Genomic DNA, 1,153,433 nt, shown 5'->3' on the forward strand with positions numbered 1-1,153,433 from the left:
CCTTTGTTGCTGGACTACATTTTCTAAGCACTCTCCCAATGAATCTCAACCTGGTACCCGCCTTATCAACAATTAATTTTATATGATCATTCCACTTCAAATCGTTCCGCACGCATACTCCCAGATCTGGGAGACACTACACCAGCAAAAGGAATTCCAGTACCATGTGTCAACATTTAAGCCAGCATATAACCACACTTACATGAATTGTTTCTTGCTATAATTTGTGGGAGGCGCTGATGTCTCTATACGCTGAGTTTCTTGTGTATAAACTGCATTTTAGCTGTACTGCAGTGGTTATCGCACCATTGTCTGCGGGAGAGGGGAAGGGAGGGAGTGGCTTGTATTCTTCTGTGGGAATTTGAACCGTGAATCAATGAATCGAGGCACTGCCGTCTTCACACGCTGCCTGGTAGTTGCCGCCTATGCCGGTGGTCCCTTCCACCACGGCAGAGATTGCCAGCAGCAGGAAACAGCCAGACACGCGCCACAGTGACGTACGTAGCGGGATGGGGACACAGTGAGGAGCTGTGTGGTAAATGCCAGTGGACTATAACACCCTTTAACAACTAGTGCTGACAGGCGGAGAGAGCACCGGACGATCTTGCTTCTGTCCTGACATCACTAGCTCAAGGGGACAGCGGCCTGTTGCATTATTAGACGACGGGATGGTGGCTGTCGTCGCTCCATTCTTCATTCTGCTGCTGATGGTTCAAATGGCTCTGAGCACTATGGGACTTAACATCTTAGGCCATCAGTCCGCTAGAACTCAGAACTACTTAAACCTAACTAACCTATGGACATCACACACATCCATGCCCGAGGCAGGATTCGAATCTGCGACCGTAGCAGTCTGCTGATGATATAGGCATGCTTGATGGAAGCATTTAATTCTTCTTGGCCATTTTAGAAACAGTTGCCCACAATCAGGTAAATATTTAGTTCACAGCAAATCGTCATTTTTAGAAATAGTTGCCCAGAAACAGATAAAGTTTTAACTCCTAGCAAATGGTTGTGCCGTGTTGTGACAACTGGACCGTAACAAATAGTTATTTTGTTCTCTCCATCGGACATCTCTAATTATACGTAGATTACATTAAACTAAATGAAATGATGACGACATTACTTTATAGCAGAAGTTGCGTTGCACTACTTCATTTACTTGCGCTTATCAATGACGCTTCTATAATGCTAATACAGGCGCTGTACGCCACTTTCAGTACCAGAGGATATTAGTGTCTTCTATTAAATGTCACGATCATTTTCTCCATATGCCTCTGTCGCTGTCACCTGTTTCAATTAGAAAAAGGAAGAGAAACTGCAGAAGATCAATAGTATTCCGTCGCAATAAACTCATTCTGTGGGGTCCAATATCGCATTTTCGAGGAATTGCTCCAACTGTAATATTCCTTTCAACAACGTAGAAAAATATTTCAGCGTTACAAAACTCACGTCAGACTCAGAGGCCTTAAACCTAGTCACCAGTCAGAAATAATAACTGTGTGGATCACAGTTTACTATTGCTCTTTCTCCCTGGAAAATACGCAGTTGACTTATTATGCTGTATGGATACACTGCAACAGTAATTTCGTGAGGAAGCAATGAATACGAATTACAGAATTTCGTAGTACCGTGGATTCCATGTTTTTTGTTGCTGATCTAAACTGGCGCTACATCATTTCAGGCCCCAGAAACTTCAAAGTCATACTGATATCAACAGTATGCTCGAACTGCCAAATTCGTTGTGCGATCCACTTATTTTGTATTCACTGAAATAAAAGTCGCTTGACTTCCCAAAATAAGAGGTTTCATTTCGATCCTGCTTTCCTTCTGGGAGATGCGTTTTCTGGTCCATATGCTTTCTTCCCCTTCTAACCAGTGAAAGGCGGCAAAATGCGGCCTGTAATCGCTTCACAAAGAGCTACGTGGTGCTGTTAAAAAGATTTCTTTGACTTTATTGCAGGTGAAGGTATTTAGTTCTTTTTCAAAACATTTTAAGCAGCAATTTTCACAAAATTACCAAATAAGAATAGCTTGTTGTGCAGGTAGGAAAAGGTTTAGAATCAAAGTCTGCACACTCTGGACGAGTTGGATCATTTCGTCTCATAGCATTGCTATATAGTTTGCCTAAGAGGTATCACACGTTGTACTCCCGTAGTTCTGGAAATCATTAGTTGACACCGACTTTAACATCTAACAGTATGGTGCTGCTAAAAATACAAAACGTTTAATAGCCGGAGGCTGAGCTGAACCTCAAACTGAGGTGGTTTTATAAAAGGGAAATTAGGGGAGACTGTTGTCCTTGCCTTTCTCCAACGAGAATTAGAAGCTGTATACGCAAATGTTTACAATACTACGAGTTCTTCTAGAGTTACAACTGACGTTGTCCTCCGAAACTAGCGATCCCATATTAGAAACGAATTAAAATTTGTAGATGCGCAGCCGGCCGGGGTGGCCGAGCGGTTCTAGGCGCTACAGTCTGGAACCGCGCGACCGCTACGGTCGCAGGTTCGAATCCTGCTTCGGGCATGGATGTGTGTGATGTCCTTAGGTTAGTTAGGTTTAGGGGACTGATGACCTTAGAAGTTAAGTCTAATAGTGCTCAGAGCCATTTGAACCATTATGTAGAAGCGCTAGAATTCGAACCCTATAACAAGAGAGTACAAAATCACCTAAATACCTGGTTTACTAGCCTACCACTTCTGTGAAGCACTGTTACAGGTTTCAGTGTGGCATGTAGTGTGGCACAGATGACTAAAATACGACTGGCGGAACAACATGACCTGCATTACAACGTGATTCTAGATTTTATGTATAATCTCTAAAAACAATTTCGTTATTATTGCTACATATGATGTTTGGACACAAAATACATTTACACGATACTCTAAACAATTCTCAAAAGGAACTAATTCATTAAGTCTTTGTACATTGTGCGTAATTGGGAATGAATTTGACTTCCTCCTACCTTGTCAGTTGATTTTTACCTACGAAATATAACAGCACAAAGAAATTGATAGAGGTCGCTTTCTTGCGCCTTGTGGATGCGGATACTGTATCAGCGTCTTTTCTCGTGCCCTGGAATACAGAAAATGTGTTATAGATGTCTGTGTGAAGACGATGACCGAGAAAAACCTCGTCCACCACCGTCGTCGCTCTGGTCGTTGACTGACTACCACAGCGGATCAAGACGATAGCATACTCCACTGCAGAGGAGAAAACCCTTTCAGGATAAGCACAGAAATTAGAAACATCTCTCGGTTAAGTGTGAGCAAATCAACCATTCGTCGTCCTCTCCACAAGAAAGGAAGGTATGAGGAAATGTTGGGGGAACAACATAATGCTGCCAGATTAACACACAGAGAAAAAGAAATGCAAGACCGGCGCTGTAGACTTAAAAGTCGGGCTTTTGAGTCCACTAAGTCCTCAGTTGTACACTTCTGGATTCTTTAAAATTATAAATGCTTAATAATTCTCGTTGTCCTCCTAAATCAGTAACACCACTAATTAAAATTTATAGAACTGACGGAATGTGAACTCACTTTCTGCAGATTGGGAACCAACTGGCCGCCTTAACTACTAAGGCACTCTACCTTCTCTTTTCTTTTTCTTTTTTTAATTTCAGTGCCCGACTGGCTTTCGAACAGCACACTAGGCAGATGCGCTGATTACTACCCCAAGTTTTTATTCTTTTTTTTATCTTTTTCTGAAGTACTTCTCTTCAGAGATTATATTTCAAAATCGCTTTTCATAAAAATGTTTAATTTTGCTAATAGTTACTGCAATGACTTACGTTGCCGAGTTAACTCAAATCGTAATGAGTGGCGATGGTGGTTTTGAAATGTCACTTACTGTGATAAAATTGAGTTTCGCGTGTTAAAGACTGTCTCGTCTATAATGACGCGTGTACTAGTATGTGCTGATTTATATCTTGACTGATTACCTTAAATAACAACATTCTCTAGTGTTCTCTTTTGATATCCATTTTGTATAGTCAAACGACTGTTTTGCTATCTCTAACACTGGACCAAATACACTACTCAGTGTTTAAAATTATGCCAGCAAATGCCTACCGTATTCTACATGTAGGGCTTAATCTTGTTCAGACTTATCAGTATGTAGTTCTAGACTGGATAACGCCAACTGTATTTCATTTGGAGATGACAGGTTAGTAATAGGAGTTCAAACACAGAGCAGCTGCCTATAAACACATTGCTAAGTAATTCAGAACTTCATTAGCGCTAACGACAACAAAAAAGCAGTGTGTAAAAGAAGGCCCTCCACCATATGGGCCGGCCGCGGTGGTCTAGCGGTTCTAGGCGCTGAGTCCGGAGCCGCGCGACTGCTAAGGTCGCAGGTTCGAATCCTGCCTCGGGCATGGATGTGTGTGATGTCCTTAGGATAGTTAGGTTTAAGTAGTTCTAAGTTCTAGGGGACTGATGACCATAGATGTTAAGTCCCATAGTGCTCAGAGCCATTTGAACCATTTGAACCATCCACCATATGTTTTCAGACTGGTTCCGAAACAAGCAAAATAAACACCCACGCACATACACAGGCACACACACGCACACACACACACACACACACACACACACACACACACAAGTTAATCGATTATTTTAATTCCAGCAGTAAACAAGTATTCCAATAGTAGTTTTTAAAATTTTATGTTCACCGATCTCTAGAGTATTTACGCATTTCAAGGGATTCATTGCTTCAATTTAATTAGTTCTGTAAATAGTAATACTGGTCCCTTCTGTTTCTGAGGCAGCCAAAGTTTACCCATCCACCCAAAATACTGTTCAATATCTTCGTGAATGGATTAATAAGTAACACAGGGAATAACTTTATCTTCGATGTCTTCCATTTGATCCGTATTTGCATAGAGAAACAACAATATCGGAATTGTGAGTCCGCCTTAATGCAAAACACCTTGTTATTTGTTTATTTTTTTATACCCCAAACTTGTATCGGCGACATATATCACGACCATCAGTGGGTTTTTAAAATCTAAAACATGCAGAAAATAGCATAGAGGATAGTTATAAAAAACACAGCAACACATCATTACATTTTTACTGTTCGTTTTTTGAAATATACTGGGTGATCAAAAAGTCAGTATAAATTAGAAAACTGAATAAATCACGGAATAATGTAGATAGAGAGGTACAAATTGACACACATGCTTGGAATGACATGGGGTTTTATTAGAACCAACAAAATACAAAAGTTCAGAAAATGTCAGACAGATGGCGCTTCATCTGATCAGAATAGCAATAATTAGCATAACAAAGTAAAACAAAGCAAAGATGATGTTCTTTAGAGGAAATGCTCAATATGTCCACCATCATTCCTCAGCAATAGCTGTAGTCGAGGAATAATGTTGTGAACAGCACTGTAAAGCATGTCCGGAGTTATGGTGAAGCAATAGCGTCGGATGTTGCCTTTCAGCATCCCTAGAGACGTAGGTCGATCACGATACACTTGCGACTTGAGGTAACCGCAAAGCCAATAATCGCACGGACTGAGGTCTGACGACCTGGGAGGCCAAGCATGACGAAAGTGGCTGCTGATCACACGATCATCACCAAACGACGCGCGCAAGAGATCTTTCACGGGTCTAGCAATACGTTGTTTTTTTTCTAATAAAACCCCATTTCATTCTAAGCATGTGCGTCAATTTTTACCTCTCTATCTACCCTATTCCGTGGTACATTACGTTTTCAAATTTATACTGACTTTTGATCACCCGGTAATTTTCTATAGATACTTTATACTACCTTATTTATTGTATGTTATGGCATGTTTATAAGAATTATTGTCTCTGTTTGCGGCATATTTTCTGTGCTCTTTCTGTCGCCGTTTTTTCTCAGCGGACATCATGTCATCTGGAGCTGTGTGAGCGACTGTTAGCAAACAAGTACTAAAAGGTGACATACTTATGTCATCGTTATACCCTTGGGTTTGCGGTAGGGTTAAGGAATACAGTTTTGGTGTGTGCTGGGCTGCTATTTAGTTATTCGTGCGCTCACGTTCGCTGGGCGCATGTAGCTGACTCTATACACAGAAAAAGAAAACTTTCGCACTTTTTTTATGATCCAGAACATTACGCCATCTTGCTTTACGTGTGTAAAGCGACAGATGAATCGCATGCGCGAGAAGGCTACGAAAACAGTAGCGGGAGTTACGAGGACTTCTGTTCCTTATTTATGTCTCTGTGTGTCATGGGTAAATTGTTTTTTTGCATGTGTGTGCTTTCTCTTCCATGTCCTTGGTTAGTTCTCTCAGAGCGGTAAAGAGTGAGTTGTTGCAAATTGTTGTGTTATCGTTTATTACTTTTTTCCCTTCCACTAAGGCGTTTAGTATGTAGTAATTTTCTTCTATTGTTAGTTGCCGGTACAGACTGTTGCTGTTTTTCAGAATATGTAGATCGCTTTCGATATTAGTAGGGTTATGGTTTTTGTTGATTAGGTGCTCTGCGAAAGTAGAATGTGTGTTGGCACTCTTTAGCGCCCGCGTGTGATCTGTGTACCTCGTTCGGAAATTTCTGCTTGTTTGTCCTATGTACTGGGCCTGACAGGAGTTGCATGTGACCTGATACATTCCAGAGTTGCTGAATTTTCCTGATGTTATTATTTCTGGTCTTAGCCTTTTCTGAAGTGTGTTGCTTGTTCTGAATGTTACTGGGATCCCTTGCTTTTTCAAGATGTTTCCTGTTCTATGTGATATTTTGTTATTGTGTGTTAGAGTGTACCATCTGTCTCTTTTTCCTGATGTGGTGTGGTCTGCTGTGTTGTCTGTGTGTACTGCCTCTGGTTTTCAGATCCTTTGGTTGTGCTCTTCAGTGAGTGGCTGCTATTTTTATGTTTCATTTTTACCTTGTTGCAGAGCGTGTTTGTGATGTCTGTTTTGTAGTCGTTTTCAGCAGCAATTTGTTTGATTATATGTAGTTCTTATGCGTAGCTCTCTGGTTTAAGAGGAGTTCTGTTTATCCTGTGGAGCATGTTTGTGAAACTGGCATATTTATGCACTGTCATGTGGTTCGTTGAGCTGTGGATAACAGTGCTTGTAAAAAGCCATCTACATATTCGGAAACACACTAACAGTCTATACCGATAACTAAAAATGGAGGAAAATTAAGCACTCCGTCTTCAGGCCGCAAGTGGCCCATCGGGACCATCCGACAGCCGTGTCATCCTCACTGAGAATGCAAATAGGAGGGGCGTGTGGTCAGCACACCGCTCTCCCGGTCGTTACGATGGTTTTCTTTGACCGGAGCCGCTACTATTCCGTCGAGTAGCTCCTCAATTGGCACCACTAGGCTGAGTGCATCCCGAAAAATTGCAACAGCGCATGGCGGCCCGGAAGGTCACCCATCCAAGTGCCGGCCACACCCGACAGCGCTTAACTTCGGTGATCTCACGGGAACCGGTGTATCCACTGCGGCAAGGCCGTTGCCCAGATGAAAGTTACTACATACTAAACACCATAGTGGAATGGAAAAATGGAATAAACATAAAACACAACACTTTGCAACAACTGACTCTTTACCGCTCTGGGAGAACTGACCGAGGACGCAGAACGGAAAGCACATGCATGCAAAAGAAACACTTCCCATCACACACAGAAACATAAGAAAGGAACAGAAGTCATCGTAACTCTCGCTGAAGTTATCATAGCCTACTCGCACATCTCTCGCGATACACGGCAACAGCAAGGTGATGTAATGTTCTGAATCATAAACAATGTGTGAAAGTTTTGTTTCCTTCGTATCGAATCAGCTACATGCGTCCAACTAAAGTGAGTACACGAATAACTATGTAACAGCCCGGTACACACCAAAACCGTATTCCACAACACTACCGCCACCCCAAGATTATAGCATTGACATACATATGTCACCTTTTATTACTTGTTCACTAACAGTCACCTACACAATTGCAGATGACATGATGTATGCTGAGAAAAAACGGCGACAGTAAAAGAACAGAAAGGTCGCAGGTTCGAATGAAGAGAAGTTAATATGCTGCTTTTAAAGTTTCACGAGCTCTACAACGTGTCCCGTAAATGGAATACACGCACCGAATGTTCATAGAAGCAATTCTTTCTTTGCGATGTTGTTCAACCCCTGTGTCACATTGGCTAGATTGTCGATTGTGTTCTCAAAGCGTTGACTTTCACCTGAATATCTGCTCTTTGTAGTTTGGTGGTAGGTTCATAGTGATACGTCTTCACACACATCATGATTTTTGTCACTTAAGAATTGTACGCGTTCTGCCTTTCAGTCAAGTCGTGTTGATGTCCTTACCTCGTTGTGTATAGAGATGCAACCAATGTGTGCGGGACAAATATTGATACACACTCTTCTTGATATTTGCTTGTCGATAGGACCTGTCAATCGACTGTGTAGTTGTGAAACATCCCCTTAGAAAAATTAATGAATTACTGTGCTGGTAAACCTCTTACGTTATTTGATTTTCAAACAGCTGAGCAGAACTGAACGTATTCAAAAATTTCTCTCTTTACTTCTTCTTATCAACACTAAGCTGACACACAATATTTTTAGCCCAATGCAACCTGACTTTCAATAATCCCTACAAAAGAATGGCCTTGATTAACAATAACCTATACCTTTCATGAATCACTTACCTCACAAAAATCTTCGTTCACGATATACAATATTACAAATTTACTCTTTCTGATGGACACACGTCTACATCTACATCTACATACATACTCCGCAATCCACCATACGGTGCATGGCGGAGCGTACCTCGTACCACAACTAGCATCTTCTCTCCCTGTTCCACTCCCAAAGAGAACGAGGGAAAAATGACTGCCTATATGCCTCTGTATGAGCCCTAATCTCTCTTATATTATCTTTGTGGTCTTTCCGCGAAATGTAAGTTGGCGGCAGTAAAATTGTACTGCAGTCAGCCTCAAATGCTGGTTCTCTGAATTTCCTCAGTAGCGATTCACGAAAAGAACGCCTCCTTTCCTCTAGAGACTCCCACCCGAGTTCCTGAAGCAGTTCCGTAACACTCGCGTGATGATCAAACCTACCAGTAACAAATCTGGCTGCCCGCCTCTGAATTGATTCTATGTCCTCCCTCAATCCGACCTGATATTGATCCCAAACGCTCGAGCAGTACTCAAGAATAGGTCGTATTAGTGTTTTATAAGCTGTCTCCTTTATAGATGAACCACATCTTCCCAAAATTCTACCAATGAATCGAAGACGACTAGTCGCGTTCCCCACAACTGCCATTACATTCTTGTCCCACTTCATATCGCTCTGCAATGTTACGCCCAAATATTTAATCGACGTGACTGTGTCAAGCGCTACACTACTAATGGAGTATTCAAACATTACAGGATTCTTTTTCCTATTCATCTGCATTAATTTACATTTATCTATATTTAGATTTAGCTGCCATTCTGTACACCAATCACAAATCCTCTCCAAGTCATCTTGTATCCTCCTACAGTCACTCAACGACGACACCTTCCCGTACACCACAGCACATCAGCAAACAGCGGCACATTTCTATCCACCCTATCCAAAAGATCATTTACGTAGAAAACAATAGCGGTCCTACCACACTTCCCTGTGGCACTTCAGATGATACCCTCACCTCCGATGAACACTCACCATCGAGGACAACGCACTGGGTTCTATTACTTAAGAAGTCTTCGAGCCACTCACGTACTTGTGAACCAAACCCATATGCTCGTACCTTAGTTAGGAGTCTGCAGTGGGGCACCGAGTCAAACGCTTTCCGGAAGTCAAGGAATATGGCATCCGTCTGATATCCTTCATCGAGGGTTCCCAAGATATCATGTGAAAAAAGGGCGAAATGCGTTTCGCAGGAGCGATGCTTTCTAAAGCCGTGCTGATGCATGGACAGCAAGTTCTCTGTCTCAAGAAAATTCATTATATTCGAACTGAGAATATGTTCGAGAATCCTGCAACAAACCGATGTTAAGGATATTGGTCAGTAATTTTGAGAATCCGTCCTTCTACCCTTCTTATATACAGGCGTCCCCTGCGCTTTTTTCCAATCGCTCGGGACTTTACGTTGGGCTGGCGGCTCACCTCCAACTGCGCAACGCTACGCGCTGTTCATATCCGACTGCCCAGCACTACAATAGCGAATATTCCACACTGCAAACCAGCCACAGACTTCACACAGCACAGTCAGTGTTCTCATATAGAGCGCAACGTGGCGTTACCAACTTAAAAACCTAAACAGCCTACTTACAGTTGTATCCATGTGGCTACAGTCAGAGGTCGTACTCGTTCGAGCATAGAAAAAGTTCTCTTGCCCTTGAACAATGAGCTGTGGGCGTCAAAGGAAGAGGTTCTCTCTCTAAGGAGGTTTGACGCAATCACGGGCCGTGCACGCGGCCGCGCCTTGGCTGTCGGTATTCGGCAGGTGTTTTGATGTACCAGAGAGCGGGGAAAGGGGGCCAGTGGGGTGCCTGTGTTCCACTGGGGATCCACCACGAGTGTCTGAGTTCTACTTCGATGCACCACAGCAAGTGCATATTGAAACTTTCGTTTGCTAGTGCTTTGAGAAATGTGGCGTGTCCTGTCTTCCATGCTCGAGTGTGGATTAACGGTTCTTTCTGTTATCTGTTGCGGAAGCAGGAAGGTTTATATGTAAACATGGAAGGGTCCTGTATGTGGTGCTTGCTTAATGTTATCAGCTGATGGCTTGTGTTCATCAACAACCGGTTCCTATACTGACAGCAAAACGCGCTGGTAAACCGTCTGCAACGGAGCAGGTACCATTAATGTTGATTCCCGAGTGCTGAATAGGTGGCTGTCGGCTCGAGGTACTGCAAGTCATCACGTATTCTTGTAAATTTGTGGGTTTTTCTCTTGGATGAAAAGTACGTAAAACTCAAAGTTAAGTGGTAAAGTTTTGAATGAATAAGCGTTTGTCGTATTGCTTAGCTGGGTTGTTTTGTTCAGCCTGGAAGATCACTCTGTTTAATGACAACACTCAAAGCACTAATTTAAGTATTAAATTTTAAGGGAACTGACAGCTGTCGTGTTGCTCAATGTTGTTATTCTGAAATTGAAATTATTTTTGCTTTAGTTACTTAAGTACTAGCACTTACGTAAAATCCACATACTACCCTGTAATTCAAACTGGCTGGTGCCGGAGTCCACACTATGCTGTGGTTAGTAAATTGCGAGCCTTGAGCGACCACACCAGCTGGTCATGAATCATACGTTGCATCGTCTTGCAGACAGCTGGTGAGAGAAATGGGACGGTAGCTAGAAGGAAGGTATGGGTATGAAGCTGGCTTCATCCCAGCGACTGAAAACGTGACCTCTGCCTAGATGCAGTTGTAATTATGATGCAGAAAGTGCTTTCCCCTAAGAGAAGGGTGCTGCAACATCTGCATGTGAACATCGTCTGGCCCTGGGGCGAAGGATCAGGATGAAAAGAAATCATGATCTAGCCCCCTCATAGTAAAGATGGCATTGTACTACACTCACGATTCTGAGAAGAGAAGACTTTCTCCCGAGCCTCCTCTGCTCTTTTCCGATGGTGAAAGTCCGATTGATAGTGATAGGAGCTCGAAAACTCCTCAAAAATGCCGCCCAGCGTGTTGGAGATAGCAATACGGTTCACTATGACAGCGTCTGCTACTGTCAGGCCGGAGATTGGGGAATGCATCTTAGTCCCAGAGAGCCGTCGGAGGTTGGCCCACATGACGGAAGAGGGGGTGGAACTGTTAAGAGAACTAGTGAACAAAATCCAGCTAGCGTTTTGGCTGTCCTGAAGAACGTGACGACGCTGCGCACGCAAGTATTTATAATGATCGCAGTTTGCGTGGTAGGATTGAAATGCGGTAGGCAGCTGGTGTTGAGTCTAAGGTACTGAGCCATAATGAATTTATTAACGTTCCTAAAAACACTAATGAATCTATTTTTTAAAAAAGCAAAAATCCAGGAATAACATTAACAAATTGCCTCCAGAACTGAAAAGACTAAATTTCCATAACACAGCTGCTAGCAAACACCTCAAAACGGCAACAGTATAAAATTACTTCTTTTTAGTAAAGAATATTAAATGAAGTAGAAATACATTTAAATTACAAACAGCAAAACATATGATCAAATGAATATATCACAAATATCAACCATCGGCTATTGCCAGTAATTATCAAAACGCCATTGCCTTCGAAGTAACCAAAATGATTGCCAAATGTGGTTAAAATTTATGATGATAGAGGCTTTGGCAGAAGCAACGCCAGTAACGCTAATTTCTCCTTGTCTACTAACATAGGACGGCGGTTGTCGCTACCACAGTACTGGGAAACTTCATTAAAAATTTCAGTCACGTTACACAGGCGTCTTTAACTAGACCACAGTTAACAAGAGATACAATCACCCAGACTGTAACACAAAGACAACTCGTTAATTATTTAGCAAAATTTAAACAATCTGCAATCGCAGGGAAGTACGAACGTTATGCAGGGAGCTTTGACTTGAGTACTGAGTTCGAGCTCATGATACTAGCCGACACGTAACTATAGACATGACTCAGAAATAAGGTAGACAGATTAAACAATTCTGACTACAAAGTACAATTCGCTAATCAGAAAAATTACATCTGCATTCTATACCCTTCGATTGTAAAATCAGTTAGGAATGGTGACAGCTACAAGCCCACACATTTTCAGAACTGAAGTCAAGTAGTATCAGGGAAAGTCTTCATAAATAATACATACATATATATAACAACGGGCGACCAGGATAAGGACTCAAAATAGCCACCCCGCGAAACCAAGTGACGTGCACACCTATCGGATGCTCACCGTAATTTCTCGTAAAATGCAGCGCCCATTGACAAACTCTTGCTTAGAGAACGCCGGAAGAAGGATTTAACGAAGACTGCTCGTAGTCGGAATCCATCCAGCATACGCCACCGCGTCCAGTACTTGCAAAGGGCAGACCGGACTCCAACCTGGCACCACAAACTGCTTGCAACTTGAGTAGCAGAGGACACTCCGATTATTGTGCGTCCTGCCGAAGTAGCTTTTAACGAGCGATGTTCACGGTTGCGACCAACACTCGGCACCGCCAGACTCACAGTGAGCAAAGGCTCTTGCCAACGGGCCACGGCAGACACCTGGCCACAACAACACGCCGCGTCGCTTGCGCTCCTCGCCGCGCGTGTCACACTCTCCTCTTCTCCAGGTCGCCGCAGCCTTTAACTACCTTCTCCTCCGACCTGCCCCCTACCGGCGACAGTAACGCTCCATGAACTCTTGCGGCCAGGGGGATCCCAAATCCGCGGAAATTACGCGAAATTAAATACGGGCGCACGACACAAGGATGATGGTTAAAAACGTGGAGAGCATATCATCGGGCGCAAAATGCGTCGTCACACGCCTCAGTACACCAAGGGGCTGGGGCGTGGCGTTGTAAAGAGGAAGTGCGAGGAATGGAATGTTCTGAGGCGGTAAGAATAACGTTTGTAAGGTATTCTGTCTGGTTATCACAACTGGGGGAATGTTGTTCGTCCAAGTTCAGCAGGGAGGAGTAAAGCCCCCAGTCTACCTTAAGCCGCGGTTTAGGAGTGCATATTGGTGGAGTCCAAATGGGAATAGGTGTGCGTAGAGTCTGAGAGGAACGTTGGTGTTCCTGTGTTAAGGCAGACGAGAATAAGTTGATATAGAAAGTCAGCCAAGAGGGCAACTCTCGGGCAGGTACTTAAAGAACCCCAAAGGGCATTGTGCGTATTAATGTCACGATGCAGTAGAAAGGGGTGAGGTAACTGTCCAATAAGCTGGAGAAAGTCTTCCCCGGTCACATCGAATGATGGAAGGATGCAGTACGAAGGGAAAATGTCAGGTGGGGAAGGAAAAGGCGAACTGCAATAGTTTGAAGGCGAGTAGACCCGGAGATGTGTTGACTATTGTACTGTTTCTCCTGGGTAGAGTTGGGCTTTAAAAAATCTGAGCTAAATATTACGACAAATTTTATAAATAAACGACAAGTACGCCAAAGAAGAAGAGATAGAACTACAATGGACACGTTATTCCATGGACTCTTGCACTTATATGCATGAACTATCTTTCCTTTGTCTTTCACTTATCTTATCTGCTTGCATTCGGACCTAAGAGGACGTTCTTGTGTAAAGCTCATCTTGCTGTACCAGCTAATAATGTAAGTTGTACTTAAAACCCGAAAAATATAATGGTTATTTCGTCAAAAGAATTTGTGTATATGGTCAAGCAATTGGTAGTCTGACACCTCGATTGTCCTAAGTAGATTGTCCTGCCCTGAAATGAGATCCATCCTTCATGAAATCCTCCCCACTCCATCAAGAGTGTCTTTCCGCCGTCCACCTAACCTTCGTAACCTGTTAGTTCATCCCTATGAAATCCCCAAACCACCTTCCCTACCCTCTGGCTCCTATCCTTGTAACCGCCCCCGGTGTAAAACCTGTCCCCTGCACCCTCTCACCACCAGCTACTCCTGTCCTGTAACCCGGAAGGTGTACACGATCAAAGGCAGAGCCACGTGTGAAAGCACCCACGTGATTTACCAACTGACCTGCCTACACTGTGATGCATTCTATGTGGGAATGACCATCAACATACAACATACTGTCCATGTGCATGAATGGACACAGGCAGAAAGTGTTTGTTGGTAATGAGGATCACCCTGTGGCTAAACATGCGTTGGTGCACGGCCAGCACATCTTGGCACAATGTTACACCGCCCAGGTTATCTGGATACTTCCAACTAACACCAACCTATCCGAACTCCGGAGATGGGAAGTTGCTCTTCAATATATCCTCTCTTCCCGTTACCCACCAGGCCTCAATCCCCGCTAATTTCAAGTTGCCGCCACTCATACCTCACCTGTCATTCAACAACATCTTTGCCTCTGCACTTCCGCCTCGACTGACCTCTCTGCCCAAACTCTTTGTCTTTAAATATGTCTGATTGTGTCTGTATATGTGTGGATGGATATGTGTGTGTGTGCAAGTGTATACCCGTCCTTTTTCCCCCTTAAGGTAAGTCTTTCCGCTCCCAGGATTGGAGTGACTCCTTACCTACTCCCTTAAAACCCACATCCTTTCGTCTTTCGCTCTCCTTCCCTCTTTCCTGATGAGGCAACAGTTTGTTGGGAAAGCTTGAATTTTATGTGTATGTTTGTGTTTGTTTGTGTGTCTATAGACCTGCCAGCGCTTTCGTTTGGTAAGTCACATCATCTTTGTTTTTAGATGTATTTTTCCCATGGGGAATGTTTCCCTCTATTATATTAATATCATTAATTTGAACCCAACAATTACGTTTGTTATTGTCACTGTTGCATTTCGAAATCTTTCCTGTCGTCTTATTTTCTCTTTGTGTTTTTGCCAGTAGTTTCACTTTGTATTCACCTTCTCCTTTTTACCTTAATCTGCTATACAATTTTGTCCCGCCTATATACACTCAATAATACGTAACCCACTTCCAAACCATAACCAAAAAAAATTTTTTTTTTGCCGCTTTCAACACTACCGCTGCTATAAAATCCACCGTTTCTAGTTCACAATCAGTTCCTTTCACCTTTTAAACAAACATTTCGGCTATTGCTAATAACTTTCGCTTTATTTCCATTTCCGTTTTTCCCACATCACTGATAATTTTTAGCCGCTTCCCACAGGTTTTAACGTCATTATTTCTTCGTCCGACAATTGTTAGCCTCATTTTCATAATCTGCTACCACAAAACCACTCCTTTTAATACATTACACGCAGTTTTTTCTAAATTTTCCCGAATTTCTCCGTCCTTTAACGTGTTTTGGCGGCAACACAACCACCTAACCTTTGTGCACATCGTTGTCTACCAACCCAAGTCCTTTTTCACACCAGATCTCCAGTTACTTTCCAGTTCACCTTTATCTCTCCCCATATATTTTTATTTTCATTTTCATTTCAGCCTCATGTTACACTTTCCTTCTTCTAATACCATGTCACCCTCACAACACCCCCACAACGACCCCATTAAGTTGTATTTACATTCCCTCTGCAAACATGCCTTCGCCCTAGCCAGATTATGCTCCCATATTCTATTTTCTCAGGCTTGTCTAACATTTGGCATTACCCCCAAAGGCCTCACACTTAAAGTTCCCATCTCTGGCTGCAACCCTTCTTTCCATCAGTCCCTATACCAGTTCCAAACCGAACAATCCATTGCCCTCACCCACCTAATCCTTCACCTACACATCAACTTAGCCAATGAACACACCTGTCAACTCCTATCTTTAATAAAAGTCCTTAATCTTTCCTCTCCCACATCCACACCGGCTGTTCAGAGCATCCTCCTACAGGCCAACCGCAAATTGGAACAGCACGCCACCCTCCACCTCAAAAAACTATCCAATCTCCTGGTTTCCCACCTCCGGAAAGGCAACTCACTCACCCTTCACAACCTTTCCAGCAAACCTCAACCTCCTCTCATTGCACACAAACCCAGTCTCTCCCATCTACTCAATCTCCCACTTCCAGCTCCACTCTCTCCAAAACCTCAAAATTCCAATCAACACAATCTGGAACCACAGCACCCCAATTCAGTAGTTAACTGTTCCTCCAAACCTCTCTCCCAATCCGAAACCTCTATCCTATCCAAAGGCATCACCTTCAGCCCCACTCCCAGATTCAACCAAACAGCCCTTGTCAAAGATTTACTGTCCTACACTCGTATTCTCTGCTGCAAATATCACTTTGCCACGAAGAAAAATGATCCTAATCCTACTCCCAATTATCCAACTCCCCAGGACACTATCCAAATTGAACCCTGCCTGGAACAGTTCCATCCTCCGTCGCAGCGGGACCCACCTCCTCTTCCTCAAAGTCACCCTCTCCAAACCATCCAGGAATTTCTGACTTCCAGCCTTGCATCTCAATCCTTCTTAAAAAACCTTAATCCTACTCCCAACATCACCACTGCTGAAGCCCAGGCTATCCGTGATCTGAAGGCTGACCGATCCATCATCATAATTCCGGCGGACAAGGGTTCCACGACCGTGGTACTTGATCGTCGGGAGTATGTGGCTGAGGGACTGCGTCAGCTTTCAGACAAAACCACATACAAAGTTTGCCAAGGTAATCCCATTCCCGATGTCCAGGCGGAGCTTCAAGGAATCCTCAGAACCTTAGGCCCCCTGCAAAACCTTTCACCTGACTCCATCAACCTCCTGACCCCACCAACACCCCACACCCCTACCTTCTACCTTCTTCCTAAAATTCACAAACCCAATCATCCCAGCCGCCCCATTGTAGCTGGTTACCAAGCCCCCACAGAACGTATCTCTGCCTACGTAGATCAACACCTTCAACCCATTACATGCAGTCTCCCATCCTTCATCAATGACACCAACCACTTTCTCGAACGCCTGGAATCCTTACCCAGTCTGTTACCTCCGGAAACCATCCTTGTAACGATTGATGCCACTTCCTTATACACAAATATTCCGCACGTCCAGGGCCTCGCTGCGATGGAGCATTTCCTTTCATGCCGATCGCCTACCACCCTACCTAAAACCTCTTTCCTCATTACCTTATCCAGCTTCATCCTGACCCACAACTTCTTCACTTTTGAAGGCCAGACACACCAACAATTAAAGGGAACAGCCATGGGTACCAGGATGGCCACCTCGTACGCCAACCTATACATGGGTCGCCTAGAGGAAGCCTTCTTGGTTACCCAGGCCTGCCAACCCAAAGTTTGGTACAGATTTATTGTTGACAGCTTCATGATCTGGACTCACAATGAAGAAGAACTCCAGAATTTCCTCTCCAACCTTAACTCCTTTGGTTCCATCAGATTCACCTGGTCCTACTCCAAATCCCACGCCACTTTCCTTGTCGTTGACCTCCATCTGTCCAATGGCCAGCTTCACACGTCCGTCCACATAAAACCCACCAACAAGCAACAGTACCTGCATTATGACAGCTGCCACCCATTCCACATCAAACGGTCCCTTCCCTACAGGCTAGGTTTTCGTGGCAAACGAATCTGCTCCAGTCCGGAATCCCTGAACCATTACACCAACAACCTGACAACAGCTTTCGCATCCCATAACTACCCTCCCGACCTGGTACAGAAGCAAATAACCAGAGCCACTTCCTCATCCCCTCAAACCCAGAACCTCCCACAGAAGAACCACAAAAGTGCCCCACTTGTGACAGGATACTTTCCGGGACTGGACCAGACTCTGAATGTGGCTCTCCAGCAGGGATACGACTTCCTCAAATCCTGACCTGAAATGAGATCCATCCTTCATGAAATCCTCCCCACTACACCAAGAGTGTTTTTCCGCCATCCACCTAATCTTCGTAACCTGTTAGTTCATCCCTATGAAATCCCCAAACCATCTTCCCTAGCCTATGGCTCCTATCCTTGTAACCGCCCCCAGTGTAAAACCTGTCCCATGCACCCTCCCACCACCAGCTACTCCTGTCCTGTAACCCGGAAGGTGTACACGATCAAAGGGAGAGCCACGTGTGAAAGCACCCACTTGATTCACCAACTGACCTGCCTACACTGTGATGCATTCTATGTGGGAATGACCAGCAACATACAACATACTGTCCATTTGCATGAATGGACACAGCCAGACAGTGTTTGATGGTAATGAGGATCACCCTGTGGCTAAACATACCTTGATGCACGGCCAGCACATCTTGGCCCAATGTTACACCGCCCAGGTTATCTGGATACTTCCCACCAACACCAACCTATCCGAACTCCGGAGATGGGAACTTGCTCTTCAACATATCCTCTCTTCCCGTTACCCACCAGGCCTCAATCTCCGCTAATTTCAAGTTGCCGCCACTCATACCTCACCTGTCATTCAACAACATCTTTGCCTCTGCACTTCCGCCTCGACTGACATCTCTGCCCAAACTCTTTGTCTTCAAATATGTCTGCTTGTGTCTGTATATGTGTGGATGGATATGTGTGTGTGTGCAAGTGTATACCCATCCTTTTTCCCCCTTAAGGTAAGTCTTTCCGCTCCCGGGATTGGAATGACTCCTTACCCTCTCCCTTAAAACCCACATCCTTTCGTCTTTCCCTCTCCTTCCCTCTTTCCTGATGAGGCAACAGTTTGTTGCGAAAGCTTGAATTTTGTGTGTATGTTTGTGTTTGTTTGCGTGTCTATCGACCTGCCAGCGCTTTCGTTATATATATATATATATATATATATATATATATATATATATATATATATATATATATATATATATATACTCCTGGAAATTGAAATAAGAACACCGTGAATTCATTGTCCCAGGAAGGGGAAACTTTATTGACACATTCCTGGGGTCAGATACATCACATGATCACACTGACAGAACCACAGGCACATAGACACAGGCAACAGAGCATGCACAATGTCGGCACTAGTACAGTGTATATCCACCTTTCGCAGCAATGCACGCTGCTATTCTCCCATGGAGACGATCGTAGAGATGCTGGATGTAGTCCTGTGGAACGGCTTGCCATGCCATTTCCACCTGGCGCCTCAGTTGGACCAGCGTTCGTGCTGGACGTGCAGACCGCGTGAGACGACGCTTCATCCAGTCCCAAACATGCTCAATGGGGGACAGATCCGGAGATCTTGCTGGCCACGGCAAGTTCCCTTGCCGGTCTAGGAATGGTGGAACGATGGGTTCGATGACGGTTTGGATGTACCGTGCACTATTCAGTGTCCCCTCGACGATCACCAGTGGTGTACGGCCAGTGTAGATCGCTCCCCACACTATGATGCCGGGTGTTGGCCCTGTGTGCCTCGGTCGTATGCAGTCCTGATTGTGGCGCTCACCTGCACGGCGCCAAACACGCATACGACCATCATTGGCACCAAGGCAGAAGCGACTCTCATCGCTGAAGACGACACGTCTCCATTCGTCCCTCCATTCACGCCTGTCGCGACACCACTGGAGGCGGGCTGCACGATGTTGGGGCGTGAGCGGAAGACGGCCTAACGGTGTGCGGGACCGTAGCCCAGCTTCATGGAGACGGTTGCGAATGGTCCTCGCCGATACCCCAGGAGCAACAGTGTCCCTAATTTGCTGGGAAGTGGCGGTGCGGTCCCCTACGGCACTGCGTAGGATCCTACGGTCTTGGCGTGCATCCGTGCGTCGCTGCGGTCCGGTCCCAGGTCGACGGGCACGTGCACCTTCCGCCGACCACTGGCGACAACATCGATGTACTGTAGAGACCTCACGCCCCACGTGTTGAGCAATTCGGCGGTACGTCCACCCGGCCTCCCGCATGCCCACTATACGCCCTCGCTCAAAGTCCGTCAACTGCACATACGGTTCACGTCCACGCTGTCGCGGCATGCTACCAGTGTTAAAGACTGCGATGGAGCTCCGTATGCCACGGTAAACTGGCTGACACTGACGGCGGCAGTGCACAAATGCTCCACAGCTAGCGCCATTCGACGGCCCACACCGCGGTTCCTGGTGTGTCCGCTGTGCCGTGCGTGTGATCATTGCTTGTACAGCCCTCTCGCAGTGTCCGGAGCAAGTATGGTGGGTCTGACACACCGGTGTCAATGTGTTCTTTTTTCCATTTCCAGGAGTATATATATATATATATATATATATATATATATATATATATATATATATATATATATATATACAGGGTGAGTCACCTAACATTACCACTGCAAATATTTCGTAAACCACATCAAATACTGACGAATCGATTCCACAGACAGAACGTGAGGAGAGGGGCTAGTGTAATTGGTTAATACAAACCATAAAAAAATGCACGGAAGTATGTTTTTTAACACAAACCTACGTTTTTTTTAAATGGAACCACGTTAGTTTTGTTAGCACATCTGAACATATAAACAAATACGTAATCAATGCCGTTTGTTGCATTGTAAAATGTTAATTACATCCGGAGATATTGTAACCTAAAGTTGACGCTTGAGTACCACTCCTCCGCTGTTCGATTGTGTGTCTCGGAGAGCACCGAATTACGTAGGGATCCAAAGGGAACGGTGATGGACGTTAGGTACAGAAGAGACAGGAACAGCACATTACGTCCACATGCTAACACCTTTTTATTGGTCTTTTTCACTGACGCACATGTGCATTACCATGAGGGGTGAGGTAAACGTACACACGTGGTTTCCATTTTCAATTACGGAGTGGAATAGAGTGTGTCCCAATATGTCAGGCCAATAGATGTTCAATGTGGTGGCCATCATTTGATGCACAAAATTGCAATCCCTGGCGTAATGAATGTCGTACACGCCGCAGTGCATCTGGTGTAATGTCGCCGCAGGCTGCCACAATACGTTGTTTCATATCCTCTGGGGTTGTAGGCACATCACGGTACACACGTAGGTTTGTGTTAAAAAACAGACTTCCGTGTATTTTTTTATGGTTTGTATTAACCAATTGCACTAGCCCCTCTCCTCACGTTCGGTCTGTGGATTCGGTTCGTCAGTATTTGATGTGGTTTACGAAATATATCCAGCGGTAACGTTAGGTAACTCACCCTGTATATGGTATACCACACTAGTCTTGTAACCACATACAACTCCTTGTCCAAAAGCGAATATTGTTTACACATCAGGAGGACATTACCAGCACGACAGCCTTCTTGCACCTTCGTTACAATGAGAGGAATAGCAGTACGACTTTTTTAGTCTTGTATTTGTTTTTCCGGCACTGTTAGTCCTCCGTTCTATATTGGCAGGTTTACTGGTAATGAAGAGTTGGCCTCGAGTATCCGCTCATAAACGCAGCGGAGAAAAAGCATAACTGCCTTATGCACAGCTGTCCCCGCAGAGAAGTAACCACAGAACAGTAGTGTCTTATCTCAGAGTCGTTGCATTACTCTGTGTTGTGGGTTATGTGGCGTACGTTTCTTTATTGTAAACTGCAGGCTTACTTAGTATTTTGAAGCCATTTTAATAAAAATGTGTCATCGCCACTAAAAGCCGTATAAAACACGGTTACATGATTGGGCTGTAACGATCCACCTCAGATCGTGGGTCCATTACACTAACATAATCAGGAGTTATCTCTGAAAAATATCTGAATTTTTTTCTTTGGAATTCTGATTCAGCGTATACTACAGGTTATGGATTTAACATGTTAAAACTATGAATGATGAATCCAGAGAAACTTTAGGTTGATAAATTATTATTCAAGAACTCAAAAAACATTAAATGAAACAAATAATGAACGAAACAGTGAAATCGAATAAACAAAAAAAAACACAAACTGGAACAGAACTCAAAATAAACTTGAATGAACTTGAAAGAACTGAAATAACAGTTTTTGTTGCGAGTGGTTAACTTTCTCACTCGTTTAAGAACCATCGATGCACCCACATCACCAATATGAAATGGTGTGCGACAGCCCACACCAGCACTAAGTACCAGATCAAGTGCTGAACCATTAAGTCACGATTTTCCTTGACCCACTTTATGCTCTCTTCAATGTTCTCGCGCATGTATCTTGCAGCGACTTCACGATCATAAGCCTTCATTGTTCGGCGGACTGCCAGGACAGCTTCTCGCATCGCTGGGATGATGGTATTCCTGAGGTATACGTACTCATCGGGACCCACATCTCTCATTTTCACAAGACCCTGTATACACAAACAGAAAAAAAGAGATCTTCAGTGCGCGCTACATAAAAATAGGTTATTGCTAGATATCAGGTTTCTTGCATTACTCTGTGTTGTGTGGTGCACATTTTTGCAGTTGAACATTACAACCTTAATGACTGTTGTGAAGGTATTTTCATATAAACAAGTGTGATTGCGATAACAAACCACATAAATCATAATTAGATAATTATTCTATAACGAGACGCAGGTAGGACTGATAGAAGAGACAGGGAAAATCCAAAGAGGAGCGGCGTATATTATCATGAGATGGTGTAGTGGGTACGAAAGCGATTGCTGAGAAGATAAGCAAACACTCGTGGCAGGCGCAGGGGCATTGTGGAAGGGTAAACAATTAAAATTTCGACAGACCTGCTTGCAGGAAGTGTCGGACTACATATTAATTACTCCCATATATATCTCACTAAGCAACCACTACAAGAAAATTCGAGAAATTAAAGCCAATATGGAGGCTTAGCGACAGTCAATCTTTCCGCGAACCATTCACGAGTGCAACAAGGACGGAGGATCAGTCTGTGGCGACAGAAGTACCCTCCGCCACACACCATTAAGTGGCTTGCGAGGCATTATATGGATGTAGATGAGAAAAGATGCGGACATTATACGAGTAAAAAAAGGTTTGTTTTATAATCAAGATTCACTGGTCAAAGTCAAATTTTTTAAAGAAGAAGAGTGGTTACACCACTACAAGGCCCGTAAAATTTACAGCGTTACAAAGAAGTTCGTCTAGAGCACGCTGATTCCTTTCCTATAGATCATTTTTAGTTATTATGAGTGACCAGCTTAAATAATTGTTTGGAACACAATTCAAAGCACAACAGATAATAATTACTGCATTAAATAATACCATCACCGAAAATAGTAAAATAACTGATGCAGGGAAGAAATTCTCAAAATACCTTTATCTTCTCTTTCATAAACTCCTTGAAGACATTCAGAGAGATCAGGTCGTCCTCCTGCGTCGTCTCTTTGTCGTCGTGAATAATTCTGCTTTTTCCAGTCTCCTTCGCCGACACTTCCTGAAAAGTTTGGTACGTAGTTTAAGATGTTATTGAACAGGGTGTAAAATGGGACTGTCACTAGTTTAGCAACAGTAAACTGAACAACTGATAATACATAGCGGTCCCACTTCTACAGAACTTTGATACTATTACGAAACAGTAAAGAATATCATTGTTTGGAACAAAACGTAAAAAGTATTAAATAACAGTTAATGCATTAATTACTACTACGACCGAAAAAAGTCACAAAACAGATGTTGGATACAGTTTCTCATATTACCTTCATCTTCTGCTTCACGAGGTCAATGAGCGTATCGAAAAAAGAGAGTCCATTCTTCTGTAAAGTATCTAACACATCCTGAAGTATGCCGCTGCTTCTTACCCAATTAGCCGATATTTCCTGAAAAATTGCCAGTACAATACAGTAGTAAATGACCTTAACTAACAGCATAAACTGTGGCTCCGTAACTAATTCATCTACAGAATACTGAACAAAAAGTAATATCTCTACTTGCGGTACCACGTCTACAAAACGTTTATCGCTGTAACGAGACACGAAATGAAATCTTTCCTTGGAATGAAATGTAATGCACATTAAATAATAATTACTGCATTAAATATTATCGAAACGGCAAATAATTGTAACTATTGTCCGTTAGAGATTCACATAATACCTTTAACCACTCCTCGAATGTATCCAGAGCAGACGGCTCGTTCTCAAGTGTCCCGCTGTTTCCAGGAGCGGGCACAAACATTTCAGATTCTGTGCCTACCTTGGATGTCCTGGTAAGGCGCGCCTTATCTCTTACACAGTTACTAACACTGACTACGCCCACAGCAACTGCTGCAACAAACCCTATCGCCACAAACTGCCACACTTTACACATAGCCATGCTTGGTCAAGCTAATCGGTCAGCGTCTAATAGCAGTCTGTTGCTAAGAGACGGCCATATACTGTTGGATGCTTTTCATTTGTTTCACTCTTCCGCGTCACGGCAATACCCAAGAAGAGAGAGTGTCGTTTGGATAGACCAAGAGTTAGAACAATAACGCGAAAATGGAAATATTCTTTATTAGCGTACATTGCACGTGTATTAATTGCCAAGCCTAAATGCTGCGTGTTAAGTGAGGGAGTTGAGCGATAAATATTAAACCTGAGAAATAGGTAGTTATTTTCCTGAGTGTCGCATTTGTTCACTACAAAATTGGGCTTTCCCCTGCACCCCATGAGATGAAATCCACCCAATAAGCTACAAACGATGTTCTGCACTGAATCTCTGATCTCACACATATCAAAGATCAAACAGATTTGATCTTTTTTCGTTCGATTAGCCTCACTTTTGCTCCTTTTCATTAAGACTGAACAAGCAATAAATTCTCGAAACCCTTTCCTCATCAGATGAACTTGTTGTTTTTAATGATTTCGGTCATAGTGTTTGTGTGTAGCTATCAGCATTTTTGGTTTATTATTTCGATAATTTTAAACATCATATGGCGCTTTATACATATTTTTCCGTGAAGAATTTCGTCTTATACGCTTGAATTCGTGTCGCATACCACAACCTGTGGCCACATTTGTGTATAAAACAGTTTTATATTTTTGTCATTTTTCTAAGACTGAACGTCGATCAATTTCCGTAAGCTATTCGAGGTTCAAGAATTGCTGATATACTTGTTTTGTAAATAAAACCGTATTTTACTGCTGCAACTTAATTTATTTTTCCCAGACGCTTTTCGCCTTTTTCTTGCTTTAAGTGTGATCTATAACGGTACGGTTCTGTTATTTTTATATTATCAGTTCATTTCGGTTGCTGTGATCTGCATTTCCGCTCATCTGCTCTGGAAGTCGCACTACCACTTTTATTTCAGACACATTAGCACAATTTTGTATTCCAATCTTTTTCACACTGTTCATCATTTTTCTTCGTCTTTTTTGTGGTGTGTTATTATTCTTTTAACGCTAGATATTGGTATTTGCGCAAACACCGTGCTTTTAACAACGTAAATATTTTATCTCCTTTATGTGTTTCCGCCTCTTCGCAAAGAGAGAAGACTGTGTATATGGCTTTCCTTTTACATCTTTTTTCTGTTGTGTGTTTGTGTGTGTTTTGGTGGGGTGGAGGGGAGAGGGTGTTGGTGGTTGGAATTGTAGAGTGCTGGATATGAACGTAATAGCTGTTACAAAGTGGTTGAATGCCTTGGTGACAGCTGATTTGACTTTGGTGTTAATGACCGGTGGAGGGGTTTATGGACGAGTGAGTGGAAATGTGATGGGTGTTATTACTATTATATTGTGTGGAATTATTATTATTATTATGATTATGATTATTATCAATATATTAATTCTCTTTGGGCACGATATTCCATGATTTTATCTATTAGTGCAAACGATTAATAGTTTGACATGTATACTTGATCATTCAACACGGTTTTTCTTTCTGCTTTGGTATGGAACAAGCTTCCACATTTTCAGAGCATCTAAGAGAACATAACCACAAACCAACCACTAGAGGAGAAGATATGAAAATAATTAGAATCAATAATTAAAAAAACCTCCTAACCCTGTAAGAAAATTACCACATACAGAAAACCAAAGCAAAAGAAAACACCAGCTGAATGATGCCAAACAATTCATTGCTTACGCTAATAGATAAAATAGTGGAATAACGCTCCCAATGGGGATTAACACAATAATAGTAATAATACCGCCAATATAATAATAATATCACCGAACACCTTTTCACTCACTCGTCTATGGATCCCTCCTCAGGACATTGAAACTAAAAGCCCAATCGGCTGTAGCCAAGGCCTTCAATGACTCTCTAACAGCTGTTATGTTCATGTTCAACACTTTAAAACTCAAACCATCATCCCCCTCCCTCCCCCGCTCCATCTGCACAAACTCAATAAAAAAAAAACCATAAACAAACGCTTGAGTGTAGGTGCTGTGCAGGTCTTTGGTAAAAACCGGCGCCAATCGTACATGTCAAGTTGAGGTCTCTACCTGTATCTAGCAAAGGCCCCATATTCTCTGCTAAGAGGGATAACTGAGAGCCGGGAGCGACACACGAGCGATATTCTGAATATTCAACGCGAAATATGAAATATGCCGAAGTTTATCCGGGAGGGGATGTATTAAAGGCAATAAAGACAAGTTTTTTGGTTAACATTGACGAAATATATTGTGACTGCGATCGTTTCTGTGTGTAATATCAACAATGCCTGTACAGGCTGTTAGATTTTTCTGCAACAGTTGCACTTAAATACTTCGATCATATAACAGTATTTGTAGGAAATTTTTCACCTGCCAAGTTGAAAGCGGTAGCCTGCTTCGAGCTGAAAGTCTTAATCTGGCAGCGCATGAAAAACATCACACGTTAAGCAGAAAAGATAAATTATACAATCTCAAATTAACTAAATTATTTAGAACTATCCAGCAAATTGAGCAGCAAATAGTTAGTATTTCATATTTGATCAACATTGATTTGATGTTTCAAATTAGTTTCATGTCAGTCATATGTATGTCTCAAAATAAGTTCAGTAAATTAACAAGTGTTCCGGAATAATACATCAAATATCACTAACATTAAGCGAAGGCACAGTTAAAACCCGTATGCGTTCCAAAATGCAACAGCAAATGAGCAACTATAAAATCAATGTGAATTATAGTCTTTCTGAAAATCGGATGAACATTATTTCAGCTCTTATAAAATTAAAGAGCTTGAGATAGGAGCAAATTGCCAAACGTGGAATTAGGAAGCATTCGTAGAAGATAAATTACGCTTAAAAAATGTATGTAATACTCATAATTTACTAACAGTGTTCTAAACGGATAATCAGGAACTGGAAAATCCAACACGAACGACTATGTCATAAAAGAATTCTTTAAATGAAATATTGTTGACTCAAAGCTAAAAAATATATAATACACCTAGTTTAATGAACCCAAGGGCACAGCGGTTTGCACCCAGAAACAGTATGTTCAGTCTACACACTAATGTGGAACGAAGCCCAACAAGTGCCAATGGCTGCAGCTCACTAATTCCGCTCTTGTCCATGAATACTTCAGAAAAAAGTACCAGACAAAGTTCCAAGGCCGTGTTTCTGCAAACCTGAGCAACATGTTTTCCGGGTATATCAGTTAGTAGAACAGAGAATCCCACATCCGCTCTAAGTCACATTCAGCAGCGGCAACTGCTCGTAGCAACTTCATGTCACATGACTGACAGCACTTGTTCAAATGGTTCAAATGGCTCTGAGCACTATGGGACTCAACTGCTGTGGTCATTAGTCCCCTAGAACTTTGAACTACTTAAACCTAACCAACCTAAGGACATCACACACATCCATGCCCGAGGCAGGATTCGAACCTGCGACCGTAGCAGTCGCACGGTTCCGGACTGCGCGCCTAGAACCGCGAGACCACCGCGGCCGGCGACAGCACTTGTCCTTTGAAGGATATCCACCAGTTATCTGTGGTAAATGAGAGAGAGAAAGTTCATGATCGCCATTAAATCGGCAGCGATGGAGAGATTGCACGCACTCTTCATACCGAAACACCGCACGAGTAAAGGCTGAGAGAATTACTGTCGATGGGAAGTGGATTTGAACGCTGTCCCCGATAACTAAGTAGAGCAACTACTCTGATCTGCAAAACTTAAGGATGATACAAAGTAACAAAACATATTAACAATTAGAAGGAAATGAATGAAACTGCAAGAGCGTGTTGCCAGGAATCACCCAGTCGGGCTCACAAAGGGGGACTCGCATGGCGTGATGTCAGCGTGACTATAGCGCCAAATGGCGCTGTCCAGGAGCACAACGCATTTGAAAATATGTGAGCAGTGGCGCTCAATGCGGGAGGCCGCTTTCCTTCCGCAAGAAGATCTTTGCGAGTGTTGCCAGAGGTCGAGTAGAGAAATCAACCGCGAGAGGTAAGGGTTGAGAGCAAACTAAGAGACACGTATGGACGGCAGTAGCAGTTGGGTGTTTGGTGGAGACTTTGGGCCAGCATGGGGTGTGGAGACTGGCCCGTAGACGGTTGCTGCTGCCTTGTTCGGCTAGGATTGTGACTCGCTGAGGTGGTCCATGAAACTGTGAAGAAGGGGGCTTGTGTGTATCCAGCCTGGTGAGACTACTTCCGGCTGTTGGAAATGGCGACCTTTGCTGGTCTTCGGACAAATCTGAGTGTAACGAATGTTTGTTGTGATGAGTTGGGTGACAATCTGGGTGTGAATGTTTCTCATGAATCGAGCTTAATGCTTGGAACTGTTTGCGATGGCTATACGTGTCACAAGTGCAGTAGGCAGAATGATAAGTTTGCATGCGACTTTGTGATACAGATTGGTCAACTGAATTCCATGGAATAGTCTGATAAGATTCACAACTGTAAACGCTCTCTTGCTTTAATTACATACAATGAACCGTATTAGTGGAAACTGGGAGTAATTTTGTAGATTTAGGTTTCATACTTCTCTGATAACAGAGTTTATCCTTGTGTCAATTCTGATATGCCAAGCACCCTTTTAAACAATATATACCTTCGGTGCGGGCAACTACTGCTTCTTAGTAATGTCTGTTTCAGTGCATTAATCCTGACATTCTGTGATGGGTCAGCTTTTCATCCATTTTGTTGGCCAAGAAATACAAGTTGTTTATGACAGTCCAAATGCTCTCGGCCGATCAGTTGATAGAGGAAGGGAACTGGCCAATTCAATAACCGTATTTGTAATACTGCTGTGACAATGGAGAATGCGTTGGCGTCTTGGTCTTGCATCATTCTGGATTAAGGTATGGACATAACAATTCTCTTAAAGTTATTATATTTAAAGGGTTCTTTTAAAGTGCCTCGCTTAATTTGCTTGCCCGTTTGCAATTGAATTTTATTTAAAAGTGGGGCTAGAAGTATTTTCCTACGTTCAATGCGAGTGCACGAAATTCAGTTAATACCATAGTAATCTCTGAAAATTTTACTAGGCAGTTAGTGAATCTTGGTTTTACGACTTGAACCAGCTTTGTATCCTGAGAAATGATTGTTTCTAAATATACGGTCTTATTTGTGTTGGAATTCTTGATGTCATAAATATAAACAGTTATTTTCTTAAGGTCAGTATTTGTTAGCCTTAAGTTTTGGCACGAATTCAGTGAGTTGCTAGATGTTCAACATGTTGATCGCAATAATAGTTGCTAGATACGTAAAGCAAACATCCTCATCTTGCTTTAAATACCGTTACTCGGAATATTTTATTGGGATTTGTTAAAACTATGTATGATACCGATTATTTAAGAAAATCTTTACCTTCTTTAAAATAATTATTTTACCCCTTTTTGTCGAGATAATTATTTTAAATATATCTGAGATTTTTCAAGCTGAATGACATCTGAAAAAGTTTCTTTTTTTCCCACTCAATATTTCACTATCATAAATCCTCGTACATGCAAATACTAGAGGTTGCTACTTGAAAGTAAGCAAGAAAGTTGTTAAATAAATTTTTTGTTAAAATTTTTAACTGTGAATGGTGTTGCTTTCGTGCTACTCTTATTTTTCCTCTCCACACCACAGCCGATGTGCTCTCCTACACCTTCTCCTGGTAAAACCCATTCAGTACAGGAAATGACAGTGTGTGTTAATCAGCGAGCAGTTGCGTTGCTCTACGGTGGTGTTCATTACAATATGGTTCACGGACATATGGATGAAGAATCATCGCGGTAGTGGAAGAAGGAGTGGAGCCCAGGTGGTTGATATTGCTCTCAGCACTGCTTCTCGAGCAAGAGGAGCATTCCTAATGGCAGGCACAACAGCCAAGAGGAGCGGAGATGGTCGACCTCGGACAGCAGCAGACTACCGCTACATTTGTGGAACAGGTGAGAAGGATCCACGTAAAACAGAAGGTGCAAAGTCAAGATATTGAACCTCATGCTCCGCAACGGCACGGCGACTGCAAGGTGTTGGTCTCTATGCCCAAAGAGCAGATCATTGTGTACCGTTGACAACCGCTCATAGGCAGCACTATTTGCAATGGTGACTGGAGATGAGAACTGGACCAGCGAGGAGCTGGGTCACTGCACCTCTCACACGTGGGCAGACTCGGTCTGAACAGTGATTCAGGACGTACCCTCATTTCATGAGGCGTAAAAGGCATGGGAACTTTGTCGAACGTCATCGTTTTGCTGGACCAGGCGTTACGGCGTGTTCAGGCATAATACTGTGTGGTTGTATTGACTTCAAAATTTTTGAACACTGAGCGAGTATCATGATTGAGATGTTGTGATCGTTTCTCATGTGCCACTTTCCAGGAGTGCTAACTCCATCTCCGTGAATGAAAATCTATGACTACATCGAACATCTCAGGTGGAGCAGCTCTCGAAACGAGAGACTATTCGGCGAATCGAGTGGTCTGACCATTAGCCCGTCCTAAATCCAGTTTGGCACGTGTGGGACGCTTTCGGGAGACGCATTGCAGCACGTCTACGTCCTCCAATGAACGTCCAGCAGTTGTCAACTGCTCTGGAAGAGCAATAGCACCCTCTAACATAAGAACTCCTTAGCATGCGCGTGACCAGCCAGTGATCACGTTGCCGATCATGCTTTACCGTTTCTGGTAACCACTCACCCTATTAAGAACTATATCCCACCTTTTCTGATGTCCAGGGGACCATCATAAATCGCGGCGATTTCCGTGTAATTACGGTATTTCAACAAAAATGTCGTTTCTGCTCATCTTATTGCCTATTTCTCTACGTTATCTACGTATCTGCATACTGTAGTAATGCTTTCTTTCTGTGGTCCAAGTTTTATCTGACTATGTTACTTGACAGTGACTCATCACGCCAAAGTTAATTTTGCCACTACGTTTTGCACACCAATTATCGTTCGTCGCTCGTATGTACCCGAAACATGGATTGGACCTTGTGGCTACAGACCTGAAAATATCGAAACTTTCCTGAAGGAATTACTGATCATGATTTACGATGTCAGTCAAACTGCGACACTTAGAGGGAAAAGGAGATACTTGAGAGGGAGATATTTCGTGCTCTACAAAACAGGTACGCAAGTCGTTAGCATCCTTCTTACAAAACCGATAAACAACATTTAATATGAATGTGGTGGAAGTGGACCAACGTACGGTTTATATGACGCTGGGTATGTATGTGACGATTAAGTCGATTATGGACGAAGCCGACCTGGGTGGCCGAGCAGTTCTAGCTGCTACAGTCTGGAACATCGGGAACGCTACGGTCGCAGATTCGAATCCTGCCTCGCGCATGGATGTGTGTGATGTCCTTAGGTTAGTTAGGTTTAAGTAGTTCTAAGATCTAGGAGACTGATGACCTTAGAAGTTAAGTCCCATAGTGCTCAGAGACCCCCATTATGGACGCAAAAGCACTGAGAAAAATAAGATTCTTGTGCTCTTGGTTCAGAAAAAGACACTTCATATGCATAACTATGCAGGGCACGACTGATAACATTCGCAGTATAAGACGTGATCGAAATGAAGCTAAATTTTTCGAGACCTAGGTGTGATACCCCTACACCATGTATTCATTAGACAACCACATTAGTAATTATAAAAAGCACTGAAATGGTTCAATAATCTTATCTGATGACCTGGTCCCTTGTCCCCAAGAACAGTCAGCGAACTGAACTGGAGGAAAGTTACTGGCAAATATTTAGTGCAATACTGTAACCTGTCATTTGTTCAGTAACTGCTGTACCGTTATCTGTATATTGCAATTTTCCACAAATTAGTTCATTTTGAATTCAATGTCAAAGCCTAGTTTTTGAAAATAAAAGGAGATATAACTAGAACCAACAACGTGACATTTATGTCCTATACTATAAACTAAGCAGTGCCGTCTACTACACATTGTTGGTAGCCTGTGCCGGGTCGGCTGCTGCAAAGCGGATCCAAAGCTATAAGTGCAGCGTGTTTGTTGTGATGAAACGTCATATAAATACGACATACAGGAGCTGTGAAGTAGTGCGTCAACACTCGTTGTCAGGATCTCAGCGATGAACACACGTTTGCGTTGATAAATGACATCTAGGAAGTTGAATTTTAAGAATAGTATGAAGACGTATTACAACCGATTGTGATTGTGTTGGAATACTATGTACAGGAGGGAGATCGGATGACTCGTAGGGCAGCAATAAAGACACTGTTGAATCTGCATTTATACATGTTAGTGGAGGGAGTAAGAAATAAAATGTTTTCAGAATTGTATACCGTTGTTTTCCCAATTTCCACAGCAGCTGCATTACTTTCATGAATAACATCATTTCACTTGTCAGTATGTACCACTTCACCCAAATGGCAAGCATGTCGTCACGTGAGTATAATGGTTTGTATTTTTACAACATGAGCTGCTGCGGTTGATATGTTTCAAGGTAACAGTGAAGAACAGAGTATAGTTACGAGAATTTACAAAAAGAAACCATCTCTGAGCAATTTGAATGTCGATACAGAGATTGAAGCTCACGATGGACCAAAGTAGGAAGTACATGGTACTAATACTGTGACTCGTAGCCCGAGCGGAAATCTAAATTATCTCCAGGAAATTCTGATCTTTGACCATATGTGTAATTACGTTTCATGAGTGATTTTGCACATGATGCTTGGCACTTGCTTATTAACAAATTTGTTCTCAAACATATTCAAAAAACACTGAAACAGAGGGTGACAAAGCGTTGAAAGTTGCAAAACGGTCATCGCCATTAGAAGAGCTGGATGCATTTCTTGCTATTCTGAAAGTTATGGACTCCACAGAATCCAATGGAGTGGAAGTGGACCTACTTTGGTCAGAGGGAAGATTAAAAAACTTCACTACACTGTGACGTCACGTAATGGCTTCAGAAGTATCATGACGAGTCCCTCACGGGGACACTGGGAAACAACAGTGATCAAGTCTCAACAAGCCGATTAACAACAAAAATACGTCTGCTTCGATGATAACAACGAAAAGCACACAACACAGCTTCTCACTATGTACTGGTGGAGAGGCTTGACAGTCCTGCTAATTAAAAGTCGCTAGTAAAATACACGAGGGGTTGTCGCTCCATCTTTTGTAGATCTCCGACAGACCATAGTATTTAGTAATTTATCCAAAATCAACAATTGTGTTGTATGTAACGAAATAATGAGCAACCTGCTGCATAAAATGAATTTAATTTCTTCACCGGTTTCTGGCACTTGGTGGCCTCCTTAAGAAGGTTATTCCCATCGATTTATTTGCCACTGAAATGAATAAGATGCATACAGCAAATTGCAGCGGTCATGTGGTTCCTAACGTCAGTAGAAAAATAGTATAACGAAGCGAGACAACAAGTGCAGACACAAAGCCAGAACAAGAGCTAATCAACTAATAACACTATGAACCCATGACCACGGCATCTTATTACTGACACTTGCAAATAATACGATAGGTATTACATTCTACAGAAGGGGATTAAGTGGCCGAAACCGGTAACGTAATCACATTTCTTTTATGCACCTTTTTGCTTGCTATTTCGTAACATATCACGATATTCCTCGCGTTTGATTTATGCTCGATACAGATGGAGTGATCAACAAATGAAAGTTTGCTCTGATGTCACACGAATGAGACAGAGTGACAACAAACTGTCAAATTATTCATTGTCTCTATATCTGTGTCAATCACCATTAGCTCCCGTCCAATTCTGATGCCGGTTGACTCATTTCATGACTGCAAAACATAGTAAGTATAGGAAGAAATACGGGATGACTGTCAATAACAATTTTCAGTATATGTTGTATGTTTTCCATGTCTTGGTGGAGATGCAACTCGTCCTGGTGGTGAACGTAAGTATCTAGCACGACTATGCTTAATGTTTGGAAAACAAATAACTGACCATCACAGTGCCTACCTGATAAAACAAAATTAACTCCCCAAAATGGGGGAAAGACTAAGAACGAGATGTAAACTCATCGACTAGAGATGTGTAATTATTGTCCCGACCAGGTTTCTAGGGGGCTCGAAATTCGATGGTACTAGTGTTACTCCAGATATTCTCAAATTGATATTAGAAGGGCTTCCGCAAGAGTCTACTCTGCAAGTTTGGTGTTATGGCGGCGAGACTTGCGCCGATAGGCATCTGAAACTTTCCTCTTACACAGCTGGTGAACAGTATTTCATTTGAGTGTGATGGATTAGCGGTCTGCAGCCCTCATTGAACACGTATGATGCTTATTTCCTGCTTAAACATGACAATCAGATAATGAATTTTTAATACCCTAAATGTGCGGAATCATTCACAGAAATCGGTTATCTCTATTTCATTAGCACCCTTGTGTAACAACAGCGTAACAATAAACGTGTAGGGTTTCTAATACCCCAGAGCTTCTGCGCATGTGTGCAACTTTCACTTGATGTTGATTAAAATGGTATTATCTGCGTTAACTTTATAATTTTATACGGAACTGGTTTTAGCAACGGATGTTAGAAAAAGAAGCTTGGGACCGTGTTCAGAGCTGATAGTGGTGGTGATCTGGAGAGTTAAGAAATGTTATTGCAGTGGACCGTATTCCGTGAGATAACACATAGCTCTTCCGGAGAGAACTTACGATGAGCCTACATTAACTGAGATTTGTTTTGTGGTGTCTCACTATTCTCCTTCAGTACAACTATCCTGCTTTCTGGACGTGCAGTTCCCCGTCAGCCCACTCTTGCTGGAAGATGTTCCTTGGGTTTTACTGTGACAAAATCTCGCTACCTTAAATTACATACCCAGCTGTTACATCGTCATCGTGCATTATGGAAATATCTCATAGCCAGAAACATCATAGAGATATCGTTATTGCAGAGTGCTTTCCGAACTGATTTTCGGGATCGGAAACAGGTCTGTTTCATAAATTTCCATTTAAGACAAGCGGGTTACAGATTTCGCCCTGGCTTTTATTAGGACGAAACAGAAAAAACAGGCTACATATAGAAGTTCGTAATACAATCACGTCATCGTCTGGTAGAAGTAAGGCAGCAGTAATCTACATTCACTAGCCCAAAATACAAGACTGTTAGGGCAGTCGACATAATGCTCAGTATTCAGCACGCTATACACTTGTTGTAGCAGTTCGTCGAATTTGAAGGTATAAAGGAAGTAGAATGAAATTAAATATACTTGGCTGTCAGTAATCGTATTGAGAACTTCGTCATCATTCCCAGAATTCTACTATCATGCCGATTTCAGATCAGTATGTTTAGAGAACCCATCATGTCCGTATCTCAGGAATGTATTACGAGCTGTAGGACTTTATGTTATGTTCGAAATAGTGTTTTGGATGCTGTAGAGCCTCAAACTGTACTGAAGTTAAGTACCATCTTGTAACACACCTTAATGAATATTATTTTTTATTTCTTATTGTGATGCTAGGTCTTTGTAAAATAGCGCCGGCCGATTAAACTACTGTTTACATACAGTCGTGCAAATGAGACAGCATTACGAAACCATACCCGAGAGACAGTTTTCTGTTACCTCGGATTTTTGTGCTAAATTGATAGTGGCATTCAGTTACTACATTCATATGGTGAATACTAAGAAGTTTGTGAATATTATGAAGGGCATGGCTTCTGGTCGCCCATCCCTTACAGCGGTCGATTTAAAATCCATTCCATTAACACAAATTATTCCCCATGAACCACGGATCTAGCCGTTGTTGGGTGCCTCAGTGATACAGACAGCAGTATCATAGGTGCAACCACTACAGAGGGATATCTGTTGGCAGGCTGCACACGCACGTTTCTCACGAAGAGGAACAGCAGGCTTTCCAGTAGTTGAAAGGGCGACACTCTGGATGAGTGACTGATCCGTCCTTGTAACATCAATTAAAATGGAATTGCTGTGCTTGTACTGTGAACGGCTGAAAGTAAGGGGAAACTACAACCGATATTGTTACCGATGGGATGTAACTCTACTGTACGGTTAAATTAGTCCCTTCTTCCGATCTCTGGGAAGGGACCACTCAGAAGGATATCAGGACAAACAAACCAGGCGTCGTACAGCGTGGAGCGTTAGATCCCTTAATTGCCAGATATTTTTGCTTTTTTAAGTAATTTATCTTATGGTTGGTTTGATATGGTTCGCCATGAATTCCTCTCCTATGCCAAACTCTTTACTTCAAAGTAGCACTTGCAACCTACGTACTTAATTCCTGGATGTATTCCGACCACTGCATATGGATTAGAATATTTAAAAAGGGAAAAGGATAGGTTGAAGTTATAGTAGGAATTAGTGAATTTCGGTGGCAGGCGGAACAGGAATTATGATCAGGTGAACGCAGGGTTACAAATATAAAATCAAATGTATATCTCATCTAGCTCTGCAGATCATGAAAAGTATGAAAAAATATATGATGAGATAAAATAAATTATTCGGATAGTTAACGGAGATGAAAATTTAATTGTGATAGGGAGATGGAATTCGATAGTAGGAATATGACGAGAAGAAAAAAATGGTAGGTGAATATGTACTTGGGAAATGAATGAAAAGCGAAACCGCCTGCGTGAGTTTCTCACACACCGTAATTTAATCATCGCTAATATTTAGTTTAAGAATCATGATAGTCGATGGTATACTAGGAAAATACCTGGAGGCACCAGAAGGTTTCACATTGATTATATACGACACAGATTTCGGCACCACATTTTATATTGTATAACACAATCAGATGTGGATTCTGAGGAGAACTCAGTTGTTATGAACCGTAGATTAAAGCTGAAGAAATTGCAAAAATGTAGGAAATTCAGAATATGGGACATAGCAAAGTTAAAAGCACCAGAGGTTGTCCAGAATTTCAGAGGGAGCATTAGGCAACGAGTGAGTACAATTAGAGCAAGGAATACAGAAAAAGACCAATGGGTAATCTCGAGAAGTGAAATAGTGGAGGCAGCACAGAATCAAATAGGTATAAAGACAAGGCCTAGTAGAAATTAACTAATGAAAGGAGATAATATTAAATTGCGGCCATTGAAGCAGGAAAACAAATAGGAAATCACATTGACAGAAGGCGAGAGATGGAATGCAGGAACGTCTAAAGCTCAAAAGTAAGGATTTAGACGCATACATAACTAGGGGAAGGAGAGATACTGGTTACACGAAAGGTTGCCTGTTGAGAAAAGAGAAGTAGCTATATGAATATCAAGTGTTACAAACACAAAAGGGAAAGCTGAAAGGTAGAAGGATTAAATAGAGGGTCCATACAAAGAAGACGAAGGTTACAACAGAAAAGGAAGAGCACGGAGACGAGGATGAGGTGCGAGATATGTTAGTGCGAGAAGAATCTGACATGACACTGAATTATCTAAGTTGAAACAAAGCGCATGGAGTAGAAATATTTTCATCAGAACTGCTGATAGACTTGGGAGAGCCAGTCATGCCAAAACTATCGCATCTGGTGTGCAAGTTGTATGGGACAAACGAAAAACCGTCAGACATCGAGAAGAATGAAGTAACTGAAATTCCAAATGAAATTGGTGCTTCCAAATATGAAAATTAGAGAACTATCAGTTTAATAAGTAATGGCTGAAAATAATAACATGAATATCTCACAGAAGAATGGAAAAAACTGATAAAAGCCTACCTTTGGGAGGATAAATTTGGATTCCGCAGATATGTGGGAACACACGACGCAACACTGACTCTACCTCTTCTCTTAGAAGATAGGTTAAGGAAAGAGAAACTTACGTTTGTAGCATCTGCAGAGTTTCAGAATTCTTTGTACAATACTTAGTGGAATACTCTCTTGGAAATTCAGAAAGTAATATTGGTCAATTAAACGGAGCGAATGGCTGTTTACAACTTGAAAAGAAATCAGACGCCAGCTATAATAATAGAGGGGCGTAAAGGGAAGCAGTGATTGAGAAGGTAGTGACTCAGGCTTGTAGCTTATGCCTGATGTTATTCAATTTATACATTGAGCAAGCTATAAAGGAAACCAAGGGAAAATTTGAGGGAAGAATTATAGTTCAAGGAGAAGAAAAAAATCTTGAGGTTTGTAATTCTTTCAGAGACAGGTAAGGACTTGAAAGAGCAGTTGAATGGAATTGGCAGTGTCTAGAAAAGAAGAGAGAGGGTGAACATCAGCAAAAGAAGATAACGATGATGGAATAGAGATGAATTAAATGAAGTGATGCTGAAGGATTCAGCTTAAGGAACGAGACCTTTGAAGGAGTACATGAGTTTTCCTATATACGATAATGGCCTAATTAGAGAGGGTATAAATTGCAGGTTGGCAATAGAAAGGAAAGCTTACCTGACGAAGACAAACTTGTTAACATTTATAGATTTAAGTGTTAGAAAGTCTTTTACGGTTGTATAATATTTTAGCTCGTCGCTGTAGAACGCCAAGTGGCTTAGAAGTGTTTGTATTTCCAGAATGTATATGTCTGGAGTCCAGTTTTATAGGGAAGTGAGACTGCACCGTGAACAGTACCGACAAGGAGGCTGTAATAGTGTAGTGGGACATTAAGTGATATTCCTATGGGGAATTTAATTGGCTGGTGGGATGACACGGGCTCTGATCTAGGAGCGATTGAGTACTCCCTGAAAGATCGTGTGAATCAAACATGCACATCGTAGTCACCGACACCTCCAAGCATGGCTACCGACGGGGCGCTCCCACCTCGCCGGCGAGTGGCTAACTACCGCACCAAGATGCCACCCCGAGCTTACGCAGCGCCCTTGGCAGCCCTGGGTCCGCTGTTGGATTCAGCGTCGCAGACCTAGGAGAAGACGCGGCAACGACTTATATGCTTAGCAATAAATAGAGTAATCTTGAATAATACTTTATTGAGTCTAATTGCGCCACACTGGCCATCGGTCTGCATCGTAACAAATCAGTAGATCCTTCCAGCCGGGCTGTCAGCGTCCCCTCCAGAACTGTCACACTCTTGGTCGAGTTCCGAGCTTTTTACGTACTAGACAGTCGAAGAAAGGTTTTGTACATCTCGCACTTACATGCTATCAAAATTCGTCAGTTCTCATTCAGGGTCTACAATGAGAACAAACTTGGTGGATTTGTACCTGTGTCGCCGAAATCGCGCCAAAGAAAGTGCAGAGGCGGACAGTCAGTAATTTTTTTCACTCTGGATTCGCGAACGGATTAACAAAATAGACTGTCAGGTACGCCATGCCAAAGTATAGATGTACAACTAATGCACTGCGGTCTGCCGTATATGCACAAGCAATAGCGCTATTTAGAAATTGTTCATCCATCTCATAATGTTCCATACACAGGCCAAGACGCCAGGGGAATACATTCGAAAGTGGAAACTATCACTCTGACAAGTGTGTGTGTGTGTGTGTGTGTGTGTGTGTGTGTGTGTGTTTGAAAAGCAACCTAGACAAAGCTACGGGATAGTGACAAATGAGGCATGAAACTCTGAAGATATGGGTATTAAAGTACATAATGTACAAGAGGATAAAGTCAGCAACGCGATCAGACTCGAAAACTATTTAAAACAGTGAAAAGCCCATGCTTTGGCTATGTAACTATGACTCTGGAAATTACTATATATGAGATAGAACAAGATAGCTGCCAACCAGAATGAGATATTCATATTAACTTTAGGCAAAGAATGAGGACTTTCTCGGTAATATAAAATATTGGGTTCTGAATTTCACCACAAGCGTTCAAAAGTTACTTAACAATCCCATAACGATTTTTCAGCCTACAATCCAAAGTACTGGGCTGATAACCAGATGTGACATCATTCATGTAATATGTTATTACAGATCGTTGAGAAAATTAATCTCAACACTTCAGGACTGGTAACACCTTTCAATTTTGAAATATCAAGAAGGGAAAATAGTAACTGTAATGCTATATTCAGCAATTCCCAATTAGCGACCTATCAGCATCAATTATACCTCGCGGACATACGCTTTCGATTACCTACATGCGGAATGACACCAACACACATTACCAGCTAACGTCACAGGCAAAGCTATATTTCGTTACTGAGTGTAAATTGGATTGATGCTACATTATTCCTTGGACATTGTAACGTCTCGTCAACAGCGTGGAGCTCTGCCAGACAAATTTGACGTCCTTGTCTCTCCAACTATCCAGTTCAGAACCGGAAAGAGAAAAGATTCATAGTAGTAATGGCTCACTCTCTCGAAACTAGGAAGCCACAAGGCTTTGCACCCGCCAACCGTTCTTGCAAACCAACTCGCCCAAAACTTCATACTGACAACAGTGACTTAAAAAAGACGTTAAGAAAGAGTTTGTACCATTATATTCAAACTGGCCAGAACGAGGGCTCATAAAACTGTCTCGTGACCGACGACAGTTTAGGTTAAATCCAGCAAAAACTTCTTCAGGCCTAACGAAGGCTTCACGCAGAATCTATTCACTCAGGATCCTATCTATGGTCTGCGATCCATATGAGGCTTTCCTCCACTCAAATAGTATTTTCTACGACTAGTCTTGGCGTTAACAGCGTTTATCTCTAGCATTACCCGTCAGCAAAAGTCTATTTATGACGGGCTCTCCCTGATAATGCTTGTAGTGTTAACGAAAACTAAAACCCGTGGATTAAATTCTCGAATACTCTCAAAGTGTACACACGGCTGCGATTATTCTCAGTAGACAGTACAGAAATGTTACATATGTAGTGCGGCTTGTGTCGCACAGTTATCAACGACCTCGATGGGAGTGAACTCTAGGCTCCGAAGCTAGTAATGGTAGAAACGATCATTTAGACTGCTCCCGAACTTGGTCCAAATTTACTTCCAGTTACTAATCCTAGAGACATAATTTTTAAATGAACACACCGAAATTTACTTTATTGTTTACTTAATTGCGACCTAGGTTTCCGCCTTTCGTGCCGTTTTCAGGTTATTGAGTTTGTGTCATAAAGTCAGTCACTTGAAAATGGCATAAATGTTGTAATTAAATAAACAACAATACTGAGAAATGACGGTGTGTTCACTCTTGCTCATCAACATCAAAACCTGTTTAAAGAGATGTTAGCTCTGTTTAGTTGCTCTCATCATCATTTCATTATGACAAAATGGTATGGTTTTGAGGCCAGCGAAAAGAAAAGATGAACCAGAAAAATATCATCTAAACGTAATTTCACACTGAGCTGGAGTGTACTTTATTTTGAATCTTCCTAGCAGATTAACACTGTTGTCATGCCGGAGCCAGAATCTAGAACATTGATTTTCACTGAACTATCTTAATTTTTACTGCGTCCCTTTAATGGTTCTCCTTTCTCCTCCTGTACCTCACCTTACCCTCGCCATAAATGGACTTCATCAACGCTAGTTAAAACCGTGAACTTCGCCCACATACCCTGGCGGGCCCATCCCCACTTACAGACCACCGTGTCATCTTTCGTCAACGGCGTCGTTGGTTGCAGCGTGGAGGTGCGTGCAGTTAGCACAGCACTCTCCGGCCGTTGTCAGTTTTCGTGACCTGGAGCCGCTACTGCTCGATCAAGTAACTAGCACCACGGGAATAGCTGGACGCAGTCCCAGACGTCCCATCAAGGAAAAATCCGTGGCACTCCCGGGATTCGAAACAGGGTTTCCCGCATAAAAGTCAGGTGCGCTGGCCATTGAGCAACGGAATGCTCCGCTAAATTAACGCTATTTTCACCAAGCCTTTTAATGGCAAAAATTATTTCTTTAGTGTGCTGGTAGCGAACCGGACTACGGATCCAAATATCTCGCGTTCGATCCCCTTTCGTCCAGGGATTTTAACGTATCACTTACCACCTTTGGGAATGTTTTCCGATGTGAATAATGCCGTGGTACCTTGGTGTTCTGGGTCTACATTAACCGTATGTACCCATTATTACTGACTGAGTTAACCTGTACAAAGGTCTGAGAAGGCAACAGCATACAAAATAACACAAGATCATCGATAGCGAAGCAATGTTGTGTTCAAACCTACATTCGGGTTATTGCTTTATTTGTTACGTCGCTTAAAATAAAACTTGTCCCTCGAGGCACAAGATAAAACTAAAAAGTGAAGAGTTCAAGAGATTCAACACACCATCGGATTCCCACCCTGCCTCACACTTGCCGCCAGTACTGATGCTCCCGTCGACCGTGACAGAGATCGCCACCAGCAGCAAAACAGCCACTTAGAGCGCCACAGCGAGATACGTGGCAGCTTGGGGACACATTGAGGAGCTGTGTGGTGTACGCCAGTCGACCAGCAACATGAGATGGCAGCTAGTGCTAAGTGGTGGCGTGGTGGGCGGGGGGGGGGGGGGGGGGGGGACCGCACTGCATAGACGTCACTTGTGGCACCGGCTGGTGGCTGGGATGGCTCGTGGCGATAGCAGCCTGTTGTGTTGTTACTGGCGGACGGGATGGCTGCTTTCATAAGCAGAGTGGAGCCTCAGGAAAGATTTGCCACTATGGAGACGACAAAAAAGAAGGTTCAAATGGCTCTGAGCACTACGGGACTTAACATCTGAGGTCATCAGTCCCCTAGAACTTAGAACTACCTAAAACTAACTAACCAAAGGACATCCCACACATCCATGCCCGTGGCAGGATTCGAACCTGCGACCGTAGCGGTCGCGCGGTATGGAGACGACAGCAAAAAGATCCAACAAGTGTCAGTTATCAAAGAGAGTGGCCAGCTGTATTGGACAGAGTAGGAGTTCATGGAGGAAAGCAGGGGAGTCAGCCTCGTGGGGACTGGGATCTCGAACTGTGGTGACTTGTGGTCAACACAGGGCGTTGGTTCTAGTCTGGACGCAACCACCAGGATACAAGTTAGTATCAGGTGAAGAGTGGCTTTGTCTCCTTTTTTCATTTATTTATGAGGCATCAGGTGCCTGACTGGTTCGATGCAGCTCACGACAGATTCCTCTCCTGTGCCAACCTCTTCATCCCAGAGTAGGAATTGCAAACTGTGTTTCAATTGTTTGCTCGATATATTCCAATCACTGTCTTAATTTACAGCTTTTACGCCCTACAGCTTTCTCTAGCACTATGGAAGTTATTTAGTCGTCTTAACAGATGTCCTACCGTCCGGCCACTTCTTCTTGTCGGTGTTTTCCATAGATTCCTTTCCTCACCGTATCAGTCCACCTAATTTTCAACACTCCTCTGTAACACTACATCTCTACTGCTTCGATTCTCATCTGGTTGTCGCACAGTCCATGTTTCAATATCATGCAGTGCTGTGCTGTGCTCAAAACGTACATTCTCAGATATTTATTGCTAATATTAAGGCCTTTGTTTGATAGTAGTCGACCTTTTTTGGTCCAAATGTCCGCATTGAAAGTGTTAGTCTGCGTTAGATATCCTCCTAGCTCCGACCGTCGTGCGTTATTTTGCTGCCTGGGTAGCAGAATTCCTTAACCTGATCTACTTCACGATCACCAACCCTGATGTTACAGCTCTCGATGTTCTCTTTTCTGCGACATCTCATCACTTTCACTTTTTTTCGATTCACTCTCAATCCATATTTTGTAGTCATTAGACTGTTCATTCCATTCAGCATATCACGTAATTCTTCTTCACTTTCACTCAGGATAGCAATGTCTTCAGCGAATCTTATCCTTTCATCCCTGAATTCAAATTCCATTTCTGAATCTTTCTTTTACTCGTATTTGCGTCATTACTACTTCGATCTACACATTCAACAGCATGGTGAAAGACTACTACTCTGTCTTACACCTTTTTTAATCTGAGCACTTCGTTCTGTTGACTATTGTACGTATTGTATATTACCCATCTTTCCCTGCAGCTTACACCTACCTTTCAACAAACTTTTTCCAGGTCGACAAATCCTATGAACGTCTCTTGAATTTTCTTTAGCCTCGATTCCACCATCAACCACATATTCGAAACTGAATGTCGGGTGACTTTACCTTTCCTTTAAGCCAAACTGATGCGCATCCAACACATCCTCAACTCTCTTTTCCATTCTTCTGTACATTTCTTTTGTCAGCAATTTGGGCGTATGAGCTATTAAGCTGGTTGTGTTATAGTTCTCACACTTGTCAGCCTTTACAGTCTCAGGAATTATGTGGATGACATTTTTCTGAAAGTACGATGACATATCGCCATGCTCACACATTCTATACACCAACGTGAATATTCGTTTTGTTGCACTTCCCCCAATGATTTTAGAAATACTGATGAACTGTTATCTGTCCCTTCTTTACATTTTTCATCAAGTCATTTCGATTTAGCTTCCCCGCTCTTACTATTCAAATTTATTCTTCAGTGACTTCAATTTCTTTATTTATGAGTGTCTCTGAAAACTTTTTACTTCCTTCTTTCATAGATCAACTTAAGTACTTCCTCTGTTACCCATTTTTTTTTGCAGTTATCTTCTTTCTACTATCGCTTTCTTCTCAACTTCTGTGATTGCCCTATGTAGAGATTTCCATTCCCCTTTAACTGAACTGCACACTGAGCTTTTTCTAATCACAGGATCTATCGCCGTAGAGAGCTTCAAGCATAACTCTTCATTCCTTAGTGCTTCCATATGCCACTTCTTTGCGGATTGATTCTTTCTGACTAGTCTTTTAAACTACAGCCTGTTCATCTTAACTAAATTGTGATCTGATTCTACATCTACTCCTGGGTGCACCTTGCAACACAGTATTTGATTTCGGCCTTTTCAAAGAGGCCTTTTCAAGGCGTACCTATGCCTCTTCTCATTCTTGAACAGGGTGTTCTCTATTTCTAGCTGATATTTAATGCAGAACTCAAGTAGTTTTTCTCCTCTCCCGTTCCTAGTACCAAGCCCCTATTCTCCTATATCCCTTTCCTCTACTCTTTCCATTACAACAACGTTGCAGTGCCCCATGACTATTAGATTTTAATTTCCCTTCCTCGTACTACATTACTCATTCAATATTCTCATTTACTTTCTCTCTTCCTTTACCTTCAGCTTGCTATTTCGGCATATGTACATAAACTACCGTTGTCAGTGTTGGTTTGCTGTCGATTCTGATGACAACGACCCCATCACTGAACTGTTCACAGTAACTCATTCTCTGTCCTACCTTCTTATTCATAACCACACCTACACCCGTTGTAACATATTCTGCTACTGTTGGCATTAACTTATACTCATCTGACCAGAAATCTCCACCATTCTCCATTTCGCTTCACTGACACTCACTATATCTAGACTGAGCCTCACCATTTCCCTTTGCGGAATTCCTCGCTTCCCTATCACGTTTAAACTTCTGATATACCACCCCTCGAGTCGTAGAAAGTTAATCTTTCGTTGGATATTCAGTCCTGTTTTCATGGGCACCTCCTTCTTGGCAATCCCCTCCCGCAGATCTGAATGGGGCGTAGTCTGCATCTTTTGACAATGGAGAGATCATCATGGCACTTTTTCATCTACAGGCCACATGTCGTGTCTTTAGTGCAGTTGTTTATGTTACCTTCGGCATCCTCTTGCCGTTGTTCACCGCTGATTCTTTCGCCTGACGGGGCAGTTTCCCACCTGTCGACAACTCCACCCTCTTTGACAAATCCGTTGGCAGAACGAAGGTAACTTCTTCTGTCGGAAGTCTTCTGTCGCCATTGCAGATGAATTTTAGTCAAAATTTAAGCTGTGGCGGGGTTCAAACACGGGTCCGAGGACGTCTTGATTATTAATGAAAGGCGCTACCCTTTTTTTATTTATTTATTTTTTATTCCTTAATGTTCGTTGCGTTTTGTCTGGGCGGACGTCATACGACATCCGTTCAAGTTGATCGTTGATTCTTTTACTCAGTTTTCTTATTACAGAGGGCCAGCCCCTCTCTAACCGAACACGCTGAGCTACACTGCCGGCGCCCCTAGATCACAATTCTTCGGCTACAAGAGTTACAGAAGGTTGTGGCAGTTCCTTTCAGTGTAAACCTGTGTTGTGTAGATGACTGTGTTACTTGGGCCATTTTAAATTTGGTAAGAGCACACATCGTCAGAACAGTGAGACAGCTGTAGGTCCTAAATTGTTAAATTTCCAGAATTTGTCTTTTGTTGCTTGTTGTGTTTTGTAACTGTTTGATCTCTTTAACTGCTTGAATAGAATGAATTTCTCTCTCACTATTTGTGGCCTGTGGTCAGCAATGGGTATCCTTTTTGCTGCGTTTCATTTATTATTCTCTGTTCTCTTGTTAAGGTTGTGTAGTATAATAGGTTCGGCGTTTGGTGGGCAACATATTAAGTTATTGTTTCTGGAACTAAGTTTATATTGTTGTGATTTTTCTTGTTATCCTTTTCCATTTTCTCTCTTGTTGATGTTTTATCGTTTTATCCCGTATCATTGTGATGCTGAAGATACTTTAAAGGACAGAATATTATATTATATGTTTCAATGTGCTAGGCAGTGAACTGATATCTGTAAATTTAGCGCTGGATTATTCCTTATAATCTTCTTTCGGACGAGCCCGGCTTTGAGGAGTTATATTAATGGTTGTATGCCAAACTTGTTGAGGATTTTCACCACTACAACTCTCTGCCACTTTCCAGCCCCGCCGTTTGCTGCGGCACAGCACAAAACAGATCAAAAAGATAGTAGTAAAATATTTACGTTCCTCTCAACATAGCCAAGGAAATTGTGTACGCACTGAGGTCGACGGATGATATTCACAGAAAGTTTCCACGCAATCTTTCACAACCAGATAGAATGCAATCTCAAATGAAAAATCAAAAACAGTTTCAATATTATTGAAGATCTTGGGGTACTAGTAGATATGTGAACATCTTTCGTACCTAGCTACACATTTATGTGATGTATTGAAAGACGATAACACACACTTTCGAAATTCTTTTCGGTGTCTGGTACAGATATTTCGCCAAAGGCTTTGTCTTACAAAATAGAAGTAATTCTCGCAACTTTCAGGATTATAGACTTATCAGATAATCGAAACATAAGGCTCTTAATTCTTGTACGAGTGAATCAGCTTGTTCCTCCTTGTGATCAGTCGAGATTCATAGGCGTACAACACATATGCAGGACGAATGTTATAAGATCAATTTACCATGTATTAATCCTTAAATAAGTCGTCAGTGGATAACTAACGCTTGCATTGTGAGAGAACGGTTGGCCTGTTAGTGAAAAACAGCTTATAGAGAAAAGTATCCACCACTTATACCGCTAGTATTCTCGTACTGTATCACTTCGTTAATTCCGGTTTGTGGACACATTATGCAGTGCAGGCACGATGTAAAATACGAACGAAACAACTATAAATTAGTCACAGAAGTATTAACTGCTGTGAATTATGCAAGGAGAAACATATGTCACAATTCTTGTTAGAAACCTAAATCGCTTGGCGTTTGTTTATTGTTTGTTTCATCTACATTCAGTGATTCCTTCGAAAACACGGCTGCAGTCGTTATTCTACGGTCTTTGCTGAATACTGGTTGGCATTCCTGAAGTTGAGTGTTCGTTGTTCAGAGGTCGGTGGTGCTGTTTACCTTTACATTGAAGTGTACAGGTTTCTCTGTAAGAGGCTTTTGGCTAATGGATTCACTGCGAATCGCTTGAACGTCGTATTTGTTTACTATTACGACAAACTTTCGCCTTGTCCTGTGTTCCCAATGAATACAAGGGTGTGCTGCAAAGGAATTCCTCCTAACTATTTTTTGTGAGAACTCTTAAAGCTTTTTAAATAACACAAACGTTATTAAAATTCTACGTTTTTCGTCTTCCTGTCAACACATTTGCATATTTCTGCCGCTAGAGGGGTCAAATTTTAGCGCATAACATGATGGAGTGGAACGTAACTACGTCGGTGCATAAGAAACAGCGTGATGTAATTTAGAATTCGAAGATTTCATCCACGCATGGAACGTGTTCTCCTTCAGCATGAAAATGTTAGAGAACAGCTGAGCGGTGTGATACTAACAACATTCCGACGCTCTGGGTTCACTTCCATCGATCAGCTTTCATACAGTGACGCCTTTGTCCCATTCGATTTTCATCTGTTTCCAAAACTTGAAGACACCTTCGTGGACTTTACTTTGATAGTGATGAAGCACTGCAAGCAGAGGCGAGATTGCACCTCCGTCAACGAAATCAAACGAAGTCTACACCGAGTGTGTCAAGAAACTGGTCTCTTATTGTGAGGAATGTGTTAACAGCCAGGATGACTACCTTGCCAAATGAGTATGGAGACGTTAAGGAAGTAGACGCGGTACGTTAATAACGCTCTTCGTATTTAAGTAGCTTAAAGAGCTTTCACAGAAAAAAATTCGATGCATTAATTTCAGCCAATCCTACTGATCTTAATAGGAAAAAGAAAAAGTTGTACCTGTTACCAATCAACATTGCATTTTCATTTCTTCGAGCCACCTTACTAGCCGCTATAAATTTGCCGAAAAGTTGGTGCTTATCATTGCGAAGCATGATGTATAGCCGCTGCATTACATTAGCAGATTACTATGAGTTTTGGCGTAACGTCAGTACCAAGATCTCCAGAGAACAGAGAGAGAAGGGATTGTGTTTACTCTGTAAACAGACGCGAGTCCGTCTGTGATCCACTTCCTCTGTGCTATTTGTACCTCAGCCACTAGTTCTCTCTCTCCCTCTCTCTATCTCGCTCTCTCCCTCCTTCTCCCTCCACCCACATCTCGCTCTCCGAAATCACACAGAGATATACACGCACAGTGTCAGATACACATACACGATCGACCGCATACACAAGAAAACCAAATTTTGTTACAAAGAAAGACTACCTTCAGAACACATTTAAGTACACTGATCAGCCAAAACACCGAACTACTATCGATATAAACCCGTCCAGACGATAGCAGCGTCACCTGGCGAAAAATTACTCTTAGTCACCCACCCACCCACCCACCCACACACACACACATACACATGGAGCATGAAATATCTGTGAGCGTGGTGTCATTGTGTAGAATGTCAAGCTGCGCTGTCTGTCTAAGCTTGACCGAGGGAATTTTCGCATGATGTGCATTCAGGCAACGCAACGTAGCTGTCTTGCAGGTCCTCTAATTTCTACGCAGTACATTCATTTGATTATACAAAATGGATAACACAAGAGATCACTAGAGAATACTGTTCTCTAAGATAAGCAGTCCAGAAGTACATCAACACCACAATCTCGCAAGTACTACGAAACGCGTCATTAGACATGATTCAGCCGCCCCTTGCCACGGTTCGCGCCGCTCTTCCCGTCGGATGTTCCAGTCCTCCCTCGGGCATGGGTGTGTGTGTGTTGTTCTTAGCGTAAGTTAGTTTAAGTTAGACTAAGTAGTGTGTAAACCTAGAGACTGATGACACTTAACGTACTATCGAGGCTCAACTGTTTACATTTCTTCGTTTGATCCTGGTTGTCGCTTTTAGGACATTCCCACGAGCAACAATGAGTGTGTATTTAGGTCGGCTAAGATTCCAGTCGTCTTCCTGTGAAATGTAACTTAATTTATTCCTTGTTATGGAAGTTCACCAGCTCTATCTTACGCCTGGTAGGCGTTGACATTCCGGTTACCTGCCCTGGTCGTTGACGTAATTTTAGGCAGTGTATTTTCCTTGTGTTGCTGCTGTCCAGTGCGGCGTGTAGTTCGACAGCTGAGGTCTTGTTGGTCGTTGTAGGCGCCAATATTCTGTGTGTCGTGTATTGAAATCTTGTGGTCGTTCCACTGGTTGCGTGGAGTGGAAATGATTTGGTTGATTGGTCGGTCGGCTGTGTATCAGTTGGGTTGTTCCAGATTAAGAAGTCCTTGGAGAGGCAGCATGTCTCATCTGAAACTTCGTTAGTATTACAATCCAAGGCCGACCCTTGGAAACATCGGAGCGCTATTTCTTGTGTGTTATGTAGTAATTGCCCTGTTTGGATTTTAGTTATTTGGTTGATGTGTGGCTTTCATCCGAGTATCACTATCTCTTAAATTAATGTTCTTGTCTTGGCCTTAAGCCATGACATTATTATATTTTTATTTGGGGCCTTCAGCCGAATTTTACCTTAGAGGTTTTAAGGTAAGACCTTTTGCCTTTTAGATTGAAACACATTCTAGACCTTAATCCATTAAACATATTTTGTTGATACCTCCTAAATTGATGTGCTTGTCTTGCCCTTAAGGCATGAGATTGTTATTCTTTATTTTATATGAAATGTTTTAAGATACGGCCTTCTGCCCTTTAAAATTGAAACTCTTCTTTCTAGGGCTTAAGCCGTTTAATTATTTGTTCGTGAGATGTCTTTCTTAAATTAATCTTCTTCCCTGGCCCTTAACGCATAAGACTGTTATGCTTTTGAATGGAACCTACAAACCAAATTTGCATGAAATGTTTTAGGATAAGGCCTTCTGCCTTTTGATTGAAACTCCTCTTTTTGTTTAATATGCGACCTCCAGCTAAGTTAAATTTAGTAGAAATGCCAGGACTCGAACCCAATAACAAGAGAGTACAAACTCACCCAACTACAAACTTTACTATCTTGCCACGTCTATGAACAACTGTTCGATGTACCATGGGGGGGGGGGGGGGGCAACATAGATGAATAAACTATGACAGGCAGAAAAATGACCTGTATCACAACTTCAATCTAAATTTACGTTTAATGTATGAAAACGGTGCCATTATTAAAACTACATGTGTTGTTTACACGATACTCTAAACAATATCCACAAGTAACTAATTTCTTAAATATTTTTTCAAAGCATGTAAATGGAATGAATTTGACATCTGAGGCGAAAGAAACGCTCTCTACCTTGCATCATGCTTCGTGTCCTCCCGCCTCGTCAGTAGATTCGTACTTATGAAGTATCACAATTCAAGGAATTCGATGAAGATCGCGTTCTTGCGCCTTATGAAGATGAATACTGTATCACTGTCTGTTCCCTTCTCCTAGAAAACAGAAAATTTACAATGAATTTCTGAGTGAAGAGGAAAAGCCTCGTCAATCGCCTTCGTCGCCCTGAGTGTCCACAGACTACCACGGTGGACCAGGGCTATAGTATACTCCACTATAGTGTTAAGATCCTTTCAGGTCCAGTACAGAGATTAGGAACGTCCTCAATCTAAGTGTGAGGAGGTCGATCATTGGTCGTTGTCTTCACGAGAAAAGAAGGTATGGATGAATATGGACGGTTAAGGAAATGTCGAGGGAACAACATTACGAAGCCAGATTGTACATGAAGAGAAAAGCTGGTGCAAGACTGGTGTCGTAGCTTTAAAGTCGTGCTTTTGAATCCATTACATCCTCAGCTAAATATTCCTGGATAGTTTAAAATTATAAATTTTTAATAATTCCCGTTGTGACCCTAAACTAGTAACGCTTGCCACGGCATACTTCTTTCCAATTTCACGGTTACGAAGAGGAACATTAAAGTTAATGAAGCCAGACTGGGAAAACACAATGTTAGCGAGGGTGAGGTCCAGCGTTCGAGACCACTCCAGTTTCTAATTTCTTTAATGTAGATGTAGAAACACGTCTACCAACTGGGGAAAAAAGGAAAACGAAACCTATGACAATGAATAGAAACAAAGAGTATCTGCCAGTTGTAATTTTTTCATCACAAAATTATTTATTATTTAAGATGTGTTTAAGTTCCTGATTTGATTTTCTGATACTGTTACTAAAAAGTCTGTCAGTCATTTTCAAGTCTTCCAAGATGTTCCTATTTTTATGTAGTAAAACAGGAAACCTTGTATATTTAATGGAGTTTTGTTGGTCAAAAAGTGTTCAGTACTCCAACTTGAAGGATTTGTCATTTCTTAATATTAACGAAAACGTACAATAACATTAACATGATAACGTAGATGCAAAAATATAAAAGGTATTAAAATTGTCAACGGACATTCAACATACGGGGTGGACCAGAATTCTAAGGCTACACTTTCAGAAGTTGTTCAGTGATACCTCCCGAATATTTTGGTATTAGGATAACAAAGACTCCGGCAGCTGGTGACAGAGGTATTCCATTTTATTGTTTTCTTTTTGCCCCAGTTGCCTTTGTATCTGTGTGTGTCCTGTTTCCATCCGCTCACGGGTCCCGTCGTCGACGGCAGTAGTACATATTTTACTCTTCCGCTTCAAGCTTGTGTTCAGTATTGTTCGCTTTTGTCTGCGGTTTTTTTTTCTCAGCACTGTTAGTTGTACGTTAACAGTGATACACCGTTCTATACTGACAGGTTTACTGGTAATGAAGAACTGGCCGATGTGCACCTCGTGTATGGGTTCATAAACGCAGCGGAGAAAAAGTATAACTGCGTTATGCACAGCTGTTCCCGCTGTGACGATAACAACAGCAGATTAATATTTCGTCTCTGGGCTGTTACATTACTCTGTGTTGTGCGTTGGGTGGTGTCCATATTTTTTATTGCAAACTGCAGTCTCCTTTACTGCTCTGACCGCATTTCCACAGAAACAAGAGACATCGCGATTAAAAATCGTATAAAACGAAATTACACCACTACTCTGTAACGAACCGCCGGCGATCGTGCGTCTATTACACAAGCATCATCAGGAGTTATCACCGAAATATCTCTGAATTTTCATAGTTGGAACTCTGATTCAGTCAAGGCTTCAGTTTATGGATTCAACACATACAAATAATGTTCAAAAATATAAATAAATAATGCACAGACCGTTAACTTTATAAAGTATCATTATTAATGAACATGAAAAACAACGAAACAAACGAAACGTGAGAAAACATTGAACTTGAACACAGAACATAACACAAACAAGAACACAACTCAACTTTAAACTTGAAAGAACATAAAGAAACTGAAGTAACATTTTTTGTTGTGGTTGGTATTCATTCTCACTCGTTTAAGAACCATCGATGCACGCACATCACCAGTAGGAAATGATGTGCAACGGCCCACACCAGCACTAAGTACCAGATCAAGTGCTGAACCATTAAGTCACGATTTTCCTTGACCCACTTAATAGTCTCTTCAATGCTCTCGCGCATGTATCTTGCAGCGACTTCACGATCATAGGCCTTCATTGTTCGACGGACGGACAGCACAGCTTCTCGCATCGCTGGGATGATGGTATTCCTGAGGTATACGTACTCATCGGGACCCACATCTCGCATTTTCACAAGACACTGTGGACAGCAACAGAAAAAAATATCTTCAGTGTGAACCACATAGAAAAAGGTCATTCCTGCGTAAGAAGGTTTCTTGCATTATCTGTGTTGTGTGGTACATTTTTGCGTTTTAACATTACAGCCTTCATCACTGTTGTGAAGGTATTTTCAAAGAAACGAGTATGATCACGATAACAAACGACATAAGTTAGAATTACATTATTATCCTATAACGAGACGCAGGTAGGACTGATAGAAAAGACAGAGAAGATCCAAAGAAGAGCGGCGCATACCGTCACAGGATCGCCTAGTTGGCGCGAGAGCGTTGCTGAGAAGATAAGCAAACACCCGTGGCATGCGCTACAGGAGAGGCGCTGTGCATCACACCGAGGTTTCCTATTGAAATTTCGAGAGATCACACTGCACGAAGAGTAGGACTACATATTAATTTGTTTCATAATCACGATCCACTGGTCAGAGACGAAGTTCTCAAAGAAGAAGAGTGGTTAGACCATGTACAAGGCCTGTAAAATTTCCAGAGATATACTGAAACCCGTCTAAAGCAGACTGATTCCTTTTCTAAAGAACGATTATAGCTATTAAGAGAGACCAGCTAAAAAAATTGTTTCAAACACAATACGAAGCGTAACAAACAATAATTATTGCATTAAATATTACCATAACCTAAAGTATCACTATAACTGATGCAGGATAGAATTTCTCGACATACCTTTATCTTCTCTTTCATAAACTCCTTGAAGACATCCAGAAAGATGAGGTCCTCATCCTGAGTCGTCTCTTTGTGGTCCTGAATAATTCTGACTTTTCCAGACTCCTTCGCCGACACTTCCTGTACAATTTAATACCGTTGTTTAAAATGTGATTCAACAGGGTATAAGATGGGATTGCACTAGTTTATCTACCGTGAACTGGACAATTGATAATACATAGCGGTCTCACTACTACAGAAACTTGATACTACTACGCAGCACTAAAGAAAATCATTGGTTGGAATAAAACTTAAAAACTATTTAATAACAATTGATACATGAAATACTACTACAACCGCTAACAGTCACAAAACTTATGTAGGATACAGTTTATTCTATTACCTTCATCTTCTGCTTCACGAGCTCATTGAGCGTATCGAGAAATACGAGTCCATTCTTCTGGAAAGTATCTAACACATCCTGAAGTATGCCGCTGCCTCTTGCCGATATTTCCTGAAAAATGGCCAGCACAATACAGTTGTGTGTGACGCTAAATAACAGCATGAACTCTGGCTTCGTAACTAATTCACCTACAGAATACTGAACCTCACATTAGATATCTACTTACGATACCACCTCTACCAAACGTTAATACTCTAACAAGACACGAAATGAAATCATTGCTTGGAATGTAATGTAATGCTCAATAAATAAAGTTACTACATTAAATATTATCGAAACCGGAAATAACTGTAACTATTGTCCGTAAGACATTCACATAATACCTTTAACCACTCCTTAAGCTCCTCGAATGTATCCAGAGCAGAGGGCTCGTTCTCAAGTGTCCTGCTGTTTCCAGGCGCGCTCACAGACGTTTCCGACTGTGTGCCTACCTTGGATGTCCTGGAAGGGCGCGCCGTATCTCTTACACAGTTATTAACACTGACTACGCCCACAGCAACTGCTGCAACTAACCCTATCGCCACAAACTGCCATACTTTACACATCGCCATGCTTGATCAAGCTTATCGCTCAGCGTCTAATAGCAGTCTGTTGCTACGAGACGGCCAGACACGGTTGGATGCTATTCATTTGTTTCACTCTTCCGCGTTGCAACAATACCTATGAAGAGAGAGTGTCGTTTGGATAGACCAAGATATAGAACAAAATTGCGAAAAAAGAAATACTCTTTATTCACGTACATTGCATGTGTGTCGATTGCCAACCCTAAGTGCTGCGTGTTAAGTGCGAGAGTTGAGCGATAAATTTTAAACTTTATGAGCAGGTATTTAATTTCCTGAGTATCTCATTTGGTCACTACAAAATTCCTCTTTCCCCTGCACCCCATGAGATGAAATCCACCAAATCATTAACAAACGATGTGCTGCACTCCATCTCTGATATCACACATATCAAAGATCAACCAGATTTGATCTTTTTTCGTTCGATTTGCCTCACTCTTGCTCCTTTTCATTAAGACTAGAGAAGCAATAAAATCTTGATACCCTTTCCTCATCAGATGTACTATCATGCGCAAAAGTATCCGAACGACCTGAATTGTGATCCGCCGGATTTGCATGCAACCAACATAACGTAGCTGTCTAGCGGGTCCTCTTTATTGCATTGCGATACAGTCGTTCGACTATACAAATTGGATACCACGAGAGACCACTAGACAACACTGATCTTTCACGCAATCAGTGAAATGTAACATCACGCCATGATACTGCAATAACTAGAAAAGCACGTAAGTAGAGATGAGTTAGTCCCTAACGCTTGCACTGGTTAGAATGATTTTCAAAAGCGTTACCATCTCATTACAATCTGAAACAACTAACTATGGCACATAAACTATGTAGCAATCCTTAAACAAAGTAAATGTTTGCATGAACAAGATATTCTGAGACAATGTCTGGAGTAATAATGGTCTATGTCAGTTCGAAGTATTTTTCCTCCGTATAAGGTTTTCCTGCACCTGCTAAATGTCCCAGTAACGATTGGTTTTAGCAGAAACTGATCGTTAAAGGAACTAGTTAAAGAAAACGCGATAAACAGCGATAAAAGCTCTATAGAAACCACAATATTAATGGAGTATAGTCAGTAACTTGACTGTACAATTTATTCATGAAGAATTATTTGCCCACCTTTTTTAACTAAAAATTACAGGACGAAATTTTTTGTTTTGGATCTAGAAAGAACCTATCAGACGTATTCACTACTAACTACAATACACTTTTGCACCTGCCCGTTACTTGATCAAGGCAACGATCATCAATGCTGACTAGCCGTAAAGAGACGTGAAATATAAACGTTTTCACCAGTATTAGTTAACACATCTGAATTTGAAACGAAGTGACGAAATTATTTCTACTACATCAAAACCATTATCGCCCTGTTAACTAACCACGAAAGACGCCTAACATACTCTCCTTCGCAAGTAACCAAGTATGCATGTGCTGAAAATTGGAATGCTGTGATTTAAAATGTTGTGACGGGATTTTCTGCCCAGCACGTTATCGGATTGTTATCTAAGTAAAATCAGATGTTAGAAATTGAATTTATTTACCAGCAGCGAGCTGTATCAATATGAGATCAGGGTACAACTTTATTTTTCTTGCCCGGGAATCGAACCCGGTGCGTACTCTCGCTGTTTCCCTTCCATAAATAGACGTTAAGTATCAACTGCTTGCTCTCCAGTAGCGAGATGTTCGCATGTTTCACTAGAAATAATGGTACCTATCGTTATTATTAACTATCCAGGAACAGACACTAAATATGCAAATTATTTTTCGGTGGTAGGCCAGTGTGCACATGCTAGGGCGTAAAATGAAGTTATGAATATGTTTGTGCAGGACCAGGATTCAACCCAGATACGTTCCATTCCTAAAGATCCGAATTCGAATTCCAGTCTAGAACAAAAAATTGCAACGACTCAAATTCAAATTAAATAAAAACTGTATTAACGAAATAACAATTCCTAAAATAAATGAAATAAACTTGTTAGTGCTAGTTTACTGGCTACAGAGTTTGTGCCTTCGGCGGCCGCCGCCTTTGTTATGGCGCCATTTAAAAAGGCTTTGACGCTGTTGGTAGCGAAGACATATTTTGTTTAATGCGGATTCTGAAGCACTGTGCGACCTAAAATTGTGGACTTGGCGTTACCATAGGCGAATTAGGTCTTTTCGTGAATGTTGAAAATGGACGCCATGAAAGAGAATCGAACTTATACCCCGCAATTATCGAACTATGATCAACCCAATAGACCACGGAAACTCCCAGTTGGCAACGTCCTGATTGTGTTGTTGTATGCGACGATTCACCTAGAAGCTATGAAAAAATCCTGCTCTCTCGATTAACTGATTAATTACCTGCTACTTTATAATGCGGATATTATTGTAATCTCATGACTGCGTCATGTAAGGACCATTCTAGTCTTCATAGCTCCGATTTGATGCCAATATGACATTTTTTCTATGAAAACTAATATTTTAGTTCTAGAAATACAACTGCAGCATGTGAGGTTACCAGATAATTCGATGATTACTGTCATGATTGCTATTATTGTCTTCATTATGCTGCTACTACACATGTGACTGATGGAAAGGTATATGCTCTTTGTTCATTTTTGGAACCATCTGCCCAAATATGGTAATTACGTAGTTCCTTCTATGTACAGGGAATATTTTTCGATTTAATGTCGGAAATCTCCAATTATTGATTAATCACATTAAAATTAAATTTATTGCTGAAACCATTATTTGTGAGCAGAACTCGTGTTGCTTTTCTTTATGTATTTGCGCTTAGCAACGATGCTTGTAAAATGTGAAATCTGGAGGTAAAACACTATTCAAAATGCAGGGAAGTAAATGTCTGCCATTAAATGTCATGTGTATGCTTCACAGATGACTTGGTCAGACTGTTGTGAATCATATGGGCGTTACATAGCTGTTGATTAATCTCCCTCATTTTTGTGTGTCGCGTTTAATAAATTACCGAAAAGACAAATACAGTATATGCATTATAAAAGGGAAGAATAGAGTATAGTTACGAGTACAACTAAATGATACAAAACTGAGATATGCATATTCTAAAAGGTGTCGCAATGTACGAAAAAAATCATCTCTCAGCAATTTGACTGTCTGTGCAGAGACTGAAGCTCACGATGGACCAATGTAGTGAGTGTATAGTACTAATAATGTAACTCTTAGCAGGAGCGGAAAACTAAATGATCTCCAGGAAATTCTGATCTTTATCCATATGTGTAATTACGTGTCACGAGCAATTTTCTACACAATGCTTGGCACTTGCTTATTAATTAATATGTTTTCAAGCATATTCAAAAAAGCACTGAAACAGAGGACCACAAAGCGTTAAAAGTTGCAAAATGGTCATCACCATTAGAAGAGCTGGATGCATTTCTTGTTATTCTGTATGTTATGGACGCCACAGGATCCATAGGAGTGGAAGTTGACCTACTTTGGTCAGAGGAAAGAAGAAACAAATTTTACTACACTGTGACGTCACGTAATGGCATCAGGAATATCATGATGAACACACAGGAAAGCAGTGATCAAGTCTCAACAAGTTTATTAACAACAAAAATACGTCTGCTTCGACGATGAAAACGAAAGGCACACAACACAGCTTCTCACTGTGTACTGGTGGAGAGGCTTGACAGTCCTGCTAATTAAAAGTCGCCTGATTGTTTCTCATCTGTAGTAACAGCGCTAGGAGCTTCACAGGAAAATACACGAGGGGTTGGCCGCTACATCTTTCGTAAATCTCCGACACAGATTTTTATCGAAAATCAACAACTGTTTTGTATGTAACGAAATAATAAGCAACCAGCTGTATAAAAGAAATTTAATTTCTTTACCGGTTTCTGGCACTTGGTGGTGTCCTTCAGATGGTTATTCATATCTCATTATTTGCCATTATCATTAATGAGATGCATACAGCAAATTGCAGCGGTCATATGCTTCTTAATGTTTGTACAAAAAAAGTATAAAGAAACGAAACAACAAGTGCAAACATCATTCCCGAACAAGATATAATCAGCTAATAACACTATGAACCCATAACCACGGCATTTTGCTGTATGCATCTTATTACTGACACTTGCAAATAATAAGGTAAGTGTTACATTCTGAAGAAGGGCATTAAGTGCCCGAAACCGGTAAAGTAATTACATATCTTTTATGCACCTTTTTCCTTACTATTTCGTTACATACCACGATACTCCTCACGTTTGATTCATGATCGATACAGATGGAGTGATTAAAAAATGAAACTTTACTCTGACGTCACACGAATGAGACAGAGTGACAACAAACTGTCAAATTACTCATGGTCCGTATATCTGTGTCAATAAGCGTTAGCTCCAGTCCAAGTCCGATGCCGGTTCACTCATTTCATGACTGCAAAACGTAGTAAGTATGCGCAGAAATGCGGAATGACTGTCAATAACGATTTTAAGCATATGTTGAATGATTTCACATGTCTTGGTGGAGATGAAACACGTCCTGATGGTGAACTTAAGTATCTAGCACAACGGTGCTTAATGTTTGGAAGCAAAATAACTGACCATTACAGTGACTACCACTTGCAGCGAAACTAGCTCCCCAAAATGGGTGAATGACTATAAATGAGATGTAAACGCGTTGACTAGAGATTTATAATTTTTGGCCGGACGGGGTTTCTAGGGGGCTCGAAATTCGATGGTTCTAGTGTTACTCCAGATATTCTCAAATTCATATGTGAAGGGTTTCCGAAAGTATCTACTCTGAAAGTTTAGTGTTATGGGGGCGAGACTCGCGCCGATAGGCATCAGAAACCTTTCTCTCACACAGTTGTTGAATAGTATTTCATTAGAGTGTGATGATTAATAATCAGCAGCCCTCATTGAGCACGTATGGTTCTTATTTCCTGCTTAAACAGGGCAATCAGATAGTGAATTTTTAATACCTTAAATTCTCGGAATCATTCACAGAAATCGGTTATCTCTATTTCATTACCGCCCTTGTGTAAGAACTACATACCAATAAACGTGTAGGCTTTCTGATACCTCAAAGCTTTCGCTCAAGTGTGTAACTTTTACTTGATGTTGACTAAAATGATATTATCTGCTTTAACTTTATAACCTTATACAGAACTGGTTTTACGGGCGGATGCTAAAAAAAGAGAAGCATGTGAGTGTGTTCAGACCTGACTCTTATAGTGATGGAGATCTGGAGAGTTAAGAAAACGTGACTGTAGTGGGCCTTATTCCGTGAGCTAACACTTAACTCTAGCGGAGAGAACTAACGATTAGCCTACATTAACAGTGATTTGTTTTGTGGTGTCTCACTATTCTCCTTCCGTATAACTGATCTGCTTTCTGGACGTACAGTTCCCCGTCAGCCCACTCTTGCTTTAGGATGTTCCTTGGGTTTTACCAAAAAACAAACTCTTTGCCTTAGAAATATCTCACAACCAGAAACATCAATACTGCTATTTTGGTGTTTTACATGAAGCTTTCCCAATTGATTTTCGGGATCGGAAACAGGTATGTTTTATAAATTACCATTTAAGACAACCAGGTTGCAGACTTAGCCCAGGCTTTTATTAGGGTGAAACAGAAAAGACACTCTACATATAGAAGTTCGTAATATAGTTACGTCATTGGGTGGAAGAAGGAAGGCAGCAGTAATCTTTATTCACTAGCCCAAAATAGACGACTGTTTCGGCACTCAACAAAATGCCCAGTACTCAGCACAATACACACTTGTTGTAGCAGTTCGTCGAATTCGAAGGTATTAAGGAAGTTGAATAAAGTTAAATATACCTGGATATCAGTAATTGTATTGAGAACTTCGTCATCGGTCCCCGAATTCTACTACCATGTCTATTTCAGATCAGTATGGTTAGAGAACCCATCATGTCCGTATCTCAGGGCTGTGTTACGAGGTGTACGAAATAGTTTTTTGAATGTTTTAGAGCTTCAAATTGTACTTAAGTTTGGTACCATCTTGTAACACTCGATTAATGATTTTCTTTTTTTTTTTATTTCTTATTGTGTTGCTAGGTCTTTGTAAAATAGCGCCGGCCTGTCAAACTCCTGTTTACCTACAATCGTGCAAATGAGACACAATTATGAAACCATACCTGAGAGACGGTTTTCTGATACCTTGTATGTTTTGGCTAAATCGATAGTGGCATTCAGTTACTACATTCAAATCGTTATGAATACTAAGAAGTTTGTGAATATTATGAAGGACGTGGCTTCTGCTCGCCCATCTCTTACAGCGGTCGATTATCAAATCCGTTCCAATAACACGTATTATTCCACATGAACCACGGACCTTGCCATTGTTGGGTGGCTTATGCGCCTCAGTGACACAGACAGCAGTATCATAGGTGCAACCACTACGGAGCGATATCTGTTGACAGGCTAGACATGCACGTTTCTCACGAAGAGAAACAGCAGGCTTTTCAGTAGTTGCAGGGGGGCATGATTGACTAAGCCGCCCTTGTAACATCAATCAAAATGGAATTGCTGTGATTGTACTGTGAACGGCTGAAAGTAAGGTTAAAAACAAGTGAAATTATTGCAGATGGGATGTAGCTCTACTGTAGGGTTAAATTATTCCCTTCTTCTGATCTCTGGGAAGGGACCACTCAGAAGGATATGAGGGTAAACAAACCAGGCGTTGTGCCGGTCGAAGCGTGGACGTTAGATCCATTAATGGCCAGATATTTTTTTTCTTTTTAAGTCATCTGTCTTCTGGTTGGTTTGATACAGTCCGCCATGAATCCCTCGCCTATGCCAAACTCTTCATCTCAAAGTAGCAGTTGCAACCTACGTACTTAATTATTTGCTGGATGTATTCCAACCTCTGTAGATAGGTTAGAATATTTAAAAAGGGAAAAGGATAGGTTGAAGTTATAGTGGGAATTAGTGAAGTTCGGAGGCAGGATGGAACAGGACTTCTGATCAGATGAACGCTGGGTTACAAATATAAAATCAAATAGAGATAATGTCGAAGTAGGTTTAATAATGAATAAGAGCGTATGAATGCCGACTAGCTACTATGAACGGCATTGTGAACACCGCGTCGTGGACACCTACCTCAACTATTCAAATTTATATCTCATCTTGCTCTGTAGACGATGAAAATAATGAAAAAATACATGATGAGACAAAAGAAATTATTCAGATTGCTGTGGGAGATGAAAAATTAATTGTTATACGGAAATCGAATCCTATAGGAGTAACATGACGAGAAGAAAAAATGGTGGGTGAATATGTACCCGGGGAAATGGATGAAAAGCGAAAGCACCTCATTGAATTTGGCACACACTGTAAGTTTATCATCGCTAAGACTTAGTTTAAGAATCATGAAAGTTGATGGTATCGTTGGAAAAGACCTGGGGGCACCAGAAGGTTTCACATTGATTACATACGACACAGATTTCGGTACCAGTTTTTATATTGTATAACAGGATCAGATATGGACTTTGAGCAGAATTTAGTGGTTATGAACTGTAGATTAAAACGGAAGAAATTGCAAAAATGTAGGAAATTCAGAAGATGGGACATGACAGAGGTAGCCCAGAATTTCAGAGGGAGCATTAGGCAACGAGTGGTAGAATGGGAGAAAGGAGTACAGTAAAAGACCAATGGGTAATCTCGAGAGGTGAAATAGTGGAGGCAGCACAGTATCAAATAGGTAAAAGGACAAGGCCTAGTAGAAATCCTTGGATATCACTGGTGATATTCAATTTAACTAATGAAAGGAGATAATATTAAATTGCAACCATTGAAGCAGGAAAAGAAATATAAACGTCTAGGAAATCACATTGACAGAAGGTGAGAAATGGAAAGCAGGAACGTCTAGAGCTCAAAAATAAGGATTCAGACGCATATATAAGTAGGGGAAGGAGAGATACTGCTTACAGGAAAGGTATGGATGCCTGTTGAGGAAATAGAATTAGCTATATGAATATCAAATGTTACAAACACAAAAGGGAAAGCTGAAAGGTAGAAGGATCAAATAGAGGATCCATACAAAGGAGACAAAGGCTACATAATAGAAAAGGAAGAGCACGTAGATGAGGATGAGATGCGAGATATGATAGTGCGAGAAGAATCTGACAAGACAGTGAAAAACCAAAGTCGAAACAAAGCGCATGAAGTAGAAGGCTTCTCATCAGAATTGCTGATGGCCTTGGGAGAGCCAGTCATGCCAAAACTATAACGTCTTATGTGCAAGATACATGAGACAGCAGAAATACCGCCGGACATCAAGAAGAGTGTAGTAACTCAGATTCCAAAGGAAACTGGTGCTTACAGATGTGAAAATTAGAGAACTATCAGTTTAATACGTAATGGTTTAAAATAATGACATAAATATCTCACAGAAGAATGAAAAAAAAACGGATAAAAGCCTACCTTCGATAAGATAACTTTGGGTTGCGGAGAAATGTGGGAACACACGACGCCATACTGACCCTATCTCTTCTATTAGATGATAGGTAAAGGAAAGGGAAACCTGCGTTTATAGCATCTGAAGACTTATAGAAAGCTTTGGACAATATTGATTGGAATACTCTCTTGGAAATTCAGAAAGTAATAGGATTAAATTAAATGGAGCGAATGGCTATTTACAACTTGAAAAGAAATCAGACGCCAGCAGTAATAACTGAAGTGTATAAAGGGAAGCAGTGATTGAGAAGGTAGTGATGCAGGATTGTAGCTTATGCGTGATGTTATTCACTTTATACATTGAGCGACATATAAAAGAAACCAACGGAAAATTTGGACTAAGAATTATAGTTCAAGGAGAAGAAAAAAAGCCTTTAGTTTTTCAATTGTAATTCTTTCAGAGACCGGGAAGGACATGAAAGACCAGTTGAATGGAATGTGCAGCGTCTTGAAAAATAAAAGACGAACATCAGCAAAAGAAAATAAGGATAATGGAATAGAGATGAATTAAATGAAGTGATGCTGAAGGAATCAGAATAAGGAACGAGACCATTAAAGTAGTATATGTGTTTTGCTATATGGGCAGCGAAAGAAATGATGATGGCCTAAGTAGAGAGGGTACAAATTACAGGATGGCAATGGAAAGAAAAGCTTTCCTGACGAAGACAAATTTGTTAACATATGTAGATTTAAGTGCTAGAAAGTCTTTTCTGGTACTTTAATGTTTTGGCTCATCGCTGTGGAACGCTCCAAGTGGCTTCGAAGTGTTTGTATTTCCAGAATGTATATGTCTGGAGGCCAGTCTGTAGACTATGAGACTGTATCAGTGAACAGTACAGACAAGGAGGCCGGAATGGTGTAATGGGACATTAAGTGATATTACTACGGAGGAATTCATTGGCTTCGCTCCAAGATGTACACTACCTAAATTTGTTGAACTAATTATTCAGGACTGCGTGTATGTCTACTGAACACGGTACTAGGTAATCTGTTAGTCCATAGACGTCCTACGTGTGAGCTTATGTTTGAAGTGACAGCATCTTCAGAGTTTTGCTGTTGCCTTGTGTCGATAGCGAAGTATGGGGCATCACCAACTTTTTTTCAATAGGATGGACGAATTTCAGAGGTGAGACTGGTGAAGTTATTGACCACACACGAAGCTGGTGCATCTGCACTCGGAGCGTATACAGCGGCTCTTTGCGATGGTCATACTCCTGCTTCCTTCGTTCCAAACGGAAAAGCCAAAGGCATTTGACCTAAATATCCAGTGAGTACCTGGCCGTCTACGGTGGAAAGCAGAAATACCGGCAGCAGTAGGATTTGCTTCCGGCTGAAAGCCGAAGATCCTACCAGAATGTCGCTGGCCTCTAAGAAGGATTAATATCATGGGTCCCAGTTGTTTCTTTGTCTCCATAAATAATAGGATTCGCAGGATTCCTGTTTACACAAGGTACGTTAGACCGAAAACGATTAGCATCTTGGCCATACTTCTTGCGTAACACCAAATCTTTCTACATTTCCTTCTCCTACACAGCTGTACGGCTCTAGAGTAAACCACCAAGAAACGATTGTATATCCGAGCCCACACTGTGGTGAAGAACAGATGAAAGCTTAGTTTGTTAACATCGGCGTAACTTCTCTCTCGTCATAACGTAGTTTTATTCATCTGTTCGGCAGTGAATCAGTAGATGTGTTAAATCGTGAAATATCTATGCTATCCCCGGATGGCTTGCTATACAGGGGGTCAGGTTCAGCATTCACTACAATAGGGCATCCTAAGTCTGCATCCTCCTGATGGGATATCAAGGACTCTGATCTAAGAGCGACTGAGTACTCCCTGGGAGATCGTGTGTGCCAGACATGCACATCGTAGTCCCCGACATCTCCAAGCGGGGCCACCGACGGGCCGCTCCCACCTCGCCGGCGGGTGGCTGACCACCGCACCAAGATGCCACTCCTAGCTGACGCAGCGCCCTTTGCAGCCCAGGGTGCGCAGTTGGATTCAGCGTCGTAGATCTAGGAGAAAACACGGCAACGACTTATATTCTTAGCGATAAATTCAGTAATCTTGAATAATATATATGAAGACAGTAACTTGTTCTCGAATGAACAGTTACTGTTGATTACCGTGCAGCTTTTCCCTGGAATAAATGATGACTAACTGACAACCTCAGCTGCCGACAGGTGTTGTTGATATACCTCGATGTGGACAGCTGAAAATGTGTGCCCCGACCGGGACTCGAACCCGGATCTTCAGCTTACATGGCAGACGCTGTATCCATCTGAGCCACCGAAGACACAGGCATTTTCAGCTGTCCACATCGAGGTATAACAACAGCACCTGTCGGCAGCTGAGGTTGTCAGTTAGTCATCATTTATTCCAGGTAGGTTGCAACTGCTACTTTGAGATGAAGAGTTTGGCATAGGCGAGGGATTCATGGCGGACTGTATCAAACCAACCAGAAGACAGATGACTTAAAAAGAAAAAAAATATCTGGCCATTAATGGATCTAACGTCCACGCTTCGACCGGCACAACGCCTGGTTTGTTTACCCTCATATCCTTCTGAGTGGTCCCTTCCCCTACAGTAGAGCTACATCCCATCGGCAACAATTTCACTTGTTTTTAACCTTACTTTCAGCCGTTCACAGTACAATCACAGCAACTCCATTTTGATTGATGTTACAAAGGCGGCTTAGTCAATCATCCAGTGTGTCCCCCCTGCGACTACTGAAAAGCCTGCTGTTTCTCTTCGTGAGAAACGTGCATGTCTAGCCTGTCAACAGATATCGCTCCGTAGTGGTTGTACCTATGATTCTGCTGTCTGTGTCACTGAGGCGCATAAGCCACCCAACAATGGCAAGGTCCGTGGTTCATGTGGAATAATACGTGTTATTGGAACGGATTTGATAATCGACCGCTGTAAGAGATGGGCGAGCAGAAGCCACGTCCTTCATAATATTCACAAACTTCTTAGTATTCATAACGATTTGAATGTAGTAACTGAATGCCACTATCAATTTAGCCAAAACATACAAGGTATCAGAAAACCGTCTCTCAGGTATGGTTTCATAATTGTGTCTCATTTGCACGATTGTAGGTAAACAGGAGTTTGACAGGCCGGCGCTATTTTACAAAGACCTAGCAACACAATAAGAAATAAAAAAAAAGAAAATCATTAATCGAGTGTTACAAGATGGTACCAAACAAATAACAGTTAATGTCGGCTCATCGTTAGTTCTCTCCGCTAGAGTTAAGTGTTAGCTTACGTAATAAGGTCCACTACAGTTCTAAACTCTCCAGATCTCCATCACTATAAGAGTCAGGTCTGAACACACTCACATGCTTCTTTTTTTTTAATATCCGTTCCTAAAACCAGTTCTGTATAAGATTATGAAGTTAAAGCAGATAATATCATTTTAGTCAACATCAATTAAAAGTTACACACTTGCGCATAAGCCTAGAGGTATCAGAAACCCTACACGTTTATTGGTATGTAGTTCTTACACAAAGGCGGTAATGAAACAGAGATAACCGATTTCTGTGAATGATTCAGAGCATTTAAGGTATTAAAAATTCACTATCTGATTGCCCTGTTTAAGCAGGAAATAAGAACCATACGTGCTCAATGAGGGCTGCTGATTATTAATCATCACACTCTAATGAAATACTATTCAACAACTGTGTAAGAGAAAAGTTTCTGATGCCTATCGGCGCGAGTCTCGCCCCCGTAACACTAAACTTTCAGAGTAGATACTTTCGGAAACCCTTCACATATGAATTTGAGAATATCTGGAGTAACACTAGAACCATCGAATTTCGAACCCCCTAGAAACCCCGTCCGGCCAAAAATTATAAATCTCTAGTCAACGCGTTTACATCTCATTCTTAGTCATTCACCCATTTTTGGGAGCCAGTTTCACTGCAAGAGGTAGCCACTGTGATGGTCAGTTATTTTTCTTCCAAACATTAAGCACCGTTGTGCTAGATACTTACGTTCACCATCAGGACGTGTTTCATCTCCACCAAGACATGTGAAATCATTCAACATATGCTTAAAATCGTTATTGACAGTCATTCCGCATTTCTGCGCATTATTGCTACGTTTTGCAGTCATGAAATGAGTGAACCGGCATCAGACTTGGACGGGAGCTAATGGTTATTGACACAGATATATGGACCATGAGTAATTTGACAGTTTGTTGTCACTCTGTCTCATTCGTGTGACGCAGAGCCAAGTTTCATTTTTTAATCAATTCATCTCTATCGATCATGTATCAAACGTGAGGAATATCGTGGTATGTAACGAAATAGTAAGGAAAAAGGTGCATAAAGGAAATGTAATTACTTTACCGGTTTCGGGCGCTTCATGCCCTTCTTCAGAATGTAACACCTACCTTATTATTTGCAAGTGTTAGTAATAAGATGCATACAGCAAAATGCCGTTGTTATGGGTTCATAGTGTTATTAGCTGATTATATCTTGTTCGGGCATGATGTTTGCGCTTGCTGTTTCGTTTCTTTATACTATTTTTGTATAGACATTAAGAACCATATGACCGCTGCAATTTGCTGTATGCATCTTATTAATGATAAAGGCAAATAATGAGATATGAATAACCATCTGAAGGACGCCACCAAGTGCCAGAAACCGGTAAAGAAATTAAATTCCTTTTATCCAGCTGGTTGGTTATTATTTCGTTACACACAACTACAGTTGTTGATTTTGGATAAAATGTTAATACTATGGTCTGTCAGAAGTCTACAAAAGATGTAGCGGCAAACCCCTCGTGTATTTTCCTGTGAAGCTCCTAGCGCTGTTACTACAGATGAGAAACAATCAGGCAACTTCTAGTTAGCAGGTCTGTCAAGCCTCTCCACCAGTACTTAGTGAGAAGCTGTGTTGTGTGCCTTTAGTTTTCATCATCGAAGCAGACGTACTTTTGTTGTTAATAAACTTGTTGAGACTTGATCACTGTTTTCCTGCGTGATCATCATGATACTCCTGAAGCCATTACGTGACGTCACAGTGTAGTAAAATTTTTTTCTTCTTTCCTCTGAACAAAGTAGGTCTACTTCCACTCCTATGGATCCTGTGGCGTCCATAACATACAGAATAACAAGAACTGCATCCAGCTCTTCTAATGGTGATGACCATTTTGCAACTTTTAACGCTTTGTGGTCCTGTATTTCAGTGCTTTCCTGGAGATCATTTAGTTTTCCGCTCCTGCTAAGAGTTACATTATTAGTACTATACACTCACTACATTGGTCCATCGTGAGCTTCAGTCTCTGTACCGACAGTCAAATTACTGAGAGATGATTTTTGTCGTACATTGCGACACCTTTTAGAATATGCATAGCTCAGTTTTGTATCATTTAGTTGTACTCGTAACTATACTCTGTTCTTCACTGTTATAATGCATATACTGTATTTGTCTTTTCGGTAATTTACTAAACACGACACACAATAATGAGGGATATATTAATCAACAGCTATGTAACTCCCATATGATTCACAACAGTCTGATCAAGTCATCTGTAAAGCATACACATGACATTTAATGGCAGACATTAACTTCCCTACATTTTGAATAGTGTTTTACCTCCAGATTTCACATTTTACAAGCATCGTTGCTAAGCGCAAATACATAAAGAAAAGCAACACGAGTTCTGCTCACAAATAATGGTTTCAGCAATAAATTTAATTTTAATGTGATTAATCAATAATTGGAGATTTCCGACATTAAATCGAAAAATATTCCCTGTACATAGAAGGAACTACGTAATTACCATATTTGGGCAGATGGTTCCAAAAATGAACAAAGAGCATATACCTTTCCATCAGTCACATGTGTAGTAGCAGCATAATGAAGACAATAATAGCAATCATGACAGTAATCATGGAATTATCTGGTAACCTAACATGCTTCAGTTGTATTTCTAGAACTAAAATATTAGTTTTCATAGAAAAAATGTCATATTGGCATCAAATCGGAACTATGAAGACTAGAATGGTCCTTACATGACGCAGTCATGAGATTACAATAATATCCGCATTAGAAAGTAGCTGGTAATTAATCAGTTAATCGAGAGAGCAGGATTTTTTCATAGCTTCAAGGTGCATCGTCACATACAACAACACAATCAGGACGTTGCCAACTGGGAGTTTCCGTGGTCCATTGGGTTGATCGTAGTTCGATAATTGCGGGGTATAAGTTCGATTCTCACTCATGGCGTCCATTTTCAACATTCACGAAAAGATCTAATTCACGTATGGTAACGCCAAGTCCAGAATGTTAGGTGGCACAGTGCTTCAGAATCCGCATTAAACAAAATATCCCTTCGCTACCTACAGCATCAGAGCCTTTTTAAATGGCGCCATAACAAAGGCGGCAGCCGCCGAAGGCACAAACTCTGCAGCCAGTAAACTAGCTATAAAAAGTTTATTTCATTTATTTTAGGAATGGTTATTTCGTTCACAGAGTTCATATTTGATTTGAATTTGAGACGTTGCAAGTTTTTGTTCTAGACTGGAATTCGAATTCAGATCTTTAGGAATGGAACGTATCTGGGTTGCAATCTTGGTCCTGCACAAACATATTCATAACTTCATTTTACGCCCTAGCATGTGCACACTGGCCTACCACCGAAAAATAATTTGCATATTTAGGGTCTGTTCCTGGATAGTTAATAATAACGATAGGTACCGTTATTTCTAGTGAAACATGCGAGCATCTCACTACTGGTGAGCAAGCAGTTGATACTTAACGTCTATTTATGGAAGGGCAACAGCGAGAGTACGCACCGGGTTCGATTCCCGGGCAAGAAAAATAAAGTTGTACCCTGATCTCATATTGATACAGCTCGCTGCTGGTAAATAAATTCAATTTCTAACATCTGATTTTATTTAGTTAACAATCCGATAACGTGCTAGGCAGAAAATCCCGTCACAACATTTTAAATCACAGCATTCCAATTTTCAGCACATGCATACTTGGTTACTTGCGAAGGAGAGTATGTTAGGCGTCTTTCGTGGTTAGTTAACAGGGCGATAATGGTTTTGATGTAGTAGAAATAATTTCGTCACTTCGTTTCAAATTCAGATGTGTTAACTAATACTGGTGAAAACGTTTATATTTCATGTCTCTTTACGGCTAGTCAGCATTGATGATCGTTGCCTTGATCAAGTAACGGGCAGGTGCAAAAGTGTATTGTAGTTAGTAGTGAATACGTCTGATAGGTTCTTTCTAGATCCAAAACAAAAAATTTCGTCCTGTAATTTTTAGTTCAAAAATGTGGGCAAATAATTCTTCATGAATAATTGGTACAGTCAAGTTACTGATTATACTCCATTAATATTGTGGTTTCTATAGAGCTTTTATCGCTGTTTATCGCGTTTTCTTTAACTAGTTCCTTTAATGACCAGATTATGCCAAAACCAATCGTTACTGGGACATTTAGCAGGTGCGGGAAAACCTTATACAGAGGAAAAATACTTCGAACTGTCATAGTCCATTATTACTCCAGACATTGTCTCAGAATATCTTGTTCATGCAAACATTTACTTTGTTTAAGGATTGCTACACAGTTTATGTGCCATAGTTAGTTGTTTCAGATTGTAATGAGATGGTAACGCTTCTGAAAATCATTCTAACCAGTGCAAGCGTTAGGGACTAACTCATCTCTACTTACGTGCTTTTCTAGTTATTGCAGTATCATGGCGTGATGTTACATCGCACTGATTGCCTTAACGAACAGTGTCTTCTAGTGGTCTATCGTGGTATCCATTTTGTATAGTCGAACGACTGTATCGCAATGCAATAAAAAGGACCCGCTAGACAGCTACGTTATGTTGGTTGCATGCAAATCCGGCGGATCACAATTCAGGTCGTTCGGATACTTTTGCGCATGATAGTACATCTGATGAGGAAAGGGTTTCAAGATTTTATTGCTTCTCTAGTCTTAATGAAATGGAGCAACAGTGAGGCAAATCGAACGAAAAAAGATCAAATCTGGTTGATCTTTGATATGTGTGATATCAGAGATGGAGAGCAGCACATCGTTTGTTAATGATTTGGTGGATTTCATCTCATGGGGTGCAGGGGAAAGCAGAATTTTGTAGTGACCAAATGAGATATTCACGAAATTAAATACCTGCTCATAAAGTTTAAAATTTATCGCTCAGCTCTCGCACTTAACACGCAGCACTTAGGGTTGGCAATCGACACACATGCAATGTACGTGAATAAAGAGTATTTCTTTTTTCGCAATTTTGTTCTATATCTTGGTCTATCCAAACGACACTCTCTCTTCATAGGTATTGTTGCAACGCGGAATGGTGAAACAAATGAATAGCATCCAACCGTGTCTGGCCGTCTCGTAGCAACAGACTGCTATTAGACGCTGAGCGATAAGCTTGATCAAGCATGGCGATGTGTAAAGTATGGCAGTTTGTGGCGATAGGGTTAGTTGCAGCAGTTGCTGTGGGCGTAGTCAGTGTTAATAACTGTGTAAGAGATACGGCGCGCCCTTCCAGGACATCCAAGGTAGGCACAGAATCGTAAATGCCTGTGAGCGCGCCTGGAAACAGCGGGACACTTGAGATCGAGCCGTCTGGTCTGGATACATTCGAGGAGCTTCTGAAAGAGTGGTTAAAGGTATTATGTGAATGTCTAACGGACAATAGCTACAGTTATTTCCCGTTTCTATAATATTTTACGTAGTAACTGTTACTTATTGAGCATTACATTACAAGCAATGATTTCATTTCGTGTCTTGTTGAGTGATAAACGTTTGGTAGAGGTGGTATCCGAAGTAGATATCTAATGTGTTGTTCAGTATTCTGTAGATGAATTAGTTACGAAGCCACAGTTTATGCTGTTAATTAGCGTCACATACAACTGTATTGTGCTGGCCATTTTACAGGATATATCGGCAAGAGGCAGCGGCATACTTCAGGATGTGTTAGATACTTTCCAGAAGAATGGACTCGTATTTCTCGATACGCTCAATGAGCTCGTGAAGCAGAAGATGAAGGTAATACAATAAACTGTATCCTACATAAGTTTTGTGACTGTTAGTGGTTGTAGTAGTATTTCATGTATCAATTGTTATTAAATAATTTTTAAGTTTCATTCCAACCATTGATTTTCTTTAGTGCTGCGTAGTAGTATCAAGGTTCTGTAGTAGTGAGACCGCTATGTATTATCAATTGTCCAGTTCACTGTAGATAAACTAGTGCAATCCCATCTTATACCCTGTTGAATCACATCTTAAACAACGGTATTAAATTTTACAGGAAGTGTCGGCGAAGGAGTCTGGAAAAGTCAGAATTATTCAGGACGACATGGAGAAAACCCACGAGGAGGACCTCATCTTTCTGGATGTCTTCAAGGAGTTTATGAAAGAGAAGATAAAGGTATGTTGAGAAATTGCACCAGTTATAGTAATACTTTAGGTTATGGTAATATTTAATGCAATAATTATTGTTTGTTACGCTTCGTATTGTGTTTGAAACAATTATTTTAGCTGGTCTCTCGTAAAAGCTATAATCGTTCTTTAGAAAAGGAATCAGTCTGCTTTAGACGGGTTTCAGTATGACTCTGGAAATTTTACAGGCCTTGTACATGGTCTAACCACTCTTCTTCTTTGAAAACTTCGTCTCTGACCAGTGGATCGTGATTATGAAACAAACCTTTAATTATTCTTCTCATGTCTGCATCATTTATCAACTACATCCACATCATGCCACGCAAGCCACTTAATGGTGAGTGGCGGAGGGTACTTCTGCTACGACTGACTGATCCTCGGTTCGTGCTGCACTCGTGGATGGCTCCTGGAAAGAATGACTGACGCTAAGCTTCTATATTAGCTCTAGCTTCCCGAATTTTCTTGTAGTGGTCGCTTACTGAGATGGATGTGGGAGGAATTAATATGTAGTCCTAATCTTCCTGGAAAGTGATCTCTCGAAATTTCAATAGGAAACCTCTGTGTGATGCACAGCGCCTCTCCTGTAGCACCTGCCACGGGTGTTTGCTTATCTTCTCAGCAATGCTCTCGCGCCAACTACGCGATCCTGTGACGGTATGCGCCGCTCTTCTTTGGATCTTCTCTGTCATTTCTATCAATCCTACCTGCGTCTCGTTATAGGACAATAAAGTAATACTAACTTATGTCGTTTGTTATCGTGATCATACTCGTTTCTTTGAAAATACCTACACAACAGTGATGAAGGCTGTAATGTTAAAACGCAAAAATGTACCACACAACACAGATAATGCAAGAAACCTTCTTACGTAGGAATGACCTTTTTCTATGTGGTTCACACTGAAGATATTTTTTTCTTTTGGTGTCCACAGAGTCTTGTGAAAATGCGAGATGTGGGTCCCGATGAATACTTGTACCTCAGGAATACCATCATCCGAGCGATGCGAGAAGCTGTGCTGTCCATCCGTCGAACAATGAAGGCCTATGATCGTGAAGTCGCTGCAAGATACATGCGGGAGAGCATTGAAGAGACTATTAAGTGGGTCAAGGAAAATCGTGATTTAATGGTGCAGCACTTGATCTGGTACTTAGTGCTGGTGTGGGCCGTTGCACATCATTTCCTACTGGTGATGTGCGTGCATCGATGGTTCTTAAACGAGTGAGAATGAATACCATCCGCAACAAAAAATGTTACTTCAGTTTCTTTATGTTCTTTCAAGTTTAATGTTGAGTTCTGTTTCAGTTTGTGTTATGTTCTGTGTTCAAGTTCAATGTTTTTTCACGTTTCGTTTGTTTCGTTGTTTTTCATGTTCATTAATAATGATACTTTATCAACTTAACGGTCTGTGCATTATTTATTCATATTTTTGAACATTATTTGTATGTGTTAAATCCATAAACTGAAGCCTTGACTGAATCAGAGTTCCAACTATGAAAATTCAGAGATATTTCGGGCATAGCTCCTGATGATGCTTGCGTAATAGACGCACGATCGCCGGCGGTTCGTTACAGAGTAGTGGTGTAATTTCGTTTTATATGATTTTTAATCGCGATGTCTCTTGTTTCTGTGGAAATGCGGTCAGAGAAGTAAAGGAGCCTGCAGTTTGCAATAACAAAAATGAACACCACCCAACGCTCAACACAGAGTAATGTAACAACCCAGAGACGAAATATTAATCTGCTGTTGTTATCGTCACAGCGGGAACAGCTGTGCATAACACAGTTATACTTTTTCTCCGCTGCGTATCGGCCAGTTCATCATTACCAGTAAACCTGTCAGTATAGAACGGAATATCACTGTTAACGCACAACTAACAGTGTCCTGAAAAAAAAACCGCAGATAAAAGCGAACAATACTGAACACAAGCTTGAAGCGGAAGAGTAAAATATGTACTACTGCCGTCGACGACGGGACCCGTGAGCGGATGGAAACAAGACACACACAGATACAAAGGCAACTGAGGCAAAAAGAAAACAATAAAATGGAATACCTCTGTCACCAGCTGCCGGAGTCTTTGTTATCCTAATACCAAAATATTCGGGAGGTATCACTGAACAACTTCTGAAAGTGTAGCCTTAGAATTCTGGTCCACCCCGTATGTTGAATGTCCGTTGACAAATTTAATACCTTTTATATTTTTGCATCTACGTTATCATGTTAATGTTATTGTACGTTTTCGTTAATATTAAGAAATGACAAATCCTTCAAGTTGGAATACTGAACACTTTGCGACCAACAAAACTCCATTAAATATACAATGTTTCCTGTTTTACTACATAAAAATAGTAACATCTTGGAAGATTTGAAAATGACTGACAGATTTTTAGTAACTGTATCAGAAAGTCAAATCGGGAACTTTAACACATCTGAAATAATAAATATTTTTGTGATGAAAGAATTACAACTGGGAGATACGCGTTGTTTCTATTCATTGTCATAGGTGTTTCTACATCTACATTAAAGAAGTTAGATACTGGAGTGGTCTCGAACGCTGGACCTCACCCTCGCTAACATTGTGTTTTCCCAGTCTGGCTTCATTAAATTTAATGTTCCTCTTCGGAACCGTGAAATTTGAAAGAAATATGCCGTGGCAAGCGTTACTAGTTTAGGGTCACAACGGGAATTATTAAGTATTTATAATTTTAAAGTATCCAAAAATATTTAACTGAGGATGTAATGGATTCAAAAGCACGACTTTAAAGCTACGACACCAGTCTTGCACCAGCTTTTCTCTTCATGTATAATCTGGCTTCGTAATGTTGTTCCCTCGACATTTCCTTAACCGTCCATATTCGTCCATACCTTCTTTTCTCGTGGAGACAACGACGAATGATCGACCTGCTCACATTTAGATGGAGGACGTTCCTATTGTCTGTACTGGACCTGAAAGGATCTTAACACTATAGTGGAGTATACTGTAGCCCTGGTCCACCGTGGTAGTCTGTGGACACTCAGGGCGATGAAGGCGATGGACGAGGCTTTTCCTCTTCACTCAGAAATTCATTGTAAATTTTCTGTATTCTAGGAGAAGGGAACAGACAGCGATGCAGTATTCATCTTCATAAGGCGCAAGAACGCGATCTTCATCGAACTCCTTGAATTGTCATACTTCATAAGTACGAATCTACTGACGAGGCGGGAGGACACGAAGCATGATGCAAGGTGGAGAGCGTTTCTTTCGCCTCAGATGTCAAATTCATTCCATTTACATGCTTTGAAAGAATATTTAAGAAATTACTTGTGGCTATTGTTTAGAGTATCGTGTACACAACACATGTAGTTTTAATAATGGCACCGTTTTCATACATTAAACGTAAATTTCGATTGAAGTTGTGATACAGGTCATTTTTCTGCCTGTCATAGTTTATTCGTCTATGTTGTCCCCCCCCCCCTTGGTACATCGAACAATTGTTCATAGACGTGGCAAGATAGTAAAGTTGTTAGTTGGGTGAGTTTGAACTCTCTTGTTATTGGGTTCGAGTCCTGGCGTTTCTACTAAATTTAACTTGGCTGGAGGTCGCATATTAAGCAATAAGAGGAGTTTCAACCAAAGGCAGAAAGCCTTATCCTAAAACATTTCATGCAAATTTGGCTGTAGGTTCCATTCAAAAGCATAACAGTCTTATGCCTTAAGGGCAAGGGAAGAAGATTAATTTAAGAAAGGCACCTCACCAACAAATACTTAAACGGCTTAAGCCCTAGAAAGAAGAGTTTCAATTTTAAAGGGCAGAAGGCCGTATCTTAAAACATTTCATATAAAATAAAGAATAACATTCTCGTGCCTTAAGGGCAAGACAAGCACATCAATTTAGGAGGTATCAACAAAATATGTTTAATGGATTAAGGTCTAGAAAATGTTTCAATCCAAAAGGCAAAAGGTCTTACCTTAAAACCTCTCCAGTAAAATTCGGCGGAAGGCCCCAAATAAAAATATAATAATGTCATGGCTTAAGGCGATACTAGAACATTAATTTAAGAGATAGTGATACTCGGATGAAAGCCACACATCAGCCAAATAACTAAAATCCAAACAGGGCAATTACTACATAACACAGAAGAAATAGCGCTCCGACGTTTCCACGGGTCGGCCTTGGATTGTAATACTAACGAAGGTTCAGATGAGACAGGCAGCCTGTCCAAGAACTTCTTAATCTGGAACAACCCAACTGATACACAGCCGACCGACCAATCAACCAAATCATTTCCACTCCACGCAACCAGTGGAACGACCACAAGATTTCAATACACGACACACAGAATATTGGCGCCTACAACGACCAACAAGACCTCAGCTGTCGAACTACACGCCGCACTGGACAGCAGCAACACAAGGAAAATACATTGCCTAAAATTACGTCAACGACCAGGGCAGGTAACCGGAATGTCAACGGCTACCAGGCGTAAGATAACGCTGGTGAACTTCCATAACAAGGAATAAATTAAGTTACATTTCACAGGAAGACGACTGGAATCTTAGCCGACCTAAATACACACTCATTGTTGCTCGCGGGAATGTCCTAAAAGCGACAACCAGGATCAAACGAAGAAATGTAAACAGTTGAGACTCGATAGTAAGTTAAGTGAGGACTCAACTTTCACGTTCAAGATCGGTGGGCGACGAACTTCGTAGCACTCCTAAGCATCACCTCACACTCCAAACGCGCGTGCACAACGCCAGCGGCTCCAGCCCGACTCCGCGCGACGGGGGCCTGCTTGCTGCTCCACGCGAACCAGCTGACGCGACTGCTGGTCCGTCGGCGACTGCACTGCTGGTGCGTCTCCCACGCACTCACTACCGGCCACACGACGACCCGGAAATACTATCGGTCGCTCCAGAGATGGTACGACAGTGCGTTTATACATACGCACTACTGCTGCCACTCACGGGCAAGTAAGGCAGGAAGTTAGTCACGTCAGTAAATGGAATAAGAAAACGAGGCGGCACTACTATAACAGAAGACGACAAACATTTAGTGGGATGAATATGAGCCGTGCATGGCTCAGCGTCATTTAAAGTTAAAAATGTGCACAAGTAGTTGCTCAGTTAGAGTACAGAGGATTTACTCGTCATATGATGTTACATTTGAATTTTCCATGGACTTCTTGCCGCTGTTAACCGAGTTGCTTTTACCTGTTTAGTTCCACATCCTGTGCATAACCAACCATTGATATCAGGAACAACGTTTCACAGGTGTAGGAAAACCTTTTAAAGAGTTAAAATACTCCGAAATCTCATATAACTTCAGAAAGTCAGATACTGTCTCAAAACCACGCCAAAGCTCATAGTAATCCGCTAATGTAATGCAGCGGCTATACAGGTAGGACCAAGAGCACAGAATTGTACAGCTTCTGACTCTATGCTTCGCAATGATAAGCACCAACTTTTCGGCAAATTTATAGCGGCTAGTAAGGTGGCTCGAAGAAATGAAAATGCAATGTTGATTGGTAACAGGTACAACTTTTTCTTTTTCCTATTAAGATCAGTAGGATTGGCTGAAATTAATGCCTCGAATCTTTTTCTGTGAAAGCTCTTTAAGCTACTTAAATACGAAGAGCGTTATTAACGTACTGCGTCTACATCCTTAACGTCTCCATACTCATTTGGCGGGGTAGTCATCCTGGCTGTTAACACATTCCTCACAATAAGAGACCAGTTTCTTGACACACTCTGTGTAGACTTCGTTTGATTTCGTTGACGGTGGTGCAATCTCGCCTCTGCTTGCAGTGCTTCATCACTGTCAAAGCAAAGTCCACGAAGCTGTCTTCAAGTTTTGGAAACAGATGAAAATCGAATGGAGCAAAGGCGTCACTGCATGAAATCTGATCGATGGAAGTGAACCCAGAGCGTCGGAAAGTTGTTAGTATCACACCGCTCAGCTGTTCTCTAACATTTTCATGCTGAAGGAGAACACGTTCCATGCGTGGATGAACTCTTCGAATTCTAAACTCAATTACATCACGCTGTTTCTGATGCAACGACGTAGTTATGTTCCACTCCATCATGTTATACCCTCAAATTTGAGCCCTCTAGCGGCAGAAATCTGCAAATGTGTTGACAGAAAGACGAAAGACGTAGAATTTTAATAACGTTTGTGTTATTTAAAAAGTTTTAAGAGTTCTCACAAAAAATAGTTAGGAGGAATTCCTTTGCAGCACACCCTTGTATTCATTGGGAACACAGGACAAGGCGAAAGTTTGTCGTATTAGTAAACAAATACGACGTTCAAGCGATTCGCAATGAATCCATTAGCCGAAAGCCTCTTACAGAGAAACCTGTACACTTCAATGTAAAGGTAAACAGCACCACCGACCTCTGAACAACGAACACTCAACTTCAGGAATGCCAGCCAGTATTCAGCAAAGACCGTAGAATAACGACTGCTGCCGTATTTTCGAAGGAATCACTGAAAGTAGATGAAACAAACAATAAACAAACGCCAAGTGATTTAGGTTTCTAACAAGAATTCTGACATATGTTTCTCCTTGTATAATTCACAGCAGTTAATACTGCTGTGACTAATTTATAGTTGTTCCGTTCGTATTTTACATCGTGCCTGCACTGCATAATATGTCCAACAAACCGGAATTAAGGAAGTGATACAGTACGCGAATACTAGCGGTATAAGTGCTGGCTACTCTTCTCTATAAGCTATTTTTCACTAACAGGCCAACCGTTCTCTCACACTGCAAGCGTTAGTTATCCACTGACGACTTATTTAAGGATTAATACATGGTAAATTGATCTTATAACATCCGTCCTGCATATGTGTTGTACGCCTATGAATCTCGACTGATCACAAGGAGGAACAAGCTGATTCACTCGTACAAGAATTAAGAGCCTTATGTTTCGATTATCTGATAAGTTTATAATCCTGAAAGGTGCGAGAATTACTTCTACTTTGTAAGACAAAGACTTTGGCGAAATATCTGTACCAGACACCGAAAAGAATTTCGAAAGCGTGTGTTATCGTCTTTCAACACATCACATAAATGTGTAGCCAGGTAAGAAAGATGTTCACATATTACTAGTACCCCAAGATATTCAATAATATTGAAACTGTTTTTGATTTTTCATTTGAGATTGTATTCTATCTGGTTGTGAAAGATTGCGTGGAAACCTTCTATGAATATCATCCATCGACCTCAGTGCGTACACAATTTCCTTGGCTATGTTGAGAGGAACGTAAATATTTTACTACTATCTTTTTGATCTGTTTTGTGCTGTGCCGCAGCAAACGGCGGGGCTGGAAAGTGGCAGAGAGTTGTAGTGGTGAAAATCCTCAACAAGTTTGGCATACAACCATTAATATAACTCCTTAAATCCGGGCTCGTCCGAAAGGAGATTATAAGGAATAATCCAGCGCTAAATTTACAGATATCAGTTCACTGCCTAGCACATTGAAACATATAATATAATATTCTGTCCTTTAAAGTATCTGCAGCATCACAATAATAAGGGATAAAACGATAAAACATCAACAAGAGGGAAAATGTAAAAGGATAACAAGAAAAACCACAACAATATAAACTTAGTTCCAGAAACAATAACTTAATATGTTGCCCACCAAACGCCGAATCTATTATACTACACAACCTTAACAAGAGAACAGAGAATAATAAATGAAACGCAGCAAAAAGGATACCCATTGCTGACCACAGGCCACAAATAGTGAGAGAGAAATTCATTCTATTCAAGCAGTTAAAGAGATCAAACAGTCACAAAACACAATAAGCAACAAAAGACAAATTCTGGAAATTTATCAATTTAGGACCTACAGCTGTCTCACCGTTCTGACGATGTGTGCTCTTACCAAATTTAAAATGGCCCAAGTAACACAGTCATCTACACAACACAGGTTTACACTGAAAGGAACTGCCACAACCTTCTGTAACTCTTGTAGCCGAAGAATTGTGATCTAGGGGCGCCGGCAGTGTAGCTCAGCGTGTTCGGTTAGAGAGGGGCTGGCCCTCTGTAATAAGAAAACTGAGTAAAAGAATCAACGATCAACTTGTACGGATGTCGTATGACGTCCGCCCAGACAAAACGCAACGAACATTAAGGAATAAAAAATAAATAAATAAATAAAGGGTAGCGCCTTTCATTAATAATCAAGACGTCCTCGGACCCGTGTTTGAACCCCGCCACAGATTAAATTTTGACTAAAATTCATCTGCAATGGCGACAGAAGACTTCGACAGAAGAAGTTACCTTCGTTCTGCCAACGGATTTGTCAAAGAGGGTGGAGTTGTCGACAGGTGGGAAACTGCCCCGTCAGGCGAAAGAATCAGCGGTGAACAACGGCAAGAGGATGCCGAAGGTAACATAAACAACTGCACTAAAGACACGACACGTGGCCAGTAGCTGAAAAAGTGCCATGATGATCTCTCCATTGGCAAAAGATGCAGACTACGCTCCATTCAGATCTGCGGGAGGGGATTGCCAAGTAGGAGGTGCCCATGAAAACAGGACTGAATATCCAACGAAAGATTAACTTTCTACGACTCGGGGGGTGGTATATCAGAAGTTTAAACGTGATAGGGAAGCGAGGAATTCCGCAAAGGGAAATGGTGAGGCTCAGTCTAGATATAGTGAGTGTCAGTGAAGCGAAATGGAGAATGGTGGAGATTTCTGGTCAGATGAGTATAAGTTAATACCAACAGTAGCAGAATATGTTACAACGGGTGTAGGTGTGGTTATGAATAAGAAGGTAGGACAGAGAATGAGTTACTGTGAACAGTCCAGTAATGGGGTTGTTGTCTCAGAATCGACAGCAAACCAACACTGACAACGGTAGTTTATGTACATATCCCGAAGTAGCAAGCTGAAGGTAAAGGAAGAGAGAAAGTAAATGAGAATATTGAATGAGTAATGTAGTACGAGGAAGGGAAATTAAAATCTAATAGTCATGGGGCACTGGAACGTGGTTGTAATGGCAAGAGTAGAGGAAAGGGATATAGGAGAATAGGGGCTTGGTACTAGGAACGGGAGAGGAGAAAAACTACTTGAGTTCTGCATTAAATATCAGCTAGAAATAGAGAACACCCTGTTCAAGAATGAGAAGAGTCATAGTTACGCCTTGAAAAGGCCTCTTTGAAAAGGCCGAAATCAAATACTGGGTTGCAAGGAGCACCCAGGAGTAGATGTAGAATCAGATCACAATTTAGTTAAGATGAACAGGCTGTAGTTTAAAAGACTAGTCAGAAAGAATCAATCCGCAAAGAAGTGGCATATTGAAGCACTAAGGAATGAAGAGTTATGCTTGAAGCTCTCTACGGCGATAGATCCTGTGGTTAGAAAAAGCTCAGTGTGCAGTTCAGTTAAAGGGGAATGGAAATCTCTACAAAGGGCAATCACAGAAGTTGAGAAGAAAGCGATAGTAGAAAGGAGATAACTGCAAAAAAAAATGGGTAACAGAGGAAGTACTTAAGTTGATCTATGAAAGAAGGAAGTAAAAAGTTTTCAGAGATACTCATAAATAAAGAAATTAAAGTCACTGAAGAATAAATTTGAATAGTAAGAGCGGGGAAGCTAAATTGAAATGACTTGATGAAAAATGTAAGGAAAGGACGGATAACAGTTCATCAGTATTTCTAAAATCATTGGGGGAAGTGCAACAAAACGAATATTCACGCTGTTGTATAGAATGTATGAGCCTGGCGATATGTCATCCTACTTACAGGAAAATGGCATCCACATAATTCCTGAGACTGTAAAGTCTGACAAGTGTGAGAACTGTAACACAATCAGCTTAATAGCTCATACACCCAAATTGCTGACAAAAGAAATGTACAGAAGAATGGAAAAGAGAGTTGAGGATGTGTTCGATGTGCATCAGTTTGGCTTAAAGGCAAGGTAAAGTCACCCGACATTCAGTTTCGAATATGTGGTTGATGGTGGAATCAAGGCTAAAGAAAAATCAAGAGACGTTCAAGGGATTTGTCGATCTGGAAAAAGTTTGTTGAAAGGTAGGGGTAAGCTGCAGGGAAAGATGGGTAATATACAATACGTACAATAGTGAAGGAGGAACAATAAGAGTAGGAGACTTAAGAACGAAGTGCTCAGATTAACAAGGGTGTAAGACAGAGTAGTAGTCTTTCACCATGCTGTTGAATGTGTAGATCGAAGTAGTAATGACGCAAATACGAGTAAAAGAAAGATTCAGAAATGGAATTTGAATTCAGGGATGAAAGGATAAGATTCGCTGAAGACATTGCTATCCTGAGTGAAAGTGAAGAAGAATTACGTGATATGCTGAATGGAATGAACAGTCTAATGACTACAGAATATGGATTGAGAGTGAATCGAAAAAAAGTGAAAGTGATGAGATGTCGCAGAAAAGAGAACAGCGAAAGACGTAACATCAAAGTTGGTGATCGTGAAGTAGATCAGGTTAAGGAATTCTGCTACCCAGGCGCTGTGGCGCTCTAAGTGGCTGTTTTGCTGCTGGTGGCGATCTCTGTCATGGTGAACGGGAGCATCAGTACTGGCGGCAAATGTCAGGCAGGGTGGGAATCCGATGGTGTGTTGAATGTCTTGAACTCTTCTCTTTTTGGTTTTATCTTGTGCCTCGAGGGACAAGTTTTATTTTAAGCGACGTAACAAATAAATCAATAACCCGAATGTAGGTTTGAACACTACATTGGTTCGCTATCGATGATCTTGTGTTATTTTGTATGCTGTTGCCTTCTCCGACCTTTGTACAGGTTAACTCAGCCAGTAATAATGGGTACATACAGTTAATGTAGACCCAGAACACCAAGGTACCACGGCATTATTCACATCGGAAAACAATCCCAAAAGTGGTAAGTGATACGTTAAAATCCGTGGACGAAAGGGGATCGAACGCGAGATATTTGGATCCGTAGTCTGGTTCCCTACCAGCACACTAAAGAAATAATTTTTGCCATTAAAAGGCTTGGTGAAAATAGCTTTAATTTAGCGGAGCATTCCGTAGCTCAATGGTCAGCGCACCTGACTTTTATGGTCAATGTGAATTCCTATACGTTTATATTTCTTTTCCTGCTTCAATGGCCGCGATTTAATATTATCTCCTTTCATTCGTTAATTTCTACTAGGCCTTGTATTTATACCTATTTGATTCTGTGCTGCCCCCACTATTTCACTTCTCGAGATTACCCATTGGTCTTTTACTGTTTTCCTTGCTCTAATTGTACTCACTCGTTGCCTAATGCACCCTCTGAAATTCTGGACAACCTCTGGTGCTTTTAACTTTGCCATGTCCCATCTTCTGAATTTCCTACATTTTTGCAATTTCTTCAGCTTTAATCTACGGTTCATAACAACTCAATTCTCCTCAGAATCCACATATGATTGTGTTATACAATATAAAAGGTGATGCCGAAATCTGTGTCGTATATAATCAATGTGAAACCTTCTGGTGCCTCCAGGTATTTTCCTAGTATACCATCGACTATCATGATTCTTAAACTAAATATTAGCGATGATTAAATTACGGTGTGTGAGAAATTCACGCAGGCAGTTTCGCTTTTCATTCATTTCCCAAGTACATATTCACCCACCATATTTTTCTTCTCGTCATATTCCTACTATCGAATTCCGTCTCCCTATCACAATTAAATTTTCATCTCCGTTAACTATTCGAATAATTCATTTTATCTCATCATATATTTTTTCATACTCTTCATTATCTGCAGAGCTAGATGAGATATACATTTGATTTTATATTTGTAACCCTGCGTTCACCTGATCATAATTCCTGTTCCGCCTGCCACCGAACTTCACTAATTCCCACTATAACTTCAACCTATCCTTTTCCCTTTTTAAATATTCTAATCCATATGCAGTGGTCGGAATACATCCAGCAATGAAATACGTAGGTTGCAAGTGCTACTTTGAAGTAAAGAGTTTGGCATAGGAGAGGAATTCATGGCGAACAATATCAAACCAACCATAAGATAAATTACTTAAAAAAGAGAAAATATCTGGCAATTAAGGGGCTCCGGAAAGGCTCAAAATCATGAAAAGTTCAATTTTTACTTTTTTGCGTTTTCTGAATCTGCAGACTATTACCTTTTAATAGATATATAATTTATTCAATTCCGAAGACTACAACTATTTTTAAATTTTTTTTGAAATGTGTTCTGCATGGGCGTGACCCACTGTGGCTCTGTTAAACTGCTGTCAAATGGTGTTATTATTAACGTCCGTGTTCATCAGGTACATTTTAGTGATGTGAGATGAAGTATGTGTTGTGGCTAACCTGTGATGGTTCAATATATATCGCTGGTGTGATTGTCGATTGTTTCATGTTTATTTACTCTGTCGTTATCTCGAAAATATTCGTAATTAATTCTGTTTCTTGAGTCTCTGTTTTGTTGAAGTATAATAATGAGTAAAAGTAAAGTTATTAGAAATCCTCTGAAGGCTTTTAAGAAAAGGAGAAATGTTGGAAAGCCAAAGGTATGTGTTATTACCGTAAACAATAAAGACGATGAAAATCCTCAACATAGCTTGTGTCCTAAAGAAGAAGGCAGTTGGTGTAAATATAACAAAGGATTGCTAACTGGTGAAGTGTACACTCATAAGCATAGTCTGCCTCATGCAATAATGGAGGTGATAAAACCTATTTTCAGAGACTTAGCAGCACCTGAACTGTTGAAAAAGTGTATTCACGGAAAAACTCAAAACCCCAATGGAAGTGTAAATAGTGTTATATGGTCGAGAATCCCCAAGACTGTATTTGTTGGAATAGAAACACTTCACTTTGGTGTGTATGATGCTGTTGCGACTTTCAATGATGGCAACATTGTAAGGTGCAAGGTATTTAGAAATATTGGAATGAAGATAGGTTCTAACATGGTACGAGCGATGCTTGCTTTAGACAAGGAACGCCTTCGGGCTGCAGACAGGGCTGTAAAGAGTCTAGAAATACAAGCAAGAGTAAACAGGAGGAGGAACAAGAGGAAGCTGGAGGAGGAGTTTGCAGAGGATGAAAATAATCCATCCTATGGACCTGGAATGCACTAAAAAGTTAATCCAATCTTTGTCGCTCGATTCCCAAAACTTTTATTTTCTCATACTAATTACATGTTTTCTAAGGATCTTCCAAACATATTTGTTTCAAACTTTCAGTAAATGTTACACAGTACCTTCTGCATAATTTAACACAGCCTTTTTCCAAAAAACTGTATATTTTTGAATATATAAATAAAAAATTGCAAAAGAATGTTGTGAATTTTCATTACAATTGAAAAAAAATCATCTTTAATAACTGAACTAAAATTTTGTAAAATCCCTGTGTTAAGTTGTAGCCCATATTCCAATAAATAATCTGTAAAAAGTTCAACTTCCTACCTCAAATACTTTGTGAGGAAAGATGAAATTTATAAGCGTTATTTTAACATTGCAAGTATAGGGCGTTCCGGAGCCCCTTAAGGGATCTAACGCTCCACGCTGTACGACGCCTGGTTTTTGTGTCCTGATATCCTTCTGAGTGGTCCCTTCCCAGAGATCGGAAGAAGGGACTAATTTAACCGTACAGTAGAGTTACATCCCATCGGCCACAATATCGGTTGTAGTTTCCCCTTACTTTCAGCCGCTCACAGTACAAGCACAGCAATTCCATTTTAATTGATGTTACAAGGACGGATCAGTCACTCATCCAGAGTGTCGCCCCTTCAACTACTGGAAAGCCTGCTGTTCCTCTTCGTGAGAAACGTGCATGTGCAGCCTGCCAACAGATATCCCTCTGTAGTGGTTGCACCTATGATACTGCTGTCTGTATCACTGAGGCACCCAACAACGGCTAGGTCCGTGGTTCATGGGGAATAATGTGTGTTAATGGAATGGATTTTTAATCGACCGCTGTAAGGGATGGGCGACCAGAAGCCATGTCCTTCATAATATTCACAAACTTCTTAGCATTCACCATATGAATGTAGTAACTGAATGCCACTATCAATTTAGCACAAACATCCGAGGTAACAGAAAACTGTCCTCGGGTATGGTCTCGAAATGGTGTCTCATTTGCACGACTGTATGTAAACAGTAGTTTAATCGGCCGGCGCTATTTTACAAAGACCTAGCATCACAATAAGAAATAAAAAAATAATATTCATTAAGGTTGTGTTACAAGATGATACTTAACTTCAGTACAGTTTTACAATTTAAGGCTCTACAGCATCCAAAACGCTATTTCGAACATAAAATAAAGTCCAACAGCTCGTAATACATTCCTGAGATACGGACATGATGGGTTCTCTAAACATACTGATCTGATATCGGCATGATAGTAGAATTCTGGGAATGATGACGAAGTTCTCAATACGATTACTGACATCCAAGTATATTTAATTTCATTCTACTTCCTTTGTACCTTCAAATTCGACGAACTGCTACAACAAGTGTATAGCGTGCTGAATACTGAGCATTATGTCGAGTGCCCAAACAGTCTTGTATTTTGGGCTAGTGAATGTGGATTACTGCTGCCTTACTTCTACCAGACGATGACGTGATTATATTACGATCTTCTATATGTAGCCTGTTTTTTCTGTTTCGTCCTAATAAAAGCCAGGGCGAAATCTGTAACCCGCTTGTCTTAAATGGAAATTTATAAAACAGACCTGTTTCCGATCTCGAAAATCAGTTCGGAAAGTTTCATTTAAAACACCAAAATAACAGTATTGTTCCTCGGCACTCTGCAATAACGATATCTCTATGATGTTTCTGGCTATGAGATATTTCCATAATGCACGGTGACGATGTAACAGCTGGATATGAAATTTAAGGTAGCGAGATTTTGTCACAGTAAAACCCAAGGAACATCCTCCAGCAAGAGTGGGCTGACGGGGAACTGCACGTCCATAAAGCAGGATAGTTGTACTGAAGGAGAATAGTGAGACACCATAAAAAAAATCTCAGTTAATGTAGGCTCATCGTAAGTTCTCTCCGGAAGAGCTATGTGTTATCTCACGGAATAAGGTTCACTGCAATAACATTTCTTAACTCTCCAGATCACCACAACTATCAGCTCTGAACACGGTCACGAGCTTCTTTTTCTAACATCCGTTGCTAAAACCAGTTCCGTATAAAATTATAAAGTTAACGCAGATAATGTCATTTTAATCAACATCAAGTAAAAGTTGCACACATGCGCAGAAGCCCTGGGGTATTAGAAACCCTACACTTTTGTTGTTATGCTGTTCACACACAAGGGTGCTAATGAAATAGAGATAACCGATTTCTGTGAATGATTTCGCACATTTAAGGTATTAAAAATTGATTATCTGATTGTCATGTTTAAGCAGGAAATAAGCATCATACGTGTTCAATGAGGGCTGCTGACCACTAATCCATCACACTCAAATGAAATACTGTTCACCAGCTGTGTAAGAGGAAAGTTTCAGATGCCTATCGGCGCAAGTCTCGCCGCCATAACACCAAACTTGCAGAGTAGATTCTTTCGGAAGCGCTTCATATATCAATTTGAGAATATCTGGAGTAACACTAGTACCATCGAATTTCGAGCCCCCTAGAAACCTGGTCGGGACAATAACTACACATCTCTAGTCGATGAGTTTACATCTCGTTCTTAGTCTTTCCCCCATTTTGGGGAGTTAATTTTGTTTTAACAGGTAGGCACTGTGATGGTCAGTTAATTGCTTTCCAAACATTAAGCATAGTCGTGCTAGATACTTACGTTCACCACCAGGACGAGTTGCATCTCGACCAAGACATGGAAAACATACAACATATACTGAAAATTGTTATTGACAGCCATCCCGTATTTCTTCCTATACTTACCATGTTTTGCAGTCATGAAATGAGTGAACCGGCATCAGACTTGGACAGGAGCTAATGGTTATTGACACAGATATATGGACCATGAGTAATTTGACAGTTTGTTGTCACTCTGTCTCATTCGTGTGGCATCAGAGCAAACTTTCATTCGTTGATCACTCCATCTGTACCGAGCATAAATCAAACGCGAGGAATATCGTGATATGTAACGAAATAGCAAGCAGAAAGGTGCATAAAATAAATGTGATTACGTTACCGGTTTAGGCCACTTAATGCCCTTCTGTAGAATGTAATACCTATCGTATTATTTGCAAGTGTCAGTAATAAGATGCCGTGGTCATGGGTTCATAGTGTTATTAGTTGATTAGCTCTTGTTCTGGCTTTGTGTCTGCACTTGTTGTTTCGCTTCGTTATACTATTTTTGTACAGACGTTAAGAACCACATGACCGCTGCAATTCGCTGTATGCATCTTACTTATTTCAGTGGCAAATAATGCGATGGGAATAACCTTCTTAAGGAGGTCACCAAGTGCCAGAAACCGGTGAAGAAATTAAATTCATTTTATGCAGCAAGCTGCTTATTATTTCGTTACATACAACACGATTGTTGATTTTGGATAAATTACTAAATTCTATGGTCTGTCGGAGATCTGCAAAAGATGGAGCAACAACCCCTCGTGTATTTTACTGCGAAGCTCCTAGCAGTGTTACTACATATGAGAAACAATCAGGCGACTTTTAATTAGCAGGACTGTCAAGCCTCTCCACCAGTACATAGTGAGAAGCTGTGTTATGTGCTTTTCGTTTTTATCATCGAAGCAGAGGTATTTTTGTTGTTAATCGGCTTGTTGACACTTGATCACTGTTATTTCCCTGTGTCCCCGTGAGGGACACGTCAGGATACTTCGAAAGCCATTACGTGACGACACAGTGTAGTAAAGTTTTTTAATCTTTCCTCTGACCAAAGTAGGTCCACTTCCACTCCATTGGATTCTGTGGAGTCCATAACTTTCAGAATAGCAAGAAATGCATCCAGCTCTTCTAATGGCGATGACCATTTTGCAACTTTCAACGCTTTTTCGTCCTCTGTTTCAGTGCTTTTTGAATATGTTTGAGAACATATTTGTTAATAAGCAAGTGCCAAGTATCATGTACAACATCACTCATGAAACGTAATTACACATGTGGATAAAGATCAGAATTTCCTGGAGATAATTTAGATTTCCTCTCGGGGTAAGAGTCACAGTATTAGTACCACGTACTTCCTACTTTGGTCCATCGTGAGCTTCAATCTCTGTATCGACATTCAAATTGCTCAGAGATGATTTCTTTTTTTTAAATTACGACACCTTTTAGAATGCGCGTGGCTCAGTTTTGTATCATTTAGCTGTTCTCGTAACTATACTCTGTTCTTCACTGTTACCTTGAAACATATCAACCGCAGCAGCTCATGTTGTAAAAATACAAACCATTATGGCAGACTCATCTGTACAACTTATTATACTCACGTGACGACATGCTTGCCATTTGGGTGAAGTGGTACATACTGACAAGTGAAATGATGTTATACATGAAAGTAATGCAGCTGCTATGTAAATTGGGAAAACAAAGGTATACAGTTCCGAAAACATTTTATTTCTTACTCCTTCCACTAACATGTATAAATGAAGATTCAACATTATCTTTATTGTTGCCCTACGAGTCATCCGATCTCCCTCCTGTACATAGTATTCCAACACAATCACAATCGGTTGTAATACGTCTTCATGCTATTCTTAAAATTCAACTTCCTAGTTGTCATGTATCAACGTTAACGTGTCCTCATCGGTGAAACCCTGACAACGAGTGTAGATGCACTTCACAGCTCCTGTATGTCGTATTTATATGACGTTTCATCACAACAAACACGCTGCACGTATAGCTTTGGATCCGCTTTGCAGCAGCAGACCCGACACAGGCTGCCAACAATGTGTAGTAGTCGGCACTGCTTAGTTTATAGTATAGGACATAAATGTCACGTTGTTGGTTCTAGTTATGTCTCCTTTTATTTTCGAAAACTAGGCTTTGACATTTAATTCAAAATGAACTAAGTTAATAAATATTAAAAACCATAAATCCTTGCCCGCCTCCTACAACAGTTTGGGGAAAATTGCAATATACAGATAACGGTACAGCAGTTACTGAACAAATGACAGGTTACAGTATTGCACTAAATATTTGCCAGTAACTTTCCTCCAGTTCAGTTCGCTGACTGTTCTTGGGCACAAGGGACCAGGTCATCAGATAAGATTATTGAACCATTTCAGTGCTTTTTATAATCACTAATGTGGTTGTCTAATGAATACATGGTGTAGGGGTATCACACCTAGGTCTGGAAAAATTTAGCTTCATTTCGATCACGTCTTATACTGCGAATGTTATCAGTCGTGCCCTGCATAGTCATGCATGTGAAGTGTCTTTTTCTGAACCAAGAGCACAAGAATCTTATTTTTCTCAGAGCTTTTCCGTCCATAATGGGGGTCTCTGAGCACTATGGGACTTAACTTCTACAGTCATCAGTCTCCTAGATCTTAGAACTACTTAAACCTAACTAACCTAAGGACATCACACACATCCATGCGCGAGGCAGGATTCGAATCTGCGACCGTAGCGTTCCCGATGTTCCGGACTGTAGCACCTAGAACCGCTCGGTCACCCCGGCCGGCTTCGTCCATAATCGACTTAATCGTCACATACATACCCAGTGTCATATAAGCCGTACGTTGGTCCACTTCCACCACATTCATATTAAATGCTCTTTATCGGTTTTGTAAGGAAGGATGCTAACGACTTGCATACCTGTTTTGTAGAGCACGAAATATCTCCTTCTCAAGTATCTCCTTTTCCCTCTACGTGTCGCAGTTTGAATGACATCGTAAATCATGATCAGTAATTCCTTCAGGAAAGTTTCGATATTTTCAGGTCTGTAGCCACAAGGTCCAATCCATGTTTCGGGTACATACGAGCGATGAACGGTAATTGGTGTGCAAAACGTAATGACAAAATTAACTTTGGCGTGATGTGTCACTTTCAAGTAACATAGTCAGATAAAACTTGGACCTCGAAAGAAAGCACTACTACAGTATGCAGATACGTAGATAACGTAGAGAAATAGGCAATAAGATGAGCAGAAACGACATTTTTGTTGAAATACCATAATTACACGGAAATCGTCGCGATTTACGATGGTCCCCTGGACATCAGAAAAGGTGGGATATAGTTCTTAATAGGGTAAGTGATTACCAGGAACGGTAAAGCGTGATCTGCAACGTGATCACTGGCTGGTCACCCACGTGCTAAGGAGTTCTTGTGTTAGAGGGTGCTATTGCTCTTCCAGAGCAGTTGACAACTGCTGGACGTTCATTGGAGGACATAGACATGCTGCAATGCGTCTCCCGAAAGCGTCCCACACGTGCCAAACTGGATTTAGGACGGGCTAATGGTCAGACCACTTGATTCACCGAATAGTCTCTCGTTTCCAGAGCTGCTCCACCTGAGATGTGCGATGTAGTCATAGATTTTCATTCACAGAGATGGAGTTAGCACTCCTGGAAAGTGGCACATGAGAAACGATCACAACATCTCAATCATGATACTCGCTCAGTGTTCAAAAATTTGGAAGTCAATACAACCACACAGTATTATGCCTGAACACGCCGTAACGCCTGGACCAGCAAAACGATGACGTTCGACAAAGTTCCTATGCCTTTTACGCCTCATGAAATGAGGGTACGTCCTGAATCACTATTCAGACCGAGTCTGCCGACGTGTGAGAGGTGCAGCTGGCCCAGCTCCTCTCTGGTCCAGTTCTCATCTCCAGTCACCATTGCAAATAGTGCTGCCTATGTGCGGCTGACAACGGTACACAATGATCTGCTCTTTCGGCGTAGGGACCAACACCTTGCAGTCGCCGTGCCGTTGCGGAGCATGAGGTTCAATATCTTGACTTTGCACCTTCTGTTTTACGTGGATCCTTCTCACCTGTGCCACAAATGTAGCGGTAGTCTGCTGCTGTCCGAGGTCGACCATCTCCGTTCCTCTGGACAGCTGTGCCTGCCATTAGGAATGCTCCCCTTGCTCGAGAAGCAGTGCTGAGAGCAATACCAACCACCTGGGCTCCACTCCTTCTTCCACTACCGCGATGATTCTTCATCCATATGTCCGTGAACCAAATTGTAATGAACACCACCGTAGAGCAACGCAACTACTCGCTGATTAACACACACTGTCATTTCCTGTACTGAATGTGTTTAACCAGGAGAAGGTGTAGGGGAGCACATCGGCTGTGGTGTGGAGAGGGAAAATAAGAGTAGCACGAAAGCAAGACCATTCACAGTTAAAAAATTTAACAGAAAATTTGTTTAACAATTTTCTAGTTTACTTTCATGTAGCAACCTCTAGTATTTGCATGTACGAGGATTTATGATAGTGAAATATTGAGTTGGGAAAAAAAGAAACATTTTCAGATGTCATTGAGCTTGAAAAATCTCAGATATATTTAAATTAATTATCTCGACAAAAAAGGGTAAAATAATTATCTTAAAGAAGGTAAAGATTTTCTTAAATAATCTGTATCATACATAGTTTTAACAAATCCCAATAAAATATTCAGAGTAACGGTATTTAAAGCAAGATGAGGATGTTTGCTTTACGTATCTAGCAACTATTATTGCAATCAACATGTTGAACATCTAGCAACTCACTGAATTCGTGCCAGAACTTAAGGCTAACTGTTTATATTTATGACATCAAGAATTCCAACACAAATAAGACCGTAATTTTAGAAACAGTCATTTCTGAGGATACAAAGCTGGCTCAAGTCGTAAAACCAACATTCACTAACCGCCTAGTAAAATTTTCAGATTTTACTATGGTATTAACTGAATTTCGTGCACTCGCATTGAACGTAGGAAAATACTTCTAGCCCAACATTTAAATAAAATTCAGTTGCAAAGTGGCAAGCAAATTAAGCGAGGCACTTTAAAAGAACCCTTTAAATACAATAACTTTAAGAGAACTGTTATGTTCATACCTTAATCCAGAATGATCCAAGACCAAGACGCCAACCCATTCTCCATTGTCACAGCAATATTACAAATACGGTTATTGAATTGGCCAGTTCCCTTCCTCTATCAACTGATCGGCCGAGAGCATTTGGGCTGTCATAAACAACTTGTATTTCTTGGCCAACAAAATGGAGGAAAAGTTGACCAATCACAGAATCCCAGGATTAATGCACTGAAACAGACATTACTAAGAAGCAGTAATTGCCCGCACCGAAGGTATATATTGTTTAAAAGGGTGCTTGGCATATCAGAATTGACACAAGGATAAACTCTGTTATCAGAGAAGTATGAAACCTAAATCTACAAAATTACTCCCAGTTTGCACTAATTCGGTTCATTGTATGTATTTACAGCAAGCACGACAAGGCAAGAGAGCGTTTACAGTTGTGAATCTTATCAGACTATTCCATGGAATTCAGTTGACCAATCTGTACCACAAAGTCGCATGCAAACTTATCATTGAGCCTACTGCACTTGTCACACGTCTAACCATCGCAAACAGTTCCAAGCATTAAGCTCGATTCATGAGAAACATTCACACCCAGCTTGTCACCCAACTCATCGCAACAAACATTCGTTACACTCAGATTTGTCCGAAGAGCAGCAAAGGTCGCCATTTCCAATAGCCGGAAGTAGTCTCACCAGGCTGGATACACACAAGCCCACTTCTTCACAGATTCATGGCAGCAGCAGCAACCGTCTACGGGCCAGTCTCCACACCCCATGCGGGCCCAAAGAACTCCACCAAACACCCACTTGCCACTGCCGTCCATACGCGTCTCTCTGTTTGCCCCTCAATCCCTACCTATCGCGGTTGATTTCTCTACTCGACCTCTGACCTCTGGCGACACTCGCAAAGATCTTCTTGCGGAAGGAAAGCGGCCTCCCGCATTGAGCGCCACTGCTCACATACTTTCAAATGCATTGTGCTCCTGGACATCGCCATTTGGCGCTATAGTCACGCTGACATCACGCCATGCGAGTCCCCCTTTGTGAGCCTGACTGGGTGATTCCTGGCAACACGCTCTTGCAGTTTCGTTCATTTCCTTCTAATTGTTAATATCTTATGTTACTTTGTATCATCCTTAAGTTTTGCAGATCAGAGTAGTTGCTCTACTTAGTTATCGGGGACAGCGTTCAAATCCACTTCCCATCAACAGTAATTCTCTCAGCCTTTACTCGTGCGGTGTTTCGGTATGAAGAGTGCGTGTAATCTCTCCATAGCTGCCGATTTAATGGCGATCATGAACTTGCTCTCTGTCATTTACCACAGCTAACTGGTGGATAGCCTTCAAAGGACAAGTGCTGTCAGTCATGTGACATGAAGTTGCTACGAGCAGTTGCCGCTGCTGAATGTGACTTAGAGCGGATGTGGGATTCTCTGTTCTACCAACTGATATACCCGGAAAACATCTTGCTCAGGTTTGCAGAAACACGGCCTTGGAACTTTGTCTGGTACTTTTTTCTGAAGTATTCAAGGACAAGAGCGGCATTAGTGAGCTGCAGCCATTGGCACTTGTCGGGCTTCGTTCCACATTAGTGTGTAGACTGAACATACTGTTTCTGGGTGCAAACCGCTGTGCCGTTGGGTTCATTAAACTAGGTGTATTATATATTTTTTAGCTTTGAGACAACAATATTTCATTTAAAGAATTCTTTTATGACATAGTCGTTCGTGTTGGATTTTCCAGTTCCTGATTATCCTTTTAGAACACTGTTAGTAAATTATGAGTATTACATACACTCTTTAAGCGTAATTTATCTTCTACGAATTCTTCCTAATTCCACGTTTGGCAATTTGCTCCTATCTCAAGCTCTTTAATTTTATTAGAGTTGAAATAATGTTCCTCTGGTTTTCAGAAAGACTGTAATTCACATTGATTTTATAGTTGCTCATTTGCTGTTGCATTGTGGAACGCATGCGGGTTTTAACTGACGCCTTCGCTTAATGTTTATTAGTATTTGATGTATTATTCCGGAACACTTGTTAATTTACTGAAGTTATTTTGAGACATACATATGACTGACGTGAAACTAATTTGAAACATCAAATCAATGTTGATCAAATATGAAATACTAAATATTTGCTGCTCAATTTGTTGGATAGTTCTAAATAATTTAGTTAATTTGAGATCGTATAATTTATCTCTTCTGGTTAACGTGTGATGTTTTTTATGCGCTGCCAGATTAAGACTTTCAGCTCGAAGCAGGCTACCGCTTCCAACTTGGCAGGTGAAAAATTTCCTACAACTACTGTTATACCATCGAAGTATTTAAGTGCAAGTGTTGCAGAAAAATCTAACAGCCTGTACAGGCATTGTTGATATTACACACAGAAACGTTCGCAGTCACAATATATTTCGTCAATGTTAACCAAAAAACTTGTGTTTATTGCCTTTAATATGTCTCCTCCCGGATAAACTTCGGCATATTTCATATTTCGCGTTGAATATTCAGAATATCGCTCGTTGCGTCGCTCCCAGCTCTCAGTTATCCCGCTTAGCAGAGAATATGGGGCCTTTGCTAGATACGGGTAGAGACCTCAACTTGACATGTACGATTGGCGCCGGTTTTTGCCAAAGCCCTGCACAGCACCTACACTCAAGCGTTTGTGTAATTTTTTTTTTATTGAGTTTGTGCAGATGGTGCGGGGGAGGGGGAGGGATGATGGTTTGAGTTTTAAAGTGTTGAACATGAACGTAACAGCTGATAGAGAGTTATTGAAGGCCTTGGCTACAGCCGATTTGGCTTTTAGTTTCAATGTCCTGAGGAGGGATCCACAGACGAGTGAGTGAAAAGGTGTTCGGTGGTATTATTATTATATTGGCGGTATTATTATTATTATTATTATGTTAGTCCCCTTTGGGAGAGTTATTCCACTATTTTATCTATTAGCATCAGCAATGAATTGTTTGGCATCATTCAACTGGTGTTTTCTTTTGCTTTGGTTTTCTGTATGTGGTAATTTTCTTGCAGGGTTAGGGTGTTTTTTTTATTGTTGATTGTAATTATTTTCATATCTTCTCCTCTAGTGGCTGGTTTGTGGTTATGTTCTCTTAGATGTTCTGCAAATGTTGAGGCTTGTTCCATACCAAAGCAGAAAGAAAAACCGTGTTGAATGATCAAGTATACATGTCAAACTATTAATCGTTTGCACTAATAGATAAAATAATGGAATATCGTGCCCAAAGAGAATTAATATATTGATAATAATAATAATCATAATAATAATAATAATGCCACACAATATAATAGTAATAACACCCATCACCTTTCCACTCACTCATCCATAAACCCCTCCACGGGTCATTAAAACCAAAGTCAAATCAGCTGTCACCAAGGCATTCAACCACTTTGTAACAGCTACACTCCTGGAAATGGAAAAAAGAACACATTGACACCGGTGAGTCAGACCCACCATACTTGCTCCGGACACAGCGAGAGGGCTGTACAAGCAATGATCACACGCACGGCACAGCGGACACACCAGGAACCGCGGTGTTGGCCGTCGAATGGCGCTAGCTGCGCAGCATTTGTGCACCGCCGCCGTCAGTGTCAGCCAGTTTGCCGTGGCATACGGAGCTCCATCGCAGTCTTTAACACTGGTAGCATCCCGGACAGCGTGGACGTGAACCGTATGTGCAGTTGACGGACTTTGAGCGAGGGCGTATAGTGGGCATGCGGGAGGCCGGGTGGACGTACCGCCGAATTGCTCAACACGTGGGGCGTGAGGTCTCCACAGTACATCGATGTTGTCGCCAGTGGTCGGCGGAAGGTGCACGTGCCCGTCGACCTGGGACCGGACCGCAGCGACGCACGGATGCACGCCAAGACCGTAGGATCCTACGCAATGCCATAGGGGACCGCACCGCCACTTCCCAGCAAATTAGGGACACTGTTGCTCCTGGGGTATCGGCGAGGACCATTCGCAACCGTCTCCATGAAGCTGGGCTATGGTCCCGCACACCGTTAGGCCGTCTTCCGCTCACGCCCCAACATCGTGCAGCCCGCCTCCAGTGGTGTCGCGACAGGCGTGAATGGAGGGACGAATGGAGACGTGTCGTCTTCAGCGATGAGAGTCGCTTCTGCCCTGGTGCCAATGATGGTGGTATGCGTGTTTGGCGCCGTGCAGGTGAGCGCCACAATCAGGACTGCATACGACCGAGGCACACAGGGTCAACACCCGGCATCATGGTGTGCGGAGCGATCTCCTACACTGGCCGTACACTACTGGTGATCGTCGAGGGGACACTGAATAGTGCACGGTACATCCAAACCGTCATCGAACCCATCGTTCTACCATTCCTAGACCGGCAAGGGAACTTGCTGTTCCAACAGGACAATGCACGTCCGCATGTATCCCGTGCCACCCAACGTGGTCTAGAAGGTGTAAGTCAACTACCCTGGCCAGCAAGATCTCCGGATCTGTCCCCCATTGAGCATGTTTGGGACTGGATGAAGCGTCGTCTAACGCGGTCTGCACGTCCAGCACGAACGCTGGTCCAACTGAGGCGCCAGGTGGAAATGGCATGGCAAGCCGTTCCACAGGACTACATCCAGCATCTCTACGATCGTCTCCATGGGAGAATAGCAGCCTGCATTGCTGCGAAAGGTGGACATACACTGTACTAGTGCCGACATTGTGCATGCTCTGTTGCCTGTGTCTATGTGCCTGTGGTTCTGTCAGTGTGATCATGTGATGTATCTGACCCCAGGAATGTGTCAATAAAGTTTCCCCTTCCTGGGACAATGAATTCACGGTGTTCTTATTTCAATTTCCAGGAGTGTATTATGTTCATATTCAGCACTCTACAATTCAAACCACCAACACCCTCTCCCCTCCACGCCACCAAAACACACACAAACACACAACAGAAAAAAGATGTGAAAAGAAAACCATATACACAGGCTTCTCTCTTTGCGAAGAGGCGGAAACACATAAAGGAGATAAAATATTTACGTTGTTAAAAGCACGGTGTTCGAGCAAATACCAATATCTAGCGTTAAAAGAATAATAACACACCACAAAAAATAAGAAGAAACATGATGAACAGTGTGAAAAAGATTGGAATACAAAATTGTGCTAATGTGTCTGAAATAAAAGTGGTAGTGCGACTTCCAGAGCAGATGAGCGGAAATGCAGATCACAGCAACCGAAATGAACTGATAATATAAAAATAACAGAACCGTATCGTTATAGATCACACTTAAAGCAAGGAAAAGGCGAAAAGCGTCTGGGAAAAATAAATTAAGATGCAGCAATAAAATACGGTTTTATTTACAAAACAAGTATATCTGCAATTCTTGAACCTCGAATAGCTTACGGAAATTGATCGACGTTCAGTCTTAGAAAAATGACAAAAATATAAAACTGTTTTATACACAAATGTTGCCACAGGTTGTGGTATGCGACACGAATGCAAGCGTATAAAACGAAATTCTTCACGGAAAAATATGTATAAAGCGCCATATGATGTTTAAAATTATCGAAATACTAAACCAAATAATGCTGATAGCTACACACAAACACTATGACCGAAATCATTAAAAACAACAAGTTCATCTGATGAGGAAAGGGTTTCGAGAATTTATTGCTTGTTCAGTCTTAATGAAAAGGAGCAAAGGTGAGGCTAATCGAACGAAAAAAGATCAAATCTGGTTGATCTTTGATATGTGTGAGATCAGAGATTCAGTGCAGAACATCGTTTGTAGCTTATTGGATGGATTTCATCTCAGGGGGTGCAAGGGAAAGCCACATTTTGTAGTGAACAAATGCGACACTCAGGAAAGTAACTACCTATTTCTCAGGTTTAATATTTGTCTCTCAACTCCCTCACCTAACACGCACCATTTAGGCTTGGCAATTAATACACGTGCAATGTACGCGAATAAAGAATATTTCCTTTTTCGCGTTATTGTTCTAACTCTTGGTCTATCCAAACGACACTCTCTCTTCATGGGTATTGCCGTGACGCGGAAGAGTGAAACAAATGAAAAGCATCCAACAGTATATGGCCGTCTCTTAGCAACAGACTGCTATTAGACGCTGACCGATTAGCTTGACCAAGCATGGATGGCTATGTGTAAAGTGTGGCAGTTTGTGGCTATAGGGTTTGTTGCAGCAGTTGCTGTGGGCGTAGTCAGTGTTAGTAACTGTGTAAGAGATAAGGCGCGCCTTACCAGGACATCCAAGGTAGGCACAGAATCTGAAACGTTTGTGCCCGCTCCTGGAAACAGCGGGACACTTGAGAACGAGCCGTCTGCTCTGGATACATTCGAGGAGCTTTTGAAGGAGTGGTTAAAGGTATTATGTGAATCTCTAACGGATAATAGTTACAATTATTTGCCGTTTCGATAATATTTAATGTAGTAATTATTATTTAATGTACATTACATCTCATTCCAAGGAAAGATTTCATTTCGTGTCTCGTTACAGCGATAAACGTTTTGTAGAGGTGGGACCGCAAGTAGAGATATTACTTTTTGTTCAGTATTCTGTAGATGAATTAGTTACGGAGCCACAGTATATGCTGTTAGTTAAGGTAATTTACTAGTGTATTGTACTGGCAATTTTACAGGAAATATCGGCTAATTGGGCAAGAAGCAGCGGCATACTTCAGGATGTGTTAGATACTTTCCAGAAGAATGGAGTCTCTTTTCTCGATACGCTCATTGACCTCGTGAAGCAGAAGATGAAGGTAATATGAGAAACTGTATCCAACATTTGTTTTGTGACTTTTTTCGGTCGTAGTAGTAATTAATGCATTAACTGTTATTTAATACTTTTTACGTTTTGTTCCAGACAATGATATTCTTTAGTGCTTCGTAATAGTATCAAAGCTCTGTAGAAGTGGGACCGCTATGTATTATCAGTTGTTCAGTTTACTGTTGCTAAACTAGTGACAGTCCCATTTTATACCCTGTTCAATAACATCTTAAACTACGGTATCAAATTTTTCAGGAAGTGTCGGCGAAGGAGACTGGAAAAAGCAGAATTATTCACGACGACAAAGAGACAACGCAGGAGGACGACCTGATCTCTCTGAATGTCTTCAAGGAGTTTATGAAAGAGAAGATAAAGGTATTTTGAGAATTTCTGTCCTGCATCAGTTATTGTACTATTTTCGGTGATAGTATTATTCAATGCAGTAATTATTATTTGTTGTGCTTTGAATTGTGTTCCAAACAATTATTTAAGCTGGTCACTCATAATAACTATAAATGATCTATAAGAAAAGAATCAGCCTGCTCTTGACGAACTTCCTTGTAACGCTGTAAATATTACAGGCCTTGTAGTGGTGTAACCACTCTTCTTCTTTAAAAAATTTGTCTTTGACCAGTGAATCTTGATTATAAAACAAACCTTTTTTTATTCGTCTAATGTCTGCATCTTTTCTCATCTACATCCATACCACGCCTCGCAAGCCACTTAATGGTGTGTGGTGGAGGGTACTTCTGTCGCCACTGACTGATCCTCCATCCCTTTCGCACCATCCGGTTCGTGGAAAGATTGACTGTCGCTAAGCCTCCATATTGGCTTTAATTTCTCGAATTTTCTTATAGTGGTTGCTTAGTGAGATATATATGGGAGGAATTAATATGTAGTCCGACTCTTCCTGGAAAGAGGTCTGTCGAAATTTTAATAGTTAACCCTTGCACAATGCCCCTGCGCCTGCCACGAGTGTTTGCTTATCTTCTCAGCATTCGCCCTCGTACCGACTACACCATCTCGTGATGATATGCGCCGCTCCTCTTTGGATCTTCCCTGTCTCTTCTATCAGTCCTACCTGCGTCTCGTTATAGAATAATTATCTAATTATGATTTATGTGGTTATCGCAATCACACTTGATGAAAATACCTTCACAACAGTGATGAAGGCTGTAATGTTCAACTGCAAAAATGTGCACCACACAACACAGAGTAATGCAAGAAACCTGATATCTAGCAATGACCTTTTTCTATGTAGCGCGCACTGAAGATCTCTTTTTTTCTGTTTGTGTCCACAGGGTCTTGTGAAAATGAGAGATGTGGGTCCCGATGAGTACGTATACCTCAGGAATACCAGCATCCCAGCGATGCGAGAAGCTGTGCTGTCAGTCCGCCGAACAATGAAGGCTTATGATCGTGAAGTCGCTGCAAGATACATGCGCGAGAGCATTGAAGAGAGTATAAAGTGGGTCAAGGAAAATCGTGACTTAATGGTTCAGCACTTGATCTGGTACTTAGTGCTGGTGTGGGCTGTCGCACACCATTTCATATTGGTGATGTGGGTGCATCGATGGTTCTTAAACGAGTGAGAAAGGAAACCACTCGCAACAAAAACTGTTATTTCAGTTCTTTCAAGTTCGTTCAAGTTTATTTTGAGTTCTGTTCCAATTTGTGTTTCGTTTGTTTATTCGATTTCACTGTTTCGTTCATTTTTTGTTTTATTTAATGTTCTTTGAGTTCTTGAATAATAATTTATCAACCCAACGATCTCTGCATTCATCATTCATATTTTTAACATGTTAAATCCATAACCTGAAGTATACACTGAATCAGAATTCCAAAGAAAAAAATTCAGATATTTTTCAGAGATAACTCCTGATTATGTTAGTGTAATGGACCCACGATCTGAGGTGGATCGTTACAGCCTAATCATGTAACTGTGTTTTATACGGTTTTTAGTGGCGATGACACTTTTTTATTAAAATGGCTTCAAAATACTAAGTAAGCCTGCACTTTACAAAAAAGAAACGTACGCCACATAACCCACAACACAGAGTAATGCAACGACTCTGAGATAAGACACTACTGTTCTGTGGTTACTTCTCTGCGGGACAGCCGTGCATAAGGCAGTTACGCTTTTTCTCCGCTGCGTTTATGAACGGTTACTCGAGGCCAACTCTTCATTACCAGTAAACCTGTCAATATAGAACGGAGGACTAACAGTTCCGGAAAAACAAATACAAGACTAAAAAAGTCGTACTGCTATTCCTCTCATTGTAACGAAGGTGCAAGAAGGCTGTCGTGCTGGAAATGTCCTGCTGTGTAACCAATATTCGCTTTTGGACAAGGAGTTGTATGTGGTTATTAAGACTAGTGGTATACCATATATATATATTTGACAGTTGATGGTTTGTGTGCTGACACATTATCTGCGAATACCTTTTTTTTTTTTTTTTTTTTTGTCAGTCTGCTGACTGGTTTGATGCGGCCCGCCACGAATTCCTTTCCTGTGGCAACCTCTTCATCTCAGAGTAGCACTTGCAACCTACGTCCTCAATTATTTGCTTGACGTATTCCAATCTCTGTCTTCCTCTACAGTTTTTGGCCTATACAGCTCCCTCTAGTACCATGGAAGTCATTCCTTCATGTCTTAGCAGATGTCCTATCATCCTGTCCCTTCTCCTTATCAGTGTTTTCCACATATTCCTTTCCCCTCCGATTCTGCGTAGAACCTCCTCATTCCTTACCTTATCAGTCCACCTAATTTTCAACATTCGTCTATAGTACCACATCTCAAATGCTTCGATTCTCTTCTGTTACGGTTTTCCCACAGTCTATGTTTCACTACCATACAATGCTGTACTCCAGACGTACATCCTCAGAAATTTCTTCCTCAAATTAAGGCCGGCATTTGATATTAGTAGACTTCTCTTGGCCAGAAATGCCTTTTTTGCCATAGCGAGTCTGCTTTTGATGTCCTCCTTGCTCCGTCCGTCATTGGTTACTTTACTGCCTAGGTAGCAGAATTCCTTAACTTCATTGACTTCGTGACCATCAATCCTGATGTTAAGTTTCTCGTTGTTCTCATTTCTACTACTACTCATTACTTTCGTCTTTCTCCGATTTACTCTCAAACCATACTGTGTACTCATTAGACTGTTCATTCCATTCAGCAGATAATTTAATTCTTCTTCACTTTCACTCAGGATAGCAATGTCATCAGCGAATCGTATCATTGATATCCTTTCACCTTGTATTTTAATTCCACTCCTGAACCTTTCTTTTATTTCCATCATTGCTTCCTCGATGTACAGATTGAAGAGTAGGGGCGAAAGGCTACAGCCTTGTCTTACACCCTTCTTAATACGAGCACTTCGTTCTTGATCGTCCACTCTTGTTATTCCCTCTTAGTTGTTGTACATGTTGTATATGACCCGTCTCTCCCTATAGCTTACCCCTACTTTTTTCAGAATCTCGAACAGCTTGCACCATTTTATATTGTCGAACGCCTTTTCCAGGTCGACAAATCCTATGAAAGTGTCTTGATTTTTCTTTAGCCTTGCTTCCATTATTAGCCGTAACGTCAGAATTGCCTCTCTCGTCCCTTTACTTTTCCTAAAGCCAAACTGATCGTCACCTAGCGCATTCTCAATTTTCTTTTCCATTCTTCTGTATATTATTCTTGTAAGCAGCTTCGATGCATGAGCTGTTAAGTTGATTGTGCGATAATTCTCGCACTTGTCAGCTCTTGCCGTCTTCGGAATTGTGTGGATGATGCTTTTCCGAAAGTCAGATGGTATGTCGCCAGACTCATATATTCTGCACACCAACGTGAATAGTCGTTTTGTTGCCACTTCCCCCAATGATTTTAGAAATTCTGATGGAATGTTATCTATCCCTTCTGCCTTATTTGACCGTAAGTCCTCCAAAGCTCTTTTAAATTCCGATTCTAATACTGGATCCCCTATCTCTTCTAAATCGACTCCTGTTTCTTCTTCTATCACATCAGACAAATATTCACCCTCATAGAGGCTTTCAATGTATTCTTTCCACCCATCTGCTCTCCCCTCTGCATTTAACAGTGGAATTCCCGATCCACTCTTAATGTTACCACCGTTGCTTTTAATGTCACCAAAGGTTGTTTTGACTTTCCTGTATGCTGAGTCTGTCCTTCCGACAATCATATCTTTTTCGATGTCTTCACATTTTTCCTGCAGCCATTTAGCTTTCCTGCACTTCCTATTTATTTCATTCCTCAGCGACTTGTATTCTGTATTCCTGATTTTCCCGTAACGTGTTTGTACTTCCTCCTTTCATCAATCAACTGAAGTATTTCTTCTGTTACCCATGGTTTCTTCGCAGCTACCTTCTTTGTACCTATGTTTTCCTTCCCAACTTCTGTGATGGCCGTTTTAGAGACGTCCATTCCTCTTCAACTGCACTGCCTACGGTGCTATTCCTCATTGCTGTATCTATAGCGTTAGAGAACTTCAAACGTATCTCGTCATTCCTTAGTACTTCCGTATCCCACTTCTTTGCGTATTGATTCTTCCCAACTAATGTCTTGAACTTCAGCCTACTCTTCATCACTACTATATTGTGATCTGAGTTTATATCTGCTCCTGGGTACGCCTTACAATCCTTTATCTGATTTCGGAATCTCTGTCTGACCATGATGTAATCTAATTGAAATCTTCCCGTATCTCCCGGCCTTTTCCAAGTATACCTCCTCCTCTTGTGATTCTTGAACGGGGTATTCACTATTACTAGCTGAAACTTGTTTCAGAACTCAATTAGTCTTTCTCCTCTTTCATTCCTTGTCCCAAGCCCATATTCTCCTGTAACCTTTTCTTCTACTCCTTCCCCTACAACTGCATTCCAGTCGCCCATGACAATTAGATTTTCGTCCCCCATTACATACTGCATTATCCATTCAATATCCTCATACACTTTCTCTATCTGTTCATCTTCAGCTTGCGACGTCGGCATGTATACCTGAACTATCGTTGTCGGTGTTGGTCTGCTGTCGATTCTGATTAGAACAACCCGGTCACTGAACTGTTCACAGAAACACACCCTCTGCCCTACCTTCCTATTCATAACGAATCCTACACCTGTTATACCATTTTCTGCTGCTGTTGATATTACCCGATACTCATCTGACCAGAAATCCTTGTCCTCCTTCCACTGCACTTCACTGACCACTACTATATCTAGATTGAGCCTTTACATTTCCCTTTTCAGATTTTCTAGTTTCCCTACCATCTTCAAGCTTCTGACATACCACGCCCCGACTCGTAGAATGTTATCCTTTCGTTGATTATTCAATCTTTTTCTCATGGTAACCTCCCCCTTGGCAGTCCCCTCCCGGAGATCCGAATGGGGGACTATTCCGGAATCTTTTGCCAATGGAGAGATCATCATGACACTTCTTCAATTACAGGCCACATGTCCTGTGGATACACGTTACGTGTCTTTAATGCAGTGGATTCCATTGCCTTCTGCTTCCTCATGTCGTTGATAATTGCTGATTCTTCCGCCTTTAGGGGCAATTTCCCACCCCTAGGACAAGAGAGTGCCCTGAACCTCTATCCGCTCCTCCGCCCTCTTTGACAAGGCCGTTGGCAGAATGAGGCTGACTTCTTATGCCGGAAGTGTTCGGCCGCCAATGCTGATTATTTATCAAAATTTAGGCAGTGGCGGGGATCGAACACGTTTTCATTATGAATCAAAGACGCTACCCCTAGACCACGGGTACTGCTGGCAAACGATGGTGATCGTATCAACGTGTACTGCATCAAAACAGCCTGAAGATGACGCAATGAAGCGTCGAAACTGGTAGCGACAAAATAAAATAAAATCATAAGAACGGCTGTAGGTGCTTTATTTTTTGTCACCATAGTAAACGGCCGTCGTCCCAGAGATGTCCTGCTAAAAGGATGGACACACAAAAACTACACAACCGGCAGTCCTGAAAGGCCAGAAGGAATACTCCCCTGAAGACTTCTTCCAGCCAACCAACATCTGTCTTCCTCTGCCAACTGGAAAGGCTCGAAGAAGTCAAACATGGGCAAATGGTCTTCTCCTTCACCAAATCGATGAGCCTCTTCGACGTTGTCGGTACGTACCCTTTCCCGGCCCAGCTCCGTGTCACATGTGGACACCACTAACCGTGTTTCTGCCCTGGACTCTGCAGGCCGACAGAAGGAGAATACTGACGTCTCTGTAGACCTCACGGAGCAGTATCCCCCCGCCTCTGTGCCCTGTAGCAGCCAATATTCGACGGCTGGCACTCAGCAGCCTCCGATGAGGCACCCATCATCTTTTCCTCGTCATCACTCTCCTACAAAGGAACGTTCGCGGTCTTCGATCCAAACAAAGAGGATTTATGGCTTCTCTTGGTATCGCAGCATCCGCTTGTTCTCAGCCTCCTGGAAAGAAAATTGCTGCCTCATGACTGCTTTCACCTCTCGCATTTCTTCACAGTGCGTTTCACCTTCCCCCGAGGACTGTATTGCAGCTCATGGGGGAGTCATGCTGCTGCTTATACGGGAAGACCTTTATAGTGTAATGTAATAAAATAAAAAAAATTGTGATTCCATTTCTTTGCTATGAGTGTAATGTAATAAAATGAATATGAGCCATGACTTATATAAAAAAGAAACGCACATTAATGCAATGGCTCAGCATGAAAGAGAAATAACTAATGTAGGAATATTATTAACAGTGTAATATGTTGTTCAATTTAGCCCGACGTGTATGAGCACTCAGTAAACTAGCTCAGTTCTCAGGGTAGTTACGCAATCGTCGATAGTTAATTGTCCTTTTCTTATCTACCCAACACTAGAGATATTATTCCACGGTCGTGAGAAGTCGTGTGCTTATTGTACCAGAGAATATTTGCCAAGTCTTTTCGATGTACACTACTGCTATACGTAACTTAACATCGTGGTTTCGTCTCGATTCCCCAATATAAGATAACAAGAGTAGCATCTACAAATGAAATCCTACAACGGAACTGGAATCCTGTGACCAGACCTGTTCTGCCTGGGGTGTTATCTCGTTATATAAAGAAAATCTGTAAGTAAAATTCTAAATTATTAGCAGCTGCCTCCGGTCTCGTGGGATCTGAAACAAGGTTAATTTTCCTAACCGACGGCACGTCTCGTGAATGAGCTCAAAGAAAAATGTTAAGGATGTTTCTAAGATGGCTCCTAAAAGTAAAAATTCTTTGTTAAGGCCCATATCTACTTAGGACAATCCAGGTATCAGACTACCGATTGATTGACCACATACACAAATTCTTTGGACAAATTAACCATTATATTTTTCGGGTTTTAAGTACAACTTACATTATCAGCTGGTACAGCAAGATGAGCTTTACACAAGAACGTAGTCTTAGGTCCGAATGCAAGCAGATAAGATAAGTGAAAGACAAAGGAAAGATAGTTCATGCATATAAGTGTAAGAGTCCATGGAATAACACGTCCATTGTAGTTCTATCTCTTCTTCTTTGGCGTACTTGTCGTTTATTTATAAAATTTGTCGTAATATTTAGCTCAGATTATTTAAAACCCAAGTCCAAACAGGAGAAACAGTACAATAGTCAACACATCTCCGGGTCTACTCGCCTTCAAACTATTGCAGTTCGCCTTTTCCTTCCCCACCTGACATTTTTCCTTCGTACTGCATCCTTCCATCATTCGATGTGACCGGGGAAGACTTTCTCCAGCTTATTGGACAGTTACCTCACCCCTTTCTACTGCATCGTGACATTAATACGCACAATGCCCTTTGGGGTTCTCTCAGTACCTGGCCGAGAGGTGCCCTCTTGGCTGACTTTCTCTGTCAACTTATTCTCGTCTGCCTTAACACAGGAACACCAACGTTCCTTTCAGACTCTACGCACACCTATTCCCATTTGGACTCCACCAATATGCACACCTAAACCGTGGCTTACTAAGGTAGACTGGGGGCTTTACTCCTGCCTGCCGAACTTCGACGAACAACATTCCCCCAGTTGTGATAACCAGACAGAATATCTCACAAACGTTATTCTTACCGCCTCAGAACATTCCATTCCTCGCACTTCCTCTTTAACAACGCCACGCCCCAGCCCCTTGGTGTACTGAGGCGTGTGACGACGCATTTTGAGCCCGATGATATGCTCTCCTCGTTTTTAACCATCATCCTTGAGTCGTGCGCTCGCATTTAATTTCGTGTAATTCCAGCGGATTTAGAATCCCTCTGGCCGCAAGAGTGCATGGAGCGTTACTGTCGCCGGTAGGGGGCAGGTCGGAGGAGAAGGTAGTTAAAGGCTGCGGCGACCTGGAGAAGAGGAGAGTGTGACACGGGCGGCGAGGAACGCAAGCGAGGCGGCGTGTTGTTGTGGCCACGTGTCTGCCGTGGCCCGTTGGCAAGAGCCTTTGCTCACTGTGAGTCTGGCGGTGCCGAGTGTTGGTCGCAACCGTGAACATCGCTCGTCGAAAGCTACTTCGGCAGGAAACACAATATTCGGCGTGTGCTCTTCTACTCAGGCTGCAAGCAGTTTGTGTCAATTGTGGTGCCGGGTTGGAGTCTGGTCTGACCTTTGCAAGTACTGGAAGCGTTGGCGTCTGCTGGATGATATCCGTTGGTTTCCGACTACGAGCAGTCTTCGTTACATCCTTCAAAAAAATGGCTCTGAGCACTATGCGACTTAACTTCTGAGGTCATCAGTCGCCTAGAACTTAGAACTAATTAACCTAACTAACCTAAAGACATCACACACATCCATGCCCGAGGCAGGATTCGAACCTGCGACCGTAGCGGTCACGCGGTTCCAGACTGAAGCGCCTTTAACCGCACGGCCCGTTACATCCTTCTTCCGGCGCTCTCTAAGCAAGAGTTTGTCAATGGGCGCTGCATTTTACGAGAAATTACGGTGAGCATCCGATAGGTGTGCACGTCACTTGGTGTCGCGTGGTGGCTATTTTGAGTCCTTATCCTGGTCGCCCGTTGTTATATATATATGTACGTATTATTTATGAAGACTTTCCCTGATACTACTTGACTTCAGTTCTGAAAATGTGTGTGGGCCTGTAGCTGTCACCATTGCGAACTGATTTTACAATCGAAGGGTATAGAATGCAGATGTAATTTTTCTCATTAGCGAATTGTACTTTGTAGTCACAATTGTTTAATCTGTCTACCTTATTTCTGAGGCATGGCTATAGTCACCTGTCGGCTAGTATCAGGAGCTCGAGCTGTTTACTAAACTGTTTGCATCTACTACTAAAAAGAAAAGAAAAAAAAAACAACTCAGTAGTCAAGTCAAAGCTCCTTGCATAGTGTTCGTACTTCCCTGCGATTGCAGATTGTTTAAATTTTGCTAAATAATTAACGAATCGTCTTTGTGTTACAGTATGGGTGATTGTATCTCTTGTTAACTGTGGTCTAGTTAAAGACGCCTGTGTAACGTGACTGAAAGTTTTAATGAAGTTTCCCAGTACTGTGGTAGCGACAACCGCCGTCCTATGTTAGTAGACAAGGAGAAATTAGCGTTACTGGCGTTGCTTCTGCCAAAGCCTCTATCATCATAAATTTTAACCACATTTGGCAATCATTTTGGTTACTTCGAAGGCAATGGCGTTTTGATAATTACTGGCAATAGCCGATGGTTGATATTTGTGATGTATTAATTTGATCATATGTTTTGCTGTTTGTAATTTAAATGTATTTCTCTGTCATTTAATATTCTTTACTAAAAAGAAGTAATTTTATACTGTTGCCGTTTTGAGGTGTTTGCTATCAGCTGTGTTATGGAAATTTAGTCTTTTCAGTTCTGGAGGTAATTTGTTAATGTTATTCCTGGATTTTTGCTTCTTAAAAATAGATTCATTAGTGTTTTTAGGAACGTTAATAAATTCATTATGGCTCAGTACCTTAGACTCAACACCAGCTGCCTACCGCATTTCAATCCTACCATGCAAACTGCGTTCATTATAAATACTTGCGTGCGCAGCGTCGTCACGTTCTTCAGGACAGCAAAAACGCTATCTCGATTTTGTTCACTAGTTCTCTTAATAGTTCCACAGCCTCTTCCGTCATGTGGGCCAACCTCCGATGGCTCTCTGGGACTAAGATGCATTCCCAAATCTCCGGCCTGACAGTAGCAGACGATGTCATAGTGAACCGTATTGCTATCTCCAACACGTTGGGTGGCATTTTTGAGGAGATTTCGAGCTCCTATCACTATCAACCTGACTTTCTCCATCGGAAAAGAGCAGAGGAGGCTCTGGAGAAAGTCTTCTCTTCTCAGAATCGAGAGTGTTGTACAATGCCATCTTTACTATGAGGGGGCTAGATCATGATTTCATTTCATCTTGATCCTTCGCCCCAGGGCCAGACGATGTTCACATGCAGATGTTACAGCACCCTTCTCTTAGGGGAAAGCACTTTCTGCATCATAAGTACAACTGCATCTGGGCAGAGGTCACGTTTTCAGTCGCTGGGATGAAGCCAGCTTCATCCCATACCGTCCTTCTAGCTACCGTCCCATTTCTCTCACCAGCTGTGTCTGCAAGACGATGCAACGTATGATTCATGACCAGCTGGTATGGTCACTCAAGCCTTGCAATTTACTAACCCCAGCATAGTGTGGACTCCGGCACCAGCCAGTTTGAATTACAGGGTAGTATGTCGATTTTACTTAACTGCTAGTACTTAAGTAACAAAAGCAAAAATAATTTCAATTTCAGAATAACAACATTGAGCAACACGACACCTGTCAGTTCCCTTAAAATTTAATACTTAAATTAGTGCTTTGAGTTTTGTCATTAAACAGAGTGATCTTCCAGTCTGAACAAAACAACCCAGCTAAGCAATCCGACAAACGCTTATTCATTTAAAACTTTACCACTTAACTTTGAGTTTTACGTACTTTTCATCCAAGAGAAAAACCCACAAATTTACAAGAATACGTGATGACTTGCAGTACCTCGAGCCGACAGCCACCTATTCAGCACTCGCGAATCAACATTAATGGTACCTGCTCCGTTGCAGACGGTTTACCAGCGCGTTTTTCTGTCAGTATAGGAACCGGTTGTTGGCGAACACAAGCCATCAGCTGATAACATTAATCAAGAACCACATACAGGACCCGTCCATGTTTACATATAAACCTTCCTGCTTCCGCAACAGATAACAGAAAGAACCGTTAATCCACACTCGAGCATGGAAGACAGGACACGCCACATTTCTCAAAGCACGAGCAAACATAATTTTCAATATCTACTTACTGTGGTGCATCGAAGTAGAACTGAGACACTCGTGGTGGATCCCCAGTGGAACACAGGCACCCCACTGGCCCCATATCCCCGCTCTCTGGTACATCAAAACAACTGCCGAATACCGACAGCCAAGGCGCGGCCGCGTGCACGGCCCGTGATTGCGTCAAACCTCCTTAGAGAGAGAACCTCTTCCTTTGACGCCCACAGCTCATTGTTCAAGGGCAAGAGAACTTTTTCTATGCTCGAACGAGTACGACCTCTGAATGTAGCCACAGGGATACAACAGTAAGTAGGCTGTTTAGGTTTTTATATTGGTAACGCCACGTAGCGCTCTATATGAGAATCACTGATTGTGCTGAGTGAAGTCTGTGGCTGGTTTGCATTTCTGTCAAATTCACTATTCTAGTGTTGGGCAGTTGGATGTGAACAGCGCGTAGCGTTGCGCAGTTGGAGGTGAGCCGCTAGCCCAACGTAAAGTCCCGAGCGACTGGAAAAAAGCGCAGGTGACGCCTGTATATAAGAAGGGTAGAAGGACGGATTCTCAAAATTACAGACCAATATTCTTAACATCGGTTTGTTGCAGGATTCTCGAACATATTCTCAGTTCGAATATAATTAATTTCCTTGAGACAGACAAGTTGCTGTCCATGCATCAGCACGGCTTTAGAAAGTATCGCTCCTGCGAAACGCATTTCGCCCTTTTTTCATATGATATCTTGCGAACCCTCGATGAAGGGTATCAGACGGATGCCATATTCTACATCAACATCTACATTTACACTCCGCAAGCCGCCCAACGGTGTGTGGCGGAGGGCACTTTAAGTGCCACTGTCATTACCTCCCTTTTCTGTTCCAGTCGCGTATGGTTCGCGGGAAGAACGACTGTCTGAAAGCCTCCGTGCGCGCTCTAATCTCTCTAATTTTACATTCGTGATCTCATCGGGAGGTATAAGTAGGGGGAAGCAATATATTCCATACCTCATCCAGAAACGCACCCTCTCGAAACCTGGCGAGCAAGCTACACCGCGATGCAGAGCGCCTCTCTTGCAGAGTCTGCCACTTGAGTTTGCTAAACATCTCCGTAACGCTATCACGGTTACCAAATAACCCTGTGACGAAACGCGCCGCTCTTCTTTGGCTCTTCTCTATCTCCTCCGTCAACCCGATCTGGTACGGATCCCACACTGTCGAGCAATACTCAAGTATAGGTCGAACGAGTGTTTTGTAAGCCACCTCCTCTGTTGATGGACTACAGTTTCTAAGGACTCTCCCAATGAATCTCAACCTGGTACCCGCCTCACCAACAATGATCACTTCAAATCGTTCCGCACGTATACTCCCAGATATTTTACAGAAGTAACTGCTACCAGTGTTTGTTCCGCTATCATATAATACAATAAAGGATCCTTCTTTCTATGTATTCGCAATACATTACATTTGTCTATGTTAAGGGTCAGTTGCCACTCCCTGCACCAAGTGCCTATTCGCTGCAGATCTTCCTTCATTTCGCTACAATTTTCTAATGCTGCGACTTCTCTGTATACTACAGCATCATCCGCGAAAAGCCGCATGGAACTTCCGACACTATCTACTAGGTCATTTATATATATTGTGAAAAGCAATGGTCTCATAACACTCCCCTGTGGCACGCCAGAGGTTACTTTAACGTCTGTAGACGTCTCTCCATTGATAACAACATGCTGTGTTCTGTTTGCTAAAAACTCTTCAATCCAGCCACACAGCTGGTCTGATATTCCGTAGGCTCTTACTTTGTTTATCAGGCGACAGTGCGGAACTGTATCGAACGCCTTCCGGAAGTCAAGGAAAATGCCATCTACCTGGGAGCCTGTATCTAATATTTTCTGGGTCTCATGAACAAATAAAGCGAGTTGGGTCTCACACGATCGCTGTTTCCGGAATCCATGTTGATTCCTACAGAGTAGATTCTGGGTTTCCAAGAACGACATGATACTCGAGCAAAAAACATGTTCTAAAATTCTGCAACACATCGACGTCAGAGATATAGGTCTATAGTTTTGCGCATCTGCTCGACGACCCTTCTTGAAGACTGGGACTACCTGTGCTCTTTTCCAATCATTTGGAACCTTCCGTTTCTCTAGAGACTTGCGGTACACGGCTGTCAAAAGGGGGGCAAGTTCTTTCGCGTACTCTGTGTGGAAACGAATTGGTATCCCGTCAGGTCCAGTGGACTTTCCTCTGTTGAGTGATTCCAGTTGCATTTCTATTCCTTGGACACTTATTTCGATGTCCGGAAAGCGTTTGACTCGGTGCCCCACTGCAGACTCCTAAATAAGGTACGAGCATTTGGGTTTGGCTCCCAAGTATGTGAGTGGCTCGAAGACTTCTTAAGTAATAGAACCCAGTACGTTGTCCTCGATGGTGAGTGTTCATCGGAGGTGAGGGTATCATCTGAAGTGCCCCAGGGAAGTGTGGTAGGTCCGCTGTTTTCTATCTACATAAATGATCTTTTGGATAGGGTGGATAGCAATGTGCGGCTCTTTGCTGATGATGCTGTGGTGTACGGGGAGGTGTCGTCGTTGAGTGACTGTAGGAGGATACAAGATGACTTGGACAGGATTTGTGATTGGTGTAAAGAATGGCAGCTAACTCTAATTATTGATAAATGTAAATTAATGCAGATGAATAGGAAAAAGAATCCTGTAATGTTTGAATACTCAAATAGTAGTGTAGCGCTTGACACAGTCACGTCGATTAAATATTTGGGCGTAACATTGCAGAGCGATATGAAGTGGGACAAGCATGTAATGGCAGTTGTGGGGAAGGCGGATAGTATCTTCGATTCATTGGTAGAATTTTGGGAATATGTGGCTCATCTGTGAAGGAGACCGCTTATAAAACACTAATACGACCTATTCTTGAGTACTGCTCGAGCGTTTGGGATCACTATCTGGTCTGATTGAGGGAGGACATAGAAGCAATTCAGAGGCGGGCAGCCAGATTTGTTACTGGTAGGTTTGATCATCACGCGAGTGTTACGGAAATTGTTCAGGAACTCGGGTGGGAGTCTCTGGAGGAAAGGAGGCGTTCTTTTCGTGAATCGCTACTGAGGAAATTCAGAGAACCAGCATTTGAGGCTGGCTGCAGTACAATTTTACTGCCGCCAACTTACATTTCGCGGAAAGACCACAAAGATAATATAAGAGAGATTAGGGCTCATACAGAGGCATATAGGCAGTCATTTTTCCCTCGTTCTCTTTGGGAGTGGAACAGGGAGAGAAGATGCTAGTTGTGGTACGAGGTACCCTCCGCCATGCACCGTATGGTGGATTGCGGAGTATGTATGTAGATGTAGATGTAGACCTGTGTCCTTCAGAAAGAGTAAATTTGTAATATTGTATATCATGATATATATATGATGACTTTTGGACATTATTAAGGTAAATACATTGTCTGATCTCTATCAAAATCTTTCATTTGCTAACTATGCCTATCAGTAGTTTGTGCATTCAGTAGTTAGAATGTTTTATTCAGCTGGCAGTATTGGTGCTTTCTGTATTGCAGTAGTTTGAGTAACGAAGGTTTTTGTTAGGTAAGTGATTCATGAAAGGTATAGGTTATTGTTAGTCAGGGCCATTCTTTTGTAGAGATTATTGAAAGTCAGATTGCGTTGGGCTAAAAATATTGTGTGTCAGCTTAGTGTTGATCAGAATAAGTAAAGAGAGAAATGTCTGAGTACGTTCAGTTCTGCTCAGCTGTTTGAAAATCAAATAACGTAAGAGGTTTATCAGCACAGTAATTCATTAATTTTTCTAAGGGGATGTTTCACAGCTACACGGTCGATTGACAGGTCCTATCGACAAACACATATCAAGGAGAGTGTGTATCAAGATTTGTCCCACACACATTGGTTGCACCTCTATACACAACGAGGTAAGGACATCAACACGACTTGGCTGAAAGCAGAACGCGGACAATTCTTAACTGACAAAAATCATGATGTGTGTGAAGACGTATCACTATGAACCTACCACCAAACTACAAACAGCAGATATTCAGGTGAAGGTCAACGCTTTGAGAACATAATCGACAGTCTAGCCAGTGTGACACAGGTGTTGAACAACATCGCAAAGAAAGACTTGCTTCTATGAACATTCGGTGCGTGTACTCCATTTACAGGACACTTTGTAGAACTCGTGAAGCTTTAAAAGCAGTATATTAACTTCTCTTCATTTCAGGCAATAGTATCGGAATTGTGAGTCCGCCTTGATGCTAAAAATGTTATTTACTGTTATCTTATTTATCCCCCAAACTTGATTCAGGGACAAATATCACCATTATCAGTAGGTTCTTTAAATCTGAACCATGCAGAAAATAGCATAGTTATACAAAAACAAAAAAGTAGTTCAAATGGCTCTGAGCACTATGGGACTTAACATCTGAGGTCATCAGTCCCCTAGAACTTAGAACTACTTAAACCTAACTAACCTAAGGACATCACACACATCCATGCCCGAAGCAGGATTCGCACCTGCGACCGTAGCGGTTGCGCGATTCCAGACTGAAGCGCCTAGAACTGCTCGGCCACACCGGCCGGCCTGCAAAAACACCGCATCATTTTTACTGTTCGTTTTTTTAAATATACTTTTCTAATAGTACTTTATACTACCCTAGTTATTGTGTTGGCGTGTTTTTAAGAATTATTGTCACTGTTTGCGGCATATTTTCTGTGGTTGTATGGTTCAAATGGCTCTGAGCACTATGGGACTCAACTGCTGAGGTCATTAGTCCCCTAGAACTTAGAACTAGTTAAACCTAACTAACCTAAGGACATCACAAACATCCATGCCCGAGGCAGGATTCGAACCTGCGACCGTAGCGGTCTTGCGGTTCCAGACTGCAGCGCCTTTAACCGCACGGCCACTTCGGCCGGCTTCTGTGGTTGTACTGTCGCCGTTTTTTCTCAGCATACATCATGTCATTTGCAACTGTGTAGATGACTGTTAGTGAACAAATAATAAAAGGTGACATACGTATGTCAATGCGATACTCTTGGGGTGTCGGTAGTGTTGTGGAATACGGTTTTGGTGTGTACCGGGCTGTTACTTAGTTATTCGTGTACTCACGTTAGATGGACGCATGTAGCTGATTCGATACGCAGGGAAACAAAACTTTCGCACATTTGTTATGATTCAGAACATTCTACCACCTCGTTGTCCGCGTGTATCGGGAGAGATGTGCGAGTAGGCTATGTTGCGAGTAGGATATGATAACTGCAGCGAGAGTTACGACGACTTCTGTTCCTTACTTATGTTTCTGTATGTGATGGGAAGTGTTTCTTTTGCCTGTATGTGCTTTCCGTTCTGCGTCCTCGGTCAGTACTCCCAGAGCGGTAAAGAGTGAGTTGTTGCAAAGTATTGTGTTTTACGTTTATTACATTTTTCCCTTCCACTATGACGTTTAGTATGTAGCAATTTTCGTGTGGGCAATTGCCTTGCCGCAGTGGATGCACCGGTTCCCGTGAGATCACCGAAGTTAAACGTTGTCGGGTGTGGCCGGCACTTGGATGGGTGACCATGCAGGCCACCATGTGCTGTTGCTATTTTTCGGGGTGCACTCAGCCTTGTGATGCCAAATAGCAGCGGCTCGGGTCAAATATAACCATCGTAACGACCGGGAGAGCAGTGTGCTGACCACACGCCCCTCCTATCTGCACAATGAGGATGACATGGCGGTCGGATGGTCCCGATTGGCCACTTGCGGCCTGAAAACTGAGTGCTTAATTTTCCTCTATTATTAGTTGTTGCTATCGACTCTTGCTATGTTTCAGAATATGTAGATCACATTCCACAAGCACTGTTATCCATAGCTCAACCAACCACCTGACAGTGCATAAATATGCCAGTTTCACAAACATGCTCCACAGGATAAACAGAACACCTCTTAAACCAGAGAGCTACACATAAGAACTACATATAATCAAACAAATTGCTGCTGAAAACGACTACAAAACAGAAATCGTAAACAAACTCAACGATAAGGTAAAAATGAAACATAAAAGTAGCGACCACCCACTCAAGAGCACAACCAGAGGATCTGAAAGCCCAGAGGCAATACACACAGACAGCAGAGGAGACCACAACACATCAGAACACAACAGAAAGAACACACACGCAAAATAACCACTTCCCCATCACACACAGAGACAAAAATGACGAACAGAAGTCGTCGTAACTCCCGCTACAGTCTTCGTAGCCTTCTCGCAACATGCGATACATCTCTCGCTATACACGCGAACAGCAAGATTGAATAATGTTTTGGATCATAAAGATAGTGTAAAAGCTTTGTTTTTTTGCGTATAGAATCAGCTACATCCGTGCAACGAACGTGAGTACGCAAATAACTAAGTAACAGCCCAGTACACACCAAAACTGTATTCCACAGCACTACCGCAACCCGAAGTGTGTAACGTTGACATACGTAAGTCACCTTTTAGTATTTGTTTACTAAAGATCGCTCACACAGTTGCAGATGACTTGATGTGCGCTGAGAAAAAACGGCGACAGAAAGATGACAGAAAATATGTCGCAAACAGCGACAATAATTATTAAAAACATGGCATTACAGACAATAAATGAGGTAGTATAAAGTATCCTTAGAAAAGTATATTTCAAAAACGAACAGTAAAAATGTAATAATGTGTTAATGTGTTTCTATAACTATGCTATTTTCTGCATGTTTTAGATTTAAAAAACCCACTGATGATGGTGATATTTGTCGCCAAATTAAGTTTGGGAGATAAATAATTAAACAAATAATAAGTTGTTTTGCATCAAGGTGGACTCACAATTCCGATATTGTTGTTTCTCTATGCAAACACGGATCAAATTGGAGAGTTACAAGATAAAGTTATTCTCTGTATTTCTTATTAATCCATTCATGAAGATTTTGAACAGGATTTTGGCTGGATGGGTATACTTTGGCTGCCTTAGGCAGAGAAGGGACCAGTCTCACTATATACAGAGCTAATTAAAATGAAGCAACGAATCCCTTGGAATGTGTAGATACTCTAGACCTCAGTGAACATAAAAGTTTAAAAACTTCTTGTGGAATTCTTGTTTACTGTTGGAATTAAAATATTTAAATGTTCAAGTGTGTGTGAAATCTTGTGGGACTTAACTGCTAAGGTCATCAGTCCCTAAGCTTTCACACTATTTAACCTAAATTATCCTAAGGACAAACACACACACCCATGCCCGAGGGAGGACGCGAACCTCCGCCGGGACCAGCCGCACAGTCCATTACTGCAGCGCCCTGGACCGCTCGGCTAATCCCGCGCGGCGGAATTAAAATAATCGATTAATTTGCGTGCGTGCGTGCGTGCGCGTGTGTGTGTGTGTGGGGGGGGTGTTTATTTTGCTTGTTTTGAAACGAATCTGTTAATATATGGTGGAGGGACTTATTTACACACTGCTCTTTTTGCTGTCGTTAGCGCAAATGAAGCTTTAAATTACTTAGCAACGTGTTTATAGGCAGCTGCTCTATGTTTGAACTCCTATTTCTAATCTGTCATCTCCAAATGAAATACAGTTGGCGTTATCCAGTCTAGAACTACATTCTGATAAGTCTGAACAAGATTTAGCCCTATATGTAGAATACGGTAGGCATTTGCTGGCATAATTTTAAACACTGAATAGCGTATTTGGTCCAGTGTAAGAGATGGAATACAAGGGTTGTCGGTAGCATTTAGCATTTCTGTTAAAGCAAAGGTAAATCAGTTTCAGCTTCTAGTGTTATTTAGTTCTTCAACCTGTCGCTTTGATCAACATTCCAGCAAGTACTAGTTGAGATAGCGACGTTGAGATTCTTACCTGAAGAAAAAGTAATTTGGAAGGGCAGTCATAAGCTATTGAACTGACGAGTACAGATGAAAATATAAGGAAAAAAATAGTGGGGCTAAACAGTTGCCAAAAGTTGTCATTATCCCCCATTGTGCGGTAGTTAGCGTCTGTGACTCGTCATTATATTGCCTATAAGCTGAGTAAAACTATAGAATGCAGACATAAGTTTGTTCCCAGTTACGTTATTAGCTTTTCAAGACAAAGCTGTGTGATGAGCATTAAAATATATGCTTGTGACGAACGATTTGGGCAGTTGATATATCACTCCTCGTGATTCAACATCGAAATTTCGATATTGGTGTCGTGTCTGTACTGTCGCTCCACGTGAACAGAAGACATAATGAAGTCTGCCACTTCTCTAAATCATTGTTAGGCATATTAAAGTGGACCTTCTTATACATGGACATGGTATGAGTCAGCAGTGAACGCACTCCTTTACTGTCAAATTACATACGTTGTACTATCTTACCCAAAACTACACTAACGACACGAATTGCGATTGGACTGATTTTAATGCAGCCTATGTGACGTCGCTGTATTGTACGTTTCTATAATGTCTTTGCAGTACAGTCGTTTGACTATACAAAATCGATACCAAAAGAGAACACCAGAGAATATTGTGCTTTAAGATTATTCAGTACAGATATAAATCAGCACCACAATATTACAGATACTACGAAACGTGTCATTATAGACGCTCAGTCCTTCACGCGAAAAACTCAATTTTATTACAGTAAGTGACATTTCAAAAATGGTTCGAATAGCTCTGTGCACAATGGGACTTAACATCTGAGGTCATCAGGCCCTTGAATTTACAACTACTTAAACCTAACTAACCTAAGGACATCACACACATTCATACCCGAGGCAGGATTCGAATCTGCAACTGTAGCAGTCACGCGGTTTCGGACTGAAGCGCCCAGAACCACTCTTCCAGCGCGGCCGTCAAGTGGCATTTCAAAATCACTACCACCACTCACTACAATTTGAGTTAACTCGGCCACATAAGTCATTCCAGCAACCATTAGGCGAAATTAAATTTTTTTTATGAACAAGACATTTCGAAATAGTATCTGTGAAGAGAAGTACTAAGGAAAAAGAAAAAAAAAGAATAAAAAATGTTGGGTTAGTGGTCAGCACATCTGCCTCGTGTGTTCTTCGAATGCCAGTCGGGTACTAAAATTAAAAAAAAAAAAAAAAAAAAAAAGGAAAAGTAGAGTGCTTAGTAGTTAAGCCGGCCAGTTCCCAATCTGCAGATAGTTAAAATTCCGTCAGTTCTATACATTTTAATTAGTGGTAAGTGTTACTGGTTTAGGAGGACAACGAGAACTATTAAGCATTTATAATTTTAAAGTATCCAGAAGTCTATAACTGAGGACTTAGTGGACTCAAAAGCTCGACTTTAAAGTCTTTCCGATCCTAGCGCTTCTACGAATTTTGATTCGTTTTTAATAAGGGTTCGCTAGTTTAGGGGGACAAACTCAATCATAACGCTCGAAGTACTATTAGTATTGTAAACATTGTGTATACGGCTTCTAATGCTCGTTGGAGAAAGGCAAGGACAACAGTCTCCTCTAGTTTCCCTTTTATAAAACCACCTCAGTTTGCGGCTAAGCTCAGCCTACGGTTGTTAACCTTTTTGAATTTTCAGCAGCACCATACGCTTGGATGTTAAACTCGGTATCAACTAATGATTTCCACAGCTACGGGAGTACAACGTGCGATACCTCTTGGGTAAACTATGTAACAGTGCTATCGGATAGAATGATCGACCTCGTCCAGAGTGTGCAGACTTTGATTCTAAACCTTTTCCTACCTGGAAAACAAGCTACTCTCTAACAATACTACATAGCTCTTTGTGAAGGGATTACAGGCCACATTGTTTCGCCTTCGCTGGTTAGAAAGGAAAAAAGCATATGGACCAGGAAAGTCATCTCCCAGAAGGAAAGGAGGATCGAAATGAAACCTTTTATTTCGGGAGGTCAAGTCACCTTTATTTCAGTGAATAGAAAATAAAGAGGGACAAACAACGAATTTGGCAGTTCGAGCACACTGTATCAGTATGGCGTTGCAGCATTAATTTAGATCAGAAACAAAAAACTGGAATGCACAGTACTATGAAATTCTGAAATGAATATTCATTGCTTGTTCATGAAATTACTGTTGCAGTCTATTCACAGGGCGCAATAACTCAACTGCATATTTTCCGGGGAGAAAGAGCAATAGTAAACTGTTTTCCACACAGTTAGAATTTCTGGCTGGTGACTAGGTTTAAGGCCTCAGAGTCGGACGTGAGTTTTGTAACGTCGAAATATTTTTCTGCGTTGTTGAAAAGAATATTACAGAATGGTTCAAATGGCTCTGAGCACTATGGGACTTAACATCTGAGGTCATCAGTCCCCTAGAACTTAGAACTACTTAAACCTAACTAACCTAAGGACATCACATACATCCATGCCCGAGGTAGGATTCGAACCTGCGACCGTAGCTGTCGCGCGGTTCCAGACTGACGCGCCTAGAACCGCTCTGCCACACAGGCTTGCCAGAATATTATAGTTAGATCAATTCCTCGAAAATGCGATCTTGGACCCCACAGAATGAGTTTATTGCAACGGAACACTATTGATCTTTTGCAATTTTTTCTTCCTTGTTCTAATTGAAACAGGTGACGTCGACCAAGGCATATGAAGAAAATGAGTGTGACGTTTAATAGAAGACACTAACATCCTCTGATACTGAAAGTGGCGTACAGCGCCTGTATTAGCATTATACAAGTGTCATTGATAAGTGCAAGTAAATGAAGTAATGCAACGCGTCTTCCGCTATGAAGTAATGTCGCCATCATTTAATTTAGGTTAATGTAATGTACGATTATTTGGAGATGTCCGATGTTAACTTGAAAAGTATGCCCTAGTCATTGAGTAGCAAGGTGAAAAGACAGTTAAAATGCGAACTAGAATTCACAGAAGTAGCATAATAGTTACTTTTAGTAGCACATGGAACACCAGCCATTTGAAACAAAAGTAGTAAGCAGTACAAAGGTAACCTTACTGGTAAAAAGTTATATTCACTAACTGCATCCAGTATAAGGCACGATCAAAATTGTTTATTAAGTGTTTTGACTCTCATTTCCCTTTTGCTCACTGCATTGTATTATAATAGCCTGAGTTAATTTAATGTTCCTTGCCACAAACAAGTACTACATTTGAAGATGACCATCTCTGCAATGCGCTTTCACCAATAGACGTTACTTCCGTGTCAAAATTTATGCTGTAGGCACCGTGCTGAGCTGCAGACGCCGTCTGCTCCACGAAGCAGTGTCGCTTGCTATCAACAGTGAAATGCGCCGGTGGCACGTGGCAAGGCAGGAGGCACGGTAAGCCTTTTGATCTGCCTGCCGCACCTTTCCATGATCACCAGCGTCGTACCATTAGCAGCCAGGACATGGTCAGATGCTACTTCGTGGAAATAGGAAGTCGAGAAAAGACATAAGAAACAATTGATTTTGAGGGAAATCACATACAGTTATTGGGCATGTGAAATTAGACTTTTTTCCATAACAGGAGCGGAAATACTGGACATCAAAGTGATCGCACAGTTACTGTGTACGGTGGCCTTCATCGTCGCGTCCTGAAGAAAAGATCGTTCCTACGTTTCTGTTCTTTTTAGTCTCTTCATTGATGAGAAAACTTCTCGCAAGAATACATTGGTCCAAACACGCCGATGATCTATGCAGATTTGTGGAGCTCTAAAATGCATCTTGCTCTAATGAACGGTACTACCACAACAAATTCAGCGTGTTGTAGTACCTGACTGCCAGCAAAGGTGAAGTCTGCAAATCAGTAACTCCCAGCTGCAGTGAGGATGAAAAATCCTTGGGCGATCTGGTACCTTCACGTAGTTTTATAGAAGAATGTTACAATTCCATAACCTATCTGCTTCTCTAAAAGATTTAACTTTTCCATGAACGCTTTGATTTGGTCGTGGATGAAACTATTAGTATTAATCGCTCTTTGCCCTGCAATGACAAATTTAAATTATTCAGATGCACAGATACGTCAAGAAAGGGAGATATTTCCCCATGAACGTCAAAAAAGGAAAAAAGTTAACAACTTTTCCCCGACTAAGCGAACGAACTGTGCTGTGGTAGGGTTTCTACCTATGCTTCGCTTCCATATCTTTTAGGATTCCTTTGAATTGGCGGTGCTTTTCACCGTGACGCCGCACAAAATTCGCATACTAGACCACAGCTTTTATTACATCTCCTAGTTCCACTGTTTCAGCATACAGAGCCTCTTCGTCGGTGGAACAATGAACGGTAAAAATTTGTTTCCCGAATTCGTTCTTGAGTTTATGTTTTAAACGAGAAGTGAAACATTGGTGATGGCCAATTATTTGTGCCACGCCGTCTGTTGCTACACAAGCATATACCAAGGCATATTCATACTGTCCATCGGTTCACAAAGAGCTTCAAAACTATCAAGTACCGTTTCAGAACAATCGAGTGCAACCACATCGAAGAGTTCCGCAGCTCCTTGCAGCTCCACATCTAAACCTCGCACAAATACCGCAAACTGAGCACAGTCATATATATATATATATATATATATATATATATATATATATATATATATATATATATATATATGTGTGTGTGTGTGTGTGTGTGTGTGTGTGTGTGTGTGCTTTCGTCGAGGGCTAGAGAAAATGCTACATAGTTCTCGTTTTCTTCCTGAGCTGTGTTTCTAAATTTTCTGCGACGTCCAGGGTTCAATGAGACACTGTTTGCTTCGAGAGGCAATCTATTCAATAGCGTTCAGCTCCCCTGGAAACAAACATTCTGCAACTGTAACCATGTACGATTTTACGACATGTCCCACAGAAAGCCGCTTGCTACTCATCGTCATAATGTGAACGACATGGTAACTTCGTCAGACTGCTGCTTCAGTTTCTTTTCTTCGCTCTTTCTCCCTTGAGAAATGTAAACGCGTTGCATAACATGAACGATGCCGCCTATTTCTATAACTTCTGTTTTACGAAATCTTTTTGAAGTTAAGTCTCCTGGAATGTCGTTCTTAAGCTCGGCTACTAGCTGTCTGCGTGTTTCGCATTCTATCTGGAATCTGATCGTAATGTGCTATGTGAAGATGTGTGTAACGACGCTGTATGCTGGCTTTCTTAGCAGAATTAAATAATTTATGACATACAAGGCACTGCGGACGTCTATCCCTCTCAACAAATAGAAATATGTCCTAAAACTGAGGCACAGGACGTCTGCGACTGACAATAGCTGCCACTGAACATGGAATGTAGCATCAGTTGCGACTTAATGCTGCCAGGGTGCAGTGAGTTTGCTCTCTCCAACTACATCGGCTCTTTGCCGCTGCAGTGGTAGTTCCGGTACGCTCCTCCTTCCTGGGGCATAACAGCTGATCGGTACGATTGACAATACTGGAAGACAAACAATTACCATTCTCCTCTAATCCTGCAATTGTTGCTTTCCTTACAGTTCACTGTCGGATTCATCATACTCAATTGAAACTGAGCAGTCATGAAATATTAATGTCTTTCGAAGTATTTTAGTTTGTTATTGAGAAGGAAAAGTACGCTGTTTGATAAGCTAACGTTTATCTCACTAGGTCTGGGCTTGGTGCATATTTACTTAAAATACGGCAGAGAGCTGCGGGGCTCACCAATACTTGAGCTCTAGGGTGTCAATACACGGCTCTCAATGCGATTCCCATGCTCCAACGGCTCCCTGCAGTTATGGTGCCGTAACCTTACAGCACGTTGGATAGCTGGAACATCTTCGGCACAGTGTGCTTTCATATCTCTATTGAGCTTTGAGAATAAAAAAAGTCTGGTACTCTCATATTGGGTTTGGACAGTGGCAGCAGCAAGGTTTCACTCCCTGCCTGGGATAGGTGGGCAGTCACAACAAACGCAGTGCGGGTTGTAGCATTGTCATGCTGGAGCATCCAGCGATCGGCAGTCACGGTCTCTTCCATTTGATGGCTCTGTGCAGGCGTGCAAGGACTTATTTGTAAACAACAGCGCTAACAGTTCGTCTCTGAGGTACAAAATCTTCGCCAGGTTTGATTCTATGTGGAAATAGATGTGCCAGTGAATTTACTCATTTCAAATAGACAAGGGTATAACACTCAGTCACTTGTAATGCTTATTGAAAATGCGGGTTTCAATCACTATTTGGCCATCGTCAGTGCAGTAAATGTAAGTTAAAACATTAAAACCATTTATATACACACATTATCCCAACTGGACCGTTCATGTTATGGGTTGAGTTCACACTAACATGAATAGTCCAGTAAGGACTATGTGTATACATGGTGAACATTAATAAAACCAACAAACCTCTGGGACTGGAAATGGAGGAAAAATGGTCATATGAACAGATGTCCGTAAGTACATAGTTGTCGCGGTAGGTGACGCTGACGAATGAAAGATCCCATGAGCAAGTGACGCAGAAAGACCCTGTATTCATGTCAGGAACAAACTCAGATGGTGGTTGTTTACTCCCAAGCAGACTGGAACGGTCGAGAGACACAACCCGATCCACCTAGTCTGGTGTACGCTTAGTCGCCCGCCTCCCTGTACATTCCTCTGTCTGGAAGGACCATGATAACACAAACGCCCAAAAAGGGCTTGAAATGTTATGTGATGTGGTTGGTGTCTGTGAAAGTACGTGTTTTGGTATAGTCATGCCGCCTCTCGACCGTTTCCAGATGCTTGGACGTACGCAAACACCATCTCGGCTTCTTTCCGACAACAACACGAGACCATTCTGCTGCTTACAGTTCGCTGTGTCAATCACACAGGTTGCAAGTCTTAAAAGAACACATAGCACGTGGTCAGAGGAAGTTTCATTCGTCAGAGGCTTCTACCGTTGCATCGACGCATTTCGAGACACAGGTTCGTACAACCGTTTTTCCTCCATTTTCAGTCAGGAATCCGTCCCTAGAGTTTGTCGATTTTATTAATGTTTACCTTTCATATAAATGGTTTTAATGTTTTAACTTTCATTTACTGTACTGACGATGACGGCACAGTGGTCGAAATCTAGATTTGCGGTAAACTTTATTTCCGACTGAACCCTCTACTACTTGAGGCGAATTCTTTGTATTTTTTCACCTTGGCCACATTCTCATTAAACGCTACTGCGCCCAGGGCACTGCTTAGTTTTAACCCCCCCCCCTCTTCCCCCGCCCACTCCGTCACACACACACACACACACACACACACACAAATCTCCCTCCGGGAGGTGCGCATCTGGACGCTGGGGCGCTGCTTGGCGGCCAGTCTCGTTGCTTTACGGACAAAACCCTTGTAATCTCACACTATATTTAATTTGACCTTACTATCTTGCTCCGAAGTAACTAAGCAGTCATTGCTGCAGTCCATCTATTCTCACTGAATATTCCGTTCTTAGTTAACAAGTTCAGACACCCAGCTACCAAGGCCTGGAAACTTTTTAACTGTCACCTGGACGGCATTACACCTTTCGAGAATATGATAAGTAGCTAAATATCATTTAAAGCTGACTGTATGGTCAGTCAGATTATCAAATTACTAATTTTTTTGTTAAACATTTTTGAAATACAGTGATCAATTAATTGTTATATTTAGATTAAAGTTCAGTCTTGATCACGTTATGTCTGTTTTAATGAGTAACCGGTTTCGGTTTTTTCTATAAAACCATCATCAGACCTGTGAATAAATTTTAAGAAATAGTAGATACCAATCTTTAAATGAATGAAAAAGTCTAATGATGTCAAATTTTTTTTAACAAAATAAAATAGAAGTAGTTATACCCATTGGCTCCCTTGGGTTGGTAGGTGGAGCTCTCCTTGCTGCTGTGCAGTCAACTGATGGTTATGAGTGCTGAGCACGAGCTTAAATATGCAGAGGCTCCGCCTACTTCCTGTCACACTACTTCATAACTGCCAATCAGCGTTCATAATATGACGCCATCGTCAAAGTATAAAAGTAGGAAATACACTAATAACATAAAATTGATTCGTTTAAATATCTGATTAACAGATAGTAGTTGTGTCTACAACTTATTTATATTTTGGATAAAACCAGTGAATTACGATGTGTGATAGCTGTGCCCTCTATGGACAACCTTAATACTATTACAGTGCCAGTTACATCAAAGATGTAAAATCCTTGGCGTTGTGGTATATATCGATTATACCAAGTCGCCTACATCACAATTGCATCTTTGTTGGATGCTGCAGAATCGTCTTGTTTTAACTGTAGTTTTTATGGCAATGTTCTTTATAGCATTAAGTTAGCAGCCAATAGTACGTTCCACATTATGTATATCTGGATAACTGATGAGACTGCTGATGCAGCATATTTTACATACATTGCTTTTGCCTTTGCATATTTAAGCTTGTGCTCAGCACTCATAACCATCAGTTGACTGCACAGCAGCAAGGAGAGCTCCACCTACCAACCCAAGGGAGCCAATGGGTATAACTAATTTTATTTTATTTTGTTAAAAAAATTTTTGACATCATTAGACTTTTTCATTCATTTAAAGATTGGTATCTAGTATTTCTTAAAATTTATTCACAGGTCTGATGATGGTTTTATAGAAAAAACCGAAACCGGTTTCTCATTAAAACAGACATAACGTGATCAAGACAGAACTTTAATCTAAATATAACAATTAATTGATCACTGTATTCCAAAAATGTTTACCAAAATTGTGAAAAGTTTGTCTAGTCAGGCAATTGGAAATTACAAAAGGTTTAGAAATATTAGAACCAAAATTATGAAACTTGGTATGAAAATTAAATTTAATAAAACTTGCCTCATGGAACATATCATACCAAAATATGCTAAAATCAATATTCAATCCAAATCTAGTAATGTAACATATGTACAACAAAAGAGTAGTATTTTATGGATTAAATCTGAAATTAGAGAAGCTTTTAAGATAAAAGATTTTTTAAATGTCGAAATGTATAGTCTGCATTTATTGCTAAGTAATGAACTCTCACCTTTGATTTTTTCTATTTTACTAAGCAGCATTGATGAGAAAATAGACTTTTTACGGAAAGCGATTACCCAAAGACATCAGAGAAAAATTGATTTACTCATAGCTAAACAACAAAATAAGCTTTCAGAAAAGGTCACCCATATACATCAATTTCATCCAAGGACAATGAATCTTACAGATATTCAGTTCACAAAGTCCGAAATGTCACTACTTGACAAAGGCTTAAAATATAACTTAACTCCCCCACTAAATAATACCAACGTTAAACACATAATTGCTGATGTTATAGCAACAAGCAAAATATCGAAAATAAATAAACCTGAAGCATGTAAGATAGCCCTAAAAACGAAGGACTTAATTTTAAAAGAGAAAAATAAACTACATAGAAAAATTGAAGATAAAACACTTAAAAATATCAATAATAAACTGCTAGCAGAGAAAGCAATTGTGGTAAAGGCCGATAAAGATAATACCCTTGTAATTATTAAAGAAGACGATTATATATTTAAAACACTCTCATTTTTTAATGAAAATGGGATCGTTGAAGTAACTAAAGACCCCACTCCAAAGTTCCAATTAAAGATTAAGAAACTAGTCGATGAAAATAATCACCTCGTGACCCCTGAGGAAAAAAATATGATGAAAAATATGAATCCCCAAATACCTAAATTAAGATCACAGATTAAACTGCATAAAAAAGAGAAATCTATACGACCTATTGTCAACTACAGAAGTAGTCCTTCATATAAACTAAATATGAAACTTAATAAAATTTTGAAAGCATTCTATACATATGACAGCAACTTCAGTATCAAAAACAGTTATTAACTAACACAACAAATCCACAATATAGACATTCCAACTAGTGCAAATTTCGCCTCATTGGATATTAAAAATTTATATACAAATATACCAATTACTGAGACGATTAATATAATTAGGGATAACTTAATACAATACAAAAATATGACTAAAGACGAAATAATCGAACTTATAGAACTACTTGAATGCACTTTAGATTACAATTATTTCTCGTTTAATACTAAAATCTATTGTCAGAAAGATGGTTTAGCAATGGGAAATTCTTTGGCTGGGACAGTAACACACATTTTCGTAAACCACACTGAGATGCAATTCCTGAAAAATAACCCTGATATCGCAAATAAAATCATATATTACAAGCGATATGTAGACGATACATTATTACTTTATAATGGTTCAAAAGACGAAATTGAGAAACTTGCTATAAAATTAAACTCTATGCATCCGAAGTTACAATTTACAGTTGAGCATGAAAATCGAAAATCTATTAACTACCTAGATCTCACTATAACTAATAACAACGGGAAACATTTATTCACCATATACAGGAAACCTACAACCACTGATGTTATTATTAATGCTACATCATGTCATCCTGACAAGTATAAAAAAGCATTTTTTAAGTCTATGATACACCGAATACTAAAATTACCGCTAGAAGCTAATGAGATCAAAAAGGAAATGACCATCTTAAAACAAATTGCAGAAACCAACTCTTTCGACACACGACAGGTAGATATCATTTTTAATAAAGTACAACAATCACAAAGTACTCCACTAATAAGTAATCCAAAATATATGAAGATGACATATATGGGAAACATATCAGATAGAATCACTAACTTATTCAAAAATTCTGGAATAACAATAGCATTTACAACTGACTATACTTTACAACAAAAATTAAGACATACCATAAATAAAGATAATGGAAAATCTACCAGATCAGGAGTGTACAAGATCCAATGTAGAGACTGTGAGAAAATATATATCGGCCAAATAGGCCGAAATTTTGCAGTAAGGTACAAAGAACATACGTCAGGTACCTCACGAACAAAGTCTGTTTTTGGTCATCATATAACATTCAATAATCATGCTGAGGGGACAGTACAACAGAATTTACAAGTTCTTCATTATGCAAATAAAGGCTTACTTATGAATATCCTAGAAGAAATCGAGATATATGCTCATTTGAAAACCAAATCATCAATGCTGCTCAATGAACAATTAGATTTTCGCGAAAAATATCATTACGACCTTTTGGCGAAATTTTATAATAAACGCATCTACTCTTTTGTTTTTTAGAAATATAAGATTAGTTATACCCATGGCAAAAGCAATGTATGTAAAATATGCTGCATCAGCTGTCTCATCAGTTAACCAGATATACATAATGTGGAACGTACTATTGGCTGCTAACTTAATGCTATAAAGAACATTGCCATAAAAACTACAGTTAAAACAAAACGATTCTGCAGCATCCAACAAAGATGCAATTGTGATGTAGGCGACTTGGTATAATCGATATATACCACAACGCCAAGGATTTTACATCTTTGATGTAACTGGCACTGTAATAGTATTAAGGTTGTCCATAGAGGGCACAGCTATCACACATCGTAATTCACTGTTTTTATCCAAAATATAAATAAGTTGTAGACACAACTACTATCTGTTAATCAGATATTTAAACGAATCAATTTTATGTTATTAGTGTATTTCCTACTTTTATACTTTGACGATGGCGTCATATTATGAACGCTGATTGGCAGTTATGAAGTAGTGTGACAGGAAGTAGGCGGTGCCTCTGCATATTTAAGCTCGTGCTCAGCACTCATAACCATCAGTTGACTGCACAGCAGCAAGGAGAGCTCCACCTACCAACCCAAGGGAGCCAATGGGTATAACTACTTCTATTTTATTTTGTTAAAAAAAATTTGACATCATTAGACTTTTTCATTCATTTAAAGATTGGTATCTACTATTTCTTAAAATTTATTCACAGGTCTGATGATGGTTTTATAGAAAAAACCGAAACCGGTTACTCATTAAAACAGACATAACGTGATCAAGACTGAACTTTAATCTAAATATAAAAATTACTAATTATATTCTGCAACTCACTTGACGCTAACTGTATTGGTCCCCAAACGCCCCCCCTTTTTCTCTCTCTCTCATACATAAACACACACACACACACACACACACACACACACACTTGCAAAATGGTGAAACTGTTGTATAAAATCAGGCACCATCCGTATAGGGGCCTGTTTGTAAATGGCAACTTTCTAGGCCAGTTCTTCCTTTCCCAGCCTAGCCACCATTCGCGAAACACGACAGGAAGTGGGCACAAGGCTACAGATATATGCAAGTACCTAATGTGCAACACACCAACACAAGACATGACCATGTGCCGCTACTGAATGCAGTGCAGTAACTGGTGAGAGTGGAATGTGGCTGAAGGATGTGTTGGCATATGTCCTTAATTCATATTGTGTATATTTATTAATAAAACTCAACAGACCAGAGAATGTGCTAAAATGAAGAAATGATGATTACGAAGAATCCAACACTTAGTTCACAAATACCAACTAGTTCACAAGTAGCAACTTACTATCTATCACACTATAACATACAAAAATATCTTGTGCCTCCCAAAATATCTTCAGCTTTACTATTATAGGGAAACAACTAATTGAACATAAATAACAGTGCAAATGAAACAACACATTTACTGTTACCAGTCACTGTTTATTTGTGTCCACAACGCATTTCAAAGGTTTAAACCTCCATCGTCAGGTTGATTTACATTTGTTAGTATGACGTATGTGTGTGTTGTGTCACTATTTTGAATTTCTCGCTCACTGTTTGTGGGCTTCGGTCAGCAGCGGCTATTTATTTTTTTGGTGCGATTTATTTATTATGCTCTGTTCTCTTGTTAAGGTTGTGTAGTATAATGGATTCGGCATTTGGTAGACAGCATGTTTGATTATTTTGTTTGGAACTAAGTTTATATTATTGTGGTTTTTCTTGTTATCCTTTTGCATTTTCTCTCTTGTTGATGTTTTATCGTTTTATCCCGTATTATTATGATGCTGAAGATACTTTAAAGGGCAGAATATTATTATATGTTTCAATGTGCTAGGTAGTGAACTGGTATCTGTAAACTTAGCGCTGGATAATTCCTTATAATCTTCTTTCGGACGAGTCCGGATTTGTGGAGTTTTATTAAGGGTCGTATGCCAAACTTGTTGGGGATTTTCACCATCACAACTGTCAGCCACTTTCCAGTTCCGCCGTTTGCTGCGGCACAGCAGAAAACCGATCAAAGAGATAGTATTAAAATATATAGTCTCGTCTCAACATAGCCAAGGAAATTGTGTACGCACTGAGGTCGACGGATGATATTCACAGAAGGTTTCCATGCAATATTTCACAACCAGAGAGAATGAAATCTCAACTGAAAAATCAAGATCAGTTTCAATATTACTGAATAACTTGGGGTACTAGTGCCTATGTGAACGTCTTTCTTGCCTAGCTACACATTTATGTGATGTGTTGAAAGATGATGACACACACTTTCGAAATTCTTTTTGGTGTCTGGTACAGATATTTCGCCAAAGCCTTTGTCTTACAAAGCAAAAGTACTTTTCACGCCTTTCAGGATTATAGATTTATCAGATAATCGAAACTGAGGGCTCGTTATTCTTGTACGAGTGAATCAATTTGTTCTTTCTTATGAACAGTCGAGATTCATAGGCATATGGAATACTCACCGTGAAAAGGCGTACAACACATATGCAGGATGAATGTTCTAAGATCAGTTTACCCTGTACTAATCTGTAAAGAAGTCGTCAGAGGATAACTAATGCTTGTATTGTGAGAGAACGGTTGGCCTGTCAGTGAAATACAGCTTGTATAGATAAGGCAGTTATGCTCCTAGTATTCGCGTACTGTATCACTTCGTTAATTCCGGGTTGTTGCAGACATTATGCAGTGCTAGTACGATTTAAAATACGAAAGGAACACCTAAAAATCAGTTGCAAAAGTATTAACTGCTGTGAATTATACAAGCAGAAACAGATGTCAGAAGTAGAATTCTTGGTAGAAACCTAAATCGCTTTGCATTTGTTTATTGTCTGTTTCATCTACTTTCAGTGATTCCTTCAAAAATACGGCAGCAGTCGTTATTCTACAGTCGTTTCTGAATACTGGCTGGCATTCCTGAAGTTGAGTGTTCGTTGTTCAGAGGTGATGGTGCTGTTTATCTTTACATTGAAATGTACAGGTCTCACTGTAAGAGGTTTTCGGCTAATGGATTCACTGCTGATCGCTCGAACGTTGTATTTCTTTACTATCCCGACAAACTTTCGTCTTGTCCTGTGGCCCAAATGAATACGAGGGTGTGCTGCAAAGGAATTATTTTTTGTGAGAACTTTTTAAATAAAACAAACGTTATTAAAGTTCTACGTCTTTAGTCTTCTTGTCTACACGTTTGCAGATTTCTGCCGCTAGAGGACTCAAATTTTAGCCAGTAACATGATGGTGCGGAACGTAACTACGTCGGTGCATAAGAAACAGCGTGATGTAGTTGAGTTTAGAATTCGAAGAGTTCATCCACGCATCGAACCGTTTCTCCTTCTGCATGACAATTCCAGAGCACAAACGAGAGGTGCTATGATAACAACATTACGACGCCCTGGGTTCACTTCCATCGATCAGCCTTCATACAGGGACGCCTTTGCCCCATGCGATTTTTATCTGTTTCCAAAACTTGAAGACACCTTCGAGTACTTCATTTTGAGAGTGATGAAGTGGTGCAAGCAGAGGCGAGATTGTACCTCCGTCAACAAAATCAAACGAAGTCTACACTGAGTGTATGAATAAACTGGTCTCTCATTGCGAGGTATGTGTTAACAGCCAGGATGACTACGCTGCCAAATAAATATGGAGACTTTAGGAAAGTAGATGTAGTAAGTCAATAACGCTCTTTGTATTTAAGTAGCTTAAAGAGTTTTCACATAAAAAAATTCCCAGGTATTAATTTCAGCCAATCCTCATATAAGAAATCTGCGGTACGAGGATACGTTGCTCCACTGATCTTAATAGGAAAAAGAAGAATATGTATCTGCTGCCATTCAACATTGCGTTTTCATACATTAGAGCCACCTTACTAGCCGCTGTAACTCTGCCAAAAAGTTCGCGCATATCATTGCGAAGTATACAATCAGAAGCTGTACAATTCTGTGCTCTTGTTCCTACCTGTATAGCCGCTGCATTACATTAGCAGATTACTGTGAGTTTTAGCGTAACGTCAGTACCAAGATCTCTAGAGAACAGAGAGAGACGTGATTGTGTTTACTCTGTAAACAGACGCGAGTCCGTCTGTGATCCACTTTCTCTGTGCGATTTGTACCTCAGATGCTAGTCCTCTCTCTCTCTCTCTCTCTCTCTCTCTCTCTCTCTCCCTCTCCCTCTCGCTCCATCCACATCTCGCCCTCCGAAATCACATAGCGATACACACAAACACAGAGTCAGATACACAAAGGCGTTCACCCGAACAGACACACGTAAACCAAATTTCGTTGCAAAGACAGATTAACTTCAGAACACATTTAAGTACACTGATCAGCCAAAACACCGAACTACTATCGATATAATCCCATCCGGGCGATAGCAGCGTCATCTGGCGAACAATGACTGTTAGTCAGACACACACATGGGGCATGAAATACCTGTGAGCGTGGTGTCATTGTGTACAATGTCAAGGCGCGGCGCTCCATCTGAGCTTGACCGAAGGAATTCTGTGATGTTCCGCAGGCTCGGCATGATTTGCATTCAGCCCACACAACGTAGCTGTCATGCAGGTCCTCTAACCTCTACACAGTACATTCGTTTGACTATACTAAATGGATAACACAAGAGATGACTAGAGAATACTGTTCTCTAAGATAATCAGTCCAGCTGTACACCACGATCTTGGAAAAACTACGAAACGCCTCATTAGAGATGAGTCAGTCGCGCCTTGCCACGATTCGCGCGGCTCTCCCCGTCGGAGATTCGAGTCCTCTACCGGGCATCGGTGTGTGTGTGTTGTCCTTAGGGTAAGTTAGTTTAAGTTAGACTAAGTAGTGTGTAAGCCTAGGAACTGATGGCCTCAGGAGTCTGGTCCCATACAAACTTACCACTGCTTCACTGCTTCTGCTGACATAGCCCTTAACGCTCTATACTCAATTTTATTACTGTAAGTGGTATTTCTAAATCACTACCACCACTCATTAGACTGAGTTAATTAGCTCTCAGCCACATACGTAATTCCAGCAATCTTTAGGCGAAATGAATTATTTTTATGAATTTGAGGTTTTGAGACAGTATCTGACCTCCTGAAGTTATATGACGTTTCGGAGTATTTTTTCACATTAAATGGTGTTCCTACACCTGTGAAACGTTGTTCCTGATATGAATGGCTGTTTAGGCACAGGATGTTGAACTAAGCTGGTAAAAGCAACGCGGTTAACAGCGGCAAGAGCTGTATGGAAAATTCAAAATTAACATCGTATCTCGAGTAAATCCTCTGTATTCAAAAACTGAGAAATTACTGGTGCACATGTTTAACTTTAAATGGAGCAGCGAAATTTTGGTCCGGTTCGTGATTGAAACGAAGCACCTACAGCCGTTGTCATTAACGTAATCTTTCGTGGCTGACCGAGACTCGATCACAGCTAGGTTGTCATTGGTGACTGGACGTGAAGAGTCGTGAAATATTAATGTTTTCACCAGTATCAGTTAGCAAACGTCAACCTGGAAAACGTTATGCTCCTCCTAGAATCATGTGAGGATCCATTTCTCTCTGTTAACTAGTCACGCAAAACATTTACTATAATTTCAAGCTACAAAGTTTGCATGCTATTAAAACGAAGTGCATAATGTAAATTATTGTTACGCGGAATAGAACCCAGACTTTCAACAAAGTAAAATCAGATGTCAGATATCGATTCTTTACCAGTAGCGAGATACTGGAATTTCAAATGAGGACAATTTTTTTTTTGTTTTTGCCTAAATGCGAACCCGTCACCTACTGGCGTTGGTTTCTATTCACGAACTGTTTGCGAACCAGTAGTGAGATGTGCCCATGTTTGACTACAAATAACGGCAGCTATCGTTATTGTTGACAACATATAACTAGACATTAAAAATAAAAATTATTTATCACTAATAATTCGTCATGCATATGCTAGTGAATATTTTTGTTCTGGACCCACATAGGTGTCTTTTGTGGAGACTTAGAGAAGTTCGGATTATTGGCGGAGTCAATGAAATGATCGTTCTTTATCGTTCTGGGTGGATCAGATACCACGAGAGAGGAGACCCAAATTTGAATCCAAGGTTAGCACCAAAAACATCCCAAGGTCTCCAAGTTCAATGAAAATAAGAAACCTGCGACCTTAAAAGACCATTGCTCATTAAATAAAATAAAATTTCCAGTAAGGTAGATCACTGGCCACAGAGTTTCTGTTTGTCGCGACTTCCGTCTCTGCCATGGCCGGCTGCGCCCCGATTGGTAGCGAACCGATATCATGGGTATAATACGTTTTCTGAACTATGGTGCAACCTGAAATTCTTCACTTGCAATTACTACAGGTGAAGGAGGTCTGTTGGTGTGAGTTTAGAATACATGCCAAAAGTGGGAATCGAACCAATACTTCAAAACGAAGAAACCAGGACCAGTTCACCAGACCACTGTAGCCCTCGTACGCTAATATAGTAGGTTCATAATTGTGTTCTAACGCCTGGATGTGCTGATCTTACAAATTAGACACAATGAAAGAAATTCAATTCTCCATTGACTGGTTAGTTATCAGCAAGCTTCTAACACGGAAATTATGCTAGTGCCCTGTCAGCGGGATGTGAAGACTTTCTTAGCCATCATAGTCTTGACCCGTAACTATTTTGAAAATTTCACAATTTAAAGAAATTTATTAGATCGAGAAATGGTAGTACAATGTATGAAGTTAGGAAACACTTCGACTATTACTGCCATTATTGTTATTAACTTCTTCATTCTGCTGCTGCTACAAGCGTGCTCGAAGGAAGCGTTTAATGTTTGCTGATCACTTTTACAAGCAGTTTCCCATCAGAAAAAATTAATTCTTAGCAAATGGTTGTGGCACTGGTAACTGGAATACGTGTGTGTCTGAATTCCTAAGGGACCAAACTGCTGAGTGCACACTACATAAACGAACTTATATTAAGAACAACGCACACACCCGTGTCCGTTGGAGGACTAAAACCTCCGGCAGGAGGGGCCACGCAATCCGTGAAACGGCGCCTCTAACAGCGCGGCCACTCCGCGTGTCAGGCAACTGGGCCATAACAAGTAGTTATTTAGTTCTTTCCATGTAAAGGGCATATTTTACAAGTTAATATCAGTCATCTCCAATTATTCGCAAATTACAATAACGTTAAATAACAGAAGACGTTATTTCATATCAGAAATTGCGTTGCATACTACATTTACTTGCGCTTAGAAACGACGGTTGTAAAATGCTAAAACTGGCGGTATCCGATACTTTCAAAGCCACAGGGTAGCAATGACGTCTCTTAAATGTCGTTATCATTCTCTCCAGATGACTGGGTTGACGTCAACTATTAAGAGTAGAACAAGAAATAAAATTTTGCAGGATGTCAACTGTTTTCGGTCGCAATAATCTCTTTCTGTTTGGTCCAGAGTAACATTTTCGGAGAATTATTCTAACTATAATATCCATTTCAACAAGTAGAAAAACATTTCAACGTTACAAAACCCATATCCGACTCAGAGAACTTACCCCAGTCACAAATTAAAATTCTAACTCTGTGGAACACCAGTTTCTGTAAACTGATGTATCGAACACTGTTTGCGACTGCTCTTTCTCACAGGAAAATACGCACTTGACATACTGGGCTCTATAACTGTACCGCAAAGCCCATTTCGTGAGCAAGAAATTCAGAGAAATGCAAAGTTTAGTAGTTCCGTGGTTTTCAGTTCTCTCTCTCTCTCTCTCTCTCTCTCTCTCTCCCTCTCCCTTTTTTTTTGTTTTTGTTTTTTTTTGCGTGAGCTGGCTCTACATCGTTTCAGACCCCAGGTACCGTTAACGTCATGCGGACACAAACTGTGTGCTTGAACAGCCAAATTCATTGTTCGCTTCATTTGATTTTGTAATGCCGTAACAAAGGTCAAGTGACCTCCCAACTTGATAGGTTTCATTTCGTTCCTATTTCTTCTGAGAGATCAGTTATCTGGTCAGTAAGCTTATTCCCTTATAACCAACGAAATGGGCAAAATCCTACCATTAATCGCTTCACAAACCTCTATTTACTGGCGTTAAAAAGTCTTCTTTTAACGCTGTCATAGGCGAGGGAATTTCGTTTAATGTTCAAACTTGTTAAGCAGCAAGCTACACACATTTAACGAATAAGAAACGCTTATTGTCCAAAAGGAAAAGTTTTAAAAACGAAGTCTGCACAGTCTGTGCGAGGTAGATTTTTTCGTGTGATAGCACTGCATTATGTTTTCCCTAAAAAGTATCGCACTTTCTATTCCTGTAGGTGTTGAAATCATTAGCTGAAATGAAGTTTAATTTCCAAGCGAATAGTACTATTAAAAATACAGAAGAATTAACAACTATCGGCTGAATGTTCAAATGTGTGAGAACTCCTAACGGACCAACTTGCCAAGGTCATCGGCCCCTAGACTTACTACTTAAACTAACTTATGCTAAGAATAACACACACACCCATGCCCGAGGGAAAACTCGAACCTCCGGCGGGAGGTTCGAGTTTCAAGGAATTCGATAAAGATCGCTTTCTTGCGCCATATGAAAAAGGATACTGTATCACTGCCTGTCCCCGTATCCTAGAATACAGAAAATCTACAATAAATTTCTGTGTGAAGAGGAAAAGCCTCGTCCATCGCCTTCGTCCACAGACTACCACATTGGATCAGTACGATAGTATACTCTACCATGGAGTTGACGATCCTTTCAGGTCTAGCATAGAGATTAGGAACGTCGTTCAGCTAAGTGTGAGCAGGTCGATCATTCAACGTTCTCTTCACGAGAAAGGAAGGTATGGCCGAATATCGGCGGTTAAGGAAATGTCGACGGAGCAACATAACGATACCAGATTATACATCAAGAGAGAAACAGGTACAAGACCGGCGGCGTCGGTTGAGACGTGCTTTTGAATCCATTGATCCTCAGTTACATATTTCTGGATACATTAAAATTATAAATAATTAACAATTCCCGTTGTGCTCTTGAACTAGTAACGCTTGCCACGGCATATTTTTTTCGACGGCAGAAGTAAACATTTTACTCTTCCGCTTCAAGCTTGTGTTCAGCATTGCCAGATTCTGTCTACGGTTTGTTTTTCCGGCACTGTTGTACGTTAACAGTGATACACCGCTCTATATTGACATGTTTACTGCTAATGGAGAGCTGACCAATATGTACTTCGTCTATGGGTTCATAAACGCAGCGGAGGAAAAGCATAACTGCGTTATGCACAACTTTCCCCCTGTGACGATAACCACAACAGAGTAATATTTCGTCCTGGGATGTTACATTGCTCTGTGTTGTGCATTTTTGTTATTGCAAATTACAGGCTCCTTTACTGTTCTGACAGCATTTTCTCAGAAACAAGAGTGCTCGCGATTAAAAATCATATAAAACGAAATTCCATCACTACTCTGTAACGAGCCACCGGAGATCGTACGTCCATTACCTAAGCATCATCAGGAGTTATCACCGAAATATCTCTGAATTTTTATAGTTAGAACTCTGATTCAGACAAGACTTCAGGTTATGGATTTAACACATACAACTAATGTTCAAAAATATGAATAAACATTGCACAGACAGTTAAGTTGATAAATTATCATTATTAATGAACATGAAAAACAACGAAACAAACGAAACTTGAACAAAACAATGAACTTGAACACAGAACATAACACAAACTGGAACAGAACTCAACGTTAAACTTCAAAGAACATAAAGAAACTGAAGTAACACTTTTTGTTGCGGATGGTATTCAATCTCACTAGTTTAAGAACCATCGATGCATGCACATCACCAATAGGAAATGATGTGCAATGGCCCACACCAGCACTAAGTACCAAATCAAGTGCCGAACCATTAAGTCACGATTTTCCTTGACCCACTTAATAGTCTCTTCAATGCTCTCGCGCATGTATCTTGCAGCGACTTCACGATCATAGGCCTTCATTGTTCGACGGACTGACAGCACAGCTTCTCGCATCGCTGGGATGATGGTATTCCTGAGGTACAAGTACTCATCGGGACCCACATCTCGCATTTTCACAAGACCCTGTGGACAGCAACAGAAAAAAATATCTTCAGTGTGAACTACATAGAAAAAGGTCATTCCTACGTACTACATTTTCGCGTTTGAACATTACAGCCTTCATCACGCAACAAACAATAATTATTGCATTAAATATTACCATAACCTAAAATATTATAACTGATGCAGGACAGAAATTCTCAAAATACCTTTATCTTCTCTTTCATAAACTCCTTGAAGACATCCAGAAAGATGAGGTCCTCGTCCTGGGTCGTCTCCATGTCGTCCTGAATAATTCTGACTTTTCCAGACTCCTTCTCCGACACTTCCTGTAAAATTTAATACCGTTGTTTAAGATGTGATTCAACAGGGTATAAGATGGGATTGCACTAGTTTATCTACAGTGAACTGGAGAATTGATAATACATAGCGGTCTCACTACTACAGAACCTTGATACTATTACGCAGCGCTAAAGAAAATCATTGCTTGCAATAAAACTTAAAAATTATTTAATAACAATTGATACATGAAATACTACTACAACCGCTAACAGTCACAAAACTTATGTAGGATACAGTATATTGTATTACCTTCATCTTCTGCTTCACGTGCTCATTGAGCGTATCGAGAAAAACTTGTCCATTCTTCTGGAAAGTATCTAACACATCCTGAAGTATGCCGCTGCTTCTTGCCCAATTAACCGATATTTCCTGTAAAATTGCCAATACAATACAGTAAATTATGACGTTTATTAACAGCATAAACTTTGACTCCGTAACTAATTCATCCACAGACTGCTGAACAACAAGTTATATCTCTACTTGCGATCCCACCTCTACAAAATGATATCGCTGTAACGAGACACGAAATGAAATCTTTGCTTGGAATGAAATGTAATGCACATTAAAGAATAATTGTAACTATTGTCCGTTAGAGATTCACATAATACCTTTAACCACTCCTTAAGCTCCTCGAATGTATCCAGAGCAGACGGCTCGTTCTCAAGTGTCCCAGTCTCGCCAACAGGCATTTCCGATTCTGTGCCTACCTTGGATTTCCTGGTAAGGCGGGACGTATCTCCTATACAGTTACCAACACTGACTACGCCCACAGCAACTGCTGCAACAAACCCTATCGCCACAAACTGCCACACTTTACACATCGCCATGCTTGGTCAAGCTTATCGCTCAGCGTCTAATAGCAGTCTGTTGCTACGAGACGGCCATGTACTGTTGGATGTCATTCATTTGTTTCACTCTTCCGCGTCACTGCAATACCTATGAAGAGAGAGTGTCGTTTGGATGAACCAAGAGTTAGAAGAATAATTCGAAAAAAGAAATATTGTTTATTCCTGTACATTGCAAGCGTATCGGATGCCAACCCTAGGTGCTGCGTGCTAAGTGCGAGAGCTGAGCGATAAATTTTAAACTATAGAAATAGGTATTTATTTTCCTGAGTGTCAAATTTTGTTACTACAAAGCTGGGCTATCTCCTGCTCCCCATGAGATGAAATCCACGCCATCAGTAACCGACGATGTGCTGCACTCAATCTCTGCTCTCACACATATCAAAGATAAATGAGATTTGCTCCTCTTTCGTTTGATTCGCCTACACGTTTGCTCCTTTTCATTTAGATTAGAATGGCAATTAAATTTCGAGGCCCTGTCCTCATCTGCGATACAGGTGTACTTTTTTTTTTTTTTTAGTGATACGTGCCATTCTCTTTGTGTGTAGCTATTAGCATTATTTGTTTGAATATTTCGATAATTTTAATATGGTGCATTTCGTTTTTAATAATTTCCTTTTGCTCACTTGCATTCGGGTCACATACCACAACCCGTGTGTAACACTTGTGTACACAACAGCTTTATAAACACATCAAAAATGTTTCTCATCACCTCGGTTCCGAGAGTTCCAGAATCTGTACAGGAAATTGGAATAGAGATCAACATAAACATCATTTCCGCCCTTTTTATTGCTCATGAAAACCAGACATTGCGTGTTGTACCGTAACACAATGAGACCTTCAAATGTGGAGGCCCACATTCCTCTACACACTGGTACCTCTAATACCGAGTAACGCGTCCTCTTGCATTGATGCATGCTTGTATTCGTCATGGCATACTATCCACAAGTTCATCAAGGCAGTGTTGGTCAAGATTGTCCCACTACTCAATGGTGATTCGTCCATAAACAGCCCTTTTCATTCACAAGATGTGCACGGTGGGACCGCGAATTGTCGCCCATGAAGACGAATGCGTTGCCAATATACTGCCGATATGGTTACACCATCTGTCGGAGGATGGCGTTCAAGTATCGAACAGCCGTTACGGCGCCTTCCATGACCACCAACGGCGAACGTCGGCCCTTACATACTGCCACCCCAAAATAGCAGGAAACCTCCACCTTGCTGCACTCCGTGGGCAGTGTGTCTAAGGCGTTCAATCTAACCGGGTTGCCTCCTATTGTCTGGTTTGAGGCATATGCGACACTCACCGGTTAAGAGAACGTGATGCCAATATTGAGCGGTCCATTCGGCATGTTGTTTGGCCCATCTGTACCGCGCTGCATGGTGTCGTGGTTGCAAAGATGGACCTAGTCATGGACGTCGGTAGTGATATTGGGGATAATGCAGCCTATTGCGCACTGTTTGAGTCGTAATACGAAGTCTTGTGGCTCCACGAAAAGCATTATTCAAAATGGTGGCGTTGCTGTCAGGGTTCCTCCGAGCCATAATCCGTAGGTAGCTGTCATCCACTGCAGTAGTAGCCCTAGGGTGCATGAGCAAGGCGTCATCAACAGTTCCTGTCTCTCTGTATCTCCTCCATGTCCAAACAACATCGCTTTGGTTCACTCCGAGATGTTCGGGAAATTTCTTGCTGAGAGCCCTTCCTGGCACAAAGTGACAATACGGGAGCGATCGTACCGCGGTATTGACTGTATAGGCATGGCTGAACTACAGACAACACAAGCCGTGTACCTCCGTCCTGGTGGAATGACTATAACTGATCGGGTGTCGAATTCTATCCGTGTAACATGCGCTACACATGCATGGTTGTTTGCGTCTCTGGGCGGGTTCAGTGACATCTATGAACAGTCAAAGGGACTGTGTCTGTGATACAGTATCAACAGTCAACCTCTATCTTCAGGAGTTCTTGGAACCGGGGTGACGCAAAACTTTTTTTGATGTGTATTTTTGTCATTTTTCTAAGACTGAACGTCGATCAGTTACCATAAGCTATTCGAGGTTCAAGAATTCTAGAAACACTGTTTTGTAAATAAAACCGTCTTTCACTGTTGCAACTTAGTTTAGTTTTCCCAGACGCGTTTCACCTTTTTCTTGCTTTAAGGCATCTTCGGTGGGACCTATACGATTACGTTTCGTCATTTTTAGGATATCAAACAGTTAACTTCGCGGTTTTTTCTATGAATAAACTATTACCTACAGTTTTCTGTGATCTGCTTTTCCTCTCATCTGGCCTGGAAGTCGAACTACCACTTTTATTTCTGACACATAAGCAGAATTTTCTATTCAGAACTCTTTCACACTGTTCACCATGTTTCTCCTTTTTTGTATTGTGTTATTATTCTTTTACCACTAAATCTAGCTATTTGTTCCAACACTGTGCTTTCAACAGCGTATGATTCTTCCTCTTTGGTTTGATTACCTACATGTTGCCAACCTAACGAGGTATATGTTCAAAACGAAATTATTTTCACGATATATATATATATATATATATATATATATATATATATATATATATATATATATATATATGATGGTTTGAGTTGCAGAGTGTTGTATATGAACGTAAGAGCTGGTAGAGAGTGATTGAAAGCTTTGGTTGCAGCTGATTGGACTTATGGTTTCAAGGACCTGTGGAGGGATCCGTGTAGGAATGAGTGAAAAGGTGTTCGGTTCTATTAATATTATGATTATTTTGTTAATCCCCATTGGGAGAGTTATTCCACTATTTTAAATATTAGCGTAAACAATCAATTCTCTGGCATGCGAAATTAATCATTCAATAGGGTTTTCCTTTCTCCTTTGGTTTTCTGTACCTCGTAATACACTACTGGCCATTAAAAAAGCTACACCAAGAAGAAATGCAGATGATAAAAGGGTATTCATTGGACAGATATATTATACTAGAATTTACATGTGATTACATTTTCACGAAATTTGGCTGCATAGATCCTGAGAAATCAGTACCCAGAACAACCACCTCTGGCCGTAATAACGGCCTGGATACGCCTGGGCGTTGAGTCAAACAGAGCTTGGATGGCGTGTACAGGTACAGCTGACCATGCAGCTTCAACACGATACCACAGTTCATCAAGAGTAGTGACTGGCGTATTGTGACGAGCCAGTTGCTCGGCCACCATTGAACAGACGTGATCTTTTGGTGAGAGATCTGGAGCATGTGCTGGCCAGGGCAGCAGTCCAACATTTTCTGTATCCAGAAATGCCCGTACAGGGTCTGCGACATGCGGTCGTGCATTATTCTGCTGAAATGTAGGGTTTCGCAGGGATCGAATGAAGGTTAGAGCCACGGGTCGTAACACATCTGAAATGTAACGTCCACTGTTCAAAGTGCCGTCAATGCGAACAAGAGGTGACCGAGACGTGTAACCAATGGTACCCCATAGCATCACGCCGGGTCATACGCCAGTATGGCGATGACGAATACACGCTTCCAATGTGCGTTCACCGCGATGTCACCAAACACGGATGCGACCATCATGGTGCTGTAAGCAGAACCTGGATTCATACAAAAAAATGACGTTTTACGATTCGTGCACCTAGGTTCGTCGTTGAGTACACTATCGCAGGCGCTCCTGTCTGTGATGTAGCGTCAAGGGTAGCCGCAGCCATTGTCTCCGAGCTCATAGTCCATGCTGCTGCAAACATCGTCGAACTGCTCGTGCAGATGGTTGTTGTCTTGCAACCGTCCCCATGTGTTGATTCAGGAACCGAGACATGGCTGCACGATCCGTAGAGCCACGCGGATAAGCTGCCTCTCATCTCGACTGCTAGTGATATGAGACCGTTGGGATCCAGCACGGCGTTCCGTATCACTCTCCTGAACCCACCGATTCCATATTCTGCTAACAGTCATTGGATCTTGACCAACGCCGCACGGGATTAGCCGAGCGGTCTTGGGCGCTGCAGTCATAGACTGTGCGGCTGGTCCCGGCGGATGCTCGAGTCCTCCCTCGGGCATGGGTGTGTGTGTTTGTCCTTAGGATAATTTAGGTTAAGTAATGTGTAAGCTTAGGGACTGATGACCTTAGCAGTTAAGTCCCATAAGATTTCACACACATTTCTTTTTTATCTCGACCAACGCGAGCAGCAATGTCGCGATACGATAAACTGCAATCGCGATAGACTACAATCCGACATTTATCAAAGTAGGAAACGTGATGGTACGCATTTCTCCTCCTTACACGAGGCATCACAACAACGTTTCACCAGGCAACGCCGGTCAACTGCTGTTTGTGTATGAAAAATCGGTTGGAAACTTTCCTCATGTCAACACGTTGTAGGTGTCTGCCACCGGCGCCAGCCTTGTGTAAATGCTCTGAAAAGCTAATCATTTGCATATGACAGCATCTTCTTCCTGTCGGTTAAATTTCGCGTCTGTATCATGTCATCTTCGTTGTGTAGCAGTTTTAATGGCCAGTAGTGTATTCTTGCAGGGTTAGGAGGTGTTTTTTTATTATTGATTATAATTATTTTCATGTCTTCTATTCTAGTGGTTGGTTTGTGGATATGATCTCTTACGTGTTCTTCAAATGTAAAGGGTGTGTCCCATACCGAAGCAGATAGGAAAACCCTGCTGAGTGATCAAGTACACATGCCAAACTATTCACTGTTTACACTAATAGATAAAATAATGCAATAACGCTCCCAAAGAGAAGTTTTTCAATAATAATAATAATACCACACAATATAATAAAAACACCACCCAGCATCTTTTCATTCACTCATCCATTAACTTCTGCTCTGGACACTGAAACCAATATCCAAGTCAGCTGTTACCAAAGCTTTCAACCACTATTACGGCCACATTCAACACTTTGCAACTCAAAGTACGAACCCCCCGTCCCTGCACACACACACACATACACACTAGAAAAAAAAGGAGGGAAATAAGAAAGGAAAACCATATACACACTCTTCAGCTCACTCTCTCTCTCACTCTCTCTGTCCCATACACACGCACATACACACACACACACACACACACACACACACACACACACACACACACACACACACACACACAAACATAAACATGATGAAAAGAAGTTAATTTTTAATATAGACTGCATTAGATTACCAACATGTAGGTAAGCAAACCAAAGAGGCGCGAACACATAATGAAGCTACGATATTTTCGTTCTTAAAAGCACATTGTTCGAGCATATAGGTATATTTAACGGTGAAAGAATAACAACACACCACAAAAAAGAAGGAGAAACATATTGATCAGCGCGAAAAATTTCAGAATACAAATCTGTACTCTTGTGTGGAAAATACAGTTGTTAGTGCGACCTCCAGACCAGATGAGAGGAAAAGTAAATCACAGAAAAACTGTAAGCAATTAGTTATTTCTATAAAAAAACTCGAATTGAACTGTTTGATAATGTAGATCTATGGAGAGGAAAAAGAAACTTTTGGGTTTGTCGATCACATTGTAATTCTGTCAGACACAGGGAAGGACTTTGAAGAGCAATTGAATGGATGCGCAGTGTCTTGAAAAGAGGAAATGAGATGAACATCATCAAAAGCAAAACAAGGATATTGAAACAGAGTTTAATTAAATCAGGTGATGGTGAAGGAATTACATTTACAAATGTGGCTTATAAAGTTGTTGATGAGTTTTGTTATTTGGTCAGCAAAATAAATGATGATGGCCTAAGTAGAGAATATATAGAATGTCGGTTGGCAACGAAAAGATTCCATCTTCTGTAAAGATTTTCTGACGAATTTGTTATCACGGGACATAGGCTGAAGTATTAGAAAGTCCTTTCTGATAGAATAATGTTTTAGCTCATCGGTGTAAAAATCTAAGTGGCTTCGAACATAGATTCTAATGCTTGTATTTCCGGAATGATTTGACTTTAGCCCAGTCTTGTAAGAAAGTGAGACTGCACGTTGAAGGAGGCTATAGTAATTTAGTGGGACATAAAGTGATATTCCTATAGAGGAATTCATTGGCTTTGCTGACGACAAACAATATCTAAATTCGTTGATTTTGATTACTCAGTATTGTCAGTAAGTCTACTGAGAACGGTTCTAGGTAAATTCTTACGTCTGATCTTGTTATGTGACGTAGCTGCTGCTATGAATTGCTGGTGTCGCCTTGTGTCTACGGCGAAGTACGGCGCCTCATCACAGCCAACGCTTTTCAGTCGTCCAGACGAGCTTCAGAAGTGTCACTGGTGAAGTTACTGACCACACACGACGCTGTCTGCATTTGAATCGTGTGCGGCCCGCCAAATCCATCCCGGAGCATATACAACGCCTCTTTGCGATGGCCATTCTCCTGCATTATTCGTTTCAAACGGAAAAGCCAAAAGCATTTGGCCTGAAATTCAAATGAATTCAGAACCGGCTACAACGACCAGCAGAAATTTCGGGTGACGATAGGATCTGCTTCCTGCTGAAATCCGAAGATCCTACCAAAATGTTGCTGTTCGCTAAGAAGGCTTGACATCATGGCTTCCCATTTGTTTCATCGCCTCCATAAAATGCTCGGAATTCACAGTATCCCTGTTTACACAAGGCACGTTAGATCGAATACTTGCAGATTCTTGGCCGTACTTCTTTTGTAACACCAAATCTTTCTATTTGTCCTTCTTCAACGCAGCTATATGGCTCTGGAACCCAAACTGCAGTCAAGAACAGATGAAAGCTTAATTTGGTATCATCGGCGTAACTTTTCACTCGTCATAACGTAGTTATTCGTCAGAACAACTGAAATCTTCATCCATCTTATGGTATAACACGGGCTCTGATTTCAGAGAGATGAGTACTCCCTGGAACGTCGTGTGAATCAAACATACAAATCACGGTCAGCGCCATTTCCAAGCAGGGCAACCGTAGGGGTGTTCCTCCTACCTCGCTGCAAGCGGGCAGCAAACCGCTGCACCAGGATGCCACTACCTTTCACTCCGAGGTGATGCAGCATCTTTGACACCCCGGGATCCGTTGTGGAAGACACGGAAAGTACATATGTTTTTCGTAAAAATGTCGTATCCTTGAATAATGGTTTATTGGATCTAACATCACACAGGTGACAATACGGTAGCCCAGCAGATAGGGACCCCTCCAGAACTATCACAAGTTTGATTGAGCTGCTACAGAGAAGAACAAAGATATTGAAAACATTTTTATGTGCTAGACACTCGAAGAAAGATATTGTACACCTCGCGCTAACATGCTTAGAAAATTCATGAGCCCTCATTCAGGGTCTACAGTGAGTATAGCCTTTGGTCCGATTTGTACCTGTGTCGCTGACATCGTGCCAATAAAAGTGCTGAGGCCGACAGCCAGTAATTCTTTTCACGCTGGATTCGTGAACGGAATAACAAAATAGACACTCAGCTACCCATGCCGAGGTATAGATACACAAGTCATTACTGTTTAAAACCAAGAAGCGGTCTGCCATATATGGACAAGCAACAGCGCTATTTAGAGTTTGTTCAGCCACCTCCTAATTTGTCCTACACAGGCTAAGATCTCACGAGAATATTTTCGAAAGAAGAAACTCTGACAGGTGTGTGTGTGTGTGAGTGTGTGTGTGTGTGTATGCGCGCGTTTGTGTTCGTGTCTGTCTCTCTCTCACTCTCTCTCTCTCTTTCTCTCTCTCTGTGTGTGTGTGTGTGTGTGTTTGTTTGAAAAGCATCATAGAGTACTCTTGAGGATAGTGATAAATAAGCCATGAAACTCTGAAGATATTTATATTATATTCTGTAGTGCCCAGGAGGATAAAGTCAGCAACGGGATCAGATTCGAAAATTGTACACATAATAGTCACATAGCGCAATATCGCACGCTTTCATAAATTCAGTGCATCAGAAAAATTTCAGGACCTCCACAAATTAATACCGCATGTGGTAGTCATGTGAATTACTTCATGATTTGTACTGAATACTTTGAACATGAATTAGCCTTTCGCTTGTAGCATGCAGCAGTGAATGGGGCATTTAACTCACCGCGGTGCACGTAAGTACGAAATGCAGAAACTAACAGAAGAATCATTTGCGAAAATCTTAGGTTTCCGTGGAACACGTTATGCTAATAGCGCAGTGAAGAAGCGTTGCTACATGCCTCATAACAGTATGCAGACACACAGCACACGCATCCGGACGTTTCTCAGTTACTGAGGCTTAACTGGCACGCATAGAGTTTCTGTTCATTACCATTGTGCCTCAACCATGGGCCAGTAGTTGCAGATTAAATCATAAGAGTGACTATCTGGCAATTACCATCTTTGAGATAAACCAAGATGGCTGCCAACAGCATGAGACATTGAAATGAACTTTATGCAAAGACTTGTGCGCTTCTCGTTAACATAAAATCTTGAGAAGTGAATGTAACCAGAAGCGATAGTTTACAATCCCGTAATGATATTTCAGCCTACAATTAAAGGTATTGGGCTGACAAGTAGACGTAACATCATCATGTAATATGTAATTACAGATCCTTGAGAAATTTATTTTTACTCTTCAAGACAGGTAAAACGTTTCAGTTTTGACATTTCAATAAGACAATTCACATGTGATTTTATAATCGGCAGTTCCATGTTAGCAAACTATCCGCATCGATTATACTGTGCGAACATACGCTATTGATTATCTATACGCATAATGACACCAACAAACATTATCAATTAACCTCACAATCAAAGCCAAATTTCGTCACTGAATATAAATGGGATTGATTTTACCGGATTCCTTGGACATAGTAATGTCTGCGTGACAGCACTTGGAGCTCCGCCAGATGAACTTGACTTCCTTGTCCCTCCAACTTTCCAACTCAAAACGGGAGCCAGAAAAATTGCTAACTTTCTTCTAACAAGGAAGCCGCAAGGCATGGAACCCGCGAACCATTGCCGCTGGTCGAGAGCCGGAGACTCCCGGAGGGAGACACGCCATTGTAGGGATAATGGCGATAGCAAAGAGGACGACGCTCAGGACGGAACCGTGGGGCACACCATTTTCCTGAATAAAGGTGTCCGACAAGGCTGAACCCACACGCACCTTGAAAAAACAGAGAAAACGGGGCAGGCGCCCACAGAAGCCCCACGTGTAAAGAGTACGAAGGATACCAGTTCTCCAGCAGGTGTCGTAGGCCTTTTCCAAATCAAAAAACACGGCCTCAGTCTGGGATTTCTGCAGAAAACCATTCACGACATGGGTGGACAAAGTAACTAGATGGTCAACTGCAGAACCTCGCGCTCGAAATTCACACTGTGCATCCGTGAGAAAATGGCGAGATTCGAGCAACCACACCAGCTGGGCGTGAATCATACGTTCCATCACTCTGCAAACGTAGCTGGTAAGAGTGATGGGGCGGTAGCTAGAAAAACGGCTTTTTTCATTACCGGCCTTAGGTATGTGTTACGTCTGCCACAGACGGCCACTGCCAGGCAGACTACACTCAAGACACCCCTGTGTACCATACAACATACACAAGCACTTGCAGGTGCAACCAAGAGGAAAACAATTCTTCAAAACAAACAGAACTTGCTAGAGACTAATGGGAACCTTTGTCTGCAGAGGTCTCCTCACAGATACAGGGAAATTTGGAGTACTCCGCCGGCCTCCACTGGCTTTATAAGGCCAGCGCAGCAGCTGTACATCCAGTTCCTCGCCGAGCTAGGACCTGCTCTGACGGACCTCACCAACGCTTTACAAATTATTTGTTTTGTGTGTGTATAGTGATTGTTCGAGAAGTGTAGTACAGTTTCAATAAACGGCATTATACTGAGTGTTCTACAATACTGAGTATTCTTCAGTATGGGTATACTGTGGCTTCAAGCCAGCGTTCAGGAAATATGCCCTCAGCCCAGATCTGGTTGTATGTGAGGTAGAAAGTGCTTGCCCGCAAGAGAGAGGTGCTGCAACATTTGAATGCGGATAGCGTGTGGCCCTGGGGCGGAGGACCGTGATGAACTGAGAGCATGATCTAGCTCCCTCATAGTGAAGGCGACATTGTAGCACTTACAATTTGGAGAAGAGAAGTGTATCGCCCGAGCCTCCTCCACTCGTTTCCCATGGATAATGGCAGGGCGGTAGTGGGAAGAGCTCGAAACTTCCGCAAAATGGCGGCCCAAGGTGTTGGAGGATAGAAACGGGATCCTCGATGACATCGACACCTACTGTCAGGCCTGAAATGGGGGAATGGATCTTAGTTCCGGAGAGCTGTTAGAGTTTGGCCCACACAATAGAGGAAGATGTGGAACTGTTAAAAGAACTAATGAACGAAACCCAACTAGCTCTTTTATTATCCCGAAGAACTCGACGACACTTCGCACACATCTGTTTATAATGAATGCAGTTTTCCAGCGTAGGCTGGTGGGTAAAAACGCGGAGAGCACGTCCCCGTGCGCGAATTGCGTCGCGGCACGCCTCAGTCCACCAAGGGACTGAGACACGATGTGGTCAAGAGAAAGTGCGAGGAATGGAACGTTCTGCAGCAGTAAGGATAACGTTTGGGAGATGGTACATCTACTCCCCCCCATGAACCATGGACCTTGCCGTTGGTGGGGAGGCTTGCGTGCCTCAGCGATACAGATGGCCGTACCGTAGGTGCAACCAAAACGGTGGGGTATCTGTTGAGAGGCCAGACAAACATGTGGTTCCTGAAGAGGGGCAGCAGCCTTTTCAGTAGTTGCAGGGGCAACAGTCTGGATGATTGACTGATCTGGCCTTGTAACATTAACCAAAACAGCCTTGCTGTGCTGGTACTACGAACGGCTGAAAGCAAAGGGAAACTACAGCCGTAATTTTTCCCGAGGACATGCAGCTTTACTGTATGATTACATGATGATGGCGTCCTCTTGGGTAAAATATTCCGGAGGTAAAATAGTCCCCCATTCGGATCTCCGGGCGGGAACTACTCAAGAGGACGTCGTTATCAGGAGAAAGAAAACTGGCGTTCTACGGATCGGAGCGTGGAATGTCAGATCCCTTAATCGGACAGGTAGGTTAGAAAATTTAAAAAGGGAAATGGATAGGTTCAAGTTAGATATAGTGGGAATTAGTGAAGTTCGGTGGCAGGAGGAACAAGACTTTTGGTCAGGTGATTACGGGGTTATAAATACAAAATCAAATAGGGGTAATGCATGAGTAGGTTTAATAATGAATAAAAAAATAGGAGTGCGGGTTCGCTACTACAAACAGCATAGTGAACGCATTATTGTGGCCAAGATAGACACAAAGCCCATGCTTACTACAGTAGTACAAGTTTATATGCCAACTAGCTCTGCAGATGATGAAGAAATTGATGAAATGTATGACGAGATAAAAGAAATTATTCAGGTAGTGAAGGGAGACGAAAATTTAATAGTCATGGGCGACTGGAATTCGTCAGTAGGAAAAGGGAGAGAAGGAAACATAGAAGGTGAATATGGATTGGGGGGAAGAAATGAAAGAGGAAGCCGCCTTGTAGAATTTTGCACAGAGCATAACTTAATCATAGCTAACACTTGGTTCAAGAATCATAAAAGAAGGTTGTATACCTGGAAGAATCCTGGAGATACTAAAAGGTATCAGATAGATTATATAATGGTAAGACAGAGATTTAGGAACCAGGTTTTAAATTGTAAGACATTTCCAGGGGCAGATGTGGATTCTGACCACAATCTATTGGTTATGACCTGCAGATTGAAACTGAAGAAACTGCCAAAAGGTGGGAATTTAAGATGGGACCTGGATAAACTGAAAGAACCAGAGGTTGTAGAGAGTTTCAGGGAGAGCATAAGGGAACAATTGACAGGAATGGGGGAAAGAAATACAGTAGAAGAAGAATGGGTAGCTCTGAGGGATGGAATAGTGAAGGCAGCAGAGGATCAAATAGCTAATAAGACGAGGGCTAGCAGAAATCCTTGGGTAACAGAAGAAATATTGAATTTAATTGATGAAAGGAGAAAATATAAAAATGCAGTAAATGAAGCAGGCAAAAAGGAATACAAACGTCTCAAAAAGGAGATCGACAGGAAGTGCAAAATGGCTAAGCAGGGATGTCTAGAGGACAAATGTAAGGATGTAGAGGCTTGTCTCACTAGGGGTACGATAGATACTGCCTACAGGAAAATTAAAGAGGCCTTTGGAGAGGAGAGAACCACTTGTATGAATATCAAGAGCTCAGATGGCAACCCAGTTCGAAGCAAAGAAGGGAAGGCAGAAAGGTGGAAGGAGTATATAGAGGGTTTATACAAGGGCGATGTACTTGAGGACAATATTATGGATATGGAAGAGGATGTAGATGAAGATGAAATGGGAGATAAGATACTGCGTGAAGAGTTTGACAGAGCACTGAAAGACCTGAGTCGAAACAAGGCCCCGGGAGTAGACAACATTCCATTAGAACTACTGATGGCCTTGGGAGAGCCAGTCATGACAAAACTCTACCATCTGGTGAGCAAGATGTATGAGACAGGCGAAATACCCACAGACTTCAAGAAGAATATAATAATTCCAATCCCAAAGAAAGCAGGTGTTGACAGATGTGAAAATTACCGAACTATCAGTTTAATAAGTCACTGCTGCAAAATACTAACACGAATTCTTTACAGACGAATGGAAAAACTGGTAGAAGCGGACCTCGGGGAAGATCAGTTTGGATTCCGTAGAAATGTTGGAACACGTGAGGCAATACTAACCTTACGACTTATCTTAGAAGAAAGATTAAGGAAAGGCAAACCTACGTTTCTAGCATTTGTAGACTTAGAGAAAGCTTTTGACAACGTTAACTGGAATACACTCTTTCAAATTCTGAAGGTGGCAGGGGTAAAATACAGAGAGCGAAAGGCTATTTACAATTTGTACAGAAACCAGATGGCAGTTATAAGAGTCGAGGGACATGAAAGGGAAGCAGTGGTTGGGAAGGGAGTAAGACAGGGTTGTAGCCTCTCCCCGATGTTATTCAATCTGTATATTGAGCAAGCAGTAAAGGAAACAAAAGAAAAATTCGGAGTAGGTATTAAAATCCATGGAGAAGAAATAAAACCTTTGAGGTTCGCCGATGACATTGTAATTCTGTCAGAGACAGCAAAGGACTCGGAAAAGCAGTTGAACGGAATGGACAGTGTCTTGAAAGGAGGATATAAGATGAACATCAACAGAAGCAAAACGAGGATAATGGAATGTAGTCAAATTAAATCGGGTGATGCTGAGGGGATTAGATTAGGAAATGAGACACTTAAAGTAGTAAAGGAGTTTTGCTATTTAGGGAGTAAAATAACTGATGATGGTCGAAGTAGAGAGGATATAAAATGTAGACTGGCAATGGCAAGGAAATCGTTTCTGAAGAAGAGAAATTTGTTAACATCGAGTATAGATTTAAGTATCAGGAAGTCGTTTCTGAAAGTATTTGTATGGAGTGTAGCCATGTATGGAAGTGAAACATGGACGATAACCAGTTTGGACAAGAAGAGAATAGAAGCTTTCGAAATGTGGTGCTACAGAAGAATTCTGAAGATAAGGTGGGTAGATCACGTAACTAATGAGGAGGTATTGTATAGGATTGGGGAGAAGAGAAGTTTGTGGCACAACTTGACTAGAAGAAGGGATCGGTTGGTAGGACATGTTTTGAGGCATCAAGGGATCACAAATTTAGCATTGGAGGGCAGCGTAGAGGGTAAAAATCGCAGAGGGAGAACAAGAGATGAATACACTAAGCAGATTCAGAAGGATGTAGGTTGCAGTAGGTACTGGGAGATGAAGAAGCTTGCACAGGATAGAGTAGCATGGAGAGCTGCATCAAACCAGTCTCAGGACTGAAGACCACAACAACAACATTATCTACTCATCACAACTGAGGAACTCTTGTTCCACGAAGGTCACCACTGAGGAATAAAGCTGCCAGTCAGCCTTAGTAAGCTGCCATTTGGGCATGCATGGAGATGGGGTAGGAGTCAGCAGACGGAGAGCATACGGGAAATGGTCGCTCGAGTAGGCGACAGAAAGAATAGACCACTCAAGACGATGGGCAAGCTGGCAGTGCAAAAGGATAGGTCCAAATGGGAATAGGAGTATGAGGAGACAGAAAGGAAAGTGGGTGCACCAGTGTTAAGGCATAAGAGGTTGAGCTGGGTAAGAATGTCAGCCAAGAGGGCACCTCTCTGGCAGGTCCTGGGAGAACCTCAAAGGGGATGATGCACATTAAAGTCACTGAGTATCATAAATGGTGGGGGTAGCTGCTCAGTAAGCTGAAGGAAGTCGGCCCTGCTGACATCGAAGGACGGAGGTCCATAAATGGTACAGAGGGAGGACGTCAGGCGGGGAATGAAGAGGCGAACGGCAACTGCTTTAAGACAGGTAGTCTGGGAGATTGGTTGACTACGAAGGTCATCGCGTACAAGCAGCATGACGCCCCCATGAGGTCGGATGCCGACCTCAGGTGGAGGGTCTAACGAATCGGTAAGTAATGTGGAAGCTCAAAGCGGTCTTGAGGGCGAAATATCGTATCCTGAAGTCAAAGTACAAGGGGATGCCGCGATGCTAGAAGTAATCGTAAATACTCTTTTGGAGGACTGTCATGATGAGGAAGAGAAGTAGGGGTGTGTGTCTGCCGAGAGACAGCCGGTGGAGAGTCGAGGGCACAGAACCAGGAGGATCCTGCTCCATGGGGTCCACACAAGCATCAGCTTGCTTGTGGAGTCAGTCGGTGGAGTCCAATGCCGTAAAATGGTTGGTGGTGCAGACTAGTGAAACAGAGGCCGGCCGGGCTAAGCGACCACATGGCGACACCATCTAGCAGGATCTTCAAGTTGGTGAAGGGGAAGACCGTTTGCTTTAGTGGACTTCTTCGAGCTCTTCTCCTTAGAGGGAGACTTGGGAGTACTCCTTCTGCCCTCTCCTGCCTGCCAGTTGTGAGGTGGGTAGCTTCGCCCCTTGAGGCGAGAGTTTGACAGTTCGTTGCACAGTGGGACATGAGGACGTTGATGCTACCTGGACACTGGGTGACTTCACAACCTCAGAGCGAAATCTGAGGTCACATGTCCTTCATGGAGCGAGAGGTAACAAGAACTGAACTATAAGCTGTAAATAATAGATTGCAGCTATCAGTGGTCCTTTTTAAATTTTATCTAGATTTCAGCTAGAAACTATCCATTCACAATGTACTATCATTTTTGGTCAGTGCATGTAATGCCTGTTGGTCAGGCTTCATCCACAGTTCATTGAATATTATTTACAAGTTAATATAACAATTGCTGTGTACAACAGCCTTCTGAATGGAAGGTAACCTGATGGACTGTAAGTGCCAGGCGGGAGAACACAGGGTTTGCGGATAGCCAATAACATGCAAGCTAGTGGGTAAGGAATTGTTTCCTTTACCCAAATCTCTTGAACAGCTCGCTCATCTAGATACACAGGACAGTCCTGGGAGGAGATTCCATGGCTGCCATTGCAGCTGATACAGCGGGGAGAAGGAGGCAGACATTCGACCTTGTGTGCATCCCTGCCCCAGGTTACACATTTGGACGGGTGTCGCCATTTCCAAAAGCAAAGGCCCATTCTGTAAACGAGAGCAGAATTTCGCAGGGCAAGCGATGGCATAAACACCTTTCTGAATGATAAACGGATTGACCATGGTGAAGGACGTGATACCACAAGGAACCGCGGTGCAGCAGGAAGAGTCCTCAAATTAGTAGCCTCATTATGTTTTCATTTCGTCAACTTCGATGGAAAGGATTAGTGACTCATTGTGAGGAAATCCCCCGTGATTTCCAGCATCTCCGATGGAGCACTCCTTCCAACTGGGGGTCCCCTGCACAAGGGGGCGCACAAGCCTCAGGTGATTGTTCACACCTCAGGTCACACCTCCTGAACACCTGACAGTGACCAATGGGCAATCTGGGAAGGTTACAGCTCAGGCTGTCACCCCTCCCTGTGCCTGGCCTGTACCAGGCGCTACGTGCGAACCCTACCTGTCCAGGGCTGGAAATTACGTGTTACTCAGGCAACTGACCTTCAGAAGTGCACAGGGAAGAAGAAAAAAGAGGATCCTCAAACGCCGAAGCGGAGGAACAAGAGGAGAAGGGAAACAGAGAAAGGAAAAAGGAGTCAAAAAGAAAGATGAGACTGTTCGCAGGTCAGCAACAGAATACAGAACATTCCCAATAATGCCCCAGACATATTCCTCAAGGGAAAGGATAGACATGCAGCACGGAAGGGAGAAAGTGTGGCAAAGGCTGAGGCCCCATGGTAGCCACGCACGAACTCGCCAAAGATTGGCGAGCCCAGTTTTAGTAGCCTACAGTTTTAGTATCACTTAACTACTGAGGAATGAAGAATATGACACTACGGACTAAGTCAGAGAAGAGCAGTTTAATTACTTATTTTGTATTTAATTTAACATATTGCAATGCATTTCAGACATATTTCGCTCATCATCAGGCACTTATGGATACAGAAAACTATTACATAAATATAAATTATCTTTATCTAATTTAACATAAAACTCTCTTGTTCCATGCTGGAGCGGCTATTGGAGTATTTGCGGGAGAGGGTGTCAGTTGATGACCAGAAATCAGCGTCCAGTAATGCCTTCTGTTGGCGTGGAGCTCTGATTCGCTTTGACTGACACCATAACCTGTTTGGGAAATACATAGTAATGCAGCGGTAATTAAGGTGCAGTATCATGTGATACATATTTAATAAGTAAGTTGTTCAATTACTATTTAGGCTTCCAAAACTTCATTTGTTTTATTGGCACTTTGGAGGAGATGTGTTGTAACATTACACTGTTGCCTGCTTAATCTGACACTGATTCGGATGTGATTATTCCACAGAATCCTGGCTCCTGACCTCACAAGTGTGACAACAATTAACGAAGAAAGAAGCAGATTTCCCACAAAGTAATTGACGAGTGACATCGTAATTTTCCTGTCAAATAACCTTAATGCAGTCCAAAACTTAAAGTTTCGAACATGTGTACGTATTACTCACTAATTATTCAGAAAACTTCATGAAAATTACAGGTAAATGTCTATTGAACCCTAGAAAAATATTTTAAATCCAGTATTGGAATCCCGTCGACTCTGACTGAATGGCCAAACATATTTCAAAAGCCATTTCATGTATAACTGTTTCCTGAGGAAATACAAGTGAGTTGCGAAAATTTGTTTTGCTATCTGTGTAATGGAGATCTTATGGTAGCCTTTTCTTAATCATTGTCCTGTGATGGCGCTGAAACATGTCAAATATGTGTGACCCATACAGTAGCGCCTATTTCTTCAAATGACTAATGGTCAGTATATTTCGGAACAGTAGAAGCAACATTGCAGTAAGGTGATACTTAACTAACTGGTACATATAGAACCTGTGCAGTCGCTATCATTTCAATTGTATAGAAGACGGTCATTTGTAAACAAATAGCTGCAGAAGTAATGTTTTTGCCAGAAGGATGAACTCTGAGCTTGATTGCTGCTAATGAGACAGCTGTCACATAAATTAGATTGATCAGATTGACCGGTGTTTCACTTCTAATGTTAGGAGTTTTTGGTTCCATTAATTTCTTGTTCTTAAGGGTAACATGAAGCGACGTATCAGGGTTCAAATGGTTTAAATGGCTCTGAGCACTATGGGACTCAACTTCTGAGGTCATTAGTCCCCTAGAACTTAAAACTAGTTAAACCTAACTAACCTAAGGACATCACATACATCCATGCCCGAGGTAGGATTCGAACCTGCGACCGTAGCAGTCGCGCGGGTCCGGACTGAGCGCCTAGAACCGCTAGACCACTGCGGCCGGCGACGACGTATCAGGGCAGATGTTCATAGTCACATATCAGTGCATAGTGAAAGCTAGCTTGCGGTGCAGGATGATGTAGGTAGAGCTAAATGAGAGTTGTTGGTCATTAGAAGCGACAAAGGCACCACGTTATCTTTACTTAGGTAGGAAAGTTAGATTAAGCACAACCATCAATGTCATTTACAACAGGTGGACCATTATCACCACGACATTCTCTGAGCGTCTATACCAATCTAGTCATACAGTTCTTAATATCATATACTCGAGATGGTTAGAATATAATTGCTGCTTTTGCTCTGCCAAAAAAAGCGAAATTCGCCTTTTGATGGGCAATTTGCATTTTCAGTATGCCTCGAGTACTTGCAGTCGATCGTAATTAATGCTTGATAATTTCGCACACTAATCATACAGCCATCAGAATATTCAAATGAAAATTTTCATTGTGTAATAGCTGGAATATCCGAGTAATACTCGATTATGGTTTGAATATCAGTCGGGAAGCGGCGTTAATCTGACTCCCTATTCTGACGACTTACTGGATACTGTCTGCAGTGCTCTGACATCGCACTTCTGTAATAGTTTGTGGCAGCTGTCAGTCAATTCAGAACGTAAACATACACAAAGATGAAACTCCCTGGCAGATTAAAACTGTGTGACGGACCGAGACTCGAACTCGGGACCTTTACCTTTCGCGGCCAAGTGCTCTACCAAATGAGCTACCCAAGCACGACTCACGCCCCGTCCTCACAGCTTTACTTCTGCCAGTACCTCGTCTCCTACTTTCCATACTTTACAGAAGCTCTCCTGCGAACCTTGCAGAACTAGCACTCCTGAAAGAAAGCATATTGCGGAGACATGGCTTAGCCACAGCCTGGGGGATGGTTCCAGAATGAGATTTTCACTCTGCAGTGGAGTGTGCATTGATATGAAACTTCCTGGAAGATTAAAACTGTGTGCCGGACCGAGACTCGAACTCGGGACCTTTGCCTTTCGCGGGAAATTGCTCTACCAACTGAGCTACCCAAGCACGACTCACGCCCTGTCCTCACAGCTTTACTTCCTTCTTCTCAGAAGTAAAATTCATTCCCGATTACATGCTTTGATAAAAGTTTAAGAAATTAGTTCCTTGTGAGTATTGTGTAGAGTATCGTGTAAATGTATTTTGTGTGTAAACAACATATGTAGTAATAATAATGACACCGTTTTTTGAGATTAAAATTTACATTCAAGTTCTGATGCCGAGCAAGTGAATCGGGCTATCGTATTTTAGCTACCTATGTTGCCACACATATCACACAACCGAAATCTGTAACACTGCTTTATACAAGTGGTGAGACGGTCAGGTAGGTAGTCCGGTGAGTTTGCGCTGTCTTGTTGTCGGATTAGAATCGTGGCGCCTCTACAAATTTTAATTCGTCGTTAACAAGGAATTCTTAGTTTAGTAGTTCAAAATCAATTGTAATTTTCAAAATACTCGTACAGTTGTATACAATTATGTATATGGCTTCCAATGCTCATTGTAGGAAGGCCAGGACAAATATTCTCACCTGATTTCCATATCATAAATACACCTAGGTTTGAGGCTGAACTCAACCCTCGGTTGTTAATCGTTTTGTATTTTCAGCAGTACCATAGGCTTGGATGTTAAACTCGGTATCAACTAATGTAGATGGTTAGACACTGGACTCGCATTCGGGAGGACGACGGTTCAATCCCGCATCCGGCCATCCTGATTTAGGTTTTCCGTGATTTCCCTAAATCACTCCAGGCAAATGCCGGGATGGTTCCTCTGAAAGGGCACGGCCGACTTCCTTCCCCATCCTTCCCTAATCCGATGAGACCGATGACCACGCTGTCTGGTCTCCTTCCCCAAAAACCAACCAACCAACCAACTAATGTAGAACAACGTCCGGTACCTCTCAGGCAAGTTATGGAACAATGCTATCAGACGAAAAGATCTACCTCGCCCAGTGTGCAGACTTGTTTCTACACCTTTCCCACGTGGACAATAACCTATCCTTATTCGGTAAATTTCTGAACCTTGCTGCTTAAAATATTTTGAAATTGAACTAAATCCCTTCGCCTACAACAACATAAAAGAATTATTTTCAACACCTCTGCATTGCTCTTTGCGAAGTGATTACTGGCCACATTTTACCACGTTCAGCTGGTTAGAAGGGAAAAAGCTACTGACCAGAAAACTAATCTCCCAGAGGAAAGGAGGAACGTAGTAAATCCACGCATGTTGGGAGTTCATGTGACTTTTATTCAGTGATTACAAAATCAAGTGGAACGAACAATGATTTTTGCCAGTTCGAGCACACTAACTGTATCAGCATGACGTTGCAGTACTTGGGACCTGAAATGATGCAGAGCCAGTTTAAATCAGAAACATACAGAAGTGGAATCCACAGCAAAACTAATTTTTGCTATTCGTCTGCATTGCTTGCTCTCGAACTTACGGTGGCAATATACTTATAGAAACCAGTAAGTCAACTTATTATTTTTCGGTGAGAAAGAGCAGTGGTAAGCAGTGTTCGGTAGATCACTTTACTGAAACTGGTGTTACAAAGAGTGAGAATTTCTGCTTTGTGACTAGTTGCAAGTATTCTGAGTCGGATATGAGTTTTGTAACGATGAAATATTTTTCTAGATTGTTGATGTGGATATTGCAGTTAGAGTAATTCCGTGATAATGTGTTCTTGGTCCACACAGCATCAGTTTATTCTGCAATATTTTCTTCGTTGTTGTAATTGAAACGGGTATCATCGACTAAGTCGTCTGGAGAGAATGTGCGTGACACATAACAGAGGACATTGGTATCCTCTGGCATTGAAAGTGGCGTTTACCGCCAGTTTTAGCATTCTACAAAGGGTCGTTGCTAAGCACAAGTAAATGAAGTAATTGAACGCAATGTCTGTTGTGAAGGAACGTTTTCATCGGTTAATTTAGGTTTAATGTAATATACCATTAACTGGAGATTTCCGATATTAAATTGAAAAATATGTCCTAGTCATGAAAATAACTAAATGACTAACTGGTATCGTCCACTTGCCACAGAACGCCACAACCATTTGCTACGAAATAAATGTTTACCTGTTTTTGGGCAACTGCTTCTAAAAAAGACCAAGAATGATTAAATGCTTCCTTCAGTGACGCGAGTAGAAGAATGATTAAATGCTTCCTTCAGTGACGCGTGTAGCAGCAGAAAAATGAAGAAACTAACAGCAATAACGGCAGTGATAATGGAAATATTTACTAACTTCATTCTATTCAATGGTATTTCTCGATGTAATAAATTTATTTAAATAGTAAAAATTTCAAAATGGCTTCGAATCGAGGCTGTGACAGCTAAGAGCGTCTTCACATCCCGTTGATGCGACTAGCATAATTCCCGCCTCAGATGCCTGCTAATAATTAACCAGTTGTAGGAGAACTGACTTTCTTTTACCGCTCCAATTTCTAAGCTAACCGCACCACGACACAATCATGAAAGTAGCATCTCTGGGCTTCAGGGGTCTGTTGGATTGATTCTAGCTTCTTAATTGCGAAGTATGGGTTCGATTCCCACTTCCCGGGTGTATTTTAGAAACACACGAACAGATCGCCGTCACCAATACTCATGCCAAGTAAAGAACGGCAAGTTACACCCTAGTTCAGAATCCACGTTATAAGCATCATAACCCTTCGCTGGGGCAGAGTCGGTTTAGATTCAACCATAGCAGAGGCTAAAGTTGAGGCAAACAGAAACTCTGTCACCAGTGAGCTCCTTACACTAGAAACTTAATTTTATATAATGAGCTAACGGTCATTAAAGTCATAGGGCTCTTATTTTCTTTTAATCTGAGACGTTGATAAACTTGGTACTGGACTAGGATTCGAATTCGGATCTCCTCTTTCGTGGTATCTGACACCCAAAGAACGATATAGTTCGATCATTTCGTTGTTTCCGCCGCGCTGGGTAGCCAAGCGGTTTAAGGTGTCCTGTCACGGTTCGCGCGGCTCCCCCCCCCCCCTTTCGGTGGTTCGAGTCCTCCCTCGGGCATGGGTGTGTGTGTGTGTGTGTGTGTTGTCCTTAGGGTAAGTTAGTTTACCTAAGATTAAGTAGTGCGTAAGCTTAGGGACCAATGACCTCAGCAGTTTGGTCCATAAGATCTTACCACATATTTCCAATTTTCGTTGTTTCCGCCAACACTGCAAATTTCTCTGAGCCTCCTAAAAATACGCATATATGTGTCAAAAACAAATATGTTCATGGTTACATTTCCAGCCTTTGCATATGCACAACGAACTACTAGAAATAAATAATTTTCAATTTCAGTCTCTTCCCATGTTGTCAACAATAACGATAGGTGCCCTTACTTCCAGTCAAACATGCATACGTCTTACTGGTGAGCAAAAAATTCGGTGCTGGGTTCGCAGCCCAGTCAGGAAAAAAATTATATCCTTATTCCAAATTCAGATATCTCGCTGCTCGATATTTAACATCTGATTTTACTTATCTTACAGTCTGATTAAGTTCTGGGTTCTAGTCCGCGTCACAGTAATTTACATCATGCAAACTTTGTAGCTTGAAATTGTATTAAACGTTTTTCGTGGTTATTTAACCTGGAGATAAGGGTGTTGACAGTATTACAGACACGGCACAAACATTTTAAAGTTGAACTTTGCTAACAGATACTGATGAAAACTTCGATATTTCACGAGTCTCCTTGACTAGTCACCAATGACGAATGTTGCTGCAATCGAGTCAGCGTCAGGCACGAAAATCTTCGTCAGATACAATGGCTGTAGGTGCTTGGTTTAAATCTAGATCCAGAAGAAGAAAATTCGTCGTATCGTTTAAAGTTCAAAAATGTGTACAAATAATTGCTGAATCACTAGTAGACAGAAACAGCTGGTGATACAATGTCAATTTTGAGGCTTCCATAGAGTATCAAGAACGACGTTTCACAGGTGTGGGAAGACATTTTAAGGAGCAAAAATACTTCGAACTGTCATAGTTCAGGAGTCCAGATATTGTCTCACCACCTCTTTTTCAAAAAAGTGTTTAATATAGCCTAATGATTGGTGGTATTACTTATTTGACAGAGTTAACTCAAATGTTAATGAGTGGTGGTAGTATTTTTGAATGTCACTTATTGTACTACAATTGAGTTTCAAGCGTCAAGTACTGTCTGATCTATAATGACGCGTTTCCTGCTATTTGCTATTTGATGTGTTGATTTATATCTGGATTGATACCTAAAGAACCGTATTCTCTAGTAATCTCTTGTAGTACCCATTTTGTATAGCCAAATAACTGTACTGCAAAGAGATTGTAGGACCTACAACACATTGCATAAAAGTCAGGCGAAACGCAATTCATGTCTCTCGGAAACTTTTGGGTATGGCTCCACAATGTAAGTGGGACTTATATAATTTCACAGTAAAGATAATATGTGCAATGCTAACTCATACCATGATCACGTATATGAAGATCCACTTGAATATGCCTAATAATGAATTTCGGGCAGTGGCAGGATGCATTATGTCCTCTGTTTTCGCAGAGAAACAGTATGGACTAGGGCCGCTGATATTTTCAAAAATGTCGATATTTACAAAAATTTCACTGTCGGCCTATGTATATCGGAAACTGCTGTCGGTATGTCGATGTATCGGTGGAACAAATCGACGTACACGCCTATAAAACTATCGATGGCACATTGTGAAGATACCGCCCCTTTTAGAGCTGTATATTTAAATTTTGATTTATTATTATATATAATGTACATCAACAAGCTAGGAGCCTGCCTATCTCGCTAGCACGAATTGAAAGGGAATCGGTGCACGTTTACGTTTAGCTACCACCACTTTGCTTACAGTGGTAACTGAATGTAAGTAGCACAATAAAAGGTTGTTAGATTTCGTCACATACTGGATTTGTCGGGAACACTAAACGTCGACATGCCAGCGAACTAGCATTTGTACAGATAAAATGGCGCGGTGAAGTTAAATGTTCCAGTTGCTGTTGGTAGCACTGATACCTGATTACGTAAGCATGTTCCCCCAGTGCCAAAACCAATCATGTCATTCAGGTTTTTGTTCATCATTTTCAGCAACAGTTTCTCAGGAATCCCAACTTGAAGGAATAGCACAATAGTTGCGTAAAAATTTGTTTTTTAACGCATCTGCTGCGTCGTTTCTTCACATCGGAAATCTTGTTACTCCATTCACAATGACATCCCACACCGCAATCGGACTTCTTCTTTGTGCCACAATACTTTCTTGACACGGTCAAAGAGAAAAACTGGACTTGAAGAAAACTCAAAAAATAGTAAGAATCCTTCACACAGTGGAAGTAAGGTTATGTCTACTACAATTCCAAACAATGATTTCAAATATTTACCGAGAATTACGTAAATATGTACTATAAAATAAAAATACTGTGCCTCGATACAGCTTTTACGATATCGATATATTGCTGAAAATACTGTCGCTGATACAGATCGACACTTTTGGCAAAAATAAGTCGATGTATCGATAAATTACGGAAAGTACACCAGTATCGTCAGTTGGATGTTGAGTCGCGAGCAGTGATACATGAACTCTCCAAATCATTCATTACAAGCATAGACTTTAATGCTCATCATATAGTTTTTAGTTGCAAAGCGAACAACTTAGCTCGGAACAACCTGATGTCTGAATTCGATCATTTTACTCAGGTTACTCGCAATGTGATGACGAGTCACAGACGCTAAGCACCGCACCACGGACGACAATGTCAACTTTCGGTAACAATCTAGCGTACACACAATTTTCGTCTGTTACTTGTCAGCTCTATAGCTTATAATCACCCTTCAAATTTAACTTTTCTTTGGATGACAATCACGACATCACTGTCTCAACAAATTGGTGCAGGAATGTTGTTCAAAGTGACTGGTTGAAGAAGTAAGTCAACTGGAAGCTGAAACTGTTACTCGTTACCACTGGTACTACCGATTTGCCTTTACTTTAACGGAACTGCTAAATGCTATCAACAACATTAGTATTCCATCGCCTAGGCTGGATCAAATGCACTATTCAATGTTAACAATTATATCATCCAATACCTGCCATATTCCACATATTATGCTTAGAGTTATTAAGATATAGGTCTAGACTATAAAACGCCAGTTCCATTTCATTTGCAGGTGACAGATTAATAATACGAGTCAAACATACAGGAGCTTCATATAAACACATTGCTAAGTAATTTAAAAAAGCGAGCTTCATATAGACACATTGCTAAGTAATTTAAAACAAGAATTTCATTAACGTTAACGGTAGCAAAAAGAGAGTGAGTCAAAGAAGAGAGTGAGAAATTGAATCAAAAAAGTCCCTGCACCATAGGTTAACACACTGGTTTCTAAAGAAGCAAAATGAATTCCCACACACGTGTATACTCACACTCACACACACACACACACACACACACACACACACACAAGAACGCACGCACATACACATGCACGAACACACGCACGCACGCACACACGCATACTCTAATTAATTGATTATGTCGAACTATAAACAAGAATTACGCGCGGGATTAGCCGAGCGGCCTCAGGCGCTGCAGTCATGAACTGTGCCGCTCATCCCGGCGGAGGTTCGAGTCCTCCCTCGTGCATGGGTGTGTGTATTTGTCCTTAGGATAATTTAGGTTAAATGGTGAGTAAGCTTAGGGTCTGATGACCTAAGTAGTTAAGTCCCATAAGATTTCACACACATTAAACAAGAATTTCTCGATCAGTTTGTAAACATTTATGTTCACTGCTGCCTAGAGTATCTACGCAGTGCAAACAGCACGTTGCTTCATTTTAATTAGCTCTGTAATCAGTAAGACTGGTCCTTTCTCTGTCTAGCGCAGCCAAAATCCTGTTCATAATCTCCAAGAATGGATTAATAAGAATTGCAGAGCAGTTAAGATACTGCTTATAATGCTTCATCAGTTCTCCATAGTGTTCCGGCAATTGAATAAACGCACCGAACGTTCGTACTAGCATTTGGGACTCTCTTAAATGTCCCTCCTTTGGATGTTGTTCAACTCTAGCGGCAGGTTGGCTACATTGTCGATAATGTCCTCAAAGAATTGACCTTCAACTGAATATCTGCTCTTTGTCGTTTTGGTAGTGGGTTGGTAGCGGTTAGTCTTCACATACATCATGATATTTTTCAGTTAAGAATTGTACGTGTGTTGCATTTCAGTCAAGCTGCGCAGATGTCCACCCTTCTTTGTTTTCTGTGCTGCAGTCAATGTGTGCGGGGCAAAACGTTCCACACACTCTTCTTGTTACGTGAGTATCGACCGGACTCGTTAGTCGGCCGTGTAGTTCTATCTATGTGGCTAAAGTGAGAGGTCATACTTGTCCGAGCATTGAAAGAGCCCTCTGCCCGTCCTCTTAAATAATGAACTGTGGACCGTAAAGAGGTTTGACGGCCTCGCGTGCATAGCACGAGGCCGCGCCTCGGCAGTCGGTATTCAGCAGCTGTTTTGATGTACCGGGGAGCGGAGAGGGCGGACCAATGAGGTGCCCGTGTTCGACTAGCCGGCATGGTAGCTCAGCGCGTTCGGTCAGAGAGCGGGTTGGCTTCTGTAATAAAAAAACTGAGTGAAAGGACCAACAACGAATTTGAACGGATGTCAAGTGACGTCCGCAACGACAAAATAACGATCAACAACGAAAAAAAAACTGGATGTGCACCCCGAGTGTTCCAGTTGTTGTGTTTTACTTCGATCCACCACGTTAACAACACGCTGAAAATTTTGTTTGCTCGTGCTTTGAGAAGTGTGGGGGGTCCTGTCTTCCGCGCTTTGTGGGTTAACGTTTCATTCAGTTATCTGTTGTAGAAGCAGGAAGGTTTATATGCAAGCAACGAAACTTTCTGAGTGTGATGCTTGCTTAAAGTTATCAGCCGGTTTCTATGCTGACAGCAAAACGCCCTGGTAAACCACCTGCAACGGAATGGGAATATATAATTTTGTTTCCGAAGTGCTGAAAAGTTGGCTGTCGGCACAAGATAGTGTAAGTGCTCACGTACTCTTATTTCATCATTTTCAAGAGAAAAGTTGTGGGTTATTCTCTTGGATGACAAATACGTAAAGCTCAAAGTTAAGTGGTAAAGTTTTAAAAAGAACAAACATTTGTCGTATTGCTTAAATGTGTTGCTTTGCTCTAACTGAAGGATCACTCACTTTAATGAAAGAAAAAAAGCTTTATTTTAATTCTTAAATTTTAAGGTAACTGACATTTGTCGTGTTGCACAATGTGGTTGTTGACATCAGAGTGAAATTAGGTTTGGCCTTGTTGCTTACGTACTAGCACTTAAGAAAAATAGGTCTATTATCCTATGGTACAAACTGGCTAGAGCCGGAGTCTAAATAACACCATTGTGTCATAGAAGGGGACTGATGACCATAGATGTTAAGTCCCATTGTGCTCAGAGCCATTTTTTGTGTCATAGATTTAATCTACTTTTGGGGGAAATATCAAGGACTGCCAGAAGTTTAAGTTATTTACAGTCCGTGTCTAAAAATGAGTTTTGTATTTGGTCTTGGTTCAGTACTGGTCATCTGTTTTGTCATTTTAAATGGGTCATATCCCTGGTGGTTTTGGAAAACCTGCTACAGTTGAGATTTAAATTTTAGATCGTTAATTCCCAAGAACTACTCTCCGTTTTCACGTAAATACGGTGTAAAAATTTTATTTGTTTGAAGGACATTTTCTTTAAACTTTCTATGCTTTGCTGAAGTGGCTAATCCCATGCTTTGTAGTGCACAGATTTTACTCGTTTGAATAATAAATTTTAAAGGGGCTACTGTTTGGCTTTGTGCAACCATTGTAGTGCATACATATTTATCTAATCGCGTGCATTAATGGCTGTTGGTTTTGTATTTGGTTGAATATATTACATCGGTTGGCCACTCCACAAATCTGAAGCTGTAACCCATTGGCTTTAGTTCAAGATGTTATTCTACGTTGTTATTGTAAGAGGTCCATGACCCTGAAAGATCATTCTAAGTAAATTGAAAAATCTTACCTCAATGAAGTCGCCGGATAACGCATATATATCTGCTCTTATAATAAATTTTTCTGGCACAGCCCGGTGCAATTCTGGCCGATAGATTTCTCATGTATAAATGGAAACAACTGATTTTTCTTTACAATAATCGGGATGACCATGGATTGGAGAAATTAGTAAATTCTTTAATATATAGTATTAGGAACGGAAAGTTGGTTAAAACCGGAAGTGAACAGTAACGAAATCCTAGACACAGAATGGAATATATACCGCAAGGATGGGATAAACGCCAATGGTGGAGGAGTATTTATAGCAGTAAAGAATTCAATAATATCCAGTGAAGTTATTAGCGAATGCGATTGTGAAATAATCTGGGTTAAGTTAAGTATCAAAGGTGTGTCAGATATGATAGTCGGATGCTTCTATAGACCACCTGCATCAGCAACCGTAGTAGTTGAGCGCCTCAGAGAGAACCTGCAGAACGTCGTGAAGAAGTTTCGTGATCATACTATTGTAATAGGGGGAGACTTCAATCTACCAGGTATAGAATGGGATAGTCACACAATCAGAACTGGAGCCAGGGACAGAGAATCTTGTGACATTATCCTGACTGCCTTGTCCGAGAATTACTTCGAGCAGATAGTTAGAGAACCAACTCGTGAAGCTAACGTTTTAGACCTCATAGCAACAAATAGACCGGAACTTTTCGACTCCGTGAATGTAGAAGAGGGTATCAGTGATCATAAGTCAGTGGTTGCATCAATGACTACAAGTGTAATAAGAAATGCCAAGAAAGAAAGGAAAATATATTTGCTTAACAAGAGTGATAGGGCACAAATCGCAGAATATCTGAGTGACCACCATCAAACGTTCATTTCTGAGGAAGAGGATGTGGAACAAAAATGGAAAAAATTCAGAAACATCGTCCAGTACGCCTTAGATAAGTTCGTACCGACTAAGGTCCAAAGCGAGGGGAAAGATCCACCGTGGTATAACAATCATGTACGAAAGGTACTACGGAAATAAAGAAAGCTTCATCATAGGTTTAAGAGTAGTCGAATCATAGCTGATAAGGAAAAGCTGAACGAAGCGAAAAAGAGCGTAAAGAGAGCAATGAGAGAAGCATTCAACGAATTCGAACATAAAACATTGGCAAACAATCTAAACAAGAACCCTAAAAAGTTTTGGTCATATGTAAAATCGGCAAGCGGATCTAAATCCCCTATTCAGTCACTCGTTGACCACGATGGCACCGAAACAGAGGACGACCGAAGAAAGGCAGAAATACTGAATTCAGTGTTCCGAAACTGTTTCACTGCGGAAAATCGTAACACGGTCCCTGACTTCAGCCGTCGCACGGACGCCAAAATGGAAAATATTGAAATAAACGATATCGGAATTGAAAAACAACTGCTATCACTTAGTAGCGGAAAAGCATCCGGACCAGACGAGATACCCGTAAGATTCTACAGTGATTATGCTAAAGAGCTTGCCCCCTTTCTATCAGCAATTTATCGTACATCTCTGGAAGAACGTAAAGTACCTAGCGACTGGAAGAAAGCGCAGGTCGTTCCCATTTTCAAGAAGGGTCATAAATCAGATGCGAATAATTATAGGCCTATTTCGCTTACGTCAATCTGTTGTAGAATAATGGAACATGTTTTATGTTCTCGTATTATGACGTTCTTAGATAATACAAATCTCCTTCATCATAACCAACATGGATTCCGCAAACAGAGATCATGTGAAACTCAGCTCGCCCTATTTGTCCAAGAAATTCACAGTGCCGTAGACACTGGTGAGCAGATTGATGCCGTATTCCTGGACTTCAGGAAGGCATTTGATACGGTTCCGCACTTACGTTTAGTGAAAAAAATACGAGCTTACGGAATATTGGACCAGGTTTGTGATTGGATTCAGGATTTCCTAGAAGAAAGAACACAACATGTCATTCTTAACGGTTCAAAATCTGCAGATGTAGAGGTAATTTCGGGAGTACCGCAAGGAAGCGTGATAGGACCTTTATTGTTTACAATATACATAAATGACTTAGTTGACAACATCGGTAGCTCCGTGAGGCTATTTGCAGATGACACGGTTGTCTACAAGAAAGTAGCAACATCAGAAGACTCGTACGTACTCCAGGAAGACCTGCAGAGGATTAATGAATGGTGCGACAGCTGACAGCTTTCCCTAAACGTAGATAAATGTAATATAATGCGCATACATAGGGGCAGAAATCCATTCCAGTACGATTATGCCATAGGTGGTAAATCATTGGAAGCGGTAACGACCGTAAAATACTTAGGAGTTACTATCCGGAGCGATCTGAAGTGGAATGATCACATAAAACAAATAGTGGGAAAAGCAGGCGCCAGGTTGAGATTCATAGGAAGAATTCTAAGAAAATGTGACTCATCGACGAAAGAAGTAGCTTACAAAACGCTTGTTCGTCCGATTCTTGAGTATTGCTCATCAGTATGGGACCCTTACCAGGTTGGATTAATAGAAGAGATAGACATGATCCAGCGAAAAGCAGCGCGATTCGTCATGGGGACATTTAGTCAGCGCGAGAGCGTTACGGAGATGCTGAACAAGCTCCAGTGGCGGACACTTCAAGAAAGGCGTTACGCAATACGGAGAGGTTTATTATCGAAATTACGAGAGAGCACATTCCGGGAAGAGATGGGCAACATATTACTACCGCCCACATATATCTCGCGTAATGATCACAACGAAAAGATCCGAGAAATTAGAGCAAATACGGAGACTTACAAGCAGTCGTTCTTCCCACGCACAATTCGTGAATGGAACAGGGAAGGGGGGATCAGATAGTGGTACAATAAGTACCCTCCGCCACACACCGTAAGGTGGCTCGCGGAGTATAGATGTAGATGTAGATGTAGATGTAGAAGTTGAGATGAATGATTGTCAAAAGTTAATTTTTATAAAAAAGATTATTATTAAGAGGTTTTTTTAAACATTTACATGGGACTTGATATAACGATACTACATATGCCCGTGGCTGCTTTTACCTTATATTATATCGCTCAGGCTCCGCCATCGCTCCCCACGTCCGGCCCAGCCAACTCCATACACACGACTGCTAGCTACTACTTACTCCTACTGCTACACAGTTCCTACTGCGGACAACACTGCTCTCTGGCTAAGATTCTCTTATAGCTTACATATCGCAGAAAGCGCGTGAGCAAGCCATCGAAATTACATCTGCTCGAGTGCGCTAGCAACAAATTCCTTAATCATTGACCTCTTACATTATTAACTTGTTTTCTTTACTTTTCTCTTTTTTTTTTAAAAAAAAGTTGGGGCTAGTGCCTCTAAGTAGTTAAAGAAATCTTGTTCGTTTTGTTAAGAACCTTGTAATTGGCTTAATGCCGCCAATCAGTACTGTTAACTATTCTTTTTTACTTGGGTAAACATGTCATGATTTGGAATCACGATAAAATTAATCCTCTTGAACGCTCTAAGTACCAATTTATTTTCCTTAAATGATGTTCCTTTCCACTCATGGACCACTGTATCCAACCTCACCCGCTATAAAGGTTTGAAAAGGATCATTGGTTCCAAATTAATTCCATCTACCTTCACCAATCCCAACAGCCCCCCACCACCCTCCTTCCTACCACTTCTGTTGCTCCGTTGCGACTTGTGATATAACATCATTGACACACTACGGCTGCACATCAACTACTTAACAGTAGCTACTCACAACTGATTGTATGAATACACTTCCGTTGTTTACCGTTATTAGTTCAAGCAGCCACCACTGTTACTGCACTGATGTCGCTTATCCAGCAGGAATGATATCAGTCATGAAACAGTTTAGAAGGACGGCGTATGTTGTTGATGTGCTGGATCTCACAAAAGATGGTGTGTGGTGATGATAAGACAATTCTGTGGGGTGTTGTCAGTATGGGCCTACCCACTATGAACTGCCTCTTCCTCGCATTGGCAGTGCAGTTATGTTTCACATTCTAATATTCAGCGTGTCGTACCTTCAGTACTTGTAGGCGAATTTGCTTGTCCTAGGTGCCCTTGTAAATATCTTGCGGCTTCCACTCCGTGTCTCATTCGCTTCTAGCCAGGTCTTCGACTACAAAAATTATAAATCCAGCTGGAACGAGTCTGTCTTAAATATTCTTTGCTACTATTTCTGTCAGCTGGTCCACTTTCTGAAACTACCTGGCAGATTAAAACTGTGTGCCGTCCGAGACTGAAACTCGGGACTTTTGCCCTTCGTGACCAAGTGTTCTGCTTACTGAGCACCACAGCACGTCTCTTGTATTGTCCTCACACTTTTCTTTCAGCCAGTGCCCTTTCTCCTACCTTCAAACTCCACAGAAGCTCTCCTGCGAAACCGGCAAGACTAGCACTCCTGGACGAAAGGATGCAGCTGGGACGTGACTTAGCCACAGCCTGGGGATGTTTCCACAATGAAATGTTCAGTCTGAAGCGGAGTGTGCGCTGAGGCGGGTGGTGAGTCGTGTTTGGATAACTGAATCGGTAGAGCACATTTCCGCGACAGGCAAAGGTCCCGTTTTCAAATTTCGGTGTGGCTCACAGCTTAAATCGACTAGGAAGTTTGTACAGGTTGCAGAGTGAAAATTTCGTTCTGATCAACAGCCTGATCGTTGAAAATTTCGGAATGCCTCTTGTTCCACACAAATGGTATTTTCGTACTGTTTCTCGGTAGTTCTGGTACTGTTGCAACTCTTCGGTATGGCAACTTGCATCTCCCTTTGTCCTTACCACAGTACCAATGTACTTACAAGGCGTAGAGCGAATCCATTTGTTTTAAGACATTCTCAACATGGATCGTTATACTTCATCCTAGCGCTCTTTCGACTGAATGAGTCTTGGAGCGTAAACTGACGACGTTTCCCGTAGGCGATGAACTGGGCTCAACATCCAGTAGAATCCTACAGTTGATGCTGCTCGTCTTTGGGATGTTTTCCTGTGATACCTGGGCGAATTCTAGGACAAATACTAAGAAAAACGTAGAATAGGAAAATCGTTAAACCATTTACTCACCGCAAGGTGAACATATGATGAGTGAATTCCAACTAATGCATATATCATATTTGTAAAGAAAATCTGGAATTAGCGATCTGTCAAATGTTTCGTTAAGTAATACGTCTTAAGTAAGACAGAAGGTAGATTAAGGAAATATTTTATACACACGTGGTATACTGTAAATTATTTCGAACTTCATTCAAAGGTGCGTCAAGTATCTCTCTAATCTATTTTAATTCTCAGCTTTAGACAAATAGTTTCATAAGATAATTGATCAATTTTTCTTTGGAAATTTATTTTATTTTCAAGTTATGTTCAGAAAGTATGACTTTTCGGACATCACATTTGCCTTCCTAACTTCTCCTGTTTACAGAATGACCTGAGTGTAATACGTCATTCACACGAAACCATTTTGAGAACTGAATATTACACCAGTGTTACTTTCTTCCTGAAAGAGAGCTAATACTTGAAACTATATATCCTTCATTATAAAGTTTGGTCGGCCAACCACCGTCACACTCTGTGTGATTTTAATTTGTTTTGTCTGATCTCTGTCTGAGTCTCTCTTGTCCTGTGTAGTCTGCCGTCTTTTCTGTTGTTCGTTTTTTATTCTCTGTGGGTGATTTTTGTTTTTTGGTGAAAGGGACCGATGACCGTCGCAGTCTGGTCCCTTTAACCCCCACAAACCAACCAACCTATAAAGTTTGCTGTTCTCAACATATCCTAAATTTAGTACTTGATTCGAAATAAACAGTTTTTCGCATCTAACCATCTCACCAATGTGACTTTCTAGGCGAAATGTAGCTATGCCTTGGAAAGATAAACTCTTTGACATTTCACTTAGAAAGCTAGCAGCTACATTTCGTGAAGTACTTCAGTTTTCCCTCAGATCACTAATTACGTTTTCCTTAATTACAATGATTAGCATCAAGCAAATTAATATTATTTTCAAAATTTGGGTTGATTTTTCTGGTAATTATAGATTTAAACAAAAGTAGACAACAAAAGTGGCAAAACACACTACATTATCAGCCGTTGTAACCAAAAGAATATGGAACTTAAGCATGCAAACGTGCAAACATTGTGATCTAACGTTGCCGAACGTCACTTTGTGGGATGTAGTTCGACAACTGTTGCAGTGTCTTCGTAAATCCAGGGGCGTAAATGCTGGTTGAGGATGACACTGGAGTTGTAGTCCAATGATATCGCTACGTGCTGATCTGGTGATTTGATGATTGGATAGGCCAAGGCAACATGTCAACACTCTGTGGAGCATATAACCACGACAGTGCTTCTGTTGTCAAACGACATCGCAACGATGACCATAGCTCATGTAGTTCGTCCAGTGAATCTAGCACACAGACAGTTTGATTGTGGCCCCTCAACTCGCCTCCTTCAAACAAACACTCGTCCATTACTGGCACCGTGGCAGAACGAGCTCTCATCATAAAACCAACAGACCTAAATCCTGCCCTACAACGAGCTCTCTCATGACGTCTGGCTCGATACTGCAATTTAAGTAGCCAATTTGTAACAGTAAGTGGTGTCACTGTGATGCCAACTGCTGCTCGAATTGCTGCTGCAGATGCACCATAGCTGAGACGTGGTGTTTACTCGTATTAAGGAAAACGTAGAAGGGAGGTCCCACCAATGTAACTTTCTTTTCACACAACCTGTTTATTCAACAATATATTATCATAAATTTGTTTCCTTTACAAATCAACAAATTTGTGAAATGAATAAGCTTTTACAAGAGAAATCAAAACAAGAAGATTAAGACAATAATTACAAGGGCCGGGACCTGCAGTCCGTCCGTTATCGGGTGAAACAGCGGTGTTTACTACCGCACTGGACACAGTTTCTCTTATTAAATGCTTATTACATGCCCTTCTGCAACACATGAAAACATAGAAGTAATCTCGGTGACAGGAGTGTTTCAATTACTGAAATAAATCACTTAACATTTTTTATTTGGAAACAGTAAGTCGAAAACTTCGGGGTTAAGATGCGCACCTGTGCTTAAAGCTTTTATCAAATTAGGAAACAATTATGACAATCATAAGGCTTGCCTCAAAGCGAGCAACCTATTCATTTCAATCAGCAACGAGGTGCGACTGGATCCCAACCCGGCCCTTTTGACAATTTTATTCTGACTAAAGCCCTGGTGATAGTCGGCTGTTAATATGTCAAAAGTTAAATTGCTTCTCAGTTATGAAGGCAGCTCTTTAGGAACGTGTTAAAACATTACGTATGAGAATTTGTTCCAAGAGGACGCACTCGGCGGAACCACAAGATCCAGTTAAAAATACACCGATAATGGCCCGGTCTTTCTAAGACATGAATGCACAGCTTAGTACAAAAGGTAGTTCAGATTATCTCAAATACACTCATGGAAATTGAAATAAGAACACCATGAATTCAATGTCCCAGGAAGGGGAAACTTTATTGACACATTCCTGGGGTCAGATACATCACATGATCACACTGACAGAACCACAGACACATAGACACAGGCAACAGAGCATGCACAATGTCGGCACTAGTACAGTGTATATCCACCTTTCGCAGCAATGCAGGCTGCTATTCTCCCCTGGAGACGATCGTAGAGATGCTGGATGTAGTCCTGTGGAACGGCTTGCCATGCCATTTCCACCTGGCGCCTCAGTTGGACCAGCGTTCGTGCTGGACGTGCAGACCGCGTGAGACGACGCTTCATCCAGTCCCAAACATGCTCAATGGGGGACAGATCCGGAGATCTTGCTGGCCAGGGTAGTTGACTTACACCTTCTAGAGCACGTTGGGTGGCACGGGATGCATGCGGACGTGCATTGTCCTGTTGGAACAGCAAGTTCCCTTGCCGGTCTAGGAATGGTAGAACGATGGGTTCGATGACGGTTTGGATGTACCGTGCACTATTCAGTGTCCCCTCGACGATCACCAGTGGTGTACGGCCAGTGTAGGAGATCGCTCCCCACACCATGATGCCGGGTGTTGGCCCTGTGTGCCTCGGTCGTATGCAGTCCTGATTGTGGCGCTCACCTGCACGGCGCCAAACACGCATACGACCATCATTGGCACCAAGGCAGAAGCGACTCTCATCGCTGAAGACGACACGTCTCCATTCGTCCCTCCATTCACGCCTGTCGCGACACCACTGGAGGCGGGCTGCACGATGTTGGGGCGTGAGCGGAAGACGGCCTAACGGTGTGCGGGACCGTAGCCCAGCTTCATGGAGACGGTTGCGAATGGTCTTCGCCGATGCCCCAGGAGCAACAGTGTCCGTAATTTGCTGGGAAGTGGCGGTGCGGTCCCCTACGGCACTGCGTAGGATCCTACGGTCTTGGCGTGCATCCGTGCGTCGCTGCGGTCCGGTCCCAGGTCGACGGGCACGTGCACCTTCCGCCGACCACTGGCGACAACATCGATGTACTGTGGAGACCTCACGCCCCACGTGTTGAGCAATTCGGCGGTACGTCCACCCGGCCTCCCGCATGCCCACTATACGCCCTCGCTCAAAGTCCGTCAACTGCACATACGGTTCACGTCCACGCTGTCGCGGCATGCTACCAGTGTTAAAGACTGCGATGGAGTTCCGTATGCCACGGCAAACTGGCTGACACTGACGGCGGCGGTGCACAAATGCTGCGCAGCTAGCGCCATTCGACGGCCAACACCGCGGTTCCTGGTGTGTCCGCTGTGCCGTGCGTGTGATCATTGCTTGTACAGCCCTCTCGCAGTGTCCGGAGCAAGTATGGTGGGTCTGACACACCGGTGTCAATCTGTTCTTTTTTCCATTTCCAGGAGTGTACAATTACAACCAAGGAACTGAAACGCTTAACATCTAAAACTAAGCACAAGACCAATATTTGTTTAACGGTAACCTGTGCCTGTCCCGACTGCGTTTCTGACGGGCAGCTGATTCATTAAAACATTAATGATTGGGTATGAACTAGACAGGAATGGCAATATAATATCAGAACAGCTTTTCAAACGACTACTAGTATCTAGTACAATACTACGGTCCATATTTACGACCAAAAACCGACCGAGTAAAACTCTGGGGTGCGGGTACAAACCAGAAAATAATTTGGAGCTCGGGTGGACAATGACACCAATCACCACGAGGATTACAGAATGTTACTCCCCTTTATCAGCAAGCAGCTCCATGGATCCACAGTGCGTCGCGGCGTTTACTGAGTGCTGCCGGTGGCAGCCAGGTAGCAGGGGGTAGCCAGGCCACGAGCGGTCGTCCGACACGAATGTTGCCAAACAAACGACGGGCAGTCGGCCTGCTGCTTGTAGTCGACGCTTCCCCGGAGATGTCCTCGGTTATCCTTCCTCTGCGCAGGCCACTCCTTGCGTAGCTCGTGGCTTCGGCCGCTCGGACCTCGTGACCGCCTGTTGTCGCCACGCTACCGCCAATCCCCAAACTTGGTGCCTCTACTGTCGGGCCAGCGGACCCGTACACATATCGGCAAGCAAAGAGCTTCTAAGGAGACAACACACAGGTGCCAACTCTTCGTCATAGATATTGGCAACCGGGCCCCAAGAGGGATAGTCGATACTACCGTTGAGCTAGTGGCGCCACACAGAACAGTCCGCTAACATAATGGCGCCAAGGTTCAATAGCCACACGACCGTTTTCACTCTCAATTCTGTGCCCAGTCTTCTTGTTTCGGTACATTCACGTGACCACCACTGTCAGCAATGAAGTACGGTGGCTATATTCCTGCCAAGTCTTTCTGCAAATCGCAGGCCTCGTTCAAACTAAGTAAAATGTTGATAATGGCGCCTCAGTCACCTTAAAGGCATTTTTTACTTACTTCCACCTGTCATGTCCATCACAGAGGTGACTAACGCTGCCGATCGTTGCAGCGTGTATTTGCGGCAGTTATGATTTACATCCTCATAGTGGCGCTACAATGTCCACTATAATGCGACTGGCGTGAAATTTGAATAGACATCATCTTTTAGATGTAGAAACACGTCTGCCAACTTTCATTTATGTCGCACATCTTTTTATTGGTGTTGTGATATTCTTTTTCGTAGTGTGTGCAATGTTAATACGCATGACTTGCTTAACTTTATGTTATTGATTTGGTGGTAGCATAGGCCATCTCCATATGACCTACGAATGTTTGTATTTACTGATGGGCACCGAATATGAACGTCGCTTTAGGGTGGGTAGTCTGACGAAAGAGGAATAAAGAATAACCGGAACGAATGACAATTGTCAGAAACTACGAGTATTTTCCAGATGGAATTTTTTCATCAGAAAGAAATTTCTGATTGAAAACGTGTTAAAGTTCCTGATTTGACAATCGGATACTGTTGCTAAAAAGTCTGTAAGTCAGTTTCATGCCTTCCAAGATGTTGCTATTTTTATGTAGTAAACAGGAGACATTGAACATTTAATGGAGTTTTGTCGGTCGCAAAGCGTTCAGAGTTCCAAGTTGAAGGATTTGTCATTTGTAAAAATTAACGGAAACGTAACACAACATTAACTTGATAACGTAGATACGAAAATATTAAAGAAACTGTGGGTGAAGCCCGATCCACAGGGACTTACCTACATTGAGCGAAAATAATAGTTCATTGAGAAAGGCTAGCTTCTATCCGAAATCTAGATCTGCACAATGAAATGTAAAATAGGAGGACTGATTGCTGCAATCTATAATTTACAAGCCAATATTAAAGGGCATTAAACTTGTGAACGAACAACCAACATACAGGGTGAACCAGAATTCCAAGGCCACACACTTTCAGTTGCTCAGCGATACCTTCCGAATATTTTGGTATAAGACTCACAACGAATCCGGCCACTAGTAACAGAGTTATTGCATTCTTTTTTGTTTTTTTTTTCATGCATTTGGCTTTGCATCTGTGTTGTACTGAAAACTTTGCTCAACAGTGCAAATTTTGACTGGGTGGGCTGTATGTCCTGTTTCCATTCGCTCATGGTGCCCCCCGTCGATGGCAGTAGTACCCGTTTAACTCTTCCGCTTCAACTTGTGTTCAGTACAGCTCGGTTCTGTCTTTGATTTGTTTTTCCGACACTGTTATTTATAAGTTAAGAGTGATTCACCGATGTATATTGACAGGTTACCGGTAATGAAAAGTGGATCTGAGCACTATGGGACTTAACTTCTAAGCTCATCAGTCCCCTGAAACTTAGAACTACTTAAGCGGTCGCGCGCTTCCAGACGGCAGCGCCTAGAACCGCTCGGCCACCCCGGCTGGCATTCCGGTAATGAACAGTTGGCGTATGTGCACCTAGTCTATGGATTCATAAAAGGAGAGGAGAGACAGTATAACTGCACTATTCTGTAACGAGCCACAGGAGATCGTGGGTCCATTACACAAACATAATCAGGAGTTATCGCTGAAAAATGTCTGACTTTTTATTGTTGGAATACTGATTCAGTCTATATTTCTGGTTATGGATGTTACATATAAAAATAGTGTTCAACAATATGAATGAAGACTTCAGAGACCGTTCAGTTGATAAATTATCAATGTTAATGAACATCAAAAACAAAACGAAAAAACAAAACTTGAACAAACAATCAACGTGAACACAAAAACATAACACAAACTGGAACACAACTGAACATTAAACTGGAACGAACATAAAGAAACTGAAGTAACAATTTTTGTAGTGAGTGGTATTCGTTCTCACTCGTTTAAGAACCATCGATGCACCCACATCACCAATATGAAATGATGTGCCACAATCCACAACAGCCACAACAGCACTAAGTTACAGATCAAGTGGTGAACCATTAAGTCACGAGTTTCCTTGACCCACTTAATAGTCTCTTCAATGCTCTCCCGCATGCATCTCGCAGCGACTTCACGATCATAGGCCTTCATTGTTGGGCGGAGTGCCAGCACAGCTTCTCTCTTCGCTGGAATGATGGTATTCCTGAGGTATAAATACTCATCGGGACCAACATCTCTCATTTTCGCAAGACCCTGTGGACACCAACAGAAAAAAGATCTCAGTGTGCGCTACATAGAAAAAGGTCATTGCTACATATTGGATTTCTTGCATTACTCTGTGTTGTGTGGTGTACATTTTCGCTTTGAACATTACAGCCTTCATCACTGTTGTGTAGGTATTTTCAAAGAAACGAGTGTGATCACGGTAACAAACCACATAAGTTACAATTACATTATTATCCTTTAACGAGACGCAGGTACGACTGATAGAAATGACAAGAGAGGATCCAAAGGAGAGCGGCGCATACCGTGACAGCCTCGTCTAGTCGGCGCGAGAGAGTTGCTGAGAAGATAAGCAAACACCCGTGACAGGCGCTACAGGAGAGGAGTTGTACATCACACAGAGGTTTCCTATTGAAATTTCGAGAGATTACTTTGCAGGAAGTGTAAAACTACATATTAATTACACCTACATACATCTCACTAAGCGACCACTAGATGAATATTCGAGAAATTACAGATAACATAGAGGCTTAGCGACAGTCACTCTTTCCACGAGCCATCCGCGAGTGCAGCAGGAACGGAGGATCAGTCAGCCGTAGGCGCCACTCATCATTAAGTGGCTTGCGTGGCATGATGTGGAAGTAGTTGATAAATGATGCAGACATGAGAAGAATAATAAAAGGTTTGTTTCATAATCACGATCCACTGGTCAGAGACGAATTTTTCAAAGAAGGCCTGTTAAATTTCCAGAGTTATACCAAAACTTGTCTAGAGCAGATTCATTCCTTTTCCAAAGAACGATTACAGCTTTTACGAGAGACCAGCTAAAATAATTGTTTGAAACACAGTACAAAGCGCAACAAATAATAATTATTGCAGTAAATGATGCAGAACAGAAATTCTCAAAATACCTTTATCTTCTCTTTCATAAACTCCTTGAAGACATTCAGAGAGATCAGGTCGTCCTCCTGTGTCGCCTCTTTGTCGTTTTGAATAATTCTGCTTTTTACAGACTCCTTCGCCGACACTTCCTGCATATGATTGTCACTAGTTGAGCTACAGTGAACTGGACAACTGATAATGCATAGCGGTCCCACTTCTACAGCACTTTGATGCTATTACGCAGCACTAAACAAAATCATTGCCTGGAATAAAACTTAAAAAGTATTAAACAACAATTAATGCGGTTGTAGTAGTATTTACTACTACAACTGCAAACAGTTACAAAACTTATGTAGGATTCAGTTTTTCGTATTACCTTCATTTTCTGCTTCACGAGCTGATTGAGCGTATCGAGAAATGAGAGTCCATTCTTCTGAAAAGCATCTAACGCATCCTGAAGTATGCCGCTGCTTCTTGCCCAACGAGTCGATATATCCTGTATAATTACCAGTACAGTTCAGTAGTTTTGTGACGTTTGTTAACAGCGTAGGTTGTGGCTCCGTAACTAATTCATATAATAATGCTACGTCATAAAACAATTCTTTAAAGGAAATGTTGTTAACTCAAAGCTAAAAAATATATAATACACCTAGTTTATTGAACACAACGGCACAGCGGTTTGCACCCAGAAACAGTAATGCTATAATATTAGTCTGTTTTAGTGCACTACTCCACGGATCCTCTAATTGGTCACCTTTCCTTCCATGTCGTTGGGCAAGGAATTCAAATTGTTTACGGCTGTCCAAATGCTCTGGGCCGATCAGTTGTAGAGGAAGGAAACTACCCACAGCAGTAACAGTTTTTGTAATACTGCTGTGACAAAGGAGAAAGGGTTGGCACCTTGGTCTTGTTTTATTATGGACTAATTTATGTTCATAACAGCTGTCTAAAGTTTGTATATTTAAAAGATTCTTTTAAAGTGCCTCGCTTAATTTGCTTGCCACTTGGCAAGGGTGGCGCTAGCAGTATTTTCTTACTTTTTGTGCGAGAGCAGGAAATTCTTTTAATCACATAGAAATTTTTGAAAATTTTGCTGTGGAGTTATTGAATGTTGGTTTTACGATTTTAGCCAGATGTGTGTCTTGACAAAAGATTGTTTCTGAAATGAAGTTACTAACGTTGTTGTTTGTGTTGATATTACTGATGTCATAAATTTAATCGGTTATTTTCTTATGGTCAGAATCTGTTAGCCTTAAATTTTGACACGATTTAATAAATTTATAGTAGTTCAAGACGTTTATTGCCTTCATAGTTGCTATATACGTAAAGCAAAAGTCTTCATCCTATTTGAAACACCGTTACTCTGAATATTTTCTATGATTTGTTAAAGCTATGTATGATATAGATTGTTTAAGAAAAGTTTTACCTTCTTTATGGAGATCATTAGTTTTACTTTTTTTGGAGATCATTTTTTAAATGTATGTGAGATTACTCAAGCTGAATGACATCTGAAACAAAAAAAATTCTTTTCTTTCCTTCTTAAGATTTCATTATTACAAATACATGCAATCACCAAAGGTTGCTACATGAAATAAAGCACGCCAATTGTTAAATAAATTTCCTGTTACAAACTTTTAACTGTGAATTGTATTGCTTTTGTGTTACCCTTGGGTTCCCCTTCCACACAACAGCCCTTGTGCTGGGCTTTACCTTCGCTCTATAAAAACCTACACTGTACAGGAAAAGACGTTGTGTGTTAATGAGCTAGCAGTTACGGTGGTGTTGTTTATTACAACATATGTCAGGGAATTTTGGATTAGGAATCATCGCGATAATGGAAGGAGGAATAGAGCCCAGAGGCTTGGTATTGCTCTCAGCGCATGTGGTGTATTTCTAATGGCAGGCACAGCTGCCCTGAGGGGAGAAGATGGTCGACCTCGGACAATTACAGCAGCTGACTACCGCTACATTGCGCAACAGACAAAAAGGAGTCTGGGTCTAACAGCTTTGCAATGGCAACCACATTCAACAGGACTACAAGGCAATGAACCTCATGCTCCACAGTGGCACAGTGACTGTCAGGTGTTGGTCCTTTTGCCCGCCGACCAGAACATACTGTTTCTTTGACAACTGCACGTTGGCGGCACTATCAGCGGTGGTTCCAGGAGATAACAACTGGACCAACGAGGAGTTGGGTAGCGTGCACTTCTCGGACGAGAGCAGAGTCGCTCTGACTAGTGATTCAGGAATTACCTCTATTCGGTGAGTGGTAATGCGCATAGGAATTTGGTTGAACATCATCATTTTGGTGGTCTAGGTGTCATGGAGAGGGCAGGCATAATGCTGAATGGAATACTGACTTCCAAATCTTTGAACAGGGTACGCTCACCAAGTAACGTTGTCATTACATTGTACTCGTTTCTCATGTGCGACTTTTCAGAGGTAAATTCAGAACTCACTTCGTTTTTATAATTGAGAATGTATGATCCCGTCAAACGGCGCAGGTGCAGGATCTCTGGGAACGAAAAGATATTCAGCGAATCGACTGGCCTAACACGTGTGGGACGCGTGGGGTGGTAGTATTGCAACTCGTCCACGTGCACCAACCAACATCCTGCAGTTGTCAACTGCACTAGTAGAGGAATGGGACCCTTTACCACAAAAACCCCTTAGGAAGGGTGTGACCAGCACGTGATCATGTTGCAGAGCATGCTCTACTGTACGTGCAATCACACACCCTTTTAAGAGCTATGTCCAACCTTTTGTAACGTCCAGGGGACCACATAAAGGCCGCACGGGGTAGCCGCGAGGTATCAGGCACCTTGGTACGGTTTCCGCAGCTCCCCCATTCGAAGATTCGAGTCCTCCCTCGGGCATGGGTGTATGTTGTCCTTAGCGTCAGTTAATTTAAGTTAGATTAAGCAGTGTGTAAGCCTAGGGACCGAAGACCTCAGCGGTTTCGTCCCACAGGAACTTACCATTGCCACCATTATAAATCGAGGTGACTTCCGTGAAGTTATCGTCTTTCAATAAAAATGTCGCTTTTTCTGGTCTGATTGCGTATTTCTTTCCATTATCTACATAGCTTCGTACTGTAGTAGTACTTCCTGCATATGGTCCAAGTTTTATCGAACTCTGTTACTAGACAGTGACATATCACGCTTAATTTCATCGCTATATTTTGCACACCAGTGTTGTTCGATGCCCCTATGAACCAGAAATATAATTTGGGCCTTATAGTTACAGAACTGACCATATTGACAGTGTCCGGCAGGGATTAGTGATCACAATTTACGGTGTCATTCAAGCCGCACCAATTAGAGAGAAAAATGAGATATTTGAGAAGGAGTTATTTCGCGGTCAACAAAACAGATAAGCAAGTTGTTAGCATCCTTCTTATAAAACCGATTAACAACATTTAATATGAATGTGTTGGAAGTGGACCAACATACGGTTGATAATGCGCTGGATATGTATGTGACGATCAAGTCGATTAAGGACGAAAAGGACACTCATAAAGCACCGATAAAACGAAGACTGTTGTGCTCTTAGTTCATAAACAAAGCACGTCACATGCATTACTATAAAGGGGACGCCTAATCACGTTCATAGTATAAGACATAGTAGAAAAGAAGCTAGATTTTTCCAGACCTACGAGTGATATCCCCTGTACCATTTATTCATTAGACAAACACATTAGTGATTGTAAAAAGGACTGAAATGGTTCAATACTCTTATTTGGTGACCTCGTTCCCTGTTCGCAAGAACAGTCAGTGGATTGTACTACAGGCAAGTTACTTGCAAATATTTCAGTGCAATACTGTAACCTGTCATTTGTAAAGTAACTGTTGTATAGTTGGCTACATATCGTATATGGTTATGAAATATCCATTTTAGAACTGGTTGTTGGCTCAAACCGATGGAAACTAACAGGTTAGTAAGAATATTTCCTTTCCTTTTGCTTAAAATTTTATCCGCCGACGGAACAGTTCTGTCCCGCAGCAAAATTTTAATCCGTCTCTCTCCTGTAACTGTTTTAGGACATGTACAAGAGTTCATGGCTTTTAATATTTCTTAACCTTGTTCATTTTCAATTAAATGTCGAGGTCACCGGTTGTATAGTTTTCGACAAAAAAAAGATAGAATTATCAATGTGACATTTTTGTTCTATTCAGTAAGCTAAGGAGTACTGACTGATTCACATTGTTGGCAGCCTGTATTGGGTCTGCTGCTGCAAAGCAGATCCAAAACTATAAGTGCAGCGCGTTTGTATGAATAAAAATTCATATAAATACGACATACAGGCACTGTGAAGTAGTGCAACAACACTCGTTTTCAGTGTTTCACCGATGAGCAGATGTTAGCGTTGAAATGATACTGAAGTTGAATTTTAAGAAGAGTATGTAGACGTATTTCAACTGATTGTGATTGTGATGGAATACTATGCACAGGTGGGAGATCGGATCAATAGGAGGGCAGTAATGAACATACTGATGAATCTTCATGTATACGTGGTAGTGGACGGGTTAAGAAATAAAATGATTTGGGGACTGTATGTCTCTTTTTTCCAATTTCCATAGCAGCCGTATTACTTCCGTGAATAACGCTCACTTCTCTTATATGTATGTACCACTTCATCCAAAGGGCAACCATGTTGTCACAGGAGTATAAAGGGTGGTTCTGCCATACTTCAAATGTGTGTGAAATCTTATGGGACTTAACTGCAAAGGTCATGAGTCCCTAAGCTTACACACTACTTAACCTAAATTATCGTAAGGACAAACACACACACCCATGCCCGAGGGATGGCTCGAACCTCCGCCGGGACTAGCCGCGCAGTCCACGACTGTAGCGCCCTAGACCGCTCGGCTGGGTTCTGCCATAGTGGTTTGTGGCTTTACAACCTGAGCTACTGCGGTTTGCATTCTTCAAGATAACATTGAAGAACATAGTGTAGATGCGAGTACAGCTAAAAGATACAAAGTCGAGTCATGCACATGCTAAAAGGCGTCGTAATTTAGATTAAAAATCATCTCTGAACAGTTTCATTATCGGTACAGGGACTGAAGCTTCTGATGGACCAAAGTAGGAAGCAGATAGTACTAATGTTGTAACTCCTAGAAGGAGTGGACAGCTAAATGATCTTCAGGAGATTCTGATCTTTATCCATACGTGTAAATACGTTTCACGAGTGAATTTCTATATGATGTTTGACACTTGTCATTAGACATCGTGAGAGAGCAGAATGGGGCACTCCTGCTTGAGAGAGTGGAAGCTGTCATCAAGGCTAAGGGTGGGCCAACACCTTATTGAATTTCAGCTTTGCCGATGGAGAGCGCCACGAACTTGTAAGTCATTTTCGGTCAGGTGTCCGAATATTTTTGATCACATAGTGTATGTACCCGTCGTGCCAACGTCCAAGATTTCCCCTTGGTCATTCCTGCTATGGCTCTCCCCTTGCTACGTGGAGCGGTCGTCCGCAGCAGTACGGGAATCCAACATCCATATACCCAATGGCTTCCTTCTTTCTTGTTGAATCTATTGTCATGTTCCTGTATTTCTTTGGCTTCCATGAAAAAGTGGTCGAAGTAGCGCTTCTCTACAGAGAGAAGCCCCGTGTCGGCAAATTTCATTACGTAGTCGGTCTTACAAAGCGCGTGCTACACCTTGGCTGAAAGCTTCACTTGCCGCAACCAGAAATACCGTTTATATTGTTTGGATGGTCCAGTTATACCATCACAGACTTTTCCAAACTAGATGCATTACCGATACTGCGACTGGAACCCCTGTGTCCTACACCTGTATCAGACACTGTTTTATCTTCTTAGTCGGTTTTGTAATTAGTCCTTACACCGTGTTGTCGCAATAAACAGCCGATTATGTCCGTCGCGACAGGAAGGTAGAAAGGCCATACCCGACACTTATTCTTCCGACGTGCCACTTCGACGAGTATCAAGTTCCGTGACCCTAGTAAATTAGATTTCTGCCTGGCAAATATTAGTGGAATTATAGAAACTGCAGAAGAAGCAGGCCTGTGATATAAATAACCTGAGTTTTCTCTGAAGTTTCAGCCGTGAAGAAAAGAAGATTGTTATGTTCTCCTTCGAATGAGTGTCAAAACGTCACTATCTCGTAAAAGTCTCCTGTCATCAAGGTACGTCAGAAAATGGTAATTTTTCACCCTTTTTTAAAAACGCATTTTTCGTCGCTGTAAAGCGTGCTGCGTCTGAGAACTGGCCTACTTAATGCAAATTTTACAGGTGAAAAGTTGTAGAGCATCAAATTGTGTTTTCAAAAAGTCGAAGAAAGTGACAAGAACCCAGCTGGTAACTAAACGTTTTCCGTTGTTCAGTTATATGTGAATCGAATGGCTAAGGACCAACATTAATTTTTTTCTTTCAATTGACTGTTTTCATTCACACTAATGAGAAACACATGGGTTATATAAACGAAGCAGATTCCAGAAAACTGCATAACAGTTTTTTGTCATATGATCCTTTTCCAGTCAACTTACATGTAATGTCCATTAGCACTGGGATAGTAGATGATGAAACGATAAGTTACCACAAAGCTGATTAAGCTGGCTAGTTTGAGTCTCAGATATTGTTGGCGGAAACTTTGACTGTTCAAAACATCAAAGAAGAAATCGAGCCCTACCCTCTAAGCGTAAGGTACTTAAAATTACAAGGCACGACAAAGTCATTCCCATCAAGGCTGAAAGAATTTCTCACAGAACACAGTGAGGACCTTCTGAACTATTTTCAGTATTACCTGGCTCCATGTCCAGTATATATGTTTGACGACAGAGGTGCAAGGAAAACACAAGCACTACTATTTCACAAGTTGTTTCATGTCTTCAAGGACTTAACTGACTTCTAAACCGCAGAGTTCGTTACAGGTGGAGGAATCAGTTACATAGAGGCATGGAAGTCAACAAAACTATTTTCTTTCAAAATTATAAATTGTGTAAATTACATCAAGCGTTGGTGTGGCAGAAAGGTCGCGATTATGAGCGTCGTTATCCTATCTTCGAAAAATTCAAATCAAATATGTTGAAGACATCATTTAACCTCGCCTCATTGCCTCCTACACAAGCTGAATGCTCCACAGTATTCGCCTAGGACGTATTTTCATAAGCAAGCTTGGAAAAACAGCCCACTAGATCCACAGCAGTGGGGCTGGAAGCCTTCAAAATTCGCCTCTTGTCAGTTCCCTCGACTAATGAAGCAGTACCTGCGAAACTGTTGAAAACCATTTACTGCACATGCGGCACAGAATGCCATGAAGGTTTTTCCTCCAGGAAGAGCAGCACTAAATGTACTACCGTTTGCAAACTATGCAAATGCACGTTCTACTCTAATGTTCCAACTTACATCCCTGATACTGGCATTTTTGACTCTGAAACAGAGAAAGACATTCTGGAAAAAGTTAAAAGAGCTCACACCGAGGACATGAATACTGAAGAAACGGACTATTTTATGTTACTTGGACAGTCATTCTCCAGGCATGTAAAGAAGCTATACAGTAAAATTAAAAAAATACAGACTGTACCTAACGAGACATCAATCTTTTTAATCTTCTACTCTAAGGGAAGATATGAACATACATTGGTTCATTGTGTTATTTTAACACAATTTTATATAATCACGAGTAACTCGATTTATTGCACTAGAATTCAGTTTCTTTATTCCTAATGAAAGAATTACAAACTTAACGTATTTATTTTCACTAATACTCTTGTAAACAAATTTTTTGTGCTTTATGCAAGGTGCTCACACCCAAACCTCCAGATATCTAAACACTCAGCTCAGTACCAAACGTTGTATGTGGATAATCAAACAAAGTATGGATTTAGTTCGTACTATGTGCTGTCGTCCAGTAGTACATGCGTGAACCAAGATTAAAAGTAACACCAAAACTACGGAGGACTGGAAAAGCTTATTATAGAGTAACAGTTTCGCAGAGCGTGTGAGACCGTCGTACCGGAGGCCACACCTTCAAACCACACTCATGACAGCTTGTTTTAATTTTGTACGCTTGGAACTGTTATATGGAGAACATTTTGCTGACATATAAAAGGATTTTCGGACTTTCTAGCGATGTTCTTTCGGCAGTCTGATTTCACTTCGTTAGTTGAAAGTAGCAAACCTATGGAATCCATTTGTATAGATAGGTGTGGGGATCTGTCGGACATGTGCGATAGAGCGGATACCACTCGTCTTGAAGCAGGTAGTGCATTTGCAGATCCACAGAATCTTTAAAAATGGGAACAGTAGAACAAAGAACAATTGGATCACACGCGCGGAAGTGGTAATAACCCCATATAACACTTTCAAGCATAATACAGTAAAAAAAAGAAATTGTCTTTGGGGGCTGGAACCCAGGATCCTTGCTACGATAATGTACCTCTCTACCAGCTTCCAACGGAAGCTTATACATTACTTGTTCACAGTTATACTTTTCCTGTACTCCGTAGTTCTGGTGTCACTTTCAATAAACGTTTGCGTCCGTTCTGCTAGACTACAGCCCATAGTACGAACCAAATCGGAGTTTTGGTTAATACTCTGTCGATACAGAACGTGTGGTATCAATCTGAGTGTCTGACATCTGGAGGTTTGGTTGTCAGAAACAGTCCGACAAGCTTGTAAGGATGTTTCAGAGCAGGATGTGGTGACAAGTAACTGTTGAGGAAAAATTCTATACGTGGTCTTGTTTTCGAGTTAATTACCACTGAAGACAGGCAATCAGGCCGTTGCGCACACAAATTCCAGAGGCAGTTGTTATCATAGAGTAGTCTTTGGTTCGGGGTTGATCCTTCCTACCATCCCGTGCACTATTTTTGTATCGCTTTCTTATTCGCTTTTAGGAAACCAAATGAAGAACACTTTTGCAAGCAGAACACTTATGCAAGGAGTTAGTCTGCTTGGCACTGGTAAAATCGTTGGCTGTTCTCTCGAGCGATATTGTGCCAAATTATGTCCAATTAGCGCGTTAGATTGTCAAAATTCCGAGCTGGTTCGAGGTCCCTCCCCATAATCCTCCAAACATTCTAAGCTGGGGAGAGATCCGGTGAACTCGCTGGCCAAAGTAGGGTTGGGCAAGCACGATGACGAGCAGTAGGAACTTTCACCGTCTGTGGGCGGTTGTTATCTTGCTAAAATGTACGCCTACGATGGCTTGCCATGAAGGGCTATAAAACCGGACCTAGAATATCGTCGTCATACCGCGTTGCCGTAAGGGTGCCGAGGGTCAGAACCAAACGCAATGCAAACAAATCGCACATTAGACCATCGCTTCTGGTTATCGAGCAGTATGGCAGGTGACAGTATCCCACCGTTATTCAGGGCGTATCTAGACACGTCTTCGGTCTGGAATCTTATTACAGCATAAATGTCTTCAGTGATGAGTCCCACGCCACACAGTGGTCCGATACCAACCTGACTACACTGTGCCTTACGGCCTGGCAGCGAGGATTGATGGTCTGGTTCATTTCATGGCAGAACCCCTTAGGTACTCATGTGAAGCACCTATCCAGCACAGCGGTACGTCGACGACACTCTACGCCCCATTTTGTTGCCCTCGTACCAAGCCTACCTGGGCTTTCATTTCAGCAAGGAAATGCACATCCGTACACGGCGAGAGTTTCACTGCTTGTCTTCGTGTTTGCCAAACCCCACCTTATCCAGCAACGTCACTGGATAATTCCCCAATTGAGAACGTAGGAAGCTTGATGGGCATGTCCCTCCAACCCGCTCGAGATATTTACGATCTAACGTGTCAATCACAATTTGGCATGATCTCTCAGGAAGACATCCAACAACTCTGTCGATCAATGCGAAGTCGAATAACTTCTTGCAAAGGGGTCAGAGGCAGACCTACACATTATTGACTTAGTTTGTGAAGCTCTTTCTTTCAAATAAATCATAGAATTTTCAGAAACAGTAATCGTTCAATTGCTGTTACATGTACATCGTATCTAATGATTTCCGTCCATTAGGATAACTTATTCCTGGTTTGTCTTTTTTTACTTTTTTTTCTTAGATTCTTTAATTGAATAATGGCAAATTTTTGCTTACCACATACTTTTCCTGCAACTTTCCTTGCTTTTCTCCTGTGTAATTTTACATCATTCTGGCCAGTTCTCGGATGCTTCACGTTTTATAGCGACAAAACAACTCTTTTTCGAAAAGTGTGAAAAAATACCGTTTCTTACTTACTGTTTCTCTAGGAACATTTAACGAAATATCAAAGTTTGTGTAATCAAGCTATTCAAAATCTAATGCTCTACATTCTCGGCATTATTTGGAAATTATTTTACTGGTTGTGTAATTCGCGGACAGGGAAATTCTCGCTATGGAGATATGAAATGTTGTGTGGCTAGGGCCTCCCGTTGGGCAGGCCGGTCACCTGGTGCAAGTCTTTTGAGTTGACGCCACTTTGGCGACTTGCACGTCGATGGTAATGGAATGATGATGATGACAACAAAACACCCATTCCCTGAGCCGAGAAAATCTCCGACTCAACTGGGAACCATACCCAGGGCCCTAAGCATGACAGTGCGTTGCGCTGACCACCTTTTTTAGGGTTTTTTTAGTGTTTTTGTTCTAGCGGTGGGTAGAATGTGAAACGAATTATCTTCTATGTAAATCAGACTCATAACTTTAGACTGTTTTGGTTGGCAGGAGAGCCAACACCGTGTTACTAGAAGAAGGCCGAAAGGCGCGCGTTTTAGCTCACGCAGCCTGGCGTGAGATCTGGAACGGGACAAGGAAATTAGAATCTAGAAAAACGGACGTAGCTGGTGGAATACTTAACTTTAATCCATTAATGGTGAACGTCGGTCTGACGGTATATGATTCACAAGATCAATAGTAGCTGATAATGGCGCCTTGCTAGGTCGTAGCAAATGACGTAGCTGAAGGCTATGTTAAACTATCGTCTCGGCAAATGAGAGCGTATTTTGTCAGTGAACCATCGCTAGCAAAGTCGGTTGTACAACTGGGGCGAGTGCTAGGAAGTCTCTCTAGACCTGCCGTGTGGCGGCGCTCGGTCTGCAATCACTGATAGTGGCGACACGCGGGTCCGACGTATACTAATGGACCGCGGCCGATTTAAAGGCTACCACCTAGCAAGTGTGGTGTCTGGCGGTGACACCACATAGACAAGGGCCGAAATGTAGGAAAAAGTACAATCAGACGCGAATACATGACTATAAGTGTAGAATGCACAACGATTACCACTTTTTTAATGACCATCTACAACTTTTGGCTAACAGGGTAGTAAAGTAACTGAACAGAATAACTAATTGAAATGTTTATATATATTTTTATTTTGTAGTGAACTGTTTAATAACATGAGGAATAAAATAAAATGAATAAGAGTGTTGACAGGAGTGGCAATCGAACCAGATCCAACAGTTCCCCAGCTGGTCAGCTGATTACCTTGACCACTTCTTTTTTTAAATTAAATTTTTTTACACAATGGATAAAGGAATGCCGTTCCTCTTCGGTGACATAACCAGAAAAATAAACGCCTTCCCATCCACTCAGCTAGCGGGGCGACGCTATGGAGAAGAGCTTCCACGACCACTTGTTCAGGCAGTACATACAAATTCCCGAGCAAGACAATCATTTCAACAAGAATGACGGGAGCTTCATGGAAAATGTATCCTGGATTTCCATGCTGCAACAAATGACCATTTCGTGTAGCTTGGGGAGAACTATAGCAACAACGATTAGTAAGAAGCCCTCAGATGTTGGCCCTGTAGGTATCTCCGGTCACAGAATCGACTCCAGTCTGCCAGCAGCAATTGAGGGTGAATCTTTGACAATGCCACGGACTCATACTGACGAAAGATCAAGAAAAACGTTACAAAAACTTCGTTCGAAAATCATAAGACAGAAACCACCAGGCAGTACTTCAACAAGTGACCGCGAAAGCCTCAACATTTCTGTACTACAATTATCATAGGTTAGAGTGTGTAGCTGACATTAGTACAGGACAAAGGGAATGCCTAGTAGGGCAGATGGGACTCGGATCTCGGGCAGCCGCCGCTAGAGGTCTCTGCTGTGCAGCTCATCCGCGGCTGTTAATGTGATCCCTCTGTGAGACTACAGCGGTGGCGGCGGCGGCGACGGCAGCGCAGGCGGTGCTGGAATTCCGATACGGCTGGTCGGTCACTGACACAGATCGACCCACAGCGTGGAACACCGTCCCATTTGCACACTTCGGAAGTCTGTGCAGTTGCAGGGACCTCAGAAACGTATGTGCACACAGACGATGCCACACGTGCAGAAAAATATTGGTATTCAACTAGGGTTGTTCGTAAAGATTACAGAACGGGTTAAAGTGAAACTAATAAAATTTTCAAAAAATGGTTCAAATGGCTCTGAGCACTATGGGACTTAACTTCTGAGGTCACCAGTCCCCTAGAACTTAGAACTACTTAAACCTAACTAACCTAAGGACATCACATACATCCATGTCCGAGGCAGGATTCGAACCTACGACCGCAGCGGTCGCGCGGTTCCAGACTGTAGCGCCTAGAACCGCTCGGCCACTCCGGCCGGCAATAAAAATTTCCGTCTTTGCTTACATGAGGATGTGCTGAAAAATAAGCCTCCAAATTATATATGTGAAAACTCCTAAACTTTTTTAAACGAAACAAACGTCATTAATGTTCTACATCCCTGCACTGCATGCAAATATATTTATTTCTAAACATACTCACTCTGGCGACAAACACATTTCTACCAACGAGGGACCTGCTTGTTGATACTGTCACTGTAGAATGTTTTACTTTGTCGACGGAGCCACAACCTTATCTATGTTTTTCAGTCCGGAACCACGCTGCTGCTTTGTTCGCAGGTTCGAATCCTGCCTTGGGCATGGATGTGTGTGATATCCTTAGGTTAGTTAGGTTTAAGTGGTTCTAAGTCTAGGAGACTGATGACCTCAGATGTTAATTCGTTGAGTAGTTACAGCCATTTGAACCGTCATCTATGTTTTCACCTTTTCATCACTATCAAAGTGAAGTCCTGCAAGGTTATCTTTAAGTTTTGGAAAGGGATGAGAATAAGATGGGGCCAAATCGTACAATAAAGAGGATGATCGATGACAGTGAACGCAAGGCAATGGGTTGTTGCAGATGACGCAGCACAAGTGTGTGTTCTGACATTTTCATACTGAAGGAGAGTGTGTTCCACGTGTGGACGATCCCTCCAAGTTCGAAATTTGATTACAACACGCTGTTTATCACAAACCGACATAGTTACGTGACACACCAACATGCTAAAAGCTACAATTCAGAGACCTCTAGCGGCACAGCGCTGCCAATAGACTGACGGGAAAGAAACCACAACCCAAGGAGGAGCTGCGCAACATAAACGAAAGATGGTAGGCGTGTTTCTACATCTGAAAGATGATGTCTATTCAGATTGCGCGCCAGTCGCGTAAGAGTGACTCTAGTAGCGCCATTATGAGGATACAAGTCAGGTTTGCATTAAATAAACTTTGAACCGGTTGTGAGCGTTAGTTACCTTTCAGATTCTACGAGATGAAAGTACGTCAGTCAAGAATGCCTTTAAAGCACCAAAGATGCCAAGGGAAACACCTCACTGAGTTTCAACGAGGTTGTGTAATGGGTTTACGAGAAGTCGGACGTTCCTTCTGTGATTCTTCAGAAAAACGTGGCAGGAATATAGCCACTGTACATGACTGTTGGCAGCGGTAGTAAAGGGAACGTATGGTCACAGGAAGACGGGCTCCAGACAGCCACCTGGCCCAACGAGAAGGAAGACTATCGTGTTCGGCGTATGGTTCCGGAGCATCGTACTTCATCTGCAGCAGCTATGTGAGCAGTAGTTGGGATCGCAGTGACAACGAACTGTTACAACTTGGTGATTTCAAGGACGGCTGCAAGCCAGACGCCCTGAAGCGTACAATCCACTGACCCCAAACTACCGCCTTTGCGACTTCAATGGTGTCAAGTGAAAACTCACTGGAAGGCAGGGCGGAGGTCTGTTGTGTATTCTGATGTAATCTGGTTATGGCTCGTTGCCAGTGATAGCAGTGTGTTGGTTAGAAGGAAGCCAGTCGCGAGCCCGCAACCGACCTGTCTCTCTGCTAGACGCTCTGAACCTACACACCTGAAGTTATTGTTAGTGATGCTTTTGTATCTCGCCTGGATAGGTGGTGTGTTGGTCTGCGCCTGTGAACTGCTTCTGTAATATAGGCCGAGAGTGAAGGAAGCGAGTAAGAGCAGGAGAGGTGAAGCACTTCGCTACAGCATGTAACATTAACACTTTTAATAGAGTAGAAAACACAAGTAAATATCAAATGCATACATAACTTTGGCTAGGATGAGCACGTAGGTGTGAGGCCGTAGCCCTTGTCTACTCCTGTAAAGTTAGGATGACTGTTCTGTTTCTCTCTCAAAACTAACAAATACTCGTTTCTGTCCAAACTTTAACTGATCGTAACTAATACGAAGTCTCAATAGATAGCTATCCCACTCGGTGGTAGAAGCGATATTTTCAGGCCGTCCGCTCTTGATGAAATGTGCCGAAATCAAGACGGCACTCCCTGAGCTCGACGGCGTCGGGCAGAGGGCGCTGTGGTCGGCGTAGTCAGACTTCTCTCGCAGACCCAACTTACGAGAGCGTACACCTATGTTGTGGCATCGTAACTATCGACGCCACAGATGCGATTTCATCTGACAGCAGAATCTCTCTCGTTGTTATCCCATGCACTCCGCAAAACTTCATGTCAGTCTGGTGATGCTACATGTTATGCTATCATTCGTGAACAGCATTCCAAGGGTGTTTCCCAAACAAGATAACTCTTGCCCACATACCGCTGTTGTATCCCAATATGCTCTACAGTCTATCGACACGTTGCTCTACCGTCTATCGGAAAGTTGCCCTGGCCTTCTCGATCACCAAATCCTTTCCAATCGAGCATGAAGTCTCCATCGTCATCCGCGAACACAATTAACCGTCCCTGTATTGACCCATCAAGTGAGACATGCATGGAACTTCAAGCACAAAACTAACATCCGGCACATGCACAACACAATGCATGCAGGTCTGTACGCTTGCAATCAATATTCTGGCATTTACACCAGTTATTAATGTACCAGCATTTCACATTTTCAGTGGCTTATCTCGCCCTTACATTTACGTGTGGTCTTGCAATGTTAATCACTTAAATATGTTACCCAGAAAAATGTATTCCCGAAATTTCATTGCTCTATATTAAATACTTTTTGGTGATGAGATTTTTTTCCATCAGTGTATACGCAAATGAGCATATTCCTCTAATATGCTTCGGAAGTGCACTGCTGTCCAACCTATGAATGCAGTGTGCAACAAAAGTAGAAATGATATGAAGTATACTGAACGTTTGAGTATTCCAATACTAATATTGAAGCGAAGAAAGTGGTAATATTAATGGAAAACTTGTGTTTCACTTCTCTCAGTCTCTTGCACAAGTTACTCGCTGATCGCTGCACCAGTCACATGAAAACGATGTGTGACTTAAATCACCTTCTGATACTGAGCCGCACGAACAAGTTTCAGGAGTAAGGTGTGGGTGGGTTGTGTCTCTGCCGCCTACAATCTGGAGAAGACTGGGCACATTCCCTGATGAGAACGCTTCCTTCTCACTGAGTTAGATGTCCAATCTGTAAACCACATTCTTCTTGGGGCAGCATGCTGCACAGAATACTACACTGAGGTGACAAAATCATGTGATACCTCCTAATATCTTGTCGGACCGGGAATGGTATGTATTCAACAAGTTCTTGCAAGTCGCCTGCAGAAATATTGATCCATGACGCCTCTATAGCCATCTAAGTTGCAAAAGCGTTGCCGGTGCAGGATTTTGTGTACGACCTGACCTCTCGTTTATGTCCCTGGTTAATAAATTCTTTGTCCATCTTTGGAACGAATACATCACTGATTCTCCATATCAGGGATCGGGTGGTTTGTTAGTACGTTTGGTACGTTTTTGAAGGTATGTGTTATTAGATGACAATGTACAAGTCATGCAGCCGGCCGCGGTGGTCTAGCGGTTCTAGGCGCGCAGTCCGGAACCGCGCGACTGCTACGGTCGCAGGTTCGAATCCTCCCTCGGGCACGGATGTGTGTGATGTCCTTAGGTTAATTAGGTTTAAGTAGTTCTAAGTTCTAGGGGACTGATGACCACAGATGTTAAGTCCCATAGTGCTCAGAACAATTTGAACCATTTGAACCGCAAGTCATGCAATTCGCGTAAATAACGGGCCGCTGATTTGGTACGTAGTGATGGCGCCCGATAGCGACCCAGATGGGTTCCGTACGAGTTACATCAGGTGAATTTGGTTGCCGACACATCAGTGTGAGTTCACTATAATGCTCCTCAAACCACTGCAGCACCGCTCTGGCCGTGAGACACGGACAATTGTACTGCTGGAAGATGACACCGCCGCTGGGGAGGACATCAAGCATGATGACATCCACGTGGTTCGTAGCTGTGATCGTGTCCTCGATTATTACGACTGGTCCCACGCAAGCGCAGGAGACCGTCTCCCGTAAGATAATGGTGCTCCCACCAAGCTGCGTCCGTGGTGCGCTACAGGTTTCGAGCCTCAGTTGACCTCGGTGACGGTATTTGTGAAGATGACCATCGACCTAGCGTGGAAAAAATGTGATTCACTCGAAGAGCTGACACATTTCCATTGATCTACGGCGGAATCCCGATGGTCCCGTGCCCACTGAAGTCGTAATTAAGGATGTCGTTGGGTCAACATGTGGACAAGTAAGGGTGGTCTGCTGCGGAGCTCCACGTTCAACAACGTACGATGGACGGTGTGCTCGGAAACACCAGCTTTGTGTTCTTTCGGCAGAGATGTCACAGATCACCATATATCCTACTATACAGTACAGACAAGCCTCCGAACCCCACGTTCTGTGAAGAGTCGTGGGCGTCTAACCATTTAGCGCCTAGTGATAGTTTCATTGTCCTTCTACCTCTTTCCGTAGATGCTCACGACAGTAGCTCGTGAACATTGGATCAGTTTCACCGTTCTCAAGATACTTGTTCACAGGCTCTATGTAATAATCTGCTCTTTGTCCGAGACGCTTATCTCACAGGATTTCCCCATTTGCAGCCCATATCTTCGCTAGGGTGATCCCAGTCAGTGTCTGCTACGCTTACATAGTTTTTTCACCGTGCCACGTGCCTGTAACGCCACCATGAGATTGGCGGCAGCGTCGCGACAAATGGTGGTCACGAGGTCCTAGCGGCCGAAGCCACGAGCTGCGCAAGGAGGGCCAGTGCAGAGTAAATATACCGGAGTACTTCACCTTGTTGAGCATCGACTACAAGCAGCAGGCCGACATCCCGTCGGTTGGTTGGCAACATTTGTGTCGGACGACCGCTCGTGACCAGGCTGCCCTCTTCTACCTGGTTTTCATCGGCACCTCTCAGTAACCGCTGAGACCCACCGTGGATCAAAAATGGTTCAAATGGCTCTGAGCACTATGGGACTTAACATCTGACGTCATCAGTTCCCTAGAACGTAGAACCACTTAAACCTAACAAACCTAAGGACATCACACATATCCATGCCCGAGGCGGGATTCGAACCTGCGACAGTAGCGGTCGCACGGTTCCAGACTGAAGCGCCTAGAACCGCTCGGCCACACCGGCCGGCCACCGTGGATCCATGGAACTGCTTGCTGATTCAGCAACATTCTGTAATCCTCGTGGTGATTTGTTTCGTTGTCTATCTGCCCTCCTTATTATTTTCTGGTCTGTACCCGACCTTTAATGTTCTAATTAATCAGATTTTGGTCGTAAATACAGCCGGAACTATTGTACTAAGGCACAGTTTGCCGTTAAACAAAAGAGGGACCTTTTGGCTAGCTACGTTAACCGGTTCAATTCTCTGTAATTGCATTTCACAGTCATTAGTTATAATCTGATCAACCTGTTGTACTAATTATTCGTTTCCGTCATTATTGGTGTATTTTAGCTGGATCTTGTGGTTCCGTCGAGTGTGTTCTCTTGTAATGAGTGTTCAAAAGTGATGTTTTAAGACGTTCCTTCAGAGCGGTTTCATAACTGACAATCAGTTTAATTTGAAAACATTAACATCCAACTGTCACCAGCTTTTTATTCAAAATACAATTGTCAGAAGAGACAGGTTATGTGTTGTTGGAATTCCTGGGTGCCGTGGATGTCGCTGCATATTCAGATGTACGAATTCTGACTGGTCTGTCTTCACCCGACAGTGAGCGGCGGACAGCAGTGGGTTGGCGTGTCACTGGACGGAAGGCGAAAGAAGGAATGAGCCGCTCACCTAGCTCCTTAAGCCTTATCAACAGGTATAAGGTGTTAGTCAATGTTGATAATACATCTGAGCAGGCGTAGGGTGCTTCTCTTGTCAGGGCAGCGCCGTATATTCCTGCCCAGTCCAGGTAAGTGCAGAAGCCGGGTTTGGCTGTCATTGGAAGAGCCAATATTGGGCGGGTAATAGCACTATAGGCAAATAGCAGCCAGGTATGTTTGCCGGAGGATCTCGTCCGAGGCGTGGAGGCCTTGCCGGCGGCTATCGACCTCACTGTGTGCAACCTGCTACAAATAGCGATGTATGTCGGAACGCCACTACACGCCACTGCAAGCGAGTTTCAGACTAAACTATCTGCAGCATCGTACTCAGAGTCGATTGTGGTCCTCTGGTTTGGAGCAGAGACCAAGGTCTAATCCCAAGACTCAATCGATTCTGCGACGGTCTCGGCTGCGAATTTCTCGACCTCCTCTATCGGGTGTAGAACCCTCTTAGTAGGTTAGGCCTGTACCACCCGCAGGAAGTGGCTCCTAGTATATCGGAGAACGTGTGGCGCGCACTTTTAGGTTAGAGGAACCTCCAGCCCTCTCTTGGGATCGTAGATGGTCTGCCTGCGAAAATCTGGGGTACATCAGCCCCAATGTAAACAGAGGATGCTCCTCCTCCCCGATCGGATACAGAAAAAATTAATATGATAGTAAACTGCAGGAGCATCCAAGGAAAGTTCTCAGATTTAGTGCCTGTTATTGAAACTTATAATGCAGAGATAGTTTTAGGAACATAAAGATAGTTGAAACCGGAAGTGAAGAGCAACCACTAAGAAGTACTAAGTTCAGGTTGGAATATTTATCCAAGGGCAGGTTAGTCGCCATTGGTGATGGCATATGTATTCCAGTAAAAACACCGGCAGTATTTACTGAGATTACGACGGATCCCGAGCGCGAATTAATCTGGGTGAAGCTAAGCATCAAAGATCGGTCAAAAAAGTAATCGGATGATTTTATAAAAAGCTTGGTTAGGAACTGCAGTGGTAGAGAGCTTCGGAGAGAACTTGCAGAATGTTGTTAATAACCTTCCTGATCATGCCGTTGCAATAGAGGGGACATCAATTTGCCAGGTATAGATGGCGTGAGTCATGCTATCAAAACTGTCGCCAAATACAGGGATTCGTGTGACATCATTCTGATTGTCTCGTCCGAAAATTACTTTCAGCAGGTGATTAGATAACCAACTCGAGAAGGAAATGTCGTGGACCTTACGGTTGTAAACAGACCTGAACGTACGGCTTTCATTAATGTAGAGGAAGTTATCAGCGATCTTAAGGCCGTGGTAGAGAGTATGGCTATGAGTGTTACAAGGAATTTTAAGAAAGGCAGGAAAATATTTTTGCTTAGCATATGTGACAGGATACGAATTGCACAGTACCTGAGTAGTCAACAGAAAATCTTCATCGCTGAGCAAAAACAGAGTGGAGCAAGACTGGAAGAAATTCAAAGGCATCATTAAAAACACCCGAGGCAAGAATGTTCCGAGCAAGGTCTTAAGGGATGGTAAAGACCGACCGTGGTAATATCAGCGTTGACAGCATCGCAAATTCAAGAGAAGCCAATACCTAGCAGACACACAAAAGCTGAATGAAGCAAAAATGAGCGTAAGGAGGTCAATGTGAGAACAGTCTAGTGATTCTGAAAGCAAAAGTTTGTCAGCCAACCTGACTAAAAACCTTAAGAGGGTTTGGTCACATGTAAAATCGGTAAACGGGTTGAAATCATCTACTCAGCCACTGAGTGACCATACAGACGCCGAAAACGAATGTAGAATGAAGACTGTTATACTGAATTCGGTCTTCTGAAATTGTTTTACCGCAGAAAATCGTAATACGGCACCTCCTTTCGATCATCGTACAAACGACGGAATAGTAGGCTTTCAGATCGCGAAATATGAAAATACCCCTAATTGCTTAGTGGTGCAAAGGTATCAGAACCAGATGATATGCCTGTAAAATTCTACAAAGATTATCCGAAAGAATTTGCTCCCTTTGTGGCAGTTGTTTATCGTAGATAGTTACAGAAACGAAGAGGTCCTAGCGACTGGAAAAAATATTTTCAAGAAGGGACGTAGGACATGTACACTTAATTCTAGGCCTATTTCATTGATGTCAATCTACTGTAGAATTATGGAAATTGGTTTTTAGTCACGTGTTATGGCTTAAAAGGAGATCGAAAATTTCCCCTATAAAAATCAACATTGCTTCCACAAACAGAGATATTTCAAATCTAAGCTCGCTCTGTGCCTGTTTCCAGTTTTACGGCAATTACAATGTTTATAAACGTTCTAATATAAATCGTCGGAGGCTCTTTAAGATTGCTCGCAGATGATGCGGTTGTCTATGAGAAAATAGCAACGCCAGAAGGGAGTAACGATTTGCAAAATAGTCTACAGTAGGCTGATGAATGATACAGTTTCTGGCAATTGACGCTGAACGTAAATAAATGTAACATATTGTACACATACAAGAAAAGGAATCCACTATTGTACAACTACACTACTGACAAATACTGGAAAGAGTACACACCGTAAAATATCTAGGGCCGGCTGGAATTACCGAGCAGTTCTAGGTGCTACAGTCCGGAACTGCGCGACCTCTACGGTCGCAGGTTCGAATCCTGCCTCGGGCATGGATGTGTGTGATGTCCTTAGGTTGGTTAGGTTTAAGTAGTTCTAAGTTCTAGGGGACTGATGATCTCAGAAGTTAAGTCCCATAGTGCTCAGACCCAATTGAACCAAAATGTCTAGGAGTAACTGTCCAGAAAGACCTTTACTGGAATGACTGCACAAAACTATGAGTAGGGAAAGCAGACATGAGACTCCTATTTGTTGTGTCTAGGGATCCTCTATATTCTCGGTTCTCTAGACAAACAATCACAAAACTCTTATTAATGTTTATTATTACAAGTACAGATGCCTAACTTTGATCTGTGAATTCTTGTAGTCCTGTATACATGATCATCCAAGGGTGCAATTACACTGATGTGTCGCAAGCAATTTTAATCAGTCTTCTTCCGAATAGGCAAGCACAAGTAACACTTCTGGGCCCAGCGACCGCTACTGATAACAGTGTGACAACTGAACTGCAGTGACTGCTGATAGAATTGTGCTACATAGAGCTTGTTAATGACAGCGGATTCGATGCGTCGGCTAACGTTGAAGCTGCTATCGAAGCCGTATTCACCTAGGGGCCGCTGTTGTCGCGCTGTCGTCCTGGATGGAGATTCGGTCAGTCTGCTATTGGCTGACCTCTTCTCACAGCCGTCTCTTCGCTGTCGTTCCCGACTGGCATGCTGGCGCTCACTTTACGCCATTAAGAGTGTTCATGGGAAGAATCTTTAGGAGATGTAACTCAGCCACGAAGGAAGCGGCTTACAGGTTGCTTGTTCGGCCGATCAAAAAAAAAAAAAAATGGTTCAAATGGCTCTGAGCACTATGGGACTTAATATCTATGGTCATCAGTCCCCTAGAACTTAGAACTACTTAAACCTAACTAACCTAAGGACATCACACAACACCCAGTCATCACGAGGCAGAGAAAATCCCTGACCCCGCCGGGAATCGAACCCGGGAACCCGGGCGTGGGAAGCGAGAACGCTACCGCACGACCACGAGCTGCGGACGTTCGGCCGATCCTTGAGTACTGTTCATCATTCCTTCGGAAAATAGTTCAGGAAATTCCTACGTTGGCTTTCGGATCATAAGCCGATATAGCAAGTACGTTGTCTTGGATGTAAAGGCCAAACAAATCAAAGGCATCTAAATTGAAGATGTTCCCACTGTCTCTTGATTTCAACTCCGCAAAATTCACTGTCCTGGTGTGAGATTTGTATATGGCGGTCAAACTAGACCAATAACTCGAATTTCCAGTCCACTGTAAGTCGTGAGGTGTTTGCTAGATTTAAAAAGCCGTGGTGAGCGTCGGGCGATTAAGCAATGTGACTGATGCCCCTGTGTCTTCCTGAAATTTCACACGACGGCCAGTAATATGTAATGAGACAAACAGTTCGTTAGAATGTCGTTGCACAGCACTAGGGCGAGAAGGAGGCACGTTCTTCATCTTAACATTTGTCAGAAGCTGCTGTAGGTTTGGAAAACACAGCATTCACTGGATTTACAGGAGACTGCTTTTTCTGGTAGCGGGCAAAATTGGCGTTTTTGTGCTGTTGCTAACAAACTGCTTGGACATGGCCTTTTTTCCACACGTGTTACATGTTGCATTACGTGATGAGCAGTCTTGTCTGTTATGGCGAACAAAACATCTAGGGCAAGACTTCATGAATTTCACAGGTCATCAAATGGTTCAAATGACTCTAAGCACTGTGGGACTTAACTTCTGAGGACATCAGTCGCCTAGAACTTAGAACTACTTAAACCTAACTAACCTAAGTGCATCACACACATCCATGCCCGAGGCAGGATTCGAACCTGCGACCGTAGCGGTCGCGCGGTTCCAGACTGTAGCGCCTAGAACTGCTGGGCCACTCCGACCGGCAGTTCATAGGTCTGTTTACGTGTTTACGTGTCTGTCGGCGCCGCTGTGTACGCGCTCGCTGTTGCAGCTGCTTGGGGTGGTCGCACCAAGGGGCGAGTCCACCCGACAAACTGGGGACTGGTCAAACTTATCGGCCGCTATTGCACCCGAATCATATTGCTCTAAGATTTGCAACACTTGAGGAAGGGATGTATCAGAGTACTTCAGGATCTGTTCATGGATTCTACTATCGGAGACACTGAATGTTACAGCTCGAATCATGAGGATACTGTAAACGTTGCCACAACTACACTGAAATTTACACTTCCTAGTCATCCCCGCTTATTCTGTATACCACTGACGCTACGTCTGTTCTGGCTTTTTCTAAAAACCGAATACCTTATATCCGGCAGCAGCTACTTGAAATGGCTGAACACAGTACTTGGTTAATGCAGCGATTACTTCGTCATAACTGAGTTCCTCGGAAGATGAAGTTGGGAAAAGTCTTGTATTAATCTGAACACTGGGGACCCCGCAACCGAAAGAAAGCACTGCAGCTTCACAGTACCTTCAACGCGATGAACCACACAACGAGCTTAGAACTGTGTTAGTAATTCGTGCCATTCTTCTTTCGTGTAGTTAAATTGCCGGTACGTACACTACGTGATCAAAAGTATCCAGACACCCAGCTGAAAATGACTTACAGTTCGTGACGCCCTCCATCGGTGATGCTGGGATTCAATATGGTGTTGGCCCACCCTTAGCCATGACGACAGCTTCCACTTTCGCAAGCATACGTTCAACCAGGCGCTGGAAGGTTTCTTGGGGAATGGCAGGCCTTTCTTGACGGTGTGCTGCACTGAGGAGAGGTATAGATGTCGGTCGCTGAGGCCTGGCACGAAGTCGGCGTTCAAAAACATCCCAAAAGTTTTTAATAGTATTCAGGTCATGACTCTGTGCAGCCCAGTCCATTACAGGGATGTTATTGCCATGTAACCACTCCGCCACACGCCGTGCATTGTGAACAGGTGCTCGATCGTGTTGAAAGATGTAATCGCCATCCCCGAATTGCTCTTCAACATTGGGAAGCAAGAAGGTGCTTGAAACATCAATGTGGGCCTGTGCTCTGATAGTGCCACACAAAAAAACAAGTGGTGCCAGCCCCCTCCATGAAAAACACGACCACACCATAACACCAATGCCTCCTTATTTTACTGTTGGTACTACGCACGCTGGCATTCGTCATACCCACACAGTGCCATCGGATCGCCATACTGTGTACCGCGATTCGTCATTCTACACAACGTTTTTCCAACGTTCAATCGTCTAATGTTTACGCTCCTTACACCAAGCGAGGAGTCGTTTGGTATTTACCGGCGTGATGAGAGGCTTATGAGCAGCCGCTCGACCTCCCGCCTAACTGTCATAGTACTCGCAGTGGATCGTGATGCAGTTTGGAATTCCTGTGTAATGGTCTGGATAGATGTCTGCCTATTACATTTTACTACCCTCTTCAACTGTCGGCGATCTCTGTTAGTCAACAGATGAGGTTGGCCTGAACACTTTTGTGCTGCACGTGTCCCTTCACGTTTCCACTTCAGTATAACAATGAAAACAGTGGTCCTAGAGATGTTTAGGAGTGCTGAAATCTCGTATACAGACGTATGACACAAGTGACACCCAATCACCTGACCAGGTTCGAAGTCCGTGAGTTCCGCGGAGCGCCCCATTCTGCTCTCTCAAGATGTCTAATAACTACTGAGGTCGCTGATATGGCGTACCTGGCGTTCGGTGACAGCAAAATGTATCTAATATGAAAAATGTATGTTTTTGGGGTTGTCCGGATACTTTTGTTCACATTTTGTAGGTATCCTGGGCTGTGACACTTGTTGGGCGTGCTGGTCGGTCCGATGTGCGGCTGCTGTTGCTTGTGCAGCCCGAAGTTGTTGTACCGTCGTCAGCAAGGCCGCAATTTGTTGGTTCTGAGCGGTTAAAGGCGCTGCAGTCTGAAATCGCAAGACCGCTACGGTCGCAGGTTCGAATCCTGCCTCGGGCATGGATGTTTGTGATGTCCTTAGGTTAGTTAGGTTTAACTAGTTCTAAGTTCTAGAGGACTAATGACCTCAGCAGTTGAGTCCCATAGTGCTCAGAGCCATTTGAACCATTTCTTTGTTGGTTCTGAAAATGAAAATCTCGTGTTAGATCCGTTACATTGGCCGTATGTGGCTGAGGTTCGGGGCAGGGGGTGGAGGGGGAGGGGTGCCCATGTTTACAAAAATACGTTATAGCAAAAAACAAGCAAACCATCTGAAAGGAGAAATTTGATTAGTTCTGAGGCTCCCCTCCTGGATTACATGCAAGAACACAACAACAAATGTGCAATTAGAAACCCCAGCGATCTGGAATCCAAGAGAAGCAAGCAAATTCTTCTTCAGTAAATAATCCGCGTCGCCACTGTTGTTTTCTATTTATCTGCTTTTATGTAGTCTCGTTGTCTCCGTAGAGAATTACCATGGGAAGCAAGGAGAGGATTTTGTTTGTTGGCTGGTATCGTCGTTCTATAACACAAACTGCACGCAGTTAATAAGTGGGTTCTCTATTCATAAAGCAAGACCTACTTAACTTCAGTTTCTATGTGCTGTGGTACAAGCTCTCTTCTGTATAGTCCACATAACCGCAATGTTGTTGAAATAGAAGTCCGCTATGCTCACTATCATGTTGCTATGTGCTGCCTGTCTCTGTGCCAGAGGCTAAGCCTGCATCTCTGTTTTCGTGACAAGCTGAAACTCCATTGCGTACAGACTCCTACTAACTGAACTCACTGGCTAAACTGGAACGTACTGATGAAGTAACTAACTGACCATCCAATCATCGGCTGAGAGGGAGTTGGGGCGCGTTTCAAGCGAGTCCTGTCGTTGGCCTCTATCGATACCCTTGTAACCTCTGTGACGCATGGTGTGCTGGCGCCAGCATACATCAGCACAATATTTTTGTTATGGTGGATTTGAAAATGACGTGTTTCAATCTCTCTGGAAAAAGTGGGTAGATTTAGAGATGCATTACAGACTTTATATGAGATAGGGCGTATTACATGGGAAATATTCAGTACACTACTAGAAACACAATCAAAACCAGGTGAGATGTTTTTTTATGAGAAAATAAGTAGTTTTCCTAATTTCACAAGGATTAGTTGGTGATGTATGCATGTGATTGAATTGTATGAGGATCACTTTTTTTAAATACTGCTGTGATTTTTCTCTTGTGCTGTTGGGCCGTATAGTTTCCACTATATTTATATTTGCTACCTGCGACTCACCATTTATAGCCGCTCATTCCGTTTCCATAGTGATGTTATTCTGTTCTGTAACTGGTTTTCCTGTCTCTCATATCACGACGTTCCATGATGGCTTAAGTATGTTGTCAGAATTACTAATTACTGTCATTATGTGTATCTACTTCGATTTTAATAACTTTCCTTAGTAATTCTGAGTAGTTTTTTAGCGTGTCGCTACTGCAGGAAGTACTTGATCTTGCTAACAAATATAGTTCCGTTTCCCTTCCACATCCCTCTAGTCAGGCATGGTTTGTTACTTGGCTGTTTATTATCCATTCTGACTACTTCTTGTGGAAAACTATTTTCAAGTAATTGTGTGCATTGTTCAAGGAATAGATTAAATTTGATGTTAGCATTTGGTTCATCGTAAATTTCACACTAGGTCATCTCTTTTTAATTATTATTAAGACATTTTTCCCGGAGTCATTAAATTTTGTGGCTGATTAGTACTGTGCAGATCCATACTATAAGACACTGTACCATCTATCCCAGCTAACTGTGCATCATGATCAGAGAGAGTATTGTTACCAGGTTAACAGTTATTATCTTGCTTTTAGCCACACCAAATAAAACATTATCTATTATAGCCGTATTGTCTTTATCTGCCCATGCTGGAATTTTAATTACTGAGATCAAATCGTAGGATCCAAATAGGTTTTCCAGATAATTTTTCCTAAGAGTATCATTTACAAAATCTAAAGGCTAAACAGACTATTAACTGCTTACTGCTGTCTAACAGACAGCATAGTAAGGACTGCAGATTACTCATAAACAGTTCAAAACTTACGAGTGGAGATCTAAATTCGGTTGCAATTGAAAGTGAACTGTTTTTCAGGTATTAATTCACCATCACGCACTTCTGGGTGCTGATCACAGTAAAATCTACTTCTCACAGTGATTTTGAACTTGTTTCACGTGTGATTATACCTTTTCCCACGTTAGTTCTGCTTGAGTAAGCTGGTAACTTAGCAAACATCACTGAAACTCACCTTCTGGCCGACTCAAGGCCCCTTACTTCCAACCCAACATCCTCGAAAAGCCACTCTATCTGGAGAAAAATGCACAAAATTGTAATTTAATTAAATCTGTATTAATTTAGAATAGTTACGATATTTTATAATTTAATAAGCAACATGTTAATAATAATGCACATACAAGTTTATAATGCTAGAAGTCCGCACCGATATATAGCTGAACACAGAAAAGTTTGATTGGTAGCAGGCAAACTCTAAGAGAAAATCATCCATCACGAATGAATTATCCACATCTGACTGAAATCGGTGATTGTGATTTATATGTACGGACAAACAAATACAATTTCAGAAAAGTAGCATAATTTTCCAAGAGAGAGATCTTCAAATGCAGCAAGTCAGTAACGTGTTGGTCCAACTCTAGACCCTATGCAGTTTGACAGTGACTGATTGAGTTATTATATGTCCTCCTGAGGGATACAGTGACAGATTCTGTCCAATTGGCTTGTTAGATCGTCAAAATTCCGAAGTGACTGGAGGGCCCTGCACATAATCCTCCAAACGTTCTCAATTGGAAAGAAATCTGGCCTTGGATCTGAGGATATTCTCTCTGGATTCCAGCGGCTATCTGATTTGGTGAAGGCTGCCGGTCTGGATTACGAGATGAAGGCAGAGCTCACCATCTGCAGCATCGTTGACAGAACCGACTGCGGACCTTTGGTGCAGAGCCGGGTGGAGGGTCTGAATCAGAGGTTCAGACGGTTTTGCGACAGTGTTGACTGCAGATTCCTTGACTTGCGCCGTAGGGTGGTGGGGTTTCGGGTTCCGCTAAATAGGTCAGGAGTTCACTACACTCAGCTGGCGGCTACACGGGCAGAGGAGGCTGTGTGGCGTGGACTGGGCGATTTTTTAGGTTAGAAAGTCTCGGTAAAGTACGGGGTGGGCTGCAATCTCAAAGGGTGCATGGAAAATACAGGACGTGCTTGGATCAAGGAACAGTCGGAATTGTAGTTGTAAATTGTTGTAGTTGTGCTGGGAAAGTCCCTGAGCTTCAAGCGCTAATAGAAAGCACAGAAGCTGAAATTGTTGTAGGTACAGAAAGCTGGCTGAAGCCTGAAATAAGTTCTGCAGAAATTTTTACGAAGTCTCAGACGGTGTTCAGGAAAGATAGATTAGGCAGAATTGGTCGTGGAGTGTTTGTGTCTGTCAGTAGTGGTTTATCTTGTAGTGAAGTCGAAGTAGATACTCCGTGCGAATTGGTATGGGTGGAGGTTATACTTAACAGCCGGACTAAGTTAATAATTGGCTACTTCCACAGACCCCCAGACTCCGATGATATAGTTGCTGAACAGTTCAGAGAAAATTTGAGTCTCGTAACAAATAAATACCCCACTCATACGGTTATAGTTTGTGGGGACTTCGGCCTTCCCTCGATATGTTGGCAAAAATACTTGTTCAAAGCCGGTGGTAGCCAGAAAACATATTCCGAGATTTTCCTAAATGCTTTCTCCGATAATTATTTCGAGCAGTTAGTCCACGAACCCACGCGAATTGTAAATGGTTGCGAAAACACACTTGACCTCTTAGCCACAAACAATCCAGAGCTAATAGAGAGCAGCAAGCCTGATACAGGGATTAGTGATCATAAGGTCATTGTAGCTAGGCCCAATACCGTTTCTTCCAAATCCACCAGAAACAAATGCAAAATAATTTTATTTAAAAAGCGGATAAAGGGTCACTAGAAGCCTTCCTAAGAGACAATCTCCATTCCTTCCGAACTGACTATGCAAATGTAGACGAGATGTGGCTCAAATTCAAAGATATAGTAGCAACAGAAATTGAGAGATTCATACCTCATAAATTGGTAATAGATGGAACTGATCCCCCATGGTACACAAAACAGGTCCGAACGCTGTTGCACAGGCAACGGAAAAAGCATGCGAAGTTCAGAAGAACGCGAAATCCCGAAGATTACCTAAAATTTACAGACGCGCGAAATTTGGCACGGACTTCAATGCGAGATGCCTTTAATAGGTTCCACAACGAAACATTGTCTCGAAATTTGGTAGAAAATCCGAAGAAATTCTGGTCGTATGTAAAGTACACAAGCGGCAAGACGCAGTCAATACCTTCGCTGCGCAGTGCCGATGGTACTGTTACCGACGACTATGCCGCTAAAGCGGAGTTATTGAACGCAGTTTTCCGAAATTCCTTCACCAGGGAAGACGAATGGAATATTCCAGAATTTGAAACACGAACAGCTGCGAGCATGAGTTTCTTAGAAGTAGATACCTTAGGGGTTACGAAGCAACTCAAATCGCTTGATTTGTCCAGATTGTATACCGATTAGGTTCCTTTCAGATTACGCTGATACAATAGCTCCCTACTTAGCAATCATATACAACCGCTCGCTCACCGATATATCTGTACCTACAGACTGGAAAATTGCGCAGGTCGCACCAGTGTTTAAGAAAGGTCGTACGAGTAATCCATCGTACTACAGACCAATATCATTGACGTCGGTTTGCAGTAGGGTTTTGGAGCATATACTGCATTCAAACATTATGAATCACCTCGAAGGGAACGATCTATTGATACGTAATCAGCATGGTTTCAGAAAACATCGTTCTTGTGCAACGCAGCTAACTCTTTATTCGCACGAAGTAATGGCCGCTATCGACAGGGGATCTCAAGTTGATTCCGTATTTCTAGTTTTCCGGGAGGTTTTTGACACCGTTCCTAACAAGCGATTTCTAATCATGCTGCGGGCCATGGGGTATCGTCTCAGTTGTGCGACTGGATTCGTGATTTCCTATCAGGAAGGTCGAATTTCGTAGTAATAGACGGCAAATCATCGGGCAAAACTGAAATGCAATCAGGTGTTCCCCAGGGAAGCGTCCTGGGACCTCTGCTGCTTCTGATCTATATAAATGACCTGGGTGACAATCTGAGCAGTTCTCTGAGGTTGTTCGCAGATGATGCTGTAATTTACCGTCTAGTAAGGTCATCTGAAGGCCAGTATCAGTTGCAAAGCGACTTAGAAAAGATTGCTGTATGGTGTGGCAGGTGGCAGTTGACGCTAAATAACGAAAAGTGTGAGGTGATCCACATGAGTTCCAAAAGAAATCCGTTGGAATTCGATTACTCGATAAATAGTATAATTCTCAAGGCTGTCAATTTAACTAAGTACCTGGGTGTTAAAATTACGAACAACTTCAGTTGGAAAGACCACATAGATAATATTGTAGGGAAGGCGAGCCAAAGGTTGCATTTCATTGGCAGGATACTTAGAAGATGCAACAAGTCCACTAAAGAGACAGCTTACACTACACTCGGGTGGGATCCTTACCAGGTGGGATTGACGGAGGACATCGAAAGGATGCAAAAAAGGGCAGCTCGTTTTGTATTATCACGTAATAGGGGAAAGAGTGTGGCAGATAGGATACGCGAGTTGGGATGGAAGTCATTAAAGCAAAGTCGTTTTTCGTCACGGCGAGATCTATTTACGAAATTTCAGTCACCAACTTTCTCTTACAAATGCGAAAATATTTTGTTGAGCCCAACCTACATAGGTAGGAGTGATCATCAAAATAAAATAAGATAAATCAGAGCTCGAACAGAAAGGTTTAGGTGTTCGTTTTTCCCGCGCGCTGGTCAGGACTGGAATGGTAGAGAGATAGTATGATTGTGGTTCGATGAACCCTCTGCCAAGCACTTAAATGTGCTTATGTGAACTGCAGAGTAATCATGTAGATGTAGATGTAGACCTTGCTGGCCAAGCTAAGGTCTGGCAAGCACGAAGACAAGCGGAAGAAATCCTCGCCGTAAACGGGTGGGGCATTATCTTGCTGAAATCTAAGCTAAAGGCGACTTGCCATGAAGGGCAACTAAACGGGGCGTAAAATATCGTCGACGTACCGCTTTGCTGTAAGGATGCCGCGGATGATGTCCAAGCGATTCTACTATTGAAAGAAATGGTACCCAAATCCATCGCTCCTAGTTGTCAGGCCGTGTACCGGGTGACAATTCGATATCCCAGCGTTGTTTGGGACGTCCCCAGCTATGTCTTCATTGGTCGTTACGGCACAGTTCGAGGCGGGACTTATCACTGAAGACAATTCCACATCAGTCAATGAGATACCAGGCAACAGACGTGTCTGTAGGAGACCCGGACAGCGATGGGTTACCAATTTGACTGTCGCCTGCCATACGGCACAACAGCCAGAAATGTTTACCTTGGGTGCCAATTCCTTTCGTAGAAGCTGCAGTGTGACTGTGATCCGCGACAATCTTACACACAGCGATACGTTGATGGTATTCTGCACCCCGTTTTGTGCGCTTCATGGCAAGCCCCCATGGGCTTACAATTATGTAAGATAACGCCCGCCGGTACACTGAGAATTTCTACTGGCTGCCTCCATGCTTTCCATCTCTAGCGTGGCCAACACCTGAGTAGGTCGAAATATTATTGGCAGGGCTCTTCAGCCACTTGAAAGGTTACCATCATTTTCCGTTGTTATATCTCTCTTCCTCTCTTTCATTCAATCTATGTTAGAGCGTGCCGGACGTGTGTGCGCCAAGGTACCTCATTTACACGCTGCTTACCCGCATGGTTCAATGCTCGGAATGATTCATTTAAGGGGGCCGGCCCGAAGTCAGTAGTTGAATGATTTGATGTTAAAATTTCGCAACGGATAACGCGGGGGAAGGCTCAAGCAATCAGGTGGGCAAGTAACTAAATACCAAGCACTAACATGCTCTATATTCTCTACCTTTGTTAGTTTTCCTTCCCGCCATATTATCATAGCTCCAATTTAGTACTACCATTGATCTCTACACAGGATGGAGGTGTTATGATCACTGAACCCATTAAATCAAATTTATATGACACATTTATTATCTATATGCTCAGGAACTTTACAAACGTTATAATTGCAGTTAACAAAGCCACGTCGAATAAATTCTGTTTTTCTCTAACACTGAAGGTGCCCATATTAACAGGGATCCATTCAATACCCTCTCCCATTGAAGGTGCTTAAACTATCAGGCATCTGGTTTGTAATTATGCACTGGGAAAGAGGAAGGATCTATGTTGCTTCCTCCGTCTGGTTGGACAGTAGTCGAAATTCGCACCCCATGTTGCTACTTGGACTGAATAGCCAAAATTGTAACAAAGATTCTTGGCGGGAAAACGAGGGAACAAGGCCGACACAAACATCTCCCATATACACACACAAAAAAACTAATTCTGTAAATATAAGACATCGCGTGAAATTTGGCACACGCAAATTAACAGTTAACGGCACACACAAGCATCCTCACCTTAACTAATTCTCAAGATCGAACTGGTAGCTCGCTGGCAGTGCAATTCGACACTACGTGGGTGATCGATACCAACGGCAAATTTCTTTCTATTCACCCCTCTGTTCGTTCTTTTTTTTCGATTCTATACAATAATTAAACCGCACAACCTATTATTTACCAAAGTAGTTAGGACGTGCTGTGTACAAAATATATGAAATATCCTAAGAAATGACTTCACACGCTTAGAACCTTAAGTAACTCCCACATAACACACGCATCTCCTAGCAGGTTTCACACGGAATCGTCGATAAATTACTCAACAGCTGCTACGGCCACCTGTTAAGCTAACTAGGCGGGGTGAGGCCCAAGTTACTAAAAAATTGCAAAACGCTGCTGCCAAGAGTGGAACTATACGCTTTTTTGTGCTATTGCTGGTCTCGTGCGCTGAAGGCACCAACTGATTGCAGCGCTATAAATGGATAACGTGAGCCCCCATGCTCGTGTCTGGGAGAGAAACCCCAAATGAAAACTGTAATTGTACAGGCAAAATTTCTCAAAAATGAATGGCCGCAACGACACACTAACTAATTCCATCTTGAAAAAGAGTGGATTGATAACAGCATAACACATAATACCTCTTCCCACAGTAAAATGTGCGGCAAAGACGGAGATAGCCCTCGATTCCGTCCGCACAGTGCAACAGCCACCTCCAGAGTAACGCTGTCATGGTGGCTCTCAACGGCCGTTCTCTTACATGGTGGGGAGGAGAACCTGTTACCAACCACGAACTACCCCTGGCAAACAGGTTCATCATCGCTACCTTTACTCCAAGTTTATGTTGGCACTAACCGACCTACAAGGTGACCACATCTCTGCCTTGTAACTACCAGCAGACGAACTCTTGATACAAACCCCAAAGTTAATTAACCCAAGGCACGTAGAGGGATTAAGGAACGAAGTGCATTTATATAATTATGAATTAAATAAACAGGTAGTCCATTTCTTCACTAGAATTATAACATTTCTTAAATTCCAAAAAAGGACTGACGACCTCAGGAGTCTGGTCCCATAAAGACTTTTCACTGCTTCTGCTGAGACTGCCCTTAACGCCCGAAACTTAATTTTATTACTGTAAGTGGTATTTCTAAATCACTACTACCACTCATTATACTGAGTTAACTAACTCAGTCACATAAGTAATTTCAGTAGTCTTTAGGCGAAATTAATTATCTTCATGAACATGAGGTTTTGAGACAGTATCTAACCTCCAGAAGTTATATGACATTTCGGAGTGTTTTTACTCTTTAAAAGGTTTTCCTACACCTGTGAAACGTTGTTCCTGATATGAATGGATGGTTATGCACAGGATGTTGAGCTAAACAGGCACAAGCAACGCAGTTTACAGTGGCGAGAGCCCCACGGAAAATTCAAAATTAACATCGTATCACGGCTAAATCCTCTGTACTCTAAAACTGAACTACTAATTGTGCACAGTTTTAACTTTAAATGATGCGGCGAAACTTTTGTTCTGGTTCGGGACTGAAACGAAGCACCTAGAGCCGTTGTCATTAACCAAATCTTTCGCGCCTGACCGAGACCCGATCACAGCAACGTTCGTCACTGCTGACTACACATGAAGAGTCCTGAAATATTAAACTTTCCACCAGTATCAGTTAGTAAACCTAAACCTGAAAAATGTTATGCTCCTCCTGGGATCATATGAGCGTCGATATTTTTCCTGTTAAGTAGCCACGCAAAACGTTTACTACAATTTCAAGCTACAAAGTTTGCATGCGATTAAAACGAAGTGCATCATGTAAATTATTGTGACGCTGACTAGAACCCAGACTTTCAACTAAGTAAAATCAGACGTTAGATATCGATTCTTGACCAACAGCGAGGTACTGGAATTTCAAATGGGGACATTTTCTTAAATTCATTTTTATATATTTATTTTATGTTATTTTATTTTATTTTTTTGCCTGACTGTGAACGCGCTACCTACTGCCGTTGGTTTCTGTTCACGAATTGTTACAGAACCAATAGTGAAACGTGTCCATGTTTGACTACTAATAACGGCAGCTACCATTATTCTTGACAACACACGATGAGACATTAAAAAAGAAAAATATTTATCACTAATAATTCGTTATGCATGTGCTATGGTATAAAATGAAGCCGCGAATATTTTTGTGCTGAACCCACATATGTGACTTTTGTGGAGACTTAGAGAAGTCCTGATTATTGGCGAAGTCAATGAAATGATCGTTCTATATCGTTTAGTTTGGATAAGATCCCACGAAACAGGAGACCCAAATTCGAATCCCAGTCTAGCGCCAAACTTTTCAACGTCTCCAAGTTCAAAGAAAATAAGAACCTGTGACCTTAAGAACCATTGGCTCATTAAATACAATAAAGTTTCCAGTAAGGAAGATTACTGGCCAGAGAGTTTCTGTTTGTTGCGACTTCCGCCTCTGCCATGGCCGGCTCCGCCCCAATTGGTAGCGAAGCGATATCATGGTTATAAAACGGATTCTGAACTACGGTGCAACCTTAAATTCTTCACTTGCAATTACTATAGGTGAAGGAGATCTGTTGGTGTGTGTTTAAAATACATGTCAAAAGTGGGAATCGAACCAATACTTCAAAACGAAGAAACTAGGATCAATTCACCAGACTACTGTAGCCCTCGTACGCTAATATACTAGGTTCATAATTGTGTCCTAACGTCTTGATGAGCTTAGTTTACAAATCAGTCACAATGAATGAAACTCAGTTCTCCATTGACTGGTTAGTTACCAGCAAGCTTCTAATACGGAAATTATGCTAGTGCCATGTCAGCGGGATCTGAAGACGTTCTCAGCCATCATAGCATCGATTCCTAACTATTTCGAAAATTTCACAATTTCAAGAAATTTCTTAGATCGAGAAATGGCAGTACAATGTACGAAGTTAGGAAATACTTCGACTATTACTGCCCTTATTGCTATTCTTCATTCTGCTGCTGCTACAAGCGTGCTTGAAGGAAGCGTTTAATCCTTCCTGTCACTTTTACAAGCAGTTTCCCATAAGAAAAATTTAATTCGTAGCAAATGGTTGTGGCACTCTTTGGCAACTGGAATATGTGTGAGTGTGACTTCCCAAGGGATGAAACTGCTGAGTGCATCGGTCCCTAGTCTTACACACTTCATAAACGAACTTATGCTAAGAACAACGCACACACCCGTGTCCGAGGGAGGATTGAAACCTCTGGCAGGAGGGGCCACGCAATCCATGAGATGGCGCCTCTAACCGCGCGGCTACAACGCGCGTCAGGCAACTGGACCGTAACAAGTAGTTATTTAGTTCTTTCCATGTGAAGGGCATATTTTCCTAGTTAATATCAGACATCTCCAGTTATTCGTAAATTACAATAACATTAAATAAGTGAAGACGTTTCTTCATAACAGAAATTGCGATGCAGAGGGTAGTAATGACGTCTTTTAAATTTCATTATCATTCTCTCCAGGTGACTGGGTTGACGTCAACTGTTTCGAGTAGAACAAGAAATAAAATTTTGCAGGAGGTAACTGTTTTCCGTCGCAATAATCTCTTTCTGTTTGGTCCAGGATAACATTTGCGGAGAATTATTCTAATTACAATATACATTTGAACAAGTAGAAAAACATCTCAACGTTACAAAACTCATATCCGACTCAGAGAACTTACCCCCAGTCACCAATCAGAAATTGCAACTATTTGGAACATCAGTTTCTGTAAACTGATGTAGGGAACACTGTTTGCCACTGCTCTTTCTCACAGGAAAATACGCAGTTCACTTACTGGGCTCGATAAATATACTGAAACGGTAATTTCGTGAGCAAGAAATACATCAAAATGCAGTATTTAGTAGTTCAGTGGTTTTCAGTACTGTATTTTCTTGACGTGAACTGGCGCTACATCGCTTCACGCCACAGGTACTGTAACGTCATGCACACACACAGTGTACTTGGACAGCCAAATTCATTGTTCGCTACATCTGATTTTGTAATGCCGAAACAAAAGCCACGTGACCTTCGAACATGAGAGGTTTCATTTCGTTCCTAATTGTTCTGGGAGATTAGTTGTTTGCTCAGTAAGCTTATTTCCTTATAACCAGCGAAATAGGGCAAAATCCTGCCACTAATTGCTTCACAAAGCGCTATTTGGTGTTGTTAAAAAGTCTTCTTTTAACGCTGTCATAGGCGAAGGAGTTTCGTTTGATGTTAAAATTTGTTAAGCAGCAAGGTACACACATTTACCAAGTAAGAAACGCTTATTGTCCAAGTGGAAACGGCTTCGAAACGAAGTCTGCGCAGGCAGTGCGAGGTCCATTTTTTCGTGTGATAGTACTGCATTATGTTTCCCTTAAAAAGCATCTCCCTTTCTGTTCCTGTATGTGCTGAAATCATTAGCTGAAATCGAGTTTAATTTCTAAGCTAGTACTATTAAAAATGCCAAATAATTAACAACTGTCGGCTGAATGTTCAAATGTGTGTAAATTCCTAAGGGACCAAACTGCCAAGGTCATCGGTCCCTAGACTTACACACTACTTAAACTACCTTATGTTAAGAACAACACACACACCCATGCCCGAGGGAGGACTCATTAACATTAAACTGCGTGGTATTAATAACAGGGACGTAAAGGGAGACTGCCCTTGCTTTCCTCCAACGAGCGAAGCCTACACAAATTTTACAATACTAAGAATATTTTGAGCGTCAGATTTGATGTTGTCTTCCTAAACTAATATTCATTGCTTACAACGAATTAAAATGAGTAGAAACGCCAGGAGTCGAACCCAATAACAAGAGAGTACAAACTCACCCAACTACCAACTTAACTATCTTGCCGCATGTAGGAACAGCTGTTACGGATTTCGATGCACCATAGGGGGAAACAAATCTGGATAAACAATGACAACCGGAACAACATGACTTGCATCACAACTTGAATCTAAATTTACCTTTAATGTCTGTGAACGGTGCCACTATTAGTACTACACGGTACTCTAAACAATACTGACAAGTAACTAATTTCTTAAATCTTTTTTCAAAGCATGTAATCTGGAATGAATTTGAGTTCTGAGACGAAGAAAACGCTCCCCACCATCTATCACGCTTAGTGCTCTCTACCTCTTCAGTAGATTCATACTTACGAAGTATGAGAGTTCAAGGAATTCGATGAAGATCGCGTTCTTGCGCATTACGAAGATGGATACTGTATCACTATCTGTTCCTGTATCCTAGTATACAGAAAATGTTCAATAAATTTCTGTGTGAAGAGGAAAAGCCTCGTCCATCGCCTTCGTCCACAAACTACCACAGTGGATCAGTACGATAGTATATTCCATCACAAAGTTGAAGATCCTTTCAGATCTAGCATAGAGATTAAGGACGTCCTTCACCTAATTGTGAGCAGGTCGATAATTCCTCGTTGTCTTCACGAGAAAGGAAGGTATGGACGAATATCGTCGCTTAAGGAAATGTCGAGGGAACAACATAACGAAGCCAGGTTATACATGAAGAGAAAAGCTGGTGCAAGACTCGTGGCGTAGCTTTGAAATCGTGCTTTTGAATCCATTACATCCTCTGTTACATACTTCTGGATACTTTAAAATTATAAATACTTAATAATTCCCGTTGTGATCCTAAACTAATAACTCTTGCCACGGCGTATTTCTTTCCAATTTCATGGTTCCGAAGAGGAACATTAAATTTAATGAAGCTAGACCGGGAAAACACAATGTTAGCGAGAGTGAGGTCCAGCGTTCAAGACCACTCCAGTATCTAATTTCTTTAATGTAGATGTAGAAACACGTCTACCAACTGGGAAAAAAAGGAAAACGAAACCTATGACAATGAATAGAAACAACGAGTATCTCCCAGTCGTAATTTTTTCATCACAAAAATATTTATGATTTAAGATGTGTTTAAGTTCCTGATTTGACTTTCTGATACTGTTACTAAAAAGTCTGTCAGTCATTTTCATGTCTTCCAAGATATTACTATTTTTATGTAGTAAAACAGGAAACATTGTAAATTTAATGGAGTTTTGTTGGTCGCAAAGTGTTCAGTATTCCAACTTGAAGAATTTGACATTTCTGAATATTAACGAAAACGTACAATAACATTAACATGATAACGTAGATGCAAATATATAAAAGGTATTAAATTTGTCAACGGACATTCAACATACGGGGTGGACCAGAATTGTAAGGCTACACTTTCAGAAGTTGTTCGGTGATACCTCCCGAATATTTTGGTATTAGGATAACAAAGACTCCGCAGCTAGTGACAGAGGTATTCCATTTTATTGTTTTCTTTTTGCCCCAGTTGCCTTTGTATCTGTGTGTGTCTTGTTTCCATTCGCTCATGGGTCCCGTCGTCGACGGCAGTAGTACATATTTTACTCTTCCGCTTCAAGCTTGTGTTTAGTATTGTTCGTTTTTGTCTGCGGTTTTTTTATTCTCAGCACTGTTAGTTGTGCGTTAAGAGTGATACACCGTTGTATACTGACAGGTTTACTGGTAATGAAGAACTGGCCGATATGCACCTCGTGTATGGGTTCATAAACGCAGAGGAAAAAGTATAACTGCGTTATGCACAGCTGTTCCCGTTGTGACGATAACAACAGCAGATTAATATTTCGTCTCTGGGCTGTTACATTACTCTGTGTTGAGCGTTGGGTGGTGTTCATTTTTTTTATTGCAAACTGCAGGCTCTTATAGTGCTCTAACCCCATTTCCACAGAAACAAGAGACATCGCGATTAAAAATCGTACAAAACGAAATTACATCACTACTCTGTAACGAACCACTGGCGATCGTGCGTCTATTACACAAGCATCATCAGGAGTTATCCCCGAAGTATCTCTGAATTTTCATAGTTGGAACTCCGATTCAGTCAAGGCTTCAGTTTACGGATTTAACACATACAAATAATGATCAAAAATATGAATAAATAATGCACAGACAGTTAAGTTGATGAAGTATCATTATTAATGAACATGAAACACAACGAAACAAACGAAACGTGAAAAAAAACATTGAACTTGAACACAAAACATAACACAAACTGAAACATAACTCAACTTTAAACTTGAAAGAACATAAAGAAACTGAAATAACATTTTTTGTTGCGGATGGTATTCATTCTCACTCGTTTAAGAACCATCGATGCACGCACATCACCAGTAGGAAATGATGTGCAACGGCCCACACCAGCACTAAGTACCAGATCAAGTGCTGAACCATTAAGTCACGATTTTCCCTGACCCACTTAATAGTCTCTTCAATGCTCTCGCGCATGTATCTTGCAGCGACTTCACGATCATAGGCCTTCATTGTTCGACGGACGGGCAGCACAGCTTCTCGCATCGCTGGGATGATGGTATTCCTGAGGTACAAGTACTCATCGGGACCCACATCTCGCATTTTCACAAGACCCTGTGGACACCAACAGAAAAAAAGATCTTCAGTGTGCGCTACATAGATAAATGTCATTCCTACATATTAGGTTTCTTGCATTACTCTGTGTTGTGTGGTGTACATTTTTGCTATTGAACATTACAGCCTTCATCACTGTTGTGAAGGTATTTTCACAAAAACGCAAAGCAAACTTCTCAGGATAAGAAACCACGTAAATAAGAATTACATTATTCTATAACGAGACGCAGGTAGGACTGATAGAAATGACAGAGAAGATCCAAAGAAGAGCGGCGCATACAGTGACAGGATAGTCTAGTCGGTGCGAGAGCGTCGTTGAGAAGCTAAGCAAACACCCGTGGCAGGAACTACAGGAGAGGCGTTGTGCATCACAGTGGGGTCTCCCATTGAATATTCGAGAGATCACTCTGCAGGAAGATTCGGACTACTTATTAATTCCTCCCACATACATCTCACTAAGTGACCACTACTAGAAAATTCGTGAAATTAGAGCTAATATAGAGGCTTAGCGACAGTCATTCTTTCCAAGAGCCATCCGCGAGTGCAGCAGGAACGGTGGATCAGTCAGTCGTAGCTGATGTACCCTCCTCCACACACCATTAAGTGGCCTGAGTGGCATGATGTGGATGTAGTTGATACATGATGCGGACATGAGAAGAATAATAAAATGTTAGTTTCATAATCACGATCCACTGGTCAGAGACGAAGTTTTCAAAGAAGAAGAATGGTTAGACCACGTACAAGGCTTGTAAAATTTCCAGAGTTATACTGAAACCCGTCTAAAGCAGATTGATTCCTTTTCTAAAGAACGATTATAGCTATTACGAGATACCAGCTAAAATAATTGTTTGAAACACAATACGAAGCGCAACAAACAATAATTATTGCATTAAATATTACCATAACCTAAAGTATTACAATAACTGATGCAGGACAGAAATTCTCAAAATACCTTTATCTTCTCTTTCATAAACTCCTTGAAGACATCCAGAAAGATGAGGTCCTCATCGTGGGTCGTCTCCATGTCATCCTGAATAATTCTGACTTTTCCAGACTCCTTCGCCGACACTTCCTGTAAAATTTAAAACCGTACTTTAAGATGTGAATCAACAGGGTATAAGATGGGATTGCACTAGTTTTTCTACAGTGAACTGGACAATTGATAACACATAGCGGTCTCACTTCTACAGAACCTTGATACTACTACGAAGCACTAAAGAAAATCATTGCTTGGAATAAAACTTAAAAATTATTAAATAACAATTAATACATGAAATACTACTCTAACTGCTATAAGTCACTAAACTTATGTAGGATACAGTTTATTGTATTACCTTCATCTTCTGCTTCACGAGCTCATTGAGCGTATCGAGAAATACGAGTCCATTCTTCTGGAAAGTATCTAACACATCCTGAAGCATGCCGCTGCCTCTTGCCGATATTTCCTGTAAAATAGCCAGCACAATACAGTTGCATGTGACGTTAATTAACAGCATAAACTGTGGCTCCGTAACTAATTCATCTACAGAATACTGAACAACACATTAGATATCTACTTCCGATACCATCTCTGCCAAAAGTTTACCACTCTAACAAGACTCGAATTGAAATCTTTGCTTGGAATGAAATGTAATGCTCAATAAATAATAATTACTACATTAAATATTATCGAACCGGGAAATTATTGTAACTATTGTCCGTTAGAGAGTCACATAATACATTTAACCACTCCTTCAAAAGCTCCTCGAATGTATCCAGAGCAAACGACTCGTTCTCAAGTGTCCCGCTGTTTCCACTCGCGCTAACAGACATTTCCGATTCTGTGCCTACCTTGGATGTCCTGGTAGTGGGCGCCGTATCTCCTACACAGTTACTAACACTGACTACACCCACAGCAACTGCTGCAACAAACCCTATCGCCACAAACTGCCACACTTTACACATCGCCATGCTTGGTCAAGCTTATCGCTCAGCGTCTAATAGCAGTCTGTTGCTACGAGACGGCCATATACTGTTGGATCCCTTTCATTTGTTTCATTCTTCCTCGTCTCAGCAATACCTGTGAAATGAGATTGTCGTTTGGATAGGCCAAGATTTAGATGAATAATTCGAAAAAAGAAGCATTGTTTATTCCCGTACATTGCGCGCGTATCGGAGGCCAACCCTAGGTGCTGCGTGTTAAGTGCGAGAGCTGAGCGATAAATTTTAAACTTAAGAAATAGGTATTTATTTTCCTGAGTGTCAAATTTTGTTACTACAGAGTTGGGCTATCTCCTGCACCCCATGAGATGAAATCCACCCCATCAGTAACCGACGATGTGCTGCACTCAATCTCTGATCTCACATGTATCAAAGATAAATCAGATTTGCTCCTCTTTCGTTCGATTCGCCTACACGTTTGCTCCTTTTCATTTAGATTTGAATGGCAATTAAATTTCGAGGCCGTGTCCTCATCACCGACACAGGTGTACTTGGTTTTTTTTAGTGATATGAGCCATACCCTTTGTGTGTAGCTACCAGCATCATTTGTTTGAGTACTTCGATAATTTTAATATAGTGTATTATACTACCTTCGTTTTTAATAATTTCCTTTTGCACATTTGCATTCGTGTCACATACCACAACCCGCGTGTAACACTTGTGTACACAACAGCTTTGGCCGGCCGGGGTGGCCAAGTGGTTCTAGGCGCTACAGTCTTCTTCCGAATAGGCTACCTCAAGTAACACTTCTGGGCCCAGCGACCGCTACTGATAACAGTGTGACAACTGAACTGCAGTGAGTGCTGATAGAACTGTGCTACGTAGAGCTTGTTGATGACAGCGAATGCGATGCGTCGGCTGACGTTGAAGCTGCTATCGAAGCCGTATTCACCTAGGGGCCACTGTTGTCGCGCTGTCGTCCTGGAGGGAGATTCGGTCAGTCTGCTATTGGCTGACCTCTTCTCACAGCCGTCTCTTCTCTGTCGTTCCCGACTGGCATGCTGGCGCTCACTTTACGCCATTAACAGTGTTCATGGGAAGAATCTTTAGGAGATGTAACACAGCCACGAAGGAAGCGGCTTACAGGTTGCTTGTTCGACCGATCCTTGAGTACTGTTCAACATTCCTTCGGAAAATAGTTCAGGAAATTCCTACGTTGGCTTTCGGATTATAAGCCAATATAGAAAGTTCGTTGTCTTGGATGTAAAGGCCAAACAAATCAAAGGCATCTAAATTGAAGATGTTCCCACTGTCTCATGATTTCAACAACGCAAAATTCACTGTCCTGGTGTGAGATTTGTATATGGCGCTCAAACTAGTCCAATAACTGGAATTTCCAGTCCACTGTAAGCCGTGAGGTGTTTGCTAGATTTAGCAACTGTTCGTGCGTCGGGCGATTAAGCAATGTGACTGATACACCTGTGTCTTCCTGAAAGTTCACACGACGGCCAGTAATATGTAATGAGACAAACAGTTCGTTAGAATGTCGTTGCACAGCACTAGGGCGAGAAGGAGGCACGTTCTTAATCTTAACATTTGTCAGAAGCTGCTGTAGGTTTGGAAAAAACAGCGTTCACTGGATTTACAGGAGACTGCTTTTTCTTGTAGCGGGCAAAATTGGCGTTTTTGTGCTGTTGCTAACAAACTGCTTGGACATGGCCTTTTTTCCACACGTGTTACATGTTGCATTACGTGATGAGCAGTCTTGTCTGTTATGGCGAGCAAAACATCTAGGGCAAGACTTCACGAATTTCACAGGTCATCAAATGGTTCAAATGACTCTGAGCACTATGGGACTTAACTTCTGTGGTCATCAGTCGCCTAGAACTTAGAACTACTTAAACCTAACTAACCTAAGTACATCACACACTTCCATGCCCGAGGCAGGATTCGAACCTGCGACGTAGCGGTAGCGCGGTTCCAGACTGTAGCGCCTAGAACCGCTCGGCCACTCCGGCCGGCAGTTCACGATCTGTTTACATGTTTACGTGTCTGTCGGCGCCGCTGTGTACGCGCTCGCTGTTGCAGCTGCTTGGGGTGGTCGCACCAAGGGGCGAGTCCACCCGACAAACTGGGGACTGGTCAAACTTATCGGCCGCTATTGCACCCGAATCATATTGCTCTAAGATTTGCAACACTTGAGGAAGGGATGTATCAGAGTACTTTAGGATCTGTTCATGAATTCTACTAACGGAGACACTGAATGTTACAGCTCGAATCATGAGGATACTGTAAACGTTGCCACAACTACACTGCAATTTGCACTTCCTAGTCATCCCCGTTTATTCTGTATACCACTGACGCTACGTCTGTTCTGGCTTTTTCTAAAAACCGAAAACCTTATATCCGGCAGCAGCTACTTGAAATGGCTGAACACAGTACTTTGTTAATGCAGCGATTACTTCGTCATAACTGAGTTCGTCGGAAGATGAAGTTGGGAAAAGTCTTGTATTAATCTGAACACTGGGGACCCCGGAACCGAAAGAAAGCACTGCAGCTTCACAGTACCTTCAACGCGATGAACCACACAACGAGCTTAGAACTGTGTTAGTAATTCGTGCCATTCTTCTTCCGTGTAGTTCAATTGCCGGAACGTACACTATGTGATCAAAAGTATCCAGACACCCGGCTGAAAATGACTTACAGTTCGTGACGCCCTCCATCGCTGATGCTGGGATTCAACATGGTGTTGGCCCACCATTAGCCATGACGACAGCTTCCACTTTCGCAAGCATACGTTCAACCAGGCGCTGGAAGGTTTCTTGGGGAATGGCAGGCCTTTCTTGACGGAGTGCTGCACTGAGGAGAGGTATAGATGTCGGTCGGTGAGGCCTGGCACGAAGTCGGCGTTCAAAAACATCCCAAAAGTTTTTAGTAGTATCCAGGTCATGACTCTGTGCAGCCCAGTCCATTACAGGGATGTTATTGCCATGTAGCCACTCCGCCACACGCCGTGCATTGTGAACAGGTGCTCGATCGTGTTGAAAGATGTAATCGCCATCCCCGAATTGCTCTTCAACATTGGGAAGCAAGAAGGTGCTTGAAACATCAATGTGGACCTGTGCTCTGATAGTGCCACACAAAACAACAAGTGGTGCTAGCCCCTCCATGAAAAACACGACCACACCATAACACCAATGCCTCCTTATTTTACTGTTGGTACTACGCACGCTGGCATTCGTCATACCCACACAGTGCCATCGGATCGCCACATTGTGTACCGCGATTCGTCACTCTACACAACGTTTTTCCAACGTTCAATCGTCCAATGTTTACGCTCCTTACACCAAGCGAGGAGTCGTTTGGTACTTACCGGCGTGATGAGTGGCTTATGAGCAGCCGCTCGACCTCCCGCCTAACTGTCATAGTACTTGCAGTGGATCGGGATGCAGTTTGGAATTCCTGTATAATGGTCTGGATGGATGTCTGCCTATTACATTTTACAACCCTCTTCAACTGTCGGCGATCTCTGTTAGTCAACAGTTGAGTTTGGCGTGAACACTTTTGTGCTGCACGTGTCCCTTCGCTACTGAGGTCGCTGATATGGAGTACCTGTCGTTAGGTGACAGCACAATGCACCTAATATGAAAAATGTATTTTTTTGGGGGTTGTCCGGATACTTTTAATCACATTGTGTAGTTATGCTGGGCTGCGACACTTGTTGGGCGTGTTGGTCGGTGCGATGTGCGGCCACTGTTGCTTGTGCAGTCAGAAGTTGTTGTATCGTGGTCAGCAAGGCCGTAATTTGTTGGTTCTTAAAATGAAAATATCGTGTTATATCCGGTACATTGGCCGTCTGTGGCTGAGGCGCGGGGGCGGTGGTTGGAAGAGGCCCGGTGCCCATGTTTACACAAATACGTTATAGCAAAAAACAAGCAAAGTATCTAAAAAGAGAAATTTGATTAGTTCTGCGGCTCCCCTCCTGGATTACATGCAAGAACACAACAGCAAATGTGCAATTAGAAACCCCGACGATATGGAATACAAGAGAAGCAAGCAAATTTTTCTTCAGTAAATGATCCGCGTCGCCACTGTTGTTTTCTATTTATCTGCTTTTATGTAGTCTCGTTGTCTCCGTAGAGATGTACCATGGGAAGCAAGGGAAGGATGTTGGTTGTTGGCCGGTATCGTCGTTCTATAACACAAACTGCACGCAGTTAATAAGTGGGTTCTCTATTGATAAGGCAAGAGCTACTTTTGTTTCCATGTGCTATGCTACAAGCTCTCTTCTGTATAGTCCACATAATCTCAATGCTGTTGGAAATAGAAGTCTGCTATGTTCACAATAATGTTGCTATGTGCTGCCTGTCTCTGTGCTAGAGGCTAAGCCTGCATCTCTGTTTTCGTGACAAGCTGAAACTCCACTGCGTACAGATTCGAACTAACTGGCTAAACTGGTAGGAACTGAACTAACTGGCCATCCTGTCTGAGGCTCAGAGGGCGTTGCGGCGCGTTTCCAGAGAGTCCTGTCGTTGGCCTTTATCGATACTCTCGTAACCTCTGAGACGCATGGTGTGCTGGTGCCAGCATATATCAGCACAATATCTTTCTTATGGTGGATTTCAAAATGACATGTTTCAAACTATCTGTAAAAAGTAGGTCGATTTAGTGAGGTATTACACAGTTTATATAAGACAGGGCGTATTATATGGGAAATCTTCAGTACACTACTAGAAACACAATCAAAACCAGGTGAGATGTTTCTTCTGAGATAATATGTAGTTTTCCTAATTTTACTAGGAGAAGTTGGTGATATATCCATGTGATTGAATTGTATGGGGATCATTTTTTTTCAAAATACTGCTGTGATTTTTCTCTTGTACTGTTGGTCCCTATAGTTTCTGCTATATTTGAAAAAGATTATTGAAGATATTTGCTACCTGCAACTCACCATTTATAGCCGCTCATTCCGTTGCCATAGTAACGTTATTCTGTTCTGTAACTGGTTTTTCTGTCTCTCACATCACGACGTTCCATGATGGCATAAGTCTGCTGTCAGAATTATTAATTTCTGTCATTATGTGTATCTACCTCGATTTTAATAACTTTCCTTAGTAATTCTGAGTAGCTTTTTAACGTGTTGCTACTGCAGGATGTACTTGTTCTTGCTAACAAATATAGTTCCGTTTCCCTTCCACATCCCTCTAGTCAGCCATGGTTTGTTACTTGGCTGTTTATTGTCCATTCTGACTACCTTTTGTGAAAAACTACTTTCAAGTGATTATATGAACTGTTCAAGGAATAGATTAAATTTGATGTTAGCGTTTGGTTCATGGCAAATTTCACACTATCTCTTGTTAATTATTATTTAGACATTTTTCCTAGAGTCATTAAATATTGTAACTGATTAGCACTGAGCAGATCCATACTGTAAGACACTGTACCATCTATCTTAGCTAACTGTGCATCATGATGAGAGAGAGTATTTGTTACTGGGTTCACAGTTATTATCTTGCTTTAAACCTCACCAAATAAAACATTATCAATTATAGCCGTACTGTCTTTATCTGCCCATGCTGGAAAGTTCATTACTGTGATCAAATCGTAGGATACAAATAGGTCTTACATATAATTTTTCCTAAGAGAATCCTTTAGAAAATCTAAACGCTGGACAGACTATTAACTGCTTGCTGCTGTCTAACAGATAGCATAGGAAGAACTGCAGATTACTCATAAACAATTCAAAATTTCCCAGAGGAGATCTACATACGTTGCAATTGAAAATGAACTATTTTTTGAGGTATTCATTCACCAGCACGCACTTTTGTGTGCTGATCACAGTGAAATCTACTTCTCACAGTGATTTTGAACTTGTTTTTCGTTTGATTATACCTTTTTCCACCTTAGTTCTGTATGAGTAAGCTGCTAGAGTGTAATCTTCCATTTTTAACTTATATAATCCTGTTGCTATGTGGTGCTCAGCTAGGCTCAGGATGTCTGTCTCTTCCACGTTCTCTAAATTTTCCAAACAAGAATATCTTCCACCTCATTACCTATGTTATTCTGATGAAATACGTGAAGCTTAGTTTTCTGTGCATTCGTAAGTATTTAGTGGGGCTCTTCTGTTATTTTGACATCGTTCAAATCAGGGTGCCTGATTCTAATCTAAAAAAAAGTAACCACGGTGACCGTCTGTCCTTTTTCTGCAAGAAGCTCAGCAAATCTACCTTTCCCTCTCCTATGCGTCTGCAGGCCGTGTCTAGTATACCCCCAACTCCCAAGCGTGGCAGCAGGCACTGCACTCATATGAGATTTCGTCTCATTCTTCAGCAGCTTGCCCAACTCAACTTTGACGTGGCTCACTATGGTGGTAACACAGAACTGGTCACAGTGCTGCAGGACCTCCACAAAACCGATATTTGTGAGTGCAGCTGTTATTCCTGTTTCATCCACGACACTCCTGATGCTGTTATATCTGTCTCTACCTACTACAATAATCTGATATTCTTTACCAAATTCTTTGCACAAATTCCCTGTGTTCTTTGTCACCTCGTTAAGGTTAGCACTTGGATTCACGATGCTTGTAACCTGGCACTCTGTGGCCAACACACCTGCTCAGTTTCTTTGCTAGAAGTCTGCTGCACCCTATTGTGACCCACAGCTGGATGAGGTCCTTCCCCTCGTACTTTACACATTCATTCGATACCGGAAACTCAAGTATAGAGAAGAAGAACTGTTTCCCTTTCACCCATTGCTTGTTACTTCTACCCAGTTCGCTCGTCGCCCTTCCTAGTCCTGCTTTCTGGTGTTGTAATTCAGCCTGACAGGCCCAAATTGTTGTCTCCCGTTCAGCGATTTTCTTGCCTTTTTTAGCACATCCTACAGCTCTACGGGATAGCCTCGCTGAGTTCTTCAGTAACCCACTACAGTCATCCAAAATGAAGCCAGAGGAGCCCAGGACAGAGTATTGTTTATCCAAGAGAGTACACTACTGTCGTCAAACAGTGTCTCCTTAACTACATAAAAAAGTTTCTTAAAGAGCGACACTCAGATAATGTATACGAACTTATGGAAAAGATAGTAACCTCTCGAGAAGTGGCGTTGGAGGAGAAAGGACGAGATGCTATCAATCACCTGAGTCTCAAACACAGAACCGCTAGGAAAAGCGCGAGAGACTAGAGGCTTACTGCAGTCATTCACAAGAGCTACAAAGCTGTTATACATCTTATCGAGGGAGTGAACGACACAGCGGTTGACGGATGGCGTTAAAGCTGGCAGAGAGTACGTTAGCTCTAAGAGAATGCCATCAGGAATGAATGAAGTATGGGCGATCTCAGTAGTTTTCAGAATGACAATAAGAAGCAGTCTTGCTATGCCATTTTGCATATGCGTTGACAAAAGAAAGATCAGCTGAGCAGAAAGTTTTGTGATGTGCAGTAAATCAAGCAGAATTTTATTCCTCTACTGATGCACTGCGATACTGTAGCAACTCATTCAAAACTGTATGCTTGTATCCCACTGGTGTTGCCCAACAGTCAGCCAGAAACTTCTTGCTAGTAACAACAGCGAACATCACTGCAACCACCTTCTGGCCGGCTCAAGGCCCCTTACTTCCAACCCAAAATCCTCGAAAAGCCACTCTATCTGGAGAAAAATGGACAAAATTGCAACTTTATTACGCCTGTGTTAATTTAGGCTAGATAAGATATTTTATAATTTAATAACCAACCTGTTTATAATAATTCACATACAAGCTGATAATGCTAGAAGTACTCACTGATATGTAACTGAACATAGAAAAGTTTGATCGGTAGCAGCTACTTCTGCGAGAAACCATCCATCACAAATGAATTATCCAGATCTGACTGAATTCGTTAATTGTGGTTTATATGTACGGACAAACAAATGATTACTATTTCAGAAAAATAGCATAATTTTCCAAGAGAGACATCTTCAAATGCAGCAAGTCAGTAACGTGTAGCTGAGTGGTCAGCGAGACAGAATGTCAATCCTATGGGCCCGGGTTCGATTCCCGGCTGGGTCGGAGATTTTCTCCGCACAAGTACTGAGTGTTGTGTTGTGCTAATCGTCACTATTTCATCCCCATCGACGCGCAAGTCGCCGAAGTGGCGTCAGATCGAAAGACTTGCACCAGGCGAACGGTCTATCCCACGGGAGGTCCTAGTCACACGACATTTACAGTAACGTGTTGGTCCACCTCTAGACCTTATGCAGTTTGACAGTGACTGAGTTGTTAGACTTCCTCCTGTGGGATATCGTGACAAATTCTGTACAACTGACTTGTTAGATAGTCAAAATTCCGAAGTGGCTGGAAGGCCCTGCACATAATGTTCCAAAAGTTCTCAATTTGGAAGAAATCTGGCGACGTTGCTGGCCAAGCTAAGGACTGGCATGCACGAAGACAAGCGGAAGAAATTCTCGCCGTGGGCAGGTGGGCATTATCTTGCAGAAATGTAAGCCTAGGGCGACTTGCCATGAAGGGCAACCAAACGCGGAGTAAAATATCTTCGACGTACCGCTTTCCTTTAAGGATATCGTGGATGATGATCAAGCGATTCTGCTATTGAAAGAAATTGTATCCAGAGCTATCGCTCCTAGTTGTGAGGCGGTGTACCGGGTGACAATTCGGTATCCCAGCGTTGTCTGGAGCGTTTCCAAATATGTTTTCGTTGGTCGTTATGGCACAGTTCGAAGCGGGACTCATCACTGAAGACAATTCCACATCAGTCAATGAGATTCCAGGCAGCAGACGTGTCTGGAGGTGAATCGGATAGCGATGGGTTACCAACTTGACTGTCGCCCGCCATACGGCACGAAAGCCAGAACTGTTTGCCTTGGGTGCCATTTCTTTTCATAGCAGGAGCCGTGTGGTTGTGATACGCGACAACCTTACACACAGCGATACGTTGATGGTATTCTGCACCCCTTGTTGTGGCCCTTCACGACAAGCCCCCATGGGCTTACAGTTATGTAACATAACGCCTGCCCGCACACTAAGAATTTCTACTGGCTGCCTCCATGCTTTTCATCTCTAGCGTGGCGAACAGTTGCGTAGGTCGAAATATTATTGGAAGGGCCCTCCAGCCACTTGAAAGATTACCATCATTTTCCGTTGCTATGTCTCTCTTTCTTTCATTCAATCTATGTTAGAGCGTGCCGGATGTGTGTGTGCCAAGGTACCTCATTTATACGCTGCTTACCCGCTTGGTTAAATGCTCGGAATGATTCATTTAAGGGATGCCGGCCCGAAGTCAGTAGTTCAACGATTTGATGTTAAAATTTCGCAACGGATAACGCGGGGGAAGGCTCAAGCAATCAAGTGGGCAAGTAACTAAATACCAAGCACTAACACGATCTATATTCTCTACCCTTGTTAATTTTCCTTCTCGCCAGATTATCATGACTCTAATTTAGTACTACCATTGATCTCTACACAGTATGGGTGTGTTATGATCATTGAATCCATGAAAGCAAATTTACATGACACATTTATTATCTATACACTCAGGATCTTTACAAACGTTATAATTGCAGTTAACAAAGCGAAGTCGAATAAATTCTATTTTTGTCTAGCACTGAAGGTGTCCATATTAGCAGGGATCCATTCAATACCCGCTCGCACTGAAGGTGCTTGAACTATCAGGCGTCTCGTTTATAATTATGCACTGTGAAAGAGGAGGGATCTATGTTGCTGACTGCGTCTGCTTGAACAGTAGTCGAAATTCGCACCCCATGTTGCTAATTGGATCGAATAGCCAAAATTGTAACAAAGATACTTAGCGAGAAAACGGGGAACAAGGCAGACACAAACATCTCCCATACACACACACACACACACACACACAAAAAAAAAACAAATTCTGTAAATATAAGACATCCTGTGAAATTTGGCACACGCAAATTAACAATTAACGGCACACGCAAGTATCTTTATCTTAACTAATTCTCAAGAACGAACTGGTAGCTCGCTGGCAGTGCAATTCGACACCCCGTGGGAGATCGATACCAACGGCCAATTTCTTTGTACTCGCCCCTTTGTTCGTTCTTGTTTTCCATTTTATACAATAATTCACACGCACAACCTATTATTTACCAAAGTAGTTACGACGTGCTGCTTGCAAATGGGGGTTAACATGAATCAATAGATCCGTGTACAAAATATATGAGATATCCTAAGAAATTACGGCACACGCTAAAAACTTAAGTAACTTACACATAACACACTAATCTCCTAGCAGGTTTCACACGGAATCGTCGATAAATTACTCATCAACTGTTACGGCCACCTGTCAAGCTTACTAGGCGGTGTTAGGCCCCAGGTTACTAAAAAAATTGAAAAAAGCTGCTGCTAAGAGTGTAACTATACGCTTTTTTGTGCTATTGCTGCTCTCTTGCGCTGAAGGCACCAACTGATTGCAGCGCTATATATGGATAACGTGAGCCCCCATGCTCGCGTCTGGAAAAGAAACCTCAACTGAGAACTTTAATTGTACAGGCAAAATTTCTCAAAAATGAATGGCCGCAACGACAGCGTAACACATAATATCTCATCCGATAGTAAAATTTGCGGCAAAGACGGAGATCGCCCTCGACTCCGTCCGCTCAGCATAACAGCCATCCCCAGAGTGACTCTATGATGGCGGCTCTCAACGGCCGTGCCCCTTACATGGAGGGGAGGGGGACCTGTTACCAAGCCCGAACTACCCCCTAGCAAACAGGTGCATCATCGCTGCCTTTACTCCAAGTTTATGTTGGCACTAACCAACCTACAGAGTGACCACAATACAAACCCCAAAGTTAATTGACCCAAGGCAACGTAGAGCGATTAAAGAGAGGAAGTGCATTTATGTATTTATTAATTAAATAAACAGGTAGCCCATTTCTTCGCTAGAGTTATAACATTTCTTAAACTCAAAAAAAGTATCACATTCCATATAATACAACGAAAAAACTAATTATAAAGAGATGGAACGAGCTGTTCCCTCTCACACTTCGCGATTTTCATGATCTAACGCACCAACTGGACACAGTCTGGCACGATGTCTATCAGGATCACATCCCAAAACTCGGTCAATGAATGCCAAACCGAATAGCAGGTTAGGTAAAGGCCAGAAATTGAGCAATGAGTTACTGACGGGTTCCGTTTGTGACGCTCCTTCTCTCTAATAAATCCAATTTGTCTACAACTGCCGTCATATGTTTGTCTGTACATGTAGATCACGTCTGAGGATTTCTCTACCATTCGGATAACCCCTTCGTAGTACGTCGTTCTTTTTTTGTATTAGAGTGTGCACAAGATAAACAATTTGTTCCAAAAGCAGGTAATAATGGCAGTTCTTCCTTTGCAGTTTGTATCTCATACAGTACTGTCTGACATTCCACGAGGCATTTAAATGATAATATTTCTGTTTTGACTTCAGTGTTTAACGAAGTATGTGGTATGCTTCATCGTGTATCAGCCTACGACAATTTACAATTAATTAATAAAAATTTGCTTAATATCTCGCTTTCCATGCTTCCAATATGACGTACAAGTAAATAATTTGCGACATTAATTTATGCAGACAACAGAATTCTATCAGTGCGTTATTTTGTACTGAAAATGTTACCCGAGGATCATTAAAATGAAACTCGCATAATAACTACAGCAGACACCGAATAACGGTACAGAATGATTAGCTATAATATTCGTAATGTCCTCGAAACGTTCATTACATCACTAACTCATTAACAATTAATTAGGATTGACGAGACTCGTTAGCATCTCATCAAAATTCGGTTCCTTTATGATGCTTGATTAATTTGCTTTGTTCGTGGACAGTACTAACAGCTTTTGTGCTTTTACTCTCCTCGTATTACGAGGTTAATCGAAAGCTTTCAGAAATTTTCCATTTACAGCGCAAAAGTTCCGCAGCTGCAACTACATTTCCTCGAATACTTGTGTGCTTCTAAATGTTGCCCGTCTGTACCAGCCACTGAATGAACTAAAGATAAGCACTACCCAACAAAGAAAACTTTATATTTAGAAAAATTGCTATACATGACGAATCGAAAGAGAAACATGTCACCCCAGTCTCTGAAGTACCCACAGTTAAAGTCACCAGATAAAAAGGATCTTGTAGAAAACATTCAAGACAAGGAGACAAACGTAGCTGTAGGTGAAAGGGGGTTTTTGCAGAATTATGGAAACTGTGCGGTAAGACTTACTACAGACCTTAAAAGAAATAAGACAGTGTTTATGGCTACCAGAAAAAAATTCTATAATTTTGGTAGTGATCATTACCTTATCCTTTGAATAAGAAAGGAGTTGAGACTGATGACAACAACAAGAAAACAATACCACGGTTAGCATCTATTTACAAGCTACTTCCAAAAGCACAGTTAGATCAGAACATCGAGAAGTATAAATGTGGATGACAGAGGTAAAGTCACGAGGGCAGCAGATCCAAGACAGAACATTACGATACACGCCCTGAGTCGCTCTGATTTTTGATTTCAAAAAGGCATACGATTATGTTGACAGAAGACATAGAAAATTACCGGCCCATTTCCCTCCTGTCGCCATTCTCAAAAATAATAGAAGCAATTATGAAATATTAATCAATTACCTGAATAAATACAATCTTTTAAGCGAATCACAGTTTGGTTTCCGAAGTGGCAAAAATGCAGAGTCAGCCTTAGTAGAATTCACAAAAGTTGTACTTGATGCTCTTGATAAAGATGAGTGTGTCACAGCCATATTTTTGGAGCTTTCTAAGGCGTTTGATACAGTCTACCACAAGATTCTATTAAATAAATTAGAAGCGTTAGGAATAAGACGGATACCTAATGAACTGGTTTCGATCAAACCTAACAGATAAGGTACAAATAGTAGAGATAACACATACTTCAAATAGATCCAATCATTTAGTAAAACACTTATCTGAATCAAAATAAATTAATATAGGGGTTCTGCAAGGTAGCATATTAGGACCAATTATGTTACTGTTATACATTAAATGACTTTCCCAGTACTGTTACTCATGGTGAAAAAATCCTCTTCGCTGATGGCAGCAATATTATAGTCACTGAGAAAACAAGAGAACTCCTTGCCAAGAAAGCAAATGAAACTCTCAAGGAAGTTTACGATTGGTCAATAAGTAATCAAGTGACATTGAACGTAAAGAAAACTAATGCCATGAATTTCAGTCTGAAGAGGAAAAAAAGACAATGTTAAATTAAATGTAGATGGCACCTCTATAGACTGTGTAAAAATGCAAAATTTCTAGGAATGATTATTGATTCTCAGCTGAAGTGGTGTGAACACACAAATATACTTCCAAACAGAATGTCATCACCATGTTATGCCCTTGCAATCCTATCATGAGTGTGTAACATACAGTGTTACGTATTATTCATATGTACACTCAATTCTTAGCTATGGCATTCTTTCTTTGGGGAACAAATGCACAAAATATGAACACAATTTTCAAACTCCAGAAAAGAGCCATAAGAATAATAACCAAAAATAGTAGTCGAGCTCATTGTAAAGATCTGTTCTACGTGAATACATTTACCAGTTAGTTGTACACATCAAAAATATCATTGGTAATTACTGCACAATCTGTCAGTGACCATGCATCTAGAGATAGACTCAACTTACATTTACCAAGAAAAAATAAACATAAAACTCTAAACAGCATTTTCTACCAAGGATTTAAACTGTACAATAAATTACCAAAAGAGATTAAAGAAATTGCAAAAATACACCTATTTAAAAAGGCAGCTAAAAAGTACCTGTTATGCAATACATTTTATACATTGAAGGATTACTTAGCTAAAACAAAGTAGGGGTTCGATAAAAAAATCTAATACAAATAAATAATAATGATGATGATTATAAAGTATCGAACATTCCACATAACACCTTCACTTTATGTTTTTTTTTTTCCTTTCTAAAAATACTTGCAACCAAGCTATGCATGGCACAATACTAACACCTCTTGCTCTTTCTGAGCTCAACATCTCACTCATTATCGAGAGATGCTGACTCAGTTTTTCAGGATAGGTTGCGGTACAGAAAATGACCCAGAGATCACCAGTGTGTGTGTGTGTGTGTGTGTGTGTGTGTGTAAAGTATTATGAAACAATGTGCGTATAATGTGTGCAGTGACTGATAGTGGGATATGAGTGAACAATGGGGCATTACATTATTTAATAAGTTATTTGTAAAAAAAAAGTATTGTACACCAGGAAAAATCTAATGATTGTCTCTAACTAGAAGTCTGTAAACATATGTGTATACGAATTATCTTATTTTAAATAGATCTAAATTTGTAAATACTTCGACATGTCCTATATCCTTGTAAAAAGATATCTATGGATGAATAAAGCTACTACTACTACTACTACTACTACTACTACTACTGAAACTGACTGCACAATGAATTTTGGAATAATACATCTGTGTGAGATCTGGAATCTTCAACATTTCGTAAAATCTGTAAATCATCACCTCCTTAAAATTACGTCTGTTACAAATATTGGAGGAGTTTTGAAGAAAAAACAACAACTATAAATTCCTAACACTAATTAACACAAGACCAAAACTTTTAGAAATATGAAGCGATCGAAGTGCGAACAAATGTTAGATGGTCCGCCCCTGGTCTGTTCTATTGTGTCATTCAAAACGTTATACGAGAATATGAAGAAGAACTCAAAAGTGTAACATAAATGATCAGCTGCAACTACGATAAATTTTTCTTGCGTAGTTTGTGTGTGTGTGTGTGGGGGGGGAATCTTTAGGTCTTTGGATATGGCCTGCCACGACTTCTTCTCGTGTGTCAACCTCTACCTCATCATCGCAATTTATTCTCCAGAGGTCCCGTCTCTTGTCCCTTCTTCTTGCCAGTATTTTTCACACAAATTTCTTTCCTCATCGAGTCTGCGGAGGACTTTCTCTTTCAGTCTTATAAGAACACCAAATTTTCAACATCTCTCTATAGTCAAACATGTCAAAAGCTTCGATTCCCTTCTGTTTCTCCCACATTCCACAATTAACTTCCATACAATTATGTGCTCCACAAATTCTCAGAAATTTTTGCTTCAAATGCTACGTATAGACAGGAATGTCCTCTTTGGTTGTGCTACTCTCCTCCTTGCTTGGTCTGTCATACATTATTTTGCTTCCAAGGTAGCAGAATTTCTTCACTACTTGTGCTCGCAGTCCCCAACTCTGGTAGTTAATTTCTCAACAGCCTCATTTCTGCAACTTCTCATCATCTTCGTTTATCTTTGGTGTATTATAAATCCATGTTCTGTGCGCAGTACACTGTTCATTCTATTCAGTCCTATAATTCTTCTTTGCTTCCACCGAGGGCTGCAACATTATCAGCCGATCTTATCACAGATATTCTTTCAACCAGAATTTTAGTCCCACTCGTGAACCTTTCATTACCGTGACTGCTTCTTCGATGTACAGATGCAACAGGTTGGGGGAATGACTGTATCACTCGAGGACGTCGTCCTTTGTCTTCCAGTGTTATTGTTCTATCTTGATTCTTCTACACGGTCCAGTTAGAAAAAATGACTGCGTTCCTGCAAAAACTAGCTCTTTGTCTTCCAGTTGTATTGTTCTGTCTTGGTTGTTAAACACGGTCCAGAGAGATTAACGTGACCACCGCCTATGATCGACCTCAAAGTGCAACAGCCACTCACAGACAGCAGGTGGTAGCACAAGTAGTGGAACGTATATAAAGCTTGTTGTGGGGACGCGGAAAACAGTGCTGTCTTTATCATAATGCGGAAATTGAACCATTTATCACTGACTTTCGAGCTAAGAGTGAAAGCATTTCCGAATCGACCACGTATGTAGACTGTTCGTGTGCCGCCGTGGCTAAAGTATACCATTCATGGCAAAAGGACGCTACCGAAAACCGGCAATAAGACTGCTGTTATGCACCACGGGCCATAGATGACGGCGGTAAACGATGGCTGTGGAGATATGGACAGCCGAAAATACGAGCAACTGTAGAGCAATTGACCGCTGAGCTGAGCCAAGAGGCTACAAGCGCAGTCTCGTCAACAATTGTTTAGCGGCTGTTGCTGCGTATGGGTCTCTGCAAGAGGCATCCGGCTCATACACCTGTGTTCACTGCTGTTCACCGGGGACGAAGACTGGAATTTGCACGCCAGCACCGCAACTAGAGGTTCACATGAATCACGTTTCTTGCTCCATCGGACATACATTAGGTGCATCGTCGGTATGATCCAGGACGCAGGTGGGAGCATTATGGTCTGTGAAACGTTTTCGTGGCATCTCCCGTCTGATCTCGTCTTTCTGGAAGGCACATTAGATCAGAACAAGTATGCATCTATTCTTGGGGACCATGTCCACCGCTAAACGCAGTTTGCTTTTCCTCAGCACGATGGGATCTACCAGCATGACAATACAATCGCCGTGTACGTGTGTGCTTGCAAAAGCGCCAAGATCAGCTTATAGTGCTCCCCAATCGAGAAATTTGTGAGTTCTTCTCGGTCGGGCTCTACGCGCCAGGTATCCTCGATCAACAGACCAAGCGCAGCTGCGGTACTGCAGTCCCCTTGGCTCCACACCCCTGTCGCTACCTCTCAGAACCTCATTGACTCTCTTCCTGCACATCTTGTAGCAGTCCGTTCACCAGGAGTTGGTGACTCAGGCTTTTGGCAAGCAGTAAGATTAATGTAAATGGACAGCGTGCATTTGAATACTATCTGCCTTTCCCTATGATTGCAGGTATTTACTTGAGAATTTAAAACTTCTCCCGTCATTTGACGTTGTCAGACACTTTCTACAGGTAAACAAATCTTACTTTAGTGTCTTGAGTCTCTTAAGCCTTACTTCCATTACCACGCGCAAGCTCATATATGCCTCTAGTGCCTTTACCTTTTCTAAAACTAAACTGAACACGTAAGAGGTCCGCAGTTTCCCTTTCATTCCTTCTGTATATTATTCGTCACAGCAACTTCGCTGCATGAACTGCTTTCATATTTATCCGCCCTTGGTGTATTCGGATTTGTGTTGAGGATATTTTTGCGGTATTCTGATGTATGTCCAGTGTAACGGATTCCACATATGAAATTGATTTTAGAAATTCCAGACATCTGTTAACAACGCCTTAGCCGGCCGCTGTGGCCGAGCGGTTCTAGGCGCTTCAGTCCGGAACCGCGCTGCTGCTGCGGTCGCAGGTTCGAATCCTGCCTCGGGCATGGGTGTGTGTGATGTCCTTAGGTTAGTTAGGTTTAAATAGTTCTAAGTCTAGGGGACTGATGACCTCAGATGTTAAGTCCCATAGTGCTTAGAGCATTTGAACCATTTTTTTGAACAACGCCTTCCGCCATATTTGAGTGAATATCGCCCAAATTTCTGTCAAATTCTGGCTGTGAAAGCGTTTCCCCACATCCTCCAAATCGACTAACATTTCTTCTTCTACCTCGTCAGCCGACAGTATTCCATCCACCAACCCCCCCTCCCCCCCCTCGTCAGATATCTACTGTGTATTCTCTGCGTTTAAACAGCGGAATGTCCTGCATTTTAAATTTTGTTTTTAATTTCTCGGAAAGGTGACGTAATTTTTCTACATCCTGATTCAGTCATTCCGACTACCATTTCCTTTTCAAATTCTTCGCATTTTTCCAGCAGCCATTCCTTCTTAGCTTCCCAGTACTTTCCATTTTTTTTCCAAAGTGCTTCACAATGCTGTATTCCTGTCTTTTCCTGAACAGTTTTGCATTTCCTGTTTTCGTAGATCTGTTGAAGCAATTCTACTACGCAATGTTTCTTCGTACTTACGTCCCCTGTTCCTGTGTTTGTCTGCCGGATTTGTTCGATTACTCTTTCGAGAAACGTTCATTCCTTTTCAATTGGACTGCCAACTATTGTATTCATTATGGTTGTCGTCGAATCTGATGGAAATAATGCTTCACTGAGTCTTCTAAATCATTTTCTTCTTCTACTTCACGCTGTCTCAATCCACTACTGGATATAGGCTTTCTCCATACGTTTCCATTGTCTTTCTTTTTCGGCCACCTGGTACCATCGTGTACTAGCTACCAGCTTCACGTCATCAAGCTATCTCTTTTTGCCTCCCTTTTGTTCTTCCATGGTATCCAGTGAACAATTCTAGGGACCTCTTGCTGTCGAGCAACGTACCCGACCCATTGCCTCTTCAGTCTTACTATTATCTCTGAACAGTTCTCTGAATTATCTTTCTGCTCATGAAGAATCCTACTCCCACTATACCTATTCCTGCCTCTTGGTATTGCACAATAGCCGTAAGACGACATCGTCAGGCGAAGGGACACAACTATCTGTACAATTTATTAAAAATTGTAATGTTCTTGATCGCAATATAATGTAACCAGCTGTAATTAAATTTCGTTGCGATCAAGTCCATTAAAATTAATAACATATCCTGTATGCGTCTAAACAGAAGTCCTTATCTTCCATTTCATTTCTATGACACCCACTATATTTATGTTGAGTCTTTGCATTTCCGTTTTCAGATTTTCGAGCTTCCCTATTATACTCGTATTTTTACATATGAGTCTTAAAAGTAGTATGTTGTTGCTTTGTCGCTTATTCAGTCTTTTTATGTTACAGACCACATGTCCTGTAGATACTCAGTTATGTCTCTATAACTGAATGGTACCCATTACCTTGAGCATCTTCATGCTGTTGTTCATTGCTGATTCTTCAGCCTTCCCTGGGCAGTTACCTACCGAAAGGCAGGGTGGGTGCTCGAACGGCTGTTCGCAAGCATGCAGTTTCTAACAGGGCCGTTGGCAGCACTTTGTTGACTCCTTGTTCTGAAGCCTTCAGTTAAATTAGGTGCTGATTTTTATTAAAATTTACGCAGTGTCTAGAATTAAATTTCGAAAACCCAGAACGAAAGAGACATTTAAATTGAAGGGCTTAGCTTTTACCGACGACAGCAGTGAGAACACTAAGAATCAAAATCCTGAAGGGAATTTCAGAGAAAACAGTTCTTAAAATATCTTACTCAGAAACAGAGTAAATGAGAGATATAAAAGATTCTTCAGACTTCATGAACACAGATCTCAATTAATTTAAATATCTTGGTGAGGTAATACAGAAGAACTGCTACAATGGGCAGGGCTAGGAAAATGAAAAGGGACTTTCTTTGGACTAAAGCTGTGTACAATTGATATTTTCCGTCCCAAGCAGAGTTTCATCATTATGTTATACTAAAAAACCCAGAAAGATTATGCACAGCCGAAGCCTCAATCTAAGACGATATAAGTAAAAAAGATCGGACATAAAGAGGGAAAAATCAATAAAAAACGTTAGGACCTATAAAATACAACTGTGAATACAAGAATAGGGGCAATGTCGATCTATACAACAAAACAGTACAACCAATCTGATTCGGATGACTGAAAACAGGATATGCAGTATAATTTTACTTCAACCTGTCAACGGGAGGAAATCTCGTCGGCGCAAACTATTTGAAGACGCCAGAAGTGATCTAAAAGACGTGAAGATTGAAGAACATGAAACCCTTAACAGAAAAAAATTATGGTTGAGATTTGTTGCAAAATTTCTTAGAAAATGTTATTTACTCCACTAGGATGAGGTCTTCCAAACCTTCACTTGAGCGGTTACTGAGCATTATTCTTCAGTCTGGGACTCAAATTGCGTTGGGAGTTGTAGTTCAGATCTGTACTCAGTCACTGAAATATTTGATGAGATAAAGAGATTCAGTGCAAACAAAAAAGCTCACGTAACGCTGTTGGGAGGCAAAAGAAACAACATCGATTTTTAACTCAGTATTCCGAGAGACCATCACTCCTACATATGTCATTTCACTTTCTCCCGTCATTAGACGGAACTTCAGCTAAATACCATGAGCGTTTGTAGCTTGGATTCCACTGGGAACAAACGGGAGGGGCTTCCCATTTTCGGCATTATCTTACACTAAGGAACACCTCCTGAAAATCTTAATTGAAACTGGGGGGGGGGGGGGGAGGTGGCTAAAAAAATTTTTGTACCTATACACTACTCCAAGCCTGCCTGGCATTTGACTAAAATGAGCAGAGTACAGCAGTGCACATGACCAAACAGCTCGTCCTAGTTTTTAGAACAGAGACTAAAATATGAAAACATCATGAAACGAAGCGGCTTTGCTTATTGTTAAGGCACTATGCTCTACACGGGAAGTCGGCGCTTCAAATCACCGTCCAGCCAAACATGATTTAGGTTTCCCATGTTTCCTCTAAATCCAGGGCGGAATTGTTCCTTTGTAAAAGGACGTGGCCGTTTTCCTTCCACGCCATTCACAGATCAGATCTTGTGCTCTGTCGGTGATGACTTCGGCGTTGACGGCACTCTAATCCTTCCATTTTCCTGCTCCTCATCAACTCTGTTAAGAAAATCGACTGTAAGGAGAAACGAGTTCTGATTTTCGTTTGTTATAAGAAAACGTTGGTTAAGACGTGAAAGATATTTTCGACTCTCGAGGGCAGAGATCGCCTTAGTGATTGTTTTAGTTTTGGATGTTCATCGCGTGAGGTTTTAATAGACCACGACGTGCGAAGCAAGCCACAGAAAAGATTTACTCAGTATTCATATGATAAGCAACCTTAATATTTGGCTACAGAGCACCTCAACAAGATTTTTTTTTGTTTTGTTTTATTTACGATTAATCTGCATTCATCGTCCGTAGTTCTTTAGCAGAAAGGTAAATAAGGATCCCGAACAGTGCCTGTGAGCGCGAAAAAGTCAGATGGAAAGAAATACCATCAAATGGCTCTAGCCACCAGTATTAAGTGCCCGTGTGAGCAATCACAGATGGAATGCTTATGAAGGGACTGGTAGGAGGCAGGAAGAGATGGGCGAGCTCTCACCTACCACCTTGGCTAACAGCAGCTTGGCAATTTCCCAATGTGGCTCCTTGGGGCATACAAACGAAAATAAACACAGTGGTTTGTTGCTAGACCAGTTACGCAGTTTCTGATCTGGATACTGTGCATGCTGACAGTACTGTTCACAGCTAAAGCTGAAAGTAATAGTCACAAGTAACTGTTCTGGGAAACTTACCTTTACAGCAGTTGTACATCATTTTACACTGCAGTTTTCTGTTTAAACTTACAGTGGTTCGCAGCGTCACACATTTCACGAAGTGAAATACGACATAACAAAGCACCACCACTATTTGATTGCAAACTTGTGGATAAACGTGTCTCTCTATGATGTGTATGAGTGACGTCAGCTTAACGCTAGTTTGGTTCTCACTTGATCTAACGAGGGAAATACCCCATGGAAACCCCGTCAAATTTAATGGCAATAGGGCCCATTGGATAGCCCGTGAAAAACTGAACACAGACCAAGCATGAGAACAGGAGGAAGGTGTACTGGACTGTGAAAAAAGCAGTAAAATAGAAAGAGGCAACGTCCAAGTTGAAGGTGCAGCGCATTGCCAGACTCATGTCGTCGTCGTTGTGTTTGCAAAGTATTCGACTACAAAGCGGAAGATCCGTGTCCGAATATCTCTACTGAGCCATTTTTCGTTTTTCACAAAATTACGAACTTCCCGTCCGGTCGTTGACGTACCTGTTCTTCTTCTGTAGTCTTGGGATTTATCATAGTGTACATGGTTGTAGAATATAAGTCATGTAGTAAGAATTTATTACCATCGTAAGTAAATTTGGTGAATAGTGATAGCAGGCGAGTTGCTGCATAAACCTCTCACAGAAATGAAAACAAAAAAATAAACGGGTGTGAATTACATTACAACAAAGGAATTCGAGAGTCAAAACTTCCAATACGGTACGTGAGAGTCATAACGTGTGTTACTTGTGTAGAACAAATAGGAGGTACTTTTGTCTGGAGAGCCCTTCCGTACATCTCGCTGTTGCGAACGGACGTTGCACCATGACACAGACACAAATTTCAGTACAGTGAACACAAATAATTAAAAGAAAAGTGGGGTAGAAGGGAGTTTTGTATACATACGAGGTGCGGCTAGAAAAAAACCGGACTGATGCTGGAAAAAACATTTATTTACAATTATTTACAATTTCATGTTATCTCCTTCAATGTACTCTCCTCCTCGGTCTCTACACCGCTCCATACGAATTTTCCACTGTTCATAGCAATGCTGCAGATCATTTTCCGTAAGTCCATACATTCCGTCGCTTTTTCTTTTACTGCTTCAACAGTCTCAAATCTAGTTCCTTTCAAAGCTGATTTGACTTTAGGGAAAAGAAAAAAGTCACAGGGAGCCAAATCAGATGAGTAGGGTGGATGATCTAAGATGGGAATGTTGTGTTTTGCCAAAAACGTCTTCACTGACAACGCACTGTGAGCTGGGGCATTGTCTTGGTGAAGGATCCATGACTTTTTTCTCCACAAATCGTTCCGTTTTCTCCGTACTCGCTCACGTAGGGTAGCCAGGACGCTAATGTAGTAATGCTGATTCACTGTTTGTCCCTCTGGTACCCAATCAATGTGCACAATCCCTTTGATGTCAAAAAAAAAACAATCATCATTGCCTTGAATTTAGATTTTGACATTCGTGCTTTTTTCTGTCGTGGAGAACCAGGAGTTTTCCAATGCATCGATTGGCGTTTAGTTTCGGTATCGTAAGTAAAAAACCACGATTCATCGCAAGTAATAACATTTTGTAAGAAGGTGGGATCACTTTCAATGTTTTCCAGGATGTCAGAACAAATCATTCTTCGGCGTTCCTTCTGTTCAATTGTGAGACACTTTGGAACCATTTTTGAACACACTTTGTTCATGTTGAAACTTTCATGAAGAATCTGCCTAACACTTTCCTTGTCAACTCCTGTTAACTCAGACACTGCTCTGATTGTTAAACGGCGATCTTGTCGAACAAGTTTACCAATTTTTTCAATGTTTGCATCAGTTTTTGCTCACAATGGTCTGTCAGTGCGAGTGTCATCACTGGTGTCTTCGCGGCCATCTTTAAATCGTTTAAACCACTCAAAGACTTGTGTTCGCGATAAACAATCATCGCCGTACACTTGTTGTAACATTACAAATGTTTCACTTGCAGATTTTCCTAGTTTGAAACAAAATTTGATGTTAACACGCTGTTCTTTCTGTACACTCAACATTTTCCGACGCACAGACAAAACGTCAACTACTTAAAATAAATGCCACGGGCAGACTGAGTGCAGGAGGCAGATGAAACTCGAGCAGTAGGCGGAGCGAGAGTCACGTGACAGGCCACGCGACTTTCAGCCTTATTGCATTCGTTTTATTGTTTCACCAGTACTAGTCCGGTTTTTTTCTAGCCACACCTCGTACAGATCTCCCCTGCCACAGTCCTACACCATGACCACATAACCACAACACCATAGCTTTCCTGATCTGCTCGACGTAGTATACCTTGAGCTTGCACAGCACTGTTATGATTTTGCTTATTTTTTTACAGTTCAGTACGCCTTCTTACTGTTTTCATGCTTGATATGTGTTCAGTTTTTGACAGGCTAACCACTGGGCCATCTCATCACTACATCTGAGGTAGGATGCGATGGGAAGCTTTCCCTTGTAAGAATGTTCTCATCGTTGTGGTCTGTCATTTGTGTGTTAAATCGATTTAATTATGCTAACGTATTTATATAATTTAGTGAAAGAGAGTGTAGAGCTGGAGCTGAAGATAAAAACGGAAAATGAAGAGTAGGTTGCGATGATGGGGGGGGGGGGGGGGGGGGGAAATGGGGGTGGAAGCGAGTCAACAGTGAATCCAAACTAGAGAAAGGGAGACGGGTTTGGTAATGAGCTAGACAAAGGGGAAGGAGGATAGCACAGACAGAGAGAGAGAGAAAGAGGGAGAGTACAATGGAACTGTATGTTATGTGATTCTTTAAATGATTTTGTATAGTGCTTGAATTTCAGTATTTACCTGTTCATTAATGAAACGTGGTACTTACTGGAATTAAGGAAAACGTGGAAGGGAGGGGCCCACCAATATAACTTTCTCTTCACACCACCTGTTTATTTAATAATATATAAACTGTGTTTACCGATAATCGAAGCATTTAACCATAAAATTTTCTTTAACAAAATGAACAAATTTGTAAAATTCTTTTAACCTTAAACCTTAACTTCAATAAGCTTTTAGTCTTTGCAAAATAAATCTGAAGTGCTGTATTGAAAAACAGCAAATAATATGACAATGATTACAAAGACGGCCGGACCTGTAGCCCGCCTGTTATCGGGTGAAACAGCGGTGTTTACTGCCGCGCTTGACACAGTCTATCTTATTAAATGCCCTTCTGCAGCACATGAAAACTATATAAGCACCATTGATGACAAGAGCGATTCAGTTACTCAGAACAGATGACTCAATCTTTACTTTGAGAACTGTATGTCGAAAAGTTCGCGGTTAAGATGCACACCTGTGCTTGAGGGTTAAACAGATTAGCAAACAATATGACAATTATAAGGCTTACTTCAGAGCAATCAACCTCTTAATTTAAATCGGCAACCAAGGTGCGACTGGATCCCAACCCGTCCCTTCTGACAATTTTATTTCGACTGAAGCCCTGGTAACAGTTGGCTGTTAATATTTTCAAAGTTAAACTGATTGTCAGTTATTAAGACTGCCGTGAGGGAACGTCTTAACACATTACTTGGAACACTTATTACAAGATAACTCACTCGGCGGAACCACAACATTTTGCTAAAAGGCACCTTGTCTTTCAAACACAGAAACGAACAGCTTAGTACAATAGGTTGTTCAGATTATAATTAATGGCAGAGAAATGAAATTACACTCGGTTAACAGCCAAATGTAGCCACAAGGTCCCTCTTTTGTTTAAAGGAGACCTGTTCCGTAATACAAGTGTTCCGGCTGTATTTACGACCAAGAGTTGAATAATTAGAACATTCATGATCGGGTACAAACCAGAAACGAAAGGCAGTATAATAGCGGGACAAATTTTCAGACGACAACTAGTGTCTTAGTACAATACTACTGTCTATATTTACAACCAAAGAGTTAGCACAATAGTACTGCCTACATTTACTTCCAAAGAGCCAACGGAGTAACACTCTGAGGGTCGGGTACAAACCCGAAAACAATAAGGAGAGTAGGTAGACAATGAAACAAATCACAATGAGGATTACAGAATGTTATTCCCCTTTATCAGAAGTAGTTTCATGGATCCACGGTGCGTCGCAGCGGTTACTGAGTGGTGACAATGAAAGCCAGACAGAAGACGGCAGCCAGGCCACGAGCGGTCGTCCGACACGAATGTTGCCAACCAAACTACGGGATGTCGGCCTGCTGCTTATAGTCGGACCTCGTGACCACCTCTTGTCGCGACGCTACCGGCAATCAGCAAACTTCGTGCCTCCTTCTCGGGCCAGCGAACCCCGTATATACATCGGCAAGCAAAGACATTCTAAGGACACCACCCACAGATACCAACTCTTCCGCATAGATATTGGCAATGGGGCCGTAAGAGGGATAGTCGATACTACACCTGAACCAGTGGCGCCAGACAGGTCTACTAACTCAATGGCGCCACAGCTCAATTAAGAAGCTGCTTATTGTCTGCCAATGGTTCGGTTATGTAGCATGAAAGGATTGTTTAGCATTATTGGCCGGGAGGCAGCGTCTGGGGTTGTTCGGTTTCCATGTGCAAGTCTTTCTATAGACATCACTTCGGCAACTTAAGCATCTGATGAAGACGAGGAGAAATGATTAGGACAAGACACACACAAACACACACACACACACACACACACACACACACACACACACACACACACAGCCCCGAAGCCCCGAGTGAAGAAATAGACACAGGTGGGAGTCGAATCTGCGGACCCAGGATCCAGAGGCAGCAACGCTGAGCCCCGGACCGCGAACAGCTGTCTGCTTATATGGTACTTTCCCTGGAAAGTGAGAAAGTGCCACTTCTTGTTTTATTCTTACAATGCTCATTTCGTTTGCTGTTGACCTTTACACTTGATATTCCTGTCCAAGACGGTCTGCATTCTGTCCTGTTCTAGAAGAGCGAGATTCGCTAAAGCGAAACATACGGTTTGCAGTAACAACTGTTTATAACAAGTGCTAAGCTAAACACAACCTCTGATAATAATGTCTGCAAAACTCGAGAGCAGCAATGTATTGAAGAGCAGGGAAGATTAACAACGACACAGTGCCACGAGGTTGGTAACTCGTGGGTAGTTTCCTGATGAACAGCAGGTGCTGTGACGATACGGTCCTATGAGGCTGAAAGTTCGTACTGGTAACCATGCAGTCCCACGAGCGCGTGGGCAGTCACAACAAGTACAGCGAAACGGCGCCCTCTGAGCGGCTGCAGAGTGGGACGTGGCTTAGAACGGCTCGGGGCGGCTGTCGTTTACGCGGAGCGTGGGACGTAACTGGCTCTTTGGTGGGCGGAGCGCCGAAATTAGTACACGCCTGCGAGAGGATACATGCATGGTATCACGTGAGCATGTGACCGTGCGGACTTAAATTAGTGCCGGAACTGCAACGCTGTGTGCTGCGACTTACAAGCCACATAGTGGCAAAACTGGAGCCCCCAGAGACATCGTCTATAGCTCGTGGCGTGACTGTACACAGTATCTTGCCTCTATTTTACAAATAACCTCCAAGGTGAGCCTGGGGTCGTACCTGACCTGCCAAACATACACGTAAATGTTATGGCCGGGGAAGCCCCACATAATCATACTCAATAGTCTGCATATGTTGATTGGTTTGTACCGTATTTCTAGGCTATTATGTAAAAACTTCCTGCCAGTTCTCCCGATGTAAAGTAAGCAAAATGAACGGTAAATAAAATCATATATAAATATCTTTTGCAACGAACTGTTTCTAAACGTAGAAAGCAAACCAGCTACAGTATAACTGTAGATATCCTCGGTATAACAAAGCAGCTTAAATCACTTAATAAAGGCAAGGCCACCGGTCCAGATTGTATACCAGTCAGGTTCCCCTCAGAGTATGCTGATAAAGTAGCTCCATATTTAACAACTATATACAACCACTCGCTCACAGAAAGTCACACCAATACCCAAAATGGGAAGTAGGAGTAATCCGCTGAATTACAGGCCTATATCACTAACGTCGATCTGCAGTAGGGTTTTAGAACATATACTGTATTCGAACATTATGAAGTACCTCGAAGAAAACGATTTATTGACATTTAGTCAGCACGGATTCAGAAAATATCGTTCTTGTGAAACACTACTAGCTCTTTATACTCATGAAGTAATAAGTGCTATCGACAGGGGATGTCAAATTGATTCCAGATTTTTAAATTTCCAGAAGGCTCTCGACACAGTTCCTCACAAGCGTCTGCTAATCAAACTGCGTGCCTACGGAGTATCGTCTCAGTTGTGCGACTGGATTCGTGATTTCCTGTCAGAAAGGTCACAGTTCGTAGTAATAGACGGAAAGTCATCGAGTAAAACAGAAGTAATATCCGGAGTTCCGCAAGGAAATGTTATAGGCCCTCTATTGTTCATGATCTATATTAACGACATAGGATACAATCTGAGTAGCCGTCTTAGATTGTTTGAAGATGATGCTGTCACTTACCGTCTTGTAAAGTCATCAGATGACCAAAACGACTTGCAAAATGATTTAGATATGATCTCTGTATGGTGCGAGAAGTGGCAATTGACCCTGAATAAAGAAAAGTACGAAGTTATTCACATGAGTACTAAAAGAAACCAGCTAAATTTCGATTACGCGATAAGTCACACAAATCTGAGGGCTGTAAATTCAACTAAATACTTAGGGATTACAATTACAAATAACCTAAACTGGAACGATCACTTAGATAATATTGTGGGTAGAGCAAACCAAAGACTGCGACTCATTGCCAGAACACTTAGAAGGTGCAACAGGTCTACCAAAGAGACTGCTTACACTACGCTTGTCCGTCCTATTGTGGAGTACTGCTGTGCGGTGTGGGATCCGCATCAGGTGGGACTGACGGATGACATCGAAAAAGTACAAAGAAGGGCAGCTCGTTTTGTATTATCACGAAATAGGGGAGACAGTGTCACAGACATGATACGTGAATTGGAGTGGCAATCATTAAAACAAAGGCGTTTTTCATTGAGATCTTCTCATGAAATTTCAACCACCAGTTTTCTCCTCCAATTGCGAAAACATTCTGTTGGCACCCACCTACATTGGGAGAAATGATCATAACGATAAAATAACAGAAATCAGGGCTCGCACGGAAAAATTTAAGTGCTCGTTTTTCCAGCGTGCCGTTCGAGAGTGGAACGGTAGAGAGACAGCATGAATGTTCATTGAACCCTCTGCCAGGCACTTTATTGTGAACAGCAGAGTAATTACGTAGATGTAGATGTATTAAATATTTTTCGTTCCACGCCACTGATGTTGAACTCGCCAATAACAAATGTGTCTGAGTGTTAAAAATAGAAACTTTCCTGCAGTTGTGCAGAATCATTTTGAATATCCTTATTAACTGTAAAGCACCAACAGGCACTGCGTCCACACAAAATCACTATATAGATCTTCTCTGAGCAACTAATTTAATCCTTCTCTCTTCTTCCTTTCCTGGTTGTTATCGTTATACACTCACGACGCGAATTAACTGCTCGTAATCTCTCATTGCCCGTCCGATTGCTTCACACTCTCTAATGATCTCGACGTTGACTGGACGCTAAACCATAATCGTTGCTCCTCCGACTGCTTCATGGTCGAGCTTACTTGTTGAGAGAATTATTTATTGAAAGTGACGGGTATAGTTAAATAATTAGTTACCACATTGAAAAAGGACAACATAACCTAATTTCCTGCATCATTATTAAGACACGAAAGTCAAGTGGAGCCCTACATTCAACCCAACACTACCATCCGAAGATGCTGTCCAAGCGGTTCAGACACTACACTCTTCTTGCAGGATCTACCACGTGAACTTAAGAGTGCTCGTTAATTTGGGAGTCATAAATGAATAGCAATAACATTACCTTTTCTTGCCTACCTTCTAGAGTGTCTGTGCTGACGTACTCTCTAAAACTATCCAATGGATCTCAATACTCGAAGCGAAATACTGTAAACATCTTACAGAGAGCCCAAATGAAACACATTAGTTACACGAATTGACTTGACAACACATCTGATGTTGGGAAACTCAAAAGATAATGGACAGCTATAAAAAGAGTGTAAGCGCTTTGCATCTGTAAAGAAGTTTAATTCTAATATGAATTGTTCTAGATGTTATGTGTAATGTAAATTTTCTTTACTTTACGTTTATAGTCACAAACATTTTGTCCTCAGACTACCTGTTTCGGTCTATAATGACCATCTTCAGATCTGTTTTATAGAAACGTGTTCTAATGCACTGCAGCCATAGACTTAAAGCATAGGAAATTCATTCTATATTCGGGTCACTGTTTTATTCGCGAAAGTGTCACAGCTTGTGAAATTATGTGTAATGTATTGGTGTTTAGAGCGGTAGTCTTCAACATCAGAAAAATTGATAGGATGTAAATAGGTTGCTGACAGCAGATCAATTTTCTGTAACTTGACAGACATGGTTACTGATATGTGCGATTGTTGTAACTGTTCAACGAAATTAGTGCTACGTCCTCTACGAGAAATTTTGTAGATACGACAATTTTTTATTGATCACACATGCGATCTACAGAATAAAAGTAATTTTAAATATACGTTTAACGAAAAGAAACGTAAGCAGTGCATACAGATTACAATCTTAGAGATTTAAAAATTAGTAAGATATAAATTTATGACAAATTTTGAAAAATTAGTGACAAGAAAGTCGAAAATTTGAGTGTTGGGTTATCGGCTATTTACGTGCATCTTGTATATCATAGGTCCACAGCCTGTATACGTAGTGTTTAAAGGGCGTTATATCCCACTTATGGATCTAGAAGTTTTATTATACAATTACAGTTTCGGCGTTACAACATTGCCGAGCTTTCGTAAATAATTGGTGCCATGTAAACTGGAGAGCAACGCAGGAAGTTTAGCATTGCTCGCAACTTAGATCTGTGCAGCGGTTGTCACCTATTATTTGTGTATGCTTTACTCTGGCCCAAAGGAGAAATTTCAGTATCATAATAAAAACTAATGCAGTCATAAACGGAATATTACATCCTTTAAAGAACGAAGATAATTTTGCTGACGGGGATAGCTTCTACTAATGAAATTTCCGAACCGATTACGATACTTTCCTTTTATTCGACAATCATGAATTAATACGTACTTCACAGTAGTTATTGCAATTGTGCCTTTCATTGCGTTGATATCGAATTTACCAGCCGTAATACTGACTAGTATTGCAGTACATGTTCAGAATATTACAGAGCAAGTTAATGTGTCCTGTTGCGAGGTAGGACAAATTCGGATTTATTCTAGACTGCACTGCACCAACTGTAGGCATGCTGTTTATATTGTAGGTTATCCCACGACCAGCTTTGTCTCATTATTATCTCAAAGGTAATTTGATTATACTTCAATGTGCGGAAACAGAAGATAATTTAATAAAGCGTGAACTCGTCAGAAACAAAAACACGTTAATGTTACCAATTACTGTTCGTATAAATAACATTTCCATTGACGCCTAAAGAATCCATTTGATAAAAATAACGAACAACATGTTTCTTGAGTTTCCACTGCTCCGAACACAGTGTTTTTCCAACTTAGGTCCTCAACATGAAGCCACCTATAATTAAACACGGGAAGAGATGTGAATTATATAATTAAGACACCGAGAAGCAAAATGCCAAAATACGGAACGTTTTGAGAAAAATATATATTTGTGAAAATCAAATTTGCAGGCAAACGACGTCTCATAGGTCTGACTTATTTTTTAAACACGTCTCAGTATCCTATATTTTCTATAAGAAATAACTTACGCACTTAATATTAAGATATTTAAATCAATATTTAGTACTATTGTTATTAATGTTCACAAAATTTTCATATATGGGAGGGCGGCAATAGTGTCGTTATGATAGCTGTGTGGTTTGTAATTAACGTGAAACCAGAACCAGAACATAAAGAACAGATACTAAATGCACCACTCGAAACCAGTTATGGCTTATCCCAAAATTTAGTGCTCCTCGTTACCATCATTTACATTAATCGTCGAATTGCCAAGGAGGGGCAATTTGTGCCCACCATTTGGAAATAGCGCAGTCTAGTTTGGTAATTTACATTTTCAAATTTTGAAAAAATATATTTTTTGCTTTCACTAATTTCTTGTATCATATTCCGTAATAGTTTAAAATTTTTCAGTAAAAGGTAACAGAAGAATTTAAGTCTTAGTGATGAATGTGACCTTTCACAACAAATGTGCGTCATGTATTACAACCAGACTCGAGTAACTGCTTAACAGTGCATAGGTAGCGCCTTTTCCTCTACTGATTTCCCTCTCTCAGAACACCGAGATGTGGTAAATTTGTATCTAGGTACGTGACCATGTTGCAGCTTGGAATACCTTTTTTACATTGGGAAATATATTATTTTTCAGGAGTATTGATGTAAAAGTTTTTCATAACCACCCAAGTTCAATACAGGCAAAATTGTTAGGACAGCAAAGAAACTCAGTTTAATAGCCAACATCACACTTCCACGACAAGAGTTTCTTACCTTTCAGTGTAACAGATAATGCACGAATAACGAAGTATAGCTTAGCAATCCACAGGTTATGTTCCTAGCTTTGTAAGTATACACAGTTTTACTAATCATAAAATGATTTAATTAACGAATTAACAATACATTCTGAAATATATTACAAAGTACTTAAGTCTATAAAACTCAAAATATTTATAAATGTCGCAGAAAACATTACTTCAAGTTTATCAGCAACAAAACACGTCGGAAACTGCAAATGGTACTCTCTACTGCACATTCCTTCCTGCAGTTCTACAGTCACTAGATTCAAACACCGACTCTCTCTTATTCCAAAGTGGTGACGAGTTTATGCGTAAACTCATGGTCGTTACGGTTGAACTCGTTGTTTAAGTACAAGTGTCTTGCATCAGTATTACTGAATATGAATCATGTATATCCTGATATCTATTTGATGCTATGAGCATCAGACTGTATAAAAACAGGGACAGGGACATAGGATTGGTAATAAGCAGACAGTGACAGTTATTAATATTTTACATCTTTGAGAGTTCTTCACAATCAATTAATAATTTACAATTGCCTATGATTAAATTTGCGATCACTAATAATCACTGAAATACAGCAAGAGAAGGAGGGCGAAGGTATGGGGAAGCTAACAACTCGTACATTGGTGAAATTAGCGGCATCACTCTTATAGTGAGTTTTTGGTGCTCCAGAAAGTTACTACCCTATTTCATACCCTCACGTTGTAGAAACCATAGTGGTTCATATGATATAAAAAGTAAAAGCAGGAATCTATTCCGAAATATACATTTTTCTGTTCCGTAATATATATTTGTCTTAGAAGTACTATATGTAGATCAGTTACACATACCCATTTATGTGTTTCGTTGGTGCCACCCAACTATCGGCGCTTGATTTAAAAAACACTAATCTCTCTCTCTTGTCGTGACTTCTGTTGTAGAAAGTCATAAAAGACTGGACAGAGAGAGAGAAATGTGGTAAAGTCCAAATAATATAAAATTAAGCTGAATGGAAACAGCATTAATCCACCCGCTACAGGAAAAGGGAGACAAACAAAATGTCAGTAATTAAAGAGGAGTGTCACTTCTGCCAGTGGCATACAGAATATTATCAAAAATTCTCCATAAGAGAGTGGTAGATACTTTAGATAAACAACTAGGAGAATATCAGGGTGGTTTTCGAAAGGGAAGATCCTGTGCATAACAAATGTTTAACTTAAAGTCAATAATTCGCCATAGAATGTTAACCAGCAATCCAATACTAGTGTCATTTATACATTTCAAGAAAGCATTTGACTGTATAGACAGAGAAACGATAGATAAGGTCAATAGAGAATTTGGTGTTAAATAAAAACTAGCAAACATAATTCGTGAAACACTAACAACAGGTACAGTATCTAAAGTTAAATTTATGAGAGAAGTATCTGAGTTTTGAGGGAAAAAAAGAAAACTGGTGTTAGACAAGGTGATGGTATATCATCTTTACTGTTTAACTGTGTTCTAGAAAAAATTGTAAGGATCTGGAATTCGGAGCTAAAAAATCACAAAATTGAACCAATAGCTCTGGGAAGGAAAACAAATGTAATTAAGGTAAACTGCTTGGCTTTTGCGGATGACTTCGCAATACTTTCAGAAAACCTGACAGAAGCAGTTACTCAAATAAACATTCTGGAATAATTAGAAAACAGAACTGGTCTCAAAATTTCAGCTGAAGAAACAAAATTCATGACAAATATAAAAAATGCACCAAAATACATAGAAACACAAATAGGTCAAATAGAGCGAGCAAATAAATTTAAATATCTTGGAGAAACTATACAACAGAATGGACTATAAAAATCTGCAATAGATGTAAGAATTAACAAAATGGAAAGAGCATATGGTTTGACCAAAAATATTTACAACAAGAAATGTGTATCTAGAAAAACAAAACTAAAACACTACACCACAGTGGTACGACCACAATGTTTATATGGATCTGAACGCCTAACGATGAACTGTAAGATGGAAAAACTAGAGGTACTGGAAAGAAAGTTTATTAGAAAAATAATGGGTGCAATGAAAACTGCAGATGGTTGGAAAATAAGTAGTAATGAGGAGATCTACAGAAATATAGAGAAAATATCTGAAGTAATAGCCAAATGAAGATTAACCTGTTTTGGACATCTCTACCGAATGGATGGAAATAGACTAACAAAACAAATACTCCTATATTTCTGGAAGAAGAAATCGACAATAGCATAGATTACAGAAGTAAGAATAGATCTTAAAAGAAACAACATCAAAGAATCAGAAATAGCAGAAATAAACCGTTTCAAAAACAAAATACTAAATTGGGAAGGCTTTCAAAGCAGAAGAAATAAAAAATCGGGAACAACAAGGACAGAAGAAAGGAGGAGACTTCATGGGGAGAAAATGTAGGAATACAGGAAAAATAGGAAACAACAACAAAGGAAGAAGAGGAACTGAAGTTGTTAACGTGATCCTAGCTGGTCAATACGATTGGAAAAAAAATAAAAAATAAAAAATAAATAAAAAATAAAAGTAGAAATGTTTAAAAACTTCCATATCAGATAATTTCATACATCGTTACGATAATTTATTTGGAACTGATCTCAACCCACAACCAGTTTACAAACTTCTTTAAATCATACTTACCTGGAACATCAGTTTAGTTCAGCCCGTAACGAACGGCAAAAGATAGAGGAAGTAGGATGCACGAATTCCTTTCATACTCGCGACACATTTGTAAATACAAAGAGGTAGCGTGACCCACGTCTTTCTACACCATCTGCATGAACCCATATGACCACCGACGACGCTCCATGTGGGGAACATTTTTTTTTATTTGGGTTGTTTATCTTATCACAGTTCGTACTAAAGTGCGCGTCATTTATGTTGGCGGCCGAGTTTAGGTTCGTTCTGCGCATCTGACGTCACAAAACACAGTCAGCCAATGAGCAGAGAACAACGTTGCCAGATCTCGACTGCAGTGCTGAACACGGACGAGTGTCTCCAGTTTTAGAAACGTTCAGTCATAAATAAAGTAATAGAACAAAAGCAATGTCTTGATAGCAGACTTTCTTTTATAGAAAGTTGGGAAAAAGCATCCTTTATACCAATTGCATCATATTCTATTAATTACTTAAATCAAACAAGCAATAAGACTCCTAACTCAGGCGATAGCAAGGAAAGGTCTTTGTATCAATCTCACGAACCGCTTTTTCGCAAAAAAGAACAGTGGTAATTGTTTATTTCCTATTGTACTCCGACGAAGCATGAGTAATTCATAGTCATACCAACAGTGTTTGTCAGTATTTTGCGCGACGTGTTAGAGTCCTCATGGAGTACTACAGCCCGACGAGGAACGTTAGTGTAATGGTTAAGGTGTTGGGCTACAAAGTGAAAGGTTATGAGTACAAACCCTGTGCAGTGCATAATATTTTCTTTATTTAAAAACAATATCGAAGTGTCTTATTTCACGAATTTTATTCGTTTGAATGCAGTTTTTTGAAATTTCTAGTGCCTTGTCTCTTCATTAACCCTTTCGCTGCTGCAGACACGTGCTCCCCGCATTCCGCGCTGTGCGCGATTTTGTCATCACTGCACTGCTCGCCTGTGCAGACACATAGTGTTCCTACTGCTTTGACACACTTATCATACGGTTTCACAAAAACTATTTGGCCCAAAAATTTGACTTTTACACATCTTCTTGACTGATACCTTCCCCCCCATAAATGACTAAATTTTGATTCGATGTTCAACGCAGTTATTGTGCAGCATTAAATATAGTAAAACATTGCACGCAATTTTGAGGAGTTTACAGAGGTAAAAGTCCATAGCATATACCTTCCGTATGGTCGATTTCAGTTGCCACAATGTTGAGGATGAAATGTGTACAAGATACCTAAATTTAATATAAAATTTACTGTATAACAATATCTCATTTAATTTAAGTACCACATACGTGTCGTATGTAATATTGAGAAATATTCCATATCTCGCGACTGTAATAAAAGTTTTATTTACACCGGGCGCGTTTGGCTTTATTTTAAAGCACTTCAATCAATGAAAGGTATGGCACATACACAATGGTACTCATGTTCTTTTTCCTTTTTTGTGTTCAACAGTCGCAGTCTTACCAATGGTATTGAAATATTTTCCTCTTCTGCAACTGTAATAGGTGGCTTATTTAGACCAGACGCGTTTCTCTCTTTTGAAGCATCTTCAGTGGACAGTATTTTGTCTCTTCCACTGCCAAGTCACCTTCCGTAGTTTTGTGCTGCGGTAACACAACATTCAACGTTTGTGTCGGCTGATCAGTGTTTTAGCAAATAAATGCAGTTTGTGTGTGCCACACACAAAAATTATATTTGACATAGCTCAGACCACTTCACTGATAGACGGTATATTCAAGTCCTAATATTTTTGTAAGTCCACAGTTTTGTTTCATGTATTTTGGCTACTTCCTTTTGATTGATTGAAGTGCTTTAAAATAAAGCCAAACGTGCCCAGTGTAAATAAAACTTTTGTTTCAGTTGCGAAGATGGAATATTTCTCAGTATTACATACGACACCTATGTGGTACTTAAATTAAATGAGATATTGTTATACAGTAAATTTTATATGAAATTTGGGTATCTCGTCCACATTTCATTCTAAACATTGTAACAACTAAAATCGACCTTACGGAAAGTATACTCTATGGACTTTTACCTCTGCAATCTCTTCAAAATTGCGTGCAATGGTTTACTATATTTAATGCTGCATAATAACTGCGTTGAACATCGAAACAAAATTAAGTCATTTATGGGGGGAAGGTATCAGTCAAGAAGATGTGTAAAAATCAAATTTTTGGGCCAAATAGTTTTTGTGGAATCGAATGATAAGAGTGTCAAAGCAGTCGGAACACCATGTGTCTGCACAGGCGAGCAGTGCAGTGTCAAAGTCGCGCACAGCGCGGAATGCACGGAACACGTCTTTGTAGCAGCGAAAGGTTAATGCGGCCTTGATGGCTTTACTTCATGATCCGCGCACTCCCCCCTAAACGTAAGCTAGCGAACTATGCTATACCATGGCGCTGCTTCTCTTGACGCGTGCGTCGTTTGCAACTGGCAACGCAGCAATCTCCCGCGTCTGGGCGGGCATGCGCGAGACGCCAAGATAAAAGAATTGAACTATAGAAATTGTGTAGAAGAAAACTTACAGTAGCGCGCTGTGGAAACAAGAAGAGTCTCGCTCAATAGGGCCACACAGATGTTGCTGCATCGTGCGCAGCAAATGTGCTGAACGGTGTTGATTACAGGTGAAGCGTCTGGAAATTTCCGCGCAACCGGGCGTCGCTCTTTTGTTTGGAAGAGCGGCATTGTCTGTTCGGCGTCCGCGTGGAGTCCGAAAGGACTGAGCCGGACACCCAAATCCCGTTACGCCGCACACAATTGGGCTCGTTTAGCAACGGCTACGGCAAAACTGCGCATGTGAACCGCTGGCCCGAACAATGCGCGCACCACATAACGCGGACAACAAAACGCTTAAATACAGCAGTAGGCCGACACGTAAAATTGCGCTATTTGTGTGGTACACACGCCGCTCTATGTCCATCGCATTTTGTTTCTCGCTGTACACACGGAGAGAAAACAGAGGGTTTGCAAGAACACAGATCACTAACTACGTACCGCCATGTGGAGCACTTTTTATTCGGTGCGGTTGTCTTGTTATAGTATGCGCTGGGAACTTTGTAGAACAAAGTCAGATGTAAATATTGCACTCATAGTGTAACACTATAGTTATGTCCACTTCTTTAAGTGTCTTTAAAGTGCGTAACCGTACACTATAGTTACATACGTTTTCTTTATTCTTCCTTCAACTAGTAAATCGATGTGAGATAGGGATTGTAATAAATATTAAACTGTTGTTGAATGTCGCGACAAGGGCAACAAGTGAAAAAGATATTCTTTTATTAATCTGTGATTTAAAAAAGTGTTCCGTTCTTTAAAGAGCAATGATTATCTGTGCACGACTGGGATACCTCTCGCATCATGCTCTCTCACGTTCATTCATTTGCAGCGAGTAGTTAATACGTTATGTTACTTTCAATATCTCATTCTTCAGAAACTTCCTGGCAGATTAAAACTGTGTGCCGGACCGAGACTCGAAATCGGGACATTTGCCTTTCGCGGGCAAGTGCTCTACCAACTGAGCTACCCAAGCACGCCTCAAGCCCCGTCCTCACAGCTTTACTTCTGCCAGTACCTCTTCTCCTACCTTCCAAACTTTACAGAAGCTCTCCTGAACTTGCCTGCGAAAGGCAAAGGTCCCGAGTTCGAGTCTCGGTCCGGCACACAGTTTTAATCTGCCAGGAAGTTTCATAACAGAGAACACTCCGCTGCAGAGTGAAAATCTCATTCTGGGAACATCCCCCTGGCTGTGGCTAAGCCATGTCTCCGCAGTATCCTTTCTTTCAGGAGTGCTAGTTCTGCAAGGTTTGCAGGAGAGCTTCTGTAAAGTTTGGAGGGTAGGAGACGAGGTACTGGCAGGAGTAAAGCTGTGAGGACGGAGCGTGAGTCGTGCTTGGGTAGCTCAATTGGTAGAGGACATGCCCGCGAAAGGCAAAGGTCCCGAGTTAGAGTCTCGGTCCGGCACACAGTTTTAATCTGCCAGGAAGTTTCATATCAGCGAACACTCCGCTGCAGAGTGAAAACCTCATTCTCATTCTTAAGATTCTCGAAGCAGTGTGCTACACCCAGGAATTTGTATGAATTGACTGATTCTAATAATGACTCGTTGGCATCGTAGTCGTAGGATAGTGCGTTATATCGCTTTGCGAAGCTTCGTTAGGTAATCGATCGACTTTTGAAAAACATGGTTGTTCATACCAGTTACGTCTACGAGAGCGATGGCATTGCATTCCGTTTTAGAAAATTTTCCAAAACTCGATGCAATATAGATATCAGCGTCGGATGTGGTGTCGTCTCAATTTTATGGAGCGTTCAAACATCGCTTTGCTGCACGCTGGACTCCGAGATAATATTTCTCGCATTGAACCCAGTGAAATATAAAACTGCAGGTAAGCGGAAAAGTAACCTGTGAAATACGAGGGTGCACAGAAGTGGAAACAATTTCTGCGCCGAAGTGTGTTGTGAAATACCGCCGGCTCTGAATGAAACTCGATCCGCGCACTGTTTGAAACAGAACATTCACCGGATAAGGGAGTAAAATAAACACCTGCCATGTACGATGGAATAAAAATGAAACCGTAGCTTCAGCAACTTTAGACTGATTTTTCCTGTTACTGTTACGTATAAAGTACGTCTTTTTAATACACAATGTGACATTAAACGGTCATATCGTATTATTGTTCTTTTTTTCAGTACGTAGCATGTAATTAGCACCGTCAGTCTAGTTTTGAAACTAATTACTGCTATTCAATTTCTGTATATTTGTACCAGCTTACACTCACATCCCAATTTTCATTATCTTTCCTGCAATAATTCTGACCCTTTAATTTCATCATGAAACGATACTTCTATCATAGTCTCTTGTATTTTCCTATGTTTCTTAGTTAACAACGGAAGGCAATAAGTTTTATTGCATGTTTTTCAGTATCTCTCTGTAATATATTTGTTTCTCTATTTGCCTTTCTCGGGTTAGCTTATTGGATTGAGGGTATGATACGTTCTTTCTGATATATCTTGCATTACTCACATCCTAGAAAGTAGAATTGCACCTAATAATAGGGTTTCTTTCAAGCACAAATTACGGAGTTCCACAGGCTGTAATGTCTATATCACGTAAGCAACGTTTATTTATTTTCGCAACAGAATGACGTTCCTCAAACTTACTGTTACGTTGCGTGTTAAACACACCAAACACACAGACACACAGGGATATCTGTTAGTGCATTTTTAATCTGTTGAGCGTAAATCAGTAAGTTAGTTACTTACATATTTCATAAGTTGACTAACACGATATATCGTAATGCTGTTTAATGAGACAGTTAAGGTATTTGGAACATAATTAGTATTTAATGTGGTTCAAATGGCTCTGAGCACTATGGACTTAACTTCTGAGGTCATCAGTCGCCTATAACTTAGAACTAATTAAACCTAACTAACTTAGGGACACCACACACATTCATGCCCGAGGCAGGATTCGAACCTGCGACCGGAGCGGTCGCTCGGCTCCAGACTGCAGCGCCTAGAGCCGCACGGCCACTCCGGCCGGCAATTAGTATTTAAAGATCACTTCATGCTGACCATACACAGATAACTCCGCATTACAGGAAACAATTTTTGATGTGATACAAGATTATGTAACATGTTTGTACTATATTAAAATAGCTCCTATTATTAAACGTTATTCTGTATCATAGAGAAATATGTTTAGCTTTATTGTCTGACACTCATTTAATATCATTAATATTACATGAAGGAACGAAGATTTTGGTAGTAGCTACTGATCACACCGTTTCGACCTAAATTAATCTTTAGTTAAGAGCAAAGGAGATTATTTTTCCTTCTAATTCTTTGCTTCTGATTCTGATTATTATAGCTGAACATCATCAGCTGCAGATATACACGATACTGACACCTCCATCCTTTTTCATAAACTATGTTGTCCAGGCATACACATCCATGCTTGTTGTACATATTCCCTAATGTCATGCACCAACCTTACTTTTTAATTTCTTCAATTCCAATAAATAATTTCATTAACGTAACTACATATCCCAACCATCTCCATTCAGTTTTCATTATATACATTATTATGTCCCCCACTCAAATCTGTTCACTGGCTCTTTTAATTATACTTTTCAAAATAGCTTGTAGTTACTGGAGTTACTGAAACTGAAGATCATATTCCTCCCAGTATTGTTTGACAAATATGACAATATGAGATATTATAGGATTAAAATACAGAACAGTCACAGTGATTTGTAGTGGGTGAGTAACAAAAATGTGCACATCTGCAAGCCAAGATGATAGGGTTATAATCTTGCAGGCCACGTCTGTTTCAGTTATTCGCTTCACACGTGTGTAACAAATAATTCGGTGGAAAAGCTGCTAGTGGTCAAATTGTCTCGCACTTCTCACCCATCGACGAGAGAAGGGAAACTTTGAAGCAACAAGGAAACAGTGGAAAATGACTCTGGCTCGAAATCCATACATTAAAAAAAAATGTATGTACGTATGTGTGCGTGTCTGTGTGTATGTTCCAGATCTCCTCCTGAAGCACTGGAATGATTTCAGCCAAATTTGGTACACATATTCCTTACTGTTAGGAGGCAATCGCTGTTAGGGTAAAAACCCCATAACTACCGTGATTCAGATGTGGCGCCATAAACAATGAAACAATGGGATGTGTGAAAAACCGCCGCGACACAAGTGATGTTTCAATTTATTACTTCTGTGCTACTAACTCTATTCACAATAAATTTCGCAGTTGGTATTCACGGTAAATGCGCCTACAAAGCTACACTCCTGGAAATTGAAATAAGAACACCGTGAATTCATTGTCCCAGGAAGGGGAAACTTTATTGACACATTCCTGGGGTCAGATACATCACATGATCACACTGACAGAACCACAGGCACATAGACACAGGCAACAGAGCATGCACAATGTCGGCACTAGTACAGTGTATATCCACCTTTCGCAGCAATGCAGGCTGCTATTCTCCCATGGAGACGATCGTAGAGATGCTGGATGTAGTCCTGTGGAACGGCTTGCCATGCCATTTCCACCTGGCGCCTCAGTTGGACCAGCGTTCGTGCTGGACGTGCAGACCGCGTGAGACGACGCTTCATCCAGTCCCAAACATGCTCAATGGGGGACAGATCCGGAGATCTTGCTGGCCAGGGTAGTTGACTTACACCTTCTAGAGCACGTTGGGTGGCACGGGATACATGCGGAAGTGCATTGTCCTGTTGGAACAGCAAGTTCCCTTGCCGGTCTAGGAATGGTAGAACGATGGGTTCGATGACGGTTTGGATGTACCGTGCACTATTCAGTGTCCCCTCGACGATCACCAGTGGTGTACGGCCAGTGTAGGAGATCGCTCCCCACACCATGATGCCGGGTGTTGGCCCTGTGTGCCTCGGTCGTATGCAGTCCTGATTGTGGCGCTCACCTGCACGGCGCCAAACACGCATACGACCATCATTGGCACCAAGGCAGAAGCGACTCTCATCGCTGAAGACGACACGTCTCAATTCGTCCCTCCATTCACGCCTGTCGCGACACCACTGGAGGCGGGCTGCACGATGTTGGGGCGTGAGCGGAAGACGGCCTAACGGTGTGCGGGACCGTAGCCCAGCTTCATGGAGACGGTTGCGAATGGTCCTCGCCGATACCCCAGGAGCAACAGTGTCCCTAATTTGCTGGGAAGTGGCGGTGCGGTCCCCTACGGCACTGCGTAGGATCCTACGGTCTTGGCGTGCATCCGTGCGTCGCTGCGGTCCGGTCCCAGGTCGACGGGCACGTGCACCTTCCGCCGACCACTGGCGACAACATCGATGTACTGTGGAGACCTCACGCCCCACGTGTTGAGCAATTCGGCGGTACGTCCAACCGGCCTCCCGCATGCCCACTATACGCCCTCGCTCAAAGTCCGTCAACTGCACATACGGTTCACGTCCACGCTGTCGCGGCATGCTACCAGTGTTAAAGACTGCGATGGAGCTCCGTATGCCACGGCAAACTGGCTGACACTGACGGCGGCGGTGCACAAATGCCGCGCAGCTAGCGCCATTCGACGGCCAACACCGCGGTTCCTGGTGTGTCCGCTGTGCCGTGCGTGTGATCATTGCTTGTACAGCCCTCTCGCAGTGTCCGGAGCAAGTATGGTGGGTCTGACACACCGGTGTCAATGTGTTCTTTTTTCATTTCCAGGAGTGTATATCAAGATACCACACTTTTAGCAGACGGCATCCACGTATGTTGCTAAATGCACCTACAAAGTTATTGCGTGATACCACACTTAGTTCACGATATATGACATTAAATACTGCTATGTATGAAATATTGCCCCATCATGCATGACTTTTAAACTTATTACTTCTTTGTTACTATTTTATTCTCAATATATTTTGCAGACAGTCTCCACGTATCCCGCTGAATGTTCCTTCACAAATACATCGCTGCACGGCACATAGTTCAAAAGATATGGCGTCATAAACACTGAGATGCGTGAAAAAATGCTGCATTATTCATGGAGTTTTAATACATTTATTCTTTACTACAATGACAGTCCTACAGTCGAGTCAACTAGCAGAAATCCCTAACACCTGGAAGCGCTTTCGACAGTTTTCAACTGCGAACGCTAACGGCTGTAAGGCATTACCATTGAGACGTTTAAAAAACACGAAGAAGCTGCGCCCACCGTACTGGAGAAATATTTTATAACCAAGTTCTGTGTTAAATGAACGTTACAAAAATTTTGTATTTTCCATGTTATGTTTCGTAAATTGGGTACTGTAGTTACACATTGGTAAGGTATGCATACTTCTTTGTACGACTGTTTCATAATAATTATGAATATTATTACAAAGGTATTTTCACGAATTCATGGAAATGAATTTTTTTTCGATCTTTCACTATAGACGTCGTTCATTTCTTGTTTTCGCTTCTAATATAAAATTTGCAAAATGAATACCCAGACAATGCCAGGTTCGTCAGCTAGTAGCAAAATTAATTACGAACTGTTAGCGTAATGAGCGATCTGAAGTACGAAGAAATTTCAAAAATAGAAGAATGACTATTAAATACAAAGTTGTATTTTATGACTATTACATAGCAAGTCAATATTTGTAACAAGGTGTGACCTGACTTCTGGTGGAGAATCTGGCGCACGCCGATTAGTTGAACCCAGCGGCGGCTCATGACCATAAATGATGGAAATGATGGTGGTGCACTTTGCTCACCAAGAAAACAACAGAGGAGAGAAAATCAGTGCACTGTTCATGTTTCTGTAATCCATGATATAAACAGACCGCTCGCTCATGTCACTACAACAACTACTGATAATAATACCCAAACGGCTACACAGAATAAAATATTATTTTCCAGAATAAAAGAAATTAAGATAAATCGCTACTCTATGTACACAAAAGTAGTAGACCTGCCTTATTAACAGGCTTCAGCAGGATTTATGGTAACATCATTCGTTTGTATTAATGGTGTCTGATGTGGTAGTGACCACCTGCTCAGGAATTCCATTTTTCTTTCTTTCACATTTGCAATTTTTTTTCTCAGTCACTCTTTGATTCAAGTTAGGAATAGCTGAAACGAGGTCTCGTTAAACAGAGACAGTTGCGAGTGGTGATAATCGTTCTTATACATAATTTTCCGGAAGAAAGCTTTGATGCCTTGCAGTGATGAAAAACAACTTTCTGCTTCGGACGTGGTCATTGTAATTTTCGCTTTCAAGGCTTTTATACATTTGCTCAACGTATTACAAATATTTTTATCTGTCATGTAATCCAGCAAGTTCAAAGCTACACACATAGTTTTACGCTCATCTGTTCCTTAAATAGTCCCGTTCGAAGGTTCATAGTTTCCAGAAAAGACTAGCATTCGAAAACAGCTCTGAGAGGAGTTTTTGGAAAACAGGAAGAGTAAGTGATAAATTTCTCTGGTAGAAAAAGAGAGGCAGCCACCGTCTAGTAAACTTGAATCTTTCATCGCCCCGTAAATTAAAACATTACATACTTCTTTTGCCTCCCGCAGTATATTACACTTCACTCCTTCATCTAAAGTTCTCCCTCTTTCATGATACTCGAGCAAATCTGTTGGCTTGCCAATCGTACCTTCCCTTATTTCATGCTCAAAAGCTGTTAGCCGATTCTGTGCATAAGTTGGGTCAATGCCGCTTTTGTGTAGGTGTATACAAAATATCCACATGGATCATAAGTTCTGAAAAAAAAAACGAGAGCTAGAAAATGAACATTTCATCCGTCAAGACGTTACAAGGCCGCAGGTTTGTACCATGAAACTTTCATCACTCAGTTTTTCATCGTTGGTCGTATTACTGATGAACTAGATAAAATCTTGTGTATATTCTAAAACACTCCTTGACTGAAAATTCCAAAGAGTATGCACTGATCGAGGAAGCCGTTTACATACTATTTCGTCGAGAATTGCTGCTCTTTGTGGAAATGATAAAAATCCGCTGCAAGATCCCTGAACTTTGGCGAAAAATATCCACCCATTTTTATTAATCGAAGCAGCTTTAAGCAAAATCATATTCATCTGGTGAGCATAGCAGTGAATGTATGATGCATTGTAAATCTTTTCCTTAACAAGGTCGTATACCATGCGTGACGAATAACTCCCGATGCTGCACCGTCTTATGTCAGTGCTAGTAATATTTGTGAATAATTCTCGAAATGGTGATTTATCTTTTTGTGATGTTCGTTGTCAAATGCGGGGCATTATGTTTTTATGGTTCCATGACATCCCAAAATTTTTCAACTAGACTTCCATTAATGGGATACCTTTACACCATAACTGTCAGAGAAACGCGGGTTACATCACTAATTGAAAACTGCCATGGTTGGAAGATGATTCAGGCTCAATGTGTCATGCGAGGGCAATTTAAATGCACCACAGGAGGGGATACAGTTAATAATTACATTAAAGATGTACCTATTACCATACCGATAACTTTTTGGTTTCATAATGTCACGGACCTTCCGTATCGACAGTCTAATTGCGTACCTATATGTACATTTTCTATACTTTACAGATTTAAGGAAAAAGAAAAAGAAAAAAGGTTATTCACATTGACCGAAGAAATTCATATCCATTTTGTCGTGGAGGTATTGAATGTCACAGAGTCCGTGTTTAGTCCACGGAAGCTATACTCCAAATAACAAACAAGGAACACGAAGGAAACCGATTTCCAAATCACAGCCACATAGGAACTCTTGCTGTATAGTTCGGAGTTAACCTTTCTGTTGAAGTTTTTAACTGTCTCGGAAACTTTTAAAGTAGGAGTCGGCCTACCTAGTGTCTTTGTTTCTAATATTTAATCAAACTTTCGTAAACTGGTGGGTTCAGAAAACTAGAGAAGTAACCGATTAACTATTTCACATAGTCATTTGTTTCCTTAAAATTCTCTATAGCACACACTAAAATAACGGGCGAAGCGCACAAGAGATAGTCACGTCTCTTGCAGTTACTCATGTACTGGTAAGGAGGCGCGATAATTCCGATTTGTTCGATGATCTGACAGCTGCGGTTGTCTTCGGAAGCAGGGAGGCAGGCGGGCTGCTAAGAGCGTCCGCTCTGTTGGTCAAAGGTACTATATAGTTACATTCTACTATTTTGCCAATATTTATTTGTTTGTTGCGGTAAAAATGGGGAATACTATTTCATGTCTCCTTATTAGGAATTTATTTGGAGGGAATTAAAGGGGACAGCTACCGGATTCTCCTTACGACAAAGCTAAACCTCCAAAAACCTTGATAGGAGCTGCTGGTTTTGTCACCGATGGTTATTTGACTGCGCAATGTGCAGTCACCGTAGCGTCGCTGGTTGCGGCAGCAAACTGCTCCATCAGCCACGCCTTAGTAAGAGCTATCAGCGTCTGGACGCGATTTAGCTGCTGGCGTTCGTGCGTCCGAGCGTCCGAGCGACGCTCAGTGGTGCTGTTTCGTCCGCTTCTTGGGGACCAATGCTGCCCAGCTTACTCACAGCTTCCCACTCCTCTCCCAAGGGGTTCGAGTTGTGTACTTCTACAGCGCAGGTGGTTCTAAGCAGTATGGGACTTAACATCTGACGTCATCAGCCCCTACACCTCAGGTCCGCACACGAGTACAGTGTTGCCAAACATTGCCTTTCCACCCCGCACACCACTTGCGATACACAGATCCGCGTTTGAAAGCGGAGTGCAACTCATGTCGTTTCGTCTCACTCGGTTAAGTTCGGCGCTTACAGCCCGGGAATTCCAGAAGAGATAAATGATGTGTTAATTCTTCACTTGTATTTCTAGGGGTAACGATAATCCAACAACCTATACAGTAGCCGCCCTTGATTCAATCCGAAATCATACAGCTAAGTGCGATGCTACAGTCATTGGGCAGGACGTAACTCTTTGCCACTAGTTGATGCAGAAAGGACGTGTCTTTGGCGCTCCAGGAGTCGGTCTAACAAGGGGAGGTTCTGACATGTAGGTAACCGATTTTGATCAAGATTTTCAAGAGCGTCTATATTTATAATAAACAAACACTCGGCTGTCCGCTGCTCGTCGTCTCAAGGTAACGTTATTGCTTCCCGAGTATGAGGTGCTGTGTTCGATTGCCGGCAGGGTCAGGGATTTTCATCTGCTCCGAGATGACTGGGTGATGTTGTATCGTCTTTATTATCATGATTCATCCCAATTACGGTCGGAGGAAGGCAACGGCAAAGGACTTTGCCAAGTACGGCGCTGCAGGTCTCCCGCATTGTTGAACCTACGTTCTGTCAAGAACCATGGGACTTCATTTTCATTCCAAACACATGTCTCGGATATTTGCTAGGCGCTCTCTAGTTTTTGAAAAATCACACGGTCAAAGTTGATGACGAGTAATCTTATTTTCAATTCCATACATCGAAATATTGTCGAGAAACAAATATTTTTTATTAATGTGAAATGGGGTGCAAAGTTAATACTGTTCAAATTATCAACGTTTTGGCATTTCCATGCTGTAGCTTGCTTACCCGCAAACAAGGATGGCAGTCTTGTGCGGTCTGTACCGGCTGCGTGACACTGGTAGCATCGCCAGAACAGATATATCGCCTTGCCACGGTCAGTGTTAATGTTATCTGTGGTCCATATAAACTGGTGATGCTCCAACAGACGCTTCGCGTGGTGGACTTAGACATGACCCTCTTACAAGAAGTGCATATCAGTGGTTTTCTTAACCTTTGTGGGTAAACACCTTTCGTCTCTCATGCATCAAATACTGGTAGCGGTGTGGTGATCCTCATCAGCGAAGGGTTACCTGTCAACGTTGTCCAAAATCTTACAGATGCGAAGGACGTGGCTCTCACACTGTTCGGTGTCTCTGTTATTTACATCTACGCCCCTTCAGGATTGAGGAGGCAAAAGAAGCGCTCTGTCTTCTTTGCGAAGGCCTTGTTAGTTGTTTTCGGGGGGGGGGGGGGTGAGGCAAGATGCATTGGTGTTGGGTGGTTATTTTAATCCCACCCTCTCCACAGAGAAGAGCTGACGTGAAATTTGCCTTGCGCAGAGATTGTCACGATCGTCATCTGTGTCCAGTTTGTGGATACGTGTGAACACGTTCATGGCTACCTCAGTTTCACGTACAAAACCGCACATTCTTCCAGTCGCCTTGATAGCTTTTATGTCTCGCTCTCGCTAGTGAGAGGAATCTGGCTGAGATATTGCCTGTCGTTTTTTCTGACCTTGCGGAGTATGTCTGCGGAGCCAAACTCGACTGCCAGAGCGTGTCGCATAGTAGGGGTGTGACCCTACTGTCGCCTCCAGACCGTCGTCAGCTTATCGACGGACTTGGTATACACCCCTACCAACTTACGTTGTCGTGGTGGCAGTCCTGTGCAAAACCTCTTCTCCACCGGGCCATGATGGCATATGTCAGAGACTCGGCAGCTCTGAGGTGACACCTCCTGAAGTTTTTTCCCATTTGCTCAGGAAATGCTCTGCAGCGCCTTTTCCTCCTGAATGATGTACGATAGTGAACCGTACCAAACGATGGATCACCTCCCTTACGCGCCAGTACCTTGAAGAGACGATGGTGAGAGCCCACACTTGTGACCATGTGGCTTTGGAAGCTCTGTTGATGTACCACCTTCTAGCAGACAGGCGACGAAGGCCCCTTGACCTAATTCGAAGCATCACTGACGATGAAGGCGGGCAACACGACACCCAGTGCTGCACTGGACGCGCTCTTCACTCCCGTTATGATAGGTTTTACGCTAAACATCCCCATTCACCGGCTGTCATTGAAGAAGTCTCTCAGCTTACATTTGGCACGATACTAGGGGACGCGGCATTGCCTTAGGATGCAGCCTTTTGGTAGCACGAATGTCCTATGATCAGGTGTCGTTAGGCGGAGCATAGAACAGTACAGGGATATTATTACCTCGCTCGAGTTCAACATTTGCCTCCGGCTTTGCCGTCCTTCAGCCAGACGTTTGATCGGGTGGATCATTCTTTTCTTACGGCTCTCCTGTGTCAAACCGGATACCGAGAAATTATTGTCAACGTCCGAATGTTGTGTAATGATAGGCTCTAATAGCCGATCCTAATTAGGTAGTCGGCGCGACAGGAGTGCGCCCTGTCGGGTCTGCTGTATGCCTTCGCCTTATAACCCAATGTTATGTGGACTACGACAATGAGTGACGGGTATGTAGCTAGATGCACCACCTTTGTTGACGGTCCTAAGCCTTCGAAGTGCTGACGATAGCCGGCGGCACTTGCGAAGGAGGCGACCTACTGCAAAGCGTCAGACAGCTCCATCGGGTTTGGGAACATGTTTGAAGGAACCCACTCGTGGTTGATACTGCGTGACTCCTATGGAGGTTACCGGTTCATGTTCTTCAGCGGGCTGAGACAATGTCGCCAAGGACCAAAACAATATAGTGAGATATCACTTGTAAATTTAAAAATAAAAATGAAAAACCACATGGAACGAAACAAGGACGTTTGCTGCACTGCAGTCTGTTGCCCTGGTACATTCCGTCAAACCTGTCCGTCATTTTCAGGTATAGTTAGCGCACATTGGCAAATCGAACGTATTTTTCTCGATGCTTGAAAACATTCTCTTTTCAACGGTGGTTAGTTTGAAATCAACTATGGACAACAAATTTTCTAAACGCAAATTGAATGTCATCTGCTTTTGTAATTTTAGCAGATATTACGTTTTAACTGCTTTTGTATAAATCTAAAAGCAGCACGTGAATGATATAATGTTTCTGAGTCGTTATCCCCTATGTTCCATATTTATCATGAACTTAAACCAATATTTTGGGGGGCTTAAAACACGTTGTTTCCAATGGGACTGGTTTTGAAGTTTTAATAGAAAACTATATTTGTAAAAGAAGTGTCACATATACGTTATTTTCTCCTTTTCACAGAAATCGGTAGCTTTTCGATGAATTTGTAGATTATTGAAAATTAGTAGGTGAATAAAATGTTGGATTCCACGTCCCTGGGCTACAAAGCCATTGCGTATTAACTACATGCCTGGTAAGCATTTACTATACGAGATATAAGAATCCAAACTTCACATTCTTTTCATGCCACGGTTTTCGTGCCCAACTTTGATTCAAATTATGTAGCATTATTAGCCCACGTTGGATAGCCAAATACAATTTTCCTACTAGTTTATTACCGTGGTCTTTCTAACGAGCCCAGTTTTTCAAGATTTTATAGAACACAGGATTCTGCAAAATCTGGTCGAAAATATACCGCATTTTTGACCTTTTCACAAAATCTTCAACCTTGCCCTAAATTTATTCAGTTTTGGAAAGATGATGTAAATAATACATTCCATTTGTCAATCCTGAGCTATTAGGTTACTACATACTAAGTTTCACGTTCGCCATACCTTTAATCTCTGAGAGGATATGAGGCAAATTTTGACATCATTTTAACAGCCGCCATTTAGGACGATTTTGCCCAAAAGTTTCTAGCTTATAGTTTTCTTGTAAAATTCTTCTCATTATTATTCTTAAGAGAACGCAGTGTTGTAGAAGGTGGCCAAATTTAATTTCTTTCAACGAACTATTTCCCGCAATGTTGGAACAGGAAAATGTTCTGAAATTAGGCGATTTGATAAGGAATGACCCTCAGCCACATTTCATGAGGACGAGTTCCAGGTGGTTTAATTCATTTGGGTTTATGTTGGACATCTACTGAGGGGTGAAGGATGGCCGGCATTATTTCACTTAATAGTGATGCCGCCATGTTATTAGGTGACTTGCTCCAGTGTTTATACGATTTATAAATGTACAGCGCTTGTGATTTATTTCAGACATCTATAAGATTTAAACCACAATTGTCTGTTGACAATGTCAGTGTTTCAAATTTAACTTTAAATATGTGTCCACGACTAAGGAAGTAACCGTTAGTGGAGGAAATTCTTTTGGTCACACCTTTCGGAAGTCGCAGTCAGGACTCGTGCTACATAATTGATTTAGGATGTTATGTAGTCTTTCACCAAACCTACCTTCTATATTTCTTCATGAAACCTTATGTTGTACTGACGTATACTCGCTCGTAAATTAGTGGGTATTATTCTGTGATTTATATAAAAATTTGTGCACTATATTACAGCTGAATTCTGTCCCAAGGCATTTCATATTACAATTATCCTTAATTTGTTTTTGGGTGAGAGCTTCTAACCCACGACCAATGTTCATTATCCTAAACTTATTTTTGTTAAGTTTCGCTCATGATGCTATTTCGTACTTGATTATCATTTGTGATGCTTCTTCTAGATCGCTGTACACGTTACCAGAAACCCAACTCTGCGGCACACGCTTTGCGTACCGTCCGCGGAACACGTATTATTAACCCTTGGAGATTATTAATTAGGCTAAAAAGAAGAGGTTCGATTGAAATTGTCACGGACATCGGTCGTCCTAGCCTGACTGCGCTACCCATTTTGGTTGAACTCTTTGAGTTGAAAATTTATGACAATGTGGCGTTTTTGAGGATTTTCTGTATTACGCCAGTTAAACTTCGTGTGAAGTTCATAGCTCGTGTAGTGTGGAAGTGGTAGAGTGGTTTACTCCTTTGAAAGATTTTTCGAAATGCAGCGATATCAGCACGAATTTTATTTTACAAGCCTTAGCGGTCGATATGATATTCCTGCAGTCACATAGTTTTTGATGGATGGTTCTGTCTGTACTCACGCTCGACTGATATACTTCTATTATGGCGCTCATTACTGATGCTAGTCTTTCATTTATAACTCTTGCAAATATTTCATAGTCACAGTACAGAAGTGTTATGGTCTTAACTTTTCTATTATTTTGCCTGCCGGAAGTTTCGGGATTAAAATTATTGTTCCTTCCCGGAAGTCATTTGGGCTGTCATTTTCGATGTTCATTAATTCATACCAGACGCACATTAGCCTCTATGTCATTTGTCTTCTAAATGTTTTGTATGGCGCTGCCAGGATACCGACCGATGCTAGCGAATTATTTTTCGGGCTTTCTTTTCATACCATCCTCTACTTCTTCCGATAGCTGCGTTGAGACGCTGTTGGCTTCTCCCGGGTCGAGTCTTCCTATCAGTTCAGATGCGAGTTTATTTTGCTGCGTTATGTCATCTTTTTATTAACAAATAACTCTTGGAGCGTTTATGCATTTCCTGTGTTACATCGTGCTGCTTTGTCAGTGGCCTTCCCTCGGTAGTCTTATCTCGTTTATTAATTTTCTATTCCTAGTCTTGTTCTGTCCGCAGCTCGTGGCCTAGTGGCTAGGGTTGCTGCCTCTGGATCACGGGGTTACGGGTTCGATTCACGGCAGGGTTTGGGATTTTTCTCTGCCTGGGGACTGGCTGTTCGTGTTGTCCTCACGATTTCATCACCGTCATCATCATTTGTGACGGTGGTTAAATTCGACTATGTAAAAACTGGAGTGCGTAAAAAACTGAGACTTCGTACGGGCGCTGATGACTCCACAGTTGAGCGCCCCACAAACCAAATATCAGCAGCATCATCTTACTCTTGCTTTCGTGTATCGCATGACATATTGAAGTTTGTTCTTCTGGAGCTGTATTTTGAAGCCGGGTCTGATTTTGCTGCCTTATAATTGTTGTCGTTTTAATATCAAGACCTTGACTAGAATTCATTTGATTTTCACATACTTGTTAATTACTGACATGGCAAGTTTGCATTGTCTCTTAAGCACTGAAAATAAAAAATAACTGTCCGTTTTTGCCAAATGTTTATCGTTCATGAAAAATTTTATCGTCTATTTTCTTATCGCTGGTTTCACACATTTGAACCACTATGTGACTGCCTAATTGTACGAGGAGAATTTCTTCTTACCCACTTTCCAATTGTTGAAACTTTCATAGGATCTGGAGTACTTTATAATTTGACGTCCAAATTCTACTGTCCTCTCTTTCTAATAAAATTCATGCACTTCTAAGTGTGTGTGTTATATATAGTGTAATCTGAAAATATGATGTGCCATATTTCAGCTTCCAGGACGGAATTTTTCATGTTTGCTGTTGTGTATATTTGATCAGTACGACTTGCTAAGTGATTAGTGATGTGTGTAAATCCTGACAGTGCACCTCTCTTGTTCTCCCTGAGTCAGTCAGTTTTAGGTCTTTAAGTATGTCCTCGACTCGCAGTTACTAAAATGTGACGTCTGATCTTAGGCGAGGGCACATAATTATAGTCAGCGCAAAAAATTATATGTTCCTGACAAGAGGCTAAGAGAGGGACTACACCTATTGCCTGAGTCGCTATTTATGTCCAGTCTTTTCGTAGGGGCTGAACTGATTTTTCACATATTTATTTCCTTAACTATTCCTTGATCACTATCATTTATCTCTTATTAACTTGGGGCTCTATATTATATCGATAAAAATTGTTTGCTTTCAACCAATTTTTCGATGTATATCATTAAATATACGATTTTATGTCAGCAAGTTTGACCTCGTGTTTCTTTATTTACCTCAAAATACGTCCTCGAAAAACTATAAAAAATTGTGATTCACATATCAGACATTCAACTTGTAGCTAAAACTTTCAAAGATAGGTGGAAGACCACATGAACGAGATGTGTAGGCAATCTACTGCTATTTTACTCGAACTTACCTGTTTAAATATGTCTAAGAATTTTCTCAGTATACTGAAACCTGGTGGTTAGGTACTCAGAGAGTGCACAGGATAAGGTTAAAAGTGTGGATGGGGCCATAAATAGTTACTTTGAATTTCACAATCAAACACGCAACTTCATTTTTCTAAGAACCACTTATTCACACACTGCTTTATAAGACCCCAATTAGACAATATGGCTGAAGGCCTAGTTAAAGAAAACTTGAGATGCTTCCTGGGCTGAGGGTTCAAAACGTCACCAAGAACTGGAACGGCTGAAGGCCTTGCTTAGAAATCAAAAGCAATTAAAAATAGAAGGTAAAAATTAAAAAAACATGCAATTGAAAACAATTAGCGGCTGCAGGCCTACACTACACGTCTGTAGACAACTATAACTAAAACACATTAATAAACATTTGTTTCTAACCAAGAAATTTCTTTTTAAACTCACAGCTAAACGACTGAAAGCCAAATTAAAGAAATATTAACTTATTGCAAGACTGACGGCCACAAACAAATTCGAAACAACGGCTGAAGGTGTGAACAACATGTCAGACAATCAATTTTAAATAAACCCCTTCCTTCTTATAAACATTTTCCTTAAAGGATGCACATAGCTGAAGGCCTTATTAAAAGGGGCTCACGTAAATCCTCGGTTGAAGGCCACACATAACACATAGAACAACTAATGACTTAGGGCCTGGATTGCAAACAATTTCAGGCAGAACAAATTTTAAGGAAAAAATATATATTTTTTCTAAATAAATCAATGTTCAAACTTTTAATTTAACACGGCTGAAGGCCTTTATGTTAAATTTAAAAGGAACTGAATTAATACGTGGCCAAAGGCCTCGTACAACACTTCAAACTAAAATGAAAATTACAACCTAAAACAAACAGAACAAGTGCTCAGAAGTGTTACAAGGGTCGGCCTGAGAAGGTAGCTCCAACATAAGGTGAGGTGAGACAGGCAGTCAAGAGTTGAACTTAAATAATCGGATGTCAACCCAAACTAGGGACTGCCCAAAGGCCAACCAATGCTTTAACCAGTTCCCTTCCGTCCGCCCAACGACACAACCATGGAAAATGGGTGACTGAACTCCCAATACACGAGGACACCGAAGTACTAACAGTCATTCCAAAGATAGTATGACAGTGCTCTTATCGATAAGTGCTGCTGCTGCCACCCACGGGCACGAAATTGAGCAACTTAGTGATGCCAGTAAATAGAATAAGAAAAGGCATGGCAGTACCACAAGGACAAGATGTCAAGCAATAAATGGCACGAGCTCAAGCCATGCACAGCTCAACCTCCCCCCTCCCCCTCCCTCAAACATCAACCCGGGGGTTCACATGCAAAAATGAAATTGACTGGCAGCTCCTTAACGATATCAAAGGACAGTGGCCATGAAAAAGCCCCAACTGTGACACTCGCTTGGACCCATCCATTCAGAGGAAACACCTGCCCACGGTACACCCAACATTTGTGCAGGAAGGGACCAACATAAGTCCCGCAAGATGACCAATTCAAGTATCATTACTAGCTCAACAACGAAAAGAAGCGAGATACCCGTTCGAAGCCAACCAGGTAGAGGGAACAAATGCTGATAGGCAACCAATAATTTTGTGCTGAAGAAGGTACCAAGCTAAGACTCACAAGATTACCAACTTGAAGAACTACTCCAACTTGACAACGAAAAGAGCTACGAGAACTTAAGACAATAAGATGATGTCTTGGAACTAATGCATTAACTGTGCCCGCACCTTGCCTAACACACTGCCTCTAGGTCGAGTGCCTTCCAAAACACAAATGGTGTCCTCAAGTATCCTAATAGCCTTAAACAAAAATTCAAAGGCTGCTTCCGTCTTACCCACCACATCTGGCGTGATGTCAGCCGGGTGAATAACGGTAGCATGCAAACGGGCCACTACCCTCAATCGACTGGCACCTTATCGCCCACTCATAAACAAGGTGGTCCTTCGTCAACAGGCCGATCCCCGGGCACTGCCTGACTGCCACTAAAATAGGTCACCTGAAACAATCAACAACCAAGACAATATGGTGCAACACTAATAGAAATACAGTTCAAACCAACAGTAGCTGCAATGGGAATATCACATTCGTAACCGTGCTCTGCTGCCGTTTGAAACCTGGTTGGTAGGTACTCAGAGAGCACACAGGATAAGGTTCCAAATGTGGATGGGGCCGTAAACAGTTACTGTGAGTTGCACAATCAAACACACAACTTTATTTTTCTAAGAACCACTTATTTATAGATTGATTTAAAAGACCACAGCTAGACAACACAAAACCACACCAAAAATTAGAACGGCTAAAGGACTGGTTTGGAAATCAAAAGCAATTAAAAATAGAAGGTAAATTTAAAAAAACAAACAATTGAAAACAATTAGTGGCTGAAGGCCTACGCTACACATCCGAAGGACAACTATAATTAAAACTCATTAATAAAACTTTGTTTCTAACCAAGAAATTTATTTTTAAAACTTACAAATGAACGGTCAAAAGCCGAATTAAAGAAATATTAACTTATTGCACGGCTGAAGGCCACAAACAAATTTGAAACAATGGCTGAAGGCCTGAACAACAAGTCAGACAAACAATTTAAAATAAACCCCTTCCTTCTTATAAAAAATTTTTCCTTTAAAGAAAACACGGCTGAAGGCCTTATTAAAAGGAGTTCGCGTAAATCGTCGGCTGAAGGCCACACGGAACACATCGAACAACTAATGGCTTAGGGCCTAGATTACAAACAATTTCAGATAGAACAAATTTTAAGGATATATATATATATATATATATATATATATATATATATATATATATATATATATCTTCAAAATTTTAACTTAACACAGCTGAAGGCCTTTATGTAATATTTAAAAGGAACTGGATTATTACATGGCCAAAGGCCTCACACAATACTTCAAACTAAAATGAAAATCACAATCTAAAACAAACAGAAGAAGTGGTGCTCAGAAGTGTTCCAAGGGTCGGCCTGAGAAGTTAGCTCAAACGTAAGGTGAGGTGAGACGAGGCAGCCAAGAGTTTAAGTTAAATAATCGGATGGCAACCCAAACCAGGGACGTCCCAAGGGCCGACCAACGATTTAACCAATTTCCTTCCATCCGACCAATGGCGCAATGATGGAAAATAACGGCCAAGGACGAGGATACGAATGGCACTACGTCTTCAGAAATTGGCGTCTAAAAACAGCCAAGGGAACAATAACCACTCTAAGCGAAATATGAGCCAAATAACTTAAAAGGCTGTCGAACTAAATGCCGTGCCGGTCAGCATCAACACAGCGAGGAAAGCCACACTGCCAGAAAACTACACTAACAACCAGAGCAGTGGCGTTAATGGCCACAGGGCATGAAATACCACTAGTGCACTTCACTGGCAAGTAACATTCAATTTAATAATTAATCACGATATAGGAAGACAACTCTAAGATTTCGCCGACTCCAACACATCTTACGTTGCTGCTAGCCCTAATGGCCCATGGCTCAATAAGCCGCAAATGAACGAAGAGATGTCACGATGGTTGACCACTCAACCTCAGCGTCCAGGCTCGGTGGGCAACGAACATTGTCTGTCGCTCTCGCAGCTAGCGCCTCACGATCCGACAACACATGCATGTCGCCAACGGTCACGGCCTGGTGTCGCACCGCGGAGACTTCCTTGCTGCTCAGTCCCAACTGAATGACTGCCTGCAGCACGCAGACAGCTTTAAAATAGCTGTTCAGTCAAAACCACACAAGCTACACACGGTTCCACGAAACACTTCCACAAACAAATCGAACAATACTAAAACCAGTGACTGTGGAACAACAAAGACAAATCACAAGTCTACACACACGGAGAACCCACAAGCAGTAGGCGACCAAATACACGACGTCCGATGAGACGACCGACCGTACGACAAACCAAGATCATCCTCACTCAATTCGTGTGTGTCGGCAACGCTCGGGCGGGTCATGGCTAACCAGACCTCACTGCTGCTCCGTCCCGATTTAACTCCCGACACACGATAACTGAGAAATACTAGCGGTCGCGTAGACAATACGACAGTGCTCTTATCGATAAGCGCGCTGTTGCCAGTCATGCGCAGGCAAGCCAGCAACTTAGTGGCGCCAGTAAATCGAACAAGAAACGGGACGGCAGCACCACAAAGACAAGATGTCAAGCAATAAACGGGTCGAACACGAGCTGCGTACGGCTGATATACGGTAATTATTTATTTAAATTAAATATCTGTGAATATTTACTGTCCCTGATGGTATTGAAATGCTATCATAAAAGGAAAGTTAGTGCCCATAATTGACAACACATTGACCGGTAACTTGACTTTTTTTGCTGATGGAGACAGGAAGAGAAACGAAACTTAATGTCTTCTTTTATAGATACCAAAGCTTAGCTAACATTTTCCCTCATTCTGAAACGGCCTTGTCAAAGAGGGCGGACGAGTGAACAGAGGTTCAGGGCACTCTCTTGTCCTACAGGCGGGAAACTACCCCTAAAGGCGAAAGAATCAGCAATGATCAACGGCATAAGGATGCAGAAGACAATGGAAACCACTGCATTAAAGACACGTAACTTGCATCCAAAGGACACGTGACCTATGATTGATAAATTGTCATGATGATCTCTCCATCGGCAATAGTTCCGGGACTGGAGGCTACCATGAGGAAAAGATTGAATAACTAATGAAAGGATAACCTCCTACGACTCGGGACGTGGAATGTCAGAAGCTTGAATGTGGTAGGGAAGCTAGAAAATCTAAAAACGGAAATGCAAAGTCCCAATCTAGATAAAATAGGGGTCAGTGAATTGAAATGAAAAGGAGACAAGGATTTCTGGTCAGATGAGTATAGGGTAATATCAACTGCAGCAGCAAATGGTATAACGGCAGTAGGATTCGTTATGTATAAGAACGTAGGGCAGAGAGTGCGTTTCTGTGAACAGTTCAGTGATAGGATTGTTCTTGTCAGAATCGACAACATTCCAACACCGACAACTACAGTTCAGTTATACATGACGACATCACAAACTGAAAAGAGATACAGAAAGCAAAGGAAGATATTCAAAGGGTAATTCACTATGTAAGGGGAGATCAAAATCTAATAGTCATGGGGAACTGGAATGCAGTCTAGAGGAAGGAGCAGAAGAATTGTTTACAGGAGAAAGTGGGTTTGCAACAAGGGATGAGAGAGCAGAAAGACTAATAGAGTGCCGTAATAAATTTCATCTAGTAATAGCGAATACTTTGTTCAAAAATCACAAGAGGAGGAGGTATTCTTGGGGAAGGCCAGGTGATACGGAAAGATTTCACATGACATCATGGTCAGACGGAGAGTCTGAAAAGACATACTGTATTGTAAGCCGTACCCAGGAGCAGATGTAGAGTCAGATCGCGATGTAGTAGTGACGAAGAGTAGGCTGAAATTTAAGAGATTAGTCAGAAAGAGTGAGTGTGCAAAGAAGTGGGGTACAGAAGTGGTAAGGAATGAAGAGATATGCTTGAAGTTCTCTAAGGGTATAGACAGAGGAATAAGGAATAGCTCACTAGGCAGTACAGTTGAAGAGGAATGGTCATGCCCGTAAAGGGCAATCACAGAAATTCCAAAGAGAAACATAGGTACAAAGAAGTTAACTGCGAAAAAACCATGGGTAACAGAAGAAATACTTTAGTTGATCGACGGAAGGGCGAAGTACAGAAGCGTTCCGGGAAACTCAGGTGTTTAGAAATACAAGTCGCTGAGGAATGAAATAAATAGGAAGTGCAGAGAAGCTAAGACTAAATGGCCGCATGAAAAATATGAAGAAATCGAAAAAGAAATGATTGTCGGAGGAACTGGCTGAGCATATAGGAAGGACGAAGCGATTTTCGGTGAAATTAAAAGCAAGGGTGGCATAATTAAGAGTACAATGGGAATTCCACTGTTACATAAAAGGAAAGCGAGGTTAGATGGAAAGAGTACATTGAAGGCTGCTATGAAATGTGATAGAAGATGAAACAGAAGTCGAGTAAGAAGAGATGGGGGAACCAGTATTCGAACCAGAATTTAAAAGAACTTTGGAGGACTTAAGATCAAAGAAGGCACAAGAGATAGACTACATTCGATCAGAATTTCTAAAATCAATGGCAGAAGTCCAACAAAACAACCATTCAATTTGGTGTATAGAATGATTGATTTTACCAAAATACCATCTGACTTCCGGAAAATATCTTCCGCACATTTCGAAGACGGCAAGAGCTGACCAGTGCGGAAATTATCGCAGAATCTGCGTAACAGCTCATGCATCCAAGTTGCTGACAATAATAATGTACAGAAGAATGGAAAAGAAAATTGAGGATTTGTTAGACGATGATCACATTGATTTTAGGGAAGATAAAGGCACCAGAGAGGCAATTCTGACGTTGCGGTTGATAATGGAAGCAAGACTAAAGAAATATCAATTGAAAGAAAATCAGCCCTCGGACCCTATTTTTAACAAATTAACCTGGTTTCGACACTTCTAGGAGTGTCTTCCTCAGAATTGAAATCAGAATTTATGTTATACTGCCAGTCTTTCACGACGATCCCGTACTTATACTCTATCATACGTTTTAGTCATAATTCTGTGACCATGTTATAGAATATAAACCATTCTTTGATTCAAATTCTGAGGAAGACACTGCTAGCAGTGTCGAAACCAGGTTAATTTGTTAAAAATAGTGACCGATGGCTGAGTTTCTTTCAGTTGTAACTATTCACGGTTTCCGAACGTGCAGCCATGTACAAGATTTTGTAAAGAAAAATGAATACAAGCTCATGGTATCTGTCGACCTGGAAAAAGCGTTAGACAATGTGAAATGGTCCAAGATATTCGGAATTCTGAGAAAAATAGTAGGAAGCTATAGGGAGAGACGGATAATGTACAATCTGTACAAGGGCCTAGAGAAAATAATAACAGTGGACTTCAAAGAACGAAGTTCTCGGTGTAAACAGGTTCTTCAATCTGTATATCGATAAAGTAATGATGGAAATAAAAGAAAGGTTCAGGACTACCATTAAAATTCAACGGGAAAGGGTGTCAATGATGCGTTTCGTTGATGACATTGCTATCCTGTGACAGTGAAGAGGAATTACTGGATCTGCTTGAATGGAGTGGACAGTGTAACGAGTACATAATAAGGATTGAGAATAAATCGACGAAAGTGATGAGAAGTAGCCGAAAAGAGAACAGCGAGAAACTTGACATCAGGATTGATGGTCACTAAGTAAATGAAGTTAAAGGATTCTGCTTCCTAGGCTGTAAAATAACCAATGATGGAAGGAGCAAGGAGGATATCAAAAGCAGACTAGCATTGGCAAAAAGGGAGTTCCTGACCAAGAGAAGTCTACTACTATCAAACATAAATTTGAGGAAGAAATTTCTGAGACTGCATGTTTGGAGCACAGCACCCTATGGTAGTGAAACATGGACTGTGGGAGAACCGGAACAGAAAAGACTCGCAGCGTTATAGATGCGGTGCTACAGACGAATGTTGAAAATATAAGGTATTGAATCAGGAGTTTCTGCGCAGAATTGGAAAGGAAAGAAATATGTGGAAAACACTGACAAGGACAAGAAGAAGGGACAGGATGATAGGACGTCTGTTAAGACATCAGGGAATGACTTTTATGGGACTAGAGGGAGCTGGAGAGGGCAAAGGCAGCTAGTGGAACACATCTAGCAAACAACTGAAGACGTAAGTTGCAATTTCTGCTCGGAGGTAAAGAGGTTGTAACAGGAGAGGAATACGTGGCGGCCCCCAATGCAGTCTGAAGACTGATGACTCAAGAAAAAAAAGCCTAAATTGTTTACCGTCAACTATAAGGCACTGCTGGAATCGGCATTTGAGAGATAGGTCTACAGATGAACATTCGACGATATGCCGTTGAATGCTATGCAGATTCGGCGGCGTATATTGAGGGCGCTGCGGCTGGGAAGTGTGGTCCATCTGTCAACTTGAATTTTAGTGAAACCTAATAAGTCTTCGTCAGTCTTCAATAGCTCACCTGAAGATTGGCTAGCGTCGTAGTCAGGACAGCATCTTAATGTGCTCTGTCATTTGCAGTCATCGTCCTTGACCTCTGTGTGACATTGAAGCTGCCTGTTCCTACTAATTCGTGCAATTGGCTGGTACGACAGACACTGACCATCAGGATAGACATCCTTTTACTGTCATACCGTTTAGAAAGCATTCCTTTGACATTGGCCGCATAAAAGCAGCATGTGTAACTTTCGGTAGTAGGTGTACATATCTGCATGCAGGGCATATTGAAGCAGAAATGACGTGGCGATAGATGACATAGTTCCTGCAAGTTCTACAGTGCAGCCAAGTAAACAGTGGAATGGCTTGATACGACAACGTGTTCTGGCAAGGGCATATTTACAATGCTATAGCCGGTTCTGCCCGCTTTGCCTTTCACTTCAGAAAACTTCCCGGAGTCTTTTGCGAAAAGTTTCAACCGCAATATTAACAAGCTCTGTATCACTGTAATTGTTTTTCCAAGAGCTACTAAACGCAGTTCCAAAAAGTATACGGTTCCGCTGAAAAGAAACCATACTTGTTTCAGTATCCCAGTTGATACCAGAGTTCGGAGCTTTATCCATAGAAAATGTTACGTGCCCCTGAGCATACTATCGATTGCGGTAAACTTTGTTTCGATATCTCGAATCTTTCAAGAAATGAAAGATTCGATGCATCTTACGTGACTCACCCTGCATGGTCTCAATTCCAATCTTCGCCCTTGTCCTCTCTCTGACGTTGAAGCTACCTGATCGCGTGAGTGACCACGTAATTCGTGCAAGTGCCTGGCGCTACAAGTCTGTACTGCCGTACCGGTCGACAGCATTCCTTTGTCATTCCCAAAAGTAAAATTATATTATAAATAGAGATGCCTGAAGATGTTTCTGATTATGACATTTCGTACTGATGGTTTCTACAACAGTACTCTTCTTTCTAGCCAGTATGATTGCTATGAGTTTTTCAATATGGCATGTGGACTCATGTGGATGTGATAATATATCAATGTGTCCTTCATATGACTGCAGTTCTATGTAAGCTCCTTCTTTTAAAAGAAAGTATTTTATTTTTAAGCACTGTTCTTCGAAATACAAAATAGGGACATTCCGACAATAATGCCTTCCATTTTATTACCATAGAATCTACGACGTATATGAAAACCACAATAATGAATTAAGCTGAACAACTTTTCAGCTTCAAAAATGGTTCAAATGGCTTTGAGCACTATGGGACTTAACTGCTGAGGTCATCAGTCCCCTAGAACTGATAACTACTTAAACCTAACTAACCTAAGGACATCATACACATCCATGCCCGAGGTAGGATTCGAACCGGTGACCGTAGCAGTGACGCGGCTCTTGATTGAAGCGCCGAGAACCGCTCGGCCACCGCGGCCGGCTTTTCAGCTTCCTACTTTCAATTTCCACATAATCACAACTATTCGTTACGCACTTTTGCCAATGATGAACTAAAGGTTCGATAGAACCCTGAATCAGCTGAGTATATCCGTCGTCTCACAGCATTGACGACAGCGTCTGAGTCTGAGAAATGTTAGCCACGTAATGACTGTCTTTCGGATTCCGGCTCATAGTGTGATACCACTTGTCATTTGCGGTATTGACTGCATAAATAAGCATCGATGTCGTCTAGCAGAGCCGACAAGTCTCCTTGTGTAATCATATGCTAGACCCATCTCGCTCACACTTTTGGATGAATAATGTTGTGCAACACATCGTCTACAGCATCACATCTGAAATTTAGCTGCGCACGCAATTCCTTGATAGTAATCCACGCGACCGGCACAGGTAAATCGGTAAAAATACGTTTATTATGTGGGATGCCGGATAGCAAGACTCAACAAATATGGCTTGTCGTATACATCTTTCTCATTACTACTGAAATATAGTATCCACCATTTCACCTTACTCTCTTGTAATGTATCAGCCCCATACATCTATAGCATGTGCCAATAAGTTTAAATAGTTGCAATATGTTCAAATATGGTGAAATTACTGAGAGATCTCTGTTCCATTCCCATTTAGATGTCACACGCCGTTCTGGAAAGCTCCATTCCGCTGCTATCTTTCACAGGCCAACGAACCTACAGGACCTTAAGGAGAAAATTCTAAATGTGTGCTACAGCAATATAACCTGTACGGGATACTCAAAATCAACACAAAGAAGTAGGGCACGTTAGTATCGCAGTGAGCACCATGTTTTATTATATAGGCTCCATCGACCGTTCAGCGAGTGCGCTCCAGCAATTTGAAGCATTACATGGTTTCTGCGATGTATCACTGAGAACATTAGTGTTTCGGCATACATGCGAATACATGCCGGCCACTGACAATAGAAGACACCACAAATTTATCCTCATCTTCCTTATAACAGTTTGCTCAATATTTAGGCTGAGAAATCAATAGTAAATTTGAGTTAAAGGAGGAGCAATCTTAGTACAAGAGATGTGCTCAACCTACATGTAATGTAATAATATATTTAAACACAAATTTTAAACCCTGATAACCATTTAGAGTCTTTTTCAGGCGGTTATCACTTGATCTCCCAGAAGAGCGAAATAAATTATATCGACTCTTTGCTGATTTACACTAAATATAGTATAAGAGGTGCGGCTAGAAAAAAACCGGACTGATGCTGGAAAAAACATTTATTTACAATTATTTACAATTTCATGTTATCTCCTTCAATGTACTCTCCTCCTCGGTCTCTACACCGCTCCATACGAATTTTCCACTGTTCATAGCAATGCTGCAGATCATTTTCGGTAAGTCCATACATTACTTCCGTCGCTTTTTCTTTAACTGCTTCAACAGTCTCAAATCTAGTTCCTTTCAAAGCTGACTTGACTTTAGGGAAAAGAAAAAAGTCACAGGGGGCCAAATCAGGTGAGTAGGGTGGATGATCTAAGATGGGAATGTTGTGTTTTGCCAAAAACGTCTTCACTGACAACGCACTGTGAGCTGGGGCATTGTCTTGGTGAAGGATCCATGACTTTGTTCATGTTGAAACTTTCATGAAGAATCTGCCTAACACTTTCCTTGTCAACTCCTGTTAACTCAGACACTGCTCTGATTGTTAAACGGCGATCTTGTCGAACAAGTTTACCGATGTTTTCAATGTTTGCATCAGTTTTTGCTGACAATTGTCTGCCAGTGCGAGTGTCATCACTGGTGTCTTCGCGGCCATCTTTAAATCGTTTAAACCACTCAAACACTTGTGTTCGCGATAAACAATCATCGCCGTACACTTGTTGTAACATTACAAACGTTTCACTTGCAGATTTTCCTAGTTTGAAACAAAATTTGATGTTAACACGCTGTTCTTTCTGTACACTCAACATTTTCCGACGCATACACAAAACGTCAACTACTTAAAACAGACGCCACGGGCAGACTGAGTGCAGGAGGCAGATGAAACTCGAGCAGTAGGCGGAGCGAGAGTCACGTGACAGGCCACGCGACTTTTAGCCTTATTGCATTCGTTTTATTGTTTCACCAGTACTAGTCCGGTTTTTTTCTAGCCACACCTCGTATTTAGCAGTACAAGCAATACAATCAGTACAAGCAATAGAAACAGCTGGAGTAAATTCTGTTAAATTCACAGTTACATACTTCGCTCTGTTTTACCTATGAGCTCCAACTACTCATCTATAATCTCCCTAAGCTACTCCTCTGAGGTATGGAACTATCAAAATCTGCAACTGTGATCAGTCTATCTTGTTATTACTGTAATCTTCACTAAAAGCTTATTTTGTAAAAAAATAACTCAGTTACAATTTCTATGATGTGCTACGAATATTTTTGAGAATCCTCCGTAAAACGGGTGTTTTTAAGGTGATGCGCAGTATCCAAGTAAAGCACTGATTACTATAAAATAACATGTGACGAAGCATGAATGATCAGTCCACTTCCAGTGGAGAACGAAGTTATTTGGAGCGGATCATCATCAATTCCGTAACAAAAGAAGATACATTTTACGTCAGAAGTGCGCCATCAAACTATGTCAGTTATGAATTGTACAAATGAAATATGCCCTGTCGTAGAAGTCTACAGAGTAGCGTACGTCCCAATAGAGAAGTTGCTTGCAATATGCTAAGTTCATATTTTCAGGCTAATTGATTGCAGTGTGCGACGCATGGGATCGTAAATGACTACAGCGAAGGATTGCACTACCTTTAGCTACCACGCTTCGGCAAGCCCAGAATATTCTATTTCCTTTTCTTTTTACGGTACAGTTAGTTGAATGTAGCCAAATTAAAAAGAGCGGTGCTGAGATAATTATGATAGAATTGCAGTCAGAAAACATTTTGGTTGAGTTTTAATAATTGTGTAGCAAAGTAGCTGACGATGGCTCATGTACAGAGGGTAGAAGCTGCAGACAAGCAATAGCAAGAAAAGCATTTATGAAAAACAGAAACTTGCTATTATCCAATATAAATTTGAATTATATGTTTTTCTGAGGATGAAGAACAACGTTCCGAAACGTCTGAGGGAGCAAAGACTGTTGCACACTCAGATCAAAAAATAGCGCGCCAATGATTACAAGCAAAAGTGGTGAGAAATAAGAATCGACGTGAGAAGCATCCAAATTCCGCTGTCACACCTGCCGAGAACGCGAGAAAATTCCGGTCGTACTTAAAATCTCTAAGTGGATCGAAGGCTTCTATCCGGACCCTTTTTGATCACTCTACTGTGGCAGTAGAAGACAGCGAAGGGAATCGTTAAATTTTTAATTTTGCGTTCAAGAAATCACTCACGCAAGAACATCGTACAATCAATTGTCGTTTGATCATTGAATAGACTCCCCTATGTTGAACATAAAAATAGTCATCCTGGCGTAAAGATGCCACTGAAAGATTTGAAAATAAATAGGTCGCCAGGTCCACAAATATTCCCTGTTCGGTTTTACAGAGAGAACTGTCATAATGGCCCCTTACGTAGCTCGTAATTAACGCAGATTTCCCGCCCACCGCGGGAGCTCAGGCAACTCCTCTGTGTAAGAAGGATAAAAAAAAGGACCCACAAATATCAGACCAATATCATCGTGTTGCTGCAAAATTCTTGAACATATTCTCAGTTCGAATATAATAAGTGACTTTGATTCAGAAAAGCTTCTGTCAACAAAGCAGCAAAGTTTTAGAAAACATCGATCGTCCTTTTCTCCCATGATATGCTGCGAACTATAGATGAAGTGCAACAGACAGAGTTCATATTTCTAGATTTGTGGAGAGTGTTTGACACGCTGCCCCCCCCCCCCCCCCCCCACCCAGCAGACTATTAAAGAAGGCCCGAGCGTACGGATTAGGTTCCGAGATGTGTGAGTGGTTCGAAACCTTCTCCTGTAATAAAGCCCATTTCGTTGTCCTGGGTGCTGAGCATTCATCAGAGCCATGGTTTTCGTCAGGAGTGTCCGAGGTAATTGTTAAACGATCGCTCTTATTCTCTTTATACATGAGTTATGTGATGGGAAAGGTCAGCAGGAATCTGCGACTGCCTGCTGATGACGATGTTGTATAGGGCAAGGTGTCATCGCCGATTGATTGTGGGAGGCTACAAGTGCACTTACACAAAGTTTTTAGTTGCTGAGATGAATGACAACCTGTTGTAAATATAGACTAATGTACGTTAATGCATATGAATAGGAAATCAATTCTGTAACGTTCGAATACAACATTGCTAGCGTGCTACTTAACGCAGTAATGTAGATTAAAGAAACTACTGGCCATTAAAATTGCTACACCAAGAACAAATGCAGATGGTAAACGGGTATTCATTGGAAAAATATATTATACTAGAACTGACATTTGATTACATTATCACGCAATTTGGGTGCACAGATCCTGAGAAATCAGTACCCAGAACAACGCCTTGGCATTGAGTCAAAAAGAGCTTGGATGGCGTGTACAGGTACAGCTGCCCATGCAGCCTCAACACGATACCAAAGCTCATCAAGAGTAGTGACTGGCGTACTGTGACGAGCCACTTGCTTGGACACCATTGACCAGACGTTTTCAGTTGGTGAGAGATCTGGAGAATGTGCTGGCCAGGCAGCAGTCGAACATTTTCTGTATCCAGAAAGGCCCGTGCAGGACCTACAACATGCGGTCGTGCATTATCCTGCTGAAATGTAGGGTTTCGCAGGGATCGAATGAAGGGTAGAGCCACGGGTCGTAACACATTTGAAATGTAACGTTGACTCTTCAAAGTCCCGTTAATGCGAACAAGAGGTAACCGAGACGTGTAACCAATAGCACCCCATATCATCACGCCGGGTGATACGCCAGTATGGTGATTACGAATACACGCTTCCAGTGTGCGTTCACCGCGATGTCGCCAAACACGGATGCGACCATCATGATGCTGTAAACTGAGCCTGGATTCATCCGAAAAAATGACATTTTGCCATTGTGCACCAAGGTTCGTCGTTGAATGCACCATCGCAGGTGCTCCTGTCTGTGATACAGCGTCAAGGGTAACCGCAGCCATGGTCTCCTAGCTGATAGTCCATGCTGCTGCAAACGTCGTCGAACTGTTCGTGCAGATGGTTGTTGTTTTGCAAACGTCCCCATCTGTTGACTCAGGGATCGAGACGTGGCTGCACGATCCGTTACAGCCATGCGGATAAGATGCCTGTCATCTCGACTGCTAGTGATACGAGGCCCTTGGGATCCAGCACGGCGTTCCGTATTTCCCTCCTGAACCCACCGATTCCATATTCCGCTAACAGTCATTAGATCTCGACCAACGCGAGCAGCAATGTCGCGATACGTTAAACCGCAATCGGGGGAGGCTACAATCCGACCTTTATCAAAGTCGGAAACGTGATGGTACGCATTTCTCCTCCTTGCACGAGGCATGACAACAACGTTTCACCAGACAACTGCTGTTTGTGTATCAGAAATCGGTTGGAAACTTTCCTCATGTCAGCCCGTTGTAGGTTTCGCCACCGGCGCAACCTTGTGTGGATGCTCTGAAAAGCTAATCATTTGCATATCACAGCATCTTCTACCTGTCGGTTAAATTTCGCGTCTGTAGCACGTCATCTTCGTGGTGTAGCAGTTTTAATGGCCAGTAGTGTATCTTTGCGTAGCGTTGCAAAGGTGTTGCACGTAATGGCTGTACATGGGAGGATGCGGATTTCGATCCATTGGGAAGACATCTGGAAAATTTGGTTCAGCTCTAGGATAAATCGCATATAGAATGCTATTGCAACACATTCTTGAATGCTGCTGGAGTGTTTGGTATCCCCATATGGTCGGATTAAAGGAATATACAGAATCAATTCCGACGCGAAACGCTAAATCTGTTACCGGTAGGTTCGATCAACACGCAAGTAGTACAGAGATATATCATGAACTGAAATAGAAATTCTTGGAGGGAAGACGACATTCTTTCCACAAAATTGAGAAAACTGAAAAATGTTTTACCGCCTTAAGCTGCTGATGAATAATAACTGTGCCAGTTTGGGCACTCATTCCTGTTAAATGCGCAAATGTCAATTACAGTTATAACAAGAATGAATGTCCTATCTAGTACAGTTTTTATAGATTGGCAATATTAAGTACGATACGGCAACAATGTCTAATATATGATTTTATCACCTGGCGTTAATTAATTTATATTTCGCGTAACAAGATAAAGTGGTTGCTTTTATAGCCCTGATGATAGTCGAGTGAAACACTTTGAGTATATGAAAATTTTTATGAGCAGCTGAAGACGGCTGCTTGATATTTTCCAAACGTTTACTAGCTGCGGGGCCAGCATTTGAGGCTCACTGCACAACGATTCTACTTCCACCAGCGTACATTTCGCGAAATGACTGTGAAGATAAGAGAAATTGGGGCTCATATGGAGGCACATAGACAACAACTTTCTCTTTGCTCTATTTGCGAGTGGAACAGGAAACAACATAACTACTAGTAGTATCAGGTAATCTCCACCGTGCACACAGGGCAGCTTACGGTCTATGTATGTAGATGTGAAGTTACATTCTGAAGGGTAATCAGAATATGTTATATCGTTCATACATCTCTCTATTGTTGTCACTTATCCCTATTAGAGCTCCATATATACAAAACCATAAAGACTGCGTGAGGTAACGAAGAAACAGAGGTTGAGAATATAGTGCGTATTGTCTGTATGACGCCGATACAGGGACAAAGGTCGCCCCGGACTGCGCCTGCGCAGAGCGGCTTCTCGCGTGGCACGGCGGGCGCTCTGCCGGTATCTGCTGGTGCGGTGCGCGCCTCAGTCTGACTCCGGCGCCCCTGCCGGATGGCTTGGTAGGCAGCCCCGCGTAACACGTCCGCTCCTACCTGCGACCGCCGACTCTCGCGTCAACTAATCTTCCAGTTTCACTCTTCTCAGCACGCTTGTTGATCATGAACGATGATCAGCTTAAAGTTTCGTGTTACATTTTTTCAGTGCGTACAACTTTCCTAGCAACTTTTATTTCAATACTGCCGTGAAATAAGTAAACTGCTCACACGGACACGTTCAGCCACACCCCTTCTTATTACAGGGGACTTACATAGACGTATTGTTCATTCCCAAAAAATGTAACGCCGATGTGTGACAGCAAGAACGAACTGTATTTATGGTTGAATATTTTCTGCGGGAAGAGATGCAACCAGAGCAGTGTATAAGGTAAATTAAAGTAGTCTGACAATGTAGAATCTGTATATTGTCATCGGCCATTATTTCCCGCGCTGCAAAAACAGAACAGTTTCCTAAACATGTCGATCGTTCTAACGTCTTTACTAATGCGTTGCGTAGTTTTACCAGCCCTGAAGCTTCTTGGAAATTATGTATCTATAAAAAATTTACACCCAGTGCGAATTATTTGCTACGTGTATTTACTTTCTCTGCAAAAAAGCGATATGATACTTTGCTGATTACAGTCATCTGTATCGTTAGTATGTACCACACACTTAAGTCTATATTGCTATCTCTTCTACGAGTATATATATTTTCATAGCATGACTGCGGAGAGTTAAGTATTTTTCTGCTCTGAAAAGACGTACAAATACGTTTAATTCTCCAAATGTATTGCCATTCGAACACAAATACACTTATTTTGATTGTTCCGAGAGATTGTCTACTCAGTGCTCTACTGTATTCACAGTTGGTTACGTGCTGGTTAGTCAGGCCACAAGGAGTATTAAGCCTCGCTCTATCATTTATTTCCGACAGGAACGTGAAAGGAACTTCAATTATTAGTAAATGAATATTTATTTTTGACGGAAATAATGGAGTCTTTCCTCCATTCGCTCATTACCTTGATCAAGAACTCGAAATACAGGTTGAGCGTATTGATGGAAATAACCAAACTCCTTCTTGAGGTAGGCAGTGTGAATAGATACGATCTTGTCATATTTCATTGATCTATGTCATCTGTGGTGAGTGGGTCTTTCTTTTTAGTCAACATTATTCCGACTGGTTTGAGGTGGCCCGACACGAATTCCACTTTTACACCCTATCTGTCAATTAATTGTTGGATGTATTTCAGTCTCTCTCTCCACTGCAGTTTATTACCTCCTACAGCCCCCCTTAGTACTATGAAAGTTATTCCTTGTTGACACACGTCTTATCATCGTTTCCCTTGCTAGTGTCAGTGGTTTCCACATGTTCTTCTCCTCACTGATTCGATGGAGAATTTCCTCATTGTTAATCATATTTATCCACCTAGTGTTCATCGCTCTTTTACAGCACCACATATCTAATTCTTCCATTATCTTCTTTTCCTATTTCCAGCAGTCCATGATTTACTATGATAAAATGTTATGCTCCAAACATACATTTCCAGAAATTTCTTCTTCAAATTAGCACTTGTTTTTGATGCTAGAGGATTTCCTTTGGCCATACATACCCCGCTCACCTGTACTAGTCTGTTTTTTGTGTCTTTATTGCTTCGCCCATCTCTCGTTATTTTGCTTCCGAGGTAGCAGAATTCATTCCTTACTTCGCCTGCTAATTGGTTTCCAATTTTAAAGTCGAGAGTTTCGTCAGTCCCACATCTGATACCCCTCAAGTAGAAAATAAGGAACTCCAAAAATCGAGACAATTGAATTGCTCTTTCATTTTGTCTCACATGGCTTATTGACATGGAACAGTAAGTAATCTGCAAATAAACGAATTCATTCCATAATGCATAAAATTACTGTATTTTGTTTTTAAAAATAGTTAGGAATCGTTTCACTTTCTCTCACAGGTTACGACATACAGATAGGCACAGTAAAAATTCTTCATCCACCCAGGAAAATATTTATTTTCTGTTATTCCAGTCACAGGCCACAATGTATTTATAAATCAAGTTACTGATTGTTTCCAGAATGAGATTTTCACCCTGCAGCGGAGTGTGCGCTCGTCTGAAACTTCCTGGCAGATTAAAACTGTGTGCCGGACCGAGACTCGAACTCGGGACCCAAGTTCGAGTCTCGGTCCGGCACACAGTTTTGATCTGCCAGGATTTGTCTTACTGATTGTTATTAATGATCGGCTCTATGTATACAGAGGTCCGATTATCGATTATGGTCGTTATTGATTGTAATTAATAACTTGATTTATAAATACTTTGTGGTCTGTGACTGGAATATATATAGCTTGGTGTCCAGATACATCCAATTTACAAAATGCAGAATCAGATAGCATTGAAAGCAAAACTGAAACGTTTCCAAACCTTGTATACAGTATACTAGTCATATCATATCAGTTTAGATATAGATGGCACAGTGACAGTCATTATCTAAGGATGATTCGTCGCAAAATTACAGAATTTGAGTACCACATAATAATATAAATACTGGCAATGTGAGGAAACTATTACACAGTCATTTAGTTGTTTGCATCTGGCATGCTAGATGTCGTTGCTGCACATTAGTTCACCTGACTTCATTAAAACCACTTTTCTTAAAGGAATGTACGAAGCTGCGCTTGGATATTGTACCATAAAATATGAGGTAAACGGTGATTTTATTAAAAACTAATATATTTTAAATGCTTGTAGAGATCCACTATACAATGTATACTGGTGTTCAGAAAAAAAACAGAACACCTTGAACTACTAGAGTTAGGACGTTGATATTCACAGGACATGCTCTGAAGAAATGATTAGCATTTTAAACAAGTCGGCCCGTGGGTTCAGGTTTAACATCGATATCAAAAATGGTTCAAATGGCTCTGAGCACTATGGGACTTAACATCTATGGTCATCAGTCCCCTAGAACTTAGAACTACTTATACCTAACTACCCTAAGGACATCACACAACACCCAGTCATCACGAGGCAGAGAAAATCCCTGACCCCGCCGGGAATAACATCGATATCGCGGCACGGCATCGCCTACTGGTAAAATGTGCCTGCGGCTCTCGTTCTCGCTATAAATCGAAGATAATGGATCAATATTACTTGAGCAGAAGTGCAGCATGCCACGCAGATCTATGCGCGAACCGTATCGACAAATCAGTGAGTCAGAATGAGGGGAGTTATTGACATCAGAGAATTTGATGCATCAGTTTTGGAAATTGTTGCTCGTATAGGACGAAGTGCTTCGGCAGTGGAACGGTGTGTGCAGAATGGTTCACGAAAGGCCGTAGAGTACGACGAGATGGGTCAGACCATCCTCTGATACGGTCGACACCTCATATGAATGGCATTGCAGGACAGATCTGTGTCCTCCTCGGTTCTTGCGCAACTGTGGAACAGTGTAACACATCGTACACTGGGTTTCGTGCACGTCGTCCATTTTCTGCCTACATTTTACGAATGTGCAGAAACATGATAGACTGCAATGGTGAATGGAATAGCGTCAATTGGGGCAGCAATGGCATCAGACAACCTTTTCGGACAAGTCCATGTTCTGGTTTATTTGAAATTGATGGCCGCGGTTTGGTTCGCCACAGACAGGGTGAGCGGCATCACAGTGACCGCATTCTCACCAGACATATAGCAACAACTCAAGGCCTTACGGTGTGGGGTATTATTGAGTACAACCACAAATCACAGTTGGTGCTCGTCCAGGACACTGTGACCTGTGTGACCTACCTGAATAACATCCTGCGACCAGTAGCCATACCCTTTCTGTGCACCACCTCAGACCGCAAATTCCAGCATGACAATGCTCAATCACATGTTTCTGCACGGACACATGCATTTTTTGGTGTCACAGGATGTCAGCTTTTTGCTCTGGCCAGCCAGATCACTAGACTTTTCGCCAATCGAAAATGTGTGGGATATGGTGAAACGATGTGACCCAGCGACAGTCACCACAGATGAACTTTGAAACCAGATGAATGCAGCAATGATGGCTATTTCACAGGACGCTATTTGCACCTTATATGCGCCTATGGTTAAAAAAATGGCTCTAAGCACTATGCGACTTAACATCTGAGGTCATCAGTCCTGCAGACTTAGAACTACTTAAACCTAACTAACCTAAGGACATCACACACATCGATGCCCGAGGCAGGATTCGAACCTGTGACCGTAGCAGCAGCGTGATTCCGGAATGAAGCGCCTACAACCGCTCGATCACGTCGGCCGGCTTGCGTCGATGCCATCACGTATGGAACAACTCATAAGGGCCCATGGCGAACCCTGTGCGTACTAGCAACAGGACATTTGCTGAACCAAGATGACTGAAACGCCAGTGATTTCTGCACAACGTACTAATGTATATGTCCTGTAAATACGAGCGTGCTGTGTCTAGTCGTTCAAGGTTTTTTTTCTGAACATGAATGAAATTAACAAACGAACCACAAAAAATCTGCAGCCTGATAATAAATAAAGTAGTGGTAACTTTAACACATGCAGTCAATTATGGCTTTAATTTATTTGCATTAGTAACGTGAAGCGAATTTATGTACTGGAGTCGGCTGGAGTGGCCGAGCGGTTCTAGGCGCTACAGTCTGGAACCGCGCGACCGCTACGGTCGCAGGTTCGAATCCTGCCTCGGGCATTGATGTGTGTGATGTCCTTAGGTTAGTTAGGTTTAAGTAGTTCTAAGTTCTAGGGGACTAATGACCTCAGAAGTTAAGTCCCATAGTGCACAGAGCCATTATGTACTGGAGTATAGATATTCTGGTACCCCACTTCCTCTTACACATTCATAATTTTCATATCAACAAAGAAATGAAAATTTTCATCTTTGAAGAACACACTACAAAGATCTAAATATATTTTTTCCTCTTGGAAAGTTCGCTGCTTTACTGTGGCAGCACAATTTCTTTTCTATAATTTAGATCTTCACCTTCTGTGGGATAACTATTTAGTTTTAAAATCATAGATCATGGACCAAGGGTTTTTTTCTTTTATTTTATTTTCGTATTATTGATTGTAATGAAGTCAGCTAATTACTGCAGAAATGGTTAAACTGAATTACGTACAAATTCCATGTAACAGGAATAAACGAGTTATGAGTAGCCAGCTCGCGTAGGTATTGAGGGGAGCATTTCGTTTCTTTTCGATATCGTCTAACTGTTATAGTACATTAGAAAGGATTCACACCAACGTATATAATGATAAAAGAATTTTCTTACTCGACCACGTTTGCCTTTCATCATTCACATGTTAGTATCAGTATGTGTGTGTGTGTGTGTGTGTGTGTGTGTGTGTGTGTGTGCGTGCGTGCGTGCGTGTGTGTGTGTGTGTGTGTGTGTGTGTGTGTGTGTGTGTGTGTGTGTGTGCGTGTCTGTGTGTGTGTGTGTGTGTGTATGTGTGTGTATGTGTGTGTGTCTGTTACTGAATATAGTATGAATAAATCACAAATTTGGAACTCATATAGTATTCCAGTAGTCAATCACGTAACACGTGCAGAAAATGAAATTAAGAGGTTCCCTATTGTATTGTTTAACTACAAGCTACTTTCCTACTTAAGCCTCGAAAAAACCTCCAGACCGTTAAATAGAAATTCATGGGACGATTCAGAGCATTCTCCGACGTATAGACTCCTCAATCTACTTGACAGTGGTAACTGCTAATATTATTTTAAATACTTGCTATGCGTAATACTGACCAGTTCTGTGGCAGTTTGCTCTCAATGAAATTCAAAGGAAGTGTTGAAAATAATTTCCGATGAAAGACGTAGCCTCTTCATCCTTTCACAGCGATTCAGTTCATAGGTGCCTGCAGCCCATGACAAATGACACCACAGTACTAAGAATCATTATCTATTCCTTGAAAGTAACGTGCAGTAAACATTGTAACTAGTCTGCTGCACTGTACAGATTTCATGCAATTCTGTTAATACATTGGCCACCACTGAGAAAAGCTACATTACTAACCACTCGAGTGTAACTTAGGTGGCCTTCTTTTACCCATCACCTGAGAAATTTATGGACTACATTAATTGCAGCCTATATACTTTTACTGTTTTCTCAGCAGAAGGTCCATATATTACTATCACTTACAGGCCTGGACGTGTTTCCTGTGTACAACTAAATTAAGTTGTTATTCGTTTTTGTACTCTCTGTTGCTGAGAAAAAACCCAAATATTTCCTCAGACGACTGTTGCACCACTATCTACATCTTCCATTGTTTTGATCTCCTCAAATTACCTATTGTGATTAATAAACGTCTAAAAGATCCTTCCAGCATGCCCAGTAACAAACTGTTAGTCCACTATTGGCTCAATTCACAAGTCATATTTCCTTATTTCCTTTAATTTCTTGCATCTCCACGCAAAAACGTTTTTCAGCTTACGCGCATCCAGTCTTTTGAACATCTCCTGTAGTGGACGTCCAACTCAAAAACAATCCACCTCACTTGCACCAAAAAGGCGTATGAAATTCTATTTCATATACCACGAATGGACTACTCTCGCTTGACCAAAAACGTTTTCCATATCATCGACGGAACCTGACGATTCCAAATTACACACCGAAGAAACCAACGGGAATGAATTGCAAACCTAAAAACCATTAAACCAAGAAAGAAGACAGGGTCAAAAGATGTTTTCGAAGGAAGTTTTGAGAAGTTAAGAAGGGCAAGAAAGTCAGAGCCAAGTAATAGTTCCAGCTGCTCCTTACAGGACGAAACAAGTGAAAAGCGTTTTGGTTTCCCTTCACAATAATATAAGACATTGCAGCTTACGTGTTACACTTCACTTAATAGTCAGTTATATTATTTATACATAGAAAGAAACGTTATGTGCTGGAGCTGACAGTCCGGCATAGTTGTGGCGGATCCCGCCAGGTGTCATGCTCCTCAATGTTATTGCTCTGTGCGCCTCCAGTGACGTCATCCCACATCCTTTTCGGTTCCTGTATCGTTGCTTATGCCACTCAAAGTAGTAAAATATGTAAACATTTATACAAACAGTAAAGACTAAGCTTCATCCACTCTCATTTCAATGCTGACTAGGGCTGACGTGAACAAAACACGAAAATTTTAAATAATACATTTTATCTTCCGCCCTCATAACCTTTTCTTCGTTTCCTGCGCTACCTAATAATAAGTTTGCATGTTATCACGTTCTACAGAAGGCAATTTTTTACGAGGCACTCGTTCTTTAGGTCCTCATTAAAACTGAGGTCGGTATTTTTATCGTTTTAAATGGTTTCTACTTTATAATTCATAACAAATATAAATTAATTTTGAACTTTCTGCGTTCCGTGATCCTGTTCGAATTATGGTTTCATCTTTCATCTTTCTGATTGTAATTTCCTCCTGAATAGTCTACCCCTAGGTATCAGAGCAGCCTACTATTAGAACGCAGTGCTTATATCTAATTAACTGGTGTGATATATGCTGATTGATAATTACTATTTGTCCTGTCGACTTTATTCTTATGCTTGTTGCACTCCATGAGACCGTTTTCAGTATTCAACTCATGTGACAATACGTTTGTGTCTTGAGCTAATCCCACACTCGAGGGTCATTTGAAATTCTTCTCTCTATGGGAGTTGAGTTTTTCGTGGGGTTCTATTAAGTTGCGATTAGAAATCTACAGTCCGTAAATTGAAGTCACGATGAAAAGTAATACTAACATCTGCATTATGATAAGATGCGATTAACGCAGTTATAGAAACGACGCTAAATTACAATTCGAGACACATTAATGACTTACCTAAATAAATGCCATTAAATAAAACAATTAGGCTTCATTTATGTCCATCAAGGGGTTTGAGATATCTGCATGTGACATGGCTGCCATAGTCCAACTTATGAAACACACAGTTGTGTACCGTGTACGGTACCTATATATGTCATTTTGTTTCATCTGGTCGTCAGAACTGATGATGCACCTTTAACGACAAATTGGTCCCATAATGTTACCAAGCAAAATAATGATATTAGTCAACAGTACCAAAAGAAACATTTTTCCACTTATTAACAAGTGTAGAAGAGAACTATTAGTGATAGTAATGAAGGACTGAAATATTCTTGTCTCATTATTTACCTATAATTAATAACAAAGTCCCACGTACTTCTTGCCTACAACACAAAGACAGCCCTTAAATTAATAATGGGGTAATCTAAAAGTAAGAAAGAGGTGCATATTTTCTTTTATTTCCCGGAAATACGTTCTTATTCGACAAAGCTGGGAAATATGTGTGCTATAGCTACAATATCGCTTAGGAGACGCATGACACAGCAAAACATTGTACGATAAAAAGTCCAGTGAGAATGTATTTTCAAATTTATTACAGTAATATCCTCCAGAATTTTGGTTATGCTGCACACGAAGGCTTGGCGTGGTTGAGATGAATATCCTCCTGCTTATAGATTAGGCTATATATCAGTACATTCATACATCGAAAAAGTGGATGTATATATGTAGATTCACATCTCCTAAACCAATGGATCCATTTCAACCAAACTTGATACACATATCACTTACTGTCTGGGAAGAACAACTGTGGGCGTAAGAACCGTCTCAATCTCAAAATAGTTGAGGTGGCATCGAAAAAGTATTGTAACCTACGAAGATCAAATAGCCAAACTATATTCACCCAGGACTTGAGCGTGAGAGCACTTAGTGACGTGCAACAAACTTAACACATAATTTGAAACCCTTACGAGACTTTGTGACACCCCGCGCAAAAGTTTATCGCTTACTACAGTTTTGCTGCTCGTGTAGTAAAATCAGGTATGACGTTTTAATTTATTACTTCTTTACTGCTAACTCTATTCGAAATACATTTTGAAGACAGCACATGCATATAAAATTGAATGTACCTGCTAAAATATGATTCTACGACACATAAGTCGGAACATATGACGTCATAAACACTAATAAATTTGTAGAAGTGCTGCGTCGTGCATTACACTCTAATTTAATACTTCTGCATTACTAGCTCGATTCGGAACAAGTTTTGCAGACGGTATGCACTTATACCACTGAATGTAGGTGCAAAATTATATTATTGTACGACACGTAGTTGGGATGATATGAAGTAATAAAAATTGAGTTACGTCAAAACGAAACTGCAGGACGCCATTCTCTAGAGGTAGAGATGAAATATTTTTACAAACATAAGGGAAACATGTTAAATGTATGTGACAGGCGCATAGGCTGGCAATGTTGTGGGTTAAAAATTCTTCCTAACCCTGGTTTGATTTCAGCTGAACTTCGTGATAATGTGAAGAGCGAAAGGGTAGGAGGAGATGGACAGAGAGAAGTGGTTGGAGGAGGCTGACAGAGAGAGTAGGGAGGAGGTTGACATAGAGGGAGAGGGAGAAACGGAAACAGAAAAAGGAGAGATGGAGTAACGAGAGTACGACATAGAAGGTATAGAGAGGTACAGAGAGTGGAGTTGGGAGGAGGAGACTGCCAGAAAGAAGAAAGTGGGAAATGGGAAATGGACAGAGAAAGGGGTTGACTTGGAAGGGGAGAACGAAGAAGAGGGAGGTGGACAGAAAGAGGAGGGGAGAGAAGGGGAAGGAGTAGATGGACAGAGAAAGATGAACCGATGGAATTAGAGGGGGCAGTAGATGGACAGAGAGAGCGCACAGGAGCAGATGGAGGAGCAGGAGGAGATGGACAGAGGAGTGGGTGGAGGTGGTGGACAGAGAGAAAGAGGGGTAGCAGATGGACAGCCATAAGGCGAAGAGGAGAGAGATTAAAAGAAGATTGGAATAAGTACATACCCCAGCAACACAGGATACTCAGATAATATTAATATACAGCGTAAGGAAACAGACAGCATTAACAGCTTTCACCAACTTTAGTCTTAAGTTTTGTGATACATCAGTCATTGTGACAATATCTTTGGAGGAGTTGGGAAAATTACTCAGGTGATTGCAAGGCAGTTTGTAGAAAATCTAGGTGTTTTAATGAACGTAATTAATCTCTATTAATATTCACCTGCATTGGGTGCGAAATCTTGGGTTCATTTGCATCGTGAATGTACGTGTGCTATACATGAAAAAGGAATCTGCACTTACATATCGCGACTGCGAAGTCACTCTGTACCATTCCTATTCGCTATGACACGAAATTTTAATTACATTCCTTTTAGCTATACCAAGAACTTTCAATCAAATTAACAGAACCAATAGCATTAATTTGGTGTGTCACCACTGAAGCACTAGAACTGACGGTACCTTAAAGTTGAAAAGTTCCACAATTTTACCCAATTTCTCGTAATAACGGGGTAACTGAGTATCTTCAGCGATTCTAATTGTAGAACAGCCTTGCTAAAGAGGCAGCAACAGAATATTTAATAGAATACAGGTCTATGAATACGACATAAGAATTCATCCAAATGCGATGCAATAAATTCTCAAATCGACATATCGGTAGAATTCGTCTTCAAAATAATAAAGTGGAGGCTTCGCTACTCTATACTATTTTGTCTCCCGACGTAACAGACATAAGACCTCTTAAAGTTGCTGCAGTTCTGAATAGAAAGGAAAGTCAGGAATGCATCACCCGTTCCATTACCTCAGTTTGCAGCTACTTCGTGTCCTTCTGTGAAGGAGAATATGTTCGCCAATGACTGATTCACGTGGCTGGGTTGAGCGACTTACAGTACGTTGATACAGTTGATGCTCACTGACGAAATAATTCGTCAGCGTTGTAGACAGTGATTGTTTTGATTAAATGTGTGGACACACAACTAACATAGACACTGTGCATACACGACAAGATTTAAAATATTATAAAGAATTTATCCTTTGCAACCATGCATTAGGAAACATTTACAAGTGATTGAAAAAAGCAGAAAGTTATATCAACCACAACCAATGAGAGGGCACTGAAAGCGTGTCTTATCTGATATTAAATATGTATATTGTTATGCCAATTGAAACCTATATTATACATATTTATATTGTGTTGACTAGAATTAAATGCTGATAATTCTTTGGTTTTTAACTTCCCTGTCACATGGATGGAGAAGGGGTAACTCAAGTTCACATCATTGTAAAGGATATCGTTGGATGTAGATGGTCTCATGACATCTGTGTTCCTTACTTTATTATTTTTGTTATGATGACTGTTAATCATTAACATGATTTCGTAGATTGCCGTCTTGTCTGGACACTTGGGTAAATCATACAAGAGATTCTTCGCGACAGATAAAGATAAAAGGCAGAAATTTATCACTTTTTCCATTAAATGGAAGTTCTGGACAAATTTTAGACGGAACAGAGCACAGCAGAAACTATGTTGCTAGGGAAATACTCCTCACGTTGGTAATGAAAAATGGAACCTTTATTTCAATTGTCAGTATGAGAGCTTCTTTATGTTTGGATCACTTCTCACCTCACGGTTTCTCAGTGTACTGTGTTATACAATGTCCTGTGAGTAACAAGATGAACTGATGACACAAATCAATGAATAATTTTTTTATAACCACAAACTGCTCCTCTGAATATTCAATTAATAATTGTAACAAGTGACGTAACAGGAGGGAGATGGTTTCTAAGTGTGTAAGTTTAACTTCAGAAATGCACGTCATTTAAAGTCATCATACGTATATCTATATCCTCTATTAATAAGTAGTTTCACTCCCACAACTTACAGGCGATGTTGAACGTACAACCAATAAAATAGTGTGTATATGCTACATGGCCAACACCTGTAAACAGTTGCATTGTCGTCTGTTATATTCCACAGCTCCAGATTTCCACAGACTAGTGATCTCTCCGTGTCTTATCTTCTTAGGTACTCACTTTCGTTCTTTACTTTCTTTTCTCTTCTAGGTGGTGACAAAATAAGTTCTAAATTTTCTTTATTTCCTTAGATGGACCCTGTATTTTCCTTGGATCGATGTCTATACTGAGCAGTTCATTATTAACATTACTTAAAACATTCTCCGTGATCATTCATTTTTAAAACTTTAGCTGACAATCTCCTTTCACTCTATGCATTGTGCCATCGTGGTTCAATTTTAAAGCCATACATTTATACTCTAAGTCCAATGAATACCCTCATAATGTCAAGTCCTTGTTTCATATTTTATTAAACCCAATTTCTTTTCACTGCCCCATGGGTTGTAGCTGTTATTAAAGCCTAAGGTGCGAATCTCAATAGGAACCAACCTCATATGACACCATATGGCTATACGTGGCATGTAAAGGCCAGTATACAGATAATTCATTTTGACTGTAGACGACACTGTTTTTAATCTAAGTAATCAATCGTATGGCAACTACTTCAGTTACACTTCAATAGGATAATTTATACTATTTGAGAAATGTAACTTCGTCTCTTCTGTTCTACCCTTACTGTCTGGCATGTAAAGGCCAGTACAAAGATATTTCATTTGGATTGTAGACGACACTGTTTTTAATCTAAGTAATCAATCTTATGGCAACTACATCAGTTAGACTTCATTAGGATAATTTATACTATTTGAGAAATGTAACTTCGTCTCTTCAGTTCTACCCCTACCGTCTGTTAAAGCGAACGTAAGTGGAATTTAAAGCTAAGGGTAGACAAAGTGAGATCATATATTGCTGGAATTGAATATTTAAATTTATTAATCATCAGTGATTAATCAGGGGGAAGCTGATTCCATCGTGTCGTCCTGCCTGCATTATGTCCTGCGGCTGTTAGATAGGTCAGTGAAATTAATAAGTTTATTGGTCATCAGTGACGAATCATGGTGGAGCTGCTTCTGTCATGTGGTGCTGAACGCACTGCGTCCTGCGGCTATTAGAATGGGTCAGTGAATTGTATGCCTTCCTCAGAGTAGTGGTAGTTTCGTTGACGCTTACGCTGCTGTGGAAGAGTAAACGATAACAGTGATTCAAGTGCATTCGCATGGACGTGAATTTTGATCCTTATAGCCTTTTACTACGTGAAACACTTCTTACCTCAATGTGCCAGCCGTCTACAACACTTATTTATTCCTGAAGTGTATATTGTAACCAAAATAAAAAACAAAAGCAAACCGACAACAACAAGCGGCAGAAAATAAGATTGTCATTCCAACAGTTTTAATTTAATGATATATAGTAGGGGAAGACTCACTGTCCCTAATTCTAGTACTCATCACACAGATCTAATGAAGTTCACCTATCGCTAGAAACCAATATTGTTTCATGAGTTATACTAACGTTATATTCCAAAATACTGTTATGTACCACCATCGCTCGTAGGTCAACAAAATTCAGTAGGTCGTCCCAATGCTATTCTATTACAGACGTCATTTATGTGGCATTAACCTATAATTATTTTACTGTAAAGTTGATTTAACAGAAGAGGATAAACGTCCTGAAATGACTGTTGAGTAAAATCGTTGGTATCTCTCTTCGTCCCCCATAGTGTACCTTGAGTAAGTGCTTAAACGTGAGCTGCCATCTATGCTTCGTTTCATAGACCCATAATTGTTGTCTCGTTCGATAAATTCTTAGCTCTGTCATGGCAAAACTGGTAATCGTTAAATGACGGGGCACATAGAGAATATATGTATCCGGATAGATTCGTCTATTTTCGATTCATCAGTGATGCATATTCTTCTCAGAATCCTTAGACAGGCGAGAGCAGCGTAGACTATACCTCCAGTTCGAATATTGCAAGTGAAAACATAGTCTGCAAGATGAGTTACACATGATATGGTGGGAACCAGACATATTGTGGCGACTGTCTGATACGATAAATCGTCGAATTTCGCTTATTAAGTTTGCTTTACAAATTGATGACTCTAAAACCTATCATACCTGTTGCTGAAGCTGGTATGGTATGGGTCTCAGGGATATATCACAACCTAATACATAACGTTTTCAGTCACAGTTTCTCTGCATAAGAAACTCCTCGCTTTATGACCTAAATCGACAAAAAGGAAGACGCTAAGTTGTCTTGCACACTTGGTTTTTATCAGAAAGTGCAACTAATCATATTTTGAAGTTAATTGCGACACGTCCTTAACGCTTACTTGTGGGATAATATTGGGTTTGGATTCCTTCTTGTAGTGTCAGATTTTATTTATGAATTTAAGGCTCTGTTTGAGGCATAGGGCGATAAAGTTCAGTCAGGAGTAAAAGTTGAAAACATGTCCCCTTTTTCAGAAATGTAAGTACATATGTGGATGAGTTATTATCAAACTGCAAAATTCCACCAAGGAATTGACGTATGCAGAATGTAACAACTCGTACTAGCTACCACTGAGATATCAAATACTTATCCTCCATTTTAGGAATTTTAAGTAAATGTCTGTGCTATATACTGTAGTTATTGTGTCGGATGTGGTGCTATCTCAATTTAACGTAGCGGTCAAACACTGCTTTGTTGCAGGGTTGATGGTATTTCTTGAGCTGCCGAGGATGAAAAATAAAACTGCACACACGCGGCAAAATAGCTAGAGAAAGACGGATTGAGATAAGTGGAAACAAATTTCTGTACCGAAGGTTGTTATAAGACACTGACATCTCTCAATGGAACTCAATCCGCGCACTGTTAGAAACAGAGCGTTTACAGACTGGGTAAGATACACACATAGCGCGTATGGTGGAGCAAACGCGAAATGATACGTTTCGTAACTATGGATTCGTTCTTTTCTATTGTTTGTACAGAACTCACATCCTCTGTTGATCACACGTCGTTAAGTGTGAGTAGCTGTCTTAAAAATCAAATGTTTCCTCCCAAAAGGCTAAATTACCTATAAATTAATGTATTGCAGCCATGATAATGACACATGTCCACGTTTTAGTATTAAACGCCAATATTCCTTATAATTTTCATATTTTTCTTCCAGAATTTACTTTTGAGTGTAGCTTGAATTTCTTTATTTTTGCTAGTAATCTTTTATGATCTATATTCTGTAAATGTTCAGTACACATTATTTTATTTTCTTGTTTTCTTTTACACTGCTGATTACATATGTGCTTTACCATTGACATTTCTCAGATGTCTCATTTAATTACTCAGGACATGCAATCTTACTTCTTATTCATCACACTGATTCTCGTCCGACTAACTGTGTTAACAGAACGATCTTGTTATACGGCTTTAGCTTAGTATTTTTGAAGCTTTATAGCCTAGCTATTTAGTGACTGTTCTGCAAATATCACTATACGTACTATATATCCATCATAGTTGTAGTTCATATAATAGAGACGATACGTTATCAGAAGTGGGGAATGTTACTCCATGAATCACAAATCGAATGTTTACCAATCTTGGTAGAAAACTTCGTACATAACTGGTAGTAAATGATTAAACTATAATTCCATTTCGAACTGCTGTCCGTAATAGTCATAAAATGTGCTATTCATTGTTACATGGAAGCAAACAGCCTTGCAGAGTCATATTGAATGTTTTCTTTCCATGCATAAAACACATGCTATGTCAGTTTACGAACATTGTCAGTGTGAAACTATTCATCTTCATGTAACATGCCAAATATGATCTATGGATGACAAACTAAGAGACGAGATAAGCCAATCCTTACAATCCTCAAGACTTTAGTGGTGTGAACAGCAGTGTGAGGCCTTGCATTATCCTGCTGGAAAACGCCAGTCTTATATTGCTCATTAAGAGTATGCCAACAAGATTTACCATCATTGCTACATGGTTCCAGGCATGCAGTCTTTCTTCTATAGTTAAATAATCAGTGCTGTATTTATTTTCAATTCATAAAACACGTGCTGTGTCAATTTATAAACATCTCACAGCAGTCACACACGGAACTACACTGTCACTAAGCATGTTAGAACATTTCGTAAACATGAGCTGCGTCATCTGGATTGGGGTAGAGGGCACACTGATCTCATATTGTAACGATGGCTTTCATGTGCCTATAGTTGTGTTATTTTTTGCAGATTTCTCCGAAAGACTTCCGTGTGCCTCCTTTACAAGAATTTGGGGCGACCTGTATCGCTGTTTTATATCTACATCTACATGATTTCTGTGCAACTCACACTTAAGTGGCATGCACATGGAACTTCGAATCATCTTCAATCTATTCTTCTACTATTCCATGCGAAAAAAGAATATTTGGATCTATATACATGAGCTGTAATCTAATACATCGCGATGATCATTTCTCCCTTTGTAGTTTGGCGACATAACTTGTTTTCACATTTAGAAGGGAAAGTTGATGATAGAAATTTCGTGAAAAGGTCTCGCTGGAACGAAAATTTATACGAATGTCACCCAAACTGCTTATTATATCTCTGACGTTCTCCTCACTGTTCCACGATAATATAGAAAGAGCATATCTTCTTTGGAGCTTTTCAGGTCCTCCACCAGTTCTGTCTGGTAAGTATTCTACATAGTACACCAGTACCATAGCAGAGAACGGAAAAGCGTAGTGAAGCCAGTCCCTTTAGTACACCTGTTCCATATGTTAACAATTCTGTGAATAAAAAGGAGTCTTTGTTTTGCCTTTCCTGGAACATTATCTATGTTACAGTATTCATAATTGTATGTGACTTATCGACTACCCGAATTTTAAGGAATTTGCTTTCACACTCATGTGGATAAAATCACTTTTCCGTATTCAGAGACAGTTACCATGTTTATGACCATGGGCCCACATATTCTTTGTCTCAATTATTTTGCAAATGGTTTTGGTATTCTGATGACTTTACTATACAGTAAATGACAGCACCATCTACAAGCGATTTAACACGGCTATTCAGATTGTCTTGCAATTCGTTTATGTACAGGGTTATTACAAATGATTGAAGCGATTTGACAGCTCTACAATAACTTTATTATTTGAGATATTTTCACAATGCTTTGCACACACATACAAAAACTCAAAAAGTTTTTTTAGGCATTCACAAATGTTCGATATGTGCCCCTTTAGTGATTCGGCAGACATCAAGCCGATAATCAAGTTCCTCCCACACTCGGCGCAGCATATCCCCATCAATGAGTTCGAAAGCATCGTTGATGCGAGCTCGCAGTTCTGGCACGTTTCTTGGTAGAGGAGGTTTTTAACACTGAATCTTTCACATAACCCCACAGAAAGAAATCGCATGGGGTTAAGTCGGGTGAGTGTGATGGCCATGACATGAATTGCTGATCATGATCTCCACCACGACCGATCCATCGGTTTTCCAATCTCCTGTTTAAGAAATGCCGAACATCATGATGGAAGTGCGGTGGAGCACCATCCTATGGTACGTTTAGCTGCCTGCTTGCTTTATTCGTCGACTTCTGCGGGCTACGCGTGAAACTTGCCCGCACGGGTTCAACCGTTTCTTCTCTCACTGCAGGCCGACCCGTTGATTTCCCCTTACAGAGGCATCCAGAAGCTTTAAACTGCGCATACCATCGCCGAATGGAGTTAGCAGTTGGTGGATCTTTGTTGAACTTCGTCCTGAAGTGTCGTTGCACTGTTATGACTGACTGATGTCAGAGCATTTCAAGCACGACATACGCTTTCCCGGCTCCTGTCGCCATTTTGTCTCACTGCGCTCTCGAGCGCTCTGGCGGCAGAAACCTGAAGTGCGGCTTCAGCCGAACAAAACTTTATGAGTTTTTCTACGTATCTGTAGTGTGTCGTGACCATATGTCAATGAATGGAGCTACAGTGAATTTATGAAATCGCTTCAATCATTTGTAATAGCCCTGTAGATTAGGACAGCAGAGGGCCTATAGCAATTCCTTGGGGAACGTCGGATATCACTTCTGTGTTACTCTATGATTTTCCGTCGATTACTGCGTACTGTGACCTTTCTGACAGGAAACCAGGAATGGCACTACTGACGCGATAATCCATAGGCATGCAGTTTGATTAGAAGTCTTTTGTGAGGAATGGTCTCCTTCCATAAAACCTTCTGTAAATGTAGTAATATGGAAATAATTTTAGATCCTGTGTCGATAGCACTCATTACTTCGTGCGAATGAAGAGCTAGCTGTGTTTCACAAGACCGATATTTTCTGAATACTTGCTGGCTGTTTGGCAATAGGTGTTTTCTTCAAGGTAATTCTGAACACATACCTATTTCGCAATCCTACTGTATGATCCAGCAACTCATCGGATTGCTCCTGTTTGCGTTCTTGAGTATTGGTTTGACCTGTACAACTTTCTAGTTTTTTCGTACGGATCTTTCATCGAGTGAGCAGTTGCCAAGTGTGTCGCTGTTGTATCACTATATTCTGAAAGAAACCTTATTGTTATACTATCTGGATAGAGAGACTTCTCTTTATTAAGTGATTTAAGCTGCTTCGCTGCACAGAGTGTATCTACTTAAAACTTACATGTCATCGTTTACATTGCCGTTGGTATCATGCAGTAAAGGTATTGACAGCGTGTTGCTACTGATGTACTTTACGTACGACTAGTATCTCTTAGGATTTCCTATCAGATTTCGAGACCGAGTTTCGTCGTGGAAGATATTAACAGTTCACTATGTGGTCAAAAGTATGCGGACACCCCCAAAAACATACGTTATTCATATTAGGTGCATTGTCCTGCCACCTACTGCCAGGTACTCCATATCAGAGACCTCAGTAGTCATTAGACTTTGTGAGAGAGCAGCATGGGGCGCTCTACGAAAGTCATGGACTTCAATCGTGGTCAGGTGATTGGGTGTCACAGGTGTCATATGTCTGTACGCGAGATTTCCACACTCCTAAACATCCGTAGGTCCACTGTTTCCCTGTAGTGAAGTGGAAACGTGTAGGGACACGTACAGCACAAAGCCTTACAGGCCGATCTCGTCTCTTGACTGACAGAGGCTGCCGACAATTAAGAAGGGTCATAATGTGTAATAGGCAGACATCTATCCAGACCAACTCAAGAATTCCAAACTGCATCAGCAACCACGGCGAGTACTATGACAGTTAGGTGGGAGGTGATTTCATGGTCGAGCGGCTGGTCATAGGCCACACATCACGTCGGTAAATGCCAAACGACGCCTCGCTCGATGTAAGGAGCGTAAACATTGGACGATTGAACAGTGTATAACGTTGTGTGAAGAGACGAATCATGGTACACAATGTGGAGATCCGATGGCAGGGTGTGGGTTTGGCGAATGCTCGGTGAACGTCATCTGCCAGCGTGTGTAGTGTCAACAGTAAAATTCGGGGGTGATGGTTTTTATGATGTGATAGTGTTTTCCACGGAGGGGGCTTGCACTACCTTGGCCTGGGACTATCACAGCACAGTCCTACATTGATGTTTTGAGCACCTTCTTGCTTCCCATTGTAGAAGAGCAAATTTGGGGATGGCGATTGCATCTTTCAACACGATCGAGCACCTGTTCACAATGCAAGGCCTGTGGCGGATGGGTTACACGACAATAACATACCTGTAATGGACTGGCCTGCACAGAGTCGTGGCATGAATCCTATAGGACATCTTTGGGATGTTTTGGATCGCCGACTTTGTGCCAGGCCTCACCGACCGACATTGATACCTCTCCTCAGTGGAGCATTCCGTGAAGAATGGGCTGTCATTCCCCAAGAAACCTTCCAGCATCTGATTGAACGTATGCCTGCGAGAGTGGAAGCCGTCAAGACTAAGGGTGAGCCAACACCATTTTGAATTCCAGGATTACCCCTGGAGGGCACCACGAATTTTTATGTCATTTTCAGCCAGCTCTCCGGAGACTTTTTATCACGTAGTGTATCCAACATGTTTCGAGCATCAGAAAAACATCGGCAATCTTGAAGATCTTGTGCCCTCTTATATTTGGCGCACTTTTCGTTACTTCTGCAAAAGAGTTCTGACTTGTTTTGTTGTTGTACCATCTTTATTAATTTATTCGTACGTAATTCTCAACTGTCGCAGACATCATTTTTTTGAATTGTATCAACATGTGGTCTATACGTATATAATTTTTTTGGAAGAATTGCTACTGCCTCTTAGAAAGGGCTCAAGAAATCTTTATCTGCTATTTTAAACAGATACATCCTGCATTTACGTTTGGTGGATTTGGCTGATGCGCAGGTTAGTCTCGCAACAACGACCTTGTGTTCACTATTCACTGTATCCGTCATGATGCTCACTATTTGTTCAGGACTATTTGTTGCTAACAGGTCAAGTAACTGATTCCTGAAAATTTCCCGACGTAAATATTCTGTGTAGTTTCGTGATTGCTGCCGGAAGTCGTCGACTCCTTTCCAAGAGATTTCGGCTGACAACCATTCTCCTACCTTCAGTTGAGTGTTTTGCACTGAAGATTGCAAGTTCATATCGCGAAATTTATACTAAAAATTGACGCGCAGACACATGCATAAAGGTAGTTGCTGCATGAGATATCTCTGTCGAGTTTCGCGCCCTCTTCGGATATTAATCAATCTATAGTGTGCAGGCGCTTAAGTGAAGTAGATACAAATGCGCGCTATCGAAATGCGGACTTCCGGAGTTAATATTCATATGTCAAATTAATAAAATTAATTGCTCCCTTAAATTAATTGTTTCCTTCCTGTAGAGAACTACCACTACCTGGCACAAACTATACACCTGGCACACGTTTTGTCTGATGGAGACAGCCAAGGAGCTGGAACATCTGGAGACTGTGTTCAAAGAGAATATACATACTTCACATTAGATCAGAACAACTTTAAGGAGAAATAAACGTGACCATCCATAAGAGCAAGAGGCGAAGGAGTAGTTTAATTTCAGGGCGTTCCTCCCATATGTCGACAATATTTCGTCGAAATTAGGCAAAATCCTTAGGAAACATTAGAGAGAGTAGTCTTTCTGTCATCTACAAGGACTTGGACTTCCCTCGGTTCCGTAAAGGAAGGTCTGCGATTACAGAGAGTTGGAATCTATAGAATACTTTGCCAGAGTGTCAAAGATTACATCAGTCAGGCAACATGCACAGTACGTGAGAAGTGCATTGAATACAATCGCCACACTCGCCTTTCGCAACCCTGTAAGTCAGCCATATGCGAGCGTTGTATTTCCACACGACATTCTGCCATGGGAACCTTAGCCTCGACAAGATCCTTCTGTGATTTAGTAATTAGCAAAGCGCTGAAATACGATAGACGGAAGATCTTATTAATCGTAATGGCGGCCTACAACTACGTAAAATGTGGGACCTGGTGATCTCTTTGATATCTACATAAAGGAAACATTTTATGACTAGTGACACGCCTATCTAAAATAAATTTTATTAATTTGCAGTCTGAATTTTAACTCCGCAAGCTCGTATTCCGATAGAGTGCGCACGTGTAGTATTTCAATTTCAAACGCATCTGTGGGTCATAGCTGCAGCAATATTCGAAGAAAGCGCGAAACGCGACAGAAGTCGCTGATGTTGCACCGCCAATTATTGGCATAAATTTAGCGATGTGAACAAGCGAACTTCAGTGCAAAACTCTCACCTGAATATGTCTGGATCGTCGTCAGCCGAAATATCGTGGCAAGAACTCGACTTCACCTGCGAGCTGTCCCGAAACTTCATGGGATAGGTGAAGTATTTTTTCACAACCATTTACACTCCTAGCAGGCTCAAAATAATAGGAGTTACTCCATAAATACTCACGTGAGTATGGTATCAATTTGTCCCCGAGATATTTGTTGTGTATCCAGAGGAGGGCATATTAAACATTTGTGAAAGGTGAATAATAATTTTTATCCGAAACATAATTGTAAGTAGTATCCCAGATTGTATGCGCATGCATGTAAATGATATCCCACTGTAAAATTGGAGAATTCTTCCCAGAATAAAAGCTTCGTAGACCCTGGAATTAGTTAAAATTTATCTTACAGTTCCATGTTCGATCATGTAGATTTAATCTTGTGAATTCAGATCAATCATTTTCAAAATTCTTTCTGTATTAAACATCATTTTATAATCTGTTACGCTTTGATTATAATTTAACTCATCAACGAAATGACGTGTTTATGATACATCAGCATAAGACAGTAGTGAACTATCTACAACTGAAATATGAAATGGACCGCTCTACGAAACGACTTAATATGCCAACTGGTCCAACCAGGGACTCGTAATTTAAACTCGCCTAAGGCGTTCTTCAATGAGGGCAGTTGTTTACGTAGTGTGGCACTGCGAAATACCCACAGGCCTTGCAGATTCCCATCCGAGTTCCACGCTACGACGGCACCACAGAGTACAGTTGCGAGCGCGCCACTGACAATGGACGTCCGAGGCGTTAATTTAACTTACGGCGGGTGAGCAGAGCCCACACAGAACAGCACCGCACACGGTTGCGGAATGGCAGCGCAGCGTGCAGCCACATAGCCGGAAACGTGCGCAGCCTGCTTGCAGGTGGCAACACTGCCAGAAGCGGTTCTGTCAGCCGGACAGGTGTCACTACAGTGCGGCATCACGCGGCTGCGCCTACCTGCTTGTTCCACACAATGCTGCAGACGCCAGTATATCAGCGTGTCACGCACAGTGGACAGATGGCCACAGCGCAGGCAGTTATGCAAACGACTAAACGAGGCGCACGTTTATATTACAGTTTACGAGGACAGCATTGTGTTGTTGGTTTCCAAATATTTTCCGTTTCTGTAACCACGGCGCACTGTGTAATTTTTAATGACTCTCTCTCTTACACAATTTAACACAGGGGCGGGCAGGAATTCTGCACGTGTGCGGTGCACATGCACGTGTGCAGTTAAGAAGTGTTCTGCGTGCACACAGGGGCAAGCTGGCCACCCGCTTCTCACCCCTCCCCACCATACCGTCTCACCGCTTCTTCCTCTGTAATGCGTTTTGTTTCCTGGCCTGCTTTATTAAATGAAGGAATAAGGTTAGTAGGACTGCTTGAAAGTAATCATGGTTTGAAAGAGTACCTATTACCTACGATACGTTTTATTTAATTATCACAGGTGGAGTTTACAATACGTTTAATGTCTGGAACAAAATTTCTACATACAGACAAACGCAAACAGTTACGTAAATTTTCTTTACTGATGTTTGCTCTTAACCGAGACTTATTAATTTTCATAACAGAACAAAATCTCTCACAAAAGTATGTCGAGCGTAACTTTGACTATCTTCATGACTTCACGATGGAGACGAGGAAACTCTTGCTGTGGAAAGTCGTGATAAAAATCTATTACACGTCTTGTCAAAAGGAACTTGTCTCTCAGACGAGAATTACACTGTAGGTCTATTAATTCCATTTGCAAACTGAGATTAATATCATCTACAGAAACCAGATTCTCTCGAGAACTATTCAAAACCTTGGGATAAGTAAGATATATCCCAAAATCGCTTGAGAAATTCCTCTTTTATTGCACTAAGGACGGCAACATACTGAAATTTATTATAATGGCGTTCAATATCAAACTTCCGCTCACCAGCGAGAATACTGTCACATATTATACATTTCCAATTTTCACGTTTTTCCACAGAGAAAAAATGATTCTCCCATTCCTTTTTAAAAGATAGCAAATCTCCAATTCTCCGTTTCCTCGATTCACTCTACACTTTCCGGTTATTGAAATACAACGTTCACTACGTAGTGGTCGCTTGGCTTCAACGTCCGCAGCTTATCCTGGCACTACACTGCCGCAACCTGCAGGCTGTCGGCACTGTCCCGGTCGACGATTGCACGCGAGCAGCACACGTGCACCGCTGTGTGCTCATGAGCCGCGTGCAACGTTTGCCCGCCCCTGATTTAACAGTTTGGACACAGTGACGTGATGTTTCACTATGTTCTAACCGAGAATGACCAGGCAGTTGTCATTATGAGAATGTCTGTAGCTGAAAACAGAAAGCAAAGAACTGTTGTAGAAACTATAAATTTTGCAAATAATAATACACTTTGTGATAAAAAAAGATAAAATCGCATCTTCGGCATAAACAGCGATTTCTGTAACGTTCTCAGCAATACTGAAGGCAACAATAAATAGAGGTCAAAGTTTTGTTCTTGGAATGATGTCCTCTATATTTATGTGTACCGGTATATTCACAAAAGAAATATTTATCTTTTTATGCAAATTTTACAATTACCTTTAAGGGGGATAGGACGTCAAACGGGCCGACGTGGAGCAGGAGAGGCACCACAGGACATTTTAATTTCCACTTTCTATACTTTTACAAGTAAATTCATAAAACTTTGTCAGCATGACCAGGAAGCATTCAGGATTCACACTCCTGGCAGTGGAAGTTCAGAAATATAACAAAATAATTTTTTTACATGTGAAATTTCATCATTTTTTCACTTACTATTGGCTGCATTTGTTGCTATAAGTACACTTTTCTTCATAAGTAAGAGAGAGACTGTTCGATGAATTTTGCAGAGCATACAAACCATACTTACAGGTGTCTGAAACTCTAGAATCTATTTAATTTATGAATAATAAAAGAGCGTTTACGTTGTAAACTTTATGTAGTTAATTATCTCAATTTTTACCACAGTTTATAATAGATTTGGATTCTACAGTTTCAAACACCTGTAAGTATAGTTTGTATGCTGTGCAAAATTCATCACAGAATCTCTCTTACTTGTGAAGAAAAATGTACCTATAACAACAAATGCAGCCAACAGTAAATGAAAAACTGATGAAATTTCATATCTAAAAAAATTTATTTTGCTGTGTTTTTGCACTTCCACTGCTATGAGTGTCAATCCTGAATCCTTCCTGGTCATGCTGACAAAGTTTTATGAATTTACTTGTAAAAGTGTAGACAGTAGAAAATAAAATGTCCTGTGGTGCCTCTCCTGCTTCAAGTCGGCCCGTTTGACGTCCTACCCCCCTTAATAGACTAATGCCATATAAATTTTTAACAATTTTAAACACATAAGGAAATTTAAAACACTCTTTAAATTTCGTTAGATAATGATTAAGGGTGCGGAGATAGTTGGCTGGGGGGAAGGGCGGGGGGAGGGAAGTGGTTCATAGGCTCATAGGCATATGTTGATATGGATACATTAAACAAGGGAAATACTGGCTGAGAGTAATAAGCTTACTCAAGTAATATAGAAAAATAGGTAGAACAGTTTCATTCATGTTCGTCTGTAAAAATGAATATGAGGAACACCCTGATGTCAAGGCGAGGCTGATTTTTTCTATAATGCGTATCCGTTAGAGCAGTACATGTTCGTAACATACTGTGCTCTGCCCACAAGAATAAAAAAAATTGTGGTCGGAGAAACGTTTATACAATGTTTACGAGAGCTTGTACAGGGTGAACCCAACTACCACCAATAAAAGATCACAAGTTCTTTAAGAATATTTTGGTATAACAGAACCTGTGGGCTCTTGTGGCACGTTACAGAGTAACTGCATACCGTTTACTTCTTAACGAAATTTGTACTCTGTCTATCTGTAGACCTGCAGAAATACCTTGAAAACTGTGGGAAATCCTGTAACATACAGTCACGAAGAGGGGCATAAATAAATTTAAATGCCTATTTACTGATGCAAAAGAACTGTGATGTGGTTGTCGTAGCAGCAGAGCTTTTGCATAAGACACGGTGTACTCAGATATGAGATCCACACTGTCCATCCCTTTAACAGTAAAACCTACCCATAATGCTCAGTATTACTCTTTAATGCACAGCTGAAACTGTCTGATAAACAAGCGCAACACAGAACCATGAAGTTTCATATCAGCGCACACTCCGTTTCAGAGTGAAAATTTCATTCTGGATCAGCCCCCCACCCCCGGGCAGTGACAAATCCATGTCTGCACAGTATCCTTTCTTCCAGAAGTACTAGTTCTGCAAGGTTCGTACGAGAGCTTCTGTGAAGTTTGGAAGGTGGGAGACGAGGTACTGGCGGAATTAAAGCTATGAGGACAGATTGGGAGTCGTGCTTGGGTAGCTCAGGTGGTAGAGCACTTGCCCACGAATGGAAAAGGTCCCGAGTTCGAGTCTCAGTTTGGCGCACAGTTTTAGTCTGCCAGGAAGTTTCATATCAGCGCACACTCCGCTGCAGACCTAAAATTTCATTCTGGAATAATGTGTACAATCTTCAAGGTGAAGAGTAAAGCAGGCACGAATGATGCAGTACTGAATGTGGTCTTCAAGAAGAAGAGTGAAGTGGGCACTATTTTAGACAATAGTACTTACTGTGAGTGAATGGAACAAATCTCTTTGGAAATAATATACACACCACAAACAGCCGACATTTTTGTTGTTGCGATTATGTTTTGAATGCGCTGAGCCCATGGTCTAGGTGTAGTGTCTTTGAGTAGTTATCAAAACGTCCTCGTTTCCATAGTCGAAACACCGCCACCACTTAGGTTTTGAATAATTATCAAACTTCCGGCACAAGTGGTCATACTTATTCTGCCGGCGATCTTTTCAAAGACAGAGGTTCAGGGCACTAACTTGCCTCTGGGGTGGTAAACTGCCGCTAAAGGTGGAAAATCAGCAATGATCATCGGCAGGGAGATGCAGAAGACAATGGAAACCCCTGAATGAAACACACATCATGTGTATCAACAAGACGTGTGGCCTGTGATTGAAAAAATGTCATAATGGTCTGTCCATTGGTAAAAGATTCCGGACTAGTCCCCCATTCCGATCTCCGGGAGGGTACTGCTAAGGGAGAGGTGACCATAAGAAAGAGATTAAATAACCAACGAAAGGATAACATTCTAGGAGTCGGGGTGCGGAATGTCACAAGCTTGAATGTGGTAGGGAATCTAGGAAATCTGGAAAGGGAAATGTTAAGGCTCAATCTAGATATAGCAACAATGAAATGAAAATGAAATAAGATAAAGATTTCTGGTCAGATGAATACGTATAGCGTAATATCAACAGAAAATGCTTTAAGTGGAGTAGAATGTGTTATTGATAGGAAGGTAGGGCGGGGAGTATATTACTATGAAGAGTTCAGTAATGGGATTGTCCTCGTCAGAACAAACCAACACCTTCAATGATAGTTCACGTATAAATGCCGACGTTGACAACTGAACGTGAGGAGATGGAGAAAATATATGAGGATGAGGAATAGGCAATGAAGTACATCAAGGGAAATGAAAATCTAGAAGTTATTTGGAAATGGAATGTGGAGTAAAAGAAATAATTACGTGAGCATAAGAGCTTTGTACTCGGAATGAGAGAGGAGAAAGACTGAGTTCTACAACAAAATTGAAGCTAGTAACAGCGAATACTCTGTTCAAGAATCACAAGAGAAAGAGGAGTACTTGGAAAAGGCCGGGACGTACGGGAATATTTCAGTCAGACTAGAAAATGGTCAAACAGGGATTCCGGAATCAGATACTGGATTGTAAGGCGTACTCAGGAGCAAACACAGTCTCAGATCACAATGTAGCAGTGATGAAGAGTAGGCCGAAGGAAGTTCTTTATAGATATAGAGCAATAAGGAATCGATCATCAGGCACTACTACATCTCCATCTACATTTATACTCCGCAAGCCACCCAACCGTGTGTGGCGGAGGGCACTTTACGTGCCACTGTCATTACCTCCCTTTCCAGTTCCAGTTGCGTATGGTTCGCGGGAAGAACGACTGCCGGAAAGCCTCCGTGCGCGCTCGAATCTCTCTAAGTTTACATTCGTGATCTCCTCGGGAGTTATAAGTAGGGGGAAGCAAATATATCCGATACCTCTTCCAGAAACGCACCCTCTCGAAACCTGGACAGCAAGCTACACCGCGATGCAGAGCGCCTCTCTTGCACAGTCTGCCACATAGGTTTGCTGAACATCTGCGTAACGCCATCACGCCTACCAAATAACTCTGTGACTAAACGCGCCGCTCTTCTTTGGATTTTCTTTATCTCCTCTGTCAACCCGACCTGGTACGGATCCCACACTGATGAGCAATACTCAAGTATAGGTCGTTTTGTAAGCCACCTCCTTTGTTGATGGGCTACATTTTCTAAGGACTCTCCCAATGAATCTCAACCTGGCACCCGCCTTACCAACAATTAATTTTATATGATCATTCTACTTCAGATCGTTCCGTACAGAAGTAACTGCTACCACTGTTTGTTCCGCTATCATATAATCATACAATAAAGGATCCTTCTTTCTGTGTATTCGCAATCCATTACATTAGTCTATGTTAAGGGTCAGTTGCCACTCCCTGCACCAAGTGCCTATTCGCTGCAGATCTTCCTGCATTTTGCTGCAATTTTCTAATGCTGCAAGTTGGAGAGAAAGGGACAATCTGAAAGCGACAATCACAGAAGTTGGAAAACATAGGTAGAAGTAACTGCGAAGGAACAACGGGTAACGAAGAAATACTTCAGTTGATCAACGAAGGGAGGAAGTAGAAAAATTTTCAGGGAAATTCATGAATACAGAAATACAGTTCGCTGAGGAATTAAATAAATAGGAAGCGCAGGGAACTAAGACGAAATGACTGCATTGAAAATCTTGGGAAATTGAAAAAGAATAGATTGTCGGAAGAGCTTAGTCAGCATATAAGAAAGTTAAAATAAGCTTCGGTGAAATTAAAAGCAAGGTTGGTAACATTAAGAGTGCAGCGTGAATTCCACTGGTAAATGCAGAGGAGAGAGTGGTAGGTGGAAGCAGTACACTGGAGGTCTCTATAACCTATAATGTGGAAGATATTTCTGATGTCATAGAAGAAGAAACAAGAGGCGATTTAGAAGGGACAGGGATACAGTATTCGAATCAGAATTTAAAAGAGCTTTGGAAGGCTAAAGATCAAAAAAGGCAGAAGGGATACATAATGTTCCATTAAAATTTCTAAAATAATTAGGTGGGGGTGGGGGGCGAAGTGGCAGAAAACGACTATTGACGTTGGTGTATAGTATGTATGAGTCTGGCGATATACCATCTCACCTTCGGAAAAACATCATCTACTCAATTCCAAAGACTTCAAGAGCTGACAGGTGCCAAAATTGTCTCACAGTCAGCTTAACAGCTCATTATCCCAAGTTGCTAACAAAAATAATTTACAGAAGAATGGAAAAAACTGAGGTTGTGTTAGATTACTACCAGTAAGGCTTTAGGAAAGGTAAAGGCACCAAAGAGGCAATTCTGACGTTGCGATTGATAACCGAAGCAAGACTAAAGAAAAATGAGGGCATGTTCATAGGATTTGCTGACTTAGAAAAAGCGACCGACAATGTCAAATGGTACATAATGTACGACATTCTGGGGAAATTTGTGGTAAACTATAGGAAGGGAGGGGGAATATACGACATTTACAAGAACCAGGAGTGAATAATAATATTGGAAGACAAAGTAGGAAGTGCTAGGATTAAAAAGGGTGTAAGACAGGGATGTAGTCCTCCGCCCCTTCTGTATCGTGAGATGTAAAACACGATGAAAACCCGATGAAGCTTTGCACCGATTATTTGGGAGTGTCTCTAGTATGCCTACCAACCGCGTCACGTCTTTTCAATTCCGAGTATGCAGTGAGGTCATAAAGATGCCGAGATGTCTCCGTCAAGTACCGGTACCCGCTAAGAGGTTTCGGCTGATTTCGTGCAAAGCCACGTAACCTACCTCTCACGCATCACCTCCTTTGTGACACTGCAGGGGCAATGAGGACGCCCCAGCGTAATTTTCGATGGTAAGTGTTTGATCAGCCACCACACAGATTTGGCTCCCTCTGATGTTCACCTCTGCTCACATGAACCGCCGGCTATGAAGATATTTTGGCACAGAGAACGAACTGCAGATCTTCGTAGAGAAGTGACGGAGGGCATAGTTGGCTACTTTCTATGATGAGGGTAGGGGAGCGAGGGGCTTGTTGTAGCAGGGGTAAGAAGTAACAGGCTCTTTTCACTAGGATCTTAAACTTTATTAGTGTATTTCTTTGACTCGATTTGACCTATAAACCGCGCCGCACCATGTTGTCATAGACAGGGTCCCGCCGGCGGGCGCAATGTGAGCGGAAGTGTGCACGCGCTTCACTTTTGCCAGGTAATATAAAATTGTACTGTCGTAACATTTTGGGTTGCGTTATTATCGACTAATTTCAAACTTTCTATATCTTCAGAATGAGACTTTCACTCTGCAGCGGAGCGTGCGCTGATATGAAACTTCCTGGCAGATTAAAACCGTGTGCCCGACCGAGACTCGAACTCGGGACCTCCGCCTTTCGCGGGCAAGTGCTCTACCAACTGAGCTACCGAAGCACGACTCACGGCCGGTACTCACAGCTTTACTTCCGCCAGTACCTCGTCTCCCACCTTCCAAACTTTACAGAAGCTCCCCTGCGAACCTTGGAGAACCAGCACTCCTGAAAGAAAGGATATTGCGGAGACATGGCTTAGCCACAGCCTGGGGGATGTTTCCAGAATGAGACTTTCACTTTGCAGCGGAGCGTGCGCTGATACGAAACTTGCCCGCGAAAGGCGGAGGTCCCGAGTTCGAGTCTTGGTCGGGCACACTGTTTTAATCTGCCAGGAATTTTCTATATCTTATTTACATTCAAATTTATCCATCTCTGATAATGTGTAACAGTTTTTCAGATTGCTAAATTGTTTAAATAGTTATCTTGATAAATGTTAAAAATCATGCCATGGGGTTAGTTGTAACGAAATCCCGGGGCTTGTTGTAAAGTGTTACAACATGCCCCACGCTATGATGTAGATACCTACATTTTTTCCCTTTCTTTTAGAATGAGGGTGTATAAAAGAGAGTCAGAGCGGGCAACACATAGCCAAGAAGTGTACGAGTTAGCGGCAGCGGAAGTTGTAGAAAGAAAAGTGTAATATTCGGAAAGCTAGTCAGACTTTCGGATTATGTCACGTCTCTCTTTATAGATACATAAAGAAAAAGAAGACTAATGAATCTTTAAGAGTTGGTTATGTTAAGCCTAGACAAGTATTTACTACAGAAGTAGAGGGTAAGATGGCTTCCCGGCCGAAGTGGCCGTGCGGTTAAAGGCGCTGCAGTCTGGAACCGCAAGACCGCTACGGTCGCAAGTTCGAATCCTGCCTCTGGCATGGATGTTTGTGTTGTCCTTAGGTTAGTTAGGTTTAACTAGTTATAAGTTCTAGGGGACTAATAACCTCAGCAGTTGAGTCCCATAGTGCTCAGAGCCATTTGAACCATTTTTTTAAGATGGCTTCCTACCTACTCAAGTGCGCTGAAATATGTATTGGACTACTTCCTATAGAAATAAGGAAACTAGCTTACCAATGCGGTGAGCAGCTTAATGCTAAAAACATTCCTCCTTCTTGGCATCAAAATAACATGGCTGCTACTGACTTGTTCCAAAATGTTATGCGCAGAAATCCACAGTTATCTTTAAGGACACCAGAAGCGACGTCTTTAATAAGTCGAGCGACGTCGTTCAATAAGACGTTAATTCATTCTTTGCAATATATCAACGACTTCTCCTAAAATATCAGCTTAATGCTTCTCGAATGTGGAACATTGATGAAACAATGTTTGTCGTTACTACTTGCCCCGGTAGACTTTACAGCTTGCCCCAAGCACGAGGTAAGTTTAACACCGCACGTCTTCTAGCAAATAATTGATTGTAAAATAATGACCAATAGTTATGGCATTATTTTTACTTGATTTAGTAGAGGAAGAGTTACAGCATCCATCCATCTTTATTTAGTAGCAATTCCATCAATGGATCTCACGATATATTAGTTTTCATGAAAACTGTTACAACAAGCCCCTCACTCCCCGTACAGTACTACGACAGTTGTCTACGTCGGAGCGGCGACTATGTAGAGAAGTACGTGGAAGGTGTGGCAAATTGATGCAATTAAAAGTTTTTTATTTTCTGTGTGGTTAGCCTTTTCGCAACCGATCGGATATTACTTTACAAATACCCCTAGTAGAAACACAACAGCAAACAAAATGAAAGCGGACTAGTTAGGATAAAATATTTCACACCTTTTAGCTCTTCACATATACAGTGTGTTACAAAAAGGTACGGCCAAACTTTCAGGAAACATTCCTCACACACAAATAAAGAAAAGATGTTATGTGGACATGTGTCCGGAAACGCTTAATTTCCATGGTAGAGCTTATTTTAGTTTCGTCAGTATGTACTGTACTTCCTCGACTCACCGCCAGTTGGCCCAATTGAAGGAAGGTAATGTTGATTTCGGTGCTTGTGTTGACATGCAACTCATTGCTCTACAGTACTAGCATCCAGCACATCAGTACGTTGCATCAACAGGTTAGTGTTCATCACGAACGTGGTTTTGCAGTCAGTGCAATGTTTACAAATGCGGAGTTGGCAGATGTCCATTTGATGTATGGATTAGCACGGGGAAATAGCCGTGGCGCGGTCCGTTTGTATCGAGACAGATTTCCAGAACGAAGGTGTCCCGACAGGAAGACGTTCGAAGCAATTGATTGGCGACTTAGGGAGCTCGAAACATTCCAGCCTATGACTTGCGACTGGGAAAGACCTACAACGACGTGACACCTGCAATGGACGACGAAATTCTTCGTATAGTTGACGATAACCCTAACGTCAGCGCCAGAGAAGTTGCTGCTGTACAAGGTAACGTTGACCACGTCTCTGTATGGAGAGTACTACGGGAGAACGAGTTGTTTCCGTACCATGTACATCGTGTGCAGGCACTATCAGCAGCTGATTGGCCTCAACGGGTACACTTCTGCGAATGGTTCATCCAACAATGTGTCAATCCTCATTTCAGTGCAAATATTTTCTTTACGGACCAGGCTTCATTCCAGCGTGATCAAATTGTAAATTTTCACAATCAACATGTGTGGACTGACGAGAATCCGCACGCAATTGTGCAATCACGTCATCGACACAGATTTTCTGTGAACGTTTGGGCAGGCATTGTCTCGATTGGGCCCCATGTTCTTCCACCTACGCTCAATAGAGCACGTTATCATGATTTCATACGGAATACTCTACCTGTGCTGCTAGAACATGTGCCTTTACAAGTACGACACAACATGTGGCTCAAGCACGATGGAGCTCCTGCACAGTTCAGTCGAAGTGTTCTTACGCTTCTCAACAACAGATTCGATGACCGATGGGTTGGTGGAGGCGGACCAATTCCATGGCCTCCACGCTCTCCTGACCTCAACCCTCTTGACTTTCATTTATGGGGGCATTTGAAAGCTCTTGTCTACGCAACCCCGGTACCAAGTGTAGAGACTCTTCGTGCTCGTATTGTGGACGGCTGTGATACAATACGCCATTCTCCAGGGCTGCATCAGCGCATCAGGCATGCCATGCGACGGAGTGTGGCTGCATGTATCCTCACTAACGGAGGACATTTTGAACATTTCCTGTAACAAAGTGTTTGAAGTCACGCTGGTACGTTCTGTTACTGTGTGTTTCCATTCCGTGATTAATGTAATTTGAAGCGAAGTAGTAAAATGAGCTCTAACATGGAAAGTAAGCGTTTCTGGACTCATGTCCACATAACATATTTTCTTTCTTTGTGTGTGAGGAATGTTTCCTGAAAGTTTGGCCATACCTTTTTTAACACCCTGTATACAAGTGCTGAAGATTTTTCCCAAATACGTAGTTTATGAATATCTATAGAGCATCTGCATTTCGAGAAACAGATCCACAGTGTAGAGAGGAATAAGACAAATGCAATCTTAAAAACAAGGAGAAAGTACGTAGATAGAGATAAAATCAACAACAGATGTTGAAAGTATGAAATTAATGTAAATAAAGACAGTTTATTCCAAGGAGAGAGTAAAGGAGTGGTAAAGATTAGTAACAACGTACAAATTCTGTGCTTATAGGGTAAGAGATGAAAAGAATTATCGAGAGAAAATTTACACCAGTACCCAGACTCGCGGATGATACTGCTATTCCGATCAAAGGTAAGGCAGTAGATGAACCCCTGTTGATTTAAACAGCATTATTAGCCCACAATGTAGATCAAACACAAGAACAAGACATAAATAATTGATAATAGTATAAAACAAAATAGTGGGATGTTTAAAGCTATAATTTATGGACGATAGAGTAATTGAATCAAACATTCTACTATATAAAAAAACATTATATGCATAAAACGTGAAAGCTAGGGAAATATTCAATGGTAGATTGACGCAAAAGGAGAAACACTTCTTCAAAAAATTACCGGTACTAGCAAGAAATATTTACATAGACGTGGGGAGTAATTTGTGGACGTGGACCTCTGCAAACAGTAGGGCGTGTAGAAATAGATGACAAGATTAGAAATATATATGATCAAGAACTTTAACATAATGGATGTGAGCTGGAACTTACCTCTGGAACGATTAGGGTGCCGGCTCTTTCTCGTGCCCGCGATTTGCCGCTGTGGGATGAGTCGCGATCGTCTATTTACGCGCGCTGGGAACTATTCGAAATAGGGTCAGCGCAGCAGCAAGACGCGGTGGAAGTTACGCTGGATACCGAGAGAGAGGGCAATGACCCTGTCAGTCGTCGTTGTGGCATTACTAATCGTACCATGGTCGGTGGTGGGCCGTGCTATACCGGAGTTTGTTTTGGCCGAGAACGGAAGCAACGCTGAGGATATAAGACGAATAGAAAATACACTACTGGCCATTAAAATTGCTACACCACGAAAATGACGTGCTAAAGACGCGAAATTTAACCGACAGGAAGAAGATGCTGTTATACGCAAATGATTAGCTTTTCAGAGCATTCACACAAGGTTGGCGCCGGTGGCGACACCTACAACGTGTTGACATGAGGAAAGTGTCCAACCGATTTCTCATACGCAAACAGCAGTCGACCGGCGTTGCCTGGTGAAACGTTGTTGTGATGCTTCGTGCAAGGAGGAGAAATGCGTACCATCACGTTTCCGACTTTGATAAAGGTCGGATTGTAGCCTATTGCGTTTCGCGACATTTCTGCTGGCGTTGGTCGTGATCCAATGACTGTTAGCAGAATATGGAATCGCAGGTTCAGGAGGGTAATACGGAACGCCGTGCTGGATCCCAAGGGCCTCGAATCACTAGCAGTCGAAATGACAGGCTTCTTATCCGCATGGCTGTAACGAATCGTGCAGCCACGTCTCGATCCCTGAGTCAACAGATGGAGACGTTTGCAAGACAACAACCAGCTGCACGAACAGTTCGACGACGTTTGCAGCAGCAGGGACTATCAGCTCGGAGACCATGACTGGTGTTACCCTTGACGCTGCGTCACAGACAGGAGCGCCTGCGATGGTGTACTCAATGACGAACCTGGGTGCATTAATGGCAAAACGTGTTTTTTTTTCGGATGAATCCAGGTTCTGTTTACAGCATCATGATGGTCGCATCCGTTTTTGGCGACATCGCGAACGCGTGTATTCGTCATCGCCATATTGGCGTATCACCTGCCGTGATGGTATGGGATGTCATTGGTTATACGTCTCGGTCATCTCTTGTTCGCATTGACGGCACTTTGAACAGTGGACGTTATATTTCAGATGTGTTACGACCCGTGGCTCTACCCTTCATTCGATCCCTGCGAAACCCTACATTTCAGCAGGATAATGCACGACCGCAAGTTGCAGGTCCTGTACGGGCCTTTCTGGATACAGAAAATGTTCGACTGCTGCCAGCACATTCTCCAGATCTCTCATCAATTGAAAACGTCTAGTCAATGGTGGCTGAGCAACTGGCTCGTCACAATACGCCAGTTACTACTCTTAATGAACTCTGGTATCGTGTTGAAGCTGTACACGCCATCCAAGCTCTGTTTGACTCAATGCCCAGGCGTATCAAGGCCGTTATTATGGCCAGAAGTGGTTGTTCTGGGTACTGATTTTTCAGGATGTATGCACTCAAATTGCGTGGAAATGTAATCACATTTCAGTTCTAGTATAATATATTTGTCCAATGACTACCCGTTTATCATCTGCATTTCTTCTTCGTGTAGCAATTTTAATGGCCAGTAGTGTAGAAATTCTGTCGTTTTAAAATAGAGCTCTAACTTGATCTTACTCCAGTGAACAGCCCCACTGGCTGATGACCGATAACTTTTAAAACCACATCAAATAAAAGCACTCAGTCGAGCAATGCTCAAAAACCTATGCAGAAATGCGTCCAATGATCATTCAATAAAATCTTTAAACAATTCTGACCTCAATTAATATTAAATTTGAGGGCAAGAAGGCACTTACGATTGATAAACAACGTCCACAACAGAGCAGTTACACACGTAACACGAATATTGCCACGTACCCAGTTACTAATAATGGTTGTTACACGTTAGTAGATACACTTTACTTGCTGCCCGTCACTAAGATACACCCAAAGTTCTTCTTAAGTGAGAGTGCTCAATTATTCGTTGACTTTACTAACAACGTCACTTACAACAATGGCCGTGGCCATTTATCTTACGATATTGGGTGACAACACGATTCTAACCGCAGTACAATCTAGGTTTTCAGTTTAGATCAAAATGGTTCAAATGGCTCTGAGCACTATGGGACTTAACTGCTGTTGTCATCAGTCCCCTAGAACTTACAACTACATAAACCTAACTAACCTAAGGACATCACACACATCCATGCATGAGGCAGGATTCGAACCTGCGACCGTAGCGGTCGCGCGGTTCCAGACTTTCAGTTTAGAGCGGAGGCTTAATCCCTTTATGACTTGATAGTCAGTAGCGTGATCAAGATTTACACTAGCATACCAGCATATGGCGGTAACCTCACTAGTAATGAGCGCCCTACGCTAGTTTATCATTAAAAGAATTAGAACAGCTGTTCCTTTAATATTGTGCTCTTAGGGGCTCCGGATAACCACTGAGCAAGCCGGACAGTCTCGATAACGAACGCGCGTGTGTTGTTCCTCACAATCAACACAAGTGAACAGCTGAAATACGCGCTCAGTATACAAGCGACACTTACAGCTCATTTCCTCCCGAGTGACATGCAAAATTCATTTCCCCAACGGTAAACTCACAATCGTGCCATGCAATCATAGACTTTCGTCGGATTGCACAACGTGAACGATCTGAAAATAGAACAGCTAGTACAAAACACCTTGGAGATAAACTATTAGTGTATGATCCTCCACCCAGTTTGCGTGCGAGGAAAAACCAACTACACTGAATTTGTCAGTTTGTTCCAGGGAAAGTCTGCTCTAAACTAGAACCATTTTTGTACACAGACTAAAAGTAAGTTATATGAACCAGCTATTGGCCAAGAGCAGCGCTCGTACTATAATTGTAGTTCTGTTATTCTCGTTTTCCCACTCTTTCTTGCTGTGATGTAAATATTGTCTACTGCCCTCGCAAGTTCAGGCACATGAAAAAGAAGTATATGGGCAGAGTACATCCAGCTTCTGCAGCGCAGTAAATAACTTTCTGACCAATTTACCATACAGGTTAAAAGTTGGCATAATTGTATACGAATGCGTTAAGGCACTGACACTAGTTGATCTTGCTACAACTCTCTTGGTATCTCCAATTTCGAGGGTTCCTTTCATATGCAGTTCCTCTTCAAATCCCAAATGGTCGGAGTTGAACATAAATTCCTTACTGAACGATGGGATATGTTTGATTATCTCATCTACAAATTGTCGGGCCGATTCCGCATTTTGCTGTGCTTTGTCAAATTGACGCTTTGTTTGAAATTTCGTTATCTTACGTTTTCCTATTCTGCAGCACTGTTTGAAGCTATACAATCATCCACTACTTGCCTTAAAAGCATTGTAATCTATGTCGCGCGCGATTCGATGTGGGTAACGTAGTAGATCACTAGCATTGTATATTGTATCGAGCATGCTTGAAACGCTCAGACACTAGTATTTGTAACAAGTGCACTTGCAACCCCCCCTACCGCCGTTTGAATATCCGTATAAAACGCTATGTGTGATCCTCCATTTACGTAATTATGTCTAATACTCGCTCCTTGGACAACGATTGTTCTTTACTACGTATCAATGCAGTCGAGATTTGTGGATCCCTGTACGACAAGGATAATTAACGACATTATTCGACAGCTGTTTTAGTATCGCTTCCGCTTGCTGAGCACGTATCGTCCTCATTGTTCTCCTCGTGAACATTGTCCTCGCAGTAAGGCGTATACCACACCGCTGTGAGCAGACCTAGGTCAGTTGCAATGTCTAACAGAAAGAAGAAGGTTCTGCTGCTAGGTAGTATGCATGGTAGAGGTTTGGGCCAGCAGTTGCAAGAAGTGTTGGGGAGTGAGTACCAGGTCACCAGCATTAAGGTTGGCTCAGGTGGACAGCATAGGTGAGTTATGAAGAAATTTTACGAACGACGATCTAGTAGTAATAGTGGGTGGAGCAGGTAACAGTCTTAATAGGGACGGGGGATATGATGTAGGTGGTGACCTGGTAAAGACAGTTACTCAAACTTTTGGCACTACTGTGCATTTCGTGCAACTATTTCAGCGTCATGATCGACCTCACCTTAATGCGGCCGTTAGGGGCGTTAACATGTGGCTGGAGACGGTACTGATGGCAGGGGACAAGGGTCTCATTGTAGTGGTGCCAGTTGGATCTATCAGTAAATCGGGTTTCACTAGGCATGGCCTACACCTCAATAGATATGGGAAGGGGAGACTGGCAAAGCTTATTGGTGTTTTATAGGTGACAGAGTGGTGGGATCACTTATGGAAAAATTCCTGTAGTAGTTTGTGTTAGAGCTGCTCCTTTTTTAGATTGAAGTCAGCTGATAGGCATACCCGCTTAAAGGAAGTCTCTCAATAAAGGCTCACCTTCAGAGGACTTCATGTTTCCTAATAGTGAAGGAATTAGCATATTTCATCAAAATATAAGAGGTATTAGAGATAAAGTTAGTGAACTGCTTATAGATGTTGACTCTGAAATTATTGGTATATCGGAGCAGCATTTAAATAATTTGACAATTTAGACGCTTCCTTTACCAAGATACAGATTAGCTGTTTTCCAAGAGTTCCTTGTGGGGTGGGGGATTGGCCATGTAAATAAAAAACAGTACTCCATTTGAGTCCATAGACGTATCACGGCTCTGCACTGAACAGATCTTTGAATGTTGTGCAGGGGCAATTGAATTTAGTGAAAATAAGCTTCTAATTGTTGTTATTTATAAGTCTCATAACTCTGACTTCGGAGCGTTTACGCTCAAGCTAGAGATGGTTCTTGATTCACTTTATAGGAAGTACTAGAAATTTGTTATATGTGGTGACTTCAACATAAATGTTGTATATGGTGGTGCAAGAGAAAGGATGTTGGTAGATCTCCTAAATTCATATGATCTGATGCAGATTGTGATTTTTCCAACTAGGGTGCAGGAGAACAGTAACACAGCAAAAAAAAAAAAAAAAAAAAAAAAAAAAAAATTGTTTATTCATTCTTCATTACTAGACGGGCATTCTGTTAGTAAAAGAGTGAAATTTTAACACTAAAGTACTTTTGTACTCAAACAAATGTCACATCTGATTACAAACTATATAGGAAAGTTAATCCAACAGCAATAGAGAGTATTTTTAACTGCGTCAAGGAACAAGAGTGCCTGGATGTTTATCGTGCCGATAAGTCATAGATGAGAAATATAATCGTTTCCTTAACTCATTTCTCATGCTGTTTGAGAGTTGCTTTCCATTAGAACGTTCTAAACACAGAACTAGCAGTAAAAGGCAGCCTGGGTGGCTGACTAGTTGGATAAGGATATCATGTAGAACAAAGTGGGATTCATCCCAAAATGTTAGAAGTAGTCACAATCACGCTACAGTAGCCCTTTACAAACAGTACTGTAAGGTGCTTAAAGATGTTATTAGGAAGGCAAAGAGTAGGTGGTATGCAAATAGAATATGTAATTCATGGGTTAAAATTAAAACCATATGGCCAGTTGTGAATGGAGCGTCTGGTCAACAGTACACGGTGGATGATATAAAGTCAGTTCGTAGCAAAAATATTTATGTTTCTGATAATTCAGAAATATGTACAGTATTTAACAATCACTTTCTGAGCATTTCTGGTGAATTAAAAAATAATTAGTTTCTACAGTGAATCATATAACTCTCTTGGCAAGTACTTTTCCGAGAGTGACGCGTGAAATTCTTCTCTGTAATACAGACAAGGGGGAGATTGAGTCAATAATTAAATCACTGAACGATTCTCATGGATGTGATGGAGTGCGTAGCAGAATATTAAAGTACTGTACTGCATATGTTAGCCCTGTATTTAGCCATATTTGTAATTTTTACTTTAGGAATGGTCAATATCCTGAATGATTTAAGTATTCAGTAGTAAATCCGCTTTATAAAAATGGATAAAGAGATAATGTAGACAGCTTTAGACCTATTTCTATAAAAACAGTGTTTGCCAAAGTTATTGAAAAGGCTGTGTGTGTCTGAGGACAATTGATCATTTTATATCACACGATTTGCTATCAAATGTAGAGGTCGAATTCAAAAGTCGTTTAACAACTTAAAATGCTATATTCTGTTTTCTCTGTGAAGTACTGGATGGGTTAAACAAAAGGTTGCGAACGCAAGGCATATTTCTTGATTTAAATAAGGCGTTTGATGGTGTTAATCACAAAACATTGCTCCTGAAGTTGGACCATTACGGAATATGGGGAGTAGCTTACAATTGGTTCACCTCTTACTTTAGCAACAGACAGCAAAAGGTCATTATTCACATTGTTGAGAATGACTGTGATGTGGAGTATGAGTGGGGTACAGTCAAGTGGGGGGGGGGGTGCCCCAGTGATACGTGTTGCGGCCATTCCTGTTCCTTATTTATTTAAATGATATGCCCTCTAGTATTACTCTAAACTATTTCTGTTTCCTGATGACATAAGTTGGTAGTAAAGGATGTTGTACGCAGCATTGGCTCGGTTTCAAACAGTGCATTTCATGACATAAGTTCATGGCTTGTAGAAAATAAAGTAACGCTAAATCCCAGTAAGACTCAGTTTTTACAGTTTCTAACACACAATTCAACAAAATCTGACGTTTTAAAAATGGCTCTGAGCACTATGGGACTTAACAGCTATGGTCATCAGTCCCCTAGAACGTAGAACTACTTAAACCTAACTAACCTAAGGACAACACACAACACCCAGTCATCACGAGGCAGAGAAAATCCCTGACCCCGCCGGGAATCGAACCCGGGACCCCGTGCTCGGGAAGCGAGAACGCTACCGCGAGACCACGAGCTGCGGACCCTGACGTTTTAATTTCACAGAATGAGAATATGGTTAGTGAAACTGAACAGTTCAAGTTTCTAGGTGTTCAGATAGATAGTAAGCTGTCATGGAAAGCCCAATGTTCAGGGTCTTGTTCAAAGACTTAGTGCTACCATTTTTACTATTCGAACGGTGTCTGAAGTGAGTGATCGTTGGATACGAAAATTAGTCTACTTCGCTTGTTTTCATTTGCTTATGTAGTATAGTATTATATTTTTGGGTACCTCTTCCCATTCTGAAAGGATATTTTTGGCTCAGAAATGGGCGGTTCGTGCAATAAGTGGTGTAAATTCACAAACCTCTTGCCGACCCCTGTTTACGAGTCTGGGTATTTTGACATTGGCCTCTCAATATACATATTCCTTACTTTCATTTCTTGTTAACAATATTAGCTTTATCCCAAGAATAAGCAGCTTTCACTCAGTTAATACTCGGCAGAAATCAAACCTGTATTTGGATCGGATTTCCTTAACTCTTGTGCAGTAAGGTGTGCAGTATGCTGCTGCATCCATTTACAATAAGCTACCACTAGAATTCAAAAATCTTAGCAGTAATCCGCGCGTTTCCAAATCGAAACTGAAGAGCTTCCTCATGGGTCACTCCTATTCTGTCGAGGAGTTCCTTGAAAAATTAAGCTGATTATTGTTTTATTGTCGATTTCGTTTACTTAAACTTATAGCTTGACTTTTTTCGGGCTCATTAACATTTTATTTTTTGTGTTATTACTTTTATGTTGTAATTTCACTTACTGACACGTTCCATGACCTTGGAGATTTCCTCCTCAATTTGGTCCTAGGGAACTTGACGTGTAAATAAAAAATAAATAAAAAATAACTCACATTCCAGTGACTCAACTTGCAGGAACGCTAATATTTCATATGCCGCTACTTTATACTGTGTGTTGTGTCCGTTCTTTCGGATATGTCCGAAAGAAAAGGCGCCATTTGGATCTAACAGCCACTACTAAGCCACAAAGGAACTACAGACATTTTATGCGCGTAGGTATTGATTTAAATCAATCGGGAAAGTTGAAAATGCTTGTCTGGGCGGGATTCGACCGTGGGTCTCCTGCTTACTAGATAGATAGTCTGACCACTGAGCCATCTGGACACATCGCAACTGAATGGACTACTCTAGCACACCTTCTATCAAATCAAAATTCTCACATTTGAGGAACGTAGTGTTCCTTACCCCTATCCTCATTACTCGCGGAATTTCGGACCTGGTGCGCATCTTCTCTGAAGAGATCATTGGCTGAAAGAACAGACACCACATAAATATAATTAAGGCAGGGATTGCCAATGATCTCTTCATTGCAGACGTACGGCAGGTTCGAACTCTTATGCGAAACGGCGAAATGCAGCAAGTAATGGAGATAATTGGCACGATCACTACGTTCATAGTGTGTGCATAATTTTAGAATTTAGGTCTGGCGGGAGGCGTGCTTGGGTAGTCCATGCAGTTGCGATGACTTCTGTGTCCTAATGGCTCAATGGTCAGCACGTATGCTTAGTAAACATGAGGCCCAGGTTCAAACCTCAGTGCGGAACAAATTTTCAGCTTTCGCCATTGATTTAAATCAATGCCCACTGAGAGCCATTGTCTGTAATTTCTTTGTGTCTTGTCACTTATTCCTCTCTCTGCGAAATTCCTTGGGTTCCTTTCTGGCGAAATATCAACTTCGGTAACTATTGTTGTAAATATAATGCAATGTTTGCTTTTTTATCGTTGCCACTGCTCTGCTTTGTATCAACAACATTAGCACTGTAGCACTGTTATGAGTTACTCGTCGACTGAGCAGTTCAGTTACGCTCCATGGCTTCATGTACCACCGGATACCTCCTGTGTATACATCCATCCCGCTCCCTGTTGCCATCAGCGACCAATAATGTGGTTGTATGGAAGACAATATGTGGGCCTCGAGTGCTGTAAACGTCATTGGTCTTTTACGACCTTTCTTCTAAGTACGTGGCTTCACTTCTTTGCGATACAAGTTGCCAGAGGAGGTCCTTAGTGCGCACTACTTCCGCGCTACTCCACGTCACCAGAGGGAAGACCACGTGTCTGGTCGTTGCAAGCCTCAAGCCGAGAAAACAGCTGAACGGTATCGTCACTTCGGTAGAGAGCTCCGCGAGGTGGCGGATTTTTAAAATCCTCCGAAAATAAGAGCACTTCGCTCAAATGAAGGCTGCATGCAACAAACTTCAAATTGCCGTGAAGTGTACTACATGGTTGGATACTCAAGCGAATAGCATTTCAGTTAGATAGGAATAATAGTACGTACATTCTATATAAAAGTAAAGTTTATACAGGGGGGCTGCGTATTTAGAAATCACATTTGAATGTTGATTCATTGCGACAAGAACATAATGCGCCTGTCGTAAGAAAAAACCATTATCTGTCATAATTCGACAGTGGCAGGATCATGGGCTATAGACACTCATTTTATCCTTCCGCAATATTGCTTCGCTAGCGTTGGTTGTAATCCCACTACTGCCATGAAAATATGGATTCGATATGTTCAGAGGGACCATACTCAATGCCATGCATGGTCTAAGAAGGACCACCCTATTATCACCAGTGAAGACACACTTATTTTTCCCCTGTCGTGCTAGAACGTACATCCATTTCAGATAATAGCTTGTTTTGAGCAAGATAAGTGTCTATGTGTACTGTGCGACCTCGTTTGGAAACCACGGTTATCATGGTGACCATTGCTGTTGCTTCCTTTGACACAGACGAATCAAAAGATCTTTATACATGTCCATCCATGTGGCAAAACTTTTGTGTGTGTGGTGCTTTACTGAATTTAAGTACATATATTTTGAAAAAGAGCTTCATAAAATTCTTACTAGCGCCTAAACTCAAGCAGCACAATTGAAACGAAATGATGCGGAATTTTCGACGTAAGCAACGCAAAACTAAAACTTTTTATAAGTCCTTTCTTGTGATCGATGGTCTGTGGGACTTCAGCTGTTGACTCACGTACTATAGTAAAACACCTGCAGCCGTCGTTTTGATGTTATTTTAATATATGGCAACAGGTTTCGATGAATCAGTACACCATCTGATCGATGGTCTGTGGGACTTCAGCTGTTGACTCACGTACTATAGTAAAACACCTGCAGCCGTCGTTTTGATGTTATTTTAATATATGGCAACAGGTTTCGATGAATCAGTACACCATCTTCAGGTCTTAGCTGACGCTGAGGGGATGAAGTCACATCGTATACACGATCTCATCAGTGGCCAAGGTGTAGTAACTGGCTTCCGTGGGAAACTGTAACAGCGATGTTGTGTCTACAAGTACACAGCATCGCTGTCTCATCAGTGGCCAAGGTGTAGTAACTGGCTTCCGTGGGAAACTGTAACAGCGATGTTGTGTCTACAAGTACACAGCATCGCTGTTACAGTTTTCTGGGGAAGCCAGTGCATATATGTTGGCCACTCATGGGATCGTGTATATGATCTGAGCTCACCGCCTCAGCGTCAGCTAGGGCCTGAAAATTGTGTATTCATTCCATATCAAAGAATTTTGACCACAAGGGGTAGTAAAAAGCGATATATAAAGTAAACAACAAACATTCTATTTCTTGACGTGAGCAGACGTCCGGTGCTGAACCCGTCGATTCGAGAGTGCTGATCGTGCTGTTTACACAAATAAATAGCATTATTAAAAGTGACTGCAAGAATGTCGGTATTTTGAACGCAGCCAGTGTATTTAAGTATCAGTTTCCGACAAAATAGCGTCTTTCAAAAAGATAACGCAAGACATCCATACAGAGGGCGTTGAACTGTTACCCTAGCCAACAGGTTCCCCAACCTCTCACACTAAAGGTGACGTCACGGGTCGCCGAGATATTGGCATATCTCTCCCTTAGCACCACCATTGCTGTACTTGTGACACAGAACAACGGCAATTTTGAAATGAGTAGTGGCAGCCATGGGCAGGTGGCAGCACTGCGGGTTCGTGACACTTAGCGAGTAAACAGTCCGCTATTTCAGTAATCATGGATCAGTGGAACGGACAACAACGTGCGTTAGCCATAAAAATGTTTTATAAAACAACGATAGTTTGGTGGTGGCGCAGAGGGAGTTTCGACGTTTTTATAATTTAGGACGGCATGATGCCGTTCCGTCGAAATACGCGATAAAATGTTGGATTAATAACTTTGGGGAGACTGAATCTGCCCTTCCAACATAACAAGTCCGTTACCATTCGATTGCTAGCCACATTAGAGTCACAGTTGCTTTCAGAGGTAGCAGATAGGTGTAATAAAATTCGCATACCTCCATATCACCCATAAATTTATTCAGGTATTCTTCTTACTACGCTGTATAAACACAACAGGTAAAACTTAATTTGTGTTGATATCTTAATGTCCAGCAGCGTATGTTAAACATTACGTAGCAAAACTATAAATTAAAATTAAGGCATATATCAAATATCAGAAATGTATAATTAAGTACAATAGGACTGAACGCTGGGTGACAATAAAATGGTAAACCCTCACATGTTGGTTGCCAAACATGTAATCCTTTCTAATACTGTGAGGATTTTGTTATCATATATTGACGCCGTGGACTCTACCTTTAGAGAAATGTGTGAGTGATTCACATGCTGATAGATTGGGACTGTTTGACAGCACGGCTCCATAAAGCGAATTTTGCACAGCAGCCTCAGTGAATGATTAACGGGCCAGGACGTCATAATCTATTGCCAAAATTCGGGGAATACAGGCTGCCTCAATATTTCAGTTGATTCTAAATTGGATGTGGCTGCACATAAACTGATTTGAACGCTCACCGGATTATGTTCTTTACCCAGGACATAGCGTACTACTCGACAAGCCAGAATAATATCTGAACGCCAATTTTATTCATAAGCCATGGAGCAAAATAAAGAACTGTACACATGCGAAATTTATTAATACATACAATACAAAATAGTCTTGCGCCCTGAAAACATTCGAACATCGTGTTATCGTATAAACAAAAATTACTTTGGCAGGCAAGAAAATTTGAATTTGTGTCTTGTAACATATAATAATACGTGACATCCGGCCTAGTACAGCTTGTTGTTACAGCACCGGGTTCCTCATGTGCAAGACAGATATGCACATTGATGTCACAGCCACGCCAAATGAGTGAAAACACTATCAAACGTGCACATATCAACTACTATCAAAATAATCGCGAGATAATTTCCTTTCAGACACCCAGGTGTGCAATTATCCAAGAATTCAAATACATACGTAGTAATTATGTAAGGGGGAAGTGTTCTCGAATGTTCCATTGCTACTTGTGATGAAATATTTATTGAAAAACCCCATACCATGTAATTTATTTATTTTCACGTAATTCATAGAAAACGAAATGTTTCTGACATTGTTAACATGTTCAACCCTCTAGACTGCAAAAATGTCATACTATATCACATTATATCAGTTATATTCGTGTGCGTACACACAATAATATGCACCAGTACACATTCTTACTGCCTCCTGTACACTAGAACAAAGCAGACCGAACAACATACGCACATACATATCTGTAGTACCCATCGCCACCAACATTCGTATAACTTACCTGACAGGTATAATCGTTTTGTGCCGTTTTCACAAGTATTACATTATTCTGTCACTAGTAGAAATCACTGCTTACCTCTTCCCAGCTACTTGCGTTTCTGTTTCCCTTTAAACTTCGTTAAATATCGCGTGGGGCTCTAAAAAACATCCTAGTGATTCCCATCATCACTTAGGTGTCATTGTTGAAAAGAGTCTAGTGCAAGTGCAGCACATTATTCACTGCTCGTGCATCTTTAGGCTATTCATCTACTGATGGTTGAGGGGATTCCCGCTCACTGATCTATGTACCTGTGTGACAAATATATTATTGTTGAAGTATAATATCTTCTTTGAAGTGTGAATTGCAATAGAATTCGTTGGTGCTAATGTTCCAGGCAGCGGTTGTGTTTTTCTGGTCCTAGTTGAATTCTTGTTGCCGATAGGCAGAGAGCTATGCCGCTGTAAGTATCTTACACGCAGATCAATTACTTTCACCATAACTTTCACCATTTTGCCGTTTCTAGTTGGTGATAAGAGATACTATGTTCACTGAATTTAGTTTTCTAATCAGATAAATCTTACACAAGGTTTTACGTACAAGTTAACTTCGCTGAGGCTCGCAAAGGACAAGAAAGGGAGAAATACGCATGCATCAATAATTCTAGGGCTTAAGATCGTTTTTATTTACTTTTTGTGACTCAAGTCGGATCAATATACTAATGGCCATTAAAACTGATACACCTAGAAGAAATGCAGAAGATAAACGTTTATTCATTGGACAAATATATTATACTGGAACTGACATGTGATCACATTTTCACACAGTTTGGGTGCATAGATCCTGATAAATCAGTACCCAGAACAACCACCTCTGGACGTATTAACGGCCTTGATACACCTGGGCATTGAGTCAAACAGAGCTTGGATGGCGTGTACAGGTACAGCTGCCCATGCAGCTTCAACACGATGCCACAGTTCATCAAGAGTAGTGACTGGCGTATTGTGAAAAGCCAGTTGCTCGGGCACCATTGACCAGACGTTTTCAATTGGTGAGATATCTGGGCAATGTGCTGGCCAGGGCAGCAGTCGAACATTTTCTGTATCCAGAAAGGCCAGTACAGGACCTGCAACATGCGGTCGTCCATTATCCTGCTGAAATGTAGGGTTTCACAGGGATCGAATGAAGGGTAGAGCCACTGGTCGTAACACATCTGAAATATAACGTCCACTGTTCAAAGTGCCGTCAATGCGAACAAGATGTGACAGAGACGTGTAACCAATGGCACCCCATACCATCACGCCGGGTGATACGCCAGTATGGCGATGACGAATACACGCTTCCAATGTGCGTTCACTGCGATGTCGCCAAACACGGATGCGACTACCATGATACTGTAAACAGAACCTGGATTCATCCTAAAAAATAAAGTTTCGCCACTCGTGCGCCCACGTTCGTCGTTGAGTACATCATCGCAGGCGCTCCTGCCTGTGATGCAGCGTCAAGGGTGACCGCAGCCATGGTCTCCGAGCTGATAGTCCCTGCTGCTGCAAACGTCGTCGAACTGTTCGTGCAGATGGTTGTTGTCTTTCAAACGTCCCCATCTGTTGACTGAGGGATCGAGACGTGGCTGCACGATCCGTTACAGCCATGCGGATAAGATGCCTGTCATTTGGACTGCTAGTGATTCGAGGCCCTTTGGATCCAGCGCGGCGTTCCGTATTACCCTCCTGAACCTGCCGATTCCATATTCCGCTAACAGTCATTGGATCTCGACCAACGCGAGCAGCAATGTCGCGATACGATAAACCGCAAACGCAATAGGCTACAATCCGACCTTTATCAAAGTCGGAAACGTGATGGTAAACATTTCTCCTCCTTACACGAGGCATCACAACAACGTTTCACCAGGCAAAGAGGATCAACTGCTGTTTGTATATGAGAAATCGGTTGGAAGCTTTCCTCATGTCAGCACGTTGTAGGTGTCGCCACCGGCGCCAACCTTTTGTGTGAATGCTCTGAGAAGCGAATCTTTTGCATATCACAGCATCTTCTTCCTGTCGGTTAAATTTCGCGTCTGTAGATCGTCATCTTCGTCGTGTAGCAATTTTAATGGCCAGTAGTGTATGTGCTCTACGGCACTTTTGTAAAGTTATCGTTTTGTTGGTACTTACATCTTATTATGTAAAGAGCGTGGGTGCTTGTAGTTTGGCTTGACAGAGTCACTCCGCTGGTGAGGAAGGAGAGTGGCCAAATCTGTGGGAAAAATAACTACATTTCTGTTCCTCTGTAAACTACTAAAAACAGTCTGATTCATCGGTTCGTGCAGGTGGTTCTAAATACATATGAAGAAACTGAGATGATGAAAGTGCTTTTATTCAATAAAAAAGGTTATCATTATAATACCTGTATATTTAAACAAAGATCTTCAACTTCGCCAAGAACTGCCTCCATAAAAGTATGGATGCAGTTAATAGTTCACCATACGAATCCATTAGCAACAAATTGACGCTTAAACAGGCATTGTTAATAAATTACTAAACGAGTATTGGTTACAGAGTCGCGGAGAACATTCAGTTACTCTTTTAGCTTCCTTTCTAAATATGAGAGCTCAGGCAGTGAGCACAGATTATTGCAGGCATGAAACATCGGTCGACAGTAGAAGTGACAAAAAGTGTTGTGGACGGCGGGCGGGGATAAGGTTGCGATGTCTTTTTACTTGATAGCACTTTCGAAGGTAGCTCGCAGGATCCAGCCAACTTTCTCCTACAAAGAATTGCTCGCGCCACATTAGAAGAGGGACGTTTTATCGCTGTCGACAGTACGCGTCTCAGTCCAACGTAATGAGTGGGCGGCAGAGCAGTAACAAGCTGTAAGCTGCAAGTGCTTGGAACCGAATGCAATAACCGTTTTCCGAATGCAATGCTACCTTCCGATCGTGCAGCCTCTGATGTCCGAATAAAGAAGAATGGTGCTGAGATGGCTGCGTGTCGAAGCTTTATGACCCACGAGTGGCCGGTACTTAGTAAGCTTCAGATTTTGAAAAGTAGGTCTCATGCCATTTGTTGAGAACGGCAGCGGTTAATTGCTACCTGCTGGGACACAGAAGCAGATAATGGATTCGTTCCTAAGAGGTTTCCCATCCTGTCTAAATGACAGTCGACACAAAGGGGGACGTTTCGTGCATGAAGGCGCCTCTTTGAAGAAGGTGCCAATCACATTATCGATGGATTGTAACGTGTCTCACCATTTTGGATAAATTGTTTTCCCTCTTGATAATGGTTACTACATCACATTCCGGGATGCTGCTCCGGTGGATGTAAGGAATCTGGCTATGATTTACACTCTGATTTTAGTTTGTTTGCATGTAAACTTACACATACATCGACAAAAGATTATATAAAAAAAAAGAATACACCAGACTGCTAACAGTAACTACGGGATCAATATTCCACACTAATATGAATCTGAATTTAATTAATTGGGAACTCTTTGTTCGTTGTTTGACTTCGTGGTAGCGCTCAAGTGCTGGTCTCGGCACGCGCTGAGCCTGACTTATGATGCATCCCGAAACCAGAGTGATAAAGCTCGTCGCTTATCAGGTGGGTTATACGTGTAATTATCATTAATTTACGTACTTTTGTGTTTCAGTCGCATGTGTTACAAGCTTAACGTGTAGACAATAACTGTGCTTGTTGAGCGAAGGGTGGTCTGATGTTCCATCATGTTCCGCATCATCTATTGTTAACTACTTACACCCGCATCGCAGCTCCTAGCTTATCTATGTCAGTGAACAATAGAAAAACTTTAGTAACTATGTATTTTAGGGCACTATACACCAGAATTGGATATGCGGTCATCAGAATATTGAAGAAAGAAGCGGCAATATTAATTTCAGCATTTGGTCTTACAGCGGATATGTACTGCAGTTTTTCGCAGCTGGGATTGAGTGACTTAAAATTTTCGAGATAAAACATGGTAGCCTTTAATTGCAAAATATACAGTCAAAGGCGACTATGTTATCTTTTAAAAAAGGTATTTTGTCTTAGGTATGGAAATTTACGTTTAATACACGTAATGAGCTGAATACTTATGGGGTATTGACAGTGACCCCTTCCTTGGAAGACTGTACTCGAAGGTACTTCAAGGTCTCGTAGGAAAAGATGCAAGTCACAGGATGCAAAAAGAACAGATAGAGGAAGCACAAACGTTGGACTGCAAACGCATATTGCATTGTGTGAGCTGGAAAAGAATGTGAACACCAACAAGATGTGGAAAAATTTGAAATAGAGTGGGATTAAAGATTACTAACATCTGTTATGGATGTGTACAAAACTATCACATTGAGAGTAGAGATTCGGAATAGTTAGAATAATTCGATGTGAATAAGGGTCTACGGTAATGAGGTGTGGTGTCACCAACCCTCTTTAACCTGTCCCTAGGAACAATCCTGCAGACTAAGCATAGCAAATGCCAGATTACGGGAGCATCAGTAGAGGACAGCAAAACATATAGCCCAATTTTGCAGGTGAGCAGATTGTATTAGAAGGACTTGAAGGTGATTTGCGCTTTATGACAAGAAAGCTCAAATAGGATTACTACAAGCCACCTGAAGATGAAGATGAAGAAATGCGAGTACTTGGTCGTTGGAACGGGAAAAGTAAATAATTTGGAGGTAGTACTGTGGATGTGGAAAAGGCAAAATACTTTGGGGTCTTATTGAATAAACTATACATAAGTAAATTTCTAATACGATTAATAAAAGACAAAAAATGTGGGAGCAGCAACGAAGAGGAGAATGTACAAGACCGTAGTTCCGAGTGCAGTTTTGCACGAAGCGGAAGCCTGGGACGTCAGCCAAAAAATAAGAATAAATTGCTTGGCATTAACAGGGATTACTTCTCCAATTCCAGTATATTCAGTAAAACCACCATTTCAATTGTTCGTTGTACTGGCGACGAAATTCTCTCCCAGCAGTAATATATGAATCTTCTAAGGCTGAAGTATTAATGAGTGGCTCCTTCCTCGCAATATTAGACGCTCGGCACGATATATACGATCCCCGTTGATTGCAATTCCTACGTACGTATTAAGTCTCGGAACAATCCAAGTGCACCGAATAGCCCGATCTCTGGTCGTATAGTATACACATATTCACAATAGGACGCCAGTAGCCATTTAACGTCTTTTGTTGTTAATCCGACACAGAATATTTGCTATGTTGTAATCAACGCCGCATACAAAACTCTATATGAGGTGCGAAACATAGAATGCTATTTTATTTTTAAAGTGGCAGTATCGGTTAAAAATCTCCTCGCTACCATTAGTGGGCCATCCTCATAGGCTAATACCGCGCTCTGCCATCCGCTCTGGCGTAGGGTGGGAGCCGCGCCGCCTCGAAGCCGCCACTGACCCAGCTGTGGCCGGCTTCCAAGCCGCCTTTGCGGTCGAAAGGGCCGCACTAAAGGAAGAGCTCGTAGCTGTTCATCGCCAGCTCCAGCAGCTGCGTGAAGAGCTGCGAGCTCTCAAGAAGAAGCCGCTGGTTTCTGCCGCCGTCTTCCCCGTGAATCGGCCGGTGGGGGTCGATGTAGCTACGCAGACATTCGCCGCTCCGCTCCCTGTAGCAATGCAGGAGGTGGCGCCATGGAGACCGACGATGTGACGCCTGGGCTGCCCCCCTCCAAGGAGGCAGCTGCAAGCGATGGTGCTACGGCGCCACCTGACTCCTCACACGATGAGAAGCCAACAGAGAAGGAGAGGCTGTGCCTACCACTTCCTGGAGTGCGTAACGTGCAGCCCGTCATAAAGAAGATTGCGGCGTTACTACGAGACGGGTCATACCCCTACTTAGACTACCCATATCCCTTCACCCTACCCGACCAGCCTAAGCCTCCCCCATCGACAGATCTTCCTCCGCACATACAGATACCGTGACATGTTGATGGAAGCGTCCACGAAGAAAGAGTTAGCCGTGATCAACTCCCACCCCATTTTCACGCCCTCTCAACGGGACTACCTAGTTGACGTCATAGATCTATGGGTGAAGGAAGAGTACCGTTCTGGTAGGAGGAAAGAAGACGAGGAAACCAAGGCAGCCAAGGCATACTTTGCCCGCCAAAATCAGCTTCAAGGCATCCCTTCTCAGTAGAGCAAGCACGAGAGGTCATCACCAGACGGGGCGGGGCTTATTGTGGAAACCACCGGCCACCCACTAAGGCCATTCGTTTCCCACTTCTCTTGCTGTCCCTCTGACTATCCTTTAATCTGTCTTTTATTAAAGAAAAAAAAAAGGAAACGCACAGAAGTAAAGCAAATCGAAAACGCCAAGAATTTTCCTCCCCAAACCATCATGCCATAAGGAGAAGCGTCCCGAGCGCTAGTACTTCATTCCCAGACGAGGGTATCTTCCTCCTTAATGTGTGCACGCGCGGCATCCGGTTCCCCTAACCATCCTAGAGGAATCGGATTCCGACCATGGCTAACGATAGGCCTGGCACGCCTACCACGGACGTATCCTTTGGCGGGACTAGCCCCCATTCTACGTACAATACTTTCCCACCCTACCTGCCCACGTTAGGCTATTTTTTTTTGCCAGACTGATGTAATGTCACTGTCAGAGGCTGGTACGGGGCTACAAGTCCCACCGCCACACCTCCAAAGTGAATTGCAGTGACGCAGTCACTGTCCTGTGGATAAATTTACAGCCTCACCAACACAGTTAGACCGCAATAGACCGGTGATGCTGTATTGTAACATATCACAAAATAATAGTAATAATAATAATAATAATATAAAATTGAATGTCGCACACAGCGGTTATTGATCGTGTACTGCTGTTTAATTACTGAACATGAACGTCTATTCCTACCTGTGTTGATTGAGAGTGGTGGACTGCACTGCTTATATGAAGCTACTCGTGTCTGTCGCACCGGCGCAGATACAGATCCGAATAGCAATTTGGTAGGAAGATGTCAATGCTCATGAAACAAGTAAATATACAATGATTAATAGTTTGTTTCGGTACCCCGTACCTGTAATAGATCACAATTTCAATTATTAGAATGAATAAATGTGCATTGGTGGCCCCACGTTGGGCGCCAGTGTGGTGTTCGCTATGTTATTCAGTGGTCTGGTATTTAACTAATTTGTAAATGAAAATGTTAATCTTATTTTATTACAGTGAGTAATTACCAAATAATTTTTCTCCCGGCTAAAGATTTGGTCAAGTTGCTAAACAAATCCAACTTAACTTTGTGTTAAAGTGTAGTCTGTAAGCTGTGTAAGTGTCACTAAATCACAGTTCATACAGCAGATTCTATACAACTATTGATTATGGTGGAAACAGTTACCTTCAGCAAAATGATCATTAAATCCACCGAATATCACCCGTATGTTATCTGAAACAATATTCTTCGCAACTCTTGCGTAATTAATTTAGGTTTCAAACATCAGCTAGAAAAGTTTGTTATATGGAAGGTGCTATTAGCACTGTTTTTAAAGAGCCAATCTGATTCGAATTATTTTCATTACAATGAGTTCGGGACCACCGGTGCACATTTATTTTTACACAACTTTATTACCTTCGGCATTTATGTCTGCAGAGTTGCGTAATATGAATTTGCCACTGAGATAATTGTTACGATGGCGGCAGACAATTGATAGAGGGTTTCTATTGTTAGATCAACTTTCTTTTTAACAGGATAAGTATTTGAAATGCTTATTAAACTTTACATTCATATTGTGCACTATTTAGTCTAATTTTCATCAAGCAAACCGATCATTTTTTCCTAAGAAACACAGATAAAAACGCGATACAAATCGCTGTCATCAATGGCTGCGCTCTTTGTAGCGGAAAGAAATAATTAACACAGATAATGCTTATTGAAAAAGGAATTAAAGTTACAAATAATTATTCACTCATATTTATAATAATAATGAACTCTATTCTCAAGTAATAATTAACAAATAATTACAATTTCTTAACAGACCTCAGTTTGATATGCATCTTGCGTCCACAACCTTCAAAAGCCAACCAACAAAAGGTAAAAACAAAGGAAGACTAACGCAGATCATAAAAGGAATTTACAACAATCTTTGTCTTTGTATGATACACATCGATATGTCCAATTACATCATACAATATTATATAAATAATTAATATTTATCATAGTTTTCAGTGTTTTTCCATATGTCGGTTATATAATGTTTATAACTGTTAGAGGCATAATTTCCTCTCGTCGCACTGTAGCTACAATTTATCTCGTGGATGTAACATAATACATACCACTAAAAGGCTACACACAAACATCGAAATTGTTGTACACGTGGGAAATAACATCATAAAGCCAATGTCCACATACTAAGGGTATGTCTAGGAGCCTGTATTTCTCCACCGTTCTTTAATATATAGGTAGGTGAATTGATTACTAAATGAAAAACTTCATTAAAATGAGTATGTTTCGATCGTGACACTAGAATAAATTTAGTTTTATATGCAAATGACGATGGCTAGAGGCCAAATGCAAGGATGGAGAGACTTATCACACTAGGCATAAGATAGATACTGACTAAGGAAAATTAAAGAGACCTTTGGAGAAAACAGAAGGAAACCCAGTTCTAAGCAAAGAAGGGAAAGCAGAAAGGTGGAAGGAGTATACAGAGTGTCTATACAAGGGCGATGTACTTGAGGACAATATTATGGAAAAGGAAGAGCAGGTAGATGAAGATGAAATGGGAGATACGATACTGCGTGAAGAGTTTGAAAGAACACTGAAAGACCTGAGTCCAAACAACGCCCCGAGAGTAGACAACATTCCATTAGAACTACTGACAGCATTGGAAGAGCCAGTCCTGACAAACTCTATCATCTGGTGAGCAAGATGTATGAGACAGGCGAAATACCCTCAGACTTCAAGAAGAATAAAATAATTCCAATCCCAAAGAAAGCAGGTGCTGACATGTGAAAATTACCGAACTATGAGTTTAATAAGTCTCAGCTGCAAAACACTAACGTTAATTCTTTACAGACGAATGGAAAAACTGGTAGAAGCCGACCTCGGGGAAGATCAGTTTGGATTCCGTAGAAATGTTGGAACACGTGAGGCAATACTGACCCTACGACTTATCTTAGATAGATTAAGGAAAGGCAAACCTACGTTTCTAGCATTTGTACACTTAGGGAAAGTTTTGAAAATGTTGAGTGGAATACTCTGTTTCAAATTCTGAAGGTGGCAGGGGTAAAATACAGAGAGCGAAAGGCTATTTACAATTTGTGCAGAAACCAGATGGCAGTTATAAGAGTCGAGGGACATGAAAAGGAAGCACTGGTTGGGAAGGGAGTGATACAGGGTTGTAGCCTGTCCCAGATGTTATTCAATCTGTATATTGAGCAAGCAGTAAAGGAAACAAAAGAAAAATTCGTAGTAGGCATTAAAATCCACGGAGAAGAAATAAAAACTTTGAAGTTCGACGATGACATTGTAATTCTGCCAGAGAAAGCAAAGGACTTGGAAGAGCAGTTTAACGCAATGGACAGTGTCTTGAAAGGGGGGTATAAGATGAACATCAACAAAATCAAAACGAGGATAATGGAATGTAGTCGAATTAAGTCGGGTGATGCTGAGGGAATTAGATTAGTAAATGAGACACTTAATGTAGTAAAGGAGTTTTGCTATTTGGGGAGCAAAATAACTGATAATGTTCGAAGTAGAGAAGATACAAAATGTAGGCTGGCATTGGCAAGGAAAGAGTTTCTGAAGAAGGGAAATTTGTTAACATCGAGTATAGATTTAAATGTCAGAAACATGTATGGATGTGAAACATGGGCGATAAATAGTTTGGACAAGAAAAGAATAGAAGCTTTCGAAATGTGGTGCTACTGAAGGATGCTGAAGATTAGATGGGTATATCAAATAACTAATGAGGAGCTATTGAATAGAATTGGGTAGAAGTGAAACTTGTGGCACAACTTGACTAGAAGAAGGGATCGGTTGGTAGGACATGTTCTCAGGCATCAAGGGATCACCCATTTAGTATTGTAGGGCAGCGTGGAGGGTAAAAATCGTAGAGGGAGACCAAGAGACGAATACATCAGGCAGATTCAGAAGGATGTAGGTTGCTGTAAGTACTGGGAGATGAAGCTTGCACAGGATAGAGTAGCATGGAGAGCTGCATCATACCAGTCTCAGGACTGAAGACCACAACAACAACAATGCAAATGATCCAACTCTCGTTGCAGAGACGGAAGATGACCATCGAATGGGGGTCTATAAGGTGCTGCAGTTAGTCTCAGATTATAACCTAACAATGCCTGTAGATAAAACTAAAGTGATGAAATTTCGTGGCATACAAGCACTAAGATCTAAAATAGTGCTGGATAGTAAAATTTTGGAGCGAGTTAAACATTTAAATATCTATAATGAGCCATCACTCATGAATATAACCCTGACGGGGATCAAAAATTAAATAAATTTACTTTTATATGTGGAACGATCGTAACAACACAGCAGGAGCAACCCTTACTTATGAAAGTGCAGCATGGCGTCAACGAGACAGCAAGAAATTAGAATACAGGCTCAACAAGCGAGGTTTCTAAAGACAGTGTCATTATGTAGAAGGAAAGGTCGTAACGGAAATGAGGATGTAAGAAGAGTATAGGAATATATAACCTAAACGAAAAAGTAAAAGAAAATGGAAGGATCGTGTAAACTGCATGGGTTGAAAAAGACTCCCGATAAAGGCTCTCAGTTACAAATATACTGAAATGTATGTAATGTATGAAGACCATACAAGGGATGGAGTACAGTAGCAGGCAATTTGCTTCATACGTGAAGTGAAGAGGCAGAAGATGAAGATTGTAACTTTCAATTGGATACAAAACAAAAAAAATGGTTCAAATGGCTCTGAGCACTATTGGATTTAACTTCTGAGGTCATCAGTCCCCTAGAACTTAGAACTACTTAAACCTAACTAACCTAAGGACATCACACACATCCATGCACGAGGCAGGATTCGAATCAGCGACCGTAGCGGTCGCGCGGTTCCAGACTGTCGCGCCTAGAACCGCACGGCCACCCCGGCCGGCCCAATTGGATCCATTCAAGAACCTCATTTGGACCCGCCAAGTACACTGGAGGTCGACAAGGTGAAAGAAGTGTCTTCCTTGGTCTTAAAGTGCACAATTTCATGAAATTAGTCTCCTCAATGCTGCGCAGACCTGTTGAAAAAACGATTCGTAGCACTGGCTGAAAAATGTCACGAGACCCCTCCCCCACCACCCCTCCCCCACCCCTTGCGCCAATTACGACCATCGCTATCCCCGCCTACGGCAAATGGCACGCCCTGTCCCGGCACTCAGCTGAACTCCTCCCTGCCTGCATAGCCTCTGAGACCTGTTAACCGGGCCAAAGGTCACGGGGCACTCGCCACGGCTGGCACGAAAGGCCACGCTGCGTGTCCTGGCGCCTGCAGATCGCAGATCACGTTAAGCCAACAACAAACTCCTCTCTGCATCGTGAATCAGTGCTGCGTGGCGGATGGTCCCACACTACACTCACATTAGTGAAGACGCCGGCTTAACTCGTCGTTCAGCCTTTCACATTTCAGTTTCTTCTGCCTCCCGTAAATCTGAGGATAGTAGAAAACGATTGTTTTCCTACCTCATTTTGTTCCATTTCAAGATTATGCTCTCTTTACAAGGCATTCAATGTCAGACGTTAAGCCGGCCGCTGTGGCCGAGTGGTTCTAGGCACTTCAGTCTGGAACCACGCGGATGGTGCGGTCGCAGGTTCGAATCCTGCCTCGAGCATGGATGTGTGTGATGTCCTAAGGTTGGTTAGGTTTAAGTACTTCTAAGTCTAGGGGACTGATGACCTCAGATGTTTAGTCCCATAGTGCTTAGAGCCATTTGAACCATTTTTTGTCAGACGTTATACCGCGTCTGTCACTTTTTCTTCCGTTACAGTGCTTATAACATATCCAGTATCTAATATCAGCTGATAAACAGCTCAGCAGTGTTTTAAAAACTAGTATATATATTTTTATGGCCTCACAACGCATAAGTACTTGGAGAACGTCATATTTAACAGCCAGTAGCTACTGATATATAATTATTTACAATGGATTTCGAATTCCAGTTATCTTCAGGTATCTTAATGTTATTGTCCAGCTAGAGTGAGTGGCAGGACTACTTTGAGCTGTGAGTCCTTTTTTTCTCCCGCTACAACAATTTTTATCTCATTTATTTACCCGTACATACACTAAGTTTAAGTAAACTCTAAGTCAGTTGCACATGCCAGAAAGAGAACTAATTCGCCCTTAAATAACAAGTCACCCTGTAGCAGATTAATGGACGAATTCATAAAAACAACCAGATACCGGAGAAACAGTTTAAAACCTTTGCAGTAGATGATACATGAAGTAACAGTAATGCTTCACTATGAACGACGATTAAAATTAAATCCGTAGTAACAAATAACTCAGTAATTCACTTCAAGCGTGACAAAATAATTTCGGAAAGATAATACTAGAGTCACAATTGAATCTGTATGTGCAAGATATTTACAAAAGTGGGTCAACAAACAAGCACAAGCTTAGCCAAACACGGAGTTGTTAAACATTCTGTAATAACTTTGTAAAAAAAGTGTCCGTAATTTACATCAGACACGAAAAGAAATTGCGCAAGGGGCAAATTCTGCTTAATATTTTAAAATGCGCATTACCTTAAAGTGAAATACACAAGAACAAATCAAATCACACCCAAGGAAAAATGTGCACACGGTCAAAAAGTTTATTAATGTATCCGCCGTGCCAGAAAACATTTCACGAAATTCCGGTAACGCTGGAAGTGGATATTGGATCAGTACAGTTCAGACACACGGAAAAACTCAAACAGCAAACGCTGATTAGGCTAAATTACATTCAGTACATACAACAGCCGACAACTGATTTATTATAACATCAATAGACACCCAAGTGGAAGAGAACAGCCGTGTCTTACGACACTTCCACTCAGGCAAATTTGCAGCCTCCAGAATCTGTTGGCGGAAAATACCAGCCAGCTAGCCCTGACGTAGACTGCGACCAGCCTCGCAATATAGTAAATATTCGGCCAGCGCGTTCCTCCTCGTTGCAGCTGTCCCACCACAGCAGTCACAGCGTGCGGCACTCCAATCCAACGGCCATTTCCTCAGTTGGAGTCCGTCTGCTGCTCGCCGTCCGCTAGCTCTCCAACACCAGACTCCTACTCCGCTCCTCTCCTCCCGTCCTCACGGTGGCGGCCACGTCGTGGCTCTCACGCCGCAGCACCACCGAGGATTGCTCGATAGACAGGACATAAAATCCCGTTTGAGGCCTGCGATCATTTTTATGTTAATAATTGGCAACCAATGCTGTACAATCGCAATAAAGTCATGACATGTTCAATTAATTCTTTAATCAGAACATGTTACGCGTTTCGGGATTACACCCATCTTCAGACATCGCAAACTTCAACTCCTTCCTAACCAACCAGGCGTACAGCCTTGACAACTCAAAGTATACGCTCTGCTTCAAGATTACTTGTGTCGCAGTCATATGTTATTCGACACTTTCTTTGAGTAGTCAAGGCTGTACGCCTGGTTGGTTAGGAAGGAGTTGAAGTTTGTGACTTCTGAAGTTGGGTGTAATTCTGAAACGCGTAACATGTTCTAGTAAAAGAGTTAATTGAACATCTCATGACTTTATTGCGACTGTATAGCATTGGTTGCCACTTATTAAGGATTGCTCGGCCACCACAGCCGAGCCGATGGCGTGGATTTGGAACAGCCGTGGCTGCGTGACGTCTTACAGTACAGTTATTCACAATGAAATATATGTATGTAAAAAGTGTATGAGCATTTTCACGTGTTGAGTAATTACTCTGAAGAGCAGGACACGGAGATGTTGCGTAGGTGAGACCGGAGACAAAACTTACATTTTGCATATTTCATTTTTTTATTACCTACCTATAAACTTTTCAAACAAAAGGAACTAATGTTTGTGCTCTCTGAAGTTTTCCTAACACAAATGAATTTAATTTCCACAAAATTACATGTATTTGGTGTTTGTAAAACTGATTTTAAGGCATCAGTGTACCTGTTGCTTTTGTCCCCGTTACTGGGCACGATAGTAACACAGGTAGGTTACGAAAGTAACATAAGTTAAGCCACTTTTATTACCTAAACGACTCATACAGTAACGTAAAGTACATCACCATTACAAACATTAATTACTCAATAAACTTAAATTCTCACTCTTTTACAATTATTATATTAATTGAAATAGCAATTAATAGCACTGAACGAATTCAGGCTTTATGAGTGAACGTTCAGTGAGTCAATAAAAGAGAAAAGTAATGCATATCTTAGTCCTATTCAGATTGAGAATTGTGGAACACGTAAATATCCCCCCCCCCCCCCCCCCTTTGGTACAAGCAACATGAGACCAACCCTTACATTCCCAACACTGAATCCACTTCTGTTTGCGACGACTGTGGCGGAAAGAATCGACACACACAAGGCAGTAGCTGTCATTGTCTTCCGATGGTGATTCTTCAGGTTTATTCTGCTTTCGCACTCTTGGCCGGCTGCTTTTTAAATTTAGCTTCTTTTCCGCTTATTTCTCCTGGGGACGGGCCTTTAGTTCGTCTTCTATAGCCAGTTTCTCTGGAGTGTCGGTTAAAATTGCAGAGTTTCTCCTTTTTCTTCCTTTTCTTGTTTCTTGCCTTGGACCTGCTTTTGGTAGCGGACGAACACTTTCGGGTGAAAAGGCTGCGCGAACTGAAGAAGATGATTGTAAATCACTAGGTCCTGCATCACACGCTGTGACATTTGAAAGTGTTTTCTCGCATATTGCTACTGGATCAGGATTAGATGCCCTCCCAGTTTCAGATGGGTTGGTAGAAATCGCTAATGATTCTGCTAAGGACATAGTTTGCTTTCCATAATTGGAATCTTGTGCTGGACGATCAGTGAGAGAAGAAGGGCAAAATCGATTTCACTGAACGCATTCCTATTCCTACTCCTATTAAATGGTACAATGCCTGTGCAGTGAAACCTTGCTGCAATGTTTTTGGAAGTTAGAGCAAGTGGGAGTGCTTCCCTTACAATTGAAGGGATGTCATAAATAGATATGGTCTTTTCCGGATGATTCTTCATCCAGTTGTCAGTAAAAGCATTCACAATCTTTTTAAATTAACCACAAACTGAGAGGTCTAGAGGCTGCATCCTGTGTGTACAGTGCGGTGGGAAAGACACCATAACAATCCCCTTGCTTTTGCAAAAATTCAGGCGTCTGATGGATTTATGAGGTCTGTTATTGTCGAGAAGCAGTAAACATTTGTGATCAGGAGTTGGTTTAGCAAATGTTACAAAATGGTGCAAGAATAACAAAAATTCTTCCTCTTGAATCCAGACACTCGCATTTCCTGCTCCAATGCAACCAATAAGACCGTGTCGAATAAAATGGTCATAATACCTCAAGCGAGGGAATACAAAGAGAGGTGATGTACTGTTTTGCTCAGGGTTGATGGCAATAGCAACAGTGACAAGAGTGTCTCTTTCAGCAAGGATCTTGTTTGGTTTCTGAACAGTGGTGACACCCGTCTCGTCCATATTCCAGATGTCCATGGGCTCTAACTTACATCTCTCCATAACTCTAGCCAGGTTGTTGAAAAAGGCATTCACATTTGGTCGATTAAATCTCGTTGCTGGAGCAAGACTTGTGGGTTGAGACGACCGAATAGACAACTGGGGATGGAGGGGTTCCTCTACATGAATGTTGAAAACCAGTCTGGACCAGCAGTTTGATTGTCCACCCAAGTTGATGGAATTGGTATATTGTTTCTGGTTGCCAGTTCGTGAGCTAATTTCGGATATCCTTAGCGCAAAGTCCGTAAAATATCTCCGACGCTTTAATCACATATTCAATTATAAATTTTTCTGGTTAATCAGAGAACACTCGTTTTACACTTCTATATTTTACACTTCTATATCCATCACGAGGCATTGGTGTGCTGCTATCACTCATCCGTTTCTGTTTCTTTTTCATGTACCGATGCAGTGTCACATGGCATACATTGTGTTTCTTTGCTGCTGCTCTAATACTTATATTATAATTTGCAACGTCATCTACCGCAGTTTGATATACTACATCATCTGCCGCAGTTTGGTATACAGTAGTAGGAGTTACTCCACTTCTAGTCGTCCTAACCCGTATTCGTGGCATAATTCCCTGTAACGAAATAACTGACTAAATAACGAGTATGTTCAGTAATACGAGTTTGTTCAGCAAGACACTGCTACTCCTACCAGTATCATGCCTAATTTACTGTTCGATAACGAAAAAAAAAAAAAAAAACTGTGGACCTGCGGCTAATAATACTTTTTCATTAACGAGGACGAAAGAAACACTGCTACTTTCGTCCCCAACCACGCTTTTCTGTTTAGTTGATATTTTAGACACAATCTGTACAAGTAATGAAAAAATTGATAATGGTGGCATAAAACTGAAAGCTTCGCATAGTTAAATTATCACAGTAGACTTATGTTTACAGCGTAATGCCACCGTTATCACAAAACTAAGAAAATTGAGAAAACTTACGCGAGACACTGAAAAAACGTCTTACTGCACCACACTCAACAGACTTTCCAATACTGGCCAATAATTGGTAGGCAGTTGGGAAACATGAAAGGAATACATTGTTTGAATCACGTGATTTTCGGAGCTACGTAAGAAGGTAGGGGAAGGATGTTACTTTCGTACCCTTTTACTTTTGTCCCCGGTCTCCCCTACTCGTGTGAGATAACGTATTCAGCCCCTGACGGAGTTTGAAAGGTGCATCATTGTGGATTTTCATCTGGATACCTGGTCAAATTGACCAATATCCACATCTCGGGGCATTCAACAGTGACACAGGCGCGATTTTGGCCTGTATGGAAACGTAAGGGCAGGCACATTCATTTGACGTCTGATAACTACGAGATTCTATCGCCTTATTGTGTGCCAAGGACGTTATAACCCCTTCACATCTGCTACTGCCATCTGAGAACAATTAACGAACTCCCTGCAACGTCCTGTGTCATCCCGCTCCATTCGTCAGAGACTACCAGTAACCACATTAGGGAATTAACATTCTACGTGTTGACTGCCTTTAAAGTAAACGGCTAGGACCGGGAAGCATGGAGTCCTGATGAATGGTGTCGCATTCCGTTCAGCGATGAACTTTTTTGCTATCCTTGGTGACCATTGCCGGCGAGTATGGAGTATGAGGTCCCAGACATTCTGCGTCCTCAAGTGTTACTTCTCACCTGACAACACAGTTGTACCATTTTTCAACAGGACAATACTTGTCCACACATTCCACGTGACTCCATGGACTGTATCCCTGATGCTGAGGTACTTACGTCATCAATAAGATTCCCAAATCCGTTCCCAACAGAACATGTTCTCACGTCAACTCTGTCTAAGAGGTAGTATCCATAATATTAAGGACCAGTTACAACATTTGGGGATCAGCTTGCTTCAGGAGAGGCAATAACGGCTTTGTGGTACCCTTTTCAACGGAATCAATGCATTCGTCCAGGTCGGAGATGGTGCACCGTCATTCTCAGAAGTAGCCTTACAGTGCAAAGTTCTTTACAGACTTGACTCGATTTTATAATCAGTAAATTAATCTCAATTACCCTCTCAATCTATGCAGTTTTACATGGTTCCTGCTGGGTAGGAGCAGTGTGCGCCTACTTCAGTTCTAGTAAAAATGGTGTCGGGATAACAGAATGCCTTGTGTGTTCTACGTTTTGCGCAGTGCGGGTCACTAATACCTGTTCAGCGTGACTTTCGTACTAGGTATGGTGTAGATCCTCCTACAACATATGGCACTGGACGATGGCATGAAACAGGATGTGAACTGGAAAATCGACGGACCGCCCCAGAGTGTCTGACACAGACGTCGGACGCATCCGCCATAGTTTCACAAGGAGTCCGCAGAATTCCGTTCGCCGTGCAGCTCGATGGTTCAACATGCCCCGATGTCCGTCTCGTGTGTGTTGCATCGACGTTAATGCATGAAACTATACAAATTTCAGCTACGACAAGCTCTTCGTGAACGTGGCGAACAACACCGTGTGGAGCTCTCTAATGTCCTTCTTGGCAAGATGGAGGATGACAGTTTTCTTCCACGCTTAGCGTTTAGCCACGAAATAACGTTCCATTGAAATGGAAAGATGAACCGTCATAATGTGAGAATATGTGGTACGAACAACCACATCAAGTAGTACAACATGAGAGGGACTCTCCAAAATTTAATGTGTCTTGTGGGGAAAAGGTGCCTGCTCCGTTTTTCTTTGCCGATGACGTTGTTACAGCAAGCACATGTCCAGATATGCTTGAGAACTTGCTTTTCCCATAGTTGGAGACTGATTAGTGCGACTTCATTTAACAACACCACTAAACTGGCATCTCGAAGTAAGGGAATTTTTAAATGAAGGAATTACTGAACGATGGATCAGTCGCACTGGACCAGATGATTCAGCCTTACATTACTGGCCCCCAAGGTCACTGTACCTGACTGTATGTGATTATTTCTTGTGGAGGTTTATAACAAAAATGAATGAACTGAGACATCGCATAACAGTAGCTGTGGAAGTTGTAACTGAAGACATGCTCACTTCAATATGGGAACTATTTGAATACAATATTGACATATGTCATGCATCTCAACGGGGCCATACTGAACGCCTATGAAAAGATATGAAAGAAAACTTATTGAATTTCCCGTTCATGAAAAAACAAAATTCGTTATATATGTTTATTGGTTTCAGAAATATAGACGTGCCAAATCGGTTGATTCTTTTTGATACACCGTGTACAAATACATCTACTGAAATCTGGTTTCGCAGGATAGAGCGGATCAGGTTATGGTTGCGAAGGGGCGATAATCAGTTACTGTTAGGTACCAAAAGACACAACTTTTATTTTCCTAAGAACAACTTAATTACACATCGCCTTAAAAGGATCAAATGGCTGAAGGCCTGGTTAAGAAAACTTGCAACATCTCCTGGGCTGAAGACCCAAAACCACCCCAAAAACAAGAAAGGCTGAAGGCCTGAACACAAGTTATAAAAATTACCTTACAAAAATACAAACGGCTTTAAAAAAATATTTCACGTGAATACTCGGCTGAAGGCCACACTCACTGAACATTGAACAACTCAGGACTTAGGGCCTGGATAGCAAGAATTTCAGATAGAACAAACTTTCAAACTATTAGTTATTAAACAAATAAATCTTCAACTTCAATTTAGATCAGCTGAAGGCCTTATCTTAAAATTAAAAAAACTGAATTAATAGACAGCTGGAGGGCTCACACAGTACATCAGACTGAAATGAAAACCACAATCTAAAACCAACAGAACAGTGGTGCTCAGAAGTGTTCCAAGGGTCGAACTGAGGAGGTAGATCTAATGTAAGGAGAGGTGAGACAGGCAGCCAAGAGTAACATTAAGTAATTGGATGGCAACCCGACCCAGGGCTGTCTGACGGACCGACCAACATTCAATTCCCTTCCACCTGACCAATGGTACAACAGACAATATCCACCAAGGACGAAGATACCAGACACACTAAATGTTCAGAATTGGCGTCTAAAAATAGCCAAGGCATAATAACCACTCTTAGGTAAAAATATGAACAAATAACTAAAAGGCTGTCGAGCTACGTGCCGTGCCGGACAGCATCACCACAGCGAGGAAAAACACACTGCCGGAAAACCACGCTAACGACCAGGGCAGGTAACTGGGGCGTTAACGGCCGCAAGGCAGAAAATACCGCTGGTGCAATTTACTGATAAGTCACAATCAATTTAACAGTTAAAGACCAGACAGGAAAACGGCTGCAAAATTTCGCAGACTGCAACACACCATACGTTGCTGGTAGCTGGAACGGCCAAGGAAGCAACGACCGGCAATGAACTAAGGGATGTCACAGGAGTTGAGGTTTCATAACAGGTTAGCTGATCATTCAACATCAGAGTCCACGTTTGGTGGGCAACGAACTTTGTAGCTTTCGCAGCTAGCGCCTCACAATCTGACAGCACACGCACGCCGCCAGTGGTCCCGGCCTGACCGCGCACCACGGAGAATTCCTCGCTGCTCTGTCCCAACCGACCGACTGCATGCACCACGCAGACACCAGTAAAATAGCTGCTCGGTCAAAATCCACACAAGCTACACATGGTTGCACGAAAACACTTCCACAAACAAGTTGAACAATACTAAAACCAGTGACTGGAACAACAAGGACGAATCACAAGTCGACACACACGGAGAACCCAGAAGTGGTCGGCGACTATATATGCGTCGTCCGATGAGACGACCGACGGAAATACCAGCCAGTATCGTCCCCACTCAAGTGATGTGTGACGGCAACAGTCGGCCGAGTCATGGCTACCCCGACCTCACTGCTGCTCTGTCTCGACTGAACACACCGCACACGACGACCCGGAAATAATAGCGGTCGCTACAACGATAGTACGACAGTGCTCTTATCGATAAGTGCTGCTGCTGCCACTCACGATCAGGCAAGCGAGAAACTTAGTGACGCCAGTAAATCGAATAAGAAACGAGACGGCTGTAGCGCCAAGACAAGATGTCAAACAATAATGGCAGCAACACAGGCAGCGCATGGCTCATCTACAATAGTTGTAAATAACATGGATCTAATAACTTAAGTTCATGGTCCCTCTAAGTAGCTGTTACTAACCGATAAGCAGATTGCAAATACAGTCCTGGAAATTGAAATAAGAACACCGTGAATTCATTGTCCCAGGAAGGGGAAACTTTATTGACACATTCCTGGGGTCAGATACATCACATGATCACACTGACAGAACCACAGGCACATAGACACAGGCAACAGAGCATGCACAATGTCGGCACTAGTACAGTGTATATCCACCTTTCGCAGCAATGCAGGCTGCTATTCTCCCATGGAGACGATCGTAGAGATGCCGGATGTAGTCCTGTGGAACGGCTTGCCATGCCATTTCCACCTGGCGCCTCAGTTGGACCAGCGTTCGTGCCGGACGTGCAGACCGCGTCAGACGACGCTTCATCCAGTCCCAAACATGCTCAATGGGGGACAGATCCGGAGATCTTGCTGGCCAGGGTAGTTGACTTACACCTTCTAGAGCACGTTGGGTGGCACGGGATACATGCGGACGTGCATTGTCCTGTTGGAACAGCAAGTTCCCTTGCCGGTCTAGGAATGGTAGAACGATGGGTTCGATGACGGTTTGGATGTACCGTGCACTATTCAGTGTCCCCTCGACGATCACCAGTGGTGTACGGCCAGTGTAGGAGATCGCTCCCCACACCATGATGCCGGGTGTTGGCCCTGTGTGCCTCGGTCGTATGCAGTCCTGATTGTGGCGCTCACCTGCACGGCGCCAAACACGCATACGACCATCATTGGCACCAAGGCAGAAGCGACTCTCATCGCTGAAGACGACACGTCTCCATTCGTCCCTCCATTCACGCCTGTCGCGACACCACTGGAGGCGGGCTGCACGATGTTGGGGCGTGAGCGGAAGACGGCCTAACGGTGTGCGGGACCGTAGCCCAGCTTCATGGAGACGGTTGCGAATGGTCCTCGCCGATACCCCAGGAGCAACAGTGTCCCTAATTTGCTGGGGAGTGGCGGTGCGGTCCCCTACAGCACCGCGTAGGATCCTACGGTCTTGGCGTGCATCCGTGCGTCGCTGCGGTCCGGTCCCAGGTCGACGGGCACGTGCACCTTCCGCCGACCACTGGCGACAACATCGATGTACTGTGGAGACATCACGCCCCACGTGTTGCGCAATTCGGCGGTACGTCCACCCGGCCTCCCGCATGCCCACTATACGCCCTCGCTCAAAGTCCGTCAACTGCACATACGGTTCACGTCCACGCTGTCGCGGCATGCTACCAGTGTTAAAGACTGCGATGGAGCTCCGTATGCCACGGCAAACTGGCTGACACTGACGGCGGCGGTGCACAAATGCTGCGCAGCTAGCGCCATTCGACGGCCAACACCGCGGTTCCTGGTGTGTCCGCTGTGCCGTGCGTGTGATCATTGCTTGTACAGCCCTCTCGCAGTGTCCGGAGCAAGTATGGTGGGTCTGACACACCGGTGTCAATGTGTTATTTTTTCCATTACCAGGAGTGTAGAAGAAACTGAGTGTGCCTGCAGTGCAAGAGCAAACACATATTGAGTGTGGACAAAGCGAGACAACACATACTCGCATAGAGAGGCGGAATACCGAATATTCACAAACTTCCTGTTGTCTCTCCTTTCCATTCGCCGCGTGATTGCTAGATTTTTACTTCCTTCACTTCAACCTCTACCTACTAGACGTAAGGTGAGATAAAGTAGATTTCTGTTTTACGGGAGTGTGGACCAGATCGGTGTTCTGAGTACTAGTTGTAATATTACTCCAGGAGTTTTTGTTATGTGACTGCCTACTATTTCGACAAAAGGATCTAAAAGAATAGATTCTATCTGCAGGCACAAGCGAATGCGATTTTTGGAAGACATGAGCACGGAAATGGAATGAAATTTGCATAGCCTGCAGAGTGTACAACGAAACGATAAGAACTCTTGTATCTGAAGCAAGCGAGGCGGCGAGCGTGCGCCTGCGCCACGTCCAACAAGTTTCGCCTCTCGATGTGCGTCTGCTAATTTTCCTGTCGTCTGCACCGACACAGATGCATAAATAAACGAAGGAATATCTTTGCGTTGCCTCCGTGTTTCCGACACAGCCGCTGCTGCAGTATGCACAGCGCCGTCGGAAACCGTGCCAAATTACAGAACGTCCCGCTAGGGATTCTGCTGGAGGGAAGCAGCAACAGCTGGCCCTACTGGTATCTACAATTACATGAAAATGACTACTTTGTTATTCACACTTAACTGACTGGCAGGGGGATCATCGAATCAGTTTCACAATATTTCTCTACCTTTCCACTCCCTAACGACTCTTAAAACTTACTTTATTACGACGATAGCTAAGTGGGCGGTAACACCATATTTCCGCATTCGGAGGAGAAAGTTGGTGATTAAAATTTCGCGAAAAGCGAGAAACGCCTTCGTTTTAATGGTTCACACACCAACTCTCTTATCACACCCGTGACACTCTCTCCCATATTTCGCGATAGCACAAACGAGCACCGCTTCTTCGCACTTTTCCGATGTGCTCCATCTGTCCTCTCTGGTAAGCAACCCCCACTGCACAGCAATACTCTACAACAGGAGGGAGAAGCATAGAGTAGGCACTCTCATTAGCAGACTTGTTGCACTTTCTGTTCTGCTAATAAATCGCAGTCTTTGGTTCGCTTTCCCCACAATATCATTTTCCCTAAGTATTTAGCTGAATTCACAGCGTTTATATTAATGTGATTTATCGTGGAACCGAGATTTAACGGTTTCTTTTTAGCACTCATGTGGGGGTCTTCACACTTTTCATTACTTAGAGTCAATTGCAACTTTTGGCACCATGCATATATCTTTATATCATTTTGCAATTGCTTTTGATCATCTGATAGAAATGGAAATGAGCGTTTGGCGTCATTGTCCAGGAGGCCCCTTGTGGGGCAGGTCTGGCCGCCTTGGTGCAGGTCTTATTACATTTGACGGCACATTGGGCGACCTGCGGCCGGTTTGGGATGAAATGATGATAAAGGCAGCACAACACCCAGTCCCTGAGCAGAGAAAATCCCCGACCCAGCCGGGAATCTAACCTGGGGCCGTGGGATTGCAATCTGTCACTCAGACCACTCAGCTACCGGGGCGGACGATCATCTGATGATTTTACAAGACAGTAAATGAAAGCATCATCTGCAAACAAGGTAAGAATGCTGCTCAAATTGTCTCGTAAATAATTGATATGAGGATATAACAGGTCTTACCGTTCTTGCTACAAACCGACGGGAGGCAGGGTTCCTTTGGACAGTTACCAATCAGTTATCGTACTCAATATCAACACACCATAATGCCAGTTGGAGATGTATCAGTCGCGAAAATCGCAATTTCCTGTGATCTTTCAACTGGTCGTCTACGGACATCTGGGCGTCGATCCGAACGCCACAAACAGAAGCGAAAATCATCGCTGGACACCACAGAGAGCCACTCAGTATTTTAGTTGACTCTGCCTCTATGCCACGCAGGTAGCGATGTTGTGTCAGCGGTAGCAGCTCGCCCGCATCTCGTGGTCGTGCGGTAGCGTTCTCGCTTCCCACGCCCGGGTTCCCGGGTTCGATTCCCGGCGGGGTCAGGGATTTTCTCTGCCTCGTGATGGCTGGGTGTTGTGTGCTGTCCTTAGGTTAGTTAGGTTTAAGTAGTTCTAAGTTCTAGGGGACTCATGACCAAAGATGTTAAGTCCCATAGTGCTCAGAGCCATTTTTTTTGGTAGCAGCTCGATATCTCAAATCTGGACCCAACAATCTATTCTTGGTGGTTTGATTGACATTCTGTTTTCTTTCCTCTGCCAGGACTTCACTTGTCGCCCATCTGTTCGTTATTGGCAATCTATCTTCTCGTGTTGTAGTTGATCTGGAAACACTCGTGCCCACTCTTCTTGTCGCGCTGGTGAGTTCATCTCTTCCAGTATCAGTTTCTCTACGGGCAACTGTCTGTTGGATCTGTCGGTAATGTGTTCCCATGTCCCTCACTTCCATGATCAAACCTGTAAATATGGGAATTAATGGCACATGATCATCCTTTGGACAATTTTAGGTAGTATATAAACCTATAAATTTCTAATATCACCATACAACCCCAAATAAACATCATTTACAGGCTTCTTCGTCTGTAGGACTATTATTTTCCTGTATTTAAAATACAGAAATTAAATTCGTTTAAAGGCGACATTGTAATCATCATATCCCACAGACCAGTAACTACTAGAATATCAGTTTGTTGGCATTCGGCCAAGTAGACCATGGGAATAAGACTTTCCATTTCCGACAATGTGGACGCTTTGTCTCATTCATTCAGCGCAGAAAATCTTGATTCCTTACTTGATTTACTCACCTGATTGCCGTCAGCTTCCTCTAACATTACAATTAAAATGCTTTTAATCGTTTCAAAAAAATGGCTCTGAGCACTATGGGACTCAACTGCTGTGGTTATCAGTCCCCTAGAACTTAGAACTACTTAAACCTAACTAACCTAAGGACATCACAAACATCCATGCCCGAGGCAGGATTCGAACCTGCGACCGTAGCAGTCGCACGGTTCCGGACTGCCCGCCTAGAACCGCGAGACCACCGCGGCCGGCTTAATCGTTTCATTTCTGCCTTTTCCATTGCCCACGCCTCCCAACCTCACAGAGCAGTAAGTTACTCCTAAAACAGGTGACGTTATTCATAAATCACATTCTGGCCTCTACTTTTATACTTTTTCATCTTAGCACCGATTCCTTTTTTAGAAAATCTATTGGCCTGGCGAAAGCCTTGTCACATCACCCGTCTTGCATCTTACTTTTTTCTTAATTCTTCTGCCCAGATGGAAAAATTGGTCCATTTCTCAAGAATCTCTTTTCACCGTATGAGACTAGTCACAGCATTTACACATGGTGCATACTTTAGTTCACTTTTTATGTGCGTATTGTAGCTCAGTTCCTGTTTCTATCCCTGACAAACCACTCTCACATACGTTAGTCGTTTACTCCCCTTATTATCTCTTCAAAACCTGATGAAATATCATTGGTGGCCAAACCCTCACATTTACTAACTTTGGCTTCATGTGTTGAAAAGTATATTAACCCTCCAGTCTAGCTCGTGTTGCCCTGCTTTGTATATGTTCAAAATCCTGTGTTGGTCCTATTCGGCTTGGGTCCCATATACTGGAACTTTATACTAGGCTAGGTTACCATTCATGAATGCACTGCATTAACCCATCAACGTACCAATGAACTTGACTGTCACACCTTTATCTATGACTAAGTTTTTTAGGTAGTTAAAACTCATATACCTGAAAACTGTTGCACTAATGTTCTCGTAAGTGTTGACTGATTGTAATGATAACTCGCTGGTATTATTGTCCTAGGACGCTTTCTTTTCTGTTTTGTGAAGCAAACAAATTTTATATTTCCAAACATTTAAAGTCAGATGTTGGTTACCTATGCACCCTCTGTAAGTGTTTCACAACCAAACTAAGTATATGTGCAACTTTATTCAGATATTATTTTCTTATAGTTAAAGGCATCATCCAAAAAGGAAAAAAAACAGTGTTTAATATTAATACGAGGTGCATTCAAGTTCTAAGGCCTCCGATTTTTTTTCTAATTAACTACTCACCCGAAATCGATGAAACTGGCGTTACTTCTCGACGTAATCGCCCTGCAGACGTACACATCTTCCACAACGCTGACGCCATGATTCCATGGCAGCGGCGAAGGCTTCTTTACGAGACTGTTTTGACCACTGGAAAATCGCTGAGGCAATAGCAGCACGGCTGGTGAATGTGCGGCCACGGAGAGTGTCTTTCATTGTTGGAAAAAGCCAAAAGTCACTAGGAGCCAGGTCAGGTGAGTAGGGAGCATGAGGAATCGCTTCAAAGTTGTTATCACGAAGAAACTGTTGCTTAACGTTAGTTCGATGTGCGGGTGCGTTGTCTTGGTGAAACAGCACACGCGCAGCCCTTCCCAGACGTTTTTGTTCCAGTGCCGGAAGGAATTTGTTCTTCAAAACATTTTCGTATGATGCACCTGTTACCGTAGTGCCCTTTGGAACGCAATGGGTAAGGATTACGCCCTCACTGTCCCAGAACATGGACACCATCATTTTTTCAGCACTGGCGGTTACCCGAAATTTGTTTGGTGGCGGTGAATCTGTGTGCTTCCGTTGAGCTGACTGGCGCTTTGTTTCTGGATTGAAAAATGGCATCCACGTCTCATCCATTGTCACAACCGACGAAAATAAAGTCCCATTCATGCTGTCGTTACGCGTCAACATTGCTTGGCAACATGCCACACGGGCAGCCGTGTGGTCGTCCGTCAGCATTCGCGGCACCCACCTGGATGACACTTTTCGCATTTTCAGGTCGTCATGCAGGATTGTGTGCACAGAACCCACAGAAATGCCAACTCTGGAGGCGATCTGTTCAACAGTCATTCGGCGATCCCCCAAAACAATTCTCTCCACTTTCTCGATCATGTCATCAGACCGGCTTGTGCGAGCCCGAGGTTGTTTCAGTTTGTTGTCACACGATGTTCTGCCTTCATTAAACTGTCGCACCCATAAACGCACTTTCGACACATCCGTAACTCCATCACCACATGTCTCCTTCAACTGTCGATGAATTTCAATTGGTTTCACACCACGCAAATTCAGAAAACGAATAATTGCACGCTGTTCAAGTAAGGAAAACGTCGTCATTTTAAGTATTTAAAACAGTTCTCATTCTCGCCGCTGGCGGTAAAATTCCATCTGCCGTATGGTGCTGCCATCTCTGGGATGTATTGACAATGAACGCGGCCTCATTTTAAAACAATGCGCATGTTTCTAGCTCTTTCCAGTCCGGAGAAAAAAAAAAATCGGAGGCCTTAGAACTTGAATGCACCTCGTACTGTCTGTCCGGTGGTAAACATACTACATTACACGATGTGACACAGAGGGTTACGAGACATTCTGCATTGTTACTAGGTTTTTCCCCTTCAACAATGTGTCACTCATGATGGCATGCAATGTTCCTAGATTTTCACCCTTCGCCCTTCCTCCACCCCTAATTTAGAAATCCTGTGGAAATGTGTGGTATCTATGTTTGTCGTTTATTTATATTAATTTATCATTGTGTCAGAATTGTATATAATGAGCAAAAAGAAATAAATTGTTTGCGTGAGACATTGATTGACCATTAATTGGCTACATCGAGAGCATTTGGTGTCACCCTCCTCAGATCTACCATGGTGAATGTGGCTGGAGATGGAGAACACAGTAGCGGATGTGTGTTAGTCTGCACTGCATCACGTTAGCAAGAAACCGACTCCACCGGAAAGCCCAATTTCTACGTGTTGGTATTGCATCCTGTGATACTAGAGCGTAGTCTGTTGGGAGCATTCCATGTTGTCAACTTCTCACAATAGTCTGTGGAGAGCTCTTCCTTAGGAAGCAGCCATTTCTCCAAGTTATACACTTTTGAAATTGTCATCCTGAGGGAGAGCTGTACTGTTATAAACACTGCATAAATTTTCAGCTGTCAGTATATCGCTAAAATTAGTTTTTTCATATAGATGATAATAAGAATAATGTCGTGTGATGATGGCCTCCCGTCGAGTAGACCGTTCGGCTGGTGCAAGTCTTTCGATTTGACGCCACTTCGGCGACTTGCGCGTCGATGGGGCTGAAATTATGATGATGAGGACAACACAACACCCAGTCCCTGGGCGAAGAAAATCTCCGATCCAGCCGGGAATCGAACCCGGGCCTTTATGATTGTCATTCCGTCACGCTGACCACTCAGCTACCGGGGCGGACACTTCATATAGATGACCGGTTTCGATAATTCTGTTGCCATTTTCGGATTTTCAGACGACGGGACCGAAAATTCCATATTCTAGCATTTTCGGTCCTATCTTCTGCAGATCCGAAGATGGCAAGAAAGAACTGCCAAAACTGGTCATCTGTATGAAAAAATGATTCTAGCGATCCTAACAGTTGACAATTTATTCGGTGTTCATTTCTCCAAATGTTGACATTTCTAGGACCACTTTGAGGTTGTTACTTGCTACGGTATTCCTTTAAGAACTTCAGTGGTTGCCAAGAACCTAGTTCTTGATTTCAGTCAAGGATGTGCTGGCTGATGGCTGAATGAACTTCCATAGTCATAGCATTTCTTTTCTCGCATCTAGCAGCTATCTCGTGTCTAGTTAAAGTTGGGGCCATGCCAGCACGTCAGTTGAATTTATGTACAGCATAAGCAACGTGAAATAATGCAACAGGTCTCATTAAGCGCCACAACTGGCTGGACTTGTACCACGCCAGACATACATATTTAGCATTGGAGTAACACGTGATAGTTCTCACGATGCATGGGTGGGCTCCCCAATTTCGGCTCCATGTAGATTCTGGCAGAAACTTACTGTTTCATGCAAATTCACGTCTCGGATTTGCTGCAGGACAGTATTGTGTAAGTCCCACAATAATGGGTAGATAGCCCCACCTGCGTCAAAACAACAAGCCAAGGTTAGCCAAATGACATACTAGTCTCGAGGCAAAGCTGTAGAAAGGTAATGCACCACCTCGACCCACCATGTTTAATCTCATGGACAGAATCATGGATGACGCAGCCGTTTCAGTGGCGAGAAAGATTTATCTGTGCACCAACACGACGGACAGCTCCAACCCCCGCTGTCATATTTGGGATAGAACAGGCAACTTTGAAGTTTCCCAGTGACGTTGTGGAAGAAATTAGGAGGGGCACCTGCCGAATTTTAACACGAGGCCCACCGAACAAGTTTAACATCAGCTCAGGAGAAAGACCTCGTCATTTTACCTCCTGACAAGGGGAAAGACGCAGTCCATCTCTCACAAGCTGAATACAACAGCAAGATGGAGCTTTATCGCAAGCTAAGAGAGGATTGACTGGCAAGATCCAGAGAAAAACGTTAGACCTTTTCAGGAAGAGCTCTATTCCATGTAAGGTCATTAAGAGCCTACGCCAAGAGGCTGCAGTTCCTTCCAGACTGCGCAGCCTACCGAAGGTACATAAGAATGGGTCTCCTTTTCGTCCAGTAGTGAGCAACATCATCTGCCGTTTTCTGGCCAAACATCTTACTACGCTATCAGGACCACAATATCTGGAATTCAGATGACTTCATTGGACGCATGAAGACACTTAAGCTACAACCTTCGGCTCTTTTCGTTAGCTTTGACATTGTATCTTTGTTTACGAAAGTTCCTCTGCATGACTCGTTAGAGCTTACCAGCAGGCAGTTTGAGAAAGATATTGTGGCATTGTTTAAACGTGCGCTCACCTCAACTTATTTCCTATTCATTGGCCAGAATTTTGAACAAGTGGCAACTAATTCTATCTCCATATCCACTGGTGTCTCGTGTATGAGACGTTATATACCACCAAAGGAAATCATCAAGGGGATTCAGGTAAGGTGACCTGGCAGGCCATGGAATAGGACCTCGCCTGGAATCCAGCGACCAGGCGACCAGAACTGAAGCGAGGCGGTGCACTGTCGCGTTGTTTCCACAGCCTCTCACGAATGCCCAGGGGTACGATCTCCAACAATTCAGGTAGAACTCTGTACACGAACCTTAAGTGCAGGTGACCATTCCGACGGCAAGGTAGAATATATGGCCCAATGAGATTGTCGCCTACAATACTGGGCCAGATATTCACTGCATAACGTACTGGTTTGTGTGATTCTGCTACAACGTGAGGATTTTCCTCATCCTACACGGGGCTATTCCTGCTGTTCGAAATAACATCTCGACCAAATGAGGACTCGTCAATAAACAGAAAGATTTGGAAGAAATCTGGTCGATCAATCCATTGTTGGAGCAACCGCAGACACAATGCGACCCTTGGTGCAAAATCACTCACAAGCAGTACATGGACTCGTTGTGGGTGATATGGTGGGAGTTGTTAGTGGAATACTCGCCACACAGTAGTATGCGCAGCGCCCATTTCATGTGGGGTACGACAAGTACTTCTAGTGGGATCCACTGCAACACATTCCAGCACCTCCTCTTCAAAAGCGGGTGTGCGAGTGGTCCTCAAGCTGCCAAGACCTCTTCTTCTTTCCAATGAACCAGTCTCCCGCATTCCTCAATCATGAGAAATAAACACTCGTCATGACGGATGAAGCTTGTTTCGAAATCATTCTCAGTACAGCATTTCAGCAGCGAGAGCATTGCAACGTACTATTCCACACAGAAGCTGAAAGTCAGTGAGTATTGCGAAACTGTACCCATATTGCTTCATCATATTGTACTCTACGTCTCTGAAAAGCATTGAGTGATGAATCGGTCTGTTGTTGATTCATAGCATGTTGTCTCAAGGGGCAATGTAAATACATACAACATAGCCACCTTATGAACAAGTTGCGAGGTGCCGGGGCTAGCAGTGTATTTAACACTAAATTCTTCTACAATCTTCATATGGAAATGATGCTCTAAGCCCCCCCCCCCCCTTTCTAACTCTGACATTTGCTGTTGCACATGTATTAAGAAGAAACGCGAACTGACTGTAATCAACCATGCAAGTGGGGTAGCAAAGATTTTGGCACCTGCAATAATTTAATTTGATAAAGGGAAGTTTCATTAATGTAGTGAGAAATGTAAGGGTTGCTTTACCGATCCACAGAATGAAAGTTCTTTACAAAATAACAATTTGATTTATAATGACTAAACTCAAAATAATAAACAAAACACCTGAAACATTTACAATACGTCAAATAGGATACTCAAATAAATGCTGTGAAGGTGAAGTTGTCCATAAAGTAGCTTGTGACGTTTATGACCAAGTGGTATGAGGAATCAATTCCTTTCAAATCAAATCTTAAGAGAAACACCCAGCCAACCCAACATTAATTGCTGCTACAGTAGTGATAACTCAGGCAATGGACATCCAAGACAGAACCACGTAAGAAAAGATGGGAACAGGCGCGCTGTGCTGAGCTCTCATAATCACAGAGTAAATTCTCTAATCTGCCGGTGCTGCGGACATACATTACCAAGCTATCTTCGTAACTGCAAGGACACGATCTGGCGTACTGGAAGTGATGGCTGGTTGCTTCGACGTCCCGTTGTGGTGGTGATAATGTTGCGAGTATAGCCCGAAACAAATTATCCTGGTCTGGTTGTTCCAGACGAAAGACTTCCTATCAATACAAATGCTCCTCTGAGGGAGACGAAGAAGGCTTGCCACACAATAACTGATGGTACAGTGATTGATTTTAACAAGTGAAGTCACACAGTAACTCAGATACAATCAACTTTAGCTAAAACTGCTCAAGACGGACAACATAGGCCGCTTGTACGCAGAACTTCGTCAAACAGTTACAATTAAATGAAAATATATTAGCCAACGGAAGGCAGGCTGTCCAGAGCAGCGAGAGCTCAGTCTTGTAACCTACCCCGACCGAAAGGCGAGAGCCGACTCTCTCAAGGGCAACCATACAAACCGAACACAGAACATTCCCGCACCCACGACAGTGGCCGTGGTTAAACGTTCCAATCAGCAACTCGAAAAACGGCGGAAAATTCGACTGTATTGCTGAAGCACTACCATTCCACCAATGGAGATTCTTGGCGCCAATTTCTGCGCCGATTTTGCTACGTCACGGAGCTATGCCCTGAGCAAGCCAATCACAGTTACGATTTTGCAGAAAACGCGGGAATTTACCCACCAAGACTGCCTGGAAACACAAGTCATTCCCACACCTCGCTGATAGCCTGCCAGAAAGTTTCTCTGAAGTAACGGAATCTCTAGCCCAGCCGCCCCTTCTGGCTCCTCTGGGCGTGTCGCTCCCGCTCTTATGACAATGTCGGCGTCTGGAAAGCATCCACTCGACTCCCTCACATCCGTCGGCTTAACCCGTTCAAGCTCAGCAGAACTCGTCTGTCACCGGACCACACGGGTGACGAGAGACGCTGCGTTGGAAGTCCGCGTGTGAAGGAAAAGCAACTTTTCACTACATGCAATTAGAGAGGAAAATCGAATTACTCAAAGTAAGATAGAAATATGAGAGGGGGCTCATGCCCCCTCTCAAAGTAAAGTAAACAAAATCTGCATCTTGCCTTCCCAGTAGTCAGGCTCGTTCTCCTCGTTTCCTTGAAGGATCTTCCTCCTTGTTTCCTTGCAGGAAGTAAAGTAAGTGCATGTAAGTAAACAGCTCAGTGCGAGTAAACTTTTATGCATGTTAGTTGTAAATAAGCAGGAAAACAGTAATGCTAGACAAAGCGGTGGACAAGTTCACTTCAATATCTCCTTAGCTGGTTTCTCCCGACGCAGGTTCCCTACCTCAAATTGTTCAGTGGAGGATCTCTGTGTCCTGTTACATTATTGCACTCTCTTAGGGAAACACTCTGTATGTAATTGTGCGGCCCAGAGTCATTCCCAGATGTTTCAGAGTCGGACAGTGTTCAACACTAATTCATTTCTAGATAATTTGAAAGGTTTTATGTGTTCGTGTGTTCCTGTTGAACTGCCCAGGTCAGAGTTTCGGCAGGGTTCAGCTTCAGGTGGTTTTCATTACAGTAGATCGTAAAGCCTATCAGGGCTTTAGGCAAGGTCTGCTCCACCTTTTCAGAATTGTCATCCTGAGCACTGATTATACAAAGCTTTGGGCAATGCCTAATCATTAGTATAGATGTTTAATAACAATGGTGCGAGTAGACAGCCTTTCGGTAACCTATTTTCGGTGTCCTCCCTGGAATTCCACAATGAATTTCCGGTGATCTAGAACGTTCCTAATGTTGCACACGAGGTTGAAGTCTTTAGTGATATCATATTCTTTTGTTAGAAGAAGCTGCAGATAAATCAGTGAATAAAGTTCCGTGCCAAGCCGTTCCTCGATGCCATACTCGATGTGCTTGCTATCTTCTCTGAATCCAGCTTGCTGTGGTATAAGAAAAAGGTCTTTACCTATCAGCCTCTAAAAATGACCTTCTCTAGAGCTTTGCAGAGGTGACAGAGCAAGATTTGGATTCCGGGCGATCTTTGCCTGGTTTAGCGATAGAAACGACTCTAGTCTTCCGCCAGACTTTGGGGATCTTGCAGTCCTGGACACAGTTTTTCATGCCAGTGGACTTTAAAAGGACAAAGGTTCTTAATCTGTTCCAATCGTATGTAATCTGATCAAGATAATTCACGCAGTTAGCACTTAATCAGTGCCGGTGGAGACAGGACGTTACTCTCTCTCTCTCTCTCTCTCTCTCTCTCTCTCTCTCTCGGTGTTACCGTCGTGTTATTTCTTTCTTATTTATCTTTCTAGGTTCGTTTGGTTTTCAGTTTACTGGCAGATGACGGGCAATTTGATCTGCCTTTATATTAGCATATGTGCTTGCTTGTGTATAATCATTACTGCGCAGAGAATGTTAACATGTGGGACATTCGCAGCTCTGTTCAGCAAACTGAATTCAGTCTTTTTACAGATAGGTGTTTGTGCTACAAGGGCCAAATCGTCATAACTTGATCTGAGACTGTATATGTAATGGCAGTCTAATACATGCTGTCATAAAATTCCTGCTATATGCTACGTTACCTGTGTACCATTGGGTGGATGCCGTTGCAGTTGTATAGACTTGAATTGCAGGGAATGCGTTACCGTAGAAAGCTGTACTAAACTCATAAAAGAATCTTCTCCATAACATATGGTGTATTTGCAGATAGTCTAGACATAAACGGTTTCACAGCTGTAGCTATTCTGAGCCAGTGCCAGAGTTGGTCAGATTCTGCTCACCGCTATGCATACATTTCTCCTGCCAGGCGCTTGACGGTACTGTGAGAGAGAAATCAGAGTTATCTAGTGTTTTGTTCTGTTCACGACTTTAGTATGACAGGTAATCAGAAAACACCGTTACGAAGCCTGCAGTGAAGTATGTGTATTTCATTTCAATCAGTAAAGACAATTTATAACACATGCATTAGGTTATTTTTCGAGATGGTCGCCATATCGGCTTAGGCGCTTGTGGATTCGCGGGGTGAGTCTGGGGAAGAGACCAAACAGCGAGGTCATCGGTCTCATCGGATTTGATAAGGTTGGGGATGGAAGTCGGCCGTGCCCTTTCAAAGGAATCATCCCAGCATTTGCCTGAGGCGATTTACGGAAATCACGGAAAACCTAAATCAGGATGGCCGGAAGCGGGATTGAACCGTCGTCGTCCCAAATGTGAGTCCATTGTGTTAAGCACTGCGGCACCTCGCTCGGTAATAGACAGATACTACTTGAGAATTATGTGCGACCATAATTTGAAGTGAGTGATCATTAGAATCTGAAAACAAGACTTCAGAATGAAGCTCGAGAGTACAGAAATTTTATAAGAATGACTTACCATTCCTATGCATCATATCGCATTCGCAGCTCGATTTCACTGCAGTAAACTGTAGATGGGGCTGATTTGACTGCAGCCCATTGGCGACACTAACGAGCCTCGCCAGCGGCTAAGTTCAAGTTAGCCCAAAATCTTTCTAATCTGCATTGGCTTACGTGTTCAGAGGTGGCCCCTGCCGGAGCCGAGGAGGTGGAGAAGACGCCCAGAGGTCGAGATTGGATGATATAATTCTGTACCGAATGATTACTGAAAAGAAAACTCGTACCTCTGACATTTGTGTTCTTTACTCTGTTGGATTTGCTGGGTCCCGGAAATTCCGAGTGTCGATTGGAAAAATATTCCTTAGAAGAGGATGGTTCCCTCCCACGAGTTTGTTTTTAGATGGCTTACCAGCAAGGCGTGTCCTACCATTTAGTGTTGAGAAAAGGCATCCTGATCAATTGATATCTCTGTCATGGCAAAAGAAATGGGTCCTCTGCAGCACAGTCGACTTTCTCTGTCAAATTTACAGTCTGTTTACGTTAGGAAATCTTACTAGTTATACTTTATAAACACTTAGTTTTTGTGAAGTGATTGTTCGGCGGTGTCTCAAGCTTTCAAAGGTGCCACATGCTGCGGTTTCTCCATTTTCTAAATGTGTCTTTAGTCTCCACCGTGTTCCAAAGAAACTCAGATTTCTACGTATTGTGCACAATAATCCCTTCTTGGACATTGCTGAAAACAGCGTTACTTTTCTCTCCGCTTGTGAGCAGAAAAACGTTCGCTGTCGCAGGACATTTTTGTAAGTCGTCAGTCTTCTGACTGGTTTAATGCGGCCCGCCACGAATACCTCTCGTGTACCGTCCACCACTTCATTTCAGAGTAGCACTTGCAACCTACGTCCTCTATTATTTACTGGATGTACTCCAGTTTCTGTCTTCCTCTACAGCTTTTACCGTCTAGCTCTCTCTAACACCGTGTAAGCTATTAGTTGATGTCTTCACATATGTTCTAGCATTTTGACCCTTCTTATTGTCAGTGTATGCCATTTATTCTTTTCCTCGCCGAGTCTCCGAAGAACCTCATTCCTTACCTTATCAGTCCACCCAATTTACAACCTTCTTCCGTAGCACCACATCTCAAATGCTTCGACTCTCGTATGCTATAGCAGATCGTATATGTGTTGCCTGTTGTACGTCTGGCACCCAGTCAAGCCACCACAAAAGAAGAAACCAGCAAACTGCATGGCATTGACCGTGTCCTCTCCGAGCTTCCTTCTGAGAATTCCATCGGGTGTAGTCTCTCAGTTCGCCTATGTGATTCTGCTGCTCGCCTGAACACTGTCAGCTCATCTCAATATGGTTCCAAAGTCCTCCTACTTATATAAATCACGCAATATCGGACAAACATGTCAATTACATTAAACACCTATCGACGTTCACTATGACTGACATGTGTTACGTTTCTCCTAAAGACTGTCGGATAAAGAAATTATAGGCTTAAACCATATATACACTACTGGCAATTAAAATTGCTAGACCACGAAGATGACGTGCAACAGACGCGAAATTTAACCAACAGGAAGAACATGCTGTGATATGCAAATGTTTAGTTTTTCAGATCATTCACACAAGGTTGGCACCTGTGGTGACACCTAGAACGTGCTGACATGAGAAAAGTTTCCAACCGAATTCTCATACACAAACGGCAGTTGACCGGCGTTGCCTGGTGAAACATTGTTGTCATGCCAGGTGTAAGGAGGAGAAATGCGTACCATCACGTTTCCGACTTTGATAAAGGTAGGATTGAAACCTATCGCGATTGCGGTTTGTCGTATCGCGACGTTGTTGCTCGCCATGGTCGAGATCCAAAGAATGTTAGCAGAATATGGAATCGGTGGGTTCAGGAGGGTAATATGGGACGCCGTGCTTGATCCTGAAGGCCTAGTATCACTAGCCGTCGAGATGACAGGCATCTTATCCGCATGGATGTAACGGATCGTGCAGCCACGTCTCGATCCCTGAGTCAACAGATGGGGACGTTTGCAAGACAACAACTATCTGCACGACCAGTTCGACGACGTTTGCAACAGCATGGACTATCAGAGCGGAGACCGTGGCTGCGGTTACCCTTGACGCTGCATCACAGACAGGAGCGCCTGCGATGGTACACTCAACGACGAACCTGGGTGCACGAATAGCAAAACTTCTTTTTTTCGGATGAATCCAGGTTCTGTTTACAGCATCATGATGGTCGCATCCGTGTTTGGCGACATTGCGGTGAACGAACATTGGAAGCATGTAGTCGTCATCGCCATACTGGCGTATCACTCGGCTTGATGGAATGGGGTGCCACTGCTTACACGTCTCGGTCACCTCTTGTTCGCATTGACGGCACTTTGAGCAGTGGACGTTACATTTCACATGTTTTACGACCCGTGGCTCTAGCCTTCATCCGATCCCTGCGAAACACTACATTTCAGCAGGATAATGCACGACCACATGTTGCAGGTCCTGTACGGGCCTTTCTAGATACAGAAAATGTTTGACTGCTGCTGATGTGTTGGCAGAAGAGCCAACACCGTGTTGCTAGAAGAGGCCGAAATGTACGCGTCTAAGCTCATGCAGACTGGCGTGAGGTCTGGAACAAGGTAACGTAATTATAGTAGCCAAAAATAGTACATACCTTTTGGAATACTTAACTTTAATCCATAACTGGAGAACATCGCTCTTGATGATACATAATTATAATCTCAATATAAACTGGTAATGGCGCCTTGCTAGGTCGTAGCAAATGACGTAGCTGAAGGCTATGGTAACTATCGTCTCGGCAAATGAGAGCGTATTTGTCAGTATATCATCGCTAGCAAAGTCTGCTGTACAACTGGGGCGAGTGCTACGACGTCTCTCTAGACCTGCCGTGTGGCGGTGCTCGGTCTGCAATCACTGACAGTGGCGACACGCGGGTCCGACGTATACTAACGGATCGCGGCCGATTTAAAGGCTACCACCTAGCAAGTGTGGTGTCTGGCGGTGACACCACATTCCTCCCCCGCAAATCGGCGAACGGTTGTGTTATAAGGCTTCCGCCCGCCGAGGGGAGGACCCCACGTTGACGTATGCGACGAGGTGGGGAGCCTAACAACAGGCGGGGCTGTGCCACCCGCACCCTGCCATTCGGTCCGAGGGGAGCTAGGAAACGCCTGAAAACCTAGTACAGGGTGCACACCAACATGCGATGTATGTGCCCGCAGAGAGACAGAAGAGGCCGAAGGGTCGACCTCCATCAGAACGGGGCACACGACGGGCGAAGACGACATCTGGTCCTGAGCGGGCAAGAGTTCCATATCGGAGGACAGCTGGTCACGGGAAGCGATCGGCGGCGCGTGACCCAGGGAGGCGCTTGGCGGTTGCGGCGACGCGTCCACTGCGGGCGTCGCCGGCGGGAGAACAGGCGGCGGCGGTGGCGCGTCGCCACGGGGCAAAATAGAAGGCAGCGTCAGTAACACCTGGGGCTGAGGCGAGCCAGTAGATGGGTCCCCAGGGCGCTGACCGGACGGCACCGTTGCTGAAAGCAGACGGGGAGCGGCAGAACCCGTGCGACGACAGAGGCGCAGCTGATTGAGATGCCGACGCACCTCACCAGAGGCCCCCAAAACCAAATACATAGCGCGGCCGAGGCAGCGAAGAATGCGCCCTGCGAGCCAACGCCGTGAACCGCGATAGTATACAACGTCGCCTGGAGCAAAAGCAGGCGTCAGCCACTGCACAGGAACCTTCTGCGGCGGATGTAGCAAATACATCAAGTTTCGATGAGGACGACCGTGGAGCAACTTAACCGGCGAGCGACCATCTCGGGGCTGAGAGCGATACGAGGACAAAAAGAGCAATAACGCGTCCTCCCGAGAATGCGACTCTTTCAACATCTATGACTTGAAAGTCCGGACCAATCGTTCAGCAGCACCGTTTGACTGAGGCGAAAACGGCGCGGATGTCAGATGTTGAATACCATTGGCCTTGCAGAATGACTGAAATTCTGCGGACATGAATTGTGGGCCATTGTCGGAAACAATAGTCTGTGGAAGACCTTCAATACAAAAGATAGCGGATAACGCTTCGATGGTGGCAGATGACGTCGTGGAAGACATCCGGACAACAAAAGGAAAATTACTGAATGAATGTACCACAAACAACCATCGAGCATTCCAGAATGGACCAGCAAAATCGATGTGTAAGCGTTGCCAAGGGGTAGTGGCTTTCGGCCATGCAAAGAATTTCCGCGGTGGTGCGGATTGTTGGTCGGCACACGCCATGCAAGAAGAGCACATATTCGTAATCGCAGCATCGATTCCGAACCAAGTACAGTGCTGACGAGCAAGTTGTTTCGTTCTCACTATACCCCAATGTCCTTGGTGGAGAAGCTGTAAGGCAGAGGACTGTAACGAACGTGGGACCACGACCCTGGACTGATCATTATCAGAACGCAACAGCAAAACACCATGTCGAACAAAAATCCTCTCCTTGTGAGCAAAAAATCGGTGAACCAACGGATCCTCGATCCGTGACTTTGACAAGGGCCATTGCGTAGCATCAAAACGCCAAACGGTAGCAAGGACAGGGTCAGCAGCTGTGGCCGTAGCTACACGATGAAAATCGATCGGAAACGATTCGACCACGTCATCGGTTTCCGCATCAAGAAACATGCAAGCAAGTTCGGATGAATCGAATGCTCTATCCTCAGCAACAGGTAAACGGGACAACGCATCGGCGTTTCCGTGCTTAGCAGGGGACCGATACACGATATCGTAGAGGTACTGCGAGAGGAAAATAGACCAGCCAATGAATTTCTGCGCTGTACGTGGGGGTACAGGCTTGTTCGGATGAAAAAGCGATGATAAGGTTTGTGGTCTGTGATGATGGTAAAGTGACGACCATACAAGAAATCATGAAACTTTGTAACACCAAATACGAGAGCCAAGGCTTCTTTCTCGATCTGTGAATAATTTCTTTGCGCAGACGAGAGCAATTTGGACGCAAAGGCAATAGGGCGATCGTGTGAACCATCTTTGTGCGCAAGCACAGCACCGATCCCGAAATCCGATGCATCTACCATCAACAAAAGGGGTTTCTGGGGATCGAATGGCGTAAGGCAAGTATTGGAAAGCAACGCCGATTTCAACTGGCGAAAGGCGCGTTCGCATTCCGTCGTCCAGACGAACGGAACACCTTTACGGCGTAAGCGATGAAGAGGAGCTGAAATGGAAGAGGCGTGGCGCACATATCTGCTATAGTAATTTATTTTTCCCAGCACACTCTGTAGCTGCTTCAAATTCTGCGGCGAAGGCAAGTCTTGTATGGCACGGAGGTGCTCGGGACTGGGATGTATGCCTTGGGCATTGATTACATGTCCCAGATAGGGTAAGTCACGAGCAAAAAACACACATTTGTCCTTCCGCAAGCGAAGACCATTTTGTCGCAAGACCTGAAATAATGTTCTGAGATTGGCTAAATGTTCTTCTTCCGTCTTTCCGGAGATCACAATATCGTCCAGATAGTTTACTGCAGTAGGGACCGATGCACAAACAGTTTGTAAATATTGCTGAAACAATGCAGGGGCGGATGCACACCCGAATGGCAGTCTTTTGAATCGATACAAACCAAGATGCGTGGTAACCACCAAAACGCGCTGGGAGTCTTCGTCCACTGATATTTGCAAGTACGCATTTGCTAGGTCCAACTTCGAAAAATATTTACCCGGGCACAGTTTGTCAAAAAGATCTTCCGGGCCGGCCGCGGTGGTCTAGCGGTTCTAGGCGCACAGTCCGGAACCGCGCGACTGCTACGGTCGCAGGTTCGAATCCTGCCTCGGGCATGGATGTGTGTGATGTCCTTAGGTTAGTTAGGTTTAAGTAGTTCTAAGTTCTAGGGGACTGATGACCACAGATGTTAAGTCCCATAGTGCTCAGAGCCATTTGAACCAAGATCTTCCGGGCGGGGTAAAGGGAAAGTTGCAATCACTAGTAGTGGATTTTTTTTGTTTTTGTTTTGGTTTTAGGGCGCAAAACTGCTATGGTCATTAGCGCCCAGCCCGTGACTTAGGAAACAGTAAAAAAAAACCGAAATTGAAAACCAGCAGCAATGGGAACAAGTCATAAAATTGGAGAAACTAAAAGCAGAAGGAAGGCTTAAAAATCCACTACAGAAAGGGGTTGGTTGTCCCCAAAAAAAGCTTCAAATGACTGACGTCATTTCACTGGCACTAATAAACTGGAGAACGCGGTCGGATGAGCGCGTGTCATCTGCTAAAATCGACGATAGATCAGGCGATAGCTGTAGGCGGGCGCGTAACGGATTAAAATAGAGGCACTCAATTAAAAGGTGTCTTACCGTCCACAGCGGAGAGCAGTGGGGACAGTGTGGGAGGATCGCCGCTTAAAAGATGTCGATGGCTAAAAAGACAGTGCCCTATCCGGAGTCTAGTTAAAATTACCTCCTCCCGACGACGCGTTCGGGAGGAAGAACTCCAAGCGCAAGGAAGAGCTTTCACTTCCCGCAATTTATTATTGGGAAGTGTTGACCAATGCGCGTGCCATAAATGAACAACACGACGACATAAAACGCTCCGTAGATCGCAGAAAGGAATCGATGGAATAGCTGACCGAGGAAGAGAGACTGCAGCCTTGGCTGCAATATCGGCCGCCTCATTTCCACAGATACCAACGTCTCCCGGGAGCCAGAGGAACGCCACTGAGACGCCCCCCAGGTGGAGCAAGCGCAGACAGTCCTGAATCCGGTGGACCAGAGGGTGCACAGGATAAAGAGCTTGGAGACTGAGGAGAGAGCTGAGAGAATCTGAGCAGATAACGTACTGTATCCGCCGATGGCGGCGGATGTAGTGGACAGCCTGGAGAACAGCGTAAAGCTCCGCAGTACACACCGAACACTGGTCGGGAAGCCGAAATTGATTTGGGGTGTCGCCAACAATATAGGCACTCCCTACGACTAACGATGTTTTCGAGCCGTCGGTGTAAATAAATGTGGCGTCCGTCATTTGTGCACATAGAGCAACAAATGCCCGACGATAAACAAGTAGCCCGCATCTCGTGGTCGTGCGGTAGCGTTCTCGCTTCCCACGCCCGGGTTCCCGTGTTCGATTCCCGGCGGGGTCAGGGATTTTCTCTGCCTCGTGATAGCTGGGTGTTGTGTGCTGTCCTTAGGTTAGTTAGGTTTAAGTAGTTCTAAGTTCTAGGGGACTGATGACCATAAATGTTAAGTCCCATAGTGCTCAGATCCATTTGAACCATTTTGATAAACAAGTGTAGGGGTACCATCCTTGGGAAATCGACAAAGGTCACGGAGCAGGCAGATCCGGGGACGGAGCGAAGGCGGTGCTGTACCCCAAGTTGTCAAGAAGGTTTTAGGAAAGCGGAAGGAAAGAGAATGGAGCAGCTGACGGAAGCGGACTCCCGGGGGTAGTAGGGAGGAGGAGCGGCCTGCATACCCTACATCAAAGGAGGCGTCGAAAAAAAGGTCATGGGCTGGATTAGCAGGCATGGAAGACAGATGGCTAGCATAACGACTCAAAAGGACTGCTCGCCGATTGGACAGCGGAGGTTCAGCAGTCTCAGCATAAAGGCTTTCCACAGGGCTAGTGTAAAAAGCTCCAGACACTAAACGTAATCCACGGTGGTGAATAGAGTCGAGACGCCGAAGAATAGACGGCCGAGCAGAGGAATAGACTATGCTTCCATAATCCAATTTCGAGCGCACTAAGGCGCGATAGAGGCGGAGAAGGACCACTCGGTCCGCTCCCCAGGAGGTACCATTCAGGACACGGAGGGTGTTAAGCGATCGCAGACAGTGAGCCGAAAGATAGGAAACGTGGGAGGACCAGCACAGTTTTCTGTCAAACATAAGACCCAAGAATTTAGCGACGTCTGAAAACGGAAGGTTGACAGGACCTAGATGTAAGGAGGGCGGAAGAAACTCCTTATGTCGCCAAAAATTAACACAAACGGTCTTACTGGGGGAGAAACGGAAGCCGGTTTCGATGCTCCAAGAGTGGAGACGATCGAGACATCCTTGAAGACGTCGTTCAAGAAGGCTGGTCCGTTGAGAGCTGTAGTAGATCGAAAAATCGTCCACAAAGAGGGAGCCCGAGACATCAGGAAGGAGACAATCCATAATTGGATTTATAGCGATGGCAAACAATACAACACTCAGCACGGAACCCTGGGGTACCCCGTTTTCTTGGGAGAAAGTGCGGGAGAGAGTAGTGTTCACCCGCACCCTAAATGTGCGCTCTGCCATAAATTCGCGAAGAAAAAGGAGCAGCCGGCATCGAAAGCCCCAAGAGAACAGTGTGCGGAGGATGCCTGTCCTCCAACAGGTATCGTATGCTCTCTCCAGATCAAAAAATGTTGCTACCGTTTGGCGTTTCCGGAGAAAATTGTTCATGATATAAGAGGAGAGAGCAACAAGATGGTCAACTGCAGAACGATGCTTTCGGAATCCGCATTGGGCAGGTGTTAAAAGACTGCGTGATTCCAGCCACCAAGCTAACCGGTAATTCACCATACGCTCCAAAACCTTACAGACACTACTAGTGAGAGAAATGGGGCGATAGCTAGAGGGGAGATGTTTGTCCTTTCCAGGTTTCGGAACGGGAACGACGATAGCTTCCCGCCATCGTCTGGGAAAAGCACTGTCGGTCCAAATTCGATTATAAAGGCGAAGGAGGTAACGCAGACTATGGGTTGATAAATGCAGCAACATTTGGACATGGATACCATCCGGTCCTGGGGCGGAGGAGCGAGAAGAAGAGAGGGCATGTTGGAGTTCCCGCATGGAGAAAACAGTATTGTAGCTTTCGTGATTTTGAGAGGAGAAAGCAAGATGTCGCACTTCTGCTACACGTTTCTTCGGGAGAAACGCTGGCGGGTAATTTGAAGAGCTCGAAATCTCAGCAAAGTGCTGACCCAATGAGTTAGAAATTGCGACGGGGTCCACTAAGGTATCATGCGCGACAGTGAGCCCAGAGACCGGGGAGAAACCAGGCGCGCCTGAGAACCGTCTAGGCCGACTCCAAACTTCCGAGGAGGGAGTGAAGGTGTTAAATGAGCTAATAAAGAATTTCCAGCTTGCCTTCTTCCTATCGCGGATGACGCGACGGCATCACGCACGGAGCTGCTTATAGCGGATACAGTTGGCAAAAGTAGGATGGTGACGGAAAATGCGAAGAGCACGTCGCCGCTCACATATTGCGTCACGGCATGCCTCGTTCCACCAAGGAACTGGGGGCGCCTGGGCAATTCGGAGGTACGTGGTATTGAACGTTCCGCAGCTGTAAGAATAACGTCGGTAATATGTGTGACCTCATCGTCGACGCTGGGAAAGCGACGGTCATCGAATGTCGCTAGAGACGAAAAAAGTGTCCAATCAGCTTGGGCAAACTTCCAGCGTCGCGGGCGCATATATGGCAGTTGAGGCTGCAGTCTAAGGACACATGGGAAGTGGTCACTCGAGTGTGTATTATCAAGGGAGAACCATTCGAAGCGCCGAGCGAGCGGAACAGTACCGATCGCAAGGTCCAAATGAGATAAATTTGTCGTGGAGGCAGACAAAAATGTGGGGACCCCAGTGTTGAGGCAAACTAGATCCGCTTGGTGGAAGACGTCTAGCAATAGGGAGCCACGTGGACAAGGATGTGGAGATCCCAAAAGCGGGTGGTGGGCATTGAAGTCCCCAACCAGCAAATAGGGGGGTGGAAGCTGACCAAGAAGATGAAGGAGATCAGCTCGTGCCATAGGTGTGGACGATGGAATGTATGCAGTACAAAGAGAGAACGTGTATCCAGAAAGGGAAAGACGGACAGCGACAGCTTGGAAGCACCGGTTTAAGGGGATTGGGTGATAATGGAGAGTATCATGGAGAAGAATCATGAGTCCTCCATGGGCTGGAGAGCCTTCAACAGAGGGGAGGTCATATCGGACGGACTGAAAATGAGGGAGAACAAAGCAGTCATGGGGACGCAGCTTTGTTTCCTGAAGACAGAAGATGACTGGCGAGTTGGATCGTAAGAGGATCGACAATTCATCCCGATCGGCTCGAATGCCGCGGATATTCCAGTGGATAATGGACATAGGGTGAACAGAAAATGGAGGATTGTGACCAAGGGTGCTGTCAACGACTGCTCAGAGCTTGCGACCGACAGCATGGAATGGCATTCAGCCGAAGGCAGAAGATCCTGATCCATAGGTTGGTCAGGAGCAGCTCCTGCCACCAGCGATCGGCCGGTTGACCGACCACCAGCAGTGCGCCTCGGCGACACAGAAGACGGCCGAGGGCGATTTCCGCCAGGTGGCGCTGTAGATGGGACACGCCTTGGCGGAGAAGGAGAGGAACTGGGTTTCTTTGTAGCCTTCTTGGAAGTATGATGTTTAGATGAAGGAGGAACCGATGGTTGTGAAATTGTGGTACGTAAAAACTCTTCACGAGTATGCTCTTTTTTCGAAGACTTGGTGTCTGACTTTTGGGCTCGAGATTTAGCAGAACCCGACGAAGGGTGAGCCATAGAGTGGGCAGGCGAAAGTGGTGAGGTTGAACGGGCGATCTTTGCGCTGGCCGATCTGACGACCGTGGCACTAAAGGTGAGGTCGCAAGTCTGCGTGGCCGCCTCCTTTGTTGGCCGAGGAGAAGCAAGGACAGTGCTGTATTTGCCTGTCTGAGGTACGGTGGGCTGTCGACTGGCGAATAATTTTCGAGCAGCAAAGGTCGACACCTTTTCCTTCACTCTAATTTCCTGGATGAGCTTTTCGTCCTTCAAAACGGGGCAATCTCGAGAGGAAGCAGCGTGGTCACCCATACAGTTGATGCAGCGAGGGGATGGAGGTGGACAAGCACCCTCATGGGCATCCTTGCCACACGTAACACATTTGGCCGGATTGGAACAGGACTGGCTGGTGTGATTAAACCGCTGACATCGATAGCAACGCGTAGGGTTTGAGACGTAAGGGCGAACAGAAATTATCTCATAGCCTGCTTTGATTTTCGATGGGATTTGAACTTTGTCAAATGTCAAGAAGACAGTGCGGGTTGGAATGATGTTCGTGTCAACCCTTTTCGTATCTCTATGAACAGCCGTTACGCCCTGGTCAGACAGGTAGTGCTGAATTTCTTCGTCAGACAATCCATCGAGGGAGCGTGTATAAACGACTCCACGTGAGGAATTTAAGGTACGGTGCAGTTCCACCCGGACAGGGAAGGTGTGGAGCAGAGAAGTACGCAGCAATTTTTGTGCCTGGAGGGCACTGACTGTTTCTAACAACAAGGTGCCATTCCGTAATCTGGAACAAGACTTTACAGGACCTGCAATTGCGTCGACACCTTTCTGAATAATGAAAGGGTTGACCGTGGAGAAGTCGTGACCTTCGTCAGACCGAGAAACAACAAGGAACTGTGGCAACGATGGAAGAACTGTCTGTGGCTAAGACTCAGTGAACTTACGCTTGTGAGCATACATAGTGGAAGGTGAGGAAACCATTGCGGAAGAATCCCCCATGATTACCGGCGTCTCCGATGGCGCGCTCCTCCCTTGTGGGGGCCCTCACTGAGGGCACTCCCGCCTTAGGTGATTGTTCACACCTCAGGTCACACCTCCAGACAAACGGACGGAGGGACCAATCGGCACTTTCGGAAGGTATCAGCTCGTGTAATCACCCCTCCCTGGGCCTGGCCGTTACCAGGGGGTACGTACGTGTCCTACCTGTCTACCCGGGGCGGGGAATTACGCGTTACCCCGTCACCGGCTACGCATGGAAGTGCGTGGGTCGGCCTTCAGACACGCACAGGGAGGAAAAAAGAGAAAGGGAAAGGAAAGAATAGGGGTCTCAAACTCTGCAGCGGAGAAAAGGGCAAAGAGAAGAGGGAAGGAAAAGAGAAGGACAGAGGAAGGACGAAGACTTGCAAGTGTTGAAAGCAAGGAATTTGTAACAGTTTCGAGCGTCCGTCTCCGGACGTAGGCACAAACCATTCTCCCAGAGGGGGAGAAAGGGAAGGAAAGAACCAGAGGCGAGGGGGGGGGGGGGCGAAGATGAGGGACGGGGAAGGATGAGGAAAGGGAAGGTATGCAGCCCGGAAAGGAAGGAGGGCCACATTAGCTCGGGGTCCCGTGCTCGCTACGCACGTGTCCACAAAAGATTTGTGGACCCCCTGGGGGGTAGTTGTGGATTCATCGTTGCCATGAAGTCCACACAAAGTCTCAATTTTCCGGAAGTTTTCGGCAAAATTACTAAGGGTGATGCCCAGAGAGAAGCCTGCACACGTTCAATCACACCTTGTGATTCCAAATCGTGTAATGTTCTTGCGACATCATCACGCAATGCGTGGGGAACATTGCGCGCTCTGAAAAATTTCGGTTGCGCTTTTACTTTCAGTTCCAAATGTGCTTCATAGTTCGGAGCGCAACCAAGGCCCGGCGCAAAAATGTCAGCAAACTCTTCACATAGACGAGAAACACTGGCTGAAGGCACAGTCTTGTTCACTGATAGGACCTGATTTACTACAGACAAGTTAAACAACTGAAATAAATCTAAACCGAGCAAGTTCACTGCAGAAGAAGAACGAAGGACGTAAAATGACACAATTTTTGTTTGTCCCTTGTATGTTGCAAGAAGGCTGCACTGTCCTAACACAGGGATATTCTGACCGGAATAGCTAGTCAACTTAAAATTTGCGGCACGCAACGGAGGTGTGCCCAGCTGTTTGTACGTGTCGTGATTGATCAGAGAAACTGCAACTCCGGTATCGAGCTGGAATGGTATCACATTGCCATGAATGTCCAAGTCTACAAAAAGTTTATTGTCCCGCTGACGACAAGAGCGACTGTCTCGTGCAACGTGAACAGTCACTGGTACAGAATCACTTGCTACTTGACGGGACTTCCTGCGATGTCGACGCACACCATTTGGGGGACAAACACAGTCACTGTTAGAGAGTGTGGCACTGGGCGGAGTGGAATTAACTACATGAATTTCCATGGGCGAAGGTTCACGAGCCTGAGTATTCTTGGTTCGATTCCGATTCCGGCGCGAAGCAAAGGGCCTGGAACGGTTGTGAGTGTCTGATCTAAGCTTTTTCTGGCAAACACTCTGAACATGTCCCTTTTTATTACAGAAAAAGCAAATAGCTTGGCGTGACAGGCAATTGCCACCCGAATGTCTAGTAGCACACCGCGGGCATGACTTTAGCACTGCATTTGCTTGCTTGCGCGGCACACGTAGCGGAGAGCTTGGCGGCAGCTGCACGGACGGGTGCGAGGGCTTTTTACTGTTCCGTGCAGCTCGCCCGGAGGGCCGGTTAACGTGACACACGGCTGGCGAAATTTGAAATGATTCCTGAGCAAAGTCAAGTGTGTCTTGCCGATCCAAGATGTCCATCACTTGTTGAAGGGAGGGATTGCCTAGTTTCAAAATCTGTTCCCTTATACGAACATCATAAACGTTCTGTGCAATTGCATCACGTACCATAGTATCTGAATAAGGGAGTCCACATTCACACTCAAAAGCTAAATCCCTAGTAAGGCCTTGCAAAGTTGGAGCCCACTCCCTATTAGTCTGACCGGCCGTGCGTTTTGTACGAAAGAATGTATACCGTTTTGCAACTACATTGACTGATTCCTTGAAATATGCATCTAATGCAGACAAAAGTTCGTCGTAGGACAGAGTTGCTATGTCGCATCGGGGAAACAATTTCACCATCACACGGTAAGTGTCCACTCCGACACAAGCAAGCAAAAAAGGCTGCCGCTCATCACCTTGAATTCTGTAGGCGGCGAGATGGAATCCAAATTGGCGTGACCACTCCGTCCAGCTTTCCAGTGCAGCATCAAGAGGACGAAAAGGTGGTGCAACAGCATGTTGTGGCTGCGGTAGCGGTGGAGCGGCGGCTGCCGCATCGTTGTGCATTGCACGTTGACCCTGGACGAGCTGTCCAAGGGCATCCAATAAGGCCTGCGTCTGCTGATTCTGCAAGCGATAAAATTCGGACAGTACATCTGGAGATGGTGGCGAAGCCATGACACAAGTAAATTAGTGAAACATAAAGAAGAAGACCGTTTTTATACTCGTCGCCATGTGATGTGTTGGCAGAAGAGCCAACACCGTGTTGCTAGAGGAGGCCGAAATGTACGCGTTTAAGCTCACGCAAACTGGCGTGAGGTCTGGAACAAGGTAACGTAATTATAGTAGCCAAAAATAGTACATAGCTTTTGGAATACTTAACTTTAATCCATAACTGGAGAACATCGCTCTTGATGATACATAATTATAATCTCAATATAAAATGGTAATGGCGCCTTGCTAGGTCGTAGCAAATGACGTAACTGAAGGCTATGGTAACTATCGTCTCAGCAAATGAGAGCGTATTTGTCAGTATATCATTGCTAGCAAAGTCTGCTGTACAACTGGGGCGAGTGCTAGGACGTCTCTCTAGACCTGCCGTGTGGCGGCGCTCGGTCTGCAATCACTGACAGTGGCGACACGCGGGTCCGACGTGTACTACCGGACCGTGGCCGATTTAAAGGCTACCACCTAGCAAGTGTGGTGTCTGGCGGTGACACCACAGCTGCCCTGGCCAGCACATTCTCCTGATCTCTCACCAATTGAAAACGTCCTGTCAGTGATGGCCGAGCAACTGGCTCGTCACAATACGCCAGCCACTACTCGTGATGAACTGTTGTGTCATGTTGAAGCTGCATGGGCAGCTGTATCTGTACACGCCATCCAAGCTCTGTTTGACTCGATTCCCAGGGGTATAAAGGCCGTTATTACGGCGAGAGGTGGTTTTTCTGGGTACTGATTTCTCAGGATCTATGCACCCAAATTGGGCATGGATGTGTGTGATGTCCTTAGTCAGGTGTGAGTAGTTCTAAGTTCTAGTGGACTGATGACCTCAGAAGTTAAGTCCCATAGTGCTCAGAGCCATTTGAACCATTTTTCCACCGAAATTACGTGAAAATGTAATCACATGTCAGTTCTAGTATGATATATTTGTCCAATGATACCTATTTATCATCTCCATTTCTTCTTGGTGTAGCAAATTTAATGGCCAGTAGTGTACCTAAGCGAAACCTGACGAACTCTGACGTCCTCGAAGCAGAGATGCTACAGCAAGTGGCTGGGTGCCATCTAGCTGAGAGTTGTCAGGCCTTGGCTGCTCAAGAGATGCGACCTCGTATTTCCTTGAAAAATGAGGACAGTGGCGGCTAGAGCTCCCCTCCCCGCTTAAGGCTGGGAGCAAAGTCACGCGCGCCCTTGCCGTTTTGACCTTCGAGGGCGAGGTCACGGAGTTCCGCCACGGGGAGACAATTAACCGGCGCTACAGCCCTGTGCTTTTACGCCGGCGCGCTGTAACAGTGCGGGGCGGGGCGCGTGCTGCCGGTGGCCCCCCAGGGGTTCATCTCGCGCTCCGGGCGAAGTCAGCGGCTACGGCTTCCTCGCTCCCCACCTTTCCCGCCCGCCCAGGGCACACCGTGTTGGCGCTGGGGCGGCGCCCGCTGTCACGCAGCGCCAGACGACAAATGGCTGCTCTCAGGGAGAACGCGCACCGGGAAACGGCTTGTAATCGCCGAGATAAATGGTCCCTCCTGCTGCCGTCGTGAGCACAGCAGCTCGCAGGGTACGTCTGCGACTGTACTGGATCAATGTTACCATTCCTCACGCTCATGCTGTGGTGGCTAGTTTCCGTGGGCAACCACTGCGGCTACGCGGATCACAGGTGTACAGGGGAAAAGGGGGGGGGGGGGGCGGGAGGATGCTGGGGACAGTAGACTGTTAATCAGAAAGCGAAAATTAAAATGTACCTGGTATGATACACTATTTAACTACTCTGAAGAGCCATCAATGCTGCATGGCTGTCCATAAATCCGTAAGTGTACGTGGGGTGGAGACCTGAACGGTACGTTGTAAGCCAGCGGAAATATTTAAAGTTAGAAGAGTGTTCCTGGAGCCACTCTGTAACAATTCTGAACGCGTGGGGTGTCGCATTGTCCTGCTGTAATTGCTCAAGTCCGTCGGAATGCACGATGTACATGAATGGACGCAGATGATCAGACAGGATGCTTGCGTATGTGTCGGAGTCGTATCTAGACGTATCAGGAGTCCCATATCACTTCAACTGCAAACGCTCAGCGCCATTACAGACCCCTGCTGACATGCAGGGTCCATGGCTTCATGAGGTAGTCTCCATACCCGCACATATCCATCCGCTCGATACAATTTGAAACCAGACTCGTCCGACAAGGCAACATGTTTCCAGTCGCCGGCCGGTGTGGCCGTGCGGTTCTAGGCGCTTCAGTCTGGAACCGCGTGACCGCTACGGTCGCAGGTTCGAATCCTGCCTCGGGCATGGATGTGTGTGATGTCCTTAGGTTACTTAGGTTTAAGTAGTTCTAGGTTCTGGGGGACTAATGACCTCAGCTGTTAAGTCCCATAGTGCTCAGAGCCATTTGAACCAATACAGTACAAGCAAGAAATATTAAATAATCAAACTATTTAATATATACCATGCCGTTAATATGCTTATAAAGAAAAGGTTTCATCTTCTTTGTTTTTACCATGTCAGATATTGAAATCATTTTATCTCAGCTACTAAGGGTCTCTGGAACGACGTAGCCATCTGAATGTGAAATTGTTAAGTGATGACGTGTTTGTTACTGTGCTCTGTGTGCAAGATATATCAGATTTCCAGCAAAAAATATAAATACATACTTCAAAGAAATGGTTTAAACATACAAGTCACTTGAGCAACAAATAGACCGGAACTTTTCGACTCCGTGAATGTAGAAGAGGGTATCAGTGATCATAAGTCAGTGGTTGCATCAATGACTACAAGTGTAATAAGAAATGCCAAGAAAGGAAGGAAAATATATTTGCTTAACAAGAGTGATAGGGCACAAATCGCAGAATATCTGAGTGACCACCATCAAACGTTCATTTCTGAGGAAGAGGATGTGGAACAAAAATGGAAAAAATTCAGAAACATCGTCCAGTACGCCTTAGATAAGTTCGTACCGACTAAGGTCCAAAGCGAGGGGAAAGATCCACCGTGGTATAACAATCATGTACGAAAGGTACTACGGAAACAAAGAAAGCTTCATCATAGGTTTAAGAGTAGTCGAATCATAGCTGATAAGGAAAAGCTGAACGAAGCGAAAAAGAGCGTAAAGAGAGCAATGAGAGAAGCATTCAACGAATTCGAACATAAAACATTGGCAAACAATCTAAAAAAGAACCCTAAAAAGTTTTGGTCATATGTAAAATCGGTAAGCGGATCTAAATCCCCTATTCAGTCACTCGTTGACCACGATGGCACCGAAACAGAGGACGACCGAAGAAAGGCAGAAATACTGAATTCAGTGTTCCGAAACTGTTTCACTGCGGAAAATCGTAACACGGTCCCTGACTTCAGCCGTCGCACGGACGCCAAAATGGAAAATATTGAAATAAACGATATCGGAATTGAAAAACAACTGCTATCACTTAGTAGCGGAAAAGCATCCGGACCAGACGAGATACCCGTAAGATTCTACAGTGATTATGCTAAAGAACTTGCCCCCTTTCTATCAGCAATTTATCGTAGATCTCTGGAAGAACGTAAAGTACCTAGCGACTGGAAGAAAGCGCAGGTCGTTCCCATTTTCAAGAAGGGTCATAAATCAGATGCGAATAATTATAGGCCTATTTCGCTTACGTCAATCTGTTGTAGAATAATGGAACATGTTTTATGTTCTCGTATTATGACGTTCTTAGATAATACAAATCTCCTTCATCATAACCAACATGGATTCCGCAAACAGAGATCATGTGAAACTCAGCTCGCCCTATTTGTCCAAGAAATTCACAGTGCCGTAGACACTGGCGAGCAGATTGATGCCGTATTCCTGGATTTCAGGAAGGCATTTGATACGGTTCCGCACTTACGTTTAGTGAAAAAAATACGAGCTTACGGAATATCGGACCAGGTTTGTGATTGGATTCAGGATTTCCTAGAAGAAAGAACACAACATGTCATTCTTAACGGTTCAAAATCTGCAGATGTAGAGGTAATTTCGGGAGTACCGCAAGGAAGCGTGATAGGACCTTTATTGTTTACAATATACATAAATGACTTAGTTGACAACATCGGTAGCTCCGTGAGGCTATTTGCAGATGACACGGTTGTCTACAAGAAAGTAGCAACATCAGAAGACTCGTACGTACTCCAGGAAGACCTGCAGAGGATTAATGAATGGTGCGACAGCTGGCAGCTTTCCCTAAACGTAGATAAATGTAATATAATGCGCATACATAGGGGCAGAAATCCATTCCAGTACGATTATGCCATAGGTGGTAAATCATTGGAAGCGGTAACGACCGTAAAATACTTAGGAGTTACTATCCGGAGCGATCTGAAGTGGAATGATCACATAAAACAAATAGTGGGAAAAGCAGGCGCCAGGTTGAGATTCATAGGAAGAATTCTAAGAAAATGTGACTCATCGACGAAAGAAGTAGCTTACAAAACGCTTGTTCGTCCGATTCTTGAGTATTGCTCATCAGTATGGGACCCTTACCAGGTTGGATTAATAGAAGAGATAGACATGATCCAGCGAAAAGCAGCGCGATTCGTCATGGGGACATTTAGTCAGCGCGAGAGCGTTACGGAGATGCTGAACAAGCTCCAGTGGCGGACACTTCAAGAAAGGCGTTACGCAATACGGAGAGGTTTATTATCGAAATTACGAGAGAGCACATTCCGGGAAGAGATGGGCAACATATTACTACCGCCCACATATATCTCGCGTAATGATCACAACGAAAAGATCCGAGAAATTAGAGCAAATACGGAGACTTACAAGCAGTCGTTCTTCCCACGCACAATTCGTGAATGGAACAGGGAAGGGGGGATCAGATAGTGGTACAATAAGTACCCTCCGCCACACACCGTAAGGTGGCTCGCGGAGTATAGATGTAGATGTAGATGTAGATGTAAACGTATTTTTCCGTTGACGGTTACATGCCGTTACTAAATCTTACTGACACACTCACCAAATGAACCCCATCACACTTTAGAGTAATGTAATGTCCCTGCATGTAACTTGAATACATCTGATGATGGGATTATGCTGCCTAAACGTGTCATACCGATAAATATTGTTAAAAAAGTGGCTGAAGCAGTAGAAATTATTCATAAAGGTAATATTTCCCTCACTTCAATATGCTGACGACATCAGAACATGTGCTTTACCAACACCATTCGTGTGTAAAAGCTGACACAACCAAAGCTGTATGTTATCGGGTTACGAGAAATGATTCAGAGGTAATGTTTAAATTCAATACCAAAAATTATTTCCGTAGCTCGATTTTCGTCTTCCGCAAGTTGTGGTGCACGTAACCGTTGCTTGATTCCGTTATCTGATGTATGTATATTGCTTCCGTGATATAAAACTATTCCGGATTTCATGCCGAAAATATTCTCACATATGAAAAATTTAATTTCTTTTCTTCCTTTTTTTTCCTAACTCCTCAGTTTCTTAGCTAGTAGTTTCCTAAGCTACGTTAGTTTTCTTTTTAATGTCCAAATAACTATAACATCCAGCACTATCGTTAATCATTGCATACTCTAGTCTTTCTCACTCATTACTATTGCTCCACAGTTTCTTAAAATCACTAAGTTACCATATCCTGGGTGCTTCAGCTGATGATCCATACATTCTCCCTTTTTCTGGTCAGGAATTTCCATAGAATGAAAGGGTGGCTATTTCTCGCTCAGGAACGAAGCTACAGAACATACCGATGTGTGAAGAGTTAGGTGGGAGCTTGGTCATGGTTTCCTTTCTTGCGGATTTATATTTATTTATTTAGATATGCATATTTGAGACTTGTTGTCATAGACATCACAAAAGATGAGGTTAACAAGTCTTAGATACACTACGTCAAAGCTGGGAGAGGAATATATAAGGAAGTTGAGTATGAGGTGGGATCGCAGCAGTGTAGGATGCTTAGGAACTAAATTAACTAGAAATGCAGCCACGATAAATCCTAATGGACGAGATAAACATGGAGAGATTTTGAGGAAGGTAAGATCGTAGGGAAAATTCATTTGGCGTCCAAAAGATCAAAAATAACTTTGGAGAAGTAAACTTTAAAAGTGTAAACGTATTAACTGCAGATGCAACATCGCTGTTAATGAAAAAAAAAACTGGTCATCAGGTGACAGAAGTACAATGAAAGTCCATATGATGGGCAGCAACTAACGCTATGTTAGAGAGAAGAGAAGGAGGAAGTTGACGTCTAAGAAACAGGTGGTCCAATAATGCAGTCAGGTTTCGAAAAAGCTCTAAATGATCGGCTCAGAGGAGATTGCTGGCGGACATGCGATTCCTATAATAGGTATCATGGTTATAGAGGAAACGTAGCAGGTAAAGTTTTGGTATGGCACTTACGTGTACTGTTTCGATCCAAAATAAGTCTGAATATCGGATCACTTAATAATCTCCTGATCATTCGTTAGCAGGCCTCTGAAAAGGGCAGAAAATCTGCTTGCCGAAATGTCAGAGCCGACGATTATACCCTGCTAAACAACCAAAAGAATTCAAATTTATTTTAATACTGGAACTGTTGTGCAAGATTAGTATACAAATTTGATGCAGATCTAGGAAAAACATTTTCCGCAGCGGTGAAGAAGAAGGAGCCGTTGTTTCGAAGACAGCTGCCAGAGCGAGCGATAGGCACAAGAAGGTACAACGTCGTTTTAAACTTTCAGGTGATTGGGCGCGTTTTAGAAGCCTAATTTCTTACATCAGTGTAGAGACAGACTGCATATCTGTCGTGAAGCACAAGCGGTTTATGGTAACACTTGTTACTGGATTTGTGATGGAGTTTAAACAGGGTTTATAAACTAAGTTCAAACAGTCTCTCGAACTTGTGCTGACTTTCAGAGTTCCATATTTGTTCCCCCTTCCATAACATTCCGCTCGAATTTGACGTCATCCTGAGCAGTGCCTCTTTTTACAGCGTTTTGTAACTAGGACGTTAATTATCTTCACCCTACACGTGCGTACTGTGGAAACCTGTTTCATGTGATGACGGATTTATCGTCTCATCGATCTTGAGTACCTTATTAACATAAATTTAAATTTATTAAAAACCATTATGTACATATCTGCGGCATAATGTACGTATCAAGTAAATTAATGTGGTTCGCTACGTCAGTGCAGTAATATGTATTAAGTGCAATGAAATTACTTTTATTCTGACAATTTTATTTGGTTTGAATGTTGCTGAAATTCGCTTGGAATTCATTTAAAACCTCACTCTGAAAGCATTAACATCTTTTCATCACACACTAAAAACTGTAAATATTATACACTAGTTACATTACTGATAATCACGTAGTTCCTTTCCTTGATTCTAGCTACTGACACAAACAGGACATTGGCAGGCAGACTTTTACTAGACATCTGTTGAGTAGATCGTTTCTCGGTGAAGGTCGCTGACTGAGTATATGACATCCATGGCGTCCGTGCGCTAACCCAGAGAAAAGCAGCATTTGTGGGTAGCAGCTAATAAAGTTAATAATATAACCCAACACTTCTTACACTGGAAATAATCACATTCAGCTTGTTATCATGTATGTTACCTTCCTGCGGTTAGAGCTACTTTTGCCAGTCTTAAAACTGGAGCAATATGCACTGCCATGAACATGGGAAATATTTTGGTATCGTTAATCGCTTGACATGTGATAATCAATTTATATTATAAAAGTAAGAGCACAATACACGGGCCGCTAAAATTCAGAAACGAGTCCCGTTATGGTCAACGTAGTAGTTATATGCTATGGCAACCTTCCATTCCCCATTCATGAACAAGGTTCCCGTTTTTACCTGAAGGGCGTGCTTCTAAAAGTATAAGGGCTGGAAAGCTTCGCTGTCTACACAGTTCTAGGACGTTCCGGAAAGTTCCACTGTTTCTTATCAGGGAGGAACCGAAAAGGCAGCGCAGTGAGGGAATAAAAATAAACCGTGAAGAGTGAATAGTGAAAGTGATGTAGTGACTGAATACAAATCGAAAAGAAAGTGTGAACTAAGATACTAACAAGCCCCCATGCATCGACACGACATAATAGCCCGAGTTTTCCGACAAAAACAGAAGAGAATTATTGAAGTTTGAAACCGCTAGATGCTGTATGCACAATCGAATAGCAGAAACAAGAAATGCCTCACACAGTATTATATGGTTACACGACAGAATTCTTCCCATGGATATCAACCAACTCATTCAAGCTGAATATCGCAGGCTAGCTGGTGTAGCCGAGTGGTTCTAGGCGCTTCAGTCTGGAATCACACGACCGCTACGGTCGCAAGTTCGAATCCTGCCTAGGGCATGGATGTATGTGATGTCCTTTGGTTAGTTAGGTTTAAGTAGTTCTAAGTTCTAGGGGACTGATGACCTCCGATGTTGTCCCACAATGCTCAGAGCCATTTGAACCCTTTTGAATATCGCAATCCACACGAAGACCCGGAACTGTACGATATAGTAGTGAAAAATATGATTCACAGACCATGTGGGCCATTAAACCCCAATTGGCCGTGTATGAATGATGGAAAACGTACAAAAAAATACCCAAAAACATACTTGGACGACACACAAACCGGAGTTAATGGCTATCCCAAATACAGATCACCCAAAAACGTTGGCACAGCAGAAACATGAATACGGGAAAGCGCCGAACTTGAAATAAATAATCAGTGTGTAGTACCATATCACACACTACTTTCCAAAATGTTCCAAGCAAACATAAACGTAGAATACTGCAAGTAAGTGGAATCGATCGAATATGTCTGTGACTATCTGAAGAAAGGCAGTGACATGGCAGTATGTCAAATAACGAAAAACAATGAACAACAAAACAGAAACGTAGAGCTTCCTCATGTACTAAATGGGAAGATATATCAACTGCGCAAGATCTAGCAGTACAATTGGAGAATTGACAGTGTTTACTTCACAAAAGACACCACTAGAAAAACTGCAAGCGAACTAACTCAGTACACAACATTAACAGCTTTTTACCAACAGTGCCAAACGCATCGTTTCTGGATGTTGCTACACGGAATACGGGAACAACAAGTTTCACAGACCTCAAGATTGTTGACGATTACTTTTGCCAAACGCACAGAGAAGTATTCCAACGCTTAGGACTACTGGAAAACGACAATCACTGAGAATTAACACTATAAGAAGCCAAACTCACAGCCTCAGACTTATTCGCCATACTTCTAACAACGTGTAACCCATCGAATTTAAAACAGCAATGGGACTCCTTCAAGGAGAGTATGATTGATGAGATACTGAACTAAACCCAACAAGCTCATCCTGAGCTGACCACTGAATTCAACGACAACATTTTCAATGAAACATTCATTCGACTACAAGGTAAAATTTTAGCAATAAACAACTACATCTTACAAGGGAACCTCTCCACCGCACCCCCCTCAGATTTAGTTATAAGTTGGCACAGTGGATAGGTCTTGAAAAACTGAACACAGATCAATCGAGAAAACAGGAAGAAGTTGTGTGGAACTACGAAAAAAATTAGTAAAATGTAGAAACGAGTAGTCCATGCGAAGATAGGCAACATCAAAGACAATGGGAGTCAAGGAGAGCCGTGGTCCCGTGGTTAGCGAGAGCAGCTACGGAACCAGAGGTCCTAGGTTCAAGTCTTCCCATTTATTTTCGGTTTATGTGACATACTCTTATGTTTTTCATCACATTTTTGGGAGTGATTATCACATCCACAAGAAAACCTAAATCGGGCAAGGTAGAAGACTCTTTTTACCCATTCGCTAAGTGTACAAGTTAGGTGGGTCGACAACATATTCCTGTCATGTGACGCACATGCCGTCACCAGTGTCGTATAGAATATATCAGATGTGTTTTCCTGTGGAGGAATCGGTTGACCTATGACCTTACGATCAAATGTTTTCGGTTCCCATTGCAGAGGCACGTCCTTTCGCCTACTAAACACAGACACTAAACTTATTACAGTGAACAGAGACGTCAATGAACGAACGGACAGATCATAACTTTGCGAAAATAAAGAAAGTAAAATTTTCAGTCGAGGGAAGACTTGAGCCAAGGACTTCTCAGTCCGCAGCTACTCACGCTAACCACCGGACCACGGCGCTCCTGAGCGCACACTCTCCTTGATGTTGCCTATGTTGCGCATGGACTACTCAGTTTGTATATTTTGCTAATTTTTTTCATAGTTCCACACAGCTTCTTCCTGTTTCTTGATTGATCTATGTTCAGTTTTTCAAGGACTATCCACTGTGCCAACTTATAACTAAATCTGAGGGGGGTGCGATGGGGAGGTTCCCTTGTTAGTACAATTTGGAGAACTAGCACCACGAAAAGACGCTATAAGTTTTCTAAACTTTGAAGTGACAAAGGAAAAAAAGCTACAACATCAACGAACTGCTTTAATACATTGCTCACGACAAACCGTTCCTCAACGACAATCGAAAGGAAATTTACAACGTTACTCGGGCCGGACCGACAGCAACCCTGGCGGAATTATTTACCTTGGCGCGCCAGGCTGCACTGGGAAAACGTTTCTAATAAATCTATTGCTTGCGGAAATACGTGTTAAACAACACATCGCACTTGCACTGGCATCATCCGGCATTGCAGTCACACTTATGAAATGGGGACGAACTGCCTATTCCGCCCTATATCTACCGTTGAATACATCCGAAGAACAATTCCCAGAATGTAAAATCTCGAGAGCATCTGGAAGGAGTGGACTACTAAAGCAAGCTAAAATTATCTTCTGGGACGAATGGTCTACTAAAGCGAGCTAAAATTATCTCCTGGGACGAATTCACAATGGAACATAAAAAATCACTCCAAGCCATGGACAGAACATTACAAGCATTGGAAAAACTCTGAAGTGATGGGAAAAGCTCTATTCATACCCTCAGAAAATTTTCAACAAACACTTCCAGTTATATCCTAGTCACCATCAGCAGACGAGATCAATGCATGTTTAAAAAATCGCGTCTCTGGCCACACATACAAATTCTGCGACTAATGTAAAACGTGAGATTAGAAGTATCGAAAGACGAAATAACAGCACATTTTTCTCAACAACTTTCACAAATTGGCGAAGGCATATATCCTTCTGATATGACCGGACCCGCGCAACCGCTACGGTCTCAGGTTCGAATCCTGCCTCGGGCATGGATGTGTGTGATGTCCTTAGGTTAGTTAGGTTTAAGTAGTTATAAGCTCTAGGGGACTGATAACCACAGATGTTAAGTCCCATAGTGCTCAGAGCCATTTGAACCTTCTGATCTGACCGAGTGAGGTGGCGCAGTGGTTAGCACACTGGACTGGCATTTGGGAGGGCGACGGTTCGATCCCACGTCCGGCCATCCTGATTTAGGTTTTCCGTGATTTCCCTAAATCGCTCCAGGTAAACGCCGGGATGTTCTTTTGAAAGGAGACGGCTTACTTCCTTCCCCATCCTTCCCTACTCTGATGAGACCGATGACCTCGCTGTTTGCTCTCTTCCCCTGAACAACCCAACCCCTACAGGCCAGACGATCGGTCTCACGAAAGTCAACAATGATTTCTGCAAAAAACCACTGCTGAAAAGGGACTCATTGACCAAATTCATATAAACATTGTTCACAACTATACCAATTCGGACTGGCAATTTTGATATTAAAAAATAATATTTGCGTGTTGTTTGGGGAGGAGATCAGACAGCGAGGTCATCGGTCTCATCGGATTAGGGAAGGACGGTGAAGGAAGTCGGCCGTGCCCTTTCAAAGAAACCGTCCCGGCATTTGCCGGGAGCGATTTAGGGAATTCACGGAAAACCTAAATCAGGATGGCTGGACGCGGGATTGAACCGTCGCCCTCCCAAATGCCAGTCCAGTGTGCTAACCACTGCGCCACCTCGCTCGGTAAATAATATTGTCGACGATATCGAATGTATTATTCAAAAGAAAATTCCCAGTGAAGTGAGATTATACAAACCGTTCGCCACGATAGCAAACGTTGAAGAGAGTGTGCACTTACCCATAACATTTCTAAACTCTTTGCAAGTACCAGGAATGCCATTACTCTGTCTTCGACTTGAAACTGGATCATACTACTCAGAAGTATCAACCCACCAAAACTACACTCCTGGAAATGGAAAAAAGAACACATTGACACCGGTGTGTCAGACCCACCATACTTCCTCCGGACACTGCGAGAGGGCTGTACAAGCAATGGTCACACGCACGGCACAGCGGACACACCAGGACCCGCGGTGTTGGCCGTCGAATGGCGCTAGCTGCGCAGCATTTGTGCACCGCCGCCGTCAGTGTCAGCCAGTTTGCCGTGGCATACGGAGCTCCATCGCAGTCTTTAACACTGGTAGCATGCCGCGACAGCGTGGACGTGAACCGTATGTGCAGTTGACGGACTTTGAGCGAGGGCGTATAGTGGGCATGCGGGAGGCCGGGTGGACGTAACGCCGAATTGCTCAACACGTGGGGCGTGAGGTCTCCACAGTACATCGATGTTGTCGCCAGTGGTCGGCGGAAGGTGCACGTGCCCGTCGACCTGGGACCGGACCGCAGCGACGCACGGATGCACGCCAAGACCGTAGGATCCTACGCAGTGCCGTAGGGGACCGCACCGCCACTTCCCAGCAAATTAGGGACACTGTTGCTCCTGGGGTATCGGCGAGGACCATTCGCAACCGTCTCCATGAAGCTGGGCTACGGTCCCGCACACCGTTAGGCCGTCTTCCGCTCACGCCCCAACATCGTGCAGCCCGCCTCCAGCGGTGTCGCGACAGGCGTGAATGTAGGGACGAATGGAGACGTGTCGTCTTCAGCGATGAGAGTCGCTTCTGCCTTGGTGCCAATGATGGTCGTATGCGTGTTTGGCGCCGTGCAGGTGAGCGCCACAATCAGGACTGCATACGACCGAGGCACACAGGGCCAACACCCGGCATCATGGTGTGGGGAGCGATCTCCTACACTGGCCGTACACCACTGGTGATCGTCGAGGGGACACTGAATAGTGCACGGTACATCCAAACCGTCATCGAACCCATCGTTCTACCATTCCTAGACCGGCAAGGGAACTTGCTGTTCCAACAGGACAATGCACGTCCGCATGTATCCCGTGCCACCCAACGTGCTCTAGAAGGTGTAAGTCAACTACCCTGGCCAGCAAGATCTCCGGATCTGTACCCCATTGAGCATGTTTGGATGAAGCGTCGTCTCACGCGGTCTGCACGTCCAGCACGAACGCTGGTCCAACTGAGGCGCCAGGTGGAAATGGCATGGCAAGCCGTTCCACAGGACTACATCCAGCATCTCTACGATCGTCTCCATGGGAGAATAGCAGCCTGCATTGCTGCGAAAGGTGGATATACACTGTACTAGTGCCGACATTGTGCATGCTCTGTTGCCTGTGTCTATGTGCCTGTGGTTCTGTCAGTGTGATCATGTGATGTATCTGACCCCAGGAATGTGTCAATAAAGTTTCCCCTTCCTGGGACAATGAATTCACGGTGTTCTTATTTCAATTTCCAGGAGTGTATGTAATGGAACAAAGATGATCGTCAAACAGCTATCGAATAACATCACCGAAGCTGAACTGACGGGAATGTCGAATCCTGCCCACTCGTGTCTTATAGATGTTCCTAGGAAGCTGTTTTCTGGGGTAGCTGGACAACATACAAGCAAATCATATTAATAGAGCAATGAGTGATCCTATGGTGTGCGCAGCGAAGTTCGGCCATCTGCTCCTTGAATGTTCCGCTTCGCAGTTTCACTGTGGATGGAACGGTGCACTACTTAAATGCTGTAAGCCATTGCGTTCACAGAATGTTTCAGATTCATTTGACATAAATTGAGGTCCGTTCGCTGATACTATCGCTTCAGGTAAACCATCGAGGCGCAAAATAGAGTACAACAACTGAATTGTGCTACGTGTAGTTGTCTAATTCGTTGTCACAGCAAAAGGAAACTTGCTATACGGGTCAACCACAATCAACCAAGGTGTGTTCCAAAAAGGTCCTGCAAAGTTCATGTGCACACGTGGCCATGGTGATTTCGAATTAGGCCAAGCAGAGAATTTCTGTGGCGGAGCCGACTGACTTTCCGCATATGCGTGACACTGTAACATCATCTGTTCTATTCGCGTGTTCGTACCCGGCCATGTACAGTGTCAACGTGTCAACTGTTTCGTACAAACAATCCCCCAGTGTCCTTGGTGAACTAACTGCAACACTTCATTCTGCAAGTCTTTAGGGATCAACATGTGACTGTCCACTGTCATTTTGAACAAGAATTACACTTTTCTGTACAGCGAGGCTATGCCGATGTGCAAATTATCGGCGCACTATAGAGTTCTTTATGCTATTCAATGAGTGAGGCCAAGATGTGCGAATGTATGTTTCCAAAATATTCAAAACTGAATCTGCTTCCTAGGTCTGTGTAGTTTTCCTATGGTTCAGCGGAAAATATTGAAGCAATTCAGAGTCCTAAGCGTCAAAGCCTGTATCAGGGCCAATCAGAAGACATGAGAGTGCGTCCGCATTACCATGTTGAGCTGTATGACGGTACACCATCTAGTACTGGTATTGAGACAACAATAAAGCCCATCCTTGCAATTTTTGGGCAGTTCTGAAACTAACCGGTTTCGTCGGATTGAAAAAGGACTGCAAAGACTTTTGAACCGTTACTAAGTAGGATTTTCTGTCATACAAATAGTAGTGGAATTTTGTGACTCCATACACTATAGCCAAAGCCTCTTTTTCAATTTGTAAATAGTTACACTGAGCCTTGGACAATACGTCTGATGCGAAAGCGATAGGCCTCTCTTTATCACCAATTCTGTGCGGAAGCACTGCACCGATTCCATAAGAGGAAGCTTCAACTTGCAAGACAAAATGGTTCAAATGGCTCTGAGCACTAAGGGACTTAACATCGATGGTCATCAGTCCCCTAGAACTTAGAACTACTTAAACCTTACTAACCTAAGGACATCACACAACACCCAGTCATCACGAGGCAGACTTGCAAGACAACTTGTTTGTCAATATCAAAGTGAACTAAGCATCGATCACTGAACAATGCATCTTTAAGTTTTTGAAAAGATACTTGGCACTCACCTGTCCAAACAGAGGGAACATTCTTTAGACGCAAGCCATGCAATGGAACAGCGATTTGCGCAGCATTCGGTATGGACCGAATATAATACTTCATTTTCGCTAAGACTGACTGAAATTCTGCGACATCGCAAGGAACTGGCAAATCTCGTATGGCTAACAAATGCAACTAAAGAGGATGTACACCTTGACTGTTTATGGAATGGCCAAAATACTGTAACTCATGTTTTAAAAAAATAGCACTTGTTCAGTCTACACTTTAGCACTACATCAGATAACACACGAAACAAAGCACGTGAATTTGCGACATGTTCTTCAGGTGTACGGACTGCTACTATAATATCGTCCAAATAGTTTTAACAGTTTGGCACTTGTGCAGTCAGCCGTTCCAAATACCATTGGGAAATGGCGGGTGCAAAAGTACAGCCAAAAGACAAAAGAAAAATTTAAACAAACCCAAATGAGTATTTACTACACCCACTTTTTGAGATTCTTCATCGAGCGGTATTTGCAGATACGTGTCACGCAAATCAGTTTTTGAAAGATAGTGTCCAGCGCCTAATCTGTCCATGAGATGTTCTGGGCGTGGCAATGTGTAAGTATCAATCACAGGTTGTGGGTTGACCGTAGACTTAAAGTCAACACAGAGGCGAATGCGACCTGAAGATTTCGGAAGTATGACAAGCGAATTTGGTTATTGACTAGCTTGTATGGCCGCAGTAGTACCGCTATCTTGTAATTCTTTAAGTTCAGTAGCGAGTTTGTCCCGTAATGTAATGGGAACAGTTTTGGCCCGGCAAAATTTCGGCTGAGCATTGTCTTTCAGAATAGTTTGCGCAAAAAAATTGTTAGCGTTGCCTAAAACTTAAGAAAAGTGTTCTGGGTATTCTTTGAGCAAGCTAGCTACACTGTCTTGTGAATGGAATGCAGACACTGACAACACATTGTGCTGAATATTAAAGAAAATCAAATCAAATGAATAAAGACCGAATATGTTCTCACAATCGCATGATCGTAGCACTGTGAAAGTCAATATTCGCATAAGCGAGTGACACATGGCTGGCGAAGTACATATTCCGAGAATGGGAATGACTCATCCATTATAAGCTGTCAGTTGCGTGCTAGTTTTAGACAGGCCGGGGAGCCTAACAGTTCATATCTGTGACCATTTAGCAGTGTGACAGAGGCACCCCTGTCCAACTGAAATTTCACACTTTTCCCACACAAAAGTAAGTGAACAAAAAGGTTGTTTGACTGGCATAAATTTTTAACCTCTTATACTTTTCAGTTTATCCTTTTATTCCAACTACACAATCTCATATCAACTCCCTGAGCGAAGCCGGGTACCTCAGCAAGTTTTTGTATATATATGTCTTTAGCAATACCTGAGTCACCATTTTTCTGCCACCAGCATTATAAAACAGGGCGGACAGACCTTAAGGGCAACCTGTTACCCTTTCGATGGCAAACTCTCCCTAAAAGGCGGAAGGGTAGCTGTCATTAACAGCACAATGATTCAAAAGGCAGCAGAAAGCACACACGCTGCAAACCCCCAGCACATCTGGCATATAGTAGGGAAAGTGTCGGGACTATCGCCCAATTGGCCAAAGAATGAGGTGTTACGCTCTTTTGGGTATCCGGTAACAGACTACCAAGACGGAGATAACCACAAAAGTAGATGGAATAACCAACGAAAAATTAACATTCAATCAGTCAGAGAGTGTAATGTCAGAAAATTTCACGTCGCTATGGAAGCTATAAATATTTGAATATGGAGTAGAAAGCGTCAAGCTAGAGATATAAGGCCAGTGACGGTAACGATTTTTGGTTAGGCGAATACGGGGTGCCCGCATCTCGTGGTCGTGCGGTAGCGTTCTCGCTTCCCACGCCCGGGTTCCCGGGTTCGATTCCCGGCGGGGTCAGGGATTTTCTCTGCCTCGTGATGGCTGGGTGTTGTGTGCTGTCCTTAGGTTACTTAGGTTTAAGTAGTTCTAAGTTATAGGGGACTTATGACCACAGCAGTTGAGTCCCATAGTACTCAGTGCCATTTGAACCATTTGAATACGGGGTAATCGGAATGAAATATGCTCGTATCATAGGAAAGAAATAAATTTAAAAAAAGAATGTGATTATGTCCTGGCGAAAGCAAAAGAAGACCTTTCTGTCAGCTTCAAGGACATTTAAATCAAAACATACACGCTTTTTACTCGTTTGTATTAATACTCATGTCATGAAATATAATGCATAGGATCGAGTAAAGTAATATGATACATGATGTCATCTCCAAAGGAATAAATCCACTGCCAGAAATTTTATCCACCCCCCCCCCCCACTCCCCCCATCCAGGAAAATTCTTTTAGCTACTACATACGAGTTCTTCAGCCATGTGATATTGTATACTGTTTACATGGGCCGGCCAGGGTGGCCGAGCGGTTCTAGGCGCTACAGTCTCGACCGCTACGGTCGCAGGTTCGAATCGTGCCTCGGGCATGGATGTGTGTGATGTCCTTAGGTTAGTTAGGTTTAAGTAGTTCTAAGTGACTGCTGACCTCCGATGTTACGTCCCATAGTGCTCAGAGCCATTTGAACCATTTTTTGTTTACATGGATGGCAAATAATCTGGTTTTTGGGCACAAGACTGGGGACGTCAGCCCACAAATTGCAAGATGCAGGTATGCCAAAACGCTGTAGCTGTTAGAGCTCACTGTTTGGGGAAGTATGGTTAACTGTAAAAAAACGTGAATATGTGAAAATATTTTGATTTAAATGTCTTTCAATTTGTCAGATAAGTCGAAAACCTAATTTTCATATCCCTAGCTCTGCGCAATGCATATTAGCCTTTTTTGATCTAGGGTAAGAGCATTTTACATTCTGGTTTCCAACTTCTGTTCTATCATAATTTTGACATTTTACCCCCGAGCATGCAAACCGATGTACAGTTTTGTAGACTCGGGTGACGGCTGATCTAACGTAGGTTTCCTTATTATCTTTCAAACAATGGTGCTTATACCTCAGCAGTGGATAAAGCTTTCACAATACAACAGGACGACCGTTAATTACATGTATTTGTCTACCTTCTTAAAATTCTGAACCGATTCGCACTTGTTTGAAACGTATAAGAAGTGCGTAAAAAAAAAAAAATATTTCGCACTAAAATCCGAATGAAGCTACATTTTTTGAATGCAATTTTTCAATTTTATCATAAGAATGCACTTTTGTTTATCTGAAACTCTTCAAACGTTCCCGCGCATTCAGTTCATGAAATAATAATTTTTACGTCCTACATTTACCTCTACTTTACGCCATCATATCTCGACAGTAGATAAAGGTTACAGGTAAACAATTATTTTCATTTTATCCAGTAACCTTAGTACAAAATTTCAATCGATTCGTACAGGTTGAAAGTATAAAAGTGTAGCGTTTCAAAAACCTCTCAGGATAACATCTTTTTTGCACGTATTTCTGCCTAAGAGCCGAACGGTACATATACAAATGGTGCCATTATCTGAGCATTAATTTCAGTCCAGTTAAAATCGTTTGTAAAAGGAATTAACGATTCGCACAATTTGCCTGGGCCACACGGTTTGTAGTTAAAACCTTGTTTAATATATTGTGACATGGCTACAGTAAGAGATGTTCGAATTGCCTCAAACATACTAGTTACAGCGCTGTGTCGATATCCACACTAGCTGAAAACTGTATAATTGGAGTATATTCGTTATGAATAAGAAGACACAGCAGATACTGAGTTACTGAAAAAAAGTTCGGAGATAGTTTTGTTCTGGTCTGAATCGACGGAAAACGAACGCCGACAACAACTATTCAAGTAAACCTGCAGACGTCATAAGAAAAAGTTGAAGAAACAAGAGGCATGTGAGGATACTGAACGGGTAATTCAGTATGTAAAAGAAATGATAATCTAACAATCATGGGGGATTGGAAAGTGGTAAGATCGGATGGAATAAACGGTAGACTATGGCTCCGATATTAGGAATGTCAGGCAAGGGACACTGAAACCTGAAATAAATTTTGGGTTGGTAATATCAAATATGCTGTTCAAGGATCATTAGCGGATAAAGTATACTTGGAAAAGGCCTGAAGTAATGAAAACATTACAACCGTATTACATCATGTACAAACATAGTTTCCGAAATCTGAAACTGTATTGCAAGGCGTACCTGGAAATAGATAGTGACTCGATTTTTAATTTGATGATGATGAATTGTATACTGGAGCTTACGAAAATCGTCCAGGAGAACTAATGTGAAAGAAGCTGGATGCGGAAGTGCGGAGGAATGATGAGATGCAATCCCAGAAGACGAACAGACAAACATAGGTACAAAGGCATTAACTGCGAGAAAAGCGTAAGTAACAGAGGAAATTTGTCTGTTGATCGATGTAAGAAGAAAGTACATTTTCAAGAAAAGGCACTGATACAGCAATATAAGTCACTTTGGAATGAAGTATCTAAGTTCTGGAAAGTCAAGCCAAAATGGCTTCATGGAAATTGAAAAAGCCATGGTCGCACGAACGACTGATTCAAAATATAGAGAAGTCAAAATGACTTTCTGTGAAATTAAAACTTAAGGAGTCAACATAAAGAATACAATGGAAATGACACTGCTGAAAACATAGGAGAAAGCACGAGACGAAGGACTCCTCCGATGACGTTGTAGAAGAAGAAATGGAAGTCTTTATGGAAGGCATAGGAGATCCAGCGTTAGAGAGAATTTAATAGAGATTTGGAAAAAGGTGGAAGGGCTAGACAATATTCCTTCATAATTTCTAAAGTCACTAGGGCAAGTAGCAACGAAACATCTTTCAAGTTAGTGTGCACAATCTATGATACTGGAGACATTCGTGAGACTCTCGGAAAAATATCAACCAGGTAATTATGAAGGCAGCAGGAACTGATAAATGCCAGAACTATCGCAAAATTAGCTTAAGGCTCATGCACCTAAGCTACTTAGAAGAATAATGCACAGAAGAATGGAAAGGATAGTTGATGATATATTAGATGACGGTCAGACGCTAATCTAACGTTTCACTTGATGATGGAAGCAAGACTTTAAAATATCAAGATATGTTCACAAATAAAAAAGGCTTTCAACAGCGCAAAACGGTGAAGAATGTTAGAAATTCTGAGAAAAATAGGAGTAACCTACATGGAAAGATGGATAATATACAATATACAAGATGGATAATATATATACCAAGAGGGGATAACAAAAGTAGAAAACCATGAATGAAATACTTTGATTAATAACGGTGAAAGACAGGGATGCAGTACTTCACCGCTACTGCTCAATCTATACATCGAAGAAACAATGACTGAAATAAAAGAAAGTTCAAGAGTGGGAATAAAATTCAGGGTGAAGGATATAAATGATAAGATTCGCAGATGGCATAGCATTATATGTCAGAGTGAGAAGGAATTACGAAGTCTATTGAATGGAATTACCAGTGTGATGAATACAGTATATGGATTTAGAGTAAATCGAAGAAAGAGATAACTAATGAAATGTAGCTTAAATGAGATTAGCGGCAAACTTGACATCAAAATTATGAATCTCTAAATACACTAAATAGGCCTATTTTGGAAATAAAATAACACGTAATAGACGAAGTAAGGAGGAAGTAAAATGCAGATTAGCACATGGAAGGAGAGTACCCTTATCCAAAAGAGGCCTACTTTTATCAGACATCGGATTTAATTTAAGGAAGAAATATTTTTGGAATGTACATTTGCTGCAGAGCATTTTATGGTAGTGAATCATGGACTTTGTGATAACGGAAAAGAAGAGAATCGAAGCGTTTGAATTGTGCTGTTGAAGGATGATGAAAAGTAGATGGACTGATAATATACGAATTGAGATGTTTCGCTGCAGAATAGTAGGATTACACCGACAAGATGAAGCCATGGGATGGTAAGAGATGTGTTCCGACATCAGTGAATAACTTTCATCACACTAGAAGGAAATGTAGAGTGTAAAAAATACACTCAAGGAATAATTGCGGATGTGCAGTGTAAGTCCTTCTCTGAGATGAACAGTCGGCACGTGAGAGGAACTCGTGGCGTCCGCATCAAATCAGTCATAATTTTGATGTCTTAAGAAAATAACAAGAAAACAAGTCTGTATTCCAGTTCCCCCCTGGTGGCCACCATAGTTGGCTTTGGGAGAGTAGGGGACTAAGGCAGAATTCACTTTTTATTTATCATGGTCTGGTCGTTTGAATTCTTCAATCACACAGTGTCATGAAGAAAATGATAGCCTAAGTACCTACGTTTTATCATATTCCATGACACGGACGGTATCTAACAGCCATCTGTCGCGGCCGATTTGGTGTTTTATGTGTTAAGAGTTTTTGTCTGACAAACTTTAGGAATGAATTTGAGATGGATTGTTGCATATGAGGCACACAATAAGCTGCATTTGGCGTTTCTGTTGGTGGCGTCTTTCCTTAATCTTGCTTATTGTGTGCCTCATATGCAACAATCCATCTCAAATTCATTCCTAAAGATTTTCAGACAAAAACTCTTAACACATAAAACTTCCTTCCTTCTCAAATCCAAAACAACCATTATCTCTTCGTCCTGATAGGTCAGTTGTCATGTTCAACTATACCACCAAACTGTCAAGCACCGACAAGTTACTACTTAAAGCTACAACCTTAGCTTGTACGCCGTAGTTTTAATCTCTTAAAGTTACTTCTATTTTTTTAAGCAACGTACTATCCATCCGTTTGTTTTGCATGTGGCACTGAGATAACTGTAAATAAACGATTTCTTTCTAGGTACCTTGCAAAAAACAGCAGTTCCCTATGGGGCAACGTGTCCAGTCAGAATATAGAAAGACACTAAACCGATGACAGAGCGAAATTCCAGAAAGACAAGTACTTCTTTTTGTCATATTCCGTGGCGTAGCCGGTTTCTAACAGTGCTCCGAAGACAATTTATAGACATGAAAACCAGCACTAAAAAGGCTAGCAAGAAAGTTTTGTATTTTTGGTAATACTTAATTCCAAGAACGCTAAACTCCAAGCTATCATTGCATATTACTGACTGTGATAAAAAATACGATACTTCAGTGCCTTTGCTGTTCAGAATTACAATGCCACTTTCCATCGGACATGCATGCACGTCCGAAGGGAAAGGCACAACGGTGACTGCAGCCGCTATGAAATACGTGAAATATATTCGCACTTCCGGATATGGCCAACCATCAGCTGTACAATAGAATGACGACAATGAAAATGTGTGCCGGACCGGGATTCGAACCCGAATTTCACGCTTATCGGGGGCGGTCGCCTTACCATTTTTTTAATAATTTCATTTTGTTCTATATTGTTCGTTGAATTTTTTCAGGGCGGACGTCCGATGACATCCGTTCAGTTTGTTCGCTAATTCGTTCCCTCAGTTTTTTTTTTTTTTTTTTTTTTTTTTTTTTTTTTTTTTTACAGAGGGTAGCTAGCCCTCTGACCGAACACGCTGAGCTACCATGCCGGCATTATTTTTGTTCGTTTTAGTTCGTTGCAACTGCTCGGGGCGGACGTTGCAAGACACCCGTTTCAGTTCGTCGTTGATCGATTAACTCAATTTTTTTTTTTATTACAGAGGGCAGCTAACCCTCTCACTGAAATTGCTGAGCTACCGTGCTGGCACCATTAGGTTATCTGAGCACAACTGACGGCCAGACTGAAAACTTCTATAGAATGTCGACTCAAAACATATTTGGCTCTGAGCACTATGGGACTCAACTGCTGTGGTCATCAGTCCCCTAGAACTTAGAACTACTTAAACCTAACTAACCTAAGGACATCACACACATCCATGCCCGAGGCAGGATTCGAACCTGCGACCGCAGCAGTCGCACGGTTCCGGACTGCGCGCCTAGAACCGCGAGACCACCGCGGCCGGCCAAAACATATTTCACCAGTCTAAATTTCCAGTTGTTATCTTGTTCAGCAACCAGTTTCGGCGATATATTACATCATCTTCAGCCCCCTTACCGGCGTGTAATAAGATTCCCGCTTCTGGCCCATCCCATATAGGGGCCAGCTTTCAATCACTGTTAGCTATAGACTTCTACTTGACACAGCGATCTCTTCAGTCGTCATTTTGACTGCAGCAGAGATGGGGATCTTCCGACACACCAGTCAGGGGGCCTGAAGATGGCATAATATATGGCCGAAACTGGTTGCTGAATAAAATAACTGGAAATTTAGACGAATGAAGAGTGTTTTGAACCGACATTCTGTACTGAATAGCCTAAGTACGCAACAACCTGTATAAAGATGGACGTATAGAGACAAACTTCTGTAAGTTGTCAACCACACGTCTATAACGTGTTCTCATACATTCGTTACATGTATTCCCGTACAGAGGAGATATTTTACTTGAAAGTCACTTGCCCAGTTCCAGCAAATAAACAGGATACTGCAGTGCCTGTGTCGTCCAGAAGTACGATACAACGTTCCTAAATGCATGTCCGAACAATACAGGCACTGCAATCCTCCAACACCGGGCAAGTGTATTTGTATTAAAATGTTTCCCCTGCCCCAAAATACATACAACCTCTGACAATAAAGTTCGGCGTATGAAATCAGAACGGTCGATTGGGTAACACTGACGACTCTCAACGCTGCACCTCTTTAACGGCCGGTGTTGACAACCTGTCTCCACCGTAGTTCAGTTGAGCATAGTGTGTGTTCCATGTTAGACCTGATGGACGAAGTGCTTGTTTAACGTGTCGATCCTGAACTGAGAACAGGACGATGAACAAACAAAGGATTAAATTAAAGTTTTGTTTTAAGCTTGGCAAGACACCGAAAGAAACGCATGCAATGCTAGTACGTGTTTATGGGGATCAAGCAGTCCGTGAAATGTGTGTACGAGTGGTTCACCCGGTTTCGAGGAGGTCGGGAAAGTGTTTCTGACAATCCCCGTAGTGGACGACCGGCGACCGGCGTCAGTAACGAAAACTTTGAGAAAGTGAGGACATTAATCCCGAACGAACGTCGATTAAATGTGCGCATGATAACAGATAAACTGCAGATGAACCGTGAATCAGTGTGATAAATCTTTACCCAGGAGTTAGGGAAACTGAAAACGTGTTGTCGTCTTGTGCCCCATCACTTGACTGGCGATCAGAAGCAGGCACATTTAGAGGCTTCACAGGATTTCGTCGAAACGGTGGATGTAACGCTCAGTTTCTTCAACCGTATTGTCGCTGAAGTTGAAACCTGGTGTCTCCGGCAAGAACCTGAAACGAAATGGCAAAGCAATGAAGGCGTTCTCTGACATCACCTCGTCGGAAAAAGATCAGAGCCGAAAAATCGTGCATCAGAACGAATCACCTTTTTCGATAGTCAAGGTATTATCAACAAGGACTTTATAACAGAAGCAACGACGTTGAACACTGCATGACAAGTTGAAATTCTGACCCGTTTTAAGCAACGTCTACGCAGGGTACGACTCCAGTACGCACAACAAGGTTCAAATGGTTCAAATGGCTCTGAGCACTATGGGACTTAACATCTGTGGTCATCAGTCCCATAGAACTTAAAACTAGTTAAACCTAACTAACCTAAGGACATCACACAACCACGCCCGAGGCAGGATTCGAACCTGCGACCGGAGCGGTCACGCGGCTCCGGACTGAAGCGCCTAGAGCGCACGGCCACACCGGCCGGCAACAAGGTTCCTGGTCTTTTTTTTTTTTTTTTTTTTCACCCCAACGCTCGCCGGTACACAGCCAATAGCATCAAACATTTCCTGGCAAAAAAGGAGTGGTGCAACTTGAACGTCCACCATACTCGCCAGATCTCGATCCTCTACACTTCTTATTCCCTCAACTCAAACTCGCTTTGAAAGGAAAGAGATTTGCCTCGGCTTTTGAACACCATCACAAAGGAAGACTTCGTGCAAAGTTTCCAAGGTAAGTATCGCAAACTCAGCGGTGCATAGTTATGGGAAGTGACTATTTAGAAGAACAGTATGGTAAGCGTAGTTCATAGTTCATCTACTTTAATGTTACAGGACTATTCACCGAACTTATTTGTCACAGGTTGTATAATGGGTGTACGAGTTCAGGTTGTAGACACGTGCCTGACGACTTAACGAAGTTTGAGTGCAGTCGCGTATCGTGCTCGGATACCCTAACTGTAAGGCGATCTCTCGCCATAAGCGGGCAATTTGGTTTCCAGTCCCGGTCCAGCACAAATTTTGTCTTTTTTTTTTCTTTTATTGTAAATCCCTTTGATACAAATCGGGTCTGGCAGTGGCTTACAGACGCTGCTCTTCGGCCTATAGAATAACAGAAATCGTACAGGGAGACATAAAAACAGACATGAATGTTAAAAAACAGTTGGTATACATAAGAATGTGATGGAGGCCTTCGGTGGACGGGCAAGGTCGACAGAGCACAAAAACGAAGGCAGTCAGATTTTCATTGTCGTCATAGATTATACAGCTGATGGTTGTCTGTATTCGTAATTGCGAATACATTTCGTGTATCCGGTAAGGAAAGGTGAGAGGAAGTAAGTTTGAGAGTGATGCGTAGGTAGAGACAGAGGGCTCCTCATCAATACTCCTTGGTCGATGTGACGTTGTCGTCTAGCCTGTTGTCAGGAGCGGTCGAGGCTATTAAGGTGGTGATTAATGGGCCGAAGTGCTGACGTCACTGGCAACGCGGAGGCGACGCGGATGCGGGTGAGTGATTGACTCGCGCGCCGCCAGATGGCGCCACTTCCTGCTCATCAGCGCGCGGCCTGTTCAGAAATAATGGCATAACTTCGTTTTCAGGGCCCGAAACTTCAAGCCAGCAAGTAGTTAACTTCTGTGACGTTGTTACGTGGTATTCGATCAGATTACATAAGATACTCCGTTCATTCCATAGACCGGTGGAGAACCTAGGCAGTGTCATAAAAATAAGATAACGTAACATACATTTAAAACTCAAATCATAGGAAATTTTTTTTACTGCACATTTATTTGAAACCGCCTTCATGGAAATGTGCAAGTCAGTATTTTTCTAGCAAATTTTCATTTATACTTCAACACAAAAGAGCATATATTGTACGAGTAACTTCAGTATGCATATTGGCTTAACTTCCGTACGCTTATTGGCTACTTTGTTGGAAATCGACATTACATCTGCTACTCTGTTAAGCCCTTAACATTCACGTGCGTTAAAAATCCATCTTACGACCCGGAAATCATAGTCCTGAAAAAAGTCATCAGTCAGTGATAATTTGCGTAAATGATTCTCTCGTGTGCGCCGCTCTAGCCCTCATAGTCTCATGCAACGACAGACTTGCCTCATAAGCTGAAAGAAAGAATACTGTGCAATCAATTTCGGAACTTCAACAGCACAAGAAAACAATCGCAACGTTCTTATGTTGCTCTGCTTTCTACAACCCAGTAAAATGCTCTTGGTAACGAATCCATCTACAGAAATATTAGGAATAAGCCTTTGACGGGGAAATCTGTTCGTACAGTTGTCTCTCACCATTGTACATCTACAAGTATTTACGTCAATAAAGATTTCCGCCTGGTATCTGTATTCTCTTCCACAAGCAGTTAAAATCAAAGAAGTGACTTACACATAAAATTTATAATGTTTTATGTAATAAAATATAAAAATTAAAATATATTTGTATTACCGTAACACCGTGTATAATCATTTCATTCGTATGCGTTTACAGATGTCGGTCCTCCTCATTATACGGGGTAAGCCATAACAGTTCTGGTCTGGGAGAGCCCACTTCGATTAAAATCTCGTGGGCGCTGAAAAAGACTAGCAAAGGGGTTCTGATAGGACAGAGGAATCGGTTCTAGGGCAGCACACACACCCAATGAAAGCAACAGAGAATAGTGAACAGTAATATATACACTACTGGCCATTAAAGTTGTTACACCATGAAGATGTCCTAATGTCGAAATTTAACCAACAGGAAAAAGATGCTGTGATATGCAAATGATTAACTTTTCAGAGCATTCACACAAGGTTGGCGCCGGTGGCGACACCTACGTGCTGACATGAGGAAAGTTTCCAACTGATTTCTCATACACAAGCAGCAGTTGACCGGAGTTGCCTGGTGAAACGTTGTTGTGATGCCTCGTGTAAGGAGGAGGAATGCGTACCATCACGTTTCCAACTTTGATAAAGGTCCGATTGTAGCCTAACGAGATTGCGGTTTATCGAATCGTGACATTGCTGCGAGATCCAATGTCTGTTAGCAGAATATGGAATCGGTGGGTTCAGGAGGGTAATACGGAACGCCGTGCTGGATCCCAACGGCCTCGTATCACTAGCAGTCGAGATGACAGGGATCTTATCCGCATGGCTGTAAAGGATCCTGCAGCCACGTCTCGATCCATGAGTCAACAGATGTGGACGTTTGCGAGACAACAACCATCTGCATGAACAGTTCGATGACGTTTGCAGCAGCATGGACAATCAGCTCGGAGACCATGGCTGCGGTTACCCTGAACGCTGTATCACAAACAGGAGCGCCTGCGATGGTGTACTCAACGACGAACCTGGGTACACGAATGGCAAAACGTCATTTTTTCGGATGAATCCAGGTTCTGTTTATAGCACCATGATGGTCGCATCCATGTTTGGCGACATCGCGGTGAACGCACATTGGAAGCGTGATACTGGCGTATCACCTGGCGTGATGGTATGGGGTGCCACTGGTTACACGTCTCGGTTACCTCTTGTTCGCATTGACGGCACTTTGAACAGTGGACGTTACATTTCAGATGTGTTACGACCCGTGGCTCTACCCTTCATTCGATCCCTGCGAAACCCTACATTTCAGCCGGATAATGCATGACCGCATGTTTCAGGTCCTGTACGGGCCTTTCTGGATACAGCAAATGTTCGACTGCTGCCCTGGCGAGCACATTCTCCAGATCTCTCACCAATTGAAAACGTCTAGTCAATGGTGGCCGAGCAACTGGCTCGTCACAATACGCCAGTCACTACTCTTGACGAACTGTGGTATCGCGTTGAAGCTGCATGGGCAGCTGTACCTGTACACGCCATCCAAGCTCTGTCTCAATGCCCAGGCGTATCAAGGCCGTTCTGGGTACTGATTTCTCAGGATCTATGCACCCAAATTGCGTGAAAATGTAATCACATGTCAGTTCTATTATAACATATTTGCCCAATGAATACCCGTTTATCATCTGCATTTCTTCTTGGTGTAGCAATTTTAACGTCCAGTGGTGTAGTACTCAACTTCCGTAACGCTGGGTATTGCAACTGTAGAATGCAGGTTAAAACCTGTCCTGCGTTGTCTACAATTCCATGAATACAAACTAATGTTCTCTGAATAAAATTGGAAGAAAAGTTGTCTACTGTCTTGATGTACTATTTGGAAAACAACTCCGTACTAACAGTACTTAAACTGTTTAGACAGGGGTTCTGTGTCCGTAAACGATAATTCAGTTCACTCTTCTACTCCTACTGAAGACTAACAACTGTCTGCCAACCCTGGCCGCCGTTTCTACCGCAAGCGGCGACTTGATGAAACGAGGAACTCCCTAGCAAGACTTGGACTGACTCACATCTTTCGACTGACAACTTCTCCTCGTCCACAGTTACTTAAACGCCGCTCTCTTCCTGTGGCACTGCCGATCCAGGTGGCGTGACTCTCGTGATCAGCCCACGGTACTTACGGTACCAGCTGTCCCAAGCTGTTCTTGTGTGGTGTGTCGCAAGGGGAGGCCACGACGTTGACATCATAGGTTTACTTCGAACTTTGTACATCTTGAGTGGGCCATTAAAACAACATAATGTCTAGCTGTAAGGTCCACTACCCTTGCAAGTCGGACAAAATCGCAAGAGAAGATTTACACGTCCGTTACGTAAGTATCTGTGGGCAGATACTGGCTAGCAGGAGTTCATGGTGGTCAGGTTTTGCTATCACGGTAGCTCAGTGTGTTCGGTCAGAGGGTTACCTGCCATCTGTAATAAAATAACTGAGTTAATGGATCAACAACGAATTAAAACGTGTGTCTTGCGACGTCCGCCCCGCCTCCTTCTTACCTAATCCTTTATTATTTTAAACATAGCTGCACAACAGCAACGGTTCCACGTAATAAAATTATAAACAGCCGACCAGTTGCAATGGATAAAGAATTCTTTACCTAGGTTTCGACAAATATAAATTTGTCTTCTTCAGAAGGTGGCCTAAGGACAATGAACATCATAGCTTACATTAGAAAAGTATGAAACTTAAGTCAAGAATAAATTTTAACACAAATTAGAGAGCTCTTGCATTACAGAAATATGAGAACGACGACTGGTACTTACAATTTTACATTAGTGAGCACTAATGTACCATCGCCGTTTTTACAAATGTCGACATAGATCCATCTGTCAAAATTGAAATATAGCCCAAGAATTAGGGTTTTTCACGTAAATATAAATTAGTACATGGATCTTGCAGAGCTCACAACCGACTGAGTGTAATCGGCGAGCGTAGTTACTCTGCGACCAGGGCAGGTGGCGCTCATGGCGCGAATCATGTGCAATTGGCGTACAAAGGTTGGTTTGTGGGATTAAAGGGACCAGACTGCTACGGTCATTGGTCGCTTTTTCCAAATACTAAAAACACCCACAGAGAATAAAAACGATTAACAGAAGAGAGCACAGACGACACAGAACAAGAGAAACTTAGACAAAGACCAGACAAGACGAACTAAAATCACACAGAGTGTGACGGTGGTTGGCCGACCATAGAAACAAAAAAGGAAAAGCCAACCACCGAGAAACGCATTAAAAACTCAGGTTAAAATCGTAGGCCAATGGCCAGAATCAACGCAAAGGAACATAACAAACACTCAGAGTATACGATAAAAACCCCCTGCCCGAATATAACGTAAAACTAAGCCAGCCATAACAGGGTCATCAGATAAAAGGGCAGGGAGCGTATCAGGCAGCGCAAATGTCTGCCTGACCACAGCTAAAAGGGGGCAGGCCAACAAAATGTGGGCCACTGTCAAAGCCGCCCAGCAGCGACATGGAGGAGGGTCCTCCCGGCGCAGTAAATAACTGTTTGTCAGCCGGGAGTGGCCAATGTGGAGTCGGCAAAGGACTACTGAGTCCCTGCGAGTGGCTCGCAGGGATAACCGCCACACAGCCGTCGTCTCCTTGACAGCATGGAGTTTATTACGCGTTGTCAGTTCGCGCCATTCATCGTCCCATAGCGCAAAAACTTTGTGGCGTAAGACTGCCCGCAAATCAGTCTCTGGGAGGCCAACATCCAGAGATGGTTTACTCGTGGCCTCTTTCGCCAGGCGGTCCACATGTTCATTGCCCAGGATACCGACATGACCAGGGGTCCACACAAAGACCACAGAGCGGCCGCAACGGGCAAGAGTATGCAGGGACTCATGGATAGCCATCACCAGATGAGAACACTGGTCGAGAGCTCGTAAACCGCTCAGGGAATCGCTACAGATAACGAAGGACTCGCCTGAGCAGGAGCGGATATACTCTAGGGCACGAAAGATGGCGACCAGCTCAGCGGTGTAAACTCTGCAGCCATCCTGCAAGGAACGTTGTTCGGAATGGTCCCCTAGAGTTAGCGCATACCCGACACGACCAGCAACCATCGAAACGTCAGTGTAAACAATGCCAGAGCCCTGATACGTGGCCAGGATGGAATAAAAGTGGCGGTGGAAGGCCTCTGGAGGGACTGAGTCCTTCAGGCCCTGTGCCAAGTCGAGCCGAAGGTAAGGGCGAGGAACACACCATGGGGGTGTACGCAAAGTAGCCCGGGAAGGAGGTGGAACAGTGAAAACCCTAAGCCCAGAGAGAAGCTCTTTGACGCGGACCGCGATCGTACAACCAGACCGGGGCCGACGTTCTGGCAGATGGACGACCGTCTGCGGGAACAGGAGACAATAGTTTGGATGCCCAGGCAAGCTAAAAACATGGGCAGCATAAGCGGCCAGCAAACGTTGGAGCCGTAACTGCAGGGGAGGGACACCGGCCTCCACTAGTATGCTGTCCACAGGGCTGGTGCGGAAGACACCAGTGGCAAGTCGTATCCCACTGTGTAGTATTGGGTCCAGCACCCGCAACGCAGATGGGGAAGCGGAGCCATAAGCCAGGCTCCCATAATCCAGACTGGACTGGATTAACGCCTGGTAGAGCTGTAACAGGGTGGATCGGTCGGCGCCCCAGCTGGTGTGGCTCAAGCATCGCAGAGCATTTAGATGCCGCCAACACGCCTGTTTAAGCTGCCGAATATGAGGCAGCCAAGTCATCCGGGCATCAAAAAGTACACCCAAAAACCTGTGGGTCTCCACCACAGCAAGAAGTTCGCCGTCAAGATAAAGCCGCGGCTCAGAATGGACCGTTCGGCGCCGGCAGAAATGCATAACGCAGGTCTTGGCAGCCGAAAACTGAAAGCCATGGGGTACAGCCCAAGACTGCGCCTTACGGATAGCGCCCTGTAGCTGACGTTCAGCAGCTGCAATGCCAATAGAGCTGTAGCAAAGGCAGAAGTCGTCAGCATACAGGGACGCTGAGACAGACGTCCCCACCGCCGCAGCGAGCCCGTTAATGGCTATTAAAAACAGTCAGACACTTAAAACAGATACCTGGGGCACACCGTTCTCCTGGACTCGGGAGGAACTATGGGAGGCCGCGACTTGCACGCGGAAGGTACGATACGATAGAAAATTGCGGATAAGGATCGGCAGAGGGCCCCGAAGACCCCGTCCATGAAGCGTAGAAAGGATGTGATGGCGCCATGTCGTATCGTACGCCATCCGCATGTCGAAAAAGACAGCGACCAGGTGCTGACGGCGGGCAGAGGCAGTACGGATGGCCGACTCCAGGCTCACCAGATTGTCAGCGGCGGAGCGGCCTTTATGGAACCCACCCTGAGATGGAGCAGAAGGCCCCGTGACTCCAGTACCCAGTTCAACCACCGGCTCACCATCCGTTCAAGCAGCTTGCAAAGAACGTTGGTGAGGCTAATGGGACGGTAGCTGTCCACCTCCAAAGGGTTCTTCCCAGATTTCAGTATGGGGATAACAATACTTTCCCGCCATTGCGACGGAAACTCACCCTCGACCCAAATGCAGTGGTAAAGGTCGAGGAGCCGTCGCTGGCAGTCCACTGAAAGGTGTTTCAGCATCTGACAGTGGATGCGATCTGGTCCAGGAGCGGTATCAGGGCAAGCGGCAAGGGCGCTGTGAAATTCCCACTCACTGAATGGAGCATTGTAGGATTCAGAATGGTGGATTCGAAAAGAAAGGCTCCGACATTCCATCCGCTCTTTAATTGGGCGGAAGGCCAGTGGGTAATTGGAAGAAGCGGAACTCAGAGCAAAATGCTCTGCCAAGCTGTTGGCAATTTCGTCGGAGTCTGTACGAACTGCTCCATTCAGTGAGAGTGCAGGGACGCTGACAGGGGTCCGATAGCCATAGAGGCGTCGGATCTTGGCCCAGACCTGCGATGGAGAGACATGGAGGCCAATGGTGGAGACATACCGCTCCCAGCACTCCTGCTTGCTTTGGCGGATAAGGCGGCGGGCCCGCGCACGCAGCCATTTGAAGGTGATGAGGTGTTCAATGCAGGGATGTCGCTTGTGACGCTGTAGCGCCCGCCGGCGATCTTTAATCGCCTCAGCTATCTCAGGCGACCACCAAGGCACAGTCCGCCGCCGAGGAGACCCAGAAGAACTGGGAATGGCAGATTCTGCGGCAGAAACGATGCTGGTGGTGACTGAGTGAACCACCGCATCGATGTCGTCACTAGAGAGAGGCTCAATAGCGGCAATGGAGGGGAAAAAGTCCCAGTCAGCCTTATTCATGGCCCATCTGCTGGGGCGCCCAGAATAGTGACGCTGTGGCAGTGACAGAAAGATTGGAAAATGGTCACTACCACACAGGTCGTCATGCACACTCCATTGGACAGACGGTAAGAGACGAGGGCTACAGATCGATAGGTCAATGGCGGAGTATGTGCCGTGTGCCACACTGAAGTGTGTGGAGGCACCATCATTTAAAATCGAGAGATCGAGCTGCGCCAATAAATGCTCAACGGTGGCGCCTCGACCTGTCGCCACTGACACACCCCACAGAGGGTTATGGGCGTTAAAGTCGCCCAGTAACAAGAAAGGTGTCGGTAATTGGGCTATCAGCGCAGCCAGGACATGATGTGCGACATCACCATCCGGTGGAAGGTAAAGACTGCAGACGGTAACAGCCTGTGGCGTCCACACCCGAACAGCGACAGCCTCTAAAGCTGCATGTAGAAGGACAGACTCGCTGTGAAGAGAGTTAAGGACATATATGCAGACGCCACCAGACACCCTTTCATAAGCTGCCCGGTTCTTATAATAACTCCGATAGCGACGGAGGGCGGGGGTTCGCATTGCTGGAAACCAAGTTTCCTGAAGAGCAATGAAGAAGAAAGGGTGAAGGCTGAAAAGTTGTCGGAGCTCAGCTAGATGGTGGAAGAAACCGCTGCAGTTCCACTGGAGTATGAAATTGTCCATGGCTGAGAAGGCGTGAAGGGACTAGGAAGGCAATTTACGCCGCTTGTTCACTCCCTGCCACCGATTCAGAACCCGCACGAGTGACATCCATGGCGTCTGAGGGACCAGCGAGATCCAGGTCTTCAGCAGACGCCAGAATCTCGACCTCGTCCTCAGACGCTGAGCTTGTTGGAAGCGGTGGGACGGGTGCCACCGCAATTTCGGGATTCTTGGGTACCTTTTTCTTTTTTAGCTTACTTCGGTCTGCCTTCGGTGGTTCAGGCTGGAAGGGTTTCACTGGGTCAGTCTCAGGGACGGACGACGACCGTGAGGCCCTATGACCAGGGACCGATGGTTGTTTGAGCCACTTGCGGCTGTCTGCTTTTGTAACGGTCGGAACTTGCGAAGGGAGGTCCCCAAGATACCCCTTCCTGGCAACAGGAGCCGAAGAAGTCTTACGCTTCTCCGGCTGGGAAGGGGGAAATGATGTCCCCGATGGTTGGGGGGGGGGGGGGGGCGTTGCTCCTGAAGTAGATGGAGCAGGAGCAACAGGGAGTGTAGTGCCCCCCCACCATCAAGGGGGCAGGTGTGATTCTCTGGCTCTGAGAGCTAACGTTGTGGGGTGCAGCTATAGGAACTGTAACAGGAGCGAAAGTGGCGGCATAAGTGGACGTCATTCGTACTGGATGCAGTCGTTCAAACTTACGCTTATCCTCAGTGTAGGTCAGCCTATCCAGGGTCTTGTATTTCATTATTTTCCACTCCTTCTGGAGAATCTTACAGTCCGGCGAGCAAGGGGGATGGTGCTCCCCGCAGTTGACATAGATGGGAGGCGGGGCACATGGAGTAGCAGGATATGAGGCAGGATATGAGGCTGGAAGCACAGCGAGAAGACATATGGCAGAACTTCCAACACTTGAAGCACCGCATCGGGGGAGGGATATAGGGCTTGACATCACAACGGTATACCATCACCTTGACCTTCTCAGGTAACGTGTCAGCCTCGAAGGCCAAGATGAAGGTACCGGTGGCAACTTGGTGATCCCTCGGACCCCGGTGGACGCGCCGGACGAAATGGACCCCTCGTCGCTCTAAGTTGGCTCGCATATAGTCATCGGACTGTAAAAGGAGATCTCTGTGAAAAATAATTCCCTGGACCATATTTAAGCTTTTACGTGGGGTCATAGTAACAGAAACATCCCCCAGCTTCGTAAAAGCGAGCAAGGCTCGTGACTGGGCAGAGGATGCTGTTTTTATTAAGACCGACCCTGACCGCATTTTGGACAAGCCCTCCACCTCCCCGAACTTGGCCTCTAAATGTTCTACAAAGAACTGAGGCTTCACAGACACAAACGATTCCCCGTCAGCTCTGGTACAGACGAGATACCGGGGCGAATACCTTTCGCTCTCATTCATAGCCTTTCGTTCCTCCCATGGTGTGGCCAGGGAGGGGAACGATTGGGGGTCATACACATTAGCCTTAAAGTGAGCTTTGGAACGCTTTGCTGACGGCTGGCCATTGCCGGGAGTCCCGATGCCCCAGGGAGATGGGCATCTACTCCTTGGCATACGTGGGGAGTTAACGGCGCAGGCATCAGTAGAGCGATCCCTGTGTTGTCAGGGGGCTACAACCAAGAGGGTACATGGCAGCCCCACCACAACGGACTGGCTACCGTGCTGGATGTTAGGTGACGTGTGGTCCATGGTCGCCGTCAGTGCAGAAAATGGCCTGCACAGTGCTTCGCAGAAAGTGCACGCAGGAGTGTATCCATGCCCAAGAGATGGAGAGCAGGCAGGACTGCAGTGCAACGACGAATAAGCTGGCGAAAGTTCTCAACGCAAGATGGACACAATGCACCAAGTAAGGCGCCCTTCCCCAATCGGCTCGCTCTTCGGAAAAATTTTGAGATATGGAGGTCAAACCCAACAGGGGACCATCACATAAGGCCGAAACGTTTGAGACTCCTTTTAGTCGCCTCTTACGACAGGCAGGAATACCGCGGGCCTATTCTAACCCCCGAACCCGCAGGGGGGTGGCGTACAAAGTCAACGTGTAAATTATCAGTATTAATAACGTCCTTAGATAAAGTAACAATAAAAAGAAGGAAGGCGTTTAACACTCCCGATATAACAGTATGGGAGCATTGGTACAATTAATGTAGTTATATAGCCCGCATCTCGTGGTCGTGCGGTAGCGTTCTCGCTTCCCACGCCCGGGTTCCCGGGTTCGATTCCCGGCGGGGTCAGAGATTTTCTCTGCCTCGTGATGGCTGGGTGTTGTGTGCTGTCCTTAGGTTAGTTAGGTTTAGGTAGTTCTAAGTTCTAGGGGACTTATGACCACAGCAGTTGAGTCCCATAGTGCTCAGAGCCATTTGAACCATTTTTTTGAATGTAGTTATACATCAAAAAGACAGGTGGCGCTTACGCCGAGAGAATTACGCACAGTGGCATATACAGCCAAAATATAAAAATTACATTACTATATTAGTGAAGCCCACAAACGGTATATGTGTCACAACTTTAAAATTGACAATAATGGCTCTTAAGACAGAACTACGAACCCTGGTACACAATCCAGTTAATACACATTCGTTTTAGAGCCAGACAAAATCACATAATGGCCGATGTAGTGGCAACCATACATCGTGAGAAAACCACATTATATAAAGGGTAGTGAGCTTCCTACTTCTTTACGTCCTTTCGTTCACAAAAATCAACTTCCTTCTCCTTTACACTACGTCTTTAAGATAGAATCTACTACTGTTTCGTCAAACTATCCACATGCTAATCTGTATCTTCCACCTTGCTTTCTACTCTTTCCCCAGAACACATTTCATTTGCAGAAGAGTTACTTTAGTTGATACTTTCTGTCTTTTCTTCATAATATCCCATTACGTTCATACGCAACTTGTTTTATTTAGACAACTGAGATAAGTATAAGTTAGAAGTTTTATCTGTGTGCAATTTGTTATCTTTCTTTAATTTCTGGACATTTAATACAACTAAATTCTCGTGTGAAGTTACTCCTTTTTTTCTTTTGTTTACCCTTTATACAGTTTCAGATGACTCACATTGTGCAAACCCAACGATTTTCCTGTTTTTAGATTAATCAGTTCGACTGCATTATCATGGACTACTTTACTCTCCTCCACGGGACCTTTGCACATAGAAAAGAACTTGTGGCTTTGGTGTTTCTTCCTGATAGAGAGATGGTGGGTTTTTACTAGTACCTTTTGTCGTATTGAGAATATTGGTGAGTTTGCCGTTCTTTCTCTTTAACGCCGCGTTCTTCGAATTGCTCATTGCTAATTTTTTATATGCTGATATTGTACTCTGGGTACTGGTGGGAATTTAATTATTTCTCGGATTTTATCTGGTGCTCGTTTATTTTTCAGAACGGTGATTGGAGGTAAGAACGTACTGCTAAGTGGCATTTCGTTTATAACATCTTGGCAATCAGACAAATGTCTGTCCCATGTATTATGCTGCTTGCTACGATACAAATGACAGAGGGATCCGAAATCTTTCATAGTTAGTTCATCTCACCAATTCTCTTACCTGGGTTTCGTGACCTCAACTCGACTTCCTGTACAGCTTCACTTCGCTTGTTTTGTCCTGCTGAAGCTTGATTTTCCCAATCTTTCTGCGTTCTAACCGTTCCACCTGAATAACATGTATTTTGCTGCTGAAAACCTCTAAACCTTTCGGCTTCGTTTCCACGGGGATTATAACTCGGATCATAGTTACCACCGTAGTTTCTAGGACCAAATCCGCTATTGTAATTCCGCGACCCATCAAAACCATAATTGTTTTTTGACCTCTGTGCGTTTCCAAAACCATAATTATTATTGTTATTGCATGGGCGATTCCACTCCTAAGACGATTACCTTCTCCTAGGTTATTATTGCCATTGTAACTACTATTAAAGCCTAATCGGTTTCTGTTATTCCCCGTAATATTGTTTTCTCTCACTGTACGTTGTTTCTTCGCGTCATCTTCACTGAAAATGAATTCAAGTTCTCTTAACATTCCTTTAAATGCTTGTATATTATCTCCTGTCCTACCAACCAATGACTGCTGATAACGTAACGGTAACTTCATTGTGCACAACCGTATCAGTTCCCCATTACTGTATGGATTATCTAAAAACTGGTTCTTTTTGTCATTTCTTCGAAAAATCTGACTGGTTTCTTTTCTCCTGAATTTTCGAATGACTCTTTCTGTAACAGTTCATACTTTATTCTGTTTTGGATTTCCTTGGTCCAATATCGCTCCAAGAATGCGGATTTACACTGCTCATATGATTGACAGTTTGCAGCTTCTCTTTGCATGGTTTTCGCTATTGCGCCGTCCTTATGCCCACAAATGAAGTCAAGTTTATTTCTGAGTGGCCAATTCTGTGGTAAACAGATCTGGAATTGATTTATAAACGTGCATGGATGCAACCAGTTCCCGCTTCCTTTGTATTGTTGGAATTTTCTTACTTTCAAAAAGTGATCGTTGTCCAATTTTTCTCTTCTGCCGTACGGCGTTTGTGTTTTCTCAACATTTTCCGTTCCCTTCAACTATGTCATGTTTTTTCATGTTCGTTCTATGATATTTGGGTCCTGAGATGACATGTTTACGTCCCATTTTGCGTAGTATCTAAGCAGTGGTGTGCAGTTATCTAAACCGTACCGTTCCTCTTGTATCGGACTGAAAGATTCGGTTAAATTTCCAGTTACTGGATGAGTGTATTGTCCTCCTATTAGATTCATATTGACTTGAGGTCTATGGCCTGTTCTACAAGCACTTGAAAATTAGAAGTTGGTATATGTTTCGTCTCCACTTGCTCTGTTCTCGCGCCACTCGCGTACTTTCAGAGGGTCGGCTGGGGCTCTGTTGGAATGCCCACGTTTAGCGTTTCTCGCTCCATTGTCTGTTGTGACCGCACATTACCTGCTTCGCTCACCTGTGTTAACTGTTCTCTTTCCATTTGCTTCTGTTTACTTTCGGTAATCATTGACGCAACCTCTTGTGGATATGTGACTCCAATCTCATGCCTTTTTTGTGTTTCCGCTACTGCTACGGATGACTGAACAACTGACTTGTTTACTTCTGGATTTCCGTCCATCACTATGTCAGATGACACCACCGACTCCGTTGCCTCACTACTACTTCCTGTACGGCTCTCGATACACTGTTTCAGTTCTGTACGGAACTGTTCATACTGTTTCTTATTTTTGGAGACTATGTTTTCAGTGCATGTATAGAATCTTTTTAATGCGGCTCGCGTGACACGTTTTCTGACATTGAGCTCTTCCACGATTTGTTGCACCTTACCAGATGTCTTAAAGTGGTAGCTCTTTGGTTAACATTAGACACTGCATCCTGCACCTGATCATCGTCAGAATACATCTTTTTCTGGTCAGCTATTAACGATTGTATAAGCTCACGCGAGTCTCTCGCCTCTCTCCGGATTTCAGTAAGCTTTTCATTAACTTACGTTCGTAGTTTTTGCTGATCTTCACGTCCTTTTTCGAATCCAACATACGTTTCACATTTGATACCATTTAAGGGAGTACTGGTTTCCTATAACACCGCTTCTGTTTTTAAATTCGCTGTTTCTGTTGTCAAGTCTGCTTACCCTGCATTTGTCTGCTTTATGACCATAGTGAGTTCCTCCAGTATTGCAAACACACTATCTGACTCTTCGCCATCGTCACTTGTCACTATTTGATGTAAATTATGCCGTTCGCGTATTTCATGTGGCGTCTTACCGACTTCTGTACATAGTGTGGACGCACTTACACACATTCATTCTGTTGGAACCTGTTCCGTATGATTTAGAATCACAATATTTGGTTCAACGTACTGCAGTTGCTTGTCTTCTGATTCTACTTCTGACCCACTGGATTCGTCATTTGTTTGTTTTTGTGCATTCTCAGACTGTGACACCAATCGCGAAACTACCACCATTCAACTGCACTATCACTACGTTCCGTTCCGTGACTCGCACTCGATACTTTTTGTTGTACCTCAATCTCTATCCTGTCAAGATCTTCAGTTTGCCCTATCTGAGATAATCTCCGTTCTTCCGCCATCTCTGATCGTCTAACTAACCTCTGTCTTTCTCGAATTGTGCGAGCATGCGCTCTCGTCAACATAAAATTATATGATCTTACATATTTCCAAAATATCATAGAAAGTTTCTTAGACAATGTACACATCAATAGCAACGCCATTCACTGTTTGTAGAATTTCAAACCAACTCAACAACGCCGTGAATAACTTCGCATGCACCAACAAGGTCATGCACAAGCTACTTTTACACCAAAATAAACATCTCATTTATTAATACATCTTTTCTACACTTTGGAGCACACATTTACTGTATTCTGACCACTATACATACACATACAATGGGTAACCTCATCACAAAAACAACAAAACAAAAAAGAACTTTTTTTCCAATTCAGAAAATTTTAATTTCCCTTTCTAATTTGTCCAGTTGCCATCCAGGGAGAGCAACTGCCATCCTGGCAGGGTCGCCATTCTATAAGGTTTGTGTCTCATCAACAACAACTGTATAAGCTGTAAATAAGGTGCAAAACTGACCTTCATTTATGCTGCCTCCTTAAAACCTGACCAAATGACTTTCTTCCATTACTCCATCACTGGGGTGGCCACACGGTCTAAGGCACCTTGCCGCAGTTCAAGCGACTCCCCCCATTGGAGGTTCAAGTCCTCCCTCAGGCATGGGTGTGTGTGGTGTCATTAGTTAGTTTAAGTTAGATTAAGTAGTGTGTAAACCTAGCGACCGATGACCTCAGTAGTTTCATCCCACAGCAACTTACCACAAATTTCCAAATTTCCATTACCCATAGTCCAGGTTATATGGCTTCAGTACGATGTTTCCTGATATGGCCGATTGCGTCACTAATGAGTGGTTTTGTGGTTCCAGCTCGCCCACTTATTTAGCTCCCTTCCCACTGTTTTAGAGCGGACAGGACCGTGAGTGCATCATTAAATACCGCTGTGACTTTTGAAGTTGTCGTATTTTACGTCACAATCCTCTTCAATGAGCGTTCGTCTCGATCACTCTACACATACTTTCATCAGCTTTGCTAGTTCGATGATGATGCTTTTTCCTCTTTCCAAATACGCGATATAGATCTTCGCTATGGTGGCAAACATTTTGGTTACATTGGTTACGAAAGTGCCTACAGAACGAGCTACAAAACTTTGCCCGCGTTTTAATTCAGTTACCTAATGCACTCACAACTACATAGAACACTGTGTGGAGGCGTTTACGGTCAAGCAGAACAGCGCAATCTGCAGGCTTGGCAACAACATTTATGACCAAGTATGGTCCTATCATGTCGTTTCATAATTGTGTACAACCACTTTACATTGCTAGTGCACTACAAATGTATTTGTCTTCTTATGGTCGTGAAATTAATTAACAGCCATTACATCAATATCTGTACATGAGTCAGTAATGTGTTTAACAACTGACAAGCCACATCTCTAGAAGTCTATAATTCTAATTCTTGTGTCTGAAAGTACCACTCTGGAACTACAGTTTTTATTGTAGTTTCTAATGAAACTGCGATGCAAACAGATTTTTGTGACACTCTGATTGAAAGTAAGAAATATCCTAAGAGTCATAATCTGTTCGGACTATATAAAGGAATACACAGATACCAACTGATACCTTCTTTTGAATGTTCTCTGTGGCTTAAGTGTTTCTCAAAACACATTCAGACTGATTCGTGAACGGATAACGTAAAGACATATTTAATTCATGAAGCCTGCTCCACATGACATTATACGAGGTGTGATTGGAACGTTTTAAGAATGGTTTTCGCTACTGCTTTCTGGTTTGGCGGGCAGGTACACGGAGGGTGGGGAGTGAGCCATTGCCTTGTCCTTGAATGCCCTCTGACAGAAACTGAGTTTCCTTTATTCAGGCCGTAGTGGCAGCTGGTTGAGCGCGGATCTGTTAGAGCTTGTTGCCGGATACTGTCTGCGTGAAAATGGATTTGTTTAAAAGCCGGGAAATCAGCTTCTGAGACTTACAAAGTATTAAAAACAGCTTTTGGAGATAATTGTAATTGCAGTCAAATGTTGTCTGGTTCAACAGATTTAAAAATGGCAGCGAATCATTTTAAGATGAACCACGGTCCGGCCGTCCCTCCACCTGCAAAACGAATGAAAATGTTTTGAAAGTTCGTGACTTAGTGCGCTTTGATGGTAGACTTGCCATTAGGGAAATTTCTGATGATCTTAATTTAAGTTTCTATGCAGTTCAGTCAATTTTAACTGAAGATTTGACCATGCGTTGAGTGTCCGCAAAATTCATTCCAAAAGTGTTGTCAAATGATCATAGACAATACTGACATGAAGTGTGCTAAGAACAGATTAACAGGATTAAAAATTACACAGATATGTTAAATAGGGTAATTACAGGAGACCAATCGTGGGTTTATGTATATGATCCCGAAACCAAAGGGCAGTCTTCGCAGTGGAAAACTGCAGGTTCACCATGACCTAAAAAAGCATGGCAAATTCGCTCGAAGGTCAAGACAATGTTGGTGACTTTTGCGATTCTACCAGTATTGGATTATCAATTTACCCATGGAGGACAGACAATTAACCAGGAATACTACAAATGTGTCCTTGAGCGTTTGTGCGAAAAGGTGCAGAAGAAAAGGCCTGCATTGTGGAAAGACAGAAGTTGGATGTTACACCATGACAAAGCTCTGGCTCATCGTGCCTTTTCCATCGTTGAATTTTGACCAAATTCAAAACTCCTGTGCTTCCAAAATCGCCATATTCCCCTTATTTGCCCCCTGCGGACTTCTACCTGTTTGATAAACTGAAAGGGAAGCGATTTGACGCGATTGAAGACACCCAGTGAAATACGGAGAGTGTCCTTAACGCACTTCAGGAAAAAAATTCCCAGGAATGTTTCCAAAAATGGAAACACCGTTTGGAGTCGGTTTTTTCAGTCATAAGGGTACTATTTTGAAGCAGATGCATCACAGTAGCATGTGAGCACCACTATTGTACAATTACACGTCCATTCTTATAACTTTCCAATCACACCTCGTATTTTAGTTGGATGATAACTGTGTCCACAGCCTTCGTGAAATTTTTACATGAAATCATTTCTTTTTTGGCTGTTGAAACATTATTTGCTGCGATATCAGTTTCGACATTTGTTCAGTTTCAAGCACTGTCAGACTTATAACCCACCTAGTAATATAAAGCTGTGACACGCTGTGTAAGAGCAGTTGCAAGAGGTCTTGTGAGTTTATCTACATACGAGACGATATAGAGCTGGTGAAATAACGATGTTCAAATTTCATGTAGTAGGCGTGGTAACTGGATCACGAACACTGTAGTTCCAACTGGATTACAAAAGGATCACTATACTTTAGCAAGAGGTCTTGTGAGTTTATCTACATACAAGACGTTATAGAGCTGGTGAAATAATGGTTTGAATTTCATGTAGTGGGCGTGCTAACTGGATCACGAAAGGATCACTGTATTTGTAAGTGGATCACAAAAGGATCACTATACTTTAGCGATAAGAAAGGATGAGCAGAAACATCTGAACGGCACTCACGGATCGAGGCCACTGCCCGCAGAGCATGTGGTTTCCGTCCCGGCTTCATCTCTCTGGCTGAACGCACGTTTCCGGTACGTCCACCGTGCGTGCCTGCAGCTCGCGGCCGGATAATCAGTGCGCAGCAGAGGCACGACACAGAACTGTAATCGGATTCCCACCAGGATCGCTGCGATAGGCTCGTTGCTGTGCTACTCTCTCCTATGGATTTTCGATCGACCGTCAATTGGAAATCGAGCAACCAATCCCGTTATACAGCCCAGTACTCCATCCTTACTGCTATCAGCAGAATAACTGCGTCAGAATGGCTGAAAGTTTTCCAGTTATTTTCAATAATTAAAAAATCACCGTATCTCCTGATGGCAGACGATGTTTGCTTAATATGCGTACAAATTCTGAGACGTCTACAAGCGCCATGAATCATTGTGATGTTGTGACTGTAAATGCATGAAATCTTGGATCCGAAATAATTGGCACGAAGGTTTGAGGAATAAAATTTTTTGAGGTATTGAATTGGTCGTGAATTTTTCGATTCCTTTAATAAAAAACTCTTTGTTTTGACTATGCAAGAACTGAGTCGCATGTACAAAATTTACTGGCATTCAAAGGATAATTTCCCATTCTGAATGTCCGAAAGAATTCTGTGCTACTTGGATTAGTAAAGAACTTTGTACAGACTATTAGACAGTGAAAAGTGTAAGAAAGCTACTATTTTGGACGGTAACAAACTAGATAGCCTGCGAGCTGCTCTGGAGAGGAACTCGAGGAAATCGTTGAGCCGGGTAGCACTTCAGAATGGCGGGAACCAGCGACTCCACTCACACCTGTGGGGGAAACTCATGCCGAAAGTTTACAAAGTAACGGTTTTGGATCGACTAACCAATCCACATACTACAATGAGATTTCCACTCTGCAGCGGAGTGTGCGCTGTTATGAAACTTCGTGGCAGATTAAAACTGTGTACCGGACCAAGACTCGAACTCTGGACCTTTGCCTTTCGCGGGCACTTATACTACAGAAACCATCTTGAGATATGTGGAAGGTAGCAGACGAGGTACTTGCAGAACTAAAGCTGTGAGGAAGGGGCGTGAGTCGTGCCTGGGTAGCTCAGTTGGTCGAGCACTTGCCCGCGAAAGGCAAAGGTCCGGAGTTCGAGTCTCGGTATGGCACACAGTTTTAATCTGCCAGGAAGTTTCAATCCACATACTGTTTTCTCGATGTCACTGGTGCAACAGGCCACTGCAGTCTGGGTGTTATGGAGAGGCTGTTCCTGAAATGCTCTATTTTATGATGAAGCATAGCTGCATTTATCGGAGTGTGTGTGTATTTGTGTACTGAACCGCGGACCTAGAAACGACGGAGAGGCTTCGTCCCGCCGTAGCCCTCAATAGTACACAACCGACCACGAGCGTCGTCTCTTATTAGTGGCTCAAAAATGGTTCAAATGGCTCTGAGCACTATGGGACTCAACTGCTGAGGTCATTAGTCCCCTAGAACTTAGAACTAGTTAAACCTAACTAACCTAAGGACATCACAAACATCCATGCCCGAGGCAGGATTCGAACCTGCGACCGTAGCGGTCTTGCGGTTCCAGACTGCAGCGCCTTTAACCGCACGGCCACTTCGGCCGGCTCTTATTAGTGCACCATACCTTCTGATAGTTATGATAACGATATGTTGCTACCTTTTGTCAGAGAACTAGCTACTAAAGAGCTTTTGGTTCTTTTATGAACGGTATTTTAAGAACCCACGTCGTCATATGTCTACGATACATGTGATTTCTTTTTCTTTTTTCTCGTAAGATACTTCACTAGTCATCTCGTTTCATTTGATCAGTCGGCCCGTCCTTGGTGATTTTAAAAGACAAGATGTACGGAAATAATCAGTAAAGATAATATGTAAATGACGGAATTCGGCTTTTGGATTCAGAACTTCGGCAAGTGCAATTCGACTGTTAGTCAACAAGCGCTCAAGTTGTAACGTCCCCTTAGAAAAATTATGAATGACTGTGCTGGTGAACTTCTACGTTATTTGATTTTCAAACAGCTGAGCAAAACGCAACGTACTAAAAGAATTTTCTCTTTACTTATTCTGATCATCACTAAACTGACACACAATATTTTTAGCGCAACGCAATCTGACTTTCAAAAATCCCTACAAAAGAATGGCCCTGACTAACAATAACCTATACCTTTCATGAGTCACTTACCTTACAAAAATCTTCCTTACTCGAATTACTGCAATACAGCGGGCGCCAATACTGCCAGCTAAAGAAAAGATTGTAACTACTGAAAGCACTAAGGATAGGCACAGTTAGCAAATGAACGATTTTGATACAGAAGAAACAATGTATTTACCTTCATATTGTTCAAAAGTCATCATACATATATCAATCAATTCATGACATCCATCTTTACAAATTTCCTTTTTCTGGCGGACACACGTCCAGATCGTCCGCTTATAGTAACCTCCCAAAACTCTGGCATCTGTCTCCCAACATTCACCACTGCTGGCAGCTGAAGTCCAACTGCCCAACGCTACGCACTGTTCACATCCAACAGTTCAACTCTACAATAGCGAATATTCCAACAATGCCAACCAGCCACAGACTCGACACAGCACAGTCAGTGATTTTGATACAGAGCGCTATGTGGCGTTACCAACATAAAAACCTAAACAGCCTACTTACAAGGTGCTAGCCTGATATTGCTGCAGAGGAACGCTATTTTGAGCTCCTGTTTTAAAATGGAGTCTACATGCTCACTCGGAAAATTGGTGAGGTATATATTGACAGAAAGAAGTAGCACACCCGTTTGGAGGTTTCCAATCGGCTAACGTTTCATTACTGCAACAATGCTTATGGAAAACATGAAATTATTACATTTACAGATCAGCTACCAGGTATCGACCCATGTTAAAACACTCGTGCTGTAGCCTCCGTGGGCGGCAACACAGGCGCTACTCTGGCATCAAATCAATCGTGTGGATGGCGAAAACTGTCCTGGGCTATGTTATGCGACGCCTGCTCAACCTGTTCACGTAGTTCTGTAATGTTTGTTGCTTGACAAGTCCCCGAGTCACTTCTCATCCCATCACATTCCACACGTTCTCGATTAGAAACAAGTCCGGAGATAGTGCTATCCAGGGAAGTTCCTGCACGTTTTGCAGAACACATTGATTTACATGGGCAGTGTTCAAATGGTTCAAATGGCTCTGAGCACTATGGGACTGAACTTCTGAGGTCATAAGTCCCCTAGAACTACTTAAACATAACTAACCTAAGGACATCACACACATCCATGCCCGAGGCAGGATTGGAACCTGCGACCATAGCGATCGTGCGGTTCCAGACTGAAGCGCCGAGAAACGCTCGGCCACTCCGGCTGGCCATGGGCAGTGTGAGGGCGATCACTAGCCTGTTAGAACAACATATCACCTTCTAACAATACCACCACTTGCAAAGTAGGTTAGAAATCAGATTAATAATGTTGCTGACGCAGCATATGTTCGCTTTATCGGGCAACAACAAAGTTATTGACTGTGGATTGTATCGTCAGAATGGAAATACAGAAGTCACTGTAAAAAAGTCATTAATTTTGCCACTTATCTGGAATGGATTCCCACGTAGATTTCGTCTAAGTTGTTATGGTTCATCTTGTTGATTCTAGGGTGAATCCACTTTGACTGCTAGATGGTCCAGATCTGTATTTTAGCAATATTCCAGACTGAAGCGCTTAGAAACGCTCGGCCACTCCGGCTGGCCATGGGCAGTGTGAGGGCGATCACTAGCCTGTTAGAACAACACATATTACTGGTATCGAGAACTGGGGTTGGAGTGCCGTAATGGTAACGTAAAGAACCACTGCAACAGCCGGTCGGGGTGGCCGAGCGATTGTAGGCGCTACAGTCGGGAACCGCGGGACTGCTACGGTCGTAGGTTCGAATCCTGCCACGGGCATGGTTGTGTGTGATTTCCTTAGGTAAGTTAGGTTTAAGTAGTTCTAGGGGACTTATGACCTCAGAAGTTCAGTCCCATAGTGCTCAGAGCCATTTGAACCATTTGAAGACGTAACAAATGCGTTTTTCAGGAAATTCTTAATGATCAAACAATCCCAGATCAGAACAATGGTATGGTAGAAATAATTTTTGACTCGGTGTTCACGATCCATATTTTTATTAAACTTCTTGTAAATTCACATATACTTCTTCTTAATTCTCACATAATCAAGAAAACAATTATGTATCAATCTTCACATATTTAATTTTCACTTTAACCAAACACAAGACTTGACTGTTCTTTTACACAGCGAAATAACAACTTAGCTTCAGCAAAATGAAACAAAGACTGCTCTCTGCGCATTTGCGCCAGGACGGTTACAAGTAAGTCAAAGATTATGACACTCTCACAGAAATGAATACACACAAGAACCGTATCACTGTAATATATCGATACATCGTAGTACCTATACATTAATAAAACCAAATGTGAATATTGTCACAAAAATATGTCTGTTACTTCGCAGAAAAGTAGCACGATATTACTGGTATCGAGAACTGGGGTTGGAGTGCCGTAATGGTAACGTAAAGAACCATTGCAACTTGTTGCAAGAAGGACAAAAGAACGCGTCTAACAGCGTTCTGCATGTACCGAGTGCTGGTAAGAGGCCCCTCCAGAAACACCAGAGTTGAACGAGAGGTGCAGCTTATAGCATCCTGGGCCACAAGGTCTGGGACAGGTTCAGTGCGTCTTGCACCAATGTACTCTCCGACACAGGTCTACGTCGCATGCACATATGACCACCACTTGCGTGCTTTCACCGCTGAAGGCCATGCAACGCTGTCCAGTTTTCCAAGATATCCTGTGACTGCACCAGCCGAGCTGTGGTCGTCGATGCTGAGGCGGGAATGAACGACTCGTTAGAGGTGTGCGTGACCGTTGCTAAGAACCGGTTCGTAACAGTTGCTTCTCTAGATTTTCGCACAGATGACAAAATGGTAGATATCGAAATAGAGGAATAGAAAAACAATTAAAATCGTTTAAAAGAGGAAAGGCTGCTGGACCTGATGGGATACCATTTCGATTTTACACAGAGTACGCGAAGGAACTGGTCCCCCTTCTTGCAGCGGTGTACCGTAGGTCTCTAGAAGAGCATAGCGTTCCAAAAGATTGGAAAAGGGCACAGGTCATCCCCGTTTTCAAGAAGGGACGTCGAACAGATGTGCTGAACTATAGACCTATATCTATAGCGTCGATCAGTTGCAGAATTTTGGAACCCTTATTATGTTCGGGTATAATGACTTTTCTAGACTAGAAATCTACTCAGTAGTAATCACCATGGGTTTCGAAAAAGACGATCGTGTGAAACCCAGCTCGCGTTATTCGTCCACGAGACTCAGAGGGCCATAGACACGGGTTCACAGGTAGATGCCGTGTTTCTTGACTTCCGCAAGGCGTTTGATACAGTTCCCCACAGTCGTTTAAAGAACAAAGTAAGAGTATATGGACTATCAGACCAATTGTATGATTGGATTGAAGAGTCCCTTGATAACAGAACGCAGCATGTTATTCTCAATGGAGAGAAGTCTTCCGAAGTAAGAGTGATTTCAGGTGTACCGTAGGGGAGTGTCGTAGGACCGTTGCTATTCACAATACGTATGAATGACCTTGTGGATAACATCGGAAGTTTACTGACGCTTTTTTCGGATGATGCTGTAGTATATCGAGAGGTTGTAACAATGGAAAATTGTACAGAAATGCAGGAGGATCTGCAACGAATTGAGGCATGGTGCAGGGAATGGCAATTGAATCTCAATGTAGACAAATGTAATGTGTTGAAAATACATAGAAAGAAAGATCCTTTATCATTTAGCTACAATATAGCAGTTCAGCAACTGGAAGCAGTTAATTCCATAAATTATCTGGGAGTAGGCATTAGGAGTGATTTGAAATGGAATGACCATATAAAATTAATCGTCGGTAAAGCAGATGCCAGACTGAGATTCATTGGAAAAATCCTAAGGAAATGCAGTCCGAAAACAATGGAAGTAGGTTACTGTACACTTATTCGTCCACTGCTTGAATACTGCTCACCGTTGTGGGATCCGTGCCAGATGGGGCACCCCATCTGGGGTTGACAGAAGAGATAGAGAAGATCCAATGGAGAGCAGCGCGCTTCGCTACAGGATCATTTAGTAATCACGAAAGCGTTACGGAGATGATAGATAAACTCCAGTGGAAGACTCTGCAAGAGACACGCTCATTAGCTCGGTACGGGCTTTTGATGAAGTTTCGAAAACATAGCTTCACTGAGGAGTCAAGCAGTATATTGCTCCCTCCTACGTATATCTCACGAAGAGACCATGAGGATAAAATCAGAGAGATTAGAGCCCACACAGAGGCATACCGACAATCTTTCTTTCCACGAGCAATACGAGACTGGAACAGAAGGGAGAAGCGATAGAGGTACTCAAGGTACCCTCCGCTACACACCGTCAGGTGGCTTGCGGAGCATGGATGTAGATGTAGAGAGTAGTACTGACACGTCTGGGCTCACAACCCATCTTATCTGTGCTGTGGTAGCTGTACGATCAGCCACTGCTGCCTTTACAATAAGACAATTCTGGCGGGCGTCTGTACTGCCTGGACGTCCAGAACATCGTCTAAAGGTGAAAGAATGTTCTCGTGACCACTGATACCAGCATCGTCTCGCAGCTGATACAGCACGTCAAACGTGTGTGCATTTCACCGGGAAGACCATCCCGCCGTTATGGAGCTACAACTGATGCAGCACGTCCAATGGACCATCCCACCAATTGGAATGCCACAGCTTGACCCTTTTCAAACTCGCTCAGTTGCCTGTAGGGAGCACGAGCGCGTCTCTGTGGCACGGCTGGCTTCATACATTTGTAGCACACTGAGTCTTCTGACGGTGAGCATTCTTTATTGAAGGGTAGACGTAGATGGCGCTCTGGTCGCTATGCCACTACGCTATCTGTTGATGGAGACGTTGAAACCATTATCACTACATCTGCTATCCGTCAAGTGCCATATGACATCATCGGGTAAAGATCGACGTCGTCTTTCAAGGTGTACTAGTTTTTTACGTCAATGTAGATTACATCATCATATTCTGAACTTTTCTATTTCTTAGTGTCTTGATTAAAAACATCGAAGTATCCTAAAACAACCACACTTTTCGTCCTTTGAAATGCGGCTACATGCAAAAATTTTATCTGCTGTAGTCATACTCAATTCAGAAACGAATTTCATTAGCGTTCATTGTCATCAATTGTATTTCTTAGGATGTGACATAAGATTAACGCTTCGCATCCATTTCACTGGCACTGAAAGTACTCACAGAACTATGAAAATTGTTTTCAACCACAATATGAAATAAAAATAGTATTAATAAATATTCTTGTGTTTAATATTATTCCCTATCTCGATCTCTTACCACTTCAAAACAGTGAAACAAATCTTTCGAAACTAAAGAAAAAGACGATTAATGGTTCAAATGGCTCTAAGCACTATGGAACTTAACATCTGACGTCATCAGCCCCCTAGACTTAATCCTTACTAACATAAGAATATCACACCCATCCATACCCGAGGCAGGATTCGAACCTGCGACCGTAGCAGCAGCGCGGTTCCGGACTGACGCGCCTAGACCGCTCGGCCACAACGGCCGGCTAAAGATTATTATTTTATGCTGATTGTAACCATAATGGCCCCAAGCAGAAACTTAGTAGACAATAAATATTCAAATTTCTCGGTGAAATAAAAGGAAATCTGTTACTAAACCTGTTGTGAATACTTAATTTATATCCCAGCTTCTGCATTACTCATTTTGAAACGTATCATCTTGCGATACTCCCGAACTGCTGGTCGTTATTGACCCTTCTATCTTTACGGAACCGAGGTAACTTAAGTCTGACGATGAGTGAAAAACGTGCATTGGTTTCTACAGTCTAGCTGGCTGCGGCAGTGTGTTGGACGTCCTCCGCGACAGTAGACATCCTGTACGGGTGCTCTAAACCTAAGAGGAAACAGAAATCCTTTAGCAGACTGGCTGCTGACTCTGTGGCGAGACGCCAGACTGCAGTTAAGCATATCGCTGTTTTCCGTAGACAGGCGTTCGGAGTCGTTTCGACTCATAATATAGAAGGAAGGACTCTCTCTGTAGTTCCGACAAAAGGATTTATCTAAGAAAAATCAAATTCCTCCAGCAAGTAGTGCCATGGATGTGGATGGCGCAAACATGCAATATTTCTCTCACTCCTTAACGTCCTTCTCTCTCTAGCCTGATCTGGTAATTTTCACTCTTGTTTGCTAGGAGGAGAGGTCAGGGTTTCCGTTCTTCTCCGTCCCAGCCACGAAAATTAATATTGAGACGAGATGAACTCCAAACAAACCATCGTCAAATTTCCATAAAAGTTGTTATTGTCTATCGAACGAACATATTCGTTTTCTTAGGCAGAGCCAAAGCGAAAATAAAAAAAAATGAAGTGGCCGTGTTCAATTTATTTTTAGTTTCGTAAGAAGAAGGACTTTAGCAACAGGATCAAAAAAAAAAAGAAAAGCCCACATATGAAAGACTCCGTTTACCACAGCTGGACTTCGAGTATTTAGGGTCCCGACGGTCGGTAAAGCCGATTTCAGTGGAGACCACAAATACTAGGTGGTAAGATTTGCTCTGCAAGTTCAGTGACTTCCTTTTGATAGATGATTAGCCAGACCTCAATTATAATATGACGACCTATACAGTTGTTTCTGATGTAATCTGATTATACGAGCTTTGATCCCCAACTATTGTAGAGGAATGCATTAACATTTCTTTTGCCTCTCCCCTTTTTTCCGTTGATCCAATCAAGCGAGAACTGTACATGGAATAGTAGCGATCACATATCATTCGAAATTGTGCATAGGTCAATATTCGCTAAACTGTTTTGATGCTGTGTCTTAATTTTGGCAGTACCTGAGCTGAGGTCTTAAGTTTCTCTGCGATGACACTATTTTCAAATCCAAAAATCTTAAGAGGAAATTAAGACGAATTTTTTTTCTTATTGCTATACTTCTAATATATGAATTTATTCTTTCGTACGAGAACAAAATGAGTCGGATATTAACAAGTAAATCCAACAGAGATAGATTATGACAGTCCTAGTTGCAGAATAAAGTATCATTTAGTAGTAGAATTTTCGTAGTACAATAACTTCTACCACATAAAAGTGAAATTTCCGCATAATAGGTGTTATGCTTTAGGAGGTCTAAGTGATGATGTAGTAAACGAAATGTCTTTACCGCATTTTCGAATCTCGAGTCACGAATTTGATGTTATAACAGATGAAACGTCCCCTTTCAACAATTATACATGACTGTCCTTAAACTGACATACAATATTTTTAGCGCAACGCAATCTGACTTTCAAAAATCCCTACAAAAGAATGGCCCTGACTAACATTAACCTATACGTTTCACAAATCACTTACCTCACAAAAATCTTGGTTACTCGAACTACTGCAATACAGCAAGCGCCACTACTGCCAGCTAAATAAAAGATTCAAACTATGGAAGGCACTAACTACTGATAGGGATAGTTAGCAAATGAAAGATATTAATAGAGAACAAACAATGTATTTACCTTAATGTCATCATATATATATATATATATATAGAGCAGTTCATGACAAATTTCAAAACTCCGTCATCTCTCTCCCCACATCCACCACTGCTGGCGGCTCACCTCCAACTGCGCAACGCTACGCGCTGTTCACAGCCAACTGCCGCTGCCCAACACTACAATTGCAGACAAAAATGCAAACTAGCCACAGACTGCACACAGCACAGCCAGTGATTTTCATACAGAGCGCTACGTAACGTTGCCAATAAGAAAACATAAACAGCCTACTTACACAGATTTCAATGAAAGTTCCTAAAATATGTTGTGATAACATTTGTTTGACGCAAGAGTGAAAAGTACAACGAGATAATTTAGTAAAAAAGAAAATCCCTTGACTCATTTGAGATATGGTTCTGCAGACATCTATGGAGTATACCTGTAAATAGGAAATCCTTCAAAAAACTGGCAAAGAGAGGAAATTACGCAAAAGGATCAAGTGAACACGAGGGTAGTGGACGACTTACCTAATGTGCCACAACCACTTCTTGTTGTGTTATACAGATAACGATGATGATGATGATGATGATGATGATGATAATGATAATGATGATTTTGATTACGTGCTCTTCCCATTAGGAAGGTCTATCACTGCCAGATCGGCATTCTCCGTTCCCCCCAGATTTTCAGTGTCCATTCCGTGGCTGTGTGTGATGTGTTTACCTTGTTGTCGTCAGTTAACAGGAATCTTCTGGTACCTACGGTCATTTCTTCTTGCGCATCTTTTATTATGTAGGCTACTCTCATCCACTGCCTTCTGCAATACGTTTACCCCGTGGTTTCTGCCACCCTTTGTAACATAATCTCATTCCTTATTTTACCTGTCCAAGTCACACCTTCCGTTCTTTTCCCAAGCTACATCCCAAAAAGCACTAACAAACATTTTCACCATACTCTGCCGCAATTTTCATGTTTACATACCATACAGGGAAACATTTTATACAAAACATTTCATTAATCTTTTCCTTCACTGTTTATTTAACGGATCACAGAAAATACTCTTTCTTCTGTAAAATACTTCTTCTGCTGTAGCTGTTCAGTAACTTAACGCCCTACGTCCCAGATGTTATCATCTTCTTTCTCTAACTGATCCTGAATCATCACTTTTATCGCCTCTGAGTGCCTGGTAAACGTATCTACCGTCATCTTCTTCACATTCATCGTCATTCCATATTCCTCAAAGCTTGTGTTCAGTTCTACGTGCATCATTAAAAGAAAGGAAGGTCTGAGGATGAATGAATTGCTACCTTTCAGTAATGTAAGATTCAAAAAGTATGCAGAAATAAAGACGTTGATTTGTAATATATCAACATGGGTTGTTGGCCTATCGAAAGAATATGAAGGAAAATAATAATTTATTTGAATGGTTCTAGAGTTGCTGTTCTAATTTCTTGCCCTATACTATTTTAGTGCCCAATGAAGGGTATTTTTCTGAGTAATTCCTTATCAAAAGACATTCCAGAAAGTGGCAGTGCCTAATTACTGAGGATTAATTTATTTTCTGCGAGGACAGAAACACTGTTTTACAACATTCCGCACAGGTACAAAGGTCTCGCTCCGCTATATTTTCTCTACAGAGACGATTCGCGCGCTGGCATATAATACGATAAAAAGAAGCAAACATATATATCTATACAACGAGCAACTCTGGAACAGTCCTATTAATGAAGCAGAATATCCTTTGAAGTGAAAAGTATCTCCACGTCGTTCTTTTCTCACAGCGCTGGCGACACGAACACAATGAATGGTAAAGAATACCAAATGTGGCGAAGCTCTCTGGAAGCACAAAGTTTAGTTCAAACGTGTCCGCTGCGCGAATTCGGCTTTTATCATGCTTCTTGACATCAGTCAAATAAAACTGGTTCCACTTCGAAAGATTTCGCTTTTCCCTTCATCTTTCTGTGTGCATGATAGTCTCTTATTTGCTTTCAGCTGTTTCGGTAAAGCAGATGACGATAAATGCTTACTGTATGCGTCCGTAGTCCAACAGTTCTGAGAAATGGCTGAAGACAAAGGCATTTGAGAGCTTATTAACAGCGTTCAAATTTATTTTATGTACTCGACCCAATTCTTTTCCTTTTATGAAGAAATTATGGTATTGCAGAACTACATTCCCGATAGCGAATATCTGAAAGCATGTTTTCAAGCTGGCTCAGCAGTCTGAATATTTCAGGAAAACTCGTGACTGTTGTCGGAGTCTGAACTGCTCGTCACTGTTCCGTTTACTTCCAAACATTGTTATTTCGGCTAACTTCCATCTTCAACGTAGTGAAAATGTTTCCTTCTCAGAGTAGCAACATCATACATGCTCTATAAATTATTTTCCGTACTCTAGTTTAGGAGCAGGCGTTCTATTTTCTCTCTCCATTGATTCTTCCGGTGCTAAGTTAACCATTCCTGCACGCTGTAGGACATGCGACGCTAACATATCCCAATTTTCTACATGTCTATCCCTTTATCTGACGTCGATGAAGCAAACAATGCGACCAGCCCCAAGGAAACTTCAGAGACAGTTCGCCTTTTTCTTCTTCGACGAAGTAACTGCTGGTGAAATATTCGTAAAATATGTATCTTCTCATTCGTCAGGCTTCTGATTAGTGATACAGACGGCCACGAAGTCCTCCCATCACATCAGATTAGCACTTAAATCTTGCGTGCTGAGTTATTTGTTGGTTACACACCCTAAGACCAAGTGTATAAACAAACGTAGTGTAGGGAATCAGCCTACTCACGCCGTAGTAAATTCACATCAGTCTTTCCATTGTGTGCCAACCAGTCCGCTGTAACTAGCTCTGACGTCATAAATGTTGCGCAATACTTTTAAAATCAAGTAAATAACCTGAAACGTTTCTAGCATGTCAGGAGTAATACTAAATTAATATGTGTTGAATATCAGTTCGATAACTTTAACCATTTTCGAAATTTGGATGTTTTTCTGTAAAAATCATTGGCGCAACAGAAAAGAGCTAGAGACTTAAAAATTTAGATTCCTTTTCCAAAATTATTTAATAGAAACAGTACTTTGGCTCTCACAAATTAAAAATTTTGTTGAAATTCATGATTTTCTGGTTTTTGTCTTAAAAATTAAGGAAGCGAGATAGATTAAGTAGGCTAATAAATAAGGCTAGGATGTTTATTTTTAAGTAGAATGGAGATCCGCTATAATCATAAAGATGTGAGAAGTTTCAACTGAACAACTATAAAACTATAGTGATAGCGCATCTTCAAAGGGCAAGTTCAGAGCTCGTCTACTGCGTGTAGTGTGATTAAATTAATTCTCTCGCCCAAAATATTTAACTTAGCCACGTGTCAAACTTTTATTATAATTACTTACCTGTATGCTGAATGCACATTTAAATTGAGAGCTTCATCGGCCATCAGCAAAAGAAGCTATGATTTATTCGGTAACTTAATGTGGTGCATTACTAGCCCAGCGGCTAGTCAGGAGAGCCGATTTGATCAGGCGTTCCCTTAGCCGTCTGCACCGCGGCTTTGTATATAAGAACGCTGCGTGAGAAAAAAAGGCTCCAGTTCTCTCCAGACGCTGAATAGCACACCATCTGTGTCGGGAGTCGTGTCGCGTCGGTATCATTGCTATAAACAGCCTCGGGTGCCGTATTAAGTTACTCGGGATACGCGTAACCATGAAATCATTTTCGAGTGAAGTGTTAATTCTGGGATGACTTTAATTATCTATCTTCAGTTTGCGTTTGTCGTTTTCTTCACGTGCCGTCGCAGGACAGACATTCTACCATTATTTAGCGTGGCGTTTGACGAACGTTATCATCAAATTATGGCGAGCATTCACTTAAACATTTAATTTGGACAGTTATAGTTGCATCAGCGCATTAGACTCTGAACTGGTCTGTTAGATTGTGTGGATTCTTTTTTTTTTTTCATCTGTGACTTTCAGAATATAGAGAACGTTTTTTTTTCACAATCGTTTTTTATTATAAATCCCAGACAAATTCCTCAGAGCTATAAGCTGTAGCTATAAGTGTATTTCTCAGATGAAGTGGGCACTTGGAATTCTAATTACAGGCTTCACATTTTGCTAATCACTTTCTGGTTGCCAATATTGTAGTTAGAGAGCCAGTGTTGAGAATGGCAAAAGACAGCATAAATAATAGGAACATTTATTTAACAACAATAATTCCACCCGCCGCCCCACATATGGTTAAATGGCAGGGAAATGCATAATTTCAACATTACAAAACATTATATATTAACAACATAATCTCCACCAGCCGCCCCACAGTAGCACAACGAAAGAATCATCCCAATGGGAAACAAATCGGCAGATGTGACGTACATGTAAAGGCAAATAAATTACTACCATTTCTTCGTTGTCGGCCCGTGTGGCAGGTGACAGATTGATATCCCACCCCTATCCGGGAGGCATCAGATACGCATTCGCTTCTCATCGAGACTCAGTTTGAAGCGGAACTCACCAGTGAAGACAATTCTATTCCAGTCAGTGAGGCTCCAGGCCCCAGTGACCATCGAAGACATGTCTGGAGGAGGCCCGGACGGACGTGGGATACCAACCTTTCACCTGCCATGCAGCCCAACATCCAGAAACATGGCCTGGGGAGCCATTTATTTCCATAACAGGACCCCTTTGGTTGTCATCCGCATCATCCTTAGAGTATAGCGGTACGTCGACGACATTCTGCGTCATGTTTTGTGGTTCTTCGTGGCAAGCCATCCAGGGCTTCCGATTCAGCAAGATAATGCCTGTCCACATACGGCAAGGGTTTCTACTGCTTGTCTTTGTGCTTACCAAACGCTACCTTGCCAGCAAGGCGCCGCCGGCCGCAGTGGCCGAGAGGTTCTAGGCGCTTCAGTCTGGAAACGCTACAGCGCAGGTTAGAATCCTGCCTCGGGCATAGATGTGTGTGATGTCCTTAGGTTAGTTAGGTTTAAGTGGTTCTAAGTTCTAGGAGACTGATGACCTCAGATGTTAAGTTCCATAGTACTCAGAGCCAGTTTTAGTAAGGTGCCAGATCTCTCGCCGGTTGGCAACATTTGGAGCATTTGGAGCAGTGCTCTCTAACTCTCTTCCAACTCTCTCAGGACTCAACTGCACAGAATTGGGCGCGATATCCCTCAAGAGGACGTCCAACAACTCCGCCAATCAATGGCAGCTTGCATATTGGTCAGAGATGGAGCAACCGTTATTAGCTTGCTCAATTCTTTGCCTTGAACAAATTATCCAATTTTTCTGAAATTGTAATCATTTATTTGTCTGTTTGTACAATTTCTTCGTCCAATCTCTGTCTTCATCCGCAGTATTTACCCTCTACAGCATCTTTCACGGCGTCTTACCACAAGTGCTATCATCCTGCTCCTTTTTCATATCACTGTGCTCCATATGTTTGATACCTGGTAGTCAAGGAAGGCAGGAATCGGTTACGATTGTGGATGGGGCCATAATCAGTTACTACTGGTTGTCCTTTCTTTATCACACACAATTTATTTAAAATCAACAACAAATTAAAATAATGGCAATAATTTAAGAACTGTTTCACAGCTGAAAGTTTTAATGGACATAAATTACGAATTGTTTAAACTTGTTGTAAGTTACAATTACAGTTATTAAAATATAAAAGACAAATCATCAACAATCTTAAAACTAACTGTTAAAACGAAATTACCAAACTGTGATTTTAAGACAAGTAACCATGATCACGGCTGAGGGCCTTCATGGCAATAAATTAAGAATTGTTTCACGACTGAATGGCAATTATTAAAAAAATTTAACAAACATACTGTCAAACAGCAATGCAATAGCAAAAGTTAATTTAAAAGACAGGCAACTGATCACCAAACAGATGAGGTAAAATGATAACAAACTTGGTAGCACAGCGATTTTACTTGCTGTAACACCAAAAGTGGCAATTATATTTAAAAAAATTTAGAACATACAATAAAACAGCAAACATACTAACAATGTTATTTCAAAAGAACAATCAACTGATACTCGAACAGGTGAGACAAATTATGGTAAGTTGGTAATACAATAATAAAATAATAACACAATAATAAAACACAAGGGCCAGTCACAGATGGTGCTCCAGCAATCGACCACTGAGTAAATGAGGCCAAAAACACTTTCGCGAGCAATGAGAAAGGCAGCAAGAGTTGCATTCACAATACAAGATGGTAACTCAGACTAGTGGCAGTCTAACGAATGACTAATAATAGTCTCCTAAAGCTACCTAACGACCGATAAACAGTGCTACGATGGAACAACACGTCAAGGCCGGACCTGGCGGTCAGCACTATGCCCTCATAATGCTGTGTTAAGAGCGTCCGAATGGAGAAAGAAACCACAACTACCAGAGCAGAAGAAACACAAACCGACCTACAATCAAGGAAACTGTCAAAACTACACGCCTTACCTGACAGCAGCGGCTAGGCGAGGAAACGTACACTGCGATCACATACAATAACCTCCAGGGCAGGTAGCTGGGGCGTTAGCGGCCACCAGGCAGGAAAAATACCACTGGTTGAACTTAACAAATAGTAACACATAGAATGCAGCAATTAATAACAAGAGGTCGAGGAAAGCTAATTAGATCCGCCTTCCCCAAGCACTCCACTCGCTGCTCCTCGTCTCGGCGCACTGCGAGCAGCAACACGAACTCATAATGGTGGAGGTTTCACTACTCGGATTAAAATCCACTCAAATTAAAGCTTGTTGGATTCAGTTGATGACTAGGTCAGGGTACATGACCTAGTCATGTACCCTCGCGACCACAGCCCTTTCACCGGGCAGTGCATGCGTGCTGCCAGCGGTTCCAGCGTGTTGTCGCACTGCACTCGTGGCTCCTCTGGAGTCCCCTACCGAACTGCTTACTCACATGTGCTGGAAGAACAGCCACGTCACCCTAAACATAGGACCACAGGTACTACATATCAATAACGCCGCTTCTGTCACTAGTGTACAGGCAACGATTGCGAAACCAGTGGCGCCAGTCAACACAAGAAGAGGACCAACAACCGCAACCATGTCAACTAAACGATACAGTCTGGCCTCAAATAGAGGACGGAAACCTACAACAGCACCAACTCGAGCCGCAGCACGGCTCAACTTTCCCCTCTCAAGGCGAAACCCAGGAAGGGGTGGGGTTCTAGGAGTCCCAACTGGCGGCCTAACCAAACTTAATTTCATTAAGGTGAACCCGGTATTGCTTGCCGCTACGGTTGTCCTTAACCAGAAGTTTATCTTGACCTAAATCCGCATAATCGTACACGAACCCAGAAAACGGGGCATAAACTTAGCAAGGTTGCAACAGGCACCTCCCTCCTGGGAAAATTACGAACATACACCTGATCTCCCGGATTACCCCTGAACGCTCGCCTGGCGCTATTCCAGTTTTCCTCGACGACCTGAGGGGTGATCTCCACAGGAGTTAGGTCTTGAATCCCCAATAAGTTCGAAAGGGGGGAAATGACATGAAAACACCAAAGAAACCGAAGTAGCCTTAAAAGTCTCACGACTGGCGGCATTGAAGGCAAATCAAAGCCAAGAGAGACTAGAATCCTACTTACTGGGAGACTTCTGATGAAAGATGATCAGTTCGGATTTAACGTGACGATCGTCCCTTTCCGCAAAGGACCCCTGCGGATAATTTGGAGTGGTAGTTACATGCTTAAAACTGCTTTGAAAACAGTTGGCCTTGAAGGGGGCCGAAAGAAAGGCCGGTGCGTTATCATAAACGAGTTGCTTAGGAGGCCCAAACACCCAAACACACTGAATACGTTAGTTAAATCCGCAATGGTGGTGGCAGCCGTCACATTACGACTTGGAAAAAGCCAGGTAAACCACGAAAACGCGTCGATAACGACTCACACATACCGATGGCCTCTTTTGGTGCGAGGTAAGCGCCCCACATAATTAATATAGAGTTTTTCCATCGGGCAATATTCACGCTCACAACTAAGGAACCCCTGTCGAACAGCGTTATTCGGTTTGGCGTTATTTCTCTAACGCCTCGGTCAATAGACGGCGAAGTCAGATGCTCCTTAATCCCGCCAATCAACGAGTTGTGAAAATGGAAAACTGGGAGTATTTGGGTACTTGTTAGACGGATCTTAACCTCCTTGGTTTGTAGGTCAGTTTTCGTAGCCGACTTTTCCAGGAGTCCCATTATTTCTCGTTTATCAGCCCATATAATTTTCAACTACAGAGTGAATATTAATCCAACTGACAAACTGCGGAGACGGTTTCCTGACTGGAAATGGAGGAAGAAGTTCTTATGAACGTGTGTCTAGAAGCGCAGTGTTGCCACCGTAGATGGCGGTGACGATTGAAAGATGCTATGAACAAGAGCCGTGTGTTCCTTGTGTGTTTGTGTGTTTGACTCAGCGCACAGTAAGCAGCAGAATGGTTCGTCGATAAAGAGCGCTATTGACACAACTCCCGTAATTTTTATGGTCTGTTACAAAAACTATCCTCCTCATGGAAACCCATTGCTGATAATCCTTGTTCCAGATGATAAGGACAGTAGCGGTAGCCACGCAGGATACGCATAACCGTACACCATGTTGGTGGATCACCTGCCTGGAGCTTGTACTAAGTTTCATCTCAATATCCTGCAGAACGATCTTCCAGATGTAATGTACGCATATTCCGCCTCCTACCGGTTCCTTCACCTGTCTGAAAGAACCCAAGATCACTCAAACACCCCAAAAGGGCTTGACATGTTGTGTGGTGTGTTTCATGTCTATTAGGATACTTGTTTGGCCTCTCGACCGTTTCCATCTGCTTGGCCGTACACATACACCATCTCGGCATGTTTACGACATGAATACCGGAGCGTCCTGCTGCTTACAGTGCGCTGCGTCAACCACGCAGCCTGTAACACACAGAAAGTTGTCAGAAGAACTTTCATGCGTTAGCGCCATCTGGTGACAACAGTGCATTTCTGAACACTCATTCATGGGACCCTTTTTCCTCCATTTCCAGTCAGGAATCCGTAGCTGCAGTTTGTCGTTGTGTTAATGTTCACCCAGAATACAGGGTGTTACAAAAAGGTAAGGCCAAACTTTCAGGAAACATTCCTCACACACAAATAATGAAAATATGTTATGTGGACATGTGTTCGGAAACACTTACTTTCCATGTTAGAGCTCATTTTATTACTTCTCTTCAAATAACATTAATCATGGAATGGAAACACACAGTAACAGAACGTACCAGCGTGACTTCAAACACTTTGTTACAGGAAATGTTCAAACTGTCCTCCGTTAGGGAAGATACATGCATCCACCCTCCGTCGCATGGAATCCCTGATGCGCTGATGCAGCCCTGGAGAATGGCGTATTGTATCACAGCCGTCCACAATACGAGCACGAAGAGTCTCTACATTTGGTACCGGGGTTGCGTAGACAAGAGCTTTCAAATGCCCCCATAAATGAAAGTCAAGAGGGTTGAGGTCAGGAGAGCGTGGAGGCCATGAAATCGGTCTGCCTCTACCAATCCATCGGTCACCGAATCTGTTGTTGAGAAGCGAACGAACACTTCGACTGAAATGTGCAGGAGCTCCATCGTGCATGAACCACATGTTCTGTCGTACTTGTAAAGGCACATGTTGTAGCAGCACAGGTAGAGTATCCCGTATGAAATCATAATAACGTGCTCCATTGAGCGTAGGTGGAAGAACATGGGGCCCAATCGAGACATCACCAACAATGCCTGCCCAAACGTTCACAGAAATTCTGTGTTGATGACGTGATTGCACAGTTGCGTGCGGATTCTCGTCAGCCCACACATGTTGATCGTGAAAATTTACAATTTGATCACGTTGATATGAAGCCTCATCCATAAAGAGAACATTTGCACTGAAATGAGAATTGACACATTGTTGGATGAACCATTCGCAGAAGTGTACCCGTGGAGGCCAATCAGCTGCTGATAGTGCCTGCACACGATGTACATGGTACGGAAACATCTGGTTCTCCCGTAGCACTCTCCATAGAGTGACGTGGTCAGCGTTATCTTGTACAGCAGCAACTTCTCTGACGATGACATTAGGGTTATCGTCAACTGCACGAAGAATTGGCTCGTCCATTGCAGGTGTCCTCGTCGTTCTAGGTCTTCCCCAGTCGCGAGCCATAGGCTGGATTGTTCCGTGCCTCCTAAGACGCCGATCAATTGCTTCGAACGTCTTCTTGTCGGGACACCTTCGTCCTGGAAATGTGTCTCGATACAAACGTACCGCGCCACGGCTATTGCCCCGTGCTAATCCATACATCAAATGGGCATCTGCTAACTCCGCATTTGTAAACATTGCACTGACTGCAAAATCACGTTCGTGATGAACACTAACCTGTTGATGCTACGTACTGATGTGTTGTAGAGCAATGAGTCACATGTCAACACAAGCACCGAACTCAACATTACCTTCCTTCAACTTTTCTTTATTTATGTGTGAGGAATGTTTCATGAAAGTTGGGCCGTACCTTTCTGTAGCACCCTGTATAACCACCTGTTCAACGCTTCGTTTCTCTCGTTTTCCGATTTTCCCAATGCTCGCGATTATCATACAACGCTGTGCTGCAGACGTACATTCCCAGGTATTCCTTCCTGAGATTGCAACCAATTCTGATAGTAATAGATATAGTCGGTGAAAGAATATCGATCTGCCTGAGCTGTTCTGCTTTTCATGTCCTCTTTCCTTCATGGGTCATTTATTATTTTGCATACAGGGTAGCAGAAATTCGTGACCTCTTGGTTACCAGTTTGATGTTATACTTACGGGTAATCTTATTTTACAACTACTCGTTATTTTCCTCTTTCTTTGCTTTACCCTCAATCTGCAGTGTGTGTTTATTAGGGCATTTCATCCAACAGGTATTGCAATTCTTCTTCACTTTCACTGAGGATAGCAAAGTCATCCGTGAATCTTTTGATACCATTTCACCGTCAATGTTAATCCTCTTCCTGAATCTTTATTTTATTTCTGTCATCTTCTATATACAAAATGAACTGAGAATATGCACCGTTATACATTGTCGAACGTTTTTTCTAGGTCGACAAATCGTAAGAACGAGTCTTCATTTTACTTAAGTCTTGCTGCCATTGAAAATCGCAATGTCAAAACTGCCTCTATAGTGCCTTTAACATTCCGAAAATCAAAGTGAAGGTTGTCCAACAGATCCTCAATGTCCGTTTTAGTTCTTCTGTTGGTCAATCTTTTCAGCAACTCGTGTGCATGAGGCGTTAAGCTTATTCCCACGAGTTCTCACGCGTATTTGCCTTTGGTACCTTGATATCGCCTGTATGTTTATTTGTGGTAATCCCTCTGCACTCTTAATGTTGACGCCCTTGTTTTTAATTTCACAGAAGTTTCTTTTGACTTTACTTTTACGCTGGGTCTCGTATCCCGACTTTTTTGATGCAGCCATTTCGTCTTGGTTTGACTTGCTTCCTATTATTTCAGTCCTAGGTGACGTATACAGCAGTATTTTTGTTCTTACTCCTTTCTTCGTTCACTAGAAGTATTTCTTCTGTTACCTTCCTTGTACTTCTGTTTGTCTGCCCAACGTCTGTAACTACCCTTTCTGAAGATGTCCACTCCTATGTATGCCTATACCAATATTCTTTGTCGCATTATGTGCAGCATTAGAGACCTCCAAATGCAACTTATTATTTCTCACCACACCGATATTCCAGACGATAAGCTCGTACTTTAGTTTGCTATTCATCAATACTAAATTTTGATATATGCTCTTGGTCACACCTAAGAACAAAATGTCTGATTTTATAATCTCTGTTCAAGATATGATCAAGCTGGAATCTTACCGTATCTCAAGAACTTTTCCCATTATACCTCATCTGCTTGTGTTGTTTGGCCAGTGTATTCTCTGTGGCTATGAGCAATATACTGTGCAACTCAAGTAGGCTTTCTCATCTGTCATTCCTTCTACCAAGCACATACACTCCTGGAAATTGAAATAAGAACACCGTGAATTCATTGTCCCAGGAAGGGGAAACTTTATTGACACATTCCTGGGGTCAGATACATCACATGATCACACTCACAGAACCACAGGCACATAGACACAGGCAACAGAGCATGCACAATGTCGGCACTAGTACAGTGTATATCCACCTTTCGCAGCAATGCAGGCTGCTATTCTCCCATGGAGACGATCGTAGAGATGCTGGATGTAGTCCTGTGGAACGGCTTGCCATGCCACTTCCACCTGGCGCCTCAGTTGGACCAGCGTTCGTGCTGGACGTGCAGACCGCGTGAGACGACGCTTCATCCAGTCCCAAACATGCTCAATGGGGGACAGATCCGGAGATCTTGCTGGCCAGGGTAGTTGACTTACACCTTCTAGAGCACGTTGGGTGGCACGGGATACATGCGGACGTGCATTGTCCTGTTGGAACAGCAAGTTCCCTTGCCGGTCTAGGAATGGTAGAACGATGGGTTCGATGACGGTTTGGATGTACCGTGCACTATTCAGTGTCCCCTCGACGATCACCAGTGGTGTACGGCCAGTGTAGGAGATCGCTCCCCACACCATGATGCCGGGTGTTGGCCCTGTGTGCCTCGGTCGTATGCAGTCCTGATTGTGGCGCTCACCTGCACGGCGCCAAACACGCATACGACCGTCATTGGCACCAAGGCAGAAGCGACTCTCATCGCTGAAGACGACACGTCTCCATTCGTCCCTCCATTCACGCCTGTCGCGACACCACTGGAGGCGGGCTGCACGATGTTGGGGCGTGAGCGGAAGACGGCCTAACGGTGTGCGGGACCGTGGCCCAGCTTCATGGAAACGGTTGCGAATGGTCCTCGCCGATACCCCAGGAGCAACAGTGTCCCTAATTTGCTGGGAAGTGGCGGTGCGGTCCCCTACGGCACTGCGTAGGATCCTACGGTCTTGGCGTGCATCCGTGCGTCGCTGCGGTCCGGTCCCAGGTCGACGGGCACGTGCACCTTCCGCCGACCACTGGCGACAACATCGATGTACTGTGGAGACCCCACGCCCCACGTGTTGAGCAATTCGGCGGTACGTCCACCCGGCCTCCCGCATGCCCACTATACGCCCTCGCTCAAAGTCCGTCAACTGCACATACGGTTCACGTCCACGCTGTCGCGGCATGCTACCAGTGTTAAAGACTGCGATGGAGCTCCGTATGCCACGGCAAACTGGCTGACACTGACGGCGGCGGTGCACAAATGCTGCGCAGCTAGCGCCATTCGACGGCGAACACCGCGGTTCCTGGTGTGTCCGCTGTGCCGTGCGTGTGATCATTGCTTGTACAGCCCTCTCGCAGTGTCCGGAGCAAGTATGGTGGGTCTGACACACCGGTGTCAATGTGTTCTTTTTTCCATTTCCAGGAGTGTATTATCCTTTACTATTGCTTTCCACCATCCATGATTATTAGATTACTGTCTCCCTTTATATATTGAGTTACGCTGTAAATATCCTCACATTCTACTTGTGGCCTCGGCATGTATACCTCAACTATTGCTGCTGGTGTTGGTTTCTGATTACAACAATCTTATCACTGAACTGTTCACACTAACTCAGTGTGTGCCATACCTTCCTACTCCCGTGATACCATTTTCAGCTGCTGCAGACATATTCCTTCGACTAGAAACCTTTATTCGTATTTCAGCTCACTGACTCCCATTATATATTAAGCCTTTGCATTCCTTTTCCAAATTTTCTATCTCCCCCAACATACTCAATCATGACATATCAGGCTCCGATTCGTATGACATGATCGATTCGTTGATTACTCAGACTTTTTCTCGTGATATCCATCCCCTTGGCAATCCCCTGCCGGAGATCCAAATGGGAGATTAATCTGGAATCTTAACCCTGTGTAGCGATCATCATGACACTGTTTGAATTGCAGGATACGTCTCCTGTGGGCACACGTTATGTGTTTTTAGTGCGGTGGTCTCCATTGGTTTCTGAATCATCATGTAATTGATCAATGTTGATTATACCAACTTTTAGGGGTAGTTTCCAGCACCAAGGACGAGAGGTTGCTATGAAACTCTGTCCGTTCCTACGCCCTCTTCGACATGGGTGTCGGTAGATCGAGGATAACTTCTTATAAGTGTCGATCAAAAAGTTTCTGCTCGAAGGTCCTTCTCTCCAGAACCGCTTTTACAGTCAGCAAAATCGCTATTGAGGCAACTATCCCACCGACGCACTAGGTTGTAGGTACCCGTTTGGTGAAAAAATCCGTAAATGTCTGCTGCACATAATTGTCTGACAGTAATCGTCGTCCTTTCAGGGCCTTATTTAAGGGAACGAAGTCGCGGTAACCGCATGGGAAGAGATCAGTTTCACAGGTGGGTGCTGGAATGTCTCCCAGTTGTGTTGATGTTAATTCTGCGTTACGAGTTTTGCGATATGGGGACTTGCGGTATCATGAAGCAGCAGCAAGGAACTTGGCGCGTGTTCCAAAACGGATGTGTTTTCGATACGTATACTGGAGAATTCACTTTAATCATTCTTCGATGCATATTATAAAGTCACTCAGCTATCTTCACTTACTGTTATTTATATTTTGCATGTACTGAGCCTTTTATACTGAGATGTTTCCCACACCACCTTGTGTTGTGGTTTATATATATATATATATATATATATATATATATATATATATATATATATATATGTGTGTGTGTGTGTGTGTGTGTGTGTGTGTTTTGTTGTAGTGAATACACACACCGCTGGTGGGGGACAGAGCGATAAGAGCGATGGTTGAAACTGCTTTCACACTACACGCTTCCGTTGCTATGGCGATCTGCTCCAGCTGCTGCAGATGCTTTATTGAAGCTGAAAGTGTTAAAGTTGCGGAGAAATATCCGTCGGAGCTCTGTTGCCCACAATCAGATTTTCCTTCAGTTCTTAGATACATTGGTGCAAAAAAAAAAAAAAAAGATCCGTGAAATCACTTCTTTTCCGAAGAAAGCATCAAATTATTTAATTAGAACTGAACTCTCCGTCGGAATTGTTCTCGAGCTGGCATTCATTAATAGATCACACTTGAGTATACGTCGTTTGTGGAAATAACACGTACCTTTCGGAAATGAACGAAGTTATATTGACCTTAGCGTCAATGAAATTCTTTGCGCACATGAATTACCGATTCTCTATCATATATAGAGATGTATATACAAATTCTCTTCAAAATCTCGCAATGGCGTCGATTTGTATTACACAATACAGAATACATACCTTCCTCTAGAAATTAAGATCAAAAGCTTACTATCTAATTATCTAAGTGCACTACTCGACAGAGTAATAAAGAATATCTTCGTCTCTCTCTCTCTCGTACTGTGACATTAATGCATAGCAATCTTATTACGTGATACAGCACACGAATGCTACACTAATTCCTTGCCTATACGTCGTTGCTTATATACCCGTATCGCAGTCGCGCTTCGTCGCATATACGCTATAGTAACGCCCTCAGATAGAAAACTATTAATCACCCTTATAAAAGGGAAGCTTTTGTTCACTACTGCAGAAGATTTTATTCAAAATTTAAGGAGTAGCTACCCTGAACTGTGGATCTAGGACGTCTCGGCTACTTCCCCCTATTTCACATGTGTTCTTAAAACTAACATCATTTCATCTACATAAACATACATACAACATGTATGTCGGAGGGTACCTTGTAGTACTGCTAGTCATTTTCTTTACTGTTCTATCCGAAAATGGAGCAATAGAGAAACGACTGTTAATATGCAAGCGTATCTTATCTGGGCTTCGCGGTTCTTACGCGAAACTTACGTTGGCGACAATGGGATAGTTCTGCATTCAGCTGCAAATGCCTGTTCTGAACATTTTCTCTGTAGCGCTTCGCGGAAAGACCTTCTTCTTCTTCTTCTTCTTCCCTCTAGGGATGGCCGTTTCAGTTCACAAAGCACGTTCGTAACTCTCTCGTGTCGATCGAACCTACTACGCGTAAGATCCAAGAAATGTACACAAAACACCGAAGTCACACCCGGCTCTTACACCCCAAAAGATCCGCTGAGGTCAAATCCTACATCGACACCAGTCACTCCAAGCTATGACAATGTCGAAATTCTAACCTCGATCTCATCTTTTCGAGACTGAGTGGTGAAGGAAACAATAGAATCTCCTTAACCAAAGAATTTAATCGAAAGAGAAAGCGGCTCCAGCCTGGAAAAAGCGTGGAATTCTGACATTTCTTTGATAAACACCCAAAGATGTCACTACAGTGCAACAACTATTGACACATCGATATCCCAGCATGGATCGACATGTTCCCTACAGATTCAGTTTACACAAATATCTTTCCCAGAAAGACATCTCTGGCGCTAGTGTATGCATGGTTATATGTGAAGTGGAGCGGTCAATGGGTTTAAAAGGCCGACGTGAGCCTTCAGTCGATTTTCGGCTGAAGAGCAGCGCATAAGCTGCTGCCAGCCCGCCCCGATAGGGAATTGAAATACAATGTAGGGAAAAAAAATCTTCAGTCGACTCAGTCGAAAGACGGCCTAAAGCTATGTGGCCGAAGTACCAGGTGAAGAAGTAGGGTTTCAGCAGTTGCGCGCCTGGTATCTTATTTATTTATTTGCTGCTACCATTTACAAATGACCTTCCATCGAATTACTAAGACAAGGCTTATTTTCACACGATGAAATTTTACACGTACAGAACGTGAAACGTATTTTATATTTCTTATTAGTAATAAGAATTAATAATATTGCAACTTGAAATACATACGGACTTAAAAGCAATTACGAAATGAAAATCTAATAATTTTCTGTTTGTGAGATGAAGTTAGTAATTGAGGAAGATGGAAAGAGGTTGTTGTGGTGTCACCGCTAGACACCACACTTGCTAGGTGGTAACTTAAATCGGCCGCGGTCCTGTAGTACATGTCGGACCCGCGTGTCGCCACTGTGTAATCGCAATCCTAGCGCCACCACATGGCAGGTCACAAGACACGGACATGACCTCGCCCCAGTTGTACGGACGACATAGCTGGCGACTAGACCTACCAAGTATTCCTCTCATTTGCCGAGAGACAGATTAAATAGCCTTCAGCTAGTCCATCGCTACTACCTAGCAAGGCGCCATGTGTATCATTGCTAATTGCTTACTACTATGCAAGAGATGTATTTCAACAAGAACAAGACTACATTAAAGTTAAGTATATTAAAATCTCTCTTCTTTCTTTATAGTTTTCATCCAGTCTCCTGTTTCAGAATTTACGCCCGTCTGCGTTAGTTTCGCGTGCACCTAGCCACTCATTGTGTCGAGACCTTAGGGAATCGACACAACAGTTGTGACATACTATACTTTATGACATATTATGCATTAGAAAAAACTTTCTAAGATAACAAGAATTTTGCATTTAAGAATGATAAATAAAAAATAATAGGAAAGTACATAGATTTGTAGTAGGGATTTTGTGTTAGCAGAAGAGCCAACACCGTGTTACGAGTGGAGGCCGAAATGCACGCGTTTTAGCTCACGCAGGCTGGCGTGAGGAGGGAAGAATTATACTGATGTGAGGTCTGGAACATGACAAGGAATGAGAATTCAGAAAGCGGACGTAATTAGTTTGATACTTAACTTTAATCCATTAATGATGAACGTCGCTCTTGACGGTACATGATTCACAATATCATCTGTTCAGAATACATTCTTGAAGATAGTTCTTATACACTCCTGGAAATTGAAATAAGAACACCGTGAATTCATTGTCCCAGGAAGGGGGAACTTTATTGACACATTCCTGGGGTCAGATACATCACATGATCACACTGACAGAATCACAGGCACATAGACACAGGCAACAGAGCATGCACAATGTCGGCACTAGTACAGTGTATATCCACCTTTCGCAGCAATGCAGGCTGCTATTCTCCCATGGAGACGATCGTAGAGATGCTGGATGTAGTCCTGTGGAACGGCTTGCCATGCCATTTCCACCTGGCGCCTCAGTTGGACCAGCGTTCGTGCTGGACGTGCAGACCGCGTGAGACGACGCTTCATCCAGTCCCAAACATGCTCAATGGGGGACAGATCCGGAGATCTTGCTGGCCTGGGTAGTTGACTTACACCTTCTAGAGCACGTTGGGTGGTACGGGATACATGCGGACGTGCATTGTCCTGTTGGAACAGCACGTTCCCTTGCCGGTCTAGGAATGGTAGAACGATGGGTTCGATGACGGTTTGGATGTACCGTGCACTATTCAGTGTCCCCTCGACGATCACCAGTGGTTTACGGCCAGTGTAGGAGATCGCTCCCCACACCATGATGCCGGGTGCTGGCCCTGTGTGCCTCGGTCGTATGCAGTCCTGATTGTGGCGCTCACCTGCACGGCGCCAAACACGCATACGACCATCATTGGCACCAAGGCAAAAGCGACTCTCATCGCTGAAGACGACACGTCTCCATTCGTCCCTCCATTCACGCCTGTCGCGACACCACTGGGAGCGGGCTGCACGATGTTAGGGCGTGAGCGGAAGACGGCCTAACGGTGTGCGGGACCGTAGCCCAGCTTCATGGAGACGGTTGCGAATGGTCCTCGCCGATACCCCAGGAGCAAGTGTGTCCCTAATTTGCTGGGAAGTGGCGGTGCGGTCCCCTACGGCACTGCGTAGGATCCTACGGTCTTGGCGTGCATCCGTGTGTCGCTGCGGTCCGGTCCCAGGTCGACGGGCACGTGCACCTTCCGCCGACCACTGGCGACAACATCGATGTACTGTGGAGACCTCACGCCCCACGTGTTGATCAATTCGGCGGTACGTCCACCCGGCCTCCCGCATGCCCACTATACGCCCTCGCTCAAAGTCCGTCAACTGCACATACGGTTCACGTCCACGCTGTCGCGGCGTGCTACCAGTGTTAAAGACTGCGATGGAGCTCCGTATGCCACGGCAAACTGGCTGACACTGACGGCGGCGGTGCACAAATGCTGCGCAGCTAGCGCCATTCGACGGCCAACACCGTGGTTCCTGGTGTGTCCGCTGTGCCGTGCGTGTGATCATTGCTTGTACAGCCCTCTCGCAGTGTCCGGAGCAAGTATGGTGGGTCTAACACACCGGTGTCAATGTGTTCTTTTTTCCATTTCCAGGAGTGTAGTAACTGAATATGGCGCCTTGCTAGGTTGTAGCAAATGACGTAGCTGAAGGCTATGCTAAACTATCGTCTCTGCAAATGAGAGCGTATGCAGGCAGTGAACCATCACTAGCAAATTCTGCTGTACAACTGGGGCGAGTGCTAGGGAGTCTCTCTAGACTAGACCTGCCGTGTGGCGGCGCTCGGTCTGCAATTACTGGCCGGCCGCGGTGGTCTAGCGGTTCTAGGCGCGCAGTCCGGAACCGCGCGACTGCTACGGTCGCAGGTTCGAATCCTGCCTCGGGCATGGATGTGTGTGATGATGTCCTTAGGTTAGTCAGGTTTAAGTAGTTCTAAGTTCTAGGGGACTGATGACCACAGATGTTAGGTCCCATAGTGCTCAGAGCCATTTGAACCATTTTTTTGCAATTACTGATAGTGGCGACACGCGGGTCCGACGTATACTAACGGACCGCGGCCGATTTAAAGGCTATCACCTAGCAAGTGTTGTGTCTGGCGGTGACACCACAAGGGATCCCACCACCTAGTTATCTTATGTGTGACGGATCGGCAAATCATTGAACCTGTCACATTCTTACTAAATATCTTTAACATCCATTTGGTAAAATGGTTCGCCTTCGGTAGCTGAATGGTCAGCGTGACGGATTGTCAGTCCTCTGGGCCCGAGTTCGATTTCCGGATGGGTGGGGGTATTTACTCCGCCCAGGGAATAGGTTTTGTGCTGTCCTCATCATCATCCTATCATCCTCATCGGCTGCAGGTCGCCGAAGTGGCGTCAAATTGAAAGACAGGCAACCGGTGAGCGGCCTGCCCGGCGGAGGGCCCTAGCCATGCGAGTAAATTAAATTTGATAAACTAACGTGCACAGGAGTGTGTTGTATTTCTCTTACATTACATTTGTCACAGGTTGGTTGGTTGGTTGGTTGGTTTGGGGAAGGAGACCAGACAGCGTGGTCATCGGTCTCATCGGATTAGGGAAGGATGGGGAAGGAAGTCGGCCGTGCCCTTTCAGAGGAACCATCCCGGCATTTGCCTGGAGTGATTTAGGGAAATCACGGAAAACCTAAATCAGGATGGCCGGACGCGGGATTGAACCGTCGTCCTCCCGAATGCGAGTCCAGTGTCTTACCACTGCGCCACCTCGCTCGGTTATAACAAACATCCATGCCCGAGGCAGGATTCGAACCTGCAACCGTAGCGGTCTTGCGGTTCCAGACTGCAGCGCCTTTAACCGCACGGCCACTTCGGCCGGCTTGTCACAGGTCATTTGTGCTTTACACAAAGGCATAATCGGTACATTATTTGTGCACCTCCGATTTCCTTATCTCTACATGTTATGCGCATGGTGTTTCTAATGTCTGTAAAGTAAAACCTCATGTAAGTTAAATAACCGATTGAATCATTTTCCTAAGCTTAATAAAAAGTATATCACTTAAATTACACATATTACTCAAGACATTTATACATGTATTAAAATGACAGTTAATCCTGTTCTGTGTTCCTTAATTTGGTCTTATCTTACATCTAGGTGTGTAGGTTAATCTCACTGTTTACATCTGTTTCAGCATCTGAGTCTATTTCTAAATTTGTGTCTGTGTCTCTGTCATTCCAAATATGATGTTCCCGTATTTCTGTGCTTGTCTTATTTGTGTATGTTTTGTATAATTCGCGTAACGTACGTGATAAATTATCGGTTTTTTATTCGGTATGCTCCAATAGTAAGCTTGCCGTAGAATTAGCACTATGTTGTCATCCTCAGTTCGGAGTCTGTCACAGTGTAAAGTGACATATTTAGGACTTCCTAGTTCTCCGCAGGTGCACATGGGTATTCGGCTGAGATCAAATCGATGGAGGTGTTGTGGGTGTGGACCATGGTCTACCATGGTCCGTGTAGTATCTATATGTTTCCTTGATGTTTTAGAAATAGCTGTTTACTGACGCCCATTCTCTCTGACAGTTATCATTTCACCAGCGATTTAGTTGGCGCATTTCTGTGGTGTCCTCTCTTATAATTTCAAATACTTTGTCGCCTCTACTCTTTTTCAAGTGGTACGTTGCTGCTCTTTGACGGATGGCGATGTCAAAAATGAGGTCCTCGATATCTCGAGCAGAATACTTCTTTGGCCACGTCTCACGATGATTTTATGTGTTGCAAACCTCAGTCGATCGACAACTAATAGATCTTGTACTGAGTTATCTACGAAGCAGCTTTTATGGGCACATGTTGAGACAAGAGTCGGCGTTAGTTGATATGAGCGTTGCTGCTGTCAGGAGCGAGATACAGGTGACAGTGGCGGTATGTGACTGTGTGCACGTGTCTGTGTTTCAGGGCGGTCAACCGCAGCAGCCTCGCGATGCGCTTGCCGCCATGAGACCTGCAGCTGCAGCGCCCCTGCTCGCCATGGCCATCAACATTGTCCTCTGCAACTTCACCACCACAGGTAACGCGCCCATCAAAATACTCGTATCTTAGGACATGGGGTAGCCTCTCCATAACGACCTATAAGTGGTAGCTAATAGCTCATTAGAAATTATGAAATGAGACCATTCAGCATTTGGCTGTTAAAACATTATTTATTGCGATTGCAGTTTCGGCACATTATCATTTTGAGGCATTCCGAAATCAGTCATTCGTCAAATATAATACACGTAATTATGAAACAGATAAAGACTGCAAGTGAAAATTTTAAAGATAATTGCGTGGGATGTTATAAACCCACTCAGTAATATAAAGCTATGACATACTGTCTAAGGGCAGTTGCATGAGGTGTCGTGATTTTAAAAGCTGTTCCATTCACCACAGACGTTCTGGAACTGATGAAATAATTACGTTAACACTGAAGTTTAAATTTTATGTAGTAGGCGTGGTAACTGGATCACTAAAGCAGAAAAGATGCACACATTCATACAGTACGAGCTTTGGAGTCCAAAGGTGCTAATATACGGAGTCGATATCATGTACTTCGTAAATTGTGTACAAAAAAGAGAAAATTGACAGGAATATGTGTGAAATAAAAATCGAATGGACAAATGATAATGAGTATATAGATTAAAATCAGGTAAAAACCGACGTGACTGTCAAGTCAAAATAAAATTTACCCAAAAATACAAATGCAGATGAAGGTCTGAAATGTCAATTGCAGATGGAGTTTGATTCAGTAATGAAGTGGGGGTGAGAGGATGGGACACTGTTTTTTTTTTTTTTTTTCATGTCTACTGACTGGTTTGATGCGGCCCGCCACGAATTCCTTTCCTGTGCTAACCTCTTCATCTCAGAGTTGCACCTGCAACCTACGTCCTTAATTATTTGCTTGTCGTATTCCAATCTCTGTCTTCCTCTACAGTTTTTGCCCTCTACAGCTCCCTCTAGTACCATGGAAGTCATTCCCTCATGTCTTAGCAGATGTCCTACCATCCTGTACCTTCTCCTTATCAGTGTTTTCGACATATTCCTTTCCTCTCCGATTCTGCGTAGAACATCCTCATTCCTTACCTTACCAGTCCACATTCGTCTATAGCACCACATCTCAAGTGCTTCGATTCTCTTCTCTTCCGGTTTTCCCATAGTCCATGTTTCAATACCATACAATGCTGTGATCCAGACGTACATCCTCAGAAATTTCTTCCTCAAATTAAGGCCGGTATTTGATATTAGTAGACTTCTCTTGGCCAGAAATGCCTTTTTTGCCATAGCGAGTCTGCTTTTGATGTCCTCCTTGCTCCGTCCGTCATTGGTTATTTTACTGCCTAGGTAGCAGAATTCCTTAACTTCATTGACTTCGTGACCATCAATCCTGATGTTAAGTTTCTCGCTGTTCTCATTTCTACTACTTCTCATTACCTTCGTCTTTCTCCGATTTACTCTCAAACCATGCTGTGTACTCATTAGACTGTTCATTCCGTTCAGCAGATCATTTAATTCTTCTTTACTTTCACTCGGGATAGCAATTTCATCAGCGAATCGTATCATTGATATCCTATCACCATGTATTTTTATTCCACTCCTGAACCTTTCTTTTATTTCCATCATTGCTTCCTCGATGTACAGATTGAAGAGTAGGGGCGAAAGGCTACATCCTTGTCTTACACCCTTCTTAATACGAGCACTTCGTTCTTGATCGTCCACTCTTATTATTCCCTCTTGGTTATTGTACATATTGTATATGACCCGTCTCTCCCTATACCTTACCCCTACTTTTTTCAGAATCTCGAACAGCTTGCACCATTTTATATTGCCGAACGCTTTTTCCAGGTCGACAAATCCTATGAAAGTGTCTTTATTTTTCTTTAGCCTTGCTTCCATTATTAGCCGTAACGTCAGAATTGCCTCTCTCGTCCCTTTACTTTTCCTAAAGCCAAACTGATCGTCACCTAGCGCATTCTCAAATTTCTTTTCCATTCTCCTGTATATTATTCTTGTAAGCAGCTTCGATGCATGAGCTGTTAAGCTGATTGTGCTATAATTCTCGCACTTGTCAGCTCTTGCCGTCTTCGGAATTGTGTGGATGATGCTTTTCCGAAAGTCAGATGGTATGTCGCCAGACTCATGTATTCTACACACCAACGTGAATAGTCGTTTTGTTGCCACTACCCCCAATGATTTTAGAAATTCTGATGGAATGTTATCTATCCCTTCTGCCTTATTTGACCGTAAGTCCTCCAAAGCTCTTTTAAATTCCGATTCTAATACTGGATCCCCTATCTCTTCTAAATCGACTCCTGTTTCTTCTGCTATCACATCAGACAAATCTTCACCCTCATAGAGCCTTTCAATGTATTCTTTCCACCTATCTGCTCTCTCCTCTGCATTTATCAGTGGAATTCCCGTTGCACTCTTAATGTTATCACCGTTGCTTTTAATTTCACCAAAGGCTGTTTTGACTTTCGTGTATGCTGAGTCTGTCGTTCAGACAATCATATCTTTTTCGATGTCTTCACATTTTTCCTGCAGCCATTTCGTCGTAGCCTCCCTGCACTTCCTATTTATTTCATTCCTCAGCCACTTGTATTTCTGTATTCCTGATTTTCCCGGAACATGTGTGTACTTCCTCCTTTCATCAATCAACTGAGTATTTCTTCTGTTACCTATGGTTTCTTCGCTGCCACCTTCTTTGTACCTATGTTTTCCTTCCCAACTTCTGTGATGGCCCTTTTTAGAGATGTCCATTCCTCTTCAACTGTACTGCCTACTGCGCTATTCCTTATTGCTGTATCTATAGCGTTAGAGAACTTCAGACGTATCTCGTCATTCCTTAGTACTTCCGTATCCCACTTCTTTGCGTATTGATTCTTTATGACTAATGTCTTGAACTTCAGCCTACTCTTCATCACTACTATATTGTGATCTGAGTCTATATCTGCTCTTGGGTACGCCTTACAATCCAGTATCTGATTTCGGAATCTTTGTCTGACCATGATGTAATCTAATTGAAATCTTCCCGTATCTCCCGGCCTTTTCCAAGTATACCTCCTCCTCTTGTGATTCTTGAACAGGGTATTCGCTGTTACTAGCTGAAACTTGTTACAGAACTCAATTAGCCTTTCTCCTCTTTCATTCCTTGTCCCAAGCCCATATTCTCCTGTAACCTTTTCTTCTACTCCTTCCCCTACAACTGCATTCCAGTCGCCCATGACTATTAGATTTTCGTCCCCCTTTACATACTGCATTACTCTTTCAATATCCTCATACACTTTCTCTATCTGTTCATCCTCAGCTTGCGACGTCGGCATGTATACCTGAACTAACGTTGTTGGTGTTGGTCTGCTGTCGATTCTGATTAGAACAACCCGGTCACTGAACTGTTGACAGTAACACACCCTCTGCCCTACCTTCCCATTCATAACGAATCCTACACCTGTTAAACCATTTTCTGCTGCTGTTGATATTACCCGATACTCATCTGACCAGGAATCCTTGTTTTCTTTCCACTTCACTTCACTGACCCCTACTATATCTAGATCGAGCCTTTGCATTTCCCTTTTCAGATTTTCTAGTTTCCCTACCACGTTCAAGATTCTGCCATTCCACGCCCCGACTCATAGAACGTTATCCTTTCGTTGATTATTCAATCTTTTTCTCATGGTAACCTCCCCCTTGGCAGTTCCCTCCCGGAGATCCGAATGGGGGACTATTCCGGAATCTTTTGCCAATGGAGAGATCATCATGACACTTCTTCAATTACAGGCCACATGTATTGCGGATACACGTTACGTGTCTTTAATGCAGTGGTTTCCATTGCCTTCTGCATCCTCATGCTATTCCTAAATAATTAAGTGCTATGAGCAACTCCAGGCGCTCGCTACTAATGTTTAACTAAGATTTCCGTCGGTGTCTGTCTTTGTTTCTTCGATGGAAGTCAAATCAGCACCCGTGGTCTAGGGATAGCCGGCACGGTACCTCAGCGTGTTCGGTCAGAGATCGGGCTGGTCTCTGTAATAAAGAAACTGAGTGAAGAGATCAACAACGAACTTCAAATAATGTCACGTGATGTCCGCTACGACCATACACAACGAACAATAAGGAACAAAACCGTAAAAAGGAGGGGTAGCGTGTTTGGTTATTAACCAGAAACTTCCTCGGACCGCGTTTGAAACCCGAAACTGCTTAAATTTTGAATCATAATCAGCATTGGCAGCCGAAGACTTCCGGCATAACGAGTCACCCTCATTCTGCCAACGGCCTTGTCAAAGAGGGCGGATATGGGGACAGAAATTCAGAGCACTGTCTTGTCCTAGGGGTGGGAATCTGCCCTAAAGGCGGAAGAATCAGCAATGATCAACGGCATGAGTATTCAGAAGATAATGGAAACCACTGCATTAAATACACGTAACGTGTATCCACAGGACATGTGGTCCCTAATTGAAAAAGTGTCATGATATTGACTCCATTGGCAAAAGATTCCGGAATAGTCCCCCATTCGGATCTCCGGGAGGGGAACGCCTAGGGGGAGGTGACCTTGAGAAAAAGAGTGAATAACCAACGAAAGGATAACGTTCTACGAATTGGGGCGAGGAATCTCAGAAGAAAATCTGAAAGGGAAATGCAAAGGCTCAATATAGATACATTACAGGTCCGATAAGTGAAAAGGAAATAACACAAGGATTTATGGTCAGATGAGTGCAGGATAATATCAACAGCAGCAGAAATTAGGATTCCTCATGAATAGGAAGATATGGCAAAGAGTGTTACTGTGAATAGTCCCGTGATACGGTTGTTCTTATCACAGTCCAAAGCAAACCGACAACGATAGTTCAGGAATGCATGCCGATGACGCAAGCTGAAGACGAAGAGATAGAGAAAGTATGCGAGGATACTGAAAAGTTATTACAGTCTGTAAAGGGAGATGAAAATTTAATAGTCATGGGAGACAGGAATTCAGGGGAACGAGAAGAAGTATAGGTTACAGGAGAATGTGGGCTTGGGACAAAGAATGAGAGGAGAAAGATTAATTGAGTTCTGTAATATATTTCAGCTAAAAATATCGTATACTCTGTTCAAGAATCACAAAAGGAGGACTTATACTTGAGAAAGGACCGGTGATACAGGATGATTTTAGTTAGATTACATTATGGTCAGACAGAGATCCCGAAATTAGATACTCTATTGTAAGGCATTCCCAGCAGCAGATATAGACTCAGATCACAATGTACACTACACGTCATTAAAATTGCTACACCACGATGATGACGTGCTACAGACGCGAAATTTAACCGACAGGCTGAAGATGCTGCGATATCGAAATGATTAGCTTTTCGGAGCATTCACACAAGGTTGGCGCCGGTGGCGACACCTGCAGCGTGATGACACGAGGAAAGTTTCCAACCGATTTCTCTTACACAAACAGCAGTTGACCGGCGTTGCCTGGTGAAACGTTGTTGTGATGCCTCGTGTAAGGAGGAGAAATGCGTACCACCAAGTTTCCGGCTTTGATAAAGGTCGGATTGTAGCCTATCGTGATTGCGGTTTATCGTATCGCGACATTGCTGCTCGCGTTGGTCGAGATCCAATGACTTTTGGCAGAATATGGAATCGGTGGGTTCAGGAGGGTAATACGGAACGCCTTGCTGGATCCCAACGGCCTCGTATCACTAGCAGTCGAGATGACAGGAATCTTATCCCCATGGCTGTAACGGATCATACAGCCACGACGGATAGTGAAGCCACGTCTCGATCCCTGAGTCTACAGACGGGGTCGTTTGCAAGACAACAACCATCTACACGAACAGTTCAACGACGTTTGCAGCAGCTCGGGGATCATGGCTGCGGTTACCCTTGACGCTGCATCACAGACAGGAGAGCCTGCGATGGTGTACTCAACGACGAACCTGGGTGCACGAATGGCAAAACGTCATTTTTTCCGATGAATCCAGGTTCTGTTTACAGCATCATGATGGTCGCATCCGTGTTTGGCGACATTGCGGTGAACGCACATTAGAAGCGTGTATTTGTCATCACCATACTGGCGTATCGGCGTGATGGTATGGGGTGCCATTGGTTACATGTCTCGGTCGCTTCTTGTTCGCATTGACGGCACTTTGAACCGTGGACGTTACATTTCAGATTTGTTACGACCCGTGTCTCTACCCTTTATTCGATCACTGCGAAACCCTACATTTCAGCCGGATAATGCACGACCGCATGTTGCAGGTCCTGTACGGGACTTTCTGGATACAGAATATGTTCGACTGCTGCCCTGGCCAGCACACTCTCCAGATCTCTTGCCAATTGAAAATGCCTGGTCAATGGTGGCCGAGCAACTGGCTCGTCACAATACGCCAGTCACTACGCTTGATGAACTCTGGTATCATGCTGAAGCTGCATGGTCAGCTGTACCTGCACACGCCATCCAAGCTCTGTTTGACTCAATGCCCATGCGTATCAAGGCCGTTCTTACGGCTAGAGGTAGTTGCTCTAGGTACTCATTTCTCAGGATCTATGCACCCAAATTGCGTGAAAATGTATTGTCAGATCTAGTATAATATATCTGTCCAATGAATACCCGTTTATCATCTGCCTTTCTTCTTGGTGTAGCAATTTTAATGGCCAGTTGTGTAGTAGTAATGAAGAGTAGGCTGAAGTTTAATATATTTGTCAGGATGAAACAATACGCAAAGAAATGGGACACAGAAGTATTAAGGCATGACGAGATACGCTTCAAGTTGTCTAAGACAAGATGTACAGTCATAAGGAACAATTCAGTACGCAGTAGACTTGAAGAAGAATGAACATATCCAAAAAGGGTAGTCACAGACTTAGGAAAGAAAGACATAGGTACAAAAAAGGTAACTGCGAAGAAACCCTGGGTAGCAGAAGAAATACTTTAGTTCACCGATGAAAGGAGGAAGTGCGAACATGTTCTGGGAAACTCAGAAATACAACCTGTCTGGGAATGAAATGAACAGGATGTGCAGGGAGGCTAAGACGAAACGCCTGCATGAAGAATGTGAAGAAATCGAAAAAGAAATGATTGGCGGAAGGAGTAACTCAGCATACAGCAAAGTCAAAACAACCTTGTGTGAAATTAAAAGCAAGGATGGTAATATTAAAAGTCCAACGGGAATACTACTGTTAAATGCAGAGGAGATAGCGGGTGGAAAGAGTACATTGAAAGCCTCTATGAAGGGGAAGATTTGTCTGACGCGATAGCGGAAGAAAAAGGAGTCGATTTAGAAAAGGTAGCGGATCCAGTACAAGAATCAGAATTTAAGGAGCTTTGGAGGACTTACGGTCTAATAAAGCAGAGGGAATGGATAACATCCAGGAAAATTTTTAAAATCACTTGGAGAAGTGGTAATATAACGAGTATTCACAGTTGGCGTGTAGAATATATGGGTCTGACGACATACCATCTGACTTTCGGAAAAATATCATCCACACAATTCCGAAGACTTGAGGATGTGCTAGATCACGGTCAATTCTGCTTTAGAAAAGTTAAAAGCACCAGAGAGGCAATTCCGTAGTTGCGGTTGGTAATGGAAGCAAGGCTAAAGAAAAATATGGACAAGTACGTAGAACGAGCTAGATAAAGCGTTCCACAATGTAAATTGGTACAATATGCTCTAGTTCTGAGAACAATAGGGGTAAGCTGAAGGGAGAGACGGATAATATACATTATGTACAAGAGCCGAAAGGGAATAATAAGAGTGGACGATCAAAAACGAAGTGCTCGGGTTAAAAAAGGTGTAATGCAGGGATTTAGTCTTTCACCCCTACTGTTCAATCTGTTCATCGAAGAAGCAATGATGGAAATTCAAGGTGGCATTAAAATTCAAGGTGAAAGGATATCAATGATACGGTTCTCTGATGACATTTTCATCCTGAGTGAAAGTAAAGAAGTATTACATGATCTGCTGAGCGCAGTGAACCATCTGTGTTGTTGTTGTTGTGGTCTTCAGTCCTGAGACTGGTTTGTTGCAGCTCTCCATGCTACTGTATCCTGTGCAAGCCTCTTCATCTCCCAGTACCTACTGCAACCTACATCCTTCTTAATCTGCTTAGTGTATTCATCTCTTGGTCTCCCTCTGCGATTTTTACCCTCCACGCTGCCCTCCAGTACTAAATTCGTGATCCATTGATGCCTCAGAACATGTCTTACCAACCGATCCCTTCTTCTAGTCAAGTTGTACCACACACTCCTCCACAATTCTATTCAATACCTCCTCATTAGTTATGTGATCAACCCATCTGATCTTCAGCATTCTTCTGTAGCACCACATTTCGAAAGCTTCTATTCTCTTCTTGTCTAAACTATTTATCGTCCATGTTTCACTTCCATATAAATACTTTCAGAAACGACTTCCTGACACTTAACCCTAGCATTACCAACGGGGGGGCCTCGTAGGCCCACTGACTCAGTTTTTCTATGTTGTATCCACACCCTTTGATATATGAACTTGAAAGCAAAGGTAATTGTTCGTTATTGAATGTACTATTGAGTCATTACAGAATTTCGGAATAAAAATGTAATTAAAATTCATTTACTTGATTTAATTCTCTGTGGGCCTTAGAAGCCCACCCGTTGGTAATAGCAAGGAAAGATTTACGAGGTTGAGTCTCTCGTTTCAAATTCTTACCATGAAACGAATTTTGGCATTGTTGCCTTCAGACATATTATTATGAAGCGGACCATTGTTATTTTCAGTGTTTCTGCTGCTGTTGAACCAGCAACATGAGTAGACATCGTTTACGTGATAGTTCCATTGAAAGAGTGCTAGAAGAAGTTTTGAACGAATCAGATTTAGAGGAAAGTGAAGTGGATGATGATGTGGAAGAAATTAGAACTGATTCATTGTCTGAGAATGAAGATGAGGTTGAAGCCGATCCACCAGATGATAATGATCCGGAATGTGATAAATTCATTGCAAAAAGTGGACGAGAGTATATTACGAAGCCATCTCGACAATATCGGCGTTCTGTACAAAATATAGTGCGAGAAAGAATGGGGCTAGGACAACAAGGAAGAATTGCGTCTCCGAAAGAGGCTTTAGAGCTCTTTTTTACACCTCAAATTATGAATCTAATAAAACTACACTCAAATGAAGAGGCTTCTCGACTAGGTATTCAGCACACAGATGAAGATGAGTTATTTTGTTATATAGGACTCTTGCTAATCATGGGTTCAAATCATGACAATAAGATACCTGTCCAAGATTTATGGTCTTTGCTTCAGGGCCGACAAGTGTACTATGGATCAATGAGTCGGACCCGATTTTTCGAATTGACTAAAATATTGAGGTTTGATGATAAGAACACAAGAGAAATTCGTCGCCAGACTGACAAGTTTGCTCCAATGAGGGAAATTTTTGAAAGCTTCAATTCTTCACTTCCATTGTATTTCATTCCGGGTCTACATACAACAGTGGATGAGATGTTGTCTTTGTTCCGTGGTCGCTGTCCATTCAAGGTGTTTCTAAGAGAAAAACCTGGAAAATACGGCATTCTAATTCGAATGCTGTCTGATTCTGAGACTAGATATGTGATCAGCATGGACATCTATACAGGCAAGTCAGGAAATACACAGCATTCAAATGGACCGATGGAAATTGTAAAGAGACTAATAAAACCTATTGAAAAATCAGGCCGTAATGTTACCATAGATCGGTACTATACTTCAGTGGAGCTTGCTGAGACTCTATGGAATGATTTTCACCTCACACTTGTTGGCACCCTACAGTCTAACAGACGACACATACCTGAAGAGCTGAAGACTACAACTGGCCGCACTTTACACTCTTCCATCTTTGCTTATACTGACCCTCAGACACAGAGGCCACCAGTTACTCTTGCATCAACGCTAGTCCGCGAGAAGCCAAAACGACTGCTGTTGATGCTTTCAACTTATCACTCAGAAGGGGTGTTGAATGAAGACTCAAAAAAGACTAACATAAATCTTTTTTATAATTCTACAAAGGGAGGCGTGGACACCATAGACCAGATGGCAAGACACTACAGCACAAAGAGAGGAACAAGAAGATGGCCTTTGTCCCTCTTCTACACACTCATTGACATAGCAGCAATAAATGCATATTCACTCTTCCTCCTCAACTTTCCGAATTGGAAAAAGAATTTGCTAAACCGCAGAAGAGTTTTTATCACTAACTTAGGTCTCGAACTAATAAGATCTCAAGTAGATAAACGGGCACAAAATTTGTATGGACTTAAGAAGCCAGTAATAATGGCAATGGAAAGCATCACACAACGGAAGCTCAGCTGCTCTGTAGAACCATCATCCTCAACAGCAGAACCAGGAACACGTGGACGGTGCCACCTATGCTGCCAAGAAGCTGCATCTAAAAAGATCAAGTACAACAAGCTGGGAAAGTCAACTGTTACATGCTCTCAGTGCCACAAACACGTCTGTGGGAAACACTGTAGGAAGACAGTGTTGTGTGAAAAATGCGTTGCAGAATGAGACAGTAAATTTTGTTTGCTTCATGTAGTGTATCGAATTAAAAAAGTCGTTTTTATAAGAAAACACTATTTTGAAACATTATTCCAAAAAATATATAAACTGAATCTCGTGATTTGTTCATTTTATTCCTATTATAATAACATCTTTTATTATCCAGTATACAAAAACAATGTCTAAGCATTTTGAATTGTTATTAGAGGTATCAGAAGTAAATAAACTTGATTTATGATAAAATAAATTGTGGTATTCTTTATGGGCCTTTGAGGCCCCCCCCCCCCCCCCGTTGGTATTACATGTAACAAAAAATACGTTGGTAATGCTAGGGTTAATCAATACTCGATGTTAACAAATTTCTCTTCTTCAGAAACGCTTTCCTTGTCGATGCTAGTCTACATTTTATATCCTCTCTACTTCGACCATCATCAGTTATTTTGCTCCCCAAATAGCAAAACTCCCTTACTACTTTAAGTGTCTCATTTCCTAATCTAATTCCCTCAGCATCACGCGACTTAATTCGACTACAGTCCATTATCCTCGTTTTGCTTTTGTTTATGTTCACCTTATACCCTCCTTTCAAGACACTGTCCATTCCGTTCAACTGCTCTTCCAAGTCCTTTGCTGTCTCTGACAGAATTACAATGTCATCGCCGAACCTCAAAGTTTTTATTTCTTCTCCATGGATTTTAATACCTACTCCGAACTTTTCTTTTGTTTCCTTTACTGCTTGCTCAATATACAGACTGAATAACATCGGGGAGTAGTGGCGTACTCCTGTAATTCATGCGTCCGGGAGGCCGTTGTTGTGGGAGAGATCTGGGAACAACTACAGATTCGGCCGTTTCATCAGCTCAGAAACGACCGCGATGCTCTCATCGAGCTCTGCAGATTGACCAGATTGCAGTGCGGAATTTTCGGCTAGTGGTGGCTCGGGGTTAAGAGAAGTCGAGAGCTGTGTGTGAGAGGTTACAACCCTGTCTCACTCCCTTTCCAACCACTGCTTCCCTTTCATGCCCCTCGACTCCTATAACTGCCGTCTGGTTTCTGTACAAGTTGTAAATAGCCTTTCGATCCCTGTGTTTTACCCCTGCCACCTTCAGAATTTGATAGAGAGAGTTCCAGTCAACATTGTCAAAAGCTCTCTCTAAATCTACAAATGCTAGAAACGTAGGTTTGTCTTTCCTTAATCTTTCTTCCGATATAAGTCGTAGGGTTAGTATTGCCTCACGTGTTCCAGTGTTTCTACGGAATCCAAACTGATCTTCCCCGAGGTCGGCTTCTACCAGTTTTTCCATTCGTCTGTAAAGAATTCGCGTTAGTAGTTTGCAGCTGTGACTTATTAAACTGATAGTTCGGTAATTTTCACATGTGTCAACACCTGCTTTCTTTGGGATTTGAATTATTATATTCTTCTTGAAGTCTGAGGGAATTTCGCCTGTCTCTTACAGCTTGCTCACCAAATGGTAGAGTTTTGGCAGGACTGGCTCTCCCAAGGCTGTCAGTAGTTCTAGTGGAATGTTGTCTACTCCCGGGGCCTTGTTTCGACTTAGGTCTTTCAGTGCTCTGTCAAACTCTTCACGCAGTATCATATCTCCCATTTCATCTTCATTTACCTCCTCTTCTATTTCCATAATATTGTCCTCAAGAACATCGCCCTTGTATAGACCCTCTATATACTCCTTCCACCTTTCTGCTTCCCCTTCTTTGCTTAGAACTGGGTTTCCATCTGAGCTCTTGATATTCATGCAAGTGTTTCTCTTTTCTCCAAAGGTCTCTTTAATTTTCCTGTAGGCAGTATCTATCTTACCCCTCATGAGATAAGCCTCTACATCCTTACATTTAGCCATCCCTGCTTAGCCACTTCCTGACGATCTCATTTTTGAGACGTTTGTATTCCTTTTTACCTGCTTCACTCACTGCATTTTCGTATTTTCTCCTTTCATCAATTAAATTCAGTATCTCTTCTGTTACCCAAGGATTTCTACTAGCCCTCGTCATTTTACCTACTTGATCCTCTGCTGCCTTCACTATTTCATTCCTCAAAGCTACCCATTCTTCCTCTACTGTATTTATTTCCCCCGTTCCTGTCAATTTTTTCCTTATGCGCTCCCTGAAACTCTCATATCCTTAATTCCCAACTTTTTGCAGTTTCTTCAGTTTTAATCTACAGTTCATAACCAATAGATTGTGGTCAGAGTCCAAATCTGCTCCTGGAAATGTCTTACAATTTAAAATCTGTTTCCTAAATCTCTGTCTTACCATTATACAATCTATTTGAAACCTTCTAGTATTTCCAGGGTTCCTCCATGCATACAACCTTCTTTCATGATTCTTGAACCAAGTGTTAGCTATGATTAAGTTATACTCTGTGCAAAATTCTACCAGGCAGCTTCCACTTTCATTTCTTAGCCCCAATCCATATTCACCTACTACGTTTCCTTCTCTTCCTTTTCCTGCTCTCGAATTCCAGTCACCCATGACTATTGAATTTTCGTATCCCTTCACTACCTGAATAATTTCTTTTGTCTCATCATACATTTCATCAATTTCTTTATCATCTGCAGAGCTAGTTGGTATATAAACTTGTACTACTGTAGAAGGCGTGGGCTTCGTGTCTACCTTGGCCACAACACTGCGTTCACTATGCTGTTTGTAGTAGCTTACCCGCACCCCTATTTTTTTATTCATTATTAAAACTACTCCTGCATTACCCCTATTTGATTTTGTATTTATAATCCTGTATTCACCTGACCAAAAGTCTTGTTCCTCCTGCCACCGAACTTCACTAATTCCCACTATATCTAAGTTTTACCTACCCATTTCACTTTTTAAATTTTCTAACCTACCTGCCCGATTAAGGGAGCTGACATTCCACGCTCCGATTCATAGAACGCCAGGATTCTTTCTCCTGATAGTGACGTCCTCTTGAGTAGTCTCCGCCCGGAGATCCAAATGAGGGACTATTTTACCTCTGGAGTATTTTTGCCAAGAGGACGCCATCATCATTTATGCATACAGTAAAGCCGCATGCCCTCAGGAAAAATTACAGCTGTAGTTTCCCCCTGCTTTTAGCCGTTCGCTGTACCAAAACAGCAAGGCCGTTTTGGTTAGTGTTACAAGGCCCGATCAATCAATCACCCAGACTGTTGCCCCTGCAACTACTGAAAAGGCTGCTGCCCCTCTTCAGGAACCACACGTTTGTCTGGCCTTCCAACAGATACCCTCCGTTGTGGTTGCACCTACGGTACGGCTATCTGTATCGCTGAGGCACGCAAGCCTCCCCACCAACGGCAAGGTCCATGGTTCATTGGGGGGGGGGGGGGGCATCTAATGAATTGAGAGTAAATTGAATAAAGACGAATATAATGAGAAGTAGCAGAAATGAGAACAGCGAGAAAATTATAATCAGTATTGATGGTCACGAAGTAGATGAGATTAAGGAATTCTGCTACCTAGGCAGCAACCTAACCAATAACGGACGGAGCAAAGAGAACACAAAAAGCAGACTAGCACTGGTGAAAAGGGCATTCCTGGTCAAGAGAAATCTATTAGTATCAAACTTAGCCCGTAATTTCAGGAAGGAATTTCTGAGAATGTACGTCTGGAGTACAATGTTGTATGGTAGTGAAACATGGACTGTGGGAAAACCGGAACAGATGAGATTCCAAGCATTTGAAATGTAGTGCTGCAAAGAATGTTGAAAATTGGGTGGACTCATAAAATAAGGAATGAAGAGGTTCAGCGCAGAGTCAGAGAGGAAAAGAATATGAGGAAAACACTGACAAGGAAAAGGGACAGGATGATAGGACATATGTTAAGACATGAGGGAATGTCTTCCGTGGTACTAGAGGGAGCTGTAGAGGGCAAAAAACTGTAGAGGAAGACAGAGACTTGAATACCCCAACGAATAATTGAGGGTGTAGGTTGGAAGTGCTACTCTGAGATGAAGAGGTTCGTTCAGGAGAGGAATTCGTGGCGGGCCGCATCAAGCCAGTCAGAAGAGTGATGACCCCCCCGAAAAAAGAGAAATGGAAGTGAAATAATGACTCTGGGATATTCGATGGTGAAGAAACTAGAATAGTTTGAAATGTGGTGGTAACAAAGTAATTTAAAAATTAAGTGGACAAAAAACCTACCAAATAATGAAGCACTAAACAGAATAGGTAAAGACAGAAGGGTAGGCAGAACACCCGAAGTTTGGACATGTCAGTGGAAAATCTGCTGCTACAGCAAGGAAAACCTAGGTTCTGCAGGGAGCAGTAGAGGAGATAATTAACAGAGGCAGACCGAGACTAGATTATTCAACACAGGATGTTTCATGACATTATCATACAAATATGAAATGGAGGAAATCTTCAAGCCAGTTAAGATATTGGTGACTTAAAACTGCATTTGTCGACAAACGTTATGGCAAGTTACAGTTTTGTCCAAGGTTTCTGCATTTTCTTAGAATCTTCCAGTGAAGACATCTCCGTATAGCCAAGAGCATCGCCAGTGAAAATGCTGCTACTCCATCTAAGGAATCCTTTATGGATAACTGAGGTACACATCATATGCATACACACGATTCACATACTGTCTCTAATGACCTCGCCGTTGACGCGAAGTTATAAATAAACCCTGAAGGCTTTTCTAGAAATCCATTGTCGAAAGCGTATAATATGTGCCCCAAAACAGGAGAAATAGTTAGAATGTGAGTAGATGGCAAGTCACACATCGGGGTATTACGTGAAATTTGACGATCTATTGAAATGTAGAACAACAGTTATATTTATCTCCAAGTAGAATAACATGCACCTTCAACATACTTCTCAATATTTCTGAGTGAGCGGAGGAAAATAAATAAAACATGAAGAAAAAAGTTATATGTGTCCAACGTGATACGTTTACAATTGCAACTTGAAACATACAGTTCTTATTCTTTTCTCTGTAGAAAGATAATATATATTCTTAGTTGTAATCCATTTACCTCCATATCTTCTCACTATATACACTATAGCAATATGACTGGTTATTTGAGTATGTATATTGAGAAGATCCATAGGCAATTTATGCATAGCATTGTACAAATGACCAAACTTGTAAGATACTATGTTATTATGGCTTTGTTTCCATTTTCACTCAAAAGCAAGATTTGAATATCCAAATCCCTGCTCTAGTCGTATTTTGAAAACCTTTTTTCTGTAACTGAGCATGACTTTTTTTGCCACAAACTGTTTATTTGTTGTAAGCGTCCGGCATTTAAAAAATTCAGTTTACATATACTGCTCGCGGAATTTTCTTTACGTGATTTAATGAGTCAGCAGACTTCACCCAGTGAAGTGAAATGGAAGATAAGTGTTTCAAGTCAGATGACAGTGGGGTAACATAAAAATCAGCAGACAATGGTGTAAGTGGTGTGGAGTCGCAATCAGTAAGAAGATAGAATAGGGAGTAGGTTACTGCGAATAGCTGAATGATACGGATGTTCTCCTCAGAACCGACTACCAACCCACACCAACCACCATACTTCAGGCATACATGTCAGCATGCAAGCAAACGATAAAAAAGGTAGAGGAAGTATGTGGAAATATTTAACGGATAATTCAGTACGTAAATGGACTTAATAAGCTAATGATCATGAGGAAAGGAATCAAAGGAAGAGTTCCCGAAGACGGTTGGCTTGTTAGTATTGTTAGTAGTATGAATGAGAAAGGAGAAAAAAATTGTTTGCTCCAACTAATTTAGAGAATGTCCTGTTCAAAAATCACAAAAGCAGGAGATACACTTGGAGGAGACGCAGAGACACAGGAAGATTCCAGCAGGAAATTACATTCTGGATTGTAAGGCGTACCCAGGAGCAGATCTTGACTCGGATCAGAATTTAGTAATGAAGAAGAGTAGCCTGAAGCTTAAAGCGATGGTCCATAAGAATCCTTGTGCAAAGAAGTGGGATACTGAAGTAGCCAGGGATGACGAGATGGATTTGAAGTTTTCTGAGGCTGTAGACTATCTGATAGTAGGCATTTCCGTTGAATAGAGATGATCTTTTGAAACAAGGTAAATATACAACAGTGACGAAACCTTCATTGACAGATGAAATACTTCAAGCGAACGACGAAAGAAGGCGTAGAGGGGAGAGCGCCAGAGTACACTGAAGGCTTATACGAGTGGAACGACTTGTTTGATGACGTCACAGAGGAAGATCATTATCTATATGGATGAAATAGAGGATTCAGTTTTGCAGTGGGAACTTAATCGAACGTAGAAAGACTTGTGATCGAACAAGAGACAAATGATAAATAACTTCCTTCGTGGTTTCTGAAATCATTGGAGGATGTGGTAAATAATAGATTATTCAAGTTGATGTATAGAATCTGCTGTGCTGGAAACGTGTCATCAGACTTCCCGGAAAAATATCGTCCATACAATCCTCAGGATAGCAAGTCCAAATAAGTACGAGAAATACCTCAAAGCTTAACTGCTCATGCATCCAAGCTGCTGACAAGAATAATATGCAGAACAATGGGTAGAAAATTACCAGTAAGTTAAATGATGATGAGTTTGGCTTTAGGATACGTAGAAGTACCTGAGAGGCAGTTCTGCTCTTGATAATAAAAGCAAACTTTAAGAAAAATCAAGACGCGTTCACAGAATTTGTCGAATTCCAATGTGTGTGAAATCTTATTGGACTTACCTGCTAAGGTCATCAGTCCCTAAGCTTACACACTACTTAACCTAAATTATCCTAAGGACAAACACCCATGTCCGAGGGCGGACTCGATCCTCCGCCTGGACCAGCCACACAGTCTATGACCGCAGCGCCTAAGACCGCTCGGCCAATCCCGCGAGGCAGAATTTGTCGACGTAGAACAAGTGTTGGACACTGTCAAACGGTGCAAGATAGAAATTCTCAGAGAAGTGGCTATAGACTATAGGGAAAGACGAGTAATAATAAATATGTTGAAATAACAACAGGGAACAATAAGAATGAAAGACAATTTCTGAGCTGTACGTCAGGGATGCAATCTTTTGGCCTTATTCTGCAACATATACATCGAAGAAGCAATGAGGGAAATAAAAGGAAGGTTCAAGAGTAGGATTAAAATTCAGGATATAAGGATAAGAAATGTACGACGATATCAAAGTATATCAGTGAAACTGAGGAAGAATTAGAGGACCAATGGAATGGAGTCAGCAGTCTAATATAGATTTAGAGTACCGAAGAATAATGAGAAATAGGAGAAATGAGAGTAACGATAAACTTAAGATAAAAAATGGTGGTGACAAAGTAGAAAATGTCCATATCCTTGGAAGCAAAATATATGATGGCTTAAGTAAGGAGGACATAAAAAGTAGACTAGTGCAGGAAAGGAGGGCGTTCTTGGACAAAACAAGTGTACTAGCATCAAATATAGGCCTTCATTTGAGGAAGTAATTTTTGAGAATGTGCGTTTATGTGGTAGTGAATCGTGGACTCTAGGAAAACAAGACAAGTAGAGAATCGAACCTAGTGATATGTGGTGTTGTAAAAGGATACTGAACATAATTTGGTTTGACAAGATAGGGAATGAGGAGGTTCTCCGCAGAATCAGTGGAGAAAAGAACATACTGAAAACGCTGACAAGTAGAAGGAACGGGAAAATACGTCCTCCGTTCAAATAAGAAATAACTTCCATGATTTTGAAAGGAGCTAAGGGGGTAAAAGCTCTCTGGAAAGGCTGAGATAGGAATACATACAACAAATGACGGAGAACGTAATTGAATTTGTGGATAGCCATAGCAATGCGATGAGAAGGCTGATGCTTCACAATAACAAAATAACTGAATAAACTCCGATGAAGAATACCACAAAAGGAAAAGCTAAAATAGCTCCTATCTCTCCTAAACTTTGGTCGATTCTCGTTTACTCGAAAATTTCGAATCATTGACTAATCTGTCACTAATCCTGCCACTGTAGAAGATATACACGTACCTTGATGGGAGACTCATTTATTCTCAAATTTATGTAACACCATATGCTTTAATCTGATATCACACCACATGTTAAAAATATTACTTAGGTACCTCTTACCAACTCCATCTCTTGCTAGATGACTGCACTTTCGTTACTACCGCTCCCTAATTGTACATCCAGTGCGCACCCTGGTAAAAACATGGTGGCCCCCAGACGTTCTGCCACGGTACTGTACTGGCTCTGTACGAAGGGCAATCAGACGTCCCAGTGTCATATAAAAACTGGTTTCAGCCTCGCTACTCGGAGATGGCTCCTGTTAATTGCGTCAACCCTACTGTTGCGATGGACTCGCTGTATTAGAGGCGAGCCGAGAGTAATTCATTTCCTTGTCTGCTACACGAAACAATGGAAATTGCCACCATTCGCAGATAATGAGCGCCGACTAAATTTCATCAAGTTCCTGGAGCTCATTCATTTAGGAGCGCTCTCTGAAAGAAAAAAGGCAACTGGGGGCTCGCCGTCTTCCACTGATTGCATTGGCTAACGAATCTCATTTCGTCAACAATGTCGGTAAACGCAGGCTGTACCATGAAGAAGGGTTTAACGACAAAGTTACACAAGTACACGCAGCGTAGCGTGAATCGGCGAAAAGTTTCTTCACTGCTGCTCCATAACTTTATCAGACAACGTGTTCCATTCTGTAACAATAATATTTACAAGCTGAACGCGTCATACTTAGGCATTAATGAGAAAGTCAAATGCAAGTAATAATATCAATAAGTTTATAAAGGAAACAGAATAATTAATACACAGCAAATTTAGGGAAATGTGCCATACAAACTAGCACGGGTGATCCATATACCAACTTGGAATCACATCTCCTTACTGATACAATAACATTTTTCCTTTTATCACTCAGTACGATAAATAATAATGAATAATATACACTCCTGGAAATGGAAAAAAGAACACATTGACACCGGTGTGTCAGACCCACCATACTTGCTCCGGACACTGCGAGAGGGCTGTACAAGCAATGATCACACGCACGGCACAGCGGACACACCAGGAACCGCGGTGTTGGCCGTCGAATGGCGCTAGCTGCGCAGCATTTGTGCACCGCCGCCGTCAGTGTCAGCCAGTTTGCCGTGGCATACGGAGCTCCATCGCAGTCTTTAACACTGGTAGCATGCCGCGACAGCGTGGACGTGAACCGTATGTGCAGTTGACGGACTTTGAGCGAGGGCGTATAGTGGGCATGCGGGAGGCCGGGTGGACGTACCGCCGAATTGCTCAACACGTGGGGCGTGAGGTCTCCACAGTACATCGATGTTGTCGCCAGTGGTCGGCGGAAGATGCACGTGCCCGTCGACCTGGGACCGGACCGCAGCGACGCACGGATGCACGCCAAGACCGTAGGATCCTACGCAGTGCCGTAGGGGACCGCGCCGCCACTTCCCAGCAAATTAGGGACACTGTTGCTCCTGGGGTATCGGCGAGGACCATTCGCAACCGTCTCCATGAAGCTGGGCTACGGTCCCACACACCGTTAGGCCGTCTTCCGCTCACGCCCCAACATCGTGCAGCCCGCCTCCAGTGGTGTCGCGACAGGCGTGAATGGAGGGACGAATGGAGACGTGTCGTCTTCAGCGATGAGAGTCGCTTCTGCCTTGGTGCCAATGATGGTCGTATGCGTGTTTGGCGCCGTACAGGTGAGCGCCACAATCAGGACTGCATACGACCGAGGCACACAGGGCCAACACCCGGCATCATGGTGTGGGGAGCGATCTCCTACACTGGCCGTACACCACTGGTGATCGTCGAGGGGACACTGAATAGTGCACGGTACATCCAAACCGTCATCGAACCCATCGTTCTACCATTCCTAGACCGGAAAGGGAACTTGCTGTTCCAACAGGACAATGCACGTCCGCATGTATCCCGTGCCACCCAACGTGCTCTAGAAGGTGTAAGTCAACTACCCTGGCCAGCAAGATCTCCGGATCTGTCCCCCATTGAGCATGTTTGGGACTGGATGAAGCGTCGTCTCACGCGGTCTGCACGTCCAGCACGAACGCTGGTCCAACTGAGGCGCCAGGTGGAAATGGCATGGCAAGCCCTTCCACAGGACTACATCCAGCCTCTCTACGATCGTCTCCATGGGAGAATAGCAGCCTGCATTGCTGCGAAAGGTGGATATACACTGTACTAGTGCCGACATTGTGCATGCTCTGTTGCCTGTGTCTATGTGCCTGTGGTTCTGTCAGTGTGATCATGTGATGTATCTGACCCCAGGAATGTGTCAATAAAGTTTCCCCTTCCTGGGACAATGAATTCACGGTGTTCTTATTTCAATTTCCAGGAGTGTATTTTACATATGGAATCGTAGGATATGAAATTAAAATATTTAAACTACCAACTTAGTGAATATTTTTATATCCTAAGCAATGCTTAACGTTATTTGTTGAGTTATTACGTTTTTTGGACTTTGGTACTTATATTACATCCTCCAGCTTCATTATTAAGTTCGCTACCTCTATAGGGTGATTCTAAGTCTTATCCTAGAGGACAAATAGTTAAAACCAAAACTCCCCCAACTAACTTCTAGAGGTGACAGTGTACTGCGAAACAAACCTCTTCTACTGCAGTCTCTTTGTTTTCCGCGTTTTGAGAAGTAGTGGTGTAGATCATAATTAGAAAATAATGTCCAGAAAACACGGGTTCGGACGTGCATAACTTAAGAAAAAAATTGGTTCAAGTGGCTCTGAGCACTATGGGACAACTTCTGAGGTCATCAGTCCCCTAGAACTTAGAACTAATTAAACCTAACTAACCTGAGGACATCACACACATCCATGCCTGAGGCAGGATTCGAACCGGCGACCGTAGGGGGCCACCTCGGCCACCTCGGCCGGCACATATCTTAAGAGCTGTGAGCGTATGTTCGGCACATGAGATGTTTCTCACACTAGCGAAGAAGAACAAGTGCTCATAGCTTTGAAGGTACGCATTTTTGAGCTCATATTTACTACAGTCATTTTTCTTCTTTTAATGCTCACTATCATCTCTAAAAAATTATCAGTGTAGTTTTGGTTCACCCTATTTGTCCTACGGGAGATGGCGTTTGAATCACCCTTTAAAACTTCAGATATTTTATTATGGATTAAAAGAAGAATGCTACATGTCGTCATAGACAATATGTACTTGAGTACTTTGAGTACTTGGCTCACGGTACAATTATACAAACGCCAACTGCTCATAAAAGTGACAACTTTTAGTAGTACATTCGTAACAGTTGTCAGCGACTTACTAATATTATTTCCGATTTATACGTAAAATGATACGGTTCAAAATATACAGGGTGTTACTAAAAGGTACGGCCAAACTTTCAAGAAACATTCCTCACGCACAAATAAAGAAAAGATGTTATGCGAACATGTCTCCCGAAACGCTTAATTTCCATGTTAGAGCTTATTTTAGTTTCGTCAGTATGTACTGTACTTCCTGGATTCACCGCCAGTTTGCCCAATTGAAGGAAGGTAATGTTGACTTCGGTGCTTGTGTTGACATGCGACTCATTGCTCTACAGTACTAGCATCAAGCACATCAGTACGTAGCATCAACAGGTTAGTGTTCATCACGAACGTCGTTTTGCAGTCAGTGCAATGTTTACAAATGCGGAGTTGGAAGATGCCCATTTGATGTATGGATTAGCACGGGGCAATAGCCGTGGCGCGGTACGTTTGTATCGAGACACATTTCCAGAACGAAGGTGTACCGACAGGAAGACGTCCGAAGCAATTGATCGGCGTCTTAGGGAGCACGGAACATTCCAGCCTATGACTCGCAACTGGGGAAGACCTAGAACGACGAGGACACCTACAATGGACGAGGCAATTCTTCGTGCAGTTGACGATAACCCTAATGTCAGCGTCAGAGAAGTTGCTGCTGTACACGGTAACGTTGACCACGTCACTGTATGGAGAGTGCTACGGGAGAACCAGTTGTTTCCGTACCATGTACAGCGTGTGCAGGCACTATCAGCAGCTGATTGGCCTCCTCGGGTACATTTATTGGGGCATTTGAAAGCTCTTGTCTACGCAACCCCGGTACCAAATGTAGAGACTCTTCCTGCTCGTATTGTGGACGGCTGTGATACAATACGCCATTCTCCAGGGCTGCATCAGCGTATCAGGCATTCCATGCGACGGAGGGTGGATGCATGTATCCTCCATAACGGAGGACATTTTGAACATTTCCTGTAACAAAGTGTTTGAAGTCACGCTGGTACGTTCTGTTGCTGTGTGTTTCCATTCCATGATTAATGCGATTTGAAGAGAAGTAATAAAATGAGCTCCAACATGGAAAGTAAGCGTTTCCGGACACATGTCCACTTAACATATTTTCTTTCTTTGTGTGTGAGGAATGTTTCCTGAAAGTTTGGTCGTACCTTTTTGTAACACCCTTTATACCAATCACTAAACAGACGGTAGAGTTGTAAAACGATTTTTGTTCATTTGGGTACACATTTGGAGCTATTTGTTCTTTATCAGATGGTTACACTTCAGATACATAGGTTGAAAAATAAAAGTATCGAAATTATTTTCCAGAACTTACACTTGTTCTCGTTTGGCAAAAAATATACCGTCATCCCTTTCGTCACTGTAATGCCTGCTTTTGTCAGCCAAATCTTGAATATTTTGAGTAAAATTATAGAGTAGGTCATGTTCTGCCCCTGGCACTGAATAGCGAAATTATAATACTTCGTTAATGTATTGGCCTTGATATATTCAGCCATCATGTATGTTATCCAAGTATACACGTAGTTTGGAAGGAAAAAATATAGCCTACCATAGAATAAGGTGAGATGGCACAAATATCTACAAACAAATACTGCTTCCCGCTTCTTAGTCTGGTGTTTTTATTTTGAGACATGTTTACCACAGCACAATTAATTCCGCCGAAATTTTGAATCTGTGTGACGAAGCTGTATGTATAGACGCCGCTACTGAATTGTATCATTTGTAAAAGATAAGATGTAAAAGGACTTGCTGCATTGGTAACACCGAATGTCAGATCACCGAAGTCAAGCCCTGTTGGGCTTGGGTGGCACTTGGATAGGTGACAGTCTGGGGCTGCCGACCGCTTTTGCCAAGCGGGTACTCTCAGCCCTTGTAAAGCCGATTGAGGGGCTACTTGACTGAGAAGTAGTGGCACCGGTCACGGAAACACAACAGCCGAGAAAGAGGTGTGTTGACCTCACGAGCCTCCATATCCTCATCCACACCTATCGGTTGAGGATGGCGCGGGAGTCGGTTGGTACCGTTGGGCCTTCGGAGGTCTGTTCGGACATGTTTTTTCATTAAGTATTAGGTTATTTACGATCGTTCGTGGTAATTTGCCAACCACTTCCTGCAAAAATTTTGTTGTCTTTGCTATCTTCGAGGGAAGCCGAAGAAATTACGTTATAGGTCTTCTTCGAAGTTGCAGTAGGTAGGTAAGACAATACTGCATCAGTACAAGCTGTAGCGGAACCTACTTTGGCTGAATCTAGGTCACGATATGGTACTTGAAAGTTTTTATAACACCACAAGTATTTTTAAGGGATCGATTTTAATTGTCACAGCTATACACGGTTATTATTCGAAAATATCGGAAGATATATGACTTTTAAGTACACCTCAAAGACGCAATATTCTGTCTGACGGGAATACTTCTAGAAACCCAGAGGTAGAGAGAAAACAGTCGTATGCTCGTGAAAACTGGTAATAGATGCATTTTCTCAGGAAGGATGAGATTTACCTCAGTCATAATTGAGGAAGTGTTTCGATTATCCTCTTACTCTTTCTAAACCTAGTTTTCCCACGTGGGAGGATGCAACGATTCTCAGTATTCTAGCGACGCGAAGTGGCGGCGCGGTTTAGGCGCTATGACACGGATTGTGCGGCCCCTCCCGCCGGAGGTTCGAGTCCTCCCTCGGGCATGGGTGTGTGTGTTGTTCTTAGCATAAGTTAGTTTAAGTAGTGTGTAAGCCTAGGGACCGATGACCTCAGCAGCTTGGTACCTTCGGAATTCACGCACATTTGAACATTTTCAGTATTCTTGTTTGTTTGATTAGATGTTCCATTCTCTTGTACTCACATGTTTCAAGGGCGACAGGCCTTATCGTCAAATCGCAGTTTTGCAGCTTACCAGGTTTCCGTGTTGCTACAACTCCGGAACGTAAATCTGATTAGATATTATTTGCAGTGTTCACCAGAGGGGTCCCTCATTTCTCTGGAACGTGTTATCTTGGTTTGCTGACTTCTGTCCAGGTCGGGCATTGTCAGAAAAGAGGGGATGGGAAAAAACTTTTATTTAATTCATAGGCAATGTGTCTCGAGAAATGTAGATGACTTGCTTGACATGTACTGTGTATATGCGTCGCTGACGATCTCAGAGGATGCGACCGACGGCGACAATGACAAATCTTTTTAAATGTTACCAACTTAAAATATCTGATCAAATGTTTCCTAAAATCTGTTAGTGGACATTGTTACGTGGTATGTCTGCTGTTCGCTTTTAGAACAGCTTGGACTCTGCTGGGATCACTTTCAATGAGGTATCTTAATGTCTGTGTGCGAATGCCAGCTGATTCTTCCTCAAGAGCGGATAACAATGGAACCTATTGGCGTGGGTCATAGGTATCTGGAGCGAAGTCGACGTTTAATCCATTTCACACCTGTTCCAGTGTGTTTAGGTCGGAACTCTGGTTAAAAAATGGTTCAAATGTCTCTGAGCACTATGGGACTTAAAATCTGAGGTCATCAGTCGCCTAGAACTTAGAACTACTTAAACCTAACTAACCTAAGGACATCACACACATCCATGCCCGAGGCAGGATTAGAACCTGCGACTGTAGTGGTTGCGCGGTTCCAGACTGAAGCGCCTAGAACCGCTCGACCACCACGACCTCTGGTTAGGTCAGTCTATTTCAGGAATGGTGGTGTCCTCAAATCATTGCCTCACAGATATTACTTAAGACACTGTGCATTGTTATACTGATACAGTCATCGTCTTCGATCCGTTACTTTACTTCCTTCCACATTTTGCTTTTTCTCAAGCTCAATGAGGGGACCACATACTAACCTCACCCATATCGTAACACCACCTCCTCCGTGTTTCATTGTTGGCATTACGCTTGATAGAAGGTAACGTTCTCAGGCTGGACACTTCAGTCGATTTCGACACTGTGCAGAGTAATTCATCAGTCAAAATCATTCGTTTCCAATAATCCATTGTACAGTGGCGTCGCTCTATACACCACCTCCAGTACTGATTAGCACTCACTACGATCAGTCATTACGTTAGCTAGCTGCTGGCAGCAATCTGGAGCTCACGGATGATGCCGTTGTTTGATTTCAAGCAATATTTTACATCTGCCCTTAGTACTGCTCAACAGTCCCTGTCTTCCAGCAAATGAGAACTTCCTGTCCTTGGTTTTTGCTGTGACTGTTTCTTTGTGTTTAGATTCTACAATCACGTCACCAATAAGGCGAGATGGGCAGTTTTACTTCGGTTAAATCTAACGCCTACTCCACTTCTGAAGTCACTGAGCTCTCCCGACCGAACCGCTCTGCTGTTACTGCACCTCTACTGACAACGCAGTACATCCGCCTGCTATTATACTGGCGCGTCCGCCTTTAGTGACATCTAGCGGTCAATTCCGAATTACACAGTGGTGTCTGCATACTTCTGATTAGACACTAAAAATATTATCTGTATTCTCCTGTATTATCGTCGAGATACCTAAAAATGATTTTACTTCCGGTATGTTACAGAACACAATAGTTTACATAGTTAATTTATCAGTCTGTTAGTGCAAATATCAAATTTATGTCCAATATATTCTGATATGTAAGAAAGACATATTCCTGTTTCGCGGTAGTCGTTCTGTGCCCCTCTCGGATGATGCCCTCTCTCCCTCCATTTATCCCTCCTATCAACTCTGATCCTCACCCCCCCTCCCTTAACCATTGTTTTTCTGGGCTCCCTCTCCGCCATCCCTTCCATCCTCTTTTTTCCCCACTTACCCTCTCTCTGCCCTCCTTCTCTCCCCCGAGTCCTTTTGCATTTCCCTCCTCTGCCTTTTCCCCTTCCCTCTCGCGTCTGCCCTGCCCCTCCCCCCCCTTATGAGCCCTGTCCGTCCTTTGGTCCCCCCCCCCCTTTCGTTTTCCTCTCCTCCCTCCTTGTTTTCCCCCTCATGTGTCCAGGTCCCCCCCCCCCATCTGCCCTAGGCTATGGTGTGTCCTCTTTGTGCTGACATTTTAGTGCAGTGTTTACAGTGAGTGTTTAGTGTTGTGTGTCTTTTCCGAAGTGTTGCGAACGGCCATCATACTGTCGCTGGGTGTGATTTTATATCTCTTGTGAACAGAAACCAGACTCTCTTGTTTTTTAATTGTCTGTCTACTCTGTTACCTGTCTGCTTCCTGTGTATTTTATTCGCTTTGCCAACCCTTTGCTTTATGTTTTAACTTTCTACAATTTTCCGCCGTTTTACAATTTAAGTCCTCGTTTTATCGCCTGCTCTTATTGTTTCTTAACTTCTTACATTTTAAAAAGTCTGTAGGCTGCAGAGCAGCGTAATAAGCTGCTGCCAGCCCGCCCCCTTCGGGGAGAATTGAAGTTCAATAAAGAAAAAAACAAAATAGTCGTTCTGCTGGTTGCGTCAGTTAAGCATTTTGCCTATTCCTCCGTAGGTAAAAATGTAAAAATGTAGAAGCTTTAAGGGGGACGCATTGCTGCTCTATGGTTGGCGTTTACCAAAATGTATGTGCGTTTTTCAAAATATCAAAGAAACAAAACAAAACAGAGCAATTGTGTATTTTTGATGTACTGGACAAGCTAGATTGCTATATACTTATCTATAATACGGTGTTGATGGCAGCCAACATCATTAGCATCATTACACAGCTCTAGCTATTGTGATTACGTAGTGCTCGTAGAGAAATGACGAAGGAAGCTATAACGTTTTACGCTACCCCGAATGATACCGTAAATATTTGTCCTTTATGCCAGCACGTCTCATGTGGCACAGAAGAGTACCTATAAATAGGGCGCTTGCAACGTTGATGTGAGGTGGTTACGAGCGACCGCGGTGCTGAAAGGAAGGATTATGGCACAGGATGAAGCTCAGAAACGCGATCTGTGTGCCTTCCAGCCACGCCCTCGAAGGATGCTCAACAAGTACTGTCATCTTAGTGCAAGTATATTCCACTTGCTTTGGAACACTGATTCACGTAGGCGAGTGCCTCAATAGAATCATGACTGGTTTCATTTCACCCTCCACCCATGTTCAGCAATACGTATATCGTATTATTTTACTTCCATAAAATAGGTGAAGTTAATTTTCCATCAAATTTTAATTCGCTAATTTACGCATTAACGTATACTAAGCACGTTAAGATCTGTACAGTCATCTAACCGACATAATATACATAATACCTACCTCCTGCCACTGTCTAATTTAGCTGACTTCATTCACATAACGAAGAAAATATCAGACACAGTGGTTCAAATGGTTCAAATGGCTCTGAGCACTATGGGACTTAACATCTAAGGTCATCAGTCCCCTAGAACTTGGAACTACTTAAACCTAACTAACCTAAGGACATCACTCACATCCATGTTCGAGGCAGTATTCGAACCCACGACCGTAGCGGTCGCCTGGTTCCAGACTGAAGCCCCTAGAACCGCTCGGCCACTCCGGCCGTCCGTCCGTCCGTAGTTAATGCTACGTGTACTGTATGGGTAAACTGCCTCTCAACACAGTAAAAAATACATGTACAGTAGCACGAAGTGTAACAATTCGCAAATTTAAAACGGTGATTACTTGCAATAATATTACTTTTAAGATGGTGAACTATTTCTTTACCATCTCTCTGTGGATCAGTGTTTTATACAATTTCTTAATTCTTCCGCTTCTTTTCTGGTGTGATGCCGCTTTCCACCGTTTCTAATCTTGTTTTAGTCTTCCCATCTCTACGGGTTCCCGGGTTCGATTCCCGGCGGGGTCAGGGATTTTCTCTGCCTCGTGATGGCTGGGTGTTGTGTGCTGTCCTTAGGTTAGTTAGGTTTAAGTAGTTCTAAGTTCTAGGGGACTGATGACCATAGATGTTAAGTCCCATAGTGCTCAGAGCCATTTGAACCATTTTGAACCATCTCTACGAAACTACCACACTCTTTGATATGTTTTCCATATCCTATATTTTTGTAAGGCCCAAGAATTGTGTTTCCCCCTGCTGGTGCTCCCAGCTCCAATCTGTTCTTCCGTTTCATAGCAGGTGTCTCACTAACGTGTCCCTTCGACTGCTAAGAAGTTTCCGTATACCTATTTCTGCACCTTCACTTAATACTCCTCCATTCGTCCTTTATTAGTTTTAATTTTTAACACTTTTGGATAGCACCAAGTATCACCACCTTCCAGCTTCTTAGTGCCCCAGTTGCAGATGGTGCATGTTTCATTAACTCACCGTGCTGTATTCTAGAAATACACTTACAGCAGCTTCTTTCTCATTCGTATTACGTTTAACGATAGCTTTCTACGCCTGTGCCATCTACTTCCCATATTTAGTTTTCTCTCATGGCTAATTTTCGTGGATAGATTTCTTTCATTGTGTGGAATATATTGTCATGTGACTAGAGCCTCCAGTAGGGTAGGCTGTTCGCCGGGTGCAGGTCTTTCGATCTGACGCCACATCGGTGACTTGCACATCGATGGGGATGGATGGGGATGAGATGATGATTATTAGGACAACACAACACCCAGTCCCTCAGCGAAGAAGATCACCGATCCAGTCGCGAATGGAACCCGGGCCCTTAGGATTGACATTTTGTCGCGCTGATCACTCAGCTACCGGGGGCGGACATGGTGCGGAATGAAAACCGCAAACAGCTACCTGTAAGATCTTTTATTTGGAACCATAGCCGGTTTGGTAGCTTAAAGCCACTTCTTCAGAAAGGAATATAAATCACGTCATATGAGGCCCAAATGTAGGCATCAACAGAAGACCCAACATTCAGTGTCCAAATAATAGTAATGAGCCAAGTATTGGTGGTGTCCAATTGTAAATAGGCTAATTGGTGCCATAAAAGTTCCCCGAAAATCGAGCTGGAATCAAAACTCACTTATTCACTACAACCTTATTCTCAATTCTGATGTTAAGTATGTTGTTATTCTCTGTTGTACTACTCGTAATTTTCATTGATCTAATCTCTCCTTATTTATGGTTAAACCATATTATCTGTCTTCAAACATTTCAATCGTTATGAATGGCAGCTGCTCTACTTTTATGAATGGTACCCGTTCTACTTTCAGTCTTACTTCTCTTTTGCTGTGTTTCTGCTGTATTATTGTTTCCTCAACGCAGACGTTAGAAAACAATGGAGGTAAGTTGAAAACATCAGTTGTACCATTTTTCTTTTTTCGGACCATCCAATTCCATAACGTCCCTTTGGTGCTATAACGTACGGCCACGAAAATGTTAGCATCTTGTAAATATAACGTACACCACAACTGTGCCAATGATGGAGGAAACACGAGATATTAAGGCACTTGACAGGGATCGCAATACCGTGAGCTGGTGCATGTAGGACTTCCTCTGCGGACTCCTAAGACCCATGATTTGTTCAAGTGTTAACGCGTCGAATATCCACGAAGTTAACTTTTCGTTGTGAAGAAGATGTACAGAGGACGTGCTGCCACCGGACTACTCGGATCCTAACAAAAAGTGTAACTAACGTGGAAATGAGCGAAAATAGAGGATCGTATAGGCAACCAAATTCCGACAAAGAACAGAAAGTAACAAGAGAGTAAATATCACCATCATGAGATAGGTAGTTCGGGCGCCTGGTAAAGTCGACATTTCGAAAAACAATGTGAAAATTGCCTTCATAACTATAAATAACATTAAAACGCAAATAATAAATAAATAACCAAAGAATGATAACAAGTATGAACGCTGGGAAGTTCTCAAGGTATCGCGCCACTGTTGTGATACGAAATATATAGACTACACGAGTGGAACATTGATTTGAAGCACCCAAATTCACTGTTGTGGGAGTATTTTGGCAGACATAAAGGGAACTGATGTAACAAACAGAATAAATCGTAGTTCCATTACACAAAAATTTTCAGAATATACCACTGATCGTTCTTAGAAATGTTGTCTGTACAGTTCTGGTTCACCCGGTGTACACGTACGTTATGAATAGCAGCAGCTGTTCAACAGCACCGAGATATGCCTCTACATTTGACCCTAACTCCAGTTCAGAACAAGGTCTTTGGTTCTGTCAGCCAGAACTGAATAAAAAAGCAGATGCAATGCACTTTACACTCATTTGTTCCACTAAGCGACAGTGTCGAATTCTCCCTAATGTCACACAATGTCAAGGAATACTGCATTGTCTTCTTCATAGGTGAACTAAGCCTATGGAATACAAGCCACGACTTCTTGATTCTGCAGACTGAAGAATACACTATAACATTTCCGGAGTGCTTCATTTGCAACACTTTCCCATGTAGCACGGACACACAGTACATGAATATGGGCCATGACTGCTCGCATAAATACAGCTAGCGAACAAATATTCCACTATGATCATAAAATTCGTCAGACAGCCTGCTCTCAATATAAAGTAATGGATGATAAAGGGTATCGGACTTTTGCGCCTGATAATGGAAGCAACACTGGAGAAAAAGCAAGACACGTTCATTGGATTTGTCGACCTGAAAAAAGGGTTTGGCATTGTAAAATGGTGCAAGATGTTCTAAATCCTGAGAAAAATGGAAGTAAGATATAGGGAAAGACGGGAAATATACAGGGTGAGTCACTAACTTACCACCTGGAATAACTCCGAAAGTACGATAGCAGCTGAAAAGTTTGCGAGACAAATGTTCCATGGGACGACGGGGGCCATACCATGTTGGTTCTTTCTTGCTAGATGGAGTCGCCTCAGAGATATGAATGTAAAATTTGTTTTTTTAAAGAGGATGCTATAGTTTGGTAATTATTTCCTGATAGCGGCTTTCGAGACAATCCAATGACGTGTAACAGTAAGGTCTTTGAAAGTCAACGAATATCAAAAAGGTGGCATGAACGTCCATTTCGAATTGATGACCATGATGACCATTGGTATCAATGCAGTGCAGCAATCTTCTTATCGTGGATTGAGTGGTATTCCTGATCACTTCGGCACTTACCGAAGCACATGTTCTGACAATTCTCTTTCTTATCTCCTGCAAACATTAAATGTTCGCCGAAACGGCGTATCCATCTAACGTGCCACTGAAATGTAAATACCATTCGACAGTTTCACAATCTAACACTAACAGGAACGATAAGACTTCTATCGTCGAATCAAGCGAATGTGAATGATGTAGTCCTTCGAAGAAGAAGTCGATATGCTTCTCATTTACGGAGAATGCCAACGAAATTCAGTGAAAGCTATAGACTTATACGCTAAAAGATATCCTCAATATACTCACCCTACACGTCGTACATTTCAATATGTGTATGATAAACTGAGAACAACGTGTCGGAAACATATGCGACAGTTACTAACGAGGAAACGGAAATTGGTACTCTTGCCACTGTGATTCGAGATCCTTCCGATATAGTGATTGAAATTCTTCTAGGTATTATGCCACGCCATTGCTAAAATCTAACAACAATAATAAACTAAAACCGACGTTTCGACCGAATTGCGATGAAAATAACACCAAAGAAGAATTAAAGGAGCTACAACATACGTTTCGTGCCAACGACTATGATGACAACATCATAAGAAAAGTAGTTAAAACTAAAGGGAGCAGAACACGAGAAGAAGGCAAAGAAGAGAAGCTTCCACTGCTACACTTACCAAACGTAAAAGTCGTCAGGGAACGGCTAGGCAACGTCCTCCGCCGACGAGGTTTCGAACCGATTTTTCGAAGCAGTCACAGGATCCACGAAATGATAGGTTCCACCAGAATCGACGTCAGTTCTGTCAAAAGGGTTAAACTTCGCAGTTACGCCCACAAAGATTCCCACAGAAGAGATCATTCAATCTGTGAAGGCGTCACTTCACCATGTACCATGTGTCGGGGCAGAAAAGATAAGGCAGGAAACTGTAAGAATTTTACAAACAGCAAAACCACCCAGAGCCAATATTACACGTGAAGAAAGACAGGCCATAAAGGAGCTCAGGACTAACAAGGATATTGTGATCCTACATGCTGACAAAGGAAACGCTACGGTTCTGATGGACATTTCTGAATATGAAAAGAAAATGGACGAAGTGCTAAGCGATCCCATTTACAGAGTACTAAGGAGTGACCCGACGGCGAGGATAGGCAGAAATAAGAAGGCCCTCGTAAAGGACTCGAGAATTGATCCTGACGCAGCCAAGAGACTAATCACCGAGGTGCCTGTTTCTCCTAGAATCTACGGAGTACCTAAGCTCCATAAGGAGGGTTATCCGCTGAGGCCCATAGTGAACGGAATAGATTCACCTATGTATTATGTTGTGAAACATCTGGCATCTAAGTTACGCCGTCTTGTGGGACAAACAGACTCCCACATGAAAGACTCTTCCCGCTTCATACAACTGATTACGGAACAGCGAATAAAGCCAACAGACATCATGGCCAGTTTTGACATCGAGTTTCTCTTCACTAACGTACCTATTGAGGAGACTATGCGCATTCTACAGGATCGGATCCTACCAAGTACCTACGATCTGGTCCGCTTATGCCTGTCTTCTACGTACTTCACCTGGTGGGGAAAATATTACGAACAGTTAGAGAGTTGCAATGGGTTCCCCGCTCTCCCCTGTAGCTGCAGACATCTTACATGGAAGCATTTGAGTAAACGGCCCTAGCTTCTGCTCCGTTACATCCCAGTTGTTGGCTACGATATGTGGACGACACAGTCGTTATCTGGCCTCACTGTGAAGCGGAATTGTTAAACTTCCTCCAGCGTTTAAATAGCCTGCACAAAAATATAAAGTTCACACATGAGACTGAAAACAATGGTACCTTGCCATTTCAGGATGTGGAAGTATACAGAGCTGCCGAAGGTAAACTGGGACACAAAGTGTACCGGAAACCAACGCACACTAATCGATACCTGCACGCGGAGAGCCACCACCACCCAGCTCAAAAGTATTCTGTCCTGCATACGTTAACTTCCCGAGCCTACCGGATAAGCGATGAAAATAACATCAAAGAAGAATTAAAGGAGCTACAACATACGTTTCGTGCTAACGGCTATAATGACAACATCATAAGAAAGGTAGTTAAAGAGGCAAATGCTGGGATGGTTCCTTTGAGAGGGCACGGTCGACTTGCTTCCCCGTCCTTGCCTAATCCGGTAAGACCGATGACCTCGCTGTCTGGTCTTCTCCCCGAAACAATCCAACCCAACCCAAAGGGAGCAGAACACGAGAAGAAGGCAAAGAAGAGAAGTTTCCACTGGTACACTTACCATATGTAAAAGGCGTCAGTGAAGGCTAGGCAACGTCCTCCGCCGACGAGGTTTCAAACCGAATTTTCCAAGCAGTCACAGGATCCACGAAATGATATGTTCCACCAAGGATGTAGTCAACAATCTTAACACTGCAGGTGTTTACGAACTACGGTGTGAGTGCGGAGCTGCCTACATAGGAGAAACAGGGAGACCCGTCAGCTTACGAGTAGCAGAATAAAAAAAAGAAAAAGTGTGTAAAATCTTATGGGACGTAACTGCTAAGGTCATCAGTCCCTGAGCTTACACACTACTTAACCTAAATTATCCTAAGGACAAAAACACACACCCATGCCCGAGGGAGCACTCGAACCTCCGCCGGGACCAGCCGCACAGTCCATGACTGCAGCGCCTTAGACCGCTTTTTTTTTAATCTCATTTTCTCCGCTTTTGTTCGTTGCATCTGCTCCGGGCGGACGTCGTGTGACATCCGTTTAAGTTCGTTGTTGATCAATTAACTCAGTTTTTTTATTACAGAGGGCAGCTAACCCCCTGACCGGACACGCTGAGCTACCGTGCCGGCTGTCGGCTAATTCCGCGTGGCGGTAGCAGAACACGAACGCTATGTACGATTACAACAACATAATAAATCGGCTATAGCGGAACACCACCATGACTGTAGACTAAATATCAGGTTCCAGGAAGCCCGAGTACTGGCGAAAGAATCGTGGATGCGAGAACGCAAAATACGGGAGGCGATCGAAATTATTAAGCAGCCTGACAACATCAACAGAGGAGATGGCTGCCGGCCATCCCAGTCGAGCGGGCCGCGGGCGGTCGCGGGGCAAAAGCTACACGGGACTCGGACGTATCTCCACAAACAGCTGTAGAGCACTTGTCAGTTAACTTCCGCGCACACCAGGAGGAAAACTTGCCGACCAGAAGCCTAATGCAGATTGGCGGACAGCTACCAATCGTTGACGACACGGACATCCACGAATATCCTCTTTCCTTCCATCTTCCCTTAAGTCATGACTAGCCAATTATAAGTTTTACAACAGTGACGTCAGACATCGATAGTCTGTAATAAATAGAAGCACCCATCCCCATGCAAAACCAGTCGTGCCCCGAGGAATGCCGCTGCAATTCGGCCAAAACCTCGGTTTTAGTTTATTATTGTTGTTAGTTTTTAGCAATGATGCGGAATAATACCCAGAAGAATTTTAATCACTATGACACAGGCCGCGGAAGCCTATGTTCTTCCATCCTTTTGTTAGTTCGCGTCAAAACGCAAGGTAATTTGGCATGAGCCAGGGTAGTGTTGCTCGTGTGCTGCATCGCCATAAATATCACCCTTGTTCCCACAAAGAATTAACTGGTAGTGATTGTATGCGTTGCATTGAATTCTGCCGATGGGCTCAACTTCAGATTCAGAGGGATGACACATTTATTAATATGATTTTATTTAATGATGAGGCTACCTTAACGACCATGGAAATGTTAATTTCCATAACATGCATTATTGGGCAACTGAAAATCCATGTTGGCTGTGGCAAGTCGCACACCAAAAACCGTGGTCGGTGAATGTCAGGGGTGGGATTCTGGAGGACAGAATTATAGACCCCTATTTCATCGAAGGAAATCATAATGGTAGGAAGTACGCCACATTCCTGCAAGAAACATTAGGTCTATTATTTGAAGAAATACCTCTAGGAACAAGGAACACAATGTGGTATCAACACGATGGGTGTCCATCACATTTTTCGCTGATGGCTAGAAATGAGCTGCAGAGACAATTTCCACATCGTTGGATTGGACGTGGAGGAGATGTGCCGTGGCAGGTTCGTTCTCCTGACTTGACGCCTCTGGATTTTTTCTTGTGGGGATTCGTAAAAGACATTGTTTAGAAAGACGTTCCAACTACACCTGAAGATGTGCAAGAGAGAATTGTCGGAGCATGTGCTTCGATAAGTGCCGATGTGATAAGGAATACCACACAACCCATGATAAGAAGACTGCAGCACTGCATTGATACCAATGGTCATCATTTCGAACACCTCCTGTAAATGGACGTTCATGCCCCCATGCCCATTTTCACATTTGTTCGTTGACTTTCAAAGACCTTATTGTTACACATCATTGGATTCGTCTCGATAGCCGCTATCAGGAGATAAGTACTAAACTACAGCATCCCCTTTAAAAACAACATAATTGAAATTCATATGTCTGAGGCGACCCCACCTAGCAAGAAAAACCAACGTCATATTATGTGTTGAGTGGTAAATTCGAGGGCATTCCTCCTCTCTCCAGAGATATTCGCCCTAGAATTTACCACTCGACTTCCTCCACTCTTCACACGGCAAAAGCACTAAGACAACTAATGAAAACTCTCGACTTAGACGATTACACACGCTTCACATTAAGTATGTTGAAAATACTTTATCAGTTTACTAAAGCACTATACGCTCATGAATCACATAGTTCACACATAAATCGTTATAATAAGTGTAACAAATCTTGATGACGATGAATAAACAAAAATTGATTTTTCGCTTAGAAAATCACATAGCAACACCTGTTTAATCTACCCTATATTAATGCCAGAATATCTATTTTACAGTATTGTTTATTTTAGCACGAGACTGTTTAATAAAGACTGAAGTACAAAAAACAAAATTAATATACTAATGCTCAAAAGTAACCATTGAAGTACACCAGTTAAGAGTGTGATATCCAGTTAACAGGGATTTGATGAAGTGGTATATTATTATTTGGCTTATTTTTTCGTCTTAAATAAAACAAAACTGTACGAAGCAGAAACCCCAACACAAAGGTTCCAGATATACCCATTCCTAACATTATAATTTTAGTTTTGTGTTCACTTTTTAACTTTAATACATGTTGCATCATAACATTGCAATCAATTTTGCATTGCTGTGAGTTTTTGATCATATCTAGTGACTTCAGAAGGGAACTGTCAAGGGAGTAATTGAGGTAGGATAGGTTTTGTGTCGGAAATGCTTGTATGACGTTTTCTGGCCAATAAATTAGAGGGAAGGATGAATTAACATTAGTTGTACCAGTGATGGTTATGGACCTACCAACATAGTAAAAAAAAAAAAAACAAAGAAAATAAGGAATACATTGTTAACTACGAGATCTACATGTTTCTACGTTCAACTTTTTTTCTTAAAAAAATAAACCATTATCATTTATTAATTATATACATTTGTATACTATCCACAGTCTACTATGATGCAACTAGGACTTTTGCGCCCTTGGTCGAAGATTGTATGGTTCCATGTCTGTATGTTGAGCTGGCGTGGCCACCCTTTTTCCTTTTCAGGCACTTCCTCCACCCTTCGGAAAATCAGACACTATTGTTGAAGGAATTACATCTGGAGCGCTCTTAAAAGGTTTTAAACGACTTGCATAGACAATAGTAGTTTGGGTGGGCAGTTGCAGTTTAACGTGTGTTCTCAATAATTTAATAAGGACCTCTGTAGTTTGTTACTAATTTCTTCGTTTTTCCTTTCGCAATGTATGGGGTTGACAACATCACCCACTGACCAATTTTGTAATTTGGATATTTACCTTGGTCATTACCTAATCTTTCCTGTCGTTCCGAAGCCTTTGTATTAGATTTTTGAACTTTTTCCCATACATCCTTCATCATTCGACAGAAATATTTTACTGTTTCTCCGACTTTTCCGTTTTTCTGGCTGATTACATCAAAAGGGGACGGCATTTTTCTACCCACAGACCACTTCATAAGGTGACATGCCAATTGCTTCATGCGTTTTGGCGTTGTATACCGACACAATTATTGGTAAATACATATCCCAATTAGAATGTTGTTCATTAATATAATAACTAAGCATCTTGCCAATTGTCCGATGAACTCTTTCTGTGTGTCAACTGCACTGAGGGTGTAACGGAGTTGTGCGTAATTTACCTATTATTAGTGAGTGGCATAGCTGTTTCATTAATTCAGATATAAAATTAGATCCCTGATCTGTGATAATAGCTTCAGGTATGCCAAATTTAAGTATCCAGTTGTTAATTAAAGATTGTGCAACTGTATTTGCTTGCTGATCTGGGAGCCTCACCATAGACAGATAGAGTGAAAAGTGATCTATAATCGTAATAACATACTTATTACCAGCAGCTGTTTTATGGTATGGTCCGTAAATATCCAATCCACATATTTGAAGTGGGCGTGAAGCCTCGGGGAGTCTCTGTAAGGGTATTTTTAAACGAGAAAGTTCAGCTCATTGTGCGCACTCAGTGCAATTACGAACGTACTGCGCAACATTCTGCTTTCTGGTTTGCTACCAAAATCGCTCTGCTACGCGTCTTTCGGTTGTCCACTGTCCACCGTGTCCTGCAAGGATATGATCGTGGGCCTCTGCCATTATTTCTTGTCTAAGGTGTTGGGGAACAACAATTCGCAGTCCAAGTTTTGTTTTATGGCATAATACACTATCTTCAAAGCAAAATTGTTTTTGAATTGCGTATTTTTTGCATTCTGTATCCTCATTTTGTGCCTTTCTCCAGTCCTCAGTATCTCGGCCTGTTGCTTCCAAAAGTGCTATTTTCCGACTTAGGCAATCTGCATTCGTGTGTTTTTTGCCTGGTTTATGGATAACTTCGAAATCCATTTCGGAAAGACATAGGGCCCAACGAGTGAGACGACTAGATGGATCCTTTAACTCAAGCAACCATTTTAAAGCTGTGTGGTCTGTAATAACGTTGAATTTCCTACCATACAAGTAGCATTTAAAGTATTTAATGCCATAAATAACACTTAACAATTCTTTCTCCGTTGTGGAATAATTTCTTTCTAGCGTTGTTAGTTGTCTCAAAGTGTAGGCTATGGGGTGTTCTGCGCCATTAATATTCTGACTCAAAACAACTCCTACTGAATGACCACTTGCGTCACAGGATAAAATAAATCTTTATTATAATCTGGGTAGGCTAATACTGGACTGTGTGTTAACTTATCTTTAAGGGTTTGAAATGCTGATTCACAATTTTCAGACCAATGAAATTTTGCACCCTTTTTCAATAATTGGGTTAAGGGTCGGGCAATTTCAGCAAAATTTTGAACATATTTTCGGTAATATGATGCGAGACCAATGAAACTTTGTCCTTCCTTAACGCGTTGTGGTGTTGAAAACTCCTTAACTGCTGAAATTAATCGAGGATCTGTTTTAATTCCTTTTTCACTAATGACATGCCCTAGGTATGTAACCTCTGTCAATGCAAAACTACATTTTTAATATTTAATGTTGATTTACGTTTTCTAAGTCTCTGAAAAACGTTACACAGACACACAGCATGTTCATTAATGTCTTTGGAGAATACAGTAATATTGTCTAGATATACACAACATTGCTGAGTTTTAAGCCCTCGTAATACTCCATCGAGTAGTCTTTGAAAAGTTGCTGGTGCGTTTTTCAAACCGAAAGGCATTCTTTTAAATTGCCAGTGGCCTCCACGGGTAGAAAATGCTGTTTTATGCCTATCTTCAGGTGCAACTTCCAATTGATGATATCCGCTATGTAAATCGATTGTTGAAAAGTATTTACTGTTACCCAAACTGTCAATGATATCTGTAATGTTTGGAAGAAGATAAACATCTGAGATTGTTTGTTCAGGTGTCTGTAGTCACAACAAAATCTATATCGTTTCATACCGTTGGGAGACTTCTTTGGAATAATTACAATATTTGAATTATAAGGCGAATCAAAATATTCTATAATTCCATCTTTTAGATACTGCTCTAAAAATTCATCCAGTACTGGCTGTAAGTGATGCAGAACTCCATAAGGCTTCCTATAAACTGGAGGGGGGGGGGGGCTATTTCCTGTTGGGATCCTATGCTGTGTGATATCTATTGCTCGCAGTGGACCTTGTGCATTAAATAAATCTTGGAACTCAACTAAAACTGCTTCTTCATGTCTCTATCATTTCCTTTCAAATGCTCAATCTTCTGGCGTAATGCGGGTTTATAGGCGTCTGGTTTCTGACCATCAGTAATATCTGACCTAATGAAATCTTCTTCTTCAAAAGTACTGACTGTAGCTGCTAATATTCCCTTATGCAACTGTTTGTCCTCCACTCCGAAATTATCAATATGTACCGGTACTTTTCTTCCTCCCTCAACGTCTTGAACCTGTACAACACTTCTATGTACAAAACAATGTGATACATCTAATTCCTCATTTTCCTCTAATGGCTCTATTAGATACATTGTATCTGTAGGTACCTCGGGGTCAACGGTCAGCCAGAAAAGTTTTTCTGAGCCAGACGGTATGCGAATCAACCTTCAAGGACGTTGCACTCAGTGTAGTTGATTTCGCCTTCCGGTTGGGGAAATCTTGCGGCAGCAGGCCCTTTGCAGCGGTGTCACCTAGCTGAAACAATATTCCGCTACGTTCTACAGTTTTCTGTCTGAGGTCGATTTTAGCGTGATGTTTTTTCTTTTCTCCAGTGTGCTCCCTGCCGCCGTTGGATAAGCAGCTGCAGCAGCAAGTCGTATACTCCTAGCTCACTCATTTCTTACATACTTTACTTCTTAATTTCTTTGCGTGTTTTTGGTACTTGCATTGTTTGATACATATATTTCGGGCGTATTATAGTATTTGAGAGTTGTAGCATCGCGTTTTAGTACCTGAATAGTGTAAAATCGCGTAGTCTCCTTCCGCTGCCGAGCAGTGTGTCAGCAGTGCGCAAGTAGCAGCATTACTGCATTTACTAGGCAATCTTGTATTTTAATAACCGTTTAAATTTTGTCGATTTGTTTGCGCTGTCTGTAGATTAGTTCAGACGTTCTTTGCAAAACAGTTTTTAGCATGGATAGGGACTGCAACTGCTGTGTTCGGATGCAGGCTGAGTTGGCATCCCTTCGCTCCCAGCTTCAGGCAGTGTTGGCTTCGGTCACACAGCTTGAGGCTGTTGCCAATGGGCATCACTGTGGGGGTCCGGATGGGGGTTTGTCGGGGATGGCCAGCTCGTCCCTCGCATCCCCCGATCGGACTAAGACTGTGGTTGCCCGGGATACTGCCCGCATTGAGGCTGATCCCTCACCTGTGGTAGAGTGGGAGGTCGTCTCAAGGTGTGGCAGGGGGCGAAAGACATTCCGGAGGGCTGAACGGAAGGCCTCTCCAGTTTGTCTGACGAACCGGTTTCAGGCTCTGTCTCAGGCTGATACTGATCTTCGGCCTGACATGGCTGCTTGTCCTGTTCCAGAGGTTGCCCCTCAGTCTGCAAGATCCGGGCGGTCGCAGAGGGTGGGCTTACTGGTAGTTGGGAGCTCCAACGTCAGGCGCGTAATGGGGCCCCTTAGGGAAATGGCAGCAAGAGAGGGGAAGAAAACCAATGTGCACTCCGTGTGCATACCGGGGGGAGTCATTCCAGATGTGGAAAGGGTCCTTCCGGATGCCATGAAGGGTACAGGGTGCACCCATCTGCAGGTGGTCGCTCATGTCGGCACCAATGATGTGTGTCGCTATGGATCGGAGGAAATCCTCTCTGGCTTCCGGCGGCTATCTGATTTGGTGAAGACTGCCAGTCTCGCTAACGGGATGAAAGCAGAGCTCACCATCTGCAGCATCGTCGACAGGACTGACTGCGGACCTTTGGTACAGAGCCGAGTGGAGGGTCTGAATCAGAGGCTGAGACGGTTCTGCGACCATGTGGGCTGCAGATTCCTCGACTTGCGGCATAGGGTGGTGGGGTTTCGGGTTCCGCTGGATAGGTCAGGAGTCCACTACACGCAGCAAGCTGCTACACGGGTAGTAGGGGTTGTGTGGCGTGGACTGGGCGGTTTTTTAGGTTAGATGGCCTCGGGCAAGTACAGAAAGGGCAACAGCCTCAAAGGGTGCGGAGCAAAGTCAGGACATGCGGGGACCAAGCAGCAATCGGTATTGTAATTGTAAACTGTCGAAGCTGCGTTGGTAAAGTACCGGAACTTCAAGCGCTGATAGAAAGCACCGAAGCTGAAATCGTTATAGGTACAGAGAGCTGGCTTAAGCCAGAGATAAATTCTGCCGAAATTTTTACAAAGGTACAGACGGTGTTTAGGAAGGATAGATTGCATTCAACGGGTGGTGGAGTGTTCGTCGCTCTTAGTAGTAGTTTATCCTGTAGTGAAGTAGAAGTGGATAGTTCCTGTGAATTATTACGGGTGGAGGTTACACTCAACAACCGAGCTGGGTTAATAATTGGCTCCTTTTACCGACCTCACGACTCAGCAGCGTTAGTGGCAGAACAACTGAGAGAAAATTTGGAATACATTTCACATAAATTTTCTCAGCATGTTATAGTCTTAGGTGGAGATTTCAATTTACCAGATATAGACTGGGACACTCAGATGTTTAGGACGGGTGGTAGGGACAGAGCATCGAGTGACATTATACTGAGTGCACTATCCGAAAATTACCTCGAGCAATTAAACAGAGAACCGACTCGTGGAGATAACATCTTGGACCTACTGATAACAAATAGACCCGAACTTTTCGACTCAGTAAGTGCAGAACAGGGAATCAGTGATCATAAGGCCGTTGTAGCATCCCTGAATATGGAAGTTAATAGGAATATAAAAAAAGGGAGGAAGGTTTATCTGTTTAGCAAGAGTAATAAAAGGCAGATTTCAGACTACCTAACAGATCAAAACGAAAATTTCTGTTCCGACACTGACAATGTTGAGTGTTTATGGAAAAAGTTCAAGGCAATCGTAAAATGCGTTTTAGACAGGTACGTGCCGAGTAAATCTGTGAGGGACGGGAAAAACCCACCGTGGTACAACAACAAAGTTAGGAAACTACTGCGAAAGCAAAGAGAGCTTCACTCCAAGTTTAAACGCAGCCAAAACCTCTCAGACAAACAGAAGCTAATCGATGTCAAAGTTAGCGTAAGGAGGGCTATGCGAGAAGCGTTCAGTGAATTCGAAAGTAAAATTCTATGTACAGACTTGACAGAAAATCCTAGGAAGTTCTGGTCTTACGTTAAATCAGTAAGTGGCTCGAAACAGCATATCCAGACACTCCGGGATGATGATGGCATTGAAACAGAGGACGACACGCGTAAAGCTGAAATACTAAACACCTTTTTCCAAAGCTGTTTCACAGAGGAAGACCGCACTGCAGTTCCTTCTCTAAATCCTCGCACAAACGAAAAAATGGCTGACATCGAAATAAGGGTCCAAGGAATAGAAAAGCAACTGGAATCACTCAACAGAGGAAAGTCCATTGGACCTGACGGGATACCAATTCGATTCTACACAGAGTACGCGAAAGAACTTGCCCCCCTTCTAACAGCCGTGTACCGCAAGTCTCTAGAGGAACGGAGGGTTCCAAATGATTGGAAAAGAGCACAGGTAGTCCCAGTCTTCAAGAAGGGTCGTCGAGCAGATGCGCAAAACTATAGACCTATATCTCTGACGTCGATCTGTTGTAGAATTTTAGAACATGTTTTTTGCTCGAGTATCATGTCGTTTTTGGAAACCCAGAATCTACTATGTAGGAATCAACATGGATTCCGGAAACAGCGATCGTGTGAGACCCAACTCGCTTTATTTGTTCGTGAGACCCAGAAAATATTAGATACAGGCTCCCAGGTAGACGCTATTTTTCTTGACTTCCGGAAGGCGTTCGATACAGTTCCGCACTGTCGCCTGATAAACAAAGTAAGAGCCTACGGAATATCAGACCAGCTGTGTGGCTGGATTGAAGAGTTTTTAGCAAACAGAACACAGCATGTTGTTATCAATGGAGAGACATCTACAGATGTTAAAGTAACCTCTGGCGTGCCGCAGGGGAGTGTTATGGGACCATTGCTTTTCACAATATATATAAATGACCTAGTAGATAGTGTCGGAAGTTCCATGCGGCTTTTCGCGGATGATGCTGTAGTATACAGAGAAGTTGCAGCATTACAAAATTGTAGCGAAATGCAGGAAGATCTGCAGCGGATAGGCACTTGGTGCAGGGAGTGGCAACTGTCCCTTAACATAGACAAATGTAATGTATTGCGAATACATAGAAAGAAGGATCCATTATTGTATGATTATATGATAGCGGAACAAACACTGGTAGCAGTTACTTCTGTAAAATATCTGGGAGTATGCGTGCGGAACGATTTGAAGTGGAATGATCATATAAAATTAATTGTTGGTAAGGCGGGTGCCAGGTTGAGATTCATTGGGAGAGTGCTTAGAAAATGTAGTCCATCAACGAACGAGGTGGCTTACAAAACACTCGTTCGACCTATACTTGAGTATTGCTCATCAGTGTGGGATCCGTACCAGATCGGGTTGACGGAGGAGATAGAGAAGATCCAAAGAAGAGCGGCGCGTTTCGTCACAGGGTTATTTGGTAACCGTGATAGCGTTACGGAGATATTTAATAAACTCAAGTGGCAGACTCTGCAAGAGAGGCGCTCTGCATCGCGGTGTAGCTTGCTCGCCAGGTTTCGAGAGGGTGCGTTTCTGGATGAGGTATCGAGTATATTGCTTCCCCCTACTTATACCTCCCGAGGAGATCACGAATGTAAAATTAGAGAGATTAGAGCGCGCACGGAGGCTTTCAGATAGTCGTTCTTCCCGCGAACCATACGCGACTGGAATAGGAAAGGGAGGTAATGACAGTGGCACGTAAAGTGCCCTCCGCCACACACCGTTGGGTGGCTTGCGGAGTATGAATGTAGATGTAGATGTAGATGTACTCACTATTGATACGTTTGCGCCTGTATCCACCAGTATCGTTGCCTCTTTATCCTGTATAGTAGCAGAGAACCAGCATTCCGCCTTGACATTCGCCTTAATGGCATGAAATGTTATTGGGAACGCCTGGTGGCGGCTCTGACTTTCCCGTTTGAGTTTAACTGGTTTCTATTTTTTCAAAAACTTTCTTAGACCTGCATTCCTTGAATGTGTGACCCATTCTTTGACAATCACTGCATTGAGGTTGTCTGCAGTTTTTTGCTATATGTCCCTGTCGATCGCACCTAAAACATCGTACTCCTGCTGAAAATATATTTCGCTTCTCCTTGTATCTGGTGGAAATATCTATTTCTTCGAAAGCCGTCGCCACTGATACAGCTTCCGCAAAATTTTTAGGAAACTCTGCCCTGACACGACGGGACGTTTCAGGAGGTAACCCACGTAAAAATGTATCCAGAGCTCTATCTTCTGCCTCTTGTAAAATAACTTTATTTGCTTCCTCACTAGTTGTCAACTGATGGGTGTTAATATTAACTTTTGTAATCCTAACTACAAAGCTTTCTAACGACTCGTTTTGCCTCTGGGTGGTAATGTTTAATTTTTCCCTATAAAATCTACATCTGTTCTGTTTTTGAAAACGTTTAAGTAATCCTTTCTTCAATTCCTCAAATGTTGGAGCATTCCGTAATTCTTCATGGTATAATACGTGTGCTTTAGCCTCTCCTATCAAACTTAACTTCGTCATTTGTAAGAGCTGACCATGATCCTAATTTTGCAGCTGCTACTAAATCATCAAAAAAGGCTGTTATGTCCTCGCCAGGTTTACCTGAAAAAGGAGTTACCAAGGCTGCTGCTTAGGAATGTAGGGTGGGAGGGATTGAACCGGTTTGCCTAACCTCACACAACTGTTTAAATAATGCATTATTATCATTTTTAAGCTGTGCTATTTGATTAAATAAGCTCTGAATAGTTTCCTCAGTAGAAACCGCTTGTGGTGCTGACTTTGTACGATTTCGTGTCATCATTTTACAAACTATTACTTACACAATCTAACTACACTGAATTAAAAAGATGTTTAAATATTTTCGACAAACTCTTAAAATTATGAGAGAAAATACACTTCTAAATAAAGAAAATATTACGACTGCTATGCAAACCACTATCCTTTCACACATTAAACAATACTAACTGTGGACCTTTAGTGACTGTCATTCACACCTCATACTGAGCGAAGGTTTTTTTTTCTGATACCAAATGTAACTGGGTAACCTCTTTTGATGCTAGTAAATTGTTAGTATGAGCATTACTGCAAAGGGGATTTGATTCTAAAGCATTATGACAGGGTGAAAAACACTAAATAAATTACTTTTTCTCTCTTAATATCATGTGGGTTCTTCCTTGGCTCGGGTTTGAGGTAGAATGAAACAGCATTTTTACATAAGATGACTTTTATTGAAAGTTTTGTACAATGGTTTCCTTACTGGATTGTTCTGGCTGGGAGAGCGGTAGCTGTGTCGTTAACCAAGCCTTCTGCTGCCAGGTGGTGTGTATCTCGTGTCGCTGTTTCGCCCAGTTGACTGGAGACGCACATCGTGAGGTGACCCAATTAGTTATTGAGAACGAAGTCATGAATCGGAGGGTGATACCTTGGATGTGGCGTCCCAGTGTTTCTCCTCTATATGCAGCCGCGTGTGCATCGGCCAGCGGAGCGGCGCGGCGGGGGAGGCCAGTGTCCTGGACTCGAACAATGGACTCCAGCTTGCCAGTCTTCAGCTGTCAGATCTTCATCACCAGCTCACAGGTGACTGCTGGTGTGAGGCCGTCTCCTTCCCGTCCTCACAAGTCACCTGGGTACATAAAAATCTTCAAATACCTTCTAACATCTGTCTTATGGCGGCGAGGCTGCTGCTTGCTATTCCATTACAGCGGCGAATTTGGTGCTTCTGTGTACGATGTAGTCTCTTCCTGCATGAAGGTCTTCAGCACCAACTGAACTGTACTGGAACTGAACTGAAAACTACTGTCGGGCCCACTGCGTCTTGCGTAATTATTTACTTCAGTTCACTGGAGCTGAACGACTTCACGGTCATTGCCTCTTCTGTCACGTTGAAAAGCTTCTCGAAGAATCTTCTTAATGTCGGTCATTGGCTCTTGGAATGTAGGCGAGAGCCTTTGGTCACATGTGACGATTGAGAAACACGTGAGCCGTCATTGCCTCTTCTGTCACGTTGAAAAGCTTCTCGAAGAATCTTCTTAACGTCAGTCATTGGCTCTTGGAATGTAGGCGAGGGCCTTTGATCACATGTGACAATGGAAAAACACGTGAGCCGGTCGGGCGATGCCGTGACGGCTGAATCGACAGCTTCCACTTATGTGGGGAGGGCGGTGGCTTCTCCTGAACATTCTGACTTTCAAGCGCCGGCCGTTGCCACTGCTGCTATGCCCGCTGTTTGCCAATGTGTAACTCTTCGAAACTAAGTTTTTCATTTATTTTCTAATTTCTACTTCACATTGATTTTACTAATTTATTTACCTATCTTAAGTACCACGCAACATATGGGCCCCGTTGTCCCATGCAACTTTTGTCCGAGAAACTTTTCAGCTCCTATCATACTTTCAGAGTTATTCTAGATGGCAACAGTTAGTGACTCGCCCTGTATAGTATGTACAAGAACCAAGAGCGAAATATTAGAAGGCCATCTAATGAATACAGAATGTGGACTGGGAGTAAATTGAAGAAAGACGAACGTAACGAGAAGTAGCAGAAATGAGGATAGAGAGAACCCATTTTAATCTATTATTTTACACTATGTGTGTCCTGTGACTGGAATTCGAAATCAGCCACACGTCTGAAGTAGCACACCATATCATTTACAACGTTTTCTATAGTGATGTCTAACAAATTTATTTTTTGTCTATTTCAGTTTCAAGGGTGCATTGTATTTATTTTTGTGTGGGGAGTATTGATGTTTCTGAGTATCTAGTCATTTCTTTCATCTGTCAATCAAATTAAGTAATCAATATAGCAGTACCAGTATATTAGTTTATAGTGTTTGGATTTTATTATTTCTTCAAAGATTTTGTTTTCAAAGTGAATAAGGAAGATATTGGCCAGCACACAGGTTAGAAAATAAATCATAAAATAAAACGACTGTCGCAGAACACGCACAACAGTATCACACCAGAACACAGCAGCAACAACTACACAACAGAAGATACACAGGGCATTGCAGATGACGAAACCCCTAACACCAAGGAAACATGGCACATCCTGACATTTGACAACACAGTAACATAAAGAATACGAAACATCATTACACAACAATGTATACATCTGGAATATAAAGCAAAGAATACTCTACAGCAAAGATGAAAAATACTCGACGCCACGACAAAGCAAATATATGATATCTAACTTAAAAGTGACAGCACACACTCCACATTTGCAGACACCTCATCAAAATCAATCACCACCACAGTGGCATACAAACATACCTCCAGATACTAAGAAATAGTAGTCATCTCCACCAATTTCAACGCCCAGACAGCACTATCAAGGAAAACATTATTCAACACTCTAAAACAACTGTAGGACAGCACAGCATAAAACACACACACACAGACACACACACATATATATATATATATATATATATATATATATATATATATATATATATATGTGTGTGTGTGTGTGTGTGTGTGTGTGTGTGTGTGTGTGTGTGTGTGTATGCACAACTACACAGACCGCACAACGGGTTGGCATACTCTGGATCAGGTGGTGGAGCAGCTGTTGGGGTATAGCCTCCCATTCTTGCACCAGTGCCTGTCAGATCCCCTGAAGTGTCCTAGGGTTTGAAGATGTGCAGCGATACGTAAACCAAGAGCAACCCAGACGTGCTCGATGGGGTTTAGGTCTGGAGAACAGGTAGGCTACTCCATTCACCTGATATCTTCTGTTTCAAAGTACTCTTCCATGATGGTAGCTCGGTGGGGCCGTGCGTTATCATCCATCAGGAGGAAGGTGGGACCCACTGCAGCCCTGAAAAGGCGGACGTACTGGTGAAAAATGATGTCCCGATACACCTGACCTGTTACAGTTCCTCTGTCAAAGACATGCAGGGGTGTTCGTGCACCAATCATAATCCTACCCCACACCATAAAACCACGACCTCCAGACAGGTCCCTTTCAAAGACATTAAGGAGTTGGTATCTGTTTCCTAGTTCACGCCACTCTCCCGGAAGTTGTCAATTTTCGTGAGCGGAGGTGCTACTTCTCAACCAAGTAGCTCCTCAATTTGCTTTACAAGGACTGAGTGCATCCCACGTGCCAACAGCGCTCGGCAGATCGGTCGTTCACCCAACCAAGTGTTAACCTAGCCCAACTGTACTTAACTTCAGTTATCTGACGGTAAATGGTGTTACCACTGCGGCAAGGCTGATCGCCATATATGATTAACATAACAGCAAAATCCGATGTAACGTACGTCCTAACCTAATCACATTTTGCATGTACCTATTTCAGGAAAGTAAAATAAAAAGATCCACTAATGACGCCACAACTGTGATTATACCTGTTTGGAGTTTTGAATCAATAATTTGTGTACTTTAGAAAGGTATACCTCCTTAAAACGTTATTATACGTCACGACTGAAGAAAAATTTTCTGAGAATCTAAATTTGGAGCACAGCATCGTACCGTAGTGTTTCATGGACTGTGGGAAAACCAGAACAGAAGAGAACAGAGCAATTGAGAAGATTGAAAATTATATGGACATATAAGGTAAAGAATCGTTCTGTGAAGGCTGTGTTCTGACTTTCAATACGGCATTGTATATATGTGTATACACCCTGAAGAGCAAAGGAACAGGTACACCTGCCTAATATCGTGTACGCCCCCGCGAGATCGCTGCCGCAAGATGACGTGGCATGGATTCGTCTGACGTCTGAAGTAGTGCTGGAGGGAACTGATACCATGAATCCTGCAAGGCTGTCCATAAATCCGTAGGAGTACGAGGAGGAGGGGATCTCTTCTAAACAACATGTTGCTAGACATCCCAGATATAATCAATAATGTTTATGTCTGGGGAATTTGGTGGCCAGCGGAAGTGTTTCTGGAGCCACTCTGTAGCAATTCTGGACGTGTCCTGTTGTAATTGGACAATGGGTGGATACAGGTGATCAGACAGGATTCTTACGTACGTGTCATTTTCAGAGTCGTATCTAGACGTATCACGGGTCCCATATCATTCCTACTGCACACACCCCGCACCATTACAGGGCCTCCACTACCTTGAACAGTTCCCTGCTGACACGCAGGGTCCATGGATTCATGAGGTTGTCTGCATATCCGTAGACGTCCATCCGCTCGTTACAATTTGAAACGAGACTCGTCCGACCAGGCAACGTGTTTCCAGGCCCAGGCGAGGCATAAAGCTTTATGTCGTGGAGTCATCAAAGGAATTCGACTGGGCCTTTGGCTCCGAAGGCCCATAGTGATGATGTTTCGTTCAACAGTTCGCATACTGACACTTGTTGATGGCCCAGCATTGAAATTTTCAGCAGTTTGCGGAAAGGTTGCTCTACTGTCACGGTGCATGATTGTCTTCAGTAGTCGTGTGGGTTCGGTTCTTGTAGGATCGTTTTCCGGCCACAGCGATGTCGGAGATTTGATGTTTTAATGGATTCCTGATATTCACGGTACACTGCTGAGATGGTCGTACGGGGAAATCTCCACTTTATTGCTACCCCGGAGATCCTGTGCCCAACTGAAGTACTTCTTTTGTTACCAATTGTTTCTTCGCAGTTAACTTGGTTGTACTTACGTTTTTCTTTCCAATTTCTCTCATTGCGCGTTTTAGAGATGCCTATTCTTCTTCAGCTGAAGCGCCTACTGAGCTATTTTTTTCGCATTATCTACAACATCAGGAAAATGCAGGCGTATCTCTTCATTCCTTACCACTTCCACATGCGACTTGTTCTCGTATTGACTTTTTCATGTCTAGTCACTTAAACTTCCTGACCATCATGTAATCCAAGTGGAATCTTCCCGTGTCTCCCAGCCTTTTCCTAGTATACCTCCTCCTCTCATTCTTGGACAAAGTATTCACATTTACTAGCTGAAACTTGTAGCAGTACTTACGTCCTTTTCCTCTCTCGTTCCAACTACAAAGCACATATTCTTCTTCTACTCCTTCCCCTACAACCACATTACAATCCCGCATGACTACTACGATTTCGTCTCCCTATATGTATTGAATTACCTGTTCATTAGTCTCGTATAACGTATCTCTTCTTCTACTGCTAGCGACGTCGGGATGTATGCCTGAACCATTGTTATCGGTGTTGGTTTGCTGTCGATTCTGATGAGAACAACCTGCCCTGCCTTCTTCCTGTTCATAAAGAATCCTACTTCCATTATACCATTTTTTTTTCTTTGCCGGCCGCGGTGGTCTAGCGGTTCTAGGCGCTCAGTCCGGAACCGCGCGACTGCTACGGTCGCAGGTTCGAATCCTGCCTCGGGCATGGATGTGTGTGATGTCCTTAGGTTAGTTAGGTTTAAGTAGTTCTAAGTTCTAGGGGACTGATGACCACAGATGTTAAGTCCCATAGTGCTCAGAGCCATTATTATACCATTTTTTGCTGTTGCTGATATTACCCTGTAATCGTCTGACCACAAAATTATTTTCTTCCCATTTCACTTCACTAACCCGCACTACATCTAGACCGAGGCTTAGCATTTCCCTTTTCAGAGCCGGCCGGTGTGGCCGAGCGGTTCTAGGTGTTTCAGTCCGGAACCGAGCGACTGCTACGATCGCAGGTTCGAATCCTGCCTCGGGCAGGGATGTGTGTAATATCCTTTAGGTTAGTTCGGTTTAAGTAGTTCTAAGTTCTAGGGGACTGATGACGTCAGATGTTAAGCCCCTTAGTGCTCAGAGCCATTTGAACCAACCCTTTTCAGATTTTCTAGCTCCCTATCACTTTCGAACATGTGACATTCTACACTCCGATTCGTAGAACGTAAATCCTTTCGTCGGTTATTCAATCTTTTTCTTATGGTCCCCTCTCGCTTGGCAAACCCCTAAGGAGTTCCAAGTGGGGGACTAGACGGGAATCTTTTGCCAATGGAGAGATCATTATGATCCTTTTCCAATTGCAGGCCACACGTTCTGTAGACACAAAGTATGTGTCTTTAATTCAGTGGTTTCAATTGCCTTCTGCATCCTCATGCTATTGATCATTCCTGGATCATCCGCCTTTTAGGGGTAGTTTCCTACACTAAAGGCAAGAGAGTGACCAGAATCTCTGTTGCTACTCCCGTCCTCTTTGAAACTGCCGTTGAAAGAACAAGGGTGACTTCTTATGACTGAGGTCTTAGGCCATATTCCTGTTAATTTTTATTCGAAATTTTAAGCATTGGCTCTAATCGAACTCGCAGTCGAGGACGTTTCGATTACTAGACAAAGGCGCGACGACTAGACCAATGAGTGCACAGAATGAATCTAGTGGATCGTAAAATTAGTGCTTATGCCTGTAGTGCATTTCAGAAAATAGCCAGTTGGCTTCTTACTTAAATTATTTAGATAAAATCGTAAGAATACATGAAGAATGTCAAACAGATATGTTATCTATGGGTTTGGAATGGCCATAGTGTACTTAATGCAGGATGTTACCGACCCTGTACAACTAGCACCAGAGACATAGTTCGATCGGCTGTGTCGGATCATATAACGAATCTTGTTTGAAGCAAATAGCTAATGAGAAGGACGTGTCTTCTTCCTCCCCCTCCCCCCCCCCCCGTCATACACACACACACACACACACACACACACACACACAAACACACACACACACACAATATTTTTTTGGAAAGCAATTTCAGTTTTAAGATTCTTAGACGACAAAAAATGACACTGTTGAACGATTATCTCCAAGCTTAGCTAATTACGTATACTAAAGGCCCTTGTGCAGTAAGAATTAATAAACGTATATTACTTGCTAATAAGACTGTATTTTAACTTTTAATGAATTATGTTGGTACGACTATGAGTGATAAAGGAGTAGGGTAGACAAGCAAGAATCTTCTTGGTTTTGCTGCAAGTTTGTTAGAGGGATGTCCAAGGGACAAACTAACAATCGAACACCACACCACGATATCTTAGAGTTCGGTTGGTATAGAAACAGATTTATAGTCAGTGAATGTGTCAGGAGGAGTTGCTATGAAGAGAGTTAAAGGCTCTCAAACAATATCGTCAAATTTAAAAAAAGTAAAGGAATGGTAAGTAAATATTTGTTACAAAGTGTATTCCAATTTACTCAGTTTTACAACTACAGTGTAGTAGAATACCTAGTTTATACGAGTTCACCAGCCGTTTTTAAACAGAACTACATAAAGCATATAGCCAATTATGTTCCATACACATTATTTTACCTTGATCCTTACCCACAAAAAAGTCAATAATAACCTAGCAACTTGTCCGTCACAGCTTCGCCTGCGTTACTCAGGAAAAGAAAACTATGCAGTACGACTTTTGGGAGGGCATTCTTGTAAAGCAATATGTTTTCAAAGTTCTTCGCGTTTTAAAAGCGTAGGCCTGTATCTTAAACTATGAAAGACATCTTGTTTTCTGGAGGATTATTTTCACTTTCGTCACTGGTTTTAATGATCAGACTAATAAATTATTAAAAAATATAGAGGTCTTCATCTGCTGCTGCTTCACTCAACCGAACGAGTCGAAATTTTGCATAAACAAAGTTTCCACATATGGAAATAAATTAGTACTATCGCCGTTTCCAAATATTTCACCATTTCGTGGTAACAGCCGATTCAGTGATTTTCATTGTCATTGACAGTATGCAAGAAGCTGACATATTGTTTTCATTGAGACCAGTGAGGAAATATAGGTTCTAATGTTTTCAACTATTTTGAAGGGAATCTCTCGTGTAGACCTCTTCTGATCTATACCCTATCTATTGATTTCATCCCCCCCCCCCTCTCCCTTCCCCAAAATAATTTACTGCTGGTGACGCGCGTGGTCCACAAGGCCAGTCCAGCGATACCTGGAGCGCCATGAACAGTCAGCCACAGCGGTCTTGTTTGCGGCTTCCTTTGTGGTGGAATCAAAGAGAGGTGTGCGTGCCGTGGTGCAACCATGACTACACTGGACACAACACATCGCCTTTTCAGTTGAGTCCCAGTTGTGAGTCGAGCATCTGTGTGGAAATATCGAGTACACAAGTTTCAAGTAGAACGCACGTTGCCAGATGGCGTTCATCATCGTCATACAAGTCCAGTACCGGGCGTCATGGCTAGGAGAACCGTTGTGTACGCAATACGAACATCATTGATTCGCACAGCTAATAATTAGGGCAGGAGCCATTAAGATTCTTATGTACGGCCAGTAACTGTGGCAGTAATGGCCTGACCTCTCTTGATACGGACATTGTACAACTGTTAGCCGGGGAAGCACGTTCTGCTGATCTCTCACGCATTGAAAACAACTGGTAACCAGTTGTCGAGGTATTCATACATCCCTGAGTCGGCAGTCAGTACTATTGATTTCCTGTGGCAATTAGCTGAAGCAGCATTGAATGCCAGATCCACTTCTGACATCCACGTTTACTTATTGTTAGTCTCGATGTTCACTGGATTGGAGGCACTGTCGCTGCCAGGGGTATCAGATGTGTATAACATCCCTAAATTAACTACAAATTTAATTATGTGTTTTCTCGTTCCAAGTCTTGCCATCTTAGTAACCAGCAGTGTAGACACAAATGTGATCGGCAGAACCTGTGTGCTGTGTGTGCAGACCCCACGACGTGGCCTCCGCAGCTGCACCACCACCACCACCACCATCAGCACGACTGGGGTCCCCACGTGGAGAGCTCGGAGGCGGGCAACGTCAGCGTACGGATCGGACAGACGGCCACCCTCGACTGCCGCGTGCAGCTGCTGCACGACAAGACGGTCAGTCCTTCACATTTTCTGTACTGCTATTGGTCGCCTAGATAACAGCTGGGGGCGTCAGACTTCTACGCAATGCATTTTATTCACGTGATCATGTTGTTTCCGTGAGATACAATTATTGTTCAGTACTGGCACTGTAACCTGCATGGATGGTGCTCCATTCATTGTTCGTTCAGGAGCTCGCGTATTTGCTCTTCTGAAACAGTTCAGTTAATAGAATGAGATTTTCACTCTGCAGCGGAGTGTGCGCTGATATGAAACTTCCTGGCAGATTAAAACTGTGTGCCCGACCGAGGCTCGAACTCGGGACCTTTGCCTTTCGCGGGCAAGTGCTCTACCATCTGAGCTACCGAAGCACGACTCACGCCCGGTACTCACAGCTTTACTTCTGCCAGTATCTCGTCTCCTACCTTCCAAGTTTCATATCAGCGCAGAGTGAAAATCTCATTCTGGAAACATCCCCCAGGCTGTGGCTAAGCCATGTCTCCGCAGTATCCTTTCTTTCAGGAGTGCTGTTTCTGCAAGGTTCGCAGGAGAGCTTCTGTAAAGTTTGGAAGGTAGGAGACGAGATACTGGCAGAAGTAAAGCTGTGAGTACCGGGCGTGAGTCGTGCTTCGGTAGCTCAGATGGTAGAGCACTTGCCCGCGAAAGGCAAATGTCCCGAGTTCGAGTCACGGTCGGGCACACAGTTTTAATCTGCCAGGAAGTTTCAGTTCAGTTAATGTTATCTTTATCTGAAATACAATAGCGATTGTTTTTCATGTTGTTGTTCGTTTCGTTATTTGTAGTTGGTACTCGTAATTATTTGTAATTAGAAATTTTAATAGTGGACTTTACGGCCACCTGCAGCGCCACAGAAGTGAACTTGGTTCTCTTGTTACAGTTGCCACACTGTCATCTTCAGTTAGTTCCTGTTTAAGAACTCTTCTGTAACCGAGATCTCGCCGGCACGGTATCTCAGCGTGTTTGGTCAGAGAGAGCGCTGCCTTCCGTAATAATAATAATAATAATAATAACTGAATGAAATATTCAACGATGAACTTGAAGGAGTGTCATGTGACTTCCGTCCACAGCAAGTCTCATGAACAAAATGGAGAAAAACAGGGGGGGAGGGGGGGGAAGTGCGGGGGGGGGGGTTCGTTACCCCTCGCTTTTGCAATGTGCTGGACTCTGAGGCAGCCCGGTTCGAATCGAATGGATGAAATTTTTTCTGCCTGTATTTGGCCGTGAAGGCGGGGAGATGTGATGGCGTGAAGTGCCTAAATGTCATTCTCTCCGCCAAGTCCTGTATTATCGGCAGTGTCTCACCAGATAAGGACATGTGACACTGTTGATGGTGATTCGGTCGCCGGTTAGAGACGTTAAAATCGGCGGCCCCTTTCGTGCAGTTGGAGAAAAGTAGGAAATGTGCCACCACTCTCTCCCACCCTCTCCCATTATCGTCACCATAGTCATGCAACATAAAACAATTCACTCTACATACGTCGATTACATCAACCAACACTGTACAAATACTGAAGCGTCACAATTCTCACATATCCGCAAGAAAAGGGTGAACGTGCACTGAGAACACCCTTTCCGAAATATGACTGAACCAAACCCCGTGAGGTATCCTAGGTAATCCATACCACATTTACATTTCACTACTTCCTTTCTTTTTATTATACAGATTTACATAAGAAATAGAGTACAGACTGTATCGTTGTGCCGGCCGCGGTGGCCGTGAGCTTCTAGGCGCTATAGTCCGGAACCGCGGGACTGCTACGGTCACAGGTTCGAATCCTGCCTCGGGCATGGATGTGTGTGTTGTCTTTTGTAGTCGTTGTGTACCTGTATACTAGGGAATGAAAGCAAGTCTGGGAACATCTAGACGCTCTGAGGTCGTGGTCTATTCAAGGGTGGGCCAGCTACAGCGAGGTCTATTGCCGCTCTGTAACACTTCGGTATCACCTGAGAAATCTTATTACACTACAGCCACCAAATCACATGTCCTGACCAGTTTATCCTCACCTGAGGTTGAACACCGTACTCTGCAAGCGTTACGGCACACTTGGCGATAGTCATGAGTGGGTGATGAGTGTACGATCAAGAAGAGATGGGAGACACAGCACTTAGTTGAAGAAAGACTAGGGCTTAACAGCCTGGTGAGGACGTGATCATCAGAGATGGAGCAAAAGCTCATAATGTGGAAGAAGAGGGAAGGAAATTAGTCGAGTTCCTTACTAAACAACCATCACGGCATTTGCGACATATGATTTCGCGGAATCGTGGAAAACCTGAACCTACGTATTCAGACGGAGATTTGAATCGCCGTCCTCTATAACGCGATTCTCGTGGTTTAACTCTGCACGAGCTACCTAGGTTCTTATTACTGAGAGTAAATCATAACCTGCACTGGACGACTCGTCTGTTGTGACTGTGGCCGATTTTCCTGGAAGGACAAATACAGAAGAAGAGTGTGGTGTTCGTCGAGTACTCCAACTTTAGGTGTGTTACGGAGCTTCTCAGGGAAATAGCTGGTAGGTATAGGGGGAAGGACGGTATGCGCTCCGTATGATCGCTAGGGGTCATCGTGTGAGATACGAAGGACGGTCTGGTAACACCTACTGATCGTTGCAAATTGTAGCTCATGTCCTAACAAACGATGTCTACCGTCTGGGTTCAGAGACCACCCTGTGTTCCTTCGTATGACTGGCTGAAATAGCGAATACAGTTAGTCTCGCTCGTGGAGTAGAAGCACGACTCAAACTTGAATCTCTAATCCTAGAACAGATCACATTATTCTCATCAGGAGCCGAGAGTTGAAATTAAACTGCGATGATCTCGTATGTGGATTTCTTACGCACCACATTTGCGTAGACGGTGGTAGGTCCTCTCTGTGCTCTACGCATGGGAATGTAGCTACTCTGATACAGACCAAGTGTTTCCATAGTTTTACAGGTTGAAAGAATCCTACGTTGGCGCCATGATCAGTCACATTACGTGTTCGGTTTGGATTGCTTCGAAACATTAAGAGGAGAGGTTAATTGTCATTCTTTCATGAACAAAATTGAAACGTTATTAGGATATTATTTAATTGCAGGTATGTTCAGGGTGTTTGAATTAATGGTTCGAATGGCTCTGAGCACTATGCGACTTAACTTATGAGGTCATCAGTCGCCTAGAACTTAGAACTAATTAAACCTAATTACCACACACATCCATGCCCGAGGCAGCATTCGAACCTACGACCGTAGCGGTCGCTCGGCTCCAGACTGTAGCGCCTAGAACCACACGGCCATTCCGACCGGCGGTGTTTGAATTAGTCTCACTTATTAATTTCAATTAATAATATCAATAAATACGAAGAAGATATGCTAAAAGCTATTCTTTAAATCTACACTCCTGGAAATGGAAAAAAGAACACATTGACACCGGTGTGTCAGACCCACCATACTTGCTCCGGACACTGCGAGAGGGCTGTACAAGCAATGATCACACGCACGGCACAGCGGACACACCAGGAACCGCGGTGTTGGCCGTCGAATGGCGCTAGCTGCGCAGCATTTGTGCACCGCCGCCGTCAGTGTCAGCCAGTTTGCCGTGGCATACGGAGCTCCATCGCAGTCTTTAACACTGGTAGCATGCCGCGACAGCGTGCACGTGAACCGTATGTGCAGTTGACGGACTTTGAGCGAGGGCGTATAGTGGGCATGCGGGAGGCCGGGTGGACGTACCGCCGAATTGCTCAACACGTGGGGCGTGAGGTCTCCACAGTACATCGATGTTGTCGCCAGTGATCGGCGGAAGGTGCACGTGCCCGTCGACTTGGGACCAGACCGCAGCGACGCACGGATGCACGCCAAGACCGTAGGATCCTACGCAGTGCCGTAGGGGACCGCACCGCCACTTCCCAGCAAATTAGGGACACTGTTGCTCCTGGGGTATCGGCGAGGACCATTCGCAACCGTCTCCATGAAGCTGGGCTACGGTCCCGCACACCGTTAGGCCGTCTTCCGCTCACGCCCCAACATCGTGCAGCCCGCCTCCAGTGGTGTCGCGACAGGCGTGAATGGAGGGACGAATGGAGACGTGTCGTCTTCAGCGATGAGAGTCGCTTCTGCCTTGGTGCCAATGATAATCGTATGCGTATTTGGCGCCGTGCAGGTGAGCGCCACAATCAGGACTGCATACGACCGAGGCACACAGGGCCAACACCCGGCATCATGGTGTGGGGAGCGATCTCCTACACTGGCCGTACACCACTGGTGATCGTCGAGGGGACACTGAATAGTGCACGGTACATCCAAACCGTCATCGAACCCATCGTTCTACCATTCCTAGACCGGTAAGGGAACTTGCTGTTCCAACAGGACAATGCACGTCCGCATGTATCCCGTGCCACCCAACGTGCTCTAGAAGGTGTAAGTCAACTACCCTGGCCAGCAAGATCTCCGGATCTGTCCCCCATTGAGCATGTTTGGGACTGGATGAAGCGTCGTCTCACGCGGTCTGCACGTCCAGCACGAACGCTGGTCCAACTGAGGCGCCAGGTGGAAATGGCATGGCAAGCCGTTCCACAGGACTACATCCAGCATCTCTACGATCGTCTCCATGGGAGAATAGCAGCCTGCATTGCTGCGAAAGGTGGATATACACTGTACTAGTGCCGACATTGTGCATGCTCTGTTGCCTGTGTCTATGTGCCTGTGGTTCTGTCAGTGTGATCATGTGATGTATCTGACCCCAGGAATGTGTCAATAAAGTTTCCCCTTCCTGGGACAATGAATTCACGGTGTTCTTATTTCAATTTCCAGGAGTGTATTTTAAAAACGACCAAGCGGAAACTTATGATTGGAGAGAATCAGCTTATAGCGTTAAACACAGACAAAGGCCGAATTACAGATGAGAAAGAAATACTCGAATGTATTGAGAATTTTTATAGTAACCTGTACAATAAATTCAATGATATCTTAATCCAAGGCGAATCGGATACCTCTGTTTCCAAAATCCCAGGAAGACTCCCCTCAGAAGTCAAACTTGCTACAGCAAGATGAAGAAAATAAGCGCTCCAGATAGTCATGACCTCTCAGTCGATATATCAAAGTTGATGGACGATTACTGTATAACGCATTTAGCTGAAATATTTTCGAGTTGTTTGCACAGTGGAAGATTACCAATAAATTGAAATGAAGCCAAAATACTCGTAATACATATGAATGGTAGGACTAGAGATATAAATAACTATCGCCTTATCAGACTCTTGGCAATACTGTACAAAGTCTTTTACTAGAACTTTGACTACGATGTTGAGCACTACACTTGACCTGACCCAACCCACTGAGCAAGCTGGTTTCCGCGCAGGATTTAGTACGACTGATCATAACTTCACTCTTCTTGAAACAGTTAGTAGGACAAATGGATATCATCTAACTCTTTGCCTTACCTTCATTGAGTATGAAGAACCATTCGAATTGATCAGTCACCCAGCAGTGTTTGAGGCTCTAACAGAGCAAGGAATAGAACCGGTCCATATTAAAGTCTTGCACAACATATAAAAACCTCCACAGCTTTTCTCAATGTAGAGGAAAGAATTAATGAATTTCCCATCGAAAAGGATGTAAAACAAATTGACTCTATACTTCCGAAACTATTTTCAGAAGTCGAATCGGCAGTATCTAAATTAGACTGGAAAACACAGCGAATCCAAATTCTGAGAGAGGGATTAAATAACCTGAAGTTCACTGGTGATATTGTATCATTTGAAGAACTTCGAATATTCGTTAGTGAACTTACGTCAATCTGTTCTGAAGTTGACCTAAAAATTAACTATGATAAAACCAAGACCGTGGTGAATGAATGGTCAGCGGAGGGAAATATAGCTGTTGGAAGTAACCAATTCTGTCACAGAATATTTCTATCTGGGGCAAGTGATAAATATGAAAAGAGACCTACAACCAGACACATTCAACGTATTAAATTACACTGGCAAACTTATGGAAGATACACTTCAGTTTTGAAATCCAAGATATCGGCAGATGTATACTGCCAACGATTCCTTACAGCTGTTAGACAGGGAAGTTAAATTAGCTCATTGTCCGAAAACTAATAATAGCCCAAAGACGACTGGACAGATCAAGTTGGACCACACAAAGAAAAACAGATAGAAAGCAGTTGATTTCAGGCAGACATTCTTTACACTATCCTCCACTGGAGAGATTGAATAGATTGAAATGGCAGTGGGATGACCATGTTGCTCGAAGGAGAGACGGCGGGTGGGTGAAATAAGTACTAGGTTAGAGCCTAATGTACCGACCAGTTATATGAGACAGACAACAGTATTGAACTGTAGACTAGAAGCTCAAGATCAAAATAAATGGAAGAATCCGTAGCGATCATATTCTGCATGCCAACTCAAAGAGGCCACATCACCAAGTGATCGAACTGCCTGCCGCTGCTGGTGGTGATGATGTTAATGATGATGATGATGATGATGATAATGATTAATATTAATATTGATGAGGTATAACTAGGTATAGAAAGCTCGAACCAAGAATTTTAGTTGAAATACAATGTTTGCCATAAATTTTTTATCACTGGGGAGGATGTTGTTGTTGTGGTCTTCAGTCCTGAGACTGGTTTGATGCAGCTCTCCATGCTACTCTATCCTGTGCAAGCTTCTTCACCTCCCAGTACCTGCTGCAACCTACATCCTACTGCTTAGTGTATTGATCTATTGGTCTCCCTCTACGATTTTTACCCTCCACGCTGCCCTCCAGTGCTAAATTTGTGATCCCTTGATGCCTCAAAACATGTCCTACCAACCGATCCCTTCTTCTAGTCAAGTTGTGCCACAAACTTCTCTTCTCCTATTCAATACCTCCTCATTAGTTACGTGATCTACCCACCTTATCTTCAGCATTCTTCTGTAGCACCACATTTCGAAAGCTTCTATTCTCTTCTTGTCCAAACTATTTATCGTCCATGTTTCACTTCCATACATGGCTACACTCCATACAAATACTTTCAGAAACGACTTCCTGACACTTAAATCTATACTCGATGTTAACAAATTTCTCTTCTTCAGAAACGATTTCCTTGCCATTGCCAGTCTACATTTTATATCCTCTCTACTTCTACCATCATCAGTTATGGAGGATAGCATATAACAAATCATGTTTACTAACGAGGCAGACCATTGAGTGGGACAGGGTTTGTGTGACAGATAACTTCATCAGTCTTAGTCGCTGGCGAGTGGTTGCGTGCCAGTCTCTCTGCAACTAATGACTAAATGTTTTCAGAGGTTGAAAGATATGGAGAATGTGGCAAACAGTCGCACACCACCTGTATTGAGGTCAGGATAGCACGGACAACATGCATTCTTCCGTTATCGTGTTGGAAACACCGTGAGGCCGAAGACAGCGCTCAGCCCCCAGTCTTAACACGTTAGAAATGTAACACCTGCAGACTTTGGAAACCACAGTTGATTGTATTGTATACACAAAGGCACGCCTTATCTTATGTCAGGTGCTGGGCCCGTATGATGACAACGAAAGCAATCTGACACATTCGTTCTCCTCGGACCTACACTCCGAAATACGTCCACCGTTATATTATATGCACCCAGACGACGTAGAGACACTCCTGTGTCTATTACTGTTGTTGGGCTCACTCCCTGTGGGGCCGTCTGTTTGTGCTGCCGTTTCAGTGCTTACCATCATAACAGTCACTGTGATAACTGCCTTTGGTTCTCCAAGCGTCGTCACATTCTTTTACACATAGGCTCATTTCCCGAACGAAGTACGGGTTGAAAGGTATGTCTGTCCTCTCCGTTGCTAGGTACACCGTGCCCCTAAGCCCCTCCGTGGCGTCGAGTGCGGCCCTACTGAACCCATCGATTCAGTGTTTGCACAACAGTCATGCGATCTGTACCATTGCGATCAGCGATATTGCACATCAGTAAACCTCAGTCTTAATGGGGCACAATCCAGACACATGCTGGTAGACTTTTTTCCTCACAGGGGGCATAACACTATAATCTCACAAAAAAACAGTATTTAAATGTGATTATTGAATCAGAAACCAACTGTGTAATCTTCCCTCATGTAGAGAACGTAGATGACGTTTCTCCTACCTAATTTGAGCTTTTGTGTTTAAATGAATCGAGCAGTACAACTTCCAATGCCATTTTGACGATTGTATGATGATACCTTCAGTATTTAGTATTTTAAACCAGTATGACAAACAAAGATTCGTGTGACATTAATTTCAGCCCCTTGTGTAAGTAGATACCTGACAACACCTTACAGATCTTTTTGATTCAAGTAACAGAGAAGATCCGTCAGATATGTGTGTGTCAGTTAGGGTGTAACTGCGTTTTCCATGCCTGTAGCTTCCTGTCTGCAAGGAAGGAAAGGAGCTGTGTTTTTCTTCTTCTTCTTTGAATCCCAGCAATGTTTTGTTTCCTAATCCTTTTTCCCAAGCCCTAACTGTATTCTTTGATTCTCTGTGTCTGGTTTGTGTCTGTGAGACGAGTGTGTAATGGGAGTCTTGCAGTCTACAGTGGCAGTGATGCCAACGCACGGTGGATACCCAGGAGCCCAGAGAGGTTTGCCAACGAGCAGAGACAGGTGCTTTTCTTGTGAGAGTTTACACAAGGGTTAGTATCAGCTAGCAGTGGCCTCTGGTTTAACGCTCTCCCCCTCTCTGATTTCCAGAGCAGGCGAGCCCTGGTCCGTCAAATCACCGAACTCTTGTTTCGAGCTCTTAGTACGTCAGAGTGTGTATCATACACACTCCGATATGTGTGTACCAGTATCTAAATGGTTTTGGCACGCTTTTGTTTGACAGTGAGTTTTCAGTCTTATAACGTTAAAAGAAAATGTACGTTGCTTGTTATGATCATACATACGCATGTGAGAGTGTTCCTCCGTTTTACATTAATAGTACTTTGTCCAGAGATCGTCTGGTTATCATGTGGGGCGGTAAGACAAAGGAAGCAAGCTTAGTTAGATATTTTACTAGGTTTGTTTCATCCTCAGTGCATTAGATAAATTACAGGTGCCTATTTTCGCTCAACGCGAATTTGGGATTCTAAAATTCCCCTTTTTTAGCGAACTTTATAAATGGGTCTTTCTTTCAGCCACGTTGTTGTGTGATACTGTGATCGGTTCCATGTTCTTTGCTCGCTTAGTGTTTCACAAGTGTTCGCACTTTCAGTGCTTGTCTAGAACTCGTGTGACTTTATCATTAAGGTGTGGTTTTTGTCACTAAATAGTCTGATTTCATACATCGTGTGTTCGTCAGTGTTCTACCATGTGTTCACCAGATTATGCTGTGTTGCCTACTCATACTCACCACTCAAATGCGATAAATTTTCTTCATAAAAGGAATAATAGCCATTCTTGCGATTAATTTTTGTTTGTTTTTCTGATTTCAGGTTGGTTAGTTAGTTACACTTTCAACAGATCATTCTTTTACCGAAATTATGTGGAACGAGTCAGTTCACAGGCTACGCATACATCGAAATTCGTCTGTGAAACAGAAGGAGTTATCCAGCAAAACGATTTTAGGTTAGACCTAGAACTCGCTTAGCCAATTGTTACACATTTTATGCTCTTGGGAAAATGATCTAAGATTTTTGTTTCCGCATACTGAACTCCTTTGTGTGCCACTGATAGCTTTCCTCTGGTGTTGTAGGTGTGGACAACACTATCCTTTTCAACTTGTGATAGTTTATTTAAGAAGAGTTTTGCTAGTGAGCACGTGTATTCTGCAGGTACAGCTAAAATACCTAACTCCTTCAACAGGTACCGTGGCCACTGCAGCTGAACACCACATGTTATCCTTACTACTCGCTTTGGTCCAATCAATACTTTGCTTCTAAGTGATGAGCTACTTCATAAAATTATTCCATAAGACATTACTGAGTGAAAGTTTACTAAATGTATCAGGAGGTTGATTCGTTTGTTTCTACGGCTAGCAATTGCAAAAAGAGCGAAAATAGCGGAACATCATTGCTTAAGAAGCTTCTTCCATTTCAAAGTTTCATCAATATGTAAACCAAAAAATTTAGAGCATTCTACGATTCATCCACTCAGTTTCATGTGCTGCATCAGTTGCTGATACGACTCATTTTGCTGTGCAGAACTGGATATAGTGTGCTTTCTCAAGATCAGGGAGATCCAAACTGTGATATTCCAAAGAAACTGAAACAAAATACAGTCTATGTAAACTGTCTATTTAAATATGAGACTACGCTTGAGTATGTTTTGGAAAAGGATGCCTGTAAGGAAATCAGACGATAATTATTTAATTCTTTCTTATTATTTTTCTGGTAAATTGGGTTAACAATTGCATATTTTAATCACTCTGGAAAAAGTCCCTGTGACAATGATGCATTATATATGTCACTGAGGGCATTACTTTTTTGTTGGAGCAACTTTCCAAAATTCTACTTGAAATTCCATGAGATCCATATGAGCTTCCTTTTAGTTCTTATAGTTCTGTTACTTACAGTGGAGAATGTTGGTGCTCATCCAAACGGCTTAAAGATCTGTTGAAAGACGTTTTTAATATATTAACTTGCTTCCTCAACTGAACCATTTATTCGTATTTTTGCTGTTACATTAAAAGAGTGATTGTTGAAAATACTTACACTTTGTGAATTATGTGTCACAACAGTTATTTAATTTAGCTGTTACAGCATCTCATTCGCTGACTGCCTATGCTGACTTCCATTTGACATTACCCCATACTGTTTTAATCTTGTTATAAGCATTGTTTATTTCTGTCAGGATATGTACAATTCTGAACACCTTAATACTACAGTATTTTTTGTAGTCTACATGTAGCATCACATCGTCACTGTAATTCACTTAATTATTCATGACTTACTTCTTTCGTATTGGATTATGTGGATAAATTGAATTTGATATTAGTATATGTTTGTATATAAATTGCATCCCACTCCACCTTTTTTAACTTACTCTTAAAACACTGTATCCCATTCTCATTAACAAGTCTCACTGCTTTGAATGAATCCACATCAGCGCTGTAAGATGCTGTATTGTTTATTGTCATTAATTGTACGTCACATTAATTCCAGATTATTGTTTACAAATATGTATCTATGAGGGTCTTACTATCTTGCTGCAAATGGGCTAGAATCTTAACTACTGAAATTAGATTCAAACGTCCACATAATTATTTCAGTTCCTTTTTCCTGTCTGTATCTTTTAAGAAATCAACGTTGAAGTCTCGAAAAACTACTGACTGTCCTTCTATTTATGTGGATGTATGGCTTAATAGTGAATCTAGACTCTCCTCAATTATATGAAAGCTTCCAGGATGATATCTGTAGACTGTTACAGTTACGAAAGGAATATTCTTTAGTAACAACTGACGAACACACTCTTGTAGATTCTGATCTACAAAATACTGCTTGTGTTTATATATATATATATATATATATATATATATATATATATATATATACTTTGGATCTAACTTTTATATATACTGCAGCTATGCTTTTATCCATGTTCGCTCTATATGAAAATTACGCTAGTTAATAATACATCATATTTATTGTTTCTAGCTATGTGGCTATATAGTGTTCAGAGAAGCACAGAACATCTCTTCAGATTTTTCATATCTTCTAGACATACAAGAAGCTCATTTATATTCTTTTCAGCCCCATAATATTCTAGTGAAAGAAATTATTTTTACTCTTCTGGAAACTATTATGTATATTATGGTCCTGTTCTGCCATAATTTCTGTCAAGGTTGTCTTTCTGTAAAGTGACTCTACCCTACTACTTATGACTCATTACAAGTATTTGGTCTTGTGTACTTGTATTCGCCGGCCGCGGTGGTCTAGCGGTTCTAGGTGTTCAGTCCGGAACCGCGCGACTGCTACGGTCGCAGGTTCGAATCCTGCCTCGGGCATGGATGTGTGTGATGTCCTTAGGTTAGTTAGGTTTAAGTAGTTCTAAGTTCTAGGGGACTGATGACCACAGATGTTAAGTCCCATAGTGCTAAGAGCCATTGTACTTGTATTCCGCCTCACACTTCCTGTAACATACTTCGCTAATCTGCCTTTTCCTCTCATATTCAGGTCCAGGTCAAGATTTTTGTACTGCAGCAACAGTTACAGCACTTACAAGAGACGTTTTTTCAGTCTGTATCAACCCACTCAGCTCTTTGTTTACACAGTTAACAGTCGTGGTAACCCAGGGCAGACAATATCGCGGCAGAAGCTCCACAAACACTACATGAATATGTGCTTCTGCACCGGTTTTCTCCAGATCACCTTTAATAATAAATGCTAAGTTGCTCGCTAGGCTGTTTCCTTCTCCTCCTACTATAATTACCTGATAATCAAAATCACTCAACACGGTTTCTAAGTTCTTTATCACGTGGCTAAGCTAGGCACTAGAGTTCACGATTCTTGTGAGCTGGTATTCTAAGCCTAGCTTTTCCTGTAGCATTTGCCCAAGGTTTCTAAGTTCTCTATCACCTGGCTAATCAGGCACTAGAGTTCACGATTCTTGTGACTTGGTATTCTAAGCCTAGCTTTTCCTGTAGCATTTATCCTAGATTCCTCCTGTGTTGCCGGCCTGAGTGGCCGTGCGGTTCTAGGGGCTACAGTCTGGAACCGGGCGACCGCTAAGGTCGCAGGCTCGAATCCTGCCTCGGGCATGGATGTGTGTGATGTCCTTAGGTTAGTTAGGTTTAATTAGTTCTAAGTTCTAGGCGACTGATGACCTCAGAAGTTAAGTCGCATAGTGCTCAGAGCCATTTCAACCTCCTGTGATTACTGTGTAGGGACAGCACATTTTTCTTTCTAGTTGACTTTGGAGGTGACCTAGCCTTAAAGTTGGTCCTACTTTGCTCAAAAACTGGTTGTAGCTCTTCTACTTCACATATCAAATCAAAATGCTTGCTAACAAGACTCTGAAATGTGTTTTCCGAGGTTCTCCCCTTTTACTTATTACTTACCTCCTTTTCCCAACTGCTACCTACTTAATTCAAAGTACATCATCTCTAATTCTGCCTGAAAGTCATAAATCTTTCTTACCTGTCTCACGATTCCTGCTGCTCGGGAGTAGCCGAGCGGTCTACGACGCTGCAGTCATGGACTGTGCGGCTGGTCCCGGCGGAGGTTCGAGTCCTCCCTCGGGCTTGCGTGTGTGTGTTTGTCCTTAGGGAAATTTAGGTTAAGTAGTGTGTAAGCTTAGGGACTGATGACCTTAGCAGTTAAGTCCCATAAGATTTCACACACATTTGAATATTTTTTTCACGATTCCTTTTTGCCGATTACATAATCCACAACTACGTAGCAGAGCTTCATCGGATATTGTACAGGCTTTCCCGTTGCAGTCACTCCAGTGTAATACCAACGCACGGTTTTAACAAGTTTAGTCCACAATGAATGATGTACGGAAAATTTCACATTGGACACACATGACTACACTTTTAAAGTAAACTAAAAAGTTCTAACACGCATACAGATTGCTTATACTTCTACAACATATCTTTTTAAGGCCATACCACATCAGGGCTTCAAACGTGTTCTTCTGAGGCACTGTGTCGTACGCCTTCTCAACAACCACGTGTCTACTGGTGAGATCGGAACCATGACGATGAAAGAACTACCAGAAGCGCAAAACCAGCGACGAGAACGTCGCCACCGATTAAAGAAATAAAGTAGAGCAGACAAACTTAAGCTGAACGACTCTGTTGTGGAGGTAAGGTGGGTAACTGGAAAGAACTACCGACCTTTTGTGTTAAGTAAGGTAGATAAATTCATCAAGTTGCCTCTTAAGCACCTTATTGAATACATTTGTACCGAAACGTAGGGAGATTAATAGAAGGTCGAAATACTGAATTATCTCTTCCAAAATTGTTTCGCTGAGGTTATTAGCGCATCACATATAAGTGATGCCGGTGTAGGAAATCAATTATAATCGCTTCACCGCTTGCATCGACAGGACGCATGGGAATATAGTGGTACAGAGCTATTGATTTAAACTTGATGATATCGTCAGAAGCTCCATGTGGTCGACTGCGTACGACACTGTTGTCTGTCGGAAAGCCGCAACGTACAAGGAAGTGCAGCTCATTAATCATTATTACTAGGACTGGCAGTTATCTTCATTATAAACAATATAGCGTATAGGGCATTAATAGGCCAGAAGAAGAATTGCCCTTCAGTGATAAAAGGTGTTCCAATCACTGAAAGCAGTACTCGGTTGAAGCGATTTAAATTCAAATGTTCAATGAAAGTAATTGTTGGAACAGACACTTGCACACAACACTAAGTACATGAGCCATGTGCGGCTCGCGTTCGTGCCGTTTGTTCTTTGGCGTTTTTGAGTGGAGTTTTGTGTCCTTACTTACTGGCGTAACGAAGTAGCTGACTTGCCTCCTTGACTGGCAGCAAGTATTTCCAGGTGGTGGTGATGTGTTTGGTGGTCAGTCGGTTGGGAACGAGCAGCGAGGAAGTCTCCACGGCGCGTGGCTAGGCCGGGACCGCTGGCGGCATGCACTCGCTGTTGGACTGTGAGGCACTAGCTGTGAGGGCGACAAAGTTCGTTGACCATCGAACCTGGACGCTGAAGTTGAGTGATTAGTTAACCTCAACTACTGTGACATCGCTTCGTTCATTTGCGGGTTGTTGCTCCCTCGGCCGTTCGGGAGATCAGCAATGTATGATGTGTCAGAGTCGGAGAAATCTTGCAGCCATCTTCCTATATTGTGATTAATTATTAAATTGACTATTACTTGCCAGTGAAGTCCACCAGCGGTATTTTCTGCCCTACGGCCGATAACGCCCCAGGTACCTGCCCTGGTCGTTAGCGTAGTCTTCCGGCAGTGTGCCTTTCCTCGCTGTGTTGATGCTGTCTGGCACAGCGTGTAGTTCGACAGACTTCTAAGCTGTTTGGTTCATATTTTGCTTAGAGTGGTTATTGTTCCCTTGGCTGCTTTTAGACACCAATTTCTGTAGACGTAGTGCTGTTCGTATCCTCGTCCTCGGCCGATATTTTCCTTCGTTGTGCCGTTATTCGGACGGAAGGGAAATGGTTAACTTGTTGGTCAGTTCTTGAGATGTCCCTAGTTTGGGTTGCCATCCAATTATTTAACTTCAACTCTTGGCTGCCTGTTTCATCTCACCTTACGTTTGAGCTACCTTCTCAGGCCGACTCTTGGAACAATTTTGAGCACCACTTGTTCTGTTTGTTTTAGATAGTGATTTTCATTTTAGTTTGCAGTATTGTACGAGGCCTTCAGCCTTCTATTAATTCCGTTCTTTTAAATTTTATATAAAGGCCTTTAGCCGTGTTGAATTAAAACTTTGAACATTTATTTTATTTTTAAAAAAGTATTTTTACCTTAAAATTTGTTCCATCTGAAATTGTTTGTAATCCAGGCCCTAGACCATTAGTTGTTCTGTGTGTTATGTGTGGCCTTCAGCCGAGGATTTATGTGCACCCCTTTTAATAAGGCATGCAGCTATGTGTATATTTTAAAGGAAATTTTTATAAGAAGGAAGGGATTTACTTTAAATTGTTTGTCTGCCTATTTGTTCAGGCCTTCAGTCGTTGTTTCAAATTTGTTTGTGGCCTTCAGCCGTGCAATAAGTTAATATTTCTTTAATTAGGCTGTCGGACATTGTAAGTTTAAATGTGTTTTAATTATAGTTGTCCTTCATAAGTGTAGTGTAGGACTTCAGCCGCTAATTGTTTTCAATTGCATATTCTTTTTTTTTATTTTTACCTTCTATTTTTAATTGCTTTTGATTTCTATGCCAGACCTTCAGCCGTTTTTGGTTTTGGTGTGGTTTTGTGCCTTCAGCCCAGAAAGCATCTCAAGTTTTCTTTAACTAGACCTTTAGCCGTATTAAGACTTTTATCCATTGTGGATGTGGAGCACTGCGACTGTGGTGTGAACAGGTTTTCAGAAAGTTAGCCGTATTGTCTAATTGTGATTTTTTAAAGCAGTATGTAAATAAGTGGTTCTTAGAAAAATAAAGTTTTGTGTTTGATTGTGCAGCTCATAGGAACTTTTTACGGCCCCATCCACAATCGTAACCTTATCCTGTGCTCTCTCTGACTGCCTACCAACCAGGTTTCAGTACACTTCAATAAATGCCATAACTGTATCAGAAGGCACAGATGTGTCAAATACATCCGATGGGGCACACCCACTGCCATACGGAGGCGATTATCAGCATACACTCATCTGGCAGCAGTGGATTTAATGTATTTTACACCTCTATGCCTTGCCGATACACGGCTTTTATTTTAGTTTTTTCTCTGAGTTCATCACCAGTTTTTCAATGCCCAGATGACAGTGTGCCATAAGTAGGGACTTTATAATATCTGATGAAATGAAGATGAAAATGTAATTCTGCTGAAGCTAGCAATCAGAATATGTAACAGCTGCGACCAGGGTTATAAAAGTTCATTTTGGAAGGTTTTGTATATTTTAGTTCAATACCGTTTTGCTCTTCAATATCAATGGACTCTGGAGCCACAAAGCTCCATGTTCCGTCAGCTAATATGGGAACAGATCTAAAGTACATCTGGAAGTATATCAAGTAGGGTGGCTCAGTTGTTCATAAAAATTATATAAATTCAACGGCTAAGATTTATTGATAAACTATCGAGGATGTGTATATTACAATGGCAGTTCAATAAGTAATGCAACACATTTTTTTTCTCGGCCAATTTTGGTTGAAAAAACCGGAAATTTCTTGTGGAATATGTTCAAACATTCCCGCTTCGTCTCGTATAGTTTCATTGACTTCCGACAGGTGGCAGCGCTCTACGGAGCTGTTAAAATGGCGTCTGTAACGGATGTGCGTTGCAAACAACGGGCAGTAATCGAGTTTCTTTTGGCGGAAAACCAGGGCATCTCAGATATTCATAGGCGCTTGCAGAATGTCTACGGTGATCTGGCAATGGAAAAAAGCACGGTGAGTCGTTGGGCAAAGCGTGTGCCATCATCGCCGCAAGGTCAAGCAAGACTGTCTGATCTCCCGCGTGCGGGCCGGCCGTGCACAGCTGTGACTCCTGCAATGGCGGAGCGTGCGACCACACTCGTTCGAGATGATCGACGGATCACCATCAAACAACTCAGTGCTCAACTTGACATCTCTGTTGGTAGTGCTGTCACAATTGTTCACCAGTTGGGATATTCAAAGGTTTGTTCCCGCTGGGTCCCTCGTTGTCTAACCGAACACCATAAAGAGCAAAGGAGAACCATCTGTGCGGAATTGCTTGCTCGTCATGTGGCTGAGGGTGACAATTTCTTGTCAAAGATTGTTACAGGCGATGAAACATGGGTTCATCACTTCGAACCTGAAACAAAACGGCAATCAATGGAGTGGCGCCACAGCCACTCCCCTACCAAGAAAAAGTTTAAAGCCATACCCTCAGCCGGTAAAGTCATGGTTACAGTCTTCTGGGACGCTGAAGGGGTTATTCTGTTCGATGTCCTTCCCCACGGTCAAACGATCAACTCCGAAGTGTATTGTGCTACTCTTCAGAAATTGAAGAAACGACTTCAGCGTGTTCGTAGGCACAAAAATCTGAACGAACTTCTCCTTCTTCATGACAACGCAAGACCTCACACAAGTCTTCGCACCCGAGAGGAGCTCACAAAACTTCAGTGGACTGTTCTTCCTCATGCACCCTACAGCCCCGATCTCGCACCGTCGGATTTCCATATGTTTGGCCCAATGAAGGACGCAATCCGTGGGAGGCACTACGCGGATGATGAAGAAGTTATTGATGCAGTACGACGTTGGCTCCGACATCGACCAGTGGAATGGTACCGTGCAGGCATACAGGCCCTCATTTCAAGGTGGCGTAAGGCCGTAGCATTGAATGGAGATTACGTTGAAAAATAGTGTTGTGTAGCTAAAAGATTGGGGAATAACCTGGTGTATTTCAATGCTGAATAAAACAACCCCTGTTTCAGAAAAAAAATGTGTTGCATTACTTATTGAACTGCCCTCGTACAAACGAAATAAATAGAGTATAAAATCAAACATGGGCCGATTTCTGTGTATTACTAGTCATTCTCATATCCTTGTCACACAATAGAGAGCAGACAACCAAACAAGAGCGACGCATCTCGCGTTTGATTAGTAAACGCGACAGTGTTGCGGCTCCGATCGCCAATCCCACGTAACTGACGCAAGGGCATTAAGCATAGGTTCGATGCTGAAATTTTTATGTAATCGTGCTTTTTATTTTGCTTCACATACATCCTGTGAAACACTCCGATGGTAAAATAAGAGAAATCCGAGCTTACATGTACAGTGCCGGCCGCTACATATCTCAAGATGGGTTCTGTAGTATAAGTGTAGCGGTGAATACTTCATTTCTGATGTAATTGCGCTGGCCGGCGAAAACCACCACTGGCGTAACAGTGATGACTGCAGCAAGCTGTCGTCGAACCATTTCGCGATCACGGACGCCAACCAGCGGCGTTAACGGAATCAGGGAAGCACCTGCAGTTTTACGACAGGGTGATTACGTGACGCCAGCGTTTTCGGCAATTCAACACGCCGCACACCGGACCCGTACAATACTGCCGCCCAGGGTACTGAGTCAGCGACCACTGTGCAGTGGGCTACCGCCGCAGGGCGCGGGAAATGATCGCCCTTCTACCATCGTCGTCTGGTCCATCATCAAAGTCATTCTGTGGAACCACTCGCCGTACTGCTCAACAGCAGCTCCGATGGACCTTCAGTCGAACTATGGCCTACATAGCCACTAGGACAGGTGCTGGCAGTCAGACGTTGGGATCTGGGACTCGCTTCCCATCTACATCTACGTGATTCCTCTGCAATCAACAATGAAGTGACTGACAGAGGATACATGGAATCACCTCCAAGTAATTTCTCTATCGTTCCTCTCTCTGTGAGAGCTCTGGTTTCCATTGTTTTGTCATGATAACCATTTATCCATACGTAGGTGGGCACCAATACAATATTTTCGCAATCGAGGGAAAAAATTAGAGATTGAAATTTAACAAAAAGATCCTCCCGAAACGAAAACCGCCTTTGTTTTAACGACTGCCACCCCAGTCCACATACCACGTACGCTGCAATCGCTCGGCTATTTCGCGGTAGTACAGAACGAGCTGCTCTTCTGTGTACTTTTCTGATGTCCTCCGCCAGTCCCATCTGGTGCAGATCCTACACTGCACCGCACTACTCCAGAACAGGGCGGAAAAATATGGTGTAAGCAGTCATTTTAGTAGACATGCTATGATTTCTAAGTGTTCTGCCAATAAATCGCTGTCCTCGGTTTGCTTTCTACAAAACATCATCTATCTGATCATTCCAGTTAAAAATATTCATAATCGTAAGTATTTAAGTGAATTTACAACCTTCAGCTTCGTTTGATTTATCATGTAACCAAAATTACGCTGATATATTTTAGTAATCGTAAGGATGAGCAAGCAGTAAAGGAAACAAAAGAAAAATTCGGAGTAGGTATTAAAATTCATGGAGAAGAAGTAAAAACTTTGAGGTTCGCCGATGACATTGTAATTCTGTCAGAAACAGCAAAGGACTTGGAAGAGCAGTTGAACGGAATGGACAGTGTCTTGAAAGGAGGATATAAGATGAACATCAACAAAAGCAAAACGAGGATAATGGAATGTAGTCAAATTAAATCGGGTGATGCAGAGGGGATTAGATTAGGAAATGAGATACTTAAAGTAGTAAAGGAGTTTTGCTATTTAGGGAGTAAAATAACTGATGATGGTCGAAGTAGAGAGGATATAAAATGTAGACTGGCAATGGCAAGGAAATCGTTTCTGAAGAAGAGAAATTTGTTAACATCGAGTATAGATTTAAGTGTCAGGAAGTCGTTTCTGAAAGTATTTGTATGGAGTGCAGCCATGTATGGAAGTGAAACATGGACGATAACCAGTTTGGACAAGAAGAGAATAGAAGCTTTCGAAATGTGGTGCTACAGAAGAATGCTGAAGATAAGGTGGGTAGATCACGTAACTAATGAGGAGGTACTGAATAGGATTGGGGAGAAGAGAAGTTTGTGGCACAACTTGACTAGAAGAAGGGATCGGTTGGTAGGACATGTTTTGAGGCATCAAGGGATCACAAATTTAGCATTGGAGGGCAGCGTGGAGGGTAAAAATCGTAGAGGGAGACCAAGAGATCAATACACTAAGCAGATTCAGAAGGATGTAGGTTGCAGTAGGTACTGGGAGATGAAGAAGCTTGCACAGGATAGAGTAGCATGGAGAGCTGCATCAAACCAGTCTCAGGACTGAAGACCACAACAACAACAACAAGGATGACTTCACGTTTTCACTATTTTGAATCAAGTGCCACTTTTCTCATCCTACACATAACATGTCTAAATAGTTTGCGATTGTTTGTACTCACATAATCAATTTACAGGACGGAAAATGACAGTATCATTTGAAAACAATCTAAGAGGACTGCTCAGATTGTCTCCTAAGTCTTTTATGTAGATCAGGAACGGCAGAGTGCCTGTAATACTTCTTTGGGGAACACCAGATATTCCATCTGTTTCACTCTATAATTTCCCGTCTGTTACTACACTCCTGGAAATGGAAAAAAGAACACATTGACACCGGTGTGTCAGACCCACCATACTTGCTCCGGACACTGCGAGAGGGCTGTACAAGCAATGATCACACGCACGGCACAGCGGACACACCAGGAACCGCGGTGTTGGCCGTCGAATGGCGCTAGCTGCGCAGCATTTGTGCACCGCCGCCGTCAGTGTCAGCCAGTTTGCCGTGGCATACGGACCTCCATCGCAGTCTTTAACACTGGTAGCATGCCGCGACAGCGTGGACGTGAACCGTATGTGCAGTTGACGGACTTTGAGCGAGGGCGTATAGTGGGCATGCGGGAGGCCGGGTGGATGTACCGCCGAATTGCTCAACACGTGGGGCGTGAGGTCTCCACAGTACATCGATGTTGTCGCCAGTGGTCGGCGGAAGGTGCACGTGCCCGTCGACCTGGGACCGGACCGTAGCGACGCACGGATGCACGCCAAGACCGGAGGATCCTATGCAGTGCCGTAGGGGACCGCACCGCCACTTCCCAGCAAATTAGGGACACTGTTGCTCCTGGGGTATCGGCGAGGACCATTCGCAACCGTCTCCATGAAGCTGGGCTACGGTCCCGCACACCGTTAGGCCGTCTTCCGCTCACGCCCCAACATCGTGCAGCCCGCCTCCAGTGGTGTCGCGACAGGCGTGAATGGAGGGACGAATGGAGACGTGTCGTCTTCAGCGATGAGAGTCGCTTCTGCCTTGGTGCCAATGATGGTCGTATGCGTGTTTGGCGCCGTGTAGGTGAGCGCCACAATCAGGACTGCATACGACTGAGGCACACAGGGCCAACACCCGGCATCATGGTGTGGGGAGCGATCTCCTACACTGGCCGTACACCACTGGTGATCGTCGAGGGGACACTGAATAGTGCACAGTACATCCAAACCGTCATCGAACCCATCGTTCTACCATTCCTAGACCGGCAAGGGAACTTGCTGTTCCAACAGGAGAATGCACGTCCGCATGTATCCCGTGCCACCCAACGTGCTCTAGAAGGTGTAAGTCAACTACCCTGGCCAGCAAGATCTCCGGATCTGTCCCCCATTGAGCATGTTTGGGACTGGATGAAGCGTCGTCTCGCGCGGTCTGCACGTCCAGCACGAACGCTGGTCCAACTGAGGCGCCAGGTGGAAATGGCATGGCAAGCCGTTCCACAGGACTACATCCAGCATCTCTACGATCGTCTCCATGGGAGAATAGCAGCCTGCATTGCTGCGAAAGGTGGATATACACTGTACTAGTGCCGACATTGTGCATGCTCTGTTGCCTGTGTCTATGTGCCTGTGGTTCTGTCAGTGTGATCATGTGATGTATCTGACCCCAGGAATGTGTCAATTAAGTTTCCCCTTCCTGGGACAATGAATTCACGGTGTTCTTATTTCAATTTCCAGGAGTGTACGAACTGGGACCTTTCTGGCGGGAACTCAGGAATCCAATTGCACGACTGAGGCGATACTCCATAGTCAAGCTGTCTGATTAAAAGTTGCTTGTAAGGAACCCTTCTGGTAATCTAGAAAGATGGAACCAGTTTGACGTCCCTTGTCGATAGTGCTCATTACTTCATGAGGAAAAAAGAGCTAGTGGTGTTTCACAAGAACGATATTTTCTGAATCCATGTTCGTTATTTGTCAATAAATGGTTTTCTTTGACTTAGTTCATAATGTTGCAACACAGTATATGTTCCAAAATAATATTGCAACTGGACGTTGGTGAAATGGGTCTGTACTTCAGCGGATCGCTACTGCTTCGTTTCTTGGGTATTTTTGTGACATACGATCTATGGGCGAGCGAGCAGTTGTATATGATTGCTAAGTATGGAGCTATTGAATCAGTTTACATCTTCATCTACATCATGGGTACTCAGTAAATCACATTTAAGTGCCTGGCAGAGGATTCATCGAACCACTTTCACAATTCTCTATTATTCCAATCTCGTTATCCAGAAATATGGAATCGATATGAAATGCCCTGTCAATACCACTCAACACTTCATGTGAATAAAGAGCTAGTTGTGTTTCACAGGAACGATGGTTTCTTAACCCGTATTGACTGTGTGTCAATAGACAGTCTTCTTCGACATAATTCATAATGTTTGAACACAATATATGTTCCAAAATCCTTCTGCATATCGACTTTAACGATATGGGCCTGTAATTAAGTCGATTGCTCCTACTACCTTTCTTGAATATTGGTGTAACCTGTGCAGTTTTCCAGTCTTTGGGTACGGATCTTTCGTCGAGCGAACGGTTGTATATGATTGTTAAGTATGGAGCTAATGCATCAGCATACTCCGAAAGGAGCCTAATTGGTATACAATCTGGACCAGAAGACTTGCTTTTATTAAGTGATTTAAGTTGCTTCACAACTCCGAGGATATTTACTTCTACGTTACTCATTTTGGCAGCTGTTCTCGATTCTAATTCTGGAATATTTACTTCGTTTTTTTTTCTGAAGGCATTTCAGAAGGCTGTGTTTAGTAACCTTGCTTTGGCAGGACTGTTTTCGATAGTATCTCCATTGCTGTCGCGCAGAGAAGGCATTGATTGTTTCTTCACCAGAATCTCTTTGGATTTTCTGCCAGGTTTCGAGACAAAGTTTCGTTGTAGAAACTGTTATAAGCATCTCGCATTGAACTCCGCTCTAAATTTCGAGCTTCTGTAAAAGATCTTCAATCTCATGGATTTTGCGTCTGTTTAAATTTGGCATGTTTGTTTCGTTGTTTCTGCAACAGTGTTCTAACGCGTTTGGTGTACCAAGGAGGACCAGCTCCGTTGTTTGTTAATTTATTTGGTATAAGTCTCTCAACTGCTGCCGAAACGTCTGTTTAAATTTGGCATGTTTGTTTCGTTGTTTCTGCAACAGTGTTCTAACCTGTTTTGTGTACCAAGGAGGATCAGCTCCGTTGTTTGTTAATTTATTTGGTATAAATCTCTCAATTGTTGCCGATACTATTTCTTTGAATTCAAGCCACATATGGTCTACATTTATATTATTAATTTGGATTGAGTGGAGATTGTCTCTCAGGAAGGCTTCAAGTGAATTTTTATCCGATTTTTTGAATAGGTATAGTTTTTGCTTATTTTTGGAGGATTTGGGAATTATAATACTCAATCTCGCTACGACAACCATGTGTTCACTAATCCCCGTATCGGTTTGGAAGATCGTTATTGAGGAAATTGACTGGTATACAATCTGTACCGGAGGCCTTACTTTTATTACGTGATTTAAGCTGTTTCCCTACACAATCGATATCTACTTCTAAGCTACTCATATTGGCAGTTGCTCTAGATTCGACTTCTGGAGTATTTACTTCATCTTCGTAGGTAAAGGAGTTTCGGAAAACCGAGTTTAGTAGCTCTACTTGAAGCTGATGATTGCGTCTTGCCACTGGTGCACTTTATATTTGACCAGAATCTGTTTGGGTGTTCTGCCGGATTTCGAGACGAGTTTCATTCTGGAAACTATTAAAAGCATTCTGCGTTAAATTTCGCACTGGATTTCGAGCCTGTGTAAAACTTCGCCAGGCTTCGGGGTTTTTCGTTCTGTTAAATGTTTAGTTGTTTTTCTTACCAGAAACTAACTCTCGTCGTATAATCGTCCTGCTCCGGAACACAGCAATTGACGTTCCTCAGAGGGGGGTCGGGCATGCCTGCCAGTCTCGCAGAGCTCTGCCGGCCACTAGCGACGATACAACACATTGTTGCCGCTGCGGACCTTGGGTTCGACGCCCTCCACCCCACCCACCCCCCACGCTACCTGGAAGTGGGCACTTATTCACCGTTGTGTGCTGCAAAAGAGAAATAAATCAACTAGTTCCAATCTGAGTATGGCTAGATTGGTTGCTACTCCCACTAGGGAACCAGCAAGCCTGGAATGAGAGACCAGTGTTACACCCATCCTTTACCCTTCAACTAGATCGATGCAGTATAGCAGTGTCAACACTGTTACACTTCACAGATTTCGGTGAATGTGGTGTATTTGTCATGAAATTATTTGGGATGATTGCGATGCTGTGAACTAATTGTTGAATATGAGACTTCAGGAACGGTACACGCTATATTACAAAATTCAGATCAACGAATTCTCACTGGAGATATTCCGGACTAATTTGAAAATCAGTCACCTTCTATGTTGAAACTCTTGCAAGTTGTGACAGTAATTATAGATTTTTCTATTCGTGCTGTGGCAGTCGTGAGGTCAATTTGGCTACCATACTTCAGCGCAGTTCACCACGAAGTCTTCACGTTTAAGCAGTAGTACAGATATATGAAAATTATAACCAGTGGTGGTAGGTCGCTAATATCAGTCAACAGACTACTTGAACTTCATTGCCCGTTTCGGGCATAGCCCATCATAGGATGGTCTGTCAAAAAACATTTTATAAAACAATAATAAGCATATGGCAATCCAGGTCAAGACGCAACACGAAACATATGTCATACACTACAGTGTAGATAGTAAAAGTGATACATACCACGTAACAAAGTTAAACGTAACAAAGTTGATGAAATAATTTAAAGACAGTCATTATGTCAAGCACAAAATTTCAATTGTAAGCTGCTAGTTCCAAGTAAACAGGAAAACCATCGACACACATTAAAATTAACAGTTCTACACACAAGATTGCGCACTGGCCAGTGGCTCTGCATAAGCACTCAGAAGAAATTTTATTTTTATTTAGACTCTTTACATACATTTGACTGCAGACATGATTAATTACAAAGAAATCAAGGAAATAGTCATACAAGAGCCAGTGACAAACAATAAACAGACGAGAGACGTAGCTAAAATGGTAAAAACACTGTTATATAAACTACTACCAGTTGGCGTTTTAGCCAAATGACCAAGTGTGAAACGTAAAAATACTTTTGTAAAAGTACTAGGTCTACAACTCTGCTTCCACCGTTTTTCTTCACAGTTCGGAGTTTTATTGTGAAAAACGTACAAAAAATCCTATCGCTGGCCACTACATTCTCCCATCTCTCGGATAGCATGCGAATCCCGTGGCGGAAGAACTGGGCTTCTTTTCTGGGGACCCATGAATCGATTCAATTTTGCACTTGTTCATATGATCGGAAGTGCTCGTCAGCAAGACTGTATGCCACTGATCGAAGAAGGTGGTAGTCAGGGAGAATAACGTATGGAGAATAGGGTGGCCAGGATAGGACTTCCCATTTCAACGTTTCCATGTATATTTTGACGGGTTTAGCGACATGGGTCCGAGCACTGGCCTGTTGCAAAATTACCTTTAAATGTCTATCGCTGTTTTGTGGCCGTTGGTGTTTCAGTGCTGGGCTCGAACGCATCCATTACTTTCCTAATGTTAAAGCAGGAAATAAAAACTTCCGCCAAATGGCGCTAAATGGGTACGTAAGTTGACGTACTTAATCGACAATAACCTTATGATGCAATCACAAATCGAATAATATTTTTATGGAGTGCATAAGCTTGTTGTATTAGACCTATGACCAACCACCCGAAACCCACTTGACGCTACTGCCGTCTATTGCAAAACGGCGGAAGCAAAGTTGTAGACCTAATATATTACAAAGCGATACGAAGTAATAAAACCGATAAAACCACATGAATCTGAAACATGAATGAACACAATCGTGTGTATGAGACAGGCGAAATACCCACAGACTTCAAGAAGAATATAATAATTCCAATCCCAAAGAAAGCAGGTGTTGACAGATGTGAAAATTACCGAACTATCAGTTTAATAAGTCACAGCTGCAAAATACTAACGCGAATTCTTTACAGGCGAATGGAAAAACTGGTAGAAGCGGACCTCGGGGAATATCAGTTTGGATTCCGTAGAAATGTTGGAACACGTGAGGCAATACTAACCTTATGACTTATCTTAGAAGAAAGATTAAGAAAAGGCAAACCTACGTTTCTAGCATTTGTAGACTTAGAGAAAGCTTTTGACAACGTTAACTGGAATACTCTCTTTCAAATTCTGAAGGTGGCAGGGGTAAAATACAAGGAGCGAAAGGCTATTTACAATTTTTACAAAAACCAGATGGCAGTTATAAGAGTCGAGGGGCATGAAAGGGAAGCAGTGGTTGGGAAAGGAGTGAGACAGGGTTGTAGCCTCTCCCCGATGTTATTCAATCTGTATATTGAGCAAGCAGTAAAGGAAACAAAAGAAAAATTCGGATTAGGTATTAAAATTCATGGAGAAGAAGTAAAAACTTTGAGGTTCGCCGATGACATTGTAATTCTGTCAGAGACAGCAAAGGACTTGGAAGAGCAGTTGAACGGAATGGACAGTGTCTTGAAAGGAGGATATAAGATTAACATCAACAAAAGCAAAACGAGGATAATGGAATGTAGTCAAATTAAATCGGGTGATGCTGAGGGGATTAGATTAGGAAATGAGACACTTAAAGTAGTAAAGGAGTTTTGCTATTTAGGGAGTAAAATAACTGATGATGGTCGAAGTGGAGAGGATATAAAATGTAGACTGGCAATGGCAAGGAAATCGTTTCTGAAGAAGAGAAATTTGTTAACGTCGAGTATAGATTTAAGTGTCAGGAAGTCGTTTCTGAAAGTATTTGTATGGAGTGTAGCCATGTATGGAAGTGAAACATGGACGATAACCAGTTTGGACAAGAAGAGAATAGAAGCTTTTGAAATGTGGTGCTACAGAAGAATGCTGAAGATAAGGTGGATAGATAACGTAACTAATGAGGAGGTATTGAATAGGATTGGGGAGAAGAGAAATTTGTGAGAGGGAGACCAAGAGATCAATACACTAAGCAGATTCAGAAGGATGTAGGTTGCAGTAGGTACTGGGAGATGAAGAAGCTTGCACAGGATAGAGTAGCATGGAGAGCTGCATCAAACCAGTCTCAGGACTGAAGACCGCAACAACAACAACAAGCATTCTCTTCCTGAGCCTGTTAGGAATGAAATGAAACCAATTTTTAGAGACCTGAGTGACCCTGTTTTGCATTGTAATTGTCTTCATGGGGGCACTCAGAATAAAAACGAAAGTTTCAGCCACTGGATATGGGAAAGATTACCAAAGAAAAGTTGGTGAATTAGATGCAGTGATATGTTTCAATGATGGAGTGATAGGAAGGTTGGATGTCCTGAGAAACTTAAGAATAAAATGTGTGTCTAAAATGGAAGATTAACTGCTTGCGTGTGATAGACAAGGGGTGCATGAAACTGAAGGATTCGCTCTTCAAGTTGCCAAAGAAGCAAGAAGTGCTAAAAGGAATGCCAAGAGGAACCTTGAAGACCAAGAAATGCTGCAGGATGAAGACCATGCTTCAGGAATTTTCTGAGGCACTGTGAAATTGGGCTCGTATCTTCATTCGCAATTTTCCACAAGTTGTATTTTTCAGAATTCGGGTACAAATATTTCCTGAAGCTTATAAAGCATTGCTCTAATTTTTTTCTGTAACTTGCAATAGTCCATACTTACGTAGTAGACCTAAGCTTTATTGCAGAATGAACTAAATTATAGAAAAAATAACATTTTTATTAGGAAAATAATTATGAACATTAAAATTTAACATGTAATATTTTTTATCCTTGCATTATACAAAAGTGGTGTGATTCAATAGGTCTAATACTTCAGCCATCATATCATGCACATATGGTAAAAATTTGATCTCCTTCAAATTTTTAACATTCGATAAAATGGTACCTCAATTTGAGGAAGCATTTTGGAAAATAAATTTCATCAATTTCTAGGTAACTTTCCTAATAACTCTTATCAGATACAAAAGTATTCAAAATACTTCTAATTTGTTTAGAAAGTCTGCTGCATTACCTGATATCAACAAAAAATCTGTAAAACATGTTCATTATGAACACTGCCTTAAAGAGATAGGTGTTGATTCGTACATAATATTGACCCAGAAAAGTACCATGTATTCTTAAGAGCTTCGGCAAACTCCTTGACTTCATCTCTGTTACCCTGAAAGAGGATTAATGTATCATCGACTTATATGGAGTAAACAGAAATTTTACTCACTTATTCTTCATCAGAATTTAAAAATCTTGTTTCCAGACCATTTATAGAAATGTCAGATAGAATCCCTGAAAGACTAGAGCCCATGGCGAGACTACCCTTTTCATAATATTTCTTACCATTAAATGTAAAGTAACTGAAAGATAAGGACAGCAGTAAGAGGTCAATGAACTCATCTCCATAACGATTTCAAGGGTCTCACTGGTGGGAAGATTAGTATAAAGGTTGATGATATATCAGGAAGTGAGTACCACTCCCCCCGAAATTTCACCTTTCAAAAGATTTGCCGTTCAATTATTTTTTCTCTTTTTTTTTTACTAGAAGACTAAAAGAATGTGAAGATTTCCTTCAGTTTACCATTGAAACCTATACTAACTTCATAGCTGTGACTTAGACTTGCACTAACAGTCGAAGGGAAGGGTAGGCTAATCTTATGAAGCTTTACTTGTAAGTGCAGCTTAGACATTCTTGGGTTCTTTACAAAAAGGTGCTTTTTTTTTAAAAAAATCAGAATTGAATTTAACATTAGAATTGTTAATACATTGCTAAAGGTCTTTACTGAATGCTTGCAGTGGCTGCTTTTTAACCTCAACTATATTATTATTATTGAAGAATTTAGAAATATTGTCACATTCATTAATTAAGACAACAGAACTATCCTTGTCATCCTTAGTCACATAGCATTCAAACTAAGCCTTAGCACATTTCTGTGCAAATGCGACCGTTACATATGACCGTGTTCATATATGTTTTAGCAGATTCATGTTGTTTAGCCGATTTTATTACTTTGTATTATTTTGTAATATATTTTTACATAAATATTTTTACATAAATATTTTTACATGTCGCACTTGTTCATATGGTTATAATACAATCTGGCGATAGTTCACATAATACTGTTTTTACCATTTTAGCTACTTCCGTCATATATTTGTTGTTTGCCATTCTCCCTAGTATGGTTATTTCCTTGGTTTCTTTGTAATTAGTCATAGCACACTGCAATCAAATGTAACGAATAAATCTAAATAAAAATTAAAAATTCTTCCACGGGCTTATGGAGCGCCACTGGTCAGCATGACATATAGCATGTGCAAGTGTTAATCTTAATTGTTGAAGGCAGTATTTACCTTAAATGTATATTTATGTGCCGCGAGGAGTGGCAGCGTGGTTTAGGAGCCATGTCACGGATTGCGCGGCCTCTCCCGCCGGTGGTTCGAGTCCTCCCTCGGGCATGGGTGTGTGTGTTGTTCTTAGCATAAGTTAGTTTAAGTAGTGTGTAAGTCTAGGGACCGATGACCTCAGCAGCTTGGTCCCTTAGGAATTCAGATACAACTGAACATTTTGTATTTGTGTTGTTCTTGTTTACTTGGCACTAATAGCTTACAACTGTGGTTTTGTACGTGCCTGCCACGCTGGTTGTGTTCAAAATATTTTCCTCATCTTTGTTACTAGGTACGTATCACTTGTAGTACGTATAATGTAATATGTGAGATACAGTTCTGTGTCACATCTTAGTCTGAGTTATAATATGCTTATTTTGTTTTATAATGTATGTTTTGGCAGATCATCGGATGATGGGCTACGCCCCGAAATGCGTAATGTAGTAAAGACGTTCCACTAACACCTATTAACTGTTATTACCTATGTACCAGAATTGATTATAATTTTCATATATGTCAACATGCTCTCAAGACTTGTGCACTACTTTCTGTCGTGTTTATAATATAAGGAAGGAAAATCACCATAGTATTTGGCAGTCATACTGAATGTATGATTCGCTTATCTTCAAAAAATTCAAATTTCACAGAATTTCGATTTGGAGACCTTTGCTTTAGCTTATAGTCGATGTTGTTTCATAGTCTTCAAATCTCAGTTACTGGTGCAAACTTTTAGCTCTGTAATAATTGTTTGAAAGTCGGTTACAGTTCCCGAAACAGTTTAGAAAGATTGTGCTATAGAACCATACTACAAGAGGCGATCAAAAAGTTTTCGTTCAAAGACCACACGAACACTTTGCCTACATGTTGGTGTTTACATACTCGCATCTAAGTCGTACAGGGTTACAAGTACGTTGCAGTAACGCCCGCAAAGGGAAACATTTTGATCGCACCTAACAGAACACAAGAACGAAACTGGCATGGTCCCAAACAATAAGCCGTGCTGCAGGAGGTAGGGATTCCAAAGTATTCCACGTCCTCAACCTGGCGCGTCAATGACCTCCGTTAAATTAAATGTTTTGAAACATTTCTGCAAGACAATAGAGTATAACCAACATGTATTTCATGTGAAGTTGACTGAACGTGTTTCATACGTAAGAGAAGACATTCTGAGATAAAAGCTGTGATACTCAATTTACGACGAGAACGGGAAGTGCCATAAACGGATTTCCCAGAAACTCGACTCACTGGAAGAGGGGTCGAAATCAGCGAGGACGTTTCTGAGAAAACGACTGTGAAACATTTCGAAGTACTTTATGGGTCCTTCAGCGAGAAAGTAGCTCAGTTAAATTGGTGACAGAATGACTAGCGTCGCAGTTTGACTGTTCGACCCCTGTTCGAAATTCAGTTATTATTTTTATTTATTTTTCATTTATCTACCCATGTCCGTAGAAGAATAGGCCTACTACAAGAATTCTTTCCAGTATACATCGAAATAACGTATCCTTATTCGTTCATTAATTGCATATCTGGTGAAAAAAATTTAGAAAATGTATGAGAAAATTATTTGAAATAGTTTTCGGTGAAATTGCCATATTGTATCGTGACCCATAATCAGTTGCAAGCTCGACTTCTCGGTAAAGTGATTTGTTATGCGTGGATTGCTTTATTTCCAACGCTTGAAATCTTCAGCAATGTTAACAATTTTTCATCCGAAGTGATATTCATACGAAGAAATGTCACTGTGGCAAACTTTTCTCCACGCAATGCCCATGGTGTTCGGAATTCCTATCTTTCGAACGTTTCTACGATCACTACCATCCAAGTGAATACACCACATCTTTCTGAAGAACAAACATGACAATAAAATATAAAAATCAACATAAGGATTGATATAAGGATGAAGTAGAAGAATATGATAATTTAAAAAGATTGTAACGCCTGAAAATACAATACACACATAGAATAAATGTATGAGACTTATTGTGAAACCCAACTGCTTTTTTTAAAATTAATATAACGGCCTTGTATTCCCAAGCTACTTTTGAAACATATGTGTAGTACCTTGTACAGATATTGGTAGATAAATGGGAAAAATAAAATAAATAAAAACAATAATCGGATTTCGAACAGGGGGGCGTCAAAGGCCGCGAGAATAGTCACTATGTAACAATTTCCGCTGAGAATCTCTCCCGATAAAAGGCATCTAAATTACGTTGACAAATTTCACTATCGTTTTCTCAGAAACGGCTGAGTACGTACGCATATGCCGAGACACGTGTTCGCTTATTTTGACTCCTCTCCTACAGGACGAAGTTTCTGGGAAACTGCGTTATGGCACTTGCATGTTCCCCTAGTTAGCCTTTATATTTTCCTCTGTTTTGTAGCAATAATTTCTTTAAACTGAATAAATCATTTCGTTTTCCAGCAAATGGCTCCCAACAGTGACAACATCTAATCACAAACGAGGTAAATGTTGTTACCTGAGCATACGCGACACCAGAAGTTTGAACAAAACAGGAAAACTGAGAACGGAAATAATTCTGTTTGTGTAGAGATCCGTAACCACTAAATGTTTGGATTTAATGCCAAATATAGAAATGTGACAAAATATTTCATGTTAAATGAATTTGCAGAATATCTTATTTCGAAATGACAAAGTCATCTTATCATCTTCCAGTATCACAATGTTATTAAAACCGTAAAATGCATTCGCAGCTGCGAATATGAACAACTATTAGCTTTATAAGGGAATGACGACAGTGAAACTTTGTGCAAGACTGGGACTTGAACTCAGATTCATGTCCAAAAGAACATTGCTTAGTTATTTTTAACAACATAGGCATTGCAATAACTTATCTAAAGCAGCCAGAACTGGAAAATTCTTATGATGTTATCAGTTAAAATAAAAATACCCTGCCTCACTACTGTAAGCAGTAAAATACACTACTGGCCATTAAAATTGCTACACCACGAAGATGACGAACTACAGACGCGAAATTTAACCGACAGGAAGAGGATGCTGTGATATACAAATCAATAGCTTTTCAGACCAACCACACAAGGTTGGCGCCGGTGGCGACCCCTACAACGTGCTGACATGAGGAAAGTTTCCAACCGATTTCTCATACACAAACAGCCGTTGACCGGCGTTGCCTGGTCAAACGTTGTTGAGATGCCTCGTGTAAGGAGGAGAAATGCGTACAATCACGTTTCCGACTTTGATAAAGGTCGGATTGTAGCCTGTCGCGATTGCGGTTTATCGTAACGAGACATTGCTGCTTGCGTTGGTCGAGATCCAATGACTTTTAGCAGAATATGGAGTCAGTGGGTTCAGGAGGGTAATACGGAACGCCGTGCTGGATCCCAACGGCCTCGTATCACTAGCAGTCGAGATGACAGGCATCTTATCCGCATGGCTGTAACGCATCATGCAGCCACGTCTCGATCCCTAAGTCAACAGATGGGGACGTTTGCAAGACAACAACCATCTGCACGAACATTTCGACGACGTATGCAGCAGCATGGACTATCAGCTCGGAGACCATGGCTGCGGTTACCCTTGACGCTGCATCACAGGCAGTAGCACCGAGCGAGGTGGCGCAGTGGTTAGCACACTGGACTCGCATTCGGGAGGACGACGGCTCAATCCCGCGTCCGGCCATCCTGATTTAGGTTTTCCGTGATTTCCCTAGATCACATCAGGCAAATGCCGGGATGGTTCCTTCGAAAGGGCACGGCCGATTTCCTTCCCCATCCTTCCCTAATCCGAGCTTGTGCTCCGTCTCGAATGCCCTCGTTGTCGACGGGACGTTAAACACTAATCTCCTCCTCCTCCTCCTCCAGGCAGGAGCGACTGCGATGGTATACTCAACGACGAACCTGGGTGCACGAATGGCAAAACGTGATTCTGTTTACAGCATCATGATGGTCGCATCCGTGTTTGGCGACATGGCGGTGAACGCACATTGGAAGCGTGTATTCGTCGTCGCCATACTGGCGTATCACCCGGCGTGATGGTATGGGGTGCAGTTGGTTACACGTCTCGGTCACCTCTTATTCGCATTGACGGCACTTTGAACAGTGGACCTTACATTTCGGATGTGTTACGATCCGAGGCTCTACTCTTCATTCGATCCCTGCGAAACCCTACATTTCAGCAGGATAATCCACAACCGCATGTTTCAGGTCGTGTACGGGCCTTTCTGGATACAGACAATGTTCGACTGCTGCCCTAGCCAGCACATTCTCCAGATCTCTCACCAATTGAAAACGTCCGGTCAATGGTGGCCGAGCAACTGGCTCGTCACAATATGCCAGTCACTACTCTTGATGATCTGTGGTATCGTGTTGAAGCTGCATGGGCCGCTGTACTTGTACACGCTATCCAAGCTCTGTTTGACTCTGTTGTGACTTGGCAAGACAGCCAAGCCACTATGAGGTAGCCGAAAGGCACACGTTTAAGCTCACGCAGGCTTGCGTGAGGTCTGGAACAAGGTAAAGTAATTATCCTATCAAGAAAAGTACGTAGCTGCTGGAATACTTAACTTTAATCCATAATTGGTTAACATCGGTCTGACTATACATGCATCCCAAGATAAATAACAAATGATAATGGCGCCTTGCTAGGTCGTAGCAAATGACGTAGCTGAAGGCTATGCTAACTATCGTCTTGGCAAATGAGAGCGTAATTTGTCAGTGAACCATCGCTAGCAAAGTCGGCTGTACAACTGGGGCGAGTGCTAGGAAGTGTCTCTCTAGACCTGCCATGTGGCGGCGCTCGGTCTGCAATCACTGACAGTGGCGACACGCGGGTCCGACGTATACTAACGGACCGCGGGCGATTTAAAGGCTACCACCTAGCAAGTGTGGTGTCTGGCGGTGACACCACATTCCTCCCCCGCAAATCGGCGAACGGTTGTGTGATAAGGCTTTCGCCCGCCGTGAGGAGGACCCCATGTTGACGTATGCGACGAGGTGGGGAGCCTAACAACAGGCGAGGCTGTGCCACCCGCACCCTGCCATTCGGTCCGAGGGGAGCTAGGAAACGCCTGAAAACCTAGTCAAGGGTGCACGCCAACATGCGGTGTATGCGCCCTTAGAGAGACTGGAGGGGCCGAAGGGTCGACCTCCATCGGGTCAGGGCACCCGACGGGCGAAGACGACATCTGGTCCGGAGCAGGCAAGAGTTCCATGTCGGAGGACAGCTGGTCACGGGAAGCGATCGGCGGCGCGTGACCCAGGGAGGCACCCAGCGGTTGCAGCGACGCGTCCACTGCGGGCGTCGCCAGGGGGGAGAACAGGCAGCGGCGGCGGCGGCGGTGGCGGCGCGTCGCCATTTGGCAAAATGGAAGGCAGCGTCGGTAACACCTGGGGATGAGGCGAGACAGTAGATGGGTCCCCAGGGCGCTGACCGGACGGCACCGTCGCCGAAAGCAGACGGGGAGCAGCAGATCCCGTGCGACGACAGAGGCGCAGCTGATTGAGATGCCGACGCACCTCACCAGAGGCCCCCAAAACCAGATACATAGCGCGGCCGAGGCAGCGAAGAATGCGCCCTGCGAACCAACGCCGTGAACCTCGATAGTTGTGATAGTATACAACGTAGCCTGGAACAAAAGCAGGCGTCTGCCGCTGCACGGGAACCTGTTGCGGCGGATGTAGCAAAGACACCAAGGTTCGATGAGGACGACCATGGAGCAACTCAGCCGGCGAGCGACCATCTCGGGGCTGAGAGCGATACGAGGACAAGAAGAGCAATAACGCGTCCTCCCGTGAATACGACTCTATGAACTTCAACATCTGTGACTTGAAATTCCGGACCAATCGTTAAGCGGCACCGTTTGACTGAGGCGAAAACGGCGTGGATGTCAGATGTTGAATACCATTGGCCTTGCAGAATGACTGAAATTCTGCGGACAAGAATTGTGGGCCATTGTCGGAAACAATAGTCTGTGGAAGACCTTCAATGCAAAAGATAGCGGATAACGCTTGGATGGTGGCAGATGACTTCGTGGAAGACATCCTGACAACAAAAGGAAAATTACTAAATGAATCTACCACAACCAACCATCGAGCATTCCAGTATGGACCAGCAAAATCGATGTGTAAGCGTTGCCAAGGGGAAGTGGCTTTCGGCCATGCAAAGAATTTCCGCGGTGGGGCGGATTGTTGTTCGGCACACGCCATGCAAGAAGAGCACATATTCGTAATCGCAGCATCGATTCCGAACCAAGGACAGTGCTGACGAGCAAGTTGTTTCGTTCGCACTGTACCCCAATGTCCATGGTGGAGAAGCCGTAGACAGAGGGCTGTAACGAACGTGGGACCACGACCCTGGACCGATCATAACAGAACGCAACAGCAAAACACCACGTCGTACAAAAAGTCTCTCCTTGGTGAGCAAAAAAATCGGCGAACCAACGGATCCTCGATCCGTGACTTTGACAAGGGCCACTGCGTAGCAACAAAACGCAGAACGGTAGCAAGGACAGGGTCGGGAGCTGTGGCTGTAGCTACACGACGAAAATCAATCGGAAACGATTCGACCACGTCATCGGCTTCCGAATCAATGAACATGCAAGCAAGTTCGGAGGAATCGAATGCTCTATCCTCAGCAACAGGCAAACGGGACAACGCATCGGCGTTTCCGTGCTTAGCAGTGGACCGATACAAGATATCATAGCGGTACTGCGAGAGGAAAATAGACCAGCGAATGAATTTCTGCGCTGTACGTGGAGGTACAGGCTTGTTCGGATGAAAAAGCGATGTCAAAGGTTTGTGGTCTGTGATGATGGTAAAGTGACGACCATACAAGAAATCATGAAACTTTGTAACACCAAATACGAGAGCCAATGCTTCTTTCTCGATCTGTGAATAATTTCGTTGTGCAGACGAGAGCAATTTGGACGCAAAGGCAATAGGGCGATCGTGCGAACCATCTTTGAGAGCAAGCACAGCACCTATCCCGAAATCCGAGGCATCCACCATCAACAAAAGGGGCTTCCGGGGATCGAATGGCGTAAGGCAAGTAGTGGGAAGCAACGCCGATTTCAACGGGCGAAAGGCGCGTTCGCGTTCCGTCGTCCAGACGAACGGAACACCTTTATGGCGTAAGCGATGAAGCGGAGCTGAAATGGAAGAGGCGTGGCGCATATAGCGATGATAATAATTAATTTTTCCCAGCACACTCTGTAGCTGCTTCAAATTCTGCGGCGAAGGCAAGTCCTGTATGGTACGGAGGTGCTCTGGACTGGGATGTAGGCCTTGGGCATTGATTACATGTCCCAGATAGGGTAAGTCACGAGCAAAAAACACACATTTGTCCTTCCGCAAGCGAAGACCATTTTGTCGCAAGACGTGAAATAATGTTCTGAGATTGGCTAAATGTTCTTCTTCCGTCTTTCCAGAGATCACAATATCGTCCAGATAGTTTGCTGCAGTAGGGAACGACGCACAAACAGTTTGCAGATATTGCTGAAACAATGCAGGGGCGGATGCACACCCGAATGGCAGTCTTTTGAATCGGTACAAACCAACATGCGTGTTAACCACCAAAACGCGCTGGGAGTCTTCGTCCACCGGTATTTCACTAGTTGTGGATTCACTGTTGCCTTGAAGTCCACACAAAGTCTCAATTTTCCGGAAGGTTTTGGCAAAATTACTAAGGGTGATGCCCAGAGAGAAGCCTGCACACTTTCAATCACACCTTGTGATTCCAAATCGTGTAATGTTCTTGCGACCTCATCACGCAATGAGTGGCGAACATTGCGCGCTCTGAAAAATTTCGGTTGCGCGTTTACTTTCAGTTCCAAATGTGCTTTATAGTTCTTAGCGCAACCGAGGCCCGGTGCAAAAATGTCTGAAAACTCTTCACATAGACGAGAAACACTGTCTGAAGGCACAGTCTGGTTCACTGAGAGGACCTGATTTACTATAGACAAGTTAAACAACAGAAATAAATCGAAACCAAACAAGTTCACTGCAGAAGAAGAACGAAGGACGTACAATGACACAAGTTTTGTTTGTCCCTTGTATTTTGCAAGAAGGCTGCACTGTCCTAACACAGGGATTGCTTGTCCTGAATAACTACTGAGCTTAACATTTGCGGCACGCAACGGAGGTGTGCCCAGCTGTTTGTACGTGTCGTGATTGATCAGAGAAACTGCAGCTCCGGTATCGAGCTGGAATGGTATCACGTTGCCATTAATGTCCAAATCTACAAAAAGTTTATTGTCCTGCTGACGACAAGAGCGACTGTCTCGTGCAACGTGAACAGACACTGGTACCGAGGCACTTGCGACTTGACGCGATTTCCGGCGATGTCGACGCACACTATTTGTGGGACGAACACAGTCACTGTTAGAGAGAGTGGCACTGGGCGGAGTGGAATGAACTACATGAATTTCCATGGGCGAAGATTCACGAGCCTGAGTATTCTTGGTTCGATTCCGGCACGAAGCAAAGGGCCGGGAATGGTTGTGAGTGTCCGTTCTGAGGTTTTTCTGGCAAACACTTTGAACATGCCCTTTTTTATTACAGAAAAAGCAAATAGCTTGGCGTGATGGGCAATTCTCATGCGAATGTCTAGTAGCACACCGCGGGCATGACTTTAGCACTGCATTTGCTCGCTGCCGCGGCAAACGTAGCGGAGAGCTTGGCGGCAGCTGCGCAGACGAGCGCGAGGGCTGTTTACTGTTCCGTGCAGCGCGCCCGGCGGGCCTGTTAACATGACACACGGCTGGTGAAGTTTCAAATGATTCCTGAGCAAAGTCAAGTGTGTCTTGCCGATCCAGTATGTCCATCACTTGTTGAAGGGAGGGATTGACTAGTTTCAAAATCTGTTCCTGTATACGAACATCAGAAACGTTCTGTGCAATAGCATCACGTACCATAGTATCTGAATAAGGGAGGCCACATTCACACTCAAAAGCACAATCCCTAGTAAGGCCTTGCAAGGTTGCAACCCACTCCCGATTAGTCTGACCAGCCGTACGTTTTGTACGAAAGAACGCATACCGTTTGGCAACTACATTGACTGATTCTTTGAAATATACATCTAATGCAGACAAAATTTCTTCGTAGGACAGAGTTGCAATGTCACGTCGGGGAAATAATTTCACTATCACACGGTAGGTGGACACTCCTACACAAGAAAGCAAAAAAGGCTGCCGCTCAATACCTTGAATTCTGTAGGCAGCGAGATGGAATCCTAATTGGCGTGACCACTCCGTCCAGCTTTCCAGTGCCGCATCAAAAGGACGAAAAGGTGGTGCAACTGCGTGTTGTGGCTGCGTGAGCGGTGGAGCGGCGGCCGCCGCATCGTTTTGCATTGCATGTTGACCCTGGACGAGCTGTCCAAGGGCATCCAGTACGGCCTGCGTCTGCTGATTCGGACAGTACATCTGGGGATGGTGGCGAAGCCATGACAAGTAAATCAGGGTATCAATTGGTACAAACGCGATTTAGCTCGTCGCCAATTGTTGTGACTTGGCAAGACAGCCAAGCCACTATGAGGTAGCCGAAAGGCACGCGTTTAAGCTCACGCAGGCTGGCGTGAGGTATGGAACAAGATAAAGTAATTACACTATCAAGAAAAGTACATAGCTGCTGGAATACTTAACTTTAATCCATAATTGGTGAACATCGGTCTGACTGTACATGCATCCCAAGATAAATAACAAATGATAATAGCGCCTTGCTAGGTGGTAGCAAATGACGTAGCTGAAGGCTATGCTACCTATCGTCTCGGCAAATAGCGTAATTTGTCAGTGAACCATCGCTAGCAAAGTCGGCTGTACAACTGGGGCGAGTGCTAGGAAGTGTCTCTCTAGACCTGCCATGTGGCGGCGCTCGGTCTGCAATCACTGACAGTGGCGACACGCGGGTCCGACGTATACTAACGGACCGCGGGCGATTTAAAGGCTACCACCTAGCAAGTGTGGTGTCTGGCGGTGACACCACAGACTCAATGCCCAGGCGTATCAAGGCCATTATTAAGGCCATAGGTGGTTGTTCTGGGTACTGATTTCTCAGGATCTATGGACCAAAATTGTGTGAGAATTTAATCACACGTCAGTTCTAGTATAATATGTCTGTCCAATGAATACCCGTTTATCATCTGCATTTCTTCTTGGTGTAGCAATTTTAATGGCCAGTAGTGTACATTATCCAATGATCTGTGAAATACACTGATGTAGTTCACCAATCTTTATATTTTAAATGCCTTTTACTTTTCAACGTTCAGTAATAATATTCAGTGATTAGTTCTTTGATCACTGTAGTATTGATGCCTTTTAGTGTCGATCATATAAAGCGCTTTACTCTGACGGCAGCATCGGATAAACGTTTCTTATTTTAGTATTTATGTTACATTTAGAACTTAGCCACACAGACGTACATAATTTTGTGATATCTGAAAGTGAGCAAATGGTCGAAATCGCTAATTAATAATGAGTTATTAATCAGCAGCTTCTGGCTGTGATGAAATATGACTTCGCTTCTGTGAGGAACCAGCCGCACAAAATATATAAAAAGGAACACTAGAAAAAGTACTACGGTTCAGTTTTGCAAAATAATGTTTGTTCATACACTTGGGACACATTAAGAGCGGTTCCAGTATCCATGAAATAGTTCCTTGAGACAGTATGAACTATAATTCTATCTGAGAATAATTGCACTGTGGACGCGTGTGATGCAGAAGGCATCTGTAAGAGCGGAATGTCAACCACAGAAGCTCATTCCACTGCGGCTGTATGTATAGACACTCCAAAATTGTATTCCGTCGTTAAGAGAGCAAAATAAATCAACAAAACAAGTTTCCGTTATAGAGAAATGGAATGGAAAGGGTTGTTTATTCCTTCCGTTACAGAGTTACTCTAACAGAATTCGCTGGCGCTGCAATTAAGTTGGACCTCAGTTCAGCCAGTGAAACAGCGGCGTGTCCCGCATACAAACTGCCACTCGCTTACTCTGACCTTCCCCCGGCGCTTTCCCCTTTTCTACCGCACTGGAAAAGTGGGACCGGCATTTGTGACCTATAGTTTGCCGCTTCTGCGTCCGCGTAAAAAAGTCTGTGACCAAGACAAACGTCCTCTCGTCTATAGAATGGAACGCACGCCCCTAACACGACAAATACAGCTCCAGGTTGCAGTAACTCTTCGGAAGGGTGTTGTTGTTTATCTTACGTACTACCTATCACAATGTAGAAAGTTTTACATTTGTGGTGAAAAGCCGTTTCAATTTGGAAAAGAAACAATGAATATTGCAATATGGTAGAAAATTTTTCTTGAACTTCCCAACAGTATTTTCGGGAGCCGTGTGGAGAACTTGTGCCCACGTTACTGGAGGATTGATTGTCGTATTCTAGAGAAATGCCTAACAATAATCAGTCTTTCTGTAGGTACAGTTCTTTTAACACCCGAAGCGTTCTGTTATTTAGTGTTTATTCACCTACAAAAATGGGTCAAAAATGGGTCGCGCGGTTCCAGACTGAAGCGCCTAGAACCGCTCGCCTACTTCGGCCGGCTTATTCATCTACAGTTCATTTATGTATTGACTTTTGGAGAAATAGCGTGATGGAGAGATGAAAATCAAAACAACGCTATTTCACACATACAGCCACATTTAGCTTACACATATTTATTTGTTATGTGCAATGCTGTTTAGTCCTTTCGTATTAATAAACAATATAATCAATAATCTAAGGAAAATAAAGGTACACTATTTCTCCATATTGCTTTTCCGGTCACTGCTTATACTAGACAAACACACACACACATATACTGGACACATCTCTTACATTGCACACGTTACACGCAAGCACGTACACACACACACACACACACACACAGTTTGATATCTAACTTTAACAGAAATATAGCTTCTTACGGTTGCACAACCATGTCTCTCTCTCACAGCAGTCCAAACACGTCTATTACCACCAACACAGTCCAGATATATCGCTATACTTCCACGAACTCCGCAAGACTGACTAATGCAACATCTTTTCTGCCAATCGCGACATAGAATAACAGAGATACTATAGTTGTAATTAAAGAACCTAAGCATTTACATAGCTGGCGACGAAATTATTTAAATTTACTTTACACAGGTTTTTATACAAATATTACCAGTTCCAGTGTAAACTTGATAAAATTAACATGTTTATGCTTATTGTTAATAAAGTACAATTTTTTGAATTTATATCAAATGACAGCAGTATTTTACGAAGTATATTGTTTAAAATGAAATAGTTTTACACAGCGCTATTACTTTCTGTAAGTTAAGTGGTTGACACGCCCCGTAACGGAGGGGTTTTAAACATGCACGGGGCTTTCCCTCACAATGTGCAGAATATCCTGAGATCGTGAAAACTAACTCACATTAACAAATATGGTATGACACAGATCTTGTGGATAAGGATTTTCAGTAGGATGGAACATTCACTGAAGAGCCGTAACAAACAGCCATGTGCTTATGAGTTTGAGGGAATGCAGTGTAGGACTGATTCTCCGCGACATGGGTTCGCCAAGTCCCGTTTTGTGTGGAATGTACTTAACAGGTTCTTGATAGATGCAGGTGCAGGTCACAAATTTCCCATGTATTACGGGTAGGTCGTTCACGAGCGCAGAGCTGGCGTGCGATAGCATTCGAGATGTATCCCGTCGGGTACCGATCAGGCGAATTTAGAGGCAAAGACGTCAACGTGATTTCGGTATCATTCTTCTCAAACCACGGCAGCACGGTCCTAGCCTTATAACATGGACAGTTATCCTGCTGGAAAATGCCGTTGCCGTCGGGGAGACATCAAATGGATTCAAGTGGTCAGCAATAATGATCCACCTAGTACACAGCCTTCATGAGTCACGATTACCGCTACAGGTCTCATGGAAACCGAGGTGAACGTCGCCATAGCAAAATTCTGTCCCCGCCTATCTGCAACCGTGGTGTGGTGCATGTTTCGTTAAGCCGTTTGCTTGAATGACGGTTTATCTGTGCATGGTCCTCGACCTGGTTCAACAAGAAACGTGATTCACCATACTATGAGACACTTGAGCACTGATCCACTGCCCAATCACGATGATCATATGTGCATTACAATCGTAATTGACCATTTCGGTGGGTGAACATGGATAGACGTAGGCGTGGCCTGCTGCTGTCTCGTGTTCAGCAAAGTGGGTTGAAAGATCAGCTCCAAAATATTTGTCCCTGGAAGACATCACCGTCTATCTTGCTTTAAGGCCATTTTCTCATTCAGATGAGCAAAAAATAGTCAAAGTTTGGACTATTTTTTTGAGACAATGAAAAAACACAAAGAATCTTTTTGGTGATTATGAATGATAATACTTTCAACTTCATTTTAGATTTTCAGTACAAAACGAACAAAGAACCAATTGGTACCTATATTTATGGTTTGATCAAAGGCCTGCGAGTTTGAAATAAGAGAACTGCGTGCAGTGTAGCCCATCAGGAGTTGTCTGAAATCAAAAATGGACAACATCAGTCGACAGTATGTTAAATTTATGGAAGCTTATACGTAACCACTATGAAATAGCGTTAAATTTAACGACATGTTGCTAACTAGAACTTTGAATTCGATTTTTGGGGGTTTGTTTCACTCTCTATGGTTTTTGAAAAATAGTTAATATTAATAAATTTCATATATTATAAACTCGGAAGAAATGTGTTTTATTTTCTGGGGCCAAACGTAGAAGTTAACAGCTTCAATTGTTTTTATTTTATGCTGCGGGCGGTTTTGAAAAATCATTTCTCGAGAAATCTTTTATTGTAACTTGAAAGTCTCTTCGGTTTCGCTGCAGGATCCTATGATAAACTCGATTCACTATTTCGGCAATCCAACTGTTCGCCATCTTCAGGAGAATGCTACTTCTGCTGATGAGTCCTGCTGACAACTGACGCCAGGCTGCAAATCGATGTCCTATATAGGCCACCGTACCGTACTCGGGGTATTCGCCGCCCATCACGGTTGCTGCCCTCCAAGACGGTGCAGGTGGCGCCGCCCTTAGTAGAACAACGGCGGCAACGATGTATCGCACTCAGAGAGTATTTTCGAACACTCGGACTGTTTTGATGCGGGACAGTATAGGATTCCACGTCCTGATACGAGGAAACCCATTGTCTACATTAATTGAATTATCGACTAACCTAATTTCAATTGCCTCTTTATAGACACTGTTCCAAAAACCGAAAGTGTTTACAAGTGTCACAGCCTCGTCAAATTTCATACCGTTTCCGTCCTTTAAGCAATATTGGGCTACTGCCGATTTCTCCGTCTGTTGTAGCCTCTTTTGACGGAAATGTTCCACACACCTGTCATGAACTGTGGGAATCGAAACAAGTCTTCCTACATTGACACGGAATTTTGTATACCTCTGGTTTCCTAAGTCCCAAACCATTTTTCACAGAGCCGAGTAGTGCCCTAATGTTGAAAGCTGTACGGAGCACACTCTTAATGTTAAAATTCCTTAAAAGTCTTCCAACCTTGAACGATATGCCGCCAGCATAAGGAATAAAGGCCACAGATCTATGTTCCTCTTCATGCACCTCCGGTGATGCACCAAACTCCATAACCCGGCGACTATGCTTCTCAGAGTATCCATTTTCCTTAAAAACTGCCACCAAATGTGCAAGTCCTTGGGTTAAGCTGTCCGCGTCGGAAATCGCATATGCTCTGTGTGGTGTCACCGCCAGACACCACACTTGCTAGGTGGTAGCTTAAATCGGCCGCGGTCCATTAGTACATGTCGGACCCGCGTGTCGCCACTGGCAGTGATCGCAGACCGAGCGCCACCACACGGCAGGTCTCGAGAGACGTACGAGCACTCGCCCAGTTGTACGACGACTTTGCTAGCGACTACACTGACGAAGCCTTTCTCTCATTTGCCGAGAGACAGTTAGAATAGCCTTCAGCTAAGTCCATGGCTACGACCTAGCAAGGCGCCATTTGTACCATTGCATGTATCTCAAGATAGTCTCACTTGTATCATCAAGAATGCTGTATACCAAAGGACGATATAAAAGTTAAGTGTTCTAGTAGCTACGTTCTTTTCTTTATCACATTCATTACGAATCCTGTTCCAGACTTCGCGCCAGTCGGCGTGTGTGTACGTGTGCCCTTTCGGCTACCCGTCACTGTGGACTGGCTGCCTTGTCAGTCCACTACACTCTGCTTACCAAAGTCCTAAGGACGCCACTGCGTCGGTGTGGTGGATGACAACTCTTAGAATGCAGATACCGACCTGTGTGCGTCGGCTTTCGGTGAACACTGTGTCTCAAAGCACCGTCTGGTTTTTTGTAAACCATAATGTCAGAAAATGGAAGCATCCTATCACTTTAAACCTCCATAGTAAATTTAATGCTAGGGTGAAGGCAGTTGAAGTGGTCCAAAAATCTACCAAGAGCATCACATCCATGTGGCCAGACGAATAAGGTATCATCATCATATCTCCAACAGCACGTTGGTTGCAAAGCCGAAGTCCTCAGTTCCATGTCCTCGAAGTCCTCCATAAATCAGTAGGCGACTATGAGTAATAAAGGACCACCCAGAGCCACTCCGTCATTCTGTTAAAAATGTTGCCTTTAAATAAAAAATATGCGGGTGTCAGCACATGACGACAAAGCTTTACCAACTCTTCATACAATTTCTCACTAATCAAGCTAAAGGACTCTTCCAGAGGGACTCGTGTAAACAGAGATACTACATAAAAACTGACTAATAAATATGCATTATTAGTTCAATTTGCATAAAACCTGCATGTTATTACGTATTTTTGATGTCGCTGAGCACAGATACGAAGTTAGATTTTCGAAATCCAAAATGGCTAATCCATGTGTTTCGACTTCTCTGACTGCCCTTTTTAGATATGCCGATTCCTCTCCAACTGAACTACCTACTGAGCTTTTCATTATTGCAGTTTCTATAACCATAGAGAACTTCAAGAATCTCTCTTCATTCATTAGTATTTCCGCATCCCATATCTTTGTACATCGATAATTCTTGACTAGTCTCTTTTAACTCTTCATCGTGTTAAATTGTGTTATACAGGGTTTTACAAAAAGGTACGGCCAAACTTTCAGGAAACATTCCTCACACACAAAGAAAGAAAATATGTTATGTGGACAAGTGTCCGGAAACGCTTACTTTCCATGTTAGAGCTCATTTTATTACTTCTCTTCAAATCACGTTAATCATGGAATGGAAACACACAGCAACAGAACGTACCAGCATGACTTCAAACACTTTGTTACAGGAAATGTTCAAAATGTCCTCCGTTAGGGAGGATACATGCATCCACCCTCCGTCGCACGGAATCCCTGATGCGCTGATGCAGTCCTGGAGAATGGCCTATTGTATCACAGCCGTCCACAATACGAGCACGAAGAGTCTCTACATTTGGTACCGGGGTTGCGTAGACAAGAGCTTTCAAATGCCCCCATAAATGAAAGTCAAGAGGGTTGAGGTCAGGAGAGCGTGGAGGCCATGAAATCGGTCTGCCTCTACCAATCCATCGGTCACCGAATCTGTTGTTGAGAAGCGAACGAACACTTCGACTGCAATGTGCAGGAGCTCCATCGTGCATGAACCACATGTTGTGTCGTACTTGTAAAGGCACATGTTCTTGCAGCACAGGTAGAGTATCCCGTATGAAATCATGGCGGTGAATCGAGGAAGTACAGTATATACTGACGAAACTAAAATGAGCTCTAACATGGAAATTAAGCGTTTCCGGACACATGTCCACATAACATCTTTTCTTTAATTGTGTGTGAGGAATGTATCCTGAAAGTTTGGCCGTACCTTTTTGTAACACCCTGTATATTACTAGCTGAGTACGTGGCGTTGCCCAGGAATGTATTTATCCTAGACTTCTGTTAGTTCATCTCTTCCTTCCATCCCCTCCCTCCTTCTCTGGCCATTTCCTTGTCTCCCTGTCTGTCCACCTCCTCTGCCCCTCACCCTCTGTCCATTTCCTCCAGCTCTTCTCACTGCCCACTGCTACTCTCTCCTCACTCTGTCCATTTGCTCCTACCCTCTATCTACTGCTCCTCTCCTCTCTGTCCATCTACTTGTCCTCACCTTTAAGTCCGTCTTCTCCTCGTCCCTCTCTCTTTGTCCATTGTCCATGCCCTTCCCCCTCTCTCACTTTTTTCCTCATGCCCTCTCTCTTCATCTCCTCCTAACCCCACGCTTCTGTTCATCTCCTGCTCCTTCCTGTCTCTGAGCGTATCTTTCTCTTCCTCTTCGCTTTCTCTGTCCATTGATAGAAAGATTTGGGATAAATTTTAGGGAGATAATAATTATTGAAATGCCTTACTGCATACAAAATCAGTAATTTTCAAACTGCTGTGCGTGCTATTGGGTGTCATAAATCATTGATTAATTGTTTCAGTTCTAAAACAAGCAAACTGTAGATTTGTTACAGTGTTATCCTACCTCTGCCAAAGGAGATAATTGCTTAACAAATCACAAGCATGATTTGAGGCAAGATTAAAGTGAAATGAGAGGTTCAGCAAGGAATGAAGTTATTTCTTGTGAAAGAAGGAACACTGTGCAATACATAATGAACATTACATACTGTAGTCATGAAGTGGTGCATTGAGATCTATTTAAAACGGGAAATCTACTAGCTTTAAACACCACAAGCAGTTTAAAGAAATACGTATGTCAGTTATACTCTGTTGTACAACTGTTGAAGTAAAGGCTGCGGTAGGTTTTTTGGAGAGAAAGGGTGAAGATGTGGGTGACGGAGTTTAGAGCTTAAACATTGACTGAGTCTAAAGGTGGCATCATTGGGTTACGCTCATAATTACACCAGCAGTAGTCGACATCTGTTTAAGGGGAAAGTAACTTTCTTATTTACTGTCGTTGCAGAAGAAGATGATTATGAAGGTAGACTACGTAGCCACTGTGAAGCCGGATAGGTAAAAAATTAATGAAATGGAATGACCTTATGGCGTTATTGACCAGGAGACTTCGTCTGGGATTATTAAGCCATCTTGGTGGAAGAATTTGTATTTGTGCGCCGATGAAGATGAGAGGAAACCTATTACTTAAAACAATATACAGTACAGTCTCGATTAACCGACCTAAAGCGGCCGCGGCAAGGTCGGATAAGCGGGAAGGTCGGATAACACGGAAAATAATACAAAAAAAACACAAAAATTAAACTAAAGTAGGCCAAATGAGTTAAACATTTAATACAATACAAATCAAATTAGACTGAATAGACATTTACTGCGTGAAGAAGTTAGTAATTGTCTTTTGTTTGCCTGCTATTTGCCGTTTTCGCCCCTGAATCACGTAATCTCTTAAGAAGTAAAACCTCGATAGATGATATTTCCTCCAGTTGCTCAACATACACTCCTGGAAATGGAAAAAAGAACACATTGACACCGGTGTGTCAGACCCACCATACTTGCTCCGGACACTGCGAGAGGGCTGTACAAGCAATGATCACACGCACGGCACAGCGGACACACCAGGATCCGCGGTGTTGGCCGTCGAATGGCGCTAGCTGCGCAGCATTTGTGCACCGCCGCCGTCAGTGTCAGCCAGTTTGCCGTGGCATACGGAGCTCCATCGCAGTCTTTAACACTGGTAGCATGCCGCGACAGCGTGGACGTGAACCGTATGTGCAGTTGACGGACTTTGAGCGAGGGCGTATAGTGGGCATGCGGGAGGCCGGGTGGACGTACCGCCGAACTGCTCAACACGTGGGGCGTGAGGTCTCCACAGTACATCGATGTTGTCGCCAGTGGTCGGCGGAAGGTGCACGTGCCCGTCGACCTGGGACCGGACCGCAGCGACGCACGGTGCACGCCAAGACCGTAGGATCCTACGCAGTGCCGTAGGGGACCGCACCGCCACTTCCCAGCAAGTTAGGGACACTGTTGCTCCTCGGTTATCGGCGAGGACCATTCGCAACCGTCTCCATGAAGCTGGGCTACGGTCCCGCACACCGTTAGGCCGTCTTCCGCTCACGCCCCAACATCGTGCAGCCCGCCTCCAGTGGTGTCGCGACAGGCGTGAATGCAGGGACGAATGGAGACGTGTCGTCTTCAGCGATGAGAGTCGCTTCTGCCTTGGTGCCAATGATGGTCGTATGCGTGTTTGGCGCCGTGCAGGTGAGCGCCACAATCAGGACTGCATACGACCGAGGCACACAGGGCCAACACCCGGCATCATGGTGTGGGGAGCGATCTCCTACACTGGCCGTACACCACTGGTGATCGTCGAGGGGACACTGAATAGTGCACGGTACATCCAAACCGTCATCGAACCCATCGTTCTACCATTCCTAGACCGGCAAGGGAACTTGCTGTTCCAACAGGACAATGCACGTCCGCATGTATCCCGTGCCACCCAACGTGCTCTAGAAGGTGTAAGTCAACTACCCTGGCCAGCAAGATCTCCGGATCTTTCCCCCATTGAGCATGTTTGGGACTGGATGAAGCGTCGTCTCACGCGGTCTGCACGTCCAGCACGAACGCTGGTCCAACTGAGGCGCCAGGTGGAAATGGCATGGCAAGCCGTTCCACAGGACTACATCCAGCATCTCTACGATCGTCTCCATGGGAGAATAGCAGCCTGCATTGCTGCGAAAGGTGGATATACACTGTACTAGTGCCGACATTGTGCATGCTCTGTTGCCTGTGTCTATGTGCCTGTGGTTCTGTCAGTGTGATCATGTGATGTATCTGACCCCAGGAATGTGTCAATAAAGTTTCCCCTTCCTGGGACAATGAATTCACGGTGTTCTTATTTCAATTTCCAGGAGTGTATTTTAATGCAGTTTCTAGGGCCTTGTATCCTTCGTTGTGTCGTTGTGAGAAATCTTGGGCGCAATTTCCTCCACTACATCCGCTTCTTCGTCTTCTTCTTTTTCGTTTACCATGTTGACTATTTCTTCATCTGTCATTTCAAATTCTTCATCGTAGACAATCCATTCATTTATGTCATCTTCTGTGGCGTCAGCACATCCCGGAACTTTCCGTAACAATGAAAGCAGGGTAGTATTTTCTGGTTCGGTCTGCTGCCGTAGATTTTCATCATCTGGAGCATTTTCTTGATTTTCCTGTAGCAAAATTTTCCAGGACTTTGCATTTGTATTTTCTCCAACACTCTCCCATGATTTGGCCACGTCATAAGCTACGTCTTTCAAATTAATACGGCACAACTGCTCTAGCATGTCTTCTCCCTTGTCCATAACATTAATTAAAGAGGAAAGGAAGTTTCTGCGGTACTTTCTCTTCGCTGTCTATAAGGTCCCTTGGTCCATAGGCTGGCATAATTATGTGACATTTGGAGGCAAAAACATAACCTTTATATCTTGATCTTGAAGTTCATCTTCATTAGGATGACAAGTGGCATTGTGTAGAAGCAACAGTGCTTTGCGGGGCAAGTTGTTGGCTTTCAAAAACTTTTCAGTTTGTGGCACGAACTCGTTAAAAACTATTGTTTAAAAATATCTGAGCTCATCCAAGCATTTTTCTGGTTGTAATATTTCACCGGTAAAGCATTTTTAGATACATTTTTAAATGATCTCGGTTTTTTTGGCTTACCTATTTGCTGTGGCGTTACTGCATGCAAGAATTGTCACTCTTTCTTTGCTACGTTTGTAGCCGGGCGCTGCCTTTTCGGCCTTTGGTGCTAATGTTTTTTTCCGGTAACATTTTGTAATTGAGACCAGTCTCGTCGCAGTTAAAAATTTGATCGCCTGTTAATTTTTCCTTGTCCAATACCTTGTGAAGCTTATTCCTAAACAATTGAACAGCTTCAAATATTTCTGAAAGATTTTCACCACAGACATTAAGTTGCCGAATTCCGTATCTTTTCTTCTGTCTATCTAGCCAGCCTACACTAGCTGTGAAATCGGGTTCACCTTCGTTTACGAAACTTTAAGGCTTTCTTCTGCAAAATAGGTCCTAACATGGGTACACCTTTATCTCTATGTTGAGTAAACCATAGGAACAAAGCTTCATCTACTTTTCCATAATCACATTTTTTCATCTTTTTCCGATCTTCCAAAACAGCCGAGGTTGCTCGCTGAGAACACCACTTCTCAGTTTCATTGTGGTTCCTTCTCCAGTCCCGGCGTTATAATCTTGCGCCACTTTTAATAAAGTTACACCATTGTCTATTCTTTTTAAAGCTTTAGGTTTTTCTTCCATTGAAACGACCACCTTTTGCCGTTTTGAAGCGATCACCACAAATTTCTACAATAAACAAAGTGCACCACATCCACTCCACTACAGACCTAAGTTAGCACTGTGGAGTGAGGAGTAGCAGACGGCGACAATGAACTGAGTATCAACAAACAACACGTTAGTCACTGACCTGTCGTAGGCTGGCGCACGGTCGGCGCGGTGAAAGGGTCGGATAACACAGAAGGTCGGATAACTGAAGATCGGATGATCGAGACTCTACTGTAAATGCCTAGTCCATGAGCAGAGAAAATCTCCGCCCAGGTCACGAAGGAAAACCCGGAATCTCGAGATCTACATAGTAGCAGCGAATCAAGTCACAAGACCAAGAGCTGCGAACATTAACCAATGAACAACATAAAGTGTTCAACACCGACCCTATCAGTACCATGGCATTCATCCTTCTAGCAAGTAAAGTGTTCCAAAATTAAATGAAAGGTATCAGATATGCTCTTTATCCACTCTGAAGTCCTGTGACGCCTGCCTGCTATATTTCAGTCGCTTAACGACGTCTCGAAAAAGAGTTGGAGAACAGGAAACGATGCAGAGAAACTTCCAAATTGTGGTGAGTCAATCACTCTTAATGACGGAGATACCATGAAGAGGCAACAGTAAGAACAAGAAAAAAAGCCTTTTAAAACATTCTTATGACAGTAAAACACTCTACAAGTTCAGGATACCCAGTTAGGAGTTTCAGGAGCAGGATGAACAAGTTTAACATTCTGAAAATTGAAATGCGGAAGGTTAGTCTTCTTGTGAAAACAGAAAGACACTTAACGATTTGCTGCAGATGAAAAATGAAAAAATAAAGTTGTCTTACTTTGAAATTACACTGAGAGTGTCATTAATTAAACTGGAAGTCATCTCTTCCTTAAAATAAAACATCAAATCTAGGCCTGCGGTGGCAACGCATAAGGACAACTGAGAAATAAGTAGGAATAGAAATTTATAACACCAGTTTATAAAAAACAAGGTTTAACATATCCTAGGTGCTTCGAATCTGCTAGCACGGTATGCCGATATAGGATGTACATGGAAGGAAATTGCAAAGAGGCCTTAGATAACTAATTACATAATTCAGCATTTCGGTGGAAGAATTAAGTACAAAATCAGGAAAATACAATAACAGCAATATATGTAGCTTAGAAATGAAATAAATACGAAGAACAGGGAATCCATGGCGAAAAAGCTACAGGAAAATTCGAAGACGTCGATGAAGAAATGGCTGTCGTAAGGACTTATTCAGGACAACCTATGGAGAAATTAAAAGCAAAGATGAGAATAATAACAGTGCAACAGGAATAGCGTTGTTAAACAGAGGGGAGAGTGGGTAGGTTAAAAGTTTGCATTGGAGGTTCCCACGAAGCAGAAGAACTGTATGATGACGTGATACAGAAATACAGTATATAGGAGTCGATGAGAAAATCATAGGGGATCCAGTATTAGAGTGAGGTTTTAACAGAGATCTGGAAGACTGTGATTAAAATACGGCAGAAGACACTGAAAATATTCCTTTGGGAATTCTAAAATCATTTGGGGAAGTGCCATATACACGACTAATCATGTAGATTTTTTTGAATGTAACAATGTGGCGACATGCCAGTTTAATTTTGGGAAAATGGCATCCGCACAATCCCGAAGATAGCAAGGACAGGTAAGTGCGACAACTATCGCAGAATTACCTTAACAGTTCACGCATCGAAGTTGCAGCAAGAAAAGTATGCGGATGAATGGAAAGTAAATTTAATATCTGTTAGATGATGATCAGTTTAAAGAATGCAGGGAGGCATTCCTGAAGTTTCACTTGATAATGGGAGCAAAACTTAAAGAAATTGACATGTCTGTAGGTTTTATCCACCAATAAAATGCATTCCATATTGTAAAATGATGGAAGACTGCTGCATCCGAGAGAGACGCCATTATGGAGAGCAAGGCAACCGAGCGTAACATCGCACCCCGCTCGAATTCAAAAGTGACGCCCGCCAAGGATGCTACGCTAGTACACCACACAGAACGTAGAGAGAGCCAAGTAGAACAGCCAGCTGCCCCGACTCTGGCAGCGTGCATGTCGCTCCGTATGTTCTCGGCCCATTTCCGCTGGTCAATCAGTGCCCGACTGCCGGCCAAAAATAAAACTGCTTCGGAAGAGCCAGCAAGGATTTCATTGCCAACAACTACTCTTAGATCACGGCCATCATTGAATTACTTACGACGTCTTGGAAAGTATTTCTTGACTTTAGTTCGCATATGTTTTGGCAAGCTGTGTGTCCAGCTTTGTACGATGGTTTGTCGGGATATGGTGTCAGTATGTCTGTACACTCAATAATAATGATATTTATTTGGAGTTTCTCGTATTGAGAAAATGGAAGGAGCAAGCTAGACTGAAGCGCCAAAGAAACTCGTATAGGCATGCGTATTTAAATGCAGAGACATGTAAACAGGCAGAATACGGCGCTGCGGTCGACAACGCCTATATACGACAAGTGCCTGGTGCAGTTGTTAGGTTGGATATTGCTGCTACAATGGCACGTTATTAAGATTTAATTGAGTTCGAACGTGGTGTTATAGTCGGCGCACGAGCGAAGGGACACAGTATCTCCGAGGTAGCGATGAAGTGATTTTCCCGTAAGACCATTTCAAGAGTGTATCGTGAATATCAGGAATCCGGTAAAACACCAAATCTCCGACATCGTCGCGGCCGGATAAAGATGCTGCAAGAACGGGACGACCGACGACTGAAGAGAATTGACGAAAGTGACAGAAGTGCAACCCTTCTGCTAGCTGCTGCAGATTTCAATGCTGGGCCATAAACAAGTGTCAGCGTGAGAACCATTCAACGAAACATCACCGACATGGGCTTTCGGAACCGAAGGCCCACTCGGGTACCCGTGACGAATGTACAACACAAAGCTTTACGCGTTGCCTGGGCCAGTCAACACCGGCGTTGGACTGTTGATGACTGGAAACATGTCGCCTGGTCGAACGAGCCTCGTTTCAAAATGTATCGAGCGGATGGAGGCAACCTCATGAAACCATGTACCCTACATGTCACCAGAGGCCTTTTCAACCTGGTGTGGAGCGCCCGCAGACTGAGTGATAATGGACCCCTGACACGTCTAGGTACGATTCTGACAGGTGAAACGTACGTAAGAATCTTGTCTGATCACCTGCATCCATTCGTGTCGATTGTGCGTTCCCACGGACATGGGAAATTCCATCAGGACAATGCGACACCCCACACGTCCAAAATTGCTACAGAGTAGCTCCTGAAACACTCTTCTGAGTTTAAACGTATCCGCTGGCCGCAGAACTCCCCAGACATGAACTCTACTGAGCATTTTTGGGATGCCTTGCAACGTGCTGTTCAGAAGAGATCTCCAACTCCTCGCACTCCTACGGCTTTATGGACAGCCACGCAGGTTTCATGATCTCAGCTACCTACAGCACTACTTCAGACATTAGTCGAGTCCATGCCACGTCGTTTAGCGGCACTTCTGCATGCTTGCGGTGGCACAACGCGGTGTTAGGCATATTAAGCAGGTGTGCCAGTTTCTTTGTCTCTTCAATCTGTATTTAATTTGAAAACACTTTTTGTAGCCAAGATTGCATTGGTTAATATTTGTTATTAACAACCGATTTCGATAGTTGAAACTGCCATCTTCTTATCTGCAACGTAATTTCTTTACAGAGGAACATCTACATTCATGGTATGTGATTAATTTTCCTGTTTGGTATTAAGATTAAGGAAATGAAAATTTTATATTTTCATAACTACAAAATTTTTTATTTATATATCGTGTTTCTATATCAGTATCATTCTTGCCTTGGTGTCATTATGCTCGAGAATATACTTTATACATAGGTATATACTTGGTACATACGTTTGTCAAAGGAAAAACTATATACAGATAGAAATAGTTTTCAGTAAGTGGGAATGTTCACACACATATCTCTCCACTGAGGCTTGTTAGATTTTACAATGCACAATACAGAGTAAAAATGCAAGTTTATAAACATGTTTACTTTTACATAACATGGTGTATACATCAGGGATGCATCTCAGTCGAAGTATATGGTGCAACTGCTTGACAACGAGACAAAGATAATGCGAGTAAATAGTTGCAGCCACTAGATGGCTCTTTTGTAGGTACATTAGAACCAGAACATAAATTATTCTCTTTCTACTTTTAAAATTACAATTTTTTGTGAATTATAAAACGTTTGAAATACTGTTTTCTCAGTACACTTCAAAAGTTCTTATTACAACATGCTTTACAGGTAGGTTTTTGGTACTTCTCCCCACCGCCCCATCCCCTCCTTGCTGAATCCATACACAGGAATTTCTATTTTCAGTAATCATGTCATATATATTTCCTCCCCCCCTCCTCCCAACCAGTCGCCTCTTCCACCCTTCTTTCAAGAATCATTATGATGAAACTGAGATGTACTGTGACGGAATAAATACAAAGAGCCTACCTCTAAAGAATGTTGCAATAAGAACTTCTGAAGTATATTGAGAAAATACAAAATTAATTCCTACATAAAAACAATACAGTTTTTCAAATGTTATAAAGTTTAGGGACTATTCACATAAAATTAGCAATTTTAAATTTTGAAAAAAAAATTAACTTACTCTATTGTTTTAAGGTACCCATGTAAAGCCATCTAATCTCTACTACTATATGGGTGCCTCACATTTGCCTCACTGTAATCCAGTTGCAGTGTATACTTCGACTGAGTTGTATCCTGGTCTATGCAGCATGTCATGTAAACTTAAACATCTGTACGAAAATGCATTGTTACTACATGTTATGCATTGTAAGAACTAACAAGCCTCAGTGGAGAGCCATGCATGTGACATCTCTATCTGCACAAGGTTCTTTTTATCTGTGTATGCTTTTACTTTTGATAGACGTGTCTATAAAGCACTGTATATTTTCCACCATAACGATATCATGAAATTAGTGATAAACTCGTAATGGAACATGATTTATTACCAATATTTTTGAATGTATGAAAGTCTACTATTATGTTACAGATTAGATGATGTTTCAACTGTCGAAACCAGGCGTCAATAATAAACATAAATTAATTAATGTGATATTAATTTCTGACGCAATTGCATTCCATAACAAGGATGTTCTAATTCTTTGGTAAGCAAATGTAAGCAATAGATAAATGTGCGCAAAATATAATATATATAAGGATCAAAATGGTCAAAGGAGAATGCAAGACCAAGAATGAATTGTTGTATTAAAAGGTGCTGAAATTCTTGTCGTCTACACTACATCATGCTTCGATAAATATCTTAGAACTACTATCGGACCACAATTCATATCCATAAGATAGTATGAATTTCCATCCTATGGCAGTATTGGTAAATCATAAAGTAAAACTAAGAAGAGCAATGAAAGTTCTAATTTGTCAAAAGTCTGACAAATTAGCCAGCGATAAGTGGAAGGGAAATATCTCTGAGCGCATTGGTAACAGTTCAGTAACAGACGAGTAGAATTAGCAGACAAAAAGACTTAGACTTTGCAGAACATTACTCGTACAGAAAATGTAGAGGTAGTAAAGGCTATACAAGAATAAATAAGCACTCCTTATAATTGATAAAAGAAATATTAATCTTGAAAGGTTTACATGAGACGATAGCATAGTTTTTCTGATAGATCAGAAAAGAACAAAATATGTGAAACTAAAATAAATCGTGCCGGCCGCGGTGGTCTCGCGGTTCTAGGCGCGCAGTCCGGAACCGTGCGACTGCTACGGTCGCAGGTTCGAATCCTGTCTCAGGCATGGATGTGTGTGATGTCCTTAGGTTAGTCCCATAGTGCTCAGAGCCATTTTAAAAATAAATCGTGGTGGATAAAGATGCTGATATGACCGTAAGGGGAACCGTTTCTATTTAAAAGTAAGGCCAAACGTAGTTAGAGCAATGAGGAATTTAGGGGTGTTAACCTAGGAGGAGAATAAGTGATGGTTCTTTTGACTTAAGAGTGACTACACGTAATAAATAGGTCAGAAATATTTACAAGGTAGAAGAACTGTCCCTAACTTTACAGAAAGGAAGATATGATTAGTAGATAAGACAAGTTATGAAAAATGACTTAATTATTTGAAAGAGATCTGAGAAATATGAGGTTACAAAAGTAATAAGGAATCAATGAATTATAGTAACTAAAGTAAGTGGACGACATCTGTAATAGAATGTTGATAAACCTCTGTTTCAGCCAACATGATGTCCTGAACTTACCTTTACGTCCCAAATAGTCCAGTATGGTAACATAGTTGAAATATCACCATTGTTATAAGGCCAACTGTTTCATATCTATACCTTTATTACATATATATATATAATGAGATGAAGAATAGAAACAAAAGTTGAAGGGATGGCAAACAAGAATCTAAGGAATAATTTTAAGCTTTCGCTTAGCAGTAGAAACAAGGAAGATGCTGACTGATGAGTGTTTTTATTGTACTTACGAATATAGGGAAAGGTTTCGGTGACATAAGATGGAGTGAAATCTTCAGTAAGACCAAAATTTAGGGCATAGATGACTATGAATTCTACAACATCTACAACAATACAGTATATGTAAGAAGAAGAAAAAGTTATAGCTATTCGCTACGTTTGTTTTACTTGTATGTTGAAGGGTCAACGAAACGGCTCAATTAAATCATTGAAACAGGGTAGGAGTGAAACTATAACGAACATGATTTGTAGTATACGCCCAGTAAAAGCCATTCATTCTACGCAAACGGATGTAATTCTTCCGTACATTCATTAGAGAGGGTTTAAACACATTTGTATACGTTTTACTGTGTGTAGGGACGATTGTGTGTAGGGAAGATTTGATAGAAAATACATGACGTTAAAGCTCACTTGCAGCACAGTTTTGAGACATTTTTTAAATCGCATGTCAGAAACCGAAGAGCAAATTCCGGTCGTTGCCGCGGAGCACGAAGTTTTAACTGCTGCATCTTCTGGATCTTGTACGGGTACCAGTGTAACGCAGACAGCAAATATAGACAGCAAAACTTTCAGTACCGTTGAGCATTGGACGGACAATTCTCGACGCGCAGCACTAGCGCTGACACTAGCTGGGGCACTTGCTGCATAGGCAGCTACAGCAAACAGCTGCAACCTCTTCAGTAACTTCCACCGGGATAGGATGCCTTTCTCTTCCACGTGCCATACCAAGCTCACCCGTAGTTTAGAATCTCACTATCGTTTTTTAAAATATTTAATGACATTGGTCCTGTCCTCTCTCAATGCAGCATTGTAACTGCTGGCTTTCAGATAAAACAATTTCACTAACAGCGCACGGCCCCTCTTCACGGTAGCCATATTGTTCACTCGTTTAATGGTTTGTCAAATAACAGTGTGGATCATACCTTCATACAAACAGTGTTCAGTGCCAGATTTGCACCTGGTAGCCGAAATTTGACGAATTTTTTTCCACAGTAAAACGGTTCCGCATCAATGCGTTAGCTTATCTGCCAAGTTTCGCTGCCGTACGATAACTACAACCAACACTTGGCCAACGTGAGAAACAGCACGTTAATTATAACCACCCAGTACGTTCCCAGATTCACAGTTTCTACACACAATCTTGAACAATCATCTGGCTGCCTCTTCTCCTAGTGACATCACATATTTCACGGGAATGCTCTCTATGCCTCCACCTTAATTGATTGAAAGTCTTCCACTGCTCTGTTAAACTCTGATTCTAATATTAGAACTTCCGTGCATTCCAGAGAGACTCCCATTTTTTGCTCCATCACCTCGCAAAAGCTAGTAAAAAAAGTTAACACTCTACAAGGCAACAGAGGTAAGATCGATACTATGAGAAATATTCAAGCACATGACAGTGACAGGTAGAAAGGTTAGAAATCAACCCTGTGTATTACTGCCTTATATCGCTTGCCAGAACCGTAGAGCGCAATACCCTTACCCTCCCATCACCGAGTTTAACGACGAAGCTCCAGTCAGCCGACACATTGCCACTCTAATTATACGAAGGCGAGGAGACGGCTGTGATGAATGGACAGCAATAGGGAGTCGCCATTGCGGTCTGCGAATACTGGCTCCCAGCCCCAGACACATTTTTTCCGGAGGTGCTGCGTCTCCGAATGTAATTACGAAAGGACTTTCAAGTACTATTTCATTAAACTGCCATTAGCTATTACTCTTCATGAGTTTTATACTTACAGTTCGCTTAGTAAATGACTCCAGTTATAAACAACACGAAGGCCATTCAATAATTAAACATATACAGAGAAGGCAACCACTGAGGCAGGGAAATGAAACTATTGTTAGTGTTAATTGGCAACATTTCGGAGGAAATTACTCATTTGTGCGATGAATATTGCGTAGACACAACGTCTTAAGTGTTGGGGAACATTTAGAGGATATGCGAGTACTTGGAGATGCGTTCGACCCCGGTAGCTGAGTGGTCAGCGTTACAGAATGTCAATCCTAAGGGTCTGGGTTCGATTCGCGGATGGGTCGGAGATTTTCTCCGCTCAAGGACTGGGTGTTGTGTTGTTCTAACCATCATCATTTCATTCCCATCAACGCGCAAGTCGCCGAAGTGGCGTCAAATCGAAAGAATTGCACCCGTCGAACGGTCTAACCGTAGGCCCTAGCCACATGACATTGGAGAGGCCACTCTGATTAAGAATGGTACACAGGACATCCTTAGGTTAACGATAAAATAAATTTATCTATTTTATTTTATTTACGTAGCCTGATCTCCAGAATGAGATTTTCACTCTATAGCGGAGTGTGCGCTGATATGAAACTTCCTGGCAGATTAAAACTGTGTGCCCGACCGAGACTCGAACTCGGGACCTTTACCTTTCGCGGGCAAGTGCTCTACCAACTGAGCTACCGAAGCACGACTCACGCCCGGTACTCACAGCTTTACTTCTGCCAGTACCTCGTCTCCTACCTTCCAAACTTTACAGAAGCTCTCCTGCGAACCTTGCAGGAGAGCTTCTGTAAAGTTTGGAAGGTAGGAGACGAGGTACTGGCAGAAGTAAAGCTGTGAGTACCGGGCGTGAGTCGTGCTTCGGTAGCTCAGTTGGTAGAGCACTTGCCCGCGAAAGGCAAAGGTCCCGAGTTCGAGTCTCGGTCGGGCACACAGTTTTAATCTGCCAGGAAGTTTCGTAGCCTGATCTGATTACTGTCATCAGGCTTTTCCTTACATCGGATCAGCGTGCCACTCATACAGACCTTTTTCCACGTCAGGTTTTCCTAAGAAATAGCAATTTTCACATGACAAGTAAAATTGAAATGATATGACTGTCTGTAGCGGCAGTGTGAGTAAATAGTACATATTACGACTAATAAAGTTACTGCTGGCAGTATTTGTACTACTGCAGCTCCTGCCGCTAATAGTAGTAATACTAATAACAATGACAATAATAATAACAATAATAACAATAATGAAATGTTAGATACAGAAAGAATTTATTGGTCTACAAGATAGATGTTTTCTGATATCGCGAGTTCTGAGATAAGGAAATTTAAGAATGCGCCAGCTACGAATATTGGGAAAAGAGGAAGATTTGGTTGGGTGGAAGGATGTACGAGGGCAAAGAGTGCGTATAGGGACAATGGTAATCGTTATCGTTGTTATAACAGGTGTGTCATTACCTGTCTTCTGAAACTCGAGAGTTTTTTAGTTGCCTGCACAATTTCCAGGAAGTGGATCAGCTATGGAATGAGACAGAAAGGATTTCGCTCACTTGTAGAAGTCAAGATTAAATGAAGTTACAGTAGCGCACCGATATGGATGACCTCAAAGGTAATGAAAAAAATGGTTCAAATGGCTCTGAGCACTATGGGACTTAACATCTGTGGTCATCAGTCCACTAGAACATAGAACTACTTAAACCTAACTAACCTAAGGACATCACACACATCCATCCCCGAGGCAGGATTCGAACCTGCGACCGTAGCGGTCACGCGGTTCCAGACTAAAGCGCCTAGAAACGCACGGCCGGCTAAGGTAATGACATGAATATTGGGAATCTATGCAAAATGAAGAATAATCCTGCATTAATATTAAAATAGACAAACACAACATACTTACACAAAAGAATGGAACCTCCTTGAATCACACGGCAACCAGATGTGATGCTAAAAAGGAGATTCAGTCAAAGCCAAAGTTATCACACCAGATATAATAAATTCCGTAATTTCTGTGAGATTTGAAAATCATTGTATAAACTGGGGTTGATTCTGCATGAAATCGTTTACCACACTCGTTAATAAGTCCTACGCACGTGCTTTGTGCACATCTTGCTGTCGAACAACTCCATTAACAAAGGAACAAAATTCAAATCTCGCGATCGAAACATGCTACTCACTTCGAGATTAGGAGCCAATCGCTGAAGGCAATAAGTCTGACCGAGGAGATGCCAACTTTAATGTGGTTCTGTTCAATACTTTAAATCATTAACCTGCTTGTACCAAGGATACAAGTTTACAGCAACATCTTTGCGCTTGCGAATATATAAAATTACCGTATTTAAAGATATTCGAAGTGCTCATCAAGCGAAGTACCAACAGCGCTGGCAGCACGTGTCCACTTTGGTATGAACAAAGAGAGAAATCTAACTCAAACACCACCCATGAGAATTTAACAATCATAACTGCAAGATTCAAACCGAAAAACTTTCCAGAGAGCTTATTGAAACAGTAGGCAGTTTCCTAACTGAAAAGAGAATCTATCCTCACTATCCGAAACTCAAAGATGTACCAAAACATGAAACGAAGAACGTCATGCTTACATTAGCGTCGGGACCAAGAATAAAGAACCTGTGGCGCCAGCCAGAGGCTGTTGCCATAGGAACACACTGTATTTTAATAGAGGCATTCGGAGATGGAAGAGCGGGTGACGGTGTGACTAGCAAAGAACTGTCCAAGAATGTCATCTAGCGACAGTTGCCGCCATTACTGTCACGAATACCAATATTTTTAGCCAAGAGAGTCGTCCTCGTTGTCAGTGTTTCGAGAAGAAACCAAAGGGAAAGATTTCACTCTCAAATGTCGCTTTGTTAGTCCTCTATGGAGAATCTACCCTTACTAGACAACACAAGAGAGTCTCTACTTCCAATGGATTCGAACAAGTACACCAACAAATTCATATTTGTGGAGATTAATCGGTGATACGGAGTGGATGAGGAAAGGAAGCTGGTGATTACACAAAAGAAATGTTGTCACACCATACGTAATCTTTTCCCGACCGAGTATAATGCACAGAAAGCCGTCTCTGCAGCACATACACTAGTCTACCAGAAAAACTCTACAAAAGACTGAAAGTTGGCTTAGATATTACAAAAAAACAGAGATTTCACATTTCTACTTACAACAATCATTTCAGTAGCGAAGATGCATTTTTAGATAGGACTTTCAACTGTATATAAATTGTTATACTTTGTTTGGAGTAAGAGTATAAATGTCAAAACATGCAGTTAAGACATCCTGCCACGCCTGTCCACGTGAGCGCCAATGGTCTGCTTTGCTACGATTATTTGGAGGACTAACGCACTACCAGTAAGTTATGCTCTCAAGCTGGGTTGAGAACAAAGCCAGTCCCGCGATAACAGGTAACGTCTGGAACGGAAGAGAAAAGGCTGTCTTATTCTTCACAACACTCGAGCTGACATAAGTTTCATCCAAAGTCTCCACTTATAACTACGTTTTAGCACAAAAGTTTGTATTCACCGTAGCTTGGCGTTGCAGTCTTACCCCAGAACTTAACATCCCTCGATGGCCGCTGAGTCTAGGGCAAAAACCTTGGGGCGGTCTCAGCCAATGTCTACCGTCCACTGCACTGCCCGGGACGCTAGCCCAATGAGAGTGACGGCAAAAACGCGGGATACTAACGGTCTCAGAGCCTTGAGGACAGGATTTTCTAGTACCTTCTAGAAGCTTCTCCGCGCTCTCCCGTACCAATCGAAATGTTAGGTGTTGATTTCGACGCTCGTGTTTGAAGAAGGCCAGTGAATTTCTCTTGTTCCCGGTGTGGAGGAAAAGAAGGAAGGAGTCGCCTCAAACTGCTCCAAGGGCGGCACGTTACTGATTCCATGCAAGCGGTTATGTAAGGAATTACGATATAGGAAGGAATAAGACTGTTCTGAATAGTGACATGAGTAAATTAATAGAATCACTTGTCCATTAGAAATCGTTCCCCAGGATATAACATGTATCAGAACAAGTGGCAATGGTGGAGGGTCACATAACACGTTCTTCCATTTCTTCACCACATTCCTGTACACTGAGACGACAAAAGTCATGGGATACCTCCTAATATCGTGTGACCCCTTGTAATGTCCCCACAGAAAATACCCTCTACCACGCACCAATTAATCATTGTCAATCAAACCATCCACATTCATTCACTTTGGAAAAGTATCTGATCTGATTTTCTCGTAACATATGCGGCGACAGCTCGACGACGCCAAAATATTTTCTAGTGCGTTTATTCTTTGAAATAACAGAGATGCATATACGCATTCTCCATGTTTGTTAGAGTGGTAACTAGGACAGCTTCTGGAGTATCTGTTGAGGGATTGACGTGTTTCTGAGAGATACATATTCTGCTTTTCTTCTCGCTAAAGCGAGCCAATTAACATTTGTGCCGCTAGCGGTTTGTTTGAAGAGAAAGAGACTGTAAAAGGAAAATAATTAGGACGTGGAATCACCAGAGATCTGGACATGTAATGGAGATGGATTTAATACACAATTTCCTTCATAAATAAGGTTTGTGACTTTTTGTTCTGGAGTGAATGAACGAATGAGTTTTTTCTGAATCATTTGATGATCACGTTGGCCCTGTAATTAGTGGGGAAGTTTCAGCTGTGTCGAAGAGAACCTGCAATCACTGAGTCTGTGTTAAATCGTCCAAAAAGGCTTCGTACACATCTGGAATTCGCAATCTTTCGTAAAAGGAACAAATTGTCCACACGATTGATTCTCCCGACTGAATACAGTGTTTAACAGTAATAATAAATGTAAAGATCTCTTACAGCAAGTCAGCCAACAAATGGGAGGCCCTTACTTTACTGTATAGATTTGTGTGTGAAGGTGAAGGGATCTTAAAGGCAACAGATACACGTCTATACAGACAAGACATTACACAAAGTTAGCGGCTAGCTGCATTCATCATCCATTCTTAGATGAAGAGACGACAACTTATTATCCTTAACATTTAATAAAAAATGTTAAACCCTCCTTTCGTCCAGTGTAGTGCAACATCATGATGTGGCACGGACTCAGCAAGTCGTCGCAAGTCCCTTGCAGAAATACTGAGCCATGCTGTCTCTATAGATGCCCATAACAGCGAAAGGGCTCCCGATGCAGGAGTACTGGGAGGGTTCCTTTCAAAAGGGCATAGAAGATTTCCTTTCCTATTCTTGTGACAATCCGGGCTTGTTCTCCGTTTCTAATGAACTCGATGCCGACGAGACGTTAAACTCAGTCTTCCTTCCCTCATTCCGGTGCAGGATTTTGTGCACGAACCGACCTCTCGATTGTGTTCCGAAAATGTTCGATGGGAATTCATGCCGAGTGACATGAGTGGCCAAATCGTTCGCTAAAACTGTACAGAATATTCTTCAAAACGCGAACGACTGTGAACCAGTAACATGGCACAAAGTTATCCACATTATTCCGTGGTTGTTTGAGAATATGAAGTCCAAGAATATACACTGCTGGCCACCGTAAATGCAACACCAAGAAATACAAGAGGTAGCACAACAAAATTTAATTTGTAGATAACATGTTGACCAAGTATCAAATGATTACGTTTACAGACATCTGTGACATGTGGTTCCTGCCAGAATCAGTAGCCAGAGTAGCAGCCATTGTTGGAAATCACCGCTGCCAAACGTCTCGGCATTGAGTCAAAGAGACGTTGGATGTGTTCCTGGGGTACAGCAGCCCAAGCAGCTTCCACACGTTGCCAAAGATCATCTGGTGTGGCAGCTGGGGATGTAATCTGGGTCACTCGTTGAGCAACCATGGACCACATGTTTTCTATCGGCGAAAGATCCGGAGAGCGAGCCGGCCAGGGAAGCAATTCAATCTGGTTATTGACGAAGAACCTTTGTACAATGCGTTCCACGTGTGGTCGCGCATTATCCTGTTGAAATATGGCTGTGGCCGAGCCCTGAAGGTAAGGAAGGACAACTGGCTCCAGCACCTCGGATATGTAGCGCCGGCTATTTAAAGTACCGGCAATGCGTACTAGAGGCGTGCGAGAGTAATATCCAATACCGCCCCATACCATAATACCCGGTGCAAGACCAGTGTGGCGGTGCATAATGCAGCTGTCCAGCATCCTCTCTCCACGGTGTCTCCACACTCGAATCCGACCATCGTGGTGCTGCAGACAGAAGCGTGCCTCGTCAGTAAAGACAACGTCATTCCATTCTGCCGTCCACATCCGTCTGTCATCACACCATTGGCGACGGAGACGTCTGTGGTTCTGCGTCAATGGTAGACGAAGCAATGGACGTCTTGCGGACAGACCACTCTGCTGTAAACGGCGTCGAATGGTACGCGCAGACACTGGATGATGCGTTACAGACGCAACGTGCTGTGCTATGGTTCGGGATGTCACTGAGCGATCCGTCACTGCCATGCGCACAATTTGCCTATCAGCACGTGCAGTGGTGCACCGAGGTGAATGCGATCGACCACGTCGGTCCGTCGTACCCTCCTGCATCCAACTGTCACATATCCGCATTACAGTTGTTTGGTTTCGTCCAACACGACTAGCGATTTCTCTGTATGATAATCCACAATCTCGGTAAGCCACTATCCTTCCTCTGTCGAACTCGGATACTTGATCAAACGTTGTTCGCTGTTGTCTACGAGGCATAACTGATCGTCTTGTGAAACAACCACAAGGTAAACACACGTGCCGAACGTAACACTCGTCGAAATCGCCAAGCCCTAAATGGCGCTATGAGGTGGCGCCACAGGCGCGTGTGATGTGCGTCTGCGCTGAAATTCTAATCAGTTGCATATCTCATCGCTGTAAACCCATGGTGTAAATTTCACTTGATTCGGATGCTTCCTTCAGGGTGTTGCATTTACGGTGGCCAGCAGTGTACGAAAATGATCATTTCCTGTCCATGGTCTGTTCAGTTAGATGAGAGGACCCAGTGTACTCTCTGTAAACACTGCACACACTATTATGGAGCTTCCGCAGTGCCTCGATGATAATTTAGGTCCATGGTTTCGTATGGTCCACGCCACACTCGAACTCTACCATCAGGTCTTATCAACTGAAACCGGGACTCATCTGACCGGCCCACGGTTTTCCATTCATCTAGGGTACAACCGATATAGTCACGAGCCCAGTCTTTTATCAAAGACACCCGGTTCGACCGTCTGCTGCCACAGCCTATTAACGCCAAATTTGGGCGCACTGCCTGATAGGTTCGTCGTAGGTCCTACATTTATTTCTGCAGTTATTCCACGCAGTGTTATTAGTCTGTTAGCACTGATAATTCTTCCCAGACGCCGCTGCTCTCGGTTGTTAAGTGAAGGCCGTCGGTCACTGCGTTGGCCATGGTGAGAGATAATGCCAGTAATTTCGCATCCTCAGCACATGCTTGACACTGTGGATCTCGGAATATTGAATTCTCTAACATTTTTCGTAACGGAACGTCCTATGCTTCTAGCTGCAACTACCATTCCGCGTTCAAAGTCTGTTCATTCCCTTCGTACGGCCATAATCACGTCGGAAACCTATTCACATGAACCACCCGACTACAAATGACAATTCTGGCAGTGCACTGCCCGTTTATACTTCACGTACGTGATACATCGCCATCTGCATATGTGCGTATGGGTATCCCAAGAATTGTCACTTCAGTATACACCACTCTAAAGGGACCAGTGTGCAGTTTTAAAGGGCTGACAAATATTCAGTCTCATGATGTTATTTACATGATTGCTTTACCTAGGCACTGCAGTCTGGAGCCGCGCGACCGCTACGGCCGCAGGTTCGAATCCTGCCTCGGGCATGGATATGTGTGATGTCCTTAGGTTAGTTAGGTTTAAGTAGTTCTAAGTGCTAACCTCACAAGTTAAGTCTCATAGTGCTCAGAGCCATTTGCTTTACCTGTGCAATGTTAGCAGCTTTAAAAATAAAGTAAAGTAAATATCTTAAATGTTTCTATGGTGAACTTTATTTTATCAATGTTCTAAGAGAAAAAATAATAAAGAACTCGTTATAGGAATTACAGCTTTGTCTAGTGATGTACTAGCACGAGTATACGTTCACATGTTGTGTGCCCTGCTACCGCTAGTACAGTCGTGTACTGTGGTTTCTCACATTTCCGGCCCGCTAATGACACTTCTCTGGAGATCAGACGAAAATAGTCCGCATCAACTGACACCCCCAGGGTTGTTTTCAATCGAACTTACAGCAGCTACCACACTACGGTGTGGCTCAAGCCTCTTATCCAGAGGTATAAGCATCACTGTAAACGGCGCTGCCAACGTGGTCCTACTTCACTTCCGCATGTCACATGCAGCCCGCGGTATGCTACAACATGGCGAGTATCATACAAGGCGTACAACTTTGCTTCCGCCGTTTGCCGATAAGTGACGACAACGGTAAGTAGAGGTCGAAAGAAACAGATCGCAGACGTTAGGCAGTTAGCTTGGACCTCGGTCAACATAACTGGATTACACCATAAAGTTGTTCTTGATTCAAAATGTGAGTTTACGAGAATAATTCTCGTCATTTGCGGAAGGTGTTACTGTTTTGTTTCTATATGAAGAAAACAGCGGCTGAGTCTCATCGAATGCTCTCAAGTACGTATGGTAAGGACAATATTAGTGAAACAACGTGTAGTGAGTGCTTTCAACGCTTCAAGAACGGTGATTTTAACGTCGTAGACGGGCATAGTGGTGGAAGAGAGATTGTTATCGAAGATGCTGAACTGGAGACATTGCTGAGTGAAGACCAGCGTCAAACTCAAGACGAACTGGCACGATTAGTGGGAGTGACACAGCAAGCCACTTCAAAACGTTCAGAAAGAAGGAACTTGGGTCCCGTGCGAGCTGAAAAGAAGAGACGTTGAACGGCGTTTGTATGTTTGTGAACAGTTGCTTCAGAGGCAAAACGGAAGGGATTTCTGCATCGCATTGTGACCAGGGACGAAACAAGGGTTTATTACGATAACCCTAAAGGCGAAAAAAACATGGGGATATCCCAGTCATGCTTCCACGTCAACAGCCAAACCGAATATTCACAGCTCCAAGATCATGCTCTGCATTTGGTGGGACCAGCTCGGGGTTGTGTACCATGAGGTGTTAAAACCAAGTGAAACAATCACAGGCGCTCGTTATCGAACGCAGTTAATGCATTTGAGCAGAGCATTAAAAGACAAATGGCCACAATACAGCGATAGGCACGATAAAGTGATCCTGCAGCGCGACAACGCTCGACCCCACGTTGCAAAAGAGGTCAAAACGTACTTGGAAACGTTAAAAGGGGAAACCCTACCCCACCCGCCGTATTTTCCAGACATTGCTCCCTCTGACTGTCACCTGTTTAGATCAATGGCGCATGGACTGGCTGACCATCACCTCCGATCTCATGAAGAAGTCACAAATTGGATCGATTCGTGTATCGCTTCAAAAGATGAACAATTTTTTCGACGCGAGATTCGTACACTGCTCGAACGATGGGAGAAAGTAGTGGCCAGCGATGTAAAATACTTTTAATGATACATGTGTAACCAATTTGTTTCATTAAAGCCTCAAATGTTGGGGAAAAAGCAGCGGAAGCAAAGTTGTACACCTTGTAGTTTGCCGCCCAATCGCTCTGCAGCCAATTCACACACCGCCGGAATTAGTGTTGGCTGTGCCTTGCAGATCATCAATAGAAGTTCACATCGCAGAGCTAACGAGGTGTATTTCACTGCTGATTTCATGGACTTCGTCCTTCCTCGAATACCCTACGCTCACTCCACGTACGGTCCCAAGGACTCCGTCCATTACTCGAGTACTCTATGCTCACCACTGACCAAGGCCTCAAGGCTATCAACCAGAGCCATTTAGTGGAACTCGTGTCTTAATAAATGGTACTATCGGACATTGTTTTTGTACCTATTCCGTATATCATTTGGTCGTATTACCTAGGGCATAATTTTCTGCCGTCTCTGTTCCTTCACCCATGTAAACTGGAACACACTTCTTCCAGCAGCGCTTTACCGTCATTCACTGCAAAAATGAATGAATCAATATTTCACCACAGATTCCGTAAATTGAAAACTTCTGAAAGTTACGTGGAGTTGTTTGTCCATGAGGCCATACGGCGGTCGTGAATTGTACCCGGGCGTATGTTGTGTTTCTTGTGTAAGGTCTTCGATATAGTTCAACACAGTCATTTAGTGAACAAAATACGGCTTACGGAATACTGGAACAACAGTATCGCTACATTCATACTAGGTGGTGGCACTCAACATGTTCTTAATAGGGTGAAGCACGTTTCTGGAGTGTTACAGGGACATCACAGTTCACAGTATGTACATAATGTTCATAAATTGTGCCCAAACTGGCAGCTATTACGATGGAACCAGCAAAATATACGAGTATAATTCGTTAAGCAATCATACGTCGAAAACCGCCTACTGAGAGAGCGCAAAGCATGCATTATTCCTCCGATATCGAAGGAGATAAAACGGATCTTCCTCGACCTACTTTACACCACAGCTGATTTAAGATACGTAGTGTTTTGTGTTGTGGTTGGCAGGAGAGCCAACACCGTGTTACTAGAGGAGGCCGAAAGGCACGCGTTTTAGCTCACGCAGGCTGGCGTGAGGTCTGGAACAGGACAAGGAAATTAGAATTTAGAAAAACGGACGTCGCTGGTGGAATACTTTAATCCATTAATGATGAACGTCGCTCTTGACGGTACATGATTCACAATATCAATAGTAAATGAATATGGCGCATTGCTAGGTCGTAGCAAACGACGTAGCTGAAGGCTATGCTAAACTATCGTCTCGGCAAATGAGAGCGTATTTTGTCAGTGAACCATCGCTAGCAAAGTCGGCTGTACAACTGGGGCCAGTGCTAGGAAGTCTCTCTCTCTAGACCTGCCGTGTGGCGCCGCTCGGTCTGCAATCACTGATAGTGGCGACACGCGGGTCCGACGTATACTACCGGACCGCGGCCGATTTAAAGGCTACCCACCTAGCAAGTGTGGTGTCTGGCGGTGACACCACATTTTGCTGACGTTCTGACGTTCGCACTGAACAAGTAACTGCAATCCACATTCGACTGGGAATTACCGTCACATTACTGGTACGCAACTGGAAGCAGAGCATAGACGCTGCATGCACCTCCCTTTAAGGAAGACGCTATGTTACGCTTTGATAATGGCCCCAAGGCAAGTACACCTACAATTGCAGCTTAGTTTGGTGTTCGTCATAGTGTGGAATGTATTCCATGATTAGTTGCTTCTTCATTTTCGCTATCAGTATACAGGCCATGTGAGCAGATGTTTGAGTTTGTATACTCTTTCCTTCAATAAGCTGACGAAGTCCTGCTTACTTATGAGGCTCCATTTACTTGTGAAGGCATGTACAATAATGCGAGGGTTACGTGAAAACCCTTTGGATTAATAGGACAAATTAGTTTCAAGAACTGCTGCAGCGCCCACACGCATACAGAAGACGTCAAACATTTTTCTTGGAACCTTTGACGCCAGGCTACGTCGATAAAGGCTCTACGTTGACGCTAACAGCGCTCATTTTGAACATGTATTGTAACACTGATCAGAACAACAAAGGACTGAAATACATTTAAGACTGTTCGACTCTCAGTCATTCACAACAACATCCTCGACACTTCGTTCTCAGTCAATATTCATTTCAGGCATTTGTTATCTCCGTCATATTTGTGACCTTGGGCATCGAGGTGTTGATACTAAAATTAGCATCGCATCTCTGCCCCTACCCCTCTCATTTGATCATGTCTAAAATTGCTCTCAGTGTTTAAGTTAACATGTGCCACACCCAATTTTTGTTTAAATTTCCATTTACCTCAATTTTTGCCATCACATATACAATGAGATAAAAAAATCATAGGATACCGTCTAGTATCGTGCCGGAACTCCTTTTGTCCGGCCTAGCGCAGCAGCTGTAATTGGCATGTGCTCAACAAATCGCTGGAAATCTCTTGCAGTAATATGAGCCATGCTACCTCTACAGCCGTCCATAATTGCAAAAATGTTGCCGGTGCAGGGTTTTATGCACGAATTGACCTCTCCATTATGTCCCTTAAATGTTCTATGGGATTCATGTCGTTCGATCCGGGTGGCCAAATCAATCGCTCGAATTGTCCAGAATGTTCTTCGAACCAATCGCGAACACTTCTGGCCAAGTGATATAGTGTCTTTTCATCCACTAAAATGCCATCGTTGTTTGAGAACTCTATAACGGTTCTCTTTTAATATTCTGTGTTGGTTTTATGCTTTTTGAAACTACGTAAGGTAAGAGGTTAGCATTAATTATTTTCTTTTCGTAGGTGAGACCGTTAGAAGCAGAGTATCTTATAGGAGGCCAACATAAATGTTTGTTTCCAATTTAAATGAGCTCCAAGTTCCCTACAAGATTATCATAACTGGTTTTCATCTAAATACAGCCAAGGCCAAAGTTCACAGATCTACGACAAATGGTATCTCTGAAAGTATCTGAACTCTCACAAAATTAACTCATGGAACTATTCAGAATTAAATTAAACAATGTTCTAAAACGATTTAATCACTCCTGCTGTAATAAAAGTTGATATTAAGTCCGCCGCGTAATGGCGGACAATTTTTGAAAGTCAGCAGTCGCTGCTGTCGTCCTCTTGATATCTGAAAAGTACTAATTATTCTTTCTTTCCAATTAAAACATTGCGATTAGTGACTGACATGTGCTTGAAACAATACAATGAACTCACTTTTACGCATATATTTTCATCAATAACTGATACACACCTTTTTATCGTCTAGTCGAAAGAACAAAAAGCACATCTGCTCGCGTTCAACGCTACACACAATATCTAACAATAGTAACATGAGAATCAGAAACAGCAGAAGAGAGATTAATAACTTATCTTTTCCATCTTCTATAGTTATACAAAGATATAAATGTTTTATTTCACCAAATTCTTTACTGCGATATTGTTTAACATCGTTATTGTCTTTCCCTATCGTAGTATCGGCGTTATATTTTTTGTAAATAATTTTATATTTTTTCACAATTGACTTTCAGTCTGGTCTGTTTGGTCTTATTCAATAGTTTTATACACACTTCACACCCATTATTCTTAAACTTCGCAACAGGGACACTACAGAACGTGAAGTCCATGAATACTGAAAATGGTCTCCAGGTAGCCGAACATACCCAGGACCCAGTCCATTCCATGTAAATACAGCGCTCACCACTGTGAAGGCACCACCAGCTTCGACAGTGACTTGTTGACAACTTGGGTCCGTGTCCTCGTGGAGTCTACGCCACATTTGAATCCTACCATCAACTCTTATCAACTGGAGTCGGGACTTATCTTACCATGCCATGATTTTCCAGTCGTCTAGGGTCCAACAGATATGGTCACGAGCCCAGTAGAGGGCTGCAGGCGATTTCGTGCTGTTAACAAAGGCACTCGCGTCGGCCGCCTGCTGCCACTGCCCATGAACGTCAAATTTAGCCTCACTGCCTGATATGTTCATCGCATGTCCCACACTGATTGCTCCTATCATTTCACGCACTGTTACTTTCCTGTTAGCACTGACAACTCTATAAAAAAATGTTCAAATGTGTGCGGATTCCTAAGGGACCAAACTGCTGAGGTCATCGTTCCCTAGACTTACACACTACTTAAACTAGCTTATGCTAAGAACAACACACACACCCATTCCCGACGGAGGACTCGAACCTCCGACAGGTGGGGCCTCGCAATCCGTTACATGGCGCCCTAAACCGCAGAACCACTCCGCGAGGCGGACAACTATACGCAGACGCCTCTGCTCTAAGGAGTTAAGTGAAGACCTCGGCCACTGCTTTGTCTGCGGTGAGAGATGATGCCGGGAATTTTGTATTCTCACTGTGGATCTCCGGATATCGAATTTCCTAACGATTTTCCGAATGGAATATCCCATGCGTCTAGCTCCATTTCCCGTTCGGCGTTAAAAGTCTATCAAAATTCACGTCGTGCGGCCATAACCACGCAAGAATACCTTCCACACAAATCACCACAGCACAAATAACATCTCCGCCAATGCACTGCCCTTTTATGTCTTGTGTAAGCGATAACACCTTCATCTGTGTACGTGTGAATCGCTACACGACGACTTTTGTCACCTTAGCGTACATCTCAGTCAATTTTTCATCAAGTATAGAATATGGTTTTACTTATTAGCTGTTCTTCTTCGTCCTCCTGGAAGTTATGCGGTATTTTTATGTGGTTGACAAGCAAATTATTGGATTTGGCCATGTTAGCGACAGGTGGTGGTCGGATGGTCGGATGCCCTTGCTGCCGCCATCCTTCCTTTCTCTCCCCCCCCCCCCTCCCCAACTCCTCTCCCGGCCCTTAATACTGTACCCCCAATGATTGTGTCTAATGTTATCCCCTGTGAAAGCGTGTGAACGATTTCTAATGGTTTTCGATCCGTCTCAGATGAGAAGTGGGCCGGTATTCACGTAGTCGGATGTGGTAAACCACGTAAAAACCACATCCTGGCATGCCGGCACACCGATCGTCGACTTACGCCCCCACGCAGATCAGATACGGATCGCCACGCCTCACTCAATCTTGGAAGCGGCGAATTAACACGCCTGCCTATTGAGGGTGCGTCTACTGTAGTCTTTTTTGTCCGTAATTGTTGACACGCCTTTCTCTTCTGTCATGTCTAGCGAGACCTCTACTGTGTTCGTCACGCTGAGAGTGCGCAGTGTTCTTGACGTAATCGCACAGTCCCTATGGATTTTTAATTACTTTATTTTTTTCCATCAGCCTTCTGACTGGCTTGATGTAGCCTGCCACGTATTCTTCTCCGGTTACAACCTCTTCACCTCGGAGCAGCAGTTGCAGCCTACATGTTCAATTATTTGCTAGATGTACTCTAATCTCTGTTTCCCTCTACAGTTTTTACTCTCTACAGCTCCCTTTAGCACCATCCATTTGTTATCCCGTGATGTCTTAACACATATCCTATTATCCTGTCCTTTCTTCTTGTTTGTGTTTTCCATATATTCGTTTCCTCATGGATTCTCTGAAGAACTTCCTCATTCCTTAGCTTGTCAGTGCACCTAATTTCCAACATTCTTCTGTAGCATCACGTATCATATGCTTTGATTCTCTTCTTTTCCAGTCTTCACCCAGTCTGTGTTTCAGTACCATACAGTGCTCTTTTCCGAACAAAAGCTTCTTCCTCAGATTAAGGTATGCTTTTGATAATAGAAGACTTCTCTTGGCCAGGAATGCCCTTTTTGCCAGTGCTCTTCTGCTTTTTATATCCTCCTTGCTCCATCTGTCGTGGATTATGTTGCAGTTTAGGTATCTGAATTCCTTAACTTCATCTACTTCGTGATCACCAATCCTGATGTTAAGTCTACTTAATCATTATTGTTATTATCATTTAATATTATTACTTTATATTACAATATATTATCATTTAATATTATAACTAACGCTATACGAAAGCACATCTACGTAATCAATTACAGGTAAAAAATGGAAAAGAAAATGTTGATTGAAATCACGAGCTACTATGCAAATATATATAGTAGATCTAAGGCTAATAGTAAATCGGCAAATATCTAAGTGATTAAAGTCGTGTTCTAAAGTGAAGAGATTGGTATCGGAGAGGTAATGATAGCACATTTCATCAAACAGGTAAGTAACAGAATTGTACACTGAACTCTTCTTCATTCCTGTGAGGCGGAGGTAGCATTATAACCTCGATATGGACAGAACACAAAATTCTAAACTTCATTCCGTCTCCTGGAAGCAAGTCACTTAGATTTCAAGGAAAAAATGCGAATACAGTTCCCCGTTTGCATGTACCCTATGGTTACGTCAGTGTTTTACTTATATTTCTCGTCAATGTATCCTCAAGATTTAGATCTGAGACAGTTAAAAATATTTTCTCCTAACCATTCCCATCCATATTGGCACCATCCATTTTCGGTTTCTTTCCAGATTTCTTCAATTCTAGGCTTCCATACCTCAATCAGTAAAAACGGAGTCTTTATATTGTCTGCCTGTCGTCTGTCCACCTGACCGACTGTTAAGCCCTTTTTTTCTCAAGAGCGGGTCTCGGTATCAATCTGAAATTTATGTCACATACTGAGATCTACAGTTCCTTGGCAATATAAAAAATTTAAGCTTCTAAATCAATGTAATCAAAAGCTATGGCCATTTAACTCACATATATCGATACTCGCAAACTCACTCACCAAATTATTTTGGGGATTAAGAAGCCGCTTTCGCTGTATTTAATCTTTTTATTATCAGATCACAATTGGTTTTGTGCCACTAAAAACCACGTCCTAAGGGGACATCCATAAAACAGTGAATCACGTAACTGTAACAGATGCTAAAATACCCTTAACTAAATCATAAGAGTTAAGTAACTTGGACCATGGGACCCAACACCCCTTGTCTACAAGCTTTTCTCTCTCATCAAACCTATAGCCACCTTTCCGGTGACCTAGGATCATGAAATACGACAAGAAGCAAGGTTTAGCAGTAAAAATAGAAGACAAATCTGAAAATATTCAATTTCTAATTATATCACTTAAAAATACATTTTTTGCCATTTTTTTGTCCGTCTGTCTGCCAAGGCTCCTATCTCTCAAGAACCGGTATTGATATCAAGTTGAAATTTATGTCATTTACTGATGTGTACGGTCCTTTACAGTGTAAAACATTTTAAATTATAAGTCGGTGCAATCAAAAGATATGACCATATATGTCACTTACTACTTAGGCATCAGCAAATTCACTCATCACAACCAATAGGGTACTTCCCCTTGACATAGAAACGTGAAATTCGACAAGAAGCCAAGTTTCACAATAAAAGTAAAGTAAAGTATATCTTTTTTTCTATTTATTGTCCTTCTGTCTCTGAGTCTGTCGGTTAAGACAAATTTTCGCAGGAACGGGTAGAAATATCAAGTTGACATTTATGTCAAGGTCTATGCACCTTTACAGTGTAAATAATTGAAGCTTTTACGTCAATGCAGTCAAAGGATATGTCCATTTACGTCACTTACCTATTTCGATGCTACCAAGCTCACTCATCAAAACCAATAGAGTGTGTGTATTATGTATTAAACCGAGGACCTAGAAACGACTGAGATGCTTCGTCCCCGCCGTAGAGCTCAGTGGTTCACAACCCCACAACAAGTTACAGCAGTCCACTCACCCCACCGCCGCCCCACACCCAACCCAGGGTTATTGTGCAGCTCGGTCCCAAGTGGACACCCCCGCCCCGGGAACGTCTCATATCACACGAGTGTAACCCCTATGTTTGTGTGGTAGAGTAATTACGGTGTACGCGTACGTGGAGACAGTGTTTGCGCAGCAATCACCGACAAAGTGTAACTGAGGCGGAATAATGGGAACCAGCCCGCATTCGCCGAGGCAGATGGAAAACCGACTTAAAAACCATCCACAGGCTGGCCGACACACCAGACGTCGACACAAATCCGCCGGGCGGATTCGTTCCGGGACCCGGCACACCTTTCCGCTCGGCAAGCAGCGCGTTAGACCGAGCGGCTAGCCAGGCGGGCAACCAATAGCGTACTTCCCCTTAACCTAGAATCACGAGTTTGAAAAGAAGCAACGTTTCACAATGAAAGCAACGGAAAGATCCGGAAGCTGTTAATTGGTTACTGCACTACAATTTTTTATCTCATTTTATTTTATTTATTTATTTATTTATTTTTCAAAGCTTCTAAGTCATTACATTCAAATGATACGGCCTCATATGTCACCTATTTTGATACTTGCAAACTCACTCGTCAAAACATATAGATTAACTATCTACATATCGTATATGGCGGAACTCGTGGTTTAACGGTAAAGCGCATGTCTGGAAACCGATAGGTTGTCTGGTCGAATGGCGGTCGGACCAGGGATGTTTCACCCTCAGTTTTCGCCTTACCCCCAACTCTCAACGATGTGGGGAGTCGCCAGGGACAAGACACGATTTTGATTCCACGTCTAATTGTTGGTCTTGTAATAGGACACCACTCTCTAACATTACCTTTCATTAATAGAAATAGCCGATACCAGGAATATTCTCGAATCTTGCATAGGTGAACATTATCTCAGGTGTATAGCTACAAGAATTTAAAATGATTTTGTATAAGATGTGTTGTATTTCAGGCTAAACTGTATAAAAATAAATTAATTTGTTACAATCGATATTTACTATCTCTATTTGTATAGATGAAATTCTTCTTCTTTTAAAAATAAATTACGAAATATCTGTCATACCTAAAATTCATATTAGTAACTGCACAATCTAACGCTAATTATTAAATTTAGTTCTGTATTCATTTACACGATAATGGCATAACTTGGTAACGATTCTTCTATTGTCATGATAGTTTGTAAACTGTTTTGATTTGTAAACTCTTTGGTATGTATTGGTACCAAAGAATGAAAGAATGAGTTAGGAGTAGTGGACATGCCTGTGATGGACGAGTTTTTTTTAATTTTGACACTAATAATGTAATTTTTGGTTTTATGAAAATGGAGGTTGGGAAGTCAGCGGGATAAAATAAAAAAGTCATAGAAACGCGAAGTACTTTATCAGTTGTTATGTCAACTGTAACCCACAAAGTCAAAATTGCAGCCTCAAGAATCTACCCCTAGACGTACTGCAGCCAACAACGAGAACATGAAGATAAGTAAAAAAAATTCTTGTAGGCGTACATCTTACGCCTCTTGAAGCTTTTTAAACTAATGAAGACACTAAAAATTTACTGGTTATGTGTGGGAGTGTAAGAGTACAGTCTTCTTTCTCAACCGTATAACTGTGGAAGGTTTCTGACACCCAAGTCGTCGTTGTAACTTCCAATAAAAATGCTTGCACCAGGCCACCAAGCCACACGAAATTGTTATTATTACGGTACATATATACATAGTTAAGATGGCATGAAATCCTCAGAGGGCAAGTCCTACTCGCATTTGCCTCTTTTTCTTCAACATTTCTTTATTTGTTTTAAAATACTCGTCGAATCCATTCGTTTACGTTTGTCACGTTCTTGACTTAATACGAACCATGTATGTGAACTATCATTTCTATTTTTACAGCAGACGCTAAAATTAGCTCTGAACGGCACGTGGTAATAATGTAGGCTTATATTGTACCGTTTACTGCAGAACACCACTAGCCTATCTGGCTGCTTGCTACTGAATGACCCATCGGGGACCAGTCTGTGGAGCTTTGCTTATAGTCCTCTATCTGTACCGCTGTACATTCTACATAGTTGGTTATGATGGACGAGCCTGATACTACCCCCTCCTAACGTTACACTAATGTGGCCTCGTTCCTCAGTGTCAACGATAAACTGCAATAAATGACAGGTGCTTTATCACAAAATTCTCCCGGCCCTACCCACTATGTTGTTTTTTATCTCTGTGTTTCGCGTCGGGGTAGTTTATGACTTTCGATTACAGTGGTACAAATACGTGTGTTATTTAGGCAGAGGTAAAATTTAAGATTGTTAACTAGGAGATAAAAATACTAAACTAGCTGAAACTATGCTTTTGGCTCTACCCGTTCCTGTTTCCTCTGTGCTTGTCTAATATTATACAGCTAGTAATTAAATATCTCATCGACGTTTAGCACTGTTTCTTTTTTTTATATTACTTACGTCTCAACGAGATAAGGCGTATAGCATTAAGCATTGCTTTATAGTGTATGATCTGTAGGACATTGAAGAAGGGCTGGTAGCCCGATATCAATCCGGCGAAAATCAAAATAAACAAACAGCTTTGTATGTAAACTCACGGAAAAAGCCGCGCGCAATGGCCACGCGATTAAAGGCGCCATGTCACGGATTGCGTGGCCTCTCCCGTCGGAGGTTCGAGTCCTCCCTCCGGCATGGGTGTGTGTGTTGTTCTTAGTATAAGTTAGTTTACGTAGTATGTAAGTGTAGGGACCGATGACCTCAGCAGTTTGGTCTCTTAGGAATTCACACACATTTGAACATTTTTTGACGGAAAAATGTCGTAACCCCAAAGAAAATTACAGTAGATTAATGAAATTTCGGGAATACATTTGTCATGGTAACGTATTTAAGTGAGTAGCATTGTGTAACCCCCCCACAAAAATTTTAAAGTCAATGATTTTAAAAAAAATGTAAATGTACCAAATGATGTCTTCCCATCAAAGTGAATAATAAAAATGAGCCAAGCGTAACCTCCTTGCAAAATTAAAGAATAATAATGGCCCAAATGTAAAGTCCCCACAAAATTAACGTTAAGATGATTGCTCATTAAACCCACAATAATATTAATTAAATAATGAACCGTGAACTGAATGTAACATCTCAACACAAATAATTAAACCAGATAAATCATATAAGGACAGCAGCGCTGACCTACGGCCCTGTGAAATAATTAAATCTGACAAATTCTTACCTCAGTAAAACTGCATCTATATCTGCTCTTATTTTTCGGCACAGCTCCGTGCAATGCTGGCCTACATTTAATTTTGATTCTTGGAGGGAATGCATAGGAAATATTCTTTAAATTGAAATGAATTTTTTTCTTTAAAAAGTGGAAAAATTCTTTAAGTTGAAATGATTACTTTTTTAAAAGATTTACTTTATAAAAATTATTATTGGGGCATTTCTTGAACAAATTAATTACAATTACCATACATTATTAGCTGAGCGCAATGCTGCTTCATTACCTTCTACAATAATATACTTATCGTCCACCACATTCCTGACCAGACTCGTGGGCAGAGCACACCGCGGACGCATGCCGACTCCCTACACACAACTGCACCAGACTGCTACTACTCTCCAACTGTCTGCTCTCTCTGCCGACTCGCCACACACTACTGAACTCTCGCGCGGTCAAGCGCAGACTACCAACGATAAATAACCCTCTGGTCAGAGATTCTGTCATGCCTCGCCATCGCTGGTAATGAATACATATGAAACGTACGCGTTTCATAACCCTCCACTGGGGGGGCAAAAATTTGGCAGCGATGGTGAGTCATTTGGACTTGCCACGAGCAACAAATTTTTTTTAACTAATTAACTTTACAATTACAGAATATAACTATATAGGTGTAGAACATGAAGTAAATATAGTGCACATGCACCGAGTACACAACATATCAGATAATGACAAAAAATATATATACAATGAGTACAGAACATATCAGCAAATCACAAAAAATGTATATACAAATCATATTGATAAATGACAAAAGTGCACCCTCACTGAAGTAGTGAACATATCAGGAAATTACAAATGTATAGGCAACAAGTACAAATCATATTGAGAAATGACAAAAGTGCACACTCACTGAAGTTCAGAACATATTTGCAAATCACAAAAATGTATAGGCCATAAATACAAATCATGATTTTTTTTATTACTATGTCACAAGAATTAGGATAGCAAAGGGAAGGATTGCATCATGGTTGTAGCACTTTAGGTTGCACGCAGCTGCACTGAAAGTCCATATCTTTCTACAGAAGCACAACACCAAGTGAGGCAATCTAAAGTTCTTTTCCCAGAAGTATTAATCAGCGTAGCCAAGACACTGAAATGTCGTAATAATATTCCATGTTATCATTTTGCTAGTACATTAGGCACACCAAACAGTGGGACCATAATAGCATCTTCATCGCTCATTGTGGTGGACAGCATGTCGTGTCAACACCAGGTTCTTGCAAAGTAGACTAACGTCGAATTAGTGCAAAAACCAAATATAGTGCTCCATGATCATGAGGATAGACAGGACAAATGGATATTGCAGTAATTTCTGGTAATTAGGTCAGAAGATGAAGGACATTAAGTAACATAGTAGTCTTCATTGAGAATTACACGAGTAATGGGTGGCACTCATCACCCAGTTACTGAACATTTCTGTACCATGTATGAAGTATTACAGAATAATGTTCATAAATAATCTGTGTACAGAGAACATTGGCACTCATTGACCAGTTACAAACCATCAGAAGTCATCATTCGAAACATAAGCTAATGAATGGCATAGTATTAACATAATTCGCTTAATTATAGTAATTATTGGCATCATGGGTAATCTTATTACAATAAACAGTGGCATTCATTGGCCAGTTACAAAGCATCATTTTTTTGTATTATTAAGAAGTCATTATTGAAAATGAGTTAATTACTGGCATAGCATTTATAAATAATTAATAATCATGGGGATCATAAGTAATCTTATTACAATAAACAGTGGCATTCATTGGCCAATTACAATCATCAGAAGTTATTTACACAGAACATTGGCACTCACTGCCTAATTACCATCAGAAATCATTTACAGAGAACATTGGCATTCATTGCCCAATTACAATCATCAGAAGTCATTTACACAGAACATTGGCACTCATTGCCTAATTACCATCAGAAATCATTTACAGAGAACATTGGCATTCATTGCCCAATTACAATCATCAGAAGTCATTTACACAGAACATTGGCACTCTTTGCCTAATTACCATCAGAAATCATTTACAGAGAACATTGGCACTCACTGCCTAATTACAATCATCAGAAGTCATTTACACAGAACATTGGCACTCTTTGCCTAATTACCATCAGAAATCATTTACAGAGACCTTGGCATTCATTGCCTAATTACAATCATCAGAAGTCATTTGCACAGAACATGAGTTAATAAATGGCATAATTAATCTAACTATAGTAAACATTGTCTTCATAGTTCATCTTAATACATTAATCAGTGGTATTCGTTTGCCATTTACAAAGCGTTTTCTTTTTGTGCTAGCAATGCATTGCGTTGGGTTGGATAATTAATAACAACAGTTGCTTTTAAGATATTACTGCAAATGAAGATGTGTAACGTCATTCGTCATGAGTCAGCCGTATCAAGATTATGAAACAAGTACAGTATATGTAATCTCATTCATAAATGACATGGGTTCAATGAACAACTGCTTATAGTACATTAATTTCATGAATAATTTCTCCTGCAAAATATACAAAAATGCATTATTAGACTGAAAGAAGAAACGCATTTTATGCTGAAAAGTAGTGAACTTCGAATTAACAGGTAGTGAAATGTGTATAAAATGTGTTCTCTAGCTGTCCTTTCCAAAACCTTCAGTCATCATACTATGAAATACAACACATACTGTCAAAACGAACTGCAACAAATACTTAAATAACTACAGAGCATAAATACATAAACTTCAACCTCATCCTCATCTGTAAAGAAAAAACTTCATTATCCATCACTTCATTATCATAACTCCATTATTATCATCACCTATAAACAAAAACTTCATTATTCATAGCTGCATATTCTTCATCGTTATTCATCGCCATTCATTATCATCTGCAAAAAAATACTTCATTATTCATTACACAATTATTCCTTATTTCTAGCATATTTCCTCACTAAAACTAAGATGTGAAGTTCTGTCTGACAGCCTGCATCAGTCACTTCGTATTCTGAAAGAAAAAATTAGTTAAGACTGCTATTCTACGATGTGTATAGTATATTCTTGTTAATGCTTGTTAATCCTGATCCCTTTACTCCTCCTCATAAGGTTTTTGCATCTTCTTTCGTTTATTTCGTAGGTGAAATTCCCATTTCTGTTTAATTTATTTCCTTTACACGTTATTTCTTTCTGAAAATGATGAACAAAGATTAATGTCTTGCATTTAATTCATATACCCATTAGATAAAAACTGGTTTATACTCATATAATTAAGCATACAGTATAACATGACAGAAAACGTATTATGTCAAAAAATATAGACAGTGTTCAGATGCAAAAATGTACACAGAATATCATACAGCAGCAGCAAAATATAAAACAGTCACGGTGTTGAGATATCATAGGGCAAAAATGTCAAAGTCAGCTGGTGTGTGTTATATCTGAACTATTTCATAGTGCATACAAACAAAACAGGAAAACAATCATATATACAAAAAAGATGGAAAATATGCACGCTCTTATGTGTAACGACAAGAAGAGCGATCTGCTAACTTTTCCTTGCCGGGCACTTGCCAAGAAAACATACGATAATCATCAGTAAGTGTTCATGTGAATATAATTGCATAAGTGGTCATAAAAAATTAGGAAATGGCATTACAGTGTGATAAATCATATAGTATCTTCATTCAATAAAAGGTTTGACGTTCGACACGTGATGGTTTCCTTTCGATTTTCTAGTTCTCAAAGTTTCGACGTGTACAACATTGGGGTGAGGAATGCTGCGAATCCGATATGGACCTGCGTATAGAAGTTCAAATTTACTGCACCTACCTTTTATTTTGTTGGATAAATAGTGTGTACGTACTAATATCTTCTGTCCAACGTGAAAGTCACGGCGTATACAAACATGTTTTTGTTGTCTTCTCCGGCGCTCTGCGGCACGTTTGATGTTGTTCAGCGCAATGTCAATTATTTCATGGCTTCGTAGTCGACGAGATGTAGGAAATGTTACTAATTCTTTAATTTTGTTAGGTAGTTCAACATTTTTCAGTATAACAGACGGAGATAGCATAGTAGATTCATTCGGTATGGAATTAATTACATCTTGGAATGAGAGTATGTGTGTGTCCCAATCAATATGTCTTTTATGGCAGTAAATTCTACACAGTTTACCAATTTCTTTCATTATTCGTTCACAAGGGTTCGAAGAAGCATGGTACCTGTATATATAGATCGGAGAAATGTTTCTAGCTCGTAACATACGTGTCCATATAGCAGATCGAAATTGTGGTCCATTGTCGGAAATTACTTTCATCACATGCCCTACATGAAATAGAAAATGTTTTACAAATGCCTTCGAAACAGTTTTAGCAGTAGCTTTGCGTAACGGAGTGAAGGTAACAAATTTTGAAGTGAGTTCAACAGCGACAAATATGTAGGAAAAACCTCTATTAGTTCTGGGAATCGGACCAAAAATGTCTACTGCGTCCATGTGTCTTAATTTAACAGGTACAATGGGATATAATGCAGGAATATGAGAAGTTGTGTCTGACTTAGCTTTCTGGCAGATTTTACATGACGCTAAAACTCGTCGTATACGTTTCTTCATGTTGGCAAAATAACAGTTCTGTCTCAGTATAAGAAAACATTTTCTAGCTCCGTAATGTGCGTAACTTAAATGAGTATACCAGATTAATTTGTTAACAAGTTCGTCAGGAATGCATAATAACCAATCATTGCTGTCATCATGAGAGCGGCGAAACAGAATGTCATTGCGTACAGTGTAATGGTTTCTAATAGTAACATTTTTCCTATCTTGCCAAAGGTGTTTAATCTCTTTCCATACGTTGTCTTTATTCTGCTCTTGTGCTATGTCCTGTAATGACGACGAAATAAAATTTTCAAGTGCAACTTGTTGAATGTACATGACGCTGAAATTTGCTTTGCAGAAGTTGGTTGCGATGTCTTGCTGATTGTTGCCGAGAGAACGAGATAATGCGTCTGCTACAACATTTTGTGTGCCGGGAATGTGAACTATTGTAAAATTAAATTCCTGCAAGTAAAGTTTCCATCTGCTTAATTGGTCGTGTGTTAATTTAGCCTAAAGTAAAAATTGTATTGCTCTGTGGTCTGTGTAAACGGTAGTATGTCTTCCATAAAGAAAATGCCTAAATCTGGTAAAAGCCCAAACAACACATAATGTTTCCAGTTCTGTAATAGAATAATTTCGTTCCGCAGGTGACAGAATGCGACTTGCAAATGCGATGTTTTTAATTACAGTACAACCATCTTCTTCAACTTCCTGAAAAATATGTACGCCTAAAGCGGTGTTAGAACTGTCGGTGGCAGTGGAAAAATTTCTGGTAAGATCTGGGTGCGATAAAAGTGGTGCATTCAACAAGGGTTCTTTCAGGTTCACAAATTCAGAATGTGCTTGCTTATCCCAGGACCAAATAGTGTTTTTACCTGTCAATTGACATAATCGGGGGGTATCTAAAGCAGAGTAATGAATAAATTTACGGAAAAAGTTAATTAAACTAAAAAAGCTGCGTAGTTGTTTTTTCGTCGTCGGAACAGTAATGTCACGTAGAGCTTGAAGTTTTTCCGGGTCAGGCGTAATGCCTTCTGCTGAAATTACTTGTCCAAGAAATTTTATAGAAGTTTTGCCAAAATGCGATTTGCTGAGATTAACTGTGAGTCCTTGTGCACGAAAAGTTTGCAACAGGTGTTCAAGAATCAGATTGTGTACAGACCAATTAGCTTCTGCAATGAGAATGTCGTCTATGTACGTTGTAAGTCTGTCTTTAAGTTCTGTCGGAAGTATTGTGTTCAAACCGCGAGTAAAAGCTGCTGAAGAAATTGTTAAGCCGAACGGTAATTTACAAAATTGATAACAGTCACCAAAACAGAGAAATGCTGTGTACTTTCTGCAGTTCGGATGGAGCTGAATTTGCCAAAATCCCGATTTCAGATCTAATGTAGAATAAATAGCAGTACCGTGAAATTTCTGTAGTAATTCCTCTAGTTTCTGTGGTCGATCTGTTTCATTAATAATTATGTCATTGATGTGACGTGAATCAAGCACGAGGCGAAGTGAGCCATCCTTTTTCTTAACAATATGGAGCGGGTTTTTGTACGGACTAACTGCCGGTTCAATAAATCCTTGGTCGAGCATATCTTGCAATTCTTTCTTAACTTGCTCTCTATGAATATACGGAATAGGATAATGTTTGGCTTTAAATGTGTCGTGCTGTTTAACTTGAAATTCATACATAAAACCGAACATAGTACCAGGAACGTTGTCAAAAACTGGAGCTTGCTGTAAAAGAATTTTGTGTAGTTGCATGCGTTCGTCGTCTGTATTTGGACTGCTCTGTTTAACTTTATCAGAAATCATCTGTATTACGTCATAGTCGGCTTCATCTGGAGTATTATAGTTATGTACGTACGTATCCGTGAACAATGTGGAATTACAGTCTATGTTACGTGATACGGAAATGACCTCTGTGCGATTAATTGTTTGTTCTTCCGCAGATAAAGAGTGCTGAAATTCTGAAGCCAATTGTACATTTTCATCCTTCAACATTAAATAGGAATTCTGAAAATCAATAACTGCGTCGTGTTGTACCAGAAAATTAGTACCTAAAATAACGTCTGTTGTCAATAAAGGAACAATCCAAAAATCTGAGTGAAATGTGTGACCTGCAATGCAAAATGATATATGTGTCTGTAATTTGTCTATTCCTTTACTCGATACTGCTCCTTTTACTTTCGTTTTGCCTAATAGTAGCGTAGGATAGGTATTCTCTTTGTTACACTCATGGAAAGTTTCTTCATTTATTACTGACATAGGTGATCCGGAATCGATTACTGCTGAAAATTTCGATGAACCAATTTTAATTTCGATGACAGGATGTGAAATGGTTTTCTGAACAACTGGTCTTTCCTGCAAAAGAGTGTCTCGGATGTCGTCCAAAGTAATAACATTTTCGTAAACAACATTCTGCGTGTCTAAAGTAGTGCTTTTGTTACTGGAAGATGCGGCCTGTACAGTATCTAGTCAAATTCTATCTGACGTGTTATCATTTTCTGGAGGATGCTGTGGCATTTCCACTATTTGTACCGTTCTGTTAATTCTTCCTAACGTATTACGTTCTGGATATACCTATTGTCTGGTTCATTCATGATTATATGTTGTTGCTGATGTTCTTGCTGCTGATGAGACAGACTGTTATTATACGTACGCTGAAAATTGTGCTCATTAATTTTACGTCTGTCATGATAGTCATTTCTATACGGTGCATTGCGATAGGAATTGAAGTAGTGTGTCTTCTGTACGTACTGATTTCCTTGTTGCTGTGCGCTACCATTTGTTGGAGCTGAGACTATACGTGCACGCGGCGAAACATTAAAAGTTTGGTTGACCTTGTAGACTGCATTGTTGGTTAGGTATGCTAACCGGCAGACTTTCATGCTGTTGCGGTGAAAAACCTGTATTGTTACTAAAATGTGGTTGCGACTACTGAAAATTTTGTACATACTGATGATTAAAAATTTTTTCTGATATTAAAGTGCTTGTGGTTGTCATTTCTTGAGCGTCTAATGAAAAATTGCCACTTTCGGTATAACTTGTCGTATCGGGTTTTCTTGACCCATTTCTTAACCCTAGGTAGAGCAATAGTTAAAGAGCTGTTTTGATAGATATAAAGGATAGTAGAAGAGAAGGCAGCAGTGCAGAAAACTAAAGATGAAACAGCACTACTACAGCTCGGGGCCCTATGCACGCTACGGCACATATTCATTAAAGCGTAATGAATCCCCTGAGGTCAATTACGCGCTACAAATAAATTTTAACTTTTGCGTTACAGGCAATGCCGGTGAAAATTCAAAAATAAATTGCTGTATCCATGCTAATTGTAGTTTCTGCATTACACGAAATGTTGGTAAAAGTTCAAGAGCAAATTGTCGTATCCAGTTCAATGCGTGTACCTGTATTCTGTTATTATTAAATTTCTTAGATTTTCTTACGGATAAAAATTGCTCGTAATCAACGTTATCGTCTCTGAATTTGAGAACACGTTCACGTTTGTGTGAGAATCTGTTTGTCTGTGTCATTTCGGATTTCAAGTTGCGTAGTTTTTCAGATTTTAACTCGCGTAGTCTCTGTAAATTACCCAAATTATACACGCTGCGTGAATCTGACAAATGTTCGCAAAGTGGCGTCTGCTGTGACGTGTTATTAACTGAAATATTTTTTATCTCTGTTACCTCTTGTTGTAAACTTGACAATTTTCTATGTAATGCATTATTAGACGAATCTATCTCACTGACTGTCTGCTGTAGATTTTGGAATTCAGGTGTTTTGTTAAACGAAACCGGTGAAGTATCGTCTGATTTGCTGTCATTGTTATTTTCAATAACATCAATACGACTGGCGAATTCATCACATTTTTCAGTCAGTATTTTTACCTGATCATCTGTTTTAGTGTCAGAAGCATTAATTTGCTTGTGTATTTTACGTGTGGTTTCGTTCGATTTTTTAACGTCGGCTTTGATATCATCGGAATACTGTGTTAGTTCTAATTGTTCGAGTCTGTCGGTCACTGTTTGAAAATCTACTGTGTGTGTATCTGTTTTTGATTTAAGATCGGAAATTTCATCACGTAATTCGGTGTTCAACTGTTCGATGGTATTAATTTTGTCCGATACTGTAGCAATATTGTTGTCTACGTATGTTTTTGCTTTCGCAAACAATTTACGTTTGTCTTCTTGTCTCTGTGCAGTAATTGTTTCCATGACTTGACGTTTTACTTTATTGTGATCCTGTATAAATGTACGGAAACGCGTATCACTGTTTTGTAGGTGAAGATTAAAACGTTCGTCAATTTGAGTGTTCTGTTGGTCGAATTTCGCGTCTATCTTTGCATCCATTGTGCGCGAAAGTTCTGCTGTCATTAATTTAAACTCGTCGCGTAATTGTGTTGCTTTTTTAGAGCATTGTTTACCGACTGCACTAATCTCGTCTCTAAGTGATTCTGTTGCAGCTGTTTGCATATCTCTTAATTCTTGCGCAACAGATCTAATTTCTTCGCTACTTTTCCTAGCACAAGCCTCAATTTCCTCGCGTAATTGTTCCTTAGTATCATGACACTGCGCGGCAACGGCTCTAATCTGTTCACTAAGCTGTCTGGAATTGTTGTCTAATTTTTCATTTAACTGTTTGGAATTGTTGTCTAATTTTTCATTGAGCTGTTGTTTGAGATTTTCGTTATTTTCATTAAGCTGTTGTTTGAGATCTTCTTTAAGTTGTTTGGAATTGTTGTCTTGTTTTTCACTCTGTTGTAGCAATATTGCCATAATTTGATCCAAAGTAACATTACCTACTCTATTCTCTGTACTGTTTGATGGCGTACCCGCATTTGTCACGTTTTGTGTGACCATTTGGTCATTCTGTAACTTCTGAAAGGGTTTGCCAATCGGATGTCCGCTATCGGTCACTACACCGAAATTAAATAAATCTGTCGTACTCTGATTATACTGTTCATTTTCATTAGAAAAATTTGTCTGTTCGTCACGTGAATTTTGCAGACCGGTTGTGTTAAGCTGGGCAGCGCTCATTGCAACAGAACGCCCCGCGTCATCAATTGTCGTTAAATTATCAGACGACACAATTGAATTTATCTGTTCAACACTAGGATCAAAATCATTATTAGTGGTCGGTACACACTGATTGTCACTAAATGGAGGATTGTCATCATTACATTGCGTGTCACAATTACTATCGGTCAAGTTGTTTAAGTCGGCTAGTTCACTCATTATACTTCGCGATGTACTGTTAACAGTCTTTCGCGGCATTTTTACACAAATCACAATTATTCAATAATGAAACAAAGACAATACAAAATCCAACAAACACAAATACAACGAGGGCAACGAATTGCCGATGACCTGTGGAAGAAAGTGACAAAATTAGTAAAAGCGTTGCGCCAAATTATATTTAGTAAATAAGAGCAGATATCTGACTACTTCTCAAAAGATTTTCAAAGAAATACGATCCTGGTCCGGATGTCGCCAAGTGTAACCTCCCTACAAAAATTTTAAAGTCAATGATTATAAAAAAAAATGTAAATGTACCAAATGTTGTCTTCCCACCAAAGTGAATAATAAAAATGAGCCAAGCGTAACCTCCTTGCAAAATTAAAGAATAATAATGGCCCAAATGTAAAGTCCCCACAAAATTAACGTTAAGATGATTGCTCATTAAACCCACAATAATATTAATTAAATAATGAACCGTGAACTGAATGTAACATCTCAACACAAATAATTAAACCAGATAAATCATATAAGGACAGCAGCGCTGACCTACGGGCCTGTGAAATAATTAAATCTGACAAATTCTTACCTCAGTAAAACTGCATCTATATCTGCTCTTATTTTTCGGCACAGCTCCGTGCAATGCTGGCCTACATTTAATTTTGATTCTTGGAGGGAATGCATAGGAAATATTCTTTAAATTGAAATGAATCTTTTTCTTTAAAAAGTGGAAAAATTCTTTAAGTTGAAATGATTACTTTTTTTTAAAGATTTACTTTATAAAAATTATTATTGGGGCATTTCTTGAACAAATTAATTACAATTGCCATACATTATTAGCTGAGCGCAATGCTGCTTCATTACCTTCTACAATAATATACATATCGTCCACCACATTCCTGACCAGACTCGTGGGCAGAGCACACCGCGGACGCATGCCGACTCCCTACACACAACTGCACCAGACTGCTACTACTCTCCAACTGTCTGCTCTCTCTGCCGACTCGCCACACACTACTGAACTCTCGCGCGGTCAAGCGCAGACTACCAACGATAAATAACCCTCTGGTCAGAGATTCTGTCATGCCTCGCCATCGCAGGTAATGAATACATATGAAACGTACGCGTTTCAATTGCATTATCACAGGTCAACATAAGCGCGATATAAGCAATTGCAAATTTGACGTTCTGGTGCAGTAAGAACCGACGTAACCGCCAGAAAGTTGTACGCAAGCTTGCAAACGTGCATTCATTGTTCTGTACCGATGCCGGAGGTCAGTCTGTGGGATGTAGCTCCATGCCTGTTGTACTTGATTGGTTAGTACAGATATGGTTAATGCTGTTTCCGGATGACGCTGGAGTTGTCATCTGATGATGTCCCATATGTACAGACGGACAGACATGGTGACTGAGCAGCTCAGGGCAACATGTCGACACTCTATGGAGCATGTTGGGTTACAACATCGGAATTTGGACGAGCGTTATCCTGTTGGAAAACAGCCATTATTGTGCTGTTGATGAATGGCAAGCGTAACTGATCGGATCACCAGACTGATGCAGAGATTTGCAGTCAAGGGTGGATAGGATAGCCACAAGAGTGCTCCTGCTGTCATACGATATCGCATTCATGACCATAACTCCAGGTGTAGGACCAGTATGCCTACCATGCAGACATGTTGGTTGCAGACCCTCAAGCGGTTCTAGATACTTCAATCCGGAACCGGGTTGCTGCTATAGTCGCAGATTCGATTCCTGTCTCGGGCATGGATGTGTGTGATGTCCTTAGGTTAGTTAGGTTCAAGTAGTTCTAAGTGTAGGGGACTGATGACCTCATATGTTAAGTCCCATAGTGCTTAGATCCATATTTTTTCTCGCTTGACACCACTGACGCCGCAAATGGCGTTGGAGTCAGTGGAATGCACACTACAGGATGTCTGGCTTAGAGCTGGCCTTAAAGTAAACGATTTCAAACAGTTCTTTGTGCCACTGCGGTGACAACTACTTCTCCAATTTGCAGCTGCAGATGCATTACGATGTGCCGGAGCCATACATCGAATGCGATGGTCTTCTCGCTCGGTGATGCCACGTTGCCGTCTAGAGCCCGCTCTTTTTCGACCGTACCTTCCCATGACCACCAATTTCAGCAACCATGTACAGTGGCTACAATCTGTGATGTCGCGAGTCAATACGCAATAGCATCTATTGGACTACTTTGCAGTACGGCTCGTAGCATTGGAGCCGTTGGCGGTGACAGAAACGGCCTTAGCGAGACTCATTCGCACCTGTCGCTAGCCTAGCCGTGGGCTTGTGTCAATTCGAGCGACAGAATATTCAAGCCCATAATAATCTAAATAAACTATATTAAATATTATTCAATTTAGTTAAAAGTCAATATACTGCCCTTTGCTATTAAAAAGAAGATTGTGTAAACATCTCACCTTTCTAGCTGTCATACTTTCACAGTTAGCGAAAATTACCTAAAACACCCCAAACCGACACTTGTAAGATTAAAGTCAGTTAGGATTCATAACAATTTGTCTTTTAGTATCATTTGGAATCATTGCTGAAGTTCACAAAATGGCAGAACAACTACTTTTCATTTATCGTAAGTGAAACTCACATATCGTAGCAGAATAATGATTGCAAATCGCGTAATAATTCGGGTTGGACTTAAGTATATTCCTGGCTGCCTTGTGTGTGTACTGGGTTGTGTGAACTGTGAGCTGAGGACAGTGATATTATTCGTTAATTAAATATGAGCTGTTGGCAAGTTTTATATTGAACCTAAGGAAATAAAAGAACTTGTTGCAGAGTTTTGAGATTTTTCTAAAGAGATGAAGCAATCTCCCTCCACTCGGAAATTGTTATAAGATGTTACAGAATAGTTTGCTACTAGGGTTTACGCAGAATTTGCACACGTAAGTAGTGACGGTGTTTCTCTTCAACGCTGCTTTTAACGCCATCTGAACAGTACTACGTATGCAGAGGAACGGGCTGATGATCAGACGCCGTACTGAGGTGGGTGGAACTTGTGTGGTGCACAGTACGACAAGAGACAGTGATCAAAAAATTACGCCACTATCCAAATCCGCCCCGCCACAATTTCTGCCTAGTCTTTCTGCAAAATCGCTGAAGAAACAACCACCTTCACGTAATCCTATTACAATACCCCGTTCGAACTCAGTGAGGTGTTGTTAATGTAGTCTTCGTCGCCCTACAAGCATTCTTCACTAACATCATCATGTCCCATCTCCAAGGTAATTGTCGCTGACGACCGTTACATTGTGTATTTAAATAAAATCTTTTTTGCATTCTCATAGTGGTGCTACTAGAGCCACTCTTGCGCATCTGGCGCGAAATCTGAATAGACGTCATCTTTCAGATGTAGAAACATGAGTATCATCTGTAAGCTTTCTATAAAATATTGTCCGTGCATGAGAGAATTGAATACATTGATTTCGAAAACTTTCCCCTTATTTAACGTGTACCTTACGTAGCATATTCAATTGGTGGGCAGGACTGTCTGTTGGTTGGCCCTGTGTTGCGCATGTAAACAGTGTCCTGAATTAAAACCTTACACTTAATGAAATGTAAATTTTGAAATAAGAAAATGAATCTAATTAACTGCCAAAACAAACTAACTGGGTGTTCAATAAAAACTATATATATAAAATCGAGTAGCGAAGCACATTACGAACAATGTGTAATATGAAGTAGCAATGTTAGAATAAAAATATCTGGAGAAATAAGTTACTACTCTGCTCGGAAGAAAATTAATGTATTTACTATTAGGACACCTGACAATCCTGGCTACACAATGTTTGCACAAGAATGCTCTAGAGTACTGACGTCATCGAAAGTAAATACAAATCAGTATATGCAACAGCTAAAGATAAATAATCTGCTCTAAATTATTTTTGTCTGAAACAATTTGCTGCTTAGTGTGCTAGAAGGTGCAATGCACACCGCAAAAATTCCAAACTTTACCAAGAAGCGTGGAGGTGGGTTTTACTTAAAGGAAAATCGTTTTTGAGAAATCAACCATTATACAGTAATTGCATACGACACATTTCCGTGAAGGAATACTCGTTAGACACTCGACAAACTAATTTGTTGATGCTAAATTTCCTTCTCAAGACTTGGATCACACGGCAGAAAAATTGTTGACCATTTTATTTCGTACTCCTTAATTTTATTCAAGCTTTTAGCTGTCGTCGTTCATACACCAAACGGCACAAGATCCTTCCAATTATTTCATTACAAGAATGCACGATTTTCATGATTTCAGCATTGCTGTGACGCATTTTAGTCAGAGAAACACGGTAACACTGTATCAAAATAAATGATTGGGTTTCCGTGCATTTAAGTAAATACACTACTGGCCATTAAAATTACTACACCAAGAAGAAATGCACATCATATACGGGTTTTCATTGGACAAGTATGTTATACTAGAAGTGCCATGTGATTACATTTTCATGCAATTTCGGTGCATAGCTCCTGACAAATCACTAACCAGAACAACCACTCCTGGCGTAATAACGGCCTTGGTACGCCTGAGCTTTGAGTCAAACAGAGGTTGGATGGCGTGTACAGATACAGCTGCCCATGCAGCTTCAATACGACATCACAGTTCATCAAGAGTAGTGACTGGCGTATTGTGACGTGCCAGTTGCCCGGCCACCATTGACCAGAAGTTTTCAATTGGTGCGAGATCTGGAGAATGTGCTGGCCAGGACAGCAGTCGAACATTTTCTGTATCCAGAAAGGCCCGTACAGGAATTGCAACATGCGGTCGTGCATTATCCTGTTGAAATGTAGGGATTCGCAGGGATCGAATGAAGGGTAGAGCCACGGGTCGTAACACATCTGAAATGTAACGTCCACTGTTGAAAGTGCCGTCAGTACGAACAAAAGGTGACCGTGACGAGTAACCAATGGCACCCCGTACCATCACGCCAGGTGATACGCCAGTATGGCGATGACGAATACACGCTTCCAATGTGCGTTCACCGCGATGTCGCCAAACACGGATGCGACCATCACGATGCTGTAAACAGAACCTGGATTCATCCGAAAAAAATTACGTTTTGCCATTCGTGCACCCAGGTTCGTCGTTGAGTACACCATCGCAGGTGCTCCTGTCTGTGATGCAGCGTCAAGGGTAACCGCAGCCATGGTCTCCGAGCTGATAGTCCATGCTGCTGCAAAAGTCGTCGAACTGTTCGTGCAGATGGTTGTTGTTTGCAAACGTCCCCATCTGTTGACTCAGGGATCGAGACGTGGCTGCACAATCCGTTACAGCTGTGCAGATAAGATGCCTGTCATCTCGACTGCTAGTGATACGAGGCCATTGGGATCCAGCACAGCGTTCCGTATTACCTTCCTGAACCCAACGATTCCATATTCTGCTAACAGTCATTGGATCTCGACCAACGCGAGCAGCAATGTCGCGATACGATAAACCGCAACCGCGATAGGTTACAATCCGACCTTTATCAAAGTCGGAAACGTGATGGTACACATTTCTCCTCCTTACGCGAGGCACCACAACAATGTTTCGCCAGGCAACGCCGGTCAACTGCTGTTTGTGTAAGAGAAATCGGTTGGAAACTTTCCTCATATCAGCACGTTGTAGGTGTCGCCACCAGCGCCAACCTTGTGTGAATGTTCTGAAAAGCTAATTATTTGCTTATCACAGCATCTTCTTCCTGTCGGTTAAATTTCGCGTCTGTAGCACGTCATCTCCGTGGTGGAGCAATTTTAATGGCCAGTAGTGTATAATGAACACTTCATCGCAGGAAAAACCTTTGTCTCTCTCTCACGCACACATTCCCCCTCCCCTCCTAGGAGCTTTTGGAACATTCTACACACTGCTAATTAAAATTTTGTACAATAGGAGTAAGCTATGGGGAAAGACGCCCAATATACAATATGTAGAAGAAACAAGAGGGAAGTTTGGAAGACCAAGAACGTTATCCTCGTTTTATTATCTTCGCTCTCTTCCGATCATAAAATATTGTAGCAGTCTGAGATGTCTTGAAAATCGTTTTAGATGATGCATAAATCTTACACCCGTATATACAGCAGAAAGCCCAGCTTTAGTGTGTACATTCAGTGCTTTCACATGCTCTTGCAGGCTAATACGAAGCTGGCTCACCCTATTGCCCATCGAACCCTTTGGACCACCATTTTGTGGCATAGATTACCATCAATTTGTCATTGAGTGTTAATAATTAATTTCTGTTTATAGCAGTTATTACTGAAAACAGACAAGTAACACTGCCCGAAACAAACGCAGAAATCAATATGGGACATACGGCGAACGTATCCACTAGGCCAATGTGGCGAAATCTGGCGTTAATGGACTATGGCAGCAGATGACCGATGCGAATGCCTTTGCTAACAGTGGGACATCACATTCAACGCCTCTCCTGGGCTCGCGACCATATCGTTGGACATTAGATGGTCGGGAAACCGTGCCCTGGTCAGATGAGACCGGATTTAAGCTGTTAAGAGTTGATGGTGGAGTTCGAGTGTGGCACAGACAGCATGAAACTATGAACCCAAGTTGTCAACAAGCCACTGTGCGAGCTGGTCGTAGCTCCAAAACTGTGTGGGCTTTGTTTACACAGAAAGGACAGGGTCTTCTGGATGTTTGGCTACTTGTAGACCATTTGGAGCCATTCATGGATGTCATGTTGCCAAACAACGATGGAATTTTTATGGATGACATACGCCATGTCGCCTCGCCACAATTGTTCGCGATTGGTTTGAAGAACGTTCCAAAAAATTCGAGCGAATGGTTTGGCCAACAAGATCGCCCAATATAAATCCTATCGAACATTCATGGGACATAATGGAGAAGGGGGAGGCGTGGGTTCGTGTACAAAACCTTGCACCGGCAGCCCTTTCACAATTATGGACGGCTAAAGCATGGGTCGATATTTCTGCAGGATCTTCCAACGACCTGTTGAGTCCATGACGCGTCGAGTTGCTGCATTATTCCGGGCTGACACGGTGTTAGGATGTATTCCACGCATTTTGTCACTTCAGTGTATTATGAATGAGAAAACGGTTATTCCTCTGAAACCACATAATTGTCTCCCACTGCGACGAAGAAATCTGAAATTTGGCTCATATGTGCTTACAATCGTCAGTTGTAGTGGTGCAATAGTGTGTTACCCTGCGACCATCACACTCCGGGACAGCGACGCCTCAAACAGCAACATGTGAACACATGCGAATAAAAGGCCACATGTCTGAGTCTCTCGTGAGCTGTAAGGTTGGTTAACGATATCACATTGGCACCGAATTTCAGCACAATTCTTTCCAATGCCGCGATGGATGTGTTACACGATAGGAAGGTCGTAACTTTCCCTCTTACCCAGCTTTCACCCCTTCGCTTTACGTTTCTGCTATGGAGGACAGAACTGCAACACCTAGCGTTGAAACCACGCGGGTTTCTTATGGGTAGCGGGGGAAAATTTTTCACAGACGCCGTCGCTCAAAATCGAAACGAAAATGGCTACAGGGTGTCAATGAAACCATACCTTTCCAAGAGGCATTACTTTTCACATATTTAGCCCTCAACACTGCCAGTTGGCAGTGCGATATACAACGGGTCGACGTTATTGATAAATTTTGCTACTGCTAAGACTAAGGACCGTTGAAAACAATTTCACGAGATTTCAACGTGCCTTGAAGCGCCATTATCGTTCTATGAGATGCGACATTGAAACACTCGTGAATAAAACAGCAAAGGATGCCACCAAGGCCCTCCGGTTCGGCAACACCCTTGGTGCCACTCGAGCACCTCTGTTGAACACTGTAAACAAGTCCCTGTGTAGAGGCACTAGTTCACCTATCTGATAAGAAAGGTAGATCGTCGTATGGTGGACTGCTGTGTGCTGCAACGAGACATTGTGTTGTGTCGCCTCAGGCATTTATGTGCGAAAAGAATTAGGATTTCAAATTCTCACACTGGTAACTACTTTCTGCTTTCTGAGTTTATGCGTGCACGTACCAGTAACACAAATGGAAGTTATAAGTGGAAATCTAGTATATTTCAAAGTAATCTATTACATTCACGAGCCTATTCATGTATGTGCTACTTGCAGATCTAAGATATGAGGATCTTTTCTTGTGCTGTGTGACTATTTCAACTTATTTTCGAGTCAGATCGCTTTACTAAGTTTGTTCTTTTTCATGTATGCAAGTCCGAAGGAACATTGCATTGAACTTTACAGATACTGTGAAACGCAGACACTTCGCTAATATATTTCATGTCAAAGCCACGGCAATCTGACGAGAAAGCTAAATAAGTCTCTTCCAGTACGGGAAACACATCATTGTGTGAGCACTACGGGATGGCAGACACTAGGACAAATGGAAGTTCTGATGTATCTGTTGCGACGCTCAATATTGCTGCCTACTGGCACTTCCACGATCTGCGAAAGCGTAATGTCCTTTTTCTATCACCAGTCAGTATTTTTCACCTCATCGAGACACGTAAAGGGAGGCGATATGACACTATCTGTTATTTCGGTCAATATTTGTTGATAATTTCCATTCTTTGCACTAATTTGAGACTATATTCGGGGTTACACAAATCTTTTAAAGTCTCTTTTGTTAATAAGCTTAGTTGCAAATTATTACCATCAGCTAGCTGCGTTGTTCAGTGATGGCCACCAAAGGTGCTCATTAACATTTACTAGGCGGCAGATACGCGTTTCAAAATGAAATTATATCTTTGATTAGCGTAGCACATGTACAGCGAATTAATTCTTTCAAAAGACACAGGATCATTTAACACAGCAAAATGTTTTGTCTGTTGAAAATTATTCTCTTTAATATTAATGTGGAATAAATTATTCTCGTGATACTCTGTTGGAAATCGTGGGAGACTATAGTTTTTTCTTTGATATAATACACTACTACGAGTGGTCACGCCTTAGCTTGATAATAAATGCCCAAACGGTATCTACAATCGAAAGTGAAGTTATGAGCGATTTGTCGGGCATGGGTGTGTGTGATGTCCTTAGGTTAGTTAGGTTTAAGTAGTTCTAAGTTCTAGGCGACTTATGACCTAAGATGTTGAGTCCCATAGTGCTCAGAGCCATTTGAACCATCTCATCGATTGAGACGTTCGCTGGATGTAAGCGTTATCTCAGTTCTGTCAGTTTTCATACTTTTGATGACGAAATGATCATGTGGCATTGTTGGCCGGGAGGCCCCGTCCCGGGAAGCTCGGCCACCGGGTACAAGTCTTATTTTAGGTGACGCCACGTTGGGTGCCTTGCGCGTCAGTGATGAAGAAAATCTCTGACCCGGCCGGGGATTTAACCCGGGGCTGCGGCATGGTAGGCAAGCGCGTTACTACTCAACTTTTGATAATAAATTAAACGAACGGAAATTTTCTTTTAATTATATCGGTTTCCGATGAATTTAACTATTTCACGCAGTGGCGGATGAAGTTAAGAGACTCGCACACTCAAGACGCAAACAGTAATATCTCGGACACTAAAATATCGAACACGAAGACTCTCAGATGTTAAAGATTCACAAATGCTAAAGATCCACGATGCTAAAGACGCCAACAATACGTGCGTTGGGTTTGTATAGTAGTGGTGAAACAAAAGGGAAGTTCGTAGGAAAGTCTTTGAATGGAGCACTTGTTACTTTTCATATAATACTCTATTCCATTGGCTCTTATCATTCCTTTATATGATTTTTTCTACTTTAAAACGAAAATTCATGGTTTCACATGAAATGTGGGAATTGTTCATGGCCAGATCGAATAAATTTTAGTTCAAAAAAAGATCAGGTATGTAACGAGGGGTTACACTGTGAAGTGTCCTCGGATAGCCGAACGGTACTGAGACGGTAGCACAGCGTGTTCGATCAGAGGGCTGGCTGGCTCTGTAATAAAAAGCCGAGTGTAGCATTTAACGACGAACTAGCAGGGCTGTCATCCGACGTCCGCCGAAACCTAATGATGAGAACGATGGCGAGCAAAATTAATAAATAAAGGCGACTGCTCGCGTAAAGCGGGAAATCTAGGTGCGAGTCCCCGTCCGTCACAAATTTTCGTTTGTTTACAGTAAATTGTATAGCTCTGAAGCCATCGCATTCGCAATTTGCGAACATATTTCATGATGTTTCTGAGAGCCAGTGGCTTTGACGAGCATTCATTCACCTGTTGTAATTCTAGATGTGGTCGCAATTGTTCTTCTCCGAAGACTGTCATTTCCGAGAGTGCCAGGGAAATGAGAAAGGATAGGTTGGGGGAAACTAGGCAGTGGCATGACCGTCCTACGACATTAAACAGAATCGGGGATGTCATGCGCCTTTATTATTTAAGAAAGAACTGTACAAAAAAACACTTGCCTTACTGTTCCTGAGGGCCATTACTCCAGTGAATGTGGTTAACAGCACTTCCAGTATCACACATGTCGTATCGCACAATATTCCGAACAAAAAAAATAGGTCGAACTAATGTGCTTAATATTCATATGTAACATATCTAGGATATTTAATATCTAGGATATTTACGTTCATATCTTTTACTTTTAACATCTTTAACAAAACATAATTTTCTAGAGTACACTGTGAAGTAGCCTATCTCGCAAAGTCCAACATTCACGGTCTTATTGATAACGTCTTGTTTCTCGTCGAGATGAACTGATTTAAAATTCTGGAGTTTCCAGACGGAACACTTTGTAGAAACTGCGCGACGTTCCGATTTGTGTCACTCCCATCATCTTCTGGCGATGTTCAGCATAAGTTGATGTGAGGGGCACTAATTGAAATGTCACATCATTTCGACCAGCTCGACGAGCTGGAAATCTACGTACTTAATGTTAATTTGTAACGATTGTTTCACATTGTTTGGCCTCTAGCATCTTTGGTTTTTAGTCACCTTGTCAGTAACTTTCCTTTTCAGATGTATGATAATAATGATAGTAAATGCTTTAACACGCAGTGATGCGATAGTTCTTCTTCGTTACATGCTATGCTATTGCTTTGATCTTTCAGCTGTAGCCTACTCCTTTGGCCACCGTCTGACCTACTCACTAGATCTACGTCTATATTCCACAAGCCACCAGATGGTGTGTTGCAGAGGGTACTGTGCGTACCATTGTCACTATCCCTTATCCTGTTCCAGTCACGAATGGTACACGGGGAGAACAATTGCTGAAAAACCTCAGAAGTACATTGGTCGACTCTTCCAGGAACGTTTGCTGTCGGAATGTTAACAGCAAACCGCAACTTGATTAGTGTCTCTTTTGTAGCGCTTGCCACTGGACGCGGCTGAATACCTCAGCGAACTTTTCACAATTACTAAACGAACCTGTAAAGCAACATGCTGTTCTTCCTGAGATTTCCTGTTTTTTCTCTGTCAATCCTATCTGGTACGGATCTCAGACTTACGAGCAATATTCGAATGTTGCTCCAAGGAATGTTTTGTAAGCTTCCCCCTTTTTGGGCGGAATACACTTGGTGAGAATTCACGCAATGATTTTCAGTCTGGCATCCGCTTATCCGCAATTAGTCTTATGTAGTAATTCTTCTGTAAATCGATCCGTGCGCATACATCTAGATGTTTTATGGACTGACTGCATCTTCTGAAACCGTGTCATCATGCAGTGATTCGTCTTTCTGTCTATTTCTGCGCAATAAGTTATACTTGTTTATGTTGAGGATCTCTTGTTACTCTTTTCACGAAGCGCAGATCCTCTGCAGGTCTTCCTACATTTAGCCACAATTTTCTAGCGTTGCAACATTGCTGTATACAACAGCATCATTCGTGAAGAGCGCCATGGAACCTCCGTCGCTAGCCACAAGGTCATTCATATGTATTGTGAAAAGTAAGCGTTCTGTAACGCTCCTTTGGCGTACGCCCGAAGCTAGTTTTACACCTGAAGATTTCTCTCAATTAAGAATGACATACTGTGCTTGCTTACTAGCAACAGTTCAGTCTAATCAGATAACCATTCTGACATTCCATATGCTCATATTTTGTTCAATAGGTGGCGAAGCAGAACTGTGTTGAACACCTACACACCGCATTAATGTGATCGCCGGTGTCTGCTGCTATTTGGGTCTCATGGGCAAACAGTGTGTTCTGGATTCCACACGATCGCTTTTTATGATTCCGTACCTCAGTCGATTAAAACGGAACTCCTGTAAGTTCACTTTGCTGTCCGGCAGTCTCTCCGTCTGTTAAGACCTGTTTTTCTCAGTAACTGGAAAAGCTATCGATTTGAAATTCACCTCAAATACTAGGGTTTACGTTCTCTTGGTAGTGTAAGGAATTTAAACGTCTAAGTCAAGGCAATCAAAAGATACGACCATTTATGTCACATATTTGAATACGTGAAGACTCATTCATCAAAACCTATACTGTACCTCCCGTTGACATAGAATCATGAAATCATGAAATTTGGCAAAAAGAAGCACTTAACAGTAAAATTATCGGAAAAATCCGGAACTTATTAATCTTTAATCGCATCACACAAAAAATTTTTTTTGCCGTTTTTTGTCCATGTCTCTGCCTACATGCCCGTTCAGATGCCTTTTTTCTCAGGAAGTGGGGAAGGTATTAAGTTGAAATTAAATATAGTATTAAGGTCTATTCCCTCAGCAATACAAAAAAAATTAAGCTTCTAAGTCAATGCATGCACAAGATAAGACGCCTGTTAAGATCCCTTTTTCCCAGGAACAGGCACAGGTATCATGTTGAAATTTGTGTCAAATGCTAAAGTACGCGTCAGCGGCGGTGCGTCGTAGTGGTGTAATATTGCGTAGTTCCCAGTAATTAAATTTAACTCTTCTTACGTCCAATCTTTTCTTATATATCCTCCGCATACTTTTTAGGAAGCCTAATATATATACAGGGTGTTACAAAAAGGTACGGACAAACTTTCAGGAAACATTCCTCACACACAAATAAAGAAAAGATGTCACGTGGACATGTGTCCGGAAACGCTTAATTTCCATGTTAGAGCTCATTTTAGTTTCGTCAGTATGTACTGTACTTCCTCGATTCACCGCCAGTTGGCCCAATTGAAGGAAGGTAATTTTGACTTTGGTGCTTGTGTTGACATGCGACTCATTGCTCTACAGTACTAGCATCAAGCACACCAGTACGTAGCATCAAAAGGTTAGTGTTCATCACGAACGTGGTTTTGCAGTCAGTGCATTGTTTACAAATGCGGGTTGGCAGATGCCCATTTGATGTATGGATTAGCACGGGGCATTAGCCGTGGCGCGGTACGTTTGTATCGAGACAGACTTCCAGAACGAAGGTGTCCCGACAGGAAGACGTTGGAAGCAATTGATCGGCGTCTTAGGGAGCACGGAACATTCTAGCCTATGACTCGCGACTGTGGAAGACCTAGAACGACGAGGACACCTGCAATGGACGAGGCAATTCTTCGTGAAGTTGACGATAATCCTAATGTCGGCGTCAGGGAAGTTGCTGCTGTACAAGGTAACGTTGACCACGTCACTGTATGGAGAGTGCTATGGCAGAACCAGTTGTTTACGTACCATGTACAGCGTGTGCAGGCACTATCAGCAGGTGATTGGTCTCCACGGGTGCACTTCTGCGAATGGTTCATCCAACGATGTGTCAATCGTCATTTCAGTGCAAATGTTCTCTTTACGGATGAGGCTTCATTCCAACGTGATCAAATTGTAAATTTTCACAATCAACATGTTTGGCCACGCAATTGTGCAATCACGTCATCAACATAGATTTTCTGTGAAAGTTTGGGCAGGCAATGTTGGTGATGTCTTCATTGGGCCCCATGTTCTTCCACCTACGCTCAATGGAGCACGTTATCATGATTTCATACGGGATACTCTACCTGTGCTGCTAGAACATGTGCCTTTACAAGTACGACACAGCATATGGTTCATGCACGATGGAGCTCCTGCACATTTCAGTCGAAGTGTTCGTACGCTTCTCAACAACAGATTCGGTGACCGACGGATTGGTAGAGGCGGACCAATTCCATGGCCTCCACGCTCTCCTGACCTCAACGCCCTTGACTTTCATTTATGGGGGCATTTGAAAGCTCTTGTCTACGCAACCCCGGTACCAAATGTAGAGACTCTTCCTGCTCGTATTGTGGACGGCTGTGATACAATACGCCATTCTCCAGGGCTGCATCAGCGTATCAGGGATTCCATGCGACGGAGGGTGGATGCATGTATCCTCACTAACGGAGGACATTTTGAACATTTCCTGTAACAAAGTGTTTGAAGTCACGCTGGTACGTTCTGTTGCTGTGTGTTTCCATTCCAAGATGAATGTGATTTGAAGAAAAGTAATAAAATGGGCTCTAACATGGAAAGTAAGCGTTTCCGGACACATGTCCACATAACATATTTTCTTTCTTTGTGTGTGAGGAATGTTTCCTGAAAGTTTGGCCGTACCTTTTTGTAACACCCTGTATATACCATAAATAAGTTAACAGTCAACTAGCTTTTGTTGTCCAACGTTCTATTTCCTCGTACAGGACACAAAATCATGGGGTTTGCGTTCCTATGGTAACTCCAAGGTGCACACCGCAACCCATTGTACTTCGAGCAGGACCGAGTCGACGTCTGTTGGTAGCACAAGGCAGCATACTTGACGGGGTGGTCAAGGGGTGTTGCAGACGGTGCGCAAGCTCCCTCCCTAGAAACAGTTCCCAACGCTCCGTTGCGTAACACCACTCAACGGAGGAGACTTTTCCCAGCTTTCTCTCCTCCCACAACGTTAATTTGTTATCCAAGTCCCTAGGTAAGGCCATTTCACAACACACGGAATTACCGATTTTGATGCATCAATAGCAACGATAGTCATTTTGTTTCATTTACAAATTTGTTTTGACGATAGAAATTCGATGAAATGTTTATTCATCGGCATAACTGCATCTTATTTTTGTCAATCGTAAATAGAGCTTAGATTTAATGCTAACATAGACATATTTGGGAAGGTGGCTAGAATACTGCTATTGTTGGTGTTACTGCGACGGTAATTTTTATTTCTTTAAAGTCAGTACCGCCTTTAGACTGTTGTTTATTTGCAGTGTTACATTTACACTTACGCAATCATGATTTCGGCTTCATTTTTAAGTGCCATTATGGAGTGTTTTCTGAAGGCAGGTTAGACAATAACAGTGAAATACATAACCAGTGATATAACCATGTAAGAATCCATATTTGTAATGCTTACTTAAAAGTGTTTTAAATTGCCTAAGACGGCATACTGTCGTATTAATATAATAAACATTGTCTAAGAGTCGATATCTCTGGCAGAGCCTACTGCTTTTTGAGTACACCATCATGACCGATTGACAGTTGCCTAAGTGTCAAGTTGTCTTGGTCAAAGAAATTCCTGTTACAAGCAGGAGACTTTTCTTTTAATCTTGGGACTAAGTGTCCGGTGACATAGGAAAGGTTAGGAGCAATTTATTTTCTTTGGTAGTTTTTGCATGTTTGACCAAGACAATTAGATAGCCAACTGCCATTCAGTCGAGATGGTGTACTCAGTAATGAAACGAAGCAGTAGACTTTGCCGGAAATATCGACCGCTTAAAGATCGAAAGTCCTCACGCTCTTCTTAAACTGAATTTTGTTAGTACTTATTTTTATGGCTTCTATCAATTTACGGAAAATGTATGTTCCTGGATAATCAATACCATTTTCGTACCAGAGTAGAAGACTTTATATCTTTGTGAAAAATGTTCTAATTTCTAATAAAGAGTTCATCAACCGTTGCATGAAAAAGAGATAGATTTTAATGAAACATTCCATTAAGAAATCATATATTTGGGAGCAGTTGTTAATATATCAAACGCCCCAAATAGGCCTTTGTAGGATGTTCTTCATATCACTGTGCAATTAATTCTTAATGAATGTTTTTGGACCCGGAGAACTTTAGCTTGGCTTCTTGAAGTACCCCAAAAAATAGTCCGCATGACATTCTGTGATGAAAGGAAGCACAGTATGCCAGCTTTCTCGTTTTTATATCACCTATGTCTGACACTATTTGCATTCACCAGAGATTTGTTTGTTGTTGTTGTTGTTGTGGTCTTCAGTCCTGAGACTGGTTTGATGCAGCTCTCCATGCTACTCTATCCTGTGCAAGCTTCTTCATCTCCCAGTACCTACTGCAACCTACATCCTTCTGAATCTACTTAGTGTATTCATCTCTTCGTCTCCCTCTACGATTTTTACCCTCCACGCTGCCCTCCAATGCTAAAGTTGTGATCCCTTGATGACTCAAAACATGTCCTACCAACCGATCCCTTCTTCTAGTCAAGTTGTGCCACAAACTTCTCTTCTCCCCAATCCTATTCAATACCTCCTCATTACTTACGTGATCTACCCACTTTATCTTCAGCATTCTTCTGTAGCACCACATTTCGAAAGCTTCTATTCTCTTCTTGTCCAAGCTGGTTATCGTCCATGTTTCACTTCCATACATGGCTACACTCCATACAAATACTTTCAGAAACGACATCCTGACACTTAAATCTATACTCGATGTTAACAAATTTCTCTTCTTCAGAAACGATTTCCTTGCCATTGCCAGTCTACATTTTATATCCTCTCTACTTCGACCATCATCAGTTATTTTACTCCCTAAATAGCAAAACTCCTTTACTACTTTAAGTGTCTCATTTCCTAATCTAATCTCCTCAGCATCACCCGATTTAATTTGACTACATTCCATTATCCTCGTTTTGCTTTTGTTGATGTTCATCTTATATCCTCCTTTCAAGACACTGTCCATTCCGTTCAACTGCTCTTCCAAGTCCTTTGCTGTCTCTGACAGAATTACAATGTCATCGGCGAACCTCAAAGTTTTTACTTCTTCTCCATGAATTTTAATACCTACTCCGAATTTTTCTTTTGTTTCCTTTACTGCTTGCTCAATATACAGATTGAATAACATCGGGGAGAGGCTACAACCCTGTCTCACTCCTTTCCCAACCACTGCTTCCCTTTCATGCCCCTCGACTCTTATAACTGCCATCTGGTTTCTGTACAAATTGTAAATAGCCTTTCGCTCCCTGTATTTTACCCCTGCCACCTTCAGAATTTGAAAGAGAGTATTCCAGTTAACGTTGTCAAAAGCTTTCTCTAAGTCTACAAATGCTAGAAACGTACGTTTGCCTTTTCTTAATCTTTCTTCTAAGATAAGTCGTAAGGTTAGTATTGCCTCGCGTGTTCCAACATTTCTACGGAATCCAAACTGATCTTCCCCGAGGTCCGCTTCTACCAGTTTTTCCATTCGTCTGTAAAGAAATCGCGTTAGTATTTTGCAGCTGTGACTTATTAAACTGATAGTTCGGTAATTTTCACATCTGTCAACATTTGCTTTCTTTGGTATTGGAATTATTATATTCTTCTTGAAGTCTGTGGGTTTTTCGCCTGTCTCATACATCTTGCTCACTAGATGGTAGAGTTTTGTCATGACTGGCTCTCCCAAGGCCATCAGTAGTTCTAATGGAATGTTGTCTACTCCCGGGGCCTTGTTTCGACTCAGGTCTTTCAGTGCTCTGTCAAACTCTTCACGCAGTATCTTATCTCCCATTTCATCTTCATCTACATCCTCTTCCATTTCCATAATACTGTCCTCAAGTACATCGCCCTTGTATAAACCCTCTATATACTCCTTCCACCTTTCTGCCTTCCCTTCTTTGCTTAGAACTGGGTTGCCATCTGAGCTCTTGATATTCATACAAGTGGTTCTCTTCTCTCCAAAGGTCTCTTTAATTTTCCTGTAGGCAGTATCTATCTTACCCCTAGTGAGACAAGCCTCTACATCCTTACATTTGTCCTCTAGCCATCCCTGCTTAGCCATTTTGCACTTTCCGTCGTTCTCATTTTTGAGCCGTTTGTATTCCCTTTTGCCTGCTTCATTTACTGCATTTTTATATTTTCTCCTTTCATCAATTAAATTCAATATTTCTTCTGTTACCCAAGGATTTGTATTAGCCCTCGTCTTTTTACCTACTTGATCCTCTGCTGCCGTCACTACTTCATCCCTCAGAGCTACCCATTCTTCTTCTACAGTATTTCTTTCCCCCATTCCTGTCAATTGTTCCCTTATGCTCTCCCTGAAACTCTCTACAACCTCTGGTTCTTTCAGTTTATCCAGGTCCCATCTCCTTAAATTCCCACCTTTTTGCAGTTTCTTCAGTTTCAATCTGCAGTTCATAACCAATAGATTGTAGTCAGAATCCACATCTGCCCCTGGAAATGTCTTACAATTTAAAACCTGGTTCCTAAATCTCTGTCTTACCATTATATTATCTATCTGATACCTATTAGTATCTCCAGGATTCTTCCAGGTATACAACCTTCTTTTATGATTCTTGAACCAAGTGTCAGCTATGATTAAGTTATGCTCTGTGCAAAATTCTATAAGGCGGCTTCCTCTTTCATTTCTTCCCCCCAATCCATATTTACCTACTATGTTTCCTTCTCTCCCTTTTACTACTGACGAATTCCAGTCACCCATGACTATTAAATTTTCGTCTCCCTTCACTACCTGAATAATTTCTTTTATCTCGTCATACATTCATCAATTTCTTCATCATCTGCAGAGCTAGTTGGCATATAAATTTGTACTACTGTAGTAGGCATGGGCTTTGTGTCTATCTTGGCCACAATAATGCGTTCACTATGCTGTTTGTAGTAGCTAACCCGCACTCCTATTTTTTTATTCATTATTAAACCTACTCCTGCATTACCCCTATTTGATTTTGTATTTATAACCCTGTAATCACCTGTCCAAAAGTCTTGTTCCTCCTGCCACCAAACTTCACTAATTCCCACTATATCTAACTTTAACCTATCCATTTCCGTTTTTAAATTTTCTAACCTACCTGCCCGATTAAGGGATCTGATATTCCACGCTCCGATCCGTAGAATGCCAGTTTTCTTTCTCCTGATAACGACGTCCTCTTGAGTAGTCCCCGCCCGGAGATGCGAATGGGGGACTATTTTACCTCCGGAATATTTTACCCAAGAGGACGCCATCATCATTTAATCATACAGTAAAGCTGCATGTCCTCGGGAAAAATTACGGCTGTAGTTTCCCCTTGCTTTCAGCCGTTCGCAGTACCAGCACAGCAAGGCCGTTTTGGTTAATGTTACAAGGCCAGATCAGTCAATCATCCAGACTGTTGCCCCTGCAACTACTGAAAAGGCTGCTGCCTCTCTTCAGGAACCACATGTTTGTCTGACCTCTCAACAGATACCCCTCCGTTGTGGTTGCACCTACGGTACGGCCATCTGTATCGCTGAGGCACGCAAGCCTCCCCACCAACGGCAAGGTCCATGGTTCATGATGGAAGATTTGTTTAGCCGTTTTAAAAGTTCTGTGGTGTGTTTCTCGCATTTGTATTTATTATCAAGCTTTAATTTATTACTGTTTACTTCTCCTATCAGTTTGTCATCATACTGTAACCATATTGTGGGGACGATTTTTTTGGAAGATTTGAATTGCGTTTAGTGTTTTTTTTTCCAAACGTTAGTGGCAAAGATAAGCTAGGAACCATTTACTAACGTCCTGAAAAATTTCGTTACCTGACCTTTCTAAAACTATAAGGTTTGTATTAGCTGTACGTCATGTGTAATTAGTTCCCAGTTTTATGATCGCTGAATGCTTAATACATGTCTCATTGCTAATGACTTTCTTTTTTCCTGTCACAGATATGGAATTTGAAACATTTTGCAGCACTTCCTGTTTCACCAGAATATTCTAATTTGCTTAAAAGGATATTGTCGTTTACACAAAATTTATCATCAGTAAATAATTGTTATATAAAGAATTAAGTACATTCTCACTTTACCGTTAGATAACTTTCAGTACCACAACACTTTGCAAATATTACCGGTGATTTGGCCAATATGATATTTACCGTGACATGGTTAACAAGTCCATTGCATAATGTATATTTTCTTTTAAATTACCTTCCTTGTACGTATGTTTATTTGCTCGAATATCGTGATTTCCCTTGTTACAGAAGTCCATTACTCTTCAACTGAACTGCCTGTTTCGGTATTCACCATCGCAGTATCTACAATCGTAGGGATATTAAAATTTAGATCATCATTGTTCACAACTTCAACATTCCACTTCTTCCCACATTGATTCTTCCATACAACTGTCTTAAACTTCAGACTACTCTTCATCATTATTAAATTATAATTGGAGTCTGTATTTGTTGCTGGCTTAGCATAAAATACCTGATTTCGGAATCTCTGTCTTATCGTCTTGTTGTTCAGTGTTTCCATGTCCCTGATCTTTTTCAAGTATACTTAGTGATTTTTGAGTTATGCATTCGCTGTTATCGGCTGAAATTTATTGCAAAAATAAGTTAGCCTTTCTCCCCTCCCATTCCTAGTACTGAGCACATATTCTACCATAACTCTTATTCCTTTTCCTAGTATAGCATTCCAGTCTCATATGGATTATAGATTTTCATCTCCTTTCACATACTGAATTACGCGTCCAACATATTGAAATACTTTCTGTATCTCTTCATATTCTGCTTATGACGACGGCATATCTGCTTGAACTATTGTCGTTCGTGCTGACTTTGTTGCAGTTCTGATGAGTAACTCATGCTCTGTCCTATTTTCGTATTCATGACGAATCCTGTTGCTGATATTACCCCTTAGTCGTCTGTTCAGGAATCTTTATGTTATTTCCATTTCTCTTCACTGAATCACACTACATCCAGACTCAGATTCTGCATTTTCTTTTCGGGTCTTCTGGCTTCCTTGCCTAACTCCACAAGTATAAAGGAAAAGAACAGAATAAGAAATCTGGTAAACATTCCGCGCTTCGATTTTCAGAATGACACACTTTCATTAGTTATTCACTCTTTGTCTCCTGGTAATCTTCGCTTTCACAGTCCCCTCCTGGAAATCCGAATGGGTCATTTACTCAGTTTTTCTTTACAGTGCAGAGATCATGATGACATTTTTTTTCAGCTGTAGACCTCCATGTCCAGTTGATACACATTATATATCATACGTGAAGTGGTTTCAATTGCCAACTACCCAGAGCTCTACGCACAGCAATCTGTGATCCTTGAATCTTCTAGTATGATAAAAAATTATTATTATTAGGTTAAATATATTTCAATTCTTTAATTTAAATCTGTGTTTCATACTAGAATGTCGTGTTCCTAGTTTGGCACAGCTTTGCCACAGGAGACACGAAAGCGATCGAAGACGTCCGTCTTCTGGTCCGCTCCTGATCGTTGTCAGAAGGAGGCTAGTTTTTGATTACGCAAAGACTTCTATTATTTGGTAAAGAACAACCCGGATTTCTTTACGTAATCAGTATGAATTTTAAAATTACCTAAGGGACCTTTAACAATGAACAGTAAAAAGAAATTGCATTTGCAAATGAAATCATTAATAAATGGGGCAGCTATGAGTTGTATAGAAGACAAGGGGCGGCCTTCTGTACACGACCAGGATGCCGCAGTATTCTCTGCTGTAGTAAAGGCTGTTTGACATTTATAAAAATAATATGGCATGGAGGTTAAAAAAGTATAAAGGAAAAGAACAGAATAAGAAATCTGGTAAACACTAAATATATTCAAACAATTCTCACTAGCAAATTAGGGCTTATTTATAAACAATATAACTTACATAAATACTTTTCTAACTGTATGGTGCGATCAGATTTCAGCCTGCCCTGTGCTGTCTCCTTGGTTTAAGTTTTTGTCACAAATTACAGTCATTACTTTTCTCCTTCGTTAAAGACAATTCTTGCACTGTCCAACACCTTCATAACAATAACTTGCCGACTTACAGTTTCTAACGTAAATTACTTGAATTTTATTAATTAGTACTGTTGTCTGCACGCTGGCAAGACCGCTCACTTTTCTAGCTTAAAGTCGACCTTCTTTTACGTTTTCACATTACAAGCAGAAGTAGTACATTAAAATCTGAAGATCTACCAAAGTTTTTTTACTGTCATCTTTTATTTAGATCGAAGCGGAACGTCAGTTCAGCTTCGGTTAAAATGTTTCTTTGACTACGCAATCGATGTATTAGCGTCCACGCTAGTTGCGCATCTTTACAGTTATGTAAATTATATAAAACAAATGTCTTTCAAAGAATATGTCTCATCTCATAAGTTGATCATTTAATATATAGATGAATGCCTTTCCAAGGGTACTCACAGCTTTCATACTACGGAAATCCCAATAATGTTACAATCTGTAACTTATATTTGACGGCACAACAGAGATTTGTATAGACACAATATTCAAAACTAATATGGTAATAAGTCGTATGTCTCCCTGATATTCTATAGGACCGTCAGCTACCATTGAGTGAAACTGGAGATCTCTGAATATTTCACTACAACGAGTGTTGGTTGCTAATGATGATAACATTTTCAGCATTGTTTACTGCTAATAAACAATCAATAAACCAGTCTCCAGAATTAATCAGTGTTTCTCGAAGGCTATTACTTGATTTTAGGTTGACAGTACTACAGGATTTTTCAACAGGGAATGAATTTTTCCCTAAGTAAACTTGTAAAATACCTTTAAATTTTCGAATATGTTCTATAAGGAACGACGAATAACATAAACAATGTACACAAATCTAGAGGGAACAATTAGACGGGAAAATAAAGAGAGAAAGACTCGAATTATAAAGGATACGCATTGAAATGCAGTTTTTCAATTCTTCCTCTCTGCTTTTCAACCAGTATGTTTCAACGTAGAAAATGAGGGAAGGATTCAGAAACGGGATTGTATCTTTAATCTGAAAGGATATCAATAACAGGATTCGTTGAGGATACTGCAGACCTCTGTGAAAGAGAGGAAGGATAACAATACCTCCTCGTTGCTTACCTTATCAGTCCACATAATTTTCAACATTTGTCTATAGCACCACATCTCAAAATGCTTCGATTCTTTTCCGTTCCGGTTTTCCAACAGTCCATGTTTCATTACCATACAATTCTGTGATCCAAATATACATTCCCAGAAACTTCTTCCTCAAATTAAGGTCTGTGTTTGGTAGTAGCAGATTTCTCTTGGGCAGAAATGCCCTTTTTTCCAGTGCTAGTCTGCTTTTGATGTACACCTTGTTCCGTCCATCATTTGTTATTTAGCTGCCAAGGTAGCAGAATCCCTTAACTTCATCTACTTCGTGCCCATCAATCTTCATGTTAATTTTCCCGTTGGGCTCATTTCTGCTTCTTCTTATTACACTTGTCTTTCTTCAATTTACTCTCATTGCATATTCTTCCCTCATTAGGCCATTCCACTTAGCAGATCATATAATTCTTTTTCACTTTCACTCAGGATGGCAGTGTCATCAGCGAAACGTATCACTGATATCCCTTCACCTTGAATTTTAATTCCACTCCTGAAAGGGTTAGGAACGTTCAGGTTCGAGAGTATTGTTTACGAATGTATATTAAACCAAAAACAACGGACGTAGTGAGACGTAGAAGAAAGAAGATGAGCACAAACTTCACCCTACAAGCAAATGCAGAAATCGTGATAGTTCGAAGGCAAGTTGCACATTATTGACGAAGCAAAGAGATATAGGGTGGTCCATTGATAGTGACCGGGCCAAACATCTCACGAAATAAGCGTCAAACGAAAAAACTACAAAGAGCGAAACTCGTCTAGCTTGAAGGGGGAAACCAAATGGCGCTATGGTTGACCCACTAGATGGCGCTGCCATAGGTCAAATTGATATCAACTGCGTTTTGTTTTTTGTTTTTTAAATAAGAACCCCAATTTTTCATTACATATTCGTGTAGTACGTAAAGAAATAGCAATGTTTCAGTTGGACCACTTTTTTCGCTTTGTGATAGATGGCGCTGTAATAGTCACAAACGTATAAGTATGTTGTATCACGTAACATTCGGCTAGTGCGGCCGGTATTTGCTTCGTGATACATTACCCGTGCTAAAATGGACCGTTTACCGATTGCGGTAAAGGTCGATATCGTGTTGATGTATGGCTATTGCGATCAAAATGCCCAACGGGCGTGTGCTACGTATGGTGCTCGGTATCCTGGACGACATCTTCCAAGTGTCTGGACCGTTTGCCAGATAGTTACGTTATTTAAGAAAACAGGAAGTGTTCAACCACATGTGAAACGTCAACCACGACCTGCAACAAATTATGATGCCCAAGTAGATGTTTTAGCTGCTGTCGCGGCTAATCCGCACGTCAATTGCAGACAACTTGGGCGAGAATCGGGAATCTCAAAAACTTCGGTGTTGAGAATGCTACATCAACATAGATTGCACCCGTACCATATTCATACGCACCAGGAATTGCATGGCGACGACTTTGAACGTCATGTACAGTTCTGCCACTGAGCACAAGAGAAATTACGGGACTATGACAGATTTTTTGCACACGTTCTATTTAGCGACGAAGCGTCATTCACCAACAGCGGTAACGTAAACCGGCATAATATGCATTATTCGGCAACGGAAAACCCACGATAGCTGCGACAAGTGGAACATCAGAGACCTTGGCGGGTTTATGTATGGTGTGGCATTATGGGAGGAAGGATAATTGGCCCCAGTTTTATCGATGGCAATCTAAATGGTGCAATGTATGCTCATTTCCTACCTAATGTTCTTCCGATGTTACTTCAAGATGTTTCACTGCATGACAGAATGGCGACGTACTTCCAACATGATGTATGTCCGGCACATAGCTCGCGTGCGGTTGAAGCGGCATTGAATAGCATGTTTCATGACAGATGGATTGGTCGTCGAAGCACCATACCATGGCCCGCACGTTCACCGTATCTGACGTCCCCTGATTTCTTTATGTGGGGAAAGTCGAAGGATATTTGCTATCGTGATCCACCGACAACGCCTGACAACATTCGTCAGCGCATTGTCAATGCATGTGCGAACATTAGGGAAGGCGAACTACTCGCTGTTGAGAGGAATGTGTATACGAATCACATTGGAACAACCGAAATAAAATGTTCAAATGTACCTACGTTCTTTATTTTATTTGAAAAACCTACCTGTTACGAACTGTTCGTCTAAAATTGTGAGCCATATGTTTGTGACTATCACAGCGCCATCTATCACAAAGCGAAAAAAGTGGTCCAACTGAAACATTGATATTTCTTTACGTACTACACGAATATGTAATAAAAATGGAGATTCCTATTTTAAAAAAACGCAGTTGACATCCGTTTGACCTATGGCAGCCCCATCTAGTCGGCCAACCATAGCGCCATCTGGCTTCCCCCTTCAAGCTAGAGAATTTTCGTTCTTTGTTGTTTTTTCGCTTGACGCTTATTTCGTGAGATATTTGGCCCGGTCACGATTAATGGACCACCCTATATATATACTTTCGTTTTTCCGATCCATTCTCGGAATCTAGAATCTCAGTGGCTTTTGTCTGTTATCGATTTCGACACTGGCAAGATATTGTTCCTGGAAGTTATAAGACCATACCATAATCTCTACAACAGTTCCTCAGACTAGTCCAGGCATACAAAGCGAAGCGAGCAGGGGCTTATGTTTCTATATGCAGAGAGACAAGATTTGATAAAACATTTTTATTCACTTACTAAAACACGACTACAACTTACATTTTATTTTTGTATGCAGTAATTTTCGTCTATTTACTTTTGATGAATAATGAATGAAATGTATGTTCAAATAGCAAAAGATATTTCTCGTGTGATTTAACTACAATTTAACAATTTTCAGATTTTTACGTTACTTGTTCTGTGAAATCTTCCTTCTTGTGCTATTTTATGATTATAGGTCAATGGGAAGTACCCTATATGTGATTATTTGTGAGTCTGTAAGTATCAAACTATGTGACACTAATGACCAAATCTTTTGATTGTATTGATCTGGAAGCTTAAATTTTTTACACTGCTTTGACCATAGATTTTAGTATGTGACATAAATTCCAACTTGATACGCCAACCTGTTCCAGAGATAAACGGGTCTTAAAAGACGATCAGGAGGACGGATAAAAAATGAAAAAATTCTTTTCGTGTGTGTCTTGTAATTATAAATTAACAATTTTGGGATTTTTTTCCTTTGCCTGTACTTTGAGACCTAGCTTCACGCCGAATTTCATGATTCTAAGTCAACGGGAAGCACATTATAGGTTTTGATGAGTGAATTTGACAGTATCAAAACGTGTAACATAACTGTCCGTATCTTCTGATCTAAGTGGCTTCGAAGCTTAAAATTTTTACACTGCCAGTGGACCATAGACCGTAATATGGGACATAAATTTAAACTTACCACGTCTAGCTATTCCTGAAGAAATGGATAGACAAACAGAGATACGGAAAACAAAGGGATCGCACAAGGGTTCTGTTTTTTACAGATTGAGACACAGAACCCTAAAAATAATTTAAAATATTCTTTTCATGCAACATAATTACAAATTAATTATTTCAGGTATTTTTCTTTCACTTTGAGTGTGAAACTGCACGTCCTTGCAATTTTCGTGATTCTAGGTCAACGAGATGTACCCTATAGAGTTTCATGAGCGAGTTTTCGAGTATCATAGCGTATGATACAAATGGCCGCATCTTTACATTGCTTTGACCTACAGGCTTAAAATTTTTACACCGTTAAGGGACTACAGATCTTAGTATGTGACACAAATTCGAATTTGGTACTCCACGCTGTTCAAGAGAAAAATCGGCCTTAACAGACAGACAAACAAACAGACGGATAAATATGGCAAAAAATGTGTTTTCTGTTATACGTACAATGGGAAAAAAGTAGTGCACCTGGGAAGATCGATTTTGATCCAATGATAACAAATGACACGTGGCTGATAGTAGATGTACTGATAATAGTTTCAACGTCGTCCGCCAGCAGATAATGTAGTGGCATAGCTACCAGGGCACCATCTGAGTCTACCCTTTAAGGGGCTCCGGAAAGGCTCAAAATCATGAAAAGTTCTATTTTTACTTTTTTGCGTTTTCTGAATCTGCAGACTATTACCTTTTAATAGATATATAATTTATTCAATTCCGAAGACTACAACTATTTTTAAATTTTTTTTGAAATGTGTTCTACATGGGCGTGACCCACTGTGGCGCTGTTAAACTGCTGTCAAATGGTGTTATTATTAACGTCCGTGTTCATCAGGTACATTTTAGTGATGTGAGATAAAGTATGTGTTGTGGCTAACCTGTGATGGTTCAATATATATCGCTGGTGTCATTGTCGATTGTTTCATGTTTATTTACTCTGTCGTTATCTCGAAAATATTGGTAATTAATTCTCTTTCTTGAGTCTCTGTTTTGTTGAAGTATAATAATGAGTAAAAGTAAAGTTATTAGAAATCCTCTGAAGGCTTTTAAGAAAAGGAGAAATGTTGGAAAGCCAAAGGTATGTGTTATTACTGTAAACAATAAAGACGATGAAAATCCCCAACATAGCTTGTGTCCCAAAGAAGAAGACAGTTGGTGTAAATATAACGAAGGATTGCTAACTGGTGAAGTGTACACTCATAAGCATAGTCTGCCTCATGCAATAATGGAGGTGACAAAACCTATTTTCAGAGACTTAGCAGCACCTGAACTGTTGAAAAAGTGTATTCACGGAAAAACTCAAAACCCCAATGAAAGTGTAAATAGTGTTATATGGTCGAGAATCCCCAAGACTGTATTTGTTGGAATAGAAACACTTCACTTTGGTGTGTATGATGCTGTTGCGACTTTCAATGAAGGCAACATTGTAAGGTGCAAGGTATTTAGAAATATGGGAATGAAGATAGGTTCTAACATGGTACGAGCGATGCTTGCTTTAGACAAGGAACGCCTTCGGGCTGCAGACAGGGCTGTAAAGAGTCTAGAAATACAAGCAAGAGTAAACAGGAGGAGGAACAAGAGGAAGCTGGAGGAGGAGTTTGCAGAGGATGAAGATAATCCATCCTATGGACCTGGAATGCACTAAAAAGTTAATCCAATCTTTGTCGCTCGATTCCCAAAACTTTTATTTTCTCATACTAATTACATGTTTTCTAAGGATCTTCCAAACATATTTGTTTCAAACTTTCAGTAAATGTTACACAGTACCTTCTGCATAATTTAACACAGCCTTTTTCCAAAAAACTGCATATTTTTGAATATATAAATAAAAAATTGCAAAAAAATGTTGTGAATTTTCATTACAATTGAAAAAAAATCATCTTTAATAACTGAACTAAAATTTTGTAAAATCCCTGTGTTAAGTTGTAGCCCATATTCCAATAAATAATCAGTAAAAAGTTCAACTTCCTACCTCAAATACTTTGTGAGGAAAGATGTAATTTATAAGCGTTATTTTAACATTGCAAGTATAGGGCGTTCCGGAGCCCCTTAATAGGGAATACTCTCAGCCAGAAGGCTCAGTATGTTGCAAGCATGTGAACCAACCAGGCAATCATGCCACAGTGACGTACTAGTTCTTCCTACAGCCAAATGGGGGAATTTGAAATGGGTCAAATTGTGGCCTATGGGGTGGCAGGATGGTCTTTTCGGTGAATTGCTGCATAACTTGGACGTGCTGCCTCAGTCGTGCAACGATGCTGGTATCAGAGGTCATGTGAATATTCTCACATCCGTAGATATTCCGGACATCCACGCAACACCGACGCCTGCCGGGATAGTCGTATTGTAAGCGCAGCAGTCACAGATCGTACAGCTACCATAGCATAGAGTAGAGGGATTGTGAGCCTAGATGTGTCATCACGCTCTGTTGCGAAGTGATTATTACCAGTGGTACAACGGGCACACACATCTGTAGCCCGTCTTCCACTCACGCCACCATCGACGTGCACAGCTCGATTGGTGCCTGAGAGGATTACTTGGATGATGGAATGGCTCGCTGTGGTTTTCAGCAAGGAAAGTACATTCTACCTACATGCAACTGATGATCGTTTGTGCATATCACGTAGACCTGGTCAACGCTGTCACACACAGAGCATTCCTTCAAACCACACTTGATGACTTATGGTCTGGGATGCGATAAGATTCACCTCTATTTGATCTTTTGTGTTTCTGGAGGGGACACTAACCAGCGCTCGGTGTTGTGGCGTAACAAGACAGCCACGCCACTCAGAAGTAGCCGAAAGGCACGCGTTAACTCACGCAGGCCAGTAGATAGGTCTGAAACAGGATACGTAATGAATGCTATAAAGAAAAGTACGTAGTTCCTGGAATACTTAACTTTAATCCATCCTTGTGGTACATCGCTCTTGACGATACAAGTGAGACTCTTTAGATACAAGCTATGTAATGCTAATGGCGCCTTGCTAGGTCGTAGCCATTGACTTAGCTGAAGGCTATTCTACACTCCTGGAAATGGAAAAAAGAACACATTGACACCGGTGGGTCAGACCCACCATACTTGCTCCGGACACTGCGAGAGGGCTGTACAAGCAATGATCACACGCACGGCACAGCGGACACACCAGGAACCGCGGTGTTGGCCGTCGAATGGCGCTAGCTGCGCAGCATTTGTGCACCGCCGCCGTCAGTGTCAGCCAGTTTGCCGTGGCATACGGAGCTCCATCGCAGTCTTTAACACCGGTAGCATTCGCGACAGCGTGGACGTGAACCGTATGTGCAGTTGACGGACTTTGAGCGAGGGCGTATAGTGGGCATGCGGGAGGCCGGGTGGACGTACCGCCGAATTGCTCAACACGTGGGGCGTGAGGTCTCCACAGTACATCGATGTTGTCGCCAGTGGTCGGCGGAAGGTGCACGTGCCCGTCGACCTGGGACCGGACCGCAGCGACGCACGGATGCACGCCAAGACCGTAGGATCCTACGCAGTGCCGTAGGGGACCGCACCGCCACTTCCCAGCAAATTAGGGACACTGTTGCTCCTGGGGTATCGGCGAGGACCATTCGCAACCGTCTCCATGAAGCTGGGATATGGTCCCGCACACCGTTAGGCCGTCTTCCGCTCACGCCCCAACATCGTGCAGCCCGCCTCCAGTGGTGTCGCGACAGGCGTGAATGGAGGGACGAATGGAGACGTGTCGTCTTCAGCGATGAGAGTCGCTTCTGCCTTGGTGCCAATGATGGTCGTATGCGTGTTTGGCGCCGTGCAGGTGAGCGCCACAATCAGGACTGCATACGACCGAGGCACACAGGGCCAACACCCGGCATCATGGTGTGGGGAGCGATCTCCTACACTGGCCGTACACCACTGGTGATCGTCGAGGGGACACTGAATAGTGCACGGTACATCCAAACCGTCATCGAACCCATCGTTCTACCATTCCTAGACCGGCAAGGGAACTTGCTGTTCCAACAGGACAATGCACGTCCGCATGTATCCCGTGCCACCCAACGCGCTCTAGAAGGTGTAAGTCAACTAACCTGGCCAGCAAGATCTCCGGATCTGTCCCCCATTGAGCATGTTTGGATGAAGCGTCGTCTCACGCGGTCTGCACGTCCAGCACGAACGCTGGTCCAACTGAGGCGCCAGGTGGAAATGGCATGGCAAGCCGTTCCACAGGACTACATCCAGCATCTCTACGATCGTCTCCATGGGAGAATAGCAGCCTGCATTGCTGCGAAAGGTGGATATACACTGTACTAGTGCTGACATTGTGCATGCTCTGTTGCCTGTGTCTATGTGCCTGTGGTTCTGTCAGTGTGATCATGTGATGTATCTGACCCCAGGAATGTGTCAATAAAGTTTCCCCTTCCTGGGACAATGAATTCACGGTGTTCTTATTTCAATTTCCAGGAGTGTAACTATCGGCTCTGCAAATGAGCGAGGCTTCGTCAGTGTGCATCGCTAGCTACGTCGTCCGTACAACTGGGGCGAGTGCTAGTAAGTCTCTCGAGACCTGCCGTGTGGTGGCGCTCGGTCTGCGATCACTGTCAGTGGCGACACGCGGGTCCGACATGTACTAATGGACCGCGGCCGATTTAAAGCTACCACCTAGCAAGTGTGGTGTCTGGCGGTGACACCACACTCGGTACGTGCAGAATGATGTTCCACCTCTTCTTTTGCAGTTCGTGCTGCACGAAGGTGATGTATTTTTCCAACAGGATAACGTTTGCCCACACACTGCACCTGAAATTCAACGTGTTTTACGAGACGTACAGCAACTGTCTGATCAGCGCAATCGCCGGTCTCGGATCAAGCAAGTGTGGCATTTTTATAGAACGAGAAGTTATTCATGCGACTCGCCAGCCAACAGATCTTACAGGACTACGTGAACAGGTAGAGCAGGAGTGGCATAAGGTATCCCAGGCCAGTATTTGCTGCAATATGCCATAATCAGCGCCTGCATTGCTTCCGGAGGAGGCTATGCCACGTGCTAATGTTGATGGTTCAGCGTCGGTCGATAACTGGTACCTCAGAACCACTTGTGCAATTGATCATTTGATGTAATTATTTCATGTACTCCGTGTACACGGTTGCAACAATAAATCTTAAGTGAGTGGAAGCCTCTAAAAAGACGTACCAACTTTTTTAGCCAGTGTAATTACAAATTAACAGTTTTCGCATCTTTTCCATTTACTTGCATTGTGAAATCTTGCGTGTTATCAAATTTCATAATTTTAGGTCGACAGGAAGTACCCAATAGGTTTTTGTGGGTTGTTTTCGAATACAAAAATATGTGACATAAATCGCCATATCTTTCGATTGATGAAATTTTTCAAGAGAAAAAGTTCTAACAGACCGACAGACAAACAGACGGATGAAAAATATTTTTTCGTGTTATATAATTACAAATTAAGAATTTTCGAATTTTTTTCCTTTACTTGTAAAACCTTACTGCTTGCAAATTTCATGCCCCTATAAAGATTGATTGAATTTTCGTATATCAAGATAACTGACATAGATTTCTTTTGATTGAATTGACTTACAAGCTTAAAATTTTTGCAAAGCCAAGGAACCATAGAACTTAATACGTGACATAAATTTGAACTTGCTACGTTACCCGTACCTGAGAAAAATGGTTCTCAACAGTCGGACAGACAGACAGACAAAAATGTGATATTATAAGGGTTCCGCTTTTATCGATTGAGGCCCAGAATCCTAAAACCAGTGTAACGCAGACAAATATGGCATCCCTCGCAAAAAGTCTCCGTTATAAAAACATGGAGGAAATTTCTTAGAATGTGCGTCTGGAGAGTAGCCTTGTATGGAAGTGACTATTATGATTAAGGGAAAATCGAAAATCAAGAGGATCGAAGAGTTCGAGTCTTGGTGTTACAGGATGATGAACATTAAGTGGACTGGTAAGATAATAAGGAAAGGTTATGTGTAAAACATTAACTAAAGAAGAAACCGGTTGGTAAGACGTTAGTCGTAAAGGAAAAGAAAATATAGGAGAAGGTAGAGACTAAAACATGTCCAACAAATAATAATGGAGGACTTTAAGTGTATGTGCCATAGGCACAAGAGGTGGCTGCTCCTAGCAAACGAGAGACTTATGAAAAATAAATAAAAATGTGGTGGAACAAACATTAAGTATTGTCATGAATTAGTAAACCTGCTTCCAACAGGTTACCTCAGCCATGTGGTGAGTGGTTTATATTTTTGTACAAAGATGACCTCTAGGGATGTTTTTGTAATAGGGCTATTATTAATGATGTATGCTTATGAAGTTGGAGGAATGCGTATGAGAGACTACGAATTTTTTAACGTATTTCGTGACAGCATAAGGGCGAAGGAAAGTGCAGTCTATAGAAAACTCAGGCGTCGTTTTTAAGATGCCTGAGAGTTTGCAGGAACTGTAAGGAATCCAGGCACTCTGTGGTGCCCTAATCTTTCTTTGTTGTTGGCAGTAGCAGTTTCGTGCTTGCTTGAGCGTCAGTTCCAGAGGCCGGTTTGCTCTGTCTACGACCGGCAGCGTGCTGTAGAGATATGAGCCCGGCAGATGGGAACAGCTCACGGAATACCTTCTGTTTCCCGTTTCTTTGTGCTTCTATGAGAGGCGTCACTCTCATGTTTCCTGCTTTTCGTGGTTACTGTGCTTTGCTGTACAGCACCTGCTTTGAAGTTTGCTGGGACGGCGTATACTAATGTAAGCATCTCCGCCAAATTTTATAATGCAAAGAAAGTACCGTGTAGTGGTTTTAGAAACGCAAGCAATGTGCGTTGAAAAAGCAGCTGTAGTGGGTCGTTATGCCTCATTCATGCGAAACAGCGCACTCTGCGCCTTCATAATTTTTCATTTTCCCTGTTCACTGATTGCCAGTGAGGATCTTACATGAAAGTGACTTCAACATAAATAAACCGATCCTATTTTTAACCTGCAAAAGATGGTTACGTAACCCGATGAAGAATTCGTAGATAATTCAAGATAATACTGAGCTGGACGGAGGGACAGTTCATGCTAGTTTCGTGAAAGTGAAAGTGGTGAAAGAAACAAAACACAATCTTGTAAAATGAAAGTGAAAACTATTCCAAAATTGTGTTTGTTACTATAAAAATACGTTAGTACAATCACTTTGTAATACGTACCTACCTACACTGTAACTAACAGATAGAGTGTAGTTTATATGACGTGTGTATTTCTATGGTTGAATCCAAAAAGTAGCCTTTTTGGAATGAAAACTCTGTAACGCAACATGTACTGTTCATTATTTACTCATATAAAATTCCAGTATACTATTTATAATGTTATTAACTATTCATATGGATGAAACGAAATATTTAAGGCATTCAGTTCACATTATCATAGCTGTTCCCTAAAAAAAATTGATATTCTTGTCCATGAAACGTTAATATCTCAGTTTTAAAATATAACATGCGGGTACCTATAAACATATATATGTATTAGGAATGGTAAGATAGCCAAAGGCATGTAGCAAATAAGGAAGATCAGTATTTTAAACATAGCTACACAACAGCAACGGTTCCACGTAATAAAATTATAAACAGCCGACCAGTTGCAATGGATAAAGAATTCTTCACCTAGGTTTCAACAAATTTAAATTTGTCTTCTTCAGAAGGTGGCCTAAGGACAATGAACATCTTAGCTTACATTAGAAAGGTATGAAACGTAAGTCAAGAATAGATTTTAACACAAATTAGAGAGCTCTTGCATTACAAAAATATGAGAACGACGACTGGAACTTACAATTTTACATTACATTACATTACAATTTTACATTACATTTTACTTGGTTCAAGAATCATAAAAGAAGGTTGTATACCTGGAAGAATCCTGGAGATACTAATATGTATCAGATAGATTATATAATGGTAAGACAGACATTTAGGAACCAGGTTTTAAATTGTAAGACATTTCCAGGGGCAGATGTGGATTCTGACCACAATCTATTGGTTATGAACTGCAGATTGAAACTGAAGAAACTGCAAAAAGGTGGGAATTTAAGGAGATGGGACCTGGATAAACTGAAAGAACCAGCGGTTGTAGAGAGTTTCAGGGAGAGCATAAGGGAACAATTGACAGGAATGGGGGAAAGAAATACAGTAGAAGAAGAATGGGTAGCTCTGAGGGATGAAGTAGTGAAGGCAGCAGATGGTCAAGTAGGTAAAAAGACGAGGGCTAATAGAAATCCTTGGGTAACAGAAGAAATATTGAATTTAATTGATGAAAGGAGAAAATATAAAAATGCAGTAAACGAAGCAGGCAAAAGGGTATACAAACGTCTCAAAAATGAGATCGACAGAAAGTGCAAAATGGCTAAGCAGGGATGGCTAGAGGACAAATGTAAGGATGTAGAGGCTTGTCTCATTAGGGGTAAGATAGATACTGCCTACAGGAAAATTAAAGAGACCTTTGGAGAGAAGAGAACCACTTGTATGAATATCAAGAGCTCATATGGCAACCCAGTTCTAAGCAAAGAAGGGAAGGCAGAAAGGTGGAAGGAGTACATAGAGGGTTCATACAAGGGCGATGTACTTGAGGACAGTCTTATGGAAATGGAAGAGGATGTAGATGAAGATGAAATGGGAGATAAGATACTGCGTGAAGAGTTTGACAGAGCACTGAAAGACCTGAGTCGAAACAAGGCCCCGGGAGTAGACAACATTCCATTAGAACTACTGATCGCCTTGGGAGAGCCAGTCATGACAAAACTCTACTATCTGGTGAGCAAGATGTATGAGACAGGCGAAATACCCACAGACTTGAAGAAGAATATAATAATTCCAATCGCAAAGAAAGCAGGTGTTGACACGTGTGAAAATTACCGAACTATCAGTTTAATAAGTCACAGCTGCAAAATACTAACGCGAATTCTTTACAGACGAATGGAAAAACTGGTAGAAGCGGACCTCGGGGAAGATCAGTTTGGATTCCGCAGAAATGTTGGAACACGTGGGGCAATACTAACCTTACGACTTATCTTAGAAGAAAGATTAAGAAAAGGCAAACCTACGTTTGTAGCATCTGTAGACTTAGAGAAAGCTTTTGACAACGTTAACTGGAATACTCTCTTTCAAATTCTGAAGGTGGCAGGGGTAAAATACAGGGAGCGAAAGGCTATTTACAATTTGTACAGAAACCAGATGGCAGTTATAAGAGTCGAGGGGCATGAAAGGGAAGCAGTGGTTGGGAAAGGAGTGAGACAGGGTTGTAGCCTCTCCCCGATGTTATTCAATCTGTATATTGAGCAAGCAGTAAAGGAAACAAAAGAAAAATTCGGAGTAGGTATTAAAATTCATGGAGAAGAAGTAAAAACTTTGAGGTTCGCCGATGACATTGTAATTCTGTCAGAGACAGCAAAGGACTTGGAAGAGCAGTTGAACGGAATGGACAGTGTCTTGAAAGGAGGATATAAGATGAACATCAACAAAAGCAAAACGAGGATAATGGAATGTAGTCAAATTAAATCGGGTGATGCTGAGGGGATTAGATTAGGAAATGAGACACTTAAAGTAGTAAAGGAGTTTTGCTATTTAGGGAGTAAAATAACTGATGATGGTCGAAGTAGAGAGGATATAAAATGTAGACTGGCAATGGCAAGGAAATCGTTTATGAAGAAAAGAAATGTGTTAACATCGAGTATAGATTTAAGTGTCAGGAAGTCGTTTCTGAAAGTATTTGTATGGAGTGTAGCCATGTATGGAAGTGAAACATGGACGATAACCAGTTTGGACAAGAAGAGAATAGAAGCTTTCGAAATGTGGTGCTACAGAAGCATGCTGAAGATTAGATGGGTAGATCACATAACTAATGAGGAGGTATTGAATAGGATTGGGGAGAAGAGAAGTTTGTGGCACAACTTGACTAGAAGAAGGGATCGGTTGGTAGGACATGTTTTGAGGCATCAAGGGATCACAAATTTAGCATTGGAGGGCAGCGTGGAGGGTAAAAATCGTAGAGGGAGACCAAGAGATCAATACACTAAGCAGATTCAGAAGGATGTAGGTTGCAGTAGGTACTGGGAGATGAAGAAGCTTGCACAGGATAGAGTAGCATGGAGAGCTGCATCAAACCAGTCTCAGGACTGAAGACCACAACAACATGGACTAATGAACCATCGCCATTTTTACAAATGTCGGCATAGATCCATTTGTCAGAATTAAAATATAGCCCTAGAAATAGGGTTTGTCACGTAAATATAAATTAGTACATGGATGTTGCAGAGCTCACAACCGACTGAGTGTAATCGGCCAGCGTAGTTATTCTGCTGCCAGGGCAGGTGGCGCTCATGGCGCGAACCATGTGCCAATTGGCGTACAATTAAATAAGGAAGACTTAAACACATTCGATTGAAAAATGATTTGCCAAACGGAAAGGGAAGTTGCCTGATTAGTTCCAAGTGGCTCGCCACGAATTTCTCTCCTACGCCGACCTCTTTATTTAAGATTATCAGTTGCACCCTCGGTTCTCAGCAACTTGCTGGATGTGCTCCAATCTCCAACGTTTCTAACCTGTACTTCTCTCCTGGCAAAATAGAGGTTAATCCTTGATGCCTTAGCACATGTACTTTCGACCTATCCCTTCTTCTTGTTAGCGTTTTCCATATGTTCCTTTCCTCGACGATTCTGCGGGAATCATCTCATTCCTTACCTTATCAGACCACCTAATTTTCAACATTCTTCTTTATCAATATAACTCAAACGCTTTGATTCTAATCTGTTCCGATTTTCCCACTGTCCATGATTCACTACCATACAATACTGTGCTCCAGACGCACAGTAACAGAATTTCTTTCTCAACTTAAGCCATATGTTAGACGATACTGGCTCCTCTTGGCTAGGAACGCCCCTTTTACCGATGCTAGTCTGTATTTTATGTCCTTCTTGCTTCGTCCATCGTGGGCTATTTTACTCCAAGGGTAGCAGAATTCCTTACCTTAATCTATCTTATGACCTACTTTTTTCATGTTATGTACCTGGCTTTCCTCATTTCTGCTGTTTCTCATTACTTTTGTCTTCTTATGATTTACTCTCAAACAATATTGTATACTCAATGGACTGTTTCTCCCATTCATAATATCCTTTCAATTATGGTTCATTTTCACCTAGAATAGCAATGTCATCAGCGAATCTTATCACTAATATCCTTCCATTCTGAATTTTAATCCCACTCTTGAACCTTCGTTTTATTTCCGTCATGGCTTCTTCATTGAACAGATTTAGCGGTAGGGGCGAACGACTGCATCTATGTGATCCACCATTCTTAATTAGAGCACTTACCCATTGATCTTTAATCAAATTGTTCTCTCTTGGTGCTTGTACAAAGTGAAAGTAACGTGTCTTATCATGTTGCTCAGCCTATTTTTCTGAGACTTTTGGACACCTTGCCTCATTTCACATTATCCATGCCTTTTCTAAATCTACAAATCCTATGAGCGGATCTTGGTTTTTATCTATCCTTCCTTCCATTCTCGAGCGGAAGACAGAAATGCATCTCTGGTTCCTTTATATTTCCCAAAGCCAAACGAAACGACACCTAAGTTCCTCACCTTTCTTTTCCATTCTTCTGTTTAATATTCTTTTCAGCATTTGGGATCCATGAGACTTCAAGTTCATTACCCAGGAGCACATACAGACTCAGACCACAATATAGTAGTGATGACGAGTAGGCTGAAGTGTAAGACATTAGGCAGGAAGAATCAACACGCAAATAAGTGGGATACGGAAGTAAGAAGGAACGACGAGATACGGATGAAGTTCTCTAACGCTATAAATACAGCAGTAAGGAATAGCTGAGTAGGCAGTACAGCTGAAGAGGATTGGACATCTCAAAAAAGGGCCATCACAAAAGTTGGGAAAGAAAACATAGGTACAAATAAGGGAAATGTGAAGAAACTATGGGTAACAGAAAAAATACTTCAATTAATCGATGAAAGGAGGAAGTAGAAAAATGTTCCGGAAAACTCAGGAATACAGAAATACAAGTGGCTGAGGAATAAAATAAATAGGAAGTGCAGGGAAGCTAAGACGAAACGGCTGGAGGAAAAATGAGAAGCCATCGAAAAAGAAATGACTGTAGGAAGGACAGACAAAGCACACCAAAAAGTCAAAACAACCTTCGGTGACATTAAAAGCAAGGGTGATAACATTAAGAATGCAACGGGAATTCCAATGCAGATGAGGGAGTCGATAGGTGGAAAGAATACACTGAAAGCCTCTATGAGGACGAAGTTTTGTCTGATGTGATAGAAGAAGAAACAGGAGTCGATTTAGAAGATATAGGGGATCCAGTATTAGAATCAGAATTTAAAAGAGCTTTGCAGGACTTAAGACCAAATAAGGCAGAAGGAATAGAGAACATTCCATCAGAATTTATAAAATCATTGGGGGGAAGTGGCAACAAAACGATTACTCACGTTGGCATGTAGAATGTATAAGTCTGGGGACAAACCATCTGACTTTTGGAAAGGCATCATCCAAACAATTACGAAGACGGCAAGAGCTGACAAGGGCGAGAATAATCGCACAATCAGCTTAAAAACTCATCCATCCAAGTTGCTTACAAGAATAATATACAGAAGAATGGAAAAGAAAATTGATGATGCACAAGATGACGATCAGTCTGGCTTTAGGAAAGATAAAGGCACGAGAGAGGCAATTCGGAAGTTGCGGTTCATAATGGAAGCACGACTAACGAAACATCACGTTCCTAGGATTTGTCGACATGGAAAAAGCGTTCGACAGTGTAAAATGATGCATAGTGTTCGAAATTCTGAAAATAGTATGGGTAAGTTACACGGAGAGACGGGAAATACACAAATGTACAACCGCCAACAGTGGACGACCAAGAACGAAGTGCTCGTACTAAAAAGGGTTATGACAGAGGTGAAAGGATATCAGTGATACAATTCGCTGATGACATTGTTATCTTGAGTGAAAGTGAAAAAAAAATTACGTTATCTGCTGAACGGAATAAATAGTCTAATGAGAACAGAGAATGGATTGAGAGTAAGTGAAGAAAGACGAAGCTAATGAGAAGTGGTAGAAATGAGAACAACGAGAAACGTAATATCAGGATTGATGGTCACGAAGTTAAGGAATTCTGCTACCTAGGCAGTAAAATAACCAATGACGGACGGAGCAAGGAGGACATCAAAAGCAGACTAGCAATGGCAAAAACGGCATTCCTGACCAAGAGAAATCTACTAATATCAAATATAGGCCTTAATTTGAGGAAGAAATTTCTGAGAAAGTACGTCTGTAGTACAGCATTGTGTGGTAGTGGAAGATGAACTATGGGAAAACCGGAACACAAGAGAATCGAAGCATTTTGAGATGTGGTGCTAGAGACGAATTTTGAAAATTAGGTGGACTGATAAGATAAGCAATGAGGAGGTTCTGCGCAGAATCGGAGAGCAAAAGGAATATGTGGAAAACACTGATACGGAGAAGGGATAGGGTGATAGGACATCTGTTAAGGCATGAGGGAATGACTTTCATTGTACTAGAGAGAGCTGTACAGGGCAAAAACTGTAGAGGAACACAGATATTGGAATATATCCAGCAAATAATTGAGAACGTAGGTTGCAAGTGCTACTCTGAGATGAAGGGGTTAGCTCAGGAAAGAAATTTGTGGAGGGCCGCATCAAACTAGTCAGAAGACTGATGGCCGGCCGGAGTGGCCGAGCAGTTCTAGGTGCTTCAGTCTGGAACCGCGACCGCTACGGTCGCAGGAGATGTGGTGATGACCTTAGGTTAGTTAGGTTTAAGTAGTTCTAAATCCTAGGGGACTGATGAACTCAGATGTTGAGTCCCATAGTGCTCAGAGCCATTAGAAGACTGATAACCAAAAAAAAAAAAAAAATAAGAAAAAAACACAAATGTTTTCGCGCTTATCTGACATTACTCTCTTCAGCATTAGGTGAATGATATTTTTCCGAAAGTACGTTGACAGTCCAATATTCTACACAACCACTGTAATACTTGTTGGTTGTCATTTCTCCCAACGAGTATAAAAATTCAGATGGAATTTTATCAATCCCTTCTGCCTTGTTTGACCTCTAGTCATCAAGTGCTCTTTTAAATTCTGACTCTAATACATCTAAGGATGTAGAGGCATATCTCACTGCGGGGAAAGATAGGTACTGCCTACAGGAAAATTAAACAGACCTTTGGAGAAAAGAGAACCACTTGTATGAATATCAAGAGTTCCGATGGAAACCCAATTCTAAGCAAAGACGGGAAAGCAGAATGGTGGAAGGAGTAGATTGAGGGTCTATACAAGAGCGATGTACTTGAGGACAATATTATGGAAATGGAAGAGGATGTAGATGAAAAAGAAATGGACGATATGATACTGCGAGAACAATTTGACAGAGCACTGAAAGGCCTGAGTCGAAACAAGGCCCCGGGAGTAGACAAGATTCCATTAGATATACTGGCAGCCTTGGGAGAGTCTGCTCTTACAAAAGTCTACTGTCTGGTGAGCAACATGTATGAGACAGGCGAAATACCCCCAGACTTCAAGAAGAATATAATAATTCCAATCCCAAAGAAAGCAGGTGTTGACAGATGTGAAAATTACCGAACAATCAGTTTAATAAGTCAAAGCTGCAAAATACTAACGAGAATTCTTTACAGACGTATGGAAAAACTAGTAGAAGCCAATGTTGGGGAAGATCAGTTTGGATTCCGTAGAAATGTTGGAACATGTGAGGTAATACTGACCCTACGACTTATCGTAGAAGATAGTTTAAGGAAAGGCAAACCTACGTTTCTACCATTTGTAGACTTAGAGAAAGCTTTTGAAAATATTGACTGGAATACTCTCTTTCAAATTCTGAAGGTGGCAGGGGTAAAATACAGAGAGCGAAAGGCTATTTACAAATTGTGCAGAAACCAGATGGCAGTTATAAGAGTCGAGGGACATGAAAGGGAAGCAGTGGTTGGGAAGGGAGTGAGACAGGGTTGTAGCCTCTCCCCGATGTTATTCAATCTGTATATTGAGCAAGCAGTGAAGGAAACAAAAGAAAAATTCGGAGTAGGTATTAAAATCCATGGAGAAGAAATAAAAACTTTGAGGTTCGCCGATGACATTGTAATTCTGTCAGAGACAGCAAAGAACTTGGAAGAGCAGCTGAACGGAATGGATAGTGTCTTGAAAGGACGATATAAGATAAACATCAACAAAAGCCAAACGAGGATCATGGAATGTAGTCGAATTAAGTCGGGTGATTCTGAGGGAATTAGGTTAGGAAATAAGACTCTTAAAGTAGTAAAGGAGTTTTGCTATTTGGGGAGCAAAATAATTGATGATGCTGGAAGTAGAGAGGATGTAAAATGTAGACTGGCAATGGCAAGGAAAGCGTTTCTGAAGAAGGGCAATTTGTTAACAGTGAGTATAGATTTAAGTCTCAGGAAGTCGTTTCTGAAAGTATTTGTATGGAGTGTAGCCATGTATGGAAGTGAAACATGGAAGATAAATATTTTGGACACGAAGAGAGTAGAAGCTTTCGAATGTGGTGCTACAGAAGAATGCTGAAGATTAGATGGGTAGGTCACGTAACTAGTGAGGAGGTATTGAATATAATTAGGGAGAACAGAAATTGGTGGCACAACTTGACTAGAAGAAGGGATCCGTTGGTAGGACATGTTCTGAGGCATCAAGGGATCACCAATTTAGTACTGGAGGGCAGCGTGGAGGGTAAAAAGACCAAGAGATGAATACAATAAGCAGATTCAGAAGGATGTAGGTTGCAGTAGGTGCTGGGAGATGAAGAAGCTTGCACAGGATAGAGTAGCGTGGAGAGCTGCATCAAACCAGCCTCTGGACTGAAGACCACAACAACAACAACAAAACTGGATCCCCAACTTCTTTCTTATCGACAGCAGTTCATTCTTCTCTTAAGGCACTAAACCTCTCCCTCATACGGGTCTTCAATCTAATCGCTACATCTGTGCGCTCATTTCTCTGCGTTCAACAATAAAATTCCCATTGTACTCTTAATATTACCACCTTTGCTTTTAGTTCTACGGAAGGTTGTTTTGACTCTTCTGTACTCTGAGTCATTCCTTCCGACAGTAATTTCTTTTTCGATTTCTTCACACTTTTGCTGCAGCGATTTCGCCTTTGATGGCCTTCACTTCTTATTTATTTCGTTCCTGAAGGACTTATATTGTTGTACTCCTATCTTTCTCCGGACATAGTCATAGTCTTTTATCTCGTCGATCTGTTATCCAAGTATTCTTCGGAGTTACCTTACTTCCTGTCAGTCCAACATTTGTGATAGTCGTTTTTAGTGATGTCGACTCCAATTGAACTGCCTACTGTGATGTTCTTGTAGCAGTATCCACAACCTCATCATTCTTCAGCACTTCAGTATCCCACTGCCTTCCACACTGATTATTTCATACGACCGTCTTAAACGCCAGTCTACCATTCGTCATTACTAAATTATAATCCGAGTCTGTTCATGAGTACGGCTTACAGTCCAGTATCTGATTCCTGAATCTTAGTGAGACCATGGTATAATCGAAATGTAATCTACCCATGTTTCCGGGTCTACTCCGAGTATACGTCCTCCTCTCGTGATTCTTGAAGAGAGTATTTGCAGTTACCGTCTTAATGCAGAACTCAATAAGTCTTTTCCTCTGTCATTCTAATCCCGTTTTCTCCCAGAGCTCTTTCCTCTGTTCGGTTCACTGCAACCACGTTCCAGTCTGCCATGATTATTAGATTTTCATCTCCTGTCAGATACTCATCTAACCGTTCAGTACTTTCTCTCTCTTTCACTCATCCGCTTCCGATCTTTGTTGGCGTCTGTTTGCTGTCGAATTTAATGAGCATATCCGTATCACTGAATCGCTTACAGTGGCTCAGCCTCTACCATAATTTGTTATTCGAAATGAATCATTTTCCCGATTTCTCATTTGGTGTCGATATTACCTAATATTGATCGATGTGACCATAACCTTATCTTCCTTCCACATCACTTCACTGATCGTCTCTATATTTAGAATGAGCCTTTGCATTTCCCTCTTCAGATTTTCTAGGTCTCGTACTATTTTCAAACTCCTCACATTCCACACTCCGTGTGTGTGCCAGAGCGTTGTATGGAATCAGAACAGTACGATGGACCGACATAGAGACGTGACAGAACGGAAGAAAAGAGGTATCTTGCTTAACTTATCCACGTGCATACAACGAATGACGATGTCTGGTTTGTTTGTATATCGACGCACATTTTCCAATACGTCTATAAGGAATAGTGAACTTCTCGCAGACACGCAACACGACGTATTAGCAGTGGTCGTAAAGAGATCGCATCCGACAGTGTCTGGAGAAGAGTGTCCGCCACGTCAATGGCACCCTTTTTCAGTTATTGCTCATAGTGAATGCAAGACCATCTCCACCGTTTTCCAAGAGAACAGAGCGAAGGAAACAGTCTCAAATGGACATGAAGAATCGGGTACTTCACAAAAGGCCGTTGCCCACAGTAGCAGATATAACTGCATGTCTTCAACAAGGAGATTAGAATTAAGTGAGACATTCTTACGCCGAAAAAGTGAAGCCTGGCGCCACCATACTGGTGAGCCAAAGCGGAGTGTTCGTGTTGTAGAGCTGCTCTTCTATCTCACTTAAAACAGGAACAAACGATCGGCTGTTCTGCTACGATGTACACCACGCTCGACGACTGAGAATAGGTTTTAAAATTTTTTTCAACAGTGAGATGTGAGTACTCATCCACAAAAGTATATTGTTTCAAATTACATACTCAAAGCTGACTGTCAGTTCAATGCATCAGTGCCAATAGGTTATGTTTAACACAGGCTTTAACGAAGCATCAGACTTCTAAGACTCGTCAAGATGGCGGACAGGCTTTAACTGCCGTCAGTGGTCGGTATAAATAACGCCATCTCCCCTTTGCTCAAATCTCCTTGGCCTTCATAAAACCAAACAACACACAAACTGGAAAGTAGGATTGTAAGCGTGTAGCTTGGTCAGCTGAGACGCGAATTTATCTCTTTCCAACTGATGTGATTCGTCGAGAGCACTGAGTGTGCAAGGTGGTTTTTCATGTTTCAGGTGGTTCTGAAATTATTAGGTGGTGTTTTTCACACCAGAATGTGTACTCCCTGATTTGTATGACAGTGAAGATTTTAAGGTTCCTATCTCATTTTTGGTTTACAGCGAAAGTGACATAAAGTGATATGAGCTGGCCGCTGTGGCCGAGCGCTTCTAGGCGCTTCAGTTCGGAACCGCGCTGCTGCTACGGTCGCTGGTTCGAATCCTGTCTCGGGCATGGATGTATGTGAGGTCCTTACATTCGTTAGGTTTAAGTAGTTCTAAGTCTAGGGTATTGATGACCTCAGACGTTAAGTTCCACAGTGCTTAGAGCCATTTGAACCATTTTTTTATATGAGCGCAACTTTTATTTGATGCCTCGTACCTCACATTTCTACACTTGATATTTTTCAAACCGTCAGCAGTCTATATGTTGCGCAGTAGAGGTTCTTAGTGCAAGCAAAGTTATCTCTGGTTGTCATTAGCACTGTCGTTGCTAGTATCCTGTGAGAATTGAGCTAGTGAGTCTGGTGTTGGTCACATTACTGAGCGGTCTGAAAATTGCTAGCAGAGCACAGAGATACAAATGCAGACGATGTTGCTATTTGTAAATGTAATTTGGCAACGACTGATTCGAGAAGTGTGAAGATTTTCAAGTAGCATTGTCACTGCTTTGCTTGCTCGCGCGTAATTTATCATGCGTTTGCACTCATAGTTTGAAATTCGACACTCCTTTACCACCACTTCAGTATCTAACCTCATGACTGAATAATGCATTTTTGAATAAGGGATTTTTGTACAGATGACGATAATTTTTAAGGTATCAGAGGTTCAGTACAGTTTTTGAATGCTAATCTCTTTTACATCATTCAGAAAATGCAATATCCTCCACCTATTCGTCAAGGAAGTTCCATTTTCCAGTAACAGTGTCGCCCCATGCACTGAGCGAAACATAGTTACATAGAAGTAATATTAAAGCTTAATGTGCTTAGAATAGTTGCATGTCCTTGCGTCCCATTGCGAAAGACATTCTTTTCTTTATCCGGTTTTATGCTTCACTGTATTTTAATGTTCATCATTTTCGAGCAGTAGCGAGTTTCCGTTGCCACAGGTAAGAAATGGAAATTGGTTTGAGTGAGTTTCATATCACAGTCAAAATACAATTAATAATTCACAGATAAGCTTTGCATCTCAAAATTGTTGTCAGGTTTAGTTTAGGAAATGTTTAGTGCAGATATCATTTCTTATACAAACAGTATTATTCTCACAGCGCAGTGTTACATTTGCATGTGAATTTTTTAATGTTTGGAATTTTATTAATTCAGTTGACACACGTAAATTCACAGAGCATCTTTAAAAAAGCGTTTTCGACAGTTATTCTTTTAAATACTCGTTTTGTTTTTTCATGTAGAAATCTTACTCGGTTACTTTTGTTTGTAGGAACAAGTCTTGCACTGTGACGTCAAGCATTGTATCACTGTTCACTTCACCGTGGTACAGAAGAGTTTATTTAATATACAGTTTTACGTTTCCTAATATTTTAGTGAAAGTTAATTCAAATACACTTACACACGTAGGTGAGACAAGTTCATGGCATAGTGATATGCATACATGCAGATGACGATGTATCACCTACACAGAGATGTTGCATAGGTAGAGCTCTAATTCGGACTCAGATTATTCATGTGACACAGTTTACGAAGTCATTATGGCCGCTCGTTGGGAATTAACTTTAAGTGATGAATATTAGTTGGGGGCCCAGACGCATGGGACATTCCAATCCGGAAAACCTTAGGGAATTGAGTATTCCAAGATCGACAGTGTCAATAGTGTGCCAATAACACCAAATTTCACATCAAGGACAACGCAGTGGCCGATGGCCTTCCCTTAACGACCGAGATCAGCAGCGTTTGGGTAGAATTGTCAGTGCTGACAGACAAGCAACACTGAGTGAAATAAAGGCCGAAATGTGTATGGGACCCACACGACCGTATCTGTTAGGAGAGTGAAGCGAAATTTGACGTTAATGGGCTATGGCATCAGACGAGCCTTTGCTAACAGCACATCACCCGCACCGCCTTCATTGGACTCGTGACCATATCGGTTGGACCCTAGACGACTGGAACACTGTGGCCTGGTCAGATGGGACCTCATTTCAGGCAGTAAGTAATGATGGTAGGGTTCGAGTGTGGCGCAGACCTCACGAAGCCATTGACTCAGATTGTCAAAAAGGCACTGTGCAAGCTGGTGGTGACTGGTCTGTGTTTACATAGCGTGGACTGATTCGAACACTGACTGGAAACGGTTACGTTTGCCTAGTTAAACATCAATTCCTGCCATCTATGGACTTCATGTTCCCGTGATAATGCGCCTTGTCACCGGGCAACGATTGACTCAAACAATATTCTGGACAATTGGAGCCAATGCTCCGGCCACTCAGATCGTCCGACATTAATTCCATCGAACATTTATGAGACATAATATAGAAGTCAGTTCGTGCACAAAATCCTGTATCAGCAACAGTTTCTCAGCTATGGATGGCTGTAGAGGCAGCACGGCTCAGTATTTTTGTAGGGAACTTCCAACGACTTGCTGAATGCAGTGCACGTCCAGTTGCTGCACTACGCCAGGAAAAAGAAGGGCCGATATGATATTAGGAAGTATTCCTTGACTTTTCTCACCTCGGTGGGTAGTTTCAAATAGTTTTAGTGACCTTTTTCATCAGACTGCGTTTACGTAATGATATCAGTTCATTGCTCAGGATTACAACACAAGCAACGGAAAACCAGTTCAATTAAATTCAGTTTAGTTCGTGACAACAAAACCAGCATGTTACAAGATGAACCACTATGTATATTTCAGATTTCTCGGTGGTGAGTACGCCGTGGACGCCGTCGTTTTTCAAGATGACAACAGCCAGTCTTATAGTGCTGGACGCATGCGCCCTTGGTTTGACGGACACGCAGGCACCGTATCGCATCTCAAATGGCCTGCAAAATTACCCCCTTTCAACGTCGTAGAAAGTGTCTGGGACTATCTGGAACAACCTAACAAATGAAATACGCCCAAGTTCATGGCTCTACGAGTCTAATTAATGGGTGGCTTCGGCTCAATATGGCACACCTGCAGAGACCAGCGGCCTCATCTCCTTGTCGGATACTAGAGACAGTGTTTCTCGGCAATAACATGATATCCCCTGTGGCTGCTCTGGGTGCTGCAGATTAGTATGACGTACACAGAAGACAGCTGTGTTGTTACAGTAAACAGCAACCTCAATGTGAACTCAACCTGTAATATTCATTGTCCAGCTGGGACATTTTTAATGTCTTAACTTACATTTACTGGACTAAAGAGGAGAGGGGATTTGGCGTCAATCCATGGATTGGCGTTAGGTTCCCTTTTCGAAATGGTGAACCCTTATTTCAGCGCCTGTGACGCTGTCGGACAAAAAATTGTCACGATTAGCATCGTAACGTGCAAGAAATTCCTCACGCATGGTCTTTCATTGCTCTTTACGATTTCTGTTAGGCGGTGAGGAACCCAGTGGGCATACAGCTTTGAGACACCAATAGATGGATTCCTGCACCAACACTACCAACAGACATGTCCACTTCTGCAGCGATGCGTTTGATTGTGATCCGTCCATCGATTGAGAGTGTCCGCACGTTCCAACATTGCAGGACTCACAGCTGTGTGTGGCTGGCCGGCAAGAGGGAGATCGGAAAGGTTTGTCTGACATCATGGGCGATGATGACAGACGCCTCACCCAGTGAGTTCCCAACCTTTTGTTCACTTCCAGATCTCCATAGACGTTCAGCAAGTGCCTATGAATATCTGCAATGATCTGGTTTTCAGCAAGAGAAACTAAATGACTGCTCTCTGCTTGGAAGGCACCTCCGTTACAGACGCCATTTTGAAGGCAACGAATAGTGCCGTAACCTATCGGAACTTCATGAAACTACAGCGGCTGAAGCAGGAATATTTCTAGCTTTCCCAAATTCTGCACTTTTTAAGCCGAAACCGCCCAAGAAAAAGAAAGTGTTACATTACTAACTGAACGTGAGACGCCCGCTAAACCCGCGGGGCAGAACAGGTGATTATAATTGTGGAAAGGGCCAAATAAGGTTGAGGTCAGTTTCACTCAAAATTGTAATTTATTGTAATTTAATAACGCATTTACAACCAGAGCGGCACATAGCCGAACTTTTACAACTGCGAGTTTCAAACTCCAAATCTTTCACGGCTGAAGCCCTACAAACAAAAAATCTTAAAAATCAACAAGTTACATTTCAAGTTACTGAAAAAAGGCAGCTACCAGAAACAAGATGCAATACAAACGGCTGAAGGCCCACAGTAAAATTTTCAAGATTTTAAAATAAATTACCATAGCCTTTCAAAGGCAAAAGGCCGCAATGTTTAAGCTTGAAAGGTAATTTTGAGAACAAGGTTCCAAGGCTAAAGGCCCAAAATTAATTTTCCAAAATTGTAAAAAAATATAGCTATAAGCCTTAAGTTTCAAGTAGCCGAAACCGGTCTAAAAGGAATGACAACACAACACCAATAATCTTTGAGCAAATATCCAATTGCCGCAGTTGAAACTTACTTACATAAAACTTAGTAAAACCTAGAATTTTTCTTTTATCATTGGCTGTGATAGATTATAAACTGACAATTAAACACCGATGAGAAAGACAGTAAAGACAACAGCCTCCAGGGGGTCGGTCTGCCCTCGTTCACTTAGGTGAGACAGGTGGTGAGCCCAACTACACTTGACCTGTTGGAACCCAACCAAGGGACAGCCACGGACCGACCGACAAACGACTTGCTTCCAACCAGTCGGTACATGAGAATTTAAACACAAAATGTTACGGGCGTGATTATCCGCAATCAAACATGTAAATGTATTAAGCTGTAAAAACTACACACCGTGTTGGACAGCGACAACAGGTGAGGAATGGACACTGCCTGAAATGACGATAGCGACCAGGGCAGGTAACCGGAACACTAACGGCCACAAAGCAGAAAATTCCAGTGGAGGACTTGAATTGTAGTCAACCATTATCATTAATTCCACCGCATGGCGTCTAAATTTCAGGAATACAAACACTCGATGTTCCTCACAGAAAACCTCCCCAACAGCGAACCACCGAAACGAACCACACAACATGAATGGACGAGGCTTGGGTAATTGAAACCACTACTCAACTTTGACGTCCTGGGTCGGTGAACCACGAAGCTCGAAGCGATCGGACAGCTCCACACACGCTCCGACACTGCGCAGGGACTGCCAGCGGACCCAGCCGACTGGACCGCACGGAGATATCCCCCATGGTCCGCACCAACCGACCGCCTCTCTCAGAATGCCGACAACATCTAAAATAGTCGTCAGTGGAAATAGCGCCAACTACACACACAACCTGACAAACACTTGCACGAAGACCTGAACGATACCAAACAGTAGCTAAGCACTCACGAAGACAAGTCGGGAGTCGATGCACACACACACACACACACATACACACACACAGCCGACTCATTGACGATCGGTGAGCCAAAACGCTTCGTCCGGTAGGACGACCGACTTACGATCCACCAAGACCGTGGCTCAGCTCGGGTGGCGGCAATGTCGGGCGAGCCATGTTGACGCAGATCTCACTGCTCCAACTCAACTGCACTAGTGCCGCATAGCAACTCCCCGAATGGCAGGCCTGGACTGCGCTCCAGACGCGTTCCAACTGACTAGCAACCAGAACTCACGACCCTAACCGCCCTATGACAGACAACGACCGGGAAGTCAAGCAAAGATACTACGAGAGGGGATATATCGATATCCGCTGCTAGCGCCGGTCACGGCCACACAAAGCAGCAGCACAGTGACAGTACTAATTTACATTAACGTAGTGAGGTGGACGTTAAAAAGAGGGTGTAAAATACATGATGGCGGAAACACGAGCCACGCACGGCTCAGAACGCTCCTCGTATAATTGACGACTTCCGGCGCAAGTGCCACTCTGAGAGGAAAAGGTTGTCGCAGATGAGGAATTGGTTAAACCAGAGGAATGCTTATAAATAAGACCTCTGCTCATGAGTCTTGCCCCTATGCGCTGGCAATGGTTATGTGAAGTGCTTCTGTTTTGAATGCCGCAGGTGTCGTGGGTGCGGCGGCGTCCCGGCTCTGAGGAGCTGCAGTTGCTGACGGTGGGCCGGCAGACGTACTCTGGGGACGAGCGGTACGCCGTCAGCTTCCAGTACCCGGACAACTGGAGGCTCACCGTGAGCGACGCGCGGCCTGCCGACCAGGGCGACTACGAGTGCCAGGTGTCGACGCATCCGCCCCGCACCCTGCGCTACAGCCTACTCGTCACCGGTAAGCCCGCCTCACTGCTCGCTCGTTACCAGTTTCCTTTCCATAGCACGGCATTTTTGGCCGGGAAACTCCATCACGGCCGTTTGGCCACCTGGTGCGAGTCATTTTATTAGACACTACTTCGGCTACTTGCGTCGATGATGATGAGGACAACACAGACACCCAGTCCCAAAAAAAAAATACTAGACTCAGCTAGGAAGCGAACGGGAGCCCGGTGAACGAAAGTTAGCGGCGCAGAGCACAAGACAACGAGCTGCTGACCCTTCCCAGAGTGACAACTTTGTGTGTGTATTTATTTTCAGCTGTAATGGCTATGTTTGTGCACCGTGGCTATGTGAGATAATTATTTATTTCAAGTTTCTGGTACCAGTCACTTTGTATTTTATGCTTAATCTAACGTAATGCAATGCGTTTCGAACATGTTCTGTTCATCATCAGGCGTTTATACATGCATACATACATACATACATACATATAGAGAAATGTTACTTAAAAATAAACAGTCTTAAGCTAGATTAATCTAGAATTCATTGTCCATCGTTTTTTACTGTAGCTGCTGGTGTGGCATTTGGGGGGAAGGAGGGGGGCAGTGTATGGCTAGAAATCGAAATCAGTGATGTCTTCTGCTGGTTTTCTTCCTTTTGGTTGCCTATGTAGATCACAGCAATTTCATCTTCTTGCTGCTTCACTTGCATCACTGCTGTAATGGCGAAGCTGTTGATTGAAATTACACTATTGCACATTATATTTTGTCACTGATTGCCAACGTAATTCACTGCACAAATGGCTTCGATGTTACACGGCCGCATTCAACGTTCTGTTTATCTACCCATGGTCCCCAACAATAGTTTACTATCCTACAATTTTGCGGTTGATAGTGCAATCAAATAAACTACTGTGAAGACAGATTTTTTTAACTCTTATAGCTAGAGTGCTAAACTGACGATGAACGGGAATGTTAATTTGGCAGTAAATATTGTATGTTGGGGGAACAACTGGTTTCTTATTTTCATTACCATATCAGCTTCGAATGTCTCAAGTGCGCCAACATTGTTCGAAATGGCAAGTCGGTCTTCATAAATTAAAAAGCAGACAAGTTCTGAGTAATTACTACGACTCGTAGCGATCTCAGTTAGATAGCCGTAACGGTGGTTAAACAGATATCGTGCAAACCGGTTATTTGCTTTCGTAGAACCAGACTCGCTGTTAAACGTGTCAGTAACATACCAAGGCTTTAACTGTACAAAATAAAATAAAATGACTCAGGGGTTAAGCAAAAATGAGAGTTGCTCTCAGTTAAAGAAACTTACATTTCTACATACATCTAAACAGATCGCAGCTAGGTGGAGGAAAGGTGAACAGAGACGTAACAAATGAAGTATGTCAGACAAAAGACGAATGTCGTTTTACAACGATAAGATTTTCTAAACTCACTACGTTTTATGACTTCATGTCGCAAATACAAGTGGTTTTTATTCGTCACAAATAACATATTTATATTCAGACTATTATATTTTCTCTAAAATAAGTAGTCTTATTAAAACAAGAGAAAAAGGAGAAAATTACAAATATGTCGTTTAAATTCCACATATTTTCACTATTTGATTAAATTCTGGAAGAAGTCTTCTTAATAACACAATATAACGTTTAATGGCCAATGTTTAGCTCAGTTAAAATGTCTGGGCTGAGGTCCTTGTCGATATAGAGTGTTTTGTTGTATGGACATTACAACTCTGAATATTCAAGCAAACTTATTCACAAAACTTACAAATCCACTCTAGCCCAAATACGTAGATAAATGGATCAAGCTTTTCCTCACGCAGTACGTCAGTGTGAGTGAACCCACTGTAAGTTCTAGCGAGGGTGGTAGCAAAGCTCGACATGTGTTTTGATTCGAAGAATCACGGTCTGCGACAACTGTGCCGCACAGGTTTCCTACCTACTGCGGTAAACATTCCCGTAGAGTAGTAGGTCTAGCAGTTATCAGTGGCATAAGTGTTTTGTTGACAGTGACTTTTTTTTGAGTCATCGGTCTTCTGCTTAACGCTTTCAAAACCTACATTCTCAGTTATTTACTGGATGTATTACAGTCAGGGTTTTTACCCTCTACAGCTCCTTCTAGGTCCACAGAAGTTATTCCATGATGTCTTTACCAAGGAAGTTTTTCTCTGATGTCTTAACAGATGCCCTATCATCCTGTCAGTGTTTTTCATATAATCCTTTCCTCGTCGATTCTGCGGAGAACCACCTTATTCCTCACCTTATAAGTCCGCTTAATTTTCAACATTCTTCTCTAGCAGCACATGTGAAATACTTGGATTTTCTTCCGTTCCAGTTTTCCCCCATGCCTCACCGCCTCATAATGCTGTACTCCTGTGGTGTGCGTACTGTAAGACCTTCGGTACACACACCATCAGATTATTTGACTTGTCGCTCTAACGAAGTAGGCGAGTGTCAGCAATATGTCTCGTGGTCTTATCGTGGCGTGTTTATCTTCTGCCGTTAGGTCAGACGACAGAAATGCCACTTGCACGCTTAGAGTAGCAGATTGATGGTCACCAACTTTAAGCACAACTTGATTAATTTTCACACGCATTTATTAAAATAATAAAAAGGGTAGACATTACCTAACTTGATTCTGGATGCTATTTACAATTGACAATCTGAATTTCCTTTGGCCTTGGTACGTTAATCTTATTCTCACATATCTCTGATACTTGACAAAGTGTCTATTCATTGATTTTCATGGCTATGTACAGGAATATGGTAATCTTATTAGGCGCAGACTGAAACTTGACTATAGACTGGTACAGACAAATGCAGACTGGTACAGACTGTTGCAGACAAATGCAGACTGAGTCATCGGAGGTCTATACACTCGTTATAATACCTCGGGCATTCAGGTATCACTGCGCGAGTGTGATCCGCGAGGAGAAAAGGTTCTACATTAGCAGCAATCTCATTGGCTGTGTTACTTATTAATACGTGGGTCGGCGGAAGCAGATTTTGGTCCGTCTCTAAGGCAGCGCCATCTCGTAGTACGGAGATGGACGAGCGCTGCACATGCGCTGTTGTGCTTAGCGGGGCGCGCTCTAGTGGGAAAGTTGTGTACGCGCCGACTACTGAGAACTATATAAACAACAACTCCAAACGTACATTCTCAGAAATTTCTTTCACAAATTAAGGGCTATGTTTGATACTACAGTAGTAAACCTGTCTTTTCCAGAAATGCACTAATTGCCAGCGCTAATCTGCTTTTTATGTGTTCCTTGCTCCGTCCATCATGGGTTATTTCGATGACTAGGTAGAAGAATTCTTTAACTTCAATTACTTCGTGATCACCAATTCTAAGTTTTTCACTGTACTCATTTCTCCTACTCCTTATTACTTTAGTCTTCCTTCGATTTACTCCCAAATCATATTCTGTACTCAATAGACCGTTCATTCCATTCAGCAGATTCTCTAATTCTTCTTCACTTTCACTGAAGACAGCAAGTTCATCAGTGAATCTTAACATTGAATTCCTTTTACCTTGAATTTTAATCCCAATCTTAAACCTTTCCTTTATTTCCGTCTTGCTTCTACGACGTATACATTGAGCAGCACTGGCGAAAGACTACGTCCCGTCTTACACTCTTTTTAATCTGAGCAACTCGTTCTTGGTCTTCCACTCTTATTTTTATCACTTGGTTCTTGTACATACTGTATGTCACCCGTCTTTCCCACTAGCTTGCCCCTATTTTTCCCAGTAATCCGTAAATTTTGCTCCATTTCACATTATCGAACGCTTCTTCCTAGTCGACAGATGCTGTGAAATTGTCTTTATTTTTCTTATGTCTTGCTTTCATTTTTAACCGCAACGTCAGAACTGCCTCTCTGGTTTGCTAAATCCAAACTGATCGTCGTCTAACAGATCCTCAATTTTCGTTCCCATTCTTCTCTATATTTTTCTCGTCAGCAACGTGGATATATGAGCTGTTAAGGTGATTGTGCGATAATTCTCGCACTTGTCGGCCCTTGCAATGTTTCGCATTGAGTGGACGATGTTTTGCCGCATGTCAGATGGTATATCGCCAGTCTCATATAGTCTACGCATCAACGTGAATAATCGTTTTGTTGCTACTTCACCTTAATGGTTTTAGGAACTTTGATGGAATGTTATCTATCCCTCCTGCTTATTTGATTTTAAGTCCTCCAGAATCTTATGAATTCTTATTCTGTTGTTGGATCCCTTATTTCTTCCGTATGGACTCCAGTTTCTTCTTCCATCACGTCATCAGATAAGTCCTTGCTATCATAGAGACCCTCAATGTACTCCTTCCATCCATCCGCTCTCTCTTCTGCATTTAACAGTAGTATGCCCATTACGCTCTTAATGTAGCAGCCCTTCCTTTTAATTTCACCCAAGTTTGTTTTCGCTTCTCTGTATGCTGAATCAGTCCTTCCGACAATCATTACTTTTTCGATTTTTTCACATTCTTTGGGCTGCCATTTCGTCTTAGCTTCCATGTACTTCTTGTTTTTTTCATTCTTAAGTCATTTCTAGTCTAAATTCCGGAATGTCTCTGAACAATTTTGTACTTCCATTTTTCATCGATCAACTGAATTATTTCTTCTATTATCATTATTTCTTTATCGTTACCTTCCTTTTAGCTACGTTTCTCTCTCCAACTTCAGTGACTGGCCTTTTTGAGATGTCCATTTCTCTTCAACTGAACTGCCTACTGGGCTATTCATTATCATTTATTTATAGCCTCATAGAACTTCAAGCGTATCTCTTTATTCAATAGTACTTTCGTATTACTCTTATTTGCGCACTGATTCTTCTTGACTGGTCTCTGAAAGATAGCCACTGCGTACGGCTTACAACCCATATCTGATTCCGTGATCTCCGCCCGAATGTGATGTAGTGCACTAGTGCACCTGAAATCTATCTCTGAGCTTTTCCGAGTATACCTGCTCCTCTTGTGATTCTTTAACAGGGTATTCACCTTTACCATCTGAAATATATTGCATAACTCAATAAGTCTTTCTCCTCTCTCATTCCTAGTAGCAAGCCAATTTTCTCCCCTAACCCTTTCCTCTACTTCTTCCCCTGCAACTGTACTCCAATTCCCCATGCTCCTTATGCCATAAAAAATCGCCGGGACCACTGTGTGTTTCTAGCGATCTCGCGAAGCAAAGCTTTGTAAACGGTCATGTAAAATCGACGCGACGTGCTTCTTGTAAGCTGGGCGTCCTATAAGCGACTTTAAAAGACATTTTCATCTCAAACTGCACAAATTAACAGTGGAGTTTAGTGATCAAATATTGTATCGACTGGATGTGAACGAAGATTTCATTGGAAACATTATTTTCAGTGATATCTCCAGTGATAAGTCGACTTTTCACTTACATGGTAAAGTTAATTAATGGAACTGTAGGTTCTGGAACAGTGAAATTCCGCGAAGTTGGATCATGCTCATGGCAGCTGAAAAGTTATCATCTCTTGTGCACTGAGCACGTGTAACATTTTCAGCCATTTCTTTTTCGTCGACAAAACAATCAACGGAACAATGTACTTCGATGTGATGGAAAACTTTTTAATCTCACTGATTGAGGAAGCTGGTCACGACCGTAGCCTACTCTTCATGCAAGTCGACGCTCCGTCGCACTAACCGATGTCTGTGATTTCCTCCATAGCAGCTTTCCAGGTAAAGGGACTGGTCGAGTTAGGCCGATTCCATTGCTCCGCGTTCACTGGAACATGACATCTGTTGAATTTTTCTTGTACGGATTCATATAGGATACAATTTTCCCTTAAAACTTCCGGGCTGATAGGCCGTGGTCGAAGTATAAAACTGTCTCCTAACGTTTCGTCTCCGACTGTGGGAGACATCATCGGAGGTAAAGCGGCGAACTGCGAAGAGGACTCGAGGAGGCGTTGATTATATAGGCAGTACAGAGGGCGCCACTGTCGATCACGTGGCGTCGGCTATGAGATTGTCTCTGGTAATGCCAACATTCACGATTGAAAGTAATCGATCGTCACGCTTGCGGTGCAACGCTGACATCCAAATTTTATCCAGTTTAACACCTTCGTCTTTCCTGTTAAAATTATTACGATGTTTATCAATCTCGATAGCCTCTCTATACAAGCGTGCATAATAATGCGAGGTTTTTGATATGACGCTCGTCTCGCTGAATTTTATTTCATGATCACCTTCCTGGTAAACATGTTCCGCTACGGCCGATTTATCCGTGTGACCTAGGCGGCAATTCCTCTTATGTTCGACAAGACGGGTGTTCACACTTCTCTTTGTGGTACCGATGTAAACCTGTCCACAACTACAAGGAATTTTATATACCCCCGGTGTAGCCAAAGGGTGCCGTGCATCTTTTGCCGACCTTAAGAATTCTTTTATTTTCCTAGTAGGTCTGAAAATAGTTTCCACCCCATACTTGCCTAAAACTTTCCCAATGCGATCTGTGACCTTGCTAATGAACGGAAGAAAAATTTTGCCCCTGGACGACTGTTGTTCGTCGTTACTCCTGATTCTCTGCCTAGAGCTAAGTGCTCGATCTATATCCTTGCTAGAAAAGCCATTCTTCACGAAAGCTGACCGTAGATGTTCAATCTCACCTTTTAAATAAACAGGTTCACAAAGTTTGTGCGCCCTGTCTACCAAAGTTTTCATTACACCTCTTTTTTGTCTAGGGTGGTGGTTTGAATCTTTGTGTAGATAACGATCAGTATGTGTGGGCTTTCTATACACCTTATGGCCCAACGTTCCGTCTGGTCGTTTAATCACAGACACATCCAGGAAGCTCAATTGCCCATTCCTTTCTGTCTCCATAGTGAACTGGATTTTCGGATTAATGCTGTTTAAATGTGTCAGGAAGGCATCCAAATCCTCTGCTCCGTGTGTCCATACTACGAACGTGTCATCGACATAGCGATACCATCTGGCTGGTCTCTTACTGGCCGTCTGCAACGCCCGTTGTTCAAAAGTCTCCATAAATAAGTTAGCCACAGCAGGACTGAGAGGACTGCCCATAGCCACCCCGTCAATCTGTTCATAAAAGTCACTATTGTATTGAAAATAGGTTGTGGTGAGGCAGTGTCGGAATAATGCCACAATATCGGTGGGAAAAATATCCGCTATGCATAAGATAGCTTCGTTTACTGGAATCATGGTAAATAACGACACAACGTCAAAACTGACGAGGATATCATCCGGGCCCACGCTCGTTTCCTTTAACTTGTCAGCCCGGAAGTTTTAAGTGAAGTCAATACCGGCCGTGAAAGTTTACATTGTATGATAGGATACAATGTTTGCATTTCCGTTACCGGATACTCTAGCAGAGCTCAGAGCAGGAATATACGCCGCACTTTAACAAGTTACGCTAGCATTCGCAAGAAATGGACTTTAGATGGGATGTGTCCCACATACCCAATGGATGTCACATTTAATATCCTTAAGTGAAACATTTGCGGCGCTTTGCAATAAAAGACACTAAATCTGTGTCATATGAATTCATCTACAGGTTGTCTCACAATTCATATTACGCACTCCTAGAGGTTTCAGAGGCAACGTAGTAAATCAAGTTCTACATAGGAACTCAAGTCCGGAAACGTCTTCCAACGATGAACAGGCCGTCAAGGTTAGAGGCGCCAGTGCGTGTAAATGTATGATAGCGTGATGATGTTAAAAACAATCAACAATGATGTAGGCGGGTAAGTTTATCAGTTTCAGGTAAGGGTCCTTCCACCGGAGTCGAAAGTTATAAGCGAAAGCCATTCTGATACCTCTGACAGTGGAATACGTGTACCGGTATGGTCGTTGCTGATATTGTAGGGTAGGCAACTTTCAGAGCTGGAAGTATGGACCAAAACAAGAAAAGAGTCTAAAATGCATACCTTAAGATCTATGTCCACTTGTTCAAAAGAGGTGTGTTTCACATTAACGAAGATGAACCAGTGCACATAGCCTGTCAGGAATGTATGTTAGAGCCCATGTTTACTAGACTTCTACAGGTGCTGACGCCTATAAATTTGACACTCTATGGCGTCGTTGGATCACGTTTCCGGTCACGGCTTCCTATGTAAAACTGATTGTACTAAGTCCCCTTCTACAACATCTAGAAGTTTGTAACATGAATTGTGGAACACCCAGCATATGAAGTTGGAAATCTGTTAAGTACTCGGCCGGCCGGAGTGGCCGAGTGGTTCTAGGCGCTACAGTCTGGAACCGCGCGACCGCTACGGTCGCAAGTTCGAATCCTGCCTCGGGCATGGATGTGTGTGATGTCCTTAGGTTAGTTAGGTTTAAGTAGTTCTAAGTTCTAGGGGACTGATGACCACAGCAGTTGAGTCCCATAGTGCTCAGAGCCATTTGAACCATTTGAACCCAACATCTCCGCAGAGCAGCTTACATATACGTGCCTCGCACGCATTGTTCATTGAAGACCACATACTTACAGAATTAACACTGTTCGTCCATTGGTCCATTGTCACAAAATATTCAAGAACTTCTACGGGCTGTGTACTTTTGACTCTAGAGATGTGGGGCCCACATTTATTAAAAATGAGTCTACTACCTAAAGATCTTTCAACTTACGTTAGTTGGCCAAGCAAAACTCTGATTCCTACTTTCGGTGACTAGTTCACAGTTACTTTCGAAAAAGAAGTGAAGGCAGACTTCAATGATTCACAGTTCCACAGAATACTTTGTTTTGCTTTCCTTCTCAGAAGGAAAAATCAGTCAGCACACCGGCTTTTTAACTTTTTAAACTTATTCAGCTGTAAGCGTCTCTCTTTTATCTTTGTGAAACATTCATTTGCCATTTTAACTGCGTCTGTCTTCAAGTTACTCAAGAAATTATTCTTTTATATTTTAAATTATGCAACTGACTGTCATTTTATTGTGTCGAACATTCATTCCTTTAGTGTACCGCATGTTCTGCATGATATATCCACATCCTCCCACTAATATTTGAGTGCGATATAAAATACTTCATTACTATTCATATGGAATCCTTCTGAATTCTTGATGACGTCGTTAATAATCATAAGGTCAATAGTTTTAGCAACATAAAATTCTCAAGTCTTTGGAATGTTGAAGAAACGTCCGATCCTGTAGAGAGTCGGGAGTCATGAAAATTGCGTCAATTTTAATGGTTTTCCAATGATGGCAGGTGAGAAATGGTAAGCAGTTCAGGGTTTATTATTACTTGATGACGGGTGTTCTGCAGCTATTTAGATCTTCCGGTTTTCAATCCGGCTGGCTGATCCTCATACATTTATTTTTCCCCCTTTATTGTCATTTCATTCCCCTCGCGCCATATGGGCAGAGGTGAGCTGTCAGTGGAGACAGGTCGCCGCACTTCTGCGTTATGAAAGTAAAAAGTTTGAAAGCATAAAACTGGACACTGCGGTACACATAAGGAATGAATGTTCGACACAATAAAATGACAGTCAGTTGCATAATTTAAAATATAAAAGAATAATTTCTTGAGTAACTAAAAGACAGACGCAGTTAAGATGGCAAATGAATGTTTCACAAAGATAAAAGACAGACGCTTACAGCTGAATAAGTTTAAAAAGTAAAAAAGCCGGTGTGCTGACTGATTTAGATACAGATATAGGTGAGTGAAGTGATGAGTTGACCTAGACTGCCAGGAAGAGGGGTGTCATGGGAACGCAGCAGTTGGGGTAGTACGTAAGAGGCCGTTTTCGTGGGCGGATGGTCGGAGAGGAATTCGGGAAAGCGAAGAGGGATGCTGTTCCGGACCGAGCCTTAGGATGTAGGAGAAGAGGAGAGGAGAGGAAAACAGACCTAACCGGAGCAGGTGGGGTGGGCTCTTTGAGATTTTAAGGGAGGGCAATTACAGTTTCTTTAGGAGAGAATGTGGAGAGTGTGGAGGTCTAGCGTTTGGAGACTGTGGTGGTAGAGGCGCGGCAGAGTATGAGGAGCAGGGGAAAACTAGGGGCTGAGTAGTGTCGAGTTTATGCATAACGCAGAATATTCAGAGGTCTTGAAGATGGAAGAGGAGGGAGTGGAATTTAGTAGGTTGGTAGAAGATGCGGGTGGAGGCAGGTTAAGCGGATTAGATAGGCCAGTGGAGTGCGTGGCGTTCCAGGACCTGTAGGGCGCGATAAAGGAAGGGAGGAGTGCAGGCTCATGCCACATTTTCATAGCAGGTAAACGTCGTAAAACTGAGGCCCACTAAAATTAATGATGTATTTATCTCTCACGACAGTATTCACACTATATGTGACATTGAACGAGCGATATAAATATCCATTTATTATGTATTCAGATCAGACTAGAACGTTTTTACGTCTTAATCATGATCAATATCAACAGGTATTGTTCACCTACGGGTCTCATTGTTAATATCTACTAAAGCGCTATGCGCTAAGCTTATCAAGCCAGGAGAATGAGCACAAAAATTGCTAAAACCTTAGTGCGGGAAACATCCACTACCAATGAAGATAGTCTAATGAAGATGAAACTGATCATTCATGCAGGTCGTCCAGCCGGCTTTAGTCATGGTAATTTCAAGTTTTTTCTAACGGGATCAAAGTCTTGCAGTTATTTTTTGTCTTTTGGTGAGGTAGCTTTTTCGTTCAGCCAGGTTGTTTCTCCCTCGAAGTGCTTTATATGCATCAGATGTGTGTAGCCAGTAGGGGACTTGAGAAAGAATAATTCGTCAAAAACGGTGAGCTGCGAAGAGTGTGGTACTCAGGGCTACTCACGGCCGCCCACTCAAATATCTATCGTCACCTGTAAATTGTGTTTGCAATATTCCAGAGTGTGTCGTAGACGGTGTGCGGGACAGTCTGTTGCAACTCTTTCCCAGTTCTGAATCGAACATCAGTGATACATCCAGTATAGTAATCTAGAAAAAAATCTTATGCTGCCGTACACAGCTGTATTCATAAGCACAAGAATTTGAGTAGAGACAGACTGTAGCCTACGCTTCAAAATTCTGAGATTCAATAGTCATGGGGAGTGTAGCAATTAAAATGAGTGTCAAGAACTTTAATAGAGGTATGTGTTACACACTCAGCACTGTGTGGTAACGGGCAATTGTTATCAAGATATTTTATAGGAATTGTCATTACGTCATAATGTTTCCCTGTGACGTCATTCTGAATTGCCCGCGACCAGTTTGGCCGTTGGGGGATATCTATCGACTTTTGTTAGCGTATCCCAAATAGCATTTGGTGCCTACATTGCGTGGAGACATAATTGTTTCACGAAAAATGCCAGACTGCGTCGTTTAAGGGTGCACTAGTCGATCAGTCTGTAATCTAAAGTTTAAAGGTATGACATTTCATTCGTAAGTGGAGCCGTTTAATAAATATTTTCTTTTTTAGACATGAATTATGTTTACACTGTTTACTTTTATTCTTTCCCGCGTTTTCATTGCCTTCCAAACTGCAAACGTAAACTACATCCGACCGACAGTCTGTCAACGGACTCCTCCCAGCACAACACAAGGCTATGTAGCTGCACTGATTGTTGATGCAGCACCTCATGCCCTAATTTCCTCCAGCCGATAATTATTCATTGTTCAGATGTCCGCACTCTTTAAAAAAGATTCTGGCTAGAACAGCCGGAGACAGCAATCGTGTGTGTGTGTGTGTGTGTGTGTGTGTGTGTGTGTGTGTGTGTGTGTGTGTGTGTGCGCGCGCTTGAGTGTGTGGGTGTGAGAAAGAGAGAGAGACAGAGAGAGAGAGAGAGAGAGAGTTTTGTGTGCATGATTGTATGGAAATGTGTGTGCTTTGCTTCCTTTCTGAAGAAGGCTTTCGCCAAAAACTTACGTGAACCCCTGCCTGCTGTTCGACCTTTAAATAGCATATAAACTGCACTTAGAATTACTACTACTCACCCATCCATCTCAAGTACCTTTCTTCCAAGATGTCATAAATGAAGCTCTAAACGAAAATTGCAACACAATTAAAGCAACACATATGAAGAAACTAGGTCAACTCAGACAATCAAACACTTATCTCACTTACAACACCAAAAGTCAGACTTTCCATAAATTTTCCCAAGAGTATTCAACTCCACAAACATTCATTTTAACAAAACGAACTCTCTCTACTAAACAAAGGCCTTGAACATAACCTAAAACCTGTACTCAATCAGCAGAACATTAATAATCATAAGGTCAATAGTTTTAGCAACATAAAATTGTCAAGTCTTTGGAATGTTGAAGAAACCTCCGATCCTGGACATCATTTGCTCCAGTCAAATGACAGCAGATATAACCAAACTAAACAAATATGAACAAACAGTAACAGGACATAAAACTAACAAATTAATAGAGAAACACCTTAACAATAATCCACTAAAAGGAGCTAAAGAAGAGAACCAGTTACTTAAAAACATCAACAAGAAGCTCATTGAAAGCAATGAACTAGCAGTAAAATCTGACAAAGGCAATACAGTAGTTACCATGGACAAACATGAATATATAAATAAAACACTTGAATGCTTTCAGAATAATCATATACAAGAAATATCTCATGACCCCACACAGAAATTCAATAGTAAACTAAAGAAACAGTTGAATAAAACACGGGCAGAAACACAGAGATTTACAATTATGAACCCAACAGCCCCAAAGTTAAGAGCCCAGCCTAAGATCCATAAACCTAATACCCCATCAGACCAATTGTCAATGCTATAAATCATCCAGGCTACAACGTTATACGTAAGCTGCATTCAATTAAAAAAAAAAAAAAAAAACAATATAAATTTAAAACTTCGTTTTCAGTGAAAAATAGCTACCAAGCCATTCAAAGTATTAAAGATCTTCATATCACATCCAATGCAAAGCTCATCTCCCTTGACATAGTAAACTTATATAGCAGCATACCCATCAAAGAATCCATAGGTATAATCAAAAATAATTTATTAAAAAGTCACGCTATGTCCACAGCTGAAGTAGTTCAATTAATAGAATTGCTAGAGCTTGTTCTTTCACACAATTATTTCACATTGAATGGCAAAATATACAAAAAAGATGTAGGCTTAGCAATGGGAAGTCCTCTAAGTGGAATCATGGCAGAAATTTTCATTAACCACGTTGAAAATATACTTCTCAACAACAAAGGCGTAATAACTCAGAACATAGTACACTTCTGCAGATATGTTGATGACACATTCATTGCATACAATGGAACAGATGAAGAAATAGAAACTCTATTAAACAGATTTAACAATTTACACAACAACACCCACTTCACCATAGAACGTGAGAAAGATAATAAAATAAACTTTGTAGACATGACAGTAAGTAACGAAGCCCAAACCCTAAATATCAACGTATACAGAAAACCAACATACACAGACACAAACATTAATAAATCTTCCACACATCCCAACTCACATAAACAAGCTGCATTCAGATCCTTCTTAAACAGAGCACAGAAATTCCCACTTAATGCTGCCGACTATGAGACAGAAATGATCACTATCAAATACATTGCACGTAATAATCTCACCAACTGCGACATAGTCGCATATACAAACAGTTATCCAATACTGTCAAATGTTTTTTTTCCAGTCTTCGATCACAATATCAATTATTTAGACAATGACCGGTTTCAGTCCGTAATGACCATCCTCAGATCTACAACATACAAATAATATACACCTATTGAGCAGTGTGTCTTTCAGCATTATCCAGCAATACGTATCACAATATACTATCATACAACCAGGAAAATAAACCGAAAAAATACGGTAAAACGTACCTTTTTTACACCATGTCCTAAAGTGATAAGGCCATAATGGCATCGTCAGAACAAATAAATGTAATCAGCACAGCATCGTCACATAGATCTAAAATGAGGTGTAGAATAGGCCACATCATCCACACAGTCATTATTGCAACCGGCTACTGAAGTACAGTACCTACCAGAAACCTGTTTGCCTACATCCTCTCTAGATGTCGCTACTGTGGGCCTAGATGTAGTCATCATTTACGCAAAAAACATAATCTGATAAAAACACATTAGGTAAAATACATGTAGCAGGCTTTTAAAATTGATAACTATCATAGAAACCAATCGTGATACATTAAGAGACGAATACAGTTACCCATATAAAATTATTAAAGGAAAATATATGAAGAGAATAGGTCCGACCCTTTTTACGGTAAATTTACGAGCAACAATTAGTATACGTAATACATTGCCTATAGCAACCTATAAATTGCTTATGAAAGATAAAATATCTACATGACAGCTGAAAAAAGACAAGTCAATGATCAGCGCCCTCTGTTGGGTCGCCCGCCATGATGTTACGTAGGCGTGCACCGATCGTAAGAACACTAGAGGGCTTTACATACATCCTGATATGTCTCCCACAGAAAACGTTTAATCAACATATTAACAGTCAATAAATAAAATTATATTGTCTGGCTATACATTCTATTAATAGGTAGGACATAATCAGTTACGGGATTAGAGCGACTAATGTATGGAAGTAAGGCAAATGCCTACTCTTCTCGACATAAATCATCAAGTAGGGCTAGATATAAATACGCGAGGCATTATTTGGTTATCTTAGTACGTTATCGAACAAAGACTGGAATAAGAAACATTTGACAGTATTGGATCACTGTTTGTGTATGCGACTATGTCGCAGTTGGTGAAACTGGTGCCATGTCTGGCTGACGACAGAGTCAAAAGGCTCTGTAAACTGAAGCTGAAATTCAGTACTGAGGTAATGAATATTAGATTCAATAAGCAGTGTCTTGCATCAGGTGTTACACCGAATTATGCGAAAGTGAACATTAAACAACGGTCAGCCCTCGCCTTGGTAATCAAAGCCAAAAGTGAGAGGAACTGGATTAGGTCCCAATTACGTGAATCATATAAACATAAAGACTTGCTCAGTAAAGAAGCTAACGATTTACATTTGCAATTAAGTAACGAACTGTCTAGTACCCAGTTTCAGTTTATTTGGCAAGAAATTTGTAACAGAGTAAGGATTAATGTTGTAAGAATAGAAAAGAGGCATAACAAAAAGTTAGGCGTATTGTCTCTCGAACAGCATGCTGACAAAACGAACACCTGCGAGCTCTAATTTCCCTTATTTTCTTATGATGATCGTTTATCCCTATGTAGGTCGTGTCAGCAAAATATTTTCACATTCGGAGGAGAGTATTAGTGACTGAAATTTCGTGAGATTCCGCCGCAACGAAAAATGCCTTCGTTTTAATAGTATCCTTCCCAATTCTTGTATCATGACCGTGACACTGTCTCCCTTATTTCCCGATAATACTAAATGTGTTGCTCTTCTTTGAACTTTCTCGATGTACTCCGTTAATTTTGTCTGATAAGGTACCCCTGGTCTAGGGGTAGCATCTTTAGTTCATAATCAAAAATGTCTTCGGTCCCGGGTTCGATCCCCACCACTGCCTAAATTTTGATAAATAATCAGCATTGGCGGCCGAAGACTTCCGGCATAAGAAGTCAGCCTCATTCTGCCAACGGCCTTGTCAAAGAGGGCGGAGGAGCGGATAGAGGTTCAGGGCACTCTCTTGTCCTAGGGGTGGGAAATTGCCCCTAAAGGCGGAAGAATCAGCAATGATCAACGACATGAGGATGCAGAAGGCAATGGAAACCACTGTATTAAAGACACGTAACGTGTATCCACAGGACATGTGGCCTGTAATTGAAGAAGTGTCATGATGATCTCTCCATTGGCAAAAGATTCCGAAATAGTCCCCCATTCGGATCTCCGGGAGGGGACTGCCAAGGGGGAGGTTACCATGAGAAAAAGATTGGATAATCAACGAAAGGATAACGTTCTACGAGTCGGGGCGTGGAATGTCAGAAGAACGTGGTAGGGAAACTAGAAAATCTGAAAACGGAAATGCAAAGGCTCAATCTAGATATAGTAGGGGTCAGTGAAGCGAAGTGGAAGGAAGACAAGGATTTCTGGTCAGATGAGTATCGGGTAATATCAACAGCAGCAGAAAATGGTAAAACAGGTGTAGGATTCGTTATGAATAGGAAGGTAGGGCAGAGGGTGTGTTACTGTGAACAGTTCAGTGACTGGGTTGTTCTAATCAGAATCGACAGCAGACCAACACCGACAACGATAGTTCAGGTATACATGCCGACGTCGCAAGCTGAAGATGAACAGATAGAGAAAGTGTATGAGGATATTGAAAGGGTAATGCAGTATGTAAAGGGGGACGAAAATCTAATAGTCATGGGCGACTGGAATGCAGTTGTAGGGGAAGGAGTAGAGGAAAAGGTTACAGGAGAATATGGGCTTGGGACAAGGGATGAAAGAGGAGAAAGACTAATTGAGTTCTGTAACAAGTTTCAGCTAGTAATAGCGAATACCCTGTTCAAGAATCACAAGAGGAGGAGGTATACTTGGAAAAGGCCGGGAGATACGGGAAGATTTCAATTAGATTACATCATGGTCAGACAGAGATTCCGAAATCAGATACTGGATTGTAAGGCGTACCCAGGAGCAGATATAGACTCAGATCACAATATAGTAGTGATGAAGAGTAGGCTGAAGTTCAAGACATTAGTCAGGAAGAATCAATACGCAAAGAAGTGGGATACGGAAGTACTAAGGAATGACGAGATGCGTTTGAAGTTCTCTAACGCTATAGATACAGCAATAAGGAATAGCGCAGTAGGCAGTACAGTTGAAGAGGAATGGACATCTCTAAAAAGGGCCATCACAGAAGTTGGGAAGGAAAACATATGTACAAAGAAGGTAACTGCGAAGAAACCATGGGTAACAGTAGAAATACTTCAGTTGATTGATGAAAGGAGGAATTAAAAACATGTTCCGGGAAAATCAGGAATACAGAAATACAAGTCGCTGAGGAATGAAATAAATAGGAAGTGCAGGGAGGCTAAGACGAAATGGCTGCAGGAAAAATGTGAAGACATCGAAAAATATACGATTGTCGGAAGGACCGACTCAGCATACAGGAAAGTCAAAACAATCTTTGGTAACATTAAAAGCAACGGTGGTAACATCAAGAGTGCAACGGGAATTCCACTGTTAAATACAGAGGAGAGAGCAGATAGGTGGAAAGAATACATTGAAAGCCCCTATGAGGGCGAAGATTTGTCTGATGTGATAGAAGAAGAAACAGGAGTCGATTTAGAAGAGATAGGGGATCCAGTATTAGAATCGGATTTTAAAAGAGCTTTGAAGGACTTACGGTCAAATAAGGCAGAAGGGATAGATAACATTCCATCAGAATTTCTAAAATTATTGGGGAAGGCGGCAACAAAACGACTATTCACGTTGGTGTGTAGAATATATGAGTCTGGCGACATACCATCTGACTTTCGGAAAAGCATCATCCACACAATTCCGAAGACGGCAAGAGCTGACAAGTGCGATTATTATCGCACAATCAGCATAACAGCTCATGCATCGAAGCTGCTTACAAGAATAATATACAGAAGAATGGAAAAGAAAATTGAGAATGCGCTAGGTGACGATCAGTTTGGATTAAGGAAAAGTAAAGGGACGAGAGAGGCAATTCTGACGTTACGGCTAATAATGGAAACAAGGCTAAAGAAAAATCAAGACATTTTCATAGGATTTGTCGACCTGGCAAAAGCGTTCGACAATATAAAATGCTGCTAGCTGTTCGAGATTCTGAAAAAAGTAGGGGTAAGCTATAGGGAGAGACGGGTCATATACAATATGTACAACAACCAAGAGGGAATAATAAGAGTGGACGATCAAGAACGAAGTGCTCGTATTAAGAAGGGTGTAAGACAAGGCTGTAGTCTTTCGCCCCTACTCTTCAATCTGTACATCGAGGAAGCAATGATGGAAATAAAAGAAAGGATCAGGAGTGGAATTAAAATACAAGGTGAAAGGATATCAATGATACGATTCGCTGATGACATTGCTATCCTGAGTGAAAGTGAAGAAGAATTAAATGATCTGCTGAACGCAATGAACAGTCTAATGAGTACACAGTATGGTTTGAGAGTAAATCGGAGAAAGACGAAGGTAATTAGAAGTAGTAGAAATGAGAACAGCGAGAAACTTAACATCAGGATTGATGGTCACGAAGTCAATGAAGTTAAGGAATTCTGCTACCTAGGCAGTAAAATAACCAATGGCGGACGGAGCAAGGAGGACATCAAAAGCAGACTCGCTATGGCAAAAAAGGCATTTCTGGCCAAGAGAAGTCTACTAATGTCAAATACCGGCCTTAATTTGAGGAAGAAATTTCTGAGGATGTACATCTGGAGTACAGCATTGTATGGTAGTGAAACATGGACTGTGGGAAAACCGGAACAGAAGAAAATCGAAGCATTTGAGGTGTGGTGCTATAGACGAATGTTGAAAATTAGGTGGACTGATAAGGTAAGGAATGAGGAGGTTCTACGCAGAATCGGAGAGGAAATGAGTATGTGGAAAACACTGATAAGGAGAAGGGACAGGATGATAGGACATCTGCTAAGACATGAGGGAATGACTTCCATGGTACTAGAGGGAGCTGTAGAGGGCAAAAACTGTAGAGGAAGACAGAGATTGGAATACGTCAAGCAAATAATTGAGGACGTAGGTTGCAAGTGCTACTCTGAGATCAAGAGGTTAGCACAGGAAAGGAATTCGTGGCGGTCCGCATCAAACCAGTCAGTAGACTGATGACTGATGACCAAAAAAAAAAGGATCCCACAACACGCTGTAGTACTCTAAAAGAGGACGGACAAGCGGAATGTAGGCAGTCTCTTTAGTAAATCAGTTACATTTTCTTTCTGCCAATAAAACGCTGTCTTTCCCTCTTCTTTCTTGTTATAAACCTACCTCATATTAGAATCTACCACAGGAGCACACAGATCAAAATCAGTAAACGACAGAACCTACATTACATTCAATTAAAAGTAAGATACGAACTGATTAACAAACCAACAATACTGTGCAGCAGTTGGTCTTGGGTAAAGTGTCCAGAATGAAATTTTCACTCTGCAACGGAGTGTGCGCTGATATGAAACTTCCTGGCAGATTGAAACTTCCTGGACAGAGACTCGAATTCAGGAACTTTGGCTTTCGCGGGGAAGTGCTCTACCGACAGACTTACCCAAGCACGACTCCTACCACACAGCTTCTGTGAAGTTTGGAAGGTAGGAGACGAGGTACTTTTTGGGTAAAATACGTTTGAGAGATAGCTGATAGTGCTATCGATAATCGAAACCTATCGATGGCCTTGTCGATTATCGACAGCGCCAACCCATTTTTAGTCGTATGACTGGAAATCAAAATATCTTTCAATTTAACTACACGCAAATAAGTCGTGTGCGTTTTCATTTAGGTGACAGGCGAGGTCTGGATCGCCAGGACTCTCCATTTGGCTACGTTCTTGATGGGAATGTGTCTCTCTATGCAGTTCTGTTATTTCCACATTTCAATAATCGCTCACTTTATTGACATGCACAAGATACTATAGACTGCCTTGCTTCTTTCCTCATTTTAAAAAAAGTTGTGCATAAGAGTTGACAGCTGAAAATGTAGAGAAGTATTACCAGTAAGAAAACAAGCACTGGTTTCGGGCATCCAGCTTCGTTTGCTATAGACACAAATACAGTAAAAGAGGAATGAAGTGGATTAAGAAAGTATGCTTTTCACATCACTTCCTTCTCCTTCGAAATGTATCAACAAAAACGAGTTACATTAAAGAGGCCAAATGTGTCGCATTGCTAGAGCAAATACGCATTGAAAAACAGAAAAAACGGTAGAAATTGCCTTTATAACAACATAATATTCGTGTAAGCACTGTAATTCTAGTTATTTAAAACGGTTGTTGTGTGCACAAGACGGAAATAATGAAAAAGAAGCAATCGTAAACAGGTGTCTGCTAATGATTTGGGCTACTTAAGATGGCGGCAGGACAGGTGCACTCTGACTTCAAAATACAGGGTGAGCACGAAGTCTTGCCCTGGTTATAACAATTTATTACAGAATAATCGTTTGACATAATAATTTAAATTTGATGCTGTTACATAGATTAGTGTTATTAGTTTTTTTTATGTCAAGGGTCATAATGTCGGAATCGATGGATTGGAAGAAACGGTCCATCACCCTGGCCACCCCGCTCTCAAGACATTCCGCCCCTTGACTTTTTTTCTGGGCTATATCAAGGACAGAGACTTCGCCATACCAGTTGCTGACGTCGATGAACTGAAGGCTAGTATACCACCTACTGTGGACACTGTGACAGAACACACGTTAGGAAACACCTGGCGGGAACTGGAATACCGCCTCGACATTCTCCGAGCTACCAAGGGAGCACACATTGAGGTTTACTAATGTAAGTGGCCTTAAGAAAGTAGTAACACTAACCTATGTAACGGCATCAAATTTAAATTATTATGTCAAACGATTATTCTGTAATAAATTGTTATAACCAGGGCAAGTCTTTGTGCTCACCCTGTATCGTTTAGCGTTAAGTCCATGGCACCACCTCCCTCCCTTCTTAGACGACAGATACATACGAGATCGTTTACCATGGAGTTATAATAAGGAGATTTGGCGCTATAGGTCTACATTGTACGTTACTTAGAAAAAGGTGCTGCCATGTTAGATGTTCCTGAATATTAGCAGACCACTGTTTACGATTGCTTCTTGTTCATAGTTTCACGTGCATGCAACAGAGTTGTTTTAAACAGAAAATGTTACAAAGCTGTTGTGAATAACACCCCGTCAGGAAGACCTTTTCAGACATTTTTCAGGCAGTAAATGCAGTTCTGATCTAGTAATACGAAAAAACTCGTTTCGTTAATGTAGCTTTCGTTTTGTTACACCAGTAGAATGAGTGAGAAGTATATGTATGATGTGAAAAAGCTGCTTTCGTAATTCGGCATTTTCCTCAATACGGACCGATGAAACTGATATTCGGTCTGTTTTCTCCTCTCGAAAACGGTTAGTACGTATTCTGCTATGTGTGATCGATCAATCCTTCTCACAGCGTCCATCCAGAGAGAATTTCAAGCAGGAATGCTAGGAAATCTAACGTCGAATGATAAAAATAAAACCAGTAAAGTAAATGCAGAAAGCAACGAAAACTCATGTATATAAAAGAAAATATCGCTTGATATGAATGTGATTCAAAGACACTTCAAACCACGATAAAATTATCAGTAGACGCACAAATGACGAAAATCGGCGTTTTTGAAGAAAACACTTTCACCTGACGCTAAAGTACAGCGGACGTCGGCTTCAAGTCTGCGACGTCATAACAACACCCTTTATTACAGCTCCATCGCGCATGGCATAATTCGAAAATAACACACAACTAAATAATGCAACTCTCCTCTTTTCTCGGCCAGTTTCGTCTCAAAAATGCGGAATATGTTGTGGGACATCGTGGAATATTCCCGCTTCAGCGCCTTTAATTTCATGAAGTTCCGATGGGTAAATGAAATGGCGTGTGACGAGGGCCTCCCGTCGGGTAGACCGTTCGCCTGGTGCAAGTCTTTCAATTTGACGCCACTTCGGCGACTTGCGCGTCGATGGGGATGAAATGATGATGATTAGGACAACACAACACCCAATCCCTGAGCGGAGAAAATCTTCGACCCAGCCGGGAATCGAACCCGGGCCCTTTGGATTGACAGTCTGTCGCGCTGACCACTCAGCTACCGGGGGGCGGACGTTCCCATTGGTGACGGCGCTATAAGTGGCCCTCAAAATGGTTTCTGTAAGAGAGGTACGTTTTAAGGTTTTCAGAAATTACTGCAACCAGTCGCCTTTTATGTAGATGTATTTTATTTAACCATGACCGGTTTCGAGCTGCCTAGCAACTCATCATCAGATGGTATATACATTTAGTGCTTTTTTGTACCCATTGTGTGGGTGGTTGAGTATCTGTGGAGATAAATCTTTCTGCAGGTATATATATCTCTTTTAGGACGTATTTTTGAAACCATTGTGTCCTGTTTTTCACAATTTCACAAGTTAAAACTTTCACTAGATGTATATTGCTTTTATGAGGCACTGTTGGAAACATATATCTTGTTTTTCGTAAACATCGCTGAACACACTTAGCCACAGATACGAATACGGGATTACGCATTATAAACAAGCCAAAGATCTTTGGCTTGTTTATAATGCGTAATCCCGTATTCGTATCTGTGGCTAAGTGTGTTCAGCGATGTTTACGAAAAACAAGATATATGTTTCCAACAGTGCCTCATAAAAGCAATATACATCTAGTGAAAGTTTTAACTTGTGAAATTGTGAAAAACAGGACACAATGGTTTCAAAAATACGTCCTAAAAGAGATATATATACCTGCAGAAAGATTTATCTCCACAGATACTCAACCACCCACACAATGGGTACAAAAAAGCACTAAATGTATATACCATCTGATGATGAGTTGCTAGGCAGCTCGAAACCGGTCATGGTTAAATAAAATACATCTACATAAAAGGCGACTGGTTGCAGTAATTTCTGAAAACCTTTTCACACCACAGTCGCAGTGCTCCATATCCACAATGGATAAAAGTCTTGAGGTACGTTTTAACAACAGAGCTGTCATTGAGTTTCTTTTGGTGGAAAATCAGAGCATCGCAGATATTCATAGGCGCTTGCAGAATGACTACAAAGACGTAGCAGTGAACAAAGGCACGGAGAGTCGGTGGGCAAGGCTTCTGTCATAATCGAAACAAGATCGTGCAAACCTGTCCGGTCTCCTGCTTGCAGGTGGGCCGCACACATCTGTGACTTCCGTCATTTTCGAACGTGCGAGGTGATCGACGGGTCACAATGAGACACCTCACTGCTCAACTGGATACCTCTCTTGATAGCGCTGACACACTCGTCCACCAGTTGGGGGTACTCAAAGGTATGTGCCCGCCGCATTCCTCGCTGCCTAACAGACGCAACGAAGGACCATCCGTGCGGAGTTGCATGGGCGTTGCAAAGCTGATTGGCTGATTGGCATGGATGTGTGTATGTTTGTCCTCAGGATAATTAACGTTTAGTAGTGTCTAAGCTTAGGGACTGATGACCTTAGCAGTTAAGTCCCATAAGATTTCACACACATTTAAACATTTTTTAAAGCTGATTGGGAGGTTAGTGATGCAGCAAGACTTTGGCTACGACATAGACCAGTTAAGTTCAAAAATGGTTCAAATGGTTCTGAGCACTATGGGACTTAACATCTGTGGTCATCAGTCCCCTAGAACGTAGAAGTACTTAAACCTAACTAACCTAAGGACATCACACACATCCATGCCCGAGGCAGGATTCGATCCTGCGACCGTAGCAGTCGCGCGGTTCCGGACTGCACGCCTAGAACCGCTAGACCACCGCGGCCGGCACCAGTTAAGTGGTACCATTCGAGCATACCGGCTCTCCCAGTAAATGGCGTAAGGCCGTTTTACTGAATGAAGATTATGTTGAAAACTAGCGTTTTATAACCAAAAGAGTAGGGAATAATACGGTATGAAAACTACCAGCTTTCAGGAAAGATGTACTATTCATTGCAGCCCCCTCGTATATCTAGCGTGTCGGGCGGAATAAAGCTTTGTCTCATGCTGTACTTGAAACAGAACTGAAGCTGTAATTTTTCTCTTTAATAGCTGTAACCAAGCGATGATTTTAACAGTTGAGTAACATGCACCTGTCAGAGTGTATAGACTGTTATAAAACATCATTTAGCATTTTAGAAGAAAAGCTCCAGGTATAACTTTACTCATTTATATTTGAAAATAGAACTACTGAAATGTAAATCGGTAAGTAATTAGCTCCGTAAGAGTAGTCAGAGTCTTAGCACGAAAATTGAAGATTGTTTTCTGATTTGAGTGACTTTTTCTTCACTCTAACGAGAACTCGTTCTACCTTTTTTTTTTTTTTTCCAAAATGTATCACATGGATCTCCATGTTTCTCATATGGCATTCCACAGAATTTTTTTAAAGTTTCCAGGGACCTTATTGCTATTATTATTATTTCTTGATGCTTGCCTTCAATCTCAGCCCAACAATAATCGCAGAGGTACAAGCAATGGAAAACTTTCTCCGGCAGTTCTCCAAGGATTTGTAAATGGATGTTGATGGTGGCACAGAATAGTCGTGTCAAACCAGTCTGCATCGAAGACAACGGTGACATAGTACAAAGCGAACTGTTTTGCTTTGACTAACAATAAATCATGACAGATCTGTGTATTTACTGTGGCGAAGTGCGAACTTAGTTTTCGTACCATTTACAGTTTAACTGATGACAAATTATACTGACTTCAGGAAAATACAGATGAAATCTATAAGTAATCCAATAAAATACACTCCTGGAAATTGAAATAAGAACACCGTGAATTCATTGTCCCAGGAAGGGGAAACTTTATTGACACATTCCTGGGGTCAGATACATCACATGATCACACTGACAGAACCACAGGCACATAGACACAGGCAACAGAGCATGCACAATGTCGGCACTAGTACAGTGTATATCCACCCTTCGCAGCAATGCAGGCTGCTATTCTCCCATGGAGACGATCGTAGAGATGCTGGATGTAGTCCTGTGGAACGGCTTGCCATGCCATTTGCACCTGGCGCCTCAGTTGGACCAGCGTTCGTGCTGGACGTGCAGACCGCGTGAGACGACGCTTCATCCAGTCCCAAACATGCTCAATGGGGGACAGATCCGGAGATCTTGCTGGCCAGGGTAGTTGACTTACACCTTCTAGAGCACGTTGGGTGGCACGGGATACATGCGGACGTGCATTGTCCTGTTGGAACAGCAAGTTCCCTTGCCGGTCTAGGAATGGTAGAACGATGGGTTCGATGACGGTTTGGATGTACCGTGCACTATTCAGTGTCCCCTCGACGATCACCAGTGGTGTACGGCCAGTGTAGGAGATCGCTCCCCACACCACGATGCCGGGTGTTGGCCCTGTGTGCCTCGGTCGTATGCAGTCCTGATTGTGGCGCTCACCTGCACGGCGCCAAACACGCATACGACCATTATTGGCACCAAGGCAGAAGCGACTCTCATCGCTGAAGACGACACGTCTCCATTCGTCCCTCCATTCACGCCTGTCGCGACACCACTGGAGGCGGGCTGCACGATGTTGGGGCGTGAGCGGAAGACGGCCTAACGGTGTGCGGGACCGTAGCCCAGCTTCATGGAGACGGTTGCGAATGGTCCTCGCCGATACCCCAGGAGCAACAGTGTCCCTAATTTGCTGGGAAGTGGCGGTGCGGTCCCCTACGGCACTGCGTAGGATCCTACGGTCTTGGCGTGCATCCGTGCGTCGCTGCGGTCCGGTCCCAGGTCGACGGGCACGTGCACCTTCCGCCGACCACTGGCGACAACATCGATGTACTGTGGAGACCTCACGCCCCACGTGTTGAGCAATTCGGCGGTACGTCCACCCGGCCTCCCACATGCCCACTATACGCCCTCGCTCAAAGTCCGTCAACTGCACATACGGTTCACGTCCACGCTGTCGCGGCATGCTACCAGTGTTAAAGACTGCGATGGAGCTCCGTATGCCACGGCAAACTGGCTGACACTGACGGCGGCGGTGCACAAATGCTGCGCAGCTAGCGCCATTCGACGGCCAACACCGCGGTTCCTGGTGTGTCCGCTGTGCCGTGCGTGTGATCATTGCTTGTACAGCCCTCTCGCAGTGTCCGGAGCAAGTATGGTGGGTCTGACACACCGGTGTCAATGTGTTCTTTTTTCCATTTCCAGGAGTGTATTTAGAATCCTGAGGTCGATTTCTTCAAGGAGGCATCTGAAATAACACTTAAATTTCAAGTGAAGTACAAGAGAATGAAAAGCTACTCGAAGAATTCAAGGCATCGGTGATCGTGTAAGCGAATCTGTTATCCTGGTACCTGTAAAATAGGAGTAAAGCTTGACAAAAAACATCATCTCTCGCCTATATTCGTTCTAATATTTCCTAGATTTAAATCGGCAAGAGTAACCTCTTTTACCATCAACCTCTGACACATCACGAGATTAATGGTACATACGAGAATAAAATATAGTTAAGAGTCAGCCGGCCGCGGTGGTCTAGCGGTTCTAGGCGCTCAGTCCGGAACCGGGGGACTGCTACGGTCGCAGGTTCGAATCCTGCCTCGGGCATGGATGTGTGTGATGTCCTTAGGTTAGTTAGGTTTAAGTAGTTCTAATTTCTAGGGGACTGATGACCACAGATGTTAAGTCCCATAGTGCTCAGAGCCATTTGAGCCATTTAAGAGTCAATGATAGAATGGTGGTGGTGGTTAGTGTTTAACGTCCCGTCGACAACGAGGTCATTAGAGACGGAGTGCAAGCTCGGGTTTGGGAAGGATTGGGAAGGAAATCGGCCGTGCCCTTTCAAAGGAACCATCCCGGCATTTGCCTGAAACGATTTAGGGAAATCACGGAAAACCTAAATCAGGATGGCTGGAGACGGGATTGAACCGTCGTCCTCCCGAATGCGAGTCCAGTGTGCTAACCACTGCGCCACCTCGCTCGGTCAATGATAGAAAATCATGTCAACTGAATAGAAGGAAATCGTTAGTTGGAATTATCTGCTACATTCCAATCAAAAAGGTTGAAAATTCCAATCAAAAATTGAAGATAATGTGGGCCTCATGAATAGGCGACACCTACCTAAAGCTATGTATGCACTCAAAATCTATAATACTGAAGTCTAAAATGGTTACCCTGTCATCTAGTCTCAGTTTCAGGTTGTTGTATACAACGGCTTCCAGGGTTAAGAAAATTGATTTTCTGTATTTCGTGTGATTATTGACCAAATTTAAAAATTTTAAACGCTTTGAAAGTGTAATCATTAAAAAATATAATCTTATGTTAGAGGCTGAACACAATAACCTAAGGATTGAAGTTAGAAGCTGTGTCTAAGTCTTGGGGGCCGCGCAGGATTAGCCGAGCGTTCTGAGGCGCTGCAGTCATGGACTGTGCGGCTGGTCCCGGCGGATGTTCGAGTCCTCCCTCGGGCACGGTTGTGTGTGTTTGTCCTTAGGATAATTTAGGTTACGTAGCGTGTAAGCTTAGGGACTGACGACCTTAGCAGCTAAGTCCCATAATATTTTGCACACATTTGAACATTTTTTTAAGTCTTGAGGTAGCGTAATTTCCGGCTCACAACGTAGTCTAGCTTCATTTATCCCAGAATCCAGCGACTTCCAACAAACTTTAAATTTCGAAGCTTTTAGAAACTTTTCGGCGCTGACACAAATTCCCCCCCCCCCCCCCCCCACAAACACACACTCATAAAATAATGAAAGGAAAAACGTTTATTGCTTACTAAATTCCATTGTTCATGTAGTAATATTTGAGCGTCAGACTTGGCGTTGTAAATTATTACTTCCTTAGTAGTATTGCATCGTATGTTAACCGTGGGCCTAGAAAAGACGGAGAGGCTCTGTCCCCGCCGCAGCCGCATTGGTCCACAACCCCACGACGACTACTTCACCCCTCCGTCGCCCCACACCGAACCACTCTTATCAGGATTATTGTGCGGTTCGGCCTCCGGTGGACACCCCCCCCCCCCCCCAGGGAACGTCTCACACCAGACGAGTGTAACCCCTTGTTTGCGTGGTAGAGTAATGGTGGTGTACGCGTACGTGGAGAACTTGGAGAACTTGTTCACACAGCAATCGCCGACATAGTGTAGCTGAGGCAGAATGAGGGGAACCAGCCCGCATTCGCCGAGGCACATGCAAAACCGCCTAAAAGCCACCCACTGACTGACCGGCTCACCGGACCTCGACATACGTCCACCGGGCGGATTCGTGCCGGGGACCAGGAGCTCCTTCCCAATCCGGAAAGCCGTTCGTTAGACAGCACGGCTAACCGGAATGGCCTCCTTACAAGGGAACCTCCCCATTGCACCCCCCTCAGATTTAGTTATAAGTTGGCACAGTGGATAGGCCTTGAAAAACTGTACATAGATCCAGAAAACAGGAAGAAGTTGTGTGGAACTAAGAAAAAAAAAGCAAAATATACAAACTGATTAGTCTATGTGCAAAATAGGCGCTCAGGAGCGCCGTGGTCCCGTGGTTAGCGTGAGCAGCTGCGGAACGAGAGGGCCTTGGTTCAAGTCTTCCCTCGAGTGAAAAGTTTAATTTTTTATTTTCAGAAAATTATCAAAGTTCAGGCATTCACACATAATCAACTTCGCTCTCCAAAATTCCAAGACATGTTCAGATTTGCTTGGACAGTGCAGGATTTGACGGTCTACACACGGAAAAATTTGAAAACGTTAAAAACATATGTTGTGACAGACCACAGGGAAAACTGCGACTGTGAAACTGTTGCATTCATCTGTTGGAGTTTATGTAACGAACTCTTATGTTTTCATCACTTTTTTGGGAGTGATAACACATCCACAAGAAAACCTAAATCGGGCAAGGTAGAGGAATCTTTTTACCCATTCGCCAAGTGTACAAGTTAGGTGGGTCGACAACATATTCCTGTCATGTGACGCACATGCCGTCACCAGTGTCGTATAGAATATATCAGACGTGTTTTCCTGTGGAGGAATCGGTTGACCTATGACTTTGCGACTAAATGTTTTTGGTTCCCATTGGAGAGGCACGTCCTTTCGTCTACTAATCGCACGGTTTTGCGATGCGATCGCAAAACACAGACACTAAAATTATTGCAGTGAACAGAGACGTCAATGAACGAACGGACAGATCATGACTTTGCGAAAATAAAGAAAGTAAACTTTTCACTCGAGGTAAGACTTGAACCAAGGACCTCTCGTTCCGCAGCTGCTCACGCTAACCACGGGACCACGGCGCTCCTGAGCTCACGTTCTCCTTGTTGTTGCCTATCTTACGCATGGACTACTCAGTTTGTATATTTTGATTATTTTTTCATAGTTCCACACAACTTCTTCCTGTTTTCTCCATTGGTCTGTGTTCAGTTTTTCAAGGTCTATCCACTGTGCCAACTTATAAGTAAATCTGAGGGGGATGCGATGGGGAGGTTCCCTTGTTAGTATGCAACACATTTTCCAGCCATTATTTTTACGTACAGAGTTCAGGAGATATGACGTCACAAAAACTGAGATATGTGGAAAATTAGCTTTTCTTAAAACCAGAAGTTAGAAGATGTATTATACATAACATATGCATTCTTTACACAATCTTTTGTGGAGGGGGGAGGAGAGAGGGGCAGACTTACTGGTCAATTACAATTACCAATGAATAATCGAGCTCCTGTGGATAAAACAGATTCAAAGTCTGATTGCAAATGAATTAATGTGCTAAATATTTGACTCAAGGACGTAAAAGATAAAATGTTTAGAAAAGGTTTGGTTGGAACTATATGCTACGCATTCAGCTACCGGGAAATATAGTTAACCAATGGAAACGCTTTGTGCTTAGTAGAACTCGTTCATTTTCTAATCCTCGACAGTGTTTTCTTCCTTTTTTTTTTTTTTTTTTTTTTTTTTTTTTTTTTTTTTTTTTTTTTTACTGTTGTAGTAGTACAGTAAACTGACGTTCTATTAACGTGAACCAAATCCAAGCGGCCCAATCGGCCAGGTCACTTTGCCAATAGTTTTTTAACAAATACGCTAATATAAAATCCTTATGGACTAGCTAAAAAGCGTGTATGTTCCTATGCCTGCCTCTGGAACAACGAAACCAAGCTAGAACGACTTAATCGTCGAATTTCGTCAGTGAAAAACACTAGGTAACGTAGTATAATTAAGAAGATGTAAAATTTGGTGATTGCTTGTTAAATACGATTACGTCGAGGATGCAAGAATATAGTTTTTGGGTTCACTACTCTCCGAGCTGATTCGGAATTACAGTCCGATTAGAGGCAGTGCTGCAGTAAAATAAATAAATCTGCAAATCCGTGATGTCTTCGCTGCGCTTCGCTGGAGGAAATGAAATTGCGAACCTCTCGGGCAGCCAGCCAGGACGGATTCCATTAGGCTCTGAGCCCCCCTGGCAGATCTAAGCCTGCAGCGCGCCGCGCCGCGCCGCGCACTTCACTCTTGGCGTCGCTGCGGATGGACACATCTCACTGTGCGCTATCGCCGGTACTCACGCCGGAATCAATAAGGCAGGAAAAGCCCGTGGCTGCCCTACGTGTGACCCGGATTACTTTCCGATGCGGGATCGCCCCATTCTCTCACATTGGCCCCGCGTGCCTCCGCGGTAACACTGAATCTGCCCCTCGACCCTCCTCATTAACTTCCCACCACCCGCCCCACCCGTGGTTTTCTCATAGCGGCGCTGGTGTCGCAGTATGATGCTGCAGTACATAGATCTGACTTTGTCATGACGTAAGTTCGAGCCGTTAATATACAATTTTACTTTGAAACATAACAGTATATGCGACAATGTGGCATAAAATTAACAACCAGTGCACCTGATAATGGTGTGTAGAAAGGTTCTAATTTTCGTATTGAAAAAACAGAAAATTTCTTAATATTTGCCAACGATAAATATTCAGTTATTTTGTTAAATCTGTTAATGATAGGCAGTTATCAAAATGAATAACATGAAAAACAGGATTTACGGAGGGCTTTCAATAATTCGTGCAACACTTTTCTTTTCTTGGCCAGTTTTGGTTGAAAATACGCAGTACTTGCTGTCGTGGGATATTCGCGCTTCAGCCCCTATAGTTCCATTATGTTCCAAATGGTGGCGAAGCTATATGTAGCCTTCAAAATGAAGTCTGCAACGGAGGCCTCGTAAGCAGAGAGCTGTCATTGACATTCCTTTGCAGAAAACCAGAGCATCGCAGGTATTCATAGGCGATTGAAGAACGCAATGAACAAAAGCACGGCGAGTCGTTGGGCGAAGCGTCTGTCATCATAACAGGGAGATCGCGCAAACCCGCCCAAATTCCTGCGTGCCGGCGGGTCGCACACTGCAATGTTGGAACGCATGGACGCTCCCATTCGCTTTTCCAGTTGGACGTCTGTGTTGCTAGCACTGACATACTCGTCCACCGGATGGAGTACTCGTGTGTGGCCGCTGCGTTCCTCGCCGCCTAACAGAGGACCGCAAAGAGCAACGAAGGACCGTATGCGCTGAATTGCTTGCACCTTACGAGGACGATCGAGACAATTTTTTTCCAATGTCGTCGCTGGTGACGAAACACTGGTTCATCACTTCGAACTTACAACGGCAGTAAATGCAATGGCGTCACACCACCTCTCTTCCGACCTTCCGACTTTCATCTGTTTGGCCCAATGGAGGATTTACTCCACGGGAAGCAGTACGTGGATGAAGGGGAGGTTTTTGATGCAGGAAGACGTTAGCTCCGACGTCGACCAGTACAGTGGTACCATGTGTGCATACAGACCCTCTCAGTAGCATGGCATAAGGTCGTCACCTTGATCGGAGATTATGTTGAAAAATAGGGTTTTGTAGCCAAAGGAGTGGGGATTAATATGTTGTATTGGAATGCTGAATAAAAGCAACCTGCTTGCAGAAAAGGAATGTGTTGCTTCAGTTATTGAACGTCCCTCGTATCTGCAAAATACATTGCCTGACAGAAAAAAGTGAAACACCCAAAAGGGGAGGCAGGAGAGAAGTGAAACTTCATGGGTTGAGAAGATGTGTGTTCTTATGTCAATGATTACACACGATACATGTGGCGAATGCCAAGTCATCTGACATAAGCGAATTTTAACGAAATGCATTTGGATATGCCTTGGTGCCTGAAGAAGGGAGCATGGGAAACAGAGAAGGAAGTCGGCTGTCTGGGCGTCACTGTCGTGATCCTCTGTGAAAAGTTGTTGATTGACTGTGACATCACGAGTGAGCGACGAGGTGTTGTACATCCTCGCCTCTTCACAGAACGTGGTGGCCGGAGGCGCTCCCACTACGTAAAACATGACAGGCGGCGATGCTTGGCAGATGTGGTGATGGAGTACAATGGTAGTGCACGCACAAGTGTTTCGGAGCACACCGTTCAGCGCACGTTGTTGAACATACAGCTCTGCAGCAGACGACCCCAACGTGTTTCCATCGTGTCCCAAGGGCGTTGCACGTGATCGTCGCGACTGGATCGTGCATCGATGGAAACATGTCACCTGGTCGGTTGGTTTCTGGTTTCTAGTTAACAGGTCGATGGTCTCGTTCGGACACACCGTCATCTAGGCTGCTCGAACTATGCACCGCGCCACGGATCCAGGCCATGGAAGGCAGTGTCATGCTAGGGGGCTGGACTTCGAGGGGGATGAGGTTAGTGTATGTCCCGTCGACAACGAGATCATTAGAGACAAGGCACCAGCTCGGATTGGGGAGGGATGGAGAAGAAAAGCGGCCGTACGCTGTCGAAGGAACCACTCCGGCATCACGGAAAACATAAATCAGGATGGCCGGACACGGGTCTGAACCATCGTCCTTCCGGTCGTGACTCCAGTGTGGTAACCATTACGCTACCCCGCTCGGTTTGGACATCGATGGGACCTGTCGTAGTAATCAGAGGCTTCACGAAAGCCGTAGACTACGCAAATATTATTGCGAACCACTACCATCCCTTCATACCTCATGTCTTCTCAACGGCAATATCTTCCAGCAAGATAACTGGCCTTGTCACAAGGGCACAATAGTTCTACAGTGCTCTGAGATGAGAGATAGTGATTTCACGTTGATGTTGAAAAGTGTCAAAGCTTTTCATGTTTATAATTAAAGGAGATAATTGCTATTAAAATCAGTCATTAGTTTATTACAATATATGAAGTGTGATGGAGGTGAATTATTATGTCATTAAACATCGATAAAGGGCTATGATTCTTCTCTTTGCAAGCTTGGTACCCTTTGTGCATGAAAGGAATTCTTCTGATGCATTCCTAGCTGGGAAGCCCGGCGACCAGGTGGACACAGGTAATGCGCCCACGGGCGAGCGGCGGTCGCGCGCCCATATCGGCACGCTTCACAGAGGGCAGGCCCCCAGAGGAATAGCGACAGGCGAAGACGCTGCATACATCAACACGCTACCAAGGGAAGCCGTGGACATTCGCACGTGTGCCCGAGGCAGCGGAAACTATAAACGTAGAGCGAAAAACCGTTTTGTCACGATTCTAGGTAAAGCGGACAGAGCGGCGAGTTAAATAGCAACAGCACGACTTTGGTGTCCAAGAATCTCAAGTGGCCCGGGGAATTTTGGCCGTTTCCCGCGAGCAGAACACCTGGGAACGTAGCGGCAATACTCAAAGGGAGAAGTCTTGGTTTATTTGTGTACTCTGTGTCACACAGGGTATCGCTCTCTTTTCCTCGCGGAATGCGACGACAAGGAGGGAGGAAATTTTGAAACGGATCTCTTCATTGGCAAGAATCTCATGTTCGCTTTGAAAAATAGTACTAGCTACGTAATTTGCGGAAGGGCGGAGACAAGACGCTGGAGGGGAGCGGTTCTCTCTCTCTCTCCAGGAGCGCACTAGTTTGCGGGGATTCCGAATTTTGCTTCTGAGGAGGCAGGAGTTCACTCTTGACTGCTTCCGACAAGTCGCAACGATTCTCTTGTCGCTTGTCATGAGACAATGCACTTTGCATTTGTCCCAAACAGCGTAGACAGCAAAGTTTGTTAGATGCAAGTAGGCGAGCTGCACTCACTCCGTGCGTTATCAAGAGCTTAACTCAGGATCATTTTGATTTACTGCATGTCCGATGACGGTAGTACTGTTAGAACAGTTTTGAGCTTTGTTTAATGCAGCTTCACGTAGGTTTGCACTTGCAGATGGATACATACCGTCGTCCAGTAACGACAACTTCCAGCAGCAGGTTTCGGTCACGATTTTCAGCGTAGGGCATGTTAGACGCTATCAACTACGACGCCGGCAGAGTCTTGATGCAGCCGCACGCAATCAGCCGACTCCACCGCTATGAACATGGTAATACAGAAAACGCCCGCCTTCCTAGCTGCGCATTCTTCTTTCGCTTTCTTCAATTTCTTTGCAATGTGTTAGATGCTCATACAGACGCAAGGCACAGTATTCACCGTTTGCCCGTTAAGAGAGTCATCTGTTAAGCTGCTTTTTTATTCCTTCCTCATTTAATACACCAGGTCAACTCGTCTCGCGTAAGTTATTTATATGTTAAATTAGACTGACGTCATACAATGCTCATGTTAAAAGGCAAATACCAGGGCAGGCACCTTATACAATTCACTTTTTGTGAGCTCTGGGTGTCAATTCTATTTGTTGTTTTCTTTATATACTTTCTACGGTATCTGGCGACCCAAAAATGGCACAATAGTTCTACAGTGGTTTGAGGTGCAAGACAGTGATCTCACGTTGATGTGTTGCCCACAAATAGGCAGTTTGCCAGGCCTGAACCCGCTGGAAAGCTTGTGGCTCGCTATTGGGCACCGCTGCGTGCCCACCAAACCAACGGCGTATAGTTTAATGAAACTGTATGACCTGTGTGTAGACAGCGGTGCCGAATACCCACCAAGGAATTGTCGAGTCAATGCCACACACAATCACTATTTCATTGCGTTCCACAGGTGAGTCGGCACTTTATTAAGCAAGCGGTTGCAACATTTAGGCTCCTCATTCGTGTATGTTTGGTACGTTGTTGGGTACCCGTCGTTTCCTGCAGAGAAGAAATGCGTTTTTGTCTATACGAATCCTAGGATGCTGATCAAGCATCGATGCTTTCTTTTTCGGGACTGGAGCTACAGAATGTAGTTAGAGGAGTCTCGTTTTATATTGTGTACTGGTTACATGCCAAGAAACGGAGCGCAATTCCGCGCAAAATGTTTGGCAGGCAACCAAACAAGCAGATACGCAATGCGGCCACCGCCTTGTCGCAGTGAAGGTCCACATTCAGTGGAGAGGAAATGACGAATGACGCACTGCGTGTATCCAAGTTTCACTTGATTAGTCTATATGGTAGTGCTGCAGATGAATGCAACAAATTCATCACGCATAACTTAAATTCATTGGCATTATATGAAAACTAATTTGAGACTGTCTAATGAATTTTATAAATACTTGTTTTTCTGATTAAGTGACGTTTTAACTTCGTCATTTAGAAAAAAAAAAGTTCAAATGTGGGTGAATTCTTAAGGGACCAAACTGCATAGGTCATCGATCCCTAGACTTACACACTGCTTAAACTAATTTAAACTAACTTATGGTAAGAACAACACACACACCCATGCCCGAGGGAGGACTCGAATCTCCGGCGGGAATGGCCGCGCAGTCCGTGACAGGACGTCACAAACCGCACGGCCACTCCGCGCGGCTCTCATTTAGGATGAGACGATGCGTTACAGCAGTACCCTGCCATCATTAGGTACCTGTCTACTAATGACATGCTATTTGTTCTGATTAAAATTGCTATATGTACCATTCTTTTGTTGATGCGTATGTAGATGAAGTCAGGAGCTGAAATTTTGTTAGGCTGGACCTATTTCACCCAAACTTGGTACACATGCGGCTTACTGTCTGAAAACGGCACTGTGGGGGTAAGAAACATCATCGTATCAAAGGGGATGTGGCGGTGAGGATGAAAAAGCACTGTTTCCGAGACGTACAAATAGCCATAACTCAGTCATCCAGTATCTGAGAATCAAAGCACTTACTGACTTGAAACAAACTTATACATAATTTCCAACCCTTACGAAAATTTTCTTGCTGACAACCATCCACAAAATGATGAAAGGAAAAAAAATTATCTTTGTTAAAATTCATGGTGAAACATTTAGCTGTCTTTTTTTTTTTTTTGCTCAATTTTCTGCTAGTTTCGGTCAGTGAATAGTAGCGAATTGTGCGAAATAAGTGACAGCTGAAGGTTTAAGCATGAATTTTCACTAGTAAGCCATTCTTCTGTTTGAATTCTTATTATTGTTATTAATTTGATTTGTAGGCATACACAACTTTTCTTCTACTGCTCCCTCAGTGTAACAATTCCCTCAGGTTGATTATCCAGTGTCTGATACAGTTGAAGAGCATAAGAAATCAGGTTACATAGCAGATTCTACGTATACACATCCAACATGTGACTTACACAACGTAATACGGTAAATTACATTCATCCTTAACTCGAATTACATGTACGAGTATCCAACAGATTGGAATTGAAGAATGTACTGGTGAACCATACGTCTGTAGAAAGATGACTGTCCGCCTCAAGTCCCATCCCATTCCATATCACATAATCTGGCTATTGCATTTTAATACCATGCTGTACCACCCATCCGGGTTTTACACTACACTTTCCCATCTGGGAACTCCATTATACTAACCCATCGGGTTGCCATCACACCATAATATCCCATTCAGGTACCATCAAGCCAGACTGTCCCAACGAGGTAATGTCCTGTCCCCGTACTGTGCTCCCCAGGTACAATTTAAGGAAGGAATCGGGAGAGTTCAGCTTTACTCCCACAGCCATTGTTCACTTGTACATAAATTGACTCCAGTCTGTTCAACGCATATCATACAGTGATGCATTATAGCAACTGCCATCTCCTATGTTATTGAGTACTTATAGAGTATATATAATCAACCTTCTGTCACAGCAGGTGTTATAATCTTAAATGGTTTTTTTTGGTGGCAGAGGCAACTTAACACTACTAGCAGACAGATCTGGACACATCCACGCTCCTTACTATAAGCAGATAACGCCATATTAGCGGTGAAAACGAATGAGTTTTGAATTTATCATCGTTCTACATATAGGACAGGATTCTATACTTACACACAAGTCCACCATCTTGGATTGCCTTCTTGGAATCTACCATATGAGAAGGTGCACTACTATCTTCAGGTCCGCCCTTTAGCGCCACCATCTTAAACTCTGATGTCACAGAGTCTGTCATCAATTCCGCCATTTCGCATTCAGTACTTAGGACAGTTCAACTAGATCCTCCAACTTGGATTTTGAATTTTCCTCCATTTTAACTGATCTCATGTGTGTTATAACTGCAGTGCCACCACAGACGACGTACTTGTGGTAGAAATTAGAACTAACAACTTGCATTTGAAGTTTTCCTGCAATTTTAAACTTAGCAATGTGTCGTCTGTGGTGGTTTTGTGGGAGACTGCCGATCACGGTCGGCACTTCACGTCATGTAGTCAAGTTGACACCATGTGTTCGATGTCACTCGGTAACCCTGAATAAGGAACTCTCACGATCCAACACTGACATGGCTTTCCGAGATGAGGTGTGCGATCCTCCGGCTGCAGACTAAGCGTGAGCAGAAGATAGCGCATGTGACGTGAGGGTGGCAGGACTAGTGGCTCTCTGCCGTGCTTACCGCTTTTGTTTCAATAAAGACGCAAATCCCATACTGATACACATTTGCAGTACATAGATTCAAACATTGGCGAGCCTGGCTTTGGAAAATAGTTTAAACATGCAAAATGTGTCAGTGAACTGTGACGTCATAAAGATGGGTACAATCTTTTAATCTTAGGAGAACTGGGCTACAACCCACTTGCCTTATGACGCCAGGGAAAGCTGAGTAGTGGCGTGGCATATCTGTTAGACACTTTGTGCTGCACTTTTCCCACGTCCGCCATTTTGGGTAGAAATGAATTAACATTTGTTCTCATGAGACTGATGTAGAGAGTCTCAAATTGTTGTGGCGTAGCAAGACAGCCACGCCACTCGGAAGTAGCCGAAAGGCACGCGCTTAAACTCACGCAGGCTAGAGAGGTCTGAAACAGGATACGTAATGAATGCTATAAAGAAAAGTACGTAGCTTCTGGAATACTTAACTTTAATCCATCATTGTTGTACATCGCTCTTGACGATACAAGTGAGACTCTGTAGATACATGCTAATTGCGCCTTGCTAGGTCGTAGCCATGGACTTAGCTGAAGGCTATTCTATCTGCTCGGCCAAGGAGCGAGGCTTTGTCAGTGTAGTCGCTAGCAAAGTCGTCCGTACAACTGGGGCGAGTGCTAGTCCCTCTCTCGAGACCTGCCGTGTGGTGGCGCTCGGTCTGCGATCACTGACAGTGGCAACACGCGGGTCCGACATGTACTAATGGACCGCGGCCGATTTAAAGCTACCACCTAGCAAGTGTGGTGTCTGGCGGTGACACCACACAAATCTGCACCCATATCATCAGGTACGCCATCTTGAGTTCTGATATCAAATATCTGTGCCTGTGTTCCCTAGTCAACAGTATTGGATCGGTGTCTTGGATATACGTGACACTGACGTAGACAGTATCAAAATTGCACTTACTTTCTCACGTCCACGATCTCCGATAGCAATCTTGGATTGGAAAACCTATAGAAGTTTTTGGGTTGTGCTTATATTCCCTACACTCCCACGCTGAATTTTTCAATTTCCTGTTATTTTACCCTTAGCACAGTTGGGCTATTTTACACTTCCCGCCAATTTATACAAAGGGCAGTTGGCCCATGAGGTCATTGGATTGGAGGGAGGGGAAATCTGGCAACAGCGCACTAGATATCAATGATGTCTTTTTATGTAGGATAATTGGTGGACCTACTTTATACTATGCTTAAAGTGGTACAACTATCCTACTCTTACACCATTTTACATTGTCAATGCTTTTTCCAGGTCTTCTATGAGCGTTTCTTGATATTTCTTCTGCTTTCACCGTCAATCGCAATGTCAGAACTGCCACTCTGGTGCCCTTATCTCTCCGAAAGTTAAACCGAACGCCATCTACACGATCCTCCATTTATTTTCCATTATTCTCTGTATTATTAAGATTTGTAACTAGAATTCATGTGATGCTAACCTCTCACACTTACATTCCTTTGCTATCTTCTGAATTCTGAATATTATCCCAGACGCATGGTGGTACGTCTCTAGTCTCACAGATTCTAGCCAACGACTTGAACGCCTTTTTTGTTGCCGTTTCTCCCAATAATTTTAGAGATTCCAAAGGGACTTCATCTATCTCTTCTGCATTATTTATTGCAAGTCTTCCAACAGTCCGTTGAACTCTTACCCTAAAACTGCATCTTCTTTATCTTTCATACCAACACCCATTTTTTCTCATGTCATATCCTGAGACAGTTTCTCCACCTCCTATAGTTTTTCAGTCCTCTCTTCACAACTGTTTGTCCTATCTTTGGCGTTGAACGGTAGCATTTCTATTACGCTCTTCGCTCTTCTCTAGTATGTTGTAATTTTAATGGCTAACAGCTTGTAAGAGGATCAGCTGATAATAAGTGAATGAAACTAAAAGTTGTCATCTCTGTAAAATATGGGTCCCGTGCTTTTTCTATGCAAGTGTCTTACAGGCTGACCTCAGATCGAGCATCATATAGATATTAAAATACAATTAATATATAATACTTGTTACCGTATCAAATACTACACCCACAAATTTACAAAAAGTCAATTCTATTTTCAACATTGGCTGGTATACAGTCAGTGATTTAATACAGTAATTTATGTTACACAATCAGTTGATTTAGGTGCTGTATCATTTTCGAGCGCTATTCCTGGTGTCGTAATATTATCATTGTTATGAGTAGGTGTATACGGATGACAGCCATAATATCTTATACACCCACACATGATGATGGTGTAGGAGTCTGACACTAGGAGTAGGACTCGATCAACTGATCGTGTAGTACAAATGACTGAATAACAGGTAAGGTAGAAAATGGAATTGTCTTTTATACAATTAACGGTCTGAGTGCAGCATAACTCAGCTGTTTATGATGTACTAGACAAACCAGTTAATTTTTTAAGTGCTTGATATCATTAAATAGCAAAGATAAGAACTGTTTCTGACATTAGATTTCATATTCAGACATATTAAGCATCTGGAATCGGTCGGGATTACCTACAGCATTTTCTAGCTATGTCACATATACACTGATGGAAAAAGAAATCGCAACACAAACAAGGAGTTGAGAGATCTAGACGAATGTTGGTAGGCGTGTTTCTGTATCTGAAAGAACTCTATTCAAAGGTTGCGCCAGTAGCATATGAGTGGCGCTGGTGGCACCACTATGAGAATGTAGATCGGGTTAGCTTTACATGTTAGTCACCAGAATTCCTTCAAGGTGACAAAAACACCATTATCAACACCGCAGTGAGTCTTAGCGGGGTATAACAGGGCTACGAGAAACTTCCAGGCAGATTAAAACTGTGTGCCGGGCCGAGACTCGAACTCGGGAGCTTTGCCTTTTCAGGGCAAGTGCTCTACCGTCTGTGCTACCCAAGCACGACTCACGTCCCGTCCTCATAGCTTCAGTTCTGCCAGTATCACGTCTCCCACCTTCCAAACTTCACAGAACTAGCACTCCTGGAAGAAAGGACACTGGGGAGACATGGCTTAGCAACGGTCTGGGGGATGTTTCCAGAATGAGATATTCACTCTGCAGCGGAGTCTGCGCTGATATGAAACTTCCTGGCAGATTAAAACTGCATGCCGGCCCGAGACACTAACTCGGAACCTTTGCCTTTCGCTGGCAGGTACTCTAGGAGAAGCTGGATGTTCCTTCTACGATATTGCAGAAAAACGTGGCGGGAATGTAGCCACTGCACATGAGTGTTGGCAGAGGTGGTCACGAGAATGTACAGTCGAAAAAGACTGGGCTCCGGATACCACGTGGCGATACCGACAAGAAATATGGCTCTAGCGCAACGTACTGCGCCTGCAGTAGCAAACTGAGCAGCAACTGGCACCAGGTGGCACAAAGAACCGCTACAAATCGGTTATTTCAAGGACAACTCTGAGCCAGATACCTTGTATCGTGCATTCCACTGGTCCCAGACCACCGCCATTTTAGCCCTCAGTGGTGTCAAGCGAGAGTTCATTCGATATGATGGAGGTCTGTTGCGTTTTCCGATGGAAGCTAGTTCTGCTTCGGCGCCAGTGATAGCCGTGTGTTGGCTAGAAGGAGGCCAGTTAGGGCCTGCGTCCGTCCTGTTCGCGTTGTGACACACTGGACCTACACCTTGAGCTATGGTCTGGGGTGCGATTTCGTATGACAGCAGGAGAACTCTCGTGATTATCTCGCGCACTCTGCCCATTTGTACGGTAATTTAGTGATTCGACCTGTTGTGCTGCCATTCATGAACAGCAGGGGACGTTTTCCCACAGGATAACGTTCGCCCAAATACCGCTGTTGTATCCCGCCATTCTCTAGAGAGTGTCGACATGTTGCCTTGGCCTGGTCGATCACCAGATTTGTCTTCAATTGTGTACATGTGGGACATCGTCGGACAACAGCTCCGGCGTCACCCAGGAACAGCATTGTTGTACTTACCGACCAAGTACAATAGCCATAGAACTGCATCCCTCAAACTGACATCTGGCACCTATAGAATGCATTCGCATTACATCCTTGCATTCAACATTCTAGCGATTGCACCATTTATTAATTTACCAGCATTTCCGATTTGGAATGGCTTATCTAGCGCTTACATTAACCTGTGATTTTTCAATGTTAATCACTTAAACATATTACCTAGACGAATGTTTTCCTTAATTTTCTTTATATTAATTACTTTTTGGTGTTGTTTTTTTCGTCGGTGCAGTTAAAATGGTTATTTAACAGTTGCTATTACGTAATGTACCTATCTAATGCCCAGAAACGTTATCTCCATCCCGTTAATAAGCCGTTGGCAAGCTTTTGGAAAGCAATAACATAACTATTCTGCGTGATAAGCATTCTAAAAGTCCTCGGTAGGTTTCAGGACTCATGTGGCACCAGATCACTATGCACAGATCACAAAGTTCCGGTAAATTACGACTCGGATGTACGTGGGCGCGCAGGCGGTGCCCAGTAGCACCACAATAGTATTCCACGGCATTAACATCAGATAAATTTGGTCGCCAGCATATCACTGTACGCTCCCGAAAACGCCTTTAGGCGTTGCCTGTTCGAACGAGTCTCGTTTCAAATTGCATCTAGAGGATGGAGACAACCACATGAATCCATGGATCCTGCATGTCAGCTGGGAACTGTTCAAACTGACGGAGGCTCTATAATGGTGTAGGGCGTGTGCAATTGGAGTGATATTGAACCCTTGATACGTCTAGATACAACTCTGACAGGTGACACTTATATCAGCATCCAGTCTGACCACCTACATCCATTCATGTCCTTTGTGCATTTGGACGGATTCGGACAATTCCAGCAGGACAATGCGACACCCTAAACGTCTATAATTGCTACAGAGAGACTCCAGGAACACTCTACTGAGCTTAAACACTTCCCCTGTTCACAAAACTCCCCAAACATGAACATTATTGAGGACATCTGTGGTGCCTTGCAACGTGCTGTTCAGAAGAGATCTCCACCCCCTCTTAGGGATTTATGGAGAGCCCTGCAGGATTCATGGTGCCAGTTTCCTCCAGCGCTACTTCAAACACTGGTCGAGTTCATGCCATGTCGTGTTGCGGTACTTTTGCGTGCTCGCGGGGGCCCTACACGATATTAGGATTGTTTGTTTTTGGGGGGGAAGAGACCAAACAGGGAGGTCATCGGTCTCATCGGATTAGGGAAGGGTGGGGAAGGAAGTCGGCCGTGCCCTTTCAAAGGAACCATCCCGGCATTTGCCTGGAGCGATTTAGGGAAATCACGGAAAACCTAAATCAGGATGGCCGGACGCGGGACACGATATTAGGCAGCTGTACCATTTTCCTTAGCTCTTCAGGGTATTTTCTCTATCGGTCATACTTTATACACATTCTTCAATAGTAACTTTCGGAAATTGTTTGAAATGTGGATCCATCTCTATCGGAGCAGCAACATAGATGACTGTTTATAGGAACAAAACTTAAGAGCCTGATCTCTCCTCCTGTGTCCGCTACGTTTGTGACTACTTTGCTTACTATAGAGAAGTGGCAGTTTGGAGGAGTTTACACTGCGAAAACTGCGTCCACACGTAGGTTTGACCAATGAATAAAGGTTAATTCACAAAATTTGGTGTGGCACTGTTGTCTGCAGGAGTGAAGGATCTACTGTGAAATAGTAACTGATAATCAGGAAAGTTTATGGCAATACTACTGGGGTTACCGATCTTTCGATATAGAAAGGCAAGGCACTATTCGTCGTTCAGAAATTTTACCTGCCTCTTGTGACATCTAGCATACATACTCAGACGCGCACACGCTGGTTCTGAAACAACTTCACATAACATTTGAAGAAAATTAGTTGAATCACGCATCGGAAGAAAGTCGCTAAAATTGTATGAAACAGGAGAAGTTGTAACATGATTTTAGTTTCTTAATTAACAGACTGCTAGGAAACTAGTTCGTTGTCTTAATGATTGTTTGATTCAGTGCCTCTCCATAACATTATGTGCATATATTGTATTAGTTCGTAAATGACTCATGGATGGATTTTCCTATACCAATTGTTTAAGTACGGTAGGATTTTCAGTGGGTTCCCTTGAAATGCTTAAACCTAAGCTCAAATAGTTCCTTTTAAATGAAGAGAAAGGTTTTGTTCTTCGCACTTTTCCCTGCAAGAACTCGCGGCGCTGCTGTAATGACATCGTCGTTGTCGGGAGAGTACTTTCTTCCGTTCTTCATACCTATGCTTTCGGTTATAACTTCCAATTTTTTACTTGATCTCTAACAACGATATCCGCAAGTAAAAAGCTTAACTGACATCTCATAATGGTGTACATTCACCATATACCAAACGTAGCACTATTCTTGATACGTCGTTAATCCGTATCATGTGGCACATTCATCAACAAATAACCTCTCTTCAGTTACATGAGTGATGAAGTGATACAAGAGCCCAATCACTGTAAGTTGTCAACGAAGTAAATTTGCTTCACTTATGGACTTCACTAAAAAATAATAACTTACTCAATGTATATCTACAGTCGGATTAACTGAAACCAACAAGATGTTATACAAGAAAAGAGTCCACAATTTCAATAGCTCTGACAAATGAATTATCTTGTTCTACGTAGAGTGATTTGAAAGAGCACGGTGCGTTTGATTTAGTTAGTGATGTTTGGTGTTGCAGTTGAACACTTAAATTTCGTCTTGCTTGAAATAGGAATTTAGACTCTCATCTTCAGTTTCGGTTATCTCGTATGAACACTCCCTCGGTGCTGTCAGGAGGGAGGGAGAAGTATTCTAAGATTTGTGTGAATCTCCTATAACACTAATGCACTAATTATATTGTAATTATTTCAGACGTGTTCAGTTCTGTGAAACATTTGTGCGAAATAATGCAATAGCATTGACATTGCACAGTGACTGGAACTGAGGAAACTACCTGCGAGTATCGTCGTGTATGTGTATGAAGATATCAGACCTATTATCTCAACTGGTGTACTTAAAATGTGCGTTAAATCTACTGTAGTAATTATTCGGATGACATCACTTTGCAGCTATGTGAAAACAATTGTGCGTAGAGAGAATCTGAAACGTACTTTGTAACTTCTGTGGTCTCAGTATGAACACATACGTTATGTAACCCTGTCACCGACAGGAGATCCTGACATACATGACACACATTTAGAGAAAGTAGGTTTTAGAGGAAACACTGTGTCAGTGTATAAATACACGGAAGCGCCAGAAAAACTGGTACAGGCATGCATATTCAAGTACAGATGTATGTAAACATGCAAAATACGGCGCTGCGGTCGGCAACGCTTATATAAGACAACAAGTACCTGGCGCAGTTGTTAGATCTGTTACTTATCAAGATTTAAGTGAGTTTGAACGTGCTGTTATAGTCGGCGCACGAGCGATGGGACACCGCATCTCTGAGGTAACGATGAAGTGGGAATTTTCCGCACGACCCTTTCATGAGAGTACCGTGAATATCAGGAATCCGGTAAAACGTCAAATCTCCAACATCGCTGTGGCCGGTAAAAGATCCTGCAAGAACGGGACCAACGACGACAGAAGAGAATCGTTCAGCGTGACAGAAGTGCAACCCTTCCACAGATTGCTGCAGATTTCAATGCTGCGCTATCAGCATGTGTCAGCGTGAGAAACATTTAACGAAACATCATCGACACACGCTTTCGGTAGCGAAATCCCACTCTTGTACCTTTGATGACTGCAGGACACAAAGATTTACGCCTCGCCTGGGTCCGTCAACACCGACATTGGACTCTTGCCTGGTCGGACGAGGCTCGTTTCAAATTGTATCGAGCGGATGGAAACAATCTCATGAATCCATGAACCCTGCATGTCAGCAGGGGACTGTGCGGGTCGGTGGTGGCTCTGTATTAGTGTGGGACGTGTGCAGTTGGAGTGATATGGGACCCCTGATACATCTATATACGACTCTGACAGGTGACACGTTCTTAAGCATCCATTCATGTCCCTTGTGCATTCCGACCGACTTGGGCAATGTTAGCAGGACAATGCGACACCCCATACGTCCAGAATTGCTACAGAGTGGCTCCACGAACACTCTTCTAATTTAAACACTTTGGATGGCCAATGTCTGACAACAGTAAACGGTTTCAAACTGCTATAGGTTGCAACAGTCACGCAGAAATGAAGACACCTGTAAAGGATAGACTACCTCGGAGAGCTGGTTCAAACCAATCTTCGGACTGATGATCACCTCAACAACATTCATGTTACTGAAGCCCCATTGGTGTTGATGGTATGTAGACTGCAATGACATCCTGCATTTTGCCTGATGTTACCACACGGATTGACCCTGCAATAAATAAAGATTTCTGTATTAGCAGTTCATGATATTGCAAGAAAATTTATTGTCAATTTTTGCACACCGACACTGAATTGAAACACTGAATATCTCTGCAGCGCCATACTTACATAATGTGCGTTGCGGAAAATACACTCAGAATGCACTACACTAATCAAACGTTATTTCACAGCTGTAGGACATAAAATATGTCTGCATATAAATTTGAATCTGTATACGTACACATTTTATACAGAAATAAGTTACATGGAAATAAACTGAACCAAACCACAACCAAGATCATACACAAGGATCTAATAAAAATAAACAACCTAATCCTTTTCGAAAGAAACAACCGGCTATGTACGAGAAGAATATCCGATAAAGTACGTCACGATAGCAACTAAAGTAAGTGATACCTGGTAGAATGTAGTCAATGAGATCGTACTAAAAGTAGAAAAACTTCAAAAAACGCATCTGAGAGACAGAGTGTTGCTACTGATCGCATCTTTTTGAAAATACAGCGAATACACTGCTGGCCACCGTAAATGCACCACCATGAAGGAAGCATCCGAATCAAGTGAAATTTACACCATGGGTTTGCAGCGATGAGATATGCAACTGATTAGAATTTCAGCGCAGACGCACATCACGCGCGCCTGTGGCGCCACCTCATAGCGCCATTTAAGGCTTGGCGATTTCGACGAGTGTACGTTTGGCACGTGTGTTTACCTTGTGGTTGTTTCACAAGACGATCAGTTATGCCTCGTAGACAACAGCGAACATCTTTTGATCAAGTATCCGAGTTCGACAGAGGAAGGATAGTGGCTTACCGAGATTGTGGATTATCATACAGAGAAATCGCTAGTCGTGTTGGACGAAACCAAACAACTGTAATGCGGATATGTGACCGTTGGATGCAGGAGGGTACGACGGACCGACGTGGTCGATCGCATTCACCTCGGTGCACCACTGCACGTGCTGATAGGCAAATTGTGCGCATGGCAGTGGCGGATCGCTCAGTGACATCCCGAACTGTAGCACAGCACATTGCGTCTGTAACGCATCATCGAGTGTCTGCGCGTACCATTCGACGCCGTTTACAGCAGAGTGGTCTGTCCGCAAGACGTCCATTGCTTCGTCTACCATTGACGCAGAACCACAGACGTCTCCGTCGCCCATGGTGTGATGACAGACGGATGTGGACGGCAGAATGGAATGAGGTTGTCTTTACTGACGAGGCACGCTTCTGTCTGCAGCACCACGATGGTCGGATTCGAGTGTGGAGACACCGTGGAGAGAGGATGCTGGACAGCTGCATTATGCACCGCCACACTGGTCTTGCACCGGGTATTATGGTATGGGGCGGCATTGGATATTACTCTCGCACGCCTCTAGTACGCATTGACGGTACTTTAAATAGCCGACGCTACATATCCGAGGTGCTGGAGCCAGATGTCCTTCCTTACCTTTAGGGCTCGGCCACAGCCATATTTCAATAGGATAATGCGCGACCACACGTGGCACTCATTGTCCAAAGGTTTTTCGTCAATAACCAGATTGAATTGCTTCCCTGCCGGCTCGCTCTCCGGATCTTTCGCCGATAGGAAACATGTGGTCCATGGTTGCTCAACGACTGACCCAGATTACATCCCCAGCTGCCACACCAGATGATCTTTGGCAACGTGTGGAAACTGCTTGGGCTGCTGTACCCCAGGAACACATCCAACGTCTCTTTGACTCAATGCCGAGACGTGTGGCAGCGGTGATCCCCAACAATGGCGGCTACTCTGGCTACTGATTCTGGCAGGAACCACATGTCACAGACGTCTGTAAACGTAATCATTTGATACTTGGTCAACATGTTATCTACAAAATAAATCTTGTTGTGCTACCTCTTGTCTTTCTTGGTGTTGCATTTACGGTGGCCAGCAGTGTATAATAAATTTTAATTTGAACTTCATTAATATAGGACCTCACAACCATAACGAAAACGGTAAAAGATAGCCAGAAGACTCTGCGCTGAAATAACGTGGCAGGGAGTTACTGACATCCGGCAGTTCTCCCGTCTTTTTATGGAACAATCAGTTCGCCGGGAAAGCTTTAAACATCACAACGGTATAAGGTGTTTAGAAAGCAAGACTGTTCCCTATTTCCCAGCTCTATAAGCACCAAAATTACATAATCAATAGGTCGCTGTTACAGTTTACTGCAACCAGTAGAAAAGCGACTGAATAACATGTAATAAACTCAGTGGAGATATTTTAATTATTTTATGAGCAGTGAAGCATAGGTGTGCTACAGACATCTTTGTTTTTCAGAGCCCACAGGGACAGGACTACCTCTGTTCTGTTTGTTTCTGTGTTATATTGTTGCCTTGACGTATTACCTGAAAGTAATTGGCCAACGGCGTGTCGTTACTGTGGTGCATCGAGTACGGAGTGTGGACGCAATCCCCGGTATTTTACTTTGCTTCTCGTGAGAAATTTTACGGTAGTTGCTCCTTATATGCCATTCGACAGGTTGTTCAGCGATTAATTACTGATAACGCGTACAGATGGCCTTATTTTGTAGACAAAATCTCTAGATAAATTCACTTGTGAGCCATTTACGCAGACAAATCCATAAGATAAGTTTGTATGGTTTTCTCTGTTTCATAGGTTGATATCGCCAACTCTGCAATGACACACGTTAACCACACTATTTTTCTTACGTCTTATCTGTACTGGTTTAACGATTAGTTCTACTGGCAGTTTCTTCATTACATTTGATTATACTTCCCAGTTGTCTGCAATCACCAAGGAAAAAATGAGGAGAATAACTGAAGTTCAGTGCTATGAACGAAGCAAAGCTGCGGATATTATTCAGCTTCAGTGAACTAATATATACTATGTGATCAAAAGTATCCGGACACCCCAAAAACATACCTTTTTCATATTATTTGCATTGTGCTGCCACCTACTGCCAGATATTCCACATCAGTGACCTAAGCTGTCATTAGACATCGTGAGAGAGCAGAATGGGGCGCTCCGCGGAACTCATGGACTTCGAACGGGGTCATGTGATTGGGCGTCACTTGTGTCATATGTCTGTATGCGAGATTTACACACTTCTAAACATCCCTAGGCCCACTGTTTCCGATGTCTTAATGAAATGTGAAGGGACACGTACAGCACAAAAGCTTAAAGGCCGACTTCGTCTGTTGACTGACAGAGACCGCCGACAGTTGAAGAGGGTCGTAATGTGTAACAGGCAGACATCTATACAGATCATCACACAGGAATTCCAAACTGCATCAGGATCCACTGCAAGTACTGTGCCAGTTAGGCAGTAGGTGAGAAAACTTGGATTTCATGGTCGAGCGGCTGCTAATTAGCCACACATCTCGCGGGTAAATGTCAAACGACGCCTCGCTTGTTACAAGGAGCGTAAACATTGGACGATTGAACAGTGGAAAAACGTTGTGTGGAGTGACGAATCACGGTACACAATTTGGCAATCCGATGGCTGGGTGCGGTTATGGCGAATGCCCGGTGAACGTCATCGGCCAGCGTGCATAGTGCCAACAGTAAAATTCAGAGGTGGTCGTGTTTTTCATGGAGGGGGCTTGCATCCCTTGTTGTTTTGCGTGGCACTATCACATCACAGGCCTACATTGATGTTTAAGCACTTTCTTGCTTACCACTGTTGAAGAGCAATTCGGGGATGACGATTGCATCTTTCAACACGATCGAGCACCTGTTCGTAGTGCACGTCCTGTGGCGTAATGGTTACACGACAGTAACATCCCTGTAATGGACTGGCCTGCACAGAGTCATGACGTGAATCCTATAGGCCACCTTTGGGATGTTTTGGAACGCCGACTTCGTGCCAGGCACGTCGACATCGATACCTCTCCTCGGTGCAGCACTCCGTGAAGAATGGGCCACCATTCCCCAAGAAACCTTCCAGCACTTGATTTAACGTATGCCTGTGAGAGTGTAAGCTATCGTCAAGGCTAAGGGTGAGCCAACACCATATTGAATTCCAGAATTACCGATGGAGGGCGTCACGAACTTGTAAGTCATTTTCAGCCAGGAGTAAGGATACTTGTGATCACATTGTGTATGTCGTTGAAGAGGGTGAAGTTACTAATAGAGATATCAGTTTACAAACAGACATGCATCTATCTGTGACGAATAATGCTGTTCCCAGAGGCTCAACGAGTCACTGAAATTAGTACAGTAAAACTGACACCCAGCTGAAATGGACCGATTAAGTATGGCGCGAACGTAAACATCAAATTACACTAGAGGTCAGCCAGCTGCCGTATCCTTTATTTGGGGAGCGTATTCGTTGGCTTCACCCACTCACAATCAGTTAATCACCTTTCAACCCAACCTAGAACTCGGGCTATGCTCTAAATCAGCCTGTCACCACAATCAAATCGATGTGTTGCAGCCGAACACCACGTTGAACCGTACTCATTTTAGCGGCTCATGATACTCAGAGAGCTCACTATGTACTCACTCCAAAACCGGCGGCATCACATACTCGTAGCAGGAATCGAGTGCGTTGTAACAGACCAGAGATGTTACCCCCTCCATCACAACTGTCACGTGGTCTCTAGAGGTTAATAAAGTTATTCGCACAGCGACAACAGCTCACAAGGGGTGCGCCTACTCGTCATCACCGAGTCCGTCCAAATTTATAGTGTACGAAGGGTTTGGCCAGAAATGAAAGGGACAAAAGCGAGAGCTTCAGATGGCCAAAGATTAAAATAAATATAGCACTTCTGGCGCGTTTTGGGCTAGGCTTGAGCCATATATGTTAGCGTATCTCCAGGCAGCTGTTGGTGCGATGGGAAGCGCACAAAATTATAATCAGAGGGCCATGGAATCCAATCTTCATTACTTTTTCTTCTTACTGTGTTCTATTCATGTTGTGTCTGCAAAATAGAGTCACGCAGTTTCTTGTTTCCATGTAGGGGACATCAAATCATTAAGTTCCCTACTGAATTTTAAAAATGTGCGTCAAATTGCACCATATCTCTTTATTCCTCTGTTTTGTTTTTCTTTTTCGTGGTTTTGTTCCTTGCTGATTCCGTGCATTTTTGCTAATTTTATGTTTACCTTGTTCTCTAAATGCGTAATACAGGCTGACCTGGCCGTGCGGTTAAAGGCGCTGCAGTCTGGAACCGCAAGACCGCTACGGTCGCAGGTTCGAATCCTGCCTCGGGCATGGATGTTTGTGATGTCCTTAGGTTAGTTAGGTTTAACTAGTTCTAAGTTCTAGGGGACTAATGACCTCAGCAGTTGAGACCCATAGTGCTCAGAGCCATTTGAACCATTTGAACAGGCTGACCAAAATACACTACTGCCCATTAAAATGTCTACACCACGAAGATGACGTGCTGCAGACGCGACATTTAACCGACAGGAAGAAGATCCTGTGATGTGCAAATGATTTGCTTTTCAGAGCATTCACACAAGGCTGGCGCCGGTGGCGACACCTACAGCGTGCTGACATGAGAAAAGTTTCCAACCGATTTCTCATACACAAACAGCAGTTGACCGGCGTTGCCTGGTGAAACGTTGTTGTGATGCCTCGTGTAAGGTGGAGAAATGCGTACCATCACGTTTCCGACTTTGATAAAGGTCGGATTGCAACCTATCGCGATTGCGGTTTGTCGTATCGCGACTTGCTGCTCGCTTTGGTCGAGACTGTTAGCGGAAAATGGAATCGGTGGGTTCAGGAGGGTAATACGGAACGCCGTGCTGGATCCCAACGGCCTCGTATCACTAGCAGTCGAGATGACAGGCATCTTATCCGCATGGCTGTAACGGATCGTGCAGCCACGTCTCGATCCATGAGTCAACAGATGGGGACGTTTGCAAGACAACAGCCATCTGCATGAACAGTTCAACGACGTTTGCAGCACCACGGACTCTCAGCTCGGAGACTATGGCTGCGGTTACCCTTGATGCTCAACGACAAACCTGGGTGCACGAATGGCCGAATGTCATTTTTTCGGATGAATCCAGGTTCTGTTTACAGCATCATGATGGTCGCATCCGTGTTTGGCGACATCGCGGTGAACGCACATTGGAAGCGTGTATTCGTCATCGCCATACTGGCGTATCACCTGACGTGATGGTATGGGGTGCCATTGGTTGCACGTCTCGGTCACCTCTTGTTCGCTTTGACGGCACTTTGAACAGTGGACGCTTTATTTCAGATGTATTACGACCCATGGCTCTACCCTTCATTCGATCCCTGCGAAACCCTACATTTCAGCAGGATAATGCACGACCGCGTGTTGCAGGTCCTGTACGGGCCTTTCTGGATACAGAAAATGTTCGACTGTTGTGCTGGCCAGCACATTCTCGAGATCTCTCACCAATTGAAAACGTCTGGTCAATGGTGGCCGAGCAACTGGCTCGTCACAATACGCCAGTCACTACTCTTGGTGAACTGTGGTATCTGTTTTGAATCTGCATGGGCAGTTGTACCTGTACACGCCATCAAAGCTCTGGTTGACTCAATGCCAAGTGTATCAAGGCCGTTATTATGGCCAGAGGTGCTTGTTCTGGGTACTGATTTCTCAGGATCTATACACCCACATTGCGTGAAAATGTATTCACATGTCAGTTCTATTATAATTTATTTGTCCAATGAATACCCGTTTATCATCTGCATTTCTTCTTTGTGTAGCAATTTTAATGGCCAGTAGTGTAGCTAACCATATTGCTCAAAGTGAAAGCTATAAATCTACCAAATACGTAGTATAATGGAAAAGAAATCATTTTTCTTACATATAATATGTATGAACATTTTCGGTTCATATGCCAACTAAAAGTTATTGCTTGCCTGTCATGTTCTGAGTGATTTACCAAATAAGCAAAAACAGCTATGAAAGTAGAAGTCAGTAATAAATATATTAAGATTTAGTCACGTAATCATATAGAAAAGGCGATAAATGCTACCTACTTTGCAACTTTATAAACTTGTAGCTTCGTAACGTGTGAACCGTAATTCTGTTATAAATTCTAAATAAAACACATATTGTTAAAAATATCTGTATGTGGAAACATTATTAATATTCAGATTTTACGTTACTTACTCTGCAAACAATCCAAAATAATGCTCAATAAATGGCATTTAATAACATTACTATAAAAAAGCACAAAAAGAGAAGGCAGAGGAACATGTGAGATGGCAAGAAATTTTCCGGGAAGGTATTCTAAAGCGGGCTTCAAACCTCGTATTTCAAATTACACACTTTATTACTTTACAGTTGATGATTTACATGCACTGGGGTACAATCATCGAAAAGCAAGGGGAGCAGTAATTTTCGCGGCATCTTGCAGAAGTTATAAAGGCCTTATTTCTACAATTGAGTGGTTGTTTTAAAGTTTCTGTAGAAAATAAACTTTGCTTACATTCACAAAAGCTTCTCTCACATCACACAGTTTGGCAGCAAACCAAGCGAAACGCATCACATGGACAAATATTGGTGAGGTTAACTGGTGATGTGCAATGGAATGTGTTTTGATATAGTCTTCTCAAGATGTGATTTCTTTTCCTCTCTCTATAAGGTAAAACAGTTTTAAAGCTTCTTTGTCATATTATTTTCCGGACGATAAAAATACACTCCTGGAAATGGAAAAAAGAACACATTGACACCGGTGTGTCAGACCCACCATACTTGCTCCGGACACTGCGAGAGGGCTGTACAAGTAATGATCACACGCACGGCACAGCGGACACACCAGGAACCGCGGTGTTGGCCGTCGAATGGCGCTAGCTGCGCAGCATTTGTCCACCGCCGCCGTCAGTGTCAGCCAGTTTGCCGTGACATACGGAGCTCCATCGCAGTCTTTAACACTGGTAGCATGCCGCGACAGCGTGGACGTGAACCGTATGTGCAGTTGACGGACTTTGAGCGAGGGTGTATAGTGGGCATGCGGGAGGCCGGGTGGACGTACCGCCGAATTGCTCAACACGTGGGGCGTGAGGTCTCCACAGTACATCGATGTTGTCGCCAGTGGTCGGCGGAAGGTGCACGTGCCCGTCGACCTGGGACCGGACCGCAGCGACGCACGGATGCACGCCAAGACCGTAGGATCCTACGCAGTGCCGTAGGGGACCGCACCGCCACTTCCCAGCAAATGAGGGACACTGTTGCTCCTGGGGTATCGGCGAGGACCATTCGCAACCGTCTCCATGAAGCTGGGCTACGGTCCCGCACACCGTTAGGCCGTCTTCCGCTCACGCCCCAACATCGTGCAGCCCGCCTCCAGTGGTGTCGCGACAGGCGTGAATGGAGGGACGAATGGAGACGTGTCGTCTTCAGCGATGAGAGTCGCGTCTGCCTTGGTGCTAATGATGGTCGTTTGCGTGTTTGGCGCCGTGCAGGTGAGCGCCACAATCAGGACTGCATACGACCGAGGCACACAGGGCCAACACCCGGCATCATGGTGTGGGGAGCGATCTCCTATACTGGCCGTACACCACTGGTGATCGTCGAGGGGACACTGAATAGTGCACGGTACATCCAAACCGTCATCGAACCCATCGTTCTACCATTCCTAGACCGGCAAGGGAACTTGCTGTTCCAACAGGACAATGCACGTCCGCATGTATCCCGTGCCACCCAACGTGCTCTAGAAGGTGTAAGTCAACTACCCTGGCCAGCAAGATCTCCGGATCTGTCCCCCATTGAGCATGTTTGGGACTGGATGAAGCGTCGTCTCACGCGGTCTGCACGTCCAGCACGAACGCTGGTCCAACTGAGGCGCCAGGTGGAAATGGCATGGCAAGCCGTTCCACAGGACTACATCCAGCATCTCTACGATCGTCTCCATGGGAGAATAGCAGCCTGCATTGCTGCGAAAGGTGGATATACACTGTAGTAGTGCCGACATTGTGCATGCTCTGTTGCCTGTGTCTATGTTCCTGTGGTTCTGTCAGTGTGATCATGTGATGTATCTGACCCCAGGAATGTGTCAATAAAGTTTCCCCTTCCTGGGACAATGAATTCACGGTGTTCTTATTTCAATTTCCAGAAGTGTAGAAATCGCAGGGTTGCATTAGTTTCCAAGCGCTCTTTGAAAATCAAAATCAAACTGGTGGAATACGAAGTCCTTTTAGCTCTAGTTCCAATTACTTCTTAGAAAGTTATTTGCAGAGTTCTTGTGGAAGCTGTGAGTACAATCTTTCCTTGGAAATTTATTTACAATCCCGAACTTTCCTTTGCCATTTTCTTTTCATACCTTTTATAAAAATGTTGATAAATGAAATGTAGTTATCGCTTTTTCGATTTGTCTGCAGTATTAATAACGTAAATTATTTATTTGTCCTTGAACGCTTGGCCGCCTGAGGCTTACGTCTCCGTCACTTTTATTTCTGATCAAGACCTGCATATACCACAAATGAGAAGTAAATTGGTGATGGCGAGTAGGCGACGTCCTCGGGTCACTTCAGTATTCGTCCCTCCATGCTTATCCCGTAGACATGCGTAGTCTAACATTCTGTTAACGGACAACCTACACTGCGACATCGGATTTTGACGGTGTTTGTCTGTGGCTGTATTTCTCGTAGCATTACGTCAGTCTTGGGCTTCGTACTAGGACTTGAAGCTTTCCATAGCGTTCATCCTTTGTGTAGCCACACCCAGCCAGAAGATTTCGTAGCGCACTAAAGTCTTCACCTCTACAGAACTTGTAACTATTGTTTATGTTCAAGTAAAGCGAATGGAAATACCGTCGCAACAAAGAGCGGGTAGGCCATCAGCTTCAAAAATGTTAGGTACATTGAGGCAGTCGAGCGAAGGACTTGTGATTGCTCGTGATAATCGTTGAGGCAAAACATGATATTTTCACACGAGACGAACAACAATTCGAGTTTACCATATATATTTATTAAACTGTAAGACATGGACTATGAAACTTCGGACCCATACTTACCAATATCTCAGGTTTAAATTGCAGACGTCTAGTGTGTCCTCCACCAGCGATACTCGAATTCCTCCCAAATTCGGGTGAGCATGTCCATCGTCACTGATGTTATGGCAGTACGGTTTGAGTTCTTCAACCCATCTAGGTTCCATGGTAGTGTTGGTGCATAAACGTCGTCTTTAATGAAACCCCACAGGAAGAAATCACAAGGTGTCAAACCTGGCGACCGTGGAGAGCAACTGAGACGTGCTAAGTCGTCGACTGTTTGACGACCAATCTAGGGGCTGGGTAGAGTTTCATTAAGATATTCACGCCCTTGGCGACTTCAGTGTGGGGGTATTCGATCTTGTTGAAAAACGTTGTCCTCTTTCGGTCTCGGAAGGAATGAGTCTTGTAACATTACAAGATACTGCTGTCCATTACCAGCGCCTCCATCAAAGAAGAATGGGCCGGAAACAGACGAATGGGTTTCGAACCAAACACATTGACTTTGGCTGAATCTCATACATGTTCAGCGTATGAACTCTATGTTCTGTAGGCCCCAAATTCGAATACTGCCTATGTTTTCTTTCCCACTAAGAAGGAATGTCGATTCGTCACTGAACATGATGCTTTGTGCGAAAGTGTTATCACTGTCAACAGCTTGCTGAAGTTCATCATAAAATGTCACACATTTGCCTTTGTCATGATGTAGAGCTTGTAACAGCTGTAACTTGCATATCTTCGTAACCAATCGACGTCTCAAAATACATCAATTTGTTTTTGTAGGCGGTGTAGCTCCCTACTGGCCATTTCACAACATGTGACGCTGACCAGGCAAACAGACGACAAACGACATCTAGCGATAACGAATATAAATTACACAATATATTTGTTTCTCCAATAATCGAGGGGTATCGCAGCAATGGATAGTTTTGACAACAGAATACTTCGTAACATGTATATTCTTTTCGAAACAGCCTGTGAATAGAATGAGATTTTCACTCTGCGGTGGAGTGTGCGCTGATATGAAACTTCCTGGCAGATTAAAACTGTGTGCCGGACCGAGACTCGAACTCGGGACCTTTGCCTTTCGTGGGCTATTGCTTTACCATCTCAGCTACCCAAGCACAACTCACGTCCCATTTTCACAGTTTTACTTCTGCCAGTATCTCGTCTCCTGGTAGAGCACTTGCCGGCGAAATGCTAAGGTCCTGAGTTCGAGTCTCGGTCAGACACACAGTTTTAATCTGCCAGGAAGTTTCATATCAGCGCACACTCCGCTGCAGAGTGAAAATCTTATTCTGGAAACATTCCCAAGGCTGTGGCTAAGCCATGTCTCCGCAATATCCTTTCTTTCAGGAATGCTGGTTCTGCAAGGTTCGCAGGAGATCTTCTGTAAAGTTTGGAACGTAGGAGACGAGATAATGGCTGAAGTAAAGCTGTGAGGACGGGGTGTGAGTCGTGCTTGGGTAGCTCAGATGGTAGAACACTTGCCCGCAAAAGGCAAAAGTCCCGAGTTCGAGTCTCGATCCAGCACACAGTTTTAATCTGACAGGAAGTTTCAGCTTGTGACTATCTGAGCTGAATATCTATGAATATCTGAGCTGTCGCAAAGTTTGCTTTCGTTCGGTACCACGTCAACTGACAGACAAACATAAACAGGAACATTTCGAAATATCGAAATTACACTGAAAACATTTCAAAGAGGATCGTCGTCCTCTTGTACATTTTTAGTAGTTAAACAAGACTGCAATTTCCATAATAAAAATTGCGGGCAAATACAAAGCCTTGAACTGTAATATTTTGTATCTTGAGGGTTCTGATTCTTCGAGAATATATCGGAAAATACGCTAGGGATTTATACATTTATTTGCGCTTCCACGGACACAATGTGATCAACAGAAGATCAGATCTTCAGACGAAAGCTGAGTCAGCAGTAAATCAATCAGTTGTTTTCATCTCACAAAGCGCTGTGCGTGCGCGAGGAAGAGACCAATCAGCGGCGCGAGTGATCAATCAACGCCCGCCTCGCAGAGGTCTAGGCAGACAGAGCAACAGAGGGAGCGGCTCCAGGGCGCCTCCGAGCGCCCACTTGCCGACAACATTCGTTTCCGCTCCGGCACACTCGCTGACAGCCCGCGTGAAAAATGAACTACAAAACTGTAGCCTCACATAAGAGGAGGATGGGGCTGTCATGTCGTCGCGCTGTAAAATTACGCAAAAATCACTGCTCACCAGGAAAGTACTTCGGCTCGAACAAACACAAATACACCAAAATCGTGTGAAAAATAATGTAAAGGTCTCTTATTGCACTGGTGATACTCCCGCATCTGCAAAACTCAGCAGTCGTCGGTTATAGGCCTCTGCGTATGCCATGTCGCATTGCACACTGAGCTGCCGGTACGCCAGTCGGGACCAGTAGGGACGGTGCAGTGTGCCTCTGAAGTTGCGTTTTGTGACATTATTTCTGTATTGAAGCGTCAGATGGCTCGGCGGTTGGTAATCAATCCTGCTAATGTATTGCGATTGGTTGAGATGAAGTTACGAAGAACCCTTCTTCGTGAAGATGGTATTGGTGTAGAAGACCATTCGCACGTTTTCTGGTATCTATTATATTGCAGAAATATGAGCATAAGTTAGAAACAGATACTGTTGTAACACTAACACATAATGATGATGATAGTGATGATAATTACGAACAACTCATTGCAAACGGTAGTGCAACGGCAAGTGCGGAAGAGGCGATGGCAGCAGTGACAGTGAATACCAACCGTCTCCCAAGAAGAAGGTTAAAGTTGCAAGTATCATCACGGCGTTTGATGACAACACACTGTAGAACATGTACGATGATTATTACGTAAGAGGTTTCGACACATACCGCAAGCTTCTGAAAAGATACCCTAAGCTGAAATCAAAAAGCAATGTTAAAAACATACTGGATTACGTGGCAAAGAAAAGAGAAGGAAATACAGTTTTCAAAGGAAATCGTACACTGCTGTTCAAGACCATCAAGGAACGTGTAATGGCGAAATTCGATGAAGCGCCAGAATGCGGTTCCGCCGTTCATAATTGACATTTACAACATTGGGCATTGGACGTAGCCAGAAATCTCGGGTGTACAAACTTTACAGCTTCACCTGGATTTATTACTAATTTGAAAAAGGAGTTTAGAATAACATCACGCCGTATCACTATGCTCCAAGCACAAAAGATAAGGATGACGAAGAAGAGCTGATTGAAAGAGCTCAAACGTTTGTTGCTGACGTCAATATATCACGAGAGAAAAAATCGATATTAGTTCTGTATGGAACTGTGATCAGTGTCAGTTCAACTATGAACTTTCTTGTGACAGATCACTATCCATGAAATGGGAGAGAAACACTGTCGCGATGTTGCAATCAGTTAACTGTGTAACACATAGCTACACGTTCGATGTTGCTATATCAATGGACGGACGATTGGCAGACAAACTCTATATTTGCTTCCAAGAATCCAGTGGAAAGTTTGGACCCCGTGTGTCAAGGGAAATAGACACGCGGTGCCCTCCAAATGTCGTCGTCGATGCAAGTGTGAGTGGGAAGATGACGAAAGAACATCTGAAGACGTTTTTTCTGTCAGTTTTGAATCCACATTTGTCGATAAAGTCATTAGTACTTTGTGACTCCTGGTCTGGACATAAGGATGAACGAGTGCTACTGGAAGCATCTGGCGGAAAACATGTAGATTTAAAAATCATTCCGCCTAAAACAACAAAATATGCACAACCTCTGGATGTGTATTTCTTCAGGCAATATAAAATATATGCCAAGAGAATAACAGACTTCATTAAACTACGTTCCAGTAAAATGCAGCCGAAATTGCACGACAGATTCTTTATCATGAATATGCATTCTGTAATTTACAATCAGTTATCTGCCGGACTATGCAGACCAATGCTTCTTTACGCGTGGCAGAACGCTGGCTACGATATTGGTGAACCAGTGAACAACTTCAAAAGTGTCACTGACGTGGCGTTCAACACTGATATTATAGAATGTGCAAATGCGCCATGCGATCAACTTACATTTCTTCACTGAGCGTTTTGCAGTCAGTCGTATTGCTCGGAGCATTTTATTGACATTCCGCATTTACATTTATAGTTAAGATTGCTGCATTGCGTATGGCGTCTGCAATTACATCTACAGTGATATGTAGAGCATGACTGCAGAGTTTTGCAGAAAAACGACACCCACCAGCACATTCAGAGGTATATAATAATCCTGTAACCAAACGTTCATACAGATCTGTTTGTTCGAGCCCAAGTACTTTCCTGGTCAGTAAAAAGTCTAGATTTTATGATAACAGCATAATAGCTACACAGCTTTAGAGTTACCTCTTGCCGTCCAGATATTAATGAACTGTGCAAAGCTTGTTGTTTTTCATGTTTTTGTATTTTTTTAAATACCATTCATTACATCTCATCGATAATTACCCTATTCAAATAGCTTGGTGCTTTTCTTGGGAAACACTTTTTTTTTTTAAGGACACAGGCGTGCACGCTGTAATTTGAGTTGAGCACTGGTTCTGTGTCAGCAGCTATCTGTGTGTGTGTTTTGTGGAATCTCCAACGCACCAGTAATAACAGATTGTATTCATCATAGCTGTATGGTTCCAGCTCATTGAGCTAAGTACGAGATGCCGTAGGGTACACAGCATTTCGACCTTTGATTCACGTTTCCGTAAATTCGGTTAGCAGCCGCTACATTTGCGACGCTGATTGCTGTCCCCTATCTTCGATGTATGTGAGACATTATTGCAGCAGTATAACTCAAGTACTGCAAGTGCTGCACTGTCAAGAACATTGGAGACATGTCATAGGATGTGTCGGGCTAGAAAAAGCTGTCGATAATGTAAATTGGTGCAACACATTTGAAATTCTATGAAAAATAAATTTAAGTTATAGGCACAAACACTAGTAATGTATAATAAGCCCAAAAAAAACAAGAAGAGTCAAGAGAAGCACAAGAGCTAAATGCTCGGATAAGAAAGCCTGTAAGACAGACACGAAATCTTTCGACCCTACGGCGCAGTCTTTACATCGAAGAAGTAATCACGGCAGTACAAGATGGTTTCACAGTGGTATTCAGACTAAGGCCAAAGGTTATCAATGATAAGACTCGCTAATGAGATCAATGTCCTCTGTGAAACTGAGTTAGACTTGCAGGACACGCTGAATGCAACAGCTTAACTAGCACAGAGTATAGATTGAGAGTGTACTGAAGAGGCACGAAAGTAATGAGCAGTAGCAGAAATGGAGTAGGCTCTAAATATAGTATCAAAGTTGGTCATCTCGACGTAGGCAAAGTGAACGAATCCTTCTGCCTTGGAAGTAAAATAACACATGATAGACGTAGCAAGAAGGATGTAACACAGAGAACAGCACAGGCAAAGGGTGCACTTCTGGCCAAATATCAGCCTTAGTGTGACGAAGGAATTTATGAGATGATACTTTTAGATGATGATGATGATGATGAAGTCCCATACTACATGACAGAGCGTTGGGGAAGATGCAGGAGACCCGCACCGCTGTACTAGGCAAGGTCCTAGCGGAGGTGGTTTGTCATTGCCTTCCTCCGAACGTAATGGAGATGAATTATAATGGCGAAGACGAAACCACAACACCCAGTCATTTCGAGGCAGGTGAAAATCCCTGACCCCGCCGGGAATCGAACCCGGGACCCCGTGCTCGGGAAGCGAGAACGCTACCGCGAGACCACGAGCTGCGGACATATATTTAGAGCACTGCACTGTATGGGAGCGAATTATAGACTACTGGAAAACTGGAAAAAAAGAGAGATGGGTTCTATAGAAAGATAATGAAAGATAGATGGCCTGATCAGAACTAGGGAGGTTCTGCCCAGGATTGTCTAGTAGAGGAAAATCTGGAAAAAATTCAGAAGAAGAGGGGTCAGGATGATGGGCCTTGTATTACATTAATTACATAATTTTCAAGTTGCTTGAAGGGGCTATAGAAGGGAAAACTGCAGAGGAAGGGTGACACTGGAATACGTACAACAAATAATATGAGGAATATATCGAGTTAATGATTGAGGACGTTGCCTGCAATTAATACTTGCGATGAAGAGGTTGTCACAGGAGTAAAATTCGCGGCTGGTCGTGTCAAACCAGTCACAAGACAACGACACCTACTCAGAAAAGGTCTATATAAATGAAAATATAGTTCTTTAAAGTAGAGCAATATGTGGACAGCTGAGGATTTTAAAAGATTTAATGCGTCAACCAAACATTGTCCAAATAATGAAGCCGAGATTACTTCGATGGGGCAGAACATGTGTCTCAAGTTCCTGGAAACAGCTGAGTTACTGCATTAGAGGAGTGTGAGTGGGCTAACCGTGTGGTCCTGGCTAGGATGTGGTGAGAGAGAGAGAGAGAGACAGAGAGAGAGAGAGAGATACCGTCAGAAGACGAGGAAAGTTCCTATAGATCGTTCTAAAAACTTGTGAAGATTTCAACAACAACAATAAGCGTAGCAGAATCATGTCGAAGACTTCTCCCAAACAAAAAGAACTTTTATGTACTAGAGCCCCTCTTTACGTGAAATTCTGTGGAATGAGCGACGTGAATACGTGTTAGTCGTATTTCAGTCCGTTATGTAGGTGTGCTGATGATAAGTTTGCTACTAGTAATATGAATGTTAGAGATGTAATTTGTTATGGGTGTAATTCTCTGGTGAATAAGTATATGTAATGTTTTGGTTTTTTACTGTTGTGGTTATGTGGACGAACGGGATATGAGCAGAGAAAACTGGTTAAGAGTAAAGCAAAAAAGACGAGAGGTTTAGGAAACATCAGAAGTGAGATTGAGGACCACCTATTAGATGAAGAATTCTGCTACCGTGGAAGAGGGTAGAAGCAAGGAGGGCATAAGGGGAAGATTAGCACAGACAGAGAAAGTATAGCGCTGGAATCAATCATATACCTTAATTTAAGAAATAAATTTATAAGAAAGTACGTCTGTAGTACACAGTTATATAGAGGTTAGTTAAGGAATACGGGGAAACAAAAAATGAAGCGTCTGAGAGACAGTGGCACAGAAGAATGCATGAAGTTTGGAGTGATTAGAAATGAGGACGTGTTGCCCTTAATCAGAGACGAAAAGAATTTATGGAAAAAAATATTACCTAGAAGAAGGTTCAAATGGTTCAAATGGCTCTGAGCACTATGGGAATAAACTGCTGTGGTCATTAGTCCCCTAGAACTTAGAACTACTTAAACCTTACTAACCTAAGGACATCACACACATCCATGCCCGAGGCAGGATTCGAACCTGCGACCGTAGCAATCACACGGTTCCGGACTGCGCGCCTAGAACCGCGAGACCACCGCGGCCGGCCCTAGAAGAAGGGACGGCATGAAAGGACACCGGGGAATAATTTCTAGAGTGAGCTATTGCGGGGAATAATTGTAGGGGAAAATGGAGCCAGGAATATTTACAACTACTAATTGAGGATGTTGGGCTCAAGCGCTAGGGGAACAGGAGAGAAAAGCTTGACAGCCCACATTAAATCAATTGCAAGAGTGGGGAAAAACCTTACTTCGTTAACGCAGTTGCTTGGTTGTATTACAAGTTCCGGCGTGATCCCACATTAGTATGAAATAAAAGAAGAGAAGTGTTGAGACACGCAGGAGTGTGAAAAAACTAGTTTCAGTATAAGATAAAATTACGACCGAGTGATCGACTTTAATTTGTTGGATACATTTATGAATGAACAAAGAGAAGACCTGGATATGGGGAACTGCTTATCACGGAACGCTCGAAAATATATTTTTAGACGATACCGAAAACGAGTTTTTCGAAAGGTGCAATGACTTGTCTCAGTACGGCATATACTGTCGCCATTATGTAGATGGTACACTATTGTTGTTCGTTGATACACACAACGAGGCTAATAGATGTTACTGACGATTTAAGCCATGAGGCTTTTCGCGGATGATGCTGTAGTATACAAAGAAGTTGCAGCATTAGAAAATTGCAGCGACATGCAGGAAGATCTGCAGCGCATAGGTTCTTGGTGCAGGGAGTGGCAACTGACCCTTAACATAGACAAATGTAATGTATGGCGAATACATAGAAAGAAGGATCCTTTATTGTATGATTATACGATAGCGGAACAAACAATGGTAGCAGTTTCTTCTGTAAAATATCTTGGAGTATGCGTACGGAATAATTTGAAGTGGAATGATCATATAAAATTAATTGTTGGTAAGGCGGGTGCCAGGCTGAGATTCATTGGGAGAGCCCTTAGAAAATGTAGTCCATTAACGTAGGAGGTGGCTTACAAAACACTCGTTCGCCCTATACTTGAGTATTGCTCATCAGTGTGGGATCCGTACCAGGTCGGGTTGACAGAGGAGATAAAGAAGATCCGAAGAAGAGCGGCGCGTTTCGTCATAGGGTTATTTGGTAAGCGTGATAGCGTTACGGAGATGTTTAGCAAACTCAAGTGGCAGACTCTGCAAGAGAGGCGCTCTGCATAGCGGTGTAGCTTGCTGTCCAGGTTTCGAGAGGGTGCGTTTCTGGATGAGGTATCGAATATATTGCTTCCCCCTACTTATACCTCCCGAGGAGATCATGAATGTAAAATTAGAGAGATTCGAGCACGCACGGAGGCTTTCCGGCAGTCGGTCTCCCGCGAACCGTACGCGACTGGAACAGGAAAGGGAGGTAATGACAGTGGCACGTAAAGTGCCCTCCGCCACACACCGTTGGGTGGCTTGCGGAGTATAAAGGTAGATATAGATGTAGATGAAGGTAACTGGCATATTATTTTTTGGTGCTAAAGGTTGGAAGGGAAGGAGATACCCTACTTTTCAACACATTCCAGCTCAGTACACCTGACTGCACAATTCACAGCAGCTCTTGCACTACACGATCCCACAAAGACCCAAATTTCCGCTCAGCGTTTGACGGGTTAATCAAATATCCGATTAACGAGACGAATATTAATGCTGAATTAGGTACACTGCAAAAGACAGCATCTAACAATGATTATGGCCCAAAAATAGTTATGAAGTTATAAATAAAAAAACGAAAATAACAATTTGAGAATAAAAATGAGATCACATTAGAAAAGAGCGAACAAGTACAAAAGAATATGTTTATAAGCTTACCACAGTGGGTATACGTTTCAGATAAAGTAAGTCATTTGCTTGGAAAAATATAGAATGAAAATTGGCTTCAGAACAGAGAATAATGTAAGATCACGTATTATACAAAACATAGATGAGAGCCAAGCATATAAAATGTCCGGATTATATGATATAACTTATGTCGAATGTGATAAATTTTATGTTGCGTGAAGAGGGACAAACAAGATTTAGAGAACATAGTAGTGCTATTGTAGCCGAACTCCTCAGTACTCGTTTAAGAGAGTACAAGCAATCTGCTGATATTAATTAGCTATTCTTGACAATGCAGAAAACATTCTAATACAAATTCAGATATACACTCATGTGACAGAACATCATAACAACATGCTTAATAAATAAACAGAATAACGGATAATATGTATACGCAAAACTCTAACGATGTTTTAGCCTATTAAGTTTGGTTTGAGGTCTCTTCGTTTCCTAGATGAAAAAACATCTAATTTGACATGAAATGTCGGATTATGTGTGGATCCAGGTCCGAATTAACAAATTCGTGATATTTCCTTTGTTAAGGCCAACTTCGTCACAATTAACACCACGTTTTATCCAATTTGTACAGATTTTTACAAATGTGTACTTTTTGTATATTATTCTCTTACGTTCTAAGTGTCGAAACATGATATTTTATATTTTTAAACGGGTGTTGTAGATAAGTATAGACATGACTCACAAATGAGAAATATCATGTAATATTCTCTCCTTGGTCTATCTGTCAGTTCCAGGTTTACGTTATATGACATTTATGTCAAATTTGATCGAGACATGTGACTGCCTAAGAACTTACAGTAGTAACGTACACGGCAGTCTGTACTGTGAGTAAGAAAAGATTTCGTAATGTAACATATTAACATACAGACGGCTGTAATTACATCTATGTGTCCAGACATCTTTTTAATTTCTAGATGAGATTCAAGTTGAACATCATAAAGATTTTATAACTGACACACATTTCAGTGATACAGAGATACATTGTGTAAGTAGGCTTACGTGTCTGAGTTATGTATTCAACTTTCATTTTGCAAATATCAGTAAATATAGAATTGCTTGTTACGCTCTTTATCAGATGCCATGGACGATCGGCTATACACCCGAATACCGGTTTGAACAAGAAACGTTTCGAGTGCAGTACTTGATGTTTAGAAGATGCCCTTTAACAAATATATACAAACTGTAGAGCAAGTATAGAAGATTTTTCACAAAAGACACTAAACCCTCATATTTTCGTTCTGAATTTATTGTACAATGAAGGAAAAAAACATAAAGATCCAGTCCGTCGATTCCCACTTTCGATAAAGTTTTCCTTGAGGTTTGGTTTGCCTTCGCTGTAGGGCAAATGGATATGGATCTTGATCTTACGTCTGTCAAAGCTTTATTACATTCTGACTCTCGTACTGGATACCATTCCTCCTCTCTATCGATTTTTGTTTCTTGTTCTGTCACCTCATCAGACAAATCCTTCCCCTCATAGACACCTTCAATGTACTCTTTCCCCCTATCCGTTATCTGCTCTGTATTTAACAATGGAATTCCCATTTCACTCTTGATGTTACCATCCTTGTTATTAATATCGAAGGCTGTCTTGACTTCCCTGTACGCTGACTCCCCCTTTCCGTCAATCATTTCTTTGTCGATTTCTTCCCATTCTTATACAGCCATTTCGCCACAGCTTCCCTGCATGCCTATGTGACTTGTACCTCTGTATTCTAGAAATTCCCTGAACATTTTTTTACTTACTTCTTTCATTGATCAGCTGAAATATTTCTTCTGTTACCTATGGTTTCCTCGCAGCAACCTTCCTTGTACCTTTGTTTCCCTTTTCATTTTCCGTGACTGCTCTTTTTAGAGATAACCATTCCACAACAGAACCGCGAACTGAGCTATTCATTTTCGAACTATCTCGACACAGAGAAATTCCTTGACCTCTTTCCATTCATTATTATTTCCGTATCCCACTTCATTGCACATTGGTCCTTCATGACTTCTCTTAAACTTCAGCTTACTCTTCACCATTACCAAATTGTGATCTGACTGTATTTGGTCCTTGGTACGCCTTACAATCCAGTACCTGACTTCGGAATCTCTGCCTGACCATGATGTAGTGTAAATGTAATCTTCCCTTATCTTTCGGCCGTTTCCAAGTGTACAGTCTCGTCTTGTGATTCATGAGTATTCACTATTACTAGCTGAAATTTATTGCATAACTCAATTAGTCTTTCTCCTCTCTCAGTTCTACTACCAGGCCCATATTGTCTCGTAACCCTTCCTTCTGTTTCTTCAGATACAGCCACATTTCTGTGCTTTACGAGTTCTGATTCTGGGATGTATAGCTGAGCTATCGTTATCGGTGTTGTTTTGCTGTCGATTCTGATGAGAACAACCTTATCAATGTGCTGTTCACAGTAACTCACTCTCTGCCCTACCTTCCTATTCATAACGAATCATACTCTCGTTACACCATTTTCTGCTGCTGTTAATATTACCTCATACTCGTCTAATTAGAAATCTAGTTCACTGCATTGACCCTACTATACTCAGAGTGAGACTTAGCTTATTCCTTTTCAGATTTTCTGTCTTTCTTACTACGTTCAAGCTTCCGACATTCCACACCCAGTTATATTTTTTAAAAGTTTTCTGCCGTAGAATAACTCAAGTCTCCAGCTCGTAATGGCAGTCGCTGCACTGCTCCTCTTAAGCCTTCACACCATCTTGCCAGCCGCTGTGGCCGAGCGGCTCTAGACGCTTCAGCTACGGTCGCTGATACGTCGCAGGTTCGAATCCTGCCTCGGGCATGGATATGTGTGTGATGTCCTTAGGTTGGTTAGATTTAAGTAATTCTAAGTCTATGGGACTAATGGCCACAAATGTTAAGTCCCTAATGCTTGGAGCCATTTTGAACACCATCTTCTCTGCATTCCTTCTCTGTCTTCCCCATTTCAGCTTTAGTCTCTATCAGGACTGCAATGTCATCACGTATACCTAAAAATGAGTTCATCCATTCAAAGTGGCACATTTCTTGTTGGTGTCCATTACAGAAATGTTTATCTCGGACAAAAAATGCTTCAAATGGCTCTGAGCACTATGGACTTAACTTCTGAGGTCATCAGTCCCCTAGAACGTAGAACTACTTAAACCTAACACACCCAAGGACCTCACACACATCCATGCCCGAGGCAGGATTCGAACCTGCGACCGTAGTGGTCGCGAGGTTCCAGACTGTAGCGCCTAGAACCGCTCGGCCACCCCGGCCGGCTTATTTCGGACAGTTCAGTAATCTGTGTGAACGTAACAGTACCTATGCGGAGAAAAACTTACAAAAACGTAGGAAACTTTTGCCATGCGTATGAGTATTAGAGAGATAGCAGTCCCCTTTTGTGAACGTAAGTGTATTACCAACTTAATGGATGTCTGAGGTATGTCACCTAAGCTGATATCTCTGCTGTTTCGATCGTACTATCCGCAATAACTTGGTTCGAGCAACACATTCTCTTAGCGTATTATACAGGCCCAGTCTTTGGACAGTGTCATACCCTTTGAAGTATGTAATTGTTACCAGAGTGCATCTGTTGAACTCCATATGCTTGTCTTATTTTTGCCTAAAATAGAAGTTTTATGTTTAGTTGATTATGCTGTAGAAACCCCTCTTGATAATTACGAACCACCTGTTCAGTCGTCAGTGTTAGGATTCTAATATGAATAAAATACGTATCAGGATTCCTGAAAGGGCTTCATGTGACACTTTCAACAGCGAAACATGTTTTTGTTACGACGATAAGATAAACTATGAAACCAGTCAACTTTAAATTTTGTAACTAAATATCATTTCTGATACCCTTTTGCGTAAAGCTAAACACATAAAGTGAAAATAATACATCAGTTAAACAATTGTATTACTACAGCTTTCCTAAACATATTGCAGGCAGTTTCCGCTGAAGATAATTCCAGATATGAATGTATCAAACATCTGTTAAACTTAGAAGAGAAAGCCGTGTCATGTTGTAATTCTATGCAAGGTCTAAAATTTACTGCTCTACAAAGAAAAGATATAATAACATTTTGACGAAGAAAGATGAAATCTGTGTATTCCAGTGTATTAGAGGAGACGAATTCTTAGTTCAAGAGGTAATGGACTTTTTCTCTTTACGAAAAAGAGAAAGACGTTTTTACTTAAAGAAGAAGGAAATGAAATTCTGGCAGTTTAAAGGTAAGGAAAATTACTCTACTGGAAAGGAGGACAAGATTAACTGGAGGCTGTGACAGTGACATAGTCAAACGAAATCTTTAAAAAGAGGTTACTCGGGAAACGATATCTAATTGTTAACTTGAGTCTCGATACTTTGTGAAGGCTTTCTTTACCTCACTCATTAGTGGCCCCTCGTTAGCTACTCTTTAATGAGCAGCGATGAGGCTGTGGAAGACAAAAAGTACCGACAAGCGTGATTGTCTCGTGAGCACTGTAGTGAACTGCAAAATTTACTATCTGTTTTTAAAACCAAAAAATACCAACGATAAATTACCAAACAGCAACATATTATTCATTCGAAGAGTTTCGAGGTGTCATTAATGCCATCTTCAGGTCCATATGCACTCTAAGTATAGAGAACCAGATACAATGATGCACACATAACCGGATCAATCAGTACCTGGAGTCCATCAATCTTTTTTTTTCTTTTTCTTTTTGCGGAATGTGTTATTGTTGCAGTTTATGCAGATTAGCGCAGCTAAATGACAGATAACAACTATTTAAGGGACAAAATAAACTTATGCTTTATTCGCAAAACACATATTAATACATTTGACTACCAAATTATATTACGTTGCCCCATCAACAAACACGGAACATGTATATTCCACAGAGTCTAATGCACTCTGCACATCATATCTTGTGCAGTACCACTATGCACGCTGGAAAATGTTTGTTCACATATCCCGAACAGTAATTCGAAGACTTGACAAAATATTAAGCAAGAGTTCTTTAAATTTCCAATAAATTAGATGAAAGAAAAGTGAAACGGGCCGTTTTACGAATATGAAACAACGACAAGGAATATAGCTTATCACGCTGCGACCGTGTACTGTCCCTTCACGACCACAAATTTATGTGATACTTGACACAATTTAGCTGTATGCCGTTTGTTTTCTGAGTATCTGCAGATTCGTCTCACTGGAGGAAGAGTCAGGTAAAGAATGGAAAATTATCTAAAAATTGTCGTAAAATTCAGTTAGTGATTGTTTTCTGTTGCCCAGACAACCATCAATGTTGCTTAACTACACACTCAACGGAACTCGGGAACAGTTGGTTTCTGAGTTAGCATTTACAATTGGAAATGATGTTTTATAACATTAATATACCTAGGTATTAGGTAAACGGTCTGTGCTATTTTCTAATCTGTGAAACTTCAAAATATTCCTTTGTAAATACATATAGGAGACGTATTAGAAAAACAAAACTGTAGTTCTCACTACTAGCACTTTTCAGAATTAAAGAACTTTTTCATATGATGCTAACCAGCCGATTAAAATTCAATAATAGGCATAACTAAAACAATATTATTCTTGGGCGTGTAAGTTAGTATGTGTCATTCAGTAAGTATTAGTTGTTTCTCATAAAACGTTGACCCTGGGTTCTACCTACGATGTAGAGTGGTAGGGCCGTGATAAAAGGTCTTAGCTCATTCCGTGAAAATGAACATTTGTCAATGACTAAAGATTGACGGAATACGTTTTAACTACATTCATGTCATACATTATTCTTTCAGTTATTTCGCTATAAGATCATAATCGCCACAGGATATGTCGCATAGCTTGTGACGTTTTGTAGCGGCAGACTACCGTCAATGAACTGCGTTCTGAATCCAGCTGCACAAATTATAGGTGTCAGCACTCGCCACACATCAGCGATGAATATGTAACAAGTGAAAACAAACGAAACAATCTGCAATTCAAATTCAAAAAAATGTTATAATAAACTCATTAAGTTAACTATATACAATATCACACATCGTGCAGCGGTAGAGGCCTCTGTGACACAACTTCTGTATCGCTACATAGCTAACTGTTAGGGTACTTTTCAATCCGGGAAACACCACTGACGTTAACTTGCCTCGAATATGACATCAAGTTGAAGAAAGTTAAGCAGGATAACTTACACGCTCGAAAGAACAAACTATAGACTAAGACAAAATTTTCATTCTGAAAATCGGTTGAGCAAAATCGGATACTTGAAACAAAATCAACGATTTTCAGTTTCTGTTGTCAGTTTATTATTACTTCGAATGTGCATGTTAAATTAAAGTACTGTATCCGTTTATAAAGGAAAATGTCAAGACCGACTGGCTCACTCACTCACTGTATCATCATCGTCCAGCCCAAACCACTAAGAATAGAAACTTAAAATGTGCAGAGGGTGTTGATCTTATACTGTACACGTCGTTCCAGGAGGAAATTTTTAGAATTTCACCCCTAACGGGATGAAATATGGGGTGAAACAGTTTTTGAAAATGTGTCGCTATTAAGGCGCTTTTGAAGCTAAACTGGTAATTGGTTTCTCTGTCAGACGTAAACAAATACATGTTTCAGCATGGTTGGAAATTTAAGCCTTCTGAGGGTGAAACAGTGAGTGAAAGATTTTTTCCTTGACTAAATCATTGTTAAAGATCTAAATCATTGTTAAAGAACCATACCTATGAAGATTGATATTTGACTTCTCGGTGAGATGAAAAAAAAAAAAAAAAAAACATTTTTCAGTGCACTTGGACAATCAGCTCCCTAAGTGTGTGAAATAGGGGAAGACACTTTTACGAAATTATCTCAATATGAAAACAGTTTCGAAGCTAAAAATATAAAAAATTGTATTTGGCTTCTCTGTTAGAAAAAAAAGTTTTACTGCTTTCGGAAATGAAAACCTTAAGGGGGTGAAAAAGAGAATAAAAATTTTTAAGAAAATATTTATTTATATATTTTATATTTCACTTCTCGGTTAGATATAAGGAAATATAAGTTACGAGACGCAAGTTCCTATGGAAATGCCTCCACGAGAAAGAAAACTGATGAACAAAAACAGTGGACTCCTGCTTCTAGAATCGCATTTTGTTCGGAAGTCGCCCCTCGTGGTCTCGCGGTAGCGTTCTCGCTTCCCGAGCATGGGGTCCCGGGTTCGATTCCCGGCGGGGTCAGGGATTTTTCCTGCCTCGAGATGACTGGGTGTTGTTGTGTCGTCTTCATCATCATCATTCATCCCCATTACGGTCGGAGGAAGGCAACGGCAAACCACCTCCATTAGAACCTTGCCTAGTAAGGCGGTGCGGGTCTCCCGCATCGTTCCCCTACGCTCTGTAAAGAAGCATGGGACTTCATTTCACACACACATTCGAAAAAGATCATGGTTATATTACCTTAACTAACGTGAAAAGTTGTGAGCAACATAAAAATTCAATTAAATAATAGTGAAGCAACAGGTGCATGTTTGCAGTGATATTATACAAAATTCGCATTCAAACTGTCCTTTACACTCAGACACATCGCAATCTTCATGCACCCTTTGGATGCACTCGCTGCTCTGTATCCTACTTTCCCCGGCATTACATTGAAGATAATAGTGAAATCTCCTTCATTCAGACGGAGAACTCGCCTCCTGTTTCTTTTTCTTCTGATTATGTTCCTCTTTTTTAACATTAGAAAGAGTTGATGGCTCAAGGAATTTTCTTGCTATTTTAACTGCCTACATCTCGAGAGTTTCTTCTTATTCAACTTCTTTTTTTTAAGTTGTTGCTGTAAGAGTCACTGTTTCACCTCTCTTTCTTTTTTACTTTCCTCTTCGCATGGGTATTGTTGCAGCACCACTGGAAATATTCTAAAAATAGTGACTAAGTTAATTCTAAGGCCACCTTCTGCTGAAGGAATACGCGGGCCTGTTGGTGGTGTTGGGAGTTCTCAGAATGTTGAAGGTTAATCACCAGACCCGTCTGCCTCTGTCGTTGAGGGTGGGATCTGGTATAATACCGTTGCTGCATACACTTGTGGTTGTTTAGACCTAGGAGTTTTGTTGTTTCGGCAGTTGCGTGTAAATGGTCTGCGATAGCATATCCGTAGAATGAAAAAAATTCGGTTCTTTTAAAACTTGGATGGCTGTTTCCATCCCAGCTGCCCTACCAAATGAGCTCCCTAAGAGTTTTGTCATTTGATAAATAGTTACCTTTCTCCCAGGGTGGCCGATCATTCATTTTTTAGCCCATGCTCTTAGTAAGAGAGGGAGGAGACATGAAAGTAGCGTACAGTGGTTGCAATCTGGGCATAGAGCATGGAGGGAAACAGAAGAGAAGGACATTTTTGTCTCTTTCTCGACAAATCAGCTCAAGGCTTTTGGTATGAGAATCATGGACATCTAGAACCACAGACCTGCTTTTTATGATGCTGGATTAGAGGATTCAACAAATTTATCGAATCAGTGAATCAAGCTTTCCTTGTTTATCCACCATGTTCGACATTTTGTGAGGAAAAATAAACCTAGGTGGCATAAAAATTACCTGCAGCTTTCATGTAAATTTCAATAGTGATCAATGTGTCTCTTTCTGTTAGTAAAAGTGAAGCGACTTGTTGCTCCTCTACAAGGCCAGTACTCTTGAGGGAGCATGGGGGACAGTCGAAGTTCCCATTTCATTAACATCATAAATGGCATTTGGAGGAACTTTCTGTTTCTCGTAAGAGTTTGAAGCAGATCATTAAAAAAAGGCGACTGGTTGCAGTAATTTGCGGAAATCTTTATGTTATAAAAAGTTTGAACGGCTGTTCGGTTGAATCCCTTTGCATGAGCCAATGAAGTCGGCTGAGGTCTCCAGATGGAGATTTACATACGCTTATTTACCAATCGTATAGCCAGTACTTCTCTGCCCTTCTTTTTCTATATTGAATGGGTTTTAATCCCGTTTCCTCTGTTCTCTTAAAGGCCAGTCCCTTTAAATAACTGTCGAAATCGCAACTCACTTCTGCTGCTGATGGACATCAGTTGTGGCTAGAATGAAAATTTAATCACTTAAAAACCGTGGTATGATGAACATGTCCACAAACTTTAATAAACATCGTACTGCTGGTTCAGCACTTTCGTTTCTGTCAGTGAACGAACATTCTGCAAATGGCGAGCTGTAGTAAGTCAGTGAGACCTGTAAAGGGTTGGAGTTCATTTCAGGACCACAGTAAGGTAATATCGTTCTTTGTTTCCTGATGAATTAGTACATCGAATTCTGATTTCTGCTAGCTCTTGTGCACTATGTTGAAGCCAAATTGAAAGCAATCTTATACCACGTGATAAAAAGTATGCGGACACCCTTATGTAATGCGGAATTCATCTGCAAATGTCACAGGACGCGAACCCCTTAGTATAAAAGAAAATAGGGCGGGTGGTGTTGTCAGCAGAGAAGCAGAAATTGCATAATATTTCGGTCACTACTCACTGTCCACCAGGAACATTTCAACCCTTCTAAAGCGGCCTAACAAGGGGAGGCCGCCAATTGTGAAATTCAGATTCGATTCATACTGCGCATAATAAAAGCTCATGGCCAGAGGTGTAATGTGGCAAAGCACCAAGATGCACTTCTCAGCCGTTGTCGAGAAAATCGACAGTTAAAAGAAACCGTTGCGCTGAAATACTCTCTACGATTTATAATTTTAAACAGCGTCCTGGCGCAGCGGTAAGCGCTCGGGTTTGTAATCTGAAGGTTGCCAGATCGAATCTCGCACCATGCAACCCTTTTTTTTTAGTATTTGTTTTTTTGTAATTCATATATATATATATATATATATATATATATATATATATATATATATATATATATATATATATAATTCCCGGCAATCAGTTGCAACATTATGCATATAATAAGTTGTTGAAAGTCGTTTCTCGTGGAAAAACTGGCGACTCCGAACATCATTATGTTTTCCGCAAACAAAGTTGTATTTCCCAAATGTTAATAATTGTCTTCATAATGTTAACCACGTATAGTTAACGGAAGACTTAGAAACGGTATTCCGAAACGAATACGTATAGCGTAAGTCAAACGTTCGAATTATAATAGAGACCCCACGAACACAAATTTGCTGCGGCAGGTATGAAATATAAACTCCGTTACTCGCTCGTTACACTTGAAGGACAGATGTTGAATGGGCCGAAACGAGCCGCCGCATAACAGCGTAGTTGCCTGCTAACTTCGAAAGAAGGTAGATGCGGTCCCTAGCGCAACTTATAACATCGTCGAAAATCAGTGCGGATGGGAGAGCTTTGGTACACCCTGTTAAAAAAACTGCAAAATGGAGGCGGTACAATTGGAGAGCGATCCGCCTTCACCAACATGCATAAGCAGTTCATTAATAGTTTATATATATATATATATATATATATATATATATATATATATATATATATATATATATATATGAATTACAAAAAACTAATAATAAAAAAAAATTGCAAGGCTCGAGATTCGATCCGGCGACCTTCGGATTACGAACACGAGCGCTTACCGCTGCGCCACGACGCTCTAGAAAATTATTAATAGTAGTGAGTATTTCACCGCAACGGTTTCTTTTAACTGTCGATTTTCTCGACAACGGCTGAGAAGTGCATCTTGGTGCTTTGCCACATTACACCTCTGCCCATGAGCTTTTATTACGCGCAGTATGAATCGAATCTGAATTTCACAATTGGCGGCCTCCCCTTGTAAGTCGACTGTTGGTGATGTGGCTGTGAAGCAGAAGCTCGCAATAAATCGCACGAAATCAGCAGAAGATATCACTCCTGAGTTCCAAAATTGTACTAGCAGTCCAGTTAGCACAGCTACTATGCATCAGCAGTTGAAGAAAAAAAAAAAAAATAGTCGAGCAGGCCCACCCGGCTAGCCGCGCGGTCTAACGGGCTGCTTCCCGAGTGGGAAGGCCTACCGGTCCCCTGCACGAATCCTCCTGGCGGATTAGTGTCGAGGTGCGGTATGCTGGGCAGTCTGCAGATGGTTTTTAAGGCGGTTTTCCATCTATCTCGGCAAATGCGGGCTGGTTCCCCTTATTCCGCCTCAGTTACACTGTGTCAGCGACTGCTGCACAAACACCATTTCCACAGTGCACCAGCATTAATCTACCACGCAGCAACATTTGGGGTTAAACTCGTCTGGTATGAGACGTTTACGTTTCCCGGGGGGGGGGGGGAAGGGGGGGGGAAGGGGGGGAGGGGGGGGCACTGGGGGCTGGGGTGGTTGGACTGTTGTGGCCTGTCGTGGGGTTCAGAACCACTGAGGGCTATGGCTGGACGAAGCCTCTCTGCCGCTTCTAGTCCCCCAGTTTAATACATACAGGGCTATTACAAATGATTGAAGCGATTTCATAAATTCACTGTAGCTCCATTCATTGACATATGGTCACGACACACTACGGATACGTAGAAAAACTCATAAAGTTTTGTTCGGCTGAAGCCGCACTTCAGGTTTCTGCCGCCAGAGCGCTCGAGAGCACAGTGAGACAAAATGGCGACAGGAGCCGAGAAAGCGTATGTCGTGCTTGAAATGCACTCACATCAGTCAGTCATAACAGTGCAACGACACTTCAGGACGAAGTTCAACAAAGATCCACCAACTGCTAACTCCATTCGGCGATGGTATGCGCAGTTTAAAGCTTCTGGATGCCTCTGTAAGGGGAAATCAACGGGTCGGCCTGCAGTGAGCGAAGAAACGGTTGAACGCGTGCGGGCAAGTTTCACGCGTAGCCCGCGGAAGTCGACGAATAAAGCAAGCAGGGAGCTAAACGTACCACAACCGACGGTTTGGAAAATCTTACGGAAAAGGCTAAAGCAGAAGCCTTACCGTTTACAATTGCTACAAGCCCTGACACTCGATGACAAAGTCAAACGCTTTGAATTTCCGGCGCGGTTGCAACAGCTCATGGAAGAGGATGCGTTCAGTGCGAAACTTGTTTTCAGTGATGAAGTGATGGGGTTATGTGAAAGATTCAGTGTTTAAACCTCCTCTACCAAGAAACGTGCCAGAACTGCGAGCTCGCATCAACGATGCTTTCGAACTCATTGATGGGGACATGCTGCGCCGAGTGTGGGAGGAACTTGATTATCGGCCTGATGTCTGCCGAATCACTAAAGGGGCACATATCGAACATTTGTAAATGCCTAAAAAAACTTTTGAGTTTTTGTATGTGTGTGCAAAGCATTGTGAAAATATCTCAAATAATAAAGTTATTGTAGAGCTGTGAAATCGCTTCAATCATTTGTAATAACCCTGTACAATAGTTGAACAACAGACTTCCAGCCGTCATAAAAGCCAAGGGTGCATACACCGCATATTAATGTCCAGAAAGTGTGTGTGCAGTACATTAGCAGAAATAGTAAGCCACCAGTGAAACTATAACTTTATGTAGTATTAACAGTAGTAACTCCTTATGCATGAGGTATATTGATAACAAAGTACGCTACCCAAACGACGTTTATGAGTATATCGTAACTCAGATTCGAGAGACCAATGGTACAATGAATTTTCTACATTCGCGAATACGTTTTTATACTACAGCGGACACCCAAGAGCCAGCCTGCAGTTCCAGAAGCCGTTGGCAGAGCGTGAAACAAAGGATTCTTGCAGGATTTGGAGGCTTTGGTAGTCCGTAGGGAAGAATGCGTAGCTTTTGTGCTGCATTCCATGGCGGCTATAGCGGCCCTCCGATCGATAGCTTGGCGTGACACGTAGCACAGGCACCACACTACTGTTTCAAGGAGAGGTGACTGCCGCGTGTGGCAGCGCGAAAGGTATCTGAAGTAATAGCTGTTCATAAGGCAAAACATCCTATGGCTGCCAAGAGTGCTAGAGCAAGTTGAGAAAACAGTGATGCGCACAAAATTTAAAAAATTAAAATAAGGCTTCTCGTTCCTTCTTATCAGCTGATCGTAAAACGGTAGACTCAGCTAGTAAACATTACAATACGAGATAAATATGAGATGATATGGTAACTGAGAAGTTTAAAAGGATTTGCACATGAACCAAAAATAACAACGTGAAGCCAGTCAATAATGTTCTACCTGAAGAGAACTCGGCTCTGGTAATATAAGAGTCATCGAATTATATGTTAGATTGCTAGGTTTGTTGTGCCATTCACATTACGAACTTCGGCAAACTTAACATCGCCACCATATCTTGTAAGCTAGTCGCTTTTTATTGCAAAGTTTAATCTTGAAAAATTATGCTGCCTGAGAGAAAAAGTGACGCGCCCGAAATACATGATAGGAAGTCAATGTAATGTCGTACAGGGCGAGTATGTAAATGATTAGAGATCTGTTCTCTGTGACAGAGTGGCCACCAGGGTACGTTAGTGTTGTTCATATTTAGTGTTATTACCATTCTTGGTACGCTATATTAAAAGAAGGGACGCGAGTAGAATCAGATGTTTACTGACAACTGTCAAGAACACGAAGAGGCCACGTACTCGTGAGAAACAGCGTTGTCAGTATTTAACAAAGTTTGAAAGGGGCCTCATTGTGTCTCTCCATTTAATCGATTGGTCGAATCGTGCAATATGCAGATTTGTGATGATTCGCCCCATGTGAACAAAGAGGGCAGGCTTACTCGTATTCAAGGTTTCGGTCGACTATGCCTTATCAAAACAAATGATGGCAGCTGTATTGTGTACCAAGCACGTCGTGACACCTTCACATCTGCTCCTGCCATCCGAGTTGACGTAATGGGCTTCCTGCAGCATTCTACGACAATCAGCAGCCAGATTAAAGAATCTCCGTCTCAGGCGTAGGCTGCCGTTAACACCACCACAGAAATAACCATCCAGGCACTAACCCCTCCCCCCCCCCCCCCCACCAAAAAAAAAATTGCGAACAACTTCTACCTTCTCCAATCCCCTCTCATCACATCTCTACCTAACGTACAAGACAATGTTACCCATTTACACACACACACACACACACAAGAGCGCGCGCGCGCACGCAATCAAAGTAGTTTCAAAGGTTGGCAACACTCACAAAAACAACGTGAACGAAAACAAACGAACAGACATAAACACTGTTGATGTAAAGAGTGAAAAACAGTTTATAAAAGTGAAATGAATCCAGCACAATAAATAGTGCAGAATGGCAAAAACTTCCAAGTGTATATATCAAGCGAAGTCTTTCGATGCCAACCACCGCTAGCAAATAGGGAATAAGTAGAATATGTAAAGAAAGACCGTAAATAACATGCACACCAGCTTTACAAACAAAACGCTGTTTTCAGCCTAAAACAACCAAAATGAACAAATGTATGTATCCAATCAGAAGAATAACCACGGAAGATGCTTTACAAATTAAAGCGAAACGCGTCTGGTGTAATTCTCTATAATTAAACTGCAGTCAGCTCAAGATGGATAAGGAATAGTAACTGATTTTAACAGCTGCTGTGGAAGATGGTCATGCAAACAAACGTATGATGTTTTTGTGATGTTGTGGCACTCCCTTTGGTATCATAATCCATGGAACATGTATGAGTCCCGCTATAGAACATGTACTGGACCAGTTCAGACTTCAACCTGGAATATCAAAAAGTTGTTATTCAAAGTCGTAGGCCGGCTTGTCTCAGGTTCCACTGGCCTTATGACACCCTGCCCAACCGAATTAGCGCACGCAGCCACGCCAGAGGGGTTGCAACGTTATACTGATGTGTGGCCTCACATTGCCAAGTTCTTTGTACATAATCTAGATTTTTTAATTACTGCAATAACGTCATTACCATCTCATTTCGTTTCTTCGTCCCGTTCTGCACTTTTTCAGTCAGGCAGTGTATCTTCACGCAATGCAGTAATTGCTTCTCAGTTTATCTCCTCCAAAGATCACGGCCACAACATGAACAGAAAATTGATGAATACCTAACCAGTTTCAGACCTAATCTACTGTGCGTACAGACGCACAAGGCCGTTTGGAAACAATTTGCTGTAATGTATCCCTCATCAGACGTACGGCATTAGTTTTTAGGGCTAGTATATCGATTATTAATAGACACACGATCAAACAGGGAAAGCTTAATGAAGAAAATGTTTACATACACCAACTGCAGTATAAACTCTCTTGACACATACTACTAGTTTAGTTGTACAGGGACCGTCGTTTTATAACCTTACTTTCCGATGTATTAAATATAGTTGCCTTAATATTGTCTTAAAAAGGGAGATGATATATTTGTGTTGATGCAAATAAAGGTATTACTCCTGGCATCTCTCAGCACTTCACTGTAGATATCATTGTGCAATGTTTGATCATTGGAAGCTTGATGAAACAGATGTGGACATTTCATAACCCAAAACACTATCATTAATAACTTTCCTGTAAAAGCGTTGTTTGGAATTTTTTACTGTGAGCGACGATGTATGGTTTTACAGCATACTCTTGTCAGTTCCTAGTGACGGACCCGTAGTGATGGACCCACGTCTTATCGGAGGTTAATACGTGACTGAGAAAGTCTTCTTCCGTTTCAAAAAACTTCAAATGCAATTTCGATATTTCTAAACGATCCACTTGGTGTTTGTGTGTTGCTTGACTTACTGCTTAACGAGCTTAAACTTTGCGATAGTTTAAATATTCATGTAGGATTTCAGATTTTAACCTTGGATAACGTTCAACTCATGCCGAGTAACATCAGTTCCAGCACAACGATCATCACGAATCATTCGCTCCGCTGTCCTGATGTTCGTTTTTTAAGCGGATGGCGTACCTGAACCCAGACAAATATCTGTCCATTTTCAACTAGAGTTATTCACTCGCAAATGTTTCGTTAATTAAAACTAGTATCACCATACTGCACGCAATTTTCTTCCATTCATCTTCTGTATGCTGAGGATACGCCCGTCCTCAATCTTCGCTCACTCTTTCATACCGTCCTATGGTTACCACTAACTTAGGACTCTAATTTTGTTACCAGTAGCAAAACATAAATCCTGTCACAATGTAGACAGTAACCATAGTGTCCACTGCCTAATATTTCAATATTTACATCTCCTACAAAAACATATAGCAGACTTTAACTATCTCATACTACTGTCATACACTGTCCAATCAAAATGCTAATCTAATGCTTGCACTCAGCACTCCGTCTTCAGGCCACAAGTGCCCCATCGGGACCATCCGACCGCCGTGTCATCCTCAGATAAGGATGCGGACAGGAGGGGCGTGTGGTCAGCACACCGCTCTCCCGGTCGTTACGATGGTTTTCTTTGACTGGAGCTGCTACTATTCGCTCGAGTAGCTCCCCAATTGGCATCACGAGGCTGAGTGCACCACGAAAAATGGCAACAGTGCATGGCAGCCCAGATGGTCACCCATCCAAGTGCCCGCCACGCCCGACATCGCTTATCTTCAGTGATCTGACGGGCACCGGTATATCCACTGCGGCAAGGACGTTGCAATCAAATGCTTGGATGTCCCTCAAAAACATAAATCTTCTGAAGACACAAGAAGCCAAACCACGGTGTACCTTCATTGCTTCCCCACACCTGAGCCGCTGTCTTGCTTACATAAATCTTTACCCACCCACACGCATTTTCATATACTCTGTATTTTATAGGAAGGCTAGTGTAACAGGTTAGTAGCGCTAATCCAAAACTCTGTTGTGACATCTACCAGTCCTACGAGAATAATGCTAGCCTTCCTTCCAAGTCCAAGAGCTCCAGGGAAGCACCTCAGCTCCTTGTCGAATCACGCAAACGTCCAACCATTACATTTTTTTCCGTACCTCTTACACAGTTTTTATATGTTAGTTACCCTCGCATCATAGATTACGCGTTACACCCTCTGCCATAGGCCGAAGAGGCATTTTCACTTCACAGCACAATCAATATTGCCTTAGGAGGCAGTTTCACATTTCATTTTTGTTCCATTTCTTAGTCTGTCTGCTTAGCTGTGTGGTGCTAGCACGGTAACTCAGCGTGTTCGCTCAGAGGGTTAGCTGCCCTCTATAATAAAAAAAACTGAATTAATGGATCAACGACGAACTGAAACTGGTGTCTTGCGACGTCCGCCCCGAGCAGATACAAGGAAAACAAAACGAACAAAATGGGATTAATAATAAAAAAAAGGGTTCGATTCGCGGTCGGGTTGGAGATTTTTTTCCGCTCATGGACTGGGTGTTGTGTTGTCCTCATCATCATTTCATCCTCATCACCGCCATGCAAGTCGCCCAATGTGGCGTCGACTGAAATAAGACTTGCACTTAGCGGCCGAACTTCCCCGAATAGGGGCCTCCCGGCCAACGATGCCATACGCTCATTTCATTCCATTTCTTACACATTTTCTTGTCCCTTATAACTCTGAGAATTTAATTCCATATATCAAATAATGTTAGCCTGAAGAGCATCATTACAGCTACTGCCAACACTCCCCTTATTCCGTTGTAAAGGAAGTAAGACTTCTAGAAATAGGAGAACTATATACGAGGTGCGGCTAGAAAAAAACCGGACTGATGCTGGAAAAAACATTTATTTACAACTATTTACAATTTCATGTTATCTCCTTCAATGTACTCTCCTCCTCGGTCTCTACACCGCTCCATACGAATTTTCCACTGTTCATAGCAGTGCTGCAGATCATTTTCGCTAAGTCCATACATTACTTCCGTCGCTTTTTCTTTTACTGCTTCAACAGTCTCAAATCTAGTTCCTTTCAAAGCTGACTTGACTTTACGGAAAAGAAAAAAAGTCACAGGGGGCCAAATCAGGTGAGTAGGGTGGATGATCTAAGATGGGAATGTTGTGTTTTGCCAAAAACGTCTTCACTGACGACGCACTGTGAGCTGGGGCATTGTCTTGGTGAAGGATCCATGACTTTTTTCTCCACAAATCGTTCCGTTTTCTCCGTACTCGCTCACGTAGGGTAGCCAGGACGCTAATGTAGTAATGCTGATTCACTGTTTGTCCCTCTGGTACCCAATCAATGTGCACAACCCCTTTGATGTCAAAAAAAAAAAAAAAAACAATCATCATTGCCTTGAATTTCGATTTTGACATTCGTGCTTTTCTTTTGGTCGTGGAGAACCAGGAGTTTTCCAATGCATCGATTGGCGTTTAGTTTCGGGATCGTAAGTAAAAAACCACGATTCATCGCAAGTAATAACATTTTGTAAGAAGGTGGGATCACTTTCAATGTTTTCCAGGATGTCAGAGCAAATCATTCTTCGGCGTTCCTTCTGTTCAATTGTGAGACACTTTGGAACCATTTTTGAACACACTTTGTTCATGTTGAAACTTTCATGAAGAATCTGCCTAACACTTTCCTTGTCAACTCCTGTTAACTCAGACACTGCTCTGATTGTTAAACGGCGGTCTTGTCGAACAAGTTTACCGATTCTTTCAATGTTTGCATCAGTTTTTGCTGACAATGGTCTGCCAGTGCGAGTGTCATCACTGGTGTCTTCGCGGCCATCTTTAAATCGTTTAAACCACTCAAACACTTGTGTTCGCGTTAAACAATCATCGCCGTACACTACTTGTAACATTACAAACGTTTCACTTGCAGATTTTCCTAGTTTGAAACAAAATTTGATGTTAACACGCTGTTCTTTCTGTACACTCAACATTTTCCGACGCACAGACAAAACGTCAACTACTTAAAACAGACGCCACGGGCAGAATGAGTGCAGGAGGCAGATGAAACTCGAGCAGTAGGCGGAGCGAGAATCACGTGACAGGCCACGCGACTTTCAGCCTTATTGCATTCGTTTTATTGTTTCACCAGTACTAGTCCGGTTTTTTTCTTCTAGCCACACCTCGTATTCAGTTATACGGATGTGAAAACGCCAAATTCAGAGTGATTTGGCAATAATCATTTGAGTGTAATCGGATTTGATTATTTCGTAGTTGTACATTTTAGCTGCTAGGTTTGATATGACGTATAATGGAGCTTTACGTTGTCTGCAAGGTGAACCTGGAATGTGGAGGTAAACATTGTCTAAAAAGTGAACTTGGAAGGATCTGAACCGTGCTAAAAGTGTTTCTGTACTGCTGTTGGCAGCACCCGAGGTGGAGATCGTGGACGAGCGCGGCCGACCGCTGAGCGACAAGTACTACGAGCCCAACAGCACCATTCAGCTGTCGTGCGTGGCGCGCCGCAGACAGGCTGTAACCTGGAGGCACGGTGACGTCACTCTGAACTACGGAACCTCGAGGGGAGGCATCAGGTGAGTGACGGCTTCATAGTAATTCTCTTGTCTTAGGTCTGTATCTAAACAACAACGTAGAGATTCGTGGTTGGCAGTGCTTTTTGTTTATTTCGCGAATGTTTGGAGGAGGCGGGGGCAACGAGACATACGGGCCATGCAACGAACTTGTGACGTCACACTAGTTGGCTCCTGCACCACACTTCGCGAATGCTCGGCTGCGTGAAAGGCCCTTGGAAAATCAATATTTAACTGAAAAGGTACCCACTAAAGGTCTTAATTTTGTCGTGTGCTACCGAGAACTTGCATGCGTTTAAACAAGCAGTTAGTAATTATTAAACTCGTCTGAAATTGTTACTCGATCCCCGCCGGAGACGCTGCCTGCACTCATAAGACCTGCAGTGTGCCGGCCGATGTGGCCGAGCGGTTCTAGGGGCTTCAGTCTGGAACCGCGTGACCGCTACGGTCGCAGGTTCGAATCGTGTCTCGGGCATGGATGTGTGTGATGTCCTTAGGTTAGTTAGGTTTAAGTAGTTCTAAGTTATAGGGGACTGATGACCTCCGCTGTTAAGTCCCATAGTGCTCAGAGCCATTTGAACCATTTTGAACCTTCAGTGTCACGTGTTGTGACGTTCGCGCCGCGGACTGTTTTTCTCGTGAGTGTCGGGAGAAGGTGTGCCTGACACACGGTATGCAGCGTATAATCAATGGATTTGCTAAAACGGCGCTAATTATTCTCTAATGACTTGATTGAACGTTCTTGCGCCTTATACCTATTTATCAAATAAACAGAAACAGCTCTCAAGTCCTCACTATCTCTTCGCAGTACGAGGGGCGTTTGAAAAGTCCGTGCAATGTCTGAGAGGTGGCACTAACGGCGCATGTCGAGCACATGTTTGGTTAGTAACATCTTTGGATGAACGCACACCAAGTTGCAGCCATATTGGTCTATTTTTTTGTGTTTGGCATTCGTGTGAATCAAGGAAGTCGAGTGGTTGTCAAAAAATGGACGAAAAGGAGTATCGTGATCAAACATTACTTTATGAAAGGCAAAACGCCTGAGGAGACTAAAGAGAAACTTGATAAACATTACGGTGACTCTGCACCTTCGATTAAAACCGTTTATAAGTGGTTTCAAATTTTTCGGAATGGCCATATGGGTACAAGTGATGCTGAACGTTCTGGACGCCCTGTGGAGGTTACGACTCCAGAAATCATAGATAAAATCCATGATATGGTGATGGATGACGGAAGCGTTACGGTGCATGAGATTGTTAGTGCAGTGGGAGAATGAGAAATCTATCCGCAGGATGGGTTCCACGATTGCTCACGCTTGACCAAAAACGAAATCGTGTGAAGTGTTGTAAGGATGGTTTGCAGCTGTTCAGGAAGAATCCACAGGACTTGAGGCGTCGTTTCGTCACTGTGGATGAAACGTGGATACATTACTATACTCCTGAGAGCAAATAACAATCAAAAAATGGGTTACCAAGTGAGAATCTGCACCAAAAAAGGCTAAGACCATTCCTTCTGTCGGAAAGTTTATGGCGACTGTCTTTTGGGATTGGCAAGGGATAATCCCATCGACTATAGAGAAAAGGGTAAAACTGTTACAGGTGCATATTATTCATCGTTATTGGACAGTATGAAAACCGAGGTGCAAAAAAAAAAAAAAAAGGCACCGGTGATTGGACCGCAAAAAAGTCCTTTTCCATCAAGACAATGCACCAGCACACACCTCAGCGGTTGTGGACGCAAAATTAATGGAAATAGGATGCCAACTCGTTTCACATCCTTCCTATTCTCCAGACCTGGCTCCCTCGGACTACTATTTGTTCCGCAATTTGAAGAAATTGCGGGCGGTACAAAGAGTTTACTCAAACGATGAGCAACTAGTAGCTATTTTCTATTATTCCGAATGGATCAACAAATTAGAACAGCGTTGGACGAAGTGTCAAAGTCTAAAAGCAGTCATGTCGAAAAATAAAAAAGGTTTACCCCAAACACGAAAGTAGTTTTTATTTTTGCACGGACTATATGTCTGAATCGGTTACCATGTGCTCGTAATAATTATTAGCTTTGCAACTGATGAAATTGTTATTAATTACTTGGCAGTGTATCCCTTTCATTTTTCATGAGAACTATGAAACACTCGCATCGTTACGTTAACCCCTGTACCTATAGGCACAATGTGAAAACAGTGATAGATCGCCTAAAATATCACATGCGACGAACGTGTATCTAAGTGTACATATACGGAAGCCATATCTCAAATACCTACGAGAAAGATTACTGTTGCTGTATAGACAGTGACAGTTGTGTTGCTTACAAATGACTTGAATTTACTTTCCAAGGTTTCAGTAGCAGGCTACTAGTTAAAATTTTATTATTTACTCTCAGACATTTAAATGTTGTTCTGGTATGTTATTAATTCACTCAACTGAACTAACGTATTGAAGGTTGTGTCGTATTATAAATGTAAGGATGTAGAGGCGTACATCACTAGGGGCAAGATAGATACTGCCTACAGGAAAATTAAAGAGACCTTTGGAGAAAAGAGAGCCACTTGTATGTATATCAAGAGCTCAGATGGAAAACCCAGTTCTAAGCAAAGAAGGGAAAGAAGAAAGGTGGAAGGAGTATATAGAGGGTCTATACAAGGGCAATGTTCTTGAGGACAATATTATGGAAGTAGAAGACGAGGTAGATGAAGATGAAATGGGAGATATGATACTGCGTGAAGAGTTTGACAGAGTAGGGAAAGACCTAAGTCGAAACAAGGCCCCTTTACAACTAATGATAGCCTCGGGAGAGCCAGCCTTGACAAAACTCTACCATCTGGTGAGCAAGAGGTATGAGACAGGCGAAATATCCTCAGATTTCTAGAAGAATATAATACTTCCAATCCCAAAGAAATCAGGTGTTGACAGATGTGAAAATTACCGAACTAACAGTTTAATAAGTCACGGCTGCAAAATAATAACACGAATTCTTTACAGATGAATGGAAAAACTGGTAGAAGCTGACCTCGGGGAAGATCAGTTTGGATTCCGTAGAAATGTTGGAACACGTGAGGCAATACTGACCCTACGACTTATCTTAGAAAATAGATTAAGGAAAGAATGAGATTTTCACTCTGCAGCGGAGTGTGCGCTGATATGAAACTTCCTGGCAGATCAAAACTGTATGTCCGACCGAGACTCGGACTCGGTACCTTTGCCTTTCGGGGGCAAGTGCTCTACCAGCTGAGCTACCGAAGCACGACTCACACCCGGTACTCACAGCTTTACTTCTGCCAGTACCTCGTCTCCTACCTTCCAAACTTTACAGAAGCTCTCCTGCAAGGTTCGCAGGAGAGCTTCTGTAAAGTTTGGAAGGTAGGAGACGAGGTACTGGCAGAAGTAAAGCTGTGAGTACCGGGCGTGAGTCGTGCTTCGGTAGCTCAGTTGGTAGAGCACTTGCCCGCGAAAAGCAAAGGTCCCGAGTTCGAGTCTCGGTCGGGCACACAGTTTTGATCTGCCAGGAAGTTTCAGATTAAGGAAAGGCAAACCTACGTTTCTAGCATTTGTAGACTTAGAGAAAGCTTTTGACAAGGTTGACTGGAATACTCTTTCAAATTATGAAGGTGACAGGGGTAAAATACAGGGAGCGAAAGGCTATTTACAATTTGTACAGAAAGCAGATGGCAGTTATAAGATTCTAGGGGCACGAGAGGGAAGCAGTGGTTGGGAAGGGAGTGTGACAGGGTTGTAGCCTATCCCCGATGTTATTCAATCTGTATACTGCACAAGTAGTGAAGGAAACGAGGAATTCAGAGGAGGAATTAAAATCCATGGAGAATAAATAAAAACTTTGAGGTTCGCCGATGACATTGTAATTCTGTCAGAGACATCAAAGGAGCTGGAAAAGCAGCTGAACGGAATGGACAGTGTCTTGAACGGAGGATATAAGATGAACATCAACAAAAGCAAAACGAGGATAATGGAATCTAGTCGAATTAAATCGGGTGATACTGAGGGTATTAGATTAGGAAATGAGACGCTTAAAGTAGTAAATGGGTTTTCTCATTTGGGGAGCAAAATAACTGATGATGGTCGAAGTAGAGAGGATATAAAATGTAGACTGGCAATGGCAAGGAAAGCGTTTCTGAAGAAGAGAAATTTGTTAACATCGAGTACAGATTTAAGTGTCAGGAAGTCGTTTCTGAAAGTATTTGTATGGAGTGTAGCCATGTATGGAAGTGAAACGTGGACGATAAATAGTTTAGACAAAAAGAGAATAGAAGTTTTCGAAATGAGGTGTTACAGAAGAACGCTGAATATTAGATAAGTAGATCATATAACTAATGAGGAGGTATTGAATAGAATTGGGGAGAAGAGAAATTTGTGGCACAACTTGACTAGAAGAAGGGATCGGTTGGTAGGACATGTTCTGAGACATCAAGGGATCACCAATTTAGTATTGGAGGTCAGCGTGGAGGGTAAAAATCATAGAGGGAGACCAAGAGATGAATACACTAAACAGATTCAGGAGGATGTAGGTTGCAGTAGGTACTGGGAGATGAAGAAGCTTGTACAGGATAGAGTAGCATGGAAATCTGCATCAAACCAGTCTCTCTCCAATCAGCGCAGCCCAGTGTACAAGTACCATAAGTTTCTGAATGGAAAAGAGTTATTCACTCTATCAATAACACAATCTAAGGGACAGAAGCGCTTAAGTTCAGTAACTTGTCGATCATTCATTAATTAACAACAAGTGACTAAAATGAGGTTACACAGCTTTACAACATGCTGTCAACGAAAGATAGCAGCAAGATGCCACGTTTACCAGCCCAATTTCTTTTCCACCTACACTGTATAGGTTAATGAAATCATAACGACAAATCAAACAAATAGGAATTTTTTAGATAGCAGCTCAGTTAGCAACTACAAATAAGTAGTCACTCAACAACCCGAAAATAACTTCACTATACGTACGCAAGCTCAGTGAAGTTATTTTGTCTTCTGGCGTAACAGAAGTGGAAAGCAAAAGCTAGGGAGGTATAGCCTCTCAGAAAGAAGCGAAAACAGGACAGCGCTCGTAGTGGGGAAGTAGCCTGTCCCTGCAGAACGCTATAGCTGCGCACAGGATGACTATGAATCGATTTCTCCTCTAGCAGTGTCTGCAGAGATGTACGTAGATTCTGTGCATAAGCATTAGTTGCGTTAGTGTTATTTGTCGCTCGTGTCTACATGCTATGTAATGTTAACGCATTTTGTGCAAAATAAACACGCCTGCTCTGCGTCGCCGTTGTTTCATAATATGCGCTGTGGAACGTTGTTATATGGTTGTGAAACACCCTGTAATTGCTTTTTGTGATCTCATGGGGTAGAAAGAGTGGGGAATCGCCGGCTCCACCTTCACTCTGCACCTATGAAGGAAGGAAGTGCATCAACACAATCCGGTGACCTGCCTTCCGCCGGCCTGTGTGGCCGCTACGGTCGCATGTTCGAATCCTACCTTTGGTATGGATGTGTATGATGTCCTTAGGTTAGTTAGGTTTAAGTAGTTTTTAGCTCTAGGGGACTGATAACCTCAGATGTTAGGTCCCATAGTGCTCAGAGCCATTTGAACTATTTTTGAACCTGTCCTCCCTCGCACATTATCATATACTCCTCCCCCTCCATCCTGTTACATTCCCAGAACACAGTTTATCCTTTAATGCGGCTCTAATGCATTTAGATACTGCACACATACTTACAAATTGTTTTTAACAGACTTCATTTGAAGAGGTACATTTATTTTAAACCATTACAGTAATATTTTTAATAATCTGCCACTTTTCCATCCCCTGGATTCGGAAACTATCAGTCCTAGAGACAAAATAGGTAGCACATTGTAGGAAATTTAACGTTGTTTAATTTTTACTGCGAAATATTTTCGTTAGAATCACAGTTTTCGACTTACTCGAGGAAAAGTGACCTTTAAACACACCCAAACCCCAACTCTCACACACCACTGGTCAATATTTTTAGCATGTTGTTCATGACACATGTGCAAAAATTTTCGATTTTTTTCTAAACGCCCTTATTTGTGTTTGCTTACTGGTGTACAGGGGCGGCAGTAGCCTTACAGAGCGAGTGTAAGGAGCTTATTTGTACATTATTAATGAACCTAACAGGATAATGCAAGGAAAGACGTATGATACATGAAAATGATCAGTGAGTGACGATGTTGACAAAAACCACTAATTACATTTTTTAACGTAACCATTGTAGCATATGTACGGTACTTCTGAAGATACTCATAGTAGTATCGAAATCTAGATCAAGTTTACATAAATAAACTTCTAGCGACTGATTGGCTGTTTATTTTATCAGTTGATGGTACTCGCAGCTACTGTTAAGAGCTGTTAAGAGCCGTATTCAAATTCCTATGTTATGCACAATGAAACATCTTGATGTTGTTGTTGTGATCTTTATTCCGAAGACAGGTTTGATACAGCTCTCCACACTATCCTGTGGAAGACCCACCATCTCTGGGTGACTACTGTAACTTATATTCACTTCACCATGCTTGCTGCATTCACGACTTTGATCTCCCTCTACAACATTAACCCACCACACACTAAATGTTACAGTATTTTCTCTTTTCCAAAAATGTTTTTGTTCCTATTAAACGACTGCATTTTACATCTTCCCTACTTCGTCCATCGTCAGTTATTTTGCTACCAAAATACCAAACCTCGTCCATTACTTTCTTTCGCACATTTGATAGTTAATTTATACACTCTACAGCATCGCGTGAGTCTACAACATTCCATCACTTTTACTTTTGTTGATGGTGCGAGCTTATATTGCTTAAACGAACCTCTGTCTCACTGCACTGTGAAATCAACTGAATTGCTCTTCGTGAAGGGGTCTAAGGCGCCCAGACAGGAGGTAGTCGCATTACTTCTTCGAACTTTACATTATCGTCACATTTTTCCTGAGTGTATCTGTTATAGTAAACAGCTAGGCAGCACTGACATATGGGGATTTGAAAATCCTTTAGTCTACAAGAAGTCATCATTCTTAACTCGTTTATTAAGAACTGCCTACGCGTTTATCAAAGGAAATAAAACTGTGTGTACATTTATCAAATCAGATACAACTGTCTATGCAGTCGTCAAAGCTGTCATGTGAGTCAATGTATCCACGCAATTTTACAAGTCCATAACACAGATCTTAATAAGCTAACTTCAGATTGCGTCCTTTTGCCACACATCCTGTGTGGTATGCAGTTCTAATCTGTATTACATTTTTACCCTCTCAGATTATCTTCAACTCCCCGCGAGCATCCGATGAATGCTGATAACTTACAAGCTGTTTGAGTACTCTGTCATCATCTTCAGGAGTTAACTGTCTTATTAATAGCCCATGTTGTACTTAAGTATGGAACAAAAGGGAAGATTAAGTATTAACATTCTGTGTACGACTGTGGCACCAATAATAAAGTTATGGAGAGGTCACAAGGTCACGGTACTATGCAACGAGAGATTACATCTATGCATGTGATGAAGGGACATTAACAGCGGTAATGATGACGCGTGTAAACCGTGAACTGATGTGCGTACCGTTTACTCAGGAACATATGAGATTATGTTTGACGAAAGGGTAAGTCTTGTGCATTAACGTACTCCGATTCTGTCATCGAGGAAGCCGTTGAAATCAGAATTTGCAGCAACAGCTTTCTTTACCAAAACAGTGGGTACACCCTTAGTGCTGCGTGGAAAAGGGTGCTCGATGCTGAAAGGCTACAAAGAAAGAAGCTGAAATTGTACTGTCTTACAGAATCAGCATCACTACTAATCTTTTTCTAATACAAATACTGACCAAATAACTGGTAGCTTATGGAAGTTCCGCTGACATATTCAACCAACTCCATACAGAAGTGCTACACGGTCTTTTAGTATGACAGATAACTTCTAATGATGGCGAAAGAGGAAGCTTGAGTATAGTAAAAGAAATCTAGTGGGACAAATAAGCAAAGACGCCACCGCGGTAAATTGCATTTGTGTGCGAAACGCAAGTAACTTCCTTATCATGTGTCCCTACCAAATAAAATAACTCGATGAAACTTGGACAACACATAGAAAGTACTTCTATGGTAGAGTACAGATGGAAACTGAAATAAATACGCAACGAGGCAAACAAAAGTGACACTTTTATTTAAAGACTACAAGTACAGTGAAGTCACCGCGGTTTGTGATCCTCCCCTGGACATTAACATTTGTGGGACAACGTTCTTAACTGGGTGTGTGACGAGCACGGGAGACAATGAGTACTCAGCAAGAGGCTACCATGCCAGCTACAAGGTTGGTAATGAGTTCTTGTCACCTTTCCTCCGCCGGCGAGGTTGACAGCTGCCGAAGAGTCTGGTGCTTGAGGACGTGCTGCAGTACATCTACCCAAAATCATCTCGTACGTGATCGATAGGATTTAAGAAGGAGAACGGGCAGGCCAATTCAAACCGAATGTCCTCTCGTTCTAAGGGCGCATTGTAATCCCCCCAAAATGAAGTCAGCGCCGAATGCAACACTGAAAAGATGCGCTTGGGGGGGAGTACAGTACCCTTGAGTGTAGGCTTATTGTGTTCAAGGTCAGTACGCCCGTGCAACATTTCCATACCGTAAGACCTGGACCAAGGAAACGACTATGTCCGACAATGATGGTGGGTGCATTACATGTTCCTACCTCTCGCCATATGGGAGTACGTCGGACATGACCGCTTCGTTGTCCAGGTGTTACTGTGCTGGCAGGCATAACATTGAACAGAGTACACTCACCGGTCAGTATTACTGTGATACTGAACTCCTTCATGTAAGAGTCTTTTCAGTGGTGCATTCGGCGCTGAAAAACTGAAAAATTGTCTCTGTGTGAGAGCAGATCACTTACCTTGGATCAACACTGGTCGTAGCCTGCAATGTTAAGTGCAGAATGTTACCAACCCTAAAACTTTAAAATACACAGACGATTCGTGATATAGCTCACAGCTGACGAGCAAAAATGCCTTTACGTCCTGAAAAGTCCAAATCTCGAAAATGATCCCGAATCGAAGCATGCACTGGCAATGACACAGAAATGAGGTAAAACAGTATGAACCATTTTCTGTGGATGACAATCCGCGACCGCATAGGTCTGCGCTGATGGAGGAGTGCTTGCAATGACAATGTTTTTAGAACATACAGACCTCCCCCTTCCCCAATTTTAAGTCCAGTCGCACACGTGTGGGATGGGTCGGGGAAAGGTACTTAAGCACCTCCGCGTGCACCAACTACCATCCAGCAGCTGTCAACCACGGTGGTGGAAGAGTAGAACGCTCTACCACTAGACCCTCTTACCAACTTGTGGCTAGCGTGGGACCACCTTGGAAAGTAAGCACTCAGGTTTTATGGAATTGAAGGCGATACACACAGATGGTATGGATCATACTTATTGAACAGAAAGCAAAAAGTTGTGCTGAACAGCACAAATAATGTTCGGAGGGTGGTAAATTCTAGTGAATGGGGAGTTACCACAAAGGGAGTCTCTGCTGTGCCTTATTCATGTCAATGACCTCTCACTTAACATTCAGCAAGCGGAACTAGTACTTTTTGCAGACGACACGAGTGTTATAACAACTCCCATTCCAGAAATATCAGCTGAAGATATTGTTAATGATGTCTTTCAAAGAATTATTCAGTAGTTTTCAGAAAATGGACTGTCCCTTAATTTTGAAAAAACTCACTATATCCAGTTCTGTACACCGAATAGAGTCATACCAACAATTGATGAAGCATATTAAAGGGGCTCAGTTAACAGGGTAGATTTCTCCAAACTTTAGGGTGTCCACATTGCTGTCAACTTGAACTGGAAGAAGCATATTTACTGAGCTTCTCAAACAATTAAATTCAGCTTCTTTCGCTCTTCGTATAATCGCTAGTCTGGGCAATAAAGAGATCACCCTCCTAACGCACTTTGTATATTTTCACTCAATAATGTCGTATGGAACAGTTTTCTGGGGTAACTCACCACTTAGAGAGAAAGTATAGATTGCACAAAAGAGAGCAGTGAGAATAATTTGTGGTGTTCACCCAAGGACGTCATGTAGGCACCTTTTCAAGGAATTAGGTATTTTAACTGCACCATCAGAGTACATATATTCGCTAATGAAATTCGTTGCAAATAATCCATCGCAGTTTGCGAAGAACAGTGATGTTCATACGTACAACACTAGAGGGGAAAAATGACCTTTCCTTTCCGTTATTGAAGCTTTCAGTTGCTCAAACTGGAGTACTTTATTCAGCAACAAAAATCTTTGATCATTTGCCCAATAACATAATGTGTCTGGCAGGTAGCAGATCAAGTTTTAAATCTAGCTTAAAATCATTTCTTTTGGACAGCTCCTTCTGTTCCATGGACGAGTTTCTGTTTCAGAACTGGTTAAACAAAAATTGTACCTATAAATGTAGTTGCATGTGTAGAAGTAAAAATTTCAGTAATATTAATAACAACACTATACATGTGTGTATATACAGGGTTAGTCACCTAACATTACCGCTGGATATATTTCGTAAACCACATCAAATACTGACGAATCGATTCCACAGACCGAACGTCAGGAGAGGGGCTAGTGCAATTGGTTAATACAAACCATAAAAAAATGCACGGAAGTCTGTTTTTTAACACAAACCTACGTTTTTGTAAATGGAACCCCGTTAGTTTTGTTAGCACATCTGAACTTATAAACAAATACGTAATCAGTGCCGTTTGTTGCATTGTAAAATGTTAATTACATCCGGAGATATTGTAACCTAAAGTTGACGCTTGAGTACCACTCCTCCGCTGTTCGATCGTGTGTATCGGAGAGCACCGAATTACGTAGGGATCCAAAGGGAACGGTGATGGACCTTATGTACAGAAGAGACTGGAACAGCACATTACGTCCACATGCTAACACATTTTTAGTGGCCTTTTTCACTGACGCACATGTACATTACCATGAGTGGTGAGGTACACGTACACACATGGTTTCCGTTTTCAATTACGGAGTGGAATAGAGTGTGTCCCGATATGTCAGGCCAATAGATGTTCAATGTGGTGGCCATCATTTGCTGCACACAATTGCAATCTCTGGCGTACACGCCGCAGTACATCTGGTGTAATGTCGCCGCAGGCTGCCACAATACGTTGTTTCATATCCTCTGGGGTTGTAGGCACATCACGGTACACTTTCTCCTTTAACGTACCCCACAGAAAGAAATCCAGAGGTGTAAGATCAGGAGAACGTGCTGGCCAATTTATGCGTCCTCCACGTCCTATGAAACGCCCGTCGAACATCCTGTCAAGGGTTAGCCTAGTGTTAATTGCGGAATGTGCAGGTGCACCATCATTCTGATACCACATACGTCGACGCGTTTCCAGTGGGACATTTTCGAGCAACGTTGGCAGATCATTTTGTAGAAACGCGATGTATGTTGCAGCTGTTTGGGCCCCTGCAATCAAGTGAGGACCAATGAGGTAGTCGCCAATGATTCCGCACCATACATTTACAGTCCACGGTCGCTGTCGCTCTACCTGTCTGAGCCAGCGAGGATTGTCCATGGACCAGTAATGCATGTTCCGTAGATTCACTGCCCTGTGGTTTGTGAAACCCGCTTCATCGGTAAACAGGTAGAACTGCAACGCATTCTCTGTTAATGCCCATTGACAGAATTGCACTCGATGATTAAAGTCATCCCCATGTAATTGCTGATGTAGCGACACATGAAACGGGTGAAAGCGGTGACGATGCAGTATACGCATGACATTACTTTGACTCAGTCCACCGGCTCTCGCAATGTCCCGTGTACTCATGTGTGGGTTCATGGCAACAGCAGCTAACACACCAACTGCACCCGCTTCTCCTGTGACGGGCCTGTTACGGACCCGTTTGCGTGCTACGACCATACCTGTTGCATACAGTTGGCGGTAGATGTTTTGCAATGTGCGGCACATTGGATGCTCTCTGTCCGGGTACCGTTCTGCATGCACCCTGCAGGCTTCAGCTGCATTTCGTCGACACTCGCCATAGATGAGTATCATCTCCGCCTTTTCAGAGTTCGAATACACCATGGTCACAGTTCCTACAACACTACACTATCACAGACGTCTGTTAACACGGTGTACTACAGTTGGTCTGCGTGCGGAGACGAATGCAGAATAACAATAGCAGCAAGCGCTACATGCGGACACTGCGACAGCTAGACCAAACCACAACAGTGCACTACAGCCACACTCGTAAACACGGTCGTCATCGTAAACATGTCCCTGCAGATGCTGCTCGCCGACCGTGGCCCGTGTTTGTTACAACACGCAACTGAACGTCGGAGGTTTCAAGCGTCAACTTTAGGTTACAATATCTCCGGATGTAATTAACATTTTACAATGTAACAAACGGCACTGATTATGTATTTGTTTATATGTTCAGATGTGCTAACAAAACTAACGTGGTTCCATTTAAAAAAACGTAGATTTGTGTTAAACATACTTCCGTGCATTTTTGTATTGTTTGTATTAAACAATTACACTAGCCCCTCTCCTTACGTTCGGTCTGTGGAATCGGTTCGTCAGTATTTGATGTGGTTTACGAAATATATCCAGCGGTAAGGTTAGGTGACTCACCCTATATATCTTGTAATCTGACTTGTTCCACATCATATCGATAGAATAATCGGGAAAATGATCTACGGAACATAACTAAACTAAGCTAAACTAAACTGCCGTCCCGGGTGAACACACACCCTGTTAAGAATCGTCTTCTATGACGTGTAATGTCCAGGAGACCATCATGAACTGCGGCGATTTAAATATCTGTCTTTGAATAAAAGTGTCATTTCTGTTTGTCTCATTGATCATTAATTCCAGTTATCTTCCGTACTACACTACAGCAGTTCTTTCTATGTATGGTCCAAGTTTCGTGGAGTTACGTTATTTGGAAGCGACACATGGGAAAGTTAATTTCGTCCTTAAGATTTGCCCACCACTATAGATGCTCATAGTATCAATGTTGATTAAGTACGTTTTTCACTCGTGGCCTGTTTTCCAGATACGTCCACTATTTGTAACAAAATGTTCAGCTTACGCATAGGCATCCGCAAGGGAGGATGGGTGGTGGTGGTGGTTGAGTGGGGAGCAAGGGGGGCCGGGAGGGCGCGGAGGGGTGAGGTCACTTGCTCCTCCTGGAGTCTGGTCTAAGACACCTCATTCTTTACAGAATTCTTATCCTGACTGTGGCTGTCCGTGATACTTCTAATTCCCATATTTAGCACTGCCTAGTGAAACGAGCAAAAAATGGTATTACCAAGCACTACGTAGCTTTGGTTCGTTTGGTTATTACGATTTCACTGTATCTCCTAATGTATGCTCGGCGGTTTCCGGATTGGTCATTTTCCATGACGGAATCGCACCTATAGTGAACATCGCCGAAATACAGTCAGCCATATTTCTAATACAGTGTTACACGCAAGCATCGTGTTAGCAAATGTGCAGTCCTTTAGATATGACTGCACAAGTATGTATCAGATTGAGGAGATGAAGATTGTATTGGTTAAGTCCTAGGTTCTCCTACCAGTCAATGGAAGGGTTGTTTGAGGTAGTTTCTCAGTTCATCTTGTCGAGTGCTGGACCTGGGTTACATTTCACTCAAACAATCCTAATAAATATAGGTTTATTTAATGAAAATAGAAATAAAGAAGTCATGAAAATAGCGAAGTAAATCCTTTGACGCTAGCAGATACAAATCTTGTAAGCAAAAAAAGGAAGGTACAGAGTTGGACACGCGTTTCTTTGATAAGTTTATTTCCTGTTTCTCCACATAGTGGAGTATCAAAATAGGTATTTTTTTGTTATTTCTGCAGAAATCCAATTGGACTTCTTCAATGGATCAGATTTTTTGTTCTGTTTTAATTTTTTAATTTTCAGTACCAACCTAACGTTATTGATATATGAATATAAGTACGTTTTGTATATATTTCAGAGCTTATTTTAACTCTTTTAATTTAATTATATTCAAAACACTTGCTTTGCTGATGCTCATTAAAATATGCTTACTTTTTAGGTATGAAAGTAATCTTATTTTCAAAATTATATTGAGTGGGTAGCCGTCAAATATTCGAGATACAATAAGATTTGTGTACTTGCTATCAATTTGAGTTCTTAGTCATAACTTATTCTCAAACTCATAGAATCAGCTATAGCAAAAAAGGCAATTTTAGAATCTTTCCCCCTCTTCGATAAATTTTGGAGGACGCTTAGATATTCATTACGTGCTTCAGCCCAAGAGACAAATCTGCATCACGAAAATGTACTCATCTGTAAATAATGACGGTCGTTGGCATTTATCTCTACGTACATGCTCATGCACTAGTTCTCAAAGTTTAGATATAGATCACCGTTCTCACGAAAATCTTGTCTGTCAACCCACGAGATTTAAGAGTGGTTGTGAGAAGCTCACTTAAAGTTAGAGAGCTTCATATCCGCAGACGGATTGTAGCCAAGCGACAAAACGCAATTTACCGACGGGAAATGCGAGTGCATCCTGGTTGTATTCAGCGCTAATGGCGGGGAAGATTGTCGTTCGCTGGCAACAAAAGGGCCGAGCAATTTGTTTCGCAGCGGGAGGCGCTGCATTAACCGGCAATAAGGTGGCAGCTCCCACAGTCGGGCAGACAGATGGCTGCGCACGGTGGAGCGAAACCAGGCCATCGGGAGGCGGAATCACAGCCTGCGTCTGGTGAGGACACACGCAGGCTCTTACGAATGCGAAGCTGGATCGTGGAGACAGCTCCCGAACGCTCTCAATGGGACAGTAGTACTCTCTATCTTGAGCCATCACCGCTTACTGTTTCTACAATATACACTACCGGCCATTAAAATTGCTACACCAAGAAGAAATGCAGATGATAAACGGGTATTCATTGGACAAATATACTAGAACTGATACGTGATTACATTTTCACGCAATTTGGATGCATAGATCCTGAGAAATCAGTCCCCAGAGCAACCACCTATGATTGTAATAACGGCCTTGAAACGCTTGGGCATTCAGTCAGAGCTTGGGTGGCGGGTACAGGTACAGGTGCCCATGCAGCTTCAACACGATACCACAGTTCATCCAGAGCAGTGACTGGCGTATTGTGACGAGCCAGTTGCTCGGCCACCATTGACCAGACGTTTTCAGTTGGTGAGAGATCTGGAGAATGTGCTGGCCAGGGCAGCAGTCGAACATTTTCTGTATCCAGAAAGGCCCGTACAGGACCTGCAACATGCGGTCGTGCATTATCCTGCTGAAATGTAGGGTTTCGCAGGGATCGAATGAAGGGTACACCCACGGGTCGTAACATATCGGAAACTTAATGTCCATTGTTCAAAGTGCCGTCAATGCGAACAAGAGGTGACCGAGACGTGTAACCAATGGCACCCCATACCATCACGCCGGGTGATACGCCAGTATGGCGATGACGAATACACGCTTCTAATGTGCGTTCACCGCGATGTCGCCAAACACGGATGCGACCATCATGATGCTGTAATCAGAACCTGGATTCATCTGAAAAAATTACGTTTCGCCATTCGTGCACCCAGGTTCGTCGTTGAGTACACCATCGCAGGCGCTCCTGTATGTGATGCAGCGTCAACGGGAACCGCAGCCATGGTCTCCGAGCAGATAGTCCATGCTGCTGCAAACGTCGTCGAACTGTTCGTGCAGATGGTTGTTGTCTTGCAAACGTCCACATCTGTTGACTCAAGGATAGAGACGTGGCTGCATGATCCGTTACAGCCATGTGGATAAGATGCCTGTCATCTCGACTGTAGTGATACGAGGCCCTTGGGATCCAGCACGGCGGTCCCTATTACCCTCCTGAACCTATCGATTCCATATTCTGCTAACAGTCATTGGATCTCGACCAACGCGAGCAGCAATGTCGCGATACGATAAACCGCAATCGTGATAGGCTACAATCCGACCTTTATCATAGTCGGAAGCGTGATGGTACGCATTTCTCCTCCTTACACAAGGCATCACTACAACGTTTCACCAGCAACGCCGTTCAACTGCTGTTTGTGTATGAGAAATCGGTTGGAAACTTTCCTCATGTCAGCACGTTGTAGGTGTCGCCACCGGCGCCAACCTTGTGTGAATGCCCTGAAAAGCTAACCATTTGCATGTCACAGCATCTTCTTCCTGTTTACTAAATTTCGCGTCTGTAACACGTAATCTTCGTGGTGTAGGAATTTTAATGGCCAGTAGTGTACTTGTACTTTTCCGTTCTTTTTTGATGAGGATGATGTGGAGGACGATTAGTTTTCAATGTATATTCGACGATTGTGTAATTAAAAACGCGACATAATTTTGCATTTTTAATGAGTGGGAAAGGATATCGGCCGCGCTTTTTTCTGAGGAACCTTCCTGACATTTTCTTAAAGCGGTTTAAGGAAACCAAGGATTCGTACTGGAGTTCACCCGAATGTGAATCCAGTGTGTTAGTGGGAGCTCTACCTACTCATGCACACAGATCGCCTTCGCTAAATAGCAGGGACCCGACCTTGAAACAGTTTCCGTAATGATCTTCAAGAAATGATTCACATTTTCGGCTTCCAAAGACAGCTAGCGGTGTCACCCTTAAAGCAGCCACTGCATTTCCAATTGATTTAAAGCACACTCCCTACCCTATCACAAATGATTATTTTCCTTTGTCATCAGTCTTTCACTTAAATCAGTATATGGTTATCATGCATACTAGCGTCCGGCCCCGGTAGCTGAGTGGTCAGCGTGACGGAATGTCAATCCTAAGGTCCCGGGTTCGATTCCCGGCTGGGTCGGAGATTTTCTCCGCTCAGGGACTGGGTGTTGTGTTGTCATCATCATTTCATCCCCATCGACGCGCAGGTCGCCGAAGTGGCGTCAACTCGAAAGACCTGCACCTGGCGAACGGTCTACCCGCCGGGAGGCCCTAGCCACACGACATTTCATGTATACTAGCAACACTGGTCCTTGGAACGTCCTATACCATAACGTTTTCTTCTAAGACTTCCATATCATAGTTATTATGATTTTACATACATTCTTCCTGTTTAATTTGTATGTGTTGATCCGTTTCGCTTTGTAAGTTTTCTGAATTCATTCCACTTCTGCAATGCACGTAAAGATATTTGCTATATCACACTTTTATGTGTGTGCGCGCGGGTAGAAAACCTTCCTGGTTGCACATCGTCTGCCTCTAAAAAAACACGTAACTATACGAAATTTTCCTTTTTAGTATGAATATATTAGTCGATAATATTTTCGTTTTAACCAAGTTGTTTCTCGTGTATTCTTGCTGCCTTGCCTGTTCATGCTTTCACTCGAGAAAGTATAAATACTTCCTTGGGTTTAGGCATCGAACAGTGAGTCTCTCTTACATGTTAAATAACAGTTTCGTAATTCTCCCTTAAATATTCACTATGGGCTTTTCTTTTTTATTTACGTAATCGGGCATACGTTCTCTTTATCTAGTTTTATTGATCGAAACATTTGACTGAAATTAAGTGATTTCATTTGGAATGTTCATAAACGTTGTGGAAAATTCAGCGATGTTCTACTGTGTTCCCATATACTTCAGAAAAGCTGTGAATGGTTTCTAATTTTCTCTAGTTTCATGGAATTTTCTTCAGTGTCGTCGAATGACTGGTATCAGAAATGTGGTGCCATGTACATTCAGGAGAATTCATTTTTTTCTCTTATAACTAATGTAATTTTGACACACACGTATAAATCTCAGAGGCCGAAACTTACGGAACACAGCACTGAGTATTCCTAGTTTTGGGAGATTGGAAATAATTCAAGAACACTCAAGATCGTTCTAAATTATGTTCTAAGATAGAAGAAATTTGCAACCTATAGGAATTATTCGAATGCGGCCGAAATCGGCAGTTGTGATGTACATGTACAGACAAACAAATAATTACAATTTCAGAAAAATCTGATGAGCTTCACAAATTGAGCAAGTCAACAACGCGTTGGTCCACCTCTTCCGCTTATTCAAGCAGTTGCTGGATGTTCTTCTGTGAGATATCGAGCCAAATTGCATCCATTTGGCGCCTTAGATCGTCAGACTCCCTAGATGGTTGGAGGGCCCTACCACGAATCTTTCAAAAGTTCTCAATTAGAGAGGGATCCGGTGTCCTTGCCGGCCATGATGGGGTCTGACAAACACTAACAAAAGCTGACTAACTGAAACCCTCAGCTGCAGACAGGTGTTGTTGATATACCTCGATGTGGACAGCTGAAAATGTGTGCCCCGACCGGAACTCGAACCCGGGATCTCCTGCTTACATGGCAGACGCTCTATCCATCTGAGCCACCGAGGACACAGATGAATAGCGCGACTGCAGGGACTTATCCCTTTCCATATACATATAGTTAATGGCTACCCAGCCATTGACCTTCGTCCGTGCGAATGCGCACATGTTGCCCAAACTCTTACGGGAATCGCCAAAGCGTGCGCGAGTAATGAGTGAATATGCAAATGTCTATAAGGTACATTACATACGTGGAATTGTGGACAGTTGGGAATGTGAGTCTCACGGGAAGCGTGCAAGGGTAAGTCCCTGCTGTCGTGCTATTCATTTGTGTCCTCGGTGGCTCAGATGGATAGAGCGTCTGCCAAGTAAGCAGGAGATCCCGGGTTCGAGTCCCGGTCGGGGCACACATTTTCAGCTGTCCACATCGAGGTATATCAACAACACCTGTCGGCAGCTGAGGGTTTCAGTTAGTCATCATTTATTCCAGGGAAAAGCTGCACGGTCAACAACAGTAATCTGTTCTTTCGTGGACAGTTACTGTTTCCATATATACAAGTATATATAACTACGAAAAGCAATAGAAATTCTAGCCGTGTGCGGGCGGGCATTATATTCCAGGTATGTGAGCCCAGGATAGCTTGCCATGAAGGGCAACAAAATAGGACGAAGAATATCATCGACGTACCTCAGTAGTGTAAGGGATGTCACCCGCCGGCCGGGGTGGCCGAGCGGTTCTGGGCGCTACAGTTGGGGCCGCGCGATCGCTACAGTAGCAGGTTCGAATCCAGCCTCGGGCATGTATGTGTGTGATGTCCTTAGGTTAGTTAGGATTAAGTAGTTTTAAGTTCTAGGGGACTGATGACCTCAGATGTTAAGTCCCATAGTGCTCAGAGCCAGAGCCAGGTGTCACCCCAGACCATCATTCGTGGTAGTCGCACCATATGATAGGCGATAGTCTGGTTGATATCCGACTACTGTCCAGGGTGTCTCCAGATATATTTTGGCTGCTCATCGGGTCTCAATCCGAAGCGGAGCTCGTCAATGATGAAGCTTCTACTACTCCAATTAATGAGGTTTTTTCTTAATGTGTCACATTTCTGATGGCTGGCGATTCGACGACACAGAAGAAAATTCCATGACACTGGAGAAAATTTGAAACCATTAATAGCTTTTCTGAAGTATTCAGGAACACATTAGAACATTGCTGAATTTTCCATAACATTCATGAACATTCCAAATGAAATCACATAATTTCATAAAGTTCAGCTCGAAAAATACATCGTCACTAATTACATATTGTAGTAATTAAAGTGAGATGACTTCAAGCAATTTTCGACTCCATAACATCCAAACCCATCCCAAGGAAACTATCTTAAGCCCAGTGAAATAAACATGGCAACATAGGTGCACACACGTGGAAGTAGGTGGCTGGTAGTGGTTAGTTGTGGGGATATATTGGAGCAGAAGGGTTATGGTTTCACTATTATTTGCACATAAGTTAAATACTGACGGAAAAATTCTGTATGTCGGATCAGTTTCAATAAACAAATGCGTAAAACAAAACAAAAAATGAAGTTATCACTCACTGCAAATTTAATGGGACGTAATGGAACAATGGTACAGCCAGTTTTGTTGCATTTTGGTGACATAAAAACTAGTTTGTATTGCTTAATAGACTACCATCACAATTTTGCAATGATGTAGACTAGGCCGAAGTTGGAGACTAGACAGGAAGAATCAGTGCGCAAAGGAGTGGGATATGGAAGTTCTAAGAAATAAAGAGTTCTCTGACGCTATAGATATTGCGGTAATGAATAGCGCACCAGGCAGTTCAGTTGAAAAGGAATGGAAATCTCTAGAAAGGGCAATCACAGAAGCTGGAGAGAAAAACATAGGTATAAGGAAGGTAATTGCGAATGGGTAACAGAATAAATACTTCAGTTAATCGACATAAAAGGAAGTGCAAAAATGTTCAGGGAAATTCAATAATACAGAAATACAAATCACTTAGGAATGAAATAAAGTGCAGGAAATTTAAGGCGAAATGGTTAAAAGAAATATGTGAAGAAATCGAAGAAGAAGTGCGAAAGGACAGACATAGAACATACATAAGACAAAAAATCTTCGGTGAAATTAAAAGCAAGGGAGGTAACTTTAAGAATGCAATGGGAATTACAGCGTCAAATTCAGAGGAGAGAGTGCATTGGTAGAGTAAATTGAGGGCCCGTATGGCTGGGAGGACATATCTGAAGATGGACAGAAGAAGAAACAGGTCGATAGGAGGAGTTAGGGATCCAGTATTAGAATCAGGATTACAAGGGCTTTGAAAGACTTAAAATCAAATAAAGCAGAAGGGATAGATAACACCCGATCGGAATTTCTAAAATCGTTGGAGGAAGTAGCACCGAAACAATTATTCACATTTGTGTAGAATTTATGCGACTGGCAATATACCACCAGGCTTTCGGAAAAAACGCCTTCTACGCTATTTCCAACATTGCAAGAGACGACAAATGCGAGAATTATCGCGCAGTCAGCTTAACAGCTCATGCACCAAGTTGCTCACAAGAATAACATACAGAAGAATGGAAATGAAAATTGGGGATCTGTTACATGACTATCAGTCTGGCTTTAGAAAAGGTAAAGGCAACAGAGATGCATTTGTGGCGTTGCGGTTGATGATGCAAGCAAACCTGAAGAAAAATTAAGATAAGTTCATAGGATTTGTCGACCAGGAAAAAGCGTTCGACAATATAAATTGGTGCAAAATGTTTGAAATTCTGAGAAATATTTGAATCAGCTATAGGCAATTGCGAGTAATATATAATATGTACAAGAACCAAGAGGAAACAATAAGAATATAGATCATCAACGAAATGCACTGATTAAAAAGAGTGTAAATCAATATTATAGTCTTTCACCCTGCTGTTCAATCTATGCAATCTATGCAATAAGGGAAATAAAAGAAAGTTTTAGAAGTGGGATTAAAATTAAAGGTGAAAGAATACCAGTGTCAGGAGTCGCTGACGACATTGCTATCCTCAGAGAAACTGAAGAATGACAGGACCTTATGAATGAAATGAAGTCTGTTGGGTACAGGACATAGATTGAGAGAAAATCTGGGAAAGAAGAAAGTAATGAGAAGTAGCATAATTGAGAACAACGAAAACATCATCATAACTGGCGATCATGAAGTAGATGAAGTTCCGGAATTCTGCTACTTAGGTACAAATAACACGATGTATGGAGCAAGGAGAACATAGAAAGCAGACTAACGACTTCTTCTCTTAAGTCTACTTGTATCAAATCATAGGCATTTTGAGTAGAAATTCTCAGAATGTGCCACTGTATGGCAGTGAGACATGGAGTGTTGGGAAAACTGGAACAGAGGAGAACAGAAGTATCTCAGATGTGGTGTTAGAGAAGAATATTGAATATTAGGTGGAGTGACAAGGTATGTAATGAGTAGGTTCTCTGCAGAATTGGAGAGGAAAGGAATGTGTGGAAAACACTGATTTGAAAAGGGGACATGATGATACCCGATCTGTTAAGACATCAGGGAATAACTTTCACACTATTAAAGTGAGCTGTAGAGAGTAAAAAGTGTTCAGGAAGACAAAATTTGGGATACATCCGGCAAATAATTGAGGAAGTCGGTTGTAAGAGATACTCTGAGATGAAGTGATTGGCACAGAAGAGGAATTCGTGGAGGACCACATCAAACCCGTCAGTAGATTGACGACTCAAAAAAAAAGTTCAACATAGCAGCGTTCTAATAGAAATATCACTTATCGTGTACACTGCAGAAGGAATGCAGTTATACTTCCGACCATATTCGGTCCTGTAGTGTTGGCTTGCTTACAAGTAGAGGCAGGGACAAATGTTCGACATCACACCCCTTCGCCTTTTCACATGCCATTCCCTCCTCATACCTCTCCCGTTCCCTCTGCTAAGCTATCCCCCTTCCCAACCCCTCCCTCTCTTAAGCCACATCCCTTTCTTGGAAGTAGGACAGTCAGGAATCTTCTAACCGAACGTACACATTTACACTACTGGCCATTACAATTGCTACACCAAGAAGAAATGCAGATGACAAACGGGTATTCATTGGACAAATATATTATACTAGAACTGACATGTGATTACATTTTCACACAATTTTGGTGGATAGATCCTGAGAAATCAGTACCCAGAACAACAACATCTGGCCATAAAATCGGCCTTGATACGCCTGGCCATTGAGTCAAACAGAGCTTGGATGGCGTGTACATGTACAGCTGCCCATGCAGCTTCAACACGATACCACAGTTCATCAAGAGTAGTCACTGGCGTATTGTGACGAGCCAGTTGTTTGGCCACCATTGACCAGACGTTTTCAATTGGTGAGAGATCTGGAGAATGTGCTGGCCAGGGAGGCAGTCGAACATATTCTGTATCCAGAAAGGCCCGCACAGGACCTGCAACATGAGGTCGTGCATCATCCTGCTGAAATGTAGGATTTCGCAGGGATCGAATGAAGGGTACAGTCATGGGTCGTAACACATCTGAAATGTAACGTCCACTGTTCGAAGTGACCTCAGTGCGAACAAGAGGTGACCGAGACATGTAACCAATGGCACCCCATACCATCACGCCGGGTGATACGTCAGTATGGCGATGACGAATACACGCTTCCAATGTGGGTTCACCGCGATGTCGCCAATCACCGATGCGACCATCATGATGCTGTAAACAGAACCTGGATTTATCCGAAAAAATGACGTTTTGCCATTCGTGCACCCAGGTTCGTTGTTAAGTACACCATCGCAGGCGCTCCTGTCTGTGATGCAGCGTCAAGGGTAACCGCAGCCATAGTCTCCAAGCTGATAGTCCATGCTGCTGCAAACGTCATCGAACTGTTCGTGCAGATGGTTGTTGTCTTGCAAACGTCCCCATCTGTTGACTCGGGATCGAGACGTGGCTGCACGATCCGTTACAGCCATGCGGATAAGATGCCTGTCATGTCGACTGCTAGTGATACGAGGCCGTTGGGATCCAGCACGGCGTTCCGTAATACTCTCCTGAACCCACCGATTCCATATTCTGCTAACAGTCATTGGATCTCGACCAACGCGAGCAGCAATGTCGCGATACGGTAAACCGCAATCGCGATAGGCTACAATCCGACCTTTATTATAGTCGGAAACGTGATGGTACGCATTTCTCCTCCTTACACGAGGCATCACAACAACGTTTCACCAGGCAACGCCGGTCAACTGCTATTTGTGTATGAGAAATCGGTTGGAAACTTTCCTCATGTCAGCACGCTGTAGGTGTCGCCACCGGCGCCAACCTTGTGTGAATGCCCTGAAAAGCTAATCATTTGCTTATCACTGCATCTTCTTCCTGTCGGTAAAATTTCTCGTCTGTAGCACGTCATGTTCGTGGTGTAGCATTTTAATGGCCAGTAGTGTATATTGCTCCCCTAATCACAAATCAGTATTTTACCGGCCGGCCGAAGTGGCCGCGTGGTTCTGGTGCTGCAGTCTGGAACCGCGAGACCGCTACGGTCGCAGGTTCGAATCCTGCCTCGGGCATGGATGTGTGTGATGTCCTTAGGTTAGTTAGGTTTAACTAGTTCTAAGTTCTAGGGGACTAATGACCTCAGCAGTTGAGTCCCATAGTGCTCAGAGCCATTTGAACCATTTTTAGTATTTTACCTGACATTAAAACGAAACAGCCAACCAATTTGTGATCCCAAACCAACTATATTCTTTCCTGTACCCCATTTATCAACGATTAAAGTATGATATTTATACCTCACTTACCGCAAAGCACAGTGCACCGTTAAATGAAATATGTCAATGTATTTCCGTGTCTAAACTGTGTGTATTATTTACCTCAATACATATAGATACTGACTTTACCGGTGTAATTAGCGGATTAAGATAAGTACCTAAAGTACCTAAAACATTACTGTGGACTCTTGTTATTTCCACATCCCAATTGCCTGTATTATTTACGCAAATGTGTAAAGATATTACTGCTGGTGGTATAAATTAGATTTTAAAATGCGCTAATTGTGCTCTCTGAAGTATCAAAATATAATTTCCACCTGTAAACCGTTCGTATTATTTCTCAAAATAAGTAAAGATGCTGACATTATTGGTGTACGTTACTGGTTAAGGCACACTTGGTGCCAGAAATACGGCTGTGAATTCTCGTTACCTTCACATCTAAATAATCTGTTTTATTGTTCCATAACACTCATTTTCACCTTGGGGCTACTTGAGGTGTGTACGTCTGGGACTACAGAAACGAACTTTCGGGGAAGGCTGCGATATTTACCGATAATATTTATGGTTCCAAGACTCACTAGAAAGTTAATACTCTGTATCTCCTTTGCTTCCCATGATCAGCTGCTAAATAATAACTAGATCTATAGCACAATTATCCATCGACATCACATTTACCTACACGTAAGCACAAGAAAGCTCGCTAAAAATGATGCGTTTGAGATATCTACAATGCAGAATATCACTTAAACCGCGTACTTCCGTAATACAGAGGTATGAAAAAGAAAATATCAAACAGTATATGTCAGCTTCATAAACACTTCGATGAACAAGGGTTCTGCTCTGCTTCTCAAAGGCCGGCCGGAGTGGCCGAGCAGTTCTAGGCGCTACAGTTTGGAGCTGCGCGACCGCTACGGTCGCAGGTTCCAATCCTGCCTCGGGCATGGATGTGTGTGATGCCCTTAGGTTAGGTTTAAGTAGTTCTAAGTTCTAGGGGACTGATGACCTCAGAAGTTAAGTCCCACAGTGCTCAGAGCAATTTTTTTGTCTACCAAAGACATTTCACTTTCTATTATGTTATTACTTGCACTACGTAGGGCAATGTTTCATATAGAGGAAAGTTTGATCTCTGATCACGGCCAAAAGTCCATCTCTGCAAAATGGTTCAAATGGCTCTGAGCACTATGGGACTTAACATCTATGGTCATCAGTCCCCTAGAACTTAGAATCACTTGAACCTAACTAACCTAAGGACATCACACACATCCATGCCCGAGGCAGGATTCGAACCTGCGACCGTAGCGGTCGCGCGGTTCCAGACTGTAGCGCTTAGAACCGCTCGGCCTCTCTGGCCGGCTCCATCTCTGCACGAAAATAAAATATTACTCTATAGAATCCAGAATATATCTGTATTATTTTTCTACAGCAGTACAAAATTCACGTGGCTCTCTTATTGGCATTACTGATCTAAAGTAAAGGTTAAGGTACACTTGGCGATAGCTGGTTTAAGTTGCCACACAGTGGAAACTTAATAACATTTCTAAGAAATAACATATGGAACATTAGTTTTAACATTTGAATTTAATACACATTCGTATAGGTAAAAAACAAGGGTGCTGTCTTTTATCTACACACTTCTAACTACTCTTTAAATTCAGCCAGACATTTTATTGATACTATGCTAGGGTATTAACTTTTCTTGCACTGCAACCAGCGATTGACCATTGCGTTTAACGCACAAACTGGAGAAAGAAATAACGGTTTCTTCAGTGGGCTCATGGATCTTTTCTGAATTTAGCAGCAATGCGATATATGTTAGCAGTTTGCATAGGTAACTTTTAACAATGTTGTTCTCTAGAAGACAGTGAACGGCTCGTCGTTCAGTGACATCATCTGGAGAAGTATGCCTGTTTACAGAGAAAGCCTGTGTACAAGACGGCAGCTGGTGTGACGTTAGTGTCATTAATACAGAAAAGGAGAAAACAAGTGGTAGTATGAAGAGGCAAAACAGACAGTTAGTGTTGCTGATGTTAAAGGTAGACGATAACTTAATGTGCCAAAGCCTTTGTGTTGTTTTTGTTAATGCAGATTTTGTGCTTTTTAAGTGCGTGATTATGAGGAACAGAATGTAGACAGCTAGATGAGCGGAGCTTTACTCCCTAACCGCATAGCTATGCATCTCATTCCTCACATTTGTGTGTTGTACGAGAGTCTCTTAGTGAAGATAATCGCCGTATAGCACCATACATTATCTTCATTGGCATTCCAACAGATTTTTTTTCTGCAGAAACGAACACTCGTACTTAGCACAATAGCACTATAAGACGTAGAAACGATCGTGATACACATGTTTGTACAATGTGTTTTACAACGTGGATTTTAGTGTGTGATATCTAATTTTACACCTAATATACGGCCAAACAAGCAGTTTTAGTACACATACTCACCAGATTGACATAATTGACGAACATAGCATTATCTTCCCTTAGAAATGGACAGTAGGTTACATTTATTTTTGACATTGTAACTATCCCAGATAAACTATGAGTGGCCAAGAAATAGTAATAACACCCTTAAGGATTATTTTGAATTAGTAATTTGTAGAGAGTTTTCAATTACCTTAGTGTTTTCACATGATTATGTAACAGACTGCGACGAGAAAAATAACATCTGTTCATTAAAATATTCGTACCTAATCGAGATCTACAGCAACTTATTAACATCTTTTGTCATTGTGTAACTTATTTGCATAGCAACCTAGATACCTTAACGACGCAACTTGTTTAGTCTGAGCATGAACTTGGTATTAAAAGGAGTTTGTGATGTTACTAACGAATCGAGTGAACCAAGTGGCATACACTTTTGTAGCACTCTTTATAAATATACGTTTATTGACAATAGAAGAAAAATGAGCAAACAAAAGATAATCATTACTACTTTTTTTCTTTTGTACCTAGCGCCTTTAATGTTCGAAGCACACTCGAATAATAATAATAATAATACAAGAAGAGTCAGCTCCCCATAGACAAATTTTTCAAGTTAAAAAATATATGCTTAGAATACATCATTCTCCGTACAGTATTCCAGATGTACCTTTCCAAATTGCATTCCATCCATTTATAGGATTCAGTCAACTTATTCACCATAGCTCTATAGCTGTTAGTTCTTTCTTCTTCCAAGGAAATTCCCTTATCTTCATAAAGTATACCTATGTTATCTTTTGTTTCCAAGTTAAGTGCGCTTCAGAAGTTTTTTTCCTTGATTTTCGGGTCCAGAAACTTATCTTGTTTTATCTTTTTACCTTGAAGAAGAGAGAATTTGTCAGATGTGCAAGTTATCTAACTTTTGGATGCACAGCCCTCACGAATTGCTTTATTTACTAGTATGGAGGAGGTAGAGTCACTTCACGAGCCACCATACTTCCATTCACAATTCTTTTCTTTTTCCCCTCCCAATTTTAATCACTCGTAAGGCCCTTTCATTCCCAGGCGATGAGATTTTCGGTCATGACTCGCTCCTCTCGAGGGACACATGCAAATTTCTTGTTTCCTGTTTGCTTTGTTCCACTTTCAGTAACAAAGATACTTATTTGAAATACATAACTTCTGAGGTCATCAGTCCCCTAGGACTTAGGACTACTTAAACCTAACCAACCTAAGGAAATCACACACATCAATGCCCGAGGTAGGATTCGAACCTGCGACCGTAGCGGTCCCGCGGTTCCAGACTGTAGCGCCTAGAACCGCTCGGCGACCCCGGCCTGCAAAATGTTTCCACTCCCGTAATCTGTATTCCAAAATAGAGATGACAGTGAACAAAAGTGTCCAAAATTTGTGTTGTAAATCTGTTTAAAATCATCTGTTTGAAGAAATTAGAACAGTACAGTATAATATCGTAATAGCGCTCGCGTCATGAGCGTTTTGCCTCAGATGTCTTCGATTGGGCATTATTAAGAGAAAACCGATGCCGGTATCCATCGAAAAAGCAAGCAAGTATTCATGAAATAAATTACTGTATTTAATGTTACAATGCAATGACATTCAGTGAACTTTCCTTTTCATGGTGGCTGCTGACCTCACTGTGAGCCCCGAATCACTCTTTAGGGTCTTCGCCTATCGATGGCGTCGAATGCACAGGCGATGTAGAGATGCTGATTGCTGCCGACAAACGGTAGGGCAGGCATGTCACGCCGGGCACAGATAGCATCGGCATGCGCCGCCTCCAACGGGAACTACGACGTCTCCTTGTCGAGTGGGAAAATGATAAGTGGAAAGACAGAATGGACCACTTTCGTCTTCAAACCAAATCGGACTGAGATGCAACAAGCCAAGGGCGCTCCACCCTCTCAGAACAGCAATGGACCTCACTTACAGCACCAAATGTTCGATAAATTTGAGAGGCCCAAACTCGAGTCGTCGCATTGAACCCTTACGCCACGCATTGCAGATGGGACGGTGTATCCCCAAAGCGATCGATGCTTTCTAGAATACACCACCTCTCCCTCAACCACGACTTATCACTCCAGTGGAGGTCCGGAACGTTCTTCGATGTAAAAAAGTCTGCCCTTAGCTTGGACGGCATCACGAATATCCACCTTTGATATCTTCCACGCCTGCCCTTGGTTTTGCTGATGCGGTTCCTAAACCGTTGCCTTCTTGCCGGCACTTTTCGTCGCAATGGAAAGAGGCGATGTTAGCTGCCATACAAAAACACAGCAACGACTCGACAATACCAAGGAATAACTGTCGAATCAGCCTTCTTAACACGATGTCCACGGTGCTGAACATACTTCTCCTGCAATGAATATGACCACTAGTAACACTATGTGACATCAAAAATTCAGCTTTAATTCACACATGTTCGCAGAAATGCAAGTAGTTTGCCTGGCCGAGCAAATCACCAGGGATTCAATTGCGTTATGTCCACATCGGCTGTCCTTATCCGTCTACAGAATGCCTTTAATAAGGGTTGGGTTGGGTTGTTTGTGGGAAGAGACCAAACAGCGATGTCATCGGCCTCATAGGATTAGGGAAGGACGGGGAAGGAAGTCGGCCGTGCCCTTTCAAAGGAACCATCCCGGCATTTGCCTGGAGTGATTGAGGGAAATCACGGAAAACCTAAATCAGGATGGCCGGACGCGGTATTAAACCGTCGTTTTCCCGAATGCGAGGCCAGTGTGCTAACCACTGCACCACCTCGCTCGGTCCTTTAATAAGGTTTGGCGGCAAAACCTGATCTACAAACTGGTAACGCGAACCACAATTCCGGATATCTACGTTCATCCCATCGCTGACATTCTCTCCAAAACAAGATTTCTGCGGCCACACAAAACGACCAGCGCTCCAGCACACAGCCCCCCCTCGTCTTGCACGCCACAAGGCTCAATTCTGTCGCTCGTATTATTTTAACACCTACTTAAACGATTTTCTCTTGGAGCCACAATACCCATTAGCTCAATAAGCAGGTGATACGGCTCTGTTCACTCAAGCGCACAGTACAGGGGAGCTAATTAGCCGTCTCCACAGCTAAGTCGATAAAAAGATCAAGTGGTCCATGCTAAGCAAAACTGTACTAAATGCCAAAAAAAAACGAGGGCGATGTATTTTACAAAGAAGAAATCTATCATTCGCAATAACGTTACCGTCAAGAGCATCAGAATACCTTAATCGCTGGTCACAAAAAATTTTGGGGTTAAATTAGACTACAAACTCTTGTTCCGTCGGTACGCTGAGTATGTAGCGATGGCCTTGTACCCGTTCTTCATCAGCATGGGCGACAGATCTGGCACTAAGTAGCGTCTTTATCGCTCAGTTGCATGCCTGTCAGACATGTACAGGTGCACCACAAGGGAAATGTTCAGCGTCACAAGAACGAAGATGCTCAAAAAGGATTAAAAACAAGAACCTTCGTTGGAGTTTACGGGTGCATCTGCTAACATGGATTATTACTCTTCATGAAGCAATCGGAATATCGTTCCTGACGGACTTCCTCAAAGATTCAGCGAGGAGTATATACGAGGGCAGTTCAATAAGTAATGCAACACATTTTTTTTCTGAAACAGGGGTTGTTTTATTCAGGATTGAATTACACCAGGTTATTCCCCAATCTTTTAGCTACACAACACTATTTTTCAACGTAATCTCCATTCAATGCTACGGCCTTATGCCACCTTGAAATGAGGGCCTGTATGCCTGCACGGTACCATTCCACTGGTCGATGTCGGAGCCAACGTCGTACTGCATCAATAACTTCTTCATCATCCGCGTAGTGCCTCCCACGGATTGCGTCCTTCATTGGGCCAAACATATGGAAATCCGACGGTGCGAGGTCGGGGCTGTAGGGTGCATGAGGAAGAACAGTCCACTGAAGTTTTGTGAGCTCCTCTCGGGTGCGAAGACTTGTGTGAGGTCTTGCGTTGTCATGAAGAAGGAGAAGTTCGTTCAGATTTTTGTGCCTACGAACACGCTGAAGTCGTTTCTTCAATTTCTGAAGAGTAGCACAATACACTTCAGAGTTGATCGTTCGACCATGGGGAAGGACATCGAACAGAATAACCCCTTGAGCGTCCCAGAAGACTGTAACCATGACTTTACCGGCTGAGGGTACGGCTTTAAACTTTTTCTTGGTAGGGGAGTGGGTGTGGCGCCACTCCATTGATTACCGTTTTGTTTCAGGTTCGAAGTGATGAACCCATGTTTCATCGCCTGTAACAATCTTTGACAAGAAATTGTCATCCTCAGCCGCATGACGAGCAAGCAATTCCACACAGATGGTTCTCCTTTGCTCTTTATGGTGTTCGGTTAGACAATGAGGGACCCAGCGGGAACAAACCTTTGAATATCCCAACTGGTGAACAATTGTGACAGCACTACCAACAGAGATGTCAAGTTGAGCACTGAGTTGTTTGACGGTGATCTGTCGATCATCTCGAACGAGTGTGTTCGCACGCTCCGCCATTGCAGGAGTCACAGCTGTGCACGGCCGGCCCACACGCGGGAGATCAGACAGTCTTGCTTGACCTTGCGGCGATGATGACACACGCTTTGCCCAAAGACTCACCGTGCTTTTGTCCACTGCCAGATCACCGTAGACATTCTGCAAGCGCCTATGAATACCTGAGATGCCCTGGTTTTCCGCCAAAAGAAATTCGATCACTGCCCGTTGTTTGCAACGCACATCCGTTACAGACGCCATTTTAACAGCTCCGTACAGCGCTGCCACCTGTCGGAAGTCAATGAAACTATACGAGACGAAGCGGGAATGTTTGAAAATATTCCACAAGAAATTTCCGGTTGTTTCAACCAAAATTGGCCGAGAAAAAAAATGTGTTGCATTACTTACTGAACTGCCCTCGTACCAGAAGGGACACCCCATCAGAGTCACAGGCTACACACCGTAACTGAGATCGATACCCGGTACCGCTTCCCTGCTTGAAGATTCAGATACGGAATACGACTAAGCTCTCATACATTGTCAGTAGGACCTTAGTCAAAGGAACCACTTAGTGGCCTCCTCCCCAGGAAAGCTAACGCCAACGCCAGAGGTCTGAAAGCGACTCCAAGCCCCACAAGACGCAACTGCGATGCGAATAAGTACACATCACCCTTAACTAGTTCAGTTAGATCAGCCCGGCTGGTGGTGCTGTGCAAGAAAAACAGTTGGAAAAAACGAAATATCTACAATTGTGCCGTGGTTTATCAAGTGTTTACTACGTCATAACATCACGCCTACAACGAGCCTGCTTTGTTTTTATACTATCTGGTTTTCGCTGCTGGCTTACGTTCAGACTGTATCTAAGAACGATTCAGGTTCTTTTTACGCTTTACATTCGAATCAGGAGGGGAAGAAAATAGCTCACGAAAACTACATGTGTAACTACTTCGCTTAGACTTCCGAGACTTGGATCATATTTGTCGCTCATTATCTATAGTCAAATCTAACAAAGCTGTATTCTATCGTGGAAACGGAAATCAGTGTCATGATTCATGTAAAACTTAGTGGCAGGCGCTCTTGTGTGCTTGCTACGAACGCGGTATTTTGCACGCGGCAGCGGCGGCCCTTCTTACATACGTCCCGCACAATGAAGGACCATTCATCTTCCCTGCCCTGACAGCGCTGTTATGTCCGAACTCCTGAACGCTTCTGCCCCCGGGGGGGGGGGGGGGGGCAGGCTTCGAGCGCGGCAGGTGGTGGGCGGCCATACTGGCAAAAAAGAAAAAGGAGTGTGGCGGTTGCAAGGCGCCCCACATCTATATCTGTGTGCTGCCTTTGTGCACCTCTGTCACTTGCCTCCCTTTCCTGTTTCAGTAGCGAATAGTGCGGAAATGAAACGACTGTTAATAACCATCAACCAGCGCTCATACTTCTCCAATAACACCTCCACAGTATTTCTGCCACAGAGTGAATAGGTATGTGCTGTTGAGTATAATGTACAAACGAAGTAGTCCTTAACATTTAATACAAGTGATAAAACGTCTGTATTTAAATAACGAAACTTTAATCAATAGAGGCAAAGAGACAACAGAATCAACAGCAGTTAACAGAGGAGTATGGCAAGGGTGCATTCTCCCATCCACTTTATTTAATATATTTACTGGCGACACTGTTGGACAATGGAAACAAGAAGTTAACCCAGATGTAAAATTAAAAGTTAAATATGGAAAACCAATTTTTATATACGACAGATAATTATTTACAATTTGCTCTACATCGCTTGTACTTGATAAGCAAACTCTATAATTTAAGAATATCAGAAAATAAATAAAACCCAATTTATGTTTTTTAAAGGAGTACACAATATCTTCTAAAATAATGCTAAATGGAAATTTGTAGGACACGTGTCCCACTTTCTGTTAGTACGTTGTCATATAAGTTATGAATATGGTAATTACATCTCCAGTAAGTTAAGTAAGTTTCGAATGATATACAAAGACATAAATACAAACTTGTACAAAGTAACTGGAACACCTATGATCACGACGAAAAAAGGATACAGTCAGCTGAAATGAAACTTTTCAGGGAATTAAAAGGATATACTCAGAGATCAAACAATTCTGAAATAAGGTAAGAATTATACTTTGCGTGGTTGAAAGTCCGGGGCAACTAAACGGAAGAAGCATATTGAAAGAATGGTGGCATAAAAAATAGTCACACATTCAATGGACTATAGACCTAAAGGAAAAGGAAATACAGGATGACCAAGGAAAATATGGCTTTCGTGTAGACGGAACGGGCTATAAGTCTACTCCTTGAAGCGAAGAAGAAGAAGAAGTATTTCTGAAAATATATAGATAGAAGGAAGCAATGGGTAATCTGAGTTTTCCGGCATCGTAGGTCCCCGGAATTTTAGCATCAAATCACATTCAAATGCACGACGTCTCTGTTGTTGCATATGCCACTGCACTTAGGAACCTCTGTGACCCAGCAACCCGTTACCAAAAACGTAGATCTTCTTCGAATCTTCTCCATTTCGACTGTTAGTCACACCTCATAAGGATCCCGGATTGAGGAACAATTGTAATCTACTACCTTCGTGAATGGCGTGACATTTCCTGAGGATTCGTGCAGTTAATTTGTCTGGCCTCTGGCTTTCATTTGATTAATTTTATGTGATCTTTTCATTTTACTAAGGCCGGTGCATACACTCTTGAATATTTAATGGATCTGATACTTTCCAGTGAATGTTCGATAAACATGCAACCAAGTAGTCAGAGGTATTTCAGCCCGTTTAAACTCAGTTTTCCGGCCGCTGTGACCGAGCGGTTCTAGGCGCTTCAGTCCGGAACACCGCTGCTATTACGGTCGCAGGTTCGATTCCTGCCTCGGGCATGGATATGTGTGATGTCCTTAGGTTAGTTAGGTTTAAGTAGTTCTACGTCTAGGGGACTGATGACCTCAGATGTTAAGTCTCATAGTGCTTAGTCATTTTTACGCTCACATTGTGAGTAGCCGGTAGGAACCCCTTCGCAGTCCCAATAACTAACAGTACTATTTCATAAATTTAGTGATCCTGCCTACGCGAGCTCTTCGTTCGTCCTACCTCCTTATCCAGGATGAACTATGACCTTCCCATTTATCCTAACCGCTTCAGCTGCTCTTTATATATTGCTTTATATTCCCAACTGACAGGGGAAGGCAACGGGAAACTATTCCAGTGTTTTTGGTCCCAAGATAAGCCATACAGATTTGCTGACACAAACAGCGCTAAGATATGAACAGTCCCCCAATCCAGTCGGATCGGGGGGAGGGGGGGGGGGGGGAGCGGGGCAGACAACGGCTGCAAGTAAAACTGCCAACATCCAAAGGAATATATACAAGAATTCGACTTGGAATGTACAAGGATTATGCCAAATTGAAAAATTACAGAGTGTGGAAAGGGAATACCAGCGAACTAAAATGGGGATATTAGAATTAGTAGAGACTCGCTGGAAAGGCACACGGAACTTCAAAACAGCTAATTACAATATAATTGTCTGCTAGATCAGATAACTCGATCAATGGCGATACCTTGTTAGTGCACAAGGGATGGAATGCCGCAGTGATTGAATACCAGCGTGTCAGTAACCGAATAATATTAGTCTTGTTCAGCACTAGACCTTGCAAGCTAAATGTAATAAAGGCATATGTACAATATTCAACAACTAACGATGAAAGAAGAATTTTATGAGTAAATTCCAACTGACTAGAATCGACACCCGTAAAGGAAGTGACTGTAGTGCAAGGAGATTTTAATGCTGAGGTAGGAAGGGAATGAAGTACTTAGCTATCACGGTTTAAGCGAAAGAAATGATCATTGAGATCGACTGATTCAGTTCTGTCAGGAAAACATGTTTGTTATAACCAGCTCCTGATTCCAACGTAATCCACCAAGACTTTGCACCTGGGTCTCACGAGATAGAACATATCGTAATAAGACAGGCTGTTCTTTGTTTGGTATAATATAGAGATCGTCGGTTAAAAGCTTTAAGACTCTTTCTGGTGACGACTGCGGTTCTTATCCTCAGCATTTATGTCTTAAACTGAGAATGAAACTGACTAAATTGAAGAGACACCCCTAAAAGCAAGAAGATTAGAGCAAAAGCTGAAACTGAAATTTTTAGGAATCGAGTCCAAGAAACACTTTCGAACGATCAGTCGGTTAGTACGTAATCTGCAGAGAAATAGAATTTGTTGAAGGAGACATTAGTTACAACATTAGTGTAACTAATTAAGTATAGCAAAAAGTGAATAAAAATAAGTGGCTTACTAACGAAAATATACAACCTGTTCATGGTAAAGAAATCCGTCACAGTTGTAAAATACTTTACTGACAGAAGTCTCGCACAACACAAGTGGCTATACACTACCACGGTTTCGCGGTCTTAGCTCCATCATCACGTGTATCTGAAATCCAGCAGTAGTAGGAAGTCATATCCACACCCTAACAACTAATAGCTAAACATCCACCGTATTTGGATCGATAAATAAGGTCCCAAATTGTGACTGTTATTTGACGGTCCACCTAAGGCGGATGTTTGCCTATCAGTTGTCAGGGGATGGACATGACGTTCTAGTACTGCTAGATTCCAGGAACACCTGATAATGGGGCTAAGACACCGAAACCGTGGTGGGTATAGCGACTGCTGTCGTGCAAGACATCAGTCAATAAAATTCTTTACAGCTGTGACGGATTTTTTTACCATAAAAATGTCGCAGAACAGCTCTGGATGTCTCAAATAAAAATTATGAAACCATACGAATTACTGGGGACAGAAAGCTAGTGAAATTAGAGATTAGAGGATTACAGGGAACTCAGTAGTACCACTGCCGAAGAGACAAAAATAATTATATCAGCGAAACATATGACAGAATTGAGAAACTCCGGGATTACAATGAGACCAGATGCATGTTCAATGAAATAAATAAACTACCAAGATCGTTCAAACCAAGGACATGAATGATAGAAGACGAAGATGGCACACCTCTAACCAACATGGAACTAGCTATTGATCGGTAGAGAACATACTGAAAAAAGTTTTACATAGACAAAACTGGAAAACTTGGTAGTGCAAACATCACGGTAGAGAAGGAACCTAATATTTTAAAAGAAGAAACCCGAAAAGCTGTATCTCAATCGAAAAATAACGAATCACTGGGACCTGACCTTATTACTGCTCAGATGATCAAAGCATCTGGAGATTTTGGCTCGAAAATCAAGCATGAAATATATAACAGCACATGGAATAATGGGACATGGATAGAAACTGGTCCATGTCGCTTATTATTCCTCCTCATAAAAAATAAAACGGGTATCGTTGTGAGAACTACACAACCATTCCATTGATTTCATGCCAGAAAGATGCTCCTCAGTGTCATCCATGAACGCCTAAGAACCTACTTAGATAAAGAAATGCCGCCAAAGCATGCTGGGGTTGTGCATAATAAAGGAACACGGGAGGGGATTCTCAATGACAGACAGCTAACGGAAAAATACAATACTCAATTAGTTCTTTCTTTCTTCGACTATAGCAAGACTTTCCATTGTATTCGATTGAAAGTACTGTGGAGCGTACTAACAGAAATGGGCGTTACTGGTGATTTTTTTACCCTTATCAAAAATATCTACTCTAACAATACGGTAATAATCAGAGTAGATAAACTATTTGAAGCCCCTTTAAATCATGACAGAAGTTAACAAGAATGCATTTTATCGCCGATTCTATTTAAGATCGATGGAGAATATTTTATGAGAAAAATCCGAATCAGCGGGCGAAGAATCAGTAATTTGAGATTTACTGATAACGCGACACTGTGCGCAGAATCACAAGTGGAAATGAAGAAACTTCTGGAAGCAGAGAGAAAGTGAGGAATTTCGATTGCCAATTGAAAAGAAAAAGACCAAGATCATGATAATTGGCAAAGGTCAATCATTACCAGCTACTGATGCACTGTGAGAATAGGATTAAGTCGATCACTTCGTCTAGCTGGGCTCAGTGGTTCAGAAAGATGGTGGCTCTTCACAGGAAATACGACGTAGGATTGTTCTGGGTAGGGATGCTGCATCAAAAGAGACAGCGATTTGTAAAGACCAAGCCGTGACCACACATAATAATTGAGAGTGCTGAAATGTATGGTGTACCTACTTTTTCTTTATGCCGCTGACACATGGACAATAGCTGAAGGTGACATCAAAAGAACTGACTCTTTGAGATGTGGACATATAAGAGGATGCTGAGGATACCATGAATGAACAAACGGACGACTAAATCAATCCTTCAAAAACTCAGGTTGGAGAAGAGGTTGTCCATTGTTTGTTTCCAGCGAAACCTGCAGTTCTTTGATCACATAATTCGCCGACAAACTAGGAATAGATGATCATCCAAGGCAAATACGAAGGGAATATTTTGCAGGAAAGACTACCGAGACAATGGATGGATCGAACAAAAAGGAAGACACATCAGAATTGGGGCCAGCTACCCGAGATGCAGAAGACTGGGAAAAACGAAAGCAGACTGTTAAGAGGATTGTTCGATGGGTCACCAGCTTTCAGCTATGAAAGACGGAATGTTGATGTTTTACATTTCTTTATGTAGAGGGCAGGCCTCCAATTACTGCACCGAGTCCTGATCCTCTGCAGGTCTCCCACAAGTTCGCAACAATTTCTCAGTGCTTCTACTTCTGTATATCCTCACCAGACCTGATATTAGAGTTTATGAATGGGAAGTATATATTAGTGATTAATGCACTGTTATTGGACAAAATAAGACCAATTTACAAATTTGGTGTGCTTCACCTGCTTTTTAGGACTTGTTCAAAGCGAAAACTGTTTTTTTTTAGAAAATTAATGAACTACACTCATGCTCGTAAACTTAGAATAATGCTGATACATGGTGAAACAACGCTCTGGTGGGCGGTCTGCGTGCTTAAATCACCTCGGGGTATGACCATGCGGTGCAGCTGACCTGCGGCCGTCGCGCGGTGGCGCTGGTAGCAGTCCACGAACACAGAGGTGTGTTGGTGCATGTCAGAGTACAGTGCAGCGAGTAAGTATGCAGACGTTTTCAGACGTGCTAATGGTGACTATGTGTTGAAAATGGCTCAAAGAACACATATTGATGACGTTATGTGGGGTAGAATACTAGGGCGACTGGAAGCTGGTGTAACACAGCATGTCGTAGCAAGGAGCCCTCCGTGTGGCACAAAGTGTGATTATAGCAACGATTACAGCGGACAGGAAACGTGTCCAGCCGCTACAGTACGGGACGTCCACAGTGTACAACACCACAAGAAGGCCGATATCTCACCATCAGTGCCCGCAGACGGCCACGGAGTACTGCAGGTAGCCTTCCTCGGGACGTTACAGCAGCCACTGGAACAGTTATCTCCAGATACACAGTCTACAGACGACTGAACAGACTCTGTTTATTCGCCCGGAGACCTGCAAGGTGCATTCCACTGACCTCTGGTCACAAGAGAGCCTGTAAAGCCTGGTGTCAAGAACACAGTACATGGTCTCTCGAACAGTGGTCCCAGTTTATGTTCACAGACGAGTCCAGCTATAGTCTGGACAGTGATTCTCGCCGGGTTTTCATCTAGCGTGAACCAGGAACCTGATACCAACACCTTAATGTCCTTGAAAGGGACCTTTGTGGAGGTCGTGGTTTGATGATGTGGTGCGGGATTATGATTGGTGCACGTACACCCCTGCATGTCTTTGACAGAGGAACTGTAACAGGTCAGGTGTATCTGGACGTCATGTTGCACCAGTATGTCCACCTTTTCAGGGGTACAATGGGTCCCACCTTCCTCCTGATGGATGATAACGCGCTGTCCCACCAGGCTGCCATCGTGGAGGAGTACCTTGAAACAGAAGATATCAGACGAACGGAGTGGCCTGCCTGTTCTCCAGACCTAAACCCAATAGAGCACGTCTGGGATGCTCTCGGTCGACGTATCGCTGCACGTCTGCAAACCCCTAGGACACTTCAGGAGTTCCGGCAGGCACTGGTGCAAGAATGGGAGGCTATACCCCAGCAGCTGCTCGACCACCTGAACCAGAGTATGCCAACCCGTTGTGCGGCCTGTGTACGTGCGTATGGTGATCATATCCCATATTGATGTCGGGGTACATGCGCGTTTTGTAGCACATGTGTTGCGAGGGCGGTTTTCTCAACTTATCACCAATACCATGGACTTACAGATATGTGTCGTGTGTGTTCCCTATGTGCCTATGCTATTAGCGCCAGATTTGTGTAGTGCTTTGTTGTGTGGCACCACATTCTGCACTTATCCTTAATTTATAAGCATGAGCGTAAAAGCAATATTCAGAAAACATAACGCCAGAGAACTAAAATCTGCCAACGGAATACGAGAAGTAGGTCATTGCCAAAAGTTGACCCAGTGCTACATTGTTGTGATGAAATAATCGTTCAATACAGTAGGGTATATTAGCATTTGACACCATATGCTAAAAACAGTCAAGTCTAGAATTACTTAAAACAAACAGAAATTAACTTCATTTCTCTAAGAAATGCTGACAGTATGACAAACAACTTTCTTCAAGCACATGCTGTCACCTACTGGGAGTATGCATGGTGTAAAGTATATGGCACAGTATGTGTAAAGTATATGGCACAGTATGTGTAGTATATTCCCTGAACTAGAAAAAATGTTCAACTGCGTGTGAATTCCTAAGGCACCAAACCGCTGAGGTCATCGGTCCCTAGATTTACTTATTACTTAAACTAACGTATGCTAATAACAACAAACACATCCATGACCGAGGGAGGACTCGAACCTCCGACGGGAGGGAACGCGCAATCCGTGACATGGCGCCTCTAACCGCGCGGCCGCTCCGTGTGGCTGAACTAGAAAAGAATTAAACTTCTATATAGCATATATGCTACATAAGGACTTAGGACGTTTACAGCACCATTATCCCCGAGCAGCCTTATCCACTAGTTTATTTACATCTGTTGACAACTTTAACTGCCCAATAATGCTCCCTTGATATAATGTCCAAGCTATTTTTACGTCTGATGAATTCCCTCCACTAAAAACGACGTGCTGTCTTCTGTTTGCTAGGAAATATTAAATCCAGTCGGAAAGCTACTCTAATATTCCACATGATCGTATTTTGCCCGTTAGGCGACGGTGAAAAACAGCATGAAACGCCTTCCAGAGGTTATTAAACACGGTGATAAACTTGGTCGCTGCTCTCTACGACCATCTCAGTCTCGTATACGAACAGCGGTTGAGGAACTCATATTGATTCTCACATTGTGGGTATTGATGAAAGTCCTAATACGCTATCATAAGACGTGTTACATATTCTGCAGCGAATTGATGGTAGCAATGCAGGTCTACAGTTGTTTCAAGCTCTTCGACAACTTTCCCGGAAAACGTCGATGATTTGCGCATTTTTTGCAACTACGTGGAACATTACTTTCCGTTTTGTCATGTCCCCTGTGAAACAGAGTGTAACGTACTAGACGGGGGTGACCATTCCCTGCCCCAAAGCAGCGTTTGACTGTCCACTAGGAGATGCAGCGTGGAGACTATTCACGTTCTCCAAGTTGCTGACGGATGAGAGCAATGAGCACGTTTCCTTTAACGGTATATATTATTGCAATACAAAACTCGTACAAAACATTTCACTGGCTCAACCAACTTCACTTTCTTATTTTTAGTGGCGAATTAATAATTCTTGGCTAAAGTTCTTCAACACATTCCACTAAATTGGCAATATTTGTCATCTAAGATCTTTTATAACAAAAAACTAGCAAATACATCCAAGTACCTCAAACTCAAAATTACCTGAGGCTAAATGTAAAGTTGTTAGTTGCCGGCATTATCGAGACATTCAAGCAATTGCAATTAATAACCTGTCGAATTAAACGAAATGGAACATGTCTGAAATTTTTGTTCTAATACACTCCTGGAAATGGAAAAAAGAACACATTGACACCGGTGTGTCAGACCCACCATACTTGCTCCGGACACTGCGAGAGGGCTGTACAAGCAATGATCACACGCACGGCACAGCGGACACACCAGGAACCGCGGTGTTGGCCGTCGAATGGCGCTAGCTGCGCAGCATTTGTGCACCGCCGCCGTCAGTGTCAGCCAGTTTGCCGTGGCATACGGAGCTCCATCGCAGTCTTTAACACTGGTAGCATGCCGCGACAGCGTGGACGTGAACCGTATGTGCAGTTGACGGACTTTGAGCGAGGGCGTATAGTGGGCATGCGGGAGGCCGGGTGGACGTACCGCAGAATTGCTCAACACGTGGGGCGTGAGGTCTCCACAGTACATCGATGTTGTCGCCAGTGGTCGGCGGAAGGTGCACGTGCCCGTCGACCTGGGACCGGACCGCAGCGACGCACGGATGCACGCCAAGACCGTAGGAACATACGCAGTGCCGTAGGGGACCGCACCGCCACTTCCCAGCAAATTAGGGACACTGTTGCTCCTGGGGTATCGGCGAGGACCATTCGCAACCGTCTCCATGAAGCTGGGCTACGGTCCCGCACACCGTTAAGCCGTCTTCCGCTCACGCCCCAACATCGTGCAGCACGCCTCCAGTGCTGTCGCGACAGGTGTGAATGGAGGGACGAATGGAGACGTGTCGTCTTCAGCGATGAGAGTCGCTTCTGCCTTGGTGCCAATGATGGTCGTATGCGTGTTTGGCGCCGTGCAGGTGAGCGCCACAATCAGGACTGCATACGACCGAGGCACACAGGGCCAACACCCGGCATCATGGTGTGGGGAGCGATCTCCTACACTGGCCGTACACCACTGGTGATCGTCGAGGGGACACTGAATAGTGCACGGTACATCCAAACCGTCATCGAACCCATCGTTCTACCATTCCTAGACCGGCAAGGGAACTTGCTGTTCCAACAGGACAATGCACGTCCGCATGTATCCCGTGCCACCCAACGTGCTCTAGAAGGTGTAAGTCAACTACCCTGGCCAGCAAGATCTCCGGATCTGTCCCCCATTGAGCATGTTCGGGACTGGATGAAGCGTCGTCTCACGCGGTCTGCACATCCAGCACGAACGCTGGTCCAACTGAGGCGCCAGGTGGAAATGGCATGGCAAGCCGTTCCACAGGACTACATCCAGCATCTCTACGATCGTCTCCATGGGAGAATAGCAGCCTGCATTGCTGCGAAAGGTGGATATACACTGTACTAGTGCCGACATTGTGCATGCTCTGTTGCCTGTGTCTATGTGCCTGTGGTTCTGTCAGTGTGATCATGTGATGTATCTGAGCCCAGGAATGTGTCAATAAAGTTTCCCCTTCCTGGGACAATGAATTCACGGTGTTCTTATTTCAATTTCCAGGAGTGTATTATGTGGCTTTCGTTCGGCAGAAAAATACACGGAGTCTCAGTAAGAATGGTCAACATATAGAGATTTGACAGGAACGATCATTCGAAGCAAAAGAATTCTAGTAAAAATGGACTCTAAAATGCATACAGTAAGAGCTATGAGCACTTCATCTTCGATACTGTGAAACCTCTTCTACTGCGAGCTTTTTGCTTTCAATGTTTTGGCAGGAGGTAGTACGGATCAAAACAGGAAAAAAGTTATTTCTTGAACACCGGCTCTAAAATGCATAGCTTAAGAGCTAGTAGCACGTGTTCAGGGAAAGAGATGTGTTTCACAGTAGCGAAGGTGAAAAAGTGCTCATAGCTATTTAAGAATCCATGTTTACCATGTTTACTAGACTCCTTTGCTTCGAATGATTCTTCCTGTCATATCCCTGAATACTGGACATTCCTCGTGGGACATCCTGTATAAAGTAACTCGATATATACAAACGATGCGATTCTTTTCTAGGAATGTGAATATTTAGTTTCAGGAAAGGCAGACTGACTGCTGGAAATATAGTGTACTAAGTTCACTAGAAATAAAACTATCGTCCAAGGGATATATCATGCTTAGAACGTGTTCGCACCCTGGCCAGATTTTTTTATAGGTCCTCGGTGGGGTGGGGGGAGGGGGGAGGGGGGAGGGGGTGGAGGGGGGAGGGATCTGTCATCAATCTTCTGCAAGGTTTGGTACATCCCGTCACAATTTCCTTTCCCGTGACAACCTCTTGACCTTAGAGAAGTGCTCACACACAAGTTTTCAATCATTTGTTGGATGTATTCCAATCTATGGCTGCTCCTACAGCTTTTACCTTTTCTAGCTGCGTCTTGTAACAAGGACGTTATCTCCTGATGTCTTAATACATACCCTATCAGCCTGTCCTTTCTTGTCAGTTTCTAAAAATATGTAAAAATCTGCCAACCGGTTTTATAGGTTTTCTATATACGTTGAACAGGTTTCGTCACCTCTGAGGGTGATTTCATCAGAAGGTGTAATTACATGAAGAACATATCGTCAAAGATGGACAGTGATTTAACAGCTAGGTTGCTCAAGTCATACATTAAAATATAAGACATAATGTTCTTCATAAAGTCAAACATTAAAACATAAGCAACACTGTTGTGGTGTGAGGAGACTGACAGGCTGCAAACGTCAGCCATGTTCAAAGTTGTACGCTTCTTGTCAGTCTTTTCCAAGTGTTATTTTCTTCGCAGTTTCTACAGAGAACCTCCTCATTCTTATCTGATTAGTCCATTTTATTTTTAATATCCTGTAATATCACATGTGAAAAATATGATTGTCCTTTTTTCTTTTTTAACTTTGATTCTGCCGTGTTGTCCGGACAAGACACAGTCAGGGCAAAAGCACCGCAGGCGCAAAGATGTGAGCTGGTGCCAGTGCCATACGAGACTCGCCACTTCCGTGAGTTCCACCGGCACCATGGGCGGCACTGAGGATGAAGATATCGACTTCGCCTCGGCCAAATGTCGGCCGAGTACAATCCGCCAATGACCGGACGACAAAGGTCAGAAGCATACTCGGAAGATACAAGAACAGGTCTCGCGCATTTGGTTAAAGATCAACGTCCAAGGTTGACTTTCACCGAATACGTCTCTTAGAAGGGAACAGACATTTGTTGTAAATTGCATTTGATATATACTGTGAAGTCTACCTACGATTATTTGCATTTATCCATTGAGGGCCTTTTTGTTTTATGTTACATGCAGTGTTGCAGACTTAATCATTCAACAAGTCACGAAGAGAAGTAAACCTTATCAACTCATTTGTGTGGCTTTCTTACTAATTTGTTGGAGTGTTGTGGAATCTTCATTCTCCTATCCTGTTACCTGACCCTGGGGCATAGCTTAGTAGTAGTGGCAGGGAAAAATTACTTACAAGGGAACCTCCCCATCGCACCCCCCTCAGATGTAGTTATAAGTTGGCACAGTGGATAGGCCTTGAAAAACTGAACACAGATCAATCGAGAAAACAGGAAGAATTTGTGTGGAACTATGAAAAAAATTAGTAAAATATACAAACTGAGTAGTCCATGTGCAAGATATGCAACATCAAGGAGAATGTGAGCTGAGGAGCGGCGTGGTCTCGTGGTTAGCGTGAGTAGCGGCGAAACGGGGGTCCTAGGTTCATGTCTTCCCTTAACTGAAAATTGTTCTTTCTTTATTTTCGCAAAGTTATGATCCGTCCGTTCGTTCATTTACGTCTCTGTTCACTGTAATAAGTTTAGTGTTTGTGTTTTGCGACCGCACCGCAAAACCGTGCGATTAGTGGTAGTGCCTCTCCAATGGGAACCGAAAACATTTGATCGCAAGGTCATAGGTCAACCGATTGCTCCACAGGAAAACACATCTGATATATTCTATACGACACTGGTGACGGCATGTGCGTCACATGACAGGAATATGTTGTCGACCCACCTAACTTGTACACTTAGCGAATGGGTAAAAAGATTCTTCTACCTTGCCCGATTTAGGTTTTCTTGTGGATGTGATAATCACTCCCAAAAAAGTGATGAAAACATAAGAGTTTGTCACAAACTGAAAATAAAAAATTAAACTTTTCATTCGAGGGTAGACTTGAACCTAGGTCCTCTGGTTCCGTAGCTTCTCTCGCTAACCACGGGACCACGGCGCTCCTCGCCTGCTAGTGTCCTTGATGTTGCCTATCTTCACATGGACTACGCAGTTTGTATATTTTACTAATTATTTTCATAGTTCCATACAACTTCTTCCTGTTTTCGCGATTGATCTGTGTTCATTTTTTCAAGGCCTATCCACTGTGCCAACTTATAACTAAATCTGAGGGGGGTGCGATGAGGAGGTTCCCTTGTTAGCAGTGTACTGCACCAGAAGACGTTTCCCGAACCCAGAGCCGGCGTCTGTGGCCGAGCGGTTCTAGGCGCTTCAATCCGGACTCTCGCTGCTGCTACGGTCGCAGGTTCGAATCCAGCCCCGGGCCTGGATGTGTGTGATGTCCTTAGGTTAGTTAGGTTTAAGTAGTTCTAAGTCTAGGGGACTGACGACTTCAGATGTTAAGTCCCATAGTTCTTAGAGCCATTTTTTGAACCGAACCCAGAAGCTGGGCCTACCGCAACTACAGTGGCAACTCGGCCTCAACAGTAGTAGCGACGAAGCTTTTACACAACTGGCGATGAGGGTTTACGAGAGATTCATTTCATACTGTGTTCCAAACGTACGTTATCAGAAAAAATCTTCAAATTAAGGCTGATTTTTCAGATCAGTGGACTTATTTTGGCCAATAATGCCCTCTTTGACAGTACTGATCTGCCGTTTATGTTGTAAACAACAAAACGACGCCTACAACATTGGTTCAGACGTACATACTGACGCCCAAGCAAATAATGAGGAGATAAAATGTATGAGAACACTGAATGTGTAATTCAGTATGTGAATGACAATGATAATCTAATAATCATGGGTGACGGGAACGCTGTACCAGTGATATGAATAGAATACAGAATTACGAGAGAATATGGACTCGTTATTAGCTTCTCAGTTCATTTTCAACTCCTCGTCGGGATTTACACTGCCTAAGTGCGTGGGAGGAAACAGCAAAACGCTGTGTCTCACCACAGTATCCACACTTGTACCAAAATTTATTTTGGATGTAGATAATGAGCAGGGGTTACAATGGTAAACACAGTCTTCGATACAGTGGTTCAACAAGGCATATTCATTTGCAAAATTGATGTTCTTATTCAGAACAGCCAACCATCATACTTTATCGAGATGAAAAAATTCCATCAGCTGAAAAACGAAAAATAGTAAAAGTTCATAAAATGTATGCTCGCCATACGACAGCAACGCTCACAAGTGCTAGAAATCCATTTGTGCTGCCACACGGTTTTTATATAGGGAACGCAATCCATTCGAAAATGTTCAGAGTACCACACCTGAATACGTCTAATCAAAATTATATAAAACTCGGATGTAACTGTTCAGAATCAAAGTCCAAGTTAAGTTTCACCGCCTCAGTTCACACCGCACTGTAACCTTATAACCACTTTATATGCTGAAAGAAGGAAAACAACTAACTGAAACGTTCTTTAAATTTGCCATCATATAGGTATGCAAACGTAGGCAAAGCTAATCTTCAAACAGTCTAAAGAAACCCGAGATTATTTCAAACTTTGCATGCACATACAAAATCTCAATCTTAGTTTCGAAGTGCTTGTTCTCAGAGCAATACCAGCTCACAGCTAAAATCTCTCTAGAAAAATTAAGTTACACCTGAAAGGAGGAACATGAGTTAAGAAAATTTTTTTTAATCGTGAGATGAATGTATAAATTTACATTGTTCTGTGTCGTAGTATAAGCATTTGTCATACGGTTCTAGGCGCTACAGTCTGGAGCCGAGCGACCGCTACGGTCGTAGGTTCGAATCCTGCCTCGGGCATGGATGTGTGTGATGTCCTTAGGTTAGTTAGGTTCAATTAGTTCTAAGTTCTAGGCGACTGATGACCTCAAGAGTTAAGTCGCATTGTGCTCAGAGCTATTTGAACCATTTGTCATGCGAGAAAATATATACATTTATAAAATCAAATTTGTTCTAGGTGTTTCAACAAGACACTGCCTATTTGCTGATATCTCAAAGAAAACAAAAGTAGTTTCTATGAAACATGAAAACCAAAGACCACTACATTTTTTATATAATAAGCGAAAATAAATGTATGAGATTTGAAATTCGAAACTTAAGGACGAATGGAAACTTTACGAAACATATTGTCAGTACTATCATTGCAGTCGTTTCTCGTTACAAATGACTATAAGGTAGTAAAAAAACCTAAAAAAATTATTAGGCATTATAAAAAGAATTAATTAGTGCTATCCATGCTACATTTTACTTTCAAGTGGTACATCCACATCAAACATAAGAAAATAAGAAATTACAAAATGATCAAACGAGGTCATTTTCTACACTTCTCTATCACCAATTTCCATCGCATTATCTGTCAGAGGAAGTGATAAACCGATGAGATGATCGTCTTTCACACGTCACTGACGGCATTAGGAATAAAGTAGAGAACAATTTCCTTTGCCTCAACAATGTCCATTGCCATAGTACCTCAAAATCATGGTGTATGGAAATCACTTGCCGTGTGTCCTTATCTGGGTTTGCCGTTACCACATGGAAGCTTCATATACAGGAAATACGTCTCCATGTTACCCACCATTTTATAATTCTGTTATCCCTGCAAACCAGCTGCTCGCTTGAAATCAAAATACATTGCCAAATCTACTGCGTCTAACATTCAAATTTTTGCTGTGCCGGGTAAGATAACTTTATCAGTGAAACAAATTAAAATGGGAATAATATGATGTACATGGTCTCACTAAACCGTAGGTGTTTCTTTCGATGTGCTGACGACCCGTTTGTCATTTGGCCCCACGGGCGTGAAAAACTATACGAATTCATAGAACATCTCAACACCATTAACAGTAACATCCAGTTCACTAAAGAAGTGGGTACCTTGGATACAGCGTCCACAGGAAATCAACGAACACCGACCCGTATTCGCAACCATCAGCCATTATCAACATTGATACAAACAGTGGTACATGATGCGAGAACGATATCAGACGTCGATAATCTGCCCCCTGACCTAAGCTACCTACGCTAGGTCTTCAGGAACAACGGCAACAGCGTTCACCAAATAAATGAGGCGACCTTACAAACCACAGTAAGTCCACCGACGAGGAGTAGAAAAACTTGCCTTTTTGTAGTTCTCTTGCTCCGTCTCGGGAAGATCAGCCCTGCCGAAACGTCACAAATCGTCAGTTTCAACACTTCATTGACAGGGAACAGGAATTTTATTTAAATTCATTAAAGCGTTTAGTAATGATTGTGTCAACAGTTGCAGTATTTAATAGGCGATTAATTCTAAGCTTCTAAGCTTACCCGTTCATTTTCAAGCCTGGCCTACTGAGATTGCACTGACAGTGCCTGATCTTAATAAAAAACGTTGAATGGCAACACGTGATCTATAAATGCCTGTTACCAAGTCAAAATAGAGCATGTGTTGCCACTCAATGCTTTTTATTAAGATCAGGCACTGTCGGTGCAGCCTAAATAGACCAGGCTTGAAAATGAACCTGTAAGGTTCTAAGGCGCATGAAAGGGAAGCAGTGGTTGGGAAAGGAGTGAGACAGGGTTGTAGCCTCTCACCGATGTTATTCAATCTGTATATTGAGCAAGCAGTAAAGGCAAAAAAAGAAAAATTCGGAGTAGGTATTAAAATTCATGGAGAAGAAGTAAAAACTTTGAGGTTCGCCGATGACATTGTAATTCTGTCAGAGACAGCAAAGGACTTGGAAGAGCAGTTGAATGGAATGGACAGTGTCTTGAAAGGAGGGTATAAGATGAACATCAACAAAAGCAAAACGAGGATCATGGAATGTAGTCAAATAAAATGGGGTGATGCTGAGGGGATTAGATTAGGAAATGAGTAGTAAAGGAGTTTTGTTATTTAGGGAGTAAAATAACTGATGATGGTCGAAGTAGAGAGGATATAAAATGTAGACTGGCAATGGCAAGGAAATCGTTTCTGAAGAAGAGAAATTTGTTAACATCTAGTATAGATTTAAGAGTCAGGAAGTCGTTTCTGAAAGTATTTGTATGGAGTGTAGCCATGTATGGAAGTGAAACATGGACGATAACCAGTTTGGACAGGAAGAGAATAGAAGCTTTCGAAATGTGGTGCTACAGAAGAATGCTGAAGATAAGGTGGGTAGATCACGTAACTAATGAGGAAGTATTGAATAGGATTGGGGAGAAGAGAAGTTTGTGGCACAACTTGACTAGAAGAAGGGATCGGTTGCTAGCACATGTTTTGAGGCATCAAGGGATCACCAATTTAGCATTGGAGGGCAGCGTGGAGGGTAAAAATCGTAGAGGGACACCAAGAGATCAATACACTAAGCAGATTCAGAAGGATGTAGGTTGCAGTAGGTACTGGGAGATGAAGCTTGCACAGGATAGAGTAGCATGGAGAGCTGCATCAAACCAGTCTCAGGACTGAAGACCACAACAACAACAACAAGGTTCCAAACTGATTGCCTAACAAATATTGCAACCTAACAAATATTGCAACTGTTGACAGAACCATTGATAAACGTTTTCACAGAATGTAATCAACCTTCATGCCTACGACAAAAATCCCGCAGTTTGTGAGACCAGCTAAAGTTGCAGCATGTCTCAGAACACCGAGGTCTAGAAGATACCTTGCAAGTGTGGACAGTTGCGCGCTGTACAACAATATCTTAAGGCGGACAAATAATGCTCGCTGTACAACAACTAAGAAAGTAGGATGAGAAGTTTCGTCGCCTATGCTACCCCGAATATTTGACTTTAGCTGAGGATGCACTGAAAACGGTCACCGGAACAAATTTGATGTAAACTCAGTCGCCGCTTGCACTAATGGCTTTTGGTCTGTGAAATCAAAGAAGCCATCGAAATAAAATTCAGCGATAACGCTTTTTACAAGAGACTGTGACCCGCAGATCAGCAGAGCGTGAGATCCGGCGATCGTGCGGTTGAAACGGAGCCGGCCGAAGTGGCCGTGCAGTTAAAGGCGCTGCAGTCTGAAACCGCAAGACCGCTACGGTCGCAGGTTCGAATCCTGCCTCGGGCATGGATGTGTGTGATGTCCTTAGGTTAGTTAGGTTTAACTAGTTCTAAGTTCTAGGGGACTGATGACCTCAGCAGTTGAGTCCCATAGTGCTCAGAGCCATTTGAACCATTTTTGGTTGAAGCGGGTGCAACGAATACGGAGTCGATGTATGTCAGTATCTGGCTATATGGTTCAAATGGCTCTGAGCACTATGGGACTTAACTTCTGAGGTCATCAGTCCCCTAGAACTTAGAAATACTTAAACCAAACTAACCTCAGGACAGCCAGCCGGAGTGGCCGAGCAGTTCTAGGCGCTGCAGTCTGGAACCGCGTGACTGTCCTTAGGTTAGTTAGGTTTAAGTAGTTCTAAGTTCTAGGGGACTGATGACTTCCGAAGATAAGTCGCATAGTGCTCAGAGCCATAACCTAAGGACATCACACACATCCATGCCCGAGGCAGGATTCGAACCTGCGACCGTAGCGGTCGCGCGGTTCCGGACTGTAGCGCCTAGAACCGCACGGCCACTCCGGCCGGCTATCTGGATATACCATGAGCACCAGGCGTGCCAGAGCCGACAGCTACTGTATATAAGAGCGTACGAGCGGTCCATTAGCAGTCATTCTACTTATCAATTACTAAGGAATGCCTGGTCTTAAGTTCGTGGCGTTGTAACCACTAGGTATGGCTGGAAACTGGAGTAAATTTTATTCAATATTTTCGCCACGAGGCCCTATAGTCTTATAAATAAAGATAATAAAAGTTATAGGTACTTGTAAATAATCATTTATAAGTCATGACTACAAACATAGCATACAGGGTGTTCGGAAATTCCCGTTACAAACATTAGAGCTTGTAGAGGGGAGTGAGTACATAATATTTTTAAGAGGAACCCATATCCAGAAATGTACCGTTCCCGTGCTACAGCCGTTTGATAACATGTTTGCTGACCTGGTTCGAAACTCATTCATGTGTCTGAGTGTTAAAGCAACATGACTGAGTATACAGAGTGATTCAAAAAGAATACCACAACTTTAAAAATGTGTATTTAATGAAAGAAACATAATATAACCTTCTGTTATACATCATTACAAAGAGTATTTAAAAAGGTTTTTTTTTCTTTCAAAAACAAGTTCAGAGATGTTCAATATGGCCTCCTCCAGACACTCGAGCAATATCAACCCGATACTCCAACTCGTTCCACACTCTCTGTAGCATATCAGGCGTAACAGTTTGGATAGCTGCTGTTATTTCTCGTTTCAAATCATCAATGGTGGCTGGGAGAGGTGGCCCAAACACCATATCCTTAACATACCCCCATAAGAAAAAATCGCAGGGGGTAAGATCAGGGCTTCTTGGAGGCCAGTGATGAAGTGCTCTGTCACGGGCTGCCCGGCGGCCGATCCATCGCCTCGGGTAGTTGACGTTCAGGTAGTTACGGACAGATAAGTGCCAATGTGGTGGCGCTCCATTCTGCAGTTGATTGTGGAATTTGCAGCTCTCTGCTAGCTCTGCGAGTCGATTTTCCTGGGCTGCGAAAAAATGCTTGCTGGATGCATGCTACATTTTCATCACTCGTTCTCGGCCGACCAGAACTTTTCCCTTTGCACAAACACCCATTCTCTGTAAACTGTTTATACCAACGTTTAATACACCACCTATCAGGAGGTTTAACACCATATTTCGTTCGAAATGCACGCTGAACAACTGTCGTCGATTCACTTCTGCCGTACTCAATAACACAAAAAACTTTCTGTTGAGCGGTCGCCATCTTAGCATCAACTGACGCTGACGCCTAGTCAACAGCGCCTCAAGCGAACAAATGTACAACTAAATGAAACTTTATAGCTCCCTTAATTCGCCGACAGATAGTGCTTAGCTCTGCCTTTTGTCGTTGCAGAGTTTTAAATTCCTAAAGTTGTGGTATTCTTTTTGAATCACCCTGTACTTTTGTAGAAAGCACCAATATGATTCTTTTGTATGGGTACGCTCACGATAATGGAAGAGCTGCTCGCCGTCTGTATCAAGATCGTTCTCCACAATGTCTGTCCCCATTTCCGCCACAGTTTTGCAACGGTTTCGAGAAAGGGTTACTTCAGCTTCGGTAGGTGCCACTGTCGTGCTCCACTGAGACGCTGAACATCTGAACTGGAAGAGGCCGGACTGCGTCACCATGATGAGACCCCTTCAACTGTGCGTGCAGTGGATGTTGATCCCAACACCGTCTGGTATATTGTGGATGACCAACAACTACACCCATAACACCTCCAATACTCCATACAACATGTAACACTGACAGACACGTGCATAAGGCTCGACCCAGGTGAGAGAGGTATGACATCAGCCATTCCGACTTAAGCACCACCACTGTTGCAAACCTTCATAGCAGACATGTATGCGAACAGCGGTAGCACTGAATCGGCACATTTCCGGATATGGGTTCCCATTCAAAATATTATGTACTCACTTCCCTCTACAAGTTCTAGAAGTTTGTTCTAAAATGGCTCCGAGCACTATGGGACTTAACATCTCAGGTCATCAGTCCCCTAGACTTAAAACTACTTAAACCTATCTAACCGAAGGACATCACTCACATCCATGCCCGAGGCGGGATTCGAGCATGCGACCGTAGCAGCAGCGCGGTTCCAGACTGAAGCGCCTAAAACCGCTCGGCCACAACGGCTGGCTCCAGAAGTTTGTAACGAGAATTTCCGAACACACTGTATAATTATGATACCTACTTACAAGTAAAACAGCTAACCATCTTCAGCTATAAAATTTCACAGAACATTACATATGAGGCAGAGCAGGGCAACACAAACTGTCATTATCTCAAAGGTTCTGTAAAGCCAGTGTGTACCAATGACGACCAACATTGCTATGTCTAATCACCACGCCGGTGATTATACTTGTACTTAACAGCATTCGTAGCCAAATCTCCCTTTACACGATCTGCTCATGTAAGTACCACCTTAAACATATACAGTCCGACTAGGAACTATGACGTAGTGTGCCATTTTACCACTGCGAGGATGAATGTGTGAGGTCGTTGAACACATGAACAGTAACACGGTATCACTAATAACTGCATGCGAAGAGTTCTCATCACAAAGCAGCGAACAAATCTGCCTCTTTCACGTAGAAGCAGTGAACAACAGAGTAATATGCCAGTATCAGAGCAGGCAGACCAGTGACTAATTGCTACGTGATGGGGCTTACAGGAAAACGACACGCCAGCTGATGACACTGCAGTCACAATAAATTAATTGAAACATAAGATAATTATACCAAATAACATATGATGTATACCGAATGTAATAATAGTAATAATAATAATAATTATTGTAACTATACATGTAGACGAATTCCAGATTAAAACAAACAGCGGAATGGTAACTTTCATTCATATTACGTAGTGATAAAGTGCCGCTAGACGACACTTAATTTTTTATGCAATTCAGAGTATTAATAAGAAAATTTGCTTATTGGTTATACCAAGCAGTTAGGTGTAACCAACCGGAAGCGTTGGAGTATCCAAGGACATAAAATTATTACATTAGTGAGGAACGTACTGGAGACCCACTTGTTTTACCTCAGAATGTAGGATAATGACATATGCGATTCGGAAGCATATGGATGGATTCTGTCCCAGCATTCGTAACATCAATTCACTAATCGTTATAAGTCAACACGGCACAGAAACCAGTAGATATTACAATGCAAGTACGGCATGTCCTATCATAATCTACAGAAGTCATAACAGATCATTTATTCGTATACAGAAAGCGTAATTATGAAGATATCTGATAGGAAAACGCCCTATTCAAGCGAAGATAGCAATTATATGGCGTGCATCCTTACTCAAAAGTAAATGAATGAAGAGATACTCGACAAGATCAAGAAAAAAGCTCAACCTAGGTGCAACAAAGAATTTGTTATAGACCACCATCACATTTTAATTGTATATATTTAAGAATTAATGCCAGAAGTATAATGAAAATATGGATTTGTCTCATAAACAATCTATGAATAGTAGTCCGATGTCTATACAACAGTTCGAAAAGTCAAACCAATTCAGTTTAACGCAGGATACCTTTCCTGATGTATAATTTCTTATACTGGTTAATTTCCAGAAAATTTTCTGCCATCTAGTGACTTTTTCACTTTGAAATGTGAATAAAACTTACCATTATCCGGTTTTCTTTTGTCTGCAACGTATCTAATTACTTAATGACAATTATTATTACACCCTGTATACCTCATACAATAGTTAGTAGAGTTATCTTTGTGCTTCATTTAATATACTGAAACTACAATCCCACCTGGTTGCGAGTCGTTTTCCTGTAAGCCCCACCACGTAACATCATAAGTGTGCTGCCTGATCTGACATGGGCATATTACTCTGTTGTTTAATGGTGCCCCATGAAAGAGGGAAATTAGTTCGCTAATTTGTGATAAGCCCTTTTCATATGTAAACACTAGCTGTTACAATACCACTGCACATTGAGTACGACGGTCCCAAACATTTGAATGAGAATTATGTGGATTCAACCTTGCAATGTTATAATGACACATTGAGTTGTATTTCCAATTCGGATGTTATATTTGTAGGTGATACTCACATAAATGTTCACCGAGTTGTACATGTACAAAAAGGTTGGGTTATGAACGGTGTTAAGCTCAAGTATGTAATTTATCGATGACAGTGTGGCTCCTACCGGGCTGGTGATCATACACAGCAATTTTACCTTATTTTATGTGTACTGACTTATTGTAGTCATAGCGACAGTCTTCATCACACTACTCTCCTTCATGTGTAATTTTTTATAAAATTTCAGGTCTGTAAAGGGCTAGCTATTTTAGCAAAACTAGTTATCGACATTGGAAATAATTTTTGCGATCTTATAAAGGATTATTTATAATAATCTGTAACTTTTAACGTAAATGGGTCACTTATCTCCAACCTGACAATGTCGGAAATAATAAAGAGAACGAACTCTTCCTCTAACAATCGCCCATGAAATCACAAATTTTCACAAAAATACTGTTACAAAATCAGCAAATTAAGATTCGAATGAAGTTACACTTTATGTACAGATTACGCCCACGAAACAGGTACATGTCTGAAACTTCCTGGCAGATTAAAACTGTGCCGGACCGAGACTCGAACTCGATACCTTTGTCTTTCGCGGGCAAATGCTCTACCAACTGAGCTACCCAAGCACGGCTCACGCCCCGTCCTCATAGCTTTAATTCCGCCAGTACCTCGTCTCGTACCTTCCAAACTTCGAGTCTCGGTCCGGTACACAGTTTTAATCTGCCAGGAAGTTTCATATCAGCGCACACTCCGATGTAGAGTGAAAATTTCATTCTAGGTACATGTCTCTTAGATACTTCAGCAATTATGACTTTAAGTACACAAAAAAATTCATTATAATTATATGGCACAACTTCATGCATATTCAAATGATAAACTCCTCACCGTAGACTGAGGTAATAAGACATGGGATACCTCCCAATATCGTGTCGGACCTCGTATTGCTCGCGTAGTGCAGCAACTCGACGTGGCATAGACTAAACAAGTCTTTGGAACACCCTGCAGATGGGAATCTTTGGAGTGAAGTCACGTGTGCTGCACTGCTGTTGAAATAGCTCGTTAATATTTTATAAATTTTAGACTTCATTTACTTATTTTAAAGTTTATTTGTCTTAATATTTCCCGTAAAACTAACTTATTAGTGGATTTTGATTAATCTCAGTCTTATTGACTGTTAGCAAAATATGGAATCGGTGGGTTCAGGAGGGTAATACGGTTGGATCCCAACGGCCTCGTATCACTAGCAGTCGAGATAACAGGCATCTTATCCGCATGGCTGTAATGGATCGTGCAGCCACGTCTCGATCCCTGAGTCAACAATGGGGGCGTTTGCAAGAGAAAAACCATCTGCACGAACAGTTCGACGACGTTTGCAGGAACATGGACTATCAGCTCGGAGACCATGGATGCGGTTGCCATTGATGCTGTATCACAGGCAGGAGACCCTGCGATGGAGTACTCAACGACGAACCTGGGTGCACGAATGGCAAAACGTCATTTTTTCGGATGAATTCAGGTTCTGTTTACAGCATCATGATGATCGCATCCGTGTTTGGCGACATCGCGGTGAACGCACATTGGAAGCGTTCATTTGTCATCGCCATTCTGGCGTATCGCCCGGTGTGATGGTATGGGGCGCCACTGGTTACACGTCTCGGTCACCTCTTGTTCGCATTGACGGCACTTTGAACAGTGGACGTTACATTTCAGATGTGTTACGACCCGTGGCTCTACCCTTCATTCTATCCCTGCGAAACCCTACATTTTAGCAGAAGAATGCACGACCGCATGTTGCAGGTCCTGTACGAGTCTTTCTGGATACAGAAAATGTTCGACTGCAACCCTGGCCAGCACATTCTCCAGATCTCTCACCAATTGAAAACGTCTGGTCAATGGTAGCCGAGCAACTGGCACGTCACAGTACGCCAGTCACTACTCTTGATGAACTGTGGTATCGTGTTAAAACTGCATGGGCAGCTGTACCTGTACACGCCATCAAAGCTCTGTTTGACTCAATTCCCATGCGTATCAATGCCGTTATTACGGCCAGAGGTGGCTGTTCTGGGTACTGATTTCTCAGGATCTAATCACCCAAACTGCGTGAAAATGTAATCACATGTCAGTTCTAGCATAATATATTTGTCCAATGAATACCCGTTTATCATCTGCATTTCTTCTTGGTGTAGCAATTTTAATGGCCAGTAGTGAATAAAAGCATCGCTTCCTGTGTTACCCTCACAAGCGATATCGTGCGCTCTTCGATGCTGCTTTCGCAAATTCAAAACAAGTGATCTCTAGCGCCTCTTCGCCCGTACGGGCTAATCTCCACGCACATTACCTCAATGGCACCCTGCTTTTAGTTCCATATTCGCTCTGGATGAAAAGCTATTTCCTCCGAACCTCTGTCACTATCACAGGTAAACACTGTTAATCAGCATATTGTACTACAAGACATTGATGACTTCAAACAGACCAAAATAAACATACCACATCACTACACGCATCTCCAACCACTTGTAGAGAACACTCCTACTATAACAGGAGCCATTATTGTATGTTTGCGTTTGGTGTGCAACCAAGCGAATAAACAGTTGATTTACGATTTCTACATTAATGAATCAACCAAAATAAGTATTCCAAAATCAGAAAAAACTCAAATGTATTTCTCCTTGCCATCACCAACAATAAAAGCATCACATCGGCTCACTAGTGGATATAATTAATCAAGACCTACGTGTAACAAACATGAGCAAAAACAATCATGTAACTGCAATTACAATTTGACATCTGATGTGGTGCGTATCAGTACCCTTGACCTATGCAAAATACACCCCAAAGTAGCAAAGAACAACAAATAAACATATCAATAATATGGGAAACCCTAGCCTCTTGTCCCCTGTCTCTTTCTGTAAGTGTGCATTTCAAAATGTACGTCAAAATCGGTTAGGCATGCCTGCCGCACAATGTACTAACGAAATTAGTGCAACCTCCCTACTCACTTCAATCAATGCTACACTTTCCGTGTTGGCTAATGGCGGGTTCAATTCACATTCCGCCTAACCACACGATCTGTTTCGATCGGCGGAGTTCTAAAATGAGGATCACAGCCTCGCCTGCTGGATTCTGTCTCATCGTGGACTCGCAGCTGCCTCACGTTTACGTTGTCACGCCAGTGCTCTGCACTTCCTCTTCCCTAGAAAATCTTTACACCCACTCCAAGTACTGAATGAACTTGTCAGACTGTCACGAGGCGCCGAAGTAAGCCTCTTACGCCGGTAGACGGGTAACTTGTTCTCTAATCCCATCACTACAACCTCGGTCTCGAGGTTCCAATTTATTTCTCAAATAGGATCATTTAGGAAACAATTTTCTCGAGAAATCCTTTATAAATTCTTGCCCGGGTTCTCTTTTCCACCTATCAAACCTCCGAGCCCCTCCCAACTGTTCTGTTTGACTCATAAATTCTTGATAAAAGCGGCCTTCAATCAGTGCAATCGTAGTTTCGCATTTCATCATTACTTCTGCTAATCATCGCAATACATGTTCATCATCATTTCATCATTCCTCAGAATGTACATGAACATGAGAATTAAAACGCTGAAACTTCCTGCATCTAATAAATGCGGATTCCTTGTATACTACTGTAGTATTGGCAATATTACTGTCCCTGCCACTTGCTGCTTTCTGTTTACTGTACTGTTTGGCGTTATCACATTAATCCCCACAGCTCCCACTTGTACAGTAATACCAGGATCAAATTCTCTTGCCTCGGATTGCCTAGCTATTTAACCATAAATTTGCGTGTACCGAATAGTAAATTCACTGCTTACAGCGTGAAGCTCTCATATTTTGTATTTCGCTCCGGTATGTTTGTCAACGGGACACCACCACTGGAATCACTTCCCTAGACGCTCATACGGTGGACCTCTCTGACGAGGCTTCCAACATGAAAAGACCTGCAGTAAGGCAGAACACAAAGTTTTTTTAATGTTTGTCAAGACAAATTTTGGACACCCGACTTACTTTTCTTTCCACTTGCTTTTCTAAAACCTCGCAACTTTCTAGGCAGACTTTATGCACTGCACCAGCGTCAGCCTTTAGGCTGATGTTTACATTATTCACTACTTTATTTAGATCCCAACAAAAAATCTGTTTGTACTGTTCGATCTTTCCGTGTACACTTTTATTAACAGTAACTTGATTAGCCTTCATTCCTCAGTGTGGCCCTATCCGTTTTCGTTGAATCAAATTTTGGATTTATTTTGTAGTTTAGGATCTATAAAGCTTGAAGCTAACTTTGAAATCACATTGGAGTCTAAACTGAACATGTTTATTCAAGGCATCAGAGTGATGGAAAAGGGGTATTGCTATATCTCGATGAATTACTGCAAAGTCTGCCGGTTGCCTGCACAGTTCTGTCCTTTACCACATTACTTTGCTGTGCGGCCACATAAGCAAAACTAAAGTTTTGCGTAATATCCTTTTGCCTCCCTGTATATTGGGCTGCGTGGCCGAACAATGGCAGGAGATAACCAAGTCAACCGCGAGTGAATTACAATGTCACCGATAATCAAATGGAAAGCAAATCATGCAAGTGTTGAGAACAACACCCTCTTCGTAGATTTAAGACACTTCTGTTAAGATCCGCACGAGGTTGTTGCTCAATACAGGATGTGTCATGGCCGCTAGAATGGTTCAAATGGCTCTGAGCACTATGGGACTTAACTTCTAAGGTCATCAGTCCCCTAGAACTCAGAACTGCTGAAACTTAACTAACTTAAGGACATCACACAAATCCATGCCCGAGGCAGGATTCGAACCTGCGGCCGTAGCGGTCGCGCGGTTCCAGACTGTAGCGCCTAGAGGTCGCTAGAATATCGTATGAGTGTCATTAAAGTGCACTTATCATACACGTTCAGTCTGAGCTGTAATTGGAGAGTCGACTGGTGCTCACCGGCAAAATCTGCCATCTTGTGCGACGTGAGTAACCAATCGTCTTCGATGATTGACACTCGCTCACTGAACTCATCGACTATCGAATGGATTTACAACTTATTGAAAATGTAGGTTAATCTGGTTAGGGCTTTGCTAGAATACTAGTCAAATATAGTCTTTAATGTTGATGTTGAGAAGAATGTTAAATACTATATATACACTGCTGGCCACCGTAAATGCAACACCAAGAAAGACAAGAGGTAGCACAACAAAATTTGTTTTGTAGATAACATGTTGACCAAGTATCAAATGATTACTTTTATAGACTACTGTGACATGTGGTTCCTGGCAGAATCAGTAGCCAGAGTAGCCGCCATTGTTGGAGATCACCGCTGCCACACATCTCGGCATTGAGTCACAGAGACGTTGGATGTGTTCCTGGGGTACAGCAACCCAAGTAGCTTCCACACGTTGCCAAAGATCATCTGGTGTGGCAGCTGGGGATGTAATCTGGGTCACTCGTTGAGCAACCATGGACCACATGTTTCCTATCGGCGAAAGATCCGGAGAGCGAGCTGGCCAGGGAAGCAGTTCAATCTGGTTGTTGGCGAAGAACCTTTGGACGACGCGTGCCACGTGTGTTCGCGCATTATCCTGTTGAAATATGGCTGTGGCAGAGCCCTAAAGGTGAGGAAGGACAACTGGCTCCAGCACCTCGGATATGTAGCGCAGGCTATTTAAAGTACCGGCAATGCGTACTAGAGGCGTGCGAGAGTAGTATCCAATACCGCCCCATACCATAATAGCCGGTGCAAGACCAGTGTGGCGGTGCATAATGCAGCTGTCCAGCATCCTCTCTCCACGGTGTCTCCACACTCGAATCCGACCATCGTGGTGATGCAGACAGAAGCGTGCCTCGTCAGTGAAGACAACGCCATTCCATTCTGCCGTCCACATCCGCCTGTCATCACACCATTGGCGACGGAGACGTCTGTGGTTCTGCGTCAATGGTAGACGAAGCAATGGACGTCTTGCGGGCAGACCACTCTGCTGTAAACGGCGTCGAATGGTACGCGCAGACACTGGACGATGCGTTACAGACGCAATGTGCTGTGCTATGGTTCGGGATGTCACTGAGCGATCCGTCACTGCCATGCGCACAATTTGCCTATCAGCACGTGCAGTGGTGCACCGAGGTGAATGCGATCGACCACGTCGGTCCGTCGTACCCTCCTGCATCCAACGGTCACATATCCGCATTACAGTTGTTTGGTTTCGTCCAACACGACTAGCGATTTCTCTGTATGATAATCCACAATCTCGGTAGGCCACTATCCTTCCTCTGTCGAACTCGGATACTTGATCAAACGATGTTCGCTGTTGTCTACGAGGCATAACTGATCGTCTTGTGAAACAACCACAAGGTAAACACACGTGCCGAACGTACACTCGTCGAAATCGCCAAGCCTTAAATGGCGCTATGAGGTGGCGCCACAGGCGCGCGTGGTGTGCGTCTGCGCTGAAATTCTAATCAGTTGCATATCTCATCGCTGCAAACTCATGGTGTAAATTTCACTTGATTCGGATGCTTCCTTCAGGGTGTTGTATTTACGGTGGCCAGCAGTGTATTTCATTCTGTAGTAATTTTTGTGAAGTTTTACTCAGAACTGATACAATATTTCATACGTGCTCAATACTGGAGGTGTCATGGTCGCTAAAATATCGGGTAGGTACAATTAAAGTGAAATTACTCATACACGTCCAGTTGAGCTGTAATTATCGTATAGCAGCGAAGCTAGGTATACATTCTACGTGTTAATGCGGAAACTATTTACGCTGGAGAAAATTAGTTCTAATTTTGGCCACCACGTGCATATCTGGCACTGCGAATGCAAGGTATACGTATACAAATGTTTCCATATGTAATGAAATACGAACGGGTCGCTGGCAGGAAAGTCAAAAAAAGAGAGAAAGGCATAATGTCGATGTTATTATTAACCGCCGCTCGCGCACTTTAATGTGAGGACCGGAGATGTAGACGAAATGCTATGCAGCGCCAGATTTGCACCTTGTGGCCAAAAATTGTAACTATATCTTTTCAGTCATTAATCAGTTCCGCTTTAACGCAATAGAATATCTACCAAGCTTCGCCGTGATACGGTAATTACAGTCCACACTGGACCTCTGTGAGTAGCTGCACGTTAATTACACTCATGCTCATAAATTAAGGATAATGCTGATACTTGGTGAAACAACGCTCTGGTGGCAGGTTTGCGGGCTTAAATCACCTTGGGGTATGACCTTCCGGTGCATTTGACCTGCGCTCGTCGCACGGTGGCGCTGACAGCAGTCCACATACGCAGAGATGTGTTGGTGGATGTCAGAGTACGGTGCAGCGAGTAAGCGTGCAGACGTTTCCAGACGTGCTAATCGTGACTGCGTGTTGAAAATGGCTCAGAGAACACACATTGATGACGTTATGAGGGGCAGAATACTAGGGCGACTGGAGGCTGGTCAAACACAGCAGGTCTTAGCATGGGTCCTACGTGTCACAAAGTGTGATGTCAAGATTATGGCAACGATTCCAGCAGACAGGAACCGTGTCCAGGCGCTGCAGTGTGGGACGTCCACAGTGTACAACACCACAAGAATACCGATATCTCACCATCAGTGAAGGCAGACGGGCACGGAGTACTGCACGTAGCCTTGCTCGAGACCTTAATGCAGTCACTGAAACAGTTGTCTCCAGACACACGGTCTACAGACGACTGAACATTGTTTATTCGCCCGGATACCTGCAAGGTGCATTCCACTGACCCCTGGTCACAGGAGAGCCCGTAAAGCCTGGTGTCAAGAACACAGTATATGGTCATTGGAACGGTGGTCCCAGGTTATGTTTACGGACGAGTCCAGGTGTAGTCTGAACAGTGATTATCGCCGGGTTTTCATCTGGCGTGAACCAGGAACGAGATACTAACTCCTTAATGTCCTCGAAAGGGACCTGTAAGGAGGTCGTGGTTCCATGGTGTGGGGTGGAATTATGATTGGTGCACGTACAACCCTGCATGTCTTTGACAGAGGAACTGTAACAGGTCAAGTGTACCGGGACGTCATTTTTCACCAGTATGTCCGCCATTTCAAGGGTGCAGTGGGTCCCACCTTCCTCTTAATGGATGATAACGCACCGCTCCACCGGGCTGCCATCGTGGAGGAGTACCTTGAAACAGAAGATATCAGGCGAACGGAGTGGCCTGCCTGTTCTCCGGACCTAAACCCCCATCGAACACGTTTGGCATGCTCTCGGTCGACGTATCGCTGCACGTCTTCAAACCACTACGACACTTCAGGAGCTACGACAGGCAATGTTGCAAGAATGGAAAGCTATACGCCAGTAGCTGCTCGACCACCTGATCCAGAGTATGACAACCCATTGTACAGCCTGTGTACTTGTGCATGGTGATCATATCCCATACTGATGTCGGGGTACATGCACAGGAAATAGTGGCGTTTTGCAGCACATGTGTTTCGGGACGGTTTTCTCAACTTATCACCAATACCGTGGACTTAGAGATCTGTGTCGTGTGTGTTCCCTATGTGCCTATGCTATTAGGTCCAGTTTGTGTAGTGCCATGTTGTGTGGCACCACATTATGCAATTTATGAGTGTGAGTGTAGAAGCACCCAACACCAACATCAAGGGAGGCCCGTGTGGGTCACTTCAGTCAGATGTACAACAGAATATTCATCGGAGAAAAACGTATATTACATACTTCAAGCAAAAGAGAGAAACGAAATACAAACCATCGTACATGAATTTCCTGTATAGAAGGACGTGTTTACAGTTAAATTTTCAATACCAACTAGGGTTTTATTGAAATATAAATTACTTCTCTTTATGGTTATGTGTTTAGCTAATTTTCTAGTTTATAATGAAGTCACATTCTGACGATATGAGTTTTATAGAGAACTCAGACGTCAGATTTTGATCCATTTCCCCCCCAAAAAAACTATGAGAGTAAGCTACTACTCAACCAAAAGTAACTAAAAATGCTTTCTGTACTACGTAATTGCTGGACGTGCCAAACATGTGGAGTATTCAGTCCCACTGTCGATACAAACGTCACTGACCATCGAGAGAAACAAAAGAGGCTCACTGTGTTACCGGAACCTATCTGTTGTTGTTTCGTCGCTTATTTCGTTATGAAAAATCGCTGCCTAGATGTCACTTAATCCTCTATATTTTATGCCCTCTTAGATTTCTAGAATGAAATAACCGTTAAAGAATCACAAATTACGCAGAGCAAGTTTAGGTCGGATTGTTTTCTGATACTGTAACTCGTCTGTAATGTACAAATTTCGTCGTCTCGGTAGAAGAACTGAATTCTTGGTATACAGCAGAAAACTAACGGTAGCAAAATGTAAACTCATTTACTGCATCCAACATGACGTTGCCACACTGCCCTGGAGCTCTCTGGCTACAAGTTTTGCTGCTTAGTGACTGACAATGGGCTCTCAGCACGCTATCCCGTTTTTACAAGCCGCAGCTCACGTATGGAGAGTAAGTATAGCGTTCGTTGATAACCTGTGCACATAATGTCGTCACTTTAAAATGGTAGTAGAAATTTTTTGACTCTTACTGAAAGTAACTGAACTTACTACACCACATGTCAAGCACATCTCAGGTCCCTAAACTGCTACCGTTGATACTGCCATCCTGTAAGCACTCAAGATTCATATTTTCATACCTGCTTCATACATTATGGAAAACGTAGTCAAAAAGTTACAGGCAATATGGCTGGTTGAATAACCAAACGAGTGACAACTGACACTCTTAGTGCCAAATTTCTCTCTTTACACGTGTACACTGACAAGGGAACCTCCCCATCGCACCTCCCTCAGATTTCGTTATAAGTTGGCACAGTGGATAGGCCTTGAAAAACTGAACACAGATTAATCGAGAAAACAGGAAGAAGTTGTGTGGAACTATGAAAAAATAAGCAAAATATACAAACTGAGTAGTCCATACGAAGATAGCCAACATCATGCGTAACCTGATAGCAGGAGCGCCGTGGTCCCGTGGTTAGCGTGAGCAGCTGCGGAACGAGAGGTCCTTGGTTCAAGTCTCCCTCGAGCGAAAATTTTTTCTTTATTTTCGCAAAGTTATGATCTGTCCATTCGTTCATTGACGTCTCTGTTCACTGTAATAAGTTTAGTGTCTGTGTTTTTCGACCGCACCGCAAAACCGTGCGATTAGTAGACGAAAGGACGTGACTCTTCAATGAGAACCGAAAACATTTGATCGCAAGGTCATAGGTCAACCGATTCCTCCACAGGAAAACACGTCTGATATATTCTATACGACACTGGTGACGGCATGTGCGTCACATGACAGGAATATGTTGTCGACCCACATAACTTGTACACTTGGTGAATGGGTAAAAACATTCTTCTACGTCGCCCGATTTAGGTTTTCTTGTGGTTGTGATAATTACTCCCAAAAAAAGTGATGAAAACATAAGAGTTTGTCACATAAACTGCAACAAATGAATCCAACAGTTTCCCAGTCGCTCACTTTTCCTTGTGCTCTGTCAAAACATATGTATTTAACGTTTTCAAATTTTTCCGTGTGTAGACCGTCAAATCCTGCATATGCCCAAGCAAATCTGAAAATGTCCTGGAATTTTGGAGAGCGAAGTTTACCATGTGTGAGTGCCTGAACTTTGATAATTGTCTGAAAATAAAAAATTAAACTTTTCGTTCGAAGGAAGACTTGAACCAAGGACCTCTCGTTCCGCAGCAGCTCACGCTAACCGCAGGACCACGGCGCTCCTGAGTTGAGTCTATCCCAGATGTTGCTTATCGTTCGCATGGATTACTCAGTTTGTATATTTTGCTTAATTTTTCAGAGTTCCACACAACTTCTTCCTGTTTTCTCGATTGATCTGTGTTCAGTTTTTCAAGGACTATCCACTGTGCCAACTTATAACTAAATCTGAGGGGGGTGCGATGGGGAGGTTTCCTTGTGAGGAGACAAAAGTCGTGGACTACCTCCTGGGGTAGTGCAGTAACTCGACGTGGCCAGGACCCAACAAGTTATTGGAAGTACCCTGCAGAAATACTGATCCCTGCTGCTTATATAGCCGTCTATGATTCCGAAAGTATTGCAGGTGCAGGATGTCGTGCACGAGCTGACCTCTCGATTACGTCCCTTAAACGTTCGATGAGATTCATGTCGGGCCGCCGGGGTGGCCAAATCATTCACTCGATGGTCTCCAAGTAAATGAACATAAACATTCCTGGTCAATGATCGGTTCAGATGGACCTGAGGACCCAATCCACACCACATAAACACAGCCCATACCATCATGGAGCCGCCATCAGCTTGTTCAGTGCCTTGTTGACAACTTGTGTCCATTACTTAGTCGGGTCTGCGCCACACTCAGCCCAACCATCACTCTGAAATCGGGACTCATCTGAGTAGGCCACGGTTTTCGAGCCGTTCAGGGTCCATAGTCACGAACCCAGGAGAAGCACTGCAGGCAAGGTCGTCCTGTTACGAAAGACACTAGCGCCAGTCGTGGGTCGCCACAGCCCAATAACGCCAAATTTCACCGCATTGTCCTAACAGATACGGTCGTCATACGCCCACATTGATTTCTGTGGTTATTTCACTTAGTGCTGCTTGTCTATTACCACTGACAACTCTGCGCCAACGCCGCTGCTCTCGGTCGTTAAGTGAAAGCCGTTGGGGGCACCGCATGGTCTGTGGTGATGGGTAATGCCTGAAATGTGGCACATTCACCAAACGGTTGACTCTCTGTATGGTGAAATATTGTCCCTAACGATTTCTTTATGGAATGTTCCATGCCTCTAGCCCCAACTATCATTCCGTGTTCAAAGTCTGTTAATTCCTGTGACCATAATAATACCGAGAACCTTTTCACATGAATCGCCTGAGTGCAAATGACCCTTTCATACCTTGTGTACGCGATGCTACCACTATTTGTGGACGTGCATATCACAATCCCATGACTATTGTAACCTCAGTGTATTTTGATCACTGGAGCACTGGAGCACACGAACCTGACTTTTTTTTTTTTTTCAACAATCTACTGACTGGTTTGATGCGGCCCGCCACGAATTCCTTTCCAGTGCTAACCTCTTCATCTCAGAGTAGCACTTGCAACCTACGTCCTCTATTATTTGCTTGACGTATTCCAATCTCTGTCTTCCTCTACAGTTTTTGCCCTCTACAGCTCCCTCTATTACCATGGAAGTCATTCCCTCATGTCTTAGCAGATGTCCTATCATCTTGTCCCTTCTCCTTATCAGTGTTTTCCACATATTCCTTTCCTCTCCGATTCTGCGTAGAACCTCCTCATTCCTTACCTTATCAGTCCACCTAATTTTCAACATTCGTCCATAGCACCACATCTCAAATGCTTCGATTATCTTCTGTTCCGGTTTTCCCACAGTCCATGTTTCACTACCATACAATGCTGTACTCCAGACGTACATCCTCAGAAATTTCTTCCCCAAATTAAGGCCGGTATTTGATATTAGTAGACTTCTGTTGGACAGAAATGCCTTTTTGCTATAGCGAGTCTGCTTTTGATGTCCTCCTTGCTCCGTCCGTCATTGGTTATTTTACTGCCCAGGTAGCAGAATTCCTTAACTTCATTGACTTCGTGACCATCAATCCTGATGTTAAGTTTCTCGCTGTTCTCATTTCTACTACTTCTCATTACCTTCGTCTTTCTCCGATTTACTCTCAAACCATACTGTGTACTCATTAGACTGTTCATTCCGTTCAGCAGATCATTTAATCCGCGAATCGTATCATTGATATCCTTTCACCTTGTATTTTAATTCCACTCCTGAACCTTTCTTTTATTTCCATCATTGCTCCCTCGATGTACAGATTGAAGAGTAGGGTCGAAAGGCTACAGCCTTGTCTTACACCCTTCTTAATACGAGCACTTCGTTCTTGATCGTCCACTCTTATTATTCCCTCTTGGTTGTTGTCCATATTGTATATGACCCGTCTCTCCCTATAGCTTACCCCTACTCTCGAACAGCTTGCACCATTTTATATTGTCGAACGCTTCTTCCAGGTCGACAAATCCTATGAAAGTGTCTTGATGTTTCTTTAGCCTTGCTTCCATTATTAGCCGTAACGTCAGAATTGCCTCTCTCGTCCCTTTACTTTTCCTAAAGCCAAACTGATCGTCACCTAGCGCACTCTCAATTTTCTTTTCCATTCTTCTGTATATTATTATTGTAAGCAGCTTCGATGCATGAGCTGTTAAGCTGATTGTGCGATAATTCTCGCACTTGTCAGCTCTTGCCGTCTTCTGAATTGTGTGGATGATGCTTTTCCGAATGTCAGATGGTATATCGCCAGACTCATATATTCTACACACCAACGTGAATAGTCGTTTTGTTGCCACTTCCCCCAATGATTTTAGAAATTCTGATGGAATGTTATCTATCCCTTCTGCCTTATTTGACCGTAAGTCCTCCAAAGCTCTTTTAAATTCCGATTCTAATACTGGATCCCCTATCTCTTCTAAATCGACCTCTGTTTCTTCTTTTATCACATCAGACAAATCTTCACCCTCATAGAGGTTTTCAATGTATTCTTTACACCTATCTGCTCTTTCCTCTGCATTTACCGGTGGAATTTCCGTTGCACTCTTAATGTTACCACCGTTGCTTTTAATGTCACCAAAGGTCGTTTTGACTTTCCTGTATGCTGAGTCTGTCCTTCAGACAATCATATCTTTTTCGATGTCTTCACATTTTTCCTGCAGCCATTTCGTCTTAGCTTCCCAGCACTTCCTATTTATTTCATTCCTCAGCGACTTGTATTTCTGTATTCCTGATTTTCCCGGAACATGTTTGTACTTCCTCCTTTCATCAATCAACTGAAGTATTTCTTCTGTTACCCATGGTTTCTTCGCAGCTACCTTCTTTGTACCTATGTTTTCCTTCCCAACTTCTGTGATGGCCCTTTTTAGAGATGTCCATTCCTCTTCCACTGTACTGCCAACTGCGCTATTCCTTATTGTTGTATCTATAGAGTTGGAGAACTTCAAACGTATCTCGTCATTCCTTAGTACTTCCGTATCCCACTTCTTTGCGTATTGATTCTTCCTGACTAATGTCTTTAACTTCAGCCTACTCTTCATCACAACTATATTGCGATCTGAGTCTATATCTGCTCCTGGGTACGCCTTACAATCCAGTATCTGATTTCGGAATCTCTGTCTGACCATGATGTAATCTAATTGAAATCTTCCCGTATCTCCCGGCCTTTCCCAAGTATACCTCCTCCTCTTGTGATTCTTGAACAGGGTATTCGCTATTACTAGCTGAAACTTGTTACAGAACTCTATTAGTCTTTCTCCTCTTTCATTCCTTGTCCCAAGCCCATATTCTCCTGTAACCTTTTCTTCTACTCCTTCCCCTACAACTGCATTCCAGTCGCCCATGACTATTAGATTTTCGTTCCCCTTTACATACTGCATTACCCTTTCAATATCCTCATACACTTTCTCTATCTGTTCATCTTCAGCTTGCGACGTCACCATGTATACCTGAACTATCGTTGTCGGTGTTGGTCTGCTGTCGATTCTGATTAGAACAACCCGGTCACTGAACTGTTCACAGTAACACACCCTCTGCCCTACCTTCCTATTCATAACGAATCCTACACCTGTTATACCATTTTCTGCTGCTGTTGATATTACCCGATACTCATCTGACCAGATATCCTTGTCTTCCTTCCACTTCACTTCACTGACCCCTACTATATCTAGATTGAGCCTTTGCATTTCCCTTTTCAGATTTTCTAGTTTCCCTACCACGTTCAAGCTTCTGACATTCCACGCCCCGACTCGTAGAACGTTATCCTTTCGTTGATTATTCTATCTTTTTCTCATGGTAACCTCCCCCTTGGCAGTTCCCTCCCGGAGATCCGAATGGGGGACTATTCCGGAATCTTTTGCCAATGGAGAGATCATCATGACAATTACAGGCCACATGTCCTGTGGATACACGTTACGTGTCTGTAATGCAGTGGTTTCCATTGCCTTCTGCATCCTCATGTCGTTGATCATTGCTGATTCTTCCGCCTTTAGGGGCAATTTCCCACCCCTAGGACAAGAGAGTAGCCTGAACCTCTATCCACTCCTCCGCCCTCTTTGACAAGGCCGTTGGCAGAATGAGGCTGACTTCTTATGCCGGAAGTCTTCGGCCGCCAATGCTGATTATTTATCAAAATTTAGGCAGTGGCGGGGATCGAACCCAGGACCGAAGACGTTTTGATTAAATGAAGTACCGGTACGTGATATATCTGCTTTACTTTCATACGCGAGGTGTTTAATTGCATATATTTTACTTACTGTTCTTTTTCGTTGTTGGCACTAGCCTGAATGTCATGTGGAGGTGGTGCATTAAGTGTGTGTGTTTACGCGCAGCGTGCGGACGGACCTGACGCCAGCGGGCGCCCACAGCTCTCTGCTGGTGGCACGGGTCAGCAGCGGAGACGCCGGGAACTACACGTGCGCCGTCTCGCCATCAGAGTTCGCCACTGTCACCGTGCATGTGCTCGATGGTGAGTGCGTCCACAGTGACTTCTGTATTAGAAATATTTTAGGTAGATGAAGCTTTATAAATATGACGTATTTTAGAGTAGTCGTGTTGGAAAGTACGCTGACAGGGAATAATTATAATTTGCCGACAGTTGCGACCAATAAGAGCAAAATTGGTCATGTGCATATTTGAACTTAATATAGGTAAAATTTGCTTCATTGTTGTTGTTGTTGTTGTTGTTGTGGTCTTCAGTCCTGAGACTGGTTTGATGCAGCTCTCCATGCTTTTTTTACTTGCTTCATTGATACATTCCAGTTTCTAACTTTCATTTGACTAATGAATATGTATGCTAATAGTTACAATATCTGAAATACTGATTGTTGCATGGGCAACAACATCAGCTTCTTTTTTATTTAAAAAATCTTGTTGTTTACAGTGATATCAATAAATAATGGTGAATGCCTCAATGATTTAAATTCTTTTGATTTTTTAATCTCACAAATTCCTTACAATATAAACTGTATAATGGTGTTTAATAAAATTTAACACTCAAAACGCTTTGTGCCCACAACTTGAAAATATTGTAATCTAGGTATGTACTTCACATTTTAAAATTCAGAAAATATGTTTATTGTTTTTAATGATTTCTTCTACCACATCCCATCACTGTTTTAAATTTTTCAGTAAATGTTAACCCAAAACTTTAAGTCTTTGAGTTGGATGTAACATTCAACAGCAGATGTCATATTCATATGTTCAGGCTCAGAAACCTTCTTATGCATCAGTATGTCTTTAAAAGTATGATGTGAATAAAAGTTAACGACAGTTAACGAAACTTTTATTTTTTTCTTTAATTTTTTGTGGCAGTCATAAAGTATCACATCTTTGGTAGTACAAGTTATGAACAATGTGCTTAAGAATGAGCTAAATGATATTTTCAGATTGTTGAGCCTACCTACATATCAACACCTTTTTGAAAAGTATGTTATTAACAATATTTAACAACGACTAACGAAAACTGTTTTCCTTAATTTTTTTGATTGCTATAAGGTACTCCCCCACCCCCATCCGTTGGTAATACACGTTATAGAAAATGCGTTGGTACTGTTTTGGTTAATAATAAACCTTAAATGCTGCATTAATTATTCGAAAATAATTCTAAAATGTTATTTTTTGTGTTATTTATCGCCAAATCTCCCTTGATGTGGTTTGTACTACACTTTCAGCTTAGTGTCTCATAGATCCCAAATGTGGCCCTGCAGATAAGAACCTAGCACATATGGTTCTTCGTTACATTAATAAAGATGTTCCATCTCGGTTTAAGTTTGTTCCATTTCAATATAATTGCTTTCTGTTCACATCTGAATTTCTTACTGTCTATGGTATATACAAGAACTTCATTAACAATCACATTTGTTGCTTCTTATTTCAACTGAAACATACAATTAGAGTGAAGTTAATTAAATTCAGTACTAAAGCATCATTATACATTGATAACTCTGAACATCATACATAAATTACAATAGTCTTTTTGGAACAGACACTGGTAGGAGCTAAATGAATCCTTTAGTCATTCTAATGTTATCAACTGGCAAGATCATCTTCAGGCCAAAAGTTATCACCTTAGTATGTACTAGTATGTATGTATACAGTCCCTCATGATTTTCATAATAACCATTTTTTTCTCATGTATAGAATGTGTAAAGTCTATCTTTGAAACGTCAGATATGAATCAAGTTACAGGCTGTATATAATTCATGGATGTCATAAAACAAATGCATTTGAAAAGTCACAAATTATCTACCCAAATCCCTTATGAAAAACCATGATTATCTAATAAAAATTTTTAAATACTCTGCATAATAAAAAATTAGTCGACATTGATTGAGCAACATAACTGTATGATTAATTATTGTAAAATAGTAACTTTTAAATTTTCATACAGTTTACAAATTAAAAGTACTGGGAGAGATAAAAAGACGAGCGTTCTACCGTTTGCAATGTTATCATACACTTTATTTTCAGATTATGTCGACAGTGCTTGCATTTTCCTCCTTGACCATACTTGTTACACAGGCTCATATGTATCAAGCAAATTTGACAGCTTCACTCCCGTTCACCAGATCTTTGCCTGATGCCAAGACACAAAAACGTAAATAGCAGTGGCGGATGTAGTATTCGATGTGAGCCCACTAAAAGTTTATTGTACGGACACACTGTAATATATAAAACATCTCATTCAATACTCTGGAATTGCTAAGCATACATATATAAAAAGAGTAACTAGAGTAACTGAAGTTTCAAATCATGTAAACTACTGATGAATATTACTCGTGAAAAACTGTGCAAACTAAAGGCAAATATATCATCTGACGTACGCACAACCTTATGGAGTAATACACTTCATTTTTCAAGATGTTAAAGAGATTCGGCTTTGTTTATTCTTCGCATCAGAACGTTTGTCAGTGAAGTAGAGCCTGCCTTGTATTACATTTCATGCACTGCATTTAAGTAGTCGAATGTCTCATGTGCACAAAACTTGGATACTTGGAACAACTTGAGAATAAAGAACAGAATACCGACGGTTTTCTTTAACTTCAGAGCATTTTTGAAACGCATTGATCTCCAATTCTGAAATTCATTCACTGGAAATGGTACGACTTGGAACAAAATCTTGTCAGTCTCAAAGGCATCTATAGCCTTCCAAAGACCTGTGTCCTCCTTTTACAATGGAAGATGTACACCGGCTGTATTCATCCTCTTTCGATGCGCTACTAATTTCTTATTTTGATACTATAGTTTTGCTCTGTGTTTTGACAACTTTTATCGACATTATCATTCTGAACTGGTTTTTTTCGTGATTTCCGCCTACGAGACCTTCAAAACAACTTTTTCGTGGAGATTTACATCCAAATCTATCAATTCACCTTATAGTTCCCATTTTTTTACTTTTATATATGCTTCATAAGTAAAAAGAAACGAAATACATATTCCAAAAACAAATAACTCTTGATTTACCTGCAAAGAGGGACCAATCTCTAAGAGTTTTTCCTTACTGTGTTTGACGGTGAGTACTTTGTAAATCAATGTCATTTCCTCCTCCTCCTCCCCCCCCCCCTCCTCACCACCCCTTTCCTGTTTCCGTTGAGAATTGTCCACATTAAGAACGATTGCTGATAAGCGTCTGTGTGATCTCTCTCTGATTTTACCTTCACGGTTTTTTCATGAGGTACACGTAGGGAGAAGCTATTTATTCATTATATCTTCTAAGAAACATAGGCCTACGCTACCAGTAAAGCACATAGTGAAGCTCAGCGCTTTTCTTATAGCGCCTGCCACTGACATTGACTGAACATATTCTTGACAGATTTGTGTTCATTAAATAAACCTGTAAAGAGATTCATTCTTGTTGGTATCTTCTCTATTTCCTCCATCAAACCTACAATACTGTCTAGGAGTATTGTAGGATTGGCCAAAAAAGAGGTTAGTAAAACACCTTTGTTGGTCGACTAAACTTCCTGAAGATTCATCCTGTGTACCTGAGATTGGTATCTGCCTTATCTGCGGATAAAAACACTGTGTAATCATATTCCTAGATATTTAATGGACTACTTCCATGATTGCTCTGCAATCGTGTAATGATTCAATAATTGGTCTCCCTTCCTACTTACCCGCAGCTTGTTAAACTTCTTTCTGGTGATCTATCTTTTCTGCTACGTTTCCCATTTCCTTTGTAGCTGAACATTATTTTTAGGTATCTGTTATAGACGATTCTTTAATGTCATTAAACCATTTTATCTAACGTGTTTCAGTTTTTCGTATTACACTCTTTACAATGTAAGCTGAGTCTTATATTTCCACTTGCGATGCGATTAGCTCTCATTCATCACAAATGTGACTGGAAGTCTTGTAAGAGGTATGCGATCATCAAAATCATAAAACTATAACGAATTTATAAAAGCTAGATAATTGCAGAGGAATGAGTACTAGATGTTTCTAGACCAGTTGATTTCATTCCTCATTACGCTTTTCGCGCTCTGCCCATCTTCAGATGGCCTGGGAGAAACACAGACACAAATACAAAGTTACATGGTGTACATAATTCACAGGTGACCTAAATAATCAATTAAGTTGCAACATATCTGAAGAAGAATCATATTTGATAGAGAAAACATACCATTCATTCTGAACACATACCATTTTAAATAAGAGTTAAATATAAAATTGTCAAGTTAAGTCAAAAATCGTCCGGAAAACTATGTAGTTAAAACAAAACTATGGCAGTAACTACAGACGAAGATCTAAAACGGACAAAACTTACAGTGTAGTGATAGAAACGTCCTGCTAGGAAAACAATATAACAAAAGATGGCGTGAGGCTGCTTTACTACATCATTACGGCGTTATCACCAGTTAAATATTTGTCATTAACAAATTTAATGTTAAAATGACATATGAATAAATATATTTATTTATAAATTTTAAGAGCTTCTTTTGCCAACCTGTTAGGAAAAAAAAGACATCTACGAGGACTTTATTATTTTTTACACACACAGCTTAATTTGTTTTAATAAAATAGGTAATTGGAAAAACTACACATAATTTTATTGATAGAAAATGATAGGACGAGTATTTCTCTGTAATGATAATTTATAACAAACCCATAAGAATAAGATAGTAAAATACATAATCGAGGGAGATAAAACTCAGCTTATTTACCTATTTATCTTTTATTCATAAGTAGTTCGTCAAACATACTAAAAAAACACTTCAGACATCTAGAGGTTTGCTCATTAATTACAAGATTTGGAGCTAGCCGACTGTTGTTATAGATTTCATGTTTCTTGAGAATATCTAAAATATTGACTTGTGTTTCAGAGTGTAATAAGAAAACGCAATTGTCTATTGTGGTTAGCTGATGGCTTTCGTCTTTCAAATAACAACACATCGCACTATTGTTTTCTGAACCTTATCTTACTCCCTCAGTTTGGCCAATGAAGAATTTATCGAAAGATCCACATTTCATTTTATAGACACCTACGTTACAAGATTTATCCTATTGCACATCTACACTTTAAAATAATAAATTCCCAGTTTTTTTAAGTGTCTTGAATCCTAAATCTTTTAAAGACATCGGCTATTTTTTTCTGAAAGAGGGCCAATGGACGATAGTGAAATGTGTTTGACCGCTACTTTATTTTCATCTGCGTCTCTTTCTACTTCTCCCAGTTCCTGATTGCTGTTTCTACAAAACTATTTGCTAGCCCGACTTGAATAATTGTATTAATTTATCGTTTGCTATTTTGTCTTTTGCTATTTTGTTTAGCGCCAGAGTTCTCCTGACGATTTTAGTCTTACTTGTCAAAGTTAGATTCAACACTTATTTACAATGCTATGTCTCGCCTCTCAAAAATGATTCTTGTACAGATATGTTGCAATTACATTGCTTGCTTTAGACAGCTGTCTTTTATGTACACCATGTAACTGTATATTTGTTACTGCATTTTTGTCTATATCTACATGGATACTCTGCAGATTACATTTAAGTGCCAGGAAGAGGGCTCATCGAACCAAAACAATTCTCTATTATTCCAATCTCGTATAACGGAAAGAACGAACACCTATATCTTTGCGTACGAGCTTTTATTTCCCTTATTTTATTATGGTTATCGTTTTTTCCTACGTAGGTCGGTGTCAAAAAAATATTTTCACATTCGGAGGAGAAAGTTGGTGATTGGAGTTTAGTGAGAAGAATCCGCCTCAACGAAAAACGTCTTTGTTTTAATGATATTCACCTCAAATCCTGTATCATTTCAGTGACACTCTCTCCCATATTTCGCGCTAATACATAACGTGATGTCCTTCTTCGAACTTTTTCTATGTATTCCGTTAGTCCTATCTAGGAGGATCCCACATTGTGCAGCAGTATTCTAAGAAAGAACGGACAAGCGTAGTGTAGGTTGTCTCCCACATTGTGCAGCAGTATTCTAAGAAAGAACGGACAAGCGTAGTGTAGGTTGTCTCTGTTACATTTTCTAAGTATCCTGTCAATAACACGCAGTCTTTGGTTAGCCTTCCCCACAACATTTCCCATGTGTTCCTTCAAATTTAAGTTGTTCGTAATTGTAATTTCTAAGTGTTTAGTTGAATTTATAGCCTTTAGATTTGACTGATATATCGTGTAACAAAAGTTTAATGCATTCCTTTTAGCACTCATTTGGATGACCTAACAGTTTTCATTATTTAGGGTCAACCTGCCAATTTTCGCACCATTCAGATATATTTTCTAAATCCTTTTGCAATTTTTTTTTGTTTCTGATGACGTTATTAGTCGATAAACGACAGCGTCATCTGCAAACAACCTAAGACAGCTACTCAGATTGTCTGCCAAATCGTTGGGTTGGGTTGTTTGGGGAAGGAGACCAGACAGCGAGGTCATCGGTCTCATCGGATTAGGGAAGGATGGGGAAGGAAGTCGGCCGCGCCCTTTCAAAGGAACCATCCCGGCATTTGCCTGGAGCAATTTAGGGAAATCACGGAAAACCTAAATCAGGATGGCCGGACGCGGGATTGAACCGTCGTCCTCCCGAATGCGAGTCCAGTGTCTAACCACTGCTCCACCTCGCTCGGTCGCCAAATCGTTTATACAAATAAGGAACAAGGGCTACAACACTACCTTGGGGAACGCCAGAAATTATTTCTGTTTTACTCGATGATTTTCTGTCAGTTACTACGAACTGTCACCTCTCTGATAAGAAATTACGAATACACCCACGTAACTGAGACGATAAGCACGCAATTTCACTACAAGCCGCTTGTGTGGTACAGTATCAAAAGCCATCCGGAAATCCATAAATACGGAATCGATTTGAGATTCCTTGTCAGTAGCACTCAGCATTTCATGTGTGTGACAAGCTTATCAGGTCCTCTGAAGATGGATAGAGCACGAAACACGCAGTGAGGAACAGAACAAACGGGTCTAAAAAAACATCTGGTACCCGTTTATCCTCTGTCAACCAGCTGCTTTAAATTTCTTCTTGTTTAATCTCTACACCACGAAGATCACGTGCTACAGACGCGAAATGTAACCGACAGGAAGAAGATGCTGTGATATTCAAATGATTAGCTTTCCAGAGCATTCACACAAGGTTGGCGCCGGTGGTGACACCTACAACGTGCTGACATGAGGAAATACTTCATTTCTGCTTCCTGAGTTCTTCATTGTTTCTTTTCCTGGCAAGGCAGAAACACTGTGCTGCATAAGGGATTGTGCGGAGTGCCACGATTTTACAAAATGACACCCTGTATAAACTCCACATACTACAAAAGAATCATGTGGTGTTTACACGCTAGATTTGAAATGTGGCTATGAGCAATGGTGACGTCTGGTCCAAGCTTGAAGTTTTGTCTTACTGCAGGATTGACTGCTTCAGAGTCGGATAACATCACAGTAAATACTACTAGCGAGTACGAAATAATTGAAAAAATTGAAACGTTATAGTTGTGAGACCTGATTTTCTTCCAGCGTATACGATATTCAATTATCTTACGGGAAGGCAGCCGGGTAACGCCATTGACAATCGCTAATATATCGATAGGTGACCATCCTATCATTTTGAAGGCAAAACTGCACCCTGTGAGCTCTGTACAGCAATTCCCGTACGATAAAACGCTCACACACTCACTGTAGACGCTAGGGTCACCACAAACAACAAACGACCGCGCCGTAAGTTATCGATAGCGAAAATTACTGACAACTGGTGAGGTTGCTTTAAATATGTTCCTTTGTTTTTTAACAAATAAGACAGCAGGATTCCACGCAGAATGTAAGGAAATACCTCAATCTTTCTTTCAAAGGTTACTTGATACTATAATTATAGCTGCTTCCTTAACAGCACTATCTCAATAGCTGGAATGCATTTCGGAATTTCTTGTTGTTATGTTCCATAGAACTACCGGTGCTAAGACAATGTCCCCCAGCAGCCGATTTGCTCGGCTATTGTAAGTAAATACACTACTGGCCATTAAAATTTCTACACCAAGAAGAAATGCAGATGATAAACGGGTATTCATTGGACAAATATATTATACTATAACTGACATGTGATTACATTTTCACGCAATTTGGGTACATAAATCCTGAGAAATCAGTACCCAGAACAACCACCTCTGGCCATAATAATGGCCTTGATACGCCTGGGCATTGAGTCAAACAGAGCTTGGATGGCGTGTACAGGTACAGCTGACCATGCAGCTTGAACACGATACCACAGTTCATCAAGAGTAGTGACTGGCGTATTGTGACGCGCCAGTTGCTCGGCCACCATTGACCAGACGTTTTCAATTCGTGAGAGATCTGGAGAATGTGCTGGCCAGGGCAGCAGTCTAACATTTTCTGTATCCAGAAAGACTCGTAAAGGACCTGCAACATGCGGTCCTGCATTATCCTGCTGAAATGTAGGGTTTCGCAGGGATTGAATGAAGAGTAGAGCCACGGGTCGTAACATATCGGAAATGTAACGTCCACTATTCAAAGTGGCGCCATTGCGAACAAGAGGTGACCGAGACGTGTAACCAATGGCACCCCATACCATCACGCCGGGTGATACGCCAGTATGGCGATGACGAATACAGTCTTCCAATGTGCGTTCACCGCGATGTCGCCAAATACGAATGCGACCATCATGATGCTGTAAACGTCGACGAACTGTTCGTGCAGATGGTTGTCTTGCAAACTCAGGGATCGAGACGTCGCCACACGATCTGTTACAGCCATGCGGATAAGATACCTGTCATCTCGACTACTAGTGATACGAGGCCGTTGGGATCCAGCACGGAATTCCGTATTACCCTCCTGAACCCACTGATTCCATATTCCGCTAACAGTCATTGGATCTCGACCACCGCGAGCAGCAACGTCACGATACGATAGTCCGCAATCGTGATAGGCTACAATCCGACCTCTATCAAAGTCGGAAACGTGATGGTAAGCATTTCTCCTCCTTACACGAGGCATCTAAACAACGTTTCACCAGGCAACGCCGGTCAACGTCTGTTTGTGTATGAGAAATCGGTTGGAAACTTTCCTCATGTCAGCACGTTGTCGGTGTCGCCACCGGCGCCAACCTTGTGTGAATGCTCTGGAAAGCTAATCATTTGAATATCACAGCATCTTCTTCCTGTCGGTTACATTTCGCGTCTGTAGCACGTGATCTTCGTGGTGTAGTAATTTTAATGGCCAGTGGACGCTTAAACTCAGTACAGCAGTCTTCCATGGTTCTGATAGTCTTACCAATATATGATTCGCCGCAACTGCAAGGAATGCGATAGGTACTAGACATCCACCTTAGCCAAATTAAGGTCATCCTTAAAAGAACCTAAAACTGTCCTAATCTTAGATGGAGATCGGAAAACACATTTCAGATCATATTTGCGCAAAACATGACCAGTGTTGTTGTAATGCTCCCTGCGTAAAGCAGAAAGGTCGAAGACCTTAGTGCCAGTTCGGTATTATCATCACTCACTCAATGCGCTGTTGGTCACCTGTCGAAATATTGACGGTCGTCGACGATGTGACCCGGTTGCATTCCCTTACATTATTTGAACACTGTAGTTGTAGACTGTTTCTTTCCAGAAGACGTTGTCAGCCACCGAAATCCTGTCCGAAAATTTACTGAGCGAAAGCACTGAAGTTATATCTTGCAGCTGTACTGCCCTCCAATGTCACAGCCCTGGCTTCCACAGCAGCTACCGTTGGCTTTATCTGGTCTTCTTCTCCACAGGAGAGCGGCCAGCGGAGCTTCACCTGGGTCACAGCCAGCGAGTCTCCACTGGTGGTGGTCTGCTGCTACTGCTGGCTTTGGTCCTGGGCATCTGCAGCTAAGGACCGGCCGCTCCAGTCGCAGCCGAAGAAGGCGGCGTTCTCGATAAATATACCACGCCACGCAACTACTGCTGCAGGCCTCGATTGTGTCATGATACTGTGGACGGCGCTCAGTTGTTTATAGGCGTGGGTTGCAGGGAAGGTGGCTGCTACTGGACCAGAGTACACAGTGCAGCTGTCGTCCAGATTCGATTCCAAATCTGAAACGTGCTGCTGTCACTGGGATCATAAGTCATCAGTGAAGAAAGTCGGGAATGGTCTGCTTGGCTACAGCAGTCTGGGGAATGAACGGTGTTTACTGCACTGGAAGGAAACCGTCAAATCCTTTGGTACGTCTGCTACATGGTTGCTACGTTAATTCATGAAGAAGAGTACACGTTATTCAGTTGAAGGCAGTGCGGTGCCTAAAAAGTGTTCATTTCAATAATTGAGTCTTGAAATATGATCTACGATGTATAATGTTTATTAATAAACGTGATATTTTGTATAACATTCATAAATTACCTCTAAATTTCAGTTTGTCACTGCCATGCTGATTCTTGCTTCAAGAAATAATTTCCGGTTCATCTGGTCTCTATTCATCTTTTCTAAATACCAATGAAATAAAACGAGTAACTGTCCTTCCTAACATCCATTTTGCAATACCGCCTCAAGTTAAAGTTTGTGTAATTGATCTAAGTGCTGACTTCGTCCACAATGATTCAGAAGTCTCGCTTCGAAAAAAGCGTGTCATCGAAACGTAAGTCTGCTGTACACTTTCCTATTCTGTTTGCTCCAGACAGTAAGCTAATAAATTAATTAAGTTAAAGTAAAACAGTGTTCTGCTAGTACTGAAGCATAGGATATCTCAATCAAAAATGGTGGAGAAATACTGCATCAGTTTGCCGCCCTTCGGCGACGAAGTAATTAAAGATTAAACACAAAATTGGAAAGGGCGGAACAGGGAAGCATTTCAGATATTCTTTCTTAGAAGGAAGGGTATCAGTCCAAGTAACACATTTGAGGTACACGCGAAAGACATATCTGGCTGACCGAACGAACTATGTACTCCCCTCCTTGCTAGAGCAGTATCAGGCCGCTAACAATTTCACCACCTCCGTAGTTTCCAGACATGTTCGGGTCAGCATTTTCTTTTTCTTACTTCTGTGTTCGCTGTCTCCTAGGCTAGCACCTTCTCACAGATTTCGGAATGTTTCTGTCCAGTAGTTTTGTACATGCGAAACACTGTAATTTAATGCGTGTGTACCTCAACAAAAAATTGTAATGAGATTGTTAGCTAATGATTGTAGACTCGAAATCGTCCACATAGGTGCTGTAGGTACACAAATAAAGGGGAAGGAGGAAACATACTTGATATCTAGTGCTACAGAGTCGTAAAAAGAATGTTTTCGAGAGGAATGATAAACAGTACTCATTGTTAATGCTTTTTTAATACTAACCTTGTGATGTGCTTGGTTTCATTTAAAACATCAAAGTGTTTGGCCTACGGTATTTTCCAAACAACTGCAAGTGTATGTGACGTAAGTGTACTTTACTGACACACTCAAACATTCACATACAATCTGTATGCAACAAACTACAACTGAAGTTTGTTTACACCGGTAGAAATACATTATTCGTAACTTTGTTTCTGGGTTCGCTCTTTTCCTATCTTGTAGTAACCCTGCCATCTCCACCTAGTGATCTCTTTCGTAGATTCTAAACGGCTTCTGCAGTTAGTACATCCTCCGCCGACAGGTGCTTCTAGAGCAATGTTAATTATTTGTGGTAAATGTCGTCCACATACTTCTTCCCTCAATTATCCTTTTTAATACGTCTTTCTCTTTCATCTGTGCACACGATTGGCATGATTCATTGACGATTTTGATTTTATCTTATCACGGTTTCAGAATATCTGTCTTTTGCTTCCATACAAACTGCGCGGCTAACTTGTTTTTTAAAGAAATATTTGCTTACTGGTAGACTTATTTTATTAAAGAAAGCTTTCTCCTCTTCCCCAATCTATTTCTAATATCATCTTTGCATCCTTCTTCCAGCGTAATCTTCCGTTATAGGTAGGGTGATCCTTTCACGTCTTACAATACTATGCTGTTCCGAATTTCGTTGTCATTCTTCTCTCTACTGCTCTTACACGCTTTCGTCTTTTTATATATAAATCTAACTTTAAGCTATGTTCTACACTAAGTATGACGCAGATTCCTTTTAGCATCTCTTCTTAGCCTTTCTCACATGAAGAACCAGGATTACATGCTCTACTAGCCTTAGCAATGCTATATGCACCCCTTGCATTATTCTTGTTCCGAGATTTTATTTTACTTCCTACATTACTCCATCTACGTACATGTGTATTATAAGATGAAATAGTCTGCCATCTTGGCTTGCACAATACTTAACATGAATTTGTCTTCGTCAGTTTTCAGGTTTATTACATTCATACAGTTTTTGTAATATATTGCTGATTAATCATGAGATATTACAAGATCCAATGAACAGAACGGTGCTTAATTTGCCTAAATGCTAAAAATGCGTGGATGTGTTGGACATGGACAGAAAAGCACAATGAATTAATCTCAGATAGCAGTTTTCGCGGCTACCTGCCATCCCTCGCGCGTGTCAACACGCAGTGCAGCGGTATAAAATTATTTGTTGTGTAAGACTTGTCAAAACAAAGCAAAATACGCCATGTGAAAAGAATACTGTGAACATAAAATGTACTTACTACTGAGTCAAACGTTTTGAAAACGGAAAGAAAATTGTATATAAAATTACCAAATATGCAGCAACCAATCGCAAAATCATGTTTTATTTATTCACTTTTGCAAATCGATTTCAACTAATTAACAGCCATCATCGGTGCTTTCAACCAATATGTGCCCTGAGTAGTAATACTGTCTTAAGCAGAGGTCAAGCATTGACTTTGTTTAATTTTATGGTTTACGGTCGCTGCACGACTTGGGAACCACATGGAGCCCACCATTCAAAATTGTATATGATGTGTTATAGTCGGGTCAACTAACAGCAAGTATAAAGTCAACATGAGGTAGGCACCATAGATACAGCAAGAATATTAGAGCAATTGAGAATTTGAAAGAAAAATTTACGGATTTTACTCACAAAAGTTTCTATATTAACCACCATTACCCAATTATCGTTTGCAATAATCAGACGAACAAAAGGATACATGAATGGAAATGTGTCAGTATTTCATAACTTCATGTTATTTTACCTTTGGAGCAAATTGAAGCGTCAATTGTACTAAAAAAGTCATCACAGTCTAACAGTTAGAGCAGAATTTGAAAACGCTGTTGATGATGTCCCTCAGATAAAGCTGTTAAGCGTGTCCGATGGCTTGATAAATTGAGAACAGCGCCACGTTGACGTCAACGGTGGCCATCTCAAGCAACTCCTGTGACGTTCATTAACATGGATTATTGCCACGTCTGTCTTGGTGTAATTAAATTCCGGGCCAGTTTTATTGTGCCTACCCTGAATTCCGCCATCAACAGACCAATTCAGGTCCACATGAGGTGCCAGTGTAGAGAGCCGCTGTGTTAATTACTGAGTGGAGTCAGCGAGGCAGACGACATGTGGACAGCTCACGACTTCTGCCACTGGTTCAAAAATGGCTCTGAGCACTATGGGACTCAACAGCTGTGGTCATAAGTCCCCTAGAACTTAGAACTACTTAAACCTAACTAACCTAAGGACATCACACACATCCATGCCCGAGGCAGGATTCGAACCTGCGACCGTAGCAGTCGCGCGGTTCCTGACTGAGCGCCTAGAACCGCTAGACCACCGCGGCCGGCTCTGCCACTGGCATGTCATATGTATCCGTAAAGGTGTGATGACGGTTGATGTGTATCCAGAACCGGTGACTAACGTTAATAACAAAATTAATGCGATTTGCACTGACAGTTTTATACATTCAGATTAATAACATATGTTTGTTTTTCTGTATTTAGTTCCATATTAACCACTTTCCCATCAAGAAAGCCAGCCGGAGTGGCCGAGCGGTTAAACGCGCTACAGTCTGGAACCGCACGACCGCTACGGTCGCAGGTTCGAATCCTGCCTCGGGCATGGATGTGTGTGATGTCCTTAGGTTAGTTAGGTTTAAGTAGTTCTAAGTTCTAGGGGACTTATGACCACAGCAGTTGAGTCCCATAGTGCTCAGAGCCATTTGAACCCATCAAGAAATCTGTCCGCCATTCTAGGACTTTGATCATTGTTGGTGAACACTGTTGTTCTCCAGTGCGCAGAGGGGTTGGAGGCTGTGCCAGTGGACGGCCTCCAGATACAATTATCTTACCAGGAAAGATGTAAACCCACTTTACAGAACGCTTTGTGTGGGCGACTTAAATGTGGTACTTAGATATAGTCTTCATGAAAACTCTTCGCTGTTTTGCTGGTAGTTTGCGCAAGACTTTGCTTGTGCACATAAGCGACGAGCACCAGCAAGAGTCCTACTAATTTGAGCTGCGTCCTCAGCCGCAAGACAAGCATCACCAGCCGACTTAAGGCAGCCGCCCAGGAATACCTGCTGACTCCCAGGTGCTGCCACCGGATGTTACCGACGTGCCATTCATCACCTAGTAGTAAAATGTAGCTAAATACTGTCATCACACACTGCCTGAGAACCAAATACCTTTCTAAAAACAAGTAAACCCTCACCAGGGCGTTGCAGCAGAGGCATACTTTGAACCCGAAGTTGAACGCTATCGGGGTGGTAGGATGGTGGTGGTGGTTGTTGTTGGGATGTTTAAGGGGGACTAGGGGTGGTAAGAGCCCGGTAATTTGAAGCGTATTGTGGCCTGCGAGGACACAGACGGAACATAGTACATTCATTGGTACATATATACAGTATTTATTAGTAGTAACTTTACTGGCTACAAATTCCAGTGTACGTGAAAATAAAATGTTGAAGAGTTTTGCAGCGCTTAATTGAACGAATAAATTCGTGAACGGAACCAATAATGCCTTTCACAGTTACTTCGCTATGTTTAGATGTTTCAGATTAGCGACTTTCAGTCATAGCACTTATATTTCCAATAAGTATATCTGACTTGACATATTTTGTTTAATAGTAGCCGCCATTTTTTTTATAGTACTGGTGGAAATGTGGCTCAAAAAGTTTCATTTTGTGATGCCGTAAAATAGCGCAGATGCTGGCGAAAACACTACAGTCAGGTATCAGGATTCAACTGCGTACTGCAAAAGGCAAGAAACAGTAATAATGTAGCGTACCTGATACTGAAAAAAAAGTTATCTAAACACATTTCACTTAAGAGTTCGGAGCACTAACCAGCGAAATGCTACAATTTGGATTTATGCTAACGAAATAACGAAATGAATTGCATTTAGTTGTGAACAAACACTTACAGAAAATTTCTTCTCGTACGTAAAAAATGAGTAGGCAGTGACTGGTTGCTGTTTGTTCACAAATTAAATTTTAGCCTTGTTTTTAATTAGTTAAATTAGACTTTATCTTTCAACATAACTCAAAGGAAGATATGTTATAAAGAAAGGCGCATAAGTTTCCCATTAAAATGGCCGCAAACACTCCTTTCAAATTATCCGTTCTCCACAGCAGACCACTGACGGAATTGTGGGGCTGTACTGACAACATTGCTCTTGTCTCAAGGGAATAATAAAGTAAAGTAAAGGTGAAATGCAAAAACAAATTTCAAAACTGTTAAAGAATGTCTACAAATGGAAATAATTCTTCAAAACTGTAATTATTCTACTTTACAGGAAAGGAGACAACCGAGACACGAATAATCATAAACATACTATCTGCCTATCCATAACATATAAGATATTCACACAGATTCCGAATATGTGCATTAGAATAAGTTTTACATTGTCATCATGGAAAGGAACACACATTCTTTAGAAGAGCATGTAGCATAATGGACCATTTGCAAGTGATGAAGGAAATTGTAGGACAGTGTAAAGAGTAACAACTACAATTTTGTCTAGGAATAATGGGATCCGGAGAAGTCGGTTGACTCAGCTTCAACAATTCTTTACTACAAGGCCATGTGAACCAAGATACAGATTTAAACTGTGTAAGTAGCGTGAAGAATGTGCGTGACAATGTTACATCTTCTATAACGATAGAAGCTGAAGTAATGAAGGCTAGGACTTAAACCCAGGTCTCGCCTTGGCACAAATTTTTGTTAATTACTTCAGCTTCTATTCTTATCGAAGAAAAGTTGAGACTCAATATGTCTCCAGTAAACGTAATTACATCAGGTCAATAATTAAAGCTTCTGTGATAGAAATTATGAAATGAAAGAGGAGTCATGACAGTGGACTCCATAACACCAAATTATACTCAGCTTTCTCTTGAGGGAAATTTTTCAGGTACTTAAACTATAACAACGAAGAAGGAACATGTGTTAACAGAGTTAAAAAGAAATGCCTTCCTCTTCGTGCTAACATGTACTACTTTCCTCTAGTGGAGGCAAACTTCAAAGCACTTTACAGAGAAAGTTTGGACGTTGGCCTGTAAATCAGATATAATGAGATACAATTAATCTATAATCAACAAAAGGAAAAGAAAATAGTTAAAGTTAACAACTGCATCTTTTAAAATTATGATAGTTGCAGATAAGTACTGAACAGAAACCGCCTGGTATGATTTTGGTAAACTCTTGGACTTACGAAAACCAAGGTTCTGTTTTGTCAAAAACGCTAAGTTTACAATTATTGTGTAATAACTGTTTTAACTTACGCTTGTGCGATATAGACTTTTTATGTGAACTGTATTCTCATTCAGTGAGCAGTACACAGATGTACAGAGCGTGGACAAAAATATGGAAACATCAAAGAGACAACATATTACCGATATGTACTTTGCCTCTATTCTTTAGGATATGTCTGAAAGAAGAGACGCAATTTAGATCTAGCAGACAATATGAATTAAGACACAAATGAATCACAGACATTCACTGTGAGCGGGCATGATTTTAGTCAATAGCAAAATTTGCGTAATATCGAGATTCGAACCCGGGTCCCCTACTTACTATATTTTTTTTTTTTTTACACAGGAAACACACCGAAATATGCACTCAAATGGCAGTGTATTCTTTCAAAAAACGAAAATATTCTCGTTTTTTCCAAAACACTTATTGAAGGCAATCAATTAAAATAAAACATAAGAAGTTCAAAATGGTTCAAATGGTTCTGAGCACTATGCGACTTAACTTCTAAGGTCATCAGTCGCCTAGAACTTAAAACTAATGAAACCTAACTAACCTAAGGACATCACACACATCCATGCCCGAGGCAGGATTCGAACCTGCGACCGTAGCGTACAAAAGTAATTTCGACAAAAACAAAAGGGTGAAATCAGAAAAACGTATAGGAAGGAATGGGGCGTCAATTTTAACGTTCCCACACATTCTTTCTTCCGCCACTTCTACATCGTGGAACATCTAAATCCACAGAAGTGTCAACAAAAAATAAAAAATAAAAATAAAAAAGGGGGCATGGCAAATCCAACGCCTTGGCGATGAAAAACAAGAAACCACATATTACAAAAAAAATTCACGATAACAGGACATCCGGAGCCACGTCCAATGTGCGGTGGCCATATAGTGGCAAAAGGCACACGGATCTGCGTCATATCCACTCATCATCACGTAGTGGACATATTGGCCAACAAGCCACATGACGATATTGTTCTTCGATCGAGGAAAGAAGGTGGAATCGGGACGCACGAGAATCTCCCCCGAGATAGCCGCCTCCGACGCCCTGAAGAGAAAAGCCAGTTGTCGGCGAAGCCATCTCCAATGGTCATGACCGCAGGAAATCAACCGATGAGATAATGTATCTGCTTCATGGCAACGATTGCAGCCATCCGTTACACTGAGGCCAATGCCAAAAAGTCGCACGTCCGTAGGTACAATATCATGAACAACTTGGTACCACGAGGACGCCGCTTCCATCGGGAAAATCGGGAGGCAGATGTTAGACCAAACAGTCTTCCAGTTCGTTTCCGGCGACAGGGTTTCCACAGAGGGAAGACTATAAGGAACTGGCCAGCGGCTTTAAAGCATTCTTAGGGAGAGATTCGCTTGGGAAAGGATACTTACTCCTAAAAAACTGACCTCAAGAAAAAATTCCCTGACGTGCCGTAATTTATAACTAATCCTACCAATATCTCGCCGGTCCGTTACAGTCATAAAGGTGAGCTGTAAGTGACTGGGGGCGCTTTGACACGTTAACACGGTGCGACGGATGAGTAAGGCAGACGCTTTAACCCGAATGTCAGGGAGGCTTAGACCTACCTGCAAACGGGGCCGCGCCATTACCTCATAACGCACGCGAAATACAGAGTGGCGCCAGATAAAACTGCCAGTTAAACTTTGCAACTTACGGGACACCATTGTAGTGGAAAGATTTGTGCAATAAAGTAAGCCTTACTTAACACATACGTTTCCATGGCCCCAACCTTATGAAGAAGTGAGAGGGAGCGACGCTCGTGTTAAATGATTACACCCTGAATCTTATCCGTGACAGACTTCCAGTTTATTGTAGACATCTTAAGCGGACAGCTGTCAATTATAACACCCAACGAATTTCAACACGGTCAAATCCTCGCAAACTGAGTAAACGACATTTCTGGTCATTTACCCTGTAAGTAGGCTGTTTAGGTTCTTATATTGGTAACGCCAAGTAGCGCTCTGTATGAAAATCACTGGCTGTGCTGTGTGCAGTCTGTGGCTAGTTTGCATTGTTGTCTGCCATTGTAGTGTTGGGCAGCGGCAGCTGGATGTGAACAGCGCGTAGCGTTGCGCAGTTAGGGGTGAGCCGCCAGCAGTGGTGGATGTGGGGAGAGAGATGGCGGAGTTTTGAAATTTGTAAGACTGGATGTCATGACCTGCTATGTATATTATGAGTTTTCAACACTATTAAGGTAAATACATTGTTTGTTCTATATTAAAATCTTTCATTTGCTAACTATGCCTGTTTGAATCTTTTATTTAGCTGGCAGTAGTGGCGCTCGCTGTATTGCAGTAGTTGAGGTAACGAAGATTTTTGTGAGGTAAGTGATTTGTGAAAGGTATAGGTTAATGTTAGTCAGGGCCATTCTTTTGTAGGGATTATTGAAAGTCAGATTGCGTTGCGCTAAAAATATTGTGTGTCAGTTTAAGCACAGTCATGTATAATTGTTCAAAAGGGGACGTTTCAACCCGCGCTCCCGTAAGACGACAAAAGGCATCCAAAACTTCCTTCAGCAGTGGTATATCATCATGGGTACAGAGAAGAACCATAACGTCATCAGCATATGCACGAACGGTAAACCTTTCTCCCAGCAGCGATCAGCCACTCAAACGAGCAGCTATAGTTCGCAATAATGGTTCCAGAAACAGCACGTCCTTGAAGGACATCCTGACACACCGCGATGGGGGAAGTAAGACGGCCATTTACGTCAATGGACGGCCGAATACCAGTGTTTAGAGAGCTAAACAGCCGTCTTGCAGCATTGTTAAAATCAACAGTCGTCAATACTCGCATAAGGAATCCATGATTGACGCGGTCGAACGCTTGGTGAAAATCAATGAAAAGCAAAGCGTTTGGCACGGTAATCGAAATTAAGTCTCGACATTCAGCAACTGGAGTCAGGAGGGTACGACCCGGAAGACAACTTCGATGACTAGCGATGATGGGAGTCAACAACACCGATAGTCGGCTACTGACCGTTCGCGCCACTATTTTATAATCATAGTTGAAGAGGGTTATTGGGAGGACATGATCCACACGCAAACGTCCAGGCTTTTTGGGAATCAGGACCGTTTTAGCAACCTTAAAGCTGGGCGGCAGAAGGCCTCCGTGGAACACTTCATTCACCAAAATCGAATATAAAATTCTTTGGGAAGGCCATCGGGGCCAGGTGATTTGTAGGAGGGAGAACGAGCCACAATATCAAGTACATCATCGCGATGGGATACAGAGAAAAACTCTTCAAGAAGAGCTGCTGTACCAACACTATCAAGGAGGGAGATGAACTGACGTTGGACCGTCTGACTCCACTTCAGCATAAAGCTCGGAATAGTACTGGTAAAGTTCACGCATGATATCAGATTGGGAGGACCACTCACGCCCATCTAGAGAACGAATGGTAGAAAGACACGTCCTTAGAGTACGCTTGTGAAGCCGGAGAAGATGATAGAGAGAGGTCAACTCATCCTGTACGATTGAACGAGGCTGGGAAAGCAGTCGGACCCCATCCATTTGCCTACGTTTGAGTTGGAGAAGTTTTGCCTTCACACGGTGGACGTCGACAACCCTCAAGAGGGCATCACGAGCGTTATCGTAAAGATCGCGAAGGGCTGCATAATAATATTCCCTAGTGCGTCTTATTTCAGCCGCCTTTTCAGCACTAAAATTCTTGAGTGTATTTCGAATCCGGGGTTTAGCAAAGATAGCCCATCGTTCGAGAAGTGAGGAATAACGCGTCTGGGACTGGGTTGTCCGCCGCCATACGTCTGCGATGATGCCTTCCAGAGAGCGGTCCGTGAGATGTAGAGTGTTTAGCTTCCATAAAGAGTGCGAGAGATGGACCCGCTGCCGGACGTTGTTAAATGTCATTGAAACAGCATAGTGATCAGTGAAACTCTCGGGATTTACATCAATCAACAGAAGCTGACTACATATGGGGACAGATAAATAAAAGCGGTCCAGTCGGCTACTTGAAGTAGCTGTAAAAAACGTAAACCGCACCAATGTAGGATATCTGCAAACCCAAGCATCCTGGAGATGCAAGGACGTCACCATATCATTAAGCTCACGACAAAATGTATAATTGGGGGTCTGATCAATACGGCGTAAGACGCAGTTAAAATCGCCCCGTAACAAAACCTTGCGCGGATTCCGTCGGAGTAAATAAACAACTTCTTCCTTATAGAACCGCACGAGGTCGGATGAACGATCGGATCCAGACGAAGCGTAAAGAAAAATTAAGGCGAGGTCATACAACTACAGCCTATACCGCGAACATCATCTAGCGTTTCGAAGTCCGTCAGCGGGATTCCATCTCGATAAAGCAAAGCCATACTGGTAGAATTTTCAGGCGCGACATTGAAAAACATAGAATACCCAGGAAGACAAATCACATCAAATAATACCTCTTGTAAACACACGATATCAGCTTGGGAATCGTAAATAAACTGGCGTAACGCAGCAAGACGTAACTGGGAACGTATCCTATTAACATTGAGGGTTAGAAATGTATACGCCTGCATCCGTTAACACGGGTGAGGTCAATAAAACAACATTAAGAAAAAGCACTACCACGTCCGTCTCTCCCCAGCGTCCGGAGGCGAGGAAAAGAAGGTATAATGCTAGTCCTCCCCACCTGACGCCGAGGAGTCCTCGCTTTTCTTTTTACGACGTGCCGCGGCACGGGCAGTCTGAAAACGCTGTTTCACACCACTCCGTGAAAACATTCACTCTTGATGTGGAGGAGTTGGGGGCACGTCAAGCTCCGATTTGACAGAGGAGCTATCGTCACCGCACTTATCGGAAATCAGGGAACACAACTCAGAACGACCAACAGCAACATCGGGTACAGAAGAGACAGGTAATGCAGTGCCGGTGTCGGGTGACATCTCCTGAACATCAGGAAGAGAACCTGTAGAATCCTGTTGCTCGACCGTCTCAGCGTGGAGGAGGGGTGGTACTGCAATGGAACAGTGTAAAGGCCGGCCAACAAAGGAACCCACGGGAAACGTCACGTCGACGGGTGAAGTGGGGGACGCAGATTGAACGCACATTTAAACATCAATAGAAGCACCTACATCCTCTCTGGTAATATTGGAATCACAATTAACATCAGTAGACAACGCATTACCACCAGAAGGTGCACCCTCTGTCAACGCCGTGGCAGAAGAACGAGACTGGAGTGAGGCGTCCTCGAAATCTGTACCGTCCTCAGTCCGCCGGCGTTTGACGTGCGCTGCAGAAGCCTTCGTCCCCTCGTGGACAGATGCCGCACTGGTACGCATCGGCAACGGTGGAAAGTCGCGAGGAGTAGTGGGTAATGTTTCTCCTACATCGCTTAAAACTGAAGATTGACTGACAGCGAACTGCGAAGTTACTATGTCTGCTAACGTTAAAGGAAGACGTTTTTGATAAGACGACGTCAGAACAGTAGTACGGCGCGGGCAGTCAGATCTGAGATGACCGCTGTCGTTACAGAGAAAACAAGTTCGTTCTTGCCCTGTATACGTAACATGGATGCGGTAACCACAAACAGTTAAGTGGGAAGGAATATTCTTTTCAACGCACATGTCCACAGTCCGGATACCATTGTAACACTGGAAGCGATGTTGTGCTGACCAGCGTTCCCATCGGATATGCTGTATGACTCCAAACGGAAGCAACGCTGTTTTAAGAAATGAATCGTCCGCATCAGGAGGAACGTTATAAATTCTAACCGGAGTATACTCGAGTGCCGCATTTTCAAGGATGACTTGACTAACAGAACCATCGCGATGTGTAAACAACACTTTAGAACCAACCCGGGAGAGAAGTCTTTCTACTTGAACAGGATCATAAAATGCATACAAACCAGAATCGAAGTAATCAGTATCTACCTGATCAGGTGTAACACGGATAACATCAGCCAACCAACCGTGAATTTCTAAGGAGCCAGGTTGAACATGACGCGTACTCTTGTCAAAACTGAAACGAACAGTAGCTCGACGAGGAACAGATTTAGGAGACTCGACAGACACCATGGCGCGGGCAGAAGACACCGCCGCCAAGAGGAAAAGCCAACAAACTCCGCTACGCAACTACGATGTGATTCCGGCCGATACATCAACAAGACTGAGTAGCTTCGACACAAGCGGCGCTGCGGCACAGCCGGAAGTTAACGACAACCTGCTCGCTCGACGCGCAAGGCGACAAAAAAAAAAAAAAAATGGTTCGAGTGGCTCTGAGCACTATGGGACTTAACTTCTAAGGTCATCAGTCCCCTAGAACTTAGAACTACTGAAACCTAACTAACCTAAGGACATCACACACATCCATGCCTGAGGCAGGATTCGAACCTGCGACCGTAGTGGTCGCGCGGTTCCAGACTGTAGCGCCTAGAACTGCTTGGCCACTCCGCCCGGCCGCAAGGCGACACTACTTACTAGGCTGATGCTCTCACCTCCAGGCCATCTGGACACAGTGGCCATCGCAGCTGCACGAACTACCCTAGCACACCTTCCGCCAGACCCAAATTTGCAACCTATGAACATACTACTGATGTAGTGTCCCTTTCCCATTACCATCATTACCCGCGGCGTTTCATCGTTTCCCGTCAGAGTTGTGTGTGGTGTGCATCCGCTAGAACTCGTGCGGGAACTGGCGAAATGCCGCGAGTAATGAGGATAATGGGTAAGTGGCACTACATTAGTAATATGTCGATAGGTTGAGAATTTGGGTCCGACCGAAGGCGTGCTAGCGTAGTCCATGCAGTTGAAATGTCGTGGCACATTAAAATTGTATGCCGCACCGACATTCGAACTCGATACCCGAGTTCGAGTGTTGGTCCGGCATGCAGTTTTAATCTGCAGGAAATTTCGTAACAGGGCACACTCCGTTGCAGAATGAAAATATCATTCTGGAAACATCAGGCTGTGGCTAAGCCACGTCTCCGAAATATCTTTTCTTCCGGAAGTGCTAGTATTGCAAGTTTAGCAGGAGAGCTTCTGTGAAGTTTAGAAGGTACTGGCGGAAGCAAAGCTGTGAGAACGGATCGTGAGCAGTGCTTGGATAGCTCAGGCAGTAGAACACTTGCGCACGAAGGGGATTTTCCCGATTTCAAATCTCGGTCCCGCACATAGTTTTAATCTCCCAGGGATTTTGATGTCAGCGCACACTCCTTTGCAGAGGGAAAATTTCATTCTGCCTTCAGTGATTGTTGAAGAGAGACTGAATGCTAGCCAGTATGTCAGAATTATGTTAAACCCTAATATGTCTAAGCCAAGCGCCTGCAAGGCCGGCCACCCACTGAAAAGACCTGTAAAGCGGTCCCCCTACCTAACAGGTGTCAGCTTTGCCGGTCTTCCTGCGACCGCAGACTCATCAACGGCCACCTGGCAGCCTTAACTGCGCCCCAAGAGATCGTGGTGAACACAGTCCTAATTTCTCCCACACAACACATGGCTGGAAATAGTCCACGATGTATCCTAGAGTCGGTGTCCTATGTTGCCCCTCACCGAGGTTAGGAAGCCGCCTGGGTCAGGAGCCGAAAGCTTACGTTCTTCGTTAATCAGGTGCTCATTGTGGTGCCATCGTAGCAGCCGCGGCGCCGTCCACCGTCGACCTACCTCAGAGCGTCGGCAGACACAGGAAATCTTCTCACGTCCGCCACACACATGACCAGAAAATAGTCGCGAGTATTCCGCCGCCGGCCGCTATAGAGGTCGGCGCCACAGCTGCACGGGTCAGTTCTTACGCCTTCGAGAGCATTTCCTGGCCTCCGTGAGGATGCTACATTCCCCAGCCTCTTAGGGCGCACACTCAGAGACCATTGTAGGGATAGGTGCCACTGTATTCAGCATTCGTCGTTGTTTCCCTTGGTACAATCAAACTGTATCCAGGATAAACGTTGCTGTTCCTTTGCTGACATTATTCAGGACAGTTTCATCGGATAAGTTTATGTGTGTATGAATTTCCTGATTGTGTTACTTTGTTGGACTCTGGAATCACCATTCTTGAAGCCCGGTAGTTAAGGGATGGCAGGATTCGCTTACGATTGTGGATGGGGCCGTAATCAGTTACTATCGGTTGCCTTTTAGAGTTACAATTTATTTTAAACCAGTAATTCCAGACTCAACAATAAATAAAGTATACCACACGTTATTAATGAAGGAATAAACAATTGTGTAAATAATAGTGTTTTCTGTGAGTTACAATTTAGCAAATCACCATTACATAGAGATAGAGCAGATAATGTTTTAAAAGCAAGCTACTGTGATCTGGGCAGAAGGCCTTATACGCTAGGAATGACAATAAATTAAGAATTGTTTAAAACTCGCTGCAACTTACAAATTACAGGTACTGAAATATTAAAGGCAAGTGGCCACAAGCGCAGCAGAGGGCATCAGACGCCAGGAATGGTAGTAATAAGGTTTTAAAGGCTTACTGCGTAAGTACAGATACCAAATTAGAATTTTAAGGCTTTACACTCCAGGAACGGCAATAATATCAAAAAATTTAGAAACCTGCTGTAAAACAGCAAATACAATAACAAAGGTTAATTTAAAAAACCAGCAACTAATCACCAAACGGGTTAAATAAGATCATGGTAAACTTTGTAACACAACCCTTAACATCCACTGAACACTACACTGCTAGATTTATTCCAGAAGGCGATCAGAACTATTAACTAGACATATATAACCTTTAATGTCGGCATTACAAGGTACTGTAATAAATAATACAATAATAAAACAAAAGGACCAGTACATAAGTTCCTTAAAAGGTACTAAGGCAGATTATACCAGCAGAAGGCGTGGGCTGGAGGAGCGTTACACTGAACTATTGGCCATCAGACCTCCTTTTAGAACACACATGTCTTACAAGAACAAAGAGGCCACAGATGGTGCTCCAGGAATCGACCTCTGAGAAGGTCCGGCAACAAACACTTTCGCGAGCGATGAGATAGGCAGCTAAGAGTTACATTCACTTCACAAGATGGTAACTCAGACCAGTGGCAGTCTAACGAATGACTAATGATAATCTTGCTGAAGCTACCCGACGTCCGATAAACCAAATGCAACGATGGAACAATACGCCGAAGCCGGAACCGTCAGTCTGCACTACGTCCCCAGAATACTATGCTCAGAGTGCCCAGAACGAGAAAGGAATCACTACCACCAGAGTAGAAGAATCACCAACCGGCCTGCAATCAAGAAAGCTGTCAAAACTACACGCCTTACCAGACAGCAGCGGCAAGGCGAGGAAACGTACACTTCTGTTACATACACTTACCCCGGGGCAGGTAACTGAGGCGTTAGCGGCCACCAGGCAGGAAAAATTACCGCCGGTTGAAGTCAACAAATTGTATCGAGTTGAACGCAGTAAATAGTGATAAGAAGTAGAGGAAAGCTAATCAGATCCGCCTTCCCCAAGCGCTCCACTCGCTGCTCTTCGCCTCGGCGACACTACGAGCGAGATGTCACAATGGTGGAGGTTTCTCTACTTGGATTGCAATGCACTCATCTTAAAGCTTGCTGGATTCGGTTTACGACGAGGTCGAGCACCCTCGTGAACACAGCCCTTCCATCCGGCAGTCCATGCGTGCCGCCAGCGGTACCGGCGTGTTCTTGCACTGCGCGGACCTTGCTCCTCCTGAGTCCCCAACCGAACTTGCACACTCACACGACCTGGAGAAACAACGAGTCGCCCCAAAGATAGACCAACAGTTACTACATACCGATAACCGCCGCTGCTCCCACTAGCGGACAGGACACGCTTGCGAAACCGAGTGGTACCAGTCAACACGAGAAGAAGACAAACAACCGCAACCATGCTTACTAAACGATACCGTCTGGCCTCCAAGAGAGGACAGAAACCTACAAACAGCACCAACGCGAGCCGCAGCACGGCTCAATACTATCAAGTCTTCATACTTGTGAGACTCTGTAATTGTGATTTTCTTATTATAGTCGAAGCAGAATTTCTTTCCTTGGTGAATAAACTTTGTAAACTTTGATCACTGTTTTCCCCGTGCAGGTGTGAGCGACACATCGCACTGAGTGCCGATGGAGTACGTCACTCTGAACGACTGAGCCATTACAGAATTCTGAAGCCACCACAGGATAAATTAACCCGGGTCCGTGAAACCTTGTTAATCATAATTAACGAATTTCTTTATACGAATTCTGAGCACAATAATACTCCCAGTATTAAAATCTCCCAGCAACAACACAGTATATGGCTGTGCTGGTTACAGTAAGGAGTCTGACAGAACTACAGTGCGTTTATACGAGGTGCGGCTAGAAAAAACCGGACTGATGCTGGAAAAAACATTTATTTACAATTATTTACAATTTCATGTTATCTCCTTCAATGTACTCTCCTCCTCGGTCTCTACACCGCTCCATACGAATTTTCCACTGTTCATAGCAATGCTGCAGATCATTTTCGGTAAGTCCATACATTACTTCCGTCGCTTTTTCTTTTACTGCTTCAACAGTCTCAAATCTAGTTCCTTTCAAAGCTGACTCGACTTTAGGGAAAAGAAAAAAGTCACAGGGGGCCGAATCAGGTGAGTAGGGTGGATGATCTAAGATGGGAATGTTGTGTTTTGCCAAAAACGTCTTCACTGACAACGCACTGTGAGCTGGGGCATTGTCTTGGTGAAGGATCCATGACTTTTTTCTCCACAAATCGTTCCGTTTTCTCCGTACTCGCTCACGTAGGGTAGCCAGGACGCTACTGTAGTAATGCTGATTCACTGTTTGTCCCTCTGGTACCCAATCAATGTGCACAATCCCTTTGATGTCAAAAAAAAAACAATCATCATTGCCTTGAATTTCGATTTTGACATTCGTGCTTTTTTTTTTGTCGTGGAGAACCAGGAGTTTTCCAATGCATCGATTGGCGTTTAGTTTCGGGATCGTAAGTAAAAAACCACGATTCATCGCAAGTAATAACATTTTGTAAGAAGGTGGGATCACATTCAATGTTTTCCAGGATGTCAGAACAAATCATTCTTCGGCGTTCCTTCTGTTCAATTGTGAGACACTTTGGAACCATTTTTGAACACACTTTGTTCATGTTGAAACTTTCATGAAGAATCTGCCTAACACTTTCCTTGTCAACTCCTGTTAACTCAGACACTGCTCTGATTGTTAAACGGCGATCTTGTCGAACAGATTTACCGATTTTTTCAATGTTTGCATCAGTTTTTTCTGACAATGGTCTGCCAGTGCGAGTGTCATCACTGGTGTCTTCGCGGCCATCTTTAAATCGTTTAAACCACTCAAACACTTGTGTTCGCGTTAAACAATCATCGCCGTACACTTGTTGTAACATTACAAACGTTTCACTTGCAGATTTTCCTAGTTTGAAACAAAATTTGATGTTAACACGCTGTTCTTTCTGTACACTCAACATTTTCCGACGCACAGACAAAACGTCAACTACTTAAAACAGACGCCACGGGCAGACTGAGTGCAGGAGGCAGATGAAACTCGAACAGTAGGCGGAGCGAGAGTCACGTGACAGGCCACGTGACTTTCAGCCTTATTGCATTCGTTTTATTGTTTCACCAGTACTAGTCCGGTTTTTTTCTAGCCACACCTCGTATGATTGAGCCACAATAACTGAAGAACTTCTGGTTGCGACTGCGTGGTACAATTCGGGAATTAGACTCGTGATGGGACTGCCTGTGCAGCCCTCGATCGCGAGTTACAACACCGCGCCGATGAATACAGTGGAGTCACGCGACTGCCCCCCCCTCCCCCCCCCCCCCCTCGGAGGTAGTGAGATCGAGATCGTCACCAGTTGGCTTACCCCACCGTATGATGTCAGCTTAGTCTTTGACGGAGGACTGTGGGAGGTGCGGCCAAAGTAGCTGCCTAGTCGGACTGGGGCTGATCACTGTGTTGCAGGCGTGTGACAGGCAATCCCGTACACAGTGAAGCTGGGAGAGATACATCTCTGCAGGGGTATCCGGCGTACACCATACTCTCATACCATTCTGCATCTATAAGTATGATATTGTTTTTAAGCTGAAATTACTGTAAACATGCCCATTTAAATAATGGTAATTTTAATAAACATATGCCACAGGCATGGAAATACTGGGCACTAGCATGGTAACGTTCAGTTAACGTGTTCGTGGCCTAACACTTCCCGTCACTGCGGAGTTGTGTAAGGCGAAATGTAGCATTTATTATTTAATAACTTACACGGCAAACAAACTATCAACAACTGTCCTAAACGTCCCTGTATTTTGGCCATACATTTACGAGATGTATTAAAATATTCAGCTCTTTGGACGCCTACGACTGTTGCAGGTACAATTTTACAAGAGCTGTTGTGCCAGTCAATGACTTCACAAACACTAAGACCTCAAAATAATACTAACAACTTTCTATAGAAAAAGGAACGTTAGACTTCATCCTCTCACTGAGTACGATAGCACCCGTTAGCGAGCATAAATTTGGAATAAAAACTGACTGCGACGAAAATCTTACTTCATTACACTAACCAGTCTCTCATCTTAAGCGGTGCAGGGAAATCACAGAAAATCTTTATCGCGACACGGATCCAAAACCTGAATCCCGGTATATACTACAGCAAGTCCAGGGTGATAACCACAGTTTCACCTAGGTCACTGCACGTTACTAAAGAGCACACAGCTCCAGATAGACGTTTACAGTATCCTTTTACAGTTCAAAGCTGTAGTGGTTACGGTTAAGGCCACAGCTGTTATGTCGTGGTTTTGTAGAAGCAAAATTATAACCTCAAACACACAACGTAAGATACTTTGTGTAGTGAGGATAAGGAGCTGAAGATCTGCAGAACATTCATTATTCGCAATCTTAAACACGTGAAACAAAGGGCATTGGCGAATAGGACCTGAAGACCGCGAGATGCTGACCACTGTCATATCATCTTCTGCCAATGATGTCATTTCAAAGTATGTAGGCAGCAAAATGGTTCAAATGGCTCTGAGCACTATGGGACTTAACTTCTCAGGTCATCAGTCCCCTAGAACTTAGAACTACTTAAACCTAACTAACCTTGGCCAACCGAAGTGGCCAAGCGGTTCTAGGCGCTGCAGTCTGGAGCCGCGCGACCGCTACGGTCGCAGGTTCGAATCCTGCCTCGGGCATGGATGTGTGTGATGTCCCTAGGTTAGTTAGGTTTAAGTAGTTCCAAGTTCTAGGGACTGATGACCTCAGAAGTTAAGTCCAATAGTGCTCAGAGCCATTTGAACCACTTTTTTAACTAACCTAAGGACATCACACACGTCCATACTCGAGGTAGGATTCGAACCTGCGACCGTAGCGGTCGCTCGGTTCCAGACTGTAGCGCCTAGAACCGTGTAGGCAGCACATAACAATTCCAACTATGTATATAACTTTCTGAACCTGGTAGCTGGTACATACAATTAACTGGTTAACTGGTATCGTGCGGTTGAGTAAATCTTGTTTAGCCCACCCATAAACAAAAGAAACCCTGGATACATATTACATAAAACTTTATGAGATGCGGCGCTCATATTCTACGCTTATAATAAAACTATGGTCTACACAAAAGTATTTATTTTATTTCTTTCGTCCTTAAGCGTTTCGGCACTACGCCATTTACATAGGAACAAAAATCTTTCGATACAAATTACCGCGCGCAATTTAATCGCATTATAACAGGTGTGACGTGAAGTCAATTAAGAGGTATGTGCCCATTTTTACGTAATTTAAAAGTTGTATCATTACTACAATTGGCTTTATAAAAATACATTGAAATTGCAGGTACATGGTGGCTACTGTCTTTAATGATGAGTTTCGATTTATACACCATCAGATTAATCTGAAAACATCCGTAAAGAGGCAAACGTTGTACATGATGGCAGTTAGCTGAGCAATGAGGATAAACAGTAAATAAATCTATGTATAACGCGAAATATGTTCGCATGAGAAAATTTCTGGTGAGGAGGGCGAAATGATGATTAAAGCAGTTGGTTCCCCAATTTTCTGAAGACTCTTTTAAAGAGGATCATATACCCTTTTTGTGCTCCAACAGGAGATCTTTTCCGCTGCTTGCTTTCTTTTCCCTGCTACAGCTGGGAGTGTTGTTTGTATAAAATAAATTATTTAGTTCAATAAAGTTTTGCAGTTTATTAACTGTACTTCCACACATTTATATACTTTGTAACACAGGCCTATAAACAACACTTAAGTACGCCTAATATAAAGTTAGCAAAAAATCGATTGGTTCACTTTTTTCTGGATACTTTGCTAATCGACCGCAATTAATGGGAAACACCCCGCTTATGACTCATATCTTAAGAGAATAGAAATATTATAAGAAATATTTTACTGAATTTGCAGTCTTCGTAGTTATACGTAAATTAAGAAGCTATTTTATGTTCTGTTCAGGAATTTTAAGACCGCTTTTTGTGACTGTAGTATCATTTTGTGCATATTTGTACAGGCATTAAGTGCCCGTTATGTAGAAACAAGGCTAGGTAAACTTTTATTAGTGAAAAAATGCTGACTAAAAACGTAATTTGGTGACCTCACAATCCTCTTGATGGCCCTACAACCCTTACTATGTGTGCAGTCCGTCAGTTGAAACTACATTTACGCCTCAGACTGGTTATTACGTGCAGATTTTAGGTGCATAGGTGTCTAGAAGAATGCCTAATAATGTGAGACTTATTTCCTATGGTTAGTTCTACATCTACATGGATATTCTGAAAATCACGTTTAAGTGCCTGGAAAAGGGTTCATCGAACCACCTTCAAATTATCTATTATTCCAATCTCGTATAGCATGTGGAAAGAATGAGCACCTACAACTTTCCGTATGAGCTCTGATTTCTCTTATTTTGTCGTGGAGATCGTTTCTCCCTATGTAGGTCGGTATCAACAAAATATTTTCTCATTCGGAGAAGAAAGTTGGTGACTGGAATTTAGTGAGAAGATTCCGTCGCAACGAAAACTATCTTTCTTTTAATGATGTCCAGCCCAAATCCTGTATCATTTCAGTGACACTCTCCCATATTTCGCGATAATACAAAACGTGCTGCCATTCTTTGAACTTTTTCGATGTACTCCGTCGGTCCTATGTAGTAAGGATCACTCACCGCACAACAGTATTCTAAAAGAGGACGGACAAGCGTAGTGTAGGCAGTCTCCTTAGTAGATCTGTTACATTTTCTACGTGACCTGCCAATAAAAGGCATTCTTTTGGTCAGCCTCCCCCACAACATTTTCTGTGTGTTCCTTCCAATTTAAGGTGTTCGTAATTGTAATTCCTAGTAATTTTCTTGAAATTACGGTCTTTAGATTTGACGCATTTATCGTGGAACGAGAGTTTAACGAATTCCTTTTAGCACTCATGTGGATGACCTCCACTTTTCGTTATTGAGGGTCAACTACCAGTTTTCGCACCATTCAGATATCTTTTCTAAATCGTTTTGCAATTTGTTGTGATCTCCTGATGACTTTATTAATCGCTAAACGACAGCGTTATCTGCACACAATCTAAGGCGAATGCTCAGATTGTCTCCAAATGGTTTACATATATATGGAACAGCAAATTGCCTATAAGACTAGCTTGGGGAACGCCAGAAATCACTTCCGTTTTACTCGATAACTTCCCGTCAATTATACGAACTGTGACCTTTCTGACAGGAAATCACAAATCCAGTCACATAACAGAGATGATATTCCATAAGCATGCAATTTCTCTACAAGCCGCTTGTATGGTACAGTGTCAAAAGCCTTCTGGAAATCCAGAAATACGGAATAGATCTGAAAACCCTTGTCAATAGCACTCAACACTTCATGCAAATAAAGAGCTATTCGTGTTCCACAAGAACGATGATTTATAAACCCACGTAGACTGTGTATCAATAGATCGTTTTCTTCGAGGTAATTCATAATGTTCGAACACAATGTATGTTCCAAAATCCTGCTGCATATCGACGTTAATGATGTGGGCCTGTAATTAAGTGGATCACTCCAGCTACCTTTCTTGAATATTGGTGCGACCTGTACTACTTTCCAGTCTTTGGGTAGGGACTTTTTGTCCAGCGTAGGTTGTACATGATTGTTAAGTATGGAGCTAATGCATCAGCATACTCTGAAATGAACCTAATTGGTATACAGTCTGTACCAGAAGACTTGATTTTATTAAGTGATTTAAGTTGCTTCACTATCCCGAGGACATTTACTTCTACGTTACTCATGGTGGTGGCTGTTCTTGATTCAAATTCTGGAATATTTACTTCGTCTTCTTTCGTGAAGGCATATCGGAAGGTCGTGTTTAGTAACTCTGGTTTGGCAGCACTGTCTTCGATAGTGCCTCCATTCCTATCGCGCAGAGAAGGCATTGATTGGTTCTTGCCGCTAACGTACTTCACATATGACCAGAATCTCTTTGGATTTTCTGCCAGGTTTCGGGACAAAGTGGAAACTGTTATAAGCATCTCGCATTGAAATCTGCGCATAATTTCGAGCTTCTGTAACAGTTCGCCAATCTTGGAACTTTTAAGTCTCTTTAAATTTGGCATGTTCGTTTCGTTGTTTCTGCAACAGAGTTCTGCCTCGTTTTGTGCACTAAGGAAGATCGGCTCCGTCGTTTGTTAATTTATTTGGTATAAATCTCTCAATTGCTGCCGATACTATTTCTTTGAAATCAAGCCACATCTGGTCCACAGTTATATTATTAATTTGAGAGGAGTGGAGATTGTTTCTCAGGAAGGCGTGAAGTGAATTTTTATTTCCTTTTATGAATGGGCATAATTTTCGTTTATTTTTCGAGAATTTGGGGATTACAATATTCAATGTCGCTACGACAACCCTGTGTTCACTAATCCCTGTATCCGTTTTGATGCTCGTTATTAATTTAGGATTAATCGTTGCTAAGAGGTCAAGTATTTTTTCACAACCGTTTACTACTCGCCTGAGCTCATGAACTATCTGCTCGAAATAATTTTCAGAGCACAATTTTGGATGATGTTTTATGCGTACCTTGGGAGTTAAACATGTGTTTTCGGCAACATATCGAGGGTAAATTAAAGTCAACACCAACTGTAATTGTATGAATCGGGTACGTGTTTGAGATCAAACTCAAGTTTTCTTTGAATCTTTCAGCAACTGTATCATCTGAATTGGGAGGCCGGTAAAAGGATCCAATTATTATTTTATTCGGGTTAGCAACAATGACCTCTGCCCATACCAACTCACAGGAACTATGTACTTCAATTTCGCGACAAGATAAACTACTTCTTCTAACAGTAACAAGCATGCCACCACCAACCGTGTTTTGCCTATCCTTTCGGAACACCGTTAGGTTCTTCGTAAAAATTTTGGCTGAGCTTATCTCCGGCTTTAGCCAGGTTTCAGTGCCTATAACGATTTGAGCATCAGTGCCTTCTATTATCGCTTGGAGCTCTGGTACTTTCCCAACACTGCTACGGCAATTTAAAACTTTTATACCGTTGGTTCCTGTGTCTACGTTCTTCCTGTGTTCAGCCTGCCCCCTTTGTGACTGAAGCCCTTCTTTTTTTCCTGAGACCCTCTAACCTAAAAGACCGAGCAGTCCACGCCACACAGCCCCTGCTACTCGTGTAGCCGCCTCGTGGGTATAGTGGACACGCGACCTATTCAGCGGAACCCGAAACCCAACCACCCTTTGGCGCAAGTCGAGGAATCTGCAGCCTACACCGTCACAGAACCGTCTGAGCCTCTGATTCATACCATCCACTCGGCTCTGTACCGGAGGCCCGCATTCGGTCCTGTCGACTACGCTGCATATGGTCAGCTCTGCTTTCATTTTACGAGCAAGACTGGCAGCCTTTACCACTTCTGTTAGCCGCTCGAAACCATAGAGAATCTCATCTGATCCAAAGTGACACACATCTTTGCTACCGACTTGTGCAACCATCTGCAGTTGGCTGCATCCTGTGCTCTTCATGGCCTCCGGTAGGACCCGTTACACATCTGGAATGACTCCACCCGGTATGCACAAGGAGTGCACATTGGTTATCTTTCCCTTCTTGGCAGCCATGTCCTCATAACGAGCCTAACGTGGAGCTCCCAACTATCAATAATCTCACCCTCTGTGATTACCCGGATCTTGCAGGCTGAGAGGTTTCCTTTGCAACAGGGCAGGTGACTGCATCTGGCTGAGCGACTGAGCGAGTGTGTCAGCCACAGACAGCACGTTTGTCAGACTTACCGGGCAGACCTTACGTGCTGCCCCCTGGGAAGTCTTTCGCCGCCTGCTAAGCCCCGGGGCTATCTCCCACTCGACCACTGGTGAGGGATCAACGTCAATGCAGTCATTAACTGGGCTGTCCACCGACGTGGAGCGATCGGAGGACTCGGACGTGCTGGACGTTCGTTGGATCCCCATGGCCGGCTCATAACAGTGGTGCCCATCCACTGCAGCCTCAAGCCGTGTAACCGAAGCTGTCACAGCCTGAAGCTGAGAGCGAAGTGTCACCAACTCGGCTCGCGTTCGCACACAACAATCGAAGTCCCTGTCCATACTAAGGACCGTGGAAAACTAAACTATGCAGATAGACGGAATATCGACTCGCGCTATGGAAATCTACTGTAGACGAAAACGCAGGAACTGTGTCTAATAAATTAGATTAATATGCAGAGATTCAAAAACCAAACTGCCGTAGCAGTCAGGTGAAACTAAATAATTTGCCCCTGATTTGGAACTTGTAATGCGTCACAAAATCGGTTTACCTTCTGACGCGAACGAAAATTAGTTATTTAGATATTTGCGGCCCACGTTGCAAAAATGTCTAAAAGCCGGTTTTGCGATTTTCTGCATAACTGCATAAATTTTTGAACCAGTTGATTGCTGTAACGAATGAAGATATCGGGGAAAGATTAGGTATTCCCCGAGAACATCATCTTATTATTGTATGGTAAACATTTCGACGATCTGCACTGAACAGAAATTGTGGAATAGGGCATCCCCTCAATTTATAATTCTTGTACGCAAAAATCCCGGTTTGTCGGAGGTTTTCAGGAACGACGCATGAACAAATGGAGCTTTAATAAGCAGTCTGAAGTGCTTTCTAGACCACACCTTACAAAAAATAACCAACCGATTTTCTCAATTTGCCTAGGTTGGTGGAATGGTGTTAACATTCAGTTTTGAAACTGAACTGTAAGGTAGATGCACCATAAGTACAGAAATGCTCACAATACCAAGGTCTATCCAAAACATTTCACCCCCTATCTCTTTCATCAATAGAACCCGAGATAAGACCCGCTGAAAAATCGCATTTTTGCGTGCGGCTTTTTGTAACGTATTGGTACCATGCACTCTCTTGTGAGGACTGATTTGAACTTACGGAAAATAAAAAAAATATTTGTAAATAAGAGATTTCAGCTATCAGTCGTCCTTTTGAAATTTTATTGGCAGATCTAGATTTCAGCTAGAAACTAGCCATTCTAAATGCACTATCATTTTTGAGCAATGCGTGTAATGCACAGTTCAATGAACTGTGGATGAAGCCCGATCAACAGCCATTACATGCATTGATCAATAATGATAGTGCATTGAGAATGGCTAGTTTCTAGCTGAAATCTAGATCTGCCAATAAAATTTCAAAAGGACTACTGATAGCTGAAATCTATTATTTACAAGTCAATATAACAGTCGCTGCGTGCAGCAGCCTTTCGAATGGTAACCTGATAAAAAAAAATACTTGTGATGAAAACGATAGTTTACAATTGCATAGGCCTCCGCGGTCAGAATCAGTTGACGTAAAAATCTACTATTATACCATGTCATAATGTACAAAACTAAAACTAAGATAAACACCATTCGAACAGTCCTCGAAAGGCCCAAAGGTAAGGACCGACCGCCGTGTCATCCTCAGCCGGAGGTGTCACTGGGTGCGGATACAGAGGGGCATCCTCTGGAGTTTCCAGTTTGCATAACCACTTCTCACTAAACTAGCTCCTCAATTGGTCCCACAAGGGCTGAGTGCAGCCTGCGTGGTAACAGCCGCTCTGCAGACCGAAATGGTCACTCATCCAAGTATTAGCCAAACCCTTACAGCCCTTAACTTCCATGATATGACAGAAACCCTGTTACCACTGCGGCAAGGGCATTGGCTACAGCAGAAAACTGTGCTGGAGAAACCACCGTTTCGGACACGATTACAGTGGTCTTCTTCTGGGTCTACTAACGTGCTTTAGCTGTGCGGAGTCGCTTATATTTGTAAGAAAGTGAAACGCCTACATCCGACCCTATAGTCTTATTTATTGTGTAGCTACCAGTACCAGCGCTTCAATTGCACCATCTTCCCGCCTTAGTTGATGCTGAAGTGTTTATCACGATCCATATATACGCTGCATCACTGGCCAACGTAACTGGTTTACGCAGGATATCCGTAACTGTGTTGCCAGCAGATTTTCTGCGTAAACCAGTTATGCTGGCCACAGATACAGCTTATATGGATCGTAATAACTTCAGCATCAACTAAGGCCTGAAAATGGCGCATTGAAGCGCCGAAACTGGTAGCTACACAATAAATAAGATGATAAGGACGGCTATAGACGTTTCATTTTTTTACAGTAGTGAACGTCCGTGGTCTCCAAGACTCCCAGTTCGAAGAATGGACATACAATCGCTTATATGTTGCCGTTGCTGCTCACAGAGCATGACGTTGCGTCACAATTTTAAAGTTTCTTTGATATGTTTGGTCACTTGAGGCGGAAGAGGCGGGAACTTTATTGCTACGGTGGAGGGAGTGGGGACTTACTCTTGTCTATAGCTTCTTGCATTGTTTGCTATGACTGGTGGTCACCGGCGAACGAGACGAGGGGTCCTGTTTTCCTCCTGGTGGCCGCAGGCCGCGCGGCTACAGCTACTCGCCGGTAGCGCTCCCGCCACGTCTTGTTGGGGCGGCCTGTCGAAGGCTGGCAGCCAGGATGGGGCGAGCCCGAGTCCATCCTCTGTGTTCATGTTGTTAGGGTGTTTTAGTATTCATGTGGCTCCCTGATCCTGCGTTTCGTCAAGGCTGGCGTAGCAATGGTGCCTCCCTTATCCCCGTTAGGAGCGGATACACACCTCAACAAAAGTTTGGAATATCGTAGAGTTTACTACAATGACTTCTTATACTACACCCGTTAGTTTTTTGCCACACCTTATTAACAAACCGAACATAACTATTTCTTAAAACAAGAACAATTTTGGTTAGTTGCAAAAAAATCATTACAAAACAAAGCAGGCTCTCTTCTAAGTGTACATCGTGAAAAACAAAACCAATGGAAACATTTTCCTCATGATGATGATTATCAGTCCCTGCACACGAATGAGTTCTTCCAATCTGCGAGACATTACCTTTATCAGACCATCAAGTTTGTCTTGGGGTATGAGGTTCCACTTAATGGCAACTTCAGTGAGGTCCTGATGATTGTCAGGTGGTTTCGGCGGCAGTGTAGTGGCCATCAACAGGTCGCATGCATGCTCATTTGAGTTCATGACGGAGTACTGTGACGTCAAATCCATTTGGTTGATGTTGTATCTTTGAAGATACCGAAACACTGCTAGAGTACGGTGCGATCTGGCATTGTCACTAACTAAGAGGAAGCTGTCACTGTTTGCACGTCTGTGGAGGCTTACAGTCTTTTGCAGACCTCTTGAAGTTACCGGGGACAGTCGAATTGCCGTAGATGGGAATTAAAGGGGTCCGCCTTCCCATAATTATTGCCACCCGGAACATTACACTTCCACCAGGAAACGGATGGACTTCCTGAACGAATCGTCGTTCCCGGTGTCGTCTAGCGCTTCTCTAAACCTTAATACGTCCAGTGTTCTGGTACTCTCAGCAAACATGACATTACTCCATTCTGAAATGGTCCACTGTTAATGTGCAAGAGCCCAGGTCCTTCCACAGCGTCAGTACCCTTGGATCAGTGCAAAATTTTTCATTGGTCTTCTGGAATGAAGACCCCCTCACGCAATCTTCTACGCACTGTTTGGTCTGAGATACGAATTCCTGTTGGCCAAGAGAAGGCATTTCCAATATTTCTGGCAGTTAATGTTGGGCCGACAGTTTGAGGAAACGATCATGCATTGCTGTTGCTTATGAGGTCGACCACTGCGAGATCTATCGTTTATAATTCCCCTGTTTCTGTACTTTCTCCACATCTAGACACACTACTTTGAGTGACATGTAACCGATGGGCAAAATCTCGCTGTCTATGACTTGCTGAAAGTAAAGCCTTTATCCTAACTCTTATCAAAGTATTGTTTGCCTCTACGTGGCATCTTCCTGCAGTGCTGAACACAAACTGAGTGAAGCTGTTGTTGACACTAGACTGCTTGCGGTGTACCACTGCGGCATACACTCCTGGAAATTGAAATAAGAACACCGTGAATTCATTGTCCCAGGAAGGGGAAACTTTATTGACACATTCCTGGGGTCAGATACATCACATGATCACACTGACAGAACCACAGGCACATAGACACAGGCAACAGAGCATGCACAATGTCGGCACTAGTACAGTGTATATCCACCTTTCGCAGCAATGCAGGCTGCTATTCTCCCATGGAGACGATCGTAGAGATGCTGGATGTAGTCCTGTGGAACGGCTTGCCATGCCATTTCCACCTGGCGCCTCAGTTGGACCAGCGTTCGTGCTGGACGTGCAGACCGCGTGAGACGACGCTTCATCCAGTCCCAAACATGCTCAATGGGGGACAGATCCGAAAATCTTGCTGGCCAGGGTAGTTGACTTACACCTTCTAGAGCACGTTGGGTGGCACGGGATACATGCGGACGTGCATTGTCCTGTTGGAACAGCAAGTTCCCTTGCCGGTCTAGGAATGGTAGAACGATGGGTTCGATGACGGTTTGGATGTACCGTGCACTATTCAGTGTCCCCTCGACGATCACCAGTGGTGTACGGCCAGTGTAGGAGATCGCTCCCCACACCATGATGCCGGGTGTTGGCCCTGTGTGCCTCAGTCGTATGCAGTCCTGATTGTGGCGCTCACCTGCACGGCGCCAAACACGCATACGACCATCATTGGCACCAAGGCAGAAGCGACTCTCATCGCTGAAGACGACACGTCTCCATTCGTCCCTCCATTCACGCCTGTCGCGACACTACTGGAGGCGGGCTGCACGATGTTGGGGCGTGAGCGGAAGACGGCCTAACGGTGTGCGGGACCGTAGCACAGCTTCATGGAGACGGTTGCGAATGGTCCTCGCCGATACCCCAGGAGCAACAGTGTCCCTAATTTGCTGGGAAGTGGCGGTGCGGTCCCCTACGGCACTGCGTAGGATCCTACGGTCTTGGCGTGCATCCGTGCGTCGCTGCGGTCCGGTCCCAGGTCGACGGGCACGTGCACCTTCCGCCGACCACTGGCGACAACATCGATGTACTGTGGAGACCTCACGCCCCACGTGTTGAGCAATTCGGCGGTACGTCCACCCGGCCTCCCGCATGCCCACTATACGCCCTCGCTCAAAGTCCGTCAACTGCACATACGGTTCACGTCCACGCTGTCGCGGCATGCTACCAGTGTTAAAGACTGCGATGGAGCTCCGTATGCCACGGCAAACTGGCTGACACTGACGGCGGCGGTGCACAAATGCTGCGCAGCTAGCGCCATTCGACGGCCAACACCGTGGTTCCTGGTGTGTCCGCTGTGCCGTGCATGTGATCATTGCTTGTACAGCCCTCTCGCAGTGTCCGGAGCAAGTATGGTGGGTCTGACACACCGGTGTCAATGTGTTTTTTTTTCCATTTCCAGGAGTGTATTTACATGGCCGGGAAACGGCCACAGGGCATGCCTGTAGTAAACACCGTCCAGTATATGATATGTAACTGGATAATGCATTAAATGCCGCGATCAATGAGACCTCTAGTATTGTAGATTAAATAATGCGGCAGTATTCCAAACTTTTTCTGAAGAGTGTATAGTTATAGACAACTTCGAAGCAACGGCACTTTCTTCAGCTCCTTGAAGCCCACGATGGTCGTTCAGATACTTGGACGAAATACTCGCTGAATGGCCTCAAGGCTCAAGGAGCTACACAGGTTTCACGATTACCTGAATAAAATGCACCGGGAAGTATAGTTCACAAACGAAGTAGAGAAGAATGGCGCAGTGCCATTCTTGGACGTGGAAATGCACAGGACAAGGACTTCACACTGGGGCACATGCATAAACCCTATATATACTGCGGGTATTTGCACGCCTAATTCAACCACCACTGTGCGCGGAAGAACTCATTTATACGCTCTGTGGCCATCCATGGGCAGCGCCTAAGTGATGCTCAAAACATAACACAAGAGTTCAAACGAGTGCGCACAGCGTTCGGCAAACGACTACAATCATGCAATCATCCATACAGCCAAGACACCAAACAAAAGAAAGCGGGGGCCAGAAATCATCGAACTGCAGTCAGCACTCCCCCTTACGAATGGGGAGGTCACCATGACGCTATTTCAGTTACAAGAAACATATCCTATGGTTACACGTTATGTGTCTTTAAGGTAGGTTGGACGTCAAACGGCCTGACTTGTAGCAGGAGAGGCACGAGAGGACCTTTTAATTTCCACTGTCTATACTTTTACAAATAAATTCACAATACTTTGTCTGCATGACCAGGAAGGACGCAGGATTCACACTCACAGCACTGGAAGTTCAAAAACATAGCAAAATAATTTTTTTACAACTGAAATTTCATCATTTTTTCCTTATTATTGGCTGCATTTGTTGCTATAGGTACAGTTTTCTTCATAAGTAAGAGAGATTCTTCAATGAATTGGCACAGCATACAAACCTTACCTACAGGTGTATGAAACTCTAGAATTTTTAAATCTGTTTAAAACTGTGATAAAAATTGAGTTTCTTAGCAATGATGTTTGAGGTTTTTCTCAACATGAAGTTTAAAATTAACAGCTTATTCGTTTTTTTTCATAAATTACATAAAGTCTAGAGTTTCACACACCAGTAAGTATGGTTTGTATGCTGTGCAAAATTCGTCAAAGGTTCTATAGGTATATAGCAACAAATGCAGCGAATAGTAAGTGAAATGGCTCTAAACACTATGGGACTTAACATCTGAAGTCATCAGTCCCCTAGACTTAGAACTACTTAAACCTAACTAAACTAAGGACATCACACACCTCCATACCCGAGGCAGGATTCGAGCCTGCGACCATAGCAGCAGCATGGTTCCGGACTGATGCGTCTAGAACCGTTCGGCGACAGCGGCCGGCATAAGTGAAAAAATGAGGAAATTATTTTTGTAATGTTTTTGAACTTCCACTGCTATGAGTATGAATCCTGAATTCTTCCTGGGAATGAAGACAAAGTTTTATGAATTTATTTGTAAAAGCATAGACAGTGGAAATTAAAACGTCCTGTGGTGCCTCTCCTGCTCCAAGTCGGCCCGTCGGCCCGTCGGCCCGTTTGACGACGGGTTAGTTAGGTTGGTTAGGCTTAAACAGTTCTAAGTTCTAGGGTACTGATGACCTCAGATGTTAAGCGCCATAGTGCTCAGAGCCATTTGGTATGTCACCGTTATTTTGTTTGAACCTCTGCAGCCCGTGTCCTTGAGAACGTGCGCTATACTACCTACTACCGTTTTTTTTTTTTTTTTTTGGTCATCAGTCTACTGACTGGTTCGATACGGCCCGCCACGAATTCCTTTCCTGTGCTAACCTCTTCATCTCAGAGTAGCATTTGCATCCTACGTCCTCAATTATTTGCTTGACGTGTTCCAATCTCTGTCTTCCTCTACAGTTTTTGCCCTCTACATCTCCCTCTAGTACCATGGAAGTCATTCCCTCATGTCTTAGCAGATGTGCTATCATCCTGTCCCTTCTTCTTATCAGTGTTTTCCACATATTCCTTTCCTCTCCGATTCTGCGCAGAACCTCCTCATTCCTTACCTTATAAGTCCACCTAATTTTCAACATTCGTCTATAGCACCACATCTCAAATGCTTCGATTCTCTTCTGTTCCGGTTTTCCCACAGTCCATGTTTCACTACCATACAATCCTGTACTCCAGATGTACATCCTCAGAAATTTCTTCCTGAAATTAAGGCCGGTATTTGATATTAGTAGACTTCTCTTGGCCAGAAATGCCTTTTTTGCCATAGCGAGTCTGCTTTTGATGTCCTCCTTGCTCCGTCCGTCATTGGTTATTTTACTGCCTAGGTAGCGCAATTCCTTAACTTCATTGACTTCGTGACCATCAATATGTTAAGTTTCTCGCTGTTCTCATTTCTACTACTTCTCATTACCTTCGTCTTTCTCCGATTTACTCTCAAACCATACTGTGTACTCATTAGACTGTTCATTCCGTTCAGCAGATCATTTAATTCTTTTTCACTTTCACTCAGGATAGCAATGTCATCAGCGAATCGTATCATTGATATCCGTTCGCCTTGTATTTTAATTCCACTCCTGAACCTTTCTTTTATTTCCATCATTGCTTCCTCGATGTACAGATTGAAGAGTAGGGGCGAAAGGCTACAGCCTTGTCTTACACCCTTCTTAATACGAGCACTTCGTTCTTGATCGTCCACTCTTATTATTCCCTCTTGGTTGTTGTACATATTGTATATGACCCGTCTCTCCCTATAGCTTACCCCTACTTTTCACAATCTCGAACAGCTTCCACCATTTTATATTGTCGAACGCTTTTTCCAGGTCGACAAATCCTACGAAAGTGCCTTGATTTTTCTTTAGTCTTGCTTCCATTATTAGCCGTAACGTCAGAATTGCCTCTCTCGTCCCTTTACTTTTCCTAAAGCCAAACTGATCGTCACCTAGCGCATTCTCAATTTTCTTTTCCATTCTTCTGTATATTATTCTTGTAAGCAGCTTCGATGCATGAGCTGTTAAGCTAATTGTGCGATAATTCTCGCACTTGTCAGCTCTTGCCGTCTTCGGAATTGTGTGGATGATGCTTTTCCGAAAGTCAGATGATATATCGCCAGACTCATATATTCTACACACCAACGTGAATAGTCGTTTTGTTGCCACTTCCCCCAATGATTTTAGAAATTCTGATGGAATGTTATCCATCCCTTCTGCCTTATTTGACCGTAAGTCCTCCAAATTCCGATTCTAATACTGGATCCCCTATCTCTTCTAAATCGACTCCTGTTTCTTCTTCTATCACATCAGAAAAATCTTCACCTTCATAGAGGCTTTCAATGTATTCTTTCCAACTATCTGCTCTCTCCTCTGCATTTAACAGTGGAATTCCCGTTGCACTCTTAATGTTACCACCGTTGCTTTTAATGTCACCAAAGGTTGTTTTGACTTTCCTGTATGCTGAGTATGTCCTTCCGACAATCATATCTTTTTCGATGTCTTCACATTTTTCCTGCAGCCATTTCGTCTTAGCTTCCCTGCACTTCCTATTTATTTCATTCCTCAGTGACTCGTATTTCTGTATTCCTGATTTTCCCGGAACATGTTTGTACTTCCTCCTTTCATCAATCAACTGAAGTACTTCTTCTGTTACCCATGGTTTCTTCGCAGCTACCTTCTTTGTACTTATGTTTCCCCGTTAATTCAGTGGTTTGCATTGCCTTCTGTACCCTCGTGCCTTTGATCATTGCTTATTTTCCCCCTTTTAGGGGCAGTTTCCCAAGCAAAGAGCAAGAGTGTGCCCTGAACCTCTGTCTGCTCCCCAGCCGCCTTTGACGAGGGTGACTTCTTATGCTGTTAGTCTTCGGTTGCCATTACTGATGACTTTTATTAAACATTTAAGCAGTGGCGAGGCTCGAACCCAGGACTAATCAAAGATGCAATCCCATTTTCTCCCGTCTTTTTCATTTTGTTCGTTATTGTTTGTTCCATTTGGTCACATGACACACGTTCACGTCCATCGTTGATCCCTTCACTCAGTTTTTTATTACAGAGGGCAGGCCTCAGATGCGATGAGGTACCGGGCCGGCTAGCCCTTACACCACGCATGCATTGAAATAGTGAGACACTAACAATATGGAAAGAGAGGATGAAGTCTTCCTGGCTGCCAGCACTCGGAGTCCATCGGTCCGCACCAACAACATGTGATGCGAGACTACTGGGGAGTAACTGCCGCCGAGCGGCCTGCGTCCAGCAGGAGGACAACAGGAGCCCACGCCTCATTCGCCGATGACCACAAGTCATAGAAAAGAATGCAAGAAGCAACGGACAACAGCCGATCCCCGCTCCCTAGCAACATACTTTAATAAAGTTGCCGCACCTTCCGCCTCTAGTGACCGGTCAAAACAGTGTAATTTTAAAATTATGACGAAATGTCATTCTCAGTCAGCAGCCGTGAGAAAATATAAGCGGCTCCACACAACTAATGCGTATCAGTAGGCCCACAAGAAGGCCACTGTGACCGTGGCCAAAACGTTGGTTTTTGCAGGTTAGTTTTTTCATAGTACCGCGGTACGATTCTCATAAGACTTTCGTCTCAAAACACGAGTGTTTTATCGTAATTGAAAAATACACCAGAATCGGAATCAGTAGCCGTGTCCTCGGAATAACAGTCGGACAAGTTGTCCACACAGTTAAGGAGACGGACAGTAATATTCTCGACGCTCACTCATAATGCCAAAAATTGGCACATTCAAGCTTATCTCTCATCGGCATTAGCGAATGATTACTCTTCAGCAGAATAACTCAAGGATTTTAACACTTTTGTTGTAAGAACAGTGAGTATTTCATTAACACTGAGAAGTGTAGGAAAGGAGAATGACGGAACAACAGGGATGCTGAGGAAGAGCTGAACTGAGGTGGAAATAACAGATACAAGCTACTTAGAGTTAGGAAAAGTATTGGAAATTACCACACCAGTTATTAATTATGTAAACTGTGATAGCAGGGGTTGAAAGAATGAGTAACTCAGTATCTAAAATCTTGTCCTTCGACTCTATACGAAGAAGACACCATATCTGCTGCACTGGAATGTGTTAATCGGGTTAAGTGAATAGAATGAGAAATACGAAAATGAAACATTTAAGTGACTGTGGAGGAATAGAGAGAAAATTGTTCATGAAGGAATTTTAGGAAAAGAGCAGGTCAGGTGTTGTATGTTTTGGTAAAAGAATGATTCATTTCATTGTTCCGAACGCCAGTTGGAATTTTGACTTCATTACGAATTAATTTGACTTCACATTGCTTCATTAAGGAAAAAGGCATTGTGTATGTGAATACAACATTGAAATATTAGTAAATAAATATATTAGAAATTATCAAAGCCCTATAGTTGGCAAAAAAAGTTATGAGGAATGCACAAAAATCGAAAAAAGTATTAAGATTTTAAGGTCTCCGCTTCATTTAAACTATTTTTGTTGCTTTTTCTGAAATGTAGAAACAGTTCATGTTTACGTTTCTCATCAAAGTATCTCAAACGAACGATGTAGTAAAATTTGTGTTGAGGCTGTTGTGAATACCGTTATGGTTCAAAGCTCCATTGTGTTATTACTTCCTTTTTTTTATTGTATGGGTAGAAACTGCACTTATGTTACATTAGTAGTGTCAGACTTCCGCACGATACGGCAATTATTCCGTCATCATTAATCACTTACACAATTGCGTCAGTTCTAATTTATAAAATAGTTTAATAGGACACTACGTCACCTTTAATTATAAAAAAAATCAATGTGCTATTACTGTCCGACATTTGACAAGAAGATTTCACGTCACACATAGGGCTCCCAGAATACGGCCTACAGTAGTCGACACAAATCTCTATGATTGTTAGCCATTTGAGTGAATTCTTAGTGGTAGGCAACTCGTTAGCGGGAATTGCGGTCAGACAATCAACATTCCGGTGAACTCGTGTGCGACAGAGGCTGAGGGGTGAGGAACGGGGACGTGTGGGCATTGCACGTGGCGTCCGCCGAATCTTTTTAATTAATGGAACGCCCAATTCTGGCCACGGGACTGTCAGATTTGGAAGGCGTATGGAGAACGCCTGCGAATAATGCAGCGCCATCACACTTTACATCGTAGATCGATGTGGACATACTGCAACAAGGTTTCACCTCTGTCAGTGGAAGACTAGGTTCATCCCATGTTCGATCATCGTTTTCAATTTCTTATACAGGATTAACAAACGCAGAAATATTGTGACTAATACACAAACAGCAACAACAAAAGAAGAAAAGCTGCATACTTAGGATGTATTGCGGAACATCAATTATGTACTTCTGCGGTTGATAATGGAGGGCATGATCGAGGGTAAAAGAAGAGCGAAAAATAATATTTTAGTTAGAAAACGGAAAGCAGTGGACGGGATTACCAAGTGCCGGTCAGCCTTAAGGGGCAATCAAATGATAACCGAACACGTATCTCAACGGGATCATGATATGGTTCCATTCAAAAGTGGAAATGGAAATGAGCGTTTTGTGTCATTGGCCGGGAGGCCCCTTGTGGGGCAGCTCCGGCCGCCTTGACGCAGGTCTTATTCGACGTCATATTCGGCGACCTGCGCGCCGGAGGGGGATGAAATGATGATGGAGACAGCACAACACCAGTCCCTAAGCGGAGAAAATACCCGACACACCCGGGAATGGAACCCGGGCCCGTAGGACGGCAATTCGTCACGCTGACCATTCAGCTATCGGGACGGACATTCAAAAGCAACCACCACACAAGTTCAGACGTTCATCCTGCTGGAAGACGGGACCATCAATTCCTGTTTCGTAGAGCGCGGTCGGCCGCTGACCGATCCACAGTTGCACACGCTCTTGTACTTCCTTGTCCGATAGAAACCGACGTCCACGCATGTCTTTCATCAGATCGCCGAAGATGTAAAAACCACACGCTGAAGGATCCCGGCTGTGCGCAGGATGCTGCAGTGTTGGGTAAGTACAGGAGGAAGTAACTACAGTGCGAGTCGTATAAGATACAATAAATCGTATAACAAAGAATGCACTTGAGTATTGCAAATAGTTCAAGTTAGGAAGTTTGGCATAGTACGCAAAGAGTCATCTATCTTTGTCAAGACTAAGAAGCTCAGCAGACCATACATTCATCACCCACTTGAAAGAGCACAATGGTCGCTTTGGAGCGCTATTGATGCTGTGGAACTGGCAATGTGACTCTAAACCGTTGACATAAGATTTGGCGCTAACGGGTGAGTATATGTCAGTCGATTGTATAGAAACAGGACAAAAAGCAGAAATCGTGTTTGGACGTGACCATTGTCGCAATATACATTGTGTTGTCCAGTGCGTTACCAGGGCAAATCGGGAATTCTTTGCCCTATTTTTTACTAGCCGAAGTAAGGTACATACAGCTAACGACAAACATACATCCTTTTATACGTGCCTTATGTTATTTTTCCACATAGTTTCCACCCCGTTTCACATATTCATCCCATCGCAGCACTAAATTTGAGATGCCCCTGCGGTACAATTCGTCCAACTGACTATGGAACCACCGTTGGACTGCAGTCCTGCCAGGAATTTCTTGAACGGTCCAAAAACGTGGAAATCATTAGGGATCAGGTCTGGACTGTATGCAGGGTAGTCCAGAATCTCGTAGTTAAATGTCATAAGATTTTCGGCAGTTCTTACTGCCACGTGTGGTCTCGCTTGTCGAGGAGAAGAATCACGTTATCCACACCGAGAATGCCGGCCAATGGTGGCCGAGTGGTTCTAGGCGCGTTCAGTCTGGAACCGCGCGACCGCTACGGTCGCAGGTTCGAATCCTGCCTCGGGCATGGATGTGTGTGATGTCCTTAGGTTAGTTAGGTTTAAGTAGTTCTAAGTTCTAGGGGACTGATGACCTGAGATATTACGATCCATAGTGCTCAGAGCCATTTTGAGCTACACCGAGAATCCCTCTGTGTCTTCGCTTGATGGCAACCCTCAGACGTGGCAGCGTGGAACAGTAACTGTCGGCATTCCTGGTTGCACCTTGTGGCATGAAATCCAGCAGGAGTGATCCATGGCTGTCCCAGAAACCCGTTAACATCACTTTCCTAACAGATGGCGTTGAGCAGAATATTTTTGTCACAGGCGAACCCGAATGTTTCCACACCAAGCTCTGCTGCTTGGATTCCGCCATGCCGGCCGCTGTGGCCGAGCGGTTATAAGCGCTTCTGTCTGGAACCACGTGGCTGCTAAAGTCGCAGGGTCGAATCCTGCCTCGGTCATGGTTGTGTGTGATGTCCTTAGGTTAGTCAGGTTTAAATAGTTCTAAGTCTAGGGGACTGATGACCTCAGATGTTAAGTCCCATAGTGTTTAGAGCCATTTGAACCATCTTTTTGATTAGACTGTGAAATGCAGTAGCCACGTTTCATCGCCAGTAAGAATGCGGTCTAGGAAACATTTACGAGGTGCGACAATAAAGTAATGAGACTGACTTTCTTTGCAAGATGTGGCAACCGTACAGGCTTGCGTAGGCACATTATCTTTGACCTTGGTCAATAAGCTGCTTCTAGTCCAAACAGCACATCTATGCAACTGCTCAGTAGTGAGTTGTGCTGTAAAAAGTTAACACGTGTTTGTATCTCTCGTCACGGAAATGGAACCTCATAATATTGCGCAACGGTACGCCATTTCTTTTTGCGTTAAATTGGGTGGAAACACGACGACATCTTACATTAAGCTTCAGAAGGCTTTTGTAGAGGAGGTTATGTTAACAGCTCAAGTTTTTCGTTGGCATAAAATGTTTAGTGAAGGCTGAACTAATGTTGAAGATAAGACCGCAGTGGACGAACTTCAACCTCACGGACGGGTCTAAACTTGGCCAGGGTGCGTGAACTCGTATGATGTGATCGAAGATTATCCGTGAAAATGACTGCAGAAGAACTGAACGTCAATCGAGAAACTGTTCGTCTAATAATAACTGAAAATCTTGGTATGAGAAAGATTTGTGCGAAAATGGTCCCCGAAAATCTCACACCACAACAGCGAGAAACACGGAAAAATGTGGCAGCCGATCTGTTAGAGCAAACGGAAATAAATCCGGATTTGTCGAGCCGTGTTATCACCGGTGATGAAAGTTGGTTTTTTCAGTACGATCCAGAGACAAAACGCCAAGGTTCGCAATGGTGCTCAAAGGGATCACCCAGGCAGAGAAAAAACTCGCATGTCAAAGTCAAAAGTGAAATGCATGCTTGTGTGCTTCTTCGATTCTATTGGAATTGTTCATAAAGAGTGGGTGCCTCCTGGACAAACAGTTAACCCATATTACTACAAAGAAATTTTAGAAACACATCGTAGAAGAGTTCTTCGTGTCCGTGCCAATATTGCTGATAATTGGATTCTGCATCACGATAATGCGCCATCCCATACTGCTCTGTCAGTACAGCAATTTTTAACCTCAAAACAAATTTCAGTACTACCACAGCCACCTTATTCACCAGATATCGCTCCATGCGACTTTTTTCTACTTCCAAGAGCCAAAACGGCGTCAAGGGATACCATTTTCAAACAGCACAAGATATCCAAAAAGCTATGACGAGGGTCTTGGAGGATATTACAGAAGATGAGGTCCAGAAATGTTACTATCAATGGCAGAAGCACTGGAAAAAGTGTGTGCAGTCTGAAGGGAACTACTTTGAAGGAGACATCACTAAACGTGACTAAAACGATAAGCAACATTTTTTCACATCAGTCTCATTACTTCATTGTCGCACGTCGTACCCTCCTTGGAGTACCGTCCCAGATGACTCAGTGAAGACATCATTCGCTTGCCTTTCTTTGCGTCATCCAATTATTTAGACATCCACTGACATGAAACCTTTCGGTACCCTAAGGATGCGTGAATGGTGTCATAATCATACGATAATCCAAGATCCCGGGAAATGGCCGTGATGTCGACACACCGATCTACCTTCACCATTGCATCCACGCGGAAAATGTCTTCAGTCAGCGACGAACGCGGTCTCCTCGACCGGTCATTATCATGCAAGACTTCACGGCCTTTGTCGAACTCGCAACCCCACCACCTTACAGTTCTCAAAGCGAGGCTGTTTTCCCCATATGTGGGCTGCGTTTCCCTGCTGATGGTCATGGGCGTTCGTCCCTTGCTCCATAGATAACGAATCAAAATTCGTTGCTGGAATGTGAAGCACAACCTCCATCTTTAACAACTCTCAGCATCACCTTGCTGTGCAGTTACCGTCAAATAAGGCCAATACGAACCAATAAAGGTCCAACGGATATGTTAACTTTGCATCTGCATTCGTAATTTGGCCAAAAAAAAATAGGGGCGAAGGCTTTCTGATCTCCCTTCGTAGTATATCTACGTGGACTGACTTAAGTGTCTGCAGGGAACGATATCCCACTCGCATTCAAGCAACACAGTGTAGGATTCTGACCGACCAGGGACGAGAGCCAGGCCTTGTCCATGACATTCGGTTTCATACCTAACAAGCACTTTCGCTAGACACATCTGTTCACAGCAGCCACACAAAGCTTCACATCTTCAGTGGTTCAAGCAACACACACGCTGACTCGCGGAAATTTCGGCTTTTTTCACAAGATACAAGGCATCCCAGTCAGACATTTCACTTGCAGTGTGTAGAGAGTGCAGGTCTGATCATGTTGTGCCATGATTTGGGCTGACTCATTTACGTCAGCATGACCATGAACAACGACGTTTATTTCAGCATTCTCTGTGACCAAGCCTTGTCCTTCCTTCTACACGGCGTGCTGTGGACTCTCCCGTCTTCCGAGATAGCAAAAGCTGTGTTCAGAAAGCTGCATTTATGTTTTCCAAATGTGATGAATATTCAGACAGACAAATTACGGCAACATGAATGGCCCACTAAATCACCAGCTCTCAGTATCGTTCAAAAAGTCAGGATCTAGTGGATGAAACGTGGCAATGAACGTAGCAATTAACGTCTACGCAATTTGGTGGCTCTATGGGATCAATGAGTGGCTTCAACTCGAAATTGCATACCTGAATACGCGTATGATCTCTCATACTCACCAAAATGAGGAGATTTTGAAGGCTGCAACCGGTATTACTATCAACGTTATGTGTCAGGGGGTGAGAAATACAAAATATCGCACAATCATCTTATGAGCTCATGCAGCCAAGACGCTGATAAGAATAATATATAGAAGAATTTAGAAAAAATATAAATACCGTTTTAGATTATTATCAGGTTGACTTAAGGACCTGAGAGGCATGTCGAGCATTGCGCAAGGTAATGGAGGGAAGACATGAGAAAAACCTCTGTACTGTCTTGGTGTTTGTCCACCAAGAGAAACATTCAGCATTGGAAAATTGTATAAGTCGTTTGAAATTCTCAGAAAAATAAGGGTGGTTGGTTAGTTGGTTGGTTGGTTTGGGGAAGTAGACCAGACAGCGAGTTCATCGGTCTCATCGGATTAGGGAAGGATGGGGAAGGAAGTCGGCCGTGCCCTTTGAATGGAACCATCCGGCATTTGCCTGGAGCGATTTAGGGAAATCACGGAAAACCTAAATCAGGATGGCCGGACGCGGGATTGAACCGTCGTCCTCCCGAATGCGAGTCCAGTGTCTAACTACTGCGCCACCTCGCTCGGTAAAAATAAGGGTAAACTATAGGTAAAGAGGGGTAATATGCAATGTACAAGAAATGAGACGGTATACTAAGATTAGATAACCAAGACAGACAAGCTCGGTTAAAAAGAGCAAAAGGTGGGGGAGTATTCCTTGTTCCATAATATTCAACCTCTACATCAAAGAAGAAATTAATGAAATAGAAGAAAGGTTTAAGTGTAGGATTAACAAGCGGGGATCAACAGTGTGCTGTAACAAAATATGGATTGCGTAAACAAAAAAATAAGGAAAGTAAACTAGTGGCAGAAATGAGAACAGTAATGAACTTCATATCACAATAATAACTGTAGAGGATATAGTTGACGAATTCTGATAAATCGGAGTCAACATAACGTAACAGTCCGAAAGAACAGACACCACACAGAATCCGGAGCTGTGATACATTATATGTAAATTGAAGGTAGATGTGGCAGAGAGCAAGGAATGATGAAAGCTGCATACGGACGCTACATGGAATCAGCGGCGACGAGTGAAAATGTGTGCTGAAAAGCTGTTTCGAACCCAGGATCGCCTGCTTACTCGGCAGTTGTATTAACCACAGCGTTCCCCGGGGAGAGTGTTTCACGCAGCTGCGAGGACCATCTCGGCACGCCGACCACAATCCCTTCAAGCGCCACCTATCTGCAGTCATTGTCTTCGTCCTCCATTCTCGCTGCACTGAGATTACCGCCAGAGGTCGGACGCAATTGCGCATCCGGACTGAAGAAGGTGGGTTAGTTGCCAATCGAGACGAATCACTTCAGTGAATGTGTGGTGTCTGTACTTTCGGATATGCTGAGCGTTGGTTATCCAGACATCGTAATAAAGCCAATAATGCTTGTGACTACAGTATCTCGAGTATGCAGAGTCAACAAATTAAATACAACGAAAAACTACTTAAGGTAAAATTTGGGTGAAAGCAGACCGTCAGATTTAGCTATATTGACCATGGAATACGACTCAGCTGCTAAACGTGGCGTCAATGATATAAGCAATATGTTACGTCTCTGAAAGTGAAGAAATATAAAGCATGATTATAATAAAAGCACAATTTATCGAAGGGGATATTATCATGGCCCTTAGTTATAGTCATTTTTCCTTTTACTCATTACCAATAATGAATGCACTGCTACTAATTTGCCGGCCGTTTTGGCCGACCGGTTCTAGGCGCTTCAGTCTGGAACCGCGCGACCGCTACGGTCGCAGGTTCGAATCCTGCCTCGGGCATGGATGTGTGTGATGTCCTTAGCTTAGTTAGGTTTAAGTAGTTCTAAGTTCTAGGAGACTGATAACCTCAGGTGTTTAAGTCCCATAGTGCTCAGATCCATTTGAACCATTTGATTTGAGCTTCTGATTTATAGGAAGTAAAAATTAGTCTGTATTTTATTATACATCAGTCCACAACCTAGAATAGGTATTATAAATAAAAAGATTTTGTTTTACAACCAAAAATTTAATTTGGTGTATGCAGTATTTTTCATCAATGTCGTTCGTTTAAGTGTGCAATATTTTTCATCAATATTGTTCATTCATGTAATTTTTTTCCTATATTACTTCACTTTTATTGAACCTTGCCACACATTTACATAATACTTACACCTATAAGGTGCAATTCATAGTCACAGATAGCGTGTAGCTACACGAGATCTGTTTTAAGAATCATGGTTTCTGTTCTGTCTTGGTTTAGCTTCTGTTAAACCCTCATTTAATTATTCTGTTACGCCACGCGTAAGTTACTTGTCACTACGAAAACTAAAGCAGATTTAGATTGTATTTGTTCAGTTATGGGTCGGATTTTTTATAAAAGAGAACTGTTTTCCGTGAGGTGTAAAAGAAGGTAAGCACATAAATTATTTTCTTTTGTAACAATCCTGTAGATGTCAGGCAGATAAAATTATGAGATATTATATAGAACATATACAATATACATAGAAGTGGCGAAGCTTACATTATTTATACACTCCATCCGTTTATGTAATCTTCATTTAGGATATAGTAGAAAGTACCTGTTGCCCTGTATTTCACATTGTTTTACAGAGTAAAGACGTAGATGTAGTGGACGTAATTCCTCGCGTCTCTACGTACGTAACATCACGTCAGCGCTGAAACAGTCTCGTGAAAGTCAAGAAAAAAGCCGGAGCAGGCAGGAGGAAAGAGTTTCTGGTCCGCGGACTGAGTGGAGAGAGAAGTCTGGAGGGCCGTGTAATAACTGCTGCCAGAACGAGAAGCGACAGGGGGAGGGTGCTCGCCGGCGCTGAGTGTCTGGAGGAGTTGGGGCGGTGCTCGAGGAACCGGAGGCCCGTCCCGTCTGTTGCTCCAGGCTGCAGGAGGGGGACAGGTACGAGCGGCTGCGTCAGCGCCCCACCACTCCATATTGAGGACAATTTTGTCCGCTGCGGAACGACCAGGTAGATATATTGGCTTTGCGGAAAGTAAAAAGTGAGAGATGTTTCATCGAAAGGGACAGTTATTATTTCTACTGTTGTCATCTCCTTTACAGATTTTTTGGTAGTTCTGCAGTTTTATTGATTTTAGTTGTACACCATTATGACATGGTCTAATGCACCTTTCTGTACCTAAAGCCACGTTTCTTAAAACTGGAGACATCCTCACAAGGGAACCTCCCCATCGCACCCCCCTCAGATTTAGTTATAAGTTGGCAAAGTGGATAGGCCTTGAAAAACTGAACACAGATCAATCGAGAAAACAGGAAGAAGTTATGTGGAACTATGAAAAAAATAAGCAAAATATACAAACTGAGTAGTCCATGCGCACATATGCAACATCAATGATAACACAAGCTCAGGAGCGCCGTGGTCCCGTGGTTAGCGTGAGCAGCTGCGAAGTAAGAGGTCCGTGGTTCAAGTCTTCCCTCGGATGAAAATTTTAATTTTTTTATTTTCTGACAATTATTGTCTCTCCGTCCGTCCGCTATATTTGCTGGATTAATATTGCCCACGGAATACATCTCACGTATTTAATGCACTCTCGTCCAAAGTAGCGTACAGTCAACTGCCAGCCACGGAGCCTCGTTAGGGGGAATACTCTCTTTTCCGTGCGTTGTAGCCGACTGACGTCGTGTGTTTCGAAGTTTGTTTAGGTGTAGCATCCCCATACTACGGCGCAGTTACCTCGCATCGGACGGACAGATAATAATTGTCTGAAAATAAAAAATTAAAATTTTCACGCGAGGGAGACTTGAACCAAAGACCTCTCATGCCGCAGCTGCTCACGCTAACCACGGGACCACGGCCCTCGTGAGATCACTTGCTCCTTAAAATTGCCTATGTTGTGCATGAACCACTCAGTTCGTATATTTTGCTTATTTTTTTCATAGTTCCACACAACTTCTTCCTGTTTTCTCGATAAATCTGCGTTCAGTTTTTCAAGGCCTATCAGCTGTGCCAACTTATAACTACATCTGAGGGGGGTGCGATGGGGAGGTTCCCTTGTCAGAGGCTATAAAGACTTTGTTAATACCTTATCAAAAAGAAACAAGCTGAGCAAGCCGAAATGTTTATACAGTGTGGGCAAGAAACTACTGATGCGGGAAGTATTTCACGAACCTTTTGATGAGCTACGCAACTTACATCATCCGCTGTCGGTGTGGATTATGTAAGTTGGGTTGCAAGTTGGGTTGCCTATCTCAAGTTGGTTTGTTTTGAGGGAAGAGACCAGACTGCGAGGTCATCGGTCTCATCGTATTAGGGAAGCACGGGGAAGGAAGTCGGCCATGTCCTTTCAAAAGAACCATCCCGGCATTTGCCTCGAGCAATTTAGGGATATCATGGAAAACCTAAATCAGGATGGCCGGACGTGAGATTGAACCGTCGTCCTCCCGAATGCGAGTGCAGTGTGCTAACCACTGCGCCACCTCGTTCGCTATCTCAAGTTGAATGAAACACTTTCCGGGTCAGTATTACACTGATGAAAAAAAATCGCAACGCCAAGCAATAATTAATGTACAGTAACGAAATATCGAGAAACATTTGTGAAGGTAATATATTCAAGTGATTAACATTGCAACGCCAAGCAATAATTAATGTACAGTAACGAAATATCGAGAAACATTTGTGAAGGTAATATATTCAAGTGATTAACATTGCAAGATTACAGGTTTATGTAAGCGGGCGATAAGCCATTGCACATGTGAATTTCTGGTACATTAATAACCGGTAAACCGCCAGAATGTTGAATGCAAGCATGGAAAGGTTCGTCATTATGTTTTACAGGTGCGGGATGTCAGTTTGTGGAATGGAGTTCCATGTCTTGTCCATTTTAATTATCCGGGCTGTTATGCCGTGGTCGGTTGATGAATTCTGTGTCAATTCCCAACGTTTCGTCCCCGTCTGCGGATGACATCTTCAAGGGGGTCCGTAGCTCGATGGAAGGTCCAACACACCCACTGGCTCACTGTTGACAGTCCCCCTGTTGACACAGAATTCATCAACCGACCACGGCGTAACAGGCCGGATAATTATAATGGACATGACATTTCCGGCAGTGAAAGTCTACAGTTTAGGAGTTCCATGTCTGTTGCACTTATTCCGGCAGTATAAGGACGGTTACTGGTGTTTATGGATGACGCTGGCGTTGTCGTCCAATGATGTCCCATATCTGCTCGACTGGAGAAAGATACTATGATCGAACAGACCACCGCAACATGTCGACACTCTGAAGAGCATGTCGTGTTATAACAGCTGTATGTGTGCGAGCGTTATCTTGCTGAACACCCCCCCCCCCTCCCCCCCCGTACTGCTTTTCATGATTGGCAGCACAACAGGACGAATAACGAGACTGACGTACGAGTTCACAGTCAGGGTGTGTGGAATAACCATGAGTGTTCTCCTGCTGTCATACGAAATTGCACCCCAGACCGTAACTCCAGGTGTAGATCTAGTTTGTCTAGCATACATACAGGTTGGTTGCAGGTTCTCAACTGGTCTCCTAATAATGAACTCACGGCCATCACTGGCACAGAGACAGGACTAGCTTTCATCAGAAAAGACAATAGACCTCCAACGAGCTCTCGCTTAATACCACCGAAGTCGCAAATGGCGGTGGTTTGGGATGAGTCATACATACGCTACCCTTGAAGTTATGGATTTGTAACAGAGGTTGAGAATATCGCTTCAGTCGTAAATTACTTTATTTTCACACGACCGGTTTCGGACTGTCATAAACCCACCCCCAGGTGTCGTAGCTTTGCTGTGGTCCCCGAGCGCCGCGTGTACCAGGCGCGGTGTGCTGCCTATGAGCGCAGAACATAAGCGCCGCTTATGTTCTGCGTGTGTGAAAATAAAGTAATTGACAACTGAAGCGGTATTCTCAACCTCTGCTATAATGCTCAGTTGCGGATGTTCTGCCAACAGGAGATTTGTAACAGTTTGTTGTGTTACTTTGGTGCCAGCTGCTGCTCATATTGCAACTGAAGATGCAGTACGATGCGCCGAAGGCCTCTCGGTAGTGTCACGTGGCCGTGCGCATCCCGGTCTTCTTGCGACTGTACGTTCTTGTAACCACCGCTGTCAATAGTCATGTACAATGATTCCTGCCAAGTCTTTTGCAATATCGCAGAAGGAACGTCCAGCTTCTCGCAACCCTATAACACGACCTCGTTCAGACTCAGTGAGATGTTGACAATGGCGTCTTCGTCACCGTAAAGGCATTCTTGACTAACGTCAACTAACCACGTCCAATCTCATAGCTTACTAATGCTCACAACCGTTACAGCATGTATTTAAAGTGAACCTGATTTACACGCTCATAGGGGCGCTACAAGTGTCACTCTTTTGCATCTGTAGTGAACTTTGAGTAGACATCATCTTCCAGATGTAGAAACACGCATACTAACTTTCGTTAATGTCACACAACTCCTTCTCGGTGGTATGGCGTTTTTTTTTTTTTTTCTTCGTCGGTGTGTTTTGGCGAGCCTGTACGTAGCTGCACAACGCTCAGGTAGTGATGTCGTTGACCCCTGCCACAAATCACCTGTCAACCTGTCATGAGTTAAGCAACTTTTGCTGCAGATGAGTTGGTGCTGTTCGCTTTGTTTAACACTAAGGCCCACCACTGGTTCCGTGTCAAAAGGCTAAAGGGAACATACGTTCCATAAAACCATTCCCCCGTGCTGCACGACCGGGAACATAAACAGTTATTCCTATTTGTGTTCCCAGTAGCGTACGGAACCTTCAATTCCACGATAACATTGTGGTGAGGATGACCTCAGATCATTAGGTGACTTTATTTTCTTCACCAGATGATGGATTTATTTTTATTTATTTAGCGTATGGCTCATAACATCACAGTAAAAATTACAGAAACAAAACGATTTTTAAAAAAACGCATATGTATAAACAGAACAATAAATAAGTTTGTATATAAGGACACCACCAATTGTAAATTTACACTCGCAGAAGAGCAATCACAAACAAAAGTCCAGCTTAGATAATATATAGTCGATTGCCTCTTGGATTTCCATTAGGAAATCCTGTGAGTCACCCACATATGCCCTTAGTGCGCATTCCTGCACGGTGTGTTTGACCGTCTGTCTCTCAGCGCCACAGTCGCAAGCGGCCGAAGGAAGTTTACCCCATCTGTGTAAGGAGTCGGCGCATCTCCCACAGTTGGTTCTGATGCGATTAAGAGTTGACCAAACTTTGCGAGGGCAATCAAATCCTTTTGGTTTACTAAAGATGTGTGGTATACTGTGGCTGTTTACTGCTGTTCTGCTCTCCCATTCCACTTTCCATCGGTCATTTATTTTAAAGTTTGTTTGGTGCAGCGCCTGTGCGGTCTTTAGTGGAGGATGCCTAGACCGGAGTCGGTTTCCTTGGATGTCGCGAGTATCTTCATGGATTTTTAATTGAGGGTTGGTCACGATTTTTTGAAATTCTCTAACCAGAGCGTGTTCTCGGCGCAGGTTAGGAGGGGCTATGTTACTGAGAACTGGCAGCCACACTGTAGGAATTAGCCTGATTGTGCCTGATATAATACGCATTGTTGCATTGAGTTGGCTATCTACCATGTGTGTGTGTGTTTGGTGTTGAGCCGCACTGAGGCACAGTATTCTGCCACTGGATACACCAAGCCAAGTGCGGATGTTCTTAAGGTAGATGCTGTGGAGCCCCAAGTGGTGCCACAGAGCTTCTGCAATATGTTGTTGCGTGTTTTAAGTTTCGCTGCAGTTTTCGTCAGGTGTTCTTTGAATGTTAATGTCCTATCTAGGGTAACCCCAAGGTATTTTGGGTATTTGTTGCGATTTAGTATTTTCCCGTCTAGATATACATGTAGTTCTGTGTTGGTCATTTTGTTTTTCAAATGGAAAGCAGATACTTTCGTCTTTCTAGCATTAGTTTGTAGCCTCCATTTTCTTAAGTACTCGCTGAGAATCCCTAGGTCACTCGTAAGGATATCTTCGGCAGTTTCTATATTTCTGTGTGCTGTTTCCAGAGCCCAGCCGTCAGCATAACCAAATTTGCGCGATCTGTTTGCAGGCATGTCAGCGATGTAAAGGCTGAATAGAAGGGGCGCAAGGACAGAGCCTTGTGGGAGTCCATTATTGAGTTTCATCTGTTTACTTCTCTCATTCCCCATTATTACTTGCAAGTTTCTACTTGACAACATATCGTCAATGAGGTTGATTATCTTCTTGCAGGGGACGGCACAGATTAATTTGTACATGAGTCCCTGTTTCCAAACTGTATCATAGGCTGCTGTTAGGTCTATGAATGCTGCAGCTACTTTATGTTTCTTCTGCAACCTCTATATATGTTGTCAGTGATAGGACTTGATCTGTACAGCAGTGATAGGGACGAAATCCTGCTTGTTCGATAGGGATTTTTTTGAATATAGTTTGGCCTATTGTGTTGAGGAGCAGTCTTTCTAGTAATTTATAGACCATATTGAGAATAGCAATGGGGCGGTAACTCTCTGGTCTATCGCCTGGTTTACCAGGTTTCAGGACTGCGATGATCTTTGCTCGTTTAAGTGAGGGAGGAATGTTACCCACATGGAGAATGTCCGTTAAGAACTTAGCCAGCCATTGTTTTGTGTAGGCCCCGACATGTATGAGGAACTCAGGATGGATACCATCGAAACCCGGAGCTTTGCCTGGTTTAACCTTCTTCAGGGTATTGGTAACCTCCTCGATACGAATATCTGATGAATATTCTGAGTCCATTGCAAGGGTCCTTTTTAACGTTTTTAAGTCCTTCTTCACTTTTGTTGTGTGCTTTCTATGTTGTGGGGCTCTAGACGCAGAAACTATTCGGGATGCAACCTTGTTGGGAGATATTTCTTCCTTTCTACACTGCTGGCCACCGTAAATGCAACACCCTGAAGGAAGCATCCGAATCAAGTGAAATTTACACCATGGGTTTGCAGCGATGAGATATGCAACTGATTAGAATTTCAGCGCAGACGCACATCACGCGCGCCTGTGGCGTCACCTCATAGTGCCATTTAAGGCTTGGCGATTTCGACGAGTGTACGTTCGGCACGTGTGTTTACCTTGTGGTTGTTTCACAAGACGATCAGTTATGCCTCGTAGACAACAGCGAACATCGTTTGATCAAGTATCCGAGTTCGACAGAGGAAGGATAGTGGCTTACCGAGATTGTGGATTATCATACAGAGAAATCGCTAGTCGTGTTGGACGAAACCAAACAACTGTAATGCGGATATGTGACCGTTGGATGCAGGAGGGTACGACGGACCGACGTGGTCGATCGCATTCACCTCGGTGCACCAATGCACGTGCTGATAGGCAAATTGTGCGCATGGCAGTGACGGATCGCTCAGTGACATCCCGAACCATAGCACAGCACACTGCGTCTGTAACGCATCATCCAGTGTCCGCGCGTACCATTCGACGCCGTTTACAGGAGAGTGGTCTGTCCGCAAGACGTCCATTGCTTCGTCTACCATTGACGCAGAACCACAGACGTCTCCGTCGACAATGGTGTGATGACAGACGGATGTGGACGGCAGAATGGAATGACATTGTCTTTACTGACGAGGAACGCTTCTGTCTGCAGCACCACGATGGTCGGATTCGAGTGTGGAGACACCGTGGAGAGAGGATGCTGGACATCTGCATTATGCACCGCCACACTGGTCTTGCAACGGGTATTATGGTATGGGGCGGTATTGGATATTACTCTCGCACGCCTCTAGTACGCATTGCCGGTATTTTACATAGCCGGCGCTACATATCCGAGGTGCTGGAGCCAGTTGTCCTTCCTTACCTTCAGGGCTCGGCCACAGCCATATTTCAACAGGATAATGCGCGACCACACGTGGCACGCATTGTCCAAAGGTTCTTCGTCAATAACCAGATTGAATTGCTTCCCTGGCCGGCTCGCTCTCCGGATCTTTCGCCGATAGAAAACATGTGGTCCATGGTTGCTCAACGAGTGACCCAGATTACATCCCCAGCTGCCACACCAGACGATCTTTGGCAACGTGTGGAAGCTGCTTGGGCTGCTGTACCCCAGGAACACATCCAACGTCTCTTTGACTCAATGCCGAGATGTGTGGCAGCGGTGATCTCCAACAATGGCGGCTACTCTGGCTACTGATTCTGGCAGGAACCACATGTCACAGACGTCTGCAAACTTAATCATTTGATACTTGGTCAACATGTTATCTACAAAATAAATTTTGTTGTGCTACCTCTTGTCTTTCTTAGTGTTGCATTTACGGTGGCCAGCAGTGTATGTTCAGGTGGATTTGCACCTCCAAAATGATGGAATTTTAAATGCTCTGAAACCGGTCTTGTACACAAGAAGAGACTATGGATTAAGCAACTTTTGTGCAGTTTCTTCATTCTGCAAAATATCGTGTAATAAACGGTTGTGGGATGGACTGATTCAGCGTATAGAAAACTTAAGACTGCAAGTAGAATTACACTGCTGATTCGGATGAGAGGCACAATACATATATGCCCAAAGCCTCTACGAGCGGGAGTACGCGTTTAGTTACTTTACAGAAGAAGAAATATTAGTCGAAATGGTGGACTAGTATATGAGAGATTCACAAAGCTTTGAAAATCTTACGATCACATTAGTTGGAAGGCATAGATAACATTCCTTTAGAATTTCTAAAATAATTGGGTTGTTGGAGAAATCATCAATCGAACAACTATTCTAGTTGGTTTCTAGAATGTATGAGTCTGGAGAAATAACATCAGACTTTCGGAAAAGTATCGTCAGCATAATCCTGAAGATAAGAGGTGCAGATAAGTGTGCACTGTCTCGCATCAGCTTAACAGCTCATGCATGCAAGTTGCTTACCAGAATAGTATACAGAACAGAAGGAAAAAACTCAGATCAGTTAGAAGATGGAAGGCAAAGGAACTAGAAATACGGCTGTGATGTTTCATTTCATAACGGAAGCAAAAAATATATAAATATCAATTTATATTCATATAATTACTTGATTCATAAAAATCATTCGGCAACGTAAAGTAGAAAAAGCTTTTCGATCTTCTGAATAAAGTAGGTGTGAGCTGTAACGAAATAGGGTAATACGTAATATGTGTAATATTCTAGAGGGAAAATTGAAATGTCAGGAACCAAGCGCTCGCCCTAGAAAGGCTGTAAAACAGGGGTGCAGTCTGTCCCCTACTATTCAACATGTACGTCAAAGAAGCATTTACGGACATAAGTGAAAGGTTCAGGGGCGGGATTAAATTTCAGGATGAAAAAATTACAGTTATATGGCTGATGACATTACTATCCTCGGTGACAATGAGGAAGAATTCCAGGACCTCTTGAATGAAATAAACAATCTAATGCAGATACGCTATGGACTGAGGGTAAACCAAAGAAAGAAGAAAGTAATGAGACGTAACAGAAATGATATTAGCAATGAACAAACAATTAGAGACCATGCATTGATGACGTGGAGCAATTCTAATAACTTTGAAGCAAAATAATACATGACAGGAGGACACAAAGCGCACAATCGCCCAGTAAAAGGGGCCACTGCTGGCCGAATGATGTCTGCTAGTATCACAGCACTTCCTTTGAGGGGTAATTTTTTGAGAATTTTTATGTGGGGTGCAACATTGTACGGAAGCGCAACGTGGCCCGTGGTAGAAGGGGAAAAGAAGAAAAACGAACCGTTTGAGATGCTATGGAAAGATGTTGAAAATTTAGTGGACTGATACGATAAGAGGGTTCTCCACAGACTTGGCGATGAAGATGTGGAAAACATTGACAAGGAGAAGGGACAGGATGATAGTATGCGTCTTGAGGCACCGAGGAATAACTTTAAAGGTACTACAAAGGAGCTGACAAGACAAAAACTGCAGAGGTCTATGGAGATAGAAACGTATCTACGAAATAATTGCGAACTTTGGGTGCAGATGCTGCTCCAACATGAATACGCTGGCACAGGAAAAGAACTGGTGGCGGGCTACATCGAACCACTCAGAAGACTTATGAAAAAATAGTACAGCCCTCTCCGTATCACTCCCGTAAGGCCAGACAAGACAAGATCATACAAGATCATACATGGGAACATTGAGAAACCTGACATGTCCAAGAAACTAAACTTTTCTGGAGATACAAAAATCATTCCAGGTAGGCAATCCTAATATATTATCTTGACTTTGTGTTGAAATGTCCTGTGGCTAGAGCCTCCCGTCGGTTAGACCGTTCGCCTGGTGCAGGTCTTTCGATTTGACGCCACTTCGGCGACCTGCGTCGATGGGGATGCAATGATGATGATTAGGACAACACAACACCCAGTCCCTGAGAGGAAAAAATCTCCGACCCAGCCGGGAATCGAACCCGGGCCCTTAGGATTGATAGTCTGCCACGCTGACCACGTTTTTTTTTTTTTTTTTTTTTTTTTTTTTTTTTTTTTTTTGTTTGAAAATTTGTATTGAACAAACTAAAAGTACATATATATTCACCATGCAAGAGTTCTTCAAGGTACCATTTAAAAATATACAAATGACTGTTAGTTAAACAAATATATATATATATATTAAAAAAGAAAAACATTAAATACAACAAAATATAACATATTCAGTCTTCTTCCTGTTTAAAAAAAAAAAAAAATTGGTGTTTGTTCTTGGTCGATGCATGAGAACGTGGATAAGGGTGTTGCATCATGTGACAGGTAGACATGGCACACCCCAACTTTGAGGGGGGTCAAGGAAGACGCTGCGGAGATAACCGGAAAAAGTTTGCCGGTAAGACGGTTTTCGGGTGAGGGTGTTATGCGCGGTCACAACTTTGTACCAGAAGTCAAGGACTGTATGTGGACCACTCTGAAAGAGATATTCTAAAGCTTGTCCTCGAAACCAGATTAGGGTATGGTGCTTAGCAAGAGGGTAATGAAATGTCTGGGGCAACAGCAGGAAATCCGGGGTTACCGTCGGTGGCGGGGCACGGAGGTAAAAGCCCACGATTCGTTGGATGAGGAGCCATACGTTTTGTTTCAGGGGGCACGTAAGACGGTGCTCGTCGGTGTCTTCGAGCTGACAGTCAGGGCAGAGTGGGGAGGTGGCCAGTCCTATGCGATAAAGTCGACTATTAGTCGGGAATTTTCCATAGACTAAAACATACCAGAGTGCAGACACAGACGACGGTAAAAAGGGTGCATGCACACACCCCCAAACCGTGCGCCAGTTAATGTCAGGATGCTGGAGCACCATGGGGTCGCAAGGGTTGGACAGCATAAACAAACGATAATAATCTTTTGTACGGGGAGGACGGGTGACTGGAAGATCAGCCCGAACGTAGCTGAGTTCTATGAAACAATTGGCGACGTAGTACAATAATGGAGAAATAGGTGCCACATTGATCGGTGGATCGAGAGAAGCTGGTCGGAGGATATCTAAGAGACTGCGTGTTAAGGACGGGACCGGCCCCTGCCAGTGCCGCAACAGAGTGTGGACAAAGAGTGCAGAAGAGCGTGCCCGCACGTTGATGAGTCCGAGGCCACCTTTTGCAGGAGGCAGTGTTAGAGTGTCGTAGCGGACTTTGAAAAGTGCCCCTGCTGACACGAAATATCCAAAGGCTGATTGGATGCGGCGGCCAAGGAGTAACGGCATTGGGAGGATCTGGGCGACGTGTACCAGTTTAGGGGCGACATACATGTTGACATAGGACACACGTTGCAGTTGGTTTAAGTTACGGTGCACTTGACCGCGGACATGGTGCCGAATCGACTGCAAAAGCCGCCGGTAAGCCAGGGCCACTGTGCGGTGTGTGGAGCTCGTAAATTCGATACCCAAGTAACGAAGAGTGGCACTGACTGGGAGTGGGGTCGGCACCATAGCCGGGAGGCCGCGCCCAATGGGCATCATAGTCGATTTACGGACATTAAGAATGCTACCAGAAAGACGTCCATACTGGTGGATCCATTGGATGGCGTCATTGAGTTCCGTGGAGGAGCAGGTGAGAAAGAGGAGATCGTCCGCATAAGACCTACAGTGGAAGGTGTGGTCACGCAAAGTGAGGCCCTGCAGTCTAGAGGTAAGTCCAGTGATGAGGGGCTCAAGTGCAATGGCATTTAGTAAAGTAGACATAGGGCATCCTTGACGCACAGAGCGGCGTATAGGAATCGGTCCTACAAGCCTCCCATTAACTTGTACCATCGAGACCGCGGAAAGTAGTAACCGGCGAATGGCATCGACAAAAAGCAATGGGAACCCCATACGTGTCGCCACCATGAGGAGGAATGGGTGTCGAACGCGATCAAAGGCACTCGTGAAATCGACGGATACCAGTGCTGCACGAAGGCGACAAACCGACGCCAGTGCAATGAGGTCACGGCATTCTCCCAGGGCTGTTTGTAAGGTGGCCCCACAACCACGTGCAGTCTGCTCAGGTGAAAGGACCGTAGGTAAGACGGTGCGTATGCGCGCTGCTAAGAGGCGTGCATAGATTTTATAGTCTGCATTCAAGAGCGTAAGGGGGCGATAGGCAGAGACATGAGACCCCCCCTTCGGTTTAGGCACAGGTAGAAGAATGCCAGTGACGCATTCAGGTGGAATTGGGAAGGACGGAGTAAAGAGTTCCTGAATCATTTCCGTCCAGCGAGGAAGCATTAACGTGGTGAACGCCCGGTAAAACTCCACTGGGAGACCATCTGGTCCGGGTGATTTGTTCTTGGCCCCTTTGTTGATCGCATCTACCACCTCTTCTGCGGTGATTGCAGACATCATGGACGTTGACTCCGCTACGGTGAGGGTCCGATCAGGGGAAGGACGGAGATCATCAGGAATGGGCGTCGCCATCGGTTCATCATCATAAAATTGGCGATAATGTTCAGCAAAGGCAGACACGACTGCCGCCTGTGTTGTGTGGTGAACACCATCGGAGGTCGTGATGTTGGGGACGAAAAGCCGACGTCGACGACTATGGTCGGATGCGGCATGGATTGTGGATGGGGTTTCGTCGTGGAGGAGGTCTTGGTGTCGGGAACGCACCACGACACCATGCAGTCGTGCACGTTGAAGAGAGAGGAGACAAGCTTTAGTACGTTGTCGTTCCCTGTTGGTGTCTGGTGATGGAGGAAGCGCATCGAGCTCACGGAGGACGGCGTAGTGAAAATTTGTGGTGTCTCGATGCCATGCTGCTGCTTCCTTGCCACATTGTATGAAGGCCTTTCTGATCGCAGGTTTGGCACATTTGAGCCACCAATGGAACGTGGATGTGTACTGCGGAAGGCGGCTTTCGCAAGACGCCCATGTAGTGGCAATACATTGTCGGCAGTGTGGATCATTAAGGAGGGAGGTATTAAGCTTCCAGTAACCTCTGCTGCGCCACACTGACTGAGGTGGCAGAGCCAGGGAGCAAATGACGGCGCAATGGTCCGAAAATGCAAGGGGCCATCGTTCAGCTTGGGCGACTTCATTGCCGAGCTGAGCAGAGACATAAAACCGGTCCAGTCGGCTCGCAGAATGTGCTGTATAATGGGTAAAACCGGGGGTATTGCCATGAATTTTCTCCCAAACGTCCACTAGATGAAAATCGTTGATTAAGGTGAGCAGCGCCGGGCATGGCGAATAACCAGGCACTTGGTCCTGCGGATGGAGGACACAGTTGAAGTCGCCTCCCATGATAAGGCGATAATAGCGTCCAGAAAACAGGGGCGCCACGTCATGTCCGAAGAAAGTGGACCGCTGCCGACGGTTCGTGGAGCCAGACGGACCGTAGATTTTGATGACGCGCGTGTTGAAGATGGTAACAGCCATCCCTCTTCCACAGGGAAGTATTGTCGTGTCCGTGAGTGGGATTCCTTCGCGTATGTAGAAAGCCACTCCACGCCCTGACGGATCACATGTGGACGTGTATGAGTCGTCGCCGTAGACTGGTGGTAGTGTGGCAACGCGTACTTCCTGAAGAAGGGCGACGTCGACGTCAGAGGCCCGAAGCATGTCACATAGGAGTTGCAGCTTGGGTGCAGTGCCGATCATGTTGATGTTCATTGTGGCAAACCGGTACGTTTGTTTCAGTGGTGGTGGACGCGCATCTACCATCACCAAGGGAAGTAAGAGGAGGGCACCGACAGGAAGTCCCGTCCCATCAGCTGCAATGCCTCGCTTTTGATGTTAACAGGCAGCCTCGTCCGGCGGAGGCAACTCATCCGGAGGAGGGGGCGTACCTTCCTCAATGTCGTCGGCCCATGCTCCTGTGTCGTGGGTCTGTCCAATGTCCATGGGAATTGCGCCGTGGTGAGAGAGATCTGGAGTTGGCGGGGAGACAGGCGTCTCAACCGGCGCACCGATCGTTACATTGTGCGTGGCGACCTCCATAGTGGTCCCGTCCTGCGAAACGTCTTGTTCATCGTGAAAGCTGTCCGCCGACCTCTGCGTGGAAATGTCGGCTGCTTGGGTGTCGTCTTCGTCGTCGTGGGTGGCAACGCTCTGAGAGCCCGTGGGTGAACGGCGACGGCGTTTGCGCCTACGCGGCGAGCGTTGTTTGCGCACGTGTTCCTCAGTGTCGGACGACGGCAAGGAGGAGCGTCGACCTGGTTCGAAGGCGTCGGTGGGTACGATGAAATTGTCAAACAGGTGTTGTGAAGATGTACTGGTCTCCTCAGCGTCCGGTGCGGGAGCCTGTTCGGCGGCAAGGTTGTCAGGTGGGACGGCTGCACCGTCCGTTGGTGACTGGGATGGCGGAACGTGCCGATCGGAAGGACCGGGCGACGGACTGGACGAAACTGTAGACGTGGCAAGAGCCGCTGCGTAAGTGACCGGTAGGGCGGTCATCGTGGGTGAGACGGACGCTTCCGACAACGGGAGCTGCGCGACACGTCGTTGAATGCATTCAGACCGTAGGTGACCTTCGTTCCCGCAACCGGAACAGGTCCGAGGTTGGCCGTCGTACATTATAATGGCACGGCAGCCTCCGATACGTAGATAGGAAGGCACGTGTTTCTGCAACTCGATGCGGACCTGTCTAACACCGTTTAAAACGGGATAGGTTTGAAATTGGACCCATCGTTCGGCAACATGTTCCAGAACGTTGCCATAGGGACGGAGCGCCTCGATGACGACGTCTGCAGGTAGTTCGAACGGCAGTTCGAAGATCCTTATCGTCCGTGTGCCGAGACCTGCGTGATCGACGGTAACGGGTCCGACGTTGCCGTCGGAATGACAGAAGCGCAGTCCACGTTTTGCCTCTTGAAGCACCTTGTCGCACGCCGCATCGTTGATCATTTTGACGTAGACGGTACTGCTAACTATGGACAAGTGGATACCAATTAGATCCGTTGGTGGTATTTTAACTTCATCGCGCATAAATCGTTCTACCTCCAGGGCCTTGGGTCGGGCGATGTCGGAACAAAAGTTGAAACGTAATGTCTTCTTCCGATAGTTGTGCGCCATGGTGGTCTAGAAGCAAAACGGCACTTACAGCGGCCGAAGTAAACACAAACACACCGTGCGCGCCTCGCCCGCAGCGCTCTGGCGCGTGACCGCCTCGCAGCACTGCCGGCGGCAGACTGTCCACTCAGCTACCAAGGGCGGACTTTGTGTTAAAATATATTTAGTGAACATATGGGCTTTCTCAATGTTTCGTCGTAAATAAACGTAAATCAATACTTAAGTCATACGTTGTTGCTAAATTGGACAAAGACCAAACACATTATGGCTATTTTCCATTATCTTTGGCTTTGTTGTTGTTTTTGTTGTGGTCTTCAGTGCTGAGACTGGTTTGATGCAGCTCTCCACGATACTCTATCCTGTGCAAGCTCCTTCATCTCCCAGTACCTACTGCAACCTACATCCTTCTGAATCTGTTTAGTGCATTCATCTCTTGGTCTCCCTCTACGATTTTTACCCTCCACGCTGCCCTACAATGCTAAATTTGTCATCCCTTGATGCCTCAGGACACGTCCTACCAACCGATCCCTTCTTCTAGTCAAGTTGTGTCACAAATTTCTCTTCTCCCCAATCCTATTCAATACTTCCTCATTAGTTACGTGATCTACCCACCTAATCTTCAACATTCTTCTGTAGCACCACATTTCGAAAGCTTCTATTCTCTTCTTGTCCAAACCATTTATTGTCCATGATTCACTTCCATACATGGCTACACTCCATACAAATACTTTCAGAAACGACTTCCTGACACTTAAATCTATACTAGATGTTAACAAATTTCTCTTCTTCAGAAACGCTTTCCTTGCCATTGCCAGTATACATTTTATATCCTCTCTACTTCGACCATCATCAGTTATTTTGCTCCCCAAAATAGCAAAACTCCTTTACTGCTTTATCTCATTTCCTAATCTAACTCCCTCAGCATCACCCGACTTAATTCGACTACATTCCATTATCCTCGTTTTTCTTTTGTTGATGTTCATCTTATACCCTCCTTTCAAGACACTGTCCATTCCGTTCAACTGCTCCTCTAAGTCCTTTGCTGTCTCTGACAGAATTACAATGTCATCGGCGAACCTCGAAGTTTTTATTTCTTCTCCCTGGAGTTTAATACCTACTAAAAAATTTTCTTTTGTTTCCTTTACTGCTTGCTCAATATACAGATTGAATAACATTGGGGAGAGGCTACAACCCTGTCTCACTCCCTTCCCCACCACTGCTTCCCTTTCATACCCCCTCGACTCTTATAACTGCCATCTGGTTTCTGTACAAATTGTAAATAGCCTATCGCTCCCTGTATTTTACCCCTGCCACCTTCAGAATTTGAAAGAGAGTATTCCAGTCAACAATATCAAAAGCTTTCTCCAAGTCTACAAATGCTAGTAACGTAGGTTTGCCTTTCCTTAATCTTTCTTCTAAGATAAGTCGTAAGGTCAGTATTGCCTCACGTGTTCCAACATTTCTACGGAATCCAAACTGATCTTCCCCGAGGTCGGCTTCTACCAGTTTCTCCATTCGTCTGTAAAGAATTCGCGTTAGTATTTTGCATCTGTGACTTATTAAACTGATAGGTCGGTAATTTTCACATCTGTCAACACCTGCTTTCTTTGGGATTGGAATTATTTTATTCTTCTTGAAGTCTGAGGGTATTTCGCCTGTCTCGTACATCTTGCTCACCAGATGGTAGAGTTTTGTCAGGACTGGCTCTCCCAAGGCCGTCAGTAGTGTTAATGGAATGTTGTCAACTCCCAGGGCCTTGTTTCGACTCAGGTCTTTCAGTGCTCTGTCAAACCCTTCACGCGGTATCGTATCTCCGATTTCATCTTCATCTACATCCTCTTCCATTTCCATAATATTGTCCTCAAGTACATCGCCCTTGTATAGACCCTCTATATACTCCTTCCACCTATCTGCTTTCCCCTCTTTGCTTAGAACTTGGTTTCCATGAGTTCTTGATATTCATACAAGTAGCTCTCTTTTCTCCAAAGGCCTCTTTAATTTTCCTGTAGGCTGTATCTATCTTACCCCTAGTGAGATAAGCCTCCACATCCTTACATTTGTCCTCTAGCCATGCCTGCTTAGCCATTTTTCACTTCCTGTCGATCTCATTTTTGAGACGTTTGTATTCCTTTTTGCCTGCTTCATTTACTGCATTTTTATATTTTCTCCTTTCATCAATTTAACTCAATATTTCTTCTGTTATCCAAGGATTTCTACTAGCCCTCGTCTTTTTACCTACTTGATCCTCTGCTGCCTTCACTACTTCATCGCTGGGAGCTACCCATTCGTCTTCTACTGTATTTCTTTCCCCCATTCCTGTCAATTGTTCCCTTATGCTGTTCCTGAAACTCTGTACAACCTCTGGTTTACTCAGTTTATCCTGGTCCCATCTCCACTTTTTTGCAATTTCTTCAGCTTTAATCTACAGTTCATAACCAACAGATTATGGTCAGAGTCCACATCTGCCCCTGGAAATGTCCTACAATTTAAAACCTGGTTCCTAAATCTCTGTTTTACCATTATATAATCTATCTGATACCTTTTAGTATCTCCAGGATTCTTCCATGTATACAATCTTTGGCTTATACTGCACATATGTCTCATTTTTCGACACACGTTGCCCAGTTGTATATGCCAGAATGGAAGTTCTTGGTGGTTTCTTTTTTTGGTAGGAATGCTAATAATTGGCTTAGGTCATGCATTTTCTTCTCATTTATGGGCACATGATACTCAAAAGCCTGATTCATTGGACTTAGTGGAACTACAGTTCGATCAGCTAATTGGAACGTTTGCTCTTCTGCCCCATCATTAAGGGGCCCGACTTTAACAACACCAAGAGTTTCATGTGAACAGCAAAACTGCACGAATTGTGTCACATGAAAATTCTGTTTATTATTTCAGTTTGTAGCACTTTCTTGAGTTTCAGCAGGAGTAACATTCTTTCAGTATAACTTCGGCCACCATTCCTTAAAATTTAACACCTGTTCCACTTTTGGTATTTTCATTTCAATATTCTTCTTTGTGCTGGATTCTGTTATTAATTCTGCTTAATCATTCAGCAAATATATCCTTTTCAGCTTTCTGATTTTCCTTTTCGCCATGCTCAAATTTTAATCGCAAGGAAGGTAAGAGTGGTCTCTTATGAAAAGTAATGGGTGGTGAACTGAAATCATCCCTGTGCCACAAGTATTAAAATAAGCCTCACCAAAGCATAATTTTTATTTTGGCCTCCACAAGGTCTGAGAACAAGTGAAGGTGTTTAACATATATGAAATATCTTCATTTATATAATCAAAAAAAGATGAAAAGACTTCATCAGTGCTTGTTCTTCCTGTTTCTTCATGACAGAGGTAATGCCTGGTCTCCACTTAGGAAGTCGTCCACATCAAAGATACTAACTGAAAACTGATGCAAGTAAAACGTATCTCGTATTCACTATATTTTAACCATATAGCGCAGATGCTGAGTCGCACAATTATAGCTTTCGGCCTTTAAAGCCTTTGTCCACAATAGGCACACATACACACACACACACATACACACTCACGCAAACGAAACTCACACACACGACTGCAGTCTCTGGCAACTAAAACCACACTGTGAGCAACAGTACCAGTGCGTGATGAGAGTGGTGACTGGGTGGGGGTAAGGGGGAGGTAGGGGTGGGGAGGGGGGAAGGATAGTATGGTGCGGGTGGCAGACAGTAAAGTGCTGCAGTTTAGACAGTGGCCAGGGGAGAGATGTGGGGGGGGGGGGGGGGGGGAAGAGAGAGTAGTGGAAAGGAGAGAAATAAAAAGAAATAAAAAGACTGGGTTTGGTGGTGAAATAACGGCTGTGTAGCGCTAAAGTGGGAACAGAGAGGGGCTGGATGAGTGAAGACAGTGACTAACGAAGGTTGAGGCCAGGAGGATTATGGGAGCAAAGGATGTATTGCAAGGAAAATTCCCATCTGCACAATTCTGAAAAGCTGGTGTTGGTGGGAAGAACCCATACGGCACAGGCTGTGAAGCAATCATTGAAATGAGGGATATCATGGCTGGCAGCATGTTCACCAACAGTGTGGTCCACTTCTTTCTTGGCCACAGTTTACCGGTGGCCATTTATGCGGACAGATAGCGTAATTTTTCGGACGTCATTCTACGTTATTTACGTAATTTTTCGCGTTTTCTTTTTTTTTTTTTTTTGCACACCATGGGTCCTTGCTCCATCCATATGCATCAATATAGAAAAGTTTCTTTGTCTGTACCCAGATCCCAGTACCACATACTGTTCCTGCGTTGTTGCTTGGCTCATGGAATCCTCCCTAACGTCTTACCATCTCTGGCTGCCACCCCTCCTTCCACAATGACCTCCACCTGTTCAAATAGCGTCACTCCTTAGCCCTAACCAACATAGTCCTGCAAAACCAAATGAACCAAGCTCAAACCTCCTTGCAGTACCTTCTCTCCTTCCGCATAATTCTCCTGCTATGCAATACCAAGTTCCTGGAACCCATAACACACATTGAAACTCTTGCCCTGCAGGAACTTGAGCAACATGCACAACGCCACCTCACAAAGTTCTCCATCCTCCCGCCTTGGAGTACCACTGTCCACCACCTCTACAACAACCTCCAAATCTCCCCCACATCAGCTCATAACTGATAAGCTCTGTCTCACAATTATGCTTACCCCACCTTCCAAGACTCCCTCCCCCCCACCACACAGAATCCAAAACCTAAACAGACCCGCAACACAGTCATGAACCTTTCCTCCAGAAGCCTTAGTCCCACAGAAATATCAGTCCTTTCCAAAAGCCTCACCTTTTGCCACACTCCCAAGTTCAATGATACAGGACTTGTTAGACCTTCTCTCCTTCTCCCAGTCATCACAGTGGAAACACTTTTTCGCAACCAACCCAACCAATCAGACTCAACCAAAGGCCAATAATGAACCTTGCCTAATTCAGTTCACTCCTCCATCCAACTGTGATCCACCCCCACTGCCCCCAAACAACCACCTGTTAACTTTCCAGAATTTCTTAACCTTGAACCTTGCCTCACCATCATCCCCAAATCATTACATCCGCAGAAAGAGCCACAGTCCATGATCTAAAAACTGATCCCAACCTTATAATTATACCTGTGGACAAAGGCTTGCCCACTGTTGCTTTGAACTGCAAGGACTACCTGGTGGAAGGACTCCAGCAGCTGTCAGATACTTTCACCTACAAACCATGCCACAGTGATCCCATTTCAGTAATCCAGCAGGATCTCCAGTCACTACTCAGGTCCTTATGCCCATCCCAGAACCTCTCCCCAGAGTCCATCTCTCTCTCATCCTTGCCACTACCTGCACTGCTACCTTCTACATGCTTCCTAAAGCCGGCTGGGGTGGAAGAGCAGTTCTAGGAGATACAGTCTGGAACCGCGCGACCACTACAGTCACAGGTTCGAATCTTGCCTGGGTCATGGATGTGTGTGATATCCTTAGGTTAGTTAGGTTTAAGTAGTTCTTAGTTCTAGGGGACTGATGACCTCAGCAGTTAAGTCCCATCGTGCTCAGAGCCATTTGAACCATTTTTGCTTCCTAAAGTCAATAAACCTAACCACCCAGGATGCCTGATTGTGGCCAGTTACTGTACCCCCACTGAGAAAATCTCTGCTCTCGTAGACTAACACCTTCAACCCATTACCTAGAACCTACCCTCGTATACAAAAGATATCAACCATTTCCTCCACCGCCTCTCCACAGTTCCTGTCGCTTTACCACATGGTGACCTGCTGGTCACTATTGATGCCATGTCCCTGTACACTAAAATTCCTAATGCCTATGGCCTTACTGCTATTGAAAACTACCTTTCCAAACGCCTTATGGATTCCAAACTAACCACCTCCTTCCTAGTCGCCATGACCAACTATATCTTCACCCACAATTACTTCTCCTTTCAAGGCATTACCTACAAACAAATCCGGGGTACAGCTATGGGCACCCACATGGTATCATATTATTCCAATCTACTCATGGGCCATCTAGAGGAATCCTTCCTAAAAACCCAGAATCTTAAACCCCCCACCTGATACAGGTTCATTGATGACATCTTTGCTATCTGGATCGAAGTTGAGGACACCCAATCCACATTCCTGCAGAATCTCAATAACTTCTCCACCATTTGCTTCACCTCGTCCTACTCAACCCAACAAGCCACATTCCTAGATGTTGACCACCATCTCAGAGATGGCTACATCAGTACCTTCATCCATATCAAACCTACCAACCACCAGCAATATCTCCATTTCGACAGCAGCACCCATTCCATACCGAGCCATTCCTTCTGTACAGCCTAGCCACTGGTGGTCATTGCATCTGCAGTGATGAGCAGTCCCTCTTGGAATATACCAAGGGTCTCACTGAAGCCTTCACTGACTGTAATTATCCTCCCAACCTTGTACAAAAATAAACTGCTGTGCCTTATCTCTCCACTCTTCCACCACCTCCCCAAGTCCCGCAGTCTGGGTACAGAGAAGCATTCCCCTCATAGCTCAGTACCATCAAGGATTGGAGCAACTGAATTACATTCTCCTCCAGGGTTTTGATTACCTCTCCTTGTGCCCTGAAACGAGAAATGTCTTGCCCACTACCCTTCCCACCACTTCTACAGTGGTATTCTGCCATCCCCCAAACCTACACTACATACTTATCCATCGTTACACAATCCCTGCTCCCAATCCCCTACCTCATGGCTCATACCCCTGTAATAGACCTAGATGCAAGACCTGTCCCAGACATCCTCCTACCACCACTTACTCCAGTTTGGTCACTAACATTACCTATCCCATCAAAGGCAGGGCTATGTGTGAAACCAGTCATGTGATTTACAAGCTAATCTGCAACCATAGTGCTGTATTCTATGTAGGCATCACAACCAACAAGCTATCTGCATGAATGGCCACTGACAAACTGTGGCCAAGAAACAAGTGGGCCACTCTGTTGCTGAACATGCTGCCAACCATGAAATTCCTAATTTCAATGACTGCTTCACAGCCTGTGCCATATGGATTCTTCCCACCAACACCAGCTTTTCTGAATTGCGCAGGTGGGAACTTTCCCCATTATACATCCTACTTCCCATAATCCTCCTGGCCTCAACCTTCACTAGTCACTGTCCTCATCCATCCAGCCCCCATCCTGTTCCCACTCCAGCACTACACAGCCGTCATATCACCACCACACCCAATCTTTTTATTTCTTTTTATTTCTCTCCTTTCCGCTACCTCCCCCCCACCCACCTCACCCCTGTCCACCTTCTAAACTGCAGCACTTCACTGTCTGCCACCCCCACCATACTATCCATCCCCTCCCCACCCCCAACCTCCTCTTACCCCATCCAGTCGCCTCATCCAAAATGCACTGGTGCCGCTGCTCACAGTGTAGTTTCAGTTTCCTGAAATTGCAATCATGTGTGTGAGTTTCGTTTGCATGAGTGTGTATGTGCGTGTGTGTATGTGTGTCTATTGTTGACAAAGGCTTTAATGGCTGAATGCTATAATTATGTGTATCCTTTTGTTGTGCTTGTCTGCGACTCAGCATCTCCGCTATCTGCTGAGTAGCAACTTTCCTTCTCTAATATTGTTACAGTCCATCCTGGATTTTCCATTGTTTGGCTATCTTGTATTGGTATCTGACGCAATTCCAGGTTCTGCATAAAATGAAACGAGAAGCCTGCAATGGTAGAATCAGTTGGAGTTTTTCGCTTTAACGGCATCTAAGTTCTTGAAGTAGTTATCAGCACGCATCATGTGCCCTATCAATTCAGCTATTGTTGCCCTTTTAGCAGCATCATTCAGAGGAGGACTTCTGATTTTTACACCGAGCTCTTAAAGTTGATAGTCAATTTGAATATCCGGTTTAATGCTTTTGAACATCTGCCATATTATCTTCACGCTAAGTTTACAGTCATGGTAATTTCATTCTTCATTGGTATGATGTGCTTTCCTGACTGCAAATGAGCTGTTGTGACTTGTTTTATTCCCACTCATAAAGCCACTGGTTTTTCATTTCTCCCCTCGTGTGGAGATTTATCTTCTTTCCTCCAATTGGACAGACGGCTTATTCGGTCACAGCTGACAACAAAAACACTTCGGAAGTCGTTTTAAAAACCTGAATCTTATCTTCAGACCCTGATAACCAATAAACGTAAGACTCTTATTTTGGTTTCTTCCTCCCTAATTTTTATCACTTCCAGGCCTCTATCCTGTCACTGGTTTCACTTCTATTAGGCTTTGAAAGAATCCGTCCTGTTCATGTTCTGTTTGACAGTCAATAAATTTAGTATATAATTCTATTTTGCTGCTCTTCGTTATGTTTGCTGTCATGCATTTCATCCGATGACTAGAAACAGAATTACGTATTCAACTGAATTTAATGTTCTACATTATAGCGTTCACTGTGGTGATTAAGCCTTAATTTTGAAGCAATGCTACGGTTCAGGTTAGTACTCACCAGCAGTCATAGCCATTGTGTTTTGGTCGAACTCTATTCCGTTTCTAGTTTCTCTTTCTCCTTTTTTTTTTTCATTACTTTCTGACATTTGTCGCTGGCATCATCACTGTCTGACATTTCATCATTAATAACAGTCGATTAAAATGAGAGTTAATATTAACTATTCTCTCTGTTTAAAATAATTCTGACAACTTATAACTTTGAGAAAGCCCATTTCTTTTATACTTGTGGGGTTTCTCTGCAGTTAAGATGATACAATGGAAGCATAACAATACAAAAAGTCCAGAACGTATGAGGTTTCTTTATACTATGAACGGGCTGTGTGTCTAAAGTACAAAATCGTAGGTAACTCAGGTTTGTCAAAAAATGTACCTGCGGAGATTTTTAATATTCCCATTCAGTTTGATAGCTCTCAGTCGCATTTAAGCACTACTCTTCGCTCGAGTGATGCTTGAATGCAATGAAAAGACACCTTAATACGTGGTATAATGGAAAGTACTGTCTGCCATACACTTCACAGTGTTACTCAGAGTGCTGACGGAGACGTTTGTGCAGAAGCCAGACGTTATTCCTGCCTGGCGCTTCTCTGTTGAGCGGAGGTCGGAGTAGCGCGGACAGCAGGCATCTCCCCTGCGGGATGGACGCTACGCTAGCAGAGCCCGCTCTTTGTGGCGGTGCATTAGTGGATGCGTGAGCCCACAGAAATCTGACCGACCAGGCAGAAAAAGCGATGGAAGTGCACAACGGCGCGGCCTGCGGTGGTAACTCGGCCGCTTTCACGGCGGCCGCGGCGCGACAGCTGAGCCGGTAAGAGGATTGCGACGCCATCCGTGCGGCCCGTCGCGTCGCGACAGCCCCGCTGCCAACGTTTGGGAGACAAGAGGACCGCCGCAACGTTCAAACACTTGCTGCGAGTCGGCTGCAGCTGTCGTGGAGACAGACGCAGGGGTGGCCGGGTGCGTCTCTCAAGTTTTACTGAACTATGGTGGCAGAAAAACACTAAGGCATGCTGCAATTAATTGACACGTGCTCCATTACTTTCTTTCTGACAAGTATCACAGCCGTAAAATCATGTGAAATTATTGTTTATAGCTATCTCGCCGATAGTAGGTATTAGAAGAACCATGGCTGTAATATAATTACTTTATAATTCGAAACAGTAACCATCCACAAGTACGATTTAATAAAGTTTATTTAAATCAAATCATTACCAGTTTCAGATTTCTTACAAATCCATCAGAAGGCTCTTATAAACTTTTATTTTCTTTCCTGTGGGGATCCTCGTGTTGGTACGTGAACAAAGATAAACAAAAAGTTTTCGCAGTTTTGTGAAATAAAGACATGGTTGGAGACCGTAGGTGTTATATGAAATAAATTGTTGGTCGTGTAAGTAACTAGCCACAAAGTTGTTTTAGGTTTACTTCATTTAAAAAGTACCGTTACGGGTTTCGAATTTTTCTCAATTCATCATCAGACGGTTTCCTCGTTTTTCTCCATGTTTGCCCTAGGGCAACTCACAGGAAACCAATGTATAATTTGTTTTGGTGAAAGCATGAAAAACACACCATCTGATGATGAATTGTGAAAAATTCGAAACTGGAAACAGTACTTTTTAAAGTAACCTAAAACCAATTTGTGGTTGGTTGCTGTACTCCTTCAAAATTTCATTTGATACGACAAGTGTTTCATTGAAAATTCGGTAATTTTCCAAGCTTTTTTTAGTACTTTGCAAAACAGACGTCAATTACTCTTCAACATAATAAAACGTACGCGTTGTATATTTCTGTGCTACGCATTCGTTGAGAAATTCTGTTCTACATTTTAATGTTTCGACACTTCGGTACGTGCACTGTGACTGCTGTTAAATTCGCGGAAAGCTGATTGAATACACACCAACCTACGTTTCATGGGAGCGCACACGCTCAAAATTCACATAAAACGGCCCAGCAAGCTGAGCTAGAAACGCTGTGTACAATGCATCGGCACGTGAACTATGTCTTTGATAAATCGCCAAAATTAATTTACAAATGGAAAAGAGAAAAAATTATATAGAACAAATACTAATCCAATATTCTATTAAATCGCCGGTAATTATAAGAGATATGTTCGATGGTGCTTCCATTCCCTTTATTTGAACGAAAACACATGTTACAAGTTTTGAATAGGTCGAGAGTTCGACACACAGACAAAACTTAGGCTGGCTGCGGTTACACGAAGAATGAACTTCGGCAAGTACGGCAAAACCGTGAATAAAGCCAGATTCCGCCGTACTGTTATTAGAAATTCAGCCAGAGACGAACACCTAACAGAGTCCAATCTCACAGTGTAGGCCGTCAACAGGAGAGTAACCGACCATTTGAACTGTGCATGCTGAATACGACTATATAAAGGATAAATCAATCAATCCGTAATGGTTTGATATAAATATACTTTGTCCGCAGCTCGTGGTCGTGCGGTAGCGTTCTCGCTTCCCGCGCCCGAGTTCCCGGGTTCGATTCCCGGCGGGGTCAGGGATTTTCTCTGCCTCGTGATGACTGGGTGTTGTGTGATATCCTTAGGTTAGTTAGGTTTAAGTAGTTCTAAGTTCTAGGGGACTGATGACCATAGCTGTTAAGTCCCATAGTGCTCAGAGCCATTTGAATTTAAATATACTTTCTTAAGCTATAAATGTGAATGGTTCCTGTTTAAAATTACAAATCTTATAATTATTGTTTCTCTCCCCTGGTGACCATCGTCGTCTGTAATCCCATTTTCAAGTGGTAGTTGACACTCATGAGCGCAAGCCAGCAAGCTGTCCAGCCACGAGCAAACGTTGGTCAAGTATGAAACTTGTCACACAAGTCATCATTCGATTTGTAGCGGGGGGATACATCGTAACGCTATCCACTGGAGGAAAGTAAGACCGCCGATGTCCAGTTGTTGTTGTCCGAAAAAGTCACTGTAGCTTACACACACAAGTCCACCCCCACCCCCCACCGTCCCCCTTACAGACATACACATTCATTCTTTCTTCCACCACAAAAGTGACAATCATTAATTTTAATCAAGTTGTTGCATGAATTCCTTTTGTCCCAAACTCTATATGGTACTTACGCGAGCGACCCATACAAGTTCTTCTGTAACACCACATTTCATGAACGTCTATTCTTCTTTTCTCTGAAATGTTTACCGTCGACGTTCAACATTCGTACGAAGCTACAATCCGCGTAAATATCTTCAAGGAGGACATCCTAACATTTACATTTATAATAGACGTTAACAAATTTCTCTTTTTGTCATAAACGTTTTCCTTGCACCTTGCTAATCAAAATCCCTCACCATAGCCTGATATAACTCGGCTACCTTCGATTACCCTTGTTTTAGTTGTGCTGATTTTTATATCGTATCCTCTTTTCAAGATTCTGTCAACTCCTTTAAACTATTCCAACTCATTTGCCATCTCTGACAGAACTGCAATTCCATAGATAAACAATCCCAGAGACGAACAATTTTTGTCCCTGAACTTTAATTCATGGTTTCTCCTTGGTTTCCTTCAGGGCTCAGTCTACAGATTAAATAACACCTGGGATAGACTACAAACGTGTCTCGCTCCCTCCACAACTACTGGCTCCTCTTGCATGTGCTTAGGCTCTTATAACTGCAGTCTCTTTCTGTCCAAGGCATACATGACCTTCGGATCTCTGTATTTTATTTCTGTTACTCTCCAAATATCGAGGACTGATATCTAGTCAGTATCTTTATATCAGAAATTTTCTAACCCTAGCGTCGTGGTAAAGTCACAAGATAAGTGTTGTAGGAAAGCTTCTTGAGTCGTTTTGCAATGTAGGTTCGCGGAATATTTGTAATTAAGGCCCTCCTCTATGAACAACCATACTCTAATATGGTGACCATTCTTGTGACTCTTTTTTCCACCGTTGACAGTATTTATGTTACGGCTACGTGCCCGAAGGAAAGCAAGTTTTGTGGCACTCTCATATGTTGACTAAACAAACAGTGAGCTCTCTTCCGTTAATCCAACATGGCAAGAGTGTCGTATGAATGGACAACGGTCAACAACTGACTGGACGAGTGTTCTACAAGTGACATCTTTCGTGTGCAAATCACACTTCCTCCGAATTCCTCCAATAAATATGGCAAGGTGGTTTGACACTCCGATTTTGATCGTACTCATACGATTTGGACACCCGGACATCAATTTCCTACAGCATTACTGCTCACGTGAAAAATAAATTAAAAACATGATACATTTGCCATTTTATTGAATGAAAACTTCATGTCGACCAGTAACACTTCAATCCCTAAAAATAAAATTTCATGTTTCGCAGTTTTATACCGAACTTCAGTTTACTGTGAATGCTTGCATCTTTACGCGAAGAAAAAGGTAAAGGTAGCGGTGAGACCTGTGGCCCGAGCTCGTGACCAAGCTATTGGTGTGAGTGCAAGTAGGGTAGAGCCCTTCCATACGCAGCGGCGCTAGGAGAATAGGGCACTAGCCGGCCGCGGTGGTCTTGCGGTTCTAGGCGCTGCAGTCCGGAACCGTGTGACTGCTACGGTCGCAGGTTCGAATCCTGCCTCGGGCATGGATGTGTGTTACGTCCTTAGGTTAGTTAGGTTTAAGTAGTTCTAAGCTCTAGGGGACTGATGACCTAAGATGTTAAGTCCCATAGTGCTCAGAGCCATTTGAACCATTTTGAATAGGGCACTAGCCGCTTTTTACTCTCAGGAAAGATCCCTGGTGTTCCATTGATAGCAGTTCGAGTGGATCTGAGCCCGTCCAAGAGGAACTGCAACGAGGTAAACTCCTCGCCACCATTTGCACGCAAATACTGACGAAAAATAAAAGTATGTTACTTTTATTAAAAATTACGATTGAATATTTGTTAAGTATGGAAACTGAATAAACGTAAAACACATGCAACTAGCGATACTCGACCTAGCGACTGTCCAACAACAATCCAGTTACGATACGAATTCACATACAGGCAAATATGCTGATGAGCCAAACATGTTTTGTTCTTAACAGTGCTGGGAAAAATTTCAATTTTAAAAGTCTGTTTTTAGTCTTTTTGAGAATTGCGTCGCACTGCGTTAGGTGATTGTGCAAAGTGTCATGGTGGAAAGGTAATGTGGGACTACCTATAGTTAAATTCTGCCACAGAACACAATACGGCACAGAACCACCCTAACGGCACACCACGGTGAAGCTGTGCACAGTGGCTGATTCAAACGCAGCTGACTGATTTGGGGCCCTACCAGAGAAACTGAAGTTGACACTCTGTACTACACTCCAAAATAACTTACATTATTTGCCACATGAATGAACAAAATTAATAAACAGTCGGAATGCTATTTACTGGAATAAATGATGACACTCAACATAATGACAGATTTATTTAAAAAAAGAAAAGAGTGAAATAAAAAGAAATAAAAAAGAAATTAAAGCAATAAAGCACGTACTGATGTACCGTTGGCAAAGTTGTGGAATGGGTGGAATAATTTATATCATGTCTCCCACTTTAAATATGGATAGCACAAGCTGACTGAATCTACTTTGGTTGACAGTGATTGTGAACCACGGAGCTGCAAGCTAGCACGATATGCATAAAGTGAACAGCGGTTGCTGCTGTTTGAAAGAGTACGCCGCGGACGCTGAGAGTCCCATCGTAATATTTTCCAGTGCGCCGGAGCTGCATAATGCTTCCCTGGCACCTTCAGGCGTCTGTGACGCTGCGACCAGCATGTCACTGCATCGACACGAACTTTGGACGTTCTCTCGTTCGAGACTCCGCGACCGTGTGTCTACATCATACCCGAATTTATAATCTAACACGAATCAAGGCTCTCGCCTGAATATCCGATCAGACACGCTTCGCAGCTAAAACCCGAATACCGACCTTAGACACTTCACTATTATTTCTAAAAACACTCCACGTGGAGTACTTTCGAAAAACTAAAATTACCAATCGAAATGTGATAACACTTGTTTAAGCCAATCGCTTAATTCTCCTTCCTCAGTACAGAGTGTTTTAAAAAGGACTTTACACGTTTAAAAATTCATATAAATTTGAAAGAAGATATAAAGCTGGGTTTAGCGTTATTTTGTATGGAAATACATCACTTTTTTTAACTTTAAAGATATTGTAGGTGGCTTCCGTTGGTTATCCCGCACACATCCCATTGGAAGCCAATTTTTTTCCCAAACTCGCTGTAGCGCTGCAGGTGTAACTTTCTCAGTGGCGGTGTAAATTCTTGCTCTAAGTTCAAGTAGAGAAGCCGGCACTGGAGGTACAAACACGATATCCTTGATGAATCCCCGTAAAAAATCGAGTGGCGTCAGATCTGGGGAACGTGGGGCCATGCAATTGGGGCATTACGGCCTATCCATTGACCTGGAAAGCGATCACTGAGAAAATCTCGGACGGACGTCAGCTAGGTAGTGGGGTGGTGCACTATCTTGCATGAAGTAAACATTTTGTTCTTGGTCATCCTGATAGATCTGTGACATCAGAAATTGTTGTAATATATCCAGGTACACTATCCCGTTGATAGTTCTCTCACGGAAAAAGAGGGGCTGTGCACTTTGTTCTTACTCAATACACAATAAACCTGAAGTTCAGAGCTATCACGAACATGTTGCAATGTTTGATGTGGATTTTCAGTGCCATAAATCCTACAGCTATGTGTGTTAACCTTGCCACTTACGTGAAAATTCGACTTGTCAGAAAAGATGATTCTGTCCAAGAAATGTTCATCCTCATGTAATCGATTTAACATTTCCACACAGATGTTCTTGCGAGCAATTTCATCAGGGTCTTTTATTGCTTTTACGATCGTCAGTCTGTACGGTTCCAAATAAAAACGGTTTCCCAACACTCGCCAAACAGTCGTATGTGAGATTTGCAGTTCGCGAGATGCACACCTGGCCGATTTCGTAGGGCTGTTGACAAAACGTTGTCTCACTCGCTCAACGTCGTCATCAGATGTGCTTGGACGACTTGATGAGTTCCCGCGTCTTACCGGGCACCCTGTTTCTACAAAACATTTATGCCACACATAAATTGTAGTCCTACTAGGAGAATCTTTAGCATACTTAGTACGGAAATTATGCTGAATTGTTGTCGCCGATTTTGATTCTTCAAACCAAAACACACAGCTAGCAGCCATCTATAACGCAACTGCCGTTAGCGCTCCTTACGGTGCGAATCGGCACTAGCGAATAATTGACGTATTTCCCTAGAAATTGACACTACAATCACCTATGTAGCTACTATGAATTAATTTATATGCATTTTCAAAGTCGTTAAGTTATTTTTGAAACACCCTGTACAGCCCCCCTCCAGAACATGGCCAAGTTGCGTTCCTCCAATCCTGTCGCTTTCATCTAGAGAGAACAGATGCCCTCCGGTACGTGTTCTGACGTCACCGTCGGAGTCCCAGTGAAACCAACAATGTTCCTTTGCTTGTAAACAAAACCACTTCTAATAAAAATCGATGCCTACTCCGGCTTCACGATATCGAGAATTCTGCCACGCCGGCCAAGGAGAAATGTTTTTGCTATCCGTACAGATAGGATCTTCCAGGAAGGTCCATGGAAAACATAGTCATGGATACTTTCTGAATCTCAAAAACGCACGCTCCTCGATAAAGATGAATTATCAGTGTGCTGATGCTTCGCGACTCGTCTAAAGAAGCTGTAAAAGACTGCCGCAAACCTTTAGGATAACGGACTATGGCCTGCTAACAGCACGTCCCTCTTCTCTGCACGAGGCTCTGGGACCACCTGCTGTTTAAGTCATATCCGTCAGTTTGTCGCACTCTGCGTAAAAGCACCGATCGAGCCTCGCACGCCTGACCAGCGCCCCTTCCTTGTTCCCAAAACTGAAACCATTATAGTGACCTCTTCGCTATGTACAGCCGGTAAACTTCCCTTCACCTGCAGCTAAAAATGTCCAGCGAAACATTCTACCAAACACAGCCTCAGTCCGGCCAACTCAAATTACTCTGTGCAATAAGGTATCAATTAAAAATATTGAGTCTCATGTAATATTTTGTCTAATGTAATATCTTGTATGGACACCTTTTATTAACCTGACACGTTCCACATCATTACGAAGTGTCGTATTCATTATCTATGGAACAAGTACTAACCTAATCTAATCTAATCTAAAATCCTCTTTAATAAGCATCATACTGGTATTCGTATTCCTAATTAGATACAAGTGCCCTAATTGCACAAGTCCGAATGATTTGAATAATTAAACTGAAAGGAGAGCCCGACGGACGTTCAGTTGTACTCCGACCACTGGCCTCCCAATCCTGTAAAAGTCTACAAAATCGGCGAGGGCCAGTCTGAATGCTGACCTTGTTAAGTCCTGCATCAATATGGTCGTTTTACCTCAAATTTCTCCAAGAAGTCATTCCGACGATCCTGTTGGCTGTGAATGATTCCAGCGACTGAATACTATACGTGTAGTAAAACGTTGTTGCAGATTGTCTTCCATTTAGCCACTTTAGATATTTATTTACATTTAGAGTCAGTTGTGAATATTTGCACCAGCTGCAGTTTATATGAAAATCTCTTATTAATTTCTTAGCAGCTTTTAGTCTGTGAAGATACTTGTCATGGGTACCGTACTGGTTTCCCTGGACAGGATAAAAGGGTCGAATCTATTGACTTGAGTTCAGATTAACAAAAATGTTCAAATGTGTGTGAGTTCTTAAGGGACCAAACCGCAGAGGTCATCGGTCGTTAGACTTACGCACTACTTAAACTAACTTAAACTAACCTATGCTAAGAACAACACACACACACATGCCCGAGGAAGGACTCGAATGTCCGGTGGGAGGGGCCGGGCAGTCACTGACATGGCGCCTCTAACCGTGTGGCCACTCCGCGCCGCTCAGATTAACATTTTAACACTTATTTATTTATTAATAACTAGAGTCAAGATCAATACAAAAGTGGAGTTTAACTTGAACAGTAATCCTGACGTAATAACTGAGTTCAAAATGAAGATAGCAATATGATTTAAACACTCTTACTGAATAAAAGTGTACAGCAATTTGTACCACAAGAAATTAAGCATAAGCATAACTACAAGGGGGAAAATTACTTTTACTTAACTCAATTTTGAAAATGAAATAGTTACAAAAAGACTCCCTATCTAATTCCCCAAAAATTAAAATAACAATCACTTTTGTTTTTAAGTATAATATGATTTAATTTTAACTTATTTGAGAAAAAATCATGCTCACTTCAAGAATTTGCAAACAGATCGGTAACAAATTAGAAGTTACATTGAACCATGACGCTCGGGGTACTCGCACCGTCTTAGACGCCTTGCCACGGTTCGCGCGGCTCCCCCCGTCGGAGGTTCGAGTCCTCCCTCGGGCATGGGTGTGTGTGTTGTCCTTAGCGTAAGTTAGTTTAAGTTGTATTAAGTAGTGTGTAAGCCTAGGGATCGATTACCTCAGCAGTTTTGTCCCATAGGAACTTACCACCACATAGAACCATGGAGACTATAGTAACTTCCCTGGCATAGTCTGTTGAATACCAAGCGCTCAGTCTGCATTACATATAATTCAGTATATAAAATCAGTACACTACAGATCATACAAACATAACTCAATGGCTCAGACTAGCCTGAAACAACTCGGTACTAGAAGCAGGAACCGTATATTCTTAGCGCAAAAAGACACTATAGCAGTACTATCTTCAATTCTTAACAAGTTGGCTGTGCACGAACAACGTACACTCGTACGAACCCTGCCGCCACATGACAATATTAAATTGCACTGAGCAACCAGACTGATGGAAACAGTATGAGTAATCAGACGACATAACGATGTACACTAGTAGAAATTCAGTCCCTTACAGAATCAAACGAAAACAATGTATCCCCAAATCCGTTACCACAGTTTAAACAGACCCTATCAGCGCACAATCTGTGAGTGGTAACTAGAAAATGAAGATATAACCACACTAAACCGCAATATCTGTTTTTATCTGAAGCATACGCTCATCACGAGTAGAACTGTTGATATTTTAAAAATATATGGAATCCGATATACCAATATTTAAAAAAATATCATTATCTACCCTTGGTATGTCGAAATAAAGTATCGATCTCTCGATATAACGACGGAGAAATACCAATTAATTTTTTATTTATTATTAGATACTCCGTATATTAACAAGCTAGCAGCCTGCTTAACCCCTTACAGAAAGAATTGAAAGGAAAATTAGGCACGTTCACACTTGGCGATAACCACTTAGCCCACGCATGTAAGTGGCACAATAAAAGGTATCCGTTAAGTCGGTCGTTCGGTTTCGTACACATCACTTTTTTCAAGAACGCTTCATGTCGACTTCCCTGTTCTTTTCATGCCTGCAAAAGCCAGTGACCTAGCAGTTGTAGTGTCAAAATTGCGTGGTGAATTTATACGTTGCAGTTTCTGTGGCTAGCCCCGAGTGCCGATTACGTCAGCATTTCTCTTCATACGTATCCGCCTACAGAACCGATCTTGTCATAGAATGGCGATGTGAAGAAACAGCACATTTACTATTCCATTCACATCGCCACCCCCCCCCCCCCCTCCGACCCCACCGCCACCCCCAATGCAATCGGAGTTTTCTTCTGTGCCACTTACACTTGCTCTTGCTTCACACAGTCAAAGAGAAAGACTGGGTGGGAGGGGGGGGGAGAAGCTCAAAAAGTAGTGAGTTTTGTTCATACAATGCAAGTAACATTATGTTGTGCTTCAATAACAAAATAACAGCTTCAAATATTTCCCGAAAAAAATAAAAAATAAACAATGTGCACTCCATATCGATATAGCGTTATATGTGGGAAACTATAATCTCCGACATTTATAGATATTTTCTTGAAAAATTATCGACATATCGATGTTTTTTCAGTAGTCCTAGTTAAATTCAGGCTGCACCATATCCATATTCCACAATACAGCAAGGTCGTGATCGCTCAATGTGTGTGGCAAGCCCCATAAAGAAACATTCACAACTTGCTGCGAGGCTCCTCGAAATCGAGCGAGTAAACTTCTGTCCTCAGTGCACTAACTGACTGACAACTTCCGTGCCCCACCGCAAGCGGATAAGCACTTCCACAACCAGAGATAGCAGATCACAAGGCACCAGGAAGCGTAGCCAACCTCTGACATATGCCTGATAGTGCCAAACCCCGCACAACGGCTAAAACCATTATTCACCATGTCATTTAGAGCAGAAAATGTAAAAATTTATCAAGGGTACAAATGGGCACCTCGTCCAGAAGGGGTACGGAAGGTGCTGCAGACTTAGTCCATGGGTGTCAATGTTGGTGCTTGTTGTTATAAGAAGACCAAAGAGATGATGGAACTTTTCTTTCAAGTAGTGTGGTTGCAGCGTCGGTTTAAATGGAAACTGGTGTCTGTTCTGGACTGCAGACGTTGGGCAGGTATGTGAAATGGTTTTCTTTTCATATCGTTACTGCATTTACTAGGCAGCCAATGACCATTTAAATTTTGTGTCGAATTGTACGTGCTCTCTGTAGATTAGTTCAGACAGTCTTTGCACAACAGTATTTAGCATGGATAGGGACTGCGTCTGCTGTGTTCAGATGCGGTCTGAGTTGGTATCTCTTCACTCTCAGCTTCAGGCAGTGTTAGCTTCGGTCACACAGCTTGAGGCTGTTGCCAATGGGCATCACTGTGGTGGTCCGTACGGGTGTTGTCGGGGATGGCCAGCTCGTCCCACGCATCCCCCGATTGGACTACGGCTGTGGCTGCCCGGGATACTGCCCACATTGAGGCTGACCCCTCACCCATGATAGAGTGGGAGGTCGTCTCGAGGTGTGGCAGGGGGCGAAAAACATTCTGGAGGGTTGAACAGAAGGCCTCTCCAGTTTGTCTGACGAACCGGTTTCAGGCTCTGTCTCTGGCTGATACTGATCTTTGGCTTGTCCTGTTCCAGAGGTTGCCCCTCAGTCAGCAAGATCCGGGCGGTCGCAGAGGGTGGGTTTACTGGTAGTGGGAGCTCCAACGTCAGGCGCTTAATGGGGCCCCTTAGGGATATCGCTGCAAGGGAGGGGAAGAAAACCAATGAGCAATCCGTGTGCATACTGGGCGGAGTCATTCCAGATGTGGAAAGGGTCCTTCCGGATGCCATGAAGGGTACAGGGTGCAGCCATCTGCAGGTGGTCGCTCATGTCGGCACCAATGATGTGTGTCGCTATGGATCGGAGGAAATCCTCTCTGGATTCCGGCGGCTATCTGATTTGGTGAAGACTGCCAGTCTCGCTAGCGGGATGAAAGCAGAGCTCACCATCTGCAGCATCGTCGTGAGGACTGACTGCGAAGCTTTGGTACAGAGCCGAGTGGAGGGTCTGTATCAGGGGCTGAGACGGTTCTGCGACCGTGTGGGCTGCAGATTCCTCGACTAGCGCCATAGGGTGGTGGGGTTTCCGGTTCCGCTGGATAGGTCAGCAGTCCACTACAAACAGCAGGCGGCTAGGACAACAGCCTCGAAAGGTGCGTGGTGAAGTGAGGACATACGGGGACCAAGCAGCAATCGGTACTGTAATTGTAAACTGCGAAGCTGCGTTGGTAAAGTGCCAGAACTTCAAGCGCTGATAGAAAGCACCGAAGCTGAAATCGTTATATGTACAGAAAGCTGGATGAAGCCAGAGATAAATTCTGCCGAAATTTTTACAAAGCCACAGACGGTGTATAGAAAGGATAGATTGCTTGCAACGTGTGGTGGCGTCTTTGTCGCTGTTAGTAGTAGTTTATCCTGTAGTGAAATAGAAGTGAATAGTTCCTGTGAATTATTATGGATGGAGGTTACACTCAACAACCGAGCTAGGTTAATAATTGGCTCCTTTTACCGACGTCCCCACTCAGCAGCATTAGTGGCAGAACAACTGAGAGAAAATCTGGAATACATTTCACATAAATTTCCTCAGCATGTTATAGTCTTAGGTGGAGATTTCAATTTACCAGATATAGACTGGGATGCTCAGATGTTTAGGATGGGTGGTGGGGACAGAGCATCGAGTGACATTATACTGAGTACACTATCCGAAAATTACCTCGAGCAATTAAACAGAGAACCGACTCGTGGAGATAACATCTTGGACCTACTGATAACAAACAGACCCGAACTTTCCCAATCTGTAAGCGCGAAACAGGGTATCAGTGATCATAAGGCCGTTGCAGCATCCCTGAATATGGAAGTAAGAGGGAATATAAAAAAAGGGAGGAAGGTTTATCTGTTTAGCAAGAGTAATAGGAGGCAGATTTCAGACTACCTAACAGATCAAAACGAAAATTTCTGTTCCGACACTGACAATGTTGAGTGTTTATGGAAAAAGTTCAAGGCAATCGTAAAATGCGTTTTAGACAGGTACGTGGCGAGTAAAACCGTGAGGGACGGGAAAAACCCACCGTGGTATAACAACAAAGTTAGGAAACTACTGCGAAAGCAAAGAGAGCTTCACTGCAAATTTACACGCAGCCAAAACCTCTCAGTCAAACAGAATCTAAACGATGTCAAAGTTAACGTAAGGAGGGCTATGCGTGAAGCGTTCAGTGAATTCTAAAGTAAAATTCTATGTACCGACGTGACAGAAAATCCTAGGACGTTCTGGTCTTACGTTAAATAAGTAAGTGGATCGAAACAGCATATCCAGACACTCTGGGATGATGATGGCATTGAATCAGAGGATGACACGCGTAAAGCTGAAATACTAAACACCTTTTTCCAAAGCTGTTTCACAGAGGAATACCGCACTGCAGTTACTTCTCTAAATCACCACACGAACGAAAAAATGGCTGACATCGAAATAAGTGTCCAAGGAATAGAAAATCAACTGAAATCACTCAACAGAGGAAAGTCAACTAGACCTGACGGGATACCAATTCAATTCTACACAGGGTACGCGAAAGAACTTGCCCCCCTTTCTAACAGCCGTGTACCGCAAGTCTCTAGAGAAACGGAAGGTTCCAAATTGGAAAAGAGCACAGGTAGCCCCAGTTTTCAAGAAGGGTCGTCGAGCAGATGCGCAAAACTATAGGCCTATATCTCTGACATCGATCTGTTGTAGAATTTTAGAACATGTTTTTTGCTCATATATCATGTCATTTCTGGAAACCCAGAATCTACTCTGTAGGAATAAACATGGATACCGGAAACAGCGATCGTGTGAGACCCAACTCGCTTTATTTGTTCATAAGACCTGGAAAATATTAGATACAGGCTCCCAGGTAGATGCCATTTTCCTTGACTTCCGGAAGGCGTTCGATACAGTTCTGCACTGTCACCCTTTAAACAAAGTAAGAGCCTACGGAATATCAGACCAGCTGTGTGGCTGGATTGAAGAGTTTTTAGCAAACAGAACACAGCATGTTGTTCTCAATGGAGAGACGTCTACAGACGTTAAAGTAACCTTTGGCGGGCCACAGGGGAGTGTTATGGGACCATTGCTTTTCACAATACATATAAATGACCTAGTAGATAGTGTCGGAAGTTCCATGCAGCTTTTTCGCGGATGATGCTGTAGTATTCAGTGAAGTTTCAGTATTAGAAAATTGCAGTAAAATGCAGGAAGATCTGCAGCGGATAGGCACTTGGTGCAGGGAGTGGCAACTGTCCCTTAACATAGACAAATGTAATGTATTGCGAATACATAGAAAGAAGGATCCTTTATTGTACTTTTGTAAAATATCTTGGAGTATGCGTATGGACGATTAGAAGTGGAATAATCATATAAAATTAATTGTTGGTAGGGCGGGTGCCAGTTTGAGATTCGTTGGGAGAGGCCTTAGAAACTGTAGCCCATCAACAAAGGAGGTGGCTTACAAAACACTTGTTCAACCTATACTTGAGTATTTCTCATCAGTGTGGGATCCGTATCAGGTCGGGTTTGACGGAGGAGACAGAGAAGATCCAAAGAAGAGCGGTGCGTTGCGTCACAGGGTTATCTGGTAAGCGTGATAGCGTTGGGAGATGTTTAGCAAACTCAAGTGGCAGAATCTGCAAGAGAGGCGCTCTGCATCGCGGTGTAACTCGCTGGCCAGGTTTCGAGAGGGTGCGTTTCTGGATGAGGTATGGAATATATTGCTTCCCCCTACTTCCCAAGGGTATCACGAATATAAAATTAGAGAGATACGAGCGCGCACGGAGGCTTTCCGGCAGTAGTTCTTCCCGCGAACCGTAGGCGACTGCAACAGGAAAGGGAGGTAATGACAGTGGCACGTAAAATGTCCTCCGCCACACACCGTTGGGTGGTTTGCGGAGTATAAATGTAGATGTAGATGGTGACATAAAGTAATCGCACAGTGATGTCCAGAACGCAGAATCGTAAGTTACATTTTGTGATCTAGTTTTTAGGTTACATGTGACTGGGCATATTACGTAGTTAGCGTTGATGTAAATATGGCTTATTTGAAGGCCACAGTATTTCCTGGGGACTTTCCCGTTCAACATATCTCGTATCCTCAACACTAAGAAGAGATCAACCACTCGCAGACACAAAGATGCATGTGCGAGCCTCATCGCTGGAACGTCATACGAGGATTATTTGACCGTCGCTTGAAGTAAATGCTGTGGGGCTGAGAGAGCCATTTACGTATGGGAATCCTGTAACTAATTTTGAATGCTTACTTCCAGAAGCTGCTCTTTGTAGAGATGTCTACGGTTTTGTATTGTTTTATACATTCTTATTAAAACATTTTAAAATATTTCATAACTATTTCTGGAGAGGGCCCTTACTTGTACCCCAATCTTATACAGTTTAAACTGTTTACAACAAATTGCGGTAAACACTGGTATGTTCCGCTGAGAAACACCAGGCAGGTATAAATAGTTATACACTGGGGCGACAGAAGTCATGGGATACTTCCTAATAGAGTGTAGGACTTCGTTTTACTCGGCGTAGTGCAGCAACTCGACGTGGCATAGACAACAAGTCATTGAAAATCCCCTGCAGAAATACTGACCCAAGCTGCCTCTACAGCCGTCCATAACCGCGGAAAACTTGCCATGCAGAATTTTGTGCACGAACTGACCTCTCGACTATGCCCCATAAATATTCGACGGGATTCATGTGGGGCGACCTGGGTAGGCTAATCATTCGCTCGAATTTCCCAAAATGTACTTCAAACCAGTCGCGAACAATTGTGAGCCGGTGACATGGCGCATCGTTATTTGGTAACATGAAATCCACGAATGGCTGTAAAAGATCTCTATGTTGTTGAACATAATAATTTCCAGGCAATTACCGGTTCAGTTGGACCAAAGGAGACGGTCCATTACAGGTAAACACAGTCCACACCAGTATGTAGCCGCCACCAGCTTACACAAATTGGCCTTACTGACAACTTCGGTCCATGTTTATGCTCTTCATTTGTATACGTGCTGCATGTGATCGTCTTCTCTACACAATATTTCGGCGATCTGTCTGGTCTCGGTTCAGCTGCGACCGGTGAGTACATAATCATGCCATGGCATCTCCTTTATACCCCGGGTACAGGCCAACGCTCCTGCGCTAGAAGCGGAAGAGATGCCCCCTGCGGAGCGAAGAATTGCAACGCCGCCGGCGATAGAAACTGGCGAAAGTGATAAATCGAAAATTAAGATATAGCGGGTCGAAAACCATACCGCTGTTGTTTTATATCAGATAAAATATTGTTCCATATCTTGCAGAAAGGAAAACCTTTACCTCTATTAATAATGTCATTGGGTAATAGTATTTCGATGGATTACTTGAGCACACAATCCCAGTAACGAGAAGACGGAGCAATAATTTGCGTCTCTTTAAACGACGTTATGTCCTTCATTGAGCAATTTTCGGCGACGGCAGGTTTTTCAGGCTGGAGCAAACGTATGTCACGTTGATGTTCCACACATCGGTCACGAACAGTGCGAATAGTCTGTCCAATATAGGCCTTTCCACAATGACAGGGAATTTTATAAACTCCAAGGTTTCCCAATCCCAAATCATCTTTAACAGATCCAAACAGGGTTCGAATCTCTGGCCAAAGACAAAGAACACTTTTAATATCATATTTCCTGAGAATTCTAGAAATTTTTGAAGATATACTTCCAGCAAAGTATAGAAAGGCAACTGATTTACTCGTGTCCGGCGATGGTTCACTTGATGATCCAAACTGAAAAGCAAGATTAATTTGATGATCGGTATATTCGTTGAGCTCGAAGACAGCCTTAAGATGATCCAGTTCCTGCGTCAAATTTTCGGAATCGGAAATGGCATAAGCTCTCTTGACCAATGTACGTATAACTCCAATACGCCGATGTGGTGGACGACAACTAGTAGAATGAAGATAGCGGTCCGTATGTGTGGGTTTATGGTATACCATTTTCTTTTTTTGTGTTCTAGAACATCCAGAAAAGGTAAATTGCTATATTTTTCAATTTTCATCGAAAATTTGATGCTTGGTCGAAGACAGTTAAAATAATCTAAAAACACATTAAGAGATTCCATTCCATGTGGCCAAAACAATGAAAATATCATCCACGACTCTCCAAAAACATATAGGTTGAAGAGAAGAAGTCGTGAATGCGATATCTTCAAAATCTTCCATATGAAGGTTGGCGACAATACGGGAAAGAGGACGCCCCATAGCCACACCATCCGTTTGTTCAAAAAATGCGTCATTAAATAAAAAAACGTCGATGTCAACACGTGGTGACACAGCTCAGTAGTTTTATTTTCCAAAAGTTGGACAATTAACAACAGGGACTCTTCCAAAGGCAACTGGGTGAAAAGAGAAACCACATCAAAACTAACAGGTCAGATGTTCCGTGGCAAAAAGACCTCAACCGTTAAATAAAATCAGTGTAGTTGGTTAAATGATGTTCACATTTCCCAATATCAGGCTGAGGACGGAAGCAAGATATTTAGCTAAATTATAAACAGGAGCGCCCAAATTATTAGAACGAAGAGGAGCCGCCATTTCTGATGTTCATTCAGTTCCGGTGTGATTGTGTACTCAGTGATAGCACCTGAAGATTGCGACCAGATGGATCGCCGAAATATCGTGCAGTGAAGACGATCATGTCCGGCAGCATATCCGTGAAGAGCATAAACATGTAGGATTCCGGGAAAATCTATGGAATCACAACTTGGGTCCATGGCTTCGAGCGGTATGCGCCACACTCGAGCCCTACCATCATCTCTTACCAATTGAAACCGGGTCTCATCTGACCAGGTCACAGTTTTCCAGTCTTGTCACGAGCGTGCGTCAGGCGCTCCCTTCTAGTATTGAAAGCTCTCCGTAAGCGCCGGTGATATCAGTCGTTAAGTGAACGCTGTCGGTCCCTGAGTTGTTTGAAATGAGAGGTAATGCCTGAAATTTGGTATTCTCGACTCTCTCTTGACACTGTGGAGCTCGGAATACTGAGTTTTCTAACAATTTCGAAAACGGAATGTTCTATGCGTTTATCTCTACTATTTCATTCTACTACTGTCATGCGGATATAATCAGGCAGGAAACCATTTCACATGAATCACCTGAGTACAAATGGCAGTCTGGCGATACGACCGCCATCCCTATATGTCTATGTCGCTGTCCCTTGACTTTTGTCAACTCAGTATAACAAAATCTTCACGGGCTATCAGCTGAGTGGCGACGTCTTCTAGTCGCAACGTTTCAATGGCTTGCGTATCCTTCATGTCGGGATGCTCTCTCTCTCTCTCTCTCTCTCTCTCTCTCTCTCTCTCTCTCTCTCACCTTTTACTTTCCTCTCCTTGGGGAAGTGTATAGAGGAGTTTGTAGCCTGTTGGCTATTACTCCACAATGTGTGTTGTGAGTGTGTGATTGTCTTTGACTGTTATGGCTGTCTGTGTGTTGTGTTGGTGTTTTGGTGGTATCTAGTACATGCCTCAGGTTGGCGAGGTGTTTGGTATTTTAAGAATTAAGGATTGGTGTCAGGATTTGGAGATTTTTCTCTTCGACTTAGTTGTCGAAGATCGTCATGGGGCATTTGTGCTTATCGCGGGACATATCATACTGATGTAGGGAGTGGATGAGGTTACTTCCAGATCTGGAAGAGCTCTCATAGAAAGCCCTTGCCAGATCCTGCAATCTTTCTTTGAGGAGTGGGATTTCGGCAGCGTGGCAAAGCGGTTCTAGGCGCTTCAGTCCGGAACCGCGAGACTGCTACGGTCGCAGGTTCGAATCCTGCCTCGGGCATGGATGTGTGTGATGTCCTTAGGTTAGGTAGGTTTAAGTAGTTCTAATTTCTAGGGGACTGATGACCTCAGATGTTAAGTCCCATAGTGCTCAGAGCCATTTGAACCATTTCGGCAGCGGCGTGCAGATCGTCGGTGGGGAATCCCATGGGTAGGTGCAGTGGCCTCCTGAGTGCATGGTTCTGAAGCCTCTGGAGTTTGTCCAGGTGCTGCTTTGCCGTGTATCCCAGACAGGGCACGCATAATCCATTACTGGCTGTATGAGGACCGGATAGACATTTAGTCCTACAGAGCAGGGAAGGGCTCTGGGTTTCCACGTTAGTCTGGAGTCAAAGGTTACGCCAAGACACTTGGCGGATCTGTCCCATGGGAGTCGGGATCCATGTTGGTGCAGCTCAAGGGAGGGGGGAGAGGGGGGTGTTGAGGGGGTCCACATCTCCAGGTGATGCGCCAGCGACGGGTCCAGGTTTCTGTGTTATCTAAAACCCTTTGTATCCTATGAATGTCGAGGTCCTAATTTCCATTACGAGGCTAAAAGGCGGTGCCGTCAGTGTACTGTGCGGTGTGCACCAGGGAGGCCATTGGAGTGTCCGCAGTGTACAGACTGAACAAAACGGGCTCCAGCACAGCATGAATACGCCTTTTGGTGGAGGTGGCTGTTTCTACCGTGACAGAAAAGGTTCTACTCGTGAGATAGCTTTGGATTAACCTGACTATGCTCCTGGGGAACCCTTGTGTGTATAGCTTGTATAGTAGCCCTTTATGCCATACTGAGTCGAAGGCTTTGGCTACATCACGTAGCACTATCCCGCAGTAGCCTCTGTGGTTGAAACCCTCTGTGGCTGCTTCCACTTGTCTCATGATCTGTTGTGGGGCAGAGTGCTTCTGTCGGAATCCGAATTGGAAATCCGGCAAAAGTCGCTCGTTGGTGATGTGGTCTCGTATGGGAATAAGCAGGAGGCGCTCATAGAACTTGCTGAGAGTTGGCAAGAGGCTAATCAGCCTGTAGTATCAAGACCACTACTGCGTGTTTCCAGTATGCGAGTAATCTCTTTGAAGACATTCGCGTGGTGTTTGATAGCCGAGGGTGGGAGGTTTTTAACTAGCTGGTTGGTGACAGTGTAGTATCCTGGCACATTTTTTCTAGGGAGGGACCTAATTTCATGGACAGTGCTATTGATCGCGGCGGAGGTTCGAGTCCTCCCTCAGGCATTAGTGTGTGTGTTTGTCCTCAGGATAATTCAGGTTAAGTAGTGTGTAAGCTTAGGGACTGATGACCTCAGCAGTTAAGTCCCATAAGATTTCACACACATTTGAAAATTTGGATCTAATTACTTTCGCCACGTCTTCGAGGGCAAAAAGTGGGGGTTCGTCCTTTTGGGTCCTCTTGAGCATTGAGGAAGACAGCCATTTGACGACGGAGTACCTCTTCGTCATCCTGGAGTTCTGCTGCTTGAACCTGCTTCTCGAAGGTATTGGTGAGGGTGTTGGCCTTTTTAGCATGGCCATAGGCCAGACCCCTTTCAATGTGCAGTGGCGGCAGCCTAGCGCATCTCTTGGTAAATTGTTTGGTTGCTTGCCATAGTTTATGATCGTCTACTTTGAAGACTGTGAGGCGGTTTTGCCATTGCTGGTTTCTGTGCTCATTCAGCGCTACCTTCAACTCTCTCTGTAAACGATTGAGCAGCCTCCTGGTGCCATGATTTATGGTGATTTTCCACTCTTTTGCCACCCTGTTCTTGTGACGGATTTGGGCTAGTAAATGTTCCAAGAGTTGTACTTGCAGGTGCAGGCCAACCCTTTGTGGGGGAGTAGCATCTTCCGCTGCCTGCAAGATGGTTCCTGTGAAGTCTTGTAGCGCTTGTTCTACTGTTTTTAGGCAGTAGGTGGCGTAGTGCAAGCGATATCAGAGGCGACAGTTTCTCGGTATCGCTCCCAGTCTCTACGTTTGTAGGACGTCTGGTGCCATGGGAGTGCTACACATTCTCCCACATCGACCTCTAGAATCATTGGATTGTGATCAGAGAACATTCTGTTGATTGTCCTTGTGGCCACAAACCCCGCGATGCTCCTAACATGTCTAGCATGTCAGGCCTACCTCCATTTTTTGGAAAATGTGTGGGCTCGACCAGACCCCGTGTTCCGAAGTGGTGGTCGTGCGCTAGTCGTTGCAGTTTGGCGCCTGCTCTGGAGGTTACTCTAGAGTTCCAATCCGGGTGTTTGGTATTGAAGTCTCCCCCTGTTTTGAGTTTGCCTTTAATTTGCCCTAGTGCAGCTATGTTTCCCTTGTCTATCTCGTCTTGCAGGGGTCGGTAGATTCCAACGATTGTCCAGTGGTTACTTCCTTGGCCACTGCTTCGATTTTATTGGTAGCTTGTATGAATACCTGGTAGTGGGGGATCCCTCTTTTTATGTATATGGCCACTCATCTGCCTTTACAGTAGCTAACATAGTTGGGAATTGTCGCTTTTATTCCTGGTTTCAGGTGGGTTCCCCCCATCATGCATATGTCGTTGGAGAACTCCTTCATGAGTTCTCTGAACTCGACGTCTTGATTAACAATGCCGTCTGCGTTAAAGATGCACATTGTCAGGCCTTGAATATTTGGCCGTCTATACATGATGGGGTTTTGTAACTACTGAGGTAGTCGCAGAGGGGAGAGACTGATGGACTGTTGCCTGAAGGGCAACAAGGTTCATGGTCTGGACCATAATGCCTAACAATTGATCCGAGGGAATGGAGTGAGTCTGGGGTTCCCTAGAGCTTCCTCTGTCTTGGTGGGCCTGATCGTTGTGTTTTTCCCAGTGTTTTCCCAATGTTGTTCTTGTTTGTGTGTGTCTGGTGTTGTGGTGACAGGGCTTGCGTCGATTTATCGACGTTTTTGTGGCTCTTTGGTGGAGAGATCACTTCTGCATATGTTGCCTTTGGAGTGTCTGTGCATGTTATTCTGTTTTGTCTATCTGTGTGGTTTGGTGGTGTGGCAGTGTCTTGTTTTCGTGTGTGGGGCGCGGCCTTCGCACCCTTTGTCTTCTATGTGTGTTTTTTGTTGACCTCACAGCCTTGGTACGCTGCCGTGTGGTTTTTCTCACACAGTGCACACCTTACCTGCGGGTCCATGTATTTTATTGTGCATGTCCTGGTGTCGTGGGGTTCGGCGCATTTTCTACAACGCACGGGCATCTGGCAGTGAGCGGCAATGTGGTCCAGTCCCTGACACCTGAAGCACTGTGCCATCTTGTTCTTGCAGCAGAGCGGCTCTGTGATGACAGTGACTGCCAGAACAGCTTTTATCTCGAGCCTGTTCTGGGGTATGTCAGGCAGAGTGACATGGAATAATGGCCACTTACTCTCTGCCCCATTTTTGCCCATCTGCTCGACAGTTTTGACAACAAATCCCTGGGCAGTCAGGTTTGTCTTGACTGCCTGGGCCGAGAGCTGTATGAGGAGTTCCCAAATGACGATGGTTTTGTTCCTTGTCTTGGTGGTGGGGAACATGTAATGCAGTATATTTTTGTCTGTGAGGGCCTTTTTATGGTGTTATAGTTTCTATGTTGTGTAAGGTGATCTTTATTTTGTCCCCCCTCCTCCCCCCCCCCCCCCCTGTTGGTTTTGCTGTAAAGTTGTCCCCTTCGAGTTGTGTTTTGATCAAGACGTGGAGTTCCTTGTAGTTGTGGGGACACTCCACGACGATTGGTGGGAGGCGGCGTGATGATTGATTCTGTGCTGTTGTTTCGCATGTTTCGTCTGACACATCAGCCACAGCCTGAAACCTGTTTGGGGTGGGTTCCACTCCCCGAGCAGGTGGAAGTCTCGGCTGGCGAAAGGTTTCTCTTGCTAGCACAAAGCCCTCTGAGTCCTCCCCAGTTTCATGGTTCCCTTCCAGGGCGGCAGTTTCTTGGTTCCCTTCCAGGGTGACGACAGGTGCTGTCGGTGGCTCAGGAACGGCGGGCTCCTCAGGGGCAGGAGGGGCCATTTGGGTTCGGGGGATGGGATTCCTCCTCTTTTTATGTTTGTCTTTCCTATCCTTCTTTGCACACCGCTGCTTCGTGGACGTACTCTTGAGTGGGGGGGGGGGGATTTTAGGAACTGAGATCGGGTAGGGGGTTGGGTAGTAGTTGTAGGCTTGGGAAGGAAATTGTTCGGTTGACGGTACTTCTGCTTGGCATTCAGGTCGAGGATGTGTTCAGCGAGACGATTTTGGGCGTTGGAAAGCAGGAGAGGGCTGGGGAGAGGGAACGGAGAGAGGGGATCGCAAATACTGACAATGTAGTTGTTTGTCTGTGTTTTACGTGTGTTTTCCTTCTGTGTACAAGTCGCCATGTCTGGAGCGGAAAGGGGGGTTGCTGCCAAGGACCGCTATCAGATTCCGGCCGCAGACCAATCACATGCCAGCGGAATCGCACCGGCTACTTGGCGCCACCGGTGGTGGGGGCGACGCGCGTGCGGTCGTCGATTCCCGGTGTCCGCTCACATCAGCGCCGGCCGCGGTCCCCTTCGGACCGGAGCCTTCTTGCCGAATTTTCCTAATTGCAGGATCCCAGGTTGTACTGAGTTGGTAACCACTGTCTCGATTAACTAAATTTTCGTGCAGACGAATCTCTACCGCTTCTTTTATCACCGAATCTGATAGCGGTCCTGCGGCTACACAGGCGCGCAACAGACAGCACCCCGACACTTCGCCCGAAGATGATGGATACGCAATCCATTGAAACGTTGCGACTAGAAGACAACGCCACTCGGCTGATAAACCGTGAAGATTTCATAGCTTCGAGAAAGCCTGCAATCGCATATAACTCAGGGTAATTTTGTATTTCAGTTGTCACTACAACTGTTGTACTAAAATGCTATGTTGATTCCGTATTTCATGCTCCACGATTGAGTCCAGGCGAAGTGATCTAGTTGTCTTTGGGACGATGCGGCAACGGGTATACAGGGCGGTACTGGAGTCCAAGCGGCGGCCAGCGGGTGGCAGACGAGCCAGATCACACTGACGAGAGTTAATTTTGTTGTTAAAATCTCTTGATAAATAAATGAACTGTTTAAATCGTAATCACTACTGTATCTAATGTCTTATGGTGAACATTATAAAGCTCTATTAGACATGTGTATGCGGGTGATTCATTTCGTGTGATAATTCCTCAGCTGGCCGCAGTGGCCTAGCGGTTCTAGTCGCTTCAGTCTGGAACCACGCGTCTGCTGCGGTTGCAGGTTCGAATCCTGCCTTGGGCATGGATGTTGGTGATGTCCTCTTAGTTAGGTTCAAATAGTTCTAAGTCCAGGGGACTGATGACCTCAGATGTCCCATAGTACTTAGAGCCTTTTGAACCATTTTTTTCCCGCCAATATTTTCTGGCTCTGAGCACTATGGGACTCAACTGCTGTGGTCATAAGTCCCCTAGAACTTAGAACTACTTAAACCTAACTAACCTAAGGACAGCACACAACACCCAGCCATCACGAGGCAGAGAAAATCCCTGACCCCGCCGGGAATCGAACCCGGGAACCCGGGCGTGGGAAGCGAGAACGCTACCTCACGACCACGAGATGCGGGCAATATTTTCTGGGATGGGTAATGAGGGAGAAGGTGAGGGTACATGGGATGTGGGGGGAAATTTTCTGGTGGTGGCATTGTGGACTAGGTCAGTTGATCCCTGCATGTCAACATGAGCACAAACAGAACTTTGTCCCGCCAATTTCAAAAAATATTTCCAACAAGACAACACCTCCAATTTGTAGCAGTGTAGTTATGTAATTAGTACAAGTAGTTGCTGGATGCGGACTTTTCCCACCAAATAAAGGGGTTCAAACCCTGAAACTGAATTTTATTAATAAGCAGTATATCTACTGCTTTGTAATTGGCATTGATTTCAACTTCATATTGTGAGATCCTTCCTCTCCAGTACAGACTGAGTCTTTTACCCGCCAATTCCCAGGTGGAGGAATGAAGGAGAGGAGTGGAGGGAGAGGAGTTGAAGGTTGGGGGACTTCCCAGAGGGGAGTGACTAATTGTTTTATCGATTTAATTAATTAGTCAATCAATTTGATATCACAAGTGTGCTTGTATCACCAAGCTGGAGGTGGGAGGGGTTGGTGGTTCACCAGAGATGTTGTTGAGGAGGAGGGTGTTTCTCAGAGGGTTACATTATCCCCAGGGAGTCATAAATCAATTAGCATAACAATAGGTTAAGGGGAAGAGGAGGGGGGTTGTGGGGGTTATCTCAGAAGGATGATACAGGGGTCATAAATCAGTTAGGATAACAAGGGGGAGGGGTGGGGAGTTTCTCAGTGGCACAGATTGTCCCCACCAGGTCATAAATCAATTAACAGAACAATAGGGAGAGGAGGTGACATGGAAAATTACTTAACAGTAATTTAGGTTAAGTAATGACATGCAGCAGTCTGATAGGTTAAGGGCTGTCAATTAAAAAAAGTGCCTCCATTCTCTCTTTGCCCTACTACCACCATGCAAATGCTGATATCCTTTCCCACCTACACCTGGGCCAAGATATCTGATGTTCGATAAGGATCCTGAAGTGTATTTCCACCTGGCCATCACTGCAGAGAAGCCATGACCAACCTCCCACTGGACACTAAACTCATCACACACCTCACTGTGGGAGACCCAACCCTCAGCAAGATCCTCCACTTGATAACCCACAGTCGGTAGACAGTCTGCAACAGTCTAGGCCTATTGGCACCATTGGAATGAGCTCTCAACATTGAACAGCATATTGCTGCTCCAAGGAGAGAATGACCACACCTAGGTGGTTATCCCTGTATCTTTCCAGCAACACACTTATCGCTTCTCCACGTTGGGCACTGAGTTCGGTGCTCACTAGCTGTCTGAACCGCCATAATACCTGTTTGTGTGGCATGGACACTGTTATTACTCATCTTCCACCTCCTGCAAAGAAAGCATACCGCCCCTCCACACAGTTGCTCCCCTTAGCCAGACTCTTCCAGTCCTTGGTGCATGCATCATTTGGATTTCACAGGGCCTATCTTAGGCCACACATGTCTCATTGCAGTAGATATAGGTAGTGGGTTCCAAGACGTTTCCGACATGTGGGCCACATCAATCTTATAAGACCTGAGCTTCTGCCTGCTTTGACTTGAAAATAACATGGTATGTGTGCACCTATCAAAATGTTCAGCATTTGTCAATGACGTCACCTGGCTGCATTCCCGCAAGTTTCTGAATTTTTCCATTGAAGCAGCTCCAGACACAATTAATGGTCCACAATTAGCATCTTTGGAATTTTCTACTTTCTGTGACAAAAATGGAAATTTCCTATTTGACGCAGCACTCGTCCATCCTACCTCAAATGGACTATGGAAACGTTTCGTCTCCACTTTTCAAACACGAACGTCTAAACTTCACCGTAACCGTCCTCTGGACGAGGATCTCACCCATTTTTTTCAATTCTACAGCTCAACCGCATAGGACGGCTTGTTTCCTGTTGAGAAACTTCATGGTCAATCTCATGCGTCCCTACTTCCTAGCCTTCATACCACAGTTAACAGCCCTCCGTCTCGGCTGTCTAGACGCCAAAGTGTGTATATGACAAAATTCGCTCAACAGTACAATGAGGATAATGGTTTTTTTTCTTTCTCAGTACAGAGCCGCTCCACATAAAAAAAAAGAATCCATCGCTAAACACTGCGTGGGAGTCAACAAAGCTGCATCAAGGTATAGCACCCGAAGTATCTCCAACCAAAACCACATGTGCTTCATAGTTGTCTAACACAAAAAGGAAAGTTTTTCGGGAGATAGACGGTTTTGCTCCGACCGTCCATCAGGACGCAACCCAAATGCCGCTATAGGCCACAAGCCGAACGGAGCTATTCTCTTCTACAAGGCACGTGATCAAAAACAGGCTCGGTTGTATGCTAGCACCGAGTGATGCTCAAGACAAACAAGAGTAGGTTCCTCCGAGTGGGTTTTTCTGCGCTAGGTACAGATTCTGCGAGGATTCGACCAATTACGATTCTCACTCGAGAGCCGCTTCCATGATGTGCTGCCTTTCATGTCTGACTTCTGGACCCCAGGAGCTGCCAGCTGTGGATGTAGAGTGCTCATGAGCAGCTCGCTGAAGAACACCGGGACTTCGTCATTGTAGTAGACTTGTGGACTTGTAAATTTATACCTGTTTAACTTACGCCAGTCGCCAATCAGTTATCGCAGCAGTCACAGTTCCAGATGCAGTTGCATAGAATCACCAGCAGTCATCAACAAGTGTCATAACATTGCCACAATCATCACCAAGTGTCGAACTGTTTATCTATTAACTGATCCTGATCTAATGTATTCTCACTGACAGATTTAGGTCAGGGCCACAAGAAGCAGAATACGGAGTAAAATATGAAAGCACCCATAAAATAATTGACATCATTTGGAAGAAAGGGGTACCCACGGGGAGTACCAGTTAACACACAAACAAGTGCTCCAGATTAAAATGGGTAACATATGCTTGGGGAGCTTCAGCATAAAACGTGGTAGAAAAATGCACCATATAAAAATACACAAGATAATGTACAGGAAAAACACGATTTAAATGTAGAATAACGAAAGTCAAAAATTTGGCTAAGTAAATATTTTAAAAAATTACATCATTAAGTCCAAGCACGTATTGTTTTTACCTATCACCTAATCGTTCATCAGTTGATCACTAACCTGACACACATACTTCAGATCTTCCAATTCTTCGAGAATGTCAAGTTTCCTACCATTCTGAGCATAACGCAAAATCTGGAGAACATCCAGCGTGGGTGGCTGGCGCTCCACTGACTTCAGGTGCGTAACATAAGCTGAATGCCGCTTTATGTAGCCTTTTTGGTTAATACGTGGTCGATGAATCCAGTCTCAAACGTCCTACAGCTCTGGTCTATGTAAAATTTGTCGCACACGCCACACTGTAGCTATAGACTTCGGATGAAGCATATCTGTTTTCATGATGAATATAACTATTCTGAGTTCTGGATTGAGAGAGCTATTCGGACATCAATTACGAGAATTCTCCCAGGAACGGAAGTTTAACATATTTCTGATTTGAAGAAATGACCATTGTTCGTAGATTGCTGTTGGCTCCTGACGTTTTCTTTCATACAGCTAATTCACAGTCTCTGAAATATGTCCATCTGAAGTTTTCAGTTCCCCGTTAACATATAGTGTTCCGAGCCAAATACTACAAAGATCTAAATATGCTTATCTTTTGTTGATACGGGAGACACGACGATGTGTCAATGACCGCTTCACTAGTTGTGGCATATCGCAAAATGTCGAACAGGATTATATTGCTCTCGAGCTGTAACTGCAAATCGACGTAACTAAGAAGTCCTTCGTGACTCATAATATCTTGCTTGAAGGGTATTTTTGGATGTAAATTGTTAAATTCTGCGGTTAACTTTGGAATGTCTGTAGTGGATCCATTTAAAACTGTAAAGATATCGTTGACGTACCACCCACAAAAAAATATTTTTTCGCATTAGTAAGATGATATATTCTACAATTTCGTTTGTCATTATCCGATCGTGATTTCCCTAAATTGCTCCAGGTAAATGCCGGGATGGTTCCTTTCAAAGGGCACGGCCGACTTCCTGTCCCATCCTTCCCTAATCCGATGAGACCGATGACCTCGCTGTCTGATCTCCTTCCCCACAAAAACCAACCAACCATTATACGATCATTTTTTCATTGATGACAATAGTTTTCTCTAACGGAACATTAGTATAAAGATTTGCAAAGTCGAATAACAATAGACAACAATCGGGCAGCAAAGATTTATCTTTTATGAGCGCCATCTGCCTGTGTTCCCGCTACTAAACTGTAAGCGCCACTTTACTCTAGTGCTCAGCTGTATACCTAAATGAGCCTTCTACTGTGATAGAAGGTTTTCACTGAGCTGTGCTTAGTGAAGCAGGATGCGTGAAATTTTGTAAGTGTGGTCCTATCGCCGCACCACTATACCTGCCGTCAGTATCGGAGGTAATGTTAAGTATTTTGACTTACCACTACATCATTTTTTAAGGCCTGATTCTCAGCTCGTGTTTATTGTCTATGCACATGCATCGGTTAGCTCGATTTAGACGTATACTTATACCACAGCATAATAGTTCAACCCATGTCTTTCATACCATGGTTCTTAAAATTTTCTTACGATAGGAACATATCTTAGTCATTATTTGTAGGTAATCTGATGATGTTCTACAAAGGCGAAACGTGTCATTAAACAACATCTATGCAACTAAGACAGTTTTATTCAAAATTAATCTCTATACGGTTGCTGCACCAATTGAACAGATGGAGTGGGAGATGTTTGAATAGAAGAACTACCTACTAATAGAACTTCAGTAATGCTCATATCTTTCACCTATTTTCGTTCTGAAGGGCTTCATTGGTATTCACTGCCGTTAGGTAGAAGCCAACAGTTTCCACAAAGGCAGCGAGATTTTTTTTTTTTTTTTTGTCATCAGTCTACTGACTGGTTTGATGCGGCCCGCCACGAATTCCTTTCCTGTGCTAACCTCTTCATCTCAGATGAGCACTTGCAACCTACGTCCTCAATTATTTGCTTGACGTATTCCAATCTCTGTCTTCCTCTACAGTTTTTGCCCTCTACAGCTCCCTCTAGTACCATGGAAGTCATTCCCTCATGTCTTAGCAGATGTACTATCATCCTGTCCTTCTCCTTATCAGTGTTTTCCACATATTCCTTTCCTCTCCGATTCTGCATAGAACCTCCTCATTCCTCACCTTATCAGTCCACCTAATTTTCAACATTCGTCTATAGCACCACATCTCAAATGCTTCGATTCTCTTCTGTTCCGGTTTTCCCACAGTCCATGTTTCACTACCATACAATGCTGTACTCCAGACGTACATCCTCAGAAATTTCTTCATCAAATTAGGCCGGTATTTGATATTAGTAGAATTCTCTTGGCCAGAAATGACTTTTTTGCCATAGCGAGTCTGCTTTTGATGTCCTCCTTGCTCCGTCCGTCATTGGTTATTTCACTGCCTAGGTAGCAGAATTCCTTAACTTCATTGACTTCATTGACTTCGTGACCATCAATCCTGATGTTAAGTTTCTCGCTGTTCTCATTTCTACTACTCCTCATTACCTTCGTCTTTCTCCGATTTACTCTCAGACCATACTGTGTACTCATTAGACTGTTCATTCCGTTCAGCAGATCATTTAATTCTTCTTCACTTTCACTCAGGATAGCAATGTCATCAGCGAATCGTATCATTGATATCCTTTCACCTTGTATTTTAATTCCACTCCTGAACCTTTCTTTTATTTCCATCATTGCTTCCTCGATGTACAGATTGAAGAGTAGGGGCGAAAGGCTACAGCCTTGTCTTACACCCTTCTTAATACGAGCACTTCGTTCTTGATCGTCCACTCTTATTATTCCCTCTTGGTTGTTGTACATATTGTATATGACCCGTCTCTCACTATAGCTTAACCCTACTTTTTTCAGAATCTCGAACAGCTTCCACCTTTTTATATTGTCGAACGCTTTTTCCAGGTCGACAAATCCTATGAAAGTGTCTTGATTATTCTTTAGCCTTGCTTCCATTATTAGCCGTAACGTCAGAATTGCCTCTCTCGTCCCTTTACTTTTCCTAAAGCCAAACTGATCGTCACCTAGAGCATTCTCAATTTTCTTTTCCATTCTTCTGTATATTATTCTTGTAAGCAGCTTCGATGCATTAGCTGTTAAGCTGATTGTGCGATAATTCTCGCACTTGTCAGCTCTTGCCGTCTTCGGAATTGTGTGGATTATGCTTTTCCGAAAGTCAGATGGTATGTCGCCAGAGTCATATATTCTACACAACAAAGTGAATAGTCGTTTTGTTACCACTTCCCCCAATGATTTTAGAAATTCTGATGGAATGTTATCTATCCCTTCTGCCTTATTTGACCGTAAGTCCTCCAAAGCTCTTTTAAATTCCGATTCTATTACTGGATCCACTATCTCTTCTAAATCGACTCCTGTTTCTTCTTCTATCACATCAGACAAATCTTAACCCTCATAGAGGCTTTCAATGTATTCTTTCCACCTATCTGCTCTCTCCTCTGCATTTAACAGTGGAATTCCCGTTGCATTCTTAATGTTACCACCGTTGCTTTTAATGTCACCAAAGGTTGTTTTGACTTTCCTGTATGCTGAGCCTCTCCTTCCGACAATCATATCTTTTTCGTTCACATTTTTCCTGCAGCCATTTCGTCTTAGCTTCCCTGCACTTCCTATTTATTTCATTCCTCAGCGACTTGTATTTCTGTATTCCTGATTTTCCCAGAACATGTTTGTACTTCCTCCTTTCATCAATCAACTGAAGTATTTCTTCTGTTACCCATGGTTTCTTCGCAGCTACCTTCTTTGTACCTAAGTTTTCCTTCCCAACTTCTGTGATGGCCCTTTTTAGAGCTTTCCATTCCTCTTCAACTGTACTGCCTACTGCGCTATTTCTTATTGCTGTATCTATAGCGTTAGAGAACTTCAGACGTATCTCGTCATTCCTTAGTACTTCCGTATCCTACTTCTTTGCGTATTCATTCTTCCTGACTAATGTCTTGAACTTCAGCCTACTCTTCATCACTACTAGATATCGACTCAATAAAAACTACTATGGTTCAGCAAGACGTGTAACAGAGCCAGACAAATCATTTCTTTAACAGTTTTTAAATTATTTGATCCTTCTACGTTTCATACAGGCCTCCTATGTGGGTGGTCGTTGAATATCTTTTCAAGTTTGGTCTCTTTCCCACTCCTTTCTAAAATAATGAAGTGCTGCAAAGGGTAATTCTATAACAAATGCCTTGTAGAAGCTCCCACTATCATGCTCCGAGAATGCTGTGATGGTATCACTGTCGAAGTTACTGGCGCCTTTTTTCCCAGAGGCAGATGTACTTACAAGACTCTATCTACTTACAATGGAAACAACCCATGGCACACCCTCAGATTTAGTGGTAGGATAACCCATTGAACAACCCCTCAAAAAATGAGCATAGATCAAGCTTGAGAACAGGAAGATGGCGTGGTGAAACATGGAAAAAAGAAGCAACATTGAAACAGTTTAAGATCCGAGATCAGAATGTGCAACAGTGACCTAGGTTGTAGAACTGTGGCGTCGTGGTTCTGTGGTCATGGTGTGGACTGCGACGGAAGAGTTCCGTATTCAAATCTCACTTGTACCTACTTTTTTTTCACAAAATTATGAACTGTCTATCCGGTCATTGACGTGTCTGTTCGCTCCCCAAGGGGAGTGGCGGGTTCAGCGGCGTTCGCGGCGCACGAGGCGGAGGGTCAATGTGGAAGCTGGCCGTGTGGCATCGCCCGCTCTGCCTGTGAGTGGACATGTGACCGCTCCTACAGCAAGGTCCGAGCAGGCACACGGGGGGAGGGGTTTATTAGTTATTGGGAGCTCCAACGTTAGGCGGGTGATGGAGCCCCTTAGGGAAATAGTGGAAAGGTCGGGGAAGAAGGCCAGTGTTCACTCTGTCTGCTTGCCGGGGGGTTTCATCCGAGGTGTGGAGGAGGCCCTGCCGGCGGCGAAAGAGAGCACTGGGTGCACCCGACTGCAAATTGTTGCTCATGTCGGCACCTGACTCCTGCCGTCTGGGTTCAGAGGTCATCCTCAGTTCGTACAGGCGGTTGGCGGAATTGGTGAAGGCGGAAAGCCTCGCTCGCGGGGTGGAATCTGAGCTAACTGTTTCTAGTATCGTTCCCAGAACCGATCGCGGTCCTCTGGTTTGGAGCCGAGTAGAAGGCTTAAACCAGAGGCTCAGACGATTCTGCGGAGATCTGGGGTGCAAATTTCTCGACCTCCGCTGTCGGGTGGATAAATGTGGGGTCCCCCTGAATAGGTCAGGCGTGCACTACACGCCGGAAGCGGCTACAAGTGTAGCGGAGTACGTGTGGAGTGCACATGTGGGTTTTTTAGGTTAGAGAATTCCCTCCCTAGGCCCGACAAGACGCCTCCTGAGGCGCGGCAATGTAGGAGTAGGCAAAATGCAACAGGGAATAACATTATTAATGTACTAATAGTAAACTGCAGGAGCGTCTATAGAAAGGTCCCAGAACTGCTCTCTTTAATAAATGGTCACAATGCCCATATAGTACTAGGGACAGAAAGTTGGCTGAAACCAGACGTAAACAGTAATGAAATCCTAAACTCAGATTGGAATGTATACGGCAGAGACAGACTGGACAGTGAAGGGGAAGGCGTGTTTATAGCGACAAGAAGTGCAATAGTATCGAAGGAAATTGACGGAGATCCGAAATGTGAAATAATTTGGGTGAAGGTCACGGTTAAAGCAGGCTCAGACATGGTAATTGGATGTCTCTATAGGCCCCCTGGCTCAGCAGCTGCTGTGGCTGAGCACCTGCAGGATAATTTGGAAAATATTTCGAATAGATTTCCCCACCATGTTATAGTTCTGGGTGGAGATTTTAATTTGCCGGATATAGACTGGGAGACTAAAACGTTCATAACGGGTGGCAGGGACAAAGAATCCAGTGAAATTTTTTAAAGTGCTTTATCTGAAAACTACCTTCAGCAGTTAAACAGAGAACCGACTCGTGGCGATAACATATTAGACCTTCTGGTGACAAACAGACCCGAACAATTTGAAACAGTTAACGCAGAACAGGGAATCAGCAATCATAAAGCGATTACTGCATCGATGATTTCAGCCGTAAATAGAAATATTAAAAAAGGCAGGAAGATTTTTCTGTTTAGCAAAAGTGACAAAAAGCGGATTACAGAGTACCTGACGGCTCAGCACAAAAGTTTTGTCTCAAGTACAGATAGTGTTGAGGATCAGTGGACAAAGTTCAAAACCATCCTACAATATGCGTTAGATGAGTATGTGCCAAGCAAGATCGTAAGAGATGGAAAAGAGCCACCGTGGTACAACAACCGAGTTAGAAAACTGCTGCGGAAGCAGAAGGATCTTCACAGCAAACATAAACATAGTCAAAGCCTTGCAGACAAACAAAAATTAGGCGAAGCGAAATGTAGTGTGAGGAGGGCTATGCGAGAGGCGTTCAATGAATTCGAAAGTAAAGTTCTATGTACTGACTTGGCAGAAATTCCTAAGAAATTTTGGTCTTATGTCAAAGCGGTAGGTGGATCAAAACAAAATGTCCAGACACTCTGAGACCAAAATGGTACTGAAACACAGGATGACAGACTGAAGACCGAAATACTAAATGTCTTTTTCCAAAGCAGTTTCACAGAGGAAGACTGCACTGTAGTTCCTTCTCCAGATTGTCGTACAGATGACAAAATGGTAGATATGTAAATAGACGACAGAGGGGTAGAGAAACAATAAAAACCCTCAAAAGAGGAAAGGCTGCTGGACCTGATGGGATACGAGTTCGATTTTACACAGAGTACGCGAAGGAACTTGCCCTACGGTGTACCGTAGGCCTCTAGAAGAGCGTTGTGTTCCAAAGGATTCGAAAAGGGCACAGGTCATCCCCGTTTTCAAGAAGGGACGTCGAACAGATGTGCAGAACTATAGACCTATATCTCTAGCGTCGATCAGTTGTAGAATTTTGGAACACGTATTATGTTCGAGTATAATGACTTTTCTGGAGACTAGAAATCTACTCTGTAGGATACAGCATGGGTTTCGAAAAAGACGGTCGTGTGAAACCCAGCTCGCGCTATTCGTCCACGAGACTCAGAGGGCCATAGACAAGGGTTCACAGGTAGATGCCGTGTTTCTTTGCTTCCGCAAGGCGTTCGATACAGGTCCCCACAGTTGTTTTTGTGTGATTGGATTGAAGAGTTCCTAGATAACAGAACGCAGCATGTCATTCTCAATGGAGAGAAGTCTTCCGAAGTAAGAGTGATTTCAGGTGTGCCGCAGGGGAGTGTCATAGGACCGTTGCTATTCACAATATACATAAATGACCTTGTGGATGACATCGGAAGTTCACTGAGGCTTTTTGCGGATGATGCTGTGGTATATCGAGAGGTTGTAACTATGGAAAATTGTACTGAAATGCAGGAGGATCTGCAGCGAACTGACGCATGGTGCAGGGAATGGCAACTGAATCTCAATGTAGACAAGTGTAATGTGCTGCGAATACATAGAAAGACAGATCCCTTATCATTTAGCTGCAAAATAGCAGGTCAGCAACTGGAAGCAGTTAAATCCATAAATTATCTGGGAGTACGCATTAGGAGTGATTTAAAATGGAATGATCATGTAAAGTTGATCGTTGGTAAAGCAGATGCCAGACTGAGATTCATTGGAAGAATCCTAAGGAAATGCAAAAAAAAAAAAAAAAAAAAAAAAATGGCTCTGAGCACTATGGGACTTAACATCTATGGTCATCAGTCCCCTAGAACTTAAAACGACTTAAACCTAACTAACCTAAGGACATCATACAACACCCAGTCATCACGAGGCGGAGAAAATCCCTGACCCCACCGGGAATCGAACCCGGCACCCGGGAGTGGGAAGCGACAAAAGGAAATGCAATCCGAAAACAAAGGAAGTAGGTTACAGTACGCTTGTTCGCCACTGCTTGAATACTTCTCAGCAGTGTGGGATCCGTACCAGATAGGGTTGATAGAAGAGATAGAGAAGATCCAACGGAGAGCAGCGCGCTTCGTTACAGGATGATTTAGTAATCGCGAAAGCGTTACGGAGATGATAGATAAACTCCAGTGGAAGACTCTGCAGGAGAGACGCTCAGTAGCTCGGTGCGGGCTTTTGTTGAAGTTTCGAGAACATACCTTCACCGAAGAGTCAAGCAGTATATTGCTCCCTCCTACGTATATCTCGCGAAGAGACCATGAGGATAAAATCAGAGAGATTAGAGCCCACACAGAAGCATACCGACAATCCTTCTTTCCACGAACAATACGGGACTGGAATAGAAGGAAGAACCGATAGAGGTACTCAAGATACCCTCCGCCACACAACCTCAGGTGGCTTGCGGAGTATGGATGTAGATGTAGATGTAGATGTATCTTTATCTTGGTGTAAAGTCCGTTTGCAACAACGACATGTAACGAAGGGACCTCCAGACGTACTTACCTGCTATTCGTTCTGCGCAACTACCACATGCCACTTACGTTCCGCTTTGGAAGTTTTCACTCTTAAATTCCTTCGTTGTGCCATAGTTCATAGCTGTTTATTTGTTGTTTTCATTTCTGTGAGAGGGCTGTGAGGCATCTCGCCTCCTCTCATTATTCATCACATTTACTTGCGATGGTAATATAGTCTTACTACATGATTCATATTCTACAAACGATGTAAATTATAACAGTAGCCAGGACTACAGAAGAAGAACAGACACGTTAGTGACGGACGGTTCACAAATTTGTGAAAAAAAAAAAAGGTCCCGAGGGAGGTTTGATCACAGATCTCCTGCTTTGTAGTCCAACAACCCGACCACATAAGCACGATGCCGTCGTTATTGCCGCCCTCTGAATGTCGCGCATGTTAAGCTTGAACCGTTCAGTGTTTCTATTTTGCTTCTTTTTTCACAGTTCGGTACACCTTCTTGTTTTCATGCTTAATCTGTGTTCACTTTTAGACGGGCTATCCACTGGATCATTTTACCACTAAATCTGTGGGAAGTTTCCCTAGTTTGATGAGAAGTAGTACACAATCGCTAATTCTCTTCTACTGCGCTGCTTCTCCTTGTCGTGCAAATTGATGTCAGTTACAAAGTCGTTTCCATTGTCTAGCGACGAACAGCTGAAGAAACTGCGCCTGTTAACGAGACGGTTGCGTAGGCTGTGAACACTGAGAAATGGTAAGTGGCCAGCCAACCATAACCGAATCTTTCAGAAACTTCGGTGGTCCCGGGTATCCTGATACTGTACGTGGTTCTGAACGTCACAGTGATCAGACGTTCCTGCACTTCATAATGCGTTTTCTTCATATAAACTTCGTTCATTAGCATCAACTATTTCTAGACTCATCCCGGGGCTACACGTATTACAAAAATGGCTCTGAGCACTATGCGACAACTTCTGAGGTCATCAGTTGCCTAGAACGTAGAACTAATTAAACCTAACTAACCTAAGGACATCACAGACATCCATGCCCGAGGCAGGATTCGAACCTGCGACCGTAGCGGTCGCTCGGTTCAAGACTGGAGCGCCTAGAACCGCACGGCCACTCCGGCCAGCACACTTATTACAATCGTATCCCAATCTTATCATTTTCACCGTGAAGTTGATTATGTCTCGGGTGTACTTTCATTATCCATTTACTTTGCAAAAGCAATATGCACTACACAGCTTAATTTGCACGCGTTTTACTCAACCATATCCTTCTTGAGAAATAAAGTTTCATCTAGTGCGTAGAGAGAGAAATAAGATCGTTATAGCATCCATATCTAAAAACAACATCAGCATATTTCGTTTAAAATAAAATATGTTTACATAACAGTAATAACCCCTCAGTTGTAGGAAGTACCTTGGAAAGGGCTGAAACAGGAAAGCTTGGCGTGCAATAAATCTTCCGTGTTTCAACAGCTTGAGAACCAATAAAATCATTCATGAAGTCGACGATGCCAAATGAAATTACACTCCTGGAAATTGAAATATGAACACCGTGATTTCATTGTCCCAGGAAGGGGAAACTTTATTGACACATTCCTGGGGTCAGATACATCACATGATCACACTGACAGAACCACAGGCACATAGACACAGGCAACAGAGCATGCACAATGTCGGCACTAGTACAGTGTATATCCACCTTTCGCAGCAATGCAGGCTGCTATTCTCCCATGGAGACGATCGTAGAGATGCTGGATGTAGTCCTGTGGAACGGCTTGCCATGCCATTTCCACCTGGCGCCTCAGTTGGACCAGCGTTCGTGCTGGACGTGCAGACCGCGTGAGACGACGCTTCATCCAGTCCCAAACATGCTCAATGGGGGACAGATCCGGAGATCTTGCTGGCCAGGGTAGTTGACTTACACCTTCTAGAGCACGTTGGGTGGCACAGGATACATGCGGACGTGCATTGTCCTGTTGGAACAGCAAGTTCCCTTGCCGGTCTAGGAATGGTAGAACGATGGGTTCGATGACGGTTTGGATGTACCGTGCACTATTCAGTGTCCCCTCGACGATCACCAGTGGTGTACGGCCAGTGTAGGAGATCGCTCCCCACACCATAATGCCGGGTGTTGGCCCTGTGTGCCTCGGTCGTATGCAGTCCTGATTGTGGCGCTCACCTGCACGGCGCCAAACACGCATACGACCATCATTGGCACCAAGGCAGAAGCGACTCTCATCGCTGAAGACGACACGTCTCCATTCGTCCCTCCATTCACGCCTGTCGCGACACCACTGGAGGCGGGCTGCACGATGTTGGGGCGTGAGCGGAAGACGGCCTAACGGTGTGCGGGACCGTAGCCCAGCTTCATGGAGACGGTTGCGAATGGTCCTCGCCGATACCCCAGGAGCAACAGTGTCCCTAATTTGCTGGGAAGTGGCGGTTCGGTCCCCTACGGCACTGCGTAGGATCCTACGGTCTTGGCGTGCATCCGTGCGTCGCTGCGGCCCGGTCCCAGGTCGACGGGCACGTGCACCTTCCGCCGACCACTGGCGACAACATCGATGTACTGTGGAGACCTCACGCTCCACGTGTTGAGCAATTCGGCGGTACGTCCACCCGGCCTCCCGCATGCCCACTATACGCCCTCGCTCAAAGTCCGTCAACTGCACATACGGTTCACGTCCACGCTGTCGCGGCATGCTACCAGTGTTAAAGACTGCGATGGAGCTCCGTATGCCACGGCAAACTGGCTGACACTGACGGCGGCGGTGCACAAATGCTGCGCAGCTAGCGCCATTCGACGGCCAACACCGCGGTTCCTGGTGTGTCCGCTGTGCCGTGCGTGTGATCATTGCTTGTACAGCCCTCTCGCAGTGTCCGGAGCAAGTATGGTGGGTCTGACACACCGGTGTCAATGTGTTCTTTTTTCCATTCCCAGGAGTGTATTAGGTTGGTGCACAAGTTCGTAACGTGTTCAATGAGTTTAATAAACACAACGGTTACGCATAACAGAGATTTTATTCATCAATAATATATTACCCATGACTGTTTACAAAGGTCAACGCAGGGGATAACTTTTCGATTACGCCACTGTAAAAACTACATGTTTCTGAGAAGAACTCGTTGAGCCATGTTCGGAGCGCATTTTTATCCGAAAAGGAAGATTCCTGAAGGTCGATCAACGGAGCGGAAAAGGTGAATATCTAAGGGCACAAGATCAGATGAATAAGGTAGGTGCAGATTGACTTCCCACCCTAACTCCTACACAGTGTTTTTCGACAGTCTAGCTGAATGCGGATGGGCGTTATCGTAGAGCAGCATTACTTCACGCGGTCTTCCTGGTCGTTGTTCTTGGATTGCATCTGCAATACGTCTCAGTTGTTGACAAAAAAATGTCAGCAATGATGGTACACATCGCGGAAACAATTCATAATACACCATTCCGTCGCTGTTCCACCAGATGTATACACCTTTATTGTGGATGCTCGCAGGTCTTTGCACGTGGAATTGTTGCTTTGTTTGGGCTCAACCATTCCACTCTTTCCCTTATGTTAGCATAAAGACACCATTTCTCATCCCCGTAACGATACCAGGTAGGAACAGCAAGTATTATTCACGAGCTAACCCAACTGATGACGAGCAAACAGAGATGTGTACTAGGTGGAATCCAAAATTTTCGGGACTGGTGCTGCCATCTGGAAAGTAGGAGTAGTAGATCTTTCCATATCTGATGAGTCATTGTGCGGAGTGGCATTCAGCTGGAAGGACGTGTTGCTCGTCCACAGTGATTTCCGTAATACTCTGTGTTTGGTGTGTGGGTATTTTACGATGGATCCGCGAACAGAACAGCACACGAGTATCAAATTCTGTGTGAATATCGGGAAAAGTGCTACGGAGACCCTTGCAATGATTCAACAAGTGTTTGGGAGGGACAGTGCATGAGCCTACGCATGTGAGTGGCATGCTTGGTTCAGGGCCGGCCGTACATAGGTGAAGATGCTCACACTGGAAGGCCCGTTAGCCGCACAACGCCACACATTTTTGCCAAACTTCAACGATTGGTTCGTGCAGATCGACGTCGAACCGTTCAAGACCTTGCGGATGAGGTGGGTATTTGTTACGGGACATGTCAATGAATGTTGACTAATGAATTGGGCATGCATCGTGTCGCAGCAGAATTTGTACCAAGGATTTTGACTGCCGATCAGAAGGCACAGCGTGTTGAAGGGTGCGCGGACCTTCATCAGACCGCATCTGATGATCCAACCTTCTCGTCACGGGTTATCACCGGCGACGAGAGCGGGATTTACGGTTATGACGCAGAGACAAAGCAAAAATCGTCCCAGTGAAAGAGACCGGGCTCTCCGAGACCCAAAAAAACGAGACGGGTGAAGAGCAAAGTGAAGAGCATGATCATCGTTTTCTTTGATACAAAGGGAATTGTGCACAAAGAATTCCTCCCACCCAAACAAAGAGTGAATTCTGCGTACTACTGTGACGTTTGGCGACGGCTCCGTGAAAACGTGTGGCGACGACGGCCCGAACTTTGGCGCCAAGGGAACTGGCTGCTGCATCACGACAACGCGCCCTGTCACACGTCCTTGCTCAGCAGGACATTTTTGGCAAAAAACAATTTGACGGTTATACCCCACCCACTGTACTCGCCAGATTTGGCACCTTGCAACTTCGTGCTATTCCCAAAACTGAAACTCAGCTTGAATGGCCGTCGGTTCGACACTCTAGAGACGATTCAAGAAGAATCGCTGACGGTGATAAACAGGACTACCAGAAAACGTTTGACCAGTGGCAGAAGCGCTTGGACCAGTGTGTACGTGCGGATGAGAATTACTTTGAGCGTGATAGTGACCCTTAGTCCAAAGGTAAGGTTTTCAACAGAAGGCAGCACCAGTCCCGAAAATTTTGGACAGCACCTCGTATATGGTCTAGCGCAAATTTTTCTGATTTTGGCTTGGAGAATCCAGTACACATACGCCAGATTTTTGAACACTCCCCAATGCGTGGAAATATCGCACATTGGTGAAATAATCGCAGCTCATCAAATTTGCCAGTTCTCGCGTGCAGTGACATGGATCATTGTGGATTAACGTTTTTAAACGATCTTCATCAAACGCCGAATGTCTTCCCTGAACTTGGAGAGTCACTTGTTGTGGACTGTTAAGGCAGCCAGTCCACAGTGAAGTAGCGGAAAGGGCACGCGTCCACACACGCCAACTGGCGCGAAGTCTGGAACAGGATTCGTAATGAATGTGATAAAGAAAAGAACGTAGCTACTAGAACACTTAACTATTATATCGTCCTTTGGTATACAGCATTCTTGATGATACAAGTGAGACTCTTTAGATTCATGAAGTAACTAATGGCGCCTTGCTAGGTCGTAGCCATGGACTTAGCTGAAGGCTATTCTAACTGTCTCTCGGCAAATGAGAGAAAGGCTTCGTCAGTGTAGTCGCTAGCAACGTCGTCGTACAACTGGGCGAGTGCTAGTACGTCTCTCGAGACCTGCCGTGTGGTGGCGCTCGATCTGCGATCCTGACAGTGGCGACACGCGGGTCCGACATGTACTAATGGACCGCGACCGATTTAAGCTACCACCTAGCAAGTGTGGTGTCTGACGGTGACACCACATCACTAATGTCCAATCATTTTCCTAAAAAGAGAAAACCATTTTCTTGCTGTGTTCTGTCCAATGACATTATCCCCATATGTGGCGCAAATGTTTCCGGCTAACTTCGCTGCTGTAACTCTTCTACTAAACTCAGACAGAGGAATATGTTGGAAATATTCCGATTTCTCTACTTGGAACTCCATTTTCTACCGTCCACAGCCGCACTCAGTATCACCAAATGACAAAATGACAATATATAAATTCAAATAGCAATATTGAACAACAAACAAAAAACTACAATCGATAAATAAGACCATAGCATCCGAAACCTACACGCAAACGGTACTAACTTGTGCACCAACCTAATAATTAGATCATCAATAAAAATCAGCTTTAATGGTAACCGTAGATCATGAGCAGTTATTCTCTACGTATATCAGCGTTTGTTTTCATATTCTATTTACTATTATCTGACGCTGACGGTGGGAAGCTCTGCAAAACTCTGCTGTTTGGGCTTAAACACTGCCCCGAGACACAAACTCTAAACAGCATGCCATGTCATCAATCTTCAGTCCACTGCGTATCTGAGAGATCCTTTTCACTGCCTTGTTTACGAACCCCGCCATATAACAGCATGTAATCTCATCTACCAGTCAATAATTTAGTGAAGCATAAGAATAGCTACCGAGTGAGGAGGAGCGGTGGTTAGCACACTGAACTCTCATTCGGGAGGACGACTGTTCAAACCAGAGTCCGACCATACTGATTTATGTTTTCCGTGATTTCCCTCAATCGCTTCAGGCAAATGCGGGGATGGTTCCTTTGACAGGGCACGGCTGACTTCGTTCCCCACCTTTCCTTAATCAGATGAGACCGATGACATTGCTGTTTGGTGCCTTACCGCATATCAACCAACCAACCATATGAATATTTCACGCAGCATCGAACGATATTACTTTTGCCGGAACGTAGGAAAGGAAAAAGTTGGGAAGGAGACAGGATATCAAACTGTCCAGAAATTACGGAACTGATATTTATTGAAGTTCAGAGTGTGTTTCACATCAGGTAAATAACAGAAAGAGAACTAATACGATGTCAGTTGCTGTCCGGTTGGCTGTACCACGAGGAGCACACTTCGGATGCCGTCTCACACAGGGACGATATTGCACGACTCGACGAGTCGTAATCTGGGAACAGAAGAAAAGCCATCAGTTTCAGTGCATACCTCAAATATCAGGGAAGAACCTTTTCACTTACGCAATGCGGAAGTGAAATAACAAAATGATAAGCTACATGAACACTGCTTGTCAGTTTCTCAAAATCAAACACTTATTGATAAATTTTTTACACAGAGGCAGGTACTTTAATATCAAAAGCTCACAGGACAGACCACACCAGTGGAACTTTAGCTAAGAGTCCTGTTGTCTCCGCTATATGTCTTCCAAGCTAATATGTTATTATGTGGAAAGGCTTCAAGGCCACCGTAGTCTGCATGGTTACCCCATACAACAGCAAGTGTAAGCCATGTACTACCTCCAAAGAGAGCTTGTACATCACATGTGAAGTTCAGGCGTAGTCCTCGAAAAACATTTGGACCTCCAATAAGTTGTTGTTTATTAAACTGTCCAGCCAAGTCAATATCTATTGCCTTCAAAGCACGATACACAGGAACGCTGCGCCGCCAGCGACGACGGTAACCACGTCGCACAGGCATTGCTGTGGCACGTTAACAAATATGAACAGCCTTGAAGCCTTTCCAGATAATAACATATTAGCTTGGAAAACATGGAGTATAGCGGAGACAACAGGACTTTTAGCTAAAGTTCCATATGGTACACTTGTTCCCAGTATGCCATTTGTTTTGAGTACCCGAAGAAAGAAGAAATTGAATGCAGATGAGTACCTGTTTATATGGGCTAAAGTTGGTAATGGAAACTGTAAAATAAAAATTAATGGTGACTGTAGTTAGTCGAAATTTAGAAACGACAGCACTTTTCCCTAAAGGAAGGATTACTGAACAAGACATTTTAGGACAGTATTGTCGTAAACATAGACACTGACATCGGAGTTCGAAATTCACGCAAAACTGTAATAAAATGTAAAGATCATGTCCAGACTATCAAAACAGTCAGCAGGGTATATGGTAGCCCACATGTGCTTGATAGTGACGAGGTGAACAATTAGTGTGAAACTTCAGGAGCCCTATAGACAGCAAACAGAGCACGTTACTACTGAACAGCTCGTCATTGGTCTGGAGAGAGGTTGGCGGTGAGCAACGGAACACTGAGTCCTAGATAAACGCAGTGGACAAAGATATTAGGGAGAAATCACGCAGTTTCCGTGTAACATCGCCAGTTGTCTTGGTGATGAGGAAGTGAGTCATCAGTTACGCCATATCAAGGTACAGGCACTTATTGACGATTAAATCTCTTAGATCTACCAAACGGGGGGCATGTCGGTTGCTACGTTTCATCTACTATTGCAAACAGGATAGTTAATGGTCTACTCCAGGTGCAGTACGATGCCTGAGTGACGATGCAACCAAGGGTGCACTTGTGCGAGTCTCAGAGCACGGCCCTTGCCACATTGCAAGATAGAAGTGTCCACAGCATACTCAGCATGAAGATGTAAAGATATGCAGAAAAAGGCAACACTTGGGTACCGAGAATGTTGAAGTAAACAACACAGTTCACGTTCATGGTAACCTGAATGAGTGGGTCAAGTGATGGTACGATAAATACTCCCAAAAATTGCTGAATAACCGTCGGCATGAGATATAACCTATACACACTAATCCTTACAAGACTTCTTGAACAGTCGGTGCACTCGCAGCAGTTAACTACGAGGTCTGTTGAAAAGTTCCGGAACATTTGTAATTTCGCAACAATGGTGTGTTGGAGCGAAATGCGGTTGGCATCCTTGCACATAATGTGTTTAACGTGTAACAGCCGGAAGTTCATTGTTGTATGTCTGTTAGTTATTGTTCAGTGGTGTATTAAGTACAACGTTGTGTCACACAGTTTCGAAATAGAGCTAGAGGAACGACGCGTCTGCATTAAATTTCTAGTGAAACTCAAGAAAACATTTACAGAGACACGCCAAATGATGCAGGAAGCTTGCGGTGATGAGTGTTTAAGCCGTACTGGGTGTTGCAAATGGTTCACACAGTTTAAAAAAGGTCGGACGGAGGTTAAAGATGATCCTCGTTCAGGAAGATCTTCGACGTCCACTGACGACGCTCATGTCGGAAATGTCAACGGAATTGTGCGTGCCAATCTGAGACTGAGTGTCCGAGAGATTTCTGAAGAATATTACATTTAAGTTGGATCATGTCATGAAATCGCGTCACAGCATCTTGGAACGCATCGTACTTTCGCCAAGTTCGTCCCATGGCTCATGAGTCAAGATTAATATGTGAAGAGCTTTTGTGCTCGCAAATGAGAGCGAGATATTACTCAAGAGAATCATAACTGGTGATGAGACGTGGATCTACGCTTGATGATGTTGAGGCCAAGGTCCAATCTTCACAGTGAGTAGGTAAAGGCTGTACAAGACCTAAAAAAGCTTGTCAGGTCAGGTCGAATGTCAAAGCCAAACTGACAGTTTCCTTTGACTTTGAAGGATTAGTGCATCATGAATTTGTGCCACAGGGACAAACTGTTAATCGATGGTACTATCGGGACGTGTTGCGATGTAAGAAGGAAACGGCCTTAAGTGTGGCGAGACAATTCAGGGCTCTTATATCAGTAATGCACACGCACATTCATACCTGTTGCTACATAACTGTTGCACAAAAAACGAAATCACTGTGCTGCCTCGCCCTCCATACTCTCCAGAAATGGTCCCTGGGGCCTTTTTTTTTATTTCCAAAGTTGAAAACCCCATCGGAGGGACGAATATTTGAACCGATCGACGAGATAAAAGAAAATTCTCAGATGGCGCTTTGCACGATCTAGCAAGAGGGGTACCAAGAATGCTTACGGGGTTGGAAACGATGGTGGGAGCAGTTTATCAGTTGTGGAGAAGAGTATTTCGAAAGAGACCATTCACAATAAGTAAAAGGTAAGTTTAGACAAATTGTGTAGACAAAGTTGCAGAATTTTCTGAACAGACCTAGTATTAGAAAAGATTGAATTGGGGACTCGTCGGATCATACTAGGCGCTTGCAGTGAGCTGCTGTAGGGTACGTCTGTCGTTTGGCTCACTGAAGCCGTGAAGCTCGATGTACCGTCAGTACCGTTGTGTACAACGGCTTTCTATGAGATACCCAACTACGTGAGTCCCTTGTATGCAGTTCCCTTCACAAGTTTCTCTAAAAGACTGGCTAAGAAGGACCCGCATTCACTGACAGCAACAATTCCTGTCTGGTTTCAAACCGACTACCATTAAGGAGGTATTACTACGATCACTTTTAGTCATCTTTATATGTCTGCCGGAGTCCGCCCCGATAGCTGAATGGTCAACGTGACGGACTGCCATCCGGGTTCGATTCCCGGCTGGGTCGGGGATTTTCTCCGCTCAGGGACTGGGTGTTGTGTTGTCTTCAATATCATTTCATCCCAATCCGGCCCGCATGTCGCCCTATGTGACGTCGATCAGTTGTAGGACTTTAGAACACGTATTATGTTCGAGTATAATGACTTTCCTGGAGACTAGAAATCTACTCTGTAGGAATCAGCATGGGTTTCGAAAAAGACGGTCCTGTGAAACCCAGCTCGTGCTATTCGTCCACGAGACTCAGAGGGCCATAGACAAGGGTTCACAGGTAGATGCCGTGTTTCTTGACTTCCGCAAGGCGTTCAATACAGTTCCCCACAGTCGTTTAATGAACAAAGTAAGAGGATATGGACTATCAGACCAATTGTGTGATTGGATTGAGGAGTTCCTAGATAACAGAACGCAGCATGTCATTCTCAATGGAGAGAAGTCTTCCGAAGTAAAAGTGATTTCAGGTGTGCCACAGGGGAGTGTCATGGGACCGTTGCTGTTCACAATATACATAAATGACCGGGTGGATGACATCGGAAGTTCACTGAGGCTTTTTGCAGATGATGCTGTGGTGTATCGAGAGGTTGTAACAATGGAAAATTGTACTGAAATGCAGGAGGATCTGCAGCGAATTGACGTATGGTGCGCCGGCCGAAGTGGCCGTGCGGTTAAAGGCGCTGCAGTCTGGAACCGCAAGACCGCTACGGTCGCAGGTTCGAATCCTGCCTCGGGCATGGATGTTTGTGATGTCCTTAGGTTAGTTAGGTTTAACTAGTTCTAAGTTCTAGGGGACTAATGACCTCAGCAGTTGAGTCCCATAGTGCTCAGAGCCATTTGAACCATTTTTGACGTATGGTGCAGGGAATGGCAATTGAATCTCAATGTAGACAAGTGTAATGTGCTGCGAATACATAGAAAGATAGATCCCTTATCATTTAGCTACAAAATAGCAGGTCAGCAACTGGAAGCAGTTAATTCCATAAATAATCTGGGAGTACGCATTAGGAGTGATTTAAAATGGAATGAGCACATAAAGTTGATCGTCGGTAAAGCAGATGCCAGACTGAGATTCATTGGAAGAATCCTAAGGAAATGCAATCCGAAAACAAAGGAAGTAGGTTACAGTACGCTTGTTCGCCCACTGCTTGAATACTGCTCAGCGGTGTGGGATCCGTAGCAGATAGGGTTGATAGAAGAGATAGAGAAGATCCAACGGAGAGCAGCGCGCTTCGTTACAGGATCGTTTAGTAATCACGAAAGCGTTACGGAGATGATAGATAAACTCCAGTGGAAGACTCTGCACGAGAGACGCTCAGTAGCTCGGTACGGGCTTTTGTTAAAGTTTCGAGAACATACCTTCACCGAAGAGTCCAGCAGTATATTGCTCCCTCCTACGTATATCTCGCAAAGAGGCCATGAGGATAAAATCAGAGAGATTAGAGCCCACACAGAAGCATACCGACAATCCTTCTTTCCACGAACAATACGAGACTGGAATGGAAGGGAGAACCGATAGAGGTACTCAGGGTACCCTCCGCCACACACCGTCAGGTGGCTTGCGGAGTGTGGATGTAGATGTAGAATCTAATAAGACCTGCATCAAGGCGACCGGACCCGCATTTTCATGTCTGTCAGAGGAACGCGATTCCTTACATACAAGTTGGACATCCCGCGTTGTCAAACCAACCTATTAGGCAACTTCATTCACAGTATGGTCGCGGACGTCTCAACATGATAGCACCTTTCTGTCGTTCTGTCATATCCCAGCGTCAACCCATTTTACTGTGTTGACCCCATATAACCGTCTGCAACACAAGCATGACCTACTTCGGCGGTGGAAACTCACATGAGCACCTGGTACCAGCACTGCATCATCTCCAGCGCTCCAAAGCGAACAGTGTGGTTTTATAAGGGGCTGACTAACATTTACAAAATTTATTCCAATCTAATGTGGTGTGATGCTACAGCAACCTTTTATTATGATTAATATTAAAAGACAGCCCTATGTTACAGAAAACTCTTTATTGGCTCAAAAACGACGCCTTTTATGCAGGTAGAACTGACATCAGTGATACGATTCGCTGACGACACTGCTATCCTGAGTGAAAGTGAAGAAGAATTACATGATATGCTGAAGAATCTAATGAATGAAGAATATTGATTGAGAGTAAATCGAAGAAGGTCGAAAGTAATGAGAAGTAGCAGAAATGAGAACAGCGAGAAAACATCAGGGTTGATGGTCACGGAGTAGGTGAAATAAAGGAACTCTGCTACCTATGCAGCAAAATAACCAATGACGGACGGAGCATGGAGGACGTCAGAAGCAGACCAGCACTGGCAGAAAGGGCATGCCTGGTCAAGGGACGTCTACTAGTATCTAACATAGGCTTTAATTTGAGGAAGAAATTTCTGAGAATGCACATTTAGAGCATAGCATTGTATGGTAGTGAAACATGGACTATGGAAAGACCGGAACAGAAGAGAATACAATCATTTGAGATGTAGTGAAACAGACGAATGTCGAAAATTTGGTGGACTGACAAGGTAAGGAATGAGGAGGTTGTGCCCAGATTCGGAGAGGAAAGGAATAGTGGAGAAGACTGACGAGAAGAAGGGACAGGATGATAGGACATCTGTTAAGACATGGAATGGTACTAATTGGAGCTATAGAGCGCAGGAACTGTAGAGGAAGACAGAGATTGTAATACATCCAGCAGATAATTGAGGACGAAGGATGCAAGTACTACTCTGAGATAGTTTGCCAAGGGAGAGGATTTCGTGGCGGGCCGCATCAAACCAGTCAGAACACTGATGACTCAAAAAAGAAAGAGCATCATCAGGGTACCTCATGCAATGTGGGCCATCAGCTATATCAGCGCAGAGTAAAGCAGCACTACGTCCTGGGCCGATCCGCCCTTAAAGCTTACTTGCTAATGTCCCATGTCGGCAGCATCATACTGGTACATTACTTGACAGTGGTGAAGAAACTGATGCTCTTCTTGTTCCATATCCAAGCAATGTAGATCAGCACTCAGCATTAGCAGCTGCAGTGTCCAAACGGGAGTTAGCTACGTACCCACGGAGCTGGTCCTCTTTCCGTACATGGCACCGTTGAAAGGAAGCTTCTTGAAGCCGATTCCCTCCGTCAGACAGATGTGCAGCACGATGGCCCACACCAGCATACAGGCGAGAGAGCAGCGCTTCATTTCCTGAAATGGAGTACGAGTGAATGGTTGCAAGGGTCCCGAGCTTCCAGTAGGTTACTTAGTTCCCTAATTGCAAGTTTCATAGCTCATTTGATATATTTCTTTTGGAAATGGCCCGCATCTCGTGGTCGTGCGGTAGCGTTCTCGCTTCCCACGCCCGGGTTCCCGGGTTCGATTCCCGGCGGGGTCAGGGATTTTCTCTGCCTCGTGATGGCTGGGTGTTGTGTGCTGTCCTTAGGTTCGTTAGGTTTAAGTAGTTCTAAGTTCTAGGGGACTGATGACCTCAGATGTTAAGTCCCATAGTGCTCAGAGCCATTTGAACCATTTTTTTGGAAATGATTTGTAACGAGTCACTTTACAGGATATGTATATGTGATTCGTTTTAGTGGGTGTTTCTTAAATAACATTAATATACAGGGTGAGTCATAAGTTGGGAAAAATATGTCGAGGACCGCAAGCTGCTATGCGTAACACGTAACGCACCGTTGTTAATTTCTTTCTCCCCGGTGTACTGTGTACGTAAAACAAAAACACCTGTTAATCATTGAAAGAGATACCGACGAGCTTCACGATCACGACATGTCATTCACCCATAGATACAATACATGACACACCAATGAGCTGATGTGTATTCGCCAGCGTTTGAAAGATACGAGAACGAACAAATCCCATCGTAATGTATGTGAAATTGTATCAGAACTTGTCAATCACACGTTGCCATGTTAGGCAATGTGTGACCTGTAAGCGGAAAGAGCGGTCAACGGCGGAAGTAAAACCGCGGTGTGCATAACGTGTTTACACCTCTGCGCTGCTCACTCTGCCCGATACTCGCCCTGTCGACAGCTGGTAACGGCCGCGTCGTAGTGGTACTACAGTACTATGGCAAGTTTCACAAACGAGGAATACGACGGCATCCACCACACATACGGGCATGCAGATGGAAGGGCTGACACTGCAAGACAACTGTATCACGAGAGGTTTCCTAGCCGGCGCCTTCCATCCACAAAAACGTTTTACTCTGTGGGCAGGCACTTGAGGGAGCATGGGGCATGTGTAGCACCTCCAGGACTTAGTAGCTGTCGCCGACCGTCGACGTATAGTGCGGATGACGAAGAAAAAGTGTTACAAACTGTTGCGGAGGATCGAACAATAAGCACCAGGTCTCTCGCCACTGCGGCCGGAATCTCACAATCTACTGTTATGCGAGTACTCCATGGAAACCATTACCATCCCTTTCGCATGCAGAAGGTACAGGCATTATTGTCGGAAGACTACCACAGGAGTCTGGATTTCTGCAACTTTATCCTACGGTGTCAGACCCACGACCAGCATTTTTCACGAATAATAGTGTTCACAGACGAAGCCTATTTCACGAAGGAGGGTATTAGTGAACTCGTATAATTGGCACGAGTGGGCGGAAGGAAACCCCCACAGCACAGTGATACGAGGGTACCAACAACGATGCGATGTCAATATCTGGTGTGGTATTATTGATCACCATCTCATAGGCCCACATGTGCTACCGCAAAGGCTTACAGGAGAGCGGTATCTGCGTTTCCTGGATGCTACATTACCGGAATTGTTGGAAGACGTTAGTTTGGCCTCTCGTATGAATCTGTGGTACATGCATGATGGTGCCCCCGCTCACTTCAGCGGCACAGTGTATCGCCACCTGGACAATGCCTTCCCTTCGAAATGGATCGGTCGTGGAGGCCCTGCAGCATGGCCATCAATATCGCCAGACCTGGATTTATTTTTGGCTCAAATGGCTCTGAGCACTATGGGACTTAACATCTGTGGTCATCAGTCCCCCAGAACTTAGAACTACTTAAACCTAACTAACCTAAGGACATCACACACATCCATGCCCGAGGCAGATTTCGAACCTGCGACCGTAGCAGTCGCGCGGTTCTGGACTGAGCGCCTTAACCGCGAGACCACCGCGGCCGGCTGATTTCTTTTTGTGGGCCCATCTGAAATCTGTGATTTATGAAGGAGAAGTTGTTGACGTCAACACCCTTCAACGCAGAATATAACATGCCTGTGATATTACGCAAAGAGGTAGAGACATGTTGGATCGTGTTCAGCAATCCTTCCTCCGAAGAGTTCAACTTTGCCACACACATCGTGGCCGTCATTTCGAACAGTACTTATAAACTGCTACTGCAGCTTCTGGTCATATATTTCTAAGTTAGTTTCGATTTGTACACTTGTATTGTATTCGTTTGTATTAACTGTCACATACCCGTGTAATTGTATTTTGTATTCTGCATCTATGTACTCGTTTCGTAAAACTAAGTATGGGATACAAAAACCAAATTATAAAACATGCATGTACAGTAGTGCAGCCCCTCATCACTTTCCTTTCCCTATGCCAATTAGCCACGAAACATAATACTGACCAATGTAACCTGTATGAGATATATGGGAGCGCTGTCATTGCTCGTAGTGTCATGCAGGCCGTCGCTTGATGCAGCATGCCTCGCCTTCTCGTGAGCGGCTAGACTACATACAACACTCATATGTTGTGCTATGTTGCCGATCTGTCCCCTTGGCCAATTTCGGCCCACAGTAAGACCCAAAAGTCCACTTCATATTTCCATATTTTTACCATGTCATTTATTGACATAGGAACATGCGGAGAGCGAATTTATGTTTGTAGCTCAGTGTGTGACAATTTGCAAGGCATACTTTTCCTCAATTATGACTCACCCTGTAGACACTATTTTAAAGTCCTACTTACACAGCTGGCCGGAGTGTCCGTGCGGTTCTAGGCGCTACAGTCTGGAACCGAGCGACCGCTACGGTCGCAGGTTCGAATCCTGCCTCGGGCATGGATATGTGTGACGTCCTTAGGTTAGTTAGGTTTAATTAGTTCTAAGTTCTAGGCGACTAATGACCTCAGAAATTAAGTCGCATAGTGCTCAGAGCCATTTGAACCTACTTACACAACGACTTTAAAAATACACTGCTGGAAAAAGTAGTACACGTGGAAAGACGACGTCGATTTTCATCCGACAACGGCATATGTCCCCTGAGAGATAGAAGTTGTACCGATAGTGGTTTCAACGTCTTCCGCCGATAGATAGTGTAGTGTCATCGAGACCAGTGCACTGTCTGTGTCTACCTGTTAATAGGGACTGTTCACAGCCAGAAGGCTCAGTGTGGTTCAAACGTGTGAAGCAAGCAGGCAACCAAGCCACGAAGTCGCAGTGGTGCTTCCTACAGCCAACTGAGCGAATTTGAAAGGTGGCAGATTGTGGCCTTCCTACTGGTGCGATGATCCTTTCGGAGAATTACCACACAAGTTGGCCGTGACGCGTCAGATGTGCAACGATGCTGGTATCAGTGGTCACATGAATATGCTCACACCTGCAGACGAGTTTCTGGACGTTCACGCAACACAGACGCCCGACAGGATCGTCGTATTGTAAGGGCAGCAGTGGCAGACCGTACAGCTGCCACAGCACAGGTAAGAGGGCTTCTGAGCCCAGACGTGTCAACACGAACTGCTGCGAACCAATTATTAGCATTGGTACTGCGGGCACACACTTCTCTATGCCGCCTTCCACTGACACCATTGCGTCGTAGTGAGCGGCTAGATTTGTGCCCTCAAAGTATCGCTTGGAAGACGGACTGGGGTGCCGTGATCTTCAGTGATGCAAGCAGATTCTGTCTGCACGCAAGAGATGGTCGTTTGCGCGTGTGTCGTAGACCTGGTGAGCGCCTGGTGAGCCCTGTCTCGTAGAGTGCATTCGTCCAAGACGCTCTGCCCCACAACAGGCCTTACGCGGCGTGTGGTGTCGTGGGTGTTTCTGGAGGGAACGCTAACCAGCGCTCAGTACGTGCAGATTGTTGTTAGATCCGATCTTTTGCTTTTCTTGCATGAGGAAGGTGAGATGTTGTTGCAGCAGGGTAATGTTCGCCCACGCGCTGCCCGTGAAACACAACGTGCTCTGCAAGATGTGCAGCAACTTCCCTGGCCACCACGATCTCCGGAATTGTCTTCAATCGAGCATATGTGCGACATGATGGAACGAGAAGTGACTCGTCAACGAACAACTCCTACAGAACTACATGGACAGGTCGAGCAGGCGTGGCACAACTTATCCCACGAAAATATTCGCCATCTGTATGATCGACTGGATGCCCGAGTCAGTACCTGCATTGACGCCTGTGGAGGTTACAACACGTACTAAAATGGGTGACTCAGCATGGGTCGATATCTGGTACCTCTGAACCGCTTATACTGTTGATCTCTAAGTTTAATCATTTGATGTGCTCCATATGCGCTGTTGCTCCAATAAATCTTAAGCGATTTTGGAAATCTTTAAAGGGGTGTACTAATTTATTTCCGGCGGTATAGTTTCCTTCAACATGATGATGATGAAGAAGTCCCATACTCCGTAACAGAGCTTAGGGCACGATGCAGGAGACCCGCACCGCCGACTAGGCAAGGTCCTAGTGGAGGTGGTTTGCCATTGCCTTCCTCCGATCGTAATTGGGATGAATGATGATGATGAAGACGGCACAACAACACCCAGTCATCTCGAGGCAGGTGAAAATCCCTGACCCCGCCGGGTATCGAACCCAGGACCCCATGCTCGGGAAGCGAGAACGCTACCGCTAGACCACGAGCTGCGGACTTCCTTCAACAGGCTGCCATTTAAAAATTCGCTTATGGAACAAAAAGAGTAGTCCATAAGACGTGATTTAATATTATATTTAAAACTTGCCGAACTACCTCGTCTTACGTAATGGTTTAGAAATATGCTTCTTCCAGCTTTTCTAGCTCTCTGATACTTTATGTTTATGGCAAATGATCAAAATTTTTATTGAGCCACAATTTCTCTCTGAATCACTAACAGCTTTACCAAATAACAGCTTTTCTTCTGGTGTCTTAGGGCTGTGGACATCACTGTCCTTCTCAAATTGTGGTAGATTATTTTTGACGTATTTCGTTAGCGAATTTACAGAGTGGTTCCGTGATTATGTTACAGATTTTCACGAACGATGGAGAATGGTAAACTTATCAGTTTGAAGTAAGGTGTACAGGTCCGGAAATCAGAGAGTCGAAAGTTATAAGCAACAATCGTTCTGATTCTTCTTACAGTGAAATACATACACCGGTACTGTTTGAAAGATTGTACGGTAGGTAGCTTTCAGAGATGGCCCAAAACAAGTAAAACACTGCCTAGTAAACACGGGCTTCAAAATGCATGCCTTGAAACCTACGAGCACCTAATGTCATGTGACTCACACTTTTCTAATAAACAAGTCACCATAGCTCTTAAAGAACACATTCTAGAGTCAATATTTACTGGACTTTTTTCTTGTTTTTCTCAATACTATCGCCTCTCAAAATATGGAAAGCAAAGTGCTTTCAGTAGAAGAGCTATGTTTCACAGGGTCGAAAGTGTTCATGGCTATTATGATACGCAACTTATTACACAATTTTTCCTTACTTCGAAATAAACTACTTGAAAGCGAATAACTTGACTTCAGCTGTGTTAGGTACTACCAGTGTTAGGTACTACCTATTGATGAAATATGAAAATTTTTTGCCGGACCAGGACTCGAACCCAAATTTCCTGCTTATCATGATCGATCGCCTTAACCATTAGGCTATCCAGAAGGCTCTCTGTCGTGAACAACCGTTGCTCATCCTGACATGCAATTAAATTTTTTCTTGTTTTGATCCGTACAACCATCTCTCAGAATACGGAAAGCGAAGGCTTTCAACACCAGATATTTGTTTCATAGTATCGAAGACGAAGAAGTGCTCATTGCTCTTAAGTTCGCATTTTAGAGCTTATGTTTAACAGACTTTCTTGCTATGAACTACCGTTCGTTTCATGTCCCTGAATACTGACCATTCCTCCTGTAATACCCTGCATATAATGAATAGGAGAGGACCGGGAAATGAATCCAATGGGAATCCCTTCGTGATTTCTCCCCAATCACTAAAATTTTTGCTCTTTCTAACATTACTTGAATTGTTCAGCACAACTTCACTCTGTTAAGTATGATTCAAACCAGTTGTTTGTAAAGCAATCAGGTCGATAAAACTGCAATTTTTTCTAAAAGGATTGTGGTATTACATATCGATACCGCCCTACCGGCGTCCCACAGGTGACAACAGAATAGGAAGTTTCCATCAGGCGGCGATAGCAGTCTTGAGGGTTCCAGCGGACCCAGTGGAGCACGCCCGCTGAGCCATGTGCCTGGATTAAGAGCGCCCTTTGCACCGTAACATAGGATGCATTCAGTCACTTGGAGCCTCATCAGTACGACATCATCGTTCATCCTAAATGCAGCGAGCCTCATCGTAGCTCTGTTGTAAGAAATGGACTTTAATTCTTGGTGCATTATTTGTAATGAGACTTCATTCTCTTGGTTCAATACAAGTTAAGTAAATCTTCTGGTTGTCACGTTAACTTGCTCGCTAATCATTTCTGCCACTGTCAAGTTTTCTGGCGACGACAGATGCCACACCACTCTGCAGCCCATCTCTCCTTACCATTGTGTACAAGTCGTACACAACAAGGATGGCATAATATGTACAATAAAGCGCCCGCATCTCGTGGTCGTGCGGTAGCGTTCTCGCTTCCCACGCCCGGGTTCCCGGGTTCGATTCCCGGCGGGGTCAGGGATTTTCTCTGCCTCGTGATGGCTGGGTGTTGTGTGCTGTCCTTAGGTTAGTTAGGTTTAAGTAGTTCTAAGTTCTAGGGGACTTATGACCACAGCAGTTGAGTCCCATAGTGCTCAGAGCCATTTGAACCATTTTTTACAATAAAGCACCTTGGACTGTTCACATACACGTGAGCTACACACGACTCATTTGCACATGTTAGGCCCGTTACCAAATATAATTACAGACAATGCGACATGAGTTAAGACGTCAAGGAACAACTTCCACCGTATCTGAGGGAGCCGGTGAGAGAAAAATGTTGTAAGGAAAAAGAGAAAAAAAAAAAGATTGGGATGTATCCAACACGTAATTTAGAATGTTGAGTTCAAGTGCTACTCTGAGATGAAGAGGATGGACTGCATTAAGGCAGTCAGAGGACAGATGCCCTGTGACCCTCCATCCCGTCCCCATCAAAAAAAAAAAAAAAAATGAATGTATGAATCCATGAAGATCTCCGTCTTGATGTTTCTTCTTTGTTTACCACCCCACAATCTAAGAGAGTACATTAGAGTACGATGTGAATTACGAGTTTATCTAAACCATCACGAGTGAAAGCTGATGATCAGTAAACAGTATTACTGAGATTTCTCGGCGATTTGCAGTTAACCAATGCCAATGTTCCAACCGTCTACCTTCATTTCCTTCTCGAAGGAGTTGATTTTTCTGTAATTGGTAAAGACAGAGACTGGCATACATGATGCCCGCCATACACTTGTTGTGGAACACCTGTCTGTATAAAAATTCTGCGTGCTCTTTCAAGGACTATATTCTACCACCTGAGTATGTCTTTACTACATCCACACTCGGTTTATTTGCACTTTCAGGTGAGAAGCGTTTGCATTACAAAAAAATGGTTCAAATGGCTCTGAGCACTATGGGACTTAACTTCTGAGGTCATCAGTCCCCTAGAAATTAGAACTACTTAAACCTAACTAACCTAAGGACATCCATGCCCGAGGCAGGATTCGAACCTGCGACCGTAGCGGTGGCGCGGTTCCTGACTGTAGCGCCAAGAAACCGCTCCGCCACCCCGGCCGGCGTTTGCATTACAAAACGTGTATAAAACTATTATATCGTTCTGCTCGACATCTGTAAATAGAAGTGGCATATTAATACAGTAGAACTGAAGAACAAATCACATTCATAACCACAGTTGGAAAATGAAAGCTTGTAAACTCAAGCACAAATTCACAACTTGTACTTCAAGAAACATAAATGTCCGTCAGTCAGTATACCCATAGCAACTGGAGTATCAACACTTGAAGTGAAAATTAACCTCTGTAACAAGTTGTATTCCTGTTTTTAATAAAAACTGAACACATGCTGTATCAAATGTTTCATTCGAATTAGCCTATACAATCACATTATTTACTATTCTTGCTTATATTCCTACGCCATGGTAAACGGATGCGATGTAGTAAGTTAATTATGACAGTATTGGTTAGGTGGCGTTGGTGATAGATGTGACTGCGAGAATTTTGAAGAAATTGCCTATAGTGGAGCTGAACTAAAATGCATTATATTGTAATAAGTGGGAGTTGCATAGTGTAACAAAGATACAGTAACAACGCGGTACCATTGATGCAATACAAACTGAACGAAGTTCGAGAGAACGTGGTGGACGGCTTACCGAATGCGAAAGTATCTGCTGCGTCGCCTGACGTCGCAAGAACTGTTGAAAGGGACGGACGACGCCTTCCTTTTATACAGCGGGAGAGTTCGATCAGATCTCGGAGACATGAGCGATGCTGCCATTGATCAACTTGGCGGGACGCCGCTGCTGGAACGACCGCTGCGCCTCCCTGATTACGTGTCAAACGCATTCTTCCATCCATGAGACAAACCGTGCCGTATTTGTATCTTTCTGGGTCGTGTTTGTCTCGTGACATCGATTTCGCAAGTAGGAGGAAATGGTTATGAGCTTAGCTTTCTTCTATATCGAACCCTGCGAATACGAGGATTATTCCTCTTTAATAATTTATTATTATAGAAATGAGGTGATACAGTAATATTATAGATGCATTATTTTTCGACGTAGTCCCCACGACGAATAATCCAATCATTCCACCGCTTCGAAAGTACGTGGATACCTCGTGGGAATAAGCCTTTTTGGTTGTGAATGGAGCCAGTCGTAAACAGCGATTTTCACCACTTCACCGCTTCTGCTTCTTCATACATACTCCGCAAGTACCGTACGGTGCGTGGCGGAGGGTGCCCTGTGCCATAACTATTCTTTTCGTTTCCTGTTCCACTGGGAAACAGAGCGAGGGCAAAACGACTGTCAGTACGGCTCCATATGAGCACTAATTTCTCGTATCTTCTACATCTACATCTACATTTATACACTGCAAGCCACCCAACGGTGTGTGGCGGAGGGCACTTTACGTGCCACTGTCATTACCTCCCTTTTCTGTTGCAGTCGCGTATGGTTCGCGGGAAGAACGACTGTCTGAATGCCTCCGTGCGCGCTCGAATCCCTCTAATTTTACATTCGTGATCTCCTCGGGAGGTATAAGTAGGGGGAAGCAATATATTCGATACCTCATCCAGAAACGCACCCTCTCGAAACCTGGACAGCAAGCTACAGCGCGATGCAGAGCGCCTCTCTTGCAGAGTCTGCCACTTGAGTTTGCTAAACATCTCCGTAACGCTATCACGGTTACCAAATAACCCTGTGACGAAACGCGCCGTTCTTCTTTGGATCTTCTCTATCTCCTCCGTCAACCCGATCTGGTACGGATCCCACACTGATGAGCAATACTCAAGTATAGGTCGAACGAGTGTTTTGTAAGCCACCTCCTTTGTTGATGGACTACATTTTCTAAGCACTCTCCCAATGAATCTCAACCTGGTACCCGCCTTACCAACAATTAATTTTATATGATCATTCCACTTCAAATCGTTACAGAAGTAACTGCTACCAGTGTTCGTTCCGCTATCATATAATTATACAATAAAGGATCCTTCTTTCTATCTATTCGCAATACATTACATTTGTCTATGTTAAGGGTCAGTTGCACCAAGTGCCTATCCGCTGCAGATCTTCCTGCATTTCGCTACAATTTTCTAATGCTGCAACTTCTCTGTATACTACAGCATCATCCGCGAAAAGCCGCATGGAAGTTCCGACACTATCTACTAGGTCATTTATATGTATTGTGAAAAGCAATGGTCCCATAACACTCCCCTGTGGCACGCCAGAGGTTACTTTAACGTCTGTAGACGTCTCTCCATGCTGTGTTCTGTTTGCTAAAAACTCTTCAATCCAGCCACACAGCTGGTCTGATATTCCGTAGGCTCTTACTTTGTTTATCAGGCGAGTGTGCGGAACTGTATCGAACGCCTTCCGGAAGTCAAGGAAAATAGCATCTACCTGGGAGCCTGTGTCTAATATTTTCTGGGTCTCATGAACAAATAAAGCGAGTTGGGTCTCACACGATCGCTGTTTCCGGAATTCATGTTGATTCCTACAGAGTAGATTCTGGGCTTCCAAAAACGACGATACTCGAGCAAAAAACATATTCTAAAATTCTACAACAGATCGACGTCAGAGATATAGGTCTATAGTTTTGCGCATCTGCTCGACGACCCTTCTTGAAGACTAGGACTACCTGTGCTCTATTCCAATCATTTGGAACCATCCGTTCCTCTAGAGACTTGCGGTACACGGCTGTTGGAAGGGGGGCAAGTTCTTTCGCGTACTCTGTGTAGAATCGAATTGGTATCCCGTCAGGTCCAGTGGACTTTCCTCTGTTGAGTGATTCCAGTTGCTTTTCTATTCCTTGGCCACTTATTTCGATGTCAGCCATTTTTTCGTTTGTGCGAGGATTTAGAGAAGGAACTGCAGTGCGGTCTTCCTCTGTGAAACAGCTTTGGAAAAAGGTATTTAGTATTTCGGCTTTACGCGTGTCATCCTCTGTTTCAATGCCATCATCATCCCTGGGTGTCTGGATATGCTGTTTCGAGCCACTTACTGATTTAACGTAAGACCAGAACTTCCTAGGATTTTCTGACAAGTCGGTACACAGAATTTTACTTTCGAATTCACTGAACGCTTCACGTATAGCCCTCCTTACGCTAACTTTGACATCGTTTAGGTTCTGTTTGTCTTAGAGGTTTTGGCTGCGTTTAAACTTGGAGTGAAGCTCTCTTTGCTTTCGCAGTAGTTTTCTAACTTTGTTGTTGAACCACGCTGGGTTTTTCCCGTCCTTTCGCGATATTCATGTTGGTGGCAGTCAGGTTCAAATGCTGGTTCACTAAATTTTCTGACTAGTGCTCCCCCAAAATAACATAGCCTTTCCTCTAGGTACTACCATTTTTCCCAAAGCCACTCCGCAATACTAGCGTGTTGATCGGACCTTCCCGTAGCAATTCTAACAGGCCGCCTCTATTTCTTCAAGATTTTCCGAAGTGGTGCGGATCTCACACACTCGTGCAGTACTTAAGAATAGATCACATAATGTCCTCTATGCTGTCTCATTTACAGATGAACCATACTTTTCCCAATAAACCTAGGCCGACAATTCGTCTTCCCTACCACTATCCTCGGATGTTCGTTCCATATCATATAGCTTTTCAGCTTTACAAAAAAAAATGGCTCTGAGCACTATGGGACTTAACTTTTGAGCTCATCAGTCCCCTAGAACTTAGACCTACTTAAACCTAACTGGCCTATGGACATCACCCACATCCAAGCCCGAGGCAGGATTCGTAGCTGCGACCGTAGCGGTCACGAGGTTCCAGACTGAAGCGCCTACAACCGCTCGGCCACGAATCAGTTGTTTGGGTTTCATCTGATACGCACATATACAGACGGCGGCAGTATCCCCACACAAGGTATAAGGGGGCAGCACGTTGTTGGAACTGTCATTTGTACTCAGTTGATTCATGTGAAAAGATCTCTGACGTGATTATGGCTCCACGACATCCCGCGTCCGGTCATCCTGATTTATGTTTTCCGTGATTTCCCTAAATCGGATCAGGCAAATGCCGGGATGGTTCCTTTGAAAGGGCACGGCCGACTTCCTTCCCCATCCTTCCCTAATCCGATGAGACCGATGACCTCGCTGTTTGCTCTCCTCCACCAAATCAGCCAGCAGCCCCACGACAGGAATTAACAGGCTTTGAACACGGATTGATAACTGGAGCTAGACGCATGGGACATTCCATTTCGGAAATCGTCATGGAATTCAGTATTCCGAGATCCACAATACCAAGTGTGTGCCGGGAATACCACATTTCAGGCATTATCACTCATCACGGACAATGCAATGCTCGACGGCCTTCACTTAACGACCGAGAGCAGCGGTGTTTTCGTAATCATTGCTAAGAGACAAGCATCGCTGCGTGATATAACTACAGTAACCAATATGTGATGTACGATTAACTATTAGGACAGTGCGGCGATATTTGGCGTTAATGGGCTATGGCAACAGACTACCGACATGTGTCCCTTTGCTAATAGCACATCGCCTGCAGCGTCTCTCCCGGTCTCCTGACCACATCGGCTGGACTCTACACCACTGGAAAATCATGGCCTGGTCAGATAAGTCCCGATTTTGGTTGGTAAGAGCTGACGGTAGGGTTCGAGTGTGGCACAGACCCTACGAAGCTATTGACCCAAGTTGTCAAGAAGCCATTGTGCAGGCTGGTGGTGGATCTATAATGGCGTGGGCTGTATTTACAAACTGGTGAAACTAAACCGGTCATTGATTGGAAACGGTTGTGTCCGGCTACTTGGAGACTGTTTGCAGCCATTCATGGACTTCATTGCTATGGATGACAATGCGTCATGCCACCAGGCGATGTAATTGGTTTTGAGTAAGTTCTAGCCAATTCGAGCGAATGATTTGGCCACTTTCGCTCGACATGAATAAAATCGACCAAAAATCCTGCAGTGCCAATACCTCTCAATTATGGAGAACTGTAGAGGCAGCATGGCTCAATATCTCTGCAGGAGACCTCTAACGACTTGTTGAGTCCATGCCACGTCGAGTTTGTGCACTATGCCTGGCAAAAGGAGGTCCGACACGATATTACGAGGTATCCCACGACTTTTGGCACTTCAGCGTACTTGCCACTGAGACACTAGGTGTGGGAATGACTTCTTGAGACAACCAGTGGTCGGGTGTAGGGTTATCTACCAGATTTCACACCGTGCAGCAGTCCACCCTGGTGGACCCTCGCTTAAGAAAATGTGACAAAAATTATTTCCCATTAAACGCAAAACCACCGAAAATAACATGAATTCAGCCAGTAGCTCCGTAGCATAATGACTAAGTTTCTAGGTTCATGAGCTAAAGGTCACGTATTAAATACATACAGAATGGATATTTTTTTAAAAAATTCATTATTGAAATCATTTTTGCCGCTATTTTTGTTCATTTAATTTGGTTTTAAAAATTATTTTTCCCTTAAAATTAACTTCAGATGCTTGGATACATCATTTGAGCCATTGTATTAACTTTATTGTTTTGCATAAATTTCGTGAAGTGAATTTGTATGAAAGGCGTGACTGCAGTGTGTAAAGTTTATATTTCTCCCCGGTGCGAAAAAAATATCTGTTTTAAATGTTTGTATTTTGCTAACTATCTAACGAAATGTACATTTCGTTTGGGGACCAGTGCATGGCAAATGTATATAGTTTTTTTAAGTTAAATATTATGATAGTTACTATGACATAAGCGAAGTTTTCATACGAAAAATTTATAAAAGGTGTAAAAAAGTCAGAGCAAAATAAAAAATTTCATACGATGATTAAAATGACATGGCCAATAATTTGTAATAAAATAAAAAATAACTATATTTAAAACCTAATTACACATGTAAAAATTAAGATCACGGTCCTTTCCCTATAGATGATTAAAAAATTAACACGTCTCTGGAACTGAACTCATAACCTGCAGGATATCTTTGGGCAAGTGTAAAATTTCAATGTTTTGCGGCACACATGTTACACACGAGTTAGGACACAAAACCACCAAATAGAAAAGTGGTGATTGTGCCGGAACTGTACAAGATAAATAAACTGACGGACAACTGTAGGACCAAGAAGAGGTTGCATGACATAAACCACAGTTGGTAGGCGTGTTTCTACATCTGAATGTTGGAGTGCATTCAGTTTACGTACCACTAGCATAACAGTGGTGTTAATAACACCACTATGAGAATACAAATCAGGGTTGCTTTAAATACACCCTGTAAATGCCGTGAGCGTTAGTTAACTTTGATATTGGTCATGGTGGTTGATGTTAGTCGAGAATTCCTTTAAGGCCCCAAGACACGATTATGAACATCTCATTGGGTTCCAATGAGGTCGTGTAATAGGGATACGAAAAATTGATGTTCTTGCTGCGATATTCCAGAAGGACTTAACAGGACTGTAGCCAGTCACAGTTCATGACTGGTTAGAGCAGTGGTCACGAGAATGTCAGGTTGCAAGAAGACCGGGCTCCAGATGGCCTCGTGTCGCTACCGAGAGGAAAGATTAACGTGTTCGGCGAATGGCTCTGACGCATCGTGCTGTATTTGCAGCAGCAATTTGAGAAGCAATTGGCACAATGAAGGGTTAAAAATCAGTTGTTTCAAGGACAGCTTCGAGCAGACGCCCTGTAGTGTGCATTCCACTGACTCAAAACCACCGACATTTGCGACTTCAGTGGTGTTGAGCGAGAGCTCATTCTAGAGCAGGGTGGAGGTCTGTTGTGTTTTCTGATGTCAACTGGTTTTGGCTCTGTGCCAATAATGGCCGTGTGTTGGTTAAGAGAACAGTTGAGGGCCCGCAACAAATATGTTTGCGTGCATGACACAGTGGACATACACCTGAAGTTATTGTCAGGGGTGCGATTTTATATGACCGCTGGAGTACTCTCGTTGTTATCCCACTCATCCTGACTGCAGATTTGTCGGCCAGTCTTGTGATTCTACCAGTTGTGCCGCCATTCCAGGGGATGTTTTCCAACAGGATAACGGTAGCCCATAAATAGCTGCTGTAACCCAACATGCTCCACAGAGTGTCGACATGTTGCCTTGGCTTGCTCAGTCATCAGATCTATCTTCAATCGAGTAGATATGGGCCATTGGCGGATGACAATGCGAGCGTCATCCACAAATACCATTAAGCATCCCTGAATTGACTGATCATGTGCAACAGACATGAAACTCCACATTTGGCACCTGTAAAACACAGTTCATGCACGTTTCGCATATTTGCATTCAACAAAAATGGTTCAAATGGCTCTTAGCACTATGGGACTTAACTTCTGACGTCACCAGTCTTCTAGACCTTAGAACTACTTAAACCTAACTAACCTAAGGACATCACACACATCCACGCCCGAGGCAGGATTCTAACCTGCCACCGTAGTGGTCGCGCGGTTCCAGAGTGAAGCTCCTAGAGCCGCTGGCCACTCCGGCCGGCTGCATTCAACATTCTGGTGGTTACACCGGTTATTATTGTACATGCATATCACATTTGGAATGGCTTATCTCTCGCTTACATTGGCACGTAATCTTGCAACGTTAAACACGTAAGCATATTACCTAGGCAAATGTATTCCCGAAATTTAATTACTTTACATTAATTATTTTTTAGTGTTGCGATTTTTTTCTGTCAGTGTATGTGCTGTCACGGACTGTTATGTATATCTTTTTGAAATCTACAATTTAGTACATAATTAAGTACCTTAGGAAACACTACGAATAAGCTTTGTCGATGTAAATGAATAAATTAGGAGAAAATTTGCCGCCTGTGTACTGTTTTACAATATGGTGGTTAAACCCTAACTTACAACAAAATGACGTGATACTAAAATATAGCTCTTAAAATATGTACATGAGACGCTGTGATAATATACATTCATCTTTTACGTTCACCCACAACAACCAGTTTAGTGTCCTGTAATCGCTGCACGCAGCAACTTCAAACGACGAAAACAATGATTGTGCGTAAAACAGTATGTAAATATAAACATATGTTGTCATGGTGTTGTATGTACGGTACATGGTTTTGAGTACATGTCGACACAGACGTCGTTCTACTAGAACATTCCAAAAGTGTGTTGCTTTTATTTTCACATGTGAAAGAAAACAAATTAATTTTTGGAAGATTTTCTTCTTGATTTTTTAAAAAATTATTGAGAAGTGCTTTGTTCTTCTGTCGAGATTTAGTTGATATGTCTGTCTGTTAGTGAACGACCATATCTGCTTCTTGGCAAGAACGTTCATGAAAGTACGTAATCTTCAGGTCGTTTCGGCGCATTACGTTGTCGTTTTCGAGTGAATGAGTGGAGATGTCCGCGCAAATGTCACTGCGTCCACGTGTGACTTGGTCTGATCTTTATCCTCTCCTGGTGGTGGTGGTGGTGGCGGTGGAGCACTCAAATCGAAGAGTACGGCAGCACCTAAGCAATTAATCATATTTTCTATGGTCTAATAAATTATTTTTCATAATTTTTCGCTAACGAGTGCCCACCAGGGTGAACGGCTGAAGGCTGTGAAACATTGAATCAAACCTTGTACCATTCTATAGGTGGTTTCGGAAAGCTGATTTCACCCCTTCGGCCCTCCCCTCTGAGTCGCTCTTTCACCTGACGCAGCCAGCTAGCAACGGTTTCACTACAAAATGGACGTAAATTATAATACCGATACGTAATGCCACGCGATCCAATAGCAGAATTCCATTCTAGTTTGTAATGCAGATCGAGATAGCCAAAATGACTAGCAGGACTAGAGATACGGGCCGACACTATTCATCCGGAAATACAAAACATAAAGCAAAATATGGAATGAAATAAAACTATTCTATCTCAAACCTTGTGTCGCAATACGCCTGTTTTTTTCTAAACAGGTTACGCCAATGCAGCAATGTTTTCCTTCGTCACTACACAGTATGCCTAGTACACGACTGCTTAGATGAGAGGTAGAATGCTCGCCTACCATGCCCGGGTTCGATTCCCGGCCGGGTTGGAAATTTTCTCCGCTCGGGGACTGGGTGTTGTGTTGCTCTCATAATCATTTCATCCTCATCGTTGGCCGGAAGTCGCCCAAAGTGGCGCCGACTGAAATAAAACTTCCACTTAGGGGCCGAATCCAAAATGGGGCCTCCCGGCCAGCAGTGCCATACGATCATTTCATTTCAGTAGTTACAAGTGCCGAATTACCCACGTAGCAAGAGTTAGCAAATGCTACGGGTCTTGCACGTTACGGGTTCGAACGCCAGGATGTGGTTTCGATGTTCGGAAAAACAACGATGTGCATGCCGATTCTCAACTTGTCACTGAAACTGAGACCGAATAAAAATATTTTCGGACACGCTTTGAACGAATTATAGCTGTTACAACTTTTGGAGAAGAATGAGGTCAAAGGTTTTGGGGGTAGTGACGAAACTAACAGATCGCCTAGCCATGGAAATAATTTAGGTTTAGTAATGGCCAAATTCGAAATTCTTCTTGCCTATCATACACATATTCAAGCAAAGAAATGGAAAGGGCATACGACATATTTGTCAAAGACACCATGAGAGCAATTTATCCATATAATTGTACCAAGCATACAGGGTCACATTATTTGCAAAATTAAGAGTTGCAAATATTATTTTGATTCATTGGATTTCACTCAAGATATATCGCGTGTAGATCAGCTGTCTCTGATAGTGCTCTATGTCTCGCCATCTGAACTCATAAAATGATTTGTAAGGTTCTTGGACATGGAAGGCCATACTCTGAGAAGCTCACCAAAAGCTTACTATATTTTTAAAAAGGAAATGACAGTATCAGTGATTGTCATACGTAATGCTATGAGAATTCCAGCAACAGGAGTGGGAAGTACAACTGCCAGAAGCACGAGTTATGAAAATAAATTAATACGCAGAATACAGATAAATGTTCGCGAGCTTCCAGCCGCGTCCAGTGGTTTAAAATCCACATGCTTTAGGCCGAATTCTCCTCGGCCATTGTCAAGTGGTGACTGTCGAATGATTGCTGCTGCCGTCCTTGTATAGCCTCGTTGTCTTCAGTGACGTCACAGATGCTTGTTCCAGCGCCATATATGGTAATGTTTTCATTGTGCGCTTGCCATCTAGCTTCAACTTTCCGATAGCCATGTCCGAAGCTGTCAAAAGAATGTCAAATGTGTGTGAAATCTTATGGGACTTAACTGCTAAGGTCATCAGTCCCTAAGCTTACACATTACGTAACCTAAATTATCCTAAGGACAAACACACACACACCCATGCCCGAGGGAGGACTCGAACCCCCCAAGCTGTCCTTATCCCGGGTTCGATTCCCGGTGGGGTCAGGGATTTTCTCTGCCTCGTGATGACTGGGTGTTGTGTGCTGTCCTTAGGTTAGTTAGGTTTAAGTAGTTCTAAGTTCTAGGGGATTGATGACCATAGATGTTAAGTCCCATAGTGCTCAGAGCCATTTTTGAAGCTGTCCTTAGCTGCAGTCCGCCGACTTTATTGAGAGTGTTGTCAGATTTTTTAATTCGATCGCTTCTTTTATAACACTGTCCCAAAAACTAGTAGTCCGCATAATAACACATGTCTCGGCAAATGCAATACGATGTCCATTTTCTAAAGCAAGTTACGCAACCGCTGATTTCTCAGTAGGATATTAAAAACTCACCATCAGGCAGTAACTTTAATTTACTTATTACCTCTTATGTCAATTACTAGTTAAAGGAATGCCATTTACCAATGTGTAAGTCGTTGTCCATTGCTTGGATTACTTTTTGAATACGACTCCTGTCAAATGATGCCCCCTCTGCACAACACGTTCAGCTAGGCTGCGTTGGAAGCTTTCCATATCTCGGCGTAACGTGTTCTCTGGGACATTGCAGACGGCACTTCTGATGCCATGCTCAGGAATGGTGGCACAACGTGTTCTTCTTGCTTCAGGTAGCCCCAAAGGAAAAAGTCTGCACATGAAAAGTCAGGTGAGCGACGCGGCCGGGAAATGGCACCAAAACGGGAAATTACTCTACAGGGAAAAGCCTGTTAATAGAAATCCATGCAAATTCTGGCTGTATGCGAGGTCGCTCCGTCTTGTTGAAATCATAATTTTTTATATGGATATGGGGCCTGTTCTTTCGGACATGTCCGAAAGAACAGGCCCAATATCCATATAAATCTATAGTTCTGGCGATACCGGCCACGACCTTCTTCTTTTGTGCGGATGCACACACATTCCCCGAACTGTTACGGGACTTGGAAGAATTTCTTCCACGAGCAATGAGTGTGTTGGGGTGGAACGCTACGAATGTAGTGTGTGGACATACAAGGTGAGACTGCGGGTCTCGCGGGAGGCGTGCGCGAGATAGTCCCTGCAGTCGACTATTATCTGTGCCCTCGGTGGCTCAGATGGATAGAGCGTCTGCGATGTAAGCAGGAGATCCCGGGTTCGACTCCCGGTCGGGGCACACATTTTCACCTGTCCCCGTTGATCTATATAAACGCCCGTGTGCAGCTGACGGTAGTAATATATTTCTAATTTCGAAACCATAATTTTTCCTCATCCACATCGACCATACCTAACTGGGGAAGAACGAAGTCTTGCAGCACCTTTAGGTAGCGTTCACTGGTGACAGTTACAGCCACACCGCTGTCATCCTCAAAGAAGTAAAGGCCAATAACCCCAAAGGAAGCAACTCCACACCCCACTGTGACACGAGAACTGTGCAAGGGCTTGACGTGCAGTTCATGCGGATTTACATCTCTCGAATGACGCATATTCGGTTTATTCACTGATCCACATAACTCGAAATGAGCTTCATCTGACATCAGGACGGCGTGCAACATCTTTGAATTTTGGCGAAGGAGATCTCGCATGGTTAAGCAGAATGTTTCGCGTGAAACACAATCGCGAGGCCTAATTTTCTAAACAATCTGCAGCTTATATGGGTGAAAATGGAGATCTTCGTGCAATATTCTCCTGAATGAGCTATCGGACATACGCACATTTTGCGCATGATGACGAGCAGATCTTTTCGGACTATGCAATAGTGCAGCACGAACATTTTACACGACTTCTGGTGTCCGCAATGTTCTTTCACTTCTTCCCGGTTTGCCATTGTAAACAGAACCTGTTGTTCGAAATGCACGTACCCACCTGACAATAGTCCGTCCACCTGGAACTTCCGCATGACGTCCCAAGTTGAAATGTTGCCGAAATAGACGCTGCATAGCAGTAACAAAGGCGTTATTCTTGAAATAGCTTTCAGCAGCAAAGGCACGAAGCTGTGCCGAAATAGACGGTGGGTACCAATAACAAAGTCGTTTTTCTCGAAATAACTTTCAACAGCAAAGGCACGAATTTGTGCACTCCACCGCTCCATATCATTGTCGCACTCGAAATGGCAGCTCATTAATACACGAATGCGGCACCAGCTGGCGCACATTCCTGGAGTACGTCATTCTACTACGCAAGTCAAATTACGCTATGAACGCTGCCGCACCCTATACATACAGCCTGCCCTTCTTAGAACTGTCCACGCCCACACGGTATTTTAGATACTCCTCGCGTTCTGAGTGCAACATTGTCTTTCACAGGCCTCATTAGCTGTCGAGTTTTAGCCGGTGCCTACAAAATTGTAAAGTAGTGGGACATCCACTAAGGGACTGTAAGGAAAGAGATCTTTCGACAGAATAGCACGGTGATAGCAGTGTGCTACTAAACCAGCTGTCTTAATCATCGGTCGAGATCTGCATGCAGTTACTGGGTGCCCGAAATAACCACAGACCAAAACATCTTGGATTGTACACAACGGAACGCCAACAGGATCTGCTTGACGTTAAAGGGTGAAAATATACAGCGTTCATCAAAAGATGTGAGTTATGGACCAACTGTAAGGAGCTTCCTATGTTAACAGTTATCTTATAACTAAAGTGCATCATATTAAGCTTTTTTATCAATGTCTCACAGCATAGCATAAAATATTCTGTCCTCTGTGTCCCGATACATAAGGAGTTCCGTTGGCCTCGACGGTCATCCCAACCAATCCGAGTGGTGTCGGACTTAATAACCCCAAACTCCTTTACAAGGCGATGTACCTCAAACGCACATATAAATTCCTCACAGTTGGTCGTGACTTCATCACACAGTGACTGTTTCTTTTGTTTACGTCCTGTGATGTGACACTATCAGTTCACCTCGCTTTTGTTACCATGAGCCTCACCTGCGTTGACATTATTTCTTAGGCTCTAGCTACATTGGAGAAGATATTCTTGGAAAGTCGATGTCGTACATTAATCATAAACTGGCGAAACATCCCCCGACTTACACCATGACTCTTATAATATTCACGCAAGAATATTTATCACCACCCACTGCCAACGTGTGTTGGCGGTAGCAACCACGTGTAGTTATACGATAGCGTATTTCTGCACAGTATGATTTGTGCAGATAGGTTGCTAATTTAGAATTGCTGATTATAGCATCACACACTACGTTATTCACTTCTTGTTGTGACAAAAGAGACAGACTTTATCTATCTTGAAGTGTAAAGTTTAATTTTCTCAAATATATTTCATTACATATTTCATGAAGGATTTTACGTCTTCTTGTCAACTCAGGACTTGGAATTGTGGGTTTAAATATTCTTACCGGATTGTAATATTTGCTTTGGATACATTTGGTTAAACTCAGTTCTTACAATTTTATGTTACCGAGAAGCGCATCATCCTTTGTGTGTAATTCATTTGAATATGTCACATTGGTTGGTAGCCATCTTGTTTTGTCTCACATAGAGTACTTGCAGGATTCATAGTCACTCTGATAATTAAACCTGCAACTACTGACCCATGCTTGAGATGTGATGATAAACAGAAACTCTTTGCTTGCTAGTTAGGTTACAGTGACTGAGAAACGTATGCTGTGCTGCAGGATCCTATTATGAGACGTGGGACCTCGCTGTCTCACTGCACTGTCAGCATAATACGTACCATGAGATGTTGGGAATTTATCAAATGATTCTTTTGTTAGTTCACTATTTTCTGCATTTGCAAAGAGTCGAGTAGAATGCTCCATTGCACAGCTAGACGCTACACGCGAAAAGATAATTCATGTTGAAATTATTCAATGCCAATACCGAAATAATTCATTTGTGTACGACGTGAAATATTAATATTTGCAGCTCCTCAAATCTCTCATTGTAATTAATTTACGAAAGCGTTCACTGTGCAATTATTTTAGGTGAAATTTTCGAGTCAGATGGCGTTGCTGACTTCATTTTCTTGCACACTATGTATTTCAGTGTGCACATTTTTAGAGCCTCGTGGCTTATTTATAACTATCAGTGAGGGTTGTATGTGCTTCTTTACAAAACACAAACACACACATTTCAGAGTGTTCGTCTCCGCCTTTGAAAAAATACCCTTCTGACGTCATGAACGAAGTGGGAAACACCAGAAGATAGGAGAATAAGCCGCGCGGGATTAGCTGATGGGGCGTGAGTCGTGCTTGGGAAGCTCAGTTGGTAGAGCATTTGCCCGCGAAAGCCAAAGGTCCCGAGTTCGAGTCTCGGTCCGGCACACAATTAGCCGGCACGGTAGCTCAGCGTGTTCGGTCAGAGAGCCGGTTGGCCTCTGTAATAAAAAACTGAGTGGAAGGATCAACCACCGAACTTGAACAGGATGTCTTGCGACGTCCGCAACGACCGAACACAACGAGAAAAAAAAAACAAAAAAAACGGTAAAGAGGTCTAGGGCGCTGCAGTCATAGACTGTGCGGCTGGTCCCGGCGGAGGTTCGAGTCCTCCCTCGGGCATGGATGTGTTTTTATTTTTTATTTTTTTTTAAGGAGAATAAGCTCCAAATAGCGCAGCTGCTTGTACAAATTCGACAGGTCGCTTGTTGCTTTCAGATAGTAATCATGTGTGCGTCAATACAGTGGTGTGGCATGCTTAAAAAGGGTATATTTTATTATTCCATTCATGAACCCAGCGTGAACAGAATTACTGATTTTCCGCCTCTGCACTTCTATTCAACCCACAGCTACACAGCAAGACGCAAAAGTCACAAATGAGCAAGAGAAAACGTGCGTAAATACTGTCAAAATGAGAAACATAATCCTTGAATAACAGACTACACCATATAGTTCTCCATACCTAACATTCACAAAATTTTACTGATGTCTACAGGTCAGCCCAACTACATAAAAACACGTTTGTCACTCAAAAATACCCCTGCCACAGTCGATAACTAGCCAAATACCACAGTGGTTTGGCCAAAAACTGTTATATGCCAAGATTTTCACCTGAAGATAAATTTTAAAGTTTTGATTACAAAAAAAAGTTCAATGCAGACGATATCCTGACATCCCTCAAGCTTGCAGATGACATGGTGTACGAATTTACACCTGCGGCTAATTTGGGTGACAGCCGCAGGACACACACAATGGAAAATAAAATGTAAAGTGTATTGCACAATTTAAATAACAACAAAATCCTGTGTAACATATTCCCTAATCTAAACATAGTTAGTATGTATGTATTTCAGAAAAATAAAAGGAAAAAGCCACTGAGGATCCCACGACTATGGTGAAACATGTTTGGGTGTTAAAGCAAAACAATATTTTGTGTACTAGCAAAACGACGGTCGCACCATTAATTGATTACTATTTTCTGCAAACACGGTAACTGAGCTCAAAAGTCCAATGTGACAGCAAGCTCAAGAATTTTCTAAGCATGTTAGCGTGAGATGTACAATATCTTCCTTCGAATGTCTACCGCTCAACATTTATCAGCTTTTTTATTTTTTACTCTCTGTCGTAAGTCAACTAAACGTGTGACTGTTCCCACCTTTGTTCTTAGTAGGTATATGCTTGTTCTCCCTTCTTATTCCGAGTAAAAAAGATCCCTTACACTTGTGCGATATTCAGAGAGTTGCCTTATAAACTATTTCTTCGGCTTCTCTTATATATAAACTTTAGTTTTCCCATATTAGGACAATGAATGTTAGCCTGTCTTTTCCTTTATCTACAACTCACCTTATGTGGTTCACGCACTTCATTTCCTTACACATTGTGTAACATACATTTGCGTCGTGACACTGAGTCTAGTTGTAACTGCTTCGTTCCCTAATCAAACCACTGTTTTATATATCGTGATGTAGTCGGCTACGGTATAAGCTAGTTATCAGTCTAGGTGCCAAACTGATACCACTACTTAATGAATATAATGGTGCTCAAATCTTTGTTGAAGTGCATTTCATTAGCAAAAAAAAACTGCAATCGCATCTAACTCTGTTTCCTATGTCACTAATGTTTAAAATGTACAAAAACGTTTCTACTTTTCTAACTACTGACGTACATGTGTCAGCGCCCGTAATTAGTCTTCATTCATCAAAATGTTCTGCGTCCCGTCTGACAAGAGATTTTAGACCTAGCCACAGACGTGGAGAGGCATTGCACTGGGCTTTCGTATTTCTCCGCTTTTTTTTTACAGCCTGTATGATACTCAGCTGAAAGCTTTTCACTACATGGAACATGTCGCACAAACGAAGTAACATGTGTGAAAAGCTTATCGTTTCCTAACAACTGCCAAGTAACACTTCTACATTGATTTAAACTTTTATTTCACCTCATGAGATAAGGGTCTTATGGCTTCTATAATATCTGACCAGACATCGTTAATAAGATAATATTATGTGTAGGATAACACAATGATAATAATAGTGATAGTAATAATAATGGATAGTAATGAATATGTGGAATGCTAATTTTAATAACAATATGTTAAGCAGTTTTCTCATCAGGTTCTTGTCGAGTGTGAGCCATGAGATGTGACAGAAATGTTGTTTGCTTTATACCAAGGCCAATGAATTCATCTACAGGCATATCACTGCACTGTCCCTCTATATCACTGATAACAACTAAAGAGTTAATCCGCTCTTGAATGCAGTGTGGTTTCAGATATACACATGTTGTTTAGTAGTTTGCTCTAGAGCCATATGGCTGTAATGCAGAACGAGATGGAGAATGATTTGGTGTTACGCAAGAGATACGGCCAAAATGCTGCACGTATTCGATCCAACGTGCCTTTTGTAAGCACAAAATTTATAGAGACAACGAAACTAACAGGAAATCATGATTCAGCCTTCATAGTGAGAAGAAACACTATGGTAAGATTTTCGGCTTTCAGCCGAAAGCAAATCCTACCGCCGCGCGAAATTTCTGCTGCCGTATAAGGCCGACCCTGCAGTCATTTGAAATTCAGGTCATATGCTTTCGGCTGTTCCGTTTGGAATGAATAATGCAGGAGAATAGCCATCGCAAAGAGGAGCAGTATACGCTGCGGGAAGGGATTTGACGGCCCGCGCACGATTCAGATGTAAACAGCGTCATGTGTGGTCAATAGCTTCGCCAGTGACACTTCTGAAGCTCATCCGGTCGATTGAAAAGCTGTGGCCTGTGGCGACGCGACGTTACTCTGCCACCGACACAACTCGACAACAGCAATCCAAAAAGGCGTCCACTTTACACTCACGAACACACGCAGGACTTTTAGTGACGAGCAGATTACCTAGCATCGTTACCGGTAGGCTTACTTCTAACCCTGAGTGTTCACATCAACAAATTTAAATGTTGCTTGCTTTATAACAAAGCCAATGAATTCATCTTTAGGCATCTCACTACATCGTCCCACTGTATCACTATAACATCCTTGTCTGCACTGTCTGTGTTTAGTTCCCCTTACTTTATTTTAATTATTCAGTAACGACTTCTTTAATTCGTTAATGCTGTGTATGATCTCTGCGACCATTCTTTCCAATACGTATTAATTAAATTGATTACTTAATCGGCCACGCCGGCCAGGGTGGCCGAGTGGTTCTAGGTGCTACAGTCTGGAACCACGCGACTGCCACGGTCGCAGGTTCGAATCCTGCCTCGGGCGTGGATGTGTGTGATGTCCGTAGGTTAGGTAGGTTTAAGTACTTCTAAGGTCTAGGAGACTGGTGACGTCAGAAGTAAAGTCTCATAGTGTTCAGAGCCATTTGAACCATTTTTTTTTTTTTTTAAATCGACCACTGTAAAGCAGGATTACCAAAAGCCATATCCATTTCAATATTCAAAACAATTTCTTATTGTCCATTAGTCCTCCGAATGTAGTAACTGAATGTTACTATTATTCAGCCTAAACATCTAAGATAGTATAAAACTTGTTTCCGAAGTAAAGTTCCTTAATTGCCGCTCATTTACTCTTGTTTGATAGGGCGGCGCTATAGCAAAGATGTGGCAACACAACAGTAAATAATAAGTAACCTTTATTGAGCGCATGTTACAAAATCATACTTTGGCACAATTTAATGCATGGCCCTTAGCGTCTTAAATCTAATACAACGATACCCAGCAGCTAGTTACAGAGTAATGGTATAATTATGATTTATTCGGTTTGTTACCGTGATCACCCTCGTTTGCGTGAAGATACCTACAGAACATTGAAGAAGCAATGTTCAATACCAAAATCATACACCACACATCACACGACACAGAGTAATGCAACAACCCAGACACGAGATACTGTACTCTGCTGTGGTCACTACCGCTGCGCGAATAGAACTGCATAGCGCCCTTGGGCCACTCTACCACTGCATTCACTGAACCCATACACGAAGTGCATGTCGGTGAACTCTTCATCATCAGTATACATGTGAAAACAAAGGTGTTTAACAGTTACTGTATCAGTAACATTGCCAGAAAAAAAAACCGAAGACAGAACCAAGCAGAGCTGAACACAAGCTTGAAGGCTAAGACTACAGTGGATACCACTGTGGTCACCCATAGGCACTGTGAGCGAATGGAAACAGCGCATACCGTCGACATTTGCACTCTTCTGCACGATTTTCAATCCAATATAGGTATAGGAGGTACGACAAAGTAATGAGACCGATTTTCTTTGTTCAAAAATGGCTCTGAGCACTATGGAACTTAACATATGTGGTCATCAGTCCCCTAGAACTTAGAACTACTTAAACCTAACTAACTTAAGGACATCACACACATCCATGCCGAGGCAGGATTCGAACCTCGACCGTAGCGCCTAGAACCGCACGGTCACACCGGCCAGCCCGATTTTCTTTGCAAGATGTGGCAGCCCTGCAGGCTTGCGTAGGCCCAATATCTTTGACCTTGGTCTATAAGCTGCTTCTACTCTAAGCGGCACATCGATGCATCTGCTCAGTGGTGAATTGTGCTGTAATAAGTTAACACGTGTTTGTGTCTCTCGTCACCGAAATAGAACCGCATAATATTGTGGAATGGTATGCCATTTCTTTTTGCGTTAAAGTGGATGAAAACGCGATGATAACTTACGGTAAGCTTCAGAAGGCTTTTGGAGAGGAGGTTACGTCAAGTTTTTGTTGACATAAAATGTTTAGTGTAGGCAGAACGAATGTTGAAGATGAAGACCGCAGCGGACGACCATCAACCTCACGGAAGGATGTCGACTTCGCCAGGGTGCGTGAACACATACAATCTGATCGAAGATTATCCATGAAAATGATCAATCGAGAAACAGTTCGTTTAATAGTAACTGAAGATCTTGGTATGAGAAGGATTGGATTCTGCCTCACGATAATGCGCCATCCCATACTGCTCTGTCAGTACAGCAATTTTTAACCTCAAAACAAATTTCAGTACTACCACTGCCACCTTATTCACCAGATATCGCTCCTTGCGACATTTTTCTATTTCCAAGAGTAAAAACGTCGGTCAAGGGACACTATTATCAAACAACACAAGATGTCCACAAAGCTCTGAAGAGGGTCTTGGAGGATATTACAGAAGATGAGTTCCAGAAATGTTACCATCAATTGCAGAAGCCCTAGAAAAAGTGTTTGCAATCAGAAGGGAATTACTTTGAAGGAGACTACACTAAAAATTGACAAAAACGGTAAGCAACCTTTTTTTCACATGAGTTTAATTCCTTTATTGTCGCACCTCGTAGAGCTAATTTGGGAAACAAACCGAATGAAAAGCAACAACTGTGTGTCGAACCGCCGAAGTTTGTCGGCGTAATTTTGGTTCACGCTGCGTATTACTTGTCCCGTCACAATTTTTTTATGTCTTTTAACATTTTTTATTGTATGTTAACAAATTGTAATACTTTTCATTAGCATTCACAACTGCTAAATCCTTCAAGTTGAAATAATGAACGTTGTGCGACCGACACAAATTCTTGAAATGTTCGGTGTTTTCCATCTTATGCATAAAAGTGGTGACATCTTCGAAGACTAAAAATTGCCTGACGGGTGTTAGTTTCAGTATCGCAATATCAAATGTGGAACTTTATTATGTTCTGAATCAGAAATCAATAAATACTACCAGGTCCGTATTCCGTCCTAATCCTTCCTTATCGTCCTTCCCCTAGAACCACTGTTTCAGTCTCCCAGGACTACTAAATTTTCATCTTCCTTTATAAACTGAATTACCAGTTCAATATTCTCATATACCGTCTCTGTCTCTATCTCTTCAGCTTCTGCTTGCGACGTCTGCGTGTGCAGCTGACATGTCGGCGTCGGTTTACTGTCGATTCTGGTGTAAGAACGCTATCACAGAACTATTCATAGTAACTCACTATGTCCTACCTTCCAACACATAATAAATACATTTTCAGATACTGAAGATTGATTATTCACACAAATTTCGGGCTTGCAGCCGGTCGTCGTTCAATACTTCGCACGATATTTCAACTGGGCACCTGCCAGTCATCTTCAGGTGAGCCGTCGCAGACTAGCGGAAACGTTTTTTTTTCCTTTATTTAATTTCGATTCCCCCGAAGGGGGCGGGCTGCCAGCAACTTAGTACGCTGCTCTACAGCCTACAGACTTTTTTAAAAACGTAAGAAGAAAGAAACAATAAAAGCAGGCGATAAAATGGTGACTTAGATTGTAAAACGGTGTAAAATTGTGGAAAGATAAAACAGAAAGCAAAGGGGTTGGCAATGCAAATAAAATACACAGGAATCAGACAAGTAACATAGTAGACACACAATTAAAAAAACATGGCGACAGTCTGGTTTCGGTTCGCAAGAGATAAAAAATCACACCCAGCGACAGTATGATGTCCATTCGCAACACTTCCCAAATGACACACAACCCTGAACACTCACTGTAAAACACTGCACGAAAATGAAAATGGCAGCACAAAGATGACACTCCCTAGCCAAGGTCAGATTGGGGGGGGGGGGGGGGACCTGGACACATGAGGGGGAAAACAAGGAGGGACGAGAGGAAAAAACGAAAAGGGGGGGGGGGGACCAAAAGAGGGAGAGGACTCATAATGGGGGAGAGTGACAGGGCAGACGCGAGAGGGAATGGGAAAAGGCAGAGATGGAAATGCAAAAGGGGAGAGAAGGGGGGCAGAGAGAGGGTAGGTGGGAAAAAAGAGGATGGAAGGGGGTAAGAGGGCGCCTTGGAAAAGGACAGAGGAAAGGAGGGGGAGTGAGGATCAGAGTTCAAAAAATGGTTCAAATGGCTCTGAGCACTATGGGACTCAACTGCTGAGGTCATAAGTCCCCTAGAACTTAGAACTACTTAAACCTAACTAACCTAAGGACAACACACACATCCATGCCCGAGGCAGGATTCGAACCTGCGACCGTAGCAGTTGCGCCGTTCCAGACTGTAGCGCCAGAACCGCTCGGCCACCTGCGGCCGGCGGATAGAGTTGATAGGAGGGATAAATGGAGGGTGTTGATGGAAGCCACCTTGAGAAAGGAGATGAAGGGTGTAGAGATGGAGGGTAGGGGGGACACAACAGTGAAGATGTGGCAGGGGGTGATGATGGGAGAGGAGCAACCAGGGGGTGAAGGGGATCAAGGCGGCGGGAAGTGTAGAGTATGCGGATATTTTCGAGGAATAGGAGCAGGTGGGGGAAAGGAATGAGGTCATAGAGGATCAGCGTGGGGGACGGGAGGCATATACAGAAGGCGAGGCGGAGTGCATGATGCTCAAGGATCTGGAGGGACTTATAGAATTTGGGGGGGGGGGGGTGGCAGATATCCAGGTGGGACTGGCATAACACAGGATGGGACGGATTAAGGATTTGTAGGTGTGGAGGATGGTAGAGGGGTGCAACCCCCATGTCCGGCCAGAGAGGAGTTTGAGGAGGTGGTTGTGGGCTTTGGAGTGGATGGAGCGGAGATGAGGGATCCAGGTGAGGTGACGGTCAATGGTGAGGCCAAGGTGGGTGAGGGTGGGGGTGAGGCGGACAGGACGGGCGTAGACAGTAAGGGAGAAATCCAGGAGCCGGAAGGAGCGAGTGGTACGACCTACGATGATTGCCTGGGTCATGGAAGGATTGATTTTCAGGAGCCACTGGTTACACCATGCGGCAAAACTGTCAAGGTGATTCTGATTCTGGAGAAGGCGTTGGGACTGTTGGAGGGTAGGAGCGAGGGCGAGGAATGCGGTGTCAAGGGCATATTGCAAGAGGTGTACTGGAGGGGGGGGGGTTGGGGCATAACTGCCGTGTACAGGAGGTAGAGGAGAGGGGAGTGGACAGAGCCCTGCGGCACACCTGCAGAGGGGTAGAGGGTGTGGGAAGGCGAAAACGTCCTCTGTTCCGCAATATATAATGTACTGTAACTAATCTGCGCATGCGTCGAAAACTTTATAGATGAACCACACTGCCCGCCGGCAGTGTCCTCGCTGGTGGAATAGCGGAACTCAGTCGTTTACCAGAAACCCACCCATACTGATTTGTACCTGCAAGCATCGAGTTGCCATCACCCATCTCAAACCATGAGTTTGCTTAAAACACTTGTTCATAGAGCTCATACTGTCTCAGATCTATATAGCTTACCTCAAGAACTCGCCCATCGAAAGACAGTATTCAGCGAAAATGGGTATTCCATCCGGCAGATTAACAGGGCACTAACAGTTAAAACTAAGAAGCAGGAAGTGAATAAAGAGGAGAACACGCCGGAACAATCTTTAGATTTTCTTCCTTTTGTTGGTAACACTTCGTTTAACATAGCAAGAATCCTGCGAAAATTTCAGGTAAAAGTGGTTTTCTGCCCACCATCGAAGATTGCGGACCTTGTGGGATCAGTTAAGGACAATCTGTTACTACGAAAGGCCGGAATTTACAAGATAACGTGCAAATTTGGTGTGGCCTACATAGGTCAAACCACACGCACTGTGAAAGAACGCAGCACTGAACATCAACGTTACACCCGCCTTTTGCAGCCAAGTAAGTCTGCTATTGCTGAACATTGTATTTCTACTGGACATTCAATGGAGTATGAGAAAACAATGATTTTGTCCACAGCAACGTCCTTCTGGGACTTCATTATTAAAGAATCCGTAGAAATATGACTGACGGAAAATCTGTTAAACCGTGACAGCGGCAACCAGCTGGACAGTGCATGGAATCCCATCAACTCCACGATTTGCTCAAAACGAAGACGACAGAGTGCGTCGACGGCCGTGGCAAACAGCAATGCAGAGGGCGACTGAGTTCCGCTATTCGACCAGCGAGGGCGCTGCCGGTGGGCAGTGTGGTTCATCTATCAAGTTTTCGACACATGCGCAGAATGGTTACAGTACGCTATATATTGCGGAACGGAGGACGTTTTCGCCATCTAGAGGGATGGATCCCCTCCTTCGAAAGCGTCAGATTGCAAAGCCTGGGCTACTCTCAGGGTGGACTCTCCGTCTTCGAAGATTGTGTCTGTCTGCCTGTACGTCTGTCTGCCCGCCCGCCGCTTGCTGCTGTAGCTGTTCGTCCGTCCGTCTGCCTGCTCGCTGTCCATCGCCGTCGCTGTAACCGCTGCCGCCGCCGCTGCCTGCTGTCCGTCCGTCTGTTCGTCACCGACCATCGCCGCCGCCGCCACCGCCGCCGCCGCCGCCTGCAGCCTGTCCGTCTGTCCGTCGCCGTTCGTCTGCAATGAGTACTCCCACCTCCACTGTCATCTACACCTCCCCCTCCCCCTCTCCCACAATCACTTCCTGGAGTGCCGCCCCTGGCCTCCCTCCTTACACCTCCCCTACCCTTCCCCCACTTACCCATCCACATATCTCCTCCCCTGCTGTATACCCACACCTATACGCCCTTCCTCCAGCCACCTCACCCTCAACAGCTCCCACTACTACCCCCGCCCTCACGTACGCCTCTGTTGCCGCCTCTGCTGCCGCCCCTCAGGTGGTCGGCTTCCCTTCTCTCACCCACCCCGTCGCTTCGTCATCTGCATCTCCCACACGCATCACGTCGAGCCGAGCCACCATCGCCACCACTGAACCGGCTGCTTCTCCCGGCGCCTCCACTACGCCACAGGGATCTGTCACCCGCCACCTCTCCTCCCCATCCCTCTCCGCTCCTCCCAGCCTCCAGTGTCCAAAAAACCCCAAAAGCGCGTCATCACCGACTCTGCTCCAGCCACTTCCCACAAAAAGACAACACCACCACCCGCCCCCCTCCTGCCGTCTCCATGGACACTATCCCTCCTCCTGCCACCCATACCTCGGCCCCCACCCTCCACACCTTTGTCCTGCCAACTCACGATCCTCGGCGCTCGGGGGCTCGCCATGGAGATACGAAAGTACTTACCTGGTGCTCCCATCTCCCAACTCATCCCCCGCAGGGACTCAGTCCTTATCAAGTCCCCGTCCCCATCCTTTCACACACACCTCCTGCGAAAACTCCCACGAGTTATGTTCGGCCCCCATGCCTCTCTGACACCCTACCTTTCTGCTTCCACTCCTTGTCAGCCCCAGCCTCCCTGTAGCCCCCCCCCCCACCTACACCGCTGTGATCGCCAAGCTCAGCCCGGTGATCACAGAGGCTGAAGTGTTGGCAGAACTGAACTCCCACCCAGACTTGGAAATCCGCTCTGCCTGCCGTATCCACAATGCCTCTGGTCCCACCTACCTCATGCGGGTATTCTCTGAGTCCGCCCCATCCATTGACCATCTCCTCACCCGGGGTGCCCTGACATACCACCGTCGCCACCCTGTTGAATCCTCCAAATCCCCTCACCAATCCTACCGTTGCCAGCAGTGCCTGATGTACAATGACCACCTGAGTCCCAACTGCAAAAATCCCCCCACCTGTCCCCATTGCAAGGCCTCTCACTTTCTTAAGAATTGCCCCAACCTCGCTGCTCCTCCTTCCTGTAATACCTGCAATGGCTCCCATCCCACCTACTCCCACAAGTGTAAAGCTAAACCCCCTCCAGCTACCTCTGAGCTTACAGTCCCAGTTCGTCCTGTCGATCCCCCTGTCCATCCCAACAATTCCCTCCATCCACCCCCCACGGCCGAGGACATCATCCGGTTCCTTACCGTTGTACTCCAAAACATTCAGCCTTTTCAGCGCCCCCACACCTTCCAACAAATCTCCCTTGCCACTCACTCCGTTTTCCACCTGAACACCCTCGCCACTTACTCCCACAACCAAGCCCACTTCACCACCTCGACACCCTAGTTTATGTCTCTTCCCTTCCCTCTCTTCCCCCCCTCCTTCCCGCCATGGTGCGGCACGAGTATCGCATCCTCTTCCAGAACATTCGCTCCTTCCGCTCCAACAAATACCTCCTCATCCACACCCTCTCCCACCACCAGGTCGACACCTTCCTCTTGAACGAAACCTTTCTCCAGCTCCACCATTCTATCCGCACCTCTCCCTATATCCTCCACCGCACTGACGCTCCTGGTCCTCGTGCACAGGGTGGAGTCGCGATTGGCCACCTTAAGCATATCCCCGTCTGGCCACAACCTCTCAATGACCCCACTGAACACCTTATCCTTAGCGTCTTCTTCCCCTCCCTCACCATTACCTGTGCCACCATCCATGTCCGCTCCACTGCACCTCTTCCTTATGACTTCATCACGCACATTGTCCACACCTTGTCCACCTATGTGATTGCCGCCGACCTCAATATCCATAGCCACACTCCTGCTGCCCTTCGGCGGTGGCATCAGTTCCTCTCCACGATCCATGGTGACCTTGTTCCCCTTCCCCAGCACACCCGACCCGAAAGTGACACCACCCCCGATGTTGTCATTGCCTCCGCCAACCTCCTTGGGCGTATCGCTGTCGCCATCCTTGACCCCACAGGAAGCGATCACCTCCCTGTCCTTCACACCATAACGTCTGCTCAGCGCCCCCATCTGGCTCCGCACCCTGCACCCCCTCCCAAGGTCGTCCATGACTATCACCGTGCCAACTGGGATGCCTACCGGGACTCCATCTCCACCCAGGTCGAAAGCCACCCTCTTGCCTATCACCATCCTGACGACATCATCCACACCTCGTCCTTCCTTCAAAAGGTAATTAATGACGCCGTGGAGGCCCATGTTCCTACTAAAACCATCCGCCCACACCGTCCCACTCTCCCTCCGTGGGCTGTCCTCCGTGAATCCCGCCGCCTCTATCGCTCCTTCCTGCACACTAGTGACAGGGATACACTCCAATGCCACTGGCAAATACAGCGACATGGGCGGAACCTTATTACAGCAACGAAACGCCGAGACTGGCGCCAGACCTGCACACAACTCAACGCCACCCTCCCTATCAACTCCTCCAAGTACTGGTCCGCCTTCCTGACAACCTCAGTAAGGCCAACCACTTCACTTCCTACCTTTCCGAGGTCTTCTCCATCCCCGATGATCCCCACTTTGATTATTCTCTTTTCCCCACCGTCATGGAACGTGCCGATACCTCGGTCGCTCCACTTGCTCCTAGTCTCCAGTACTTGGGGCAGTTGCCCTCCTCTGACATAAACACTCCCATCACAGCACAAGACATTAAACTTATCCTTCGGTCCAAACGCAACACGGCCCCTGGTCATGACTGTGTCACCTACCGTCACCTTCGAGAAAGCCCCTATTCCTTCCTGACTGTCCTCGCCCATCTCTATAATGTCATCCTCTCTACTGGCTTCTACCCTGACCTGTGGAAGACCTCCTGCGTCCTCTTATTCCTCAAACCCAACAAACCCCCTTCTGCCGCCTCTTCCTATCATCCCATCTGCCTCACCTCCGTCTTCAGTAAGGTCTTTGAATCCATCCTCTCCCACCGTATCCATCCTCATCTTATTCAACACCACCTCCTCCCCCTTACCCAGTGTGGCTTCCGACCCTCCTTCTCTGCTGAAGACCAACTCCTCAACCTCGTTCACCTTCTTTCCCTCCAGCTCAACTCCCGTCGCTCCGCCATTTTTGTTTCCCTTGACCTCCAAAATGCCTATGACCGTGTATGGCATCCTGGTCTCCTCTTTAAACTCCAAACCTACGCCCTGCCTATCAATTTTGTCCGTCTGGTCGCTTCCTTCCTCTCGCACCGTCCTTCCTATGTCACCCTCCACACCAACTCCCGTATCTTTTATCCCACGGCTGGCGTCCCCCAGGGTTCTGTCGTCTCCCCTCTCCTTTATCTCTTGTATACAGCTGATATGCCCAAGCCATCCCCATCAGTCCACCTTCTCCAGTATGCTGATGACACCACCTTCCTGGCTCTCTATCCTACCCTTCAACGGTCTCAACGTACCCTCCAAACCCACCTTAACCAGTTCACCACTTGGTGTAACCAGTGGTTCCTCCGTCTCAACCCCTCCAAAACCCAGGCAATCATCATAGGCCGCACCACTCGCTCCTTTCGCCTCCATGATTTCTACCTCACCCTTTATGGTCGTCCCATCCAGCTCAACCCCTCCCTGGAATACCTTGGCCTCACCCTCGACCGACACCTCACCTGGCACCTGGACCCCTCGTCTCCAGAACGTCTAGCAGAATGCCCATTCCCGCCTCCGCCTTCTGAAACTCCTGTCCGGCCGGACATGGGGATTGCATCCTTCTATCATCCTCCACACCTACAAATCCCTCATCCGTCCTATCCTCTGTTATGCCAGTGTTGCCTGGATCTCCGCCCCCACCCGCTTTTACAAGGCCCTCCAAATCCTTGAACGCCATGCGCTCTGCCTTGCCTTCCGTATCTGCCTTCCTTCCCCCACACGGCTCCTGTATGAACTGATCCCCTTCCCCCACCTCCTCCTGTTCCTCCAGCATCTCCGCATCCTTTACATTGTCCGCAGGCCTGATCCCCCCCACCCTCTGGTTTCCTCCTTCCTCTCCACCCCCCGCCCGTTGCCGCGCCTCTATCGCTGTATCCCTCCCTCTCTCCATCTCCACACCCTCCTTCATCAGGGCAATTTCGAACGACTCCCCCTCCCAGATGACGAACTTCGCCGTGACATCTACCCTTCCTTCCAACTATAACCTGGCCTTGTTCCCCCCCCCTCCCCAGGGCCCCCTTTTCCTCTTTCCTCCTTCTCCCAGAGCGGATTTTCCTCCGTCCCCCCCTCCCCTGAGACCCTGCACCCCATACTTGCCTCTCTCCTTCCCACATCCCTCCCTACCTGGCCCTCTTCAGCGCGCCCCCCGCTCACCTCCCCCATCTCTTCCCCTCCCTCCCTTCTTCAGGTCTCCCTCATCTCCTTGCGCCTGGCAGATCCTCTGTATTGATCATCATCAGTGTGCCACATCAGTGTTGTGCTTAGTGCTGTTTCTCCTGTGCGTCAAGAGGTGTGATTTTAATTGTGTGCTGCCTTGAGGTTCGCCGTCAGTGTTTGTTATGTGCTATGCCATCCGTCGATACCTTTTATGCTCCAGTCATACTGTGCCTTGTGTTCTTTTAATTGTTGCAGTGTGTGGCTTTTTGTGTGTGCTACTTTTAAACAGTTTTTTATCTCCATTTTACAGTCACCCCGTTTTTTGTCTATTGCCTTCCATGATGTTCCCCTTTTTTATATCTATGTTCACCATATTCTCTCCCTTGTTATTTTTAAATGTCTTCTATTGTTTGTTCTATGTCTTTCGGCTGAAGAGCAGCGCATATGCTGCTGCCAGCCCGCCCCGATGGGGAATTGAAATACAATAAAGAAAAAAAAAAACGTTTTCGCCAGTCTGCGACGGCTCACCTGAAGATGACTGGCAGGTGCCCAGTTGAAATATCGTGCGAAGTATTGAACGACGACCGGCTGCAAGCCAGAAATTTGTTCTAACTGTCAATTCGCCGGAAAAATCTTAAAATTCACACTGTTGGTTGATATTCCTCAGACGTGACCTCCTTGCAGTCTTTCCATTTCGCTTCACTGACATTTAAATTGAGCCTTAGCAATTTCCTTGTCAAATTTCCTAGCTTCCCTGCTTCTTTCAAGGTCACATGTCCTCGGAATACACCTTACGTGCATATAATCCAGTGGTTTGCATTGCTTTCTGCAGCCTCATGTCGTTAATGATTGCTTATTAATATTTTTAGATGTAGTTTCCTACTCCAAGAACAAAAGAGTGCTCTGAACTTATGTCCGCCTCTCCCGCCTTTTCGACAAGGCCGTTGCAAGAACGAGTACGACCTTTTTTTGCCGTAAGTCTTCGGCCACCATTCCTGATGATTTTTATTCAAAAACTGAGACTCAGGACGTTTTGATTACTAGTCAAAGTCACTACTCCTAAAACACGAGTATCTGCCTTGGAAAGAAATGCTTTATTGGAAAAAAATAGCTTCACTGAAATAGCTTTATTGAAAAAAAACACTCATTGCTAAAGAATACGGTCGCCAGTCCTGAAGGGACAAAAACTGAGAATTGTTCTTTTATATTCATTCAAAATAATTACTAGGATTTTTCTTGAATTTTGGGTACTTGACGTTATGAAGAAATGAAACAAGTAGGCACAACTTTGTTTTTCTATTTCTTGTAGTCAACATTACATAATTAGGCAAAATGTATGAGAACGGTTGTTAATTTGCCTATTTTCATAAACCCTGAAAATTCCTAAACGTCAAATTAACATTGAACTATTGCAAAGAGAGAATTTTAATAAATGTGCAAAACTTTTGTTAATCTTGGAACTGTGACTCTCTTAGTTATTTTTCAGAAAAAGATTTAATTCACAATAACTGATTAAACAATCACTTTTTTATGTTTGCTGACCACATTTCATTCATTATACACAGCAGTTTATCATACGTCGCTGAAACAACAGGTACCTGGCTACTGGAAAACAACGCAGGTCATTCATGCTTTCAACAAGCGCCGTCGGAAAGATACATATAATTCTAGGCTTCTACCGCTCATATCTACCTGTTGTACACTTACAAAATATAGTTTATGCTTATCCCTTTTAAGTTTATGTAGAAATAAAATCTGCTCTATAAAATTCAACATGGATTCTCTAACCAGCGATCTTGCGAAATACAACTTTCTCTATTCGTCCATGAAATCCAGAGTTACAAATTGATACCGTATTCCCTGAATTCAGGAAGACACTCGATACAGTTTCGCACTGTCGGTTAGTGAAGAAAGTACGATCTTACCGAGTATCGAACCAGATTTGCAAGTGAATTCAGGACTTCCCAGAAGATATAAAAACGCCTTGTCCTTAACTGGATGCAATCGACAGATGTTAGGGACGAGGGCTCTTCACTAAGGTAGGAACATCGGTGGCGAAATGGAAACCAGAGTGAATATCAGAACTGTTTTATTTACAACGTCTACCTACACCTTCCAGCTACTTCTTTACATAGTCGCCACTCCGACTTAGACACGTGCCGTAGTATTGTGCCAACATTGCAATACCCTCATCAGAGAAGGAATCCTTCTGTACCTTCGGACTGTTTTCTAGGCTGCACTGCTGTTCGTTGTCTGTGACAAAATATTGTCTTCATTACCAGCGGATCATCTGAGCAGAGATGAAAATCAGATGGAGGCAAGTCGCCTCCACGCTGTATTGTGGGTGATCAAGGCTGTGGTAGGTGATCAAACACTTCCCACCGAAAATGCTGCAGGAGCGTCCTCATAGCCCCTGCAGTGTGTAGTCGAGAACTGTCATTAAGAAGGAACTGCATGACAGTTACGTTACGTCGGGTAGCACGACATCGGGCGAAATGTCTCGGCAAGCATTCATACTTTGCGGGAGTCCGCATGTGCGCTCAGAAATGAGAAGAGTGACATGACGCCATCTATGGGCATATTAGAGACACTGTCCAACTCATTTGTGCAAATATTCATCGGATTTTCGCTGTGATTTCCATTTAGTGACAGATTACTCCTTAGTTTCCAAGTAGTCCCTGTAATTCCTGGTGTACATCAAGAGATTCTTATGTGGTCGTTACAGTTTACAGTACGTATAAATGAGTAAGTGGATACCGCCGGAAGCTCCGTGAGACTGCTCGCACACGATGGTATCTATAATAAGATTGCAGCGCGAGAAGCCTAGGAAAATGCAGGTATGCCTTTGTAGTATTTGTGATTGATAAGAAATGGCAGTATATTACGAACGTCAATAAATGCAAGGAATTTCATATAAATAGTAGAAAAACAAAGTTGTTCGATTATTTTTCTGAAATGTCACTGGAAACAGCAAACAACCGAAAAAAAACCCTGGAATATACTCCTCCTGAGCGGCCTAAAGTGGGATGGCTGCGGGCAACTAGGAGTAGGAAGGTGTAATGTCTCATGCATATTAAGCGAGTAATAATTCATACTTCTTATCCCTCTTATGACAAATATTAAGGAGCATGTTTGTCCTTCTGTCCAAATAATTATTTTGTACACCTCTGAATGGAAAGGAGGCGCTATCTACGAAATTATTGAAGGTTGATTTCTTTCTGTTTTTCATTGGAATAAAACGTCTCCTTTTCATGGCCGAGAATAGTGAAAAATATGAACTGTGGTTGAAAGAGTATTTACTTCATTGCATTAATGCCAATTTAAGTAATATGCTGGTCGGAAAAGTAGTCCAGTAAAACGAAGGAAAATCATAATTAATTATTAAATATGACGACTTCAGGCGTTTCTCGTGAGTTGGTGATAAATCATTTAAAATAACAGTTTAAACTGGCTCTCTCTCTGACATAAGTAACTTAAGAGCGTATAAGTAATTAAATATTCGTTCTAAACATCTAGGGAACTTCCCCAACAGCCGTCAGTAGCGATGTTATTCTGGAGTGGAACATTCCAAAAACAATTCTGCATTTATTCCTTTCCACACACAACCAGTATAACGCGACAAAGATCGTGTTCCAGTTAAGATTCATTGGAAGAAGCTTGCGGGGATGTTATTCGGTATGACAGGAGTGGTATATTGTTTATCACCTCTCGTTAACTTTGACACTGGGTTCAAGGAATATACACTGAAGTAGGACAAGTCACAGGATAAATCCTAATATCGTTTGGGACCTCCTTTTGCCCTACGTAGTGCAGCAGCTCAACCTGGAATGGACTCAATAACTCGTTGGAAGTCTCCTGAAGAAATATTGTGCCACGCTGCCTCAATAGTAGTCCATAACTGTGGAAGTGTTGCCGGTGCAGGATATTGTACACGACCTGACCTCTCGATTTATCCCATTACTATTCGACTGGATTCATTTCGGGTGATCGGGGTTGGCAAAGTATTTACTCGAAGTGTCCAGCATGTTCTTCAAACCAGTCGTAAATGTTCAATGTCATTAATTTCGGGCGAAATGGACGGCCATATTATTCGCTCATATTCCAGAATGTTCTTCCAATCATTGGCAAACAACTCTGGCCCGGTGACATGGCACATTAACATTCATAAAAATTCCATCGTTGTCTGGGAACATGAAGTCCATGTATGGCTGATAATGGTCTCCAAGTAGCCGAACTTAAGCATTTCCAGCCAATGACCGGTTCAGCAGTACCAGAGGAGCTCCAGTCCATTCCATGTAAATACAGTCCACACCGTTATGGAACCACCACCAGCTTGCAGAGTGCCTTGTTGACATCTTGTGTCCATGGCTCCATGAGGTCTGCGCCACACTCGAACCCAACCATCAGGTCTTACCAACTGAAATCTAGACTCATTTGTCCAGGCCACAATTTTCCAGTCATCTACGATCCAACAGGTATGGTCACGAGCTCAAGAGAATTGCTGCAAGCGATGTGCTGTAGGTACTCGCGTCGGTCATTTGGTGCCATAGCCCATTAAGTCTACACTTCGCCGCGTTATTCTAACGGATACGTACGTCGTACGTTCCACATTGACTTCTGCAGATATTATGCTCTGATAACTCTACGCAAACGCCGCTGCTATCGGCCATTTGCACTGGCCTTTTATACCTTGTCTACGCGATACAATCGCCATCTGTATATGTAATATCGTTATCCCATGTCTTCTGTCATTTGAGTGTACAAACACTTTCCGAATATCAGAAATACCCACATTTACCAAAGACACAGGTCTTAGCTTTGAAGACATAAATAATGACCTCTGGATATTGCACACTTTTAAATAAAGGCCATCAAATGGAACCTTATGAAGAAACTGAAACACCCATAGACAGACAGCAGACCAAAATTTATTCAGTCATCATTCTGAAAGCAAATCAAGCAATTTACACTCCTGGAAATTGAAATAAGAACACCGTGAATTCATTGTCCCAGGAAGGGGAAACTTTATTGACACATTCCTGGGGTCAGATACATCACATGATCACACTGACAGAACCACAGGCACATAGACACAGGCAACAGAGCATGCACAATGTCGGCACTAGTACAGTGTATATCCACCTTTCGCAGCAATGCAGGCTGCTATTCTCCCATGGAGACGATCGTAGAGATGCTGGATGTAGTCCTGTGGAACGGCTTGCCATGCCATTTCCACCTGGCGCCTCAGTTGGACCAGCGTTCGTGCTGGACGTGCAGACCGCGTGAGACGACGCTTCATCCAGTCCCAAACATGCTCAATGGGGGACAGATCCGGAGATCTTGCTGGCCAGGGTAGTTGACTTACACCTTCTAGAGCACGTTGGGTGGCACGGGATACATGCAGACGTGCATTGTCCTGTTGGAACAGCAAGTTCCCTTGCCGGTCTAGGAATGGTAGAACGATGGGTTCGATGACGGTTTGGATGTACCGTGCACTATTCAGTGTCCCCTCGACGATCACCAGTGGTGTACGGCCAGTGTAGGAGATCGCTCCCCACACCATGATGCCGGGTGTTGACCCTGTGTCCCTCGGTCGTATGCAGTCCTGATTGTGTCGCTCACCTGCACGGCGCCAAACACGCATTCGACCATCATTGGCACCAAGGCAGAAACGACTCTCATCGCTGAAGACGACACGTCTCCATTCGTCCCTCCATTCACGCCTGTCGCGACACCACTGGAGGCGGGCTGCACGATGTTGGGGCGTGAGCGAAAGACGGCCTAACGGTGTGCGGGACCGTAGCCCAGCTTCATGGAGACGGTTGCGAATGGTCCTCGCCGATACCCCAGGAGCAACAGTGTCCCTAATTTGCTGGGAAGTGGCGGTGCGGTCCCCTACGGCACTGGGTAGGATCCTACGGTCTTGGCGTGCATCCGTGCGTCGCTGCGGTCCGGTCCCAGGTCGACGGGCAGATGCACCTTCCGCCGACCACTGGCGACAACATCGATGTACTGTAGAGACCTCACGCCCCACGTGTTGAGCAATTCGGCGGTACGTCCACCCGGCCTCCCGCATGCCCACTATACGCCCTCGCTCAAAGTCCGTCAACTGCACATACGGTTCACGTCCACGCTGTCGCGGCATTTTACCAGTGTTAAAGACTGCGATGGAGCTCCGTATGCCACGGCAAACTGGCTGACACTGACGGCGGCGGTGCACAAATGCTGCGCAGCTAGCGCCATTCGACGGCCAACACCGCGGTTCCTGGTGTGTCCGCTGTGCCGTGCGTGTGATCATTGCTTGTACAGCCCTCTCGCAGTGTCCGGAGCAAGTATGGTGGGTCTGACACACCGGTGTCAATGTGTTCTTTTTTCCATTTCCAGGAGTGTATTTCAAAGTTTAGACACAGTATTGCAGTTACTCATCTTCAATTGAATATCTGTTTGTGTACAGTGATCAGGAAGCATTTTGCATAAGCTTCCACTTGTCTCCTGTCAACTGCAGCAAGTGGAGGCGTTATCTTACCCCATGTACTTGCAGTGTGTGTTAGTATGGAAGAGACGGTCAATTTTGTGTTGTATTCTTAATAATGTCGTGCTTGCATTAATGGTACGTTTTTGAATAGCTCTTAAGGAAGAGAACTTGATTACAAATAAAAAATATAAGATGCTTTTTAAAAAGACGTAATGCTGTTCATATCTTCGAAACGAATAGGAAAGCCATAAACGCTGGTTTAAGTCCCCCTGGTAGCTAAACAATATTTGATTAACAACATTTGATTGTTACATTTTTTATTTCGTTTTTTGTTTCTGCACAAGAAAGTTATTTGTGGTGCTAAAGATAAACGCTAGATACCGGGTGTCTCTTCTAAGTTCTGTTAGGTACGTCTTCTCTAGCGTTTCAGCAGATATTCGCAATTTCATTTTCACATTCTATAGGTAGAGTCAGCCCACACAGATGGTGCTCATCACGTCTGTCATGAGGTGACCAATGTCGACGGAAAGCATCAGCATTTTTCCTGTTCCAAACAATTCTCTTTTCATACGCTAGAATGGTCCCAAATTAGTCTAGTATGATACTTTGTTTCCCATTCTCCAAACAAAATTATTTTCAAATCGGAATTTTACGAGCGCAAAAAAATGACACTTTCTGCTGACGCTGGGCGTCGTAACGAGCAGTAACTGTTTGGGTTGACTCCGGCTACACGAAGCAAAAACGTAATTGCAAATACGAATCTACCGAAACATCAGAGAAAACACGTCTCACGGATCTTAGAAGAGAAGCCCGACACACGGACTGTCACTCCTAATAGTCGCCAGGCGCATTTTCTCTGGTGATTAAGCAGATATTTGCAATTTCGTTTTTGTAAGTCAGCGTGAATAAATACTGCTCAATATGTATCTCATGCGACTTCCAGTGTCAACTAAAAGTGTCGCTTTGTTTTCCGTTACAAAAAGAAAATGTTTTTAAAGTGGAATTTTACATGCCCATTCGGTAAAGCGGTCACAAATTACTACAGTGCGGTATTTGTTTTGTCGATGTATAGGAGGGTAATCCCAAAAGTAAGGTCTCTTTTTTTAGAAGACCTGTTTATTTCTACAATGGTTTACATCAGTTTATAGCTTGAACATTTAGCTATTTTGCGACATAATCACCATTTCTGTCGATGCATTTTTGTAGACGCTGTGGCAGTTTTTGGATGCCCATGTCATACCAGCTCACCGCCATGCAGTTCAGAAAGTTGTGAACCTCTTATTTTACCTCGTTGTCGGAGCTGAATCGCTTTCCGACCAAATGTTCTTTTAACATAGGGAACAGGTGATAGTCAGTGGGCGCCAAGTCAGGACTAGGGTAGGTGGGTGTTTATATTCCACTGAAACTGTTGCAGGAGAGCAACAGTTTGCCGAGCGATGTGTGGGCGAGCGTTGTCATGGAGAATGTGTACGCCCTTGCTCAACATTCCTGTTTTCCAGTTCTGAATTGCCCATTTGAGCTTTTTCAGGGTCTCGCAGTACCTGTCAGCGTTAATTGTGGTCTCAGTGGACATAAAGTCGACCAACAATACCCCTTTCCGATGCCAAAAAACGGTTGTCATGACTTTTCCGGCAGACTGTTTTCATCTGAATTTCCGCGGCTTTGGCGAAGACGTATGCCGCCACTGGCGTGATTGTTTCTTGGTCTCAGGTGTAAAGTGGTATGCCCAGGTTTCGTGACCCGTGACAATTGAGTCCAGAAAGTCATCCTATTCCGCTGCAAGGCGGTGAAGAAATGCGCGGAAAGCATCAACTCATTGCCGCATGTGGTCCTCAGTCAGCATGCGTGGCACCCACCTTGCGCACACCTTCCGGTACTTCAATGTTTCCGTTAAAATTCTGTGAGCGGTACTTTGGGAAACCTCAGGAACCGACGTGCAGACATCATCCAGGATGATCCGCCGATCTTCACGCATTCTTTGCTCAACCTTGAACAGCGTCTCCTCAGAAATTGACGGTCTCCCGCTCCTTTGTTCGTCGTGAAATTCGGTCCGACCATCTGTAAACTCTCTACACCACTTACGAACATTTTTGACATCCATGCACGACTCACCATACACTTCCGTCAACTGGCGATGGATTTCAATCGGCGCGGTGCCCTTTGCGTTCAAAAACCGAATAACTGCCGGCAATTCGCACTTGGCGGTAACATCCAACGGGAGCTCCATTCTCAACGGCTGCCAAGCCAAGACTGGGCGTCTCAGCGCAGCGTGCGCATGTTTACACACAGCGCGTGAAGCACTCTTCATAATTGTATGACCAACTGCCACACAAACAGAGTTCTGTAGTTATAAAAAAGTTTGGGATTACCCTCGTATGAACAGGGACAGTATAATACGATGAATGAGTAGTACTCCACAACCGAGACAACCGCCCTGGGCCGCCCTGACTTCCACCGCCATGCAGCGCCGCCACTCAGTCGGACTGCAAAAACGAAATTGCAAGTATCTGCCGAAAAAGAGAGAAAATGCGGCTGACCACTCTTAGGAAGGACACCCGGTATATTTTAAAGTACAGCCAAATTCCCTTTACACACTTTGAGAGCAGGTTCCTCACTCGAAAACAAGAAAAAAGTTCCTAGTAAATATGGGCTCTAAAATACATACCTTAACAACTATAAGCACTTGTGAAACAGTTCTCTTCTACACGAAGCTCTGTGCGGTCCATATCTCGGGAGGAGGTAGCATTGACCAAAGCAAAACAAAAAATGTCCAGTAAACATGGGCTCTGAAGTATATAGGCTACCTTCAGAACTGTGAGCACTTATTCAGCAGAACAACAGGAGAGGTGTGTTTCACAGTAGGGAAGATGAGCAAGTGCTCGCAACTCTTGGTATGCATTTTACAACCCGTGTTTACGGGACACGGAGACGAGGAGTTAGCGTTAGAAGAGAGGTGTTTCACAGCATCGAAGACGAGAAAGTACTCTTGCTTTGTTCGTTTAGAGAAATTAAGCATAAGAGTCAAATCCTTTCAGTTGCCTCAAGTGCAATCAAAGTCTCTTACCAAGTGTAATTTGAATTTCTCTTTACAGTTAGCTCGAGACACAAAAATTTATTTCGCTCCGGGCTTTCATAGTTGGAATTTCGAAACATTTTCGCTTCTATAATCTGACGAACAGACTTATTAAATATTCAAGAGACACCTGGGCTCTACATCAGATCATTAAATGAGCAACGAACCAACGCCTTAAACGCTCAACTATATTTATGCTATCCACACATAATAACAGAGAAACATCTAGTCAATGTAATTTGACTACAGTCATCGAAAAGTTTTCTGCCACATGATTTTTGACCCAACAAACCATCCAGAAGGCACTAGTTTTAATGGAGTGAAATGCGTTTTGAAGCTGGAATATTGGCGTCTACATCTACATGGATACAATGCAAATCACATTCAAGTGCCTGACAGAGGATTCATCGAATCACCTTCACAATAATTCTCTATTATTCAAATCTCTCACGGGACAAGTAAAAACGAACACCTATATCCTTCCGTGCTGGCTCTGATTTCCATTATTTTATTATGATGATCGTTTCTTCCTATATAGGTCGGTGTTAACAAAATATTTTCACATTCGGAAGAGCAAGTTGGTGATTGAAATTTCGTGAGAAGATTCTGCAGCGACAAAAAACGCCTTTGTTTTACCGATATCCACCCCAAATCCTGTATAATTTCAGTGACACTCTTTCCCCTATTTCGTGATAATACAAAACATGCTGCTCTTCTTTGAACTTTCTCGATATACTCCGTCAGTCCTATCTGGTAAGAATCCCACACCGCGCAGCAGTATTCTAAAAGAGGACGGACAAGCGTAGTGTAGGCAGTCTCTTTAGTAGATCTGTTACATTTTGTCCTACCACTAAAATGCAGTCTTTGGTTAGCCTTCCCCACAACGTTTTCTATGTGTTCCTTCGAATTTAAGTTGCTCGTAATTGTAATTCCTAGCTATTTAGTTGAATTTACGGCCTTTAGATTTGATTGATTTATCGTATAATCGAAGTTTAACGGATGCCTTTTAGCACTCATGTGTATGACCTCACACTTTTAGTTGTTTAGGGTCAGTTGTCAATTTTTGCACCATACAGTTATCTTCTCTAAATCGTTTTGCAATTTGTTTTGATCTTCTGATGACTTTATTAGTCGATAAACGGCAGCATCATCTGCAAACAACCTAAGAGTGCTGCTCAGATTGTCTTCTAAATCGTTTATATAGTTAAGGAACACCAAAGGGCCTATAACACTACCTTGGGGAACGCTTGAAATCACTTTTACTCGATGACTTTCCGTCAGTTACTATGAACTTTGACCTCTCTGACAGGAAATCACGAAACCAGTCACATACCTGAGACGATATTCCATAAGCACGCAATTTCGCTACAAGCCGCTTCTGTGGCACAGTGTCAAAAGCCTTCTGGAAATCTAGGAATACATGAATCAATTTGAAGTCCCTTGTCATAGTACTCAGCGCTTCATCTGAGTAAAGAGCTAGTTGTGTTTCACAAGTACAATGTGTGGTGTCACCGCCAGACACCACACTTGCTAGGTGGTAGCCTTTAAATCGGCCGCGGTCCGCTAGTATACGTCGGACCGCGTGTCGCCACTATCAGTGATTGCAGACCGAGCGCCGCCACACGGCAGGTCTAGAGAGATTTCCTAGCACTCGCCCCAGTTGTACAGCCAACTTTGCTAGCGATGGTTCAGTGACAAATTACGCTCTCATTTGCCGAGACGATAGTTAGCATAGCCTTCAGCTACGTCATTTGCTACGACCTAGCAAGGCGCCTTTATCATTTGCTATTTATCTTGTAATGCATGTACCGTCAAGAGCTATGTTCACCAATTATGGATTAAAGTTAAGTATTCCAGAAGCTACGTACCTTTTTTGCTAGTCTCCATTACTTGTCCTGTTCCAGACCTCACGCCAGCCTGCGTGAGCTTAAACGCGTGCCTTTCGGCTTCCTGTCATAGTGGATTGGCTGTCTTGCCAGTCCACAACACAATGTTTCCTCAATCCATGTTGGTTGTGTGTCAATAGACCATTCTTTTCGAGGTAATTCATTATTACTGTGCATTAGTAGAATATGACATGCGGACTAGTACTGGTGTTTCAACGAGGATTTTTCTTTACTACGAGGGCAGTTCAATAAGTAATGCAACACATTTTTTTTTCTGAAACAGGGGTTGTTTTATTCAGCATTGAAATACACCAGGTTATTCCCCAATCTTTTAGCTACACAACACTATTTTTCAACGTAATCTCCATTCAATGCTACGGCCTTACGCCACCTTGAAATGAGGGCCTGTATGCCTGCATGGTACCATTCCACTGGTCGATGTCGGAGCCAACGTCGTACTGCATCAATAACTTCTTCATCATCCGCGTAGTGCCTCCCACGGATTGCGTCCTTCATTGGGCCAAACATATGGAAATCCGACGGTGCGAGATCGGGGCTGTAGGGTGCATGAGGAAGAACAGTCCACTGAAGTTTTGTGAGCTCCTCTCGGGTGCGAAGACTTGTGTGAGGTCTTGCGTTGTCATGAAGAAGGAGAAGTTTGTTCAGATTTTTGTGCCTACGAACACGCTGAAGTCGTTTCTTCAATTTCTGAAGAGTAGCACAATACACTTCAGAGTTGATCGTTTGACCATGGGGAAGGACATCGAACGGAATAACCCCTTCAGCGTCCCAGAAGACTGTAACCATGACTTTACCGGCTGAGAGTATGGCTTTAAACTTTTTCTTGGTAGGGGAGTGGGTGTGGCGCCACTCCATTGATTGCCGTTTTGTTTCAGGTTCGAAGTGATGAACCCATGTTTCATCGCCTGTAACAATCTTTGACAAGAAATTGTCACCCTCAGCCACATGACGAGCAAGCAATTCCGCACAGATGGTTCTCCTTTGCTCTTTATGGTGTTCGGTTAGACAACGAGGGACCCAGCGGGAACAACCCTTTGAATATCCCAACTGGTGAACAATTGTGACAGCACTACCAACAGAGATGTCAAGTTGAGCACTGAGTTGTTTGATGGTGATCCGTCGATCATCTCGAACGAGTGTGTTCGCACGCTCCGCCATTGCAGGAGTCACAGCTGTGCACGGCCGGCCCGCACGCGGGAGATCAGACAGTCTTGCTTGACCTTGCGGCGATGATGACACACGCTTTGCCCAACGACTCACCGTGCTTTTGTCCACTGCCAGATCACCGTAGACATTCTGCAAGCGCCTATGAATATCTGAGATGCCCTGGTTTTCCGCCAAAAGAAACTCGATCACTGCCCATTGTTTGCAACGCACATCCGTTACAGACGCCATTTTAACAGCTCCGTACAGCGCTGCCACCTGTCGGAAGTCAATGAAACTATACGAGACGAACCGGGAATGTTTGAAAATATTCCACAAGAAATTTCCGGTTTTTTCAACCAAAATTGGCCGAGAAAAAAATGTGTTGCATTACTTATTGAACTGCCCTCGTTCTTACACAGATGCACATACAGAGGTGGCAGTAGTATCGTGTACACTAGACACAAAATGGCAGTTCATTGGCGTCGTCGTCATTACATATGAAATTTTTGCTGACGGCCATTAACAGACTTGCAACGTGGTTTGGTAGCTGGAGCTAGATGCATGGGACATTTTGTTTCGGAAATCGTTAGAGAATTCAGTATTTCGAGATCCACAGTGTCAAGAGTGTGCCGAGAATAGCAAATTTCAGGTATTACCCCTCACCATGGACAATGCAGTTGCAGACGACCTTCACTTAACGAGCGAGAGCAGCAAAGAGTCGTCATTGCTAACAGACCAATGACACTGTGTGAATTAACTGCAAAAGTCGGGGGGGGGGGAGGGTAGGAGGGGGCGTACGACGAAATGCAGCCAAACGTTGCGTTAACGGGCTACGGCAGCAGACGACCAATGCGAGTACCTTTGCTAACAGCACAAAATCGCCCGCAGCGCCTCTCCTGAGCTCGTGACCATATCGGTTGGACCCGAGATGGAACCGTGGTCTGCTCAGATAAGTACCGGTTTCAATTTATAATAGCTGATGGCAGGGGTAGAGTAAGGCGCGAACTCCACGGAGTCATGGACCGAAGTTGTGAAAAAGGCACTGTGCCAGGTTGTGGTGGCTCCATAATGGTGCGGGGTGTATTTCCGTGGAATGGACTGGGTCCTCCGGTCCTTCTGAACCGATCATTGACTTCAAATTCTTATGTTCGGCTACTTGGAGACCCTTTTAAGGCATTCATGGACTTCACGTTCTCAAACAACGTTAGTATTTTTATAGATAACAATGCGCCATGTCATCGAGCCGCAGTGGTTCGTGATTGGTTTGAAGAAGATTCTGGATAATTAGCGATTGCTTTGGCAACCCAGATCGCCTGACATTAATCCCATAGAAAATTTATGGGATTTAATCGATAAGTCATATCGTGTACAAAATCCTGCGCTGACAACACTTTTTCATTAATGGAGTCAGCATGCCTCAGTATTTCTGCCGGTCTCCCGAAGACTTTTTGAGTTCATGCCACATCGAGGTGCTGCACTATGCCGGGCAATAGGAGGCCCGACACGATATTAGGAGGTATCCCATGACTTTCCTCTCCTCAGTGTGTATTCGACAGCAAATCAGTTAAAACGTGCAGCATTTCACAGATGAATAACTTTTCATGATACACCAGGTTGATGATTATGCAACGATAAGCGGTAACCCAGGCGGACAGCTGCTCGAAACATCTACTGCAGCACGGATGAAGACCGGTGAGGGCAGTCTCATGCTACGGATGGCATTTACCGGGGCCTTCGTGTGACCTGCTGTAGTAATCGAAGGCACCATTAGAACTGTAGAATACATGAACATTATTGCGGACCATCTGCATCCCTTCGTGCCTGATGTCTTCCCCGACGTTGGTGGCATTTTCCAGGAGTCTTTCTATCAGAGTCGCTACTGTAGTTTGAGGGACGTGGCAGTGAACTCATCCTGCTATTTGGGCCACGATATTTGCCTGATACGAACCCAGTAGAACACATCTGGGACGCTGCGAGTTCCACACCCACAATCCACCGGCACGTAATTTATGGAAATTGCCTGACCTGTGAGAAGACATCTAGTGCCACACACCTCCAGAAACCTACCTAGGACTCGTTGGTCCTAGGTCATGCAGAATAGCTGCATTCCAGATGTGAAGTAACAAGCTTCTTAACAGATGATCATAATGTTTTCACTCATCAGCGTATACTCTATGAGTTGCCGTTGATCAAGTAGCATACTTCTACATCTTCATACATACTGCTCAAGCCAAGGTATGGTTTGTGGCTGAGGGTACACTGTACCACTACCAGTCAGTTTCTTTCCTGCTCGAATCGCAAATAAAGCGAGGGGAAAATGTCTGTCTATATGCCTTCACAAGAGTCATAGTTATCTAATTCTATCCTCGCGGTCCTTATGCGAAATATACAATGGCGGCAGCTGAATCGTCCTGCAGTCAGCCTCAAATGCCGATGCCCTAAATTTTCTCAATAGTGAACCTCGAAAAGAGCGTCGCCTTCCCTCCAGTGATTCGCATTTGAGTTCCCGAAGCATATCCGTAATACTTGTGTGTTGTTTGAACCTATCAGTAATAAATCTAGCAGCCTGCCTCTCAGTTGCTTTCTTTAATTTGACCCAGTGCGTATAACAAACACTCGAACAGCATTCGACAATGGGTCGCACTAGTGTACTATATACGATCTCCTTTACAGATGAACCACATCTACCACAATAAACCTAAGTTGACCATTCGCCTTCCCTACTAGAATCCTTACGTGCTCGTTCCAGGTCATATCGCTCTGCAGCGTTACGCATAGGTATTTAATCATCGTGACTAAGTCAAGCAGTAAACCACTAGTGCTGCACTCAGACCTATGGGTTTGTTTTCCCTGCATTAACTTACATTTTTCTACATTTACAGCTAGCTGTCATTCATCAAACAAGTAGAAATTTTGTCTAAGTCATCCTGCATCCACCAACAATCATTTAACGACGACATCCCCCAATACACCACAACATCGTCAGCAACATATTACAGTCTGCTGCTTACCCTGTCCGTCAGATCATTTACGTATATAGAAATGAGAGCAGTCCTGTCACACTTCCCTGGAGCGCTCCTGACTATCCCCTTGTCTGTGATGAACAGTCGCCGTCCAGGACAACATACTACGATCTGAAACTTCCTCTCAGATTAAAACTGTGGGATGGACCGAGACTCGAACTCGGGACGTTTGCCTTTCGCGGGCAAGTGCTCTACCAATTGAGCTACCCAAGCACGACTCACGCCCCGTCCTGACAGCTTTAATACCACCAGTACCTCGTCTCCTACCTTCCAAACTTCACAGAAGCTCTCCTGCGAACCTAGCAGAACTAGCATTCCTGGAAAAAAGGAGTGAAGTTTGGAAGTTAGGAGACGAAGTACTAGTGGTATTAAAGCTGTGAGGACGGGGCGTGAGTCGTGCTTGGGTAGCTCAATTGGTAGACACTTGCTCGCGAAAGGCAAACGTCCCGAGTTCGAGTCTCGGTCTGGCACACAGTTTTAATCTGTCAGGATGTTTCAAATCAGCGCACACTCCGTTGCAGAGTGAAAATTTCATTCTGCATACTATGATCTGTTACTGAGTTAATTCAGAAGAACGAAATTTTGACTTGAACAACTAATTTCGTCGTCCCTTCGTCACAATTTACACAATACACCTCATGCTTACCACTCTGACACTCAGGAGCAGAGGATGCTTGCAGTGGTGGCTGATAATTCTACGTTTAGCCGTGATATCTATGATCAGCTCTAAAGTGAAGACATATCTGTTCTCTCCCTGATACCCTGCGACGAAGACTGCTCTGCCATCGTTTTCTCCTCCACAAAATCTAACTGGTTCTGTCAGCGCCGGAATCTTGGTAGCTAATAGCAGTATAATTCTTGATTTCTGACCAATGAAACGTTTACAACAAATGCTCCAGACAAATCTGTCATCGTTAACCAATACCGGTTCTCTCACGAAGTGAGGCAGTCGATAGAAACTCTCTCCCACTGTGTTTCCACATTTCGCCCGATGGAAATGCTTCCTCATATGCAGTCTTAATTCTTATTCCCACTACCATAAAATTTCTGAGTCATTTGTGGGCTTCTTCACAAAATTTAATCGTGAGCACCTGTGACCTTATCGACCCCTAATATCTCTGTACCAATCTGTGTCGTGTTTTTCTCCTGCTGTAGTAGATTGTATCGTTTCTGTGACCATACTTTAAGCTTCTGCTTTCCGAAAATTTACATCCTGCTTAGCACTCTCAGCCCCTGGTGCTTTCACGTCTGCTGAAAAAACAGTGGTCTATTCCCAGTCACTTAGCCCATACCCGGGTGGTTCCTGACTTTCGACGAAAACACTTTCAACGTCTGCCCACCTCACTATCGCTCTCATTCTCTTTGGAGCCCTTGTCCTTATTCATAGTTCGCTGGCCATCCCAGGGTTACAGGAAAACACTGAAGGACCAACAGCCGTACAGAGTGAAAGAAAAGATTACTACTTACATCTGCAGTCATTGGTATAAGATTCAATTGCGTGGATACTTTCAAGCAGTGTTGATAATTTAAGTGGATTGGATACCCTAATCTGAATATTGGTTTATTAATAACGTTATGGAGTAGTTTGGTGAAATCTGTCCCACAACAACTCCAAATCTCTTCATACTCTGCCGGTGACATCGTCGAGTATAGCTCAACCACTGAGGTGGAAAAATAGTCAACGTATAAAAAAGACAGGTTTCATTGGGAAAATGACAGACAGAAACTGCGATTTAACCTTTCGTCCTCAATCTGAAACACATTCTTCACCATACAGATCTCTGTCTCTGAAGACAAACTGGCTAATGGAGAGGCTCCATTTCCCCCATCAAACTATCTTTCTATGCTAACTCCGTTAATTATTAGGATTTCGAATACTAAATTAACAAACTTGCATTGGTTTCCGAGTTCAGTATTTAAGAACCGCACTGTGTCCCTCATCATTACTCATTTAATCAGTCGCAACTTTACGCTTTGTCTTATCGTCTCTCCCAAAGGTGGGCTACTCATGTCATTGACATATCCAATTCCGGCCTCTGGAATTCCTGAAAGCGAACGCTTCCTAGGCAATGGCTCTCCTTTTAACCTGTGGAAGAATAAAATTTCCAGTGGTTCGAATGAACCTTATTTCATCCCATTATTTCGCGATGCGTCACATCACACCGTCGACGACGGGTAAAAATGTTAATCTCCCTTCCTTCCTTCAAAGAGTAATGCTGATGAATGCACCAAAATATTTCCTTCTGCGTCGGAGATTGATGCATTCGTAAATTGCGCCTTCCAAGGCAATTGAACGTCTTCCTACGCCTCTCATGAGTCGCTAATGGTTCGTTACGGCAGGGGAGACCCTAATTGCTGCAGTGGCAGCGGCAGAGCCCCCTAACAGTGAGATGGAGGCGAACAATTAAGCCTTCCTGCTGGCGCTAATTGTGAGCGTTCATCACAAGGCTCGCCCTGTCGGACGGGCGCGATCTATCAGCTCTAAATCCCCGTCAACAGACGCAAGTCTTCAGCCCGGATCTGCGTCACAAACTCCGTTTGATATTACATTGTAACGTTTCCCATCAGTGCTTTCTCGATTACACTTTTGTCCGCTACTCTGCCTACACTACTTTTACGTGTCAGTTCACTGAGCTATAGAAATTCAAAATTGTCCAATCTCTACATGTATTATACGAAAGGTTTTCGTAAATTAGGTTCCGATTGTGCCAGTTACCGGGGAAATGGGGGAGTGGAGTGCCATTGGGCTCTGTACGACTCTAGCAGTGGCACAGAAAATTTATTGAACTGTTGTTGATTAAAATTCTTCTCGGTGTTGTAACACATAATTGTATAAAATACTGTATAAAAGGCTCAGAAAAGTATGCACAAGTTCAAATTCTTTCATCTAAGCACATACTGTGTTAATTCGGAAGAACGAAATTTGCAGGTCTGGGTGGCCGAGCGGTTCTAGGCGCTGCAGTCTGGAAGCGCGTTACCGCTACTGTCCCAGGTTCGAATCCTGCCTCGGGCATGGATGTGTGTGATGTCCTTAGGTTTCTACGGTACCCCTACAACATTGCAGACCAACGTTCCCGCCGGATATGCCGAACGACTCCAAAAGGAAGCAACGCTGCGTTAAGAAATTTATCGCCCATTTCGGGTGGAATCGTGTAAACAAACTCTGACCAGAAATACTCGATACTCGCATTTGCCGCAGAGCAGCGGAACCTTAACAGTGTTTAGACATCAACTGAGGACCAGCACGAGAAAGAAGCAGGTCTACTGGCGAGGGAACTCGAAAAACTCGACTCGACAAACCAATCGTGAATTTCCAAAGAGTGTGCCAGAAAATGGTGCTTACTCTTGTCAACATGACATAAATCATGGTGCAGGCAGAAAACGCCGCCACCAGAACAAACCAACAACAAACTCCGCTAGGCAAGAACGATGCGACACCGGCCATACACACACGCAAGACTGAGCACACACAAGTTTGACACATGCAGCTCTGTGTTACAGGCGGAAGTAAGGACAACCTGCTAGCTCCACGCGCTAGGCATAAAAGGCACAAATAATCACAAGGGAAACTCCGGAACACGCCCCCTGAGATTTCGTGATAAGATTGACAGTTGACAGCCCATCAAAAACTGGACACATCAAGCATGAAAATAGGAAGAAGGTGTACAGAACTGTGAAAAAAGAAGCAAAATAGAAACAGTAACAGTCCACACTTAAGACGTGCAACATCTAGCGAACTTCAATAGTCCCGTGGTCACGGTGTTGCACTGCGAAGTGGGAGACCCGTGCTCTAAATTCCCTCACCCCCTTTTTTTTTCTTGTCACAAAATTATGAACTGGCCGTTCAGTCGTAGACGAGTCTATTTACTGTATTGAAATGTATGCCTGTGTCGTGATGCAACGTCCGTTTGCAAAAGCGAGCTGTAAGAAAGGGACCTCCAGACCTACGTACCTTCTATTTGTTTTACACAAGTACTACATGTTATGACTCTTGCCTTCCGTTTTGGAAGTTTGAATCTTGTGTTCCTTTGTTGCAACATAGTTCAAAATTGGTTCAAATGGCTCTGAGCACTACGGGACTTCTGAGGTCATCAGTCCCCTAGAACTTAGAACTACTTAAACCTAACTAACCTAAGGACATCACACACACATCCATGCCCGAGGCAGGATTCGAACCTGCGACCGTAGCGGTCCAGACTGTAGCACCTAGAACCGCTCGGTCACTCCGGCCGGCAACATAGTTCATATCTGTTTATTTGTTGTTTTCATCTCGCTTGCTCTCACTACTCTAACATTTACTTGCGACGGTAATATATTCTTACGACATGACTCATAGTCTATAAACAATGTGTACTATGACACTTGCCAAGACTGCAGAAGGAGAATAAACGCGACAATGAACGGACGGGAAGTTCATAATTTTGTGAAAAAAAGGAAACTTTGGGGCGACAGGAACGTTTCAACACGGATCGCCACCCTTGCAGTCCAACACCATGACCACACAGCCACGATACCATGGTGTATGTGTATGTGTGTATTGAATCGGGGACCTAGAAAATACGGAGAGGCTTCGTCCCACCGTAGCCCTCAGTGGTTCACAAGCACCCAACAAGCCACAGCAGTCCACTCCGCCACTGCCGCCCCACACTGATTCGGCCCCCGTGGATCCCCCATGCGAACGTCTCATACCAGACGAGTGTAACCTCAAATGTTTGCGTGGTAGAGGAATTATGGTGTACGCTTACGTGGAGACAGTGTTTGCGCAGCAATCTCCGACATAGTGTAACGGAGGCGGAATAAGGGGAACCAGCCCGCATTTGACCAAGCAGATGGAAAACCGCCTAAAAACATCCATAGGCTGGCCGGCACAACAGACCTCGCCACTCCTTCTTTTCGTGCTTGATCTGTGTTCAATTTTCGATGGAGTATCCACTGGGCCTTTTCATCACTAAATCTGAGGGGTGAGATGCGGAGTTTTCCTTGTCAGTGAACTACGACGGCTGGTTCGTTGGTGCGGGGTCGTACACGTTCTTCTATATACAGCGATCACCTGCACTAGGTGACAGAGTTGCCAGTTCCGCGTTCCCATACATGTGTTTCAGAAATGCACCCAATCCGATTTTGCTCGATAAACTTTTGTCTCGAATCTGGATGAGGGATCGCATGCCGATCTCCAAGTGTGACATTGTCGGCATATTGAAAGCTTACATTGATTCTTTCTCTCCACGTTGACGAATACAGTTCACAGTTCATATGTTTCCACTTGTGTTGTGGACATCCGTCGAAAGTTTTGAGACCACTGCGTACAAAACTTCTGGCAACTAAGCTCATCAGTCATAAGTTCGTACAACGCTACCCGTGATATCTGAGGGAAAATGACTGATGATTCTGAAATCGCGAACCCATGGTTTTCTCTTATGCTTTCATTAATCATTTGAAACAAATTCATTTGTCATAACGGGTGCTCGTCCACTACATTCTGCATCGTGTACGTTCGCCCGACTATCCCGAAAGAAACAGAACACTTTCTTCCAGCCCTAACACTACATAAGGTTAATAAATGTCTGCAGCTTTCATATTTCCCCTCACACGGAAAAGTAATTATGGTATGTAATGCCCAGGTCGTGGGATTTTTCATGACAGCGTTAATTTTGATTTAGAATGCTGCGCAAAGGGCAGTTCAATAACCGCCCCTCGTGCCATGTTGATCAAAAGTCTTCTGGGTGTTGTGCAGCATCATAGTGTAAGATGCTTCAAATACAAATTGTAAAACTGAAATTTTGGCAGTATTACAACGGTGTTCCTCAGGGCAAGACTGGTTTTGAAGGAGAAAAAGGGCCCGATTTATTGCAAGTTATCGACGTCAATATACGTGAATCTTTATTGGTCCTAGGATATAATAGTCTAGCCATGATGAAAGGGAGAAGGTAGGAAAGAGGCTTGTCGTGGACTATGCGGCTTGTCAATGATATTGTCGATAGTTTACAAATCAGCGCTTGGCTTCCAGGGGGCATGTTTTCTTCCTTGTGTGGGTAGAGATGCACTGACAGTCCTCCTATAACTGTTTTTTTTTAGCCTGTTGTGTTCGCGTCGGGTAAGACTCCTGCCCAGCAATCGGCCGCGGCCTGTTCAACAGGGATAGCTGGCCGCCAGAACGCCGGAAGATGGTAGCAATTGTGTCTACTGATGTTGACAGGCTGCTTAATAATTTCAGTCGCCTCTAGTAATTTGCGTTGGCGCGTCCGCGACTCTCGCCAGCACACGGACTTCACGGAAAATGATAGCTTTCCACAGTCGCGGTGGTGTTCCGCTCTTGCCGATTTATTGTTTTGTGCTAACGGCACATTGGGTTCATGTTCTGCTACTCGTGTGCTGACTGGCCTCCGTGTCTCACGTATGTAGCAATCTCCGCACTCGCAATGTAGTTAGTGTACTCCTGCGGTATTCAGTTTATACATTGTAACCTCGGTGGAACATGTAATTTCGTGTTTCCTGTGGCTGCTGGGGAAAATCAATTTGTAACTTCGACGGCGGAGGAGGTAGCCTAAGAAGAAAACAATAAAGCAAGGCAGAGAAGCTTCCGCTAGTGCGCTTACCGCATGTGAAGGGTGACAGTGAACGCCTAGACAAGTTCCTCTGCCACCGAGGTTCCAAACCGATTTTCCGCAGCAGCCACAGAATTCGCGACATTATAGGTTCCACCAAGGATGCGGTGAACAAATATAATAATTCAGGACTATACGAGGTGTGTGAGGAAAGTAATGAGTCTAATTTTATATCTACTTAAGTTTTATTTTTTGAAACAACAACAACATAATCCCTTTCGCAATAGTTCCCTTTGGCAGCTATTCCTCAGTCGAGTCGTTGTTCCCAGTCTTGACTGTACAGCTGAAAGTTTTCAACTGGTAAGGCCTATAACAAATGGTTCAAATGGCTCTGAGCACTATGGGACTTAACATCGGAGGTCATCAGTCCCCTAGAACTTAGAACTACTTAAACCTAACTAACCTAAGGACATCACACACATCCATTCCCGAAGCAGGATTCGAACCTGCAACCGTAGCAGTCGCGCGGTTCCGGACTGTAGCGCCTAGAACCGCTCGGCCACTGCGGCCGGCTGTCGAAGAAAACAAAGCATGGAATCTGCAACTTTCGATGGGGAGGATTCAAATTCTGTACCGTCTTCACCATTTATCGGTGTGTTGTGCAGAGTGGGACGTTACGCGTAAATTCTTTTCTAGTTCTCCTTTCATCCCATACGTGTGTTAACATATGCAGACGTACACGGTTCTTATGTGTTACGACAATTTATTTATGATTCCCAAGCTGACTGATGCCATGTGATTTCAAGAGGTGTTAGGTGGTGTGTTTTCTCTCCATGGGTATATTATTTTGTTTTTTTATTTTTTAATATTGTGCCGGAAAGTTCTACGGGCAGCCCGCATCTCGTGGTCGTGCGGTAGCGTTCTCGCTTCCCACGCCCGGGTTCCCGGGTTCGATTCCCGGCGGGGTCAGGGATTTTCTCTGCCTCGTGATGGCTGGGTGTTGTGTGCTGTCCTTAGGTTAGTTAGGTTTAAGTAGTTCTAAGTTCTAGGGGACTTATGACCACAGCAGTTGAGTCCCATAGTGCTCAGAGCCATTTGAACCATTTTGAGTTCTACGGGCATGGTGGTGCTTTATCGGGACGGTATTCTGTTGATGGACTTTAAAACGCGGGACCATGTTCGGGGCATAGGGTATCGTTTCTATGACCCCATCTTACTTCTTCTTAATGCTCCATCTTGACCTAGTCATCCATAAGACCGCTAGTGCTTTTATAAGAAATGTGACATTTAATTACTTCGTCAAAATCGGTGAAAAAATTTGATGGGAGGGTGTGGGGAGGTTTCAACTGCGTCTTATGTTCCGTGGATCAGACTCCCAGTTATAGCTACTGTCGTGAACTTAATGACATGGTAGAGTCGTTGAGTCTACAAGATGCTTGGATTTGCAGAAATCCGACACTAGTGCGGTATGCGTATTTTACATCTACTTCGACGGCCGGTGTGGCCCAGCGGTTCTAGGCGCTTCAGTCTGGAACCGCGCGACCGCTACGGTCGCATGTTGTAATCCTGTCTCGGGCATGGATTTGTATGATGTCCTCAGTTGGGTTTAAGTAGTTCTACGTTCTAGGCGACTGATGATCTCATATGTTAAGCCCTATGCTGCTCAGAGCCATTTTAACTATTTTTACATCTACTTCCGGTAATCGACTGGACCATTTTTATTTGTCTGCTGCCCTTTGTAGTCAGCTCTTGACAATTCATGTAATTCTTGCCAGCTTCACTGACCACTGTGGTGTTTCAATTACTCTTAACCACGCACCCAATGTACATCTTCCTCGCCCTATTCGGAAGCCAAATATTTTACATCTGGGGGACCTCTCTCTGGATGTTATTATCGCTGTCGTGTGGGGACTGGCAAGCCTTTCTTAAGTACGTTATCCCTCAATCATGGAATGATGCGTGGCCATTGCCAAACCTCGGCTTCGCATTGCACTCATGCATTTTAGCGCTGGTGAAGCGGTTGACATGAGGTGGACTCGGAAATTTTACTATCCTGTCCTTCGTGGTCTTTATGATAGTATTCGAGACGTCCCTCTGATAGTTATGGATGTTCACTGCGTGAGGGTGAAACTCTTCTAACTCAAATGACTGTCATTAGTTGGCCTTCGTTTGCGTACTCAGCCACGTTCTATTCTCCAGGATCTAATTCGGCTTGGAACGCGATCTCAAAGGACGTGTCTCGCTATAGATGGACGTGGGTAGTTATCGCATCCCGATATAACGTCTGAACTTCCCCAGTATGTTTCCAGTCCTTACAATGGAATAGAATCAGACGGTATACCGTCTTCTGATGTTAATTCCTCTTAGATAGTGTTGTCAGGCTAGCTCTCCACCCACTAGGACTCTCTGGCTGCTTTTCACTGTCATGAAATATCTGACATTTTAGTTCGCTCTTCGTCCCGGAAATCCCTGGGTTTGGATTGTGTTCCCAAAGGTAACATAACATGATGAATGAAGGGGTGCAAGTCGTACACATCCCGCCCTCCTTCAAGGTCGGAAAAAATGTGTTTAGACGGGACGCCTATCCGTGGATCAAGTCCGACCAATAACGCTACTCAGTTAAGCTTATAAAACCATAGCGAGGGCGATAAATAGCCGTTTGTCGGTTTTGCTTGCTGACACTGCCGCGCGTTATTACAGTTGTGTCCTGGGCCGTACTCTTCTGAATCCTGTTGCTGAATGTTGTGATCTCATCTGTATTGCTTTCACTTTTTCTGTGTTGAGAGCTTTACTTTTTATTGATTTTAATCATGTGTTTGATAGAGTTAGTCATGATTTTCCGTTGCGAGTGTTGACAGCTTTTGGTTTTAATGATGCTGCACGACGGATGTTCATTTCACTAATTAGTGCTATTCAGGCGTTTATTAATATGAATAGAAGTGTGTCGAGGTTTCAGTCTGGAACCGCGCGACCGCTACGGTCGCAGGTTCGAATCCTGCCTCGGGCATGGATGTGCGTGAAGTCCTTAGGTTAGTTAGGTTTAAGTAGTTCTAAGTTCTAGGGGACTGATAACCTCAGATGTTAAGTCCCATAGTGCTCAGAGCCATTTTTTTTTTTTTGTCGAGGTTGTATACAAACACCCCCCCCCCCCCCACACACACACACACACACACGCACGCACGCACGCACGCACGCACGCACGCACTCATTTTTCATTTCTTTTCTATGGTATCGGTTTGTTACATTTGGGTTCATGGATAAAAATATTTATAAGTCGTTACATGGCGTATATTTCACACACTCGTAGTAGCGGCTAAAATATACACTAAAAATCATCAGTGTTGCTACGCAGGCAAATAATTCTAAGGTACTAGGTTCGGCTGTAAAAATTTATTTATGTTGTCAACACACGGGGCTAGCTCAAAAATACGCGTGGTTCGTTTAAAACTGTAGTAGTTAAAGCCCGATAAATAAATATTTTTGCACAGAGAGTAACGATATAAACACCTACGTAGCTGCACTGTTATTCCCAATTTTACGCAGATTCTTTCTTAAACACTGACTTTTTGTACTGTTAATTTTTATTTGAATAATATTTACGGCAGTGAAAACAAGATTTTTACCAGTCAGCGATTTATTGATAAGCAAGCCTGAGCGCTGTATTATTATTATTATCTTTGCGTTCGTCGCGTATATTTAGTGAAAACGTATCTGCAAAAACTATTTTCTTTTCCCGATAGCAAAATATTCAAAGCATTTTGCTATTATCTTCCGCGTGAAACCCGAAAATTATGTGATTAATTATATTTCAAGTAATCCGTACCACTGCGCCATTGCGACAGAAGAGTGGCAGATGGCAATGACAGAACTTGAATTCTATCAATAATTTATTATTTCGACTTAATTATATTCACATGGAGGGAGAGGTATGAAATAATGTCAAAACGACAAATACTTTTTATACACACATTCTGAAAAAACTTACAAGATCGTGTGTTCGGAAGCAGCCTCGCACAAAAGTCTTATCAGTCCGAGAGAAGAGGCCGGGATGATCATTTTAATCATCCACGTCTTTACCTCACAATTATACAGAAATGCCATGACCTGATATAATCTTTGTTATTCTTAAAAGAGAAACTCCCCATCGCACCCCGCTCAGTTTTAGTGGTAAGGTGGCCCTGTAAATGGCCCGTCAAAAACTGAACACAGATCAAGCATGAAAATAGGAAGAAGGTGTACTGAACTGTGAAAAAAGCAAAATAGGAACGGCGAGCGGCCCAAGAACAAGAAAGACAAAATAGAGCAGCCTAAAACAGCAACGGCGTCAGGGACAAGCTGTCCTTTTTTTTCACAACATTATGAACTGTCAGTCCGGTCATTGAAATGTTTGTTCTCTTTCTGTAGTCTTGGCAGTTGTCATATTGTTATAGAATATGAGTCATGTGGTAAGAATACGTTACCGTCGCAAGTAAATGAATTGTGAAGGTAGGCGAGATACCACACAGTCTCACAGAAATGAAAATAACAAACAAACTTGTGTGAACTGTGATACAACAAAGGAATTCAAAACTTCCAAAACGGAATGCAACTTCAAAAACGTTAAAAACATATGTTTTGACGGGGCACAGAGAAACTTTCTGATTGCGAAACTGTTGCGTTCATTTGTTTCAGGTTATACGACAGACAATTACATTTTCATCATTTCATTGGGAGTGTCCGCATTCTCATTCATACCAACACCTAAACCGAGAAAGGAGGCATATCTCACACCAGATTCGTTTTCCGGTGGAGGATTCGGTTGACTTGTCTTGTCATCAAACGTTTGCGGTTCCCATTCGGAAGCCATTTCTTCCTTTCGGCTACTAATAAAGTAGTTGTGCATTATAGGGCCTTACCTTACAACTCGCTAAAAAGAAAAAGGACGGTGGAGGGAGGTTTGGGAGTTTCAACACGGCTCGCCCGCATGGCAGTCCGGTACAGGGTCCACTTAACCTCGGCGGCTTTGCTGTTTCAGCCTACTCTATATGTTCTTGGACCGGTCACTGTATTTTACTTCTTTTTTTCACAACTCAGTACACTTTCTTCCTGCTTTCATGCTTTATCTATATTCTGGCCCTCTTACCACTAAATCTGAGAAGGGTGTTGTGGGGAGTTTCCTTTGTTAGTAATTGTTACAGAGAAATATATTTACTATCAATGTTTTTATGTACAAAACACGTAAAGGAGGAGAGTTTTCTCGATCCAAAATAATATTTCATCATTGATAGCACATTCACATACATAAACACGCGTAGTTTTATTTGTTATTTCCACAGTTCACTTGGGGTAACGTAACATTTTACTACGGTTTTTGAAGGCTTTCCAGGAGACGGCACACGAGGTGTCCTGCAGGGCAGTCTCCTATTTATGTCGTTATTCGTCCTATTTCTGGAACCCTTATTATGGTACATAGAAGCTCGATTGGATGGCTGGTCTTGGGAGAAAGGTTTATCGTCCGTGCTGATGCCGATGACGTTATGGTACTTCGTAGTAAATGACGTTTCGGATGCATTTTGTCGTCTTACGGGAGCATAGATTAACGACCGGAAACGTTGGTTACTCAATTTGCGAGGATTTGACGTGGTTGAGATTCCATGGACTGTGGCAGTCCCCCGCTACAGGTCATTGGTTATTGTTATCTATTGTTGTCTCATGAAGGTGACTGCGTTAAACTGGTAATCCGTCACGGATAGGATTCAAAGAGCGATCCTTGAACATGAGCGTATGTCCGTCTCATTAGTTCGTAAGTTTCACACCTTGGAAACGTAGGTGCTGGGTCTAACCTATTTCATTGCACAAATTTTTCCCCTTCCAGCAATGATGGCCCAAACGTTACAACGGTTATCGGGAATGTTTATCTGGCGAAACTGTATTTTCGCGTGCGCTATGAGATTATGGCGAGAACGCAGCTGATGGGATGTTTGAATCTCCCTGATGTTCGGGCCAAGGCTTCTGCTTTAATTCTTCGACGCACTATTTTTACATGTCTTCGCGTCCCCCAATCACTTACAGCACGCCCTTTTGCGTGTCTGATACCTGCGATCCTAACCCCTCCTGTACATTTTGGTAGGATGAATAATAAATTAAGGCATATTCGAGAATTTTTTACTATTGGTTTCAGTTAGTTGGGGACTGACGTACCTTCCCAGTGGCATGTCTCCGTAAAAATGCTTTTACGTCGCTAGACGTTTTCAAATCGCGTTTCTTCTAAGGAATCCCTGTCACCAAAGACAGACTGGAAGAGTATTTGGTACAGCCTACCTATTTTTTCAATGGAAGTGACGTTCTCATGGTACCAAGTCGTTATTAAACTTGTCCCCACCAACGTTCGACTTGGCCTTAGTGAGACAGACAGATGCAGTCGTTGCCGCGAAACGGATACATTAAGTCATCGGTTGGTCACCTGCAAACACAGAGAAAGACAGTTGCCCTTTCTTGCCAGGACGACGGAAGCAACAACCTCCCTTGAGATTCTCCTGTGTCCCGATTACATTTTCTTTCCCAGAACGAAGAACAATAGATTATGTGGCTTGCCAGGCATTGTATGGGGAGCGGATATCACCCGGACCCATGTGCCTTGTACTAGTATATTGTTACGGTCCACAGGACAAGGCAAAGGATGCGTTTTTTGTGAATATGCTGTATCCAGTAATTAATCGTCCAGGAGTTGGATGATGTGTAGAATCCCTTTTTTTTCGAATGTTTCACTCCTGTTACTTGCTTTTGCTGCAATTGACAAAAATAAGTCGTCAGTTAATGGGTCCTTAATGTATTTTCGTTGTTGTCCATTTTCAAGTCTGTTGTTACAGTTTATTTATTTGCTGTGACCCTGTTTGTCTTTTTTTAATTAATAAAAAATAAACAAAATTATCGCAGGCAATAACGGGAAATTATTTTCTTTTGAGTGGCGGAGGCCATGTGGGATTAACTCTTGCCTCTCTCTCTCTCTCTCTCTCTCTCTCTCTCTCTCTCTCTCTATCCCTCTCTCTCTATCCCTCTCTCTCCCTCTCTATCCCTCTCTCTCTCTCTATCCCTCTCTCTCTCTCTCTCTATCCCTCTCTCTCTCTCTATCCCTCTCTCTCTCTCTCTCTCTCTCTCTCTCTCTCTCTCTCTCTCTCTCTATCCCTCTCTCTCTCTCACTATCCCTCTCTCTCTCACTATCCCTCTCTCTCTCTCTATCCCTCTCTCTATCTCTCTCTCTATCCCCCTCTCTCTCTCTATCCCCCTCTCTCTCTCTATCCCTCTCTCTCTATCCCTCTCTCTCTCTCTCTCTATCCCTCTCTCTCTCTCTATCCCTCTCTCTCTCTCTATCCCTCTCTCTCTCTCTCTCTCTCTATCCCTCTCTCTCTATCCCTTCATTTTTATTAGTAAGTTGTAAGTTTTCAAATAAATTAATAAAAATAAAAGAGAGGTTAGTACCATGTGAGGGACTAGCGCAGTGACAGGCAGAGTGGCCACCATGGCCAAGCTTCGGGATTCTACCGCTGCCCATCTTGTCTCCACTCAGCATGAACCTGCGGACTTTCTTTCCTGTCGCTATAAGCAAAAAATTTAAGAAAAAAGTAAAAAACAAGTGGTAAAGTAACAGACTGCACATCAAAAAATCTCGGGAACGATCCCCAATCAAAGAAGCTATAGTTTGAATTTTAAAAATAATGTTAACACCATGACCTGTGAAGCAAAATATAGGAAGTTCGTACCCACATTTCTTCAGCTTTTGTTTTCTAAAAGATAAAAAAATGAGTAGACTGCCGGGACATCAAATCAACATCCACCAAGGAGTTATGGTTCGAGTCCTCGTCAGGTCCCTTTTTTATTTTTTTACACTACTGTTCCCTAGTTCTCGTCGTCATTTTTGTCATGTGATAGAAACCTACCACATGGCCGTGGGCAGCATTAAACTGCATGCGTATGTGCACAAGCCGCGCAGTGAACAACCATGTCAAGTTCATATAGAGCAGCTTCCCAAAGGAGTACATAAATGATGGATACATCCATATGTTCTTGGTGCTGGGTCCATCCGACAACCAAGCTGCGACCGCTGCTCGTGTGTATGCTCCAATGTAGCCTCAAAGGCGCCATCCTGAGAAGAATGTTTTTCCTCGCCTGGAGCAATGCTTTTGAGAAACTAGTGACCTTCGTCTACAAGTAACGGACAGAGGTCGTCTAAGTCCTAGAAGTATTCCATAAATAGAGGACGTGACTCTTGAAGCAGTTCACCAATCACCCGTGATATTGCATGGCAGTGCCAGAACTTTCAAAGACTGGTTGTTGAAGTGTTGCACGATGAAGAACTGTATCCATATCGTTACACGTTAACGGCAACGGCCAGAAGACCGCATTCGACGAGTACAACTGTGTGAATGACTTTTGCAAGCAGTGGAAGATACTGAAAATTTTTCTAATTAACGCGATACGAACTGACGAATCTAGCTTCACTCGTGAAGGTATTTTCAACCTCCATATCAGCCATTATTGGTCGGAACACAACCCACACATGTCACCCATGATCGTAGCTTTCAGGCACATATTGGTGTAAATCTGTGCTCTATAATCGTGGGAGGAGTGCTTGACTATTTGCCAGATAAACTGAATGCGCCCCCGTATTCTTCGTTTTTGCAATACCTTGCCTATCACATTAGAAACGTTACACTTGGTGTTCGGCAACAACTATGATTTCAGAATCGTCTTTTAAGTCGCATTTCTATTAAACCTATAGGTGGGACTAGGTTTTGCTACATATGCTTTTGTCTTGAATTGGGACAGGAAATCTTATGCTGACCGACAAGTGTGTCATTGTTTATTCACCCAGCGATGCGCCAACATGATTACCCAACAACAGACGCGGACTGACAGCGGTGATTGCGGACGCGACTTAGTACGATAAGAGCCGTATAAGCGTTACCAGGAATGTCAGTGACGGCGTATTGCGATAGCTTACGCTATAATTAACTATAACATAACTGAAGTCAGTTGTATTCGACGAATTAATTTCGAATTGGTCAGATGTGTTTTTGTACTTAACTTCATGTAGGTCTAAAAATAAAATGTCAACTGCCTTTTTAAATGGATAGGAAGATAAATGTTTCACAGATTGTTTGAACGACATTTCATCGAAATGATGTACAACGAGAGGGTTTGCATGATATGTATGATAGGTAAATTGTTTGGACTATTTAATTGATTAAGCATTTGGTAAAATTTGGCTAAGCTAGGCAAAGCAATCTGACGGTCACAGAAGGTGCCACAATCCGATTCCTGGCATGGGATGCGACTGTCAGCGATCCCATCCCTTAGTAAATCTTGTTGGACAGACCCACAGACATACAGGGCAGCCCCTTATCGAGACAGGGTTCCAGCAGGACAATGCCGCGATACCGTGGCGCCAGCAGAGGGCTGGGCAGGGGCGAAGATCTAAAGGAATGCATCTACCCAGTGAAGTCATAAACTGGGCATTGTGTGCAGAGCCATGCATAATAAAAATTCACATGTTTTCATGTCTGGCGATAGTGCAAGTAGGCCAGTGAACGACTTCCCTCGGCTGCCTCTGTTATATCAGAAAACTCCGGCAGCTGAGAAACGTTTAGGGATGGAATATGAAATCTTTATTACACCTCATAGCTAGGACTAATAAGCTCCAAAGCACAGCCGATTTACATAAAGATCTTTGAAAATGTACCTGTTCGCTTGTTGCCATGGGAAGCGTCACGACTCTCGAAAAAATCATCTCTTCCCACTCTGTGAAAACTAATAAACGCCAGTAATTGGCGATTTACTTCTTTTTTTTTAGCGATTCAAGTTTCTTAACTTTCGTTCCGATCAGTCTATAACTTGTTTAGTATAATTGATGTATTAACCGATGATTTAATTCTGCACTGGGTGGATGCTGGTTGACAAAGACAGTTTAACTAGATGAACAGTGAGTCAAGTACTCTGGCCCTAAAAATGTGGAACTGATCTGACGCTGAGCAGACTTTGATTGATCAAATCTACTGAAGTTTCTCTACACAGGTGCATCTGAGAGCAAGTGGCGTCTGGGATCTGTACCCGCTGACAATGCTGGAGCGGCAGTACATTACCCTGTTTACTTCGTGCGGCGACGTGACTTGCAGCTGGAGAGTTATGTGAAGTGGAGGAAGTGAGACGTGGAGGCGGCACCTATGAATCGATTGCGGCCACGAAATAAATGCAAAAACCTCATGGTCTAGCGATCACGTAGATGGATCGCAATTGACTCTCTACCAGAGCCCTGAAATCACGGCAGATTTCAGTGTGTGATACACCCGTTCATTGGTCGTACCAAGAACCAATTTAGCTAATTTACACGACAGAGCGCACAAGGATACCAAACGTCAAGACTGGTAAACCAAAAACGAATAGTCCGAGACGTTTGTAGTCACACTGTTTGTACAGTAAGAATTTCACCAAAGGCTCTCTAGTCTAAACTACTCGCAAATGAAGTCTCAGGACAGGTCGCAAGTACCAACTACACATGCTAGAGCTTCAACCGTAAGTTCCTTACCAGAGCAAAGTAACACACTCCAGTGCTTCGCACCTCTCCAGAAAAAATACCGTTTTCCTGGAAACTGCACGAACGACACTGCCTTAACTCCATCTTGAGCCAATCGCAGGGTTCTACAAGCGCTAAATCTCTCCTCCCACAAGACAGCACCAACTCATGTATGATCGGAGCGAAAGTTAAGAAACGTGAATCGCTAAAAAAAAAAAAAGTAAATCGCCAATTACTGGCGTTTATTAGTTTTCACAGAGGGGGAAGAGATGATTTTTTCGAGAGTCGTGACGCTTCCCACGGCAACAAGCGAACAGGTACATTTTCAAAGATCTTTATGTAAATCGGCTGTGCCTTGGAGCTTATTAGTACTAGCTATGAGGTATATTAAAGATTTCATACTCCATCCCTAAACGTTTCTCAGCTGACGGAGTTTTCTGATATAACAGAGGCAGCCGAGGGAAGTCGTTCACTGGCCTACTTGCACTATCGCCAAACATGAAAACATGTGAATTTTTATTATGCATGGCTCTGCACACAATGCCCAGTTTATGACTTCACTGGGTAGATGCATTCCTTTAGATCTTCGCCCCTGCCCAGCCCTCTGCTGGCGCCACGGTATCGCGGCATTGTCCTACTGGAACCCTGTCTCGATAAGGGGCTGCCCTGTATGTCTGTGGGTCTGTCCAACAAGATTTACTAAGGGATGGGATCGCTGACAGTTGCTTTCAACTCCCAACAAGCTGCTTGTATGAGCTAAGATAAAAAAAAATACCTCATGCTTTTAGCGCCCTATCAGGCTCCATCAGCATCTGCTCAGGCCATTAACTTTCTGGAGTCTCACTCAAGGTGCGTCAGGTTGTAACAAAATCTTTAATAATTTTCTGTATGCGAAGAATAGGTAGGAGAGTAACTTGTCCTCTCTCTCACGTATACATGTTTAGTGTTAACACTAATGAACACAAAATTGTTTTAGTCCTAGCCATGCAAACTACTTTTAAAAATTAGCTTTTTTTACAGTTTTTAAATATAAATTCGTCCATGGGATAGGATTTGTCCAGATGAAATTATTTTACTCTGCATTTAAAAACTAGCTTTGCAAGCTGTAATACTTTTATCGTATTCGCCAAATGATTGAAAGTTTTGTTGCTGGATGTTGGACTGCTTTTAGAGTCACTGACAGCTTTAATAATTTCTAATAAAAAATCACTTTTTCCTTTAGCGTTGTAGGTGTGAAGATCACTGTTGTTCTCAAATTGTGACAGATTATTTATGACGAATTTTATTAGCTAATATCGAAAGCTGTAGGATGGTGGTGTTTAGTGGTAAGGTTCTGAAGCGAAGTAACTTATTCAAATTCAAACAAACCATTTCATTTAAATAAGCAAAATTTTTCACAGTTGTAATCAGAGTGAAAAAAGTCCGCAGTTGTGTACCTACATCACAGTTCTATTCATTGACGGCAAGCGGCAGCAGAGTTTAAAAGAATGACAAGCCACTGGCGGCAGAATTTGCGGACTAATTAGTCTACTTCAATAAACAAAGCAGCAACTGCCGAGCCGGATACTATCACAAGTTATTAAAGCAACTAGTGGGACAATTTAAAAGACTTATTAGCAATAAACAGATCAGCAACAGACCATCAGAGTTACAGCCCCACTTACAGAAAGCCACTGGGGAACGATTAAAGCGAATAAGTAACTAGTGGCAGAATACAATTAATGCAGTAGAAAAGCAATAACTGCTCACCAGTATTACCGGCACACTTATGAGAAGCCGCTGGCAGCAGAGTTTAAATGAAAAATAAACAGCTGATGGCAGAATTTCAAAAACTAATTAAATGCCAACAGAAAAGCAGCAACTGCCCAATAGAAGTACAGGTACACTTACAGAAAGCCGCTGACAACAAAATTTAAAAGAATAATACGCAACTGGTGGCAGAATTCGATAAGAAAAGTTCCAACGAAGTAATAAAAACACAACTGCCAACCAGAGAACCACTTAACAAAAACGTTGTAAATATAATTTACTACTGCGTGGAGCACCAAACTGAATGGTGAATTTTATTCAGAGCGGGTAGTCCGCAAAAATATCGGAGCATACACATTTACCATTATTCGCTCTACAAGGCCTTTCTTTACATAACGTAAAGCAATCTTTTTTTTTTTTTTTTTTGGTTTTAGGGCGCAAAACTGGTCATTAGCGCCCGGTCCGTGACTTAGGAAACAGTAAAAAACGACAGTGGAAACCAGCAGCAATGGAAACGAAAGTCATAAAATTGGAGAAACTAAAAGCAGAAGGAAGGCTTAAAAATCCACTACAGAAAGGGGTTGGTTGTCCCCAAAAAAAGCTTCAAATGACTGACGTCATTTCGCTGGCACTAATAAACTCGAGAACGCGATCGGCTGAGCGCGTGTCATCTGCTAAAATCGACGATATATCAGGCGATAGCTGTAGACGGGCGCGTAACGGATTAAAAGAGGGGCACTCAATTAAAAGGTGTCTTACCGTCCACAGCTGAGAGCAGTGGGGACAGAGTGGGGGAGGATCGCCGCTTAAAAGATGTCGATGGCTAAAAAGACAGTGCCCTATCCGGAGTCTAGTTAAAATTACCTCCTCCCGACGACGCGTTCGGGAGGAAGAGGTCCAAGCACAATGAAGAGCTTTCACGTCCCGCAATTTATTATGGGGAAGTGTCGACCAATGCGCGTGCCATAAATGAACAACACGACGACATAAAACGCTCCGTAGATCGGCGAAGGGAATCGATTGGATAGCTGGCCGAAGAAGAGAGACTGCAGCCTTGGCTGCAATATCGGCCGCCTCATTTCCACAGATACCAACGTGTCCCGGGAGCCAGAGGAACGCCACCGAGACGCCCCCCAGGTGGAGCAAGCGCAGACAGTCCTGAATCCGGTGGACCAGAGGGTGGACAGGGTAAAGAGCTTGGAGACTGAGGAGAGAGCTGAGAGAATCTGATCAGATTACGTACTATATCCGCTGATGGCGGCGGATATAGTGGACAGCCTGGAGAACAGCGTAAAGCTCCGCAGTATAAACCGATCACTGGTCGGAAGGCCGAAGTTGATTTGGGGTGTCGCCAACAATATAGGCACTCCCTACACCTAACGATGTTTTCGAGCCGTCGGTGTAAATAAATGTGGCGTCCGTCATTTGTGCACATAGAGCAGCAAATGCCCGACGATAAACAAGTGAAGGGGTACCATCCTTGGGAAATCGGCAAAGGTCACGGAGCAGGCAGATCCGGGGACGGAGCCAAGGTGGTGCTGTACCCCAAGTTGTCAAGAAGGTTTTAGGAAAGCGGAAGGAAAGAGAATGGAGCAGTTGACGGAAGCGGACTCCCGGTGGTAGTAGGGAGGAGGGGCGGCCTGCATACCCTACATCAAAGGAGGCGTCGAAAAAAATGTCATGGGCTGGATTAGCAGGCATGGAAGACAGATGGCTAGCATAACGACTCAGAAGGACTGCTCGCCGATTGGACAGCGGAGGTTCAGCAGTCTCAGCATAAAGGCTTTCCACAGGGCTGGTGTAAAAAGCTCCAGACACTAAACGTAATCCAAGGTGGTGGATAGAGTCGAGACGCCGAAGAATAGACGGCCGAGCAGAGGAGTAGACTATGCGTCCATAGTCCAATTTCGAGCGCACTGAGGCGTGATAGAGGCGGAGAAGGACCACTCGGTCCGCTCCCCAGGAGGTACCATTCAGGACACGGAGGGTGTTGAGGGATCGCAGACAGCGAGCCGAAAGATAGGAAACGTGGGAGGACCAGCACAGTTTTCTGTCAAACATAAGACCCAAGAATTTAGCGACCTCTGAAAACGGAAGGTTGACAGGTCCTAGATGTAAGGAGGGTGGAAGAAACTCCTTAGGTCGCCAAAAATTAACACAAACTGTCTTACTGGGAGAAAAACAGAAGCCGGTTTCGATGCTCCAAGAGTGGAGGCGATCGAGACATCCTTGAAGACGTCGTTCAAGAAGGCTGGTCCGTTGAGAGCTGTAGTAGATCGCAAAATCGTCCACAAAGAGGGAGCCCGAGACATCAGGAAGGAGACAATCCATAATTGGATTTATGGCAATGGCAAACAGTACCACATTCAGCACGGAGCCCTGGGGTACCCCGTTTTCTTGGGAGAAAGTACGGAAGAGAGTAGTGTTCACCCGCACCCTAAACGTGCGCTCTGCCATAAATTCGCGAAGGAAAAGGGGCAGCCGGCCTCGAAAGCCCCAAGAGAACAGTGTGCGGAGGATGCCTGTCCTCCAACAGGTATCATATGCTCTCTCCAGATCAAAAAATATTGCTACCGTTTGGCGTTTCCGGAGAAAATTGGTCATGATATAAGTGGAGAGAGCAACAAGATGGTCAACTGCAGAACGATGCTTTCGGAATCCGCATTGGACAGGTGCTAAAAGACTGCGGGATTCCAGCCACCAAGCTAAACGGTAATTCACCATACGCTCCAAAACCTTACAGACACTACTTGTGTGAGAAATTGGGCCATAGCTAAAGGGGAGATGTTTGTCCTTTCCAGGTTTCGGAACGGGAACGACGATAGCTTCCCGCCATCGTCTGGGAAAAGTACTGTCGGTCCAAATTCGATTATAAAGGCGAAGGAGGTAACGCAGACTATGGGTTGATAAATGCAGCAACATTTGGACGTGGATACCATCCGGTCCTGGGGCGGAGGAGCGAGAAGAAGAGAGTGCATGTTGGAGTTCCCGCATGGAGAAAACAGTATTGTAGCTTTCGCGATTTTGAGAGGAGAAAGCAAGATGTCGCACTTCCGCTGCACGTTTCTTCGGGAGAAACGCTGGCGGGTAATTTGAAGAATTCGAAATCTCAGCAAAGTGCTGACCCAATGAGTTAGAAATTGCGACGGGGTCCACTAATGTATCATGCGCGATAGTGAGCCCAGAGACCGGGGAGAAACTAGGCGCGCCTGAGAACCGTCGGAGCCGACTCCAAACTTCCGAGGAGCGAGTGAAGGTGTTAAATGAGCTAATAAAGAATTTTCAGCTTGCCTTCTTGCTATCGCGGATGACGCGACGGCATCGCGCACGGAACTGCTTATAGCGGATACAGTTGGCCAAAGTAGGATGGTGGCGGAAAATGCGAAGAGCACGTCGCCGCTCACGTATTGCGTCACGGCATGCCTCGTTCCACCAAGGAACTGGGGGGCGCCGGGGCAATTCGGAGGTGCGTGGTATTGAACGTTCCGCAGCTGTAAGAATAACGTCGGTAATATGTGTGACCTCATCGTCGACGCTGGGAAACCGACGGTCATCGAATGTCGCTAGAGACGAAAAAAGTGTCCAATCGGCTTGGGGAAACTTCCAGCGTCGCGGGCGCATATATGGCAGTTGAGGCTGCAGTCTAAGGACACATGGAAAGTGGTCACTCGAGTGTGTATTTTCAAGGGCGAACCATTCGAAGCGCCGAGCTAGCGGAACGGTACCGACCGCAAGGTCTAAATGAGATAAATTTGTCGTGGAAGCAGACAAAAATGTGGGGACCCCAGTGTTGAGGCAAACTAGATCCGCTTGGTGGAAGACGTCTAGCAATAGTGAGCCACGTGGACAAGGATGTGGAGATCCCCAAAGCGGGTGGTGGGCATTGAAGTCCCCAACCAGCAAATAGGGGGGTGGAAGCTGACCAAGAAGATGAAGGAGATCAGCTCGTGCCATTGGTGTGGAGGATGGAATGTATACAGTACAAAGAGAGAACGGGTATCCAGAAAGGGAAAGACGGACGGCGACAGCTTGGAAGGAGGTGTTTAAGTGGATTGGGTGATAATGGAGAGTATCATGGAGAAGAATCATGAGTCCTCCATGGGCTGGAGTGCCTTCAACAGAGGGGAGATCATATCGGACGGACTGAAAATGAGGAAGAACAAAGCGGTCATGGGGACGCAGCTTTGTTTCCTGAAGACAGAAGATGACCGGCGAGTAGGATCGTAAGAGGATCGACAATTCATCCCGATTGGCTCGAATGCCGCGGATATTCCAGTGGATAATGGACATAGGGTGAACAGAAAATGGAGGAATGTGACCAAAGTTGCTGTCAACTCAACGACTGCTCAGAGCTTGCGACCGACAGCATGGAATGGCATTCAGCCGAAGGCAGAAGATCCTGATCCATAGGTTGTTCAGGAGCAGCTCCTGCCACCAGCGACCGGCCGGTTGATCGGTCGCCAGCAGTGCGCCTCGGCGACACAGAAGACGGCCGAGGGCGATTTCCGCCAGGTAGTGCTGTAGATGGGACACGCCTTGGCGGAGAAGGAGATGAACTGGGTTTCTTTGTAGCCCTCTTGGAATTATGATGTTTAGAAGAAGGAGGAACCGATGGTTGTGAAGTTGGGGTACGTAAAAAATCTTCACGAGTATGCTCTTTTTTCGAAGTCTTGGTGTCTGACTTTTGGGCTCGAGATTTAGCAGAACCCAATGAAGGTTGAGCCATAGAGTGGGCAGGCGAAAGTGGTGAGGTTGAACGGGCGATCTTTGCGCTGGCCGATCTGACGACCGTGGTACTAAAGGTGAGGTCGCAAGTCTGTGTGGCCGCCTCTTTTGTTGGCTGAGGAGAAGCAAGGACAGTGCTGTATTTTCGTGTCTGAGGCACGGTGGGCTGTCGACTGGCGAATAATTTTCGAGCAGCAAAGGTCGACACCTTTTCCTTCACTCTGATTTCCTGGATGAGCTTTTCGTCCATAAAAACGGGGCAATCACGAGAGGAAGCAGCGTGGTCACCCATACAGTTGATGCAGCGACGGGATGGAGGTGGATAAGCACCCTCATGGGCATCCTTGCCACACGTAACACATTTGGCCGGATTGGAACAGCACTGGCTGGTGTGATTGAACCGCTGACACCGATAGCAACGCGTAGGGTTTGGGACATGAGGGCGAACGGAAATTATCTCATAGCCTGCTTTGATTTTCGATGTGAGTTGAACTTTGTCAAATGTCAAGAAGACAGTGCGGGTTGGAATGAGGTTCGTGTCAACCCTTTTCATAACTCTATGAACAGCCGTTATGCCCTGGTCAGACAGGAAGTGCTGAATTTCTTCGTCAGACAATCCATCGAGGGAGCGTGTATAAACGACTCCACACGAGGAATTTAAAGTGCGGTGCGGTTCAACCCGGACAGGAAAGGTGTGGAGCACGAAGTACGCAGCAATTTTTGTGCCTGGAGGGCACTGACTGTTTCTAACAACAAGGTGCCATTCCGTAATCTGGAACAAGACTTTACAGGACCTGCAATTGCGTCGACACCTTTCTGAATAATGAAAGGGTTGACCGTGGAGAAGTCGTGACCTGCGTCAGACCAAGAAACAACAAGGAACTGTGGCAACGATGGAAGAACTGACTGTGGCTGAGACTCAGTGAACTTCCGCTTGTGAGCAGACATAGTGGAATGTGAGGAAACCATTGCGGAAGAATCCCCCATGATTACCGGCGTCTCCGATGGCGCGCTCCTCCCTTGTGGGGGACCTCTCTGAGGGCACTCCCGCCTTAGGTGATTGTTCACACCTCAGGTCACACCTCCCGACAAACGGACGGAGGGACCAATCGGCACTTTCGGAAGGTATCAGCTCGGGTAATCACCCCTCCCTGGGCCTGGCCGTTACCAGGGGGTACGTACGTGTACTACCTGTCTATCCGGGGCGGGGAATTACGCGTTACCCTGTCACCGGCTACGCACAAAAATGCGTGGGTCGGCCTTCAGACACGCACAGGGAGGAAGAAAGAGAAAGGGAAAGGAAAGAAGAGAGGTCTTAAACGCTGCAGCGGAGAAAAGGGTAAAGAGAAGAGGTAAGGAAAAGAGAAGGACAAAGGAAAGATGAAGACATACAAGCAAGGAAGGGGAAGAATGCGGTACATTTACGAGCGTCCGTCTCCGGACGTAGGCACAAACAATACTCCCAGAGGGGGAGAAAGGGAAGGAAAGAGCCAGAGGTGAGGGGGGGGCGAAGATGGGGGATGGGGAAGGATGCGGAAAGGGAAGGTATGCAGCCCGGAAAGGAAGGAAGGCCACATTAGCTCGTGGTCCCGTGCTCGCTACACACGTATCCACAAAAGAGTTGTGGACCCCCTGTGGGGGTAAAGCAATCTGTAAACTCTTTGAAGCAGATAATAACAAATTCCGTCTATATGCTTGGGACAGTCAGGTGGTAACGGAAACAAAAGGAAAACAGTCATTTCAATTAGGAGCGCTAGACTGAACTGCTGGCCACCCTATTTCCTTGCTTATGGACAAAGAAGATTTTGTTTCATCAGAAGCGTAACAGATTGAATGCTGGCCCCAGATCCGGGGGCCCGCATCTCGTGGTCGTGCGATAGCGTTCTCGCTTCCTACGCCCAGGTTCCCGGGTTCGATTCCCGGTGGGGTCAGGGATTTTCTCTGCCTCGTGATGGCTGGGTGTTGTGTGCTGTCCTTAGGTTAGTTAGATTTAAGTAGTTCTAAGTTCTAGGGGACTTATGACCACAGCAGTTGAGTCCCATAGTGCTCAGAGCCATTTGAACCATTTTTTTGATCGGGGTCCATGGATACACAAATTACAGGGGCCCCTTCCTCTAACACATGAGACACAGATGAACAATCAAAATGAATTTATTTCATAAAAAAATCAAAATAAATTTACACAGAACAAACTGTCTTGATGTTCCGGGACCACTCGTCCACATATGGCACAATAAAGAACAATAATAATGCTTTGCCGACCACATCACACAGGTGATTTAAATCTTATACGGCTTTGCCGTTTTTAAGGGCCCACGTTTAATACGATCGAATCACTGAAACCGCGAGAATAATGAGAACCAATTGGTAGGGATTACTTAATAAGCTGACTCCCTGACTTCATTAACTCACTGATTCCACTGTGCTTCTGACAAAGTTTTCAGCAACCATGATGGGTAAACGCATAAGGGCAGAGCACAAAACAACATAAAAGTCATAAAACAAAACGCTCACCATAATTTATGAGGATCGTCGTGAGAATAAACAGCAACCACAGACTGCTAGCAAGCGGATACTTATGTCATTCGGTAACCGACAGGCCGTAATCCGCAGCCTGCCCATAAGACTAATGACCGGAACTTGAGTGACAGCTATCACACCTTGCCACCATTGCTGACACAAAGTTCCCGCCGAGATCCAAATTCGAAACACGAGTAACGATTCAACCACCACGTCAGAACTAGTTTCCCAGCGGACGATATTTACCGCCCAAAGAGACACAACTGTCATATCAGGAGAGCTCGAACTGGCGTTTTGACGCGTAACTGCTACCCAAGACTCTTGCCGCACCGGTACCAATCACAGTGGTCCTACTCCCGTCCACTGTCTGTCCGGAGCATGTTGACGGAGGCCATAGACCAACGCGACTGCCCATAATCATCGTTACAACGAGCGACCTGCCTGCCCTCTGGTGGCGGACCAACCGCTCGTTCCACTGCCACAACCAGCGGTGTTGCCAGCCTAAAGCACTAATCGATATAGCGCAAAAAAAAGCCCACATGGCACAAATATGTATGACAGTGAAGTTAAAATGCCTAACTCCTTGAAGAGATACCTGCCTGACGATCGCGTGTGGACATAACGTATTTTTTTTACGGTTCCTTTCTGTACAATTAATACTTTTTTCTAGCTGATAAGTTACCCTAGAACATTTTACCATATGGCATTACCGAGAGAAAAACGATAATGTACGTCAGGCAGTTGGCTCTTGAAGATAAGCAGTTTTTTTTGTTTTTTTTCTTCTGTGCCAACTTTTTCATCTCAGAGTAGCACTTGCAACCTACACTCTAAATTATTTGCTGTTCGCGTTCCAATCTATATCCTTCTCTATAGCTTTCATCCTCTATAGTTCACTCTAAGACAAAGGACGTTATTCCCTTATGTCTTAACACATCTCCTATCATCCTGCCCGTATTCTTGTCAGTGTTTTCCATATATTCCCTTCCTCTCCTATTCTGCAGAGAACGTCTTAATTCCTTACCTTATCAATCCACCTAATTTCAACATTCTTCTGTAGCACCACATCGCAAATCCTTTGATTCTCTTCTGTTCTGGTTTTGCCACAGTCCATGTCTCACTATCATACAATTCTGTGCTCAAAAGGTACAGTGTCACAAATTTCTTCCTCAAATTTCTCACTAACAGACTTCTCTTGCCTTCTCTGTCTGTGCTCGTCTCGTATTTATATCCTTACTCCGTCTATCATGGTTATTTTGCAGCCTAGGTAGCAGAATTCCTTAACATCGTCTACTTCATGGTCACTAATCCTCATGTTTAGTTTCTCGCTGTTCTCATTTCTGCTACTTCTCGTTGCTTTCGACTTTCTTCGATCTACTCTCAATTCATTTCCTGTACTCATTACATTGTTCATTCCACTCAGAAGATCCTGCAATTTTTCTTCTCTTTCTCTTATACGGTCCTCGCTCTAAGCTACAGAATCTTGCCGCCCGCCGGCTGCAGAGATAAACCCTATATCGAAGTAATTATCGTTATGACATTCGTTACTGGTCCGCCTCCCAGCATGCTAATGCTGGCAGGTTCTGACTCGTAGTTCAATGGATTGGAGCCTCTAGCTTTTGCTTTAGAATTTTTTTCTTTTTGAGTCATGAGTCTTCTGTTGTTCATAATTCCTCCGGGTTATATGGCCGTGGTCCATGGAATTCTTCTATTCCTAACGTTTCGTCCAATACTACGTTGGACATCTTCAGAGGTATGGCTGGTCCTGCTGAGTCCTGCCGACCAGCAGGACCAGCCATACCTCTGAAGATGTCCAACGTAGTATTGGACGAAACGTTAGGAATAGAAGAATTCCATGGACCACGGCCATATGACCCGGAAGAATTATCAACAACAGTACCATCCGGTCGTGAAAGCCTTCATTGTATCAACAGTCTTCTGACTGGTTTTATGCGGCCCACCACGAATTCTCTCCTGTGCCAACCTCTTCATCTCAGAGAAGCACTTGCAACCTAAGTCCTCAATTTTTTGCTGGATCTATTCCAATCTCTGTCTTACTTTACAGTTTTTCCCTCTAGAGCACCCTTTAGTACCATGGAAGTCATTCCCTGATGTCTTGCCAGAAGTCCTATCATCCTGTCCCTTCTCCTTGTCAGTGTTTTCCACAATTTCCTTTTCTCTCCGGTTCTCTGCAGAACCTCTTCGCCGGCCGCGGTGGTCTCGCGGTTCTAGGCGCTCAGTCCGGAACCGCGCGACTGCTACGGTCGCAGGTTCGAATTCTGCCTCGGGCATGGATGTGTGTGATGTCCTTAGGTTAGTTAGGTTTAAGTAGTTCTAAGTTCTAGGGGACTGATGACCACACATGTTAAGTCCCATAGTGCTCAGAGCCATTTTGAACCAGCCAGAACCTCTTCGTTCCTTACATTATCAGTCCATCTAATTTTCAACATTCGTCTGTAGCACAACATCTCAAATGCTTCGATTCTCTTCTGTTCCGGTTTTCGTTCAAAAGGCTCTGAGCACTATGGGACTTAACATCTGTGGTCATCAGTCCCCTAGAACTTAGAACTACTTAAACCTAACTAACCTAAGGACATCACACACATCCATGTCCGAGGCAGGATTCGAACCTGCGACAGTAGCAGTCGTGCGGTTCCGGACTGAGCGCCTAGAACCGCTCGGCCACCGCGGCCGGTTGTTCTGGTTTTCCCACAGTCCATGTATCACTACCATACAATGCTGTACTCCAGACGTACATTCTCAGAGATTTCTTCCTCAAATTAAGGCCTATGTATGATGCTAGTAGACTTCTCTTGGCCAGGAAAGGCCTTTCTGCCAGAGCTAGTCTGCTTTGATGTCCTCCTTGTTCCGTCCGCCATAGGTTATTTTGCTGCCTAGTTAGCAGAATTCCTTATCTACTTCGTGACCATGAATGCTGATGTAAATTCTCGCTGTTCTCATTTCTGTTACTTCTCGTTAGTTTTGTCTTTCTTCGATTTACTCTCAATCCAGATTATGTTCTCATTAAATTGTACATTACACATTCGACAGATCATGTAATTCTTCTTCACTTTCACTCAGGATAGCAATGTCATCAGTGAATTGTATCATTGATATCCTTTCACCTTGAATTTTAATTCCACTCCTGAACCTTTATTTTATTTTCATCATTGATTCCTCGATGTACAAGCTGAACAGTAGGGGCGAAAGGCTACATCCTTGTCTTGCACCATTTTTAATACGAGCACTTCTTTCTTGGTCGTCCATTCTTATAATTCCTTCTTGGCTCTTGTACATGTTGTATATTACCCGTCTCTTCCTGTAGCTTACACCCATTTTTCTCAGAATTTTGCACATGTTGCAGCATTTTAGATACTCGAACGCCTTTCTCAGATCGATAAATCCTAATAAGGTGTCTTGATTTTTCTTTACTCTTACTTAAATTATCAACCGCTTCATCATAATTGCCTCTCCGGTTTCTTTACCTTCCCTAAAGCCAACCTGATTTTCCATTCTTCTGTATATTATTGCTCTTAACAATCTTCGGAATTGTGTGACTGATATTTTCCTAAAGTCAGATGGTATGTCGCCAGACTCATACATTCTACACATCAAAGTGAATAGTCGTTTTGTTCCCACTTCTCCCAATGATTTTAAAAATTATGATGGAATGTTGTCAATTCCTCCTGCCTTATTTAATCTTAAGTCCTTCTAAGTTCTTTTAAATTCTGATTCTAATACTGGGTCCCCTATCTCTTCTAAATCGACTCCTGTTTCTTCTTCTATAACATCAGGCAAATGTTCCCCCCTCATAGAAGCCTTCAGTGTACTCTTTCCATCTATCCGCTTTCTCCTCTGTATTTAAGAGTGGTATTCCCGTTGTAGTCTTTATGTTACCACTCTTGCTTTTACTTTCACTGACGACTGTTTTGACTATCCTATATGCTGAGTCAGTCCTTCATATAATGACTTCTTTTTCAATTTCTTCACATTTTTCGTGTAGCCATTTCGTCTTAGCTTCCCCGCACTTCCTATTTATTTTATTCCTAAGTGACTTGTATTTATGTAACCCTGAATATTCCTGATGATTTATGTATTTCCTTCTTTCATCGACCAAGAGAAGTATTTCTTCTGTTACCCATGGCTTTTTAGCAGTTACATATTTGTTTTTCTTTCCAGCTTCTGTGATTGTCATACTTAGAGATGTCCATTCCTCTTCAAATGTACTTCCTACTGAGCTATTTTTAATTTCTGTATCTGTAGTCTCTGAAAACTTCAAGAATATCTCGTCATTCCTTAGTACTTCTTCATCAAAATTCTTTGCGTGTTGATTCTTCCTGACTAGTCTCTTAAACTTCACCTTACTCTTCATCGCAACTACATTTTGATCTGAGTGTATATCTGCTCGTGGGTACGCCTTATAATTTAGTATCTGATTTCGGGATCTCTCTCTGACCTTGATGTAATCTAACTGAAATCGCCTCGTATCACCCGCCCTTTGCCAAGTTTACCTCCTCCTCTTGTGATTTTCGAATAGGGTATTCGCTATTAATAGCAGAAATTTATTACAGAACTCAATTACTCTTCCCCTTTCTCATTCCTTGTCTCAAGCCCATATTCTCCTGTAACCTTTTCTTCTTCTCCTTCTCTTACAATTGCATTCCAGTCCCACATGACTATTAGATTTTCGTCTCCCTTTACATACTATATTACCCTGTCAGTACCCTCATATACTTTCTCTGTGACTTCATCTTCAGCTTGCGACGTCGGCATGTGTACCTGAACTACCGTTGTCGGTGCTAGACGTTACCCTGCTGCAAACATTGCTGGATCTTTCTCGGACATCACGGGAGGTCGCAGCCGTCATAGTCGCCGACTTATTTTTCCAGGAGTGTTCCATCAAGATCAGGTTTGGTGTGACGTACGTTTTCACTGCCGTGGCGGTTCTCATACTTGGTACAGAGGGGCAAAGCTGTCGAGTGATTGTGCTCCGGCGTTGCATCCTCGCGTACTCCAGTTGCTGCATGCATCATAATGCAGTACATGCCGCATGAAGGATTTGGCATGACATGACATGTACTGGTCGACGATCAGTCGCGACATTGAACACATTGTGCAGGCTTGAGCTACCTATGCACAGAATCTGGCTGCACTGCCTCGACAGTTCTACCTTAGGACAGTTCTAGAGCACCTTTGGGACAGAGTACACGTCGATTTTTCGAATTCTTTTTTAGGTAGCATACTGTTGTTTGTGATCGATGCATTGTCAAACTATCCATTTGTTGCCAAACTGCCCGACACGACGTTGACAGTCTCTATTCTCGCGTTTCGGTCTTTTTTCCTACCGAGGACTCTCCCTGGACCGCTGTTTCCGAAAACGGTCGGCACTTAATGTCGCCAGAGTTTTGCAGATTTTTGCATCAAAGTGGTATCCAGCATCCGTGTTTGCCTCGTACCACGACAAAGCTCTATAAAGTTTTCTTGCCCCATACCAGGCGATGCAGTTTAACGATTGGGGTCCAGCAGAATATTTCCATGGGCGCCAGCTGTGGGGTATTTTGAATTAGTTGCACCCTGAGTTACGTGATCTGAATCGTCAGGGGATTGCCATTTGTGCACAGTCTTTCGACTGACACGCGAGTGTCTGCCAGCTGTAGTGGTGGGCCACGAAGGTCGGCATTTGCTTCTGTGTGACGTTGATCAGGAGAAGCTTATCCATCATTCTTGTCAGTTGGACCCATGACCTGTTGGGTTCCCATTGCCGCCGTTTCCAGGTCGGCTGGTGCGATGGGTTCGGTACGGTGTTGGTCCGGTGGGAACCTCCCAATTGCGGTAGCGTGCACATGCGCTGCCACCACCCCTGCATCTTGTATCATCCTATCCTTGACCACATAGCACTGACAGGGGTTAGCTCCCGTGTCTTCTGATGTGAAGCCCATGCCATTTGACCCAGCACCCCTCCTCCTCACCCCGCTGTGTTCGTCATACAGAGTAGACATTCGGGCATGAGACTGGATGAAGACATTCGACTCATGTTGAAATTTAGCCACTGTACCGCTCGATTCAAGGATTGTAAATTGACTATAAACTTTGGTAAGCGTCAATCATTGTGCATAGATATGAGAAAGTCTCAGTATCGTTAAATTACACGACTGCCCAACAGCAACTGGAAGCAGTTAGTCGGTGTAGATACCAGCCGTCCAGCCGGCAGCTCAAGCACCCGCCACTAGTTGGCGCTTCGGCTGTGGCACTCCAGTCGCTGAATAGCATATGGTTCTGGTCTAAGTTCAAAATCCATGATGGCGGAACTAGCCCAGTTGTGCTAGTGGCAAATTAAAAAGAAAACTTAAAAAATTTAAAAATGTGTTGTATCTGCGCAAGGCATTACAACACCGCAAATCATTACTGTTGGCACGAATGTAAACTATACAAGCCTACGGTATTTCAACAGCAAAGCTGCGAGTTTAATCGCAGAAGCTCTACCAATCTCGGATATAAGTGAATGCATGGCTCCATGCAGACAATGTAACCGCCGAGTTAGTTCAACAGAATCGACATTGTGTTTCTAACTGGTGTTGCCACTCTTAGGAAGAAATATGCAGCGTGTCTAGAAAACTAACTCAATAACAGCAACTGCTATTGGTGGTAGGAAGTTCTCTTCCTTCCTCCAAACGTATTTAAAGAATATAAGAGCAATAATGAAAACTTTCGTTCTCATTGACAATCTAGTGATAAGCATCTATACCAATTATGAAATTCCTTGATGAAATTAAGGGCAACGGCCTTGTCGCAGTGGATGCACCGGTTCCCGTGAGATAACCGAAGTTAAGCGCTGTCGGGAGTGGTCGGCACTTAGATGGGTGACCGTCCAGGTCGCCATGCACTGTTGCCATTTTTCGGGGTGTACTCAGCCTCGTGATGCCAATTGAGGAGCTACTCGACCGAGTATTAGCGGCTTCGGTCAAGAATACCATCTTACGACCGGGAGAGCGGTGTGCTGACCACACGCCCCTCCTATCTGCATTCTCCACCGAGGATGACACGGCGGTCGGATGGTCCCGGTAGGCCACTCGTGGCCTGAAGACGTATTGAGTGCTTGATGAAATAAAGAGCTTGAAACTGACAGTTACGATCTATATGCGAAAAATTGTTCTTTTTATTATGCACCTAGCTTATCTCCCATTCTGAAACAAGTGGGAAGATTTTAGTTTAACGTCCCGTCAGTGATGAGCTCATTAGAGACGGAGCAAACGATCGGATTATGACGATGATGGGAAAGGAGAGGAGTGATCTCGGTTGCAAACACACAGTGCCAGTCTTCGTCTTATCTTATTCTGAAAAATTACGAAAAATCTAAATCTCAGTGGTCGAATATCAATTTGAACTGCAGTCGTCGCAGGTACGAACTGATACGTTAAACACTGCACCACTTTGCTCCATAAACAGACTGAAGTGAAAAGCTTTCACGGACTTTGGAACACTATGTCGCAGGACAGTTAATTGTTAGTTACGGTATCAAACTGTAGTGAATGGAGCAACAATCTGAATGGAGTTCCCGGAAGTCATTGTAAAGTAAGTAGAGAATTGAAGACGCTCTGAGCGCTTTTAAGTGTTCCGCTACCATACGGAGCGATACCCGCTACCAGCTGCGCAGTTATTGCCGAACTTAATTCCACAACTCAATTCATTATCGGCTAACTTGGTTCTCTCTCTGAACGGTAACGAGAAATTTGGGGAGAATGGAACTTTAATGGAGCACCGCTGCTCAATTACGTACCGCTGTTCCCGAGTATCGACATAACGATGGCGAGAACAATGTGTGTGTGTGTGTGTGTGTGTGTGTGTGTGTGCGCGCGAGCGCGCTTCAAGAGAAAGGGTAAGGAGGGAGGCTGTAGGCACGTTCTCTTCTTGTACTGATACTGTCGGTGCTTTCTGTTGTAATTAATACGTAGACGGAATTGAAGCTAATCCTCTAGCGCTGCCAGTTATAACAGTTCCCAGAGTTTGTGAGGTATTATCATACCTAATTTTGTATCACATTTCACGTCATTAATAGTGGGTTTTCAGGAAATAGTGAGTCAAATTGTTATTCCACAATAACGTCGGACTGCCCCTTCAGAGTGGTATAATACATCTATGTCGCTATGAAGAACGCCCATTGCACTTCCTAGAAAGCGCTAAATTATTACCGTACATGACTTTCATCGTTGACACAATCCCGAAGATAGCAATGGTACGTAAATGCGACAACCACTGCACAATCTGCTTAGAAGCTTATGGATCCAAGTTGCCTCCAAAAATAATATACAAAAGAGAAAAAACTGAACGATTTGTTGAACTATTAAAAATGTATGAGCTGCAGGGAAAGCAAGTAATACACATTATATGTAAGAACAATGTGGAACCATACAAATAAAAGAGATTCTCTGATTCAAAGAGCGTAATAAAGTGATGTAATCCTTCGCCCCTACCGTTCAACCTACGCATCAAAGAAGCAACGATGGAGGTAAAAGAAAGTTTCAGAAACTTTTTTTTTCTTTTACGGTGAGGCGACGTAGTTTACGTTACATTGATATCCTCAGTGAATGGGAGGGAGAATTAAAGTACCCTTTGAATGTAAAGATCACTCTAATCAGCACAGAATACAGAATAAAGTAATAAGGACTAGCAGAAATGGGATTAACGATAAACATTACATAAAAATTGGGTCTAAAATAGTACACCAAGCGAAGAAATTATGATACCTGGGAAGAAAAATAAAACATGATGGGCGAATACGAGGTGATAGAAGAAGCAAGTTTGCACAGGGATTGCATTCTTTGCTCGCTAAAAGATGACTATTAGCATTACACGTACAACTTAATATGAGAACGAAGTTTTTCCGTCTGGAGTCTCGCATTCTGGGTAAGTAAATCATAGAAAGCAGGAAAAGAGATTCGATACATTTGGAATGTATTACAGACGAAAGCTGGGCTGATAAAATAAAAAATAAAATCTTCCACAAAATAAACAATGAAAGGAATACGTGGAAAACATCGATTTGTACTATGAAGGGGGGGGGGGGGCAACGACCTTATCGCAGTGGTAACACTAGTTCCCGCAAAAAAATTATGGAGGAGGACTGAGATTAGAATATTATACATTTGTTGTTGGCTTCAGTCCGTAGATACGTGTGTCACAACTATGTACGCATCTCTAGCCTATAAAAACCATTTCTGCAGAAATATTCCAACCGACATCCATTCGAGCCTGCTTACTGCATTCAAGGTCTGGTCTTCCTGCACAGCTTTTGCGCCCCACACTTCCCTCCATCACTTTACTGATAACCGCTTCAAGTCTCGGGTGTGTGCCCTATCGACTGATCCCTTCTTTTAGTAAATTTGCTGTCATAAATTTGTTTTTTCCCCACTTCGAATCAGTATCACCTCACTAGTTACTCGGCCTACCCATTTATTCTTCAGTGTTCGTCTATTGCAAAATACTCCAAATCCTTCAATTCTCTTCTTATCTGAGCTGTTTATTGTCCATGTTTAACTACAGTAATTGGGTAAATTCCAAACAAATATCTTCAGGCTGAACTTAATAAAACTAAATTTATATTCGATGTTAACAAATTTATCTTTCCCCAGAAATGCTTTTCGTGCTATTTTCAGTCTGCATTTTGTCTCTTCTCTACTTCTGAAATCATAATTTATTTTGAGTATCGAGAATCACGCAGAATCAGAACAATCGAAATGAATAAAGAAGTAAACATATCACAATATCTAACAGTGTGAAAATGAAAAAAAACTCATCTGCATACGATAGGAACAAGTTACTAAGTGCCACAAAAATTAATACATCTTTTCACGAACGTAGCCCCTTACGGAAACGAAACTTGATTACTCAGTCTCCTTCAGTGCATATTGTAACCTCCATTCGCTGGTCGTCTTACTTGCAATCACTGTAACTACAGCACTAGTAGTAGTAAGCTGCAGCTGGAATAGAGAAGTGACATGTACGCATGCTTGCATGTATGTGCTAGGACATGCAGTTAACTTTTTAGGCCTATCCTCCCGTAAGACACGCCACGATGTCTCAATATGAAGTAGTTTCAGACTTTAATAATTAACCGGGGACGCAGCGTATGCAGCCATTTGAAATGCTTCAAAAGGAGAATTGCACCGACAGATTTTACGTGGTATCAATATATTCAGTAGTTCAGCCGTAACTTTTAGGCAATGCGAGTTCATAAAGTTGACTATCATTGTATGCAAATAAATGCGAACAGTGCAGACAACGGTTGACAACAAAATCACAATGGTACCAGGACACATGGAAGGATGGAAGGACTCATTTGTCCACGATGTGCAAAGCCAAGAAAATTGCTCAGTGATCGATTTATTATTGTGGAGCAAACCTACGCTTGCTTAGACAGATTATCAATTCTTCGTAAGAACCCATTTCCCACAAGTTTCAAACATGCAGGCCGACTGGACAAAGGTGAGTGGAACGCTGTGTACACACCAACACACGAAATAAAGACGTTTTCAGAAGCTCTTCTCCAAAATGTTTGGAAGCAGCTGTTGGAAACGTAATGTGGACACACCACAAGTACGATAATGTAATACAGTTCCTATGGTTTTGAGCCAAAGACCACATGAAACCACACAAGGCAACTCCAGTGTCGACACACACGACGCAACTTTACACAGCATTAAACAACACCAGATAACATAAGCAGTGACCTTACAATGAATAACATTAAACAAGAGTTGGAAAAGTGGAAAGGTCCGCTTTGCAGAAGGAAAACGACATTCATAATTTGCACAATCATTTACTTTCAAAAAAAATCAATAGCAATAAATCATAGCAGAGAAACTTCCTAGCAGATTAATTTGACAGGAAGTTTCTTAAGAGCGCGAATCATAGCAAAGAAGGTTTATCAACGCAAGAGATGGTAAACAGAATGTAAAACTCCGCTACGACGCAAACTATGCTTTATTGATGCCATCTCACCAAACCAACTGTGGCTCTGTATCTACTACGAAGCTATTTTTCCAGCATCCCATGAACAATTGCCACATAATGACTCCAGGTCCGCCCGGCTGGAAAGCGCTCCCTCTCTCTTTTTGTTCAAAGCGTCAACGGCCAGTGTCTAACTTTAGAGGATCATGCGAATCTAACACATCAATTCCGATACTTGTCATGTATCTTCAACAGATATCCGGTTACAGCGTACGCCTCATTAAAGCATTTGAGCTTAAGCCCTTGTCTACTCTTACGCTCTTTCTGTATCTTACGTCGATATGAGAAACAAAAAACTGCCTATTTTGATGAAAATGAGGTGACTCCTTACGTGGGGCGTCCTTTCAGTATATTCGCATAAATCCGTTATTCTTTCGACAATAGTGCAGTACCGAAGTCTGGCAAAGATGTGAATCATAGTCGAAAGGTGTGGAAGATCAGTCTCCTTCTGGCTCTTAGAAAATAAGGCATCCCATATTTTCCCTGAGCCAGTTAAGGCAAGCGCAGGAACGATTTATCGTATCTGCTGATGAGTTGTGCGGGCTCTATGGTCGTGATCGAAGAAACTTTTCGGTTCCTGACGTTTCGTCTAGAGCTGCGCTGGACATCTTCGGAGGCGCTGAGCCCTGCTGACTGACGAGTGGGACGTCGGAGAGCGGCATAAACATTGTTCAAAGTGGGCGTGGTTGAGTATACACTTGATCAGCAGCAATAATCTATGTGAAGGATAAAACTTAACTATGGATTCCCACCTGTCAAGGATAAAAACGTATCTATCAATTCTGCAGGGCCACTGTCCATATATCACTGAGTTTCATCATTTCTTCTTTTCTGTTGAAATTATCAGTATGCTTATAGATTTCTATGGCTTCTCTGTATAGTAGTGGACAATAATTTGTCACAGTAGATAAAATTTTTGTTTCAGAATACTTCATTTCATGATTTCCTGACCCAAGTACACTCTCTGCTACAGCTGATTTTCTGTTTTTACTAGCCGGCAAAGACTTTTATATTCAGAAAGTCGAGTAAATAAGATACCGTGTACTTGCGGAACAGTCTACACTCTAACGACCAAGAGAAGCGTGAATACAAGACTGAAAGAACATCTTTGGTGACAAGGGAAGACAGAGAAATCAGCTGCAGCGGAGCACGCTCTTCAGTCAGGAAATCATGAAGTAAGTTTTCCAAAGCCGAAATATTATCTACTATGACAAACTATTATACACGGCTATATAGAAATGCCATAAAAATATACAGGGTGATTTCAAAAAAGTTTACAAACTGACATGGCACATCGGGCGCACAACAAGGATCAGTATTCACTTAGGAACCGAAGGTCGCAAACGCCACCAGAGGGCGCTACGGTCACGAGACAGAAGCTTCACGGCGAGTGTCCTCTCCACCGATGAAGCTGTGTTCTCACTCGATGGTGTAATGAACTTTCACAATCGGCATACGTGGCCGGATGTGAACCCACAAACCCACATGCTACATGTACACATGCCTCACAACACAAATTTACCCTTAACGTGTGGGCTGGCATCGTCCCAGTCTGTTTAATTGGCGCCGGCAGCGGTGACCGAGCGGTTCTAGCCGCTTCAGTCCGGAACCGCGCGACTGCTACGGTCGCAGGTTCGAATCCCACCTCGAGCACGGATGTGTGTGATGTCCGTAGGTTAGTTAGGTTTAAGTACACTACTGGCCATTAAAATTGCTACACCACGAAGATGACGTACTACAGACGCGAAATTTAACCGACAGGAAGAAGATGCTGTGGTATGCAGATGATTAGCTTTTCAGAGCATTCACACAAGGTTGCTATACCTACAACGTGCTGACATGAGGAAAGTTTCCAACCGATTTCTCATACACAAACAGCAGTTGACCGGCGTTGCCTGGTGAAACGTTGTTGTGATGCCTCGTGTAAGGAGGAGAATTGCGTACCATCACGTTTCCGACTTTTACAAAGGTCGGATTGCAGCCTATCGCGATAGCGGTTTATCGTATCGCGACACTGCTGCTCGCGTTGGTAGAGATCCAACGACTGTTAGCAGAATATGGAATCGGTGGATTCAGGAGGGTAATACGGAACGCCGTGCTGGATCCCAACGGCCTTGTATCACTAGCAGTCGAGATGACAGGCATCATATACGCATGGCTGTAACGGATCGTGCAGCCACGTCTCGATCCCTGAGTCAGCAGATGGGGACGTTTGGAAGTCAACAACCGTCTGCACGAACAGTTCAACGACGTTTGCAGCAGCATGGACTATCAGCTCGGAGACCATGGCTGCGGTTACTCTTGATGCTGCATCACAGACAGGAGCGCCTGCGATGGTGTACTCAACGACGAACCTGGGTGCACGAATGGTAAATTGTCATTTTTTTCGGATGAATCCAGGTTTTGTTTACAGCATCGTGATGTGCATCCGTGTTTGGCGACATCGGGGTGAACGCACATTGGAATCGTTTATTCGTCATGGCCATACTGGCGTATCACCTGGCGTGATGGTATGGGGTGCCGTTGGTTACACGTCTCGGTCACCTCTCGTTCGCATTGACGGCACTTTGAACAGGGGACGTCACATTTCAGATGTGTTACGACCCGTGGCTCTACCCTTCATTCGATCCCTGCGAAATCCTATATTTCAGCAGAACATTGCATGACCGCATGTTGGAGGTCCTGTACGGGCCTTTCTGGATACAGAAAATGTTCGACTGCTGCCGTGGCCAGCACATTCTCCAGATCTCTCACCAATTGAAAATGTCTAGTCAATGGTGGCCGAGCAACTGGCTCGTCACAATACGCCAGTCACTACTTGATGAACTGTGGTATCATGTTGAAGCTGCATGGGCAGCTGTACCTGTACACGCCATCGAAGCTCTGTTTGACTCAATGGCCAGGCGTATCAAGGCCGTTATTACGGCCAGACGTGGTTGTTCTGGGTACTGATTTCTCAGGATCTATGCACCCAAATTGCGTGAAAATGTAATCACATGTCAGTTCTAGTATAATATATTTGTCCAATGAATACCCGTTTATCATCTCCATTTCTTCTTGATGTAGCAATTTTAATGGCCAGTAGTGTAGTTCTAAGTTCTAGGGGACTGATGACCTCAGATGTTAAGTCCCATAGTGCTCAGAGCCATTTTATTTAATTGGCTCGTACAATCACCCAGACCGACTTGATGTTCGCACGTATCCCGTATTAACGCCAGAGTTTCTGTCGAAAATGCTGAGTGATGTTTCCATACCATTTCGTCGGCCCATTCAATTTCAGGACGACGGATCACCCGCGTATTTTTGTAGACAAGTGAGAGTACATTTGCAGGAAACTTTTGCTAGCCACTACAGTGGTTGCGGTGCGCCAGTCACATGGTCACCGTGATCACTCGATCTGTCACCAATCGATATTTTCCTGTATTTGTATGAATCACCTGTTACACCTAGCCTAAAAAAAATTGTTCAAATGGCTCTGAGCACTATGCGACTTAACTTCTGAGGTCATCAGTCGCCTAGAACTTGGAACTAATTAAACTTAACCAACCTAAGGACATCACACACATCCATGCCCGAGGCAGGATTCGAACCTGCGACCGTAGCGGTGGCTCGGTTCCAGACTGCAGCGCCTAGAACCGCACGGCCACTCCGGCCGGCTACACCTAGCCTAGTTGGCTGCATTGTTGCGGTAGCAGGCTGTGTTCGAAATACACCAGGTATCTTTGAGTGGGCTCGCCGATCAATGTAGCCGTGCGGGGTAGCCGCGCGGTCTCAGGCGCCTTGTCACGGTCCGCGCGGCTACCCCGGTCGGAGGTTCGAGTCCTCCCTGGGGCATCGGTGTGTGTGTTGTCCTTACCCTAAGTTAGTTTAAGTTAGATTAAGTAGTGTGTAAGCTTAGGGACCGATGATCTCAGCAGTTTGGTCCCATAACACCTTACCACAAATTTCCTATCAATGTAGCGTCGATATCAGAGGGAGCTGGATGCACCTGGATCTCCTGTAGCACGCTTCCATTTATTGCATGTGACTGAATAACTGCAATGCCATTCAGTAGTCCCCAAATGGTGTTTGCGACGCCGGTTCGTGTTTTATTACTGATCCTTCTGTATACCCGATGTTCCATGTCAGTTTGTAAACGTTTGTGTGAATCACCCTGTATAAGCATAATAACAATTTTAACACAAAAGAACAAGCCATGAAACAACGACATGTGGAGAGTGCCTCTGTAGGATCTATAGGTAAGTTTCATCCTTGGCAGTTGACAACTGACATTTAAATTTTGTGAAACGTCCCCTTAGAAAAATTATAAATGACTGTGATGATAAACCTCTTAAGTTATTGCCGGCCGCGGTGGTCGTGCGGTTCTAGGCGCTCCAGTCCGGAGCCGCGCTGCTGCTACGGTCGCAGGTTCGAATCCTGCCTCGGGCATGGATGTGTGTGATGTCCTTAGGTTAGTTAGGTTTAAGTAGTTCTAAGTTCTAGGGGACTGATGACCACAGCAGTTGAGTCCCATAGTGCTCAGAGCCATTTGAACCATTTTTTCTTACGTTATTTGATTTTTACACAGATGAGCAAAACTGAATGTACTCAGACATTTCTCTCTTTACTTATTCTGATCATCACTAAACTGACACACAATATTTTTAGCGCAACGCAATCTGACTTTCAATAATCCCTACAAAAGAGTGGCCTTGACTAACAATGACCTATTCCTTTCAAGAATCACTTACCTTGCAAAAATTTTCGTTACTTGAAGTACAACAATACAGCTAGCGCCAATACGGCCAGCTAAATAAGAGATTCTAACTGCTGAAGGCACTAACTACTGATAGGTATACTTAGCAAATGAAAGCTTTTGATGGAGAACAAACAATGCATTTACCTTAATAGTGTTCAAAAGTCATTATATATATATATATATATATATATCTCCGTTCATGACATCCAGTCTTACGAATTTACTCTTTCTGATGGACACACGTCCAGATGAGCATCCTCTCTCAAAACTCCGCCATCTCTCTCCCCACAACCACCACTGCTGGCGGCTCACCTCCAACTGCGCAACACTATGCGCTGTTCGCATCCAACTGCCCAACACTACAATAGCGAATATTCCAACAATGCAAGTCAACCATAGACTGCACACAGCATAGTCAGTGATTTTCATTACAGAGCGCTATGTGGCGTTACCAACATTAAAACCTAAACAGCCTACATACGGTTTCTCTTTGACGAAGATTATCTCTGCTTATAACGTGTAAGGTCGACCACTCCCACTTTACACCGGACTTATGTCGCTCCCCGACATCTGACTCGCCAGTCTGCAAGGCTCACCGTCGCCAGGAGCATCTCCGAAGATGTCCAACACAGCTCTGGACGAATCTTCAGAAACTGAAAAATTTCTTCGACCACAGTCATACAGCCCACAAGACTCAACTACGATATCTTGTCGTGAAAGCCTTCATTGTATGATTTCTCTTATCCTTTCCTGATCTTGTCCAATACGCTCTTGCACCGTCACTAATGATGCCGTCGTAAACGAACTGCGAAACACCAATCTGCCTCACTAATGTAGCATCCCTGCACTGTTTTGGGTAGGAATATTCCTGTTAAGACTTTTGTGTGCAGAAGGCTCGTTTCCTCTGTATGTCCGGGTTTACGTAGAGTTAGTTACCGCAGGCCACTGCTCCGCTGCCGCACAGTTTTGCACTTTCCCTGGAAGCAGGAATTCCGGGCGGCGCTGAAATTAGGACCGCAGTCGCTTAACTTTCCCCGCTGTTGGCAGGAGCTGGGCACAGCAGGGAGAGGGGTGAAGTTGCAAGTCAATTACTCATCCCACGTAAGCCGCTAAACTGCGCGGGCCCGCCCAGAGGCGGATGCCGGCAGATGCGTCGCCGGCCTGTGTACTGTGCTGGCGCAAGCAAGTTGGCCGCACCCACCTGTTGCCACTCACCTGTCGGCGCGCCCGGAGGTGTGGAACTTGCATAGCGACTTCCGGTAACACGACCTCGGTTCGCTGCCAGGCCACTTGGAACGCTGCAAGTTTTATTACTGGCTGATGTCAGACCAATTGTGTGATTGGATTGAGGAGTTCCTAGATAACAGAACGCAGCATGTCATTCTCAATGGAGAGAAGTCTTCCGAAGTAAGAGTGATTTCAGGTGTGCCGCAGGGGAATGTCATGGGACCGTTGCTGTTCACAATATACATAAATGACCTGGTGGATGACACCGGAAGTTGACTGAGGCTTTTTGCAGATGATGCTGTGGTGTATCGAGAGGTTGTAACAATGGAAATTTGCACTGAAATGCAGGAGGATCTGCAGCGAATTGGCGTATGGTGCAGGGAATGGCAATTGAATCTCAATGTAGACAAGTGTAATGTGCTGCGAATACATAGAAAGATAGATCCCTTATCATTTAGCTACAAAATAGCAGGTCAGCAACTGGAAGCAGTTAATTCCATAAACTATCTGGGAGTACGCATTAGGAGTGATTTAAAATGGAACGATCATATAAAGTTGATCGTCGGTAAAGCAGATGCCAGACTGGGATTCATTGGAAGAATCCTAAGGAAATGCAATCTGAAAACGAAGTAGGTTACAGTACGCTTGTTCGCCCACTGCTTGAATACTGCTCAGCGTTGTGGGATCCGTACCAGATAGGGTTGATAGAAGAGATAGAGAAGATCCAATGGAGATCAGCGCGCTTCGTTACAGGATCATTTAGTAATCGCGAAAGCGTTACGGAGATGATAGATAAACTCCAGTGGAAGACTCTGCAGCAGAGACGCTCAGTAGCTTGGTACGGGCTTTTGTTGAAGTTTCGAGAACATACCTTCACCGAAGAGTCCAGCAGTATATTGCTCCCTCCTACGTATATCTCGCGCAGAGACCATGAGGATAAAATCAGAGAGATTAGAGACCACACAGAAGCATACAGACAATCCTTCTTTCCACGAACAATGCGAGACTGGAATAGAAGGGAGAACCGATAGAGGTACTCAGGGTACCCTCCGCCACACACCGTCAGGCGGCTTGCGGAGTATGTATGTAGATGTAGATGTAGATGTTCTATGTTTGTTCTTGTTTTGTACATAACTGAAGCTGGTGTTCTGAGACTTAAGCAAATCTCTTCCAGTTTACTTTTCTGTGTATTTCTCCATTCAAATTGCGTTGTAAGTATGTTGGTCATATTTTCCTTGATTTTTTGTTCGAATCCGTAATACTGAGTGTTCTCAATGATTCCACATAGTGTTCTATGGGCTCGTTTGTATTTCTCCTTGGCTACGATTTCGTATGGGTACTGCACGATTTAGACTGATGAGCCAAAACATTATGACCGCATGTTTAAAAGCGTGTTTCTCCACTTTTCAAACACAGTACAACAGATATTCCAAAAGTATATGGCACCAGATGTCTACACACAAATCAAGCAATTGCAGCAAATTACAGGATGGTGTCCGCCTGCTTAGTTGGGTGGTAACGTGTTTGCCTCCCAGGAAGCGGGCCCGGGTTAGATTCTCGGCCGGGTTGGATATTCTGGTACCGCGCGCCGCGGAATTTGAATCCCTGCCAGACGTCATGGACGTCGAAGACCCCTAGAGGTCTCTGCACCGTCAGCTGTGGCGGCGCGCGCCTCCTGGCCCACTTTTATCGTGGCTTCCATCAACTCCCCCTCCCGGATGATGCCCTCTCTCCCTCCATTTATCCCCCCTATCAACTCTGATCCTCCCTCCCCCTCCTTTCCTCTGTCCTTTTCCCGGTCTCCCTCTCCCCCACCCTTCCATCCTCTTTCTTCCCCACCTCCCCTCTCTTTGCCCCATTCCCTCCCCCACGTCCTTTTACATTTCCCTCCTCTGCCTCCTCTCAGTCCCTCTCGCATCTGCCCTTCTCCCCCTTTATTACTCCTCTCCCTCCTTGGTTCCCCCCCTTTTTCGTTTTTTCCTCTCCTCCCTCCTTGTTTTTCCCCCTCCTGCAGGTCCCCCCCCCCACCCCATCTGCCTTTGGCTCGGGAGTGTCGTCTTTGTGCTGCCACTTTCGTCCAGTGTTCTACAGTGAGTGTTCTACAGTGCGTGTTTTACAGTGAGTGTTACGTGTTTTTTTTTTTTTTTTTTTTTGGGACTCGTTGCGAACGGCCATCATACTGTCGCTGGGTGTGCCTTTTATCTCTTGCGAACAGAAACCAGACTGTCGCCATGTTTTTTAATTGTGTGTCTACTATGTTACTTGTCTGATTCCTGTGTATTTTATCTACATTGCCAACCCCTTTTGCTTTCTGTTTTAACTTTACGCAATTTTACGCCATTGTACACTTTAAATCACCATTTTATCGCCTGTTTTTCCTTGTTTCTTTCTTCTTCCTTTATTTAAAAAAAGTCTGTAGGCTGTAGAGCAGCATAGTAAAAAAAAAGAAGCTCAGCCAGCCAGTCTCACATTGCGTACGTCTACGGACATATCGCCTCGCCTTGGATAGCGTATTTATTTTCGTGTTTTGTTTATGAGTGGATGTGGTTGTTTAGTTAGGTTTTCTTGACTCTGTTGTCTCGTTGTTCGTGTCCGTCCTCTCCGTTGTGTTGTTGTTCGCGGGCTGCCGCGTTTTCCGTCACTTCGATCCCGCGACTGTTCCGGTCGCCGTTACAGCAGAGATTTTCTCCGCTCGTGGACTGATTGTTGTGTTTTTCCTCATCGTCATTTCATCCTCATCACCGGCGCGCAAGTCGCCCATCGTGACGGTGACTGAAATAAGACTCGCACTTAGCGGGCGAACTTCTCCAGATGGAGCCTCCCGGCCAACGATGCCATACTTTCATTTTAGAGGGTTGTGGTTTACGAGCATGCAGTTGGCACCAGATATGTGTTGCAGTGAATACAGATCAGACACATTTGCTGGCCAAAATGCCAATGTAAGTTACTATAATGCCCCTGAAATCAGTGTAGCACGTCCCTGACCTTGCAACATGGAGAGTTATCCTGCTGGAAGATGCCACAGGGGGAGAATACAGGCATGAAGTGATACAGTGTTCACCTATTTTACTGCAATCATGATGGCTTCGATTACCATCACAGACCCCATGGAAGCCCAACTGCGTGCACCCCATAACATAATTCTGCCCTCACCGGCCTGCATCTGTGGCGTGGTGCATGTTTCGTACAGTCATTCGCCTGTTTGGCGGGGTGTAAGGACGCAAGGACGCAACTTGGTGTAACAAGAAATGCGATTTAATCTACAGCGATTTGATCTACAGCGACACATTTCTATTGCTCCACAGTGAAAACTCATGCTGTGGCCATTGCAAACATAAGTGATGATGTTGAGTCAACACAGGAACACTGTGATGTGGAGCTCCATGTTCAACAATTGTCTCTCAACGGTGTGCCCAGAAACAAATGTCTGCACCAGCCTTTGTCGTAAAATCTGCCACAGATCGCTGCCTATCCTGATTTACACAGTGATAGATTCTCCGACCTCTACGTTTTGTGATGAGACGTGGTCGTCCAATACCATACGGCCTACTCGTTATTTCGCCATCCTGCTATCACTTTCCTCACGACGCTAGTATGCCAACAGACGACCAGCTTCGCAATTTAAGAGATTCTCGTTTCCAACCGCAGCGCCACAACAAAGTGCCCTTTGTCAAAACCGCTTATACTAGTGGATTTCCGCACTTCTGGCCCGTATTGTCGCTATAATTACACAACTGACCATTAAAATTGCTACACCACGAAGATGACGTGCTACAGATGCGAAATTTAACCGACAGGAAGAAGATTCTGTCATATGCAAATCATTAACTTTTCAGAGCATTCACACAGGGTTGGCGCCGGTGGCGACACCTACAACGTGCAGACGTGCGGAAAGTTTCCAACCGATTTCTCGTACACAAACAGCACTTGACCGGCGTTGCCTTGTGAAACGTTGTTGTGATGCCTCGAGTAAGGAAGAGAAATGCGTACTATCACGTTTCCGACTTTGATAGAGGTCGGAATTCAGCCTATCGCGGTTGCGGTTTATCGTAACGCGACATTGCTGCTCGCCTTGGTCGAGATACAATGACTGTTAGTAGAATATGGAATCTGTGGGTTCAGGAGCGTAATACGGAACGCCGTACTGGATCCCAACGGCCTCGTATCACTAGCAGTCGAGATGACAGGCATCCTATCCGCATGGCCGTAACGGATCGTGCAGCTACGTCTCGATCCCTGAGTCAACAGATGGGGACGTTTGCAAGACAACAACCATCTGCACGAACAGTTCGACGACGTTTGCAGCAGCATGGACTATCAGCTCGGAGACCATGGCTGCGGCTACCCCTGACGCTGCATCACAGACAGAAGCACCTGCGATGGTGTACTCGACGACGAACGTGGGTCCACGAATGGCAAAACGTCATTTTTTCGCATGAATCCAGGTTCTGTTTATAGCATCATGATGGTCGCATCTGTGTTTGGCGACATCGCGGTGAGCGCACACTGGAAGCTTGTATTCGTCATCGCCAGACTGGCGTATCACCCGGTGTGATGGTATGGGGTGCCATTGGTTACACGTCTCGGTCACATCTTGTTCGCATTGTTACGACCCGTGGCTCTACCCTTCATTCGATCCCTGCGAAACCCTACATTTCAGCAGGGTAATGCACGACCGGATGTTGCAGGTCTTTTTCGGGCCTTTTCGGATACAGAAAATGTTCGACTGCTGCGCTGGCCAGCACATTCTCCAGATCTCCCACCAATTGAAAACGGCTGGTCAATGGTGGCAGAGCAACTGGCTCGTCACAATACGCCAGTCACTACTCTTGATGAACTGTGGTATCGTGTTGTAGCTGCATGGGCAGCTGTACCTGTACACGCCATCCAATCTCTGTTTGACTCAACGCCCAGGCGTATCAAGACCGTTATTATGGCCAGACGTGGTTGTTCTGGGTACTGATTTCTCAGGATCTATGCACCCAAATTGCGTGAAAATGTAATCACATGCCAGTTCCAGTATAATATATTTGCCCAATGAATACCCGTTTATCATCTGCATTTCTTCTTGGTGTAACAATTTTAATGGCCAGTAGTGTACTACTCATTCGTCTCTCTCTTCCACTTAAATTCCTTCCCTACTGCGTCACGTTCCCGCAAAACCACCAGGAGAAATTCAGCCTCGCGGTGAGCAGTGGTCATAACGTCTTGGCTTATCAGTGTCACTGCGCTGTAAGTATATTGCTCATATTTCACTTAAAACTTGTTCACATCCATTTTTCGAAATTTCTCTCATTTAAAGGAGACCTCCATGTTAGTAGCTTTTTTCAGAATCGGTATTCATTTGGATTACGTGTTGTCATGAAATAATTATGTAATTCTGCTATGAATGGTGTTGCATCTTGACACGAGTATGCTTTGTAGTCTGTGAGACTCAACAAGTCGTTATTCTATTACACAGCAGACATATTCTGCAACGCAGTGCTTATTTATAGTTATATGGGCTTGTATGGTATAGTCTGAACGTTCTTCCATTGTAATGAATGCTAGTTAGGCAGAATTCACCAGAGGCTACAATGCTATAATCGAGAGAATGGTGTATTAATTGTCTCTAAATTTTCGTTGGAGTGGAAAGGCAATTCTAGTGATTGTATTCCTGCTAAAATTTCTTTGTAATACTTGTTAATTACACATATGTGTTACTACTGATGCATTTGTAAAGTAGAATACTCTAGTTAAAAAAGTGTTATAATAAAACTGTCCCAGCCGCATAAAGAAGTTTATTTATTTACTGGTGACCGGTTACGACCACTATTCTGGTCAGTGTCAGAGCACCTACTCATTGAAGAGAGTAACATGAATGCACTTAGAGGAATGTAAACTACAGACGCAAAAAGAAACATAGTAAATCAACAAATGCGTAAAAGAAAGAAGCTGTACCCCTTCTGAGTCCGCGGAAACTGCCGAGGTGCTGGTACCGCTCCAGGAGGGATATAGCCACCGCTCCATGACATTTAATTTACATGGCTATAATAGCGGAAGCTCCACCCACCGTGTTCAGCATTACATCACTGTAGGCCAAAGGCCGTAAAACACGTTAAATAAAGCCTAACTACGATTATTTGTGTACTTACGTCCAGACCATAGGTATGTAGAAAATATAAGTAAACGTTATCAAACCACACCAATGAAACTTAAAATTGAATAAAAAGAAAGAAAAAAGCTGTTAATGTATAAGAATGCGCATGGTGCCCTCCATACGGCCCTGTGTCTAACAGCCGTGAGGCAAAGACGTTTATCACGGAGGTCACCAGTAACCATGGTAACGTTTTAAAGATCGGTGTATTAGACTGCTCATCAAAGATACATCAGCATAGGCTTACAATCTTTGCTCGCCAGTAATCAAGGCCCCATCCTCAAGATCTAAATGTTACTACAAGCGATCAGAGAATGAAATAGTTATTATACGTTAAAAATCATTTCTGTCACAATTACATTAAAAAGAACGTGGCCTTCAACCACTAAAACCAGTTGCAAGCAAATAATATTAAGATATAAAACATTGCTGGCCTTCTATGGGAACAAATGCATAGTATATGTCAGGTATAGGTGGCGAGATAAATATTACCTTTAACCATATTAATCGCACGAAGATCGATACGTTCCTATTCTTACTATTATATACAACATTACATGTGAGGCATTAATTATCCCTGCAGTTTATAGTTGTGTTTGAAACATCAAAGAACCTCAATGGGATAATAAAAAAAATTAACTGAAATAAATCTTTGACATTAACACCAAATGTCCACTATAGGAACTGAAACTTATGTAAGGTAACGATGATGCATTTTCCTAATCATCGTTTTTTCCCCCTCTCACGAACAGTGTTGTAGACTGTACATGATTGTGTTTCTAGTTACAAAGTCTTTAAAAGTGTTTACTGTTATGTTCATCAAGGATATATTATCATGCAACAAGTCAGTAGCACCTTATCCTCTGTTTGAAAGTCACGCAATGCAGATCCCTCAGTTAGGATGATATTCACACACATTCTTATGGCAATGTTCAGTGTAGTATAAATCTTCCCCCACTGCAATGCTGAGCATATTGTAGCAGAGTGGCTCCATATAAAATTACGGCGTTATGCATAATTGTTTATTTAATTTCGTCTTTATCTTGATATTTAGGGTACTTTTTAAATGTGTGCTGAAGTTAGCACCGTGAATAATTACCAGTGCTAACAATGCTAATGTATTGGTAGACCAGGCGCAACGCATTAGGCTACAGCCAACCTCATGTTTTATTCTGATTAAGCATATTTATTGTTAGTAACATGACATTGAAATTTCGTTCTTCAGCCATCTGTCCCCTACACTACTTTCATGTTTATTAATTTGGTACAAGGCCCACAGCTACAGTTCATCTGTCAGTCCAACCTATCATTCCATTTCCTTGTGCGCATATCATTACCATATATTTGAATAGCAGTGGGGCGATTTGCATACTGATAGGGGTTACTCGATGCATAGCATAGGCTCGTTTGGTAAAGGTATAGCCTTAGCCTCTGAAGTGTCTGGCACTAATGAACGCAATTGTATTACAGATCTATTGTGGACCAGTTTACCGTCATAATAATTGTAATGGAACTGCGCTCATATTGTACTAAGCAGCATAATTTACAGAAATAAAGGTCCAATGAAAAATATTTTACTTTTTCACACTACTATGTTGCAGCAGCACATCAATGCGATTATAAGCCATACTTAAATAACAATAACCACGACTTTTAGTAATGGAGAGGTGCATATCTTCTCTGTGTTATGATGCAATAGCGTTAAATAAATACAGAACCACTTTCACTACATGTCACTTTCAGTACATACCGTGCACTCTAGTTCATAGCACATGCGCGCTACTTCTTTACACTGAAAGGTTTTTCTTTCTTTATGTACAAAAAATATGCTTTTTTGTAAAATGTGATAAATATTATTTACGCTAAATGTAGTGTTAACTTTCACAATGGTAACAATAGCAGAACTGTCACAACACTCAAAATAAAATTAAGCTGAATTGTGGAAGAGCTTATTAAAGAAAGCTGTGTCTTAAACTAATTGATCATCAGTGTGAGTTGAATTTTACTCTTTTTCTCATTCACAATTTCTGGTTTGAACAACATCTTACAGAAGTGGTAGATGGATTACACAGAAATGAAAGCATTCCAATTTGAGATTAAAATACTCACTTTACATCCCTTGGTGTAGAATTATGCTGTTAAACCTAAACTCAAAATCAAATATTAGAACAAACATTTCTGCAAATTCCTATTTGCATCAAAGAGTGAGACTTAAGAAAAGGGAAATTAATTTGCACTTAGCTAACAAAATTTACTGTAGTTATTGTTATCAGTGTTACGATCATTTTTACCCATCAGATTTTGAAATATCTCTAAGCATAGGCTAATTATGTTTTGATTGTTCAGAAGCTTATGTAACTGGTTTTGCATCAGCTCCTCCCCCCCCCCCCCCGTCTCGCCCACTCCCATTTATGCCATACCGATGTTAGTAATAGTAGTACTTAGACAACTTTTCTCTTCAATATCAGCTGCATAATATAATTATTAACTACAAATAAATAAAATGAAACAAATGAATTCGAAAATGAATTGAACAAACATCTAATTTCGTTATTTAGAAGGTATGAGTGTTGCCAAAAAGACAGTAAGAACAATGTTCCCGAACGAATTTGGGAGAAAACATAAAAAATGATCAACAGTATATTTGCTTTGAATGAGTGGGCTACACTCACGTAATATTTGATTCCTCTACTCCCAATTTATTCCCCAGTCGCTCTAAAGAATTGATATTTTGCAGTGTCTGAAAAATTTAGTTTGCTTGAGAGTAACTGTGCAGATGTAAATTTTATGTGAGTAAACATACTTAAATATTAAACAATAGAATTTAATGGAAATCGATTTTTGTAGACAGTAGAGCACCTTGCAGTTTCGCAATATAAAATGTTTCTCTTAGTTTTTGATTGAAATTCCTCAAATGTGTTAGATAAAAGTCATAAAAACTTTTCATTTCCCAGCACACAATGTATCTGTAGCTTACGCTGCCAGTCCATAAAATCTGAATGAAATATACGTCATTAATCGAGAGTACAGATGATTCCAAATTTAACTATTCATTCATCTCAGGACCACACACTCCCCAGACAGATAACCATGTTTGTGATATGCACTATGATCTGCTTTGAAAACATAAATTAAGAAAAATAAAACAATACCAGAAGGAATTCATGAAAGTAATCTATAAGAAAAGACTTGCAACTCATATACGTCACAATGTAGCGATTTCGTAGAACCAGTGATAGCCCTGCATTCAACGAGATACACGACATAAGAGATTTTTGTTTTCTTTTGTTAGTAAAACTGCTTTCACCAAATATAACTAGGTTCTCAGTCATTAAATCCACAGCGTTTCAAAATCTCGATGTAATGGTATAAACTCCATCTTTGTGATGTTTATCATTTGGCTGTCTTTCTCCTCATGTCTCTTCCTCCGTTATATTTTCTCCTCCTGTCCTTGGTGCGTTAAGGTGTATGTCTCATTGTAAATGTATGTCTGTGAACAATTATTTATTTTATACCAGTAATGGGGTTCCTTTTATTATTTCCTAACTCTGATCCCTCTCTTATGTTACGAAGTGGAAAAACGGGTGACTGTTATTATATAAACTGCAATAACCGGATTGGACAAAGTTTGTACATTGTACAGCTGTCATTGAAAGCCATCTCATCGAAATAACTAGGAATTGTGGTAACTGTTTAGACTCCGCTCTTCATTTATATAAAAAGTCGGTCTCCCCAGTGCGAATTAAATTACCGCATTTAAAAAATTTCAACCTTTCTAAGTCGCGAACATACGAACCCAAGACAGTTATTCCGAGAGAATAATAGTTTTTGTCCCAGTATATTTAAATCCGTAGACCTTTCGTCAGTTAAACTCGCATGTTCTTATTAAGGCGTCTAAACTAGCGACTTTTCGTAGGATTCTGTAAACAGACCATTTCAAATTATGTATATTTCATACTGTTTCTTCCTTTTTATAAACTCAACGAGTCGTATATATGAATGTTGGAGAGCTCGTAAAAATTAAAAAAAGAAATGACATTTATTGGAACTCGTAACCCAATTTAAAAAAGGTATATAAAATAAGGAATTACTGCGTAATTATAGTGTACTTTGTAAAATAAGGCCACAATATGACGAATTTTTGCAGCTGGGTACATGAAGTTTGAAGTGGAGATTATAATTTTTTTTACACAGAAGTATTTTATGATGTTAGGCTGCACGCAAATACCATCTGTGAAATGTTTACAACGTAGCCACATTATGGTAAGCAATCGATTCGTCTAACATCATTGTACGGGTCTATAATGAAGACTCACCAGCAATTTATAATAGAGGTTCTTCACGTACAGAAACTTGTGTAATCATATACCAGAAGGCGAAAAGGTCACTGAATATTTAAATAAAACGATAGCTACAACGAATGAAATAACGTCGCCGGCTGTAGATGAGAATACCTCTGAATTTGTAACTGTAGCAACAGATCCTCCTATACATCTACTCCTGGAACTAGAAAATGATGTGACTACTATGATTCAAAGGCAACATTGTTTGGAAGATGATTTTACAACTATGAAGCTACAGAAAAGTAATCTGACTGGTCAGGTTCAAATGGTTCAAATGGCTCTGAGCACTATGGGACTTAATTTCTGACGTCATCAGTCCCCTAGAACTTAGAACTACTTAAACCTAACTAACCTAAGGACATCACACACATCCATGCCCGAGGCAGGATTCGAACCTGCGACCGTAGCGGTCGCGCGGCTACAGACTGTAGCGCCTAGAACCGCTCGGCCACTACGGCCGGCTTCTGACTGGTCAGGTTGCGCTATTTAGCGAACAGGTAAAAAATCAGATTTAGCAATTAAAAACAGAAGTTGCTAATCAACTGACCGTAGTGTTGCAAACTAGTCTAGAAACCACAATCACCAAGATTACAGGCCTGAAAACCTCTATTAGGGGTATTGCTGAATCTATAGAGAAACTGACAGAAAACATTAGCACTTTGCAGCTAGAACAATGAAATCGATCCTTCAGCAGGTAGTAACCGAAGTGAAAGATCTCTCCACTGATCGCGAAAAGAGAGTAGATCAATATTTAAAGCAAAAAGGACGAAAAATTGCAGATATACTGATACTGAATTTAAAAAAATAGTGCAGCAAACTGTTAGCAAAATATATTTCGAGCAGAACACTTCTGAACAAGGAGTTAAAGATGAATTAGGGTTCATAGAAAACTAAGATTTGCCTAAATGGCCAGAAGATGTATAAAGTTATTTTAATGATCAGGAACGTAACATTTGCAAAGAATTAAGGGCAGTAAAGGGAGAGGTTAGGAATGACTCATCCCAGGCAGCCCATGAAGGTGAAGTTTGTGATATTTTATCATCAACCAGCACCTAATGAAAGTACTTACGATGATGAAATGCATTTTAGTAATCTTTCATCACAAAACCATGTAAGTAGGAGTATGGGGATAGTGCCCATTCTTTCTTCTGTTTTGATGGAAGAGAGCCTCCTTAAACACAGGCAATTTCAGATGTCATACCTGAAAAGAAGACTGTACACCCTGTTATTTTCATTAAATCTTCTTAAGGTATGTTGCCCAAGTCATCATCTGACCAGGAAAAGATACAATATATCATACGCTTTGTACAGAGTGAAGCCGCCCGTTCGGCAGCTGCAAGTGTAGAAATATTGGTCTAGGTGTACTCAGTGCAAAGAAATGGTTCAATCCAGAGGGATATAATGTCAAAGAAGAAAGCTTAAGTAACTTCTTAGAGATGAATCTAAATAAAACTTGCTTCTGGGATGAACCAGTGTCTCACCAAGATGCGTAGCATGTTTTGAAAGATAAACTGACGACCAACAACTAGAGAGAAACTAGTCCAAGAAAATGAATCAAACTTAGAGTATTTCTTGCCTTGGTTAGACTCAGATGATGTAATAAACGAAGATGTTAGGTTTAGCAGTAACAATAAAAACTATGGATATGGATATGGCATGAGTCAGGTCACGCCGACGCGCAGGCAGTACAACAACAATCACGAAGAGGCATCTGACGATAGTACCTGATTTGTCGCTTTGCTTCGCCCACTTTTGGAGGAACACCTTGAATCGTTGAAGCGGACGTTGCAGAAATTTTTGTCTGCCGGCCTCACTGCCAACCTAGAAAAATCAGTGATTGTGCATAGTGAAATTAACTTTTTGGGACATACAACTTCTCCTAAAGGGATAATCCCTCACCCTGACAAGATGAGTGCCATAGAAAACTCCCCTGTTACTTGAAGTAAATGCAGTTACAAGCTTTTAGGGATTATGCTCATTTCTGAGATGTTTCGTCTGTTAAACAGTCATGTTCTATTATATTTATTGAAAAAGAACGTACACTGATGTTGGACGAAACAGTGACAGGAGTATGACTGTTAAGTATGCTCTTGTATATTCCCACCTACTACACTGTCCAGATATATCAAAAGACTTTTCTATCGCTCCGAATGCCTCATTTTTGGGCCTGGTGGCGTGTCTTTTCCAACTTTCCAGTGAGGGAGATAAGAATGAAGTAAGAATATCAATTCTGCTAATAGGACTCTGTCTGAATGCGAAACAGGGTATTCAGTCACCGAGTTCGAAACGTTGGCCATCGTTTGGGCATTCAAAAAGTTCAGTTATCATATGTGTGGAAGATGTTTGAAAGTTTACTATGATCACCAAGCCCTGAGTTTCCTATTATCATGTATACTGCTATGTAATTGTCTAGTGCACTGGACTATGTCTACAGTACTATGAATTTATCCACATAATGGGGAAAGATAATATTGTTGCCGATGCCATCTCCTGATTTCCACAAGGACTGCCAGAATTTGAAGATCTCGTGGAGAAAACTTCGGAATTTAAAATCAAACTAATGAAAGACGCTAATTAGGGACAGTACCTTATAGACATGCGCAAGAATATGAAACATTTACAAGACAGGGACACCAAATGAAGACTGGTGAAACTACTACTCGTGCAGAGAGACAGCACTAATACACTACACCACTATAAGCTTCATAAGGATGTGTTTTTCTACAGGAGAAATATTCCTGTGATGCCTATTACGAGACACTGATATTGCACACACACTATGCATGGGGCAGTATGGTGCAATAAAATGCTGCAGGAAACTTCATATGTACTGTTATTTTTCAAATGTATTACAGTGTGCTCAGTAGGCAGTAAAAACTTGTCTAATCTAATTTAATCTAATCAGAAGGTCATATCCTCAAATCAATGCAGTAATATAGAACTGCACAAAATATTACCTAATGGGCCGCTAAATATAGTTTGTATTGACCTTGCAAGACCTACCACCTCAACTCGTAGAGCTGTCAGATATATAGTTTGACTGTGTGATACATTCTACAAGTAAAATCAACAGTTGCTATACTAATTATTAAGCGTATAACAGACGATTATACAGTGGGAGAAACTGATATAGTATGATACTGCATCACATTTTACCTGTAAGAAGTAAAAAAACAGGAATTGACAGATCAGCAGAATTTACCATTTAAGATTAACCCTCAAGCCAAACCCTTAGCAAGGCCTTTATAGAGTTTAATCTGTTCATGAGGACATATGCGTCTTACAATCAAAACAAATGGGTGGAATTTGTGGGAATCTTTGAAGAGACAGTAAGCCATGTTCCCTTGTATTCTACACCACATATCCCTGCCAACTTGATAACCAGAGGAAAAGAAAGAAATGACTGTCTAGATCCCAAACCACGTTGACCTCGAGCAGACACCACCTAGCAGGAATAAGTGAGACTAGTATTAATCTCCATTACGGAAAGTGCGAAATTAAGGAAAAAGCCATATGCCAAAAGACTAGGAAAAATGTAAAGTTACTCTGCAAGAGAAAAGTTTGTACTGAAAACTCAGTAAAAACTTCCTCTATTACTAAAGAAGAACAGGAAATGGTAGTTTATGTTTACAGGACCATTTCATATAGTACAGATTCCACATTATGACACTTATTTGTTGGCATATCCCACTACCAAAAAGATAAAGAACTTTATTCGTGCTGAGACTTTCAGAAATACTTTCCACAAGTAGATAAAACCGCTAAAAGTTGAAGAGCAAAGACAGGCTGAGGAATTACACATTATATTCTCGGTTAATCATCATTGAATATACTCAAACTATGACAGCAGCTCATACAGTGCCCATGAAGGTAAATTTAAGCGAATGGCTACTGTTTAACTGTTACAAAATGAATGACCTATTATTTATCTTTGAGATACTCTAGTTATATTTCATTATGTTAGTAATATTTCTATTTGATACGTAACTGAGATACGTTGATGGCATTCAGTAAATACACATTTATTGTGGTTAGTAAGGAAACACATGCAACGACTATGACTTTCAGAATAAATTTTGTAAAAGAGAATCAGAGATAAATTACATAGCCCAAATCAGTATTTGGGTGGAGATCGGTCAGCAGTGTGGAATTATTTTGGAGTGGTCCAAAGAATCGATCTCCCATGAGCAATGGTATTTAAATGATGAGCAAGTAGACAAATGTGTACGACTTTTTGTGAAACATGAGACAGCAAGTGCCACCCCAAATAAGACACAGAGAAAAGTAATATTATGTATATTAGCAAAAGATTAAATAACAGTGTTTCCAGAGATCTGAATGAATGATTGAGTAACACAGTGGCAAACACCTATGCAAATAGACATTCAGCTGTGTTAAGTAATAGAATGAGTGTGTAGGCTCTATCCAGATGCCTTAGTTGTAAACTTTAAAGCATTGTTTTATTCACAATGATTGTGTAAAAATATTCTATTGGTATTTTGTAGATTAAAGTGAGATTTTTACCTCATGATAGTGAGAATAAGGTACAAAGTGCTGTGGAAAACAATTAATTTATGATTGTGAACTGATGAATCTGATGTGTCATCTGGGAATTTGTTTCTTTAATAAAACATATAAATAACTACTTCATGTAGATGAATGGAAGCTGTAAAACAATGACTATGAAATTTCACGACAAGCTATTTGTATTAGTAGCGTGAATAAAAAGTAAAGAGACCTTAGTCATCACACTGAAAATGATCTGGGCTCAAATTAGAAGGAAAAACGTATGGAACTATGTACCATGAATTTAAAATGATTACATCCTAGTGAACATCATGGCCACAAATTTGGTCTGATGAAAAAAAATATGAAGAAATCTTGGCTGAGTAATCTGACCTTTAGCCCTTATATAGTAAGGATAAGAAACTTATCAGTTAGTGTAAATTAGTAAATAATAGTAAGATGCTTGATACGTTCCGCACGTGCCTCTGACCAAAAGTTCATAGGGAATGCGAAACATCGAGTACCACATGAAAATTGGACTATTTGGCTTATTTGCGTGAATTTTTGGAAATATGTGTACACTATGTGTAATTAGTAAGTGAGCAGCCTCACACCAAAATAGTTACTAGGACATTATCTGATCTATGATTAAATGAAGAAACAATATTATGGATTTAAAACGTTAGCCAGAGACAATCAGATAAATAACAAAGGTATATTTATAGTAATACGTTAGGCTTATTTCCATGTAATCAGATGTTCTCTAGAATTCTATGTACATGTCTCAAATAAGTAAATTCAACTTCTACTTTATCTTTCCAAATGTTCTGTGGTTAGGGTTTTCATTTTTTATCTCCTTTGTTTTCTGTACTCACTGAAGCCTGTCATGAGTGTTTCACGGATTAGCAATCCCTTACGCTTTTTATTTTTTAATAAATGAAGGTTTGCCATTGTCATACTGAATGTGATTAACGAGAACACTACATGTGTAAAACAGTGTTCTCATTTGAACAGAAATAAGACACAAAATATTACTCCTCACATTAATCGAAACATCTCCACACAGAAAGAAAGAAAGTTATAATTAAATAAAAATTTGGAATGCAATTTAAATGCATCAGGTGAATTAGTCAATGAAGAGTAATTAAACTACACGTGAAAGAGGTCTGAAATATGTAAACTGCTCTGTAATTAAGGCAAATAGGGAGGAATAAAACTGATTTTTCCAGTCAAAGCAATAATTTCTTGTAAATATAAAAAATTGAACTGCAATGTAAACACATTAGGTGAATTAATCAATAAGGAGTAATTGAGGTGCTCATGAGAGGGGCCTGAAATATATAAAGTGGTGCGTAAGTAAGGCAAAGAGGAAGGAATAAAACCGATTTCAACCAGTCAGAGCAATTATTTGTGACATGTGCATTTAGAACGGTTCATGGTAAATAAAAGGTAAAACGGTGGTTGGTAGTGACGTGAAATAACTGTGTCGACTACTCAGTAAACTAAGTGAAACCGAAAGTGTTTTTCACTTACCAGTGCAGTGTTGGAGGCGTACCATCACAGCCACAGAACTGTGCCCAGTCCCCCGATCCAGTAAAGTAGACAGTAAAACACACATACACACACACACACACACACACACACACACACACACACAAACACTTCCAGTATATATATTCTCATTTGAGCTTTTGATCTCTATAAGGTACTAAGAATTTGTCATTTTTGGGCATTTCGTCAAGTAAATATCATTTTCTTGCCTTAATAGGCAAGAATCTCAGAATCTCGAACAGCTTGCAGCATTTTATATTGTCGAACGCTTTTTCCAGGTCGACAAATCCTATGAAAGTGTCTTGATTTTTCTTTAGCCTTGCTTCCATTATTTGCCGTAACGTCAGAATTGCCTCTCTCGTCCCTTTACTTTTCCTAAAGCCAAACTGATCGTCACCTAGTGCATTCTCAATTTTCTTTTCCATTCTTCTGTATATTATTCTTGTAAGCAGCTTCGATGCATGAGCTGTTAAGCTGATTGTGCGTTAATTCTCACACTTGTCAGCTCTTGCTGTCTTCGGAATTGTGTGGATGATGCTTTTCCGAAAGTCAGATGGTATATCGCCAGACTCATATATTCTACACACCAACGTGAATAGTCGTTTTGTTGCCACTTCCCCCAATGATTTTAGAAATTCTGATGGAATGTTATCTGTCCCTTCTGCCTTATATGACCGTAAGTCCTCCAAAGCTCTTTTAAATTCCGATTCTAATACTGGATCCCCTATCTCTTCTAAATCGACTCCTGTTTCTTCTTCTATCACATCAGACAAATCTTCACCCTCATAGAGGCTTTCAATGTATTCTTTTCACCTATCTGCTCTCTCCTCTGCATTTAACAGTGGAATTCCCGTTGCACTCTTAATGTTACCACCGTTGCTTTTAATGTCACCAAAGGTTGTTTTGACTTTCCTGTATGCTGAGTCTGTCCTTCAGACAATCATATCTTTTTCGATGTCTTCACATTTTTCCTGCAGCCATTTCGTCTTAGCTTCCCTGCACTTCCTATTAATTTTATCCTCAGCGACTTGTATTTCTGTATTCCTGATTTTCCGGAACATGTTTGTACTTCCTCCTTTCATCAATCAACTGAAGTGTTTCTTCTGTTACCCATGGTTTCTTCGCAGCTACCTTCTTTGTACCTATGTCTTCCTTCCCAACTTCTGTGATGGCCCTTTTTAGAGATGTCCATTCCTCTTCAACTGTACTGCCTACTGCGCTATTCCTTATTGCTGTATCTATAGCGTTAGAGAACTTCAAACGTATCTCGTCATTCCTTAGTACTTCCGTATCCCACTTCTTTGCGTATTGATTCTTCCTGACTAATGTCTTGAACTTCAGCCTACTCTTCATCACTACTATATTGTGATCTGAGTCTATATCTGCTCCTGGGTACGCCTTACAGTCCAGTATCAGATTTCGGAATCTCTGTCTGACCATGATGTAATCTAATTGAAATCTTCCCGTATCTCCCAGCCTTTTCCAAGTATACCTCCTCCTCTTGTGATTCTTGAACAGGGTATTCGCTATTACTAGCTGAAACTTGTTACAGAACTCAATTAGTCTTTCTCCTCTTTCATTCCTGGTCCAAAGCCCATATTCTCCTGTAACCTTTTCTTCTACTCCTTCCCCTACAACTGCATTCCAGTCGCCCCTGACTATTAGATTTTCGCCCCCCTTTACATACTGCATTACCCTTTCAATATGCTCATACACTTTCTCTATCTGTTCATCTTCAGCTTGCGACGTCGGCATGTATACCTGAACTATCGTTGTCGGTGTTGGTCTGCTGTCGATTCTGATTAGAACAACCCAGTCACTGAACTGTTCACAGTAACACACCCTCTGCCCTACCTTCCTACTCATAACGAATCCTACACCTGTTATACCATTTTCTGCTGCTGTTGATATTACCCGATACTCATCTGACCAGAAATCCTTGTCTTTCTTCCACTTCACTTCACTGACCCCTACTATATCTAGATTGAGCCTTTGCATTTCCCTTTTCAGATTTTCTAGCTTCCCTACCACGTTCAGGCTTCCGACATTCCACGCCCCGACTCGTAGAACGTTATCCATCCGTTGATTATTCAATCTTTTTCTCATGGTAACCTCCCCCTTGGCAGTCCCCTCCCGGAGATCCGAATGGGGGACTATTCCGGAATCTTTTGCCAATGGAGAGATCATCATGACACTTCTTCAATTACAGGCCACATGTCCTGTGGATACACGTTACGTGTCTTTAATGCAGTGGTTTCCATTGCCTTCTGCATCCTCATGTCGTTGATCATCGCTAATTCTTCCGCCTTTAGGGGCAATTTCCCACCCCTAGGACAAGAGAGTGCCCTGAACCTCTATCCGCTCCTCCGCCCTCTTTGACAAGGCCGTTGGCAGAATGAGGCTGACTTCTTATGCCGGAAGTCTTCGGCCGTCAATGCTGATTATTTATCAAAATTTAGGCAGTGGCAGGGATCGAACCCGGGACCGAAGACGTTTTGATTATGAATCAAAGACGCTACGCCGTTTTTTTTTTGTAGTCTCATTTTGTTCTTTTTCGTTCGTTGTATCTGCTCGGTGAGGACGTCGCAAGACACCCGTTTCAGTTCGTAGTTGATCCATTATCTCAGTTTTTTATTACAGAGGGCAACTAACCCTCTGACCGAACACGCTGAGTTACCGTGCCGGCAGGTCCTAGACCACGGGTTCATCAAATATAATTACGTAGTGCATCCCTGCATCCATAATGTTTCAAAATTTGGAGGAAGGAGTATAAAGCACAACATCTTTGTGAAGTTATATGTTGTTATATTTATCTGTCTGTTTTCTTCTGTCACGCCCTTCATTACCTTCCCTCCTCCGGGCCTTGGTGTTAAGATGTGTGTATCGCTGTAAGTGTACTGGTGTAAATGCTAATGTATTTTGTATCGGGAATGACTTTCGATTTATTATTTCTTGACACCAATCTTCCTCTTGTGTTATTAGCAGATTACGCGGCGGCCAAGTGGTTGAGTGTTATTGTATAAACAATAACCGGCTTGTGTAAAGTTTGCATAGCCGCTGTTGCAGCCATCTCACTGAACCAACGATGAATTGCAGCAATTGTTTAGATTCTGCTCTTCATTGGCTTAAAAAATCCGATTGAACCGTCCAAATGAAATTACCACACTTGAATGTGTTTCAAACATTCATAGTCGCGAAAATGCGAAGTCAAGCCAGTTATTCTGAGAGAAAAATACTTTGTGTCCCATATTTTTTGACCTTTCGTCAATTTAACCCGGCCAATTCTTATTAACCGTTCCGCTGCTGTGATCGTGTATACACGTTCTAGTAAGCTATTCCCTTTGTGTTGTGGAGTGTACAAGGGCGCCGCTTGTGTCTTAATCATACGTCCTCAGCCGCAGAGCTCTCATTGCTGCGAACGAGATACTCCCATATCTCGGTGAAAAAAATGCTTCAATTATTTATCATACAAAATTTGTGTCACGTTGCGAGCTCCCACTTGCAAAAAATTTGGTTTCGATATCTTGAACCGTTTATGAGATATCACGATTGTTATGACCACAAGATTCACAATGTGCAAGCACGTAAACGGGCGGGTTGTGCGCGACCGTCCTTCGGTTATAAAACCCAATAACTCGAGAACGAAATAAGATAACCTCCTACTTTTAAATAAAATCTTGATATCTTATCTACATTTCATTTTCTACAACGTACGAGCTAAGGTCAATCTTAGGCAAGTTTATGCAATGCGTTATTACCTCTGCAAAATCTTTAATATTTCGCGCGATGTTTTATTTAATTTGATGTAGCACAGTAACTACACCATATAACTAAAAGAAATTCAGTCCTTTAGTAAGCGAAGATATCAGACTGTAAGATGTGTAAAATTCACATTTTTTCGCGCAATAAAGTAGTTTTCTTAGAAGCGGATGATAAGTATTTAATGGCAGCCGTCAAGTCTTAATGGACGGAACAAGGCGCTTCGAGCCCGATCGTCCCTCGCATATAAACACAGTAACTCGAGAATGAACTGAGATATCTTTCTACTCTCAATTTTGAAATAAAATTTCGATATCTTATCTATATTTCAGGCACAGAAACGTATGGGCTAAACAATACCCATAGTTTACACAGTGCATTTTTACTCCTGCGAACTTTTTGAAATTTCGAGCGGTGTTTTATTTAATTTGATGCAGAGCAGTAATTATGAAGGATAACGATAAGAAATTAAGTTTTTCTTTTTTTATCGAGGGAAGATATCAGATTGTAAGATGTGCAAAAATCAAACTTTTTCACCTAATATTTTTCGAAAAATCGGATGATATATATATCTTATCGACCGGAAAGCCGTTTCTCAGCACAAGCACCAACATTAGGCGAGCAGTACAGAAGTAACAAAAGGCGCCACTGCACGCAACGTAAAGAGCAAATCTGTAGCAGCGAAAGAGTTGAGGTGAGTGAAAGAGACCAGCACGACTCTCCAGCATCACACGAACAAATTTTATAATGACTTAGCATACGTGTGGTCGGAATGTGTTCCCTTATTCTGCTTTCTTCAAAGCCCAACTCCCAGCGCCCGTACAAGAGGATTACACGGACCTCACTCATACTTAGCTTGCACAGTAAGGTACTCTGCAGCGCTAGTTGCAATCTTTACGCCGAAAACGGACAACTTTGGGAGGGCCTGGTAACGGTGCGTATGCGAAGCTAATGCGCGGCAGTTTTCATTCATTTCCTGCTCGAATCTGGTGCCCTTTCTGTATCTTTCGAGTTCCAGTAATTAGAAAGTCCATTATCAAAGAGAGATTTGAATGTGCATCGATTTCTCTAATCTGTAACTAACGAAGCTTCTACTACGTAGTTACACATGTAGCAACATTATCTGGATCGATTTCTCTAAGCTGTCAAAAACTAGTTACACATGTAGAGACATCACTTTATACAGAGTGTTCAAACAAAGTGTCGAATACTTTGAGAATTGCTAGTACTCATAGAAACAAGAAAAAAAAGTCCAATAAACATGGATCTAGAAGAGCATACTTTCTGCGATGCGCACGTGTTTGCAAGGGGTGTTCAACAGGGCGTCCATTCACGACAATGCAGCCCTCCGGCGTAAGGAATGACGCACCTTCGAAGTACATCCGGCTGTTGTACCTGCTGCCAAGCACTGAAGACGCGACCCTGTAGTGTCCGCACATCGTTGATTGGCGTGGCGTAGACCAATTCCTGCAAGTGTCCCCATAACCAAAAGGCTAGATCATTGACATCTGGGAAACAAGCCTCCCCCCCACCCATCCCACGAGCAATGTTTGCGTCAGATGTTCGCACATATTCTAACGAATGTGTGCTGCTGCACCATCATTCATGAACGTCGTTCGTATTCGTTGCTGCAATGTCACAGCCTCCACCTAGGTTGATCTTTGTGGTAGCACGTATGCCTCTATTAATCCAGCGCCAAGTACCCCTGCCCATACCTTGAATGAAAATCCGTGTTGATGTTCTTTTTCCTGAACTGTTTGGGATTTACATCATCTGCCCGTACACGCTGATTATGGAAATCCGCAATTCCATCTAATGTGAACACTGCCTCGCCGGTAAATGAAATCTTGGATCTCTGATACACTTCTGCAACAGCCATTGACAGAAATGCCGTCTGCCATAATGATCCTGTGGACTTAGGGCCTGAACGCGCTGTAGATGATATGAGTAGAGCAATCATTCATCACATATCCCCAGATAAGGCAGTGAGACCAAACTTCTGCTGCTGATAGTTGACGTAAACTGGTCCCAGGGGTTTCTTCTACCGAACGCAGCACACTCCCCTCTATGTGAGGCGTGAGGTCTATGCGGGGCCTTTTACAATCATCCTTCCGAGGTGCAAGGCTACCTGTGTCCTCAGCTTATCAGAGGGCGCTCTGCGCTGTGGATATTTTTCATCGTAGAGGGTAAAGGCTCGCAAGCCACATCCATTTGCTAAACTAAACCAGAATAACATATCTGTCATTTCACTTGTCAATTAGCAAGTTTCCACAGCTAACTACTAGTGGAAGAGAGAAAATATAAGTGTACTACACCATTTGTACGTACGAACCGTGCAACAACAGTAAAAGCGTAAGTGAATTCGTGTTCCGTAGAAGGTGAAATATCATGGCACGTGCCCATGGTGACAGTACTGTACCATAAGGAACACAAACACGACGAATACTGACGTAACCTACAACGCGACTCGAACCACACAGTTAACCGCGGACCACCTAACGCTAAGTAGAGACTGTGAGTAAGACATCATAAAACCCAGCCGAAATATCTGACGGATCGCCAATGCAACGACTGTCTTAACATGCGCAGCCAAGCGTCGCGCAGACCTTCCTATAAACACATATTTACCTCTGACAGTATGCGTTTCCGGACCCTTGTTGATTGGACTTAACACTAAGTGATTATAAGTATCCGGACACCCCCCAAAACATACGTTTTTCATATAAGGTGCATTGTGCTGCCAACTACTGCCAGGTATTCCATATCAGCGACCTCACTAATCATCAAACATCGTGACAGACCAGAATGGGATGCTCCGCGGAACCCACGGACTTCGAACGTTGTCAGATGATTGGGCGTCACTTGTGTCATACGTCTGTACGCGAGATTTTCACACTCCTAAACCTCACTAGGTCCACTGTTGCCGATGTCATCGTGAACTGGAAACGTGAAGGGACACGTACACCACAAAAGCTTACAGGCCGACCTTGTCTGTTGACTGACTGAGTCCGCCGACAGTTGAAGAGCGTCGCAATGCGTACTTTGGCAGACATCTATCCAGACCATCACTTAGAAATTACAAACTGCATCAGGATCCACTGCAAGTACTATGACAGTTAGGCTGGAGGTGAGAAAACTTGGACTTCATGGTCGAGCGGCTGCTCATAAGCCACACATCACGCCGGTAAATGCCAAACGACGCCTCGCTTGGTGTAAGTAACGTAAACATTAGACGACTGAATACTGGAAAAACGTTGTGTGGAGTGACTAATCATGGTACACAATGTAGCGATACGACGGCAGCGTGTGGGTATGGTAAATGCCCGGTGAACGTCATCAGCCAGTGTGTGTAGTGCCTACAGTAAAATTCGGAGGTGGTGGTGTTTTGGTGCGGTAGTTTCTTTCATGGAGGGGGCTTGCACCCCTTGTTGTTTTGCGTGGCACTGTCACAACACAGGCCAACATTGATGTTTTAAGCACGTTCTTGCTTCCCACTGTTGAAGACCAATTCGGGGATGGCGATTGCATCTTTTAACACGATCGAACATCTGTTCATAACGCACGGCCTGTGGCGGAGTGGTTACACGACAATAACATCCCTGTAATGGATTGGCCTGGACAGAGTCCTGACCTGAATCCTACAGTATACCTATAAGAGTTTTTGAACGCCGACTTCGTGCCAGGCCTCACCGACCGACATCGATACCTCTCCTCAGTGCTGCAGTCCGTGAAGAATGGGCTACCATTCCCCAAGACTCGCAGGTTCCATTGCTTCTTTGGTCATGGATGTGTGTGATGTCCTTAGGTTAGTTAGGTTTAAGTAGCTCTAAGTTCTAGGGGACTGATGAACTCAGATGTAAAGTCCCATAGGGCTCAGAGCCATTTGAACCATTTTTTGATGTCCTTAGGTCAGTTAGGTTTAAGTAGTTCTAAGTCTAGGGGTCTGATGACCTCACATGTTAAGTCCCATAGTGCTCAGAGCCATTTTTGAACCCAAGAAACCACCAAGTCATTTTCAGCCAGGTGTCCGGATACTTTTGATCACAAAGGGTATTTTTCTTGTTTCGATTAGTACTACCATCTCTCAAAGTATCCGACACTTTGTTAACACCCTTCTTCTTCTGTAAAATTGAACGTATGCCTGCGAGAGTGGAAACTGTCATCAAGCCTAAGGGTTGGCCAACACCATGTTGAATTCCATCATTACCGATAGAGGGCGCCACGAAGTCATTTTCAGGCAAGTGTTCGGATACTTTTGATTAAATGGGGAATTTTTCTTGTTTCAATTAGTACTACCACCTCTCAATGTATCCAACACTTTTTAGCACCCTTCTTCTTCTTCTGTAAAATTTAACAAAATGTAGTTACGAGGTTTTCTTTGCCTACCATCGATGACAGCAGAGAGATTATGATATTCTGTGCCGGTACATAGCGTATTCTTTTCGAATGGCAGCAATTGGCTGCCAGGCATGGTGTCCGTATCCAATGGACAGATCTATATCAACCATATAAAATGCCCTTTTTTATAAGCCGCAGTGGGAGGTTTAAAATTTAATCCGGGACAGTGGCGCAATGTCTGGTTATTGTTAACTTTACGTCCCTTTGCCGGCCAAATGGTGGCAATGAAAATTCCTCCCACTGTAGTATCCTCTCCACTCGTCTAATATAGGCTGCCTAGGTAGCTGTTTTCTCGGATCGCTGGACAACAGTTCAAGCAATTCATATTAGTGGAGTTTATGCCGGAATACCCACCACCAGAGCTCTTGTTTTCTTCCTCCCAACCCAGCGACTTCGCCCGCTCGTACTTAGTGATTTCGACAAATGAGGTGGGTATGGCAACAGCAGTTCACATTTTGCTCTTCTCCCTCGATATTGCATTCAGTACTGCTCGGTTCTGTCTCGGCTTGGTTTTCCGCTATAGCTAGATGTTCATTAACAGTGACAGACAGCAGTGTGGATAGTGTGGTGGGACGCGAAATTGAAGCGTCACCCATCCACCAGTGTCAGCCCAGTTTAATTTAGTGTTTTGTTTATGTATTTTGTAATATTTGTAATGGTTGTGAATTGTCTAAAGGTTTGTATTTATTTTTTATGTTTCATGTACGGAGAGGGCGGCGCAACGAACGGAGACAGAATCTTAACTGCCGGGACCAGAGAGAAAATTGCTGGCCACTATACGTCGCGAGTCGACAGCCAAAGAGCAACAGAAGATTCTGAAACCGAGTTGTTGCGTCGTGCCTCTAAAAACTGAAAAAATAAGAATTTGTAATGTTTCTACAACAATGACGTCATAGAAAGTCTTATCATGTTGTAAATGGTCAGTCCTGTCTTGTCAAGGCTCAGGTTCACGTCTATATGTAGGAAGATAATAAACTAATGGATGCTACTAAAGTTTAAACACGTGTTCCGAGAATTTATTTATGAAGAAGTATGTTAATGAATTACTAATTTATTTGAGAAGATTATTAATTTTGACAAGGTTCATCGCGAGTTTGAGTCTTGAAAGTTTATTCAATGTGGTTCTAATATTTATTAAATCAGATAACTTGCATTACTATAATTTCTGAGAAGAAACAAAACGACATCTAAATTGCGCAAACCAATTGGACTGAGTGACGTAATTCTGCGCATACGACTCAAATGATGATGTTTTACACTTTCGTTCAAGAACCATTCAGAGACAATTTAAAAAGAATTTAAATAATTTTGAAGTATGTTGTAACTGACGTAGGTGACGAAGTCTGCACATGGAAGTCTGCACATGGTCATATGTCAAAAAGAAAATCATTTATACAAAACAATACGTCGTTACACTACAATAGGTGGCCTGATATGCTTCTCCTACATGGATTCATCGAATAGAATGGAGGAGCGGCCCAACGACGCCTCACTTTCGTACCTGCTCATATTTTGTGTTGTATTTTTGAGAACATCACACTACACACTTTTCCACAGTTGTCAAGACATTTTTACAGAAACAAAGAGAATCTCGGTAACAAACCAAGTAAGTCACAAACATTTTATTATTCTGCAACGAACCACCGGAGACAACGGGTATCTTATACGAAAATGGAAAATTTTCCCTCCGACCGCTGTGGCCGAGCGGTTCTATGCGCTTCAGTCCGGAACCGCGCTGCTGGTACAGACGCAGGTTCGTGTCCTGCCTCGGCCTTGGATGTGTGTGTTGTCCTTACGTTAGTTAGGTTTAAGTAGTTCTAAATCTAGGGGACTGATGACCTCAGATATTAAGTCCCATAGTGCTCAGAGGCATTTGAACCATTTGAAAATTTCCCTGAACAGTCTTCGTAACTTTTTCGGAGAGATTCGGGTTCACCTTGTACACAAGATGTGGCGGGTATGAAAGACCACTCATCTGTAATGAAGACAGTGTAGCTAATTTTATGACACACGGAAGTAACGTTTCGATATTTATAGATGCCGCATTATATTTCATGGAACTGTACGCTCTCTCGACTGCAATCTGCAAGAGCCTTCGAAGAGAACTTCAGCGTCTTAATATGTGAGACACTTGACGAAATGGTAACACGGTAATAGCGAATCAAGCCAGTGTCCGCCGTCAGAAGAAGAGATACCACAGACACATTCCCCACTGTAACAAATGTAAACAAACACAGGTATGTGTTCATTATAGCTGCCTTACTAAGTGGTGAAAATGTTAACCAATGAAGCTCTTACGACGATACGAAACTGCTCGTTCATGATTTTTCGCTAGTGGGGACCACAGTCATATAGAAACTTTTAAAAGAGTTTCCTCCATTTGACTATAAAATAATATTCATTTATTTCACACAATCATGACTTCGGTTGTACAGCCACTCTCACTTAACAATGACTATAACGCCGAAATCATGATTTGTGAAAAAAGTGGATAGTAATTTACACGCCAATGGCGGAAATTTCTTTCAAAAAGACTGCTTTTTGAGGTGTATCTGGAGCTACCGCAGCACAGGCCAATGTCAAAAGGGACTTTATGCCTACGGTAGTCGTAGGTGTTTTCTTGTATGCTTCACGTTTCCAAGTTTCCCAATTGACACGGGCGCCGATTTGTTAAACCTGATGGAGTGAAGGCCATTTCTGTAAATCGCACGATCGATCCAACAATCTCCGATTCTTTATTCTTTACCCATGATGTGATCAAAGTGTAATCTCCAGGCCTTTTACAAACTGAAATTTACTGCAGAACTCAATTAGTCTTTCTCCTCTCTCATGCGTACTACCAAGCCCATATTCTCCCGTATTTCTTTCCTCTAATACTTCCCGTAAAACCGCATTACAGTCCCCATGATTATCAGATTTTCATCTTCCTTTACGTACTAAATTATCTGGTAAATATCGTCGTATAACTTCTCAATTTTTTTCATGTTATTGCTTGCAACGTCGGCATATAGAACTGAGCTGTTGTTGTCGGCAATGTTTTACCGTAGAATATGATGAGAGCAACCCTATCACTGAAATATTCACAATATTTCACTCTCTGTCCCACTTTCCTGCTGCCGTCATACCATTTTCTGTCGCTGTTAATATTAGCCTATATTCGTCTGACCAGAAGGCGTTACCTTTTTTCCGTTACACTTCAATGAACTCTACACTGGCCATTTGCAGTTTCTTTTTCTCATTTTCGAGTTTCCCTCCTCCGTTCAAAAAACTGACACTCTACGCTCCGACCAGTGAAATATTATTTCATTGACTATTCAACCTCTTTCTAATGGTCACCTCCCAGTTGGCAGTCCCCTCCTACAGGTCAAAATGGGGTACTACTTCGCAGTCTTTTCCCAATGGAGAGGTCGTCGTGACACTTTTTCAATTATAATGGCGTGTCCTGTGAATACTCATTATGTACCTTCAGTGCAGTGGTTTCCATTGTCTTCTGCACCTTCATGATTCTTCCACCTTTTATGGGCAGTTTCCCGCCTCGGGGGCCAGAGAGTGCCCTGAACATCTAACCGCTCCTCCGACCACTTTGACAAGGTCGTTGGGAGGGGCAAAGTGAGTTCTTACACCGGAAGTATTCAGCTGACATTCCTGATGATTTTTATTCAAAATTTAAACAGTGGCTAGGCTTCAATCTTGGACCAACGACGGAAATTTGGAAATTTGTCGTAAGTTTCTGTTGAACCAAACTGCTGAAGTCATCGGTTCCTAGGCTTACACACCACTTAATCTAACTTAAACTACCAAGACACACATCCATGCCCGAGTGAGGTATCGATCCTCCGACGGGGACAGCGCGTACCTTGGCAAGGCGCCTGTGACCGCGCGGCTACCACGCGCGGCGGACCCAAGAAGTATTGATTACTAGCCAAAGACGCTACCCTTAGACCGTGAATCCATTTAGGTTTTCATATTGCTGGTATTGTACAAATGGTACCACATGGATAGTTCTATGTCCAGCAGGATGATTTCCAATAACAGGCTGTATGTTCGTTAGGAATAGCCGATGAAATTGAATGCTTATATTACCTGTTTCCACTATTCCTTGATTATGAGATATAAGAATTTTGGAGATTACAATTCCAGCAGTGGAGTATATTTCCTCTTGCTTCCTTGTGATCTAAAACGGAGCAGGGTTCTAACGGAGGTATGACTTCCTTCCCAGGATTAGCCATTGAACTGCTCTCCACTCACGCATCTACAGTTACTACATCTTAGTAACGACTAGAGAGCGAACGAAGAACACATTGTTGAACTTCAAACCAGAATCTTCAGTACATCTAATAAAAGGTATATATTACTCATTAATAGTCCCACTAAAAGTTTTTATTCGAAACACACTACTAAAGTCCCACTAAAAGTTTTTATTCGAAACACACTGCTAAATCGGTAGACAGTGACCTCAGCGATTCTGAAAAGACTGACACCGCATCGACAAGTGTAATAGCACAGGAATCCTCTAGTTATCCGCTATCTGCTAACTGGCTTGTCTTCTGTGAACTGCTATTTAATACTCCTCAGATGCTCATCCTCATTCTGTATTTGCTCTAAATTTTCGAATAAAGAGAAAATTTCTATTAGAATCACAGATTCGACAAAATGTTTTTGCCTGCTTCCTGAGGTTCAGTGGCAGTTTGCTTCATTTTCACCCCGTGACTTATGGCACCCAATACTTGGTTACCAGAGCATTTTGTGTGCCACGCTGACAACTTAAATGCAGACATGCGAACCGTCCAGTGTACTACTGAGAAAGTTTTTACTGTCTTGGAGAAAACCCAGATAAGGACTTGATTATCGGTGTCGAATTTAAAGCATTTATGCTCGAGGTAGAAGCGTAATTTCTCTGAATCAAATAACATGACCAACACTTCCAACTCATAAACTAAATATTTCATTTCAGAAGTGGAGAAGGATCTGGATGCTTAAGCAATAGGCTAACATTCCCCATCTTGCTCTTAAAAAACAAACATTGCTACCCCAGTATTGGAAGTGTCCGCTTGTATCACAGATTCTGTCCCAATATTTGAGATTGCTGGAACCACAGTAATACTCAGTGCCACCTTCATTAAGTACAAATGCTGCCTGTTACCTCTCAGACCAGCAAGAAACCTTACTTTTTCAACGAAGCTGATTTAATAGTGAGGCCAGCTGCACATAATTCAGGATAAATTTTCGGTAAAAACTGATCATCCCAATGAATCAAGCTGTTCCCTTTTTATCTTTTGAGAGTGGGTAACTGTAAATGGTTTTGTCCTTTCAATTTCAATATTAATGAGCTGAAACCAGATGCCCCAGGAAGAAGATTTCATTAGATACTCATTAACTTTGGTAGGTTTCACACTAAGACTGATCTTCCACAGGCACTTCAAGTTTACCTTAAGTGATCAAGATGTCCTGCAAACCTTCTGCTGTAAATGATTATATCATACAAAAAATTATACACAAACTGAAATTTTAAATCTCACAAGATAAAGTCCAGTACACCGGATAGCACTGCAACTCCCGTTGACAAGATCCCAGAAGAAGGTTGTAAGAGTGTTTTATCTTCAGTTAAAAGTATCTGATAATAGACATTATTCAAAACTAATACAGAGAAATAATGGGCTGCTCCAAAGCATGTGAATCAGTTCTGGAGATCCAGTATTGAAAGCGAATAACAACTATCTGGTTTAAAGCCCAGTAATTCACAACCAGTCAGTATTCCTTACTTTCCCTCTTGGGAACCAGAAGAGTGGGAACCAAATAAGGTTAAGTGGAGGTCTGATAACTCCATCCACTAACAACTGGTTAATAATCTGCTTCAAATCTTTCATGGTGAGGTAGATGGTAAGGCAACTTCAGTACTGGCAATTCATCAGTTAACTGAATTTAAAATTCGATCTTGTTTCTTCCGCTCAAACGGACTCTTAAAACGTCCTGGAAGTGATCGAGTTAATTCAACTTTTCCTGAGCTTTTCCAAATTTAAAATGATCCAGTTGAAATTTATTTCTGGTCCCTTCAACTGCAATAATACCATGGGTCTGATTATACGAGGTGTGGCTAGAAAAAAACCGGACTAGTACTGGTGAAACAATAAAACGAATGCAATAAGGCTGAAAGTCGCGTGGCCTGTCACGTGACTCTCGCTCCGCCTACTGCTAGAGTTTCATCTGCCTCCTGCACTCAGTCTGTCCGTGGCGTCTGTTTTAAGTAGTTGACGTTTTGTCTGTGCGTCGGAAAATGTTGAGTGTACAGAAAGAACAGCGTGTTAACATCAAATTTTGTTTCAAACAAGCTCGCCGTTTAACAATTAGAGCAGTGTCTGAGTTAACAGGAGTTGACAAGGAAATTGTCGAACAAGTTTACCGATTTTTTCAATGTTTGCATCAGTTTTTGCTGACAATGGTCTGCCAGTGCGAGTGTCATCACTGGTGTCTTCGCGGCCATCTTTAAATCGTTTAAACCACTCAAACACTTGTGTTCGCGATAAACAATCATCGCCGTACACTTGTTGTAACATTACAAACGTTTCACTTGCAGATTTTCCTAGTTTGAAACAAAATTTGATGTTAACACGCTGTTCTTTCTGTACACTCAACATTTTCCGACGCACAGACAAAACGTCAACTACTTAAAACAGACGCCACGGGCAGACTGAGTGCAGGAGGCAGATGAAACTCGAGCAGTAGGCGGAGCGAGAGTCACGTGACAGGCCACGCGACTTTCAGCCTTATTGCATTCGTTTTATTGTTTCACCAGTACTAGTCCGTTTTTTTTCTAGCCACACCTCGTATTCACACAGCCTATAAAGTCATGGCCAAAATTACTCACAAAGAAAGACACCCTAGCTACCATGAAATCCAATCGCCAAACCAAATCCTGAATTTTCTTGTTGGTCCACTCCTTACCGAACAATGGAAAACTTCCTCCATTCACGATAAAAAAATTGCTGGTTAACTAACTTCAAGGGTGGAATTTCCAAATGTGCCTATGTATTGTCATACCGAGGACCCAGGTTTGATTCGCGGCTGTATTGGAGATTTTCTCCGTTTAAGGACGGAGTGTTTGTGTCGCCTTCGTCATCCTCATTTCATCGTCCTCGACGCGCAAGTCGCCGAAGTGGCGTCGCCTCAGAAGACTTGCACCCGGCGATCCAGTCTACCCGCCGGGAGGCCCTCGCAATACGACATTTCATTTCATTCCAAACGTTTATGCCGGCCAACCGATTTACGGATACCATCAGCTGTTCTTACGATTCAGGCATTGGAGCTTACAATCTCGAGCCATGTGCCATCGTTGATTACGCAGAAAACAATACCCTAATCGAAAACAACCTTGCCTACCTGTTTCCGCCGTCAGATTCACTAGACTTGCTGCTATTAATTCGTGGTCATTTCTACTCCTCTTTCCATCGTTAAAGTGAAGATTTTCCATCGTCTCTGCAAATTGATTTTGTTCCACGAAATTCTTAGGCTTCCCCGCAAATGTCACTCGCGAGCGGTCCACAGTTCATATGCCTTCCAAACTATCGTTACCCGTGTTATATTCAATAGTCTGTAAACACAGTACAAGTCTAGACCCGCGAATATCTTATATATGGACAAAACTTTGATCGCAAACCTGAACTCCGAAATAGTGCTTGTTAATTAACTCGTTTCTACACCTACTGGAGAGGTTTCTATCAGTGTTTGAACTATTTTCCTACGCAGCCCATATTACTTGAAATGTAAGAGGGTGCGAAATTTTGGGGACATCAGCTTCAGACTGCAATCCAACTGCCAACCACAAAAACTTTATCGTTTCCACAGTGGACTCCATAGACCAAATTTATATTTCCTGAACTATCCTTGATATTGGGTTGGGGATTTCATTAAAGCAATGCCACACTCCCCCATATCACCGCATTGTGGTTCATCACCCCATCCCGCACTTAAATTAGCCCCGTTTTCTTACACATCCCGCCAGTGCAGACCCTTGCTTAGAAGTTGTAAGTCCCAACACATTACCTCTTAGTTTTTCAAGAAATGGAGTTTGCTCACCATCAGTGTTAATCTTGAACAACTTCTAGAACCAACTGGCCAATTGGCTTGACCGAGGTTGAACATGCAATATTTGTGTAAGCGAAGAACAATCGATATTTGCTTACACTGCGGAGAGGTATCTGGGGTACAGGTTACCAGCTGCACCAACTTCGCCTGTATCCTGTCTCTTCAGCTATAATAGGAAGTTCAACGCTCCACGCAGTCGCTACGTTAGTTCCTCACTTAAACTGAGTTCATATTATAAAAAGCTGCAAGCTGCCAATCATTTCTCGGATGCCCATGCTTGTCCGTGGAATAACGTATAACACAGCACAAGAAACACTATGCAACAATAGATTCTGTGAACATGTTTCCCCAAGTTGCCAAAAATTCTTTAGTATTTCCTGGTATAGCACGTTTCAGCTGTTGAGCAACCACGCTCTTAAGAATATTAGTACGGGGTGTTCAAAAAGTCTCTCCGCAGTGCCGTCTGCCGCAGTGAATATACCGAAATGAAACTCAGTGAAAGACAAGTTATTAATTTATTGAATATTCATATTTACTTACAAATTTTCACATTAAATATTTAAAGTGCTCCCCGTGTTGTTGAATACACAATTCAACCCGTCTAATCATGTTTCCAAACACAGGCTGTAACATTTCTTCTGTAATAGAAGCAGTGAAAGTAGATATTGCAGTTTTCAATTCCTCGATGGATTTTGGGCGGTTTTTATAGACAGCTGCTTTCGTTGCACCCCAGAAGAAAAAGTCAGATGGCGTTAGGTCAGGCGAACGTTGAGGCCAAAGTCCCTGTGAAACTATGCGATCACCAAAAAACATCAGCAAGCAGTGACATTGAAAAGCGAGCTGTGTGAGCGGATGCACCATCTTGTTGAAAATAACAGTTCAGTATTTCACTTAACACATGTTCTGCTATGATGGGTACAGAATTTCACAGCAGTATCGTTGTGCTTTTATTGTTTCGTTGAAAAATGTGGGCCTCACAATCCGACGTCTAAAAATTGCAATCCAAATTCCTGTTTTCACACAATGAAGTGGTTCCTCATGAATACACAGTGGATTTGCAGCACTCCACATATGAGAATTTTGCGAGTTCGTGTACCCGGATAAATGAACCACGCCTCATCAGTGAAAAACGTTTCATTAAGAATATCCCTTCCATTTTGTTGAATGAAATTTTTGAACCATTGACAGTAATGCAGTCTCTTGCCATGATCATTATTTTTAGTTCTTGCACGACTGTCAATTTTTATGGGAAAAGTTCTAATTTTTTTCTCTACAGCTGTATGGGCCGTTCCGACACCAACATCGATTTCCTGGGCGTGTTTTCTTACTGACTTGCTGGGAGTCATGGACATTTTTTCGGAAATATCGAGTAGTTTATCCTCAGACAGAACGCTAGGACGAACACTTCTCGGTGCATCTGTCACTGAACACATATTTCGAAATTTCTTAATCAAATCTCGCACAGAATCACGATGTTGTCTCCGGGAAAACTGAATTTGACGAACTGAAACTACTCAATATGGACTTAAGAAACAGCAAATCAATATTTTTCATCGAAGACATTCCATGTGAGTAATCTCAGAATACACTTTTATAATTTTTGAAATTAAGCCATACGAGGTGCATTCAAGTTCTAAGGCCTCCGATTTTTTTTCTCCAGACTGGAAAGAGATAGAAACATGCGCATTGTTTTAAAATGAGGCCGCGTTCATTTTCAATACGTCCCAGAGATGGCAGCACCGTATGGGAGATGGAATTTTACCGCCAGCGGCGAGAATGAGAACTGTTTTAAATACTTAAAATGGCGACGTTTTCCTTACTTGATCAGCGTGCAATCATTCGTTTTCTGAATTTGCGTGGTGTGAAACCAATTGAAATTCATCGACAGTTGAAGCAGACATGTGGTGATGGAGTTATAGATGTGTCGAAAGTGCGCTCGTGGGTGCGACAGTTTAATGAAGGCAGAACATCGTGTGACAACAAACCGAAACAACCTCGGGCTCGCACAAGCCGGTCTGACGACATGATCGAGAAAGTGGAGAGAATTGTTTTGGGGATCGTCGAATGACTGTTGAACAGATCGCCTCCAGAGTTTTTCATTTCTAAGGGTTCTGTGCACACAATCCTGCATGACGACCTGAAAATGCGAAAAGTGTCATCCAGGTGGGTGCCACGAATGCTGACGGACGACCACATGGCTGCCCGTGTGGCATGTTGCCAAGCAATGTTGACGCGCAACGACAGCATGAATGGGACTTTCTTTTCGTCGGTTGTGACAATGGATGAGACGTGGATGCCATTTTTCAATCCAGAAACAGTCAGCTCAATGGAAGCACACAGATTCACCGCCACCAAAAAAATTTCGGGTAACCGCCAGTGCTGAAAAAATGATGGTGTCCATGTTCTGGGACACCGAGGGCGTAATCCTTACCCATTGCGTTCCAATGGGCACTACGGTAACAGGTGCATCCTACGAAAATGTTTTGAAGAACAAATTCCTTCCTGCACTGCAACAAAAACGTCCGGGAAGGGCTGCACATGTGCTGTTTCACCAAGACAACGCACCCGCACATCGAGCTAACGTTACGCAACAGTTTCTTCGTGATAACAACTTTGAAGTGATTCCTCATGCTTCCTACTCACCTGACCTAGCTCCTAGTGACTTTTGGCTTTTTCCAACAATGAAAGACACTATCCGTGGCCGCACATTCACCAGCCCTGCTGCTATTGCCTCAGCGATTTTCCAGTGGTCAAAACAGACTCCTAAAGAAGCCTTCGCCGCTGCCATGGAATTATGGCGTCAGCGTTGTGAAAAATGTGCACGTCTGCAAGGCGATTACGTCGAGAAGTAACGACAGTTTCATCGATTTCGGGTGAGTAGTTAATTAAAAAAAAATCGGAGGCCTTAGAACTTGAATGCACCTCGTACAAAGAAAATTCCAGTCATTAAAGAACAATCTCCTCTTCTGAGGTAAGCAATGTGATCCAATAGCTTGGTATATTATTCCAAAATAGCTTCTCAAACATGACCATATACTTTATTAATTCAGTTATGGAAGGAATCCACACTAGCACCCCAAATTATTACAATATAAGATAGCAGAAGGGGACACGCACAGTTGACACAAACATTTATTAGCAATGAAAGTGAATCTCGTGTGTGTGTGTGTGTGTGTGTGTGTGTGTGTGTCTGTCGATTGAGTGCGGCCACCTCATGAGACCTCACTCTACCATGCAGATAAGTCGTCTAGCAAGTAACTTTAAATGGCTCTGAGCACTATGGGACTTAACATCTATGGTCATCAGTCCCCTCAAGTAACTTCCTCCTCCTCCTTTATTCCTGGGCTGAAGCCTATTTCCTTCAGTAACCCTCAGTCTACCCTGAGGTTGTCACTTCATTTTTTCATGGACTGCCAGTAATTCTTTTAATAGAATGAGATTTTCACTCTGCACCGGAGTGTGCGTGGATTTGAAACTTCCTGGCAGATTAAAACTGTGTGCCCGACCAAGACTCGAACTCAGATGGTAGAGCACTTGCCCCCGAAAGGCAAAGGTCCCGAGTTCGAGTCTCAGTCGGGCACACAGTTTTAATCTGCCAGGAAGTTTCAATTCCTTTAATATCTGGTAATATATTTCTTACGGTTTTCACAATCTTTCATTCATCCATCCTGTCAATGTGTTCGTTCCCGTCATACTTTCTCTCGTATTCATTAATAGTGTCCACCTTACAGCATTTTCTAATGTTCTCACTTCTCTCTATCTCTCAGTGTCTTCCCTGTATTCCTTAACAGATTTTCTGTTCCAATGGTTTCCAAAAGTCGTTTTGTTTTTGATATTTCCGGTCTTGTGTCAGATGTGTACGTCATTATCATTGTTTTGTACGTTCTTGCCTTTGTATCTTTTCCTGTGTGGCTGTTTCTCTGAAGAGTGACATTTGAAAAGCTACTACTGTATTTTCTTTTGCTATTTGTTCCCAAAGTTCCTTTTCGACATTGCCGCTGTTGGACAGTTCAACTCCAAGATATTTAAATTTCATAACCTGTTGAATAACTTTTCCATCCAGTTCCAGTTTGCATCTAACTGGTTCCACAGATTTGGTTATATATTTGGCTTTTTTCAGTGGATATGACCGTGTTTAGGTTTTTGGCTGCCACATTAAATACATGTATCTAGCAAATATAAAGCGGTGAAAGCAAACCTCTGATTTAACCTTTCGAAAAATTATAAACTTTATTATATTAATTATGAATAAAATGCCAGCACCAATTGCACCTTACTTTCTATATTAATAACCATAACCAGTTCTCTCAGGGCACCTGACGTACACGATTGGATAAGAACCTTGGGGCTGAAACCGGTCAAGGTCTTTCAAATAAAAAGAAAAGTGGTCTTTCAAATAAAAATAAAAGTGCAACTGGTGCTGGAAATTTATTCAAAATCAATACTATAGTTACGCAACTTGCATTAAGATGCTTCATAGATTCGACAGTAAATTTCATTCTATTATTGTCCTATAATCTTGTCTGGTGTAGTAAACTGCCGAGTGTCGATTCAGCAGAGCAACACCATGGGGTGAAAAGGGTCAGTCAGCCTGAAGGCCCGCCGCTATGGAGCCAAAGGGATTATTCAAAAGCAAGAAAAGTTAACTCAGTGCACTAGTATTGTGGAACGTACCAGCCGTCACCTCTGGAAGCCGAAGTTAGGACATCTTCCTCCAGCAGCAGGACGTTCGGAAGGTGGTGGTGATGTTTGGTTTGTGGGGCGCTCAACTTCGCGGCTATCAGCGCCCGTACAAATTCCCAACCTCTGCTCAGTCCAATCTCACACACTTTCATGACTGATGATGAAATGATGAGGACAACCATAAACACCCAGTCATCTCGACGCAGATGAAAATCCCTGACCCCGCCGGGAATCAAAACTGGGACCCAGTGCTCGGAAGCTAGAACGCGACCGCGAGACCACGAGTTGCGGACACGTTTGGAAGGGCTGACCAGACAGAGAAATGAGGATGAATGAAGTCACCATTATCTAACTGCTATGGCCAACGCCTTCAGAGTCCCAAAAGACCGTAGCCATGACTTTACCAGCTCAGACTGCAGCTTTGAACTTTTTCTTCGGATGAGAAGTCGTGTGACGCCACTCCACGGACTGCTGTTTTGCTTCGGGTTTGAAGTGATGGATCAATGTTTCATCATCTGTGACGATATTCTACAAAACAATTGCCACGATTAGCCTCATAACGTGGAAAAAATATGCACAGATGTAACTTCGTTGCTCTTTACGATCATCTGTTAGGTGGCGAGGAGCTCAGTGCGTACACACCATTGAGAACCCCTACTGGTGGACGAGTGTGACAGCAATACCAACAGAGACGTGTAGCTATGCAGCGATGTATTGACAATGATGCGTCGAACATCTCGATTGAGAGTGTCTGCATGTTCGAACATTACAGGAGTCACAGCTGTGTGCAGCCGACTGGAACACAGGAGATCGGAAAGCTTTGCGCGACCTCGTTGCCAGGATGACAACGCCTCCCCAACGACTCACTCTGCTTTTGTTCACTGTCGGGTCTCTGTAGACATTCTACAAGGAGCACCTTATCTCGTGCCAGTCACTGCAGTTTGAACACCATCAACCCCAGTGTGTTGTATGATGCGGACACGAAGCGGCCGAATAGCAAGGGGTTTGCCTCTATCATCTGTCGCCTTACGTCACATCCCTGCGGCCGTGCTGCCGCCAGCGACGGCAGCCACCAAATTTTGCTGCCTTGCCGGTAGACGACCGCTGACGCCTGCACTCTGCGTGACAGTAGCTGATGATATCAAAGAGGACAACATCCTTCTACCATTCTTTCCCTGTAAATGACATGAATAAAGGACTTTCTTAAGTGGGGGTCCTCCGTAAAATTCCGGCCACCGCCACCTCTGCAACGTAAGACCAGTTGGGGAAGCAGCCAACAGCCGATTCATCCACTACCGCAGGGGTCACTCCGGACCCTACAGTAGTTAACTCCACAAAACAGAGCGATAGCTCAGAGTAAACATAATTCAGTGTTGAATACAATCTTATGTGAAAAAGGCACAAATAATGTTTATTTATCTGTTATTAGAACATTTCCAAAACTGATAGACAAAGTTTTTGGATGCCCTCCTGAGGGATATGCAAATTCTGTCTGATTGGTGCGTCAGCTCGTCAAAATCACGAGTTGGTTGGGGGACCCTGCTCATTATGCTCCTAACATTCCCAACTGGAGAGAGATCTGGCGTTCTTGTTGGCCGATGTAGAGTCTGGCAACCACGACCACATGCAGTAGAATCTCACCGTCAGCGGGCAAGCACTATCTTGCTGAAATGTAAGCCCACAATGGCGTGCCGTTAAGGACAATAAATCGAACTGTAAAATATCGATAATGTAGCGCAGTACTTCAAGGGTGCCACTGATGACAACCTTAGGAGTCCTGCTATGAAACGCAATGGCTCCTCAGACCGTTACTCCAGGTTGTTTGGCCGTATGGCAGGTGACAGATTGGTACCTCACAGCTGGCCTGGGCGTCTCCAGACACGTCTTCGTTGGTTATCGGGGCTCAGTTAGAATCAAGACTCATCACTGAAGACAATCTTAGTCCAATCAATGGCATTCCAGGCCGAAGACATGTCTGAAGACGCCGTGGACAGCAATGGGATACGAACCTGGCTGGTACTCGCCATACGGCCCGACAACCAGGAATGGTGGTCTGATGTGCCATTACATTTCATTACCGTTTTGTTGTTATCCGCGCCACCTTCACAGCACAGTGGTATGGAGACGATATTCTACGACCCGTTTGTTGCCCTTCATGGCAAGCCATCCTGTGCTTACATTTCAAGAAGATTAGTGCCCCAGATGGCCAGAGTTTCTACTACTTGTCCTTGTGCTTGCCAAACCCAACCTTGGCCAGCAAAATTGCCAAATCTCTCCCCAAGTGAGAACATTTGGAGCATTATAAGCAGGACCCTCCAGCCAGCTGGGGATTTTGATGTTCTAATCTGTTAGGTGTTAGGTGGGTAGAATTTGGCACGATATCTCTCAAGACGACATCCAACAGCACTATCAATCAATGCCAAACAGAGTTACTTCTCAATTTCCTTCCCATTCATATAATCCCCTCGTGGTGCGCCTTTTCTTGTTCGCGCGTATATATATATATATATATATATATATATATATATATATATATATATATATATATATATGTGTGTGTGTGTGTGTGTGTGTGTGTGTGTGTGTGTGTGTTCCAGTTGATTTTGTCGTACAAAATTTACGACAGTTGTTGATGACATTCTTCAGCGTCTCTGAGACTCCGATTTCATGCAGACAGCATTGGAATTGCAAAGATTTGATGAATACAGACTTTGATTTATCAGATGCAATGATATTATAGTAGACAGAACATTTTTGCATTGATTATTAGCCATGTGGATAGCATGCATACCTGTGCTTTTGTGTTTTGGGAATACAACAAATTCAAATGATGTTGATGAAGTACTTATTCCAGACACAACCCCTGTCATTTTATCTTGTTCAGAAGCATCGCTACTCAGAGATTTGGATGGTTTACCAACTGTCTGGTGGGCTAAAAGTAAAAGCGAATGCCTCCTCTATGGGATATCTAGTCCTTCATATAATTTAGAGTCAAAATTCAGTACAATATGAAGTGCCAGTGAGAGGAGGTAACATCAGAAGGTCACAAGTAAAAACGGATTTATCTATTCAAAAATGATGCAGTTTTGTATCGTACTGTAGTGATGTAATTTTCTTGCATCCCATGTTAGGAGTTAATTAATGCCAATAACATGTATTAACTATTAGATAACGATACTTACATGCAACAGCCATAATTATTATCCTGCATCGGCCTCTCCATTCGAATAACTACCACAGTGTAGGTCCATTTGGTTCTGATATCTGTATTAATCCTTTGATCTCCTTCTACAATTTTTACTATGTACAAACTTCCATCCATTATCAAATTGATAATTTCTTCATACTTCACGCTGTGTCCTATTAATCGAGTCCATTTTTTAGTTAAGTTGTGACTTACATTTATTTTTTCCCCATTTGGATTCAGTACTTCTCATCAGTTACTCGACCTGCCCATCTAATCTTCAATATTCTTTTGTAGCACCACGTTTCGAAAGTGGCTGTCCTCTTTATGTCTGAAATGTTTAACATCCACGTTCCACTTGTGTACAAAGTTACCTCGATAAGAATACCTTTTGAAAACACTTCCTAACACTTTTATGTTAGGGGTTAAGGAACTTCTGTTTTTCAGAATTGCTTTTCCTGCTATTGCCAAACTGCATTTTCCATGTTCCCCATTTCATCTGTCATCAGTTTTGTTGAAGCCCAAATAACAAAGTTCAGCTACTGATTTTGTAGTGTTTCATTTCCTAATCTACTTCCCAAGAAATAACCTCATTTAATACGCCTACATTCCATCACCCTTATTTTACTTTTGTTAGTGTTCATCTTATATCTTCTTACCAAGACACCACCCATTTCGTTCAACTGCTCTTGCAACTTTGTTGCCATCTCTGTCATCAGCAAACCTCAAGGTTTTTAGATTGAGATTTTCACTCTGCAACGGAGTGTGCGCTGATATGAAACTTTCCTGGCAGATTAAAACTGTGTGCAGGCCGAGACTCGAACTCGGGACCTATGGAAGGTAGGATACGAGGTACTGGCAGAAGTAAAGCTGTGGGGACGGGGTGTGAGTCGTGCTTGGGTAGCTCGGTTGGTAGAGCACTTGCCCGCGAAAGGCAAAGGTCCCGAGTTCGAGTCTCGGCCTGGCACACAGTTTTAATCTGCCAGGAAAGTTTCTCAAGGTTTTTATTTCTTTCTGCCTGAACTACAATTCTCTCTGCAAATTTATCCCTCTTTCATTTACTGCTTTTTCAATGGTGAATTTGTAGCCGTTATATGTGTGTGTGTTGACCAAAGGTACGTAGCTCTGCTGTGTTGTTAAATGATGTTGGCGTCCTCTTGGGCATAATACTCCGGAGGTAAAGTAAATCCCTTTCTAATCTCCCTGGGGTGGGCAGGGGGCTACTCAGGAGGATGCAGTCATCAGGTAAAACACAGGGTGTGGTAGGTTTCTTACAACTACTACAGAAATCAGACTGCAGTTATTACAGTGTAAGGGCATGAAAGGGAAGCCATAATTGAGAAGGGAGTGAGACAGGGTTGTAGCTCAGTCTCTACATCGAATAGACTACACTGATGTTCAGAAAAAAACAGAACTCCTTGAACGACTAGAGATAGGACGTTCATATTCACAGGACATGTACATTACTATGTTTTTCAGAAATGATTAGCATTTCAGTCAGCTCGGTTCAGCAACTGACCTGTTGCCTTGTAGGAACAGCGTCAGCCATGGGCCCTGATAACTTCTTCTAAGATTGATGGCATTGAAGCGTAAAACGCGCGAATGGCGACCTGTGGTATAGCCGTCCACGGTGCATTTACCTGGTTCCAAAGTTCATCTGTGGTGGTTGGCATTTGGTCACAGCACCGCGCCCGTCATTTTACCATATCCCACACGTTTTCGATTGGCGACAAGTCGGGTGATCTGGAGAGCCAGGGCAAAAGGCTAACGTTCTGCGGCACTAAGAAGACACGTGTTCATGCAGGAAAAGTTGGTCGTGTATTTTCTTACTCAAAAATGACGTCTGATGAGTTGTGCAGAAAGAGTATGGCGGCTGGTCGCAAGACGTCATTCACGTAGTTCACACTAAACACAGTGCCCTACACACACACACCAACTGTGATTTGTGGTTGTACCCAATAGCACACCACACAATAGGACCTTGAGTTGGTGCTGTATGTCTTGTGCGAATGCAGTTGCTGTGATGCCGCTCCCCTGTCTGCGGCGAAGAGAAATGGGGCAATCATTTTCGAACAAACAGAACCTGGATTCGTTCGAAGACACTGACTGTCCCCAGTGACGTCGTTTCATACATCACTGCCGTCTCGCATGTTTCTGCACATTCGTCATAGTAGGCAGAGAAATGGAAAACGAGTACATAACCTATGCCGTAACAAACGGCGTCGGACTGTCACCTCATATATTAAACATAGTGTACGATGTGTTACACTATTCCACTGTTCCGTCAGAGCCGAAGAGGACGCAGATCTGTCCTGTAATGCCATTCGGGTGAGGTGTCAATCTTCTCGTGGGATGGTCTGGTAGTGCATCCTGTGCCATCTCGTGACGTTCTATGGCCTTCCGTGAACCATTCTGCACACGGCCGTTGCACTCCCGAAGCAGTTCGTCCCACACTAGCAGCAATTTCCACGATGGATGCAGCACATTCTCTCATTTCAAAAATGCGCTCTCCTTCAAACTCACTCATTTGACGATTCCGTTCGCACATACGTCTGCGAGGCAACCTGCACGTCGGTCCAAGTCACACTGACCCATTACCTTCGGTTTGTGGCGACAACGAGAGCTGCAGGCACATTTTACCGGTAAGTGGTGTAGCGGCACGATATCGATGTTGACCTTGAACCCACGGGCCGACATGGTTCAAACGCTAATCATTTCTGCAAAACTAATGTATAACTCCTATGAATACGAACGCCTTATCTCTAGTCGTTCAAGGTGTTCTCATTTTTTCTGAACATGTATGTAAATTGGATCATTATTTCTATAAAATTTTCTGATTTTAATCAAATCTAGTTATTTTCAGTTCCATTTTACTAAACATTGTTAAAAAGCAATTAGTATAGCTCTATTTTTAAAAATTAAACAATAAAATGATAAAATGAGAATTGTATTAGTGAAAATTTACTGGGGTGCTTCCCTTAATGGTTTTTAATTTAAGAAGAATTAAGCATTGGCAAGTGTACTATGACGGCGGTGCGTAAGTGCATGATTCTACAAGGTCATGACAAATCTGTCGGCTAGGTGGCTACTGTCTGTTGCAGTCAGCAGGCAACCTCCCCGGCAGCTCTGTCGAGTCAGACGGCGGTGCTTGCCATCCGGTTGTTAGCGTCCACCGTTTATGACTCGCTGATGATTCAAGTACAGAATGGTCTCTGAGGTGTGGCTACAGATTTGAAATAGGTCTGTCACGGAAGGTCTTTCGTAAAGTATAGAAGCAAAGTTTCCACATCAGAAGGGTTTCTCCCCTAGTGATTGCCAGAAAGAACAGGTCATTCCCGTTTTCAGGAAAGATCGTCTAACAGACGCACACGGCTATAAATCAGATATCTCTATCTGTTGCTGAATTCTTATATTTTATACTTGCGTTTTACGATATCTCTGGAGACCGAAAAAATCACGTCTGTAGGAGTCAACATTTGGTTCCAAAACTACGATCGTATGAAATCCAGCTTGTTAGTTTCGCCCAGGAGAACCAGAACGTTGTAGATACAGGGGCCCATGTTGTTATCGTGGCATCGTTGCACAGTCTATACTACATAGATGGTTCTCATCGCTGAAGACTCCGAAGTTGGAAGCACAAGTGCAGCGGCCGTCCATCAGCGGTCGCTACTGCAACGGCAGTCGAACAACCCCTCGGGCCACCAGGCCAACGGCCATTGTGTGCCGCGCGGCATTAGCCGAGCGGTCTCAGGCGCTGCAGTCATGGACTGTGCGGCTGATCCCGGCGGAGGTTCGAGTCCTCCCTCGGGCATGGGTGTGTGTGTTTGTCCATAGGATAATTTAGGTTTAGTAGTGTGTAAGTTTAGGGACTGATGACCATAGCAGTTAAGTCCCATAAGACTTGAACATTTGAACGCCTGTGTGGCAGCGCCACCAAGGTGCGAGACCCGACCGCATTTTCACTGAAGCGCCAAAGAAACTGGTATAGGCATGCGTATTCAAATACAGACTGATGTGTCGGCAGCGGGGCCAACACCTTGTAGATCGAAGTGGCTGAAAGTGCACGCTAAACTAACGCAGACGGGCGTGAAGTACTGGAACATGAGACTTATTAATGAATAAGAAGAAAAGTACGTAGCTGGAATAATATACTTAACTTTATTCTCTTGTTGGAATACATCTCTTGAATAGTAGTAAGCTATAAGCACTGATACAAATGGCGCCTTGCTAGGTAGTAGCTATGGAATAAGCTGAAGGCTATTCTATCAGTCTCTCGGCAAATGAGAGGAAGACTTGGTAGGTCTGGTCGCAAGCTATGTCGTCCGTACAACTGGGGCGAGGTCATGTCCGTGTCTTGTGACCTGCCATGTGGTGGCGCTAGGATTGCGATTACACAGTGGCGACACGCGGGTCCGACATGTACTACAGGACCGCGGCCGATTTAAGTTACCACCTTGCAAGTGTGGTGTCTAGCGGTGACACCACATTCCTCCCCCGCAAATCGGCGAACGGTCGTGAGATAAGGCTTCCGCCCGCCGTGGGGAGGACCCCATGTTGACGTATGCGATGAGGTGGGGAGCCTAACAACAGGCGAGGCCGTGCCACCCGCACCCGGCCATTCGGTCCGAGGGGAGCTAGGAAACGCCTGCAAACCTAGTCCAGGGTGCACGTCAACATGAGGTGTAGGCGCACGTAATGATACACGAGGGGCCGAAGAGTCGACCTCCATGTGGTCGGAGCACCCGACGGGCGAATACGACATCTGGTCCGGAGCGGGCAAGAGGTCCATGGCGGAGGACGGCTGGTCACGGGAAGCGAGCGGCGGCGCGTGACCCAGGGAGGCGCCAGGCGGTTGCAGCGACGCGTCCACTGCGGGCGGCGCCGGCGGCGGCTGCGGCGGCGGCGCGACGCCATGGGGCAAAATGGAAGGCAGCGTCGGTAACACCTGGGGATGAGGCGAGCCAGTAGATGGGTCCCCAGGGCGCTGACCTGACGGCTCCGTCGCTGAAAGCAGACGGGGAGCGGCAGAACCCAGGCGACGACAGAGGCGCAGCTGATTGAGATGCCGACGCACCTCACCAGAGGCCCCCAAAACCAAATACATCGCGCGGCCGAGGCAGCGAAGAATGCGCCCTGCGAGCCAACGCCGTGAACCGCGATAATTGCGATAATAGACAACGTCGCCAAGAGCAAAAGCAGGAGCCTGCCGCTGCACAGGAACCTGATGCGGCGGATGTAGCAAAGACATCAGGGTGCGATGAGATCGACCATGGAGCAATTCAGCCGGCGAGCGACCATCGCGGGGCTGAGAGCGATACGAAGACAAAAAGAGCAACAAAGCGTCCTCCCGAGAATGCGACTCTTTTAACTTCAACATCTGGGACTTGAAAGTCCGGACCAATCGTTCAGCGGCACCGTTTGACTGAGGCGAAAACGGCGCGGATGTCAGATGGTGAATACCATTGGCCTTGCAGAATGACTGAAATTCTGCGGACATGAATTGTGGGCCATTGTCGGAAACAATAGTCTGCGGGAGACCTTCAATGCAAAAGATAGCAGACAAGGCTTGGATTGTGGCAGAAGACGTCGTGGAAGACATCCGGACAACAAAAGGAATATTACTGAAAGCATCGACCACAACCAACCATCTAGCATTCCAGAATGGACCAGCAAAATCGATGTGCAAACGTTGCCAAGGGGAAGTGGCTTTCGGCCATGCAAAGAATTTCCGCGGCGGTGCGGATTGTTGTTCTGCACACGCCACGCAAGAGGAGCACATATTCGTAATCGCAGCATCGATTCCGAACCAAGTACAGTGCTGACGAGCAAGCTGTTTCGTTCGCACTATACCCCAATGTCCTTGGTGAAGAAGCTTTAAGACAGAGGACTGTAACGAACGTGGGACCACGACTCTGGACTGATCATTATCGGAACGCAACAACAAAACACCACGTCGTACAAAAAGTCTCTCCTTGTGAGCAAAAAAACGGCGAACCAAAGGATCCTCGATCCGTGACTTTGACAAGGGCCATTGCGTAGCAACAAAACGCAAAACAGTAGCAAGGACAGGGTCAGCAGCTGTGGCTGTAGCTACACGACGAAAATCAATCGGAAACGATGCGACCACGTCATCGGCTTCCGAATCAATGAACATGCAAGCAAGTTCGGAAGAATCGAATGCCTTATCCTCAGCAACAGGCAAACGGGACAACGCATCAGCGTTGCCGTGCTTAGCAGTGGACCGATACAAGATATCGTAGCGGTACTGCGAGAGAAAAAGTGACCAGCGAATGAATTTCTGCGCTGTACGCGGAGGTACAGGCTTGTTCGGATGAAAAAGCGATGTCAAAGGTTTGTGGTCCGTGATGATTGTAAAGTGACGACCATACAAGAAGTCATCGAACTTGGTAACACCAAACACGAGAGCTAAAGCTTCTTTCTCTATTTGTGAATAATTTCTTTGCGCAGATGAGAGCAATTTGGACGCAAAGGCAATAGGGCGATCATGCGAGCCATCTTTGTGCGCAAGCACAGCACCGATCCCGAAATCCGATGCATCAACCATCAACAAAAGGGGTTTTCGGGGATCGAATGGCGTAAGGCAAGTATTTGAAAGTAACGCCGATTTCAACTGGCGAAAGGCGCGTTCGCATTCCGTCGTCCAGACGAACGGAACACCTTTACGGCGTAAGCGATGAAGCGGAGCTGAAATGGAAGAAGCATTGCGCAAAAATTTATGATAATAATTTATTTTACCCAACACACTCTGTAGCTGTTTCAAATTCTGCGGAGCAGGTAAGTCCTGTATGGCACGGAGGTGCTCTGGACTCGGATGTATACCTTGGGCATTTATGACATGCCCCAGGTAGGGTAAGTCCCGAGCAAAGAACACACATTTGTCCTTTCTCAAGCGAAGACCATTCTGACGCAATACCTGAAATAATGTTCGGAGATTTTGCAAATGATCTGCTTCTGTCTGTCCTGAGATCACAATATCGTCCAGATAGTTCGCAGCAGTAGGGACCGACGCACAAATAGTTTGTAAATATTGCTGAAACAATGCAGGGGCGGATGCACACCCGAATGGCAGTCTTTTGAAGCGATACAAGCCAAGATGCGTGTTTACCACCAAGACGCGCTGGGAGTTTTCGTCCACAGGTATCTGCAAGTACGCATCTGCTAGGTCCAATTTTGAAAAATATTTTCCCGGGCACAGTTTGTCAAAAAGATCTTCCGGGCGGGGCAAAGGAAAAGTAGCAGTCACAAGTTGTGGATTCACAGTGGCCTTGAAGTCCACACAAAGTCTCAATTTTCCGGAAGGTTTTGGCAAAATTACTAAGGATGAGGCCCAGAGAGAAGCCTGCACACGTTCAATTACACCTTGAGATTCTAAATCGGCCAATGTTCTTGCGACCTCATCACGCAATGCGTGGGGAACATTGCGCGCTCTGAAAAATTTCGGTTGCGCGTTGTCTTTCAATTCCAAATGTGCAGCATAGTTCTTAGCGCAACCAAGGCCCGGTGCAAAAATGTCTGCAAATTCTTCACAAAGACTAGAAACACTGGCGGAAGGCACAGTCTGATTCACTGATAGGACCTGATTTACTATAGACAAATTAAACAATTGAAACAAATCTAAACCAAACAAGTTCACTGCACTAGAAGAACGAAGAACGTAAAATGATACAAGTTTTGTTTGTCCCTTGTATGTTGCAATAAGGCTGCACTGTCCTAACACAGGGATCGGCTGTCCTGAGTAACTAGTTAACTTAACATTTGCGGCACGCAATGGCGGTTTGCCCAGTTGTTTGTACGTGTCGTGATTGAGCAATGAAACTGCAGCTCCGGTATCGAGCTGGAATGGGATCACTTTGCCTTCAAAGTCTAAGTCCACAAAAAGTTTATTGTCCTGCTGACGACAAGAGCGACTGTCACGTGCAAATTGAACTGATACAGGTACAGAAGCACTTGCGACTTTACGGGATTTCCTGCGACGTCGACACACACTTTGGGTGGGACGAACACAGTCACTGTTAGCTAAAGTGTCACTGGACGGGTGGGAATGAACTACATTAATGTCCATGGGCGAAGGTCCACGAGCCTGATTGTCCAGGGTGCGATTCCGGCGCGAAGCAAAAGGCCTGGAATTATTGCGATTGTCTGACCTAAGCTTTTTCTGGCAAACACTTTGAACATGTCCCTTCTTTTGACAGTAAAAGCAAATAGCTTGGCGTGACGGGCAATTTTCACGCGAATGTCTAGTTGCACACCGCGGGCATGATTTCACTGCAGTTGCTTGCTTACGCGGCGCACGTGTTTGCGAGCGAGGCTGCGACGGGCGCGAGGGCCGCTTAGCGTCCCGTGCAGCGGGCCCGGCGGGCTGATTAATGTGACACACTGCTGGCGAAGTTTCAAATGAGTCCTGAGCAAAGTCAAGTGTGTCTTGCCTATCCAATATGTCTATCACTCGTTGAAGGGAGGGATTTACGAGTTTCAAAATCTGTTCCCGTATGCGAACATCAGAAACGTTCTGTGCTATTGCATCACGCACCATTGTATCGGAATATGGGAGGCCACATTCACAGGCAAACGCGCAGTCTCTAGTAAGGCCTTGCAAAGTTGCAACCCACTCCCTATTAGTCTGACCGGCCGTACGTTTTGTACGAAAGAACGTATACCGTTTTGCAACTACATTTACTGTTTCTTTGAAATAGGCATCTAAAGCCGACAAAATTTCCTCGTAGGTCAGAGTTGCTACGTCGCGTCGGGGAAACAATTTCACTATCACACGGTAGGTAGACACACCGACACAAGAAAGCAAAAACGGCTGCCGCTCTTTACCTTGTATTCTGTACGCGGCGAGATGAAACTGGAACTGGCTGGCCCACTCAGTCCAGGTTTCGCACTCGGCCTCAAAGGGCCTAAATGGCGGTGCGACAGCGTTGTGTGGCTGCGGTAGCGATGAAGCAGCGGCTGCCGCATCGGTTTGCAGCGCACGTTGACCCTGGACGAGCTGTCCAAGGGCTTCCAATAACGCCTGCGTCTGCTGATTCTGCAAGCGAAAAAATTCGGACAGTACCTCTGGAGATTGTGGCGAAGCCATGACACAAGCAAATCAGAGCACAAAAAGGGAAAAAGAACAAATCAGTCCAAAGCAGAAAAAACACTTTCTCTCGTCGCCCTGTGATGTGTCGGCAGCGGGGCCAACACCTTGTAGATCGAAGTGGCTGAAAGTGCACGCTAAACTAACGCAGACGGGCGTGAAGTACTGGAACATGAGACTTATTAATGAATAAGAAGAAAAGTACGTAGCTGGAATAATATACTTAACTTTATTCTCTTGTTGGAATACATCTCTTGAATAGTAGTAAGCTATAAGCACTGATACAAATGGCGCCTTGCTAGGTAGTAGCTATGGAATAAGCTGAAGGCTATTCTATCAGTCTCTCGGCAAATGAGAGGAAGACTTGGTAGGTCTGGTCGCAAGCTATGTCGTCCGTACAACTGGGGCGAGGTCATGTCCGTGTCTTGTGACCTGCCATGTGGTGGCGCTAGGATTGCGATTACACAGTGGCGACACGCGGGTCCGACATGTACTACAGGACCGCGGCCGATTTAAGTTACCACCTTGCAAGTGTGGTGTCTAGCGGTGACACCACACAGACATATGTAAACAGGCGAATACGGTGCTGCGGTCGCCAACGCCTATGTTATAAGACAACAAGTGTCTGATGGAGTTGTTAGATCACGTACTGCTGCTACAATCGCAGTGAGTTTGAACGCGGCGCACGAGCGATGGGACACAGCAGCTCCAAAGTAGCGATGGAGTGGGGATTATCCAGTACGACCATTTCACGAATGTGCCATGCATATCAGGAATCCGGTAAAACATCAAATCTCCGACGTTGTTGCGGCCGGAAAAAGATCCTGCAAGAATGGGACCAACGACGCCTGAAGATAATCATTCAACGTGACAGAAGAACGACCCTACCGCAGATCGCAGTAGATTCCAATGCTGGGACATCAACAAGTATCAGCGTGCGGACTATTCAACGAAACATCATCAATATGGGCATCGGAGCCGAAGGCCCACGCGTGTGCGCTTGATGACTGCACGACAAAAATCTTTAAACCTCACTGGACCCGTCAACACCGACAATGGACTGTTGATGACTGGAAACATGTTGTCTGCTCGGACGAGTCTCTTTTTCAAATTGTATCGAGCGAATGGACGTGTACGGGTATGTAGACAACCTCATGAATCCGTGGATCCTGCATGTCAGCAGGGGATTGTTCAAGCTAGTAGAGGCTCTATAATGGTGTGGGGCGTGTGCAGTTGGAGTGATAATGGGACCCCTGATACGTCTAGATATGACTCTGACAGGTTACACGTACGTAAGAATCCTGTCTGGTCACCTGGATCTATTCATGTCCATTGTACATTCCGATGGACTTGGGCAATTCCAGCAGGACAACGCGACTCCTCATACGTGCAGAATTGCTACAGAGTGGCTCCAGGAAGATTCTTCTGAGTTTAAGCCTTCCGCTGGCCACCAAACCCCAGACATGAACATTATTGAGCATATCTGAGATGCCTTGCAACGTGCTGTTCAGAAGAGATCTCCACCCCTCGTACTTTTGAGGATTTATGGACAGCCCTGCAGGATTCATGGTTTAAGTTGCCTACAGCACTACTTCAGACATTAGTCGAGTCCATGCCACGTCGTGTTGTGGCATTTATGCGTACTCGCGGGGCCCTGCACGTTATTAGGCCGATGTACAAGTTTCTTTGGCTCTCCAGTGCAGGTACGCCGTCTATAGCAGCAGTTTTAGTTACTTGTCAGATATTCCACAGTTACTCCCTAATAAATCTTCGGGGCCCAGTTAGTATAGTCCTCGGTGTCGCCAGCGGGGCCATTAGCAGTACAGTGCCATACATTGCTATTCAGTGTTTACATCGCCTCAGAAACGTAAGCTCACGGGTATGGCGATTAGCTCCGTGGAACTTCAGTCAGGCGCAACAGAACTATTGAACAGAGACTTACTATTGAGCATCTAAACTGCATCAGTAGGCAAATGACTTTATAATGCACCACATGCAGATCTTCAGTGAACAAGTCAAGTATTCACAATATTTATATTTTACAGTGACGTTTGCCATCGCCTCAGAAACGTAAGCTCACGGGTAGGGCGATTAGCTTCGTGGAACTTCAGTCAGGCGCAACAGAACTATTGAACAGAGACTTACTGTTGAGCATCTAAACTGCATCAGTAGGCAAATGACTTTATAATGCACCACATGCAGATCTTCAGTGAACAAGTCAAGTATTCACAATATTTATATTTTACAGTGACATTTGCCATCGCCTCAGAAACGTAAGCTCACGGGTATGGCGATTAGCTTCGTGGAACTTCAGTCAGGCCCAACAGAACTATTGAACAGAGACTTACTGTTGAGCATCTAAACTGCATCAGTAGGCAAAGGACTTTATAATGCACCACATGCAGATCTTCAGTGAACAAGTCAAGTATTCACAATATTTTTATTTTACAGTGACGTTTGCCATCGCCTCAGAAACGTAAGCTCACGGGTAGGGCGATTAGCTTCGTGGAACTTTAGTCAGGCGCAACAGAACTCTTGAACAGAGACTTACCGTTGAGCATCTAAACTGCATCAGTAGGCAAAGGACTTTATAATGCACCACATGCAGATCTTCAGTGAACAAGTCAAGTATTCACAATATTTATATTTTACAGTGACGTTTGCCATCGCCTCAGAAACGTAAGCTCACGGGTAGGGCGATTAGCTTCGTGGAACTTCAGTCAGGCGCAACAGAACTCTTGAACAGAGACTTACCGTTGAGCATCTAAACTGCATCAGTAGGCAAAGGACTTTATAATGCACCACATGCAGATCTTCAGTAAACAAGTCAAGTATTCACAATATTTATATTTTACAGTGACGTTTGCCATTCAGTCTATGTTTGATTTATGCTTAGGTACCCGTAGACCCGTCTGAACAGAACTGTCGTTTGTATACGTGTCTGCCACCCGCACACGTATCGTTTGGCGTTGACGCTAAGCGCTAAAGCAGAGGCCGTGTTCCTCGACTTCCTGAAGGCGTTCGATACAGTTCCGCACTGCAGCCTAATGAATAAAATATGAGTGTATTGAATATCATACTAGCTGTATGGATTGAAGATTTTCTAGCAAAATGAACACACCATGTCATACTCAGTGGAGAGCAATCTTCAAACGTAAAAGTAACTTCGGGCGTACCCCAAGGAACTGTTACATGACCATTACTTCTCACGAAATACGTATAAGACCTAGTGGATAACGTTGGAAGTTTGATGAGGCTTTTCGCTGATGACGCTTTGTATGCGGAGAAGCCGCAACGCTAGAAAAATATAGTGAAATGCAGCAATACCTGCAGAGGAAGGACGCTTGGTACTTGTAGTGGCAGTTAAGGCAGTAACAGGTTCATTTAGCTGAAACGAAAGCATCATGGGGATAATCAACCAATTCCAATGGCATACGCTGCAAGAGAGACGTCCTGCATCACGTGTGGTTTACTGTTGAGAGCTACGACAGTGTAGGACCCTATAACAGTAAACCAGTACATTACCTACACCTACGCATATCTATCGAATAGATCAAGAAGGTAAGATCAAGGAGCTTCGAGTATCAGATACAGGCTTACTAGGAAACCGTTCTGACCGCGAAGAGCAGGAAACGGAGGAAGTCACAATGTTACACAAAATGCCCTGGTTTGTGGGGCGCTCATGTGCGTGTTTATCAACGCCCGTACAAATTCCCAATCTTTACACATTCCAGTCTCGCCACTTTCACAAATGATGAGTACAACACAGACACCTAGTCCCCGGGCGGAGAAAATCCCCAACCTGGCCGGGAGTGGAACCCGGAACCCCTTGATCAAGAGGCAGCGACGCAGGCCACTAGACCTATAGCTGCAGATGTAGATATATTGTGAAAAGTTTTCCAGGCGTTTGTCCGTACATCTGATCAGCTCGGAATTTTTGTTTCACGAATTGAATTACTTAACAGAAACTTTGTAACTTCTGTATAAAACACACACACACACACACACACACAGTAAGGAAGTTCCTTTCTGGAAGTTACGCAGCATTCTCTTCAGTTTCATTTACCAATATTTGAATCTCAAACCTCACGTTTAACTGTCAGTGTTCAGGTATACAATAAATTTGGAAGGCTTACTGTGTCTACGTTCTGTGCCTCTGGCTCCAGGCTCCAATGGCACTGGAGCAAACTCCTCCCCCGAAAGACGTGGTGCGTGTACAGTCTTCCAGCAGGGCCGACATGTTAAATCGTATTAAGAATGTTGTTTAGCTAAATTCGTATCCTCTACAAAACTAAAACACAAACAATCAAGATTGCACAAAAAGTGCACCTTCCATCTCTTCAATCATTATAGAGACAAAACACCATGACATAGCATTCTACTCAGCTTACGTCCCATTCTAAACCTCTCCCTCCCCAGGTTTATCAATTTGTAGCACTTTCTACGTCATCATGTGAAAACAAAAATAATAGCTTGGAATGTAAGGATTTTTTTTGAATGGTGGAGGTACAGGTAATGTGCATGCGTACTAAGGGGCGTTCGTAACAAATGGCTCAAATGGCTCTGAGCACTATGGGACTCAACTGCTGACGTCATTAGTCCCCTAGAACTTAGAACTAGTTAAACCTAACTAACCTAAGGACATCACAAACATCCATGCCCGAGGCAGGATTCGAACCTGCGACCGTAGCGGTCTTGCGGTTTCAGACTGCAGCGCCTTTAACTGCACGGCCACTTCGGCCGGCTGTTCGTAACAGATTTGATAGTGTGAAAGTAATGTAATCTCATTGCAGTGAAATCACTGGTGACTTCGTTGATAGTTAATTTTTTAATGATGCCAGATAATGTTATTTGCTATACTGTTAACGAAACTTATCAACCAACCTCATACATCTGTCAGCTTGTTTCTGGTACTCTAAGACGATAATTTATTACTTGACAATGACATCTCTAAACATACTTAACCAGCCATTTTGCGTGATATCGTTTTACTTTGTATAGAGAGGGTATCTTATTTTCCCTCATTTTAGAAGATTTTAGCCAACTAAGTGTGTAATGACACTTAATCTAACTTTCATACACTATAAAAATGAGGCAACCGAAAATCCCAACTTCAAGTCAGACACGTAACTCGGTGCTCTCGTGCGAAACAGAAGGGAATATTAATCACAGTGATTCTGTTGATCCTTACAGCACGTTAATATAACTAATGACGACCCAGTGTGTAGTTTTCTACAGCGAACAGGTAATAAATCCTCGAGGTAGTATACTCACGTTTACGTAACAGGTTTGTAAATAGACGTATTGTAAATGCGACTGCATTATTTACAGCACGACTGGGTTATTTTACATTTTTGAATCTAAAAAGACAAACTTGCTCTTGCTATCAGTTATCTTCGAAGAAAATACAGCGGTTGCTCCCCTTTTACCTTATTTCACTGTGCGGCCGAAATTGAGAAGGACTCCATTTGCATTATCGCGCACACACGTTGCTTATATGCCGTAATATTTACAATTCTGGAGGTCGTTATCGTATATTCCTGAAAAGCGGATCCTCTTTCTGATTGCCGCTCCGTGAAATCGTAGCTCAGACCTGCAAGAAGCTCCTAATTTCCGGCAGGGAACGAATGGCGCAGGGCGTTCCCTGCTGCAGAACTCATAAATAACTGGTCTTCTCACAAGGCAAGAATCAATAGTTATAACTGCTGTAAATACCGGCCATTTTCTGCCTTCTACTTTCCATTAGGTAACTCACTCGCACCGAAAGGAAGTTGCACCTTATCGCTTTTTTTCCATTAGCGGAATAAAATAATGCTGGTTACAGTCTTTTCGTTATGTATAGGTAAATTAAATGGATTCTATCTTACGTGACATGAACACTATTTCAATGTAAAGTGACAGTTGACACATACTGTACAACATTGTGTTACTACTGTTGGGGTGTGCGTACTGTAAGACCTTCGGTACACACACCGTCAGTTTATTTGACTTGTCGGTCTAACGAAGTAGGCGAGTGTCAGCAATATGTCTCGTGGTCATATCGTGGCATGTTTATCTTCTGCCGTTAGGTCAGACGATAGAAATGCCACTTGCATGCTTAGAGTAGCAGATTGACGGTGACCAACTTTAAACAGAACTTGATTAATTTTCACACACATTTATTAAAATAATAACAAGCATAAAAATTACTTAACTTGGTTCTAGGTGCTATTTACAGTTGACAATCGGAAGTTCCTTTGGTATTGGTACGTTAATCTTATTCTCACATATATCTCGGATACCTGACAAAAGTGTCTATACAATTATCTTCATTGCTATGATAATCTTATTAGGTGCAGACTGAAACTTGACTATAGACTGGTACAGACAAATGTAGAACTCGTACAGACTGGTACAGACAAATGCAGACTGACTAATCGGAGGTCTGTACACTCGTTATAATACCTCGTGCGTTCATGTACCACTGCGCAAGTGTGATCCATGAGGAGAAAAGGTTCTACATTAGCAGCAATCTCATTGGCTGTGTTACATATTAACACGCGGATCGGCGGATGCAGAATTTGGTCCGTCTCTATGGCAGCGCCATTTCGTAGTGCGGAGATGGACGAGCGCTGCGCCTGCGCTGTTGCGCTTAGCGGGGCGCGCTCTAGTGGGAAAGTTGTGTACGCGCTGACTACGCGGAACTATGTACACAACAACTGTAAACCAGTTTTAATACTTGAATGGGAGTTTGATTTCTATATATTTATTTATTAGCCCAGTGGCTCAATGTAGCAGCAGCATTCCGCAGCCAATCTTAATCCAGAGATCTGATTGATTAGACGAACACCTGAACGACTCAGAACGTGTAAGACGTGTATTATATAGATACATATGTATGAAACCATTAAAGTTACTGAAGTTGTGTCATTTCATCTGTATAAGTACCTGCACATGGACTTCAGGCTGGACCCCCATATACGTTCGATGCTGAGGTACTATTTCAGAACATGGAGAGCCTTGGTAATTCTGTTCGTGTGTGAGGGGGTATTTAAAGTAAACTGGGCCGACAGAGAGAATTTTTATCGACGACGGAAGCCCGACTACGTAATCCATGCAGTTGTGTGAATCATTGCGCTAAGGTGGCTTAGTGGCTAACGCACCTGCCTACTAAGCATGAGACCCTGATTCGATTCCCGGTATTGGTACAAATTTTCACTCTCCGCTTCAGTAAATGTACAGGGTGATTATAATTGAAGTTAATTTTTCCAACCGTTGTAGAAATAACACCACTGGTCAGAATGACGTCAAATTGCAGCGGAATATTATCGGATAAGGGGGAAAACGTATCGCAAAAGAAAAATAAATGGTTCAAATGGCTCTGAGCACTATGGGACTTAACATCTGTGGTCATCAGTCCCCTACAACTTAGAACTACTTAAACCTAACTAACCTAAGGACATCACACACATCCGTGCCCGAGGCAGGATTCGAACCTGCGACCGTAGCAGTCGCGCGGTTCCGGACTGAGCGCCTAGAACCGCTAGACCACCGCGGCCGGCGAAAAATAAATAGTTACAAAATATAGCAATAGATGGCGCTGTAAGCATCATAATTTGATAGGGGTCGACTACAAATGACAAATTAATCATACAACAATGCCTAAGGAGTACGTTTGAGCCGCGCGGGATTAGCCGAGCGGTCTAAGGCACTGCAGTTATGGACTGCGCGGCTGATCCCGTCGGAGGTTCGTGTCCTCCTTCGGGCATGGGTGTGTGTGTTTGTCCTTAGGATAATTTAGATTAAGTAGTGTGTAAGCTTAGGCACTAATGACCTTAGCAGTTTCACACACATCTGAACATTTTGTACGTTTGACGTTAAACAAACTGTACTGCTCAGCGTGTTCAAGTGTGTGTGAATTCCTAAGGGACCAAACTGCTGAGGTCATCGGTCCTTAGAATTACACACTACTTAAACTGACTTATGATAAGAACAACACACACACACCCATGTCCGAGGGAGGACTCGAAAATCCAGCGGGAGGGGTCACGAGCTCTGTGACATGGCGCCTCAAACCGCGCGGCCAGGCCCCGCGGCACTGCTCAGCGTGCATGGGTGTCCCGGTGTGATACTGTTAGTTACGTAAGCCCATCCACCACGGCATGGTCATATCACATCGGATGGGAAAAATCAGTATTTAATTGTCGTGACCCCAAAAGCAGCATAAAAAGCATCAATCACATCGATTTTTAATTGTTCTGAGGCCAAAAACCGCATTAAAAGCACCAATCAAAATCAAATCGGATTACTAATTTCTGTGTGACTGACGCAAAACATGTTCAATATGCTGTCGACCGTTTTCTGCAACAATTTGAGATCTAGAAACAGCGTGTGCCACAACTGATATAAGGAGCCGGCCGCGGTGGTCTCGCGGTTCTAGGCGCGCAGTCCGGAACCGTGCGACTGCTACGGTCGCAGGTTCGAATCCTGCCTTGGGCATGGATGTGTGTGATGTCCTTAGGTTAGTTAGGTTTAAGTAGTTCTAAGTTCTAGGGGACTAATGACCACAGCAGTTGAGTCCCGTAGTGCTCAGAGCCATTTGAACCATTTGAACTGATAGAAGTGTTTCCGGGGTTGCGTAATGCGTGCATTCAGTGCAGCTAAGTTTGCAATCGGAACACTGAACACAACATCTTTCAGATAGCCCCACAGCCAGAAGTCACACGGACTAAGGTCAAGTGATCGGGACGGCCAGACTGTAGGGAAATGGCGGCTGATAATTCTAGTATTTCCGAAATGGCGCTTCAGAAACTGCTTAACTGGATTTTCAGTGTGCGGAGGTGCGCCATCTTGCATAAAAATGATCCCATCCACACATCCACGCTGTTGGGGAGCTGTTGAAGAGATGGAATGACGTGGTTGCGCAAAATACACTCATAGCGCTTACCGGTGACGGAACAGGTAACAGGACCTGTCCCTTCGAAAAAAATATGGCCCTATGATAAATGACCCCGTAAACCCGCAACACACAGTGACCTTTCCAGGATGAAGTGCTACTGGTTGATTTGCGTGTGGATTTTCCGGTGTCCATATTCGACAATTCTGTGTATTGACATATCCTGTCAGATGGAAGTGGGCTTCGTCTGTCCACAAAATCCTCCACGGTCAATCATTGTCTACTTCCATGCGAGCAAGAAATGCAAATTCTAAAGCAAAGGTCTCTCTTGCTGGCAGGGCAACAGGAATCAACTCATGCATATGGACAATTTTGAATGGATAGCAAAGAAGGATGTTTCGTAGGATCCTATGCACTGTGCTCACGGGTATGTCCAATGTTCAGGCAATTCTCCTTGCATACACGTTTGCACACCATCACTCGTCTCCTCTTGCACTTCTGTGGCCACTGCTTCCACTGACGTTGAATCAGTTCGTTTCCTCCCTCTACCACGTTACACACCAAAAGAACCTGTCTTTTCGAATTTACGAATCATTTTCTCCGGACCCACAACAGTCATCGGACCAATGGCTGTTTTCAAACCCTTCAATGTCTGGAACGTCTGCAGAGCGAGGTGTACACAGTCATCATTCTTGTTATACAGCTTTACAAGCAGAGCGCAATCCTGCATTCAGTTTTCGCCAACGTCGCAATCGGGAAAGTAGGAAAAGCCGTGTACCCGGCGAGTTTACACCAACTTCAATGGGTTGTGCGCATGACAGGTGTTTTCATTTACGTATTCTGACACATACAGCGCCATCTTTTGATCAATTTTCATACTTTTTTTTTGTTTTGCCATAAACTTTCCCCCTTCTCCGATATTATTTCGTTGCAATTTGATGTCATTCTGACCAGTGGTGTTATTTCTACAGCGTTTTGAAAGTTTAGTTACAATCACCCAGTACAGAAAAACTTTCCTATGTAAATACGCTACATGTCATTTTGTATCTTTTACTTGTGTTTGTTACAGTCAATTGTCACCTAACGATGGCATATAAACCGAAAGCCGGTTTGTGACTAAATTAATATAATATTAAAAAAGGAAAGCTTCCTATCGTGCCACAAAATTGTATTTATTCGTTCACGAACCGAATTTCGGCTTTTTAAGACACCTTCAGGTGACAAATGAATGTCACAAACACAGAAAAATGACGTGCGATTTACACAGATAAAAAATATACGAAAATAATGCCATGTAGAGTGTTTACAAAGGGAACTGTTACATTTTTTGTCACACAGAACTAATTACATTAACTAAAGGGAAACAAATTTTGCTTAATGTAATTTTTCTGAGAGATTTCCCTAAATCGGTGCAGGAAAATGCCGGGATGGTTCCTTTGAAACGGCTCAGTCGACTTCCTTCCCCAATCCTATGGACCGATGACCTCTCTGCTTGGTCCCGGCCCCCGAATGAACCAACCAACCAACTTTATCAGTGTTTGCAACATCCAGTTGTCACCCGAAGATCCGCTAATAAGCCGAAATCCGGTTCCTGACTGAATAAATATAATTTTTCAGTACATCAGAAAGTGTTTCAATTTTAATGTTACAATCACGTTCTGCGAAGCAGAGCACAATTAATTTTAAAATGGTTCAAATGGCTCTAACCACTATGGGGCTTAACATCTCAGGTAATCAGTTCCTGAGACTTAGAACTACTTAAAACTAACTAACGTAAGGACATCACAGTCATCCATGCCCCAGACCTGCGACTATAGCAGCAGCGCAGTTCCGGACTGAAAAACATAGAACCGCTCGGCCACAACGACTGGCCAATTAATTTTAAATAAATATAATTTTGAAGAATATTAAGAAGTGTTTCCTACTTAATCTTGTTATCAGCTTGTGTCAAGCACGGACCAAAAATGCTGTTAACGTTGAATACCTGAAGATAATGGGCCATTTTGTCCTGCAGTAGCCATTTATCAGTTCACACGGCAGGAAACGAATGTGGTTACTTATCATGCTTACACTCCCTTCAGCTGCCCTTCTCAGTAAATCACGAACTCGTCCTGTCTGCGCTCATATTTACTCACAACCATGGGAGACACGCTCCAATGACTTGAAATGTCCGAATTACCAGAAATGATTAGGGTTGGATCCATCGCTCATTGAATGTTTGTGTTAGATACTCCCGTACAAGGCGTAAAATCGTCTTGCTGCAGTGATAATGTTCAAAAACAGCACGAGTAGTTTTCCTTGCGGAAACTAGTAAATCCTATACCTGTTAATCTGTCCAGTAATCTGTGTCCCTATGTGTTTTTGAACAGCAATTCCTGCCTGTACAGTGATGCTAAAACAAACCTAATACCTTAATTTGTGTTCACCCAGACATAACCTCAGCTCATCCATTAATATAATGGGAACTGTGAAATGCAGGTATTCGTCTTGAAAACCATCGGCAGAACTGTAACCTGGCACCGTCGTTTTGTGTCCCTAGAGACTTCACACACCACAACTCACGGGAAAAGTAGCTGTTCAACCAAACTGACATCGTAAGAGTCCCGTCAACTACGGTGGTGACCTGGATTACTCCAAGCTGGGGCCAGCAATGCGCTACGTTGGTGAACTACAAGACCAAATGCGACACGCTGTCATAAATCAGGGACGAGAAACTGCAAGAACTCAACTCTCTGGCCCCTTTCACTACTGCCCTACGGGGAGACCTAATCTACGCCAGTCAGTAGCCCCATGTACGCCATTCACTTCCTTATCGTATAACTGTCATCCACTAGCTTCTGGCCTGCAGCACACTGCAAGACCTGATGTACTGCGGCACGAACTGGAGCCAACAATAGAAGGCCACCTTCCGGAGTGACCTCCAACGGCTTCCGAGCGTCTCCAGGTGTCCTTGGGTTCCGGGCCAGTGCGCTAGAGCGCGTCCCGCCTGGCCGGCTGCAGAGGCAGTGTGGCTATTCTACAGTGCACGCCCCTGTTGCTGCCGTTACTCTGACGTCACCTTGACGTCTACTTTGATGCGCCAACCGCGGCACCTATGCTGTATTAGCGTTGTGCTGTCGTGCGCTCACCTGGCGTGAGCCAAGTACACAGCCACATGCTTATCTGAGCTGTCACTGCTGCATGGGGTCAGAGCATGTCATCGAGTCGCCACCTTCAGATCACTGTGGTAGTGTCTCGTTAAACAGAAAATTATGTTAATCGACCATTTATAATTCCACGACCACCGAGTAAATGGTAGTACACACCCAACAACTTGCTCACCATACTAAGGCGACAACCGTGTCATATTATAGTGTAAGCACTCCCGACACTTTTACAATAGCGCCAGAAGAATTGCCAGCCATTACACTGTGTAACGTCTGGTGTCATGAACGGCAACACCAGCGACCTGGCGTCTAGGATCGGCAGCGATAAACTTGACGAGGCAATGTCCTCTTTTAACGCATCCAACTATCTAATGAAGTCTATCTTATCATTTAATCCAGTTGTACTAGAAAAGACTGAATGGCCTCTGTAGTGGTAACCTCTTGTTTCCATGGCTTACGCATTGCGAAACCTGTGTCTACAATAAGAAAAAATTCACCAGGAAAAATACCACACGAAAGGGCATGTAAATAACAACACTGTTACTCCTTCCATAGAAACTTCTTAATTGTTAGGCCTGAGCGTCAATCATTTACACTGTCTACATTCTCTGGCGTAATTTCCAAGTATTTTACATTTAAATGAGATCACCGCTGACTTAGAACCTCCTGTCGTGCCCAGCCAATGATTATTGCAGCGCATCCTCACTTTCCTGGGTATGCACTTTTGACTGATGAAGCATGTTTCACTAGAGTAGAAATGCTAAATAGTCGCAATATCCATGTTTGAACAGACGAGAGTCTCCACGCTACGGCTGTTGAAAAGTCATCAACACAGATCATCAGTCAACGTGTGGGCAGGCATAGTCAATGACTACGTACGAGGTCCGTTTCTTCTTCCTCCCCGCTTAAATTCACTAGTGTATACAATGTTTATCAGACATATCACCCAGTTTCACGTATTACCCATGTTCTTGGGACACATCCTACTTGTTATTTGTCGACGGATGTGGTTTCGTCATTCTGGAGACCCATCTCACTTTGAAATGAGAATTCGTGAGCACCTCGATCAGACATTCCCTGAAAAGTGGATATCCAGAGGGGGTCCTGTGTCGTGGCCAGCACGTTAACTTTCTTCTTGTGGGGCCGTGTGTAAAGTCTTGTGTACGAGACGCCTATATAGACTGAAGAGGGTCTTCTAGCAACAATATTCTCGCTGTCTGCGACACTGTTCAGTCCACGCCGGCCGCGGTGGTCTAGCGGTTCTAGGCGCTCTGTCCTGAACCGCGCGACTGCTACGGTCGCAGGTTCGAATCCTGCCTCGGGCATGGATGTGTGTGATGTCCTTAGGTTAGTTAGGTTTAAGTAGTCCTAAGTTCTAGGGGACTGATGACCACAGATGTTAAGTCCCATAGTGATCAGAGCCATTTGAACCATTTTGTTCAGTCCACGCCGGGGATATTAGAACGGGTACGACAGAAATTCGTGAGACGATGCCATGCCTGCAATGACCCTGGGAGACGCCATTTTGAGCAACTGTCGTAAATTTAGCAGCTTGTGAGGCTTGTGACAGCCATCAATGGAACTCATTATTGCTGAGGATTTTCGGTCGAAATTACTAGTGCATCAACTTTCTGAGGGTATTGGGGAGTATCCTGCGTGAATTCTGCACTTTATAATCAGGGGTCAGACGTTGGGGCCCTTAGTTTGAGCGCTGGGCAAGACTAAGGCGGAACGCGAGTAGATTTCCTATTATATCTTTATACTTGACCGTTACCGGACTAGAGTCCCTTACCTCAAATTGATACATTTACCATTCTACATCATTCCAGACAAATTGTAAATTCATCATGGAATTATCCTGTATGTGATAATTATTTATGTGTCTCTCGGTATCATTTCTATAACAAACTTAAGGCGATTGTCTCTCTAGCATTGCTTTTCCGGGAACAGGTCGTGGATCAGTTTCGCATATTTTTACAAAAAAAATTATTATAATTTGCGATGTGGCTGCAATGTAAACGCATCCATTAGCACAACAGATATACGTAAGTTCTGTACTGTTAGGATTGACCGTTCATCATCTTATCGAATTGTTTCAAAATACAGACAGATGGTGTCATGAGACGTGCTGTGATTATTTATTACTTAGCCACAGATTGGAAAATCTTCAGTAAAGTAGCAGTTGTCTGTCAGAAGATATACCAAAGCGCCTACGATCGTATAGATGTTTTTTAAATTATTTTTGGACAAAGCACTGCAATTCATGTATTACACGGCTATCTAAAACAAGTACTTTCTTTTAAAATGTGTACATCCATTACTCGCACATTTCACTAGTACCTTATTTCTGAACATCCTGTGCAATTCCTAGCTTATGTCATGATGAATTCTCCCTGATTCTACACTAATATGAACTGCATACAAGACACAGTGTACCATATTTCGTAATCTACGAACGCTCTATTTTAAGAGAGATAGTAGTGACGTATACAACACGCGTTATTCTTTCCGTGTTGTTTCACCCTGTCTCAGTGTGTAACTGTCTCAAATATGCCGCAGAAGTGCAGGGCTATTCCGAAAGGAGGAACAGATTTCAAATATTTATTGCTTCCAAACTATAACAGGCAGAAACACAATTCCAACGATTCTGCAAAACGAAAAGTTCAAATTTTTATGCAGTCAACTTGAGCACCATGTGTTACACGACAGATATTAAAACGGTTCTCATTTCCTGCCACACACAAAGCGATTGGTCTCTCGTTATCGAATTCAAAGCTTCAAAAATGCGATGTCGCAGACGTTCATGAGTGTCAGGCATATGGTACACAGCCTCACAGATATAAGTCACAAGGTATGAGGTCTGGAGACCAGGGAAGCCACCAGCAATACAGTTCATCTCCTCTTTCAGTCCAATGTCCTACAACTGTGTCATACAGGTAATGTGGGACGTGCTTAGAGAATTTATCTAATCACGTCAGACGTTACCTGAATGACAATTCCAATGGCCTACAACAGAGATGGCCAGTGTAGTGTCGGCAGACTTGCCAACACTACGCACACTAATTGAAAGAGGCGGCCAAGATGCACGCGCTAACTCACGAAGGATGGAGTGAGGTCTGAAACAGGAGACTTAATGAATGTGATAAAGAAAATACGTATCTTTGGAATATACTTAACTTTTAATACATCCTTGTATACATCGTTCTTGATGAGACATCTGGAGATAGTGGCGATACAAGTGACTCTTTATATACAAGCTATTTAAGGCTAATGGCGCCTTGCTAAGTCGTAGCCATTAACTTAGCTGAAGGCTATTCTAACTGTCTCTCGGCAAATGAGAGAAATGGCTTCGTCCGTATAGTCGCTAGCAACGTCGTCATACAACTGGGCGAGTTCTCGTACGTCTCTCGAGACCTGCCGTGTGGTGGCGCTCGGTCTGCGATCACACAGTGGCGACACGCGGGTCCGACATGTACTAATGGACCGCGGCCGATTTAAGCTACCACCTAGCAAGTGTGGTGTCTGGCAGTGACACCACAGCCAGTATAACGGGAAATATGCTACACATCGGCAGTAACGTGGTGCAAGTAGTACGCAGATTCATAACGGTCCACAAACCTGGATACGAGCAACGTTCTGCGACTTAACAGGTTGTTCCAGTTCTTCGATCTTAGTACTTCCATTGAAGCTGCATATGAGTGTCGACCTGTTGGACGAAGGAATCACCATCCATGCCGACGACGACTCCGACAAAAAATCAGCAACCTAGCGACAACGCAGGACGCCGCAACGGAGCAGTGTCTCTACTACGATGAACATAGTCGTGTTCTCCGATGTGGACTTGTCTCTGAATGGGAGACTGACACAGGCTAGGACTGTGTGTACAACGATCAAATGCAAAAATGAGTATCTTTGTTACCGACTAAATCAGCGTTTTGCTCACAGACGTTTTTAGTTATTTCAATAGTTATAATATTTGTATTTATGAGTGCTAATACTTTTTATTGGCAGTAGTGCCCCTGGGCGCATAGACATATCACCTGAACCTCCTAGGTTGCCGACAACGTACAGAAATCAAAACGGTCACATCGATTGGCAACGAAGTGAAATTATAACACGATTCATAAGTTTGAGTTGTTTTTCTTTTGTTCTTTAGTCCGAAGAGTGGTTAGACGCAACTCTCCATGCTACTCTATCCTCTGTAGGCTTCATCATTTCCGAATAACTACTGCAACATACATGTTTCTGCATCTGCTTACTGTATTCATCCCTTCCACTCCCTCTACGATTTTTACCCCCCAAGCTTCCCTGTAATACTAAACTGGTGGCCCCTCGATGTCTCAGAATGTGTCCTGTCAACCGACTCCTTCGTTTAATCAAATCGTGCCACTAATTTCTTTTCTCACCAATTCTATTGTTGTTTTAATTGTTTATCGTCCCTGTTGCCCTTCCATGCATGGCAACATTCCATACAAAAACTTTCAGAAAAAGACTTCCCAACACTTCAATCTACATTAGATGTTCACAAATTACTCTTCTTCACAAAAGTTTATCTTGCTATTGCCAGCCTACATTTTGTGTACTCACAAAACTTTTTGGATTGCCCTTAGAACCAGCAATGCTGTTAACCAGTCCCTTGCTGAATTATTAACACACGTGCAAACACTAACAGTCCCTACTTCTCACATATTGTCCAAATACTATGACCAACAGAAACGTGTGCAGTGAAATGGAACTTACAAGTTATTTAATTTGATGAACTGGTGTCAATTACAATATTATAACATGAGAATACAATAACAAAGGTACAAAATACATCATTAAAGAACATAACAATACAGATAACATTTGTAGTAATACAGGCTTTACAAAAGAATAGAAATATACATATACATCTGTGTTACAGGAATTATGACATAAGTTCATACATAAAAAATCAGAATAACTTTCGAAACATCAACATGAGCATTAAAACAAAACAGAATAAATAATGTCCAAACATCTGTACGAAGAAAATAACATATTATTAATGCAAATTATATTTGAGGATAACAGTATTCCTCATCATAGTGAATGTAGCTTAGTACTAGAAAAATTCTACAACATAAATCTTATTAGCTAAACACATAAAGACAGGAAAAACACAAATATACAAGAGTACACAAACACGTAGGGGGATAACACAATGGAAAGGACAGGGTTCGTTTTCAATGTGACATTTGAATCTGTATTGGCCAGTGCCCAAAACAATTTGTAAAATTTTTTGTGCGGAGCATGGGGGCTATGTAAGTAGGCTGTTTAGGTTCTTATATTGGTAACGCCACGTAGCGCTCTGTATGAAAATCACTGGCTGTGCTGTGTGCAGTCTGTGGCTAGTTTGCATTGTTGTCTGCCATTGTAGTGTTGGGCAGCGGCAGCTGGATGTTAACAGCGCGTAGCGTTGCGCAGTTGGAGGTGAGCCGCCAGCAGTGGTGGATGTGGGGAAGTGAGATGGCGGATTTTTGAGAACGGATAATCTGGACGTGTGTCCATCAGAAAGAGTACATTTGTAAGAATGGATGTCATGAACTGCTATATATATATATATATATATATATATATATATATATATTATGACTATTAAGGTAAACACATTGTTTGTTCTCTATTAAAATCTTTCATTTGCTAACTATGCCTATCAGTAGTTAGTGCCTTCAGTAGTTTGAATCTTTTATTTAGCTGGCAGTAGTGGCGCTAGCTGTATTGCAGTAGTTCGAGTAACCAAGATTTTTGTGAGGTAAGTGATTTGTGAAAGGTATAGGTTAATGTTAGTCAGGGCCATTCTCTTGTAGGGATCTTTGAAAGTCAGGTTGCGTTGCGCTAAAAAATACTGTGTGTCAGTTTAAGGACAGTCATGTATAATTGTTCAAAGGTAACGTTTCAAACTCAATTAATCTTTCTCCTCTTTCATTACTTGTCCCATGCCCATATTCTCCTGTAAGCTTTTCTTCTACTCCTTCCCCTACAATGGCATTCCAGTCTCCCATGGCTATTAGATTTTTATCTCCCTTTACATACTGTATTACTCTTTCAATATCCTCATACACTTTCTCTGTCTCTGCATCTTCAGCTTGCGATATCGGCGTTGTCGATTCTGGTAAGAATAACCCTATCACTAAACTGTTGACAGTAACATACTCTTTGCCCTACCTTCCTATTCATAACGAATCCTTCTCCCATTATACCATTTTCTTCTCCTGTTGATATTACCCTATACTCATCTGATCATAAATCCTTGTCTTCTTTCCACTTCACCCCACTGACCCCTACTATATCTAGACTGAGCCTTTGCATTTCCCTTTTCAGATTGTCTAGTTTCCCTACCACGTTCAAGCCTCTGACATTCCACGCTCCGGCTCGTAGAATGTTATTATTTCCTTGATTATTCAATCTTTTTCTCATGGTAACCTGCCCCTTGGCAGTCCCCTCCCGGAGATCCGAATAGGGGACTATTCCGAAAACTTTCGCCAATGGAGAGATCATCATGACACATATCAATTACAGGCCACATGTCCTGTGGATACACGTTAGGAGTCTTTAATGCAGTGGTTTCCATTGCCTTCTGCATCCTCATCCGTTGATCTCTCTTGATTCTTCCGCCTTCAGGGGCAGTTTCCCACCACTAGGACAAGAGAGTGCCCTGAACCTCTATCCGCTTCCCCGCCCTCTTTGACAAGCCCGTTGACAGAATGAAGGTGACTTCTTATGGAGGTATTCTTCTACCGCCAATGCTGAATATTAATCGAAATTTAAGCAGCGGCGGGATTCTAACCCGGCCCAAAAACGTTTTGATTATGAATCAAAGACGCTACCCCAAGAACACGGATCTTAAAAACTGATCACTCGGTAATACACCTGTCACCATCAGCTTTCTTTAGAACTGGCTTTATTGTGTTCTTCTTGAAGTCTGAGGGTATTTCGACCGTATCATACATCTCTTGCTTTTTTTTGTATATTTTTTTCATGGCTAAAAAATGTAGTTCTAAAGGAATGTCGTCTATCACTGACCCTTGTTTCGACTTAGGTGTTACCCAGCTCTATCAAATTCTTCTCGCAGTTCCACATCTCCCATTTCGTCTTCATCTAAATTTTCTTCCAGTTATATAGCATTACCTTCAAATTCATTTCGCTTATACAGACACTCTGTATACTCCCTCCACCTTTCAGCTTTCCCTTCTACCCATAGGACTGATTTTTCCATCTGAGCTGTTGATCTTCATACAATTGCTTCTCTTTTCTCCAAATGTTTATTTAATTTTGCTGTAGGTGGTATCTATTTTTTCCTTAGTTATATATGCTTGCGAATCCTTAGAGTTGTCCTGTACCCACTCTTGTTTAGACATTTTGTACTTCCGATCAATGTCATTTTGTAGACGTTTGTATTCACTGATGCCCAGTGCAAATTTCTACCAGGCGGCTTCCTCTTTCATTACTTTGTCGCATTCAATGTCCACCTAGTATTTTTCTTTTCTTCCTTCGTCTACTGTCGAATACAGTCCACTATGTCAATTAAATGTTCTTCTCTCTTACCTCTTGTATCTCATGATACATTTCTTCAATCTGTTCATCATCTGCCGAACTAACTGGCATATAAACATATATTACTGTGGTGCGTGTGGGCTTCTTGTCAATCTTGGCTATGATAATGTGTTTACTATGTAGTTCATATTAGCTTACCCACGTTCCTATTTTCATATTCATTACTAAACCTACCCCTGCGTTGTCACTATTTGATTCCGTATTTATAATATTGTATTCAGCTAACCAGAAGTCCTGTTCCTCCTGCCACCGAACTTCACTAGTAATTTTAATATACCATTCCCCTTTTCAAATTTTCTAATCTACCTGCTCGAATAAGAGATGTAACATTCCACACTGCTATTCGTAAAACTTCAGTTTCGTTTCTCCTGATGACGACATCTTTTTGCATAGTCTCCGCCCGAAGCAGTACCTCAGCATCGTTAGGCAATCCAATTAGCACATCTGCAGGAGAAGAACCCTGCGAAAACCAATGCTGATTTGTTGCATGTGTATGGTGGCAATGTACCGTCATATGGCACTGTAATTAGCTGGTTCAGACGCTTCCATTGCGGTCAACACGTCTGAATAATGAAAACGAAATAGAGTGAATAAACGGGAACCGCAAGAGAAATGCAGTTCATGGTGCTCGAAAAGCGGCATATCATAACCAACGAGAGAATGCAGAATTCGAAATCAGTCCTAGGTCGGTTTTCACCATCTTGCACGAGATTTGGAATAAGAAACAAGTTCCCGCTTCCTGGCTTCCGTGACCACTCATGCTCATTAAAACATTTTTTAAATAAAAAAAGTACGGATCAATGCAGATGATTTCTTTAGCCACCTAATAACCACGGACGAGAGCCGGCGTATTACTACGTCCCCAAGGTAAAGGAGCAAATCAAGCAGTGGACATGTGTCCATTTACAACAGTCGAAAGAAATTTTTATGTGGGCTATCGTGTTAAGCTGCTAACATATCGTGTTCGTAAGGGGAAAATCGACGCAAAAGTATGGTACTGAAATGAGGTTATAGGAGACATTCAACACGAAGCATCACTCAAAGCGTGTATTTCTGCTCCATGACAATGCCCCAGATCATTCTGCACGGGACACGGTCACAATGCTGCTTCTTCTATCAACTTTTATCTCACTTCCCTGTATTCACATGGCATAGCACCATTTATAGTCGTATGAAGAAACCATTGCATAACGGGCATTTCCATACAAACATGCAAAGTTGTCATAGCAAATGTTAGAAGTGCCCTCCACCAGAACTGATGCACAACTGTACTAGTTTCACCATATTCTGCGACGTTCTGGGCGCTACAGTCTGGAACCGCTCGACCGCTACGGTCGCAGGTTCGAATCCTGCATTGGGCATGGATGTATGTGATGTCCTTAGGTTAGTTAGGTTTAAATAGTTCTAAGTTCTAGGGGACTGATGACCTCAGAAGTTAAGTCCCATAGTGCTCAGAGCCATTTCAACCACTTTTTTTTTTCGAAGTTCTGTAAAGTGTACCTCGCCACTGTTGTTTCTTTCGTGTGGAATGGAGTCACGGAGTTCTGCACTTCCCCGTGCTTTATTCTTGTTCACTCGGCTTTTAAGATGCCCCCACAAGAAAAAATGTCAGGTGGTCGAGGGCCACAGATTTTTTGAGACTATTCGGTCACCAACGAAACGGGTTACAAATACACTCCTGGAAACGGAAAAAAGAACAGATTGACACCGGTGTGTCAGACCCACCATACTTGCTCCGGACACTGCGAGAGGGCTGTACAAGCAATGATCACACGCACGGCACAGCGGACACACCAGGAACCGCGGTGTTGGCCGTCGAATGGCGCTAGCTGCGCAGCATTTGTGCACCGCCGCCGCCAGTGTCAGCCAGTTTGCCGTGGCATACGGAGCTCCATCGCAGTCTTTAACACTGGTAGCATGCCGCGACAGCGTGGACGTGAACCGTATGTGCAGTTGACGGACTTTGAGCGAGGGCGTATAGTGGGCATGCGGGAGGCCGGGTGGACGTACCGCCGAATTGCTCAACACGTGGGGCGTGAGGTCTCCACAGTACATCGATGTTGTCGCCAGTGGTCGGCGGAAGGTGCACGTGCCCGTCGACCTGGGACCGGACCGCAGCGACGCACGGATGCACGCCAAGACCGTAGGATCAAAAATGGTTCAAATGGCTCTGAGCACTATGGGACTCAACTGCTGAGGTCATTAGTCCCCTAGAACTTAGAACTAGTTAAACCTAACTAACCTAAGGACATCACAAACATCCATGCCCGAGGCAGGATTCGAACCTGCGACCGTAGCGGTCTTGCGGAGACCGTAGGATCCTACGCAGTGCCGTAGGGGACCGCACCGCCACTTCCCAGCAAATTAGGGACACTGTTGCTCCTGGGGTATCGGTGAGGACCATTCGCAACCGTCTCCATGAAGCTGGGCTACGGTCCCGCACACCGTTAGGCCGTCTTCCGCTCACGCCCCAACATCGTGCAGCCCGCCTCGAGTGGTGTCGCGACAGGCGTGAATGGAGGGACGAATGGAGACGTGTCGTCTTCTGCGATGAGAGTCGCTTCTGCCTTGGTGCCAATGATGGTCGTATGCGTGTTTGGCGCCGTGCAGGTGAGCGCCACAATCAGGACTGCATACGACCGAGGCACACAGGGCCAACACCCGGCATCATGGTGTGGGGAGCGATCTCCTACACTGGCCGTACACCACTGGTGATCGTCGAGGGGACACTGAATAGTGCACGGTACATCCAAACCGTCATCGAACCCATCGTTCTACCATTCCTAGACCGGCAAGGGAACTTGCTGTTCCAACAGGACAATGCACGTCCGCATGTATCCCGTGCCACCCAACGTGCTCTAGAAGGTGTAAGTCAACTACCCTGGCCAGCAAGATCTCCGGATCTGTCCCCCATTGAGCATGTTTGGGACTGGATGAAGCGTTGTCTCACGCGGTCTGCACGTCCAGCACGAACACTGGTCCAACTGAGGCGCCAGGTGGAAATGGCATGGCAAGCCGTTCCACAGGACTACATCCAGCATCTCTACGATCGTCTCCATGGAAGAATAGCAGCCTGCATTGCTGCGAAAGGTGGATATACACTGTACTAGTGCCGACATTGTGCATGCTCTGTTGCCTGTGTCTACGTGCCTGTGGTTCTGTCAGTGTAATCATGTGATGTATCTGACCCCAGGAATGTGTCAATAAAGTTTCCCCTTCCTGGGACAATGAATTCACGGTGTTCTTATTTCAATTTCCAGGAGTGTAGAATGGAACAGCTAGGCGATGAAACGTTTCTCTACGTTGTTGGAAATAACACGTCAACCAGCTTCTCCACAAATTTATTATAGATGCCCGTAGCAACTTATGTGTCTACGGTCGTTTCAAAGAATGAGGGACCACAAATCCTGGAAGTTGACTCTGCGCACCACACTCCAACTTTTTCATTATGCAACGATGTTTCGTGAATGATATGCGAGTTTACACCAGCCCAGTATCTGCTGATGTAACCTAACAGATGGAACCATGCCTCATCTATAAACGAAGTTACTGAAAAAATGTCTGGTCTTTGAATAAGAAACCCCTGAAACTATCGGCAGTGACGCATTCGTTTCTCATGACCTGTTTCTTGCAGTGCTTGCATCACGTGAATTCTGTATGGTCGAAATCCCACTTTCTGCGGAGCAGCTCTCTGACACGTGGCAAATGCCTGTCTCCTGGCTCAATCAAAGCAATGATTTCCTTGGAGAATTCTTCAAGAGTCTTCTGACACTATTAGTAACCTCTGCACCCAGTGATGGTTTGTGTTTACCACGGTCACTGTTTAGCACAGGAGTTACCTCTAGCTTCCTTACAATCGTTAGAATTGTTGACTTTGCTGGAAAATCGCGCACATTGACTACTCTTCGGAATGCCCGTTATGTAGTAATCAATGAGTGTATCCTCCGATTTTTTCACAATAAAATCTCGCTCTCGAAATGTTTACTCGATATTTCTGCCGGCTAAAAACTGCGAACAAAATCTAATTCGCTCGTTAGTGTCACGCCTCGCGAACTACGTGTTCACAGACTTCAGAAACTGTGACCGATGAGCCTACGATCGAACTAACTCGAGGTGAGCAAGAGCGACATTATACTGGACAAAGGACTCATGCGCAAAAACAACAATTAACTTGCCAACGACGGGCAGTGATTTTGAGTATCCCTAGCTACAGAGAGTAATAAAACAACTTTCCCGTTACTATGAGCTTCCGAAGGGAAATTATGACCGGTTGAAGTAGTTCAAGTTTATATGGACAGCCCTGTAGAAGCAATGCACTTACCTTAAAAAAATTTATAATTCAAAGTCTATCGAATCTATCGTATCGTAAAATTTCTAATGCAAACGGTGACGCCACACAGTTAATTTAATGTGAAAATAATTCAAATGTTAGTGGTACAGATTCAGAAATCTACATCTGTATCTACATATATACTTTACAACTCACACTTAAGTGTGTGAAAGAGGGTTCATCGAACCGCTTTCATACTATTTCTCTACCGTTCCACACTGGAATAGCGCACCGTAAAAACGAACACTTATATCTCTCCGAGAGAGCTCTGATCTCTCTTAGTTTGTTACGATGATCAATTCTTCCTACCTACATGGGCGCCACCAACATATTTTCGCATTAGAGGAAAAGGCGGAGATTGAAATCCTGTGAACAATTCTCGCCACGTCCAAACACAGCTTCGTTTTAATGATTTACACCCCAACTCGCGTACCATATACGTGAATTTCTGTCCTCTATTTCGCGATAGTAGAAACAGAGCTACACTTCTTTAAACATTTTCGCTGTGTTCCGTCAGTACTGTCTGGTAACTGCATAGCAGTACTCTAGCAGAAGACGGACAAGGATTTTAGTGGACTTGCATCTTCCAAGTATTCTACCAACAATATAGTCTTTGGTTCCTTCTCCCACAACATTACCTATGCGAAGGTTCCAGTTTAAGTTGTTCATAATTGTTATCACTAAGTATTTAGTTGAACTGACAGCCCTTAGATTTATGTGATTCATCGTGTAACCGAAGTTCAACGGATTCCTTTCAGAGTTCATATGGATGATACACAATTTTCATTACTTAGTGTCAATGCCTCTTCCCGCACTATATAGATGTTTCGTCTAGCTCACTTTGCAATTGGTTTTGATCATCTGATGACTTTGCTAGGTGGTAAATGAGAGCACCCTTTGCAAACAATCTAAGGAAGTAGCTGAGATTGTCTCCTAAATCATTTATATAGATTAGGAAGATTAGGGGCCTATAACTCTTCCATGGGGAACGTCAGATATCACTTCCGTTTCACTCCATGACTTTCCAGTTATTAACAAGTGTTATCTTTCTGACAGCAAATCACGAATCTAGCTGCACAACTGAGACGATTCTCCATAGTCACGCAATTTGAAGAATGGTATCAAAACCCGTCTGGAAGTCCAAAAATATGAAATCATTTTGATATCCTCTGTCGACAGTACTCACTACTTCATAAGAATAAAGAGTTAATTGCGCTACACAAGAAAGGTATTGTCTGAATCCCTGATTACTGTGCCAACAGATCGGTTTCTTCGAGGTTATGTATAATTTTCCATTACAGAGTATTTTCCAAAATCCTATTGCAGATTGAGGTCAGTGATAGGCATCTGTAATTGAGCGGTCTCCTCTTGTTTCCTTTCTTGATTATCGTACGATCCGTGCAACTTCCCAGTCTTTAAGTATGGATATTTCAGCGAGCGAGTGGTTCTATGTGGAGCTATTGCATCAGTATACTATCAAAAGGTATACACACCTGACCGGAAGACTTGCCTTTATTAAACAATTTGAGCTCCTTCGCTACACCCCGGATAACTACTTCTCAGGTGGTCACGTTGACAGCAGTTCTTGATTAGAATCCTAGAATCTTTGAAACGTCCCCTTTTGAACAATATACACGACTGTCCTTAAACTGACACACAATATTTTTAGCGCAACGCAATCTGACTTTCAAAATTCCCTACAAAAGAATGGCCCTGACTAACATTAAACTATACCTTTCACAAATCACTTACCTCACAAAAATCTTCGCTGCTAAAGCTACTGCAATACAGCGAGCGCCACTACTGCCAGCTAAATAAAAGATTCAAACTATGGAAGGCACTAACTACTGATAGGGATAGTTAGCAAATGAAAGATATTAATAGAGAACAAACAATGTATTTACCTTGATATCATGACAAATTACAAAACTCCGCCATCTCTCTCCCCACATCCACCACTGCTGGCGGCTCACCTCCAACTGCCCAGCGCTACGCGCTGTTCACAGCCAGCTGCCTAACACTACAATGGTTGAGTATTACAACAATGCAAAGCAGCCACAGACTGCACACGGCACAGCCAGTGATTTTCATACTGAGGTGGCGTTACCAATAAAAAAACCTAAACAGCCTACTTACATCTTTACTGCGTCAGCTTTGGTGGAGGAATTTCGGGAAACCATATTCAGTAATTCTGCTGTAGTGATATTGTCATCGCTAAACTTCTAACTGCTATCGGTCAGTAAGGTATTGATTGTGTCTTTCTGCAGGTGCGCTTTATATACGACCTGAATATCTTTGGATTTTATGCTAATTTCGAGACAGAGTTTTGCTGCGGAAAGTATTAAAAGCATCTCGCATTGAAACCCACGCTAAACTTCGAACTTTCGCATCTCTTCGCCATTCTTGTGGATTTTGTGTCTTTTAAATTTGTTACACATTTTTGTTGCTTTTGTAACGGTGTTCAGATCTGCTTTGTATACAATGGGGGATCAGTTCCGTCTCTTATTAATTTACTTGGTGAAAATTTCTCAGTTGCTGTCGATACTATTTCTTCGAATTTAAGCGACATCTAGGTTTGCGCTTACATAGTCTGGAAGGAATGGAGATTGCCTCTTAGGCAGGCGACAAGCGAATCTTGTTCTGCTTTTTTTCATATGGATATATTTTGCGTTTGTTTTTGGTAGTTTTGGATGTTGCGGTATTCTGTCTCGCTACAACGACCTTATGCTCACTAATCCCTGTATCTATCATAATGTCCCCCATTGCTTTTCCGATTGTTTATTGCTAAGAGATCTATAATTGTCCATACATGTAACTTTCAACTTAGGTACGTGAGACAGACCGACAATTGAATGTAAGAGTTTCAAAATAAGAACCAAGCTGAAATTTCTCTGTTTATGCGGACAGTAGTTCATTATCGCATGTCTGCATACAGCCGATGTTAATGTGAGCCTGTATCACAGTACACCTACTTTGGAGCGGATTACTATCAATTTGGCTTGCGCTTCTGAACTGGCAGAGGCTCAAGGCCCATTGCCTATCAAACATCAAAGCGGCTGATTAAATGAATAATTCTGTGCCCCCCAAATCCGAACTAATTGTGGGTACGTGATTTATACACGAACCATGCCACCGCATCATCCCGTGAAATATTCACCACAGGAGTTTCAGATTCAGTGAGTCCTACTGTGTATACAGGACTTTGAAAGTCTAAACACCACAGCCGAGCGAGAATCGTCGGACATCGCAATAAGACTTAGAGACTGAAAACTGAATTCGTTCTACACTCCGCCTGAACAGAGGTGGCCAAAAAATAACGCAACGCAACTGCAGGAAAGAATCAGTTATCGTAACAGCCATTTACCAGTACTGGACATTTATTTTAATTACTTCCAATACCGTCTGTCATCTGTTTATATTATCACCATCAGCATGTGATACCCACCCTTCCAGTGAAAAACTGGTTACTCCCAAACGGTTTAAAATCCTGACTTCCCGTATTCTTACAGGTGTGGGGACAACATTCTTTGACAGGTAGGTCGCAATACTTGAACAATATGTCTCATGTTAATTCTGATCTACGTGGAATCTACTGCCAACACACAGAAACAAAAATACTAAGTCACTCCGTTAACAGTTGGCAGTCAGTTTGTCTTTCTTCGGAAATAATGGACTTGTTTTTCAAAGTTGTTACTTTATGATGAACACATCTGCTGGTTTCTTTCACTGTCGTAGATAACTAGAGCTTAAAATGTTACTTACGCTGTTAACTCTAAATTGGTTTATGAGGAAATCAAAATATGTTATTTACCATCATTTGCACTTGGATGTAAGGTTCTGACGTCTTTTCCAAGCTTCTGTCCAATGTTCGGCTGTGACTTTGTGTGGTAATTTTACTTCTCACTATCCAGAACAGTGAACGACGAGACCTCTTTATTATGTCTAGTTAGCGTGATTATTATGTGCATAATATATTCCTTATACAACACGTAACGTATAATTTTAAGTAATAAGAAAAACATCGTATTGTCCTAAGATAAATTATGTTTTATATGTGTTGGTTGGTTGGTTGTTTTTGGGGAAGGAGACCAGACATCGAGGTCATCGGTCTTTTCGGATTAGGGAAGGACGGGGAAGGAATTCGGCCGTGCCCTTTGAAAGGAACCATCCCGGCATTTGCCTGGAGCGATTTAGGGAAATCACGGAAAACCTAAATCAGGATGGCCGGACGCGGGATTGAACCGTCGTCCTCCCGAATGCGAGTCCAGTGTCTAACCACTGCGCCACCTCGCTCGGTTTTTATATGTGTGTATGTATCTGTAGGAATTTACATTCTTATGCCTCGTGCCGTGGATTCTTGCGTGAAAAAGAAAGAGTATTCTCAGCTGGGATGGATCTTGCTCTGTTTGACTTATCAGTGAATAGAGCAAACGAATCAGCCAGAAAAGCTACTTTCAAATTCTGTTCACATGTGAACATATACCAATAGATAATATTTTGGAGGCTTGCCAAATATATGATACATATGGATATTAATTTTCGGGGTACAAAATAGAATACTCAGGCCTCGTATTGCCATATTTATTGTTTTTCTGACACAAAATATCTGGCCCACCAGCAAATGGATCTTCAGTCACTATCATCTGCCCTCTGTTAATTATCTCGTGTGGCGACACACAGCACAATGTTAATTTCTGATAATCTGCTGGAGGAGAAATTGAAATTTTAATTTTGCCTGCAGTAAATGCCCTGTATGTTAATTGATGCTCCCGGAAATAGGAGACTGCTATTCCATCAACTAATTTCCACCATTGTATTACAGAAATAGTAAAAACAGCGGTATATTTGTTATGAATCTTTCTGCGCCAGCGACAAAAACCACGGCTTGAAACCTTCAGATTTGTTACATTTAATACGGCGTCAACTCGCTTTGTTTTCCATTAGCCAGTCACTGCACAGATAACTAATTACCCAGTAAATTAAATGTATGGGAAAGTTTGGTCCATAACTACTTCTGAAAGTTGACAATTGGTCAATATGCAGTAAAATTACTTTGAACATAATAAAAAACAAATTCAAAGAATTTCAGTTTGATGAGAAAAAATGACCCAGTTAAACACATCTATAGAAAGCATAACAGACAATTTTTAGGAATTAATATTGATTCTCATTTGAAGCGGTTTGGACATACAAAGATACTTGCAAACAAAATAACATCAGCATGTTGCGCCCAAAGACTCCTTTCATCAGTGCGTAACAGCCAGTATCTTTTATGTACACACAGTTCTTCACTATGTAACTCTTTTCTGTGGAACAGATGCACAAAATATGAACATACTTTTCAAATCACAGAAAATGGCCATAAGAATAATAACTGAAAACAGTAGTTGCGCTCATTATAAAGACACCTTCAAAACAATGGGGATTTTAACTACACCATGTGAGTGCACTTATCAGTTAGTTCCACACATAAAACATAACACTGATACTTACTGCACAAACAGCTCTGTCCATGACAATGGAACAAGAAACAGACTGAAATTATTCATTAATATAGAGTACACATAAAACTCGAAATAGCACTTCTGCATCAAGTAATGAAACTGCACAATAAATTGCCTCAAGGCTTAAAGATATGACTAAAATAAACTTATTTAAAAAGACAGCTAAAAACTACCAGTGAAGATACACATTCTATACGCTGAAAGATTTCTTAGTAACACAGAGTAGGTGTTTGGTAAAAAATGTAACATACATGAATTAAATAACTGTAATAAACATAAAGGTATATCATTTCACATACCACTTTCTTTAATTCTTTTTCTTTCTTTTCTGGAAAAAGTTACTACCAAAGCTGTCCAGTATGTAATACTACCATCTTATCCTCTTTCTGTGCTCAACATCGTTCTCGTTATAGAGGGATGCTAACTCAGTTTCTGAGCTAGAAGAGGCAAAGATGAGGTACAGAAAGTGGAAACAGGCATCGTCTGTATAACCCTGACATCAGCTGATCAGGTGTGTAGTGTTGTGAAACAATGTGTGCGTAGTGTGTAGTGTGATCAGAGAGTGCAAGTGAGAAATGAATGAACAGTCCAGCATTAATCTTTTATATTATTAAATAACTTCTTTGTAAAACAGTATTCAACACTATGAATAAGCATTGTGTTAAACAGACAGGCCTTACATTCGGGAGGTGGAGGCTCCAGTCTTTATCTGGCGATCCTGATCTATGTTTTCCGTGGTTACCCCAAATTACTTCGAGCAAATGATGGGATGGTTCCTACTCTAAGGCCAAGGCCGACTACACACCTCATCCTTGTTAAACTATACCTGTAAGTACGTAAATGGCAGTGTATATGAATCACATTATGTTTGCTGTCCTCAAATAGTAATACCAAGACATGTTCAGTATGCTTGTAAAAGTGATCTCTGTGTGAATAAAACTACTACCATTATTACACAGCCTTCTGAATTCACCGCAAGTAGGTTTTCTTGTATCTTGGTTTTATTTGTGCCTTGATGAGCCCGACTTCGTTCAACTTGAATATCCTAACAACACTGCCGAACGAGGCAACTGTGTAATATCATAGGTACCACTGTCCTCACCTAAGACTGGGGGAAACGTATAGGCACTAAGGACTAGAAACGGAGCGTGTATGGGTCAGTGTTGTGGGTTGCATACTTTACAAATGGAGGCGCCGCGGTTACATTAGTGTTTAGTGGCTTCCTTCGTTCCCGCTGAAGTTCCGCGAATGCGACGATTCTGGGAAACGTGGCGCTGTGGTCGCTTATTAATTGAAGCATGCGGGAGTGTAAGCGTGGCTTATTGTTATCACGGAAAATGAGTAAACGATCTGCCCGCATCTCGTGGTCGTGCGGCAGCGTTCTCGCTTCCCACGCCCGGGTTCCCGGGTTCGATTCCCGGCGGGGTCAGGGATTTTCTCTGCCTCGTGATGGCTGGGTGTTGTGTGTGATGTCCTTAGGTTAGTTAGGTTTAAGTAGTTCTAAGTTCTAGGGGACTGATGACCATAGATGTTAAGTCCTATAGTGCTCAGAGCCATTTGATGAGTAAACGATCTTTCTGCTGTGAAGAAGTCCTGACAAGGCGGAATGGTCGATTGTCAGGCTCAGATGACTTAACGAAACTGTGCTTTGTGATACTGGGAAGGGTATAAAATGGAAATTAACTGTTGCGCGTACAAAATTTAAAATGTATTCCATTAAAGGACTGATTTCTGCAGTAAGTTTTGAACTATAGCTCACGCTTCATACGAAAGACATACAAATATCATCCAATGCAAGCAAAATTGTTGTATCCTTGTTTATTCCAACTCACCTCAGAAAACATGTGTGCACCGTCAAAAGAAAATGGGCACAGAGATATGTCACTATTATATCCTTACAGTCAGGAAGCACGCTATTTCTGTATTATTTTGGTTATGGCAACTTCCGTTATGGGGTAATAGCGAATTGTGGAGCTTGCCCTATGAGCCGTTTCTGTAAATTTTTCCGAGACTTTCTAAATTTATTTTAATAATTAATCACCATTTAAAAATTACATTTCATGTCATGTTTTCTGGCACTTGTGTTGTAGATACAGAAAATCCTCCAAAAACAGTTGTTAGACGTTGTCACAATAGATATTAAAATAATTTTACAGTAGTCTTCTATACATATAGATACACACACATAAATATGTATACTGACGGGAAAAAATCGAAACACAGAGAAGCAGTTGTGCGACATAAACGAAAGTTGGTAGGCATGTTCTTACATCGAACATTTTTATTCAGATTTAGCGCCAGTCGCAAAACAGTTGCGCTAGTAACGCCCGTGAGGGGATCCAAATAAGTTTTGCTTTAAATATACATTGTAAAGCGTTAGTTACCTTTAAGATTCGACATGGTCAGTTGATGTTAGTGAGGAATGCCTTTAAGGAGCCAAAGCCGCCATTATCAACAGTTCACTGACTTTAAACGAGGTCGTTTGGGGTCGTGTAATAGAGCTACGAGAAGCTGATTTTGCGATGTTGCAGAAAGACTTGGCAGCCCACTGGTTGCAGGCGCCTAACAGAAGCTTTCAAGGCTGCCAGTCTTGCTTGAAAGATGAAAGCAGAGCTGACCATTTGCAACATAGTCGACAGGACCGAATACGTACCTCTCGTAGAGAGCCGAGTGGAGGGTCCGAATGAGAGGCTCAGACGGTTCTGCTACCGTGTAGGCTACAGATTCCTCGACTTGCACCGCAGGGTGTTTGGGTTTCGGGCTCCGCTGAATAGGTCAGTAGTCCACTACACGCAGGAGGCGGCTACACGGGTCTCAGAGGGTGTGTGTAGGTCGAACATAGGAAGGACGTAGATACAGGAACCATCGGCATAATAGTTGTAAATTGTCGTAGCTGTGTTGGGAAATTACCAGAGCTCCAAGCGCTAGGAGAAAGCACTGATGCCCAAATCGTTAAAGGCACTGAAAGCTGGCTGAAGGCGAATGCAAGTTCAGCTGAAATTTGTGCGAAGAACCTAATGGTCTTCTGAAAGGATAGGCTAAACACAGTTGGCAGTGGCGTGTTTGTTGCTGTTACAAGTAATTTATCTTGTAGCGAAATTGAAGTAGATTGTTCCTGTGAGTTAGTATGGGAAGAGGTCATCCTTGGCAAGAGGAATAAAATAATAACAGGATCCTTTTACCGACCTCCCAACTCAGATGATACAATTGCTGGAAGTTTCAAAGAAAACTTGAGTTTAATTTCAAACACATACCCGACTCATACAATTATGGTCAATGGTGACTTTCATTTACCATCTATATGTTGGTGAAAATACATATCTAAATTCAGAGGGACGCATAAAACATCATCCGAAATTGTGTTAAACGCGTTCTCTGAAAATTATTTCGAGCAGTTAGTTCATGAGTCCAGGCGAATAGTGCACGGTTGGAAATACACATTTGACCTCTTACCGACAAATAATCCTGATCTAATAACGAGCATCAAAATGGGTACAGTGTAGACCAGATGTGGCTTGAATTCAAAGAAATATTGTCGACAGCAATTAAGAGATTTATACCAAATAAATTAACAAACGACGGAGCTGATCCTCCTTGGTACACAAAACGGATCAGAACACTGTTGCAGAAACAACGAAATAAGCATACCAAATTTAAACGAACGAAAGATCTCCGACATTGACGAGCTTTTACAGAAGCTCGAAATTTAGCGCGGACATCACTGCCAGATGCTTGTAATAGTTTCCACAACGAAACTTTATTTCGAAACCTGACAGAAAATTCAAAGAGTTTCTGATAGTATGTAAAGTATAATAGCGTCAAAACCAGGTCAATGCCTTCTCCGCGCGATAGCTATGGAAATACTATCGATGAAAGTGCTGAGAAAGCAGATTTACTAAACTCAGCCTTTCGGAATTCCTTCACCAAAAAAGACGAAGTACGTATTCCAGAATCCGAATCAAGGACAGCTGACAACATGAGTAACATAGAAGTAGATATCCTCGGAGTACCCAAGCAACTTAAATCACTTAATAAAATAGTCTTTTGGTCCAGACTGTACACTACTTATGTTCCATTCTGAGTATGCCGATGCAATAAATCCATACTTAATTATACTCGACGAAATATCCGTACCCAAAGACTGGAAGCTGCACAGGTCACACCAATATTCAAGAAAGGTTGTAGGAGTTATCCATTGAATTACGGACCAATACCATTAACGTCGATATTCAGCAGGATTTTGGAACATATATTGTGCTCGAACATTATGAATTACCTCGAAGAGAACGGTCTATTGGCCCAATCAACATTTATTTAGAAAACATTTTTCTTGTGACACTCAACTCGTTCTTTAAACACACGAGGTTTTGAGTGCTATTGACAAGGGATTTCAAATTGATTCCGTATTTCTAGATTTTCAAAAGGATTTTGATACTCTGCCACACAAGCAGCTTGTAGTGAAATTGCGTGCGTATGGAATATCGTCTCACTTAAGTGACTGGGTTCGTGATTTCCTGTTAGAGATGTCACAGTTCGTAGTAACTGAAGGAAAGTCTTCGAGTAAAATGAAGTGATTTCTGGCGTTCCACAGGATGGTGTTATAGGCACCCTGCTGTTCCTTATCTATATAAACAATTTAGGAGGCAATCTGAGCAACTGTCTTAGGTTGTTTGCAGATTACGCTGTCGTTTATCGTCTAGTAAAAGTCATCAGAAGATCAAAACAAATTGCAAAACGACAGAAAATATATCGGTATGGCGCGAAAATTGGCAATTGATCATAAGTATTGAAAAGTGTGAGGTCATCCACATAGCTGCAGAAACGAATCCTTTAAACTCTGGTTTCACGATAAATCAGTCAAACCTAAAGACTGTAAATTGAACTAAATACCTTGGAATTACGATTACGAACAACTTAAATTGAAAAGACGCACAGAATATGTTGTGGGTGGAAGGCAAACCGAAGACGGCGTTTTGTTGGCAGAACACTTAGAAAATGTAGCAGATCTACTAAATGGACTGTCTACACTACTCTTGTCCGCCCTCTTTTGGAGTACTACTGCGCAGTCTGGGATCCTTACCAGACAATACATCGAGAAAGTTCAATAAAGCGGAGCACGTTTTGTATTATCACAAAATAGGGGAGACAGTGTCACGGACGTGATAAGAATTTGGGCTGGTCACCATTAAAACATAGGCGTTTTCCGTTGCGGGGGGAAGCTTCTCACGAAATTTCAATCACTAACTTTCTCCCCCGAAAGCGAAAATGTCTTGTTGACGCCGACCTACAGAGGGAGGAAAGATCATCACAATAAAACAAAGAAAGTCAGAGCTCTCTCGGAAACATATAGGTGTTCGTTTCTTCCGCGGGCTGCTCGACAGTGGAAAAACAGAGAGTTATTGTGAAGCTGGTTCGATGAACTCTCTCTCTCAGCTACTTAAGTGTGATTTGCAGAGTATCCATGTAGATGTAGACCCCAAACAACCGCCATTTGTGACTTCAATGGTATGAAGCGAGAGCTCATTGGACGCCAGAGTAGAGGTCCGCTGAGTTTTATGTTGAAATTTGGATGTGCCTCGATGCAAGTGACAGCCGTGAGTTGGTTAGAGGAAGGCCAGTAGAGAGCCTGTAACCTGTGTGTCGTCTGCGTGTCTGCGTGCTGACCACACTTTACGTACACCTGGAGTTATGGTCTGGGGTGCGATTTCATATGACAGTAGCTATCCTTGTTACCCTTCTCACCCTCACTGTAAATTTGTACGCCAATGAAACACACAGTGGTTACGGTTACTACAAGCCACACCACAAGTTGGGAAACGAGGCCAAATTTCTAGTAGTTTACTGTCGAGTTGAGATTCTCACAAATGTTTTATTCGTATCTTACAGAAACTAGCAGAACGGCAATAAACAGCCTTTTAAACACGCCGCTAACGGCAATCAAGTGATTTGTAGCAATACAACAATTTAAAAAAAAAATCTTAAAAAAACACAGCAGTACGGCAATAAACTACCTTTGAAAAACACGCCGCTAACGCCAATCAAAGTAATTTATAGCAATACAACAATTTTAAAAAAATTAAAGAACATTGGTAAACAGGCTACTAAAGTAAGTACAGAACTTTGTTAATAGTGTACGGTGAGGTAGTGAAGCTACCAACACCGCCATTTAAAAAAAATTAAACAGGTCTCAGCAAACACACGATTAATGGAAATAAAAGGAATTTACAAACTTGGAGGAATTTAAAAAAATTTTTAAACAAAAGTGTCCTGGAATATCATTAGAACATAACAGATATGACGGACCCGTGTGAGGTGGCCACAAATCACCCACTCAAGGATGCTCAGCCTAGACAGAACACTGACCAATTTAAATACGCCCGTAGACACAATTGCCACTCTCAGGCTGGTCAGTGCACCGACTTTCAGCCAGCGAAAACTTGTTATAAGATGGCTTAACTTGCTGACAGAATTAGAGCTAACCTCGTGCAAGGAAATGAGCGACCACATGATCAACCAACAAGAAGCATGAATTTGCTCATAACCCACGACAGAATAGCGAAACAATTAAACTGCCAAAACTACACCTACAATCGGACAGTAACGAGAGGAGGAGGAAAGAGCATTGTCTTCAATTACACTGGTGCCAGGGACAGGAAATCCGGTCACCGGAGGCCACAAGGCAGAAGAGACGCTGGTTACACAAAATTATTACTTAATGATTAAACCTTCCACGAACTTAACTTGCAATTATGCTGGAACAGGCAGTACACGACCTCCGATGGCAAGGATCCACACATCCGACCGCGCACGCGTCGCCAGCGTACCCAACACGCCACGGTCACGCGACAACACGCTCTGTCACCGGAGTTCACGTCTTCTCTGCAACGTTGACGGGTAGTGACCGCTCACTCTCGTTAGGTGTCTCCTTTTAAACTCCAGTGTTGAAACGAAGGATTTAAAGGAGCTTGTTAACGCCCCACCAAGACGAAATGAACAGCAACTACTCGTGGGACAATTCTGTATACAACCGACACGCGGGGAGCTCTTCCGTCAACTCGACCCGCTCGTTACACACAACCGACGTACGAGGTGTGGCTAGAAAAAAACCGGACTAGTACTGGTGAAACAATAAAACGAATGCAATAAGGCTGAGAGTCGCGTGGCCTGTCACGTGACTCTCGCCCCGCCTACTGCTCGAGTTTCATCTGCCTCCTGCACTCAGTCTGCCCGTGGCGTCTGTTTTAAGTAGTTGACGTTTTGTCTGTGCGTCGGAAAATGTTGAGCGTACAGAAAGAACAGCGTGTTAACATCAAATTTTGTTTCAAACTAGGAAAATCTGCAAGTGAAACGTTTGTAATGTTACAACAAGTGTACGGCGATGATTGTTTATCGCGAACACAAGTGTTTGAGTGGTTTAAACGATTTAAAGATGGCCGCGAAGACACCAGTGATGACACTCGCACTGGCAGACCATTGTCAGCAAAAACTGATGCAAACATTGAAAAAAATCGGTAAACTTGTTCGACAAGATCGCCGTTTAACAATCAGAGCAGTGTCTGAGTTAACAGGAGTTGACAAGGAAAGTGTTAGGCAGATTCTTCATGAAAATTTCAACATGAACAAAGTGTGTTCAAAAATGGTTCCAAAGTGTCTCACAATTGAACAGAAGGAACGCCGAAGAATGATTTGTTCTGACATCCTGGAAAACATTGAAAGTAATCCCACCTTCTTACAAAATGTTATTACTTGCGATGAATCGTGGTTTTTTACTTACGATCCCGAAACTAAACGCCAATCGATGCATTGGAAAACTCCTGGTTCTCCACGACAAAAAAAGCACGAATGTCAAAATCGAAATTCAAGGCAATGATGATTGTTTTTTTGACATCAAAGGGATTGTGCACATTGATTGGGTACCAGAGGGACAAACAGTGAATCAGCATTATTACATTAGCGTCCTGGCTACCCTACGTGAGCGAGTACGGAAAAAACGGAACGATTTGTGGAGAAAAAAGTCATGGATCCTTCACCAAGACAATGCCCCAGCTCACAGTGCGTTGTCAGTGAAGACGTTTTTGGCAAAACACAACATTCCCATCTTAGATCATCCACCCTACTCACCTGATTTGGCCCCCTGTGACTTTTTTCTTTTCCCTAAAGTCAAGTCAGCTTTGAAAGGAACTAGATTTGAGACTGTTGAAGCAGTAAAAGAAAAAGCGACGGAAGTAATGTATGGACTTACCGAAAATGATCTGCAGCATTGCTATGAACAGTGGAAAATTCGTATGGAGCGGTGTAGAGACCGAGGAGGAGAGTACATTGAAGGAGATAACATGAAATTGTAAATAATTGTAAATAAATGTTTTTTCCAGCATCATTCCGGTTTTTTTCTAGCCGCACCTTGTACATCACGTGGCGACTCGGTACAACCGACCGCGCCTGCTTCGCGCTGGAGAGCCACATTGTCCTCCCGTGTCCACCACACACTCTGCGAGCAAACCCTTTACTTCCGCACCACCACACAAGGTTACAACCGGTCAAAGATCTCACTTCCTCCATAGCAGTTTCCCGGAAGCAAAAACGCAGATATCGATAGCAGCATGTCAGGGGAAGAAAAGGAAAACCAATGCAATCTAAACACAAGCTGTAGCACGAGTGGATACTCGGCTCAGCCAGTATGGAGATTCGAACTGCTGTGCTGCCATGGTTCAAAGGGCTCTGAGCACTATAGGACTTAACTTCTGAGGTCATCAGTCACCTAGAACTTAGAACTACTGAAACCTAACTAACCTAAGGACATCACACACATCCATGCCCGAGGCAGGATTCGAACCTGCGACCGTAGCGATCGCCCGGTCCCAGACCGCAGCGCCTAGAACCGCTCAGCCACCGCAGCCGTCTGTGCTGCCATGTATAAACGGCATTTCATGGGGTGTTTTCCAACAGAACAATGCATAGCACTGTTGTAGCTCAACATTCTCTACATAGTGTTGACATGTTGCCTTGGCCTGCTCGATTATCAGCTTTATTTGTAATCGAGCACGTGTGGGACATCATCCGACGGAAACCCCAGCGCCGTCCACAAATAGCATTACCTTCCCTGTATTGACCGACCAAGTGCAACAGGCATAGAACTCTATCCCACAAACAGACATCCATCAGCTGTACATCAGAATGCATGCACGTTTGTATGCTTGCATTCAACTTCCTTGTGCTTACAGCGGTTATTAATGTACCTCCATTTTATGTTTGCAACGGCATATCTCGCGCTTACATTAACCTGCAATTTTGCAATGTTAATCACTTAAATATGTTACCTAAACAGAAGCATTCCCGAAATTTCATAATTCTAGTTTAATTATTTTTTGGCGTTGCAACTATTTCAACTATTTACACCTTTACACCCTATGTATATACATAGGGTTCAAAGGGTATAAAGTACGATTATTTCAGTTGGTGACATTACATCAGTATTTACGTTACTTACAGACTAATAATTCAAAATGGCTCTGAGCACTATGGGACTAAATATCTATGGTCATCAGTCCTCTAGAACTTAGAACTACTTAAATCTAACTAACCTCAGGACATCACACAACACCCAGTCATCACGAGGCAGAGAAAATCCCTGACCCCGCCTGGAATCGAACCCGGGAACCCGGGCGTGGGAAGCGAGAACACTACCGCACGACCACGAGCTGCGGACGACTAATAATTACAACTATTACATGTCGTATGTTTTAGGTTACTTAGTACCTCCAAGTATGTGTGGCAATAGCTAGCCAGTAATGCTCACTTTCCCCTGGGCAGCAGGTCAGCTGTCGAAGTGTGGTGGTGTGAATGCACAACCGTAAGTCTTTATTGACACGCTGAATCTGCTTAGTGGTACAGTTACGACCTTGCAGAAAACTTTGTGACGTATTTGAGGGAAAACTTTGCGACCCAGAAAAAAATAACGAATACGCTAATGTGTGTACATTTGTGACATTTCAACTTGCACTTGAGAATGGTTATAAAGTCGAAAGCATGACTGTGTGAAATAAATGAGTAATAATTTACAGTCTAAAGACGAAAATTCTTTTCAAAAAAGTTGCGTGTGTAGCGGGAATGTCGCGAGTCCGCGGCTATACTTGTGAACTCGTGTACTCCTTTCTGAGCGAGTCGAGAGCATTTGTACCCAACAAGTGACACAAGCGACTAGTGGAAAGTGACGGAGACTCACGAGTCGTGTCTGCGAGCACACGGAGACGGTGATTTGGGAGATGACGTCACAGGACTCTCTGGCGAGTTTAAACCGAGTATACGGAACTCGTTTCTAATCTCCAATAGGCACCGACTGTGGAGATTCCTCCGATGGAGCTACAAAAGGGTAGCAACCAGCAGATGGCGGGACGCCTGGCCGTGAAGACGTTGCTGCAAGGGGCGCTGTCTGATCTGACGCTGCGAAATTCGATGTGTCTGTGATGGGGCCTACCGTGGCAGTTACATGTTTTTCGGGTCATTCGAAGTAATCTGACTAAACCAGTTTCTTTCTGTCACCACAGTCTCCAATTTCAGTGTAGCATTGAGTAACGGTTCCTTGCCCACACGTAATTAATTTGTTGTCCTTCTTGGCCTTGGGCGTAAAGTTATTTGGATGTATCAAAGGCAAATTCGCGCCTTTATGAGAGTGATGTATTTCTGCATTCTGTGTTCTGTATGTCGTATTTTGTATTTTAAACCTTCTAAAGTTAATTTTGATATTCAAATAATTTTAGTGTCATCGAGTTCTTAGTAGTTAAATTGAATTATAGTTTCTCTGAGTGTTATTTAGATAATCTAATTTGAATAAATGTTGAATTCTCAATTTAGAACGAATAAGGCTGTCTGGCATTAATATTTTAATTTTCTGTACACATCTTAAATTAAAGTCTCCCTCCGCGTTTTTCTGTCTGTATCTGATTTGGATCACTATAGATAGATTCATTCAGAAGGACGATTTGTGCCTATAATTTATTGTCGCTACGCCGAACAAGTTTTCTTTTCGTAGATACGCAGCGGCACTGACTGAAGTGGGTTGAGGCGCTAGCCTTATACATAGTTTAATGTTTAATAAATTAGTTACGAATTATTGTGAACTCTACTTCACAGAGTCATGCCAGTTCTTCCTCCAATGTCTGGTATCAGTCTACATAGGCGCTACTCCTTGCACCTTTCAGCTCTCCCTTCTTTGCTTAGGACTTGTTTTCCATGTGAGTTCTCGATATTCACACAACTGCTTCTCTTCTCTCCAAAGGCTTCTTTAATTTTCCTATAGGTGGTATCTATTTTTCCCCGTAGTGAAACATGCTGCTGCATGCATTTGCCCTCTAGCAGTCCCTGCTTAGCCATTTGCCACTTCCTGTCAACCTCATTTTCTAGACGTTTCTATTCCCTTTCGCCTGCTTCATTTGCTCCATTTTTATATTTTTTCCTTTCATCAATTAAGTTCAATATCTCCTGAGTTATAAAATGGTTTCTAATAGGCCTTTTCTTCCTGTTTGACCAGTTGCTGCCTTCAGTATGTCAGCTCTTAAAGCTATCCATTCGTCTTCTGAAGAAAGACGGCTTTGATATCATTGAATCTTTTTTCTTTTTAAGTTGGTTCATATAGTGTAAGACATAAATAACATGCCTCCTACATTCGCAGAATGTTCTTGCTTGTAACTTTTCAAAGAAGTTATCTGTATTCTTTTGAAAGTGGTAAAGCACTGTTTGTCGTCAGGGGAAATTCGATCAAAATTGTTGAATGATAATGTGAAGTCTCCACTCTCAGTTTCAATAGTTAAGAAAAGAAGTTTGGAATTGGCCATACTTCTCATCAAGATAATTCACTTCGAAACCCTCCACAAACGTAAACTGAAGTCAAAACACGGTGAAAGACTACGGCATGACATCTCTCAAAGATTAAAACTGTGTGGACAGCTGATGCTTCAGTATATAGAGACCTGCCTTACCGTTCGTAAAAGTATTCTGCTAGGGTCATCCAACAGGGGCTGTTCAGACGGACAGGACCGTCACATGAAATCCATAATCCGGCTGCGTAGCTGAGTAGTAACGCGTTTGCCTACTATCCATCTGGCCGGGTTGGAGATTTTCTCCGCTCGTGGACTGGGTGTTGTGTTCTCCTCATCATACACTACTAGCCATTAAAATTGCTACACCAAGAAGAAATGCAGATGATAAACGGATATTCATTAGACAAATATACCGTACTAGAAATGACATGTGATTACATTTTCACGCAATTTGGGTGCATAGATCCTGAGAAATCAGCACCCAGAACAACCACCTCTGGCCGTAATAACGGCCTTGATACGGCTGGGCATTGAGTCAAACAGAGCTTGGATGGCGCATACAGGTACCGCTGCCCATGCGGCTTCAACACAATACCACAGTTCATCAAGAGTAGTGGCTGGCGTATTGTGACGAGCCACCATTGACCAGACGATTTGGATTGGTGATAGATCTGGAGAATGTGCTGGCCAGGTCAGCAGTCGAACATTTTCTGTACCCAAAAGGCCCGTACACGACCTGCAACATGCGGTCGTGCATTATCCTGCTGAAATGTAAGGTTTCGCAGGGATCGAATGAAGGGTAGAGCCACGGGTCGTAACACATCTGAAATGTTCACTGTTCAAAGTGACGTCAATGCGAACAAGAGGTGACCGAGACGTGTAACCAATACCATCACGCCGGGTGATACGCCAGTATGGCGATGACGGATACACGCTTCCAATGTGCGTGCACGCGATGTCGCCAGACACGGATGCGACCATCATGATGCTGTAAAGAGAACCTAGATTCATCCGAAAAAAATGACGTTTTGCCATTCGTGCACCCAGGTTCGTGGTTGAGTACACCATTGCAGGCACTCCAATCTGTGATGCAGCGTCAAGGGTAACCGCAGCCATGGTGAACTCTGCGTGCAGATGGTTGTTGTCTTGCAAACGTCGCCACCTGTTGACTCAGGGATCGAGACGTGGCTGCACGATCCGTTACAGCCATGCGGATAAGGTGCCTGTCATCTCGACTGCTAGTGATACGAGGCCGTTGGGATCCAGCACGGCGTTCCGTATTACCCTGCTGAGCCCACCGATTCCATATTCTGCTAACAGTCATAGGATCTCGACCAACGCGAGCAGCATTGTCGCGATACGATAAACCGCAATCGCGATAGGCTACAATCCGACCTTTATCAAAGTCGGAAACGTAGTGGTACGCTTTTCTCCTCCTTACACGAGGCATCACAACAACGTTTCACCAGGCAACGCCGGTCAACTGCTGTTTGTGTATGAGAAATCAGTTGGAAACTTTCCTCGTGTCAGCACGTTGTAGGTGTCGCCACCGGCGCCAACTTTGTGTGAATGCTCTGAAGAGCTAATCATTTGCATATCACAACATCTTCTTCCTGTCGGTTAAATTTCCCGTCTGTAGCACGTCATCTTCCTGGTATAGCGATTTTAATGGGCAGTAGTGCAATTTCACCCTCATCACCGGCACGCAACTCGCCCAATGTGGCATCGACTGAACTAAGACTTGCAACGTGGCGGCCGAACTCTCCCGGATGGGACCTCCGATCATTTCATTTCCACTGGAAATAACAGTGACAGCAGATGTCTCCCTGACTGCAAGCATCATCAGGCAACTAACTGAGGAATGAGTGCTCGGTTGCAGCTCTGTGGATAAACTGCATGGATGGTAGTGCGTTCTGCAGAATAATAATTACATTCGGGAAACGCTTGGTTTACTTTTAAAGTGACCATGTACTTGCCAGTAGCAGTATATCCCCAGCACATAGATGTGTAAAAATGTTCTCACTGATATCTCTCACAACTTGCACATACCTCAGTTGTATGTTAAGTTCGATCAGCGAAATTAATCTCGAAATGCTCCATGGACTCAGGCTTCTGGGAAAAGATATGTTCCAAAAAGTTATCTATGAAGAAGAAAATTTGGAAAAGAAGCCACTCGCCATGCCGACAGTACACAAACAGTTCGAAATCTCCGAGGTGCTTCAGTTACGTGAAGAACTCACATCGACTCGTCAGATATCTGAGCCCTCTACCTAACATCATAACAAGTCCACACGCAGTGTTTAAGTTCCCCTTGATTTGGGGGGGGGGGGGGGAGGGGGCCAGCATTAGGATAAGCAAAAGGCCTAGGAGGTATTGCAAGACTTTTCGTGGAATTGGTTGCACTCACACGAAGAGATTCGCCCACCACTACTAACTTTATCCTCCGTAGCGTCCCCGTTTGGGATAATATGATAATTTTTTATAACTTAAGTAAATCTCAAGGAAAAATCTTAATCTTCTCTAAAAGACAAAGGAGTAAGAATTTTTCAGAGACCCGAGAGAATCCTCTGTGAATTCATACAGGACCCATAAAATTACTTGCAGTGTGACGACAAATTCTATGCTAAACTGATGGTGTGTCTATGAGGAACCCATTCTACGCAGTTGTAGTGAATTTCTATACGGTACAGTTTGAATAAACAGCCATTCAAATAGCAAAGAATAAATCGTTCTGTTGGTTTCGGCTCGTAAATGATACTTTCGTTAAAGTCTTGAGAGCGGGAAGATCTCTCAGAATGTTTCTTTTCTGAATGGTCTTAATTCAAATATGAAGTTCACTTTGGATAGAGGTAAATAAGGACAAATTTCATTTCGGATTGAGAGATTACTCGGAAACGGTGGAACTTCAGGGTACAAAATCCACAGAACACCCCTCCCCCACGCACTCAGACATAGGTATAGACACCTCCACAAAAATTTCAGTCACCATCCCAAGCAGAGTACTAAGTAGACAGGGTATCTTTACAGCAAATGAAAAGGGTGTGCACAGAATCTAGGTTTGGGTGGGGGAGGGGGGGAGGAAGGGGAGAGGCTTGGGGCTCCGTTCTTATATGGACTAAGAACATGAGGTGAAGTTTTTGGTTTGTCCCGGACCAGCGGCCATTTCTATAGCCACTCGAGCATCTGTCTTACTGTAGCTATGTCACAGTATAATAAGCAACGTTTCAACAACGAACCGGTACTGACACGCAGGCAAATTGTTCGAATCAATCAATTCCTTTTGCAAAAGGTTTTGACTGGGCTGGAATTAATGCTCAGCTAATGGCAACATTTGCATTTGGACCGTTCGGATTTTACATGTAAAAGCAGTCATCCTCATGTAAGTCCGGACTGGAGAAACTCTGCTGCTCCAAATTTGGTCCACCGGTGTCCACCGGCGTATCGGACCTCGGTCCAACATAAGTTTTAACCGTACGAAAAATTCTTTTTAAAAACTAGTCTTACTGAGAGGTTTTTTATGCGCACCATTACTATACTTTAAACTTGTACGAATCGGTTCAAACTTAGCACCAGGGTGAAGAAACGGATAAAGTCAAAACTAATCCTTTTCAGTCAATAATCTTTACCAGTTGTCGAGATATGACGGTTTAAATTCGAGTTAATTGCTCACGTAAAATTCGTTCATATGTGAACTGAATGTGTGGTAACGGTTTAAGGTGAATCAAATTAATAAAAAAATGCACTCTTACGATAAAATTGGAAACTTACTTTCAAAAATCTAGCTTCATTGGGATTTTACGTGCTATAAACACGTTTTTGTGGACATTTTTACGCGCACCACTAATGTGTTTCACACTTGTGTGAATGGGTTCAAATTTTCTGATAAGGTAGACAAATATACGTTATTTTTGGGTCATCCTGTTGTTTATTGGTTGCCACGATGTAGCGGTCTAAACTTGCATATAAAATGCAAGTAATGTCCGGCTTTACGTGAATCGAAGTGCTGACACGGTAAAAAATACATATTCTTACGGTAGTTATATAAAGCGCTTTCAAACAATTTTCACAGTTCTAGTTTTACGTGCGAAAAGTCGCTAGTTTACACATGAAACTGAGTTTCGTATCAATGCGTTGCATTTAAAGCGTTGCATTTGGGTATAATTTAAAAAACCGTTTATTATAATTCATTATCGTTTCGTTGTTCATACATTAAAGATTTTATTCACCAGGGCCCTAAAATCGTGGAAAAATCTTTCGACATGCAAAAGCATGCACGTTGTTGTTGTTGTTGTGGTCTTCAGTCCTGAGACTGGTTTGATGCAGCTCTCCATGCTAATCTATGCTGTGCAAGCTCCTTCATCTCCCAGTACCTACTGCAACCTACATCCTTCTGAATCTGCTTAGTGTATTCATCTCGTGGTCTCCCTCTACGATTTTTACCCTCCACGCTGCCCTCCAATGCTAAATTTGTGATCCCTTGATGCCTCAAAACATGTCCTACCAACCGATCCCTTCTTCTAGTCAAGTTGGGCCACAAACTTCTCTTCTCCCCAATCCTATTCAATACCTCCTCATTAGTTACGTGATCTACATACCCAATCGTCAACATTCTTCTGTAGCACCACATTTCGAAAGCTTCTATTCACTTCTTGCCCAAACTATTTATTGTCCATGTTTCACTTCCATACATGGCTACACTCCACACAAATACTTTCAGAAACGACTTCCTGACACTTAAATCTATACTCGATGTTATCAAATTTCTCTTCTTCAGAAACGCTTTCCTTGCCATTGCCAGTCTACATTTTATATCTTCTCTACTTCGACCATCATCAGTTATTTTGCTCCCCAAATAGCAAAACTCCTTTATTACTTTAAGTGTCTCATTTCCTAATCTAATTCCCTCAGCATCACCCGACTTAATTCGACTACATTCCATTATCCTCGTTTTACTTTTGTTGATGTTCATCTTATATCCTCCTTTCAAGACACTGTCCATTCCCTTCAACTGCACTTCCAAGTCCTTTGCTGTCTCTGACAGAATTACAATGTCATCGGCGAACCTCAAAGTTTTTATTTCTTCTCCCTGGATTTTAATACCTACGCCAAATTTTTCTTTCGTTTCCTTTACTGCTTGCTTAATATACAGATTGAATAACATCGGGGAGAGGCTACAACCCTATCACACTCCCTTCCCAACCACTGCTTCCCTTTCATGTCTCTCGACTCTTATAACTGCCATCTGGTTTCTGTACAAATGGTAAATAGCCTTTCGCTCCCTGTATTTTACCCCTGCCACCTTTAGAATTTGAAAGAGAGTACTCCAGTCAACATTGTCAAAAGCATTCTCTAAGTCTACAAATGCTAGAAACGTAGGTTTGCCTTTCCTTAATCTTTCTTCTAAGATAAGTCGTAAGGTCAGTATTGCATCACGTGTTCCAACATTTCTACGGAATCCAAACTGATCTTCCCCGAGGTCGGCTTCTACCAGTTTTTCCATTCGTCTGTAAATAATTCGCGTTAGTATTTTGCAGCTGTGGCTTATTAAACTGATAGTTCGGTAAGTATCACATCTGTCAACACCTGCTTTCTTTGGGATTGGAATTATTATATTCTTCTTGAAGTCTGAGGGTATTTCGCCTGTCTCGTACATCTTGCTCACCAGATGGTAGAGTTTTGTCAGGACTGTCTCACCCAAGGCCGTCAGTAGTTCTAATGGAATGTTGTCTACTCCCAGGGCCTTGTTTCGACTCAGGTCTTTCAGTGCTCTGTCAAACCACCCAGTATCGTATCTCCCATTTCATCTTCATCTACATCCTCTTCCATTTCCATAATATTGTCCTCAAGTTCATTGCCCTTGTATAGACCCTCTATATACTCCTTCCACCTTTCTGCTTTCCCCTCTTTGCTTAGAACTGGGTTTCCATCTGAGCTCTTGATATTCATACAAGTGGCTCTCTTTTCTCCAAAGGCTTCTTTAATTTTCCTGTAGGCTGTATCTATCTTACCCCTAGTGAGATAAGCCTCTACATCCTTACATTTGTCCTTTAGCCATGCCTGCTTAGCCATTTTGCACAACCTGTCGATCTCATTTTTGAGACGTTTGTATTCCTTTTTGCCTGCTTCATTTACTGCATTTTTATATTTTCTCCTTTCATCAATTAAATTCAATATTTCTTCTGTTACCCAAGGATTTCTACTATCCCTCGTCTTTTTACCTACTTGATCCTCTGCTGTCTTCACTACTTCATCCCTCAGAGCTACCCATTCGTGTTCTACTGTATTTCGTTCCCCCATTCCTGTCAATTGTTCCCTTATGCTGTCCCTGAAACTCTGTACAACCTCTGGTTTAGTCAGTTTATCCAGGTCCCATCTCCTTAAATTCCCACCTTTTTGCAATTTCTTCAGTTTTAATCTACAGTTCATAACCAATAGATTGTGGTCAGAGTCCACATCTGCCCCTGGAAATGTCCTACAATTTAAAACCTGGTTCCTGAATCTCTGTCTTACCATTATATAATCTATCTGATACCTATTACTATCTCCAGGATTCTTCCAGGTACACAACCTTCTTTTATGATTCTTGAACCAAGTGTTAGCTATGATTAAGTTATGATCTGTGCAAAATTCTACCAGACGGCTTCCTCTTTCATTTCTTAGCCCCAATCCATATTCACCTACTATGTTTCCTTCTCTCCCTTTTCCTACTGTCGAATTCCAGTCACCCATGACTATTAAATTTTCGTCTCCCGTCACTACCTGAATTATTTCTTTTATCTCATCATAAATTTCTTCAATTTCTTCATCTGCAGAGCTAGTTGGCATATAAACTTGTACTACTGTAGTAGGCATGGGCTTTGTGTCTATCTTGGGCACTATAATACGTTCACTGTGCTGTTTGTAGTAGCTTACCCGCACTCCTATTTTTTTATTCATTCTTAAACCTACTCCTGCATTACCCCTATTTGATTTTGTATTTATAACCCTGTATTCACGTGACCAGAAGTCTTGTTCCTCCTGCCACCGAACTTCACTAATTCCCACTATATCTACCTTTAACCTACCCATTTCCCTCTTTAAATTTTCTAACCTACCTGCCCGATTAAGGGATCTGACATTCCACGCTCCGATCCGTAGAATGCCAGTTTTGTTTCTCCTGATAACGACGTCCTCCTGAGTAGTCCCCGCCTGGAGATCCGAATGGGCGACTATTTTACCTCCGGAATATTTTACCCAAGAGGACGCCATCATCGCTTAACCATACAGTAAAGCTGCATGCCCTCGGGAAAAATTACGGCTGTAGTTTCCCCTTGCTTTCAGCCGTTCGCAGTACCACAACATCAAGGCCGTTTTGGTTAGTGTTACAAGGCCAGATCAGTGAATCATCCAGACTGTTGCCCCTGCAACTACTGAAAAGGCTGCTGCTCCTCTTCAGGAACCACACGTTTGTCTGGCCTCTCAACAGATACCCCTCCGTTGTGGTTGCACCTACGGTATGGCTATCTGTATCGTTGAGGCACACAAGCCTCCCCACCAACGGCAAGGTCCATGGTTCATGGGGTGAGAATACACGTATCAAACCAAAATAATATTCTGTTTGATCGAGCATTTGAAGCTTTCTCGATGATCGCGCAGAAAATGAAACTAACCCGAGAATTTCTATAAAAACATTTGTCAGAAAAAAGGTCACATTATTTCTAACCAACAGAAAATGCTTTAGTGCGTTTTTAAAAAAAAAAAAACTACAATATTATCTTGGAGAAAATTTATTTTCGGATAAAACAAGCTTAAGTTCGTTAATTTTCATACACGATTGAAGAGTTGATGGTATTTTGTCGTGCAGACATTGCTTCGTAATTCTTCTGCTTTCTTTAGCCAATCATACACTCAGTTCGGATTGGTTGTTGCAATATATCGTGCAAAAATTAACACGAGATTTTTTCTAGGGCCGGTTTCTCAATTTCTCAATATCAACTATTGCATGCTTTAATGAAAATAATGAAAAACATGAACATGAGATTTTTTCTAGGGCCGTATTCTCAGTTTCTCAATATCAACTATTGCATGCTTTAACTAAAACAATGGCAAGAATTTTAAGATAAGAGATAATAGATAGATATTTCCTTTTCAGTAATTTATTATTTGTTGCGAAAATCGTTGAGTTCTTATGTAGTGCATGACTCATGAGACAGTCGGATTTTTCTTTTTTTGTCTCAGATGAAACATCTTATTTACATCATTTGGGAGATTTTCAGATGTATCTAAATGACACGTTCGATCAGCCCATACGTAATTTAGATAGGTACGGATCTCAGTAAATTGCACATAGTTTGGTCCTCCAGTTAATTGGCCAACGTGTTAAATCTTCATCTAGCTAATGATCAAATCAACTGTCAATTATTCAAATTAATTTAACTGTCAGTTTGTTCTTTTTGTGTCGCAGGATGCTTCTTCCTGCTAGTCGTAATATCATTGGATGTCGAGGAGCCAGCCATCCAGCGAATTGTTGCCCACACTTCGTTATTCATTACGGAGATACTTTCATATTTTACAATGGTCTATCGCAACTTCGTCCGCGTATTAATTCGTACTATTTCCTGTGGTTTGTCACATGGTTCTTGCGGGTTACTTTACAACTACTTTTAAGAAACACAATAAAGTACATTCACATGGCGGTGTTAAATTAGGAGAAAGGCTTTTGCCATCCTGACGTCATTTGACAAGCATCCTCTTTTAACAGCAGTATTTGGACACGGATAGACCTGCACAATTTCCTAGGTTTCGAGCTGCTACTGCACGTGAACCATGTGACCTCGTCCTTTTTGTACAATCGTTCTAAATTTTTGTTTGCATGGTAAGTTTATCTATGTAATATGGCCGCATCCTAAATTTGGGTACGTAATAAACATCTATTTACGTACATTATCACCATAAATTTGGCACAGTATTTAATATGTCGTTCTGTATCGTAGTTATGTTTGCTGTTATTTTGGCCACTGTATTAAGTACTCATTGTTGATTTTCATATGTTTACATATGCAGCGTCATTCGTATATGGAGAAAATGTGGGTAACTATAAAACAAGAAACTAAAAAGATATAATTCAAAAATTTAAAAGCATGAAAAATAACGAAAAATAACAAGAAATCACAAATAATGAAAGTAAAACATATCTAAAAGACAAAAAAAATAACACAACATTTCCCTGAGCAAAAGGAGACTAAGCGCATGACACAGAAACATGCACATCGTTTTGACGAGACGGTGATTTAGAGCTAATGGAACTGTTTGTAGAATCTTGGTTCTCACACAACTGTATTGTCATTTTTACTAAACAACCAGTGTCGGCCGAAGCGGAACATCCTGAAGTATCTACATGCCACTAAACAGACAGAAAATTAGGCACAGCTGGTAATTACATAAACAGTCATAATATTGTCCCAGATGAAGGCCATTATAACCCTGGCCGAAACGTCGGAGATGGTTTTTTACAGTTTGACGCCTACAGTACCAAGAAGACTTTTATATTAACTGACTCTAGCCGTGGAAACCTACAGAATTAAAACACAATACGCTACTCAATATTCTTGACGCGTTGTATACTTACAGACAACATTAATCAGATGCACAACCATTTATAACTATTAACAAGTATTATGCCATAAACCAACACGATAAATCCTACTACAATACCGGAGTACATACAGCACGCAGTGGGTAATGTGGCGAAGCACATGACAAGACTGAAGTAGAACCTGTCACAAAAACCTCGGTAAAGATGGTAGAATCGTGACCAAAGATGTTACACATGACTAAATAACATTCTTATAAATTACCAGGAAACCCCTGATTCTTTAAAGAATCGAACTCCGTTATATAAAACAGCTTCAGACGTCTGATTACCTCGTAAATGAGTTAATGTGTTGATTATTTTACGTTAAGAATGTAAACGAGAAAGAGTGTAGAAAACGTATGAAACAAAGCTTAAAGTTTGTTGGAGACACTGGATGAATATACTCGGATATTTTGCGTTAAATTTGAATGAAACAGAAGTTCTTTCTTCGCATCTGAATGTCTACGGCGCCTGAACTATACGTCGTGCAATCATACACTGAGGTGACAAAGATCGTGGGATACCTACTAATATCTTGTCGGAGCTCCTTTTGTCCGGTGTAGCGCAGTATCTTGACGTAGCATACACTCAACAAGTTATTGGAAGTCCCCTGCAGAAATATCAAGCCGTGCTGCCTGTATAGCCTGTCCATAAGTGTTGCCGGTTCAGGATTTTGTGCACGAACTAACTTCTCGATTATGTCCCGTAAATGTTCGATGGGATTTATAGCCGGCGATCTCTGAGGCCACACCATTCGCTCGAATCTTCCAGAATATTCTTCAAACCAATCGCGAACAAATGTGGTTCACTGACATTGTGCATTGTCATCCATAAAAATTCCTTCGTTATTTGAGAACAAGTGATTTGCAAGTATCTAAACAAATTTCAAGTTGACGGTCAGTTCAGTTGGGCCAGAGGACTCAGTCCAGTCCATGAAAACACAGCCATTATGGAGCCACCACGAGCTTGCATTGTGCCTTGGGTCCATGGCTTCGTGAGGTCTGCGCCACATTCGAGCTCTACCGTCAGCGCTTACCAACAGAATTCAGGAATTCAGGCATCTGATCAGGCCACAGTTTTCAAGTCGTCTGGGCTCCAGCTGATATGATTAAGAGCCCAGGAGAGGCTTTGCAGCCGATGACGTGCTGTTCTGTGAGAGGTCTATACGGTATCTCGCCTGCTCTCACTATTCATCACATTTATTGGCGTCGGTAATGTATTCTGCCACATGACTCACATTCTGTAACTAATGTATAGTATGGCAGTTCCCAAAACTACAGAAAGTGACCAGACGGAAGTCTATAATCTTGTGAAAAAAATGGGCAGCGAAGGAGATTTGAACACACATATCCGGCTTTGCGGCCAAAAATTGTGACCAAAACCACGACACCGTGGTTTTTAGAATCAGCTCAATCTTCCGTATCTTGAGCTTGGACCGTTCATTGTTACTGTTTTGCTTCTTTTTTCACCTTCTTACCGTTTTCACGTTTGATCTGTACTCACTTTTTGACGAGCTATGTACTGGGCCATTTTACCGCTCAATCTGAGAGGGGGTTGCAGAAGGGAGTTTCCCTTGTCAGTAATGAAAATAACATAGGTACCAATCTGACCTGTGGTAATCTTCATGTCACTAGCTCAATCACAAAAAATAACAGGAGTAAATGGAACAATGACGACAGTATTATGCCAACAGGAAGACTGAACACACCATTTCGTAAAATCAAACAATATTTGTGTACGACCCATGACCGTATTCCACTATATCGTTATCTAAAATAAGATTAGATTAGATTAGATTAGATTAGTTTTCGTTCCATAGATCCGTGCTGAGGAGATCCTCGTGGATGTGGAACATGTCAATTTTTTTTTAAAGCTGAAATAACAATACTAATAGTGTGAATATATACAATACATCATTTATTTCTACTAAAAAATTCGTCAATGGAGTAGAAGGAGTTGGCCACTAGTAAGTCTTTCAGGCTCCTTTTAAACTGATCTTCATTTGTAACTAAATTTTTTATGTCTACTGGCAAATTATTGAAGATGAGTGTTCCTGAGTAGTGGACCCCTTTTTGAACTAAAGTAAGTGCTTTTAAGTCCTTGTGCAGATCATTTTTTTTCCTGGTATTGTATGTATGAACTGAGCTGTTTGTTGGAAAAAGAGATATATTATTTAGGACAAATTTCATTAATGAGTAAATATACTGAGAGGTAGTAGTTAGTATACCCAGTTCTTTGAAGAGGTTTCTACAGGACGTCCGTGAATTTACTCCACAAATAATACGTATTACACGCCTTTGGACTCTGAAAACTTTTGTTTGACTTGAAGAGTTACCCCAAAATATTATACCATATGACATTATGGAATGAAAGTAGGCAAAGTATGCAAGATTTTTCATTTTTATGTCGCCTATGTCTGCTAACACTCGAATTGCAAATACAGATTTGTTAAGGCGTTTCTGATGTGGTGTGCTCTTCCCAACTGAATTTATTATCAAGTTGTAATCCCAGGAATTTAAGACTGTCAACCTCTTCTATCTGCTCTTCTTCGTATTTTATGAATATGCTGGGTGGAAACCTCTTACAGGTTCTGAATTGCATATAGTGAGTCTTTTCGATGTTTAATGTCAGTGAGTTGGCTTGAAACCATTTATTAATATCCATGAAAATATCATTAGCAGATCTTTCTAGAACTACACTTGACATACTATTTTTTGCAATACTTGTGTCATCTGCAAACAAAAAGAACTCTGCTTCTGGCAGTGTAACTGATGAGAGATCATTAATGTACACAAGAAAAAGCAATGGCCCTCAGATGGATCCTTGTGGGACACCACATGTAATTTCTTCCCATTCTGATGATGACTGATGACTTAATTCACTAGTCCCTTGCACTGACACCCTTTGTTTCCTGTTAGTGAGGTATGACTTGAACCATTTTGCAGCACTGCCCGTGACACCATAGAATTCTAATTTACTTAAAAGGATGTTGTGGTTCACACAATCAAATGCCTTTGACAAATCACAGAAAATACCTGCTGCTTGTAATTTGTTATTTAATGAATTAAGTACATTTTCACTGTAGGTGTAAATAGCCTTCTCGATATCAGAACCCTTCAGAAATCCAAACTGTGTTCTTGATAATATGTTATTTGTGGTCAGATGGTTGAGCAGCTGCCTGTACATTACTTTTTCTAAAATTTTTGAGAATGCTGGCAAAAGTGAAATCGGTCTGTAGTTTGATGGTATCTCTTTATCCCCTTTCGGGAATATTCCCTGGACGACGGCCTGATTTAAGGACGACAGCCTAATTTCACTAAAACAATATTCACCAAGGATGTAAATACTGTCCGTGAAAGCCTGCCTTGTACAATCTTAATTATCTCGTTCTAATCATCTAGATAAATGCAGAGAAATTACTCAGCGATCACTTGATTGCTCATCGCTGAACTGTTTTCGCCAGTTCTCTCAGAAATAATAGCTTAAATAATTGAGCTATGACAGTATTAACTTATTACAAGATGTCAGTTTTCTGCTGGGCTGTTCTTGTCAAACAGGATAGTAAAGTGCTGTGATTTTGGCAGTATAATAATCTTTGCTTCCATCTGCCATGCATCACAGCTAATACAGATAAATGAAATAAAATGAGAACACGCTGTATTTCCTCGGTGCATTCCCAATTCAATGCGAGGAGCGTGTAATGTGAATGTCCCGCTTCGCAGCAGGTAACAGACAGGAGGGGCAACTCTTAAGACTGGGACTGCCAACGGCAGAAGGCGGTCCGGAACGTGATCAGACTGCAGTCTCGGCCTTTCGGACTGGTCTTAACATTCTCACCGTGTGTGCACACCGGAGTCGAGCAAAACCTGCCTACACCCAGAGGTCGAGTTAGGCTACCAGTAGTTCGATACACGTCTCATGACACACACTAATTACCGTAAGATGGGGTTGCACACTGACAGATTTTCAGGATTTTCTTGTGTTTCACTGACAGTTCTAAATAAAGGAATAAACGGCTACAAAACATTGATGCATCCTTCACAATTCGATTTTGAGCCCCTTTCTCCATCCATAGACCCATCAGTCCTCGTTTTTATTGTTTAACCCTCACTCATCCCTCTTCTTTTTTTTCCGGAACCTTTTGGCTGCCTGTTTCGACAAGAAGTTACCGATTTTCCAACATCAAACGCCAAACCTCCAAAGCTTCTCAGTTGTTATGGAATTAAATAATTATGATTAATAAATAAAGGTTACACTATGGTTTCTACAAAATCAGGAAGTTTTATTTCTACAGAAACCAAGCACAGAGAAATTTAGGTTTTAAAATCAATCTAAATATCGTTTTAAAACAAACATACCCTGTAAGCACAAACATTGTAACTGTAGCAAAGCAGTTATTATATTTTTAAAAAAATCGTTGAGATCTCGCTATATCTTAACTACGAGGGGCTTCAAATAGTAAGTTACACATTATTGTGGCAGGACAAATAGCTTTTATTGGATGTTGCACTGCAGTTCACTTTTTTTTTCGAACATAGTCATCAAGTCCCCGCAAACGTAGTCGGAACGTTTTACATATCGTTCAGTTCCTCGACAACAAAATCCACTCCTTGTGTAATATTTCTGGTTTTACAGCTATCACATTCGGCTAGAAGGAGCTCTTCTTAGAGCAGTTGAGAAGGCAGCAGTGGACTGACGACGTAATGTGGTTTGTTCGGTAGGGGTATCGTGAGAAACACCGCCTAAATTGTGGTCCTTCTCCGCGATTGGCTACGGCGTTCGGAAGTTGCGCGCCAAAGTGACAATCTCCTATTATTATTACTGTTAGACAAATTAAACAGCGTATTTCCTTGAATTTCAGATTTAAGCATCTTTCATTAGCTTGCTATCATTGCATTATTTCACAGGTATTAATAACCAACAGAATAATAAACAACTGCAAAACGAAAATGCAGACGAAGCACTTCGGTGATCTTCGGATCGAGCCTAAGCTGGACGGCTGGCGAAGTGGTTCGGCTGTAAGCTCAAAACTCGTTCGGCTGTGGCCGAGGACGGACATATCGTCCGCCGTGGCATCAGTTAAGACTTAGTTAGCATTGTGTAGTGTGTGAATCAGAGCTGGTTCGGCAGTTTCGGAAGACGGACATGTAGTCTACCGCAGTAAATGTTAGTTAAGACTTTATTAGCAGTGTATGGTTATTTTGGCATACAGTTGAGAACAGAGTGATACTAATTACGGAAATATGCAATTCATTAATTTGTTGAAGAATAAAAATCATTCGTGACTCTAAAAACGAATTTAATTGTGCATTTTCTCGTGTTCTGTCAATAAAAAGCGAGTGGCATCCCGTATAAAAAAAACTGATTTCAGATTTCGATTGAAAGAAAAATCAGCCCTCGGTCACTATTTTTAACAAATTAACCTGGTTTCGACACTGCTGGGAGTGTCGAAACCAGGTTACTTTGTTAAAAATAGTGACCGAGGGCTGATTTTCTTTCAATCGTAACTATTAACGGTATCTGAACGTGCAGCCATGTACAAGATTTTGCGATTGGAAATTTGATCATATCTAAAACAACAGTTCCTCGGTAAGAGTTTCTTCCAGCCTTAAGATTACGGATTCACGACCTATGTGCTGTTTTCTGCCCACGGGACAACAACTGTAGAAGACTGCAGGTTGGTGAACACTTATTAGAACTTATGCATTCCACTCACAAGGGAACCTCCCCATCGCACCCCCTCAGATTTAGTTATAAGTTGGCATAGTGGATAGGCCTTGATAAACTGAACACAGATCAATTGAGAAAACAGGAAGTTGTGTGGAAATGTGAAAAAATAAGGAGAATATACAAACTGAGTAGTCCATGGGACACATAGGGAACATCAAGGAGGACATAAGCTCAGGAGCGCCGTGGCCCCGTGGTAGCGTGAGCAGCTGCGGAAGTAGAGGACCTTGGTTCAAGTCTTCCGTCGAGTAAAATTTTTACTTTCTTTATTTTTGCATAGTTATTATCTGTCCGTTCGTTCATTGACGTCTCTGTTCACTGTAATAAGTTTAGTGTCTGTGTTTTGCGACCGCATCGCAAAACCGTGCGATTAGTAGACGAAAGGACGTGCCTCTCCAATTGGAACCGAAAACATTTGATCGCAAGGTCATAGGTCAACCGATTCCTCCACAGGAAAACACATCTGATATATTCTATACGACACTGGTGACGGCATGTGCGTCACATTACAGGAATATGTTGTCGACCCACCTAACTTGTACACTTGGCGAATGGGTAAAAATATTCTTCTACCTCGCCCGATTTAGGTTTTCTTGTGGATGTGATAATCACTCCCAAAAAAGTGATGAAAACATAAGAGTTTGTCACATAAACTGAAAATAAAAAAATAAACTTTTCACTTGATGGAAGATTTGAACCAAGGACCTTTCGTTCCCCATCTCCTCACGTTACCACGAGACCACGGTGCTCCTGGGTTCCCAGTGTCCTTGATGTTGCCTATCTTCCCATGAACCACTCAGTTTGTATATTTTGCTTATTTTTTCACAGTTCCACATAACTTCTTCCTGTTTTCTCAATTTATCTGTGTTCAGTTTTTCAAGGCCTATCCACTGTGCCAACTTATAACTAAATCTGAGGGGGGTGCGATGGGGAGGTTCCCTTGTCAGGGCGGTGGAAGTAAATAGGCACCACGCGGGTACTGCAATCTTAGTACAAATGGGATCAGTGACACGTCATCTGTGGTAACACAGAGGAGGTATGAAGAAGAGAAATATTTTTGAGGGAAAGGGTTTATTATACATCACTTCTCTCTCTCTCTCACGCTCTTCTTTTTTTTCAACTTGCCGTACTTGGTAACGGAGTCATTCGAGTACCGCTGTATGAAGGTCCCCATCTCCGCTAAACCTGCGCCTCCTGCGAATGAATTCCTTGACTGCCTTAACATTATCGTCTGTGGTCGATGTCCACGACCTTCTTTCTCGATCGACGTCACCCACGTCTGTGTGACACTGGTCAAATTCTTGGCAGCATTTCGCTACGGCTCAACGCAACGTGTCCATATACAGTCAGATTTTTACGGTGAATCTGTGTGAAGTTTTGACGTTTGGCCCATGAGAATCTTACCTCGGCGTTCTTCAGCTTCGGAGAACGTTTCCAGTTGCCAATCCATTTCAGTCCCACACTGTGGTGTAAATGTTTTCCGTACTACATCAGAACTCTGTCCACGGGAAACGCAGAACATATACTCTCTCCTGACGATGCTCGGCTCTTGTTGCGCGATTGTCTTAGCGTGATAGGATATGTTAATTCACTGCTAGAAGTCCACTGCTATAACCACACATTAACATAAACTGAAACTGTAATAAACTTGAGACTCGTTTTGTTTTTCATGAAAAAGTTCAAAATGATAAAGGACTTGAGTGTTATTTTTTGCAATCGAAAAATGTTTTCAGATGGCTGTTTCGCAGGAACGAGAAACAGGAAACTAATACAAGGAACACTGACTGTGGTTTTCCCGCAGCGATCCGAAAACATTTTTCTTGTTTCAACAAGAAAAAATAAAAGTTATTAAAACTTTACCCAGATGACTGACATACGCAAAAAATATTATTCGAGTTTTAGGTATTAGAAATTGCTCAGTCGCCATGTCAACTTAACTTTTTCTGTCTCCTCCCTTTCAGCACCAAGTAGAGCAAGTTCACAACACTAATGTCGTATCCTAGATGCTCCGAAACACAAAAATATAAGCTTGAGTTTGCTGAAGGCGATATAGACAGCGACTGTCAGCAGGGTTTGGACGGCTCGCCCTAAATTCTAGAAGGTGCTTTCGATGCTGCATTTAGCAAAGAAAAGGCATTGATATTTTGATGACACCGCGTCTTTACACTTTAGTTCTGCACTCCAAAATGTTTACGTACTGCAGTTCAGCATTCACATCAAGGCTTTAAATTTTCTAAAGCTATCGCAGTTGGTCTTTAGGTCCCTTTTGTCAGCATCGTAATATAGCCCTCTTGTTAAGAAGACACCCAAACTTATCGCATGTTTCACTCAGAGAGCAGAAACTCGATTTCAGCATTATAGCTTCCTCATCCTCCCCCGCCTTTGCCGGCCCTGCTCCGCTATTCTAGTATACAGGTTGTTTCACAGTCCTTGCATCAAACGTCTAAGAGTGATAGACCACGTCTTAGGGGCCGACTTTTGTTAGGGACAAAATGTTCGCCGACACTTTCCGGCAATTCCAGACGTTATTTAGTACTCTCTGGCCTTGGATGACGAGATGTCACGGAACTAGCATTGTCTACTCACCAGATGTACCGCATACTACCCATCCCACTAAACTGATAGAGTGATTTTCAACAAGAAAAAAATAACAAGTAGTGTCCAAGCGGAGAAAGACATATTAGATGCTAATGAGAAACTTTGATTTTGCTCGGCCCAGCTCTTTTCAGACGGAGCAGATGACTGGATAATGAACAACACACATTGCATACGCATGCAACGCAGTGCCTATGCCCTGCTACCTCTCAGGGCACTTATCGTCACCGTGAAACGTCAGCAAACATGTTTTCGCTAGCAAAATTTGTTCCCCTTGACGTGACCTATCACTCTTAGGCGTTCGTTGCGAAGACTCTGAAACACCCTGTGTCTGTACAGGATGGACAAAATAAAGCTGGCCAAGAAAATATTTCATTCACCTTGAGAGATGCAACCCAGCTTACACTATCTGTCCAGTTGCAGCTGATGTCAGTTGGATACCTTGTTTCTCTCCTTCAGTTTTATTTTGGGTACACTGTATTTTAAAGAAGCTTGCACAAACCCAGTAACCAATAAGATTATTTAAAACTCATACGTATAGTGTAGATATTTCTATATGTGTGTCTGTATGTGGTCCCATAATATGTACACAGATCAGTGTCTGTTATCCCTCTGAGTCAAACAGTCTTCCCACAACCATGACACAAACTTTACGACCTGCTATTTTCTGCTCAGTCTTTACTGCACCACGGAGCAAACTACACTTGACAGTATACATTAGCCATTTTGCATCCACGCGTCACTCTTCAACACCTGACCTGGTGCCCAGGGGAAACAAGCATTAATGGCTCGCTCTTGCCACATGAACGTTGAAGTGCTAACCAACCTGAAAACACACTATCGCGAATAGCTATAATTATTAGTCTGCAACTGACGTAAATACTGCTATTATGTTGTTGAGTACACCATCCTCAGCCATCAATAGAAATATCTGCACTTATATCTGTTACACCACGTATAACGCAATAATTACACTCCTGGAAATTGAAATAAGAACACCGTGAATTCATTGTCCCAGGAAGGGGAAACTTTATTGGCACATTCCTGGGGTCAGATACATCACATGATCACACTGACAGAACCACAGGCACATAGACACAGGCAACAGAGCATGCACAATGTCGGCACTAGTACAGTGTATATCCACCTTTCGCAGCAATGCAGGCTGCTGTTCTCCCATGGAGACGATCGTAGAGATGCTGGATGTAGTCCTGTGGAACGGCTTGCCATGCCATTTCCACCTGGCGCCTCAGTTGGACCAGCGTTCGTGCTGGACGTGCAGACCGCGTGAGACGACGCTTCATCCAGTCCCAAACATGCTCAATGGGGGACAGATCCGGAGATCTTGCTGGCCAGGGTAGTTGACTTACACCTTCTAGAGCACGTTGGGTGGCACGGGATACATGCGGACGTGCATTGTCCTGTTGGAACAGCAAGTTCCCTTGCCGGTCTAGGAATGGTAGAACGATGGGTTCGATGACGGTTTGAATGTACCGTGCACTATTCAGTGTCCCCTCGACGATCACCAGTGGTGTACGGCCAGTGTAGGAGATCGCTCTCCACACCATGATGCCGGGTGTTGGCCCTGTGTGCCTCGGTCGTATGCAGTCCTGATTGTGGCGCTCACCTGCACGGCGCCAAACACGCATACGACCATCATTGGCACCAAGGCAGAAGCGACTCTCATCGCTGAAGACGACACGTCTCCATTCGTCCCTCCATTCACGCCTGTCGCGACACAACTGGAGGCGGGCTGCACGATGTTGGGGCGTGAGCGGAAGACGGCCTAACGGTGTGCGGGACCGTAGCCCAGCTTCATGGAGACGGTTGCGAATGGTCCTCGCCGATACCCCAGGAGCAACAGTGTCCCTAATTTGCTGGGAAGTGGCGGTGCGGTCCCCTACGGCACTGCGTAGGATCCTACGGTCTTGGCGTGCATCCACGCGTCGCTGCGGTCCGGTCCCAGGTCGACGGGCACGTGCACCTTCCGCCGACCACTGGCGACAACATCGATGTACTGTGGAGACCTCACGCCCCACGTGTTGAGCAATTCGGCGGTACGTCCACCCGGCCTCCCGCATGCCCACTATACGCCCTCGCTCAAAGTCCGTCAACTGCGCATACGGTTCACGTCCACGCTGTCGCGGCATGCTACCAGTGTTAAAGACTGCGATGGAGCTCCGTATGCCACGGCAAACTGGCTGACACTGACGGCGGCGGTGCACAAATGCTGCGCAGCTAGCGCCATTCGACGGCCAACACCGTGGTTCCTGGTGTGTCCGCTGTGCCGTGCGTGTGATCATTGCTTGTACAGCCCTCTCGCAGTGTCCGGAGCAAGTATGGTGGGTCTGACACACCGGTGTCAATGTGTTCTTTTTTCCATTTCCAGGAGTGTATATTAAAACAGACATGTGTTACAGACCACTAAAGATGTTTCATAAATCAAAGGAAGCGAGATGCATACGACACAAAGCAAGCAGAATTTCATTTAGTTGCATAGATGGACCACATCTCCAAAGAGAAAAGTTGTTTTCACAAAGGTGACAAAGCAGTGATTGTTTAAATAACGTATACAAGATTTGGCGGACGTAAACTTGAATGTAGGAACTAGTTTCTCATTCAAATTACAATTTTTTGGTACCTTAATGTAACTGTTTGGCCTCGAACATTCCTCGTCTAGTCACCGACTTCAGTGAATCAATAACACACAAAGCCGCAACGGCTATAGATCTTACATCACTACATCATGCCCATGGTGCAACTCTGGTTTGGCCGGCCTTTCTGACCAAGCGGTTCTAGGCGCTTCAGTTCGGAGCCGTGCTGCTGCTGCGGTCGCAGGTTTGAATTCTGCCTCGGGCATGGATGTGTGTGTGTGCTTAGGTTAGTTAGGTTTAAGTAGTTGTAAGTCTACGGGACTGATGACCTATGTTAAGTCCCATAGTTCTTAGAGCTCTTTGAACCATTTTTGAACTCTGGTTTGGAGTAGGAGGCCTGCAGAGGCGATCGTCAGGGAACTCTCTCATTCCGGACGTTTAATGAATTTTTAATACGATGACTTAGCTGTCATTACGAGCCACCGACACCAGAATGCTCCCTGTATCGTATCTCATGCAGTCCTCATCGGAACATTCCATGTCATCTGAAGGTTCTCGAGGAGATATGGATGCATTGCTGTTTCTTGGCTGTTCATCAGTTGCCGTTTAGGAGTGTAAAGCTGCAGCTGACGAAGTTCCTGAAATTCAACAATTCGCTGTCTAACAGTGGCAAATAAGGCTTACCTGGTTGGAATGACAGCACCTAGATGGCAGGGCACTTCAGGAAAACTGTAGGCTTGACTGTTAGCCTGCTCCACCTCACGGAGGTGACGAGAGGATATAAAAATTAAATCTTCGTATATTGTGATGAAGTGTCGCTACAAATTGATCCCTTCTTATGTTACTTGCTCAGTCCTTTTAAGGGTATGAGCAAATTAGAGGAAGTATAGCTTCCATATTGTCTATTAGATAGCAAAAAATATGTTTATACAATAGTAATTCATATAAGAGAGACATGTGTATGATTTCTTATCTCCTAGGTGAGTAGTTAAATGTTTATACATAATGCGTGAAATAAATCACTAAAGATAATAGTAACGTGACCATTGTGTTGTTGCAATATACACCCTTGTGAAAGTACAGCATTTCGAAAATTTTTTTTGAAAATAAAGGCTACTAATTAACTCTGTAAGAAGTGCGGTTAGGTACAACTGCTGTTAACTTCACAAGAAAGCCTGGGACAAATTTCAGTTTGCAATGTCGAGGTTATATTTGTTAATTTATTGGAAGATGAGATAATGGTGAAAGATACCATCGTTCTCACAAACTTTCATGATTATGAGGAGACGAAAGGGAATTACTGCATTAATCACGCTTATGACAAAACTGACCTAGATTTCGTAGTCTTCCCTCGTATCACCAATCTGGATCTTCGCAAAGCTGCAAATCTAATTGAATTTGGGTGATGCTTGTTCACCGAAATAGACGAAACCATGTTTTAGATGACATGAACCTACATATTTTGTTTCCTTCAAAGGTCAGTTATTAATCACGGTGAGCAGTTCGCACGCAAAGGAAAATAATTGGCGCAAGGCTTCGGGCCAGGACACACGATTGCCGTGGCGAAGTTTACAGCTGTCGCACAAAATAAAAGTTCACATTTATCTAAAAACGACATAGTTGAGATTTAGCACAGTCTCTTAATAACTTTTTAAAGATTATTACGCTTCGGTAGTTTATTTAAGTCGTTTCTTAAGCAGCGCGGGATTAGCCGAGTGGTCTGAGGCGCTGCAGTCATGGACTGTGTGGTTGGTCCCGGCGGAGGTTCGAGTCCTCCCTCGGGCATGGGTGTGTGTGTTTGTCCTTGGGATAATTTAGGTTCAGTAGTGTGTAAGCTTAGGGACTGATGACCTTAGCAGTTAAGTCTCATAAGATTTCACACACGTTTGAACATTTTTTTTCGTTTCTTAACACGAATTATTAAGTCCAACAATAATTCATTCCGCTGACAGTTACACTCCACAGTCTTGAAAATTATAACACACTTCAGATCAAACGTTCATTAATTTCGGTTACAGAGGTCATTTGTTAGTAATTATATAACTACGGGATGCATCAACAACTAGAACCGAACGACACTGATGTTAATCGTTTACTTTCAATCAGCAGACCGACTACTTTTGTGACGTACAACTGCGTATACACAAGTGCAAGAACGAACCGTTATTCAAAAACAACATAACACTTAGAACTTTTGTTAGGCTGGAATTTACTGTTTTTGATTAACTACAGGAACAAAACGAATCTTGGATTGCAGAAAATGTTGCTAGTTACAAATTTATAAAAATACGGCGAGCCTCTTCTTTTCTGGGTAGTGAATTCTCTCGTTTACAAGAACGATCACCATATCGCAAATGAAGGTAAGTTACACGAATTTATTGATTAATGAGTTGATTAATTAAATCTGTGAGTCAGATGGTACGGAAAAATTCAAGTAACAAAAGTATATAGTCGAAGTTGGGATCTAATAGTTATATCGCCCCGAAATCCACTACTGAAAATGGTACTGGTTCAGAATTTCAGATTTAATTATTGTGAAAGGTAATTAGTTTTAAGAAATTTAAGCTACTTTATAGGAAATTAGGACTGCTTAACTTTCAAATGGTATAGGCCATCCTTCCGAAATTGGTTTTTGCCTTAAGTGAAGTACAGTGCTAATTTTAATTCATTATAACTTTTAATTAAAAGTTCCCTAATGAAAACTAATTACGCAGAACAATAATCTAAATAATAAATTGTAGAGGAATCCGATCTAAATAGGACATAAGGGCTTTAGGTAAGTGCTAAATGTCACTAGGTAAATGAATTGATGATAAGATGAAAATTACCTAAAACTGATTACTTTTCGGAATAGAGAGACATTACAGTTGGCAAAAATCCCCCTAATTTGTCACATGTTTTTATTAATTTTTCGTAAAAGTGTGCCTGTAGTGATGTTCCTTCTAAAACGTTCTCCAATCATCCATAATCTTATAAACTATTTAGAATATTTGGGCCCTCTTTCGTTGCGCTATGAATGAATTTCTTTTCATTACTGAAGATAATTACCGAGATGAGATTATAAGTAAGGCAGTCATATATAAATATGACTGTATCGTCTAGTAAACGAGACCGCCTTACTCTCCACAAGTTATCTGCATCAGACAGGATTAGCAAATATTTACGCCCATATCCTAGTTAATACAGGCATCCACAATATGCCGTGATTACCGCCTCAAATTCTCGAATCCTGTTATTAATAAATGTTAACGCTGAAATTATCACGTCAAATCATTAGTGCTGTCCAGGATATTGTTTAAAAGAAAGTTGTGGGACTGTTGTACTAAATGTTCTTGCAGGTGCAGACTCGATGTGTCGACTATGGTGGTGAATCAGCTATTCTCAGAAACTGTGAACGCTGTCTCACTGCTTTGCACAACAGTATTCTCCCGAGAACTGCTCGTAACAGCAGGCTGTCTGATAATACCACAGCAGATGTGAGTTGGTATGGCAGATGTTATGGATTGGTCGGGGAGTCTGATTTCTCAGGCGCTTGACTATAACTCGCCTGGTTCCGACACCACAGAACAATTGTCAGCAAAAGCTGAGTCAGCGTAGAGACCATCAGTGGCCTATAGAAGTCGGTCAATTTTTAGTTCTATCGTCTTCCTAGGGCTGTTACAGCAGAAAGTTGAATTATGAAATCAGCATGGACTTTTCATTTTTTCTGGTGCCATGTGCTTTCCCTTCATAAATTACATGTAAATATCAAAGATTCAATTAATGCTCTTCTATCCATAAACTCTTTGTCTTCTCTGTCTGACGTCCAGTAACAGTTTCTACGTGAGTACTTGGCTAGTTTAGTTTTGTTCAGTTATTTTCGTGTTCCAAGGAAAGTGATTGCGACTCTTACTATGGGGTGAAACGCATCTCTCTCTCTCTCTCTCTCTCTCTCTCCCTCCCTCCCTCCCTCCCTCTCTCTCTCTCTCTCTCTCTCTCTCTCTCTTCTGTAAGACATACACACACAACCCACAAGCACACAATATTGTTACACATTCAGAAACTATTTTGTGCTACATAACGAGCTGTCAAAGAGATATAATTTTAGTTTCTGTTTGAAGTTGATTTTAAGATGTATTAAGTTCTTTACATCATTAGGTATGTGGTCAGAGACTTTTATAGCTGAATACCTTACTTCTTGCTAAGGTGAAGGATAGTGTAACTCAGTTTTACTTCTAGGATTACTGTTACGAATGTTATTGTTGTTTTCGAACTATCTTTAATTGTTGACAACAAACTTCATGAAATAGTAACTACGGTATGACGCTGTTGTCGATGAGCCCAACTGCTTAGAAAGATATTTAAGAAGATCTGTAAAATGTTAGTTCCATTTCATGGTCTCATCAATGTAAATGCTATAACACTTAATTTTTTTCATTTATTTATGTATGCTTGCACATTGTTTACAATGGCGTGGTCGGGCCGTGGCAGTACAGAATTGTGTGAATTGTATTTTATCTAAGTTCAGTGACAGTTTGCAGAGAACCAAAGTTATCAGTTTTCTAGAAAATTTTATTTAAATTTGTGTGGAATTCTCCATTCATTTCTATTACAGCACTTGGGTCCTCAGCAATTTCTGATTCTAAGATATATGCACTCAGTCGCCACTAATTTAAATGTGATGGATCCAAAAGACCTTTCCAGTAATTTGATAGCATAGTCATGACGTTGTATAGCCCACTGTGGCAAATGGCCTTAAGGGGCTCCGGAACGCCTATACTTGCAATGTTAAAATAACGCTTATAAATTACATCTTTCCTCACAAAGTATTTGAGATAGGAAGTTGAACTTTTTACAGATTATTTATTGGAATATGGGCTACAACTTAACACAGGGATTTTACAAAATTTTAGTTCAGTTATTAAAGATAATTTTTTTTCAATTGTAATGAAAATTCACAACTTTTTTTTGCAATTTTTTATTTATATATTCAAAAATATACAGTTTTTTTGAAAAAGGCTGTGTTAAATTATGCAGAAGGTACTGTGTAACATTTACTGAAAGTTTGAAACAAATATGTTTGGAAGATCCTTAGAAAACATGTAATTAGTATGAGAAAATAAAAGTTTTGGGAATCGAGCGACAAAGATTGGATTAACTTTTTAGTGCATTCCAGGTCCATAGGATGGATTATCTTCATCCTCTGCAAACTCCTCCTCCAGCTTCCTCTTGTTCCTCCTCCTGTTTACTCTTGCTTGTATTTCTAGACTCTTTACAGCCCTGTCTGCAGCCCGAAGGCGTTCCTTGTCTAAAGCAAGCATTGCTCGTACCATGTTAGAACCTATCTTCATTCCCATATTTCTAAATATCTTGCACCTTACAATGTTGCCATCACTGAAAGTCGCAACAGCATCATACACACCAAAGTGAAGTGTTTCTATTCCAACAAATACAGTCTTGGGGATTCTCGACCATATAACACTATTTACACTTTCATTGGGGTTTTGAGTTTTTCCGTGAATACACTTTTTCAACAGTTCAGGTGCTGCTAAGTCTCTGAAAATAGGTTTTATCACCTACATTATTGCATGAGGCAGACTATGCTTATGAGTGTACACTTCACCAGTTAGCAATCCTTTGTTATATTTACATCAACTGTCTTCTTCTTTGGGGATTTTCATCGTCTTTATTGTTTACAGTAATAACACATACCTTTGGCTTTTCAACATTTCTCCTTTTCTTAAAAGCCTTCAGAGGATTTCTAATAACTTTACTTTTACTCATTATTATAGTTCAACAAAACAGAGACTCAAGAAACAGAATTAATTACGAATATGTTCGAGATAACGACAGAGTAAATAAACATGAAACAATCGACAATCACACCAGCGATATATATTGAACCATCACAGGTTAGCCACAACACATACTTTATCTCACATCACTAAAATGTACCTGATGAACACGGACGTTAATAATAACACCATTTGACAGCAGTTTAACAGCGCCACAGTGGGTCACGCCCATGTAGAACACATTTCAAAAAAAATTTAAAAATAGTTGTAGTCT

The 1,153,433-nt window shown here is 42.9% G+C and overlaps 1 protein-coding gene, 1 long non-coding RNA gene, 1 other non-coding gene and 1 pseudogene across 3 annotated transcripts; 2 read left to right on the forward strand and 2 right to left on the reverse strand.

The window, feature by feature from the left end:
- Positions 1-7,344: 7,344 nt before the first annotated feature.
- Positions 7,345-7,462, reverse strand: LOC126254308 (5S ribosomal RNA; annotated as a pseudogene).
- A 287,470-nt stretch (positions 7,463-294,932) lies between these two features.
- On the forward strand, positions 294,933-824,302 carry LOC126252963 (uncharacterized). The gene is made up of 7 exons (XM_049953977.1): positions 294,933-295,258; positions 464,989-465,100; positions 519,520-519,677; positions 659,783-660,002; positions 743,691-743,856; positions 813,948-814,084; positions 823,844-824,302. Exons 2-7 carry the CDS (start codon positions 465,028-465,030, stop codon positions 823,942-823,944), a joined length of 855 nt encoding a protein of 284 aa, XP_049809934.1. The 5' UTR covers positions 294,933-295,258; positions 464,989-465,027; the 3' UTR covers positions 823,945-824,302.
- Positions 762,489-762,562, forward strand: Trnat-agu (transfer RNA threonine (anticodon AGU)). The gene has a single exon. It is a non-coding gene; the product is annotated as a tRNA-Thr (tRNA).
- Positions 824,303-934,460: 110,158 nt separating the features above from the next.
- LOC126253671 (uncharacterized) lies at positions 934,461-949,459 on the reverse strand. Its single transcript, XR_007546011.1, has 3 exons — positions 949,427-949,459; positions 940,976-941,108; positions 934,461-934,598 (listed from the first exon to the last, which is right to left on the reverse strand). It is a non-coding gene; the product is annotated as an uncharacterized LOC126253671 (long non-coding RNA).
- Between the last annotated feature and the right edge of the window lie 203,974 nt (positions 949,460-1,153,433).

This window comes from Schistocerca nitens, chromosome 4, assembly GCF_023898315.1.
Source record: "Schistocerca nitens isolate TAMUIC-IGC-003100 chromosome 4, iqSchNite1.1, whole genome shotgun sequence".
NCBI classification, from domain to species: domain Eukaryota; kingdom Metazoa; phylum Arthropoda; class Insecta; order Orthoptera; family Acrididae; genus Schistocerca; species Schistocerca nitens.

What these genes read in the sequence shown, in the direction of transcription:
- LOC126252963 (XM_049953977.1), top strand. Translation starts at nt 465,028, where the DNA reads ATGAGACCTGCAGCTGCAGCGCCCCTGCTCGCCATGGCCATCAACATT. An exon ending in CTGCAACTTCACCACCACAG is followed by an intron (nt 465,101 to 519,519) that starts GTAACGCGCCCA and finishes CTGTGTGTGCAG; the next exon opens with ACCCCACGACGTGGCCTCCG. An exon ending in CTACAGCCTACTCGTCACCG is followed by an intron (nt 660,003 to 743,690) that starts GTAAGCCCGCCT and finishes TGCTGTTGGCAG; the next exon opens with CACCCGAGGTGGAGATCGTG.